The sequence below is a fragment of the Canis lupus genome, chromosome 3, assembly GCF_003254725.2.
Source record: "Canis lupus dingo isolate Sandy chromosome 3, ASM325472v2, whole genome shotgun sequence".
Classification (NCBI taxonomy): domain Eukaryota; kingdom Metazoa; phylum Chordata; class Mammalia; order Carnivora; family Canidae; genus Canis; species Canis lupus.
In genome coordinates, this window is record NC_064245.1 from 68848572 (window position 1) to 69907531 (window position 1058960).

Sequence of the window (1058960 nt, forward strand, 5' to 3'; positions counted from 1 at the left end):
ACATTAATAGAAGAATCTTTGGGAAAAGATAGCTCATTTTTAGGTACATTTAATTTGAGATCAATTAAATACTAAGTGAAGAGATCTTGAATTCAAGAAAGAAGTGATGTCACCAAATTTGGAGTCATCAACATATGGATAGGATTTAAAACCACTGCAGTGCATGAGATCTCCTTAGGAATGAGAGATAGAAGATGAAGAGACCAAGGACTGAGCCCTTGGTCACTCTAAACTAAGAAGCCAGGAAATGGATAGGAATCAACAAAGAAGATTGAGAAAGAGTACCAGCAGTTTGGGCAGAAAGCCAAGACAGACTTGGAAGCCAAGAGGAGACAAATCAAATGGGTCAAATGCTAGTGATGAATCAAGAAAGAGTTATTTATTAATTCAACAAATACTAATTGAAGACCTACTGCATGCTAATCACTGTCCTGAGATGAAAATAGAACAACAAACAAAACAGATAAGCATCCTTGTTTTAATGGAATTTATCTCCTAGTCAACAAAGATTTGACCACAGGATTCAGTATGTGTAGTCTTGATCATCCCCTGAGTAAGAGAATTCTTCCTGTCTGCAAGCCTTTGAGCTGGATATTGGCTTTCTCCTTCCTTGGAACCTGAACTGAAACCTTGTCTTTTCCTGGGCCTGGAACCTGCTGGTCTTTGGAATGGAATCTGTAGTGTTGGTTCTCCTGGGTCTCCAGCTTGCCAACACATTCTGCAAATCTTGAAATTGTCAGCCTCCATAATCATGTGAGCCAGCTCCTTATAATAAATCCCATGCTTCCTCTCTCTATAGATAGACAGATGATAGAGATATATAGATGGTAGATAGATAGATAGATAGATAGATAGATAGATAGATAGAGATATATACATCCTATTGGTTCTGTTTCCCTGGAGAATCCTGATCAATGCAGATGTCAAGAGAGATTTGTGTGTTGGTTTGTTTATTAAAATCTGTAAAAAATAAGAACACATTGAATTCTGGTAAAGAAGATCCTGTGAGAGGAGAGAGAATAGATGATGTAGGATTAAGGGGAGAATAGTTGCAGTGGTATTCTTGGAAAGGAGGGAGGGGATTTGATCTCACATAAAATAGAGATACCAGCTGTATTGAGTTGAATCGTGTCCCTCAAGAATACATGTTCAAGTCCTAACTCGCAGTACTTGTGAATAACCTAACTTGGAAATAGGGTCCATGCAAGATGAAATCAAGTTAAGATACGGTCCTACTAGATTACTGTGGACACTAAAAATCCAATGACTGGTGCCTTCTAAGAAGCTCGTGTGAAGACATAGAGACACATGGGGGAAATGCCACATGTCAATGAAGGCAAATATTGGAATGATACATCTATAAGCCAAGGAAAACCAAAACCATGGACTCTTGGCAACCACCAGAAGCTAACAAGAGGCAAAGGGGGATTCTCCTTAGAGCCTTCAGAGGGAACACAGCCCTGCCACCATTTTGATCTCAGTCTTGAGGTCTCCAGCCTGTGAAAGAATAAGTTTCAATTTCTGTTTTTTAAGACACCCAGTTTGTGGTATTGTGTTTTGGCATAGCTAGGAAACTAATCAATTTGCCTTAGTGACATCTGTAGCCATTTTGGGAATGGGAGCAGCAAAGTTATGGGAACATAAAATCCACATTGTGCTTAAGAATGGCAAGTTATTTTATGGTCTGGATGACAAAATACAGTGATGGATATCTTAGAGGAGCTATCTGAGCTTCAAGATATCAATCCCTTTATCATTCCTTCTCTCAAAGTTTCTAACTTACAAAGCCAATGTACATAGAAAGGTAGCAAGAGGGGAATAAGTATCCATTCTATACATTTTTGCAAGTTCTCTGCAACTTGAAATGAATTCAGTGGTCTCTGGTGAATGTTGCAATGAAGGCCAAAGTAAAGATTTCTTCACCTTAATGCCTGGATGAAGCTTTTGAGGCTGGATGTGGCTTCACTATCATGCCTGTAGGGCCCATAAGAGTGTCAGGATAGGCAGTCTGCTCAGGAACACACACCTGCTTCTGGAAGGCAGGCTGTGACTCTCTCCAAGTGGTGTGAGGAAGAAAGTGGAAAGAGAGAGGCCAGAAATGCCTCTCCCCTCCCCGTGCACGCATGCGCGCGCGCACACACACACACACACACACACACACTATCCCTCTGGGTGTTCTCTTCTCTTTAAAAGCCTGGAGAGAGGAGTCAAGGAGTTCTGATCTAATAATAACAGGCCTTAAGTATCAGACTAAGAAATTTTACTTCAACTCAGTAGCAAAGATTACTTCTAGCTGTGGAAATTTGCATATCTATAATGCTGTACAGCTCTTAATAGTACCCCAGTGGGCAAAGATAGTTATGGTGCTTCTTCAGTCTAATTACATGAAGCTTAAGCCAAAAAGCTATATATGAAAAAGTGTTTGAGTTCTAGCCAATGCAATATTTAATACAGCAAAATTCCAACAAAACAAAGAACGCAGAATTCCCATAACCCTTTTTAAAATAAATTTTATTCTCCTAGAGAAATCACAGGTTTCAGCTTCAGAACATCTGCATTTACCTTCTGACTCTGCACTTACTAATCAGATGATCTTGAGGAAGACATGTCACCTTCCTGACCCTCAGTTTCATCATCTGATAAGGAGAATTGATACTTGAACTAAATAGATCTCAGCCCATCTGCAGACTGATCCTAAGTCTCAGGTGTCCTGGTCAATCTCGGATTGCTGTTTCGCCTCAAACATTATGCTCTTTTACTCTCAGAAATGTCCTGATTTATTTGTTCCATAGAGACATACGATTACTCAATTCATATGTGACCCTATGAAAGCAACCTGAGAGTTTTAAAACGAAACACTTGTACATTGCAATAATGAGAACGAGGGTACCTAAGCAGTCTCCATAATGAAAGATGCTTTTTGTTGTTGACTTCCATACAGTAGCCTGCCTGGGAATGTGAGGTATGAATTAATTAAGGGCTCCAATGTATCAGTGAATACATGAACTTGTGATTTGGAGGGGTGAGGAGGCATTCTTGAAATCAAGTAAATCATTCCAGTTATTCAGCATATCACCAATGGATTTTTCTGCAGAAAAAAAGAAAAACAGGAGGCACATATGTGCTAAGGTGGATGAAACAACAATATGCCAAGTACCATCATTTCAGCCAATATGCTATTTATATCCACATATAGATTTAAATATAATTAAATTGTACAACAACCTCATGCTGTAAGCATTAGGATGCCTATTGGACAACTGAGGGAGCAGGTGTTGGTAACATTCATGGACAGTTATGAAGAGAGCTGAACAATTGATTAAATAACTTTTCCAATCCAGCAATGGAACCAGATTTTGGATCCATTTCTTCCCAAAGCTTTGCCTATTCTCATACCCATTGATCCTTAATATGATCCATCATTTCACAGTGGAAGAAATGTCTGAGAAAATAGAATGGGAGCCAGAGATAAAACTCAAATCCAAGTCTTTGCCCCATGGAGGCGATCTGAGATCTAAACAGAGGATAAGGTAAGAGCTCCTGACAATGTTATCAGACAAAACCAAGACCAAAAAGACTGCAGAAGAGTTGGCTTGGGAAAATGAGCAACTGAAGCACAGCAAAACTGGAATCCAGTAAAGATGCAGCCTCCCAACAGGCACCAAGTATATAAAAGATAGCATTTCAGAGCTGTCCATGGCCTCCCCTGGAGCATATGGGGCCCATGTTCAGCAGTGATGAGGATATAGGAATGCATATCTGCCCCCACTTAAATAGCAAGTCCAGAACTAGCAAAAGACTTTGGCTCATGACAAGTGAAGACTTCAGGCTGTTTCCTTATAATTCCACTCCCTCTCTCACTCAGCCCCCCGCTGAGCTAAGGGTCTCTGCATTTTTACTAAGGCCTCTCAAGATAGAAAAAGTAATGAGGAATACTGCATTTCAACTTTTGATCGTCTCTGCCTTCTCCTCCCAGGTGCCTCTTATTGTGGATTTTTATAGGAAAAGCAACAGGAAGGCAAAACTCCAGTGACTGTTGCACTACATGACTGGGAATTTGTTCTTTTGTTTCTTTTCCCAGTATCTATCCTGTTTTTAATTTTTTAAGTAAACTCTACACCCGACATGGGGCTCAAACTCATGACCCCAAGCCCAAGAGTCACATGCTCTACCAAGTGGGCCAGCCAAACACCCCTAATATCTTCTGAGAGGCATTTTGTATAGTTCTGGTTACCAGATAGCATATGTCAGGTGTTCTGGTTGAAAATTCACCTCTGCTTTATTTAATTGAGAAGCTTGTATAAATCATTCTGGAAAGTTAGCCATAATCATGGCCTATTGGTTCTCCACAGATGGGGAAAGGGAATGAAATTTTCTAAACATAAATTTAACATAAACATAAATTTAAGGCATTTTGATAATGCATATACTCCTACAAACTATGATCACAATCCAGATACACAACAATTGTATATTCCAACATTTCCACTGTCCCAGAAAGTCATGACTCTTTCCATTCAAACCCACTAGCCACTCAGCAGGACATCCCTGGCCCAGCTCCAGAGCAATCACTTTCTTGATTTTTATCACTGCAGATAATGTTTACCTATTCTTAAACTTCATGTAAAATGAGCCATATAGTGTAACTCTTTTGTGTTAGCCCTTCTTGTCATTTATCCACCTTGTATGCATTCATATGTTAGGTTTGTCCGTTCTTCTGTTGATGGACATTTGGGTTGTTTCCAGTTTGTTTGCTTTGGCTTTTGTTTTTGTTTTGTTGTTATGAATAAAGTTGTAATCAATATTCTTATACATATCTCTCTTATAGACTCTCTTATATGTTTTCATTTTTTGGAGTGAATAGGGGAGAAACTGACGTTTACAAAGTTGGTGTATATTAAGCATTATAGGAAATTGCTATATAGTTTTCCAAAGTGTGCCATTTTACACTCCCCCTGGCAGCGGGGTCAGAGTTGCAATTGCTCTGCATTCTGTCCAAAATTTGGAAATTATTATTATTATTGATGTTTCTCTGTCTTTGATGTATCATTTTTCCTTCTATGGCTAATTTTAGGAATTTCTCTCTATCTTGGCTTTTAGCCATTTAACAATGATACATGTTGGCATTGTTTCATTTGTATTGATTTTCTTGGGACTCACTGAGATTCTAGAGAATTTGTACCACTTCTAATACTTACCCTCTGGACCAAGACTGTAAATTGGAGTTAGAAGAGATGGATATAATCAGATAGAAGAGGGAATGGTTTACCTAGTTGTATTCATTGCTGAGCACCTGAGCAAGGCTCCAGACATCCTACTACTGGGGTCTCTATAATGAGTCTCTGATCTAGAGAGCCATGTTATGGTTCTAGGTTCAAAGGCCCTTCCTACCACCACTTCTGTCCTTGGGTTTCCATAAGAATCCCCTTTTTGTGAGCTATATTAAATAGTCTTAAACCTTGCAACACAGAGAGTTAACATTTATCTACAACATTTATTATTAGAGGCATGAAGCATAAAGTGAGTTAGCCCATCTCTCTTCCCTTCAGAGCATTCCAATTGTTGTTCTACCCTGGGATCATGGAAATATCCCCACAGTACTTTCTTCCCCTTAGCAATATTCACCTATTCTACCTATTATTTTCTCATATTCCTGAGAGGTAAAAATGTCTGTTTTAAAATTTTGTTAGTTAATTCCAAAGAAGCTATTGGTTACTGGTGCTGGTTTAGGACATTTGATCCCCAAGCCAGATGGAGCAGAGACTAGTGCGCTGCCCATATACCCTTGATCCTTACCACTCCAGTCAATTCTATACCACTTCCAACTGTCAGCATATCCATTCATTTACCTGAAGCTCCCTTTGGCTTCCAGAACCCACTCTACCCATGCATGTAGTGGTCTTAAAGTGCCAGAAATGTATGTACCAGTCTTCCTCTGGGAGCAAAACTCAGCAAAATGACTTAAGGGAATTGGTGTATGAACACAGCACCTCCTAAGACAACTCTCAGACATGCATTCTGTTCTGACTCCCAGAATTTTCCAGAGGGATTAAGCTCCAGCTGCCCTAGTGGTCATTTATTTAGTAATACACTCCTTGATGGCACATTGGAATTCTTTCTGCCTTACTTCCCAGGGATCAACCCCAAATAACAATTTGCACTTGAGTCCTTGTCTCACAGTGTACTTCTAAGGGAAACCAGATCACATGGTCACATGTTAAGAAAAGGCTTCGATGCCTCAATCCCAAAGAAAGTCTTGCAAATGTTTATGTTCTTTCCTGGCCATCAGAATACATGTGCATGTTTATGCCTTGGAACAAGAAGAATTCATTCCTAGCCATCAGTTTAGGTCTAAGTAACAATAACCTTGGATTCCTTGGAGATGACTTACTACTGTCTCTTGATTTGCAGCTAACTGTGTAATGGCTCCTTATGCTCTTCACCATCTGAGTATGAAATTTTCACGTGTGCAAGAAACGCTCTTTGTGCCTTAGTCCTACTACCATGCCTGCCTGCAGAGCACACTTGCAGAGGTAAAATGCTTCATTCCTATATTACCCATGGATGTGGATCCTCCACCATGCTGCTCATGGCATGCCATCCAATTTAACTGCCTTAAATATGGAAACAGAAGTGAACTACTGGGATGGTTCTTCCTACCTGCCAGGCTAAATGTCCTAATTCTTTCCTTTTGCAACACCATACTAGAAATCCTCTACTCAGAGTTAGCTGAGCCAGATGAGCCTAGATCAGACCATATGCTGGTTAGTCTTAAAAGGTGTTTGATGAATCTTTTGTGTTACTCTCTTGTACTTACCTCCCAGAGGAAAAATGTTTTTCTTCTTTCTCCTTTAAAGAAGCAAATATGGCCTCCCCTATGAAACATACCCTGTAAGCCCTGCTTCCTCCAAGAATCTTCTTTTTCTCCTTCCTTCTCCCACCACAGCCATCTCTTTTGTGAATTAGGTCAATTGATTTAAGTTCTTGATCCTTCTGTATTGATTTTACTGTACAAAAATCAAAGAATTATGGATACTTAGAATAAGAGGAGGCTACAGAAGTCACCACCTCTGTTTCAGGAATGAGATAGACAAGACTTCTGAGCAATTTGTCTGAAGTCAAACAGGAAGTTAGAAACAGGACAGGGAATAAACTTTAGGTTTCAACATCTGTCCAGTATTCTTGATGCACAGCAAACAGAATATTGGTATGAAAGTAGTTTGTAGTCTATGAAATACAATAAAAATATGATTAAAGAAATTGGAGACAAATTTCACATTCACATAATAAATATTTTGATGGTTTTTCATGTGCTAGGTACTGTTCTAGATGCAATGAAATGAAATAGAAAAAATATCTCTACTTTTGTGGAACTTACAATTTAATAGGTGAGACAGATAATTAATAAGCCCATAAATAAATAAATTACATAGCATGTTAGATATTTTAAGCACCAGAGTGAAAAATTATTCACAAAAAGGGAGTAGAGAAACCAAGAAGAGGTAATATTAATTATATTTTAAGATGGTTGTTGGGGAAAATCCTTGTTCATACAGTAATATCCGAGCAAAGGTTGATTTGTTTCAGTCTGCTTTCCCTGCATGGAAGGTTTTCCCCTTACTCCTCTCCTGACCAACTTGTACTCATTCTTGAAGACCCTCTCTCCAAGAGAACTTTTGTGACCTATCATCATTCCAAGTAAGATCTGCCAGGCCTATATATGTTTTGATCAATTATATATATCATGCTTTGAAATAGCACATTTATTTGATTGTTAGTGTCTTTTTCTCCACCACTAATCTATCATGAGTTCCAGGGACAGTAGAGTCTGTCTTTTTAGCATTATATCACCAGAACCCCACGATAGTGATGGGATAATAATAGGCACACATACATATTAGCTGCAGCTGATGTAAAGGTAGAGTAAAATTTCCATCCTCTCTATTCTGGATGGGACAATATGACTTACTTAATCAAAGTACCACAGCCGAAGTGATATTTAGGGATTTCTGAGGCTATGACTTAAGAAGATTTGCAACATCTTCCTGCATCTCTTAAAACACTCACTCTGGAATCTGGCTGCCATGTTGGAAGTCTGACTATGATGAGACTTCCATGCTGTGAGGAAGCCTGAGGTAGGCACATGGAGAAGGCATGTGACAGGAGAGAAACTGACCAGCTGTCAGGTGTTTCAGACCAAATGTCAACCTCCAGCCCCACTTGCCAAATGTTTGTGATCCCATAAGAGAATTCAAGCAAAATAACTCAGCTGATCTCAGTGGTCTACAGAAGCATGGAGTATCATAATAAATTGTTGTTTTAAACCACTGAATTTTGGAACATTTTGTTACACAGCAGTGGATAAATGGAGCACCTAGAAAAATAGCATATTGAGACACTTAGAAAGTCATTTGAACATACAACAGCCATTAAAAAATAGAAAAGTAAGTATGAATGGACCCATTTTATAGATAACAAAATATGAAGGCTATAGATGTTAATTGACAGCTAGTAAGTGGCATACTCAGAATTCAGCTCTAGAATAAAAAGGGAGTCAATAGATAGAAAAGAGGATGAGATGAAAACCAAAAACTTCATGCCTTCAGAATATGGTTCATCTTTTCTCAAATTCTTAACTGACTTTAGCTGAAGTCAAAAATATATAATCCACGTTGTCTTTGATGAACTGAGTGGGCCCACCCATCATGAGAGAGCCTTACACATTAGCTATAATTGAAAAAAAATCAAAATCTTTCTTTCCTGGAATAGCAATAGCCTCTGCCCTCCCATTTTCCAGAGCACATGCTCACCTGGGAAATATGTCCTCATACTCTTGGGTTCTTCTAGCTGCTCCTGGACTTGATCCAATCATTTAGTGACTACCAAGAAGCCCAACAGAGCAAAAGTTCAAAGTTACTTCCTGTTAATTAGCCCAGGCAGTTTTGAGGTTCCCAGCTGTGCAATTCATTTTCATGTGTGGTGTCCCCAATTAAACTAACTCTATCTGAAATTTCTGAAACCATAACTTGGTAATCAGTGGAGAGATGCACCAAGTTAATATAAGGTCAAGGTAGATTTTCTTTAGGGGTTCCTCCAACACAACACTTCAAAATCATTTATCAGAGTAAAAACTGAATTTCATATACATATGAAAATAAATGTTTAGTTGTTAAAAGGGATGTATCAATGTCAAAAACCTGGCCTTTCCCTTAATGCTATCAACTAAAGGAAAGACCACTAGGTTCTTTCCTTGACTTATCCAATTCTGTTCTTGTGTTTTGAAATACACGGTCCACTGATGACAAGCTATCCTTTCCATTCCTTTTGGCCAAAAGACCCACATGTTGGATGACTGACCAAGGATTTAACTATAAGCACCTACCATTGTAAATGCTATTTCTTAAGAAAAACGATCTTTTTTCCTGCATATACTATATAAAAACATATTGATCGCAGTGCCTTCCAGGTCAACAACTCCTTTGAAAGGAAATTGCCCATCCACAGGACCCACAGAAGTGGGCAATGCCAAGAGATATGGCTAACTGACCAGCCAGCCAACCAATGGCCCAGACGGTGCCCTGTCGCCCTACATTTAAGTGAAAATTCAGGCTGAGCCAATCAAATCTTTCCACTCTCTGCAGTTCAAACAGAAAATCTGAGCAAAAGTAGCATCAGCAACAGAAGCAGCTGCTCACAGCCATAGCAGAGTGAGAGAACACACAGAGTCTCTAGTGAGCCAGAGTGATGAGTAGTCTATGAAATCAGAAATGAATCAAGGATGCAAACAGCCAGCTGGCAGTAAAAGGAAATTGGAGCAGATGTGAAATGGGGGGTCAGCCTGAGAAGGTGAAAGAAACGATGAAGTTCCTTTGCACAGCCTTGGCTCCTGAAGGTTCTTTGGCCTTTAAATTCTGAATAGGTCCTGGTTTGCATTCCTCTTCACAACCTCTTTTTTATGTAAGCTGGAGTGAGCTCAGGTCCTTCATCAGTATGTTGGCAATGTGCTTTGGAGTGGAAGTCGCCCTGGACCCTGCCTCAAGTATTGGTAGGGAAGCTGCTGCATGGTCTTGAGTGATCTGAGGGCTGGATGAGGAACCATATCCCTCCGAGGGAGGTTGGCTTAAATTCTCCCCAGTAAGCTGGTGTTGCTGGAGAGATGGGCCCCTGGCCCATCCAATGTCCCCACTAGGAACAGATAAAATCTTTGTGAGCAAAATTAAGCTTAGACTATTGGCCCACAAAACACTGAGCCATCTTCCTGGCTTTTCTGAAACCCACTTCACATTTCAGAAAACACTGACATAGGGGCTCAGAGTGAGCTCTGCAACCAGCCTATCTGCATTTAACCCTACTGAACTCTTTGCTTGTACCTGAACTCAAGCAAGTTGTTTAAGATCTTGCACCTCAGTCTCCGCATGTCTGAAATGGGATAATGAAAGTCCTTTCCACTTAGGTGGTTGGGAGGATTAAATGAGTTAACATCTGCAAACAGTTTATGATTAAGCTGCGGTGAGGACAGGAAGGAGCTTATCCCTGCTCCTGATGTTGGCTTTGCAGTGAATTCATATTTGTGATTAAAACATGGCCTCCTTCACATTGTCTCCCTCTCCCCACTATTTTCAGAGGAAGAGGATGGGCCTTCCTTGGTGGGAGTTTGGAAGAAGAAATTGATATGTGTGGTATCATGGGCACTTCAAAAAGTTACATCCAAATCCTAATCCCAGAAACCTATGGATGTAATCTTATTTAGCAAAAGGGCTTTTACCGGTGTAATCAAGTCAAGACTGTTGAGATGAGATCATCCTGGGTTGTGTGTCCCCAAAACCAAGAACAGGTGTCATTTAAGAGAAAAACACAGAGATATTTGATGGAGACCTAGAGTAGAGGTGGTGGGAAGCCCCATGTGAAGACAGAAGCAGAGATTGGAGTGATGTGACCACAAGTCAAAGAATATTAGCAGCCACCTGAGGCTGGAAGGACCCTCCCCTAGAGACATCCATTATACCTTAATTTTGGATTTATGACCTACAAAATTGTGAGAATAGACTTCTGTTGTTTTAAGCCCCTCAGATTGTTTCAGCAGCCATGGGAGAACTGGTATGTGTGGCCCAGTCCCTTTGGCTGGGTGGGGGAGTCCATCGAGACCAACTGAATGCTCCTCCATGTCAGGTGCTCACACAGGCAGTGCCCCGCAGGCAGGGCTGGAGCATCCGGCCCTGCCTGCTCCATGGTGGACCAATCCATCTAACAAAGAGAAAGAATATCAGGAAGCCTGCCTGCCCACAGATATGTGTCATTTTCTTCCATTTCAGTTTAATCAGCATTAAAATAAATCCTTTCATCTCTGGGTCTTTCTCCTTCTTGTCCCGTTCACAGTAATAGGAACTCAGGAGGGTAGCTACAATCCAGCAGCTACAATGAACTTTGTTAGTTTTATCTTTGAATTAATCTCTATCTGCTCAAAGGGTAAGAGTGAAATTCTTTTATACAAGAACAGCTTTCATACCTACTTTCATTTTGAGCCACTTTGCATTTTTTCACCTTGTTTGTGGTTGATTTCTGAAGGTTTCTGCCCTGTACCAGGGTCCTATGATCTCAGTGCTGAGCATTGGAGGCTCGCTCACCTGTGGCTTGTTTTTTTTAATTCATTCTTTCTTAACCTCTCTGTGCTAACCTGATACTATGTTAGATTTGTTCACAACTTTTTGGACTTGATCCATCTAGTATCATCTCTTTCTTGGGCCCCTGCATCATGCCATTTACATACCAGGTTCCTCTTCCCCATCTGTGGCTGAGGGCCTCACAATCATGCAATAATAACCCTGTAATGGCCAGCAATGTTGCAATCCTGCTGTGGATGCTCATCTCATGGAACCACAAACACATGAAAACATGGCATGATGTTTTCACTGGAATTTTATACACAGTCATTTTTATGCTCTGTTTCTCTAATTCAATCCAATTGTTTTTCCATATACAAAATTTGGTCTTTCCTAAGTGACCCATGCCTGAAACTCCACACTCTTAAAAAAGCTATTATGCTTGTTAACCAAGTTATGTGATGCTTTGTGTTACTTCATTATGACCCCATACTTCTAGTTATTATTTGTTTAACTGAATTATAAAAACTTGGTATGGTATGGTCCCCAAACCTTGGTAGTGGTTTGGGAGTAGTGTCACCTGAATCTCTAAGCTTTAGTGGGTCCCTTAAATAATACACACATACACACACACACATACACACACACATACCATATTCAAGGAAGCAGGGATACCTCTTTTACTTGCAATCAGATACTTCATGCTAATATAGTACAAGCCTTAACGATAAACATCCTCTCTTGTGATTCACACTACTCAGGCCCCAGGGAATGCTTCCCATATTTCGTGCTCTATGTCCTTGAAGAAGAGATGACTGCATCCTAATGACTTGAAGGTTTGTAGGTTATACCATCTGCTAACTTTGAACATGGATGCTGCTTTAGAATCCAAGGAGAATTTGAGCGGAGGAAGTAGTAAGAAAAGACAGATTAATTAGTTTACCACATCCTCTCTTTCAGATGGCATGAATGCATTAAATTATTGCATAATAAGAGAAGTGTTGCAGTAATGACAAGAGTCCATATTCTAGTTTGTGGTACTAGTATGCAAGAAATAAGCAGAAAATGTGATATATTTAAATAGTGTATTTAAATAGTGTATTTTCTTATTTATAACTTTTAAACATTTAAACTTAATATAAGATATGTGAACTTGCATTTATTCTCCCTCTCTGGGCCCTGCAAATGTGAAGGGAGGGATTTCCTGGAAGGAGGTAACCATGGCTACTGCCCCTACACCTGCCCTCTATTTAGCTCAGGACTCCTCCACATTTGGGAAATATCAATGCATATTTGTCAGACACATTGAAGCTAAATATTAGGGGTTGAATCTTCTTGAGGGTATGAGAAAGCAACCTATTTTGAGATCCATATCTAAGGAACCTGAATAAGTTTATTAGGGGAGCCCCAGGCAGAAACCAAAGTAACTCAGCTCCAGGGTAGGATTTGAAGAGCACCTCTGCAGGCAGAAACAGGAAAGTGGAACAGGAAAAGTACTTTTGAGAACTAAACAAAGTTTTGAAGATAGGACTTATCCCAAAAAGTACCATTTTCTTCTCCCATAAATGAGGAGGCAAAGTATTTCCTCTCACAGAAGAAGGAAAGAGATCAAGGAAGTAATCACAGAAGAAAGACAGTGCAGGGGAAATGAGGCCCCTTCTGCAAGTTCCACATGTATGGATTTTCACAAGCCACATACAAATACCACCACACAAAGGCTATGAGGCCTGAATTTTGGGCACCTGCAACATGTAGAGAATCCTACAATCATCAGGTCTGTGAAGATATGAGGAATGAGGTAGCCAGTATTCCCAAGATGACTGTGTGGTCGGGATGACACAGAAGCAGAGCTTTGAGGCCTGAGAAAGGAGAAGTGGGTGGTTGCATACATTAGCTACATCATAATTGCAGCAGAAATTACAAACTTGTTGAATTCATCATCTAGGTATGATTTTTCTCAACTTTTTTCACCTTTATGAAATGAAATCCTATACTAAGAATTTCCTCAGGCATAGCTGAGAAAAGGGTCATACTATTGAGAATGTAGCAAAAATTCTGGTGCCTAGAGAGAATCATCCAGAAAAACATACTTCTTGCTGAATGACAGAGGAAAAGAAGGTGAAATGAGAATAAAGCAAACACATAATCAAGGCAAACGCTGTGCCTTCAGAACCTTTAATATTCTCTATTATGCAATCACAATCACACTAGGTGAAATCTGTTAAGAACCCTGAGATACAAATGGGTAATCTAGGTTGCATAGAATGTAATTAATATGCCTGAGACCGTGATGCTAGTGAATGGCCCTGCCAGGATTCAAATTCAAGACATGCCCCCTTAAAGCCCTGATTCATGGCACTTAGCACTCTGCTTTTGGCCCCAGTACTAATACATATAACTGACTTAACACTGCAGGCAGATGACATTTGTCACTAGTGCATGCATTTCCTATTGCTGCTATCCAGATTACCATGCTCTAGGTGGATGACACCAACACCCACTTGTTATGTTCAAGTCCAAAATGGGACCGCAGGGCTGTACTCGTTTTGGAGCTGTAAAGGAAAAATCTGTTACATTGACTAATCCAGCTTCTAGAAGCCACTTTCACCTCTTTGCTTGTCTTCTTCCATTTTCAAATCCTATCATTTTGCTGCTATTATATCTCTTTTTTCCTGACTTTGGCCCTCCTGATCCCCTTTCTAAGGACCTTGTGACAACATTGAGTCAACCTGGATAATCTTTCCATCTCAAAATCCTTAACATGATTACATTTACAAAGCCCCTTTCACTGTATAAGGTAATCACAAATCCTAGGGATTAGAACATGGACATGTTGGTGGGGGGCATTATTCAACCTACTAATAGTCCCTTGTAGATTGATCGTGTCAAGGCATGTTGTAGATATTTGCCTTTACAGAGTGCTGGTAGAGTTCAGAGCCTCCCACAGACAGTAAGAGTCAGAGTCTCTCCCTGGCCTACTGCCTGCCTGCATTAGACAGAACCTGGAGTTTTATGACTGCAGAACAAAATGCTCAGAGAGATAACAGGGGAGTCAATGTAAGTGACAACAGGATAAATGGTCTTTGACTAATAGACTCCTACTTTAGATAGAGGCCCTGCCCCAAAGGCCCTGCCTTGGTAGAATCTATACAGCGAAGTGTCCACAGGTTTCCTGGGATGGGGTTAGTCTGGAGAAAGTACTTGTTCAAGGAGAAGGAACCTTCACCCCGGAAGAAGAGGTGAAATAATTTGCTTCAAAATTATGCACATAATCACATGATCCATAAAAATGAAATAGTCAAGGAAGTTAAACTGAACAAGTTCTCATGCACCATACCTCAACTCTGGAAGCTTCCCCATCATGGGCTTTGGTTTCCTCATCTGCAAAATGGCAATGATAATGCCATGGTAATGTAATGTTGGGAGGATATAATGGATTACAGTTTACACTGTAGATGGCTCACCCCAACACTTGGCCTGTAACCCAAAATAACAGCTTTTCTTCACTGTGGTTCAATGTCATACCCAGTTTGCTTCTCAGACTGGTTGTGTAACCTCTGGCTCTGTTTCTACAATCTTTGCTTTTCCTCACTGATGGATGGAATAATAAATATTTACCTTAGAGGTTACTAAAATAAAAAAAAATTTATCGGAGGTCACAGTTCACATGCTATGCACCATATTGCTGGCTTGTGACTCATGGTTTATGTGACATTTTCAGAGTTCTGAGGAAAACACATAAGAGGTATATTCAACAAGCTTGATGCATTTGAGAGCTAAGAACCGAATGTATTCTAGCAAATGCATTCATAGTGAGTAGCTATGATAATCATGTGCATCTCTGTTCTGTTCTCTGCTTGTGCCCAGAAGGTCTCCTCATTCTGTAATGTCTTCTTTCTCTTCTTCACAATATACTTCAAATCCCTCCTCCTCATGGGATATATCCCTGACCTTTCTACTGCTCTTTCATTTTCTGTCCCTGTATCCTCAATGCTGGGATTTTAGCTCTCAGTTCATAAGCAGATTGCGTTTTGCCTGTGAAAAAGTCATCTACTGTGTTATACACATGCAAACATGACTGTGTTCTCCTCAGAGTTCCCCCAAACAGAATCACTTACTTCTCTCTGTGGACTTAACATGGCCTTTCTAAAAGTGAACACTGGACTTCCAATAGAGGGTAGCACAGCAATCATCTTAGTTTGGGTTCACTATCAGAGAATTCTAGAACATGCAGAACATGATCCTCAGAGTTAGCCCACCTGAAGGACTACTGAGCTGGGGTATTTCTACACAAACTTTTGTAATCCTTGTTTGAAGATTGCTGGGGGAGTAGGCATGGATTCCCCACTATTTCTAGTTGGTCACATCATGGGCAGAATGAACTTAAGCCTGTGAGAAGAGAAATCAGGTGTGGGTGTTAGAAATCCATCAGGGTGAGGGGATGTGGGACGGGCACTGATAGCCTCCACCATAGGAGCCAAAAACATAACATTGGAGTCAATTAAAACTGGAATTTCAGGCAAATTTTCTATTTAGTTCTCTGCCTATTTTTTATTCAGGTTGGTTTTATCATTATTGAGTCATATGAGCTCTTTATATATTTTGGATATTAACCTCTTATCAGATTTATGGTTTACAAATATTTTGTCTCATTCTACAAGTTGACTTTTCATTTTGTTGATTGTTCCTTTTGCTGCACAGAAACTGAAGTTTGATATAGTCTCATTAATTTTTGCTTTTGTGATTTGTGTTATTGGTGTCATACAAAAAAAAATAATTTCCAAAACCAATGTCAAGGAGCTTTTCCCATATGTTTTCTTCCAGGAATTTTACAGTTTCAGTTGTTATGTTATGTTGTTATGTTATGTTATGTTATGTTATGTTATGTTGTTATGTTATGTGTTGTTACGTTATGTTATCATATGTTATGTTGAAGTCTTTAATTCATTCAAGTTAATTTTTGTATAAGATAGGGTTCCAGCACATTTTTCTATATGTGGATATCCAATATTGGATTGCCACTACCAGTATTGCCAATACCAGTTATTGAAGAAACCATCCTTTCCCCACTGCACATTCTTGGCTCCCTTGTCAGATACTAGTTTATTGTATATGTGTGAGTTTATTTCTGGGTCGTCCACTGCATTCCACTGATTTATGTCTTTATTTTTATGCCAGTACCACTCTTTTTCAAATACTTTTTGAAGTATAGTTTGCAATCAGAAAGTGTGACACTTCCAGCTTTGTTCTTCTTTCTCAGAATTGCTTTGGTTAATTAGGGTGTTTTGTGATTCCATACAAATTTTAAGATTTTTTAATTTCTGTGAAAAATAGCATTGGGATTTTGTTGAGGATTGCACTGGATGGCTTTGTGTAGTATGAACATTTTAACAATATTAATTCTTCCAATCCATGAACATGGAATATCTTTCCATGTGTTTGTGTCTTTTACAATTCCTTTCATCAATATTTTATGGTTTTCAGTGTACAGAAATGTCATCTCCTTGATTAAGTATATTTGTAAATATTTTATTGGTTTTGATGTTCTTGTGAATGAGATTATTTTACAAATGGCCAATAGGTAGGGGCACTTGGTTGACTCAGTCAGTAAATCATGCAACTCTTCATCTCAGAGTCATGAGTTCAGACACCATGTTGGGGGTAGAGAGCTACTTTAAAAAATGGCCAATGGGTACATTAAAAGGTGCTGTACAGAACTAATCATCAGGAAAATGCAAATCAAAGCCACAATGAGATATCACTTCACATCTATTAGAATGACTACCATCAAAAGATAAAAAGTGTTGGGGAGGATACAGAGAAAAGATAACTCTTTTGCACTGCTGGCAGTGATGTAAAATAATGCAGCCACTCTGGAAAACAGTATAGAGGTTCCTCAAGATATTAAAAATAGCATTACCATATGATGCTGCAAACCCACTTCTAGGTATATACTTAAAGAAAATGAAAACAGAATACTAAGAGATATCTGCATTTCTATGTTTATATGTTTACTACAGGATTATTAATAACAATAGCCAAGAAATGAAAACAACTTGTCTGTCAATGAATGAATGGCTAAAGAAGATGGGAGACAGATAGATAGATCACATGGATATATCTTGAGGGCATTATGCTAAATGAAAGAAGCCAAACAAAGAAAGACAAATAGTGTATGATATCATTTATATGTGAAATCTAAAAAAGCTAAACTCATAAAAAGGGACAGTAGCTGGTGGTTACAAGGGAACTGGGGAGTGGGGGAAATGGGGAGATGCTGGTCAAAGGATGCATGCTTCCAGTTAGAAGATGAATACATTCTGAGGATCTAATACACAGTACTGAATAATTAATAACGCTATATTATATACTCGAAAGTAGCAGAGAATAGATCTTAAATGTTCTTACCACAAAAAAAAGAAATGATAATTATGTGACATGACGGAGTTATTAGCTACCTCTATGGCAGTAATTACATTGTAATATATGTATATAAAATCCAAATCAATGCACTGTACACCTTAAGCTCAATGTTTTATGTCAATTAAATTACAACAAAATTGGAAAAAACTGGATTCAAAACCCTGTTTCTACTAAGTACTATATAGTCTTAAATTACTCTAATTCTTTTCTCTAAACCTAATTCCCATTTAAAAAATAGATATTATAATAATACCTACTTTGGCATTATAATAAGAATTAAATAAAATAATAGAATTAGTATGCTGCCTAGTACATTTAAATGATAGCAGTTATTATTATTGTCATGCCAGTATTAGCATAACACAATAGTCTGCACACAAAAGTGCCTAATAAATATTTATTGAATCTAAATTTATTTATATCAAAAGTCTATAAAAAAAAACTCCAAAAGACATTAACTTGAATTTTCCTTATTTATATTTTTCCACCACACTAGCCAGAATGACAGAAAATTACAGATGTTATTGAAAATAGTTCTTCAAACGTCAGGAACACATTTTAATATATGTTAACAGAATGACTTTGCTTTCCAGCACTCTACAAAAAATAAACTAATTAGAAGGAAGGAAAGAACATAAAAAGAAAAATATTCTTCAAACAGGACATGAAAAGAGAGCTATTCTTCAAATATTTATAGGGTTTTGGCTCCAGAGTCTCCCATGTTTTCATTCTAATTCAATAGCCTCGGGAAGATGGGGGAAGGTGAATGTATAATGTGGGGATGGGGAGAACCTCCAGAGAATCACAAGGTTGAGAGACTTTGCATCAGGCTAGGAAGGTCTGAAAGGTGTTCTCTGCCTCCTTTCTCTGGTATTAGACAGTGGGTGGGAACAGACTGGAGGAAAGAGGATTTTGAATATGTAAGATTTAGAAGGAACAAAGATTCTGAGAAATGAAGAAGAGACTTTGGTTGTTGCAATAGTTCTGGTTTTCAGGTTGCAAGCTACAGAACTCTTATGTCGGGGGGTCGGGGGGTGGTACTAGCAGGAATCAGGGGACAAATTTTAGGTCCAAGATTTGGGAAGGGTTTTTTAGACCTCAGTACAGTGCTGGATGGTCTTTTCTCCCAGGAGGCTGGTGTCATTAATATGACTCAGCTCCACTAGCTCCCGGTCCTCATGTGACATTCTCAGGAGACAGAGCAACTCAGCCAGGGACAGCTGGCTCTGCTCTGGTGGGTCAGCAGTGCTGACAAGGAGAGCCCCATGACACAGAAGCAGCCAGCCCCTGACACTTAGTGCTGGTCTATGCTCTGTCTCTCATGCTTGGTTCTTCTCCTTGGATGCTCCTGGAGAGTTAGAGTAGAGTGGGGTAAGGGTTTCTTTCATTGCAGAAGTGTCTTTGACTCAAGAATTTTAAAATACAGGATAGGGCCCAGGAAACAGGTGCTGGTGACTTTAAGGCAGCCAAATGAAGGGCTGAAATGCTGAATGTGTTTTCCAAATTGTTCAAACTAATTCACTTAAGATAGTGAGCTTGAGATTCAGGATAGAAGAGAAGAAAGAAGGTGAAATAAATCAAAGAATGAAAATACATTTGAAACACAGGAGGAAACTTTCACCAGTGTTGTGTCATTTAATCCTAATCATACCCTGATGAGGAGTCAAAACTCCCATCCCATAAAAAAGGACAGCGATGTAACTGGACATGATCTTTATACTAGCTCTCATCTCACACCACAGGCCCCGGCCATGTGCTCTGCTTTCTGGTGGAAGTGGCCTCAGTGAGGGCTCATACCCCTCCCACATTTATTTATTAATAATTTTAATTGAATTATAACTGACATACAATAAAGTACACAGATTTTAATTGTTAAGTTCAGTAAGTTGGTTCCCAGATCATCATTACCTCTCACCACACCACAGATTGATTCTATTGCCCTGGATATGTGCTTTCTGCTCCTTCCCAGCCATTTGTTCAGCAAACACAGTTTCGATTTCTATGGCTTCATGTGGACAGACACATTACTACTTACTCTAGGGCTGACTTATTTTACTCGATGTAATTTTTTTTTTAATGTATCAACCTATGTTACTATACAGATCAACTATCCCTTTTTATGGTTGAGTAGTATTCCATTGTAAGAATATACCATCTTTTTTCTTTTTTTTCTCCTCCTCTTTCTCCCCCTCCTCCTCCTCCTTCTTCTTCTTCTTCTTCTTCTTCTTCTTCTTCTTCTTCTTCTTCTTCTTCTTCTTCTTCTTCTTCTTCTTCTTCTTCTTCTTCTTCTTCTTCTTCTTCTTCTTTCTTTTCTTCTTCTTCTTTCTTCTTCTTCTTCTTCTTCTTCTTCTTCTTCTTCTTCTTCTTCTTTCTTCTTCTTCTTCTTCTTCTTCTTCTTCTTCTTCTTCTTCTTCCATCTAATAATGGACATTTGAGTTTTTCCAGTTTGGAGCTGTTAAGAATAAAGTTGCTATGAACATTTATATATGAATCTTTCTATGCACGTATGTAGCCATTACTCTTGGGTGAATATCTAGGAGTGAATTTACTGGATCACAGGGTACATATTTATTTAACATTAGAAAACATTGCCAAACCATTTTTCTAAAAGTGCTTATATTTTACGTTCCCGTTAACAATGCAAGAAAATTCATACAGCAGTTTGGCAGTGTGGCAGGATACAAAATAAATGCCCAGAAATCAGTGGCATTTCTATACACTCACGATGAGACTGAAGAAAGAGGAATTAAGGAGTCAATCCCATTTACAACTGTACCCAAAAGCACAAGATACTAGGAATAAACCTAACCAAAGAGGTAAAGGATCTATACCCTAAAAACTACAGAACACTTCTGAAAGAAATTGAGGAAGACACAAAGAGATGGAAAAATATTCCATGCTCATGGATTGGCAGAATTAATATTGTGAAAATATCAATGCTACCCAGGGTAATTTACACATTTAATGCAATCCCTCTCAAAATACCATGGACTTTCTTCAGAGAGTTGGAACAAATCATCTTAATGACTTTTTTAATCAGAAAAGACCTCAAATAGCCAGGGGAATATTAAAAAAAGAAAACCATAGCTGGGAGCATCACAATGCCAGATTTCAGGTTGTACTACAAAGCTGTGGTCATCAAGACAGTGTGGTACTGGCACAAAAACAGACACATAGATCAATGGAACAGATAGAGAATCCAGAAGTGGACCCTCAACTTTATGGTCAACTAATATTCGACAAAGGAGGAAAGACTATCCACTGGAAAAAGGACAGTCTCTTCAGTAAATGGTGCTGGGAAAATTGGACATCCACATGCAAAAGAATGAAACTGGAGCATTATCTTACACCATACACAAAGATAAACTCAAAATGGATGAAAGATCTAAATGTGAGACAAGATTCCATCAAAATACTAGAGGAGAACACAGGCAACACCCTTTTTGAACTCGGCCACAGTAACTTCCTGCAAGATACATCCATGAAGGCAAGAGAAACAAAAGCAAAAATGAACTATTGGGACTTCATCAAGATAAAAAGCTTCTTCACAGCAAAAGAAACAGTCAACAAAACTAAAAGACAACCTACAGAATGGGAGAAGATATTTGCCAATGACGTATCAGATAAAGGGCTAGTTTCCAAGATCTATAAAAAACTTATTAAACTCAACAGCAAAGAAACAAACAATCCAATCATGAAATGGGCAAAAGACATGAACAGAAATCTCACAGAGGAAGACATAGACATGGCCAACATGCACATGAGAAAATGCTCCGCATCACTGGCCATCAGGGAAATACAAATCAAAACCACAATGAGATACCACCTCACACCAGTGAGAATGGGGAAAATTAACAAGGCAGGAAACAACAAATGTTGGAGAGGATGTGCAGAAAAGGGAACTCTCTTGCACTATTGGTGGGAATGTGAACTGGTGCAGCCACTCTGGAAAACTGTGTGCAGGTTCCTCAAATAGTGAAAAATAGATCTGCCCTACGACCCAGCAATTGCACTGCTGGGGATTTACCCCAAAGATACAGATGCAGTGAAACGCCGGGATACCTGCACCCCGATGTTTATAGCAGCAATGTCCACAATAGCCAAACTGTGGAAGGAGCCTCGGTGTCCATCAAACGATGAATGGATAAAGAAGCTGTGGTCTATGTATGCAATGGAATATTACTCAGACATTAGAAACGACAAATACCCACCATTTGCTTCAACGTGGATGGAACTGGAGGGTATTATGCTGAGTGAAATAAGTCAATCGGAGAAGGACAAATATCATATGGTCTCATTCATTTGGGGAATATAAAAAATAGTGAAAGGGAATAAAGGGGAAAGGAGAAAAAATGAGTGTGAAATATCAGAGACGGAGACAGAACATGAGAGACTCCTAATTCTGGGAAACGAACAAGGAGTGGTAGAAAGGGAGGTGGCGGTGGGTGGGGGTGACTGGGTGACGGGCCCTGAGGAGGGCACTTGATGGGATGAGCACTGGGTGTTACTCTCTATGTTGGCAAATTGAACTCCAGTAAGAAAAAAAAAATGCAAGAAAATTCAAGTGACTTCACAATCTCACCAATATTAGTATTGTCTATTTTTAAAATTTTAGCCATTTAGGGGAATGTATAAATGGTATTTTACAGTGGAGAGAAATGTGGGGAATAGGTTAGCAATGATTGCCTATATAATAAAATAAAATATTGCACAAAGAGAATAAAAATATTGATATCTTACTAAATGGCTCAGCCATCAATAGACTTACATGGTAAGTTTAAATTCTAAAGAATGTTGTAAGCAAAATTATGATGTATTTGTAACAGGTAGGAGGAAAACTGGAACATGAGTTGGTGGTAGATACAAAGGAAGGAAATGTGAAAGAAAGAAAAATTCTCATTTTCCAGGCCTCATTACTTAAATCTTAAAACTGTAGAGGAAATAAATGAACATTTAATTTGTTCTATAAACATGGAGATAAATGGCACTAGAAATGGTTGTCCATGGTGAGAAGAAATTAATTTGGAGAGTGGTCAGGAATAGTCTTTTCCAGAACAACACTGTGGAATGACTTTACTTTTTGTACTAAATGCATGCATAACTGATAAAAGTTTTTAGAAAGTAAAACTTAAAAATAGTGAATTTAAGAATCTGAATTTAAAGAGACAACTTCATGAACTAGCAGTGTCTCTAGGTCCTGTAGATCTCAGTTCCCTTTTCTGTAAAATGAGGATAATTAAACCTATTTTACAGTTTTATAAAGATGAACTATGAACATCTCACTACTACTAAGATGAAGGCCGTAGGATCTTTAATTCAGCAGTTATCTGGATTGAAATCATTCAAGGCAGTCCCATCCATAATCTGTAAATCCTAATATCTGGCTTTGAGACGCAAAGATTTCTATTTGGTAAAACATTTGGTGAAGCTTTAGTTAATCCTGATGCCCAATGTAGCTTGCTGAGCACGGGCTGGGACACCAGACCCACTTGATTTCAATCCCTGTCTTGCATAGACTAGTAACCTGGAAATTTCCTCAAACTGCCTTAGCCTCTGTTTTCAAACTGTTTGGATAGAGTATGATGATTTCTCCTGCATACAAAACCTTCGGCACTGGGCCGGCCATTGGCAGGCATTCAATAAATGTGAATTCCCTCACCCTCCATGAATCAGCTTTGCCTCTGATATAAAATTATCTTGGCACATTACAGAATCAGACAGTTATAATAAAAAAACTCCAGACATTGAATTGAATCCAGCTTCAATTGTACAAACTACCAACAGCTGGTTATTGAGTGACTGCTATGTGCCCAGCATTCTGTTAGATGCTGTGAGGACAATTAGCATTTTAGGAACAGAAGTTTATGTTGTAAGAGGTCATCTTGACAGACGGCATCAATGCAAAGACATTTCAGAGGCAGAGAATTGTTAAAGATGGAAGACACCTTAAAAGATTTCTGGTTAAACACCTCCATTATATAGAGAAAGGGACAGGGGATCTGTGAAGTTGGGATCTCCTCCAAAGTATAGAGATAATAAAGGAGAAACATACCAGACTCAAGTGGAACAATCCCTAGAGCACTTTTCTTTAGTGTAATAATGATTTTCACAACTTTAAAAAAAAATTATTGTCATTTGAAATATTTCTTCTAATCAAATAGGTCATGGGAATTTAATATATGAGAGCAAGCCTTCTTTGTTGGACATAAGATTCAGATATCCAGAGTAAACATCCACTTGGAGTCTTCATGGGAACTGTCAAAAACTGGCTATCCAAATATCTCCATCATAACCTGTCAATAAGACAAAGGTGAATTTATTCTTTACTGAGATAAAGGAAACACCATCTTTGCAAAGCTCCTGTACGTGCATATAAATACTTCCAAAGATAGTCATTGCGGTTATTAGTATAAAAATTCTATCAGTGTATATCACATATGCAAAAGATGAAGAAAAGAAGAGAGGGAAGGCAAAAGGAAAAGGGATGAGAAAAGGAGGAAAAAGAACTCATGTTTAGTGAAGTTTTACCACTTACCAAGTACCGCAATAAGATGGCAGCACATCTTGAGTTACTTGTCAGATCCCATTGTTATTGATGTTATCTGGTTTGCAGATGAGGAAAGTGAAGCCCAGAGACCAGGAAGTCATGTATCCAATGTGTTGTAAAAGGGGCTGGATTTACACATATTCTAACAACTCTCCATGATCGGGGGTTGTTTTCCCCCACATTAATCCTGAGGAAATAAGGGTAGAAACTGACACAGATAGCTCAAGCTCACAGAGATATTCTGATGTATCCCAGGCACAACTCTAGATCTATCTACTCCTATTATTCTCACAATTTTTGTGGCTCAAAGGCTTAATACTAGGAAGATGTCCACTTATTGAACTTCATTTTCAATTTTGCAATATTTTGATGTTTTTTGTTGCATGAAGTAAGAGTAAAATTCATTTTGAGAAAAATACCTTCAGTGATCTCAAAAGCAATGATAATATTTTATTTTAACCGTTTGTGTTCCTAAGAAACAAAATACAGTTACATTAAGGAAGTCCACCCAGAGGCAGACATTTGTGCTTCTATTCATTTAACCAACAGGTATTTCAAGTACCTTATGGACCAAGAATCATGTTAGGTATTCGATCATGGCTTTTAATAGCAATGACACTTCTTAATCCTGATTAGATGCTGCTTTTGTTGAGAAGAAAGAGAGCAAGTGGCCTAAGGACAAGGTAGCCTGAGTAGTTAACACTGATAATACTGGTTACCACCTTATTGCATATGTCCAGCACTCATGTCACCTTCACAGGTATCAAGTAAGCACTGCCACTATTCTCATAGATAATGGAGCCATTGCTGAAAGTGGATATGTAATTTGCCCAAAGTCATACAGCTTTTAAGTGGTAGAGATGATGGTCAAAACCAAATGTCTTAACCATTAAGTCTTCTGATGGAAGCACATGGTGTGATAGAGTAAATAGAAATATTGCCCATGTGTAGAAGCTGAAAGCTAACACACCTTTGCCAGAAAATCCAAGCCCATGGAATGAGCTAGGAAGTAGTACCAAGATATAAAAGCTAAATAATGAAAAATTAGTCCAAGTAAAGGCAGTGTGGAGGCAAGATCAAGTTAGATGCATGAGACCACTATCCATAGCAATGAAACCAGAAAGCTAGTGTTTTCATCATATTTACACTTATACCTTATTTAAAAGGTCATGTGAGTTCTCTAAGCCATTCTCTGTGATAACATAGCCATGAACACCTGAGTCCATATATAATAGACTCTTTGAAACTTGAACAAATAGGATTTATTTCTCATGCCAGGAATCTTGTAAAATAGTTTACAGATGAGCCAGTCATAAATTCTCATTGTATAAGGGAGTACTGAGATTAATAAAATTTTTTTTTGTGGTTTTTTTTTTAATTTATTTTTTATTGGTGTTCAATTTACTAACATACAGAATAACCCCCAGTGCCCGTCACCCATTCACCCCCACCCCCGCCCTCCTCCCCTTCTACCACCCCTAGTTCGTTTCCCAGAGTTAGGAGTCTTTATGTTCTGTCTCCCTTTCTGATATTTCCCTCACATTTCTTCCCCCTTCCCTTATATTCCCTTTCATTATTATTTATATTCCCCAAATGAATGAGAACATATAATGTTTGTCCTTCTCCGACTGGCTTACTTCACTCAGCATAATACCCTCCAGTTCCATCCACGTTGAAGCAAATGGTGGGTATTTGTCATTTCTAATAGCTGAGTAATATTCCATTGTATACATAAACCACATCTTCTTTATCCATTCATCTTTCGTTGGACACCGAGGCTCCTTCCACAGTTTGGCTATCGTGGCCATTGCTGCTATAAACATCGGGGTGCAGGTGTCCCGGCGTTTCATTGCATTTGTCTCTTTGGGGTAAATCCCCAACAGTGCAATTGCTGGGTCGTAGGGCAGGTATATTTTTAACTGTTTGAGGAACCTCCACACAGTTTTCCAGAGTGGCTGCATCATATCAGCAAGAGAAAAACCAAGAACCATATGATCCTCTCATTGGATGCAGAGAAAGCATTTGACAAAATACAGCATCCATTCCTTGAAGAAGAAAATGCATCCTCCCAATAGCAGCAAAGTCCCCATCTATAAGCATAAAAATTAAACTAAAGTAAGGGTTCATTCAGTCAGTAAGTCATTCTCAATAAATGTTTTGTGAGCATCTTACTTGCATCAAGCTCTGTTTAAGATATTGGAAGTAGACTAAAATATAGAGATAACAAAATACCTGGACTTATGCGGTGATATTTCAGTGAAAAGAAGAGAGACACAAAGCAAGCTAAAATTAAAGTATTCTGACAATGTCAAGTACTGTGAAGAAAATTTAAGAAGAGCAATATGAGGGTGTTATTCTGTATGTTGGCAAATTGAACACCAATAAAAAATAAATTTATTATTAAAAAAAAGAAGAGCAATATGATAAGAAGTGGCTAGAAGAGAAAAACTGCTTCCCATGAGCTTCTCAGAACAGGCATCACCATGAGCACTGAGAGATGAATGAATAGAAGAAGCCAGTATGTAATCTGCCAGGTGAAGGGTGTACTAGGGAAAGGGAATAGCAAATCCAAAGCCTAGGACATGAGCTGAATTGGGCACACAGAGTTAATGAAAGGAGATAACTGCTGGGTGGTAATCAAGGGGAGTTTGAGATGGGTTTTTAGAAAAAGTAATGGGGAGAAAAGAGAGGAAAGAAAGAAGAAAGAAAAGAAAGAAAGAAGAAAGGGAAGAAAGAAAGAGAAAGAAGAAAGAAAGAAAGAAAGAAAGAAAGAAAGAAAGAAAGAAAGAGAAAGAAAGAAAGAGAAAGGAAGAAGAAGAAGAAGAAGAAGAAAGAAGAAGAAGAAGAAGAAGAAGAAGAAGAAGAAGAAGAAGAAGAAGAAGAAAAGAGAAAGAAAGAAAGAAAAGAAAGAAAAGAAAGAAAGAAAGAAAGAAAGAAAGAAAGAAAGAAAGAAAGAAAGAAAGAAAGAAAGGCCTGAGTGGCTCAGCGGTTGGGCGCCTGCCTTCGGCTCAGGTCATAATTCCGGGATTTGGGATCCAGTCCCACATCCGGCTCCCTGAGGGGAGCCTGCTTCTCCCTCTGCCTGTGTCTCTGCCTCTCTCTCTCTTTCAGTCTGTGTCTCTTGTGAATAAATAAATAAATCTTTAAAAGAAAAAAGAGAAGGGAGAGAGGAGGAGAGAGGACAAGAAAGAAGAAAGAAAGTCATGAGCTAGATTTGGTTACATTTCGAGGGCCATGTTATATAGTTCATATTTCACTCTGGGTGCAAAGGGAAACCATGGGAGGATCTTATAGTAGAAAGATAAAGTCTATTTAACAAATCAATAAATGTATTAATAGATTTATTTATATAAATGTATATTTATAAGCACATTTTATAAATATAAATTTTATATTGGATTTTATATTAGAATTTGGAGGATCTTTAATTGGAGTAGGAAAGGGTTGATATAATCTGGTTGATAGTTTTAAAACACCACTGTAGCTACAAATTGTAGGGGGAAAAAATTGAAGCTATTTTATTACTCCAAGCAAGAGATAGTGGAGGTGTGCGGTAGTCTAGGTCAGTGGAGATGGAGAAACACAAGTATATTCAGGGTGAGTCATGGAGGGAAGAACACCTGCCACCTGCCACCTCTCAGTGGCTGAGAGGCTGGAGAGAAATGTAATCAAGAACAACTTCACATGTCCCCCTTGAGCCATCAGGTAGGGTAGTGTTATATACTCAGAGATTAGCAAGGGACAGATCTGGGGATGCAAACTAGAAGGACTTCTTTTTTGATGTTGTTGAATTTGAAATTCCTTTAGATATACAAGAGGAACACTCAAATAAGCCATTTAAAAAATTCTCCAGCTCAAGGGAGTTTTGAAGACAAAACATATAAACTGGGGAGTCATTGGCTTATTGGTGTTATTTAAAGCTATGGACACAGATGAAGTCACCTAGGCAAGAGTGGGTAAGAGAGGAAATGGGAACATTCCCCAGAGCTGAGAGCTGCAGAGCAGAGCAGAATACTTCCCATTGGTGCTGCATTAACAATATATCAAACTTCACTGAAGTTGAGGGGGAAATTTTGCTCTTGAAAAGTAACACTGTCTTACCGTCCAGGGAAGTTGTCAGAGCTAAGTCCAAGATGAAGGAGAGATCTACAGCTGGAGGGACCACACAGAGTATAAAGGAAGTTCAGTCCCTTAGGGGAGATGTTTCATTGCTGCCCTCACCTAGACCCTTTATTTTCACTTCTTTTTAAAAAATGTATCTTATTTCATTTGATTTTTTCTTTTTCTTTATATAAATTAGCCAATGTATTTTGCATCATTAGTTTCAGATTAGTTTCCAATAACTCATCGGTTGTGTATAACCTTTATATAGCATCATAGGAAATTAAGAGGAAGGAGAGGTACTCTCTATCTCTGTCTCTAGCTGTCTCTGTCTCTCTCTCACACACACACATATACACACACAGACACACACACCTGAAACCAAAAGTGAAAACCCCAAAGAGCATTATGTCTGGGCTCTATCAAAGATCTCACAGAAGCTTTAGTGTCCATTTAAGAGTACTGAAATCAAAGAGAGGAACAGTTATGGCCAAGAGAGATATTCAATTCCAGGTCCAATATTTCTCTGTATTCTGACTCATTATGAGAAAAATATGGGTTGAGGGCAAAGAAAGAAACAAATAATACACAAAACAGCTTGAAGAAGATCAGAGTAGATGGAGGATTTTAAGTCCTGAGGACAAAGGACAAAGTACTCTACTCATGTATGTAGAGCATACATGGTCATGGGAAACAAATGATGCCATCCGCTGCCATAACTGCCAGGGTAGAGTGATTGCAGATGTGGGACACTACAGGATGTGCAATGAATGAGATCTGAAGGTTATTAGTTGTAAAGGTCACTTTATACTCAAAGAAGTAGGTATTGATACGTTATAATACTATAAAATATTTCTCCCATATTTCCCTTCTTCCTCCATTAATTCCCTCTCTCTCTCTTTTTTATGTACATAGATTCAAAATATCTTCATAATTTCTGGATCATGCACATTTGAAGGAATGCCAGGTTTCTCTGTGGATCTGTGAAATGGGAAGAATGTAACAAAAGAGGAAAGCTGATCTTTTCTCCATATTCATTATAAAAGGAATATATATATATATATATATATATACTTAATTTTGATGGAAGTGTCATCTAATATTCTCAGTTTCATCTTCAGTTTATGAACTTCTTTCCACCAAATGAATTTACTTCCATGAGAAAAGTCAAATGATTTCGTGGAGGTTTTCAAAGCTTCTTTGACATGAAGAAGCTTGTTCAGCATACAGGTGCACACTACAATGAAGAAAAACTATGACTGTATGCTTGCAGCTTTTCACCAAAGAATAAGACGTGTCCTTGCTCTGGATTTGTTATGTTTATGCAAACATTCTATCATTTGGTTCATTCTTTCTGTTGAGAGTGAAACACAAGGCCAGACCATCTGAATTTGAAACCCATCTCTGAGGCTTACTTATTATGTGGCTTTGGACAATTTACTCTTCGTATATTAATAGTTCCCCAATTTGTCTAATGAGAATGATGATGACATGGTAATGATAATGTTAGTTTCTTATTCATCCAATTGAGATGATGATGATGTTAAAGAAGAGGAGGAAGAGAAGGAAAAGGACAAAGAAAGGAACTTTGATGGATTATAGTGAGGATTAGGTTAGTTAATATAGGTAAAATACAAAAAACATAGATATTCCTCAAGAGATGCCATTAATATGATTCATCCATGCAACTAGGATTAATTGAGAGCTCTTTGGGCACAAGCTATTCTATCACTCTAAAAGATACAGGAATGAGTGAGATTGTCACCTTCTAATGAAAAAACAGTCTAATAAGCATATACAAAACCCTTTGCTCTTTACTACTCTTATCACCCAAACCCTGGCCCCTTCCATGAAATACTGATCTTGTCTCACACAGCAGCGCTCTTCCCAAGTCTTATACACTTCCTAAAGGCCATCAATGTCTGAGCAAATAATTCATTCAAACCCTAACCCAGGGGGATCCCTGGGTGGCTCAGTGATTTGGCGCCTGCCTTTGGCCCAGGGCATGATCCTGGAGTCCCGGGATTGAGTCCCGCATCGGGCTCCCTGCATAGAGCCTGCTTCTCCCTCTGCCTGTGCCTCTGCCTCTCTCTCTCTCTCTCTGTCTATCATCAATCAATCAATCAATCAATAAATAAATAAATAAATCTTTAAAGGAAAAAAACAAAAAACAAAAAAACCCTAACCCAGGATTCTTTATTTCCTCACATTCAGTGACATTTCCTTTATCAGCCACCCACTGCTACTTACAACTATTTCCCCTACAGAGCAGTATATATAATATTCTACTCTTCTACCTCAACATCCTATTCTTCTACTCTGCACATCTTTTTTTATTCTTTATATCCCACTATAGAAGCTCAGCCAGACAAATATTTGGTTGTGTTTGGGACATGGCAGGCCATCTTTATGTTCTGGTAGAGTGCTTTTCCCAGGCTCATGTGTATATGAATCACCTAAGGATCATAATAAAATACAGATTTTGATTCAGTCCGTTTGGAGCGATGCCTACAATTCTACAACTCTAATAAGCTCCCAAGTTATGTTGATGCTGTTGGTCTAAGAACACACTTTGAAGAGTGGGTTCCAGTGGTCTTCACATTGCCATGTTTCAGAGTCGAGTTCTGAGCCCTGGAGATTCAAAAAATATGATTTATGTTAGCATCTTGAATAAAAATTTTCCTTTCAGTGGGTGACTCACATTAACCAAATTCATGAGTGCTGTACATAAAAGCAGAGAGGTAAGAAAATGGGCTATCATGAGAAGCAAGAATCACAAGGAGCAAGATGCTTAAATCCATATAGCTAGCCATTATCACCTTTGGGCCGACTTATAGACAAAGTAAAATGATAATTAGGGTATAGATTGGAAGACACAGAATCAGAACAAAGATACTTGAATGAATTGAATATGGATACATCTCACATATTTCTTATGTGTCCTCAAAATATAATTTGCTAGTCAGCCTCCACCTCTCTAAATCCCTTTCCCTGTGATTTCATATCTAATGAACTCCAAGCCAAGACATAGATTCTTCCTTCACATTTGTTAGAACAGTAGAAATTCTTCATCTAAACCATAGGCTTACAGACAGGCATATTATTGATTGATATTTATGAACTTTAGCTATTTGAACTGCAAAATAATAATAGCAATAACCACTAATATTTGGTGAATGCTTGTTATAAGCTAAGCTTGGGTTCTACCATTTAAAGTCACAATATCATTACAAGGTTGATACTAGTATTATTCTATTCTATGGAAGAGGAAAGAAAGGCAGTGAAAGATTTTAATAGGTGCGGAGCCAGGATTTACACCCAACCAGGCTGGCTTCTGAGACGGAGCTATTAACCAAGAGTTGACAAAGATTTCATTACCACACTACACAACAATTTTTGTAAGTATGGTATGTGCAGAGAACATAGAATACTGGAAGAAGTAGTTTCACTTAAAATATATATATTTATGTAAAGTAAATAAATTGTGGGTTTTCATCCACTTAAAATGTATGAGCTATAGCTATCTATATCAACATGAACTAACTCAGAAACATAAGAAGAGTACATATAGCATTAGAATATGTATATTATGATTCTATATATATAAAGCTAAGATGAAAATATCAAAAACTTGGAAACAAGACAAATATAAGCCCTTTCAACATTGTTCTAGAGCCTTATCTACCAACCCCACCAAAACATAATACGACTTCTTTTTAACTTACTATTTACTACTGATCAGTGTCCCAGCTCTGGAAGGTAGAAGCTAATTTTTGAAGGTTGATAAATTGCAAATAATTTATATCCAATAGAAAAGATAGTCCCAAAGTTTATGAACTTATTGAACTGTAAGACATTAGAATTTTTATCTAACTTAGCAATCATATTTCACCATGTTTTAATTCATTAGCTTTAAACTCTGGTCTCTCTTACCCTCCTTTGAATCACTTTTACCAGCACATGACTTTCCATCCCTGAGTTAAATGTGTTATTAACATGAGCTCACTACATAAAGAAGGCCATGTTTTTTAAGTTTTTGAAATGTACACTTTAACAAAGTATGGAAACAGGTAAATTAAATAATATAGTTTTTAGAGATGTTTACATGTTTAGGAAAATTGCAATGAAAAGCAAAGATTGATGAACACATCCTGGAAAGTGATTACTTCTTGCAAACATGGAGGAAGATGCAATTAAGAAGGGGAACAGAGAATACTTAGAAATGTCACTCAACCTGGGTTTGGGGCACATAACTATTTTCTATATTATTAGTATGATAAATAAAGTGTATTCATATATGATGTTTTCTTTTATAGATATGTTTATATGTGTGCTTAAATTATATATCAAAATATTATATTTGCCATGACTATATTCTGGAAACTAATTAAAGAACTTAAATGCATATCATGTTGTGTTTATTGAGATACCTGATTTTTTTCTGACCATATATTGTCATAAATGTAACTGTACATTTTAAAATAATTCCTATCCATAAAACTATAAAATATAGAGAACTTTTTGATGATCCAAGTTCTCACCTTCAGTACTTTGCTGTTGTCATCCATCCATTCACCCTTCCATCCATCTGTCCATCCACATATTCATTGATCCACTCATTTATCAATCCATTCATTCATCTTCCGATCTATCCATCTACCGTACATTCATCCATCAATCCTTTCAGCACTTACAGAGTCCCTGCCTTTTTAAAATATAATTTTACAAGAAATATATGTATTTACTGTTGTGCCCAAGATTGCAAATCCGAGAAACCACCAAGGAGCCGACACCGATGCAAGCGCACGAGGGTTTATTAGCAAGCTCGAGCTTGGGTCCAAGTATACCCGACACAGCAGAGCAGGGACTTGGACCCCGAAGTGGGTTACAGCTGGGTTTTTTATAGGCTGGTCTAGGGGATTTTCAGAAGGGGTGGAGGAATTTCTCAAGTTCTGTTTACATTTTGATATGGGGCTTTCAAGGGCATTGAGCTCTGTTCTCATTTTAATATGGGACTTTCTACCACGGGTGTGGGCTCTGTTGTCTTTCTGATATGGGATTCCCTGCGAGGACATTGAAGACATTCTGCAGTTTTTCCTATAAAGTTCAGCTCTTATTCACAGGGGCCTAAGATGGCTGTACTTGTGCTAATGCTAAACTTGAGGTGGAATGGCCTTGATTTTTCTCGGCCTCCATATTTACAAATTATTAAATTGTGATATATGTTAAGAAAAGGAAATAGAGTAGAAAACCATAGAATATAAAACAAAAGACATTACATGGCTTGGGAAATCAGAGAAAGCAGGTAACATCCAATTCTTAAATCCTTAGGTTACTACTTTATTTGATTAATTGACTTCACTTACTTTAAGAAGATTTTTCCTATTCCCATGCCTTAAAAGATGCAACATTCCTAAAAATCACACAGTCAGAATGCAACAGAGTTTTGCTCAGCAGTTCTGGGTCTGGAACTCACCTTCCTCCACATGCCATTTTATAAGTTTTGTATTTGTGCTACAAAGGCCCTTGAGTGACTGGAGGACTAGAAATGCTCAGCAGAATTTTATGGAGATCATCAAACCACAATTTGTAGAAATAAATATTAAAACATCAATATCATGTAATAGGTCAATCAAAAATATGTATTGTGACCCTATTGTGCATAGAAATAATTAGGTGCTACAGAGTATTTAAAATAAATTTTTAAGAAAAATGACATGATACTTGAAGGACTCCTTTGTTTAAGCCACTTTGAATTAGATTTCTGTGTCTTCTGATCAGAAAAAGGAAATTCATATGTAACAGAACATTTCAAGAGGATAAAAACCCAGTAGGAGTCAGGCCCTCAGGTAATATCATGGTGGCATCAGGTCACCATGGAAACTCTCACCTTGGAAAGTTAGGCGTCACAGACACACATAATGAACTGTTTGTCAACATTTTAAAATCATATTTAAGAGTAGGTTTGTTAATCACTGAGTGAATAACAGAAATTTGGAACTTAGCATGTCTCTCAACTGGTTACAGCAAGAGATGCTAAAGACTTTGGAAGTAAAAATCTTATTACTTTTCAGGCATGAGGTGGGGACTCTGATAAGATGTCTCCCAGTGTCCTCAAAAAGAATGTTAATCACTGGGGAGGCAGATAAGAGAAAAACTCTGTAAAGGAGCTAAAGAAGTGAGAAAGATTGTTTTAAAAGAATCTCTTGTCTTGCATAAAAGGTGACAGACTATACCAGAAGGAGTCATTTGCATCATAAAACACAAGCAGAAATGAACTAGATCAAGTAAAGGTGTTGTGGGGCTCACAGTCAGCAGAGGGGCTCACACATTTTAATAAGTTCCAGGTTTGAGCCTGTGTCTGGATGCATTGGAATCAGCATGAATGTGGAAGTCAGAGAAAACTTATTCTGCTACAAAATCTTTGGCAGTGGGATTCTTGAGGGTCTGTAGCCTCAAACGCTTGTATGGTGGGAGTAACTAGGAGTTAGGTGACCAAACAAGGCAGTCTGCCTCTGTTTTTCCAACTCCCTTTGGTGAAATTGGGTGATGATATCATCTCTGAGTTCTTGTGCCAATTAAACACAATGAAGAATGCAAAAGGTCAGCTAGATGGTAGGTTCTTCAGGTGAGCCTCCCTGTCCCTTCTCAGTATGAAAAATTAAAAAGTCATTTTAACATTGGAACATTCAGATTGGACTCCTCAAGGATTATGAATTCTATTAATATTTGTCTCTCAAATAAAAGAACAATTGGGGGGAAAATTGCATCCAGCCGAAGCCATTTGAAATGGATGGAAGTTGAGCAGTAAATAATGAAGAAGAATGTAGACAGATCCAGCAAGGGACTCGGACCATTTTGCCACTAATAGGTGCCACAGACAGTTCATTACTGATAAATGTAGAATAATGATGTCCTTAATGAGTCTTTTCACGCACAAATTCATCATAAAACAAGAGAATGAAGTAAAACGAAAATTCTTTGAATAGCATTCATGCAGCATGGAAAGCGAGGATAATTTCATGTCCCAAAAAGAGCTACAGATTTTATAAAGCTTTCTGAGGTATTCTTCACTGTGTTTGTAGGCAGCTTCCCAACTTAATAGCTTTGCTTTTAATATCTCAGGGGTAAAGTTTAACCTACCAGAGAGTGTAGGGCACCTGAAAGGGCCCAAAAGAGGTGACTCTATAGTCCTGTGCTTAAATGCCTCTGTGGCTCCTTATTTATTTGAATTTGAGCCATTTCTATCTTTCTCCCTGGTAGTAGGAAGATAATATAACATATTTTCTCTGTGTCTCATGCTTGGTTGGTGTTATGGGTGGAATTGTGTCTTCTCCAAAATTCACCTGAAGTCTTAACTCAAAGCATCACTGTATTTAAAGATGAGGTCTTTAAAGTTGAGTTACCATGATGTCATCTGGGTGGGCCCTGATCTAATCTGGCTAGTGTCCTTACAAGAAGAGGAGGTCAGGACAGACACAGTCAGAAGAACAAGCATGTGAAGACACAGAGGGAAGATGCATATGCGCACCAAGGAGAGAGGCCTCAGAGGAAATAAACCTTGCCCACACCTGGATCTGTGACTTCTAGCCACCAGGACTGTGAGAAAATACATTTCTCTTGTTTAAGCCACCTAGTCTGTGCTGGCTTGTTATGGTGACCCTAGGAAACTGTGGAGGCAGAGAAAAATTAAGGCCATCCCATCTAAAGTTTAGCATTAGCACAAGTACAGCCATCTTAGGCCCCTGTGAATAAGAGCTGAACTTTATGGGAAAAACTGCAGAATGTACTCAATGTCCTCGGCAGGTAATCCCATATCAGAAAGACAACAGAGCCCACGCCCAGGGTAGAAAAATCCTCTTAGAATTCTTCCATCCCTTCTGGAAATCCCCTAGACCAGCCTATAAAAAACCCAGCTGTAACCCAGTTGGGGGTCCAAGTCACTGCTCCGCTGTGTCGGGTATACTTGGACCCAAGCTCGAGCTTGTTAATAAACCCTCGTGTGCTTGCATCGGTGTCGGCTCCTTGGTGGTTTCTTGGATTAGCAATCTTGGGCACAACAGAAACAAGTACAATCAGAATACTCAAAAAATTAGGTGTGGGGATCCCTGAATGGCTCAGCGGTTTAGTGCCTGCCTTCGGCCCAGGGTGTCACCCTGGAGTCTCGGGATCAAGTCCCACGTCAGGCTCCCTGCATGGAGCCTGCTTGTCCCTCTGCCTGTCTCTCTCTCTCATGAATAAATAAATAAAATCTTTTTAAAAAATTAGGTGATAATTTTGGGGTATCTATTCCTCAAGTGGCACTTCACTGAGTCTTTTTGGTAGCTTCAGATGAAGGTGTCAGGTCCAGATGTTACATTGAAGTGCTCTTGAATTCATAGTGCAAAACATGACAGACACTGGAGAGGTCACAAACACCACTTTCTCCTGCCCGCCATGGGCATTTCACATAGGTCTTTCTGTCCAATGTTCCAAATAGTATACTCTAAAAGCAGTGGAATCAAATCAAGCTCACCTAATTGCAATCAACACCACTTAATGCCTGTGGTCAGTAGAATCCTAAGAAGGCCCCCCCCCAAACTCTCAGCCCCTGGTGCATATGCCCTGTATAATCTCATCCCCTGGAGACTGTATAGGACTGTTGTGTCAGGATTTCTTTTCCTTTCATAGCCCTGGTTCTTGGTCATGCCACTTCAAAGAATGAAGATGAAGAGTGTTGGGCAGCAAAGCAAAGTTTATTGAGTGAGATAGTACAAAGCTCCCGAAGAGGGAGTTTCTACGTCTGAGGGTTGTTATGAGATTGTTGGTGGGTGTTTTAATCTGATTAAACCTCCACATACCCATCACCCAATCAGGTTTTGTCCACTTGCTTATCTACTTCTCAGGTAGTTGTTTACATGGGAAAGGGTGGAGGGCTCCTTTCAGGGTGGTATAAATTAATAGGATGGGGATAGTTTCATCTTAGGACTGGGCCTTTGCCCCTGCCTGCCTTTCTTCCAACTACTTAACCATTACTGTGATTATGATGTTGTAAGTTACATGGGTTGATTTGGCTATGTTATGAGGAATATTATCATTCCCTTGATAATATTACATAGTATGTAAGATTCCCTGACAGACTGACGAGGTGAGCATCTTCCACTGGTCATGAAGAAGAAAGCTGCCATGTATAGGAGAAAGGGCCATATAACCAGGACCAGAGGTTGGCTTCCAGCAGTTGAGAGCCAGCCCTGGCCCTTAGAAGAAAAACTAGAGACTTGGTAAATTCACAACAGTGGCAACACCCTAATTTCAGCCTGATGGAGCCTGAGGCTCTGAGATGAGGATTCTGCTCTCCAGACCCAGACTCCTGGCCCCAGGCAATCTTGGGATAACAAATCCTTGTTCAAAACTCCTAATCTGTGGAAATCTGTTAGGCAGAAACAAGAAACTAATACAAAACCCAAATGCTAATCCAGCTTTAACCCACGCACATTCACAGACACTGTTTTTTAGGAAATTGTGTCTTAATTAATATCTAGCTATCTCTTACCACAAGTTTTTCCTCCTTCTTTGATAGATAATCAGAAAACTTGATGAAAGAAAATTATCTCTGCCTGCTTCTGACCATGAAGAAAAGAAAAATGTCATACCCATATTTTCAGCCTGGGGATGGATTAAATAACTGGACAGGCTGGATTATAGAATGTCCTCAAGGAGAGAGACATTTATCACCAGGAGTTGTTTCATATCGAGTGATCAGAGGCCAGCCAGGCAGTCCATAGGAAACTTGTTTTTGTAAATAGAAAAGAATAAAGATAAATATGAATCCTAGCTCTGTCATTTGCCCTTGGAGCATGGTGAAAATCTGACTTCTCCAAGTCCAATCTTTTTTCTGTAAAATGGAAAGAATAAGCTCACCTCATAAGATTTTCTCTTTTTGTTGAGACATAATATTTGCCTTTTAAAAGTTCACAATTCAGTGATTTTACATATAGTCATAAAATTGTACAATCATCACTATTTCATTCCAGAACATTTTTATAATCCCAAAAGTTTCTCTGTACCTGTTAGCAATCATTTTCTGTCCCTCTCTCCCCAGCCTCTCGCAACCACTAATCTACCTCAGTCTCTATGGATTTGCCTATTCCTGACATTTTATATAAATAGGATCATATAATATACGGACTTTTGTGCCTGGTTTCTTTCACTTAGTATAATGTTTTCAAGGTTCATCCATGTTGTAACCTCATGAGATTTTTGTGATTAAAAAAAAAAAATGATGCTTCAATCTAGAGCCTGGTCCACTGTGAGGCATCAGTAAATGCCAGTTATTATTAATAAGATAAACATTATAGAATTATGGACAACTACCTTATGAAGATTATAGATGTCATTTTTTTAAAGTTTTTTCTTTTTTTTTAAGATTTTATTTATTTATTCGTGAGAGAAGAGAAAGAGAGGCAGAGACATAGGCAGGGGGAGAAGCAGGCTCTCTGTGGGGAATCCAATGCAGGACTCAATCCCAGGACCCTGGGATCATGACCTGAGCCAAAGGCAGATGCTCAACCACTGAGCTACCCAGGTACCCTGTAGATGTCATTTTAATTGATCATTTCATGAAGTGTAGATACCTCTTACATCATTGGCCAGATAACCCTCAGGTTTTTTTTTTTTTTTTTTTTTTTTTTTTTTTTTTTTTTTTTAATCTCCAGACACAAGGAACTCAAGATTGAAAAAAGCAGACCTTCACTGTGGCTATAAGATTCTGACCATTGAAAAATTGATCCTTATATTGAAACAAAATCTGCCTCCTATCAACTCCTACCAATGAGTCCTTGTTATGGGTTGAATTGTGTCCCCCTTAGAAAAGATATGTTGAATGCCTAAGCCCCAGTATTCAAAATGTGAGCTTCTCTGGAAATAGCTTTTGCAACTGTAGTCATTAAGATGAAGTCATTAGGGTGGGCCATAATCCAATATGGCTGATGTCCTTTAAAAAAAAAGGAAATTCTGGAGACCAATACCACAAATAGTCACCTGAAGATGAAGGTCAGTATGTGGTTTCTATAAGCCAAGAACACCAAAGATTGCCAACAAACCACCAGAAGATAGAAGAAAAGTGTGGAACAGCTCTGCCTTACAGTGCTTGGAAGGAATGAACTTGCCAACATCTTGATCTCAGACTTCTAGTCTCAAGAACTAGCACCACACTAGTTGTGTTACTGTTAGCAGCCCCAGAAAACTAATAAAGTCCTGTTTTTTCACTGAAGTGTCAACAGGTTGCCTCTTTTCTCATAGGGTAATCTTTCAAATATTTGACATCAGCTCACTTGTTCCATTGGAAGGCTCTTCTCCAGCGTGATGATCATGGACTTCAGATGTACGACCTCCAGTCTACTCTTTGGGTCTTCTGCTCTTCTTTAGATCTACAATGCCTTATAAATAAATTCAGATTTTCAAAGCACTTATTCAGCCATAAATTGTAAGTGTCCATAATGTGCCAAATATTCCTCTTTGCCATTTTGCAATCATTAGAGTCTACGCTATGCATAGGAAGGACTCATGTTACTACTCCACACCTGCTGGAATTTGAACAAACTCAATAAGTTTGGCATAGGCAAGGTGTGGTTGTCCGGACTGGGGCTTCCTCCAAAAATATCTGTTACTGCTTTTTTGTTCTTTCTGCTTTCATCCTCTTCAGGGCACCATCATTCCACATAAGGAAATCTGTACAAGTTCCTAACTCTTCTTCCTGACCCCATTCCTGTCCATCCTCCACTCTATAGCCAGAGTGGTCTTTGAAAAGCACAAAAGATTAGGAATTAAGATCTGTGAAAGCATTTTCACTGGAATTAGACTAAGAGGCTTACTTTGATTTTCAGTGTCCTACAAGAGACAATCCCTGACACCCTTTCCAATCTCATCTCTTGTCGATTCTCCCCCATATACCAGCACACCTCCTTTGTTCCTGAACACACAAGGTCATTCCCACCTCTGTATACTTATCGCTGACCATCCCTCTTCTAGGAACACTTCCCACCCTTTCCACCTTTGTGTCTTTATGGCTGGCCTTCTCATCATTCAGACCTCAACTCAAATGTCCCTTCCCAGAGGGGCTCCACTAGACCATGCTAACTAAAGTAGTGACTCCTACCTATGTCACTCTACCTCAGGATCCTGAGAGATGTGCGTGTGTTTGTGTGTATATGCCCAAAATTCCCTGTTTTCCAAAATTGTCTGATGTATGTATATGTTTATTATCCATTTTACTCATGAATCTATTCCCAGCATTTAGAATAGTGCCTGGTTTATAATTGGTGCTCATTAAATACTTGTTGAAAGAAATAATTAATATATGAATAAATGAGAATTGGTAGAAAAGGAATCGGGAGATGAGGTCAACCTTGGAGCGGAAACATCTCTGAATCATACATAAAATTATTGTGCCAAGGAAGCATGGAAAATGTTCTTGGAGTGAAGTTGCAGTTAGAAATGGCTCAGTGAGGTGGACACTTTTTTCATGTGCCACAATATCCTCCTCTCTACCCTCGTGAGTTTTCATGGGGTTAAGGAAAGGAATCTGGTATAAAACAAGTAAGTTCAGACACTTCAGGAGTCCAAATCCACAAACACAGAAACTGAAGTGGGGTATGTCCTTTACTCTGAACATTGTTCCAGGCCCCAAGTGGGATCTTAAACATGTCACATTAAGGTAGATAAGAAACCTAGTTATTGCTTCCCAGCATTTCTCTGTCCATTAGATTTCCAAGAGTTGTTGAAGATTTGGTGATTTTGCTCCCTAGCCACTGACAAAATGTCTTAGCCTCTTTGGCAGACAGCTGCCAGATAGGGAGTGTTTGTTTAAATAGGCACAGACAATCCCCAAACAGAGAGCCAGGGGTCTGGCCCAGGGGCAGCCCAGCCTCAAACAAATCAGCTCCCAATAAGACCTGCCTGAGTGGGAAATGGCTCATTGCAGGCCACCTTCTGCTCCACACCATCTGGCTCCCCACACGCCCTTCCTTGCTGAGTTTTAATTTCCGAACCAGACGCACTGCCACAATTATGCTTTACTTCCTTTTATGCATCCTGCTGTGGGAACACAGAAGCTTCTGGTAATTAAATGTCTACTTTGTGAATGGTGAGGAAGTCTCTGCATTTAACCATTGCTCTGTTTGCAGGAGTTGCAGTAGGGAAAAGCTGGGGATTTTAATACCTTGGATAGATCCCAGGTCACCAGGGCTCTGACCCATTAACTTTAGAAGCAAATCTATAGCAAGAGAAAGGGGACATTTGGAGTTTGATGAAGTCCTCACTTGTTCTCTTACTAGCTATCTGCCTGTCAGCCACTCTTTCTATTGTAGGCGCCAGTTTCTCTGTGTTCTCCCAGATATGAAAGGAGAAAGCCAAGTAAGACAGTTAAATTTCAAGAAGATAAGAGATGCAGATGTGCTTTGTGGTCATGCTTTCCAAGCCACAGCCTTTGTTTCTCTAAGTGTATGTAGCCAACCAACCCTGCTGGTCCTAAGAGACTTAGAGATGAATTCTAGCCAGTTTGCACATCCTTATAAAAATAACATGGAGAAGACATTTTTATTTAGCAACAATCAGCTGAAGCTGAGGAATATCTTTAGCAAGAGATCCTGTGGGCCAGTAGTTCCTCAAAATATTAGGTGCACGTTAGTCACCTGGGCATCCTGTCTAAATGCAGATTATCCTTCAGTAGATATAGGATGGGATCTCAGATTCTGTAATTCCTAACAATGGCCCAAGTTGTGGATGCAGGGGATAGTAAGCCCATTTTGAGTAGAGAGGTCTGAATTGCCCAAGAGCACAGCAGCTCTACCTTTTCTTCCTCTCCCTGTCATCTTCCAACCCAGATGCCAAACAACAGGTGCCATTTATCATTACACTTGTGCTATTGTCCTTTTTATATTAGGAATATATTTTTCTACACTTGGCCAGCTTCACTCATTTGTCACCTGCCAACCTAAGAATACATTTGAATATTTAACCCAATTTTAAAGGGTGTTTGGTAACCCTAACCTGGTTGAATCAGTCAAAGTCCCACCAGGAGGAAAGAAATCATCAGCTCTTTTTATGGAGAGAATTTAGATTGCATAGGTAAGAAATAAATTGATGGTGAATTAACCTGGAGTTAGCAACAGCAGGCACCATTGAGCCCTGGAGTGGCAAAGCCAAATGAAGAAGACAGTGTCACCAGAAATACAAGTTTCCCTGGCAGACACTGGGACCTTGGTGAGACTGTCTAGCAGAATCTGGAGTCATGGAGAAGAGGCAATTGCTCGGAGGGATGCTTCCAAAGGCAGATAGAAAGAGTTGGAGGTCTTCTCCCTTGCCAGGAATGTCTCCACTAGCACCTCCCATTGGGTGAACCAACCTGGAAGCCACTTGGGAGCCAGGTAAATGCAGCCTGTATGGGACAGGACCTGCTCCCACACAAGGCACAAACTAAATTTGCATTAGAGGATGAAGAAACCAGGTTTGGCACTTTGTCCTTGGGTATATCTTCATTGTTTTCAAGCGGAAGGAAGGTCTTGGACTAGATTTTCAAAAGAGCCAAAATATTTTCCCATACTTCTTTAAAGACAAAAGGAAAATTCACTTCCACTTGAAATTGTGTTAGCTATGTACCATCCTTGGAAGATATGTGTTTTGTGTTTCAGAAGAGAAACCATGGGTTTTTTACATACAAAAAGTTGTAGAGAGTTAATGGATAGAACTTAATGTGTTTGGAGATATGTGTGCTATAAACTATCTATCACCTCCAAAGATTTTCTCGCATACCCTTTGTTTTTGTTTTTGTTGTTGTTTTGTTTTGTTTCTCCTTTTGTAGTAAGGGCACTGTACAAAAGATCCATCTTTTTTTTTTTTTTTTTTTTTTTTTAAGTAGGCTCCATGCCTGGTGCAGAGCTCAAAACAGGGTCCAACATGGGGCTCAAACTTAAAACCATGAGATCAAGACTGGAACTGAGATCAAGAGTCAGTTACTCCACTGACTGAGCCACTCAGACACCCCTTAAGTATACAATACAGTATTGCTAATCATAGGCCTCATGTTGTATAGTACATTGACAGAACTTATTTATCTTGCATAACTAAAACTTTGCATCATGTGACCAACATCTCATTTTCCCCTCCCCGCAGTCCCTGGAAACCACCATTCTACTCTCTGCTTCTATAACAAGTATGATAATTTTTACATTTATTAGACTAGATTCCATGTATAAGTGAAACCATGCAGTATTTGTCTCTCTATGTGTAGCTTCTTCCAATTACCATAATGTCCTCCAAGTCTGTCTTTCATCTGTGTTGTTGCAAATGGCAGCATTTTTAAGGCTGAATAATATTTCATTATGTACATATATCACATTTTCTTTATCTATTCATCTATCAGTAGACATTTGCATTGTTGCCATCTCTCAGCTATTATGAATCATGCTTCAATGAGCATGAGGGTGCAGATACCTCTTTCAGACCATATTTCAATTCCTTTGAATAGTACTGAGAAGTGGATTGCTGGATCAAATGGTAAATTGCCATCTGATTATTAAGTGACAATAGGAAAACTGATCTGACTAATTTGACTTCTGCATACTTAAACATTAATAATGATGATTGATTTTCAATCTACTTTAAGGAAATTTTGTAGGAGAAAAATTATATTAAAAAGCATGTATTCATTCATTCAATGAGCAATTAATCAATTCCAAGCACTATGGATTCTACTGGTTGGAGGGCTTATCCAATAAGAAGCTTTTGTGTAACCCAATTCTCCACTAGGTATTATGTTAAAAATGCTATATGTGCTTCTAAAGCCCCTGAGCTCCTCTGTGGTAATGGTTAGGGTCCAGTCATAAGAGAGAAACACCACCAGTAAGTGAACAGAGAAAATTTAATGTGAAGAACTAATGAATTTGAAACAGAAGATTATTATCTAAAGGACACATATCACAGAATGTGTATATCATACAATGTTGAGTATTCTTCTCCTCATCAGACTGAGAGTTCCTTTAGAGCAGGAACTGTGTCTCTAATAATTTTAACCCTAGAACCCCAGGGTTCTCTAGATCTGAATACAGTATCTGACACCCAGTGACTACTTAATGCTTATTGAGAAAATGAATAAATGGGAACTTAACGTCTAAGGGGACCTGGAGGTTCAGACCATTACATTTGATAGTTACTTGTGTTTTAATGTAGTTTCAGAAACAGACCAATAAGAGAATGCTGGAGTGCTGGGAAGGAACATTATACAGACAATAGCAGTAATGAGAAAGATGAGAAAGCAAGGCATATTCTGGAATTCGCTGGTTACCCATCTTTTTTATATTACGGTTTTGAGAGAAAAAGTAGCAGAATATGAAGTTGGAGAGAGAAGGCAGGAGATAAACTATGACAAGGGGTTTAAATCTTGTCTGGTGTAAAGACAGCCATTGAAGAGTTCAGGGAGGGGCACCAACAGGATAGGACATGTAGGGACATGGGTCATCCTAGCACTCGATGAAGGGTGTAGTGGGTAGCTGAGAAGAGCTATACTTTGGGGAAGTAAAATTTGTTGCATTCATGTATGTGGACACAAGTAATTCAAATAAAATCAATTCGAAAAATAATTGTTATTGTTGCTATTACGAATCCTATTTGGTTAATTCTAATATGATAAACAGTCTCTGTAAGCATCTCTGTATTTTTTAGAAGCTATATAGTCAAAGGAAATTTAACTATTGAATCAAACACTGACAACACACTTTTGAACTCTTTTCAAAGAAATGACCACCAAGTGATAATGGCCTGGAATTCAAATTGGCCAAAAGATGGCATATTTCAAGTGCTTTTTGTCAGTGGGGGCTATTAAATAGCTTTGAAATAAAAGCTTGAATTCCCTAAGGGACAATTCCAAGAAAGTCACATGAAGTAGAGCTCTTCTTCCATTTCCTTAATGGTCTTCCCCATAAGTTCACATATGACACATCAAATAAACCAGAACAAATACTATTTTACATAAAATTTACATAAGATTATCTTAAGCCTTCAAAATTAGTAAATTGGCAATTCACCTAACTGGACTGACCCTTAGTTTTCTCATCTGTAGAAGGGATTCAATTTTTCTCTATTCACAGATTGTATAATATTCTTACTAAAAAAGCATTTTAAAGAAATGCTTTGATTTTGTGAAGAAGGGTTTATAAAAAAATCACTGTATTTCTGTTTATACTCTTACTTCATTCTTAGTGGATGATAATTAAAGGAATCTTAAGGAAGTATCCCCAGCTATGGACTAGAAATTGTAGATATAATCATATGCCAATTGGTATACTTAAGTGCCAAACATGGTTTGCCTATATACAAAGAACCACTTACAATAGGGAAAAAAGATTTAATTTCTTGAGTATGGCATGTGGAGAAAACAAACCCCCTCTATCTTTGGGAACAAGTCATTTATTTAGCTCTGCCTAATTAAAACTAAGTTTCTAATTCTAGAATGCCTCATAAATTTTACCATGTAATGAACATATACTTTTATTTATTGTTTAATTAAATTTGCTATAACTTGATATTTGCATCCATATCAATCATCCTTTGAAGGCTATTGGTGCTTCAGTTGATAGGCAGAGTTTGTCTAAGTGATCAACAGTTGCCTGATCAGTAGGAACCATGGAAATTGGGGACATTTAATTCAGATGGCTGATATGAGGATTGAGACCATGATTGTGAAGTGCCTGTGGTGAGCCAAGCATATGATGTTTGAGAAATAGACAACGGCTGCTAATATTGTTTTTAATTATGTCCTGTTGTTGCTATTGTTGGAATTTCTAAGAACATTCTGTAGAACATAAAAGTAATTCATCAATAACTTCAAATTGCCTTATCTTACTCTAAATGATGCTTGATAAATGATTGATTGATTGAAGATGGAGAAGAGGATATTAAGATATTGTAATGTAATGTATTCTGTAAATGTAATGTATTCTGTGTCCTGATATACCTTTGCTTAATAAAAGTGATTACATTGATGTCTGTTATGACTCACCTACAAAATCATATGCATCACCAACTTATGTATACATAATGGAGAAATTCAAACCATATAGGAAATTTCAAATAGTCTCCTCCTCTAATATACTTGCATAAGTTGTTTTTGGTGTTTGTAAGAGAAAGTTTCATTTAAAGGTTACCAGTAAAATTTCTGTTTTTAATAAACAGAATGTCAATTCCAGTAAATTATGTCCATTCAGGAAGGACCCCAGGGTAACTTTATCTTTGTGAATATGAGGTAGGTAGGCACTCATTCTTATAGAAAAGAACTAACATGATTTTTTTTTCTTTTCTTATCCCCCTGAGAAAGTACCTCCTTCATACAACCTATAGTCTGTCAGAGAGAAGGATTGAAAACAATTACCCTAGAGTCTAAAGACCTCTTGAAAGTAAGAGGAAAGAGATGGAATGCCTGCTGTCCAGTAAGAATTCATAAATAATTGTTTAATGAACAAATGAATGAATCCTGATCTTTTCTCTTTTTTTAAACTTCAAAATTGCTATTTAAAGATATTGTTATTATAGTTTGGGGAAATAATTACTGTTAAACATTTGGCAAGAATGAAATCGGTATAATGTTTGGGAAAGCTGGTGTGCAGTAGAGAGGAAGCTTTCTAAATGCCTCTACCCATTATGGTCAGGTGAACTAGTTTTGTGCAGATGGACAATCCCACTACAAAAAACAAAAATGTAGATGCTGGAAAAAATATTTCTTAAAAAAGAAAATGTATTTGAAAACATTAGAGCACTATTAAAGCAACAAATTCTTGGCCCAGAGCCCACACAGGTGACTACAATATTTGACATTACTTTTCACTTCAGTGGATTATTCAGTTTCTCAAGAATAGCTGACCAGCTAATAAGCAGAGGAGAGCTTACAGCCTCCTCGTGGAGCTATGAGAGGAGCATCTTAGAACATATTTCAAGTTAAAAAAAAAAATGCCATTTAGTTGGAAATCCAAATGGTCACACCCTAGGACAGGGGGCCAGATTTCACAAACACTGAATCCTCACCTCCAAGAGGAGGCTAAGAAGACATAATAAGCAAATGTAATATGGGATCCTGGATGAGCTACTGGGATAGAAAAACACAGTAGATAAAAGCTAAAGAAACCTGAGTACAAATTTTAGTTTACAATAATGTATCAAAACTGATTTATTAATTATAGCAAATTACCATACTAATGTAAGATGTAATAATAGGGGAACTGAATGTCCTGTGTATAGGAACTCTATATACTATCTTCTCAATTATTCTCAATCTATTATTGTCTCTAAAATATCAGTAAAACCAAACTAAAGTATAAAGCTTCTGCGCAGTGAAGAAAAAAATCAACAAAACTAAAAAGCAACCTACTGAATGGGAGAAGATATCTTCAAATGACATACCTGATAAAGACTTAGTATCCAAAATATATAAAGAATTTATAAAACTCAACACCTAGAAAATGAATAATCCAATTTAAAAATGGGCAGAAGACATGAACAGACATTTCTCCAAAGAAGACATACAGATGGCCAACAGACACATGAAAAGAAGCTCAATATCACTTATCATCAAGGAAATTGAAATCAAAACTACAATGAGATAATATCTCACACCTGTCAGAATGGCTAAAACCAACAGGAAACAACAGGTATTGGCAGGATGTGGAGAAAGGGGAACCCTCTTGTACTGTTGGTAGGAAAACAAACTGATGCAACCATTCTGGAAAACAGTATGGAGTTTCCTCAAAAAGTTAAAAATAGAACTACCCCATGATCCAGCAATTGCACTATGAGGTACCTACCAAAAATGCAATAATTCAAAAGGTTGTATGCATCCTGATGTTCATAGCAGCATTATCTACAATAGCCATATTATGGAAACAGCCCAAATGTCCATCGATTGGTGAATGGATGAAGAGGATGTGGCATATATATATATATATATATATATATATATATATATACACACACATACATATAGATAATGGAATATTACTCAGCCATAAAAAGACCCCAAACCAGAAGATACCTAGGAATAGACCTAACCAAAGAGGCAAAAGATCTGTACTCAGAAAACTATAGAACACTCATGAAAGAAATTGAGGAAGACACAAAGAAATGTAAAAATGTTCTATGCTCATGGATTGGAAGAAAAAATATTGTTAAAATGTCTATGCTACCTAGAGCAATCTATACATTCAGTGCAGTCCCTATAAAAATACCATCAACTTATTTCAAATAATTGGAACAAATAATGCTAAAATTTGTATGGAACCAGGAAAAAAAAATCTAAATAGGCAAAGGATTGTTAAAAAAGAAAACCAAAACTTGAAGTCACAATTCCAGACTTCAAGCTCTATTACAAAGCTATAATCATCAAGACGGTATGGTACCGGCACAAAAACAAATATACAGATCAATGAAACAGAATAAAGAACTCAGAAATGGGTCAATTCATGATCAACTAATCTTTGACAAAGCAGGAGATGATATCCAATGTAAAAAAGACAGTCTCTTCAACAAGTGCTATTGGGAAAATTGGACAACCATATGCAGAAGAATGAAACTAGACCATTTCCTCACACTATATATAAAAATAGACTCAAAATAGATGAAGGACATAAATGTGAGACAGGAATCCATCAAAATCCTAGAGGAGAACACAGACAGCAACCTCCTTGACTTTGGCCACAGCAACTTCATGCTAAACGTGTCTCCAAAGGCAAGGGAAACAAAGGCAAAATGAACTATTGGGACTTCATCAAGATAAAAGCTCTTGCACAGCAAAGGAAACAGTTGACAAAACCAAAAGGCAACCTGCAAAATGGAAGAAGGTATTTACAAAGGACACATTAGATAAAGGGCTGGTATCTAAAATTTACAAAGAGTTTATCAAACTCAACACCCAAAGAACATATAATCCAGCTAAGAAATGAGAAGACATGGACAGACATTTCTCCAAAGAAGACATACAAATAGCCAACAGGCACATGAAAAAATGGTCCACATCACTCAACATTAGGGAAATACAAGTCAAAACCACAATGAGATACCACATCAGACCAATCAGAATGGCTAAAATCAACAAATCAGGAAATGACAGATGTTGGCCAGGATGCAGCCAAAGGGGAACCCTCTTATGATGTTGGCAGGAATGCAAGCTGATTCAATCACTCTGGAACACAGTATGGAGTATGGAGGTTCCTCAAACAGTTGCAAATAGTGCTACCTATACCCAGCAACTGCACTACTGAGTATTTACCCCAAAGACACAAAAGTGATTCAAAGGGACACCTGCACCCCAATGTTTGTAGCAGCAATGCCCACAATAGTCAAAATATGGAAAGATCCCAGATGTCCATCAACAGATGAATGGGTAAAGAAGATGTGTGTTCTCACTATATATATATATATATATATATATATATATATATATATATAGAGAGAGAGAGAGAGAGAGAGAGAGAGAAATATATATATACACACACACACACACACATACACACACACAATGGACTACTACTCAGACAAAAAAAAGAAAAAAGAAAGAAAGAAAGAAAGAAAGAAAGAAAGAAAGAAAGAAAGAAAGAAAAAGGAAGGAAGGAAGGAAGGAAGGAAGGAAGGAAGGAAGGAAGGAAGGAAGGAAGGAAGGAAAGGAAGAAAGAAAGAAAGAAAGAAAGAAAGAAAGAAAGAAAGAAAGAAAGAAAGAAAAGAAAAGAAAGAAAGAAAAAGGAAGAAAGAAAAAGGAAGAAAGAAAGAAGAAAGAAAGAAGAAAGAAAGAAAGAAAGAAAGAAAGAAAGAAAGAAAGAAAGAAAAAAAAAAAGAAAGAAAGAAAGGTCTTGCCATTTACAATGACGTGGATGGAGCTAGAGGATATGATACTAAATGAAATAAGTCAATCAGAGAAAGACAATTATCATATGATCCCACTCATATGTGGAATTTAAGAAACAAAACAGAGGATCATAGGATAAGAGAGGAAAAAATAAAACAACACAACATCAGAGAGGAAGACAAACCATAAACAACTATTAATCATAGGAAACAAACTGAGGGTCACTGGAGAGGAGGGGTGTAGGAAGATGGGGTAACTGGGTGATGAACCTTAAGGAGGGCATGAGATGTAGTGAGCACTGGGTATTATATAAAACTATATATATGAATCACTGGCCTCTACCTCTGAAACAAGTAATACATTATATGTCAGTTAATCAAATAAAAAAATTAGTGGTAAATGTAAATTAACAAATAAATAAATAAAATGAAGTCTTGCCATTTGCAATAACATAGATGGAACTAGAGAATATCATGCTAAGTAAAATAAGTCACAGAGAAAGGCAAATCCCAAATGATTTCATTCATATGTGAAATTTAAGAAATAAAACAAATGAGCAAAGAGGGAAAAAAAAGAGAGAGGCAAACCAAGAAATAGATTCTTAACTATGGAGAACAAACTGATGATTACCAGACAGGAGGTGGGTGGGAGGATGGGTGAAATAGGTGATGGGGATTAAGGGAGTGCACTTGTGATGAGCTCCAGGTGTTGTATAGAAGGGTTGAATCATTATATTGTGTACCTGAAACTAATATTACACTGTATGTTACTTAACTGGAATTCAAATAAGAACTTTAAAAAAATCAATAAAAAACAAAGATTATATTATATACAAATGGATGAAATACTCGAAAAGCAGAAACTGTCATATTGTATCAAAAAATTAAAAACAAACAAACCACAAAACTCTATGTAGTTTAAAAGAGACTATAAAAATAAGGATACAGAGAACTTGGAGTTAAATTAATGTAAAGAGACATGCCATGATAACACCAAAGAAAGGCTGACAATCATCAATATCAGAATATAATTTTTTTCATTTTAGCTATCAAAAAATTTAAATGTTATTTTAAGATATCAAAATAACACTTATTGGGAAAGTTTTAAGAAAGAAAGAGGGATATTTCATTATTTAAAAAGTATCAATACATTATAATTATATGAAGCATTTAATTAATTTTTCTCTTCTAATAATATAGCCCCAAAAGGTATAGAGCAAGTAATGACAAAGTTAAAAAGACAAATGTTCAGTTATGGTGGAAATTTTGTAATATTCCTTCTTAGTTACTGGCAGAACAAGGCATTGTTAAAATCAGAGAAAAAACTTGGTAGGGACATTGAAGATTAAAAATATAATTTAAAAATCCTGACCAGTTGGTCCAAGGGTTGTGGGTTATTGTTAAGCTGTTTAAAAATCCTGACCAGTTTGACATATATAGAACACTACACCTGGCAAGTAAAAAATACAATTCCCATGGAACTAAAATTATACAAAGTCTATCCTGATCATATAGAATTGTTTGAAATGAAGAAAAATAACTAAAATTTCTTCTGAATTTTAAAAGTAAACAAAAACATTTCTAAATTAGCAATAGATCTGTGAAGAAATTGCATTGAAAATTAGAAGGTATTTTGAGCTGAATGAAAATATAAATAAAATACGTCAAAGTTTGTGGGATGAAGTTGTAGTTAGAAGGAAATTCCTGGGATCAAATGTTTTAAAAGATTAAAAAATAGATGGTATAAATATGCCTCTTAAGATATTAGAAAAACGTCAAATGAGCCCAAACAAAATGGAAGGAAGAAAATAATAAAATAAACAGAAACAAATAAAAGTAAAATAAATAAACAATGTGCAGAATCAATTCAGTCAGAAGTCATTTGGTTGAAACCAATAATAAAATTGATAATACCATAGCTCGGTTGATTAAGACAAAAAGAGTAAAAGCACAAATCACCAATGTTAGAAAAAAGAAGGTAGATCCAACAGATATTAAAACAAGAAACTATTGGAGCCAATTGTATGCTGTTATTTGAAAATGTAGGTAAAACTGACAAATTCAATGAAAAATACAACTTATCAAAATGAATACAAGAAAAAAATAGAAAACATTAGTTATTAGTTTCTTATTAATTACAGAGAAAAATCAATCAATGTCTAATCATTATTAAAACAAACCAAAACAAAATCTTAAGCAAACTAGAAAGAAAAGTGAACTTTCTTAATCATATAAAGAAAATTTTTTTACAAAGTGGTAAAATATTAGAAACTTTCTTCCTGAAATGAGAACTTGGTCAATATAAGATAACTTCCATGAAATATTTTTCTGGAGGTGGTAGCCAATAAAATAAGGCAAGAAAAGTAATAGAACTGGAAAATTAGAAATTATAATTTTTCACACTAAATTTGCATATATCTATTGAATACATAGACTAATTTTAAAAACACTATAATGTATTAGATTTAAAAAGTGAATTTAGCAAGTTCACTTGATACAAAGTTTAATAAATGAAAATCAATTGCATTTCTATTTAATAGCAACGATTGGAAAAAATTTAACTACCATTTCCAAGTATATATGCAATTACAGTATGATTTCACTCATATGTGGAATTTAAGAAACAAAACAGATAGACATAGGGGAAGGGAGAGAGAAATAAAATAAGATTAAAACAGAGAGGGAGACAAACCATAAGAGACTCTTAATTCTAAACTGAGGGTCGCTGGAGGGGAGGTGGGTAAGGGGATGGGGTAACTGGATGATAGGCATTAAGGAGGGCACATGAAGTAATGAGCACTGTGTGTTATATGGAACTGATGAATCATTCATTCTACCCGTGAAACTAATAGTACAGTATATGTTAACCAAATTGAATTTAAATGAGAGATTATAATTAAAGACACACAAATATATATACAATTATAGATATATCTATATGTATATATAGATTATATAATGTGTATATATTTTTTATCTATATTTACAATTATATGTGCATATGCATTATCCCATGATCTCTACAAAAAAATTACAAATCTGAATACATTGAAAACTAGGGGTGCCTGGGTAGCTCACTCAGTTAAGTAATTGACTCTTGATTTCTGCTTGGGTTGTGATACCAGGTTGTGAGATCAATCCCCAAATCAGGCTCTGCTCTGGGTGTGGAAACTGCTTCAGATTTTCTCTCTCTCTTACCCTCTGCCTCACCTCCTCTGATAGGGGATGAGTGCTCTCTCTCTCTTTCTCTCTAATTAATTAATTTAAAAAATTGAGGACTCTAACATGTATAGATTCTCCTCAAATTGATCTGGAGTTTCAATACAATTTCTAGAAGAGATAGGGATATGTGTGTGTGTGTGTGTGTGTGTGTGTGTGTGTCTGTGTGTGTGTATGAACTCATAACATGTAAGGTTTGCATGTTATTTTTACTCACATGTAAGTGGAAATGAAGAGTCATAAGAAAACAAGACAAACTCGGAAAGGATTTTGTGGACAATAGACATAATTTTCAAAATATAGCATTTATCATTTATTTCTAAAAATCTATGAGAAATGAGGAGAGCATTCACCAGCCAAAGGTCAGGTGCCCACCTCACTTCAATCCCTAAGTCATTAATTTTATGGGTTCATTTTCATAATTGAGTAAAATTGAAAATACCTCCCCACCCATTTTTAAGGTATAGTTTTGGTATCTACAGAGGAGCAAGGTTCTTACACTTATTAGTAAGTAATTTTCAGAAGTGTTATATATTTGAATAACAATTCGAGTACATTTTGAAAAGAGGCAGTGGGGCAAGAATATCAAAGAGATTAAAATACGTGATTTGAGGATATTTTTAAGTGAAAACAAAATAAATTATAAGGACAACGTAATCTATACATCTGAAGGGAAATGCAGATACATGTTTGAAAAAGAAGGGGGTCACATTAGTCTTTCAGTGAATGATTTTTCAGAGTAGACATTCATGGTAAATAAGATGAAGGCTTAGGAATCTTAAAATGAGTGATTCTTCATTTCACATTAATAGTCCTAGAAGTATTTTTCTGCTCCCACAGTTTTTCAGGCCCCATTTGTGGTTCTCACACAATCTACTGTAGATACCACAGGGTATCTCCCATTCTCTTTGCTAGGCTAAAGTTGTTCCAGTGAGGTAAAAAGTTCTAGAATTTTTGGATTTTGTGTGATATCTGCTATTCACAGAAGAGTCAGGCTCACCTTCTTTGGCAGTAATTTTGGTACTATGGCTTGTTGGTGGATTTCTGCATCATGATGAGTACTGAGTTGCAGTGAGTTCTGTGTATCCCAAAGAGTCATTAAGAGCATCCACAGGGCAGGGGTGCCTGGGTGGCTCAGTGGTTGGGTGTCTGCCTTTGGCTCAGGTCTTGATCCCAGGATCCTGATATCGAGTCCTACATCAGGCTCCCTATAGGGAGCCTGCTTCTCCTTCTGCCTATGTCTTTGCCTCTCTCTGTCTCTCATGAATGAATAGATAAAATATTTTTTGAAGAAAAAGAAGAAGAAGAAGAAGGAAGAAGAAGAAGAAGAAGAGAAGAAGAAGAAGAAGAAGAAGAAGAAGAAGAAAGAAGAAGAAGAAAGAAGAAGAAAGAAGAAGAAGAAGAAGAAGAAGAAGAAGAAGAAGAAGAAGAAGAAGAAGGAGGAGGAGGAGGAGGAGGAGGAGGAGGAGGAGGAGGAGGAGGAGGAGGAGGAGGAGGAGGAGGAGGAGAGGAGGAGGAGGAGAAGAAGAAGAGGAAGAAAGGAAGGAGGAAGAAGAAGGAGCATCCACAGGGCAGAGCCTGTCCTGAGAAGGAAGCTGTTTCTCCTCTGACACTCCTTTGCATAGATAGACTCAGTGTCCCTGCTGGATCGCCATAGAGTCTGGTGTTGGCCTGCTAGCTCATATTTAGGCTGAGAAGGACTTTGGAAGAGAAATGAGCCTTTGAGAAGACAGCAATGTATAGAGACAAATGTATAAGGAACTGCTGAGAAAGCACTGGAGTTAACAAGAGCTAAATTCAGTTGTTTACCTTGTACTGCACACTCTTATTAGGATAACCCCAGGCCAGTTATGACCTTTTTGGGGGTTTTTTAGTGATATTATCTACTAACAGATATTTTAGCCTGGAAGCTGTTATATGGTTGTTATGTCAAATTTTATAATTTCAAGGGGGAAGTAGTTTCTTCTCTAAATTCAAGTTTAGCCAATTTTCTAATTATCCACTCTATGAAGAAAAAGCTGCAGCTCCCCCCATTCTTGAGTGAACACATACTTAGAAATGTGTTGTTTCTTTTCATTCTAGATACTTCAACTCCCTGGAAGATAGCAAAATCCTTAGAAGATACTTAGAATTATTTCTGATTGAAGGTGCCTGGGTGGATCAGTCGGTGAAGCATTTGACTCTTGGATTTGGTTCAGGTCATAATCTCAAAATGGTGAGATCAAGCCTGGCATTGGGCTTCTTGCTCAATGCAGGGTCTGCTCGAGAGTCACTCTCTCTCTCTTTCCCTCTGTCCCACTCCCTGCTCGTGCTCTCTCTCTTTCTCTCTAGATAAATAAATAAAACATTTTTTAAAAAAATAATTATTTCCAAGTGGATTTTGGACATTTTATGTGCCTTTATCTGATTGGAGGTCACAATCTATAGACTCATCCTATTGATGTTCCCAAAGAGTCAAGAAAATGTTTTCTAAGGCGATAGATTTATATTCACTAATTTATTTATTTTTCATTGACAAACACATGAGTCAATAATATCACCATGTTTTGAATAGCAAGACCAAAAAAAGATTACATTTGTCTTCTACTCACCTTCATTTACAGAAATTGACGTTCATGTTTTCTCCTTATGTGTATCATCATGGACTCACAAATTTTCAGATTTACTGTGTGTAATCAACCCTGTCAATGTTCTTTTGATTCCCAATTATCTCAATTTAATTAGTAGAAGCTCCCTCACTTTGGACTAATGTATCCCTGTGCTTTGTGAAAATTTGTCTTGCTTTCTGACACAACAGGTGTTATAGGCTCACATTTTACCTTTCAATCCACAAGTGGAATCAGTTACTTCTGCAGGGTTCCCTGGTTTCTCATAGTAGGAAAGCAGCTTTGTAGACAAGAATCTAAGTGCTGTTGTGAATAATGGAAGGCAGGAGGGAAGTATTTCTCCTAGGCAATTTTTTGGGCAGAGCTATAAAAGACATATTCTGAATTTCTTTTGTAAAGTTATGATTTGATTTTGATATTTCCAATTCAATTCTAATAGTAGAGTGTCCCTACTTACATTTTTGATTGAAAAATTATACTTCATTTTCTTTTATAGTGAACATCTTGTTTCCAAATGAAATAAACATCATTACCTTTATACTTTCCTGAGAAAATAAGAAAGCCATTCCAAAATAGCAATTCAATATTAATGCAAAAGTATGATCACTGAGTAAGTTCAATTTGGGGGGTAATGCATTTTGTTTATACTGCATTTCATTACAGATTTGTAGTCAGATTATTCTGTTCTAGAATAATGGTTCTCAAACTTTATTGTGTATCAGAATTACAGGAAGATTTGCTGAAAGAAACACCAAAAACAACAGACAGCTGGGCCTCACCCCCTGAATTTCTAATTCCAGTAAGTTTGGGGCAGGGCCAAAAATTTGCAATTCTAATAAATTTTCTGATGCTTCTGCTGCTGCTGCCACTGATTCAGGGACCACACTTTGAAAATTACTGTTATAGAATTAATTATAATTCTCACTCTGTGGTTGTAAGTACTTAACTGACCTGTGGTTTTACTTCAGGGCTTTCTGCTGACTTTCAGTCTGAAGCTGTTGGCGTTCCATGTTTGCTACTGGTCAATTCATAGAGTGGAGGCTGCTTAGACTGTAACACTAGGAAAGACAAATCTGCTGTACCTTGAGATGACATAAAAAAAAAAAATCACCAGCTCTGTATTCAAAATTGTGTACCTTAATTTCTTCACCCTCTTATCCCTCTGCAATGACTTGGTGTATAGTTGTAATTACAAGATACCTATATTTGCTTGAATAAACTGGTTGGATAAGCCGGTTCTGCTTCCTATGATTTAATTTCTGATAATATCAGAACACACTTATTTTCACATGTAGCAACCCCAGTCACTTTAATGTATCAGGTTATGTATTGTTGCAACAAGATTATCCCAATTAGTAGTTTCTCGACACAGTACCATCGGTTTTCAATTTTCCACTAGAGGATCAAGAAGATCCCTAGTACCTTAGAATCCCATATGATTAGCAAAGAGAAATAAAATAAATACAAACCCTTGAGGTTTGCCCTGAAAGTCTCATACATATTTCATGTCTCCTCATTTTATTTGGAGATAAACCTATTTTAGGACACTAGTTTCTCAGAGGCATTACCTTAATTCTCTGTAAATTCTGATTTCACAAAACCAATCAAATATGTCATTAAAAATAGCCAGCGTACATAAACATAAAATACAATTTAATTTTGAGATATCAGCAACTGGAAATAAGTCAGATGTTACAAACTTAAACTATGATTCCAAAGTTCAAGTAGAAACCTTTCTACAAATTCATATAATTTCCAGATTATCTGGATCCTGGTCCTCCTAGAGCCATTTCATAAGACAAGAATATTTATAGTTACAACACATCTTAACTGGCAACAATTCATTTCAAGTAAAGTCCCCTATTTCAGATCCTTTTCAAAAAGCTTTAGCTATTTAGTTTTAAGGCAAAAATGCAAATTCTTAAGTGAAATAAAATATGTCACGTTCCAGAAATGCTGATTTCTATTTCTTTTTTTAGTTGCACTTAATACTACAAAGTAACAGACTGAATATAGTTATTTTAAAAAAAGAAGAAAAAATGATTAATGCCTCCTATGTCATTATCAATTTAATTTCATCAATTTTCATATTTAATCTAAATATGAAATCCCCAAGTTTGGAATTAATGTTTTGAAAATCATTAGATTCAAAAGGAGACTTTTGAAAAGAAAAAAGAAGGTACTATCCTTTCTAACAGCAGAGTTTTAAGGCGTGTGGCCTCAGTATAATAGCCTTTCATCAGTTCCATAGCCTGTGGTTTATCAATCCCAAATTACAACTCTACTAGAAAAAAGAAAAAATTATTATCTTAAAAAATATTTCTTATGGGATCCCTGGGTGGCGCAGTGGTTTAACACCTGCCTTTGGCCCGGGGCGCGATCCTGGAGACCTGGGATCGAATCCCACGTCGGGCTCCCAGTGCATGGAGCCTGCTTCTCCCTCTGCCTGTGTCTCTGCCTCTCTCTCTCTCTCTCTCTCTCTCTCTCTCTCTGTGTGTGACTATCATAAATAAATAAAAATTAAAAATATATATATATTTCTTTTAATTTTTAGTTTCCAATATTTAGTGTCATCTCATGGCTCTTGCTAAAAATCATTAGCCCTCCACATAATAATAAAGATACCCAGATACAAATTTATCATGTTATATGTGTCATCGTGTACGTCTCTAGTTTTTTGTTTTGTTTTGGAAAGCTCTTTTCCAAACATATTTCAAGACTAAGATATTTCTGAACTTCATTTTAATTGCAACAAGTTTGCAATATATTTTTAATACTCTAACCATTCCTTTGTGTGAATGACACATTCCATTATATGAAAGAAAAATCTGGTAGTTTTCAAATACAATCTCAAAAGCTTTGATACTCCTCTCATCAAAGAGTGAGATGTACATACACTAGATAAAAGTGATGTGGTGCCAGTTTCTGGACCCAGTCCCTTAAGAAATGGGCAGCTTCCATTTCTGTGTTCCATTCTTACTCCTAAAATCCTGCCACCATGCTGTGAGGATGCCCAAGCCACTCCAGAGAGGGGCCAGCACTTGACAGCCAGGTGACTCAGTAATCTGGGAAGTGAATCCTCCAGATCCATTTGAACCACCTCCTTCGTAGAGCAAAGATGAGCTGTCCCCACCATCCAAACTGAAGATTTGTGGGGAAAACAAGTGGTTGCTCTTATTAAAGACACTACATTTTGGGGTGATTTGGTATGCAACAATAGATAACCATAACACTCCTGCTTACGACTATATAATATGTAAGTGGAACAAAGTTCTTAGACTCATGTATATTTACATGCTAGTGTCTTCTAAATGCTTCCTGATAAAGGAAGAAATTTTAAATATTAATACTTTAAATATTAATATTTTAAAACTTGTAAAATATAATAGTTCTTCCCCCATTGGACCTTTATAATAGATTAGTCCAGCCAAGGAAAGTTACTGTAAATTGATCTATTTCTAATTGTGGTTTTCAAAAGTTAGAGTCAACAAAGAATGAGTTATTTGTGGTGATGATATCAATTGTACTCTGATTGTGCTAATGTTCACATCAATCTACGTGAGTGATAAAATTTCATAAAACTATACACTGCGTGGCTCAGTGGTTGGGTGTCTGCCTTCGGGATCCCAGGATCTGGGATCAAGTCCTGCATCCGGCTCCCTGTGAGGAGCCTGCTTCTCCCTCTGCCTATGTCTCTGCCTCTCTCTCTGTCTCTGACTCTCTCTCTCCCTGTCAGTCTCTCATGAATAAATAAACCTTTAAAAAAAAACTATACACTGAAAATAAAAATGCAAAACCGTTTATGTAAGAACTTGTGAAATCTGAATAAGGTCTTCACTTGAGTTATTATCACTGTACAGATGCCGATTTCCTGGTTTTGACAATGAACCGTGATTTTCCAGGATATTAACATTTGGAATAAGCTCAACAGAAAGCTACACAGAAACTCTGTATGGCTTTTACAACTTCTGGTGAGACTTAAACTGTTTCAAAGTAAAAAGTTACAATAAAAAAATTAAGGTCTGGACAATAGAGAAATCCATTTCAGTAAAATAACTCACCCTGGCAAGGAATCTTTGGTCCATTTATTGTAGAGCAACTACAGGTCATGATTTCTTGGATGAGCACTCTTAAGGACTCAGAGACTCCTTTAGTAATGATGCTTCAGAGGCTTATTCTTATATTGATACAGACAATTTCATAGAGGAGACTCTGCCATCTTCAGAAAAGGAAAATATAGCCACTTGGTACAAGAGTGGTTTTAAACACACCAGTAATACACAGAGGTAACTGAGGTTTATTTGGACACTCATTTTTTCCCAGTGTTTTGGAAGCTTTAGCTGTTACAATTTCTCCAGTCTATCCTAGTGGATAGATAATGGTGTCAAATATGCAAGGTTTGGTCTTTATCTCCAGGACTTTTTGCAAGTCTTTACCCCAATTTCTTAGTAAGGTTTGGAAGCCTCTTCTGGGCATGTTACAAGGGAGACAAAACAGGATTGCCATTCTTTTGTATCCCTCATCTTCCTACAGATATCTTGTCCCCATTTGGCAAGAGAATGACTTCTTCAGGTTTTCTTTTCTATGGTTCAGGAGCCATCAAGGGAAAATCATCATTTGGAACCATCTATGGAGATCCGGCTTCCTCTTCATGCATTTTACAGGTAAGGGGATCATCATAGCTTAACAAAAATTGAGCGGGTGTAAGGAAGGCTCCTTAAGAACTCAAAGATTCAGGACAATCTATTTTGTATAGGGATCAAAATAGAGCACGAAGAAACAGGGAAAATGGGGTCAAAGACCAGATAAAAAGAGAACCAGACTTGGTCTGTGCTCCTCCCCACGTAGAAAAGCAAAAGTCCTCCTAAAAGGTAAGTAGCTCAGGGATAGAGCTCTGCTGCACTATCTATCAATCTCTAAGTGCCAGAGGAGACATAAGAAGAAAACAAAAGATTGAAACATCAAGGGGTCTCATATGTGCACTTGATTTGCACTTTGTAACCCTGTTATTCTTCGGATCCCTGATACTCCATATGCTGCCAAGACTACACCCATTTGTTGTGAAAATAGGACACCAACACGGAAATGTTAAGATACAGCACTATTATTTCCTGATCAGCAAGGAGGAAGAGACAAGAGAAAACATCAGCCAGAAGTCAGGCAATGGCTGTTTCTCAGTTCTTAACACCCTAGTTTTCCTCAGATATGTTTTATTCTAGAATGCCACACGATATTTGATGCCCACCTTCTTACTTCCCCAAAACAAACCTGCCTAATTTCCAAATAGATTTGGAGATCTACTTCAGAAAGAGGTCCTGAACTCGCAAGACACCCAAAACCAAATCTGATAACAGGCTTGTGAAAAATATTTCAAATATGAATTTTGAAAACAGGGAAAGACAAGTAAGTAATGTAAAATATATATTAGAAAATAGATTTAAATATATGTCTCTAAAACTAGGGGAGTCGTAGTAAACGAGATATGGCACCCATCTGAAATGAGAAGCTGGTAGATAAAAGGAGGTCATGAAGTCATACAGAAGACCAAGGCAAGTGGCATCGAAGGGCAGAACATAAGGGATAGTTTTTGTTCTTTTAATTTTTAAATCTTAGCCTATGTAGTATTAAGGGTTCTGTCTGTTTGTTGGGTTTGTTGCTTGTTTTGATTGTTTGTTCTTTAGGTAAGAGTCATTCTCCTCAAAGAACAAAGTTGTGGGGCATCTGAGTGGCTCAGTCAGTTACGCATCAGACTCTTGGTTTGGGCTCATGTCATGATCTCGTGGGTCATGAGACTGCCTGATCCTTGCGTCAGGCTCTGTGCTCAGTGCAGAGTCTGCTTGAAATTTTCTCTCCTTCTCCCTCTGCCCTTCCCCCCATACTCAAGTTTGCTGTTTCAAATAGATAAATCTTTTTTTTTTTAAAGAACAAAAATTGTAGGAATTGCTCTAATGGATATACAGATTTATTACAAATATGTTAGAAAGAGACAGAGTAGTATTGGCACAAGGGTAGGCAAAGGGGAATAGCAGCAGATTCACACAGATATGAACATTAAGTTTATGAATAACGTAGGACTGTAGAATAGTGTAGAAGGGACTTTTTCAACACATTATGCTGAGTCAAATAAATATACATATGGAAAAAAATTGAACATGATTCCTACTTCATGCATTCATAAAAAATGAATTCTAGGTAAACAACCAATCTTATAGAAAATAATATTGGATAGTATCTCCATGACCTTGATATAGGCAAAATATGGGCACAAAAGTAACAGCCAAAAGGGACAGATTAGTAAAGTAGAGTACACTGAAATTAAGACCTTCAGTTCATCATATGAAACACCATTAAGGGAGTTTAAGAGTGAATCAGACTGTAGAAGATTTTAGCAATATGTACAACCAACGAGGATGTATTCCAGATATGTATATATGGGCAGCCCCGGTGGATTAGCGTTTGGCGCTGCCTTCGGCCCAGGGCATGATCCTAGAGACTCAGGATTGAGTCCCACATCAGGCTCCCTACATGGAGCCTGCTTCTCCCTCTGCCTGTATCTCTGCCTCTCTCTCTCTCTCTCTCTCTGTGTGTGTGTGTCTCTAATAAATAAATAAATAAAATCTTTAAAAAGAAACAAATATGTATATAAGTTTATTTATGTTTTTGTAACTATATATACATATATAATATGCAGTTAAAATATATTAAAAACATGATGATCCATCTGTGTAACGTGATTTTAGTGTTGCTTGGTTGTTTAATAATGTGGGACTTATTTTGCTTTGTTTTATTGTTATTGTTGTGAGAATAATGGCAAATATATTTTTTAAAGATTTTATTTATTGATTCATGAGAGACACAGAGAGAGAGGCAGAGACACAGGCAGAGGGAGAAGCAGGCTCCTCAAAGGGAGCCTGATGTGGGACTCAATCCCTGGATAGGGATCACACCCTGAGCCAAAGGCAGATGCTCAGCCGCTGGGCCCCCCAGGCATCCCAAATATTTTTTTTAAAGACTTATTTTAGTCAGAGAGGCCATGCATGTGTGAGTGGGAGTGGGGAAGGCGAGTAGGGACAGGGAGGAGCAAGGGGAGAGGGAGAGTTAGAAACTCAAGTAGACTCCATGGAGCCTGACCCAGAGCTTGATCTTACAACCCTGAGATCAGACCTGAGCCAAAACCAAGAGTCAGTCACAACCAATTAATTGCACCACCCAGACGCCGTAATGGCAAAAATTTTAAATGTTTTTCCTAAACTTTTTTTCTAAGAAACTGCTTTATTTTTCCCCAAGTTTTTATTTAAATTCCAGCTCATTAACATACAGTGTAATACTACTTTCAGGTGTAGAATTTGGTAATTCATAGCTTACGTATGACATTGGTGCTCATCACAAGTGCTCTCCTTAATACCCATCTTTTAAAGTGAAATGCGAGAAGAGCTTTAAAGATATTCATGGACTATTATTTTTCCTTGCTTATTTATTTATGTCCCTGTTTGATCTTACTAAGAAAACTTATGCCTCATTACAGGAAAAGGGAATTATAGATATTTGGTATTTTTAAAAGATATGCAAACTGTCCAATCCCATGATTTAATCAGTTTGGGCAAATTTTACAGCTAATAGTGAAGATTTTGCTTTATATAGAAATTGCTATGGATTTGGATGTGTGCTCTAATTTTTAACTTATTGATGTTCTATTGTGAAGTAGCATTTCATTTAACTGTAAGGTAAGGCTCATATAGCATCACCCAACTAGTTGTTAATGTGATTATGCGGTCCCTTAGCTTCACATTTCAATTCACATGAGGCACCCTTTGGCATGCGTAACTTTCTGGGAACACTCTTACTTGCATCGTTTTTTTTAGGTTTGTTGTTATTGTGATTTTGTTGTTGTTCTTGGAGCTACAGAACATGACAATATGTTTTTGACAAGACTGAAAGCTGAGACTCTCTCTTGTTTCCTCCCTCTTCACGGAGGATGCATTTAAATGAATGCTGGTTGGCGTGATACTTTGTCAGCCATGGGTACTGGGTGCTTAACTCTAATATTGCTTCGTGGATGTGGTATACAATTGTAAGACTTCTGTCCCTAAATATATTTACTTTCACTTTTTTATGATTAAAGTTCATATGCTATTGTACACACGTGCTTTGTAAGTGAATTATAACAGCTATGATTTCTGTATATTATCAAGAGTTTATTGAAGAATTTCCTGCCTTGTTCTCTCTCTCCTTTCTAATAAAAGTTAATACTAACAGGGGCACCTGAGTGGCTCAGTGGTTGAGCATCTGCCTTTGGCTCAGGTCTTGATCCCAGGGTCCTGGGATCGAGTCCCACATCAGGCTCCTTGTGAGGATTAAATGCCTCTATGCCTCTGCCTCTCTCTCTGTGTCTCTCATGAATAAATAAAAATAAAATCTTTTTTTTAAGTCAAAAGTTTTAGAAAAGTCAACATAAAGATTTTAGAAGGACAACTTATAGGATGTAGATTTGTGATTCTTTGGATTTGATCCTTTTGAATACTGTTCTGAAAGTTTATATTGAGTGTTGTCAAATTTCTAAGCTTCTCAGGAACGGCCATCATATTATAATGTGCTTCTATACTTGCTACCACAGATGTAAATTTCTTGACCTTAATATCCTTTTTGAAAATGTTGATAATTCTGTTAACTTACATCTTACGAATTGATGTATTGTATTATTGTAAGGGATTTGATTTTCAGCACGGTGCAAAATTCTTTCAAACTCATTTTTTATTAACTCCATTTTGTTTTAAAGTACATTTCATTTTTTAAAAAGATTTTATTTATTTATTTAACAAAGACAGAGCGCACAAGCAGGGGGAGCGGCAGGCAGAGGCAGGAGGAGAAGCAGACTCCTGCTGAGCAGGGAGCCTTATGCTGGGCTTCAATACCTGAACTGAAGGCAGATGCTTACTTAAAGGACTGAGCCACCCAAGTGCCCTTTAAAGTACATTTCAAATGTAGTTCTTCATTTAGTAAAAGTGGTCTAAGTGATATGAGAAAGTATATATATAAGTATATATTTAAATACTAATAATTGGTACAAAACTCCAATTTTAAAATTGTCAACAGCTACGAGTATGCAATTCACAAGAGAAGATGTCTGAATAACAACAAACATATGATATGGTATTCAACATCTTTTGTTAAGAAATACAAGTTTAAACCACATTGAAAAATTACCGTATGCCCACAAAAATGGCTAAAATTTTAAAAGACCAGCAATACCAACTATGATGAGGATATAAACTAAAATCCTCATGAACTTCTGGTAGGCATTTTAATTGATATAAACAATTTGGAGAACTGCTTCAGGCCATGTCTACTAAAACTAAATATTGCCTACCCTATGACCTAGCAATTCCTCTCCTCTGAAATTAGATAGTATGGTCAACAATGTTCAAAGCTGTATCATTCAGTAATATTTCTGAGGCAGAAACAACTCAGAACAGTTACTGAATAAATAAATGGTAGCATATTTAAACAGTGGAATCCTACACTGTTGCTATGTACAAGAACTTGGGTGGATATCAAAAACTTTAGGAAAAGCAAATGACAGCAGACACAAAGTACTGTCCATATGATTCCATTATATAAAGTTCAAAAACAAGCAAAACTAATCTATCGTGTTAGAAGTCAGGGTAGTGTATTCTTCTGAGCAGTAGCAGAACTTCTGGTTTTCAGGCTTGTGGACAGTGTGAAGGCTCCTCACTTTCTTTTTTTTTTTTTTAATTTATTTTGTATTGGTGTTCAATTTACTAACATACAGAATAACCCCCAGTGCCCGTCACCCATTCACTCCCACCCCCCGCCCTCCTCCCCTTCTACCACCCCTAGTTCGTTTCCCAGAGTTAGCAGTCTTTACGTTCTGTCTCCCTTTCTGATATTTCCCACACATTTCTTCTCCCTTCCCTTATATTCCCTTTCACTATTTTTTATATTCCCCAAATGAATGAGAACATATAATGTTTGTCCTTCTCCGACTGACTTACTTCACTCAGCATAATACCCTCCAGTTCTATCCACGTTGAAGCAAATGGTGGGTATTTGTCATTTCTAATAGCTGAGTAATATTCCATTGTATACATAAACCACATCTTCTTTATCCATTCATCTTTCGTTGGACACCGAGGCTCCTTCCACAGTTTGGCTATCGTGGCCATTGCTGCTATAAACATCGGGGTGCAGGTGTCCCGGCGTTTCATTGCATTTGTATCTTTGGGGTAAATCCCCAACAGTGCAATTGCTGGGTCGTAGGGCAGGTATATTTTTAACTGTTTGAGGAACCTCCACACAGTTTTCCAGAGTGGCTGCACCAGTTCACATTCCCACCAACAGTGCAGGAGGGTTCCCTTTTCTCCGCATCCTCTCCAACATTTGTTGTTTCCTGCCTTGTTAATTTTCCCCATTCTCACTGGTGTGAGGTGGTATCTCATTGTGGTTTTGATTTGTATTTCCCTGATGGCAAGTGATGCAGAGCATTTTCTCATGTGCTTGTTGGCCATGTCTATGTCTTCCTCTGTGAGATTTCTGTTCATGTCTTTTGCCCATTTCATGATTGGATTGTTTGTTTCTTTGGTGTTGAGTTTAATAAGTTCTTTATAGATCTTGGAAACTAGCCCTTTATCTGATATGTCATTTGCAAATATCTTCTCCCATCTCTCCCTCTTCGCCGATGACATGATACTCTACATAGAAAACCCAAAAGTCTCCACCCCAAGATTGCTAGAACTCATACAGCAATTCGGTAGCGTGGCAGGATACAAAATCAATGCCCAGAAGTCAGTGGCATTTCTATACACTAACAATGAGACTGAAGAAAGAGAAATTAAGGAGTCAATCCCATTTACAATTGCACCCAAAAGCATAAGATACCTAGGAATAAACCTAACCAAAGAGGTAAAGGATCTATACCCTCAAAACTATAGAACACTTCTGAAAGAAATTGAGGAAGACACAAAGAGATGGAAAAATATTCCATGCTCATGGATTGGCAGAATTAATATTGTGAAAATGTCAATGTTACCCAGGGCAATATATACGTTTAATGCAATCCCTATCAAAATACCATGGACTTTCTTCAGAGAGTTAGAACAAATTATTTTAAGATTTGTGTGGAATCAGAAAAGACCCCGAATAGCCAGGGGAATTTTAAAAAAGAAAACCATATCTGGGGGCATCACAATGCCAGATTTCAGGTTGTACTACAAAGCTGTGGTCATCAAGACAGTGTGGTACTGGCACAAAAACAGACACATAGATCAGTGGAACAGAATAGAGAATCCAGAAGTGGACCCTGAACTTTATGGGCAACTAATATTCGATAAAGGAGGAAAGACTATCCATTGGAAGAAAGACAGTCTCTTCAATAAATGGTGCTGGGAAAATTGGACATTCACATGCAGAAGAATGAAACTAGACCACTCTCTTTCACCATACACAAAGATAAACTCAAAATGGATGAAAGATCTAAATGTGAGACAAGATTCCATCAAAATCCTAGAGAAGAACACAGGCAACACCCTTTTTGAACTCGGCCATAGTAACTTCTTGCAAGATACATCCACGAAGGCAAAAGAAACAAAAGCAAAAATGAACTATTGGGACTTCATCAAGATAAGAAGCTTTTGCACAGCAAAGGATACAGTCAACAAAACTCAAAGGCTCCTCACTTTCTGCCCTGTCCCCTCAGGTCTTTTTTTTACCATTTCTGTGCACTAGTCCCCAGCCCCAGGGACCTGAACCTTTGCCCCTGCAGGGCTTTATATACACAGTTCCTGTAGTGCTTCTTGGACAACCTGTCCTTTTGGTGGTTTTGTCCAAAGGCACAGAAAGACAGAGGGTTCTTGGAGTTTGTACTTTCTCTCCCTACAGCACCATCACCACTCTTATGGAGGCAAGAAAGCCAAAGCCCCACAACATGAGTGGGGCAGCATTAAGCTACCTCACTTCTGAGCTTTCCTACAAGACCAGACCGAAGCTACCTGTGGAGTCTTCCACTGTCGTCCACTGTGGTGACACCTTTCTCCCTTTCTCTGCTCAGCCTCTCCTACTCCCTTACCTGTCTCCCCTCGGAGCATTTTCTTGGTGATTCACTGGCAAGCACAATCTCATCTTGGCATCTGCTTTTAGAGAACCTAACCTGAGTCAGCTGGTAATATCCAACTTTTGTTGAAAAATCTGGCTGGATTAAAAAAAAAAAAAAAGAAAAGAAAAGTCGTGTTAATGTGTTCACTTTCAGATAACTTATCAAGGTATGTAATTATATAATCATAATTTTAAATTTTCTATCTGTACATTATTCTTAACAAGAAAAGTTTAAAAAAATTCCAAAGTCAGTGAGTAGAAAAATACAGAAATGTGTCCTAGAAAATGTTTGTATAGCTTTATAGTGATTTTTAAGATAATTCATTACAATATAATTATAATAACAAGTAAAAACATTGTCTATATTCAAAATTAAGTGGTAAGTTAAAGTATGTTGTATCCATGTGGTTAAATACTACCCACTTATTAAAAAACACTCAATTATTTAGTAACATAAAAAATGCCCAAGAAGTATTATTTTTTAAAAGTCAAATTATGAGTCAGTCCGTAAATTATGGTTCCTATTCAGAAAAATGAAGTTCTTTTACTTATTTTTAGTCTAATGTAGATATTATTAGTGCCTGGCTGGCTCAATCAATGGAACCTGTGACTCTTGATCTTGGGGTTGTGAGTTCAAGCCCCATGATGAGTGTTGAGATTGCTTAAATAAATAAAATCTTTTTTTTTTTTAAAAAAAAAGGTATTATAAGTGACTATCTCTAAGTGGTAATTTCGCCTATTTTTTTACTCTCTCCTGAAATATTAATATTTTCTCAATTTACTACAATAAAGGTGTATTCATTTTAACTAGAAATAGTAAAAAAAAAAAATTCCTCTAAGAATAGCACCTACACCATGGAAAATAAAATAGATCTAAAAATGGGTGGATATTTCTCACACCCCTTAATATGGCTACTATCAAAAATAAAGAGAAAAAAAAGAAAGAGAAGAAAAGAAAGAAAAAACAAGCGTTGATTAAGATGCAGAGAAACTGGAAGCTTTGTGTGCTGTGGATGAGAATATAACATGGCACAGCTGCTGTGGAAAACAATATGGTGGTTACTCAAGAAATTAAAAATGAAGTTTCCATGTGACCCAGCAATTCCCCTTGTGGGTATATATCCAAAAAAAAAAAAATGGGAAGAAGTGTCTCACAGAGATGTTTACACACCCAAGTTCAGAGAGATACTATTCTCAATAGCCAAAAGGTAAAAGCAACCCAAGTGTCCATCAACTGATGAGTAGATAAACGAAATGTAGTAAACATATATCCAGTGGAGTGGAGTATTATTCAGCTTTAAAAAGGAATGAAATTCTGACACATGCTGTAACATAGATGGACCTTATGCTAATAAAGCAAGCCAGACACAAAAGGACAAACACTGTATGATTCCACTCATGTGAAGAATGTAGAGTAGTCAAACTCATAAAAACAGAAGGTAGGGTGGTGCTTGACAGGATCTGGGGAATGGGGGACATGGGGCTAGAGTACAGAGTTTCAACTTTGCAAGATAAAAAAGTCCTAGAGATTGTACAATAATGCAAATATATTTAAAGATATTAAACTACATTTTTAAAAATGACTAAGATGATAAAGTTTATATTATGTGCACTGTACCACAGTTTTGTTTCATTTGTTTGCTTAAAGTGGGTAAATACTGCTATTGCTATTTCATGGATGGGTGAGGTGGCATGATTCTGGGACTTCCAGTTTTAATCCCAGCACCACCCTACAAATGTTCACTCTGCTAATTAGTGCTGCGTCATCATAGATCTGCTTCCTTGGATCGTATCACTTCATGTTCTAGATCAGTGCTACCCAATAGAACCTTCTGCAATGATACAGCTGTTCTTTATCTCTGCATCCAATACCGTAGCCACTAGCATCATGTGGCTCTTGAGTATCTGAAATGTGGCTACTATGACTGAGTTCCTGCATTTTGGATTTTATTTATTGTCATAAATTTAAGTTTAAGTAGCCACATGTGGCCCCAAGTGGCTACTGTATTAATGTTAATCTAAACTTTTTTGTATCCATCTTCCTCTACTACCCAATGATGGTTTCTTGTGATGATTTTGAGGAAACAGAAGCAAACCTCTCCACCTTCAACAGTTCCCATTTTGCTTTTCGTCCCAGATGGCAGGTATCCCAGGTGTTGGAATCACATCCCTAACCAGAATGTTTTCTCTACCTTCCCCACATAAAGAGCCTTCTCTGTGATCTCCCATTACATCTGCTGGGCTGGCAAGTACTTGCCATTGTGAAATAGCTGATAAGCACTTTGCTGAGTTTCCAATTGTTATCAGATACAAGGAAAATGTAGGCAATCCTTGGTGAGGCTCAAGTCAAGACAGTTTGAGTAATGTGAGACTAACTTCAGCTTCTTGTGTCTAATTAGCTACTGCTAGGGTGCTATGTCTTTACCTGGAGTAAAGAGATACCGCTGGCCCAATTGTGGAATCAATTCTATAGAGAAGGTAGCAAAGCAACAGTTGAAAAAGGCAAGGACAAACATTGGAATCAGATGGCTCTGGGCTTAATTCCATCTATGCTGCACACTATCTATCATCTTGATTAAGTCTTAAACTGCTCTGATCCACCATATTTTGGATCTACAGGATGAAGATGATACAACATTTCAGATGAAGCCTGGCATAAAATGATTAATCAATAAACAGCATCTGTTGCTGACTCTATGTCCCCTGCTCTTCTGTTTTATTACCTCATCTTCATCTCTTCATCCATTTGGCTATAATGAAAATAAGATGGCTATAACCCCATCTTCTCTTTAAGAAAGGTGTCCCTCAGAGTTTGGCCCTTCATTTTGCTTCAAAAAGAATGTGTTGCAGAAATAAATCCCTAAATGATTTATGTAGTTCAAATAAAGTTGCAGGGCTTTTTGTTTTGTTTTGTTTTGTTTTGTTTACCATTTTGTTTTATTTGTATTTTTGGCCTGGCGAAGGGTCAAAAGTGGATAGGAATCCAAGAGATGAGACATGAGCCAGAAAAGCTGGACCTGCACAGAGCAATGTCAAGACTAGTGGTGAGAGCCTACCACTCCAGTATAGCCAAGCGATGACTTTGAAGCCTAGGAATATAGTTATGGATTCTAACGCTGTTGGCTGCCAAGTGTGTGATACAAGTTTCCTGCCTTGACACTCCATAAATCCTTTAGTAGAATTTGCTTTGCTTATTAGAGCTTTTTGCATAAGTGGATGCTTGTTAGGGAACTCAATGAGAGGCTCAGTTCTGCATCTATATGAATGTGGGACTAAGGCAGAGAGTGCGAGATGGCGCACATCTGGGTGCCCATTCATCTACCCATTCCTCTAGACTCTTAATCAACCAGAATTTATCGAAATTACTTTCCTGAGCATCTCATCATGTGAAATATCACCAGGCCTAAAGGGAGCTGTAGTCTTTGTCCTAAAGGATCTCCTGAAATAACAAGGACAAGTGTGATAACAAGAGACCCGGAAGGGAAACTGAAGAATTTCCAGTACATCTGCCTTGTCTTACTGATAAGGACAAAGAGGACTCAGGGCTCAGAGGCTCAGAAAGACCAAGTGATCATCACTCAGTATCAGAGCTGGGGCTGGGAACTGTGATTTTGGCTGCATGGAATAATGGTCAGCTCCATAGACAAGAAAAGCTGAACACAGTCTCAGAGGAAAGACAGGTGGATCCTTTCATATTCATCCCAGTCAAGTGCAGAGACAAGGTGTTATTTGAGCCGGGCTGTGGCAGACACTATGGTTGATTGCACTACCTCCCCTCTTCTTTCTCAGTATCAAACAAACAAAATACTAGTTCTTAGCTAGATCTTCTTTCTCCAGCTTTCCTTGCACTTGACTGTGTGCATGTTTTGGCTGTAAGCAGAACAGTCTGCTGCACTTCCAGGAAGCCCCACTAGAGGGATGCAAAGGACCCCTCTGCGTGGACCCCCTCCCCTCCCCATCACAACTCTCACTAGGACTAAATAGATTAGCTCAAACAGCTTTATATGCAGCCTGCTTTGACCACCTCTGTCCCTCCCTGGCATGTATTTATTTTTTTGCTCTAATTTTTGATGCCATGCAGTCTCTTTTCCACCATCAAGTCCTGTTCAGCCTTGATGTCCTAGCACAAGTTCTGTACCTTAAAAAGTCTTTGGCTAACAACACCAGCCTTTGGTAATGGCTCCTGCTTGTGAACACCTACAGCACTGCCATGGTATCACCTCTATCAAAGTAAAGGCCCAGAGCCCATTCACGTGGATGTGTTAGACCTCATAGCCGCCCATAGGTCTCCTCCATAGAACTCCAGGCCTTTGGAGAGAGCACAGTCTGTGTGTGTGTTCTTGAGATGGAGAAGCACAGGAAGAGAAAATATACATTAGTGTAGATAATAGAAAGTGACCAGAGAAATGCTGTAAAGCCAAGAAAAATCATCCATTTATAGGAAAACGTTTGCCTGGACTATACTCATACCTGCAAGCGTGTAAGTATTTGTATGATGAAGCACTAGCCACTTCATGAAGACAAAAAAAAAAAAAAAGAGGAATATATGAATATAGTCCCACTGATTTTACATACAAAGCCTAAACTAAATTCCTGTGGGGAATTAAAATTATTGGGTACACAGATATAAAATGAACATGTGCCAAAGACTTTATTTAATTCATTAGCTAATGAAGGAACTGGAAAAGATGCTATAACCTGTTTAATGAGAAGTCAAAGAACCACAAATTTACATGCTGAGAAAAAACGCTTACATGAATTTGCAAAAACTGCTCTATCCATAGGGCAGCAATCAACTGCATTCCACTGGACATAATTAATTTGCTTTCATCTAGGCAAAATTATTTGCATTGCTAACAGTTTTCTGTAAGTTAACTTCTGCCTGCACAGAGTTGTGACAGAGCCTAATAAAAGACAAAAGCTGGCAACCTGATAGAAGCAGACAATCTCCAGAGGCTCCTTCCTTTCATGGAGAGGATACCCATCAATCTCCAATTCATTCCCAGGTCTTAAATTTTTCACTTGGCCACTCATTTCTCCAACGTACCTCAACCTCCTCTCACTCATTTCTAGCCTGAATTTGTTCATAACGTCTCTTCAAACATGTTAACTCTTTCTTACCTTCCAGGCTTGGACATGCTTTCTGCCCAACCATCACCACGATCTCCTCCTCTAGATCATCCTCACCTCTGTCCTTTCCTGGCCTCTTTCTCAGATAAGCCTTGACCTCCCACATTAAAGAGGACTTCTCTCCCCCACCCCCACACTCCTAGTGCTCTGCAATATTAGATGCTCACTCATTTATATTTGTAAGCAAAATGAAGACAGAGAAAAGGTCTCTATTTTTTGCCTGGCTGAGTGGAGAAAAAAGTATAAAAGAATGAATGAGCATAACCCATCTTCCACATCCTCATGCATAATAAAGAGTAGTGTCCTTGCCCTGCCCACTCTCAAGATTAGGATGAGATTCAGACATAGACAATGACAGATGGGCCTGACACATAAAAAAGGCTTGGTTTGGTTTATTAAAAAATATATAAATATGAACATTTCTTGGGCAATTGCCACCACTGACAAAATAAGGTCCCAAATAGTCAGTGATGAGAATCATGATAGAAGTTGATTTCAAATAAAATTGGTCCACAGGAAAAAGCAGGCATTTTAGGCATCATTGAAAAAACAAAAGTTAAAATAATAAATACAAACATGAGGTTGGCATATATTCACGAGCAAGACTGTCAGTTAATTTGGTAAATATTTATTTCCTTCTGACACATGCACTGTGTTCTTTTGGGGTATTTATGGAGGGGCTTGGTAATGAGCTGTTTGCTTTATTATGATCTAAAAACAAACCAAGACACATGCAAAATGCAGCCATCTAATTAAGGAAGAATAAATACTATCCCATCATCAGAGCCCCCCCCCCCACCTGAACTCCAATCTTGTGTCAGGCCTTGCCAAAGATACTTGAAAGCTCTCAATTTACCGTGTGCACCAGATGATGCTCACATGGAAGACAGATCTACTGACTCGTTAAAGTGCACTAATTATTCCACAATTTTGAAAGTGAGAACATATGGGAGCTGTTTTCCTTGTGAGTGTTTCTGCTTCAAAAACAAAGTACATGACTGAACAAGTATTTTCCATAATCTATGTTGTTTGCAAATGCTATTCAAAGTCCACCAAATTCACTAAAATTAAAAATGCTTAATTCCTCTCTGGTCAAAGGCTGTCTGATATTCAGTTCCTCTTTCCACATTTCTTTATTCCCGTTGTCCCTTTGCCCACTAAGCTGTGACTACTTCCATCAAGATGAGCAGAGCTAACTTAAAAGTGAAATACTCTGACCATTCAATTAATGATTGGGTCAACACAATGTGAGCAGCTGGTTAGATGCTTTCTTTGTCTTTGCAAATGGAGCAGATGCCTTGGTGCTATAAGGACACAGTCTCTAAGGACACACCGTCTGCAGGGACACAGCAGTGAGGATCCCAGGCAGGGACAGGAGACCTTGAGGGATGAGGACAGAAGATGTCAGGCAGGCAGACTCTTGTATCTTTACTCCTGTAGCAGAAACCATCTCTAGCTTCTAGATGAAAACAACTTAGGATCTGAGGCCCAAAGACAGCTATATTAAATGAGTGGGTGATTCATAGAAGCATGCAAATCCCAAATAACACTGAATTATTTGAAGACTGAACCAAGTCAGGGGAGTGCAGAGCTGAGATTATTCAGAAATAGTGATGTTCATCTAGATATTAACCACTACATTATTTATGGGATTTTTATTCTTTTGCCCTTCTGTGTACGTGAACTTTGTCTTTGCTAGTCTGCATTTGCTCGGGGGTGAAAATGAAAATTTGTCTCAGCCTGAATACAAAGAGAAGGAGCAGGACGCATATGGCTTTTAATATATAAAGATAGGATTGGGCGGTAAGACAAGGGTCTTGCAAGACCAGGCACTGGTCTTGAGAGCTAAGTTTTCCAAATTTTTATTTCTCCTCCTTTGGCCTATGAATATCCATCTCTAAAAGAACCGTTGTCCCCATGTTCTGCACGATGAAAAAGATTCTTCAACCCACAGCAGCAAGGACAAGAAACCAGCCATTTCATGATAAAAGTGTATGATGCAAAGTTCTGTTAATGGTGGAATCATGTCCCCTAAATCATTATTCTGAAGTCCTCACCTCCAGGATTGGTGTGTGAACATGGCCTTATTTTGAAATAGCCTCTGCAGATTGGATCAAGCTAAAAATGAGGTCATTAGGGTGGGCCTAATCCAATATGCCTGGGGTCCAAACACCATATGACAATGGAGGCAGAGATGGGAGTAATGTCTCTATAAGCCAAGGATCACCAAGGATTGCCAATCAACACCAGAAGCTAGGAGAGGCAGGGAAAGATTCTCCCCTACAGGTTTCAAGAGGAGGATGGCCCTGCTGATTTCGAACTTTTGGCCTCCAGAACTATGCAACAATGAACTTACATTGTTTGAGGCAATTCAGTATGTGGTAATTTTTTTTAGGGGAGCCCTAGGAAATTCATGTAAGCACAAAAAGGGAAAGGCAAGACGAAAGCATGGGGTGAACATCTATGTCCCTATTTATCTGCTATGCTTCTGCCTTGAGAGTGGGGGAACATCAAGTTAGTACTTGTGACACCAAAGATGGGGGTGGGGGTTGAGAGCCTCTAGCTCTGCTTTTCTGAGGACTCCAGAGGAGGCTACCTCACAGGTGTCCTACATCAATTTGGCAAGATAAGTGCAGTAGTGCAGTGTCTGCTGAAGGAAGACTAAGAGAGTCAGCTCTCCTAAGGCTCCCTTGGTACTCTGGGTCATTCCTAAGGACCAGGAAATGCTGAAACCAATAGTATCATCTATTAGAATCCCACATTTGTCTTTAAGTTCCAATTACTGCTCTTGTTTATCTCTTCTCTTACAGAAGTGTTTTGAATGAGGTTAAAATTCAACTCCTGACTTTCCAGTGAAGTAACCATTGCACAAGTTGGTTAAACAATAATTATTTCCCCAGACATTCCAATCTCTGTTAATGGCATGACCATCCATTGAGTCACCTGGGCTTGATACCACACACTCAGCCTCAATGTCTGCCTCTCTCCACTGTGGTGCTCTCCAGATCATCCCTCAATCCATTGAACACCCTACCAGGCCTTCTAAGATCAGCCTTGTTCATTCAAGAGACAAAATCAATGCTTGCTAAGCAAGCCATCTCTAAGTATTTGACGTTTGCTAATGAGTGAAACGCAAGTGTAGCTGTCTTCATAAAGCATACTTAGTCCACTAACAAGGACATAAATAAAGAAATTAATTATCCAGCTAAATGCCTAATTAAAACTGTCATAAATACTGTGAAAAGAAAGCACAGGGTTCTGGGAGAGATGATAATAGAGGGACTGATCTAGTCCAGGTAGGGCATATGGAAAGACTTCCTGGGGAAGTGACATTTGATGCAAGATCCTATGAGACAGTAGGAGTTACCCAGGTGGAGGTAGGCAGGTGGCAGGGAGCTGGTAGCAGAAACCTGATAGGAGCCTGAAGAAGGAAATGACGAGACAGCAGTGGAGAGCCCAAGGGAACAGCTATCTACAGTAAGGCTGGAAATGATGGCAAAAAGCCAAATCTATTACTATTTTAAGAATTTTTTTTTGCTTTTTCTTCAGAAAAGAATAACAGAAAACTAATGAAGAATTTCAACTGAGCGGTGACATAAGGAAGGCCAGTATTTACTGTGAAGAGATGGCAAGAGTCAGTATTGATGCTGGGAGACAAGTGAACCTGTATGTCAGTAGAACTGAGCTGAAATCAAGAGTCTGATGCTTAACTGATTGAGCCCCCCAGGTGCCCCTCTTCCTTTTCTTATTAATCAGACACCAGACAATATTCTAGATATGGGGATGAGGATGAAGGATAACAAAAGAGATACAAAAAATGGAAACAAACCCCTTGCCCTCATGCTATCCAGGTATCACAGTGGTTCTCAGTCTTGACCGCATATTAGGATTGTCTAGAGAGATTTTAAAAATCGAAATGCCCAGGGAATACTCAAGCAAATGGCACAAGACTCTAGGAGTGAGACTGCAGGTTTGATTGTCTCCCGACGCCAATGCTGACTCTTGCCATCTCTTCACAGTAAAGACTGGCCTTCCTTATGTCACCACTCAGTTGAAATTCTTCAATAGTTTTCTGTTATTCTTTTCTGAAGAAAAGCATAAAAATTCTTAAAATAGTAATAGATTTGGCTTTTGCCATCTTTGTCAGCAGAACTCAGTTTTGCTGGGTAGGGCCATACTGGGGAACAGTCAAATATTTTGGTGCCTCAGTCTCATTCCTAGACTTGATCTGGGATCAAGACCTACATCAAGCTCCAGGCTCTTGGCTCAGTGGGGAGTCTGATTATTCCTTTCCCTAGGCTCCTCTCCCCACCTTCAAGTAAATAAATAAAACCTTTAAAAAAATAAGAAGAAAAGGAAGAAAAAAAGGCAGGAAATGAACTTTTTTTCAAAGTATATTTGCCACTATTTCATTTATACCCCAGTCTAGAAATAAAATATTTTGCCCAGTCTCTAGAATAAAGCCTACCCCCCACTGTAGTTACAGTTTCTCCCTCCCCTTCCCTGTCTTATAAACAGTAGCACCCCCTAGGGTTTAGAAGTGTTCATAGTTGCCCAGCTGGAGACTACCTCTCACAGCTTCCCCCTGCCAGGTTGTTCTGGGTCATGTGAAAAAATGTTAACCATTTTTTTCTGAAGTTACAGGTGCAAGTATTAAGTTTGATCCTCAGAGACAGACATGGATGCCTTTCATCTTCTACCTTCCCCTCCCAGAGCTGAAACAAATATGGAGTTTGTGAGTTCACTTTAACACCGCAGACAGACCAAAACTGCATACCTTGGGAGGGCAAAGTCACTACCACAGAAAAACCATAAAGAAAAATATTCACATGATAGCTAGTTTTCTATTAGAAAAAGAAAATAGTTTTCACATTTCATATCATTTAGAAGATAAATATTTGAATGTGTATTTTATCTTAATAACCAACTAGAAAAAATAATATCAGGATACTGATACTGGCAATGTCATATATTCATTTAATATAGTTCCCTTAAATATTTTAATATCAAAATTCTTTGGAGAGCTTATGTGTTTTGAGCCAAGTTTGCAAACAGAATATTCTGCTTTTATTATGGGAATCTCCTATTGTTTCATGATTGCATGCCAAATCATATTTAATAAGATATCAATTAAGCAAAAGATACAAATGGATTGTGTATGCTGAATGGGTGTTCATGTAACATCCTAAAAGGACAAAGCAATAGAATATTTGTTATCACTTTAAGATCCTTTTCTTTGTGTACTTAACCCAGAACCTAAAGCTTCATTTCTCCAAATGTCCATTGACTACTGTGACAGATGGATAATGAAAAGGCTTTAGCTGCTCCAAAAAGGAGCTCTGAAATTCTTTGTCTTTAAATCAAAAATTTTTAAGAACATTCTTTAAGAACAAGTGAAATAATAGAAAAAATCAGGGTGCGTGAGAAAAAGTGGGTGAGCGTTCACACCAACTGGCACACTGCAGTTGTTGAATAAGCTATGGGAATCCTTTTCATCTCCAAAATGAAAATTGTTTCTGTTGGTCAGAACTAAATGTGTTAACTCACGAAAGCCCATTGCACCCTTCATTGTCTGTGCCTACAAACTTCTGACACCTGCAGATCAATGAAGTGGGAGAAACTTCTTCTCATAAGCAGTTTGCAAGAGTTCCTTTTACGTTTCACCCAGAACACAAATGTGGCTGACAGAACAATGCTTTCCCCCAGCAGAGATGTCCACATCCCAATCCCCAGAACCTGTATGTATGTTACTTTACATGATAAAAAGGAATGTTATGGGTGTGGCTAGATTAAGGGTCTTGAGAGGAAGAGATTATCCTGAATTATCCAAGGGGTCCCCATATAATTCTGGTGTCCTTACAAGAGGAAAGCCTGGGGCTAAGAGTCAGAGGAGGAGCCATAACCATAGAAGTGGAGGTTGGAGTGAGTTGGGGCTACAAGCCAAGGAATGGAATGCTGGCAGCCTCTGAAGGCTGCAGAAGCAAATAGGTGATTTTCTAAACCCTCAGAAGGAAAGCAGCCCTGAGGTCACCTTGATTCTAGCCCAATAAAACCATTTCTGAATCCTTATCTCCAGAATTCTAAGGTAATTTTGTGCTGTTTGAAGCCACTATGCAGTTTTGTGTTGGAGCAGCAATAGGAAATTATCCATTTTATAGAAAAATATTAATCATGGCCCTTATGTCATACTATGTGCAAAAAATGAACTCACAATGGATAATAGAACACAGTTAAAACTATAAAATCCCTTGAAAAACACAGAACATCTTTGCAACCTTGGAGTGGACAAATGTTTCATAGATAGGACACATAAAAATGAGTTGACTTCATCAAAAATAAAAACCTCTCCTCATCAAAGGATAACTTTAAGAAAATTCAGAGAAGTTCCCAGAGAGAGAAAATATTTGCAATACATATATCTGACAACAGACTTGTATTTAAAATATACAAAAAAATTGAATACACCTCAATAAAGAGACAACCCAAAGCTGAAAATATGGACAAAAGACTTGAACAAGTACTTCAAAAAGAAAATATGCAAATAGTCAATAAGCACACAACAGTGTGCTCAGAATCACTGGTTATAAGAGGAGTATAAATTAAAACAAAGATTGTCAAAGATGCAGAGCAACTGAGATGCTCGTACATCAGTGGTGGAAAGATTAAATGGTATGACTACTTTGGAAAATAGTTTTCAACTTCTCATCAAGCTATATTTTCCATATAGCCCAGCAATTTTACCCCCCAGTATTTATCCCCCCCCAAAATAAACCTCAGAAATATTTGTCTACACAAAATCATATATTTGAATACTCATAGCACCTTCATTTATAGTAGCCCCAAACTGGAAAAAAACCAAATGTCCATAAACAAGGGAGGTGGGCGGGGGGTGGGAGTGACTGGGTGACAGGCATTGAGGGGCACAGTTGATGGGATGAGCTCTGGGTGTTATGTTATATGTTGGCAAATTGAACTCCAATAATAAAAATAATAAGAAAAAAAGAAAAAAAGAAAGAAAAATGAATAAATGGGTAAATACTTTCCTATATATCAATGCAGTGAGAATGAGCTACTACTACTACTGGAAAGTGGCAGGAAAGCTCAGAGTGATAGAAATAGTTTACATCTAGGGGCACCAGGGTAGCTCAGTGGGTGAAGTGTCTGCCTTTGGCTCAAGTCATGATCCTGGGGTCCTGGGATCCATCCCTACATTGAGCTTCCTGCTCAGTGGGGTGTCTGCTTCTGCTTCTTCCTCTGCTCCTCCCTCCCACCTGGCTTGTGCTCTTTCCCTCTTTCTCTCTCTCCCTCATCCTCTCTCTCTATCTCTAATGAATAAATAAAATCTTTAAAAAAAGTAAAGAAATGTTTTATATTTGGATTGTGGTGATAATTTCATGGATAAATACATTTGTCAAGACTCATATAAGTGGGTACATTTTAATTATGTACATTATAATTTTGATTATTTCAATATTTATTTTTTAAATAATAGTTTAAAGCACAAAAGATGGTGTAACAAAATTAAAAGCTCTCTGCCCATGTCTAAGGCAAAAAATCAAGACTGATACTCTCTTATGTCAGGAGGCAAGAGAGCCACTCAGGACAAACATTCAGATCTTGTCAAAAGACACTAAAGCAGGCATGAACGGGCTCCCACTGGCCACAGATAGGGCAATATGAACATCAAAAAGAATAATCAATGCAGTTTATTGAAACATTTCATATTTAGAAACTGATGGATTCATGATAAAAAGAGGGGAAAAAGGAGAGGATATGGGGTGGAGAGAGGAAGAGAGAGACAGAGAGTACCTTTGTAGACACCATTGGATGTAACTGACCATTGGACCACCAACTTTTCCTGATGAATGCTAATTAAAGGAAAAGAATTTTTTTTAATTTTTATTTATTTATTTATTTATGATAGTCACACAGTGAGAGAGAGAGAGAGGCAGAGACATAGGCAGAGGGAGAAGCAGGCTCCATGCACCGGGAGCCCGATGTGGGATTTGATCCTGGGTCTCCAGGATCGCGCCCTGGGCCAAAGGCAAGCGCTAAACTGCTGCGCCACCCAGGGATCCCTAAAGGAAAAGAATTAAGCATCGATCTTGCATTTCCTTTTTAAGTCCTACGTCACAGACACCAAATAGCCCCAGTGATATGGAATATTTCTTATTGACTGGAGAATTACAGCTAAATAAATTTAGAAGGAATCATGCATTTAGAAAATCTCTGCCTTAAACTCCAATTGAAATCATTGGCTCAGGCAATGACCATTGATGCATCATGGTTAGTGAAAGCTTACCTTAATTAATGATGAAAATGTTATAATGGTAATATTGAGCTCTTCTACCTGGACTCATTGATCAATTTCTGCATCAATTATAATGAGACAACAAGGCACTGTGTACCCTCTGGGGGTGATACGTATGAAGTGTGCCATGAACTTGTCAAAATGTTGAATGTGAGCCTAATGAGTCCATAGCATTAACTTCCATGTCTAGGGAATATAGGGAGGATATAAAATATGTTAAATGACACTGACAGGAAATAAGCAGACAAACCCAGAATATGAGACTGCCACTGAAAATCTAAATCAGTATCTGCAGTAATACTATGACCAAAAGGAAAAAACAAAAGTGGATGGGCTGTATTGCTCCAACAATGTGTTACTAATTAATTAGTTAACAATTAGCATGTTACTAGTTCAAGGTTAGACAAAAAGTGCAATGGAGGAGAATAGGCAGTTGTTGGTTTGTAACCTCTGGAGTTCTCTGGGTGAAATCTAAAATCAGTCCCCTCTGTTGAGGGCAGGGGGGGTGGAAGAGAGAGGCAGGCCACTCCAGGTTGGTAGGTGACAGGTTTAACAGGCAAGGGAACTTATGTATGAGGCTTGTCTTGGGCAACTGCAGGACGAATGGATGCCCAGACCTGCCTCACCTCCACTAGAATCTTAAAAGTTTATATAGAGTCTCTGACCTCACACTCATGGATACCACCCAGATGGTCTCAGCACCACATTGCTCTCTTAAGGCTGCAGTCTTGAAAACGGCTGTTGGAACATTGGACAGAACATCTGTTCCAAAAACAAAGGAGGGAATGATGAGCGTCTGACTGACCGGGTCTAGCACAAGGGTCAGCTGGCTGGCATGTCCTCTCAGTGACCTCCCTCAACAGAAGTCCAGAGTTCATCACATAATAAAGATCATCTGTTCAGAGAGAGAGACAAACCATTAGAGACTTGTAACTATAGGAAAGAAACTGAGGTTGCTGGAGGGGAAGTCAGTGGGGGGATGGGGTAACTGGGTAATGGGCATAATAAGGAAGGCAAGTGATGGGATGAGCACTGGGGGTTCTATGCAACTGATGAAGTACTGAACTCTACAGCTGAAACTACTATGTTCTATGTGTTGGCTAATTGAATTTAAATTTTAAAAAAAGATTGTTCAAGTCAGTGGGGAAATTGTAAAGTAGTTAATAAATGGTTTGGTGAAGATTACATAAATATTTAGGAAATAAAGTTAATAAAGTTGTTTTTATTATATCATAAAAATTATTGATGAAGAACCTAAGCATAAAAGTGCTATTAAAATGTAACAAAAATTTTGGGACGTCTGGGTGACTTAGCGGTTAAGCATCTGCCTTCAGCTCAGGGCGTGATCCTGGAGTCCCAGGATTGAGTCTCACATCAGGCTCCCTGCATGGAGCCTGCTTCTCCCTCTACCTATGTCTCTGTCTTTCTCTCTGTGTCTCTCATAAATAAATAAATAGAATCTTTTAAAAAATAAAAAATAAAATGTAAAAAAATTTAAAAATGTAACAAAAATAAATAAGAATACCCTTATAATCTTGGAATAAGAAAGGCCTTCTTCATTAAAACATAAAATTCAAAAGCCATGCATGGAAATACTGATAATTTAAGATACAAATGTCAAAGCTAAGGTATGATTTAAAAACGAAAATCAGGGACACCTGGGCGGCTCAGCAGTTGAGTGTCTGCCTTCAGCTCAGGGTGTGATCCTGGGGTCCTGGGATTGAGTTCCACATCAGGTTCCCCACAGGGAGACTTCTTCTCCCTCTGCCTATGTCTCTGCCTCCCTCTGTGTGTCTCTCATGAATAAATAAATAATAAATAAATAAAATCTTAAAAAAAAACAAAAACAAAAATCAGACACTTAACTGGGGAAAAACATTTTCAACTGAAATAATAAGCAAAGGAATAGTTTACAGACTACATAAAGAACTTATAAAAATGAAAAAGATATAAAATCCCTAAAGAAAAGTGGGCAAAGGATATAAATGATCAATTCATACATAGGAAAAATGTCAGGAATTAACACACAATGATATATACTAAACTTTGCATCAATATATAAATAAAAATAATACAGATATAAATAACAGCATTAATAATATAAATAATAAAAATTTAAAAATATATAATAAACATGTATATAATATAAAATGCAAAAAATAAAAAATAAAAAAAAATAAAATGCAAGCAATATATATAATTATATGTTGAGTATCCCTGGGTGGCTCAGCGGTTTAGCGCCTGCTTTGGCCCAGGGTGTGATCCTGGAGTCCCGGGATCGAGTCCCACGTCGGGCTTCCGGTATGGAGCCTGCTTCTCCCTCCTCCGGTGTCTCGGCCCCTCTCTCTCTCTCTCTCTCTATGTCTATCATAAATAAATAAATCTTTAAAAAAATAATTATTATATGTTAAGATACATGTAATAAAATATATAATAAATATATATGTATATAATTTTTCAGTTCACAGAATAGGAAAGTAAGTTTCAAGATCATGCCCACTGCTGGCAAGCTTGTGGAAAAATAAGTGCTCTCATATGCTTATGGTGAGGCTCTCTCTCTCTGCCTCTCAATCAATCATTTATTCCTATGGGAAAAAGGATTGATATCATTGGGGAGTTTTGAAAATGAAACAGAGCAAAATATGTAACTTAGCTTCTTCCTTTTCCCGTTCTCTTGATGGTTAACAGCTCAAAATCAGTGAGCTCTCTGCTTTGCCCCTGCACGGTATTCTTGGGTCCCATGGTTGAGATACCAAGCAGAGAAGGCTGCCCTAGTCTAGAGATTCCATACGAACTAATACTCGACCCCAGAAATATACTAAACTTCTCAGTTATAGAAGGGCTTGGAAACTGTAGGACCCCTAAAAAGTGGTCTGTCCCTACCTCATTTACTGCATAGAGATGCAGAAAATGTAGGGCACAGCAAATTTGCTTCAGACACATGGTAGGCAGAAGTCCCATATAACCCCTCAAATTTCTGGCTCTTGGGGAACATATACATTGCTTCCCCCAGTCATTCAAGCAACACTAATATAATGGATAGCCACGCTATTATTGCTGTAAGGAATTTTGCAAATATAACTCAGATCCAAAGCCAGTTGGTCATATTATGATAGGACAATTATCCAGATGGGCCTGTGCTCATCCCAGGAGCCCTTGAAAACGTAGTCTAGAGGTCAGAGACAGGGAAGTCAAAGGATTCACCATGCTGCTGCTGGCTTGAAGAGGGAGGGAAGCCTGTGGCAAGGAATGCCACAGACTCTGTGAGATTCCTTATAGACAGTAAGGGAAAGGGACACCTCAGTCCCAGAGCCATGAGGAACTAAATCCTGCCAACAATGACAGCAAAATGATGAGCTTGGAAGCAGCTATTTCCCAAAAGCCTCCAGACAAGGCCTCAGCCTGGTCAGCACCTTGACTTGAGTCTTGTGGCATCCAGAGCAGAGGCCAGCAACGCCGTTCCATGCTTCTGATTTACACAACTGTGAGTGAGTCAGCAGGTGTTATTTTCGGCCACAGAGTCTATGGTAACTTGTTATACAGTAATGGAAAATTACACACAGAGTGAGAAGACAGAAAGAGGTAAGCCATGCATGTACCAAACAGAAAAGCAGAAGAGATTCAGAGGGAGGGGAAAGAGACCCATGTGTTGTACTAATGGAGGTTCTTCCCCATTGGGAATGGGGGGTAAGTGTTCTCCAGGACCATGTAGTCAGAGACATTCACTCTCAGCTCCAGATAGGAGCTTCCCCATCACTGAGCCCAGAGTTCGCAATAGAGGTCCCTTTTATATATTCAGCAGGACGAGCCTCTAGGCTGGACTTCTTGGGCATTGCAAGAGGTTTGCTTTCCCCAGAACTTACCCAGTAGCTGTCATTGTACCAGCCAGCAACAGGCTCAGATGTTTCTGCGTGCCTCCAAAGGAAGTGGCTGGCAGTGCCGTTGACTGGAGAACCAATGGAGTTCAATCATATTATTTTGCAGATAATGAGAGAACTCTAGAGAGAACAAAGTTTGAGATGGTCTTACAACCGCTTATTGTCAGAGCAACATCTGCAGGTAGGGCCTCCTAGTGTAACTGCTGCAAGCATAAGTTATACATGGTAGTTTTTAATAAGTCACTTATCACTGTCATCACCATCACCCTGCAAGGGTTCTGGCTGCCATGTCTCCTTCGCTCACTATTGAGAGTTTGCTCAAATGTCACCTTCCCAGAAAAGTCTTTCCTACTCTTTAAAATCTCAAACACCACCGTTCATTAGCAATAGCCAGTACTTATCATCTCTGTCCTCTGACTTACTTCTTGTACAGTACTTACTACTTTTTAACAGCCTGATCATTTACTGATTTGGGGGAGGGTGGCTATCCAACCTACAGTAGACAATAAACTCAAGAAGGAAGGACTTCGATTTGTCGTGTTCACTGATGTGTCCTGGTTCTTGTATCATTGCCTGACACCTGGTCAATATTTGTTGAATAAATAAATGGGTGAAGCTATTATTCTAAGTATTCCAAACAAGTAATTATCTTCTCTCCTTCTGTTTGGAGAGAAAAAAAATAAATCTTAAAGTGTATTAAATCACATTGTATTTGCCATTAAGTATTTCAGAGGAATAACTACTAAAAACTACATGAAGCAATTTATGAAAGCAAAGTATATTCAGGAACTTTTATGTTAGATACCTTAAGACTAAGGTATGTAATGAAGAAATTTGTTTTATTTTCTTAATCAGAAACAATACCTTACCTTCATATAAAGTTGAGTCATGAATTATGTATTTCTTTTATATAAATTAAGTATTGACGAGTTTAGACAGTGATAATACACATTCATATTCGTTTTAATTTTGCAATAAATTATGAATCTACATTTTTTTCTCCTCCCTGTCCCCTCTCTAGACTACCAAAGTTAACAGTTGGGTTTTTTCTTTAAAGGGACTGCTGAATTTCAAAGAATTTAACCCACGGTCTCATCAGTTTAGTCTGTCCCAACAAACACTAAGTACTAGGGGTGCCTGGGTGATGCAGTTGGTTAAGTGTCTTGCTCTTGGTTTAGGCTCAGGCTTATGATCTCAGGTTCATGAGATTGAGACTTGTATCAGTCTCCACACTCAGAGGGGAGTCTGCTTGAGATTCTCTCTCTCCCTCTGCCCCTCTCCATTGTGGTGCATGCTCTTTCTCAAATAAATAAATAAATCTTTAAAACAACAACAACAACAACACAGCACTGAGTACTTGAGAGATATCAACCTGGTGCTTGACCTTGAGCAGGATATCTTCTATGGGCAATGGGGAGACATATAGAAAATTCCATGAACAACTGAGGCTATATGGCCTGTCCTACTAGTAGATTGGGTGTGTCCTTCTAAATCTTCATAATAAGCATGAAGAGTGGCATATGTTATTTAAATTGATTTTAGTATTTTTTTTCATTTTTAACCAGATTGTCTCATTTATTCCTGTATAAGCATCTTTGCTTAAAAATAGAAAGGATATAAAGCTTTTACAACATATGTCATCTTCACCAGCTTTCAAGATTGTTTCAAACAGTAAATATGATGACAGGATGCCTGGGTGACTCAGTTGATTAAGCGCCCAACTCTTGATTTCAGCTTGGGTCATGATCTCAGGGTTGTGAGATTGAGCCCCATGTCAGACTCTGCTCTCATCAGGGAGTCTGCTTAAGATTCTCTGCTTCTGCCCCTCTTCCACTCTCTCTTTCTCTTTCAAATGAATAAATCTTTTTTAAAAAGAGAAAATATGATGGAAGTGATATGTCATGAATTCACTGACATCAATGTTTATATCTATCTTTTATCTTATAAATGCAATTATTTCTTCCCTGAAAAATGAAAAGGATACTGATGCATAAGTTTGCTGCCCCACCCCAAATATTTTAATATGACAATTCAGTGCTAAGTTGAATAAAATTGAACTAAAATGTCCTCCATGATTTATAAAGCAAGTGACTTGAACATACCAGGAACAAATTTGTTTTTATATAAATTTTGAGGGTTTTTTTTATAGGTTAGATTTTCTATTACAAAGGATGGCTAGCAACTAACCAAACATTTCCTTGGATTGTTATAATGGCATTTTAATATAAAAGATCACATTATCATCAACCCCAGGATACATGCTGTGTTTACCTCAAAGGAAGATGGTGACTTTCAAGTAATTTAACTCAAAACCTTGGGGATTAATGTTTGCTGGAGGGAAGGGCTCATATTTCATGCATTAGCATCATCTCATGGTGAAGAATCGTAAGACAGGGTGAATTCTTTCTAGTGTGAGCAGGAATCGCTGGGCATATTTTGAGACCATAGTTCTGAAATGGGCATAAAGTTATTCTTTGCACCAGAAGAAATATGACCGATCCGATGATTTATGGAATTAGGGATGTGCAAGTGAGCACAGCAGATATGAGATATCTAAGAGGGGAACTGGTCAAGAAAATTGCAGACCAAGACCATGTCTAGGTTAGATATTGGTCTCAACATTGAACACCGGCCATATTGCATCATCCGACTCTGGACGTTTGCGTGTAGCAGGCCCGTGACTCATTGAGCTCATCTCTCTCACTATGGGAACCACTAGATTAGAGATTATTGGGAGTAGAAAATTAGTGAAATAAGTATCTGGGCCAGAGAGCAGTGGGTGAGGTAGAGGAAAGAGGACCCAACAAACAGTGCCAGGAAAGGAAACTGACCTACTGAGCAAAGTACAATGACCCACCCCCAGGTGGGTGCTCCCGAAGGAATATCAGAGCAGAAGAGGGCAAGTGAGAAAATAGAAATGCTATATTAAGCAGGAAACTTTTAGAAGGCAGGGACAGACTGTTTCCTACTGAACACAGAGGAAAGGAATTGGAGCTCTTGAGGCTCCCAGGAGCATGAGCCACAGACACATTGGTATAGCTTCAGCCTAGGAAGCCGCTGAGAGATGTGCATGGTCCCCACCCTTCCCAGGATGCAGATGTCAGAGGCCTGAGAGAAAATACGGAAAGAGACACAGCAGCAAATGTACTGTCAAGACCAGAAATGCCTGCTTAAGAGAGAAGAGCAACTCTACCACTTAGGAAGCTCAAACTCAGCACAGCTCTGGGGATTCAGAAGCAATAAGATCAAAAGGAAAGAGGAAAAGAAGAAGCGTTGAATAAGTCCAAAGCAAATGAAAGGCATCTCCATCAAACCTGGTGATAGTGCTTGATACCATGTAAATTTCTAAACTTTGAAGAATAATTGCCGACTTTTACTGAGAGCTTGCTGTGGGCTTGGCACTGTTCTGCGTTACACAGATTAGCTCATTTAATTCTCAAAACACTCTGATAAGGTGTGAAACACTTTTAATCCTTTTTTTTTTAACAGGTGAAGACATTTAAATGCTGGGAGCAGGTAACTCGTCCCAACTCAACACGGCTGAAAAAGAGGAGGAGCTGGAGTCAAGCCCACAAAGTCTGGCTTTAAATAAAGCACTCTTAATTACCATCCTATAAAACCTGGAAAGAATGGGTCTGCAAGAGAGGAGGCAGTTTTCCTGCCCAATATGGGATATGCATTGTGCCAACTCAAACTCTATTGAGAAAAATCTTGCACGGAGATAAGTGGGAAATCTTTCAGAAAACTCACAGCCTGACCTCTTGGAAGCCTGAAATTAAGATGGTCCCCTTTCAGTGTGGCAGACACTGTAGCTGGCCAACCCAAGGTCTTATCCTGTCATCTCCCTATCCCCTTTCCAGCCTGAGGTGGTCTTATAGCATTATTCTAGCCAATGAAATTCAAGCAGAAAAAATCTGGTTGCAATTTCCAGGCACAATCTCATTGCCTGGCAGAAAGGGAAACTCAGCTGCTATGACCTTCCCTGCACTGCCCTATTTCCTTCTTGTTTCCTGGAATACCAGTGTGATGTCCTGAAAGGCAGCAGCCATCCAAGGACCTTGAGGAGAGCCATGATGAGGATGACACCACAAGAGTAGAGGATGTGCCACCAGGGCTGCCCTGGACCTCATATTGGGAGACAAACAAGCCACAATCATTTGAAAGAAAACAAAAAGAAAATATTCAGATAATTCTTTACACTAAGTACTTTACACTGAACTTGCTCTTTATCTCTCAGATCTATCCAAATGTTTAATAACCATAATCTCCAAGGAGATGATCCCTTAATTCTGAGTGGCTTCTCAGCAGTGTCTTGAACCCTACCTAGTGCCTGCCAGTAGACACTGGGCATATCATGCCATGCAGCTCACAGAGGGTATGGTCTCTCTTATCAGATGGATAGCTTTAGCTGCAAGTACTCTGTCCCATCTAGCAACTGCTTAAGCATCTTCCCCTTTTCTAAAACCCAGTTTGGACATGGGTACATCACCTTTCCTCTTTTATCTCTCTGTAGCTTTAATTTTTGCAAGAAAGCATGATGAAAAGAAAAAAAAAATAAGTTATTTGACGAATTAAGGAATGCTATATTTTAAACTTTATAGATTAACAGGTTGTTTGTTTCTTTGTTTAAATTTTTAAGCATAGGAAAAAACTGAGGAGAGAAAAATCATTTAAATTAAGGAAGACATTTAGGATCATAAAAATATTATAAATCAGTGATTCTCAAAGTAGGTTCATCTGGGAATGTTAGAAATGCAAATTCCCAAGCCCTGGTGCACATCTGCTGAATCAGAAACTCTAGGAGTGGAGCCCAATGTTTTGCCAAGCCCCCCCCACCATGGGATTCTGATCCATGTTTGGGTCTAAGAGCCACTGATCTAGGCTCTAAGATGTTTAACTCTCACCCACAGTAAATACATTTATATATTGAAATGCAAGCTCCTGGGGAGCAAGGCTTTGGTCTTATTTATCTTTGTGCCCCCAACACTCAGTAACATGCCTCATACAAAGTGAACAGTTAATGAAATATGCAGGCTTATAAATGAATCAGACAACAACAGTGGTGATACTTTATTTTTAAAGCAAGTCCAAATAAAGACTGCTAATTCATAAATTTGAATTAGAAATACTACATACAAAATACCAAGCACATTAATCGTCTCAAGATTCATCATATAGCTATGCCTTTTTTGACATTTTTTGTTTCTACAGTTAGTTATATATGATATGCAGAAAAGTAATATATATAGCATAAAATTTTAAAATGAAATAAACAAATATGTAACTAGCATCCAGAGTAAGAAATGGAATTTTTAAGTTATTTGGAATTCACTATGCCTTCTTCCCTCTGCCCCCTCCCTTGAGATAATCACTGCACAGGATGTTGTGATAATCATTCTCTATAACATTTTTCCACTCTTGTGTGGATCCCTTAACAAATGGCATTTGGTTGTGCCTGTTTGAGAATTATACTGAACAGATTCTTTGGAGTTTGGTTCATCTTCTCCAGATGAGAACCATCCATGTTGACGCATATAAACTATGGTTCATTTTCACTGCTAAACAGTTACTGTGTGAATGTGCCTTTTTTTTTTTTGTCTATTCCACTATTTATTGGCATTTGAGTTGTTTCCAGGTTTTACAGTTATAAACATTGCCCAGTTGCAATAATCATCAGCTTACGGACACACATGAGCCAAATATACCCACTTCTGAATCCTCTGGCCCTACATGATTATTTTGAAGCAAAGGCTCATATCATTTCTCATATCATTTTGAAGCAAAGGCTCATGTCATTTCTCCTGTAATCTGTAAAGATTCTTCTGAGAAATAGAAATTCTTAAATTTAATGTGATCACATTGACCAACCTTAGTCAAGGCTGGGGGTTCTTTTAGACTAGTTTTAAAACAGAAAACAAAAAACAAAAACCTTTCCTACTTGAAGTTTATCAAGAAATTTTTATCTTGTTTTTAAAATCTTTTAATTTTTACTTTTTTACATGTATGCCTTACACCATCTGTACCTGGTTTCTGTGTAGGGATATTGAATTTCATTTTTTGTTTAATATGATTAATAAGTTGTCTCTAGAAATTCTGTGAAAAATCCACCAGTTTACTGCTATTCTACATTACCATGTCTGCCATGTTTAAAGTTTCTGTATCTATAAAGTTTGGACATCTAAGCTTTTTATCGTGTTCTATTTGCTCCTATTTTAGTCCTTGGACCAATAATCCAGCGTCATAAGCCCTTTAGCTTTATAATCTGATAAAGTACTCACCTTGCTCTCTTTCTGGAGAGCCACCCCTATTCTTAGCCTTTACAATACCCATATACTTCTAGAATCAGTTCATTATGTTACAAAATAATTGTGATTTTTGTTGACATTTTGAGAGAATTGCTATCTACACAATATTGACTCTGTGAATCTATAAGCATGATACATATCTATGATTGTCCCTTTGAAGGATTTGTATGACTTTTGTTATGTTTATTCTTAGGTAATTATATTTTTATGCTATTGTAAGCTTTTAAATTTGACTTTTGTTTGTTGTTAGAATGTAAACTAATATTATATCTATAGCTTTTTAAATATTTGTAGTAATCTATTGCTGTGTAATAAATTATCCCAAAATCTAGTGGCTTAGAGCAATAATAATCATGTATTATTGCTCATGCTTTCGGTGGGTCAGGAATTCAGATAGGGTACAGTGGAGATGGCTTCTCTGCTCTATGTCCACAGCTGGACTATTGGGGCCTTAGAATCATCTGTAGTCTTGTTCATTTTCCAGCAATTGCTGACTATTAGCTAAGATCTTAGCTGAGGCTGTCATCTGGAACATTCACATGTGGCCTCTCCAGGTGTCCTGGGCCTCCTCCCAACATGGTGGCTATGTTCCAAAAGCAAGGGTCCTGAAAGAGAGCATGCCATAGCACTCCACTGGATTCTATTGGTCTGGGAATCACAAATCTCCTCCCAGATTCAAGGAGAAGGAACACAGATGCTGCCTCTCTCTGGGAGGAGTGCCAATCACACTCTAAACAGCTTCCTATGAAATAGCTTTGGTGGGGCCATGTTGGAATGTACAACTTGCCACAATATTATATACACAGGGAAATTATCTGCAAATAATGGCAGTTTTGTTTCTCCTTTTACAGTCCCTTCTTTTCTTTCTTTTTTTCTTGCCATACTACTCCAGCAGGTAACTTTAATACCCTACCAAATAGAAGAGCTAGGAATAAGATCCTGTATTTCTTTCTTTCCAACTCAAAGGAAATGTTTTTAAATATCCCATCATCAAGAATAAATTTTACTATAAGTTTTTGTTGTGGTGAACATGATGGTGTGATACCTGTGTCCTCTCTTCTCCACCCCCTCCCACCACCAGCCCCCTCTTCAGGAAAGGGTTTGCTGCCACCTGTAGGAAGACAATGAGCAGACAGCCTCCAGCTGTCAGCCCTACAGGGTCCGCCTCAGTTGCAGACAGATGTCCCAGCTGAGATTATGCCTGTTTGGAACGGCGTGCTTCAAGGAACTGAGTAATGTGGGGTATGAAGGACTGGCCATTTTGGCTAAACATGGGATCATCAGGTGGTCTATACCAGGTCCCAAACTCCCCACCATGCTTTCTGAGGCTATGTTAGACCAGCCTCACAACTCACTTTTTCTGGGCCATCTTGCTTCCATCCACTCCCCTTTACAAGCAGTGATTCCTAAAAAATATCATGCACCTCAAACTCTACCTTAGCACCTATTTCCAGAAAACATACCCTACAGCTCTTTGCACAGGGACTGGTCAGATAAAGTGGGCAATGGGCAGAAACTTGGAGGTGGATGGCCCACCACCTGGCTGGAGGAGGACCACATCCCTAGTAGTAGGTGGAATAGAGAAAACTTTGGCACAACGTGGTGGTCCAATTGTTATGACATTTATTGGAGGTGAATTTGAAGAATATTTTGATGGAAAACAATGCATTACAGGGAGTGACATATCAGGCTATTGAGATGTCTGGAGATCATAGCAGCTACAAGGAAAAAGAGATAGGAGGGTGTTATTTTGCTAGGGCTGCCATAACAGAATATTAGGGACTGGAGATTTAAATGATAGAAATGTTTTTTTCACAAATCTGGAAGCTGGAAGCCCAAGATGAAGATGCCAGCAGTATTGGCTCCTGGTGATCCCTCTTTCCTTGGCTTATGGATGGCCACCATCTTACTATGCCTTCATAGGGCCTTTCCTCTGTACATACACACTCCTGGCATCTCTTCTTTCCGTATAAGGACACCAATCCTATTGGATTGGGGACTCACCTTTATGACCTCATCTCACCTTAACTATGTCCTTAAAGGTCCTAAGGATCTACCTCTAAATATAGTCACTTTGGGAGTCAAGGTTACGACATGTAATTTAGGGGAGCAGAGGGGACACAATTCAACCTATAAGAGATGGCAGTTACTAAGCACCACTGATGCCCAACAAAATTATAATGAACAGCTGAAGTGAGTAACAGACTATTAACTAGAAGGTGGATGTGAAAGCTAGGGGGCCTCTTGCATACAGAAAAGTAGAAGGACAGAAGAAGCCAGGCAGATTTGAGCTGTGCACTCCCAAGCTACTGCAGCCCATGCCTTGCACCATGCAGATATGCTTTGCCATCCATGCTCGCATTAGTTCCTCCATGGTGCCATCAGCCCCTCTTCCTGAGGGGAAATATAGGTAAGGGACATCAGTGAGACAAACCAAGTCCTCATCACTACAGTAGAGCTTAGAGTGCAATGGTGCTCACTGTCTGTCTCCTGGATGTCCATTCAGCGAGCTACGTCAGCTTACATGGAACTAGGACCCAAACTCCCACTCCTGGGGATGAGAGCTACACTTGTTCATTCATGATTTCAAGCCAATCAGCCAATTTCCTCATGATTCTTCCAGCCCTTATTACATAACTGTAGTCCAACCCCTTCTGCAGAGACTGGCAATTACCCCACAGGATGGTGACTCCTCTCCCAGGGGTCCTTCAAATTGTGCTATCTTGCCCAACCATGAGCATACTTCTTTTAGATTTGTCAGTTTATCTTGGGATGTTTACTTTGATGTGTTGATTCCAGGGCAAAGAGTAAGTATGTATGCACTTGCCATCAATAATACTGAATCCTCCTCTTCCTCTGAATCCATTCCATTTGGATTTATGCCACCAGTATGTGAGAATGCTTGTTTCCCACAACTTCACCAGTAGAGAAAGTGGCTCAATTAACCAGGTTTGGGTTTTTTTTTTTTTTTCCCTGCACCATTAGAGAATTTATTTATTTTTTTAATAATAAATTTATTTTTTATTGGTGTTCTACTTGCCAACATACAGAATAACACCCAGTGCTCATCCCGTCAAGTGCCCCCCTCAGTGCCCGCCACCCAATCACCCCCACCCCCTCACCCCCACCCCAGGTTTGGGTTTTTAAAAAAATTTTCAGGCCTATGTGGTTCAAGGAGACAGGAGCTATGCAAGGGCTAGTACTATGGCCTCCCACCCCACTGATGAAATCTGAGCCCCCATGGATGCTCTCATTCCTTCTGAGCAGTAGGAGGGGCTCCTCACATCACTTGACTTGCAAGCAGAAGTCATCAATAAAGCTAGTGTTTAATACTGTCTCCGAACCTTCCCAGCTGTTTCTGTTTATTGTCTTCAAAGACCTTGAAGAAATTGTGGCAGTACAGGAATTTCACTAAACATGGTGATGGCAGAGGACAAAATCAGTGTTTTGCTCATTTGGAGAAGGAAGATTCACAAGGGCAAACTCTTTTTGCTAAGGGAGTAGGGGATGCTTCCAGGAATAGGTGATAAGTGTCAAATTCCATGCAGAACTGATGACCATGGGCAGCCTGGGTGGCTCAGCGGTTTAGCGCTGCCTTCAGCCCAGGGCATAATCCTGGAGTCCCAGGATCGAGTCCCACATCGGGCTTCCTGCATGGAGCCTGCTTCTCCCTCTGCCTGTTTCTCTGCCTCTCTCTCTCTCTCTCTCTCCCTGTGTCCCTCATGAATAAATAAATAAAACCTTTAAAAAAAAAAAAAGAACTGATGACCATTATTTTTCCCAAAGAACTCTAGACACTAATATATTGAATCAGAAAATACCAGCTTTGGGGCACCTGAGTGGCTCCATCAGTTGAGCATCCGACTCTTGATTTCATAATCTTAGAGTCCTGGGATCAAGCCCCACGTTGGGCTCAAAGGTGGGCATGGAGCCTCCTTAAGATTCTCTCTCCTTCTCCCTCTGCCTCTATCCACTCACTCTCTTTTTCTCTATCTAAAAAAGAAAAAGAAAATACCAAAGAGGATGGGAACTTTGGTCATTATCCACCTTCTGCATTACAGAAAAATCACAGCCTCTGTCAAAGATAAACAAAGCTGGACAATAAAGCCGCAAGAACAGATTTTTATCAGTAATATACGATAGCAATAGGGAAAAGAACCCAATGTGTTCTGAACTTAGCTTGCATTTGTACAGAGATGACTGGGCATTTTAAAGCAGGTCTCAGGGAGTAGGGGAAGGAGTAAGCAGAGGCTCAGTAGAGTCAGGGAAGTGAACAATTACAAAAAGTGGGAGGGGACTTGGTCAATGTGACACCCACCTACAATTGCTCCTACTTTCCCACAGAAGCCAAGAAACAGAGACCTTATCTTAAGGAACTGGGTGAACAAACAAATTCTTTGGGCAGCTTTGAGTTTTCTGGGACAGGTGCTTTAAAGAGAACCACATTCATCCTAGATATGTGGCCTTGAGCTGTTAGAAACTGTTAATGTTCGTGCAAGTTTATAGGCCAAGGTTGAGGCCTGGCCAAGAGGAGAGCTCAGAGGATGCTGGCTAGGGTTGCTAGGTCAAGAGAGAATCTTTGGCACTTCTAAAAATCAAACACCTGGCCCAAGGTCACCTAAGAAAATAAGGAAAGACATGGACCAAGACCCTCAGATCTCAACTGCCATGAGCTGTTCAAATTTTATTGGCAGAAAATATCTACTTAAAGAGTATTTACCATCCATCTGAAGAGCCTTCAAATCTAGAAACCCAGCTACTTAAGCCATTTGGGTTAAAATAAAATAATAATATGAATCTCCTTTTGCTCACTCCAATGAAAGTGACATATGGAGAAGACTATTTCTCAGCACACGATCCATAATTCAAACAGAAGCGCTGCCTACTTCCTCATTAGCTAAATTGTGTTCATTGCAGAAAGCAGCTTTTGGTAGCGATATCGATCAGCAGGAAGTAAGATGGAAAAAATTAACACAACTTGAAGACTCCAGTCTCTGGGGTGTAGCTTGCCATCTGGGGATGACTTATTAGGACAGGAACAAGAAACTACTGTCCATACATTACTTTTCCATTTTACATATATAGTCTGTCCTTATTACTCCGAGCCCACCAACACAGACTTTGTGATAGTTCAGAATTGTGGTCTGAATGTTCCATGCAAAACATGTAACTTAGGACCTTAAAGTCTCTGATGGGGATCCCTGGGTGGCTCAGCGGTTTAGCGCCTGCCTTTGACCCAGGGCGCGATCCTGGAGACCCGGGATTGAGTCCTGGGTCGGGCTCCCGGCATGGAGCCTGCTTCTCCCTCCTCCTGTGTCTCTGCCTCTCTCTCTCTCTATGTCTATCATAAATAAATAAATAAATCTTAAAAAAGGAAAAAAAGGCTCTGATGCACTCCGAAGTGTTTCCTTCCTTTTATTTAACTGTTTTTTTTATATGTGATCATATATTTAATGTCCACAATGCACACCCTGGTCAAAATGGGTGTATCTAATATCTTTTTTTTAAAATATTTTATTTATTTATTTGAGAAAGAGAAAGCATGAGCAGGGTAGGGAGGGGCAGAAGGAGAGAGTGAAGCAGACTCCCTGCTGAGCAGGGAGCCCTACATGACAAGGGGCTGGATCCCAGAACCCTGAGATCATGACCTGAGATACAGGCAGACACTTAACTGACTGAGCCACCCAGGTGCCCTATCTTTTTTTTTTTTTTTTTCCATTCTCACATTTCAAATGCTTTGATTATTTTCTCCCCCTTGCCTCATTTTAAATTAATAACATTTTATATGATAAGAAAGATTCCCTTTCTATTGTGTGCTATTTTATCTCAAAAAGCTTCTTCCCACCTAGGTAACAGAGAGATATTTTTAAATAAATGGTCAAAGTAAAAAATGCAATAAAATAAGAGTGTTAGTCATCGCACCCTCCCTGGAGAAATTCACAGAAAAATACTACATATAATGTTATTGAAGATTCACATTATCTTTCCTTTTGTGTGTTCTGATAATTGAACAATTAACACTCTGCAAGTAAATTAAAATAAAATTACACTCTCCTAAATCCATTACCCAAGTTATTTTTAATAATTTCCTGTTTACTTGCAGTTTCCAATTGTTTTTATTTCACTGTTTTTTTTTTAATCAGTTCACTCCTTCAGATGAAATTTAAATGGGTTGACTAAAGATGCCAACTGTTTCTAAAGAATATGAATTGACCCAAATAATTGAGCAAGAATTTGAAGTTAATGGCAGAAGGGATCTATCGCAAGGCAGGAACAATAGTAGGAGGTAAATAGCGTATCATTATTCACTTCCCCCATTCACACTTCTTCTGTGTTTGTTATAAATTTCCAATTTGTTGTGAAGTGATTTCAAATTAAAGCTAATTATCAACCATGTATCAATGCTTTTATTGCAGCAGATATATCATAAATGTCTCCATGTCAAAGCACTATGTTTGGGGAAATACAAAGAGAAATAGAGCCAGACTCCTGCCATCTGAGGAACGTGTGTTCTAGTTGGAAGGGAAAATGCAGAGTGGATACAGAAATAGTAAGATGGTGGTGTAGCAGGTTCCTGTGGCTGCTGTAACAAATTGCTGCAGGCTGGAGCTTAAAACAATCGAAATTCATTCTCTCATGGTTCTGGAGGCCAGAAGTCCAAATCAAGGAGTCAACAGGGTGTGGTCCCTCCAGAGGATTCAAGGGAAGATCCTCTGTGCCTCTTCCAGTTTCTGTTGGCCGCTGACCTTCCTTGTAGTGGTACTCCTCCATCTGACCCCTGCCTCCTTCATCACACAGTGTTCTACTCTTACAAGCGTACCAGCCACTGAATTAAGGACCCACCATGATCTAGGATGTCCTCATCTTAATTTAATCATATTTGAAAAAGCCTTATTTACAAATAAAGTCTCATCCAAGGTTCTGTGCAGACATGGATTTTGGGGAGACACTAATCAATCTACTAAAATAGAGATAGACTCTGAGTTGGACTGAATACCTCCATAAGTTCAGAGCAAGTTGCAACAGAAGGCGTGATACTGGGCATCATGGAAAACACAACTGTACAGGCTTTTATCACCTGGGCTCAGCCTGCCTGTCCATCCTCATGCTTTATCTCTTTCTAGCCATAAAGCATCACACTGAATTTTCACTTCTCCTGGGATATGTGGCAATCTTTTTAAGCCTTTGCAGATGGCAAATTCATATATTTGTTTGTCTCTATAATTCTATGGAGATTTTTAAATCTGAGACAATAGAGGTTAATTGCCCATATGTTCTATAGACAAGATGAGAGCTAAGACCATCTCTGCCAGACCTGCTAAGAGCTGGACAAAACAAGTCCTGAGACCTTATCCCAAAACTCATCCTAACTCTATAAGAGAAGCCCAGAGATTGATCAAATAAATTGATTGGAAAAATTTTTTTTCAAGAAAGCTGTCAAACTAGGGATGCCTAAGTGGATCAGTGGTTAAGCATCTGCCTTTGGCTCAGATCATAAGCCTGGGATCCTGGGATCGAGTCCTACATCAGGCTTACTGTGGGGAGTCTGCTTCTCCCTCTGCCTACGTCCCTGCCTCTCTCTGTGTGTGTCTCTCATGAATAAATAAATAAAATCCTAAAAAATAGTTGTTGACCTAGGGTAGGTAAAGGCATTTTTCCTCCTCTCTTGAGGGAGGCAAGAACAGGGGTTTGAGGAAGCCCTGAGTTCCAGTCCTGACATAGGGCTCCACAGAGTGCAGTGAGAGAGCATTTTGATGAATTGACTTGTACTTTACAGAGTGAAGGGCGCAGGAATGGTGTTGCCTACAAGGAAAATGCTGGCTGGAGCTGCCCCAGACACAGACCTAGGAAAGAAAGTCACAGTGGGAATGGCACTTCTCCAACAAGGCAGCCAGAGCATGCATCCTTTACATAGATGTCCAAGTATGATCTTACCTGTTCTAAGAAGAAAAGAGGACTAGAATGTTTGTGAGCAGCTCTCAGGTCTACCAAAATGATCAAGGTTAGTGGAAGAGGATGCATTAGTGGAAGAGGCTGCATTCAACCTTTCTTATGGCTGGTTTCAAAATATGTTCATAGACTTTCCTCTTGTGCCCAGAACAAGGCAGTAAAGCAGACCAAAATCTCACTGTCAAACCCAGCTGATGCATGGCCAGAGCACAGTCCAGCCAAGCCTAGTATAGATGAGCTGAACCACAGAGCAAGCGAGAATAATGGCTCACTGCTGTGAGCCACTGGGTTTGAAATGGTTTGTTACAAAGCATTGTTATGAGAATTGCTGACTAATGCATACCTGAAAGTGATCAAAAAGCTCTTTCAAAGCATCACTTCAATTTTGGAAAAGGAAAAATGACAGAATGGGCTTGGCGCTAGAGAAGGAAAACATGTTTTTAAGTGTTTTATGTTATACTCTGTCAAATTCAGCTCATTCAACAAATCAGTCATAGCTCTTCTCCTCTACCTGTTTTCTCCATATGAGCAATCTCTACTCTTCTTTAAAGACCCCAGTAACATGTTACCTCCTCAATAAAGAATTTCCTGACTTGGCAGGACTTGTGGTAATGCCTTCCCACAGCACTTTGTTCAAACTTCCATTTTAGGACTTAAGACTTTATTAACTAAGCTGGATTAGGTGACTTCCCATCTTCTGGAAGAACTATAGAATATTTTCCCATATGCCTGCCTTCTTACACTCTTATTCATTCATTCCATCATTTACTTAATGTATAAGTTATGAATGTCTACTCATGACAAGCACAAGCAGGACCAGACAGTATCCAGTATTGTTCTCAGTAATTTTGCATGTATTACTACGTATTTATTAGGCTGAATGGCTAAGCAACCCCAGGGGGGAATAAAATCATTGGTGAGCCTGGATTATGAATACGGGGTTTTATGTGCTTTGGAGGACAATGAAATGGAAAGGGCCAGTGGGTTCTGAACTTACAGGGGTTTTGCAGAGAGATCTTCACTACCAGTTGCATCAGGGATTCATCTGTATGTGGTAGTTATGGATTTGGACATAATACATCAATTATACCTAAGTGAAAAGATTTATCAGACATTGCAGAAAATGCACAAAACACCAAAAACTGAATGAAACATTTCTGTCCATTGTTCTATCCTCAGTACCTAGAAAAGCACTCAGCACATCATAAGAAGGCACTCAATAAGTGCAAAAGGTTTGCAGAAGTTTAAATAAATGAAGGAATTTGAGAGCCAGACAGAAAGAGAAAGGTAAAATCAGACCACTAAGAAATACCTAAAACAGAGTTTGAACTATGGTATCTGATTCCAAAGCCTTACTTCCTCTATTGCATGTATCCCCCTGCTTCATGAAAGATAAAATCAGAGCTTAAAGAACAAGCCAAGGTAAAAATGAAGTATAGTTGCATATAGCTGATCTAGGTGATACAAAGTCAACCCTAATTTGTTTTTATTTGGCCAATTTCATGTAATTGCTTTCTGGGCAATGGGGAATCTTTTCCTCTATGTATAAGACCCCCAAAGAGAAAAGTATCCCCAGTATCCAAAAGTAGAGGGTTCCTATGAAATTTCTATAAACCAAAATCTAAAGCCAAGAGTGCCCATCCCCCACCTTCCACCCCCCCCCCCTTCCTGGGTTTCCAGGTCCTGATGTAGATTCTTCCTAAAAGCAATTGGTGTAATGCAAACATTCAGAAAGGGAGGGATACCTGATTATGAGCCTTTTTAAAAAATTTCTATTAATTTCTCAGACATATACACTCACCCCTCACATATACAGGAGAAAGAGGGAATGAAAGAGAGAGGAAGGAAAGAATACAGAAAAGAAGAGAAAGAAGAAAAAGGAGAAAGAGGAGAATAGCTGGCCCAATTTTCCTAAAACTCTGTCATTTAAACCTAATTACACCAATAATGATGCACACTTATTTTAATGGAGATTTTGATTATATAATTTTTAACAATTAGAATGTGGCTGAGAGCAGTATAATTCAAAAACTAATTATGAAGGATGCTAGTGAAAAAGAAAGAGGAGAAATCCTAGATTATTGCCCTGTTCTCCTGATGGCCCCTGTCAGAGATCCGTCTGGCTGCAGCAGGAATTGCCTGGAGATTTGTCTTTGCAGGACATGCCCTGAGAGCACAGGGAGCCTAAGGGAGGAGTTCACCTCCCCAAGACATGAGGTAAAAATGAAGCAGCCAGAGGTTTAGAGTAAAACAGAAGAGAACGAAATATAAGCGCAAATGCCAACCTACAACTACTCAGCAATGCAGAATGGGAGACTCCCTCTCCCCAAGTTTCTGTGACTCCATCTGCTTCATGAGGATGGGAACACTCTCCCCACAGGACTGTTGAGTGCATTGTCTGTAAAGCATGAGCACTCAAATACATAGCTGGCACGCAGTGTGTGACCACAATCGCCAGATATGGGGGATGGAGGTTATGAGCAGAGAGGAGGTATTTGTCATGTTGATATTGCTGAGAAGAAAATAATGTCCACGTACAGGTTGAATCATGTTCCCCTAAAAGATATGTTGAAGTCCTAATCCCCAGTATCTCTATGTGACCTTATTTGGAAGTAGGATCTTTGCAGATGTAATCAAGTTAAGATGAGGTCATTAGAATGCAACCTAATCTGGTATGACTGGTGTCCTTATAACAGATGGCCATAGGAAGCAGAGACACAAGGAGGTGAAGACAGAGACAGAGATTGGAGTGACGTATCTATGAGCCAAGGGACACCAAGGATTGCTGGCAACACAGAAGCTAAGAAAAAGGTAGGCAACAGGACAGGTTCCTTGGTTTTGGACCTTTAGCCTCCAGAACTGTGTGGAAATGAGTCTCTGTTATTGAAAGCCACCCAGTTTGTAGAACGTCCTTACAGCATCCCTAGGTAATTTACAGTCATTTAACATGGTTGCTGCTTGATTAGAGTCTGTCTCCTCTCCTTCCCCACCATCCACCTACAGTATTTCCTATTGTTAGGACTGATTGCTCCTGAGGGAATTGGATTCCAGTCCCAGGGAGTCATCTATGAATGGTGTGACCATGGGCACAATGGCAGTGTCCATATCATGCCTCACCAGCTGGCATCCCATGACTTCTCTCTCCCAACCATTCTCATTCAAATCTCCATAATGGTTTCAAAATGCAAATCCCCCAATTACTTTCCAGGCTTCCCCACATTTTTAAGACAAAGACAAAGAACAACTTATGGCCTTTGTGGTCTGGCCCTCCTGCCTGCCCTACCTGGTTTCCTACCATTCTGCTGCTATAGCCACACAGGGGGAGTGTGATACAATTGAGGGATTGAACATCCAGCCTCAGGCCCTTTCCATGTGATGTCCCACCTTAGAATGGCCCCCACATCTCCTTCTCCCAGGCAGTGCCCATCCCATTCAGGTCAAACATCACTTCCTTGGGACAGACTAGACCAGACCCTGATTTACTGTTTACTTTTGACACAAATACCTTTATTTCAAGGCATGTATCACAATTCATATTTATATATTTATTAACTATTATATTAATGGATCTTGAGACCCTACTAGATTATGAATTCCAAGAAGACAGAAACTGAGTCTGCTCAGACTTGCATCTTAATATTTAGTACTGTACCTTCCATTTAAAAAGAGCTCAATATGGGGTACCTGAGTGGCACAGTCAGTGAGCATCTGACTCTTGGTTTTGGTTCGTGATCTTGGGGTTGTGGCATCAAGCCCCACAATGGGCTCCATACTCAGCAAGGAGTCTGCTTGAGACTCTTCTCCCTCCTCTGCCTCTCCCCACCTCTTTCTTTGTCTCTCTCTTCTTGTCTCTCTCAAATAAATAAATAAATCTTAAAAAAATAAAAAGAGCTCAATATACATTGGATGGATGAGTGGGTGCACAGGTGGGTGGATGGATGGGTGGACGGGTGGATGGTGGATGAACGGGTGTGTGCATGGACAGATGGATGATAGATGAGCATACTAACCTAAAACATAATAACTATTTGGCTCAGTCAGTTGGGCATCTCCATTACTGAAGATTGGGAAGTATAGAGTGTGGTGAGTCTAGGCCTGACACTGACTTTGCCTGACTCTCTCAGGTTCCATGATCATACTGACCTTGGACTCTGTACATCATCCCCTGGCATTTTTGTCCTGATTCCTATCCATGTACCCAGCTTAAGACCTATTGACCACCTTAACCATAGTGCCCTCTATTTTGTATGTATGTATGTATGTATGTATGTATGTATGTATGTATGTATGTATTTATTAGATACAGAGAAAGAGAGAGAGCACAAGAGTGGGGTGAGAAGCAGAGAGAGAAGCAGGTTCTCCGCTGAGCCCCGAAGTGAGGCTCAATCCTCCAACTCTAGGATCATGACCTGAGCCGAAGGTGGACGCTTAACTGACTCAGCCACCCAGGTGCACCAATACCCTCTACCTTCTAATAATCTTCCTGACTGCCTTTTTGTGGAATAGATATAGTTTATTTAAAACTATATAAATAAAGTTCTGATGCTAAAAACACAGGGATCCAAATCCACTTTTCCCAAACACACATGATGTGGTTTTGGTTGATTTACTTGCACTTCCTTGATCCTCACAGTTAGTATGAAATTACATATTATCCCCTTTTTTGTAGATCATGAGAGATTACTTATTTGAAAAAAAAATAGAGAAAGTTTCAGAGAGCCTAAATGACTTTCTCAAGGTTAAAAAGGATTGAAGTTAAAATAACTGAGATTTCAGACTAATTCCAGTATCCTTTTTTTCCCCTTCTGATCACAGGTCATACATTTTTTTCTTAAATCCAGGATATTTTCCATTGTTCTCAAGGATTATGGCACACTCAGGCATATACACATTTGTTCCCAGTCTGAATTTAAGCCTTTCTTCATTGCTGATGTTCAATTTAAATCCTCTGCCCCCACCTACTGAAGGAAACAAAAGGGATAAAATAATGAGGGATGTGGAACCAATGAAAAGAGATGTCATATCACAAGGAATCTTGATTACTCCTCTTGAAAGTCTGCGCTATTGCAGAGTGTGTGGGGGGAGCTGTGGAGAGAAGTATTCAAAAAATTAAACAAGGTTAAATAATCAGTGTGAATGTACTCGAGCTGAACAGATTATAACATTGGAAGAGAAATTTCACACAGGATGGAGAAAAAGGTTACAAAATTAAAATTAATGGGAATAAGTTTGACACTCGTGTGTTAGCTTGGATCAACACTGATATGAACAAAAAAACACATCCTGCTAGGAAAGGGAGGTGGGAAGACAGGTGTGATGTTGACCATTGCTTTCTGTGTCTGGAGCCAACCTGGACCCAGCTGTGGATGATCTTCACACATAAATTCATGCTATCTTCCATCAAATCTAAGTTTCTCATTCCTTCTCTGTATCTCATTCTCCCAGAGCTAGATATCCGTTTTTATTTTCCCTTTTGAGCCTTTTTGCTCTGCATTTAGAATGGGTCCTGAATTAGACAGAAGATGTGAAACTGGGATGGCGTATTTGAAAGGCATAGATTCTGAGCCATGTAGACTTGCATTTGTATTCTGACTTGGTCTAGCTGTGTGTCACTGTTTTTCAGTCTCTGTTTCCTTGTCGTTGCCGTGATGATAAGAAACCTCTGTCTGGGAGAATTTATTGCATTTTAATGCACTGGAAGAAATCTAACATAGAGTTTGCTCCTCAATTGGGGGTCTTGGTTGCAAGCTATGGAAGATGTCCCTGGATGTTTACACAGAGAGGAGGTTTTTTAAAAGGATATTAGGTGGTTCATTTAATTTGGGGGAAGGCTGGAAATTAAATTCATGTACAGATTTCCAATAATGTCTGATGAAAAACTTGTTGCTGCCCACCAGGAAGTAGAGGAAATTGTCCCCAGAAATCCCACCTCCAGCTTTTCAGAACATTCAGGAAATGTCCTCACTAGAAATGAAGATGTAAAACCTTACATCACCCCCTCAAGAGTAAAATAAAATAAAATAATAAATAAAATAAAATAAAATAAAATAAAATAAAATAAAATAATAAAATAAAATAAAATAAAATAAAATAATAAAACCTTACAACCCACTTTGGGCAGGTGCCACCCACATGTCCCTTCCTTCTGTTCATTTGACCTTCACAGCAAAATGCACTCATGCCCTGATCAGTTAATTTCTTGCCAGATCAAGAATAAAACATTAGACCAAAGCAGAATTAAGTACATTCTCTTCTGATATGTCTTTGTCTATGGTTTGTCTCCCCAGTTCACTGGATTATCAGCTCTATGTGATTAGGGTTTGTGTTTCACTGCATCAGCTGTGCCTAAAACTGCAACTAGTAAGGGTGTTTGGTAAGTATTTGGTGAAGGAATACATGATTCAGAAGGAAGTGGAGTATCCTCCTGGGAGCTCTTCCAAGTCAAGAGAAAGCAGAGCCCCACAAAGTCTGAACTTCCATAGGAGACCTAGTAGGTGGCAAGGATTAGGAGGGAACGTGGGGAAAAAAATCAAAGCAGGCTGCCTAAGAAAGAAAGATGCAGACAAGCCTGGCTGAAAATGTGGTACCATCTTCCTCTTGTCCATTAAAGCAGTACCAGCATGCCTGCCAAAGCCCATGCATGAAACCACCTAGTTGTATTTTCCTCTCACTGACTCCTTCTCAGTGAGAGTCTCTCAGGGAAGCTGGTGGTCTCCCTCACTTAGAGGAGAGCCCTGCATAGAGGAAAGAAACGAGTGCCAAGGAAACCCACATCACCTACCTACCATGATTCTATCAAGTTCAGTCTAGCTCCCAGGACCTCAGGAAGTATGAAGAAAACCAACAGACCACATCAAATAACATGAGTGCCTACTATACACACAGGAGAGTGCTTCACTTAACCCAAGAAATTTAGTGTGGAGGTTACAGTGCACCCTATTGCACAGCAAGAAAACTCAAGACAGAGGGGTCAACACATCCCAAGGTCACACAGCTCGTAGGAGACAGAGCCAGGATCCCAACTCAAGTGTGTGACCACAGAACCTACAAATACAAGGAAAAGAGATGGAGAAAAGCAGTGCAAAGCTTCCTTTATGCCTCTTATCCTCCCTCTGAGTAATTTCAGCAAAGATTTATGAAGCTTTGCATCCCACAGATAAGAACTGGCAGCTACAAAGAGGCGGAGAAAGGAGCGAGAGAAAGAGAGAGAGAGAGAGAGAATCAGAGAAAAATAATTCTTAGAGATTAAAATTTTTATTGCCAACATTTTTTTAAAAAACCTCATAGAATGGTTGAAGATTATAATTTAGCAATGTAAATTGGAGCAGTTATTGAATATAAATTGTAAAATGCAAAATGCAACTTGGAATTATTGATTACCATTTTAATATACGCGAACTCATTGATCCAGCAAAACCGACTTGTAGGCTGCTTAGGAGAAGTGCTTAGTCACGGGCACTGCGCAGGTGCTGGGGGGTCATGCAGTGTTGGAGGCAACCCCGAGCCTTGGGAACCTTTTAAATGCCTGTTCCTGAGCCAATTATGTCATATTTCTCATTTTTTACTATGGAATACTGTTTAAACATTTTGGTTATTTTTTTAAGGAGGGCACAAGTACACGTACTGATGTGGACACATACTTATACGTTTTTGTTTTTGTTTTTTCTGAAAAAAAAAAAACAAAAACAAATTGCCATAGCCCTATTTAACAAGTCAGGAGAATGGACACATATTTGTGAATGTGTATGTGTTAGGTGGGGCTAGAAAGATGTTCACAAACTGAGTAACAGAACTTCTTTTATTTTTCCTTTCTTGTGTAATTTTTTTTATTGGAGTTCAATTTGCCAACATATAGCACAACACCCAGTGCTCATCCCACCAAATGCCCCCCTCAGTGCCCATCACCCAGTCACCCCAACCCCCCGCCCACCTCCCTTTCCACTACCCCTTGTTCATTTCCCAGAGTTAGGAGTCTCTCATGTTTTGTCACCCTCACTGATATTTTCACTCATTTTTTTCTCCTTTCCCCTTTATTCCCTTTCACTAATTTTTATATTCCTCAAATAAATGAGACCATATAATGTTTGTCCTTCTCTGATTGACTTATTTCACTCAGCATAATACCCTCTAGTTCTATCCATGTCAAAGCAAATGGTGGGTATTTGTCACCTCTAATGGCAGAGTAATTTTCCATTGTATACATAGACCACATCTTCTTTATCCACTCATCTTTTGTTGGACACCGAGGCTCCTTCCACAGTTTGGCTATTGTGGACATTGCTGCTATGAACATTGAGGTGCAGGTGTTCTGGTGTTTCACTGTATCTGTATCTTTGGGGTAAATCCCCAGCAGTGTGATTGCTGGGTCGTAGGGCAGATCTATTTCTATACCCTAAAAACTACAGAACACTTCTGAAAGAAATTGAGGAAGACGCAAAGAGATGGAAAAATATTCCATGCTTATGGATTGGAAGAATTAATACTGTGAAAATGTCAATGTTACCCAGGGCAATTTATACATTTAATGCAATCCCTCTCAAAATACCATGGACTTTCATCAAAGAATTGGAACAAATCATCTTAAGATTTGTGTGGAATCAGAAAAGACCCAAAATAGCCAGGGGAATATTAAAAAAGAAAACCAGAACTGGGGGCATCACAATGCCAGATTTCAAGTTGTACTACAAAGCTGTGGTCATCAAGACAGTGTGGTACTGGCACAAAAATAGACACATAGATCAATGGAACAGAATAGAGAATCCAGAAATGGGCCCTCAACTCTATGGTCAACTAATATTCGACAAAGCAGGAAAGACTATCCACTGGAAAAAGGACAGTCTCTTCAATAAAGGGTGCTGGGAAAATTGCACAGCCACATGCAGAATGAAAGACCACTCTCTTTCACCATACACAAAGATAAACTCAAAATGGATGAAAGATCTAAATGTGAGACAAGATTCCATCAAAAAACTAGAGGAGAACACAGGCAACACCCTTTTTGAACTCGGCCACAGTAACTTCCTGCAAGATACATCCATGAAGGCAAGAGAAACAAAAGCAAAAATGAACTATTGGGACTTCATCAAGATAAAAAGCTTCTTCACAGCAAAAGAAACAGTCAACAAAACTCAAAGACAACCTACAGAATGGGAGAAGATATTTGCAATGACATATCAGATAAAGGGCTGTATCCAAGATCTATAAAAAACTTATTTAACTCAACAGCAAAGAAACAAACAATCCAATCATGAAATGGGCAAAGGACATGAACAGTAATCTCACAGAGGAAGACATAGACATGGCCAACAAGCACATGAGAAAGTGCTCTGCATCACTTGCCATCAGGGAAATACAAATCAAGACCACAATGAGATACCACCTCACACCGGTGAGAATGGGGAAAATTAAAAAGGCAGGAAACCACAAATGTTGGAGAGGATGTGGAGAAAGGGGAGCCCTCTTGCACTGTTGGTGCGAATGTGAACTGGTGCAGCCACTCTGGAAAACTGTGTGGAGGTTCCTCAAAGAGTTAAAAATAACAAAACTTCTTAAAAGTGGCAATGGGTGTGAGGGAGAGGGAAGGCGAACAGCAAGCCAGAGAAAGGGACTTTTCCCACGCTGGACTTCTAAGCTGGAGTTTAGCTTCAAAGAGAATGGCAGTTTTGTAATTCAGAAAAGCGGGGGAGGGCACGCCTGGGTGGTTCATTTGGCTAAGTGGTCAAATCTTGGTTTCAGGGTTTAGGTCATAATCTCAGGGTCCTGGGATGGAGCCCAGTGTCCAGCTCTGAGCTCAATGGAGAGTTAATGCTTGAGACTGTCTTTCCTTCTCCCTCTGCCCCCCTGCACCTGCTCATACACTCTTTTCCTCTCTCAAATAAATAATTCTTTCTTAAAAATAAATAAATAAATAAATAAATAAATAAATAAATAAAGGAAATAAATAAATAAATAAATAAATAAATAAATAAATAAATAAATAAATAACAGCTAAAGGGATGCCAAGCTCAGAGGGAAGACAGGAGATATCAAAGAAGAAAAACAGAATGAGGAAAGAAACCACACTCAAACACTCAGACTTCAATGGAAACATAGATCTTGCGCATTTCAACCCAGCTTCAGTCTATACTTGCAGGGTCTCCAGGAACATCAAACTTTGTTGAGAAGAGGTTGGGCCTGAGCAGCTCTTGTGAATGCATGACTTTTCTGTGAGCGATAGCACAGAGATTTCCAGGAGGCCAGCCCCAGGTGCTCACAGGCTCCTGCCCCTTAACTGTGAAGGGAGGAGCATGCTGAAAGGGGGACGTGGAGCAGTGGAAAGGCACTAAGAGTAAAGACTCATGTTTAACACAGAGATTGGATTCAATCACTTCTCAAATCCTAGGCTCCTGACCTCACTGAGTCAAGAAAATCACTTAACCCCTCTTACTATGACACTATAACAAAGCATCACAAGCTAGAAGGTTTGAAACAACAGAAATTTGTTCTCTCCCAGTTCAGGAGGCCGGACCTGTGAAATCAATATATTGGCAGGGTTGGTTTCCTTCTGGAAGTTCCAGGACTCCAAGACTCCTTGCTTCTGGTGAAAGTCAGAAATCCCGGGCATTCATTACTTATAGACACATCACTCCCATCTCCATCTCCATCTTTATCTGGCATTTTTCCCGTGTGTCTCAGTGTATGGCCAAATTTCCCTCTTCTGATGGGGAGACTGGATTAGGACTCATCCAGTGTGACCTTATCTGCAGACCCACTCCTTTCAAATAAGGTCACATCTCCAAGTATCCAGGGGTGATGTTTTGAACAAATTTTTTGAGGGCACACAGTTTTACCTACAACAGTTCAAGCCCCCACTCCATAGTTAACCTCACAATATTTGTCATGAGGGTAAGTGAAATAAAATTATGACTGTACAGGCCGTGAAATGTGGGTGTTCCTAATATCTAAGCAGTAACCATGATCCATGTAGTACTCAGATTCCAAATCCACACCACAGAAATGTGGAGATCCTTTTATCATGCCAAGATAGTTTGGCTTCCTATGAGGGACACAAGGGTAATAGAACACCCCATGGAGGGAGGGGAAAGAGCTGGCCTAAGCCTGGGCTTCTGGCTGGTGGGGAGAACCCAGGGTCCACCAGGGATGTCCTGGCCCAGATGAGACATCCTCTCAGAGGCTGGGGATAGGACCAACTCCACCTATCATCCTGGCAGGACCCTGGGAGTCCTGGTCTCACCAGCATTTATGCTCTAAGAATGCAAACTTAGGCTGTCTCCTTCCCTTTTCCAACCACAAGACAGTTTTGGACGAGGTCCAGAAAAGAGTGTGGAAGGGTCTGGTTGTGGTTTTGGAAGTCTGGCTCCAAGTGACTGAGTAATGGGTACAGGGCCACCCGTCTGAACTGAGCCCTGCCTGCTTCATTTCCCTCAAACTCAGAGTCTCTGTGGGCCCCCTCCCCTCTGCTCTCCCTATTGCTCCTCCATTCCTTCGACTTCTTCTCAGAATGGGGTCGTCAAAGCTTCCCCCTTCTCATGCTTTCCTGTCTATCCCCCTGCCACTGTGGCTCTGCTGACTATCACTGCTGTGCCTCTTCCACTCCTCCCCAGGGACCGCAAGGGAAGCAGGCCAACCTTTGCCCCACCTGCAGCCAATCATCCTGATGGCTGCCAGGAAGCACCTGCTCTGCCTAGGAGGCTGTCTCTGGCTGGGAGAACCACTTCCCTCAACTCTCCTCCAAATGCTGATGCTGAGTGTACGAGCCACAGGCTAAGTAAGACATTGGGTCCTTTCTAAATGTGAGGCATTTTACAATTTGGTTTCATAAAAAAAAAAAAAATCTCAGGAACTTGCTTAAGGTCAGATTGTAAGTAGGCTGTGGATCTGGGCTCGTATCTCATTGTTCTGTAGACCCCAAACCAATGCCCAACTAGTGCCCAGCAGGACAGTTCTGGAAAACTGCATCGAGTTCTGGCTTTCTTGAGTGTTGATCTGACCCGTGTCAGTATGGGTCACCATCAGGGCCACTGCCACCGAGATCGCCTTTCCAGGAGGGGCTCTGGCCTGCTTCACTCCTCCAGCCATCATGTGCCTTTGACACAAAGGCAAGTTTACAGTACTTTCAGGGCCTCTAAACACAGTCTCATAAACAAAAGACTACAGCTAAGCTGTCAGTGGGAGGATGAAAGCCAAACAAGGAGACAGCCCACAAGTGCGCTGAGTCATAACGCATTATCCAAAACGATGACTGCACGCATCTACACACTCACACCGAGGGCCTCACCTCAGCCCACCCCCTCATACACGCAGGATATGAAATGCCAAGTATGAAGATAAGAGAGAGGGGGAAAGAATAAAAGGAGCAATACAGAAGCATGATTGATCAGGCCACCAGCCCTGGAAGGGACTGGAGCAAGAAGCACACACAGGATGTCGCCTTCTGAGAAGGGAAAACAAAGCAGAGGACGATGGCCCCACGCAAAGTGACAGGTGCAGCCCAGTCTCCCCTAGCATTGCCCTAACCCCTGTTTCAGGGTAGGCCGAGGATGCAAAGAGTTATAATTTAAGTGCCAATATGCTTATGCTTTATAAAACAAAAACAAAAAACCCTTCATCTTTGCAGTCAGGGAAAAAAAAAAAAAAAAAAACAACACCTTGATTTACATTCACTCTTTGCCATATACGGGCTTTGTGACTTCAGGGGGAATACTTAATCTCTCTCTGCCTCCATGGTCTCCTGTATAAAATGAAATTAGTGTGGCAGTCTCCCAGAATCAAGTGGCCATGACTTACGATGGTTTAGGTAAAGTTTATGAAACAAACTAACTAATAAAAAATACAACAACAGTAAAAATAAACATGAAAGTGATAAAGCATTCTGTTTAGAGCCTATTTTGGTTGAACATTTTAAAAATTAAATTGGACAGAGGTATGGTGGGCCTGGATTGCAGGATTTGGTGTCCAAGTTAAAGAAGCAGCGGCCAGTCTTTAAGAAGTCAGATGGCCTGGGTTCTAATCCCCAGTCCTGTCATTTTCTGTAGATATTAAGAAAGTTACCTGTGCCTCAGTTTCTCCATTTGCAAGTGGTATCAATAGGGTTGTAGTAGAGCATGTTAATATAAACACTTAGAACAGTGCCTGGAATACTGTGACCATCATATGAATATTAACTACTCTTTATTATACCCCTTATATGATTTATTCCTTTTTTAGATTTTATTTTTATTTTATTTTATTTTATTTTATTTTATTTTATTTTATTTTATTTTATTATTCATGAGAGACACACAGAGAGAGAGGCAGAGACACAGGCTGAGGGAAAAGCAGGCTCTGTGCAGGGAGCCCAATTTGAGACTTCATCCCAGGACTCCAGGACCACACCCTGAGCCGAAGGCAGACACTCAACCGCTGAGCCACCCAGGCATCCCTTTTAAGTAATTTCTATACCCAACTTGGGACTCAAATTCACAATCCTGAGATCAAGAGTCACATGCTCTGCTGACTGAGCCAGTCAGGTGCCTCTAAATTATTTATTCTAATCCAATTTGGACTCCTGTGGGCCTTACAAAGATAAACATGAAGTTCAGATATTCTTCAGAGTCTCTGTCTATAAATGCTATAAATTTAGCATATTACACATGTTTTATTTCTTGGATGTAAGTATTTCAATGCACTAATTCAAAGGAACGGTAGTGTTTTCCTTTCCTTCATTATAAGACTTTTTGACTTTGGAAACTGTAAGGTAAAATTCATTTCTTGGGTCTGAATGTGCCTGCCTCCAATTCATATGTTGAAATTCAGCATGATGATATTTGGAAGCGGTGACTTTGGGAGGTCATGAAAATGGAGCTCCCATGAATGGGGATCAGAGCTCTCAAGAAAGCAGCCCCTTTCACCACTTTTACCATGAGAAGTCAACAGTCTGCAACTCAGAGAGGGTCCTCCCCAGAACCCAAGAACCTGATCTTGGACTGTGAGGAGCAAATTTCTGTTGTTTATAAGCCACCCATCAATGTATGGTAGCTTGTTGAAGCAGCCCAAATGGACTAAAATGTGCTTAAAATCACAAGGTGTCTAATCACTTAAATATAACCTAATTTTTTGCATGATCAGTTTTATGAGCTGCATTCTATATGCCAAGTGTCAAGTGGGGACTGCATTCAGTCACCCATTCATATCTCAAAACCTGCACATTGATAGAACAGTTCACTTAACCTCAAAATATCAGATGGTCTTTACCAAATTTCAACCACTAAAAAGCTCAGCCCTAAGCTTTTTTAAGTATTTTTTTTTCAAAGTGAGTTCCAGTTCAGCATCCCTTCTCTCCCTTTATAAGAGATTTAATTAACTTGTCCAGGTGTCAGTGACCCTCTGCTGATCTTAAGTGAGAAATGACTTAGACCTTGTCTTATCCCCCCTTGTGTTCCAACATCAATGGACACTTTTCCCCACTGGATCCCTAAGCTATGTTTTGAACTTGGGAGAGAAGAATCTGACTATTCACCAGCATGTTTCTAGAACCACATCACACATATAGTACCTGGTTTTCTGATGAAATAACCCAGTTTTATAAATCTGTCAAGAGAATAGGTAGGAATTCTTTTTTCAGGGTCGGTAATAGTTTGCTCAAATAAATACAATTCATGGAAAGTTTTGAAGTTCCTTTTGAGAGTATTTTTAGAGCAGTTTTTTCAGTGTCTCATACTCATGAGAGGCTGAATGGCATATTTAGAACACAAGAGATCGTCTAATAAGGGCACAGAGTCATATGGAACTGAGTTGAAATCCCAGTCCTTTAATTGAATCAAATCACAGATATCAGGGAGGAAATTAAATTCTCCTGGTGTATCAAAGGTTAGGCTATGGTCTGAGCCAATGTGGCATTGCTGGGATGGGGCAACCCTGGTGGGAACCCTGACTACAACAATGGGCAAGTCAGTTGACCCCCTGAGCTTCTCATTCTTTGCATTTCTGTAGCAAGAAAAATAATATCTGTTAAGAGAGTGAAGTGGGCCCTTCAAATGTCAGACCCTATTCTCCCTAAAACAGAGCAAATCAGAACAAAAACTTTTCTGATCTGCACCTGGCATTTAGGCTAAAAACAAGTATCTCCCCCAGCTCTGGCCCCCTTGTTGGTGAAGTTGCGTACACAAGCAAATGTGCTTTGGCAAGGAGGAATGTTTTTTCAGCTGAAATGGTGGTGGTTCAATTAGCTTAGCAGTTTGCAGAGAAGATTCATTCAAAACACTGAAAAGCAAACATTGGCAAAATGGAAAGTTATTTCCTAGCTTGCTTTGGAGATATTTTAAACACTGAAACTCAAGAGAAAAAGAGCTATAAGACAGCTTCCTGGTCCAACCAAAGTAGAAGTAGCCTCAGATCAAACAAATTCATATGAAAACAAAGACATTTGCCACTTGGGTTGTGCGTCATGTATTCCCAGTTGCCATGATGCAGGCTTCCGGGTCCAGGCAATCAGTCATTACTGCTTATTTTCTACCTAATATTTATCTCATTCTTCCTTTAAGTTAAATGGTTTATCTTTGCCTCCCCCCCCCACCTTTCCTGGCCCATGAGCCACCTGATGTTGAAGAAACGAAGAGCATAGAGCAGTGGTTGGAAAGAGAGCAGGAATCTCAAGTCTATAAGTAAGTCAAGCTGACAGACTTGGCTATATGGTGTGGTAGGGCTGGAGTCACAGACATCTGCATTTCAGCCCACACTCCAACATGTGAAGGAGTCACCGATCACCTCTGAGCCTCAATTTTTCACCTACAAAATGAGGATTATGTCTCCTGGCTGGGATGCTATTTTCAGACTTGAGGTGAGATGTGACGAGTTAAGAAGTAGACGCTCCATTACTGCTGGCTTTCCTTCCTTTCCAACAATCAAATGATGGACATGGACAGTGAAGGGAATCAACGATAAAAAGATGAAGTCCAAGGCATATCTACCGAGCATCTACTAAGTGGAAGACTTCAGTGCTCTGAGGCAATCGAGGTGGCGGGTTCACTGCTGGGTTGCCGCAATGGCCCTCCTTGTGTTCACAGGATCCTGAGAGCAAGTGCCTCCTTAAAAGTCAGGGCTCAAAAAAAAAAAAAAAAAAAAAAAAAGAATCAGGGCTCCATGTCTGCTTGTCCCACCCTGGGGCCCAGTCTACCTGCTGTCTCTTGGCTCATGTCCTCAGGTTCCCAAAACGAATACCATAGTCTTGGTGCCCACAACATAAATGTATTCTCTTACAGATTTGGAGGCTGGAAGTCCACAATGAAGGTGTCACAGCATCTCTCTCTCTCTCTCTCTCTCTCTCTCTCTCTCTCTCTCTCTCTCCCTCTTTCTCTCTCTCTCTCTTTCTCTCTCTCTCTCTCTCTCTCTCTCTCTCTCTCTCTCCTCTCTCTCTCTCCCTCCCTCCCTGAAGGCTCAATGGATGAATCCATTCCCTGTTTCTTCTAGCTTCTGGTGGCCTCAGGTGCTCATCGATTGCAGTTTGCAGGCAGTCTGACTCCCATTCTGCCTCTTTCCTCACATGACTCTCCTCTTTTTCTCTGTGCATCTCTCCCTCATATCCTATAAGGACAATTGTCACTGGATTTAAGAATCACCTGGATAATCTGGGATGATCTTCTCTGGAGATCCTTAATTACATTTGCAAAAACCCTTTCCCATTCACAGTTTCTGGGAGATTCATATATGTTGGGGGGGGGGGCCTTTCACTCACCATCATTCTCGTATTTCCCCTAACCTCCTTTTCAAACTCCTCTTCTATAACAAGGAATGTCCCCCTCACCCATGTTTGGTAAGGGCAGAAACAGGGAGTCCAACTGAGCTGGGGAAGCTTTTGACGAATGAGAACACTCATAGAACCTTATGGTTCTGTGTGTAATTACAGCACCCATCAAAATGCAATCAGTTCATTTTAAAATGAAAACTCATTGAGGATAGGAAGTAGAAACTCTTCAAAGCATTGGCTCTAGTCTTGTGGCTCACTGATGCTCAGGAACTATGCCTTCAAGACATGGATGGGAAAGCATTGGAAGCATAAACATACTGCCATTACACACTTTTAAGGACACAGTCTAAGATTTACACTCATCTGCCTGGCATAAGTGGACAAAAGCATCCTCGAATATGAATTGGACTAGAAACCAAAGAACCAGATTCTGGCCCTGTTCCAAGTCTGAGTTTTTGCATCTGCAAAATGGGGACTTAATTAGTTCCATTCCCAAAGTTCATTATTAGTACTGATGAATACACCCTAAGTCATTGGTTCTGCCAGAAACAGTGAAGGCAAGAGGAAAAGCTTAGGAAAGGTACATATAAGCCCGTTTGACAGACCTGAGCCAACTTGTTTTGCACAATATCCAGACATTTGAATCTTCCCTCCTGCTACTGGAAGGCACTGGATAAAGGGAGATGAGGAGCCAGGGCCACCATGCCTGGGAAGCAAGCTAGAAGCCAAAGCCACTTTTTTCTCCACAGCAAGTTCCTTCTTCCTACCTTATTTGCCAGTGGTGTGTGTAATATCAGCACATGGTGAGATGCAATTAAAATGTGTGTCATGGAGCGTGAGTATCTTTACATTCTAATTACAGGTTAATAGAATGGACCCAGAGAGATCGCCTAATTAATCTTGGAAGGAGATGCATATGTTTAATGATCCTCCAATAAAGGAGCTATGTTCCCTCCAAGAGGATAGTATTGGAAGGAGGCTAAATTAAGGTAAAGGATTCATTTCTGAATGAATACATACCATCAACATCAAATGCACCCAAAATTAGGGTACACCATGTGTGTTCAATTCCAATTCACAAGTGCTACACTCATGAAAGTCTTTCTCTCTCCCACCCCAAATACACACATTTCACATTCATTTTATCACCCATTCAGCAGTAATTACTGAGTAAATTTAACTACAACTGTGAGTAGCTATCAATTCTTTCAAATGTCAGAGTCATCCAAGTCCCTGATTGTAACTTGCCTGATCTGTTGCCATCACCTCCAAAATGATGCCTGTTACTCAAATTTCTCCCAGTTCCAGTCCGACCACCATATGCAAGTGAACACTTCTGTCTCGTGATTATAGTCTCTGGATTTCTCATGGGGGTCTGTAGGAACAAGGGTGGGGGAAGGTCCTTATTGCTGCAAGAGTGAACTCAAAGCTCCTCAACACAGCTTCCAGGAACTACTGAAAAGTCCTGACTAGGTCTTTTTGAATCTTTCTCAATCCTATGCTGCTGCTGGACCACACCATCTCTCACATTCTCTCTGCTACTTTCACATCACAGATGGTGTTTCTCAAACCAGGGCTCTCTGTGCCACCTGCAGCAGAATCACCAAGCTATTTAATAAAAAGGTAAATTCTGGCTGCTAGGCCCCACAGGCTGAATCTGGCCCTCTGATGCTAGGTCCTTGATGATGCCTTCTTGCGAAGTGTTCTGTGTAGTTCTGATGCCACTACAATCTGAGAAGCTGGGGTCTAGGAATATGAAGCATGAAGCTAAATTCTGAATGCTCCATTCTGTTTCTCACCTCTGTAAATCTGCTTGCACTGGTTTCCCTTCAGGATCCCCTTCTCTTCTCTTCCCAGTGAATCCCACTTGTCTTCCGAGCCCACTCAAACACCACCTCTTTGGGTAACGCTTCCATTCCCTTCCATTTAATGCCTGTGTGAGTCTCTCTCTCCTCCAGAACCCCCATTCCCTGCTCTTGATCTCCATGTACCTAGAGCACTCAGGATGTCTTACTGCACACATTCATCTTTTTCACCACATCTCCCATTTCTTGTAGAGAAAAAATGATTTATTGGACTCAACATTTTCAGCTTAGAGTGCTTGTATCTTTTATCTATCCCAGAATATCAGTATTCCTTAAAATTACGATGATGACAAAATAAATATGAGATGGAACTAGAGAGAACTAGGTTTGAAACTTCAATTCTACCATCATTTTTTTGAGGATGCTATGTAAGTTTCAATTTCTCCATAAAAATTAGATTAACGTAGCATATTTGTAACAGATTGATTTCATTAATGGTCATACTTCTTCATCCTCCAAATATCTATACCCTTCACCATGCAACTTTGGAGTCCCTCATTAAAGTAGAATCTGCTCCTCCATTCTATGAATCTGGACAGGTTAGTGATTCGCTTTGGCCAATGAGCTAAAAATGTGTAATGCAAAAGACTTGCATAGATGTGCTTGTGTTCTTCAGCTGCTGCTACCATCACCACAAACACACGCTGGGGCTGGTGTGCTGGAGGATGAGAGGCACATGGAGCCGACTCACTCTGGCTGAAGCTCTGCTACATCAGTGGACAACCAGCTGACCCTCAAGCATAGGTGAGCTGCCAAAGACCAGCATAACCACCTTGCTTCCTCTCCTCCACCCCCAGATACATGAACAGTAATTAATTTTGGTGTGGGTTTTGTAGTTTTTTGCTGTACAGCATTACTTCAGCCTTCGATAACTGAAATGCAAAACCACTGATTTGTTGCAAAGATCAAGTGGACTGTATGTGAGCATGGTTAGCTCAGCAGCTGGTATCTTTAGAATTCTCAATGTGTAGTCCCTATGATCACAAATATGAACATGGCCTCAGTTTGTTTTCCATGAAGGCATCTTTGGGAATTTGGTTCACACTCAACGTCCTTTTCTTCCTCATTCTGTTCCTTCCTCTTGGCCAATGACATAAAATAGGCCACTTATTTCAAGTAATTTTTTTTTTTTTTTTTTTTTTTTTTGTCAAAGGAGCAGGAGGCTATTCCTGCACTCCCCACTTGGAAGTCTAGAGGAACTTTCAAATCACCATATTCTTCAGATCATTTACTGTTCTTCATGAAAGGACTCATTATTAATTCAACAAAAGTCTGTTAAGCCAATAGTACATTTTAATGTCCTGAGGGTAGAGAAGTAAACAGGTTAGACAGAGCCTCTACTTTCTTGAAGCAAACAGGGTTTTGATGAACTGGTGACTCTATTCAGTCATGCATGCATTCTTTTTTTATTCATTAATTCATTAAATATTATTAAGCACCATTCCAAACTGGCACTAAGGTAGGGATACTTATCAGCCTTCCAAGAGATCTTTAAAGGAATTCAGATTTTTAGGTAAAACTTCCAGATTTTTAAATGTTGGCATCAAATTGAAAAAATATAAAAATATGAAAGCTTTGTGTGTGACAAAAAACTCAAGGGCCACTGTTCGAGATGCTGCTTTGTAGCTCTTATAACCCTCACTGAAATTATCCATGTGCTTTTTTCTCTTCCCTTTTAGGTTGTGAATTAATTTGAGATAAGATCAGTGGGATCTTCTCAGTGTCTCCCAGGTGTTCTGCACTGTGCTTTCAAGGAGGAAGTGTCTATGAATCTTTATGAATTTGACTGCTGAGACACAGTGTCTGTATTTTAGGAATTGCAAAGTGATCACAGAGATAAGACAGACAAGACGTGTTCACAAATAACTATTGCATGTTAATAACTATGGTGAAGGCAACACCATACTCAGTTACTGCAGTTTACTGAGCCTCTGTTGTGGGCCTGGCTCTGTTTACTGAGCCTCTGCTGTGTGTTGTAATTTTGTTTGTGTGTCTGGAGATATGCTGCCTATTATAGTCCTCACAGCTAGTCTGCAGAATGCCGTAACCAGATGGCACCTCTCTGAATGCCCTTAAATGCTCTTGTCTTCGGAGGCCACATGTCCTAAAATCTTAAATTTAAAATGCCCCTTTCTCCATAAAACAGCAACTATCTACCACCAGAGATCAAATGACTTCACTTTCTATTCAGTTCTTGCTCTGGTTTCCTACCAGTGCTGGATTCTGGATCTTGCTTGTGTCTCATTTCCCACTGTTGATTTTTTTCTCATACAACTCAAATATTGAGACAACTTTCTCTCCTCTGGTTCTGCAAAGTGACCTCAAAATACCTGCTATGAAGAGTTTACTGAAAATCTGGGATTAACAAGTAAGGATTTCATTGAACACACCTTAGAATGAGATTTCTAAAAGAATATTTGGACGTACTCTTCTTAAAAGTCTCTTTGCCTGGCATCATACTGGGTAAATCTCACTGGTTTCTTCTCATTCCTGATTACTTTCTATCAAGTTGCATAGGGACTCCCTCTCTCAAGACCATTTCAAAAACATCTTGACCCCTGTTACCTCTAGCACGTCTTTTCCACAACTACTTCCAATTTCCCTAGTTGCCTCCAGGAACTTCCAATTCTTACCAACTTTTTGGCAGAATAAATCACTTCTTGTGATTGTTATTTTTTCATGTCAACTTGTCTGGGCTGTAGTGCTGACTTCTTCAGTCAAGCACCACTCTAACTAACTGTTGCTATGAAAATATTTTTTAGATGTGATTGACCTTTAATTCAATAGACTGCATAAAACAGATGAGCCTCTCTAATGTGGGTGGGCCTCATCCAATCAGTTGATGGCCTTAAGTGAAAAGACTGAGCTCCCCAATGAGGAAGAAATTCTGCCTTCAGTTGGCCTTTGTGCTAAAGACTGCAACAACAAATCTTGTGAGAATTTCCAGTCTGCCTCCCTGAACACTTTAGACTTGCCAAACCCATAATTACATGAGCCAATTCTTTAAAATAAATCTCTTTATATATGTGTGTCTGTGTATGTATGTATGTGTCCTATTTTTCTGGAGAAACTTGATTCTTTTGTCTTTGTTGTCCTCTTTTGGCATTGCCCCAAGGCATGAGAGGTCATCCAGTGGGCTATCAAGGCATATTGAAAAATACAGTGAACAAACTTTAAAGACATCTTTCTTTTTTTTTTTTTAAGATTTTATTTATTTGGGAGACAGAGTAAGTGAGAGAGAAAGCACAAGCCAGCAAGGAGAGGCAGAGGGAGAAGCAGACTCTGTTGAGCAGGGAGCCTGATGCAGGGCTTAATGCCAGCATCCTGAGATCGTGACCTGAGTCCAAGGCAGACATTTCACTGATGGAGCCACTCAGGTGCCCCTAAAGGTATTTTTCTATTTTCCTAAGGGAAAAAAAAATCATAGGCAGATGGTTTTTGAAGGTCATTTTCCTTCCTGAATAAGAGTTTAGTTTTCTTTTTGTTTGTCAATCTGAATAGTAGAGAAGACGAAAATCAGAGGGATTGCATTATTTCCTCCAAGGAGCTATTAAATGGCTAGTCTGGATTTAGGAACTTCAAAGTTCACATCCCTTTGCCACACCTTGCTGTCCCAATAATGCCAGAAGAACTGAAAGAGAAGCGTATCTTGCATCTTGGCTCAATCAGGGAACCCTTTGGTGTAAGATGCACACCCTGGACCCTGAAGGATAGGTCATTCATTCCAGGGACAGTGGATGGGATGAGGGCAGAAAGAAAGGCAGAAAAATGAGGAAGTGGAAGGTTTATTTGAGGGACTAGAGAACAAAGCAGTCTAGCTAATGGAATACCATTAGCATTAGCACAGTCTGGCAAGCTGGAAGGGGCACAGCCATGGAAAAACATGAGTGCCAGGTCGATAACTCAGTAAAACACTATCACAGACAGTAATAGTGTTCAAATCTTAACAGCCTGGGATATGGTGTCATAGGCCCCCTAACTCCAGCACTATCTAGAAGAAATGAAACGAAGAGCCTTAATTGCACAGGAATCAAGATGATGACAAAGACATAATTCATAATTTGCAGCCCCTCTTGCATATTAAGCAACCTGCAAAGCATATCAACTTGAAGGTCATTTTTTGAATGAGAGAGACACTCAGCAAAGTTAAATTGTTTTTCTCTCAAGCTTCCAAAAAAAACTCTGTGTACATACATTAATTTCTATTGTCATGGAGATGCTACCGATGAGGAACTGTCTGGACATGAGTAAGATTTCATTGGGTTCTATCAACCTGAAACAGCTCCTTTCTGCAAAAGCTGCCTGAGACCCAGAGCATCATTTACTTTCCTAAGCTTGAGCCTTTGATCCTGGAAGATGTCCTCCTCTACTTAGAGTCCTTATAGCTTCCTATGTCTCTTAAAAATGAGACAAATGAAGTAGACAGGAAGCAGAAGGTACACAGTCTTCTGGGGGTCACAGGAATGACATTGTTGGACTTCATCTTGACGTTTTCTTTGAGCCTGGTCATCAGCCCATCAGCTTCCCATACATGCTGTAGTCACTGGCCCCCAGAAAACCCACTAAATTTTACACGGGCTGATCCCTCTGCCTGAAATGCTCTCCCGTCACATATGCATCATTAAGATTTTGTTAGAATCTGAAAATATTCCATGGCAGTTGAAACTGGGTGAGCCTGATGAACAGCATGCTCATGGCAGGCTATATGTGTAATTTCTTACTGCTGGCCTCCCTTGGGGCCCTCATGCGCATCTGTATCTGTCTGACCTTACTTCCTCCAAGTCACCTGAAGTGTTACCTGCTACCTGCTACCTGTTGTCTTCATCCTCACTCACGTCCCACATTGACTCTTATGGCTCCTTCTCCTCTGACTCCCTTATTTGGATTTCTTACATCATACACTATGGTGAACAGATGTTTTAGCCTGTTCAGGCAGCTCTAACAGGATAGCAGAGACTGGGCAGCTTATCAACAACAGAAATTCATTTCTCATAGCTCTGGAGGGTGGCAAGTCCAAGATCAAGGCAAATTTAGTGTCGGATCAGAGCCTCCCTTCCTGGATCATAGACTCTGTTCTCCTCTGTCTTCACAGGGCCAATGAGGCAAAGAGCTCTGTGGGGTCCCTTTTATAAGAGCACTAATCCCATTTATGAGGACTCCACTGTCATGACCTGATCATCTTCCAAAGCCCCCACTTCCTGACACCATCACTTTGGGGAAATGGGCTTCAATATATGAATTATGGGGATAAAACAACTATTCAGTCTACAGAAACAGAATAAGGACACCTCCAAAGATGTCCTCATCCAAATCCCCAGAACCTTTGCAAGTTTGTTACCTTGCATAGCAAAAGAGAATCTACAGATGTAATTAAGTTAAAGCTCTTAAGGATCTTGGATGGCTCAATCAGTTAAGCGTCTGCCTTCGGCTCTAGTCATGATCCTGGGGTCCTGGGATAGAGCCGGGATAGAGCCCCAAGTCAGGCTCCCTGCTCAGTAGGGACTCTGCTTCTCCCTCTGCCCCTCCCTCTGCTTGTGCTTGTTTTTTTCTCTCTCATGGAAATAAATAAATAAAATCTTTTTTAAAAAAAAAAAAGTTAAAGATTTTAAGATAGAGAGGTAATCCTGGATGTTCCTGGAGGGTCCCATATAACTACTCACCATGTGAACAAAGGAAAAGAGAAAAGCAAATGACACACAATGACTCACAGAGTGTTATACTGCGGATATGGGGGAAGACACTGGGAGCCAAAGCACACGGGCGCCTCTGGAAGCTGGAAGAAGCAAGGAAGCAGGTTCTCTCTGGGCCTCCAAAGAAATGCCTCCACTGTTTAGCCCAGGGAGACCACGCTGCACTCAAACCTCCAGAACGGGCAGAGAGTAATTTTGTGTTGCTATAAACTACTATGGAGTGCAGGGTAATTAGCCACAGCAGTGATAGGAAACCAGTGCACACAGCCTGGCATCATCGTGGTAGTATAACTCCTCCCCCTGTCACAAGGCCAGGTCTGCTCAAGGACAAGGAGCTTGTCACAAAGTAAACACAACAAATACATTTTGGGGTTTCTTTGAACTAAATAAATGTATCAAAGGATGAATTGCTCAGTCAACCAACTGTACTCTTACAGACTTTTTCTTTTGCTTGCTTTCTTTTTGCTTACTTAACATTTTTAAACATTTGAGTGCTTTGTTAAAATGTAAGAGAGAGAAGTACACATAACTTAACATTTTTAAACATTTGAGTGCTTTGTTAAAATGTAAGAGAGAGAAGTACACATATCAAAGGTGGACAGCTTGATGAATTTATGCAAAGTGAACACATCTAGCTAACCAACACCTGGCTCAAGAAACTGAACGTTAATAGAGTTTCCAGAAGACCCTTCAGTGACCCCTTCTACCCATCAGGCACACTAGTACCACCATGTGGTACTTCTTTTTCCAAATAATGGTCCAAGTGGTAAAGAATCCAAATGTTCTAGAAATATATACAGTGAAAAGTTAAGTTGTGTTGCCCTTTTCAGTGCTGATTCTCCCCAGAAACAACCAAATAAATTCACCAATAGATTGTGAATCCTTTCAGGGACATCTTTTGTATATGTCAGTACAGACCTTTCAGTTTTTGAATCACGTTCTGCAGAAGAGTCGTCTCTGGGTTAACATTACCTTTATTTTTTGCTCTAAGAAGGCATGTGAAAGTTCACCATTGTGAGTGCTAACACATGTGCTGTAATTTTCAAGAAAAATGACCTCACCTAGACACTAGGATGCCCACATTGCTTTGCTCATTGGCCTACTGTCCATGTGTGGTCCATCCCTCCTACTTGATTCACCTGCTCTAGGATAGCAGGCAGGGACTTTACCATGGCTGACAAGAAAGCAGCTCTTGAACAGAGCACAGGAGTAATAGCTTCTTGGAGGTGGAGTTAGCACCCAGCTGCCAAAATCTGCCTTCTGTTTAAACACAGGCGTGTGATTCACTGGTGGGGTGTGTGCAGAGGGTGTTAGATTTCAACTGCACGGCAAGCATCGTTGTCTGCTTGCTGGAAAAGGCCCGATGTAAGTGAGAACCTCTTTGGGACTGCATTCATGCAAATGCCACAGCACCGTTGTGTAGACACATCCAGCGCGATTCTGTCCCCCTCACTGCCTGGGAAAAGCAAACCTCTCTCATCCCTTATACCGGTGCCTTCCAAACCACCTTCCCCAGAACTCCCTTCTGTACTGCAAGGCGACAGAGGAGGGCAACAGGAAAAGCATGGATTTTCAAGTCAGGACATGTGAGTCCACATTGACCGCTTAAACACCCTGTGACCTCGGGAAGGTCCCAGAGTCTCATAATATGTACAGAGAAAGGAAAAAGATGATTTATCTTGCCAGTTAGTTAAGGATATTAAAAAAAAAAAAAGTGGCACTTATCAGCCCCCAAGGACTTTGCACTAGAAAATTAAAAAAAAAAAAAAAAAGCTCACCTCCTTCTGCCATACCAGCTTTCCCATATTCATTATCACCATCACCCCAAGTCTTCAGGGAACATACACAAAACTTGGGAGCATCTTCAATTCCTTCTGCCTTTTGACTTCTCTCAGCTGATCAAACACCAGTTTCCCCCACCCCTCCTTAATATCTTTCTTTCTTGCCCCAACTCAAGCATACCCCTGCTTTCATCTGGTCAGTGGTTCTCAACCACGGGCAATTTTACCCCCCAGGGTATAGCTGGCAATGTCTGAAGCATTTTGGTTATCACACTAGGAGTATAGGTATGGCTAAATATCCTACAATAAAAACGGCAGCCTGACAACAAAGCATTATCAGGTCCAAATGTCAATCGCACCAAGGTTGAGAAACACAGATCTGCGTCTCATCTAAATCTCCTTCCCTTCCTCTCTGTCAGACTAATATCTTACTAAAATGTTCTCTCATGATCTATAACCCATAATGGCTCTGTGTTCCCTAAAAGAACAAGCCCAAAATTATGGGCTTACTTTGTTTACCTGTACAGAAAAAAAATTAATACCAATAATAATTAATAGTTTAAAGCCATAAATATTGTGCTGAGAATGGTTCTAAGTATTTAATGTATACTAACTCATATTATCTTCAAAACAGAATTAAACTCAGGTTTTCATCAGCTCTGATATAGTAAGATGGCTTTCTTTAATTGAGCCTGGGACATAGGAGGCACTCAGCAAAAATTTGTTGAGCAATAATAGTTAACATCAAATGGACCTGCTCATATTCATTGAGTTTGTTACATAACAGGGTCTGCTAAGTGTCTCACCTGTATTACTTCATTTCATAATCAAAAACAAACATTTGTCCCTATAAGAGGAATTAAATGCAAGTGTCCAACTTGTTCATGGTTGGTCAAGATCTCCTGTGGCCTAAGGCCCGGGGAGGGCAGACAGTAAAATTAAATAAAATCTTCTTTTTTTCATTCCACAATGAAAGAAATTTTGTGGGGCCTAAGAACTCTAGATGTAAATCATATCCCAGATTTTTCCCCATGCCTTCACGGAAAAGGAAAATCTGAGGATTGGCAGTGTTAGATCTTTGAAGAATTTATGTCCTACCCACTAGAGTATGTGAATCTTATCAAGGTTTCCAGTGTACTAACTATATCTTGCTCATTCAGACTTATTAGGATGACCTCATCAACACTATGAACTAGTGTGATACTCTGCAAAAGGTTCAGCTGGTCCTGGACTCTTCATACTAAGACCGGGTGTTATAACAGAGGTTGGGAGAATTAGCATAACCCTGGGGCAGGACAGGAAGTAAATACTGTTGTCCAGTCCAGGTGAATGTAACTCTTTCTGATCTTCTTTCTGACAAAGTTAAAAATGGATTTGTCAAATTGATGGTCACATGCCATGTACCTGGAAACATGCCAATTTGCTCTAGTAAAGATCTCACATGTGGTCCAGTAGTTATAATTTTGGAATACCACTTGGAGGAGTTAGTCATAATCTGTGATCACTGCCCAGAATCTCTCTGAGTTTTATAGGAATCAGTCTGAGCAATTAAACTGTGGAAGAGTAGGAATTATCATCCCTGAATCTCTTAAATCTTGAAGGGTGATGCTAATTTCTGCCATCCCCCGTGGTATGCAGTATTATTTTTATGTACTATTTAACCCAAGGAGTGGGCAATTTCAGAGACTTCCTCTTAGCATACCCCATTACAAAAGCTCTTACCCTGAAAGCCAAGGCATCAACACAGAAATTATGGCAACTGACAAAAGAGTTGCATTAGCCTGCTCAGGCTGCCGTAGCAAAGAACCAACAACTTGGTGGCTTAAACAATAGAAATTTGTTTTTATGCAGTTCTGTAAGCTTTAAGTGTGACATCAAGGTGTCACAGGGTTCTTTCTTTGGAGGCCTCCTTCCTTGGTTTACAGATAACCATCTTTCCCTTGAGGCCTCACGTGATCCTCCCTCTGTGTGTCTGTGTCTCAATCTCCTCTTCTTACAAGGACTCCAATTCTATTGGATTAGGGTCCACCTGAATGACGATATTTTACCTTAACTACTTTTTTAAAGCTCTTGTCTCCCAAATACACTCACATCTGAAGTCCTGAGGGTTAGAACTTCAGCACATGAATTTGGAGAGGATACATTTCAACCCATAACAGAAGTCCATTCCAATGACATCATTTGGGACCAGAAAAAATGACCACCTAGTATTTCCATGAATCAGTCATTGGATACAGATCCTCCCAAGAGACATAACCCTGGGTAATGAGGCTCTCTTGAGCTGACACCATTTTCATTGTGGGTTAGAATTTGAAAACTGTATGTCATCTGCACTACTATAACTATCAGCTTCCATTATTTCTCCCTGAAGGTTATTCTTCTATGGGAAACCTCAGAATATCCACCACACAATGCTTAGGCACTTCGAAGACCTTCAAATTAACTGATCAATCAATTGTTGACAATTTACTTGAGCATTGCAAATTTAGACACTAATTAATTAAAAAGTATATCATCCCTCCCCAAGTGACAAATGACCACTCTAATTCTAAGCCATTGTTTTCAGCAACAAAGGATAATCCAGCTGGTAAAGTAAAATAGTAAATTGGGTATCAAAAAATCCTGACTACTTACTCCCCTCATGGAACATCCTTGTTACTCACAGAGTGGTCTGTGGACCAGCTGCAGCTGTATCCCTTGGAAGCTTGTAGAAATGCAGAATCTCAGGTCCCATCTCAGAACTACTGAATCAGAATCTGCAGTGTAATATGATCCCCAGCTGATTCTTATTCTCACTAAAGTTTGAGAAGCTCTTCTGTATGTGACCTTGAGCAATTAATTAACCTCTGTGAGCCCGATGTTCTTCATCTGTGAAAGAAGGCAATCATAGCTAGAAGACCCCTTAGATCCCTTCAAGTTCTAAAATGCCATGAAAATCTGAGCAGGTTTTGATCTTTAAAAGTAACACTGTGCCTCTCATAGAAAATGCATTGAACTTTTAGCCCTCCTTATCCATGAATGTTCTGCTTCCTGCAAACTTGACTTCCATCTGTAATCGGCAATTAAAGTCATGGATGAAAGGAGACTTCTGATAGCCTAAATGTAAAAGGCATTCTTGTTAATATGTCAGCTCTGCACCTTAAGGCTAACGTAACTTAGAGGTGTCTCGGGGTAATGTGCAAATGTGCTAGACCAACACTTATTGGAGTTTAAGGAGTGATTTGGGTGAGGCCTGCAAGGACCATTATCAGTTTCACCATTTAGTGACTTGACCCTAATAGAGAACTGGCTCTTGGTTAGTCAATGTAATTTATGGCAATACTTCATTTAGATGCAGCCATCAGCAAGATAGCGATGGAGGGCAGGGCCGGTGGGGGAAGGGGGAAGATTTGTGATGAATGAAAGATAGAAGCTTTAAGGTTGGACACCAAATTATCCCCATTCTCTTTGTACGAACTATTTGAAGCCCCAGGCTCCCTTCTAAATTGAAATTTCCCAAATGATTAAAAACCCCAAAGAACGTGAATAGTGGTCTGTAAATAGAATTTGGTATAAAAAATGGAAGTCAAATCTTACCACCAAAACATGTGTTCATTTTTTTTTTTTTTTTTTGTGATCTTCACAAAAAATAAAGTTGTAAGCCTGGGGAAAATTATACAGAAATTGTTGTAAAACAAAATAATATTAATACCAATAGACTGATAAAACTAATTGTAGCCAACCTTTATTGAATGTTTTCTCAAGACAGATACTTTTTTATGTACTTTTTTTATCCTCAAAATAAAACAATGAGGAAACACTCTTATTCTGCCCATTATACAGATGAGGACATTGGAGCCTAGATCAGATTATCTGAATGTGGTATAGCTGGAATAGGAACTCAGATCATCTGGCCCTAATCCTTTTTATCTATACTCTCTTACACTTCTTAATCAGATATCCTTGGCCACTTGCCACATAAATCTTCTTACTAAGTATGCACAATAGGAATTATAATCTTTATTTTAGAGATGAGAAGAGGTCAACTACCTTCCCAGATTCCCCCAAGTTTATTGCTTGGCAGAAGAGAAACTGTATCTCCCTGACTCACTCAGTCCACAGAAATATCCCAGGTGATGTCATGTCCACACTATGGGTAGAGAGCCTTGGTTGAGAGAGGTGCAGTGATGGGGTGGATCCCAGGGGTGCCCCCTCATACCTTGTAGTGCTTACCATCCATGTGCATTGCCTCACCTCCAGCTGCCAGCATCCAGGCTCTCTTCCTGAAGGCTTGATTTTCTTTGGCGGACAAATTCTGTCTGCATGCCAGGCAGGCCAACAATGCTAGGGAGTCATCACCACTCCACCCACATCCCCATCCTATAGCCCTCAACCAATGCCAATGGCCTCAGGCCCGAGCTCCCTTGCCCCTGGAGCAAAATAACTCTGAAATGTATTCTATGCTGTCTCTTGGAACTCTTCTGTAGAATAAGCTATGTCTTCAATGCCCATAGTCAAAATTGTCTGAGGAATCCCTCCTTAGCTTCCTATTCTTCTCTCTCTCACTTCTCTACTCTACTCCCCCAGTTTTTCCTGGGATCACCTTCCAAATACACTATTTGCACTCAAAACCTTAATATGAGTTTCTCCCAGAAGCCAACTCTAAGACAAGACAGAGGACTGACCTCAAGTTTACCTTCAAACTGTGAGCTGAGTACTTGCATTATATCAAGCACTTAGACTAAGTGTTGGGGATATGGTGATAAACTAGACAGATGGGGCCCCTTCTCTTACTGTGGCCACATTCCATGGATAAGACATTGAGAAGGCAATTGCAAGTTATAAAGTAATCACAGTGGGCTGGGAGAGGACAGTCTAGGAGAGATTTGTGAATAGTGTTCCATTTATTTTGACATTCAAAGAGGGATGGGGAGACTATTGAAGCAGAAAGAATGGCCTATCAGAAGGTAAAACCCAAAGACCATGTGTTGCATTAAAGTGGTAAGAAGGTCAATGTTAAGAGGGTTGGGTCTCTGAAATAAGGATGAGGATGGGCAGGGAAATGGGTGGGACCTAAGCAGAGACATTTACTTACAGTAAGAGAATGGGGCTTTATCCTCAGGGCAATGAAAATCTGTTGAAAGATTTCAAACAAGGTAATACAAAGACCAGTCTAGCTAAAATGCATACTTTATCAGAGAATAATTGCAGCTGGAAGGCCAATTAAGTAATATCAGACTTCTAGTCTAGGACTTATACAATATACCTTGCTTTCTTTTGATGACTATGTCGCTTAAGGACTGAGTTTAACAGCACACAACAGAAAATCTATGTAACAGTGCCTTACACTAATTAGGGATTTTTTTTCTTTCAGAGCACTAAATTCAGGACTAGGTATTTTTGGCTTTGATTTATTGGCTCAAAGATGTTGGGGATGAAGTCTTTGTGGGTATCTTGCTATTGTCCTGTGGTCACAAGACACTCCAATCTAAACCATTATGTCTGCATCCAGACAAGCAAAAAGTAAAAATAGGTGGGGGAAAAAAAGACACTAGCCAGCCAAGTCCACCCTTTAAGGATTACTCATGAAAGTTCACCCAATGATTTCTGCTTACATGAAGTTGTGTGTCATGTGGTCATCCCCAGTCACTCGGGAAAATGGGAAACATAGTTTTTAGCTGGGGACATTGCCACAGAACAAAAACCCAAAGTTCCATTAACAAGAAAGAAAGAGAAAATGGATTTTGGGGGAAGCAATTAGCAGGCTCCACCAAATCTATATATACAATAAACAAATTAGACAAAGCAACAAATCCACAAACCATAGCAAAAGAAAAACTCATAACAATGATCATAATTCTAATACTGCCTCTGTTTGCAGAGCATTTGTACTTTTCAAAGTACATTTTGTGAATTCAATTCCCCTGTTTAATATACTTAATAAAATAGTGAGACATAAAGATATCGATGTTTCACGAAGCAGAAATAGCCCAAGAAAAGCTGAAAGCATGATAAATAGGAATAGCAGAGGAAACAGCTCATCAATGAGCCTTAAATTACTTCTTTACCACAGTTTTTTTGTTTGTTTGTTTGTTTGTTTGTTTTTTTGTTTTTAATCCTTTGACTTACATTGGTTATGGCTTCCTGAAGCAGGTGCATTTTGGACTCATTTAAAGAAAGGACCCAAAATGTTGTAGGATGATGGAAAGAGAGAGAGGTCCAGCTTCACATAGGGTCTGCGTGCTTATTCATGCCCCATAAGAAATGAACAAGCTACTCATCCTTTGAGCATCAGTTTTCTCTTTTTACCTGATTTTCTAAAATCTGGGGAAGTGCCCTTGCCTTACAGACTTTAAGTGGTTATAAGACTATCTCTGGCTCACTATCTGGTAATTTATTGTTTGTATATTCTTCACTTAGTATGAGCAGACACTAGAAAGAATATTAGAGGAACAATAAAGCAGAGAAGTGAGTGGTAAATTTTGCCTGGGCATAGGGGAAGGAGGGTGGTTGTGTAACCCAAGGCCAAAATGTGGCTGGTCTGTGTCAGGAAGTGAGGAGGTTTCCTCTATTCCAGACACCACAGGCTGAGTGTTAGAAAGTAAAGCATCCTGATCCCAGCAGCCTCCTTCAGCAGAGAAGCACTGGATAGAGGGTAGGGACAGAGAAGTTTGGAAAGCCTTTAAAGAGAGGGCCTCTGATTTTTATTTCCCCTGAGAATGTATGTTTGAAGTGTGACCAAAGTCTCCTTTACCTAAAATAGTCTCTTTGCCCTGAAAGGAGCTCTGGGCAATGCGGTTGCCACAGTGACTCACAGCTCCTGAGAAGAAAATCCCTAGGGCCTGTGGGGTTGGCCTATAGGGCAGCCCCTCTGTCTACTTTGTGCTCCTGCTGTGAGTCCAATGCACTGTCTCTGAACCACTGTGTCGTGCCATCCTCTATCACTGGCCTGCAGATCCTGAAACAAAATTAACTGGACCCACCCCCTGCTGAGTTCAGTGAAGCTGCCTGGAGTTGACAGGAGGAACAGGAGAGACCACTCACATATATCTCAGAACAGTTGACATCTGGTCCGGACAGGCAATCGAATCCAGCAATCATTTACCAAACAGACTTCATGCCAGGCTCTAAGCTTGGCTCTGAAGACAAATAATGATAAATCATGGTCCTCTTTCAAGGAATTCACTGTCAAATGGGGTAGGGTCACATAGAAAAGGCAAGAGAAGGGGCACCCAACTGCCTGAGGATCTTGAGGAGTTTCTCTGTGGGGGTGTGTTTGAGTGCAGTGAGAAATACCAGATTGAAATATCAGGCCAAGGAGTGAGAAAACCCCAACGTACAGAGGAGGGACACAGCTTGACATGGTCAGGTGACTGGGAACAGCACGACTAGAAACCCATTTTTGGAAGAAATATGCTGGGTTCCATCATGAATGCTGAGCTAAAGAATGTGACTGTTTACAGGCAATAGGGAGTCAGTGGAGAATTTTGACCCAAGAATAGGGTGTATTCAGATATTTATTTAAGTTAATAGTTCAGCAGAGTGGAGAAGGAACCGGAGTGGATGGAGCCTACATGGAAGTGAGGAAAATGAGCACAGGAACCAATGTGAGACCCAAGGGAACTGGGTAGGCCAGCAAAGATCATCTCCCATGGCAGCAGAGATGGACATCAAGTGAGAGCCAGGGCCCCTTTTATAATGCAAGTGCACAGATGCCACATCAGGTCATGTTCACAGCAAGTCTATTCCCATTTGACAGGTAAGAGGATTGAGGCTCTGAGAGAAGAAACCACTCATCCAAGTGGCAGACCTAGGACACTTTGGACACAATTCCAATGTGCTAATCCAGGCAGCATGTGGACTCAGGTTTACCAATGAGAAGGACTTAATGTCAGAAATAGTAAGTCGTCCCTGGAATCTCTGCCGGGTGGAGGAAAATCTGGAATGCTTTCTAAAGGAGATCTTTTGCACACATGGAGAGGAATTTCAAGGATACTACCGGGGCCTTGCATGTACTCTATCTTCACTCTGGGGAGCCTCGCAGGTGGATTATGAAATAAAGTTCCCGGAGTCTCCTTGTCTTTGCTCAGTCCCCTTTCTGAGTCACTGCAGGAGTCACTTTTGCTTTGTCAACTCCAGTCTGAAGCACATGTGTTTAGAAAGTATTAGTGACATTTGCTGGAAAATATAATCATTTCCTAACATTTGTATTCATTTCTCTGAGCTGTTGGCTTATTTCTGGATATTAATTTAAATCCTCTCCTAATTTTAATTAGAGGTAGGATTTAATAGTGTTGGGTCTTTACTTTTTCTTTTTTTTTTTTCCTTCCTCTTCTTCTAGGAAAGAATGTTAATTTCAGCAATCCAGGATTTAAAGTATCTGTATTTATTCTGGGACTTAACAGCAATGAGTGGGGATTAATATTTGGATAGGGAATATGGGAGTGCAATCACTGTGCCTTTTGAAATTAATTAAAAATGTTTTAAGATTTTTTTAATGGGTTATTTAGTTAAATTACTCTGAAGTAATGAACTAGAGTGAGCCCGGCTTTAACAGAAGTCTTAGGCATTTCAGTGGTTCACAGAGCCTGGTTTCGAGGACACCCACTGACTCACTTCTCACGTCTAGACTCCTCTCATTCATTCAACTCCCCACCATCCTACCTTCCTCTCACTGCACTTCAGACAGCAGTGCCATTCAGTTCCTCTTACCTTTCCTCAAACTCCGTGGCCATTCAAGCCCTCAGACTTCCTTACTCCTGTTCCTTCTGCTTGAACACCCCCTCCCTGCCCTTATGCAACCAGCAAATTCCTACCCAGTATTCAAAGCCTTGCTAAAGCATCCTTTCCAGTGAATCTTCCAGACAGAATTTATATATCCCTTCTTTTAGCGTTTCTATCCCTCAGACAACTACATATGTGTTTACTATACAGCACTGCATTTGCATTTAAATGCCCATTTGTCTTTCTAGAATTTAAGTCCTTTCAAGTATTATTTGCCTCTGAATTCCCCACCAGGCAGTACTAAGACTGTTCAGTAGTACTATTTTGTATCCCCCACCAGGCTTAATGTATGGCTTGAAAACCTGAACTCATCTCCCCTACCCTATCTTTTGTAAGGGAAAGGGATGTAACCACACAATGAAAGTTGACTCTTATTTTTAACCTACCGAGTAGATTATACTTCCAATTCATCAATAGTGTGGGTTGAATGCAATCACAGGTGGGAGACTCAATGCAATTCTTAAGTGCCATCTGAAAAAAGAAAAAAAAAAAACAAGGACAGAAAACTATCGATTTTATAGCTTGGAATTTACAATTTTCTGTTTGAAGGAACACCATCGACATCAAGAATTGAAACGAAATAACAATGATATGGTCTGATTAAACTGGATGAGCAACGTAGCAGAATTTTTTCTGTACTAGGAGCTTTCCTACTTTGTGTTGTGAGGGACTCAAAAGTGAGAACCTTGATAAGGAGCAGAGCCCTGCTGCTTGCTTTCTTCCTTGGCTTCTGATTGTACCTGGGCACCAACCTGTGATGCATGGCAAGGATAAAGTGTATTTTAGAGACATGGAATGAGCATGAGATTCAGAAGTCATCGTCTAAATGGCTTTTTTTTTTTTTAAGCTCAGAAATTTAACAAACATACTTAAAGCTTCTGCAACAGTGAAATTCCCCAGAGAAGCCTCATAGTCATTTTTTGAAACCTAGGATTTTATAAAACATACTGTCAAAAATGATTCGGTAGACTCAGCAACATCTGCTTTATTTTCCCTGTTCTACATCTTATTTTTTATAGCATCATGAGTGAAACACATGTCACACGCATACATGTGTCATACATGAGCTCAGTGATCTGATCACTGGCCAGCAGCTCTCCTGATATCTTTTCCTCATATAAATCATGCTGTAGCCCACATCAAGCACCCTGCACAGGGCCTGCCAAGGTAGAACGTGGTTGAGAGAAGGGAAGTCTCTCTTCCTACTTCCTCCCCTACCTCCCTTGAAAGGGAGTAAATTCACGTTTAAGCTTTCCACTATAAAGAGTGCCACGTTCTGATTTACCTTCTAGTTTCCAGCGAATTGAGAAATCAGATCACTAAGTTTATTTGACTTACATAAAAGAAAAGAATAAATGGAGCTAATGAAAATAAAGGAAGAAAATTTCTAGAAATTTATTTTAAAATGTATACCCAGGACAAGACAAGGGGTCAGTAGACTAGTGATGAGGCCACACTGAACAGCTTTCATCTGATATAAATCAAACATTCCTTCGACAAGCATTATTGCTTTGCCTACTGCATTCTGGTCAATATACTGGACTCTGGACTCAAAGATGAATTAAAATGGAGGCACCTGCTTGGCAATCCAATAGCTAACAATTTAGTGTGAGGACAAAGGCACCTAGTTTTGTAAACATCTACTTTCCCACCACTGTAATAGAGCAGATGTTCGGGCACAGAAGGGAGAGAGACAAAAGCCCAGGGCCCTGTTAGTTCTATTAGGGGAAAGTGGGTGCTAATTATCAGAGAATGCTTTGCTGCAAAGCACTTGGGGAAGGGTGCTGTGATAGAGAGTGGATCATGACCTGCAAGATATGAAGAGTAATCAACAGGTTCTAGACTAGGAAAGGACTTGGTGGCATGACCAGATTTGTGTTCTGGAAGTGTGATATTCAGAAAGCTCACCTTTATTATGCTTTTCTAAGATCTTCAGTATATATTGCAATCTTCCCTAATTTGATGAGATGGTAACTTCTCATTATCTAAAAGTACCACCAGCGTAGAGGTGCCTGGGTGGCACAATCAGTTAAGCATCTGGCTCTTGGTTTTTGTTCAGGTGGTGATCCCAGGGGTCCTGTGATCGAGCCCTGCATTAGGCTCTATGCTCATCATGGAGTCGGCTTGGGACTCTCTCTCTTCCCCTCAACCCCCTACCCCTGCTCGCTCACTTGCTCTTAGGCATGCGTGCGCGTTCTCTCTCTCTCTCTCTCTCTCTCTCAAATAAATACTTAAAAAAAAAAAAGTATCACTAGTGTAGTAAAAAGTCTCACTCTGCAAGTTACCACAGTCCAGTGTCAGTAAGACTGCTCAAGGAGGCGGATCTTTTCTTGTCACGAGGACAGAAGGTGTCAGTGGGTGGTAGGAAACAAAACTATGTGGGTAGCTGAAATAAACAAGAAAACCCCATAGCTTCTAGTTTTGTTGCGGAAAAGATTTCAAATCTTTTTTCCTCAAATTTTCTGTGGCTTAAATAAAATCTTCTGAAAATGATTTCTTTGTCATGATTTATTGCTTTTCATGCCTCTTTTTGTCTTTCAACGGAAGGAAAGAATTGCTCAGTGTCTGCCAAGTACCAGGCACAGTGCTAAGGCGTTTCCACACATTTTATTTCATCTAATTTCTCCCAAATATCTAAGGAATAGAAGTTGCCTTCTTCATGTTCTAGATAATAAGACTGTGACTTGAAGTTGGCATTCTTTGCCAAAGCCCACAGGACTGGTCAGCCATGGTTTTCAATCACTATTCCTTCCAGGGCTACCATGTTTGTTCAGGTGGGCTGTGAGTGGTATCCTGCAGGGTTGTACAGTGTAACAGCCCAATCATACCTCTGTGTAAACACCAAAGGCTGGTAAGAGGTGGTGCCTAGTACCCTGTCATGCCAACAGCCATCTTTACACCAACTCTCAACTGCATTAACATATGGCACTGAAGAATTAGCAAGAGGACTCCTTATACCAGAAAGTCAGCAAACTCACAGTGGCAATTCATCCATTTTGGAGATTTGTTATGTTCTCATAAAAATCTGTGTAGAAAAACAAAGAATAATAATTATTTCTAGGCTTTACTTAATAAGATCTAATTATTTGGATTTTCATTCCATAGTTTCAGCTCATTTACTTTACCCAGAATCTCAAGCTCTCCAGAACAGCTGAGAACACAAGGAAAGACAAATAATGACCCCAGAGCCTCCAGAATGCCCTTCAGAAAGTCCATGCTCTGATGCTAGGCAAATTATCCTCAGGGCTGACTTACATCTTTCCTCCAGTCCACTCCTCATGTTCTCCTGAGAAACTATGTGGTTTTTCACTTAGAAAGGATTCTAACACATTTGATTGTGGGTTGACCAGCCCATAGCACAGGAAGTAACTACAGAGATGAAGGGATATGAGAAGCATAAAGAAACTAAAAGTCCTAATAGTTGACTATCTTTCCTGTGATGGCAGGCATCCATCCAGACTTCAGGAGGCCCCTGAAGGATTCAGTCTAGAGGAGTCGACAAACCAAGCCCACAGGCCAAATCCAGCAGGCAGCCTATTTTCATAAATAATGGTATATATACTGGATCACAAACAAATTCATTCTCCAATGCTGCTTGCATGTTGCAATGACAAAGTTGAGTAGTTTTGAAAGAGACCCTATGGCCCGTAAAGCCTAAGCTATTTATTTTATGGCTTTTTACAGCAAAGACCCGCTTTAGATTAATCAATGGTACAAGGATTTTTTCCTGGCCATCAGGTTAAGCTCAATTTTGTGGGTCACTTCTAGGCAATAACTCTCTGGAGCAGCTGGAGAATTATCTCGTAACCATGGTACTCACAAGATATTCTGAGCATCATCCAGTGAGCAAATTCCCAGAAATACAGTTAAGTCCTTAAAACTGTATTGATGCTTAAAATAGTAACCTTTTCTTATAGGAAAATTTGCTTAAGTGATATTAGTGGGTCTTTCTGCCTGGAATATTCCCCCAGATATCTGTATTTCATTTGGGGCTCTATTCACATGCTACCATCTCAAGGACCCCTGCCCTGACCCATGGTCTACATGGCCACACTCTTTGTTGCTGGACCTCTATCCTTTAATTTCCTTCAAAGAACTGAATGTTCCCCATCATTGTATTGTAGAATCATTTGTTAATTATCAGTTCCCTTTCACCAGAATTCAGGATGTGTGGAGGCAGGGCCTTTTTCACACTGTCACCACCGTAGCCACAGCCCCTATGAGTTACCCCTGCTTGCTCCATGAACACTTGCTGAATGAACACCTGAGTGGAGTCAAGCAATAGCACTAAGCAGATGAGACATTTGCTTTCCTCTTATTAGTGGTCAGGAGGCTTAGAAAAGAAAAAAAAAATCAAAACGTGAACTATTTCCTTTTTTAAATTAATTAATTTATTGAGAGAGTCTCAAGCAGACTCCACACTGAGCCTAGAGACCAACATGGGGCTCAATCCTATGACCACAAAATCATGACCTGAGCCAAAACCAAGAATTGTCTGCTCAACCGACTGAGCCACCCAGGCACCCCAAAACATGAACTATTTCTTTAACTCTATAGTATACTAAGAAGTCTAATCATGGAATCATGGAGAAAAATATTTCTTTTATTCTCTGGTAAGGCAATGAGACAGAGTAGTAAATGCATGGAATGACACTGGGCTGAGTTCAAATTCCAGTTCCACTTTTTAATAATTGACTTTTTTATATGTAATATACTCCAATACATATATACATTTATACACATATTTGCATATATATTTATATTTTTAAATGTTTATATATTTATATTTTATATGCACAAATATAGTACTTATATGTACATAGTTGAATTTTTATATGTAAAATATATATACATATATATGTACAAGATACATATACTATATATACATATATGCATACATACATACATATATAAGTATAAAATGCAGTTATAATTAGTTACCATGATGAGTTATTAGGAATGAAAAGGATTTAACCTTTTTATACATAAAATACTTGAATATGTACACATGCATGTATACATATGAATATATTCAATATTCATATTTTATATATGAAATGCACAAATATTACACACATAAATATGGTTGAGATTAGCTTCCACAAAAGGCTACTCCTAACCAAGGAAGATGTGCCCCAAGGACTCAGTGGGAGCTTGGCTCCCGCCCTGCGGGCTGCTTGAGTCTGCCACAGACTGGTTGGGTCTGCCGCCGGCTGGTCCAGACATGAGGTGCCACTGCTCAGATCTGCCTCCATGGCTTTTTAGTAAGCCCCCAGTTCCCCTCTTTTCATTTTGAAAGTAAAAATGAGAAGCAAAAGTCATCTCCCAGGTGAGCGTGCTCCTTGGGTCACTGTCTCCTTTGTTGGGAGGGAGAGGCTGACTCACCTCCAAGGGAAATTCAGGGTCTTTGGAAAAAGGCAGCAATATGTTTACTATTTTCTAGAGTCTTGTTGGTCATCAGAGCCTGACTTGAGGCAGCCCAGGGACTAGCCTTCTCACTAGAACAAAGCCCACTTTATGCCTTCAGTGGCCAGCAGCCTGGCATCCGAAAGGGACTGCTGGTTACCCCCTGCCTGCAACCAGCGCTTGCAGTCAGAGGGGACAGCTCTCCAAATCAAGGGTGGGGACACGCTCCCCATTCTTGACTCACTGCCAAATAGTACAACCACTGTAGACGTTTTTGGAATAAATAAATAAATAAATCTTTCAGCATAAAAAGCGAATTTTATGCTCTAATCAAAATAACTTCCAAGTTTTTTTTTTCTTTTTTCTTTTTTTTTAATGTCACAGTTAAAAGGCATTCTATGAAAAGGGTGCCCTGGGAGAAGGAACGAGAAGTGAAGGAATGTTCTCAGCCAGACACTACCTCACTGTGGTAAGAAAAACAGAGTAAAATAAAATGAAATGAAAGATTTGCCTTTTGCTTTTGAGAAGGAGTAGCCAGCTCAGCAAACAAAGAGCCCTTCTGAAATTTTAAGGACTTCTAATTAGGACAAATAAGCTTGGCCTCAGGCTAATTGCATCCCTAAGATTTACAACCTCCAGCTGCTTGGAGAATTTTAGTTCTTTAGTAGGATCCTTCCAGCGAATGGAGTCACTTCTTGTTTATCTGCAACACTAAGGGAATGGGGGATTTTAAGTCTATTAATTCAGGTCAGAAATAACTAATAAAACCAGATGTGGTTTCAAATCCCAGGTCTGTTACTTCACAGCCGTGTGATCTTAGACAAGATCTTAACCTCTCTGAGCTCAATGTGTCATTTGTAAGATGTGTAAAATATTGCCTAACTTTATTTTTTAAGGTTCTATTTATTTATTCATGAGAGAGAGAGAGAGAGAAGCAGAGGAAGAAGCAGGCTCCATGTAGGGAGCCCAGTGTGGGACTCGATCCCAGAACTCTGGGATCACACCTTGAGCCAAAGGCAGACACAACCACTGGGCCACCCAGGAGTCCCTGTTGCCTAACTTTAAAGGCTTGATAGAAGGATCCATTTTCAAGGTGTCTAGAACAGTGTGGCTTGGAGTAATTCCATCTTATTCCTTGACATCTGCATACCACACTTTAAGACAGTTGGAAAATGGCTCAAGACCATAACTTAAAAACCTAAGACAAAAGTGATGGAAAATGAGATGCTTAGCATGGGGAAGAAAAGACTTAAGGGGACATGAAAATGATCTTGAAACATGGGCTATGAGGTAGGAGAGTGATTGAACTTGTCTAGGTGACATGAAAGGGAGGAAAAAAATTCGCAATTACAGGGGACATACTTCGGTTTAGACTTGAGCTAATAGGGGATATTAATTAAAAGTGGGTTGTGAAGTCAGATAGCTTTTAGTTATTTTATGAGTTATATGACTTTGGGAACATTCCATCACTTCTTAGGGGTCAGTTTTGTTTCTGAAAAATGGAGCCAATCATAATCCTCAGGACAAATTTAGGACCTAGATATTAAATGCTTAGTGATATAAAGCGCTCTATGCCTTGCTCATAAAAACATAATAAAATAGAATGTAACATAAAAATATAATAATAATAGCAGCTATTATAGTATCCTGACATACAAAGAGAGTGGTCAGAGAAGGAATAGTAATGATTCCTGGGCTATGATGTGCGGCTAACCCTGAAGTACCCATTTTCCAGGAGGGGATTCAAGCAAAGATCATTGCCCTAGACTTTCAAGATTCATCCTGACCTCAGGAGGGTAGGATTCTAATGTTGCTGTTATCCCAAACATCTTTTCTATTGTTGCTATTTACTTTGTTGGTGCAGGGTTTTTTTTAAACAAAAAAGACATATCAAGACATATGTCTTTATTAAGACATAAATCACATATCATAAGATCCACACTGTTAAACTCTAAAGTTCAGTGGGTTTTAGTATCCCATAGAGCTGTGTAGCCATCACCATAATCATGTTTAAGAACAGTTTCACCACCCCCTAAAAACTCCCATACCCATTTGCGGTCACTCCCCACCTCCCCCAATGCTTCTCTCCCAACAAACCCAATCTACTTTCTGTTTCTCTGAATTTGCCTACTCCGAACATTTCATATATGTAAGAAATCATTGGTCTTTGGGAACAAGCTTCTTTCACCTAGCATGTTTCCTAGGTTCATCCATGGTATAGCATTTATCAGTATGTTATTCCTTTTTATGACCAAATACTATTCCATTGTATAGATATACTGCATTTTGTTTAGCCATTCATCTGTTGATAGACATTCGAATTTTTCCCACTTTTTTGCTATTTGGATAATGCTGCTATAAGCCTTCATAAGCAAGTTTTTGTATGGAAATAAATTTTCATATCTCTTGGGTATATACCTAGAATTGGAATTTCTAGTAACACTATTTAGTATTTTCTCCATATCCTAGACAATCATATTTTGGTTGTCTTTTTCTGTTTTGTTGTTTTTTTGTTTTTTTGTTTTTTTTTTTTTTTTTTTTTTTTTTTTTTTTTGCCATCCCAGTGTGTGTGAAGTGGTGACCATGGTGATTTTTTAAAATATTTTATTTATTTATTTATTTATTTATTTATTTATTTATTTATTTATGTATTTATTTATTTATTTAAGAGAGAGAGAGAAAGTGCATAAGGAGGGACAAAGGGGGAGGGAGAGGGACAAGCAGACTCTAAGCTGAGGGCAGAGCCCAACACGGAGCTCAATTTCAAGATGTTGAAATCATGACCTGAGTCAAAACCAAGAGTCTAATGGTCAACCAACTGAGCCACCCAGGCACTCCTTTTTGTGATTTTAGTTTGTGTCTCCCTAATAACTAGTGAGAAATATTTTATGTGTTTATTGGCCATTTGTATCTCTTCTTTGAAGAAATATTCTACATTTCTTTGGGAAAATGTTTATTCAAATCCTTTCCTCAGTTTTTGGCTGGGCTATTTGTCTTTTTATTGTTGAATTATAAGATTTTTGTGTGTATTCTGGATACAAATCCCTTTTTAGACTTTTGATTTGCAAATATTTTCTCCCATTTTCTTATTTGGCTGCTCACATTTTTACAGATATCTTTTAAACAGCAAACATTAATTGTCATGAAGTCTATCCTTTCTGTATGTTTTCCTTTTGTTGTTTATGCATTTGATGTCATATCCTAGAAACAATTGCCTAACTCAAGGTCACAATGATTTAACCTTATGTTTTCTTCCAGGGGTTTTATAGTTTTAGCTGTTCCATTGAGGTTTATAATTCATTTTGAGTTAATTTCTATATATTGTGTAGTATAGAGAATCCAACTTTATTCTCTTGCATGCATATATCCAGTTGTCCTGGAACACTGATTATTATACAATAATAATCAAAGAGATTAGTCTTTCTTTATTGAATTGTCCTGCAAAAAATCAATTGATGATGAATGTAAGGATTTATTTTTCCCCTCTTGATTCTATTGCATTGCTCTTTATGTTCATTCTTATACTAATGCCCCACTATCTTGATTATTATAGATTTATTGTGAGTTTTAAAATCAAAACACACCAATTCTCCAACTTTGTTGCTTTTTTCAGGATTGTTTTGGCTGATCTGGGTCTCTTGCATTCCCATATAGATTTCATTATCACCTTATCAAGTTCTTCAAAAGAAACCTCCCAGGATTTTGATAAGGGTTATATGAAATCTGTAGATTAATCTGGAGAGCATTGCTATCTTGACAATATTAAGCTTTCTGGTATATGAACATAGGATATCTTTTCATTTATTTAATCTTCCATTTCTTTCAAAAATGTTATATAATTTTGCAAGTCTTATATTTCTTTTGTGAAATTTATTTTTAAATATTTTAACTAGTTTTTAAGATTGTATTTATTTATGAGAGAGAGGGAGGGGGAGCTCATGAGTAGAGGGAGCAGAAAAAAGAGAGGAAGAAGCAGACTCCCTCCTGAGCAGGAAGCCCATGTGGGTTCAATCTCAGGACCCCAGGATCATGACCTGAGCCGAAGGCAGACAACTAGCCAATTGAGCCACCCACATGCCCAAATATTTTATTTTTTTGATGCTAATATAAGTAGAATCATTCTCTTAATTTCATTTTCAATGTATTCATTTCCAGTGTATGGAAATACAGTTGATTTTTGTACGTTGGTCTTGTATCAGTTTAAGCTTATGGTGGACATACCAGCCATACCTGTACCATGGTATATAGAAAACCGGAATTGCAATCTGGTGAATTCACAAGTAGAAGATGCTGACTTTTTCTAAGAGCATCAGTTAGAATTATGTTTTAGCTCTATATTTATCAGAAAATTATTTTAATTGTGCTTTTGTCTCTGAAAGACTTCATCAGAGGAGCAAACAGACTAGTATATCAGCAGGAGTGAGGACCCAGAGGCAAAAATGTGCTTTGCTCTGCATGGCTGTGCCAGCTACCTACAATTTCATGCTACCTTTACATTCTTGTAATAAGGGAGAGTTGAACATAGAAATACTTTTCTTCATTAACAATGTGCCAGAAAAAGAAAGGGAAAAAAATCCCAAGTCTTATTCAACGTGTTGTCCTCAGGACAATGTTTTTAGATTATAGCAAAACCTAAAGAAATCAATGATTTTTGTTCAATCTGTGCTTCTTGTTTTACACAATTTCAGTGTATTTTTCCCAGACTACTTCTGCTTTTGCTCCCCAGGGAGCTTATTCCATTTTCAATTTTAACACCATTCTCGTTTTCAAAATCACTCGTGCTGCACACAGAAATAGAAATGTAGGCTACCTGAGTCAACCTGAAAAAGTAACTATCCAGTCCTTCCCCTTCCATAAGTGACCCCTGAGACACTGCAACATTGCACGCATCTCCCCTTCAGCCCTGTCCACATGGGTTACAGCTGTAGGCTCATATATATCTGCCCCCACAAACCTCTTAAGAAAAAAGAAGCCTGCCCTTTACATCACTGCATCCTTAGGCATCCAGCACAATGTCTGGTCCGTAGCAGACGCTTAGAAAATGTTTTCCAAATGAGTGTGCAAGGGAACTTTCTTTTGAGAGTCTCAAAAGAAAGAGTCTTTACCTTTTCTGAGTCCCCAAGCAGCTTTACAATCATAACTGCTTTGGCATAATTTTTCCAAGCATTTCTTCTGACATTTCTTCTGGGAAATAATTTTACCAAAAGTCAACAGAGTTATTGAGCACCTGCTGTGTGGAAGACTCTGCCATATGTCATGGGGCACACAAAGAACAGAGCTTTTGAACTAACTGGGGACACAATTTGTTTAGGTGATAAAAATAAATGCCAGCATTGACCAAGTGCTTACTGTGTGCCAGGCATGGCGTTTGATGAATGTTACTCATTTAATCCCTGCAGCAAATTCATGAGATGGGCACTGGCTTTGTCCTCTACCACAAGTGAGGAGATGACACACAGGTGAGCTGACTAGCTTGCACAAGGTCATTCAACTCATCAATGGTTGAGTCAGGATTCAATCCCAGGCAATCTGACTCCAGAATATATTCACTTAACTTAATGTACTACTATATGCACAAGGCCCCAGATGACCGCCAATGGGTAAATATTCTTAATTCCTATAGTGATTTAGGGAAGCAGATGACTACTACCGTCTGGGATGTTTATTGAAGGACTCGAAGAGGTGGTAGATTTGAGTTGGCTGCATAAAGCTGAGCCAAATTTAAAGACAAACACAGGACCCGAAGCAAGGAAGAAGTATGGGCAACACTATGGAGGCAGGTGGGGGTTCCAGCCATTCTGAAGTGATGGTGAATAGTTTCCAGTGCACTACACTATTCTGGGCAATGAAGATCAGATAAGGTGAAGTTCATGCTCCAGAACCCTTATAGAATAAATGAACTCAAAATAAATAAGTCTTATCCAGTGATGAAATGTGCTATGAAAAAAAAAGAGTTTAAGTGAATTAAAAGGAACAACGGAGGTGTTACTATTTTAAATAGTACATGAAGGAAATGGCCTCTTTGAGAAGGTGACATTTCACTAGATACCCAAAGGAAGGAGAAGGAGTCACATGGAAAGCTGGGGATGAGGTATTTCCAGGGAGGGGGAACAGGAAATTCAAAGGCCAAATGCAGATTATTCTTATTGAGTTTGAAGAAATTCAGGAGGCCAGTATGGCTGGAGTAGAGTGGGTGAAGAAGTGGGAAGTGGGCCCAACAAGTAACTGGGGCCAGGTTCTGTAAAGTTTTATAGACCATCACAAAGGCTTTGGCTTTTCTTCTGTTCTAGACTGTCAATGCCCCTCCCATCTGACACTTGGGCAGCATATAGATCTTTTGTTTGATGAAGACCACTTTATCTGAGTGTTCCTGGATCAAAATGTAAATGAGCAGGTACCCAGGAATGTTGGAGGATAAATCTTCTTAATATAATTGCTTATGTAGAGAAGCAGTGAGAATTGAAGCTGGAAAAAGTAGATTAGGAGTTGGTCTTGGCTGCCATGCTGACAAATTTGGGCTTTGGCCGTGTGCCAATCAAAAGGTTGGAAGAGGACTCTATACCAAATGGACGATACAATACTCATAGTCCCCATCTCAAATATCCTCCTATTTTATATGTCATGAACACTGATGATTTTCAGATTTTTTAAAAGATTTTGTTTATTTATTTATGAAAGACACACACACAGAGAGGCAGAGACATAGGCAGAGGGAGAAACAGGCTCCATGCAGGGAGCCCGATGTGGGACTCAATCCTGGAACCCCAGGAAGACGCTCAACCACTGAACAACCCAGGCATCCCGATTTTCAGATTTTTTAAAGTATATCTGACTAGGTGAGATGCAGGAAATCAATGAAACCAAACTAGCAAAGATATCACCATCACTGATCCTGGGACAGGTGAGATGGATTCCAGATGATTTTATTTTCATGATAGCAGATGTTTTCTGAGAATTTCCTATATATGAAGCATTTCCAGGCATTTCTCTGAAGCATGTTTTCTTATATTATCTCATTGAATCTTTATAAGAATGCAAGCAATCAGAAGAATCTTGATTTCATAGATGTGGAACTTGAGACCAGGAGAGGGTGGATAAATTAGCCACAGTCACACTGGGTGGGTCTGGGAGTGTTTTCATTAATATTTTATAGTCCTTTTTTAATATCATCATACAGTAGTATAAATATTTACAGCCAAGTTACTTAACCCAAGGTTTATGAACAATTCCCAGCAGTTCCTAAGAAATTGTTCATAATGGATGAACTAATATATTCTCCGTAACATATAAACTGAAAACCTGTATTTAAAGTTAGGAGAAAAAGTTGATGTATTGCACACAGGAGGACACATAGAAAAATGTGAGTTTTGCATTCCTCCATCGATCTTAGTGATATTGGGGAAGAAGAAGAAGGAAGAGAAGGAGAAGGAGAAGGAGAAAAAGAAGGAGAAGGAGGAGGAGAAGAAAATTCAACATTTTAAAGATAAGATTTAAAAATTTAAATATATAGGTTTCTTTATAAGATTCTTATAAATATCCAAATAATTACTTAGAAAGAAATTCAGTAAGGATTTAGTCCATATTTTTCATTTTCCAGGGGCTAAAAATGACTTGTTCAAGGTCCCACACCTGGTAAACACCTTCAGCTATACTAGTTTCAGTTACTCCTCTCCCATCCTGGGATTTTTTTAATTGCCCAATTGTGAATCCAGATCTGATTACCAATGTAGCTACCATAAGAGGAAAGGTCAGATTTACCAAGTTAACTCCGTCAAAACCCCACATTTCACTCCTGAAGAAAACATGACTTCCTTCTGCCTCTGAGTGTTGTGTTCAACTTTGTGGGCTGGAGATTTTTCCTATCAAATGCAGCTACCCCAAATTTCTCCATAGAAGTCAGACATAAGAGCTATGAGTTTCTCACATTAATGATACCACATATAAACCAGGAACACGGTGTCAGCAAACTTCCTTTTGACACCAGTTTGATTCCATTTAGCAGAAGAGACATCACGGCAAGAGGGCAACCACTCCTTCTAGCCCTCTTGTGACTACAGATGACTCCCTCCGACGCACCTGCTCTTCATTCCTGTTTGTATAGTGGATGGACTCCTATGGACTGAACATTCGATACCTGTCTTATCAGATACAATTGGCAAAAACATTGTTTTCTTATTTGCCTTCAAAAGAAAAGTGAATCAGTTGTAGGTGACTTTGCAAAATTAGGTACTGATTTTAAAAAATTGGTTTACCTTCTACCTTTCCAGGAAAGGAATAGGGAAGGAAATTGGCTAATTTGATATCAATAAGAGAAAACACCCTTTAGAATTTCCCAAAGAGCTGAATGAGAAAGTCACAAAGAATGAATGTGATAAGAAAACATTGGCTTTGCATCCCTGTGTGACCTCCCCTGAGCTCTATTATTCACCCACGTGTCCACCTACCTGTCTATCCCACTATCCACATCCACCCATCACCCAGCATCCATATCTGTCTATAAACTATGTATATAGGTAGATATCTATACATTTTAAAACTTTCTCATTTTATAGACATACACGGCTCTTATAGCATAGTCTATACATTAGCAGGGATATTGTGGTCATTAAAGACCCACCCTTAGCCTGCAGTATTTGTGGAGGGAGACTGATGAGTGATTATAATGACAATTGTGGGACACCCAGGTGGCTCAGTGGTTGAGGATCTGCCTTTGGCTCAGGTCTGGATCCCGGAGTCCTGGGATTGAGTCCCACATCAGGATCCCCCCAGGGAACCTGCTTCACTCTCTGCCTGTAACTCTGTCTCGCTGTGTGTCCCTCATGAATAAATAAATAAAACCTTTAAAAAAAAAAGTAATGACAATTGCATGGGATAAACACTGAGGAAAGGGTTAGCACAAGTGCTGTAGAGAGATGATGCCTGTGGAGACTCCACGGATGAAAGGGCATTATACAGTCAAGGAAAGGGAAAGAAAAAGCAGGCGGAGGATACCAAGATGTGGAGCTAGAGGACAGAAGTCAGAACCCGGTCAATCAGGAAAGGCAGGACCAGGCTAAATCTTTGGTTCCACTTTGAAGTTGTTTTTCAACAAAAGTCATGAATGTATTTGGAATCCTGCCCAGAACACCTGTAATCCAAATATAAATACTGTGGTGTGCTTTAATTCATCTTCCCAGAAAGAGGGGAGCACTAATGTCATGTATAACATTCCAACTGCCAACACAAACCTGAGCCTATTGTCAGTTTATATTATAAACATGAGTGCTTGGGTGTCATTTGACACTATCTGCAAAACAAGTTATTGGTAAGGGAGGGCCTGGGCGGGAAGGAAAAAAAAGGAAAGAAACAGGGGAGAAAGTCATTGCAGTACTAGATGTGTGCATTCTGGATCACCACTTGGAGAGTTTGCTTTTCCATTGAATATGTTGCTCTCCCGGGTGAAAACAACAGAGAATTTCAGTTATTATCCAAGTAGGATTAAGAATCTGGTTTCCACACTGACGCACGGATCTAACACACTCTCCTCTTTGGATTCGGTCTTTTAAACACAGCCTATTAAAAGTTGCTTTAATTGGCATTTTGTTGGAAAGTTAATGCAAACTTACCAAAAATAGTTTGTGGGAGAAGCAGATAAGAACACAAAAGAAAAATACATCCTAATTGCACAACTTCTTTGCTTTCATTCAATCTTCTTTTCAAAGGCAGTTTTAAATATAGTGGCTCAATAACTTAGCCTTCGGCAATCTGGTCTCCCCTTGCCTCCATTATTCCTGGAGGGATCTCACTCACTTCTGCTTCTATTCTTCTGCTCATATATTGTTGGTGAGAAGGCTTTCTTATTCATCCAGCCAATACTATTGATGATGCGTTGCAGATGTCTCCTTGCTATATACAATCTCAGTTTGTTTGACTTCCTGTTCACCTCTTTTTCATGAAACTACATTTTCATGTGTGTCCTTTGAGAACTGCTTTAAATCCTGTGTCGGGGAGATTTCACTGCTGCTGACTTTTATTCCTTTTACAATGCTGAGTCGCATTGACTATCTTGTGCCAGGTAACAAGTGTAAAATGTATATGTAGTCCTCACCTCCAAAAAGTTCATTGTCTGGTGGGTAAGACAGATGAGCAGAAAATTACAGTAAAATGCAGTATGCAAAGGGTTAAAGAGCTATACAGAGAAAAAGAGAAAGACAAAAGAACACAGGTCAGCAGGAGGGCAAAGGGAAGTTTCAATTCTGGCTACCCAAGACAAATAGGTCTTACATGCCATGACGTGATATTAATCCCATGGATTACTGGACTTGTCCAAAGCCTCTCTGATATTTCCTTTATTTGCACACTCTTCATTTGCATATTCTTTTTGCATAATAATTATATGATTACTTTTTTCCTGAAGCCACAAAAGAGCCATTGAATATTTAAATAAAATCAACCTAATTTGGCTACTGGCTCTTTCTCCCTAGCTATATTTCTCTTCTAGTTCTGCCATATGCTCTTCTGTTTATATGTACCTTGCTTGTGCACAAACCCACACACCTGCTCACCTGTCTCTGGAGCAAGTGTGCTAGTAAGACCAGTAAGTATGACTCAGAAAGCAAAGCGGCCATCAGAGGCCGTGATCACATCACCATCAGGGCCATCGTAGAGACCACCACATCTGTGTAGCACTTAGCAAAGATGTTCAGTGTGTATTATATGCATGTCATCAACATTCATAAGGAAACTTCTTAACAACCCCATGAAGCTGAGATTATTCTCTCTGTCTTGCACATAAGAAAGTAGGTGTTCAAGGGAGTCAACACTTGACCAAGGTCATTCAGCTGAGCAGTACTGAGCCCTTCCTTTGAGAACTGAGGCATAGGCTGAAAATGTGGACCAGACTCTAGGTTAGTCAAAACTGGGCCAGAGTCAGGCTCACAAGATTGGTGAGACTAGGAGTGGTTCTAGAACTCCTTAAATCCCCTATTTTGGCACAATTCTAAGAGTTCTGGCTAGGGGGAGGCGAGCACGAAGCAGTCAGGACTGATAAGACAACTCTGAGTTCCCACCCTGCAGCTAGGAGAACTGTTCCCCCATCTTTGCTCACCTTGCTCTACATTAATCTCATTTGACATGTCAGAGCTGCATAACCTCTAATGGAGGACCGGCTTTGTTCAAGAGCCTGTAGAGACAAAGGACCCAGCAGGGATTGAAAGCTAGGCCTCTGAAGTTGTGCAGCTTATGCCCCTTTGCTCAGCCAAGGCTGCAGGCAACACATTAGCTAAAAGTTCTGAGTGTCAGGTCAGCTTTGTTCTGGTCACATCTGACCTCCTGCCTCAGTTCTGGAAATAGAATATCCTTGTCATTCCCAAGGCCAACTGCTCACATGATGGCTCAATACTAGTCCCAGGCCCTAGCCTCTTTTTCTCCCCCTGAACTCCAAGTTTGATAACTGGATTGCTACCACAACCCCTGGGCCTGAGGCTCTATTAATTACCCATTACTTTCATTAACCCCAATATTTCAGAGACTGAATCCCAAACTTATTCTTCCATGACTTATTTTCTATTCTCAGATAGAAGCTTCTGCTAAAACCAAACATGAAGTCTGAGCCCAGCTCCTTGACGTAAGACCCAGCTAGTACTACTAACTTACCGCCTACTAAATTCTAAGCACTTCCTGGCCTCACACTCCCACGATTCTGTCTTTCCTTCAAGCTTTATCCTATTATCTTACACATTTTCACCCTGATGTTAAGTATAAGATAGGACCAGGACCTGACACCCTACCACCCATAATAAAGTCTCAACCTCTTAATACGCAGAGTGTGTCTGTGATGACATGAATCCAGCAACCTCTTCAGCTTCCTCTCTTACTGTCATCTGTTACACCTGTGATGACCAAACTGTGTGGACTTCCTGAGTACACCATTCTGTTCAACTCACTCCCCATTTACATTTCTTGAGATATTCTCTTTTCTACTTGGCAAAAATCCTCTTCAAATCTAGAGCTTACATTACCTCCTTGGTGATGGAGAAATATACCTGTCCCTTGAGAGAAAGAGAGAATATGTGTGTTTTTCTAATATCTACTGATGGTTGATACTATCTGTGCTTTTTTCATGAATTTCTATCATTCCATTCACTTGCCCCATCCAATGGGTGCACTGGTAGAAACCTAAATCGAAATCCATTTGACTACTTAGCTATCTTGCTCCAGGGCTATAAAATGGCAGCTCCAAGGGCGTTCATGGCTTACAACCATTCTTAATAGATCATCATGCTCTTTCCTACTAAGCCTGCCCAGGTCTCAAAACTCTTTGTAAAGTACTGTTCTAATCTATTCAAAATGGAAGATAAGCCTCTATTCATCAAAAGATTCCATGAGAACTATAAGAAGGCAAGCATACACCTGGGAGAAGATATTTGAAATGTACATAGCAAATGACTAGCATCCGATCTCATACAATGCTGACAAATAACGAAAGAAAAGGCACATTTGCTACCTTCACTCTAGGAAGGAAGATTCCTGGTTTGGGAGTAGGGGCAGGGTGGGAGAGACTTAAGTTTCCTAAACTTAGCATTATGAACATATGAAAAGAGCACCACGGGAACATTCAACTGTTTGATGTCAATAGCAGGTGTGGGTCAGACTTTTGGCTCCACCTTGGCTCTGCTCACCTGCTTTGTCCCAGAGCCAGCAGACTCCTGCTAGCAGCTTTGTGTGCTTATGAATAGCTAGCAGGGACTTCAACTTGATTTGGTTCTCCTTGTTCACGGCACCCGTCAAATAGACCAAGGTATTTACAGATCCTTACAGAGGAGCCAGAAAGGAATGAGCTTTCTGAACAAGCACAGACAGAAAACATTTTGACAGTGAAGAAAATTCAATGGTTCTGTCTATTATGGCAGCTGGGATTTGGCTATAACATAGAAGACTCATGGTGAATGCAGATGCAAGTCATCCAGCCATATGTCTTGCTAAATTGTTGTGCTTTCAATGGTGAGTCCACCAAACTTTTCTTTTATAAGCTTCCTTCAACTATGAAAAGGACAAAATTGTCAATAGACTAGTCTTCTTAAAAGGGAACCCAAATAAAGAGAGAAAGATTGGGCTAAGGGATGTCATGTTTCCCTCATCTGATTCTATAACGCTGTTGCTTTTGCCATAATGTTGTGAGAGGTGATCAGTGTTGGCTCTAAGCCAGAATGCTGGAGCTATAAGATTATCAGTAGATTGATAGCATTGCATGCAGCAAAGTGGTCAGGCTTTGGTGTCAGGTGTGTTCAGGCTCTGCAAGTCCTGGGATTGGGAATAAGTTTCGTAATTTCTCTGAACTTTGGCTAACTCAATCACAAAATCAGTTGAAGCTCTTCACAAGGCTGTTGCAGAGAGGAAATGAGATCCCACCGTAGTGTAGACACTTGGTAGGTGCTTATTGGGTCTGTTATCTTTCCTTATTAGCACTCCTAAAAGATAGTGAAAGAGTATGCTGATCTAATGGGCTGGTAGTGAAAAAAAAAATAGACTAACTTTAAAGATGCACTTTAAAGAAGTAAGTATTGATAACATGCTTCCAGAACCAACTCTTTAGGAGAATGGCATCAATGTATGGTAGGCATGCAGAAATGTCAGCTCTCTGGGGCCAGGCACTTCAGTATTCATTCTCTGTGGATCTCTAAGCACTTAGCTCCACAGCAACACAAAGCTAAAATTCTCTGAAAAGTTATAAAAGCACCTCTGGACAAAATATAACAGGCATTGGGTAAATAGCGCCTATGAATCATGACCCCAGTAAGAGAACTTGGAAGACATGGTACCTGACACATAGCAGATACTCAGAATGAATAACTAAATTAATGAGACTTTCAAAAGCACATAAATGCAAGGAAGTCTAGGGAACAGATAAAGATAATAATCACAGAAGATAATTTGTTACTATTCACTGATGTGCTGAGAATTTTAATATACTCATTTCCTCAACACCTAACCTGGAAAAAAATGGGGAATATTCGTATCCCATTTTATAGATAAGAAAACTGAGGCCCAGAGATGTTCCCTAGCCTACCCAGTGTTGTATAATTAATGCATCATGAAGGCAAGGATTTGACTGCCTCCAAAGCCATTTTTCTTAAGGCTAACTCCAGCCAGGATGAATGGGGTCTGACTCTGAGTGGACAGTGAAAGGGAGAAGGGGGGCTGCTGTCAGGAGTGTCTGAAGTAGCAGTGACCCAAGGAGTATGGTGCCAGGAGGCGGGTGGTGGCACAGGGTGGATGGGTGGACAGAGGTGCTGTGCTAGCTTCAGGGTTCCTGCCATGGGGAAGATTAGAGCAGACACTGGCAGACACACCATGAGATAGGCAGCTATGGAGGCAGGAAGCTGTGGCTAAACCTTGGGGGCTGAGAGGGCCAGAGACAACAGTGCCGTAGCAGGCACAAAGAGAAAAGAAGTCTCCAGCAGATTATTTTCCCTCCTACTTGAGGCTCTTCATCAGTTTTCCTAATCTTGGGTTGTGCTCTCTGAAATCTCCTGCACAAGGAATTTCCTAAAATGAAACATTGCAGCATTTACTGTCCTATTCACTCCCGCCAAGAAGGAATGGCATAAATAACTCAAATCATTCTTTTTAGGATCTTGCTGGCAAAAATATATTAGCAGATATAATTGTCTGACACTTCGAGGAAGTGATGTTTCAAAAATAGGAATGCATGAAGAAGGAGAGAGAGAAAGAGAAAACACCTGACTCACTTTGCTTCCTGTGGCTATTTATTTTAAAGACAAGGCTTTTTTTTTTTTTTTCTTGGCCTCAAGTTGCTGGCATAGTTATATACCTACTTATAATGCACAAGATAGCATGTTGAGAACCTCTTCTATCTGTCCTCAAAAACTTCAGTCTTTCTTTCATTATCACAAAATTTCAGAGTTGAGAAAGATAGTCTCTATCCAGAGCTGGAATCCTCTCCCTGTGCTTTTACTCAAATTCAACCAAAACCACTCAGTGACAACAGGAACCCTCCTTCTCCTCAATAGGCCTTTTCCAAGTACATTCTGATCATTCCACGTCTGCTTATACACCTGTGAGGGTTTCCCTTATTATTTGGGTGAAGAGCAAAAAGCCTTAGAGACCTGGCCAAGGTCCGTCTCATCACAGGGGCTCTGTACCTACTGCTACCTCTGTTGAACCCCCCATGCCCAGTTAAATCCACTCCATCCTTGTGCTGCTGGATACAATTTGCAGGGGCTCACAGGGCTGACTATTACATTTTCAAGAATATTATACGCTGGTTGTTAAACAGAGCTTTTATTTTAAAATGAAATAAATTATATTAAAAGAAGGTAATAAATACTCAAAAGATATAATTTCCTGATTTTTTTTTTTTTGCTACATTGCCCTACTCCCTGTGCTTTTTGTTTTCCAGGTTTGTTGAGATATAACTGACATGTAACCTTGTGTATGTTCAAAGTATACATGGGCTGATTTGATGCACTTATATGTTACAAAATTATTACCACCATAGTGTTACCTAGTATCTCCATCATATCACGTAATTACCATTTCTTTCTTGTGTTGAGAACATTTAAGATCTATTCTTTTATCACCTTTTAATATGCCTGTGTATAGTATATATACATATATATGTAGAGAGAGAAATTTTATATATATACATATACATGTATATATATTCACAATATTATGAAAAACTTTATATATATACATATATATTCATGGTATTATTAATTATAATCACCATGCTATACATGATATCTACTGAACCCATTCACCTTGTAACTGGAACATTTTACCTTTGACCAATATCTCGCTATTTCCTCCATCCCACCTCCAGCCTCTGGCAACCACCATTCAATACTCTTTTTCTATGATTTCAGCCTTTTTAGATTCTACACTTCAGTTTTTATAAAGATTTATTTATGTATTCATGAGAGACACAGAGAGAGAGAGACAGAGACACATGTAGAAGGAGAAACAGGCTCCATGCAGGGAGCGCGATGCGGGACTCAATCCTGGACCCTGGGATCACACCCTGAGCTGAAGGCAGATGCTCAACCGCTGAGCCACCCAGGCGTCCCAGATTCTACACTTTAGATAGAAATGTTAGCACACAGTATCTTTGCTCATAAGGTCATTTCTGTGTGGTAAAATTGCTGTATGATGGTGGTTACTGTACTTGCATATACTGTACTATTATAGTTACTATACTATACCCTCCATAGTCACATATGCCACATGATAGCCTGGAACCAGACATAGAAAGAACATATAGACCATGGAAACTGGCAGATGCTACACATCAGGGCTTGTTCCCTTCCCACGCCTCTGCAGAGCAAGTTGTTAAACCTTTAGCAGCACACCATTGCTTCAAAAATCATCTCCAAAAAAAAAAAAAATCATCTCCATCCTCACTTCCTGTGGACGCCTTCCCAGATCCCCGGTCTAGGTAGATCCTCATGTGCTGTGACTTCATAGGTTTGGGTAGTTTTCTCATTTTGTAATTACCCATTAACAGTAAATGGCACTATTAAACACATAGAATTTATATTCTATGAGAGCAGAATGCTTACTGGATTTTGCACACTATTATGATGTCCGTGGCAACAAAATGATGCCAAACTCATAAGAGGTTCTTAATAAACAATTGTGGGGATGATAGCAAACTCAAAATACTACAAATATTTAACTTGAGTTGAAATCTTCATGCCCTTTATAGGCAGAATAACAATTTATTATCTTAGCATATGAATGAGAATTCTTCTTAGGAAGAAATTATCTTCTTTTGGAGTAACACTAATAAGCTTTGTGAGGTTAAAAGGAATGCCCCCTGAGGACTGGGTGTTAGCGGCAGCTAAGGCACAAAGGATGTGGCTAAACCCTCTGCGTGAGAGAAGAGGAATGGGTAGCCTAATAGCAGGAGGACCAGGGGCTGTGAACTCACTGGTGTGAAATCCCCTGTGGTTGGATGGCCAGAGGATGTTTAAGAAAGAGGATGTCTGGTATTTCATTTGAAGTTTTTGTTGACATGAGGTAAGTAACTCTTGGCTCTTCTCTTCCTCCCTAACCAAGCACAAGATGCTGTGTGTGGGCACATGAGTGTAAATTAAAGGAAGGGCTACATTTCATGCTTGAATTGATACTACAGAATGTGTATGATGACAAAAATAAATCATAAACTGAAATGATCGAACATGTATAAGAGTTGAGAATTTGAGGTAGTCATAGTCAAGAAGACTAGAGATTTAGGAAAGCCTCCTTGGGGGTTTTAGACTTCAGTTCATGAGGCATGTAATGTTTTGAGTTGATGGTTGCCATTAAGTTTGTTCCTCAGATCTCCAGGTGCTGGAAGCGCAGTAGTGGTCCTATTTCTAAACTGAGAGACCAGAAAATGCTTTATTTGTGTCTGAAAGTCCCCTTTGAGGAAAGCAAAGGTTTGGAGCCAGCTAGACCTATATTCAAATGCAAGATTAAGAATGCATTGTCCCAGCCCAAGGTCATTATAGTCATCCAACAAGAGCTACTGGAGGCTGAACTAAAGGGGAGCAGGAAGAGAGGAGTGGCAGATTTTAAGATCTATTTTGGAGATCATGTCATCAGTAAGACTTGTTGATTAATATAGAAAATGAGGAAAACAGAGTAGTCATAAAATCATTTTTTAGTCTAGTTTATGAGGGGATGGTGGTATCATTTAGCAAAATGGAAACAAACTACAGGAGTACCATGGTAGGAAAGGGAAATCTACACAGTGTCAGTTCAGTGGTGCAGTGATGGCTTCTGTTAGAGCAAGGATGGCACTAGCTGTTGGATGCTAACCTTTCACTTAGCAGGTGGGTGCCCAGAAATACTCATGGTGAGGTGATTAGGGTCACAGAGGCCCCATCTGTTGGTTCCTGCTCTTCACCTCATATTGTGCTGATCAGCATCCCATGGGTTAACTTGGATAAAGTTAGAGGTTTGAGTCATATGAATATATGTTTATATTTCAAATCCATTTCTTTTTGAGAAGCAAATGGCAGTAAAAATATCGGCTTGAGAATGCATATGAAAACTGTTCTGGGAAATTTCCAATATGCATCTTTCATGACTTATTTATCTAATCTTTCCTACTTGCCAGAATTATACATTAAACAATGAATGAAATGTGGTCAAGTAAATATTATGAAGGAAAAAGGGGCAGAAGGGACAGGTAATTATATATAAATTACCTTTTTCAAAACATGTAATATTGTTCTTGCAGTTTAAATTTTAATGAACATCAAGCGTAAACCATGGCATCAGGAAAATACAATTCAGATGTGACTTCAAAGAGCTTACCATATCAAAAAGCCACAGAGACACCTATATTCAAAGTTACAAAGTACCAAATGAAACATAAATACACAAATTCAGAAGAGGGAGAAATCATTCTCACTTAGCAATGATCCAAAGGTTTGAGGATGTGATACTAATGATGGTTATGCACTGTCAGGAAACCAACAGAAATCATTCTATAATTGCATATGGATTGAGGCTTATGGAAAAAAAAAGCCCTATAGAACCATGAATCGCTGTATGAAGTAATTAAACTAGGATATGTTTGGTACATGATAAATAGACTATCACAAATATAAGCTGAAATTATGAGAAAGGACCCATCACAGACCAGGGATTATAAAGTCATCATAAAGTAATGGCAAACCTGAGCCATTACTTGATAAAAGTGCTTGCTGATCAAGGGGAAACCTGGACATCTTGTTAATTTAGGCATTGGGTCATGTTATTTCCCAACATTAAGGTCACCTATACAAATGGAATATAACTATATAAAATGTGTGGCATGCATGCATTCTTCTGAACAAAATTTGCAAATACTGACTCGGAGGAGACGGGAGAGGTTTTGTGTGGGAGATACGTCAGGGTTTCCCTGACGTCATCACTATTGACATTTAGGGCAGGACAGCTGCTGTGCATTGTAGGACGTGTGGCAGTATCCCTGTCCCCTACTCACCTGGAGAGGCTAGAAGGCCTTTCCCAGCTGTGGCAACCAAACAAGTCTTGAGACATTGTCAAATGGCCACTGAAAGGCAAGAACTGTTGAGCTAAACCTGCAAAACGTAAAGGATTTGAGAGGCACATAGAATGTGCTCCTAACCACATGATCTGGGGCACATTTCCTGAGCTTTCTTGCTTTAGTGGCCTCATTTCTTAAAAAGGCATGATATGAGCAGGTGCATCACGGGGTTACTGCGAGAAGCCAGTAAGGGGGTGCACATGACCCTGAGAACTGTGTCTAGCACAAGGGCAGGGTGTAATCCATGCTGTGCTAGTTGCTAGGTGTCTTCACCATCTTTCCTATGTGTTTGTGCAGAATCTCAGGTGCAGAAAATCAAGTGGAACACACTCTTCAGGTCATGAGACAACATCAGCATTTGTTTAAAGGGCCAGGGCTTCTTTCTTTCTTTCTCTTCATCACTCATTCCTTCTCACATTTCCATTCTCATATGGAGGAAACTCTTTAGAATGAGGGTCTCTATTATTAAATATTCTTGTGCTTGGGTGTGCTTTTAACTTAAATAAATTCCATTGAGCAAGAAACTTCCCTTCCTCCCTTCCTCTTTTTCTTTCTTCTTTCTTTCTTTCTTTCTTTCTTTCTTTCTTTCTTTCTTTCTTTCTTTCTTTCTTTCTTTCTTCTTTCTTCCTGACCTAAGACTATGTTTTTTTTAAAAGATTTTATTTATTTATTCATGAAAGACACAGAAAGAATGAGGCAGAAACATAGGCAGAGGGAGAAGTAGGCTCCATGCAGGGAGCCCGACGTGGGACTCGATCCCAGGACTCCAGGATCACACCCTGAGCTGAAGGCAGACGCTTAACTGCTGAGCTACCCAAGCGTCCCAAGACTATGTTTTAATATTGACCCATGGGTACCTCTACTTCAGTGGTTCCTGACCTCAAGCATATAACAAAATCTCAAGGAGGTCTTGTCAAAACAATTTTCTGGTCCCTACCCTAGATTTTCTGATTCATTAGAACCGGGAGGGGCCCAAGAGTTTCTGTTTCTAACAAATTCCCAAGTGATGCTTATGCTGCTAGTCCCAGCACCACAGCACCACCGATGCTCTAGTCCGTATCTTCTAGCTGCTGCCTTAGTACTGTACTCATTCATTCTTCTAACGGTGGATGACCTGGCTGTCTTCACTTCTCAGACTTCACAAATAATGCTGTGGTCAGCAACATTGTTGTGCCTGTCCCCTCGCACATTGGGTGTGACTTTCTCTAGTTCTCTACTAGCAGTAGCATTGCTGGCTCATGAGATGCATGTGTGCTTATTTCATTAGGTACTGCCTGACTACACTTCAGAATGGCTGAGCCTGGCTCTACTCCTACTAACTGTGCTTTATCCTCATTTAACAGCGGAGAAATTATAAATCATGAAGTTAACTAAACTGACTCCCTCTGCTCCAACCATTAACACAGCTAGTGAGTGAGGAGACTTGGTGGAAACCCTCGTCTGACTCTGCCCTGCTGGTTGCGTATTGGGTGATCTTTCAGTGGCTTTGAGTTCCACCACGGAATTTTCCACAACTCTCAAACTGGCCTTTGTTATGCACCTCACCCTAAAGTGTGCATATTTACCCTCCCTGGACCTCACAGTCTTATGCTAGCAAAAAAGAGCCATCATTTTGTTCAGAATTTTACCAATTAAAAGAGTAAAGGCACCTGATGTTTATGAGTTTCCCTAGATTTGGATTGAATCCACCAGCCTGGTCAAATTCCAATTTTTATATGCCATGAGTCAATTGCTGTCACATATCCTCCCACCCTGCTCATGCAAGTCTCAGATTTTTGCCTTGACCTCCACAGACAGGATGCTGTGTCTAAGGAAAGAACTCCAGATTAATTGTGATATTCCACAGACACCTATGGCATGTTGGCCTGTCACTTGCATTGTGACCTTAAAAAAATTACCCTTTATTCATGTATGCCCATTAGAATTGATAAAGCATCTTCATGCCAATGACCCCATTTAACCTTTATCACCTTTGCTAGGCAATGCCAGGTAATAAGTGATTCTAGGTCACGTGGCTTGTAAGAGATGGGGCTAAAGTTCTGAAGTGAGCATGTCCTTCCCCCTCCACCATACTCTGAAACATCTCTGACCTTCAACTTTCTTCTGTATAAAAATGAGAAGAAGTTACTGGTTTTTAATCTTCAATCATTTCACAATTGGAAACTTAATTACACCATATGTGGAATGAATTGTCTCCCCCAAATTCATAATCATACCCCACATTATCTCAGAATGTGACCCTATTTGAAAATGTGATCTTTGCAGATGTAACTAGTTTGAATGAGGTCATATTAGGTCCCACCCTACTCTAATATGACTGGTGTCCTTATAAAAAGGATGAGGTGAAGAGGCATACACAGGATGATATAGTAGAAACCAAGGACTGGAACAGATAACCAACAAACCACCAGAAGCTAGAAAAGAGCCCTTCTCCTATAGTCCTCAGAAGGAATCAATGCTGGCAACACTTTGATTTCAAACTTCTGGTCACCAGAAGTATACAGGAATAAATTTCTGTTGTTCTAAGCTCCCCAGTTTATGGTACCTTGTTACAGCAGCCCTAGGAAACTAATGTACATCCTAATATATTCACTGCATCCCAACTAGTAGGTCTCTTTCTCTTCAAATCTAGTTCCTACATGTTACACAGAATGTCTCTTCAGCTGGGTATGGGAATAGTGGGGGAAATGAGAGTAGAGCTTTCTCTTTCTACATCTGGGACCCATCTGAAGGGTAGTTACTGCTCATCACTGAGAAGAGGTACAGGTTTCTATGCAGAAGCTGTCGAGCCAGAGACTAGAGAGAGGAGGGCACCTCTTCTTCCGACTCCAGAGACTATCTTGTTGACTGTTTACCTTGAATTAAAACTGCACAAAATGTAGGTTGGGGCCCAGGCAAATAAGGTGCTGTAAGGTGATGTAAACATGTGAGTCCCAGGCCTGATATAAAGCCACAGAAGGTTGAGATTGTGTGCCTATGTAAGGCATTAGAATTAAATAATCTTTTCAAAAAACATCTCACCCCATGGGTCACAATTAGTTATCCCTGGCTTAAGCAAAAAACATCTTCAGCAAAAAAACTCACTTGCCAAACCAAAGGTGTTACAGGAATCTGAAAAATTATGCCCCTTGTCAAGGTTGTTTGGCTCTACTACATCACAGGAGAAACTGGCTGTGAGCTTAACAGTTATGGGGTCATGGGATCCCTGGGTGGCGCAGTGGTTTAGCACCTGCCTTTGGCCCAGGGCACGATCCTGGAGATCCGGGATCGAATCCCACATCGGGCTCCCGGTGCATGGAGCCTGCTTCTCCCTCTGCCTGTGTCTCTGCCTCTCTCTCTCTCTCACTGTGTGCCTATCATAAATAAATAAAAATTAAAAAATTAAAAAAAAAACAGTTATGGGGTCAGTAACACACCCACTTGTGCTCCGTTATCCCTTGGCTGACCCTCAGATTTCACCCACAGGCCTCTCTTCTCTTTGTCTCTTTCTCCACAAGTGTACTCTCTCCACCCTCTGCCCTAGGATCCAGCAACCCTCACCTCCAAAATAATACACCCAGTTTGCCTGCCTCCGTAGCTAAGAACCAACACCCCTGCCCCCCACCCCCACCCTATCAAGGGAAGCATGGGTTCTGGGCATGAGGTCTGCTGAGTCACCAAAAAAGGAGAAGACTCCCTTCACACACAAGGGCGAGGGTTTAGAAAAGAAATCATGGAGTCATATGAGCCTTGGGCTGCATCTGCTTCTGCCTTGGAGAGTTTCTAAACAAACCCATCTCTTCATCATGGAGCTCTTTCTTTCCCAAAGCTCCATCTGATTAATACTTTTTTTTACCCAATATTGAGCACCTACTGTATGCCAGGCACTGTTCTAAGCACTTACTACACCACAGTGAACAAAACAGGTGAAGCTCCCTGTTCTAGTGAGGCTGATGTTTCAATGGGTTGGGGTGGGGCACAGGAAATAAACTACAAATGTAATAATCAAGTGAGCCATATATCCCAGGAGGTGATTTGAGCCACAAGAACAAGGAAAAATAGAGAAAAAGAGGTAGAATGGAGAGTGGGTGTTGTAGAATTAATTAGAGTGGCAGGATGGGTCTCCTCAAGAGGGTGACATTTGCACAAACACTTGTAGGATGAGCTAAGGTAGTTATTCCTGCAGATATCTGACAGAAGAGCATTCCAGTAGATTAGCAGGTGCAAAGATCAAAGATGGGACTCTGCTTGCCGTGTTTGGGGAGCAGCAAGGAGCCCAATGTGGCCTGAGTAAAGTGAGGTCAAGAGAGACATCTATGTGACTGACACACCAGGAATTCATATACATAATATATAAACCTATAAGAAACAATTTTACTGAAAGCATCCTTATTCTGAAATCTCTCACAAAGTGAAATACACTGAAATTCCTGAGCAAACTTATGTCCCCTCCACACACAAAAATAACCAAAGCCACACTTCCTTCCCTGCTGTCTCCCTCTCTCCCTGGCCCCTGGGGTATTCTCAGACCTGTCAAAGATTACTAGAATTTCAGTGAACATAGATTAATGTGATATAACTGAAAGAGGCCCAAAAGTCCCACGATTTGGTGATTTTCTAACCAGCTTTTTCAGTAAACATTTACTTACTATGTACCAGTAATATTGAACAGTAGATATGATTATTATTAGCAACATTATCATTACTGTACAAGAGTCCAAAAGCTGGGAATACTAAAATGAACAAGAAACAGCCCCCGCCTCAAACAAAGAAAAAAAGTGGACAGAAATGAAAAAAATATTTTCCATCATATAATAAAAGCTAACATTCCTCAGCGCTAAACACATTTCAGTTTTCTGAACATTTTCCACGAGTTATTCCTCTCAACCCTTATCTCAGTTCTGAGACATAATCCTATTTGCATCCATCAAGTCATAAAGAGAAAGAGGTACTGAGAGGTTAACAAGCTTCCTGAGTTAAAACAATAAGTATGTGGAAAAAGTGGAAGTCCTGTTCTTTCTGATTCCTGAGCCTCTTAATGCACTCTGTTGGCATATAATTAGAATTGGAACAACGTATAACATTTCAGTGCTACAGGAAAAGAGAAGAATAGCCATTCACTTTCCCTCTGTGGAGTAATAGGAAAGTCACCAAAAGCTACAGAACAGTGGTGCTTCAGATTTACCCGTAGGGAAAGGACTCCTGTGAAGGAAACACGCAGAGAACATGGAAAACATAAGGAGCCTAGTTGAGCTAGCAAGAGATGTGGTGGGAAAGGGACTTTGGGGCCATGTTGTGAGAGCCTAGTGATCCCTATTTAGGAACTTGTGTTTTATACTGGGTGTAATCAAATTCCATCCTGCTGAACGCACAATTTTACTCAACCCTATACAAAATTGGTGGATTACTCTCATAATTCATATCCACTTCGTGTCTACCCTATTTCCTGGGTTGTCAAAAGGCTAATAATTTGGCGCTCAGCTCTGAAAACATACTTCCTTCACATAGTCAATGAGCAGTTACAGAATTAATGAAATGTATACTCATATTTTTATGCCAAGCAACCTGGCAAGCCTTCGGAATAGAATAGGCACATATCAACATTGGATGGTTGATTAGTTTGTTGACTGGTTGGTAGTATACTTGGTTGATGAAATGTATAAATGAATTTCTATAAGATCCCTAAATTCAGAGCCCATGTCGTGTTTATTCCTCCATTCCTCTAGTGCTTAATACCATACCTCATGTATAGTTGGTCTCACTAATTATTGTTTGAATGAAAGATAAGATGAACAAGTGAGTGAATATGTTTATAAATGAACGAATATATGAGCTTATTAGCAGAGAAACTGAGCGCATGAATAAAATAAATGAATAAATGTGTCGCTGTTCCACCCAATCTGTCTTTCCCTACATGGAATAGAGACTTTTACCTGCACACACCACATTCTTTCTGTATTTCTTTCAACCTCTCTTCTCCAAAACACAATCCAGAAGTAGCCTACATTGCTGGGGAGAGGACTATGTCACAGTGCGTTTTGTCATTCTTCAATTAAACTTTTAAAATTTGAGATGATTGCAGAATCTCATGTAGTTATAAAACATAAAGAGCTCTAGAGTACCCATTACTCATTTCCCCCCAGTGGTAATGTCTTGCCAAACTATGGTACAGTGCCACAATCAAGATATGAACGTTGAAAGAAACAAGATACAGAATATCTCCATCACTGCCAGGATCCCCCATGATGCTCTTTTACAGTCACACCCCCTTACCCTTACCTTTCCTTCCCTGTATCCACACACTTCCTTCCCACCTTCCCAATCCCTGATAATGATTTATCTGTTTTCCGTTCCTAAAATTTTCTAACTTCAAGAATATTAAATAAAGGGAATCATACAATAAGTAAACGTTTTGTTACTAATTGTTACTAATTTTGTTACTAATTGACTTCTCCCACTCAACATAACTCTCTAGAGATCCATCCAAGCTTTGTGTGTATCAATAATTCATTCTTTTTTATAGCTAAGTAGTATTTGATCCTATGGATATACCTCAGACTATTTAATCATTCACCTCTTGAAGGACATATGTGTTCTTTCCAGGTTTTTTTAGTACTATCAAGAATAATAACCTGTATTTGTGTACACATTTCTGTATGAACATAAAGTTTTCATTTCTCTTGGATAAATGACTGGGGTAGGGGTAGGGATCCAGCTGTTGAACATTAGTGCTTTAAGAATCTGCAAAACTGTTTTCTAGGGTACCCATATCTTTGTACCTGAGCGATCCAGCAAGGATATTAGAGACACTGGATCCCCCACACATTGCTGGTAGAAACATAAAATGGTACAGACTCTGTGCAGCCACCTTGTTGTATTTCAGCCATTCTAATAGGTTAGGTACTGATATTTCATTGAGGTTTTAATTTGCATTTTTCTAATAGCTAATGATGTGGAACATCTTTTCATGTGCTTATTTGCCATCTGTGTCCTCTCCTGTGAAATGTGTGCTCATGTCTTTAGCCTATTTTCTAATTGAATTTTTTCCTATTGAGTTTTGAGAGCTCTTTAAATAGTCTAGATATTAGTTCTTTGTCAGGTATGTGGTTTACAAGTGTTTCCTTTCAGTCTATAGTTTATCTTTTTTTTTCTCTTAATAGCCCTTTACAAAGCAGGTTTTCATTTTGATGAAGTCCGATCAGCCATTTTTTCTCTTATGAATTATGCTTTTGAGGTCAAGTCTAAGAACTTTTTGCCTAGCCCTTAGCTGGAAGATTTTGCCCAATTTTTTTCTAAAAGTTTTATAGTTTTACATTTTATATTTAAGGCTATGATCTGTCTTGAGTTAATATTTATATAAAGTATGAGACTTAGGTCAAGGTTCATTTTTTTTCATTGCCTCTGGATGTCCATTTATACCAGTCCTATTTGTTGAATAGACTGTCTTTCTGCCATTGATTCACTTTTGCGTCTTTATCAAAAATCAGTTGGACATATTTGTGTAGGTCTATTTCTGGATTCTCTGTTCTACTCCATTGCTCTGTGTCTATCCTTCTCCAAATACCACACGGTCTTGATTACTGTAGCCATATAAGTCTTTCAATTGGGTAAACTGATTTGTATGCTTTATTCTTTTTTTTTTTTCCTTCAAAATTGTTTTGGCTATTCTAGTTGTCTGCCTTTCCATATAAATTTTGGGGCCACCTTATCTATAGTTACAAAAAAAAATCTTGTGATCTCTATAGTAATTGTGTTCAGAAAGTTCCCAGTATAAAACACAAACCAAAAAATTAATTATATTCCATACACTAGCAATAATATGTGGACACTGAAATTACAATACCATTTATAACCATTACAAAGAACAACAACAAAAAAAAACACTTAGATGTAAATCTAAGAAAACATGTACAGGATTTGTATGCCCAGAGCCACAAAATGTTAATGAAAAAAATAGAAGGTGATCTAAATAAATGTAGAGACATATTTTGTTCATGGATTGGAAGATTCAATATAGTGAAAATATCCATCTCTTCAATTTCCTTACTACTTACAGGGCAATCCAAGTGATCTATTTCATATTGGATGAATAGTAATGTTTTTTATTTTTTGAAGAATTAGTCTGTTTTATCTAGGTTGTCAAATCTATGTGTATAGAGTTGCTCACAGCATCCACTTAGTATCCTTTCGATGTCTTCAGAATCCGTATTAAACCTCCTCTCCTTGCTGATAGCAGTAATTTCTGTCTTCCCTTTTTTTTTTTTTTTTCTTTGTCAATGTTTCTGAAAGTTTGTAAATTTGGGACACCTGGGTGGCTCAGTGGTTGGGGGTCTGCCTTTGGCTCAGGACGTGATCCCAGGTCTAGGGATCTAGTGCCACATCAGGGTCCCTGTGGGGAGCCTGCTTCTCTCTCTGGTTATGTCTCTGCTTCTCTCTGTGTGTGTCTCATGAATAAATAAATAAATCTTTAAAAAATAAAAATAAGTTTGTAAATTTTATTGATATTTTAAAAGCAACAATTGTTTATTTCATTGATTTTCTCTAATGTTTTTGTTTTCAATTTCATTGATTTCTGTTCTTATCTTTATTATTTCCTTCCTTATGCTTCCTTTGGCGTTATTTTGCTCTTTCGTTTTTTCCTAATTTCTTATGGTAGAACTAGATTATTGATTTGAGATTTTATTTTCTCATATATGTAGTCAGGGCTATAAATTTCCACCTGAGCATTGTTTGAGCTATATCCCACAAAATTTTGTATATCGCATTGTCATTTTCATTCAATTCCATGTATTTTGTTAATTTCCTTGAAGACATCCTCTCTGACTCATGAATTATTTAGAAGTGTGTTGTTGAGTTTTCAAGTGTTGGGAAACTTTCCTGTTATTTTTATTAGTGATTTCCAGTTGATTGCACATGGGTCAGAGAACATATAATATAGGATTTGAAGTCTTGAGTTTGTTGAAGTTTCTTTTATGGCCTAGGATGTAAACTATCTTGGTATATGTTTCATGGGTCTTTTAAAAAATGTGCATTTTGCTACTGTTGGTTGCAATGTTCTATAAATGTTGATTACATCCTCTTAATTGATGGTGTTGTCAAGTTCTCCTATCCTTGATGATTTTCTGTCTGGTTGTTCTATTAATTATTGAGAGAGGGGCCTGATATTTCCAACTATAACTGAATTTGCCTATTTCTCCCTCAGTCCTATCAATTTCGTTTCTAAATTTTGTAGCTGTTTTCTTGATGCATATACATTTAGAATTGCAACATCTTTTTGGTAGGTTGATCTTCTTACCATATATGTCCCTTTCTGTGATAATTTTTTCTCTGAAGTCTTCATCTGATATTAATATAATCATTCCTACTTTCCTTTGATTAATATTTGCAAATTAATTAAAATAAGATTAATATCTTTTTTCATCCTTTTACTTTCAATCTACTTGTGTTATTGTATTAAAGGTGAGTTTCTCACAGACACATATAGTTGAGCCATACTCATGAGTTTCTATTCAGTCTGTCAATATATGTGCAGATTAAGGTGTCTGGTGGCTCAGATAATTAAGTGGCTGCCTTTGGCTCAGTTCATGATCCCAGAGTCCTAGGATTGAGTCCTGCATCAGTCTCCCTGCTTCTCAGGATGTCTGTCTGTCTCTCTCTCTGCCTCCCTTTCTCTCTCTCATGGATAAATAAATAAAATATTTAAATATATATGAGTATACACACATATATATATCCAGATTAAATGTGAATTTGACTATATTTAATATAATTACTTGTGTTAGGGCTTGAAACTGACATTTAGTTTTTGGTTTCTATTTGTTCCTGCTATTTGCATTTCTGCCTTCTTTTTCCTACCCTCCAATGGACTTTAATTTTTTTTTTTTTTACTAATGACATTTCTATTTATCTATAGAGTATTTGGGTATATTCTTTTGAATAGCTTTTCTAGTGGTTGCTCTAGGTATTAACATGATATATATAAAACTTACCATGGTCTACTGGTGGTATCATTTTACCAGTTCAAGTAAAGTATAGAAACCCTACCTCCTTTCACATCCCTCAACCCTCTCTCATTTATAATCACCTTAAATATTTCCTCTGCATACATTTAGAACCACACGTGTTATAGTTTTCACTTCAACTATCAAACATAATTTAGAAACTCAAAAGGAAGAGGAAAGTCTATTTGTCCATATTTCAGCATACTGTGTTCTTTTGTCCTTTCTGGTGTTCCAAGATTCTTTTCTTTAACATTTCTCTTCTATTTAGAGAACTTCTTTGGCCCATTTGTTACAGTAGTTATGCTAGTGTCAAATTCTGTTTTTCCATTCCAACAAGGATGGGTGGAAGAAAAGTGGATCGCAGAATGGCGCTCTGTGCTGGATCAGTAAACTGCAGGCCATGTGGACAAAACATCCGAAGTTAAATTTGATTGGAAGATAGGAAATAAATTACTTTGTAAAGCAAGCTTGATCTTGAATCAAAAAGGCTTTTTGTTTGTTTGTTTGTTTGTTTGTTTACATAATTTAAGAACATGATGGTTTTTGATCAGGTGTGGCATGATCAAATTGCATTTTATAAAGACTAAATTTGGCAATAAAAAAATTCTGTTTTTCTTCACCTATCTATGTCAATTTCTCCTGCATTCTTAAAACATATTTTTACTCTACATAGTATTTTGGCTTTATAGTTCTTCTTAATTTTTTCAGCACTTGAAAAAATGTTGTACCATTTTTTTCTGATCTCCATAATTTCCCGATGATAAATCCACTCCTATTCCAATTATTTTTCTCCCAAGAGATAAGGTACTAAGTAATTTCTCTCTTGCTATTTCCAAGGTATTTTGTCTTTAGCTTTCAGAAATTTGACTATGATGTATCTTGGTGTGAATGTCTTTGGACTTACCTTGTTTGGGTTCACTCAGCTTCTCGAACATGTAGGTTTTATGTCTTTTACAAAATTGGGAGTTTGTCAGTAATTATTCCTTTGGGTATATTTTCAATTCTGCCCTCTTTTTCTTCTCTTTATGGGAACTTTCACTACACCACTGTTAGATTTTTTGTTATAGACCCATGTGCTGCTGAGGCTCCTTTTGTTTCCTTGTTTGTTTCAGCCCATTTTCTTTGTGCTCTTCAGATTGGATCATTTTTATTGTTTTCCATCCAGTTCATGATTCTTTCCTCCTCCTGTTTCCATCCTGCTATTGAGCCCACCCATTCAGGTTCTTGTAACTGTATTTTCACTTCTAAATTTTCCATTTGGTTCCTCTTTCCATCGTCTATTTCTTTGCTGAGAATTTGTATTTCTTTGCTAAGATTCTTATTTTTTCATTTGTTTCAAGTATGGTCTGAATTGCTCGCTGAAGCATTTTTGTGATAGCTCTTTAAAATCTTTGTCAGATTATTCTGGCATTTCTGTCATCTCATTGTTGGCATCTATTGATTGCCTTTTCTTCATCAACCAGGACTTATTCTTAGTATAGTGAGTTATTTTAAATTGAAACTTTATAATATGGTCTTATGTTATAGGACTTTGGATCTTATTTATTTTTTTAGATTTATCTATTTATTTATTTATTCATGAGAGATACAGAGAGAGGCAGAGACACAGGCAGAGGGAGAAGCAGGCTCCATGCAGGGAGCTTGATGTGGGACTTGATCCCGGGACTCCAGGATCATGCCCTGGGCCAAAGGCAGGCACAAAACCACTGAGCCATGCAGGTGCCCCTTGGATCTTATTTAAACCTGACATTTTAACTGGCATCCTCTGACACCACTCTGACAAGGGAAGGAGGTTGTTGCCTCATTAGTTCTAGGGGTAGTGTGATATGAAACTCTAGATTCTCCATGTGGTCTCTAGAGTATCCAATGAGAGGTGCTCCTCGTTAGGACTATGTGGAGGTAGAAGTTCTTCTCCTGACTGGACCTTACTCATATCCACTTGTTTGGGGGGTGAGAGGTAGAAGTACCTCATTAGAACTCTCACTTAGCCTCTTTTGACACACCCAGTGCGTGGAAGGGTGGCGAACACCTCACTACTGCCCAATGAGGAACACCACATGGTCTCCACAGACACTATGATGGAGAAGGGACTCATTATTGCCTGGCAGGCATGAAAATTCCAGCTTCCTGCCCAGTCTCCTCTGACACCATTCCAGCAGGAGGTTTGGGGTGCCTCGCGACAACCTGAGAAGATAGAAGCCTAGCTCCCCACTCAGCCTTTGTAGGCTTGGGTAGGCCAGTTTTTTGTGTGGTGTTTGGGAGCAAAAAGTGGTTATTTTCTAGATGTTTTCTGTCTTGCCATCCCTTTCCTGTTACTCAGGTAGTGAGGTTAGGCTTTTGATGAAGCTGTCTTTATTAGTGCCTGTTGGCATTTCTGAGCTGTTGGGACATGTGAAGCAAAAAAAAAAAAAAAAAAATCAGAGACTCATCATCTCATTTCTTTTGGTGGTCTAGAAGTCTTCAGCCAGTCAACCATTTCCCCACATTTTAGAGTTTCCATATACCTTTGTTAACATGTCTAAGGTGTTTAGTTGACCTGGAAAAAACTGGTCAAAGTACATCTCTTCCATTTTCCCAGAACGAGAAGTCTCAAGGCATTTTTCAAGGTTCCAATAGAAATATTACATTGTTCACATTTGGCCCCAACTGACACATTTATATATTTCTTAATAACCTATTTACTTGACTTTAACAGAATTCCAAATCTCAGACCAAACAAAAAGTCAGCAGGAGAAGAGGGGACAAAATCATAGAAAGTTTCCTGAGCGAGGAGAGTGTTAGCATTGCTACTTATAAAGAAGAAACCTCTTGAGAATTAATTCAGATAAAAACTGCTTATTTTTTATTTAATATTGCTGAAACCTCTATTTGGTGGCATTCACTCAGAAATCTCAATTTTAAAAATAATCTTGCATGCTCAACTTTTGGTTAGATACCATTAAAAAAAAATACTTCACTACCTTTTCAAACAGTAGAGACTCAGGAAAGGAATTCACTTCTTGATGACTCAGATCCTAATTCTAAGCTGCTTGAGCAGCTTTACTTTCTTTCTGCCAGGGAACGGCAAGCTCCCAATGCTCTTTTTCACAGATGCCATTACCACATCCTTAACTCCTGCTTATAGTTTTTTGGGGGATTGGAAATGAGAATACCATGCCTGGCAGAGTTGTGTGTAGATCAAGAGCCAAATGCTTGCATTGAGGACACAGGGTCTTTCTTACCATGCGACAGGGAGGGGATTTGACTCATGGTGGGTTTTATAATTTTAGTATCACTAAATAATTTAAACAATTCAATATTCTTTAGTTATTCTCTGGATGGCTGAGATTGCCAAACAAGCAGAAGTTAAAGCAAAAAAAAAAAAAAAAAGAGGAAGAAGGAAACAAAGAAGAGAAATTAAGTGTTATTTTTACAGTGATGGGTTTACTATTATCCTGTTGGAAAGTGGTTGACTGTTGATATGAACCCAGTAATACATCAGATCCATTATGGATGATATTATTCTAACTATGTCCTACTTCGCAGAGTCATGGTAAAGAATATTACCCACATTTTTTAAATGAAAAAACTGGATTTAGGAAGCTAAATGAATTGCCTGAGGTCACACCCATCACAAACAAAGTAGCTGGATTAAACCCAGTTCTGCTTTTATCTTTTCCAAGATGACAGTGTAGGGTGGGTGCCGCAAAATCTAGTTAAGCACACAGGCAATAAATCTCATGCTCAGTATGGCTATCTAAAAGAGCGCTTCTCAACTCTAATGGGCATAGTGATTCCAACACAGTAGGTCTAAAACAAGCATTTGTATTGTATATTTCTGACAAAGTCTCAGATTTACCTGATGCTGCTGGTGCACTGGCTACATTTAAATAGCAAGGATCTAAAAGATCCACTTTGATATTATGTAAAGGCAGGGATATGGGTTTGATCTTTAATTGAATGTATTTCAGGCAATTCATTGTTTTGGTTGGTTTCTTTTTTTTTTTTTGCATTTAAAAAATGCAACATAGTCATAAAAATTACATGGCTGCTTTATTACAGATACTGAAACTGAACAGGAATGTTGATTTAAGGCAAAGAAAAAAATCTTAGGGCATATAAGTGAATTAAAAGAAAATGTCTGAACATAAAAAAGAAAACTAATCCCTTACTTATTACCAATAGTTTTCAATATTCTTTAGCTGCATTGACCATAACTACTAAATCAAAAATCAGAATTGATAATTTGACAAAGATTAAAAATGAAATTTTGGTAATGAGGATGACTTCTCCATTGAGATCTGGAATATGTCACCGTTAATATGGAAATAATGCCCCCCAACACACACAGACACATACATACCCCACTATGAATGTGTTACCTAAAACACTTTAGATTAAAAGAGATCTAAGGGCCTAAGGCTGTTTTTATACCAGCTGCTTATCCTGATTTTTGAATCTGCAATTTGTGTAAATCAAAATAATAACTCTCTGCATACCGATCTGAAAGAAAATATATAGCCCTTTGAACAACACATATCTAAGTATGTACTGGAAGATTCTATTTTTCATGGCCTTGCCTCTAGTTTCTCTTAAGTAACACAAAATAGTGATACATGGGTGGTTCAGTGGTTGAGCATCTGCCTTTGGGTCAGGTCCTGATCCTGGGGTCCTGGGATGGAGTCCCACATGGGGCTCCCTACAGGGAGTCTGCTTCTCCCTCTTCCTATGTCTCTGCTTCTCTCTGTGTGTCTCTCATGAAGAAATAAATAAAATCTTAAAAAAAAAAAAGTAACACAAAACATTCCAGTCAGCTTAAGTCCCAAGTACAATCTTGCTTTACTATGTAAAAAGTGTATTTCTAATTTTAAAAACAAAAATACACCAAAAAAGTGTATGTCTCATTTAAAAAATAAAATCTCAACCTTGATTTAGAGTCTAAGCTCCTCTCCCACCCTCAGTGGGGAGGCTGCAGTCAAGGAGGGGCTAGGTGGCTTTTGCTATTTCTCCTTACTAGCACTTTCTCCTACCACTCCCCTCAGAGTCTACCTGCATAGATTTGAAGCATGTGGATGAAGAAGAAAAAGAGAGTTTGACAGGAAAGTTATTTTTTGCCCAATAATGCTGTGAGTTGGTGGTCTGGGTTTGGCAGTTCTAATGAGGACCTTGAGGTATCCAAAAGACGGTCAACCTCAGAGACATCACCCTTGTGCCTGTTCTTAGCCATCTCTCCCTGCAGTTCTCTGATGTGGATGATGCCTCCATCTTCCTCTGGCTTTTCTTCTACCTTCTGTACCTTCTTTTCACTGAAGTCATTCACCCTTCTGGGTGCCATCTTGCTCAGGAGCTAAGATGACTCCATACCAGTGCTCTCTCTTGCTCCTGACACTCATGTTGTCTAGGAAAATACTCACTGACCTATCTTTTCTACAGAGAAATTCTTGAAGTACATGATATCCAGCACAGCCAACACCCACTCCCAGCACCCCCCCCTTCCAGCTCATGCATGTTGCAGCTAATCAGCTCTTAACTTGAGATTTGTCAAAGAAGACTCAGATTCCAGAACACTCTGACCACCCTCCCTCCCATTGCAGAGGACTTACACGAAATTCTCTGAGTGGTCCTGCCAAAGACCACCCCCTACTAGGTGTGAGGTGGTGAGCACCTAACTCCTCCCTTTCTTCTTTGTGAAGTATAAGGCTCTCATAGTTCAGCAATGCATTTTCCAAAAATATATATTCAAAATTTTTTTTCCCATTCTCCACCTTGCTACCTTTTTGATACCCTTATGTGGTGTGACATCCAACTAGCTTTTGATCATCTAACTTTGAACTTTCTGCATATAATCTAGTACTTTCTTTGAAAGGTGATAACCATTGTCTCCTGGTGCCTCAGCCAACTTTCTGTTAAATATGCTAATGGACCTCTGGAATCCCCAAGAGTGTTTCTGAAACTACTTCCAGTTTCAAATCTTTTCATGGGACACATCACAGAACTGGTTTGGAGCACTTTTTTGTAAATACCTCAGAAAATGGCTGGCATTGGAAAGGACATTAGAAATAATCCACTTCAATTCCTTCCTTTAGTAAAGAAGATGATCTGGAGTGCAGAACATGTATTGATAAGGTCAAGTCACCCAGATTCTGAGCAGGAGAACTGCAATGAGGCCAACTGCCTAACTGGCAGATTTCTCCACTTTGCAAGGGCCAGGAAAGAGTCAGAGGTCTCAGTGTTTGAAATTTTTAAAAACTGAAAGAGAATAAAAATATCTTACCTTTTTAAAATGTAATTCAACCAATATTTCAAAACAAAAAGAGTTGTTGAAAAAATATAAGCATTATGTGTTTCCAAGACTCTCTGAGACATCTTGTTTTATGGATTTATATATACTTTTATATTTAAAAACTATTTGGCAGTTATTCTTTGGGAGAGACTGTTTTGTGACTCAACAAGTATTAGGCTAGGAGGTCTTCTATGAGATTAAGAGATTAATGATCAGTCAGGGAGTTTTTTTTTTTTTTCCCTAAGAGAAACCAGTGGTTCTTGTGTTCATGTAGAAAACCAGGCCCTGCACTGCATTAAAGAAGCTCAGTGGTCTTGTTGACCCTAAAGACCACAACATCAGTGCAATGAAGCAGTTAAGAACAAGGATGCTTTAGGGTTTCAGACATGGGTTTGACCACCAGCTCACACCTTTAGAGAAAGGAGAGTACGTTGCCCACAGGTTCAGAATTTATTACCTTGGGCTACAGAGTTTCCTCTTTGCAGAGAGGCTAGGACCTTCACACCTTGAGCTGGAAACCACGCATGAGGCCAAGATTGACCTTTGGGCTATGGTATCACTCACCCTATATTAATAGTCAAAGACCTCAGGCCCAGAAGAAGACATCCTTATAGAATCTGGTGTCACAGTCAAAGCAAATCAACTCTCCTACCTGACTACTTGATGATGATTCTCTCTTAGCAACTCAATCATTTGGCTTTTATCAGCAGAGAATATGTGAAGAGGACCATATAAAAAATTACTAAGACAGACTGGGAGCTTGAGGAAGGTGACAGTGCAGTGTAAAGGGAGACAGCATGCCACTCTCTCATAGTACTTACCCTATATGTCTGAGAGGCATTGAGCGGTTCAAGAGAGAAAGCAACCTGACTCTGGGGTTAAATACATTAACAAGATGCAGTGAGTTCACCTCCTCAGTCAAGGTCCCTCATCTCCAGAGCAACAGTGTCTTTGGTCATAAAATGAGGATAGGATACCACCTGCCTCAAGGAGGTATTGGAAGGATGGACTACTGAGTTAAAACCTTCAAATCGGCTAGAACAGCACTTGGCACACAATCAGTGCCCAATACACATTAGTTCTTGTTATTAGAAGGACTATGCTAAGGAACATGTGCCAAATAAATGCATAGAACAGTCTGGTGCCCCTTCACTTCTTTACAAGTGTTTCTATAGCCCATCATTTTCCCCTCCTCGTCATCATTCTGACCAGCTTCACTTTCATTCTCCTATCAGGAAGCTGGGTAGCCACCCCAGCACAAGTCAGTCCCTCATACCTGTCCATCCTGATTACTCATTGCCCTCAGACCAAGTAGCACAGAGAAGCATGCACTCCTTATGCCTCACACCTCTTCTCAGAAACCCAAGGGGCAGCTATTCACCAGAGCATCAATCTTTGCACTTTCTTGACTTACAATTCCCAGAGAGAGGGAGACCTGGGGTAACACTTTTTCACTTATTGTCTTTCAGAAATGATCCAGTCTAGATAATAAGCCAAATGGTTACCATATCAGTCATCAGTGATGCGACATAACAAACAAACTCCAATCCAATGACTTAATAAACATTTACTGAGCTTGTGAGTTGGAGGATTGGGGTGGCTGGGCAGTTCTGATCTAGGCCACACTGCATTGATGTGAGCTGCATTCATGCTTGCATCGGTGACATCACCAGGAATGTGTTATGATGACTGACTGACCTCCCTCACATGTCTGCATTGGCAGCTGGGGTGGTGGGGTTACCAGACCATGTGTCCCCCATCTTCCACAATTTAGGCTGGTATTATTTATGCCTGTTATGGCCCCCATAAATTCAAGTGTTGAAGCCCTAACCCCCAACGTGATGGAATTAGAAGGTGAAACTCCATGATGAGATTAGTGTCCTTCTAAGAGAAGGAAGAGACCAGACCCCTTTCACTCTACCATATGAAGACATATATGTCATCTGCAATCCAGGAATAGGGCCCTCATTAAGAACCAAATCAGACAGCACCTGGATCTCAGACTTCCAGCCTCCAAAACTGTGAGATATAAATGCCTGTTGTTAAAGAACTCCGGTCCTCAGTATTTTGTTACAGCAGCTTGAGCTTACTGAGCCAGTGGGCTACTTGATATGGTTCCAAGAGAGCTAAAGAAAGGATCCAAGTTTTTTTGAGGCCTGAGCTTCAAACCAGCACATTCATCTTCTACCTCAGTCTACTGGCAAGGCAAGTCTTAAAACAGCCTAGACTTGTGGGGGGCAGGGTAGTAGATTTCACCACTTGGGATTAGCAGGGAAATCGCATTCCAAGGGCCCACCTTCAACAAGGGATGAGAATTATGGCCTCTTTTGCTATCAATCTACCAATATCATCAAACTCAGAAATAGGAGTTTCAGGATCAGAAAAATTCAAGTTTGAAATTAGCTGTGAGGTCATGGGAAAATGATTTAATCTCCTGAGGACTCACATTTCTTCACCTATAAAGTAGCAATAGTAATCATACTACCCTCATATGAAAGTTCTAATGATTAAACAAGAAAATTCTATGAGTACGGTGTCTGGACATATTTAGCTATTAGGTATTATAGTGGTACTCAACAATCAGCTTCATAGATATTTTATGTAAAATACCTTCCAGTGAACAAGATTTTTTGAGTCTCCTGAGTATTGTATTTTATAAAGGGGAATACAGTCTTGTATTGAATTGAATTGAATAAGTCTCAATTTCAAAATTCCTGATTCCTGTCTGGCACCATACCACTATCCACGATTAAGGGAATCTTATTAATATGAAGCTTACTTATTAAAACTATTGAATATCTTGGTTAAGTAGAGTATTTTAATGCTGTTTCCTATGTTCATCCAAACTGATTTGTTAAGCCAGGCTTTTTAATAGGCATATTTATTGCATAGGAAAACTCTGGAAAGACAGCTTTACAACATAATCATAGAAGTGGTCCCCATGGCATTGTGGCAGTGCAGAGTAAAATCTTGGTCTCTCCTCCTTTAATCTGTTACACTGTGACTTCTTTCTGTGACATTCTAAAGTCTAGGAATAAGGGCTCTTGAATCTCTTTGAAAAAACTTAAAATTTTTCCAATATCCTGCAAAGACAATATTCCATCTTATCCAGTCCAAGCCTTCCTGTATATGGCCACCAGAGTGATCATCTTAAAATGAATATCTGACAAGTCACACCACCCTCCCTTGAGCTCTCACAACAAAGCCCTTCATGATTGGGCCTCTGCCCACCTCCTCTGCTCAACAACACCCCGTCTGCCCTGCCAGGTGCTTATTATATGTTGGTGCTTATTATATGTTGGTGCTTTTTTTATCAACATACCTTGATAAAAAGTACAGCTACATCTGAATTCTGATTCTTCCTCTTAGCATGTAATCTTAAACAAGTTACTTATATTTCTGCATTTAGATTCCTTATCTTAGAAGAAAAAAATAGTAGTATCCAAAATGAAAACTTAAGAAAAATTAATAGGTATAAGACACTTAGACTAGTGTCTGGAAATAATAAATACTATGTTAGCTAATCTTCCTATTATCTAATATAACCATCCTGAAATGATACAGAATCATTTTTCTGCTTCCAGATGTAAAATCCCCTGTGCACAGAAAGATGGAATAGTAACCATAAGTGACACAGATGGGCTTTGAGCCCAGGTGTCTCTGACATCAGCACTGAGTGCTGTCCACTGTGCCAGGCTCCCTCCTGCCACCCTTCCCATCAGAGGGAACTGCCTACTCTTCTCGGGCAGTGCCAAGGCATCTCTCCCCTCTGTTGTGCTGCCTGGAAACCCTGCATCCCATCTTTGTCCACTGAAGGCCTACTTTGCCTTTAGTGTTCAAGTCAAGTATCATTTCCTCCCTGGGAAACTGCTAACCTTCTCCATACAGGCTCAGGCAACTTCCTCAGATCTAAGCACACCCTACACTTTCTGCTGGGGACCCATGCTGAACTGTACTGCCATCACTTCCCTATCAATTTGCTATAAGATGCTTGAAGGTGACAACCAGGTCTCATTTCCTCCCCTATCCCCTTAATGAATGAGTGAACTTTTGCTGTGCTCTTAGCAAACCTGTAATCCTTGGCACTAGAAGTGACAGCTCAGAGACCTTGGAAAGGAGATGCATAGTGCCTTGACCTTGTCAATAGCCAACTGGGTAATGTGGGCTTCACTTTCTTTTACCTGTACAAAGTTAATAACAAAAACCTTCCTCTGTAATTAAAAGATTTGGAGGAGAGATCAAATGAGGAAAATGAATGGGACAGCCCATGACATCCATAGGAGATGTATAGATGACACAAATTGTCCTCTTCCCCATTGGGTCCCCGTAACTGATTCCAGACTCTGGATATTTTCAGATGCCTCAGGAGGGATTGAAATGGAGTCTTCCCCTTGCCCACTGAAACCCTAGTGTTTATGGTGGCATCCTGCTCATAAACTAGGGAGTCCTGGCCTGTAGCCCTTGGCTGGTAACTTCTGTGTGGAGTCAGCTCAACACAGAAACAAATCCAGGATGGTTTCTAAGTGTCCCGCAAGTGGGCCCCTTTGGCTTTGAGTTTATAGTAATAGAATCCACAACCCCTGGGAGAGCACTGGAGGTGCTGTAGAGTTCAGACTCTACATGACTCTACATGACTTTTCTATGGAAGACCCAGATGAGAAGCAGAAAAGGGGCGACCTGCCCCAAGAAACTCTTGGTCTAGAACTCTGAGAGTTTGAGGCAAGCGGGCATCCCACTATACCTGTTTCTCACATTCTTCCCGTTTCGCAGGAAATATCTAAAATATCTTTAATCCATATGCAATTATGTTAACCTCTCTAGAGGATAGAGCAAGACATTATCACAGATCCACCCCATTCCTGCTTCCTCCTCTTCTCACACTCGCAATGTCTCCAGACAGGGCTGCTCATCCATGGGTGAAGAAACAGGTAGCCATCCAACAAAATGGCTTGCTAGATCACGTAGTTCATGAACAGTGATGCCAAAACCAGAGTCTATGGTTTCTGAAACTAGTCCAGTACCCCTCACCCAATGTAAACAGTACATTTGATTTTGTGTGACAGTGCCAATGATGACAGTCCTCATTCCCAGCAACTGTAAATGTGTTTGTTGTGTTATGCAGCGAAGGGGAATTAAGGTTGCAGATTGAATGAGGTTGTTCATCAGTTGACCTTAAAGTATCCTAGATAATCTTGGTGGGCCCAGTGTAGTGACAGGGTCATTCATTGTAGAAGAGGGAAGCTGGAGAGAGGGTCATAGGGATACAACTTGAGAAAACTCAACCCAGTCCGGCTGACTCTGAAGATGCAGGAGGGGCCATGAGCCAAGGAACCGGGGCAGCCTCTAGAAGCTGATAAGGCTAGAACTTAGATTCTCCTATAGAACCTCCAAAAGGAACGTAGCCCTGCCTCACCTGAATTTTAGCCCAGTGAGACCAAGCTTGGACTTCTGACGTCCTGTAACCAGTATTTCCCAAGATCCTACCAACTGAGGAAGGACAAATGGGTCCTAACATGTAAACATCTGTTGTGTTCAATTCTTTCTCTACAATTTTGGTAGGAATTTCCGCCTTCAGACCCCATTCCCTCCACCTTGTTCTTTGCTTCAGGGAGGCACTTCATCTGCACCCACTTCCCACACTTAAGCCAAACCATCCTGTTTTCTCTATGCTTAGATACCTCACTGACCACCGTGGTTCCACTGAGGCACTGGAGCCCTTGATTCCACCAAGGACAGTGTTGTTCCACAGAGTCTTCTATTCATCAGAGTTCAGCCTCTCCTCCCTAAGCCTCTCATCCAGCCTCCTCCCACCCCCGCCATGGACTAATGTTCAAGAATAAACCTATGTGGCAAATAACATCTGATTTAGGAAGCCCTGATTTCTGACCCCAGAAGCATTTCTATTGATCAAGCATATAGCCCTGACCTCGTGTTCATCTGGTTAAATTTACTGAGAATTCCTTCCATTCTTCTTGGGACCAAGGAGTCTCAAGTCCAGATGGACACATTTAGCGATGAATTTAGGAAAGGCAGGAAATCTAGTAGGGAGTAGGTCTGTTTTAGTTTATATGTACTGCAAACTGACTGTGTGACAGACATTTCACTAGACACTTTATGTAATCCTGTCATTTATTTTTCCCAGTTCAGGGCTCTGAACTTCAGAGACTTAACCCTTCCCCAATTCCACAGCCAGGAAGTAGAGTGTCTGGAAAGTCAGGCACAGGGAGGCTGGACCCCATGTGTATGGAAGCTCCACCTACACCAGCTGCTCTGAGCAAATATGTCATATCTGGAAACAAGAGTGGGCGTGCTGCCCTAGCAGCTTGTCCCTGCCCAGCGTGGAGGATGGACATGGATCTTCTCCAGAGTATGGCTGATCAAGGGAGGGAGGGAAGAGAGCTGAGGTAACACCATCCCCAGGGACTCAGGGTAGGCAGCTGACATCAGCCAGGAAGGAAAAAAAAGTTCATTTTTAAAACAGCCAAAGAAAAATTAAACTTGCAGTTCCATCATTTCATATAAAAAAAATCAAGGATGAAAATAAGCATGGTTCCAAGTTATTTTATTCTGAATTTATTTTTAATGCCAATGACAACAAAATAGCTCTTTTATGAGTCATTTTACAAAACAGAAAACATGATTTCCTGAAGTGGCATTTTATGGAAACTTAAAGAAAACTACTATTTGACATGAGAAAGATGGAACATAGCTAACTCTGTTCACCTGAGGGTCTTCCACCACCCTGCTCCCTAGAATGCTCCCCTCACTCTAGCTACCTCCCTCTTCTTTCTGCAAATCTCATTTACACTATTATTTCCTCAGGGACTTATTCTCTGGTCACCCCTGATTTTACTTTTTTTATTGCATTGTAATTCAGTTAATTAACATATAGTGTAACATTAGTTTCAGAGGTAGAACTTAGTGGTTCATCAGTTGTATTTAACATCCAGTGCTAATTACATCAAGTGCCCTCCTTAATGCCCAACACTCAGTTACCCCATCCCCCCCATCTCCCCTCCAGCAATTCTCAGTTTGTTTCTTATAGTTGAGAGTCTCTTATGGTTTGTCTCCCTTTCTGCTTATTTTATTTTTCACTCCTTCCCCTATGATCCTGTTTTATTTCTTAAATCCCACACATGAGTGAAATCATATAATTGTCTTTCTCTGACTAATTTTGCTCAGCATAATACCCTCTAGCTCCATCCATGTTGCTTCAAATGGCAAGATTTCATTCTTTTTGATGGCTAAGCAATATTCCACTATATATAAATATATGTGTGTGTGTGTGTTAAAGATGGCAAGATTTATTAGGTTTGGAATCCACCTCAAAGACAAGAGTTGGCACATGCCTTATGGGATTATCAGTGATAATAATCAAAATGTTTATCTTGTAGGCTGGCACATTCAGCTTTGAACCAGGAGCCACAGTCATTAACTATACCACTAGCCCCCATGTTGTAGGTTGTTACTTTCCATTTAATTAAGTGTTTCAATGAATATTTATATATATTATTATAATATAATATATATTACTTATAATATTTATACAATGAATATTTATATATATTTATATATATATAAATATCTTCTTTATCCATCCATCTATCTGTGCTCTTTCCATGGTTTGACTATTATGGACATTGCTACTACAAATATTGGTGGTCATTCCCTCATTTTATAAAAGTCCCCATTATATAATCTCAAAGAACATTGTACTATCTCTTCATTGCATTTCCTGAAATTGTGATAATTATTCTGTATGTGTTTATGTGCCAGGCACTTAGACACTTGGATGTGCAGACCCAGACAACATTGCTCTTTTGGAGCTTACAGTCTAACTAGGGGAGCTGGATAGTTTCTGTGTCTCTCTCCATCAATTATACTAAGAAGTGCAGAATTCCAGAAAGCAAATGGACTTCAGGCAAGAAGTGTGAGAGCAGATAGCAGGGGACATAGGCTAGTCATCTTTACACATTCGACATACATATAAACATATATCTCTTCTATAAGATGTTGTCTGTCTTGTTTGGCACATATTAGGTGATCGGTAAAGGATATCATTGAAACACTTAATGGAATGGAAAGTAACAACCTACAACATGTGGGCTAGTGGTATAGTTAATGACTGTGGCTCCTGGTTCAAAGCTGAATGCAGCCAGCCCACAAGATAAACATTTCTATTATTATCACTGATAATCCCACAAGCCATGTGCCAACTCTTGTCTTTGAGGTGGATTCCAAACCTAATAAATCACTTGCCATCTTTAACTTATTTGTTCTGTCACCTGGGTTCTGTTCCTGTTGACATCTCCTCCTTGAAGGGGTGATGATGTGACATGAGCTTTTGCTGATGTTCTTTTAGTCTCTGGATGGTCCTTCTAACAGTCTTCTTTAGCCCATTTATATGATGGGCTTCTCCCAGGCTTCTCTCTCTGTTTCCTGCCCAAGGCTTAATGTGTACCCAGCAAGAAGAAAAAGTTCAGCTGCCATCTAGATGGGAGTGCATTTATTTATTTTACTTAATAAGTACTCGAACAGCAAAGACCACATTCCAGGCACTATTCTAGGCATTTTGTTAAATAATAATTCAATTAGGGTTAATAACTTTCACAATTCAAGAGTAAAACATGACTGGAAGCAGAATTCCAGACTCATATCCAAGAAATAGTGGTGCAAGTGGATGGTGTTAAAAGGACTTGGGCTGCTTCACAAACTCCTATAGCACCTCCTTTCTTGAAAAATAGCCAGTTGTCATATCACTAAACACCACTGTGAGAAGCCTCCAGTCACTTCTATGCAGAGTGCCACCTCTCAGTCCCTCCCTCCAGGTGCTGATCCCCACCATATTCATCCAAAATGTGCATGCATCATACCAGGCATATGTACCTTCAAGCAACTCTAGCCCTCCAAAATAGGGCTATCTTCCTCCTTCCTGCCCCATTGTATATGTTCCTATAGACCCATCCAACCTGGCCACAGTCCTTAGAATCTCCCTCTTCACCTGCCTAGCCCATCAGTTCTAAGCCTTCCAGTCCATATTGGGCACTTGGCCCTTCCTGACCATACTATCTTTCTGAACCCTAGATCCTAGACAATTGTGAGTCTCCCCACTGGTCTCTTTGCTTTGGGTTCCCTCTCTCTTCTCTAAATATATACTTTTCTAGGTACCAGATACTCTAGATACTTTACGAGACATTCTAGGTACTCTCCTTCACACCTCCTCCAAATGACCTCATGGAAAATGGAAATCAGATCGTGACATTTCTCTGCATAAAATTCTTCAGTGGCTTCTTATTGTCTTCAGAACACAACAGGGAAGTCTTTACCTGGAAGGGGCAAGATAAATATGCTGACGTGTCTAGTATTACCTTTGGCATATGAGTCTTCACACTTGTGTGCCACAGGCATCAAGCTATAGGTCTCCTTCCCAGTCCCCTCTGCCTCTGAATAGGCAATTCTGTCCGCGTAGAATCTGCTTCCCACTTTGTCTAACTGGCTAACCAGTCCTTCTTCCCTGACCACCAGCTGCAATGGTAAAAGATGGCAACTAAGTATATGAGCCAGTCTGCCTGGATTCAAATCTCAACCTCCATACCTAAGGGGTGACCTCATGCTACTGCTATTCCATGCCTCAGTTTCCCCACCTACAAGATGGTAACCTACTTCACAGAGTTATAACAAGGACCAGAAGAGCTAATATACGTAAATATATGGTGACCCATGGCAAGCACTAGGTGAGTTTTTTATTATGATCAACTCCTGCATATTACCAGCTTTCTCCACAAACCACTTATGTATATCTTTAATTTGTTCATTCACCAACTTGCCTGTTTATTTTCAGTCTCTCACCTAACTGCAAGTTCTTTGAGAGCAGGGGCTGGGTTTTATTCATCCTGCCAACATCTAGAACAGAACATGGAGAGGACCAGAAGTTCAATGGAGATTTGCAGTCCTAGCAAAAGAATGCCAGTTTTCAGCTGGGCTCTCACCTACCCAACCTGGTGCAGAGGGGCCAGGAGATATCATTTAATGTAGGACACTCAACCACACTGGTAGGAAAGAAGCAAGAGAAAGAGTTGTTTTAAGGAGAGGATTGCACTTCATGTTCACAGGCAAGAGATACAACCAAGCCTGAAATAGACAATGTCTTCTCGCAAAATCTGTAGCATGATTTTAAACATTTCCTTGTCAAAGTATTGACAAAAAATGAAACAAACATATCTTATTCATGTCCATAAAAGTTGGATGTGATGGCCCCATGAAATCTTCATTTAAAAAATGGAAGAATTCATTAAAGGCTTAAAGAAATTTTGACTAGGTAAAAAGTAGAACAGCTAAAACCTCATAGGTGCAAAAGATGATCAGCTTAGGACACTCTTAACGATCAGAAACAAACTGAGGGTTGTTGGAGGTGAATGGGGGGGGTGGACTAATTGGGTGAAGGACATTAAGGAGGGCACGTAACGTAATGAGCACTGGGTGTATATGCAACTGATGAATCACTAAACTCTATCCTGAAACTAATAATACATTATATGTTAACTAACTTGAATTTAAATTTTAAAAAAAAAAGATGATCACCATTTTTCAGCAAGTTGGAATCATCACAATTTGCTGAAGTGTTTTAGGCAGTAAAACAGTTGAATGATACAATTTCTAAATGCAAAGCCTCTGCATAATTATATATTATATACACCATGCATATATTCTGCAATGGCATTTGCATATTCTTGTTTGCATTAGTTACACAAAACCATGTTTCTTTTACCTATGAAAAAGGAGATTTTCAGGTAATTGTCCCCACCAGTTCTTGTTGCCTCATCAGCCCCAGTAAGAATCTAAACTCCTTTATTGGTCCCCTGAAGAAGAGGAGATGCACATGGCTTAGAGTCAGGAGGTCTGAGCTCCAGTATGGTCACTGCATTCAAGCTGCATGATTAACAGGTCTCTTCACTTGGCTGAGTCTCAAGCTTCCTTATCTATAAAATTAAAAATAGAAATAGTACCCACATCACAAGTCAGGTTCTGAGGTTTGAATGAGGTAATGAGTGCTAAAATTTTGGAGACTGTGAAGCACTGTGGATATAAAATAGGAACCCACCTACATGTTTCAAGCAAAATAATTTATAATTCCAGGGTCTCTAAAATCACCATAAACATTTCGTTGGCTTTAAAGTTCGACAGGTTTGGATTCCTTTCCAGATTTCCTAGATATTTTTAACCACAGTGACTTCAGTTGCCTGTAGAATGACCTTCAGTTTTCTATAAAATAATCATATCAATCTCACAGCATTTACTGAGTGCTTGCAATGTTGGATGCATTAGTAGAAGATCTCATTTTATTACCATTGCAATTCTCATCTTCTTTACCCACAAAGTCAGCACATTCCCTTCCTCCTCATTCCTTAAATTCCATAACTAGACATTCTTCCCTTTGCCAAACCTGTCTCTTCTCTAATCCCTATTGAAATGCAAACACTTTATACATGAGTATATTAGTCAGGATTCTCCAAAGACAGGCAGACAGAAAGATAATAAGAAATTGGCTCACATGGTTCAGAAGCTGAAAAAAAAGTCCCAAGATGCACTGTCAACAAGACAGAGACCCAGGGGATTGAATGTGTAGTTCCAGACTGAATTCAAAGGGCTGAGAAGCAGGAGAACATGTGGCTTAAGTTCCAGTTTGAAACTCGAGACCCAAGAAGAGCCAATGTTTCAGTCCAAGTCCAAAGGCTGGAAAAGATCATTGACGGAGCTCAGTCAAGCGAAAAGAGATCCCTCTTACTTAGTCTTTTTGTTCTAATCAAGTCTTCAAATGATTAGATGAGGTCCACCCACTCTTGGAAGAGCAATCTGCTTTAGTCTACTGATTCCCATATTAATCTCATGCAGAAATACCCTCATAGATACTCCTAGAATGATGTTTGGCCAAATGTCTGGGTACTCCATGCCTCAGTCAAGTTGACATATAAAATGAACTACCCCAATGAGAGTTCCATCACAACTTAAGTGGAATAATGCTCCCTTGCAGATTTCAGTTAGAAGGTGGAAATATCTGAGAAATATGAGGATTTGGGAAGGTGTGCCATCAAGGGACAGGTGGGTCTAAGTGTGGAAGGAAAAAGCAGAGAATACCACATACAAAATAACGTCACAGATTTTCAGAAATATGACCAAACTTGTCATATATATTGTCACATTTTATTTTTCCATTAGTCATCCATTCATGTATTTATGTATTTACTTTCAACTTACTTTTACTGAGGGCATAATACGGTCTAGGTATTACATGGGTGTAAGGGCCAAACAATCAATTAAAGTATGAAGTTTGTCCTCAAATTACACCTGGAAGCTGAATGCATGTTTTCAGATTTCTTCCAAATGATACACTTATGAAACCCTGGACCTGTTGGTTTGCAATCTGCTTTAAGTCTTATGTATTCCAAACCCACTACCACCAGTACACCACCATCTCCACCAAGGTCTTCTGACTTCTAGTCCCATCTACATAGACTAGGATTTCACAACCCACCATCTGAGTTAGCATTCCTTCGTTTTTCAGTTTAACTCTGAATGAAAAAAAAATGTCTATTTCAGCTTTTATCCCCACACTCCTATTTATGTCACACAAATCAACACAGAACAGTCAATAATTCCATAGATGCATATCCTGTTACTGTCTTCTTGGTCCAGTTTGATTACCATAATAATGAGATGATGATGATATTTAATAACAATTTCTTAAATTCCTATTCCATGCCATACCCTTTTATAATTACTCTTTTGTTATTCTCACAACCCACAAAAGCTAAAATAGTGTCCATTATCCAAATAAGTTCACCAAAATTTAGACACAATGAACAGTTTACTCAATGTTCCCAAGATAGTCAAGAGCCAAATTGGGTTTTGAAGCCCTTTCTGTGTGACCCTTAGTCCATTCTTCACCTGCCACACCAGGTAGCTTTGCTGAAAAGGAGCCAGCAAAGAGAAAATTAAAAGCAAATGTATCCCATACATACCCAGTTGTTTTGCTAGCTGCATGAAAAATGTGTTTTGAGTGTGAGAAGCCATTCTTGTTGGACCCTTGAACTTAAAGAGTGAATTATTTGGAAGAAAGTGGGTAATAATTATTTTTCCCTCACAAGTTCATTCATTGCTGAAATTGTTTTCACTATACAAATACTTGCAAATACTATCAGTTTCTTTTCCTCACAAAGAGAAATGATGGGCTGAAATTTCTTGGCCGCTCTAACCTCATTCTGTAAGGAGTTTCCTAATGATTATGCAGACTTTTAGAAGATTGTCTTAGTTTTGCCCAAATATCCATGTCCCCAAATTTTAGATGTTAAATAAATTACCCTAAGGCTCAGCAATTCCTAATGAGTAACTTTGGGATGGAAGTAAACATGAGACCAATCCAATGTCAGTAAGATTACTGCCCAGAATCTATGTGGTAGCCTCTGGTGACTGCAGGTACACAAATAACTTTTCTTGAATGGGCTTTAAGATTTCTTTTGCAATCACATGTCTGGAATCACTCACCAGTGGCAGGAAATGTATCATAGTTTGGGAGATGATAGGTGGGTTTGCAAGCCATAGCTAGACATTTCTCAGTTATTCAGGCAAATAAGATGTCAAGGGCACATACTCTGCTTTCTTCCTCAGTTTACCTTAGGCTGGAACACTGGTTCCCAGACTATGATATGCATGAGAATCACCCGAAGAGTTTGTTTAGAATGCACAGCACTATACCTAAACCCAGAGATTCTTTTTTTTTTTTTATTGGTGTTCAATTTACTAACATACAGAATAACCCCCAGTGCCCGTCACCCATTCACTCCCACCCCCCGCCCTCCTCCCCTTCTACCACCCCTAGTTCGTTTCCCAGAGTTAGCAGTCTTTACGTTCTGTCTCCCTTTCTGATATTTCCCACACATTTCTTCTCCCTTCCCTTATATTCCCTTTCACTATTATTTATATTCCCCAAATGAATGAGAACATATAATGTTTGTCCTTCTCCGACTGACTTACTTCACTCAGCATAATACCCTCCAGTTCCAGATTCTAATCATGGGATGGGTCCTTGGAAACTGTATTTTTGACAAGTGTCCCAGGTGATTCAGAGAAAACACTATAAAACCAACCACAGAGGAAACTTGTCTTAACCTTGTTCCCCAGAACACAGAGCTTAGAAAATTGGTCCTAGGAAAGCTGGAATGAAAGCCATGGGAATGTGACAGATTAGGAGGGAGATTCAAGGTGATAAGATGGCACTAAGCTGGCTGAGCATTTTGTACCATGCCCAAGTAAGTGTTCCATCCCACTGTTACATGGTGCTATCTTCCTAGGGTCCTCAAACACTATTGTGTTCTGAACAGTCCTTTTTTGGGGAATGAAGGGGAAAAGCTTATCTGCCAGTTTATATTTCCCAATATTCTTTATGGGTTTTAACTCTTTATACTTCCATTTGGCTTTTACATAGATACCTCATGCTTCAGCAGCAAGTGAAGTGCTCAGTGTTGGAGGTAAGAGGCTCAAGGAGTAAATATCAGGTTAGGTGCTGGCTGATTGTGAAGTAGATGTGGCATAAACACAGTAGAAGTGGCTGAGGAAGCTCATGTAGAATGTGACTGCACCCAGAGCTAGGTCCTGATGGATATCCAAAAGGACCTGTGGTGAGAAACAAAAGCCATCTGATACAGAGTCCAGTGTCAACTTGCTCCTTACTCCATCTACCTGGAGAAGAAAGTCTATTGACCGGGACAAAATGGAGTCCTTAAAGACATCCAGGGGTCTGAACTCTGTGTGGGCTAATAAATGGAACTCAGAGCTAGAAACTCTCCTCACCACATGTATTTCCAATTTGGACAAGATGGACTGGAGAACCACATGGCTGGAAAGTTGCCCTGGATCAAGCTGGAAGGGAGAAGGAAGAGAGCCTTGAGGATGTGACTTGGGGAAAGGGTTTCATTCTCCCTTCTTATATCCTGTGTCTGTCACAAGAATATCTAGAAGGCCCTGCAGGGTTGAGATGGCTATAAAGAGAAGCAAGCATGGAGCAGGACATAGAGGTCAGTCTGGGAGGAAAAGCGGAGTAAGGAAAGGTTTCAAGTCCGCCATCTGTGAGTTAGGGCAAGGCTGGATCCAAGTGCTTTCTGGTTTGATAATACTGAAACTCTCAGAGATTCAATCTCCTTCTTTTTAAATAGGGATGATGCTCACTTTAAGAAGCTGTGCCAGGTCTTACCCAAAACAACATACATATAGTACCTGGAGATGTATAGGTATCCAACCAGTGTGAGTGAATGTATTCCTCACCTTCTTGTCCAAGGTGTAGTCTAGTACTATAATTAAAAGCTGCAGGCTTCCACTCAGTACCCCCAGTCAGATAGAAATTAAATGGAATTTGGGAATCTTGTGCAGACAGCAAAAGAAGGCTTATTGCACTATGTTTATGCCGTAGGTGCTTATGCTGCTCAAAGGCTGATGTGGCAATGGTAGGGTCCTGGAGGATGAGTCACCGATGGTTTCCCCACATCCCCCATAACCAAAAGCAGAGGCTGAAGGAGTTGGTATACCATATCAAGAAAATAGGACAGACAGGCAGAAGAAAGGCCTAGAAGATTTGAATACATTATCTCAAGTGCTAATTGAAGAGAAATTATAGCTGCTAGTCATAGGATCTCTAAACACCAGCATTTAAAGCTGTGATCTCCCCCCTACAACATATAAATATGGTCTATCATATTTGTATTCCTGAAAAGCCTCACATCATTTATTTAAAATCACATTATAAAAACTTTCTTTTGGTGAAGATAAAAAGGGGTTTGGAACTTGGTCTTGCAATATAATGATGTTTCAAAGTTATAAATACATGTTTCTGTGTTAGTTTCCTAGGGCTGCTGTGACACGTACTGCAAACTAAGTGGCTTACCACCACAGAAATGTCTTCTGTTACAGTTCTGGAGGCCAGAAGTCTCCCATCAGGGTGTCAGTAGGACTATGATTCCTCCAAAATCTAGAGCAGAGGATCCTTCTTTACTTCTGTCAGCTTCTAACAGCCCAGGTATTTTTTGGCTTGCCACCACATCACTTGGATCTTTTCTTTCATCTTCACATGGCCATCTTCTCCCAGTGTGTGGCTGGGTCTTCACATGGTATTCCCCTTTCTGTGTGTCTCTCCTCTTGTTACAAGAACACCAGTCATCTTGCCTAGGAACACCCAAAGGACCTCATCTTAAATTGGTTGCATCTACAACGACCTTATTTCTAACAAAAAGCTTGCATTCTGATGTACTTGGGTTATAATTACAACATATCTCTTTAGGGGGGGACACAATTCAACCCATAGCAGGCTCTAAAATCAAAACGTCACTAACAAAATCCAGTCTTTAATTATACCTAACTTTCACCCCTGAGTCTTTTCTCCATCCACACCATCAGAAGCACTATCACATTGCTTCTTACACATTCTCATCCCTTTCACACCCATTGCTACAATAGACTAGGCTCAAGAAAAACCAAATAAAGCAGCAGTCTTGCAAACCCAATAGCACCCCAGACACCCTGACACCCCAGAACTGGTTCTACTTCCCAACTGAAATTCTATTATATATACATTCATAAGCCTATAATGAAAACCCTGTCCCCTAATTGATTGATTAGAATATTCAATCCATATTCGGCAATTGATCAATACAGGAACTATGCCTTCATCCAGGACCTAGTTCTAACCCTGTGGAGTCTTAGTATTCAAGTTATTTGGCATCAATTAAAAAGCCTATTTAACCCTTTATTTTCTCTTTTCCATTTGCTAACCTACAAGGCTGCTTAAGTACTGTTCCAGGTGCCAGAACAGAGCATAAACAACACAGATCAAGCCCAGGCTCCATGGAGGTTGTATCATTCCTTTGTTAATATTCATTGAGTACCTACTCTGTCCCCAGGGATGCTTGCTATGGCAGATCCCAACAGGGACAACCTCCCCCCACCCCCTGCCCTGTCATGGAGCACCCTCCTCGTTCTCTCTCTAAAGTGCCATAGAATTCTTTCATTTTTATAAGCTTCTTCTTAGAATCTTAGTTGTGATGGACTGAACATTTGTGTTCCCTCAAAATTCATACTTTGAAATCCTATCCACCCCCCAATGCAATGGTACAAGTAGATGACACCTTTAGGAGGTGATTAGGACAAGATGAAGTCATGTGGAGAGGGGCTCCAGTAATGGTTCAGTGCTCTTGTAAGAGTCACAAGAGAGCTTGCTCCCTCTCTCTGCTGTGAGGATACAACCAGAAGCTGGCAGTCTACAATTGAAAGACAGCTCTTTCCAGAGTCTAATCATGCTGGCACTCTGACCTAGGATTTCTAGCCTCCCAAACTGTGAGGACTAAGTTTCTCCACTGTTGATAAGCAGCCCCAGTCTATGGCACTTTGTTACGGCAGCCCAAACTAACAAAGACACTAGTCTTCCTCTGGTGGCTATAAAATACCTTTAGAATTTGTGTGGTCATTAAGAAACCATGCTTCTGCTGCTTCTTCGAAAACCCCGGAGTCATAGAAGGTTCCCAACACACAGATGGCAGCATGGACTGTATGAGGAACTCCAGCCTTAGAATCCAAGTCACAGAACTGCCAGCTTCATGACAGCTTACTATGGACTCAGTCACTACCTTTTACTTTGTTGAGCCTCTGTTTCCCCCTTTTCAAGAAAGAAAAACTGTTGGCTTGGGCAAGTGACCTAAAATTTAGAGATCCAGGTTTGTCCTTGCTCAGTGGTTTCCCATCTGCAGGGAACTTGTGACTTAACTGTTTTTAGTCTCAAAAGTTATGCTGAGTGGTAGGTGTGTTATAGACTAAGATGCAAATGAAGAAAAAGTTCAGGAAAAGTGGGGCACCTGGGTGACTCCGTCAGCTAAGTATCTGACTCTTGATTTTGGCTCAGGTCATGATCTCAGGGTCCTGGGATCGAGTCCTGCAGGGTGTCAGCTTGAGGATTCTCTCCTCTGCCCCTCCCCCTTCTCTCTCTTGCTCTCTCTAAACTAAATCAATAATGTTTTAAAAGGGTAATAATCTAAAAATTATAGCTACTTTACTTACACCAGCTATGGTTGTTCCCTATTTGCCTTAAAGACAGAAAAGCAATTTTAGCTTCCTTCTCCTTCCTTCTAGAAAAGAGAAAATGTAAAAAGGAAAAAGGCAGAGAGAGAGAGAATGAGAGGCTAAAAGCCCTGTCTCTACTTAAAAGCCAAAGGTCCAACTCCATTTTTGGTGTTAAGTTTCACCTCCTTCCTCTCTTCTATTCTAAGTCCTGCCTTGCCCCACTGTCTCCCCTCGGTATAGTTCATCCCACATGCTAAGTGAAACCTATCAAGGGTTCCTCCGTGCAGTTAGTGCTGTTTGCTTTTTCTTAATCCGATTCTCGCTTCAAGACCTAAATTCAACCAATGTGAGGACAGATGGCATAGGGCCCTTTGCCCTGCCAATTTAGCAACCCTGGCAACGATTCAGCCCCTGCATGGAGAGGGAGTGATTTTGCCCGCATGGTTTAAAAATACCACAGTGTTTTAACCTCCGGCAAAAGTGTTTGGCAAACAACGCATAGCAGATTTGCGTGTGTGTGGATGATGTCATACTCCTCACCAGATTTGTCTAAACAAGGCTCTGCTCAAGATAAATGGCTAACTGTGGCTGCCATTTAAATGTAGAATCAGGAGACATAGTTGTGCAAGACTGGAAAAAGATTCAGCTGAGAAGCTGGAACTTGTATCACTGTCTTTGTTCTTCTCCTGACTCACCTCGGTGGTCAGTCAGGTTCCTCCCCTTCCTCATTTGAAAATGAGAGGTGTAGTTTACAGCCAATTCCTTTCACTGAATTTCTGGATGACACAGTAGGATTTTGATACTGCAAAGGACTCCAAGATGAGAAGCAACTACAGCCATCTTCAAGGAATTTATGATTTAATGACATATGAAGTTCATCCCCCAAAGCTCATCTCTTCCTCAACAATCTCTTACAGGGTTGCCTCCATTCAGAAATCCCTTCCTTCCAGACCTGCATCTGGCTGGATCCTTTTCCTCACTCAGACCTCAGAGTAAATGTCATCCCTGCAGAGACTCGACCTCACACTGCCTTATATGAAGCAACTCTACCCCATATGTCCCAGGCCACTCTCTGTTCTGTTATCCTGTATCATTCCGTCATTGAGGTGCACTTTCTTTTACATATTTCCTTCTCCCTGGCATTTCACCAGGTACACTAGCCTCTGCAAGTACTTGTTTCCATAGCCTTGGCAAGACACTAGTGTTCTGGAGTCTTCATGATGCCAAAGCTGTGAGGAAGCCTGTAAAGGCAGTGGGGACAGATGATTCTGAGGGTGGTGATGTTGAGACTCTGCTCTATCATATGGGTAATAGTAATAATTCTGCCAATATGGAGGCATTATTGTGATAATTAAATCATGCATTTATGTGAAGTGCCTAGAACAATGTCTTACTTAATGTTAGCCCCATGAGGCTCTTCCAGGGGAAAAGTAGCGTGAATTAAGCATTGATTCGTATTTAATGAATCTTCATTAATTGATAAACCATGTAGCATTTCTGTGAATAAAGAATTAAAGGAGACCAAGGAACCTGAACAGAGATTTAAGGGAAAAGTTCTTTCTTTCTGCATGTACTTATCACTTCCACCCTATGATTTCCAAAGAAATTTGGCTAGAAAATAAATCCAAAGGTCAGAAACCTTGTTATGCTCACAACGGCCCTTGAGATCTGACCCGTGAGCTTTTACACTAAGCCCTGGTTCTGCCTATTTTGGGGTTTGCCTTCATGTAGGATGTGTTAGGGTGGTCAGGCCAGGGAGCGGGGGATGCTTAAAGGTGATTTCTGGAAAGAACGGACTACTGTGGGAACAACCTCACCTGCTAGAACTTCCCAGACACCAGATGAGTTTGAGTATCAACTATGTTTATATGTTGAGGTTTTCCCTTGGAAGCTATTTCTCAGCAGTCATGAAAATTGCCCAACTGCAGCCATAGACTCGGTTGACATTGAGCATATCTGAAACAGCACGGAACTCAACTCACATTCACGCCAAGATTCCCCTTTGCAGAGTGCTCATGCAATGTGTGAGACAGAACACAGCTAATGGAGAGAGGCTTACAATGTGCTTCCTAGAGCAGATAGGATATAAGATGAAAGGCAATTAGCATGAGGTGAACCCCTCTTCGGGGCCTGGAGTCAAACTGCCTGAGGCCTGGACATAAATAGGTGCTAAACTATAAAAAAGTCAGAAATGCTTGTGCCAATTAACCTGGATTCTCATAAGAGCTCTCGTATAATTCATAAAGAGTACATGGATTTTGGTCCATTATAGGAGACAGTACCCTCAACTCGGAATTTATAAAACAAACACACCTATCATGATGGTGTTGAGCAGTCTCTCTTGTGCTTTGGGGTTTATAGATGTATTTGCAAGTTGCAGAGTCAAACCCAGGCCTTGACACCATCTCAAGACCAGCTATGTGACAGAAGCCTGAACTTGGCACCTAAAGGAGGACAAAAGATCACTCAGTATTAGGATGCTGACCCAGGACCAGCAATTTTTTTTTAATCATCTGAAGTTATTTTGTTAAAAAATTTTTCAAAAGAAAACCAACGAGAGAGCAAGAACAGCAGGAAAGTGATTAGGCCAGGCTTTATCACCTTTTTTCCCCCCTCTCCAATACTTTGCCTCAGCTTTAGAGAAAAGTGAATGCTTCTGTATAGAACGTTTATTCATAAGAAATCAGTTTCTCCAGGGAAAACTGGGTGACAGGTACTCCACACGATCTCTCTATATGATTTTGGCAATTGCTTGTAAGTCTAAAATTACTCAAAAATGAAAATTGTTTAAGACAATAATTTTTAAGTATAGATATGAATTTTGGTTCCTACTTATGTGCATTAAATTCAGGTTGAAAAAATATTTAGAGAACTCTTTGAATGGGCTCTAGGTTGTTGACATGTAGTTACACTTTCTCTTCTACCTTCATTTATGAAGTAAATTTATCATTTTGTGTACTGGAAATGCTATGAGGTTAGTAGTGTCACACTCTTTTGTAAAGGTGAGAAATGAAAGAATCAGTTAAGTTAGATAACTTGCTGGAAGTCATTCAATTAGTGGACCCGGGAGGGATTTGAACAAAGCCAGAGTAATTCCAAAGCCCGACAGTCTTGCAGTTCTGCTTCCCAGCAGGGGCCTGCAAGAGCCAGTAAAACCTTTCTTTCCCTTCATCCTAGGAACTGTGGTCCTTGAACATGATTAGGTCTTGAAAGTCCTGCTTTGTGTTTTGTGTGTGTATGTGTTTATCTGTTTTTTTTTTTTCCTGTGATTCTTCCATACAATCTACCCAAGGTCTTCATACCCTGAGTGGACTAACCAGATAGTGAAATCCACAGAGACAAACTCACTGTGTCAAGTATTGACAGAAATATCCCATTCAGACCCATAGGCAGCTCAGTCCATACACTGCATCCTTTGTCCACAGATGTTGTAGATCACTTATCCATCAGGCAGTGTTTCTGGTGGCCTTCTATAATGCATTAGTGGCATTGCAAAAGCACTCCAGAAAAAAACAAGGGATGAATATCAATTAGATGCCAGGCACAGCACTAGACACTTTGTAGGAGACAAGCAATGTAATCCTCACGGTAAATATTATCATCACCAATTTGCATATGAGACAAGTCCTTGGCCCAAAGCCAGGTAGACTTTCAGTGACACGTATCAGTAATTTTGATCTGGCCATTAAAACCCAAACTCCTCTGGATTTTCCCAACATCCGCCAGGTTGACTCAGGATCCATGGACCCAATAAACTATGGAGGTGGGGTGTAGAATGTGGTGGGCAGGAGATAAGAATTCATGAATCAATTAACATAAAATAAATCATCATCCAAATCAAAGATGACTGTGAGTTAGTCCTCTCCCTGGGGATGTAAGGTGCACAGCAAGAAAAAGGGAGATGTGGATGGGAATTTGTGGGTAGCTGGCTCATACTCAGAGAACACAGCCAGTCTTTCTAGCTGCTTCTGCACTATGCCCTCTTTGTTGTCTCTGCCTCTCAGTCACCTTTGTTTTTTTAGTTTCTTCCAGTGAGCTACATATGCTGTCTCTTCCACCCTGGCATTTAGATATACAGTCACCTTGGCCCAGAACATTCTCCTTGACTTTTTCTCCCCCTTCTTCCCCTTCTGCTTCTTTCCCTACCTCTTTCCATTCTTCCTCCCTCCCTCCCTCCCTTCCTTCCTTCTTTTTCTCCTGCCTTCTTTCCTTCATGTCTTCTCCCCTGCCCCCCTTCCCCTCTTTTGGTCCAACAAATTCTAACTCATCATTAAAGACCTTTAAAATCACCTCATCCTGAGGGGAGTCAGTCCTCCCCAAGCCCTCAGAGTAGAATACCATCTACACTATTAACAACATTCTTGCTATACCAAACTATATTCAATTCTTCTTTGGTAAAAAGCAGGGGGTTTTCATATCATCAGGGTTTAAGTTCCCATTGTGGTCCAGCTGCGAACTAGATTCCAACATGGGTATTAGATTATTTCCCAAAGAAGGCCACAGTAACTACTTTCCCTGTACCTACCCCTTGGGTGATTTTCCCCCACATTCATTCTGGACTTGCCCATGGGATTTGCTTTGGCTAATGGGACCATAATAAACAGGATGCAAGCAGAGACTTGGAAAAGATTTGAGCCTTGAGACTTTCCCTCTCTGCTGCACCAGACCCCTGCAACTACCACGTATTTGAGCCTGAGTTAACCTGCTGGATGATAACAAGTCAAGTGGAGAACTGAGGCATCTGGCTGACCTCCTGCTAACCAACAGAAACAATCAATGTAAGGACCTCACATTCTCCAGCTGCCTTCTAGCCAACCAGCAAAGACCAGATAATCAGGTATTGCTATGGGTTGAATTGTGCCTCCCACAACCAAATTCGTATGTTAAAATCCTAACCTCTAGCACCTCAGAATGTGACCTTATCTGAAGACAGGGTCTTCAAAAGGTAATCAAGTAAAAATGAGATCATTAGGGTGGACTCTACTTCTGTGTGACTGGTATCCTTATAAGAAAGGGAAATGTACAAGCACAAGAAGAATTCAACATGAAGATGACGACCACCATCTACAAGGAAGGAACAGAGGCCTGGAAGGAACGAATCCTGCCAACACCTTGATTCAGACTTCTGGTCTCCAGAACTGGGAGGCAATGCATTTGTGTTGCTTTAGCCGCCCACTTTGCAGAACTTTGCTGTGCAGCCCTAGGAAACTAACACAGGCCCAGACCAAATGAGCCATGCAATTGTGAACTCAAGAAAATGGCTACTATTTTAAGCCCCTGGTGCATCAGAAGCTAATTGATAAAGTGAATAAATTACTTGAATTTCCCTAAATTTCAGTTTTCACAATCACAAAAGGGGTTTAAATGTCTTTTCCTCACATTATTATCAGTAAGATTTAGTAGGATAATGCCTACAAAGTGCTTAACACCATTCTTGGCACGTAATTAACATTTAATGAGTGCTTAGTTTAACATTACCTTTGGGGTATATATTAAGTCAAAACCCGATTTATATACCCAAGAAGAGACACACTTCTACCTTTGAGTTTATTTTAAATGATGTTGGGATTTATTGTAGAATTCAACATCAATTTGGGCAGCCTGGGTGGCTCAAGCGGTTTAGTGCCGCCTTTAGCCCAGGACGTGATCCTAGAGACCCAGGATCGAGTCCCACGTCGGGCTCCCTGCATGGAGCCTGCTTTTCCCTCTGCCTGTGTTTCTGCCTCTGTGTGTGTGTGTGTGTGTGTGTGTGTGTCTCATGAATGAATAAATAAAATCTTTTTTAAAAAGAGAAAGAATTCAATGTCAATTTCTATAAAACCAGAAGGTCAAGTGTCGAGTGCCGGATTACACCAGGCACTTGCAAGATCTTGCTTCCAGCTGAAATGAACCAGAAGGAAGGCAGAGAGAAATTAAATATGCTGAGCACCTAACATGTGCTCCAAACCTTGGTACATGTCTTCATGTACATTATTTTGTTCATTTCTTGGAACAGCTCTAAAATATAAAATTTTATCCCTCAATCATAAACATGGAAGCTAGTTGAGAAACGGCAAATTGTCCAAGATCATAAAACTAACAATTAGTACAACAGGAATAAGAGCCAGGCATTTCTCGTGCTCCCTCTGTTGTACCTGAGGGATGTAGTTCATGTGTCTTGTGGTCTCAGGATGCCACTGGTAACATCAAGTCATAGGATAGATAATTAATTAGTTTCAGTGTACATGTGAAAAGGACTAGCAAAATCCATCTTTTATGCTTGAATGTTGCTCAGAAATCTGTTTTAGCATATTCTAGTAATTGTGAAGGGCCACTGAGGGACTCCATGTGTCTTTAAGGACACTCTTTTGGGTTGGAAGACCTTAGCCTCCGATGGCTTCACATACTGCACTTCAACTGAAGAGGAAGTCCTACCCACACACAGGTCCTACACCCTAATCTGTGGTCACATTTCACAGGAAACCAAGCCTAAAACAGACCTAGGAGGAGCTTTTTGCTAAAGGACACTGTTTAGCATTGAGAATAATTCACTGTCTTACGGATTACTGGCTCCTGGAGTTCTCTGCAATGCTGCCACAGGGGCTCCTCGCAGAAGACCAACATCTCAGCACGGGACCTTGTGCACGTCCATGCTCTTCAGGTAAACTAAGTAGGCCAGGTCCATCTGGGTGGGCATCTCACTGGCATGAATGATCATTAAGAAAGAGCTGACACCAAGCAAAAAAAGTTTTTATAATGTCCAATGCTGGGCCTTCTTTAAAGCATTGAACAGCATAAAGAAAGCCAGCTCCCTTAACTCACTTTTTAAAGATCCCTTCATTCTGTTGGAAGAAAGAATCAAGATACCTACCCATTAAAAATTAAAAGACTAGATGTTTTCAATCTTCTCATCCTGGAGCTTGGACCCCCTGACTGTTTGCTACTAAAATCTAAAGGCCAGGCTGGTTGCTGGCTTTCTTGGCTGACCTTCATTAGGACAGCCCCCTAGAAAGGCAGCCTCATTTCAAAATAGGTCATTGAAAGTAGAAGTTAACTCCTGAAGCCCCTGTGGATATATATTTTTTAATATTCTAAATTGAAATCGTTTCCTTTCTGGTTTGGGGTGACTTTGGAATCATGCTGACCATCCTCTCACTCACAAGGATGAGGAGCTCAAATGTAAGAGTGAAGGTGGGTACAATGCTTGCCCTCCAAGATGCCAGGAGGCATCTCTGCCAGGTTTTTCTTGGAGAAAACAAACAAAATCTAAATGAGTGAGACAGAAAAGAGAGTGTAATCAAGGTCTGTTTGCTTTACAAGATATTGACATGGCCATAATTTATCAATACTGACTTTTTTATTGTGTACCAATGTTACTTATCTGATTATCCTCTTTATCTCTATTGTATTGTAGACCCTCGATCATGTTGCTCCATGCTGTTGATCCCTGAGGCTCCCTCAAACCATAGGGAATGGTTATTTCAAAACTCAGGAAGACAGCAGTAGGTCAGGCCAATTGGAGGTCTGCCAGAGAAATGACACAATTTCAGAAAGCCTCTGAGAAACTTAAGATAAAATATGCCCCAGAGAAGGAGGAAAGGCAACTGGCATTTACAACTCTGTCTCTTGCTGGCCAGTCTGTGTGTAATAACTCACTTGATCCTCATACCCCACCTTGAGAGTTAGGTAATATTCTCCTCGGTTTACAGAAGAACTTGAGTGGTCCGAGTAAATGTTCAAGGTTGTCCAGCCACTACTGTCTTAAGAGAATTCAAAAGTACCCTGATTGCTCCTGAGCTGACTGAGAGGAATGGTGTTTTTTGGCAGCTTCCTAGGGTTCATCTTGAAACTGTTCCTGGAGTAGTGTTAGAAATATCTAATAGTGATATTTCTCTTTCTTCTCTCCAAGGAGCCTTCTCAGATGACTCCATGAGCAAGACCATTCTAAAACCAAAGATTACACTTTTCTGTACCATCTGGCCAGCGCTGGCCTTAGCATCAAGGGACCCTATTTCTAGCTCACTCTGCCATGAGTCAGGTGCTGTCCTGGAAAGACAGTGGGATTTAACATCTGACAAGTTGGTCAGAATCCAAACTCTGCCATTTGGATCAGACATATTACTTTAGCTCCTCCAATCCTCGATTCCTGCATCTTTAAAATGGACCAAGATCACTTAACACTTGCACGGACAAACTATTTAGCTTCGATAATAAACTATTTGTATTAAATGAAATATGATATATATTTAACACTTAGTAAGCACTCAATAAATGTTGACTCACTCATCATTACTTTCCTCACCCCAAATCAACACTAACCTTATTCCTAAAACATGCCCATAATCACATAGAACTTATTAATACATATAAATATATGAATATTTGATTTTAGTCATCTCACTAGACAATAGTAATATATCACAGTTGCATAACCTTAAAGTAGCCTTAAATAAGTAGGCAGGATATTAGAAACGACAAATACCCACCATTTGTTTCAACGTGGATGGAACTGGAGGGTATTATGCTGAGTGAAATAAGTAGAAGGGGAGGTGGGTGGGGGGTGGAGGTGACTGGGTGACGGGCACTGAGTGGGGCACTTAATGGGATGAGCACTGGGTGTTATTCTATATGTTGGCAAATTGAACACCAATAAAAAATAAATTTATTAAAAAAATAAATAAATAAGTAGGCAGGATGACATCGGGTCATTTAAAAGATGTTGCCACTAAAACTCAGAGAAGTTAAATAGATAGAGAAGGAGCTTTGAGGTCAGTCAAAACTGTATGTGAATGTGACGTGTGACATGTGTGTCTTTGGGTAAGTGGCTTAGCCTCTCTGAGCTTCTGTCAGCTGTTGCTGGTGTGTGTAACTCAAAGCTGGGTAAAATAATATACTTTAGGTGTGAAAATGAGAAGCAAATGTACAGACAGTGTCTGACACAGAAATGACATTCAGGAAATGGACAAACGGCCTCTATGCAGTGTCGCTGCCAAGGTCACACAGTGAGTAGTAGAGCTTGCTCTAGAAGTATCTTTTTATGAACACCACTACATAAAGTCATTATATTCATATGTCAACTATACTTCAATAATAACTTTTAAAAAGTAGTTATAGGCACCATTGCAGACAACTGCTAAGGTCTACCAAGACCTGAGTTCTGTCTGGACAGTTCCTCCAGGCTATGCCTACGCATTCTAGCGTGAGAAAAATACAGCACTTAGAGGGGTTACATCATTAAACAGAGGTAACTGCTGGAATCTAAATTAGGTTTAAGATTTTTGCAGATTGAAACAAAATGTCCAGTGATGTTGTGAATTATCAATAAGTGTAAGAAATAAGTCTGTTTAGATAAGTTCAGTATCAGTAACTTAAGAAAGAAAAATTACCATAAAAAACAGAATTGTGGGGAAAAAATCATTGTGGGAATATACTTTGTGGGTTTTGTTTCTTTTGTTACTTTTGTGAATGGAATACTTTAAGAATCATCATGATGGTTTACTCTATTTTTAGTAGATTTATTTATTCTTCCTCTCTACAAGAGAATGCTGAGGTTCAGAGAGATTCCCTACATTGTCCATTTCATACAGTGATTAACAGGGAAAGCCAGAAATGGGACCTGGGTCTACCTGAATCCTAAGCTACTACTTCATGTGAGATGCTTCATCCATTCTTCTCCTGAACGTGTTCAGGGTCACGCTCATAGCATCACTTTCCTTCAAACTAAACAAAGCATTTTAGGATTCTCAGATAGACCATGAGAAATAGTAAAACTGGTGTTTGATCTTGGTTATTTTATTTCATTGGCGATACTAATTGAAAGATTATTTCCCAAAGATTTAAGCATGAAAAATAGAAGTTTACTGTGCTGAAATGGCACTGTGTATAGCTACCTGCCATCTAAACCAAGAGGAGTCAAAAGATCTGAACATGACATGGAAAGTCAATATCCATGTGTTCGAAGACGCAGCCTTCCATTATGGTGGGTTTTCTTTAGAACTTAGTGTGAGATAAATATGAGGGGTGCCTAATGGCCCAGGCCTAACCTCTGAGAGGGTTAAGGCTTTGTGGAATCCTTGTGGACCCATATTTAATCATTGGCTTTGCAGATTTCATCCAAGGCATTCAAAGTTGATGGGATTCAGGGATGTTATCTCATCCTGGCATTCTGACCCATATATCTATCTTATGTGATAGATAGGGTTCAAGTATTAAAAGTGTATTCGGGTTGTAAGTTCCTTTCCAATAGACCAATCTATGCAGGACACCAAATTATTGCTGGAAGGTAGTTTTCTGAAAACAAAATCAGAGCTATGTCATTACAATCACTCGACTCACTGAGCTATTGATGGTCTGATGTCTTGATAGGCACCCAGGAGCCAGTCTGCCCCATGACTACTTATGATGGCCATAGATCACATCCCCCTTACTCCAGGACCTGTCCAGGGATCTCCTGATGAGCTTCATCTCTATGGGCATTCCCTGTTAGAACACTTCCCTATCCCAAACTCCGACTTCTGTTCCCAAGCACTTCCTACTTCACGGCTCCACCCACTTTTTGAGAAATAAATAACCTGGGTTTGGATTCAGACTGCTACTTCCTAGTAGAATGATTTCAGGCAAGTTATCTAACCTCTTCGAATCCCAAGTTATCCTTCATAAGATGGAATTGCAATACCCTTCTGGATGTGTGGGGAGGAATGAGATGTGGTATATAAAAATTACGTATGCACTATAGTGCATGGAAATTATTAAGAGCAAAGTAAAGGATAATGGCTATATTATCATTTTTAGCACCATTAATTGACATTCAGGCAAGCTTTTATTAGATTCTTTGGCCTCTTTTCTCTCTTTAAGAATTTTGACCTAAAGAAGTCCTATTTTAAGGTGATATCTCCAGAAAGCTAATCTCATCATTTTCATATTTATTTTAATCATTCATCTTTCAAAGCTTTGGTAATATCTTGCAACTTCTCAAATGTATAGATTCTCTGAAATTATTTATATTTAATTAAAAATCATAGAAGTTCTTTTAGAGTAGTTTCCTTGCCAATTTCAAATCCTCACTGTCCTTCACGGTACTGATAAATTTAGAAATTGGTCAATAGTTACTTGTCGAGCTAGACTGCATAACCGTTTATAGTTGACAAGATACTTTCACTGCCATCAGCCCACTTGGCCTTCAAACCCATCCTATGATCAAAGGAGGGTAAGTGTTTATAACCCCTTTTTTCCAGTTAGAGAAACAGAGTCAAGTTGCACAGTGCTCTATATAGTTCACCATACCTGGGCTTAAAGACTTGCTTCCCATCTTGCCCAGTGAGTGATTCTGAATAAAAGGAGGGGCAATGAAAGAGTTAATTATATGGAGGAAGCTCAATTCAGGGGTTAAGTTCTAAATGCACTTGAAGTTTCAAAGGAAGCAGTGACCTCATCTGAATCCATACTGTGCATTTGTTCACTAGACAGATTTGGCTCAAGAGGACTCTTGCTGAACAAAATGACAGAATTGTTCGATATTGAAAAATCTGGGTCATTTGGATTGTTGCCGTAGGATGAAATCTAAAGTAAACAGGGTGTCCTACATAGGGTTCTGGCATTCAGCAGACAGTGTTATTATTATTATTGTTGTTGTTGATTACATTACTCTCAGCCCAGTGCCTATTAGATTACCTGGCTTTTCATCCCCCATCTTTGGATTTAAAGATGCTCTCAAATTTCTTTAAGACCCACCTTACTATGAAACAGATCCTCTGAAAATGACCAGCATTATTAAGCAGGTGGTTAATAAATGACTATTTCAAGAATGACAGTACTTTCACCATCAGCCTTTGGATGTTAGTGAGGGAGGTAGGGTCACTGGACCTATCTCCAGGGCCGGCCTGTAAATTATGGCAGATGATGACAAATAGATGATAGATGGATGGATAGATAGACAGATAAGGGCCTGGCAGTACCAGCCCTAATCAGTGTGCTCCTGCCATGATTTATGAGAGCCAAATTCAAATGGGTTGAGGCAAATAAGTACACCTTTAAAAAATAATATGGAAACATCTGATCAGGCTCTCGATAATCTACGTTTTGTTTTTGCTACAGTCTAGTTTTATCTGAGCAATAAAACCACTTCAATGATAAGAGAGCAGGAAGAGGGAAGGACAGGAGAGAAGGAGGTGAAAGAGGAGAAGGAGACAGATGAAGGAAAGGACAGAAGGAAGAGATGGTTGTGAGGAAACAGCATGAGTGAGTGAGAAAAAGGATAAAGCAAGAGACTATTTACTACAAAATTGGGGGGAAAAAGAGAGGAAAGAGAAAATTCCTACCACAGAAGGAGGGAAATCCCTTCTGCAGAAGAGAAAAGGAGATGTCTTTTGAAAATAAAATGCACCAGGAGAGATATGTTCCAAAATCTATAGATTGCATCATATCATTAAGGGTGTTTTCAAAATCATTTTAAAAAAAAATGGATGCAGGTGCACATCGCCTCGTCTTGAGATACTTAAGGGAAGTAACTTGTTACCAAGACAGTTGCAAAATCTTTTTTTTTTAAATATTCCTGTACTTAATAGCAGAAAAACTAGGAAAGCAGTCTCCCATGTTCCTCGAAAAAAAAAATCTATAATAACAATCCATTTGACTCCAAATGCCTCCATTTGTTGGAAATCCAATAAAATTAAATGTTATACTTAATTAAATGTAGCTGATTGCTCTGACCAGGGTACAGAAATAGAAATCCAATCAGCATACAGCTTCCTCTAAGTCTGAGCACCTCTAAGATGTAATTTTCTCATTTTTTGTGTGAAAACAGAAGAAAATCGTATATAATTGTGACCAAATTAATAAACACCTGCATCTGAGAAGTCAGATATTTCAATATGTTTGCTAAAAGCATATGCAAGCGTGCACACACAGACACCCGTGTGCACTCCCTGGCCCTCTGCCTCAAAATACTCACACGGTACCCCCCTCTTTCCCCGCCTCAACTCAAAGTGACATCCATCATTTGGAATCTGTCGGATGTGACTATGTAGAGAATCAGATGTGTACTGTATGCACTTTACGCTGGGTTCTTTTCCTGTTTTCGTGGTTTAATGAGAAAAAGCATTAAGCCCTAATTCGGACCCTCCTCTCCAGCCTTGACCCAGTTTTAGCTGCAGAGCTACATTGCACCTTCTTGACTGTCTCTCCTATTCTCCTCAGCAGTTCATAGTTTGCTTCTTCCATTTCTTGTGTCTGTTCAGGCACACTGTCATTTAACTAGCATGATGTTTCTTAACCTTTGAAATAAAGAGGCTAGCATGTTTATAAGCCTTATCTTCAAAGAATGAGTGAGAAATATTTGAGAGTAAAAAAAAAAACTATTCTTCACTGTAAAAGCATTGTTTTTCCTTCATAAAATATTAATTTCGGATCAGGGCTCAGGTGAAATGCAGCAGAAATATTTATGATAACATGTCTCTTTGCAAGCTCTGTTTGGTAGCACTGGTGAATTCCCAATGGAAAACAAGAGTTCTCCAGGATAAAGGAAATGTGATTTGTTGCTTTACATATTTCCAATTGTTTAAACTGCTTATGGTACCATAAGGGTATTAATTATTTTTGGATTAAGATCCGCACCCAAATCCAATCCATTTATAAAACAAGTCTCTCCTTCCTAACATATTCACTGAGACCCCAGGCGGTTTCAAGCTCAGAAGCAGCCATCCTGGTTTTAAAGCACAAATCTAATGTGTGTTCTTTGGGAATCCTAAACCAACGCCTATCTATAGGACCTTGCTTTCTTTATTTTAATAGTTTTCTGAAATATTAATGTGTTTTAACCATCAAATCCATTATCTTCTTTAAAAAATGATTTCAACCCACAAAGTATTTAGTAAGCTAATTGAATATAATAATTGGGACCATCTGATCCTCCAAAATTGTAGGGTTATGTGGCCAAAATGGATGCTTAGGGCAGGGACCCCCACCCCTAATCTCAGGATCCCAGCCATGCTGTGCACCTCTCTTTGATAGGGTCTTCTTTATGCTTGAGAGCAGTGGATTGAGTTTTAATGGGAGGCAGCAGAGGATATAGTAGTGTTTCTCAAACTGGGCTTCATTTTGGATCCCAAAGAGCTTCAGAGCCTTAGGTGTCTGTAAATCTCATGAGAACTCTATCAGTGAAATGAAAGCACAGATTTCTAAGTCAAAATTAATTAAAAGTGTATTGTTTCTTTTGTCGAGGCTTTGGAACCTGGTACATAGTCAGGCAATTATAGTGCCCATGTTGGTTAGCATTTAGGATTAGATTTGCACTGGCATCTAACGTTTAATACAGTTGACATCTCTCCTTGTTGGAGAAATAAACAGTCATCGTGAAAAGAGGTGGCCTCTCCCTGAGGACTCCCCACGGCCCCAGGATCTCCCGCCTGGCCCCTCCCTGACTGTGGGCCCCTGCAGGCAGAGTGTAGTCTCTTCTCAAGAACCTCATGTGCTTCTGCCAGCATCCCACCGCAGAGCCAGCCCTGGCCATATTAGTGCCATTTGGACCAAGGACCCTGCTGTGGCTGACAGATGGCACCTGAGGATCATTTCTCTTTGATCACAAAAGCCATGCTTAGGCTTTGTTTCTATGGCTAACTAGGAAGAGAAACTGAAAGAAATGCCCCAATTCCTATAAAAAATAAATGTGCAAACACATGAGATTTTCTCCCTGGCTACACCTTGCAGCCTCTCCTGGTTGCTGAGTAAGGCAAGAAAAGCAAGCATCCAATGATGCTCTTTCATCTTGGACAATCTCTAGTTCCAGAAGTCCCTTGATGGCCTGCAGGGGTCTCCCCCTTATTTCCATTATTATGCCCTAAGTAGGGCTCAGGGTGACTCATAAGGAGCAATAGAGGAACGAGTAAGGAAATCTTCCACTGACCCTGTAGGAGCTGTCTGGACCCCTCTGGGCATGCCTTCCTCCGCATTCCAATACCACTGTGTGTTCCTCTATTATTTACAGATACATATTTAATTTCACTCTGTACAATCGCTTACAGCACCATGGAGAAAACAAACCAGTGTTGTGAGGCAGGGCTTTGCTCTGTGGTCTCTAATTCCTCGTATTTAGATGGATGGTGCCCACCGCATAGTAGAACCTCAATAAACATTCACAGAACACATGAACAAATCCAAGCCCAAAGGACAGATGTGGGAGCCTGAGTTTTACTCACTCATTGCCCATAGATAAGACCTGACAGAGGAATTGCTGCTTGGTGAGATTAGAAGCCTTTCCCACTGTTAACTATGGCATCAGTGTTTGGACGTGATGGATTTGCTTTACACATCTCACTGAAAATTAACTTAGAAATAACTCTAAGCATGTAGAGGATTCTTTATAAGCACTGATGTGACTGAATTTCCATTTAGGATGATCCCAGGACAGCAAGGCAGGTGGAAGTGCGCTCCTGTGACACTTCACTCAGGAATGTGAAAATGCCAGTGAATGGCACCAAGCAGATAGAGCTCAGAAGGGAAGCTTTCATGTCCACTTCCTTCTGCCACCATCGCCATCAAAATACCTGGGGCATTTTTAAAAATATCAATACCTGAACTACACCCCACAACAACCGGATCAAACTTTCTAGGGCATCAATATTTGTTAAAGCTCCCCAGGTAATTCTGAAGGGCAGACAGATGTGAGAACCCATGTTTGCCCCACCAGTGGTCATGAATGGCAGGGAAGTGCTTCTCATTTCTGAAGACTAAAACCTAAAAATCATGAAGGACATTTAATCTTAAAGTTCAACTTAGCCTCAATCACTATCCTTCCATATCTCAGATATCCTATGGATATCCTCACAAGAGCCCTACCATAGCTCTTGGGTTACCCCCACCTTATAGATAAGCAAACTGAGGCTGACAGCAGGTAGATTGCTGTCCCAACATATAACTAGAAAGCACCAAGGGGAATGGTTTGCAGCACCAGCTTATTGTACATGCAACGTAGGGTGTGTTACTTAACTTCTGTGAATGTCAGTTTAGTTTTGTATAAAACAAGAATGATAATATGGACCATACAGGGTTACCATGGTGGGGCAGGGACACCTAACAGGTGTTTGGTGTTCATCACATACAGATGCTCATTTTTTATAATATATCACCTTCATGAAGCCTATGGACATGAAATTCTTTCTGTCTGACTCGCCGTATCTCATTCTCATGACATCCTCTACAAAGTGACTGAGATCAGATAGAACTAGAGCATTCTGGGACAGGTCTTAGGCGCTCTGAATAAAGCAAAGAGCTGTTTGCCTCATAAAGTGCCATCCAGGGATCGCTGGGTGGCTCAGCGGTTTAGCGCCACCTTTGGCCCAGGGTGTGATCCTGGAGTCCCAGGATTGAGTTACATGTCAGGCTCCCTGCATGGAGCCTGCTTCTCCCTCTGCCTGTGTCTCTGTCTCTCTCTCTCTCTGTGTGTGTGTGTCTCTCAGGAATAAATAAATAAAATCTTAAAAAAAAGAATTTAAAGAAATAAGTAAAGTGCCATCCATTACATCATGCCATTACTTGGATGGCTTGTTGTGGGTCACTAAGACCCCAAATTTTGCTTTTTAAATGCTAGAAAGTTTGGACTCCTTTCATGACATTTTAAAATTCTTTTTATACAGTAGGCTGTTCACATATCTTGAAAGCTGCTAGTAATATCTTTTTTGAACTCTTGTTAAGATTTTATAATACAAGCTGTTACAGATCAAATAATTCACAAAGGTTTAAGGACAAGGCAAAAGTTAAGGGGTTCCTCCCCAGTCCCTACCCTGTCCATTCCTGATGTCCTTCATGTGAGCGCTTTGGCAAAGCCTCTGCAATGTTGCTCTGGAGGAAGCTTGACCAGAGAAGACAATAAAATGGGAGAAACATAATTACATACATCCAACTTTTTTAAGACTATTTGTGTTACCAAATATGGAAGAGCTATAGTTTTGTTTTTAAAAAAAAAAAAAAAAAGAAAGAACTATTTTACAGAATCTTTGAGCTACAAAGGACCTATTTGGACCAACCTGATCATTTCTCAGGTGAAAAACTGAGGCAGAACATTTCAATGCATTGCTCAAGACTACACAGTGAGTGCCAAGTGAGGCTGGAAAGCAGTGTCTTCCCTGGCCACCTCCCCAGGCCTCAGATCCAAGGCAGTAAGCCTTGCAGGGGACCATCCTGCACCCTGTGATTCCTTCACTCTGTACCTAAAGCTGGCCAGGAGCCAGGCACAGAATGGACCCTCCATAAAAATTGTCTTCCTTTTTCCATCTCAACACTGCTCTCTGATGCACTCGAAGAAATGAAGTGAGTGTATAAGCAACACATTTAAATGGTGGGTGGCCCTAATGTGAGGAAGGGGGTGCGAATCTGTCCTGAGTGACCATAATCAAGTAATTTAATTCCTCTGAATATTAATATCCGAAAATCAATGTCAACATAACCCTAGATAGCCAAATATAACACGGTGGATGTTAAAGCAACCTACAGGCTTTACTTTGTTATACAACTAATTGCCTAAGCATCTTTCCATAACACCTTATAGTTTGCAAAACATTTTCAGATTCATCAATTGATTTCATGCTTAGAACAACACAATAAAAGAAAGATGTGGGCATTAGCATTTATAAGTGAGGAGACGCCACCTATTCCTACAAGGTCACACAGCCAGTTAATGACAGCATGGGGACTGAGGAGCATTCTTCAACGTCCAGTACGGGACTGTGTTTTAGGGATAAAGGTTCAAGCCCTTTTCCCCACCTCTATGAAGAGACAATGTTCAAAGAGGCCAAGCACTAGATAGTCTACACCACATCCAGAGAGGATTGTCAGCGGATGAGAGCCCACAGCTCCCTCCCCTTTCCCTGTTACCACTCACTAGAAGCAGAAGGTGAGGCGGTGAGGCGAGCAGCTGTGAAGTCACACACAGGACGTCTGAGCACCTGGAGCTTAGTCTGGCTTTTATCAACTTTCATTGCCCTTCCTGGTCCAGGATCACATAGCTGAAGCCGAAAGCCCATCCTTTGTCATGCATGGTCCCTAACGATCAAAACCCAGTGGATCTTCCCAAGTTCTTTTCCATATACTATCAACATCCAAGTTGCTGACCCTCGTGGTCCCACCGATCTGGGCAAAGCCTCTCGGGAACACTACCTATTCTGACATCTTCATTTCTCTGCAGATGGCACTGCATTTGCCTGGCACACCTTCTCTAATTCTGAACCAAGAAGATGTAGAATTAGTCTAGAAGACTCAGTTCAAGTACTACCTCCTTTGTGATGACTCTCCTGTCCTCCAAGACATAGAGGATTTGTTTAGTTCTATACGCATCTGTTTTTACAAAGCACCTTGATAACAGCCATCACAGAGAGAGGCAGCATCTATATTGTACTGAGTTTTAGGAATGCCTTGAGGACAGAGGCTGTGTCTTATTGGGCACAATATTTGCACAAAGTCAGCTTTCAGTAAATGGCAGTCAGATAGATGGATGGATAAATGCCAACAGATGAGTGGCAGAATGATCTAGAAGTGCCTAGAGCTCACTGGGGGTGTAATATGGTGGCTGGCCAGGAAATGGCATCTTTGAGTTCTGTGCTTTTGGGCTTTTCTTGCACATGAGCGATCTTGGGCACATAAGTTAACTACCCTGAACCTCAATCTTCTTAACACTGAAGTGCACTCCCTACTCTGCTACGGTCAGCTGGGAGTCCCAGGAGGCTGACGGAGAGAAACTCACCCTTGGCTTCCTGTTGAGTTTGGCCAGTGGGAGACAGCAGCAGATTCGGGCCAGGAGAAGCGTGAGGCGGGGTTTTCTGCACATCCACCACAGGGAACTGTGTGTTCCCTCCCTGTGTGTCTCTTATACTGCAGAAGCCACAGTACCCTTCTCACTAGCCCCGTGTCTGGGTCCCAGTGACCCCTGGATTCCCTGGCAACCTCCAGGACCAAGCATGGTAAAAGCACCCCCAGGTCCTCCACTTTCCTTTGTGGATTCCCTATATCCTGTTCATACCTTTTAATCCATCTCTTTATTAAACTTCTCAAATTACTAATTTGAGCATGCTGTTTCTTGATGGAACCCCAACTGATACCGGGGGCAACATCTTCCATACTCCCCCGGGGCCTTTGTGTAAGATTAAATGTAATCATTGGTGTAAGGCTCCTACTGAATACTCCCAGGGTCTCTGTGGCTAATTTATATGGTAAACAGAGTTAATAATCTCTCCTATGTGGGTGAACACCAGCCGCAAATAAAATATTGGTCCTATGCGAAGCGCTATAGAAATGTAGCTTCCAATAAATATTTCAAGGGAGAATCACGCTTGGAAAGGAGAGGCATCGTTCTTGCACATGTCTGGGTGCCCTGAGCAGAGCCCGCTGAGCAGGGGCTAACGCGTCCTGGGTGCCCAAGGGAAGCACACAATTGCACACTAGGGAAAACCAGGCTCAGGATGTGTGTGCTCAGCTCCCCGGGGCAGACAGGATGGATCCTGACAGAAAGAGGACAGCATGTCAGGGGAAAGTACCCCCCCACACCCCACTCCAGAAATAAACCAATTATCTACCTGGATTGATTCTCTTCCCGTCACTTCCCCTAAGCTGGCACCTATTTCCCATTTTAACAAGAAACGACAGTAGCGTGTTCACCAGAATTAAAACATGATGTGTCTGGCTCAGTAACGAGTTTACTTTTCGTTTCCACAGGCTGAATTGAAGATCCCTCTTATTGCGGGGCGCCTAGAACTATGAGCAGACAGTAAGTACTGTGACGTCACTGTGGGTCCCAATCTCCCCTCTCCTGGTGGAGGAAGGAAGGGTGTTAACATGCCCCCGTGGGAAGGGCATTTCCAGTTTCAGGGCCCAGCTGGAGAGGATGTGTGTGTTAGGGTTCACTGAGCATGTTTCCCATAGCGCCAACGTTTTTTGTGGGCAGGCCACTCCTTGTCGCGCAGCATGGGGTTGTGGCCTGGACAGTGACGAGATACCAGAGAATGCCAGAAGGGCACCCCAAAATACCACCTATTGCTTCATACCCCGGTGCAGAAAGGTAGAAGGTATCTCTTTGTGGAACACCAAGTGGGGTGATGTGGTCAGTTTAGGATATTCTAATGTGAATCTGATGCAGCAAAAAAAATCCATCCTGGTCCTGATGTCTATAACAAATTAAAAAAAAAAAAGTCTATGCTACTTTTTTTTTTTATTTTCTGCTATTTTTTCTTACAACCTCCAAGCTGTAAGAAATATTTATCATGAAAAACACACCCACAAAAAAAAAAACTTTTATATTGAGAAAATTTGGTGTACTAATTTTAAAATCAATTTTAGGTATCTATTTATTGGCTACATTCTGCCAGTTGGAAAGGTAGCACTGTTGTTTCTAATGTCATTGTGTGAGACAAGGCATGAGTTTCCCAGTCAGGCAGACCTAGTGTAAAGCCCTTGTCCTGCCCCATCATTTTATAGCTCTGTGATATTTGGGGAGTTACCTAACCTCCTCTCCAGGAAGCGGGATGTGGCCTGGAGAAGGAGGACTGACTGGTTTCTGGGTGGATTTCTGGTGCTGGGGGGAGCCCAAGGAACAACAGCCCAGGGTAACCAGGTGATGCTTGGGTCTCCCAGGTGGGTGCTGGAGGCAGGGGAGGTGTCCAGAGTGACATAGAGGCAGCAGCTCTAGCACCCCAGATGCCCACAGGTGGTGGGGAGGGGGGTACCTGACACACAGCCAGGCTCAGGCCTGCTGCTTTTCTTCTTGCCACAGAAGTGCAGTGGGAGCTTCCTGGCACACAATTCACAGGTGGGCTCCACGTCTGGCTCAGAATCTAGCTTATGGATCATCTCCTCTGCGCCAGGTGCCAGGACTCCCTTCCTTTCTTTGATCCTACGGCAGCGAGTGGAGCCAGAGGGCAGGCACCGCTAACTTCTCTAAGCATCAGCTTCCTGGTCCAAGTGACTCCTTTGAGGCAGCACAGAAAGTGGGAAAGGAGCCAGAGCTGGAATTTGAGTCTGACTCCCAATCCAGTGCTCCTTCTGTTGATCCCAGCTCTGCAGGAAACTGAGAGAGACAGGAGGCTGGGCAGGCGAGGCAAGGGTAGGTCCGAGAGCTGGCTGATCCAGGGTAGCCTGACAAAGAGGATGAATTATAATCAGTGACGAAGGTGGCCAAGAGCAGCTTTATTGTAAGATAAACAAATAAATGGTCTGTGGCATGGAATGAACATTAAGGCAGATGCATCCGCTTCCCACCCAACTGGGTGGCTTAGAACAACGAAAAATATATTCTTTCACAGCTCATGGGGCTAGAAAGTCCGAAATCAAGGTGTTGGCTCACTTTGAGGCCTCAAGGGAAGATCCCTTCTGACCACCACTACCACTATCACCACTCCCTGCCCCTGGCTTCTGGTGGCCCCAGGTCGGCTTGTGCCCGCAACACTCTGCTGTCTCTACCCTCACTGGTTGTTTCCTCCATGTCTGTACCTTCTCTTCCTCTGCCTGCCTTGGATCTCCCTCCTTTTCCTCTTATAAGGACATTTGTCATTGGGTTCAGGGCCCCCCTGGCTAATCCAGGATGATTTCATCTCAAACTCCTTAATTTAATGACATCTGCAAAGACCCTTCTTCCTCATAAAGTCACAATCACAAGTGCCCAGGAATGGGGCATGGAAATATTTTAGGGCTGCCATTCAACCCACTATAGCAAGCTTCAATTTCAGACCCACCTCCTTCTTTGAGGGCACTGTGGGATTACTTTGACGATCTCAGCAGTATCTGCTATGAATTTCCAACTGGTTCTGGGGTTGAGAGTCCCTCTCCCACATCCCTGCTTCTGTTTCCTCCTGCGATTCCACTCTATGCCATCAGTCTCCTCTGTAAAGAAAAGAGATGTCTCCACTTCATGAGGACTTTAGGTAGCCTTGGTTTTTAGTCAGACAGTTGATCTCTTGGCAATTGCATCTCATCAAACTTCCAAAAGGTAGCTTTAAGAGTTTGGTGTTAAAGTTGTGTGGGTTATGAAGCTCACAGAGGACAGACCGAATCTTCATAATTTCAAAAATACTCCCTTTCTCTTCTTAAGATGCTGAATCGGCATCTGTATTTTCACAAGCTCCCCAGTTGATTTCTAGCTACATTAATGTTTGAGATGCACCTGACTATAACAGTGGCCCCTGAAACTGTCTCCCCGCAGGCATTCTCAAGAAGCAGCTACAGCATTCACCAAGATAGGACTCAGAGAAGGGAGTCACAGATAGGATGTTGCGTGAGGATAGTTTGGAAATTTATGACTCTACACACACACACACACACACACACACACACACACACACAGATTTTGTCCTGCTATGCCTTGGGGGAGCACTCCTTCCTCTGTGAAAATCATTAACCCAGTTAACTCAGGGCAGTAGATTTTAAACCTGACTGAACAATAGGATTATCAAGGAGGCTCAAATGGAAAACAATTTCAGTGTCCTTCCCCAGACCAAAGGAATCAGAATACCTGGACAATGACTTTATTTATAACCCTTTAACTCAGTCTAATCTGCAGCTAGGGTTGCAGAATGCTGCTCCGAGAGGTTGTACAACTCTGTAACCTGGAATTTCTTGTCATTTTATAACTTAGAATCCTAAATGGTCTTTGTAGCTATGGCTAATTCCTTACTATCTCTCATTGGGCACTTTTATAATGAATGAATGAATGAATGAATGAATGAACACAAATGAAAGGATGATATAGAGATAAATTACACATTTACTCACACATGTATATATACATATATATCCACATATGTGTGTGTACATATACACAAGTATGTGCATATGTATTTCCCTATAAATATGTTAGTTCAGTCAAAAATATTTACTGCGTATACACGGTGCTGGGCTTCAACCTAGGTGCCTCCCTTATAAAGATGAGGAAGATGTAGTCCCTACTCTCCAACCATATAAGCTGTATGTTGGGCAGACCACTTTAGTCTCATGTAGCAAGTGATGGGAAAGCACCACCAATGCTAAGGAGTCTGGATGTCATCGTTCTAAATTACTTCTGAAATTAGCAGGCTATTTCATATTTAGTCTCCCTGCAACAAAGCTTTCAGCTTCTCTAACAATCGATCGAAGTATGTAAAGCCCACTCCTTGGTGCTGTTAGGGTAGACAGACCTTATTACTACATTGGGGCTGATTAAAGGGGTCTTGGGGTTTGGTTCCAGGATCTCTTCATCATTCTGGACAGAACTGATAAGAACCCTGGTGCTACAATTCTAAGTGTTTTGAAAGAGTTGGAGGTCACTAGAGTGATTGCTTCTGGGCCCTTCCAGTAAGCAAATGCCCTGCCCTGGCCAGGCTGCTTCCGGCACTCAAGAGGGAGATGCGCTCAGAGATCCCAGACTGGAGACTGGTGGAGGGCGAGCACCCCTGCAGCATCCACTTTGAAATGAGCTGAAAAGGTGTGACAGCAAACTAGCTTTGTTCTTTGTTAAAATTATTCATAGTCCTCATGGAAATTTTAGAAAATATGTGGAAGTACAAAAAAAGAAAACAAAAGTCACCATTTATCCTAGCATACAAAAATAACCATGATTTTGCTGGAGGCTTCTGAAGTCATTTTTCTGTATCTTTGTGTAATATTTTCAAATTTCAGCAAATCTATGTTTAAAACTTCTACTGTTTTCCTTCATTCGGTAAAACTGTTTTGTGTTATGAGCATGGTCCCATATTATTGTCTTCTTCAAAACTGCAATGTTTTAAGGCTAGTGCTTAAATAAGCTTCACAATCCTTTATCCATAATTCCAAAGTCAAAGCCTTCAAAATACTGAAAACTATTTGTAACTAATTCGGCAGCAAAACTTGAGCTGCAATAAAATGAAGTTACGCATGTTCCTTCCTTTATCCCACTTACTGTGAATATATCTACATATTTCACAGCAGAAATATTAGTGTGTTTAATGACAACGCATTGCTTCAAAATTTACGGGGGAAATTACTAGTATCAGTACACACACAATATTACTTTCCTAAAATCCAAAATATTCTGAGTCCGTAGCCCTAAGACATTTGGATAAGGAATGGTGAACGTGTATTTTATCCAGTGGTTTATTTTATCTTGACCTTGGTGTTGGACATTTCAGTTGTTACCCATAAAGTTTTATGAGGCAGTTTTATTGCCAAGATTAAACTTTATACTCTGAGAGTATTAGAGAAGGCTGTGTCACTACGGTCCCTAGCATGCAATGCTGTGTGTCCTGTCACATGTAAAACGAACTGTACAAGTCTATGATTACACAGAGACACAGGTTCAATCAAATTATCGGACAATAACCTATTTCTTCTCTTGCTTCAGAAAATTTGTCTTTCATATTCATTTACTTGGGCGAGAGGGTTTTTTTAAGATTTTATTTATTTATTTGAGAGAGAGCAGAACAAGACAGAGAGAGAGAGAACATGAGCTTGGGGGAGGAGCAGAGGCAAAGGGAGAGGCAGGCACCCCGCTGAGCAGGGAGTTAGATTTGGGGCTCAATCCCAGGACCCCGGGGATCATGACCCGAGCTGAAGGCAGATGCTTAACTCACTGAGCCCCCCAGGCACCCTTGCACAAGAGTTGCTTTTGTTGTTGTTGTTGTTGTTTTTAAAGATTTTATTTATTTATTTATGAGAGACAGAGAGAGAGAGAGAGAGGCAAAGACACAGGCAGAGGGAGAAGCAGGTTCCATTGCAGGGAGCCTGACTTGGGACCCGATCCTGGGTCTACAGGGTGATGCCCTGGGCTGAAGAAGGCGCCAAACTGCTGAGCCACCTGGGCTGCCCCTGGGCAAGTGTTTTGATGGTAAACAAGGCAAACCAATAAAACAGATTGAAAGCTAGAGTCTTAGAGATATGGAATTCAAGCTCCCACCTGTCGCTGTAACCCCAGACTTGAGAGTCTTCATGAATACTCTTAGGATAAGGACTCACTACCTTCTGAGGCAGGGAGCTTAAAAAGTGGAAGAAAGTTCCTGTTTGTATTGACACCAACAAAGCTAACTTCAAGGCAGTGTTATTCATGGACCCTGTAATTTTACTAACCATTTTACTAACCAGTGCCCCTCTGCAATACTTTTCCCACCTAAGTGGACAGTCTGATTGTGCGAAAAGAAGGGTAAAGAGAATAAACAGTACTATAAACCACCAGGCTGGCATACCACTAGCCATTTGCACAAGGATCTGTGCAGCCACTCATCACAAAACCCCACTCTCACGTCGCCACATAAGAACACCACCCAGGGTAAGAGGTTTCCCAATTCAGAGTCAGCTAAAGCCACATGTCTTGGATTCCAAAATCTGTCATCATCGTGCTATATTGAACTGCTTCACGATGATTAAGAATATCATCTTTACGTATTCCTCATCAGGGACACATTCCCAAACTGAACGATTGTTTTGCTTATGAGAGGCATATTTTCTCTTTGAAAACTTGTGTGATAAAAGCCACTCAATCGCTGGGTGGGGATGGATATCAGATCCTCTCGAAAGAGCCCTGCTCAGTGTCTGGTACACAGGAGATGTCCAATAAATGATATTTCCCTCCATATGCATGCATGATAAAACTCCCTGTAAACTCTAGGTCATTATTTCCCTCCATGATCTATATGTACAACCCCTGCCTTCGACCTCAGGGAACAACTTTGTTTTGATTTGCAGGAATTCATAAGTGTAAATCCCACTGAATCTTGGGGAAAGGAGAAGCAGGAATTTTGGCATCCTGAGATCAGAGTCATGCACCCAGCAGAGTGTGGCTGCCTTCCTAGTTACCCAGAAGTAATTATGAACCAGCTTTCGGGCCAGCCAGGCCTATCCACTGGTGCTATCAGAGTCGCATAGCTAGCATTCAGCTTCGTGGTTGGCTGGTAATTAAAAAGCTGCAAGCTGTGAGAAACACAGCTGAGATACAGGGCCAGTGTTTGCCAGAGGTTGCACACAAGGCCAGTGATTCCTGTGAGGGGTGGCAGGTGCCGCTGCTCCTGAGACTCATGGAGATGGGTGGGGGTGGGGCAATCGAGGACTTAAAGGTAGCCTCCTTTTACTCTTAGTGGCAAAACTGCCAGCTGGTGAAGGAACTACCTGACTTAACTCATCTGCCACCACTTGGGAAACTTCCAGCTGAACAAACTTAGTCTCCTGCTGACTAGCCACAAGATTGGACATTTCATGCTTATGCCCTTTAAAAACATCACAAAGAAAAAAAAATAGTAAATAAAAAAATAAAAATTAAAAATAAATAAAATAAAAACATCACAAAGAATAGAGAAGGCTGTGACTTATTCTAATATTGAGTTTACTGCTATCATACAAGGAATTTTCTCATTGGAGAAAATTTAAAAATACAAAGACAAGCATACAAAGGAAAATTACCATAACAGAACTACTGAAGAGTGGTTTACATTACTAGGTACCTTTTAAGGGTCTCTTCTAAAACTATGCATTCTATGTTGTTTCTTAATATTAGCATAACATTTTTCCAATGTTAATAAACTCATTTCCATAGCTATACAATCTCCCATCATTTAGACATGACATATTTTATATTTTCCCATTGCTAGAAAACAACACATCTCATGAACCAATTTGACAAGCTCTATTAATACCACCATGTCTTAAGATACTGTGTTTTATTACCTGGCAATTAGCAAAACCAACCACTGTGGAGAATCTCATAAGCCTCTGCTCCACAAGTGGTTTGGAGAACCTGACCCACAATGACAGTTTGTAATGATCACATAGTATTTGATTATGTAAATGTGCAGAGAAATTGAAAATAAGGTCCAGCATTTCTGGTTGAGACCTCCATGAAGTCCAAACCACTAGTCACCCACCTATTCTAGTTTCCATATATCCAACATCCCCTACCAATAAATATGGAAAGAGAGGAAAGTTGACTTCATGAAAACCTTTGGTCATGTCCAAATACATCTGATACCAAAAAGCTGAAAAGCTTTTCGAAAGCTGTGGATGGACATGATTTGGGACCAAAATCAGGAAGTCCTAGAAAAAGCTACTCATTAGAAAGAGCAAAAGGAATTTTCCAAAGGCCTGGCTGCCTGGAATCTCACAATTCCTGGTGAAGAGAGATCAGATCACGCACAAGAACACAGAACAAATATCAAGTTGAAATTAGGAGGCCCTCCTGCATGGTTTCTTGCTTTCCATTCTTCCCCATTACTTTTTTCAGAGGGAGGGGGGATATTTTTTAAGATACGTATTTTAACAGCTTAAAATCATTCTGCTGAACTAGTCAAAGAAGGGAAGTATTAAAGTCAAACATTTATTTAGCTCTCACAATGAGGACGCCAAATACTTCCGTAATTAAGAGAGTGGGCTCTAGAGTGATCCTACTGGGATTATCAGCTCTGCCACTTACTGGCTGTGACATTTAAGGCAATTAATTAGCCTCTCTGAGCCTCGTTTTCTTTGTCTATTAAACGGAAGTAGTCGCTATCTCAAAGTGTTGTTGAGAAGGATAGTGACTTAATATAGGAGTATGTTTAGCACTATGTCTGGCATAGAGGGTGCACTCCATAGATGTCCATAGACGTGGTAAATTGTGCTGTCTGAACATGGCCACATGCTCTAGTGCAATGTGACCTGGATGCTTCCCATCAGAAGTGAATCTTTTTCTCCACCTTCTTTAACTTGTGTGGGCCTGTGACAGCACAGGCCAATGGAAGATGACAGAGGGGACCCTGTGCCAAGTCTGGAAAGAGGCTTTAACAGGCAGCTCTGCCTCCTGCCTTTGGAAGCTGGCTTCCACCAGTCATATGCTATGATCACCATGCTGGGACAAGTATAAGCCATGTGTGAGAAGCCCCCATGGAGAGACTGGGAGGCTAAAGGGCACTAGGCAACAGACATGAGCGTCTGAAGGCCACCTTGGGTGTTCAGCCTGGCCCAACTTTGAGGTAACCACCTAAATGCAACAGCGTGACCGAGCCGCAGAGGAACCCTCCCAGCTGAGAACCAGGAGAGATAAAAATAAATCCTCGTTTCTAAGCCACTGCTTTGGAGTGATGAGTTATGCAACAATAGATGACTAGAATAGATATTGTCTACTATTTTTACGACCACAATTATTACTTCATGCAAGACCCTTTCCTATTGAATATTCAGGATATAATTTAGAGATTCTTACGGCTTGATATCCCACCTGAAAGAACATCCATTCTAGATGAGAATGGCAATAAATAACTAATAGTGGGTGAGCAGAATGCTAATAAAGGGTTCTTTGCTCCAAGTGTGTGCAAAGTGCTAAGGGGACACCAGAGTTATTCTGCCTGGAAACAAATCTTGGGAAAAGGGTGCAGTGCTTGGTAGAAGAGACATCCTCACAGAGGGGGTGACAGTCGAGCTGAGCTTGAAAGCTGATGGGATGTCACTGAGCGGCTAACGGAAGAGGGAGCAGGGACAGACTAACTATCATAGCTGGAAAAACTCTATAAGGATTTAACATGAAGGGGTAACATTTAATTGACTGATGATTTGAATTTTATTCCTTAAAAACTGATTCTAAGTAATTGGAGAGAGAATTTCTTGGAGGTTTATGATGGATGGTAGACTTCCTGCATCTCCGGATTGGTGAGGAAAAGAAGGTGCCACAATCTATAATCAGAAAGGTATAAGGGCCTGGGTTTAAGTTGCAACATTTAAAAACTCCACATTGATGGGATGGATTCTGCTGCCCCTTGATGTTGTCTTTCGGACAGGATGCAATTAAAGGCATTTGTGCTGCTATTTGTGGACATTACTGGTTGTTTGAACAAAAATTCTTTGAATAATAAAATTCTACATCCAGATCCCTGTCTGTGGACTTTTCTATAGATTCCATCAAAGATCCAAGAGATGTTTTGAGGAAGAAACATGAGAATTTCCTCTGCCATCATTATTTTCTTCCTTTGGTTTCTCCAATTGCTTTAAATACTGATTAGAAACAAAACAATAGTCATAAAATATGCATTAGGTATAAAGAACAATAAAACAATTCAGATATGGGTGCTCATTCTGTTTTTAAAAATTATCACTGCTTTTGAAGTTTCACCCACTTTACTGTGATCACAAATCCCCACCCCCACAGGGAACAACTGTCCTGAATTCTGCATATATCCTTCACTTGCTTTTATTTTTCATTTATCACCTGTATTTGTATCATTAAAAATAATTTGTTTGGTTTTGCTTGGTTTTGAATCTTAGCCCCCCCAAAAAAAAATCATACCACAGGCTACCTGCTTGCACCCGGACTACCTGCTTTTGGCAGCTAGTTCCATCACTTATCAGTTATGAGATCTAGAGCAAGTTAGTAAATATCACTGTGCCTGTTCTCTCAACTGCAAAAATAAAATAAAAATACTACCCACTTCTCATGAAGAAGCACTCATTTGTGTAAGACATTGAAAACAGTGCTTGGAACATATAGTGTGGGCTCCATAAGTACTAGCTAGCTATTATTCCACAATCCGTTTTATGACTGTCCCAATTTATATTTCAAAGAGGATCCATGCTACCATGGATAGCCATAAATCCTTTGATTTCATGGTTATATACTATTTCCTTATGTGCATAAAATACTATTTAATTATCCACTGTCTAATCAATAGACATAGAACAACAGGGTTGTTCTCCAGATTCTGTTTATACCAGGTCTGCTTAGAACATTCTAGTTTGTTTGAGCATATATTCTGGTCTTGGGGCACACATTCTAGAGTTATCTGTATGTAGGGGTATAATTTCAGAATTAAAATTGCTGGTTCACAGAGAAGGCATACCTTCAACTTTACTAGACAAAGTCACAGTTTCCAAAGCTGCCAGGCCATGGTTTACTTCCACAAGTATGTGTAAATGACCTGGTTGTTTTGCAACCTCATCCACCTCCATACTGGCAAGTTTCATTTCTACCCAACTGGGGGGTGATTTTAATTTACCTTTGTTGATGACAGATGCAGTTAAGTATCTTTTCAAATATTTATTAGCAAGATGCCTGGGTGGCCCAGTCAGTTAGGTGTCCGGCTCCTAATTTCAGCTCCGGTCATGATCTCAGGGAACTGGGATTGAGCCCTGCATCAGGCTCTGCACTCAGAAGGGCATCTGCTTGAGAATTCTCTCTCCCTCTACCTCTGCCCCTCCACCCACACACTTGCTCTCTCTAAAATAAGTAAATAAATCTTTTTTTAAAACCCAGATATATTTGTTAGCTATCATTTTTCTCGTATGCATACAGTATTACCTAAATCTTTTGCCCACCTTTCTGTCAGACATTTTGTCTTTTTCATGTTGATCGATATGAGTTATTAATTTACTGTGTACATTTTTCACAGTTTGGGACTTAAGTTTTCATTCTTCTTGGGTATTTATTTCCTTTGATGACCATGATTTTGAAGCAGTGGAGTATACCAAATTTTTCTTTATGATTTCTTGAGTTTGTATATTGTTTCAAGAAACTTTGTTTCATCAAGTTATTGAATTCTATTGAATTCCGGACATCATAAAATTCACCTTTCTCTTCTAGGTCTTTCATCAGCTTGGACTTGGTTACTTTGTATATGAGATAAAGTAAGAAGGATTAATTTTTTTCACTCAGGTGCACAATTTTCTCAGTACCATATACAAGTAAGCGATTCCTTCCACACTGATCTGCAATGCCAGCTCTGTCATACACAGGTGGATCTTTTTCTGGGCTTTCCCTTTTTGTGCCATGATTAAAGTATCTACCCCAAGTCAACTACACAAGTCTTAATTAGTATAATATTATAGTAATTCATGATATCTCAGAATTCATGTTCTCCGTATGAACGTCATCAGTGAGTTGGCTCTTAAATGTTTACTTTTTAACTTAAATGTTAGGATCAGCTTGTCAAACACACACACACACACACACACACACACACACACACCACTCTTGAGATTTTTATTGAATCTGTAGACAACTTTGAAGAGAAACAGCATCTTTATGACACTGTGTTTCCAGTCCCTGAATATATCATGCATTTCCAGAGAGAGAGAGAGAGAGAGAGGCAGAGACAGAGACAGAGAGAAAAGTTCCTCAACATAATTTCATAATGTTTTACAATTTTCCCAAAAAAATTGTGCTTTACAATCTTTTGAGAGATTTGTTTGGGGAATTTCACATATTTTAATGACACTGTAAATGTTAAGATACCAAAATTCCAGACATGCCTGGGTGGCTCAGTAGGTTAAGTGACCGACTCTTGGTTTCTACCCAGGTCATGATCTCAGGGTCCTGAGATTGAGCCCCCTCTCAGGCTCAGTGCTCAGTGGGGAGTCTTACTTGAGATTCTCTCTCCCTCTCCCTCTCCTGCCTTCCACCCACCCCCATGCTCACTCTCTCTCTTTTTCTCTCTCTCTCGCAAAAAATAATAAATTAAGATATCAAAGTTCCATGTTTTTGTGTTTGTCATTGGAAATACATTTTTAGAAATGATATAATACAACTGGTCTGATCATGCTTTATTAATTCTAATGTTCGTCAGTTTATTCCTTAGGGTTTACTATGTAGATGACAATATCATCTGCAAATGAATTTTATTTCTTCCTTTTCATTTTCTATACTTTTTTATTCTTGCCTGGTGGCACTAGTTAGAATCTCCAAAACAAGGCTAAATTAAAATAGTGATAGGGAGCACCCTTGTTCTCAGTCTTAAAGGGAATACTTTCAGTGTTACAGAACAGAGCATGAGAGCTTGTTTTCAGATTTTGGTAGGCTTCAAATACCAGATTAAAGACACTAGGTCTTCAGGAGTCTGTTTATTTTTATTTCAGATAAATATTAAATTTAATCATTTGTTTGTTGTGATGATTCTGTATATTTTCCCTTCTCTTTCTGTTAGTGTAATGATTTATATCAGTAGATTTTCTAATGCTCAACAAAACTAGAATTTCTGGGATAAACACACCTTGGTCATGACATTATTATTTTCCAGCATATTAGCCCAACGAGTCCTTAATGGGTATTAGTGAGAATGGCCTGTAATCTTTCCTCTTACTCTCCTTGCTAGACTTAGGCAATGGGTTTGTACTAGCTTTATCAAATGAGTTAGGGTATTTACCAATTTTTCTATTCTTGACAAGAGTGTGTAGTAGGGAATAAATTGTTCCTTTAGCAATAAAACTGTCTTGGACAGGTATTTCCTTGGGGGAAGATTTTCAACTACTGATTCAGTATCATTGTTGGTTATAAAAAGTATCATTGTTGGTTAATAGTCCTTCATGGGTAATTTTTGTTGTTGTATATATTTTTCTAAATATATGTTTGTCACTGATATTCTTTGAGCATCTTAACCTCTGTTGTACCCATAGTTGTCTCCTTTTTCATTTCTAATTTTGTCTGTCATGCCTTCCCTTTTATTTCTGATCAAGCTTGCCACAGGGCATAAATTGTATTAGACCTCTCTGTTGTAATTCCATCCTCTATTTTGGTAACTTCTGCTCCTTGCTCCTGCCTTCTGTTTGTGTTCTTGGCATTATCCTTTTGTTGTATCACAGATCTATGAAGTTAGTGCACCAGTGATTAAATGTTAGCTTTTCTCTTTTTCTAATATAAATATTTCAGTTCTATATTTCTACATTATTTTTCTTTCTTAAATCTTTTTATTCCCACTGTCATTGATTCATTGACTCATCATGACTTGCTAATTTCCAAATAAATTTGGATTTTTTAATTGTCTTTTTGTCACTGATTTCTAACCTCATCATATGATGGTCATATAAAATAGTCCTCATGATATTATTTTTGTGATTTTTTTAGAGAATCTGAATTACAATTATAGGGCCATTTCCTTTCAATATGAAGAATACAATTTGGATTTTTTTTTTTTAGCGTCAAGACTTATTATAAGAAAACACTTATTGGGCCAAAAAAAATCTTTATTTTCCCCTCATTCTTAAAATGATATCTTCATTGGACATATAATTCCAGGTTGACAATTCAAACCAGAGTTATTTTTCTACACTCTGTTCACTTACCACTACTGTTATTAACTATTGCTGGAAATCAATTATCAACATAATTGCCACTCTTTTGAAAATAATATTTCTCTTCCACAGGATGCCTGTAGGTTCTTCTCTTTGTCTTTGGTTTTCTACAGTTTCACTATGATGTCTCTAGGTATGAATTTCTTATTTATCCTGCATTAAATACATTGCAATCCTGATGCTGTTTGGATATTTTTTTACCATTTCTGAGAACTAGTTCTTATATTGAAGCCTTTTCTTTTTTATTTAAATATGATGTACACACTTGGTTTATATTCTTTGTCTGATAAGTTTAACATCTTAAGACTGAGTAACTGATTCAGTTGTCTAGTGTTTCTTCCATCTTACTTTGGTGTTTTGTTATTTTAAGGTTATCCTATTTTGTCTGCATGCTCATTTTTCTTAGAAATTCCCACAAATTTGAAACACCACTTACTTATCTTCTCAAGTTGAAGATTTTTAGACAATCTAGGGTAAAATCCATGTGTATTTATGAATTCCTATGGGGAAACACTGTCCTCTTCACTCTGCACCAATGTTTGAGAGTGTGAAAGATGGGCTTCTCCCTAGTTCATTCTTAAACTGAGGCTCTAACTCTTTAGACTACAGTTTATAATGGGGTGGGATCTCATACTAGACTCTCCAGAGTATAGACTATCTGAGCCCTATTTCCATCATGTTCTATGAAGCCATGAAAATCAAAGACCATTTTTCCCTGTAGGAGCAATGCCAGCAAGGAGAGAGCTGACTTCTGTGTTCTGCTTCCATTTCTGGGTTCTCATCTTCATTCAAATTTTGGGCTCTCCCTGGGAAGTCCTTACTTTTTCTAACATTTGATTGCAAATAAGTTGCTTTTTTAAAACTGTTTTCTATGGAAGATTTACTCAGGTATCTAGCTTATTATGCTATAAGAAATCAAAGACATTCTCCCTATGGAATTCAATTTTTTAAACTGTGTTTTGACAAAAATTTAATTAAATAGAGAATAAAAGAGAATTTTCATGTTTTCAGTTTTATCAATGAGGTTTTTATTTTTATATAAAGAAAAATAACACATCCCTAGAACTGGTGTGTTCTTTGCTTGATGTGATTCATCAAGGTTTTGCAAATGCTCATTCAATGATCATGAATTAAGCTCTTCCTACATGCCAGACTTTGTGCTATTCATATTTGAATACATTATCTCATTAGATTTAATCTTCAGAAATAAAGGATTCAGGGGCTACCCTATTCATTAAAGTGGAAAAACTATCAGACAGCATTCTGTGCAAAGCTAGTATTGCCTGCCATGTGCCCAGCAGTATTAATAGGTTCGTGGGTGTCTGACAAATTAATCTTTACATGCATGAATGAACAAACAAATAAATAAACACATCAGTAAATAAATCTAAAATACATGAACATCCCTATATGGTGTTATGGAATGATTATGGAATTTGGATGTTACATAGGCTTTGCCAGTTGTTAAGATGAGAAGACTCAATTACTAACATCATCTCTCTGTGCTACAGATTCCTGAGTCAGTGGGAGATAATAATACTCCACCTCATGGCATAAAAATAGGGATCAAATAGGTAATATATATGAAAAACATCAGTGTTAACTCCCCCCCTCCCTCTTACTCAGTCAAATTCTATTGGGTGACTTCTCAGCTGTATGACCTAAAACAAATTACTACGCCTATGTGTTCCTCAGTTCTTCTTCTACAGTGTAGATAATAATAATACTAATCTTATTAAGTTATCCTAACTGCTAAATCATGACTTAATACAGGTAGAATGCTTAGAACGTGATGTTGAGGGAAGCCCGGCGGGGGAGGGGGAGGGGTGCTCAGCGGTTTAGCACCACCTTCAGCTTGGGGTGTGATCCTGAAGACCCGGGATGGAGTCCCACGTCCGGCTCTATGCATGGAGCCTGCTTCTCCCTCCGCCTGTGTCTCTGCCTCTCTCTCTCTCTCTCTCTGTCATGAATGAATAAATAAAATCTTAAAAAAAAAAAAGAACGTTATCTTGAACATAGTGATCCTCTATAGAGTTTTAGCTCTGTTCAGTAGCTATTATTACCTCAATTTAAGAGAACACCTAAAAGGTACTAGGTTTTTTAATATAAGAAGTAAGATTTTAATTTTTTAAACATTTATTTATTTATTTATTTGTTTGTTTGTTTATTTATTTATGAGAGAGAGACTGTACAAGCAAGAGAGAATACTAGCAGGGGGGAGGGACAGAGGAAGAAGGGAAAGCAGACTCCCCACTGAGCAAGGAACCCAACTTGGGGCTTGATTCCAGGACCCTGAGATCATAACCTGAGCCAAAAGTAAATGCTTAACTGACTGAGCTACCCAGGTGCCCCAAGATATAAGATTTTTTTAAAAAAACTTTGTTTTTTCTGGTTATAAATTAGGAACACTTTTCATGTGAAACACAAAGTCACACAGGTACAGAAAAAAAGGTAAAAGTAGCCAAAAATGGATCTCATGTCAAAGATGACTGTATCATTCTATGTAAAGAAAAGTCTAAAAGGGTCCGCACTAAAACATTAATAGTGATCTCTCCATGTAGGATCAGGACAATTTTTAAATGGGCACATAATGGTGATGTTGGTAAATATAGATATGAATATAAGACTATTCAAGCTATATATGCATATGTAGAGATATCCAGCTGTCTCTTTATAATTCAGTCATTGAAAAAGGATCAGTTAGCAATGTTTAAATTAAGACTAGTGAATCAATCCTTTATTATCTTCTTTAGCTATATATTAATCCAATCCAGTGTCTGTTCATTTGTACATCCACTCATCCATTTATTTCCTATGTACAAAGCCCCATGCTGTCTGCTAGGAGCAAATAGATGGAAACATCTCAGTCCTGAATTTAACAATCCTGAGGAGCAATGAACAGTAAGGAAGGAGTTTCTAAGCAATGATATATATTAAGTACCAGCGGAAAATGAAGGGTAATGTGGGAGCACAGAAGTAAGGGCACCTATATCTACTCAGGTAGGAAGAAAAGGTGAGAAGTATTATACTGAAGACAAGCAGGAGTTTGCCAGATATATCTATGGAAGTAAAATTCTTTCATAGCCTAAGAATGTTTAGTAAGGTCTGAAAAACATGCTTCCTTTTGGGAAGACCACTGGTTCTGTCCTCCCAGAAAACCAGACTTCCCTTCTCTAAGAGATAAAAATAACGGTATTAGCAGGACACTAAGATTTTTAGTAAAAACCTAATGACTTTATTTTCTTTAGCTTTGGGCACTAAAGTGGAAGAGTCTAGGATTATAGATAGGGTAGCCAATGACTGGAAACCAGATAGCCTGAGTCCTTATCCTCTCTCCTGCCATTCACAAGTCCTTTGAACCCACATAAGATCTTTATGAGTCTTGGAATTCCTTATATAATAGGACCAGTTTTCTCCACCATCTTTCATATGTCGGATACTTGAAATGGCAGCGTGCTTGATTATGAAGACAGATGATTACGGTCTCTATGAAAGAAGATTATGTGAAAAGAGATTAAGCCTGAAATCAACCAGACCATGGTCCCAATCTTTCCCCCATCACTTTCTAGATAAGGGTTACATTAAATAATGTATGTAAATCATATGGGAAATGCCTAGCATCAGATGCCTCTTAATTGTTAATTCTTTGAACTTGGAGTCATAGATAGTAACAGCTCCAAAATTTAGTGGCATTTGAGACTCAGATAAATTGTCCTAGTTACCTCATTTATAAAGCAGAGATGTCTCAAGATGGTGGTCCTCTGATGTCACCTGAGATTATATGTGGGGAAAGTCTTAATTAGTCCAGGGGAAACAAAATGATATGATGTGTTATTACATGATAATTTGTACAAAGAGATGTTTTGCTGAGAAGATCAGTAATAAGGTGAGGAGCCTAACCTATAACACCAGGATACAAGTGAAATATAAGACACAATGATGCGGGCAGCCTGGGTGGCTCAGAGGTTTAGTGCCACCTTTAGTTCAGGGCCTGATCCTGGAGACCCGGAATAGGGTCCCGCATCAAGCTCCCTGCATGGAGCCTGCTTCTCCCTCTGCCTGTGTCTCTGCCTCTGTGTGTGTGTGTGCGTGTGTCTCATGAATAAATAAATAAAATCTTAAACACACACACACACACACACACACAATGATGTATCCTAGTTTCTGACCTACACAGAAGGGGAACCTGCCAAGAGCTAGAGTCCGGAGAAAAGTCACAGCAGAACAAGTGAATTTGGAATGATTGGAGGTAGTGAAATGAGCAATGACTTAGTGCCTTTTCTATTCAGAATCTGACCCATACTGGCCTTTTGAGGATCGGGGCAAAAATGTCTATGGGCTTTAGGGCAGCTAATGTGTCAGCATTCTTTACTTTTGTATCACTGTCACCTAGAATAGTGTCTCCTATAAGTCAGCTGAAGGCTGTAATGAAGCATTTTTTAAGTTAAATCCCTGTTCTGTGAAATGATTATAATACTTATCTCTCAGAATTATGGAGAAAGACAGAAAAGGCCTCACCTAGGACATGTCAGGTACTCAATATAGAGCCAGTTCTCTCTTTGCCTTGCTGAGGAGAGGCTCACCTCTGTATTACAGATGGATTTAATATGGCCTTTTCCTTTGAGTCCCACCAGAATGTCAGTGAAATGGCGATAAACTAAGTGCTCTTTCAACTTTCAAAAGTCTCTGTCTAAAATTACCACCTTCTTCACCTGGGTGAATGATAACAAAAAAACAACAATTTCTGCTAATAATATTCAAGATCCAAAAGGGGCAGATATCTAGCTACTCCCTAGCCCTAAAGAAATTTCAAATTCATAATCCACCACTTCAAATGCTTCATATAAAATACAGTTGATCCTTAAACAACATGGGTTTGAACAGCATGGGTTCACTTATATGTGGATTTTTTTAATAGCCACAGTATTATACTATATAATGCATTTTCTCTCCTTCACTTCTGGATAATATTTTATTTTCTCTAGCTAACTTTATTGTAAGAATACAGTATATAATACATTTAACATATGAAATGCATTAATTGACTTTTTGTGTGATCGATAAGGCTTCCAGTCAACAGTGGGCTACTAGTAGTTAAGTTTTGGGGGAGTCAAAAGTCAGGTGTGGATTTTTGACTGTGAGGGTGTTGGCTCCCCTCATTCCCACATTGTTCAAGGTTCAACTGTAGTCAGATAGGAGAAAGAAGTGGAAGACCTTGAAGTTTCCCCAAGAAACCTGAGACTGTACCTGTACTTGCCAAGTCTCCCGCTTGTCACCAGTCAAAAAAGGAAACAGTTGACAGAAGGAATAATCTCTTGATGGACAGCAAGTTCTTGGTTGCAAATTCAAGGGAAGCCTAGGATAATCCATGTCTCCTGTACGTCATGGAAACTGGACTCACCCATTAAATGCTGACAAGTAAGACCCAGTCCCTGTCCTGGACAGCCGACAGTCTAGGGCAAGCCTAAGGGATGCATAAATGACAATCCATATGGGGAATGCTGGGATTGAGGTGCACACAATGTTCAGTTATGGCAACACACGAGTGTGGGAAAATCTACCTGAGGGGAGGGAGGAAGGTCCAGGAAGGCTGCCTTGAAAATATTTTCTAAAAAAAAAAAAAAAAAAAAAAAGAAAAGAAAAGAAAAAAGAAAGAAAGAAAGAGAAAGAAAAAAGAAAGAAGAAGAAAAAAGAAAGAAAGAAAGAAAGAAAGAAAGAAAGAAAGAAAGAAAGAAAGAAAGAAAAGAAAGAAAAGAAAGAAAAAGAACTTCCCAACCTTGACTACAGTAGTGTAGTCATGCTCCCTGCCAAGAGGCACAGAGCGTGGTAGCTGGCTTCTGTCTCCTGTACTTGTCTTCCTTGGCCCAGGTTCACCAACTGTGAGGAATTTCTTCTTGACTAAACAGATTTTCCTGGGCACATCTGCTCCAAAGCTGATAGCTTGTCCTGAAAACCCATTACTGGACAATTTCACTCAATACCTCAAGGCATGGGTCTATTTCCCCAGCTGACACATAAGGGCCATAGACAGTCTCTTCTTCAAAAACTCTCTGGGTTTGAAAATAAACCTCCACCTTTCACAGCTCAGCCTCTAATTTGCTTTTGGTTGTGTTGTATTTAAATGAAGCATTAAAGTTTAAAAAATGCAATTTGAATTTGAACATTTCCAAACAGATACATAAAACTGTAATGTGTGTGTGTGTGCATATATGCACCATTTTAAAAGTGCCCAATAAATAAATAAATAAATAAATAAATAAATAAATAAATAAATAAAATAAAAGTACCCAACATGTACCTGGTATATGCATTACGTCATAAAATCATCCTAAGGATGAAATGAGGATTAAATGTACTATTGTCTCCAAAGTTACACAGTTAAGTATGTAAACTCAAGCGTATCTGACTTAAGCATTTATGTCACTTCTACTTAACTCTGCTGATTTGTAATGTTCTTGCTTTGAGAAAGGGGAGGAATTGCTATTTCAAGAAGCATGCGGAATTTTAGAACAGCAGGGTTAAAAGTCCCCCCAAGCACATTCACTCACTTTGCAGGCGTGTAGTGAACTCTATTTCAGGCTGGGTACGGATGAGATGCTGAGACAGTGTGACAGGAGCATGTTGTCAACAATCCTCTCAGCCGTGCCTTCACACCACATCACTGGCTGTGAGAGGCAACAAGGGCTGGGTGCTTGGCATCACAGAGAGGACTGCCTGCCCCTTGGGCTGGAGCCCAGAGAGGAGGGGATCAAGGAAAGTCTTTCAAAGGAATTTTTCATCATTCTTTGCACACTGGCTTGTGGCCCAAGTTCTCACAGTACTTATTCACATTGGCCAAGATGTGGGAACAACGTGGACAGAAGGATAGATAAAGAAGGTGTGGTCTCTGCTTACCACTGAATATATTTGGGCCTAAAAAAAGAACTAGTGCCAGATACAACAACATGGATGAGCCATGTGACATTATGCCAAGTGAGATAAGCCATAGAATCTCATGATTCCACACACATGAGATATCGAAAACAGTCAAATTCATAGAATCAATGGAGTAGAATGGTGAAAGGCTGGGGTAAGAGGGGGGAAACAGGAAGTTATTAATCAATAAGTACAGTTAAGCAAGATGAATTCAAGTTCTAGAAGTCTCCTATACAGCCTTTTACCTACAGTGACCAATACTGTATTGTGCACTTAAAAATTTGTTAAGAGTCGTGTAGATCTCATGTTCTTTCCACAATCAAATGAATTTTTTTGAGAAGAGATTCAATTCGAGCACGACAAGAAGAACAAACAGTACATGTAAATGCATGAGACATGTGACAGTTATCCAGCCATCAGCTGGATAACTTTCTAACCCTTGAGTTCTAGCCAGGATTGGCACGAACACCCTTCTTACGCTTTGCAGCAGTTTAAAGCCTTACCTTAGAATTTTATGAATCCTAGCACAAGTAACTTCCCAGAAATATTCTGGTTCAGAGTGGAGGACAAGAACTGAGAAGCAGCAGGAAGATCTGACTCTCCTTACTATCACACTGAGCTATATTGTAGCCAGTGGGAAAAAGAAAATCAGTAATTACTCACATGGTCTTTATTTTGAAATTTGATTTTTTTTCAGAATGGATTTTTGCATGAATTTTGATTCGATTTTAAATATTGCTTTTCAGCCATATTCAGCTTGGTTACTATTGAGATTTTTTGGTGCCCCCTTAAATTTTGTTCCCAAAGTGAATGCCTGGGAGACCTGCCTCACTCTGGTCTCCCTGCTGAGTCTCCACCATGTTCTGGGCCTCAAGGTATAGCCTATCTGAGTGGAAACTGGAGCTCTGCTTTCTACTAGTGGAGAGATCTCATACCAATGATTAAGCCTCACTGTGCCTCAGTTTCCTCATCTACAAAACCGAGATGATACTAGCACAACAGCGGTTGTGAGGTGTACTTGAGTCAAGTGCATGGGATGTGATAGGAGAAGCCCTGACACGTAGTAAACATCATATTATTATGAGGGCACATAGGTATTATGAGCAATCATCATCCCGAGACTGACAGCCATTCTTTTGTCTCCATTTCTCACTGTAGCAGCAGCTGGGGTAAGTCTGGTCTGTGAAGCAAAGTAGTGAAGGGATGGAGACTTCATACTCACCACCACCCACCACTTAGCGCTCACCATCAGCAGACATCCATCCTTGCGGCCACATTTCCCTCCCACTCTACCTCCTCCTCACCCAGTGCTCAGCTTCCTGACATCCCCCTGGCTCCTCCATCTGCCCACCACCATGTATGAACCCTTCTCACCCCCCTGTTCCTGTGTCACCCAAATTCCACTCTATATTATGCAGAAGACTCTGACCTTCTCCAGTTCCTTCTTCCAAACTGTGTTGGAAATCCTGGGGCTGGTGTGCTGAATTAAGAAGATGCAGATTATGACCTGCTGTCTGAGGAGGCACAAGGCACTGCACAGTGGGCAGGTAGTTCCCTTGGCTTCTCAACTCCCACTTTGGGGAAATGAAAAGCCTGGGGCCATTTTGATTGGAGGTGCAGTTTCAACACACTCACACAAAGGAGACAAAGTCACAAGATTTATTAGGTACAGATCTCAGGATAGGGATTCAATGAACCAGAGGTGAGAGCAGTCCTCTGTCCACCCCCCCACTCCCCCACCCCCCCACCACCGTCATGAGTGCAAAAGAGAGAGAACAGGATCGCGCCTACTACTTATAAGGTGGTTGGGGCAGAGGTCACTAACTTTTCCTAGGCTAACTCTAAGTGGTTATTTGAAAAGGTGCCCCCGAGAAAAAGCAAAGCAGGAACTTGTGGCAAGCATCCTAAATTCAAGTGCTTATCTCAACGTCCAGACTCTGGGTGTGAGCAGGTTGTCATACTGTAAAATGCCTGGGCAGCAATGCAGGATGGCTGTTTTCTGGTCACACAAACCAAGCATCACAGAGCCAAGCTCATCAGGGTTGACAACAGAAAAAGGGATATCCGTGTACAATGATCTAGGGACCTACGGTTAGGTACAACTTAGGAGATCAAAGAACCAAGGAACTGCGAGGTATTTGGTGTGGATGCCCAGAGATGTCATGATGGGATTTCTCTGGGAATCTAGGCATAGCTCTGGGACACTGAAAATTTACAATTGTGTTGTTGCTGTGGAATGTCATGACCTAGTTTTGAATGCTTATCCAGGGTGTATCAGAAAGTGAAGGAAGTCAGAGGTTATTGGGATGCTGGTACACACCTCCACCCTGTGACCATCCTGTTATTATACACCTGTGTATGGCAGTGTATCTTTCCCTGGTGCATTGCCTTTTGTTACTTGTGGCACCTATCCTCGTGGCAGCAGGAAATTCTGAGCTGGTAGTGATAGGTAAGAGAAAGGAGATCAGTCACTATAGACAACCATGATAGGCTCTTTTCTTGTTTCTGGACAGCAGACCCCAAAAGGCAAAGACTATGTCTCTCTGGTCACCTCTGTGTCACCTGTACATAGCACAGAACCTAACACAAAGTAGGTGTTCAATAAGCATTTGTTGATGGGTTTATTGCTAGAACAGTTGTTTGAAAGGTGAAGGGAAACTAAAGATGAAATCTGATGGACTGTGAAGTCATACGAGTTCCTCCTCCTGCAGTCATGCCAGGGAGAAGAAACTATGAAGAGGGATCTGCTCCTTTCAAGAGGATCCATTCTTCTCCAGATGACATGAGTTAGAAATACAATTGGCAAAGGGAACCATGAGGCCAGAATCACAAAACAGCCAATATCCAGGACACTTATGTCTGGCAGTTGGACCAGCCACTTTTAAGCATCATGTCTGTGTGTGTGTCTGCCTACGTGTGTGTGCATATAGCCTTTTGTGTTAGATCCACCAGCCATCCAACAGTATGGACTTACAGATACCCACTAAAATAAAAAGTTTTAAATTGGGACTCACAGCCTCGCAACGCTTACCATTTTAAGTGACCTTCAGCATCCAGTGTCTTCCACTGTCTTACTTAGCTTTTCCTGCAGCTCTGTAAGAATATTGGGGCAAATAGACAAATTCCCACCTTGGAGTTGACTGAAAATTCAGATATGAAATCACAGTGCAGCCCAATGAGATGGGTTGGGTCATTGTCTTTTGCATTTTTTAAAAAAATTTCTGTGAAATGGATGGGGAGATGGAAACTCAAACATTCCAAGCTTCCCCAAATTCGTACAGGTCCCATAGGTGGCAGTGCCAGGCCAGCAAAGTCAGATGGCCTGGGTTTTCTTTCTAAAGCCCATATCCCCCCTCACTGTTACCTCCCTGCCCCTGCCCGGTAGCCTACTCTGCCTGGAATGACCTCCCTCCCCAATAGGGGACACCTCCCGGTTGTAAACCTGTAAATCAGATGACTCTCCTGCAAGAATGTGTCCTTTGTTCTCCCAGACCTCCCTGGACGGCCTCTCTGTCCCCACTCACTCCCACTCTGCCTCTTCGTCTCAGTCAGCAGCTCCCTGAGGCCAAGGGCAAAGTCACGGTCAGTTGCATGTGGCAGGTACCTGGCAGGAGGCACTGGGCGCGAAGTCAGAATGCATATGGCAGGATAAGCTGAAAATAGTAAAGGCCTGTACGTATGTCAGATTTGCTTATTTATTTTTACCCTCTTACCTTCTTTTCCAAAACTGACTTAAAAATATTTATGTCTCATGTGTTAGTTGCTGTAGGAGTGTTTTCGAGAATGCCAAATTAATGGATGATGTATTTGAATGATGCACTTCTGTCATCCATTCCTTCGTTTACTTCCTCACTCAGATGGAGAGGTCTGACACTTGTCTAAGCAGCATGCCCAGCAGCTGGGGAAACACATCCCCTCGGGCTCCCGGGGCATGGAGCACACCAGAGTATCCACTACAGAGAACCTCAATATGGCTTAGACTCCATCCTGAGGGCAATCAGGGATCCATCAAAGTGAGAATGATGTGTGCAGTTCACCCCCCGCTCCCTGTAAACTCTTGTTTTCTGCTGAGGTCACGCTGGGCCCTCCGTGCAGACCCAGATTTAAGACTGGGTCTTTTGGAACTACCCAGTTGCCTCTGCCTCCCCTGAGTCTTCTGCTCCAAGCAGCATGACTTTTGCAATGCACTGCAACTATCCGTGCCCCCATGCCAGTCCTCTATGCCGGGGGGGCTGTGGAACCCCCTCAGCACCCTGAACCCCCTCAGCCAAGCAGCCAGGTTCTTCCTCCCTGCCCCCTTCCCTCAAGGAGCCAATTCCTCTGTACTTAAAGGTTCACATTGGACTTGAAAGCACAATCTTATTCCCCTACAGCTTTAAGACACCCAGGGCAAAATTCATTCTGATCTCATACTTGATTATCATTTCACGTGGAAGATGGCCCTGATGTGCTCAGAGGTTAGCAAGGTGGGCAAGCTTCCAGAGGCAGCTGCCCTGAGCCCCTCTTAACTGTGGCTTCACCTCCAGCTGGAGTAAAGTTCTGCCTCTGAAGTTGGAAGCACCGGCTCCCAGGCGAGCGCTTCCCGCTGGTTTCAAGCATCTGCTTTTCATCTTCCTGTAAGTCAGTCTCACGTTGCTGTTTTGGGGTGTCACCAGGAGGACAGTTGTTAGGCAAGGAAGCAGAAGCCTGCAGTGCTTGGGAGAGGCACGCACATGATGAAAAAAGAGTGAGGCCCATCGTCGCAGCTCACGCCTGCACCGCCGTGTGCAGCCTGCATCTCACGTCTCCACCTGGGCGCTGCAGCCCAGCAACAGGATCCCTGTTTTATAAGTGAGCCGGGGTGATGAATTTTTATGCTGCTAGGTTGCTCAGTAGTTAGCAGCAGAGGAAGAGTTGTGATACAGGATGGATGTGTGTGTGTGTGTGTGTGTGTGTGTGCACATGACCAGAGACAAAACTTTTAGTCCAGCGTCCTGCCCACACCCCGATAATCACCCTGGCAGAGATTCCAGAGCCAGAATCTCCCTCACTGCCTCACAAGTGAGACTCCAGTGTTGATGTTAAAGACTGAAGAAAAATAGTCCGTTCAGCTTTATGTAGAAGGTGGCGTGGGGTAATGAAACAGAACCCAGACTTTAGAAATTGGACAGTTCTGGAGTTGGGTGTCAGTGGCTCTGCTTTACATGGGACACCGCAAGGACAGCTTAAGTGGTGATAATGTCCTCAGGGGGGAAGGTCTGGAAAGCACCCAGAGTGGTGCCATCCAGCAGGACTTCCTGTAGTAATGGAAATATTCCAAAGCAGGACTCACCAATATGGTTCGCCACATGTGGATGTGGAGAGCTTAACGTGTCTAGGGCAACTGAGGAACTGAATTTTCATTTTATTATTTTGCAATTAAGTAGCCGCATGAGCATATGGTTGCTATATTGGGCCATACAGAAATAGAAGCTACAAATTTATAGGTCTCATGTGTTCTCCATGACAACTTTGTGAGTTACATGGTGCAGAAAGTCCACTCTCATTTTATTGACAAGGAAATGGAGTCTCAAAGGAGATCCTGGTAAGATCTCACCCCCTCCGCTGGCCCCTGAGTTAGGGAGCTATAGGCAGCCCCCTCCTCTTCAGTCCAGCAGGGCACATGCAAGCCCTGAGGCCAGTCAGGCACTGCCTGAGCAGAGAAAGCGCTTTGCACAATGAGCCAAAGCCACTGACAAAATATTATTCAGTGTGTCAGTGCTAAGGCTTTCTGTCTAAACCATTTCCCATCACCAACGGGAGAGTGCTGGCTGTAAGATGCTCAGAGTTGTTCAATCAATCTCACGGAGGCTCACTCAGCAGTACAGGAAAGGGCTTTGCACTGGCCAGAAATGTCTCCAACTCACCATATCAAGACTGTTTTTGAAATTCCTTCAATACAATGGATTTTGGCCTTGAACTATACCAGCATTGTGGGGGTGAGGATGGCGTTTATTGTGGGCTGAATTGTGTTCCCCTCACCCCACCAAAACCATGGTGGTAGGTTCGAAGTCCTAACCCCCAGCACCTTGGTGCGTCACTGTATTTGGAGAAAAGGACTTTAAAGAATTAATGAAGGTAAAAATGAGGTCATTCGGGTGGGCCCTGATCCAATATGAGTGGTGTCCTTATAAAAAGGGGGAACTATGGACATAGGTGTACACAGGGGGACAACCATGTGAAGACACAGAGAGAGGAAGATGGCCATGCCAGCTGGGGAAGGAGGCCTCAGGAGAAAGAATCCTGCCCACACCCTGCCTCAGACTCCTGGACTCTAAAACTGTGAGAAAATAAATTTCTGCCTTTTAAGCCACGAGATCTGCAGTTCTCTCTTATGGCAGCCCCAGCAAACTACTACATTTATTTATTTTTATTTGATAAATCTTCCCAGATGATTCTAGCAAGCAGCACGGGCAAAGAATCCGGCTCTAATTCACTAGAGAATGACAGTCATTAACAACACCCATGTCAGCAGCAAGGATGACGGTAATAAATTAAAGCTTTTCACAGTGAATACACCACCGTCACATACATTTTCACCAAGTGGTGAGGGTTAGTCATTCTTCCCACTCGACACATACGCACCTGGATCCTCGGAGAGTGGAGTTTGTTCAAGTTCACAGAGTCCCTAAATAACAAAGCCAGGGCACATACCCTAGGTCCTGAACTCCTTAATCAGATGAGCTGCTTTTCACCAAAACCACGTCTGAGCAGGGTGGCTGGTATGTCCAATTTGCCCACAACAGTCCAAGTTCACACTGTTTCCCCAGAGCAATTAGGAATGGTGCTCCCTTTCTCTCTCAAAAGCACTGAGAGAGGTTTTTGCAATTTATAACATGGTCACCTTATGAGTGGGTCACATTGATTGTAAAAGCCCCCACACCCCCACCCCAGGAGGTTATAAGTCCTCAGGAGAGTGCAGCAGCTGTCTCTATGGTAAGGGAAAGTCCTCGAGCAATTGATGGTCCCATGGGCATGGCTAGTGGTGTGGACACAGGCTGGATGATGGGCTGTAGCTTGGAGGACAAGGTGAGTTTGAGCGCTCCATGCAGGACACCAGTGCTTTGCCTTAACCTACCACTGTCTTACCGTGGGAGCTTAGGTCAGAAGAGGGGATCCTTCTAGACAACCTGGAGCTCATTCCAGCTTTAATTCTCTAGCTAATTTGATAAGTGCTGAATATGTTTAAGGGGCTGTGGGCGGGAGCAGGCAATAAAAGAGGAATGATCCACATGGCCCGGGGTCTTCTGGGGAGGTGGGACATGTGTATACCTCTTATATTCTGTCTCCAAACATCTGGAATATGTATTACTAGTTTGTCACAATAACAAACAAACCCCAGAAAGATCAGTTGCTTAAGGCATGAAGGTTTATTGTTTTGTTCACACACAGTTTGCTATGAGTCAGGCAGTTCCCCAGGATAGATCCCTTCATGAAGTGGTTTAGGGATGCAAGCTGGCATCTGAGCTTTAGCACCTGGAGCAGGTGTCCTGGGCTAGGGGAGGGGATAGAGAGCCAGTGGGTGATGACACACTTCCCTTTTAACTCACACCCCACTGTCCAGCACAGTTAGATGGCCCCAGATGGCCACAAGGTTGCTTTGATCATCCCTACCCTTCAAACTATAGTCCTAATCCAGCACTTCAACCTCATGGCCTGCAACCTCCTGCCTGCATAACCAAGCTCCAGACCCACTCTCAGGGCATGATAGGGAAGCCTATCATGGCATGCCTCCATGCCCTGGCATCAGTCACCCCCTCCTGCCACATCTCCCCTCTGCCCAGCACCACTCAGGCCCCAAGGTCCATGCAGGTGGTTCCTGCTTGTGCGAGTTTCCTAGGGCTGCTGTAACAAATTACCACAAATTTGGATGGCTTAAAGCAGCAAACATTTATTCTCTCGTGGTTCTAGAGAAGTCTGAAATCAAGGCTCTTGGATGAGTCATGCTCTCTCTTCTAACTTCCAGTGGTTGCTGGTGGTTCTTGACATTCCTTGGCTTGCCACTGCATCACATCCATCTCTGCTTCCAGCATCATATGGCTCTCTGCCCTCTGTGCGTCAGTGTCTTCACGTGGTGCCCTCCTCTGTGTGTCCGTCTCTGTGTCTCTTCTCTCCTTACCAAGATATCAGTCTTATTGGATTTAGGCCCCACCCTCTCTGAATATGACCTCAGCTTAAAGCTTCATGACATCTGCAAAGATCCTATTTCCAAACAAGGGCATATTCACAGAGACTGGGGGTTAGGACTTCCATGTGTGTTTTTGGAGGACATAAGGCAACCCAAATGGCTGCTGAGAAGTCTCCCCAGGCACCTATGAGCAGAACTACTGCCCCCACCTCTGTGTTTTCGTGGGTCACATGCCACATCCCTGAGCGTGCCATTGGTGCCAGTGTGGAACTCCGTGGTTTGCACACCTCTCTTTCCCATTTTGCAAACAAGAACAATGCCTTCTGCACACTGTGCGCTCCGGCAGCATCTTACCATGCCTGACCCCATCCAGGGCAGCCTGGTCTAGAAGAGCACTGGCTTTCTAGAGAGGTTTGAATTTCAACTCCAATTCTGCCAATTTCTAGCCATGTGATTTGGGGCAGGGCAAGGTACTCAACTTATAAGAATTTCCGTTTCTTCATCTTTAAGTTGGAAATAATAACCCAACCAAACCAGCTTAAGGCACAAAAGAAATTTATTCTTCCTTGAAGAATACCCGGCCCAACAGCGCATTTTACCAAATTTCCTTCCAGCAGTTATGTTCTCCGATCTTTCCTCGTCTCTAATGACTTTCACTAATCTGAATGAGTCTGAAGGGAAAAGTCAAATTGTCTCCTGAGCTCTGCACCAGAAGGAAGCAAAAAATCTTCAGAAGGCTGAACAGTGACAGGTGTTTCAAAAAACCAAAGTTTGATTGGGAAAGCTGGAAACACAGAGGTGCCTCTCAGAAGCAGTAGGGCAACCGAAGTACTTAAATTAATTAGCGCTAAAAATGCAGAGTCTTTCAGAGAATGGCGTAAGCCCGGTAGGCACAATCCAGGCTGTGGAGAGATTTTCTCTTCCGTTAGATCAAACATGGGGAGGTGGAAGGCATGAAGCTTGAGGAAATGACAGGCAAATGCAGTAAATAGAACTAATTAACTTCAGCTTCATTCCCCAGGTTACAAAGGGCGGAGCCCGCACAGCAAGCTGGCAGGGAAGCTGCGGGGTCTCTGGACCCGCCTGTGACAGGGGATAACTTGTAAGACGCTTCCCAAAGTGACAGCCCAGGTGTTCTCTCTGGTCTGAAGCTTCCCGGGAGCTACTTTTTCAGGGAAAATATTCAGTCTTGCTCTTTCTATCTCTTCTCAGTGTCCCCTCTTTTCTCAGAGGTTGACCCTAGTGACCTTAGTGACCTCCATCCCCCTTCTCTGGCACTGACCAGGGTCAGGGAGTATCATGCAATGATTAAGGACAGGGCGCAGGGTGTGGGGTACAACCGTCAGTATGAACCCAGTCTGTGGGATTTTGGAAGGATACTTCTCCACTCTGTGACTCATTTTCCTTGTCTGTAAGATAGGAGTCCTAATTCTAACCTCACTGGTTGTCCTAAAGACTAATGAGAATATGTAAACCCAACACAGAGCTATCATCTTTACGTAACAGAGCACCCAATTTATTTACCCTGTCCCATTACAACCAACCTCACAGGGTTGGACACAGGTAGCCAAGTGTATATGAAAGCACATAGCAAGGCCTTGCACCTCTCAAGATGAGAATGCCCATCCCACTGGCACCGTGTGGGTGAGTTCTTCCTGCTTCTTGCATATGTATCTTTCAGCCCAGGGACATCCCTGCTGTTGGAAAGGATGTGGAACAGTTATAAAAGCATGAAGTGGAAAGATGGCAGCATTCTTGGTCTTCAGAGAACTTGCAGCACCCAAGAGGGCATCATAGTCCAGAAGAAAGAGCTCCAGTTGTAGGGTCAGATGCTCCCAGCTTGAATGTGCCACCTCCACCAAGTTGCTCATTTTATGTCCCTCCCCTTCATGCCACAATCACACAGGGAGCAAAAATCAAATGAGGGAGTGTGGGTGACAGGTGAATATATCACCTGGCCCATAGCACATCTCAGTAAAGGCTGGCTTCCATCAGATCCCAAGAGAACCCCAGCCCTGTGTCAAAGATAGTGACAATGGTAACCATAGTGAACAGCCCAAAGACAGTGGTCTCAACCTGAGGACATGCAGGGCTTAACAACGTTTAACAAAGCTCAGTTCTAGAAATGGACTTCCAGATTTCTATTGGGAGGGACCTGGCCAAATTTGCTTATTTGAGCCAAAGTTTGAGAAGTGGCAAGGGTGTTGAAAGTGGTAGAACTAAAAATGGAGAATTTGAGTCATGTGGCATGACTCTTTTAATACTAGGAATGTTCTGGAATACAAGCAGTGAGTCTATTGTGTTTGAGAAGTATGGTCAATGTGCACCAACAGAACTTACCAAGAGAGGAGGAAAGCAATCGTGAGACACTGGGCTAGACCTTGAAAGCCGCGCCTCCTGGGGTGACAACATGACAGAGGAAGCAGATATCCCACAAATAGTGATACAAAGGTCAGATATTGGGGAGGAGCAAGATGGCGGAGGAGTAGGGTCTCCAAATCACCAGTCTCCACCAAACTACCTAGAAAACCTTCAAATTATCCTGAAAATCTATGAATTCGGCCTGAGATTTAAAGAGAGACCAGCTGGAATGCTACAGTGAGAAGAGGTCGCGCATCTATCAAGGTAGGAAGACGGGGAAAAAGAAGTAAAGAAACAAAGGCCTCCGAGGGGGAGGGGCCCCGCGAGGAGCCGGGCTGAGGCCGGGGCGAGTGTCCCCAGGACAGGAGAGCCCCGTCCCGGAGACGCAGGAGCTGCACCGACCTTCCCGGGCGGAAAGGGGCTCGCGGGGAGGTGGAGCAGGACCCAGGAGGGCGGGGATGCCCTCGGGCTCCCGGGGACAGTAACAGCAACTGCGCGCCCAGGAGAGTGCGCCGAGCTCCCTAAGGGCTGCAGCGCGCACGGCGGGACCCGGCGGGACCCGGAGCAGCTGAAGGGGCTCGGGCGGCGGCTCCGCGGAGGGGGCTGCGCGGCCCCGGGATCAGCTCGGAGGGGCTCGGGCAGAGGAAGAGGCTCCGTGCGGAGGGGGCTGCGCGGTTCCAGGAGCAGCTCGGAGGGGCTCGGGCGGCGGCTCCGCGGAAGGGGCTGCGCGGCCCGGGAGCGCGAATCACCAGCGCAGGCTCCGGAGCACAGGGCGCCGGGACACAGCCCAGGATCCCGCCTCCCCCGGGACAGGCAGAGGCCGGGAGGGCCCAGGACAGCGAGGACGCTCCTGCCCCAGCTGAGCACATCAGCGGCCCCGCCCCGGAGCCTCCAGGCCCTGCAGACGGAGAGCTCCGGAGCTGAATCCAGGTTTCCAGAGCTGCCCCGCCACTGGGGCTGTTCCTCCTGCGGCCTCACGGGGTAAACAACCCCCACCGAGCCCTGCACCAGGCAGGGGCACAGCGGCTCCCCCAACTGCTAACACCTGAAAACCAGCACAACAGGCCCCTCCCCCAGAAGATCAGCTAGACGGACAACTTCCAGGAGAAGCCAAGGGACTTAAAGTACACAGAATCAGAAGATACTCCCCGGTGGTTCTTTTTTTTTTTTTTTTTGTTTTGTTTTGTTTTTGTTTTTGTTTTGTTTTGCTTTTTGATTTGTTTCCTTCCCCCACCCCCTTTTTTTCTCCTTTCTTTTTCTTTCTCTTTTTCTTCTTTTTTTTTTTCTCGTTTTTTTTTCTTTTCTTCCCTTTTTTTTTCTCTTTTCTTTCCTTCTTTCTCTCCTCTCTTTTTCTCTTTTTCCCAATACAATTTGCTTTTGGCCACTCTGCACTGAGCAAAATGACTAGAAGGAAAACCTCACCTCAAAAGAAAGAATCAGAAACAGCCCTCTCTCCCACAGAGTTACAAAATCTGGATTACAATTCAATGTCAGAAAGCCAATTCAGAAGCACTATTATACAGCTACTGGTGGCTCTAGAAAAAAGTATAAAGGACTCAAGAGACTTCATGACTGCAGAATTTAGAGCTAATCAGGCAGAAATTAAAAATCAATTGAATGAGATGCAATCCAAACTAGAAGTCCTAACGACGAGGGTTAACGAGGTGGAAGAACGAGTGAGTGACATAGAAGACAAGTTGATAGCAAAGAGGGAAACTGAGGAAAAAAGAGACAAACAATTAAAAGACCATGAAGATAGATTAAGGGAAATAAACGACAGCCTGAGGAAGAAAAACCTACGTTTAATTGGGGTTCCCGAGGGCGCCGAAAGGGACAGAGGGCCAGAATATGTATTTGAACAAATTCTAGCTGAAAACTTTCCTAATCTGGGAAGGGAAACAGGCATTCAGATCCAGGAAATAGAGAGATCCCCCCCTAAAATCAATAAAAACCGTTCAACACCTCGACATTTAATTGTGAAGCTTGCAAATTCCAAAGATAAGGAGAAGATCCTTAAAGCAGCAAGAGACAAGAAATCCCTGACTTTTATGGGGAGGAGTATTAGGGTAACAGCAGACCTCTCCACAGAGACCTGGCAGGCCAGAAAGGGCTGGCAGGATATATTCAGGGTCCTAAAGGAGAAGAACATGCAACCAAGAATACTTTATCCAGCAAGGCTCTCATTCAAAATGGAAGGAGAGATAAAGAGCTTCCAAGACAGGCAGCAACTAAAAGAATATGTGACCTCCAAACCAGCTCTGCAAGAAATTTTAAGGGGGACTCTTAAAATTCCCCTTTAAGAAGAAGTTCAGTGGAACAGTCCACAAAAACAAAGACTGAATAGATATCATGATGACACTAAACTCATATCTCTCAATAGTAACTCTGAATGTGAACGGGCTTAATGACCCCATCAAAAGGCGCAGGGTTTCAGACTGGATAAAAAAGCAGGACCCATCTATTTGCTGTCTACAAGAGACTCATTTTAGACAGAAGGACACCTACAGCCTGAAAATAAAAGGTTGGAGAACCATTTACCATTCGAATGGTCCTCAAAAGAAAGCAGGGGTAGCCATCCTTATATCAGATAAACTAAAATTTACCCCAAAGACTGTAGTGAGAGATGAAGAGGGACACTATATCATACTTAAAGGATCTATTCAACAAGAGGACTTAACAATCCTCAATATATATGCTCCGAATGTGGGAGCTGCCAAATATATAAATCAATTATTAACCAAAGTGAAGAAATACTTAGATAATAATACACTTATACTTGGTGACTTCAATCTAGCTCTTTCTATACTCGATAGGTCTTCTAAGCAAAACATCTCCAAAGAAACGAGAGCTTTAAATGATACACTGGACCAGATGGATTTCACAGATATCTACAGAACTTTACATCCAAACCCAACCGAATACACATTCTTCTCAAGCGCACATGGAACTTTCTCCAGAATAGACCACATATTGGGTCACAAATCGGGTCTGAACCGATACCAAAAGATTGGGATTGTCCCCTGCATATTCTCGGACCATAATGCCTTGAAATTAGAACTAAATCACAACAAGAAGTTTGGAAGGACCTCAAACACATGGAGGTTAAGGACCATCCTGCTAAAAGATAAAAGGGTCAACCAGGAAATTAAGGAAGAATTAAAAAGATTCATGGAAACTAATGAGAATGAAGATACAACCGTTCAAAATCTTTGGGATGCAGCAAAAGCAGTCCTAAGGGGGAAATACATCGCAATACAAGCATCCATTCAAAAACTGGAAAGAACTCAAATACAAAAGCTAACCTTACACATAAAGGAGCTAGAGAAAAAACAGCAAATAGATCCTACACCCAAGAGAAGAAGGGAGTTAATAAAGATTCGAGCAGAACTCAACGAAATCGAGACCAGAAGAACTGTGGAACAGATCAACAGAACCAGGAGTTGGTTCTTTGAAAGAATTAATAAGATAGATAAACCATTAGCCAGCCTTATTAAAAAGAAGAGAGAGAAGACTCAAATTAATAAAATCATGAATGAGAAAGGAGAGATCACTACCAACACCAAGGAAATACAAACGATTTTAAAAACATACTATGAACAGCTATACGCCAATAAATTAAGCAATCTAGAAGAAATGGACGCATTCCTGGAAAGCCACAAACTACCAAAACTGGAACAGGAAGAAATAGAAAACCTGAACAGGCCAATAACCAGGGAGGAAATTGAAGCAGTCATCAAAAACCTCCCAAGACACAAGAGTCCAGGGCCAGATGGCTTCCCAGGAGAATTTTATCAAACGTTTAAAGAAGAAATCATACCTATTCTCCTAAAGCTGTTTGGAAAGATAGAAAGAGATGGAGTACTTCCAAATTCGTTCTATGAAGCCAGCATCACCTTAATTCCAAAGCCAGACAAAGACCCCGCCAAAAAGGAGAATTACAGACCAATATCCCTGATGAACATGGATGCAAAAATTCTCAACAAGATACTGGCCAATAGGATCCAACAGTACATTAAGAAAATTATTCACCATGACCAAGTAGGATTTATCCCTGGGACACAAGGCTGGTTCAACACCCGTAAAACAATCAATGTGATTCATCATATCAGCAAGAGAAAAACCAAGAACCATATGATCCTCTCATTGGATGCAGAGAAAGCATTTGACAAAATACAGCATCCATTCCTGATCAAAACTCTTCAGAGTGTAGGGATAGAGGGAACATTCCTCGACATCTTAAAAGCCATCTACGAAAAGCCCACAGCAAATATCATTCTCAATGGGGAAGCACTGGGAGCCTTTCCCCTAAGATCAGGAACAAGACAGGGATGTCCACTGTCACCACTGCTGTTCAACATAGTACTGGAAGTCCTAGCCTCAGCAATCAGACAACAAAAAGACATTAAAGGCATTCAAATTGGCAAAGAAGAAGTCAAACTCTCCCTCTTCGCCGATGACATGATACTGTACATAGAAAACCCAAAAGTCTCCACCCCAAGATTGCTAGAACTCATACAGCAATTCGGTAGCGTGGCAGGATACAAAATCAATGCCCAGAAGTCAGTGGCATTTCTATACACTAACAATGAGACTGAAGAAAGAGAAATTAAGGAGTCAATCCCATTTACAATTGCACCCAAAAGCATAAGATACCTAGGAATAAACCTCACCAAAGATGTAAAGGATCTATACCCTCAAAACTATAGAACACTTCTGAAAGAAATTGAGGAAGACACAAAGAGATGGAAAAATATTCCATGCTCATGGATTGGCAGAATTAATATTGTGAAAATGTCAATGTTACCCAGGGCAATATACACGTTTAATGCAATCCCTATCAAAATACCATGGACTTTCTTCAGAGAGTTAGAACAAATTATTTTAAGATTTGTGTGGAATCAGAAAAGACCCCGAATAGCCAGGGGAATTTTAAAAAAGAAAACCATATCTGGGGGCATCACAATGCCAGATTTCAGGTTGTACTACAAAGCTGTGGTCATCAAGACAGTGTGGTACTGGCACAAAAACAGACACATAGATCAGTGGAACAGAATAGAGAATCCAGAAGTGGACCCTGAACTTTATGGGCAACTAATATTCGATAAAGGAGGAAAGACTATCCATTGGAAGAAAGACAGTCTCTTCAATAAATGGTGCTGGGAAAATTGGACATCCACATGCAGAAGAATGAAACTAGACCACTCTCTTTCACCATACACAAAGATAAACTCAAAATGGATGAAAGATCTAAATGTGAGACAAGATTCCATCAAAATCCTAGAGAAGAACACAGGCAACACCCTTTTTGAACTCGGCCATAGTAACTTCTTGCAAGATACATCCACGAAGGCAAAAGAAACAAAAGCAAAAATGAACTATTGGGACTTCATCAAGATAAGAAGCTTTTGCACAGCAAAGGATACAGTCAACAAAACTCAAAGACAACCTACAGAATGGGAGAAGATATTTGCAAATGACATATCAGATAAAGGGCTAGTTTCCAAGATCTATAAAGAACTTATTAAACTCAACACCAAAGAAACAAACAATCCAATCATGAAATGGGCAAAAGACATGAACAGAAATCTCACAGAGGAAGACATAGACATGGCCAACATGCATATGAGAAAATGCTCTGCATCACTTGCCATCAGGGAAATACAAATGAAAACTACAATGAGATACCACCTCACACCAGTGAGAATGGGGAAAATTAACAAGGCAGGAAACAACAAATGTTGGAGAGGATGCGGAGAAAAGGGAACCCTCTTACACTGTTGGTGGGAATGTGAACTGGTGCAGCCACTCTGGAAAACTGTGTGGAGGTTCCTCAAACAGTTAAAAATATACCTGCCCTACGACCCAGCAATTGCACTGTTGGGGATTTACCCCAAAGATACAAATGCAATGAAACGCCGGGACACCTGCACCCCGATGTTTCTAGCAGCAATGGCCACGATAGCCAAACTGTGGAAGGAGCCTCGGTGTCCAACGAAAGATGAATGGATAAAGAAGATGTGGTTTATGTATACAATGGAATATTACTCAGCTATTAGAAATGACAAATACCCACCATTTGCTTCAACGTGGATGGAACTGGAGGGTATTATGCTGAGTGAAGTAAGTCAGTCAGAGAAGGACAAACATTATATGTTCTCATTCATTTGGGGAATATAAATAATAGTGAAAGGGAAAATAAGGGAAGGGAGAAGAAATGTGTGGGAAATATCAGAAAGGGAGACAGAACATAAAGACTGCTAACTCTGGGAAACGAACTAGGGGTGGTAGAAGGGGAGGAGGGCGGGGGGTGGGAGTGAATGGGTGACGGGCACTGGGTGTTATTCTGTATGTTAGTAAATTGAACACCAATAAAAAAATAAATTAAAAAAAAAAAAAAATAAAAAAATAAAATAAAATAAAATAAAATAAAAAAAAAAAAAACAAAGGTCAGATATTCTGGATGAAAGGTGAATTTTGCAATATGTGTGAAGTGCTGTGCAAACTTCCAGGACAAAATCAGAAGTCCCCATCTTCCTCTTTCGAGTCCCTTCACATGGAGGACCCATTAGGGCTGGGCATGTTGTCTGCACCCTTCATGGAACAGGAAACAGGCAAAGGCGAAGGTGGGTGTGGCAGAGGTCAGCTGGGAGTAGTGAACAGGTACTTTGGAGTGAAAATCTCCAAGATCAGCAACGGCTTAGTCTGGGAGCATCAAATAGTAGAGAATGAATCCTGGACCCCTCGGCTGCACAACTGGGTGAGAGAAGGTGCTGTTTACAGAACCAAAGAAGCCTGAGGAGATGGACATTTGAAAGATGTGACTTACATATTGGATATTTCAATTGTTAGATGCCTGTCGGGCATCCCGCGGGAGACACCAGTTGGCTACCTATGCAAGAACCACTCATGCCTTCAACCACACCTAATACTACAACTTGATCTGCGAATCAGATGCACACACACTGGGTGAGCCCTCGATTCAGTAAAAGAGGCTAGGGTTTCAAACAAAAAGGCCTCAGAAGCAGGCACATCTGAATCCCTATTCCATTGTCCATTAGCTGTGTGACATCTGAAGGCCAATCAGGAAAATCCTTTGGCTATTTGAGCTCCACTCAAGAGGAGATATAATTCCTCTGTTACTAGCGGCTTTGGGAATGAAAGATGGAAAACCAATTGCCAGACGTTGTCATTGAACTAATTCCTCTTTTGCTTCATTTCCCTCTTTCTCCTCTATCACCCCAATTACATGGCGATGAGCTGAAGGGAATTAATATTAGACGTGTAATTAAAGATCATTGAAATAGTTACGTAATGTTGAAAGGTTTATTTGGGGGGGGGCTTTATTTCAAGTTCCTGACTATTTCATAGATAGACCAGTCAATAAACAGATGACATAGAGGGAGATGATGGATAGCAAAAGATGGACCTATCTATATGGATCTATCTATCTAGATACAGATACATAAATAACACAGACATAGATCAAGTGTTCTCATCTTACTGTCAGACAACATGGTGATCTGAAAAGTTTCTATTCTCCTGTAATTGTGATCATTCCTCTCCAGCCATTTCACTTCCTGTTCCATGTCTGTCTGAGCACCTACATTTATGGGGATATCTGTCTCCCCTCCAATGCCTCTAGTTTCCGGCCTCTGCTTCACCCTCTGCTACCTGCCCAACCACAGAACACAATTAAATGACTTCCCATGGTAGGCAGCTGGAGCGCTTGGCCTTTGTGAGACAGGATGCCCACCTTAGGCAGCTTGGAAATGTTTTTCTATCAATGTGCTCTGGGCAGGGAGTCACTCAGACAATGCCTATATCCTGTGGGGTTTGTCAGGAGCTGACCTCATCATGTTGACTCCAAGATGACCAGGCACCAGGAGGAGCAGGAGGGAAATGAATGGAAGGCCAGAAGAGAAGGCTATCATTATGCCATGATGGGGAGTGACAGTGGATTGAGACATGCTGATTCCCTAAAGTGGCTCTGGCATTTGATGTGATATGGTAGAGGGTGGAGGGCATCTTCTCTTGTTCTTCTCCTCTGTACTTACTCTAACACCTTCATTACAACCCTCATTCACATGCCCATCCATTTATTCATTCACTCAGCAAATGTATATGGAGAAATGTGTACTTGGAGATAAACATCACCCTCCATCCTGTTGCCTATTTAAGGGCCTATCCACAATGGCTTCCATAGGACAATAGTGCCTGCCTGGCTTGCAGTAGGTACCCCATAAATAATGAATTATTGGTATAATTGCTAAAGAAATGTGTGAATTTGTGATTGAATGAAAGGATGGACAGATTAAAGAATGAACGGGGAGGGATGTTCAGACCAGCCTACGAGATTGTGGATTATGTGGGTAGGAAATGGGAATGAGGCATGTTGGCAAAAGGAAGATAAATATTCCCACTCTTGCTGTGTTGCTATAATTAGTTTTATTGGCTCCTCCCTTTCTAGAGTTAACAGTCTATTTGGAGAGAGAGTGTCTCCATAATTTCTGAATCTACAAGCCATAGTGCAGGACTGAGCATAGAGAAGAAAGGAAGAGCAGCATTAGTGAGGTAGGCATAGGATGGATCCCCGCTCCACCACTGCCACCTGTGAGAGCCTGAGCCTCCTGGAGCCCTGGGCTCCCCATTGTTTCCTCTGTAAAATGAGGGTCAGGAAAGTCTATCTCTGTTTATCTCTCAGAATGGTCATAGAGTCCAAATGGACAAACATGTCATACTAAGTTGTTAACCAGCAAGCAAACTTGTTCAGAGGAAGTTTGTTTCTTGTTCCATCAGCAGATAGAAGGAAAAATGCATACAAAACTAACCAAATTCAACTTGGATGCACAATGTTTAATTGGCATCCACAAGGAAGAGGAATCTTCAAAGAAAATAACCCAACTCCTAGAGTGGGAACATAGTGAGACTATTCCAGTGTGTTCTTTAATTATTGTCAATCTTTCCCGATCGGGACCCTCAGCCCTCAGAGGTCTTCCCATTCAGTACTTCTCAGACACTGTGCATGGCCTAGGGCTGGCTGACAACATCAGAAGCACTGGGTAGGGCTTTTCTATTTTTAAATTTTTTACAAAATCTCTCTAAGTGTTGAAAAAACGGAGTTCCTGGGTCTCTCTCATGGAGGCTCTAATTCTGAAGTCTTGAAGTAGACCATGACCAAGACCTTCCCAATGGACAGGCAGGGCTAGGGACCACTGACCCACTCACCACCATGTTCCTTATCCTTTTGGGCTCTACGGTTTGGAAGATGTTGCCTCAAAGCCTACTCGGGCCTGTGAGACACCGGCTTGGGGTGGGGATGAGGGCTTTTCTCGTGGATAGAGGGGAAACTGCCCTGAGGTTGGCTGGAACTCAGAACTTCGCATTGAGGTTTTCTAGACCTGAGTGTCCTCTCTCACGGTCTTGTGGGATGGCAGTGCCTCCTCATTATTGGTGGGTCTGTGCCCACTTCCAGTTCCTGGGACATGTGAAACAGCAAGGGGCCTCCCAAGTGAACACTCTCTTGCCTTGGATCTCAGATTGCCAGTATGTCCTGGGAAGGTGAGCCCATCTCACCCCTCTTGCTTAGACCCCGGGCCAGGCAAGATCTAGCGATCACCACTAGTCATTGAGGAAGACCCTTCAAGAAAGCCTGTGAGGGAGGCAGGCCCTGTTGTCTCTGCGGAAGAATGAGATGATGAGGACCAACACCACAGTTTGTCCCGAAGAGCTAGGAGTTGGGTACATACCCACCTGTCTCCAAAGCCCTTCTACCCTTCAGGGGTTCACCCACTGCTCCTCTCTAGAATCTCCCAGGTATCTTTCTATAGGTTTTCCTAACCTGTGAGCAATTGAGAAACAGATCCTAACTTTTAGAAACTTAACACGAAATCAGAGAGGCAGGTGGGGAAGTGAATAGTCTCACAAACCAATATTTGCAAACCATAGTAAGGCCAGGGATGACTTAAGAGTAGATAAGAAATGAGAAATCATGAGAGCTAGCTCTCTGGAAGAAACATAGCACAGAGCTCTCGCTATGATGCAAGTAAAGAAACTGAGGCACAGAGGTCAAGTGGACTGCTCAAAGAATACATGAGCAGTGAGGGGCAGAACTAGGATTCAAGCCCAGATACATCATTAAAGTATAAATCTGTAACCATGAATTCAGGAAATTGTTAAAATACAGTATAAGAGCCATATTATGGGGATCCCTGGGTGGCACAGCGGTTTGGCACCTGTCTTTGGCCCAGGGCGTGATCCTGGAGACCCGGGATCGAATCCCACGTCGGGCTCCCGGTGCATGGAGCCTGCTTCTCCCTCTGCCTGTGTCTCTGCCTCTCTCTCTCTCTCTCTCTGTGCCTGTGACTATCATAAATAAAAAAAAAGAGCCATATTATGAAATATTATGCAGACCATCAAATATGATTTCATGGAGGTATATTATGTACATATTTCCCCCCCAAAAAATAACATTTATTTGTGTGTGCTACAAGCCAGAGTATGTCAAGATCTGCACTGTGTGATTTTTCTTTTCTTGGCTTTCCTCGTATTTATTTTCTTAGTTTTCTACAATGTCCATGAATTTTTTTTTAGAGATTTTACTTATTTGAAAGAGAGAAAAAGCATGCACAAGCAGGGAGAGGGCACAGGGGAGGGAGAAGCAGACTCTCTGCCAAGCAGGGAGCCCAACAAGAGCTTGATCCCAGGACTCTGGGATCATGACCTGAGCAGAAGGCAGACGCTTAATCTACTGAGACACCCAGGCACCCCCATGCATTATTTTCATATTTAAATGTTATATAAATAAAAACATTAAAACCTAATTTTAAAAAAGAAAAGAAAGGAGAGAGGGAAGAGTGAGGGGCCGACTGTCCAGTTGTTGGAGAAAGAAAGAACTTTGTGTGAATAAACTAAAGGTCACTCAAGAGAATCAGAGGAACTAAAGACGGTGCTGGTGCACATCAGTGAAGCAGAAAGAAGAGCAAGAAGGAGAGAAAGAGAAACCGAAACAGAAACGTGGGGGCAAAAACTTGCTATCCAAAATCTATGCTTCTTAAAGATAATAATAATAACAAAAATATCCAGACCATTGCCCTCAGAGAAATCATCATTTCATGGATGTAGAAATTGAGGTCTGGGGTTCTGAGGCAATTTCCCTAAGACGAGACAGAGCTGGCCCCGGAGGACCCATGGTTACTCGGTGTAAAAAACATGGGCTCTGGGCAAAAAGATCTGGATGTGAGGCTGGCACCACACCTGCTAGCTGGACCGGACAAACCAGGATAGGAATAATCAATAATCAATCCCATGCCCATGAAGCTTCAATTAAATGAGCAGCTGAAATGAATGTGCCTGGTACAGAGCAGGTCCCAAGTATGGCTTCCTGTCCTAGTCTAGATGACCCCTTCTCCCCTCTAGATGGGTAACCTCCCCCAAGCCATGTCAGCCCTAAGCTATGTCAGTGGGAATTTGAAGGATCACACAATGAAAGAAGGCTTGGTTTTGGTGCCTCTCTGTCTGTCTCTCTTTTGTCTGTCTCTCTGTCTCTCTGTCACACAAGCACAGCCCCCGCCCCCCCCAACACACACACACGCACCCTTAGCACAATAAATGCCCAGTATTCTTCATTTCCAAAGTTCATTAACAATCTCTCTAGATCTAACGGGAACAATCAATTGGGAAGAGGGAATGAGCCCAGGAGGGCCCAGCTGGGTGGAGAAGCAGTGAGAAAAACAAACACAGATTGTTAAAATAACCTTACGGTGGTGTCAGTCTGGTGCATTTACCTCCACTCTCCCCCTTTAAACACAGAACACCTCCCCTCCAGGGCAGAGGACAGCCATGCTTTCAATTACGTTGGTTAATGTTTCCCTGTTACAGCAAGTCTCAAATCCTGTCAGACATCCCCAGGGCTGGGTTGATTGGTCTGTTAAAAGTCTTGGGTGGTTTTACAGCTCCAAATGCAGGAGATGTTCATGTCAAAGGCATCTTGGAGCTGTGTTCTTGGTGTGCCTGGGGCTTCAGGGATGAAAGCTTGTTCACATTCACATTATGGTGGTTATTATTCTCCTGCCTAGTAAAATGACTGCAATTCATTCTTCTTGGAAACCACCAAGAAAGATAGTGCGGACTCTTTGCCCTATTATCAGTGAAGTTGAACCAAGGAAGATTTGAGGCCCACCTGGGTTTGCCACCAGCTGGGTTAGACATATGGGGCTGGTCACCCTCCATCTATAGGGCAGTTTCCTCAGCCCACACAAGGAGTTTGGTTGGAGTCACATTTCCCAAAGTGTGTTCCTCTGAGCACTCATCACTGAGATTCTTCAGAAGAATTAAATGAGTTGTTTCTTAACCAAATCATATGGGAGGCAGGAGAAAGATAAACCCTCTCTCTTGCGTATTAGCACATTAAAGTTACTGAGAAGTGCTACGAATTATGCTATGTTTACTATCCAACGGGCTAAACCAAACCACTTGACACTAGGTTGCTTCTCCTCATGGAAAGTCTATTATTTAACGTGTCTTGAGATTCAGGTCCAGGATTACACATTAGTGCTTCTCTGTCCCTGCATTGACTGATTTCCTTCTAACTCTAATGCTCTGAACTGTTTGAATGATGTAAACCTAAACTGCAAAAGCTATTTACTTTTCTACCTATGGATGGGGAAGAAAGAAAGCGATCCAGAATGCTGGGCTGCATGCACATCTCCACGTTTAGGTTAAACACACTTGCTCAGTGTGGCATCTAACCTCTTCACTGTCTACCTTGTTACACTGGATATCGGTGTCCTGACTAGGGGTCCCACTTGGGGTCAGGGTCCCCTCCGGTGGCAGCTGCAGCTCCACCGGCATCTTGGCCATTTCTGCCGCTAAACTCACAGCCACTAGAGGTCAGGGCACCAAGTTTGTAAATATTGTATCACTATGTGCCTGACACTTAGAAATAATATCCAAAATCAGTTGAGTGCTTATAATATGTGAGGCACCATCTTATTTAGTCCTTTGATATGTCCAGGGAAGTTGATGCTGGTACCACACCTGAGGCACAGATGAGGAACCTGGGGCTCAGCAATATGCACTGATCTTTCTTAAGTCCACATAACTACAAGGTTTGGGGCTGAGATTTGAATCCAGGGTATTGGATCCTGGAACTCTTGCTCTCATCACTGAATTATGTTGCCCAGAAGCACTGATGAGATGTTCAACAAATATGTATTAAAAGGAGAAAAGAGCAAAACTTTATTCAAGGAACTTTCTGGAAAGGGGTGCTTCTCTGATTATGTGCTCTCTGGATCTTGGGGCTAATGGTCTGTTAACCTTCTCTAATCCAGGAATTAATCTCTAAGACCCATAGAAGGACTTGTTAAGTCAGGAACTCCTTAAACAACCAGTGAGTTAACTGAGTTAAGGTGGATCCATTCCAGAGAATCTGGAATGAAAACTGTATATAGCATATATCTTTTAAATAATCCATTATCTTTGTTTAGTACATATCTTTTAAATAATATTTTAGCTACTCTGTTAAGGTATAATTTGCATAATAAAAATCATTGAATTGTACACTTAAAATAGATGAATGTCATAGTAGAGATTTTTTATTTATTGGTACTGAGGCTTCCTCCACCAAACCATGACCAAGGGTTTTGATACCAAAGTCATGCTCTTTCTTAATAAAGAACCAGCAGTGAGTGTGGTGGAGATATCTTTGCTATGGTGTGAAGGCCCCTTTCTGCCCCACACCTTTCAAATGAGGATTATACAAAGACCCTCTTCATGGGATCATGGCCCTCGTGCCTGTTATAGTCTGTCTATAACATGAGCTGTTAAATCCAGTTGCATTTAGTAAATTGCAAGCTCTCAGAGGAGGATAAGAAGAACCCAAGAATGAACAAGATAACATGAATGTCTGGAGAAGGGGCTTGAAATCAGGCGACCCAAGTTTGCTTTCCAGCATCACTCCTTTTTGAGCTGGGGGACTACGAGCCTCAGCTTCCTGGGTTGAGCTGGGTTCCAGGCTGGCTCTGCACCTAACAATCTACATGGCATTTTCCAAATAAAGGGGTAGAGCTCACAGGCATTTAAGTATTTTCTACTCCTGGAAATCTTTCGATGCCTAAAATGTCAGGATTCAGATTTCCCAGCAAAATCTTTTTTTTTCTTTTTTTGTCTAGGCTCTAAGCAACTATTGTTCCCAAATCACTTGCTTTTATGATCTAGACTGCAAATACCAAGTCCTGTTTTGCCCAGACGAAAGAGTGATTTGAGAACCATTTAACGGTGTACATTTTCTCAGCATCTCAATCACAGAAATACCTGGGATAAAAGGCTTAGTGCTGATCCGCTGTAAAAATTTGTGAAGTGTTCAATTACCCTTACAATTGTTCATCTCTTACCCGTGGAGCCCTGGTGTCAAGTCATGGGACAATGGACAGCCATTGGGAACTTTTTTTTTTTTTCCGTACACAAAAGAAGTTCACTATGAAGCCACAGGCCCCAGACCCCACCCGGAAAGTGAGCTGTCCTTTACTTTTCAAAATATGCGTCATCCTTTTCTTGACATTCTGTTCTTAATATCTTCCTGGAGAGGACAGAATAATAACAGTGAATCTGACAACATTGGCTTATGGAATCTGAGAACAGAATGATTTCAAGGGCTAGAGATTTCAGGGGCTAACATTTGTGGGTCTCAACTGGATGTGGTTCACTTGGGACACATGGCATATTTCTGGTAGCAACTCTCCCTGGGCCTTTAACTCAATGAACCCTAAAATGGAAAGGCCCCAATGACACTTAGTTTTCTCATGTTTAGTTACAGGCTTACTCATCCATTCCTTATTCTACAAATATTTCATAAATATCAATTATCTGCCAGTAACAGTGCTTGGGGCTGAGAATTAGAAGCTACACAAGATAGGTCCCCGCCCTCAGAAGCTCCTTGTCTCAAGATGTGTTGCTACTGTTCTGACCTCACCAGGATGTTCCTACCCTGTCTGTAGTTACAGTGTACTATGGTCAACATTATGAGAGCAGTACACGCAGAGCACCTGAGAGCCAGGCAACAGGCCACCTAACAGGTGGGGCAGGCAAGAATTGCTCAAGGAGACAAAGCGATCTTGGTTTTAAAAAGTGAGCAAGAGTTCTGGCTGAGGCAGTATGGGGAGTAGGAGGCACTCCATGGGTATGCAATGCTATATGCCAGGGGTAGTGCCTTTGTGGGAAAATGCAAAGGGACAAATGTGAAGGTTAGAGAGGGCCCAGCCAAGTGGCTCCAGATATAATCAATCAATGACAATACTTTGACAATTAAGTCAGTGTCTGAGTTTGGAGACTTTATGAGAGGTGTTAGCATAGACACTCCGGGTACCAAAAACTCACTGAAAAGGATAAAGCGATTAGTGCCCCCCGCCCCCCCCAAGAAAGACACAGAGTCCTAGTAAAATGGTGCGTCTTAGGAACAGAGTTATGTCTGGCTACTGCCTAGCTGTAGGGTGTGGGTACATGGCTCTGTTTCTGGATTTCAAGTCTCTCCTGTTTACATGAGGAGCTGTGAGCTCTAAGATTCTAAGATGGGGCGAGCTGGGGGGCCAGATATAAGAAGATGAGATGCAGGCTCAGTGTTTGTTCTGTATCTAGATACACAGCATCTCTCACTCAGGCTTAACAACCGAGGAGTAAGGAGTGTCCAGGCTACAGATTTCTCACATTCTCACGTAAGAAGAAAACCAGGGCTAATTGTTTAGGCTCCCCCTTCTCGTACATTTAGTCTCCATGAATGACTATTAGGATGGGGTGTTGTGGAAAGAATCCTAGACTTAGGCCCAAACAGGAATAAGTTTGTCTGGCAGTTCCCACTTGTGGGAAACAGTATTCAACCCCTCGCCTCAGTTTCTTTATCTGCAAAATGGGGATGAGGATGCCAGAAGTCTGAGAAGATGCCCTGAGGACTCTATGTGTAAAGCACAGAGCACGCTGTTGAATTTAAACAGCTTTCTATCTGTGTTCTGATATTTTCTTTTTGAGGGTCATAGAAATCTATTTCAACCCATTCATAATGCTAAACATCCTCTGTCCTTTTTCTATTTCCTTTTCTTTCTTTTCTATCCTGGTTACAGTCTACTCCCCAACCCTCCCTACACACACACACACACACACACACACACCTGTGTTTCCTATAGAAACAAAGCTACTTCTAACCACCAATTAGTGAGGTCATTGTCACAGGGAGAGTGGCCAAGGTGCTCTGAGAAGGATGGTAGCTCATAATGTTTAATTTTATTTCCAATCAGGTACTGACCACATTGTTATTACCCAAACACAGTCTCAAAGACTCCATCTGTCTCCAACTGATGTCTATTCCCGGTCTGCTGGCGGCAGTTCAGGAGTCTGGCCAGTCTAAAAACACAAAGTTCCTAAAACCAGAACCAGTTTATTTTCCTAACAGGTGATTACTGTGCTTGATTCTAATTTAGCTAAATCTGGCAATCATCTTTGAGGAGAGCTGGGTGGTGTTAGGACAAATTGGAGTACTTGGTCCAGAGGTGTGGGCCCATCTGCCGGTATAGCTCCAGGAAGACTAATTCATTCTGGAATCTCAGCCCCAGTGAGTGGTGGCCTAGAGCACAGAGCTACTCATGGCTTTTCTGTGGATAAGGATGCCACAGCCTGGGATATTTCACTGATGATGGGTTAGAGCTAAAGGATGCTGCCAATATGCGATTTTCTCCTGAACCTTCTAAGTAAACTTATTTAGCCATTCAGTCCATGTCACAATTCAACTTTTACACAACAATTTAGCAAGTTGTGTAACTATCGCCATAAATCAGTTGATTTACATCTCAATTACATCTTTCATCCCCTTTCAAGGCTATTCCTAGTCCCCAGCTCCCACCCTCTGTCCCAGGCAACAACTCCTCTACTCTCTTGTGGGCTAGATTTGCCTCTTCTGGTCACATCCATTGTATACTATGTGGTCTCCTATGCCTGGCTTCTTCCACTTCACGTGTTTTTAAAGTCTGTCCAAGTTGGGGCATCTGTAAAGGTTCACTCCTTTTAATTGCTAAATAGTATCCCATTGCATGAGTAATACCACATGTCATCTGTCCAGTCACCAATCAGTGGACACTGGGATTGTTCTCCATTCTGGGCTCTAATGAATAATCCTTCTAAAATCATCATCCCTGTGCAAGTTTCTGTGTGGCTCTTGGGTACATACCTAAGTGTGGCATTGCTGGGTCATTTGGTACATTTGTGTTTACATTTTTAAGGAAATGTCTCCAGAATCTTGATTCTTTTGCGTAAGCTCATTTGCTCTTTCCTTCACAACTAAAAGGCCAGTGTTTTTAACACAAACACCATACCCCACTCACCCTTTCTCCCTACCTCCTTATAGCCTAGGATTAAAAACAAAAAACAAAACCAAAAACAAAAGCTGTTCTTTCTCTCCTGGTTGCAGACACAGTGGAAGAGATGTGAAGGGTTAAAATGCAAAGAGAACCTACAGGAGGAGTTAAGAAAGTCATTTTTCTCTCTCCTGTTCCCTTTTCTGTATGGTTCAGGAAAGACAGAGGTTACCGGAAAATCAAGCCTTACGTTCGTTTCAGACGGTTGTCGTTGTGCATGAATTACTGAAGTCTTTATCTTTCTTTAATGCTCTGAGCAAACGTTAACTATTGTCGAAATAGAATTTAATTTACTGGCGAGTTTGGGTACCTACTTAGTGCCGAGCACAGAAAAAGATGTGAGTAGAGAAGTAATTTCAAATGAGGAGTACCCTCTCTCTCCTTCATCAGCTTGCAGTGTCATTGGTGAGAAGCCCACACCTTATAATTACTCATCACGTTGTAGTTCAGGAGGGGGTTGTGGATCTGCCCTCCTCTTTAGCTCATATCAATCCTGTTGACAAAGAATTCTTTTCCAGGGGGTAAAAGAGCAAAGCATATTTGAACTTGGAACTGCCCCGGGCATATAGCTCCTCCAGCAATAAAGGAGAGATGCTGGAGTTGATGCTGAGTACAGGGAGGGAGACAAGAAGTCATCAGGATATTTGGGAGGAAAAAAAAAAACTAAAAAAAAAAAAAAAGGATATTTGGGAGGGGAGCAGGAGGCCCACTGATTTACATACACTTGGGGACTTGGGACAGGGAGGGGCGGAAGGCAACACAGTTCTGTGGGATTTTGTTCCTTTTGTGTTCCTATACTTGAAAGGAGAATAGAATTAACATTTACTGGGCACCCAGCCTCACATCACATCTACGAGACATTAGTGATGTTGCCACTTTAGAGATAAGAAACATGTGGCTCAGAGCAGTCTAATCATCGCCCCGGGCCAGAAACCCAGAGCCTAATCACAGGTGTGCTATATACCAGCTATTTCTGGCACCAAAGCTGAGCTCATCCTGCCAATAGGACACTGTAAACAGTTATTGTTCTGGTAAACTTTAGTAAATGTTTAATAAACAGCTCCTGAGCTGGGCAGTGGAGGGCGGGGGGGACATATAAATGTACACAATCTGCTATAAATGTTGCTGATATCTAGGATGTACAGTATGCAATTTACAAATAATAATGAAATATACAGCGCTCTTTATTGTAAATTTCTGTAGAGCCAATTGATTCTCGCAGAATGACTTCACTGATTTTTGTTGAACTCATATCCCCAACCAACCTATGGTTGCAACTGACAAATGAGTACAGTTCTAACATCAATATTGACTGAAGTTTTCCTTTACATGAATGAGTAAAACAAGAGAAACAACAAACAAGCCTGCCAGAGCTTTGCTTGTCAGTGATGTGAGCAACTTCTTTGCTGAGTCGGAAAAATATCTCCTTAATTTCGGTGCTATTCACAATATCCAAGCAACGGACATGGCACACTTTTTTAAAAAGTTATTTATTTATTAGAGAGGGGGAGAGAGAGAGAGTAGAGTAGGAAAAAGGGCAGAGGGAGGAGGGGAAGCAGATTTCCTGCTGAGCGTGGAGCCCAACGCAGGACTCGATCCCTGACTCTGAGATCATGACCTGAGCCAAAGTTGGATGCTTAATCAGCTAAGCCAGCCAGGCACCCCTGACATGGCACACTTTTAAATTAAACCTACTTTATTAACATTTCCCCCAACATTTTCTTGCATTAGTCTATCAACAAAGCAGTAAGCAGACTCTGACTTATAGCACGGGCCAAGTTCAGTGGTGTAAATGTTCCCACAGTGGCCAAAGTCAAAACCGATGTGATGTCACTAAATGCAGGGTTGGGAAGGACGTACATGTTTCCACCACGGATAGAATAGGTGTGAATAGCATCGAACCACAGGCAATAGCAAAGGTAGCAAAATAATTAGGAGAGGATATGTTTGGGTATTTATTAGTTTTGTTTTTATTATAATTTATTTGATGGTAATTTTATGTAATTTAAGTTTTAACAAGTCATTTACCAACTGCATCTCAAATTCCTGCCATAGTTAACAATCAGCCCCACTGTGCAGTGTGAATGCACTCCAGCATACCACCAATAACACCACCAATAGCTCCCAGTAGCACCCCTCGCCTTCTCCCACTCCATGTGGGTCTGAGGTGGAAGGCCTCCTCCATTACTGACACCTTACAGCTGGAGAAATAAGGTCTGGAGATAGCAAGCCCTCTGTGAGGCAGATGCTGAGTGAGAACCATTGGCATTGCCTGTCTTCTCCAGCCAGTGTGGTGGTCAGCTCCCCCCAAACCCCAATTCTCTGCTTCCTCTGGAATCCTAGGCACAGCCTGCTCTGTGCTCCAGGGGGGACAAAACATCTCCAGCAGGCCATCAAAGACGAAGGAAGTTGTTAGAATAATGCAAAATAGAATAGAGAAAAACATGAAATGCTGAGACACTTGCTTTTTGAATGGTTTCCAGAAGAACCAGCATTAAGGAGAGATGAACTCTGTGGATGGGTTGGGAGAGGGTGTGGGGGGGAATGCCACAGAGTCTCAGTGATTGCTACAAGGGTGATGACACCTCCCCAGTCCCCCACAGCCCTGCTGTGCCCGTAACCTACCCATGCATCTTTCTACCTGCTGTGATTGCTTACCTTCTTTCCTGAGGACAGACATCCTTCTGTGCCTTTTCTATGGGAGGTAAGAATCTTAGCTTTGTTCACTGACATATCTCAAGCATGAGGACAATTCTTGGCCCATACTCTGCACTCAATGAGTACTGTTGAATTAATTCTGATAAAGATTTCCAGCTCAAATATTTATTGAGGACATAATGTATGCCAGGCCCCATTGTAAGCATTTTACATGCATTACACCTCATTTCATTCTCACAGTACACTCCAACCAGCCCCATGCAGGAGCAGGCCAATGGCTCATGATGGCCCCCATTAGGGTGCAAGGTGGAAGCTGCAGAGAGCTAGCTGTGGGAAATGTCAGGGAAACCATGGAAGGCCTGTTTGCCATGTTCAGGACATGAACTGTAAGTGCAGCGAGAGGCCTAGCCTCAACATGGTGGTTGGATGGGGGGAAGTGAGATACGGTGGGACTGGGGGAAAACATTGCTGCCAATGGTGTTATAGATCCCCACAGGGAGGAGGGTGGAGCTGAATCCAGGAGCTGGCAGCTTCTAGAATTTTTCCCATGCTCCTCTTAGTTCCCTTTCCTGTCTTTATTTCTCTTCCTTTCTTTGGATCTTCTGGAGTCAGAACATGTTAGGTGAGGAGATAGAGAAAAGTATATTATCTTGAGAGGCCACATGCTCTAGAAGCCTCTCTTGCTCTGTAAACAAGAGGCCCCTCCCTGGCATCCCTGCAGACGCAGGAGGTTAGTTATGTCCCCTTTTACTCTTGAGTTTTCACTGGGTGTGTACTAACCAGGCACAAATTGAGCATTTGTTCTGAGGGATTTTTTAAAAATACACATAGTGCTTCTTTCAAGGCATTTTCTATCCACATCCAGAATCTTTCAGGCATGCCCATCTATAAATTAAATTCCACTATGAATACATCTTTGGATGTATAAAAAGGGTAATTCACTGTTGTTATTGTATTTGCTCATTACATACCCTGATGGTCTATTAGAGGCTACATCCCCTGACAGTTAAGTCAGAGGAAAAAAAGAGAGAGAGAGAGAAAGCCTTTGAAAAGCTAATCTGTAAGACTTCTATTTTTCTTGGTTCATTTGTTTCCTTTAACTGAATCAAAATTTAAACAAAAAAAAAAAAGGAAATGGGAATAAGGTTTTGTGGGTTTTCTTGAAAACTGGACATAAAGGATTCAGGATTACTTTCTTATGTTCTAAATTAGATTATCTCTCTTTTGTCTTTCTTTATTTCCTCAAGAAGATTAAAAAGAAAATGAGGAGAAATTATTTACAAGACACACAAAGGAGTTTAATTAGAAGGACAAGCACTGGGGAAGTGAAGGTCAAATGAATGGGCCTTGAGCACCACAGGTGTAGCCAGGAGCTGTGCCCAAACCTTCTCGGTCTGCATGTGGTTCACTTAGGTGGGCCATTCCACTTCTCTGGGTCTAACTTTCCCCATTTGTAAGATTAACAGCTTCCAGGAGAGGATATCTATCTTTCCATTCAGCTTCGTGCTCTGAGAACCTTTGAGGCTAAAATTTTGAAAAAGGAGCTAAATTCAGACACCACTCTCCATTCTGCATCTATAACCCACAGGCAGAGCTGGTCTCTTCTGGAATATTCTGAGTCCATTTTCTGCCTTAATAAACAAGAATGAGTAATTCCCTCAAGAGAGTCCTGCCTCTAAGTTTATAGATCTCGTGCACAAATATTTTGTCTGCTGTTATTCTGTGTGAGGGGAGTAACAGGAACTCAGAGTTTTGGTGGGAGATGTGTATACCAACAATGACCATGCAAGTGTCACTCCCTGAAAATCCAAGCCTGATCCATTTCAACAGAGAACCCAGAGCCTCTCTCTGAGTCAGGGGAAGCTAAAGGAGGGAGTATCGCCCAAGTGGATCCCAGGAGTCTAAAGAAAGTTCAGAAAGGGGCCACCTCCTGGCCAGCTATAAATCCAGTAGTCAGAAATCAAAGCTATGAACAAAAGAAAAATCAGGTCAGAACCAGGTAGACTGTCCTGAAATTGTGTAGCCATTCAAAGCAGGAGTAAATGAAGATAGGAAGCCATGGATAAAAGAAAGGCAGAGGGATGGGCTACTTGCTCACCAGCTTGGTTACCATTCATGTGGTTGCCAGCTTCACAGAGTATTTTCCACCTATATCTCCAGGCCAAATACAATGCCCAGCAAATAGTAGCTACTCAACAAATATTTGACTTGTGGAATGCACCAGGGTCTGCTACCCAATTTCAGTTTGGTTCAGTTAAGGTTTTGAGTCTTAGAGGAACTTGTTCCCACAACCATGAGAGGCAGAGCCTCTCTGGAGCACTCAATGAGGTTGCAGAAGGAGAGGGCTTAGGTCAAGGAGGAGGGTAGGGGCTTAGGAAACTTAGCTGTCATTCATTAAGGTGGAGAGCAAGCACCATTCTGACTCACAAAGAGACACGGGACATCTTCCTAAACACATTCTTTAAAAGATTAATTTATTTATTTAAAAGAGAGAGAGTGGGGGGCAAGGGCAGAGAGAGCAGATCTCCAAGCATACTCCCCATTGAGCAAGGAGCCCCACACTGGGCTCAACCTCACTACCCATGAGATCATGACCTGAGCTGAAACCCAGAGCCAGACGCTTAACTGACTGAGCCACCCAGGTGCCCCTTCCTAGACACATTTTCAAAAGATGCCTGGAAAACAGGGCATCTGTGCAGGGCCCAAAAGAACAAGAGGTGTTGAAGTTGTGCGTGTGCAGAAAAAAGAGAGGAAGAGAGAGAAATGAATCACAGGCAGAGGAGACCACATGCCAAAGAGAATCTCAGCGAGCTCTACTTCAGCCTAGCAGGAGGTCCAGTTTGTCTGAAATGTAGGCTTATAAAACAAAACTGCAGAGTTGAAATGATAGTGGAGACAAAATTGTAGGGGCTTCTTCCAGAGAAAGGGGTTGATGTCAAGGAGATTAATTAAGGAGCTCTTGCAGGGGGGCTTCAGTGAGCACAGGACCCATGAGTTAAGTCATCCTCTGCCAAACTTGTAAAACATAGTGCATATGCACACCCCACTTGTGACATGGCTTTTAAGACTCTGCCACTAGACTTTCAGTTACTTGTGAATCAAGATTCTTATTCACCACTGCTTAACACAGGGACAGGAAAGTGCTCAGGATACGTTCAGTAATGATTCATCAGGGACACACCGACCAGTCCTACCCTCTGATTTTATGCCTACACCATGTAGCGATGGTAGGCCCAAGGTGGTTAAGTGGTGTGAGACAACACAATGAGGCCGTAAGGTAATTGGGGCTCAAACCCTAACTCTAACTCTGAAGTTACTCAGCCATGCTTCTTCCCCTCCAGCTGGCTATCCCCAGAATCATCCAGGATTGTAGGTATAAACACAACAGATAGGAGACATTGGACAAGACAGACAGAACCCTCCGGGCAATTCCTTAAAACTGAAACTGGTTCAAAATATAAGTCTATCCTATATCCTGGCCATTTCCCTCACTTTCTGCCATACATGTAGTGTCAGGCAAGACAGGAACAGCCTCCAGAGTCCTTGAATTGTGATCTCCTGGTGTGCAGAGACTCGGGGAGTACTTTGTTGCATTCTTGTCCCTGAACAGGAGCCGAAATCATGAGTCATCAGCAGTGTTTGCCTCCCAGCAAATGTAACTTCCTATGGGATATCTAGGCATGGGTTCACTGCAACAATCCAGATGGGTGATAAGGCCATGTCCCACAGATGAGAGCACCCATTGTGTCCTCATTGGCAGCTCAAACCCCAGTGTGACTCAGGCATGGAGGGAGAAAGAACATCCCATGGTGGGGGCCATGGTAACCAGACACAATCTTCTCCCATGGCCCCACCCCTAGGTCTCCTCAGCAGAAACCAGCTCTAAGCCTTACTGAGCCCTAGAAGGATCCTTCAGGGCAAAAAGTCTTCTGTGTGCATATCTTTCCCCTTTCATCAGACACTTGCTATGGTGCACAGTGGAGTCTATTACATGTGGAGTCCATTCAGTGAAGGAACAGGTTCTTACACCAAGATTTGCCTAAGTATGGGACTGGAGCCCTGTGTCTTTTGACTGGAACCCTGAGTCTTTGTTTCATCATCTGTAAAACAAAAACAGCATGAATTGCCCTCATCAAATTTGAAGGTCTGTCATGAGGATTCAATGAGATCACCTAGGGCAATATCCGGCACATGGTAGGCACTTACTAGCTTTTAATTGCATTTTCTTTCTTCCCTGTGTGTTGAGAGGCAGTTCCCAATGAGTAAATGTTTGAGGAGTATTTTGGTCAGGGTTCTCCAGGGAATAGAACCAAAAGAATACATACATACATACATACATACATACATACATACATACATAGATTTATCTTAAGAACTTGGCCTACACGATTGTGAGAGCTGGCAAGTCTGAAATCTATACGGCAGGCCAGCAGGCTGGAAAGTGGAAAGTCATGTAAGAGTTGTGTTGCAATTTTGAATCCAAATTCTGCAGGGCACAAGCAGGAAACTTGGGCAGAGTTTCCATACTGCTGTCTTGAGGCAGAATTTCTTCTTCCTCAGAAAACCTCGGTCCTGGTTATGAAGGCCTTCAACTGATTGTGTGAGACCCACCCACATTATGGAATCTCATCTACTGTACTCCAAGTCCACTGATTTAAATGCTAATCACGTCTGGGCAGTTGAACCTTAGTGGTTCAGCTGGCTAAGTATCTGACTCCTGGTTTTGGCTCGGGCCATGATCTCAGGGTTGTGAGATTCAGCCCATGTCAAGCTCTGTGCTGAGCATGGAGCCTACTTAAGATTCTCTCTTCCCCTCCCTTCTGTCCCTTCCTCCACCACTAGCACACACACACTCTCTCTCTGTCTCTCTAAAACTTAATAAATAAATAAATGTTAATCACATCTAAGAAATACTTTTTCAATAACATAGAGACTATTGTTTGACCAGACAACTGGGCATCATAGCCCAGCCAAGTTGACACATAAAATTAACCATTAAAAGGTGTGACTAGGTGATGGATAGCAATTAAAACATCTCTTTATAGTCAACTCATTATTGAGTGGACTTCCCTCTCAAATTCCTCTGGAAAAGGTCACCAGCTCAAATCTTCAGGAGCCAGTCCACATAGAGGGAAGTGTAAGATAGCCAGGATGAGTGGTGGGCTTCATGAGCTTGGGGGGCATAGGCCCTATGTAAATATATTCAAGTTCGAAATTAAAACGTGTAGCAAAAAAGTTGTGCATGCCATTCAGCTTAGTTCTGACTGCAACAGTGAAGCACATTAATGCTATCCAGCATCTAGGCTGTGGCACATTAAGTCCCCAAGAAACTGGGCTTTTCCAGATGCTCAGGGAGAGCATTTCCTAAGTTTAGAGGAAACTATATACTATATACAGGAATATGCCACTTGAAGAAAGTTTGCACATACCACCCACACAGCTTAGGGACCAAGTAGAAGAAACAAAATGGGCACCGGTCACTTGGAAAAGTTGTTTGTGACAACTGATGTGGTGACTATTTTAAGGGAGTTAGAAGCACCACGTCCAGCTACAAAATACAATTGCAATGGCCTCTCATGCACAAAAGAGTTGGAGAACCAGTTTATTCTGGTCTGGGCTACAGCTTTCTGTAATTAGCTGAAAAATCTTCAAAAATTGGCCTGACATTTTCAGAGGTCATAGAAAGTCATAAAATAGGCTGCAGAAAGATTTGAGCTGGTTTGGTTTTTAGGTTCACAAAAAAACTCTTCTAGATGTTACTAAAGTGTCATCTGTACTCATGTCTCCACACTGAGTAGACAATATGTGTGGCAGAGAGACACTAAAATCCACCCCCCTCCACTATCTATCTCCTGGCACTCATGTTCCTCTCTGCATAATCCTCTCCCCTGGAGTGTGAACAAGGAAATGGGTTGTCATTTCTGTGATTATGTTACCTAAGATTACAACTTCCTCTTGTCTTCTTGATTGGCATGCTTTGATGAAGCAAGTAGCATGTTAGAGAGGTCCATGTGGCAAGGAACTGAAGGCAGCCTCCAGCCAACAGACACGAAGGACCTGAGGCCCTCAGTCCAACAAGCCACAAGAAACTGACTCCTGTCAACAATCCCATGTACTTAGGAGCAATGGAGTTTTCCAACCCTGGCTGACACCTTGACCGAAGCCTCAAAAAAGACCCTAAAACAAAGGACTCAGCAAAGCCATGCTTACATTCCTGATCCACAAAAGTCATGGGATAATAAACATGTGTTGATTAAGCTGCGAAGTTTGTGATAGTATTAAAAAATCCCACAGACTTTATAAGGGAGTAGAAAAATCTCATGGATTGTGTAAAAGAGAAAGAAATCTCATGGACACACAAGTTAAAGTCCATGGTGACGTTGGTACTAAATTAAGAGTAACACATAGCCTGGTGAGGGTCATGGCTCTTGAACATGCAGTTGATACATGAGGGAAGTATTATAACTCTGCCCTTTCTTGTGTGTAAAATGGGGATTATGAGATAAACCAGTGACTCAGTCAGTTGGCAGAACCAAATTCAAATCCAGATTTAAATGTGCAAATGAATATGAAGTCATGTTAGTTGGGCTAGACCCAAACTGGGATCCCAGGAGACCCTATAAAACAGCTGGTGCCACCACCCCTTTCTAGATCAACTCTTCAGTTGCTGAAGACCCATACCATTGTATGATGTTCATCTGTCAGAGGTCGAGGAAAAAACAAACACAATGCTATTTCTTGAAGTCTTTTTTGAGGTTCTACAGCCAATCTGATGACAATATAGGGAAAGCAGTAGATTATGGTGTCAATATTTTCAAAGTCCTCATGAGGAACAAATGTCTTATAGCTAGAGATGGAGTAGCAGAAATTGACTTAGCAAGAGATCATATCATACAGACAGACATGACTTGCTCTTAAACTATATGCTGTGCAGAACTTCACTGGAGCATTCAAAGCCATTCACCAGGCACAGCATGAAAATTCTAGAGTTAAGGCCAATGATATAACCTCTAATGCCAATGAAGTATTGAATTAGATAATGAAGTTGAATTTCCTGCTTTAAAAAAAAAAGGACATGTTGGAATCCAATATTCTATTTACCTGGGAAAATACTGGGCAATTAACTTTCTGCCAAGGAAGCAATTGCTGCATTTAGATTAGATTGGATCCTCGTGGATGACCACCCAGTACCTCCAAGCACCCAAAACAAATGGCTGGGAAAAAGACCAAAATTATTGAATAGCTTTATTTTACCTCTTGTAAAATCCCTATCAGCAGTAGGTCTCCACTTTTTTGGCTGATGTTTCTCACTCTCCTGAAGTTAAGGAGAGATCTATATTGGTATCCTCAACTATATGAAATAATAATCACAATGCCAGTTGTTCTCAAAAGAAAGATCAGAAAACAAAAAAGAAACCTACAGTCAAACAAATTAGGTAATATATAATGCCAGGACTTTGTAACTCTTTAATCAAATAACCTACCTTTTTGACCTGGGTGAAATATTTTAATTATCAGCTGCCCTTCTCAACGCTATTAGTTGTCTATCTCTGGTAATCTTAGGTCATTCCAAGTAAGAATCAGGTCCTAAATAAGAAACATGACAATTAACATACAGTCAATAGATGAGGGAGGTACTATAACTCTGTCCTTCCTTGTGTGTAAAATGGGGATGAAGAGAGAAATCAGTGACTGAGTTAGTTGGCAGATTCAAATTCAGATCAAATACAAGTGTGTGCTCTTTTTTTTTTTTTAAGACTTATTTATTTTAGCAGGGGGGTGGAGGCAGAGGGAGAGGGAGAGAATCCTCAAGCAGATTCCTGGCTAAGCATGGAGCCCAATGTGGGACTCAATTCCAGGATCCCGAGATCATGACCTGAGCCAAAATCAAGAGTTGGATACTTAACTGAGCCAACCGCAGACACCCTCAAGTGTGTGCTCTTAACTCTGTGTCCACATCACATTACCTTTATGGAAACTAGCACCTCTCTGACCTGATAGTCTCCTTCCCAGAGGACTTCCTTCCAATTTCCCTTCTCTCCTACTAAAAAATATAGCCAAGGCCCATTTTGACTTTGAGAACTCAGACTCACTAAAGAGTCAGAATCCAGTGTATTTTGTACTAGATTTTGTGAGTCTCCACCTACATTCCCCCTCAACCTCCTTTCAGAATTGCCTAGGTTGGATTTGCCTTACCTGGGACAGCCCGCATCCACTGACTGGTCCACCCAGGGGCACAAAACACCAGCCCTCCCACCACACCTCAGGACAGCAGGGAAGGGCCATCATGACAGCCTCAGAGCATAGTCCACATTCTTCCTCTGTTAATCTTGCTCCTTTTCTTTTCTTCTTTGGAAGCTGATCCCAGGAGCTCACCCTAATGCACTTCCTGCACATTCCAGGGTCTGTTTCCTCAGGAGCCCAACATGCATCAATTCCTGAGGAGATAGAATGAGTTGAACATAAGATGAAGAAATCCAAAAGAGCTGGGGATAGCATGGGACAGGTCTCACAGGGTGCTGTGAGGATTCAAATGGATTAATATGTGTGAAATGCCAAACAATAGCCAATAAAGCTGTAAATCTCATGTAAGTCTTGAGTTGTCATTATTATCATTTTTATAGTGTTATACATTATTACCACTCATGATCTTGGAGTTAACAACCCACCTGCACTAGGCATTGGAGGAGAATTATGGCTTAAAAGCAATATGTATGATTTCTTTTTTTTAAGACTGATTAAATCCCTTTATTTTTTTTAATTTATTTTTTATTGGTGTTCAATTTACTAACATACAGAATAACCCCCAGTGCCGTCACCCATTCACTCCCACCCCCCGCCCTCCTCCCCTTCTACCTCAGCCATTAGAAATGACAAATACCCACCATTTGCTTCAACGTGGATGGAACTGGAGGGTATTATGCTGAGTGAAGTAAGTCAGTCGGAGAAGGACAAACATTATATGTTCTCATTCATTTGGGGAATATAAATAATAGTGAAAGGGAATATAAGGGAAGGGAGAAGAAATGTGTGGGAAATATGTATGATTCCTAAGGGAGTCTGCAAGATCCCCGTGAGTGTACTGAATGGGAAGCTCCTGGAAAAGCTGAACTTGATCTGAAAGTTCACAAAGAGAAGTATAGTTTCACAGCAGAAGAAATGGTAGTACTCTTCTGTTGTGGTCAGCCTGTACCAGCCACATTGAGTGTAGCTGAGAGTACAGGAGGTGAGAAATTGGAGGGGAATGACCAGGACAGATTGAAGCGGGCGTCTTTAGCTCTCAAAATAGATTGTCCCATCTTCCTCTCCACCTCTCGGCTCACTCGGTCATCTCTCTGGCAAATACCTATAGGTCCTTGTTCATCACTTTGGGGAAACAGCCCCCGACTACCTCCTCACTTAAAGATTTAACCTGTTTCTTCCCCCTTTTTCCTTTATATCATACATGGGGTGTTTGTTGTTATTTGTTTGTTTTATCATTGCACCTATCGTTTTGCCTTGATTTGGATTTGGGTCAAATTTATTTTCTGTCCTTTGGGACAGGTTAGATGTTCATGTACTAGTTTCCTAGGACTACCATCACAAATTACCTAAATAGGTGGCTTAAAACAACATAAATTTATCCTCCCACAGTTCTGGAGCCCAGAAGTCTAAAATCAGGGTGTCAGCGGAGCTGTGTCCGTCTGAAGACTCTAGAGAAGAATCCTTCCTCACCCAACACTTCCAGCTTTGGGTGGCTCCATGGCTGTCAAGTTTAATCTGACCAGTAGTGAAATGGAATAGAGAGGCCAGGCAAAAGTTGGTCGAAACAGGCTTTTAATGGGACACGCTCTCGGCGAGGTTCCACGGCCCACAGGGGAGGGAGAGAGTGGGGAAGTCATGGGCTGGGGAAGTTGTGCCCAGGCAAACCGCAGGGGGGTCTATAAAGAGTTTTCGGGCAGGAAGATAGGGGCAGGGCAGGCATTCCAGTTAGGGCAAGGGTTACAGGTCTTTGTAAGCTAAGTTAGGGTAGGGTGGCAAGGCTGCGTTATTGGGAGGTTGCTGGCCTGGGGTCAGCAGTTTTGAGGTCCCCAGTCTCGCCAGCCCAACAATGGCCACATGGCTCCAGTCTCTGCCTCCATCTTCACATAGGTCTTCACAAAGCCTTCTTCCATGATCTCTTCTCTCTTCTCGAGAAGGCCTATTATTGGCTTTAGGGACCACCCTAATCCAGGATGAGCTCCTCTCAAGATCCTTAGCAGGATAACATTCTCAAAGAAACTTTTTTCCAAATGTAGTCACATTCACAGATCCCAGACACACATATCTCTTGGTAGACACCCTTCAACCCACTATAGCAGGTATGTATTGATTCCACCATGGAACTAGTCCACCAGTTCTAAACTATCAAGTAGATTAGGTCTACCAAAAAAGCAACAGGAATCACAAAAGGTATATTAAAAAAAAAAAAAAAGTTAAAAAGAGGGAACAAGAAAACGAGCATGTGAAGGGAGGCCAGATGGGTTTTGTTAACTGACCATGCAGGAGCTAGGAACAGATGAGAAGAAAATCAAAGATGGTCACAAAGGGTTGAACCTCAAGGGCTGGGAGGATTAATCAGAAAGAGAGGTTGGCTGGTGTGAGGTGATGTCCTCTTGCTCTGTTTCAGCAGGACGTAAGATGTTTGGAAGAACAATTAATTGGCTCACCCACTGGCTCTCTGTGCCTCAGTTTCCCCACAAACCAGCAGCACTTCTCACTTTTCCAGGATGTGCTGAGTTCTCTGAGCAATAAATTAATTTGTGTTGCTTCCCTACTGGGCACTTGACCAGGATCAATGACAAGTACTAGAGCAGCAGTTTAAAATGCTGATGTGATTCATTTTACGATGTGGGTGGGACAGGCTGAGTGGCCCACAGGAAGGACAGCTGGTCCCAAATGTTTGAGGCCTTGTAAAATGATGCGTATCTACTTACACTGCTGTAGTAAACAGAACTGGTATCCCCAGGCTCATAGAGGCAATGGCCAACTGGGGAACACTGAACCTTCCAAGGTCAGATCTCAATTTAATGCAAAGCAAATAATCCTGACCTGTGATGGTTAACATCTTAATAACATTTTCTATGATAGACCAAAGCTTGATGATTCTTTCAACATTGTACATTTTTTTTTAAAAAAGTGTTTCTAGGGATCCCTGGGTGGCGCAGCAGTTTGGGGCCTGCCTTTGGCCCGCGGCGCAATCCTGGAGACCCAGGATCGAATCCCACGTAGGGCTCCTGGTGCATGGAGCCTGCTTCTCCCTCTGCCTGTGTCTCTGCATCTCTCTCTCTCTCTCTCTCTCTCTCTCTCTCTCTGTGTGTGTGTGTGTGTGTGACTATCATAAATAAATAAAAATTTAAAAAAATCAATTGGCTGCAAATAAAACAAATAAATAAATAAATAAATAAATAAATAAATAAATAAATAAAAATAAAAAAGTGTTTCTAAAAACTAGAACCCTAAAGAATGATTTAAAATAGAGAAACCCGGTAGGGAGTAAAACTGCGGACCTGGATATTTTAGTTTTCCCTGAGATTAGCAAACAAAATTCAAAGCCAAATAACTGGAAGGGAGTAGGACACGATCTTGGAACCTTTGATTTCTAATCTCTACTTTTTCCCATGCAATTTAAAAGTAAATAGACTTTAACTACTTACTATCCAAGTAAATGGCTATTGATTTACAAGCTTCCTTAACATTTTCTTTACATCATCCATTGTGGGAGGAAAAGCTCCTCCCTCCCCAATCCCCTGTCATTCCCCCCACCCCACCCTCATTTTCTCTCTGTTCCTCAGTGGTTTTCAGAGGTGCCTGGCCTTGAGCTTCTGGCAATCTCTGGCTCCCCTTTCCCTGTACTACTTCTGACATATACCTGTCAAGGGATCAGAGATCTGGCCTGCAACCAGCCTGGTCACTCTAGTGAAACCCCCTCTGCTCTCAGGTCCCCTGTGAGCATCTGGCTTTAGCTCAGGGCATGATCCCGGAGTCCTGGGATCGAGTTCTGTATCAGGCTCCCTGCTCAGCAGGGAGTCTGCTTCTCCTTCTCCCTCCACCTCCACCTCCTCCCTCCACCTCCCCCCCCCCCCCCCCCCCCCCCCCCCCCCGCTTGTGAGAGACAAAAAGTATGAGCAGTGGAGAGATGGAGTGAGAGGGAGAAGCAAACTCCTCATTGAGCAGGAGCCCGATGGGAGGCTCAATCCCAGGACCCCGAGATCATGACCTGAGCCAAAGTCAAGAATCAGACACTTAACTGACTGAGTCACCCAGGCACCCCACACTAAGTTATTTTTTTGTTGTTGTTTTTTTTTTTTTTTTTTTTTTAAGATTTATTTGTTTATTTGAGAGAAAGAAAGGGAGAGAGGGATCCCTGGGTGGCGCAGCGGTTTAGTGCCTGCCTTTGGCCCAGGGCGCGATCCTGGAGACCCGGGATCGAATCCCACGTCGGGCTCCCTGCATGGAGCCTGCTTCTCCCTCTGCCTATGTTTCTGCCTCTCTCTCTGTGTGTGTGACTATCATGAATAAATAAATAAAATCTTTAAAAAAAAAAAAAAGGGAGAGAGAGAGGAGGGGCAAAGGAAGAGGGAGAGAGAAGTAGAGGGAGAAAGAGAGAAAACATCTCAGGCAGGCTCCATACCCAGCATGGAGCCCAACACAGGACTCTGAGATCATGACCTGAGCTGAAATCAAGAGTTGGATGCTTAAATGACTGAGCCACCCAGGCACCCCTCACTAAATTTTTTATTTATCACATCACAGCCTGTAGGCTGCACACAAAATCCTAGATGGACAGTCCCCAATCACTGATAGGTATTTCCCAGAGTCCCTGATTCCTGAGACACAGGAGTATCCACAGAGAGCTCACTATGGGGATCCCTGGGTGGCGCAGCGGTTTGGTGCCTGCCTTTGGCCCAGGGCGCGATCCTGGAGACCCAGGATCGAATCCCACGTCAGGCTCCTGGTGCATGGAGCCTGCTTCTCCCTCTGCCTGTGTCTCTGCCTCTCTCTCTCTCTCTCTCTCTGTGACTATCATAAATAAATAAAAATTAAAAAAAAAAAAAAAAAGAGAGCTCACTATGGGCCAGGCATGGACCCCAGCCCCACAGACACACCAACCTGCACATCTCTGCCCTCACCAGCATGGTAGTTGAGCTGGCTTAGCAGACATGATCACAAGCTGTGAGTTAAGACAAAAGGAAGCTTACAACTCAGACAAGTGCTATGAAGGAGCCAATCTCAGAGGGCAGGGAAGGTTCCTCTAAGGACCTGGCACCTTCTCTGAGCTCAGAAGCAGGAGTGCAGGAGAAGGGAGACAAAAAACAGTATCTGAAAGAGGCCTGCTGGCAGCAGTAAAAACAAAACAAAACAAGCAAAACATAACAAAACAAAACAAAACCAAGAAGCAAGTTTGCTCCACATGGAGGGAGCCAGGAGTACAAGGGGGTCAGAGCTAAGGAGATAGCTATCAAGGAGCATTTAGAGGGGAATGTGTTATCAATAAACATCTGCTAAAGTTCACAAAATACCTGCAAAAGAAACGGAAATATATTTAATGTGGCTAATTAAATGAATGAGGAATGCATAATAGTAATGGTTTACGTACGATAGCGAAGGCTTTACTGAATTTAAACAGATTAACTCAATTTAAAATAATTTAATCTTTTCACAGAAAATGCCATAGCAGAGTATCCAAGTTATATGGAATTCCAATAAATATTATTTGAACCTGAATTGCTATTGCTAAGCAATCTGCCTTCCTACACTGGATGAGGTAGGCTAGCCCGGGGTCAAATGCAACTAACATAGGAAGCATCTAGAACATTCCTTGGCCCACAGGCACTTTCCTTCTTTGACAGCACTTCTAGAGCACTAAGAGACACGGCTTAGAGAGTGTGCCATGGTAAGCCTGCAATGTGGGACGGCCGCCCATGTTTCGATCTTGACCTGGGTGCTTCTTCCACCCCACACTACCGCCCCTTGTAAAATAAAGCTCTTACATTTAAAAATATATTTTTAAAGTAATTAAATTACTTTTAAACACAGATTTTTTTTAACCCCAATGGAAATGCAGAGATTTGGAATTATGTGTGAGATGTTCATTACTTAAATCTGACTGGGTGGTTGTTTCTATGAATGAATGCACTTAATTAATTTTTCCCCCTAGCTTCTTGCTATTTCCTGACTGTAATCTATTTTCTTTCATCCCAGGGGCAATAGAAGGACAACAAAAGAAGGATCCAGTGATATGAAATTCCAGAACCTCTGTCTGCCAAAAAATAGGTCAGAATATTTACTTGTTTATTAATAGAGGAGTGAAAATCTTGAGTCTATGGCAAATAAGCTGACCAACACACACACACACACACACACACACACACACAACATGTTAATGTGATAAAATTTTATTGCTGCCAGTGGTCTTACAGACCTAGGTTCAGAAGGAAAAGAAATGCATATGAGTTAAAGTGCCATCATATGTGTGATGCAGGTAAAGTTTGGGAAGCCCCGAGGCATCCACAGCATTTCAGACCCAGGGCTACTTCCACCACCCACCAGGTGTCCAAACAGCCCAAGAGACAGCCACTAATAGGGAAGCTTCCATTCTCAGCTGGTGAACAATTTAAATGATGGGTCACGGATGCATCAGGCCACGAGTCCACCACCCGGTCTCACAGGTGAGGATAGAGGGAGCCATGTGCCTACGTGGTTTCTTCCCTTTGTCTTTCAGCTGAGCAAACATTTACTAAGCAGTCGTGGCCTTAGGACTTGCACAGGCTAGGTAATATGCAGAGATGAAAGACAAAGTCCCACCTCCAAGGGGCTCAGAGCCAACTCTAAAAGCCAATTGGAGTGGGGATTCCAATCCTGAAGCCCACTCCAGGTCTACCATTGCCCAGCATCCAGACCCTGGGCAACATCCTGATACCCCGAGGGGGTTCGAGGTCCCCCTGCATCCCACCAGAGCTCCCTCAGCAAACCCTGCTGGACCAGTCTCTCTGCTCAGAGGCACGCAAGGGTCTCAGCATGTTATCCTATTCCTTGGATCCCAACACACTCTTAAACGCCAAACACCCATTCAGTTCCCACTACGTGCCAGGCACCGGGGCATTCTTAGCGTCCTAAGATTTACTCGAAGAACTATTTTCCCTACGAAGACTAAATGAATGCTTGTAAAACAGAATATCTGAAATATTGTCAAAACCATATTAAGCAAAGGAAAATTTGTGGCTGTTCTCAGACTTGTTCAATGTTTACATTAAATACGTTTGAATAATGCATTTTAAGTCAGTTTTTCTTATTTCCTGACAATAGTAAGAGATGGGAGTTGGAAGGGTGAGAAGCCTTCCTTCAAATGAAGATGGTTGCAGCAATCACATACATCACAGTAATATTTACAGCTACATTTGAAAAAGAGAGAGAGAAAGAGAGAAAGAGCAGTGCTTTTTTCCGCAGCAAATTATTTCAGGATGTGTCATAGCATGCTCAAGATATATTAAAAAGAGCAACAGACGATGTTTCTGCAACCCGTTCCAAACCATTTATAAACCCAAATTAAAAAAAAAAATCCCATATGCATACAAATCTTTGTACCACTGCGTATTTTGTAATGAAAGTATTATATGAGTATAAATTAGTATTGAGATCTATAAATCAAATCAAAATGTCTGAACACACATTTTGGGTCTACTGTCTTACTTCAAGAACTATTAAACCAATGAATTCATTCTCTGTACAAATTACAATTATCAGCATTTGGCAGTCAAGACCGAGGGAGGGTGCTATGGGCAGGTGGTGCTGCACACAGATCCTGCCAGTGGGCACCGGGTCTCAGTGTCATCCCACCTGCTCACTCATGGAGTGGCCTCACTCTGACAAGCCCATTTCCCATCTCAGCGCCTCATATACTTTAGAAATGGTATTTGAAAGCGAGTGAGTAGACTGCCTTGTGCCCCACTGATCCCTGTACGAAAAGCAGCTTCCGTGTGTGGAAAATGAATAAATGGGAGACCCCTGTAGCACTCCGGGAACGTAGCAGGTCCACAATAAATAACAGTGGCTAATGGTCACTGAGTGGCCACCATGTGCTGGGTGCTGTTTTAAGAGTTTAATAGCTGGATCCCCACAATCCCAGGCTCATTAGTCTCCCTTTCATAGGAGAGAAGAAGGCATGCAGAGTATCAATACCTTCCCTGAGGCTGATGAGCTGGGTGGTATGGTCAACCGTAGACTTCCATATGGTTACTGGGATCTAAAACAGCCCTACTTTTGCCCTCAATACAGCCAGCCCTTAGGTGAGGCATCAGCCCGCTGACAGGTGCAGGGGGCTGGCCCCAGCCAACCTCGCCGCTACACTCAAACATGCATGCACCTCCAGGCCACAAATGATGCTCACAGAGATGCTGCTGATAGGGTCCAGATGATGATCCAAGAAAAACATGGAACCACATCCATTAACCACGACCTGTCCACACTACTGATACGAACGCATCCCAAAACTCCCCATGGAATTCATCGAGCTGAATCCCCAATATCCACACCTGTACTGCATCCCTAAGTGCAGAAAATGGAAACATACCATGTTTTCCAATCAAGTCCAAACTCAAATCCATAGGTAAGTGCCTGGACATGCACCAGCCACCACGAAAGGAATTTTGGCATTTAATCCTCACAATACTGCTCTGAAGTAGTTATTATAATTCCCATTTTCTAGATGAGAAAAGAGAGTCTAAGAGAGGTTACATTTGTGGTCAGTCACAGAGCTAGTCACTGGTGACAACTGGATTGGGATTCAGAGTGTAATGTCAAATCGAGGACCATTTCTGGGCTCCAAGTAACCACCACTTTCTGCTGTGTCGGCCTGATCCTGTGGATTTCGTTTTCTGTTCCTGCAAGTCTCCAGTCTGCTCCCGTAGAGACTCTGCTATGAAGAACGGGTGTGTGGACATTGCGCTCCTGAGAAGAAGGTCCAGGGCCATCGCACAGCCTCACAGCGGCACCTCCCGGAAAGCGGCCCCATCCATCAGCGCCGCCTGGGAGCTTCGGAGAAATGCAGATTCTCAGGCCCTGACCTACTGAATCAGAAACTCAGGAGTGGGAGCCTGGGCACCTGTGTATAAACAAGCCTCCCGCCCCCCAGTGATTCTGGTGCCCATTCAAGCCTGAGAACCTCCACTTCAGCATCCTTACTGAGAATGCAAGCTTCGGAGCTGGAGTAGGAGGCCGCTAGGCCCAGCACTTCCTCTGCCCCTACCTACTACCTCCAGGAGACGGGAAGGAAGAAGATGCAAGACAGGGGCCCAGAGGGTAGGAGGAAGGTGGGAGAGGTCAGCGTGCTGGAGACCGGGAAATTCAGATGAGACAACAGCCCTTGCCCTCAAGAGGTTCAGTCTGAGGGGGGGGGGGAGTGAGGGGTGCAGAGCAAGACTGGTACTCCAGATCACAAGACACTGCCTCGTGCAGTGAGAGAAAAGATGCAGGCCCTCAGGGGACCCCGGGGGTGGCTAAGGGCTTGCCCACGAGGTTCCCAGCCATGCTTTCCACTCCGAGTGGAGTCTCTGTTCCCATTCCTGACGACAGCGCTGTAGGTACTGTTGCTCACACATCCCGCACTCAGATACTCCCTACCCTCACCTCATTCACTATCCATTTCTTCTCTTTTGCCACTAATGCCCACAGCAATAGTTAATTCCCAAGGAGGGGGGGGTCGTTGGGGAAGACAAGGTGCAGGTGGCTGTAATTCCTTCAGATGCAGCAGCCTTGTTGCTGCGCTAGGCAGCGCCCTCCCCGCCCCTCCCAGCAGCAGACAGCTCTCTGCCCAGGAGACACACGGGGTGGCGGGGTCCCAGGACCTTGTTGCTCTTGACCTCTCTGGTTTCACCCCACCCCTCCAGGGGCCCTGGGCATCCACGGATGGCACTGACTGATCCTTAAGAACACTGCTCCCTCTGGCCTGCCTCACTGTGCCGACCGGGGAGTATCTTTCTGAAAGATGTGGCCAGCCAGGGGCTTTACAGAGGGCCCAAAGGGCTTTCTAAGAGGGTGCCCCATCCCTTTCCTGGGCCCCTCCACAAGGAGCTCCCCAGATTAGATGCACAGGAAGCATCGCTAAAGGGTCGGGAGGAAGAAGAATGAGAAGGACCCACCAGGAGGCTGTTGGCTTGGACTGTACGCCCAGTGCCTGGCACATACTAGATACCTAAATAGGTGATAGAAGGAACTTTCACCAGAAGGAAACTTTGGAGGGACGCAGAGAGAAGACAGGACAAGTCTGGGAGAGTGGAGGCTGTAGACTCGGGAGCCATTCACCTGCTGGAGGGGCGCCAGAGCTAACCTGGGCACGCAGGCCACCCCGTGCTGCCACGCTGCTCCCCTGCAGTGTAGCCCATCCAAATGCCAGATATTGTTATTTTCATCCTTCAGCATTTGTCAGGGACACAGATGAAGGGGATCAGAGCTCACATCACATGCTTCCTGTCCTCAGTGAACTTAAACTTAGTTGAGGAAAGAAAAAACAGGGTTTAACAATGAGATTTAAATAAGGAATTCCTGGGATCCCTGGGTGGCTCGTGGCTCAGCAGTTTAGGACCTGCCGTCAGCCCAGGGCATGATCTTGGAGACCCTGGGATCGAGTCCCACGTCAGGCTCCCTGCATGGAGCCTGCTTCTCCCTCTGCCTGTGTCTCTGCCTTGCTGTGTGTGTGTGTCTCTCATGAATAAATAAATAAAATCTTTAAATAAGGAATTCCTAACTCCACGCTGCCTTTTGACTCTCCAAGTGCATTAGGAGAGCAAGCAGCACCACAGTGCTCAGAGGCGGAAGGCTCACAGGCCATATTCTGTAATTAGGTGCCTGGTCTCCCATTTAGGGGCTGGGGGCCTGGTGGAAGAAGTTTGAGAACCTGAGGTATACTGTGATCTGCTCAGGGGAATGTGAGTTCCACTGGATAAGTGCCACTACCTCTTGCTGGGACATATGCCTGAACCCTTCCCTCGCCAGTAAACTCTAGGAACACCGGGGGCCTTCTGGAGATGCAGCTCTGAGCATGCTTGAACCAGTGCTTTAACCGAGCTCCACAAGCCTCCAGGACTAGGCAGGCCCTCTAGCTCACCCCTGCTGGTTCCTCACTCCGAGCAGAGCACACTAAGCTTTTCTATACCTCGGCCCCTGCAGCTCCCTAATGCCAATCTGCACATCCCTCCAGTGCTAGAGAGGAAGGCAGGGTGCTCCCCTCCTGCAGACTGGCTGCATGTGAACCTGGCACCACCAACTCCCCTCGGGGGTTAACCCAGGCCTCGGTCAATGCAGCCACCAAAGGAAAAGGCCAGTTCCTGGTAATTGGCCCTAACACTGAGAGATTCTTGTCCACGGAGAGTTGCCAGGAGATTTGTTGAAATGATTTGTATAAGGCTCACACTTAACCAGTACAGCATGGGCATCCAAACAGAGGGAAAAAGGCAATGAATTTAGAAGTTCAAAGTCACTTTCATTTCCCTCTAGATTATATTAAAAATGAGGTTAGCAACTCTTATCAATTGTCTGACAAAAATAGAATTTTAGTCTAAAGCGCTCTCTTAACGTCAGAAGCAGTACTTAAGGGGAGATGTGGTGCCGAGCCAGTTAGTCTTGGAGGTTTGGGACAGGGAGTGGGCTAGCCGGTGAAATCACCCTGACCATCTCCCAAGGGGCTCTGCTGCACATTCTGCTCCAGCAGTGGTACCTGGGGAGGCCCAGGGGAGGACCACACGCGTCACACTCCAGGGGGCGATGAGGAATTAGTCTCCACACCCACCGGGAGCTTGACCCTGGAGATGGGACCAAACGTCGTCTCTATGGGACAGGAAAAACACACCATCCAAACTTTGTTCCCATGGATAAGTAAGACGCAAGTGCATCCTGCCTACCCAATCAGATCCAGTTCTCCCAGGCAGCAAGGGGGAGACGGAAGATGGGTTTAATTTAGTGCCCTTTCAGGATTAAAAATTATTAAGCATATTAAATTATTGAGAAGTATTAAAAATTAAAAATATTCAGAAATTAAAAATCTTTATTTGTAATAAGCCTTAAATATTGAAATCCACAAACCGCTGGAGATCAGCCTCATTCATTTCATATTCCGCGAACTCCCCCCACCACGACGTGGACACCTGCCTGTGTAAGCGGGAGACATAGAGGCAGGCCTGCTGCCCTCAGGCCCAGAGCTGGAAGGAGCAGGGGGTGGGAGCAGCAGGGGGGCGGGGCTGCCGAGCTGTCACACCATCCAGCCCTGGCCCCTTTGCATGTGGCCGTGTTATGGATGCTGTCGATGCCGCGGAGGAGCCAGGGCGCATCCTCGTCATTCCTTGGCAAGAGGCAGCTTGCTAACTAGCACGTGGGGCTTGCTTGAGCAGCAAGAACACAGCAGATCTCCACGAAGTTTGCTAGCAGCCTCTTTTGCTAGTCACCCCGGGCTGTCAGGCTGCAAAGAGCATCAGCACAGGAGCCTTTTCGGGGAGCTTGTCAGCTGCTGGCCTGAACTCCAACCAGACACAACCGTGGAGTCCAGGTCTCCTCCGGGGCCCCCTCCTTCCCGGGCCCTCAGAGCAGGTTCTGCCCCCCCCCCCTTTGTGGGCTCAGCTGGAATAACAACGCTGCTCCCGGCCCTGCTGACGCTTCCTCTGCTAACTCATTCGGCTTGCACTGACGCACAGAGAGCCCCGGGGTGCAGAATCCCGGAGGGTATGACATATGAATGAGCTCCATCGCTCTGGGACCCCACCTAGGGGCAGAGAGGCTCAGAGAAGCCACTTCCAGATAGCCTGGACGATGGGGAGGAAGCTCCCAGGCAGAGAGAGCTGGGCGGTCTACATTGCTGAGGCAGGCTTGGAAATAATGAGGGTAGCCAGACAATTCCCGGCTCTGCCCATCGCATGCTGGGCCACTTGAGGCAGGTCACTTACCTCTCCTGAACTTGAGCCGCACCTGCGAAGTGGGGAAAGCCCACCTGCCAGAGCAGAGCCTCTCCGTGCTGCACAGACTCCACTCTTCACAGGTGTCACAAGACCCCAGGCTGAAACTTGCAACAATAAACTGGACCATGTTGTCTCCGATTTGCTTTTTTTTTTTTTTAGCATTAACTGTCTTTAGTTCCAAAAACCAGGTGAAGCCAAGGTCAGAAGAAGGACATAATCCTAACATGAGAGCCAAAGTTCTTGCTAGGATCCCCGAGGAGAGTGGGCATCCTCTGCCTCATCCCTGGGCTTGGGCTTGCAGGCAGCCTGCCCCGGATGTGCTGTCCCCAAGTACAGGGCCTGGCTTGCCACGCTCACAGCAAGCTTACCGTACACAGTCACGAAAACATACCATTTGCATTTCACGTATCACCAGTGGCAGGCCTGGGGAGCCTTTTGAGGCCTTAGTCAAAGACGAAGATGTCAGGGAAGAGGCCATGTGTTGAAAGCGTCAAGAGAGAGCTCTCAGGCCCCAGATAAATGACCTGCTCCTTACTGGCTGATTTACTGATAATTTCTGCCGAATCTCAGGCAGCTTGAAAGGATGCCAAGAGCTAACCACAAGGGCTCCGAGACCGCAGCTGCACACTGCCTCTGGACTCACCACCACCTGTGGGCGAGGGCCTAGGGAGGCGGCCAGGATTTGGAGATCTGACCCTCACTCTCAGGCTGTCAGATCCCTCACTCTCTGTGGGACCAGGCAAGTTGAAGGACGCTCTGAACCTCCCATTTCCTCGTCTGTAAACTTGGGACAGTGACAGCCACTCCACAGGGCCTCCCTGAGTATTAAAATGGCAAACAGAGGACAAAGAGTAAGCGGGAAGCCAGACTCCTGGGCCGTGGTCTCTTGGTTACTCATGTCTCCCAACTTAACTATTCAGTGCCCGAGGTCCCAGCCACCAGGCAGGCCTCATAAATATTTACCCCCGGTGTGTGTTGCGATGCTCAATTAATTGCTCCTGTGACGTACTTTGAGAGCCTCGGAGGATAGGCGCCGTACGAGGCCCAGGATTATTAAAGGCACAAACAAGTTGGCTCACAGAAGCAGCATCCTCCAGAGCCTTCCTTTGCCCCAGAGCTTTGCAGATCTTTGCCCAAAATCTAGGCCAAAAGGCATTTCCTAAAGCACCCTGCCAATGTGAATGTGGTGGCCAGGCAAAAGGCCCTACTAGAAAATAGACAAACACATACAGACAACTCACAATAGATAGTGGTTTTAGGCCACTTGGAAAATAATAATAAAAATTCAGTCTCACTAGGCATCAGGGAAATGAAACAGGTAAAATAAGAAATCGAGCACCACGTAGGCAAAATTATTTTAAAGGATGGATTTAAGGGTGGCGAGATCCAGCGATGGTCACTGACTGCTCTGTGACTTAGCATCTAAACTGACCCAACCCACCTGGTAGGCAACTGAGTGATCTACTGTGAGGGGCTTGGAAGACCCCCCATTGCCTGACCCTCCTCACTGCACTTGGCAGAGTCTCTCCACGGGAAGATTCGGGGATTAGATGAAAAACGCAAGCATGGATCCACATTGCAACATTACTTGCAATAATAAAAACTAGCAAGAACCCAAATGAACCCTTTAAAAATCACAGCCAAAAGGGTGCCTGGGTGGCTCAGTCAGTTAAGCATCTGCCTTCAGCTGAGGTCTTGATCCTAGGTCCTGGGATGGAGCCCCGCATAGGGCTCCCTGCTTGGTGGGGAGTCTACTGCTCCCTCTTCCTCTGCTCCTCCCCCTGCTTGTGCTATCTCTATGTCAAATAAAATCTTTTTTTAAAAAAATCACAGCCAATAGATGTCATGTCTTTGAATAACAGCTAAAGATATATAATGCATTTTTAACATCAACAGCCCATACATTCTTATGCTATTTTTATACATCTGTCCATTTAGACATATGCACACACCCCGTCATACACGCATATAAATATGTACAGCAGATTTGCCAAAATGCTACCTGGGGTGGTTGCATTTTCTTCTACGTACATTTTTCTATTTTTCATACTCTCTATAATGAGGTGTTGTTTCAGATCCAGAACAATATAAACAGGAAGAAATCATTTCATAGGTTGATCTGAGAAATGCCTGTGGTGGCTGCCCACTCCTCTGGGGAAGGTGTGTGACCCGCATGCCGCTGACACTGACCTTGGTTCTCTTTTCTCCCCTAGGTCATGGCCTCGATTCAACAGTGCCACAGGTGAGTCAGGGGCCCTCAGTCGCCAAAGCCGTGGGGATGTCAGCATGGGCCTGTTACTCTTCCTTCCATTCTTCTCTGCTTTTCCTTCGATAAAACTACTGGCTTGTTCAAAATGGCATTACCCACTGATGGCCTCTTCCTCTGGCTCCTCCCGGGGTACAGCCTGGTCTGTGACTTCCACAAGCTTTGGAAACTAGGGCAGGCTGATGGGAACCCTGGCTCTCCCTTCACTTTGTAGCTGTGTAGCCTGGGGTGAAGCACAGATCCTTCATCTGCAAAATGGGTAAAAGTCTGCATAAATGTCATTGCGTGGCCCCTCAGTAGCGCTCGTTCAACTAAACTCTATATAACGGGATCCCCCCAGAACATGTGTTGAATGGATGAATCGATCAGAAACCACATTTTATGATTCTCTTGCATGTCTTTTCAGAGCCTAGTTCCTGGTACCGGGCACTTACTAGAATCCCATTAAAGTTTGAGTGAAAGTATGTACTATTCATCTTAGAGCATTATTATTTCAGGGAAAGTCCAATAGAACGTCCCTAGAAAGCTGGCGAGGGACGATGAAAGGTGGCTAGAAATGATGGCTACAAGGAGACAGAATAAAGTGAAAAATAGACAAGAAGTGTGCAAAGAAGGTGTAGAATCATAGGGAGTGACGCAATCTGCAAATGAACTCAAAGGTTCATATCAGTGCATGTTGGAGCATGTAACCAGCTTTCAGCATGTCCCAAATCACCGTGAGAAGTGGAAAAAAGCAAAATCAAGACTGCAAGTATGAATATAAATAAGAAACAAGCACCTGGCTCTAATCCCTCTTACAGAAAATGCCTTTATTAACCTTCCCAGTCATTTCCTAAGGTTGCATCCTCTCAAGGTAGATGCTTCCAAACTGTACTAGAGCCTTTGATTCCAAATATACCTCCCTCCGCCAGCTTGCTACCTCCCATCCCTTCCCACAATGCACTTAAAGTCCTGGGGGTACTCTAGACACTTCCAAAGGAGATGGTGCCTGGAAAGGAAATTGCCAATCTGATGTGTTGGCTGGTCGGTTATAAACCACGTGATCCGTACCCCTTTCCCTTTGCCCACTCTCCACATTCATTAAGGCAGAGAAAAACGGAAAGGTGGGTATTATGTTTCATTATTCTAGAGAAATAAGCAGAGGAGGAAGAAAAACAAAAACAAATCAAAACCCCAAGAGAGCTGATTGAGATAAAGCTGCCCAGGCCTGCCCATACACATTGGAATCATATTCTGCCAAAAATATTAACAGCAAATCACAGCACCCCAGCCTCTGCATGCTTATAAACCACAGAAAGTATCTATTAAAATATAACAGAACTGATATAATGAAGGATGCACATGATTTACACAACAGGCTGTTTGCCATGATGATATTTTGAACATTTCTAGATATTTTTAAGTTGTTTGCAATTTTTTACCATGAGACTATTTGAAAATATGGTGGGATTTCCATATGAGAGAATACTACATAACCACTAAAAAGATGACATTGAAGCATATTTACCGACATGGATATGTTATAGGATGCTATTATATGCAAGAGCAGACAAGAAAACCATGTGCTTAGACGTACATAGCCTATATCATGTGTGTGTGCTACGTGTGTGTGAGTGATTAGGCTATAATCAAATATTTTTAGTGGTAGCCTTGGTATGAGGACCTTATATATATTAACTTTTATCCCTGTATTTTTTCGCTTCTCTGTATCTTATAATTTTTCCACACATTTTTGTATGCTAAAAACAGTCTATCAAAAAAAATATTCTTGGAAAAGACAGACATAGATGCAAACTTGGACAACCCGTTAATACCAATACTTTCTGTGAGGCTGATTTACAGAGAACAATGCCATGTTTTTCCATAAAATAAACTCAGGAGCCTCTCTCCTTCCATTAATTAAATAATTAAAGAAGATAGCCCTATTTAGAAAGTGGTCCTTCTCTCTTAAGGCACCGTATACAATAAAAACCTTGATAAAGATATATATTGGCTATTTCAGTCAAATGGACAAGAAATTTCATTTTTGTCCAGGAGCACCTGTTTTGTTTTTGGTTTTTGTTTCCTAAGGAAAAGCAGTGTTGAAAGTTGGTTTTTCCCACTTTTAAAAGAAAAATTAAGAAGGATTTTAGGAGCAGGTGGAGGAAAGGCAGGTATGGGATATGTGAGCGTCCAATGCCCCCTGCTGGCCCTTTCTAGACATTGAAATACTTGTATTAGAGTCTGGTTCTCCCCCAAGGTGTTGGCAAAATGGGCAGACAGACACGATGTGAATGGTTCACGGGTGAATTGCTGGGAAAAAGTCTTCCCCTAGTTCCCATTAACACAAGCCAGGATTTCACATCATCCATGATTGGTAAACCCAGGGATTCACATTTGTCTTTAAAATGTGTAGTGTATCAGAATCACAGTAGTCACAAAAGTATATTCTCAAGCCCACTCCAGGGTCTATGCTTTCACAGATCTAGAGTGAGACCAGGGAGTCCCTGCCTTTCACAAGAGAACTCCAACTCGTGTCGTGCTAGGACTGTCTTTGGAAAATCACTGGTTGAAGCAAAAACAAAGAAAAAGGAAACTATCAAAAGTATCTCCACCAAGAAGCTGCCGTCAGCTCTCTGGACAACTGTCTCAGAATATTTTATTTGAATTGCAGGAGATCACCCAAGAAATGGGATGGAAGATAGCTGCCTTATCTGTCACCATCCATCCATTCATGCATGCATCCATCCAAGCAATTTGTGGTAGTTCTGACCATAACCAGCTTTGAGCACTGACTTTTAAGAAAATGAAATTGAAAGGTCCTAGGGACTCAGCTTACCTAAGATACTAATATTGTGCTCCACAGATGAGGAAATTAAGAATTCAAGAAAGGAAGTGAACTTCCAGGGCCACCTAGTGAGAATATTCAGCCTGCTCTCCACACTCCCAATAAATGCTTCCCATGTAGCTATTTCTGTGAGTTTGGCCTATTTGTGACCAGCATGTCAGTGCATAATCTTCAGATCAGGTGACTGCGGTTCAGTGAATAAAACTGGAATGTCCAGAAGAGCTAGATCATGGAGCTAGTAGATAGATAAGAGACAGATGTGCCATATGTTCTATGTGCGTGTGTGTGTGTGTGTGTATAATCCATACTCATCTGTTTCTACACATCCCTTTCTCTCTTCTTACTATTTTCTTCCTTCCCTCCCTCTTCCCTCTCTTCTTCCCAAGCCTAAGTCATGTAGTCAAGGACATCATAAGCCTTTCCTCAGAGATAGTGAGAATGAATGCAAGGAAACTCATTTCCTACCTCTCCCCATAGCCATGGTTTGATGCCAAACTGAAGATGTCCTAAAGTTTGGAACTTGCCAGGGGAAAGTGGGTAGATTATCTATTTTCCATCATGGAGATGAAGGTTAGATTGATGCCCTCAGTCCCCAGAGACCCTGTGGCTCCTAAAAGACAAAGAGTGATGAAGGCAGGACAGGTAGAGAAAAGAACCCAGGACCAGAGGTCTGGAGCCCAGAATACTGGTTCTCAGCAAAACCTAGGACCTATGAATGAGAGAAAATGGAAAGAAACTTACATATATAATGAGTCCCTAGTTTGTGACAAGCATTTTATAGATGTTTCTAATGTAGCTGTCAGGTGCTGATAATACAGTATAGATTAGGTAAACTGAGCCCAAGAGAGTTAGATCCCCTGGGGAATAAATCAGCAGAACAGAGCTCAGATCTGTCACAGGACACTTGTTCATGCTGTGTGCCAAGCAGTGCTTTCATCTTTAAAATGAGGGTCAACCAACCGTGTCACTGAATCCCTCGGCCTCACAGCTGGACGGGGGACCAGTTTGAGGGACCAATGGGAAGAATCAACAGAGCTACGTCAATGGAGTTGAACGTTGAGAAAGGCGCTGTTTTTATTTTAAAATGAGAACTCAGGAATGAACAAGCTCCTAACACAAATCTGACAGCAGAGTACTCATAATCTGGATTGAGTAGAAAAGATTTGGTCATGAAGTTGAACTTGAAACATGAAACACAGCTGTTCATGGGGGGCGAGGGGGACACACCGCCAGAGGGGTATTTTTTTAACCTTCTCAACTGCGGTTTGGGGCAGACACTCCTCTTCTCATTCTACAAGCTAATATTAGTTAACGGATGGCTTACAGGCCTGCCTGAGTGCATGTGGCCAGACACCGGCGCGGCCAGGGTTTGAACCTAGAACTTCTGACTTCTCATTTGGCTTCCATGAAATAGGCATTCATGCCTTTCATTAGAGGCTCTGCTACATCTTTGGTGAATTCCATAGCTGACCTCCGCAAGGAGATGAAACAGTAAAGGCTGAAGACATGTTCAGAAAGAAATCACGGGGGCTTGCGTGTGACGTGTGTATTTTCTCCCGTGTAAGTCAAGTCCAGAGGTAAGCAGTCCAAGGCTGCTTGCCGCTCTGCTCCTCCAGGTTCTCAGAGATCCTGCTCCCTCCCTTGTATTGGCCTCAATCTCATTGCCTAAAATAGTGATAGCTGTGCTCCGGGCAGCTGGAGGGAGGAAGGGAAGAAAAAGAAGAAATCAACAGTGCACAACACTTTCTCTTCAGAGAGCATCCTGCAGACTGTGAGTTGATTTTCCATCTCTTCCATTTACCAAAACTTAGACTCACGGGCACACATGACTGCGAGGAAGACCGGGGTGTGTAGCAAGTCCTTGCTGTAGGTGCCCATGTGCCTAGCTGGCCATCAGGGCCTCCAGGACAGACGGAGGAAAGAGGATGTAGGGAGACACACAGCCGTCTCTGCTACTGGATTCCTAGTGATGGGTCCTTGGGACCAGGCTGGCCTCTCCCTTTTCACCACATATTTGGGAGCAGGCCCACCCAGCTGGCAGCCTCTGGAGTTGGAGCCAACACTCACCTTCACCGTACCTCTCTCCGCCTCCCCTGCCCTCCGAAATCTTATGACTGCAATGAAAACAGAAGCTGTGTCTGCTTGGGGAACCTGGCTGGTTTGGGAATGCCATCATCTGAAAAGCCCGTGGATTCCACTTCCCAGAGAACAGAAAGCACTAGAGCACTGCAGGCTCCCTACTTTCACTTCCCTTCTCTCACCAGAGAGACAGATTCTCTTGATGGGACCTGCTGGGAATTGGGTCAACCAGTGATTTCCTTTGATGCAACCATCCCACTGGAGCCAGGCCTTGGGGGCACAGCCAACAGCCCTGTCCGAGTAAAGGCCCTAAAATGCACCAGCCTCACGCTTCCAGGGGCTTCCGCTCAAGGAGGTGTTGACAAGTACAGATAGTTGGAACTTCTCTCTAATTTTATCTGACTTACATGGCCCATCTCCCAACAGAAGGGAGTTGGAGCTTCTACATCAGTGGTCCGCAGACATCAGTGTGATGGTATCACCATAGAAGCTTGTGCAGAAAGGAACTGGTTTGCACTGGAGGGGGCGGGGGCAGGGGCAGGTTTTGCTTTCTTTCCTTTTTTTTTTTTTTTTTTTTTTTTTTTTAGAGGCACCCAAGATGAAAATGGTCCGGGGACCTTAACTTGATGGCCACTGGCCATAGGCCTTTATCATAACTTTGTAGTTGTGAGAAGAGGTGTGCAAGCTGATAGGCAAAGGCTGGGGTAATTGCCTCTGCGAATCAGGAAAGGTTTGGAGCCTTACACAACACATATTCATCTTCACTTCCCTTCTAAAAATAACTTTCAAGAGAATGTTGTCTTTTGTAAAAAGATGTTGTTTTCTTGTGAGGAATGCAGGAATCTGTTGTTCTCTGGAGCTGTTTGGTGTCAGTGGGTGATGAACGACCCTCTGCAGACACATGAGCCTAACTCTTCCAGGACAATGATGTGAAAAGATGCTGGGTAAACTTCTTTCATCTTTTTGGAAAGTGGCTCTCTCTGGGGAGCCAGACTATCCTTCAGCCCCAGGAAGATTCAAAGACCTGGAAGGATTTGGGGGGCCTCTGTGGTGTGGGTCCAGGGCCTGCAGGAGAGGGTGTCAAACTCAAGCTTACTCAGCCAGGGAGGAGATCAGGTTCTACTGGTGGTTCTGTCACTGGTTCTCAATTCTGGAGTATTTCCACACTCTATTCCACAGCTGGCTATGCATTCATGGTGCTTTTGCCATATCCTGAGTTACAGGAGTGATCGAGGGCCTGAAATCTCAGCACTGCCTTAGGGGAGGCAGGCACCGGGTCTGTAACTATAGAACATATTTATTGGCTTGCTTTGTTCCTACATGCTATGCAGAAACCAGAGTGTTTTAATCAGGAAGGGCTAACATCTATAATGCATAAAAGTACAAATGTTAGTGGTTTAATAAAAATAAAGATTTATTTCTTGATCACATCACAGTCGAAATGTGGATTGAAGGAAGTCATCTCCCCATGCACTCATTTGAGATTCATTCTCCTTTCACCAGTGGCTTCCATTATTATTGAAGACCTCAGGGTCTTCCATCTCTAGCCAGCCACAGAGGCAAGATGAGCATCAGGAGGGTCAAGAGAAGGAGAGGGTCAAGGAAGTCATCCTGGAATGATGCACATGCACACACTTTGTCCCAGTGGCCATAGCATCATGTCATGGCCACCCCATGTAAGAGACACTGGGAAATGTGTGCTGGCCACAAACCCACAGGAAGACTAAATGGAACTAGGTGAGCATCCTCACAGCATCCTCAAAGCCACTCAAGGAGCTTGAGTTAGTGAGGAGCAGGGCTGGAGAGGTACTCCTTCATTTTTACCTAATATTGATGGTCAGGGAGGGTCCCCCACCCCCACCCCAGGGAAGATGACATTTAAGATATGATCCAATTGATGAAAAGAACCCAGACATAGGCAGCATTGAGGAAAGAATGTTCTGGACTGCAGCACAGTGCATGCAGATCTCAGAGGCAGAAGGAGCTGGGTGTACTGGAGACACTTGGAAAGAAGCTGATGTAGCTAATTTCAGAGGTGAGGAAGGAACTGGAAAGAGATGAGATCAGAAAGGGGGCAGGAACCAGGCTATGCTGAGGGCCATGGCAAAGAATCTGGATTCCATGGGGCATTCCAAGGGCCATGAGTGACATGAACTGATTTACAGTTTTAAAACTATGCTTTTAAAATTACATTTCAAACTGCATTGTTAGTAACATACAGTACTGCAGCAGATAAATACAACTCCTTCCCTAAGGGCACCTGGTTGGCTCAGTCGGTTAAGCATCCAACTCTTAATCTGGGCTCAGACAATGATCTTGGGGTCATGAGATCGAGTCCTGTGTCAGGCTCTACACTCAGCACAGTCTGCTTGAGATTCTCTGTCTCTCTCTCTCCAGCACTGCCCCTCCCCCTGCTCATGTGCGCTCTCTCTCTCTCTCTCTCTCTAAATACATAAAATCTTTTTTAAAAAGGGTCAAGTACATACCCATCAAAGATGTAATCAAATGCTGCCTATTTTTATTTAAGTGTCACAATGAGACAGAAAGTTAAGTGTCCTGACAATTCCATGACATTCAAGTCACCTAGAGTGTTCAGAGAGGGAAACCCCAAGAGGATCTCAAAGGGCACTAAGCATTATGGAAGGCAAAACAGAGGAAGTGGGGACTCCAGGTGGAATCAACACAAGCAAACATTCAGAAGTGGCATGAAACATATTTGGGGGATCCAGGAGAGTCTCAGGCTGCAAGTTCATGAACGAAGAGACCCCAAGCTCTCTGTGGAGATGTCAGTATAATGAAAACATTTGATGAGGCCAATTTCCTAAAATAAAGTTGTCTCAAACTTTGAATTAGACAGCAGAGCTGCTTTCCTAGATCCTATGGGCCAGAACAGATCCCCAAAATTTCGGTGCTCATTTGCTCTTCCAGCCTAGCTGATCATTATGGGTGACCTCATTAATTTAACTCAATTCATGAGAGAGTACAGATTGCTACTGTGAAAGGCTGGAAAACCTGTGGGTTTCTCCACCAGGGCTCTCAGCAGGGGTATAATTGGCTGGGACAGGAAGGTGTCATCAGTGCCCCCAGGACAGTGGTGGCTGCAAGGCTCACCATCAGGATGGGCTGGGACCAGGAAGCAGGTGCAGTCAGACTCCTGCTCATTATCTCAAGGAGATTAGCTTTGGCTAGTTAACACTTCCCTGATGCACTGGTCCTAAGCAAATTCCAGAGAGCTGTGTTTCCACTGAGCCAAACTTTCATTAATTTACACATTATACTCTACACAAGGCTTGGGCATGCTGACACAAATTCCCAGCTATTAATTGCATATTTTGGTATGGTAAGAGAATTCGGTGTGGAAGGGCAAAAGTCTACGAACATGATGAAGCCAGAGCAAGATGTAAAAATACACATGATACTGTGGTCCTCTACGTGACTTGGACACAGGCCAGAAATCTGCCCTGAGATTCTTAACAACCAAAGGAGGAAGAGAAATATGATCTCTTATAAAATTGGTGTTTTTCATTAAATCAAAACAAACCAATCCCTGAGAAGCATGCAGCTCCCAAGACCCGCTAGGAACTTCTCACATATGTGCTAATAAAGAGGGTGTGATAAGAACATTTTCTGCTTATAGTGTTCCTCAATGCAGACTAACAGCATGAAACTATAATGCAATTTAGGAAAATTAAGTCTAGAGGAAGCAAAACACCCTGCAGATCATGTGAGCAGTTCTTTGATGGCTCTGCATCATCGGAGGGTAAAGTTTAAAGCAGAGCACTGACTGAGTGCACTAGATGACCCCCAGGCAATCTTTCATGAAACAAGTCCAAGCGAGGGGGATGAGCACTGAGAAACTTCACATGAGCAGTACTTACTCAACAAACACCTGTGAAGAACTCGTTTGTTCAGTGTTGGGCCCTATGCCTGGAGCTAAGGACAGATGAATGAGTAGACCTGTCCCCTGCCCTCAAAATATTTCCAGTCTGTTCAAGGAGATGAAGCTATGCCAGATTACAGCAAATGCAACGTGTGTGCCAGAGGGATGGGGAGGGGGCCCGGACGCCGCTGAGTCATGACTGGGCACATCTGATGGGCGGAACCCGGGCGTCCTTGTGACCGGATGCTGACCTGCCATAGAAGAAGTGAGCCTTCCTAGTTTGGATTTGATTGTCTAGCCCCCTTCTTCCTAGTTTGGATTTGATTGTCTCGCCCCTGCTTTGCAAGAGCAGCAGCTAGAACCAGAAGTATGGATATACAGGCTGCATTTTAGGCAATCACTGTCAAGAGAAACGAATGGAAATTAGCACAAAATTTCCAAAGAAATGCAAGGGCCACTCTTTTCAATGTTTGTTTGCTTGTTTGTTTTTTAAAGATTTATTTTAGAGAGAGAGAGTAAGAGCCAGAGGGGCAGGGGGAGAGAGAGAGAATCCCAAGCAGACTCTGTGCAGAGCACAGGACTCGATCCTGCCACCCCAAGATCATGACCACAGGTGAGACCAAGAGTTGGTCACCTAGCCGACTGCACCACCCAGGCACCCTCACTCTTCTCAGTGTTTTGCAGTAACGCTTTGATCTACTTCTGTTGGCAGGCCAGTACCGGACTATTGATGAGCCTCTTCTCCACTGTGTAAGTCAGCCACTTCTCCTCCTTACCTGTCAGTCTTTGATATTTACAAAGTGAGTGGTGGCTCTTTTCAAGGCATTTGGCGAATTTCAAGAAATAATAACAAGTTTTTCCAAATGGCATGATTTCCTAGCAGAGAAACTTGCATGTCAGTTCTTGGGTATAAACTGTATTCCCATAATATACATTGTAAATCAAAGCATCACACTGTACTTAAACTTACATAGTGATGTAGGTCAATTATGTCTCAATTAAACTGGGAAAAATAAATAAGTAGATAACAAGGCATTAATAGACAGAGAGGCAAAAAAAAAAACTGTCTTCCAATTTCTCAGCTATGGAATGCAGATAAAAATTAACTCACATGGCCACTGCGAAGATTAAATAAGATGAAAATACCACCACATGGTGCTGGCAAGGGAGTGACAAGAAAAGCACTTCCTAAGGCTCATGGTGAAATCTTAAAATGGAACTAACTTTCTGGAAAGCCATTTCATAATAACCAATCAACATAAAAATGTCTACTTTCTTTGGCCCAATAATTCTATGGTTGGGAATTTAAACTAAGAAACTAGTCTAAAACTTGGGCTAGTATGTAAAAAAAACTCATTTATATTTTATAGTAATATATTTAAACAGAAACCCTGGAACCATTCCAAATATTCAATGATAGAAAAAAAAAAACATTGAATAGATTGACATAGTCATATGATGAAGCTGTTAAGAATACTTACAAGAATTTTAAGGACTAAAGAAAATTTGAAATTTGTAACACGAACTCAGCCCCCTAATGTTATAAACAAGTTTACTGTTAAATTGTACATAATTTAAATAGTTTTAATTAGCATATCTACAGATGATATATGAAATAGGCAGATAGAAGAGAGGGAGAAAGAGAATCTGCTTTTAAAATCATTGATTCTTTACTCTTTGAAAGACTTCTTTAAGAATCAAAATAAAGCTATGGATCCTTACCTCAGGACACAGACACACAAAATCACAAAATATTTTATAAAGTAGGAGGTTTATGGACAGAAAATACTGAGTTTTTAGTTAAGTACCCCTGCTATTGACAGTAGATAGGTAATAGATAATTAGATAAATAAATGTAATTCATTATATTTAAAAGAAAATTCTGTCTCTTTCTCATTCTGGAAAGAGACAAACCAAAATTTATAGTTGGTCCTGGAGGCAAGGTTCTCAGGGTCTGGTGTAGATTCTCTACAGATTTGGGGTGGTGGTTGCCATCCCTCAGGGTAACCCTCTGTGCCCTGACGCCACAATAGAATTGGGCTCAAGATGAACTCTGCCTCAGATTCTTCCAGCAGGTCCAAGATTTCCCAAAGATATTACACTCCACAGAGTCTTGGTAATTGCCAGAACAGTATGTCAATGGTGCCCTTGCAACAAATGTCTGTCAAATCCTGAAAGGAGTTACTCCAGTTCAGAACTCATTTCTGTATGCAGTTCTGGGGGAGAAGAGCCCAGCCCCCTTCCCCCCTTTGCCAGGTCAATTGTGAATACCCCTGAAGTTCCCCCCCTGGCAGCTTCACTTTGCCCTGGGCACTGAGCTCTACCGAAACTCATCAACTAGAGAGGAGGGGATCTATCATGCCTTGAGCTCCTGTCATGGGCAGGTGTCAACATAGAACATTTATGTACATTTTACTTCATTAATATCCAACTACAACCAAATAAAGTAGATTTAGCCCTCTCCAATTTACAGACTGAGCAAGTGAGTCAAGGGGGTTATGTAATGTCCCCCAGGTCATACAGTGGACCCACAGTTTAGATCTAGGAGTGGGTGATTCCATCCTGGGTCCATGCTGCCCCTAAGCAGACTGGCCCTACCTGGTTTCCCAACCAAGAACTCCCAGTCCGAGTCCTGCTTGCCTCCCGAGATCAGACCAAAAAGGTGGGGCTTCATAGCTGTAATGCCTGGTTGTTAGGGGCACAGCATCCATGCAACCATGCCAATGGTCCCACTCCAACTTTGTGTTCAGTGACCTCACCTCTCTCCTTTGGGTCACCATGCTCACCCTTTCCATCCTCTTCCTGCTCCTGTCCTGGTCCCTGTTCTCTTACACCTGAGCCCCTTGAATTTTATAATTTTATAACTTGCCTGAGCCCTCAGTTCTTATAAGACTTGAGTCTCCCTTTCCTTTAAGATAGGAATCAAGGGAAAAAAAAAAAAAAAGATAGGAATCAAGGGCAGCACACTCAAAGCCATACTTTAGTCTTTAGGGAGCCCACCTCCTTCACGGGGAACACTCCCATGGAGAACACTGACTTACTAAATTGCATTCTGCACTCTCGCATCAAATAAGCAGGTTACTTGGAGCCCAGGTAAAGCCTAAAAGGTCTTCCAGACAGGGGCATTGTTTGCCTGGAAATCAGGCCCATCATGGACATTGTCTTTACCTGTACCAAACTGCTTTGACAGAGCAATGATGGAAAAAGTCATACACCTGGACACTTGGGGGTGGTAAGCAACTTGTCCACATACACTGGAATCATGCAGACCTGGCATTTAAACACAAGCCCCGAATACCAAATCTTTCCACTATAATAAAACCACCTCCTAGATTATTGTGTTTATACAATGAAATAAAGTACATAAAGCATCTAGCACATATAAAGTCCCTAACAAATGTTAGAGAGGCTTTAAGAGGAAGATTGGTGGCCTTGCTTTACCTCTGATTTTCTTCAATTGTCATTAGTACAGTAGCAGCCATGGTAGTATTTATAGCTACTATTTATTAAGTACTGACCATCAGGCATTTTCCTCAAAATTTTACATGCATTGTCTCATTTAACTTCTGGTTGCCAAAGTCACTCTATAACTCTAAGAGATTATATTAGTGTGTGTGTGTATCATCTATTCCAAAAATAAATTTGAAGCAGCTTTTGATAAATATATCTCTGTAACCAGAGAAATTATAATATAAATGAAAAACTTTAAATCATACCATAATGACATCCTAAATCGAATTAAAATCTATTATTTTATGTATTTTTGCTTACTTAACAAACATATATTAAGAATCTACTAGGTGCAAAAAATGAATAGAAATAGTTAAGGCCATAATGCAGTAACTTTGACTCTAAGTTTTCAGTCTTTGAGTATAAAATAATTGAAAGTCCAAAGAAAGAGTTAGTGTGCTGCCCAATTCATGTAGTGTGACCAGGATTGGCTAGAAAGAAGTGAAATGCTCTCTGCAGAATAACAAGGGAACTTAAAAACAGGATCTGAGCCCAGGCTCACGCTGTTTGCCACTGCACTCTCTGGTTAGAAGTCAAAATTATGGATGTTGCAACACAAGGAATGCCCTAGATTATTCACCCTTCGTCTTAGGCTCAGAACAACTTTAATACTGGGTGCTGGATTTTAGTGTGAATGTGATAGAAGACCTGGTTCTGCCCATCGATGGCACCTATGACTGTGTGGCTTTCAGATTCCACCATTCCCAATTTCTGTATTTGTAAAAGAAATATCTAAGTTCTTAATTCTGAGGGCCAAAGTGGAGGATGTGCATGAAAATTTCTTATAACTGGGCCTGTTATTCATAGCCATGGCCATTTGGAGTCTTAGTGGAAACTTTAAGAGAGATAAGGGATCCTTCTATATGAAAGACTATTGAGATTAGTATCGGGGCTGAAACACAGCACAGTGCTGAATCCAGATCCCAATACATAGGTATAGATTCCAGAATTTCCATGAAGATGATTAGATCTTTTGCTGAGTGGTACCCAATCCTGCCATCCCCAGTGTTCAGACTTGGAGCTCATTACTGGTATATAGATATACAACTGAAATTTGTGTATTGATCCTGTATCCTGCCACCTTGCTGAATTGTTTATCAGTTCTAATAACTTTTTTAGTGGGCTTCTTGGAATGTCCTATGTATGTAGGACAAGATCACATCATCTGCAAATCTCTTTTCTGCTTTGAAAGGCTGATGTGATTATACTGGGCCACTCAGGTGATCCAGAACAATCTCCTTATTTTAAGGACAGCTAATTAGTAATCTTAAGTACATCCTCAATGTCCCTTCACAGCAGGACTCAGATTATTATTTGATTGAATAACCAAGAATGGGAGTATATGAGGACATCTTTACGATTCTGCTTACCACAAGAATTTAACTGCCCAGACCCCAGATTCTTAAATGTTTCCGGCTAAAAGAATCTATACCACTCCCCTTGCTAGCACTGTAGCCCATCATCTTGGTTATAACTGTATCTTCCCTTGACTCCCTCAAATGTTCCCTCCCATTTAGGAAAGGAACTCTGCTGCAGCAGTCCTGGGTAGAGATAAAGACCAGAACGATGACGACTATGAAGACCCTGAGCTTCACATGGTAGAGGCATGGCAACCAATAAAAATTTTACCAGCCAGACCTATAAAGGAATCGGAATATGCAGGTAACATCTGGGACCTAAAAATCTAAGAATGCACATCCACGATGCAATACTGCACAGTAATTAAAGCCGCAGATTCCAAATTAAGCAACTCCAGGCTAAAATCCTAGCCTCCATGGCTTACTAGCTGTGCAGCCTTGATCAAGCCTAAAAAATTCATTTTCTCTACCTGAAAATGGTGTTCATAATAAAGGAACTTACCCTCTGAGAGTTCTTTTGAGTTCTCACCAGGGGACTTGGCACAGAGTCAGAGCTCTGTAACTACTGGTTGTTATTATCATGATTTTCTTCCTGAGTCTTAGGAACAAGTGGTGAGCATGGGAGAGGGTGGATGGGCAGGACTGTGGGCAGCATGGGAGATTTTTTTTAAAAGATTTTATTTATTTATTCATGAGACACACAGAGAGAGGCAGAGACATAGGCTGAGAGAGAAGCTCCCTGTAGGGAGCCTGATGTGGGACTCCATTCCAGGACCCCAGGATCAGGACCTGAGCCAAAGGCAGACGCTCAACCAATGAGCCACCCAGATACCTCTACATGGGTAATTTAAGACAGAGTTTGCATAATGGAGAGCAGCATAAAAGGGAAGAATTTTCAACTTGGCTCACTTGTTTTCCAGGGAGCCAGCATATAGGTAGCACGAGGGCATGGCAACAAAGCCAAGCTTCTTAAGAGTAAAAAAGACATAATTTCACAACCACCCTTGCCTCTTTCCAACTGGGGCACACAGGCAAGTTCTCTGAATTGTAAATATAGGACAGGGCTGTAAGGGAAAAGAAGAGGAAGCACTTGTGATTTCTGAGGGCCTGACCCACTGAGATGAGTCTACAGAGGTCCCTTTGGAAAGAATCACCTTGTAAATAATGATGAAACTCCTTTGTTCATTCACTCAATAAGCAATGACTGAGTATCTGCTGTGTGTATTTGCCGTGTTAGGATTGACCAAGTGACACAAAGGTAAACAAAGCATGATCCACATTCTCAGGAAGGTCACAATCCAGTGGCAGATGCAGAAGGATCACCAGATAAATAGGATAGACTATAATAGGTATATAACATAGAAAGGAGAACCAGCAGTGGATGGTGGTGTGTGGGACCTTGGAAGATCTGCAAAGGGCATGAGAGAGCACAGGGCTGGAAGGATGAACAGGAGTTCCCAGGGGCTGAGAGACTGAAGGATGCTCAAGTGCAGACTCTGGTGTGCACACATGTGGACTGGAAGGAATACAAATCCTCCCCCTTGGGCTTTAATCTCCTAATCTGTCCAGTGGAAGTACACCTGCTTGCCTCATACCTACGTTGTGACGATTCAGTGAGTTTTTAGATGGGCACATAGTTTGTAAATTGTAATATGCTGAGTCCAGCTAAAGTATGACTTTGAATTTTTCTCTTTTCACAGATACACGTTATTTCAAGAGTGCGATGGACACTCCCCTTTCCTTAGACACCAAGACCTCTGTCCCCATGGAGCACCATCACTGGCACACACAGATGGGGCTAGGAAAAGTGAGTACAGATTTGGCTGTGTGAACGAAACATGGGCAGGGCAATTCCTAGCAGCTAGGAGCTTCCGCATCTCTCATTCCCAAGGCATCTTGTTAGGTGATGAGCAAGTTGAGCTCAGTGAGGTGCTAAGGAACCAGTTCATCTGACTGCTAACATCATGGTCCTGGTGAATGAGCACAGAGAAGGGAGGAGAATTAGCATTTGTGAAGGTTTTTTGTGGGGCCTCAGGGTGGGGATTCTTCACAGACAGTGCACTTGATGCTTGTCTCCTTTTCCAGAAGCAGACTTTGAACTCAGATCTTGTTGATAATAACATATTATTTTGCCCAGACTGTAGGGCCCAATGCTGGTAGTTGGTAACTGCGTGGTAAGAAGTAAGTCAAACAACCTCTCTGAGACCCTCTGTAACCTGGTCTATAAAACAGGAAAAAAGTCCCTACCGTGCTGTACTTCAAAAGGCTGTTTGGACACTACCAACAAGAAATCAAGAAAATATCCTGTAAATACAAATACATATATGAATATATATGTGTATATTATATATAAACATATAAAAAATATAACATATACTTAAAATATATAAATATATAAAATTTCATTTTTAAAGAACTTTTGCTAATGCTTCTTTTCCTTAATGCAGAAATGCATGAAATACAAATGAATCACCCCTGGAGTTTTAGGGTTACCAGTCACGACACTATGTTCCATTTTGTGTCCATATTCTCTATGCAGATAGATTTTATTCAAAGAGTCCCACTGTAGTACATGTCTGTTTTTTTTTCTTTTTCTGTTAAGTTCTAGTTATAAAATGATTTCCCATGTGACAAACAAGCATTAATAGCATAGTATTTATAGATATATCAGACCCCATTATGGGATTTTTAATTATTTTACTCAACCATTGAGTGAAAATATTTTAAAAGCTTTGATACCTATTGTGAAATTTCTTTCCTGAAAAATTGCTTCAATTTACCCTCCCATAAGTCCTGTATGATAATGTGCACCTCACAGAACTCTCACCAAAACTGGCTATTACTGTATTAATTGTAATTTTAAAGGGATTTCACTGTTCCTTTTTTTTTTAATTTGTACCATATTTATTAGTGAGTATGAACATGTTTTTAAATATTTATATCACATTCTTCCTGTTCATTATTTGTTCACATTGTCTATCTATTTAACTTGAGGGCTTCTGTTAATATTAATAAGCAAAGGAAACTACAAATAAGCAATGTCATTTACCCAGAACACATCCAGGAGAGTTTGGGAGAGCAGGATGGGGGATGAAATATTGAACACTTCTGCTTTACACAGGCACCAAGCTAAACTTTAATCATTCATTCAACAAATTCATTCAAGAAATATGTGTTGAGTGCCTGCCATGGACCAGACACAATGATAAGAACGCACATGCATTGGTAAATAACCAAGGCCCTGTGCTCATAAAACTTACATACTGGTGGGAGGAGACTGGAAATAAATAAATAAATAACAGACAATATGTTAAGTGGGAAAAAAATGATTAAAACATGATAAGGGTAGTCAAGGAAGGTCTTCCTGAGTAGAAATGGGAATGAATGAATAAATGAATGACATTTAATCCTTAAAATACCCTTAAAAGATGAATATTATAATCCTCATTTTAACAGCTCCAACTTTTATGAACTCTTTGAGTCAGTTACTTATCCTCTCTGAGCCTTTATGATCTTAACTGTAAAATCTCATCACTATTATGATAATACATAGAGCATGCAGTCAATAGATGACCTGTCCTTGAGGAGAGGTCCCAGCCCCTAGTGCAGTAACTTTATAGAAGAGGAACTCAAGAGATATTGGTTAAATGGAGGAAAATGAACAAACTTTCCATCATTTGAACTAAATTTTGAAATGTAGGTAGCTATTTTAATAGGAGAAGAAAAAAAAATAGGAGAAGAGATCCAGGTTTGACTGACTTCTGTTCCCATGGAACCCTTTTTCAACCTGATCTTCAAAGTTCTCAGGTGAATATTTGCTACTGTCAGCAAGATCTGCCACTGGGGCAGCCCCACGGGGGCTGTTTGACAGGGAGGAGGACGCTTCAGGGCACTCAACACTGGAGCATAAAGCATGTTCAGATTACAGAATGACTGGACCAGTGGCTAAAGATACAAGTTCTGGTCTGGCTATGAAAGAATAGAGAATGTTCACCTAAAAACCTGAGCTTCCCTTTCCCCCAGTAATCACTAATTCAGTCTTCTCACTGTGAGAATTGTTTTAAAAAAAAATTCTTGTTGGAGGTTTTTTTTTAAAAGATGTTATTTATTTATTTATGAAAGACACATGGAGAGAGGCAGAGACATAGGCAGAGGGAAGAGCAGGCTGCTTATGGGGAGTCTGATGTAGGACTCAATCCCAGGACCCTGGGATCACGCCCTGAGCCAAAGGCAGACACTCAACCACTGAGCCACCTGGGTGCCCCTCATTTGAGTTTTTAAAATAACTATGCCAGAACTGAAGCCTCCATCCTTACTTTATATTTCCTTCATAATATCTTTGTAGCTTTCTGTTACAATACAGATTTCTTCCTTTAGCTAGATCACTTTGCAAGTGGAACTATAATCTCAGCATATCAAGTCAAGTGAAATCATGTGAGAAAAAGCATACAGCAGACTCAGCACAACTTTGGCCAGGGAGGAGGGTGGGGAAGTTGGCTTATAAATTAAGAAGGATTTGACCTCAATTCAGATAAGGAGTTTACTCTTAATCAATGTTTGAATAATCACATTTTTATGAGAAGCAGATTACATTCTCCATTTACAGCCTCATTCCCAGGAGTTCATTCTTACAACTTCTGCATTCTGCACATTTGTGGTGAGATTAAACTATCTATGAAAAGGATCTTCAATAATCCTACTAGAGGCCAGTTCCTACCTAGACTCCTTAGGTTGGTTACAACTGTCTTAAACCACTAAGCCTTTGCCCATCTTTCCATTTATTGAGCACTTGGTGTGTACCCAGCACTGTGCTCAACAATGGGGATGAAAAATGAGCCAGTGCCCACAGTCTAATGGAAGAGGCAATGGCCCAAATTGGCAGTTCCAATGTGATGTGAAGTCCTAAGACAGAGGTGAGCATGGTTCACAGAAGCTGCATCACTTAACCCAGCTAGAGGCTTTTAAGACTTCTGGAGGAAGCAGTGCAAAGCAGATTGTGACACCATTGCATGGTCCTCAGTAATTCTCATCAGGGACCATTCTGCCCCCTAGGGCATGGCTAGCAATATCTAGGGACAGGCTGGTTGTCAGGACCATAGGAGAGTGCTACTGACATCTAATGGTGGAGGACAGGGATGCTACTAAGATTACTACAATGCTCAGGGCAGCCGCCACTGAAAGGAATTATTCAGCTCCAACTCTCAATGGTGCTGAGGTTGAGAAATCTGTGTTATAATTAAACCTGTGCTATGATGTGTTATAATATGTTGTGAGCTCAGACCTGTGTACATATCTGAGTCTTTTAGTATCCAAGCTCTTATTCCTCTTTTTCATCATAATCTAACAATGATGCAGGCTTATGGTGGACACTAATAAATATTTATCTGACAGAAAATGGGAGCAGCCCCTTGGAGGGGCCAAAAATATTCCCAGCCCTGGGATCCTATACTAACACCATCAGAGGGCATCAAACTGCTGGGGAAGGTGCAAGACAAAGAAGCTCTCACACACAAAAGAGCCAAATGGATCCAAATGTCCAATGACACCAAATTAACTTAGCTACCAAAGCGGAAGCCCCATCCCTAAGATCCTAAGCATACAGGACCCACATAAGAGACAACAGAGGACCTCTCCTGCTCCTATAACCAGGCTAGCAATGGGAGGTGGGCCTAAGCATTGAGAGACTCCATCTGTAAGACAAGCACACAGAGGAAGCAAGAGAATGCCAAAAAAAAAAAAAAAAAAAAAACCGATCTGGCACCCCAGCTCCCACAAGCAATGAAGGAACTGGATGCTGTAAAGGAGGCCATAGCAATCACAAAATCCAAATGACACTCAACTCTTACTAGATTAATGGACCAGCCAAAGAGCCACACATATTCCAGGCATATACTGTGGGTCAGTGTGCATAGAGGAAAAGAGGTAGACATTGAACATCACACGGTAAGAAGTAACAGGGGATTCATCCACCTTTGCTACCTCAACTTGATGCCAATGAAGAGTAACACTAACGACCTGTATTAGTCAGGGTTCTCTAGAAACACAGGAGATGAGATAAGATAGATAGATAGACAGTCTGCTTTGCACTGCTTCCTCCAGAAGTCTTAAAAGCCTCTAGCTGGGCTAAGTGATGCAGCTTCTGTGAACCATGCTCACCTCTGTCTTAGGACTTCACATCACATTGGAACTGCCAGTTTGGGCCATTGCCTCTTCCATTAGACTGTGGGCACTGGCTCATTTTTCATCTCCATTGTTGAGCACAGTGCTGGGTACACACCAAGTGCTCAATAAATGGAAAGATGGGCAAAGGCTTAGTAGCCTTAGGTAAGTAGATAGATAGATAGATAGATAGATAGATAGATAGATGATAGATAGATAGACAGGCAGATATAAAAGAGTGATTATGGTGGTTCAGTCCCATGATCTGCCATCTGAAAGCTGAAGCTCCAGGAAAGCCAGTGATAAAAATTCCAGTCCGAATCTAAAGTCCTGAGAACCAAGAGAACCAATGATGTAATTCTGAGTCTAGGACAAGAGAAAACCAATATCCCAGCTCAACACTCAGGTACAGAGACAAAATTCTCTTTTTCCTCTGCCTTTGTATTCTATTCAGGTCCCAATGGATTAATTGATGCCCACCCACACTGCGGAGTGCAATCTGCATTGCTCAGTCTACTGACTCAAATGCCAATCTCATCTGGAGATACCTTCACAGACACACCCGGAAATAATGTTTATCCAATTACCTGGGCACTCTGTGGCCCTGTCAAATGGACATATAGAATTAATCAACATAGACCCCACTGCTGACCTAGGCTTAGAAGCTTTCAAAAACACTGGGCATCATTATATCTTGATTTTCTTCTTCACCCTCTTGTCTAGCAATGGTAGAGCTCTTAATGGTTCACCAATGCCTTTAATAATATTAATAATGAAAACCAACAACTCTTAAGCTTTATTGGTGCCATTCCCTGTTTTAGGCACCTTGCATGGTGTGTCTCATGCAATTACCTCATCCTCATGATGTATTAGTACTTTTGTGACCTTAATTTCACAGATGAGGAAATAGAGGCTCAGAAGGGTAAGTGACTTGCCATATTCTCATAGCTGGCACGTGATGAAGATGAAATCCCAAATGGGCATCCCATATGAGGCCACTCTCTCATCTCCTTGCTCCAATACTGTCAAGAATCACTTGATCAGGGCAGCCCCGGTGGCGCAGCGGTTTAGCACTGCCTGTAGCCCTGGGTGTGATCCTGGAGACCCTGGATTGAGTCCCACATCAGGCTCCCTGCATGGAGCCTGCTTCTCCCTCTGCCTGTGTCTCTGCCTCTCATTCTCTTTCTGTGTCTTTATGAATAAATAAATAAAATCTTTAAAAAAAATCACTTGATCATGTATATTGGTCTTCATAATAACTCAAGGATCTGAACTGACTAGTTTCTCTATTAAAAAAGATTAAAACTCTAAGGCTTATGATATGGCACATGCCTTTCCAAAGTTTCACAACAATAAGAGGCAGGAGTGGATCTCAAACACAAGTATTTTTATGCCAAATACCATCTGAGGCCACCACAGTGGTAAATGGCATGATGATTCCCATATTTACACTTATTTTCATGTATTGACTATATGCATATGGTGATTCTCTAAGAAGGATGAGTCCAAGGACTTTTGCTTTGACCTTAGGGAGTCTAACTATACAGAGTGGCAACACATTCGATGGTATCAGAGTCACAACTGAAGAGATAATGGTGCCATGTTGTCTTCCACAGGTGGATGAACCCATTTCCAAGGATTCCAGAAACCAACATGTTAAAGGTAAAGTCAGGTCAAAAAGTTTGATATGCAAGGATATTTCTTTACTTCCAAGTTCTTCTTGCACTTTGTCGGTGGTCACAGGTTATCTTAAACAAAGTAATCTATTGAGCTATCCTTTATTAAATAACTACTCTTGGAAAGATTCTCATACATCTTATGCCTTTTTATCACCTTACCCTATTGATGAAGAAATTGATTGTGAAACTTCATATTCCATGGTTGTGCGATTTCAGAAAGGAATTGCTTTGAAACATATGGGTTGCATTAAATATATAACTAAGTTATTTCTCCAAGCATATCCCCAGTAAAATCACAAGATAGAAATCTAATTTTAAAACGTTGATTAATTCATATGAAAACAGATTTTAAAGCTTTAGGCAAAGCAACTCAATTTGGAGATGAAGATACAGGTAGGAAGCTGAAAGGAAATAATCAATTTCAGTAGTGCTGGAAGCACAAATGGAGGACAGCCAAAGAAATTTAATTGGATCATACACATTATAGCTCCTCTCATCATCTCCCCCATGCTCCATCTTCTCTCACAATGTCCAACTGGAAAAGATGGCAATGATTTACACTTCCTAGTACTTGAAACATATCAAATTCATCTTTTGTGTCTAATGCTATATTCTATAACATATTATTAACATCACATTTTCCTTGATAAGGAGACGTTACACCTTAAAAAAAAAAAAGGAGACGTTACAGTTAGGGTCCTAACAGGAAACAGATGACACCCCTGAATTAGGATGATTTAAGGAAGTTTCTTTACAAAGGAACCATTTCCTGAGATCTTGGGGGTGTAGGGATAATATGGGAACTGGCGCTAAGAGCAGTGGCCCTGGCACCACCCCTCAACCCAAAAGGATGAAGGGACAGTTAGAAAACCAAAAGAAGAACACCACCTTGAGAAGAGAGACATCACCAGATCCAACTGAGCCTCGTGGAAGGGAAGCCAAAGGAACACATGTCCACCAACTTCCTTTTACAACCTTCCTCTGAATTCCTGCAGGGACTTCCCAATGGCTGAATTTGCAACCAGGGTAACCCCAAACACAGGCTCTGCCCCTTCCTGGCTGTGTGACCTTAAGTTAGGCAACTAACCTTTCTGGGTCTTACTTTCCTCCTCTGCAAAGTGAGAAGTGAGCAGGGCTTTTATGACTATCCAATTTAGGAACATTAACCAAGGCAGGAAAATCTAGGTGTTCTCAAATTCTTTCTCCTTTCAGTCCTGAAAGACCTCCCATATGTCTTCCATCCATACCACTTCTAAACTCCCCCCCAAAATAGGAGAGCTTCCAAATCAGTGCCTCTTTACACCTTAAAATGTCAGTACCTTCAGTGTACCAACAGCACTTGATTCAGAGCTCTTCTCCATGAACTGATATATTTTAGTCCCTAGAAACCAGGTGAATTATGTAGACAAAATATTTTCACATCTCTTGACACAGAAAGGACCAGAAGCCCAGAGGGATCCCAGATCAGACCACAGTCATTTGACACACAAATGTTCCACATCATTCTAGAATCTTCACAGGCACCCATTGAGAAATGAGTCCTGGAGAGAGAGCAGACAAGAAATGGATGTCATAATTTCTTCCTTTTGTATAGTTCACCATACACATCCATTCGCTTCTTTGATTGCAGAAGCTTCTTTGACCATTATTCTACATATCAACATGTCTGTTTGCCGATTAAGATGCTTCTAATCCCCATTCCAACATGTGTGTTGGGGGAGCATTCCCCCACACACCCCCGCAAGCAGTTCTCAGGCAACAGCTGTGTCTACAACTCAACCTAATTCTGATACTATCTACAAAGAGGCAGCATCACATTCCACAGGTCGAGGGCTCAGTCCCACAAAGCTGCCTTCACTTCAGATGCCAGTCACAAGCCAAGATGGTCACGTGTGCTTCTGACAGACGTGTTATAGATTGGAGGTTCCACTGACCTCCCATTCTTAGGTTCCATAACTTGCTAGAGAGGCTCGCAGAACTCAGAACAACATTTTACTCATGAGATTACAGTTTATAATAAAAGGATATAAGTCAGGAAAAGCCAGATGGAAGAGATGCACAGAATGAGATATGTGAGAAAGGGAGTGGCACTTCCATGCTTCTTCTATCTTCAACCCAAAAGTCTCAGAACCCAACCTTTTCAGGTTTTATGGAGGCTTCATTACATCAGCATAAGTGATGAAATCACTGGGCATTAGTAAGTGAACTCAATCTCAAGCTTCTCTCCCCTCCTTGGAAAGATTCTCATACATCTTATGCCTTTTATCACCTTACCCTATTGATGAAGAAATTGATTGTGAAACTTTGTGAGTTTGGGAGTGTGGGAACTACTAAAAGTTCTAACTCTCTAGTCACATGGTGAGCTCCCCCATTCCCCCTACAACCATGCCCAGATGCAGTCCAAAAGTCACCTCCTTAACATAAGAGAAGACACCTTTATAGTTCTCATCACTTAGGAAATTCCAAGGGATTTACAGGCTGTGTGCCAGAATCTTGGGGACAAGGATCAAATATATATTTATTATAAATCACTGTATCACAACTATCCATGCATATATTTACCTATACTTTGCCTGAGCTCACAAAGATATTGGGGTTAGTTAACAAAAACTTACATAGTAAAATAGAAGAAAATAAAAATAAAATCCTAGGGTAAATCTAGGTAGATTATAACACCGAAGCAAAGATAAAATTCAGGATCCTCAGGTACAAATTAAATTATTGGCTTGCCTCTCAGTTTTCTGGTAGCCTAAGCAAAAAGGGAATCATGCTTCTTTATGTGATATTAATTGCCCATAATAGAAAAGCAAACTAGTTCCTAAGCAAGCACAACAAAGACATCTTTCAGAGTTTTGTCAGCACTGTCCATTTTACAGGGAATGTAGGCTGACATATGGGGACCATGGCTGTATTTGACAAGGAGCGCCTGGGTAGACTGCATACAGGATGTCGGTGAAAGTAGGGCTCCCAGAATTGAGGCTTGTAGGGAGTACAAGGAGGTTGCATGGAAAACCTCTCCAGTAAGAGTCATTCTCTTTACATCCTGTCTTCCTACACTTCCCTAATCGATGGTTCTCCATCACCACCCAGAGCTCTAAGGAACCATACAGAGAAGGAAGCTCCAAGGGGGCGAAATTAATATGAATACTCCCATTTTTAGGATCAGGCATCTTGCTGGAGAATGCTTGAATGATTTATGTGTTTATTACAAAACTCTGTATTTTTGATGCAAACACATTTTCAGATAATTTATTCATTCTCACAAAATGTCATGGAAAAACCATATCGGGTGGTTCAGCAATGACAGAATTTTATGGTGATATTTTTCATCAAGTTGAGCAGTTATAGATTTATGTTAATGTACATTTCATGTCATTTTTCTTGCAATCGTATTCTGACATTATCTGGAAACTGTCAGACTTCAAGACCTTATCTTCCCTGAAGCTTGGATTTTTTTTTTTTCATTTCCAAAAATGGATGAGAGTTTATTTAGGGGCAAAGTGTTTATATATAATATAGTAGTATAGCTTGTTTATGATGAGCCATTAGCACTCACCACAAATCCAAAAGAAACTGTCTTCTTTTCAGAGAAGGATAGCTGTAATGTTCAAATATAGTGTGGCTTAGCTTCTTAATGCTGAGAATAAAGGACGTTAAAGTGAATTTCTCTTTGCTTCAGATGTGAACCAAGCACAGACTGTGAACCAATTTTCTTTGAGGTGACAAGCATACCATATGCAAGAATGAATTTATAACGAAATACAATAAACTATCCAAGAAAAGAAAGAGAATTATGCACAGGTGACTGAACGTGTTCATCCAGAAACATGAGCTTGGTTGAAAAGAAGCAAAATAGAATTCCACATAATGCCATCAAAAGACCTTTCTTCTCATTTGCTTTTAAAGGAATTTGGATGCCAACAAAATTAGAATCAGAGATGAGTTTGAGTTAATCTGGTTCAGCTCCCTCATTTTATGCAAGGAAGCCTAGCAAGAGAAGTGGCTTGCTCAAGGTCACAGAGGTCAGAGACTAGACCAGAGCCCAGGGCAGTGTTTCCAGGGTTTTGCTGTATTTGCTAGCATCTAAAATCCATTCTGCAAACTCCCCCTCCTGTCCCCTGTTAATCCACACATCCAAACTCTGTAAGGTTTAGTGCAGGACAAGAATTGATGGGCGATACTGCCCCCTCGTGGCACAGCGTGGCAACACAAAACATTGCAAAAATAATGGAACTTGGCGCTCCATAGATTGTATTTTTAACAAAAATAAGAAGCCTTGGGCCACAGAGATGATCAGAAATAAATTTAAGACAATTCTCATATAATTTTGGATTTAAATTTATTTCAGACACAACCCATGGCTCAAAAGCAACACAAGCACTGATAGAATATTCGGTTCAAAGTTGATGTTATAAATGTGTTATGAATGTTATAAATTTTGTAAAAATCCCTCATTAATGGGACTACAGGAAAGCATTTTTGTCTCCTCATCACACACAGAAAATAAGGTGGCTCAGAGAAAAGGAAGGGTGTCTGATAACTGCTCGTTTTAACAAATACGGTTTTCTGAAAGAGAAATTATAAAGTAGCCACAAACAAAGGAATAAAAAACAAGGGAGTTACCACTGTGCGTGATAACTGCCAGGGTAGCAGGTCGCTTTGTTTAAAATTACTTGTTCCAGGGCACTGAACAGCAATCAGACCGTAGGCCATGAGGAGCTCCCAGTCTGGTGCAGTCAACACCACGTATTTTGGGAACTCAGTAACGTGCATACTTAATTCTACCTGGAGGAAGGATTGTGTTTCCTAGGAAGGCTTCACAGAGCAAGAGACATTGGACTGAGGTGGGAGACAATGACCTCACAGGAAGTTAAGTATGATTTCTGATGCTCAGGAGCAGCTAAAATGTGGTTGCATGAATGTGGGGACATGGATCCCTGGGTTCATATCCCAACACGACTGCTTTCCAAATAAGAAAACCCCAAGAACCTTAACCTTTCTACGTTAGTCTCCACTTCTCTAGAATGGAGGAGAGGGGATCCCTGGGTGGCTCAGTGGTTTAGCACCTACCTTCAGCCCAGGGCATGACCCTGGAGTCCTGGGATTGAGTCCTACATGGGGTTCCCTGCATGGAGCCTGCTTCTCCCTCTGCCTGTGTCTCTGCCTCTGTGTGTGTGTGTGTGTGTGTGTGTGTGTGTGTGTGTGTGTGTCTCATGAATAAATAAAATGGGATCCCTGGGTGGCGCAGCTGTTTAGCACCTGCCTTTGGCCCAGGGCGCGATCCTGGAGATCCGGGATCGAATCCCACGTCGGGCTCCTGGTGCATGGAGCCTCCTTCTCCCTCTGCCTATGTCTCTGCCTCTCTCTCTCTGTGTGTGTGACTATTATAAAAAAAAAAATTAAAAAAAAAAGATACCTTTAAAAAAAATGAATAAATAAAATATTTTAAAAATAATAAAATAAAAATAAAATGGAGGAGATGCCAGCTTTATCATAAGATACCTGTAGTTGGAAAGGCAAGAACCAGTGAAAACCTACAGGACTGTCGTTGACACATGGTGGACCCTCCACAAAGGGCTACTAGAGTAGTCCTTCGCAGGACTCTGTATTCCTTCCAATCCTTGCCTTTCTTCCAGCACTCAAATATCTTCCTAACTCTCGAAGCTAAAACCATGACATTCTCTATCCAGTCTGGTGTACAGCATACAAAGTAAGTCTTGTAGATGAATATAAAAATAAGCTAGCTTCTCAATCACAAGGATCAAAGTTTACTGAACGTTGTTTTCCCTAAAAGAAACACAGAGCACCATGCTGAGTACAGAGTAGATGCATAGGAAATATTTATTAGGTCTAAAACTCAGTCCATTTTAATAGCATATCAGATCAGCATCACCAGGTGTTACTGGGCCACCTAGAGACAAACCTATGACTCTCAGTCATGCGCCCCCCACTAGCTGAGGGCCTATCCCACATCCCCCACTAACCCCAACATGGAGAAGTAGATGGTCAAGTGCATGTTGATGTCCATGCTCCTAAGATTGTACTCTCTGACTTTATTTGCACAGTTGCTAAAGAAAGTACATCCCTCTCAAATCCATGGCTTTGTCTAATTTAATGTCTCTCTGCCCAACCCAAAGAATGGTGTCAGCAATTTATTGTTGTAATTAATTTCTGAACACTTCAGACTTAAAGAGGTGTCTCAAACAGGCCTTGTCAAATCTACATTAGCCACTTGGATCATATGTTGCTTCTTAAGGTTCTTCCATAATTAATCATCAGGACATGCAGTCCTAATCACATTTATATATCATAAAACTCTTAGACATGATAAATACTGTGAATGAGTCCAGGTTTTATCCATTTTTGTCCAGAGTCTATTTCTCTAATTATAGAACTATCTATCTAGGTCTATCTCTGAACTGTTGATCTTCATGATCATATTTCATAGATAAAGGGTATGATGTATATTTAACACAAATTGAATGGCAGCTAAGTAAAAAAAGACAAGTATTATTTCATTCTAACCACACCCAAAAAACTATGCTTCGTGATCTGCATTCTACAGACTCAGAACCTGAAGCATAGAGCATTTGCAAAATTTGCCCACAGTCACTCAGTAAGTGATAGAGGAGGGATTAGAACCCAATGTGAATGATTTCCAAGATCCCATTTGTTGCCACTCTGTTGTGTCATTGTCCCTTCAATCAAGAAATACATCTACATATCTTTGTTCCCTGTTTAAGTCACAGATGAGGTTACCAAAGCACAAAGAGGCCAAATAATTTGTATTAAGTCTCTCAGCTCATTAATAGTAGTGTCAACACCAAATCACAAGTGGTAGTAAATCTAAAAACAGATCTCTGAGGGGGAAAAAGTATGAGAACAAATTTGAAGGGCTGACGCTATCCTACTTCCAGATATATACTATAAAGCTCTGGTAACCAGGGCAGTGCAGTATTGGTGAAAGAACAAACGCAGCAATGGAACAGAATGGAGAGCCCAGAAATAGACCCATATTTAGTCAACTGATCTCTGACAAAGCAGCGGAGGTCATCCGATGGAGCAAAGACTGTCCTTCCAGCAAACAGTGCTGGAACAACTGGACATCCTCTTGCAAAAAAAAGGAAGGAGAAGGAAAGAAAGAAGAAAGAGAAAGAAAGGAAAGAAGGAAGGAAGGAAGGAAGGAAGGAAGGAAGGAAGGAAGGAAGGAAGGAAGGAAGGAAGGAAGGAAGGAAGGAAGAAAGAAAGAAGAGAGAGAGAAAGAGAGAAAGAAAGAAAAAGGAATTAATCTAAACACAGGCCTTACTCCTTTACAAAGATTAACTCAAAATGGATCGGAGACCTAAATTAAAAATTGAAACTATAAAACTAGAAGATAACACAGGAGAAAACCTCGATGACCTTGAGCATGGTGATACCTTTCTAGCCAACAACACCAAAGGCACGACCCATGAGACAAATCATCGATGAGCTGGACTTCCTGAAAATTACAAACTTCTGCTCTGGGAAAGACAATGTCAAGAGAAGAAGACAAATCACAGCCCTGTGGAGAATATCTGCAAAAGACACGTCTGATAAAGGACTGTTGTCCAAAATATACAAAGAGCTCATAAAGCTCAACAATAAAAAAAAAAGAAACAGTCCAATTAAAAAATGGGCCAAAGACCTCAACAGACACATCACCAAAGAAGATATACAGATAGCAAATAAGCCTATGGAAGGATACTCCACATCATACATCAATCACCAGGGGGAGACGAATTCAAACAATCATGAGATAGTACCACACACCTATAAGAATGGCCAAAACCCACAGAATCCACAACCCCAAATGCTGGTGAAGATGCAGATGGACAGGAGCGCTCACACATCGCCGGTGGGAATGCAAAAGAGCACAGCCACTTGGAAGACAGTTTGGCGGTCTCTGATAGAACTGAACGTGTACGTGAAATCATTTATTTTTCAGTAATGGCTGTGTTTCACAACCGCATTGCAAACAAAGCAAAACAAAGACCACAAATAGGCCTTGTGATCCTTTCTTCTCCAGGATGCTTTGCTTTAACTTCGCAGAACCCTGCAAGGTGGACAATTTCTTCACGATTTCTCCCTAAGAAGCTACAGAGGTAACAGTCAAACCCAGTGCATCAGTTCTACAGCCGCGCTGCGCTCACCTCACCACGTTACCTCCGAAGCAGCAATAAATTTTGCGGCGGAAGTGGAATCAATCTTGTGGCAGGACCAAGAGCAAATGAGGACACTCTGTGGGCAGATGGTGCTAATTACACAGATGGCCACCAGATGGCGAGCACGCCAGCCTCCTCCTCCTCCTGAAACCCACTTGATTGAATTTCAAGAAGGAAAGGACCACACAGAAAAACCGTGCGTGTGTCTTCTTATGTCACAGATAGGGAGTTTTCCTAGCATTTGAGATTATCTGTGTGCTTCACAAGGAGAGTAGATTGCCATTCCCCCTCTAATTTTCCATTGCACAATAATGCTAGTAACTGGCTGTGAGTTACAGGCCACATACCTGAAGCACTAACCCATGTATCCCACACACAGATTCCAGTGGAGTGTGAGTATCTATTTCTCACTTTTCCAGATGAGAAAACTCAGCCATCCCTCAATCCTTTTGCTTATTTCACAAATATTTATTGAGAACTTGCTATGCTCTTGCCCGTAGTAGGTACAGAATCAAGATTCAAATTCCAAAAACTCTACTCCATATATTTCATCTTCTTCTATTATCCCAAATACCCGAGCTATTATGACTTTATTAAGCAACCCCCCCTCCCAAAACCAAGCTGGTTGGATTTTATGAATTGATGATGACATGGTACGTTGCCTATTTGATCCAGTTTTCTCACTTGTAGAATTCCTGAAATTCACGCTTACCTGCTAATCTGTAGGATTTCAGTTATCTAAGCAACGCACAAGTGAAGCTTGACAGCACCAATGATTACTAATACACATATCGGATAGAACCAAAATCTCTGCTGCTGTCGCTGATATCATATACAAGATTTTTTAAGTGAGGGGGTAAAACTAAGTGATGCCACAGAAAATGTGAAATTATAATGAAGACACAGGACACATGAACACTGTACCCAAAAGACAAAGCTCCTACCATAGCCTATAAGATGGCAGGTGATCTAGGCACTCTCCTACCTCCACAACCACCACTCACTCAAGCCGCACCTCCTTCTTGTTCATCTCACCTCAGGGCCTTTGCACTTGCTGTTCCCTCTGTCGGGAAACGCCTGCCCTCACAATCATGTGATGGGCTCCCTTACTTTTCTTGGGCCTCTGTTTTCATCACTTAACCAGAAAGACTTTCTGGGATCTGCCTATAAAACAGCCAACCTGCTCCCCCTTTTCTCTTGCATGACAGATGGAGAAGTCTTCATGGTCCTACTTTCTCCCTCATTCTGTAGCATTTTTCTTTGGAGCATTTGTCATCACCTGTCATTGTCATTGTATACTTGTATTTGTTTTCTATCTCCTGTCACTGAAATGTAAGTTACATGGGAATAACAACTTCTGTTTAAGTGTTATATTCTCCACCACCTCCATTAATAAATATATTAAAAATGAATCCATGCCTGACATATACTATGTGCTCATTAATAAGTCAATGAATTAAAGGAAGATAGATATCCTTTCCTGAGCTCAGTCACTGAGGCAAACAGAATAGAGATCTCTGAAACGATAAATGGAATATTCCTACTGAGTCCCAGATACTCAGTCTTTTTATTGAATTTTTTTCCAGTAATTGAATTGATCCCCCATAGATATAGTGGTAGCTATGAAGAAAGGCCTCTCCAAAAGCTGACATCTATAGCTTTGCAGGGAAAGGCATCAATATGAGCAGCGAGGCAGTCCACTGGGGAGCTCTGAGGGTGAAGCCAATGCAAACAAAGCGAGACGAAGTGCATCTTACACTTTTGACTTGCTGCCTTAAGAGGGTATCATGTAGTCTAGCTTTTTGGAAATACCACTGAAAGAGCCAAAGATCTAACATTAACTAGACTGCTGCCGTTGTTGAAATCCATCCCGGATCCTATTTTGTTTTTACGATGCCAAGAACATCTACGATTCCTGTTTGCCATTAGTGTTTGAATTTATGCAGAAAAAATCCAGTTTATCTATTTTAAAAGTGTCTTCCAAAAACAAAAATAAAATACGAAGTATGGTAATTTTCCTCCATTGAGTAATTACTTCAGACCTGGAAGAGCCCTCCAAATCACCCAGACAAGTATGTGCTGTGTTGTTCTGGGCCAGCTGGACGTTTCCCCCAAAAGAAATCTGGAAGCAGATTGAGGTGGAGCCCCCTGTGACATGGGACGATGAGCCAGAAACCAGTCCCCTAGCCCTCTCGGCCCCTCAGGGGGCCCTGGGGGAGTCCAGGGTGCCCTTCAGAGGATGGTTAACACCCCCTGAGCCAGTTTGGCCTCACTGCCTCACACACAGGAAATGAAGCTCAGCGAAGCCAGCAATCAGCCAAGGGTGAAGTCATCCACAACAGGGGCCACGTTTTCCCATTGGCTCCTCCCACAACCTTATAAAACATTTACAACAGCACATCTGCTTTCATAGGAGGCTTTTTCTGACATCCCCCACTAACCTAAATCTCTCGTGTGTCCCTTTAATATCATGACCTTCTCTCTGAAATTCTGAAAGATTTCGTAGTGTTTCCAATGCACATCTACGCTCTTAGGTACAAGCCTGGTGGCAACAGGGACAGTGTCTTCCCATCACAATTGTGTCCCCAGACCCCAGACCTTGGCCTGTGAACCCAACAAGTGTAAATCCTTTGAGGGAAGGGCAGTATTGTCTTTGTCCCCTAGCGCCTGGTTCTGTGCTAATTAGCTCAGAGTTGCAGCCTAATGATTACCTTTGAGTTGAATTGGATTGTGGAACTAAAACTACCTGGATGTCAGGAAAAGCCCTCCTGGCCTTCATTCACACCCTTCTAGGGTTGGGTGGTCTTGAGCAATTGTCCTACCTCGTTTGTCCTTACTTTCGTCTAATATAAAAGTTGGGTTTTGGAGTCTTAGAAAACCCTTCCATCTAGAAAATTCGGTGATGCTATCTCTCTTCCTCTGCTCAGAAATGTCCAGTGAAGGTGTTTGGCAGGAATCTGAAATAATGAGGTAACTATATAAATATAGAAGAATGTTAATTATAAGTAAGAATTAGTGGCCAAGAGGCAGACCTTGGGAGTCCTACCACATGCTATGAAGTCTTCATTCTACCATTTACGGGGTGTCTGGAGGGTAACTTCCCCATGCCTCACTCTTCACTTCCAGAACAAAGGTGAGGATTAAATGAGATCCCAGAACTAGTAATATTAGGTCCTGGATACCTAATAAGATCTCAGCAAACTTTAACTGACATTATCATCAAGATTATTCAAATGGGGAATAATTTCCACTCAAACATATGTAAAACTAGTTTGATGACATTTTCCATAAACTCACTGCTTTTCCTCTTATGTTTCAGGAGACAGACCCACAAAAGGAAGTAAGGTAAGAGAAGTCATTAAAATGTGTTTGCCACCCACTCTTTATTTTAGAAGCATGGGAATGTGGACAATGCAAAGGCTTAGATATCACTTGAAAAATATATCCTAGAAGTTTGGTTGGCATTTGTCATTTCTATTTGTAAACCCTCAAACTGTGAACTGTTAGGTCTGCTCAGAGAACAATACATTTAATTTCTGATTCTCATTTCCTTTTGCAGACTCCTCTACCACCTCCTCGGTAAGACACTTAAAATAGAAATTTTATTTTGCTATGCACTTAAATGATGAGTTCCAGAATCTGAAAAGCTCCAGAATTTAAAAAAGAAAAACACAAGCAGTTGATGTGGAAAAACTAGTATGAGCTGGCCAGTGAACAAAAGTGGACAAGCCTTTACTCAACGACATTCCCACTCACTCACACCCAACTAGCCACTCTTTGTACCTTCACTCATCTGTTCGTGATGTGGGCACTGCTCCTCTATCCTTTCCCGTTGCTTCCCTCCTAGAAACCTTCCAGATGGGGCACCTGATGGCTCAGCAGTTGAACATCTGCCTTTGGCTCAGGTCATGATCCAAGGGTCCTAAGATCGCATCTCACATCAGGCTCCCCGCAGAGAGCCTGCTTCTCCATCTCCCTATGTCTCTGCCTCTCATGAATAAATAAATAAATAAAATCTTTAAAAAAATAAAATAAAATAAAAGAAAGAAAGAAGCCGCCCCCCCCCCCCCAGATGATACCAGCACTTAGGAAATGCCTTAAAGGAACTTACAAGGTATAGGTATACATTTATATATGCACATGTATTTTTCCATATAATATACATAGAAATACTACTATTATTCTATCGTGCATACACATGAAGGGAAGAGCCACAGCCTGGACTTCACAGGCTCTGGATGAGTCGGTCACTCTGCTGTCCTACTTGGGCCCCGAGAGGACCTCTGTCACAGAGAGTAGCACCTCACTTCTGAGTGTACCTTATGGCTTCTCTCTGACACCCTGGAGGGAAGCAAAAACGAACTGTTTTTGCTCTCTGCATCTCCAGCCTCCACCAATAGTGCCTGATATACTTTATAAATGAGTGAACAGCAGAATAAATGGGTGAGTGAGACGCTCATTGACTTTTAAACATTTTCCTATTTCTTTGGGGCGTTTAAAGAGCTCACATCTTCCAGTCGTCCTCAAACCCAGACAGGCGGCATGTTGAGCAATCTGTGATGCCCTGCAGAGGATGACATCATATCCTTTGGAAAACAGAACCAGACCAAAGAGCATGTTGTGGGGAGGGAGTTTTAGGCTCATTGGGAGTGACTTTAGAGTGTTCTGATCATCAAAGCTACCTGAAAATGATCAGATTGCCCTTTAAAGCAGCCAGCACCCCAAAACTAACTTCCCACCCAAAGCTGGGGACACGGAAGGCAGGGCTGGCTGAGGAACCACCTGCACAGCCAACCTTCTCAGACTCTCACTGTGACTCTTTCCACAGGCCACCCGTCACTCTTCCAAAGAAATACCAGCCCTTGCCACCCCAGCCAGAGAGCAGCTGGTCACCCCCCCCTCAGAGGCTCAGCTTTCCTGAAGTCCAGAAAGGGCCCAGGTGACAGGTTTGGTGTTGTTGCTGGTGGGTATGGGAGGGCAAGGAGGACAACCAACCATCTCTGGAAACAGGCTCCCTACTGTGCTCGGAGGGGCTGACCATGCCTGGAGCGAACATAGTCTTAGAAACCTGCACTTCGATTCTTTAACAGAAAATCCACCTTCTTTGTAATAAAATGAGTTACTGAAACAAAGGCTCACTTGAAACCCGAATTCATTATTGAAGAAAATGGTAAGTGCCAGAAAGGAATCAGGACTTTTTATGTAAAAACCGAAAGGGTGTTCAGGCTATCAGCAGACCAATTCCGACCCCCAGCTTCTCACCACCCAGGCTGCAGGAATATTACCACGCGTGAAAACCCATTTGTCAATAACGGGTTTGACAATAATGTTTTTGGCAAATAATTAAAAAGCCAACACTCTGGCATGAAGAGCTGACGACAGAGCCCCACTCCCAAACATGTGGGGCATCTGGCAGCCAGCAACAATCACGACATGTAACAAATGTGAATGGGCTTCCCCTCCTCCCCTCCAACAGAGTTTGAATTTCCAAAACTGCCTTATTTTAGAAGGCAGAACAGAAGTTAGCATTTCTCTTTGCTCCTGCATGGAGTGAATGACACTTTCCTACTGCAATCTTGAATCAGCAGATTGGAGCCAAGGCATTAATTAGTAAGCATTTTTTCAAAGATCCAGAAATTGAAAATATCAGGCATATTTTGAGCTTCTGTGGAAAACCCAGTCAGGTTCTGATGGGAACGTGGAAGAGCCTAAAATGCCATTTCCCCCTTCTTTTTCGGGCGAATGTCTCTTCATCTGTTCATCCTTTGCAGCCCCACGCAAACACACCTCCCGCTCTCCCCCGTGCAATCTCACCTCCTCTGCCGGCTTCTCCACTGGCCTCACAGTGTGGGGAGGGATACAAGCGCTCAGGTGTCGATTCCAAATGCCCCAGCTAAAATTTAGGTGCTCCTTCTTCTGAATGGGCACATTTGGGGCAGCAGTTCTCAGCTGGAGGTGACTTGGCCCTCAAGGGAAATTAGCAGTGTCCAGAGACAAATTTTTTTGTGACATGTCAATGGCAGGAATGCTCCTGGCATCTCGTGGGTACAGGCCAGGGACACCACTAAACACCCTACAGTGTATGGAACAGGCCCACAACAAAGAATAATGGGCCCTAAAAGGTCAATAGTGCAGAGGTTGAGAAAATCCTTTAGAGCAAATTACTCACCTTCACCCAGCTCTGGCCTTTTTCAGTGGTAAAGGGAGGATTGCAGTAATACCTACCACCTAGCTCATGGACTAATGTGAGAATTACACAAGCTTAATCATGCCAAGTGTTCAACGCTGCTTGTCCAGCATATAGTTGTGGCTCCCATTACCTGGAGCCATTTCCTGTTGCTGGCTTTCCCACCCCCGACCCCGTATAATTATTTGGATGCAAGACTGTCTGTTTCACCCCAAAAGGAGGCACTGACTTATTTCAGCGTGAGTAGTTCCTAGCACAGTGCCTGGCACACAGTACACTTTTGATAAATCTGTAATTCCTTCTGCAATTTCCAGAGGGTCCTAGCCAGACCGGGAGTCACCAAATGTGCTCTGTTTTGATTTCTAGTTTCAAAGTGTGAAAGACAACAGCCAACAGTAGACCGTCAACCCCGTGAAGTGGTGTCATCAGTATTGGAAATGTAAAATGTATCACTCCCAGAGACTACTGACCAAAGAGTCTAACATGTTCAGAACTGGTCAAAATTCAGAGAAGTAAGAAGATACAACACAGGATGAACAAAATATTAGAGCTCATGAGGTTCTTCAGTGTGGAGAAAAAGAGAATTTTCTCTTCCTTCTGTTTCTTCGTGCTGGAAAGAACAGGTGTTGGGACCCAGCAGAACTGGGCTTGGATCCCAGCTGAGCCACTTCTGGCTGTATCAGCTCATAAAGCTCTTACGACAGTTCTGAGTTTCCTTATTTGTGAAAACAGCATAGCCATCCCCCTGTGACAGAGTTGCAGTGATTTCTCTAGGGTGCCTAGGATAATATCTGTCACTGCACAGGAAAGAAAGAAAAACACCTGAACATCATCTCCCATATGTACCCGACAGAATCAGGCACCTATAACCCTATTTTTCTCTTGAAATACAGGCTATATATTCTAGTGCAATGTTCCTCATCCTGGCTTTACATTAAAATAATCAGGAAAGCTTTTTAAAAAGTACTATCCCCCATTACCTGCTTCAATCACTCATAGAGATGAGAAGGAGCCGTCACTGTTTTTTAAAGCTCTCCAGGGTGAAGCTGATGCGCAGGCAGGGCTAAGGACCCAGAGGGAACCAGGTTCTAGGAATCTATCTGCAAAGCTTTGACGGGCCTTAGGCCTTCCCTACATATGCTCAAGCTTCCAGTGTCTAAAATAATGCTCACTTGAGGTGTAAATGAGTTCCTCTGCAGTCTGGATCACTACAGCTTATTATGCAGCCAACGCCATCGTGTTGGAATCTTTACAAATCTCCATTTTGCATCACTGGGGTTTCTGCAGCCATAATTAAATTTGTTTAATCACTTTTAGAAGTGACGAGAACCTGGCTGGGTCTCTTTACCATAAACCTCTCCAGAGGGTCATTACATCCCACCTCACTGTATCCTTCCAGGAGTCCTCTAAAGAATGGTTTTCAAAGGCTTGGTGGCTGGCTGATAGAAGGTGCCCGGTAAAAATCACTTCCCTAACCTTTGGGTACATAGGGTCACTAAGATTCACAGAAGTTAGGTGACTTGATCAAAGTTATAGGATTGGTGTAGGACCCCTGAGGGATCAAAAAAAAAAAAAATACAGAGCTTGTGTGAGACATCAGGAATGTCACCCTGAATGAGAAAGAGTTTTGCTATAAGAGGAGAGCTTCCAAATTCATTCTGAGTTGGGCACCATATTGGTAGTCAGATGGCCATTACTAATGACACACATGTTGACTGTCAACAACCACAGGAGGCTGTGGCTAGGTTCACTGTCTCTGAAAACAGAAGGGACACTGGAGAGCTAAGCTGCTTCAGCCCATTCAGGAAGACTAGGGCCCACTCCCCTCCTACCAGCTGCTCCTTAGGCTCTGGGGGATGGATGGCCCTCCCTCAGGGGAGGCAGTGATTGACAGGTAGCAGTCCACAGCAGCCACGGAAGGCAGCTGACAGCTGTAGCCCTATACAATGGCCTCTGCTCCCCTGACAGTGAATGTGGCTCTGGCTATTTCTGCATCCATTTGTCTCCCCGGGCTCGGCCAGTCTCCATTTGAAAGCCAGGTCTTGGCTTCACCAAACCATTGCTGAATAGAAGCACTTCTGTTAATGAACATGCAACTTAAATCCTTCATTGACGACTGAAAATTAGAAGAGGACTTTGAAGTCTGGGGAATGTTTGTGGGGCATTCCCTTCATGGACCATTATTATGATTTTTATCCTATCCATGTACTTAATTATTTTTTGCTCAGCAAATTTTCTTTAAGGTAAGTAAATTTATTTAAAAGGGAAACATCATTACCGTCACTACAACACAGCCAATTTCAGACCAAAATTTTGAGCCTGGGGCATTTTCTGTCTCTTAAAAGAGACGACAACTAAAATGCAAGAGCAGTATTTGGATAAAGTAACCTCTGTATTGAAACTCTCTCTTTGACATAATTAGAAAGAGATTAAAAAGGGAATAACTTTCCCACGATGTAGCCATTGTAATTTTAATACCATGGCACATGCACCAAATAAAAGCATCCTGAATAATTGTCAGAGGAATGGAACTTTTCTGAGTGCTTGTTACACAATGGACCCAACTCTGGGGTCTTGTGGATGCTTTACCTCATGTAGTCCCCCAACCACACTGTGCAGAGAGCTGTATCACAACCCCCAGTTTACTGAGGGGGACGCAGAGGTCATGAGTTGAGACGTCTCCCTGCAGCTTTAGCAAACTCCAACCCCTCTGTGCAGGATTCAGCCAGAATGTAATTTAAAGAAGGTACCTGATATTTAACCACAAAACACCTGTTCGCCTAACTACAGTTTTCCCTTTGAACCAGCAAAGCTGGCACCGCATCAGTTCACAATTTCAAGGACAAAACTGTACATTCTGATGATGTAGGAAGTGCAAACAAAAGAATCTATGGAGATATTGAGAAACTACAGTCCTTTAATAGAAAGGAAGCCTGGATTACCATGAAGATACACAAATTTGTACGGGAACAGGAACTTATGGATGGGAACTATGGATTTGAGAGCATGAATTTAATTATTATCATTATAGTTTTGCAAGATGTTGCCATTGGAGGAAACTGGGTGAGATGCACACAAGATCTCTCTGCATTACTTCTTACAGGAGCACGAGACCCATAATTATGTTGGAGCAAAAGTTTTATTTAAAAGAAAATATGACTGTTAAAGGTGTTCTGAGGACAGAAGGTGTTATTTTCTTCCAAATAGCTTTCATGTATATTATTTCATGAGCACCTTAATCAACCCTCCTCATTTCTGTGTGGGTTTACCCATTTTACAGGTGGGAAAATCAAGCTTCAGAGAAGGGCTTTACTTCTTGAGGATGAGGGAGCTCACAGATGACAGAGCAAGGATTCAAACCCAGTTTATTTAAAACTAAGCAAAATCTAAGGGACACTCAAAAATGGCTATTTTTATAGTAAAGTGGATTATCCTCAAATACACAATGAGCACCGATTATGCAGAGAAAAGGATGGAGGGGAAGCTTATTCATGCTATGTAGGCAGTGACCATGGCTTATAGGCTGGCCATCTCCAAAACAGAACACAGGACAACTGACACGAGATGAAAGATGCTCTCAGAGAAGCAATGCGATGCAGTGAGGAGCCAAGTGCCCACCCTGCTCTGCCATTTTGTGATTGTGCAGGTCTCTCGATCTTCATAAATGTCATTTAAGAGGACCCCCGCCCCTCCAACCACCACCAAAGCCTGATGCCTTCATTTTATAGGTAAAGGGAGCAACTAACTTGTAGAATCTTGTCAACATAGGCATTTCCATGCCCAAAGACATTGCTGTGCACAGAAAACCCTCCTATAATGACTTGGGTTCTTACTTAAAAATCCAGTTTTTTAATGTTACCACTTCCAAAGCCTAGCTTTCCTAAAGCCTCAAATTTCCATCAATAAAGTATATTGCTGTATTTATAAATTGAGCAATTTTATCTCAGCGGAAGGACACTCTGTCACACTAGGTAGGTTAAGGAATCTAGACAGCAAGACTTATTTATAAATTCAGCTAAACCTCCTTAAGCATTTGAAATACCTTTATATATCTAACTTTAAACCCTAACAAGCAAAATTTTAAAAATTTTATAAATCTTATAAGGTAAATATATATATCTAGAAAAATTCAAGTTCCCTCAAACAGTTCAAATTCTTTATAAGTGGAGTCAAACATAGCTTAACTCTTGTAACTTAAAATCACAAGTCTAAAATCAATTGCACAATTTAAATTGAAGCCACATGGCCAATTGGTCAGTAGTCCTAAAATGCCAGATCTCTTAAACATTAAAAACAGAAATTAGCCTCAATTTAACCCAAATAATTAATACTATGGGTGTTTGTTCTACTTTATTACCTCTAGTCATATCTCTTTATCGTCTAATTTGCCTCATTGAAAGGGGGAGACAGGGAGTACCAGTTGGTACCGATGTACCAATTCTGATGGGCTGATGAACTGGTTACAAAATATGGCCCTTGGTCCAACTGCCTGCTGCTTGGTGGTCTCAGAGCAGGATACATGATCCGAGCACTGTGTGCTCTGGGGCTCATCTCCATCACGCTAGATCAACAGTCTCCATCTGAGGCTGGTGTTGCTGCCTCAACCTCCCCACATTCCCTCAGGGCCAGTTTCCCACCAGCAGACCCAGGCAGATAGAATGTGCCCACAACCCCCACACTTTTCATCACTCCTTATCTGACTTTGACCACATTCCAACAGCAGTGCTCACGGAGTGCCCCACATTGTCATCCTTATCTCTAGCAATCCTCACAATAACCCCCCAAGATGAATGGCTTTGTGGCCAGTCCACAGATGAAAAAGATGAGGCTCAGAGGGGCAAACTGACTAAATTGTCAATATCCATGAAAGGCTTGCCAGTTCTTCTGAGACCTGCCCAGGACCTCACATTACCGCACTGCGTGTTGAGTTCTTGTCTCATCATTCATTCCATGGTTTGTCTCAAACCCTCTCATGGAAGCCTCCCTCCTCTGACACATGGCTTCCTGGGATCCCACCATACCCTACAATTTCATACATAGGACTCATCACACTTCCTCAAAGCAAAACACTAACGGTTTGCAATCAAGGTAATAGTAGCAGATCTGACTGTGCTAATGAATCCAACACAGAAAACTAAATATAAGGAGAAAAGATGACGTTATTTAAATTCTCTGAAAATGAAAAGCTAGTTTATTCACGTCCTTTCTGTCACCATCTTTCATATTGCCTTGTAACTTCTTCAGTAGCTTAGAAAATTATGAGAAAAAATAACCTGGCTTTTGCTTTATAGAACAGTGATGAATATCACAGTGGACCATGGGCAGTTAATTTGGCAATGAAAATGCAGTCAAGGGCTTTTAAGGGCTTTTAAGGGCTCAGAGTGATTTTATCTTGATCATTATGAATTGTAACACCGTATTTCTTTTCCTTACAGGCAAATAAGCTTAAAGGACTTAAGTGAGGTAAGTGACAATTTTGTCCTCGGAAATAAAGAAGGATTTCTGTGCATTAGAGTCTGTGATGGGCAAGACACTATTTGATTCGGAGCCTTTATCACACTTAATTTTCATAATAGCTATGCTCAAAATGTATTATTATCCCTACTTTAAAAATGAGAAAACTGAACCAAAACACGTTAAGATCCAGATCTTAGACCAAGTCTTATTCTGTTTTATTTTGAGTAAATTCAGTACTTAGAGTTCCCTGGTCCAATGAATAGCATCCCAGTTTCCATGGAAGACATAAGGCTTCCACGGAAGGCTTCCAGTCTTCAGTTATATAGAAATAAGGTGTTGCAACTGTACTATACCTTGCCATTTGTTCTTCACAAGAAAGGCAACATGGCTCAGAACGAAAATTTTGATATACAAACCCACACAGACCTGGGTTTGAATCTAGCTGTGCCACATACCACCTTTGTGAACTTTGGCAAGTCTCTCCCCTGCGTGCACACACACACACATACACACACAATCCACCCTTCTTTTGGTTTTCTCGGCCATAAAATAGAGATATACTTCTTTGCAAAATGTTTATGAAAAAGTTAAAGTAAGTCAAAGCAAATGCATCAATGACCAAGTGAGCAGTAGAAGCTCAATAAATGGCATGAAAGTCGGGGGCTATGGAGCTGCCTTAGAGCCCCTCCACATTCAGTTCCTTGACCCCCAATGAGGAAGTTCCCTAAGAAGTGGTGGGTCTGCTGTAACTGATGGAAAGTCCTGGTAATACAACCAGAGTGACCTCATCTCATTCCCACTGGCTTCCTAAGGGACCTGGTTCTTGCCTTAATATGTCAACTATGCTCCTACATTGAGGTGACAGGTTAATTTATTTTCTTTCTTTTGTTCTGTCTCTCCATCTGTCTTTTATTTGGCTTTATGAAAATACTAAAATCAAACGTCACATTTCTTACTTGTCACTCAATAAGACACTTTTACTACCTTTCATCCATCAGACAATCATGGCAAGGAGGATGGTACATAACTCCTGAATGAAAAGACCTGCCCTGGTTCTCATCAGGACCTCACCCAGTTCCCCCTCTTTTGGGAGCTGTTAGATTTTCCAAGTGCCACCAGGAAGGAGAAAGGCAGGTGTGGCACTCTGCTGCTCACAGACTCCACCACTTTCTTCCTGTGGGTCAAATTGATGTGTCTCCAATAGCAGATGGCTGCCACCCAAGATGATCTATAGTCCACAAACTAATTGGTCAGCCTGCAAAGACAATAAGCCCTCCAATCACTAAGGAGCAAGAAGGAAGTAGTGAGGTCAGCCTTAGACAACAGGGGTCAAGCAGGACAATCTGTTTTCTTTGTCTTTGGTTGGCATTCTAGAAGTAGATATCATCTAAACAACACAGCCTAGTGGAAAACACATTCTTCCTCCTTATCTTTTGCCAAGACACTTCCCCATTGTTTGTCTGGGCCAAGAGTCAAGGCCATTTCTCCACCACAAAAGCCCATATCATGGGGCAAATGCCATCCTTGGGTGTGAAGTGCTTACTCACATTATATCTTGGGAACCTGAACCCATTCCCAGCAGAAATGGTGTGCTGCCCACCCCAACTCAAATTCACAGAGCACATCATAGTTGCCAAAGAGAGACTCATTGTCTCACTTAATTCTCATAAAACCCTAAGAGAAGAAGAAGCCTCAAGGAGGTGGAAGACTTGTCAGAGTCTCCACAGCAGCAGCAGACCAAGCCAGCCTCTGAAAGTCCAGGTCTACTCCCCACTCTATGACTCTCTACCTCAGGAAACAGAGACACCTCCAAGTGAAAGTAGCTTGAAAGAAAAAAAGAAGAAAAAGGAGGGGAGGGGAAGAGGAGGGAAAGAAAGAAGGACAGAGGGATGGAGGGAGGGACATAATGAGGCATTACTCTGTAGCTTGAATATGTTTATTTTTTAATAACCAAACAAAAAGGTAAAGTAGGTAAACTAGAGAGATTTTCCCCCACTTTTTTTTTTTTTTTTTAAGATTTCATTCATTCATTCATGAGAGACACAGAGAGAGAGGCAGAGAAATAATAGAGAGAGAAGCAGGCTCCATGCAGGGAGCCCGATGCAGGACTCAATCCCAGGTCTCCAGGATCACACCCTGGGCTGAAGGCAGGGGCCAAGCTGCTGAGCTACCCAGGTGTCCCTTCGCCCACTTTTCTAATTGCATTCCACTTTAAATTCAGAGCCCTCAAGCACAAAGTGGGCTGGATCGCAATTAAACAAAACACTTGCTCTCCCAGACAGATGGCTTCTTAGCCATTTTTCTAGCTCTGCTCCCCCAACTCTTTCAACAAGCCTGAGATTGTCCTGGACAAGACTGTCTCCACAATAACCTCGGATTGGGCACTTTGAACTGCCAGGTCCAAAGTCCTGGGGAAGACCCAGTGGGGAGACTTCCAAACCACTCAATAGAATGTTCATGACCCTTTTTACTTAGCCTATAGAATTGCCTCATTTGCTGTCCATGATGAAAGTATGGCCTCTTTCCAGAACCCAAGGGGACACCGAGGTCTTCAAAACAAAGGGGCTTGTCTGTCGCTAGCTTCAAACAAGAGATTCAATGCTTCTCTGAGCTATTTGTTGCTGAAGGTTTCTTGTCTGCGAAGTCCAATTGAGTCAGGAGACCTGGGCTCCAGGGTCAGTACACCCACCCATACCCCCACACACACACCTGCAAGTAAATACAGAATAAGTCCAGTTTGCAGCCTGAACTTTTCATGTAACATTGAGACATGCTTGTAGCATAATGCTATTTCATACTCTACATAAATACTTGGAATGCATTTGTAATACTCCAATAAGTCAGTATAGCACCAATATTTACTTATCCATTCTCACTTAGATGGGCATGTAGATTGTTTCCAGGGCTTGACACTATAGGTAATGATATACTGGTCATATTTGTGCATGGAACTTGGTCCAGATTTCAGGTGTTTTAGGAACTATTGGGACGAGAATAGGAGCAATCCTAAGCAATCCTAATCCTTGTTGACAGCTATGGTTCAGTTGTTTTCACAAGAGTCAAAGTAACTTATGACCTCATCAGCAGACTGCATATTTGCCTGTTGCATCACATAGAGAGTATAACATTTTGATTATTGCTTCGTCTTTTGGAGAATTATTTGTAGGTTTTTAAAAATTTATACTAACAAAAATGTTGCCCAAATTCTACTAACCATTTGCTCCAAAACACATGGTTTAATGTAAAATTCTCTATCACCAAGAGTCACTCAATATTACTATTTTTTTGTTCATTCAATGCAGGTCCTAGGAACAGAGAGAGGTAAGCTGTTTACATTTGTTTTCATAACCTGATACCATGAGGTTGAGTTCCATTTCCAGATTTATGGCACTAGTTATTTTTTAAAAGGATTGTTTCAGGGCCTGGGATACACGAACACCTGCGTGTGTGCATGATGATGTAATCCAGACAAGCCCAGGATCCCACAGTCTACTCAAGAGCCCTCTGGTTGAAATAAGGTGATTTAAATTGGGGGTGAGCTGGAGGTCCTGCTTCTGCCACAGGCAACTGAAAAGAAGGAGGCCCACTGCCAGCCCCTGCACCACTTTAGAAGACATGGATGGCCAGTGCACTGCTCAGGAGAAGCTCTTGGTCTTCCCAGCTTTGATGTCACCCATGCACACACAGACATATACCCTCATTTGAGTGCACACACTTATAGACACATGTACACATTGTTGGTGTCATTGTGCAATGCAATCCAACATTCACTTGGTAGTTGGCAAGATGCTAAGTAGCAGTAAGTTCATGCCTACCTTTGAAATACCATTCACCATTTGCTTACAATAATGAATTATGTCAAAGCCAAAGGGCCTGAGCCATGGCCCAGAGTTAATACAGACAGCATAATTCCACAAAGCACCACTGGGTTAGGATTTCAGAGGCTGCCACCAACTCACTCTGTGGTTTTGGACACATTGTGTTGCCTCTGTGGATCTCAAGTCTGCTCATCTTTATACTGAAGAAGTTAGGCTTGAGTGGGCCTCACCTGGGTTTGCTGATTCTCAAGTGTCCCTGTCGGAGAAGTGGGAGCCAGCTGGCAATTCTAAATAATTTTAAAACCTAAAGGAAACTGTGTCCTTTTCCACACTGAAGCTCAACATCCTAATAAAATGTTCAGATGTTGTCACCTTGGACTTCCATGATTATCAGTCCAAAGATGTCATGTTGCTCCGCTCATGAGGGGCAGAGGCTCAGGGTTACTGCTGAGGACATGAAATGATTTTATGGGATGGGTGACTAGTAGACCAGGCATCAACCCCAATCATATTGCAAGTAATCATAGCCCTCAATTGAAGGTGTCCAGTCTGTGACCCACCTTGGACAGAGCAAGAGCACAGAGCAACAACCAGAACTAAGACATGAAGTCGATATGCTTCCTTAACTTTACTACATACAACAGCAACTGGAAGAATGTTTTATGGCATTTCATATCATAGTATGATTATATGCCCTTGGTGATTTGAATGCCAGATTAAAATCTATTCATGATGAAAAGGAAATAGTGGTCACACCCGTAGCATATGTAATTACTAAATAACTCCAGTTCATATGGTTGGCAGAACTTTTCAAAATTTAGAGATCAAAAGGGAAAAACTGAGAAAAATGTATTCCTGCTGGTAAGCAGGTAGAAAAGGCTGGTCTACATCAGAATCCTAGGAGCTCTCCAACCCTGTCACAGAGGAGATGAGAGACTTCTGGAGAGCATGGACCAAGCACTGGGCAGCCCCCTGGCCAGAGGAGTTCTCAGGTTTCACTTTTTTATTTATGTCCCTACATAAGTTTTCATTTGAATGTGGAATTCAACTTTGGTTCCCTTCCCTGTCAACCCCCTCCAGTACCAAATACCTTCCAATGTAATATTCTGCATTTCAGGAAGCTCAATGATGAATTCCAGATTCATTATTCTCCATATTTTTGAATATTCACTATTCAAAGCAGTTTTCAGAGCCTCAGAGAGAAGCTGTGCCCGGGGCCAGAGGAGTCATGGAATATGTAGATCACAGTTTCTGCTGACCACAAACAGCCCCGCTCCTACTGATCAGAGATCACACGGATGAAATTATAGAAGTTCCATTAGGTCTCATTTTCTTTGTACAATCTGACCAAATTATATGACTCCTTTATGCAGTTCCTCATTATCAGATGAAGCCTGAATCAATTCACCTGTCACAAACTCAAAGTATTCCAGAGATCCCCCTTGTCACTGCCAGGTAAGGAGCCAGGAATGCCTTGTTGGGAGGCAGCCTGGGGGTCAGGCCATGTGTTGTCTTGGATAATGACACACCCAGGCTTCCTGAGAAATGGGAAATCTTTGGTCTTTGAAAGCCCAATGATGAGGCCCAAGGGAAATGGGTGAGTCACAGTTGTTAGGGAAAGCTAATGGCATTGTTCTTCCTGCAATTTACTAGTGATTGCTTGTTAGAGAAGTCAGGGAGATCTGAAGGCTTGGATGTTAACTAGACAGGATTTACTGAAATGGACGCAAATCGTTCTGGGGAGAAAAGTTGGTCATCTCATATTATTCTCAGTTGGTTGCTTGTAGGTTACCACACACAAACTTACAGTTTTGAACAAAACTTCATAGAGGGTTGGAGGTTGGAAATGCCATTATCTGATTTAAGACTTGCCTGATCAGGTTATTGTGACAACTGCTGTCCCAGCTGAAGATCTGAGGAAGCAAAGGCTCAGGCCTGTTGATTCACTGAGCAAGTTCACTACAAATTAGTGGTGACTTCCTTACAACAATATCCAGGGCCTCCAAAATTAGTGCTTCTAAGGTCTCCATGATCCCAGGCTGGCCGGTGGCTTTACCTCAGTTCATGCCACTTTCTCACAGTCTCAATCCCTGTTGTCACTGACTGCAGGACATTGGCACATGCTATTCCTCTCTCTATACCACTTCCCCCCATATTTCCCTCTCTCCATCCTCTCCCTGCTTGGGAAACCCTTCTTCAGCCACCAGACCCAGCTTAAAGTGACACTGAATTTAGGAAATAGTTTTGACCCACTCCCCAAAGGGAGTAAACGAGGCCCAAAGAGGCGGAGCTCCTTACCACTCAAGTCCAGCTTCAAAGCCCAGACACTTTTCAGTAGCCCATGCTGCCAATAATGGCTTGATTCTGAAAATGCATGGATGTTGACTTTCCCTGGTGCCCTGCCCACAGTTAAGATGCTATCTTTTATTTATTCAATAAATACTTACAGGAGTGTACCCTGTTTCTGGTAGAACAGAGTCGTGATTAGGAGAGGCTCACCAGAATCAGACTGCCCAGCGTCATCATTAGCAAACCATGTCTTTGGGCAACATTACTCATCCTACAGTAGAAGCTAAGAGCAGAGCCAGACCTGTTTCAAGTGCCCGATAAATATCAGCTCTCACTGCCATGGCCAGGCCTCCACATCAGGGGCACGACCTCCCCTTCCCTTACTTGCATATTGTTCTTTTTATTGTCTTTTATTATATTTTTAAAAGATTTTATTTATTCATTTGAGAGAGAGAGAGAGAGAGAGAGCGCAAAAGAGAGCACAAGCCATGAGAAGAGGCAAAGGGAAAGGGCTAAGCAGACTCCCCACTGAGCAGGGAGCCTGACATGGAGCTCCATCCCAGAACCTGGGATCATGACCTGAGCCGAAGGCAGACACTTCAGTAACTGAGCCACCTAGGCATCCCGTCTTTTATTTTATTTTTATGATCCTTTTTCTTTAAGGAACCCTTATATGGATTTCCTTATAATAATCCAGTTTTCTCACTTAGCTCACATTTCAAGATAGAGGAGCAAACTAACTTCTGTGCTCCTCTTGCTCGCTATGCCTCACTCTTCTCAACTAGTAAACAATTTCTATAGAATATTAGCCTCAACCCACCACCTATCATTTTCTATAATGACTTGTAATTACGAGGCAAGTCTGAATTCATGGCTTCCAAGAGCAAAGAATCATGATATGCACTCATTGAAATACAATAGGAAGAACTCGTATGGGTCAATTTGTTCCATATCTGTTGGCCTGCCTTAAGAAAAGAGAAAAAGAACCAGCCTCCTATTACCTTACAAAACAGAAATTCTTGTGACACAGCCAGTAAAATATAAAGTGCTTTGTAAGTGGGACTTAGTCCATTATGACTGACCTTGCCTTTGAGTGGAATTTCACCTACCATAAGAAACACCAACATTCTGTCAATTCTAATATTTCCTTTAGCTCACCATTCATGATGAGGAATCACAGTGTACAAAATAGAGGTAAGAGCACCTCAGGTAAGAATTATAAAACAAACAGGTAAGCCATCACACTACAACATTCCTGCGCTGTGACTTAGGTTTGTGAGCCTCAACATCATTGAAGTGATGCATGTAGGTGCAATTAGCTCATTTTCATTGAAAGATAGTATTCCATTATGTTAATATCACAATTTTTTGATCGGCCATTCAATATGATCACTTAGGTAGTTTCCAGTGTTTTCTTCTTAAGAACATTACGATGTTATGAACAACATTTTAGAAGTTTTCTCAGGTACACAACATGGTAACTTCTCTAAGAGTGAAATGTCTGGGTTGGAGGGTATGCCTCTCTTCAATTGTACTCGATGCATCTTCCAAAGTAGACATAGTAGTGTCACCAACAGCATATGAGTACTCCTCATTCCCCATCATCTCCAACAGTTGTTCCTGAAAAACTTTTTAATTTTTGCAAATCCTTTGGTTATAAGATATATTCTTTATAAGTGTGTCAAACAAAGGAAATCAAATTGACTCCTTTTACCAACTGACTGTAAAGATGAACATAGGATACCTGTCTGCAGAGATGCCTACAGCAGCATATAGTGTTATATTACTGTTGGTAGGTTTTTATTAGTATTGTTTTGTTCAAATAACTCTATCATGTTCTTTTGCATTTCTTTCTTCATTCCATATGCTATGTAGATTCTGTGTTCAGGTCTAATCCTGCAATCTCTTTCTGCTGAGCCACAAGAGGGCTTAGGGCTGAAAGAAGCAGACTCCATGGGATATAGTGGAATAGACTGAGGGCTCTACTGACCAAGTCCCAATGCAGCCTTTCTCCCTGCAATAGGGTCATCCTGAGCAGGTTAATTCTTGGATCCTCTCCCTCTTCCATCCATAAAATACAAACAATAATATGAATTTACAGAGTTAAACACACACACACACACACACACACACACACACACACACGCATGCACACAGCATCATGTGACACATAGTAGGCAACTGACACATTTTAATAAATACCCTACCTTCTCTAGGGATTCCCTATCCAACTGACCCATTAGAATTGAGTTTCCTACCTCACCTCCACCTTGTCCTTATTCCTCTTCTGCCCTATACTATCTGGACCTTAAATTGGAAAACCAATCTGGCAAGCTTATTTTCTCTGATGTGCCTTATTGCTAATAAGAGTTTCCCAAGAGAGGACTTCCTTTTTTAAAGGAAGGCAGTCAGAAGGAGCTGTGATTAATAGTATGGGCTCAATCCCTAAGAATCAAATGGCAGAAACAGTAGTCCTGGAGGCCAGATCTAGGTGATGAAGATAGAAAGACTTGGAGCATCCAGGGGTATGGTCCAGGGGCTGAGCAGGAGTTGTGAGAATATGCGGCAGGGATGGAGAGGTAGAATGATCTTAGAGAGAATCCCAAAGTCTTAACTTGAAAGACAAAACTATGCACAAGTGAAAAATGAAGAACAATTAAAGATCGGAACAGCAGTGTTCGTGAAGTGGATGGCCTCCACAGACATGAGTCCAGTCAAGCATCCTGGGGCTGGGAGTATATCACCAGGACTGAGGTTTGGCAAACTGTTCTCCACTCATGTCTAAGAAACAGTTTCTTAAGGAAGCAGCCCAGAATGGACAGGGGTAAGGTTTCCAGAGCCTTCAAACACCACTGATTCCTCTTTCAGTTATCAAACATCCATGAAGCACCTGGCTTGTATACAGAATTGGGCTGGGCCCTAAGAATACAGAACAGAGACAGGTCTTCCCTTCAGCTAACCAATGTTTTCATAGCTGTGATGTTCCTCCATCAGCTTACTGAGCAGGTATTCATTCTACTAGGTGAAAATTCATTTCTGGATCACCAGGGCTTGGCAGAAACTAGGGGCACAGAAAACCACACAATCCCAACACTCGGTTTTCAATCTAGTGGGCTCTCTAAAGCTTACTGGTTTTAATTTGAGTGCCTGAACTGAGGGAGGCAGTACTCTCTGGGCAGACTAGTGAAATCTACACTTCTGTCAATGTGGATATCATCATCCTTATTCCACAAATGAGAAAGGAATTTGGGAAATGCTTATTCTTGAGTTCAGCTACTACTTGATAAGCAGACTTGGCTCAATTCCCTGATTAATGAGTTCAAGCTAGGCTATTAGGAGTCTGATAATTCTGTACCCAACAATTCCAAAGTAGGGGGTTCCACAGCACCAGCCAATTCTCAACACCAGCTGGGTGACCTACAGTTCAATTCTATTCTGACACTACATGGAGTCCATTAGATCCCGCAAGTTAAGGTTTCAATCCCACAAGATTATACCCCACCAGCCCACATCAGATGCCAATCATATGCTCAGGTTGTCATCTAGGCTTCTACTAACCAGCTATAGATACAAGGTTTCAAAGTATCCTTCCCTAGATTCAATTAATTTGCCAGAAGGGCTCACAGAGTACACAGAAACATTCTTCTTGCTGGATTACCATTTTATTATAAAAGAACATGACTCAGCCACAGCCAGATGGAAGGGATTCATAGGGCAAGGTCCTGAACATAGGGGCTTCTGTCCTCATGGCATTTGTGTCCCTGTATGATGGCACGGGGATGTGTTCTGATTCACAAATCCAGAAGCTTTCTGAACCTCATCCTTTGGGGTTTTGTAGAGGCCTCATTATATAGGCATGATTGATGAAATCACTGGCTGTTGGTGACTGATTCAACCTCCAGCCCCTCTCCCGCTCTCCTACTAAAAATTTCAACCCTCCAGTCACTTGGCTGGTTTACCTGTCAACCATCCCCCATCCTTAGGCACTTTCCAAAAGTCACCTCATTATCATAAACCCAGGTGTGGTTGCATGGGGGTTATTATAAATATTAAAGTACCTGTATCATTCTTATCACTTATGAAATTCCAAAGGTTTTAGGAGCTGCTGTTAGAAACTGACTACAACCAAATATATGCTTCATCACAGCATCACAGAACCTAAGCAAGTAGTTACCAGAACAACAAAAAAATATTTTGATATATTGGAAGAGGGTCCAGAAAGCTTTGGCTCTACTCCAAAATTATAACAACATTACTCTTTAAGCTTGGGATTGTGGATGATCTATGTTCTTTTTTGTTTTAAATTTTTATTTTCCGATGTTTTCTTTAAATATTCTTTAAAAGATATTGCCCTTTCTTAAAATTACTTTTCAAATTGCATGTAAGAGTAAATTAAAATTTGCCAATAAATAATGTATGGATACCTGCTTAAAATAAAATGCTTCTATACAGCTTAAAAAAGGAAAGCCTAGAACTGTGTTTCTCTTATAATATTAACAACACAAGCAGTAGTGTTTTTTGAGTAATCAGTAGAGGTCAAACACTACATTAACAGATTTATATACAGAAGAATTTGGAAATATTAGTAATTATGGATATCAATATGATTCTACAATGCATGCCTTTTTATTAGGCTATCCTGCCTCAAATTTTATTGACCACCTACACAGTGTCCCCCCCATAATGTTCTATTTACCCTATGTCAATCTCTTCATTAATATGACCCTGTGTTCTCCAAGTAGGAGAGTGCTATTTCATACAGTTATAAAAGTAAATGCAGTTTTATGTAAAATATATATGTGTAAATACATTTATATATGTGTGTACGTGTATACATATACATGTACATATATGATATGCAATATATATTTAATATATTATATAAACTTTCCAAAGATTAGTTGCCATTATTCTAGAACAAAATCAGTTAAATATTTGCAGTAAAATCAGTTAAACATACGCTCAGAATTTCATTCACTCATTAAATTAAGATCCGAAGGACGTTCAGGGGAAATCGGCACAGCAAAGTTGTTCTGTTTGTTGTTTTGCTCTATTTAACTCATTCTCTGCATAGACTCCAAATACATATAGCTGTTTCCAAATGCTCTTTTCAAGTAGGACTTTTTAAATATTCAAGCAAGGCACTCAGAGTGGAAATATAATAAATCAGTTGCCACAAGACAATGAAAAATTCATAATCACTGAACACTATTATGTAAACTACACAAACCAAGTGATAGACATTGTTGATAATGGTTATTTTCTTTTCTCAAATACGCACTTACTGTTTCGATCCATGTTGAAAAGATAGCTACAGCCATATCAGTAATGTCTCTGTGTACTGCTTTACTAAAATTTAAAATAAAGTTTTTAAAGTGTTTTTAGAAATACTTCAATAGCTCTTTTAGCTTTCTCTTCATTCGGATTTGCCTGGTATACAGCCTCCATCCTCCAACTAGTGATCTCTCTGCCATTATATTTAGGTATGCTATTGCACATAACTAGAATTTTTAAACCAGTCTGTACCTAATTTTTAAATGCTTAGTTGACACTTTTGACATTTATTGTAATTACTAATATTTTAGATCAGTTTTATATTATTTTGTGACTCCTTTCTGCCCTACTTTTTTGACTATTTCTTTTCCTGCCAGATAGTGGGTTTATCTCTTAATTCCCCTTTCTTTCTCCCCCTGGAAGTTATACATTCCAATTCTATTCACCCATTGGTGACCTTTAACATTTTAAATAAAGGCATGCTTGAAGTTTGAAATCTGAAGTTCATATCGTCTTCTCAAGCATTACAAGAAACTCAGAATTCTCTAATTCTGATGGTATGGATTCTGCACTATTTGAAAATTAAATTCCTTTACTTATAAAATTTGAAAATCAGAGATGTCTTTAGCATAATTCCTATTTTTAAGGTCTTAAATTGGCGGGTGAAATTAACTTACTATGATGAATGTGATTCAAACTTTAAGTGATCAAATATTTTCCAACAAACATTTTGGTACGTAATTCCTATAACACATTCTTAAGCTCCACATTAAAAGCCACAATCCTTGGAACCATTAAAATATAATGTAAAATATTTTTCAGAAGTATTCTGTTATTCTTAGTAAACTTAGAGAAAAATTCAGCTTTTTGATGACAAGCAGAATAAAAAACATATAATAAACTAAATGCTATAGTAACTGCCATGTAAATATTTGCTATTAGTATTTTGTTTCAAAGTATACTGTCAAAAGTATCCACTCTTTCAAAGTTCTTGTTCAGCTACTAACTAGGACTGTAACATCAGTTATATTTTTTTAGGCTGAATTAAGACTATATATATAGCTTATAATTCTGCCTTCATACTAATCACCTTTCTTCCACATTATGTTATTACTGTCTAGTATTCTACTTTCATATTGTTTTCATACTCTCAAGGCTTTATGATTTTTTATAGAGTTAATCCTTGCCTTAAATTACAAATGTAGGGATCCCTGGGTGGCGCAGCGGTTTGGCGCCTGCCTTTGGCCCAGGGTGCGATCCTGAAGACCCGGGATCGAATCCCACGTTGGGCTCCCGGTGCATGGAGCCTGCTTCTCCCTCTGCCTGTGTCCCTGCCTCTCTCTCTCTCTCTCTCTCTCTGTGTGTGTGTGTGTGACTATCATAAATAAAAATTTAAAAAATAAAAAAATAAATTACAAATGTATTTACAAATATCTTTGCTTCATATTTTTCCTAACACTTCACTCCTTCCTTGTGGTTTTGATTTCATGCTTTATTAGCACTTATGAGAATGACAATGCAGTGGAAATATGCTATTTTCATTGATGTATAAAGAGAAAATACCATGTCAAAACTTGACAAGTGGTAGTATCTTAAAATCTAGGTTCCATGTGAAAGCTAAACTTTTTCCTTTTTTTTAATATTTTATTTATTTATTCATGAGTGACAGAGAGAGAGAGATGGGGGGTGGGCAGAGACACAGGTGGAGGGAGAAGCTGGCTCCATGCAGGGAGCCTGATGTGGGACTCGATCCTGGGTCTCCAAGATCACGCCCTGGGCTGAAGGCGGCGCTAAACCGCTGAGCCACAGGGCTGCCCTGAAAGCTAAACTTTTTCAATGCACTTTTTGTATAATGTTACTTTAAAGCCCTTTGGTCTATCTTGCTCTTTTAAAGAATCTTTTAACCTGGCATGATTTTGTAATATCACACATTGGTCACTTGGAAAATGATTCACAGATCTGAGACCTTTCTGATGTTAAGACATTTTATAATATTTTTAAAAATTACATTTGCAAGTAACACCACCAGCCTCATCAGAAAAGTGTGCTGTTATGTAATAGCGGTAGATACAAGTTTTTCCAAATTCCAGTTTGAACTAGAAAAATCTAATTTTATAATTGGCAACAAATACTGCCAGTTGTTTTCCATAAAGTGACAGGCTCACTTTGTTCATTTTTAATAAAATATCTGCCAACTGCCCAAGTCTGAATAACCATAATTTATCTGTTAGTCATTCTTTTAGGTTAAGAAAGTGATATTTCATAAAAACAAAAAGTTATTCTTTCAACTTAAAAAGTAATGTTTTCTGAGAACAAGCTCAGCTTATTTAAGAAACTGGACAAAATTTATTACGATCAGAATAGAGTAGAAAAAGTGGGATGGACGGATAGACAGAATTATTCTGGGCCCTCTTGTGAGAAGTAAAACATTCGGATTTTCTTTCAAGTGTAAATCATGGAGGCATTTTTACCATGTAGAATAGCAAAGTCAGAATTATATTTTGTTACGATTACTTCAGATGCCTTAGAGAGAAAGGGGCAAAAGCCAAAGCAAGAGAACAATCCAGAGGAGATTGCTGTCCCAAGTGAGATGATAGTCGTGTAGACCAAAAAGGTTGCCCCAGACACAGGAAGGAGTGATGAGCTCCAGTTCGTGGGAGAAAGGCAATCTGAGACACAAACAAAATCATATTTATATGTGAATTTCCTTTTTTCCAGACCATAAAGAAAGCATGCAGTTCCATCCTCAGAGATGTCAATCTCCAGCCCGTTACAGCCCTCAGGAAAATTTGCTTCACTATAAAAACACAAGCTGGAGAAAGCCTTCCCCCACAAGTTCTGATGAAAAGGTAAAACAAATATTTCTCAGCCGTGTCTTTCTAGATGAACTTAGCATCAAAAGAGAGCTTTATTGAACAATTCCTAGGAGAATCTTATGATTGGCTTTATTTTTTCCCCTTTTGGTTATATATTACTGGTTTTCAATATTTTTTACAGTGATTCCACTTATGTGAGGGTAAAATAGGCAAATTTATAGAGACAGAATAGAACAGTGGGTGCCAGAGTCTGGGAAGGGGGAATGGGCTTTATGATTCAATGGATTTAAAGCCTGTTTAATGGATCTAGAATTTCAGTTTGGGCTGATGTCAAAGTTTTGGAGATGGACAGTGGTGATGCAAAAGCAACCATTTAGAATATACTCAATATCAGTGGAATATACACTTAAAAGTGGCTTAAATGGTAAATCTTATACTGTGACATTTTACCACATTTTTAAGTCATTTTAGGTCCAACAAAACAAGGCCATTAAATTGCAGCAAGATCCCACCAGTCACTAATGGTTCTCAGCACAAGGATTGTTCTGTTGCAGGAGAGATTAGAAATGCCGGAGAGATATTAAGGACATACTAGAACAAAAAGGAAACCTTCCTCTTGAATTATTCTAAGGGCTAGACAGAGAACTGAAAGGGGGCTACTTCTCCCCCAGCTAATGCGGAGTTATTTAATGCTGTGTCTGAGTACCACCTAAACTCACCTGCTGGCACTCATAACCACACCTGGAAAAACCCAAGACTATAAAATCTCTTAAGTGTGTTCTAGTTTGAAGAAGTAAATAAAGTTAGAAGAGATGAGAGGCACCACAACTAAGCCCTGCCAAGCCCCTGGACTATCTGAGACCCTCCAGAAGCAGCAGACCACTCTGAGCTCCAAGAGCTCCCACTTCAGAAGGAGATGGGGCTCTGAGGCTCCTTTGTTTCTGGAGCCTGTTCCAAGGCTCTGCAGGAGTGAGCAGGGCTAGTCCTGCCCTTGGACCTTCTCAGGGGGTAAGGACTAGGTATGTATTCCACAGGGGGTGTTAAATAAGAGATGACTCTGACCCCCCACTCGATGGAAGAGAATGGCAGAGCCAGGCAGGAGGAAAGGATGAGGCATGGGAGGGTGTCCGGACAACAGGGCTGGCTCATGCCAAGCGCCGAAGCTATGCATGTCCAGAGAACAGCAAGTCCATCTGGCTGGCCAGACCCATGTCCTTTGACCACCAGAGGGTGGCAGCCAGTGAGTTTGCAGTTAGGCTGGAGCTAGAGTACCCATTGTACAGAAGGATCAGGTATGTGCTGGGAGGATGGAGAACAAAAAACTGCTCTCTTGCCAACCATGTGACAGATGCTGAGTCCCTGCACTGTCCTGACATGCCTACCTCACAGGACTATTGCAGGGATGGTCTGGGATAATGAATGAAGAATGACCTTGGAGATGTTGGACTTAGGGGATAGTTTAATGTTATCATCCTTAGGATCCAGTAAAGGAATTGCAGATCCATGGTACATCTCCCTGATGGCTCTTTCTTCTGTTGTGGTCAATTATTTTTTAAGATTTTATTTATTTGAGAGAGAGAGAGAGCACACAAGTTAAGGGGAGGAGGGAGATGGGGAAGGGGGAGAAGCAGATTCCCTGCTGAGTAGGGAGCCCGGTGTGGGATTCAATCCCACAACCCTGGGATCATGACCTGAGCCCAAGGCAGATGCCTAACCGACTGAGCCACCCAGGCACCCTTGTTATGATGGATTTTATAATAAAAATAAATCAATTGGTATAATAAGGGATCATGGTACAGGGAGGAAGCCAGACAGACCAGGGTTCGAATCCCAGTTCCACGGCATGTGGTGTCACAGATGTGCTATAAAGATGCTCTCGATCTGCACCTTTCCCTCCCCTGCTGGTTTTACAAGGACTCAGGCCCCACTGGCTTCACAAACGATATGCATCCCTCCTTAGCTTCAGCAGGTGCAGATTCAGAAAGCATGGACAGTAGAGAGTTTATTACCCATTTTGAGTGTGGAGCCAAAGGACCTTTCTCAATAGACGGGGAGTGAAATGTCTGGTTTCTTTCAATGACAGATGGACTCTGTCCTGCCAGTTTCATAGTCCCTTAGCTGCAATTACTTTTTCTGTGTCCATTCCCAGGCCCAGGAATGGGACGTCTGTATTCCATGTTTACTATAAATCAAACTGTGGTTTGACCCTAGTGGGACAAAAGTATACTTTTGTTAAGTAATGAACGTTAGTACTTCTTTTTGACCCTAAAATATTCATCATTGACCCGCACTGCAGGACGTCCAGAACAACGACTGGTACATTGGAGAACACAGTCGCCAGGCAGTAGAAGAGGCATTAAGGAAGGAGAACAAGGTAATGCCTTCTAGAGGGCCCATCTCACCGTGCCTGCAGCCATCTTCAGGTTTTCTGCCATAGGTCCCAGAGCATCTTGAGCAGTGTGCTTTTATGCACCAGCCTATATCTCTCAGTGCTGGGGGGGGGGGGGGGTTGTCATTAAAAGGGGCACTTGGCTGAGAACTTATTATTAGTCATGTGTTCTTATTCCAAAATATCTTTAAGCTTAGGTTTCTTTGATAAATGAAAACAGTAAAATCAACCCTAAGGAACTATTTTGGAGATCAGATGTGGAAGCTACGGTATGAATGGAGGTCACAATGACCTTCTGCTTGCTCCCAAGTACATCTCATTACTCAAGGCCTGCCCAAAGTACAGGGGCGTCTTTATGTCTCCTGTCTTCAGGAAAGGTGCAGGGATCATGAATGCGCTCACAGTCAGGAAATGATAGGTTATCCCAGTAACTACCCAAGATCTCAGTTGCTTAGCATAGCAAAACTTTCTTGCTTGTGCTCCATGTGCTAGAAAGGTTTGGGAGCATAGACCTAGGCTGGTGAGGGCTGTGTCTCCACACGTGCTCACGCAAATCACACGCCAGCTCTTAGCACATCCTCTCAAAAGTAACACTCATCTGTGCTAACATTTCATTGGCCAAAGCAATTTACACGGCCAGGCCTCATCTCCAAGGCGATGGGGAAGGACAAACCTACCATTTGACCAAAAGGAGAAAAGAACTGAAACACTTGTGATCAGAGCAAATGATTACTAGAACCATTATCACAAATAGCAAAGTTATTAAGTAACTATTCTACTGTGGGCAGGAAGCTCTACTAGGTTGTGAGAAATATCTCAGAAGTGATAGAAAGGTTCTCAAGACAGTTGAGCATCAAAGCCTCTCAACTAACCAGGGCAATGTTTATTGTTGAATGAGGAAATGCAAAAATGGATGAGTTAGTTAATTAGTAAATGAGTGAATAAATGATAGGTCTCCAATAAATTTTAATAAAATGTAGCTGTCAGAATTGTTATTATGAAATTTAATCAATAGAATAATGGTAGGGTAAATAGAATAATGCCCCCTAACAAGAAGCCTCACATTCTAATCACTAGAACCTGTGAATACACCATCTTACTTAGAAAAAGGACTTTGCAGACGTGATTAGATTAAGAATCTTGAGATGCCACAGTGTCCTCTCCTTCTGCGCCCCCCACTGGTTCTCTCTGTCTCTCAAATAAAAAAATTCTTAAAAAAAAAAAAAAAAAAAAAAGAATCTTGAGATTGGGACAGTATTATAATATCTAAGTGAATTCAGTGCAATCACAAGAATCCTTATAAGAGCAAGGCAGAAATGTCAGTTGGACATGGGGGCTCTAAGTCAAAGACCGCTGACAGCCTCTGGAAGCCAAAGAAGGCAAGGAAATGCATTCTTCCCGAGAGCCTCCAGAAGGAACCCAGCCCTGTGACCCCTCGACTTTAGCTGGGTCAAACCCATATCAGAATTCAACCTCCAGAACTATTGAATACATTTGTATTTTAGTCCACAAAGTTCATGGTAGTTTCTTCTAGCAATAGAAAATTAATAGAGTTAACAGAGCATCTTGAACATATTAGGCGTCAATGGAATGATCTCATTTTCTAGATGAGGAATCTGAGGCTCAATCGAGGTCTCGGTCATAAAGTGGAAAAAGTGGCAGGACCGGTCGTTATTCGAGATCAGTGTTCTTGTCACAAAACCACAACTGCCTCCAGTAGCCATTAGCATTCTCTGCATTCCAGTGGGGAGTCCTAAGTGGCTAGGTGATGCCTTGCCTACAGGACCCTCCCTTTCCCCTCCCCAGGGAATCCCACCTTTGCTGACCTCTGCAGGGTAAATGGGAGAGCAGGGTGCCATCGCCAACCCTACCTCCTGCTCCTGGCTAATCAGTACCCAATGAACCACCGCACTCTCTGAGCCTGTTTTCCAACAGAAAAATTAGTCATAGAAGACCTGCTTCCAGGAACTGCTGTGTCGGTGGTGCTAGAAGAGCAATGTATACATCACATAACGTCCTTCCAACAACATTTGGGCACCCGATCAAGGCTCATTTCGCCCCCCTTCTGTGTGCCTGTTTCTCTACCTCCCACAAAAGCACTAAGAAAACAGCATCTCAGTTGCATGACTTCATATTTTCCTATTCTGTTTGTCTCCATTTTGTCAAAACATGTTTCCAATTAATGAGAGATAATTTAAATAGTAGGATTGCCCAGATTCGTGGTGACAAACTCATTGCAAAGGTTAAGATGATAAAACCAAAAATTGGTTCCGTGTCTTGGCGTCCTCTCCCTTTCAAATCTCGGGCAATGTTCTGTGCTTGAATCTTAAGACTTCAATTACGGCTGAATGTTTTAAGTAGAACACATTCCAGAAAATTCCTCAATCCTGCTTTATGTACTTAGAGGCTGATACATTTAAAAGGTAAGTACTTGGGCTTGACTTTTAGGTAATCTACTAGTTAGCCATGATGTGTTAGTGGATTCATTTAAGCAATTTGACCCTTACCTGTAAAATGAGGATAAAATAACTTCTCAATTTTTTTGTAAATATCACATGAAGTAATGTATGTAAAATGCTTAACATCATTTTTTTTTAATATTTTATTTATTTGAGAGAGAAAGCAAGCACAAAGGCAGGAAGGACAGGCAGAGGGAGAAGCAGACTCCTCGTTCAGCAGGGAGCCTGATGCAGGGCTCCATCCAAGGCCCTGATATCATGAGCTGAGCTGAAGGCAGATGCTTAACTGGCTGAGCCAACCAGGCACCCCTAAAATGCTTAGCATGTGGAGAGCAAGTCTCAATAAACCTTAGTTACCAGAATTATCACTTCATTACAGTTTCTTAGTATTATTTATAAACTTATAGTATTATTATACAGTATTAAAACCATTATCTGTACCTATAACTATACATATTAGTTATACATAATAGTTATATAGTGATATATAGATATAAAATATAGTCTATATGGAGACAATTATATGTAACAATTATAAATTATATATAATACCTATCTACAAAATATAGTAAGTCCTGCACACATCTAATTAGATCTATTCTAATAGGGCATTTATAACCATCTACACAAGAATCTATGCAACTACAGTTACAGATTTTTCGGCATTTTTTCATCATATAAAAGGCACAATGTAGCCACAAAACCAGCCTTGCAGGTGTGCTTCTATTCAGGAGAATCACTTAATTTCCTAGCTGTTTATGAGCAGACATCCAGCCTGAGCTATTCCACTGGGGTGGGCTGGACCGCACGGTCTTGCCATCTCACACTGTTGGCCTTCTCTTAGAGACCCTCCATCTTCTCCCTTGGCTCCCATCACACTGAAGCTTCTGTGTTTCCTGCTTAATCCTTTTGCTGTCTCCTCTTTCTTCCCCTACACCTTCCTTCTGCTCACCTGAGGCTATGTTATCCCCTCACTCCCATGTCTGCTCGTGCTGCTACCAATGACTGAAGCCCCAGGTCTTTTGGGGGACCCTAGCCCTATATTAACATCCCTCTCAGACGCCCTAGGTATCACGCTAAAAGCCTCTCCTGCGAAAGCCTGCAGTGGCTCGCATGGTCTCTAGAATAACACCTGAGCATCAGACAGAACAGGATGGACAGGTGCAGGAGGCACCCCCAGCAGGGGAGATGGAGGACTACACCCTGCAGATGAGGTGGCCAGTTTCATGTGAAAGCTGAGAGTCCAAAAGCAAGATGGTGCCTTTGGGAAACAGTGGCTTGGCTGGAGCCAGGATGCGGGGAAACAAAACCACAAGACAGGCTGGAGCATTTATCCACGAACATGATGCTAAGGCTGTAGGCATGACACTGAAGACAGTGGGGTTTGTGGAAAATTCAGAAGAAGGGACATGTAATGGTGTCATGTATACTTTCCAGAAAGTAGCAAGAACCCTTACACACACTGACACTCACTAAATTAAGTTGTACAAAATTGGTTTGCCAAAAAGAAAGCCATGTGGGAACCTGGTACATGCAAGTGTCACTATTGCCAGCGTTGTCCAGGGTGGGATGCTGGCATGCCTGAGAACACACCATTCTTCCTTCTGCTGCAGGACGGCACTTTCTTGGTCCGGGACTGTTCCACGAAATCCAGGGCGGAACCCTACGTGTTGGTGGTGTTTTACGGGAACAAAGTCTACAATGTGAAAATCCGTTTCCTGGAGAAGAATCAGCAGTTTGCCCTGGGGACAGGACTGAGGGGAGATGAGGTGGGTACAGCCCAACAGCTTCCCTTCTCCAGACCAAAGACAACAAGGGGATAAGCTGGGGGATGCTGGTCAAGGCATCAGGCATCTCCCCTTGACTGCTGGGGTAGGACAAAAGAGGCCACCCCTGCGGTAGAGACTAAATCCCTCCCAGCCCCTTCTACAAGCATTCTCTACCCCCACCCGCACCTTATTACGCTTCAGCCCACAGGGCCCCAGCCCATCCTCAGCATCCCCTGTACCCTCCACACTGCTCTGCTGTTACAGGACAGTCATTCTACAGGACACAGGCCAGTTCTGCCTCCCTGGAGGCCGCCCCCGAAGCCCTGCTTTCCTGCCCGACCCCCACGCCAAACTCCCACGGCAGGCATTCCTCCCAACACCTGCTGGCGCTAGGAACCCTTAGGTTTGTGTCTCTAAATTGAATGTGAGCTTAACCACAGCATTCAGTGCCACGCTGAGCGTGCCCCCCCTCAGTACAGATCCACTGAGAGGCGGCTAGGTCAGAGAATCAATCAATCAAGGCATTTGTGAATAACTGAAGACAAAGGAGGAAGGAGGCTGATTTCCACTGAATGTGCTTACAGTAGGCCCGGTCTGTCTGCACCACCTCACGCTAACCCTCAACAGCTCCTTGACATAACAATTGCTCCAACCTCAGATGTAGGGAAACCGAGGCTCAGAAAAATATGTCAATGAACTAGAGACACACAAGTCATGAGAGGGTGAGGACAAGCTACTCTTTCAACTTCTCAGAAGGAAGGTAGGGAGAGGAGTGGAAGGGAAGCACAGGGTTCAAGTTCTGCATCACATTTACTAAGTCTAAGCAGTGAGCTCAGGCCCACTGCTTCTCTGGGCTTTAGTTTCTTCAAATGTAATGTTCTTTTCTTGTCTAGATTTCTTTAATTTAGTAATTCTCATTTAGCATCTCCAGACCTCAGTTTTTTTTAAAGATTTTATTTATTCACTCATGAGGGACACAGAAAGAGGCAGAGACATAGGCAGAGGGAGAAGTAGCTCCCTGTGATGAGCCCAATGCAGGACTTGATCCCAGGACCCTGGAATCACGACCTGAGCCAAAGGCAGATGCTCAACCACTGAGACACGCAGGCATCCCTCCAGACCTCAGTTTTATCCAATGGTCTACATTATGGGCTGAACAGTGTCCCCCCCTCTCCCAAATTCATATGGTGAAGCCCTAACACCTAGTACCTCTGGATAAGACTGTATATGGAGCAAGGGCCTTTATAGAAGGGATTAAGGTAAAATGAGGTCACAGGCATGGGGGCCCGGACCCACTGTGTCTGGTGTCTCTGTAAGAAGAGGAGATTAGGACACAGATACACACAGATGTAAAGTGAACAGCACAGCCATCTACATACCAGAAGGGAGGCCTCCGAAGGAACCAAGTGTGCTGACACCTTGATCCTAGACTTCCAGGCTCCAGGACCACGGTCTGTCTAGGCGCCCTCACTTCGCCCCACTGTGGTACTTTGTTACGAGGTCTGAGAAAACAAATACTGTGTGAAACCAGAACCTTCACACAACTACCTACTGTCCTTAAGTAGAGATCAAGATGAAGATCATGGCCAGGGCTGCCAAAGCACCTCGGGTGGGCGCCCACATGAGCATCCCATCAGCAGGTGTGTGAGGACTCCGGCTGAAAACCAGTGTTGGACCTGGAGCCCCTTCTAAGAATCACACGTGACTGGAGACGTGCGCTCCTCACCAGCCTTTGCCAGAGCCTGGGAAAGTTTGGGCATCCATGAGAGCATGTGAGGATGGATAGATTAATACAGAAATCGGCTAAATAGAGCCACAATAAGGGAGTATTACAGCGAGGCTAGAGAGAAAGAGCCAATTTTCCCTTTTGTGTTGAGGATTAGCGACTTCGCAGAATGTAAAACACTGAGCCGGCCGGGGACTTAGCCAGGCCACAGAAAATGTGAGTTATTATCTTTTCATTCTTACTCGAGTCATTGCAATAACTGGGGTATAGTTCCCCTGCACTAGATGCCTGTGGTTAGTGGATGGAAGCTCCGTGCCCTTCTATCCTGCTCTAGCTTCTTCCAGCTCATAGAATTTCCCACGTTCTTAAAGAAAAAAAGCTGCATGACTTTTTTTAAAAAAGATTTTATTTAGTTTTTCATGAGAGATACAGAGAGAGAGAGAGAGAGAGAGAGGCAGAGAGGCAGAGACATAGGCAGAGGGAGAAGCAGGCTCCCTGCGGAGAGCCTGATGCGGGACTGGATCCCAGGACCTTGGGATCACAATCTGAGCCAAAGGCAGATGCTCAACCACTGAGCCACCCAGGTGCCCCCGTATATGACTTTTAAATGCTCGGGACACACACAAGTGGAAACCATGTGCCCTGACATGCATGACCTCTGCCAGCTGCTGTATCATTTGCTCTCTCTCCTGGACCTCAAAAACCTCTGGGAAGCCCTTTTACCAATTCCTACAGACCTAAAGGGGTCACAGCTTTTCCCTTAGCATGCCACACTTTGGTCTGCCTACAAAAGAGGAAACAGCGACTCTTACTCTGGGATGCCATCTGAACAGCGTTTAATCAGATTGTCAGCCAGTTCCCTGCCTCAGCAGGGAGGCATTTGCCATCTGTGACAGCCAAGATTAGACCATCAGCTTCCAGGTGAGCTGCTCTAATTATTACCACCAAGGATCCCTTAAGGATTCAAACGCCTATTTTAAGAAAACCCTTTTTGGGTTATTCCAGAATGTTCTCCTCCCAAGCATTATTCCCCCAAGCAAGTCTCCTTTTTCCTGCTATTTAACACTTGCATGTTTGCTGTGCATGGGACCTGTCCTGTGCAGTTAACAATTACTAAATTAACTTGATCGATTTCACCCTCCTAACAACCCAGTGACATCGGTGCCACCAATATTTCCATTTAATATATAGTGACACTGAGACACAAATGCTAAGTAATGGGCCCCCCAGTCACAGCAGGTACACGGCAAGGCTGGGCTTCATTTTTCACTCTGCAAAAATACTCGTATGGTCTCAGATAACATCATGACCAAATGCAAACAATCCCCAGCCTGCTTGAAAACAGGCCAGAACGTGGGATGAAGGAGTGTTAACACTTAAGTGAAGTGCACCAGGCACTGCATGAGAACTTACACTTTATACTTTAGAGCTGTACACTTTCCTGCCTGTCCACCCAAGGAGCCGGCTGCTGGTGCAAGGCTGGGATGGTCTAGCTTGTTCTCAGCTTGTTCCTGCCCCTCACCATGCAGGGGAGCCCCTGCCTTGCTGGGGGAGACGTTCCCAGCTTTACAAAAGGGAGAAAGAATTTGATACAGTACAGCTCTGTTGAGAGCAAGCCAGCACTAGCTACTTTATCTGGGGCTTGAATAAAGAAATAGCGTCTTAGTTTGACTCTGCAGAGAAAGGTAATGAGATACAGGGTTGTCAAGGATAATTTTGGTTTTGTGTGGCTTTTTTGGCTGCCTCACAAACTTCAGAATTTAACCACACATCCAACGCAGCGACACCCATCACAAGGGAGCCATTACGTGTCAGATGAGGGGATGTCAACACAGCCACGTAGAGGTTCAGACACATAGAGGCAGGTGCACAGTGAGTATGGGTTTCCACTGTAAGTGATTCCTGAGAGCCTGTGCATCAGGTTTGTTACCCAGGCCCAAGTGAGGCGCAGCTCTCCCCGGGACATAGGGGTTGCAAGCTCCTTGGAAGGCAAGCATGCCAGCACACCTCCCCAAGCACAGAAGGCAAGCAAACCCACACACATCTGCCAAGAATAAGCCTGGGAAGGTCCATTTTGCCGCATATTTAGGTATTTGGGTCATCCTGTTAGCCACATGGCTAGAAACTCATGTCTGAATTCAGATTTAGGAAAGACCGGTGTCTTTATTCCCTGGGGCCCATAACAAAGCACCACAAACGTGGTGGCTTCATCAGAAATGCCTTCTCTTGTGGTGCTGGAAGCCAGACATCTGAAGTTAAAGTATCAGCAAGGCTTCTAGACACCAAGGGAGGATCTTTCCTTGTCCCTTTCAGCTTCTGGTGGCTCTCTGGCTTGTGGGTCACATCGTCCTCATCTCTACCTCTGCACTAAAATCTCCCTCTTCTCTGAATGAGTCACCCTGTGCTTCTATCTAGTAAGGCAACACATGATGGCTTTTAGGGATAACCCAGGATTCGCTCCTCCTACAATGACCCTCGATTTATCCCATCTTCTGTCATGTGAAGTAATATACAGTCTTTTGATATATAAGGTAATACAGATTCCTGGGATTAGGACATGACCTATCTCTCAGGGACCACTTTTCAGCCCACTCTATCCATCTGCTTAGTTATTTTCCAAGCATTAATTTTATGCTTACACTATGCTAGACTTAATGCTTCATTCTGAGGACACAGAATCCCTGACATCTAGGGGCAATCCTGCTCCATCTGCACCTATCTATGCATGCACCTAAGCAGAGGTGAGACTGGAAATATTTAGCAACTGCTAGAACACCAGGCCTGGCAAGAGAAGCACCTGCCGAGGCCCGGGTGGCTCAGCAGTTTAGCGCCGCCTTCGGCCTGGGGCATGATCCTGGAAACCCAGGATCGAGTACCACGTCAGGCTCCCTGCATGGAGTCTGCTTCTCCCTCTGCCTGTGTCTCTGCCTCTCTCTGTGTGTGTCTTCCATGAATAAATAGATAAAATCTTTTTTAAAAAATGAAAGAGAGAGAGAAGCACCTGCCATTAGTAACCCTCAGAGCTTCACTGGCTGCCAGACATTAACCTGCATCTGAGTTCAGATATCACATCTGTTAACGTTTCTGTGAAAGCTCATAGAAAAGAGCAGTTTCAATCATCAGACCTGCCCTTGTCTTGCAAATGGTTATGATAAATGACTGAAAATTATGATAGATGTTTACTGGATAAATCAAACTTTAAAGACTAGTAGGCGGAGATAAACAATGAATCCATGAGCTTATAGCTTTTCATTTCTTCCATCAGCTTCTCTCTTTTCTTCTTTCACTACTCTGGGCAGTCCCAAACAGATTTCTTTACCCTTCTGTCCGTGAATCATTGCCTATAGTTGGTACATAAGGCAAACAAACACAAAAGGTTTAAAGAAATTTTAAGATCGAACAACAGGATGACATTTGCTGCCCTCCTGGAAAAATCATTTAACATAAAAATAAGAGCTTAATTATAATATTTTTTAAAAGTTTCTTTACGGGAATATATTAGTTATGGGCCTATCACTAGAAGGAAATAATAAGAAATGACAGCCTGATTTATTGCTCCTGCTTTGCTTGCTTCCTACCACTTACTAAAATTACAATATTGTGTAAAATGGCATCCATGTAGTCGGTTATTAAAACAATTAATATTGAAATCATTATTTCAAGACCATCCTAACGATAACAGGAATGAGAACAAAAAGCAGGCATTTTTCCTCTGAAGATTAGTATCAAGGAAGAGGCTTTCCTTTGTGCCACATGGGTTAACCACTTTTGGAAAAGAGTTCCACATGAGAAGTTTCTTTTCATCACTTACTTTTAGTTTTGTTGAATATGAAAAAAGGAAGAAAACTCCGTTTATGACTGAAGATGAAAATACCAAAAAAGGGGGGGGGGCCTTCCTGAAGGTGGACAATATTAGTCTATAAACTTCTCCAGTGATCTCATTGTTCTTTGTTCACGTTCTTGGCAAACCCACAAGGGATGAAGTCATAGTCATGACAACATTTATTGAGCACTCACTGTATACCAAGCTCTCTTCTAAATGGTGAATATGTGTTAGTTCAATTAATCCTCACAATGGCTGTCAGAGGTAGGTCCTGATATGACTTACCATTACTGTTCATAGACAGAGAAACTGAAACAGGGAGTAAGAGAAACTAACCAAGGTCACACAGCTCTTGAGTGGGAGTACCAAGTTTGGAACTCAGGCACATGGTCCCCATAGCCCCTTCACATCAGACTTCTTGATGTGTAACCCTTGTATTCCCCATGGCACAACCAGGAAACCACCTTACCTTACTTAGCATCAGGTCAGACCTAGTGTTTATTGTATACCTGCGAGGAGTGGACAGATAGGTTATCTCACTGAAATCAGATCCAGTAGCAGGTGCAGATGGGCAAGCCACAGATTTAATCAGGACTCTTTTAGTGTGAAAAGACAGAAGCCGGGGCACCTGGGTGGCTCAGTGGTTGAGCATCTGCCTTTGGCTCAGGTCGTGATCCCAGGTCCTGGGATCAAGTCCCACTTCGGGCTCCCTGTAGGGAAGCTCCCTAGCCTATTTCTCCCTCTGCCTATGTCTCTGCCTCCCTCTCTGTGTCTCTCATGAATAAATAAAATCTTTAAACAAAAGTAAGAAAGAAAAGAAAAGGAAAGAAAAGAAAAAAAGGAAAGCCAGAAGCCAAGTCAGATGAGCTTGGGTGGGAATAGTTGAGAAGCTTGTGGACTATATCCCAGTCTTTCCTCCATTGTGATACTCCATTATGCTTCATACCCTCCACAGGTGGTGGGAAGGAGGGGACAGCCATGGCGGTTACAGGTCACTAGCACTGTGTGCCCCTGAGGAAAAGGAGTTCCCTCCCAGTGGCCGCATGCAGCCCCCGAGGGAAGCTCTCCTGGAGGCCTGGTGATGCTCCTGAGTCCCAAGTACATTCTTTACAGAGCATGTTATACCTAAATGAAATGACCTCCTTGTACAAGGAGTTATCTTCTGTCTGCTCCCTCCAGAATGCAGTCTCCACAAAGACAGGCACCGTGACAATCCCACTCCCTGCCGGATACCCCGAAGGCCTGCAAACATGTGCTGGCAGCATCAGAGTCATCCCACCGAAGTCCCTCCCTTCAGGCTGTGTTGTCTCTGTCCTGGTCTGTTGGAATCCAGGGTCACAAGCCATAGGCCAAGTTGTATGAGAGAAAGGGCAGACGACTCATATCCAAAAGAACTAGGTTCCATTCCTGATCCTGGACCACTGGCTGTGTGACTCAAGCAGATCAGGCCACGTTTCTGAGCTGCAGTTAGTTTCCTTAGCTCTTCCATGAGGCCATTCCACGTGCCCTGCTCACCTCATGGGGTTGCGGCCAAGGAGGATCAAGCTCTTCCTACTTATAGTCATCCTCTTCCTTTGAGGATACACCCAAACTCAGCTCATCAGAATCACCACCATCTGTGTCCTCGTCTTCAACACCTGCCTTTGTTCATGCTTCTTCCTCTGCTTTTAGAATCCTTAAACCCTCTTGTCCCTTTATCCAGAATCACCCAGAAGGTATAGCCCATTTCAAGTCTGCATCTTCAGCAAAGCACATCCTGATTCCCCAAACTTGAAATAATCTGTCTATTCAGTTTGCCACAGCCCTTCATCTGCATATCTCCAGAAACACAAAAAGAGTAAAGATCTGCTGTCACCTAATTATCTCACAAGAAACCCAGGCAAGGAAGCGACATTGGCACGGTGGCTGGCTCTGCTCCTTCTGATTACCCCCAGGATTCACTGGAACACAGGGGTTTCCAGGAGGGGGGCTCTCTGCAGGTCTTCCCACCAGTTTACTAGGTGAAGATTGAGTGGTCTCCCCAAGCACCTTACTCTTCCTTGCTAACTTCTTTATCACACATCCTTCGAGAGCTGGTTTTCCACATTCTTTTTTTTTTAATCGCTTTCTGACATACCTTCACACACACAAAAAAAGTTAAATGAGTGAATTTCTTCCCTAAGGAAACGAAGCATCTTATTCTGTGCTTTAACCCACAGACACAAAAGATATTTAAATTTTCATTAACTTTCTTTTCTGTGTTTCAGAAGTTTAATTCAGTAGAAGACATCATCGAACACTACAAGTATTTTCCCATCATACTAATTGATGGGAAAGACAAAACTGGAATCCACAAGGAGCAATGCTACCTGACTCAGCCCCTCCCCCTCAGCAGGTGCTTCTCACCTTGGTAGCCTGGGTATTGTTTTCAGTTCAATGGATCCGATACCTCTACCCACTGTTCATTTATTTCAAAAGATGATTTTCTTTGGCTTCAAGGGATCACTTCTTTGACATTGGAGAAAAGAAAAACATTCTATGATGGAAATTGGAAAATCAATCTCTGTTTTGAAAGCTCAAACTACAGAAAAAATATTGATAAGAAGCAAAAATAAAAGCTGGCTCTTAAAAAATATCTTATAAAGAGAAAACTATAAACATGGTCATCATACTTATATTCCAGATGAGAAAGAAAGGTGACAAGAAGCTTTGCTTAAATGTTTGCAGCTAGCACGGGACAAATCTATGTGAGACTTCTGAATCTATGCTCTTTATAAAACCTGGTCCTGCCTTTTTTTCAGAAGTGGTAGGACCTGTGAAGGTATGTTTTTTGAGATTCCTTATGCTAAAGATGTTGCTGAATATAAGCTTTATTTTATGTGTAATCCTGGAAACGCAATTGTAGGGAAGGAATGTAGCAGAAAATAAGAGTATTCACAAATATTACCTATAACACAGAAATGCTTTTGCACTAGTGTAAAAGGGCCACAGGCCCAGTCTCCAGGACTCTTTTTCTGGTGGCTTTAAGACAAATGGAATTACTAGATATATAGTAAGGGAGTAAGCCTAAATCTGAGTGAATTTTTTTTTTTTAATTCCAATTGTGGACCTCCCTTCAAAGGAAGAGGACGGTCCTCAGATTAGTGCTACTTTGAAGAATACTGCATGCCTCCTGGTGCTGTCACCTCCTAAAGCTAAGAGAATCTTACTCTATTTTACAATACAAATGAGGACTAAGAGGCTCAAAGATACTGATCTCGCTCTGTGTAAGAGTCCACATCTTTATCTGTTTTGCCTGGCCCAACCAAGCACACTTTCCCAGGTATATTCCTGCAGAATTTTACAATCAAGTTCAAAAGCTAAATTGAAGACAGAGAAACCATTTGAAACCATGACTGGTTTGAAATACAGATTTGCCTGTGTTAAAATATAAAAATAAATAAACTCTTTAGTGGAGTACGTTTTTAAAAAAGGGGGGCAGGGTTCCTGGTTGAAGTCAATCTACATAATGACTTCAAATGTTACCAAAGCTTACACATGAAATTTATGGAATATTTATACAATGGTAGCTTTAAGGTGGAAATAAAATCAAAATAGAATCAGAAAGAAAGAGAATGGAAACAATACTTAGGCTTATCTCATCTAAAATGGCAGCCAAGAAGTGGTCTGAGAGGAGCTCTGAGCACCTACCTATCAACTAGACAGTTGTACAGATTCTGCTTTCACAAGGTCGGTGGAAAGTTATACCTCTAAGGCAGATCAGGAGCACCTGATGAAAAGCTCTTTGTCGGTTAGCACTCCTGATCCCCCACTGAGCCTCCCTTCAAGCGCACCTGCCCAGGATAACATATGAACTAAGAGGTGAGTGTGTCTAAACTGAGGCTTGGCTACTACAGAGCACACTGTTCAGAGCTGAAGGCTTTATGGTTGCTGATCACTCTCAGCTGGACTTTGGCAAACTTAGGCTGGCATGGAAAGAGACAGCAGAGGCCACTGCTTACGTGCAGAAAGAATCTGACCCTCACCCTCCCTCTACAAAGCTATTGGGAGATGCCTGAGAACTCTGATTGGCTTGTTTGAGCCATTCAACACTGTGTGCTCGAGTCATCTGAGTCTCCTCAAACACTGTTGTTGTTAAAACAGGTGAGCATCAGCTGGTGTCTAACATTTTATGAGGCTTATGCTTTTCAAAATGCTTTGTTCATAAATGCCTGATATGACGGGAAGAGGAAAAGAGGTAGAAGTCAACCATCTTGAAATTAAAAGCCCACCATACTTATACATAATTAAAATCTCTGGAAGGAAAGATAACATTCAAAATATTGATGGGGTTGCTATGTAGATGATTTGTGTTGGAGGGACCATGTTAGTTGGGTCTTCTGGAACTCAGGTGCCAAAACAGGAATTAGAAATGTCAACATTTGTTAGAGGTAATGCCAGAGAAAGATAGGACGGGAGGAAAGAGTAGGACTAGGTAGGGAGAGACTTCAGGCTGGGATATGATCTGGACCCTGTGAGAGCAAGAAGGATAGAGACATGAGTAGGAAAGCCATCCAGCAGAGATGCAGCTCTGGGAGCATCCTGGCCAGCCCATTGATATGATCCAGACCAAAGATTGCTCATAGATGAGAGAGAGTCTAATGTGAAACAGAAATGGCTAGGTCTTACAACAGCATGTAAATCATTGCCAGAGGATGCCTTGGATAAACACAAGCTTCAGATGCTATGGGAGATCCAGAAGATTCTACAGCAGCAGGCTGTCAAATAACTCACTGATTAGCAAGTTCTCTCAAGGGAGAACTAAGTGACCCACCACCATCCCTGCCACAGTGACTCTGGTTTTCAGTGTTGACTGTAATATGGACATATTGCTTATACATAGACTACTGAAGAATAAGGATACACAAATTTTAATTGTTCTTGATTCTCACAACAGTTCTGAAGAGAAGGCAGGCCAAGTATTCTGAATCCACTGTATAATTGAAGACACTGTGCCTCCTTGGCCTGTATCTTAAGGTGACACAGCCATAGCTGGACCAATGCCTTCAGACACAATTCTATTCAGTGTCTAGCTGCTTTTTTATAACTGAAAAAGTTCAATGATTTGGGTTTGGCTTGCCCAAATTCCAAAGGGTTCTAATCTCTCAACTAGTATTTCATTTTCAATGAAGAAGTATCACTTGACTCCTAGCTGCCAGAGAGTAGTGAAATCTTAGCTTCATCCGATTATAGCATCTATTACGTTCAAGACATTTCTTGTTGGCTAAATAACTATCATTATGGATCAATTTATATCTTCCTCATCTTTAATAGTATCTTGCTATGAGCACTTGTTTGTGTATGCATATATTGCTAGGCACTTTTGAGGACGTTGGAATTATAGTGGTTAATTAAGTGGGAGAAGTAGACAGAAAGTACCCAATAAATAAGATAATCTTCTTTACTGTATTTTCATTTGAACACTTCTCACTGAGTGCTTGTCAGTGAGGCCAACATTAGACATTTTGATGAAGCTTATTTGAGATGGTTTTTAAAAGTTCTGAACCAGAAAATGTTAAATTTTACCAAATTTACTTAATGGAAAATTCTCCTACTTAGGTATATGTGTGTGGGAGAGGATGTGGATATATGAATAACCATGCCACAGCTCAAATCAGTTAAATCTTCTAGGTTGATGACCACAGAGGAACCAAATTTTACCCTATTGTCAAATTTAGCCCATTTCCATGTGTGTACACATAAACACATTTTTTATAAGATGGTCTGTATTATATACGACTAGCTATATTTGTGTATCCACTTTTGTATACTGTTTGTTCCAGCTAAGCACACTTTCTTTTGAACATTCATGATTATGATTTACAACCATGTTAAAATAAAGCAAATACATAATTAAATGTCATAATATCTCTGTAACTGAGTATTAAAGAAATGATTTCAAAATAGTTTACTTTTGTTCATTTCATGCCCTATTAGCCTCCAAGTCCTTCTGAAGTGATAGGATAAACTAATGACAAAATTTCTGGAACAATTTTTGACATATGAGTATTAGCCCAAGCTAGATTTGGGGAGTAAAGATGAAAAGACCTAATCCCAGCGATTGAGGGCTAAGAGTCTGGCACGCAAGATACACAGGTAATTAAAATCATGTAACACAGAATAATAGATTTGCTAATGCTCTCCCTTGTGCCACCATTGCATTGGTAGGCAGAAATGGATGTTTGGGGAGGATGCAGTGAGGGAGACCTGCCCAGGGGAGAGATTCAAGCAAAGAGTTGAAGGATGCCCCTAGAACCCAAGCTTTTGAGGTACAAATACTTTGTCAGTCTATTTCTGAGTGCTCTAATCTTTAAGGCTCTATTCCAGGCCATTCTTGTCACCAGTCAAGCAATGACTACCTAGTTAAGGAGTATGTGAACACAACAGAACTGGCATCCATGGGGAAAGGACAGATGATTTATCAAGTGGTTCTGGGGAAACTGGCTCACTATATAGGAAAAACATAAAATTATGTCTCTACATCAAATCACATACAAAAATAAATTCACCACAGATCAAATAGCTAAAAATGAAAAGAAAACTTTAAATTGAGTCTTGTGTTTTCTTCTAATAATGTTTATGATTCGGGGATATGAAAAGTGTTCCTAAACCACATGGAAACATGAATCATAAAGGGAAAAACTGAAAGATTCATTACACCAAAGTTTTAAATGTTTGCAAAAGTCAGACAAAGTCCAAAGGCATTTAAACAACTTTATAGAAATATGAGCAAAGAGTATAAACAAGCAATTCCCACACACAAAGAAGCCTCTTAGCCCTGTAAGATGTCCAGCCCTGTTATCATAACTGGACTGTGATGGATTGACACAGGATATCAAGAGACGCCATCATGCAATGGAGCTATCTACAAGGACAAACGATGTGGAGCCTAATGGAGCAGAGCAGGAGATGGAAACGTGACTCCTCTGGTCCCCATTCCCACAGCTGGGCATGAATCCACATGAGGGATAATTTAGTGAGAATGTTTAAAAAGAGGCAAGAGGTTAAAAGAGTGAGCAATCCCAATGAGAATGGCAAGCAAGCTTCCTGTCTGCCCAGGGATGGAAGCAAAATGGGCAAATGAAAGCTAACCATTCCTCTGTGCTCATTGACAGGCTTGCTGAAAGCCAAAGGCAGCTACCCAGGAGCCTCCTCCAGCATGCGTGGGCTTCAGGATCATCTAACTGTACTCCCACAACAGTAGCCAGAGAAGTGGTAATTAAAATAACATTTATATAGCTCTTTCCACCCATCAGATTGGTCAAAATTAAAGATTTCAGATAATATCAAAATAATATCCTGGTGAGGATGTAAAGAAGTAAAAATTCTCAACTACCAGATGGAATGTGAATCAGTACAGCACCATGGGAAGCAATTTAAAAATAGTAAAATATAAACTGTATGACCCACTGCAATAAGAATTCCAATTAAAACATGGCTAAATATGAACTTAACCTTGGTATCTCTGGAAACTCCACTATACGGACAACAGAGGAATTGAAAAGTCAAGAATATGTGATAAAAGAAATAGAAGAAAATATGGCAGAAGAAGAGAGACATCAACAAAATTCGGGGTGAAGGAAATTAAAAGGACAAATAGTAACAGAGTTAACAAAATAGAAAAAGCTAAAATGTAAGTCTGCTAAGAGGAAATTCAACAAGAAACAAGCTAGTTCCCCTTAGAAAAATCTGAAAAGCCTCAGAAATTGGAGTCACTAGTTACCCTTACATACCAGTAAAGGGTTTGGGGTGAAAAGGGGATCCACGGATGGCCATTATAAGAATCATTTATAATCAACACCCCTCCCCTGGGAATCAGCAGCTTAGACAGATAGAGTCCCTCACCCTGAGAGTACACTTCCAGAAAATATTGAGACTTAGGATACAAGATCCTGTTGAAAGTGGGAAGTATATGCTGACCTGAAAAACAGGGTTTAAGCTAAAGTTCCCAATGTTTAGAACCACAACCCCCCCCCCTTTTAAAGACTTATTTATTTGAGAGAAAGAGAGCACTTGCACACAAGTAGAAGGAGGGGCAGAGGAGGAGGGAGAGAGAGACTCCCAAGAAGACTCCCTGTTGAGCACAGAGCCTAAGACTCAAACCCAGTACTCTCAGATCATGACCTGAGCTGAAATCAAGAGTCAGGTGCTCAACTGACTGAGCTACCCAGGCCCCCAGAACCACCACCCTGCTTAAATACTTGGTTTAAGCTCCAGGCGGAGCAGATAGACTCACAGCCCTAAACCCAAAAGCAGAGTAATACTGCTACCAACACTAGTGTGTGCTGGTGCCCAACAAAGAGCCAGACCCCCCACCCTATTATTCTACACTGAGGTCCTACCAGTAGGCAAATAAGTCCCAACTAGCATTTCCATGCCTCACTCTTAAATATGAACAGTTAAGACAGCATACACTGAATCCATAGAATGTGAATAGAATGCTATGGAAAGAAATATTCAGAAGCCAAAATAGAGAACACTAAAAGGAAGAAACAAGCAAATTCACAATGATAGTTGGAAATTTAACGCACATCTCTCAGATACTGAGTGAAAATTTACAAAGCTACAAAAATTTTAAGAACACCGTCAACCAAATAGACCTAATTGTCATTTACAGACTAGTTCACAAAACTAATACAGTGTACATATTACTGTCTAGTCTACAAAGAACACTTACCAAGAAGGATCATCTCTGGGACCTAAAATAAATCTAAATAAATTTCAAAGGACTGGAAAAATATGGTATATTCTCTAAGCCCACATTCCCCAAAGAATTAAATTAGAAATAAATAATAAGATGTCTAGCAAAATCTCCAAATATATGGAAATTCAACAACACATTTCTAAATTACCCATGGTCAGGTAGTGGAAAGGGAGGTGGGCAGGGGGTTGGGGTGACTGGGTGATGGGCACTGAGGGGGGCACTTGGCGGGATGAGCACTGGGTGTTATGTTATATGTTGGCAAATTGAACTCCAACAAAAAAATTAAAAAGAAATTTTAAAAAATAAATAAATTACCCATGGTCAAAGAAAAAAAATCTAAAAACATTTCAAAATGAATGATAATGAAACACAACATACCCAAAATTTAAGGGGTATAACTATCCTTTAAATATAACGATTTAATAAAAGCATTTATACCTTAAAGGTCTTAAATGACTATATTAGGAAAGAAAGGCCCATAATCAAGCTATAAAGAAAGCATAAATTAAAATCAAAGTAAGTAGAAAAAAGGAAATCATAAAATAAGATCAGAAATCAAAGAAGCAAACAAACAATAAAGAAAACAACGAAGCCAAATGTTGGGCTTTCTTTAAAGATTAATTAGAAAACAGCTAGCTGAAATAAACACATAAGCAAAAGAAAACACAAATTACTAACCAGGAATAAAAGAAAGGAAAACACGGCGATCCTACAGACATTGAAAAGATATTAAAGGAATGTCAGAAGCACCTTTATCTTCCAATGAAGTTGAAACACACAACTCCACAGTCACAAGACTACAATAAGAAAATAGAAAATCTAAAGAGCACTTCATCTTTAAAAGAAATGAGAAACTTTCCCACACAAAAGCTTCAAACCATGACAATCCCTCAAAAATTTTAAACCAATAATACCAAACTCACAGACCTTTTTGGTAGATGAAGAGGGAATACTTTCCAGCTTTAAGGCTGGCACAAACCCAGCCATAAATAAATAAACAAATAAGCCAATCAGCCTGACACAGATAATATAAAGAAATAAATTTACAGATTAATATGCCTCAAAAACATAGATACAAAAATCCTTAACAAAATATTGGCAAATCAGGGGGGAGAAAAGATGCTGACCTAAATAGTTTTGGAACAGAGAGGAGACTGTAAGGCCAAGACAAAAGAATGAGACATAGCATTGTACTCCAGCTGGCAAAATCATTTCTCCTGCAGATATGTGTATACATACATAGTGGGATTAAACACAATAGTATATGGATGCTAGGCGGTAGGAGCCAAGATTCTTCCTCCTGGAATGGAACATGCCAGATAAGCAGGGGGATAAGGTCAGAATGAGCCATGTGACACTGCATTATAGTTGGAGACATTAGTATGAATTCATGTTTTGCTAAAAATAGGTACATACGTAAATATAGGTAAACATAGAAATAATTACAAATATGTGTATAAGCCCCAGCATAACACATACGTTTCCAAGCTCTGTCCATTTAGAGGACCTAGAAGAAATGACACTGTCCTCTGTCAATGACTGTCCACATGGAACTAGAAACAATGACAGTCCAGTGGCAATTAACATGCCCAATGGCCCAGAACTTGATTTATAATACCAATATCAAAAAAAAAAAAAAAAAAAAAGGAAGCGAGGCTCCTTGGAGGAATGGTTGATTTTAGAGCTGGAACAGGGAACATATATGATGAGCCTGGAGCATCCGCTAGTGCCAAAAAGGAAGGAAATACTCAAAAGCCACTGTGGAATGATAGAGGTAAGTCGAAGGACACAGAAGTCAACAAAATAAACATAGCATTGCATTATAACCAAATGTATCCATAAATATTCATGAGTCCACAATGATATAAACAAATGGCAGACAAAAGAAATAATTCACATACAGAAGAATTCTGAATAGTTTATATAGATACTATACTATCAGGGAGGAGGACCATAATTCCCTACTTTCTAAGTGTGGGCTATGCACAGCGACTGGCTCCCAATGACTACTAGATGGAAAGAAGGGAAAAATGATTAACCTTACGGTAGAGAAATCTAACAAGCATTAACTAGGCCAGATGATCACACTTTATATTATCAGTGATAACTACTGCTCATGGTATGTGCCCTTGACAAGATGGGATGAGAATGGCCCTTTACCTCAGTGGTCTTCCTCTCAAAATCCTATAACCATAATCTCATCATGAGAAAAATATCAGACAAATCCAAAGTGAGGAATATTCCACAAAATACTTGTCAAGTATACAAAACTGCTAAGGTCATCAAAAACAAGGAAAATCTGAGAAACTGTTCCATCTCAAGAAGTCTAAGGCGGCATGTCAGATAAATGCAGTAAGGAATCCCAGATGGGATCTGGGGACATAAAAATTAGAATAGGTAAAAACTAAAGAAATCAAAATGGGGGACGGACTTTAGGTAGTAACAATGTAGCAATATTGCCTCATTAATAGTAACAAATCTATGTGTAAGATGTAAATCTTACCAATGTAAGTTTTTAGCAACGCAAGAAATTTAGAAAATTGAGAAGATATCTAGAGACAAATAAACATACAAAATACACAAACAAAAACTAACAGGAGGAAGCAAAAGCAGTAGAAAAGTTTCCAGCAGCAAACAATTACATTTAAAAAGGAGAAAAAAGAGATCTCAAGTCGACAACCTAATTTCACACCTCAAGAAAGAAGGAAGAGAACAAATGAAACCAAAAGTTAGCAGGAGAAGACACTATCAAAAGAACCAGAAGACAAGCCACAGACTGGGAGAAAATATTTGCAAAGGACACATTTGATAAAGAACTATTGTCCAAAATATAGCAAGAACTCTTAAAACTCAACAATAATAAAGTAAAAAACCCAACTAAAATGGGCCAAAGACCCTAACAGACATCTCGCCAAATGGGACATACAGCTGATAACTAAACATATGAAAAGGGGATGCTTCACATCAAAAATCATCAGCAAAGAGCAAATAAAAGTAAGATACCCCTACACACCTAGGAGAATGGCCAAAACCTGGAACAAGGACAACGCCCACTGTTGGCAAAGATATGGAACAACCGGAGCTTCTCAGTATTGCTAGTGGGAATGCAAAATAGTACAGCCACTTAGGAAGGCAGTTTTGCAGATCCCGTACTCTTACCACATGATCCGGCAATCACACTTCTCGGTATTTACTCAAAGGAGTTGAAAACTTAGACCTGCAGAAAAACCTGCACGTGGATGTTTATAACAGCTTTATTCATAACTCCAAAAAATTGAAAGCCACCAAGATGCCTGTCACTAGGTAAATTGATGAATGAACTGTGGTACATCCAGACAATGGAATAGTGTTCAGCGCTAAAAAGAAATGAGCCACCAAGCTGTGAAAATACGTGGATGAACCTAAAAGGCATATTACAAAGTGAAAAAGAACAACAACAAAGTGAAGGAAGCCAATCCTCAAAGGCTGCCTACTATATGATTCCAACTATATAACATTCTGGAAAATGCAAAACTATCATAATGATAAAAGATCAGTGGTGAAGGGATAGGGAGAAGAGAAAGATAAACAGGCAGAGCACAGAGGATTTTTGGGGGGCAGTGAACATATTCCATTAGCTATTACAATAATGGATAAATGTCATTATACATTTTTCCAAGCCCACAAAACATATAACACCAAGAGTGAACCCTCAGATAAACTTTGGGACTTTGGGTGATTATGCTGGGTCAACGCAGATTCACTGATGATCACAAATATCCCTTCCTAGTGAATGGTGCTGAGAAAAAGGAAGGCTCCGCATATGTGGGAAATCTTTGTACCTTCCTGCCCATTTTATGGTAAACTTAAAACTGCTCTTAGAAATTAAGGTCTTTCTTAAAAATACCAAAAAAAAAAAAAAAAAGCTAAAAGAAGGAAAATGATAAAGATTACAGGAGAGATCAACAAAACAGAGCATAGAAAAACAAAAGAAAAAAATAATGAAAAAATTGATAAACTCTTAGCAAATGAAAAAAAAAAAAAAGGAGGGAGAAGTTCCAAATAACTAAAATTAGAAATGAAGGAGAGGACATTACAACTGATACTGCAGAAATAAAAAAGATTATAAGAGACTACAATGGACAATTATATATCAACAAATTGAATAACCTAAAAGAAATGGATAAATTCCTAGAAACATATAATCTACCAAGACAAAACAATGAAGAAATGCAAAATCTAAATGGAATAATAGCTAGAAGGAAATTAAAGCAATGATCAAAAAAACTCTCAACAATGAAAAGCCTAAGACTAGATATCTTCACTGGAGAATTCTACCAAATATTTAAAGAATAATTAACCACAATCTTCCTCAAACTCTTCCACAGAATTAAAGAGCTGGCACCTTTCCAAACTCATCTATTACACCAGAATTACTCTTACATCATAAACAGACAAAGGCACAAAAAGAAAACTATAGACGACCAATATCCCTGATGAAAACTGATGCAAAAATCCTAATAAAAAAAAAACCCTTAATCAAAATACTAGCAAACTTCATGCAACAAAAGAGTATCACACACCATAAGCAAGGGGGATTTTTACTTGGAACGCAAGGACGGTTCAACATATCAAAATCAGTAAATGTAATACACCACACATTAGCAGAGCAAAAGGTAAAACCCACATGATCATCTCAATGGATGCAGAAAAGCTCTTGATAAAATGCAGTACCCTTTTACAATAAAAAGAATTTCTTAAAAAGCACAACAAATGGGGTATAGGAGGGAACTGCTTTAACAAATGACAAACCCCCAGCTGACATTACACTCAACTGTAAGAGAATGAAACTTTCCAAGATCGGAAACAAGGCAAAACAGGAGTTTCAGGTGCTAAAACACTAAATTCTTGCAGAATATTGCTCTGAGCATTCTCTGTAAACTATTGCCAACTTTTTTTTTAACTCTCCGTGGGAGAATGCCAACCTCTCCTATGCAAATACATTTGAGATGCATCAACTTATGAGTGTTATATTTATCAAATTTGGAATAAAAACATTTTTTAAAGTTAAAAGAAAGAAAGCAAGGATGAACACTCCGACCATGACTGTTCGATATAGTACTGGAAATCCTACACAGAGCATCATCCAAACTAGGAAGGAAGAAGGGTATTATCTCTGCTATCAGATAACATGATCTAATATCTAGAAAACTCTAAAGATTTCACAGAATCAACATGCAAAAGTCACTTGTGGGCAGCCCCGGTGGCTCAGCAGTTTAGCGCCGCATTCAGCCCAGGGCCTGATCCTGGAGACCCGGGATCGAGTCCGACATCCGGCTCCCTGCATGGAGCCTGCTTCTCCCTCTGCCTGTGTCTCTGCCTCCCTCTCTCTCTCTCTCTCTCTCTCTCTCTCTCATCTCTCATGAATAAATAAATAAAATCTTAAAAAAAAAAAAAAGTCACTTGGGGCAGCCCTGGTGGCTCAGTGGTTTAGCACCGCCTTCAGCCCAGGGTGTGATCCTGGAGACCCTGGATCGAGTCCCACGTCAGGCTCCCTGCATGAAGCCTGCTTCTCCCTCTGCCTGCGTCTCTGCCTCTCTCCTCTCTGTGTATTCTCATGAATAAATAAATAAAATCTTTTAAAAAAAGTCACTTGTGTTTGTATACACTAACAATAAAAATTGGAGAAGGAAATTTTAAAATAATCCCAATCACAGTAGTATCAAAAAGAATAAAATACTTAGGAAAAAAAAATAAAAAACTAACCAAGGAGGTGAAAGACTTGTACATCAAAAACTACAAAATATTGCTAAAAGAAATCACAGAAGACACAAATAAATGGAAAGACATCCTGTGTTCAAGAATTGGAAGACTTAATATTGTTCAAATGTCCATACTACACAAACCAATCTACAGATTCAATGTAATCCCTATCAAAATTCCAATGCCATTTTTTGCAGAAATAAAAGAAAACCATCTTAAAATAAATATGGAATCTCAAGGGAATCCAGAATAGTCAAAGAAATCTTGAAAAAGAAAAAACGAATTTGGAGTCCCCACACTTCATGATTTCAAAACATACTCCAAAGCAACACTAATTAAGATAATGTAAGTATTGGCATAAAGACAGATATATAGACTAGTGGAACAGCCCAGAAATAAAGCCTTGCATATATGACCTAATAATCTTTTTTAAAAAAAGAATTTATTTATTTACTCATGAGAGACACAGAGAGAGAGAGAGGCAGAGACACAGGCAGAGAGAGAAGCAGGCTCACTGCAGAAAGCCTAATGCAGGACTCAATCCCAGGGCCCTGGGATCACAACCTGAGCCAGAGGCAGACGCTGAGCCACCCATGACCAAATGATCTTCAACAAGGGTGCCAAAGCTACACACCGGGGAAAGGACAGTTTCTGCAACAAATGGTGTTTGGAAAAGCACATATCCATACGCAAAAGAGTGAAGTTGGACCCTACCTTAGACTACATACAAAATTAACCCAAAATGAATTACAGACCTAAACATAAGATATAAAATGATAAATCTCCTGTAAGAAAATATAGAGGAAAAGCTTCAGGACATCACATTTAATAACGATTTCCTGAATAGGACACTAAAAGCACAAAGTAGTGAAAACATAAATTGACAAATGGGACTACATCAAACTTAAAAACTTTTGTGCAGCAAAAGAATAACAAAGTGATTAGAAACTAATGGAAGAGAAAACATTTGCAAACTATATATATATATATATATATATATATATCTGATAAGGGGTAAATATCTAGATTATATAATGGACTCCCTACAACTCAAACAACAACAAATAACCTGATTAAATGGGTCAAGGACTCAAAGAAACATTTCTCCAGAGAAGATATACAAATGATGTACATGAAAAGATACTCAACATCACTAATCATCAGAGAGATTCAAACCAAAACCTCATACTAATTAGTATGCTCATTATCAAAACAAACAAACAATAGCAAATAACAAGTGCTAGAGAGGATATGGAGAAATCGGAACACTATCCATTGTTTGTGGGACTGTAAAATGCTTCAGCTGCTGAGAAAAACAGTATGGAGTTTCCCCCAAAATATTAAAAACCTGATTAACATATGATCCAGCAATCCTACTTCTTGGTATGTATCCAGAAGGTCTGAAGACAGCATCGCAAAGAGGTATTTGCACACCCATGTTCACTGCAGCATTATTCCCAAGAGTCAAGAAGCAGAAGCAATCTAAGTGTCTATCAACAGAGGAATGGATAAAGCAATGTAGTATATTCATACAATGAAATATTATTCAGCTTTAAAAAGGAAGAAAATTCTGTCATACTGTACAACATGGATAAACCTTGAGGACATTAAGTGAAACAAGCCAGTCATAAAAACACAATACTGCATGAGATTCCACTTATATGAAGTATCTAAAGTAGTCAAACTCATGGAAACAGAAAGTAGAATGTGGTTACCAAGGGCTGAGGGGGGAGGAGGAAATGGGGAGTTGATGTTTAATGAGTAGAGAGTTTCAGTCTTGCAAGATGAAAAAGTTCTAAACACCCATGGCACAAAAATGTGCATATAGTTAACACCATTGCACTGTGGACTTGAAACTGGTTAAGATGCTAAATGTTATGTGCTTTTACCAACTTAAAAAAAATGCTAAGGGGCAACTGACAAAATGTATGTGTATCTGTGTGTGTACCCAGCAATGTATATATAAAGGTAAGTATCTCATGATGAAGTAGGACTTACTTATTCTAGGAATGCTATGTTGGTTCAACATTTGAAAATCAAGGGCAGCCCGGGTGGCTCAGCCCGGCCTTCAGCCCAGGGCCTGATCCTAGGGTCTTGTGATTGAGTACCACATCGGGCTCCCTGCATGGAGCCTGTTTCTCCCTCTGCCTGAGTCTCTGCCCCTCTCTCTCTCTCTCTCTCTCTCTCTAGGTGTGTGTGTCTCATGAATAAATAAATAAAATATTTTAAAAAAAAGAAAATCAATATAATTATCCACATTAACAAACTAAGAAAAATTATTCGATCATCCCAACAAATGTAAAGAAAGCATTAGAAAATAATTTACCATTAATTTCTAATAAAACATCTAGCAAACTAGGAATAGAAGAAAATTTACTCATTCTGATTAAGGGGATCTACAAAAGCCTTCAGCTAACATGATAATGGTGAAATACTGAATATTGAAAAGTTAAGAATTAAATGGCATCTTTGACCCATTTTCCCCTGTTAGATGGGGAAAGCTCCTGGAAAAGATAGAAGGAGAGGTGATCTGATTTGATTTCCTTATACACATGAAATGGCAACCTCTTGGAAAGAAGCTAATGGTCCTTAATAGTAGGAAAATCTTTACCTGTGGAATCCATTCCAAAGGATGGACAGGCTTGCTTATAGTAAACAAACTTGGTGCCTATGGTTTTATAGAGCATTGCTCCCTGAAAATGTTGTATAACTATCAAAGTGTAAAACAAAGACACATTCATGACTTAAATGGCTCACTTATAGTGTAAATGATGTGAACTGCATTCATTATTTAAAAAGGTACAAGAGCATATCTGGTGTTACAATAAAGGACCTGAAGAGCTCTGTCGATGGTTCTAAACTTGTTCCTGCTTCACCTGTGTAATCTGCCTGCGTTAACATCTCTGATTTGGATGAGTCTGCTTTGATAATCTGATCCTTGTTTTATCACAAATATGTTCATCCTAAAACCAGGAATAGGCAAAGATGTTTGATTCATCATTGTGCTAGAGGTTCTAGCTAGTGTGATAAGGCAAGAAAAATAACACCTAGAAGGATAAATATAAGAGGAGGTAAAACTGTCTTTATTCCAAATGACATGAATGTGTACTTAAAAAAACTAAGAAATCTATAAACTACTAAAATAGTAAATTTAGCAAAATCATAGGATATAAGTTAGTATACAAAAAATAATTGTATTTCTGTATCTTTGAAATTAACAGTTGGAAAACAATTTTTAATTCCATTTTGAATATCATTAATATACTTAGGAATAACCTCGATGAAAAATGTACAGTATCTTTTAACCAAAGCTAATAACATGGCCAAGAAAAATTAAAAGAGACCTCAGTAAATGGAGAGGTGCCATATTCATGAAGTGGATGAAACACTCTATACTGTTAACATGTCACTTCTCTCCACATTCATCTAAAAACCCAAGCAGATTTTGGTGGAACTTGAGGAGGTGATTATAAAATTTACATGAAATTGCAAAGGAGGTAAGTCTTGCCAAAATCATCCTGAAAAATGAAGAACAAAGTTTGTATTAACATGAAGATTGAATAAATACATTGATGAACTGAGTCTAGAATCCAGAAATAGTATCACAAAGGTATCATCAATTGATTTTTGGCAAAAACATCAAAGCTATTCAGTGGAGAAAGGATAGTCTTTCCCATAAATGGTGCTAGAGAAAGGAGATATCCATGTGGGGAAAAAAATGAACTCAATTTCACACTATATGAAACAAAGCAAAAATTCCAAAATAGATCATAAATATAAATGCAGAACCTAAAACTGTAAAGCTGCTAGAAGAAAACAAGAGTATACTTTCAACCTTGGGTAGGCATTTGTTATAACACCAAAAAAAAGCAACCATAAAGGAAAAAACTTAATAAGTGAGATTTCATCAAAAAAATAGTAAGTTGTATTTCATCAAGATTTAAACTTTCTGTTCTTCAAAAGAGACTATTAGGAAAGAAAGAGACAAGCCCCGAGTTGGGAGAAAATATCATACATACATTTGATATATATTTAATATCTAGAAAATATAAAGAACTACAGATCAAATATAAAAGACCTGAAGAAACATTTGACAAAATAAGGTATAAAAATGGCCAATAAACATGAAAAGATGCTCCACCTCATAGGTCCTCAGAGAGCAATATGGTGGCTTCCAGAGAGCCAAAATAGAGACAGGAGATGGGAAAGAAGGCAGGTGATTTCTGTTTTCCATCGTATACTTTTTAGTGCTATTTGACTTCCCAAAACTAGGGGGGGATGGTATGGTGTTAAAGCAAAAATTCAGTTTTAAAAATGAGCATGTCCTGGGGCACCTGGGTGGCTCAGTCCATTAAACATCATACTTAGGCTTAGGCCATGATCTCATGGTCCCAGGATTGAGCCCCACATTGGGCTCTGTGCTCAGTGGGGGAGTCTGCTTGTCCCTCTCCCTCTGCCCCTCCTGCTCATTCTCATCCTCTCTCTCTCATAAATAAATAATGAGCATTTTCCATGAAACCAATGTGTCCATCTGGTCCTCGTAGAAAACATCTCAAATGTTTGAATGAAGAGCCCTTTACAAGGCAACTCCTTAGGGAGGAGCAGACAGGATGAAGGAGATGATGGATGGTGAAGTACCCAAACTGGCAATGGTGGGAACCTGTCACCCTTCTCGGGGCTCACTGGACAATGAGAGAACACAGAGCCCAGGCAAACCTGGAATAGGAGGGAAGGATAGATGTAAAGGATAGATTCGCTTCCAGAAATAAAGCACTGAAACAAAGAGGGAGGTCAGGAAAAGGTATCCTGACCCCTCCGTCCTATCCCCTAGTCTCCTGCTAGGGTCTCCACTGGCCAAACCCAGTGGGAAGGCAGTGGGTGGTGCAGTCTCCATGGATCGTCCTGCATCCCAGGACAGAGCAGCCCAGGAAGGATGGAGAATGGATGGAGAATAGCCAGCAAATCCAGCAACTCCACTTTTTGGATACGTCCTTGAGAAACTCTCATACATTTGGGATGAGATGTGCACAAAAAGACCTGGACAAAGATGTTTCCCTTTAGTATTGCCTGTATTGGGAAGACATTATGTTCCCTTGACAGAGAACCACACAGCCGTTGAGAAGAAAGAACTAGAGTATATATTTCAACATAAATGGTCTCAAAAACACATGCATAATACTGTCGCAGTAAGTTTTGAGAACATATGAAACAATACCATGTGTTTGTTCAGGGGTACATATAAAAGATAAAAAGTATGAATCCTAAACTGTATGTGTGCACATTACATACATGATGTGGAAATGGAACTGAGGAGCACATAACAAACTACATTTCAAGAACTCTAATGTGTGTCAAGTACTGTTTTAAGCATTTTTAGATGCATTGGGGATTTTTTTAAGATTGATTGATTGATTGATTGATTGGAGTCAGGGGGGAGGGGCAGAGGGACAGGGAGAGAGAATCTCAAGCAGACTCCCTGATGAGTTCAGAGCCCAATGCAGGGCTCGATCCCATGACCCTGAGATTATGACCTGAGCTAAAATCAAGAGTCAGCCACTTAACTACTGAGCCACTCAGGTGCCCAGATATATTGGGGGATTTTTAAAGCTTTTATTTTTAAGTAATCTCTACACCCAACGTGGGGCTCAAACTCATAGCCCCGAGATCAACAGTCACATGCTCTACCAACTGAGCCAGGCAGGCACTCCTTGATGTATTGTTTCATTAAACATTTCCAATGGGCCTGTCACTTAGTGGCCATTATACTCCTTTATTTTTAGAAGATGGTAAGGAAGCAGAGAAAGGCCAATAACATTCTAAAGGTTCTTCGTTTTCATCCATCCTTTCCTTTATCCAGAAATTATTCCATTCTGTGTCAGGCATTGTTCTAGGCACTCAGATGGCAGTAGGGAGAAAACTACGGCTCCTCCAGCTCTCACTGGGGAGAGCCAGGAGAAAGATGACAGACAAAAATTGTAAAGTCTAGACATTATAAAATATAAGGTCTGTTGCCCCAATGTTTTAGAGCAGCAATGTCCACAATAGCCAAACTATAGAAAGAGCTCAGATGTCCATCAACAGATGAATGGGTAAAAAAGATGTGGTATATATATATGCAATAGAACACTACTCAGCCATCAAAAAAATGAAATCTTGCCATTTGCAACAAGGTGGATGAAACTAGAGGATCTTATGCTAAGTGAAATAAGTCAATCAGAGACAATTATATGATCTCACTCATATATGAAATTTAAGAAACAAAACAGGATCATAGGGGAAGGGAGGGGAAAAAAAATCAAACGACAAAATCAGAGGGGGAGACAAACCATAAGAGATTGTTAACCATAGGAAACAAACAGGGTTGCTGGAGGGGAGAAGGGTGGAGGGATGGGGTAACTGGGTGATGGGCATTAAGGAAGACAGGTGATATGATGAGCACTGGATGTTATAGAAGACTGATGAATCAGTGACCTCTACCTGATACCAATAATACATCATATGTTAATTAACTGAATTTAAATAAAGAAAATTTGTTTAAATACTTTACTAAGGGCAAAAGGCAATCTTAGCTTAACATATCTGGGCCTCCAGGATCCTGTGAGTCTGTAACATACAGAAATTCCTTTGGAAAGTTCCTTTATTTCTATCCCCCAAGATATGTGTTAGCAATCATCCACCAAACATCTGACCCACTAATATATATCTGAAAGGTCTCAAGACTAAGGTTTTACCTGACAGTAATGAATGACCTTTTCCCAACAGCTAGCCACTCAAGGTCCTGGAAACCTTGCTTGAAATTCCTTAGAGGCTTATCCTATCCCTAACCCCCTGCCAACTTGAAAATATGTGATGGGCCACTCCTCAGGACCTCAGTATAGGTATACTGTCCATGGGTCCTGTCCCTGTGCTTTAATAAAACCACCTTTCTGCACAAAAAAAAAAAAAAAGTCCCTTAGAGGAAATTGAGTCATAAAGAAATGAATAGGGGAGAGAAGACAGTAAGTGCCAGACACTTGGCGATTTTAAATAGGCAGTCAGGGAAGGCTTTGCTAGGATATGACATTTGAAGAGGATGGAGATGATCTCATCAGGCATGTGGATTTCTAGGGCAAGGGCATCCCAGGCAGAGAAAGTTAGTATTCAGGACTGAGGCAACCACATGCCAGCAGTTCATGGAACAGCCAAGAGACTAGTCCCTCCTCTCTGTCACATGTTTGTCCACTGGAGTGTCCCAAGTGTCTATAGCAGTGCCTGGCACATAAGCAGGCACTCAATCAATGTCTGATGAATGAATGAATGAACGACTAACTAGTTGAGAAGCACAGTAATCGGAGGGAGGTCAGAGAGGTGACAAGAATTGATGATGTGGAAACTTGCTGCCCTTGGGAAGATGGGCTTTGACTCTGAATGGGGTGGGAGGGCTCTGGCAAGATTCAGAAACAGCCCAAGACTTCAGTTTAAAAGGATCGTGATGTGATGAGCACTGGGTGTTATATGCACCTGATGAATTATTGAAAACTACATCTGAAACCAATGATGTACTATATGTTGGCTAACTGAATTTAATATTACAAAAAAAAAAAAAAAAAAAAGGATCACTGGCTGCTGAGTTGAGAACAATCTGAAGACCAGGGAGGGCAGAAGCAAGGAACGCAGTCAGGAGGCCACCGTAACTCAAGCAGGTGACACTGCTGTCTTGGGCTAAGAGGCAGCAATGGATTAATGAAGAAGGTGTCACCTATTTTAAAAGCAAGGAGATCCAGGAAGAAAGGAGCTCAGAAAGCCAGAGATGGGGCTGGGATTCAATCCAGAGAGTCTGAAGCCAGGCCAGCCCAGGCGCTGAAGCCTAGCTGTTCCCTGAGGGACCACGGAACCCTGAGTGGGCACCTGGGGTGTGCAGCTTTCACTAGGATGAGCCCTCTGATCTCAGGCAGCTGCTGCTAATGTAGGGCTTTTGTGTGCATTAGAAGGCACCCTTCAGAGTAAAATGGGCTCATTTGAGACCAGAGCACCAGCTGCTTTTCACCCTACACCCTCTCCACAGCCCAAGCAATTTCCACCGCCTGGAACACTGCAGGAAATTAGTAGTCCATGTCCGCCCCCCCCCCCCCCACCATGGTCACTTTCTGGGAGTGTGAGAAGAGTAAGCCACCATTGGGTGCAGGATTTGTGATCCCAATCATCACCGGAGAGAATGCTTGATCAAATCAGTCCAATTCCCCTTTGGACCAGCAAAAAGAGGTAAAAACAAATTAACAACAACAACAAAAACCCTTACACTTCACACAGAGGATGAATGTCAAAGAATACCTAAGAAAACTCAGGTGAAAAAAAATACATAGTGGAGAAGAGGGTGAGGAGGTAATCTTGCCTTACGAGATTGTTTTTTAACAGAAAGCCAGCCTAATGTTTGAAACATACTAGAAATTCAAAAGTAGGAAACATAAGATGTAAAGGTAGTATTACACAAGTCAGTGGGAAAGGGGTGGCTTGTTTAAATACATATTGCTTCATCCAAAACTGCCTACAAACGGGGTGGAAAAGGCAGATTCATTCTTCCTTTTATCTACATTTAAAAAAATTTCATGAGAACGAAATCTTTAAAGGTAAAAAATAAACAACTATTTAGAAGAAAATCTATAAAGATATGTGTATGCTCTTGGAATTTGTGTCAGTGTGTATCTGGGAGATTTCTTAAGCAAGGCAGGACAATCAAACAACAAAAGGAAAATTAAGCATTTGATTATGTAACTATTTAAAACATGACAAAAAAAAAGAGAGAATAAGCAAAGTCAGAAAGAACAGACTGTGACAGACCTTTGAAGCACAGTAGGTCAGATAAGAGATTCCTATATATGCTACTTTAGTAACTCCCATAAATTAAGACTATAAGGGAAATAGTCCAATTGAAAATAACTCAAAGGATAAAAATAGCCATTTTATAGAAGAGGAAATCCAGATGCTCATAGACAAATGAAAAGGAGTTCAACCTCACAATTATCAGGGAAATGCCAATTAAAGTAACAATGAGTTAACATGTTTTTCACCCAACAGGTGGCAAAAAGTTCAGAAGAATGTTACACTCAGTAGGGAGGGCAAGGGGACCCAAAGCCAAGCAGGAGGTTCTATAAATTGTTAATAACAATGGACACTGGAATTACTGCAGGGCTTAGAAAATTAACCTGGCAAGCTCTATTAAATATATATATATATATATATATATATATATATATATATATATATATATATATAACTTTCTACTCAGCAATTCTAATGCTAGAAATCCATCCTATGGAATTAAAAGTAGAGTAGTTCATTTATGTTTCGGTTTGAGAATAAAATGTGCTCAAAATATAGGTGACAATGCAAGGTACATTCTGCAGCACTGGAAATACAGTTTTCATGACTGGCTACCTAGAATTTTCATATTTTTATTTATAATTGATAAAGATTTTCAGATAGGTACCTGCAAGCACTTGTCTGCAAATAACAGGTCCTCAGTGTAGGGGGGTCTTTATTTCCAATAAATGTAAAGCCAAATTGGATATTATAATACTGGATATAATTTTTTTATTATTTTTAATTACTTGAGGAATCTTGATACCGATCGCCATCCTGCTAGCGAGCAATGTTCAGCCTTGTGAATGACATGCCAGCTGAGTACCTGATTCTGAATACATGCATCTGACCCTCAGGAACCATGCATGATATGCACACAGAGCTCTCTTCCTATTTAAAGAAGGAAGAGAAGACCCAATGCCCTTTACTCTGAGATTCCAATAAAAACAGCCAGAGCCTTCGCTTACAATAAGAGATGAGATGGCCCTCACTTGATATCTTGATATCTGGAGAGTTTTGAAGGGGTTCGGATGGAGACTACTTGTATTTCTTCTGCAGACTTCTCACTCTGACCTGTTGGTTCCACTGATTTGAATTTGTAGATCATCCAACATACACTCTTCACTTTTCGCGCCATGTTGGCTCCTGCTTTGTCCCACTGTCCCAAACAATGGATGGGTTCATGTTAGATTTTCCTGTAAGCGATAGTAAATCCAAAATAGCAGTTTATTTCCCTTTTAAAATTAAGTCAGGGGACAGCTCTGTGATTGTCAGGAACCCAGGTTCATTCTTTTACCTTATTGCTCTATCACCCTCAGTAAGTTATACTCACTAGCAGTGCAAGCCCAAATCATCACTTCTTCATTCTTTTATTCAAGCCAGCATAATGAAGAAGGGGTTGAGAACACATCTGGTTGTCATGCATATTCTAGGTCTATTTATTTCCCATTGACTAGAACCCAGTGACATGATCCATCTAGCTTCTCCAAGTTAGACTTGAAAATTTAGTCTTTCCTTCTGAAAGTTTCTTGCTGTAAGTTAAAAGTACCCAGTTAAGCCAAACTCTCCGTTTTGCCTCGGCAACTGGCAATACATCAGTTGGTGGCTGCTTTGTCAGCATGGCTGATGTCAAGGAGCCAAGTTCTTGGCAATCCATGGTGGACATATGGCATAAGTGGAAAATAAACCTAGGTCTTTTTTAAAACACTGAGATTTGGAGGTTGTTCATTGCTACAGTATAACCTAGCCCGTCCTAACTGATGCAATAGCTAAATCACCTGGGGCTCTCAATCTGGGCATCTCTTAAGTCTTCTACAAAGTTAACTCATCTAATGTTCATATCCTATTATTACCCTCATCATATCATAGATGAGAAAACTTAGAAATGAAAGAGTAGAGGAACCGTTAAGGGTAGATATTTGGACCTGGGGATTCCAAGTCTGCTTTCATGCCCTGGTCATTCAAACCAAGATGGTAGGCACTCAACCATTAGAGAGTGTCTGGTGAGTGCCAGGCCCTCTCCTTAGATGAACAAGACAAGCCAATAATTTCTTTGATCGTGTAGGATAATGAGAAGACCCAAATACACAAATGATTGCAGTTTGTCAGGAAGAATGTAAACACAGAGATGAGCTAGAGTGCGGGGAGGTGACGGCTGTGGGAGATTCAATCGTTAGAAAGACTTCTAAGAAAGGGGGGGGGAGCGGTTTGCAGGGATCCCTGGGGGCTCAGCGGTTTGGCGCCTGCCTTCGGCCCAAGGCTGATCCTGGAGTCCCGGGATCGAGTCCCGCGTCGGGATTCCTGCATGGAGCCTGCTTCTCCCTCTGCCTATCTCTCTCTCTCTCATGAATAAATAAAATCGAAGGAAAAAAAAAAAGGGCGGGGTTTGAGCTGAGAGGAGAAAGACCAGAGATGTCCCAGACAGAAGGAACAGATGCTAGGACCGTGGGACAAGAGAAGCCCCATGCATGAGCCCTGCAAGGGGGAACCAGCGCTGCAGAGCACAGGAATGAGAAGCCAGGACGAGATGCTGTCGAAGGTCAGGTCCCGCAAGGACTCTTCAGCTGGGGAGTGGCTCCAGCTCCAGCCGTGTGCGCTGTGGAAGGATGCTCTGGATGCTTCAGCACGGATGAGGGTGGAGGCAGGGAGGTGAGGCGGCTGGCTATCACCGCAGCCTAGAACTACCTGCCCTCATCCATCCTTTCTCAACACACGGGCGTCCACTGCATGTGGCTAGATCGCAGCCTGAGCCACGAGCGACCTGAGTTGGGGTACACCGCCCCCCCCCCCAACTCCCTACCTTGCTCCGCGCATCCCGCGCTGGGCCGCGGACGCTGCGTCTGACGGCGGTGAGCGCTCCCCTTCTGCGCTCCGTTTCGCGCCTGCCTCGGGAACCTCTTCGGGGACGCCCTGTCCTATTCAGGCTTTGGCTCCCCCTGGTCCAAGTCCAAGCAAGGCGCGACGCTGGCGGCTCAGGCCGGCCTGGCCATGGAAGCCGGGTCTGTTTCGGGCCTGGCATATGCCAACCCTGGCGCGTCCGCGAGGAGCAAAACAGCCACGACACGGACACGACACGTGCGCAGGTGGAACTCAACAGCCCGGCGGCGGGGGCGCGCGCGGACTTGTCAGTCTAGGCAAACGCCAAGAGTGGGAGGCTGTGAGTCATCAGGAACCCCCTCGACCCACTCTACTGGTCCCCAGGTAGGCATCTGCCTTTGCTTAAATTAAATACCAACTTTGCAAACGCTGGTCGCGAGAGCGCACGCGGCCGGGCAGGGGGCAGGGAGTCCCCCGTGATCTAGCCTGCGCGCCGTCTCCACCCCCGCCGCTCCCGCGGCCTCGCAGAAACCGGAGCAAAGCAGCACACCTGGAAGAAGTCGGGCGGGAGGAGGGCGCGGGGCGGGCAGCGCCAGCCGCCAGGTGAGCGCCGAGCTGCCCGCGCCGGTAGAGCTCTACAGGCGCGGACCGCAGGGCCGGCCGCGCAGCGACGCCACCGGCCGCCGGCGGTACTGCAGCGCTCCCGGTCGCGGCCGCGGGGCGGGGGGCGGGGGGCGGGGAGGCGTCCAGGCTGCCTCGAGTGGCTCCACCGGCCGCGCATGCCCGGTGCGCTGCTCGCGGCTGCGGCCGCCCCACCGCGCGGTCCCGCGGGGCTCCGGAGGCGGCTGAGCCGGCGAGTGCCGCCCGCAGCGCCGCCCGGTGGCACGACTCTGGAGTTGATAAAAGCGTCTCAGAGACGGGCAGTAACTAGCCCAAGGTCACACAGCCCGCGCAGAAGAATAATGGGATTGGGATTCGGACTCTGCAGCCTCCTCCCTCTGCGCCCCAGGAATGGGAGGAGCAGGGAGCTTGAGTATCTTGGTAGTCCTATAGGACCGTGGGGACCCTGAGCAAAGAGGCCTTTCTCCCTCCTTCACAGGTGAGCCAACAAAGGCTCAAAGAAGTTACTGGATACGCCTGAAATATTTTAAACAAACAAAAGCCACTTCTAGGGTTTCCTGTTGATGCTGTCTTGAAATGCCTGAGTTTACAAGTCTTTGTCCGCCCCGCCCCCTCGCTCCCCCGCAACTAGCCCGAAGTTCCAAACCTGGTTGTTAGAGACCTGGTCTTTTTCTTTAGGCGCATTGAGGCCGAGTACCTTCCTCCAAGCCACAGGGTCCTCACTGACAGAATCCCGGTGAATGACCCCTTAAGATCACAATTTCGAAGTGCCCAGGATGATCTAGGGCCGCACTGTACTTCCTTCTCTCCTTCAAACATTGGCAACTCTGCCCACCCCAGGGTCTTTGCACCTGCTCTTACCCTTCGTGTGAAGCTCCTTCCATCTTCCCATGCTGGTTTCTACTCGTGACTTAGAGCTCATCTTCAAAGTTCCCTTCACTGAGCCTCTTAGATTATCCTTTCCCTTGCTCCCTTCCACCACCACCCAGTTTTTCCTCTCTGACCTCTAGGGCTCCCTAATGCTAATTACATATTCCATTCATTGTCTGAGGTCACCACCTCCGGTAACACCAGTGCTCCCTGAAGGAGCCTGGTCTTGCTCCTTGAGTACTCTATCCTCAGCACCTAGCTTATGTCTGCACTAAATAGGTACTCAGTAAATGTTTGTTGAATGAATAAGTAAATGACCCGACATCTCCCAATCCTTATACTCAGTGACTGATTTTGTTCATATGCCTTCCCTCCTCTCTCCTATTCAGTAGGCAATCATATCTGAGAGCTTGTCTTCATTTCTTAGAGCTGCAGTAACAAATTTATTCTCACAGTTCTGTAGGCTAGAAGTGTAAAATCAAGGTGTCAGCAGAGCCATGCTCCCTGGGAATGCTATAGGGGAAGATCCTTTCTTGCCTTTCCCAGTTTCTGACAGCACCAGGTGTTCCCTTGGCTTGTGGCATCATAACCCCACATTGGCCTTGTCTTCGCATGGCGTTTTCTTCCTGTATTTCTGTGTCTTCGTGTGGCATTCTCCTCTCTGAATTTCTTCTTTGTGAAGGACACCAATCATACTGTATTAGGGCCCACCTCATGACTTCATTTTAACTATGTCTGCGAAGACCCTATTTCCAAATAAGGTCACATCCACAGGGGTGGATTTGCATTCATAACAGAGGTGATCTTTGGAACACTGGAAAAGAATTTAGGCAAACTCAGCAGGATGGGGAAGGAGACACATGGGCAGCCAGCCGCACATGTAGGACATGCGCCCTGGTTGAATGTCCAGCAATAATATTTCCAGATGAACTCTGCCTGCATCCAAGAGGGGATGATATGCCAATTTTAAGGATTTCTATGGGAGTGGTCTCTATTCCTTCTTGGCCCTCTTCCAAACTGCAAACACCCCCACTTCCAGGCTCTCCAAAAAGCATTTTATCTGCCTTAATATGGTCTTCTGAGAACATGTAAATCTGCCAGGGACTGTGCTAAGCCTTGACCTGATTTCTCTCCTTTAATGTTGACAATTGGCCTGTGAGCTGGGTCCTATTGTTCACTGAATTTTACATGAGAAGCTGAGGTTCAGACAAGCTAGGGAGCAGGCTCACAGCTGGGATTTATAACCAACTCTATCTAATTCCAGAAAAATTGCCAGGAGAGCCAGAGGTACTCTTTCATCAATTCTGTGTGACCCAAGGGGGCAGAATTGCAATGCCTGAGTCAATGTTACAAGCAGAAGCAACAATTCGGCTACATTTTAGGAAAAATTATCTAATGCTTAGACTTCTGGTTCTCCAATGCTTACAATTAGCAGCTTTTCCTGATTTAGCTCCTTATGCCACTAGCGATCTGTAAGCAGTGCCCAGTTTGGATTCTCTGTGTTCTTCCCAAGCCCTCCCCGATCTTGAGGGGGACAGAATTCTTTCTACATAAATGGGGTTTGTTTTTTCTGAGAAAAGGTCTGCTAGCTTGAATGAGCCATAGGAGATAGAGGACCAGGAGGCTCCCTTATGAGGAATCAAAGTCGAGCCTTGCAGCAAAGAGCAGGAGGAAGAACTTGCTGGTGGTGATCCATCTCTGGGTTGGCATTCTCTCCGCCCAGCTCTTGCTATTTCAGTGGCGGGCTGCCGGTGACTGACGGGGTCTTCCTGAACTCCCACTTCCCCGTGTTGAAGAACTGCCTTCAGCCCTGTAGCTCCTTCCTGCTTCTGGCCAATGTCCACACACCCTGACCTCTGGCCTACAACAGGAAGGTGTTGGAAACCAGCCGCGCTCCTTCCGGAGCTTTGAAATCAACTGTGGCTGTTACTCCTGGAGAAACTGCGCTTCCCGCCGTCGCTGCTCCCTGCCCACACCGTCTGCGTTCCTAGGGGGCACTTTTATTTTGTGGGGAGCAGCATCCGAGTCACTGATTATTGGGACCGGGCCTCTTTCTTTTCTAAGAAAGGGGGTCTATTCTAGACACACTTTCTTTCCAGAAGATCAAAAGTGCTCTTGTGGGGAAAAAAAAAAAAACAACAAAAAAAAAGTGCTCTTGTGTTGGGAGTGCATCGTGGTTCCCAGAAAATGGTATTGGGAGTCCAAGGAGCAGAAAAAAAAGAAAAATGAAAAACACTGGCATTAAATGAGCTCACACCATCTCCAGACTGTCCCAACCACCTACGCGATAGATGAAGCTCTGTCTTCAGGTGTGGCCTTCCCCGCCTTTAGCGGCGCCAACGCTGAGCCTCGGAGAGGTCAGGGGGTTTCTTTGCCCAAGGTCCCGAAGCTAGGATGCAAGAGTCGGGATTCGAACGCGCCTCAAGGCCGTGTCATTCACTGCCGCTTTCGAAAGAGGAAGAATCTGGAGGCTGGAGAGCCGAGCTCCCGCTCGCTGTCGCGGCTGGACTTCAAGCTCCTCGCGGGCAGGGAGCCGCCGCGCCCTCGGCTGGGGGCTTGCACCCAGCGGGCGCTCCCGAGCGGTCCTCCTCCCGGCGGCGACGCAAGGGGCTGCGCTCTCCTTCCGAGCCTGCGGCCGCCGCCTGCGCACGCTGTGGACGGGCTGGGCGGAGCGCGGGGCCCAGCACCCCCGACCGCGGCGGGTCGGCTCCCCGGGCGGCGCGGAGACCCCGCGGGGGCCGGGCGCAGCCTCGGGAATCCCGGGCGCCGGGCGCGCCGCAGCCGAGCCTGTGCCCCGCACTGCGCACGCGCGCCGCCGGCCCGACTCCGCCCCCCCGAGTAGGGACCTACAGCGGGCGCGGCGGCGGCGGCGGCGGCGGAGGCGGCTGCGGCCGGCGGCCGGCGGTGTAGACGCCCCTACCCTGGGAGCCGGGCCCCGCCGGCCGGGTGAGTGGTTGAGCCGGGGGCGGGGGGGGGGTTCGCGCGCGGAGGGGGGGCCGCGCGGGGCGGGGGCGGGGGAGGGCCGGACGAGGCCGCGCCGGGGCGGGACGGGGCGGGCAGCCTCGGGCCGGGGGGGGGGGGGGGGGGCGGGGGGGGTGCGGGCCGCGACCCCGCGTGCGGCTTGGCCGGCGGGCGTCGTGACGCAGAGGCGCCCCGGGACGGGGGGGGGGGGGGCTGCGCGGGCCCCGGGGCGGGGGGCGGGGGCCGGGGGCGGGCGGGGTGCGGGCCCTTTGTGCCGCCGCGACCCGCAGGCTGGCCTCCCGCGGCGGCGGCGGCGGCCCGAGTGGAGGCCCCCGGCCGGCCCCTCCGCCCGCCCCCAGCGTTTTAAATGATGCATCTCCTGCGAGGGTTCCTACCGGTCGGCTCCGAGCAGGAAGTGTCGTCAGGAGGCCATTTTTAAAGCCTCCTGCGGGCCTCGGAGGTAAGCGTTGACGTGTGCGGCCGCCCGCGGTTACCGGAGAGGAGACCCCGCGGCCGCGCCCCGGCCCGGCCCGACCCGACCCGACCCGGCCCCGCCGCCCCGCGCGCCCGCCTGCAGCCCGCGTCCCACCGGCCTGGGCGCGCCAACAATAAACTTGAGAACCCGACTGGCATTGTGTCTCCTCGGGAGTTCGGCGGCGTGCGCCCGGCCTGGGCTTGCCACGGACCACCTCTGCAGCAGCCCCGGCGGAGAGCGGGAGGGCGGGGGCGGGGGCCGCGGGGGTTCGACTCGCTCCGGGGCTCTGCAGGCTGCCTTTGCGGGACCGCCCCCATCTCAGCTGCACCCACCCCCTTTTTTTTTTTATCTTGCGATCTATGGGTTGTGTTGGGCAGTTTCAGGCCGGGTGCAGAAGAGTGAATAGATTTCTTCACCGGAAAGGGAGACCAACGGAGAGGGAGAACGAACAAGTACAGTCCTTGTAGGCAAGTGTACCCCCCCCCCCCCATTACAACAACCCTGACTTTCAAAACCAGGGCAGTGTCGGACAAGTGTATCAGCCTGACTGGCATTCAATAAGTCGAAAACAGCGAAATAGCACGCCGCCCTGTGTTGGAGGTCTACACGGCTGCACTGTAATGTGTTACGGCCTTTCAGGATCCTCTCTCTCTCTCTCTAAGTTTAGAATTGAAGTCATCAGGAGTGAGACAGCTGTGGTCTCCAGGAGCTTGCAGTGCTTTCCTAGAGGAACGGAGAGAGAATAGGAATGTATGTATGTGTCTTTATCTTTTCTCTGAGTCACGGATGCAAAGTTCAGCCCAGCCTGTGATGTGTGTACACAACGGGAGATACCGGCCAAGGGTTCTGGAAGCCCAGCAAATAGCTCTTTAGAAACCAGAACGCAAGTAGAATGTTTGGCTCTGTCAATTGTCTAAGGTCGACGTTCTCTCACCTAGGATGCACTTTTTAAAATCATTTTTTTTTTTTATCTTGGATGTAATATAACCATGAAAAATAACCCTTCTGTATGTATCCGGTTTTGTTCTGCTGATAACATTCATTACAGATGCATTTTTGAAAACAAAGGAGGGCATTGTTTTATCGAGCCTCCTCCCTGATGTGTCAAACTAATGTAGATTTTTAAGAATTCATTAATATTTTTAAGTCTTGATCTCCATTGGTGTTTTTGCCTTTAAGTAAGGGAATCTGGGGCAAGTTTTCAGGCAAGAGGAAGAAGGAACATTTGGATGATTGTTGACACAAAGGCTGACCTTTCTTTCACTCACTCATTCATTCATTCATTCCTTCAACTAATGTATATGGAGTACCTCCTGTGCCAAGCCCCATGCTGTTGACTGTGATAAATGAGGTCCTCACAGAGAGGCTTCCCAGTCTTGATTGCTCTCAAGCTGCTCGGGGATAGACTGCATTTTCTTTGTTTACCTATGCCAACCCCTCCAATTGTAATTTCCAGAATCCATCCTTGGAGTGAAGGGTCCACAGACTGTAATCCAGATGTTCTCATCATGGAGTGGGGATGGTGAGGCAGCAGAATCCCTGGGAAGGATTGTAAACTGCATGCCTCAGCCCATCTCAGGAAAAGGGCAATCTGATTTATTAGTTCACCTGAGCCCTAGGAAGCCTTTTCTTCTTTTTTATTTTAAGCTCCTCTGTTACTTTGCAACACATCCCTGCTCAGAGAACGTCTTGGGGGCTCATTCTTATTTTCTAGAAGAAAAATCCTGGTGCAACCGAGACTGCACAGACTCAGGCCTTACATCCAAGAGCCTGGCTTCTGCTGCAGGGCATTTTGTGCAGTGCGTGGAAGCCTCACGGGGTGCTGGGTGTAGAAGCCTACGCCAGGGCCTACAGTTAGGAGGCCAGATGGGGCTTGGTGCCTGAGAAGACAAGACCTGAAAGAAGGAAGAGCCCTGGAACTTGCCACGCTTTTGACTCATCTGCAGCTCTCCGGCACCAGGCAGGAAGTAAGAACAGTACTTGAGTGGCAGCAGATGCCGTGTCTTCAGTTCACAGTTTCACACAGTCCGGTAGCAGAAAGCAAAGAATTTAGATTAGACACCAGCGGATCAACTCCATGACCTGGGAAACGACACATAGCCTCTCCAGATCTGTTATCTTAGAAGAAGCAGATAATTGAAGGTACACTTTCAGGAGTATTGAGGTAACGTATGAAGGTGCCTCTACAGGCCCCTGGCACCCCTTCCACCTGACTTGGGTCAAGATGCTCCAAGATTGCCAAACACAGCCAGCCACTGAGAGCTTCCTGATCAGATCACCGGTACAGCACTTGCCGCCTCACTGAAACCACCCTTTTAGGACTGCTCTCCATCTCCCATTACACTCCTTAAAGACAGCAGCCCATAGCAAGTGTGGGGATAAACAGTCCTGGTTTGTGCTCATTGTACTAGCGCCCTGCCAGGAACATTTACATTCCCAAGAATCTGTAAAGTGGATACTTACACACCTACAGAGAGTATCAGTGATGATATTTCCAAGGTCAAATGGCTAAACAGGAGCAGGACCCAAAGTTGGCTTGCCCAGCACTCCACCCCCATCCAAGGCCACTGCCTTGCCCCCTCTCTAGCACCCTTGGCCGGGATGGGGATATAAAAGATTGCACAAGGATGTTCATAATATTCTTGCCTTCCCCCTCACACTCCTTTGCGCCTGTTTTGTCAGGGGGTTAAGAACCTTGGCTGTACGTGAGATTTACCTGGAAAGCTTTTAAAACCCCCGCACACACAGTGGGGCCCAGGCATCATTTTCAAAGCTCTCCAAGTAATGCTGATGTGCAGTAGGGTGACCATCCCAGGGACCTCCTTCAAAAATAAGTTTAACATCCTGGGCATATTATGACAAGTTGGTCACCCTAATGCAGCCAAAGTTAATAATCACTGGTGTAGTAAGATTTCTTCTGTGTTTGTGTTTTTTATTAAACTTTTAATCCATTTCATCTACAAATTTGGGTTTTCTTTAAGCCAAAAAGAAGGGGGGAGAATACAAAAATGTGTCCTTTATTTTTGTCACTTTAGAGACCTGAAGTTCCTAGGTGTCTTCAGTAACACACAATTCTGTACTGTTGTTTGTAATACTACTTTGTTTTTACCTTGTGCTTTTTTTAATGCTAACAAAAGCATAATTTCCCCTTAACATTTTTTTTTTCCACCTAGAGAACTGTAAGTTTTATACTTTAAGAACTCTATCACTGGTCATATTCTTTCTTTTAAAAGGTCTTCTCTTAAACTGTTAAAAAGAACATCCGTGTAATAACTTACTTTGCTTTCTGGTATAGTCTCAGTTGAAGAGCTTTACAGTGTCAAGTGGGTCCCCAAATAACTCCTTCCTAGATGGGACTGGGGAGAAGATCCTGGCCCCCCAGCCCCCTGAGGACAGCCTGCTGTGAGTCCTTTATCTCATCAGGCTGATTTGTTAAGAGTTTCTGCTTTTCAGGAGTTTACCAGACTCTTCTACATTCAAAGGAGACTTGCAAAAATAGGTTTCTTTCTAACGGAACATATACTGCTTGCCAAACATAAGGTTACCTGCTGCCTGCATATACCTCTTCCTTATATCAGCATGTGAATTGGGCATCATAAGTCCCACTTTACAAGTGAGAAAACTCAAGCTCAGAGCAGGTTAATAAATTCAGAATTGCACAGCTCTTAAGTCCAAAACCTAGGTTTTAAACATTGTTCTTGAAATTCCAAGTTCATTGTCCTTTCTACTCTTGCACTTTTCCCCTAGAAAGCAGAGGAACCCGAACAGGGGCTTTCTTGTCCAGCCTTCTTGCCCCATTCTGTGACCTAAGTGATAATGTTTGGTTTCAGAAGGAAATCTAGAATCCCATAGGTGGTGTGTTTGTCTGCAACTTTTGGAAGTATATCTCTGTCATTCAGGGGCCATCAATTTTCAGTTCAGTCGTTTTGAAGTGCAAAGTAGTTTGACAGAAAAGATCTTACTTAGCTGTTTTTCTTTTCTTAGAAGTATTTACCAATTCAGTTCAATTCTGATTCTTTGCAATGGTTCTTGCTGAGTGAGGTACCAGTTTCTTTCTAAATGCCATTTTATCTGCGCAGTGTGAGCACTTCACAGGCCTAATGTTGGGGTTGGGTTCTTTTCCTCTGATCAGGTGTTACTTGTCTACATGCTGCTGGGCACTTTGAGGTAGAATGCTTTAAATTTTTGCTTGCTGGGAAACATTTCTTAGACCAGTTTTTGCTATGACTAAGTAGATAAAAAGGAACAGAAAAGAATTTTTGAGCACTTGTGCCACAACCTGAGTGCTTTGCATATGTTACCTTGTTTGGCTCTCCTAATTACCTTCTAAGTCTGAAGATCATGAAGCCTGTTTCCTTGCCTGACAATGAGCAGAGAGAACCACTTGCCTAAGGACTCAACAAATAGAAATCAGAGTTTGAGCCACAAATCTTCCAGTTGCATTCCCTTTGCTCTTCGTGGGTCCTGCAGCTCCATCCCTGCCCTGGCACTGAATTTGGCAGGAGCCACAGTGGGAGGATTTCTGGAGAGAGCTTCCTAAATATGCTTCTCCATCCAAAAATGATGCAGTCAGTCAAATTCTGATGACTGAGTTTGGTGAGCTTCTCAACGAACAGAATCTTGATGACCCACGAATTACATGCATGTGATATAATTGGCCAGCCGCTGTTCACATTCACATCCAACATCCAGTTCATGCACTCGCAGGAATATTTCACAATTCACCGGAGCTTGGAGAGGAACAGGTAGTTCAGTAACTAGCCAGTACCTAACCTAAGTTGTAGGGAATACTGTCATATGTAGTTGAAGCATCTTTCCATGTTAGCCCTTTGCCACTAAGGCTAGGTGATGATCTTGCCCCAGAGATAAATTGTATTTTAGGCTATACAACCCAGGAAATGTAATTAAAATCATGAAGTGAATTTCAGTGTATATTCTGGAAAGAGCAGTTGCTAGGCAGGGAAGCAGCAAATATTTTAACCCCTTTGTGATTGGTATGATTTCTTTCTCCATTTACTTCATGAAAAGGGGGGAAATTATATTTGTAACAGTTTAACACTGTATGTCCTATTATCACGTAATCCTCATGACAAGCCTAGGACATAGGTACTATTAGTGTTGGTTTTACTGATGAGGATTCAGACAGTTGGCCTCAGGTCATACACCTAGAAAGGGATGGCACTAGGTTTTAAATCCCTGTAATACAATTCTAGAATCTGTAGGTTTATGTCATATTGCTATTTATTTCTTTTCTAATTCTGTTGAGCACTTGGCATTTCCAGTATTTACAAGTCTGATGCTTCCGTCTTAATAAGAATTTGTACAATCCTCACAGTTTCTATGGGCTGCAGTGACGCTGTCCTGGTGTCTGACAAGACTCAAGTCTTTTTCTCCATAAGTCTCCATAATAAGCATAAGAAAAACCAGGGCAAGTGAGCTCAAAGTCAAAAGAAAAACCAGCAGCAGTGAATGCTGCACAGCCTTTTCCTCAGGAGGAGAAAAGACTCAGTCTTGAGGAAGCACACTTGTGTCATACGGTGCACTTCTCTTTGGGGTGTGTCCGTCATCTTTGGCTGTTGCTGTAGATAAATCTGCATTAAAAAGCTCATGGTGTGCTGTGAAAAAACAGACAACTTAACAGTCATTGGACATTTTATTTATTGTGTCCAGGGCTAATAATACTAAGTATTTTCTGTGCTTTTGAGACTCTTCCTAAGGCACCCCCCCCCCCCAAAAAAAAAAGTATGTTTCCAGTTCTAGGAGGTCAAATGCAGAGGTTTGGGAATAGAGGCATGAGTTTGAAAGGTAGGTAAACACCAAAACCAAAGTTAGCAGTTTGCTGAGTGCCCTCCCATGTCCAGGGCATACAAGGGCTTTTATCACCTCACATAAGCCTTGGTCATCAGCCCACTGGGCAGCAGTTTGCCAAGAGGACCCAACTCCCCAGGTGGTTGCACCTTCCATGAGGAGTGGGCCCTCGAGCCGGTCACTCGGGTACACCCACACGCAGTACCAGAAGCAAAGCCACCTTAGTTCTTCCCTGCCAGTCACTGCATCCATTCACCCCTGTCTTTGGATGCACTCAGACCTTTTCCCCTAACAATTAGCCACACACGTTGCAAAGGCCAAAGAGAACTTGTTTGGAAGAAGCCTGATATCTTTGTCACCTGGACTGAAGGAAGTACCAGTGTAGAAATATTGCATTACTTTGAGAGTGGTTTAGAAGCCAGGAAGACACTTGTAAACAGGTGACCATAATTCAGATAAGGCCTAGATGTCTTGCCTTGCATTAAACTGTATTTGCTAATCACAGCCTCGCATTTCCTACAGGCCCTTGCTCCTAAGGATTCTTAATTCAGAATATCTGGTGAGATAGTTTTCTGGAAACACCTCTGAGAGGACTACACTCCTTCACCACTGTAGCTGGCTTGCTTAATCCCCCTAGGGAACTTTCCTCCATCAGCATGCTCTCTACTTCTTGCCAAGTATGTGATCTTACCATCCAGTCTGCTGAGATTTTGAGTCTTCAGTTATTTAGGAGGAAAGACATCCCCCAAGTTTTAAGAGGACTTGGGAAAAAAAAAAATGGCAAAACTGCTTTCTATAAATTTTGAAGAACCCTGGAGGCCGGGAAAGGTGCTGGAAAACTAAAAATGCACAGTTGGAATCCTGGTTTGAGTGAGTCTTCAAATGAAGAAATCTCATCACAAGAGTCTTGAGAATTTCTTAGCGTTAATATGTGAGATGTTGAAGTAGTTGTTAAGCAGTTTGTACCAGGCAAGTAAGTTTCTTCTTTCCTCCCCTCTCTGCTCTCCCTTTTTCCTCCTGTCTTCTTCCCCCTCCCTCTCTCTGGTTAGTAGGATTACAAGGCTGATAGCAGATACAATATCAACTGGCATGCAGATCTTTGGAAGAGAGTTGAGAACCAGGGACTGAATGACAGAAAAGGTGTGTATTAATATAATGGTTTATGAAGAGGGATTATGTTTGTAGCCCCAGAATCAGTATATAAGAAAGTTACAAAATCACTAGTTTCATTTACATTTAAGGGCAAATTCTCAACAACGAGAACTACATGAAAATAAAATTAGCTGCCTAAAAGGCAGAAATTTTGTTTATGGCAATGTTAGACTGTTGGTTGTATGATCAACTGGTGAAGATGATTTTAAAAGATCAAAATGTTGCTGGAAGTTTTAACTAGCGATTTCTAATCCTGGCTTTTACCAAAACTACAGTGAGTGCTTTTATAAACCACAGATCTCTACCTCCTCCCCTGCCTCATCAGGATTTAGACTCACTAGCTCAGGGGTAAGTCCAGAATTGTCTGTCTCAACTATGATGCTGAGGCTCCTCCATGTTTGGGAACCACTGGGCCAATTCCCCTTTAGAGTCTTCTTCACCTGTGGGTCCTTGGAGCCAGCCTTCTCTTGGGTTCTGGTCACAGATATTTCTCCCTTTGTTTTATTGGGATGAAATTGCCCACATGACCACATTGTTGGCAGTAGCATTCCTGGATGGTAGGAAAACTGATTTCAGAGGTCGGCTCTGGGAGACTGGGCTTGGAAATCACATAGATGAACAAGCAGATGAGAACAGGTAGCTCGCTTGAGATTACCTGAGTAGTTGCAGGTTATGCTTCTAGAAGTTCTGGTACTAATAGTGTCACTGGAGTCTCTCCCTTCACTAGATCCAGTTTATACCTGGAAAATGAAATGCATGTGAGTTTTATGAGTGAATCTTGAAACTTCTACCTGTCGTGTATACTAGGAGTGCAAAATGGAAGTTCTTGTCTTTGCCCATGCTTATCAGTTTGCCAGCTGGAAGCACCCACGTGTCCTGCCCCCTTCACAGTCCCCGTTGTATCGGTATGTGTTTGAACGCTAAGGGCAGAGGTAGCATTTTGCAACCCCACGGGGCCTCTGCCCACTTGGTGTCTAAGTATACATACATGCTTGGAGTGGGGCACGTCTGATCAAGTCTTAGGTGCCACCAGGGTTCAACAGCATACTGGGAATTGCTTTTGAAAGGAGACCGCTATCTTTTGCAAAAGCAAAAGGGAGAGACAACACTGCCAAAGAAAAAGCATGTTGTCAAACATAGTGTGTTCTTACGGTCCTTTCCAAAAATGCTTTTACAGGGCAGCTTTTAGTTTGGATCTGAATATGCAATAATTATTTTTCTTGACCCTACAGTAGGACCTTCTGCTCCCCCAGGTTGGCCCTTCAGACTTATTTTGCATGGCTCTTGGCCTGTGATCATGTGCCAGAAGAAAGCTGCTAATTCCACCTCCTATTGCTACTCATCATCAGTCAGACACTGGGTACCTCTGTGTGCCTCTTGACACTTAAAGAACCACTTTAAAACTTCAGAAGTGTTCTCTTCTACCCTTGAGTGTTTTAGTCATCGTGGCAGCGCCATGAGAGAGGTTGGATAAGTATCCTTCCTTCTCATTAACAGATGAAAAAAAAATGAGGCTCAGAAGGCTTCAGTGTTTTTTATAAGGTCATAAAAGAAAGGTTTTTTTAGTAGATCCCCAGCTAGAATGTTTTTTTGTTTGTTTGGCTTATGGGTCTTATATATTCTGAAAAAAGAACTTGTACTTAAAGATAATCATTTTTATAGGAGTATCAGTGTTACACATATTATGGCATTTGCTGTAGGGACATTTCTGCTTCTGCCACCACTGCCCAGGCTGCCCCCCCACCCTCACCTCAATCCCCCACACTCTCATTCCACCCACAGATGCTTGTCTGTGCAGCAGTTAGAGGCTCTGTTGGGATATAAATCACATCAGGCCATGTCACTGCTCTAGTCTCCCCTGGTTATCTTTCTCAGGTACAGGAAAAGTCACGTCCTTATGACTCTGTGCTAGAGCTTTCCTTAACCAGTGCCCCCACTGACTCTGATCATACCAACTGCTCTTTCATTTATCTCCTCTCCTTGCTGACTGTCCTCTGTTCTCAGCCTCCTTGCCATTCCTCAGTTGGTCCAGGCCCACATCCCACAGACCTTTGCCTTCTTTGCCTGAAATTCCCTTCTCCCAGACAATTACAGTACTCACTCCCTGCTGCCCTGAGGTCTCTGCTCAATTGTCAGCTTAACTGGAGTCTTTCCTGACTCTCCATACCTCTATATGCCAGCTCTGCAACCTCATCACTTAACTGGATTTTGCTAACTGCCCTGCACCACTCAGAACAGTGCCTGACACGTAATAGATGCTCAATAAAATCTTGAAGGAATCAGTATTTGTCTACCTAATATTGCCAATGTATTATTGACTTCTTACATTTGTGAAAGTAAATGTAGCATAGAGAGAGCTGGGAATCCAAGCTGCTAATTAACAAATGACACCTGAGCCCCAGCCCTAGCTTTCTCCATGACCTGATAATTTGTGTGTTTAAAAACTGAAATAGAAAAATAAAATAAAATAAATTAAAAACTGAAATAGTATTCTCCTGTACAGGTATAATATGATATTATACCTATGAAATTGCTGGGATGTTCTCCATGACACCTAAAAATAACTCACTTATTAAGGACTGTTCTGAGTGGCAGCTGGGATTTCCTTGTTCCTGGCCTATCTACTTATGGTTGGTCTAAAGAGATGAGTTCTTAGAGGGCTGAATTTAAAAATATCTTCCGTTTAGGCTTATTTGCCCCTTCTGTGGTACTGCGTTTTACTGTCGGTGTATGTTTAAGAAAATATGTGAAGGTTTAGCATGAAATATAAAGATCATTGAAATACAGGATAAGTTTGGAAATAGCTTAACTAAACCTTAAGTTCACATATTAATCATGCTTTCTGATGTCTTTTTTTCCCTTTAGTTTTGCCCGGAATATCAGAGAATTGGGAACAATTGTATTTTGGGATCATACACCTACTGTGGTGGTTTATAAGCAAGGATAACCTGACTATGCCCGCCCAGGAAGTCACTGCTTCTCTGCCAGTCGGGAAGTTAAATGAAGGATGGCCCCAAAGGATTTTATCCTGTGAAGTCTTCCTGGATTTTTTGGCTTTCCCTTTTTAGAAATGCAAATAAAGAAGATGAAGGATCTTGGACGGCAGTTATATACCACTCAAGTGAACAACAGACATAATTCCTTAACCATGTCACCCAAACAGCCTACTGCTAATAGAGCAACTCGACCAGATAGACAAGAAGCGCAGGCTCTTTTGTGTCAAGGCTCAGAGGCAGAGGCTGCCATGATGACTGTTGCTACATGTGTGAAGTGCAAAAGTGTTCACAAAATCCCGCTTCAAGATTTGAAAAAGGGTACCGGGCCAAGCCAAAAGGAAGACAAATACATTTGCTTCAAATGCAACCTAGGTGTGGCTGCTCCCCATTTTCATTATGTGAACAGCAATCCCAACGCTACTCCTGTAGGAAATAAAGCCGAAGCCATCTCAAGTTCCGTCAGTAACAAATTTAAGGTAAGGAACTTTAAGCCAGGCAAATACTATTGTGATAAATGTCGATTTTCCACAAAGGACCCTCTGCAATACAAGAAGCACACACTTCAGCATGAAGAGATTAAATTCATCTGTTCTCACTGCAACTATGTTTCTTACACAAAAGGGGAGTTCCAGAGGCACCTGGTGAAACACACAGGCGTATTCCCTTATCAGTGTGAGTACTGCGACTATGGTGCTATTAGGAATGACTACATTGTCAAACACAGGCGGAGAGTACATGAGAGGGCGGGGGGAAAGCGGCTGCCCAAAAATGTTGCCAAACTGGAGCCGAAAAGAGTCAGCACATCCAAGCAAAACACAGAGCTTTTCAAAGCTCCCAATCCAAGGACTGCATTTCAAAATAAGTCATCAGATCAACTCTCAAGGTTCTCTCTCCATACGAATAAAGACAAAATGCACAGTATCATGTTGTTGCCTGAATCAAAGGAATACCAAAAAGATGTAGTATGTGTTCCAAATAAAGTGACCCTGTCGGAGCCAAACGAAGGCAGTCTGTTTGAGAACAAAAGTGTGGAGGTGGAAGTGCTGTCTCCAGCAAAAGAGCCTGTCCAGCCGGGAATGCCGTTAACTGTGGTGGCACCAGCAGAACTCGTCGTTCCTGCAAACTGCTTAGCCCAGTTGATAGATGTGAAGGTTGTCAATGGGACCCAGCAGCTGGTCCTGAAATTGTTTCCTCTGGAAGAAAGTAACCGCCCTGACGCTGGTGGGGGCGAGGGGGGCAATTCTGAGCGTATGACTAGAGAGAAGCGTTTAGTTGAACCAGAAAAAATGGTTTCTGCAGGCCAAACAAAGTCACTGGCAATTGAAGGGAATGTTGGAAAACTGGCAGGCATTGATAATCTTCAGTCGTCAGTTCAGAAACAACTTAAAAATGTGAAGTGGGTCAGGTCTTACGATTTTTTCATGTCCAATTCTAGTGTGCACGACCGTGGAGAATCCCTCCTCAACCCAGATACAGTTGAGGATTTCCCGAAAAAAAGCAGTATGTACCCACACAGACCGGCTTTTCCTTCTCTCTCCTTAAAAGGTCATTCTCCAGCATCTCTAGTAAAAAACAGTATTTTCCACAGTCTTGGAGCTGCATCAAATCCCTTTCCATATAAAGCTGCTGTTTCTTTTGCTGAAGATGGAAGGAACTTACACGGTGACTTGCAGCAGTTGCTTCCCCTAGCTGCATCACCTACAACCATGTCCTTCTCTGGAGAAAAGGGCTCATTGTCTGTAAGTACAAATAACTTGGAATCTAGAAATGAGATCAGTGTTCCTATAAAAATGGTTCCCTCTCATCGGAAGCTGAAAGACAAGCAGATGGAGGAACACAAGGCAGTTTCAAATACAAGCCAGATTTCCTCTCAACATAAAAGCGAGTATTTACACATAAATATGCCAGGAGAAGATAGAATCAGGTCTCAGCCACCTAGGGAGGAGCCTTTGGAATTAAAGAATCCTGAAAGGACTAAAGACTCTTTTGATGGTCCAGTCATCTCATCAGTATTTTCTCTGAGCTCTGGGTCTGAAAATGTCCCTGAGGGTGTTAAGTGGAATAGTTCAACATCCAAAATAAAGTCAATTGAACTCTTGCGCAGAAAGATAGCTCAATTAATTGAATCCTGTGGTAAGCCATCATCTTTGTCTGCAAATAATGCACATCGCCGTTCTGTAGGGCAGACGTCGAAGGAAACTTCAAAAGCTGCTCCTGAAGGTATCCACGAAATTAACGTATCATTTACTGGCACTGGCTATTCCACAGGCACGCTCCCAAAACCTCAGGATGATGGTGGTATTAATGGACAGCTTACTCATCAGCAAATATATCCACAGTTTATAGAAGGCAGCAATGGGAATACTGAACGGGTAACCAGGAAGGCCCATGTTGCTACTCCAGTATTGATCCCCAAAGGGGCTGTATTGAGGGTTCTTAATTCTTCTGAGGATGCACACATTATAGAAGCCACGTGTGAAGCACCTGTCAGCATACCTTGCAGTGAGACACAGTTAATAAAACCCATTCCGTTATGCCCAGTGAGACAGACAGACTCAGACTTACAGTCTTTGACAAGTGAAAGTGGGCCAATAGATATGTCTCAAAATTTTGATATACCTCTTCGGCCAAAACCAAGAAAAGAGAGTTCTTTTTGTAGCACCATGCCTAAAAAAACTGGCCCCCTGCACAGTCAGCAAGGAAGCAGTGAACTGAGTAAGCAAGGGAAACTGCTTTCCAGAAGTCTTCCTATCAGTAAAAATAAAACCAAACAAGTGAACTCATCCAAGAAGAAAAGTAAAATCCAGGCTGATCCCAGCCGCTATCTCAAGGATCCTTCAATTTTCCAGGTTGCAAGACAACTTCGACTGGTAGCTGTTAAACCAGATCAGTTGATTAAATGCCCACGTCGGAACCAGCCCGTCATCGTATTAAACCATCCTGATGTTGACTCTCCAGAAGTGACCAATGTGATGAAGGTAATAAACAAGTACAAAGGCAACGTTCTCAAAGTCGTCTTGTCAGAGAGGACTAGGTGTCAGCTAGGCATCAGACGGCATCATGTTCGCCTAACATACCAGAATGTGGAGGAGGCCAATCAGATAAAAAGGCAAATGATGTTGAAAATGAAACTTAAAAAAGTTCATAAAAACAACTACCAGGTGGTAGATTCTTTGCCTGATGACTCATCACAGTGTATATTTAAATGCTGGTTTTGTGGGCGACTGTATGAAGACCAGGAAGAGTGGATGAGTCATGGCCAACGGCATTTGATAGAGGCAACTAGAGATTGGGATGTTCTTTCTTCCAAGGGCAAATAAGTAAAAAATGGTTTTTGAAGCAAATTATTTTCTTACTTTTAGTTTATTCTAGTTTGTTTTTTCCCCTCCCTCCCTGACTCAGTAGGAGAAATACAGATTGTAGAAATGGGAGGATCATTCATTCTTCAGAAACCTTGTAGGAATGTTGAGAGCCAGGAGTCTTAACCGGAGATAAGTGACCAGACCTTGGAAGCTAGTGGAAGCCCCTGAAATCGTACGCACAAATCTATGTATACGTGTTTTTCTGGAGAGAAGTGAAACTTCCAGATTTCCAGTGGGATCTGAGACTTTTCTTTGTTTAGCACCCCTTTTTTCTGAGTAGTTACATATTTGTTGTGATCTATTCAGAGGGACAAGTTTAGTGTTTTACATATTGCTCTTTATACAAAATGCTACTGAGGAATTAAACCCGTATCTTGGTGTGCACATCCATTTTTTTTCTGCATTAACTTATGTGCTGAATATTTGGTACATAATGGAAATTATACCTTCTACTTTGTTATCTTAAATTTGGTTATAGAAAAGTGGCTCTTTTAAATTCCTCACCCACTCTGCAGTACTCAGAAGTGTCTGTAGCACAGAGCATTGTGCTTCCGTTGGCCATTTTGAAGAATGATTCTGAGGGTTTGCCTGAATTTATTACGTCAAAAACCTTTAGTTTCTTTTTAAATGTCTTGATTTATGACAGTTGGGGAGGGAATGTGCCTTAAAAAAAAAAAAAAAAGGAATGGTCACAGATGGAAAATAAGATTAAGGCCACTCTCACGAACATAAAGTAACCCAATTTAAAATGTGAATCAATAGGCTTCTTACAACATAGATAAAGTTCAAGGCAGGACTGTGAAGGGAGTTATGACTTTAATGTAGCCATTAGTTTTCATTTGAGAACCCATGCACAGACCATGGGCAAAGGCTGCGCGTGATTTCTCCACCACTTAGGATCCAGGATGTTGCCTCCAACCTAGCTCATAGCCTGCTCTCCCTCTACCAGTTTTCCGAACAGGTTCTCCTTTGGAGTGAGACACTTCCCTACTCACCTCCTGTCCCCTTCATTTTGTGCCTCTGAGGCACCTTAAGGCTTTCCCTCATGAAAATACTAAAGCAAGAACCAACAAAATAGAAACATCCCGCTATCTTTGTGGAGGTTATAGAAACACTACTCCTGGTTTTCACTGATAATCACAGTACACTTCTAATTTACCTTCACCTTCACAGTCTGTTCTCCCTCTCACTCACCTTTCCTAGGTAGTAACTCGTGAACACCTCCCCTCTCCACCATCAGATGCCGGGACCATGGCTGGTCCACACAGCACCTTTGTGTGCATTAGGAAAAACTCCCTTTGCACCTTCACCACCTGTTGGGCAGATAGGTGGCCAGGCACAGGGAGCTCAGGCTGGATTTCATCCTCACCAACCCACCTGCCAGGCACCAACCGTCTCAGAACACACAGGCACGGCTACAGGGCAGCCCCCAACTCTGCATTTTCCTCCCTTTTAAGACTGCTCCTTCCTTAGGCAGTTGTTAGTGCGGTGAATGAAACTGGGAGCCATTATATCTGAAAAAGACTTGAGTGAGATTTTCATGTTGGTTAGTTGGAACTTTGATTTTTTTTTTTTTTTACATGTGTGAAAGTCTTAAACTATCTTCTGATAGGTGGAGTTATAATTCTTTGTAGTTGGTTCTCAAGATAATCAACATTTCTAATGTTTAACTGAATACATGATCATGAAGTTGGTTAATTGGTTTTTATTGGAATTTAAAATTTGGGTTTTTTATATGTGTATATATGTTTATATGTGTGTGTACACATATAAATATTTTTTACCATATGAAAACAGCTAATTTTCTGATTTCCTATTTTATAATGAAATTATGTGGGCTGGAAAAATATAAGACACTTTATATTCTAGAAATTATTTTGGAAGCACATTTTTATAATGGTATGGTCTCATTTTTAGAAAATGAAAGCACAAGTAAGTGATGAGTCTGATTTATATGAACAAACAGGAGTAGGAATCCCTGAGGATCATTTCATTGCAGTATTTCATCCCCATGCATTTCTAGTTGGTGCTTTTTGGGAAATGAATCCTATGTACCACTTCACCACATAGAGGAGAGTGCTCTCAAGTGAACCATGTGTGGATATGTACCCTGCCAGCATGATAGAAGGCTCCTAAGTTAACAGAAGAAAAGGCTGTGATTTTTTTTTTTTTTCTCCTATACCTCACTGCTTAGTAGCATCTTTCTTGAGAGGCTAGAGCATGACCTTTCAGGAAAGATGACTATGAATCAGGTCACAGTGTTAAGTGTCAACATGAAATATTTATACTTTGTAGCATCAACCGTTTTCCAAGTATTACCTAAAATTCAGCTTACATACTTTATGGACCTAAATTTTATGAATAAACTATGTAGCTAAGCTTTTTGAGGATTTCCTGAGCTACAATACTTTTTGAGGAATTAAGAAGGCTCCTGAAAGTCATAAAAAATGAGAAAGCAAAACATGTCTGTCCTCCCTATATGAAGAACTTTAGGAAATAGCTTAACGTGTAGGTAAATGTCCTAAAACATTTCTAATGAACGAGGTAGGGGTAGAATTGTGTTGAGTATTTATGTACTCCCACCTTGATTTTGAAGGACCTGTGCTCATGAAATTTTATTAATATTTACTAATAGAATTTTAAACTTATTTCTTAGAGTTTTTTACTTTTGGGGGTCAGAAATGATATGATCTTATAGTTATGACAGAGTGAAAATTTTTAAAAAGATTCATAGTCTCATAGATCATATTTTACTCAAATTTTTATCCCCTGCCCAAAACATTTTGTGAGCCCCACTCTGGGCCAAATGCTGTTTATTAAACTACACTGAACACAATATATTAACCCTCAAAGGTTCCGTCCCTCTTTCTTCACAACCTACTAAATAAACTATCCCAGGAAACAAAAATGTGATGTTGCTTGGCCTTTGGAATAATTTTTGAACCTGTACATGTCAATATGAGCAGAAAACAAAACATTGCATAACATGTCTGAAGCATTAGTGTAAGTCCTGTGTTAACAGTTTATGTGTCTGCTGCTCTGGTTTTGAAACACGTTTGTATATAGATCTAGAAGTTGGCGTAAATTTTGTTAAATAAAGCAACTGTAAAACGTTCTCTGCCCTTTCATTTCAGTGATAAGAGGGCTTTTTATTACATAGCCTATCTTGTGGGATACATTTCTGATATGTAAAGGCAGCCATCTGTACAGCACAGGTGCTCTGAATTCCATCCAGGTATATGTTGAGTTAGATGTACTGCTGGTTAACCATGCATGCTCTGAAATGGACCAGGTCATTTTGCTTTGTTTTGTTTTGTCTTTGTCTTAAATTCACAAGAGATGCTGGTTTAGGCAGCAGTAACAGTTTTCATCCCATGGTCCATGGCCTCATCGGAGATGATAATGTGGCCACTGAACCTGGCCTCTCAGCTGGGAGGGGATTGGAACAAGAGAGCTCCCAAGGGGTTGATGAGCCTGCTGGACCACAGGAGCAGCTGCACTGCTGATGCCATCTTCCCAAACATCCTCGCATCTGACTCCACGCATACTTGAGAGGAAAGACGAGAATATTTGGAGGGGGTGCTTGGTTCATCATTCCAAGGAGCCAAAAAAAGAAAAGAAACGGACTTGAGTTTTGGCAGACCCTGAAGAAAACCTAGAGATGTGAGTTGATGTAAATTCAGCAATTTGCTGTTTCAATTTATTAGCTGAGAGGAGTTGTCATCCTCCATCCTATAGTTCTGGTCCAGTAAATTGTCATCTTTGGTTGTTTAGAAGGAAGTGGAAATCAAGGCAGTGGAAGCCTCAAGGGAGGTTCGAATTGGGTGTGGACTACCAGAGGTGGCTACGGTATGCACAGAGTCAGGGACTGGGCAGACACTGACGCCAAGGCCAGAAAGTTGAGTGGCAGTCGCCAGGTCACATTTTATTGTGAAGAAAACTCCAGTTCAAGAAAGATGAATGTTAAAAAAAAAAAATTTTTTATGTTTACATGAAGGCGAGTGAAGTAATATGCAAGCTCGTGTTTTGGCAGGAAGTGCCCTGGCGTCTATAAAGCTCTTTACAACATGTAGAGCCTTTGCTGCCACAGGTTACACTTAGGATGAATTGACTTCTTATGGTTCTAGCATGTATCAGACACAGGAGTTAGGATGAGATACCATTCTGAGGAATGTGGACTTAGTCTGGAGCCATGCTGTCCAATAGGAATATAACATGAGCCATATACATAATCTGAACTTTCTGGTAGCCACATTTAGGAGAGTAAAAAGAGCAGGTGAAATTAAATGTTTCGCCAATACATCTAAAATATTGAGATATTTTGTATATGTTAACACATATACTAAGTGTATATTTAGGGATGCCTGGGTGGCTCATTGGTTGGGCATCTGCCTTCAACTCGGGGCCTGATCCCGGGATCAGGGATCGAGACCCATGTCAGGCTCCCTGGGGGGAGCCTGCTTCTCCCTCTGCCTGTGTCTCTGCCTCTCTCTCTGTGTCTCATGAATAAATAAATAAATCTTAAAAAAAAAACACCGAAGTGTATATTTATATACATTGTTTAAAACAAAATCGATTTTCAACTTAGAGAAGGTTTAAATTTTAATGCTAAATTTTCATTTATAATGAGATACAGTCTTATCAAAACACTTAAGCTGTATTTAGTGGCAAGATATTAACTGTTTAACATTTTCCAATTTAAATGAGAAATTCAGTTCTTCAGACACTAGCCACATTTCAAATGTTCATTACCCATGTGTGCCTAGTGATTACCACATTGAACAGCCTAGGATAAGACAAAAATATTTACTGTGTTGTAAATATTAGCTTAACTTGTCTGAGCTTCTTAATACGAAGAATTGGATTTTATCTATGTACCTCTAAAACTAGGGTAGACTAGGATGGGTTTCACTAATTTACATTTATGAAATGCCAGTTCTGTGCCAGATTCTGCATGAATGCCCCACAGTTCTATTTCTAGACCTATACCTTAAACTTATTGCACATGTGACTTTTTAAGGTGACAACATTTATTTTGCAACCCGAGCTGGTCAACCAACCAAATGTTTATTTCTCATTGACACTATCCACAGTGCCAGAGACCTGAGGGAGGGTCCCATCTTATGGCTGCTCCATCTGAACCACTTGGGCTCCTTCCTCAGTGTGACAGCAAGAGGGGGTGGATTTTGCACAGGCAGGAAACAACATACAGAGCTTCCACTCACCACCCACTGCCCCAGAAGTGGTCACACAACTTCCCAAAGGGGCTATGCATTCCCACTGCCTTTGTGTGCAGAACAGCATGCTAACCGCTAGTGACATCTAACAGTGGCTTACAGGCTGAATGCTGGAGAGGCATGAATAGCAATCGCCCTGTGTGGAAAGCAGCTTCTCAATCTGATAGTTGTGAAATGATAACAGTCTGCTAAGAGGTGGTGAAGATATGGAGAAATAGGAACTTCAACATGGTATTTGGCAATATCTAAATTTGAAGAAGCCATGTATTGTTCTCATTTGCATTGCCATAATTCCAAGTGAGATAGTATCATTTGCAAGTATTTAATTGATACTATCATTTGGGGCTATATGGGACCTTGGCTTGTATGGGCTGCTGGTACTCCTTGTCCATTTACTATTTTAAACTCTTAAAAGAAAATATAGACACTATTAAAAATCCATGAAGAAAAAATTTTTCCTTTGGGTTTGGTGTTTTTGTGCTTTATTTTAGAAATCCTTCCCTACCCTGAAATCAAAAAGATAGTTTTTTGTATTTAATATTAAACTTCCATACAACAATGAACACTATAACAAAATACAAGCTGTCAGATATAGGCTTTGTAAAAAAAAAAAAAATTGCAAAAGGATCGGGGTCCAAATCTTTTTATATGTCAGCTTCAAGTGATTTACTCAGTTGTCCTAACACCCACTACCAGAGAGTCTATACTTTTATCCCTGTGTGGGATATATCTCCATATATCCAGGTTTCATATTTGTGTGGATCTATGGTTGGGTCGCTGCATTGCATTACATGATTTACTGTGATTCTTCTTCAAAGTTAACTCTAATAACCTAGTTTACCATTGACGGAGTTATATTCGAAGTGAGGACACTTTCCTTGGCAGATATTAGAAAACTGTATAATGATCTTGGCTATTCTTGGTTTGCTTTTCCCTATGCATTTGAAATCAGCCTGTCAATCCCTGTTGAGATTTTGGTTAGAAGAACACAGAATTTACAGGTACATTTAGAGAAAATTTGCATCACATGGATGAAGCTAGAGGGTATTATGCTAAACAAAATAAGTCAATCAGAGAAAGACAAATATATGATTTCACTCATACGTAGAATTTAAGAAACAAAACAAGAGGATCATAGGGGGAGGGAGAAAAAAATGAAATCAGAGAGGGAGACGAATCATAAAAGACTTAACTCTAGAAAACAAACTGAGGGTTGCTAGAGGGGAGATGGGGGTGGGGGTATGGGGTAACTTGGTGATGGGCATGAAAGAGGGCAAGTGATGTAATGAGCACTGGGTGTTATACACAACCAATGAATCACTGAGCTCTACATCTGAAACTAATAATACACTATATTAGTTGAATTTTAATAAACTTTTAAAAAGAAAGAAGGAAAATTTGCATCAGTGGGAACATGTTATTACCATTTAGTGTGATAATTGATTTGAATATGAAATAGAAATAAAGTTCTGCTGGCCAATAACGTTTTATAATTTATTCCATTTATTTGGGGAAAAAGATTTCATTCACAGTAACAATAAAAACTATAGGTTGCATAATTAATTAAAATCATGAGAAAGGAAGAAAGAATTTTAGGTCACCATATCACATGGCAATAGGAGTAACAAGATTGCCAAGTGCAAATCCAATATTTTAAAAATCAGTGTAATTCCTATACATCAGCATAGAAATAGCTCTCTTGGGAATGCTTCTATCACCTCCATTATTCAACAGTTTAAGAATAGTCCTAACCCACCTGCACCCCGATGTTTATAGCAGCAATGGCCACGATAGCCAAACTATGGAAGGAGCCTCGGTGTCCAACAAAAGATGAATGGATAAAGAAGATGTGGTTTATGTATACAATGGAATATTACTCAGCTATTAGAAATGACAAATACCCACCATTTGCTTCAACGTGGATGGAACTGGAGGGTATTATGCTGAGTGAAGTAAGTCAGTCGGAGAAGGACAAACATTATATGTTCTCATTCATTTGGGGAATATAAATAATAGTGAAAGGGAATATAAGGGAAGGGAGAAGAAATGTGTGGGAAATATCAGAAAGGGAGACAGAACGTAAAGACTGCTAACTCTGGGAAACGAACTAGGGGTGGTAGAAGGGGAGGAGGGCGGGGGGTGGGAGTGAATGGGTGACGGGCACTGGGTGTTATTCTGTATGTTAGTAAATTGAACACCAATAAAAAAAAAAAAAGAATAGTCCTAACCAATGTAATATGAAATTATAAATTAAAATGGGCCTCTTTGTATTTTCTATGCAAGCAAAACATTAGAGCTTGAAAGAAATATTGGAAGAGACAAAAGTTTCCTTAGAGTTTCACTATAATTTTTGCCATAGGTTTTGGGAAGAGAAACTTTATCAGCTTAAGGCAATTCCCTTCTATCCATAAGTTGCTTAGGTTTTTTTTTTTTTTTTCCACAACTACATTTGTTAAACTTATATATTTGAGTATATTTTCTCTCAAAATTCTAATATAGTGTATTACTTGAATAAGTTTTTCTTATGTTAAATCTTCCTTATATTCCTGGGATAAACCATACTTTGTGATGATCTATTCATATGTATATATTGCTGAGTCTCCAGATCTAACACTAGAATCCATGTAAGCAGTACTGGTCTGGGATTTCCTCTTTTAGTACTGTCCTTATGCTATTTTATCAAGATATACCACTCTTATAGGATGGGTGGGTCACTTTCTCTACATCTCCATTTATGCAAATTGTTTCAGAGAATAGAGATCAGTTGGTTCTTGGAGGGTTAATCCTCCAGCAAAAACATCTTAACCAGGCATCTTTAACAAAAAAGGAGAAATATGGATGAGGGAAGGGGAAGGTTGGAAAGTCTCAAATACTGATTTGACTTGTACAATGAATATTTTTTTAGGGGTATCTTTTTTATTAAGTTAGTTGTGCTTCTCTATTCTGTTCAATTCCATATACCTAGAGAAATATAAACAATAGTTCTGGCTTTTTGATGTTTACATGCAAGATGGTGCATCTTATATTATTTTGTGGGACACACAGTCTATATGCCATTGTGTAGAAAAATACATCCCATCTGACCAAGTCAATGGAAGTTATAAAATCAATCACTTGAAAAGGTGTGCATTCATAATGTTCCAAAAATAAGATTCCATTCAGTTCATGAATGCAGCCCATAAACCTCTGAAAGCAAGGTTTGCCTCATGGCAAACATGCTTGGAGACATGCCTCCATATGGATAAAGAACAGCTAGACAACAAATGCCTCCTGGCAGATAAGGAGCCAGGTTGCAGAGAATAGTCACTGTGCTGCTGTTGCTAAATCTTTTGTCTTCAGGCGTTTCTCAGGGCCCTTGTCATGCATTTTTAGCCCCAGTGCCTAGCATCTAGGCTCTCCCATTGGCAGGACTGTGGCACGCCTCATCTAGAGTGGGGGTGATGCTCCCGTTTAGAAGGCCTAGAATGCCAGACAAAAAGCCCATTATGCAAAGAGTTGTCTTAGAGCAACACTGAGCCCATAGTAGTTAGAATAACATGATAGCAAAATTCAAATTTGTAGTGGTTCAAATTCAGCTAAGATTTATATATCCTTGTGCCCGCTGCAGGTTGGCAACATTCCTGCAATCTTACTGTGGGGGCCATAAATTTTAGGTAAAGTACAAAACAGGCAAGAAAGGGGTAAAGGAGGAAATAGGGTTGCCTCTTGATTGCCTCAGCTAGTAGGTGACACATGCCATGTCCCTGACAGTCCATTGGCTCGAATTAGTTCAACAGTTTCAACTAACTATAAGGGAGATTAGGAAACGTAGGGGAGCTCATGGGATATCTGGTAAGCAACAACTTGCCACAATAACTGTGTGACTCTGAGCAAGGAACTCAACCTCTCTGTGCCTCAGTGCATGTAGTATTAGCCCTGATTTTAGAGCCAAATGGAACATATTTTAAATCTTGCAGCTTACAAGAAATCAAGCAGCCAGGTGGTATCTCAGATATTAAGTGGTCGATTCAGTTAGTATTTATTCACTAACCTATTAAACACTTTTTCTGGGGTAGACACACATGGTCTTGATATTGCAGTGAATAGAACAATAAGATCCTCACCTTCACATTTCCTGGAACTTTCTTCTTAAACTATGATCCATGGGCCAGTAGCATTGGGAACACCTGTTATCTTGTGAGAACTAAAGAATCTCCAGTCCCATCCCTGACCTCCTGAATCAGAATGGACAAACCCCTGGGTGACTTGCATGCCCATGACAGTTTGAGAAACACTGGCCTAGAATACTGATCCTTCTCTTCTGCCTTCATCTGGCTAATTCTTTGTTTCCTTTCTCAAGAACACCTGCTCGGATTCTCTCAACCCCACCCCCATCTCGAGGTTAGGGGATTAGACGTTGCCATGGCACTGCTATTGCTCTTAGAAAATGAAAGTGGAGAAAGTACTCATGGTCCAGTGAGGAAGCAGGCATACTCTGTGTTATCAGAACAGGCGGCATATGCAGAGCCATAGGCTATAATTAATGGTAATGGGAACCAGGGGGAAAGGTGGGGGCAGCAAGCAGGAAGGAAGCTGAATGAAGGACAGAGTCTTGGGCTAGACAAGCTGGGCCCTGAGTCAGAGAGAAACCCAGGTGCTGTGGTGGCCAAGTGGTTAAGAGCCTGCTCAGGATTCATCTCTTAAACTGCAAGCTGACCTCGTCCTTTCTCAGTGCCTGTCATTTTATGGCCGCAGGTTTACTGGAGAGCTGGGGCTGAGGGCAAGACCTCTCTGAGTCTCCTGCATAGTAAGCTTGAGAGTTAAATTCTGAAGTTTGAGAAGTATTGCTTCACTGTGCATACAAATCACGAAGGATCTCATTAAAATACAGATCCCAGCTCAGTCTGATGATACCGATGCTGCTCTTCTAGGGGCCATGCATTGAAATCTTAAAGTTTTATTTTATAAAAACAGAACAACAGCTGTTGGAAAAAGCAGTTTAGAGCCTAAGTATTCTTACTGATATCTATGAATTGATATAGAAAGCAACTTCTTTGCAATTTGCCTTTCTGAGCTCAATACATGCAACCATAAATTCCTCAATCTTATCTCAAAAACTAAAGGGCAAATGATGAATTAGACTGTGGAATAGCCAGATCTCTGACATCTCAGCAATTCAAATGAGGCTGATCCTAAGTACCTGTCTCTGAATCCCTCCCCTTCAATGTTAAAGTTGAAGATTCTGATCCTGAAGATTGCTCATAAGGTAATTTGAAGTATGAATGTGTATGCTTCACCCAGGCTTTTTAAGATTTTGTTTATTCATGAGAGACACACGGAGAGATGCAGAGACAAAGGCAGAGGAGAATCAGGCTCCCTGTGGGAAGCCCAATGTGGGATTTGATCCCAGATCCTGGGATCATGAACTGAGTCAAAGGTAGACACACAACCTCTGAGCCACCCAGGTGTCCCCACCCAGGCATTTTGAATAATGATTTATAATGAGCTAGAACCATCCATTACATGGGTGGGCCTCTGGAGTTCCTGGAGCTGGTCACATGACTTTAAAAATCACTGGGGTGGGGCGCCTGGATGGCTTAGTCATTTGAGTGGCTGATTCTCGATTTCAGCTCAGGGCATGACTTCAGGGTCCTGGGATAGAGCCCCATATTGGGCTCCATGCTCAGCAAGGAGTCTGATTGTGGATTCTCTCCCTCTGTCCCTCACCCAGCACTCTCTCTCTCTCTCTCTCTCTCTCTCTCTAATAAATGAATAAATAAATCTTTTTAAAAAAATCACTGGTGAGTCCAGGCAGGGGTTTCAAAACCAAGCAGATGGCACTAAAGTTGCAACCCCCACCCACACTCCAGCCAGAACCTGTCTTCCTTGTCACTATTGTTGTTGCACTTAATTGTGGAACAGAAGCAAACTGACCCTTTGAAAAACTAATTTAGCCTTTACCCTTTGTTTTAGAAATCATAAACATGACAAGTCCTTTCTTTCAGCCTCAACATTATGCAAATCCCTATCCATTAGAGGATTGAGCATTATATTTAGAAGAAAAGGGTGTTCCTCTTTCTAGTCTCATTTTGGCAGAGATTTCACTAAGAAATCCATAAAAGAAAATTATGATTTAGAACGCAGAGGTTTCTCAAATGAAAGATCATTGTTGGCAGTTACATTTGTAATTCACATAAATACCCTCTAAAAACTGGGAGTTACTTGCTAGTAGTTCAAATACTACTAAAATTGAGATTTGAAGGAAAGCTAAAAATAATAAAAGAACTATCCATGATAAATATTGTAATGGAATATTTCTTTCAAGAGCAAAATACATTCTAACCGGTAAAATGTGGGAGGTGGACAAGATCATAATAATCATGCTTTGTATTATTACTACTATTATCAGGTAGAGCTGGAAGGGACTTTCAAATACAGCTAGACCACATTCTCAAATGAGCTTCCTGATGAGGCGGACATACTTCCATTCACTGGCATGGCTGGTGACCTGTTGGTGCCATAGCACAAGAGCACACAGCACATGCCCTTCTGCAGGTGGGCAGGCGGGGCGGGGGGGTAGCAATGAAAGTGAACATAGAAGGTACCAGTCCCTCTGTGCTTTGTGTTGTTTTTTTTTTAATTTAAATTCAACTAGCCAACATATAGTTCACCATTATTTCAGATGTAGTGTTCAATAATTCATCAAGTGCATATGACACCCAATGCTCACGCCATCATGTACCCTCTTTAATGTCCATCACCCAATTACTCCACTCCACCCCCCTCCTCCCTCCAGCAACCCTCAGTTTCTTTCTTATAGTTAAGAGTCTCTCATGGTTTCTCTCCCTCTTTGATGACTTCCCCTTTAGTTTTCCCTCCCTTCCCCTATGATTCTGTTGTTTCTGTGGAATATGAATGAAACCATATGATAATCGTATTTCTCTGATCAACTTATTCACTCAGCATAATACCTTCCAGTTCTATCCATGTCAATGTAAATGCTAAGTATTCATTCTTTCTGATGGCTGAGAAACAGAAGAGAGAGCCCAGAAACAGACCCTCAACTCTATGGTCAACTAATCTTCAACAAAGCAAGAAAGAATATCCAATGGAAAAAATACAGTCTGTTGAATAAATGGTGCTGGGAAAATTGGACAGTCATGTGTAGAAGAAAAAAACTGGACCTTTTTCTTATACCACACACAAAAATAAACTCAAAATGGATGAAAGATCTAAATATGAGACAGGAACTCTATATGCTTTTAATTGCTTAAGCCATTCTTTTCCCTGTGGGGCAGAGCAAGTGGGGGTGGGCACCAGTGGAAGCGGGTCCCTGAGCGCTGTTCTGCACAAGACCCTTTCTGGCAGCAAGACCCTTCCTGGCAACATTAGGTTTCCCATTATGATGCAAGTGTGCTGCTTGCCCCTTTGGCATTCAGCTTTGTCCCCAGAGAGGCTGAACTCTATGGACTAAAATAATTATGTTCCTTAGCCCTTTGGCTTTGCTTTGGGCTGCAGGATAAAGAGATCAATTCTCTCATTGCCTAGTTCCATTTTAGAAGGGTCCGTGTTTCTCTGCCTAAGGCCACAGTCAGAGCAGAATGACCTTTGTGGTGTGGTGTGCTGTAAACTTGTGGTGGACAAGTTTACACAAACTTTGAGCCCTCCTTAAGAAAAAAAGAGTACAAAAATTTTATAACTACAAAGTTAGGTATAAAATGAATAGGTGTTTATAATGAGAAGTGAAATCACAACAACTTGCTTAAAAACTTACAAGTAGGGGATCCCTGGGTGGCTCAGCGGTTTGGCGCCTGCCTTTGGCCCAGGGCGCAATCCTGGAGTCCCAGGATCGAGTCCTGCGTCGGGCGACCAGCGTGGAGACTGCTTCTCCCTCCTCCCGTGTCTCTGCCTCTCTCTATGTCTATCATGAGTAAAAAAAAAAAAAAACAAAAAAAAACAAAACTTACAAGTAACACAAACTTAAAATCTATGCATACCTTAATAAAACCTTTTCTGTGCATTTTTATCTGCTTTCTCTTTATCATGAAGATTTATTTCAACAACTTGGTAATATTTTCAACAGAGAAAACTAAAATTTATTTTTTTAGCTGCTTGAACACTGCTATCACTGCATTATTAACATGCCAAACTTTTTATATAAATAGGAACAGGGTGAAATAGAATTTATTTCTGATAGGAGACTGTTTTGACCATGGGGTCAATGCAAATTGAACCCTCTGCTTATAATTTTACACATCTGTTGGCTGGAAGAATTTCCCACAGACTACCTTCCAGCTTTGTATCCTTCAAATTCCTTCTTTTCCCCTCACGACACACACACTTCTGGTAGCAGGGTCCATAAGCTGTAATTGTATGGCATTATAGCCCATGGTCTTGCAACTTTGTGTCCCAATACTTGGGTGCGTTGTCACAGAAGACACCAAAGTTTCAGAGGCCATTCTTACATGGCAGGTCTCACAGTAATTGTCCATGGAAGGGACTGGGTTTGGTGAAATACATGTGAACATTTCCTACACTCAGCACCTCCTGAGCTATATTTAAAATACTTCAAAACCACCCAACAGGAGGGGAAACGTGATGAAGGAAAAGTCTGAGTGGAAAGAGATCATATGCAATAATGGGTTAAAGATCTCACTTTGGAACAGTTTACAAAAGCATATGACCATGTGAACACATTGCTAGCTACACGCTCCGGGTCCCCAAACTTGAGTTTGTTGGAGGGTCCCTCCTGCAACTGCACCTGTCTCTGAGTTCTGGTGGTCACCTCCTCCCGTTGCTCCTTTATCCAGGTGTCCTTGACTGTACTTTCTTTTTTTTTTTTTTTTTAATTATGGCTTTTTTGTTTCAAGTTTTTATATGCTAGTAAGTTAATATATAGTGTAATATTGGTTTCAGGAGTCAAATTTAGTGATTCATCACTTACAACACCCAGTGCTCATCACAAGCAATGCCCTTTTTAATATCTATCACCCATTTAGCTCATCCTCCATGTACATCTCCTCCATCAACCTTCAGATTATACTCTATAGTAAAGTATCTCTTATGGTTTGTCTCCTCTTTTACCCCCTCTTTCCCTTAAGTTTATCTGTTTTATTTCTTAAATTCCACATGAGTTAAATCATATAGTATTTGTCTTTCTCTGACATGTGTTGTTTAGCATAATATTCTCTAGCTCTATCCCACGTCGTCGATGCAAATAGCAACATTTCATTCTTTTACATGGCTGAGTAATATTCCATTGTGATACACTCACACATGCACGCACACGTATCTTCTTTGTCCATTCATCAGTCAATGGGCATCTGGAAAATAGTATGGTGGTTTCTCAGAAAGTTCAAGATAGAACTACCCTACAATGCAGTGATTTCACTACTAGCTATTTACCCATATATATATATATCCTATATTTTTTTATATATAAATATAAAAATACAGATTTGAAGGGTACATGCACTCCAATGTTTATTGCAGGAGTATCACCAATACCTTGACTGTACTCTTAAACAGGCCAACTACTTCCGGCCAGGTCCACACTGATATGCACCCTAACCTGCCAGCAATAACAATAATGGGGCCAGGCAGCCCCGGTGGCCCAGCAGTTTAGCACTGCCTTCAGCCCAGGGTGTGATCCTGGAGACCCAGGATCGAGTCCCACATCAGGCTCCCTGCACAGAGCCTGCTTCTCCCTCTGCCTGTGTCTCTACCTCTCTCTTTCTCTGTCTGTCATGAATAAATAAATAAAATCTTAAAAAAAAAATAATGGGGCCAACATTTATCAGGTCCCCAGTGTCCCAGTCATTGTGCAGAGAACTTGGTGTGTATTGACCCATTTATCTTTACACCAACCCAAGAACGTGCTACAAGTATTGCCATGTCTTGAGCCCCCACCTGTCACTCAGTAGTTCTGTGACTTGGAGGCCTAGACAGTTCAAACAGTTTGACCCCAAGATCCTTGCAGGCAAAATCAGGACAATCTAAATCTGTACAGTATTTGACAGGGACAAGTATGTAAATAACTTGTCAGTTATTGGGGATGGGAAAGGAAATAGATCCAAGTGAAGAAAATTGAGGAACAGCAGCTGAAATAGTGAAAAGCATCCCGGGACAGATACAGCTTCATGGATGATGAGACAAGAACGAGAGTATGGGAGCTGTACTCCAAGAGAGTACAGTTTAAGTCTCTCAATATAGTGAACAGATTTCAACACATGGAACTTCAGTGACATGCAACTACAGCTGGCAGAGTAGAACCAATGACTCTGAACAACCATTCCCATGACAAGCTCCATTTGGGCCCCAGGAAGCCATTTCTCCAAAGCTCCTGCTTTGATGTCCTAAGAACAAAAGATGAAGGTGTCAAAAAAAAAAAAAAAAAAAAAAAAAAGATGAAGGTGTCTGAATGGTAGGTTCTTGGGCTGTGCTGCTTCAGACTACATACGGTGTGGACATTTGAGCTGTGCAAATTATTTACAAAGGAAAAAGATTAAATGCAATAAATTTTTATGATGAACAACCTGTTAGTGTTACAGAACATCCATTTTATTGCTTTCTATGATGCATGTAGTCCCAGAGGTACTCACAAATTACCACGGTATTTATAATTACACATGGTGTCTGAGAAGCATTTCTCAAAATTAAACAATTCATTTTGCTCCTATATTTTCATGTATGCAGATCTAGATATAATGTATGTGAGGCACAGCTCCGAGTCTATGTTTTGGTGATTAAATGGATATTGGATATTAAATTTGCAAAGAGTTACATTTTTATAAGAAAAATTAATTCTGTTGATTGTATACTTTTAAATATTTTTATGCATTTGAATTTAAAATTTTATGTTCACAATATTTTTCATTTTCCATTTAATTTTTATAGAAGGTTTAATCTTTAAGATTTTATTTATTTATTCATGAGACACACAGAGGGAGAGGCAGAGGGAAAGGCAGAGATATAGGCAGAGGGAGAAGCAGGATCCTTGCAGGTAATCTGATGTGGGACTTGATCCCAGGACCCCAGGATCATGCCCTGTGCCAAAAGCAGATGCTCAACCACTCAGCCACCCCAATGATTTAACTTTTTTTTTTTTTTAAAAAACAGATTTTATTTATTTACTCATGAGAAACAGAGATACAGAGAAGCAGAGACACAGGCAGAGGGAGAAGCAGGCTCTATGCAGGGAGCCTGACATGGGACTCGATCCTGGGTCCCCAGGATCAGGCCCTGGGCCAAAGGCAGCGCTAAACCGCCGAGCCACCCAGGCTGCCCTGATTTACCATTTTTTTAATTTTTTTTTTTTTTTTGAGAGGGAATGAGCAAGTGAACAAGGGGAAGGGCAGAGGGAGAGGTGAGAGAACCTCAAGCAGGCTCTCTGCTGAGTATGGAGCCCAAAGCAGGGCTCAATCTGATAACCCTGAGATCATGACCTGAGCTGAAATCAAGAGTCAGATGCTCAACCAACCGAGCCACTCAGGTGCCCCAATTGTTAACATTTTTAAAGTATATGAACTTTTTCATTTTTTTACGTTCAAGTCATTTCCATCAACAGAACATGCACCGTGAAAATCATGATTATAAAAACCTAACTGGCGAGTTAGCTGAGTTGAAAGCCAAATAAAGAGGATGGAATGCTAACTTAATTATTTGCAAGTCATGTGTGTTTATTACACATCTCAGTACTGCCAGCCCGTCAGCACAAACATGGACATGCATAATTAAATTCGGTCATTTTGACCTTTTGCTGCCATTTGATTACATGAAGCCATATATTTGCACCTATTTTTTAATTTTTCTTGTTATTAGAGTACACCTGTCAGAATAGGAGGATAGAACATATCAAGCAAGCTAACAAACTGACGTAAAGTACTCTTAAATACGCAGACAAATGTATCAGAGCCTCCACTGGGCTTTTACACGGGGACTTAAAAAAGTCAGGGCTCTCCCGTGTTCCCCAGCACGACCTGGAGCTTCCCTTGGACCGGGCGTATTCTGTGTAGATCCAGTTCACTCCAGGGTCTCTGCCTGAGGAGTGTTTTGAACTATTATTCCTCTTTAGTGCTTCTGCTTCTATTTGATTTACTGCTCTTTCGTAGTTGGCAAAACAAAAGGAAAATAATCAGGCATTTTGAAAATTAAAGATAAAATTCTTATCAGGCTCTTCATACAATGACTGTGTGTGTGTGTGTGTGTGTGTGTGTGTGTGTGTGTGTACACGCACACATCCATTAGTTTGCTGGGACTGCCATAACAAAGTACCACAAACAGCAGCTTGGAGCAACAGAAACACACTCAGTGCAGAAAGCTAAACTTCCAAAATCAGGCTGTTGGCAGGGCCCTTCTCTCCCCAAAGTCTCTGGGAAAGAGTCCTTCCTTGTTGCTGCTAGGATCCAGAAGGTTCTAGCAATCTTTGTGTTCCTTGGCCTGTAGATTCAGCACTTCGGTTTATGCCCCGGTCTCCACCTGGACTCCTTCCCTGCGCATCTGTGTCTCTGTCCAAATTCCCTTCTTCTCATACCCACACCATGGCTTTATTTAACTTGATTACATTTGCAAAGACCCAATTTCCAAATAAGGTCTCATTCGTAGGTTCCCGACTTGAACATAACTCTCTTGGGGACACAACTACATCCAAGACAAGGCACATGTGTGTAGTTTCTCTGGTATCTAGTTTTTAAACTTCTAGTTGACCATTTGGCCTCTAAAATAATCAAATGGAATAGCATGTACCCCCTTGCCTCTTCTGGCTAAGTTGCCTTATTTAGCTTTTTGTAAACAACTTTAAGAGTTCCTATTTCATCTCAGGATGGCTCAGCAGCATTTGGAAGTTGCCGTTCCAGTCAGTTTTCTTTCCTGAGACTCTCAAATCCGTTCTTGCCTGATTTTCCTTTTCTTTCCAAATCCTCCCTCAACTCTCCATGTCAGGGATTCCAAGACCACATCAGGGATCCTGGATCCAGCAGTTTGCTAGATGAACTCACCAGACTGAACTCAGTTGTAATCCCAGCTGAGATTTATTACAGTGAAGAGATACAAAACAGAACAAGCAGAAGGAGAAGGCATGTGGGGCCAAGTCTGGGGAACGTCGGGCACTAGCTCCTGAGAGCCCTGTTACAGCAGAGTCCTACAGGGGGTGTTTCATTCCTGCACCAATGGGTTGTGGCAATGCCTGTGGGACTGTCCACCAGGGAAGCTCAGTGCAGACTGCTCTGGGGCTTTACTAAGGGCTGGCGGTATATGTACCCTCGACCTCTCATATAACAAAGTTCCCAACCGCCGGGAGAAAAGCATGTGCTCAAGCACGAACCACAGTGTTTGCCCAAACAGTCTAGGCAGTGACCCACTCTCATCACTGAGAAGACAGATCAGCGTAGGAAACTGCTCACCAGCCCAGGGCCAACCTTGCATGCAGATCTTTCAGAGGATCGGTCTTGGGGTTGCTGTGTAACCCCTCCGCATACCCCTCAGTGTTTACTGCCTCCACCCACCCACTACCCTCCTTGTGTCCCTCCCTCAGCTCTTCCTAAGCGTGTATCCATCCCTCCAGATGAATTAAACACTTTAACATTTCAACTAAACCGTTTTTTTTTTTTTAATGGTATCACTTGAGATGATCATTTATGGTCTTACTTATGGAGAGCTATTGCCACTTTCAACATGTTGAGAGGAAGGATGGATGACAAATAGGCAGAAGGACATCACGGGCTTGGAGAGGAAAGCTCAATGTTATTAAGCTTGGTTCATGTCACTTCTTAGGTTTATTCTTATGTGTTTAATGGTTTTATCTTGATGGTATAAATATGATCTTTTCTTCCACTATATTTCAAATGTGTCTTGTCTGAATATTTCTTAACCCTATTAATTTCTATAAATTAAAGTGGCAACCATCCACATTTCTTAGATTAGAACCAGTAGATAAAATAGTTGATACCAAGAAAATCCAGGGAAAAATTGGTATAAATATTTAGAAATAATTATGGCAAGTAATAGTTTTACCCAATTCTTTTAAATTTTATTTTACTTAAATTCAATTAACATATAGTATATTATTAATTTCAAAGGTAGAGTTCAGGGATCCCTGGGTGGCGCAGCGGTTTGGCGCCTGCCTTTGGCCCAGGGCGCGATCCTGGAGACCTAGGATCGAATCCCACATCGGGCTCCCAGTGCATGGAGCCTGCTTCTCCCTCTGCCTATGTCTCTGCCTCTCTCTCTCTCTCTCTCTCTCTATGTGACTATCATAAATAAATAAAAATTTAAAAAAAAAAAAACAAAACAAAAAAAAACAAAGGTAGAGTTCAGGGACTCATCAGTTGCATATAACACCGAGTGCTCATCATATCACACACCCTCCTTAATGTCTATTGCCCAGTTACCCCATCTCCCACCACCTCCCCTCCAGCAACCCTCAGTTTCTCATTTTTGTTCTTTTTTTTTTTTTTTTTTTTTTGCCATTCCACTGCTTCTCCTGATATATTCAGAATGATACTAAAGAGTACTAGTAACTGGTTTACTTCTGATGCTTCACTCTCACCCAGGATGGTGGCTTTGGGCTGAGAACTATGCTGATTAGGAATACAATGACTCTTGCTATTGTTCTAGACTGATATAGCTCTATATGAATATGGGTTTCTCTGCAAACATATGGTCCTGTCTCACTGATGTTTTTTTTTCTCCTGTACTGTACCCTTAATTATTGAAGCTTTATATGAACTTTAACATCTACCATTTAAAAATTGCTTTTCAAAAAAAATAAAATAAAATAAATAAAAATTGCTTTTCAGATGGTTGTTGATTTTTTTTTTTCCAAATGCCTTTTCCACATTAAGATGATCTCATGTTTTTTCTTCTTGGGACTATTAATAAAGTGAATCATTAGCCCATCCTGAACCCTATTTACTTGATTTATTACTTATATTATTGTTACATCTAACAAAATACAGTCTATATGTGTAATCACTGTAGGCTTCCCAATATTTCACACTGATTTAGAGATCCAAAGCATTTCCCCTTAAAATTAATAGCAAACATGACATTCCTATATAGTTTAATAGGCATCTCTTTAAAAAGTAGGCATCTATCTTCTTACATAAGTCAGAATATTATTATATGTAACAAAATTATAAATAACTCCTTGGTATTTTCTAATACCCAATCCAATTCAAATATCCCCAATGATCTGAAAAAGTATTGTTCAAATTAAGATCTGAACAAAGTCCTTAATTATATTTGATTGCTATTTCTTTAGCTAGCTAAATGGTGTCCACCCTTGGCTCTGAATGCAATTCTAAACAGTGTAAATAAGAACTGAATTTGGGGCAGGAGGTCTAGGGTTAACTTCATATGCCCTACATGAATCCTACAAGAATGCTCTCAGCCCCACACAAAATATAGCTGTTTTTTTAAAATATTTTTAATTTATTTATTTGAGACACAGAGAATGAGAGAGAGAGAGGGGGGGGGGGGGGGGCAGAGACACAGGCAGAGGGAGAAGCAGGCTCCATGCAGGGAGCCCGATGTGGGACTCGATCCTGGGTGTCCGGGATCATGCTCTGGGCTGAAGGCAGCGGTTAACCGCTAAGCCACCAGGGCTGTCCTATTGCCGTCTTTTTAAATACTTTTTTTAAAAGGTATTATTTATTTATTTATGATAGTCACAGAGAGAGAGAGAGAGAGAGAGAGAGAGAGAGAGAGAGGCAGAGACACAGGCAGAGGGAGAAGCAGGCTCCATGCACCGGGAGCCCGACGTGGGATTCGATCCCGGGTCTCCAGGATCGCGCCCTGGGCCAAAGGCAGGCGCTAAACCGCTGCGCCACCCAGGGATCCCTATTGCCGTCTTTTTAGATTGAAGTTCTGGTCTGCAAATTTGGCTAAGAAACAGTAAAACCAGGGACATCCAGCAAGGTCTAGTCAGCCATGCGGGAAAAATTTGCATATTTGGAATGGAGCCTTAAACAAAGCTCAGGGATGGTTTTCCCATAATTGTTGCCTCAGCCACACTTTGCCAAGGGAATGGCTGCACATGCCCAGGCCAGATTGGGATGAGCCATAGAGCATTGTAGGACTCCTGCTTCCTAAGTCCTAATCAGCTTGATCAACTAAAGACAGCTGCTAACTTATGAGCAATGCAAAAATAAGCTCTCTGTCCCACCAACTGCTGTTATATATATATATGAGGTTTTATACCTTTTGGCTAAGCCCAAAGCCTTGATCTTCCTCCTCATTAATTTTATTCCCAGACACCAAAATTTGTGTCTCAAAGTCCCTGGCCAATGAATCAAGATATTAGCATTATTCATTAGCCTTCCTAAAACCCTTTTATCTACTCCCAAATTTGTAATCAACTGAGAGAAAACACAGAAATCAGACAGATACAGTTAAACATGTCAGCTCACTGCTTACACAGTAGATTGGAGGGGGAGGGGTGTGGTTTGTATGTGTGGTCACCATGGCCTCCTGCAAGCTCCCACTGATGTAGAGACCTGAAACCCAGCCCCTGACCCTACTAGATGAATATAATCTTCCCTATAGGACCAATCTGCCCTAAGGACCCCCAAGAGGAAGCAGGACAGAGCCTGTGTCCTGTGGGCAAAGGTGAATCAGAAAAAGATGAGCATTGAGGTGGCTGCCAGGCATGTTCAGTTCATTCCCCCTGGACATAATAGGACTTACTGTCTCCTCCTGCTCTGGGCAAGAGTGAAAGTCATGGGAAAGAGAGCTGGATGTGTTCCTTATATACTTCTGGGCAGCATTGAAGCAGAAAATGCCTTCTACATGTGAAAATGTGAGAAATGGAGACTAGAGTAACAGAACACCCATCTCAGAAGAAACACTGAAAATCTAAAAAGAAGCATAGTACCATTTTAGGGCCAATCTTTCCAGTACCAGGCATGTCAGAAGGTGTTAGGTGCACTGAGTGCCAGCACTCTGCTAGGTGTTACCTATACCTTCCATAATTTAATCCTTCTGACAGCCCTTACAGGAGCTAAATATTAACACTTACTAGCACAGTGATCCTGAGAAGATTATTTAACCTTCTAGAGTCCTGCTTTTTTCATCTAGGAAAGAGACAAGACATTCAAAATCATTTCTAAACCCATTGCTTTTCTCACTTTTCTCACAAAAACCAAGCAGCTTTCAGGTCTCTGATTCATGAAACAAACTGGATTTACAAACCTTTTCCCCTGGGCATTCTAGTTCCAACTCCATAATTCCAAGACATCGTAATGATCTAGGAGCCACGTGTGGACCATCCGTTCATTGAGGTTCTAGGGGGAGGCGGGTAAAAGGTAGAGAGCCTGGCAGGAGCTGAGTATTTCACGTTCCCCTTGACTTACTTTCTTGCAGAAAGCTTTAGACTCTGTGGCTGGGCCTAGTCAACATGCTGTCAAGAGAAAAGATGTTGATTGGATTTTCACAATCCATCATTCCAAGGCCAAGGAACAACAACAACAAAAAAAGAGCTGCTTTTGTTGGAAGGAAAAGAGAGTGTCTGTCAAGTTGCCTCTATTCTTTTGCATTCACAAGCCCAGTCTCTCCCAGTGTGTTACCTGTCAAGCCTAACAGGATGGAAGCAGACAGGTATAATAGATCTAAATCACCTGTGCTGGGAAAAACAAATGAAAAACATCAAGCGAGAAGATCCAAGGAAAGGAGTATCGCTGTTGCTCAGTTCTCTCATGCTCCCCGTCAGAGGCTGAGGAAGGGAACCAACATTTTTATTAAACTCAATCTAAAAGTTGTTAGGAACTAGAGATGTCAGGATGAAGATACCATCTTAGCCCTCGAGGGACTCAGATGAGAAGGGGAAGCTGAGGATACAGCAAGGCAAGAGCAATGATAAACCTGGTCCCACATTGCACAAAAGCGGCCACCCCCACTCCCAGAGGTCTTGGAAGACCTGAAAGAGATGATATGGGTGCTGAGTCAAAAGTTGGGAGGGAGTGAGCCAAGCAAGAAGAGCAGTGGGATAAACTCAGCAATGAGAGAATTTTAGACAGAGGAAATACTGTCTAACACCAAATCTAATGGTCTTACAGTGCTGTGACACATGCTTTTCACAAAATCTCTTTGACCTCTAATAAGAAATATATATTTAGTCTTGATCCCCCTTTTTGGCACAGAGCTCCTAAAACTTAGAATTTCCTAGTGTTGAGAATGTCTTTTGTAATGCTAATGAGAGGACTTTTGGACTTTGCCTAAGGATGGGGGGCTGGCTGTCATCAGAACCAATGCTTTGATGAGAGGGTTAGAAATTTCAGTCCTACTCCTCACCCCTGCAAGGCATAGGGGCTGGCAATTGAGTCATCTGCCAATCAGTCATGACAAAGTAATGAAGGCTCCATAAAAACTCAGAACGATGGGGTTGAGAGAACTTCTGGGTTGGTGACCACATGGAGGTCCTGGGACAGTGACATGCCTGAGAGGGAAGAGAAGTTCTACACCCTTTCCCATGTACTTTGCTCTATGCTTCTCTTCCATCTGGCTGTTCCTTTTATAATAAACCAGTAATCCAGTAAGTAAAAGGCTTTTCAGAATTCTGTGAGCTGCTCTAGCAAATAAATGGAACCCAAGGAGCGTGGGGGGTGGGTGTTGGAACTTCCAATTTATAGCCAACTGGTCAGAAGCACAGGTAACTGGGCTTGTAACTGAAGTGGGAAAGGAAGAAATGCAGGATATTCTTAAAGTAGAACCCTGAACTTGTAGAATCTGATACTCTCTTTGGGTAGATAGTGCCAGAATTGAATTGAATTGTAGGGCACCCAGTTGGTGTCTCAACAATTATTGGTATGCAAACACCCCCTGCAACCCCCAGAAACACACACATCTGTTAAATTGGATCTGGAAGCTTTAAACTTTTGTGGCAATATGTTCATGAAAGCATCCCTATTTCTCAAAGAAGACAATGGAGGTTAGAGAGGATAAGTGGCTTGCCCAAGTAGAAGTTGTTACGCACCGGAACAAGGATTTAAATCCAGGTCAGTATCATTCCAGAGCCGAACTTTTAGTAGGGACAGGCTAGGCTGCCTTCCCTATGTGATGAGCAATAGCAGAGAGGTAGCTTTGTCCATGGGTACAAAGAATGCTGTTTCTGGCTGGTGATGAGGAAAGCAAAGAATAGCTAAACATTACATGGAAGGTTTTGTGTACCATGTGAAGAGGTTGGATGTTATCCTGGGATAACAGGGTATCAAAGGGTCTTAAGCAAAGAAATGCCAAGTTCAGATGAGTTTTACATCAATTTGTTTTCTTTGGTCTCACCACAGTAACATGAAATAAGACCAGAGACAAAAAGACTAGTTAGAAAACTCTAAAGGTAATCCAGAGAGGTGGTGGTGGGTGTCTAAACTACGTGGTGAGAGTTGAGATGGATCAAACTGGGGCAATTGGAGAAATAGTGGAGAGCTAAGAGCAGGAATGGTGGATCCAAGGGTATAAAGAAGATGCAGCAAAAGTAGTTAAGGCAGACTCTGAGTCATTAGTTTGAATGACTGGGTGAATGTCGGTTCTCCAGTGGAAACAAGAATTTTCTGAGAAAATGAGTCAACATGCTGAGTGTCTATGACTTGAAACCATGAGTCTAATCTAATGTGGTGGATTCCTAATTGTATTAGCTTTTTCCCATTTTTACAAAGTTACTTTGGATTGATTTTGAAATGCCTCATGGTTATACCTGCCACAGCTGGATTCAGATACTCAACCAAAGTCACGAATAATCTTTCAATTCCTCAGCTCAAATTTCCTTTGTTACCTCACTCTTGGGCTCCTTCACAGCAGTGATAATGGTTGGCAACTCCAGGTGGTACTATCCACCAATCACCACAATCGAAGAGGCCCCTTGTTTTTTTTTGTTTGTTTGTTTTTTTGTTTTTTTTTTTTTACAATCATGCCAACTCTTAAGGAGAAACTCTACAGCCCACATTGAGGCCACATGTCTGGCTCTGTAAAATCACTGAGTGGAATGAAGAGATTCTTGGAACGTGATTGTGGATTATGCATCCTTCTCTCTGGTGGGAGGAATAGGGTCAGGGAAATCCCTGAGAGGGAGTCCCAGTACCAAAAGAGGAGTTCTGTTTAATAGGCCAAAGCAACAGAAATTTACTCCATGGAAAAATATCCATCTGAGGTTGACAAAATGACTGGAGTGTGGAGGGAGAAGTCAAGGTTGCAAGTTAACACTTGGAAGTCATCAGCAATGTGTTAAAATTAAAGGAGACTATAAATGTTATGATGATTACTAGGTCAAGGATGAAAGTACTTGGGGAATACCCTATAAGACAGGAAAATGAACACGTAAACTAGAAATAAAACAAGGGAGAGGGGCAACCCCGGTGGCTCAGTGGTTTAGCACCACCTTCAGCCCAGGGTGTGATCCTGGAGACCCAGGATCGAGTCCCACGCTGGGCTCCCTGCATGGAGCCTGCTTCTCCCTCTGCCTGTGTCTCTGCCCCTCTCAGTCTCTGTGTCTCTCATGAATAAATAAATAAAATCTTCAAAAAAAAAAAAAAAAAAGGAAGAATCATGTGCCAAGGAATGTATGAACATTGTCTCATTTTAATTTTCACTATAACACCATAAGGAAGGTAGGAGATTTTTTTCCATATTAACAGAGGAAGAATTTAAATCTGACCTTTTTGTCTTGCCAGTGGCCAAACACAAACTGACAGATGGAGTTGGATTGGGACCTTTGGTTGTAAGACTCCAAACTCCGTTCTACCACAGGGAGTATGGAAATCCCCACTGAGGACAAAAGGGCTAAGGATGTATTCTGTTCCCAGGTGTTTTCTCCTATCATTTGGGAGGACTGTACTTTTAAATACCTACTTGCTTCTTGGCAGTACATGCCTTTGTTCCACAAAAAAACAAACAAAAAAAAACCACCCCAAATTAAAAACAGTTCCAACCACTCTGGCTTCAGAAGAGTTTGTACTTAAACATTTGCAATCTGTCCTTGATTAAGTTTATACAGACTTGAGAAAACCTAAAAGTATGAGAATAAGACCATTGGAATTCGTCTCATAAGGGATCCAGTGATGGATTTCAAGAGGATCCAAAAAAACCTTGGAGTTTGGATATAAAATCGTGTTTGTGCATAGAGGGCTTCTCTTTTGGGAACAGAACCATAGTTTTCTTTGAATTCTCAAAGGAATATAAGAGCCCAAATAGCCTCACTTTGCAGGTGTAGAAATGGGTCAAATCACTTATACCCCCCATGGGCCTTGAAGCCAAACCATGAGACCTCAGCAGAATCAGGTCTAGACCTTGAGTCTCTTGATTCCCAAAGCATGATACCTTCATGAAATCCCTCATTATAAGAATCTTGTGCTGAAAGAAAGGCTTTTGGCCCTGTGATCACCTATAGATTTTATGGCCAGCGGGGGGAGGGGGGTCTTGTAACGTCATTCCTTGAAAAATAAAATATTTTTATTAAATTGTCATATACAGGAACAGGGAATGTGAGGTGCAGAATGGACTATTTCAGGGATGGGAACTGTGTAGGAAGAGGGGAACAAGGAAGAGGGAGGGGGGAAGGAGGGAGGAAGAGGAAGGGGGTGGTGGGCAGGAAAACTGACAAGGAAATCCACATCAGCTGAGGCACTAAAAGAATAAGTATAGGAAGCATCTCGGAACAATCTCCAACAACCCTCAGTTTGTTTCCCAGAGTTAAGAGTCTCTCATGGTTTGTCCCCCTCTGATTTCTTCCCATTCCATCTTCCCTTCCTTCTCCTATGATCCTCTGTGCTGTTTCTCATATTCCACATGAGTGAAACCATGTGATAATTGTCCTCTGAGTGACTTCTTTCGTTTAGCAGAATACCCTCTAGTTCCATCCACATCAATGTAAATGGTAAGTATTCATCCTTTCTAAAGGCTGAGTAATATTCCACTGTCTATATAGACCACATCTTCTCCATCCATTCATCTGTGAATGGACATCTAGGCTCTTTCCACAGTATGGCTATTGTGGACATTGCTACTATAAACATTGAGGTGCAGGTGCCCCTTCGGATCACTACATTTGTATCTTTGGGGTAAATACCTAGTAGTGCAATTGCTGGGTCGTAGGGTAGCTCTATTTTTAACTTCTGAGGAACCTCCATACTGTTTTCCAGAGGGTCTGAACCAGCTTGCATTCCCTCCAATAGGGTAAGAGACTTCCCCTTTCTCCTTTCTGTAGTGTTCCTGACCTTAGAGGAAAAGCTCTGTTTTCCCCCAACAAGAATGATATTTTCATAGATGGTTTTTATGATATTGAGGTAGGTTCCCTCTATCCCTACACTGCAGGGAGTTTTAATCAAGAAAGGATGCTGTATTTTGTCAAATTGGGTCAGTAGTCTTGATGTTGGTAAACAGACAAGGATTAGTCAAGGAGCATTTGGTGTGCATTTCCTCACTTTAGTCCTTCAGTAGAGGGACAGTAGTAGGACCCATGTTGAGGGGTGCTGGTATTTGCTTGGGTTTGAGTCCATCATGTGGTTCCCTGGGCTCTCTCAGAAATTTGTTCATGCTCTTGTTATTTTTTAAAAGATTTATTTATTTATTCATGATAGACACAGAAAGAGAGAGAGAGGCAGAGACACAGGCAGAGGGAGAAGCAGGCTCCATGCCAGGAGCCTGACGCGGGACTCGATCCCGGGACTCCAGGATCATGCCCTAGGCCAAAGGCAGGTGCTAAACCGCTGAGCCACCCAGGGATCCCGCTCTTGTTGTTTTAAATGGTTCCCTAGCTCCAGTCTTCCTCCTCCTCTGCACTGTGGCCAAAGTCCTCTCTCTAAAGTCTCTCTTTCCACAACTTGCTACTGAATCCCACCTGGTCAAGTCCTGGCTCCTAAGTGTGACCCACCAGACTCTTGTGTCATGGTGCTGCATTCTCACAAAGGCTCCTCTTTCTTTTTGCAATCTTTTAAAATTTTGATATAATTTCAAAATCACAAAAACATTACAAGAATAGTATAAAGGATTCCATATAGTTTTTACCCAGATTCACCAAGCATTTATGCTTCCTGTTTCACTAAGTACATGTATCTATTTACATATATGCATAATCATATGTGGGTACCTATATATACATTTTTTCCTAAGGTTAAATCCTAGGTTCACATATGTATGTGGGTTTCAGAGGTAGAATTTAGTCATTCATTTGTTGCATATAACACCTCATTCTCATTACATCAAGTGCCCTCCTTAATGTCCATCACCCAATTTTCCCATCCCCCTCCTCCTTTCCTCCAGCAACCCTCAGTTTCTTCCCTATAGTTAAGAGTCTTATGGTTTGCCTCGCTCTCATTTTTCCTTCCTTTCCCCTAGGCTCATCTGTTTTTCTTAAATCCACATATAAGTGAAATCATATGGCATTTGTCTTTCTTTATTTTGCTTAGCATAATACCCTCTAGTCCCATCCACATTGTGGCAAATGGCAAGATTTCATTCTTTTTGATGGCTGAGTAATATTCTGTTACACACACACACACACACACACATCTTTAGCCATTCATCAGTTGATGGACATTTGAGTTCTTTCCATGTTTTGGCTATTGTAGATAGTGCTGCTATAAACATTGGCGCGCATATGCCCCTTCAAATCACTATTTTTGAATCCTTTGGTTAAATACCTGATAGTGCAATTGCTGGATCAAAGGGTAGCTCTATTTTTAACTTTTTCAGGAACTTCCATACTCTTTTACAGAGGGGCTGTACCAGTTTGCATTTCCACCAGCAGTGTAAGAGGGTTCCCCTTTCTCCATGTCCTTGCCAACATCTGTTGTTTCTGGAGTTGACTTTAGCCATTGTTTGAGGTGGTGGCTCATTGTGGTTTTGATTTGTATTTCCTTGATGATAAAGAATGTTGAGCATTTTTTCATGTACACGTTTTTTCTAAACTATTTGAGAGTGAGTTAAAGACTTCAAAGTTCTTTATCCCTAAGTGTGCCCAATTGTATTTCCTAAGAGGAACATTTCCTTACATAACCTCCGTATAATTATCACATTTAGAAAATATTCATGTTAAATTTCCTGATTTATACCCAGCTAATGTTTGCTATATACTTACTATAACAGGTTCTGTACTAGAAATAGTATATGGGTTGTTGGGAGGCTTAGTGAAATAATCTAAGAGGTTGGTACTTTTACTATCCCAATGTTATAGACAAGGGATCCCAGACTCAGCACACAGCTGGGAAGTGGCCAAGCTCATGGGTGACACCAACCCACTCATTCCCCAGAGGTTGGGCTCCTAACTACTCTTCTGCCTTCCCAGGGTTCCAGTGGCTTTTGTTATCCATTCCTTTCACTTTTGATGCCTATTCAAATCCTACCTGACCTCTAAAGTTTAGTTCAATCCTTTCAAATAGGTCTTAGTGAATCATGCAAGGCAATTTTGAATTCTTCGATATCTTGAGTTTCCATTTGGAAAATGAGGTTTAGGAGATGAGAGATAAAAGAAGCCCAAGAAAACATATCTAGAAGAATGTAGCATTTTTCTAAATATGTTTCCTAAGGCAAGGAAACAAAAGCAAAATAAACTATTGGGACTACACCAAAAGAAAAAGCTTTTGCACAGTAAAGGAAACCATCTACAAAAAGTAAAGGTAATCTGCTGAATGGGAGAAGATACTTGCAGATGATGTATCTGATAAGGGTTTAATATCATATACATATATATGTATGTATACATATATGTGTAGAGTTTATATAACTCATCAAAAATCAGATTAAAATGAGATCTGAATAGACATTTTTCCAAAGAAGACCTACAAATGGCCAATAGACACATAAAGATGCTCAACATCAATCATCATCAGGCAAATACAGATCAAAACCACAGTGAAATATCACCTTACATCTCTCAGAATGGCTAGTATCAAAAAGATAAGAAATAACAAGTGTTGGGAAGGATGTGGAATAAATGGAATTCTCATGCACTGTTGGTAGGATTGTAAATTTGTGCAGCCACTGTAGAAAACAGTAAGGAGGATCCTCAAAAACTAAAAAATAGAATCATATGATCCAGTAATTACACTTGTGGGTATTTCCAAAAGAAAACAAAAACACTAATTTGAAAATATATATTCACCCTCAATGTTTATTGCAGCATTATTTACAATAAGCAAGATATGGAAGCAGCCTAAACATTGATAGATGAATGGGATAAAGAAGATGTGAGACACACACACACACACACAGAATGGAATATTACTCAGCCATGAAAACTGAGATCTTGCTATTTGGGATAACGTGGATGAACCTAGAGGGTACTATGCTAAGTGAAATAAGCCATACAGAGAAAGACAACTACCATATGATTTCATGTATCTGTGAAATCTAAAAACCAAATGAAAAAAACAGATCCTTATATTTAGAGAACTTTGGTAGCAGGAGGGGTGGGTAGCAGGAGGGAAATGGATAAAATAGAGGGTATGGGTAAGTACAAACTTTCAGTCCTAAAATAACTCACAGAAATGAAAAGTACAGAATAGAGAATATGGTAAAAAAAAATATTGCAATAACGTTGCTTGATGACAGATGGTGATTATACTTATCATGATGAGCACTGAGTAATGCATAGGATTGTTGAATTGATGTTGTACATCTGAAACTAATATATCATTTTATGTTAATTATACTTCACCAAAATTTTTTTTAAAAAGCCTACTCCCCAAAAAGGGAAAATATAGGAAGCACATGATTTTTAAATACTCTCCTAGGAATTGAATCTCTGATAATTCCTATGCTTACACACCAGATGGCAGTGTTCAATTAGTGAAAAGAAAAATCCCAGGCTAAGCTTGTTGTATAAGATAAAGGCATTTATCTAATTCTAAATTATTTTCAGACTCCTCAGAGCTTCTTGAAGTCACTTTGGAAACTATGAACAGTTGTAAGTGGTACTACTGTATTCTAACAGCAATCTTGAGACTGGGGACATGTGGATTGACTTTGCATCTATGACAGGGAAACTCATCCCAGCAAGTGCAAATGGAAAGACAGGGAGTGTATAAGTGGCTGGCCCAGGATTAGGATTGGAGGTGTCCTGGCTTATAGTTTAGTGTCTATAGAATTATACTTATGCGAAATAAGGAATATTAAAGTTTTTTTTAACCCCAATCTTCCTCTAAGAAATGCTTCTTGCCCATTGGCCCACACTCTTGCTCAACTTCCAGTGTATGTTCCATGTTCCTAAAGTAACTCAACATAACTGTTCCCAAGGTGGTCTAAGGACAACAGGTGGATACAAGTAGAAGGAACAAACCAAGAAAAACCAGAGAGAAGTCAAGTCCTGTAATAATAGTTATTTTCAAGAATTATTTTTCAGTGTGAGGCTCCCTTTATGAAAATGGATTCTATTTTTCTATTTGCCTTTTAGATTTTTTTTTTCATTTTTAAATTGTTGATCTAGGAGTTACAATATCCATCCTTGACTTTTCTTACTCAGAGTTGGTATTGTACTACTTCACAAAATATATACAAATCTTGTAAATATGTATGTCCATCCACCACCATCCTTTTTTTAAGGTTTATCATATGTATTACTTGAGCATGCATTATAAACCTAAGACAATGATATAACTTAAATAGTTCTATGTATTAAAAAGAAACTAAATAAAAATAGGCTTTAATATTTAAATATTAATCCTTTCCAGCAATGCTCTTTATTCCTTCCTTTTAAGTTCTCCTCTGGTCTTCTTTCTTTTCAATCTGAAGAACTACCATTTCTTGTACTGTGATAGTAAAGGAATACTGACAATGAATTCTCTTATCTGAAGTAGTCTTTATTTTACTTTCATCCTTGAAGGACACTTTCGCTCAATATGGAATTCTAGGTTGACAGTTGTTTCTTGCCGTACTTTTTGTTATAGACCTATAAAGACTGAGGCTGACTATCATTTTTGATCAGTGATAATGTGAATCCTTATTCCTTAGTATATATTTTTCTCCATATCCTTACAAAATTCTTTTTATCTTTGTGACAAGATGAGCCTAGCCATGGTTTTCATGTATTTATCCTACCTACAGTTTACTGAGCTTCTTAGAGCTGCACAATTGCATCTTTCTCCAAATTTGGGAAAACCCCAAAAAAAACAAACCCAACAATTTCTTCAAATATTTTCCTGCCCAGCTCTCTCTCTCCTTTGTAATCCTTCTAGGATTACAATTAATCCTACAATATCTTTTGATATTTTTCCACAAGTTCCTAAGGCTTTCCATTTTTCCCCCAAGATTTTTCTCCATTTTTGAGTTGTATAATTTGAAAACTATATTGAAATTTTAAAATTGTATAATTTGAAAATATTGTTAGATTCTAACTAAGAGCGATAGAAGATACATAAGTTATCAACTCCAATAAATATACTTAAAGCAAAAAGCACTAATAGAAATTCTCCATCATGATTTTTTTTTTTTTCATTATGGACTTCTATCTGGGAGGAAATCTGCCTATGTATAGAGCTCCTTGGCACTGGACATGGATGGAGCTTGCAGCTCATCACTGTAATACACCTTTTTGGATACTAGCCCCTCATCTAAGTCTTCCTGTATTTCATAAAAAAAAAAAAAAAAAAAAAAAAAAGAGGAGATTTCTGTTAAATGCACAAGATAACACTGAATAAAACTACAAAAGCAGCAGAAAATGAAAGGCATTTGTAACTCTTGCAAGACCTCCATGAGCACAGTAGAGCATCTTACCTTCCCAGGAAGACTGTGTTCAAGTTTCAAGAACCCTGTCTTGGTTCTGGCTGCTCTGGATGGAAAAATGGCTTTTTACTTAGCTCTATCTGAGAAGAAGAGTGTTGGCCCCAACTCTCTATCCAGGAGAGGAGGAGAAGGAAGAAAAGAAGAAGAAGGAAGGGGTTAAGAAGGGGGTGGGTGTATGGTACCCAATCCAGGGTACTTCCCAGGCTTGCATTGTCAAGAGGTAAGGAGGGGCCAGAGGCACATGAGGCACAAGGGAATGACCAAACCATTCCTGAGGTTCCTGTGTTTGGTAGGCCTGACAGGACTGGAGACTCAGGCCTCAAATATAGGACACTGATATGGCTTCTGAAGAGTGCTTCGAGTGTAGATGAACAGAAGAAATGGCCCTGGGAGACTAGGAACCACAGCAGCTCTGGTTACCTGTCGGAAGTGTGATTGTATCCACTGTGATAGCACTGGAGATGGTCTTTCTCCAACATGGGCTCACACCACCCTAACTAGGGCCCAAGGCCTCTAGATGTAGAAGGATGCATTACATGGACACTGAAGACCAGGAAGGGGGACCACATGTACAATTCTGCAGGGGAGAAAAAGGTGTTTGAGGGGCACAGAGGTACTATGGGGTTTTAGCCCCCTGAGGGGCTATTACTGACTTTTTTTTTTTTTTTTGTCTCTGAAAAAAGGAAAGTCTTCTAGAGCTTAGAGGTCTGTTCACCTGTGGGAAAAACATGCTGCTTATAAGAAGGGATGAGGGCAGGGAGAGCGGATGTAGGAGAGGGGTCCTCATTAACATTTTTTTAAATTACTGTTTAGAAGCAGAAGTAGAGGAATATAGTGGACTACTGTTGCTATTTTTCTATATTTAAAATTTTGTAAGACATACAAGATATTGGTAAGACCCTCCCTTCCCCTCACCCCTCTGCTCCACCACAGCCAGACTGATATACTATCTTGGGGTGATTTTAGGTATAACATTTATGTGATCCATGTTCCACTTAAGTTTCAAGCTTCTCATAGCCCTTTTTTCCCTTTTTGTGCAAGTTAATGGAACTGCTTTGATTACTCCCTAAAGTTTCTGCATGAGAAAAGGGAAGATCCTGTTTGGGCTCAAACCCCCTTGGCATTCCTGCGGAGCTACTGCATAAAAAATTAAGGTATGCAGATGGACATTAGACCCAGTATTAGTGATCCTGAAAGCTTGTGAGGAACGCTTCAACCCAACATTGGGGGGCGGGGGGGGCGGAAAAGATTATGAGGTAAAAGGAAACAATTATATTTTAATTCAAGTTCACATAACACATTAAACCATTTGATAATTCGAATTGTTCAGTGAATTTGGATTTAAAAGAATCAGGGAGAATACAACTATCAGTAGGAAATGAAAATGCAAATACATTTTGGATCTAATTTCATGCAAAACTTCGGATTTAAAAAAAAAAAAAAGAAACTACCTTAAATAGAATGCTATTAACACTTGCTTCAAAGGTCAGAAAACTTTTATTAACATTTAAGATTATGAAAGCGTGAATAGATGTTCAGAGTGTAATAAAACTAATATCTTTACGAAATGAAAAACTCTTGTATTGCAAATTATGTAGCTCTAAGAATTATGCCATTTACCTTAAAACTTCATTAGGATGGTGTATTATATAGTTCTCTGACATTCTTAAATTCGTAACAGATTATATTGTTCTTTAAATTAACTTTTATTTTCTAAAATGCCGAATTGGCTTTGGTGACTCAGACCGCTACAATACTGGGATTAAATTTGTTTTCTGGGGATTTCTAAGAAAAGGAAATAATTTCTGCTTTCTTTTCCTGAATTATGTTCATAGCCATTAGACTGGCAATTTGTACATGTGTCCTAGTGCATTCTTGTTCACATATATCTGTTATATCTGTTCATAACCCTCAAGATGATTAAAATCACTGTATTATAAACACTAAGAATGTATGTGCACATGTATGTGTGTATATTAACATACATTAAAGTTAATGCTTAAGAAGGAATAATGTCTCCAATGGAGAAGAGAGGGCTGGTAAGTCAGAAAAGAAATTAGGCTTGATAAATATGCTCCACTCAGGAGGTACGATTTATTTGAAAGTGATTCTTTGGCTATTTTTTTCTCTCGCAGACTTGATTTTTTCTTTTGGGGATGTTGGATTTAATTTCAAGCACAGGGAATCCACCTAAACCTGAGATTCCAAAGACAAGCAAAAGAGGTATATAGGTCCTTCCCATCATAAAGGAGGGTAGGGGACCAGGACTTCAAAGGGAAGAAAGACAATTGACAGGAAGATGAGGAGTCAATGTTTGGTGAGCAAACATTTGTTGGGCCATCCAGGAACAAAGGGGCACAGCGGAGAATTTTAACAGACTTTACTTGTTTCCTCTGTTTACCACCCCTAGTTCCTATTAAAATGTCTATGGTGATAGCTCCCTTCCTGAAGCAGGTCTTCTATCTAAATTCTTTTAGGCAGTTAGGGGAAAGTCATGTTTCTTCCTGAGTCTTCTGGGACTTGATTGTTTTCAGTTTAAAATAATGCGCATGTCAAAGAATCATCTCCTCTTAACCCCTCCAGGACCTAATTTACTTGACTCAGAAATCAAAGGAGTAACAAAAGGAAAGAAGGCACCCAGTTCAGCAAGCTGTGCTTGACTTCCGTGCTTTGGAGAAGGGGAGGTAGTTAAGCTGGTAACACACCAAGTAGGCCATTCCAAAAAGGAATAGAAGAGGGGAGGGAAACTTTAGGCATACTTACTGATGGGGAGAGCTTGGTTCTTGTCTCAGGGAGTAGAAGAACGAATTTCTTGGACACGGGAGAGTAAGTAAAGGGATAGAAGTTTATTAAGCAAAGATACAGAGAAAGCTCTCAGAAGTGAGAGGGGTCCTGACAGGATTGCCACAGAGGGCTTATAGGTTTGGTCTTTTATTGAAAGCGAACTAGGGAACCTAAATCCTTTTAACATTACCTATAGATATCACCATTGAGTAAGGACTAGTGATAACATCTTTAATGGCTTATTTCTTTTTTAGGGTCCGGTAATTCTTTGTTGGTCACAAGTAGATGATATAACAAGACACCCTCCCCACTCACACCTAGAGCAGAGCAGGGTGGTCTGGCTTGTTCCCTTATCTCTGGTTTCCTTACACCTCAGCATTTTAGGGATTTTTGTGAGCCTGCTTCCTTGGCCCCCTGCCTAGACCCATTTGTCCCTAATTCATTAGGTTCAGGGTTGTAGATAGGCTACAAACAGATGCTACCCAAGACCCGGAATGGTCAGAGGCAGAGTTAATGCACACAACTAACTGTGTGACAAGAAGACAGACGGACTGGTAGTGTTGGGGAGAAGGAGAGTTATAGGCCATAGAATCCCAGATTAAAATTTGTGATAGGGTTAGTATTTGCCTGATCTACCACTAAAGGAACATGCAGCAAACACACAAAATAGGATTATAAGAACCCAAGCAAAATCTATTCTAGGATGCTGAGGTGGAAAAAGTTTTTTATTAGTGGAAAAGAATATTATTTGGGGCACCTGGGTGGCTCAGTTGGTTAAGTGTCTGCCTTTGGGTTGGGTCATGATCCCAAAGTGCTGGGATGGAGCCCCACATCAGGTTCCCTGTTGAGCTGGGAGCCTGCTTCTCCCTCTCTCTGCCTCCCTCTGCTTGTGCTCTAATAAATAAATCTTAAAAAAAAAAAAAAAAAAAAGGAATATTTTACAAAGACTGGGGTGGAAGCAATGTCATGCTGGAGCTTCTCCTGAGTTAAGTATGTAATGCAGTGCTGTGATCCCATAATCTGACAGGGCGGGAGAATTTATACCACAAAAAGTGGCAAATAGTACAAACCAGAACTTTTTTCCCCCTGGAGAGTAGCATTTACCAGCACATTAGTGGATGAAAGTCTTGTAATTTTTATGTTGCTGATAAAAGTCACAACTTTTTTTCTTAGAAAGTACCCTAAAGTTCAATTTGATAACTTGATTTTTAGAAGTGAACACTGTCATAAAAATAGGATTAAATTTATTATGGGAAGGGATGCTAAAACCTGGGAACAAATGATTTTTAAAGAGATCCAATAAAAGAACAGTCAATTCTATTAAGGCAATCATCTTCTATAGTTAGATTTGGCAACATAACATTACATATATTGACTGTAGGATTAAAACTTTCTATGGTCCCAATGTTGGAATCCCTTAGTTATTAGTATCTTTAGGTCAGTAACACTAAATAAGTTCTGTGGAAGACCCATTTACTAGAGTGGTGTCACTGTGTTTGAACATAAATTGCCCCTAAAAGATTGGGCTGGGAAGATGGTGGCAGAGGAGTACCCTAGGCTCACCTTGACCCATGAATACAACTAGATAATTATCAAATCATCCTATATACTCCAGAAAACAATCTGAGATGGAAAGAACAAACTCCACAGTTAAAGGGGTAGAAGAGGCCACGCAGAAGAAGGTAGGAAATGTGGAAAAGTAGTTTGGGGGAGACAGGGACCATGGCCACTGTTGTGGGGAGGGAGATGCAGCAGCTGAGAAGGGTGAGAGACACTAGCACACAGGGGAGTGCATGGTGGGGGGGGGGGGGATGAGTAACCATAACAATTGGCTCTAGGGTGAGAGGGCCAGCATTTCCTAATTCTAGCTACCTGTGAGGTTTAAAGCATGGAGTGTTAAAAGTAGGTAGGCTTGGTTCTGGAAGAGCTCAGAGGACATTGGAACTGTTCTTGGAGAAAAGACAAGCAAACATCCCACAGACTTACAGTACAGAAACAGTGATTTGATGAGCACCTGGGGCACACAGTGGGGAGGTTATTTGCTGATCTTGGAGTGTGTCCCAGAGAGGCAGCTTTCACAGAGAGACCCCTCTGGGAACAAAGGAACTGTCAGGTGCCATTTCCCTCCCCTAGCCCTCAGCATAAGCCCAGGGCCACCTGTGGGAATCAGTGCAGCACCAAGATTCCCTACCTCACTTGCTTACACCAAGCCCTGCCCCCTTCCCTCCTCCAGAAAAACTGCCCTTCCCAGTCATATTTGCCTTAGTCCCACCGTGGTAGGCCCTCACCCCCAGAAAACCAGCCAAAAGCCCTGCCAACAATGTATCTCCCAAACCAGGAGTTTTGTGAGGCCTCAGGTCTGGCAGCAGCAACAGGTCTCATTTCACAGGCAGACCAGAGTGCCTAGTTACAATGCACCACATTAGGCCAGGAGCCAAACACTGCCCACAATAGGCAAAGAGAGCCTCTGCAGATGACTGGCCTGAAGGATAAAGCAGCCAAGACAAAAGAGCAGAGAACATGTAACACACATTGGAGACATTCCTGAAAATGCCAGACTCTGGGGAACAGAGGACACTACAGGACCTCTTCTTCATAAGGCTATGATCCTCAAGAGCAGGAGATGTAGCTGATTCTCCTAACATAGAAATAATCACAGAGATTTAGACAAAATGCGAAGACAGAAGTATATGTTCCAAATGAAAGAAAAGGAAAAGGCCACAGCCAGAGATCTAAGCAAAATAGATATAAGTAACATGCCTGATGGAGAACTTTTGTAAAAGATTGAATTTATTTGAGGGAGAGAGAGAGAGAGAGAGAGATCGTGCACACGAACAGGGGTGGAAGGAGGGCAGGAGGAGAACCAGACTCACTGCTGAGCAGGGAGCCCAAGAACAGGGGTCTTGATCCCAGGACCCTGAGATCATGACCTGAGCCAAAGGCTGATGCTTAACTAACTGAGCCACCCAGGCACCTTCTAATGGAGAAGTTAAAGCATTGATCATAGGATATTCACTGTACCTGAGAAAAGAATAGAGGACATTAATGAGATTAATAAATAGCTCAATAAATGAAATGAGAAATATGCTTGATGGAATGAATAGCAGTTTAGAAGAAGCAGAGGAATAAATTAGTGACCTAAAGACAGTAATGGAAAGTAATCAAGCCAAACAAAAGAAAAAAGAATTATGCAAAACAAGAATAGACATAGGGGACACAGTGAGTCCATCAAACATAACATTCATATTATAGGAGTCCCAGAAGAAGAGAGAAAAGGGGGCAGACACTTAGAGGAACAAATATTGTTTAGAGGTCTATATTACCCAGAGATGACTGGGTGGCTCAGTTGAGCATCTAACTCGATTTTGGCTCAGGTCATGATCTCATGGTTGTGGGATTGAGCCCCGTGTTGGGCTCTGCCCTCATTAGGGGGGAGTCTACTTTAGATTCTCTCTCTCCTCTCCTCTCTTCTCCCCCTCTTCCTGCTCATGTATACGCTCTCTCTCAAAATAAATAAGTCCAACAAAAAAATGTCTCTACCACCCTAAATAATCCACACATTCAATGCAATTCCTATCAAAATACCAAGATCATTTTTCACAAAACTAAAAACAACCCCAAAATTTATATGGAACCACAAAGATAGCCAAAGCAATCTTGAAAAAGAAAAGCAAAGCTAGAGGCATCACAATTCCAGACTACCAGTTATATCACAAAGCCATAGTCAAAATAATATGGGACTGGCACAAAAATAAACGCATAGATCAATAGAAAACAATAGAAAACCAAGAAATGAACCCACAATTATATGGTCAATTAATCTTCAACTAGCAAGAAAGAATAAACAGTGAGGAAAAGACAGTCTTTTCAACAGTGATATTGGAAAAATTGGACAGAAACATACAAAATAATGAAACTGGACCACTTTCTTATACCATATCCAAAAGTAAATTCAAAATAGATTAGAGACCTAAATGGGAGAAATGAAACCATAAAAATCTTAGAAGAAAGCACAGGTAGTCACTTCTCTGACATCAGCTATAGCAACTTCTTTCTAGATAGGTCCACTGAGGCAAGGGAAACAAAAGCAAAAATGAACTAGGAGGACTACATAAAAATAAAAAGCTTCTGCACAACAAAGGAAATAAAACTAAAAGACAACCTACAGAATGGGAGAAGATATTTGCAAATGACATATCTGATAAAAGAGTAGTATCCAAAATATGTAAAAGAACTTGTGAAACTCTACACCCATAAAATAAATAACCTAATTAAAAATGGGCAGAAGGGCTGCATGGGTGGCTCAGTCAATTAGGGGTCTCATTCTTGATTGCAGTTCAGTTCTTGATCTCAGGGTCATGATTTCAAGCCCCACATTTGGCTCTATGTTCAGTATGGAAAAAAATAATACAAAAAATAAATAAGTGGGCAGAAGACATGAGCAAACATTTTTTCAAGGAAGATGTACAGGTGGCCAACAGACACATGAAAAGATGCTCATCATCACTTATCAGGGAAAGGTAAATTAAAACACAATGAGATATCACCTCACACCTGTCAGAAGGGCTAAAATAAGCAACACAAGAAACAGTAGGTGTTGGCAAGGATATGGAGAAAGGGGAACCTCTTGCACTATTGGTGGGAATGCAAATTGGCACAGCCACTGTGGAAAACAGTATGGAGGTTCCTCAAAAAGTTAAAAATGGAACTACTCTACCATCCAGAAATTACACTACTGGATAATTTACTCAAAGAATAAAAAAGCACTAATTTAAAGGGATACATGCACCTCTATGTTTGCTGCAGCATTATTTACAATAGCTAAACTAAGAAAGCAGCCTAAGTGTCCATCAAAGGGTGGATAAAGAAGATGTGGTGTGTGTGTGTGTGTATATATATATATATACACACACACACACACATATGTATACATGATGTGATATTACACAGCCATAAAAAAGAATGAGATCTTGCCATTTGCAACAACATGCATGGGGCTAAAGAATATAATGCTAAGTAAAATCAGTCAATCAGAGAAAGAAATACCACATAATTTAACTTGTATGTGGAATTTAAGAAACTAAACAAGCAAAGGAAAAAGAGGCAAACCAAGAAACAGATTCTTAACTATGGACAACAAACTGATGGTTACCAGAAAGGGGGGGGGGGGGGGAGAACGGGTCATATAGGTGATGGATGATTAAGGAGTGCACTTGTCATCATGAGCACTGGGTAATTAAAAACTTAAAGCACATGTTTGTGTGACCTGCCACAAATAAATTACCCCTAGTCATGACCCACTGATTTTCATGAAAAATTCTTGAAACCTGCTAAAATGTTAACCATGCACATTTTTAGCATGTCTCTCCTATGGCCACCTGTGGGACTGTGTGCATGCAGCAGCAAAGGCTGCAGCAGCAATGCCTCTCCATTCTCTCCTGCTTCAGATGACCCAGGGCAGAGTGGCTGACAAGGTGTTGGAAAAAACACATTTTCCTCAGTGTGTGGTTTGAGAAGGCAATGCCCCTGAAGTCACCTTGCATTGCTATTTTCTCACAAATTATCAGTGAAGCTGACCATACAATCTTGCAAAAGGTTATAAGTGTTGTGGGGAGACTGAACTAACCACTTAAAGACAACCCAACAGCAAGTAACAAGCACAACAAATAGCAGTTACTAAATGGGTTCTTAGGTAACTAGTTCCTAGTAGATACTCTATCAAAACCTAGAGTTGACCAGGAAAAATTCCCGAGTTCTTTCCTAAGACAAAGAGTGGCCTTAAGAAAATCTTTAGTAGAGATGGCAGTGAATCTTTGTCAGAAGGAAGGTCACCGCCTAATATAGTCAAAAGAAAAAAAAACAACAAACAATTCTATTGAAAAGTTTAAACATAAAATAGAAGACTATAACCCCATGCATCCATCAGCTATAACAATTTTCATCTTATGCCTAATCTTGTTTCATCTCATTCTCAGACACGAACCAACTCTACTGCTGGATTATTTTTTTTTTTTTTGCTGGATTATTTTAAAGCAAATTCCAGAAGCGCACCATCCCACCTGCAAATTTGCTATTCTATAGCTCAAATAAAAATAAATAAGGGCCTTAGAAAATAAGCCCAAAGATATCAAAATACATGAACAGTTCAAGATTGTTAAAAAGAAAACCTTAGACCCAAAATGGTGTCACTTAGGCCAAGTCACCAAACCAGGGCTTAATACCTGAACTGCTTGTACCTTGATTGATTCTCCCTCTAGAAATGCAGTCTTAACTGGCAAGTCAGGAATTTTCTGGTCAACACCAAAGAGGGCCATGTCACATGGCCCTCTCTATCCTCCAAAGGAAAATGAGATAATCCACCTGGTGAGACCCTTCTGTCCCCAAAGAAAGGTGACCTCACTTGAAATAATTTTTTCCTGTTTAGGACTTCCCTGTCCTTTTATTAAGATTTTATCTATTTGAGACAGAGAGAGAGCATGAGCCAGAGAGAAGGTATGCAACAGGGGCAGAGGGAAAGGGAGAAGCAGACTCCCCACTGAGCATGGAGTCCAACGTGGGCCCATCACAGGACCCTGAGATCATTACCTGAACTTAAATTGGACACAGTGGAGATACCCAGGTGCCCCCTTGTCCTGCTTTCAAAAATCTTTCCCTTTATGTAGGTCTTTGGAGTGCCCCCTACTGCTGGAAGGGATGCGGCTCAATTCATGAATCACTTAAAGCTAACTAGATCTTCAAATTTACTAGGTTTAATTTTGTTTTTTAACGTTATGAAATAACTAGTTTCCCCAATGGTCTTATAAGTGTCCATTCACGGTTGGTATGTTTGAGTCAGATTCAAGCAACAGCCACTCATGACACCTGTTTGATAACACTTAAATTCCGTTTAATCTGTAACTGTCTTCTCTCCCAACCCCCATCTTTTTCTTCCTTGGGATTTGTTGAAAAAAAATGGGATTGACTCGTAGAATTTCCTTCGTTGCAGATAAGACTGTTTCCCTGTCTCAACGTGTTTGTATTAGGACCAATTTCGAGAAGCGGAACTTTTGTGGAAGTGACTTATTGTGAAAGTGCTTTTAGAAGAGGAGAATGCAATGGGGTGGGGGAGGGTGCAGGATATGGAAGGCAAATCGCTAAGCAGATATCAGGTCTCAGTTGGAGACTAGCTTCAGGTCTGGCCCCATAAAGTTGGTTCCCCTTTCAGGCGAGGGACCAGATTTTAGCTACCTCTCCCATGTCAATCCCCAGCTACAGGTACCCTGAGTGGGTGGGCGTGGTAACCTCTCTGGCAAGAATCCACTTCTGCCTGTAGGTAATTCTCCAGAGCATTCCTTCTCTTCTGGGTTTCTTGAAAACTATACTTAAATCTAGTGGCTTAATTCATATCAGGTTTTATTTTTGATAAGACTGTGTGCTTCCTCTTGTACCACATCACAGGGTGCTTTGTATCTGCTTATCTTACAAAACCATTTATGCACAACTCCGGTACTATTGTTTCTGTCAGAAGTGGATTTAACCACTTTCACATTGTGAGGTAAGTTGGCTTAACAAAGAATGAGAGTCAGGTTTCATTTAGTTTAACAGTGTGTATGCTTTTCATGTCTAATTTATAACCCATTATAATCCACACGAGTGTAGAGTATTTGTGTGGGAAAATCTGTTTTCCAGAAGAGCTGTAAAAATGAGTTCATTCTTTGAGGTTTTTCCAGATGCCTAGCTGGGAAAACTCAGTTGAAACTGGCTTAAAAAAATCATCCAGTCCCCCACTTAACTGCAGAATCTGGAATAAAGTCTGAAATGTAGCTAGACCCAAGCCCTCAAAGGTGTCAGAAGTAATTTTTACTGGCTCTATATTGGGTTTCCTTTTCTCTGTGGATGCAGTATTAACCAGGTTCACTCTGCGACCTTCAACATCCTCAGGTTTGTATCTTATCCTTTCTTCAATCCTAGAATATTGGGTGTCACTCTGCTTGGAAATCTGGTAGGAATTGAATTCTGTTGCTTGTGATTTGAGTCTCATACCATGATGGTGTAGAAGATGGGATTATCAACTCACCCTCATGAGAATCACAGCTCTTAGCCGGGACCAAGCTTTATTAACAGTTTCAAGGATAAGAATCATTAAAAGCACAAGTCAAACAAGGATAGCTCGCCACTTTAGGACATTCTCTGGCCAAGATCTCACAGCTGAGGTCTCTGATATGTACACTCACATAACTTACACAAAAGGACTGTTGCATCATGAAACGTGCATTTTAAATTCCAGTATTTAAGCAGGCTTCAGGTGGCAGAGGAATCCTCCCCCCCCCCCCCCCCGCCACATAAACTCCCAAATTTCCCTTTTGTTTAGAATAAGCAATTTTATATGGATTTATATGGAATAATTTTTATCCAGGCATACCCAAGGAATCTCCTGCCAAAAACAGTTGGTGGTTTGCCAGGCCCATCATTAGGACATTTACGAGGATTTAACCAGGTAACCATTCTTTCTTAGAGGTGTTCTCCATTAAAGAAATGCATTGCAGACCTGCTTATGACCATTTCTCTCCAATAAATCACTGAGGCCATTGCTAGGACCAGGGACTAAGATTACCTGATTGAGGAAACCATGGACTAAGGAAGAGCAGAAAGAGGAACACTGGATGCTAAGCAAGCAAAAATAATGGTCCACCACCATGTCCTAACAAGGATCCAGGTGACCTCAGTGTGGACCTTCTAACTTTCCTGTTTTGTCATGAAGATTTGTATATGTTGGGAGAATATTAATGGGGTATGGCAAATTTTCTCTGAAGCCCAAAGATGTCAGCTAGTCATTGTACCTCCTCCTTTCTGATGGGATGTAAAAGAATCAACTATTTCTTATTTCAGACAGTATGGTGGCCATGGAAGTGTGCCACTCAGATCTCTTTCAAGAGGCCCTGCTGCAGGAAACATGGAAGTGCCAAATCAATGGTTATATACCATGTACCTAAAACCTTGTTAATCTGCTTTAGTAAAGAGGGACTCCTATTTGGTTGAGCTTGTGGCAGTTGTGGTCATCCCTCCGGATCCATTTTTTTTTTCCCCTTTCCAGGAGCCAAAGTGATAAATTATATGGAAACATAACAGACACCACATCAGCATCCTTTGGATCTTGGAATATCAAACATAATATTGTACTACAAGGCAACCCTGGGGGCATGGTGGAAATTGTGCCAACATGATCTGCAGCCAAAAGCCACAGAAGGCCTGAGAAGTAAAGTCTGTTAATAGCACCCCTAACATCTAAGACACATCCATCCTTGAATCGATCTGGGCAGTGCATCTCTGTCCATCAGTCACTTGAAGCCAAATAAGCTGAAGATGCCAAAACCACCTTGGAAGATTGAAGAAAGGGTCAAAAGGCTCAGATATGCAGAAACTTTAGAATAGATTTTTTCATGTGAAAGCAGAAATCCTACCAGGCTTGTTTCTAGGAGGGCCCAGAGAATACTCCGTCACTAAAGCAATAGGAATACGTTGGTGATGTGAGAATTGACACCACTAAGCAACTCACGGTGACTGTCCTCCTCAGGACATGCCACAATGGAATGGTGTTTGAGTGTATGAAGAGGCTATAGCATGCAGGCATTGGTAGAGGCAGGTGGTAGCATGTAACCATGAGAGGCAAAACTGATGTAATTACTCTAACAGGGAACACAAGATCCTTGAGCCATGAGGATCTGTGGCAATAGCTTCTATTCCATGGTGAACTTGAGAGTAAGATAGATGGGCCCCTAAAGGTGACAGTTGACCTGTATAACCACGCAAAATTAAGAGCTGTGAGAGTGGAAGACAAGCCACAGAAAGGATAGTTCTAATCTCTTATTTAATTTCCAGTTAGAAAAAAAAGAAAAAAAAAGAAAAATAATAGTTTCCAGTTAGAGGCCCAGTCCTTTAGGAAGTTTCAGAAAGCTACAAATATATCCAATAAAAATTCTCCAAATTCTTTCCCAAATAGACCTTCAGTCTAGTGAACAATATTTTCTAGCCTACTAGGAAAAGATTTGTCATTCATTGGCCATAGTAACCGCAACTATTAGAACCGATTTTAAACCTAGCTCAATTGGTCAATAACAATTTTGTATCAGGAACTACACTCCTATAGGCCAATCGTTGATAGTCCCATGGTTCTGAAAAGTCTGCCAACCACTAAACACTTTCCAACCCCTGTATAAGATTAGCTCTTACTTGTTGTGGAGACACTATATGCCTTATAGGTACAGTTTTCCCCTCGTTTAGCAAGCAATAAATTCAGCATTTTGTTTCAAGTATTGAATGGCAGCTTCTTCCTTATAGCAGACTTTTTTCCAGAATGAACACTGGAAAAGGGGAATATATGTAGACCTTCAAGAACTATTGGATGAAGTTTCTGAATTGGCCATGATATGCAGGGATCCTAAGTACCATGACAGTTTCCAGTTGTTAGAATAGGCTTCTGGAGACCAGTACAAAAATGAATTATGGGGATGCCTGGGTGGCTCAGCGGTTGAGTGTCTGCCTTTGGCTCAGGGCATGATCCCGAGCTCCACAGCAAGCTCCCTCTGGGGAGCCTGCTTCTCCCTCTGCCTATGTCTCTGCCTTCTCTGTCTCTCTCATGAATAAATAAAATCTTAAAAAAAAATGAGTTATGGCAGATGTCTTTTTCCACTGTAGTCTCCGTTGGAAAGTGAAGCCACCATATATTTATACAGTTCCAAATGGATAATTAAGATGGATATTCTTCTAAATTGTCATAACTTGCGGTACCTGGGTGGCTTAGCCAGTTAAGTGTCTACCTTCAGCTAAAGTCATAATCTCAGGGTTGTGGGATTGAGACCCCACATTGGCCACCGTGCTCAATGGGGATCTTGCTTCTCCCTCTCCCGCTCCCCATTTGTCTTCTCTCACTCTCTCAAATAAATAAAGCTTTAAAAAAATTTGCCAGGCACCTGGGTGGCTCAGTTGGTTAAACATCTACCTTCAGCTCACATCATGATCCCAGGGTCCCAGGATTGAGTCCCACATCTGACTTTCAGCTCAACAGGGAGTTTTCCCCTCCCTTGACTCATGCTCTTTCTCTCAAAATCTTAAAACGAAAAGAATTGTTGTAACCTCTTCTTTACCTAACTGGTAGAGTAAGAGCCATTACTGTAGTAAGAACCATGATACTTCATCTCCCCAAACCAAGATAATTCAAAAGCAATATTGCATGCCAAGGGTTAACACAAAGATTAGTGGCCCGTCAACTACTTGAACGATTCAGAAGTTTTAGTCCTCATTACCCCTTTCAATTCACCTACATGTCTGCTGAAATATTAATGGAAAATGACATAATGGTGGATTACCATAAACTTAGTCAAGTTGTAGGCCCCCAGCTTCCGGAAATTGGAATTTAGCTGCTGATCTGGTGAGGTTTTTTTCAACTCCCGTCAGTAGAAAAGGTAAAGAGAAAATATTTATCATCTTGCCCAGATTTCCGTTACTTCTACACTTAATCACAGTATAATCCTGAGGAGACATTGATTGTTTGACATTCCACAGAGCATCATGCTGGACTGTACTGGATGTCAGTTGTCAACTTTGCATTACTGCAACACTTGGCTTCTGCTGTGTAATGCAAAGAACTCAATTACATTTTCCTAAATCTCCTTGTATGGCAGGCAGACTAAGATAACCCCAAGGATCCCTTTGTTCTGGCATTCACATCCTTTTGAAATCCAATCCCACTGAATGTGAGTGTAATTTGTAATTTACTTCTTATAGAATATAACAAAGGTGATAGGATACACTTAAGATTGTAACCACCTTCCTGTCAGAACATTCTCTCCCATCATAGTCAGACTTTGACAAGGCAAACAGTTATATTGTGAGTTATCCTACAGAGAAGCCCAAAAAGCAAACTAGGAGACCTCTGGCCAGTAGTCCACAAGAACAGACATCTGCCATAACTCAGGAATGGCTCCTTCTCCAGCCAAACCATGAGATGAGACTGCAGCCCCTGCAAACCTCCCTCCTGACTGCAGCTTTATGAAATTCTGAAGCAGATGACTCAGCAGAGTCACGTCCATACTTGTGATTCACAGAAATTGTAGGATAATAAATGTGCTGTTTTAGGCTGCTAAGATTGTGGTAATTTGTTACACAGCAGGAGACAACGAATATACCTGCCCAATATGGCTCTGAGTTGGAATTTGCCAATGACAAGAACTCATGAAAAACATGGAAAATAGAAAAGGAAGGAGAGGTCATTATTACTGAGAAGTACAGTACTAGATCTGGTGTTTTTGCACACTTCTCCATAAATTCTAGCTTCTATAAGCTCTCTAGTAAGCTTCTCTGATTATGGCAGCAACCACAAAAAATTCTCCAAGTTCTGACTTCTCCACCAGCACTTCCAGCTAAAGCCATTAGTGCCTTTTTCTGATTCTCCAGCCATAGCCTCTGGACATTCACTTTTCCAGCTCTTTCAATATTCTTGTGAATATTAATTCCTATGGTATTCCTAGGATATGTATAATGGTTCTGTTTTTGATTATAAACATATGCATACAAATTAATCATACCAACTCAACTAATTTCTAACAAACTTTATGTTTACATAAATTAATGTTAACTAATATCTAAAACATTAGGTCATAAGGGTTGCTCAGTCTTAAGCATCTGACTCTTGATTTTGGTTTAGGTCATAATCTCAGAGCCATGAGATAGAGAGGGAGAGAAGGTGGGGCCTCTATCTGCTTCTTACTCCCCCCTCTCATGTCCTCTAAAATAAATAAATCTTTAAAAAATTAGGTCTTTTTATATCAGAGGACAAGATGGCCTACCTGAAGGTATCATTTAAGCTGGAATGAGATCCAAGGCTATTCACTAACCAGTGAGTAATCCCACAGCCTCCATGTGGCTCTAACCAGAAACTAGTGTGGCACCCACTACAGACTTTGCCACAGGGGGCAGAGATGTAATCAAATCTATATCACTGTAGAGAACCTTTTTTTTTTTTCTTTCCCTTTGGGAAACCAGATATTAAGGACATTTAAAAGCAACTACACATACAGGAAATAGAAAGTGACCACATATGCCTAGGGAAAGGCACAGGCTTAGAAGAGGCTTGAGAAGAACTTCGGTTTAAACCTCAAGTGGACCCTTGTTATGGAGTCTTTAACAATTAAAAAAATAAAAACACAGCCAACCCTAAGGACGGGGGATCATCTGACTTACAGAATAAACACATCAGTAAATTAAAATGTCTAGTGTTCACAATAAAAAAAAAAGCACATACCAAAGAAAAACCATTAACAAATACGGTCCATTTGAAAAAAAAAAAAAAAAAACTGTCCCAGAAAAATATGTGATGGCAGATCTACCAAAGATCTTAAAACAATGGTCTTAAAGATGTTCAAGAAACTAAGAAGATGTGAGGTAAAAATGCACGAATAAACAAAATTACCATTGAAGAGACAAAAACTAAGAAAAGTTCCAAGAAGTCTGGAGCTAAGAAGTCCAGCAACAAATGAGAAGTGCACTAGAGGGATTCAGAGGTAGATTTAGGATAGAAGTTCCCCTCCCCTGGGTTGAGAGGGTAGGAGGATACCATCTTCCCCTCCCCTCCCCCGCCCCCACATCCAGAAACTAGCTGCAAACTCCAATACACCAGGCAAACAAAAACCCACATCGAAATGGGCCACTGGCATCTCCCTGGAAGGAGCTTATGCACATTTGGTGTTCTGACTTTTAGAGCTGGCACCCAAGAAACAGACCCCTTAATCACCTGCCCTGGTGGTAAGCAGGGCTTGCTTTCATGAGCCCTACAGGACTGTGCTAACAGTTCTTAACCAGCTTCCCACCCAGGGGAAAAAGAAGGAAGCAAACCATAAGGGACTCTTAACTATAGAGAACAAACTTAGGATTGATGGAGGGGAGGTGGGCAGGGGATGGGCTAAATAGGTGATAGGTATTAAAGAGGACACTTGGGATGAGCACTCAAAGTTACTTGGTGATGAATCACTGCATTCTACTCCTGAAACCAGTATTGCACTATGTTAACTAGAATAAAAAAAAGTTGAAACAAAAAAATTGAAAAGTAAAACTAGGTCTATCTGCATATGACATGTATAAACTCTGAAGATTACACCCAGAACTGTTAGAATAAATACAGTAAAGCTGCAGGATACAAAATAGAGAAATCAGTTGCATTTCTATATGTATATGTGAACAAAGTATCAGAAAGAGATTAAGAATCCCATTCATAACTGGATCAAAGGAACAAGCTACTTAGGAACACATTTAAAGAATGAGGTAAAAAAAATCCGTAAACTGAAAATTGTAATACATTGATGAAATAAATTGAAAAAAAAAAACACAAATAGATATTTCATGTTCATGGATTGAAAAGATTAAAATGTCCACACTATCCAAAGTAATATACACATTGTCATACCTATCAAGATTCCAATGACATTTTTCACAGAAATAGAAAAATAATCCTAAAATGTAAACGGAACCAAAAAGGGCTCCAAATAGCCAAAGCAATATTAAGAAAGAAGAACAAGGTTGGGCATCACATTTCCTGATTTCCGACTATATTACAAATATAAAGTAATCAAAATAATATGATATTGGTGTAAACAGATCATACAATAGAATAGAGGGCCGAGAAATAAACCACTATACATACTGTCAACTAATATTTGAGAAGGGTGGGAAAAGGAGTTAAGATGGCAGAGTAGTAGGGTACCCTGGGCTTACCTAGTCCCTCAAACACACCTAGATCAACATCAAATCATTTTCAACTAGGAAATTGATCTGAGGATTAAGAAAACGATCGCACAATTAGAAAATGGAAACTATGAGATTTGGAGGTGGGAATGGAGAGAGAGAAAAGCCATGGTGCTGCAGAGAGAACGGAGCCCTTTTTGCAGAAAGATGACAGGGAGAGAGGGGAAGGGAATGGGGGGAGAGGGAGGGAGGGAGGGAGGGAGAGAGAGAGAGAGATTGAGAGAGAGCAGCATATCATGTTCATGCAAGAAAAACACTCCCTCAAGACCAGTGACTGAGGAATCAAGAGAAACTGACTATGGCAAGGTTTTTTTTTTTTTTTTTTTTTTTGCTTTGGTTTAGTTTTTCCCCCCAAATAGTAGAGCTCAAATTCTGAGCTTTTAGAAGTTAGTGCCATTCACTGGAGTCAAGCCAGGCAGGCAGCTGTGCTCCTGGGGAGAGCGAGAGTGGAGGACTGGGAGCAGAGGCAGACTCATGGAGCAGGGATTCCCTGGGTTGCCCCAGAAGAGATCACTCCCCTTCCTGGGGTACATTTGGAAGAGTAAAAATTGCCTCTCCAAGGGCAAGGGACCTGTCGGGCACCATTGAGCAGCCATTCAACTGCAAGTGGCAGAGGCACATGCAGAGGGCAGATAACCTGGTTGCAACTTTTTGGTGTGCTTCACTATAGATTCCAGGCACCTGAATGGCTGTGAGACTGTTTTTCTGGGATAGGATGATGCCAGGCACAGCACAGAGGGGCTATCATCCAGGGGAGGGGAGCAGGGCCATGCCTTGCTGGGTCATTTAAGATTTGGAGTTATGAATCTTAGGCACTAGAGATAAAACACAGGAGATGTGCTGACAACCTGGGCCCCAACAGGTGGAGGGCAGGAATCTGATGGAAGCCTAGGCCACGGGAGGAGAGACTGCCTTTCTATGAGGGCTTCCTGAACATTTGAGCCTAGAAGTTCCCCTCCCTTGGGTTGAGAGGGTAGGACAATACCATCTCCGCCCCCACACCCACACCCCACCCCCACACACCAGCTTACACCAAACCCCACCCACCTGCATCTGACAGGGTCATCTTTACCAGGGCAGGTGTGTGTGAGCCAGTACCAAGGGCTTCTCCCCCAAAGGACCAACAGAGGCCCCTCACATGTACCTAGTCTGTAGATCATAGAATGCTCCAAACCATCAGATTCAGTTATGGTGGAAATAGGACCAAGTTTCAACCCCCTGCCCCAACTCGTTCCCCCCACCCCTTTTTCCTTTGGAATCAGCTTATAGTCATTTTTTCCCTTTTCTCATTTTTTGGATGAGGCTTCCCCCCTTCCCCCCTATTTCTATGGAATCAGGCTCAGATTTGTTTTGTTCCTTTTCCTTTTGACATTTTTGGATCCTTTTTTTTTTTTTTTTTTAAGTCAGGCTTATCTTAAATCAAAGCACATCAATGAAAGACCCAAACACTCCTCATAACAAGCAAGAAGGAACTCTTCACATGACTGACCTGTGGGAAATAGCGCCATAACAGAGTGCACACAGCATACACCAGAAACACTTCCTAAAACTCCAGGCCCTGGACAGGATAGGATCTCTTCTTAATATAGCATTACTCTCAGGACTAGGAAACATAACAAGTTTTCATAACACACACAAGACAGTAACCTAGATAAATGACATAGATGGAAGAATTCTCCCCAGAAGAAAGATCAAGAAGAAATCACAGCTAGGGATTTGCTAGAAACAGATATAAGCAATACATATGAACAAGAGTTTAGGACAGTCATAAGAATACTAGCTGGGCTTGAAAAAAAAGCATAGAAGACATCAAAGAAACCCTTGCTGAAGGGATAAAAGACATAAAAACTAGTCTGACTGAAATAAATGCTATAACTGAGATGCAAAACCAACTGGGTGTAATCACAACAGATGGAACAGGAATGAATAAGTGATAACAGAAGAACAGGTTAACCAGGAAATTAAGGGAAAAAATATGACATTTCAAAATCCTTGGGACACAGCAAAGATGGTCATAAAAGGAAAGTATATAGCAATATGGCCTTCCCCAAGGAGCAAGAAAAGTCACATATATAAAACCTAACCTTACATCTAAGGGAGCTGGAAAAAAGAACAGCAAATAAAGCCTAAAACCACCAGAAGAAGGGAAATAAGATTAGAACAGAAAAAAAGAATATAGGAGATAAAAACCCAGATCAAGGAAACTAGGAGCTAGTTCTTTGAAAGAACAAAATTGAAAAACTCCTAGCCAGACTTATCAAAGAAAAAGGGACCCAAATAAATAAAATCATGAATGGAAGAGGAGAGGTCACAACCAACACCACAGAAATAAATTATTATGAGAATATCCTCAAAACTTGTGTCAATAAACTGGGAAATCTGGAAGAAATGGATGCATTCACAGAAATATACAACCAAAACTGAAACATGAAGAAATAGAAAAACTGAACAGACCCATAACCAGCAAAGAAATGGAATCAGTAATCAAAAATCTCCAACTGGGCAGCCCAGGTGGGCCAGTGGTTTGGTGCCACCTTTGGCCCAGGGTGTGATCCTGGAGACCCGGGATCGAGTCCCACGTCGGGCTCCCGCATGGAGCCTGCTTCTCCCTCTGCCTGTGTCTCTGCCCCCCACCCCTTCTCTGTCTCTCATGAATAGATAAAATCTTAAAAAAAAAAAAAAAAATCTCCCAACAAACAAGAATTCAGGGTCAGTTGGCATCCCAGGGGAATTCTACCAAATATTTTTTTTTGTTTTTTTTTTTGTTTTTTAATTTGTTTATTTATGATAGTCAGAGAGAGGGAGAGAGAGAGAGAGAGAGAGAGAGAGAGAGGCAGAGACACAGGCAGAGGGAGAAGCAGGCTCCATGCACCGGGAGCCCGACGTGGGATTCGATCCCGGATCTCCAGGATCGCGCCCTGGGCCAAAGGCAGGCGCCAAACCGCTGCGCCACCCAGGGATCCCTCTACCAAATATTTAAAGACGAATGAACACCTATTCTTTTGAAACTATTCTAAAAAAAATAGAAATATCTCAAACTCATTTTATAAGGCCAGCATTACTTTGATTCCAAACCAGACAAAGACCCCACTCAAAGGAATTACAGACCAACATCCCTGAAGAACATGGATGTAAAACTTCTTACCAAGATACTAGCTAATAGGATCCAATAGTACATTATATAGATCGTTCACCACGACTTAGTAGGATTTATTCCTGGGCTGCAGGAGTGGTTCAGTATCCACAAATCAATGTGATACATCATATTGATAAAGGAGAGGAAAACACCCCAAACACAAAAAAATCCAGTTGAGAAATGGGCAGAAGACCTGGACCTTTTCCAAGGAAGCCATACAATAGTTAACAGACACAAAAAAAATGCTGAACATCACTCATCGTCAGGAAAACACAAATCAAAACCACAATGAGATACTACCTTACACTGGTCAGAATGGCTAAAATGAACAACTCAGGAGACAATAGTTGTTGGTAAGGATATGGAGAAAGGGGAATCCTCTTGCATTCCTGGTAGGAATGCAAACCGGTGCTCTGGAAAACAGTATGGAATTTCTGCAAAAAGTTAAAACTAGAGGGGCACCTGAGTGGCTCAGTGGTTGAGCATCTGCTTTTGGCTCAGATCGTGATCCCAGGATCAGAGATCAAGTCCCACATCGGGCTCCCTGCAAGGAGCCTACTTCTCCCTCTGCCTAGGTCTCTGCCTCTTTGTCTCTCATGAATAAATAAGTCTAAATAGATGAATGGATAAAAATGATGTGTGTTTATTATTGTATTTTCCATATTACACACACAGGAATATTACTCAGCCATAAAAAAAGAATGAAATCTTGCCACTTGCAATGATGTTGATGGAACTAAAGGGTATTATGCTAAGTGAAATAAGTTAGCAAAAGACAAACAGCACATGATTTCACTCATGTAGAATTTAAGAAAAAACAGATGAACATAGGGAAAGGGAAGAAGAAATAAAATATGATAACAGAGCAGGAGGCAGAGAGACTCCTAAATATAGGGAACAAACCTAGGGTTACTGGAGGGGGAGGTGGATGGGATGATGGGGTAATTGGGTCATCAGCATTAAGTAGAGCATTTGATGTAATGAGCACTGGGCATTATATGCAACTGATGAATCACTAAATTCTATCCCTGAAACTAATATACTATGTATTAATTAAATTGAATTTAAATAAAATGTTTTTTTAAAAAGAACTCAAGAAAGATTAAAGCCTTAAATACCTCAAACCATAAAACTCCTTGGAAAAAAAAAAAAGCAAAGAATTCCTGGATATTGATCTTGGCAATGACTTTGGATATGACACCTAAAGCACAGCTTAAAAAAAAAAAAAAAAGTGGGACTAAGTTAAGAAGCTTCTGTATAGCAAAGGAAACCAACAAAATGAAAAGGAAACCTATGGAATGGGAGCAAGTATTTCTAATACCTGACTAGATAGGGAACAGATGGGAGACAGCAGGAAGATAAATTCCCTTCTGTTCTTGTTCCTGTGGATGATTCTTTGCCCTTGCAGAGAAGTCCTATATGAGTAGACATGCCTGCCAGAGAAGGACAAGGAAGCTTCCTTTGATCAGTAGACATAGACTCCTAAGTGAAGGCAAACAATAGTGCTGAAAAAGCTCACAGACAGAAGGGTATTAGTGTGATTGCTTCTAGACACAATGAAACGTCTACAGCAACTCTGGAGACTGTGGGCTCTCCTGGCCAGAGAGTTGTGTACCCTGCTCTTCCTGGCCAGCATCTTCCAGAGGCTGAAGGAGCCCAGAGCCACAGAGGAGGTATGCTTGGCCAGTGCACATGCATGCCCAGAACCACTCAATGTGCTTCTAGTGAGAAGGAGTGAGTGGGAGTCCTACCTCAGCTCCAGCATGTAGCATCCGCCAGATCCAGGATGGATGAAAAGGGAACTCCTTTTATTATCTGCTTAGAGAGGGTGTGCTGGAGTTTGAGGTATGCATACAATCCCCTCCCCCTGGCTACTGTGGAATAGTAAGGGGTGAAATGAAGAATTCCTATCTCTTCCTTGGGAAGTATGATCCCAGGTGTGTGTCAGCTCGGTTCCAAAGCTGCACTGGGGCATTTGTAGCTGCCCATAAATAAGAGCCCAAGGCTTCAAAAACCACCTAGCCAGCGCACTGATTGGCCTTCTATTTGTCACGACCTCATTCATAAGGCCAAACCCCCAAGGCCCCCATGCCCTATACTCAATAGTATTCAGAGTAGACTTGCTTATTCACACACACCAGGAGTGAGCATATGGACTAATACACACCCTACATACTAGACTTTGCATTGGTGCCCATTTCTCTACTTTTATTCTTTCCATCACTTCCCCAAGTGTACCAACAGAACAGAAAAAAAAATGTCTATTCCAGATCCAGAGTGAAGTTTCTTGTGCCTGAAAGGACCAAGCTCCAGCATAGCTATCTGGGAGCTTCATCGGAAGTTGAGCAGAATGTTAGGGATTTCAGAGAGATGGAGAGTTTTTGTATTTCCTTACATTCCCTTCTAATCAAGAGATATCCTTAGAATAAAGGCAAGCAATTTTCAAAGTGTGTTCAACATTATAGCAACATGGAGGGAATATGGAGGGATCTAGGTCAACTCACCAGAAAAAGGTTGTTCTGGGTATAATTGTGTCATCGATGCCCTAACCAGATCCCAGGCACCCCTGTTCTCAAACTGCTATAGGTGCTTCTAGTTTACCCCTGAAACCTTTTCTAGAGAATTGCTCTGAAGTTGTTAGAGTCACCTTGCCAGGAGGTACCTAGAAGTTAAAACTATAACCTCCCCTCCCTAGGCCAGACCTAATTAACACCTGCTACTGTGTTGGAATCAAAGCCCTGCCTCCTTGCTTCAAGGCAGCATCAATGCTGCAGTGTGTTCTATACTCTTAAGCATCCAGTTGATATAAAACTTTACCTGAAACTTTATCCTTGCTTAGCTTCCCCCTTTCTCTTACTTCTTACAGGCTTCTTCAGAGAGCACCCATAATGATTCACAAAGCAAAGCCAAATCTTGGGCACTTGGCTGTGCCTCAGCTGACATCCAGGCTTCATCACATCTAAGTAGCCCCATAGGTCTCAAGGAGGAGTAGATGAGAATACTGAGAGCCTTCAGTTTGGGACATACTATCAGGAGGAGAGATTGAGAGGATAACATCTGGATATGTTCAGAGACAGATAACTAGGCAAGATCAACATCCACACAGCTCTCATCATGAGAATAAAGAGAACTTGAAATTGTTCACAAGGGATCCATTTCAAGATAGTTCTTGAATTTTCTTCTTCATTATGAACTTAATTTGCAAGTGCCCATGAGGTAACTGGAAGACATTTAAAACTTCAGTTTGCAGCCTGGCATTGTGGGGTAAGGCATGGTCCTAATTTTTAGGGCATACTTCAGGGCCACCTTTCAAGTATTCAAGGTCTTTGTGAAAGTTAGCAGAGCACACTCCATTTGGGCAGGCCTCCCACTATGGTGAGCACACAGTGTATGTTCAGAAAATAAAAATATGTCTCTTCCTTTGGGCAAAAGCATTCCTATAAAAATGGTCCCTGGGAGTTTGGAGAATGGAGTATGTTAAAGACAAAATTAATCGGACACTGGTTAAAATGGTAAGGAAGGCAGGTTGAGACCTTGGCAGCAAGGATGAAGAGACTGAGTTCAGTTGCCAAGACAGCTGTGGATTTATAGCCAACTAGTGGAATGAGGGGGGTCAGTGAATGGAGGAAGACAGAAGAGATATCAATACCAGGGGATCCTTGCTAAAACTGGGCCAAGGTGGACAAAGGTTGGGGGGGGCAGGGAGGATAAGGAATTTGAACAGAGAACTGGGCAGGATTCCTTGCTAAGCCTGGCTGAGGCAGGTTGAAGGCAGGCCTCAAGGAGAAGGCCTAGCTGAAAACAAGGCTCAGAGGGGCCTGTCTAGGAAAGTCTTTGCCAAGCGTGGGCTGGGTTCCATCTCCAACTCCCCAAAACAGCAATTCCCTCTGTAGAGAATACAACCTATCCCCGGTATGCAAGTTGGTCCTACAAGATGCAGAGCTCAGATCCTCAGAGCGTGATTTCCTCTGGATTCAGTGACCGGATATAAGAGGCCTCATGATATTATGCTGGAGGAGACCTACTGGTTAAGAGCACAGAACCATTTCACCCAGTCCCAGGAATATAACCTTTACTCAGTCAACCTAGAAATACCTGAACAGCGCTCTTGTGGTACTCCACCTGATGGAGCCCCTTTCTATTGCTAGATGGGATGCTGCCCAATGCATGAATCACTGAACAAAGCCAATTTAATTTTTTAAATTTTTAATTACACTCAGCTGAATTTTTGCCATTTAACACTCCTCAAGATTAAATTTAGCATCTCCTGCTCGTCGAGAGGTGAGCAGATATTCATTGTGTGGATGTAGCACAGTTTACCATCAGTGATAAGACTTGAGCAATAAACCACAAAAAGACGAAGAATCTCAAATGCATATTAGATGGTGAAAGAGACCACTCTGACAAGGCCGAATACTGCATGATTCTAACCATACAGCTTCCTGGAAAAGGAGAAACTATAGAAACACAAAAACATCAGTGGTTGCCAGAGGCTTAGGAGTGGGGGTGGGGTAGAAGGAATGAACAGGGAGAGAGGAGTTTGGGAGACTATCCTATAGGATACTGCTAAAGAGTACAATAATGCCACACAACAGCATGCTTTTGCATATGGATTATTTTGAGCTAAAGGTCACAGAGAATCAGATGCCACCTGAAAAGCTCTAGAAACAGGGTATATTTTCCTTTTGTAATGGCGATTTACATTTATAAAGGAAATATCAGTTTGTAGCAACATATCCCTCTCCTGTATTAGGAAGAATAAGACTTATGACCTCTTACTAAAGGAGAAGGCAGAGCTTAAATCTGCACGACAAATGTTACTAAATAATCCTTTGTTTACCTCACTTTTACTGGTCACCTTCTCATAACTTACCTCCCTGTCTGGAAGTCCAATTCCCTTTGCTTTTGCCTAAGAAGATATATCAACCCAACTTTAGCCACACCTGAGTTACTCATCACTGGGTACTCCCGCGTGTATGTATGACACACACACTAGTAAGCTTCGTTCTCTCATCAGTCTGCTCGGCCAATCTCATTTACAGGGCCCCAACTAGAGAACATAAATGAGTAGAGAAAGACTTTTTTACTCTCCGACATTGTAATGGTGGATTTGAAACCAGTATATTAACACATGATTGATTACCCTACCCTAAGGAAACTATCCAGATTGACTTACCCCAGCAGCCCAGATTCCCTTAGGTGCCTAAGTAAAGAAATTGAAGTCAACATAATGGCAGTTTATAAATCAAGACTTCAGCCAAACCTAAAACTTCGGCTGAGAACTTCAGAATTAAACTCACCATATACAGCATCCATCAGATTCTGTTACCTTCATGATCAACTCTTCAGATATGGGTTGGGCACCACAGCAATGGCTCTCTCCTTACTCACCCCACTGACCTTACAATTCAGTAGGATAGAATCCCTAGTTCCACACATGTTCACTTGTTGGACAACAGCCAGATGGTTTACTTCTACCAGGAGCCAGTAACACACCTCAACTGGTTTCTTAAGTAAAGCACAATTCCCTGGTATAGACAGCAAGGACCTGCTCCAGAATCCTAGGGACCTGCACAATGATTCTCCCAGTGAGGCTTGCTTGCCACCTCTTTCCAAACCACTGACCTTTCTATCACCAGAGGGTCTGCAAACCTTATAGTCTTCAGCCTAGGGCCGCCTTTCCACAGAGCAAAGAACCTTTCTATAAACCATCACATAGGTCCTTCCAGCTCTTACTTAGCTACCAGCTGCTCATCAGTAACATTCAGCATCCTGTGATCTGCCCGGAAATTCTAAGCAGCAGCCAACCCACCCTACTCTCTGTAGCCTTGTCCCAAGGTCTTTCAAATGCCTGAATCCCACAACTGCAACAGCATTCCCCACTACCAGGGCTTATTCTCAGACTACTACCAATAAGTTTCAGCCATGAACATCTTTTCTCCATGGACTACTCTCCCTTCTCTCTCGCAGGTAAATCTGATTAAAGAAGAGGAAGTCTGCTCATTTGTTTAAGTTCTACATATGAGTGAAATCCTATGGTATTTGTCTTCTCAGATTTCACTGGGTATTATACTCTGTAGCTTCATCCATGTAGTTTCAAATGGCAAGATTTATGGCTGAGTAATATCCCATTACAGATTTTGTGTAATTATATACACATATAGTCTTATTCATCATTTATCCATTCGTCAGCCAATAGATATGTGGGCTGTTGCCATGATTTGGCTAGTGTTGATAATGCTGCTACTGCACATAGGGGTACATGTGTCTCTCCACATCAGTATTTTTGTATTCTTTGGGCAAATACCTAGTAGTGCAACTGCTGGATCATAGGGTAGTTCTATTTTTAACTTTCTGAGGACCCTCCATACTATTTTCCAGGTTGCATTCCCCCCAACAGTGTAAGAGGACTCCCTTTCTCCACATCCTCACCAATATTTGTTGTTTCCTGTGTTGATCTTAGCCATTCTGACAGGTGTGGGCTGGTATTGCATTGTGATTTTGACTTACATTTTTCTAATCAGTGAGGTTGTTAATCTTTTCATGTCTGTTGGCCATCTGGATATCTTCTTTGGAGAAACGTCTGGTTGTGTCTTCTGCCCATTTTTTTAAATTGAATTATTTATGAATGTTGAGTTTTATGTTTGTTATATATTTTGGATACTAGCCCTATCAGATATGTCATTTGTAAATATCCCATTCAGTGGGGTTGTGTTTTCATTTTGTTTTCTTTACTGTGCAGAATATTTTGATGAAGCCCCAGTAGTTTATTTTTGCTTTTGTTCTTCTTGCCTCAGGAGACCTATATATAAATTGCTATGACCAATGTCAAGGGGGGGGGGTGCGGAGAATCAAATTAAGAAACAGATTCTCAATGAAAGAGAACTGATGGTTACCAGAGTGGAGGCGGGTGGGGGAGATGGGGATCCTGGAGTGCACTTGTGATGAGCACAAAGATATTGTATGGAAGTGTAGAATTACTATATTATACACCTGAAGCTAATATTACACAATATGTTAACTGGACTTTGAATAAAAATTTGAAAGGAGTAAGTTTGAACGGAAACATTTAGCCTGAAGTTAGTTTGTCCGGGGCCTCCAAAAAGCCAAAGGCAATATGGAGTTAGACATGTGCAAATCTGGTTAGGAGAAATACATATGTGGGAGAAAACAAAGGGAAGGGAGCTGGAACACACAAGAGCCTCCAGATCATGACCTCAAGTAAAAGGGAAAGGGATGGGAGATTGGGTGAAAGCAGTATAGACAGGGTGCAGTCTAAGGAAAATTCAACAAGGGTACTGAGGAGCCCTTGTGCCAAAAGTCAGCTACTGGAGAAATCCATTTCCCAAAGAGTTACCCGGTGTTGGTATCTCTGCCAAGTTCAGCTAGGAGCAATTTCTGCAATGTGCATCCTCCAGGAAAAATGCTCTGATGGACTTCAGAGTTCAGAGGCTGGAGCCCTGAGTCATTTATATTTCCTGTACCCTCAAAGTCACCTCAGCAATATAGGTCTAAGATCTTCACAAGGCCTTTAGGGAGTTCTCCCCAAGGCTGCCCATCAGAGAAGTTCTGCAACTCCCAGGAATGAGCATACCTTAGAATCCTCATAGGGCTCAGTGATTGGCCAGAAGCAGCCCATGGAGAATGTGTTCTCAACACAGATGAGAAAAAAGCTAGGGCCATTGGTCAATACTCCTCCCAGCAATCAGAGATATGGGAGGTAGACTCATGGTCAACACATGAATTTCCTCCAGGCCACTGTGAATCCTGAGTCCTAGCTGGGATAAACATACACTGAACAGTTTTCTGACCCTGATATCTGCCCTCACACATGGAAGATAAGCACTGAAGTCTCCTGAGAACTAAGGAAAAGGAGACAAAAGATTCCTGATCATCCTACTCCTATCAATGCATGTTCCCCAATAAGGGACCTGTTAGGACAACAGGATGGCAGACACAAGAGGCACCTGTTCTGACTGACCTTTGTCAGCTACTGTGGAATTATGGGAGAATGGAAACCCTGAACATAGGACTAATATGGCAAATAGGAAATTACATGTTGGGCATTTGTTCACTGATGTATCAAACACCTAGGACAACATTTTAGTCCCTACTCAGGTCTTACTTACCATCTTATAGGGCATACTGGGAGAAAGTCTTCCAGCCAAAGCACTGAAGTGATCAACCACTTCAGTCATCACTCTAGAGAAAAAAATGTCATGTGCAGTGAATGTAGGAAAACCTTATAGTCAGTTACCTTAGTGAATATTTAAGAATTTGTACTAGGCAGAAGCACATGTAATAGACTGTCCATAATAAAATCTTCAGTCATGGCTCAAATTGAATACTAGAGAACTTCTAACCAGTGAACATATCTTATTCCAAGTTTTCTTTCATTTTGGCAACAAAAATTCATACTGGATTGAAATCAAATACAGCCACACATTTTTAGACCTCAAAATATAGGCAGGAAAGTAGCCAATTCCCACTACAAACTGAATATTTGTGTCCCCCTAAAGTCACATACTGAAGCTCTAACCCCTCCACTGAGATGGTATTTGGGGCTGGGGTCTTTGAGAAGTAATTAGGTTTACATCAAATCTTAAGAGTGAGGCCCCCATGATAGGACTTTTATTAAAAAAAAAAAAAAAAAAAAAAAAAAAAAAAGACAGACCAGAGAATGCTCTTTTGGCCATGTAAGGACACAACGAAAAGGCAGCTATCTGTGAACCAGGAAGAGAGCCTCAGTTTTACCATCTTGATTTTAAACCTTCCAGCCTCTAGAACCATGAGAAATAAGTATCTGTTCAGCCACCCAATCCACAGTATTTTGTTACAGCAGCCTGAGCTAAGACACCCTTATCATTGAGTCTGGACTGGCCTCTAGGACTTGAACTGATAGAATGTGGTAAAAGAGTTCCTTGGATTCCTAAGGTTAGTCATAAGCCTTGCAGCTTCTACCCAAGTCTCTTGGAATCCCATTGCCATGTTGGGAGAAAGCCCAATCATTCCCCACTGAGGTAGTCACATGTAAGAGAGCATAAGGCCTTTGGTCAAGAGCCCCACTGTGCTCTCAGTTGACAAGCAGTACTCATCTGCCACCCCTGTTAGTGGAATGATCCTCAAGCCCCTCTGAATCATTCTAGCTGATGCCACATGGAACAGAGACAAGATGCCTAGCTGAGCCCTTCCTAAATCACAACAAAGTTATGAGCAATTTGAACTTGTTTTAGGTCAATAAATTTTCCTGTAGTTTGTTACATAGCAATAGATAACTGGAATAACTAATGAATGCAACCACTACAGAGAATCCTTCAGAAATGATGTACCATTAAATACCAGACAGAATAGAGAAGAAACCTCAGGAATAGAAGAAACATAGAAGTGCCTACTGCTGTAGTTTAATTCAGTTGGTTTTTAAAAACATACAAGAGAAAGTGTTTTTAGAACAGATTCCCCAATGTTTAACATGGAAAAATTCATATTAGAGGGAAACTCTCCAAACTGATAGATCCAGATTTTTAAGTTTTATGAAGCAATCTGAAGTTTTAGTTTTACTAACTCAATTTTGCTAAGGACATGAATTTCTCTTCCATCTGCCCTTCCCACAAACAAAACCTTCCGTTTATTAATAAACCTCATGAAATATTGCTAATGCCAAAAATGTCTAATAAGAACAATCCTCTACATTTTTTAAAAGATTTATTTATTTATTCAGAGAGAGAGGCAGAGACACAGGCAGAGGGAGAAGCAGGCTCCATGCAGGAAGCCTGACGTGGGACTCCATCCCAGGTCTCCAGGATCACACCCTGGGCTGCAGGAGGCGCTAAACCGCTGCGCCACCGGGGCTGACCAATCCCCTACATTTTAAAGAAAGCAGCTTTGTCATTACTTTTCTGATCTCGCATGGTCTGTAAAATCTTTGTGGTTTTATACTGTGTGACCAACATTTGGAAATCTGTTTAAAATAGCTTTTAAACATAATCAAAAATATATTTCTCATTTGAAGAAAATATTAACTCATTCTTCATATAAATATAAAACCACTGTCCAAATTTGAATCTGATTTTTAAAAAAATATAAATTCCTTGAAGATGATTTTTTGTTTATATTTATGGTCTTTATTTCACGCATACAAAAAGACCAAAGTATGGTATCAACAAATGATGCTGGGATAAAGTAGCTACGTGAAAGATTAAAAAAAAAAAAAAAAAAAAAAAAAACACACTAAAGTGAGATAGAGTTCTATTTATTAAGATTTGAGAGCACGCACGCACACATGCACAAGTGAGGAGAGGGGCGGGCAGAGAGAGGATCTCAAGCAGACTCCCCACTGACTGAGGAGTCCAATGCAGGGCTAGATCTCATAACCCTGAGATCATGACCTGGACTGAAACCAAGAATTGGCCACTCATCTAACTGTGCCTTTCAGGCACCACTTTAGCTCACTTCTTATGGCAAAATAAATTCGAGTACAACAGATTTTAACCATAAAAGGCAGAAAGCACATGAGGACTAAGAAAAGCTGAAAATTTAAAGAGTCTGAGTGGGGAACAGCTTTTTAATTATGAGAGAAAATCCAGAAGGCACACATTTTCAAATTGTGAAATTTGCAAGTCTTTCAAAAGAAAAAAATCTGTAATGTACCATAAAATAAAACAACCTAAGTATTTGCAACCCAGATGATAAAGGAAAGTTTATCCTTTATCTTAGTTTCCTTATCCTTTAACTTAGTTTCCTAAGTCCTTTAGTTTGTGTACAGACTACACCTGTAAATCAATAGAGATATGACCACACAATTCACAGAAAATCAGATACAAGTGGGTTTTAATCATACGGAAAATGCTAAATCAAGGGAAATCCTTATTAAAACTAAGTACGTATGGGACACAGGCAATCCAGTTGAATGCTTCCTGTGATATTTCCCTGTCCCATTGTGACTAACCATGTATAGCAACCATAAGGCATCTGGTTAAAGCTCATGGTGGTCTCCAGCACCCCAAACAGGTAGAACTGAACCCTATGGAGGTGACAGCTAGGGAGGAAGGAATGGACAGACATGGCAAAGAAAGAAGCTAAGTACCAGCTGCAGTCGTAGGCCAGCTGCACAGGTGGAGGCTGCCCCTGACCAGTAACCTCTCCTTTCTAGATTTTGAATGAGACATGCTCTGGATCCAGAGAGAAAATGCTCCCCACACTTGTGGGAGACAAATGTATATGGCCAAGGGGTGGATTCCTGAGTCACAGGTCACTGGGACCTACTCCAGAGGCCCCAACTGATGGAAAGCAGGAACAGCTGCTGTACTCTGAGCTCTGTCACTGTGAGGCCATACCCCTCACAGGCTATTCTGGCCAATGATGGAGTACAGTGGGGGATACGGAGGCCCAATCCAGGGAGGCTGGGGTCCTCTTGGTGGCTGCTTCAGCTCAAGAGCTTCCAGATGGACTTGAAACTTGCATAGGCTCTCCAGATCAGACTTTCAAGTATGGTCTGATGCCCTATTCCGTCCCTGCATTCTATTTTCTATTCCTAGTAAAATTCTTATTCTTTTACTCTCTGGTGAGGCCTCTCAGAGGACCCAAGCAGACATAGTTAACTGATAAAATAGGAGCCAGAAAAATCCTCAAGGATTCTGCAGCCTTCTCATTTAATTCATCTTAGTCACATCCCACTTCTCCTTCCCCCGAGAAGGCTCTTTATAGACCCCTAGAACAGCTCATTAGCCTTTCCAAAACTACAAATCAAGCAACCATTTACAATGGGGCCAGAAGGCCTTGTGGTACAGCATCCTGTACTCCCTGTGCTTATCTGACACTTCCGAAATGAACATTTCCTTTAATAAACATGTGGTCAGCACTAACAGTATTAGAATTCCCATTTTTGGAGACCTAGGCATTGTGTGTTTTTTGTTATATATCACTTGCAAAAAGTCAATAAAACATCTATAAAGTTTAAAGATAATGAAATTATAACTGTGGCAGTGAGCATATAGGTGAAAGAAAAGACTCATGTAATCAAGACTCCTAAGAAGTGGGCCTAAGCACCTATGAGGATCGTTACAGGTAAGTCAGAAGCAAAATGCCCATAGACACACATGTGCCAAAAACTCTGGCCTGAGCTTCACCTGAGAAGTGCTTCCTCTACTTGGCATTCCTTGATAGGATTTCCAAAGACAAAAGTGACAGACCTTGACCACACTGACATAAAGGCCCCAAGGAGAAAGTTGGTCATTTGACCAGGGCTGTCCCTTAGGAAACCAGGGATGTTCCTGACTGCGAATCAGGCTGCCACTCACCCAACACCCTCTTGCTAACCTACCTGCCACAAGCCCACAAAAACAGGACCTGCTGCAGATAGAGCCCCAAACATCACCCAGCAGCATCTCTACTACAAAGTACACAGAAAAGCAGACTATTCCTTTACTCTAGAGGTTAGAAGGTAGGATACAAGAAATTTTATACAGTATATCTTCTCCCATTCTGTAAGTTGCCTTTTAGTTTTGTTGAGTGTTTCCTTTTCTGTGCAAAAGCTTTTTGTCCTGATGAAGTCCTAATAGTTCATTTTTGCTTCTATTTCCCTTGCTCTTGGAGACATGTCTAGCAAGAAGTTGCTGCAGCTAAGGTCCAAAAGGTTGCTGTCTGTGTTCTCCTCTAGGATTTTAATGGATTTCTGTCTCACATTTAGGTCTTGTATCCATTTTACTTTTGTGTATAAGGAAGTGGCTTGGTTTCATTCTTCTACATGTGGCTGTCCAGTTTTCTCAACCCCATTTGCCCAAGACTCTTCTCCATTGAATATTCTTTCCTGCTTTGTTGAAGATTCGTTGACCATACAGTTGAGGGGCCATTCTGGTTCCACGCAAAATTTTAGGCTTGTTCCAGCTCTGAAAAACACTGGTATTATTTTGATAGGTACTGAATTAAATGTGTAGGTTTTGGGTAGCATAGACATTTTAACACTAGTTCTTTCAAATCATGAGCAAGGAATGTTTTTCCATTTCTTTGTGTCTTTAATCTCTTTAATAAGTATTCCATAGTCTTCAGAGTACAGATCTTTTATCTATTTGGTTGGGTTTATTCCTAGGTATCTTATGGTTTTTGGTGCAGTTATAAATGGATCAGTTCCTTAATTTCTTTCTACTGCTATATTGTTTAGCATTTAGAAACAGACTTCTGTGCCATGATTTTATATCCTGTGACTTTTACTGACCCATCAGATAAAGGGCAGTACCCAAAAGTATAAAGAACTTTACCAAACTCAATGCCCAAAACAGCAACAGAACTCAGTGAAGTGGGCAGAAGACATGAACAGACATTTCTCCAAAGACGACGTACAAATGACTGACATGAAAAAATGCTCAATGGCACTCATTAGTGAAATATAAATAAAAGCCACAATAAGATACCACCTCACTCTGATCAGAAAGCCTAAAATGAACAATTCAGGAAACATGTTGACAAGGTTGCAGAGAAAGGGGAACACTCTTGCACTCTAGGTCAGAAGGCAAATGGGTGCAGCCACTCTGGAAAACAGTATGGAGGTTCCTCAAAAAGTTAAAAATTGAGCTCCCCTATGACCCAGCAATTATGCTACTAGGTATTTATTAAAAAGATACAAATACAGTGTTTCAAAGGAGCACATGCAGCCCAATGTTTATAGCAGTAATGTCCACCATAGCCAAAATACTGTCAGAGCCCAGATGTTCATCAATAGATGAATGGATGAAAATTGGATATATACACACAATATTACTCAGCCATCAACAAGAATGAAATCTTGCCATTTGCAATGACATGGTTGGAACTAAAGGGCATTAAGCTAAGCAAAAATCAGTCAGAGAAGGAAATACCATATGATTTCACTCACATGGAATTTAACAAAACAGATGAACATAAAGGAACGGAAGGATAAATAAGGAAAACAGGAGGCAAACTAAGAAACTCTTAACCATAGGAAATAAACAGGGTTGCTGGAGGGGAAGTGGGGGGGGGGGGGAGGACAGGGCAATTAGGTGACAGGCATTAAGGAGGACACTTGTAATAAGCACTGAGTGTTTATGCAACTGATGAATCACTAAATTCTACCCCTGAAACTAATATTCTTAATTTAAATAAAAACATTTTTTTAAAATATTTTATTTATTCATGAGAGACACAGACAGAGAGGCAGAGACACAGGCAGAGGGAGAAGCAGGCTCCATGAAGGAAGCCTGATGCGGGACTCATTCTCGGGACTCCAGGATCACACACTGGACCGAAGACAGGCACCAAACTGCTGAGCCACCCAGGGATCCCCAAATAAAGACATTTAAAAGTTTTAAAGAGAATTAGTCTTTTCCAGTGTAAAAATTCAATTTTTGAGTTTTATCTTAATCTATTTCAATGAAGAGTAACAGACCATAAAGCAATTCATAGCCAGTAATTTGTTATGACTGTAGGTATGTGGGTCTTTAAATGATAGAATAAAGATTCCCTATGTGCTAAAACTTATACCAGGCTTACTATCACCTTAGGGAAGTTTTCAGGTGCTCATTTTTTGTTTCATTAGCTGCTACTTCAGACAGATGCAGCTTTTGAAGATTAGTCAGCTTTTATATTCACTTAGAGATGGTTGTGGTCTACTAGAGAGGAGATGAAAGAATCCTAAATTTGCCAGTGTTTATGTACACCACATATTAAAGGATCACATAGTTTCAAGTGGTTCATGCCCTGGATGAGGAAGTCCTAGGACAAGGGAATAAGGAGCATGGTTCACAAGAGTGCCCTTACGCTCAAGAACTATGGCAGGTTGAGAACAACTTCCTCCTCTGCCCCATGAGCTGGTGCAGTTACAATCACAGAAACTAGGGCAGACCCACCCAGATATGGCCTGCACAGTGGCACCAGCTCTGGAGACCTTGAAGTAGGCCATGCTGACCGAGCAAGGCTGTAGCAAAGGTAATTATCTTCTACTGCTATGTAATAAACCGCCACTAAGTGATCTCAAATACCACACATTTATTGCCTCATGGTTTCTGTAGCTTAGACTCTGGGCATAGCCAAACTCACTCTCCCCTTAGGGTCTCACAAGAGGCAAACAAAGTGATCACCAGGCAACATTCCATCTGGAGGAAAGAGTAGGCAAGACACCACTTCCAGATTCCTCAGTTACAAGGAAGGAGTTCTGTCAGCAACAGTTACATTAACCAAAGCCAGAAAGGGAGAGAGTCTCAGATGCAAGAGTCTCTGATCTCAGAGTCATTGTCCTTTAAAGATCTTAGGTCTGAATAAGTCAGGCCCATCCAGGATATTCTTTTAAACAAGGTAAAATCATCTGACATGGAACCCCAATTAATACCTGAAAAGTCCCTTGACCGATGCCATAGAAAATAAACTATGGTCATAACGAAGAGAAAAGATTGAGGCTATCTTAAAATTCTGCCTACCACAGGTGGTTTTGTGTGCTAATACCAGATTTACTTACCCCTAAACAATAGTAGAAACCATATCTTCTGCTTACTAAGGGAGAGGAGCTGAGGCAAGATATGGGGTATAAGAAGGTAGAGACTTTAAAGGCCACTTGAAAAAGTTGAGGCAGACAAAAGTGACCTACTTGATTGAATTAATGTACGGCAGAGTGTCAGTGTGCCCACTGGGCTGTACAGCTCCTTACTGATGGATGGTACTGAGCAATGTTCAGCATGCCTACACCCACACTGGGCTGAGAAACCAGCTTCAACTCTCAACCTTGGTTACTCTCAGTTTAAGGATTGTTGCATCTAGTGGATATAGCAGCTTCACACAACTCAAAAAAAAGCTATCATCAGAAACACCAGCTGGACTGTTTCCATAGAAGCAGCAGTTTCCTCTCCCATAACTGCTACAAATATTTGTCACCTAGGTTCTGCCCTTTCTGGTACCTGACCCTGATATGCCTCAGTCTTCCGGTACCTAGAGAGGCTGCTGCTCTATTCAGAATTCATCGTAAAATTCTTTACCTCAGGATGACTGGTAGATAGTTTGCCAAGAATAAGTGAAAAGAAATCCTAGCATGCAGAGAAATGCATGTGAAGGAACCATTCCCCGTTTACCCAAACAGGATGGTGGAGGGAAAGCAAGAAAGCTCAAGAGCAGCACAGAAGACCTTCCACGGTCTAATCCTTCAATAGTCCTCACAAAAGGTTTTGAATTTCTGAAGTTTGAGCATTTAAAAACTATATCCATGAATGTGTCGGCAATGGCGAATGATGCTTTATTCAAAGCATGTGGAAAATGAACTTCTAAAGCCTTTCTCCATCCAGGATTCCTGAGCCAGACTTGAAATCTTTCAGGTATCTCTGCTTCAAGGCTTCCCTGTCCTCTTAATGCTCAATTTGAGGGAGAGGTATTTTTATAACCCCCCCCTTGGTTGTCACTGTCCTGAACGACCACAGAAGAAACGCAGAGATAATTCTGTCTAGAGACAGAATGTTCTCATTTTTCACTCACCTCCCTTCTCCAAAGAGGTCCCCACAAACCAGTTAGAAGGTGGTTTAGAACCTTCCAGTATTTTTGCCCAGTGAGGGCACTGGGCAGGTGATTTAAACACCTATGGATCTTGTACAGTTCACTTGCACATTCTGAGGTTATGATAGAAACATCCTAAGAAGTAACAGATCCCTCCAAGTGAGAAGACTCATACTATGCTGCTCAAAATATGTTATATGAACATATAAAACATCACCTTTTTTTTTTATTTTTAAATATTTTATTTATTCATGAAACACACAGAGACAAAGAGGTAGAGACATAGGCAGAGAGAAAGCAGGTTCCATGCAAGGAGCCTGATGTGGGACTCGATCCCAGGACTCCAGGAGATCACGCCCTGAACTGAAGGCAGGAACTCAACCACTGAGCCACACAGGTGTCCCAACATCACCTTTTTCAAAAAGCTTGTAGATGCTGATCCATATATAACTGAGTAATCAGGGCTAATTTTTATCATACTGCAGAAGGAAAAGTACAGTTCAAGATCAATGTCTATTGTAAAGATGACAAAAGAACAGGAATATTCAGTGTTGAGTTGCTGATCTTGTTACTCTTGAAACAGGCCTGACATCAGGAAGATGAGAAGTCCCCAAACACTGTCTCAACTAAGGCAATCCAGTACTCAAAGAGAACCACAGGTTACAGCTTTCAGGTTAATAATTTCATGACACAGCCATTTCTAGAAAATGCAGTACAGAAGGAAAACTGCCCAATCAGCAAAGATGAGAAGTGGCATCTACCCTGAGAGTGCCGGCGGAATGCCAAGAGCTATAGAACAGTTTGAATATTAAAGAATAAAGATTTTTCTAGCTTTACATTCAACTCATGTGGATCATCCTTCAATAGGACAGAGATCTAATACATGTTCTGGGTTGATCTCTTCCCCCTCCCCAATCCATTTTTAGACAAAACCAAAACCCATGAAAAATAGACCCACCTCCCGTGGAAAAGCAGTCACTTGAAGGTACAACCACATAGTAATGATCCTATATCAATGAAGACAGAAAACTTCCATAGGATCAATTTCTAGCGACCAAGAGCTCAGAGTATATGAGTCTTCAGCAAAGACCTGAATGGCCCAGGCCCATGGTGACTATTACCACATAATCAACATTTGGTTGATATGTCTGGGTGTAAGTTGGAGGTAAACACCCTTCCATGACATCCAGAAGGTTAAGTCCCTTACCAGGAGCTTCACAGATACTCGGAAATGAACCCTCTGACACAGAACAAGAGTATCAGGCAGATATGTGTTAAAGGATGACCTGGGGTAGGGGTGAGTGGGGTCTTCCAGTGGGCTGGCAGGATGAGCATCACACTCCAGAATAAGACTGCTGCAGGCAGAGTCCAGCAAAATAGCTAGGAAGCCTTTGCCTTCACAGGACGGGCCAGTCACTAGTCTAACAGATTAAGAACTGCAGGCAATGCAGAAGGGTTTCAAAAACATCTCCCATGTCCTGACTCAGTCCTGGGAGGTTCAAATGAGAAAGCAACACTTCCCAGGCCAGGCTTCACCAGAACACATGGGGCAGCAGGAGGAGTACAAGGTCATAGCATAAACTCTTCTCTCACAAACTAGCATCATATGCTCACATTCAAGGGACCGACAATTCTTAGAAGCTCAAGGAATGAGGTGATTCCCCAAACACCTGAAAGATACTACCATTTTGATCACCAAGTCCTGAACAAATAGGAATATGGTGAAGTGTACTCCTGGAAGGGGACGATGCCCACAGTGACATATTTACCATTAGAAGGGAGTCTGATATGGTGAGATATTCACACAGGAACAGAACCTAACACCTTACTATCCATCCCACCCCAATTCAGGAATATTTCTTTGCAAATTCATATAGGATTTTTGGTAATATATCAATAGGACCTTAAATTCCTTCATAGATGATAAAGTTTGAAAAGATAAAGGAAAATCATTCATAAATATCAAAGTAATCAAATGGCTCTCCTCTATCAGAATTCTAAGGCACTTGATTCTGGCTGACAGATTGAGAGGTAGAGATGGGGATGGGAAATGGGGTTAGGGGTCTGTGAAGAATCTCTTCTGAGAGGAAAACCAGATCCCATCACATGAAGATGTCAGAGGCCTCACCTATGGTACTTGGAGAACCTTACCAATGTAGAAATTAACTACATTTCTACTGAAATGGGAACCCAGGAGGTTTGGTATTCTTCAGTAACAGGTGGGCATGTGTGGCATAGACTGAGGTGCTCCAGTATACACCCTCCAAACCTTTACTTTCAGCACTTCTGGAGGACAGCACCAGGTCGGTTGCCCACATTCAGCGGGAGACCCTCTTGTGATAAATATCAAGTTTTGTCCTAAAGCTTTCTCAAAAGTCTTCCAGGAGAGCTCAGTCCTAGGCACAAAGTTCTTGTCAGATGAGCAGGGAGGGAGTATCTCTACCAGTGGGTTGGATAAAGTTATGAGTGAATCCTTGGATCCTGTCCTTCCAAGGAAGGCATCTTGAAACACATTCAACATGCTTTTATAGAGGGTCTCCTCTGGGAATTACAGAGTGAGGTGACCAGCACAATGCTATGCCTGTATTGGCTGTTCTCATCCAATCCCCCATTCACCACCACTCTAGCCACTGTGCTACCTGGATAACTTCCAATGAAGTATCTGCCCCAAGTCCAGGTCTCAAATTGTGATTTCAAGAGGTCCAAAGTAAGATCCAAATTTTACTTCATGTTTCAAAAGAGGACTCTTAACTATTCTTCTGTGGACATGAATTTTGGGGGCAGAGGGATGAAAGGTTTGAGGAAAATGATGAAAGACATACAAAGAACTTGGAATCACAGGGAAAGGAATAAGAACAATTTAATCTCTCCTATCTGTCTGGGATGACTTGGAACCCTCTCTCCCAGACCTAGCTATTATCAGTTGAAATCTGAACCACTTTCTATTCCATTTGTATGACTGGTGTTGAAGCCCTTAACACTAAGACAACATACAAATGTGTGTTCTGTAGTGACCAACAGATATACCCACTGACAGGTCCCTGATCTGAAGACACAAACTGGTACAACCACTCTGGAAAAATAGTATGGAGATTCCTCAAAAAGTAAAAGATAGGAAGGACCCTATGGCCCAGCAATTCACTATTAGGAATTTATCCGAAAGATATAAACACAGGGATTTGAAGAGGCACATGTACCCCACTGTTTATAGCAGCAATATCCACAATAGCCAAAACACGGTCAGAGCCCAAATTTCTATCAACTGATAATGGATAAAGAGGATATGGGATTTTACACATACACACACGGGAATATTACTCCCCGTCAAAAAGAAGGAAATCTTGCCATTTGAAACAACGTAGGTGGGTGGGACTAGAGTGTATCACGCTAAGCAAAATAAGTCTAAGACAAATATGATTTCATTCATGTGGAATTTAATAAAACATGAATTTAACAAAACAAAGGGAAAGGAAAAAAAACAAAGGCAAACCAGAAAACTAATTATAGGGAAAAAACTGCGGGTTGCTGGAGGGGCGGCAGGTGGTGGAATGGGATAATTTGGTGATAGACATCAAGGAGGGCACTTGATGTAATGAGCACTGAGTGTTATATGCAACTGATGAATCACTAAATTCTACCCCTGTAATACTATACCAAATGTGAACTTGAATTTTAAATCTTGAATTAAAAAAATACGACAGCAAGAGTGCTCCAAGCATGCCCCTTTCTTCTGTCATTCCTAAGTCACTCATGGCCTCAGTCTAGAGGACATTGAAAGAGGAGATGCCACTACTTTTTGAAGGGCAGGGTCTTGAAGGGCAGTCACAACTCCCACTGCATGAACAGAACTTAAATACCCCACCCCAGCTAATGAGACACAGCAGGAAAGCCATTTCTCTAATAGTTGACCCATGGGGAACTAACAGGATCCCGTAAGACAAGTTATGGGGTTTTGAATCTCTCTTGGGGTACATTCAGGCCATCTACCTCCACATTATGTTCTCCTTGACCAGGCAACACAAGGTAGATAATTACCAAAGGCAGCCAAAGCAGATTCCAAATGAGGCCACACAAACTTGTCACTGTTTAGGAGAAAGGGTCATATCCTTACTTTCACTTGAGAGGAATTGCTGTGCTTTATAAAAGGAATCTACCTCATAGAAAGTGCCTTTTGCAAAGAGACCATTCATTCTCTGCTCATTTACATTATAATCATGCAAGTTGGGAGGAAGAGCAGTAGTGCTCATACATTATCTCTGACCAGGGAAGAATTCTAACAACCTCAAGGCTACCGTCAGACCTGGATTCTTCATATCCTATTAGTAGAAGACTAATGAATGAGGCATAAAGTCAGCAAAATACTCTGAATAATAGCAGTAAGGAAATGCAGCTACATTAAAAATGACAAATTGCGACATGCACTATTACCGGTGCTAACTTCTGAAAAAGTGGTTGAGATCCCAGTAAGTCTCCCCCCACCCGCCAACAGTCTAAGAGGCCAGTGAAATATAAAGAGAAATCCTTTAAGTCACGTGAAAGGTTATGCTATGAAAGAGGTGTAGTGGGAAATAACCACACCTTGAGTGATTTACCTAACCACTTGGTGACCAGCTAATGGCATGTGTCAGGAAATGGACAGTTTACACCCTAGGTCTCTATGGCCCTGGGAGATTATATAGGAAAGCAACTTCACCTCACAGCTCCACACAGACCTGTATCTACTGAGGACATGAATCTCCAGATGCTCAATCTGATAAATGCCAACTATCACACAATTCGTCAAGTGCTTTCTAAACCTGGGTTTTTGTCCCTGTAACTGATAACCTTTTTTCAGCAAAGGAATATCACACATCCAAGCATGAGAATTTCAGGAGACCTTCCTAGGGATGTGAGTTAGTGATTAAATATAGACTGGAAATGAGCCCCTGCTCCCTCATCTTCCTGAAGGACCGACACAGCCTCTGATGGCCAGCTCAGCTTTGGACAGTACGCAGGTATTATCTTCCACTGACAAGTTTCTGTGGCATCAATAGCAATTGAACCCCCCAACTCCACTACCCCAGCACAATTTTCTAGGCTGAATTGACCTGGGACCTTTTGTAGGTGGGAGTCCTGATACAGGGCACTGCAGACTGGCAGTGGTCTAATCCTTGAAAACCGAATAGATTCTCAATCCACTGGTTGAATGCTCACTGGTTTTGCTACAAGATCTAAGATGTAGGATTTCTTCCATACTTCAGAAGGCCAGTGACATCTATGCTAACACAGAATTGTCAGGAGAGGGAAACCCTTTACCCCACCTCCTGACAGTATATTCTTTATGAAAGACAGGCTTGACATTTTAAAATTTGTTTTTACAGCCATTTTTACAGCTATTCATTAGGACTTCTGAGCCATTTTTCCTAGAAAGGCATCACCAAAAATAAACCAGAAAGGGACTAATACTCAGAAGGTATGACCAACAGCTGCCCCTCTCACCCAGAAAGTCTCTGGCTCATGGTGTGGGAACCAAGGTCAGTTATTCCCAATAGTGTGATCCTGCAGCCTAGTTGAGTACAAGATAGATTGGGATCAAAGGTCTATGAGGAATTTCTTCTCAGGAAGAGAAGAGTGGTCATCAATATAAGGTTTCAGGATTCTGACCATGTCTCCCAGACAAGCCTTAGCACAGGAAGAAAAGTACAATGTTGTCCATAATGAGCATAATATCCATATATGACATTCATATTACTGGTGCCAAAGGCTAAAAATTTTTTTTGAGGACATCTAGCTCCACCCTTCTACCAGTTAGATCTTTGCTTCCACTGGACCAATTTTCAAGGAGCATCACCTGAGTATCCCATTTTGGAAGACATCCAGGTGAAACATAACATTGTATTCCACCCAGGTGAACATAACCTCAATTAGAAAAATATTTTTCATCAAGCTTCTTTGAAAATATACATGCTCAGGTCAAAGAATCACCACAAGTACTCACAGCTCTAAGAAAGTCACCCTAAAGAGTACTGTATCTTAGAAAATGGAACCCATACTCTATAAAGAGATTTTATCTCAATCTATTAGAATCAATATCCTCAAAGGTATAGGGATGGATATTAGTCCAAATAATAGACAAATGAGGATACTCAGCATAAATATAGTACTGTGTAAAAATATATGGATTAAAAATAGAATATTGCTGAGGGTTAGTTGAAGGAACTCTTGAAAGGTATTAGGAAAAGACAAGGCCATCATGTGATAGACAAATGGACAGAATATTTTCATGTAAGTCAAACACCACCTCCTCACAGCCTCCCTAAAGGGTAAAGGGGAAAGCAGGTAAATAGAACATTCATACATTTGTGTTCAGGCCCATAGCTACGAGCATATGATTAATTCCCTACAGCCTCGGCTGCTCAGATAGCTCATCTGAGTTATAACAAACATCAGAGCATAGAAAGATGTAACAGTTCTTTAGATTTAGAAAATTTGTCCAACAGTATAAAATGCCATCCTTATAAATGAGAAGGCAGATTTTGATTGATTCCTGAGAAATCAGGGCTGAGTTTGGAATTAAACCATAAACACTGGCATTTCTAAGAACTAAAAAGGAGACCTGGAATATCCAGGGTTGAATTCCAGATGTGGTCAATCCTGGAGCATGGTGGATTGCATAGAGTATCTAGAAACAAAAAAACAAAACAAAACAAAACAAAAAGCTCTCTTACAAATCCATCAATGCAGAAAAACCATGGGATTGAGTTTACCGACAGTATTTTGGAGGGAAATCCATTTTTACAGAAGGCAATACAAGGGTTAAACCAACTCATCAAGCTGGAAGTGTCTATCACCCCTATGAAGGAGGGCAACTGCCGTGATTGTCTAGAGGCCAGGAAACTATAGACCTTGTCCCTATATCATAAGGAAGAGGCACAGGGTTTTCCTATTTAGTCAAGTCCTTCCATTCACCTTCAACTCAATTTGGGAAAGTCAGAGCTGGCTCCATTAAGAGGACACATTTGTGTTAAGTTAGCAAAGCAACCAGGTTTGGAGCTCAGCCTGAGATGACCAAGACAGAGGGGAAAGGGCCTTCTACAATATTCATAGTCTAGTTTATGACATTTAAGGAGATCTGACATAAGTAGATCTAGCTTTTCATCCTTCAAATACATTCTCATGTTAAGACAAAGAGTTCATTTTTGTCAATTTGAACTAGGTCCTATAGCTATGACCTATAGGTGGCAGGGGTGGAGACAAATCTGAATGGGAAATAGGGAGTATATGAAGCAACTCTTCCTAGGAGAGAAAAAAGTCTGCATCAGAGAAGATGGACAGGAAGCACATGGTTTCAGTAAGCTCTGAGCCCGTTTTCCCACTAAGAGGGAAATCCAGGGGGCTGGGCATCCTTCTATTAAGATTGGGGAGGGTGAGGGCGTGGCATGAAGCAGCCCAAACACATTTTCTCATACAGTTCCACATCTCAGTTGCATAGAGGAACTGACAACTCAGACTAGTAAGGCAAATAAAGAACTTGGCAAAACTGGTAGTTAAAATGATTAGACACCTCCCCTCCACAGGAGGGAAATTTCTCAGGTGTATTCTGAGAGGAGATGCATCCATGGAGCTTCAGAGTCCCCTGGGGGCTTAAGCCCCAGTGTATAATGGGTGTCTAGGTCAATATACTTCACTGGCTGTCCCCTCCACCTCATTTCTGATTCACTACCACTTCTTCCACTATCACTTCCTGAGATCACTTTGAAGATTCTATTAATGTCAGATTGAATTTTAGATAATACCATAGTGTTCTATTACTGGATTGAAGAGAATATTTGGAAAGAAAGCAGAGACTACTAAATCCAACAAAAGCATATTAATCTTCAGGAATCCAACTACAAAGATATTTAATTCTGGCAGACATTCCTGAGAAGCCTAGTTGAGTACAAGATTGATTGGGATCAGAGGTCTATGAGGAATTTCTTCTCAGAAGAGAAGAGTGGTCATCAATATAGGGTGAAATAAGATAACCTTGCTGCAGTAGGTCTGATCTGTATCTTTGCTACTAAAAGGGAAACCCAAGTATATTGGCATTTTCCTGAAATAGCTGGGCATTTCTTCATAGGCTGGGGAGATCAGTGATGTCTCTTAGTACTCTGTTTCAACACAGCACAGCTAGACACTGCCCTTCCTAGAGAGATCATGCCTAGCCTAGGCAACAAAAGGACCTTTGAAGAGGCAGGAGACTTTTTTTTTTTTTTAACTTAAATCAATTAGCCAATACAAAGTACTTAGTTTCAGACGTAGTGTGCAATGATTTATCAGTTGTGTATAACAGCCAGTGCTCATCATATCACATGTCCTCCTTAATGCCCATCACCCAGTTGCCCCATCCCACACCCGCCTCCCCACCAGCAACACTGTTTCCTAGAATTAAGAGTCTCCCGTGGCTTTTCTCCCTCTGATGACTTTTTAGTTTTCCTTCCCTTCTCCTGTGACCCTCTGCACCGTTTCTTATATTCCACCTATGAAACTTATTTCTTCACCTATGAGTGAGACTTATTTCATTCAGCGTAATACCCTCCAATTCCATCTACATCCATGTAAATGGCAAGATTTCATTCCTTTGATGGCTAATATTCCATTGTATGTTTTATATATATGTATGTACATACACAAATACACCCCACATCTTTATCCATTCATCTGTTGATGGATATCTGGGCTCTTTCCACAGTTTGGCTATTGTGGGCATTGCTGCTATAAACATTGGGATGTAGATACTCCTTTGGATCACTATATTTATATCTTTGGGGTACAATTTACCCTCATTTTCAGTTTAGTGAGAAACTGTACAGAAATAGGAAACAGGTCTCTTCAAATAGTTGTCTTTGTCAAAGACATGATTTACTCTCTCCTCATCTATATTCCTTTCAGATTTGGAGGTACATGTTGGAAGTGATCATCCCAAATTATCTTACATGAAGAATCATGGAAACCTTCAACTCCTTGGTCACCAACTTAGACTGCACACAAAATTCTTCATGTCTCATTTATAAAGATCCTCATGGATTAGAACAAACAATGCCAGGGTTGTGTCAATAAAACAGCTACATCAAAATGAAAGATTATATGGTTTTCTACTAGTGCTAACCTTTTGCTAAATAGGAGTGAGTCAAGTCACGAATAGGCCTTAAACAACGTAAGATGGGGAGATAGGAGTCCCATTGGAGAGAATGTCTGAAAATTATTGTAGTGGAAATTAACCACATCATGAATAATTCTTCCACATTAGAGGGTCATCTCTGATGAAACATTCAAGGAAATTAGAAGGGTTTAAATCCTGATTTCCTACATATACACCCATGAGATTATCCAGGACCAGTTGAGGTCCTCTTGCTTACCTAAGCAAAGGGACAGTTTAGCTATCTGAATGTTTCAAAATACAAAGCTAAATCAGCCCTCCCCAGTCTCAGCAGTAGAATCAAAGGATACACTGGAAGTCACACATACTTGTACTTATACTACAGAGACACAGTAGACTGAACGCAGTGATGGACCCACTGACAGGGATAGCAGCCTTATTTAGGTTGACCCTGGGGGTGCATAGGTCATTGTAAGCCCCCTAAGTCAGCTACTTTCATAACCTTCTCCTGGATCAGGCAGCACAGAACATTTTAACTACAGAAGTCCACCTGGAGAACAAATCTGCACACTTGTCAGATACACAGGGAATACATACAACTGCAATTTCTTCTCTATGGGATTCTTGTGCATATGGAGGAAAACAGTCACTTCAGTATGGTTTTCTGTAAAGAGACCATTCTTTCTTCATCTACCTTATACAAGATTGGGGGCAAAATTTTTTTTTACATTTTTTAAATTTAAATTCAAAGAGTGGGGTAAGTGGAGAAGGTGGAGGAGCACGATGCACTTTCTGAAAGAGAACAAATTCCAATAGCCAAAGATGAACTAAAAGATTTTCTGTATTTTGAGGACCCTAAATGATACAAGGGTGATTTCAGCAAGGTACTTTCAAAAATAAAGAACAGATTAAGGGAAAACAGAGGAAGAAGAGCTACATCAACATAAGGTAAAACATGATAACCCATGCTCACCTGTCACTGCATGAGAGGTTGAGTCCCAATCAAGTGCTTCTGTGCAGCTACAGTCACAACAGCAGGGTAGGCTCCACCAGCAGCACTAGCTCTGGAGACCCTGGAGTTGGTCAGGCTGAGCAAGCCTCTAGTAAAGCCAGTTTTATTCTGTTGCTCTGTAACACGTCACCTACTTAGTGGCTAATGCAACATCCCTGTATTAGATCAATTTTCCTGGAGCTCATAGATGGACACATTTTGATTTCCTCAGGGTCTCACAATAAGCCAAAAAAAAAAAATCAGAGCTGGACCATATTCTGGAGGCTGGACTGGACAAGAATCTACTTCCAGTTCCTCCATCATTGGCAGAATTCATTTCCTCATGACTGTTATATTAAGCAAAGCCAGAAAAAAGGGCAGTCTCCACAGATGCTAGAGCTAGAGTCCATTCCTTCATGGAAGACCTAAGACCCTTTTCAAAAATTTACCTCTTACCAGTCAGAATGGCTAAAATTAACAAGTCTGGAAAAAAATGTAGGTGAGGATATAGAGAAAGGGGAACCCTCATACACTGTTGGTGGCAATACAAGCTGGTAGAGCCACTCTGGAGAACAGCATGGAGATTCCTCAAAAAAGTTAAAAATAGAGTTACCATAAGGTAACCCAGCAATTGGAGCACTAGGTATTACCCCAAAGATAAAAATGTAGTGATCCAAAGGGGCACCTGCACCCCAACATTTATAGCAGCAGTGTCTACAATAGCCAAGCTAGGGGAAGAGCCCAGATGTCCAACAACAGATGAACGGATAAAGATGTAGATATATACATACATACATACACAGGAATATTACCATCAGAAAGGATAAAATCTTATCATTTGGATCAATGTGGATGGAACTGGAGGATATTATGCTGAGCAAAATAAGTCATTCGGAGAAAGACCATTATCATATGCTTTCACTCATAAGGAATCTAACAGTATAGAGGATTATGGGGGAAGGTAGGGAAAAAACAGAATGGGAAGAAATCAAAAGGAGACAAACCATGGGAGACTCCTAACTATGGGAAAGGAACTGAGGGTTGCTGGAGAGGAGGTGGGTGGGGGGATGGGGTAACTGGGTGACAGGCATTAAGGAGGGCACATGATATGATGAGCACTGGGTGTTTTATGCAACTGATGAATTACTAACTACATCTGAAACTAATGATGTATTATATGGTTGGTTAATTTTAAGAAAAACTTACAAAGTCAGGCTCACTCAGGAGACTCTCCTTACTGAGTTAAAGTCATGTGATATGGGACTCTTTGGATTACGAGGCCATCTAATTATGGTCATACCACCAGGGTAGAGACACCCTGGAGCCATCTTAGAATCCTGTACACAACAGCAAGTATCACTGCTAATACTATCTTTATCATGAAGATGAAGCCACGAAGAGGTGAAAACCATCTAAGGGAGAGGAGCTGAGGCAAGATGTGGGATATAAAAAGGTGATAAATTCAAAAAGCCACATGACGCAGAATAAACTAAAGCAGAGAAACTTTAGGTGACCTAGTTGATTGAACTAGTGCACTTGCAAGGGAGTCTTTGACAGTAGAGCCCCATTGTGCCCATCTGGGCCACACAGTCTTATAGCTGAAGAATATAGGAAGAGGTGTTCAGCAAGCCCACATCTAAGACTGGGTGACCTGAAGAAACCACCTCGGTTCTTAACCTGATGAGCCACACTAGTTCAAGTGCGCTGCTGCATCTGAGACAATAGCAGCAAAGAATTCAGCAATGGCCATCAGAAGAACCCACCTGACTGCTTCAGAGGTGGAGGAGTATGTTCCAATATATGGAGAACAGCTGTAAATACTCCCCTAGGTCACGGAATTGTGCATTCTTATAGCTGATATGACTGGGTCTTCCATAAATGGAGGGTGATGCCTCTGTTTGGAATTCATTATGGTATTCTCTATCAGAGCACTGGCAGACTGTCTGGGGTCTCTGGATCTTGTTGCATCTCCATTTTCTGAGACCATTTGTGTAACCCTATGCCTTCCCGAGAGAAGATGATCCTAGCAGCCTAGGTAAGCTCTTCCCCAATGTGCCACCTGAAAGGAGCTGGCACCAATCTTCAGGTGGCTTCAGAGACAAGCATGAAAATCCTGACAAATGTCTGATCAAAATGACCTAACCTCTAATGGATAGATTTTAGTCTAAGCAAACTGGACCACGCGGATATCATCTCATGTAAGGAAAATTTCACTCCTTTCCTCATGCCCACATTTTTTGCTTTCCCTTGGAGTGCTTCTTCACCCACATTTCTCAGATAGCCGTCAGGTGATTTCAGATCAATAGAAACCTGATAATTTCTTTGCTCCCACCTTGCTCCAGATTGGTTAGGGTGCTTCCATTGAGCTAAGTTCAAAGGGAATATTAATTCCTAGTTTCTCTATTTTTCAATGCTTACATAGGTTTTTCTCTACTGTGAGAGTGCTATCTGGAGGTCAAGAGCCTGCAGAACTAAGTATCACAAAAATACCTCCATTTCCCTTCTGAGGTAGTCATGAGAATTTCAAATGGGAAGATGGCTTCTTTTGAAACAGAAGCTGAAGGAAAAGGTAGAGTATTAGGACAAATTATGCTGTTTTGAAAGGAAAGACTAAGTTGTTCAGGTACATATTTTTCCTTCAAGAAAAAAAAAAAAAAAAAGGCAATGCATCCTCCATGCCCTGTGTCGGCAAGAGGAGAGCCTCTCCCAGCTGTAGCTGTTTCTCTTCTCAACACTGGGCTGCCTTCAATTCTAGCTTACAACAGGTGTCTAAGAATGCTACATCTTAGGGTAAAAGATGGATGCTTCAGAGGTACCAACATGGGCAACTATGGTTTCCCTCATCTGGATGTTACAAGCACCCTAACTCCACCCCCAGGACCATCTTCTTCCCTCAAATGCAGCTCAGGACTGTTAACAGAAATCAGCTCTTCTTTGCTAGGATGTCCTAGCCCAGTGGACACCTCTTAGAAAATGTGCCAGCAAGAACACTCAAGGAACATGGTTCTGCCTTTGTTCTGACATTCCTAGAGATGTTCAATCTAGCCTCAGTAACAAGAATAGAGGAGGCAACCTCCTTTAAAGGGCATAAGCCTGAAGGTCATCATTGCTTCTACTTACATCACTTGTATTTACATCACAGTGCAGCCCTGTACATAACTAACAGCTGATTGAAATAAACCAGGGTTATCACCTTTATTCAAGTTGACCCATGAAAAAACTCAGGTGGCCCTGTAAGAGGTATTACAGGAACAAAACTGACCCCTCAGAACAGCTCTTCTTGGTCTTCTCTTGGATCAGGCAGCAGAGGGAAGATTGCCAGAAAAGGCTTCCAAAGTAAAAATCCAAATGTCAACCACCACACACTGGCCATCTCTTCCATACATGCCTAGATTTGAAAGATTGCATTAAAAGTTAGTTACTCTAAGATTTAGGGGAAGAAGTATAAGCCCCATGCTCTCCTCAGTGGAGGTCAGCAGTGTCAGAGTGAAGGAGAAAGCAGGCATCTTTACCAATATTGCCTCTTCCCCCCAAACACAATTACCTTCTTGCATTTTCATGCAAGTTGGGTTGGCAGTGGTGGTGATGAGAGGGTGATGTCAAGTATCTATGGACAAGATAGAAATTTAGGGAAAAACAAGATTTATAGGCCTAAAATTCTCCAGATCCTATTCAGGGGAGGTTCTTAACAAGACCTATTGCCAAGGTCTCTGGAAACAATGAAACCCTGCAAACCTGATTCTATCAAGTGACATCCATTTCAGACTCCTGATCTCTAAGGTTGAAAGGTAAAATTAATTTAAGCTGAAATTTGGTGGTTATAGTAATAGAAATACAGCATCTAATACAGCATCTGTCAAATTTCTTCAGATTCTATACTGAGAGGAATCCATACTGAGTCACTGAAGTTCATTTTTCAAGTGGTAAGATTTATAACTATTCTTTGCTTGTTAGTATTGATCAGGAAGAAAGATTTTAAAAATTTAAATTAACACAGTGTATTAGTTTCAGAGATAAATTACTTTATCAGTTGTATATAACACTCACTCCTTAGCACATTACCATGCCCTCCCCTTAATGCCCATCATCCAGTTACCTCATCTCTGCCCCCCACCTCCCTTCCAGCAATACTCCATTCTTTCTCATGTTAAGAGTCTCTCATGCTTTGTCTCCTGATTTCTTCCCATTCTGGTTTTCCCCTTCTTTACCCTGAGATTCTCTGTGCTGTTTGTTATATTCCTCATGAGTGAACTATATAATTGACTTATTTTGCTTAGCATAATACCTTCTAGCTCCACCCATGTTATTGCAAGTGTTAAGATTTCATTCTTTTTCATGGCTGAGTAATATTTCATTGTTTTTTTATATACCCCCCACATCCATCCAGATGTTGGACATCTGGGTTCCTTCCATAGTTAGCTATTGTGGACATGGCTGCTATAAACATTGGGGAGCAGGTGCCCCTTTAGATCACTATGTTTGTATCCTTTGGGTAAATACTAGTAGTGTAATTTCTGGGTCATAGGGCAGCTTCATTTTTAACTTTTTGAGGAATCTCCATACTATTTCCAGAGTGGCTGTACCAGCTTACATTCCTACCAGCTGTTTAAGAGGGTTCCCTTTTCTCCCCAACCTCACCAACACGTTTCCTGACTTTTTAAGATTTTATGTATTCATGAGGGACACAGAGGCAGAGACATAAGTAGAGGGATAAGCAGACTCCCTGCAAGAAGCCCAATGCAGGACCCAAACCCAGGACCCCAGGATCATGACTCAAGCTAAAGTCAGACACTCAACCACTGAGCTACCCAGGCATCCTTGATGTGTTTTAGCGATTCTCACTGGTGTGAGGTGGTATCTCATTGTGGTTTTGATTTGTATTTCCCTGATGCCAAGTGATATTGAACATTTCTTCATGTGTCTGTTGGCCATAACTAGTTAAAAATAGCAACTTATTATCCCTGCTTCTGTTTTTGAGATGGTGTTGTGAATAGTTCATTTAAACTTCAAATCTGGAAGCAAATGCCTTTGGAAGACTTAATTTTCCTCACATGATCCTAGATATCATTAAGGTTTATCCAAGAAGTTATAATTTAAATATATATTAAAAGATTCTCACCAAGTATTCTCTAAGCCCAGGTAACTCCCTTCCTGGAGATTAGAAATATACCAGACACATGCAAATGATAACAGGTAAAAGGAAAAGTCAAAGTTTCTCCAAAGTATGCACTTCCTTGTACAAGTGGATCAACTAAGATGCTGATCCCATCTTAAACCTCTCCAAGCAAATTCTAAAAACAGTTCTGTACCTTTTTTCTCTTCTTGAACACAGCCATCCTAGAGTCCTTCCTCTGGTCATCTCACCAAGAAAACACCAAATGTGAACCTGAAATATCTTGAAAGCAAACCCACCACAACTGTTTGCACAATCCAGAAGGTAGCACTGGCTCACATTACCCTACTGGCCCAGCAGGTACTCAGGATCCCAAAACCAAGGCATTGGGATAGACTTCAAAATCTTGTTCCTTGGACCAGAGAACACTAAGCCCTTCCTGCCCAAAGCAGAAGGCGCTGGAGTTAGCTACAATTATCATTGTCTCCAGACTTCCTAAGACAAGTTTCAGTTGGTACCAAAGGCATCAAAAGGCAAGCAGAAACTTCCACTCTGCTCTCCATGCATTCAGGGCTTCAACTCCTCCAGGTGAATCTGAGAGGCAGCACCTACCAGTGACTTTGCTGAGAAACCTCCAAAACAGATTTAGATCTGTTGCCTAGTTGATACCCTCTTGCTTACAAGATGAACTTTGTTGTGGGGGCTGGGATTCACGTTCTGTCCAACAGTCCAAGGGGGAAGGAAACGCCATAAGAAACTAGGGCCCACGGGTCTGATGCTGTCTAATTGGCACTGATGACACATCACTTCCCAGGTACCAGGAAAGAATAACCCTTCTTTCCGAGGTCTATGAAGAGGAGAAACACATTTAACATTTAAACTTGGTAAGCAGGGGTCCTGTAAAGATGGAGGTCACCTATCAGCCCTGCTGAAGCTGTCAAGGCAGCTCTTCCTTGTCTAATTATAAAAGAAATGTTTGATTTCAGGTCTGTCTATATACAGCCACTTCCAAGTTCTGAGGGAATGAAAAGTAACAGGGTAGGTCGGGGGACAGAATGGCAGGGTCTGTCTGTAAGGAATGGACAGGAGTCCAACTCTATAACTAGGCCATTGAGTATTTCCCCAGCTCCAGGCTGTGGAATGATCCTGCACAAGGAAGCCACCTAAAGGCATGGCCATATTAAGGTGAAACTGGAAGAAATGGCTCTCAGGACAGAGTTGCTCTGTGGGAGCTGAGCAATGACTATGTCACGACCCCATAGGATACTCCACCAGCCTCCTAGCTGCAAACATTCACCTGACCCTCAGATTCTGTTACCAGTAGTTCCCAAATCTGGATATATTAAGCCCATATTAATGGAGTAGGTTTTAGGGAAGAACGATAGATGGTGCCTGGGTGGCTCAGTTGGTTGGGTGTCATGGTCAACTCGGGTCATGGTCCCGGGGTCCTGGGATCAGGCCCCACATCAGGCTCCCTGTTCAGCTTATGCTCTGTCAAATCTTTTTTTAAAAAAAGAATGGTAGATGTGATTCTGTGTCACAATTCTTAAGATGTTAGATCAGTTTGTCAGTTACTTGGCCTGGACCAAAGGCCATCAGAACTTGACAGTAATAAACTGAAGATACCACCAGAGGACTTTTATCTAGTTAGACTGAGTGGTCACCTTATACCGATATATCACCTATAGTGACCGAATCTGCATGTGCCCATTCCTGAGGATGTCACTCTGTACACAGTATTAGATACAAGAGAGCCACTAATATGTGGCTGCACAAATCCTCTAGATCTTCTGGTAAAAGTGGGGGGATCTGGTGAGCAGGGCTCCATGAGGGGCTCTGAGTCAACCTGAAAGGAACCCTGAGTCAGACCTGAGCATTGCATCCCTCTAATACCCAGAAGAATGCCTATCAAGAATCTTGAAGACACTTTAACCCTTCAAGTTTCCACTGTCCATATAATTGTTGGAAAACAGTGATAAGGAAAAGGGACAAGTCAATGAAACAACTCTCTCTTCTCAATCCATTCTCCAGTCCTGCACCAGTGCAGGGTGGAGAAGTACAGACTTTCAGGCTGTTGAGTTTCCTTCACAGTCCTTGAGATGTGGCTCAGACACAATGGATTCACATTCTGTGTCAGAATAACTGCTCCCAGTGGGTAATAAACACCCAAATGAGAAAGTTCATTACCTGAGGGCCCACACTAAGATACTGAACTTAGTAACATGAAGACAGACACTGGAAGAAGAATCCCATGGCAGTGCAATGAAGACCAGAGATCTGAGATTCCAGAGATGCCAGACTAGGAGGCCTGAAAAACCCAGACCCCCAAGTCCTACTACCCATGCAGTTAATACCCTGTAGACTCATCAGGACTTAAGTCAGACCTAACATCTCCTCAGCATCCAGAAATATAAGAAACCTTATTTGGCCAATCTCAAGTACTGATAATAGAATTATCCCCAGTCTCTCATAAGAACAATGAGAGAGACAAGTTAAAGGACATCCTAGGCTGGGACATAGGGGGATTGGCAGGATGAAGATCACCTGTAACCTTCATGGACACGTGTGGGAAAGTCAACCCCAAATATTGGGAGCCTTCACTTCACTCCAGCACAGTGTATAAACTATTGAGACCCAGGGTTAGACACTGCAGTGCAGGCAGCAGGACAAGCATTTAATATACACACATATACATGTGCTTCTGAATCAGTCCCAGGGGTTTTAAATGAGGCGACAGTACTTCCCAGCCCAGGTTTCATTAACATTCAGACTAAATGTAAAGATAAAAAGTCACAAGTTGGAATTTAAACATTTCCCCACAGAAAAATAGAAGTTGATCATATTCAAGAGAGGTAGACCTGTCTTTGAGGCTCTAGAACATGAAAGGATCATTTCTAAACTGAAAGGTAATATAACAATTGTTAGATCATATTCTCCCTTAAATGATAGAAACAAATCATTTCATTGGAGAGGTACAGTAGCTGACTTTAAAGTGCTCATACCAGAGTGAAAACCTAAAACCTCAGCATCCATTCCACTGCAGTGTAGTAAAGAGACTGCAGGTGTTTTCAAAGAATACTTCTTGAAAAACTCATTACACTCAAGTCACATTGAATTTTAGGTAATGCAGTATTATATTCTTGAATGGAAAAGATTTTGAAAGACAAAGCAAGATCACTCATAGAATTCAATGATAATAAGTTAGTCTCTACTAATCCAAATTCTAAGGTATTTGATTCTGGCAGACATTACTGACAGTGACAGTTAAGGCACTAAATGGGATTGAAGCCTATATCTCTTCTAAAGGAGAAGAACACACGGTCAAAAGAAGATGGATGTCAGAGACCACAGCTATGGAATTGGAATAGCCTTACTACACATAGGCTAGGTATGGCATTCTTCATGGAGTAGCAGGTGTGGCAGAGACTGGTACGCTCCAGAGACATTTTTTGGACCCCTTATTTCAGGGTAACAGTAGTGAGATAATACTTGAGACATTATGCATAAAATTTGACATTAAGAAAAAAGCCCAGAGCCCTCTCTTCTGGGTGGGGCAGACTCTGAACCATGTATCCACAGGACAAGGAAAACACCTGATCATCACCTACGCTCACTTGTCACCATGTGAGACGTTGAGTCCCACTCAAATGCTCCTTGTGCAGCTACGGTTACAGACAGGAGGGTAGCTCCACCAAGCTCACTCTGCACAGCAGCACTAGCTCTGGAGACCCTGGAGCAGGTCAGTCTGAGCAAGAATTTAGCAAAGTTTGTTCTATTCTATTGCTCTGTAACAAATCACCACCTACTTAGTGGCTAATACAATGCCCATTTATTATAACAACTTGCCTAGAGCTCAGGTATCTGGGCACAGCTTAACTGATTTCCTAAGGGCCTCACAACAGGCAAACAAAAATCAGCTGGGCCACATTCCCATCTGAAGGCTGGACTAGGCAAAAATCCACTTCCAATCCCTCTATCATTGGCAGAATTTATTTCCTCCTGACTGTCACATTAATCACAACCAGGAAGAGGGCAGTCTAAGATGCTAGATTCCATGCCCTCAGGGTGGTCTAAGATATCTCAAAAGCTTTTCACGAAGTCTGGCTCACTCAGGATACTCTCCTTATTGAGTTAAAATCAGGTGATATGGGATTCTCCTTAAAACTGAAAAGTCCCTCACCTTTGCCACACAAGGTCATCTAATTATGGTCATAACACCAGGGGGCAGAGATCCTGGGGCCATCTTAGAATCCGGCATACAACAGCAAGTATTTCCAATGGCATCTTTACTTAGCCATAAACAGAGGAGCTAGGGCAAGATCTGGATATAAGAAAGGATGAATTCAAAAGGCCACATGAAACAATAATTGAAGCAGAGAAGCTTTGAGTGACACAGTTGATTGAATTAGTACACTTGCAAGGGAATCTTTGACAGAGCCTTCTTGTGCCCATCTGGGCCACACAGTCTTTACAGCTGAAGAATATAGAAAGGGGTGTTCAGCAAACCCACATACAAGATTGGGTTTCTGAAGAAACCACCTCAACTCAACCTTGATGAGCCACTAGTTCAAGCACTGCTGTATCTGATGGAGACAGCAGCAACACAGAATTCATCTGCAACCTTCTTTAGAAACACCAGACAGCTTCAGTGAGGAAAGGAATAGCTCCCATAACCCACCATTGCTGAAAACATTCACCTCATGAGTCCGGGACTTGCCAATGGCTATGACCCTCTTATGCCTCCCAGTACCTGGAGGGCTCATACCCCTGTAGGAGATTCACCACCTCAGGAGAACCAGCAGACATGGTGGGCCTCTCTCGATCTTGTACAGTCACCATATTCTGAGACACAGGTTAGTTTGTACATCCCTACACCTTCCCCAGCATCCTAGGCAATAGCTCTACAACATCTTGAGGGACTTGGCACCAATCTTTGGTATGCCTCAGATATAGCTATGCAAAACCTGTCAGAGCACTGTACCAACAGAATGACAGTTTCAAACATCTTTAACAGGTAAGCTTGAGTCTAAACAGACTCGTCTCAGGAATTTACTTTTCACTTAAAAAGAAAAAAATTCCTTCATCCCTTCTCCACAATCTGACCCCTGGACAGAAATGAAAGCAACATAGCTTGGGATGGATCCCTTTAGAGCATCAGAACAAGGTCTATTGAGCCCATGCCCTTAAGTTAGCCCCTGCCAAGATTTGCATAAGGAACATCTCCGTCACCCTTCTGACTCAACTATGGGAGTTTCAAATGGAAGTGACAGTACAGCCTCGGACATAATAGGAGTTGAAGGAGAATGTGGAATGTCCTAAACCAAATTACATCTTTGAAAAATTTATGCTACTTTAAAATACCAATAAGTGCCAAGAAAAGGCAATTCAACCTTCATTCCCTATATGGGGAAGAATAAAGACTCCTGTTCTTCACCTAACACTGAGCTGCCTTCAATATTATCTTGAAACTGGTACCTTAAAAACCACACATTTTAGGAAACCTGAAAATGAGTGGATGCTTTGAACACACCAACATGGACATGGGAAGATTCCCTGATCTGGATGTTACAAACACCCTATTCCACCAGTGAGACCATCTTCTTCCATTAAACGTAGCTCAGGACAATGAATAGGAAGCTCTCCTATCTGGACACAGACTCCCTGGGTTCACATTGTGCTCATCACTGAGGAGCACAGAGATTCTCACCACCACTGGGTACTCAAGCTTTACAGTAAAGCTAATATGCAGTAGGAATCATCCTGCCCAGAGGTGGATAGTGAGGCTCCTGCTTCATAGTCAGCAAGTGTCCCAGAAAAGCAGGATGCTTATCACCATGCACAAGGAAAGCAAGTCTGACACAGCCTTAGCATGGTCTTCTCCCATGGGATCCATCCTCCAGGACATTATAAACACATTCCCACCAGAAAAACAAGCACAACTAGAAAAGGATTAATCTGGGAATGCAAAAGTATAGCACCTACCCTACTCATAAGATACATCAGACTTACTTTGTTACCTCACAGGATATAGAGAAGCCCAAGTGGAGTGACACTGATGATTGGAACAGTTATAGAGTACTGCTTCAGGTCTCTAGGGCCTGGCTACCCAAAGCAGAATATTCTGCTACTAGCCATCATCAGCACTGCCCTCAGCCTGTGTCAATAATGTTAGTGTCAAGAGCATCAAGAAACAAACTTCAGGAGCATCTGGGTGCAACTTAAGTTCAGTCTTGTACTTCTTTAGTATACTTACACTTCCAGGAAGCATAACTGGCACATTGTGCCAAAGAACACTCATTTACCAAATAGGTTTATACTCAACCCAGGTAAACCATCCTTCAACAGGATGGAGATCTGATACATGTTGATCTCTTACCCCAAAATTCATTCAGACACAGTAACCAAAACCAATAGAAAAATAGAACTCAAAGATCAAAAAGGTGATCATGTGTAGGTATGACCACATTAAGATACAGACCCTATATCGGGAAGACATTGTACTACCATGGGATCAACTTCCATTGATTGCAGAGCTAGCTATTTGAGAGCTCAGGGGTTATAAGTCTTAGGTAAAGGTCTGAATGGTAATCACTGCCATCTAGTCATGTCTGGGTGTGGCCAGGAATAAATTGGAGCTAAACCCCCTTCTAGGGCATCCAGAGATTAATGCTTCCACCCAAGATTCACAAATACTCATGGATGGAAAATATCCCTCTGACCCACAATAGCATTTAAGTTTTTTTTTATTTTAGTTTGTTTATTTATGATAGGCACACACAGAGAGAGAGAGGCAGAGACCTAGGCAGGGGGAGAAGCAGGCTTCACGCACTGGGAGCCCGACATGGGATTCGATCCCGGGTCTCCAGGATTGCACCCTGGGCCAAAGGCAGGCGCCAAACCGCTGCGCCACCCAGGGATCCCCCACAATAGCATTTAAAGGATAACCTAGGTCATCTCCAGCAGGGCTGGCAGGATAGAATCTTATTCCAATGTAAGACTCCTGCAGGCAGAGCCCATTAAAGTAGTTGTGGAAGCAGAGGAATGGGAGGAGGAGAGTAAACAAAGTTTAGACAAAAGCAGACCTGACAAAAACTTAGAATCATAGGAAGGAGTACCTCATTTTAATCTCCCCTACCTGCTTGGGCCATCCTAGAACCTTCTCTAAAGATCTGGCTATTTTTACTCTAATTCTGAGCCACTTCCCATTCCAAATGTGTGAGTTCTGAAGCCTATAAAACTTAAGGAATATGGGGTATCTAGAAAGACCAGACAATCCATAACAGCAAAACAGTATTTCAATTGGTTTTAAGGGTTAACTTGTTTCAAACTTATGCACTCTTGGCTTGTTTATAGAACTCCCCTTGAGATTTTGCAGACCATTGGTCTTGAACAAAAGACCAGACTTTCTCAGAAAATAAGGCCTGATCACATTTGAAGACAGCTGTCACTGATGCTGGAAAGGCTGTTCAGGGTCATGTTAACAAATAATTAACTGTTGAGTACCAGCTTCTCTTGTAACAGCCCCCTCACCATTTCCCACGCTTTCCCCTTTAAAAACTTCCTGCTTCACCTGGATGGGGAAGATAGTCTTTGGGACATTAGTCTGCTATCTTCCATAAAGCCACATTTCCTTTCCTCTACTAGTCTTTCAAATATGGATTTTTGAGTGGCAAGCAGCCAAACCTCAGTTCAGAACCTGTCTTCTGTTCAGTAATAGGTCCCTGATCTGTAGGTTGCAGACTTCTAATTCCAGGACCATCTTTCCCCTTCAAATGCAGGTAGGGGCACATCAAGTCTGCAGTAGCTCTCTGCTGGGATGTCCCAGTCCACAGGCAACTTAGGATACGCATTGACAACACCACTGCCATACTTTTTACCTGCCATTCCTAGAGGTAGTTACTCATGGACTCAAGGATGACACTGAATAGGAGATCACTACCTTTTCAACTATAGGATCCTGAAGGTCAGACACTACTTCAATCACCTAATATGGCCAGAAACAGATTACCTGATATCACTAATGAAACACCTGCAGGGAAATCTTTATTCTTGTTGACCCAGGAGGAATGAACATGACCCTATAAAAAGTTATAGGGATATAGACTCTTCTGAGGTCTATTCTTCCTCCTTTGGCTGGTTACCTTCAGTTTTTTCAATCAGGCAGTGCAGAGCAATTAATCATGTAGGGGCAGCCAAAGCAGATTTCTGTCTGGAAAAGGATACCACACACCTTGTCAGACATAGGGGGAATAGATATGCCCTCATTTCTACTTCAGTGCAGAATTGATGGGCTTTATAAATAGGTCACCTCATAGAAAATGCCTTACCTTCCTCTAAGGTGACTTCTAACATGCATCATCTACCAATGCCTTTCTGAGGAACTTCTAGACAAGTTCAAGTTTGTGATCTTGAATAACCCATGCTTAAAGTGAGCAGTGAAAAAAAAAAAGTGAGCAGTGACTCAGGGAAATCTGTCTTTTGCTCAATCCAAAGAGAAACAGCACCAGGAATAAATACCCATGGGTTTCTAGATCATAGGTGGCACCAAAGACAGATCTGCTCCCTGGCATCAGGGAGGAGTGCCCCTTCCTCTCTGGGAAGAATGTGGTAGGAAGAGAAACTTAGTACTCTCTAAGACTTCTAGACCTAGGTAAGTAGGGGGTCACATGAGGATTGGGGTCATGGACCAGCCCTGCTAAAACTAGTGAGGTAGATGTTCTCCTTGCCTAATCATAGAAAGTTTTGATTTCAGGTCTCCAAGTCCTAAAGGAATGGAAAGTCAAGGGTAGGCTGGGGGACACAGTGGCAATACCTGTAAGGAGTAGAGTTTAGTTTACATAGAATGCAGGATTTGTAGTTGGGCTACTGAGAATTTCCCCCAGCTCCAGGCCATGGAATGATCCTACACAAGGGATCCACCTGAAAGAATAATGTTAAGATGAAAGTAGAGAAAGCACTTCTCAGGACAGAGGTCTGAGGAAGCTGGGTAGTGACTACATCAGGATCCCACACAGGATGCTTCACCAACCAAGTATTTGCAAGGATTCACTTGGACCTTAGATCATTCATCCTGTGTCACCATCAGTTACAAAATAAACAGGCTATTTGGAGCCAATACTAGTGGAGTGCCTTTTACATGTACAATGGTATATCATTCTCCTGACCCATGACCAGTTCCCTACACCCTGACCCCAGCTCAGGACAACAGGGACCTCAACTTCAAATTATCTCATAGACCCCTACAAGACACTGTAAGTCATAACAATAGTCCGCCTTTCCATGTCTACCTGTTTAGGTCAGCTCAAAGTACATCTGTTTTCTTTCAGAACATGTTTCATAGTGAAGCTTAGAAAAAGAGGCCCAGACATAAATCCACTGGAGAATGAATACCACACCTCTATCCTCCCTCCTTGCCGAGATGGCTTAAGACTTCTAAATTTAGGCCACCTAAAACTTAAGTATACCTCTTAATTATCCTTTGGGAGATTAAGAGTACATAGGTCTCAAAAATCTTTTGCAAAGTTTTATCATTTTCATTCAAAAATTTGGGGGTGGAAGTGTGAGATGACCATAAATGCTCTCTTATAGGAAAGACTCCTAGAAACATTCAGCTTGTCATGGTCCAACCTAGACTTAAAATTCCCCAATCCGATTTGCAGAGATCTTCATAGAACACCAGTAACAATGCCAAGGTCAGGTCAGTAACAGCTTGTAACTGGACTTTAGAAAACTACAAAAAAAAAAAAAAAAAAACCACACACTACATCCTGTTGCAAAGAACTGTATAGAATATGACTAGTGCTAAGTTCCTGAGTGAGGTTTGTGTAATGTCCTTGGGAGAATGGAGATACAGAAGAAACTCAAGTTCCACTGGAAAATACTCCTAAAATTATAGTGTAATATACATCACGACTAATCAAGTTTCTTCAGTTAGAGGTGACCCTCCTTGACAGGAAATAGGGTGTAAGTGCTGAGATCCCACACGTGGGTACCTGGGGTTACTCAAGGGAAGCTGATGTCCTCTTACTTATCTAAGACAAGGGAGAATTAACTTTCTATAGTATTTCAAAACAAAGTTGATCAGTTTTTTACTGTATCAGGCAGCAGAAATAAGGAACAAGATCCTGAAGGTCAGAAGTCCTGTCCTAATATCTCAGAACCCTAAAGCAGACAGCATACAGTGAGATAGACCCAACTGACTGACAGACGGCTGGGATGTTAGTGTTCAGGTTGCCCTGGGACACATGGGTTCCTGTAAGATAAGTTCTAGGAGAACAGGTCCCCCTCTGTGGCCCTTCTCAGTTCTGCTACCTCCACAGCTTTCCCCTGGCTCAGGCAGCACAGGGTATTAACTACAGGATAAATCCACCGGGGTAGCAAAACTGCACACACTTGTCAGATATACAGGAAAGGCCTATAACCCCAGTTTGAGATTGCGCTAATGGACAAAAGTATTTCCTTCAATAAGAAACCATCCACCCCCACCTCATCTACTTCATATTCATGCAAGATTGGGGAGAGTAGAGGGAGAATGGTCTTAAGTTCTGACAAAGAAGGAATTCTAAGCATAGAAGCGTAGTTCCACAAGGAACTAAAAGCATAAAATTCTCTTATTTCAAGGAGTACCTTGTAAGAACTATGATGAGGTCACTAAGGTACTTTCACCAGAGAGCAGATAGGGTGAAAATAGTCAAGAATGAACAGCTATATCAACATAACAAGGGAATATAGTTATCAGGCCTCGATCTGGAATCATGAGATTCTTCACCTAAGGAGAATCTGCCAACATCTGTGAGGCTTCATCTTGTAGGGTCTCCATCTTCTGATACCTAGTTCAATCTGCACAATCCTAAACCTTCCCCACAGAAGATGCTATTTAGCTTTCTATTCTCTTCCTAATGTCCCACCTGATGCAGTTGGCACAAATTTTCAGTATGGCCCAGATGAAGCTATGCAAATCCTGACAAAAGACTAAGACAGGAGGATAGTTCTAAATATCTTTAATGAGTAGACTTGGTTTTCAACAGATCAGAGCTCAGGGATTTACCTTTTCCTATAAGAGAAAAGGTTTCCCTCCTTTCTTCATCATCCAGTTTCGCCTTGAGTGGCTCCTCCCACATTTCCCAATCACAGGCAGTCTCAGGGGATTTCAGATAAATCAGCAACCAACTTTCCCCAGTTCTCACAATGCCCCCAGTTAAGATTAGCTCAAGGGAAACACCTGAGTCAATGCAACTTAAGAATTCCTGGTCCCCATTTCTCACTTTCCAAGTCACGTAGGTTATCTACTAGGAGAGAGTGTTGTCTAAAGTCCAGGAGCCTATAGAACTAAGTATCATCAGGACAGCCACAGAAAATGTTCCTGCTTTACACTCATTTCTTCACCCCCCTCATTCCAACAAGCAAAGTCAGTGCCAGTTCCATTAAGATACCGGTGTATTTTAGCAAAAATCAACACAGAACAGGTGTTGGCAAGGATGTAGAGAATGGGAAACCCTCTTGCGCTGTTGCTGAGAATACAAGCTGGTGCAGCCACTCCATTAAACAGTATGGGGTTTCCTCAAATAGTTAAAAAGTCAAAATAGAAGTACCCTACAATTCAACAATTGTACTACCAAAGAAATACAAAAACATTAATTGAAAGAGATACATGCACCCCAATGTTTATGCCAGCATTATCTAAAATAGCCTAATTAGGGACAAAGCCCAAGTATCCATTGACTGATGGATGGATAAGGAGGATAATCTTCCACATGATTATTCAACCATAAAAAAAGAATGACAGGTAATCAACTCTGATCAGTTGGTCTCTCCAGTAAATTGATATAACAGTAAAAAGCAATCATGTGGTTCTCACATTTTTCATTTTTAGTGCAATACCATTGACCTTGAGTAATACCATAAGACCTCTATAAAGCAATGCTAATGCTGCCAGAAGTGATCCCAAGCAGCAGAGAAAGTTCATGGTATTACAAGAAAAAGTTGAACTGCTTTATCTGTACTGTAGATTGAGGTTATACCTGCAGGCATGAAAACCTTGAGCTTTTAGCCAAATGCCTTTTTATCTTGTATTGAAAATGCAACTATGTGAGTGCAGGATTGCTCTAAAAAAGGCATACCTATAGACTCTAGTAGGACTCAAGAGAAAGCACAGTCAAATGACAACTTAAATCCAAAGGAAAGGGAAAGATCTAAAGCTAGTGAATTTAATGCCAGCAAAAAATGGTTTGAGAAGTTTAAAATGAGGTTTGACTTAATATAACAGGAGAAGCAGTTTCTACTCACCCAGAAATAGCAGAGGAGTTCACAGAAGCCATCAAGAAAGTCAAAAGATTTCTGCCGAATAGGTTTTCAATGCAGACAAAAGTGCCCTATTCTGGGAGAGGGGGGCATGCCCCCAAAGGACATTAGTAAGGAAGAGAAGAGAGCACCAGCATTTAAGGCAGTAAGAGGATTGGCTAACTGTTTTGTGCAAATGCAGTCAGTTTCTGTTCAGGACTGCCCTTATCTATAAAGCTGAAAACATCTGAGCCCTGAAGGGAAGAGGTAGATACTTGTTGCCAGTCTTTTGGCATTACAACAAGATGACCAGCACAACCAGAACTCTTTTTCTGGATTGGTTCCACTAATGCTTTGTCTCTGAAATCAGGAAGTACCTTGCCAGTAAGGGGGACTGTCTTTTAAAGTTCTTTTGATAATGGACAATGCTCCTGGCCACCCAGAACCCCATGAGTTCAACACTGAAAGCACTGACGTATTCTATTTGCCCCCTAACATGTCCCTAATTTACTCTCTAAATCAGGGGGTCATGAGGATTACCTATGGTACTCTATGGAAAGGATTGTCAATGTTATGGAAGAGAACGTGGATAGAGAAAACACCATGAAAGTCTGGAAGGAGTTCACCATTGAAGATGCCAAGCTTATAGAAAAAGTCAAGCAAGCTGTCAAGCCTGAAATACCTGAAGAAAGATATCAAGATGTTATGTATGACTTCACAGAATTTATTCCAGAGCCAATCAAAAAAGACAGGACAGAGTGGATATTTGGGGGTGGGGGGAAGAGGAGGGTGAAGGATTCCAAGATAATAAATTTTGGAGAATTCAAGAGCCAATAGACACCACACCATTCACAAGAACAGAAGAGCACGGAGTTATATACGACTGAGAAGTCATTGCATACTGCATGTGAAACTAAGTATGTATTTTATGTTAGCTAATTGAATTTAAATAAAAAAAAATTACTTGGAGGTGAGTGCTTCCAAGCCACTACCAGAGGTAAGAGGTACAAAATAAATGGACATTGGATAATCTGGCAGAAGAGTTATTATTCAAGGCTGCTTTTGGATTTTTACAGCATGGACAAAATGCCATCAACTGAACTGGACAGTCATTACCTAAAGACAAATGCCTGAGAACTTTCAACCTAGTTAAAAACAAGTGCTCACCTTATGCAGCTGTATCATCTGTGACCAGAATAACAGATGTGCCACCTTGAGAATATCACTTTATACACTGAGTGACTAAAGGAGCCATTCATACCTGGTTCCATAAATCCTCTGGATCTTCTGGGTAGGTAAGGGGGTTTGGGTTCAGGTTTCCTCCATGGTCCTTGACATGTGGTTTCAACATCTGTAGACCTACATTCTCAGAGTAGCCACCTCAAGTGGGGAAAAAAACCCACAGATCAGAGATACTGACCTGAGTACTCTACTCTTTAAGGTATTAAACTTAGTACTACAAGGAGAAACTTTGGAAGGAGGATCTCATGGCAATGTAATAAAGACCAGAGATCTGAGATTCCAGATGCACAAACCTTGGAGGAAAGACTGAAGTGACCCAGGATCCCAAACACATGCTTCCCATGCCACCAACATCCTGTAGACTTGCCTGGAGGTTAGTTGAAGTCTCCTCAGCATCCAGAAAATAAGAAACCTCACTTGATCTATCTCAAATACTCTGGGTAGGAAGGACACCAGTTCTGACACATAAGGAGAATTAGGAAACAAAGGACAGCCTAGGCTGTGATGTGGGGGATTGGCAGGATGAGGAGCACACACAACCTTCATAGACTCCTGTGGGAAAAAGTGAACTGGAATAGTCTTGGGTGCCTTCACTTCAGTCCATTCAGCACAATGTATAAGCCACTGGGACCCAGGGTTAGACACTGCAGTGACAGCATCAGGACAAGCATTTTAGACACTCCTCACTCATGCTGCCGAGTCAGTCCTGGGGGCTTCAAATAGGACAGTGCTCTCCAGCCTGGGCTTCATATAGAATTCACAGGGCTAAGATAAGTGACCGAATGGTATGTTAACCCTTCCCTCTACAGAAAGACCATAAATTATCTCAAGAGATAAGCAAACATTCCTTAGCAGGTCTAGAACAAGAAGGATCATTTATCAAACTCAAAAGTACCAATTTTAGAACATTCTTCCCTAAGTGATACTGAATTGTATGTGTACTATGGAAAAGCAGGAACTAGTGTTTAAATATTCACACATGAATGGTAACAAACTTCAGCAAATAATCCACTGCAATGTGGGAAAGAGGTATTTAGGTTTCTCCTAAATCAGTTCCTGGAAAACTTGTTACATTCAAGTCAAATAGATTTTTAGATAATATAGCATTATATTCTCAGAAGGAAATAAACATTGGAGACACAAAGCAAAACCACCCATAGAACCCAACAAAAGCAAATTAATCTCTAACCAGAATTCTAAGATATTGGATTCTGGTAAACATTACTGAGAGGCAAGATAGACCCAACTGTGAATGGGAGTATTCGAAGGAATCTTCTTAGGAGAGGGAAAAAGCCCCTATCACAGCAAGATAGAGGTCAGAGACCTCAGCTATAGAATTGGAACAGCCTTGCTGCAGGTGGACTGAGGTGTACCTTTCCTACTGAAAGGAAAACCTAGGAAGACTAAGGCCATGTCCTCAAACAGTCACCACTTGAAATTTTGAACCTCTGAAGAAAATGGTCAAGCATTTAAAAATATATCCATAGAGGTGTTGGCAATAGTGAATGAGTCTTTACTCAAAGCACAAGGAAAATGGATTGAATCAAGGGTTCCTGTGTCAGACCAAGTCCTACAGGAGGAATCTGAGCATCAAGAGGGAAACTTCGAAGCAGAATTTGTGGGAGTGGTATTTTTATAACCCCTTGGCTGCTACTGCCCTGAATGACTGCAGGGGAAATGTAGATGTAATTCTGGAGACAGAATATTTTCATTTTTGCTTACCTCTCGCCCCCACCTCACTTCTCCAGAGGCCTATATGAGGTAGAGGGTGGTTCAGGATCTTCCAGCATTTCTATCTAGTGTCCTCCCCAGGACACTAGGCAGGTAATTTATGGACCTTGCTACTCTTAGGGAGCTCATTTGCACATTCTGAGGTTAGGATAGAAATTCCGTATGGAGTAGCAGATGCAGCTGAGAAGTTTCATTGTATGTCTTACTACAAGAAATATTAATTTGGAGAGGCCAGTCAATAAAAAAAGTATATTTTATGCAAAATAAAGTATATTTTGTATCTGCAGATAATATAACTAAGAAGTCAGGCTAATATATCAAATAATGAGAAAGAAAAGTATACTTCAGGGTCAATGTCTATTGTGAAGACAAAAAAAAAAAAAAAAAAAAGACAGGAATGTCCAGTGTTTAATTCCTGACCTAGCCACTCCTGAAACATAGCTGACCCTGGGAAGATCAGGAAACCCTGAAACATACATAGCTCTCACCTAAAGAGACTCAGGTAAGGCTTTCAGGAAGAGTATTTCTATGACATAGCCATTTACTTCCAGAAAAGGCAGCACAGGGGTTGGAGTAGGGGAGTAATCTGCCAATTAGGAAGGGTGAGAAGTGGCAAACAGTACCTACTGTGAGTGTTGTCTGGAGGCTAGGAGCCTACCAAACCAAGTATCACAAGAAGAACTTCCACAGGAAATGTTCCTGTTTTACACTCCCTCATTTGTCCTTTACCCATCCTCTCACCCCAACAAGCAAAGTCAGGGTTGGTTCTATTAAGACAACACCCATGTAAATACTTCTAGGCAATTCTAGCAGGAGCTCAACCTAAGACCACCAGGTCAAAGGGGAAGTTGTTTTGTCAGAGGTAGCACCTGCCAGCGGCCCCACCCTGCACACAGAATGGACACCCTGGGCAGAGAACCTCAGCCCTTCACCATCCTCAAAGGGAACCCATGGCACAGAAGGTTGCACACTGACCTGGATCCATGATAAGTATGTAACAGAAACTGAGAATTTAATGGCATTAAGTTTAATGGATCTTCAACCCTTCCCTTCACAAATATAAGTAGATCATATTCAAGAGGTAGACCTTTCTTAGAGGAATGGTGAATTATGTACAGAAATTAAAAGTTTAAGTCCTAGTCTCTAAACGACAGAAATGCAATGAAGAGCACCACTGGGAATGCAGTAACAGACGTATTAAAGCATTCATGCATAAATGGAAACCTAAAATCTCAGCATCTATTCCACTAAGAAATGCGGTTTTGTTTTGTTGGAAAGGTATTGTAGGTTTCTCCAATAATTTTTAGGCTTGGATTTTAGATAACCGTGTTCTGTTTGTAAATGAAAAAGAATGATACTTAGACAAAGCAAGATAGAATCCTATAGAATCTAATGAAAGCAAATTAATCTCTGGTTATGGGAATTCTAAGGTACTTAATTCTGGCAGATGTTAGTGAGAGGCAAAGATGGGACCAAGGCTAACAGCATGAGGGGTGTATAGGGAATCTTCCCACAGGAGGGAAAAGACATCACAAATGATGAAGGTCAGAGATCTTGGCTTGGAATCAGAATAACACCTTGCTGCTGAAGGACCCATGTACCTCCTACTGAAAGGAAAACCCAGGAGTGTTGCCATTCTTTTGGAATCTGGTCATTTCTGCAGAGGCTAGATTCCTCTGACACATCCTTAGATCTTTTTAGCACAGCAAGGAGATATTTTAGTTCAAAGACAGCACTAAAATTGGAGAATCCTAGGAAATAGAACAAAGTTATAGAAATAGACCTTAACTTTGGCTGTCTTTAGGGCAGTTGATGTACATGATCAGACTCCGGATCAAGCACCACAAGAAAGCTCAGAGGAAAGGAGTCCTGTCCACTAGGGAATAAGCCAACACAGCCCTGCCATACCTCCCTATAGGCATGCATGCCTATTGTTAAATGCGTCACTCTAGGCTAGTCTGCTAGGATTTCAGGTTAAAGAATATATGTCGCATTTTTTCCCGGGTGATTGCTGTGTTTAAGAGGTCTCTTCACAAGGGGAAAGGTTGGTGGAGATGGGGTGGGATTGTCTACAGCCGTTAGCAGCTGTTCTTTACAGGGAAGAATTTCAACATGTAGCAGTTCATGGGTACCAATTTAGGCTACCCATAAAAAACTCTTGATCCTATTTGTGGAGATCACATCAAAATACAGGTAAAGTGTAACCAGAGGTAGGAGTGCAACTATGTCAAAATGGACAGAAAGTGCATCTCTAGTACTAACATCTTGCCGTAGGAATGAAGTTAGCATGAAGTCATCACTCAACAGTCTGAGATGGGGAGAAAAGAAAGCTCTGAATTCACATTCAAGTATAATGTCCTAAAACAGTTCTAATGGAAGTCAACCACAGCAGATGTGCTTTTTCAAACTAGATCACATCTACCTGATGACACACCTCAGGTAATATACACATTTAAATACAGAGAGCCCATCTGTGGGCCCATAGATTATCCAGGACTAGCCGATAGCTCACTTACCTATGCCAAGAGAATTAACTTTCTATCTGGAGTGCTTCAAAACATTGATCTCAGAATCAAGGAATAGAATCTGAAGATCAGAGGTCACTAATCCTTATACAATAGAACCTTGTAGTAGGCAGGACATACTGAGGTACTCAGCAGTCAGCAGAGACAACAGCTTTATTCAAGTTGACTCTGGGGTCCTGTTATGGGAATACAGGCTCCTCCCACTTATCTACCTTCAGACTTCTCCTGGACCAGGGAGCACAGGGCAGAGGCACATAGCCTTCATTTTTACTTGGGTGGATGATTGTGGTTCTCATGTGAAAAAAGTCAGGGTCTTTACAAATGCTGCTTTTTAAAAAAATACTGTCTTCTACAAAAAGGTGATTTATTCTCTCTTCATCTGCATTATATTCTTGCAACATGAAAACAGGGCAGTACCATCCTCTATTGAACAAAAAAAGAATTATAAGAACAAACTACACACCCAGGAGCTAAAAGCAGAAGTTTCTCCTTATCCTAGTCCTTGGAGTCCCCTAATGAGATAATGGTGAGGTTACCAAGGAACCTTCAATGATGGGAACAGGTAGAGAGAAAAAAAGAGCAGCTACATCAACAAGACCAGTGATTTACCAGTAGTACTAACTTGCCATTGTAGAAGTGGTTGAGGTCTTAGTGAAGTGCTCCTTCATCAACCTAATATGGCCGGAAAGAGAACTCAAGTCTCTTGGGGTTTTGAGAAGAGCTATAGCAGAATGTTAACACCCTCCCAAGTGGCACACCTAATCATCTGGTGTCGAACAGCCAATAGCATATGCAAGCAAATGGAGAGAGGTTAGATTATGATACTAATACTACCAGTAACTAAAGGAATAGGACTAACATGCACAGCTGCAACACTCATCCAGATATTTGTTTGCTTTCCAACATCCCCAACACTCCATTGTTAGACAGAATTTGACCTCTTGTTGGCTGCCTTAAACCCTTTCCTTGCTGCACATCAGGTAGAGTTATGTTCAGTTACACTATCTATGGGCCCATGGGTTTAAACAAGACAGAACAGCATCCTGATACTGTTCAGGAGAGAAGTCTCTAAGCACATCAATCTCCTGATGCTCAGTAACAAGATACAGTAACAACCAGCTCTTAGTCTAATCAAGATCTTCCCACAATTGACCCCCCCCCCCATTAAGATGATTGAAACTATTTGGGGAAAAATCACTCTCAACGCCTGACTTTTCCATATGATGTACAGTCGATTATGTGCCCTCTACAGCTGGGTTTTCCACATAACAACTGATAGGCCTTTTTATCAGGGTTAGTTCAAACCTGTGAACCATGTGAACATCAGTCACAGGAGTGTAAGCATCTCTGGAATCTTCCTAGGGTTGTGGGCTAGGGACATGAGGGCAATGGGAAGGACTTCTGCTCCCACATCTTCATGAATGACCCACAGCCTTTCACAGCCACCTCAACTTTGGACAGAGACACAGTAGCTCCCAGGTTCTGAGACTTAGATGGGCATGGTCACAGCCTTCCAGTTAATGTTGACTTTAAGATTTTTCTACTGATACAAGAAAGGACTAACTTGCCATCCTAAATGGGACACATCAAGGTGACCAGTCACTAGCCAGACCAAGGAACAAGAGACCAGTGATAATGAAGAATAGCCAAAGTGAAAATAGGCTGAATGTGTTCCCACCCTTGAAGTAATGTGCTGCCAGCAAAGGCAATATGCAAAAGAAAACTGAAACATCTTTCTTTGAGCAAACATGGACTCCATTTATTGGAGCTAGGGCATGTCAAAACTTTACCACAATAGCCAGTATTCGAAGATGCAGATGCAGCTCTGTTCTCCAAGGGAGAAGTTTGGAATATACACAATAATGCAAAGCTTAATGCTCTGCCCATCACTGACTGTCCATCCATCCCACTCAGATGCAACATTCTTTCCTCTGTGCTCTCTAGGATAACTTCCAAACCTAGCCCCTGCCCTAAGTCCAAAGCTTAGATTCTGATTTCAGGGATCCAAACAGAACACTCAAGTTGCACTTCCAAGTTTGTCATTGACAATACTCAAAAACAAGATGCAGAATTTTCTTATGTCAAGAATATAAAATTGGGACAGGTCTTCCTAAAGGACATAGGTTAAATATGGAACCATTAAGCAGCTTTGTTCAGATTTCAAAATTTTTCATCAGCGTCTAAATCATATACAATATAGGATATGCCACAGGTCTATAAAAATACTAATCCAAAACTGCAAATCTCCCACAAAAACCCCTCTAGAGGTTCAAGGTCTCTTTTTCTTTAGAATGACAACTTTGACTCAAATATCTTATGCAGATTCTTCTAGACAACGAAAATGGAGCCATTTCACAAGTGTTTGAGGAGATAGCATCCATTAGAACATTTTGGGGTTTGAAGTATAGTTCAGGGGAATATGCAAAAGCAACCTAACCCTCCCCACCCTTTTGAAAATTCCCACTTAAACTTAAAGCTCAGTATCTTCGAGGATCAGATGACACTAGTCTAGACTAGCCCTGTCCACCTCCACACGACTACCTCTCTAGGAGTAAGCAACTCCTACCTGTGCCCAGGATTTCAAAGATGAAAACCTTGGTCCAATTATTCCAGGTTCCACACCTGGGCAGTGAAGTACACTCACATGATGAAACCTATATCTTATTGCTCATCCCATCCCTTAAGTAAGATTAGTGATTGTGAGTGCATATCTCTAGACAGTATAAGAGGGATCATACAGTAAAGCCTCCTCCAGAAGAAACAAACCTGAAAGACTCTGCAGGTAAGACGACGACTTCCACTGAAGTCCATGTGGCCTTCAAGAAGATGCCCAGGTAACAGTCTGCAGGAGACTTTCCCTTGCAAGAAGTGAGAATGAACATCAAGAATTGCTCTCCTCCCTTGATGACAACTTGCCCTGCTTCCTAGAGATTATGCTCAAGGATATGAACTCCTTGGAGTACATGAAATATTCAGACATGGAAGATATTGAAAATAATGCTTTAAAAATAAAATGCTTGGGATCCCTGGGTGGCGCGGCGGTTTGGCGCCTGCCTTTGGCCCAGGGCGAGATCCTGGAGACCCGGGATCAAATCCTACATTGGGCTCCCGGTGCATGGAGCCTGCTTCTCCCTCTGCCTGTGTCTCTGCCTCTCTCTGTGTGTGTGTGAGACTATCATAAATTAAAAAAAAAAATTAAAAATAAAATGCTTACTCGGCAGAATCAAGAAGCTGATACCAATACTGAAACCAAAGCAGAGGTAAACCTACATAGAGTAGATTTCCACCCTTTGATGCTGGATTTTGAGGTCCAATAAAGTCAGGATAAGCAACACACACGTTTACCCAGCTGACTACACTGACAGGAGCTATCATTAAACAGAATAGTGTCATTATAATCTGCATTGAAGACTCCATCTTCTACCTCTACTAAGGAAGAAAATTTTGGACTAGAAACAGACACATTCGTATTCAGAAACCTACTCCTATGCATCTAATAACTCAAACTTCCCAGGATTTCTAAGGAAAACTTCCAGGCTAAAAGATTATGATCTAGATGAACACACGTTGGTTTCACAATGAGCTCATCCCTGAGGATACAGTAGGTTTATACCCCTGGGCACCTTATTAGTTTTGCCACCAAGAAAACCACAACTTCAAAAACACTTCAGAGTGTTTCTGAGATGGCCAGTGAGCTCCCTGCTTCATACCAGGTTGACAGCCAGAGCAGCTGTCTGGAAACCTTGAACCAGCTGTACCAGAAACAGGGAGTCCTATCTGATGCAAAGCTCAAGGCATTACTTTCTTTTTTTTTTAATCATCTCTTGACATCAATCCCTGAAGCACACTTTCCAGAGAAATAGCATAAAACCCATAATGGTGGTCAGGTCTTCCAGGTATTAAATTCCTCAACCCATGGCTCATACTTACCAGATCGTCTAAAACCTAGCAGGATAACATTGTCAGGGCCAAAAGGGATTTCGAATTCCAGGTCATGTCTCCAGATAGCCCTAGATGCCAGAGCAGAAAGTACTGCTGCTAAGAGGAGCATTGTCCTCAGCCTGAAACAATTATGCTGCTGGTAGTACCAAAAGATCATGAAAGTTAATGGACATCTGGCTGCAATCTTCCTATATTCAACTTGCATTTCCTATTGCACTTTCCAGGAGGTACATCCTACAGGCACTTTACCAGTCTAAGAGCATCTATCAGCTTAGCAAATAGATTTGCAGTGAACCCATAGTCAACTTCCCATGGACATTTCCCAGGTAAGTCTGAGCTAAAATCTTTTCTGGGGCATCAGGAAAGTAAACCTCACTGAACCATCTCAAATTCTGAGATGAAGAGGACTCACAAGGTCACTTGACACACAATATCAGAGGAGGTAAAAGGAGTGGACTGTGCCATTAGGAGCTAGAAGGAGGAGGATAGTATACCTATAGACCTCTGTGGGAAAAGTCAAAGCAAAAAAGCCTAGAAGTCTTTTCCTTGGTCAGTGTCTAGTCCTAACTTGTAATTCACTGGAGACTTTGCATGGTACATAGCTAGCTTCTGATTCTGTCCTGGGAGTTCTAACGGGAGGGAAGCCTCCCAGGTCAGGTTTCACCAGAATTCATACGGCTGAAGGTAAATGTGGAAAGACAGACAAACCCTTCCCTCCACAAAAAAAGAGCTTAAATTGCACATGCTCAAGTGAGAATTCAACCCGTCTTGAAACTCAGACAACAAAAGTATAGCTTAAAAAAACTGGGTGATAAATTATCTTCCCTTCTAAACATTGCTAATATAGTGAAACATGTACTAACAAAATGTGTTTATATATTAAAATATTCACAGTAATAAGAACCTAAAAGCAACATTTCACTCCAACATAGGAAAGAGTTGTTGCAAATTTCTATTTCTTGATATTTCCTGGGATTTTTATGACTTAAATATTGAAATGCTTCTCAAATTATCTTAGTTGAAGGGAGACTGTTGTGACTAAAACTTGAAAACCACATGAAGAGAACAAGACAAACATCCCCTATACTTGTGTAGGTAAGCCACGAGCCTTTTCTCCAGGATGGAGCTATTCTCAGGTTATCTCTGTGCCCCATCCCACCCCATCCACGTAGCTGATGTCTGAAGACAACTTGGAGCATATGAAAATGAGGGCTCTAGAGACCAATAGGAACTGGTCCCTGATCTAGATGTTACAGAGGACTTTTCCACCTCCAGAACAATATTCTTTCAATTCTGGATCAGTACCATAAATGAGGTAACAGCTCTTTGTTGGGAGGGCCCAGACCACTGACCATCTCTCAGAAAACCCAAGAGCAAGGAAGCTCAAGAAACTTCCTTCTCCTTTTTCATCCATCACTCCTAGAAGGGATCATTTTTGGAAGAGGACAATAGAGAGTTGAGGCTTCCTCTTTTAAGGGGCATGATTTTTAGTTTAGACATAATTTCCACTGCCACTCTATTGCACAGAATGAAGGGACTTGACCCAAATTAAGTGAAGCAAATATCTTGATTCAAGTTGACTCACAAGGAACTAAGGAGAACCTGTTAACAATATCACTCATCACCTTACCTTCACCCCCCAATCTGCCTCTCACCACTTGTAGTTTTCTGGATCTTATAGCACATGTAGCATAGGGCACATTAGCCAAAGCACAGGCCAAGTAGAAATCAAAACAAAACATGGCCCACTTTTATCCTTACAGACTTCCTGATATTTGGAGGACTTACTCAAAGGTAGTCTACAGTGGTTTGGAGGTAAGGGATGGTTCAATGCTCATTTCTGCTTCAGCGCGAGATTGCTGTGAGTGATTACATAAAAGGATGTTTTTCTTCATAAAACTACCTTCTCCAAAGAGAATACTTCATTCTACTTTAAAACCATTCAAATTAGAGAAGGGAGATCATCTGAAGTTATCTCTGACCAAAAAGAACCATCAACCTAGATCTAAACACAAAATTCTCTATATCCTACCTAGGGGAAGTTCCTCAGGAGATGGAGGTAAGTACACCAATGTCCTTGAAGAGCAAGTAGAGTGCAATTATCAGTGAGACGCGCATATACGTGAAAATGACAAGCAGAAATATTACTAATTTAAATTTGTTGCTATTTGAATGGTAGGGATGAGGTTCTCCTTGAACATAAGATAGGGAGAAACCAAACTCCTCATCCTATTGAGTATACTTGGAGAACAGTTGCAGAAATTAACTACATTGTGTGTGATTTCCAGACAAGAATGACCTCCACTTGAGGTCATGTAACAGGAAAAGTACAAGGTTTAAATGCTGAGATCCCACATGTGGGCCCATAGGATTCAGTGGGACTAGTTATCTTATTGCTCTATACAGAACCAAGTCCCCTGGGCACTTGTGTCTGAGGTGTTCAGTGACAACAACAAAAAAACCACTTAGTCTTGTTCCCTCAGCAGTTGACAGGGAAAAGCTTCCACACAACACATCCTTAGGAGGATTGTGTGTTCTGGGGACTATTCAGGTTCCTGTAACTTACACACAAAATGTGAAACAGTCTGAGTGTCTTCTAAACATGGATTACCGCCATAGTAATGAATAGACCTCTTTATAGTACGATATTGGACATCAGCTGTGAGAGCATGTTTCAGGAATCCCCCCCAGGGATGTGGGTTAGTGGTAATCAGTAGGGACTGGGACTGAGTTTTCTGCTCCCTGATCTTCCTGCTGAATAACCCACAACTTTCCACAGCCATTTATATCAGCTTTGGACAGAAAGGATTTATCTTCCACTTGCAAATATACATCACAGAGCAAGTGTGGGTATTTACAACCTTCCAGTTAATTTTGACTTTAAGGCTTCCTCCACCTACACAAGAGGACTAACTTTCCATCCTTAATGTGATATAACATCAAGGTGAGTAGCACCGCAGTAGAATCAAGGGGTAAGAGACAAGTGAGGACAAAGATGAACAGCTACATGAAAGTACTATAAACAGGCTCCAATTCTTTGTCTAGGAAGCTATCCTATTCTCAACGACAGCCTTGATGAAAGGATTATGCTTGGCTGCAGATTTTTCCCATTCAGCACATTGAATAGATTATGCCACCACTTTTCTGGCTTGCTATGTTTCTGTGGAGAGAGATCTACTGCAAACCTTATGGGTCTTTCCTTGTAATCTAAGGACTTCCCCATCTTGCTTTTAGGATTTTTCTTCTTTCATTACTCTATTTTGCAAATTTAACTATAATAGGTCTTGGTGTTGGAATGCTTTTGTTGACTTTGGTGGGAGTTCTCTGGTGCTTCCTGGATCTGGAGGTCTGTTTCCTTTCCTAGATTAGGGATGTTTTCAGCTGTTATTTCCTCAAATAAACCTTCTGCTCCATTCCTCTCCTCTGGGACTCCTATGCCATGAATGTTAAGTGGAGTCATGGAGTCTCTTAAATCTATTCTCATGATCCATCATTTTTCTCTATTTTGTTCAGCTTATTGTTAATTTTATCTTTGATGTCACTTATTCATTCCTCTGTTTCTTCCATCCTTGTGGTCATTACATCTAGTCCGTCTCAAATCTCATTTTTTATTTCTGCCTGGTTAGGTGGGTTTTTTTTTTTAAAGCTCTTTTATCTCTGCAGTAAGGATCTCCCTGAAGTCTTCCATACTTTTTCTCAAGACCAGTGAATGTCCTAATGACTATTGCCTTAAGTTCTCCACCAGACATAACTGATCTGTTTCAATTTGATCTCTGGCCATGACCTTTTCTTGTTTTTTGTTTTGGGACGGATTCTTCCATCTTGTCATTTTGTCTAGCTACACTCTTGGATAAATAATGTTTATCTGCCAGCAAAGGCAATGTGAAAAACTGAAGCAACTTGCTAGGAATCAAGGAGTCCACTGAGTAGAACTATACCATGTCAAGATTTTTAATCACAGCATCCTTCCATCTAAGGCTCAAACAGAATTCTAGCTCTGTTCTCAAGGCATGAGGAAGAATTCCAAGTATACACCAGGAGGCAATTACAAGCTCAGAAATCCATTCCCAAGGAATTCATAAACTTGAACTCCCATAGTAAAATTATCTAGACTGAATCTGGCTCCATCTATAGGGAATCCTGACACAGGACACTTTAGACTGCAAGTGGTCTCATCCCTGAGGACCAGGTAGACTTAGTCCAGTGGTTGCGTTCTCACCAACTTTACTAAAGTCAGAATGAAGACATAGGAGTCTTTGACTCCGATGTCCAGTGAAGTCCCTGCTTTACACATGCTTGGTCAGCAGGGCTGCCAAGAGAAGCAAACTATTTGTCCTGCACATTAAAACAAGTTCTTTATGAAAAACAGCCCTTTGAGAATTGCAGTTGTAGCATTATTTTCTTCTTATTAAAGCCATACCCCATGTTGGCAAATTGAATTCAAATTAAAAAGTCAAACTCCAGGGCCTCTCAGCCATTTTCCATAGAAAAGCATTGCCAAGAATAAATCAGAAATGGCTAATGCCCAGATAGCATAATCAACAGCTGCCTCTCTCAACTCAGAAAGTATCTCTGGATCAGATCTTTGGACAAAAGGTCAAGTAATTCCCATCATTATGACAGTGTGGGTCTGCAATAGTTCCAGAATTTCCATCCATGTTCAACAATGGACTTTGCCCAGAAAAGGGGGATTGATGCCCATGATGAATGCTATCCCACTCCTGTCTGGTACACTCATAGGCTATTGGTGCCAAAGTAATTCAGAAAACAGCAATAGACAGCATCCAGCTCCAAGCTTCTAGCATTTAGGTTTTTGTTTCCTTTGGAGAGGTTTCAACAAGCAGCCCCCGAGATCTCACTTCTGAAGACATTCAGGTACCACATAGTTTCATGATCAACCCAAGGGCACATCACACCAATAAATACCAAGAAGAACTAGTTCTCATAGAGCCTCTGCCAAGATATGCTCAGGCAGGAGCCATCACATGCATTCACAAGACAAAGTAGCAGGCACCGAAAGGGCACCAATTTAAGAGCTAAACTGATACTCCATGAAAAGGTTAAAATATCCAAGAAATTGAGATATAGTGTCAATTCTCAAAGACAAAGCAGCAGATATTAACAAAAGAAAATGGAGTCAAACGAAATGGACAGATTCAGCAGATACCCTATAAAAAGTAATGGGATAAATGATAGAATAGATGTGGCTGAAGAGCAGCTGAAGGAACTTTTTCCAAAGTGTCTGGAAAAGGCTGAAGTGTAAGATTTTCATTTCAATAACTGAAATCCCTCCCACCTCAGGGTACAACGTAGAGGATGGTAGAGATGTTCAGTCATTTGAATTCAGTAGTCCCATCCATGGTGGACATGTATTTAATTCGTTATGGCTCTTGTGCTCAGTTCATCCATGTTTTAAGGAATAGGAGGTAATGAACAGTTCTCTATATCCTATGTTAAAAAAAAAAAGTCACCTATGTGAGAAAAGATCTGGAAAATCCAATGTTGAATTCCTGATCTAATCCAACTTGGTTCATGCCAGATCAAAAAGACTCAGGAAAACTTGTGTGGTACTGGCACAAAAATACATAGATCAATAGAACAAAATGGAGCTCAAACCCAGAATTATATGATCAATCTAGGGTTTTAAAGAAGGGCAAGAATATACAATAGGGGAAAGACCATCTCTTTAATAAAAGGAACACTTATGTAGTTGGTGGAAATGCAAATTGGTGGAGGCACTCTGGAAAAACAGTATGGAGGTTCCTCAAAAAGAAAAATAAGACTACCCTATGATCCAGCAATTACACTATTAGGTGTTTATTCAAAGAAAATTAAAACACTAATTCAAAAAGTTACATACACCCTAATGTCTATTGTATCATTTACAATAGCCAGGATATGGAAGAAACCTATATATCCATTCATAGATGAAAAGATGGTGTGTACAAACACACACACACGGGTATTAGCCAAAGAATGAAATCTTGCCATTTGCAGCATGGATGAAGTAGAGGGTACAATGCTAAATGAGATGAGATGAGAAAGACAATACCACATGATCTCACTATGTGGAAGAAAACAAATGCATTGGGCGGGGTTGGGGTGGGGGGAGAAACTCCCAGAATCTTAAATACAGAGTACAAACTGATGGTTTCCAGAGGAGAGGTAGGAGAGGTAGGTGAGGTGAAAAAGATTAAGAGTACACTTATCTCGAGGAGCACCAAGAAACAGAACTGTTGAATCGTTACCTGAAGCAAATGTAACACTATGTTAATCATACTTGAATTCAAGACTCTTCAATAAATGGTGCTGGAAAACTGGACAGCTACATGTAAAAGACTGAAACTGGACCACTTTTTACCACCATATGCAAAAATGAACTCAAAAGGAATTAAAGACCTAGATGTGAGCCTGAAATCACAAAAATCTAAGATGATAATGCAAGCAATAGCTTCTGACATGAGCTGTAGTGACATTTTTCTGGATAGTTCTCGGACAAGGGAAACAAAAATTAGACTTCAATTCATCAACCTACTCACTCCAACAAGGAAAGTCAGGACTTGTTCCATTAAGAGAATGTTCCTAGGACCAAGACCTCCAGACAATTATGTTGGGAGTCTAACCTAAGATCATCAGGGCAGAGAAGGAAATGCCATAAGAGATAGGATTTACCAGCGAGTCAGTCCTACACACAGTATGGACATTGCTGGTCTCTAGGCTTTAGTCATCACTGGTCCAGAAGGACCTTAAAGCACAGAAGGTTGAAAAGGGAAATCAGATCCACAAGTGTTATAGATTGGGTAGGGATAGGGTGGCGAGATCACTTGAGTAACCTAGGTCCATGTTCAATCCTGCCCATGTCACCAACATCTCTGGGGTAAAATGGAAGGTCTTTCTCCCCAAGAGCATGTAGGAGCTAAGAAACTGCTCCTGTACCATCTAAATACTCTGGCTTAAATATGACTCTGTACGGGCACTAAGGAATAGGAGTTTCAGGAAGACCTGGGTAAAAGAAGGACCTAGGCTTTGCCCAGTGATGAGCAGGGGCTGGAATGATGGGGCCAGATACCACTCACAGCTGTGGGCAAAGCCAGGGCCAAATACGCTTGATAGCAGCTTCCTCCAGAGGCCAGCAGGGGACAGTTGATTGAGGCATAAAGTCTGGGCCTGCCAGAGACTGCAAGCAGAGGGGTTCAACACATTTGGTTTCTCTTTCCCATACAATCTCAGGAGTTTTAAATGGGGATTGGGGGGCAGAAACAGACTAGGCTAGTTAATTCACTAGAATTAATAGGAGCAGAGGAAAGTAGAATGCCAGGAGAGGGGATGTTCATAATAAAAAGCAGCATCAATTGCTCAAGTTCAAAGGAGATGTAGACCTTTCTTAGAAACGAAAATTTTAGATCACAATCCACCCGCTTAAGGGTGAATAGAGATATAGCAATGAAATGTAATAGATGACCTATTACAGTATTCATGTGAATATAGAAGTCTAAACGTGAGCTCTATTACCTAAGAAATCAGAGTTGAATTCTCTTGTACTATTTCTTAGAACTCCTAACATGTAACAAAGATCTGAGGTAGATTTAGCTTTATATCCTTAATATATTCTCATTTTTGTTGTAGAAGGGGATAAATCAAAGACAAGTCCTCCTTTGAATACAATGAAAGGCTGTTCATTTTTGGCATCCTAAGATACCTAACACAGATATTGTGGGAGGTAGAGAGGCTGAGTGGAATCCGAGTATAAAGAACCTCTTCCCAGAAGAGACGGAAAAGTACCCATCATAGGAAGATAATATAGGGAACACCTTGCTATAGTAAACACTGCACCAGTTCCTCTTCTGCTCAAAGGTAAATGGAGGTTGGCATTCTACTGAAGGGTCGGGTGGCCTAGTGCCACACCCTGATCCTCTGTGCCCTTGTTTTCATGCAGAGCCACAACTCAGCAGTGCAAGGAAATGGATGGATTGCTCAAGGAATAACTGCAAAGAACATAGTAGATAGGGTTAGGGGTAGATGACCAGACTCTTGACCCCATTAAGGAACAATTATGAGATGCATTCTATGTAGTACCTTATAAGGTCCCAAGTGGGACTGAGCTCCAGACACCCACTTCAGTGGCTAATTCCCCTCAACTCACCACAGGTTCACCTCTGGGGTTCCTGGGATCACTACAAATAAACTATAAAGTAGACAGATAGCAGCTCACCAAAATGTTGATATCCTAATCTTCTGAACATGTAGATATGTTATGTTACATGACAAAGGAATTAGGACAGAAGGAATGAAGGCTGCTAAGAAGCTGACCTTAAATCGAGGGAATTCTTGTGGACTATGTACTTGGGCCCAACACTCATAGAAGTAAAAGTATGGTCAGTGGGCAGCCTGGGTGGCTCAGCAGTTTAGCGCTTGCCTTCGACCCAGGATCAAGTCCTGTGTTGGGCTCTCTGCATGGAGCCTGCTTCTCCCCCTATTGCCTGTGTCTCTGCCTCTCTCATGAATAAAAGCTTTTAAATGGTATGGTCAGAGATTAAGATGCCAACTTTAAAGATGAAAGGTCCAGAATTTGGGTTATAAGAGTCCATAAGCAGGGACTTCTGAAGACTTCTATAAAGGTGGTTAGGGCAGGGCAACCATCTTTCAGTGCCATCAAGACAAATGCCACCTCACACCTTGATTTTCTGAGATCCATTTCAAATTTTTGATATCCAGAACTCTAAGATGAATCTCTTCTTACAGCCCTAACTTGGTCATCATTTGTTACATAAGCAATAGATTAATCTAGTATTCGTCCAAAATTCTTATTTCAAGTTTTATATTCAAAGGAATCCATAGTCACTCATTCATGTTTATTTCAAATAGGCTCATAACTACCCTTTTTCCTGGCAGCAATGATGAAAAAAATTAAGGTAACAAAAATAGCAACATAATCTCCTAGCATCCCAACCTAGAGAGATCATGGAGTTCAATTCAAATAAATGTGCGAATGTAAATATCTTGACTTGAATTATTGCAATTTATGATAAAACCAGATATCCAGGATTTCTACAGAAAGGAACTAAATATAAAACTAAAAATATTTGGAAAGAATCTCCAGACCCAAGTTAATTCCCTATGGGATTCTACTGCCAGTTCAGCTAGAAATGCACTAATGATATGCAAGTTATTCCAAAGAATAGAAAAAGGCCAATTTCTCTGAGTGCTCTTCTCTGGTAACCAAGTGAATTGTCAAACCACTAGTAGTCTCATTCTCAGCATCTTAGCTTCTCTGAGGGAGAAGCTATGTGAGGCCTTGTATTTCATAGTGGAGAGTGAGGTCATAGGAGCTGTGGATCATTGTGCTCTGACCGACAGATTTGAATCCTTCTCTAACCTCCAGGAAATCTCATTGAGCACAAACGTGGAATGTGACAGCCCTGGAAAGACCACAGCTGTCAGATAATATAGAAGGTAGTGCTCACTCACACTCTGCCTCATTGGCCTGGCAGGCTCCGGGTGCCAACACCAAGATGCTCAATCAGAAGGTTACTCCTTGGAACATTGAGCCTTCATACCCAGAGAGGGAGCTAGTGTTGACTACCATACCCAGAGAGGGAGCACTGTCCTCAGGCTTCATAGGAAAAGTTTCAGTTGGCTCCAAAAGCAAAAGCAGAAGTTTCTACTCCATGCTCCCAGCATTCAGGCCTTCACCTCCTGAGTGAACTCCTCAGATGTAGCACCTACCAATGACCTGAGAAACTGCCAGAGCATATTTAAGATTTGTCACCTCAAGAAACAACCTGTTTCTCACAGGTGAGCTGTGATGAGGGGATCCATGTTCTCGCTAGTTTAACAAATCACATGAGGACTGGGGTCATAGAACAAGCCTGCTAAAACTGACAAGGCAGCAATTCCTGGTATAATCATACAAGAGCTTGGTTTCAGGTCTCTCTATAGTCACTTCCTCAGTCTTGATAAAATATAAAGTCAGAGGATGGGTTAGGGACAGGATAGTGCAGGCAGCCTATGATGAGTAGACTTCATCAGTCTCTGGAACTAGGCTGCTGAGAAGTTTGCCAGGTCCAGGCTAAGACCTGGCCCCTGCATGTGTGCAGCAACTTGATGAAAATACTCAAATGAAACTCACGGAGGCACTGCCCTATGGCGGAGCTGCTCAATGGGGGCTTGGCAGTGACTATGTCAGGATCCTATAACATGCTCTACCAGCCGCATAGCTCCAAGGATTCATTCACCTCTGAGATTTCAGCCTGTGTTGCCATGGGTTAGTGAACAAGGAGATCTTTAAGGCCCATAGGACTGATAGGACTTTGAAATGTAGCATAGTTTTGGAGCTAAAGTATCTTAACTCTGAAGGGAGGAGCATGTCTTGTCCTTAAGAGATTATTGACCATCGTAGCCTTCACAGAACCATCTGTAAAGGATTCACATCAGAAATAGGAAGAAGCTCAGAGAGGAATACTCTTTGATGATGGGGCAAATTTAAAACTCTCACCTTGAATTACTGCCTGCTGTTTTAGCAGGTAAAGCAAGACTCAGGAAACTTCTTTGACAGCATCTGGTCATGTAATTCTTCCCTGGGTGGGTTATGCTCTGGTTCTTACAGAGCTAGTCTTGAATAATGGAAACCCAAATATTTCCCCACCTACTGTATGCAAGGGGCTGTCATTGGACTTAAGGTAAAATGCAAGGAGAAGCTCAAGGCCCTATACTTTAGCAAAGCTCAGTTCTGTATAAATTCCTACATTGGATAAGATCGGCAATTATGGTCATAACAAAATTTGAGCCCACCAGGGGACAAACAGCCCACAGACTCATATGCTCAGCCTAGCAATCAGAGCCCTGTAAGATCATGCCCCCATGGTCATCTTCAGTGCACTGAGCTCTGTCATTCCTGAGAAGCCATGCACAGGTTGCTTTCATGAGGCAGAGGAGTCCAATGGACCAAACTCCATGAGTTCACACACTATAGTGTGCGGGCAAGGGCTGGGAGGCAATCTTCCCAGAAGACCTCTCAGACCTAAATATCTCACCTATTTCTTAAAAGGGAAGATTCTGAATTTTGAATAGCCCCTTAGGTTGTCACCACCCTAAATAAGTAGAAACAGTTAATGTGACAATGCTTCATTTTGAATCCTCAACTGCCTCTACCAAGAGCCACCCCCAACCCCCAATTAAGATAAAGAGGGGCTTGGCACCATCTAGCATTTGGGTTGTAGGCTCCTCTCCAGTGCTGGGCAGTTAGGGGACACCTAAAGGCTCTGCTGTGCATAAAAGTTCATCTGATTCTCTGGATTATAGAGAACTTCATGAGAATAGTAGTGGGTAATTGAGTATTTCTGTTTTATACATTCAGAAAATATTCATCAGCATTAAGTATCATCCTTACTGGCAGATCATGTATTTGAAAAAAAAAAAAAAAGTTGGAAGTTTCCCAAATATGAGAAAAGCGGATTCAGAAGGCACACAGATTCTCTAACAAATTCAACCCAGAGAGATTTATACCAAGACACACAGTACTTAAAATGGCAAAAAAAAAAAAAAGTGATAAAGAATTATGAAATGGCACAATATATTCAAAGTGCTGAAAGGGAAAAATCTGCAGCCAAGAATACTCTATACAGCAAGGCTGTTGTCATTCAGAACAGGAGAGAGAAAGTTCCCCTAAAAAGTTTGAAAAGGGAACCCAGGCAGCTTGGCATTCTTCCAGGATGACTGGGCAAGTGTGGCCAAAGCTAGGCATATACCATACCCCACTCTGCCCACTTACTTTGGGCATAGTTGTCACGGACCATGAAGTACCTGTTACCTGCATCCCAACAGAAGCTCTTCAATCTGTCAGTCCTTGAGTCTTCAAGATCTCAAAAGGTTGCTCACCTTTAATCACAAAGCACATCCCTTTGAGCTAGCCTTGGTAGGAGTTGCAAACAAGTCCTCTCTGAGACAGGCTACTATTGAGTAAGACTTAGTATATAGCTCTGATCTCCAAGAAATTCAGAATCAAACACGAAGAGCCACTTTCCAACTTCCAAAACCTCATCCCATAGTGCTAAATAGCAATGTCAAACTTCCTGTGATGAACACTCTCCAGGCTGAATGGACTGGACGCCTGTAACAGGAAGGACACAGAACACCCTAGACATAATGGTCCTATCCTTGAGAACATGAATGTATATATGCACTGGTGACATTTAGTGGGAGCATTCCTGGCTCACAATTTTAGTTTTGCCTCACTGAAGTTAGCTATACCTAGCAACGTGATACCATGATAACTGAAATGGTTTCCAAACTGCTCCATTGCCTCTTGGATGTGGTCCTCATCTTCTCCAAGGAGGCACTCATGTTGGCCACATCAGGCACTATCCCTAGTCCTGCCCAAAGGACAAAGTTGTAGGGGATACCTAGTTCCAAACTTTTTCAGTCCTTTGCTTCCTCCATGTAAATTTAAGATACCACCCTTGAGATATTGCAGCCTTCTCAGATTTGAAAGCCAAGTATGTGAGAGATCCAGTGAGAAGATAAGAGTATGCCAGGGTAACAGTCAATATTCCCCATGTAAACAACCAGTGACCATGTCTGGGGGTAAATTGGAGTGCTAACTTCTTCTAGGGCAGCTATAGGATGAGAAACCTCACCTTGGCCATTCCCCAAGTATTCTGGAGTGAAAATAATCGTTAATGAGACAAAGCATGTCAGGCAGGTTGGAACACTAACCTAAGCCGTGTCCAGCAAGTCCCATGATGTGTGCTACACTCTCCCTGAACTCACAGACTTGAGATTACAAGTCAAAGCAAAATGGCTCTGGAAGATTCCTCCCCTGCCCCATAATGTCAACACAGTGCAAGAAACACTTCTAGAATGGCAGGGTAACAACATCCAAAAATCTTTCTACATAAGAACAGTGAGCACCATTACAAAAATAGTCAAACGTAACTTTCCCAGTACTCTGAAAGTTAACAAGATCCTTGCAACAATCCAAGGAGTATTAAGTACATTTTTCTTGAATCTTTAATTAGGACAGGGAAGCATTGTGGCATTTTAACTTGTCTTTTTCCAGTCTTCTCCCCAAATCTGTAGTAGTCTTGCAAACCAGCACCTTACAACCATGGTAGCTGTGAAAGATAGCCTACCAGCCACTCCAGGCAGCAAATTTGGTTTGGGCCTTCACAAAAATCCCTGGCCCCAGAAACTAGTAACTATTTGATCTAGTACTTTCCAGTCAAAGCCCTATCCCCCGGAGATTATCTTTAGTTGACCTTAGAGTTGGCTCACTAAAAACAACTCTACCCACTCTGCTTGTCAAAAAAAAAAAAAAAAAAAAAAAAAAAAAAAAAAAAAAAAAAAAGAAAGAAAGAAAAAAAAAAAAAGGCCACAGTAATTGTTTTGTCCCATCTGGTAATCTGGCCTCAGAATTGTGTTAAGAGACTGATCAAAAACTTCAAAGACTAGAACAAGATGCTCATAAGGGACTTTAGAAAGCCACATATATGTACATGGCCTTGCACACTCCTAGAAATCCTTAACCTCTTGCTGACTTTGAGGCTCTTATGGTACAAAATAAAAACTAAGAGTTATACCTGCAAGGTAATTAAAGATGTACCCAACACACAAGGTCTCATCCACAACTGAAAAACATTAGCCCAGAGCATTTAAAGAAATAGTTACCTAGAGATTAGACAGCTAAAATAACTGAGAAAGTTCATTGTCTGAACAAGTAACAGACCTCATAGAACTAGAGAAGTCACTAAACCACCCTGAGGGTGGGGAAATCTAAAATTTGAGCTGCCAGTCATTTCAAATATCCAAGTAAACAAAATTGAAGCCTATGCAGAGAAATAGGCCAATACAGGGAAAAATTCAGTCAGTAGACATGGTCCCAGAGGAAGCCTAGGTGTTATCCTTACTATATTGAAATTTTTAAGGTTAAATTAGCTGTTTTAAATACCTTCAAAGTAAAGGAAATTGTAAAGTAGGAGAACCATATCTTAACAGGTAGATCAATAGAAGTTTTTTAAAGAAACCGGAAATTTTGGAGTTGGAAAGTATGATAAATTCATGTAAGGGGCTCAATAGCAGATATGAGCTGATGGGAGAATGTATCAGAATATGAAGATAGGTTGATTGGAATTATAATCTGAGGATCAGAAAAAGTGAGCAGAGCCTCAGACACCTTGGGACACCATCAAGCATACCAACACATACATGTTGCTAGTCTACGGAGAGGATAAAAAGGGAAGAATGTTTGGAGAAATAGCTGTAAACCTCCCAAATTTGGTTGCATTTATCGATGTATCCAAGTCCATGAACTTCGAGAATAAACTCAAAAGAATCCACAGCCAGAAACAGTCTAACTGTTGAAAGACCGAGTCCTGAAAGTGACATAACAGCAACTCATCATGTACAAGGGATCCTCCATAAGCTTGACTGATTTCTCATCAGAAACCATGGAGGCCAGGATGTAGAAGAATCATGTATTCAAAATGTTTAAAGAAAGGCTTTTAAGCAAGTATTCTTTATCCATTTAAACTATCTTTCAAAAATAGAGCAATTAAGTCATTTATGGATCAATAGAGACAAAACTGAGGTGACAATTCCTTAGCCTATTTTCCTCGACTAGTTGCGGCACAAAATAGGACAGGATTTAGGAGCTCACATCTTACCTACAATGGTCTCTTGGTTAGAACATGGGGAAATTTGGCCCTTGAGTGGATGGTTCCCTTCAAATCTATAATTTATTCCTTTAAAGAAATGCCAGAGACACAATGAAGGATGAGCATGAATTTGAGCAAGTCATGGTATAGGAAGTCATATGGAAAACATCTCCTTTGCATGCCTTTTCCTTAGGATTCTTCAAGAAGAGGGAGCCGCATAAGCACATTTATGGATTGCTTTTAGTCAGGCATATATTCCTGGGCTAACATACAAGAGATTGGATTTTTGGTTTGCGCAAAGAGTACCTGCACCTGGTCCTGATGCTATTGAAGTGAAGAGGGGATGTTTTCCTGGTCAGGCAAATTGGAAAAATAGTACCCTACTGACCAGGACTGAGTCATTTCTTTAAAAAAAAAAAAAAAAAAATCAATTTTGGATATAGTTCCTTCTTGTGGTGTGGAACCATCAAATTCCTCCCTGTTCAGTCCAACTTCATGTTTCTGAACTGCCCATTATCTCAGAGCATGCTGAAGAAATAACAGGACAAACCCAACAAAGTATCTCCCTGTTTGGAAATCCTCAGTGGAAAATGACCGTGTACCTATCTGGACCTCAGGAGTACATGTGAATAAAGCTGCCCCTAACACTTAGCCTGTGAGGATAAGAATGAGCTATTCTTGTGAAACATGGAGATTTTTGGCATTGTTTCCTAACTGACTCAGAAGCTGTAAGAATATCTTGGTCAGTGCTGCTACTGAGTTGTGGTTCATCTAAGTCCTGGCTTCTTCCAGGGAGGATTGGTTTAAAGGAAGCTGGACAGGCACCCAGTACAACAGTTTTCCCAGACAATAGCCTAACACATGAGCCCTCTGATGTTATCACACCACACAATGTTTGGTTTTGTAGTTAGTTTTTACCCTTTGAGCAAGACAGAACAGAGTAAAGGATACTCCAGAACAGAGTGAAGACAACTCTGGGATGCAGTAGGTAGGCCATTCTTCAAGTATCTGCTAAAGATGGGGAAACAGTTGACCTTATGATTGCAAGGGAAAAATATTCTGGTAATTGTTTCCCTGTTGTCCCTAGGAGACTTCCTGTGTCCTATACCACAGCTCATCACTGTCCTTAAGGAGGTCTCACCCTGTGGTCTTCTGAGAAGACCCAGTAATTTGTATTCTACAATTTGAGATGAACATTAGGCTTCTAGAGCAGGGGAATTCTAGGAGAATTTGAGAAACCTTAACACCGGTTACTGCTAACTATCTAGTCAGATGAATTATAACCAATCTGTATTCACTTGGCCAGTGTATAAGCATAGGTCAGAGGAGTTTGGGCTAAGGAAAGCCAAACATTTTTCCACATAGAATTCTGAGACTACGTCCCATTGCATCAGCCCTAAGTACTAGACTCTGCATTTTAACAGGGTAACGCTATCAGTTTCTGCCCTTCATAAACTTTAGTTAAAAAAAAAAAAAAAAAACCTACAGATTGTTCTTGGAAGATGTAACCAAAATGATTAGCTGTCAGTTTTAAAACTAAGAATTTCACTTTCTGCTACAACACAAATATCTGGGTAATCCTAGATAACTGGGGATCAAGTTATTAAATGCCTACAACCCCAAGTAGGACAAATTATGAAGTCCATTTATCTGAAGCTACTCTAATCTCAGCTGAAGTAAAACTGACCGGCACCCTCCCCCCTCCCTTCTTCATGCTTCCAGAGGAGATCTCCCCCAGTGAAGTTGGAGCAGAAGAAATGTGATAGCAGATGTAGGTCCTTATTAGCTAAGGTATCTGGTTCTGAGGCATATGGCATCCAAGATATACCCCAATTTGAAGCTTCTGTGCTGGGTCAACAGTAACTTTCAATGGCTTCTCTTGGTAAAAGCTGAAGCTTTCATCCAATGAAACTGGGTCTCCATCCGAGTTTCTTGGATCACTTAAGATACTTATGTAGCCAAAGACTTAGTCCTTTTAGATTTTTTCCCCATGCTATTTATAAAGGCATAGTTTATTTTGTGGGGAGGGAGTTTCTCCAAGCAGGTGTGAGATACTTGAATGTATCTCAAGTGTTCTCTGGTTCACCTAATCTATATTCAGGTAAGAATTGGTTTGATGTTGTTCACCCCAGCACAGCCAGATTATCCTCAAGTACAAAGCTATATAGATTAGAAGGACATAGAATATTCCCTGGACTAAATCTGTACAGAAATTGGCTCAAGATTCTGAGCATAGAGGACCCTATGGTCCAAACAGCACCAGCCATGTGCTGTAAAGAGGTTTTAATGGGACTTTAGTGACCCAACCAGATCCCTAATAGGGATAAGACTACCCATTCTATTACTCTCACATAGTGGCCAGTTAATAATCTAGCAGCAGTAGCCATTTCCCAACCTTCAAGACTCACAATCAGACACTTGATCTCTTCTTGGTACCAAACTCCTATTCCAGTAGGTCCATTTGCCAAAAGGCCTGTGAACACAGACTATCACAAGTTCCCAGATAGGGTCAGGGCACTTATTCCAGCCTAGCTGAAAATAGTTAATATGGCTCCCAGATGCAAAGGAAGAAAAACCAGTGCCTCAGACCTGCCGCCAAGTATTTGTCATGCAAACATTGGGTCAAGGGGAGCTCTATGCCACACCCATCATCTGGTTGGCAATACCTCCAAGCCATCTGCTTACTTTAACTCAATGCTGATAACTTTTCTAGAGCCTATGCTGAGCATATTTTTTTGCCCAGGGCTTCTTTAGACATTGCAGTGTGGGATGCTGACAGGAGCCTGTTCTTCAGGCAGACATGCATGGCCTACAAGTATCCAGGGGAGGTTATTCCCTTTTTGCCAATGAAAGAAGGGTGATATAGATTTCTTCCTGCTGATCTTCAAAGGAAAGCAGATGCTTCAAGCTCCACTTCTCAGCAACCATCTCAGTATAGGCTCATGGTAGCTCTATTGTACTTCCTTTAGACTCTGCATTCCTCTCACTGGGCGCTATCTGTGAAGTCTTTGGGGGCCAGTTTTTGCTTTTAGCAGGGAGACCAGGCTATGACTTTGTAGCAAAATATATAACCTTGATCTTTTAGAAGTCATTGCACTACCAGGTATTTACCCAAAGGACACAAATGTCATGATCTGAAGGGGGACCTGCACCCCAATGTTTCTAGCAGCAATGTCTACAGCAGTCAAACTAAACAGCTTAGATATCCATGGACAGATGAGTGAATATGTATATATACACACCTACATATACACAGGAATATTACTTAGCCATCAAAAAGGATGAAATCTTACCATTTACATCAATGTGGTTAGAAGTGGAGGATATTATGCTAAGTGAAATAAGTCACAAAGCCAGTTATTATATGGTTTCATTCATGTGGAATTTAACAAAACAGAACCATAGGGGGAGGGAGGAAAAGCCAAAATCAGGGGCACGTGGATGGCTCAGTGGTTGAGTGTCTGCCTCTAGCTCAGGTCATGACCCCAGGGTCTAAGAGTCAAGTCCCACATCAGGCTCCCCAAAAGGAGCCTGCTTCTCCCTCTACCTAGGTCTCGTCTCTGCCTGGTTCTTTCATGAATAAGACAAATTGGAGAAAGACAAGCCATAAACTCTTAACTCTAGGAAACAAACTCATGGTTGCAGGAGAGAAGGAGGGCAGGGGAATGGGGTAACTGGGTGATGGGCATTAAAGAGGGCATGTGAGGCAATAAGCACTGGACATGGTACAGATGAACAGCTGAACTATACATTAGGAACAATGCTACACTATAGGTAATTTTTTTAGACTTATTTAAATTCAAAGTCACTCTAGTAAGAATGTGCATATTCTCAGGAGGCCCCATTTTTGTGAGAAATGATACCTCATGAAAGCAGGTAGATGGATGTGGTCTGTTTGAAAGGCATAAAACTCTGCAGGGAACTGAGGAACCCTCTCATCAGCATTCCCCTTCCCCATAGTTATTGCTACCAGGTATTCTCCCCTCAGACTATAAAGTCTCACACCCAAGGTGATTAGACATGGAGTGAGAACTTTCACATTTTCCCCTCTAGCCAGCATCATGGTTTAGAACCTGTATTCTCTCAACATGGTGTGGGATATTTTCCCCACATAATGTCCTTGGGTTCATGTCACAGATCTGCTCTGCCTTAAAGACAAGGTAAGGTTGAAGTTCCAGGTGGCCAGTGTTTCAAGGGATTACAGTATCCCGTAGCTTTTCTGACTCAAAAGAAAACTGTCCTGACCATTCCAAAGTGTACTTTGACCCCTGAATCATCTTGATTATCAAGACCATAATTTATATTCACAAACTTCTGTGTGGTTCTTTTAGAGCTCAAGAGAGGCTAAAGGCATGTAGGAGAGAGCACAATGACCTGTGGAAAGTCACACCATGAAGCAGTTATTTCTGTAGACTTATGTTCCCAGGGGGCTATCTAGACAGATGGAGAAATCTCTGGATCACGGAGTTAAAAGCACTCAATCAAGCAGGGGAAGAGTTAGAAGACAGAGCCATTCATTTTTAGGAGAACTCAAGAAAGGTTATAAAAGAAACTTTCCATGTAAAGTTTATAGTTTAAAGAGGAAAAATGTGATGATACTCTGAGGTTGCCTCATTTTTTCCTTTTGCTTCCTAACTCAACCAGTGTCAAGTTCTGCAAGTTGCTCAAGATCCTCCTCATTGAAAGCACTATCATCACATTGAAGAGAACAAAAATCTCTGGTCATCTTCTGAATCTCAATGTTTGAGTGCTTCCAGTTCTTCTGACTCACACCCATAAGCTGGACTACACGAATGAATTCATCTTTGCAAAACTGAGTCCTTTACTGAGTGGTTTACCCATGGTAATCCACATCAGAGTTCCCCGAACAGGATGCTACTGCTGCCCCATGACATCATCTACTGATAAAACCGCAGGCGTGGACTAGGACAGGGTTTCACAATGTATAGATAGGTCTTATTGAAGGTTAATTCTTTAGAGCAGCTGGGAAGTTAAGTTCCCATGATAAAATTGACAGGATACTCAGATCCATTCAAAGAAGTATATACTGTAAACATTTCAAAAGGTAGCAGAGACCATTCCAGTGCTATGGAATCCTTTTGATACTAAAGCATATAAGAGTAGCAGGAATCGCTTAGGAAACATACATCTTGCTTCTCTGCTAGCTTCTTGGAAGAGACATTCCACTATTATGTGATGCAGAAAAATTCTCAGTTTATATAGTGTCAATTTGACATCAGCATTCAGATTCTCAGTAGAACACTGAACATTTAGGACTTCAAGAAGTTGGAGACTCAGGCAGATACTACCTGTTTAAAAGTAGGGGTAAAGGAAGATGCCTGCTCCTTCTGAAGTATCTGAATTTGGCAATAAACTCTAGTTTATAATGAGCAATGAGGGCCTTTTCCCAGATCCTATTTTATTGTGAGGTATCAGGAAACTACTGGCAAAGCCCATGGAGTTGTTCCTATATTTTACACAAGATGAGCGAGCTCTAGACATCTGCTGTACAACATTATACCTAGAATTAATGGAATATTGTGCTCTTAAAACAAGACCTACCTTAACAGGTTTTCTTAGCACAATAAAATATGGAGATAAGCCTACAGATGACCTAATGTTGGTTAGGACTTCAATTTGTCTGCTATATTTACACTAAAGCATTACTGTACTTGTCCTTGCTACTGCAGGAGGTAACAGACATTCATACGGCTATTCCTTAGGAAATAAAGTAAGCAAAATCCTTGTGATAAACACCAAGAAGTTCTTCTTGAGCATCAAAATGCTGCCAAGTCCTAATCTCAGACAGTAAAATAGAAGACAGAATAAGTCAGACCAGCAAGAGCTAGTTTAGGGAACACTCTTGTTACAGATTGCCTTTACTTGGCGTGGACACCAGCACAACCTCACTAAGTTCATGGTTATGCTAACGGCCCTTCTCCATGCGAGGGAGTCTACAAGGATCTTTTCTTGGTGCCCCACCTGCCACCATACTGTTCATACTATCAATGGCATCATTTAGTAGGATATGAACAGCAAGAAGCAAGCACCTTAAAGGATTTAGCAATATATACAAGTACCAGTGGTTGGAGATAACCATCTCCTAGAAGTCCAGGCCTGACATCAACGGTCTGGGCATATCAGAACATTCCCTCTAAAGTAAGAGATCAGTTGCTGGGCCTTCTATCACACCAGGAAGCAGGTGGTCCAATTCTTGGTGCATAATTTCAGACTTTGGAAACATTTTATAGGAGTATTATCCTGACTTATTTGCCAGGCAATCCACAAGCTGTCAAATTGAAGTGGAACCCAGAGCAAGAGTACATATGTAGCAGGTGTAAGTTGCCCTGTCACTTGGACCTATGGCACAGCACTCCTATTGGATTATCTATGGTTAACAGATGCTATATGGAGCCTGTTTCAGCCCAAGGAAAAAAAAAAAAAAAAAACAGGTGCCTGAGGTACCGAAGGCTATGCCTTGTTCTCTTGAAAACTCTGCTGGATTTCTGTTTGTCTCCATTAAAAACCGAAGCTTGACTATGGGACAGCATAGGACTCCAAGGTTTCATTAATCAGATAAACCCCAGTTCAAGGAAGTCTCAGATCAGAGATTGGCAAGTACCGTCATGTTCCATCATAAGACAAATGACGTTAAACACCAATTATGAGTAATGCCAAAAGATAACAGTGTATTACATAAACTGTTTGGAATCTCCTAGTACCCTTTCCCTCTCCTGTTCATTTGACAGCCCTCTCTCAAATGACCTATGGCCCCTTGGGGTTTTAACTGAAGAGGAAACATGCAAGCCTGGGTTATGCAGGAGTCTGCAGTGTTCTAGCAATGTCGGAAAGTAAACACTGAGTGAATCTGTGAGGGTCTGAAAGGGAATGGGAGATGCAAAGCCCTCCTAGTGAAAGACTTTGGGAAGTTTATCACTTTCCATGAAAGAAGTAGACACATCCGTCTGTTTTTGTAAGAGACATGAAACCAGCAAGATTGAGGATATTAAGCAGTCTCACTTGAGCTAGCCCATGCTTGTTCACAGAGGACCAGAGACAGGAATGAGGGCTGTCACAGGGTAGGTTCCCTAAGAAGCAGATGGAGAGAAGTGAGAGAAACTTAGTACTCTTGACATCTCCACTTGTGGAAGGAAAGGAAGCCAGATTGGCAGGAGTTGAGTTGCAATGTAGTCTCATGAAGGTTCAGCCAACCCCATTGAGTATGCTAGAGATAGGATGGCTTTTCAGTTAGGAGAACAGGGCCAGGCTATAATACTTCCACACTACCCTGAACTTTATGGTCAACTAATATTCGATAAAGGAGGAAAGACTATCCATTGGAAGAAAGACAGTCTCTTCAATAAATGGTGCTGGGAAAATTGGACATCCACATGCAGAAGAATGAAACTAGACCACTCTCTTTCACCATACACAAAGATAAACTCAAAATGGATGAAAGATCTAAATGTGAGACAAGATTCCATCAAAATCCTAGAGAAGAACACAGGCAACACCCTTTTTGAACTCGGCCACAGTAACTTCTTGCAAGATACATCCACGAAGGCAAAAGAAACAAAAGCAAAAATGAACTATTGGGACTTCATCAAGATAAGAAGCTTTTGCACAGCAAAGGATACAGTCAACAAAACTAAAAGACAACCTACAGAATGGAAGATATTTGCAAATGACATATCAGATAAAGGGCTAGTTTCCAAGATCTATAAAGAACTTATTAAACTCAACACCAAAGAAACAAACAATCCAATCATGAAATGGGCAAAAGACATGAGGAGAAATCTTACAGAGGAAGACCTAGACATGGCCAACATGCACATGAAACAATGCTCTGCATCACTTGCCATCAGGGAAATACAAATCAAAACCACAATGAGATACCACCTCACACCAGTGAGAATGGGGAAAATTAACAAGACAGGAAACAACAAATGTTGGAGAGGATGCGGAGAAAAGGGAACCCTCTTACACTGTTGGTGGGAATGTGAACTGGTGCAGCCACTCTGGAAAACTGTGTGGAGGTTCCTCAAACAGTTAAAAATAGACCTGCCCTATGACCCAGCAATTGCACTGTTGGGGATTTACCCCAAAGATACAAATGCAATGAAACACCGGGACACCTGCACCCCGATGTTTCTAGCAGCAATGGCCACGATAGCCAAACTGTGGAAGGAGCCTCGGTGTCCAACGAAAGATGAATGGATAAAGAAGATGTGGTTTATGTATACAATGGAATATTACTCAGCTATTAGAAATGACAAATACCCACCATTTGCTTCAATGTGGATGGAACTGGAGGGTATTATGCTGAGTGAAGTAAGTCAGTCGGAGAAGGACAAACATTATATGTTCTCATTCATTTGGGGAATACAAATAATAGTGAAAGGGAATATAAGGGAAGGGAGAAGAAATGTGTGGGAAATATCAGAAAGGGAGACAGAACGTAAAGACTGCTAACTGGGAAACGAACTAGGGGTGGTAGAAGGGGAGGAGGGCGGGGGGTGGGAGTGAATGGGTGACGGGCACTGGGTGTTATTCTGTATGTTAGTAAATTGAACACCAATAAAAAATAAATTAAAAAAAATACTTCCACACTGATCAGAGACTGGATGTGGATCAGACACAGTGCCAGGGATAGGAGAGGGGACCACACACAAAGCAAGCACAATGGAGGGTTAATATCTGATGCTGGTCTGCCAACTGCCATTCCAAAAGCAAAGACAAGAAGTCTTCCATTATTCAGCCCGGTTCTATGCAGCACATCACGATGCCTACCACAAAGGCTATATGTGAGGCTCAGCAGCATTGGCTCTTCCTCCGTGTTTAACTCTAAGGACTCCATGGTTTCTTGATGTCTGGAATCTAGAATAGCTTCAGTGAAAAAAGGCTCTTTTGGTTTATTGCCCCAGCCTTGTCCCTGGATGGTGGTAAATACCATGGTAGAGAATTCCAGAGCTGCTTATGTAGGCAACCAAGGCTTCATGTTATTTGTGGATGAAGGACAGCTTTGTGTTCTACTCAGGTTTCTACCCAAGGTCTATACTGCAGGTCTCCCTCAGGAGCCTATAGCCTGTGACCCTACTAAGCAACTTGATTTTTGAAATGAATGTTCACTTAATACTGAAGTATGCCTAGTAGTCCCATTGATCTACTTCTTGCTTCCAACAGTGTTGGGATGGAACAGACCCAGAGACAACTTTTTTCCAGCCTCTGGCCACACTCTAACCTCTTTTCTAGTTGCCATAAGAGCTATTTCTCAGCTATCCTCAGCCTCTGAAACCAGCTAAGTTTTTTAGCTTCGCTCCTTATTACCAGTTAACCATGATTGTCAGAATTATTCCACCAAGGTGGAAGCAGCCATTAACTACCTGTCAACCTGTACCTGTAGGCCCTCCTGCACCTCCTCTCTATGTATTTCTGTTCCAACCATGAAGACATGGCTCAAAGAGGTGTGGGCCACTTCTCTCATGAGTTGGTCAAGGAGAAGTTGAAGGGTCCTGAGTATCTCTTGAAGATGCAAGAGCATTGTGGTGGCCACACCCTTTTCCAGGACATGCAGAAACCATCCCAAGATGAGCAGGGTTAGATTCGGGATACCATGGAAGCTGCCATGTCCTGGAGAAGAACCAGAATAAAGCCCCTTTGGATCTGTATGCATGGATTCTACCTGTGCAGATCCCTGTCTGATTTTCTAGAGCTACTTCTTAGTTAAGATGAAACTCATCCAGAATATGTGCAGTCCTGGGTGAGTTCCTTTTTAGAAGGCTAACCCTCAAGCAAGAGTAGGAGTCTAAGCCTGGTGGCCTTTGAGGGACCTCTCTGATGTACCCCTGGCATCAGGGCTGCTGCCTGAAGCAACCAGCTAGGCAGTTTAACCACCTGGAGCCTTCTCCCAAGCTATGGACCAAATGGGAGAACTTTTAGCAGGGGAAAAAAGGTTACTTGAAAGTCATACTAGTTTCTATGGCCTCTTAATGCCTTCTGAACCATCTACTTAAGTATCTGAGAAAAATGGGTTTTGCCCATGCAGATTATTCTTCTCATTGCTTACTTCTGTGAGAGTTGAAGGGAGTGGGGGAGCACGTAGGACCCTGGAGGCCTAGAACCATGAAAGCCCTTATCCCAACTGTACTCCCAACTAAGTTAATGACTTGGTAGAAAGCATGTAGCATTTCCCAGCTAAGTATGGGGGTAAGCCTTTCTACTTCCAGGAAGGAGGGCTCTGGAACATTGAGTGGACTCTTCCAACCCCCGTTACCCTAGGAGTGCATTCTCAGGCAGTTACCCACAACTCACACCAAGCAGGAGTGATGACCAGCACAGTATTATGGCCACACCTCCTAAAGTCCAAGACTACCCCAGAAACCATAGTAACTGCTATCTGAACTCAACAGTTCCAATTACTTAAGTCTGGGTGGAGTCATAACTCAAAAGTTTGCCAAGCCTTAGCACCACTTGTCTAGCCCTTCACATAAGGAGAGTCTCCTTTCAGGTCTTACTCTCAAAGACCTGGATGGAGGGCATGCATCAATCATCTACCCTGAACTAGAAGGGTCCAGCGTCTCTTTCAAACTGATGTGTCACAGATCTGATCTTGAAGCTTACCTATCCAGTAGGTCTATTTTAACATCTGGTCTAGGTGGACATAGAAGACGAGCCTGAATGGGAAGTAGGTCTGTAAGTTAGCTCATAATACCATTTTCTTGGAAACTACAAGTTTAGCATTCCCTAGCTTATGTTTAGTGTGAAAAGCCTTGTCTATACTGAAAGAACCATGAGCTAGCATGTGACTTTTACGGTGGGCTTAAGTGACCAGAGTTAGTAATGATTACTGAGAATGAGGCCTTGGCTTCAAGATGGATCACACACATCTCTACTCTTGACTATAGAAGTAGCTATCCCACCATATGTGGATAATGGAGCGGAGTGCCTAGGAGTAGCTTCCAAATGAAAATGGTATGTGTGTGCTCTATTTCCATTATATCCATCTAAAATGCTTATTAGTAAATATTAGATTAAAACTCATTACATTGTTTGAGCATCAATTCAAACCCATGCCCACTGCTGGTGGCCATATAAGGAAAGCATCCTAGTGGAATAAGGTCAAGTACCACCCTGGGAAAGGCACATATTGATTGGCCCATCAGATGGAATGCTTAAGATGCCTGTTGTTCCTCCGTCAAAGCCTAAATGACGTGAAGCCACTGACCACTAGAAGACTCGAAAGGACACTATCCTTAATCCCAACCATTGCCATCATTCCTCCTCAAAAACCCTTTCTTGATCCAAATCCTAGTTACGTGTTTCTCTGCTCCCACTTGTAAAACTACCTAACAGTCTAGATCTTCATGCCAAGTTTTGATTCTGAGATCCATAGTAAGATCTAGTACATCTAAGTACAACTAAGATCTAGTACATCTGTTAACTTCCATGAGTTAAGATTTTCTTTCCTTAACCCTAAACTGTTTGGCACTAAAACCAAATCTTCATTTCTAATTCCTTATCTCACCTATTGGCAACACTTTGCATGCTTGACCACTGGTCCAAGAAACACATTCTAGAGTTAGCTTCTAGAATATACTTTGGTGCAGTAGCACTGAACTCTACTTCTCCATACCATTTGGTATCCCCCCCATCCTGCTCCAGCTACCTTTAAAGGCCATATGCAAGATTTGTAGTCCCTTACCAACTAAACAGCAAAGCCAAGTTTACTTGTGATTGGTGTTATATAGACCTATGGTGCTGTGTGCTTTGGGAACTTAGCTTTCTACCCAGACCATCTCTGGGAATGATGCAAGTTCTTTCACCTAAGTTGGCACACCCACTGGCTGCTAGCCTAGCCAAAAGTAGGCCTACAGGATTGACTTAGTGCTGGTTACGTCTTGAAAATGCTTTTGTTCCTCTTGCACAGGCCCTTACAGAAAAAAAGGTGTGGGTAGAATAGGGGAATGATTGGGAAAGAAGGTCAAGTTGAAGCTGCTATAATGGAACACTGGTTCTTTGACAGTACAGACCACTTAGATGGTATAATTTGATGCAGGGCTATGGTTAGGAGAGATGCCTTTCCACCAATACTCCTTATAAATATAAACTACCTAGGGCTCTGAGGATATAGGTTTTTAGGGGTTTGAGAAGTCTTTCTTCTGGCCAAATACCAGAAATAACCAAACTTGAAGTCACCAAAAAAATGAGGAATTGGTGCCTCAAGCCATATTGTGTGCTACAGCATCAACTCTGAGGTCAAATTCTACCCACATTGGAGGTGGGGTGGGTGGAGAACATATGTCATCTCCCTCACATTCAAGGACACAATGTTTAAGGCAAATGGCATCCTGACTTACCAATGGACCTTTAAGTTTAGGTAACAGACATTTGGCTGAAATTAGAATGGTCCCAGCTCTAAATCATGACCACCTGTCAGAAGAGCACCTCCTGGACTTTATAGAAATGAGATTTACCCTGGGACTTCATGTTGGCTACACATTTGAAAGGTGTGGTTAGTAACCACCAATCCTTCTGGAAACTATAGGAATATGCACTTAACATTGAAGTATCATGGCCTAAAAGCATCTACTCCTCTACAGAGATGGCCCAGTGCCTCGACAGTTCTCAGAACTCTTGGTCCTCTTGGGCATTGGCAAAGAGAAGGACACAGGGATTTTCAGGCTCATTTTTCACCTTCTGGGGTCCAGGTTCAGTGTGACTATGATGGAAGATGATCTCAGAGCACCCTACTTGGCATCCTAGGCTTCAGCCTATGTATCCTATAAAGATCAGGTAGAAATACAGCAGCTTCCCTCCAAAACCTGTAACCCAGATTATCCGAAGAACATCCACATGCCAGAAGCTGATGACCTAGAAGTCCATTTCAAGTGGGGCAGGGATGGAAAAGAGGAACAAAGGGGGTGCTTGAAGAGAGAATTTGTTTTGCACACTCCTTTGAAGGCTTGGGCAGATATCTACCCTCTCTATTGATGCTAATTATAGACATTGAGCCTACAAATGGAAGCTCTCACACAGGTGGTTCCTTCCAATGCCTCCTTTAGAGGGAGAATTAGCGGGGCAGAGAAGGAGCTATAACCACAGACTGTGTGCCCGTCTTTGAGAGCCTCCAGGGATAACCTCACTGACTCTTCCTTTGGGGATCTTCACTCAGAGGAAGGCATCAAACCAGTCTCTTGAATTAGAGAGAGGTCTTCCTTTCTGTGGAGAGGGGCACTCACATTTGAGATAAAAAATACTGATTTAGAGAGAAACAAGGGATCCACAATCACAGAAGACCTTCTCACCCTCCTAGCCACAGTAAACCATCAGGACCCAGCTTCCTTTGGTTACTAGAACTAGGAAACTGGAGAAAATAGGACTAAGAATAGTGAGGTCTTTTGACCTTGTTGCTTTTTAATGTTCCGACAGATAGGGAAACCTCTAAAGACACAGATTAAAGAGTCATGATTGAATGTAACAACTGCTGGTTACATATAAAAGCAAGCTCATAAGCTTGTTATAGCCTAGCTATCCTTGAGTGTATGTGACAAAAAGAAGTATCTAGAAGTTGTGCTGTAGTCTTCAAGTCTTAAATTGTCCAAAAATATTAGAACTGCATGTTTTTAAAGTATTCCTTTTAAGATGCCTAGATAAAAGCTAGGTGCATAATGTAGTCTCTTATCTGGCTAATACCTGTTTCTCCTTTAGATTCAAACTACTACCCCCTCCCCCAAAAAAATGTTCTTGTACTCTTGTGCTTACTATCTGTAGCCCTGGTCCCATAACCTTTTGTAGGATATTAGGGAGGTAACAAAGGCTATGTCAGAGATGGACGACTTTACCTTGGGGGCATTCCTCAGAGTAGTGGAGCTAACATCCCTGTCCTGTAGGTCCAGGCTTTGGTAAAGACAGCCAGATTCAGGGTTCAGTTCATAGAACTAGGTCTCAAAAACTGACATGCCATGTACATAAAAGATCAAGGAAGAGGGCTGAGATTATCTCAGGAAGACTTGACACCCTAGAGAAACATGTTAGAAACTGCCTACTGGTGCTGGTAGAGGTGATGGAGAGAGGGTGACTGTCTTTCAGCTTTGAGCTCCATTTCCTTCTGCATTGAACTTAGAGCTAAATGTGGCTTGAACTTTCAGGCGCTCAGAACAAGGCACAATAATCTCCCATCTCTACCTTTCTGAAGTCAGAGGTGAAGGACAAATTTCCAGGTTGGGCGGGGGGGGGGGGGGGGGGAGGAGGTGGGCAGGGAGTAGAAACAGGATTCTCTTCCAGCCCAGGTTCTTTGGAGAAGGGAAGGAGTTATCTTCCCTTCTAGGTTCACTTTCTAGGCACTTCCATCAATGAATCTTTCTGAAATGAGTGCTACCAAGTTTCTAGTACCTAGAACTACCTGGAAACAACTTGCAATGGGTATCAACCAGGGCTAGACGATGTTTTACATCATTAAATCCCAGTGGCAGAAGATCTATGAAGTTGAAAGGGAGAGAGCCAAGAGAAGATATGCAATGAAGTCTGATGTTACAGGGAGAAGCTATAAATTCAGGCTCTAGTTAGGCTCCAGTTAACTATAGCTTAGTTAGGATTTAAGTGAACATTTTTTTATACCTTAGTACTGAAATAGCAATGCCAGTCACATAATCATCAGACCCCCAGTGTGGTAACAGAAAGCAGTTAGCATAGAAACGCATCTACCTTCAAACTTTGGCATTTGATTCAAGTAGTAAAGGCAATGACTCCCATGGGAAGCCAGACAGAAGTTGTCAGACTCCTGACAAAGTAACTCTCCAGAGGACAGTGCAATGCAGCCTGCATGGTGGCCATGACAACATGTCCTGATGGAAGTTTGAGCTGCTCCAATAAAGCCTGTTTTATCAGGAGACATGTTCAAAAGCTGTATAAGGTTAGTAAGATCAGCCTACTCTAGTGACCCTAGGTGTATACTTAGTTCTGTCTTCTGCTCACTTCCATGAGACTGATTACCTTCTAGGGTCTAACTTACCCTGTAATTAGTGGTCATAGTCTTCTGGTCTCAGTGCCAACATCCCCCTTTGCCTGCCTTCAGAACAAGACCTCTAGGCACATGGTCCCTCACAAATCCTCAGATGTTCATGAGCTGCATTTTTGTCTGCCACAGGGGTATGAAATAGGAATTATGGAAGAAAACCTTATTCAGTTAGCACCTATCAGTCAGCCAACAGCACAGACCTGGTCGATGAACAGGACTAGACATAGAGAGTTACTGGGAGAAGCCAGGCATTAAGGAGCACACCAAAGGCTAATATTGGGCCTAATTCGACAGGACAGGTCCTCCATTCTAGAGGGGGCCTCAACAGAAGGCCGAGAAGCAAAATGACCCAGCCGGTCTGAAGATTCAACCCAGGAGAACTGGCAGAAGGGTTACTTCTGGATACGTTCAGATGAGCATCTCATGAGATTTTAGCACAAGTGGAGAAATCTTGGACAAGGGGTTAAGGGTTTAGAACCTCAAAAATATGTCTGTGATTAAAGTTCACAGATTGTATACTGCTCCCAGTAACTCTCGCCCTACCCCATTCACCCAGTTCAGGGAACTATGTAAGATGCATAAAAGATTCAACAATTGACAACCTAGTTGCTTCTGGCTTTTCAGAAGTGGGATTCATTTGCCTCTGAAAAACTGAAGGACAATAATGGTCCTTTCATTCTTGTAGTAATGTATCTGGCATATATAACACCACTGAAAATCTGTCAGTATAACAAGTATGCTATGGAAACTTGCACTGATTTCCAATACCACAAAGATAGACCAAGGCTTTGGAGAAATTCATTCAGACCAGAAATTAAGTATTGCAATAGGAGGGTAACAGTAAGTCAAAAAAACCTGAGAATAAGGCTTTTATGAACTAGTGTTAGACACTGCAACCATTACAGTGGTACTTCTGTGAATGTTATTTATAGGTTTCCATATGAAGTCTTGTCAATAGCATCACCCTGCAGCCATATCCGGCACTGCAGCAATATTTGGAAAGATACTTGTCAGACACCACTGGCTGATCCACTTTAAAGATGATGACCCATGTGGGTGCAATAGCCCAAGTTCCAAGGCCACTAGAAACCCATGCAAGGGAGTTTTTAATCCTGAACACTCTTGGAATCACTAAAAAGTCACCAAGTCCATGTGACAGAACTGGCTACTGCTTATAGAAGTCTAGATATGCCCAGTTTTGAGTATCCCCCACCAAGCCTCTGTGGAGACCTTCCTGTCCTTCTCTTGCCCTGAAACCCCTACCCAGCACTTGTCACGCTGCCCCACTTTGTTCTCAAGGCAGGACACTCCTTCCCTCTCAGATGTGCTGTGGGATTTCAGGAGGCACCCCGCATCCCTGTAACATTCTTCACAGTTGTGGACCTGAGGTGCTCCCTATACCTCCCTAATGTGCTTTTCCCAAAGAAAGGAACACCCAGGATAGGTAGACATGGGAATAAGGATGGGGAAGTTTGGAGGCTGTTCCTCCTTCCAGCAATGTTCCAGTATTCGGCCCCAGCTGGGTGAAATGCTTTACCCAAAGACTCTTGTCTAAAGAATCAAGACTTAATGTATACAACAGGATATTAATCAGCCATCAAGAATGAAATCTTGCCATTTGCAACACCATGAGTGGAGCTACAGCATATTAGGCTAAGTAAATTAAGTCAAACAAATACCATATGATCTCACACGTATCAGGAATTTAAGAAACAGATGAACATATGGGAAAGGGGGGGAAAAGGAGGGATGCCTGGGTGACTCAGTTCATTAAGTGCCTGCCTTCAGCTCAGGTCATGATCTTGGGTCCTAGAATCGAGCCCCACATCGTGTTCCCCATTCATAGCAGGGAATCTGCTCCCCCGGCCTCTTCCTACTCACTGTTCATACTCCCTCTCAAAAAAAAAAAAAAAAAAAAAAAAATATATATATATATATATATATATATATATATTAGAAAGAGAAAGCCGTAAGTGACTCTTAACAGAGTTGATGGAGGGAGATTGGGGAGGGATGGGTTAGATGAGTGATGGGTCTTAAAGAGCACTTTTGAGAAGCACTGGGTCTTGTAAGGAAACCCTACAGGGTTTCTGGAATGCATTCCAGAAACCAATATTGCAGTATATGTTCACAAAATTTAAGTTAAAATTAAGAATTTAAGAAGTTTCTACAAAGCTCTCTGTAGTGAACTTTCAAGGCCAGACTCAGGACTCATGGCTACTCCATTATATGCCCAAGCAAGAAAATATTGGAAAACCTGGAGATTGCATTCAGAAGATAGGTTTAGTATTGGAAATTCCTGAAAAAGGACAGAGCCCAGCTATTATGTCTGGGGCATTGGGGTCAGCCATGTCTTCCCACCTGGAGCTTCTAAATCCTGGTTTCAGGTCCATTACCATACAGATGTCAAATGTTTTTCCACATTGCAACATGCCACCACAGAGGTGCTATGGAAGATAACTTCCATAGGCCTGGAGTGACTGTTCTTGTGCCAAGGACCAGTAGAGGAATATAAGAACAAATCAGAAGGAGGTTAATTCCCTCTAAGTGCTACACATCCAGGGAAAGTCCCTATGCTTGGTAAGGTTGTGATTAGTTCTAAGAGGCTTGTTTCTCCATCCCTCACAGGAGTGGGTCTCATGATTAAGCATCTCCCAGATCTGGGCAAATGGGTCTCTCACCTACAGGACAGCAAAAATACATCTAGGGGAGGCATTTAAAAAAAAAAAAAAAAAACCACACACACCCAGGAAGAGAACATGGGTACCTCTTTCAGGGAGAGAGATTAACAAGGGAGTGGTCCCTCAGGCCTGGACACGAAACATTCAAGAGGTGACTCAACTCAAAGAGGGTTGATGCTTTAAGGCATTCAGAGAAGGGACTGGTTTGTGTCAACTCCTTTGGAAACGTTCAACTCCTATCCCACACCTCACTCCCCAAAAGTCTCAGTGGGCTGTGTTTAATGCCCAAAATTTCACTGGAGCACTTATGAAGTTCTTAGCATTCATGCAGGTCACAAGATTTTTATCCAATGATTCCCATTATGACAGCCTAGTCCTTCACTGACAAACCAGAAGTTGGCCACAGGGCTGTCCTTGCTTCCTGTGTCCTCTAAGGCTGTAGAACTCCAAGTCCCATGAGTGAGCCTCCCAGCCCAGCTCCCACCATCCCAGATCAGTTGGCACCCCTTACCCAGCCACACCTATACTTCACACTGGCCCCATGCTGTTTGTTTTGTTATTTTGGGGGGCATTGTTTTAAGGTACATTGCAGATCATGTGATCAGTCTACCCCAAAAGCAGGTCTTTGAAGATAGAACTCTGATGGCCAGTTGCCCAAACACTGGGTGTGTGGGATCTCACTTTACATGCGGTCCTTCCAGCAAGAGCAAGGATTTCAGAGATTTGAATCAGGTATTCATAGTTTATAACTTATGCCATAAGAAACATCTGTTCTAGACAATACCTGGAGGCTGAAGAAACAGTGGCCAGTGATGGAAACTAGGAAAAGTGTGTTTGTGCAATTGCATTTTCTAAGCCCCAACCAAGGACTGAAAATTGAAGTCTCTATCAACTTTCTGAGGGTGGTCAGAAATTATGTGAGGATAGCTGCCAGAACAGGTTGTCAGGGGGCCACTCATGCCACCTCCAAAGATACATATCAGTGACATCAACAGGACCTCTTCTCAACATCTGCATAACACTCTAAATAACCACACAGCTTCCTACATAAGGATACAAGGGTTAGATTCACATACTTTAGTACCAAGAAGCCGATACTGGCATATACAACAGGATGTAGCTTTGACCTACATGTTTTGCAGGACCAACATAAGAGGCAGAAAAGGATTTCCCAGAGTGAGAATGAGTAGAGACCTCTCAGAAGGCCTATTAGCTAAGTTTAGGGTAATTGTGGGAACTCCCTAAGAGCAGGCTCTCTACCTCCTGGGTTGGCATCTGACATTCAAACTCTCCCACTTACTATAATCAGTTGAAACTTCAGTTCATCAGCTGACATTCCACCATTCCAAAAACTACAGGACACCCCCTAGGGTTCCTAGAAAAGACCCAGTTAGTAATCAACTGTGGAGTGAGATCACAGTGGAGGAGAGGTTTGTCATTTGTTGAAGGGTACTAATGGCTTCGAGAAGAGGTTGGGGTGCTGCTAAAAAAATTCTAGAGCGTGGTACAGCCATGTATACAATTCCCCACCCCACCCTGGGCAAAAAAATCATTTAGTCTAAAATGTCAATAGTCCTGAGGTTGAGAAGCATAGAATAAGCTGGTGCTTTTACAGGGAAATCTGAAGTTTGCAGCCTTTGGTATCTGTTCAGCACAAGACTTTCAGGATTTTGAAGTATTCATGACCTGAAGCAGCACACAAACAAGTCCAACCCAAACTGCTGGAGCTGATTTCCAAGAGAAGATAGATAAGGCATATTTATTTGAGCTCTTCGAGCTTTCCCCAGTGACCCTTCTGCAATGCACTGTTGCCTTCGAGTATATAAACACTGGAGGGAAGTTGGCTTCCCCCCGCCCCATTTCCTTAAGGGTACATCACAGTACAGGGGCTGCTTGACAACTCTAGGAAGGTATGACTAGGAAGCAAACCTACCCATCACTCCTCTGGAGGCTAAGACTGCCATGCTGGGTGCAGGACTCAGACCCCAGAACAGCACTCTGTGGTCCTGCCCAGGTCCCTTTTCCATGCTAGGCTCTTTGTTCACTCTGGATCCTTCCTCTACTTAGCAGCAAAGCAGCATGGACAAGAGCCTCATGGATGTGAATTTAGACTAAGCTTCAGTAAGATCAGGGTATCCATGAAATATGCCTTAGTCTCAATGGCAATTGGCAAACAAATTCTTTTCCTCCATGCAGAGTAACTTCAAGGAGCACATGAGGCCCTGACACCTCAACCATGGGAAATACCTCCATAGCCTCCATGTTTCTGTTGTCCTGCAGATTCTGCAGGCAGGCTGCATTCTATAGGGAAAGTGTCCCTAATAGAGTTTTGCTGGTCAACACGCGTTGAGATTAAAAGACCATTGTTTGAGGCAAATAAACATGAACTCTGGCTACAAGTGTCCAATAAAAATGATTTACAACCAGCTGAACTAATTAGGGCACCTTCAGGAGCTTTAGATCTTATTCCTGTCCATCACCAGCTGCCCCTGATGAAGGCCATTGTGCTGTATTGTGGCAGACACTGAACACCACCACTGCGCATCTCCCAGGAGATTGGTCCTCAGTAAGAACTTCTAGCCCTAGACTTTATGATAGAGAAACTCATGGCTCTGGAGCGCCTAGATTTGAAGGTAATCCTGCCCATAATATTTAACATTTCTGATGCCCTTCAGCCTTTGGTTGGTGCCACCTTCCCAGCTTTCCTTTCAGTCCCATTGCAATATCAGTTCTTATAGGTCCTTCCACATTTAACACCGAAGGAACTAAAGATGTAGGGGAAACCCAGCTCTATCAAGAGGAATTGGTCACACTGGAGGGAAGCAGCCAAGGTGATATCCAGATATACAACAGACCTAGCAGCAAAGGGTAAGTGACCTGGAAAGCAGTGGACTGCATTAACGAAGTAGCAAATATCATGGGAAAGAGCACAACCAACACAGAGGAACCTGAGAATGACACCTAAGGCTATGCTGATGGCAAGCCTGAACTGTGCAGGTGACCTGATACTACACAGAAAATACTGCATGTTCCAAATGAGGTCTAGAGACCTGGGGTGAAGACTGGGCCTGTGTGGTCCTGTGTCTCCCACAAAAATGTGTATTCAAAGAGAACAATTAAGATATCAACTGAAAAGGTCTTGGTCTGCTATCGCCTACTTCAGGACAAAACCAGGCATTTTGCCTGGTTTTAGGAAGCTCCTGGAAACAAGCTTGATCATAGACATTCAAGAAACAGACTTGCAACAGTTGACCATGTTTGGCTTAGGGCTATTGGAAAGCAGGAGACTGTGTTCATGAAACAGCAAGTGTTATGAGGAGGAAGAGAGCTCAACCAATACAAGGGAACCCAAGAATGCAGCCTAAGGCCAGGCTGATGGCAAACCTGAAGATAAAACCACCTGGTTGACCTTCAGGATCACCTCCATGGGAAACAAGCAGCAGCCTTTTTTTTTTTTTTTTTTTTAAGCCTTCATCTTTCTATGTGACACCACCACCTAGAGTAGAGCCTAGCCTATGAAGACGCTCAAGTTTTTAACTGGGACTAAGGACAACACTGGAAAGGTGAACCACACCTTATCAAAACATTCCTATACCCTGGCCAGGTCCTCATATTCACAGTACATCTCTGAGCATTATCATTGAGAAGATGTACCCTGATCAAACAGGCCAGGCTTCAGCAGGTCCATGACCACCCCTCCCGGCTGGCATCTACACACAGCCAGCCCCATCAGCCTACCTCTCCCATCAGCTGTAGCAGCCTACTCCTTCTGGCCAGATGTATATACCCTATAAGCAAGCTCAGGGAGGCTTGAGAACATTCTAGGACACTGAGCACAGAAAGATTGCCATTTTATGAACAGTGAGGAATAAGTCTGAGGCCATTTGTCTAGGAGATGGATGCCTGATTGGACGAGCCTATGTCATTTGTTCTGATACCTTGAGGCCCAAGTGAAGGCCAACTGAGCCTAAGATTGTTCAATCCAGATAGTACTACATATTAAGGGCAATTACCAGTGAACAGCTATCCTGACATCACCAGTCCCTTTGGCAGCAAGCCAAGCCTGCCCAGTGCCAGTATTTAAAAGGCCATATATGAATAAACAGACACTTCCTACATAAAAACAAACATGATCCTCTGCTTTCATTAGAAGCCTCTTCCCTTCTCTAAGTTACCCCCAATTGCTCTGAATTATCTGCAGTTACTGGTGTTGTGACTTAGACCCCACACCAATGATCCAAAAGTAGACTTTGTTATTTATCAGGTAATATGAAGATATCTAGTAAAATAAATGGAAGTCAAATATCTGCCTCTTAAACTCCATTGACCATCCCCCTCTCCAGATCCATAGAAGCCCATAGAATTGACATGGGCTATAGCAGTACAGGAAGTAATAAAGAATTTGTGAACCCATGCAGGCCTGGAACCCTTTGCTGCAGCACACACTGACATATGCAGCATGAGTAGGACATATGGGGTACTGCTACATGACTTGAGTCTGGATACCTATTGGGATTTTGGATTTATGTTTTGGGAAAAGAGCACCCTGTTGATAAAGTGGAGGATTTTGAGAGACTAGTATATAGAAATGTCTTATTGTATAAGAGATTCCCCTTCCCCCGGGTTTCTAGCACTGGACTCCATTTCTTCAGAAACAATCTTAGGATATATGATGGGTAGTTTTATTTGTCAACTTGTAGCCTAACAAGTCCTGTTCTTCCAAACACTAATCTAGGTGTTTCAGTGAAGGTATTTTGTAGGTACAGTTGAAGTCCATAATCAGTTGGACTTAAGGGAGATGATCCTAGATAATGTAGGTAGGCCTGACTTAGTTGAAAGGCCTTAAGAACCTAGCAGATTTCCCTGCTGAAGAAAGGTCCCTTGTAGGCTGCAGCCTCAGTTCTTTCCTGAGAGTTTCAAACTGCATTTCCTAACAGGGTATACTATGGATTTCAGGCTTGGCACAGCAGTCTCTTCAATCAGATGATCAACTCCCTGGGAAAAAGGAAAAAGATTCAGCAGACTTAAGTGAAGCCCTGAATCGTACCCTTGACTTCTGAAGCTGGTTTTGGCTCCAGGAGGACATGGTTCAGGTGCAGCCCCTTAGGTCAGCTATTAAGGTAGAGGCGCCACTGTAGGCAACAGGGCACACTATTCAGATAAACTAAATATGAACCAGGGCATATCTGACAAACACTCGGTCAGATTCAGATCCTGAAACAGTAAGAAGCCCATTATAGGCTGTGTGTAACAGGAGGTTTAGCTCCAAGTTTGATGGCAGGAATCAGTGGTGGAAAGGACTTCTCAAAGTAAGGGGGTGGGGGGGGGGTGGGGGAGGAGAATGGAGCAAATCCCTGGCTATCACAGAGCTAAGTCTGAGGGAGAGAATTTTGGCTTCAGTGTAGCAGGGAAACCATCTCATCCCTTCCCCAATATATTCTCTGCCAAGGAGCTTGTAATATTCAAGGATCCAACATTCCATCCACAAAGGCCCCACAATGGTTGACTTCCCATTAACCACAGTGAACTACAAGATGCACTCAGGTGTTTCTTGAAGCACTTTTCCAGTGGTTCTCATCCTGGCTACATTTCACTCCTAGGCAAATATGGCTACATTTGGGGACATTTGTCACAACTGTGGAGATGCTATTGCATCTATTAGGGTTAGACAAAGGCTAAACATCCTATGATGCACAGTACAGCCCCCCACAATGAAGGATCATCCAGCCAAAGAGGTCTACACTGACAAGGTTAGATGTAGCTTTGAGATGAAGTCTAAATATGAAGTCTTTGGATATTGTATAGGACTAGCAAAACCTTCAAGTTTCAAGGTTCTTTGTGCTGAAGAAACGGCTTAAAAATTCCTACCTTTGTTGGTGAAGCTTATTCTCCAGATTGGATGTGAACTATCTTCCACTAATTCCCCCTCAAACTTCCCCCCCAAAGATCCTGCCCCTCTGCCAGGCACTGTTACCTCAAGGGCTTTTAAGGCATTGAAAGTAACGGACAGTTCAGTGTTATCCATGGACACACCGATAATATGGTTGCCACATTGTGAATCTTGAAAGCTAGGACTGGAGACCAGTTTGCCAATCACTTCATACAAGACAGACTAGACATGTTGAGTGCAGGCCTTGAATCTCTGGTCCTATCCAGGCACTCTTTCATGGCTAAGCTTTGTGCACACTTTCTGCATTCCTTCTACAAATGAGACTAGCAGGAACAAGTGTCTCACTGACTAAAACTAAGTTTCGGTAGACCGAGGCACTGATGAAATAGATTTTGACCTTAATAATTGACAATTCAGACAATTCTGTCTTTGTACAGAGACTTCAAAAAACTTTGGGTCCTGACTTCAGCAAGGGCAACTTCTGCAGCCCACACAGCCAATCAAGTCTTGAAAATGCTGCATTCGACAATGCAGAGGACTGTTACTGGAACTTCACTAGTTCCCATAGACAGAGCAGTCCGCTTACACAGAATCGGGCTAAGAGGTCCCCAGTTAATAAAGTTCAGGTGTTTCTACTGGTTCTGAAGCTTAAAGAACATGATCACAGATACCAATAGCCACATCGCTGGCCATAAATGTACAAAGAGTAGATGCAGAAGTTCAACTTATCTGGAGGACTTCCCTCTAGAAAAATCAAGAGGTTAAGGGTGAAGTGAGCCAAGGTTCCGAAACATTCCTGGCTCTTTGTTCAAGTGACTTCATTTTGATTCAACATAAGACCCAGTACCATGTATCAGAACAGAGATCCTCAGGAGATGGATAGTATAGACAAAAATCCATAAAGGAAGTCCACTCACCTACTGCTCCAGGATGATCCAGATTTATGGGCTGATTGAGAACTTATGAAAGATCTCCTAGTAAAACATATGTTCCTTCATTTTCCATGAAGGGCCACTTGCTCTGTTCTGTAGTTCTGGATACCTGAACTCATCACCACGGATGCTAGTAGGTCTTTGTTGGCAGGGACAATTTGTTCAACCTTCCCCACTTAGGCCGTCTTGGTTAACCACATATTGGGGTCTGGCCTGCCCAACTACATAACAGGCCTTGCCTACAGCCCCTCAGCCTGTGGACAAATATATCCTTTATATCAGATTTTAGTGCTCAGCTACCCAGTGAGAATCATCTCTAAGTCTAGTACTAACAGCACATCAATTTTTCTGTAGCTCAGACAGGCTGGGTTCTAGATCTAGCTCCATATCCAGAAGCCAAAACGTGAGAATCTTGGTCATCGAAGGACCTCACGTGTACTGAGAGGTTATAGTGCCAATTCTTTACTTTTGTGGAGGAATTTGTACATCTTATCAGAGGACAGGATGTGAATGAATAAGTCAAAGAAGCCTGAAGTGTACGGTTTCCTGCAAGCACTACGCAGGTTCAGAACTATCACCCGGGCCTCGGTAACAGACAGAAGCGGCCATTGCAATGACAGGCCTCAAGCTTCATTACCACAACCCCTCAGGCAAGGTTCACACAGCCATGTGTTTCCTAGTATAGACCCCCTATCTAGATTCTCATTCCACTGTGGAAATAGCTGCCTAGATGGAATGCTTACTGCCTATATCCAGTAAGTGGGTATAGGCCTTCTCCCTGAGAAAGGCACAAACATGAGGATTCCCTTAAGCTTTAGTCAGACACCTGAAAGGTGACAGCCTCTAATCTTCAGTTCCCTACAAATTTAAGAATTCGTATAACAAAAATGGTTGACTTCCCATTAACCATTCTACGACAACCCCTGCAAAAGCACTCTCACTAGGCCATGCTTAATACTTAAACTTCATTGGAACAGTTTAAATCACGAAGTTGCCAACGTTCATCTTGGTCATGGGACATTTATCTAATGATACACCTACTCACACAGCCTTTCCCATTGCCAGCAAACCATAAGCCTGGCAAGTCTTCCACACTCCCACCTTCCCAGTTTGGTGAAAAGCCTGCTAAGCTTCAACACTATAAGTGGACTTTAAAGCCCTATTCCCATAACTCCAGACCTATCATCAGCACTCAGGCCTGTGACTCTTCAGCCAGGCACACCCACCTCATATTGGCCCTGGGCTTGAAGATATTCCTGGACATATTCAACTCCCAGGTAACAGAAGTTCTGAGTACAGGAATCAGGACTAGCTGTCCCAAACAGTGTATTCCCATCGAGCCCTGCCATCCTAGGACCCATACTTTAGGGCTATACATGAAACAGAGTTCTTGATCTTTCCCTAGATGGGGATCCATAATACTTCCGTTTAAAAAAATCCTTCCTGCTCCCCTTTTTTCTACATTAGTCTATTGGTATTCATTTAAATGTCAGGCAATGTTAGAGCTCTGGGTAAATGGAGCAGACATAGCTAGTACCTTATGAAGACTATCAATATGGGACTCAGGGACCATTTAGACACCATCTACCTGTCCACATTTTCACGTAGAAACCGCATTCTCTGGATTCTTGTGGAGGATTGCTATATAGGAAGCTAACCAGAGGGAAGTTCAGAAAAGCATTCCATGGTCTGGAGCCATTCATGCCATCTGGACAATCAAGATCACCTCCTAGTATCTCTTCATGGTAAACCACTCAGTCTTCAAGTAATCTTGCTAACAAGCCAGGTCTCTATGAAAAGTTAAGGCTGGTGTCCTGATGAAAAGATGCCTCCTATATCTTAAATCTCCCATAGACTTGCTCCAGGTAGATCTTTGTGAGCTTGACCCCTACCTCTATCCGCTGTAGACAGTTCTAGGGACAAATGTGTGAGTAGGACTACAGTACTGGTTTCATTCTTATTACTTTGTAGTCAAAAAGACTAATCTAAGCAAGGAGTAAGGATCTGGAGTCAAACAGCATTTCTTGGCTTGGGAAACCTCTTGATTCACAGTGAGGTTCAGTGAACCTAGACTATGACCTTTTGCTGCCCACACACGGTCTCTCCCTGCCACCCCCTCCACAACTAGCTTGACAGCTTGTAAGTCGTTCTAGGTGTGAATGTGTACAAACTGGAAGAGGATCCGTTTCTGTGAAGGTACTTTTCTCTTAAGGTGGATAAATATGGCATCTTTAGGAAGCAGGCAGCCCCACAGGAGTCAAGCAGGTATTGCTGACCTTCCTTCAGGTTGCTTCTAGGACACATCGCCCTCCTCCCTTTTGCTCAGACTCCTATACCCAGAGCAATGGTTAAGGCCAAGTAAGCAGGTCAATTTCCTCCCTTTCCATCCAGCATCTGGGGATGGAACACCAGTTTTCCTAAAGTTTAACCTAGATTTCTAAATAATGGGTCTGTAAAAGACAAAGTAGAATAGTGGTTGCCAGGGTCAGTGGGGGAAACAGACAACGGGAACTTATTCTTTAATGGATACAGAGTTTCACTTTGAAAGGATGAAAAATTACTGGCAATGGATAGTGGTGAGGATTCCAAGGTAATGTGAATGTACTTCATGCTACTGAATTACACTTTTAAAAGTGATTAAGACGTAGATATCAGATGATGTATGTTTTTCTATAAAACATGAACCAATTTGAAGTGGACACTTCGGTGGTGTTTAGTGCATTTGCAAGGTTATGTTTTAGAATAGGGGTAGTAGTTCCACTTCTATCACCCCAGAGTAAAGCTGCTAAGCTTTCCTTTGTCTTATTTAGCTAGTCTCCAGAAGTCACCAATTTGTGTTATATCCTGTGTTAGTCTTCTGAGTGGGGCCATAATGGGATACCACGGTTTGGTGGGGGGGGGGGGGAAACGGGACTTTAATTTCTCGAAGTTCTGAAGGTTAGACCGCTAAGATCAGTTGTCAGCTGGTTTGATTCCTAAGGTGTCCTTTCCTTGGTTTGTAATTGATCATCTTGCTGTATTTCAATATGGCCCTTTTCTTGTGAATAAACACTCCTGGTGTCTTCCTTTTCTCAGGAGGACACTTATTTGATTGGGGCCCCACCTTTAAGACTTTAGCCTTATTCACCTCAAGGACCTTATCTCTACATGCAGTCAACATTGGGGGTTGAGGCTTCTGCCTATGAATTTGGGAGGCGGCGGGGAGAAGAGACATTTCAGTACATAGCATTCCACCCTCTGACCTCCCAGTATTCCTGTCCTCATCTACAATAGATTTATCCCATTTCAATAGCCCCCAAGGTCTTGACCTATTCCAGCATCAACTCCAAAGTCTCATCTGAATATCTAAAGTCAAGTCTGGGTAAGACTAGAAGTTGCAATTGTGATTCATCCTGAGGCAGAACTCTAAAAACTAATTTAGGTGCTTCCAAATATAATGGAAAGATCCAAGGACATGAAGCTTCCCCTCCCCACACCACGTGCTTTCTTCTAATAGATGGGGTTTTGATCCACTTTAAGATAACATGCATATGGCATGGCTTAGGGGTACAGCCTTAGTCTTTTGCATGTGGATGTGCAGTTTTCCCACCACTAGTTGAAGATTGGGTCTTTTCGTCCATTGAATATTCTTATCACACTTGTTGAAAATTTTTATTTTATCCTTGTCCTATAAGTCATTATGTCAATACCATACTATCTTGATTACTGTAGCTTTGATAGGGAGTTGCATTGCAAGGATCAGAGTTCTGTAAGAGCTTCTAGTGGGAGCATCAACCTGCCTCTACATTAATTTGACCTCTTATCTACAGACCTATGAGAATACATTTATAATGCGGTGGAAAATAAAGTCTTAGCTCAAAATAATTGCAACAGCTACTTCAAAGGCTCATCCTCAGGTCTCCTAGAAAGTTGCCAATAGTTCTGGAGTGTTCCCCAAGGAGCAACTCTGTTCTACTTCAGTGAGCAGACTAGGAAAGCTTCTCAGCATAGAAAAAACTCCCTTTGACCACTGGCTCAAGTTGACTAGCTAACATCAGGTCTCTCACTGGCCTGCTACTCACCTGGCTATTAAGTATAGAAGAGAGGTCACCCTGCATTTGACTTGAAGTCTTTGAAGTTCATTTAACATTTGGAGTCCCATGGCAGGATAGTAAGCTACTTATATTTAATCTGTCCTAGCTGTTATGCAGGATATGGTATCTTGATTAGAAACACTATTTCTGACATTTAGTATGTAGCTACTGGTCTAGATAATTAGTTCTTTAATTCTCCATGAAGGTGAATATCAAGTCTGCTTTTTTCATGGGAAGGTCAGCAGTACACATTCACAGCCTCATAGCTTGGGATTATGCTAACTTTTCTCATCTTTGCCATAATAGAAGCTGCAGGAATCTTGATTATATTGACCTTCCACAGATCATCTTGCTAGTCTACCATTAGCATTAGACTGTTGGACTTAAAGATCAGGAAGTAGTAAATACTCTGGGAAAACACCTATATGCCAGAGTGTGGGAGGTAAATTTACAAGGATTCAGGGGCCTACCACTTGAGTGATGCTTTTAGAGGTCCAGGACATGCAGGAACAACACTTCCAACTTGCAATTCAAGGACAATGTTATATCTCCTACCATGAAGTGAAACTTCAAAACTGGTAGGGCTCTGGATTGTAGAGATAGCACATATCCTGCTTGGAAACATTTTCCACTGGAATCCAAAGGCAAGTTTTGAGTAGAATGTAGAGCAAAGATGGCTCTGCAACTGGTCTAGGTTATAGTACCTATGGCCTTGCCACTCAATATATAACTTGACAGATCCTCAGTGTTAGGCATACCCCATGGTAGAAATGTATGTGAGGCCTCCATAGGACTCAACAGGAAAGGTATGAGTGGACCTTAAGATTTGAAAGTCTATCCATTTGGCAATAGAAGACAACTTAGGACCTAGAAATTGGTCCCAAGCATTACTAGTCCTTAGTAGAGACTGAACCGTTAGCCATGAAACATCAAGTAACTGTTTATCACTTCCCATTATAACTGGATGCTGGTAAGGCTCAAAGGCATAAGATGAAGTAGGCACAATTAGTTTTATGCAAGAAATATACTTACAGGGAGTCCCAAGCATATCTAAGGTCACATTGAAGTTACAAGAATGAATAGCTCAGACCCATCTTCCCCTGTTTCTATAGCATCTCAGCTCATACTTATGGCCTCATGGGAGATTCCTATGACAAAGAAAATTAAAGCCCTGCTTCATAGATGGATTGGTTCAATACGTAGCAAGGGATAGTAAAAGGATTATCTCAACACTAAGACTCCTTAGAAGGTACCTAAAATGGTTCTGAGAGAAAATCCTCCCAACAGGCAGAAGTTCAGTCAGTGCTTTTGGTCTTTTGTATAAAATAAGGAGTCTAAAATAGATATTCAGAATCCTATACATTAGTGAGTTGGCTGGCTGGTTAGGGTCCTGGGAAAAGATTAGAGAGGTGGTCTGGGAAAAGGCATGCAGGAGGGACCTATGGGAATAGGCACAAAGCCTGAGGATTTTTCTATCATGAGAATATGCCTACCAAAGCATTTGCCATAGAAGTTGCACTAGTCAAGTGGACAGGATGTCTTTGGTAGAAGTCAGCTGGCTTCTGTGTTCAGCCACCCCACTTATAGAAAGTGCCTACCTGCCCTTTGGGTCCAACACCTCGGGCTCCCTGTACCCATTGCCACAGTTTAAATATTTTATTATTTATTTATTCATAGAGAGAGGCAGAGACACAGGCAGAGGGAGAAGCAGGCATCATACAGAGAGCCTGACATGGGACTGGATCCAGGGTCTCCAGGATCACGCCCTGGGCTGCAGGTGGCGCTAAACCGCTGCGCCACCAGGGCTGCCCCCATTGCCACAGTTTTAAAGTTGACCTGTCAGCAGCAGCAGATAAAATCCTTCCTATAGTGCCATCCAGCATCTTGTTGGCAAGGGGATTATATCGGACCATTTTGCCCTTAAGGAAGGATCCATCTTATGGTGATTGGTAACTATTCTGGATACAGATTTCTCTTCCATTCCCAGGCACGTCTACACTCAGCCGTCTACAATCTCCCCCGGACTCGCCGTCTACACTTTCAGAATACTGCAGAAAAGCCTATAGTCACCTAGAACAAGGGACGCATTTTAGAGTGAAAAGGGTAAAACAATGGACACATGACCATAGAAACATTTTATGTTCTCTAGAAGCAGTCAGTCTGATAGAATCTTAAATGATTAGCTAAAGTCACCAAATGGAGGATGAGCTGCAGAGATGGAATGGCTCACATACACGAACATACCACCCAGATTTCCTTTCCAGGAAGCACATGCTATTTGGTAGACTGCTGTCAGTAGAGAGCCTCCAGCTAGTGTCCCCTCCAAGGCAGCCCACATCCAGGTCTAAGCAAGCCTGGTATAGAAATTCCAGCCATTTTAGTCTGAGTGGGACAACTCCCACAGAAGATATCTGCTATGGAGCCCCCACCTGGTTCACCAGGGCATGGCCAATCTTCTGATTTCTACCCAGCCCCACTCCCTCTCCCCCCAATAAGTCTTTTATACCCCAAACTCTTTTGTAGTCCTAAGTCAGCATCTCAATATCTGTCCCAGAAAACTCAACCACACAAATGCCATGAAGCATAAGTAATAGACTCAACATGGTCTAAGAGGTAGAAAGAACCAGACTTGTGAGGTCTACTTTTATAGTCCTCCTGAGGTCACTAGTAAAACAGGAACTGGAACTGCAACTTGAATGTACTCACAGGTTGGGGTCCTCTGCTAGCCTTATGCCCAAATAATGCCACATTTCTGGGAACCAGAAAATAGAAGGGAGAAAACCCCAACACCCTGGGACTCCGTTGGGAATCTAGTGTTTTCCATCCCTCCAGGTTAAGTTCAACAGGTCGGGAGGTCCTCAACCCATAAGATTTTGTCAGGGGACTCAGAATTTGCTGCCTGGTCGTTTAGGGCTCCTTTTGCCAGTAGCCCAGCAAGATTTTCCACCACATGAAATGGGAAAAGGAATATAAAACCCAGATGATCCACTGGAGTACTTTGGTGCTTCCATGCCTGGTGTTAAAAGTATATAGGCAATCATAGTAAACATGGCCAGATAAGGCCACCAGGGGTTCAGACCTGTTAAGGTATTGCTCACCTACCAAGAAAGCTTAATGATGGAAGTGCTGGCTAATAGGGAAAGACCCTAGAATTAAGGGTAGGAGAAAGAATACCAGTTGTATTTTATGTCAATGGTCCTTAAACCAGTTGCAATGGCAACGGCAGTTAAAGAATGGGGGATTGCAGCTGCCTATCACTAATGTACCAGATAGCTTCCCCCCCAACAGAAGGGACTATTCAGCTGTGAGGAGCATGGTCACCCGACTGCCTGCCTCTACTTGTTAGCTCTTGCTCCTAGGGTGGCTCTAAGCCAACAACTGGGTGTGCTTAGCCATTCCTGTCTATGTGGGATTTTTAAGCTGGTCTCTGCCACAGGCTGTTGGGCTAGCAGAAATCAGGTTCACATTATGGTCTGATCTCTCCCCTCTGCATAATCCTGCCTCTTCCCTGGTCTTTTCACAAGTGTCATTCCCAGGTCAGGTTTTTGTATTCCTCATCTTCTCAGTATACAGCATAACCACTGAAGCAAGAGGGACAGTGGATTCAACAGATTTCAGGGGTAGAAAGAATCAGATTTACAATGCCCTCCTTCCATAACCCACTAGCCATTTTAGGAGGCACCTCCAGCACACCAACTTCCCCACCTCAAGTGTCTATATCTGCCTGAGGACAGTCTCTGGCACCACTTGAGTTTACTTGGTCAAGAGAGAATGCATGTGACTTATCCTCGGGTTGTGAGTTCAAGCTCCATGTTGGATATGGAGCCTATTTATAAAACAAGACAGCCATATATGCAACTGATAAGTATTGAACTACATCTGAGACGAATGATGTACTAGATGTTGGCTAATTGAAGTTTAAAAAATAGGCCTCGGGATCCCTGGGTGGCGCAGCGGTTTGGCGCCTGCCTTTGGCCCAGGGCGCGATCCTGGAGACCCGGGATCGAATCCCACATCGGGCTCCCAGTGCATGGAGCCTGCTTCTCCCTCTGCCTATGTCTCTGCCTCTCCCTCTCTGTGACTATCATAAATAAAAATTTAAAAAAAATATTAAAAAAATAAAAAATAGACCTCTAAATGCAAACTAGAATAGGTGTATTTAGGATAGGGCCTAGAATGCCCCTACGGTGGGCACACACCATCCTCAACCACTGAAGGCAGGATAATCCTTGAAGAACCAGCTCACCAAGCATGCACTCCCATCCCCACCCCCACAGTAAACTTACTTATAACCACATGATCTTCAACTTCCTATTCCTGCTTTCCTCACTGCTTCATTCATGCTTCCTGGAACCCCCTACCAAATGACCTCCTGCTCCCAGAGCCTCACCTCATGATCTGCTCTGGAAAGACAAATTGAGAAGTCTGGGTGAAGCTATAGGATTACAGGGAGTCGATGAAGTCCAAAATCCAGGGTCACTGTTAAACGCTGAATGTTTGGGTCTTCCTCCAAACTTCATATGAAGCTCTAACCCCTAGTATGCTGATATTAGGAGGTAGGGTTCTGGGAGCTAATTAGGTTTAAGTGAGGTCATGAGGGTAGGGCTGAGGGTCTGAAGGATACCAGAGCTCTCATACTCTCCACTATTTGAGGACACTAGAGAGGACAGCTGTCTGCAGGTCAATAGCTCCCCCACTGGAACCAAGTCTGCCAGCACCTTCATCTTGGACTTCCCAGCCCTCTATCCCTTTAGACCCAACAGGTCCCTGGCTCAACTTTTTTTTTTTTTTCCTCCACCTTACCCCAGAAGGCTGCAGGGTCTCAGCTTCACTTAGTGGCATTTTCATATGTAGACCTCTGCTTTGCTGGATGAAGTTTGGCTTTCCCAATGACCGAAAGAACAAGGATGGGGATATTCCCCAATACTGAGCACAGGTATATGCATGCCTGTCCAAGACCACCGTGTTCCTCAGTCTGAGCCAATAGGTTCCCCTATCCAAAGTGAATCTGAATCAGGTCTGCTATTAGTGCATGAAAGAATCTCTCTCTCTCACTCTCACTCTCACACCCCAAAAGAAACCTCTATATCCAGAGAGGCAGCTAAGCAGAGTTTGAGAGGGAGAGAATGCCAACATTCTTAGATCAGGAGGTCATTAATTGCAGAGGACTAGTTCCGACTTTCTGTAAAGATACTATTTGAACGCTTGCCCATGTATCTATCCCATGTATCTATCCCTTTAATTGGTCAGTACAACTTATTCTAGCCTTACTTCCAATGTATTTAGGGTGCTCTCAGGCTGTTAATAAAGTTTAAAATGGTTTAAGTTCTTAGAAAAAGTTTATAATCCTTAACACTTTGTCCCTTAGATATTCAGTAAGGCCTGGCTTGTGGAATCGAGCAAAAGTAGTTGACTGGCAAGGTGGGCCAGAAGTTTAAAAGTAGTAGAGGAACTCTGGATAGTCTTCCTATCTAGTCTTCTAGATCATCCTGAGAATTTAGCAATTGAAATATGCTTGTGGGCCTTTCGGTATGTTACACCAATGTTTTATGTAAGACCTGTTTCAAGTAAAGCTTTAGACTGTTAGTCACTATAGGTAACTGCTAGTTATATATTCATCGGTCTTGAAGTCAGTTTTATTATCTCTATACCCTGAATACTTAAGAGCCAGGCTTAGAATCAGATCAAGATGTGACGACCACTACTTCATGGATTACTGCGATCTGTAGTGTTAAGCTCTTTGCTTGGAAGCTTATCTTTTATTATTGTGAAACAACTTGGCTTTACAAAGTTCAATTTCTAAATTGGGTTTTTACGTTTTGGCTTTGTTAATAAAAATCTCCCCCAAAATTATGTGAGGCCACATGAGTAAGATCACAAAGTGTTCATGATCTACGGTTTGTTGAAAAAGGAGTTTATCTCCTTAGTACATAGCCCTAGCTTGGGAGGTAGGAGGAGGCACCCGGACCCCTGGAAAGATCTTGGGCTCCCTGGCTCAAGAGGGTGGCTCCCCACACATGCATGACATCCAGTAGGTCTTGAGAGGTCTGCAAGCTTGGTGTGAAGGATGGCGTGGGGTGATTCGTGGAGGATAAGGCTTTCTCTGAAGGGAAATGGGGCAAGAGCAAAAGGTGCTGAAGCAAAGGGAAAAGCTCCCCACAGATGTCCTCAAAACCCATTCTTTCAGGTGAAAGCCCAGGTCTCTCCTTGTTCCACCTGGCTGCTGGCTGAGGGGAGTCCTCTATCACCACCTGGTGGCCTTGAGGTATAACAATAAGCACAGAACCCTGTGGAAGCTTAACATTCTGGCCTCAGTGTTACACTGGAAGATCCTATGTACTCTGTGACCACAGTTTTCTAGGAAAGTGAGATAGACATCCCATTAAAGGGAAGAAAAGGGAACCAAGCTGGATATTTGAAAGCACAAAATGGTGTGGCTGTGTAGAACCAGCAAGAGGCAGGCTCGGACCCATGTCTTCTCAGGATGGAGCATAGCAGCCAGCCCTCTGGCCGCCAGACAGAAACAGCCTCCGAGACATAGGGGGTCCTCACAGCTTAGGAAGATCCTCACACTTCCTTGTCAAAGGCACTTGGACCCCCCCCCCCATGTGACTGTAGGGTCGCTCTGTGTATTTGTCAAGTTCTGATGTAACCCATCTCTTACCAAATTGTGATTGGGGAATAACTGATGTCCGTTATGACAGATATTGAAGGATTTCTATCAAAAGTTGCTTCCTAGGATGGCTCCCCTCACCCCTGAATCCAAGGTAACATGTTCCCATTACATCCCTTCATCCTTCTATCCCCTATCTCAAAGCCCACACCAGGCCCCAGGAAGCCAGGCTAGCATGCTCATCAGCAAGCTCACTCTCAACACCCCCCACTCCAAGAATGGGCTGAGGAGCAAGTTCTGGTGGCTGACAGCCCTACAGAGGAATATACAATGTTGAAAGAAACTGGTGTCCAGTTTCTCTAAGGAATATACCTGTGCACAAACCAGTCTTCCATTCTCTTCAGGTCTCCTAAAAGAATTCACCTACTTAAAACCGACTCCTGTATGATCACTTTGCTTTGTGAGAAGACTCACAGGAGAGCTCTGCTGCTGCTTCTGGAAAAAAGCAGGTCATTTAAGCCCCCAGAAACCTCCCCAGTGGCGATAATCAGAGCAAACTCTGCCTCTGCTTCTTTCCGGTCAGTGACCAGCCAACTGGAGACCTCCTGGGCTTCATGGTAGAAGGTCAAGGCAATTGATTCTCAGTGGGAGGATGCAGAGCTAAATATGGGATTTGCACTTAAAAGGGTATTCTGTGAAGGAAACTGGTCTCCCAGGACATTCCTTGAGCTCTGGGCTCTGAACTTCAGCCTCCCAGCTGGTCCCTCCAGTCCCACTAGAGTTGGTTTGTGCGTTGCCCTTTACTTTGAGCTGATGACCACTCAAAACAATCTCCCTAGAATCTCCCCTCCTCAGACAGGTTAAGGTCAGGTTGGGCCTGGGCTAGCAACCATTTCCTCTCCAAGCCCTGGCACAGGATGAGAGCCTGCTTACCATATCTTCTGGCCAGAGAACACTAGAACAGAGGACCTCCAAACCCTTGCCAAGTTGCTCCCAGCCACCACCTTTTCATGACAGCTGGGTGAGCCAGAGAGGATGATCACAGGCAGTAAGACATGCTGAGATGACCCTGAGAAATATACCCACCTCTGGACAGTAGCATGGCCCTATCTAGGGAGTTTGGTGTGGGAATGCTGATAGCACCAACTCCATCTGATGTCCATGCAGTGACCACTACCCCCCCGCTTTGGGTCTACATATAACAGGTACCATGTAGATTAACATATGCCCCAACTGGAATCCAGGAAGCCTTGTTCTGATCTTCCTTAAAATGGTTTACTAGTAAAGATAACTTAAGTTTCTTCCCCTCCTCCACTCAGGTGCTAATGGTACCACAGGATCTGTGCAGTCCTCTTGTTCTACAAGATCTAGAGATTAAGGTCCAGACTTGGTGGAAAATAGCCGCCGCATGGCCCCTAGGTTTTCTGCTACTCAGCCCCCAATTAGTAAGTTACCCTGAATAAGACTGCCGAGAGTGTAGAGTGGCCGAATTCATTTTTCAGTCTTAAAATATTGTTTAGAGGGTACTTTACTGTCCCCTCTAACAGTTGGGGGCGCATGCTTCTCTTTGACAGGAGTACCCAGCTATCAACTAAGAACTTGGGAGTCGTCCTTTCCTGGATCCAACCTGTAGGTGGACTAGCCCTGGTGACGTTTGTGCTCCATGATTGCTAAAGCAGCAAGTGCTGTAAGGCCATTTTCTTAGTCTAGGCAGCATCCCATGATCACTTCCAGCATAATCACTACCTTAACTGCCTCAGAGGGGACTCAGGACAGCATCTGGTGAACAGCAGCATGCAGAGTCTAGGAGATCATGCTGCATTCATGTTATACTGTGTTACGCACATTTATAAGCTCTTAAAACTGTCACACAACAGGATAAAGTGGTTTCTGCAGTTCACTTCCTTCCTTAGTAGTAAGGGATTAAGAATTAAAAGGGTTGGAGATGTGAGGGCACAGCAGCATTTACACTTTCCATTCTAAGACAGAAAAGCAGGAACAGTCTAGTCAAAGTCTAACCTTGACAAATCTGATCCATTTTCCATGGAATGGCTTCAGTTCATATTTAAGATCTGTAGAATGTATCTGTTTTAACATGAACAGCAAAACGGAATAGCCTAACGAGCCAGGAAAAGGGGCCATTTTGCCAAACCCATTGCAACCTGGCACAAGTGTTAAATTTCAAGGCCTATGATGGATAAAAGCCATGATGCTTAAAGTCCTTGTTAGATGCTTAAGTCAGAGGATTTTACATAAGTTTACTCTTTGATCACAGTTCACACTGAAGAAAATCTAGGAGGAAAAAAAAAAAAAATCAGGCTTGACTTATCACAAGTGACCCTGATGAACTTGACTGACTTGCAGGTTGCTCTTAGCCCCTACCCACCTGGACCCCACAGAAGTAGAATCAGCCTCCAGACATGTGGACACGTGACTGAAGAATGAAGACCAGCAGAGGAGATCTGAAATTCTGGTGTCCTCTGGCCACCCTCAACTACCTTTCCTCTGGGCAAGGGGCTTAATAGTCCTCTCCCTTTGTCTCTTGGCCAATAGCTTCATCTGACCAGCATAAACACTGGCATCTCTTACTCTGCAGTAAAGACTACTCAGGAGGCAGGAGTTTCCTAGAACAGTGAATACAGATTGAAGGAGGACAGCAACTCCTTGGAGATTGAGTGCCAAGGTGTACACACCCAGAGATAAGGAGGTTTCATATTTAATCTGGGAGAGTGCAAGTGATCAGGCTGTGCAAGATTTCCTTATTCTGCATGGCCAACTGACTTAGGCAAACCATGCCTGTAGATGAAGGTACATGTACAGCTTATAGTTGAGGATGATCTACAAAATGGCAAGTCTACTTAGGAGTATTGAGGATTTGGGACATCCCAAGTCTCTACTGGCAGGTGTTCATGATTGTACTGTTCTTGTAATCAGAAGACCCTCAACATAGCTCTTTTCTGGGAACATCCTTCACCAGAGATGACAAGGGGGTCCAGTCACAGATGATCACCCAGGACCTCCTGGGGTACCCAACAGACTTGCTCCAGGGCCTGCTCTTGACCACTCATCTAACAAGGCTAGTTTCAATGCTTTAGAACTGACCCCTTCAAGATTACTATAACAGTGTAGATGTTAAGCAGCCAGTCCATCCAAAGGACTTTGGGAATGTGATAGAAGCACTCAAGTCTTGATTTTAAAAAGATAAAGTAGAAGTTTTAAACTTTGTTCCTAAGTCACCAGACGGATCTACCTTCAGGGATCAAGGACAAAGTCTAGAAAGATTCAAGAGTGACAGATCAGCATCATGGTGAACCACTCAAGGCTTAATATTGCTTGCCTCATGAAGATGGGCAGGAAGAGGACTGATTAAGCTTTCAGTGGTCTTTGACTCAAACAGCCTGTGATTAAGTGTCCTTGAGGTAAGAAAGGATCTGGACCATCCAAGTAGGTCATTGGGCTTCTTGATCTAGATACTTGGAAAGCATATAGGACCTTCCGAGGTGCTGTTCAAGTATAAAACACCAAGGAGTGATTTTTATCAAGGCGGGGGTAGGGGGGGTAAATATTCCCAAGAGACCTCAGGAAGAACTCTTCTAGAGAACCACCTGCAGGAACAGTTCATGTTTTGGCAGTTCCTCAGAATACTAAACATGGAATTACCATCTGACCTAGAGATTCCTGTTAGGTAAACATTCAAAAGAATTGAAAACAGGGACTCCAGCAGACACCTGTGCATCACCATTCATCACAGTACTTAACAGCCAAGATATGGAAACCCTAGCATGCATCAGATGAATACATAAAATGTAACCGACAAGATTGTTCATCCAGAATAGTCAATGAAGTTTATATGTTGTTCTAACTGGCATGGACCTTGAAAAAAATTCTAAGACAAAAGAGTTGTCTGAAGTAATCTGAAATCTTGAGCGCAATAAACAAGCTAAATTAGAGGCTTCCAAGGGCTGGGAAGCAGAGGCAATGGGAGTTTAATGGTTGTAGGATTTCTTTGTGGGATGATGTACATCCCTAATTTGAAAATTTGCTCAGCATGGAGAATCAATGCCCCTGAAAGATGGTTCTGTTGGCAAGTTGTGCTATATTTCTTACAAAAAAAAAAAAAAAATAGCTACTCTATTGGGGGTGAACTATTTTTTAAAGCCTACCTGGTAGAGACTAACTTGTATGATGGGATCTGGAGGTAGTGCCTTTGGGAGGGAATTAGGTTTAGGTTAGGTCAAGTTGGTAGAGCTCATATGACAGGATTACTGCCCTTCTATGGAGAAGGGACTGGAACTCCCTACCACATGAGGGCACAGCAAGAATGCGACAGTCTTCAAGCCAGGAAAAGGGCCCTTACCAATTTGCCAGCACTTTGACTTCCAAACCACCACAACAGAGAGATCCATTGTTTAAGCTACTCGGTCCATGGTCTTTTGTTATAGAAGGCTATAAGGTTAGGAAATTTCCTCTAATGTTAGGATCTGATGTGTGAGAAGTTTAGAGGTCAGCTTTTCCTTTAGAAAAGTAACAAGATGGCCCTGAAGAAACTTGGGGGGAGGGGGGAAACCCCTTAGATCCAAAGAGAAGGCTAAAGGCTGAACTGCTGTCCCAACTACTGGAGAGCCAGATAAGGATACCGAATCTCCATTTATAAGGAACAGAAGCCCAGAAGAGGCTGGGGGCAAGCCAGTACCTTTAGGAATAAGTTAAACTGGAATTAACTTCTTGATCCAGGCACGGTGTTAGCTGGTTGAGGATTAGAACTCCAGTGGGAGCCCAGTCACAGGAGGTTTCAACAGTTTTAGGACTTACCTCTAAGAGCCCCTCCAAGTCTCACTGCAGATTAGAAGGAAATTTTTGTGCTTTCAAGCAGGCAGAGGGCAGAATAATCATTCTGGAATCTACTCAGCTCTGTTTAACAAGGCCTGTAAACTATTACCAAAGCTTAATTCATCTGAATAATGGACAGTACACAACCCTCAGTCCCTTTAAGAGGCTTTCTAGCTCATCTGAAAAGTACTTGAATGGTGGGCAAGAATTTTCCAATGTTAGTGGCAGACAATAAGCCAGATCCAAGAAACAAATCCAAGATAAAGGCCAAGATATTTATGCCTAGCCATATCACATTCAAGTCTCAGGAAGTTCAAGACAGAGCAAACTTCAGAAGTTCTAGGATAGACAACCAAGACTGAAGAGAAGGGCTATGAACCTGATTCCCCACCAAGAACCTGGTGAGGGGTTTCCCCAGCCACGCTCCTCTTATGTGCTCTGAAGCCATAGATCCCCTTCATGAGGAGACAAAAGTCCATGATGGCAACCCCCTGGGCTAAGACCTTCACCAAGCTGTGTGGGGACTGCTCAGTGAGAAAGCTACAAGAGGAGCCTCCCCATGCACAAGGCCTGAATGCTCATTAGAAAATACTTCCTGCAGATAGGACATGATTACTTCTGCCTAGAAGTGGCAAGTATAAGAGCGGAGGGACCAGGAGACCACTTAGCACCCAGCCCCCTGATCCTCATATCCCATGTGGTCCCTGTTAAGTGGTACTTGGTTGGGAACAAGTCCTAACAAAAGATACCTTAGGACACCTGATCCTAGAAGTCCCTGGCTTGCTGGGACATTAAGGGACTTTAAGTTAGGAGGCAGGCATGTGGAGCACAGGAGGTTACAAGACTACCCTAGCTGGGTCCAAGGCATGAAAGGATTTATTCCCACCCACTGAGACCAATAACCACCAAATGGTTCATGGACTAAGTACAGCAGCTTTATCCAGACTTCTTTCTTTTGCTTTAAACTTCCCGGAGTCTCCTCTGGGGAGGTAAATTTGAGGCTTGCTCTCCCATCTCCTTTGGCTGCCTCTCAAATAAACCCTTCCCTCGCTGCATATTCCATGTCTCAGCAATTGGCTTTGCTTTGCATCAGGCAGATGGACTGAGATACACTCCTTCCTCAGCCTAAACTAGCTCAGCCTTGCTCTAGAGCTCAGGGAAGTCTTCACAGTGTGGTGTGCCAGGGCAAGATTGAAGGGAACTTCACTTTCATCCTTATGTCAACCTGGTGAGTTCACAAATATCCAGGTTAATCCTGGCCCAAGCCCAACCTCTGCTCCCTGGGGTCCTGTTCACCACAGTCCAGGGGTGACCCTTAACTATAGGAACAAGGAACCTGGTCCAGGAAGAAGTCCCGTCTCTCAGAAGGTAAAGGCCTGCAGGAGCAAGGTACTCCATTTTCCAAACCCAGAAGCTGATAGGTTTCACAACTGAAGGAGAACCACTTCCTGGAAGGTCAGTGCCTGTAACCAACATCTAAAACCAGCAGCTCATTATGGACTCCATGGGACTTCTCCAGCTGTCCTAGATACGGGACCACTGATGTGCAGAACTCCCCACTTGCAGGTTATGGACCTATACATGAGTCCAGGTACATGAGGAATTGAGAAACAAGCCACAACTGAGTGAACTAAACTTTAATTCAAAGGAATCTTGCCAACTCAGTGGTGTCTAACTTGACCATATAAAAAGTGAGTCACCCAATGCACAGATTGCCATCCAACAGTGAATGAAGACTCATTGGCATCAAATCTGACATCACATTTGTTAGGGCAGATCTTAATGCTTCTTTAATTTGTGAAAGTGAGTAAAGAAAACCTCATAAACAGAAGGCCCCGAGGAGTGCTTTTACTCATTACTACTGCCATTGGCAAACCCCAGCAGGAAGTAGCTACCTCCACACCAGCACAAGGAGCATTTCCTCCTTGCCTACCAATAACCCAGCCAGCAGGATCACCACAGCCTGAACTCCAATGGACTTTCATTCCAGATATCCCCTTCCTGACTTCTACAATAAGGGCTCCTCCTCTTTCTCTGGATTTGTGCCTCTTGTTTGCTTATGGTTTGTGTGTCCCAAATTGTAATCCTATTCCTGAGTAGGATTACCACTTTGTTGGTAATCTGGCTATGTTTAAGGTTGACCGTTTACAAAATGACTGATTACTGATGTGTCTGTTGAATCTTAGTAGCATGGACCCCAAAGTGTCCTTGACATAGAAAGGATGTTGACACTCTAAGTGGGCGGGGGGGGGGGGGGGGAGGGGGGCAGGGGAAGGCTTTCTGGATCCGGATACTGAAGCAGTTATCTTCTTTCAGTGTGGAATTTCAAGCATGAAACCAAGCAGCGGATTTTGTCACCTAAGGGGGAAGGTGGTGTTATTCCAAGGACCCTAGAAAGGTTTTCTACATAGAACTACCTCCCGAATTAGTCTAAAGATTTGCCAGTTCCTCAAAATACTAAGTATAGAAGTACCTTACAATGAAGCAATTCTGTTATATACCCATGGGAACTAAATCAGGGACTCCAGCAGGTAAGCATCAGTATTTACTGTATTCACAGGATCCAAAAGGAGGAGACAAGGGTCCTTACTATGGAGGAATTTATGTGCATGCGAGGGGGTTCTCAGCCACTGAAAGGAACAAAGTGCTGACAGATGCTACAATACTGATAAATCCTGAAGACAAAGTGAAATAAACCAGACACAAAGACAAGTGTGGTCTTTTTCCACCTCTACCAGTGTCCAGCAAGGAGTTATCAGTTGTACTGCTCATTTGCTCTAAAACCACATATTCCACAATGGTAACAAACAAGAACCCATGAAGAGCATGGGCCAGACATAAGGAAAGCTATCTGGTGATACCTCAGTAACAGAACTACAACAGTCATTCCTCCATGCATTAGGTCTGACTACACATTTGCAAACACTTGCCATTATTCTCCGTGATTTAGACATTCTTCCTTCTACCTCAATTCAATGAGGTGGCAACATGACCCAAAAGCAGCATATGAACATTAGAGCTGAGAGAACGACCCTTAAGAAAATCCTGGTACCAGCCCTGGACTTCATAGGTCTCTTGTGGATAAACCATGGGCATTTCTGGCACTGGGGTTACAAGACAACCCCAATGAGGTCTGGCCAAGGACCAAAATGAGACCCCATATTTCCCAACCTCCTGTGCAACCAGTGTGTACTCAGTCTTACCTGGATAAAGACTACTATTTGGGGTGGGAGGGAATGAACAGAAGAAAACCTTGTTTCCTTCTTGAGTCATTCATGGAGGGATACACCAGTGAGCCACAAAATAAAGCCCAGTTTAATCCTGAGAACAGAACCTAACAACTGAACCTGTAGTAAACCCCATCTATAGGGAAGCCCCACACTGACAAGTATGCCGGTTTCCTCTCTTCTGGCACTATGAGGGGACACCTCTTAATAGAGGAGGAGCCCCATTCCCATAGCCCGACAACTTAAGGTCACCAGTGATCCAAGGTCTGGCATCTAAAAAAAAAAAAAAAAAAAAAAAAAAAAAAAAAAAACACACCACCCAACTTAGCATCAAAGGCCACTGCTTTACCCCATACCGATTCTGTAGCTGATAACTAGACAGGGACTAATGTAATTTCCATGGGTGAGGCTTACACTTCACTTCCAATGAAGACCAGTAGGTAAAGAGAAAAAGCAAACAGGGAATTAGAGGCTAGCAAAGACTAGTCGCTGGAGCTACAAAAAAAAAAAAAAAAAAAAAAAAAAAAAAAAAAAAAAAAAAAAAAAAAACCCACCCTCAATAGTCTACATGGAGGGTTCCAAGTCCAAGATGGAAGAGTAAGAGGCCTTAGTTTTGTCTGGTCCCAAGAATTCAGCTAGATAGTTCTCAAACTATCTGTTCTCTGAACACCTGCAAACTCAGATCTAAGAAAATAGCTGCAATTCTACAAATAGAAAAGCAACCACTTTCTACAAGAAGGACAAGATAGAAAAGCCTAAAAGAAAAAAAAAAAAGCGGTACTGACTGCCAGGGACTTAATCAGTATCAACATAAGACATCAAACTAGTTTCAGAACAATTATAATACTAGCTGGGCTTTGGGGGGGGGGGCGGAGTATAAAAGATGCTAGAGAATCCCTTTCTAGAGAAGAACTAAAGTCTAAGTTTTATAGAAATCTAATCAGGATTCACAGAAACATGAAGAACTGTTCAAAACCTTTAGGATACAGCAAAGGCAGTCCTACGAGGGGAAACAAAGGTCTCCAATATACAACCTAACCTTACACCTTAAAGATCTGGTGAAAGAGTAGCAAATAAGCCTAAACCCAGCAGAAGAGAAGATTAGAGCAGAACCCCATGGAATAGAAACCAAAAGAACATTAGAACAGAAGAGCTGGTTCTTTGAAAGAACATCGATAAGCCCCTCAGATTGAAGAGAAAGGACCCAGATCAAAGTCCTGAAGAGGAGACATCACAACCAAAGAACTACAAAATTGCAAGAACATTATGAGTAACTATATACCAGCAAATTAGGCAATCTGGAAGAAATGGATGCATTCCTAAAGATCTGTAAGCTACCAAAACCGAAACAGGAATAGGATATTTGAACAGACCCGTAACCAGCAAGGAAATTGAAGCAATCTTCCAACCAACAGGAGTCCAGGGCCAGATGGCTTCCCAGGGGAATTCTACCAAACATTTAAAGAATATTTTTTCTTCTGAAGCAGTTTCAAGAAACAAATGGAAGGAAAACTTCCAAACTACGAGGCCAGCATTACCTTGATCCCAAAACCAAAGACCCTACCCAAAAAGAATTACAGACCAATATCCCTGATGAAGTGGATGTATGCCAAGAGTCTCACCAGGATGCCAGCCAATAGAATTCAGCAGTATGTTAAAAGGATTATTCACCACTACGAAGTGGAATTTATTCCTGGGCTACAAGGGTGGTTCAGCATCCACAAAGCCATCAATGTGATATATTAAGAGGACAAGAACCAGATGATCCTCTCAATAGATGCAGCAAAAGATTTGATGAAGTATAGCATCCTTCCTTAAAACTCTTTACAGTGTAGGAATAGAGAATACATTCTCTATCACAAAAGCCATCTACAAAAAGCCTACAGTGAAATTCTCAATGGGGAAAAACTGAGGAACACCACAGGGATGTCTGCTCTTCCCACTGTTCAACATAGTACTAGAAGTCCTAGCTTCAGCAGTCAGACAAGAATAAAAGGCATCCAAATCAGAGAAGTCAAGCTCTTCACAAACAACATGAATTTTTATGTGGAAACCCCCCCAACAAAGACTCCACCCCAAAATTGCTAGAACTCCTACAGGAATTCAGCAGTGTGGCAGGATATACAAGTGCTCAGAAATTAGTTGCATTTTTATACATGAACAATGAGAAATTAAGGAGTCGATCCCCTTTATAGTTGTACCTAAAACCATAAGATACCTGGGAATAAACCTAACCGAAGAGGCAAAAGATTGGTATTCAGAAAAGCTATAGAACATGTGAAAAGTTAAAACAGATGAGAAAACATTCCCTGCTCATAGGTTGGAATATTAAGATGTCTATGCTTCCCAGAGCAACCTATACATTCCAACCAACCCCTAACAAAATACTATCAACTCTCCCCCCCCCCCCCCAGCTGGAACAAGTATTCCTAAAGTTTGTATAGAACCAGAAAAGACCCCAAATAGAGGAATGTCAGGAGAAAAAAAGCTGGTGGCATCACAATCCTCGACATCATCAAAACAGCATGGTACTGGCACAAAAAGATCAATGGAACAGAATAGAGAACTCAGAAATGGGCCCTCACCTCTGGTCAAGTCTATAACGAAGCAGGAAAGAATATTCACTGGGGGGCGGGGGGGGTGGGGAAGACGACTCAAATGGTGTTGGGAAAATTGGACAGCCAAAGGATGGAACTGGACCACTTTCTTAGATCATACACAAAAACTCAAGATGGATGCAAGACCTAAATAGGAGACAGGAATCCATCAAAATCCTGGAGAACACAGGCAGCAATCTCTTAAACCTTGGCTACAGCAACTTCTTGCTCAACACATCTTCAAAGGCAAGGGAAACAAAGGCAGAACTATTGGGACTTCAAGATCGAAAGCTTTTGCACAGCAAAGCAAATAGTCAACTGAATTAAAAGGCAACCTATGGAATGGGAGAGAGGATCTATAAAGAACTTCTCAAACACCCCTAAAAGATTGGAGAAGTGACTGTTCAGGTCTTCTGCTTAGGACAACCTACAAATGGCCGACAAGCACAAGAAATGTTCTCGCATCACTTGGCACCAAGGAAACAAACCAAAGTCACGGGATACCACCCCACATCAGTCAGGATGGCCAGAACAACTCGGGAAACAGATTGGTAAGGATTTGGAGAAAGGGAAACCCCCTTACACTGTTGGTGGGAATGCAAGCTGGTTGCAGCCACTCTGGAAAACAGTATGGAGGTTCCTCAAAAACTTAATAGAGCTACTCTAGGACCCAGCAAGCACTACTAGGGATTTACCCTAGATACACAAATGTAGTGATCTGAAAGGGCATTACAGTGTTTATAGCACTAATATCCACAATAGCCAAGCTGTGGAAAGAGCCCACACGTCCAACAGATGAAGATGTGGTACATATACACAACGGAATACTACTCAGCCATCAAAAAAGAGATCTTGCCATTTGCAACAACGTGGATGCAACTAGAGGGTATTCTAAGCAAAATAAGTCCACTATTTCACTTGTGGAATTTAAGGAACAGGATCATAAAGGAAGAGGGGGGAAAAAATAAAGGTCAGAAACTGCAAGACTCAATCATAGGAAATAAACTGAGGGTTGCTGAAAGGGAAGGGGTGGGGAGACAGGGCATCTGAGTGATGGGAATTAAGGAGGGCACATGATGTAATGGACCCTGGGTGTTAGGTTAGACTGATGAGCCACTGACCTCTATCTCTGAAACCAACAGTTTAATTGAGTTTAGAGACAAAACAAGACAAAACCCTAAAACCCTAGAATGGTTTTCTTAATAGGAAAAAAGTCTGGATGGAAAAAGTCAATGGAAGGCCCCTCCATGACTAAAGCTCTTTAATGAAGTGCAGAGATCAGAAGAGAGGTGTCTAGTGGTGAGATCTGATCCAGGCAGTTCACAATGAAGAGCAGAACTATCTGGTGAATAGAAACAGTTTATAGATGGAAGGGATTAAATGCTGAACTAGCAGAACGCATATAATGGGCCAATAGGCCCCCTTATAGGGACCAGATCTATGATTCCATTCTTTCCCACCCTCATCCCCCTTTCCTAGCACTCCCAACAAAGGAGGAGAGTGTACACCACGGAGAACAAGAGTCAGGAAGGGTTGAACATCCAGGAGTTTCCATGCCTGACACCAGGTGGTCATCTAACAAGTAGCAGCTTCATCCCACCCATGTGGGAACTATTAGGTGTCCTTGGTTGAGCACATTGTCCATCCTGAAGGGTGAAGCTTCAATTTGATCAGGGGAACAGGGCTCTCCTTCGGAGTGTCCTTAATCACTCCTTTAGTCAACATACTTTGCAAATCCAGGGATCCATCATAATCTGGCTGTTCTTTGGTGTAGGTCACAACATCTATATGCTCAACACCCCTGGGGATTACTGTTGAAAGGTCTAACATCCTAAGCTAAGATGGAAAGGAGTTGGTCACTTTTAAGTACTAGAGGCACAGCCATCACACTATGCATGTCCTTATTAACAGTCTGCAGAGACTCCAGCTCAGAAGGTATAACAATTATCAAGGGAGATGAGAATCAGCATGTCCTGCAAGTTCAAAGATGGCATGAGTGTAGGAATTCCACATCCACTAGGGCAACTGCCAAGCCAAGCATGCTGTCCCCAAACCAGCTGCTGTACTCCTGCCCAGCACCCCCATCCCAAGCAGCTGGCCAAAGCCTACATGAGATAGTGTCATTGGTCACAGCCCTTCAGGACATCAGGGATTACCAAGAAATCCCCTGAACTTATTCCCCAAATCTTTTTAGGCAGCCCAAGAAGCCCCTCGGACTGTGGCCCATCCCAGGCCTTGAGGTGCAGGGATAGGCAACTGCAGGAAGCAAGGTCTCCCGGCTTCACCTATTTAGAAGCTTCCATATGTATGCCCCTGGGAACACTGGGCACCTAGAGGATACTGTCCTCTTACCAGGGGGTCTTCAACATTGGACACTTTGTCCTGGGTAAGATTCCACAATATACAAGTGTGAAAGTGAAAGGTTAGAGAGGCCATTTCTTGTCTTCCCCATTTTCGACCAGTTACTATATCTGTGGGACTCCAGTATGGTCACACTGGCCACCATCCCCTTTCCTTCTGTTTAAGGGTTAATGTGCCAATTTCCATCACAGCCCAGAACTTAGAAACTCAGTGCCAGTTTATCAACTCCAACTATGACTGGATGCAACCCCCTCCTCCCTCCTGTGCTCACAACTCTAGCTCCTATGGGTGACCCGGTCCCAAGAGCCCCCATATTCACCGACGTGTCAAGATACTAGCTCCTGATTTATGCCAGGCACCCAGGTTTTAAGATTGCTCCTTAAAAGTTCTAGGACATGTTTGCTGGATAGGACCTGATAAGGACACAGGTTGGCACTAAGCTCACTCAGTCATGACTCTCACAGGAAGGACTTGGGAGGCAGGATTCCAGACGGCTAGGCCTGGTTAGGTACGATGGGAGGCACTTCCTAAGGGACTTACTAGGAGAAACTGCCGCACCCTTCTACCCAGTTGGCACAGCCCTCCCAGGATCGGATGTCTGATGCCTCCCCATTCTACTTTGTCCCAATCCTAGTACAATCTTGCAGGAGGGGTTGGTGGCCCACTTAAGCTGTGCTGTGCAGAGCTGGCCACACTCCCCTGCCTTTGTCTCCTTCAGATACCTGTCACATCCAGGGCTCCTTGTTCATAGACTAGGGCCCCTGGCTAGTGGAGAGACTCAGATACAGACTTCAAGAACAGAGGTGTCAAACTAAAAGCCCTACATAAAGGGAGGTATTTGGAGAAAGTTGGGCAGGGGGATGTTCCAAGATGTTAGACCATGAGAAAAAGCCAACCTTCCCCTGTAGCTCTCAGAATGGGGGAGGAGGGGGGTCATTTTTTAAAGGAGGCATTTGTTCTTACTACAGTTCTTTTGAATTTGACTTTCTCCCTTACAGCTCATTCAGTTGAATACTTCGCTTGAGCCCATCACAACCTAATAGGACCTAGCTGCTCACGGCCAGATTGTGTTTTTCCTTATGGTCTCCCCGCCCTCCCACCTCCATTGTATCTGCTAAATGTTCCAGGACGCCAAATCACGTTTGGAAGGCAAGATGAACAAATGTCATGAGTAAAAAGGAAAGTTGGAATAGCATCCACCCCTCTCCGGGCCAACCTTGTATCTGTATCCATGGCCTTCTCAGGGCATCTTCATCCAGAGTGGAGGGGTTTTAATCTGACGCTAGAGAATTAGGCATGGCAGAGTTCCTGTGGAGAAATGGCCAGGGCTGCAGGACTAGAACTTAAGACCAGGGCAAATTAGCTTCATCGAGGGGCTATCAGCACAGGAGTACAGTCCCCAGAAGTCCTATCTGACCACCAAGTCTTCAAACCAACGCACACTGGCCCCTTCCGGTCTTCCATCTTAACGTCTTTTATATAACCAGTTAAGGAGTAGATTCTGTGACCCAAACACCATCTAAAGGGGCTACACAGGATGGGAAGCTGGCTTCCCTGGGGAGCACGCTCTCAGCCTAACGGCATCTTCGTTGTAGTCTTGCAAAAATATTTCTCAACGGTGAGTCTGACCAATTTCTTTACAGCCAACAGTAAGAGAGACCAACATGTTTAAACCCTCCAGTTGCTCTATTCAAAATTCAGATTAACAGATGCTGAGGGCATCCCCACATTGAGGCCATGCTATCCTCCCAGTGAGACCAATACACACAAAAGGGAACCCCTCGCCATTTAGCATACTTGGGTCCACCAAGTTTCTTCCCAATAAGATCAGATCCCACCCCCCAAGGGATGCAGGACAACGCAAGGCAAGAATTCTTCTCCACGGTGGAGAGTTGCAGGTCTGAAGAGGATAAGGACCATTCAAGGTGTTCGCAGTTACTGCATTCAGAGTTTGTCTCCCAGGGAGCCCTCTGTTCTAGTGAGTGTATACCGAAAGCTCCTCACACTGATGACATTCAGGGTGTTTCCCTCCATGAGTTATGCCTTGTCTCCTACAGGTAAAAAGCCCTGAAACCAGTTGCATTCATAGGGTCCTCTTAATCCAACACAGAGGAAATTGGTCTCCTTGATCCTGAGACTCCAACACCATGGTTTAAGCATCTCTGTATGGTGACTGGTGATAAAGGCCCAGGAAGGCCCTACCTCTGGTGAATTTAATAGTTGTGCCCCCATAGGTAGCACCACCTTAGCTGCAGCCCCTGTGAGACGAGCTAAGTCTTAAGACTGGCACAGATCGGGGACAAACTGGCTACCGAGACAGTAAGTTTGCTTGAACGAGGTCGTGAGGCCACCCCAAGTCCGCTTACTCCGGGCAAAGGATGGCACACCCAGAGATCCCAGACCAGGGACACCAAGGCTTAAGAGTGGTACCCTCCATGATCCTGGAATGGCTCCCCCTGCCTTGGCTCACAGAGCCAGTTTTTTAAGTTGTGATCACTGCATCACCAAGCAGGTTTCTCCAGCTAAGTTCTATGGTCAGATCACACTGAATCTATTTCACTGTGTCAACCTACCAAGAGCTCTGAAGATACCACCCAGTAGTATTCCTGCTCCATTCCAGGACCTCTTCTATCTTAAGTCTGACTTTTCTCGTTGAGCATGGCCCCAGAGGAATCAGACTTGGTCAGTAGAAGAGCCAGCTGAGCTCCTGCCTGGGCCACAAGCTCTGGTGTTGTGTCCTGGCTTCCCTACCTCCTCAAGCCTCTTCAGATTCTGGCAAAGAAACTCTGCTCAAAATTAGGGTGTAGACAGGGGTCTTAACCTAAACCTTTCTCCCCCAGCCCAGCTAGAGCCTTGGGCTGAAGGGTTGCAGCTAGAGACATATTTGATGCTCTAGATGTTAAAGACCCCAAATGGCTGTACGGGTTAAAAGCAGTTGTAGCCATGGTAGAGGCTAACTTCACCCAAAACTGCCACAGAGCAGTCCTTATACAGCCCATAGCTGTAGTCATTTAAGCAGAGAACATCAGCACCTTCGTAGCCACACCAAGAAGTACAGTCTTCAAACTGGCCTTCAGGGTCAACCCAATGACGACCATGTACTTGACAAGCAATTAATAGAAGTCCCATATTACCCTGGAGTCTAAGCAAGCTGAGCTTTACCATTACAAAATGGATTCATCTATTGCCATTGTTAGGAGTTCCTTGAGTGCATGGCCTTCCAGAGACCTCAAGGGCAAGAGGATGGTTTGGATTTAGGCAATAACACTTCATCCCAAGTACAGGAGGCTGACTGGGTAAGCTTCCATGAAGCATACTATAGGACCTTAAGGGCAGCCACATAGATCTGACACTAAAAAGAGCCAGAAGCCAGGGCACACAAGAGTGGCCTTCCTTCCCAGAGAAGCCAATTGTTCTCACTACCAGACAATGGTGATTAAGAGCAGGTCAAAGGGCAGCTGTTCCCTCCTGTAGGGTGTGGGGGGTGCCTTATTCCCCCCCTCCCATAGGGAGGTAGCTACTTTTTGACCCTTCACCTCTAGTATCCCTTGGATTCCCCAATCACAGAAGCCAAGGAAGCTTCTCCTAGAGCTTAAGACACCACCCGACTCCAGCACCAAATTTCTAAAGAATCCCCAAGAAACAGCTAGTCCTTTAAGTCAGCTGAAGTCCGCACTTAGAACCCTACCAGTTCTCAATAAGCCAACAACATGCAGTCCCCTATGAGCATTCAAAAGAATGCTGGGCACAGCTGGGTTTTCTAAAAATGCACATAGCAACTGCCAAAGCTAGCAAGACCCTCCTCTCCTCTTAACTGCACAAAGCAATGAGAAGGCCTTGGTATAGGAATGGTAAACAAGGAGCAAAACTCCCTGGAAACAAGGGTTTAAGTTCAGAATTTCAAGACCACTTTCATTTGTGGTTCTCAAAGTAGTAATTCAGTGGTCTTTCCATGGGTTCAGAAGTATTACAGAGGCGATGCACTCAGTGATAAAGTCTTTGTACCCAGACTGGTCTATGCTGGCAAGTCTTCTCACTAACCTAGGCACCACAGTGGTTTAGGGAATCAAATGCAAATCGCCACCACATGCAGACACTGCTTTCGTCTGGATACTTGACATTAGTGAAAGACATGAGGCAACCATGAGGGGATCAGTGCCTATTCTACAGAGTCCCTATCCATCAACTTCAACTTGGCCGTGGCCACAAGAGAGCCAGATACTCCCAGACTCCAGTCAACTATAAATGATGTCCCCATAGGTGCACTAACTTGGTCTATTCCCATGCTCGTTTAGCACAGTCTACCCTGCAGGGTCAGCACAATGTTGCCAGGAGAATGAGCATTTGCTGCCAGTCCCTAGGGATGTGAGGATGCAGACAGTCCTCAAGCAGTAGTCTGGTGAAATTTCCTTGCCCACCACCTCCTGCTCCCCACCCTCAGGAAAAGCACATGCCTCAACCAGGCCAGCCCTGCATTCCCCAGCCCGCTCTCTGGGTAGTCTTCAAGGACAGTCCTTAGCACCTGCACCTTCCCCTGCAGCTGCCAGCCTTCATTCTACTTCCCTTCTGTATATTCCTTGGCTGGGAATATCTGCATATCTCAGCACCTAAAGGAATTTGTAATTCCAAAGCTATTTCTGCCATAGGGGCATCTGAGTGGCTCAGTGGTTGAGCATCTGCTTTTGGCTCAGGTTGTGATTCTGGGGTCGTGGGACCGAGCGAGTCCTGCATAAGCCTCCCTGCTGGGAGCCTGCCTCTCTGCTTAATGTCTCAGCCTCTATCTCCCATAAACATCTTTAAAGAAATTTCTCCAGATCACAAGAGGTAGGGAGCAGCCCTCCCCAATCTGAGCTTACCCACTGTTATTCAATTGGTTATGGACTATCATTCCTTTTACCACCCCTACAAGTCATCAACCTCCTTCCCACGAGGGAATCCTGGCCAAGGCAGCAGTCAGTTGCCAGCACCTAGACCTTGAGTCCTTACAGACTAGAGTAGATCTAGGAGCAAGGACTTAGGCACCAGAAATCCATGGGCCCTCATTGCCTTTTTAGCTGAGAGGTCTTGGGTTCTCAGCACCTCATCTGAATGTAACTTTACAGGTATAGTCCATGTGGACTTCTATTTGGAAAGCAATGTGACAGTTTACAAAGCACTTCATCTTCAAGCCCCAAAAGCTAGTACGCATTGGTGTGGTGGAGACTTAGTGATACGTTCTATTGAGCAAAGAATGCATCTGAGGTGGTTCAAGTTCCTGTCCATAGGGCCAGAAAAAGTTTGGTACATGAAGTTCTTTTGAGTTGATCTGGAATTAGGCAAAATAGAGGACAAGACCAAGTTCTCCTTGAGTCATTTGTACATACAGTACTCCTAATGCAGATGATCAGAAATTGCTTTCATTTAGAGGTCTTGGGATCACGTTATAGTTTTGGTCATGTTAGTGACTTGGTTTGCCATGGGATTAAGGGGCTAATTCGGCTGTAATAACCAAGTCCGGAGCTAATTTGTCGACAGTGAAGATTTCTTGTATACTACTGCAGCACCATTAGTTCAGCCAATTCCCTTTACATTAGGCATATTTAGCCATTATTCTTAGTGAGCCAGTCAGAGGGAGTTGATTTGCTGCCTAATCAGACTGCTTTATAGGAAGTAGCTTTGGGACTCTATGTCTACTCTCCAACTTTAGGGTTAAAGCCAGCTCTGTCCAGGTTGAGAGTTTAGAAGTCCACTGTGCATCTTAAGTCTAGGTATCTATATCAAGTGGGAATAAAGCAAAGCAGAAAATATTAGCATTTATTCACCCATAGCCATGTCCCAGGGCCCTCCTCCGGATGCTTAAATAGAAGTGGTTCTTCTAGTCACTGGGACATACTCCAAAAACCAAAGACAAAGACCATGGCACAGGGCAGTATACACAAGGATGTTATCACTTCAAGTTTGAGCTTCCAGTGTTAGGACCATAAACCCACACACACACACACCTCAAACACCCCTGGTAGCTGAGACTCCTCTGCAGACCTAAGGAGCTTGAGATGAAACTATTTTAGAGTCCGGAGGCCTGGCTGCAGGACTTTGCCTAGCAGTCAAACAGCCGCTCTTGAAGACTATCACTACGTGTTTAATATACAAAGTTTTTAGAAAGCTGCTAATTACAATTTCAGGCACTATCAAAGAGTACAGGTTAGCCCCAGCTGTCTTACTCCCTTATACATGGCAGGGGTCCTGGGAACTGGAGTTCGCAATTGCTGGTTCAGACAAAAGACTAACATTTAGCCATACATGAGGCACATAGACCACGCACTTGATGCTTGAGGTCTCCGTGCTTAGGTACTAAAGGACTCACCACTCCAGTGTCCACACCAGAAATTGGGCACCCCTGGGCTCGACTCCCCCACCTGGAGGTTAGTTCTGTGCAGTACAGTCTAGCACGTATCCGTGTGGCTCTTGTACATCCCTGCTGCCACCAGCCTCACCCTGCCTACTCCGATGATCCTTAGCTGGTCCTCCCACTTCCAGCTTTGTTCTACCCAATGCACTCCACAAGGCCAGAAAAGTGGCCTCAAAATCTGACCTTCATCCTGTTTAACATATCCTAAGATGCTCCCTTCAGGGCCACAAAGATAGTCTGAACTTAAGACCCTCAGAGCCTTTTAAGAAAGCCTTAGGACCCCCCTTGCACCTTCTCTGTGCCACTTCTATTACTAGCATTAATAGGGATGGACTGAGCAGTTTCCTGTCGGATACATAAATTCTTCCTTCATAAGGCACCCCACATACTTTTACTGGTCCTTCAGGATTCAATTGGAGTCGTTTCTCCTGTGAAATTTCCCCAACCTTCTTAAATTGAGGGCACAAAGCCCCATGTTCCCTTGGCACTTCCAACTCCCTGGCATGGTGCCTAGCACAATAAGGCACTCCTGTTCTTCCAAGTTACATACTTCCAGTACAAGCTTGTGATTATGCTTTATACCATGACGCACTCAGTTTTACAGAGGGCTATAAAGCCCAATGCACACTAAACTCGAATATTGTCCATTTAACTTTTCAACGGGCACAGCCTTAATGCAAAGGGTATGCAGGTCTTTCATTTACTGTAGATGTATGGAAAAGACTTGGAAACGTCCATGTGTTGGTTTAATTCCTCAACAGTCAAAAATGATACTCAAGCATTTAAGTACTAAAAAAATAGGGTGGTTGTTGGGCACCAAGGAAGGGTTGAAGTCAGTGTTTTGTGAACCAATACTGAAATACCATATTCTCACAATAAAGAGACATTCACTGGAAAGGCTGACTTTGTATCTGCTCTATGACTAAGCTCTTGTAGCTAGTAAACTATGTAAGCTATGAACATTTCTTAACACTTAGAATTTAAAAGCTACTCCCTATTGATTTTTAGTTGGAGAATCATTCAATTATCTACAACATACTTGGCAGACACTAGCTGCATGGCTAATGTGCACATGTCCTACTGCCTGACCTTTGTCATCTCTAACCTGCAGGGGCAAGGGTCTCAGGACCTACACTCACTCTCCCCTGTGTAAGTTCACTGAAGCTAATGGCACCATCCCCCAGTTCCAGGTGGGAGGAGGTAGTCTCAGATATTCAAATATCTACCAATCCTGAGAACTAACAGCTGTAGCCCAAAGGCTATTTAAAGATTTAAGACTCCTGTCTGGACAAGATTAGAAAACCTTGCTTTTAAAAAAAAAAAAAAAAAAAAAAAAAAAAAAAACCCAACAATCTAGAGAACTTTTCAGTAAGCTCTACACCAAACATGGGGCTTGAGAGCATGACCCTGAATATTAGGAGTCATCAGCTTTTGCAACTAAGCCAGTCAGCTACCCCTATATAGCCAAAGCAAACTTGGAAAATAGCCAAGCTGGAGGCCTCACGAGTCTGGATTTCAAGCGGATATTACAAAGCTGTAGTGAACAAGACAGTAGGGTACTGGCATAGAAAGACCTGAGTCGAGGAAACCGGAAACCCAGGCGTGAATCCCAAAACTATGTGGTCACTTCATCTTTGACAAAGCAGGAAAGGGTACCCGATGAGGAAAAAATATGGGCAACCCACATAGCAATATGAAGGCTGATACTGGACCACTTACACCATACACAAAAAATTCAAGATGGATGAAAGACTTAAGTGGGAGGCTTGAAACCGTAAAAATCCTAGACCACACAGGAAGTAACCTCTGACATCGGCTGCAGCAACTTTCCAGGTGTTATTTAGCAAGTATCTTCTCCAGGTGTGTCACTTAGCATCTTCTCCTATTCTGTAGACCTTTCCTTTGCTACGTACAGGTTTTATTTTGATGAAATTTGCTTTTGTTTCCCTTGCCTTAGCATAAGGGGTTTAGTATAACTTCTAGAACTCCAAGAGGACCCAAGTAGTCCAATTAGAAATTAAGACAGGAAAAGACCTCCAGATGGCCAATAGAAATGAGAAACATCACAGATCAGGGAACTAAAAGTCAAGACCACAAGGAGCTACCCCCTCACACCTGTCAGAATGGCTAAATCAACACAAGAAACAGGTGCTGGCAAGGATGCGGAGAAAGGGAAAGTCTACTGCACGGTTGGTGGGAAATGTAAACTGGCGCAGCCACTGACAGTATGTAGGTTCCTCAGAAAGTTCATAGAAGTACCTAGTGATCCAAGAGTTGCACTACTAGGTATTTACCCAAAGGATACAAAAATACCAATTCAAAGGGATACATGCATCCTAGTGTTTATTGTAGTATTATCCACAGTAGCCAAATAATGTAAGTAGCCCAAATGTCCATGGATAGATGAATGGATAAAGATGTGGTCTATGTATACAATGGGTTACTCAGCCAGAAAAAAATTCTTGCCATCAGCTACGACATGGAGCTAGAAACCAGATGCTAGTCACGCCCGAGTATATATAGTGGTGCTCAGTTAACTTTGACTCCAGAGTCCACTCCATCTCCAGCCTCCCTCCACCCTGCAGTCTCTGTAGAGCTATTGCCTGTAATAAGTATTACAATATGGAAATCAAGTTCTTGTACAGAGGCCTACTGATCCAGTCCCAACACCACCATTGGTATAGAACCTACCCAGGCAGGACAAGAGGCCAAGAATTCCTGGGCCCAATTGGTCTTAAACTGAAGACACTGAGGCCAGAAAGCAGCTCCTGGCCATCTAGGAGCTGGCTACCACCAGCCTGCAGCTGCACTTGAATGCAGAAGTTCCTTAGTCCTACAGGCATGGCCGTGAAAGCATGGGGCTCACAGCCCCAGAAACCAAGTAGCTCCCAAACATGACAATGTTCTGGTGCTGGTTTAGAAGGTCACTCTAAGCTGCTGTATTGGAATATTTTATGATAGAAGCCAGTTCAGGGGTGGGATGGGGACTAGTCATTTGATCATTTCCTTGGGGATCCTTTGGCAGGACACTTGTCCATCGATCTGTTTGCACCCTAGTTGGTGGTTTTTCAAGGGCAGGTTCTCCAAAATAAGTGGCAAACTTCTGGCGCCAATGCTAAAGTCCCTGCCAAAGTGCATGCCTGCACACTCAAGCATCTTGGTCTTTTCCCTCCTAGGGGGCCTCAGGCCAGCAGTCAAGGGCTCAGGGAGGGAAGACCTGCAAGCCTCTTACCTACTTTCATGGATTGAAGTGTATTCCCCAATGATCCACTCAAGGCTTTCCTCCCATCCTGCAGAGGGAACCATCAACTATCACCAGATGGAGATGGTCTGTTGCTTAAGTCCCTCAGCTTGTAGTACTTGACTACAGCAGCTCTCGTAGGTTAATACACCTTTGCCAGCCACATGCAGATTTGGACAGTGGGCCCCGCTTTGGGGGTTGGGTGGTCTATATAGAAACACTTGACCAGTTGGAGGAAGCAGAGGACCTGTTCGCAGAATGCAGGCACAAGGGCTCAGCTATGCTTGTTTGGCCAATTCCATTAGCTGAGCTACTGGTCTGAGCTAGTGGATTCTACGGTTTGCTGGAATGAAAGTTGCCTATTGTGAGTTTTGTGTTCCTGGAATGGTCCCGGTTCGCTTATGATTTTATCGGGGGTGGGGGAAACAGGGAGAGGAACAAATCTAGACTGAATGAGCTCAGAGCCTGATGTAGGGTTCCATCTCACCTTAAGATAACCTGAGCTGAAATCAAAGTCAAATGCTTAGCTGACTGAACCACCCAGGCGCCCCTGGTTCATTCACTTTTCTTAATAAGGAGGATAGCTGGGTTCTGGAGAAAGCAGACTCAAGCTTGAATCCTGGCTGTAGACCTTTGCTTGGGAACTTGGGCAAGCCATAACCTTTGAGCCAAAGGAGAGTATGCAAGGGAGGGCCGGACTCACAGGAATTGCTCCCAAGTTCGAGGCTAGGGAAGTCTGCAGTTCTAGCAAGCCTTACAGGGAGGGAGAGTTGAGGACAGGACTCCATCTGCCCTCAGGGCACCATTTCAGCCACTGTGCTGAGTATCAGGCAGCAGAGAAGCAAAAATAGCTGTGCTCATTCTACAACTCCAGAGTTTAGTGCAAAGAGCAAAGACAGGCCAGGAAGTGGTGAGACTGGCCCAGAGTCTTCTCCACTCCAGAATGGACCCGGAATGAAGCATCAAGGCCTTGTACTGACACCTGGAAGCCGATCTAAGGGTTTTGTTGGGAGTTAGCCGAGTAACTGCAACCAGATTACCCAAAGCCAGCCTAGGAGTTTAAGCTTTAAGGAGTTACTTAAGTAGGTTTTTAAGACACTAATTGATGCTTTGGAATGCAATGCAAATTCAGGTGATACTCTTCATTGGTCTGGTGGGCCTTTTGTTCAATATTTGAAGAACATGTGGTCCCTATTCAAGTTCACTGTGGGTGTGAGGAGGCAAGTCAATCCAGCAAGCAGAGGAGTAATGTGGCCTTAGGCGAGTTCAGTTGAACAGACTGGCCTAGAACTGGAACGTACAGGGAAGGCTCAGAAACCACAAGTGCAGCAGCCAGGCAGATGCTGTGCAGAGCAGTGCTGCAGAGTCCTCCAGGGTGGGCCCTGTGGCTAGAAGGGAGCCAGGCAGAGCTACTGGAGAGTAGGACAGGGGCTGGGTCCCCCAGGGCCTTGGAGAGCAACATCCTTCCCAAGCCTACATCTTAAGAGATAGAAGATGCTGGGGGTGCTGACAAGGTTTGAGGTTACTCTGGCTCCAAGTGGGCACAGCAGTTAGGAAGTGGTTAAAGCAGCCCTATGGCAGGTGAGGTGGGTGGTGGTGGTGGTCTTAGTCTGGCCTGGCCTCAGGAAGTGCCTCCAGGAATATTCCTACAGAGATGCCAGGGAGACAGTTGGTAATGGAGGGGAGGTGGTGGGATAAGTAGCTGGATGAACCACGTAGAGCAGGAATCACTAGGATACTGACATTCAGAGTCCCTACTAGAAACCCAAGGCAGGTTGTTAGGAGGTTGTATTAAGGTGTATGTATGCAGAACCCAAGAAGTGCTGGAACCACAGCTGATACCAGTTATTACTGAGTCCTTACAGCTGAGACCACTAAACAGACCATCCCAGAGATTAACCAGAGAATAATGCTGACGTCTCTCCCCCGCTTCAACCCTGGTAACCTTCTACCAAGTCCTGTCTGTAGAAGGACTATGTTTAAGCTAGGACCAGCATCCCCTCACAAACTTCGGGTCCCCAGGTTAGCAGAATTTCCTAAACTAGCAGCAAGATCTTTTGCCAGGGTTTTGAGGTGGTTTTACTTAAGTCTCCTTTTCAAACAGCATTAAGTCAGATTCTGTACACCTGTCAGTACCAGCTTGCAAGAGCTTGAGGTTGGTGCCAGTTTTACTTCCACATACATCCTTATGTTAAGCATCCTAGGGGTGAACTTCAGTCCACCTGTTCTGAATCCAAGTCCCATTAAAGGCTGATAATTAAATCCCGGTTTCTCAGGATAGTTACAGCCACCACTTGTTTGACTACTTGTTTCAGTAGTTACTCTTTTGTATGAAGGCTTAACATTCCTTCAGGGTCCTTCGAGTTCACAAGACTACCCTCCCATCCATGGTTTCTTGATCGAAGATCCCATGTGGGGTGTGAGGTCAACCATTTGAACATCTGTGTGCCAGGTGTATACTCCGAATGTTTCAGGAAAGAACCAGGAATATGCTCCTAAGGGCTGGAAGCTTGGAATTTAAGAGAAGGTGGTCAAAGAAGCAGACCTGCATGGAGCAGGTGACACTGGAGCAGTTAGGTACTTGGGAAGAGTAATTTGAGGTAGAAAAATTGCCCAAGGCCCTGCGGGCAGGGAGCATTCCTGGAGCAACAAGGCGGACAGTTTGCAAGAGAAAGAAAGGAAGGTAGTTGAGGGCAGTAGATGGAGGCTTTCCTAACCCTTAGACTTAGCCCTTAGGGCCCAACCAGCTTTTTTTTTTTTTTTTTTTTAAAGGCTTTAAGCTCTGGAGACTTGAAATTCCCATAGAGTTTAAGGTGAAAAGTAGGTTTCAATTGAAAGGCTGCAATCTGGATAGCAGACGGAGGTGAAGGTGGGGAGGGTAGGAGCCTAGCAGGCCAGAGAGCAAACACCTGCCCACACTAACCCAAGGGCGCCTTCAGAGCTTGGCCCTGTGGGACTAACAGCCAAGGAGGCAAGAAGGGATTTGTCCGGACGTATTTTGAGAAACAGTGCCTTTCCAGTATGTTAGAGGCGTGGAAAGTCAAGGATCACCCTCCAAGGGTTCCCAGGTGCTCCCTGCTCAGGAAGGCGGTTCCCCTGCTGGAAAAGGAGCCTTGGGGCGACACCTCGGAGCCCTTGCTGCCCGCACCCCCCCCCCGTTAATTTAACGAGAAGCCGCTGCCCCGGTCTAATTCAGAGTCGCTCCTTTCCTTCCGCCTCACTGATTGACAAAAGCCCCGCGGCTTCCCTTTGCTTTCCTCGGCTTTTGGCTTTCCCTGGAAGTTTTGAGCTGGGAGTTCAGGCCCACCGAGGAGATCCCCAAAGTTTCCGCTGCCGTCGGATTTTTTAGGGGAAGGGCGATTCCTACACCCAGGTTCTTAAGAGAAGCAGCAGCAGTCTGTTTGCGACAGCTGAGCGAACACAAGCACGAAAAAGGCCCCGGCCCGCAGCCCCGCAGCCCCGCAGCCCCGCAGCCCCGCAGCCCCGCAGCCCCGCAGCCCCCGACGCCAGCCTCGAGCGGCCGGAGCAGCAGCCGCAGCCCCACCACGGCCAGAGCCAGTCTGACGCCCGCCGGCCCGCGCAGCCCCCTTTTCACGGGGCCGCGTGGGACGTCACTTCCGGGGCGGGCCGGGGCGGGGCGGGCCGCGCGGGGGGAGGGGCGGCGCGGTCCGCGCAGGCTCACGCGGGCTGCAGCCGCCGAGCCGAGCGCTTGACTATATATGGTCAAAGCTGGGGGCGAGCCGCGCGCGGGGCCGCGCTTCCGGGTTCGGCGGCGGCGGCGGCGGCAGCGCGCAGGGCAGGGCGCGAGCCGGCCTCGGAGCCCCGGCCTCGGACCGCCCCCTCCGCGCCCGGCACGCCCGGCGCCGCCTTCCGGCCCCGCGTCCCCGGCCCGGCCCCGTCCCGGTCCCCGGCCCGTCCCCCGCCCGGCCCCGGCCAGTGTGCTTCGCGGCGCGGGCGGCCCCGGAGGCTCGCGGTAACAAGTGGGCGAGGATGCCGTACGAGATCAGTAAGTGCCGCGCCCGCCGCCCCCGGCCCGGGCGCCCCCCGCCGGGCCCCTCGGCGGTCGGCGGGGCGCGGGGCGCGGGGTGCGGGGCGCGGGGTGCGGGGCGGCGGGTTCCCGGCCGCGGGGGGGTTGCGGGCGCGAGCCGGCGACGGCCCCGCCGCCCTCGGGGCGCCCCGCGGCGACCCCCGGCCCGGGCGCCCCGGACTGGGCGCTGCAGGCGGGCCCGTGGGAGCCGCCGCCGCCCCGCAGGGCCTGGCCCGGGGCGCCGGCCGGGAAGTCGCGCGGTCCCCTGCGCTCCTGCAAAGAGGCAACAGGTGACCGGCTGAGACCGGCCGGGGCCCCTCTGGCGTCCGCTCGCGGCCCCCGGCCCCCGGCCCCCGCGGCCCCAGCCCGCCGGGGCCACCCGGGGGCCGCCCCTAACGCGCCCGCGCGGTCCTGTCTCCGCAGAGAAGGTGTTCGCCAGCCTCCCGCAGGTGGAGAGGGGCGTCTCCAAAATCCTCGGCGGCGACCCCAAGGGCAACAATTTCCTTTACACCAACGGAAAGTGCGTCATCCTGAGGAACATCGACGTGAGTAGCCTCGCCCCACCTCGCGCTCGACCCTGGGCGAGCTCCCGGGTTAATTCCCCTTCGCCTCCACCCCCGCCCCCCACGGTCTCCGCGGGAGCCGCGGCCCGGCCCGTGAGGACACGCCACGCCCCCGCAGCCCGGGGGACCGCACCTCGGAAGCCGGGAAGGCGGTTTTCAAGCTTACCTAGGCCCTCTTCTGTCGGTTCTGGGGAAACTGAGGCTCAGATTAGCTCAGTGCATAAGTATGGGGCCCCGGATTAATCCGGTTAGCTGCGGCCTGACCGCGGGGCACTTGCTGACTCGGGCCTCAGAACCCCTGTCCTCATCTGTAAAATGGAGGTGGTGAGAGGAGGCTCCCCCCGCCCCCACTTCCCTCTGCCGGCCTGGGCCCACGGAATGCGACGAGGCGCCCCTCCAGCCCAGCACGCCTGGCACACACCCAGCACTGGGTAGATGGCACTTAGGTATAATCGTCGTGAACACCCAGGGTCTCCGCGTGGCAGAGCCAGGACTCCTGCTCAGGCCTCTGCGCTCCAGCCTGGTGTGAGCCCCAGTGGAAAATCAGGAACCAGTTTACTCCCGTGAATCCTTTAGACAGACCTCCTGTACCCAGGCCGAGAATGCTCCTGGAGCCAATGTCGTGGGAAATCCTCGCAGATTCCTCTTACTCCTCTGTAATTACTGAAATGGCCCAGCCTGCTTGTTGGTCTCCCCACTGCTGGGTTCGCACACTGAGATCTTTCTTCTCCCTTCCTCAGCCTGAGTTATAGAATGGGGGATGGAAGGTGGAAGTGCCAGCACGACCATTGGTGGGGGGAGGAGTTCTCCTGCCCAGCACTCAGGGGTTGGGCCGTGCGCACAGTTTGTAGGTGGATGATTTTGATTGGTTATGTTCCCAGGGGTTGTCAACTTAGATTCACATTTGTTGTGATTACCCTTAGTTGGTTGGGATTGTTGCTCATCAGATGCACTTGCCCTCAGGGGCCTCACAACTGGCTGAGGGAGTAAAGGGGCTCTGTGGGCCTCGCCTTTTTTCCTGACCTGTGAAAGGAGAGCTCTGAGTGGTCTGAAGTGCTGCTGGCCCTCCCGTCATCTCTGGGTGATCCAGCCTGTCACTGCTGTCCCTCTGCTGAAGGACCGAGCTCCAGGTGGCAGTTGCAGTCCTGCCCCTGGTTGCTGGGCACCTCACATGAAAGGGTGGGCGGGTGTGAATGTTCACTGAAGGTGCTAAGAGCTCTTGTGCTAGTCACACAGATTCCTAGAAAGCTGATCTGGCCTCCCTCAGAACTGAGGGAAACCTCACCAGGGACTTAGGTGGGAATGATCTGGAGCTTTCCCGGGTGAAGTCCCAAGATTTTTGAGTAAATAAATGTTAGATGGCCCTAAGCAGGTACTCACTTGTAGTCTGGCAAACAAAATGGACTCAACCATTCTCAGAGATCCAGCAGGGGGGCTCCCGGGTTTGGCCCTGACTGACGATCCCCTGACTGATGATCATGCACGTGTCGTGGCGGTCTACATGTACTTCTGGGGGGAGGCCTCACATGAGGTACCTACTGTGTGTCTGGTTGCCGTGAAGGGTTCTTGCACTGCAGCATCTCCTGCAGCCCTGTGGGCCCATTGCTCTGCAGAGGGGTCAGGCCCGCAGGCAAGGGCGGAGCAAGTCATTGGAGCTGCTTCCCAACCGAGAAATAGTTCTCAGCAGTGCACAAGCACCCACTTTGCAAACGTTCCCCAGCTTGTGAAAGCCATTCTGCTCATTCTTCCGAGGTCTTTTTTTTTTTTTTTTTTTTGCCTGGTACACCAGAGTTTACCATTCTTTTTTGAGGGCATGTCTCCTTTCCTCTCCTATCTATATGTAAGTTTCTGCAGGGCCAGGACAGCATGAGATGCTGCTGACGTGTTCCTTTTCTGGATGTAACTCAGGCACTTAGGCTCTTGTAGGATTGGGAGCCATTGGTACTTACTTAACGATGGACACCATTTTTATTGGGGCACAGCATTCCTGGGAAAAAGACACAAACCCTTATGAACGTTCAGGCGATAGGAAGGAAGGTGGTCTGCCTATAATACAGGCTCGGGAGGGAGAGGAGGCCTGAAAGAAAGGTTGGGACCAGGTGAGGGAATGTCCCAACAGCTATCTGTTTGGCTTCCCCTACTTTGATGTGTCCAAAGCACGTTCAGGTTTCCCACATGTCCTTCCCCCAAAACAACAGTGCTGTTCCTCTAGCTGTTCAGGCCCCAAACCTTAGCCTTCTACTTGATTTCCCGCTTTCTCTCCCATCCCATAGTTAATTCTTTAGTGGATCCTGGAGACTACTTTCAGACTAACGTCAGAACTGACATTTTTTCTGCCTGTTCTGCTTCCACCCTCATCTAAGCTACCATCCTCTCTGGATTGCAAAACAGAAAACCCAGACTGGTCTTCCTGATTCCATGCTGGCTCTCCTCCAGTCTCCTCTCAGCACGGCTGGACCAGTTATGTCACATATCTGTCTCAGGATATAAGAATTAACAGCACTTCCATCCTGGCCTTCTCTGCCCCTCAGTGCTAACACAGAACGAGCCAGGAAGCAGGCCAGCACATTCTACAACTATGTGTGCATCTACCTATCTTCTGTAACTAGACTGGAAGCTCCTCGAAAGCAGCCCTTTGTTCTCCTCTGTTTCATTTGCTATTGTGTCCTCACCCAGGAAAGTACCTGACACATAACAGGTGCTCAATAGGTTTATTCATTGGTCAAAAGGCCTTGAAAGCCAAGCTGTGTCATGGAGATAATAGGCAGCCATCGAAGGTTTTACTGCTGAAAATAAAAGTTCAGCCGGCTTGAGGTTGCTGGACTTAATACTTTGCAGCATTCCCCCTTCTTTCAAACCAAACAGGTATCTATGCCCATATGACTTCCCGGTTGGAGCCACTGCTGTCATCCATTGTGTTGACTTAAAAGTTATTTTGTGAACCTAGCATAATGGTATTTCATAAGCTTGTAGAAAAGAGTGTTGCTTACCTATTTTCTTTCAACACATCTGTGGCCACACAATTAAAAGCATGCAGTGATGTAGCCATCTAGGAAGAATAATCCAGAAGGGAGGGCCTGGTATATTACCGTGAGGCCAGCATGCCACTCACTGCCCCTGCCTGTTCTGCAGAGACAGGCGAGAGTTACTCCCAATGGCAGTGAGGGAGCATTTTCAGGATTCTGAACTGCCCAGCATCATGGCCCTGTAAAAAAACAGCTTTGGCAAATGAACTTCCCAGCAGAGGCGCCTCAAAAGCTGCCAGAAGCAGCCAGCAGACCTGCTACAAGGGCAGGTTTGGAGCTTCCTTTTAAAGCAATCCAATCCCTAGATTCCAGAACCAAAACGTATATTTGAAAAAGTGACATATAAAATCAAATTCCAGGAAGTGAACTATCTGTTGCAGTTCAGCATGCTCTGCTTCAAAGCGCAGCGTGAAACGCAGGGTTGTTGAACTTGAGTCCTGAGTTTCTCCAGGAGCAATCTGCTGCCAGCCATGTGCAGAAGGACCACCTGTGCGTGCCCACCCCTCAGGGGGTGGGGGGTGTACATGAAGGGACAGATGGCTCGAGAAGGATTGACATCGTCCCTTCTGTCTATTTGTACATGCCTCCTGAGTCCCTGCTGTGCGTCAAGGAAGGCCACCAGCCCTGGGGGGAGCACAGATACAGAGGAGGCCCCTCCTGCATGGAACTCCTGCTCTTGGTGGGGAGTGAAACCAGCTTCCAGGTGACAGAAGGGAGTGATGTATTTGGTTACCCCCTGGATGGGAGACCAGCAGGCAGCATGTGCACGAGGTTGAACCAGTGAGGACACGGGCTCAGACAAGGCCACGGGCTCAGACAAGGCAGCTGTGTGGGGCCCAGCTGGAGCTGTCACATGGGCAGTCATGGCAGGGGTTCCCTGAGCCTTACCTGGCCCAGGACAGGCACTTCCTTTCCACCCCCGCCCAGCTGCCTTGCTCCTCCCTCTTCTGTACTTGTACTTATCAAGCATCTGCTTCGCTAAGCCCAGGAGCCTGTCCTCAGAGCTCGGTCTAGTGGGGAAAACCGACACGAGGGCATGGATGGGACGGACACTGCGGGGAAGCACGTGTGCCGTGGGGCCCTCGCTACAGGGTCAGTACTGTCAGGCAGGTGAGGCAGGCTTGGCCAGAGGTCCCTGGCAGGGGTTGTGGACTTCTGGGGCTGGAGCCCTGGGTGTGAGGGAGCTGAGCGTGTGCAGGGCCCAGGGGTGGGGGGCTGGGCAGCCCTGTTGTGGAGGCCACCAGGACAGTTAAGAAATTAGGCAGAGGGGATCCTTGGGTGGTGCAGCGGTTTGGCGCCTGTCTTTGGCCCAGGGCGCGATCCTGGAGACCCAGGATCGAATCCCACGTCGGGCTTCCAGTGCATGGAGCCTGCTTCTCCCTCTGCCTATGTCTCTGCCTCTCTCTCTCTCTCTCTCTCTCTATCATAAATAAAAATTAAAAAAAAAAAAAAAAGAAATTAGACTGCAGGGCACCTGGGCAGCTCAGTCGGTTAAGCATCTGCCTGTGGCTCAGGTCACAGTCTCAGGGGCCTGGGTCAAGCTCCACATCAGGCTCCCTGCTCAGGAAGGAGTCTGCTTCTCCCTCTCCCTGTGCTGTTCCCTCTGCCTGTACGCACGCGTGTGTGCTCTCTCTCTTAAATAAATCTTAAAAAAAAAAAAAAAGATGAAGCCGACCAGTAATATGACCAGATCTGTAGTAGAGATTGTTCTATACCTAAGATTTGAGGTTTAAGATGAACACACTCAGCAAGTGCCTAACAGATGATAGAACCAATCCTTGGCTCTTGGTGTTTCCCACACACATTCACTAAGCTCGTCTTTCTGAGCCCTGCCCATGGCCACAGTGCCCAAGATTTAAATCCGTGGTTATGAGGAGATTTTGCCCCAAGCTCCACCCCCTGAGAGATATTTGGCAATGTCTGAAGTTATTTTTGGGCTACTAGTACCTATCTAGTAAGTAGAGGTCAGGGATGTTGCCAAGTGTCCCACAATGCACAGGACTGAGCTACAGGTAACCTGGCCCAAACTACCAGTAGTGTTGAGATTGAACCTTGGTGGGTAACTTTCGAATGCTCTGGTTAAGCATTTTAAAAAAGAATGTCCTGTGTGACTTGGGAATAAGAGGGAAGATCCAGTTTGCCACGGAGCAGCAGGAAAGGTTTTTGGAGAAGGGAAACATTTGAGTTGGGCTTTGGAGGCTGAGTAAGAGTTTTCCAAGAAGAGGAAACTGTCCAAGTCAGAGACAGCAGAGATGAGAGACAATATAGATAGGGAACCATGTGTGCACAGAGTGTGCACAGAGGTTGGAAGACCTCTGATTTGTATGCTCTCAGCACAGTTATGGGCTCCTGCACATGGTTGGTGGGTTTTTTTTTTTTAATTTTATTTATTTATTTATGATAGTCACAGAGAGAGAGAGGCAGAGGCACAGGCAGAGGGAGAAGCAGGCTCCAAGCACCGGGAGCCCGATGTGGGACTCGATCCCGGGTCTCCAGGATCGCGCCCTGGGCCAAAGGCAGGCGCTAAACCGCTGCGCCACCCAGGGATCCCCCGGTTGGTGGTTTTGATGTGTTTCTTACCCTGTTCCCATTCGTAGAGGTAGAGAGAGGGACATCACACCCTTGGAGGTTAAAGAAAACAAGGTTGCAGCCTCATGCTTGAGGCCAGTGGAGAGGTGGTCCTGATTCCTGTTGGGTGGTGGAAGCCAAGCCTGTCCTAGGATGGCTGGAGATGCCTGTTTGGATCCCCGTGCGATCCTGACCCTGTGACTGTGCCCCCACCAACCCATCACCCTCCACCACGGGGCCTTCTTACAGATGGTAGACTCCTGGAGTGGAAAGGGCTGTTTGTGCTTCTCTTCTAAAGTCTCAGTGGTGGAACCTGCCCAGCTTTGGTGGTGATATACCCCCTAGGAAGACCTGGATCCCAAGCTTTGGTCTACTTGCTAGTAGCTTCTACCCCTGGTTTTATCTCTGCTCCCTGGGATCTTATCCAGGAAATGGCTGTTCCTCTCCCCCACACCATCCCAGTGTGGGCGCTCCAGGCACTAAACACCCCCCCCCCCCCCCCCCGGCCCATGTTCAGCTGGTCTCCAGGGAACACAGACTTAAGGCCAGTCCAGCATGCAACCCGGAGCACTGGCTCTGGCAAAGGAGCTCATCTTGGTTGAGCGCATTTTGTGCTGGGCTGTGGCCGAGCACTTACTGTACTTTATCCCATTTGGCTTTCTTATCTGTAAGAATAGGGACACGAGTCATGGGGTCACTGTAGGATTTAGCTTAGTTCATTTACAAGTATCCCTAGGGCCTCATGCTTGAGGCCAGCGGAGAGGTGGTCCTGATTCTGGACCCCTCGAGGGTCACCTGGGCTGAGATGGTACACATTGCCCTCCTTTTCACAACTGCCCTATTGGCTACAGACTGTCTCCTAGAGATGTGGCCACCGAAGCCCCAGGAGGTGCTGGGAACTGTCCCCAGGTAGCCTCCCCTCATGACTCCTCAGGAAGGCTCTAGGCAGAAGAGGGAAAGGTGGGGGATAGGCGGGGAAGTGCCAGTGTCCTGTGTGCAGGGGTCCCTGTGTTAAATGTGATTTGCTCCCGTCAGGAAAAGGTTGAGCTGGAAGCAGGAGGAACAGTCCCTTGGGGAGTGGCAGACCATAGGGATTCCTGAGTGGCCCCACATGGTTCTGAAATGCTCAAACATTAGCCACATTGATGTGCTCCTCTGAGTCAAAGAATCCGGCTAACAATGGTACCAATCATAGGTAAGAGACTAGAACTGAGGAATAAAGGCTCTTACCTGGTTTCAAGTCCCCACCCCCACCACTTACCAGCTGGGAAGCCTTGGGTACATCACCCTTTCTGTGCCCAGTTTGCTTGTGAAGTGGGTTGCAAGCTTACCTTCCTGTGAGGCTTTAGAGGAATCAACAGAGTGAAACTTCCATGGAGCACGGTGGTTCAGGAATGGTTCTTGGGGTCCAGCCAGCCTGAGTCTTCTGGGGCATTTGGAGGCAGTGGTGTTGGATCAGATGCAGGCCCTGTTCTCTGCGGAGTCTGTTTAGTGAGAAGCCATGTGGGTGTAAGAATGGTACAAGGCGGAAAGTCGTAAGGGTGATGGGGTGGGAGGTGAGGCAGGTAGTGGGCATTCAGGGCTGGAAGAGATTGTTTCCAGTTGGAGCAGCAGGAAAGGATTCTTGGAGGTGACTTTTGCCTGGGTGGTAGAAGATAATTAGAAGGCATCATTGAGGACCAGGAAGGAGGGAAGGCATTTCAGGCAGAGGCAGATGAAGAGAAGAAAGTCAGTTAGTGATTTCACGGAGGAAGGAGTGAGTCATAATGGACGATGGACTTTGGATTGCCAGTTAGGACGCCAGTCCTCTGGGCGAGCGGGAGCTTTGAAGGTGGAACAGGGAAGTGCTCACTGGTCGCAGGTCATATTTGTATGAAGCATTTGCTCACTACTGGATGTCTAGGGCCAGCTCAGAGGGGGTGCAGGGAGTTCTTGGAAGGAGTAAATGAGTCATACTTAGGTGTTCTTTCTCTCTTCAGAGGCAGCAGGGGTGGAGGGGGGGCTCAGCCTCTGGGTTCAAGCTTGCCGCTTGAAGCACACGTGTCTGCACGAACCCCACACAGGGTTACTGTGCAGTACTTTGAGTTTGTCTTCAGTCATCAATGGACAGAGGTCCCTGCAGATCGTGTCGGATACCCAGGTCCAGCTACCAGGGAACTGCTTTTAGGAACTAGAAGTATTTGGAAAGCCAGTGCTCTGAATGAAATGCAATCCTCCCAGAAGGTCACGCTCACTTTGTCTGGTCTGAGTTTGGAGGAGCCCAGGACACTCTCTGGAGGCACCAGGGACCAGCAGCTGCTACAGGAGAGCACAGAGGCCCTTCTCAGAGTGCCGTGCCCAACAGCTTCTACACTGGTCTGTCAGGGAGGCCGCACTGTGGGTGGTGTGGTGACCTCTGATCCCTCCTGAGCCTCAGAGGACATAGGACCTGAAAGAGCTTTGGGGAGCCGGTGGCTTAGGTAGACCCTGCCCGAGGAAGGGAGTTTCAGCATTCCTTTGGTTGATGTCTTGAGTCTCCTCCTGCAGGGTGGAGATTGGGACAATGTGGGGCATTTGGGATCCTTTTCTGTTTGACAAGATTGTCAGAAGGAAGTCTGGTCCTGGGGAGGGGCCTCCACAGGTAGGAGCCCCCAGGCCGTAGTCCACAGGAGAGTGGGCCTCCTCGGGTTGGCCGTGGTGCCTCCTGTCACCTGGCTCCCACTGTGGCCAGAATGCCCTCACCTTGCTGTCCCTGCAGGTGTTTGTAGAGTCTGCAAGGCATGTGATAGGCCAGCCGTGTCCCAGAGTCTTTTGTCACATCTCTGACTGTGTCTTTTCCTGTCTTCTGTGAGGCTCCCTGACCTCCCAGGCGGTGGGGGTGGGATGGGAGGTGGGCAGCATTCTGGGGCTTATGCCAGGATCTCACTAGCCCTGAGCTCTGCCCCTCACTTGGCAGTATTGCTGAGTGCCCACTGCCAGGCCCTGAGCTAGGGGTGGTGCAGGGGAGGGGCCTTGGCCTGGGAGGGCAGGCCTGAGGGGGGCCAGAGTGGGGGTCCTGTGTGTGGTGCGGGGTCTGAGAAGAGTGCAGGCAGTGGGATTGGGTCTTGCAGCTCCTGGGGGAAGGATACCAGGCAGGGAAACAAGGTAGTCAGAGGTGGGACTTAGAGACGAGAAATAGAGACTAGTGGTACTAGTGTAGGCCCCAAGAGGGGTGGGAGGAACTGGATGGAATCTGGGGAGGGGGGAAGAAAGAGGAGGTGGGTTTGGGAACTGTCAGAGAAGACTGGGCAGGGCTGGGCCAGGCCTGGGTCAGAGACCAGTCAGTGGGAAGCTGTGGCGGGCTGTGTCAGCCAGCCCACATCCCCTTTGACACCCATGGGGCCTCAGGTGCCAGGGCTACCCCTGTTTTTTCTCTCCCTGTAGAAGTGCAGGAAGTCCTGGGAGAGGGGTACCCCAGCTTCAGCACCCCTGGCTGGATGACTTCAAAGCATTCCTGAACCACCTCCCCAGGCCCCTAGGGAGGGGGAGCCCCTGCCGTAACAGGAATATTCCTGTTACGGCAGGTGCACCCAGAATTGGCTTTCTTCCCTTTACTGGCTCATTTTCCCTCTTCCCTAGCTCTGGCCAAATAAATTACTCATCCAAGTCCTAGTCTTCCCTGAGGCAGCAGGGGAGGGAGGATGCGTGAGGGGAGCTGCTGCCGCACCCCCCCCCCCCCACCCCCCATGAGGCAGGGAGTATTGGGTCCAAATAAATCCTTGTGCCTTGTAGACCTTAGTTGATCTGGAATGAGCTTGACTGGGCAGGACAGCAGTGGGAACAGGAGAGCTGTCCTTTCTGCCTCTAGAAGCTAGCCGCCTTGTGTCTGCTGAGCAGAGGTAGAGAGCTTGCCACCGACTGCGATGAAGTCATTATGTTCAGCTTGGAGAATCTGGCCCCCTCCCTCGCTGGCTCAGTTGTATTTGCAGTGCAGACAAGGGAGATGTCTCATCCAGCCTGGGATTCTGGTGCTGAGCCTGCTGGGGATGACCTTGGGTGTCTACCACCCCCCCCCCCCCCAAGCACTTGCCACCCTGACCATTTAGGGGAAGGAATGTGTAGGGGCAGAACTTCTCCCAGGGGCAATGCCTACTCATCTTGCATCCTTGACCCTGTGCCCTCAGAGCCCACCCTTTTAAAGGCAGAGCCCAGTGGGGCTGAGTGCCAGCATGGGCAGTCCGTTGCCCATGGGATGTGTTTCTCATATGTAAAGTGGGCTGGTGGTACCCACTATGTAGGATGTAAGATCCCTCAGTCAGCCTTGAAACAGAGGCTTGGAAAGGATCTCAGTAGGGGTGGCCTGTCCACATTTGGCCAGCTTCTTTGCTGGCCACCTTCTTTGCAAGGGATCTTGTCCATGTTAGAGTGTTAGAATAAAGCACTAATCTGGGCACGAGTGGGTTGGATTAGGGAGCTGTCTACTGGATACCAAGTGTTTTTGTTTTATTGAAGTGTAATTTACATACAGGAAGATTCATCTGCTACGTGACGGTGACAGATATGTTCAGTCCCATAACCACCACTTCAGTCCTGACACAGAACCTTTGCATCATTTCCAGAAGTGCTCTCTTAACCCCTCACCATCAGGGGTTGCTTCCTCACCTAACACCTGGCAAGGCCCAATCAGTTTTCTGTCCCTTAAAGTTGGCATTTTCCAGGACGTCATAAAAAAAGGAGTCCTGCAATCCGGTGTTGTCTTTTGTGTCTAACTTTTTCACATAGCATAATGCCTTTGAGGTTCACTGGAGCTGCTGAGCGTGTTAGTTAGTTGGTTGGTACTATGTTCCTCTTTGTTGTCTGGGCTGGGGCACAGTGTTTCTTCAAATGCCTGTTGGTAGACATTTGGGTTGTTTCCAGTTTGGAGCTGTTCATGAGTAAAGCATCTATGAATCTGCATGCATGTGTCGTTTTGTGGATACATGCTTTTGTTTTCCGGGCATAGACCTGAGGGTGGGATTGCAGTTTTTATATGTGGTAAGTGTATGCTTAACTTGATGAACAACTGGCCAAACTATGTTCCAGTTGCATCCTTTTACATTCCTACCAGCAATCCATAAACTTCCAGTACCCTGTGCCCCCCCACGCCACCCTTGCCCCCCCACCTCCCCACCATCCTTGCCAGCATTTGGTGATGTTGGTCTTTTAATCTTGCTAATTCTGGTGGGTACGTAGTGGTACCTTGTTGTAGTTTCAATTTGCTTTTCCCAAAAGGCGAATGACATGGAGCACGTTTGTGTGTGCCTATTTGCCATTCACAACAATCCTCTTTGAATACCTGATACCTTTCTAATTTCATAAGCAGATATTTATCCTGAGATGGATTAATTTAGGAAGTATGTATATTAAGTGCCCACTGCATCACATAATGATGAGTGTTAAGTCTTAGGGGTGAAAAGGACTTGGTAAACTTTTCTCTCCCCCCCAAAAAACCATTAATTGAGCACCTACTATTTGTGAACTGCTCTGATGGTTGAAGAGATAAATGCACTTGAAGCTGGTCACAGAAAAACTAATTGGAAGAGATAATAACAAGGTTTGGGACTACAAAATTTGGGACTACAGGTTTCCCCACTATCCAAAACCAGAGCATTCTATGAAACCTTACATGAGCCAAAATGGACTAAAGCAAAGAAGCAGTTACCGTTACTTTATACAAAAAAAAATTTGAGCATTCTTAGACCCCCCCAAAAATCACCTGTCCTGGTTTTTCTGATACCTTAGGACACATCTTGCTAACAGATGCACCAAATAAATGGAGGTAAAGCCCAGGTGCTTCCAGACACAGCTTGGAGGTCTGGCAGCTTGATGCTGAGATGCTGAGTGGGTCTCTTGGCGAAGGAGCCGTGGGCGCCACTTGGCTGCTCCCGGGTGCGTGCTACCCTATACCGGCTCATCTTGCCACAAAACCAGTGCTGAATGCTAGTTGGGCTTTTTGCCTTTTTTCGTGGAAGTGAAAATCCTTTTCACTTTTCCACAGAAATCCTGTGGATTTCTTTTGGTTAGTGAAAATAGGTACTAATGTAGGTCTTTGGAAAAGTAAAGTGGCATAGTGCAAACTTTGGAAAAGCAGGGGATACTTGTATCGCGCGTGTCATAACTGCCGTAGGGACATGTTCAATGCTTTAGGGGCACAGAAGAGAGGCCGTCACAGTAGCCTTCCTGCAGGAGATGGCTTTTCAATTAGGCCTCATAAGTGTGAGGTGTGGCCCTGGCCAGGGGAACAGCATTTGCAGATAGACATGGCACTAACAGGAATGCCAGAAGGTGACTGGTGGTGGGTGGGGGTAGAATTTAGGGTCATCTTCTCCAGTCTCGGTCTGGTAGGATGGGGGATGTGCAGATCCTGTAGCCGGAAGGCTGAGAATAGTACAGGCTTCTGATCTTGTGGTCAGATTGGGGACAGGTGAGGACAGTTGAGGGTCAGGCTAGATGTGCCTGCAGCAGCTGCCTCTGAAAAGCTGGGTGTCCACCCTGGGACCTGATGTGCCCTTAAGCCTCCAGCCTGTGGGAAGCTGCCTCTTTCAGGAGCATAGAAAGCCGACAGTGGGAATTGAGGATAGATGACCGACTCTTTATTCCCTCCTCAAGAAAGCCCGGCTGTAGAGACAAATTGAGAGCCATCTCAGTATGTGTGTTTCAGGTTTGCTGAGGCCACTCGACTGTGTGTGGAAGTGGGGGCGCCACAATCTACTTTTAGTAAATTAGATGTTAAAACCTTCTCGCTGAGTAGTGACGGTGCTTCTAGTCCCAGATGCTGGCCTTGTTTTTGCTGTGAGTCCAGCCAACCTTCCATCTGTGCTACAAAGCGAGTAGGAAGTCCACATTTCCCGGCAAAGGTTGGGACAAGGGGAGGCTCCCAGCCCCACGCCCCACCGTGCTTGCTGCTGGAGCTCAAAGCCAGGCCTCCGCTTCAGGCTGTGCGCGGCTTGGCAGCTGGGGCGGAGCTGCTTCTGAACAGGGAGACCACACACAGGTGACTCAAGAAAGCAGCCGCTACTGGAAGCTTCCCATAGAGAAACGTAGAAGAGTAGACTTTTTCGCAGTGACACTTCATGTGTGTACTTCACAGGTATGTAATTCACACGCATTTGTGCCATGTCAAGGGCAGAAAAGCAAAAGACCATCATCTCAAGTTCATGACAGCCGTAAACTAAAGAGAAAGAGTTAGAACACCGTAGATTTCTATGACCCAAAGATAGGCAGGCAGGAGGCAGGTGCGTGGGCAGGTAGTCATACCGCTGGGATTTTTCTTTACGAAGGTTTTGACTTAAGTGCGTGCGCGTGTGTTAATTTTAGCCCCCAGATCCACTGATCGGGATAGTGGGAGGCAATTGACTGCTTCTCCGTTCCTTGTGTTCATTCTGGTCTCCTCCCTGCAGAACCCAGCCCTTGCTGACATCTACACGGAGCATGCCCATCAGGTGGTGGTGGCCAAGTATGCACCCAGCGGGTTCTACATCGCCTCTGGAGGTACCTGTGTGCGTGCGTGGCTCACGGATGCGTGTGATGTGGCCCAGCAGTCCCTCCCAGGCCAAACCCGGCTCCTGGCTTGTCCGGTGGTGGGAGGTGGAGAGGGAGGGTAGAGGAGTGGGGGGCGGGGAGGGTAGAGGAATGGGGGGGGTTGCAGCAGGTGGAGCCAGTGTGATTAGTTTCATTTGAGGCTGACAGGAAAGCACATAAGCCGCCAAAGAGCCCCATTGCAGAACTTTGTCATTGGCGGCGTTCCAGCTGCTTCCAACTCAGAGGTCAGCAGAAATGCTCCTGTGAGGTTGGCCAGGGGCCTTCACGGGTAGCTGTACCATGATGTTTGAGAGCTCACTTTGTGTGTGTGCGCGTGCGCGTGTTTTCTGGATTGTGGCTTTGTCTGGTGTCACCTTTATTCATTAGCTGCTCCTTTCGCAGTCCCTGTCAGTGCTGGCCTCAGGCAAGCGCTCCATTTCACTCTGGTCTGGGCCTTTGCTCTCTCTAGCCTGGCTTTTGTGTGGCTCTGTGGGAGGCTGGCTAGGAGGAGGGACACAAAGATCTTTACCACGTTGGATGCTTTGTTCACCCACTTCTTTGAGGTAGATGCGTTACCATTTACAGATGAGAGCCAGGAATCACAGAAGTTAGCGCGGCTTACCGGTGCCTCCCATTTATTCACCCATTCATTCATTCACATGCTCAACAGATACTTGCTGCTTTGCCGGTGCCCGGCCCTGTCTCTCGCGGGCCTGGGCCTTGTCAGCCTCCCCAGAGAGGAATGAATTGCTGAGAGAACTAATATCCTGCCGAGAGAGGAGGGCTGGGATTCATATGCCCGAGGGGCTGGTCTGTCCTACCGTTTGTCCCTCCCTGCTTGGGAGGCACTGGGAGGCATACCCCTGGAGGGTATGTCCCTTACTGCTTGGCCTTCCTTGAAGAACTTACCTTCCTGGGTCTCCCAGAAGCTGGACAGAGGTTCCAGAGCGGCAGCGTATACAAAATGCCTAGGAGGGTCTTGTGCTGGTGGCACCTGACAGCAGGTGATCAGTGTCTTCCACTAAACCCAGGACATGCCAGGGAGACAGGCATGCTATGCTGGCTGCTGGCTAAAGCAGGCAGTCAGGGTTGTGTGTGATGGGCTTGGCTGGGAGTCTGGCCCAAAGTGGGCACTTAATGATGTTGGTGTTTAGACCTACTCCAACTCCATCTGTAAAACTTGCTCTAATTTATATGCCTTGATTCATTTTAACTGTGTATTTTTTTTTTCCGGCCCTGCATGCCAGCAAAATACCTTTTCCTTGAAGGCCCCAAGACGTGGCCTTGGTTCCTTTTAAAATTATGTCTTCTTCTCATAAGAGAAGTGTGGTTGGCGAGGGCCCCACTGCCTGTTTGGCGTAGCTTCTCTGCCCTGGCACTTGGAGCTGCAGGCCCGGCTGCTGAATCACTTGGGAGCCCAGGCCTGCACTCCTGCATCCCAGGGCACGGTGCTCCATCTACCAGAAATCTGGGCTCTTCACATTCTAATGCTAAATCAATGAGGCAGGCTGGCACAGAGACCATTACAAAGGGCAATTCACATAAGTAAAGGATCAGTTTGACATTTTTTTTCTCATGAAAGCACCCTGATTTGCTAGAGGAACTGAGGGAGGTTTGGGCTGCATGCAGAGATCATATTTATGTTTCTAGCTGGTCCTTTGAATTGAATGAAGACCAACCTTCACTGCAGGGATTAGGTCCTGGGCTAAAAATAGTGTGATTGTGTAGGGTTTGGAGTGAGAGGAGGGAGGCTGAGAAAGTGCTATGCTCTCTGGCTAAGTGGGTTACCTGTTACCTGGGGTTCCCCTGGGGTTGAGGTGGGAGTCCCACCTCTGGAGGCCTGTGGCTTGCTCCCAGTTGGGGTTCCAGCCCTCTGTGGGACCTTTAGATTCCTGTAAGTCTGATGGTCGGTGTTTGTACTGAATGATGGAACCTTCCAGAAGGCCTGCTGTGTGAGAAGTCCATGCCAGGGGCTAGTCCCCCAGCCCTCAACAAAGTGGTCAGTCTTTGCCCTTGGATTGACATGGCCCATGGTACCCTGTTGTCTCATGCAGAGCCATTTCCAGGGCACATCCAATTCCCTTTTTCTAGCCCTGTCTTCTGTGCTAGTGGTCTATGCCGCACGCTCAGTCCCTTGGGCACCCACCAGGGCTGTGAGTCCCAGGCTGCCCTCAGAGTAGTGCACCCAGGCTGCAGAATGGCAGATTTCCTAGAGGCGGGGGGCAGGGGGGGTAGTTAAGGGTTGCTCAGGTGAGGAACGTAGAGGAGAGACCAGGCTGCGGAGCTGAAGAGCAGAGGCCTCACAGGCACTGGAAGGCCCATCTCGCTCGCTGCTCCCCATTGCTACCCCATCATGTTGCTAAGCTGCTGAGGAGAGGGGGCAGGGGGCAGGCTCACCCAAACCTTTCCCCTTGGGGCGGTGTATTATCTGGAGGGGGAGATGCCTTCCCAGCGGTGGACAGAAGGTACTTTGTCCCTGTTGTCTCTGGCCCCGGGCAGGTGTCTTTGTTGTATCCCTGGAACTTAGCACGGGCCTTGGCACCCGTGGGCACCTAGTCTGTATTGTGACTGCAGGGGGCTGCCATCCTCATCGGGGCCCAAGTGCCTGGTCTCCAAGCCCCACTCTCTTTCTGGCCCCAGCTGCTTCCAAAAAGAATAAAGTGTATAAAAGCAACTTAAGTGTCCCTGAATAGATGAACGGATACAGAAACTATGCATATGTATATGATAGAATCGTGATGCAGTCTTAAAGGAGGATGAGATCGTGCCATCCCAGACACCATGGGAGACCCTAGAGGGTATTAAAGTAAAATAGACTGGGAAAGGCAAAGACTGTATGATTTCACTTAGGAGTGGAATCTAAGAAAGGAAAAAGAACAAACAAAAGCAGAATCAGACTATAAATACAGAGAACACACGGGTGGTTGCCAGCAGGGAGGGGCGGAAGGAGGGAGAGAGACACGGGCTTCCAGGAATGGGATGAGGGAGCCTGGGGATACAGGGCGCAGGACGGGGAACACAGTCGGGAGATACATCGGGTCAGATGGCAGTTACACCTGCTCTGCGCGCAGCATAATGTATCAGCCTGGCGAGTCACTAAATTGTACACCTGAAAGTATGGGCCATTGTCAGCCCTCCTCAGAAGGGTTCATGGGGCAAGCAGGGCCCACCCGGGGAGGCAGTGGGAAGATGACTGGTGCCAGCCTGGAGAGGAGCCTGAGCCCCCCCGACGAGCAGGAAGTGGCTGGCAGGGCCCCGGGGAGGCAGGAAAGCTGGTTCTGTCCTGTCCAGGAGGGTGGGACCCCGTCAGCCTGAGCTGTGGACGCTGATTCCGCTGGGCTGTAGAGCCCCTTGGACCAGCCTGAGCCTGGCTGACCACACGGCCTAATGTGTGCATGAGTGTGAGCACAAAACCACGTGCACACGTGTGTCCTTCCTGCACACACACAGTGCTGCTCCTTTTCTGATGCTCTAGCCTCTGCCTCTTCCTGTCCTTTCCCTCTGGCCTGTTTGTTAGGGACTTACCTAGTTCCAGGTCATCTTTGGAACTCACCTCCACCAGGCAGCCTTCTTGGACCTCACCTGGAGAGGCCGAGGGCCCCCGGGGCCCTTCAGGTAGTGCTCCTCACATGGAAGTCGGTGTCCCCTGGGTGAGCCCGGGTCTCGGGTGGCCTGCAGAGCAATGGCCAGCTTGCAGCGAGCACCCACAGCATAACCAAGTGCTAGGCTGAGACTGCACATATGCTAACTCGTGTTCCCTTCTCTGCAGCAGTCCGCTACCCCCACCCCAGGTGGCACTGTCGTTTCTCCTCTGGTAGGTGCAGTTGTAGGGGTAAGGTGGTGTTTGCCACCCGTGGAGGGCCCTGCAGCCTCTGTCTCCTCCCTCAGCTCTGCGGCCTGGATGGGAAGACAGAAGCTGTTCTGTGCTAAAGTGGGCCTGGGGATCCTGGGAACCCACGGGAGCCTACCTACTGAGAGGACTTGTCCCCAGACCCAGTCTGGCCTGAGGATTTAAGCCTGAGGAGTTAGTGTAAAATCCTCCATCCTCATGCTAATTTGGAAAGGGCTATGTTGGGTTTGGTCTCAGATCTTGGTGACAGGATCCTTCTGGGAAGGGAAGGGGGTGTGCCTCTCCCTCCCCATCCCGTTCCTTTATTACTAATCCTGGAGGAGAAGCCTGGCTTCTGATCTGCCTGTAGTACCACCCTCCTGGCGTGCCTCACACAAGGATCCTGCTCACACCTCAGTCATCTGGGCTGTGGCATGCGCCTTGCCCTAGATGCTGTAGATGCGGGGGTGCCAGCGGGAGGGTGCAGGCAAGGCGCTGGAGGGGAGCCCAGGTGGGGGCTGCATGCAAATCATGGCCCGCGCCAGCCACACACAGCTCTGCTCCTTGTTAGCTCAGCCACTGCGCCGGAGAGGCAGCTGTCACTAGTATTGTCATCACATTTGGCAAACGAAGAACTTCAGTCCCAGACCTTAAGAAAGCTGCCCAAGGCCCTTCTACCATTTTGATCCCCCCTTGAGATTACTAGCATTTTAGAACCAGACTGCTTCCTGATGCCTTGGGGTGTGCCTTGGTGTGTCTTGACTTTCTGATCCCGCATAGGGCTTGTCATTCAGCTGATGGCTGGTGAACTGCAGAGGCCCAGAAGTGGTCCTCACAGAGGCCACAGGCTCTGCTTGACCAGTGGTAGATTTTACTTACCTGAAACAGGTCCCTCTTCCCAGCTGCATCCTGGGGTAACTCCAGCAAGCCTGTGAACCCCTGGACAGCGCTGTGTGGGTGTGCCTTGTGCCCACATGGCCCTGGCCCAGTGATGAACCTGGCTCTCGCCACCCTGTTGTGTCCACAGATGTATCTGGAAAGCTGAGGATCTGGGATACCACGCAGAAGGAGCACCTCTTAAAGTATGAGTATCAGCCTTTTGCTGGGAAGATCAAGGACATTGCTTGGACAGAAGACAGTAAGAGGATCGCAGTGGTCGGGGAAGGAAGGGAGAAGTGAGTCTCTGGCCTTGGCCCCTCCCTGCCCGCGTTTTGTCTTTGCTTTCCTCCTGGGTGTCCTGGCTGGGAGGGGAACAGTGACACCTGTGCCAGCCTGGACCTGGACAAGTGTGTGTGCGTTCCCATGGGGCCTGGCCTCTTGGGGCCCAGGCACATTCCCTCTCTGTCTCTGACATCCTTGGTTCCTCACCTCCTGGAACATTCACGCTCCAGTCAGCAGGAAGGGAGAAAGTGGGAGGGAGCCTGAAGAACATCCTTGGGGTCCCTCCCAGCAGACCACACAGCCACACATGCCTGCAAGGGGTTTGGGCACGTCCCCAAAGGTGGTGCAACATTACATGGGAAAAGGGGACAAGTGGAAATAGGGTAGGGTGGCCCTTGGCAGTGGCCGTACTCAGGGGTCCGGTGACAAGCAGCGTCAGTACCACGGGTCAGGGCCCCTCCAGGGCACTACGGCTGTGGCAAACACTTGGACCTGGCAGGCACGCACCTCGTTTCCCTTACTCAGAGGCTATTTTTACTGTGTGCTCCTGCAGGTGGCAGTTCTTCCACTGTTTTCAGGTCATCTGGTCCAACCAATTCCATTTTCATTCAGTCACAAAGTAACCCCCGCAGTACATTTTCATTGGGTGTCCGCTGACAGCAAGGTATCCTCTCCTTTCTCAGAGCGATGGCAGTTTGTAAATACTGCCCAATGAAACCGTTAGGAAATTGATAAGCCCTGGCAAGTGTCTGTAGGGGACTGTCCACATGGGAGGCTTGTTGGCCGTGGACCACGTAGACGCAGACGTCCAGTCCCTGCCAGGGGCGCCCGTGCTCAGATTCTTTGACAGATAGGGCACACAGCCGAAACCACGGTGTGTCCAGCCACAGCTGTGGTGGGTCTCCCCTCTCCACCCCCAAGCTTTGGCCGTTCGGCAGCCCACATCTCCCCCATCACTCCCAGCGCTGATTGTTTTCTTCCTGTGGTCCTCTCTTTGGGTACAGGTTTGGAGCCGTCTTCCTATGGGACAGTGGCTCTTCTGTGGGCGAGATCACAGGACACAACAAGGTCATCAATAGCGTGGACATCAAGCAGAGCAGACCGTATCGGCTGGCCACGGGCAGTGATGATAACTGTGCCGCGTTCTTTGAGGGGCCACCATTCAAGTTCAAGTTTACAATCGGCGTAAGTGGACTGCCCCCTGGGGTGGTTTGCATGTGAAACCAGCAGTCTAGGCCTGCAGATACCGATGGCAGGGTTGTGGGCACGTGCCATTGATGCTATGATGTGTGGATGGAAGTGGGGTTTATAGGGGAGCTTCAGGTGATGGGGGACAGCACACTAGCCCCCAGCCCATGTGGCCCTGTGCACAGGCCAACAAGGGTGCTTTCAGCAGGGAGGGGCCCACCCTGGGAGACCTTTGTGTTTCTGGGGTTGCAGGGAGGGCGCATCTCTGATGCCCTGTGATCAGAAGAGCATCCTGGCCTAGAAGAGCCTTTGTTAGAAAGGGGTAACCCAGGCTTGGCTCCGCCAACTAGAGACCTGCTGAGCCTCCCCAGTGGTGGAGCTGGTGAGCTTCCAGGGACACCTGGACTTGTCTCCTCTGGTGAGATGATGAGAGCAGGGTCACAGCTGGAATGTGACATGCAATGTGGAGAGTTAGATGCTTTGCCTGTAGAAGACGCCTTAGAAGAGTGTCTCAGCTCTGAACCTCCTCCCTGGTTGGATTAAGGGTCAACCTCAGCCTCACTTATCCCATCTACAAGGTGGGTGTGGGGGACATCGATATTAGTGCATTTTAACCATGAACTTAACTGCACAGGGCTGCCTACGGGTCCAGAGCCATTCCCTGTCCTACCTCATCAAGGATTAAATGAGAAAATGTCCTTAAAGTGACTCAGTGGGGACTGTTTACTTGGACGATTGAATGCAGTGATTCATAAACCGAGGGCAGGGTGTGGCTGGAAAGGATGATGCCGCTTCCTGAGCAGGTCCCCACAGGGTAGCACTTGGGCCGTGGGCAGAATTTCCAGTGCACACCTCAGCTCAGGTACAGCAGGGCTCTGCGGGGTCCTCTGCTGGTAGTGAAACAGACTCCATTCCATCCCCAGGGCCCCTGAGCCAGGGCCAGGCTGGCTGCGTGGGAAGCACAGCCAAGTTTTCTGTGCCCTGCGGGCTGTGCAGCTCGGAGGTCCTTTTGCCGTGGTTCTTGTGGCTGCTGCCCGGTTGGTGGGCGGTGAGGGTTTTGTCCAAGGCTGTGGTTCAAGGTCAGTATTTACTAAGTGCAGGTTAGAGGTACTGTGGGATGAGTTAGATAACCGAACAGCCTGCCTGGCACCCAGGAGAGCGAGGAGGAGGGAGATAGGACATTTCTGTGGCAACAGGAGGCTGTCTCTCCCCCCCCCCTCCCCCCACTGTTTGATTTCACTTGGTTGATCTGGGCCATAGGCCGGTGGGGCTCGAACCCCCACCCTGGGGGAAGAGGAAGATCACTTCCTCTTAGCAAATGTAGGCCGAGCCCGGCACAGAGCAAGCTCAGTGGCAAGTAAGCAGAGCCAGGTTTGAGTCCAGTCAGCAAAAACCTGTCACTTCACCATACTGTCAGCCTTCTTCTTGTGCTCTCCTGGGAACTTAGCTGGAATATTCTTTCTCTTTCTGGCTTCCTTTCCAACATGAGAGCACGGCCCAGGGGTGTCAGGTACAGACATTTGCCCAGCTGGCACCTGTGTCGAGTATGGGCACACAGCCTTGCCCTCAAGCCTGCCTGTGGAGCCTGTCACCCATGGGTCCTGCGTAAGGACTTGGCTGCGGACCAGGAGTGGGGGACACTGGGTGGCAGCCCAGCGCTGCAGCTGTCTGTCTCTGTGACCCCTGGATGGGCTAGTGGTGTGTCTGGGTCCCCTCAGGAGATGGGACAGTGATGGCTCTCCCCCTATGGCCCCACAGAGCTGTGGGAAGATGTGAGATGCTGGTGAACGTCTGAGTGTCCATGGGGAGTTCTCTGGGCTTCTGTCAGAGAAGATTGTAACAGACTCAGTTGGCCAGTGTATAATGGATGGGAGAACACTCGGGGCCCCCCACACCAACCCACAATGCCTTGTAAATTGTTGACAACTGTGTGGATCAGTCTGACTTACCCACATATATCTGCCCTGGACCCTGGAAACCCCAGGGTACAGCTGTAGTGGATGGCTGGCTGCCTGCCTGTCTAGGCCCCAGCTCCTTGCTGTCTTCCTTTGACCGTGTTTAACACCGTGAGATAAGGGGTGAGCATGTCCAGAGCACAGAGGGGTTGCCCTCAAATTGCTGCCTTGAAAAAGAGTAAATTGTGTTCTCATGTTCAGTACGTGCTGAAGTAAAACGTTGGTGGTGTGAGTACCCAAGGGGAAGTGAAAGCACTATTTCAGACAAACCAGAGTGACCATACATTCTCAAGTCAGACCACTTGTCCATCCTGCTGGCCTGAGTGGGGGGTCGAATTGCTTTTCTTTTTTATTCTTGAGTTTACTGGCTTAAACCGGCTGGCTGCTCACGTGGTGCAGAACGAGCGTAGACTTCTGGTTCCTCCAGAGCTGAGTCATGGATCAGCTTCACCCAGACTCTGCTAGGCCCTCAGGCGGTCAATTAGTGTTAGTTTTCCTTTTGCCTAAATGTGCTGTGGGCTCAAGAGGCTGCAGGAAGATGGGATGGAGGACCCTTTACATGCAATAGGCCCCGGCCCACCCACGTTACAGATGCCGTGGGCCACCTGGGGGGAGGTGGCTTCCAAGGGTCATAGGAGACCATATGGCATGGAGACTTTGGGCCTCACTGCCTCTGCCTCTAGCATTCTGTGGACAAGGTCCCTTGGGGGACCTGAGAAAAAAGGGGCAGGGAGGCCCTTACCTACTCCTGCTTCTGCAGCAAGAATTTCTCCTTGCCTCTCTCGGCCCTGTAACAGATGCTTGGCTAGCTTGCCCGCCTCGTCTGTGCACCTAGCCCTCGGGGGCATTGGACAACTTTCAGTGCTCCTCTGGCCTTGTGCTTCCTCTTCTGTCGGCCGAGCAGGTTGGCTGCTGGGACTGATCGTGGAGCCCCTTATGGAGCTGGCCCTTGGAAAGACTGTGTCCCGTCCCACAGCCAGGTGTTACGGTCAGTAGGATAGTTTGTCTCATTCAACGATTGCTCAGTCGGCACTCAATTACTTTGGGCCCGTTTGTCCAGTCTATGGCTGTGTGATCAGAAAGTGGAAACTTCCAGTCTGTATTTGAGAGCAGACTGAGCACACCTATGGCAGCGGGGACACCTGGTATGTCCTCTCCACCCAGGCGTGCTGTGTGGTGTGGTCGGCTGCTCCCGGAATGGCTGTCCCCTGCCACCTACGTGCTCTCACCTATCACAGGTGGCTCTAGGTGGGGGTGCCCCACTTCCTTCTACACAGTGGAGGTGAGTTGAGCTAGAAATCCATCTTGGCTATTATTAGAGGCATTGCCTTTCTAGACAGTTAATTAAAATTGGAGCTCTGATACGCAGGATTTTCTGTTCCTATTTTTCCTGTTTTCTGACTCACAACGGGGCAGAAGCAGCAATGTCGTTCCTTCAAATTGTATCAGATGCCTGCTTTGTCCTGACCCCGGATAGGGCCCACACAATACCCTGCCTCATCCTTAGCCATTCTGCCTTCCACCCTTGCATCTGCTGGTCTTGCTTTTCAGAGAGCCATGGGTGCATTAGTGCTGGTCACTCTGGGGGTCGGCAGGGCAGGTCTCCTCCTCAGCAGGCTGTGGCTGACGGCAGGGGAGTGGCCTGGCCAAGCTCACATGGACAAGCTTCCTGTCCCTTTCTCTAGAGCAAAGTGGTAGATGAACTGGCCTGTCCAGGGTGGCAAAAGAGGCAGGCAAGGAGGGGGGGTCATTTCTGTGCTTCTCAGCCAAGCTGAAGCAAATGAAGGATGTGTTGCTACCCCTCCAAGCCCCTTACGGGGAAGACTTCACAGAGTGAGGGCGAAGCCAGGTGTGGAGGGGACCGTCCACTGAAGGAAGGTGAGGCCGTTTCAGGTGAAGACGGGAACCCATTTTCAGAGCACCAACTATGGAGCTTGTGCTGAGCTCAGGGAGGATGAGGAGGTGTACGCAGGCATCAGAGCCTATTTCTCCCTCCGTGAACTCATGACAGGGAACAAGACAGGTGGGCAGGGCATTTCAGTATGTTAATAGCAATTGTACATTCAGGGGACAGCTGAGGCCAATGAAACCAGGGAGGGTTCCCAGAGGGGACACCTGAGCTGACACCAGCTCGTCTGCCTGTGCTCGCTGGAGTCAGGCCATGGAGCCCAGTGGTGCTCTGACCCTATCTGTGACATGGGCTCAGGTACATTACTTATTACCTAATGGCTTCAGGACTCTGTTCTCAGTGTCAGGAAGGGGTGACTGTGGGTCAGGTGATGATGGGGGAGGGATAGTGACAGCAGGGGATTCTAGGGAGGATCCACTGACTCGGTCCCCGCCAGAGCTCTTGTCGGCTGTGACTGATGGGAGGGCAGGTGTAGACCAGAAACCGAGGGCCTTCCACATTGGGGGATGGCCTGCAGGGTGGTGCTGTGACTCTTCCAGGGAGCATGAGAAGGGCCAGGGGCTGTGAGCCCTAGCTCAGTGGGTGGTGGCTGGGCTGGGCCACCAGAGGAAGCCTGGCATGTGTCTGGACCCTCCCTGTACCTTACCCCCCAGACCCTTCCTTCTTTGTACTCAGGCCTCACCTCCCTGTGGAATAGGCTATTTTTAGCCCTCACTTTTTTGGTTAATGGGCTGTTCCCGGCTGTTTCCCTTTAAGTGGGCTATTTCAGGAGCAGACAGTAGTTTCCTGCTCATTTGGACTCTTGGCTCAAGCTGCGGGAAAAGCTGACGGAGAGGAGTTTCTAAAGCCAGAGACCTTGGGTTCACATAGCACCTAGTCCCGGGGGGGAGGGGCGCATCTGCTGTTTCTGGCCCTCACCAAACCTAGGCTTGCCCAAAAGGCTGCCTTGTTCCGGGGCCTGAGGAGGGCCATGCCATGTCTCAGCAGAGGATGGCCACAAACCCATCATACGCAATGCTCCCTAAACATCAGGGATGCTGAGTACTGTGAGGAACCAGATCCAGAGAGATGGAGGCAGATGATCAGGGGAGAAAGCCTTTCTGAGGAGAGACAGCAGCATCATAATGGGATTACTCTGGCCGCTGGGTGGTTGTGGGCAGGTGCCGGGCTTGGGTCTCTTCAGGAGGGCATCCTAACTTGTGAGCTGGGCTTGGGGTATAGGAACATTCCTGAAACCAGGGAAGCAGCAAAACGAGTGAGATGATCTGCTCCATCTGTTGTGTATTCTTTGGGCATCCCAGTTCTTGGGGATAGGATCCCTACTTCCCTGGGTCAGCTGTGGCCAGCTCCCTTGTAGCCTTGGGTGGATGGTACCACGGTGGTATTTGGCATTTGACCAGTAAGGATTGGACCTGGGTGGCTCTGCCACAAGGTGCCCGGCCTGCCCAGGCCCCAGAGGCAGTGCAGTCGAGTCGAGAGTTCTGGAAGAGAAACAAGAGACTCAGGTTCTCTCTGACCCTGGTTGTCTCCTAGGAGGCGCCTGGAGGCTCCCCAAGACCTGTGCAGCAGTAAGGTAATGAGTGACAGGGGCAGTGGTGGAAGCAGACAGGAGGGCTTGAGAGATCCTGGTTTCGAAAGCAGATCCGTTCCACTGTGGCTTGGATTGGTGGATTGCACCTGCTGTGAAACATGGAGCACAATACCTCAGGGCAGGGAAGGTCAGCCTTGACACAGATGAGCACAACCAGAAGCTCAGGTCCGTGGCCTTGCTGTCACCCTACAGACCTGGCCTGGTTGAGGCTGGGCCCTGGGAGGCAGGTGGGTGGCATGTTAGTAACAGGACTGCTCCCAGTGGTCACAAAACCAGGGCCACATTCAGGCTGAAGCCACTAGCCACCCCCCCCACCCCCGCATCTCTGTCACAGGCACTGATGACAATGCCCCAGAGGACAGGCTCTTCAGTCAGAGCACGGTTCAGCCCCCACAACAGTGCTCGCTTAGAGGAGGCAGGACAGAAAGCCAGCTTGTGTGGATCACCAGTGTCACGGGGCTCAGAGTGCTCAGGCTTTTCTGTGTCTGCCCCTGCAGGGGATCCCTCTGAATGACATGAAGCGTTAGCTGCTTCTGGCCTTGTCAGCTGAGGGAAGTGATGGGATTGCTGAAGAGCAGGATGCGGGGCTGGCTTTGTGCACCAGCTCTGGACCAATTGCCGTGGGGCCCAAGGTGCCTGGCCTAGAAGTGTCAGCGGGTAGAGATGGCAGTCTCGTGGTTCCACGGGACCAGAGCTACCTACACCAGGGAAACTCCAACTTAGGGATGACTGTTCTGCTCCCCCTCCCGGTAGACCTCTGCAGACACATGGATTCCTCTGATCCTGGCTCTGTGGCTCACCTCCTTAGGGTCCTGGCCCCCATTTCTCCTTCCTGGCCTGGGTGTCTTCACCAGTGCAGCGAGCATAGTGTCCTTGGAGGGTTGTTATTACAGGAGCGCTACAGATGATGTGTTTACCTGTTAGTGTCCTGGGGCCGCCATAACAGAGTACTACAGACCAGGGGCTTCGTTGGAAAATTATTCCCGATTCTGGAAGCCAGAGCCTGAGATCAGGTGTTAGCAGGCTTGTGTTCCCCTGACTCCTTCTAGATTCTTTCCCTGGTCTCCTCCATCTTTACATGCTCTTCCCTCCCCACCCTCTGCCTGTGTCTGTTCCGATCCCCCTCAATTGGGACACAATTGCATTGTGTCCCACACCAGTCATTGCATCAGGGCCGCCCTACAGACCTCACTGTAACTCGATTTCATCTGCACAGACCCTCTTTCCTAAGGAGGTTTCTGTGCACAGGTTAGCACCACTTCACGATTCCGCCTCGAACATGACCCAGACAGGTGTAAGCCTTTCTGAGAGCAGCTTCTGATTTTCGCTCAGTGCTTGGTCTTGGAGGGCGAGGTGTGGGCAGGGGTGGGCAGCGGTGTTCTTCCTGAGGTTAGGTGTTGATACCTGCCGAAGCCCTTGGCCCTTCCTACTTTGAGGAGAGTCAGTAGTTTGCTAAAGGGGGCTTGCAGGTGGGGAGGGGGCGGGGGAGTGTTTAGAGGATATTTTCTTAGGCAAACCCTTGATGGAGGAAAGTGAATTTACTTATTTGGGAAAGGGAATCATTCCTGGAGATCATTTGGAGTCTTACTCCCTGAAAATGCAAGACCATTGTTTAATTTCTTCGGAACCTCCCTTAGGTCTGCTCCATCCTGATCCCACTGGGCACCTACTGTGTGTTGGCTTGGAGACTCAGGGAAGAGGCCTAGGGTTCTGGGCTGGGGATGAGGATGAGGGGAACCCAGCATAGCGACCAAGCGTGGGGAGGGGAGGCCTAGCGGGGGGACAGCCTCCTGGCACAGATGGGCCTGGGCCAAGGCAGGCAGGCTGAAGCAGACCTCCCAGTGAGTCAGGAGCCGCCTCGGGCTTGTGTAGTGAAACTCGGAGGTCTTCCCATGGACTCACACTTCACATTGGCAGCCAGAGCAGATGTTTGAAGCAGGCTGCATATTTCATAAGGAAACTCCTAGAACCTCCTGTCATCAGGTGAATAACCGTATGCATACGCTTTCCCGCAGGACCACAACCGCTTTGTCAACTGTGTGCGATTCTCTCCTGATGGGAACAGATTTGCCACGGCCAGTGCAGATGGCCAGGTGAGGCCCGGGGCCCGGTGCAGTGGGGGCTCATCTGACCGCCTCCCAGCTGTTCCAGGCAGACAGACCTCCCAGGAGGGACTAGGACTCTCCCCTCATCCCCCTCCTGGAAGCGCTCGGTTCCTGGGCTGTGTCATCACAGCGTGGGGGACCCCTTTCCATTTTTCTCCTTTTAAATGGAGCTGGAAACTCCGCCTGTTAGCACGTATTTCAGATTCCTTTTTTAAGAGTCACAGTAGCAAATTCTTGACGGTAGAGCCAGGGACAAGGAAGAGCTCATTTCGAGTGCCAGCTGGTGAGAGCATCCTCCCACCTGTGACCCACATGTGTGTTATTCCTTGAAAGATCTACATCTACGACGGAAAGACAGGAGAGAAAGTGTGTGCCCTGGGAGGAGACAAGGCTCATGATGGAGGCATTTACGCTGTGAGTACGGATCTGTGTTGTGGGACTGTGACTGTGGCGGGGCCGAGGCCATGTTTGCAGTTGTTGGCTCACAACTTGGGAGATTAAAAGCGTGAAGTGTGAGGGGCATTGAGGTAGGGGTGGTGGGAGAGCGCTTCAGGGGCACACAGAAAGGGTGTCGTGGCCTCGAGAAGCCAGCGGTAGGAGCTGGCACCTGGACACTGGTCCCCCCGGGTCCCTCCTGGGCTTGGCTTCTCCCTGCTCAGAAATGGAGGTGGTGGGTGGGCTGCTTTCAGAAGCCCCTTCCCCCTCTGTGCTCGCTGACATGTAGCCCACGGTTTCATTTGAGTAGATCAGTTGGAGCCCTGATAGCACCCATTTGCTCTCTGCTTCCGGAGACAAAACCTCTAAGATCTGGGACGTCAATGTGAACTCTGTCGTCAATACGTTTACAATGGGCTCCACCGTTCTGGACCAGCAGCTGGGCTGCTTGTGGCAGAAGGACCACCTCCTCAGCATCTCCCTGTCTGGGTACATCAATTACCTGGACAAGAACAACCCCAGCAAGCCCCTGCGGGTCATTAAGGTAAGGCTGCGCTAGGCAGTGGCTCTGCCTGGAGGGGCTGGCAGAAAGAGGTGCACACCCAGCGAGGGAAGGGGAGAACCTGCGTGAGGCTGAGTGGGGCACCGGTGGCCCTGGGGGTCTGGTCAGGGGCAGGATGTCAGTTGCTTTGGAATGTGTGAGTTTAGCAGAAGGAGGCTAGGGGCTCAGGCCCTTGGGCCGCGGGGATTGGGACAGTGGCCCACACCCTGCTATCAGGAGTCCCTGTGTCCTGGGGAGAAGAGCCAGCCAGGAGGGAAGGGCTGCATGCTGAGGTTCGGTCAGATGGCCGGTCAGCTGGGGAAAAGCTGGCCGTGGCTCCTGGAAGGTGTTTGCGGGCACACTGCGTGCGGCACAGTATTGGGACTGACCTCAGGCGCAGTGTCGAGGGTCTTCTGCCTTGTTCCCCCGCCCCCCCAAGGGCACAGTCCATGTAGGGCGGTCAGCAGGTCGCAGAGGCAGAATGGCATGTTCTCAGCCCATGCCACCCCGTCTGTCTGTCTCCACAGGGTCACAGCAAATCCATCCAGTGTCTGACGGTGCATAAAAACGGCGGCAAGTCCTATATCTACTCCGGGAGCCACGATGGACACATTAATATCCTTTGACTCACAGAGCTGGCTCCAGGGCCACTGGCAGGAGAGAGGGGACTTTTCTGTCCCCATGGAGCTGGGGGCCCAGCCAGCCAGGTGGCGGCAGCAGGGCTCCAACCAGCCATGGCTGCTCAGGCGCGCTGTGTCCATGCTGGGGGCCCCTGGCTCCAGGCTGCAGCCTCCACCTGCTGGGTCACTTCTCCCTGTGCAGCAATAGGTGGCTGTTCAACTCTGAAGGGAGCTGCTGCTCCCGCCAGAGCCCCTAGTACTGCCTGGTTCCTCTCATAAGCCATGAGCCAGGAGTCTGGATTCAGTAGGACCTACAACCTGTCAGCACTGTCCCCATTTTAGAAATGGAGAACAGAAGCTCAGCATGCTCAGGTGCCTTCCCCAGAGTCACACCGCTTGTCGGCAGCAGCTGGGACTGGGACCTGCATCTCCCTTCTCCTGGGTGAGGTATTTGTGGTCCCAAGAGACTTTCCCTAGAGGCATGTGAAACTGCCCCTAAGCCCCCACTGTGTGTTTGCACCCCTGGGGCCGGTATCCCCCTCCTCCCAGGACTGTTGTCTGTAGAGTGAGGTGCAGGTAGTCACCACAGGCGCATCGTCAAGCATTTCTCTCCTGCTGCCCACATTGGGGCCCTGGAGCTGCGTGAAAGGCCTGCACCTGTATGGACCGTGTCCTAGTCCACACGCTTCTTACCTCCTGGCAGGGGCTGTCCAGGAACCCCATGTTTCTCACCTCTGCAGAGCTGACTTTTCCCTGTGGGGCTTCACAGTTTCCACAAAAGAGCTCCAGGCTAGGGAGGTCTCCCTGCAGTCCTGGGGTAGGAGGGCAGATAAGTCACCCTCTTCCCCATAAAATGTAAGGAGGGGAGTGTGGAGGGATAGGGGAGTGCGATTAACATGAGGGGCAGAGAAGGCTCTGCAATCTGCCCCTCCTGGTGCGGCGTGCCAGTCTGCAGTCATGCCGTCTCAGCTGCCCTGCCTTGGCTCCCCTCCTGGCGCTACGCCTCCTCTTGCAGATCTTCCCCAACTCCAGCGCCAGTGCACCCTGGCATGACCTCTGATGCTCTCAGACATTTATGTGTCCTTGGGTATCAAGTGCTGGGGTCTCTGTCACAAGAACAAGTTCGCAGTGGAGCATGCCTGTGGCTCTCGAAGGCGACAAGAATCTTCATTTGAAATGAGATTTCCAGTTGTTTCTATAGAAGAAAAATCTCATCACTTAAAACACCCCTCTTACCTGAACACCTCCGACTCAGTCTGTGAACCAGCCCTGCCTGGGTGCGTCAGCTCCAGGCTGCTACCTGGCGGCACCTGGCTGGCACCCACTGAGCAGGGCGGGACAGCCAGCCTCCTGCAGACGGTCGTGAGCTTGACAGCACGCCACAGAGAGCAGAGTAAACATGGGCTCAGCTGTGCAGCGCCCAGTGAGCAGCTGTTCCCTCACTACGGGAGCCCATCATGGGCAGCTTGTGATCCGTGGGTACCCCTAGCTGGCAGGGATCCGCACGCCTCCTTGCTTGGCTCCCTTGGCCTTGTGCAGCACTGCTGCAGGAGGTCCAGTTCCAGCCTACTGATGGCCTGGCTGTCTCGCAGCTTCACCGGAGCATCTGTTCTGGAACTCAGACCTAGACTTGTCATGTAGACTTCCCCTCGGGCCCTGTGCTCACAGTCCTGTCCCAAATATGCTGCCCTGAATGTGGGATGGCCAGGCCTTCCCGGTGGGGCCTACCCTGAGTCCAGGAGACTGCTCTTCCTTAACCCCCGTCCCACATTACTGGGATTCAGAGACAGGGGAGAATGACTCCTTTGCTGGGAAGGGCCACACGAACCAGGTGTCCAGGATGACGGTGGACGAATCTGGGCAGCTGGTGAGCTGCAGCATGGATGACACAGTGCGGTACACCAACCTCACGCTGAGGGACTACAGGTGAGGGCGGCCGGGGGCCGGAGCATACCCTGGAAGAGGAGGCCTTTGCCTGCACTGCGTGCCGCTCTCAAGGGCACTTTGCTCCTCTCACTGCTCCCCCCTGAATACTACTCCTGTGGCTAGGCCCTGGGCCAGGGGCCAGGTTAGAGTCCAGGTGGCCCGTGGGGATGGTGCTCAGTCTAGCCTCTGCCTGGGAAGCCAGGCGGAGCATCTCAGCCCACATGCCCTCCCTGTTCTGTTCCTCATCAGCAAAGGAAGGTAACAGGAGATGGACGAGAAGGCCCGGCACGGCCCTCAAAGGCTCCTGGCACGTGGCAGGTGCTCTAAACGACAGACAGGCACCCGGGCGATCCGCGGAAGCGGCAGTGTGGTTTGGCTTGGCTCCAGTGCCTTGGATTGGCCATCCTTGGAGCTGGGGTAGTAGCTGTTAGCAAATAATCTGTAGTTTCCTGTGCGCAGTGAGGAGGATGGAGAGCAGGGTCTGACTCGTGGAAGTACGGACTGGCACTTGTAGCCCCCACGCCCTTGCTGCCCTCAGTACGCAGACCCCTGTCCTGCTGGGCTTGCCTCGCTTGAGGCAAGAGGGGCAGAGAAAGCTTTGCATGGGGGAGGACATGTTGGCGGCCCTCACTTGCCTGGCCAGACTGAGCGTTAATTATGAGTTGGTCGAGCTTCATGAAAAGTACAGAAGATGTCCCAGAACCTGGTAACCAGGCCCCGGCCGTCCTCTTCATGCTGCCCTCTGGCGACCCTGCATTAGCACAGCCCCCATGAAAGCCTTCCCACTGCACATACTATACTGCCTCACAGGACACAGACCCTGAGGCTGAGCCATGGGGACCCCCCCCACTTGGCCCAGTCACATGGGATTTTCCTTAGTTTACTATTTTCAAGAAGTTTGCATGTGTGTGCATGCACATGTGTGTGGGTAGGATTTTTCCAAGAACGTGTTTTCATGGTATTAGCCAAAAACAAAGACATGATTTTCATCTGTGAAACCATTGATTCTTCCAAAGTGTCACCCTACTGAGCTGAGTGGCTGTGACCATGGGAGTAGGAGGTGGGCTCAGTTCCTTCTCCACACAGGGATTGCCAGGGTGTGGCCGATGGACACAGGGCGAGATCGGGTTGGGGTCTCCCAGGGGGTGGTGGACAGCCCTCACACCACAGCAGCAGAGGAGCCCCCCGCTTCCCCACTTTATCACTTCCTCTGCCCCCTCTTCGCTCCACCCCCAGCCCCTGCAGGATTTCTCCTCTCTTTCCCTGGAGCTGGGAGCCCTTTCTCATGGGTCCCAGGTTTTAGCACCTGGCTCCCTCGGTGTGGATGGAGCAGAATCTCCACTCGCCAAACCCTGAGTTACTGTGGGTGTGCAGCGCCGAGCCCCCGTGAGCTGGACGTAACGCCTTTTCCCTTGTCTCCACCAGTGGTCAGGGAGTTGTGAAGATGGACATGCAACCAAAGTGCGTGGCTGTTGGCCCTGGAGGCTATGCTGTAGTCGTGTGCATCGGGCAGGTACGGTCCACTTCAGTTTGGCTGGAAGGAGTGGCAGGGCAGCTGGGCACTGCTGGCGGGCGGCCGCATCTGACGTGTGTCCTCCACCGGCGTCCTGTTCACTGGGAGCTCTGATGCGTGTCTGTCCGAGCACCCTTTGCATGTGTGTTCACTCAGTCTGGGAGGCACGGGGTCCTCCCCATTATACACATAAGGAAACAGGCACCGGGAGAGTAAGTTCTTGCCTGGGGTCTGCAGCTGGCAGAGGGCACAGCTGGGATTTGAACCTAGGCAGCCGTCAGGCATCAGCCTCCGTGTGTGTCTATCAGCCCTTGGGGCCTGCTGGGGGCCCAGCAGGAGCAATGCTGTCTTTCCAGCCCTGAGCCCCGGAGCTGTGTGACTCCATGCGTGTTCCTCACCTTCTCTGAGCTCTGGTTTTCCGCTCCCTGACAGCTCACAGGGAGGCTTATGAGGAAGTACACGCAAGGCTCTTTGCAGCCTTGCAAATTCCTTTTGTAAACAAGGCTGAGGCGGACAGTGATCTGGTGACTTCCCCAAGGCCACATGGTGGCAGGGCGCACCCGGGGCCAGAATGGGATTTGGAATCCCAGCTCTGCAGCCTGGGTTCTCATTCAAGGCAGGTCATCCCCACACCTTTCCTTTGGAATTTCTGGAACAAAGTGCCCTTGGCTGAGACCCTGGCATGACCACTGCATACAGCATACTGTTCCGAAGGAAGTGGCATCTGTCAGTAGACCCGGGCATCTCAGGGTATAGATCAGGGAGGGCAGGTGTGATCGAGCCCCTGATGGGAGGAGAGACAACCCTGCTGAAGAAAGCCGCCATGCAGGGTCCGCCACCCCTCTTCCATTCTGTGCACTTAATTGCTCCGGGGAGGCTGGTTTTGTGTGTGTCCTAGATAGCACGAACTTCTGCCAAGCAATTACTGCCAGCAGCCTGGATGGGTCAGTGGGGGAACGGTTGGAATGAGTGTGCGGAGAGCCATAGCAGCGTGGGGGCTGGGGGGGCTCTGAAAGGCAGCCTTCTAGAAGCACGGGGGCTGGGCTGCCTCTCCACCGGGTAAGCTCCGTGTCTCGGGCCCCAGTTTCCTGTCCTGGAAGGCCCTCCAAGGCTCACGGCGCAGGAGTGCACGATTGTTCCGTGATGTGCCACTGCTACCCTGGCTCTGTGCCCGCCCTGGGTAGGAGGCTGTAGAACCCCTCCTTGCAGGTTCGAGGGTCAGCAGAATGTGCTGGGAGGGGCCCGTGATTTTAGCTCAGGAAACAGCTAGGTTCATGTCTCACCTCTTAGGCGAGTGGCAGCAAATGCTTGTACCCCTGGTGCTTAGCTGTCGGATGGGTAAATCCACTATCTGAGTCATCCAAGGGGCTGGCAAATGTTTCTCAGCCTGCGTTTTCAATAGTAGATCTTATCGAGGGTGCTGCCACCTGTCTGCCTGGGGGTGGGGGTGGGGGCCTGCCTGCCTTTTGTGGGGCAGCTGGTAGCTTGGGCAGGGGTACAATGGGATGAAGCCAGAGCTGTCACAAATCTAGGCCATGCTGTCTGGGAGTAGTCCAGTGAGCTAGGAGCAGGAGGGGGAGAGGCACGTGGGGGGAGGGCACAGAGGGCCTCTTCTGTGAGCACCGGAGGGCAGAAGGTACTGGGTGGTAGCCAGGGATTCTGAGTCCCAGCTTGGTTTTGAGAGTTGAAAGGTTTTGAGCCTGTGATTCTCTCTGTACCTTGTTTTCTCCTCCATTACAGGGGTGGGGGAGGCGGTGATCCTGTCATCTCCAGGGGCGGAGTGTGTGTAGTACTATTAGCATGTGGCACACGCTAAGTGGAATTTAGCTGCTATTTTTGTTTGCTTTTATTAAGGACTTTTTTTAGCCAGGGAAGCTGAGGCTTAGGACAAAGCTGTCCCCACAAGCAGTATGCGGCTGTGGGGGAGGGGAATCACGCCCTAGTTTGTCTGTGTGCAGGTCCTCATAGGGTCTGGACACCAGCACACCTCAACCCTGCCTGGGGACCCTGTCCTGCGCCAGCTGGAGTCAGGGGGAAGCAAACAGGTGCTGGCTGGGGAAAGCCCGCATAGGCTGGGTGCCTCCAGCCGTCTTGCTATCACCATCTCCTCCCACCCTGCTTCCAGGGGCGAGGCGAGCTCTGGTGGGAAGCTGGTTGGGAGCAAGGAGCTTCTGTGTACCTGGGGCCCAGCTCTGCTGTCCGTTCTCGGCACCCACACCTGGGACCCTGTTTTCTGCTGGAAGACGGGTACCAAGAGCGTCTCCCCAGCTGTGGGAGACGCTCACAGGGGCGCACATAGGATGTTTTATGTGCTACGGGGCAGAGCTGCAAAGGGGGTTTCTTTAGACCTGGAAAGCCAGAACTTAGAATCCTGCACTGTTCATTCCCTGTGTTGCTTTAGAGCCTTGTTCTTTGGTTGAGTGAAGAAACGCTTGTGTTCTCTAGAACCTCATGAGGGCGCCGTCCCACAAAGCTTGTTTACTGGGTAATGAGAGGAAGGGAAGTTCAGGTGTCCAGTGGCTTCCTGAGAAGTCCGTGCTCGTGGTGATGACAGCAGCCCATCCTTACTATGATTCTGTGACTAGGAACAGTCACTGTCCCTGTCGGCTGATGAGGGAGGAAGTACCACGCAGGGTCACAGGGCCCCCACCCCCAGCAGGCTCCGGGTCGGAGCCCGTAGCTGGGCCCAGCGGTCTTCCCCAGCCTCAGCACCCTTTCCCGGGCCTTGGCACCCTGACCACCATCTGTGATTTTCAGATCGTCCTGCTCAAGGATCAGAAGAAGTGCTTCAGCATCGACAACCCAGGCTACGAGCCCGAAGTTGTGGCAGTGCACCCCAGCGGTGACATGGTGGCTGTCGGGGGCACGGTGAGTCCCTGTCCCTCACATCCTCTGCCCCTGGCTGTCAGGAGGTTTTGGGGTGACATGCGCTGTGTGAGTGTGGAGCTGTCCCGAGGTAGAACAGGAGGGAAGTGGTGGGAGAGCAAGGGTCCAGCCCTGAGCAGGGGCTGGCCTGGGACGGCGCCACTTGGCCGTCAGCCACATGAGTGCTTAGGGCATACGTGACCTCTCCCACTGAGCGAGGACCTGCATGGGTGAGCTGGGCTGGCTGGTTGCAGGTAGGACTCTGGCTAGAAGGTTCCTAGCACCGGCGAAGCAGCACTAACCCAGTGGTTCGGGGCTTTCCTTCACTGCTGACATCTGTCCTGCATGGTGTGGACTCCTGCTTCCCTCAACTGAGAGCCGCAGGGACCCAGTGGTCCCTGCCTACCAGGCCGAGTCCTGAGTGCTTTACAGACCAGTTCCCTTTGTCCCATCCGGCCCCAGGGGGCTCAGGTGCCCTGACAGGGGTTCTGCAGCCAAGATGACAGACCTTCACGCCCCCCAGGAAGGAAGCCAGCATTGAGCAGCACCTGCCGTGCCAGAGGCCAGCCCAGGGGTCACCTGCAGGTGCCTCCTATGAAACCACCTGCTCCCCAGCCACTCAAAGACCCCTGGGGCCAGCTGCCCACCAAGAGGCCCATGGCCGTTCTCACAGAGCCACATGAAGGCTGATGAAAGGCTGGTACGTGGGCAGCGCTTTGCCTAGTACCTGGCCTGCGGGATGCGTCAGCTCTGCGCTCACTGGCCACTCCAGTTGCTCACCAGGCGGTCCCGCCTCCAGCCTCAATCCTCCTTGGTACCCTGCATCCAGCCTGTAGGAGGACCAGCCAAGCAGGCCACTGGGTGTTCTGACTGCAGGTCAGAGTGCCTTCTCGAGTGGGTGAAGGAGCCCATGGACGCCAAGTCAGCCACCACTGCCCAGATACAGAGGGCAGGGCTTGTTGTCCTTGCATCTTAGCTTCTCATTTGCTGTCATCCTTGGTGGCAGTAAGACGTGGGCTTTTCCGTTTCGCACCCACGTAAGCTGTTTCCAGGGTCAGATGCGTCCTGTCTGTGGCTGCCCCTCCATGGAGTGCTGCATCTCCCTATCACCCAGCCCCACCCCTGGACTGGGCAGCAGCCCCACTGGTTCCCACGGGTTCCTTGGCGCTGCTCTCCTGCACGTGCTCTGCCTGGACGCTGTCCCTATAGGCCTGCACCCCAGCAGTGCTGCTGGTCCCTTCGGGGCCCGTCACCCTTTCTTGCCCGAATACCTGCCCTCTGGCATGTCTTGAGAAACAGCCTTCCCTTTTTCAGGGAGTTGTTCATAGCTGTGGTCCTGGGGCAAGAGGTCACAGTGAGACGTGGGGTTTGAACCTGGTGTTCCCCCTTGCAGGGCCGTAGCACCGTGCCCTACTTCTTTCTTTGACTTTTTACTTTTTTTCACTTGAAAAGAGATGACTATCTCGTTGTCCCCTCAGCTACCACCTCAAGGTCTTGGCAGCTCTCATCTTCCTGGTGCTCTGCGAACCCTGGGCCTGTGAATCTCTCTGATCACACAAGACACATTTGTGCTTGTACCAAGTTTCCCCTTTGTCCCGCACACACTAGTGGTCTCCATTCTCCATTGATTTTCATGGCATTCCAGCGAGTGGGTGTCCCATCACTTAGCCTGGTGGTGGACATTGGTGGCTTGTGCCTTCCGTGATGACCTCTGTGTAGTCTGTGAACATAGCCATTTCCTTCCTTGGAATGGTTTCCTTGTGGGCAGTTTACTCACAAGACCTGGAGCCCAGACTCCCGCTGCGGGTAGGCATCAGGTGGGCTTGTCACTTCCAGGGCATCTGTGCTCAGAAACCCTGCAGGGCCGACTGAGCTGTTCCTCTTGTGTTAGAGGCGGAGCCAGGGCTGTTTCGTGGACATAGCTGGGAGACCTTGGATTAACTTTGCCTCTCTGACAGCTCAGTGACCCCAAGAGGGCAGGCTGGTCCGCGATCGGCCTCCCAGGGCAGCCTTGGGCACTCACAAGGACACCACCTGTCCCTCTTCCTTCTGTCTGCCCATCATTTTTCAATCCCAGAACCTGGACAAGGCTCTAGAGGCATGAAGTTGGGTGTTCCCTGGCCTGGAGGAGAGATGCCCAAGGGGTGTCAGCCTGGCTAGGCTCCCAGCACAGGCGGAACTTCCAGCAGAGCTGTCAGACACCCCTTCAGAGGCTCCGGCCAAGGAGAGCTGGGTAGAGACAGATCATCCCATGGGCATCCCGGGCTCCAGAGGACAGCCCATGGGCTGAGTGGCACAGGCCCTCTAAAAGAGCAGGTGTGCCTTCCCTGTGAAGAAGTGCCTGGGTCACGACAAGGGTGGGAGACAGCAGGCTGGACAGAGGGGTTTTGGTCAGAGAGTGAATCCGTGCCCAAAGGAACCTGCTGGGTGCTGAGAAGGGCCGTGTGGCCGGAGGGGACAGAGCCAGACCAGGGGCCCTCACTGGAGCACTTACACATGTATAGGTGGTTCTCCATGTTTGGCCTGTGGACACCTGGATTAGAACTTACTGGAGTGTTTATGAAAAAGGGCTGTGTCTTGAACACCCAAACATGCAGAATCAGAATTGGGGCGCCTAGCATTCAGCATTATAGTGACCTTCTGGAGTAATTTTTCATGCACTGCTGAGTATGCCGTGGGAGCTGCTGAGAGGTCTTAGGGGGGCGTCTGGAGCGTGTGCGCGCGTGTGTGTGTGTGTGCACATGTGTACACTCCTGTGTGTGCTCCCCCAGTGAGCACATCGGGAAGTGACTCACCGCCCCTCTGTCCTGCAGGACGGGAATGTCCGCTTGTACTCCATTCTGGGCACCACGCTGAAGGACGAAGGCCGGGTCCTGGAGGCCAAGGGCCCTGTGACCGACGTGGCGTATTCCCACGATGGCGCCTTTCTCGCCGTGTGTGATGCCAGCAAGGTGGTCACGGTGTTCAGTGTTGCCGACGGCTACTCGGTGAGTGGGTGGGCTGCAGAGAGCACGGCTTCTCCCTGCTGTCATCAGCATTTGCAGAAGAACTTGTGGCTTCCTTGCTCTTGGAGCTGAATGCTGTAGGACGAGGCGGCGTACCCTGTCGTCCAGGACCTGGTGGTTTTGTTAGTGGTGTAGAACAGCCGCCGGGAAGTTAGGGCCCTGGGTGGCAGCGAGGCCTGTTGTGAAGACAGGCTGGTTGGTCCACCTGGGCTGTCTGGCTAAGTGACTTCCTGGCTTTGGGGACCTGGTTTTCTTCTCAAGTCTCATTGCCATTTAAAGTCTTGTGAAGATGAACTCGGATCATCCTGGCACAGCCTCGTGTGGGGGCACTGGGCAGTGGACTGGCGAGGGCAGACCAGGGTGCAGAGACACCTGGGCGTGGGAGGGCAGCCGAGGGGCGAGAGCCTTCCATTTCATCATGGGACAGACTTGGCAGTGGGAGCTGCACCCCGGTTCACAGACTGAGCTTTGTTAGGGGTTCAGTCACTTGTTGGCCAGAGTGGGAGGGTGCAGGATGGAAGGTCTCCGGTCCCTGGGCCCTGTACCCCATCAGTCCCCCAGCACTTGGATGGTTTTGAAATGAGGCAGAGGCAAAAGAATTCACCCCCCAGATCTTGCCATTAACATCTCCCTGTGTTAGGTTACCCATCTGATAATCTCGATTCTGGGTGTACTTAAAGTAAATTTAAGCATCCATACACTTCCCCATAAATTCTTGTGCTTATATGTTATTAACTAGAATTGAGGGTTTTGGGGGTTTTTTTGTTTTTGTTTTTAACCTATCTGATGCTATAATGTTAATTCTGACAGAAGGAGCAAGTGAATGCAGGACATAAACCTGTAGCCGGGACCTCCATCGGCCTAATGCCCCACCTCCCAGGAAGTTTCCTTCTGTCCCTTAACTGCATTTCTCAGATTTTGTGTTTAACTCATTTTAAGTGATTTCCTTCCTATACAACTGAAGTCTTGTTGAGGGCATGCTAAGTCAGCAGTCTACAGAGTGGGATCAACACAGCACAAAACAGGCAAACTGGAGAAAGAAAATCATCAAGTCGACCCTTTCTAGGGATTAAGAAAATGGAATGCCCTGAAGAGAAAGCATTCCTAAAGCGTCCTTGCCCAGCTTGCAGAGTCCTCGCTCTGGGCTGCAGAGTAGTGGGTGGGTGTCGGGTGGGGAGGCCGGCTTCCCTCTGCTGCCCCACTCACTGAGTGCCACCCACCCTAGGCGGGGCCTCCTTGAGCCCTCCTGTCTGCACTGCTCTGTCCGCTGGCTGGGCTGAGCTCCGTGAAGGAGAGTGGGCACACCTGGCACCGCAAGCTGCGTGCTGTGATGGAGGCCCTCTGGGCTCCCGGGGCCGCAGTGGCTGCTGCCTGATGCTGGGCCGCGCCCTCTTGGGCCTCATCACGGAGCAGCGGGCGCCTCGGGTCCTCATGAGGCCTCCGTGAGGCGTGCCAGGTGCCTGGCAGAGAAAGCACTGCATAAATGTTGGCCCTGGTGGTGGTCACTGCGGGCCGGGGGAGATGACCTGCGCCACTCCGGCCCAGACCCTGACCTGCTACATCTCTGTTCTCAACCCGCCACTAGGAGAACAACGTTTTTTATGGACACCACGCGAAGATCGTCTGCCTGGCCTGGTCACCGGACAACGAGCACTTTGCTTCCGGTGGCATGGACATGATGGTGTACGTCTGGACCCTGAGTGACCCCGAGACCAGGGTCAAGATCCAAGGTGACTCTTGCTTCTGCCTCAGCTCCTTAGAGAGGCTGTCCCCGGGGCCTGAGGGTCCCATCTGTGCTTCTGGGCTCTTGTTCTGCGGGCCCCTACCAGACCCTCAGAGGGATGGAGGACGTGCGTGTTCCTAGTGTGCGGGCAGGTGGTCTCTGTACCCCAGGCACGTGCCTTAGCACATGGAGCGGGGGGTCCCTCTTGATGTCTCTTTCTTAGTCCATAACAAGGTACCGCAGCCTGGGCAGCTTATAGACCACAGAATTATTGCTCACGGTTCTGGAGGCTGAGGGCCCAGATAGGGGGTGGGCAGTCCCAGACTTCTCATGGGGCCTCCCACACAAGGAAGGGCGGTGCTCCATGGGGCGCGTAATGAGGCACTGATCCCCTTCGTGTCCTCAGCTCTTTCTCGGCATACAATTTTGAGGGGCAGACACAGACATTCAGACCCCAGCACTCCTCTCCCCCGCCCCACCCCTGAATTAACTTGCTGACCAGGTTCTCTCCACAACCGGCAGTGCCCAGTCGGAGTGTAACAGAGCCTCATGTGCACTTCCCATTTTTTTAGCAGCCCCATTTAAGAATAGTCTCACCTGTTTGTTTGTTGTTGTTTTTTTAAATTATTTTTATTTTAAGATTTTACTTATTTATTCATGAGAGACACAGAGGCAGAGACATAGGCAGAGGGAGAAGCAGGCTCCTCACAGGGAGCCCGATGTGGGCCTCCATCTCAGGACCCCAGGATCACACCCCGAGCTGAAGGCACATGCTCAACTGCTGAGCCACCCAGGCATCTCTGTTTTTCATTGTTGTTGTTGTTGTTTTGTTTCTTTTGATAGTAAGTTTTATTTAGCCCAACGTATTTTTTCTACATGTAACATTTCTTCTACATTTCTTCTACATTTTTCTACAATAACTCACTTCAAGGGCTCTAGTCACATGTGGCTCGTGGCACCAAGAAGGACTGCACCTGTCCAGGGTGGATCAGAAACCTTCCTGTCCCGGTGCCACCTGTGACCGCACCTCTCTCCTGAACCACTCCTCCCTGGCCTTCATGTGCCGTCCACTCCCCATTGTCCTTATCTACCAAGTGGGCAGCCTTTGGCATTAAAACAAATGGGATGATTTCTATTTAAAAATCCATCTGAGTCCACCTCTAGGCCCCTGGCACCTGCTGTGGAGGGAGGGCACGGGCAGGCTGCAGCCCCAGCCGGATGGGAGGGCCAGGCTGGAGGCGGCACAGGGCATTCTCTGGGGCCTGCTGGTGTGAGGCTTCTAGTAAGACCCAGCCAAGGTCACGATGCAGCTGGAGTCCGTGGGTAGAGGCGGAAACCTGAGGGGGAATCTGGTCATCTCTGGTGCACCTCTTACAGAGGGGGATTTCTCAGGGTATTCTGGTCACTGGTCCACTTCTTATAGAGGTTTCTCAGCCTTTATTCATTGTCTCCCCATCTTATTACAGCAGATGGACAAGAAAGCTGTGTATTTTCTGTGCATTGTTGCCTTATGCATCAAAAGAAAGACTTTTCACCCCTTTGTGGGAGGAGCAGTTTATCTCCCAAGGGACGTTTCTGATTGTCGGGATGGTACTGTGTCTGGGAGGGAGAGCAGGGATGCTGGGCTGAGAAGACCTGCACCCACCTTCCATCTTCCAGATGCTCACCCTTCTGTGAAGAGGGCCAGGGGTCTGATGAACAGCAGCCCACAGTCAGCTCTGAGGGCCAGTTGTTGGTGTTGGCACAGCTTGTCCCATGCCCCTAGTGTGGGGCATTGGGGGAGCGGAGACGCTGGGCTTCCCTTAAGCGCCTGCTTTCTCCCTAGATGCGCACCGGCTCCACCACGTCAGCAGCCTGGCCTGGCTGGATGAGCACACGCTGGTCACGACCTCCCATGATGCCTCCGTCAAAGAATGGACAATCAGCTACTGAGGAGCCCCCTCCTTTGGACAGACCGAATCAGGGACTAGAGCTTAACCGCAGCAGAACACGTCATTTCTCTAAATATTTCTGTAATGCGCCCCCATGCCCCCCACCCGCTCAGGAGGGAGGGCCTTCACTCGAGTGCCCTCATCTCTCTGCAGGGTGTTCCTATCTGTACACGTCCTTCTGAAAGCTTTAGACAGTGACAGTTTGCACATGAAAAATAAAACAAGCACTTAAACAACTTGTGGAGCGTAACTAAAACCCCCCACCTAGCCCAGCCCCGGTGCAGAACATTCCAGAGGCAGAGCCTCGAAAGCACACAGACCCGCCCCCGCGGCTCTTGCTGTCTGTCCGGGGAGGCCACAGTGGCAGGCCGCCCCCCGACCTGCAGAACGTCCTGTGCTGGCAAGACGAGGGGGCGCCCGTGGCAGCTCAGCAAAGCCTGGGGTTCTGTGTGGAGCAGGTGCCGCTCGGGGCCGGGGCGCGTGTGCCACACCATGTGGCGGCCAGCGGGGCACACTCGTGAACCTTGTATTCACTGTCAGTTTTTGTGCTTGATTTCTAAGAATGGAATTGTGGGATTTTTTTTTTTTTTTTTTTTTTTAATGTATCTTAACTGTCGCCTGTCCGTGTTTACAGGCTAGCGCACCGAGGGCACCGCTGTCTCCGGGTTTTCGGAGCCTGAGTTAGCCAGACCCGGGCGTCTTGGCCACCATTTTGCTCTCCTGCTCTGATGTGTTCCTGTCTTTCTTTCCTCCTGCCCCCAAGAGCAAAGGTTAATTTAAAGGCAGAGGTGACGTCACTGTAAACTAACCTGTCATGGTTTTCACCTTTTTTTTTTTTTTTTTCAGTGCAGAAATTAAAAGTAAGTATAAAGCACGGTGATTTGTAGTTTTTTTGCGTGTGTTGGAATTACTGGTAAATGTTGGCTGAGAGCAATCGCTCCCTTTGCACTTGTGAAAACACTTTGAGCGCTTTAAGAGATAAGACCAAGAAGTGATTAAATGTCTTTCTCTTCACTGTGGATCGCTGACTTTGTGTGGCGGGGGGCCTGCGGGGGAGGGGACGTGGAAAGCTGTGTCGGACCCTGTGGCTTCTCCCCGGCCTGCAGCCTCAGAGGCCTACGGTTCAGGAACCTGAGTCAGGAGAGAGATACCCCCAGGAAGGGACCGTGACTTCTGGATCCTCATCCCAACTGCCAGAATGCTGTGTGACCCAGGCCACCTCCCCTCCCTTCTCTGGGCCTAAACTTGATTGTAAGCTGAAGACATTGTACCAGATGTACCTAGATCCCACCTGATACTCCGTTCTGGGGCAGGCTGTGCCTTTTTTGGTACTGCCTTCAAAAGTAAGGAATAACATGCATTTAGGCATTGAAAAACCATTCCCAAACATTCATATTAATCATGAAAGATGATCTTGGCTAGAAAGATAACATTAACATTGTAAAGATGTCTAAATTTGCAGTTCCAATAAAAAACTTTTCCCCTCCTGGTTTCATCATACTATTCTACAACTCCTATATGAAATAGACCTAAGGAAGGAAATGAGGATTAAATGTTAGTCTAACATCTGGAGCTGGAGCCGCCACAGACGAGTCCAGAAGTGTACTTCATGCCTGTGCATTTGGATTTGGGGACAAACGGCTTTTCATTTCACATCAATGGGAAAATGGCAAATTACTCGCTGAACAGTGAAGATTCAGTTAGTCCAATCTGGAAAAATAAGATTTCTTACTTGTCCTCACACCAGACTAAATTAAAAGTAGATCCAAGTTTTAAATTGTAAACAATGGAGTTTAAATAATACTAGGAGAAAAGTTCAGGGACTTTGTGTCCCTTCAGACATGAGTGTAAGGATGACAAAAACTATAAGGGATAAAAGATTGATGCGTTTAACTTTTTCTTTTTTTTAAGATTTTATTCATGAGAGATGCAGAGAGAGAGAGAGGCAGAGGGAGAAGCAGGCCCCATGCAGGGAGCCTGATGTGGGACTCAATCCCAGGACCCCAGGATCACACCCTGGGCCAAAGGCAGTCGCTAAACCACTGAATCACCCAGGGATCCCCCTTGACTAATTTTTAAAAGTGTATTGAGGCAGAAAAAAACCCCTTGGTAAACAGATTTTTAAAACATGGCAAATGGCACACTTTCTACACATGCGAGGCCAAAGGCTGTATGTGTTTTGATGCTCAGCATAATTTCCCTTGAGTACATGGAATTTTTCAAATGGAAGTTTATCCATACATGGGAAGTTTTCAAAATCTGTGATGGAAAAATAAGTGATAAAATAATGCATATAAAGTCACCACATTTATGGAAAAACATCACAGGATCATCACAGGATCTTTGAAACCAACACTTTGAGATTGAGAAGACCAGTGAAGCTGGGGGCCAGGAGGACGCCCACCAGCCAGCCGGGCGCCCCCTCCCTCAACTCCACTCCTCAGTAGAGGCTCTTTCTAAAGCATAACTTGCCCCAAGATCCCTACTATAGGAGGGAGACCTTCATGCTGCACCCTATGACTCTAAGGGAGAATGGAGCGTACTTCCAGGCAGGGGTTGTTAAAGGCTGGGTATATCCATCTCTGCTTCCACCCCTGATGTCAGAGGTCACATATTCCAGAAAGGCTTGGCCATAGATGGAGGAGGGCCAGCAAACCTGCAGAGGGTGGTGTGAACAAGTAAACCTTAATTCCATCCATCCGTTGAGGTTTCATTGTTAGCACAGCAGAACCCATCCCAAGCTGAATTAACGCAAACAAAAACGAATGGTCTGCACGTGGGGACTGTTAGTGTCTACAACAGTATGCATCAACTTCCACGGCTGTAAGATGGGGGTAATGGTACACGCCTCAGGGTCGTGTAGGAATTATGTGAGATACTCCAGGTAAAGCCAAAGTCGGTTTGGCCCACAGTAAACGCAGTAACATTATTGTAGATGTAGAAGGAAGTTTGCCAAAACTAACGTATAGTAGTTGTGTGGGACACTAAGTTACCATCATCAAATGGAATAATATACAATGAACTGTGACCTGTGTCCTGGGAGGAAAATCTCAGGAAGGAAATAGAGGCAGGCTTCCTGGAGTAGGTGTTCTCTTGAAACTGGGGAGGAGGCTTTCAGAAAGCCAAACAGGAATCAGGTTGTGGCATCCTTGAAAAATATCCAAGAGTATTTAATATCATCATCCAATGTTCTTGTTTGGATTCATTCGTCTCTTCATGGAGATAAGTATAAACTTCACATTCTTTAATACCAAAATCACTATTTTTTTAAAGATTTTATTTATTTGAGACACAGAGAGAGACAGGCAGAGGGAGAAACAGGCTCCATGTAGGGAGCCGGACATGGGACTCGATCCCGGGTCTCCAGGATCACGCCCTGGGCTGAAGGCGGTGCTAAACCGCTAAGCCACCAGGGCTGCCCTATATTATATATATTTTTTTCTATTCTTGCATTAAGCCCCAGGTTTCTGTGAGAATCCTGTTTTCTGATTTACCCCTGGCTATCACAATCCTGTCTAGTATCAGGAGTTAGGAGCCACTAGGAAACAGAAACTGAGAAGGGAAGTTCTTTTCATAGGTTTACTGTAAGCCAGGATTGCAAGGGGTGCAGGGCACAGAAAATCTCAGGGGAGGAAGAGGAAACAGCATCAACAATATACAGCTTTCCCCGAGATCTGAAAGTACAACGTGGCTGTGGAACTTTTCCTGAGCTAAAATGGCCAAAAGCAAAGAAAGTTACCACTAATCTCTCCGAATTTTTTTTTTTTTTTTTTTTTAGCATTCCCAGACCCCCAAATAAAACCTCCCTTAGGTGCTTTTCTGCTACTTAGGACACAGCTTGCTGACACGCACACGGCACGGGGAGGTGAAGCCGGGATGCTCACACACAGCTCAGCTGGCCGGGGCGGAGATGCTGAGTGTACTTCCGGGGGGGGGGGGGGTGCGCGGGAGGGTGGGGGGGTCGGGGGGCGCCACTCCTCGGCCAGGTGCGCGCTGCCTCCTCAAGGCTCCTCTCACTGCAAAACCAACGCTGACCGCTACTTTTTTGCTTTTCACCATTTTTCGTAGAAGTGAAAATCGGTACTAATGTTGGGTTTTTCCCAAAAGTGAAGGGACATAACGCAAAGTTTAGAACAGCGAAGGACACCTGTTTGTGCTTTCCACTTGATGAGGTGGACGTTTGGGGCCATCCACTTGCCTTCCTGCTCCTTCCTGAAGACCTTGTCACCACAGAAGTGTTCCTGCTACGTGGCTCATAATTTATTAATTTATCACCAATTTTTTATTTCTTCATGTATCATCATTTTAATAGAATGATGTTAATAAATATTGATATAAATTAAAATTGTTGATACAATTAATTCCTAACTACTAACTAATTTTGAAAAGTAAAAAGAACCTTGGAAACCATTGACCTGAGACTTTAGAGATCCCACGTCAAGGTGTGTGGGATCCTGTTAATAAATATTGATATAAATTAAAATTGTTGATACAATTAATTCCTAACTACTAACTAATTTTGAAAAGTAAAAAGAACCTTGGAAACCATTGACCTGAGACTTTAGAGATCCCACGTCAAGGTGTGTGTGTGAAAAAACTCTCTTGCCTGAACCAGACTAGCTCCAGTGGCCCTAAATTGGGCCCTTTAATTTGGATTCTGCTGCATTTTGTAATTGTGTATCTGATTGGTATACCTTCCACATCCTGGTTTAAAAAAAAAAAAAAAAGAGGGATCCCTGGGTGGCGCAGCGGTTTGGCGCCTGCCTTTGGCCCAGGGCGCGATCCTGGAGACCCGGGATCGAATCCCACATCGGGCTCCCTGCATGGAGCCTGCTTCTCCCTCTGCCTGTGTCTCTGCCTCTCTCTCTCTGTGATGACTATCATAAATAAATAAAATTAAAAAAAAAAAAAGAAAAGGAGGAAGATGACAGCCCTTTTGCCGGTCGGACTAGCACCCCGCAGGTAGATGGCAATCACGGTGGGGGAGATGGGGGAGCCACTCGATCAGTTCACACCACAAAGCAGGTCTTCCCAGCCTGGTGGGTGGGTCAGTACTCTCCGTCCCATGTTCAGGCATGCGGAATCGAACTGGAGGCCAGGTGGCTTGCAGGGACTCAGGACACAGAGTGCTGGAGCTGGCTGCCCCCCAGGCCTCAGGGTGAGCACCCCAGAGGGCAGGTGCCACTGCTGCTGCCCGAGGACAGAACAGACTGTGGGGCCGAAGTGAGCAAAGGGTTGGCAGAGCAAAGGAGGCCGCCGTTGGACAAATTAAGCTTGAAGCCTGCAGAACCAGAAATAGTAGTATATTCCCAGGACACACCTTCAGCATCAGATGCTGATCAGAAGAACAGCTGTGAGTTTCGGATCTGCCTCCCCTCTCAAGGGATCTGGGACAAGCTAAGCATCCACCCTGAGCCTCCAGATATAGAATGGGCATGGTGAGATGCAGGGAAGCCAGATTTAGGGGTGACCTTTATGAATAGTAGGGTGATTGAGGTACAAATGCAGGGAACGATTATCAAGGACTTTATCCAGGATGTGTATTCTTGTATAATAAATAAATTAGCTTGAACTAGTACAACCTTCACAGAAGATCCTGTTCTATATCCCCCCCTTCCCCCAAAAGAGACTGAAAGAAATATTGGCTGGAACCATCATGTGGCCACGTGGAGAGCCACATAAGCAGTCCGCAGGTGAAGACTGACACCATCTTACTGGCAACTGAATTATAATCATCAGCTTGCTTTTTTTTTTTAAGATTTATTTATTTATTTATTTATTTATTTATTTATTTATTTATTTATTTATGATAGACATAGAGAGAGAGAGGCAGGCAGAGACGCAGGAGGAGGGAGAAGCAGGCTCCACGCCAGGAGCCAAACGTGGGACTCGATCCCAGGACTCCAGGATCGTACCCTGGGCCAAAGGCAGGCGCTAAGCCGCTGAGCCACCCAGGGATTCCCTCAGCTTGCTTTCTTATGATGTGGTCATGGATTAGACTTCCCAGCATACCAAGGATGATAAGTCTGAGATATCTTATTTTTTAAGGGACTAGGAAGTGGGAAAGTTCACCCTTCTGGTCGCTCCGGGAGAACCACAAATGGCCTTGTCTTCCGACTTTTTGTTTACCCTAATGTCCTTTCCATGACATGAAAGCAGGGCAAGCAATGTGCCCCAAATAACTTGTATTTTGGACAATTATGCTTTCTTTGATTTAATCCTTCCTTCCCTGGCTCCCTCCTTCCTCCCTTCCTTCCCTTCTCTTCCTCTCTTCTTCCCACCTTCTTTCCTTTCCATTCTAGCATCCAGTTCATTGGGTATGGGAAACAACACCAATAATATTTGAAGGTTGCAAAGTACTGTTCATCAAAATGAAGCCAATACTCCAGGTCTGGCCAAATGAAATGGCCGCACACCACAGTCCTTGGGCTGGGAGGAAGGCTGCATTTATCGCCGTCTTAGCTACAAGATGCAAACACATTTCTGGGTTTAGGTGGCACGGACATCCTAGAGAAACACCACCCATTCACTTCTTGACACACAGATGTACCAATTCTTTGGCTTCTGCTGATACAACTTGTGAAATCTTCTCTGACCGGTTCTTACCTGTTCCAGTCTTTTCATCTTGCTTTCAATCAGAGCAAGTTTCTCCCAGACAGCTTTCGCTGCTGCCACTCTGCACAAGCAACGTCAACGCCAGCCCTCCAGCAGGCCACGTGCCCACATCTGGCTCTCTTGGCCTCGACACTATTGACAGTTTGGTTAGGATGCCTCTGCGTTGTGCTGGACTCTCCTGTTCACCTCGGGGTGTGTGATGGTGTCCCTGGCCTCTACATGCTGGATGCCAGTAGCACCCCGTGCTTCAGTTGTGATGACCCCAAATATCTCCAGACATTGCTAGTTCAGACAACAGGGTCCCTTTTTATTTTGAAAGAGCTAGGGATTTCTTGTTAGGAAGAAGATCACTCTGTGATCCTAGCAGCTTAATTCTCTGAAAAAGAGCATGAATAAGATATTTGACTTCTTCATTCATTCATTCAAAATTCACTCAATTACTTATTCACTCATGTATTCAACAAAATATTCATTGATCGTATTATGTACCAGGCAACACATTGAGCTCTAGGGACATACTCAGGTTTGAGGTTAAAACACTGTTTGTCTTGTTTCACTGGGTTTCTAGAGAAGTGAGGGTGAGTGTAAACAGTAGTGTTCTGGTAGAGGACACTCAAGGAGGGACATAGGGCCCAGCCAGGTGGGTGGGGTGGGTGGGGTTTAGAGCCTGCTTTCATGTGAGGAGCCTGGCTCCTTTAATAACCACCTCTCACTCCCCCTGCCCGCTTCCACGTGGAAGCCCTTCTCCCATTTCTGGAGACCTGCAGGTGTCTCTGTTTCTGCCACCCCTGTTGTAGTGCTCAGCTGAAAACAGTAGAGAGCAGGTTGAGATCATGGCTGGGCCAAGGCTAAGCCAGCCTGCTGAGATCACTGGAATCTGGAAGGGTAACTGGCTTCTGGCAGAGAGACCAGGGAAGCAGCACATTGGCCAACACGACAGGCAGGCCCTCCTTCCCACACCTCTGCTACTTTCCCAGCATGAAGTCCTAGAAGTTGGCTGAATCAATGGCAAAATGGCCAGAGTTGGCTAAAAAGGATGGTTTTTCTATAACTGGCCTTTGTTGTCAGACCTGCTGGGCACCTCAAGAGGAATGCCATCTCTCTTACTTCTTGCAAGTCACTTCCGTCATTAAGAGCGTGGGGGAAATGGCTTTGCAATTAGTATCAAGTGAGTTGGAAGGGTCAGTTGCTCCCCATATGGACAACCCAAGGTCCCATACAAATCCCCCCTTGCCAGCAAATAAATGGATGTTATTATACTAGCTCATGGTTGGGATGAGATAGGGCTTGGTTGATGGGGCACAGTGACCTGACTTCCCACTTTCCCAGCCTGATCAAAGCTTCCCTTGTCTCAATTTCTTCTCTTGGGAAAAAAGTAGTAAATTACAAAGATTTGTTCCAAGGAGGTGCTAAGAGGTAGTATAAATTTAGTTTTCTTATTCTCCTCATTTCCCCAAGTCACTTAGCTGGTGTCTCACTGTAAGCAAGCTCGTCCCCACTTGTACCCCAAGTAGCGTACCCCAAGGAAGGGTCAACTCAAGGGAATGTGTTTGCTCACATAATGGGGCTTTTAGCTAAGTAGAGTTTCTCAAAGTGTGATCCAATACCACCTGCATCAAAACTCCTTCTAAAAACATGGATTTCCACTGTGTGGCAGTGTCTACTGGAGTTAGACACATACCTACTCGGTAGCCCAACGATTCCACACCCAAAATGAAGAATGAAAGTCTACATTTCGCAAAAGATATGGATAAGAACATTTGAGCAGTGCTATTCAAAAAAGCCTCAAGCTGAGGTCATCCTGGGTGCCATCCACAAAAGAATGGAGGGGTTGTCCACCACATTCAGCGATAAAAGTGACCAATTACCTTCCAGGTAACAACCTGGAATTCATCTTGTAAACATGTTGTGGAGCAGGAGAAACTAGACACAAAAGAGTGATACAATATGGTTCCCTTTATGTGAAGTTTAAGAACAGACTAAGTTATCCACGTTGACAGAATAATGGCTACTTGGAATGAGGGTAGGGATTATTGATTGGGGAGGGGTCTTTGGGATGCTGGAACTGTTCTTCACCTGGATCTGAATGGTGGTTAGACAGATATATACATATGTGAAAAAGCATGTATACTCAGGTATGTATGCTGGTATATTACCTGTACCTGTATACCATATGTATTCTAGGGTGCGGATATACTGTATGTGCATACGTGTATCATGTGCATTGAGCTCTATGCTTAAGACTTATAAACTTTACTGTTTGTTTCACACACACTTCCCAGCTTCATTCCAGACCTGCCAAAATGAGAATCTCTCAGTATGGAGACTGGGAATCTGCATTTTGTATATTCGGTGGTATTGATCACCATGAAATTTGACGACCAGCATCGTAGGCTGTGGAGCATGTGAGAGAAGTGGTTTCGTCATTTCCACAAATCACACCGGAACCCCTTTTCCCATCTGGGTTAAAATGTTTTGAGATTCTTGTAAGTCAGTCATTTGGGAATAAGATTGGCATGAGATTTCTCACCTGGAGATCTCCTACTAGGATCCCGTGAACAAGATGGTCCCGATCTCCACCCAGGACAGGAGCCACACTCTCATGGAAATTTAGACAGGCAACTCTTTTCCACATTTCCTTAAAAATGGAAAATTGAAACCAACCATGTGTCCTTCTAAGTCTTAATGGATAATAATACATATTTATGTGTTTTAAACTTATAATCAGTCTGTACATGAATCTGGGTTCTTGCCTCTTCCCTCCACATGCTACATAATCCCCATGTTCAGCATTATTAATAAAAGGAGGCAGGTAGGGCTATCTTCTTTATGTGGTTTCATTGGATCCTTAAAACAATTCTGTGAGCAAACCTGAGACTCAGAAGGACGAATCAACTTGGCAAAGGTACACAGCAAACAAGTAGTGTCTCTGGGATTTCACCCTGATGTGTCTAACTCCACTAAAAACTGCTGTTGCATTACTGGGAAGAGTCTACAATTCCAGTGTTGTTTTTATTTGTTTTAACTTAGAGCCATGAGAATTAATCTTTGTCATTAAAGGCTATAAATAGGGCAGCCCAGGTGGCTCAGCGGTTTAGCACCGCCTTTGGCCCAGGACGTGATCCTGGAGACCCGGAATCGAGTCCCATGTCAGGCTCTCTGCACCGAGCCTACTTCTTCCTCTGCCTGTGTCTCTGCGTCTCTCTCTGTGTGTCTCTCATGAATAAATAAAATCTTAAAAAAAAAATAAAGGCTATAAGTAAACAATCCCTTAGATGCCTGCATCTCATCCAGCAAGTGGGTACACATACTGTATTTCATGATTCCCCTAATATTTACTCTGTTTCCATTTTTGCCATTGCAGATGTCTTGATGAATGGGTTTTAACATCAACTACTTCATTTACCACTTTTGGTTGGGAAGGATGATCACAAATGGAATAACTAGAACACATTTTTAAGATGTAGGAACAATCTTACCAAACTGCTCTCCAGAAACATTCTAATAAATTTGCATTCGGCCCAGGACAAAAACAGTGAGGGAACACCTATCTCATTCCACTGCTTGCCAACCATAACTCCCACTTTGCCAATATTGCGCTGCAATTCCACTTGCTATAGTGAGGTTGATATACTTATTATTTTTGATATTTTTACTATTTCTGCTTTTCTTTATATTAATCTTTTAGTCTTTGGATTGTCAGTGTGAGCTTTTGATATATCTCAAAAGGTTAATAGTGTTTCATATTTATTGTAAATGGTTTATGGATTATTCTTTGTCTTCTAACTTTGTTAGGTTGCTTTCTGGAAAAATGAGTTACATCTTTATGCAAATATTTTTTATGCAGTCAAATTTATCAGTAACTTTCATCATGATTTTTTTTATTGCTTTTAAGCTAAAACAATCTTAGGAAATTTATTACCAAATCAGAGGAATATTCACCTATATGTTCTTTTGTGTTATACTCCACTTTTTATCTACATATCAACTGATCAGGAGTGCACATATGTGCACACACAAACACAAGCATACTGCGAGGTTAGGATCTGTCTGGATATTTATTAAATAAGTAAATATAAATATTAAATAAATTGCTAATTTATTGGAAATTCCCTTTTTAAAAACAGTGTTTATGATGTTACCTTTAATTTATATTAAATTATTAGGCATAGTTGGGTCCATTTCTGGTATATTTATTCTCTCATTCCATAATCCATTCTTGTAGCAGAATTGCATTAGCTTTATAGTCTTCTAGTATCTAGTAAAAGGATCTATTTTATTTTTTTCCTTTTTCAAGATATTTTGTCATTACTTTCTTTCTATGTATTCTTCAAGATCAATTTCAAAGTTCCTTTGTCAAGTTAAAAATTACCCCATTGACCATTGTCCTTATTATTATTACAGAGTTAGTTGTGTGTGCTTGCCAAACATATCCCATTTAGTGATACTTACATAGATGATAAATCTATGAAGAAAAGCGTAGGAAAGATCTAAACAAAAATTAGGATAGTGCTTGCTTCTGGGGAGGAGGGAAGTGATGTGTTAGGAAAGGTACGTTGAGTCTTAAAGTATTGGTGGCAGTCCATTGCCTCACTTGCGTGGTGGTACATTAGTTATCTATTGGTAATAATAATATTTCCCCCAATTCAGCAGCTTAGAAATATATACATTTGTTGTCCCATGGTTTCTGTAGGTCTGGAGTCTGGGCACAGCTTAGGCATGTTCTCCGCTGGGCTATAATCAAGGTGTGGTCTCATCTGAGGCTCTACTGGAGAAGGAGTTGGTCCCTGGCTCATGTGATTGTTGGCAACACTTAGTTTCCTACTAGCTACCGTGCTGAGGGCCTTAGGGTCTTGCTGGCTATGGACTAGAGGCTGCCCCTAGTTTCCAGCCATGTGGCCAACTCAGAAGGGCAGCTCACAATACAGCATATTATGGATGTTACCATCTTCTGTAACACACACACACACAATCACATATGCTCCCTCACTTTTGTTATATTCTCTATGTCTAGAGGTAGGTCACAGGTTCTACCAACACTCAAAGGGAGGAATCACACAAGCACATGAAAGCCAGATCATAGGGCCTCCTTGAGAGTCTATCCACCCTAGATGGTTACATGGGTGTTCATTTAATTATTTATTAAACTGTGTGTGTGTGTGTGCACGTGTGTATAATATTTCTAAACCTGTGATATGTTTCACAATTTAAGATATTAAAAACTGTAAAGTAGGGATCCCTGGGTGGCGCAGCGGTTTGGCGCCTGCCTTTGGCCCAGGGCGCGATCCTGGAGACCCGGGATCGAATCCCACGTCGGGCTCCCGGTGCATGGAGCCTGCTTCTCCCTCTGCCTGTGTCTCTGCCTCATTCTCTCTCTCTCTCTGTGACTATCACAAATAAATAAAAATTAAAAAAAAAAAAAACTGTAAAGTATGTTTTTTGATAAATTAGTTTGGAACTTGCTGTGCCCAGGAACAGCCCAGCAAAAAGAATCTCATGGCATAGGTGACTGAATCTGAAATGAAGTGGGGAAGTGACTCAAGTGCTCAGGAGAGCTAACTTTTTCCTTTTGAGATACTTTGAAGTTGCTACGAACTCAGAAGACACTCTGTATTGTACTTGGGACTTTTTGAATTGTTTCAAAATTATTTCGATGCCTAGTTTTTATTTGAAAAAAAAAAAGGAAATTGCTTTAACTTAAACTAACTTGAAAGGAATTGACAATTTTTACAATATTTACCATGTGCACAGACCATGTCTCCAAAGGTTAAATCTTCTCTAATATCCCTTAATAAAGTTTGGTGGTTGTATTCATTAACCTCCCTCACCTCTTTTGCTAAGTTTATTCCAAGTGTTTCATGTTTTTGTTGCTGTTATGAATGGGATCTTTGTTTTTAAGTATGATTTCTGCTTCCTGTTGCTTATCACCAGGAAAATGACTGAATTTTGGATATGTACCAAAATTTTTGTTAAATGACTGTTTTATAACAAAAGTCTCTATTAAATAACTAATGGCTCTGCTCCCATATTAATTTTAATTTCTTTTTTCTTGGGTTCTCTAGGTACATCGTGGCGACATCTGGGAACTCTGGCTTTTTTTTTTTTTTTTTTTTTTTTTGCCTCCTCTTTACCAGTGGCTATAATCCTGATTTATGTCTCCTGGAAGCAAAGTTCTTAAAATATGTTAACCTTCAGAGTCAGATAAATCCAAGACTGTTAACAGCTTTCTTGGGCAAGCCACTTAACCTCTCTGTGCCTCAGTTTCCTCTTTTGTAGCCTGGGACCATCACGGACTTTTCTGAATTGGGTAATTGTGAGGATAAGAAAAATGCCTACTTTTAGTGTAGTATTTGCCTCAAAATACAGCACATGTTAGATAAAATGTAATTGTTACTATATTTTAAGAGGAGCTTACATGAAAATGGCAAGAGACACACGGGTTGTTAATACCGAGCCGAGGGGTGGGAGCAGGCGTAAATTGATGTATGATGTATGTTGCATTTCCTTCCTCCAAGGAGCCATGCTAGGTGCTTTCCAAGCATCTTCTTCATCAAGCAACAGCCTTAGGGAGGTGTAATGGCTATTCTAGCATCACATAACTCACTTGGAGGGAAGTGGGACTCAAGCCTAGTCCGCCTTGCTGCAAAGCCTGTGCTCATCACTGCTGGTCTGTTCTGGGGGGAGCATCAGACATTCATTCTGCCCAGGGGCTCTCAACTTTGGTCAAACATTAGGAGCATCTGAGGATCTCTAGCAATGCATCCATGTCTGAGCCCCACAACAGACTAAATGGATCTGGCTCTTTGAGGGTGACTCCAACATTGCTATCCTTTCAAGGCTCCCTAGGAGATTGTAATGGCCAGGGTTGAGGACCACTAATGGCTCCAGTGTGGCCTCTATAACATTGACATTTCAGACAGTAATCATGGAAGTCTGGAAGTCTGGCCCCACATTTCCAAATGAGTTCAAGTTCATCCTCCCCGTCTTTGCCATAAACGAATCCATCCTTGTTGCCTGTGAGGATTGATTCTATGCACCAACATAGCTGAGCCACAGTGCCCAGATATGTGGTCAAACATTGTCCTAGATGTTTCCATGAAAGTGTTTTCTGCATGAGATTAACATTTAAATCAGTAGACCTCAAGTAAAGCAAATTCCCCTCCATAATGTAGGTGGGCCTCATCTAATTAGTTGGAGGCTTTCAGAGGAAAAAGACTGACCTTCTTTGAGCAAGAAGGAACTCTGCAACAGACAGCCTTTGGGCTTGGCCTGCAACTCTTCTCTGAGTCTGCAGCCTGCTGGTCTGCCCTACAGATTTTGGACTTGTGTCTCCACAAATCATATGAGCTGATTCCGTGATACACATCCTATTGGTTCTGTTTTTCTGGAGAGCTCTGACTAATCACTACCATAAAGGAAATTGACCTCTTATTCCACACAAACATAAATAAAGCACCCTACTTTCATTTTCCTTTGAAAAACTGTAACTAGAGAAGGGGTGACTGAGAGCCATAGATTTTCAGTCTAGTGGAGAATAATACAGATCACTTGGTCCAACTGAAACAGAGGCATGAAGGTAGAAATAACCCTGGGATGATTCTGCCCCTCAGGAGACAGTCGGCAGTGTCTGGAGACATTTTTGTTGTTGTCACGAGGTGGGTGGAGGATGAGGGACAGGGGTGGGGGTGCAAGGGTGCTCAGGCACCAAATGGGCAGAAGGGCCGGCGATGCTACTAAACATCCTGAAATGCACAGAATTATTGTTTAAACATAACTACCCAAGTTGCGAAACCCTAGTTAGGATGGAGAAAGAGTTAGTCATTAAGGAAATTAGCTTCTCACCCTGTGAGAGGAAGGAGGATTGCAGTCAGATCAGGAAGGAGTCCTAACGAGGCAACGGGAGTCTGACGGGCGGACTGGACAAGTAGGCAGGACAAATATTACTGGAAGCGCCAAGCGACTTCAGGCAAAATCTTGAGAAACCGGCCCTACCGTGGAGGTAGGCCTGGGAGTCCAGCCAGCGGGAACCTCACAGGCATGATGCGGCTCAAATCAGGCTCCTAAGTGGCTGTGACGCTCTCCCCAAGGCGCCAGGTCTGAGCACTCGACCAGAGGCGGTGAGTAGCTGTCTTGTGTTTTGTGGCTGCAGCTTGTGTGGTTGTTTTAAATATCAGGGAGCCCTGTGAGCAGAGCTGGGCGGCCGGAGCTCTCTCTCTCCAGGGTGCTGACGATGGAGGCTTCGCATCCTCGCTTCTCGGGAACTGGGCTACTCAGGGTGGCCGCCGCCTGTGAGGTTCTGAACACAAGGCTGCGCCTAGACAGCCAGCGCTCAGTAAGCGTGTATTAAAGCAATCACAAAGAAGTGGAAAAGGTGAATTCGCGGTAAGCAAGTGGCACTTCAGTCCCTTCATCTGTAAGGTGGGGAGGTGGTCGTGTAAAGCCAAGCGGGATGATCGAGTGACGGGAGTGAGAGACTTCACGTCCCAGAGGATGTTTCCAGGATGGCGTGAGAGAGAAAGAAAACCAGAAAAAGCACAGCTGCATTGAGATGAATGGCAACCAGCACACACGCGACCAACGCAACAGAAGCAGGTTGGACACGTGTGTTGGAGGGCACGTGAATATCCAGGGAAGCCCTTGAATTTACCGTGAGCTCCATGTGAGACAAGTGCCCTGCGCCGCCTTTAATGAAACTCGAGATTCCACTGGAGCAGAAGAGGAGCTGGAAGGGAGAGGCGGAGCTGGCCTGGCTCCGTCAGGCCACCACATCCTAGCCACCACATCCGAGGGCACAGCCGGAGGAGTTACAGGGACTGCTTGGCAGAGGGACCCAGGGCCCTATTCACTCATTTATTCATAGGTGCATCTGGCAAACAGGACTGCTGCATTCCCCATTGCTGCTGTAATGAATTACCCCAAGTTCAGCAGCTTGAGCAACATGCATTTGTTATCTTAAGGTTCTGGAGGTCAGGAGTCTGAGATGGGTGTCTTCAGGCTAAAATCAAGGTGTGAGCAGGGCCACGGTCCATTCTGGGGGCTCTCAAGGAGCGTGCATGCCCTTGGCCTCATAGCTTCGTGAGGACGCTCCTATTCCTCGACTCAGGGCTCCTTCCCTATCCTCTGAGCCGGGCGGGGGTGGGCAGGCCCCTTCCCACATCACAGTTCTCGGACTCTCTCTCCTCTGCTTCCCCCTTCCATTTTTAAGGACCTTTGTGATTACATTAGGCTCGCCTGGATAATCCAAGATAATCTTCCTATACTAGGGCCAGTTTATGAGCAACTCTAATTCTATCTGCGACCTTAATTCCCTTGTGTCACGTAACCAAACCTAGCCACAGGTTCAGGGGATTCACGCGTGGAGTCATGGGTGGGGAGAGAGAATCGTCATGCAGTATTTTTTTCCTAAAGATTTTATTTATTTATTCATGAGAGACAGAGAGAGAGAGAGGCAGAGACACAGGCAGAGGGAGAAGCAGGTTCCATGCAGGGGAGCTCGATGTGGGACTCGATCCCAGGATCCCGGGATCACACCCTGAGCCGAAGGCAGACGCTCAACCACTGAGCCACCCAGGCGCCCCTCGTCACACAGTATTGCAGAAGCAGACTCGCACAGATCAAATCTGTGTCCTTTGAGGGTCAGCCATATATCTCTGATGCAAAGGAACTTCTGGAAATTACCCAGAAAGACAGGAATGACGATGGATGAATGGGGAAGGATATTGATGAGCAAATCACGGCCATAGAAACAGGAAGCCAAACTGATGCTTTGAAGAGTTTCCACTGAAGCGAATTCCCAGAGGCTTGAAGATGAAACCAGTGCACCATTAGACTGGTTCCAGTGGGAGACTGGGTGATTCACTGCTGAGTGCAGGCCCCCGTGTGTGAGGCACAGGAAAGGCTACTGTTAGGGACAATGAGGTCTGAGCAGGTGATGCTCAGTGTTGGGGGGGATGCGGGCGTGGGTACCGACCTCGCTGGAGATGAGGATGTGGCTGGAGCAAACTTTCTGAAATTAAATAAAGTCGTTATTATCTAGAGCCCAATAATTGGAGCCAAGCAACCCCCACCCCCACCCCCCGAGCCCACAAGGGGACGTCTATGAGCACATTCACTGTTGTGCTGGCCCAGAGCTGCAGGCTGGCGAGGTCTCCGTCCCGGGGTAATGATTTCCTGAGTCCAGTGAAGAAGCTGGTACCATTTCTCCCATTTTACAGATGAACAAACTGAAGCTCAGGGAAGTTAGAGTCATTTGACCAAGGTCATACTGCTCATAAATGACAAGGTGGAGACTCACATCCCTATTCCCAAGTCAGTGTATTTGTCCACGAGACCATCCTCTCATGACAGAAGAGGTGGGATTGTCGAAAAGCCCTCCTTCCTTTCACTCTCAGCCCTCCTTCCCATCTTGTATTCCTTCCTTTGTTCCAGATAAAAGCAGGAGAAAAGGAAACAATGACAGAAAAGAGATCCAGAAGGAGTGAGGGTGGAGGAGTCAGTCAGTTTGCCCTCCTAGAGCTCTGACTTACCCTCACCACCCCCCATGATATTTTGCATAATAAAAATTCCTAAAAGAAAACTAATAACGAACACGTATTAAAAGCCCAGTTTATGTCTCTGTTGGTTGATCCTCACAGCAACCCCGCGAAAGCTTTACAGGCGATAAGAACAGAGACCAGAGAGGTTAGGTAACTCGCCCGGGGTCACACAGCTGGAGCAGGAAGCCCGGCCGCCGGAGGCTGTGCTCCACTCCTGCAGGAAGCTGGGTTAGTCTGGGAGCTGCGCCATGAGGCAGGCCCACCAGCCTGGTTTGGTGCCCACTCTGCTCCGGGCCAACTTCATTTTGGATGGGTCACTGACCCACCCCCAAGCCTTGGTTTTTGAGGCATCGGGTATGGGTGAAGACGGTGTTCTCTCCTACTGTTGTTAGGAGGTGTAACATCTGCAAGGTAATCAACAAATAATTGTCCGTCATGTGTCATTGTTGTGGAATTAATTGCACACGTGTTCCCTCTAGGGAACAGAGCCAAAGGCCCCCAGAAGGAGCGTGGGAGGCTGTGTTCTATGTGTGGGCCCTTTGGGGTGGCCAGAGGATCCCCAAGGAGTGGATGTTGGAGGGAGGGTGGTGATTGCATTTAGGAAGCAAGTGAAGGAGCGGGGGTTGAGGCGCCAGGCCCTGGCAAAGAGACCAGGTGGGTTCAGCTGACTTATGCAGGCCTGGAAAATCCAGCCAGGGTTGGCTCTGGATGCTTGAATGAGGGAGAGAAAGACATGGGAGAGAGCCAGCCCTCAAGCTTTGGCACCTGACAGATCTGACTTAGAGTCTCTCCTCATCTCAGCCCTCATGTGACCTTGACACCTTCCTTAGACTTTCCTTGCTCAGACAGGGGCTCTTGATGGTACCCTTACAAGGCACCTGGAAACTCTGGGAGATGAGCTCAGGCCTGCAGGGTGCCTGGCATGGGGCAGTGGCTCAGAAAGCCCCACCTGCCCTGCCAGCTGAGGGCCCAGAACACAGGGGTCTGAGCTCAGCTGGTCTTGGACAGAGTCTGTCCTCGTGACCACAGACAGTGGGCCCCATTCACCTGTTTGGGTTTCCTGATTTCTTCTTTACAAAGCCAGGAAGAAAAACTGGTGATGTTCCTTGGCAAATCTCCCCAGGGCTTTTGGCTATGCAGTTAATTCTTATAATAAAGACATACTCTCTTTTTTTTTTTTTTTAACTTGACTCTTAGAAGATCAAGATGGGTTTTTCAATGAAATGTTAAAAGTCAGAATTGGGAGAAAATAGCACCAGACAAAAGAGGGGAAGACTCTAAGATTTTATCTGTTTCCCTGTGTTCCCATCTTGCTCCAGCACCAAAACCCAGCAGAGGAATAGAGCGTGTTTTTCAGTGGACGCATGCGTACAACAGACAGCAAGGACCAACATCGTGACTGACCTTATAAATGGAGCACTGGTTCTCTGGAGCCCTTGCAGCCTTTCCCCAAGAAGTAGCCATGCTTCCATTTTCATACATGAGCATTTAAATAGTGGAAACAGGGAAAAGAAAAGGAGTCATCATAAAGCATCATGGGAGGAAAGCATTGGGATGGAAGAGCTTGTCAGATGTTCACTAGATGGGCCGATGGGGTGCGTTCCTATGTCCTCTTTGGCCTCCAAGTGGACAATCTGCACTGAAGGAGCCTGGATATAGTTTCCTGGCTGAGGACCTCGGCTCTGCTCTCAGTACTGCTCCGATCTCCAGGATGACAGTCACTGCCAATGATTAACAGGCAGCGCACTGGAGCAGACCCTGGCAGGAAGGTCATCTCAGTGCAGGCTCCGCACCTGGCGGATTGCCTCTCCTTCCTCTGCACCCTGGCGCTGCACTTCTTATGACTACATTTGACTTCATATCCTGGTGTTTGGAAACATGGGTATAAGTGCTTGGTGCTCGTGGTGTGGGCTGGTCCTGTCCGTATCTGAGTGCTGCTCAAGAACACGCTCCAGTAACAGTTGAACTAGCCTTTAATTGCACCTTTAGAACTAAATCACTGAACTTTTCTTGGGCACTGTCTATAAGTCAGACACCATGCTGACTGTATGGGGTGTAGTAGTGACAGAGACAGACACACAGTCCTTGTTTGCCCCCAAACAAGGACACAGCAAACACGAGGAAGCAGACAGAATGATCAGAAAGGGTGACAAGCTCCAGGAAGGATGCAAACCAGGGACTGGATAGATAAGAAAGGCAGGGCTTGGCGCCAGTGTAGAGAGGTCCCCCAGTGCAATGGGAAGCTGGCGATTACCATACCGGAGAGGTACTGAGAGTGGTGGCAGCCAGGTGACAGAAGAGATGATGTTGAGAGACAGTTTGGGTCTGGAACCAGTGAGTATTACTGGTGTACAATGAGGTTGAAAAGGAAGTGGAAGGAACCAGGATGCTGCCAAGGTTTCTAGCTACCCAAGGAAGGTGGGAGAGCTGCTTACTGAGATGTTGGGGCAACGGGGGACTCAGGATGGGGGATAAGTTTGGGAAATTCAAGAGTGTATTATCCATCCAGGTTGTAATGTCTAGTGCATAGTTGGATGTGCCAGTCTGGAGCTTAGGGGAGTGTTCTGGATCAGACAGACAAATGTCAGAGCTGTCAGCCTACAGATGCCCTGGCCTTCAACATGCAAGTGATCTGGCTGGGAGCAGTGTTAGTAATGAACTGTAGCCCGCATCACAAAACCAGGATTTACATTGGACAAAAAAACAGGCAAACAGAGGGAAACCCACCAATTCTGTAGCAGGGAGAGGGGTAGTGTGAGGAAAGGACTTTTGAACTGAATCTTGAAGGATGAGTACATGGAACAGACATCTAAGCTGAGGGGCAGCCTGGGAAATGACTCATAATCTCCAGAGAAAGAGGAAATGGTGCATGCAGCGTGGGTGGAGAGCCAGGAAACAGGGTGCTAGAGAGTTATGTGTAAGGGCCAGCTTCCGGAGAGCCTTGTGTACCACACTGCGTGCCCCACCTCAGGCAAAGTGGATGACCAGGTGCACCACCCGAAGCTCTGGCCATGGGAGCCGTCCTCCAGCCATCGTCTTTCAGGCCACCTCCGAGTTCCTGTAGGTCAGCAGTAGACCATTTGGCTTGCACCCATGCCAAGCTGATGCACCCATGATCCAAGCTCAGATGACTGTCTTGCTCTGTCCACTGGTGTTATGGAATGAATTTTTGTGTCCTGCCTCTCACCCCAATTCCTCTGTTGAAGCCTTGACCTCCACCATGACTGCATTGGAGATGGGGTCTTTATGGGAGTGATTAAGGTTAAAGAGGTCATAAGGGTGGGCTCTGATCTGATAGGATTAGTGTCCTTGAAGAAGAGACACCAGGAAGTTGCCCTTTCTCCCTCTCCACCATGTGAGGACACACCAAGAAGGCAGCCATCTTCAAGCTAGGACAGCTTTCACCAGAACCCAACCCTGCTGGAAACTTGATCTTGGACTTTCCAGCCTCCAGAGCTGTGAGAAAACAAATTCCTGTGGTTTGTGTCACATATTTATTGTATCATTGTTATGGCAGCCTGAACAAACTAAACTGGTCAAAGGGAATTTCTCATAAGGCCAAAGGTATGCACTATGGGAGAAGCACCAGCTAGCTAAAGGAGAAGCAAAGCCAAGGGAGAAGCATCAGCTGAGGGAGAAGCATCAGTGCAACAGAGGCAGAGGACCTAGGGTCTGGGGCACCTCTCCTTGCAGTTTCCTTGTGCTCTCTGCACCTTCAACCCCATGTGTACCACCTCCAGCAGGGCCTACCCAATCCCAGAGAATGTCAAGGTCATGAGTGGCCACATGCTCAGATGATGTGTCATGCTCAGATACAGTTTCTACCAAGGCCCAGCAGCCATACCAGAAGCTGTTTTCAGACAGTGCACAGTTCTCTGCTGCAGATGCTATGGCCTTGCTCTAGACCCTTGGTAGTCTGTCTGCACTGTGACTCTCTGCAGAGATTCCATGTGGCATCCTTCTCCACAGAAGCTTATGGTTCTGTGGGACCTGCTGGGCTGGACAACACAGGGGCAAGGCTGCTTATGCCTCTCCCTGGGCCCACTACACAGGCTTTCCTTACCTTGGGTCTCACTCAAACCTTCCACATCTGATAAATGGGTGGAGGTTGTATCCTTCAATGTGGAATGTGTGTCTCTCAGACCTGGGGAGGGCTGTCAAAGGTTGTACTTCTTTCCGAGGGGTAGGAGATACAGGTACAACACTTTGTCCTTTAGAGGGATTTTCCAGCATGCCCCAGACCAGTGAACCCTAGGAGCTTCAATGATATGACCTTTGGCTCTTTGATCCCTAGACCCTTGGATCATACCTGGTTTACTTCCCCGCTTTGGGAATGAATATGCTTTACCAAGTCACACAGAATTAGTACCTCAAGCTTTTCAAGTGCACTTAACACAATGCTGTCAACATGGTAAACCACTGTGGTGTCCTGTGGAATGTCCAGATGGTCTAAGCCCTTTCAGAGTACATCACAATAACAGAAGAATGAGTTGATCCTTAAAGGAAGACTATACGTGGGTACCATTTTGTTCCATGTAGACATAAACTGCTTCTGATCCTTCTTTCTGATCAGCATAGAAAAAAATGCTAGTTGTCAATTAATAGCTGCATTCCACACACCTAAGGCTGTATTAATCCACATGAGAATACTTGCCATATCAGGAAGTAACTGCAGTTGATGTTCTACTACTTGCTTAAGTTTCCAAAGTTCCAGGGTCTTCTTCTATTATCCGTATGGTTCCTGTAAGGTCACCCCGGTGAACCCAATGGGGATATGATAGGGACCGCCACTCTTGCATGCTTCAACACTCTGAGGGTGGCATTGACCTTTGCAACATAATAACATAACAAATACTACGAACATGTAATATTGTTTCTCATTTATTATCTTGGCAGGGAGTGGAAGTTCTTGGACTTTCTTATGCAATAACTCTCACTCTGGGGGATCCCTGGGTGGCTCAGGGGTTTAGCGCCTGCCTTTGGCCCGGGGTGTGATCCTGGAGTCCTGGGATCGAGTCCCACATCGGGCTCCCTGCATGGAGCCTGCTTCTCCTTCTGCCTGTGTCTCTGCCTCTCTCTCTCTCATTGATAAATAAATAAAATCTTAAAAAAAAATAACTCTCACTCTGCAGATCAAAGAACCCATATAAGAGTTCTTCTAATGGCTCCATGCATCTTTCCTAAACACATTCAGGACCCAGGGAAATGACCACAGGGTGGGATTGTCGACTCAATGTGCCCACTGTGTGACATACCTGGGCCAGGGCTATACTGACTACTTGGCTTCTGTATAGCTTATTCTAATGGGGACTGTGACGATGCTGGACATCAGCACCAACCCAGATCCTGTATCCAGTGTCCAGTTGCTAATTTGCCCCAGTGTATAGTTACCTGAGTAAATGGTCATAACCCCTTTGGGGATTAAATGAGGGAATCCCTACCATATCCCCTGGCTTTCCCACCTGAAGGCAGGAGGAGGTGCCCTTGTATCAGATAGTCAGTGTCCAAGTCTGGGGACCGCCCCAGCCATCTGCTGGAAGTGAGGGGTAGCTGAGGGGGTTACAGGATTAAGGCAAGTAAAGGAGGCTTGACAAACACTTTATGGAGAGTGAGATGCCAGGAACGTTGACCCATTTGAGCATGGCACCATGTGTTAGGGATGAAATCCACAAGCCAGGCTAGCTAGCCCATCCACAGGGCAGAAGAGACAGTGGAGAGTCGGCCACCTAGGCTTGGGGTTCCACCAGAAAACCACGAAGAAGGATGGGGAAAAGAAGGGTTTAGGACACCATTATGGGACCTTGAGTTAAAACCTGGAGTTTGACTCAGATGAGAATATTATAGAATAGGGATGGCTGCCAGACCTCGAAGAAGCTGGAGACCATGGATCACAACAGTCAGAAATGGAGCAAGATGAACACATGTTGGATTCGCGTCCTGTGGCTGCCATAACAGATACTGGTTTTCTCGTGGTTCTGGGTCTGATGCTCCACCTGTAAGGCTCACCCGCCTTGCCCCCGTCTACTCTTGGCCCTACCAGATTCTGCCTTTACCTAAAATGTTATTATTTTGTTCATCATAGACATAGTGACATTTATTTTGACTTTTTAAAATGTTGCATTAGATATTTATCTTGGTGATTGAGGTTTTTGGTACCTCCTGAGATTTTGCTGCCAAGGCCAATGCCTCACCTACCTCACCTCGGCCCCAGCTCTGGGAGAAGGAACAGCTACAGCAGTAGAGGAAACACAAGAGTATATTGTCTTGGAAGCCGAGGAAAGAAGGTTTACCAAGAAGCTGATACAATAGGATGAGTGTCAACATCAAGCCAGACAGAGAAGGTCATAAATTGCACAATCTCATTTATCTGAGCTGGTTGTACTATTGAAAAAGGGAAAATACCCTACATGACCAACTGGTTAAATGGTATACGGCCATCTAAAAGAATATAAAACAGCCATTAAAAATGACGTTAATCATGAAGAAAAATATTCTGGAACGTAAACTGGAGAAAGCCAGATGACAAAGTATAAACAATGTATAGAAACAACCATATGGACCAATATGTGTGCAGATTAAAAGCAAAATAGTCACATACACGAAGCAAAGAGTGCATTCGGTATATGATTCCACTTATATGAAACTACAGGGTGCAAACTAATCCACAGTGATGGAAAGTAGAGTAGTGTCTACGGGATAGAGAAATACAAGTTGATACGTATGTTCACTATTCTAATGCGTGACGGGTTCACAGATGTATATTTGTGTCAAAACTAATATAACAGGTACACTTAAAAATATAGTAACACAGAAGCAACGATACTCTTGTTTATTGATGTATTTTTACACTGGGTCAGCACTGTGAGAAGACATTTCATATGTCATGTCTTTTAATCCTGACACAAAATTTGTGGGTTAAGTATCATATTTTCCATTTTACAGATAAAGACATTGAGACTTGTACAGAGTCATGCAGTGTGTGAGAGCAGGAACGCAAACTTTGCTGGCTCTCATCTCTGGGCTCCTAATTGTTATGCTATGTATTTGGACAATAATAGTAACCCCACCCCCCAACAGCTGGCTGGGAGGGACCCATAGATCCTTGGGAAGGGGTGTTGTGGCCGCCTCAGACAGTCTATTGGGACAATATTATTGATAAATAAATGTTAGCTGTTGCTATTAGGCTTGGAACTCATGATCCATCCTTTCCATTGATAACCAACAAAGACTTGGTGCCTTAGAGATGGTGAATGGATATGACCATTCGGAGCTTCTCAATGAACGTATTTTAGGAATGCTCGCCTTCCAGAAGTACCTGGCCCCTGCCGAGCCAGGCTGCGGGAATCTCTGGTCCAGAAACTTGCCCTAAAAGAAATCCATACCATTTTCATATTTTCCCCTTTTCTGCTCTGATCACTGCCACCCTTGTGATTAAAAATGTCAATCAGGGGATCCCTGGGTGGCGCAGTGGTTTAGCGCCTGCCTTTGGCCCAGGGCGCGATCCTGGAGACCCGGGATCCAATCCCACGTCGGGCTCCTGGTGCACGGAGCCTGCTTCTCCCTCTCCCTGTGTCTCTGCCTCTCTCTCTCTCTCTGTGACTATCATAAATAATAAAAAAAAAATGTCAATCAGTAAAGGATGAGACTGCCATTTTAAATTCGTCTCTCAGTCACTGGGCTAGTAGGGACTCGGTGCTGGCAGCCCCAGGTGCAGAGTCCTAGGACCCGATGAAGGAGTCGTTAGTTCCACCTGGCTGGGTTGGACGCATCTAGGAAGGAGCGTCAGCTCCTGATTTGGATCAGGTGGCGGTGGCCAGGCAGAGAAGCAGAGGAGGTGGGCCGATGCACACAGGCCACGTTGTGTCACACACTCGCATGGCAGAGTCGAGTGAAGGCAAGCAGGTGGCACCTCATTCTGCAAATCCACTGCCTGGGTCTCCCTGAATGCTCATGCCTGGACTCAGTGGGGAAAGTGGGAGGATTCAAGAATGATGTCTGCTATGGCAGGCGCAGGGGACAGGTTCAAAAACTCTGCCTTTGCTACTTCTTGGTTAATGTAGGCTGGGAAGGGAAAGTGAGACCAAGTGGTTGAAGGTTTGCATAGTCTGCTGAATATAGGCTTTTTCTACACCAAAGATTTCAAGCTTAGTTTCTCCATTTTATTTTATTGATTGATTGATTTTTAAAGATTTTATTTATTTATTTGAAAGAGAGAGAGTGAGAGAAAGCGCAAGTGGGGTAAGGGGCAGAGGAGGGAGAAGCAGGCTCCCCACTGAGCAGGGATCCCAATGTGGGGCTTGTTTCCAGGACCCCGGGATCATGACCTGAACCAAAGGCAGACGCTCAACTGACTGAACCACCCAGGTGCCACAGTTTCTCCATTTTTAAAACAGAAAATACCATATCCAGAAGATTTCAGAAAAATCAGAAGATTTTTCTTTAGATTTATTTATTTATTCATGAGACACAGAGAGAGAGGCAGAGACACAGGCAGAGGGAGAAGCAGGCTCCATGCAGGAAGCCTGATGTGGGACTCGATCCGGGGACTCCCTGAGCCAAAGGCAGACGCTCAACCTCTGAGCTACCCAGGCATCCCAAGACTGAGGATTTCTTGAAAAAAGCAAGACTTAGGTTGAGTTTAGAGAGAGGATTATGACCCAGAGAAGCAGGAGGGAGGGAGGAGTAGGTTCTGGATATACTCATTCTCTGCTGGGAAGCCTTCTGAGCAGTAAGGAGGCAGGCCAGGGCCAGACAGACACCGGGCTCTGGCAAAGCCGGGTTGTGGTGTCACACCAGGGCTGGTGTACAACCACACATCTATCTGACTTACTCATCTCATCTGTTGCCAGACAAACAACCTTAGTAATATCTTATCTAAAGTAATATCTTAACTTTCTAGTAATATCATGTAACACAAGAGATGCAAGTCAATCAGGATAAGCCATGATTTTCACAGAGCACAGGATGAAGAAAAGGGGAAATTGAGTCAGACATTCAGAGAATCATTGGCTCTCAAAGAGGATGGAGAGAAGAATGTGTTACCAAAAAGGATGGGGGGATGTGTAAGGTTTCCTTAACTGCTCCACAATGCCTGACTCCGAGTTTTTCTGCGCCACAGCGCTTGTCCTGCTCAGAGAGAATCGGATTTTCCTTTCCAAAAAAGGGGATCACAGCTCAGCAGGCTTCCAGATGTTGCCCAGGGTCATAGGGCTAAGTCCTCAGAATTGGAACCCTGCCTGGTGTGTCTGAAGCCAGAGTCCCTGTGTTGCACTATCAAGACCCTTCCTGGAGAGTTTGAGGGAGGATGACAGTGCCTCTCCAGCCTGGTCTGAGGACGTGGGCCACATGGTGACCGAAGCAAAGCCAGGTCGCCTGCTCCCCGAGCACCAGGCCTAGTGTGCCAGACCCAGCACGGGTTGTGGTCTCCTGTCATCCTTGGAACTGCCATGGGAGTGGGTCACTATTCCTGGCCTCACCCTGGTCTAAACCCCCATCATGTCTCACGTGGACCAGACTGTGTCTTCCTGCATCTACTTCATCACTGTCGTCCCCCTGGCCCCCAGTGCTAACACCCCAGCGCTGCGTGGCTGCCTGAGAGGCTGGCCTCATCGTCCCCCTCAACCCCCTGCCCAGGTTTAGAGAACTTCAATCCTTCCCATTGCTCTTAGGATTCAACCCCACATCCCTAACCTCATCTACAAGGCAGGCCAGGCCCAGCACCACAGTCCCTCCAACCCTCACACACAAGCACCTTCCAGCCCAGGCCTTTCTGCTTGCTGCCCCTTCCCCATAGACTGGCACACGACCCCCACCCCACAGACACACGTAGCAGACTGTCACTCCTCAGCTTAGGTCAGAATCTCCTGATGCCTCTTATACCACCTTACACCATTTTCTAGAATTTTTCATTTACACCTAAACACCTATCCAAGTGTGTGGTTGTTAATGTCTGATTCCCCATGATGTGTAAGGGCCAGGAAGGCAGGGTCCTTCTCTGCCTTGTTCAGTTCTGAGGCCATAACGCCTAGAACACAGTGGGCCTGACATGGAGCGGGTGCTCAGCACACACCGTTGAATGAATGAATGAGTGAATAAACGGGTGCATGAATGGGTGAACCCCAAACAGGACAGCTGCATGCCTCCTCTCCAAGACCCTGTTTTACCTCTGTTAAAGTATGTTGGAACATTCTATGTCTGTGACTGTCCCCTACCCCCGACCATGGTGCATTCCGAGGTGCCAGGAGCGAAGCCTTATTCATCTCAGTATCCATGGTGCTCAGGATTGAGAACAAAGTCAACCTCAGGATATGTGGCATCTTCCTCCTCTGGTTCTGCTAAGTAGCCACGTCACTCTGAGTCATTTGTTTCTTCATTTCTAAAATGAAGTTCTGCAGCATGATTCCCCTGATCCCTTAATTACTGGGGCTGATAGTCTAGGATTTCGTAACCAGAAGCATTTACTGTTTCCTTTAGAAACAAAATACATTTGGGGAATTCCTGTTAGCATCCTGCCGTGCCCATTGAGAGGTGCTTTGGAACCCCTCAGAGAGTCAATCTCCAAACACAGAGCTGTCTTGGGCGACCAGGGAGCAGAGGCCTCCCTTACTTACTTTGGAAAATACACCACACATCCCACTGGTCTTTAGCTGGTCAGGAAATCTGAAACTAATTAGATAGGATCAGTAAGCAACTCAGCCCAATTTCAAAATGCTTTCGTGCAATTAGGCTTGGCCAGGAACTAAAGGTCATAAGCCAGCCTATTAGCCACAGGAACCATTGAATAATAACAAATCTGATCTTTATAATGCTGCTTAAGGCTTGACTTCTCAAACAGAGACGAGATTTTATTCCTTTTTTCTAATCTGAGAAGAAACCAGAGGGAGTTAACGGCAGGGGTGAGCGTGGAGAAACTAGCCTGCTTGTGGAGCTCATCTGTACCCCCTTGACCCCCGATGCCCCCCCCCCTTTGAAAAGCCTCTTCCTCAGCTGCTGTCACAAATCAGTACACGTCTAGAGTCCCGTCACCCCTCAATCCAACCCCGCTAGGAGGCAGGGTTGCTCACTTCTCTGCCCCGGGCACAGCAGACAAAGTGTCCTGTTTGGGATCCGGCAGGTAGCGTTGGACTCTTTGAACTCACTCTCAGTAAGTGAAGAGTCAGCATTTGTTCCTCTAAGCCTCAGTTTCCAAATATGTAAAATAGGGATGATAATGACCTCCCACAGTGGCTTGCTGTGGAAATCATGAGGTTACTCACATGACATGGCCTGGTGGAGACTAGCACATGTGAGAGGCTCAATGAGAAGAATTCTTTTTTTAAAAAAAATATTTTATTTATTTATTCGTGAGAGACACAGGCAGAGAGAGAAGCAGGCTCCCTATGGGGATCCCGATGCAGGACTCGATCCCAGGACCCCAGGATCATGACCTGAGCAGAAGGCTGACGCTCAACCACTGAGCCACCCAGGCATCCATCCCAACAATTCTTTTCTTGGATGCTGACCTAAAAGACCAGAGGGCCTTTATATTTATCTAGTCTAGGGTTTCTCAAAGTGTAGAACTCAGGATACACTTTAGTTGTTCGTGCACGTGAAAGCTTTTATTTACACGCTTATTTTAATGTCCATTAGGTTGCGTGTGTATCATTGCTTAACGCCGTGGTCCTTAACCACAGCCACACATTACAATTGCCCAGGGAGCTTTTAAAATGCTCCAGCCCAGAGCGGGGCCTGACTTTGAGATTTTAGACAACATTCTGCAAGCACATTTCACATTAATGTGAAAAGCCAGGATGAGAACTACTGGCTTAAGGCAAAGCTGGGTAAAAAATAGAAATTACTCAAAGTAACATATCAACAAGGCAGCCAGCTAAGGCTGACGTTGGGGAAACACAGATAAGCCAATATTTTTTGAGGGCCACATGTCAGGATCAGCTGCGGGTGAGGTGGTTTGGTGCTTGTTAAATTTCAGATGCCTTGTCCCCTGCCGGGTCCATTAAATCAGAATCATGAGGGGTGGACCTGGAAGACCTTTGTTCTCATCAGCCTACCTGGCCCTGGTTCTCTGGAAGGCATTCAGGAGTCACTCATCTTGTAAAGGTTAAGGCCATGCTCGGAAGGAAGGGAGGCACTCTGTGGTCCGCCCAACATAAGAGAGAGGGGGACGCTGGCCAGCTGATGTCAGCCAATCACACTTTGATACTTGGGAGGTATTGAGCCAACACTCAGTCCAGGGCAGCAAGGGGCACAGATGATGTAATTCTGGGTTCACTAGGAGGTAAGGCTTCCCTGAGTGTGTCCCACCCAGTTCCCTAGGACTGGAAGGAGGCAGAAAGGCAGGATGAATGCCCCTTCCAGGAGCATACTGTAAGAATCTGTGCAGCAAAAGTGTTTCCTAGGTGGTAACTTTCAAGTAAGCTTCATGTTCAGACAGGTAGTGGGATAGTGAATAACTCCCCTTCTAGAACCTCCAAATTTGCTGCCCAGAAGGCATGGATAGATCATCTGGAGAATTCCAAACCTACTTATCTCTGCTGTGCCTGGTCGCAGTAGGAGCTGGGAGATTGTGGAGGAACTGAAGAGGAAGGGAAACCCTTTCACACTGAGTAAATCCCCTGGCAAGGATCTACACTAAAGGCAGCAGGCAAGCCACTTAGTCCAGTGTCTGCAGCTCGAAAACGGGTTCTTGCAGGATGATCAGGGGGATGGGATGCAAGAGTGGATTTCAGGCTTTGGCACAGGATAGGGAGCTGATAATAACAAGTGGTTACTTGTCACAGGACAGACGTGGTGCAAACTGACTTCCCTCTTAGCTATGCAGTCAGCACTCGCTAGGCTGCAGAGCCCAGCTAACTTGTTTCAGGGGCTCTCCTCGATGCCTGTAAAATGAGGCTTTCAGTTTAACTCAGTTCAAGATACCCTGGCTTGAGAGCTCTCCAGGAAGTGCTGGCCTCTCTTGGCTAGGATGAAGCCATGCGGGGAGGGGGTTGTAACCTGTAATGGGGCCGGGGGCTGGGGGGGACCTCTGTTCCTTTGAGCATCCCTTCTCGGGGTCTCATCCAGTAGAATCCTACCTGGTGGCAGCTCTTGATTTTATTCTAGCCTCTGTCCTCGGGGGTGGTACTTGCCAAGGCTGCTTCATGGGTTGCCTTTGAAAACAGATGAGATGATATAAACTAGTAACCAGAGTAAATAATAATCTTATTGAAGGTAACAATTTACTTACTTACATACTTCCTGATGGGTGGATGGATGTCTAGATGGACGGGTGGGTTGGTTGACCGATTACGAAGACTTTGAGAACTGCAGATGGGAAGAGCCATGGGGAGCTTTGTTGTCATGGGAGAAGTAGCGAGTGTCCTAAGCTGAGAACCAAGAAATGCAGTTTAGTTGTGACTCATTTACAACTCCTTGTGTGACCTCCGGTTACCTCTCTGCCCTTTGGTCTTCTCGTCGTTAGTATAATGTGTGGGCTCCCCACAAAATTCTAGGGAGGACTACCTCTGATGATAAATGTGATAAATCTATAAATTGCAGAACTCTATAAAAACATTATTTTTTCCAGTTATTATTTAATTTGCATTATATCATCAGTTCCTCACAAAGCACCTGTGACACAGGGGAGTAGCATCTCCAAGTCCAGAAGGTGCCAAAGACATACTTTCTCATCGCTAATGCTAGCTTTGCTTGAGGGGTCATTTCTGGGCCACCCAGCCACATTCCTGCAAAGATAAGCCCAAGTGGGAAGTGGGAAAAGTGCCCATGGGAGCCAGGAGTCCAGGCACCCAGAGTGAAATGGAGTCCACAGTGCCTGCAAACCATCTCTGAGGGAAATGTCCACCATGACTCCACCTCCCTCTCCACTGGGTGGTTCTGTCATCATGCATTCGTTATTTCTTAGTATATTAGTTCCTGTTTTGTCCATTTCGTTTTAGTGTCAGTGCCCTCGACTCTTCCCAGAATCATGTGTGTCCAGAACTGTGTGCCGGGAGCTGCCAAGCTTGGGGGTGGGGGGAGTATGGGCTCAACTGTGTCTCCCCCAAAAATCATGTTGAAGTCCTAACCCCCAGTTTCACAGAATGTGAACTTAATTGGAAATAGGGTCATCACAGATGTAAACTGGTTAAGATAAAGTCTTCCTGGAGAAGGATGGGGCCTAATCCAAGATGACTGCTGTTTTTATAAGGAGAGGACACACAGGGAAAGGCCAAGGGAGGACATGCATGGAGGCTGGCGTTATGGCTGCATGCCAAGGAACGCCAAGGGTGGCCAGTGACACCAGAAGCTAAGAAAAAGTGGAGCAGCTTCCCCCCTAGAGCTTTCAAGGCAGCACAGCCCTGCCATACCTGGTCTGAGATGTCTAGCCTCTAGAACTGGGAAAAAATAGGTTTCTATTGTTTGAAACTCCCCGGATCACACAATGCGAGGTGATGAATGAAGTCAAGGAACTGAGGGCTCTGATTTCCAGCCCTGCCTCAACTGCCCACACTGGCCGTGCCTCCTTGGGGAGGTCTCTGGACCGCACATTTCCTATCTGTGAAAAAGAGAGAATTGTGTCGGGTCAGTATTTGCCAAACTTGCTGATAATTAGAATTACTTGGGACACTTATTAAAATTATAGCTTATGGGGCACCTGGGTGGCTCAGTTGGTTAAGCATCTATCTGTAGTTCAGGTCGTGATCCCAGGGTCCTGGGTTGGAGCCCTCCGCGCTCAGCTGGGGGCCTGCTTCTCCCTCTCCCTCTGCCTCCCCTTCCTGCTCATGCTCTCTCTCTCTCTCTCTCAAATAAATAAATAAAATCTTTTCGAAATGTGAAAACATAAAACTATGGCTTATTAGACCTTTCCTCTGGATTTTCGGAGTCAGTGGATCTGGGGCAGGGCCAGGAATCTACATTTTTGAGAAACTCCAGATGGTAGCAGTAACTGGCACTTTGCAGTCACTGCCTTCTCTGGTGTTCTAGGCTTCTCAAGGGTGAAGCTTTGCCCCTTGACCCCATGCACTCTATTGCAAGCCTACCATGGATGGTGCGTGTTGAAATCTCTGTCCCCTACCCAGACTGCAAGCCCAAGAGGGCAGAACCACATCTGTACCTCCAGCACGTTGCCTGGAAGACAGCCAGTGTGCCTAGGAGTCATGTACTGAAGGAAAGGATAAATCATCTTTCCTGCAGACATCCCGCTCTGGCATGTGTGATCAAGGACCTTGCAAGCTCTTGTTCTCAAGCTGCAGATGCACCTCCCTGCTGCCAGTCTGGACCAGTCTCTGACTCCAGTCCACTCTTCATGCTTTTTTTGGAGGAACACAAATTCAGTGTTCTACTACAGTTGCAGACGCAGCTCTAAGTCACTGGATCCTACGGAGTGAGTTACGGGATTCTTCCCATTTTATAGGTAGGGAAAAAACTGAGGCTTCCAGAGGTTGAGTGACTTGCTCAAGGTCACAGTCAGTGCGGAGCTCTGATTTGAACTTAGGGGGTCCAGTGTCAGCACCTAGATCTCTCTGTCCCACCACCGTCCCACCACTCACAGTAAACCCTGTGCCAACGGGATCTCGACCAAGCAACTGGACCAGCCCATCTTTTGTCCCGCTTTCCTCTCTGGAAAGATCTGTCATGCTTCTACCCACTTGCTGCACTCTGGTAGCTCCTCTCCCTGTTGGCCCTTCTCTCTGGGCTGTCCTGCCGGAAACTTCGTTCCTTCCTACACGGAGAGCTGTGCCTCTGGGGAGTGAGCCTCTGGTGTGCGTGGCCATCATAGCACACGTTTTAACTATTGTACCTCGCCCACCCAGCATAAGCCCTCTCTTCCTTTGTGTCTTTGCTCACATGTGACCTCCTGGGTGAGGGCTTCTAGAACCATCTTTTAAAAATTTGCAATGTCCACCCGACAGCCCTCTATTGCCCCCTTCTTTGTGTTTTTTTGCATGGCACCTATCCCAATCTAATAAACTATCATTGAATTACACATGTGATCTACCGTCTGCCTCCCCTCCCTCGAATGTAAGCTCCACGAGGACAGAAGTTTGGTCTGCGGGATTTCATGGCTCCACTCCCAGTGCCAGGAACAGCGCCTGGACCGCAGCTCGAGCTCTCCCAGGGCTTGCCCAGCGACGAAGGAGCACGTGCCTCAGTGCTGAGTGTGTCTCCCTCTGACGACTGTGAGCTCCTTTCAGGAAGGACTTCATCTGGTTCATGTCTGGACCTCCAGCAACGAACAAAGGGCCTGGCTCTTCGGACAACCTCAGGAGGCCTTGTCCAAATAAATGAATGAGGAAGTGAGTGACCAAATGAGTGAATTAGCAGGTGGATTTCTTTTCCAGAGTGGTTTGCTTTTGGCAAAATGCAGCGACTACATTTCCACTTGTAGCCTCGCCTGTGGCTGCTCCTCAGGCTGGAATGCACCCCAAACACCACCTCGGGGACGTTTATAGCCTTAGGAGGTCATTTGGGGTCGTACAGGTGGAACAGAGGGGCCCAGTGCAGCTAGCCGGGGCATAGCGCCATCCACTGGGGTGTCAGTCTCCACTCTGCCCTTCCCTTGCTCCTCTGCTTTCCTCTTCCCTAGAGGGAGAACTGGGCTTCCCCTCACTTTGTGAGAGGAACTGGCCTCCTCACCCCAACCCCACAGAGGAAGTGCCTCTGCTTGCTCAGCCACCTCCAGCAGCTGCGTGTCAGGGAACAGAGAGGAGGAAGGGGGCAGCGCTGCAGGTGACTGTCCACCCCCCGCTCCCAGAGCCGCCTGGCCCCGTGGCACTTGGATGTGCTGTCCTGTGTTTTTTCTTCCCGTCGTCTCTATCGGGCCCAAGCTTCAGCAGACCCAGGAAAGCAACGGTCCACCTCGGAGGGCTAAGGTGCTTGTGGGTGTCCCCTCCAAGTCCACTGCTGGTTCTCCACCCTGAGCATTGTCACAAGCCAGGGAAGGACTGCTTGCTGGCTGGAAGAGAGGTGAAGGGGGAGTCTGGCAGAGTTGAAGCTCACAAGCTGGTGCTCCTGCTGGGCGAGCAGGGTCCTCTCTTGCTGCAGAAACCAGTGGGCATTTCCCCTCCTTGGTGCAGAGGCGTGGACCCTGGGGGCTTCCCTGGAGCAGTGAGGAGTCTGTGCTGCTTTGGGCAGAGGGGTGAGCCTGAATGCTCGATGCACAGCTCAGAGGATGTGCGGCGGGGCCAGGAAGCTGGGACCGGCAGCCAGGGCCCCCAGGTCAAGGGGATCTCAGAAACGGTCATCGGTCTGGCTGGGAAGAAGGCCTGTAATCTCAACCTTCAAGATCAGAGCCAGCAAAGGAAACAGATTCAGAACTCTGCTAACTGTACAATTTGAAAGAACACATAGATTCTCTTCATTTTTTTTATGCTTCCTTAACAGTTGCCTAATTAGCTCATTGGCCTAATTCATCCTTTCCTTCAAAGAAACAAACTGTCTTGCTCCATTCTTTGATCTATTCATTCCTTTAAGTTGCATATTGATTTCTTCCCATTCACTCTTCTGCTAATTAATTAATTAGCTAATTAATCAATGCAAGATATTTATCAGGCGCCACATTTCAGGCTGTATTCTAGGTGCCAGGCACAGCGGTAAACGTGACTGGATGGCTGAGTAGGGTTTCAGGAGGAAACCGAACCCACTCCATACAATTCAAGTGACTTACAGAGCTGGGGATAGGGGTACAAGAACAGCTGTAGAATGGCCAGGATCCCCAAGAGAGCGATAAGCCATTGCCGCTGGCCCTGAGGGCAAGGCAAAGAAGTGGCATTGAGAAGCAAGGTGGAGGAAGGCCCCCTGCAGGGATGTGTGTTTGGTGTTTGGGGACCCCATCCCCTCAGCTATTGCCAGAGCTGCCAGATTGGCAGTGGGGGAGGGAGTAGCAGGGAAGAAGCACCCACCTCCTTCTCTTCCCATCCTTTGGTTTCCAGGGCTGATAGCTAGTTTCATGGAAGTTGACCAAAGCCATCCCTCGGGCTTCCCAGGGCAAGAGCAGGACAGAGACCATGAACACTGGAGCCAGGGAGGCAAGGAGAGTGACCAGCCCAAGACCCATTCCCAGCGGCCTGGGCTACACATTCCAGCTGCAGAATGGTGATCAACAACCAGGTAAATATTCAGCACATGCTGACTGGTGCCAAAAGAAAACCAGGGCAGGATAGATGGAGGGTATGCGAGGGTGATGAATTATGAACTTGGGTTTCATATCAGGTGATCGGGGGCAGGGGGGCTCCCCAATGGATCTTATTTGAGTGGAGACCAGAGGGGAAAAAGTTAGGAGTCCTTTACAGACCTGGGGGAGGGTGTTCCTGGCAGAAAAGAGCAGAACCTCTAAGCCGAGAGTGGAGCAGAGCCACTTGAAGGCACCAAGGGAGCCAGTTGACCAGAGTGGACAGGTAGGTGGAAGGAAATGAGGGGGACAGGGTCAGGTATGAGTCATCAGGGTCAGAGGCCGAAGCCCTTGCTAAGGCCTGTGAACGTAACCCTGAGCCAAGGGGGTCAGCTGCTATGGGGTGGGGGAGGCATTTTCTGAGCACAGGGGGACCAGATGCAGCCTACATTATAAAGAGCACGTAGCTGCTCTGTGGGGAAGTGGGGGGCCGGGGCAGGGGGAGTGGCAGGGAGAGCAGACAGAGAGCCCTGGCAGTGGCTCCTCCCAGAGCTGGCAAGACAGCTTGGACTAGGGCTGAGAAGTAGGAACAGATGGGGGGAGGCGGTCAGATCCTGGATCCGGGAGGCGAGGTGTGGACGGCAGGTAGGATGGCGATGTTCCTTACAGGGATCGGAAGACTGACTTTGGAGGAGCTGGTTTGGAGGGGGAGCAGGGGAGCGGGGCCGGCTGTGGACCTTGTGAGTTCGAGATCACGGTTATCCAGTCAGGTGTGCTGATTGGTCACGGCCCTGCCAGGGCCCGCCCTGGCCTCAGACACATGACTCCCCTCCAAGTGCTTGCTCGGCTAGGAACTGACCTGGCCACTTCATCGGCTTCATTTGGTCACCTTAATTCTGAGGATCCGTTTAGGACCCAAGTAAGTGTCCATGTCACGTGGGCTGGCCAGGAACGTGGGACACCTGGGCTGGGATTTAATCGTGGGAGTCGTCAGCATGCAGGTGGGACCAGAGCCGCCCAGGAAGCCAATGCAGAGAGAATAGGGCGAGAGGGAGGACGTGGCCCCAGAGAAGAACGCATGGAAGGCGGCCAGGGAGGCAGGAGAGAACCAAGCAGCAGCTCCTCAGAGGAGCGCTTCCAAGTCTCGGGATAATCCCAGCCAGCTGGCGTCTGGCCCACAGCCCTTCCTTTGACATCTATGGGCCACACGCTGAGTCTCCCTGCAGATCACAAATTCACCCAGACCTGCTCCGGGCCGCCGGAGGCTGCTCCATTCTTGTTTGTCAACTCTGGTCAAGTTGAACAAGAACCTGGGAGAAACTGAATGAACAGCTAAGTATAAATATTTGCTTGGACCCTCTGAATTTCATAAGTGGTTGACTTAAAAGTGCTAAAAATAGGCACAACTTACCAGTCTCTGCCAGGTGTGCAGTAGTATTAGGTCCACACATTAATCCTCACGGAGGGACATGTGGTCGTGTTTATGATACAGACAAGGAAGCTCAGCTCAAGGAGGTTAACTGAATTCCTTACGCTCACACGGTTGGCTGGTGGCAGTTGGGGTTGGAAGCTGGGTCACTGTGGGTGTCAGAGCCTCGGTCTTCCAGCCTAAACCAAACCCATGAGCTGAAGGAGGATCTGAATCTTCAGACATTCCACTCCACTTTTTTTCTTCTTCTTTTTTTTTTTTTTAAGATTTTATTTATTTATTTGAGAGGGAGAGAGAGAGCACAGAGGGAGAGGGAGAGGGAGAAGCAGACTCCCCGCTGAGCAGGGAGCCCGATGTGGGACTTGATTCCAGGATCCTGGGATCATGACCTGAACTAAAGGCAGACGCCTAACCAACTGAACCACCCAGACGCACCCCACTATTTTTTCTTTTTTTAATAACAAGCTGGTATTTCAAACTTACTTAAAATGGTGATCAAACCATTGATCATGCTTCTCCCTAAGGGCTTGAGAGGTCAGAGTAACAGTTCCATGAGGGCTCCTGTCAGACCCAAAAATGAAACCAAGCAAACACGTGATAGGCATTCACGGAGAGTTCTGGAAATACGCAGAAAACATGGGGAGCAGGCAGGAGAACAACCTGGTTAGGGGGTCCCTGATCCCCCACTGCTGGACACTGAGTGCCATTGCCACGAGACTCTCGCTAGACGATACTTTGCTTCCTTGGTGGTGCTCGCCGCTCTGTGTCAAACTCAGGCCCAGTGCTGGTGCGACCCCCTCCCCGGCAGCCAGTCTAGGCCAAACACTCTTGACAGAGGTTTCCGAGGGCAAGAGAGAGCTCAGCAGGCACTGCGGCTTCTCTGATTAGTTCATCACCAAATATACATTAAGTGCCTACTATGTGCTGGACTCTGTTCTGAGCGCTGGGGCAACAGCAGTGATAAGAGACAAGGTACCTGCCGCCCCCCCCCCCCATGGAGTTGCATTCTGCAGGGGAGAAAAGACAGGAGCCCCAAAACAAATAGAAAAGAGAACTTCAGGTATTACATAGGTTGAAGGAAATAAAAGGTAAGAGAGAAAGAGGGAAGGAGGGAGAAAGGGGGACAGGGAGATGGAGAAGGACTCAGAAAGGGAGGGGGAGTGGAAGGGACAGGCAGACAGGCAGACTTGGGGTCAGGCTGGGTTCAGTTTAGGCAGGGTGATGGGAGAAAGCCTTCCTAAGGAGACCTGCAAGATAAGACCTGAGGGACAAGAGGGAAGCAGCCCTGCAGAGGTTTGGGGGCAGATCTCTGGCCAGAAGGAGCAGCAGGTCCACAGGCCCCAAGACAGCAGAACCTGGGTGTTTGTGAGGACGGGAGGAGGCCACAGTGAGGGCCATGTGGAGGCCGAGGGAGAGAGTAGAGTGACAAGTTGGAGAGGCAGACATGGACCTTGTCGCTGGGGCCCTTTCTGACCTTCTCAAGTCCCACAGCTGGTGGGCAGCAGAGCCAGGATCGGAAACCATTTGGGGAGGAAGCAATCCCTTGCTCTTCTCATATCACTTGGTAGAATGAGGAGGGTCTGGCTCTGGGTACAGGAAACAGCAAGCCAGGACTTGTTGGAGGAAAGCCACGGGAGGTTGTAAGCAGGGTGGGTCCTACCCCCGGGTGTTTGCAGAGGAAGTCACTTCTGCGCCACTGCATGGAGAGTATCTGTGGAAGGGGGGGTGAGCCGGGCAGCTGTCGGGAGGCTGTGGCAGGTGGTGCCCCAGGGACAGCTGTGCCATCTGCCCAGGATGTAGTCTAGAGCCCAGGTGGCAAGAGTTGCTGGGATTCGGGCAGGCACCAGGAGGGGATTTAGAGGGAGGAAGGAGTCTGCTTTTTGGCCTGGGGACTGGGAGGAGGCTGGACTAGGGAGAGGCCTGACGAAAGAGGGGATCTGGGCAGGGCTGTCGGAAGTTCAGTGTGCATATGGAAGGGTTGAAGGCGACAGATGAGTCTGGATGAGGTCGCCCAGGGTGAGAGGGAAGAGTAGAAAGGAGGCCATTAGGCTGGGTCTTGGGCTGCTCCACCATTGGCGGTCTCTCAGGGAAGGAGGAGCAGCTGGGCAGACTAAGGAAAAGGCAGCTAAGGGAAAACCACGCCAGTGTGTTGATGGGGAAGACAGGACAGGGAAGTTTCTAGAAGGACCCAGAAGGAAGAGGAATGGTCACCTTCATCAAAGCTGTTGAGAGGGCATAGGGGATTGATGAGGGACTTTGGAAGATTGATGGCCTCAGTAAGAGCAACTTGAGCGGTGTGACAGGTCAAAGCCTCTGCTGGAGCAGACTAAGGAAGTGCAGAGTAGAGACGGTGAATCCTCTGGGACATTTTAGCTATGCCAAAGAGCAAGGAAATGGGGTGAGAACAGAGGGTCATGGGGTCAAAGGAAGGTTTTTTTTTTCTAATTGAAGTGAACTTCAGGGAACATAAAATTAACCATTTCCTACATCCACAGTGTTGTGCAGCCACCACCTCTGCCTAGCTCCAAAACATTTTCATCTTCCCAAAAACAAACCCATTAAATATTGGCTTCCCATTGGCCCCCTACCCCAGTCCGTGGCCACCACTGACCTGTCTTTAGTGTCTGTGGATTTGTCTCTTCTGCACATTCCATTTAAATGGAATCATGAACAGGTGAATGTTTGTGTCTAGGTTTTTCACCTCAGCGTAAGGGTTTTCCAGGTTCTTCCACACTGTAAACATGTATCAGGACTTCATTCCTTTTTGAATGAATAATCCATGTGTGGATACATCACAGCTGTGTGTCCATTCATTAACTAATGGACGTTGGGATTGTTTCCACATTGCAACTACTGTAAATAGCACTGCTTCGAGCATTCATGTACAAGTTCTGTTTGAACACCTGCTTTCAATTCCCTTGCATATGTACCCAGGAATGATATTGCTGGGTCACAGAGTAATTCTATGTGTGCTCTCTGACGAATCATCAAACCGTTTCTCACGGTGGCTGAAGCAGTTGACATCCCCACTAGCAATGTAGGAGGCCTCTAGTTTCCACTCCCCACCCCCCCACCGCATCCTTGCCAACACTTCTAGATTGATTGATTGATTGATTGACTGATTTGAGGGGGGAGGTGCAGAAGGGGAAGGAGGAAGCAGACTCCCTGCTGAGCATGCAGCCCACCCAATGCGGGGCTCCACCTCATCACCTTGAGGTCATGACCTGAGCTAAAACCAAGAGTCAGACACTCAGCTGCATGAGCCACCCAGGTGCCCTCCTCTACTAATTCTTAGTTCAGTTTTTGTTTTTTTGATTGGTGATATCGAGACATCTTTGTATTTAGCCTAGAAAGATTCAGTAGAGAAGGAGAAATTGATACTGAAGGGAAACGGGATAACTGCTGGAAGAAGACCCTTGACTTGGGACACCTGGGTGGCTCAGCGGTTAGGCGTCTGTCTTTGGCTCAGGGCATGATCCTGGAGTCCTGGGATTGAGTCTTATATAGGGCTCCCTCCATGGAGCCTGCTTCTCCCTCTGCCTATGTCTTTGCCTCTCTTCTGGGTGTGTCTCTCATGAACAAATAAGTAAAATCTTTTTTTTTTTTTTTCAAATAAGTAAAATCTTAAAAAAAAAAAAAAGACCCTTGACAAAGTGAGAGGAATGTGTCTAAAAGACCCAAAATGGCAGATCCTCTGATGTGAGAAGTCTTTTGGATGCTGCACTGCCAAAGAGAGAGAGAGAGAGAGAGAGAGAGAGAGAGAGATGTGTCTGACGCCAAGGTCTCAAGGCTCACTCTGATGGGATTGTCCTCTCTGGTGAGGGGCTTCCCCATAGAGCAGCAAACGGAATGTGGGTGGAGGGTGGAATTGTGGGTCTTGCTTTAAATGTTAATTCTCGTCTATAAATCATGGTGCCTTAGGCAAGTGGGGTGACTTCAGGAACCCCAGTATGCTCGGCCATAGAATGGAGCTAACAAGCACTTAGTGGCTGCTCTTAGGATTAAATGAGGCTGTGTATAACCAGTAGGTGCCTACTAAATGCAGATCCTGTCCATTGGCTCATCCTTCTGACTTGATTGTGAATTACCTGATGAAAGTAAAAGGTTTATCCTTTGCAGACTTCTCAGTATCTAGCACGGCCACGTAATAGGTGCTCCATAAACACTGGAAAAAGAATAAATAAATAAACAAGAATAAAAATAGTGATCAACAAAGAGACTTCCCCAAACAACAGCAATACTGGACGCTTGCTACACGGCAGGCAATTCCAAGGGCGGCATCTCATTTGGCCTGTATTACATGACCCTGAGATGAGCACTCCCTTATCCCCACCTTGCAGGCAGGTGACTTGTCCCCTGTGACCTGGCTGGGGAGTGGCAGGCTGGGATTCAAGGTCTGACATCAAATCCCAGGCTCTTAGTCATCACATTATACTATCTATCCAGATGCTGCTAAACCAGCAGTTGAATAATCCTGGCATTGAGAATGACTTGCTGCAGCTAAAAAGAAGTCAAGAGAGAGGTCGGGTACTGGGGAAAGTAAGGGCTGGGCACCAGCTGGAGAACTGCGGAAGCTTTGGAAAGACTGGGGGAGCGATCGCATTGCCCAGGTGTGTCTGCACTTCCTTATGCACACCCCGGGCACAGAAATGGAATCCTCCTAGTGTGTCAGCCATCGGAGGGTGGTTGGTAAAGACACCTGCAGTAGATGCTTCGCAGGGGTCAGGTGATTTCTTCTCGTTCTCCAGGGCACCCTTTTGTCAGCCTCAAGGTTGGGAAACTGGGGAAATGGGATTAGCCATGAGCAGGTTTCCTGGGTGCTCTGAACTGACACCAAGAGAACTGGATGGGCTGTTCCAGGTGTCCCGAACAGTGCCACCTCCCAAAACCTAAGCACATGCCTGAACCAGGCACAGGGTCCCTTTTTCCCTGGTGTGTGGGACTCCCGGTGCCCATCCTCACTTCCTATACCCTCAGCTCTCTGTGAACTGGTCAGGAGGATGCTGTCGGGCTGCTTGGGCTCCTCATCTCTGTCCCTCACGTTTCTCTGCCCCTCCAGCCCTCCACTTATCTCAGAGTCCCAAAGATGGAGTAGGATTCCCAAGTGGGCATCTCTTTCAAGCTAGAGGGACAGGTCAGGAGGACATCGTGGTGTTCCTAAAAGAACGACAATGGCAGTGCCCCTGGGTACAGCATGTCAGAGGCGATGGCTCTCATGTATGTCTCCATGGGTTCATGGTTCTCCTACATCGACATCGACATAGATCTCCTACATCTCCTACATCGACAGAGTAGCAAGCGCAAACCCCTCGTCCCACTCACTTGGGCTTAGGACCCGATCAACATGCATCCATTTGTGTCCTGCTTTATAGCGGTTGCGTGTCATGTCACTTAACCCTCGCCACCGCCTGGACAGGTTGGTCCCGCGCTGGCCACAACGTCATGTTAGTGAGAAGCCCTCGACACCCAGGGAGGTCGGTCCTATCATCAGCAGTGGCTTCGAGGGAATACCTCTGCCTTTGACTCCGGTCCAGAACTTGTTGACCCTCACCTGGCATGTTTCTAATAAGCCGAACTAGCCATCGATAGTTCCCTGTTAATCATTTATCTCTCGCCCACCCGAGATAGGCTTCACGGAATGTTTACAGTAACAGCTGGATGCTGTTTAATCATTAATGCTGCTTTCTTTCACAATTTCCCAGGCTTATATCAGACTATATGGGGAGCTGGGTTATCTATGAGGCATATTCTCTTTGCTCTTTAGACTGTAACAGGCCAGGGAAGCCCCAGGAACCGGGTGAGCTATGCTCGCACACTTGGATTGGCTTTGGGGATGATTAAGAGTCGAGACTCTCGCAGAGCAGCTGGAATAAGGGAATTGAAAAGTGAGGAATTTGACAGTCAATTTGGTGAAGATTAAGTGAGAGAATGCACACGAAGGGCTTAGCATGGTGTTTGATAAATGTTAACATGAAAATGAAGTTGATTATGAGTGATTATGGCGAAGGCAATCATTCCAAGGGCTGCTAATCCAGTAATCTCCATCTGCCTTTCCCCTTCCTTCCTCCCTCCCTCTCCTCTCTCCCCTTCTCTCCCTCTCTCTTCAAGCCGCCCTATTTCCCATATTCCTGTTCCATATGTTTTAGGGTTAGCTTTAGCTCCATGCCAAGGTCAGCAGAGACTTAACCCTGAAGATTAAGGATGAAGTCACAGCCAAGTATTACTCAATCAAAAATGTGGAGGGAGTAGGAAGTCTGTGGCATTTCCTGTCCAGAGCTGTCAGCCAGGGGCTGGTTGGCACCACGGGGCTTGTGCAGCAGGGTGGACAGTGCAGAGCAGCACCTGCAGGCATTTCAAGGGAGGTGGCCTCCAGCTCACACGAGCCAGCTTTGGGAAAACACGACCCCCTGTACGGTCTGCCGACCTTCTGTGGTGTACTCTGTCCACAGTCCCGTTTCTTTGCCTCTGCCCTTCCATCCAACACAGGCTTACGAGTGAGGATGTGACATGAAGCTGTCTGGGCCCCGATCCAACCTCTGTGACAGGTTGGGCGGGTAAAGGTACTTCTCCAGGCCTTGCTGACTTGATTTCCATCATGACTGGCCATAGTGATCGACACATGGTGCCCTGAAGGTTTTATGATCGGTAGCAGGGGTGGTTTTCTAAACATTTAACCCCCGGCACAGCCAAGGCGGGGGCCAGATAGCTAGGAGCCGAGTCCTGGTGCTCTGCAATGGTAGGCATTAACTCTGTAGCTGCTGGACTGTGGCAGGTGGGCACCTGGGCCGGAGGCAGGGCTATTCCTCAGTGGGTGCTGCGCACTTTGACCTTTAAGAACCGGCATGGCCACACTAGTGGACACTTATCAGAGTGTTAGATTAGAACAGCAGCAATTTCTGCATTAATTACTGGAGATTGAAAAGACAGGGAGGGAGCTGGGAGTTTCAAAACCTCATGCCCAGAGCTTACATATATACTTTATTTATTCATTATTCTATTCAAGCCTTAGAGAATTATTTTGAGGCAGTTTAGGGTTCTCTTCTCATATACCCAATAGTTTCCCCTCTTTTTTTCTCTTAATAAGTTCTAAGACAGCATTTCAGAATGGTGTTTCACGAGGCTCTGACAAACTAAGTGCCTTATGTGTGCTCCACAGAGACCATTTGCTGTGAGTTCAGTGACAGTGGAGATCACTTAGCATTTATTATGTGCTCCATCTACCTGGACTCATTTGATCTTCACAAGGGCCTGTGAGATATGTCCTGTTGCTGTGCCTCACTTGACATAAAGAAACAGGTACAGAGAGGTTAAGTTACTCACCGCAAGTCACACAGCTAGTGAGCTATAGGGCTGGTGTCTGAACTCATGGCTCCATGCTGCCTGCGGTGCAAGCTGACTGCATTTGGCCTCGTGCTATGTCTGTGGGCAGCTTCCTACCTGGGACATGACGTCACTGTCAGCTCTGTGGTGGTCTCTGTAGGGTGAGGCACAGAGTCTCACCTTCATGCTCACCTCCTCTATGCGATTGTTCCTTTTGAAATCTGAATCACTTCCTTCTGTGTATGGGAAGGAGGAAAGGCATTCTAGGCTGAGGGGCAGCCAAAGGAGCATGAGAATGGCCTGCAAAGGGAGGTCCAGTGGGGTGGAGCATCCCAGGGTGTGTGCTGGGATGAGTCAGGCAGGGTCCTCCAGGGGAGGGCCTCGGACATAACATTCAAGTGCTGGCCACAGAAGCTCACCAACCAACATACTCGTCAGGCTACACAGATGACTTCTGGATCTCAGAGCCCGTCGTCCTCTAAGAACTAAATATTCTTCCAGAATTGTATTTTGTATCTCTACTTGGCCATTTGATACCTTATGGACTTAACTGAAAAAATTTTTTTAAATTTAAAGCAATTTTTAAAACTTACTTTTTCTAGTTACAGAAGTGGAGTTTTTCCAGTGTCAAAAATTGGAAAAGAATAGGAAAAGAAACCAGATAAAATTGGGCTAAAATACTATGGCCAGGTATAAACTGCTGTCTGTTTTGCTACTTCCAGGGGGTCTATTTTCTCTGCATATAAATATGTGATGTGTCCTCTGCTCACCTCAGCAGCCTGGGCTCCTGCTGCCCTGTGCTGGGCCAGGACCCCTTGCCTTCCCCATGCTCCAGGAGCACTCTGTATGCTCCTCCCAGATTGGCTCTTCTAGAATGGAAGCTCCATGAGGGCAGGGCAAAGTCTGTCTTCCTCTTACCTAGGTAGTAGGGGTTTAGTGAATAATTGTGGAATAAATAATGTATAAACATTTAAAAATTTTTAATTTTACATTAAAAAACACATGGCGGGGCACCTGGATGGCTCAGTGGTTGAGCATCTGCCTTTGGCTCAGGTTGTGATCTTGGGATCGAGTCCTGTATCTGGCTCTCTGCAGGGAGCCTGCTTCTCCCTCTGCCTGTGTCTCTGCCTTTCTCTGTGTCTGTTATGAGTAAATAAGTAAAATATTTTAAAAATAAATAAATAAATAAATAAATAAATAAATAAATAAATAAATAAATAAAATCTAAAGACACATGGACATAGTTTAAGACCTTATATCACATAATAGCATGGATTTATTAGTAAGTGCATCTATTTCTAATGCTAATGGATATTCTTTCATAGATCTTCCTCCGCTTGTCAAGTAAGATTATGAGCATTTTCCCATGATGTTAAATATTCTTTAACATATTTTATAAATGCTACATGAGTAGCATAGTTTCCATATATGGATGTACCATAACTTATTTAAACTTCCCTGTTAGATATTTTTCCTTTCCTTTTTTTAAAAAAGATTTTATTTATTTATTCATGACAGACAAACAGAGAGAGAGAGAGAGAGAGAGAGAGAGAGAGAGGCAGAGACACAGGCTGAGGGAGAAGCAGGCTCCATGCAGGGAGCCTGACATGGGACTCAATCCTGGGTCTCCAGGATCACATCCTGGGCTGAAGGCGATGCTAAACCGCTGGGCCACCGGGGCTGCCCCTAGATATTTTTTTCTATTGTGAATACCATTTGTTAACAATATCAGGCTGAAATCTTTGTCACGCTCTTTATTACTCCTTTAGGATAGCTTTTTATACATGGAGGGGTTGGGGCAAAAGGCCTACATATTTTTATGGCTCTAGAAACCTATTTCCAAACTCCAGAAACCTGCCCATTTTTCTACTTCTGACCTGCCAGGGATTCTGGTTACAATCTTGGTGAATGTTTCCAATTTGACAGGAGAGATTGGCATTTGGTTTTAATTTACACTGCTTTTATTTTCATGTCTTGAAGACAGAAATTTTGGTGTTTCCAAGATGTGTGGCACCATAGGAATGACCATCTGAACAAGAATGTTCTGGGGAGGGGCCTGTATTGAATAAGCAACATGGCAAGCACGGGAAGCAGAGATGTCCAGCCCAGCCATCCTTCAGATGGAGACAATGAGGCCAGAGAGGAGTATGGAGGCGCCTAGAACTCCAGGGGAGCTGTCTGCACCACACCCCCCACCCCGTCCTGGTGTCCTCACCAGGCAACCCCTCCATTTGGAGCCACCACCCCTAATTACGTATTGGTGACAGCAAGTGTCTAATGATTTCTTTCTTTTTTCTCTTTCTCAGGAACAAGGAAACCCAATCCAAAATCTGAAACATAAGCCATGAAGCTCAGTGAAAAGGACTCAGCACATTCCAAAGAAAGTGATTTGGTGAAAGAGAAATTGGTCAGTCCTGGTTTCCTTCTCTCTCCCTGTTCTGGTAACACTGGGGCAGTCCCTCCTGGCACCCTCGCTGCTTTCGGGGAGATGTAGATGGAGGCAAGGTCAGGCAGAGAAGAGAGAGCAGGGGATAGAAGTAAAGGTATGTGGGAAGTTGCCATGTGAACAAGGAAGCATGTGGCTTGAGGAAGTACAGGCCACTGATTATATTATACTTTGGTTGATGATGATTATACTGTCTGCTGGTGGCCTTCGGGACTTGAGAGAGGGTCCCCCACTCCAGAGATCATTTCACAATGAGGGAACACCGACGTGTGACAGTGATGATGTCTCTATCCTTGAGGATATGCTGAAACCCATCCCCCTGCCCCACCACAAGGCCCAGTCCACCTGCCCTCTCCTCCAGGACGTCCTGGGCACTCAGAGAGGCTCTTACTCCTCAGGAGTCCTTGGACCTTTTAATCCAGACTCAAAAACCAAAGCCAGTGGCACCTGCTCTGGTCTGGCCCTTTACACGGGTCTCTCCTTCGGTTCTCTTGGCCACACAATGGTGAAGATATCACTGCCCTTGTTTCACAGGTGAGAAACTGCAGCTCAGAGAAGGATGAAGCCACTTGTCCAACGCTCCATAGTTAGAGTGAAGGGAAGCCAGTCTTGAACCCTGGTCCCTCTGTGCCTCATCTGTGATGGGTGCAGAAGCAACCAGGACTCAGAAGAAAATATGTTCATATTTTTATTAAACCTTATTAGCAGGACAAAGATCAATTCAGGTGTATTTATCAAACCACCAGGGAAGTGTGGAATTGGAAGACTGAGAGTGACTGTCCCCACCCACAGGTGTGAAACGGAGCTTCAGGGAGGCTCAGCCACCATCTCAGGTCATCCAGGGATGTGACAGTGATTCCCTCCAAGGATACACTTGTATCAGGTTAGGTCAAGGCTCTGCTGTCTAGGCATTTGGTGTAATGAAGGAAGGGGATTAGTCATCTTAATAATTCTGCTTAAATGATATTCAACTAAAAAAAAACTACCCCCCAATTTTTTTCCTTTCCTGGTGGAAAATTTTATCTTGTCCAAGCTGATTTTCTAGCTTTAGGACATCATCCAGAGGATAGTTTGAGTTCCATTCCAGGAGTATCTACCTGGTCCCTTCCCTGAGCCTGGTGGGAATCCAAAAAGGCTCAGGACACTGGATTCCCCTAGTCAGGCCACCAGGACAAAGCACCACATGCAGGGGGCTTAACACCAGAGATATACTTTCTCACAGTGCTGGAGGCTGGAAGTCTGAGATCAAGGATGTGGGCACAGTTGGTTCCTTCTGAGGCCCCTGTCCTTGGCATGTAGATAGCCATCTTCTCCCCGCATCCTCACATGGACCTTCATCTATGTGTACCTATGTCCTAAGCTCTTCTTATGAAGGTATCAGTCATAATAGGTTAGGGTCCACCCTAGTGACATCATTTTACCCCACTCTCCTCTTTAAAGACCCTGTCCCCAAATGCAGTCACATTCTGAGATACTGGGGGTTAATGCTTCACCTTATGAATTTGGGGTGGGACCTAGTTCACCCCATAACAGACACACAAAGTCCCTGCCCTTGGTGAGCTCCTGTCCAGAGGCACAGGCACACATGAGGACAGACAGTTATAAGTAAGGATGGTCACAGCCAGTACAGTTATGAGCAGCATATAGAACACAGAGTGGCAGAGGTGGGGGGCAGAGGAGCTTCTGGGGTGATCTGGTGAGAGATCTGAGTACTGATGGATGAGCAAAGTCATGGGTAGTCAGAAGGCAAGCCTGAGCAAAGGCAAGGAAAACTTGGCATGAGTAGGTACTCAACAAATAATGGTGAATGGGTGTGTGCATGCAGGATTAAATATCAGAAGAGGATGATTGTGTCCCAGCCCCACGACACCTGGGAATATTTGTCTAGTGACCACATCCTTGATAGAGTTAATTTTCTCAGGGTCTGCTGGAGAGCATGGGGCTACAGGCCAAGCAAGTATGGGAATGGCACTGCCTCTCCCAAACTTCACTTCTTCCCTGTAACGTCAGCCTAGCAGCTCCTCAGATGGCTGTTAGAGGACTCATGATATCAAGGGTGTGAACACATTGGGCCAAGGGCAAATTAGCATAGACATGTTCTGGAGGTGCAGGAGGAGGGTGCTTGGGGAACATAGAAATCTCGAGTAACTACCGTCCAACCCAATGAGCCGCAACACATCATGTTCAATGCCGAGAGACCAAACATGAGCACTGGAACGGGCCTTGGCAATTGTCCAGGGACATTGACCTGGCCCCCCAACCTCCCCTTTTACCATCGAGGACACTAATACCCTAGCAGGGCGCAGATCTTTCTACACAGAGTACACACGATGGCCTTAATTTAGAAAAAAGTGAGAGCATTTGGGTCCAGATATGGCACATTATCTGGGGACAAGGTGACTTAAAAAAATAATAATGAGTATTCATTGCACGCTTGCTGTATGCCGCATGCTGTCGTACTTGTGTGGCTCTTCTACATGCTTTTCAAGTATAAACTCACAGAATATCCCAGAAATGAGTCTATGAGGTGGTGGCAGGGTTGTGCCCATGTTACAGAGGAGGACATTGTACCACAGAGAGCCCAAGTGACCTGTGCAAGGGCTCACAGGTTGTAAGTGGCTGAGCGGAGGCTCAACCCCAGGCAGTGTGCCACCCATGTCTGGGTTTTAAACCACTAAGCTGTGGCAAAGCAAAGGGACAGCTCCTATCACCTTCACCAAGGTGTCCCAGAAAGTAGAGCTGTTTGCCATCCGGAAAAGCCCTGGGAATTTGAGATCACTCTCCTGCCCGCAGGAAGGAAGTGCAGTTAGTGAGAAGCCCAGGCTCTCCAAATAGCTGGAGCGCTGGCCTGGAACTTGAGCTCAACTTTTAGGTGTGTGACCTGGGGCAAGACACTGCTCACCTCTGGGTTGGTTTGTTGGCAGGCCAGGGAGAGAAGTTATGGAAGAGGAAGTCTTCAGCCCAAGCACTGCCTCCAGGCTGCTAGGCCAAGAGGGGACATGAAATCTGCACATGTCCAGTCTTAGGAGCTGGGATAGCCTGTGGTGCAGGGCTGGACCAGGGGCAACTGCTAGAGGATGGTCTCCTTCCACCCCTGGGATCTGCATCCCCTCTGGCATCCACCCTCAGAGCTCTAATTCAGCAGGTCTTGGATCAGGGAGGTTGAGTCAGGAGAGGTGTACAGGGACAGCTCTGCCAGGGGCTTGCGTCCACACTCGGAGTCTGCAGGTGGCTGGTGGCCATGCTGTGCTCCACTGGCAGGGCCTTTAATGCTTGCTGGCTTTGGAAGTTCTCACAGCACAGGGGTGTCCCAGACACCAGGGACCTCCTCCCTTTGGTAGTTGCACTTTAAAAAAAAAAAAATTTATTTATTTATTCATGAGAGACACAGAGAGAGGCAGAGACACAGGCAGAGGGAGAAGCTGGCTCCCTGAGGGGAACCTGATGCGGGACATGATCCCAGGATCATGACCTGAGCTGAAATGCACATGCTCAACCACTGAGCCATCCAGACATCCCTATAGTTGCACATTTGTGTTGACCTCTTGCTCCTGGGGCCTACTGAATTTTCAACCCCACTGGGGAAACATGAAACAATTTTAAATGGCAGAGAGTGGGGGAAGATCACTTGATTCAGTTTGAATTTTAGCAAAATCAGGTGAGATGTCCTGTTAGTCACGATGAAGCCAGAGATAACCCGTGGAAGGGCCTGAGATAAGGGGGGAGAGAGGGGAGGAGGAAATGGAAATGAGGATGGACTTAAAGTCCCGTCAGGACCGCACCCTGTGGGTCCCCAAGACACAGGGAGGCAGCTGTCCTGGCCCCTTCCCACCGCCTCCCATAGCTCAGGGCCCAGCCATGCTCAATTATTTTGTTCCTCCACCTACCCCAGGGCATCTATGCCTGTGGGTCTTGGTTCAATGACACCCCCCCCCCCCCATCCCCACCCATGCCCCTTCTCTGCCTGCATATTCCCTGGGCTTACTCAGGAATCTCCTCTTCCAGAAAGTCTTCTGCGATCCAGCCCTAGTTTCAATGTCTGCGATCCACTAAACCTAGTTTGCTTGCTTCTTGTATCTTTGTGGGCTTGATGCCTGCCTGGCCTTCTAGGGCTTCTGCATTCCCCAAACATACCATCGCCCGCTGGCCTCTGTCCCTGCTCTCTGCCTCCGGAAGCAAATGGCACACTGTCCTAAACCTGTCATGATTAAAGATACTTGTCTGACATCTGGGGCAAATTGGCCACATGGTGAATTAATTCTCATGATGTCGAGTATGCATTGAGGGCTCCTGCCTCCTTATTGATTTCCCTGCAGGGGCAGGTGAGAAGGAGGTCTTCCCCCTCCAGAGCCAGTGCTGAGTGAGCAGGACAGAGGAATGGCCAAGTGGCAGATCGTTTTTCTTCCAAACCCAGAACCTCCCCATTTGTTCCAAAGCTGCAGGGCGGCCATCCCCACGTCCAGCAGGCTGCTCAGGGGCTGTGTGTTTTCTGTTTGAGCCTCAGAATAACTACGGGATAGACAGTCCCGGACGGATCAGTCTTCTCATAAATGCAGTAGCTCAGAGAAGCTAAGTGACTTGGCTAAGGACACGGTTAGACAGGCAGGGTTGGGGCCCCACCAGGCATGCCCTGCCATCAGGGACGCTCCGTTCTGTCCCAATCCTTAGACACCCTGGGTTTATGCCCAGTGCTCCCTCTCTGCACGCTGGCCTTGCTGGGAGGGAGAATCAGAGGATTCGTGAGAAGGCAAGTTTCCCTTCCAGGACTCTTGGGTTGCCCCTCTGACTGGGAGCGGGACACAGCCCACGGTGCCCATTTCCTGTTCATAGAGACAGAACTGCCGCATTTCCTGCCGGGCCCCCGCCCCCTCGTGGACTCTGCCTCTTGCTCAGAGATGCCCTGGCCCGGCTCACAGCCTGCGGAGCATGGACTCCCGGGCCCGGGCTCACCCAGGGGCTGCCAAGCGTGGCCGCACCCCAAGAGGGACGCCGGGCAGGAGGACCAGAAAGGTAAACGCAGAAACAGTCCTGTGGACCTGCCATGGGGCTCAGAGGCCCAGCGTGGGAGGCTGTGCCTGCCTCCCTCCGCTGCCTGAAAGGCCTGGGGCCCTGGTCCCCGTGACCTTGGCTGTGGAGCTCTCTCTCTGGGGCTGCAGTTTCCCTCTGGCAATGTGCCTGTGCTTACGAAATGAGGCCACGGCAGAGAACTGCCTCGCACGGGCCGGGGGGGGGGGGGGGCGTCCCCTTTTCCCTCCCTGCCCCCACACAGCAGGTAGCCTCTGTCCCTGGGGCAGGTGATGAGAAGTGGTGGGGACCTGCTGGCCAAGCAGGGGCAGGGGCCCCGGGAGAGGCTCCCACCTGCCCTGTCTATCCTCTGATGGGTGTGGACAAAGGGACAGGGATCAGGGCTGGAAGCAAGGGGCCCAGGGACAGATAAGTGACTATGGAGCATGGGCATTTTGTCTAAAATGCAGCTTGTTCTATTGCTGAATCTCATACAGTTCAGCCTCCTCTTAAAAACAGTAAAAGATTCTGGCCCCATAGCTGGCAATGTCCATCCCGGTGGCTTATAAACCCCCTTTCTCACCTCCATCCTATCACTAGCATTTACTGAATACCTTCTCTGCAGTAGGCATGGTGCCTGGAAGCAAGACCCCCACCCTCAAAAAGTAAGACCCTTGCCACTGTCCAGCCTCTGCCACTAACGCTCATGGGCACAGTGTTAACTCAGCGTAACAGCCTAGGGGGTGGGGTCTGTTATCACCTCCACTTTCAGATAAGAATACTGAGTCACAGAGCAGCGATGTACTGGCCCAAGGTTACAGGCCTAAGCTGCAGATCCCAGGTAAGACGGAGTTGAATCAAAGAGAAATGTAGGGCAGCCTGGTGGCTCAGTGGTTTAGCACTGCCTTCGGCCCAGGGCCTGATCACAGAGACCCGGGATCGAGTCCCACATCGGGCTCCCTGCATGGAGTCTGCTTCTGTCTCTGTCTCTGTCTCTCTCTCTCTCATGAATAAATAAATAAAATCTTAAAAAAAAAAGAGAGAGAGAGAGAAACACGTAAACATGAGGAGTTGGAGCTTTCAGAGAAGAGGCTGGCAATGGGCCTTAGATACAAAAGTCTCTAGAAGGGGGGAATTTCAGGCCTACAGGCTAGGCCAAGAGAGACGTTGGCATCTGACCTGAGCAACAGCCATTCTGGGTGGCAGGCTGCAGCAGAAAGAGTAAACAGCCCTTCTGAACACTCCCTGTGTGCACGTAACATTCTAAACATCCTCATCCAGCAACACAGTGAGTCCGCAACAACCTGCACAGCCAGTGGTGTTATTAGATCCATTTTACAGCTCGGCAAGCTTGACCGAGAAAGGTCAAGAAACTGGCTCGGGTTCTCACAGGTAAGTGGTAGAACCATCCAGCACCTCTAGCACTGCCCCCCATGCTAGAGGAGACTACTGAGGTGGGCAGAGCAGGGAGTCGGCTATCGGGGTCCGGCTTTCCCTTCCAAACAGTGTTTGACTGACACAGTTGCCTGAACTGTGGGCCTTGTCTGTTTTGTTGCCGGTGAATCCCTGGAGCTTTATCAGGGCCTGACCTGATAAGCACACACGTGCTAGCAGAGATGATAGCAGAGAGAGTGGATTCTAAGAGCACCTGGGTCCCCTCCATCTGGAGAGTGGCCCATATTCCCCTGGCCAGCTTAGGATGGCAATTGCTCCCGCTGCCAGCTCCTGCCAGCCGGGCAGCTTTTGCCAGGGGGCCTAGATGTTTCTGCTCCATGGTCCTGTCTTGATTGTGACCATCCTTGGATGAGGCCAAAGGAGAGGATTACATGGAGGCAGATGCCTCGTTCTCCGGGCTGAGCCCTGTGTCTCTCTAGAGGTCCTTGTCCTGAGGTGCTCAGACTGGCCTGCAGATCGACAGCTGAGTCTGGAACAGCACGTGCAGTGCTGTGTGTGCGTGCATGTGAGCGTGTATGCACCTGTGCAGCTGTGAGCAGCCTCAGGCCCTAGACGCTGTTCCCAGATGGAGAGCCGGTGGGGGAGAGGCAATGGGGTGCAGGGGGACACTGCATGGGCTCCAGCCCCCATCCCAGACAGCACCACGGACACCTCTGTGCCTGTTTCCTCACCTATAAAATCAGCATAACATAGTACTGATCTGAGGATTCCATGAGACAGTACCCCAGAAAGTGCTCTGAACAATGCCTGGCCCATACCTCTTCTAAGCGCCAGCTGCTACTGCCGGTGGCTGAGTCTGGCTTTGCTTTTTGCTCCGATGTGGTTCAGAAAGTGGCCAAGTTCAGCCGACATAATAGTGTGTGGCTGCTTGCACAGCACCCGCTAAGGGCGTCAGGTCTGCGAGTCCCTGTCTGTTGCAGCCGTCAGAGGCGAGCCGAGCTCGGTGCCTGCGTGGCCGGAACTCACCCAGGAGCCTGCCTGCGCAGGTGGGCCCCCGACAGGCAACGCACCTGCGGCAGCCTCCCCAGACCAGGGGACAGCCCGGGTACGTCCGGTGGGCCCCTAGCTGTGTGCCGACTGCCAGATCTGACGTGCTGTCCTCTTGCTTCCCAGGACTGGTCCTGCTTGCTCCTCGTGGCCTCCTTCGTGGGCGCCTTCGGCTCCTCCTTCCTCTACGGGTACAACCTGTCGGTGGTGAACGCCCCCACTCCGGTGAGTGCCCCGCGGCTGCGGGATGCGCCCGGCAGAGGGCGCTGCGGCCACGTGCAAACTTCGGGTGCTACCTGCCCAGCGGGCTGGCACCTGATGCTGCAAACCTTGGCAGGCTGGTTCTGTAGCAGAGGGTCTGGGAGAGCGGGAGAGAGCCAGAGGGGGAGATGGGAGACACAGAAACAGTGGTGACAGCACGGGGTGTTCAGTTCCTTGCCGAGTGTCCTGGGAGAGCGCAAGGCAGGGAGGGGGGGTCTTGGGAGGCCCAGGGGCTGATCCTGAGGGACTTATTCCTCGGCATAGACTCCGAGGAGCCAGAGAGACCTCATGCATAAACATTTTCCTGATGTTCTTTTTGTGCTTATGGCTTTTAATCGTAGCTAGAGGTCACTTGGGTATCTGTTGGGTAAGATCGATTGTTGGTTTTTGTGTCTGGAATCAAGACATTAGGCATGTCGATCAAGAAGAAGAGGCTGTAAAGCAACCAAAGGTGTTTATTTGGGATCTTAGGGTTTGCAATGTGGGAGGCAGGGAGAGGATGGAGATTGACATTGCGCTTGGAATTGCAATGGGGAGTGCAGGGTTATAAGGGCAGACCCCAGGAGGCTGGGTAGCTCGTTTTGAAGGAGTTGTGATCGGTGCTGACAGAAGAGTTTAACTGACCACCTAATGCAGGATTGGCTCTGGAGCAAACGAGTGCTACCTTCTCTCTATTTCAGTCCACAGTAGAGGAGGTCTTCCAAGAGGTGGCCAATGTGCAAGTGGCAAGTCATAATTGACAAAAGTCAAGACTTCATGGTGTTCCCAGAATTCAAACAGGAGTCAATAGGCTCTGCTTCCTCAATACCCTCCCCACCCCATTCTGAGGGACTCTCTTAGCAATACTTACTTCCCTTTTGGAATGTCCTTTTACAAGTGCGTTTCCCTAGGCCCTCCTAATGCCTCCCTGCCCCTTTGCTGGTTTGGTTTGGTTCTGCCTACCTAGACTATTAGGTCTAGGTGCTACCCATTCCTGGGGGTGCTGGCTTCTGTTTGACCTACCTCCACCCTTTGGGGGTAGGGTGAAGGATGTGGGGTAAGGCTTCCTGGAGGAGATGATGCCTCAGTGTCATCTTAAAGGCAGAGTAAAAGTTGGGATCTGTGAAAAGTTTGCAGGAATGCAGGTGTGATGCGGTTGGAGCACAGGAGGCCTTTGGGGGAGCATAAGGCAGGAGCTAAAGGAACAAACAGAAGCCAGACTAAAGACCTTCCTGGAGGCTTTTCAGGCTTTTCCTTGTTTGGGGGTCCAGTACCTCCATGTGCAAAACTGGACAGTTGGGTCTCAAAGGGTTCCCAGGAGCCCTAGGCCTTTTTAAAATTCGGATACCTTTCAAAAGTCCCACAATGTCTTTAATAGCTGGTTTGTCCAAACTAGGAAAATAAAAAACAGTACCTATATATGTGACAGAAATATAAAAAAATAATTACAACTATGAAATCTAGATGTAGATGTTCATTATTCTATTCCCTTACTTTTCTATGCATTTGAAAAGTTTTAAAACATAATGTCCAAAATAATTACATCATTACATCTCTACAAATGTGTCTACATATATGCAAGAAGAGGGAAGTTTCTAAATCATGCTACTGAGCCTGTCCTGTTCAATGTTGTCAGCAACTATGTGGACAATAATATAGGAAGGACGTCTATGATGTTTCTCGGTGGATGAGCTAGAAGGAAAAATGAATGTGTTAGGAAATGACACATGTTAGAGTCATGGGCCAGGACAGTTCTGATTTCTGTGTTTTGTTTTGTTTTGTTTAATCTGTTAACTCTTGAACATTTTGGGGTTCTGTGTAAGTTGATTTGAAAAGCGGATTCTGACGCTAAGACCACTTTGAAAACCAGGGGCCTCAGTGGCCTCCTCGAATTCTTGCAGCAATCAGTGGCTTTGACTTTGTCATTGTGCATCATCCCGACGTGGGGACCTGATTTGTCCATACTTGTCTTTAAAAGAAGATTAGAAGTTTACACTCTTGCTTTATCTTGACCGTTCAGCAGAAATTCCAGCAGAGGGTGGAAGACCTTTGCACTCATGGTTTGTGGAGCAAAACCCTTGTGAAACTTGAACCCTGAATAAAATGACGTAGGCAGAAAAACATAAGTTCACACAACAACAGTCGGCAGAAGAGGCAGGATCAATTCGGTCATTCATCCATTTACAACTTGTTTGTAATTAATAAACCTTATTTTTTAGAGCAGCTTTAACAGAGTTTACAGCAAAATGGAGCAGAAAGTTCAGAGAATCCCCCCACATCCCTTTCTGCCCACCCTCCATGCACTGCCCTCTCCGCTATCAACGTCCTGCACCAGAGGGGGGGTACATTTGTTGTCATCAGTGAACCTGCCGCGCTACATCAACATCACCCAAAGCCCACGGTTTACATTGAAGGTTGACTCTTGGGCTGTGTCTTCTATGAGTTTTGACAAATGTAGAATGACATGTACCCACCATTGTGGTATCTTACAAAACAGTTTCACTACCCTAAAAATCCTCTGCTCTGCTATTCCTTTTTCTCTCCCTACTAACCCCTGGCAACCACTGATCTTTTTACTGTCTTCATAGTTTTGCTTTTTCCAGAATGTAATGCGGTTGGAATCACATAGTATGTGGCCTTTTCAGACTGGCTTCTTTCACTTAGGATTATGCGCTTAAGCTTCCTCCATGTCTGTACATGGCTCAAAAGTTCATTTGTTTTTGTTTTTTTGTTTGTTTGTTTGTTTGTTTTTTAGAGCTGAATAGTATTCCATTGTCTGAATGTACTAGTTTCTCGAGCCACTCATCTGCAGAAGGACATCTTGATTGCATCTTTGCTTTGAAGACTATGAATAAGGTTGCCATAAACATCCATGTGCAGGTTTTTGTGTAGACAGAAGCTTTCAGTTCACTTGGCTAAATACCAAGGAGCATGATTGCTGAATCACATGGGAAGACTATGGTTAGTTTTGTAAGAAACTGAGAAGCCACCTTCCTAAGTGGCCGGGCAGTTTTGCATTCCCAGCAGCAATGCGTGAAAGTTCCTATTGCTTTCCATTCTCACCAACATTTGATGTCGTTAGTGCTTTGGATTTGGGATGTTCTAAAATAGATGAGTCCTGGTATCTCATTGTTTTCATTGTAATTCCCTAATGACACAATGATGTTGAATACCTTTTCATATGTTTTTTGAAAAGACAGGAATATCTTTTCATATGTTTACATATCCCTTTCGGTGAGGTGTCTGTTCAGATCTCTTGCTCATCTTTTTTTTTTTTTTTTTTTTAAAGATTTTATTTATTTGACAGAGAGAGTGCACAAGCAGGGGCAAGGGGTAGAGGGAGAGGGAGAAGCAGGCTCCCCGCTGAGCAGGGAGCCCAATGCAGGGCTCAAACCCAGGACTCTGGGATCATGACCTGAGCTGAAGGCAGATGCTCAACCAACAGAGCCGCCCAGGGCTCCACTTGTCTATTTCTTTAATTGGATTATTTGTGCTGTTATGGTTGTGGGTTTTTTTTTAAGAGTTTGTTGCATATTTTGGGCAACAGTTCTTTATTAGATGTGTCTTTTGCAAGTATTTACTCCCAGTCTGTGGCTTATCTTCTCATTCTCTTGACATCGTCTTTCCAAGAGCAGAAGTATCCAGTTGGTTGATGAGGGGTATTTCAGTGTCTGAATATAATAATGGTTCATCTATTTTTCCTTATAGGTCTGTTAGCTTTTGCCTTATGTACCCTCATGCTCTGTTGCTAGCATATACACATTAAGGCTTGTTATATTTTCTTGGAGCATTGGTCCCTTTATCAGTATGCAATGCCCCCCTTTTTCCCTATTAACTCTCCTTGCCAAAGTATTCCCTGTCTAAAATTAATATAGTTATTATTGCTTTCCTTTGATTCATGTCAGCATGGTGTATCTTTCTTCATCCCTATATTTTTAAGCAACTTGCTCATGGTGTATCTATACTTCATCCCTATACTTTTAATTCATGTCAGCATGGTGTATCTTTCTTTCATCCCTATACTTTTAATCTGTCTTTATATTTTAAGTAAGTTTCTTGTAGATAACATATAGCTGGGCCTTGTTTTTTTTTTTATCCACTCTGACAATCTCTGTCTTTTAATTGCCATATTTAGTTCATTGACATTTAAGGTGATTATTGACATAGTTGGGTTAATTGCTATATGATATGTTATTGTTTCCTATTTGTTGTGCTTGTTCTTTGTTCCTATTTTTGTCTTCCACACTTGTGCCTTTTGTGGTTTTAACTGAGCATTTTACATGGTTCCATTTTCTCTTTCCTAGCATATCAATTTACCTCTTTTTTACCTCTTTCTTTTTTTAACTTTCTTTAGTGGTTGTCTGAAAGTTTGTGATACACATTTTCAACTAATCCAAGGCTACTTACAAATAATACTACCTTGCTTCACCGGTAATAAGACTTCACTTTATAATAGCAAAATATTTATAATTCCTCTTTCCCACCCCTGTATTATTCATTTCACTCACACATAAGCATTTTATATAGATAATCAAATACATTGCCGCTATTATTATCTTGAACAAACTGTTATCTGTTAGATTAATTAAGAATAAGAAAAAAGGGGCATCTGGGTGGCTTGGTTGGTTAAGTGTCTGACTCTTGGTTTCAGCTTAGGTCACAATCTCAGGGTCACAAAATTGAACCCTGCATCAGGCTCTGTGCTCTGTGTGGAGTCTGCTTAAGATTCTCTCTCTCTCTCCCTCTGCCCCTCCACCCTCAAGTAAATAAATAAATCTTTAAAAAAATGAGAAAAAGTTGTTCATTTTACCTTTACTTATTCATTCTCCTGTGCTCTTTTCTTTATGGAAATCTGGGTTTCAAGCTTTATCTGGTTCCTTCTCCCTGAAAAACTTCATTTGACATTTCTTGCAAGGCAGATCTACTGGCAACAAATTCCCTCAATGTTTGAAAAAGTCTCTACCTCTCATTCACTTTTGAAGGATAATTTTGCAGGATACAGAATTCTAGGCTAGCAGGGTTTTTTTCCTCCCCACCTCAGTATTTGGGTATTTTACTTCATCCTCTTCTTGCATGGTTTCTGAGAAGTTGGGTGTGATTTTTATCTTTTATCTGCTATAGGTAAGATTTTTTTTTCATCTGGCTTCTTTTAAGAGATTTTTTTTTATCTTGGATTTTCTGAAGTTTGAATATAATATGCCTGGGTGTAAGATTTTTTAAATTCAATTTGCCAACATTAGTTTCAGATGTAGTTTTCAATAATTCATCAGTTGCGTATAACACCCAGTGCTCATCACATCACATGCCCTCCCTAATGCCATTACGTTTCTGTTGTTGTGTTTTTTGTTTGCTTCTTTGTTTTTACATTTATACTGTTTGGTGTTTTCTGAGCTACCTGAATCTGTGGTTTAGTGTCTGACATTAATTTGAGGAAATTCTCAGTCATTATTGCCTCAAATGTTTCCTCTGTTCGCACCTCTGTCCTTTCTCCTTCTGTGTGTTCCTGCTATGTGTATATTACACCTTTTGGACTTTTCCCACAGTTCTTGCATATTCTGTTCTGTTTTTTTTTTCTCTTTGTTTTTCAGTTTTGGGGTGTTCTGTTGTCATATCTCAAGCTCAAAGATTCTTTCCTTGGCAGGGTCTATTCCTCATTTCTGTTACTTAATTTTCACTATTGGTTGATCTCTACCGTTTCTTTTTGGTTCTTTCATAGAATAGCTATCTCTGAACTTACACTGTTCATCTGTTGTTGCATACTGTCTTTTCCCAATTAAGCCTTGAGCATATTAACCAATTAAAAAAATTCCCAGTCTGATAAGTCCAATCAATATTCCTGCCTGCCATATCCAACTCTGGCTCTGATGCTTGTTTACTCTCTTCAAACTGACTTTTGCCTTTTAGTATGCCTCATAATTTTTCTGAAAGATGGAATGATGTACAGGGCAAAAGGAACTGCAGTAAATAAACTTTTAGCAGTGTAAGGCATGAAGGGAGAAGAAGCATGCTATAGTCTTATGATAAAGTCTCAGTCTTTTGGCCAGCCCTCAACCCTAGACTATGAACTTCATCAGTGCCTCTTAGGTCCTGCTTACTCCCAACTTGGGTGAGACAGGATGGCTAGAGTAGGCTTGAGTTGGGCATTTCCCTTCACCCAGATAGATTAGGTTCTGATAAAACCCCATCAGGTAGATTAAGCTCAGGTAAAATTGTTTCTCCGGAGGGCAGGCCTTGCAAAGAACAGAATGCTTTGATGTATTTCAGAATGATTCTTTTCCTCTCCTCTGCTGGAAACACGAGGGGATTTATCTTGGATATTCGCCATGAGGATCTTTGATAGAGTTCTTGGTGATAAAACTCACAAAAGTGTATGCAGGGGCTGTGACTAGGCACCCCTAGAGTTTTAACTCTGAGCTATGTCTACGCTGAGCCTCGAGCAATTTGTCAATCCCAGTTCAGGTTTTCCTACCCTAGTATTTTTTTCCTTCAGGGGTTTATGCTATGGATTTTTGCTCTAGTAAGTTGTGATTCTCTGTCTGTCTGCCTCTTCAATTTTCAGGACAGAAGTTTGCCCTATGATTTCATTTCTCTGATTGATCTAAGAGTTGTTGATTTTTCAATTTGTTTAGCTTTTTACTTGTTAGGACAGATTAGTAGCTTCCAAGATTTTTACATGCTGGACTAGAAACCAGAAGTCTCTTTTAACAAATATTTACTGAGAGCCTACCAGGTGTTTAATGTTGGTGATCAGGAAAGGCAACATGGCATTTGAGCTGAGTCATGAGAGATGGGGGAGGATTTCCATGGGCTTCAGGGGGAGAGCCTGAGAGCTGAAGCATATCCAAAGGCCTGGCCATGCTGAAATGCTAACATGTTGGGAATAGTTAGTAGAGGTGTAATATGCTGGTATCCAGAGGAAATAGGGAGACGGAATGGAATAAGAAGTGGAAAAGTAGGATGGAGCCAGAAGCAAAGGGCTTCAAATCTTAAGCAGCAGATTGAGATTTAGTCTATGGGCCCTGGGGAGCCATGGCAGGTTCCTGAGATGGGGGTGATATGACTTATCTTTTAGAAAAAAGAACTTTATTGTCAGTGGGAAGAACAGAAGGGCCCAGAGCTTGGAGGTATTTAATGGGAGAGACGATGAGCTGAGTTGAGAGGGTTTGATAAGTCATCCTTCTAATTCAGGAGAACAGATTTCTGAAGATCTACACATGGTTAGGGTGGCTTTTAAATTTCATAATATTAATAATAAATTTTAAGACAACATCAGTAACAACACACATGAAAAGATCACATGTTAGGTGCCAGCCTTTCCTCCAAGCACTTTCCATGCATTTGTGCCATGCATCATTATGACAGCCCTATGAGGTGTGTTTCATCATTATCCTCATTTTATAGGTGAGAAAACTGATGCATACTGTTAACTGGCTTGCTTTCCCATGGGCACACAATAAGTGGGTGCCAGAGTATGACTCTGGCCTGTCTGGCTTCAGGGCTCACATGCTCGAGCATTAACAGTGTCCAGTTTTAGGTAAAAGTTTCGGGTTTCTTGATTACTGGACATGTTTTTAATCAGGTTCTTTTCTGTGCCAGCCAGATTCACAACATGGGACGTAATGTTGTGGCTCTACTTTTGTGGCTAGCATGCCCTGCACACTGTTCAGTCATTGTGACAGTGTGAGACATTTTCAGCCTGGTGTCCTCAGGCTTTGGGGACCATGGCTCATTATACACATTTTAGAAGGGCCAAGAGAGCCCTAAATGCAGTGCAGTGCCCAGCCTGCGTAGACACAGAGGCCTGGGAAGAATCACCCTTAACTGCTTTCCAAGATCTACTCTCTACTACTGAGGGGGACACAGAGTTGATCACTAGCCTGTCATCTCTGCAATAAAATGCACATGCCAGGCACATAGAAATTCTCATAGACATGCTAGCATATTAGTCTATTCAGGCTGCTGTAACAAAAACGTCACATACTGGGAAGCTCAAACAACTGACATCTATTTCTCATGGTTTTGGACGTTGGAACTCTTCAGTCAGGGTGCTGGCATGGTCAGTTCCTGGTGAGGAGCCATCTCTGGCTCACAGATGGCTGCCTTCTCATTGTTCCCATGTGGCAGAGACAGTAAGCAAGCAAGCTCTCTGATGTCCCTTCTTATACGGGCACTAACCCCACCATGAGGGCCCCATTCTCAGAACTTTATCCAACCCTAATCACCTCCCCAAAGCTCCATCTCTAGATACATTCACACTGTGGGTTAAGGCTTCAACATGTGAATTTGGAGAGAACACCATTGAGTCCATAGCAGTTAATTGTTGACTTTCATAACCATGTCATGGATGAGGAAACAGAAGTTAAAAGTTTAAGCAACTTGCTCAAGGTCACACAGCTAGGAGGTGGCAGGTGGCAGACCTGAGATTCGCACTCAATCTATCTGAATCTGAGACCCATGCCGTTTTGGCCACTTCACTATCCACCATTGCCAGTCTCCAGAAGTCAGGCAATGGGGGAGCCTCGGGATGGTAAAAAGGCAAAGGATGATTATGGGGAAGGCCTAAAGGACCCACAATGAGCCCAGTGGGCTGTTTACCTGTGATACCTGCTACCAGAATGACTGTGCGGGCTTTGTCTATGGCAACTCTGGAGTTTTAGGGATCAGTTCTGATGATATTGGGATGGTATCACCACTAGAGACCTACCAGTACCTGAATTCTGCCCTTAATCCCTACTTCCTAGGGGCTCTCCTCAGAGAGGGCTCTATATCTGACCAGTGTGAACCAGAGAGAAATGAAGGACTGCTTTTGGCCAGGCCAGCACCGAAGCCCTCCCCTACTCGCTCCTGTGAGGTTGTGAGTCAGGAATCCCCTTTTGTGCTCTGTCTGAAGGGGTGACACAGGTCCTACCTGACATTTTATTTCTCCCTCATGTTACTACTCAAATGCAGAGAGGATAGGCAGGCAGTAAATCCCCCTGTACCTGGGCTGGGTGTTCACCTTGCTTGTATCATGTGGTTAGGTCTTGGAGATGGCAAGATGAAAGGACACATGTTCTTGTTTTCAAGACCAGCAGTAGTAATAAGATGTGCTGAGCAGAGATATGAACCCAGCGCCAGGGAAGGACATTATTCTATCTGGGGAGGGCAGGGGCTGTGGCTTGAGGGAGAGAGTACAAGGCTTTCTGGGAATGGTGAAGAGCTGGGGTTCTGGACAGCAGGCTCTCAGGGGTGGACAGGGAGGAGGCTGGGAAGGGAGCCAGGGCCAGGCCAAGGAGAGTTCCAGAGGCCAGAACAAGAGCACTGGCTAGCATTGCCTAGCCTTCTGGTGCCAGAGCAGGGCTGAGGGCCAAGGCTCAGCCTGGGAGTCCATTCCAGGGTATGAGTCACCCCAAGCAGGAGTCCCCATCCCCAGCACACAGGCACCTCTGCAGGGGGGCAGTGGCGAACCCCTCATGAGTGGCTGTTGGAATAAAGGAGGCCTGATGGAGGAGCTCAGTCCATGTCTAGCAATCACTTGATACTCTCTGCCCTTTGCAGTGGGCATGGGGAGGGGTAAGCAGGCAGCCCAGGGTCCAAGAGCCCAGGATGAGGGCAGAGACCCCAGCGACTGTAACTTAATACAGGTGGAAAGGGCCCACACCTAGGGGTATTTTTTTGTGTGGGCTCTGGCACTTTCGAAGGAGAAACTGATCCTCGTTTGCACAGAGATGCAGATATTGGGGGCAGAGGGCATCTGCCCACAGAGATGGCAGACAGAGGCTGCCACGAGGGGTGCTGATGAAAATCTGTCACAGTGGGGACGTGGACCCAAATAAAGGGATGCTGGTTTAGCGATGACATAAGGCCCTGAGGCCTCTGCCAACCAGCTTTGCCTCCTCAGCAGTGGGATAATTGGGGTGCAGGTGGTGGTCAGGGGGAACACAGAGGGGCTGCAGGCCATGGCTGTTTGCCACCAGGGCAGAATTTCACGACTTGAATAATCCACGTGGTAGCAGACATTGGCACTGGCTGCTGCCCAGCTGCAACCGCACAGATGCTCGGTGCTTCTCTCTCCCCAGGTATTTGGAAACTTTCTGGAATACAGATAATGGAAATGGTTGGTTGCCACCTATGAGCACTGACTACACTTGTCTGTGTTAGGAACAGTTTGCGGGGCATAAGATTTCATCCCCCTTACAATCCTGTGAGGGCGCCATCACTCACTCCCTTTCATAGATGAGGAACCTAAGGCCTAGGGAGGTTAATGTATCTAAGTTCCTGGGGCAGCCTGGGGAACCCTTTAACCCCTACTCCTTAAATTTTCTTGGGTTTCCCCTCAAAACAGTCCCTCTTGAATGTATATCCTGTCCACGCCCCATTTGGAAGAGAACACCCATGTGCCTTATGCATCCATGAGGGGTCCTTGGCCAACTTTGGACAATGGGATATGAGCAGAAGTGAATATAAGCCACTTGAGGACTAGCCCTTGAAGATATATTCCAGAAGGTTCTCAGTTCTTTCTTCCCTCAGATGGCATAGGTACAAGATGTTAGAGAACTGTCTGGGAGGCAGTAGGCACGCTAGACAGAAGTCTTTACTTTAGCCACTGAAGCTTCAAAGTTTCTGTGCTGTGGTGGTGCGTCCATCGCCATGACTAAATACCTCAGCACCTACCTCTCAAGCCAGTCTAGCCTGGCCCACTGCAGGGATTCTAATTGGTTTACCTGTTTCTACTGTGACTCCTACGGTTTATTCTCAACCCAAAGGCCAGAGGGATCCTTCACAAACTGAGGCAGGTCATACTGAGCCTTAGCTTAAAACCTTTGACATCCACCCAGCACACCTAGAAACCAACCCAGATTGCTGTGGCCTATACGCTAAGGGGTCTGTGTCTAGTAACCACTCAGCTCTTACTACTGGCACATTCCTCACACTGCCCCTTCTTATCCACATGACCCCCTCTCCCCACTGCTGCTCCTCAAACACACATGCACATAGATACCTTAGCACCCTTGCACTGGCTGTTCCCTTTGCTGGAATGCTCTTTCCCACATTCCTATGCTCTTTCCTCTGATTACTTCTGGCCTCTGTTCAAATGTCCCCTTCTCAGAGATGTCTTTCCTGACCAGCCCATCTGAAACAGCACTTTGCCATCACTCTAGCTCCCACTCTAATTTATTTCTCTTTGCAGTATTTAACTCCATCCGAGGTATTATATGTTTATTTGTTTCTTGTATATCCTTTCCTTTATTTTAAAATTTAAGCCCCATGGAGACATAGTCTTCACCCTAGAAAAGGGTCTGGCACACAGTAAACCTTTATAATGAATATTTGCTGAATCATGAGTAAATGTATAAATTTAAGATTTTTAAAAAGTTCTTTATGTGTAAATGCAGTTCTAAGGCAAGCCCCCTATATCTCCTCACCCTTGACCAAATTGCCAACTGTCCTGTGTAAAAATTCTAGTGCTGCATTGGTCACATTCACACAGACAGGGATGTGAATGCAGGTCTGTCTACTTCTAAAGTTTATCTTCCTTCTTCTTCACCAAGCTGATCTGCTGGAGCTTTTGCAGACTTTTGGCTTAGCAGGGTACAAGGTCTTTGTCCCAACTACTCCGTTTTATCTTTGTAATGAGAAAGCAGCATTAGACAATAAGTAAATGAATGAGTGAGGCTATGTCCCAATAAAACTTTATTTACTGAAACAGGCAGAGGGCCAGATTTAGCCAATTGGCTCATTGTTTGCTAACCTCTGAGCTAAAGGTTCTAGGAAAGGAGTGAGGCTCCAGTAGATGCTGGTGTCATTAGGAGCCAAAGAGCTGACTGGCTTTATGAACAATTAATCCATGAGTGGCGCATTTTCCCACAGATGTTATATTTCTTTATATTTTTTTCTTTTGTCCATTTATTGCTACATATCTAAGCCTTTGTCTTTTCTCTCTCCATGACTAATTCTAACTGGCATAGCTGCATCTGGCCATCTATCTATCCATCCATCCACCTCTCTTCTTTCTCTACCTATCTGTCTCCTACCTATCTTCCTTTGATCTACTTTGTCTATCTATCTATCTATCTATCTATCTATCTATCTATCTAAAGCATTCTGATGCCTTTGTAAAAGGCTGTGCATAATCCAGGGCTAATTTACACACCAATCAAATGTAACATGATGGCTGAAATTTTTAAGCAGTCATGCATGCAGGCTAAAGATGCCAATCTGAAACCTGGTGAATGGCCTCAGATTTGTGCCATTTTAAGCCTTGCTCTTTAGTAGGAGAATGCTTCTTGTTTGAAATCTGCTTCATTAGTACTGCTACAATAGTCTGGGGCTGCCAGAGTTGTGGTGGGAGACTTCCCCTTGGTGTCTGAGGGCCCCTGGTGTCTGGATACCACCTGAGAGGCCACTGAGTGCTGGATGGGGGTGTCAGAGGCAGGATGGGAGTTTCTAGGTTTCTGGGGTTGCTGCTGGGAGCCAAGGTGGGTGCCAATATTTGAGAAGGCAGAACTGATGTGCCTTGGGTGAGGTGAAGTGTCAACCAGAGCATGAGTCAAAACTCTTCTTGCTCTAGGGTATTGTCTGGAGAGCCTACAGGAAGATTATGAAAGCAGTATTCTAAAGAAATGCAAGGTTTGAGCCTGAGTGAACAATACAGAGCCCAGGCCCCACAAAGATGAGGATAGAACCAAAGGGGATGGGGCTCAGGTGTAACCAAACCAGAGTAGCATCTGGTGAGGAAGAGTGGGTCAGCAGGTTGAACCCACAGGTACATGTAAGGGGCCAGCTCAAGCAGGATGACCACTGGGTGGGCATTAAGAAGAGTCACCAAGAAGGACCAACACTGAGCTAAATGAGTGTGTCAGATAGGAACCATGAATGACAAGGGAAATGAGAAAGCAGACAGGGACTTCTGGGGCTAGGAGGACAGACAGGAAGGTGGGCAGGAGGGACCATTTAGGGCTAATTCCAAGATGGAGAGTGAACACCTGGCACTCATTTTCCCATTCCTGGCCTATAATTCAGATAAGTGCTTGGAGGATTAGCAAAAGCACAGCAGATAGGATCCTGCATGTCCAAGTATCGTCCCATAATCTTGGTCATTCTCTTTCCCCAGTGCCCAGAGGGGCTTCTGTTGCAAAGGTTTGTAATGACTTCAGATGTTGACTACCCAGAGGTAGGCCAAGTTCAAGGTTAAGAACACAATTCGCTAAAGACTTCCCTCATGTCAGACACCAGCTGTAAGCTTGGGGATACCAGGGCCACCCATACTTCTTACAAACTGGGGAGTTCCCATTACTCCGCAGGAACTTTTGATAAGTTCCTGGAATGACACAGAGCACTCATGAAAGCTATAACAACTACAGTTTTATTATAGCAAAATGATACAAATCAGAACCAGCCAAAAGAAGAGACATAGGGTGAGGTCTGGGGGTTTGAAACACTAAGCCTCTGGTCTTCTCTCTGCAGAGGTAGGATGCGTTACTCTCCCAGTAAATGGACATTTAACAATATGCAGAGTCCTGTCCTCCAGGGATACTCACCCAAGCCTCTGTGTCCAGAGTTATTAATGGAGTTTCCTTACATAGGCATGATAGATTGAGTCAATCCTAAGGCCCCCTTCCCTTCTTGGAGGTAGGGCTGATACCACCTGGCATGAAGCTCCAACCCTCTGATCACCGGGTTGGCCTTTTTGGTGGGGCCAGCCCCTCACCTGAGTTATCTCATTTGCATAAATTTCTGGGTTGGGGCTGAGAGGCCCACCATGAATAACAAAGACACTCTGATCACTCAGGAAATCCCAAGGGTTTGGAGGCTATTTTCCAAGCACAGGGACAAAAGCAACCCCAAATCTTAATTATCTAACTGTATATATACATGTGATATATGTCATACACATGTATGTTCTCAACCTAAAAATACCCAAAGATGTTTGTTAAATGAATTTATAAACAAGAGCAGGAAAGAGTGAGAAAGGAAGAATGAAAATGAGAACTTTGGGCTCATTCATGAGGACTTAATTGAAACAAAACCAGAATCCAACAAAAGTAGCAGTGAATGGTTTGACTTTTGTAATGAACTACTTACTCATTGTCCCATTGATTTCTGAGCTGGTGACATTTGGTCTTTTCTTGAGACAGGAGACAGAGTTTGACCTTTTCGATGTTAGTACAGTGGACCTCCCACACATCCCCCATCTGTGGTTCCACTTTCTATGGTGTCAGTTGGCCTCAGTCAGGAGGCCACAGATACTTCCTGTGTCCTGGAAGTAGACGATCTTCCTCCTGACATATCTTCAAAGGACAAGAGTGGCCTAATGCTATATCATGGTGGCTCTGTCACTCACCACATCTCATCTCCCCACCCAGGCATTTCATCATCTCATGTCATCACAAGAAGGAAAATGCAAGTACAGTACAATAAGGCATTCTGAGAGTGAGTGAGGCCACATTCACATAACTTCCATTATCATGCAGGATTATAATTGTTCTACTTCATTATTATTATTACTGTTTTTAAAACTATTTTAAATTTTTAAAAAAGATTTATTTATTTATTTGAGAGAGAGAGAGAGAGCACATACAGAGGGAGAGGGAAAAGCAGCTTCCTGCTCAGCAGGGAGCCAGACACGGGGCTCCATCCCAGGACCCTGAGATCATGACCTGAACCAAAGGCAGATGCTTAACTGACTGAGCCACCCAGGCGCCCTTCATTTTTATATTGTTAATCTATTACTGTCCCTAATTTATAAATTAAACTTCACCATAGGTATGTAGATATAAGAAAAAACATAGTACATGTAGGATTCAGTACTATCTGCAATTTCAGGCATCCGCTGGGGGGTCATAGAACGCATTACCTGTGGATAAAGGGGGGGCTACTGAACTTAAGCCCAGGGCTTCAGCAGAACACTTAATTTGACTCCCCATGAGTTCCCAGCAGAAATGGCATATTTCACCCTTTTCTTCTACCCTAAGGGCAGGTAAACAAGCAGTGATAAAGAATAAAATCATCTTTCTACAAGAGCAGAGCTGCCCCAATTAGCTGCAGATGTTAGATGCCAGTCAAAGGAAAGATTTCAGTGAACTAGCAGAGAGCCCAGAAGGGAGTTCTGGTCCTTTCAATTAATCCCACCCCATGCTGCTGTTTTAGTGAGTTTCTCCGAGAGCCCCAGCACTTTGAGGGAAGCAGAGGCACATGGCAGGGCCCCTCCCTGTGGCCCAGGCCTGCTCTCAGGGAATCTGGCAGGGCGTGATGAGCATGGATCATATCAAAGACATTAACGCTGGACGGGCTGACAGGAAGGTGCAGTGGGGCTCTGCATCTTGGCAGGAGACCCCTGGGATTACAGGAGAAACCTGTGCATCTTGTCATTACAAGGAAAACTTGCAATTTTTTTTTCTTTTTACTGGCAATTATTTGATGAAGCAGGTATCTCTGGATAATTTAAATGTGGAACAAGACTGTCTTTAATTTTTAAAATCAAGGTCTTTTCCTTTTGTTTTTGTTTTCTTCTGTCTCAACCTCTCTCTCTTTTTATTCTTCTTCTTCTACTTCTTTTTTATTTATTTATTTATTTTGCCTCACCTTGTCTCAGTAGTTATATAAGCCAAACGGGCTTCTCTTAGCAAAAACAAACAGCACAAATTTAAAATTCTATAATTGAATAATAAAACTACTGCTATGAATCACTTTCTATCTTCCTCATTTGTATAGCAGCCCACATGGAAGGCACTGTGATAACAATCCTACTGTACAAATACAGGAGCCTGAAGGAGGGAGACTGGGTAGTTGGCCCAGGAGGCTGAGCTCATAGGCGGTAGCTCATGTCTGAAGAAAAGTCACAACCTCAGCCCCACCTGGAGGCCATTTTTAATAGCCTTTATCTAAATCTACTCTGTTTTCCAAAGATCATTCATATCTTCTGTTTTGTATCTTTTGGGAGGGGCTTAATATTTATATTGTAAGTATTTTTCCACGTTCTTGAAAATCTCCCATCACCAGGATCTCCAATAGTGTACACTGAGGCATCGTGTGGGTGTTCCATCTTCCTAATGTGGGTTTCTTAGATTGTTCCCAATATTTCTCTAGTGTAAAATGCTGCTACACTGTTTAAATCAGGCGTTGTGAGTCATTGGTTTGGTTGGGATTGAATCAGGCTGACAGAGCCGCTGGCTGACAGGAGGAGGTACCTTTCCAGGCCTGCGGGTATTGGTGTCTGTGTGAACCACATGTGCCTGCTCCATCCTCTTAGGTCCCCAGCTTATTGGAGCTCAGAAACCTGCATCTTTGATTCAGAATTTTCCCATTTCATAAATATTCTCTGAAAAAAAGTGCCTTTGTTGAACCTAATGGAGAAGGAGCCATGGCCCCATCAGGGCTTAGGGCTCTGTGTAGAGGGGTGAAGGCAGTGGTTGCTGTAGCCAGACAGAGAGAATAGAGGATAGGTTACCCCAGCAAGGCTTACAGTTGGGAAAACTTGGAAGGGCGCGTATCAGAGTTGGGACTGCTGGTATAACTAGTATAACTAGAAACATTCTGTTTCTGACCCATTGGAGAGAGGTGCTGAGATTTACTGAGTGCCTACTACAGGCTGGACATCATTCTGGGGACTACATATCTTCACTTAGTCCTCAGGGGTCCTATTTGCAGGCTAGGGTTTTTATTCCTTTTCTATAAATTATTCCAGAACTTGTGCTCAAAACCATCACCCTGAACTTGGATTGGATCAGATATCCTATGAAAGCTGCTGATGCCTTAAGACTGGTTTTTAGAAGCCATAAGCAATTTAAACAGTAGTGAAAACTCTCATTATTTTTATTGATGATAATATAAACCAGAGGACTTACAGAAAGGAGTAGGAAGTGTTATTTCAGAGTAAATGAGAGACATGTCAGTGTGAATGCACTGACCCCCTGCAAACACAGCTATGCAAGCTCTCAAAAGAATGTTCTAGTAGGAAAGAGGCCCAGGATTAAAATTTTCATTGAATAACAAGGTTATTTGGGAGTGTATACACTCCACTGCTTCTGGCCAGGGCCAGATTTGGAAAATGAAACGTTCTTTCTTCATTTCCTATATGATCAAACACAAAGGTTCCCCCTCTTCCCATCGTAAAAGTGGTTGGCGGAAGAACCCAGGAAGCTCTGAAAGTCTTAACTTGCCTGACTATTGCTTGCAATTGATGCATCCTCTTTCATTGGCTTCAGTTTTCATTCTGGAAGCCAGCTGTGGGGAGTAGAATATACCCGTGTGTTTCAAGTACAGTCAGTCGCTGAGCTCCTCCCGGAGAATCACACAGCAGGGAGAGAAACCCCAGCACAGACATGCAGACTAAGCATCAAGCCATGTCAGAATGGGACCTGGGCATTGTCCTTAGGGCTGGGAGCTGTGTCAGGTCCCCAGGATCACCCTTAGATTTGATAGCTCAGTAGGAGGACCCAGCATGTCAGGACTCAGCGTGCCAGGACTCACTACTCTCCACCCATGGCTTGGATTTACTCCAGTGAAAGGATTCAAAGACAAATCAGCAAAAGGAAAAGGCACATGGGACAAAGTCAGAGGAAGCCAGGAGCATGCTTCCAGAGTCTTCACCCGGTGAAGTCACTTAATTAGTCCTCCAGCAACAAGTATGACAACACATGTGGAATGTCGTCCACTCAGGAATCTCATCAGACACTGAGTTCAGGGTTTTCATGAGGGGCTGGTTGGTCCCAACTCTGGTCGTGTGCACCACTTCTGACTCCCAGAAACAAAGCAGGTGTTTAGCATAAACCAGACTCTTTGCTTAGTCTAGGCTTTGTGAGCCACTTTTATCAGCTCTGGGAATGGTGAGAACCCTCCCGATATCCCAGTTCCCCGACACCAGCCTCAGGCCAATCCTGCATGCTGGTCTTTCAGAGGAGAGCGGTCTCAAGAGGCCTCACCTTTGCTAGTCAGGTGACATCAGGTGGCACCCCTGGGCCTGTGGAATTTTGTCCTTGTGTGATCCTTATTTCAAGGAGCCTGGTTTGGTGGTGGGCACTTTTGTTAGGACTTCCATACTGTTTTCCTCACTCTGCCAGTGTGCTCAGTGGTGTAGACTGTCCTTATAAATCTGGAAAGAGTTATGGGCATGGCCTGCTTGATTATGCAATGTGTGTGTACTCTGGCCCAGCCACCAAAGTGTGCTATTTATGTGCATTTTTATAGCACTCTTGAGAATATTTTTAGATGAATTCATGACAGGCTGTGTGTGAATCAGTGAGGAGCATTAATATTATAAAGCAGACTACGACGTAATTTGCCTCCCATTGCCTGGCAATTTCCTGCCATCATTTGGAGGTGTTCTGAGCTGGTCTTCCTGGCTGGAAATTGTGTGCTTTCAACTGGTTGCCAGAAGTTTGGCCTCCGAGCTGTTGGCTGGGGAGCTGATGGTAAATTATTCATGGGATTCATAGGCCTGAGAAATAAACAAATCTAGGCCCTTTATTTTACAGATCAGAAATAATGGTATCAACACTGCCAGCAGCCACCCCAATTTCTGACCTGTATTGTGTGTTTCCTGTGGACTCAGCTCTGTGTTTTGTATTCATTCTCATGACAAATCCTCACAGTAACTCTTTAAGGAGGGAAATGATTTAACAGATCAGGAAACTGAGGCACAGAGAGGTTAAGTAACTTATCAAGATCACCCAGCAGAGAAGTGACAGAACTGAATAAAGTGGATTCCAGGGTCCTTAACCACTGAGAAGTCTGCCCTCAGAGGCAGGACCACTTGCTGGATGTCACAGAGGACTCAGTGGTGCTCTTCACTCAGTCTCCTTAGCTTTAGCCATATAACCTCTCATTTATTTCTTTGCAGTATAGGCTTGAGTCAGTCCTTGCCATAATATAAATGCTCCTTTCTGAGTTTAAGAAAGAATTTTCTTAGATTCACTGTTCCTTGCCGCTCCAGGCTCTTCCCGGCTGGGCCAGCCACCTCCAGTCTAAACTTACTGAAATAACTCCCATGTGCTTCTAAAGCACCAGTTAGACTCCTGATTCCATTCTCAGATTCTCCAGCCACTCCCCAGCACCCATACGATTATGTGTGGACTCCTCAGGCTGACAGCAAAGGCCAGTTATGACCAATTTCTGGGTCTTCAAGGATTCTGTTTCCTCTGCTGATGACTGTCCATCCCAAGCCCACCTCTGCCGGCCCTTCTTGCTCACCTGATCTGGTGAGCATGGCATGGTCAGGTGTCCACAGCCTTTCTCAGCTTCCTTCCTGCTATCACTGCACTTCACTCCATGTTACAGTCAGACGTTTATTCTACTGTTGCCCACTAGATTGGAAGCTCCTTGAAGGCAGGGGGCTACAGCACTTGTATCCAGAAGACAGGATGGGAATCTGGGCCCCCTGGTGGTAAGGAAGCAGGTGTTCTGTAGAGCCAGAAAGACACGAATGGGCTTCTTGGAAAGAGACCCAATGGAAAAGGGCAATGTGGAATCCATAAATGAGAAGGCCCAAATCAGGCCTAGAGATTAGTTAGCAAGTAAGCTTAAAACTATATTTTATTGCAGAATACTTTTTTCAAATGGAGACTTGCATTTGAATTTGTTTCCCAAAACATAAAAGGAAACCTCTAGCTGAAGGCTCATATTTCCTACTCATCTTTTATGACTTTGCTGAAATCTTCCCTCTTTCTTAAAGACTCATGGTACAGTAATTTTCATGGCATGGGCTTTGGAATCAGGTTGTGGTCGTTGGGTAAAGTAGCTGCTCTAACAAGCAACCCTAAGGGCACCTGGATGGCTCAGTCAGTTAAATGTCTGACTCTTGATTTTGGCTCAGGTCATGATCTCAGGGGTCATGAGATTGAGCCCTGAGTGAGGCTCTATGCTCAGTGGGGTGTTTGCTTGCAGATTCTTTCCCTCTGTCCCTCCCCCAACTCAAGTTCACTCTCAAATAAATGAATAAATAAATAACCAGCAACCCCTAAATCTCAGTGGTCCAACACAGTGAAATTTCATTTCTCATCCATACTACCATTGAGAGCAGGTGAACGTCTCCTACTCCATGAAGTTATTCAGGGGCCCAGATTCCTTCATTTGAGTGGCCCTACCATTCCTAAGGGCTTTAGAGGTCTCTGCTGGTTAATCTGTGAATGATCAGACTATAAGGAAAGGGAGTGAGTGAGGAGAAGGCACACGAACTCTTAACACCTTGGTGAAGGTCACACACACCACTTCTGCTCATACTCTTTTGGTGAGATGTAGCCACATGACCACACTCAGATACAAGGCACTGAGAAATGTGACCTGGCAGTGTAGCCAGGAAGAGGAGGAGACCCAGACATTATGAACAGAGGTATGGGGAGGGGGGGTGGCTCTGTCATTCCACTAGATTCTCTCTGGCTTTCAGGTGCATTCCTCAGGAGCAGTTTTCTGCTCTTAATGAAACTTCACAGGATGGCTGCAAGGGTTAAACAAGCTGAGGTATATAGATGTCTGCTACTTAGCTGTCAACCATTATTCATTCTATGTCCCTTCTTCTCTCCTAATCCAGGCTTTCAATATGCAACAGAAGTACCAATATGATCATCTTTGTCTTTTCCATACTAAATTGGAATAGAGTAGTGATTAAGAGATGGGCTCTGGAGTCCAGCTACCTGGGTTTGCATCCTGACCCTCCCACATGCCAATGGCATGACCTTAGGACAAAGTCCCTATGGATGCATCCCTATGGTTCCTCATCTGCCCAAAGAGAAGTCAAAAACCAAGACCTAGCTCATAGGGTTGTGGAGGGGATGGAATGGGTTCCTATGTGTCCAGTTCTCAGGATAGCGCATGGCATATTGTAAATATGTGTGGGTTACCTATTTTTATCATTACATGGTGACTGACACACAGCAGAAGCTCAATTTAAAAAAAAATGCTTACTAAAACACCTGTTCTGTACAATGCAGTGCAAGTCAGTGTTCACATATATCGGGTCCACATATCTCAACTCAATGAACATTTGTGTAATGAATTAGTGGAACAACCCTCATCACCTGACTCCTATCATAGAAGACTTCAGGCTGCCTTTCATCCAGGCCTTTGCTGAATTCATCCCTCAAGAAGACAAACATTTAGTCATTAAAGCCATCACTTTGAAACCAGCTTTTAGGGCTTTTGGGAAATATGTCTCTGCAGGGGGCACAGCTTTTTGGCAAGTCTTTCAGCCTTCTCCAGCCCCCTGCAGGGACTTCTGTCCATACTCCATCTTCCCCAAGCTGAGATATGAAATCTCTGCAGGGATGCCCAAAGCAACTACTAGGAGTGTGCGATATGAAAGCTGCTCCCTTTCCCAGCAGGCTCCTGAATGCCTGAAAAAGCAGGAAAAAAAAAATTTCTTCCTCAACAGCATCCTTCTAGTTTCTGCACATCAATTCCAGGAAACTGGTTGTTGCTGCAGGTGTGCTAAGAGGTTCTCTAGAGTGGGTGTTAGCAAGGCTCTTTGCAAGGTGGCTGTGGTTGCTTGAATCAGTGCGGGATTGCAGTAGGTACCAAGGTGACATCCAAGAATGACCTTCTATGTGTGTTGGATGGGGAGCAGGGGGGGACTCCTGATTATTGAGCAGCAAGAGAGGTGCCTGTCCTGTCCTGGATACTCATTCCTTACACCAGCTTCTCCAAGGGTTTTGACCCTGTGAATGCTCGCTGTCACTCTTGGGGTCCTATATGCCTGCCTTCCTCAGGCCTCTCCAGCCACTGCCTTAACAGTTCATCACACTCTTCCTCCCACTATGTTCTGTGTCCCTTGGTTGTCATCCTTGTACTTCAGGGCCTAGCAGAGTGTCTAGCCCCTAACACAGACTTAATTAATACTTTTAAACCGATAAATACACCATTTTACTCAGCTGCTTAACATGGCCACCTTGACTGTGAAGTTTGGAGCCTGGATAACGGAGTTGTCCTTCAGGGCTCGGATGTGAGGCCGACCTCGCACAGCCCTCCCCTCCTCCACCTGTTAGCCGCGTGACCATGGGCAAGTTGGCAACTCTTGGCTCCCTCATCTATCATTGAGGCTTTCTGCCAGCAGCGTTGCTGTGAGGCTGAAATGGGATAATTCACGTGTTTTGGTAGTTTCAGCAGTTGGAAAGAACAACAGCAATTTTGTCTGATTGAAGCTAAAAGAGTTGTTGACAAACTAGGGAGAAGCTCGCAGGATTGTTGGCAGGGCTGGTGAGCCGGCCTTGAAGCTTTGCAGCCTGGCTGATGCCCCACCTCATACCCAGGGGCCACCAGTGTCCGTTAGTTTACAGGTGGCACAGGACACGGGGGCTCCCCTGCTGTCTTAGTGGTCCCCAAACCCAGTCTGGCCTGCGCTCCCTTGGCTGTGGAAGGAGTCCCAGCCCCGCCCCCGCAGAGCCCCGCCCCCACAGAGCCCCGCCCACAGCAGAGCCCCGCCCCACACAGCCCCGCCCACTGCAGAGCCCCGCCCCCACAGAGCCCCGCCCCCGCAGAGCCCAGGCCTCTGACTGGCTGAGCCCGAGTCACGTGACCACTGGCCAGCTGCAGCGGATGCTAGGGGAGCAGGTGTCTAGTGCAGTCAATCTAAATAGGGAGGAGTGGACTGTGTGTTCCCCCAGTGCTGTGGAGCATGAAGTTCCCCAAAATGGGACCGGGTTCCCCATGCAGGGGAGCCAAAGGATGACAGGTGGCCACAGAGTGGTGGACACTAAGGGTCAGCAATGATGTCCAGCCACTGCCAGCACGCGACTCCTTGGTGAGCTGAGCGCGCAGCAGCTATGGTGGCCTGGACCGGCGGGGGTGGGCTAAGTGGTGACAAGTATTTTGGAGCTGAGGCAGGGTCAGTTCCTTCCGAGGCCTGCGAGCAATGAGTCTGTTCTAGGGCGGACCCTACCCTGTGCCTCTTCCCATCGTCTTCCCTCTATGCATGCCTCTGTGGACCCTTTTAATAAGGATGCAAGTCATTTTGGACCATGTCCACCTTAATGAGCTCATTTCAATTTGATTACCTCTGTAAAGAGCCTGTATACGTTCTGAGGCACAGTAGGTTAGGATTCAACCTACAATTTGAAGGGGGGGGAGGGGAGACACAGTTCAGCCCATAAAAATGTGTTCAAATTTACCCTTTTTATAAGGACACCAAGCAGATTGGGGTAGGATCTTACCCTACTCCAAGATGACCTCATCTTAATTAATTAACATCTGCAATGACCCTATTTCCAAATGAGGTCACATTCTGAGGTTCTGGGACTTAAGACTCCAACATACGAATTTGAGGGGAGGAGGTTCACAATTCAACTGATAACACAGGGATAAGCCAGGATGGCTTAATTGAGGGGTATGGATCAAGGGCAAGAATTTAGGAGGAACTCCCATGTTTTGACTGAGCAATTAGAGAATGGTGTTTTGTTTAGAAGCTGAAGAAGAGAAGATAAAGAAATGGAATTCAGGGCCAGAGATCCAGGGGACATTTCCTATCCCATTCTTTAATGATTGGCTTAGTGAGGGGCCTATGCCCAGATCTGGGCCAGTGGGATATAAAGAGAGGATTGCTAGAGGCTTCTGGAAAGATTTTGGCATCAAGAGACCCTTGAGAGGCCAGGATTACTCTCTTCACTCACATATGTGGCCAAAAGGGTTTCTAAAAGTCACCCTGTACTTGTGAGTGGATGCAGCCTTAGGACCAGGTCAAAACTGTGGAGAGAAGAGTGAAGCAAAAGGAAGCACCTGGATTCTTGGCCATGGTACTGAGCCACCAGATCAAGCTCAGCGCTCTTGTGAGTCTGCACTTACATAAGCTGGTAAGGGTCCTTGTTGCTTAGCTGTTTTGAGTTTTGATATCCTGTTATATGCAGCCAAGAGCATCCTTAAATGGTACAGTGCATTATCCCCTCCAGTGGACTGGAGTATCTCTGAGGTCTGGAGGCCAAGTTTTGTTTGTCTCTGTGTCCAGCTCAGGTCCCAGTACTCAGGCCATGCTTGTTGAATGAATCAGTGGATGATGAGTGCTGTGTGCATTAAGGTGTGGAAACATCATCATGTTTCAGAATAGCCCTAGTTGTTGATAATATATTCTGTCCTCGCTCCATACTATGAGCCAGGTAGTTAGAGAGAGAGAGAGAGAGAGAGAGAGAATGGGAAGAGAATAGATATCTCATAGGGAGAGGATGCTACCCCTCCTCCCTCATCTCCTGCCATCAGCCCATTTGCTTGGGCCAGAAACCTAGCAGTCTTCTGTGTTCCTCTTAGACGTCTCTAACACCTTCCCTCCCCAGATCCGGAGCCAGTTGCCCAGTTAGTCTTGTCCATCCTATTCTTGAAACAATCTCAGATCCAGCCCTTCTCTCTACTTTCACTACTTGGTCCAGGCCACCAAGATCTTTGGACTGTTGCTGTGCCCCCAACATGCTGCCAGCTTCCTTGTTAGCTTCCTCTAGTTCTCTTGCCACTCTGAAGCCAGAGCAGTCTGCTAAAGATGGAAACCTGGAAGATTTCTATCCTCCCCTTGCTTAAAGCTCTCCAACAGTTTTCCACTCCATCCCCCAGAAAAGTCCAAATGATAAGCAAACTCATTACCATGACAGGTAAAGTCCTATGTGACCTCCCTTTCCTCCCCCTTCAACTTCTTACAGCCCCTTCTTCCCTCCCTTGTCCCATTCCACCCCCACTGGCCTGCTTTCAATTCTGTGGACACTGTAAGCTCTCTTCTGCCATGGCTTCATGGCACATGCTTCTCCCTCTGCCTAGAATACTTCCCCACCATTAAAAAAAAAAAAGGTTTCAGGTTGTTGGGATGCATTATAGTTAAAAAAGAATATATAAAGTACATACATATGCATTGTGTACACACACAGAGTTTAAAGAATGATTATCTATCTATCATGCAGCTAAGATTAAGAAGATTAAGAACAGAGGATCCAGGGCAGCCTGGGTGGCTCAGCGGTTTAGTGCAGCTCTCAGTCTAGGGTGTGATCCTGGAGACCCGAGATCGAGTCCCATGTCAGGCTCCATACAGGGAGCCTGCTCCTCCCTCGCCTGTGTCTCTGCCTCTCTCTCTCTCTCTCTCTCTCTCTCTCTCTCTCTCTCTCTCATAAATAAATAAATAAAATCTTAAAAAAAAAAAAAGAATAGAGGATCCTGCCAGGTGTCCCACCCCAGATCATTTCTTCCACTACATCCCAGGAATGACCACTGACCTGACATTTGCAATAATTCTTTGTTTTCCTTTGTAGTTTTACAATCTTTTTAAGATTTTTGTTTATTTGAGAGAGGGAGTGCAGAGAGAGAGAGAGAGAGAGGAGAGAGAGAGAGAGAGCATGAGCAGGGGCAAGGTGTAGAGGGAGAGGGAGAAGCAGACTCCCTGCTGAGCAGGAGCCCAATGTGGGGCTGGATCCCAGGATCCTGGGATCATAACCTGAAGCAAAGGCAGATGCTTGCTGACTGAACCACCCAGGCGCCCCTGTAGTTTTACAATCTACTTGTAATTCCCCTCCCAAAACTTATATTTGCATAATTTTGAATTTATATATGGCATCATACTATATGTATTCTTTTGTTTCTGCCTTATTTTGTTCAATGCTATTTTTTGTGAGATTTTATTATGTGTGTTTGCATGTTGCTGTACTTCATTCATGTTTGCAACTGTAGTGTTTCATATGATGACTATTCCACAATTTATCCATCCTACTGCATGGGGACATCTGGGTTGTTTCCCATTCGGTGCTTTTATAAGCAATGCTACATGGAATTTTGGGTAGATATGTCCTAGGGCAAATGGAAAAAAGTTTTTTAGAGACATTTTCTAGAAATGGATTTGCTGGGTTGTAGGTTTGGGGCATCTTCACCTTTTTTTAGATGATGCCAAACTGTTTTCCAAGATGGTTGTACAAATTAAACACAGTGCATGAGAGTACACTGCTGATCACTCCTTGGTCTTACCAGACCTGTTAGTTTTTAGTCTCCTAGGGACTGTGTTAGCTTCACCGAAGCACTGGGCGCTGCGCCAAAGTCTAGCGTGACCCTCACAATAGCCCTGAGACATTAGCGTCATCATTCCCATTTTGCAGATGAGGAAGCAAAGGTCCAGCTGGTTTAAATCATTAGCAAATTGTTGTGCTGGGATTCAAGCTCAGGTCTGTGCATCTAGAACCTATGCTTATTCTGCAGTGTCATATGCTGCCTCTGGAAATGTTTGTGGGGCTATGTCCGGTATCAGTGGATACCTATGAGCGTCTTGGGGATGAAACTCCCTTGAGAAGAGCTAAGTGCCATGACCTTAGTCTTTGGTGCACATCAGAATCAGCCAGTCACCATCCCAAGTCCACTGAATCAGAATGGGCAACAATGGGGATCTAGACAATGCAAAGTGGTATCTCATTATGATTTTAATTTGCTTTTGCCTGTTGACTAATAACATTAAGCATCGTGTCATTAACTTACTGGTCATTTGAATTTTCCTTAGAGTCTGTTCAAGTCCTTTGCTCATTTAATTGGGTTGTCTTATTGACTTGTTAGGGTTCTTTATGTATTGTGGATGTAAGTCTTTTATAGTATATGTGTTGCAAATATGTTATCTCAGTCTGTGGCTTGTCTTTACATTTTTTTCAAGTTGTCTTTTGAAAAATAGAACAATTTAATGTTGCTGAAACCCAAATGAGCTTTTTGTTTTTGTTTTATGGTGTATCTTTGCCTACCTCAAGGTGGGAAAGACTTTCTGTTATATCAGGTATGTGTATTTTTAACACATTTCCCAGTTGGTACTGCTGTGCACCAGAGCTGGGGACCCCTAGGTATAAATGGTCACCCCAGGTTTGGGGTCAGATCTGAGTTTGACTTCCATCCAGGCTTGCCACTTACTGAGCAAGTCACTTTGTCTCTCTGAGCCTCCCTATCTGCAAAATGAGGCAAAAATAGGGCCTGTCCACAAAATTTGTTAGAGGGGTTCAATGAAATAAAGCTCAAACAGAACTTAGCAAAATGCCTAGTGTGCAGAAAATGCTCTATAAAAGCTGTTTCTGTTTACATACTGGCTGGATTCAAGCAGCAGGATGCAATAATATGGTTTGTTGTTTGTTTTCAGTACATCAAGGCCTTCTACAATGAATCGTGGGAAAGAAGACATGGGCATCCAATAGACCCAGACACTCTCACTCTGCTCTGGTCTGTGACGGTGTCCATATTTGCCATTGGTGGACTTGTGGGGACTTTAATGGTGAAGCTGATCGGAAAAGTTCTTGGGAGGTTAGTGGACGCCATCTCTGCGTGGGGATCCCCTCTATAATGTTCAAAATATGTCTGTATCATAGTCAAGATCCCAGGAGAATTCCATTAGACAGTCCAGCTGGAGAGATTTTAATGCCAGAAGAGCAAGGGTGGGGGGAGACAGGGCACCTGAGGTCAAAGAAGAATAGAGACCATGGACAATGGACTGACAAGCAGGAGCTGAGGTTGTGGAGGGCTGCATGGACAATCAATAAATATTGTCCAAACAGGGAGGGACTAGGGAAGTAATACCCTGGCTTCTGTTTCCGACCTGCTGCTGTGCCACTTATTGGTCAAACCCAAGTAGAAGCTGGAAACACCAGGAGCCTTGCTGGCACAGTCCAGGAGGCTCAGCTCCCAGTGCTCAGAGCAGGATTGGGAGGGAGGAGATGGATCTGGCTGCAGGAGCAAATGGAGAAGGTTCAGCACACTGTCTTAGTGATTGTTCCAGGTAAGTCCATAAAGGACAGTGTTTTGTCAGATGACTGAATGATAACTTATTAAACCAATCTCCCATGGACAGACATTAAGGTTGTTTCAGATCTTTTGTATTACAAATACAGTTGCAATGAGTGTCCAATACTTCCTGTTGAACTTTCCCGTCCGGGCCCTCTCCAGTCAGATCCTCTTTACCTCCTGGGCTTCATTTCTCAGTTATTTCTATCCTAGAAACTTATCTGAGATCAGATCTATTATCAATAAATTTCCCCAGTCATTCTCTCTGTATCTTCACTTGTAACTTCCTGGGGGATATTAAAGTATTAGTGGAAAAGTAGAGTCCCTGCAGCATTCGTGTCTGAACTTGACTCATGGGTCTTCCAGTTTCCAGTTGTGTGCCTTTGGCCAAGTCCTTTAATTATTTGAAGCTCAAACCTCCTCCTCTGTAAAATGCCCTGTAGGAAATGTTAGAGGGACTGGAGAAAATGAGTGGAGTGAGAAGAGTCTGTTGACAGAAACTCAGTAAAAAGAAGCTGCTCTTATTACCATCCTCCTCCTCATTATCCTGACACCCATACACAGGAAGTGCTCAACAGCTCCCCGTATTGCATTGACCTGAATTGGAAAGGAGATTCAACAGACTCCAGAAAATCTTTCCCCTCCCCAGGGCTATAGGAACACTATTTAAAAAGGTGCCACCCCTTCCTCTACCCTTGGCCTCACATCCCCAACAAGGAGCAAGTTAGACTGACAGTGTTTCAAAGCAGACTTTTGCAAGGCTGGGGCAGGGAGCCATCCTGAAAGCATGCATGCCATGCTCATGTGGCCCCCCAGCGAGGCAGGGAAGGTGCTGACACTTTCCTTGACCCAAAGACCACTTCCAGGTGGCAACTAATGGGATCTCCATACTCTAGAGAAGTACACCTATTGCATAGTGGAGGGAGGGCTGCCATTTCCAGAGGTGCCCCAATGTATCAGACACTCACACACACTCTCATTGAATTTTCTTCACTCTCTGGGGTCCTGGGTGGGGGATGGAGTTGAGAGCTTACACAGAGCCTGAGCTCACGTTGGAATCCACTCCACAGCATCATGTCCCTTCCAGTATGCCAAGCAGATCTTAAGGAGGAGTCTGCTGGCAATGGTACTGTACAGTCCATGACTGTTTGACCTCAGGTAAGTGACCAGCTGGCCCTCAGATTGGCATCACGGATCAGGGTCCATGAAGTACTGTTGCCAAACCCCCGGCCTGGGCCCATTTCTGACCCCAGTTCTCTTATCTATTCTAGTTAGATAGAGTCACCCTCGGCCCCAGGACTCGTGGTCGTGACATATGCTTGCCTTGTGCCTGGCCATGGCACTTATACTCCAAGGCTGCCCCATAAGGAGTCTCTGAACCCAGGTGGATGGTAGAGGGAAAGCCACGCTGCTGTCGGGTTCTGGAGGTTGTGGCCCAGCAAGTCCTTACTCCCCAGCTTGCCAGGTGTGTGATATGGGACTTTGCTACCTCACCTTTCATCCAACACTTTTCCCTCATGTAAAATGAAGGCAATGAAAGTGACTTTGCAACTGTCAATAGCAGGGTGCAAAAACAAAAAAACAAAAAAAACAAAAAAACAAAAAAAAAAAACCAAAACCAAAACAAAACAAAAAAAAACAAAAACAAAAACCTGGAAGGAGTGGGAAAGACAATGTTTCAAAGAAATTAATTTTCTAAGTGAAGGAGGAGTTCTAGGCTGGAGAAAGATTCTATCAAAAGGTGTTGGTCCTTTTGCCCTGGCCAGCTGCCAATTCCTTTTCTCATCATTATGTGAATAAAAGTTGAACATAGATGAAGTCTCAGCTTGAATAGTAACTCTGTTGGGAGGAAAGGAGCAAAACCCAGAGAAGTCTGCTACCATTTATTCACTCCCTGCTACATACGAGTGCTTGACTTTCCATACCTCATTTACTTCTACAACTCTGTATTGTGTCCCTGGTCTACAAGCGTTGAGTCCAAGGCCCTGAAAGGCCTAGCAACTTGCCCAAGGTGACAAGAATGAGGTTGATCTGACATTCAGATCTGGTCTGTTTGATAAGAGCCTGTGATTTTCCTATCACATGGCGTCTATTAAAACTGCTTCTTGATGGCTCATTATTTGTCTCCCAGGGGTGCTGTTGGGGAAAAAGAAGCAAGGCTTCTTTTTCCCCAAAAAGGTTGGGCTTAATGTACAAGGCTGGTATGGGGTCCAGTGGAAGGGACTCAAAGATGTGGCTGGTGGGGGGAAATTTGGGTGGAGTTGGGGGGACCTCAGAGTCAGGTGAGCCTTGTCATCAGAGGTCCAGCAGGGGGCTGATCCTTGCTAGGACATGTTGAACTCATCTGTGATTTGGGAGAGGAGTGAGGACTGCGGGAGCATGAGGGGCCAGGAATGGCCTCTGTAGATGAGTCACCCCATTATCTGGTCTCAGGGGTACAAGTTCCTTGTCTCCTGGAATCTCTGACTTGGAGAATTCTGGTTGAATCCTTCCCCTTCTTTGAGGTCATCTGTCCTCGGCTTAAATGGTTCTAGTGACCGAATCTTCCTTCCCTCATGAGACAGGATCATGACCATGTTGGTGCATGGATCTGGCTAGAGGATCCACAGCGCTTACAGCTCATGAGGCCATGTATGAGTTACTCAAGTTCTCCAGGCTTTGTGTAGTGGCAAAATGAAGATAAAACAATGCCCGTCAGAAGGTTGTTGTGAAGATGAAATGAGACGGTGGATATAAAGTGCTCATCTCAGTGGTTGACATGGAGTCAGTGCCCACCTTACATTGGCTAGTGCCAGTGTCATCCATGTGCCCGTCTTCATGAGCTCTTCCTGAGGTGTGTCATCCCATCACTCAACAGAGCTGGTTGTGAATGTGTTCTTCCAGTCTCTCTGAAATTGGCCTCCTTACACATATCATTGGATCTAGTTTTTCCTTCTAGAGCAGAGCAGAGCAGAGCAAATATGCAAAATCCATAGGGAAACTCCCTCGGGCTTTAAAATTAGATCCTCAGGCATATTCCTGAGCAAGCCTTAAAACCACGTTCATCCATGCAGCAAATATTTTTGAACATTGACTGAGAGCCAGGCACTGTTACTGGCACCTGAGTGTCAGTGACAAACAGCAGAGCCTGAGCCTGCTGCCTAGCCATGAACAATCCATTCTGCACGTCACCATGGCCTTTGGAAGAACTGCAGATGGGTGGATGGGTAGTAGAGGCACAAGAAGAGGCAGCTGGTGCCTCTTTCAGTTTTAAATCTGGGTAAGTAAGCCCACCTAAGGGAGTGGATATGAGGATGGCACAAAATACTGTTTACAAAATGTGTCACATCACTCATGCCTGTGACAGGAACCCAAACTAAACTGGCTCAGGCCCAGAGGGAACTAATTGGCTCACATAACTGGAATATAACTCAGCTGAATCCACCTGTCTGTTTTCTCTGTCTCTCAGCTCTGCCTTGCTCTGTGTTGGCTTCTTGCACAGGCTCGCTCTCCCCGGTGGAGGCAAGATGGCCCCAGCAGCTCAAGGTGACACTGTTTTTGCTCAGAGTCCCCAGCATAGACTTCTCCTTCCAGTAGTTCTAGTAAAGTTCCAGGCCTGAATCTCATTTACTTGTGTGAGGTTGCATATCCTCAGAGTTTTTCAACCAGGGGCAATATTTTGCCCTCAGGGGACATTTGACGGTATCTGAAGGTATTTCTGGTTGTCACTGCTCAGAGGTGCTACCAGCATCTAGTAGAGGCCAAGAAGGCTGCTAAACACCCTGCAGTGCACAGGACAGCCCTCACCACAAAGAAATTTTGGGCTCCAAATATAACTATTCCAGATTGAGAAATCCTGGTGAATAACATTCTAAATTTAATTTAAAATTACTGTATTATGTGCCCATTCCTGGAGTCACAGTGGGGTGGGGGCATGACCATGATGAGCCCCCACACAGAGTTAAGGGCAGGAGTGTTTCTTGGAGGAAATCCAAGGGACTCCCACCAGAAGAAGGATGATGGGTATTGAACAAGCAGTAACAACCAGCCTCCTAAACATCATGCCAGGCAAATAGCAGGTTCTCAAAAGTGTTTTTCTCCTCTTTTTCTACTTCAATATTTTAAAATGTGTCTTTGCTTTATAGAAGTGGGAATGAACATTAGCTCTCTAGGTGCCTGCTGGAGGAGTCTGAAATGCACATGGCAAGCACATACTAGGCTTGAACAACAGAAATTTCTTCTCTCACAGTTGGGGAGGCTTCAAGTCCAAGATCAAGATGGCAGTGGGGTTGGTTGCTCCTGAGTCCATTCTCTTTGGCTTGCAGGTGGCTCTCTTTGTACTATGTCCTCACACGACCATTTTGCCTAGGCAGGAGCATGCCTGGTATCTGTTCTTCTTGTAAGGACTCCTATCCCATTGGATTAGGGCCCCACCCTCATGACCTCACCTAACCATAGTTACCTCCTTGAATGCCCAGTCTCCAAATACAGTCATGTTGGAGGTTAGAGCTTCAATAGAGGAATTGGCACATAATTCAGTCCATAATAGAATATATACACTGGTTCCTGAACCATCTCTTTCAGGCTGGAATTATCTTAGGAAAGCAAGTTCCCCAGAAGCAGAGCCTGCAAGGGAGCTTGGGATGCACATGTTTTGTTGAGGGAGGGCTCTTCAGGAGTTCCCTTGAAGGTGATGGAAGCAGAAGAGAGAAAAGGGGAAGAGAGCCAAGCCAGGCTGTGCTCTCAAACCCAGGCTGGCTTTGCGCAGGCATCTGGAGCATGAATTATACCCAGGAGCTGTCCCATCTGGGGCACACTCTCCTCCCACCACTATCCAGTCATTGGCTGTAGGCTGCTCTGGAGGAGGGGACCACCTTTTGGAGAAGGGCCAACCAGGAGCCTTGAGCAGCCACATGGACAAAGCGGGGGTTGGGGGAGAGCTGAGGGACAGAGAGGCACCCACCAGGATTCCTGATATTCCACCTCCATTCTGCTAGCCTTGAAGCCTTGCCAAGCACTGTGAGCCTTGCCATGCCAAGGACTGGGAGAAGGAAGCCCGTCCTGGGGTTCAAGGCAGACTATAAGGAGAAAGACTGGGCATGGTACACATGGGCTTCAGGAAGGCAGAGTTTCAAAATCTGAAACAGAGTCAACCAACCCTAAACTCGTAGCAACTTTGGTACAAGTTGTTTCTGCACCATCTGTTTGTCTGATTATGGGCACGACCTGTTTGGGGTTACAGATGCATGAGCTAGAAATGACAGTTAAAAGTCAATAAATAGTCACTCCTGCCCCACACTGCCCGCCGCACATCTGTTAGAACCAAATACTGGCCTTCACTGGGCTCACGTAAGACTTTCTGTTTCCCTCTGTCACATCACTTTGCATTTTGTGCTGTTACCACTTAATTATATTTCTGTCTCTTCCCTGCAAGAGCAGTTCCTTGATGCAAGAGCCACGTGTATACATGAGCCCTAGAACGTGGTGCAGAGGCTTGTACATGCTAGGCAAGCAATAAGGGTTGTTGGATAGATGGAAGGACGGATGGAGGAATTCTTGATATGTGAGGGTTTTTCTACTATAACTTCCCAAAGTGGCCACTTTTCTTTTGCTTACATACTTTCATTCACTCTTGCATTTATTTTCCCAGCAAATTATTTATCAAGCACATGCTATATGCCAAGCACTCAGGAGTGAACAAAGTGAATAAAGTCCCTAAGGTAACAGCTCTCCAGGCAGAGGGAGCAGCAGCAGCTGCAAAGACCCTGGGGGATGAACAGGCTCATCTTCTTTGGAGGTAAGACAGGATGTCAGTGTGGCTGGGGCCAAGTCAATGAATAGATGATGAGGTAGAGAAGTCACAGAGATTAGATGCAGAGGGCCTTATAGGGCAGGGTTGGGACTTTGGCTTTTCTCTGAGTAAGAGGGGAGTTACTGGAGTGTTTTAAGAACTAGCCTGACTTACACTTTGAAAGGCTTGCTGTTAGTGCATCTGGGGAGGCTGGTTGGGAGCATCTTGCAATCATCCAGGTAAGGTGACCTGATTTGCACCAGGTTTGTAACAAGGCATAGTGAGAGGTAGTGAGAATTTTATGAGTTTGGGACATATTTTGGAAGTAGAGAAAGCAAGCCTTACTGTTGTATTATATGTGGGGAGTGAGGGAGAGAAATAAAAAATAATGCTAACATTTTTGGCCCGAGAAACTACTAGGATTGTGGTGTGTTGTTGTTGCTGTTTTGGTTTTTGGGTTTTGTTTTGTCTTTGCTTTTGCTTTTGTTTTGAAGTAGGGAAGACTTTAAGAGGAATAGGGTTTTTTTTGGGGGGGGGAAAGAGGAGCAATATTAGGAACTCAGTTTTAGGTATATTAACTGTGAATTGTCTGTCAGACCTCCTAGTGACGATGTGAAGTAAGCAGTTAGCTATAGAGGTCTAGCACTCAGAGGGGAGTGAAGAACTTGGATGTAAGTTTAGATGTCATAGTACATAGGTGACACTTGAAGCCAGAAAACAAGATTACCTAGGAAGTGTATAGAGGCCAAAGGAATAGGCTTAAGGGCTGAGACCAGGAGCACCCCCCTCCAACATTGAGAGGGTTGGGAAGATGGTAAGGAGGCTGGTAGGAGCAGACCTACCTGAGTGAGGGCTGGAAAGCATGTGAAGGAAGGAATGGCGATCACCTGTGTTCAACGCTGCTGAGAAATGAAGATAAAGCCTGAGCTCTGGTTGGTGGGTTTAGCAACGTGACCTCTGACTACCTGACAGGAGCTGTTTCAAAGGCACAGTGGGAGAGACAACCTCTGGAGTGGATTTAAGCAAGAAGAATAGCTCAAGACAATGAGCATAGATGAGTGTAGTTTCCTTCTAAGATGGCAGCTACAGCACGTTAATGAGATGTTCCAGCAGAGAGGGAAAAATTGGTAGCCAGGAGCAAGAGAGGAAACTTGCTGAAGCAATGTTCTTGTGCAGGTGAGAGGGGGTGGATGGGCCTCAGAGTGGAGCAGGGACACTACGTCCATAGGAACATGAGGGCAAACAGCGTATGCGTACAGAACCAGGTAGGTTATTCCAGGTAGAGGGAACACATGACATCCTCTCCAGATTGCTTCTACTTTCTCAGTGGAGTACAGAGTGAGGTCATCAACTGAGAAGGAGGATAAGGGGACTTGAGGAGAGAGATGTGTGAAATAGTCCTATAGATGAGCAGGAGACTGAATGAACCAGGGAACCACAGAATGGCTGCTAGGAGTCCCAAAAGCCCACTTGAGATTGGGGTTCATGAACTTAAAGTTGACACCAGTTAACATAGTTGTGGATTGTTCTCCAGCCACATGCTCTGTGGTGGATGTGTGAGGTAGGTCAGGATGTAAGCAGGGTTGGAGGTTGCCATATAATGAGGGCAAGTGGGTCAGTGGGTCAAGGAGTTGAGGGGGTATGGCTGTTTCAAATGATGGATCATGGAATTCTGGCCGGGTAAGCAGGAATGGATGGACATGAGGAGGGTGAGGATTGGGGGAACAAGGTATGATCCTGGTTTATAGGCCAAGTAGCCTAAAGAATTGTTGGAAGGGTGGGTGGTGACAGCCCTATCTCCAGAGGTTTCCCATTCCACTAGGCCTTTACAAAAGTACTTTTTAAACCCAAACTGAAATAGTATTCCCTGCATCTTTCACCATTTGGTCCTGTGCATGGAGCTTAAGCATGACCCAGTGGAAGCTCTCACATCTTCCCTGAGCCTTCTCTGGTCTGGGCTCAGCGTGCTGAGTCCCTTGGCTGGCCATTCCTCAGGTGACAAGCTCTCCATTCTCCTCATCACCTGATCACTCTTCATCGTATTTGGCCCCTTCTGCCGAGAGCTGATGATCTCCTGGACCGCACCAGAAGATTTTGCCCTATAGCAAGGCTCAGGACAATGCATCAGGTATCCCAGGTCGGGTTCTCAGGGGTCGCTGGAGTTCTGAGCTCAGGAATGGCACGGCCCTGGTCTCCCTTGTTTCTGTTGCTGTGTTCATTTCTGGGGAGGAATGGAAACACAATCATTAAAATCTCTGTGTCTGAACCCCAGTGAGTCAGCTTTGCAAATTATTTGCAAGTAAGGTTTCCATCCTCACTGGGACACTGTCAGGCTGGGGGTTATTTTGGGAAGGAATATATTAATAGGATGAACTCACTTAGAGGGCGTGCAGCCTTGTTTGCAAATGTTTCAAGTCAGACCAGAATGTGACTTTAATATTATCTACATCACACAAAACAGACCATCACGTCCAGTGCAAGAGCTCAGGCTAAAGCACTTGGTGGCATCCTTGACTCCTCTTTCCTTCCACTTCTGTCCAATCCATCTGTAAATTCCATCAGCTGCCTTCAAAGCACCCCAGGATTTGACCATGTCTCACTACCTCCACTGCTACCATCCTGGTCCTTATCACTATCAGTACTTGCATGATCCATTGCCAAAGCTTCCCAGCTGGTCTCCCGTATCCACATTTACTTCTACAGCCCATGGTCAACATAGAAGACTGCATGATCTTGTTAATATAAGATTTCACTCAGGCCCATCCCATCCCTCTCCTTAGAATCTTCCAGGGGCTGCCCATCTCTCTCCAGGTGGGAAACCAGGTTGTCATGGTACCTCATACAAGACCCTCATGAGCTCTCCTGCCAGTCTCTCCACCTTCCTTCTACTACTTGCTCTCCTCTCCTCCTCTGCTGCCAGCTCTGCTGGCCTCACTGGCACACCTGAAAATAGCCCGCATCTGACTCTTGTACCTCCCTGCCAAGATTGCTGCTCCCCGATATTCATATGGCTCATCTACATTCCTTCTTCAAGTCTGTGCTTAGATGTCACCTTCCCAGATGTCTCCCTGCATAAACTTCCACCCATTCCCTGCATTAGTTTTCTCTACAGCATTTGTCACCATCTGACATGCTACATATGATTTATTTTTACTTGTTTATTGAGAAGAACATAAGAGCAGGGACTTGGCCATTGTCACAGCTATATGCCAGACCCTAGGATGGTGTTCAGCACTCAGTCCACACCCAAATGTGTGTTGAGTGAATGAATGTAGATTATTAGAATGTAGAATGAATGAATGATTATTGAAAGAATGAATGGCTGTGAGTAAATATGGCAGCCACCATTGTGGATAGCTTAGTTTCAGGGCTCCAGTGATGTTAAATCTCCCATTTAAGAGTATGTAAACTTGACCAAGTTCTAGATCTGTTTCCTTTACGTGGGAAATGGGTAGCAAGATTACCTTATTCATAGTGTCCAGTGAGTATAAAGCACTTAGAATAGTGCCTGGCATATAGCAAGTACCCGGTGTCTGTTATCTATCACCATATGAATTTTATTTTATTTCTTTTTTAGTTTATTGAGGCTCCAAATAAGTTCTAGGTGCCATCCTCAGCATTTTTCATAAATCATCTGATTCTTAGAGGAGCCTTACAAGGTAGACATTGTTATGTCCATTTTACAGGTATGGAAACCAAGGCTCAAAAAATGTAAGAAATCTGCCTGAAGTTGTTGAGTTAGCATGTAGCTGGGCTGTCCAAGTGGGAACAGTACTGGAGGTGGATTCAGGAGAACAACATTTTTCCTGCCAGCAGACCTAGAAGCTAAAGGAAGACTGAGAACAGGACAGAGCTGGGACAACAAGGAGGAAGCCTGGCTTAACATGACTTGCCTCCTAGAATGTACTCCTTCATTTACACAACAGAGATATGGGGCACCTGTATGTGCCAGGAACTGGTTTAGTGGCTGGGGCTACAGTGACAAGACAAAATCTTTGCACACATGGAGCTTATACTCTCGTAGAGTGCATGCCAACATAAACACAAATAAATGTGGGCTAATATCCTGTGTTGTTGGGGCTATAAAGAAAAATAGAAAGGGGGTAGGGTTATGGGGGATGGGCCCTGCACTTGGAGGGAGTAGCCACAACAGATAGTGTCAGAGGTGGCATTCGAATCACTTGAGTGAGCTGACACTCATACAATGAATAGAGGGGCTCCCAGGACATGGGTCATGAGGCACTCCCAAGAGATGGTGGGAAGGCTCATGAGCATGAAGACACAAGTATCAGATGGTGTGACAAAGGCCATTTCATGCAAGGTTTCATAGGCCTCAGTGAGGAGTTTATCTTCAGTGTAGTGGGAAGTCACCAGAAGGTTTTTCAGTTAAGGGGAAGTATGTCAGTGTTTGCTTTGAAAGGCTCTTCTGTGGACCATGAATTATACAGCAGCACAGGAGCCACCCAAGTCTCTTGCAGTTGTCAGAGCATGAGATGCTGGTCTGCACCACTGCGGCACTGTGGATTGGAAATGCAAGAAGTGTGTTGCTCTGAGATTTATTTTGGAAGCTGTGTAGGTATGACTCAGTGATGGATTGCACGTAGGTTGGAAGGAAAATAAGAGATGTAAGTATTATTTTATTCCCAGATTGTTGGTCTAAGCCACTAGAGAGTGGAGGCTTTATTTACTCAGATGGGGAAGACTGAGGAAAGAGGGGTTTGGATTCATTTTTTGGGGGTGGTTAGCAGTGGGAGCTCAAGAGTTCCATTTTAAATATGCATGGCTGGAGATGCCTGCTGGACATGCAAGTGGAAATGTCTAGGAGGCAGTTGGACATGTAAGTCTGGGTTGAGATGAGTCACGGCCAGAGATACATTTGGGAATTGTTATCAATTAAGGTAACAGGACTAGGTGAGATCACTCAGGGCGGAGAGTGTAGAGAGAGAGGAGGACAAACCAGCCTCAAGACTGGGGAGAAAACAGGAGAGGACAGGATCCCAGATGTCCCAAGAAGATTCTGTTTCCAGAAAGAGTGCACAGTCAACCATATCAGATGCTGCTGAGAGGCTGTACTGGGGGAGACAGCGTTGTCAGTTGTGTGTGTCAGAGTGTATGTTCCTGATGATCTTCACAAAGGCAGTCTCCGTGGAGTGCTAGCCATGATCTAATCAGAGTGGGACAAGGAAAGAAGGGGAGGTGAGCAGACCATGTTCTTTAAGAAGTTTCACTCTAAAAGGAAGCTGAGACAGGGACAGTGGCTGCAGAGGGAAGAGGGCCAAGACACAGTAGCTGTGGTTGTATGGGAATGATGGAGTAGAGGAGTGGATTCTCTCTGGTAGTGGATAGCCAGTGGCTCTTACCTTTTTGGGGCAGTTTTAGCCACTTGCCGGGGGCCCCCCACCTTGTAACACCTCCACCTCATCCTCTGTGAATTGTCCAGTTCACAAATGCTGCAGGATACAGGTGTAAAAGATGAAATGAGATAATTTATGTAAAAGCCATGCTCTTCCTCGACTCTTCTAAAGGTCTCTTGCTGAGTCTGCATCAAGGATTGAGATTCTCTAGGAATGGACCCAAGAGTCTCTCTTCTTATGCGCTGTTAGTGGATCTGATGAGCAGCCAGCCTTGAGAATCACCAACCAATGCCAGCATTATTGCTACCAATATCACGATTATCTTTCTAGCATCAAAGGTCCAATTTATCTGGAGCAGGGGCATAGGAGTCAAGGTGTAATTTCTGATCAAGTCCTTTATTTCTCTTTGTCTGTGGGTTATGAAACCTATTGTTTTGCTCAATATCCAAGAACCTTCTGAGTCTGGCCTCAACATTCTTCTCTTGCCTCCCCTCTCTCAACAACCTCTTCACAAACTTGACTTACACTGGAGCCTACACCCACAGGGATTTGTGCTGTGAGGTCTCAAGGAGTAGAACTGGGGCCAGAGAGGAGCTACAGGGAGAACATTTTGGCTTGTGAGAAATCACTTTTTCACAGGCAAGCTACTACCATACCTGAGATGGAAGGCCAAAAGGCAGGGGCAGCACTCCTGGGGCCCATGAGCCAGGCGCACTTGGTGGAGGGGGGCAGGTTGCTGACACCACAGAGAAGGCTGGGGCCACAGAGCAGATGTACCTGCTGCAGTGGAAGCAGGGAGACAGGAGGGAGGTACCCAGCCTCTTTTCCCCAGGGGAGACTAACAGCGGCCTCTCATTGGCCAATCCTACCAGAGAGCTGGGAAGCAAGGGAGTCTGGGAAATGTAGTTCCCTTTGAGACAGGAGAGCAGAGAAAGGATTCCCTGGATAGACAGGCAATTGAGAGGCACAGGTCCCACTTACACACTCTCAGCCTCAGTATCTTTACTCCTTTTTAAAATTTTTATTTATTTGAGAGAGAGAGAGAGAGAGAGAGAGAGAGAGAGAGAGAGAGAGAGAGAGAATGAGAGAGAACCAGCGGGGGCAAGGGAGAATCAGAGGGAGAGGGAGATCCAGACTCCCCACTGGGTAGGGAGCCTGATGCAGGACTCCATCCGAGGACCCTGGGATCATGACCGGAGCTGAAGGTAGATGCTTCACCAATTGAGCCTCCCAGGTGCCCCTCTTTACTTCTAAGTGACTTCTGTGTGACAGTTTATTTTTCTGTGTTCCTCACTAGATTTAAAACCCCGTGAGGATGAGGACAGAGATGACTTCCTCCCGATGGTAAAGCCATTGTCTAGCACTCACTAAATATTGGCTAAGTGGATACGCTGGTGAAAGCTCTTGCTGTGAGAGTGCAGGTCTGCCCGCCACCACCCTGCTCTCTTCTTACTGCTGACATGTCAGTTCCTCAGAAGACTGAAGGGAAGGGCTGTGAACAGTGCACAGACGTGGGGCACCAGGATATTCGCACTATGCTTTGAGGTCTCACTAATAACAGAAATTAGTACCTTTAGGTTCATCTTATTGAAGCCTGACTCTGTGACCTTCTGCATCAAAATAAGGGAGGTCAGCCTAGATTGGAATTTCTATTTTAAGTCTTGGCTAAATCATAATTTTCCCCTCATCTTGACATCTATTTAAATTAATTTTTTGACAGTGATATTGTATTTATATTTTGAATAATTAATACATTTGTATGGTATAACTTTCAGAAGGATGAAATGAATGTAAAGTAGAAAGTTTCCATTGCAATTCTCTTCAGTCAGATCTCCTTCCTAGAGGCAATCTGTGATGCCACTTTTTTGTGTATCTCTTTCAAAGTTTGTGTCTGTCTTTGCATGCATGCATACATGTGTGCGTGCACACACACACACACACACACTTCTTTATTGCACAAATTGTTGCATATTCTACATAAAGTCCTGTACCTTGCTCTTTTCATCTAACAATATATCTTGATCTTCCCATATCAGAATATAGAAAGCCACTTGTGGTTTACTGTGTGCATAATGTGCCTTCATATAGATGTATCATAATTTATTTAAATAGTCCTTTGCTAAAGGACACTTGGGTTGTTTACAGTTGTTCACCATTGAAAGTTGTTCACCAACATAGAAGATGTTGCAGTGAGCAGTCCTTGTACCATCATCACTGAGCTGTGAAAGTCGTTAGCTTTGGGATTCTCCAAGAAGATGTAGGAAGGGGGAAAAGTTTAATGGAAAGTTTGAGATATGTAAAAACTAGTGTGAAGAGCCCTGGCCTGGAATTTAAGGGCTCTAACTCCTAAAGGTAATGACAAAGTCCCTTTTAAGTCCCTAGGTTTTTTTTTTATTTAGAAAATAATTCAATATTTATGAACTCGTTGAATTATTAGGGGAAAAATATCCTGTGGAGAAGCTATGATGTTTTTATCCAGCTTCTTGACTCACTAGTTGTATAACAAAATAAATTTCCAATTTGTCTATATTCTGGTTAGCTTATCTATAAAATAGAGATAAATAAAGTACCTACCTCATAGGATCATTCTGAGCAGCAAATGAGCTACTCATGTGAAGTGCTTAGAACAGGGTTTATCACATAGCAAGAGTTCAGTAAATGTGAGCTATTACTATTGTTTTGTAAATAAGGAAAGTAAAACACAATCAAGTACAGTCACCTAGCTCATAAAAGCTACAACTGGTGCAGGGACCCAGGTCTCCAGACCCCCAAACAGGTCACACTTCTCAACTATGACATTTTGGAGATATGTTCACAGAATAGTGATAGTAATCCTGGCACAGAGCAGCTAATAGTATTATTGCCATAGGAATTTGGCTGACCGTGTTCAAGGGGATTAGTTCAACATCACAGATAGTGCTGTAGTTCATCAAATTGAAGAGGTCATCATTTATAAGAAGCATTGTTACATGAACTGCAGAGAAGGAAGGGAGGGAAGGAGGGAGGGAGGAAGGAAGGAAGGAAGGAAGGAAAGCAGGAAGGCAGGCAGGCAATAAGGAATTGATAATATACAGTAGTGCATCAGGGAATTTATTGGTCATGACAGCACCTTTGAAGGTGATCTAATCAGCCCCAGTGGTGAACCCAGAGGGAGGAAGTGCCTTGCTCAGGGTCACACAGCCAAAGGTGGCAGTAGGGGCCCCTGGGGCTCTGGCCCCTGTTCCTGACCCTTAGGCCAGTGCTCTTCCCACTGTGCCTGAGTCTGGCTCTGCTGATCATTCTGAAGGGCCTTATCCCTGCTCCTGGGACGAGTGGGTTGACATCCTCATGGTGGGCCTCCTCATCAAACCACCCATTTTTTTTTTCTAGGAAGTACACTCTGCTGGTCAACAATGGGTTTGCGATTTCTGCTGCATTGCTGATGGCCTGTTCTCTCCAGGCAGGAGCCTTCGAAATGCTCATTGTGGGACGCTTCATCATGGGCGTGGATGGAGGTGAGCCTTCACCATGGCTGGACAGGGGTGGCAACACATTACTCAGGGGTGTTTTGAATTTGAGTGGAGTTCAGAGCTGTCACATGACTGGGCTTCCTCTAGTATGGAGTTACCAGGAACTAAAGATGCAAAAAAGTCTGCATAAAAGAGGCCAGTCCCATTAGATGGTCCACTCATGGGGCTCTATCATATTAATTGAGAAACACTGAGTGGGAAAGACCCAAGTCAGTTCCATAACTTTTGCTTTGTCATCTTCACTATAAAATTCATATTCCAAGGTCATCTGTGGTTCCCAGGGAGTTTTTAATGAGGGTTTTATTTCCTGTTTGGGCTTCTGGCTTATTTATTCTTTCATATATTCACTGAGCATTCATTTTTGAAGCATCTGCTGTGCCTGGCATTCTTCTCCATGTTAGGGACACAGTGGTGAATGAAATCCCCCAGTCCCTACCCCTGCAGCTTACATTCCAGTGCATGGACAGATATATAACTAGATACATAAGGTAGGTGGGGGCAAGTCCTAGGAGAAAAATGAAGCAGGACAGGGGGATAGTGTGGACTATTTTAGATAGGCCAGTCAGGGAGGACTGCTCAGTGGAGGAAACATATGAGCAAAGCCTGGAATGAACCAACAGTGAGAACCAAGTGAGTATCAGGGGGCTTGGGATTTTGGCCAAGAGAAGAGTGTATTGGCCCTGAGGTGGGAGTCATGGTTGGTACATTAAATCATGGCTGGAGCTTGGTGAGCTGGGAGAGAGTGTTTGCAGATGAGGTTAAAGAGGGGCCGGTCATATCACGTAGGGCCTTGTAGGATTTGTGCTGAGGGCAATGGAAAGCCAGAGGAGGTTTGAGAGGAATGTGACATGAGTTGGTTTTGTGTTTCAATAGGATTCCTCCTGCTTCTGTGTAGAGAAGAATGTAGAGGAGGGCAGGAGTGAAATCAGGGAGCCAACTGTCCAGGGGAGATAGCCATGGCAGGGCAAGATGGCAGCGAGGTGCAGCCGGTTGCTGGCTGTGGGGTGTGAGAGAGCAGGAACCTCAAAATACATTGCTAAAATCAGCCAACCAACCAACCGACCTTGCTTTCTTTCTAAATACCACAAGTCTGTAAGGTATTACCTGTAGGCATTTGTGGAAAGAATGCAAGCTTTTGGATTAGAAATCCCTACCTTTGTGTCTGAGCTCTGCTGCTTGCCAGTGACTGACTTCTGACAAGTTGCTTAATGGCTTTGGGCCTTGGTTTCCCCATTTGTAAAATGGAAATAACAATACCTACTTTGAAGTGCTGTCATAAGGTTGACATGGTGATATATATATATATAAAAGCTGCCAAATGCAGTTGGAACCTGTGAGCCCTTTAAAGGCTAATTCCCTTCCTTGCTGATTCTTGCACAATGAGAGTGGGCACCAGGCTTTGGCAGTGAGCTGCACAACAAGTGTACATCAGGGAGAGGTGAGCAGGAGAGTGAGTGCCTGAGGAAGGCAGGGGAAAAGACTTCCTGCCCCTTACCTGCTTGGATGGCAGGAAGCATTTCCAGATTAGTTATAACCAGACCCGGGGTAAAATTATTCCTCTGTCTCAGTATTCAAGTAGGAAGGAGTTAGCTATAGAAATGTTAATTTGTAAGAATAATGCTTGGAGTTTTCTTTTTAATAAATTTATTTTTTATTGGTGTTCAATTTGCCAACATATAGCATAACACCCAGTGCTCATCCCGTCAAGTGCCCCCCTCAGTGCCCGTCACCCAGTCACCCCCACCCCCCGCCCACCTCCCCTTCCACCACCGCTAGTTCGTTTCCCAGAGTTAGGAGTCTTCCATGTTCTGTCTCCCTAATGCTTGGAGTTTAGGTGGTGTTTTATAATTAACCAGTCATGTTGGTGGTTTCCTCTGCTCTGATCTCCTGCTAATGCTGAAGGACTGTTATTTTGTCATTTTGCGTCAAGGACACTGAGGCTTAGAAACATGGGACAGTAAAGTGGTTAAGGTTGAGGGCTGTACATTCTACACTGACTGGGTTTTCCCACTCACCTGGCTTAATTTCATTACTTTGTATCAGTTAGATTTTGCTACATTAAAAAAAAAAGCACCTGAAACATAATGGCTTAAAGCAATAACCTTTATGTTGAGCTTATAGTTCTGTGAGCTGGTGGGACAGTACTTTTTTTTTTTTTTTTAAGGATTTTATTTACTTATTCATGAGAAACACAGAGAGAGGCAGAGACAGGCAGAGACAGGAGAAGCAGGCCCCATGCAAGGAGCCCGATACGGAACTCGATCCCAGAACTCTGGGGTTACTCCCCAAGCCAAAGGCAGACGCCCAACCACTGAGCCACTAGCTGTCCCTGGTGGGGTAGTTCTAACGTGAGCCAGCTCCACTGCTCTCTGCTGTGGTGGGCTGCAGAGCAGTTAGCAGTGGGGGTACTGCAGATGATCTCACTCACTTGTTTGGTTGTTGGCCACTGGGTTGGTCTCAGAGGATCCCAGCAGGGCCAGCTCATCTCTGCTCCCCGTGATCTCTCGGCCTGTGGTAGGGGGATTCTCAGAGTGCTGCAGAGTGCTAATGGGAGCGAGACTTCACAGGCAAGCACTTGCTGAGTCACTGCTCATGGCACATTTGTCAGTGTCCCACTGGCCAAGCCAAGTCCCATCCATGACCAGGGGCATCATTGATGTCAGAGGAACCTAAGCCCCAGGGATGCAGACTCCAGGGGTGTGAACCCGTGGGGCCACACAGCAGCATTCTGTCTCGCTGTCTTAGCCTCTTTCCCTGACTTGGCAAAGGGGCTTAATCAGAAGGCCTCTCTGGTGGGGTATGCAACAATTAACTGATGGGAGGCATGTGTCAAGCACTTCGTACATTCCAGGCCTACAGTGCCTTCCCCCAATGCCGGGAATGGTGATGGGATCATTGCCATAATTGGTGCTATTATTTTTATTCTCAGCTGATAAGGTACAGATCCTGGGTGTGGACGGAAATGTCTGGTTTCAGAGGCCCTGTCTGCTTAGAACAAAAGCTGGGGGAGATGCCCACCAGAGGCTCCTGAGGGCCTCCCTTTTGGGCAGGTTTAGATTCTATCCATTAGCCTCTTTCCAGTTGTTTTGTCTCTCCACCTATTCTGGGGGAAGGCGACACTTACTACACAGAACGTTTCTCTCTGAGTTTCCTTTGTTAAAAATAAGCTGGAATTGAAGAGAGGTGCCATTTTTATAAAGCCCCATATTCAAGTCAGATGTCTGTTAGGACCTTTTCTGATAAGTTTTTCAAAAACAGAGAAAAAAAGGGTAAAAACAAGGAGAGGAGAAAAAACCTGACTCCTCTGACTTCTGGAACCTAGCCTATTGGAGGTAGACCAAGACATGCAGGCTTTGTGTCACTAATTCTCATAAAACCATCTCAAAGCAGAGACAGGGACTTTCAGGCATTTAAAGTAAGGCCATTGGTCAGAAAGAAGGGAAAATTGCTGGCCAGGAGATGAACTGGCTGTCCTGCTTGTAATAAATAATTGAAAGCCAAATAATAAGTCTGGAGGATTTTCGGAAGGCTATGCTGCTCAAGCCAGGTTTGTGGGCAGTATTTGGGACCATAGTAGAAACGCAGGACAACTTCCCCAAATGTCCTTCCTCTAAAAATCTTGGCAAACAGATAAACACACTTTTACATTGAAACAACTTGATGCAGCATGGTGTGAGAGACAAAAAAAATCCATGCAGATTATAAAGTCAAAGTAGAAGAGTACAGAGGTGTTTTGTGTTTGTGGAAGGTTGCATTGGATAGGTTCCTGCCAAGCCCTCCCAGGACCACACACTCCCCAGGTGCAAGTCCATGTCCACTGCACTAGGAGCTCTCCCGTGGACAAGCTCATCTACTGAATTAGTTGGTCTCAGTGTACAGATTTGAGCAGGAGCATTTAGAGAAGCATCTGACGTGGAAAGAACATGAAATCGGGGTCAAGGATGTGACTTTAAATTCTGGTTCTACCAGTGACTTGACAGGTGACTGTGGGACCACCATTTCACCTCTCTGGGCTGGTAATGTCATCTAGAAAGCAAGGAGGATTGGACTCTACTAGCTGAGGTCGCTACCAGCTCTAAAAATCTGTCTTGGCTCCTTTTTGTACTTACCTTGGAGTTACTATCTTGAATATTCTCTTAAAGCTTCTGCACCTCACATGCCACACACAGCTGTATTGCTCACTCATTAAACATCACAGAATAGGTGATTGTGAAGTAAGAGTATAGGGCAGAAACACCAGCCCTCTCTCTGGTGGGGTCAGCTCATGTGTACCATACCCGAGGACCTCCCCGCCAGTTATGTCCCAGCACGGGCTCCCAGCAAGGGTGTGGGCTGCTCTTATAAGCATATCATTTATTATTTATCATAATCCTGTCTAATGCCCCAAAGATGCTCATTCACATCCTCACCCCTGGAACTAGCTTACATGGCAAAGGGACTTTGTAGATATGATTAAGTTAAGGACCTTAGGTGGCGAGTTTACCCTGGATTATCCAGGTGAGTCCCATAAAATCACAGGGGCCCTGATAGGTGAAAGAGGAAGGAGGAGGCAGAGCCAGAGAAAGGAGACATGAGGGTAAGAGTGGAGGCTGTAGTGATACAGAGGCAGGGAGGGACCATGAGCCAGGGGGTGTAGGTGTCTCTGGAAGCTGGGAACGGTGAGGAAGCAGACTTTCCCCTAGAGCCTCCAGAAGGGTCACAGGCCTGCTGTCACCTTGATTTTAGCCCAACTCCCATTTTAGACTTTGGACCCCCAGAACTGTGTGATAATGAGTTTATGTTGTTTTACATCACTAAGTTTGTGGCAGTTTGTTACAGTTGCAGTAGGAAACTAGCAAAAACACTAATAATATTTATCATTACTGATATGAGTCCAATTTTAACCTGACAAAGAGCATGTGAGGTGTTCAGAAGGGTGGATTCTGGCCTCAGCCCTGCTGCTTACCAGCTGGGTGACCTTAGACAGATTTCTTTACCCCTCTGAGCTTCCATTTCCTCACAAGTACAGTACAGATAGCAACAAAGCTACCTGACAATGTTCAGGTACTATATAGGGGTGTGTCTCTGTGTGTGTGTCTGAGTCTGTATGTATATGTATGTGTATCCGTGTGTGTATGTGTGTCTGAGTGTCTGTGTCTATGTATATTATGTGTGTGTGAAAAGAAAAAAACTAAAATATGCAATTAAAATAGCATGTGAATCAGGAAGGCAATAAGAGAAGTTGGTGTGTATTAAATTCTTTGCATTGTCCAGGAAATACTAAAAGTACTAATTTATATTAGATTTCACTAAAACATGGATTCATGAAATGATTTCTGGAGCAATTATTAAAAGAAGAGAAAATAACATAGAAAAATCAAATGACTTAAAAATACTTAATCCAGAAGAAGGCAAGAGAAGAGAGAAAACAATATATTCCAACTAAATTGAATTTAAATAAAGATTTAAAAAAACAATATAGAAGAGTGCCACATAGAATAGCAAATGGTAGGATATTATATTTTAAACACAAGCATATCCATAAATAGACTTAATACTCCAATTAAAAGGTAAAAATGATTGCCTTGGATATAGCTTAGATATAAAGATATAGGAAGATTAAAAAATAAAAATTAAAAATAAAAATTAAAGATATAGGAAGATATAAAATAAAATAAAAATATGACGGAGAAGGACAAACATTATATGTTCTCATTCATTTGGGTAATATAAATAATAGTCAAAGGGAATATAAGAGAAGGGAGAAGAAATGTGTGGGAAATATCAGAAAGGGAGACAGAACGTAAAGACGCTAACTCTGGGAAACGAACTAGGGGTGGTAGAAGGGGAGGAGGGCGGGGGGTGGGAGTGAATGGGTGACGGGCACTGGGGGTTATTCTGTATGTTAGTAAATTGAACACCAATAAAAAATAAATTAAAAAATAAAATAAAATAAAATAAAATAAAATAAAAATATGAGCATAGGAAAAATCTATGCTCATAAATCCAGTACTGCAACACTGATTACAGACTAAGTAGATTTTTTTTTATTCATGAAAGACACAGAGAGCGAGGCAGAGACACAGGCAGAGGGGGAAGCAGAGGCAGAGGGAGGCTGTGGCGAGCCTGATATAGGACTCCATCCCAGGACCCTGGGATTGCTCCCTGAGCTAAAGGCAGATGCTCAACCACTGAGCCACCCAGGTGCCCCTAGACTAAGTAGATCTTAAGGCAAGAAGAAGGCCTGGAGACATGAGAGAGATTTCATGATGATGAAACTTTCAGTTCTAAAGTTGACATGCACATCATGTAAAGTATCAAAATGTGTAAACTGAAAATGAGTATGAATTAAAAATTAGCCAAACTAAAATGAGAAATACCATTTCAGTAACTGATAGAACAAGTGGACAAAAACATCAGTAGTAGAAGGTTTGAGCGACACAATGAACAAATATGAGCTAATTAATATATGTGGAACATAAACCTCCGGGTGTAAAACACGCATTCCTTTTCAGCATTCATGGGCCATTTATAAAAACTGATCATATGATGAGCCATAAAGCAAGTCTCAACACAGTTCAAAGTGTTAAAATTAGGCTCTGTTCCATGACCACAATAGAATTAAATCAGAAGCTAATTACAAAAAAAGGAAAATTCTCACATATTTGGATATTAAGATCTAAGTGGCATGTACATTAAAGAATGTGTACTTCTGAGTAATCAGAGGGACAAAAAGAAGTCATGATAGAAATTTTAAAATAGTTTGGATTAAATTATAATGAAAATACTACTTAAGACATATCCAGACTTGTGGAATACAGCTAGCTAAAGCCATGTTCTGGGTAAAATTTATAACCTCAAATGCAAATATATAAAACAGGGAAAGGCTAAAAATCAATGACCTAAGTTTCCATCTCAAGAAGTTAGAAAGGAGATTTTCATTTGAGAGTATCAGCAAGGCCAAAGTTAAGTTATATAAGAGATGAATAAAATTGATAAACTGCTTGTGAAACTGTTTACAAAGAGAGAGGGAATTAATAGCCAATATTAGGGATTAAATAGATCGTGAAACATTAGAAAGATAAGAATATATCGTGATGTGATATATTTGAAAACATAAATGAAATGTACAGTTGCCTAGAAGGAAAAAATGTAACCAATAGTTATGTAAATAAAAAAGGAGTATCTGAATAGTCCCATTCTATTAAATAAGTTGAACACACAATTAAAAACCTTCCAACAAAAGAGGTTCAAGTCTTCTTTAAGAGAGAACAATGCCAACTCTGCATAAACATTTCCCAACTCATTTTATAAGATGAGCGTATCCTTGATACCATATCCTATTAAGAACTTTATAGGAAAAAAAATACAGGCCAATATCATTAAGGAACATAGATATAAAAATCCTAAATAAAGAATTAGCAAACAGCTTCAACAATAAACATAACAATATTTCAGTAATAAAACTTAAAAAAATAGTATGTCGAGACCTGGCTAAGTTATTCTAGTGATGGAAAATTGGATTAACATTTGAGAATGAATCAAGGTAATTCACCATGTTTACAGAATCCATTTTAGACAAAATCATATGATTATTTTGATATATGCAGAAAAGCCATTTGATAATGTTCAATATCTTTTTATGGGGAAAGAAAAGTAAAAACACGTCTAGCCAACTTGGAATAGAAGGAAATTTTTTTTTTTTACCGAATTCTTTTTTTTTTGAAGATTTTATTTATTTATTCATGAGAGAGAGAGAGAGAGAGAGAGGCAGAGACACAGGCAGAGGGAGAAGCAGGCTCCATGCAGGGAGCCCGACGTGGGACTTGATCCTGGGACTCCAGGATCACGCCCTGGGCCAAAGGCAGGCGCTAAACTGCTGAGCCACCAGGGATCCCCAGAAGGAAATTTTCTTAAACTAATGAAGGCTACCTTCCAAAACCTACAGCAGTCAACATATTCAGCACTAATATGTTTATAGGTTTTTCTCTGAGCTTGGGAGCAAGACAAGATACATGCTGTCACACTCTGAGTTAACATATTACTGGAGGTCCTAGCTAATGCAATGAGGCAAACAAAAATTTTTTAAATATAAGATATAAAGATTGGAAAAGATGAACTAAAACAGTCATCTGTCACAGATGTCATGGGTGTTTAAAACATCTAAGAGAATCTATAAATAAACTTCAGAATAAGTGAGTAGATTTGGCTACCAGAGTCTCTGGATAAAAGTCGCCGTACCTGTATACTTGCGGTGCAATTTGTATATGCAGTGTCATCTTCCTGTATAAGGTCAATACACAAAAAGTTGCATTCTTATGTAGAAAATTGTTTTCTTATGTAGAAAATGAAATTTATAAACTATACCATTTAAAATGTTATAAAAATCATTAAATGCCTAAGAATAAGTCTAATGGGAAATGTACAATGTCTCATTTCCTTATTATCTATACAAAATCTATAAAATATTATATAGAGAAATTAGACACATAAATGGGAGGTATTTTGTGTTCATAAATTGGAAGACTCTACATGATAAAGATGTTCCCTCTGTATTGATCTATAGGTGCCATGGAAATCCAAGCAGGTTTTGTAAAATAGAAATTGCAGGCTGCTTCTAAAATTTATATGGAAATGCAGACTGCTGAGAATTCATGAGATAATCTTCCAGAAGAAGAAAAATGGGAACACTTAATCTGGATATCAACACTTAGAGAGTTACAGTGGTTCAGACAGTGCAGATCGGGGCAAAGATAGAAAAATAGATCAGTGGGATAGGAACAAGACTTCTGAGGTTGGCCCATACATATATGGACACTTACTTATGGCAAGGGGGTAGCTGGAGAGCTGAAGGGAAGGAGTATCTTTTCAGCAGATGATGTCAGGTCAATTGGGGCCCCCGGTGGTTAGGAACTGCAGACCCTGGCAGGCTGGTCCTCGGCTGTGATTGTTCAATGGGAACAGGCCTCAGTAGCCTTATGGGGGCTGGAGACTCCAAGATGAGCAGATGTTGGTATGCACCGGTGTTTTTGTGCTTGGAATATTTTATGTGAGATTTGTTTAAAACAGAATGTTTCTATGTGTCACATCTTTCCAGAAACATGGAATCCTGGGGTAACAAGGAAGGGAAGTAATCATCTCGGAAACCATAAAAGAACCCCTTCTTTACTTATGTATACAGTCATGAAATTTCTACAGTGATAGCTTAAGTTATTATTTCTCCAGCTTAGCTGTTTATGTAAAGCAGAGGCTTATGGTTCAATGTTCATATGTGTATTTTCTGCTGCTGCTCCTCTTTGGAGAATTGTGTTAGGGATAAAGTACAGACTGCACCATCCAGGATGGCAAATGCTGCATCTTTATTGACACTCTGACATTTTAATTCCATTAAAAATGAAACTAGAATACTGCTTTACGTCATACACACAATCAATCCCAGGTGGATGGATTGTGTCTCTAAGATGAGAGATAAAACGGTAAATATTCCAAAAGATAACATACAATATATTTCCACCATATTAGGATAGGAGAAGATTTCTTAAACAGGACAGAAAAACACTAAAGTACAAGAATTCATAAATTGGACTACATAAAATTAAAGACTTTATATGAAAAAAAATCACCATTAATGAAAGGACGACCAGAGAGAGCAGGAAAATATTTTCAGTGAATGAAATTGACAAAGGGCACCATACAGAATACATTAAGAACTCTTACAAATCAAAAGTAAAAGGACAAAAAAACCTCTTACAAAAATAGCTGAGAGATGGAACAGGTATCTTCACAAAAATGGCCAAAAGATATATAAAATCACATTAGTATTCCTCAAAAAGTTAAAAATAGAACTCCCGTATGATCCAGTAATAGCACTACTGAGTACCCCAAAATACAAAATACAAAAACACTAATTCAAAGGGATACATACACCCCTATGTTTATGGCAGCATTATCTACAATAGCCAAATTATAGAAGCAGCCCAAGTGTCCCTCAATAGATGAATATATATATGGAATATTATTCAATCATCAAAAAGAATGAAATTTTGCCATTAGCAACAACATGGATATAGCTAATGAGTATAATGTTAAGCAGAATAAGTCAGAGAAAGACAAGTACCATATGATTTCACTCATATGTACAATTTGAGAAACAAAAAAGGAAAAAAGAGAGAGACAAACTAAGAAACAGACTCTTAACTATAGAGGACGCACTGATGGTGGTTACCAGAGAGGAGAGGGGTGGGGCATAGGTGAAATAGGTGATGGGGATTAAGGAGAGCATTTGTTGTGATAAGCACCAGGGGACGTATGAAAGTGTTAAATCATTATATCGTACACAAGAAACTAATATAACACTGTATGTTACTAAGTGGGATTAAAATAAAATAAAGTAAAAAAAATAAAATATATCACTAGTAGTTAAGGAAATTCAGATTAAAACTACAACTGCTAAAAATTAAAAAGACCACAATAATGTCAAATATTGGCAAAAATGTGGAGCAAAGTGTATTTCATGCATCTCTCATAAAGGTGTAGATTGGTATGATAATTCGGGGAAATTGGCTTTCTAAAACCCAACAAATGTATCATATGGTTGCTATATCTATCTATCTATCTATCTATCTATCTATCTATCTATCTATCTATAAAATAGCTAACTATATATATAGTTTATATATATATATATATATATATATATATATATATATAAACTTGCATACGTGTGTGCCAGAAGACTTGTGTAAGAATGTTTATGGGGCACTATTAGTGTTAATCCCAAACTAGAAAGCACTGAAGTGTCCATCAATAGGAAGGAGGGTGAAGTGTGATACACTCATACATTGAAATACTACACAGCAATAAAAGTAAATTAGTTACATGCTACAACATGGTTGCATTTCACATCCATGAGAAACACAAAAGAGATGAGAGACAAAAGAAATGCATCACCTATGATTCCATACACAGAGCTTTGGTGATAGCTGGCAGGCTGGCAGTGACCTCTGACAGGGAGAAGAGGGAGGATGAAGATTCTGAGTAAGCACAGGATGGGGGGCTTCTGGGTGCTGGCAGTGTAGGTTGATTCTTGCCCTGGGTGGGGGTTGCACAGATGAGAGGCATTTGTGTGCATTTGTGATGATTCACCAGACTTCATTGTGCAATTTAAGGATGTGTGTCATATTTTAATTTTCAGAAGTTAAGACTTATATTTAGTCAAATGCTTTGGACTGGACTCAATTTTTTCTGCACCCCAATAGGAAAACGCACATACCCAGTTGTCCCTAAAGTATTTCCTTCAGCATCTCTGATTTCCCTAGAGAATATTTTCTGAGGTCCTTTCTGCTTTCAACAGCTGAAAGCTGCTGCTCAAATTGAACTCTAGGAGGAATCGGAAAGCTAAGCTAGCCCCATGTGAGGGAGTGTGCCCCTGACTGCTCCTCGAGTACCATCAGGCCATGCAGCCTGAAGAGGGAGAAGGCATTCTGGAAGCTATGGCAGGCTCAGTACATTGGAACTGTTGTTGATGTTTTAGATAAGAGCCAGAGGCACACTGCCCTCTGCTCGCTTCCCGGAGTCTCTGCCCCCATCCAGCTAGCCACTGGGGCCTGTTTCCATGGACTAGTTGTAACCAAGGACCAGCTGGCTGGGGTGTGCAAGTCCCAATCACTGGTGCCCCACCACTGGGCCTTTCTGCAGCCTGGATTAAATAAATAATAGTATGGTGACAGTGTCATGGGGACTCATTCAGTACATGTCAATTAACGCCTGTCCTGGGACTGGCACTGCACTCTCACCATCACTACCACCACCACCTTCACCACCATCACCATCATCACTACCATCACCACTACCACCACCTCTACTACCATCACCTTCACCATCATTATCACCATCATCATCATCACCACCAATACCAATACCACCTCTACCACCCTCACCACCATTACCACCACCACCACCACCATCACCATCTCTACCATCACCATCATCATCACCACCACTACCAGTACCACCATAACCATCATCATTACCACCAACCACCACCATCATCACCATCTCTTCCATCACCAACACCACCACCACCTTCACCTCCACCATCACCACATCATCTATTTCTGCTTCTCTGAAATTTACCTCCAAGCCCCACCTTATGGATGAAATGATACAGGGCATGTGAAAGCATCAGCAGTCTGTGCAGAATGCTGGGAGTGGTGTTGTGGCTACACTGTTGTTCTTGTCAGAGCACGGCAGGAGGGGCTCTGACCAGTCTTCCTTGAGGACGATGGTCCTCTCCTTGACCAGAGTGCTCCTCCCTCAGAGAAGGCAGCCCTCTCAGCCACCATGTTTCCTTCACAGGCATCTCGCTCAGCGTGCTCCCCATGTACCTGAATGAGATCTCACCCAAGGAGATCCGTGGCGCTCTGGGGCAGGTGACTGCCATCTTCATCTGCATCGGTGTGTTCACCGGGCAGCTGCTGGGCCTGCCTGAGCTGCTGGGGAAGGTAAGCGTGGCTCACTGACCCACTGTGACCCTTCTCACCGTATACCATCCTCTCGGCTCCCCTGGTCCCTTCCAGGACCAAGGGTATTTGGAGGTGAGTCCTGCATCCAAATACTCATCCTTGTGTCTCAGAATTCCTGAGCACTCAGGTCCTTCACTTATTATTGGAGGAAAGTTGTTGAGTTCCTTCGATTGTGTTTGATTTTGGGGGGTTATTTTTTTAGAACATAAAGAATACATAACAAATTCAAACCTTATGGAATGTTAAGATCCACCTACCCAATAGCTGTTGTCAACAGCCCAATTTGTATTGATCCCGGCTTTCTTCTTTGCGTATACAAACCTATATAAACATCTATAGTTTTTTTTTTTAAATGGAATCATGCCATGAACATTGTTCTGCAGCTTGCTGTTTTCATTTACTACAGCTCAGGCATCTTTCCAAGATGTTCTGTTCCTTTGCCTCAGTGTTTTTTTCCTAAGTAAATATGTGATTGCATGATCTTCTTGTTTTGGAAGCAGGAGGGCCTGACTTTTGAATCCTGGTTCAACGGTTGATTTGCTGTGTAGCCTTGACAAGGAAGAAAGCCTCACCCAGGTTGGGGTGGGGAGGGCGGGATCAAAGAAGACTTCCCAAAAGAGGTGGCCTCTAAATGGAGCTCTGCAGGTGAGCAAGAGTTAGGCAGGTGACAATGGGGTTTGGAGAGAAGATATTGCAGAGAAAGGGATAATGGAAGAGAAGGCCTGAGATGAGGACTGGCCCTGCCAGGATTCAAGTACCTTGAGGGCTGAGGGAAGAACCTGTGTGGGGAGGTGCCTGTTTGCACCAGTAGGCTTCATCCCGGGGAACTAGGGAGCCCAGTGGCCCTTGAGCAGGGGAGTGACATGGCCAGGTCCAAGATAGGAGGTGGCTCTGGGGGTGGGGATGGTGTGGACTGCAGTGGGAAGAGTAGGAAGGGAGGGGAGGACCCAGCAGAGACTGGAGAGAGGGACAGAGGTGGTGGCCCTGGGGAGAGGGGGCAGGGATGGAGTCCACAGACTTGCTGCCACCAGGATGGGGGAAGAACAGCATGGCCTTCCCACGTACACTGGAGGATCCAGAGGGAGGGAGGAGTTGGAGCATTGGTGATGGTGGGATGCCCACTGCCCACCACGGCCTGGTGCTTGAACAGTGTACACCTGGCAAACCCTGTGAGCAGCACCCCTGTGGGGGGAGGCTGGCGGTAGGAGCAGACATGACTGCGCACAGTGCTTATTTTTTATGCCATCCAAATCCTCACAGCTACTCTGTGAGCAGCTCCCCTCCGCAGCTGTGGAAGTGGGAGCCGAGGGAGGTGAGGTATAGAACTGACTCATAAAAACATGGAGCTGAAACCAGGACCCGTAGGGGGCATGTCTTACACAGCTAAGAAGAGGGCACGCTGTGTTCTCGGGGAGTGTGAGCAGGATTCTGACACTGATTCTGATGTGCGGCTTCTTTCCCCACATCAGGCAATGCTCTGATACTGGCTGGGTGTCCTCTAATTCAGCTCAATTCTGACATCATCTACCTGGACACAGTGTCAGACCCCACGGGATAAGGGCTCAGTCCCACAAGACTGTCCCCACTTCAGATGCCAATTGCAAGTCCAGGTTGTCACCTGCGCTGCTGACTGGCTATAAATCAGTGGTTCCTACCACCTCCTCCTTGGGTCCGGTTATCTGGTTAGAACAGCTCATAGGACACAGGGGGCCAGTTGACTGACGAGAATGCTGGTTTATTATAAAAAGATAGAACTCAGAAGTGCCAGGTGAGAGAGACACACGGGGCAAGAGATGTGGAGGGCGTAGCTTCCCTGCCTTCTCCAGGGCGGCACTCTCCCAGAATCTCCATGGGTGCACCAATCTGGAAGCTCTCCGAACCCCATCCTTTGGGGGTTTTATGGAAGCTTCATTACAAAGGCAGGCAGGGTTGTTTATTGTTTAGACCATTGGCCATTGGTGTCAGAACTCAGTCTGCAGCCCCCTCCCTGGAGGTTTTGGGTCACTTGGTCAGCTCCACTGGCACCTAGCTCCCTTTTTTTTTTTTTTTTGTTAAAGATTTTATTTATTTATTCATGAGAGACACACACACACACACACAGAGAGGGAGGCAGAGACACAGGCAGAGGGAGAAGCAGGCTCCATGCAGGGAGCCCGATGCGGGACTCGATCCCGGGACTCCAGGATCATGCCCTGGGCCAAAGGCAGGCGCTAAACCTCTGAGCCACCCAGGGATCCCCACCTAGCTCCCTTTATAGGTGCTTTCCAGAAGACACTTCATTAACCTATTATTTTTCTTTTTTTTTCTTTTTATTTATTTATGATAGTCATCACAGAGAGAGAGAGAGAGGCAGAGACATAGGCAGAGGGAGAAGCAGGCTCCATGCACCGGGAGCCCGATGCGGGATTCGATCCTGGGTCTCCAGGACCGCGCCCTGGGCCAAAGGCAGGCGCTAAACCGCTGCGCCACCCAGGGATCCCCAACACTTCATTAACCTAAACTCAGGTGTGGCTTAAAAGGGTTTGGTGAATATCAAGACACTTTTATTACTCTTATCACTTAGGAAATTCCAAGGGTTTTAGGAGCTGGGTACCAGAAATCGGAGGAAGACCAAATATATGCTTCCCTTTATAAATCACAGTAAGATAGAAAGAGCTTAGGTAGGGAGAGGACAGGGCCCTTTAGTGCCTGAGCCTAGCAACCCTAGAGCCAGCTCCTGCCTCATTCAGGGAAGGTTTTATAAGCTGAGGAGTCAAGCATGGCAAGATAGTGGGAGCTGAATGACATTTATCATTTAAAAATAATTTCGAATGTTTGCTAACACTTTTTATTTTCTATGACTTTTTATACTTCACCTGATCCGGGTCACTTCAGAAGCATCTGCTTCTGCTCTTTCATTATCAACCCTCTTGGGTTTATGGCCATAGTTTTGTTTTTCCTCTTGCAAAAACAAAAACAATTCACACTTTACATTTGTGGTTGTCACATGCATGATGATTTCTATAATTAACGCAAGCACATCAAAATAGTCTCCTTACCAAAGTGAGATCCCACATTAAAGACTCTTTTGCTTTTTGTTTTTAAAATATTTTGAGATTCTAAAAGTCAACATTATGTGTGTGTGACAAAAATAAAGGCAATGTAACAATGACAGCCTGTGTCCCCTAAACATAAAAATGCATTTTAAAGCCAACGAATACGACTGTTGTCCTCCCAGAATAACAAAGGAAATAAGTATCTGCCTCCATAGAGGCTAAGCTTTCCCCTTTCAAGATTAGTTCCAACTCCTCATCACGCTCTCCTCTTGTAAATCAGTGTCAGGTCCTTTCTGCCCCTGGGCTCCTGTCTTAGCTCAGGCTGCTGTAACAGATGCCATAGGCTGGGCAGCTTACAAACAAGGCAGTTTGTCCCTCTCACAGTTCTGGAGGTGGGAAGTCTGAGATCAGGGGGCCAGATCTGGAGAGGGCTCACTTCCTGCCTTGTGGGTGGCCACCTTCTTTCTGTGTCCTCAAATGGGGAGAGAAACCTTTTTCAGGTCTTTTCGGATAAAGGCTCTGCCCTTATTACTTACTCACCTCGCAGACGCTACATGTCCTAGAGTCCCCGGCTTGGGGTTAGGTTTCAACATGTGAATTTTGGGAGGGACACAGACATTCCTCTGTCTTGCCTCTTCATTCCCTTACTCCTTTACTCATTCAATATACTCTTCAATACTGAGATGGATGCTGTAGCTGTAGCTTTGAGCAAGTACATGAACTGGGCGTATTCCTATTCTGACATTTAGAATGCTCCTGCTCTGCGGAGACCTTGTGACCCTAGGCAGGTCACCCGCGTCCATGAACCAGAGTCCTCCTTGGTAGCAGGCATGCTTGCAAGTCCCAAGTCCCCAAGCTCTACTCCAGCATGACTCTCTGGGGAATGTGTTTGGCAAACAGTGACACTATTCAGCATGTCCCCGGAACAGACACCTTGCACAGATGCCTGTCCCATGCTATTATTTCTGTTTGCTTCTGCATCTTTTCCCTCTGGTAGATCTTGTCTTTCTGATGTGTATGTAAACAAAATCCAGAGGTTGCAAGTTTATTCCCTCATTCAGCAAGTATTTAGAAAGCCGCTCTGTGTCAGGCTGGCTGCTGGTGGCCGTTCACAGAGATCAGACTAGTCCCTCCCCTTGGGGAGTTCATAGGAAACACAAGTAACCAAAGATCACCAGCATGACGGGGGAAAGGTAGGGCACTCTCCTAGGACAAGGTGCCAGGAATGGTTAGTTTTTCTGTAGAAGTGACATTTAAACTCATGCTTTGAGGATTAGTAGGATTTACCCAGGCCAGGCTGATGGAGATAGAGAGGGGAACAGAGGCAGGAGAGTGTTCCAGGCCAACGGGACAGTTTAAGTGAAGGCTCTGTCCAGAGGCAGAAACCCCAGGGGGGACTGGGAGGCACTGAAAGGGAGAGTAGGGAGGCACTGGAAAGGTAAGCAGAGGCCATATCCCGAGGGGCAGGAAGCCCACACACTGTGAGTACAATGAAGGTGGGCCTGTGGCGGCCAGGGGGACATGCCCTGTCCAGTGAGAGCAGCTCCTATTGTTTGCATGGCAGATACTGGGCTACAGCTGATAGATTTTTCTGATTTTCAATAGATGTTAGAATCAAGTATTTATGTCATTTTTTTTTATTTTTAAATATTGGAAACCAGTTGATCTTAAAAACAAAACAAAACAAAACAACCTCCCACTTATGGGCTGGATCCTGCCTGTGGGTGATTTTTCATATACTTTGATGGGGAGCATGAATACCTGTGGAGGCTTATCTTTATTCAAGAGCCCTGAGCAATCTTCCACGGGTAGAAGTAAGGCAACAATAAGATAAGATGTGCATTTGAGAAAAAGATGCCTGGTGGCTCCATCAGTTAAGTGTCCACCGCTTGATCTCAGCTCAGGTCTTTTTTTTTTTTTTTTTTTTAAGATTTATGTATCTATTTATTCAGAGAGAGAGAGGCAGAGACACGCAGAGGGAGAAGCAGGCTCCATGCAGGGAGCCTGACGTGGGACTCGATTCTGGGTCTCCAGGATCACATCCCGGGCTGCAGGCAGCGCTAAACCGCTGCGCCACAGGGGCTGCCCTCAGCTCAGGTCTTAATCTCATGGTCATGAGTTCAAGTCCCACATTGGGCTCCACACTGGACGTGGATCCTACTTAAAAAAAAAAAAACAAAAGGCTCGGGCTGCCATGTGGAGAAAATGTTGGATCCCAGTCAAACCCAAGAGACTGCACTGGTCCAGTGAAGAGACAGCTTGGATTAGAGTAGTGGCCATGGGCATGAGGGCAAGTGGACGAGGTCCTCTTGGTGAGTGGTGGGGTACAATGTCCAGGGGAGGAGAAGTCAGGATAACTCCTGGTGTCTGGCACGTTCCCAGGGAGAAGGGAATACCAGATGCTGAGCTAGGAAGCCCTAGAGGAGAAGCAGCTTTACAGGAGATGGGATGACCAGGTCACTGAAATGAAGTGCCCAAGTCACAGAACAACTTGAAGGCAGAGCTGATTTGAGAACACAGGGATGTGGATTCCCAGGCAGAGGTACTCCCTGCAGCACCAAGCCTGGTGCTGAGCAAAGGCACGGCACCGGCCTCTGGCCTGAGCCAGCTGAGGTGCGCCATGCTCCCTAGAGGCTGTCTTTTCCCATCAGGTTGGACTTTTCCAGAGTCTTGGACCTGGCTAGAGGATATATAACACAGCAAATGTCTTCTTTTCAAATCCATGCTCCAGGAAGATGGATATTGGGCTTCTGGCACGGGGAGGAAGGTCAAATGGAAACTTTCATTCATCTTTGTGGGCATTTGTGATGTTTTGGCTATGTGAGACCCAGTTATTTCTGAGTGTCAGAATTTCATTTTCTGTATTTTCATTGTACTTCTCCTTTACCTTCAAAGACAAAGACAACTGAGCTTGTGGAGAGAAAAAAAAAAAAAAAGCAAAGAGAGCATAACTGACTTTCCGTGCATGCAATTGCTTTGAAATGCAGAGGCTGGAGGAAGCAGTGGGAAGACTTTCAGAACAGGCCGCCAGAAGGCAAGACAGAGAAGTAAATGTAGGAATTAACACTTGTGCCGCAAATTTAATCAAAGACACATCGTAAAACATGTGGGAGTTGAACAAATATGTGACATTTTATGCTTCTAAAGGATATTTTAAAAACATATTAATTAGCTACTTCTCCTGCAGTGAGAAAGAAGAAAGGAACTTGGGTGAACGTTGTAGGCAGAGGTGCGAGAAGACAGGGGAACAGCGTGGGCCTGTCCATGCGTGGGTCGTTTGCCTTGAGTGGGGAGGCCAAGGGTGGGCATCCGTTCCCGGTGAGCTAGCAGGCTAGGCCAGACCCAATGGGGACCCCGAGTCCACCATTGTTCTCATGGGGACACTCCACAGACAACTTACATCCATTTTGTTCTTCTGTAGAAATATTTTGCACTCAGCTCAGAACACTTGAAAAACATAAAGAAGGAAGTAAAACCACTTGAAATTCTGGCACATGAGAGGAAGCAGGTCCTTTGAGTATTTTGGTCTATTTCTGTTTCCATATATCTGTTATGCAATAGCGATCAATACTATGCCTAGCTTTGTGTTTTTGCTTTAAAAAAAATCACCACTGGGGTTCCAGGGTGGCTCAGTTGATTAAGTGGTTAGGCATCTGCCTTCAGCTCAGGTCCTGATCCCAGGGTCCTGGGATTACACCCCACATCAGGCTCCCTGCTCAGCGGGGTGTCTGCTTCCCCTTCTCTCTCTGCCCTTCCCTCCCACCTCATGTGCTCGCTCTCTCAAATAAATAAAGAAAATATTTTTAAAATAAATTAATTAAAAATCACCACTATGTCAAAATCATTTCTGCATATCACTAAAGATTCTTTATAAGCACATTTGTAAAGTAAATAAATGTTCAGCATTCACATCATATTCCATCACAAAGGTACACTGCCAACATTGTACATTACTGAATGCCTTAGCCTTTGAGCTTTCACTGTGACTATTATCAAAACAAATACCTTTCAGAAATCTTTTTCTTTAAAGTTTTAATTTAAACTTCAGTTAGTTAACGCAGTGTAATATTAGTCACAGGCGTACAATATGGTGATTCAACACTTCCATACAACACCCGGTGCTCATCATGACAGGTGCACTTCCTACCCCCACCACCTGTTTCTTCCATCCCCCCACCCCTTCACGAATCTCTTAACTCTTTTCTATTAACTTACTTGATTTTTATGATTATGATGCACCTCTACCCATTATATACAATATGGAAGAATGTGGAAAATAAGAACATTAAAACTTCTATATTTTACCATTTCTGGATAAACATTCTAACAGTTTTAAATTTTTCTTGCCATTATTTTTAATCATAATCTTGCACACACACATACATTTAATTCACTCCATGTATAATTTTTAATATGCTGATTATTTTGCCACAGGTTGTGAAAAAAGGCATTGAAGTTAATTGACATGATAATTTTAATAACTGTACAATATATTATGAGTTACTATAGTCTGTTTCATTGTTCTTTTATTTTTGGGACATTTGGATTATTTCCAGTGTTTATTAGTGAAACACTGCAATTTGAAAACTTGAGACAAACAATCCTCTACATAAATCATTATTCAACTCTTTAATTCTTCATGTGGTTTAGTGCCCCAGAAATGGAAACAATAGTCAAAGAATATAAATTTATTTAAGGCTTTTTATACATATTATCAAATTTTTCTCCTGAGAGACTGACTTTCCCACCAGCAGTGTTCAAGAGCAAACATGTCACTTTGTCATCCATAAGCATTTAAATAACTCTGGTATCTTATAGGAAAAATAATATAGTATGGCATTATATTATTTTGGTGCTATAAGAAATTACCACAACAGATGGGCACCTGGGTGGCTCAGTTGGTTGAGCATCGGACTCTATTTCAGCTCAAGTCATGGTCTCAGGGTCATGAGATCAAGCCCCACATCAGGCTCCATGCTCAGCACAGAATCTTTCCCTCTACCTCTGTCCTTCCCCACACTTGTGCTTGCTCTTTCTCTCTCACTCTCTCTCACATCTCTCTCTCTCAAAGAAAAACTATGGAAAAGCTACTGACTGTATGTGGTAATCTGGAACTGTCTTTTGCCTTCTCATCGTTTCTTTTGTTTGCTTACCTAGACAATTCACACGAGTGATTATTGATAGCATTTGCAGAGACTGATGATTTGTCTCCTCCTTTCTAATAGTTATGCCTCTTACCTCTTTACTGACGTTCATGTCTTCTTGCATTGGCCAGGATGTTTCAGTGTTGACTGTAGGGAGCATCTTTGTTCTTCCTGATTTATTGGGAAACCTATTATGTTTCACTATTGGGTATGTTAATTTTTATTAATTTAAAGTTGATATTATTTACACTGGTGAGGAATTATCTATCCCATCTTGGTTTTAATAGACTATCTGCAATGTGTAAAATATCTTCTGATTTTTATTAAGCTAATGATGTTTTTTGTTACCTGACAATTACTGGATTTGTTAGAATATTAGAATGTCTTATATTAAACCATCCTTACATTCCTAGGATACATCTTCCTTGATCTTTGTGGAATATTTTTATATGTTGTTAAATTTGATTTATTCATATCTTATTTAGTGTTTATATACTTAGGTCCATAGATGAAATTTGTCCAGAGTTTTTAGAGTTTAACCCACATTTTTATCTTCTTTTATCTTTTACTCTTTCTAGAGCAGTTTCTGTAACATTAGTTGGTAATTAAAGCATCAGAAGAACTCACTAGTAAAACAGTCTAAACCTAGTCTTTTCAGGAGGAAATTCTTTGAAGAAACTTTATCAGCTTCTTTTTTAATAACCTAATCTATTTTCTCTTGGGTCAGTTTTGTTAATTTCTGTCTTTTTCAATAAAGTTATGTATTTTATTGACACAAATATGCATGCAGACATACATATATGAGTTTTAAAGTTCCATATTGATATGTGTTCTCACTCAATTTAGTTTTACTTACTGGATTTTCTCTCTCTCTTTGCTCTCTTTCTCTTTTCAAAAACAAGATTTTCAAGTTGTTGCCTCTGTTATTTCATAGGCTAAACTCTGTTATTCATTTTATTGCTTTTGGGTTTTATTAATTTCTGTTTTGTCATTATTATTCATAACATTTTTACTTTGAACAGAGATTTGCCAACATTCCTGAGATTGTAATATGCCACTTTCTCAATATGATTCTTTTCTAAATAATTCGTTGTTTTGATTTCATATTCAGAGCAATTATTTCAAATAATGTTCTCAATCCTCAAGTAGATGTGACTTTGTTATTGTCTCTCATTGCTAGTTTTGTTTTGTTGTAGAAAGAGAAAGTAATCCATTGTGTCTCCCATTCTGTGGCTGGTTTGTGATCAACCTGGGTAGGTATTCCATGTTTGCTTAAGGACAGTAGTTCTTTCTTATACCATTACACCATATAGACCTGGCATTACAAAATGATCATTATTTCATCACAGTAATTATTGTTGATCTACAAAAACAAAACATCTCATGCCAGAAAAATTCCCCATGATATTAAAAAGGGGTGAGAAAATGGGATTCTATAGCAGAAGAATAAAGTCCAAAGGGAAGGTCATGGAACAGCTCCAGCTGCAGCATAGTATGGTGTGGGATGGTACAGTGTGGGGTGGTATGGTATAGTGTGGGGCAGTGTGATACAGCATGGGGCAGCGTGGGGCAGTGCGGGGGTGTGGGGCAGTGTGGGGTGGTGTGGGGCTGTGTGGGGCAGTGTGGGGCAGTGGGGTACTGTGTGGGGCAGTGTGGCATAGTGAGGGGCAGTGTGGGGTACAGTGTGGTTCAGTGAGGTACGGTGAACTGCAGTGTAGTGTGGTGCAGTGGGGAGTGGTAAAGTGAGGTGTGGTGTGGTGCAGTGTGGGGCAGGGCAGTGGGCATGTGGGTTCCGGTACCAGACCAGTCCCTGCATCACTACCTGTGCACTGTGGGATTTTGAGTAGGTTAGAGAGCCTCTCTTGGCCTGTTTCCTCACCTCTTCAATGTGATTATAATGGCACCTGTTTCTTGGGGCTTTTGTAAGTCTTGAAGAAGGAAATGCATGTCAAGCACTTGGAACAGTGCTTACAGCTGGTGCTAAATTAATGTCAGCCAATATCTCATTTAATTCGTGTAGCAATATTATTACTTTCTATTCTACAGATTAAAAACTCAATCTCAGATGGGTTTAATAATTACCTAGCTGGCTGCAGCAGGAAGGCAGTCCTAAGCTTCCTGGCTTTGAAGCCTGTGACCTCTTTGCAGTAGAACCAAAGTCCTGACTTGTTTTAGGGGAACTCAGGAGGGTGTCCCCAAAGCTTAGAGTTCTGGGATAGGAATCCAGGCAGGGCTGTCTTCTCCAGTCTCATAATTTTCTCAAGTGGGCCCAACCCCTAAATGCATGAAAGTGCTTACTTTCTGTGAGCTTTTGATCCATAACGCTCTGGACTTCAAGCCCTGGAAGAAAAGAGAGCTTGATTTTTATAAGAATATAAGAAGAAACGTATTCATCTAAGTTAAAGTGATTTCAAGCCCCACACAACCCAACATTCTCTCCTGATAAGAATCGTCTTTATTGTTCAGTGACTTCGAAATCACACTTTTCCTCTTTGAAATGAAGAATCTCATTTTGGGCATGACCCAGATGCTTTCTATAGCTGGAGAAAACTCTCCGCTGGGTTGGGAACAGCCACAGAATGAATTTCCTTTGAAGGGAAACAGGAAACAAGAAAATTGGAGACTGTCACCCCTGCATTCTTCTCTCCCTTCAGAGCTCTGCACAGGTCGAGGCCCGTGCGCCTTCAAATGGCCCTCAGAGATCTGAATCTTCTCTTTTGGATAATTCAGCCTTTTCAGATGGAGCAGTTCGAGTCTTGTGAGCTTCCGGAGTCAGCTGTAATTCATAGTCTGCCTCTTTAACAATAGGAAAAGGAATTCTGTTCTGTGTGGGAAGCAGTAGAGCTAATGTCTGAAAATTGCCAGGGTTAGGGTTTAGTTGGTGACAGCCCACAGCTGTGGCCAATGTGCTGTTGTTCTGGGCCCCTCAAAGTGCGGCTCCTGCCCAGACCAGTTCCTTCTTAATCTGAAACTCTGGGGGCAGCTCAGCAATGTGTGCTTTAACGAGCCTTCCAGGTGCTTCTGATGCCCAGGCAAGTGATTCAAAGTGGGCACCCTGAGTCCAACAGCCAGGTTGGGATCTCAGCTCTACTACTCACTAGCTCTGCGACTTTGGACAGGTTACTCACCCTCTCTGTGCTTCGGTATCTTTGTTAGTATACGAAAATAAAGGCACACAACTCACAGAGTTGTTGTGAGAATTTATGTTCTTGGAACAATGCCTGGCTCGGAGAAGTCAGTTCCTTCATGTTAGTATTAGCTGTGTTTAGCTTCCCTGTGTGCAGGGTGTGTGCTGGACACTTGACATGCACGAGCTCTTTCCTGTGAGCCTTCAGAGTTGGTTGTTCTCACATCAGTCTTCCCGAAACAATCCCTTCTCAGATACTCTCTTTGTCCTGTTTTCGAGTCAAGTGGTCCTTCACCTGCTCGTCTTTCTCAGGAACTGAGGTCAAAGATCTCATCTTTGAATCATCCTGGGTCTGACTGTGGTGTCAGTGACGCTGAGATGCTCCCTAAATGTGGAAGGAATGCAAAACCTTCCTTGACCTTGGAATGATGAATACCCTAATTCATGAATTTTCTTTTTTTTCCCCTAAAGATACATTTTTCTTGGGGTGGGGGAGGGGCAGAGGGAGAGAATCTCAAACAGACTCCCTGCTGCGTGCATAGCCCGACAGACATGCGGCTCTATCTACTGATCCTGAGATCATGACCTGAGCCAAAACCAAGGGCTTAACTGACTGAGCCACCCAGACACCCCCCAACTCATGAATTTTCCAATGCTTCTTCACTTCCAAGAATGCAAACAGACCCTCTGCTCACCTGCTGTGAAGTGTGTGGGCAGCACTCAGGCCACTGAATACCGAGAGTGCTGTGACTTTGGGCAAATGACCTCTCCTGACCCCAAGCTCCTCATCACTGAGAAGACAGGCTTGCAGTGAAGTCACCCTGAGGCTCCTGTCTCCTTGAGCTTCTGGTTTGACGATTCATGTGGTGTGGTGATGCATGTCTCTGGCCTGGGGCCACTGGAGCCCCTCAGTCAGCCCAGCTGGTATCTCAGTCTACAAGCAAGGAAGGTTGGAGGGATATAGAGATAAATTTAATAGTTCTTGAAGCCATGTCATCTGGAATCTTAAAGAAGTCTTTGAAGCTTGCCTGAACTTTGTTGTCCTGTCTTCAAGACAGCTTCAGGGGAGAACAACTAGTTGGGCTGCCATCTGAGTGGTGGCTTGGAGTGGGTGTTAGAAGGTACAGAATTCCTAGCCCATGTAGGGAATGATGAGAGGTTCTGGAGATGGCTTGGCCATGAGGCTCCTGCCCCATGATTCCCGTGGCCCTACCAGCCAGGCTGGAATTGCCTTGGAGTGAAGCCTTGAAGGCAGAAGGATTCAGCAAAGATCAGGCCGAGAGCGGGGTCAGTGTCATCAGACCTGGGCCCAGAGCTCCAAGAGTTGACATCTGCTGTGGTCCCCTCTGTTCTAAGCTCGGTTAGATGTGTTATCTGTGCAATGGAATCCATGCAATGACCCATGATTTAAGCACCATCAATATCATCCCCATCTCACAGGTAAGAGCACGGGGACGTAGAGAGATTCAGGGTCACCCAGGTAAGCAGGCAACAGAGCTGGGTTTGGACACAGGTGCTAGGATCCTCACTATTGTCCATTTCAACCTAGGCCTTTCTCAAGCAGATGTCAGTTCAGTGGAAGCACTTACATCAAAATGCTCCCAGTCCCTGGTCAGCTCTTACTGTCTGGTGGGCCTGGCTGTAGCATGTTCCTATCAACAGATGCTTCTGCACAGCAAGGGTGCACACTATCTCCCGCTCCAGGTGTTCAGCCATTTTACCCTCGTCCCATTCCATGGGGATGCTGGGAAGATAAGAAGATGGATCAGAAACTCTGTGATCCACACATTCCTGTGCACATGTGCAAAGGACCCTACCATCTACAGCCTCCAGGGCTTTTTGTGTAGCAGGTCATCCTCACTTGGGGGGCTGTGGGGTCAACAGACCCAAGTCTCAGAGACATGCAGCACCTGACTCTGAGCTACATAGCTGCCAAGGAGGACTGTGCCCCCAGCCCCTGGCCGACAGGCCCAGCTTTGTCCACTGCACTGTGTAGTGGCTACTTGCTCTTGGAAACAGGTTCTGAGCTCTACCATTCCCAGTGGCTGAGCTGGGTGCCGACAAGTGCTCCCATGCTCTCCCCACCACCACCCAGGGTGGAAGCATGGCACAGGTGAGAGGATTGAGGCCCAGAGAGGCTGAGCAACCTGCCAAGGATGACCCATCACTCACACAGCAGAGGGAAGATGAGAGGGTAGACTGGGGCACCAAAATATACGAAGCGCTTACCTTGTGTGAAGCAGTGGCTTTATCCATAACCCTGCCTGAACCTGGGAAGTACCTTGTCATCCCCACTTGACAGGCTAGAACATGGAGACTCAGAGAGGAACCTTGCCCAGAGCTATCTCACTGGTGGTCTTGGACACAATCTGAAGCTGGGTAGGGGCAGGCATTACCAATTTGTTGTAGTGTGTGAGACCCCTTAATGTCATGTTCAGTCCTTCATCTATCTGTGAAGATAAGAGGACCCAACTCACCTCTCCTCTTGTGAGCAGTCCATGCGCCTTCCACCTAGAAGACTCACAGCAGGTGCTGCTGAATGAATGGGTGAAAGATTCCCTCCTATTTCTGAGAAGGGCTTCCCAGGTCAGGAACTGTGTAGAGCTCTTCACCAGCATTGTCTAGTGTGATTCCCCACAACACAGAACAAGCCTACTGGATACGATTGCTGTGATTATACCCATGTTGCAGGTGAGCAAAGTGGGTCCCAGTAGAGTTTGGAGAACTTGCCCAAGGCCACACACTAGTAGAAGTTCCAGCCAGGTAGTCTGGCCCAAACCCTTGCTCCTATCACCCTTCTGTAAGCAGGACTCTTACCCCAGGGCTTCCTCCTTCTGGGGAGCTGCTACCCAAGATGCAGGGTGCAAAATTTGGGGTGCTCAGAAGCACTGCATCGAGATCTGGTTCATCATTCAGCACCCTCTAGTGTTCACAGCCCTCAGGAGCCCACACCTTGATTTAAATCACTTGGACAAATTCACGATGTATTCATTTGTTTGACAAACATCTATTGAGCTCCTACTGTATGCCTGGCACTATCCAGCAGTGGACCAAACAGACAAGGATCTCTGCCCTCATGAACCTTTAGTGGAGGACACAGATCAGAGACAAATGAATATATGAAGTGAAGCAGAACAAAAGTAAAAAAAGAGGGGAGGGTAGAGATGGGGGCTGCTCTAGACAGGGTGGCTGGTGGAGGGAGCCTCTGGGGCTGAGAGGAGTAGGAAGGGGGAGGGTGGCACGATGGCTGAGGCACATACCCAGAAAGCCCTTCCCGGGGATGTCAGGGTCCTTCCCCAGAGATGCCTCTACTGGAACTCTGTCCTAACTCAGCTTTTCCTACCTCCCTGCTGCTCCTGACCATCTCCCACCAAGTCTTCCTCTCATTCAGCCCCTTTCTCCCTTTTTCCCCTTTCTCCAATGATGCCTCCAGATTCAGGTTATTCTTGCTCCTTCTTCAGATCGCTGCAGATGACTTGACCCTATAATCTCTACCTCCTGTATCCATATGATTCCAATCAACTCATTTTGCTCAGATCACCCGGTATTTACCGAGTGTCCACAATGCACCAGACCCGCCCCCCTGCCAAGAGATGAGGCAGGCGAAGTTCCCACCTGCAAGGGGCTCACTGCCAGAGGGACAGTGCCTGGGCAGGAATCCCAAGGGTAGGAAGACTGGGGGAGCAGCCCCACTGCAGGAGACAAGGGCCAGGGAAGCCTTTTGGAGATGGTTAGGGGACCACTGGGTAGCCAGGAAGGAGGGAGGCCAAACAAGCAGCCATGCAAGAAACCAAAACCGAGAGGACTGAGAGCACTGGGCACATGATAAAACTGACAGTGGCTCCGTAAGACTGCCAGGGCAGCCACCAGAGATGAGGGGGATGGGTCACCTGGGGCCACACTCACATTCTTCTCACTCCCCCTTGTTCCTGTCATGTCAGTCCTGCCTGCAGAACCACCCTCCTCTGACTGTGCTTTGCTGAGGTCACATCAGCACCCCCATGGGAGGGCCCAGAGCCTGGGGAATGCCCCAGCTTGGAACTCATGAAGTTGTAGATTTCCTACCTTTGCTACTTTCTAGCTGCATAACGTGGACAAGTTCCTGCTGTTCTTTGAGTCTCACTTTATGTATCTGTAAAGTGGGCACAGTAATGCATACTCAGTGGGTTAATGTAATCATTGAAAGATGCGCTGTAAAGTGCTTAGCGCTGTATTCTATTATAGTTGGCATCTGGCAAAGTAATGGATCCTGTGTCCACCACATGAAACATAAATTCCTCAGTCTGGCATTCAAGGCCCCCACATTCGGGCCAATGTCCAGTCCTAAAACACCTAACCTCTAGCACCATCCCACCAGCCTTACTTTTCTGAATGCCCTTCTGCTGTTCCGCCATCTCATGATCCTCCTGCCTTCCCCTCTGCCTGGTACCATTTTATTCTCTCTTACCTCTTTCAATCCACGTCACTTAACCTTTAAGAAAGGCCCAGCTCCAGCAGTCATAAACTCAGAAAGGGAATATAAGTTAACAGCCTTTCTGAAAATAGAAAGGAGAAGCTAAACACCACTTGAGCTTGGCCTGATGCTCCTGACAAAAGCTTTTCACTCGCTCTGTTGAATTCCCATAATAGCGTCTTCTGGGCCTTCGGTTTGATAGGGCAACATTGGGACGTGCCCTTTCTTATTGCTTCCCTCTGACTTCACATTGACTGTAATCCCTTCAGGGGCTGAGGCTCTCTGTTTCGGATTTACCTTTCTCTCCCTGCACTGCCTGGTGTGGAGTAGACATCTCTGATATTGTTGACTAAGGAAGCATTTCATTGGGGAGGCTAAGCAGCCTCTTTCATTAGCTTAATTCGATGGAGGGCACTCTCAGGGGCTAGTGAAGGTAGAGCTTGTTTTCCAGGCGTGAGAGCCTATTCTGTTTCTTCCGTGCCAGTCTGTGCAGTTTGATGGAGGCTGAGAGACTTGGTAGGCAGAGGGCCCCCGGGAGATGCAAACCCAGACACTGTACTTCCATAATTAGATGAGGCAGATGTTGCTTCTGGCAGATTCCAAATCCTAATATTGGAACAATAAGACTCCTCTCACATGTAACTTGACCTCTGAGCTTCTCAAACAGCCCTCACTGATAACAATTCTCTTCTATGCTTTGAACACCGAGGAGAGAATATCACCCTGTTAGCCTGGCTTCCTGCCCAAGAGAGCTTGGTGTTGAAAATAACAGTTATTTAAAGGAAATCATCCTGCCTCATCTTGTGTATGTGAGCACGTGCACACACCCCATCCAGCTGTCACTAAGACCTGGTGATGACTCAGTACCTCCCCGAGACCAGAACATTCAGGTTGCTCAGGCCCAAGCCAGTTCCCGTTGTATGGCTGAATCAGAGCAAAGGAAAGTGAACCTACAGACCGGGGATTCACCACCCAGAGTCTCAAATGCTAGGCTGATAAAATACTCTAAGGAAAGTCTGTAGTATACATATCATAGTGGGAGACGGAGTCCTCTCCGTCTGCTTGAATGTGTCTAGTAACAAAGCTTTCACTACTTTTAGAGCAGTGGTTTGTAGGAGGAGGTGGTATGCATCAGAGTGGCCTGTGATACTTATTTTAAAAAGTTAGACCTGAGCCCTCACTAAGACCTCCTGAATTAGAATCCTTAGGGAATGTCTGATGGACTTGGAAAGGTTAATACCTACCCACCCACATTTGGAACCATTGAGAAATGGAGGTCGGACCTGTTGTGCATTGGGATTCAACACAAGGTCTGGCTACAAGAGCAGTAAGCCAGCCTGCTATTCTCCCCAAGGGAGCAGGGGGTCTGCAGAGTCAACACACACTCACCTAGGGATGCAGCTAAATCCTCATCTAGGGGAAGAAGCAGAAAGAGGCCATACTCCGTGCACATATCAGCCTTTACTAGATTAGCCCACCAGCCACTGTGGACCAATGGCTGCCACCCAAAAACCTAGCAACCCCACTGTTGTGGGGATAAGTAAGGGATGGGCAGAAGGACAGGAGTATGTAGGCAAAGTCCCTCTTCATGCAGCCCAGAACACGCCAAGTCTGTCCTCCCCATTCCACCATCAGATAAAACACAACAACCATCACAACAGGAAACATTAAAAAAGAAATAGACGTGGGGCACCTGGGTGGCTCAATGGTTGAGCACCTGCCTTTGGCTCAGGGCATGATCCTGGAGTCCTGGGCTCGAGTCCCACATTGGGCTCCCTGCAAGGGAGCTTGCTTCTCCCTCTGCCTATGTCTCTGCCTCTCTCCCTGTGTCTCTCATGAATAAAATAAAATCTTAAAAAAAAGAAATAGACGTTACATGGACATGGGCTCCAACATCACCCACTCACTGGCAGACCCAGGGGTGTCCTCAGGTGCTACTCTCTGTCCTACTCAGAAAGTGATGACGGGGGACAGCTGTGAGAATAGTCAAAGCTTGGGTGGTCAGGGAAGGCTTCTTTGAGAGGTGGCATTGAAGGTGACTGGTCAGAAGGACCAAGCTTACAAAGATGGGGAAAAGGTCAAGGCCAAAGGATGGCAAAGACAGGAATGAGTGTGGCAGGTTTAGGAAGAGAAAACATGGCTGGGGACTGGAGTGAACAGCGAGGGTGGTGTGAGACAGAGGTCAAAGAAGCAGACAGGGCCCAGATACAGAGAGAAAAATGGCTTGAAAACTTTTGTTTTCAAAAAGCAAAAACAAAAAATCTTTTGCTTCCATCCATGATTAACCCTCCTACGCCTAAACCACCAAGAGACAGACGAAATATATGAAACAATGGTTTTTAAGATTGGATGGCAGTCAGAGCAAGCTAGCAGTCCTGAGAGAAGGGAAACAGGTGTCCCAGCAGCAGGATCGGGGCGGTGGGAAATGCTGGGGAGGAAGGAGCTACAGAGGGAAGGAGACAGAGAGAGTCGGCTCTGGATATCAGCAAAACACAAATACAAAAACAGCAGGAAATCTATTGCGTCAAAAATCACGCCATGGCATCACTCAGAGTATATATTTAGAAGCTGGTATGTCTAGAAGGAACAACAGAGCTGGCCTAGTCAATCTTCTCAGCAGGCTGATGGGGGAACCGTGGGAATGACTTACTCAAAGACACAGCACGGACTGGCAGCAGTAATGACAGTCACAGTGATTCAGTCAGTCGCTGGAACAGCACCAACTCCGTGACAGACACATTCTAGCGCTTTGCACCTACTGACCTGAGTCATCACAACAACCCTGCCAAGTAAATACATTTGATTGGCATCACACCCATTTTTCAGATAAGGAAACTGAGGCACAGAGAATTTAAGTAACTTACCCAGGGTCTCTCTGCCAATGAGCAGCAGAGCTGGGACAAGAATGCAGGTGTCCTCAATCAGTAACCCACTGCCTTCCCAGGGGATTCAGGAGCTCTGGCTCAGGGCAGCCAGACTCCCTCAGCCTGAGACTCCCCAGCCCCACACCAAGGCTCTACACCCCAGCCCTGCAGGTGCTCTCACATGCGGTCAATGCATTTGCTGCCAGCCAGTGATCTCTGATATAATCAGCTTCTTGGCCAAGCTGAACTCCAACAAGAAAAGCAGGCCCAAAGAAAACATGAACCCAGTGCCACATCAAAGGGGCTGTAACAGAGGCACATGCCAACGGAGTGTCAATGAGAGGTCCTTTAATTCTGCGGGTATCAGGGCAGACCCACAGGGAGGTTTGCAAGAGGAAGCAAGAATTTGCCAGGCAGGTCAGAAGAAGTCAGAGGGCTTCCATGCAAAGGTAACAGCATGTGCAAAGGCTCAGAGGTGTCAGAGAACAGGAGCTCTCTGAGACAGCCTGGGCCCTCTGGGGATGGGAAGGGGCAGGGAAGGAGCTGAGGCTGCAGTGGTGGCCACATGGAGTGCCTTGAGTGCCAAGCTAAACAGTGTGAACCTTATTCTGGTAGTTTCTTTCCATAACAAGGTGTGGCCTCTCCTGAGACACCTAGACACAAGCTATGCTACACAGCACCTGGCAGGCTTCACTGGCCCAACCAGCCTTTTCTCTCAGGTATCTCCACCTACCTGCTTGCTTGAGTCACATAGAAGTAGGGACGCCCCTGTGCTGAGTGGCTGGTGACAAGAAACAGTGCCGGAATATAGCCCTTGGTTTGAAATCTCTGCACTTTCTTTGGCTGTGATCTTCTAACATTTAATATATTTGAAAGATCAGGAGAAAGGGTGAGGCTCTGATAAAAAACAACAATACCATGTGGAATCTCTGCTCACCGGGGTGTGGCAGATACCCAATGGGCTGGGACGTGTTGACCACAGCTTTATGAATAGGGGGCATGTGGCAGGTAAGAAAGCTGTGGCTGAGATTCCTTGGGAAGAGCCTAGTGCAGGTCTTCCCACCTACTACCCTGTTTCTCCTGTTACTGTCCTCAGACCTGCCCCATCCTTCCGGACATGGGCATGGACAGAGTGAAGGTGATGTGAATGAGTTAAGGAAAAGAGATCCTAGCCTCACTCTTGAAGTCCAGCTTCACACCTTACATGTGCTAAAAGTCAAGGGCACTCAGAGGCAGAGGGGATGGGACTGTGCACCTTGGTGCAGCCTAGCATCCCACAGATGAGGAGACAGCACCCTGAGACAGAGGGGTGCCATGCTCCTTCTCAGTGGGCTCAGCAAAGGGCCACCACGGCTGTCTGTGTCTGGGGTAGGAGTACCGGGTAGCCAGCAGAGGCCCCAGGAGCAAGAAAGCATCCAAAGAAGGGAGGCAGTGGCTGGTGAAATTCAGTGGGGGCCACTGGGAGCAGGTGTGCTAGCCCTCAACTCCTAGACTTCCTGTGTGGATCTGAGACTCCATATACTCAAGCAGACTCCAAGTCATAGGCTAACTTTAACCCACTCTTCTATTAGGGTGGGCAGCAGGTCTAACCTTTGATTAGGCTGGGCCACCTACATTGGCTCAGGACCATAGCAAAGGGAAGAAAGAACCAGCATCTTTTGGCTCTCACCTATATACCAGGCTCATGCTTAGGATATCACCTCATCACCTCTATTACCCTCATAGCAACCCTGCAAAATAAGTGTTCATCACCATCCTCATTTTCTTGCTGAGACAACTGTGATTCCAGAAAGAGTAAGTCATTTGCTCAAAGACCCAGAGCTTGTAAGGAGAAGAACCAGAATTTTAACTTGGATCTAACTCCAGAGCTGAATGGAGCTATGGAAGGGAGAGGATGGCATCCAAGGTCACAGAAACCTTGGTAGCCTGGGCTGGTCCCTAGCCCTTAAAAATCATGCCTCACACCATACATATGCCCCAAATTGAGGTCATCAACAGGAAAGGTGCAATTCACATGGATGTCCTTATGCTTTTAAAGCCTTAGAACAAACCATATTTGTCTTCCTTTCTTGAGTTTCACTTGGAGGACCTAGCTGATGGTAGATGACCCACAATGAGGGAAGTGGAGGGAGTGCCAGACAAAACTATGGTGTGAATGGGTCTGAACAACGAGACCCAAAAACCAGGATGACTCAGCTAGAACACAGAAGGCTGACAAAGGGATTAATAATGGGATTCAAGTGCAAGGAGCTTTATTTAGAAAAGAATGAGGCTACCTAATTCCCTGGGAAAGAGAAGGTTGATCTCTATAAACGTAAAGTCAGGGAAGTTGGGTCGGCCTCAGCAAAGTGCAGCCAAGGAGTACCCCGTCGGTCCATGACGCTAGTGTGGGAGTTAAGAGTGCCCCGTGCTGGGGTTAGTCCCTATTCAGCCATTTAGAACATCCGTGACTGTGAATGCATTATTTAATTTCTCTGTGCCTCAGTTTCCTCAACTGTAAAATTCAGATGAAGGCAGGGGGTATTGTGAGGATGAAACTGAGTGACTGTATATGAAGCACCCAGCAAATTAGAACGTGCTTGGTGCTAGTCTCTTACTGTAGGTTGGCCCGGGAAGGTACTCTGCAGGTCAGCAACCTTTAAAAATTGCATGGATTTGTCTCTCCCAAATGGAGAAGGGACAGTCTTGATTTTATGGAAGATTTTGCTGCACGATCAACTGGTCTCTCCACCTCGGTATTCTTATCAGTAAAACAGGAATAATAGCTTCTGACCTAATTTTGCATAAGATTGCTTGAAAACTAAGCAAGGCACAGGACAACAAAACCCTTTGAAAAGCAGAAAAATGTAGGACGGGGGTGAGGATCTGGCATGTCTTAAAAAGCAACTATGGGTCACTACTCAGGTACTTCCCTCACATCTAGAACTCACAGAAGCCTATTGAGAGGCAAGTGTTATGCCCTTGGAAGGTACTATTAGTATTATTTTTCACACAGGAAAAGGCAAAAGTACTCCTGAAGCCAACGTTCTGGAGATCCCGGTTATTGTTCTGTTGAAATAAAATCAGAACCTGAATATATACAAAAATAGCAATTCTACAACAATGTGTTTGCTATGGTGAATTGAACAGTAGTAGCAGCTGGATTGTGCTCTGTAGTATCAATTTATGCATGATCTAGAGTGGAGGGGTGACAGATGGACCATCGGGGAGGCAGTGTAGACACAGTGGGGTGCAGGATCCCCACCCAGAGCTCTGTAAAGTTGAGGCCAGCAGGGTCCCTCTCTGAAAGGTGCTTATGTGGACGGCAAGGTCAAGGGATTCTATGCATATTTGTTGACCAATGGTGATTCCCATGTAGACCCAGCTCAAAAAGGGAGGGGTGTACACACGTTTCACCCAGCATGCCTCTGAAGGTGAGCTCATTTCCATACTGTTTTTCCTTATGGAATGGCTGATGCCTGCACCAATACAGATGTTTTGGTCATAGCCAGAGCCATTGGAGCTGAGCTTGAGTGATCTCTGATGAGTTCTGTTTAGGAACCTCCATGGAGAAGCTGGACTGGTTGCGCCTGATATAATCTGCGTGGAACTTCTCTATTCACCTAGCCGCTGCTGGAATGGCATGATGTCAGGAATAATGTCATGGAATGAGCCCCGTGCAGGAATCAAAAGAGCCAGGCTCTCATTCAGCTGCACCCCCCATTTACCCACGTGACCTTGCATGAGTTGCTTGACATTTCTGGCCCTCAGTTTTTTTGGGTTTTTTTCCTTCCTTCCTTCCTTGCTTCCTTCCTTCCTTCCTTTTTTGATTTGAATTTTTAAAAAGATTTTATCTATTTATTTGAGAGAGAGAGCGAGCATAAGCAGGGGGAGGAGCAGAGGGAGAGGAAGCAGATTCCCCACCAAGCATAGAGCCAGACTCAGGGCTTGATCCCAGGACCCCAAGACCGTGACCTGAGCCAAAGGCAGACGTTTAACAGTCTGAGCCCCATGGGCCTCGGTTTTCTCTTTTATAGACTGGAAATTGTAATAATATCTCAGAGGGGAATATTATTTATGGTATTTATTTATTATATTTATATTTATTATGTTTATATTTATTTATTTATTATATATTTATATATTATATTATATTATATATAATATATTATTATATATTAAATATATGGTATTTCATATATAATATGAAATATTATTTCATATATGGTATTTCATATATTAAATATATTTCATATATTAAATAATATATGGTATTTCAGCCCTTTAATAGGATACCACTTGGGAAGTTAGAGCATTAAAAAAAAATACAGTACTTTAAAAGCAAGGGTGTGTTATTTCATGGTTCCATCTCTAGCAGCAGCATTGGTGATGTGTCCCATTCATCTTACCCAACATGCACTCAGTCAGCAAGCTTTAATTGGACACCTGCCATCCGCCAGGCGCTTGGCCGAAACATGAAAACACATGGCAGGGGAATGGCCCCAAAGAGCCCAGACTAGTCAGAGAGACACTCCCAGAAAGAAATCCGTAACGAGTGCTTTAATGGAAGTCTGTAACTGGTGGAGATGTTATCCATGAGTAGGAATGCTAAACTTGGAAGGGTAGATAGGTGCTGTTTAGGGAGGGGCCAGGCACTCCCTGGAAAGAACGTGGTTAATGCAAGGGCGTGGCATCAGCCCGTGGAGGCAGGGAGGCAAATGGATGGGCAGGACCCGAGTGGAGGCTCCTGGGCCATTGTTCAGCTCGCAGTGAGGCTGGCATTGTAGAAGGATTCTGATAAGATAAGGTTGTATACTCCTGCCTAAGAGATTTGGACTTGACCCTCAGGGCAGTGGGAAGCCCCTGAAAGGTCTTGGAGAAATAATTTAGATTACCACATCCACCCTCCGGAAGGATCACTCAGGCTGTGAGGGATGGAACAGAATGGGGAGGATTTGGGGACATTGGAGATGCCGCTGTAGGAAGCCAGGCAAACGGTGGGAAGAAGGTCCCCTAGATCTAGGGCTAGCAAGGGAGAAAGGGAGGAGATGCATGAGAGAAAGACTGAGAAACAGCCAGCGGGGCCATAGCAGGGCAGGCGGCCAGTCAGGGGGCAGTGGGAGGGCTGAGGGTCAGTGGTAGGCATGGAGACACTACGTTTCTGAATGGGGTTGCTGGACAGGTGGTGATTAAGGGACAGGCCTGGGTTGGCTGGGAGATGAGAGACCCAGTGCTCCGATATGGAACCAAAAGTTATTAGTAGGGCTGCTGCCAGGCAACTGGAATTGAGAAGAGCCCTGGGCAGAGATGAGGGGTGGACATGGACATTTGGAGGTGTGGGTCTGCAGGTGTGTCCTCGGTTGGGTTTCCCAGCAACAAGACCCTGGGATGGAGAATGGTGAGCAGGAAGTGGATTGGGAAGTGGGCTTAGCTCAATACCTGTCAAGGAGTAAGGAAAGTAACACTCAGCAAAGGGGGTAGGGGAGCTGCCCTCAGTCATATGGAGATCTTGGCCCAGCTCTGGATTGGGAGGGCCCCTCCAATTTTCACATTTTCAGACAGGAGGAGGAGAGGCAGGCCTCTGTGCCCCCACATCAGCCAGCCCCTGGGTGCAGGTGGGCAGTCTTGGTGGAAAAAGCATCCTCTAAGAGTGCTCTAAGAGTCTCCTTGAGGAGACCCAGCTGTGGTCCCACATTCAACAAACACTCCTGGCAGCTGGAGGATGAGCCCCTCAGTTCTGGGTCCTGCACCACCATGCACTGCAGGTGGAGAGGAAGCCGTAGGCTCTCATTGCCACTGGAGCCACCTGGAGATATGAGCAACCTGACACCCAGGCCACGCTCCCAGACCAGAAAACTCAGTTCTCTAAGTGGCAGAGACAGTACGCACCAGCAGTTTTTAAAACTTTCTGAGCAATTCCAATGTGCAGCTGAATTTAAGACCCTCAGCCCTGGGGAAAGTGCTGGAGATAAACAGAAAGAAAATTGGGCTCACATCCCTGGGGTGCTTGAGGGAGCTGGAGGAGAACTGGGAGAGTGGCCTGGAAGGCCAGGCCTGGGGCGCAGAGAGAAGTGGTTGCCCGCAGCAAGAACCTGCATTTGTCATGCCTCGGGAAGGGGTGGCCCAGCCATGCTTAAATGTACCTGGAATTGACTTTAATCAGGTGACAGGCATGGAGACACTGCTTTTGAAAGGAGTTTATTATTCACTGTTCCCAAGCACAGGGCCGATGCCACCCCATGTAGGGCCACAGATCAAGCACCAGGGTCTCTCAGGTAGCAGAAGGAGGGAGGGGAGAACCTTTATTTTGGTTTCTGCATCAGTAGTGAACCAGGCAGGGTAGACAAGCTTGAGCAAGATTAGGATTTGCATAGTTGGACTGATTTCAGGTGGGTTCTGGGCTGTGGGGGCTGTCTAGCTATCTGGTACCTGACCTTCTGGGAACTGGGGCAGGGGGGTGGGAGGGTGAGGGGTAATATTGGCTTACGTGTGACAATTGGATAAAGGAGGTCACTGCAGGGGATGGGCTCTGATTGGTTTGCATGTGAAAGACATGCTCTAGGGCAAGTTGTTGCCTAGGACCAGCCTTAGCCATCCCTGGGAGGGGCAGTCTCTGCAGGATCAGTAAGGACCCCAGATGCCAAAGCACTGTAAAATGCAGAAAATTATAAGCGTGATTAATAAGCCTGCTCTGTGGGCTGTCAGCTTGGAGATTGGAGATTTCAGTAGCAGTACAGGGCGCGACTTCCGCGACAGTACTCCGTAGCCTTGACCCTGGATTCCTTAGTGCTGCAGAGGACAGGAGCCTTTGGAAGAGATGCGGACTCCCGCATCCAAGAAACTCCACGTGGCGTGCTCAACACACATTTAGCTGTTACTATAATCAGGTCCTAAATATGATGAAATAGAAAAATGCTTCCTTCCGTCCCCCCATTGGCTTTGTGAGGTAGGCTTCCTTCCTCCCCTTCTTGCCTCAAGCAGCACCGGGCTGCTGGCCCTGGAGCCTGTCCTGTGGGTGGCGTGTGCACACGCTGACCAGCATCCCCATCCCTGCCCCGCTTGTCTGGGGGAGGAGAGCACACTGCGATGTGTGCCCTAACAACCTGACATGGGGTAAGACCAATGGTTCCAGCTCTACTTAAGATTTTGTGCTGTCTCATCGCAGTCCAGGAGGATATGATTTATGGAAAGGCCTAGAGTCATCAACAGCTTGGGGGGAACACAACTCCGAAGTCTATTTTAGAAAGGAAACCTTGCAGTTGCAAGAACAAGATAACTGAGTTCTTGTGCGACCCCCTCACCTTGCCTGAGAGGGGGTTGGAAATCATCTTGACCAACAAGATGATACATTTTTCTTTCCTCCCAAGTAAAATAAGCAAGTTTAAGAACTCTGACCTCACGCTCTGCCGCACACAGGAGGCTCAAACCGGCCTTGCAAAGGCTCATCTGAGATTGACTTTGCGTAGCACCTCGTGGTCCTGTGTTAGGCGAGAAATACATGTTCTTTAAAACACACCTTCTGTTTTGAACAGCTCCCGAAAAGGAAAGTTAGAGGCTATCCTCTGAGGTTGCCCAGGGGCCTGTGTGAAGGTGATCACAGCTGTGTGCACAACAGCCCCTTCCCACACTTGCTTGTTCTTCCCAGAGACACTGTGCCAGGCATGGGCTCTGTCCTCAGGAGGCAAGAAGTCTACATGATGTTACAAAATGCTGAGTCCTTGGCTCCATGTGGGACCAAATGCCCAGGAGCACTGTCAACGGCCACTGAGGATTCTTTGGCCTGAGGCAATGGAAGAAAGTCAGATGCCATGTCTGGTACCCTGATGACCCCTCCCTGGTATCTGAGGCACCTGCGGTCAGGCTTCGTGGATCAGAACTCAGGTTCTCAGACCCAAGACCTGGTGTTCAGTCATGAATATCCGGAACCATATTGTGGCCTCAATGAGCCCTGTAACCTCTCTGTGCAGCAGTGAATATTTTTGAAACCTGAGTGTGATCGTGTTCTGTACCTCCGAGGGCTATGTGGAAATTCAAGAAGATTATCTATGTAATGGGCTTCTCATCACAGTTGATAATAAAAACCACTCTTTCCTGTTGAACACTTAGAGTTGCAGGGTCCTGTTGAGCCCTTGTTATATCCATTAACTCATGTAATACTCCTGACCCGTGAACAGGTAGTAGTGTTACCCCATCTTACAGATGAGAAGACTAAGCGTAAGCAGTTAGGTTGGCCAGAGAGAAGGGGGAAAAGAGGTAAAATTCAAATCCAGACAGCTGGGATTTCATAGGAAGCAAGTTCGTGAACTCCACTGTTGGCTAAGCTCAGCCCCTCCTGAGTAACGTGGCACCCAAGCTCTACTCTGGACATTCCTGCCATTCGCCTTCTTCCATCCAGACACCATTAGCATCATGAGTTAGGGGTCACCCACCCTGACTTCAGTAGTACCCACTTTACTCCAGAAGTGGAGACCAGACCAGCCACCAGAGTGATGTCTTTAGGAAAGAGTCCACATGTCTTTGCATTTAAGACTTCACAATCACAGGCTGTACCACAGACTTGGCTGGTCATTAATAATAGAAATCCACTCACTGTGCTCACTGATAGCGTGACACCAGAAATGCTGGACCATAGATTCAAGGAAGTAGGTGTGCAGACTGTTCTACAGCTCCTGGTTGTCCTCAGGGACACGTCCAAGCTCCATGGAATGGCAGTAAAGCTGTGCATGACCAGCCTCCACGAGCATCCTCTGGCCCTACGTTCCCACTATGGTGGGTTGTTTCCCAGTGAACCTGAATGGATCAGGCCACAGTGCTACATGCTGTTCCATACTCCAGGACTGCCCTTCCAGTTTCTCTCCTCTTCCCAGCCTTTGGTAGCATTGAGGATGGCCCCCCGGAAGCCCCCCAAGATCCTGTGGGAGGAGCTTGGCTTGATTCCCATCTGCACAGCAACTGGCTGGCAGGCCTCAGCGTGGGCTTTTCTGTCTCCACATCTGGAACATGCAGCAATAGCTTTGGCCTCTCTGGCTGCTGGGAGGTGAAATGAGACAATTGTGTGACAACCTCACACTATGCTTGGCACATAGTAGGAGCTTAATTGGGTTAATTCCCTTGTCTTTCCCCAACCCACCCCCCAGCTTTCTGTTTTTGCTTTTACTGAGGCAGCAGGTAAATGCTAAGAAAAAACAAAATCAGCAACAACATACACACACCAAGTAGGCATCGCGAAAATCCCACTTGCATGTGAGTCATTTTTCTTTCTTGCTCGGTCTTAAAAAAAAAAAAAAATGAAGCTGTAACTCATCTACCATAAAAGCCATCCTTCTAAGATTTTTAGTATATTCACAAAGCTGCACAATCATGGGTCTTTTCTAATCCCAAATATTGTCATCATCCCCAGAAAGGAAGCCCATTCCCGTGGGCAGTCACTGAGTCACTGTCCCTGTCCCCGCTCCCTCCGCCCACCCCCCTCACCCCCCCAGCAACCACTCTTCTGCCTTCCATCTCTGCCTGGTCTTTCACACAGAGTTCTCCACCCATCCCCAAGCTGGTGTTGGCCTGGCCGATTCCTCCCACGGCAGTGGGGACATCAGAGGAGCTTGTGAAAATAAATCATTATTATACACAGAAAAGGGAGTAGGATTGAGGATCCCTTTACAATCAGGACCTGGTTGTTGGCCTTCTGTGAGCCAGTTGGCCCACTCCATGCTTCAGGGGTCCCTGCCTGCTGGAACCTCGTGCAATCTGGGAACTGGGAACCTACCAGTGTCTCTGGGCTCAAAGGCCTCCTTAGGGAGCTAGGCCTGGGACAACATGACAGTGAAGTTCTGCCCCTGGGGGTTCTCAGAACCTGACCTGAAGCCGCCTGAGCCTTGGCCCAACAGCCCACTGTGTGAAGTCTTTTCAGGTCTGAACATGCCTCTTTGTGGGTCTCTATTCGCTTTCCGAGGAAATAGAACATGTCAACTATTTAGCATTGAGCGTTTTGCTTTCTCCCCCATCAGAACTGCCTCCTGTGGGCATTCTCTTGCACAGTGAGAGCTTTGTTTGTAAACTTGGTTAAAAAAAAAAAAAAAAAAGCAGCTCAAGAAGAATGCTGCTCAGGTCAGCATAGGAACAGCTCTGGCTGCATTAAGCTGCATTAAGACCACGGGGGCTGCGTGAGTTCATCCAAATGCCCCTTGAGTGGCCCAGGCTCACCTTCCCAGCCCTGGACAGAGAAGAATCCCCTGCCTAAGGGGCAAGCTGTGCCCCAGCCCCACCACACCAACCCACTGGGAATCAGGGAAGCTACAGCTACTGCCTTTGTATGTCCTCAGACAGGACTACTATGGATCTGGTCTTGTGGGCCACAGAGGCATCTGGGAACTGGGACCAGCAGAAACAGTAGCTTCTTCCATGCATCTACCATGTGCCAGGCCCCACAGCCCAAACACTATCCGATCGCACTCTCAGGACAGCCTGCGAAGTGGCTGTGGTTGTCCCCATCCACTGGTGAAGAGACAGAGATTTCCAGGGGCTGTGAGCGTGGTTTCCCCCAGGGCTTACCATGATGCCCCAGGGGTCATGGCATCAGCTGGTCCTGAGATCCCTGAGTGGCCTTGGGCCCCCTGAACCCCACAGGTCACCACCGCACAGGTGGCTCTGAGGACTGGCCAGCCTCGTGCATGGAGAACGCCATACACGTAAGGCTGGTGCTAAACCTGTGTCCGGTCTTGTACTCAGCCTTTGTTGGTGGGGATCACGCTGGTGCAGTAGGGACTTCTGCAGAGGGCCAATGCTGTTTGGCCTAGGGGCCGAGCCCCAGCAGGAGGACTGAAGGCCACAACCATTCACTGGCCGCCTCTTTCTCCCTGCAGGAGAGCACCTGGCCATACCTGTTTGGAGTGATTGCTGTCCCCGCCTTGGTCCAGCTGGTGAGCCTGCCCTTTCTCCCTGAGAGCCCGCGCTTCCTGCTCTTTGAGAAGCATGACCAGGCAGGAGCCGAGAAAGGTAGGAGCCCACGGCCTTTCATATATAGCTCAAGCCTCTTCACGGGGGTCAGCACTAAAGGGCACGCTGGGAGCTGGGTTCATTCCTCTCTGCGGACACTGCACCAAGTGCCCCTGGACACCTGTGTTGCTTTATCTTCCCAACAGCCTGCAGTGGGCACACAGATCATACAGGGAGCCTGGAAAAGCCAGGACAGAGCTGGATAAGACTCAGGTCTGCTCACATCTGGGCAGTGTCTCCCCATTGCCATGTCTCAGGTGGTCCCAACCACAAGACAATAGGAACCCAGTTACTTAGCGGTTTAGGTCTATTTGGCTCTCTTCCCCACCTCTCTTCTTCACTTCCTGGTTCTGTTGTCCTAAGACTCATAAGGAAAGGAAGCATGCAAGTGCAATATGAGCACCCATAGCCTGCCAGCATGGGCTGGGCGCCAGCAGCTCTGTGAAGGAGAAGCAGAGCATGCCCATTTTACAGGAGAGAAACATGATGTGCACGATGGGGCTGGGGACTGGTTTTAGGTCACTTTCCTTAGATCCCCTGAATGATGAGGTGCCGGGTCAGATGCAGAGCATTCAGAATCAGAGGCATTCCTACAGGGCCCTGAAAAGGCAACCTATTTTGCCCAGACGTAGACAACTGGAATGAACAATGCATTCTTCTTGTAAAAGGAGACAGCTGACAGCACCTCTGTTACGCATGAGGGGCTGGATGAACCAGTGCTGCTTTCACATCCCCAGCTCTGCTGCCTGACCTTATTCTAACCTTCCTGAGCCTCGGGATCCTCATCTGTAGAAGGAAATAATATAACCCTCCTTCTGGGCTTGTTACGATGGTTAAATTAGGTGATACATATGAGGTTCATAGTAGCATTTGTTGTCCATTATTCTGAGAACTCTGTCCATTTTCTTATCCATTCTGTCCTCTGGTGTAAATTTCACTAATGTCCACATCTGAGAAAAAAAATTGAGAATTATATAGTCTTTAGTTTACTATAATTTGTGCAATGCATTTTAAAATCCAAACAACCTAAGCATTTTCTGAATTAACAAATGGGATACTAATAATTGCATCTCTTTGCCTAGCAGTGTATGGTCAGGATCTATTTTCTCATTTACAGCATTCCTGTAAAATGTGGAATCAGATGACATTCTCATTACCTTCACTGTTTACACAAAAGAACTGAGGCTTACAGGGCTGAGGTGACCTGACCAAGGCTGTGGTTTTCGGTTTTTGGTTTCTGATGCCTTTAAAAAGATAATGGGAACTGCAGATCTTTCTTTAGCGGAGTGCCCATGGTCACAAAATTGTCAAGAGCATGGCAGTAGGGGTGGGACTTGATCCTGCCCCCCTCCAGGGGATTCCCGTTAACAGCCCTCCTCCATCTTTTTTATTATTATTATTGGAGTTCAATTTGCCAACATATAACATAACACCCAGTGCTCATCCCTCCCCCATCTTACAGCTCTAAGTGTCAGGAGGAGGACTGGAACCTGATATTTTCCTCCCACCCTGCTCATGCACAGAGACACCAGTGGATCGTGTTCCAGGGAACTTCCCACGGGGCCCCTGGGGAGGCAAACCATCCAGAAGTCAGGCTGCAGAGAATGAGGCTGGTTGTCAGATACGGGAGGCTCTGGAGCAAAACTACTGTGGCTGAGAAAGAGCCAAAGGGAACTGAGTCCCAAAAGTAGCCAGATTATGGATCAGTGGAAGGCGGTGATTCCTCCAGTTCCATCCCTCCTGGCTTCATCAGCAAGAACTCTTGGGAAATGCATCAATTAAGCATGGTTGGAATGGGCAGTGCATGTAAATGCCTGAGAGTGAAAAAGGTTTATTTCACAGCACAGTAGGGAGTGAGATAGAAGTCTAGTTATAAAAAATGATAAATATTACACGTGTGCTTTAGACAAAGAACAAAGATGTTGTTGGCCTTAGGTTGAAAGAGAATTTTGAAATTTGCATCTGTGCTAATAAAAGTGGAATTTCACTCCAGACGTTCAGCAAACAACAGATGTTTACTGTACTGGGCTCTCTGCCAGGTGGATGGGGAGAGAGGGGAGAGCAGGATAGCGTCCCAGCCCTCCAGGAGGTGAGGGCGAGGGTAGGAGAGATGGGCAAACTCATGGATAGCACATCTGTATTGAGAACTGTATCATTCTAAGCACCTCACACACATTAGACCATTAAAGCCTCCCAAACATGGAAAGTAGATCACATTATTATTCCCATTTTAAAACAAACAAACCAAAATAAAACAAACAAATAAAAAAAACAAGACAAGATAACTTGATCAAGGACACAAAGCTAACAAGTGGTGGCACTGGGATTTGAACATTGACAGTCTTGCTCTAGAACCTCTGGCATAAACAAAACACATTCTATTACCCGGCACTTACTTTGTTTGGCACTGTTGGAGATATGCCTTGTCTGATCTGTTGGTAATTTGGGGACAGAGGCCCTGCAGCTGTCAGCTATTGCTTATAATAATGCTGCCCATCAAACCACCTCAAAAGTCACTGGCTTAAAACAATAGTATTTATGATTCCCTAGTGTATGGGCCAGCAGTGAACTTCTGTTAATCTTGATAGGGCTCGCGCTTGCAATGCTTCTGGTCTTAGCAGAAGTTCTCTGGTGTGTCTGGTGGTTCGCTGACTGACCTAGGCTGGCCTCAACTCTGTTCCATGGGCTCATCTTCCAGTGGGCTGGCTCAGGCATATTCTCATGGTGAACTCAAGAGTTCCCAGAGAGGAAGTAGAAAACACAAGTGTTTTGAGTTTTTTTTAGGATTTTATTTATTTATTCTTGAGAGACACAAAGAGAGGGGCAGAGATACAGACAGAGGGAGAAGCAGGCTCCCTGTGGGGAGCCCAGTGCAGGACGCAATCCCAGGACCCCGGGGTTAACGAGCTGAGCCAAAGGCAGACTTTCAACCACTGAGCCATGCAGGTGACCCTACAAATGGCTTTTCAAGCTTCAAATCAACTAAAAATCCTATTGGCCAAAGTAACTGACATGGTGAAGCCCACAGTCGGGGGGCGTTGAGGTTGGTACACAGCTACAAAGCAAAGGACACACATGTAGGGAGGTCGTGAATCAGGGCCATGGATGCAACCCAACCATATCACAGCCCCCTTGCAGGATTTCCCACCCTACCCCACCCGCAGTTCATAGTTCTAATTTGATCTCAAGTTACCGGTGGCCCTCTTGTTGGAGAGGAGTTGAGGAGAAGCCCCCAGTGTCTAAAAATAGGGAAAAGAGCCCAAACTTCCATTGTGAGAAAGGGGGGATATTGAATTGATAGAAATGAAATATTAGCATAGGCAGCGTGATAGGGCAATAAATGCCTGTCATGAGGATCAGGAAAGTGGCATTGAGCAGGACCCTTTGGGGTGTAAGAGACAGAAGCTGCAGCCTAAGCAAAAGGGAAACTCTTAAGTCATGTTCCTGTGAGTGGTATTTGAGGTCACCAAAAATTAACACCCTGCTCTCTGGCCCAAGTTTGACAGCAATGAAATATGGATGCAGGAGCAGAGGCGATGGGGATGAAAATGTTACTTTCAGTGGCCCATCCAGGAGGAAAGTCATATCAGGAGCGAACCATAAGAGTTCTTCCTCATAATAGGGAGGGAAGGGCCTGGAATTCCTTCAGACACAGTGGGGTCCAAGAGCTAAAATCAAGCTATGAAGGCGCTCTCTCTCTCTCTCTCTCTCTCTCTCTTTCTCTCTCTCTCTCTCTCTCTCTCTCTCTCTCTCTCTGGGCCTGGAATTCCTTCAGACACAGTGGGGTCCAAGAGCTAAAATCAAGCTATGAAGGCGCTCTCTCTCTCTCTCTCTCTCTCTCTCTCTCTCTCTCTCTCTCTCTCTCTCTCCAAATCCTAGACCTTTTTAGGATTCATTGGCTTTATTCTTAGACAAGCTCTCTCCACTTGGCATCAAGATAGTCCTGAGTGGCTCCAACTTTATAACACTGTTTTAGGGGGACACAGATTCCCTTTATACATAGCATATACCTCAACCCCTGAAGGAAAGAACCCTAATTGGCCCTTATTAGGTCACATGGCCATCCTTGAACCAGTTGCTTCCCTGGGAATTAAAATTCCTTGAGTGGCCTGCCTGGGGATTACTATCCCATCTGGTAATTGGGGGGTGGGGGGCTGTGATATTTGAATTACCCCTCTACTAGAATTACAGGGACCAGGGGAGGAGAGCTTCAAGAAAAAAGATACAGGCAAGAGAGGAAGGGGAATAGATGCCCATCACCAGAAGAAGTGATACCCCTGAAAGCTCCCTTCCTGGGAGTGCTCCATCGCCCCTCACCTTTGGTCCACATTGGTCTTTGCTGCTGGAATCCCAACTGGGCATTTAGACTTAGTGGAGAGTTCAGAGGTAGTGGTGGTTTTGTGGATAGGATGGAGTGTGTTTCCGCAGCAGCCAATGATAGGCTAGAACCCTGGCCTGAACAGAAAAGGGAGACTGTCACTGTTGGCCACCATTGTAATTTGGGTTGGAACCATGCTCTAGGGGAAGATTGTTTCTTTCATCTTTTTTGGAGAGAAAGGTATGTGGGTCAGGATTCAGGTCCACCACCTTATGATAGAAAACCCAATGGTAGCGTGTTAGACCAAATAGAAGAGTATTTCTCTCTCATGCGTAAGAAAATGTTGAAAGTAGGCGATCTATGTTCTGATCCTTTGTGGTGTCAGGGACTTTGTTCCTTCTAATCCCTCTATCTGCCATCCTCAGAGGGTTGCCTCAGGGTCCAAAGTGGCTGCTGTCACAGCTGTATTCCAGCCAGGAGGAGGAAGGTGGGAGGGAGGGATCACTTGCCTGTCTACTTGAGAAGTCTCCTTGCAGGCTCGCACACTCTGTGTATCTGTTTGGTCAGAATGTGATCATGTGGCCTCTCCTATCTGCCAAGGAGCCTGGGAAATGTCATTAATTAATACCCTGTAGCCACAGAGAGTTAGGACTGCTCCTGAGGAAGAGAGAAGAAGGAGTAATAGCATCTGGCCCCTGGTACGTTGGAAGTACTGTTGGCTGGGACCAGTAAGACCAACCAGGCTGAGGCATTTTGGGTGCTCTGAAGGCTAATTTGGGCTCCTTCCAAATGGCACTGTTTTAACAGCCCTATGATACTTACATAAAGGTGAGGCTGAATGAGCTCTGGACCCACTCAGCTAAGCCCTGAGATTAATGGGAACTACCTTCATTTATCATTCCTGAACATTTCCACGGCACTCCTACACCCACCCCGTGAGAAGGTCTTCCTCCTTCCAGTGAAAGCAACTGTCTGCATCTCGCTACATTTCCAATGATGCCTAGTGCCTTAGGGAATGTCATGAGGCCCCTTCTCTGTAATATGCCTCAGTGACCTGAGCTGGACGAAGGGGCTGTTCCAGGGGACAAGGTCACATGCCAGGTAGATGGAAGCAGGTCCCCGTAATGGTCCTTGATGGAGACAGCTAGCCTCAGTTTCTTTTAGCAAGGGGTGAATTACCCCACCTTGGCTACCAGAGGTTTGGTTTTTATTAAGTCAAGAACTATATGCAAATGAATTCATATCAGAGGAGAATTGCAAACACGAGCTTTTCCGAAACCATTACAACAGCTGGCCTCCAGAGGAGCACAGATCCCGTGGATGGCCAGGTGTGAGGCCCAGGCTGTCGGGCACATCCATGTGGCGGCAGAGCTAGATGAAAGCCCAAAGCACGCACAGCCTGGAGGTCTCGGGTGTCTGCCCCAATGGACCCACCATGATGTGAGCACCCCCTGTTCTTTCTGCTCTCCTGGCATCCTCCCCAAGCCCCTCCCAACTCATGGCCAGGATGGCCGCCGCCCTGTCTGTCTGCCTCCAGCCTGTCCAGTTTCATAAAGAGATGACACTGACAGGCTCTCCAGGGGAAGGAAAAGCAGCCTTATTTGGGGTGACAGATTCAGAACCAAATGGGAGAAGCCACAGCGGGTCACCACTAGAGCGGAGATGCAAGATGGAACAGGCTGCTTGCAGAGGTGGGGAGTTCTTGTTTCTAGAGGTGTTGAGCACTGGGCAGGAATGGGAGGAACCATGGAAACTGCTGGAAGGTGGGGCTCAATCATGCCCCGGTGCCCTGCCTCCCAACATTCTGTAGGCCTTGGTTTCCTAATCCGTGCCCTGAGGCAGGGCAAGGTAGTCAAGTCAAGGAGAGTGGGTGTGGGGGGGAAGGGCGTTGTCAACTGTAAAGGATTGCACGCATAAAAGGGGATTGTTTGCTTCTGTCCTTTCTGCATCACCTCACCTTTGAAGAACAGGATTCTGTGGCTAACGTGAATGAATTTTTTCCTCTGGGAATAAAGAATTTGTTTAATATCAGAGGGAAAAAAATCCCCCAGCTCTTCAGCCCTCTTACCAATCAGCTGTCATTTGTACCAGAACTTTTTCTGTCCTTTTGCATCACGTTTCCATCATGTTTACATGGGGATCATCACTCGGATTCATATATGAGGCTGCTTTTATCCCCAGCCCCTATCTTGTGTCCTGAGCATGTCTCCTCATTACTGTTTGTATCTTGTCATGTGTGACTGGCAGAATGAGGGCCCCCAAGTGTGTCCCCATCCCAATGCTTAGAACCTGTGAATGGCACCTGACATGGCACAAGGGACTTTGCTGATGTGACCGCCTTAAGGATCTCGAGGTGGGGACAGTTGTCTCGGATTGTCCAGATGAACTGGGTGTCATCACAAAGCTCCTTGTAAGTGAATGAGGGAGGAAGGACAAGGTCAGAGAAGGATATGTGGCCGTGACAGCAGGTGTCAGAGTCAGAGGGAGACTGAGAGTGCCCTGTGGGTGCAGGACGGGACACCTCTCGAGGCTGGAAATGGCCAGCAGGCGGATTCTCCCCCGGAGCCTCCAGAAACATCACAGCTCTGTGACACCTTGGTTTTAGTCCCGTGAGACCCACTGTGGACTTCTGACCTCCAGGACTGTCACATAAAAACATGTTGTTTCAGGCCTCTAGTCTGTGGTGTTTTACTGCAGCAGCATAACATCAGTTTAAATAAGCAAAATCTGTCCAGGCTGAACTACAAATTAATCTTATTTTTAAATACTGTTAATTTTTTTTTTTACTTGAACTTTCAACATTGCTGGGCATTCTGATTGTTTCTATTTTTCTTTACAATAAGTAATTGGGCGAAAGGAGATGCTCTGCTTTCATGATCCCTGGGAGTTGCAAATCTTTGGGACACCAAAAATCTCAGGGAGACCTGCGATCAGGGTTGAACAGCTCACCTGCAGCCCCCGATAAAATAAGGAATAAGGTTCAGATTCGGCTTGTCTCTCTCTAAACCTGGGGTCGTTTAAGTACATTGTGCTCCCTTGTGTGTGTACACGTACACTCGTAATTGTAACACACAGTGTGTGCAGACAAGTTCATTAGTACAACATAGCTGATCCCTTGGTTGCTGCACTTAAAGCCCAGAAAATTGCCTCCTCAATATTATGATTTCCTGTATTTGAGCCAGGTTGAAACTCCACACAGGCACCTTTAACAGCAGAAGATGGTTAAGCAATTGTGTGTCTGTATCCTGAGCTGAAAATTCTTTCTCCCAACTTGATTCACTTGTTTAGCAATTATAAAATGATTGTAGCATCATGAAGGCATCCTTAGGACATAATGCTCAGTGGAGGGGAAATAGAACAGAAATAAATCCATGGGCAGCCCCGGTGGCTCAGCGGTTTAGCGCCGCCTTCAGCCCAGGGCGTGATCCTGGAGACCCGGGATCGAGTCCCACGTCGGGCTCTCTGCATGGAGCCTGCTTCTCCCTCTGTCTCTCTCTGTCTCTAATAAATCAATAAAAAATCTTAAAAAAAAAAAAAGAAAAGAAATCCATGTGATCACAAAAGCATGGAAATAGTAGAAGCAAGTAGGACAGCCTGGGAAGAAGGCAGGCATAGGTGGAGATCACCGTTTTGTGAGAGAGCTGTGCTTTGTGCTGGGCGGGCTCTGGGTAAGGGAGGATGTCTGATGTGCCCCTGCAGCCTCCTAACCACCAAATGCATCCACCAAAAACAAAGCCATGTGCCTAGGAAGGAAGCCCTGGTATGGCCAGCCCCTCCCAGACGGCTCTTACCTGGGGATTCTTGGCACACGGTGTCTCCTGGGAGATGACGATGACAAGGGAGAGGGGGAGGGGCAGTTTTAGTGCCCTGCTCCCTAGGAAGAGGGCACCTGAACCTGGCAGAGGAGGAAACCTCCTCCCAGGTCCTCTCCCTGCCTCAGCCAGCCAACAGTTAACCTGCTCTAGGAAGACCAAGCCCTCCGCTGGTCGTGCTCTGTTGTCATATTTATTGTGTGAGTCCGATGAGTGACCCCTGAGAGTGCCCCCCTCCGTGCCCCTGGAGTAATTATCTCTCAGGACTCCCTTTCCCCTGGCTGGAGACCCTGCTCATGGGCTGGCTGCCAAGCAAAGGACCAGGTGCCTTCCTACAAAACACCCAAGGGTCTAAAGGATCAAGAAAACAGCTCAGAAACCACCCTGAGTTCCCGGAGCACAAAGGCACATCTTGAACTTGCTCATACACTTCATTCCAGACTGAATCCCTTTAAATTGAGAGAATCATCAAGGGTTCCAGCCAAGCAGGGGATGCTTTCTGTATTGGGTCTGTGGTTGCTGCCAATCTTGTGCAGCCCTGAGCCTACTGGGGGTCTCCATGCCTTGAGAGCTGGGGGAATTGCCTGGAGCCCCAATTTTACAGCACAAGGCAGGTCCAAGCCCTCTTCAAGATGTCTTGGAAATGCTGAGCATTTCTGGGCTCCAGGCTGTGGGGGGCACCAGCCTCCCTGTGTGCTGCTCTACCTCGCATCATAAACACCCCAACCTGAACTTCAGGAAGCTTTGGTTTCCTCAAGCGCCATAGCAGCAGGCACGCAGCCCACATCCCTTGAGCATTTCAAGGCTATATTGAAGGTTTCGGGAGGGACTCCAGGCATGAGGTCCCTGAGGCTCAGCACCCTCTTCTTTTCCCTCTCACCGCTGCCCATGGTCGCCTCTGCCTTCTGGGTGGCCCTGGAGCTCGTATTCCTCCCCTGCTAGCTTGCCTTCCCTTCCAAAGCTGGAATCAGACAACGTGCAGATGTTCAGCAAACACCTTCCACTCCAGGTGTTTGTCAAAATACTTTCTCAGCCAAGTCACTTCTCTCCTTCCGAGACACTCTGGTGTCAGCCATTAAGTTTACGTGCTTTTCTTTCCTTTGTGTACCTGGTAACCTCACTGCTGCTGTTCTGATGCTGCCTGGCTGTCTGGAAGGCGCCCGTGTGCCACAGTGCCGCACTGTGGGCCCGGGGTGGATGGAGAGGCAGCCGGGCTGGGTGCTGCCCCTGCCTCCCCGCACGGTAGCCGTAAGTCCAGGCGAGTTGCCCATTGTCTCAGACATGTCCTCAGTGCCCCTCCCCCCACCGCTGTGAAATGAGAGGAACACAGTGCTTATCTCCAGGGCCCAGAAGGATCCTCAGGTTGAGATCACAGATGTGAGAATGCTTCGTGATGTGTGAAAACACGTGGTAACATAGGGTCAGTGATTATGATCATGTGGCTGAAATCAGCCAGTCAACAAACAGTCGTCGTATATCAAGTAGGTCCTGGTTGAAAGGGTGGAGGAAACAACCTCCCATAGAGGCCACGAGTACCCTGGACCCAATAATGGCCTTGGGGTCCTGCAGATCTTTGGGCATCATGAAGATCCTTCCACAGCATTCTGTAATGTTGGGCCTGTCTCAGAGGGCCTTGAGGAGGACCTGGGAATGCTGCCAGGTTGGAAATAATTGTCTTCCTTTTTGGTCCAGCTTATTCCCATAGAAGCTCAGTGCTTCTCCATGGAGCTCAGACTCCGTGTGAGTCACTTCTGTGTCACTCTGGGATCTCTGGGAAGTGGACACCAAGTGGGACTAAGCGGCACGGATTTTATTGGAGTTAGTGACTGTATAAGAAACGTGGAGGGAGTCAACAGACCATGATACCAGTTGGACCCTCAGTGGGCAAGAGAAGGGTGGGGCTGGCAACCCCCTCAGTCTCAGGGGAGTCCTATGTCCCTAGAACAGGGATGCCTTGGTTTCCTTGCTGTGTCTGGAAGCAGTCCCTGCCATTGTCTGCAAAAGTCCCTGAAGAATATGGCCTGGACACACGGGGCGATGATTTGCAGAGCACAGCAGCTGTGGCCTTTGGTCAGTTCTATCCCTGTGGTCAGAGGTCTACAGGCACATCTCTCCAGCCACCACACAGATAGAAGCCACGTGCTTCTAGAACCATGCACTCAACTAAGAAGTGAGGTGGAGCCACGCCTTCCCTGAGGTCCCAGCAGGGTTGGGATGGCCCTATATTAGTCCAGGGCTCTCCACAGAAACAAAACCAACAGGGTGTGTTGTCTGTGTAAATATTAAAAATATGTAAATACATTTTAGAAAGAGAGAGGTTTATTTCAAGGAATTGGGTCATATTATTGTGGAAATTGGCAAGTCCAAAATCTGCAGGGCAGGCTGCTGGCCTGGAGACCCAGGGAAGAGTTCATGTTGCAGGTGAAGTCTGAGGCCATCTGCTGGCAGATTTACCTCTTTTTCCTGGGAGCTCAATCTTTTTAGTCCTTCAGCTGATTAAATGAGGCCCATTCCCATTATGGAAAATAATCAACTTTATTCAGAGTCCACCAATGTAAATGTGACTCTCATCTAAAAACTCTCTTCACCAGGATATCTAGACTGGTGTTTGACCAACTTATCGTTAACCCTAAAAATTGTGGGGGTTAGGCCTGCCAACAGCCCACACAGTTGAAAATCTATATAAAACTTTCGGCTTCTCAAAAACTTAACTATTAATAGCCAACCGTTGACCAGAACCCTTACCAATAACATGAACAGTCAACTAACACATATGCTGTATGTTATATGTATTGTATACTGTATTCTTACCATGAAGTAAGCTAGAAAAAGGAAAATGTTATTAGGAAAATTATAAGGAAGAGAAAATTCAAATAGTGCCATATTAAAAAATCCATGTATTAGTGGATCCACGCAGTTCAAAGGTCAACTGTGTCTGGGTGCCGTGGCCCAGACACGCTGACACATAACATTAGCCAGTCATGGTCCCGCATCATCTTTCCCTCCCCTAGTCATCCCCTGGCACTGGCCATGCTGTGGTATCATCGCCTGTTTCTGTGACTCTCCTTCTCTCCTTCTCCACACAGTGATCCTCTCAAGGGCAGAGACTGTGTTTCCTTGAGTGCCATGTCCCCGGCCTCCAGCACAGACTTCCATTGGCTATGCACTGTATAGACAAGGCTTTGGAAAGAAATAAAAGCCTTGAAAGTGTGCTTCAATCTGTTGAAGACCATTCACCTGTTAAAGGTCATTAAAAATACTGAATTTTCCAGAATTCCTTGGCCGGGCAAAAGCAAATGGGCCTCCCCTTTCCATAGATAAGCAACTCAACCTAGAGATATTTGGGAACTTGCTCAACCTGGCCATTTACAGAGCTGGAGCTCAAAAACCAGGCTCCCTGACTCCCAGGAGGGAGATTCTTGTAGCTACTTCCCATCTGGACTCTCACAGGTCCTCTGTGATAAGGATGGAGATGGGGTTCTGGCAGAATGGCCCCACTTTCTAGGAGGCAACATATTATACTTGCCTCCTCTCAGGACTCACCCATTGAGAGGCTGCCACTCGAATGAGTAGAGGGGGATCCATAGGTGTACCTGGGCAACAGAACACATCCTAGAACAGCCACCCAAATATCCCATGACTTGTTCTTCATAGACTGGGCACTTAATGAAATGGCAAGGATGTCGATTTTAATATTCTATGAACCAAGGAGCTCCCTGCAGGGCAGAGAGGAAGGGAGACTCCTAAGCCCCAGCTTTGACTGGGCGGTCTGTGGATGAGACACAGCCTGCAGAAAATGCTCAAAAGCAGAATATGTGCATCATCTGAGCATCCCTGCCAGTTACTTCCCAGGCATCAGTCTCATTAAGCCCTTCCAGATGACAGATACCGAAAGAGACCACGGTGTCCAGTGTTACACACTGGCCAGGGGCAGGAGCCGCACTCCTGTCATATGACCTGTCTGGGCTATGGTTTCTCCACCTGTATAATCAGGACTGGGTGAGATGCTTTCTTCAGGTTGGCGCAGTCTGGGTTCTGAGGTCAGGACCTGGCATGTTGGGACAGAAGTGGTATTGGTCCCAGTGCTCCTGAAAAACAAGTGCTCAGGGTCTGCTACCACCCACGAACAAGCTCACACAACAGGGTAGTCACAAGTGTCATTGCTGGAGTGGCCTACTTTCCATCTAAGGGACAGTGAGATGGCACAGAACATTGCACACTGAATAAGTTCAAAATGATTTCTATCATTTAATAAATCACTATTATGTGCTAGTGTGGGAGGCAGAATCACATCCCTCTCCTCTGAAGGATGTCCACATTCTAATTCCCAGAACCTGTGGATATCGCAGGTTACACGACAATGGAATTGAGACCCCAGATGGAATTAAGGTTGCTAATCAACTGGCTTCTGGTGAGTTGGGAGACTAGCCTGGATTATCCAAGTGGGCCCCATGTAATCACAAGGATTCTTTGTTGTGGAAAAGGAAGACAGACGGGACAAGAAGGGTTTGGCCCAAGGTTGCTGGCTTTCTAGATAAAAGAAGGAGCCACAAGCCAAGGAATGCAGGCAGACCATGGAGCCTGGAAAATGCTGAGAAACGCATCCTCCCTAGAGCCTCCAGAAGGGACACACCCTGACAACACCTTGACTGTAGTCCATTGAGACGCATTGTGGATTCTGACTCTGATCCAGAGCTATGAGATGATAGGTTCATGTTGTCTGAAGTCACCATATTTGTGATGATTTGCTACAGCAGCACTCGGAAAGTAGCAAAGGTTGAGTATGCTGCATCCACTGCCTTAATCCTCACCAGAAAAGCCTCCAGGGTTTCTGCTCCTTCTTTTATAGATGAGGAGACAAATATGCAGAGGGATTCAGGCGCATTACGTCAAGGGGATGCTGGAGCTGCTGGCGTGAATGCGGGTGGTGTGACTGCCATGAAGGATGCCAGAGCCTCAGTCTCGAGGCTGAGCAGGGGTCTCCACTACTCATGGTGCTGTAGGTTCCACCAGAGGCAGAAGAGAATCTTTCTTCCTCCTACCTCTGGACCTCCATCTGCACCTCGCATAGGTGGATCTACCAGGAACCAGCTAGCATGGGAGTCCAGGAAATATGGACTACAGACCACACAGTGACTGGGGACTCTGTCCCAGTGGGCAGACTCTGACACAGCTAGGCAATGGTGGGATGCTCCCGGTATATCTCACCTCAGCCCTTTGCACAGGCTCTTGCGGCCAGAAGGCTCCTCCCCCAGATATCTGCACACTGCACCCCTTCTCCCCTGCCCCAACACTCCACGTAGGTCTCTGCTGAAGGGGCATCTGCTCAAAAATGCCTTCCCCAATTACAATAGCTCAAACAGCATTCTCTTCTCTTCACTGTCCCTCACCCTGGTTTATTTTTCTTCTGAGCACTTAGTACCTGAAATTGTATATTTATATGCTAATTTGTTTAGCATCTGTTTACTCCAGGAAAAGCTCCCTGAGAGCAGAAATTTTTCCTGTTTCGCTCATTGCTGAAGCCCCAGGACCTAGAGCAGAGCCTGGCATGTAGTTGGTGCTCCCTGAACAGTAATTCGAAGAATGAATGAAACCGAGTACTCCTAACACCCAAGTGTGTTCTCTGGTCTCTGCAGCACGCTGCTCCTCCAAGCTCTGTGCTTCATGCTATGAGCCATGTCTGACTAAAACTTCTTTGAACTGGAGCCTTCACAAGCATGAAGAGCATATGCCTTTATTGAACGCTTTGCAAAAATTCCTAGTTTTAGTCAGACACGGAGACTCTCTGAACAATGTCTAACAATGAACTCTCTGAAGGCTGTCCTGTCTCTAAAATCAAATCTCAAGCACTAGTCACGGACATTAAGGTGCTGTAGAGACCTGTCTTTTGTTGGAATATAGTAGGTATTCAGTAAATAATACAAATAAATGATGCCTACTTGAGACACAGGCGGAGGGTATCCTAATTCTTTGCAGTGATGTGAGAGAAGGGAGGACAAATGGATTGTTCATGTGCTAAGGGCCTGGGGCACATAGGCACATGCCTGTTTCCTCCAGCTCTGAGAGATTATGTTCTTACCCTCATGTTACAGGTGAGGCTAAGGAGGTGGGTATAACCTACCAAAAGACACTCAGTTAGGAGGTGGTGGGCCAGTTCTTGAACCCAAACTTAACTGGAACCAAAGTCTGGATCTTCGTCTTTTAGCAAGTACTTCCACTCTTTCTACCTCAGAAAGCTACTACTGATAGCTGTCGTTCATCGGGGATAATCCCTGGCTTATCACCTAATAGACACGTCAGTTGATTCCCATGCATACCTTCTGAAACATAGAGTAGCCTTCTATGAATCTAGTCTTGTTTGCGTTGACACTAGTCACTCTAATTCTTTACAGAAGACAACTGAGGTTTTAGCTGCCAGGTGACTGCCCAGGTTGCAGGGGGAGAAATCTGTTGTGCCCTGGCTCTCTCGCCCCCCAGTGTGACCCCTTGGCCATCTTGCTATTTTGCTCATTTCAGAATCACAGCTGGTTGAAGATCCATTGACTGTACAGCTGTAGGTTCATGTCTGGCTCTCTATTCTGTTCCACTGGTCTCTAGGTCTGTTTTTTCTATGCCAGTACCTACTGCTTGAATTACGGTAGCTCTGCAGTATATTTTGAAATCAGGAAGCATGATGCCCCCTGCTGTGTTGTTCTTTCTCAAGGTTGTGTTGGCCATCCATGGTCTTTTGTGGTTCCATGTGAATTGTAGCGTTATTTTTTCTTTTCCTGTAAGATATGCCATTGAGATTTTAATAGGGATGGCATTGAATCTGTTGATGGTTTTCGGTAATACGGTCATTTTAACAATATTAAATCTTCCAACCCATGAACCCAGTGTATCTTTGCATTTTTTTCTGTCTCCTTTAACTTTTTTCATCAACGTTTTAAAATTTTCAGTGTAAAAGTCTTTCTCCTCCTTAGGTAACCTTATATTCCTAAATGTTTTCTTCTTTTTGATGCTATTGTGAAGGGGATTATTTTTCTAATTTCCTCTTCTGGTGGTTTATTTTTTGTGTACAGAAATGCAACTAATTTTTGCATATTAATTTTGTATCCTGCAACTTGATTGAATCAATTGGTTTAATTTTAGCAGTTTTTTCATAATGTCTTGGGGGATATATATATATCCATATATATATATATATATATATATATATATATATATATATATATTATATGTATATAATCATGTTGTCTGCAAATAAGGCCAATTATACTTCTTTTTCAGTTTGGATGCTTTCCTTTCCTTTTCTCACCTAATTGCTCTGGCTAGGACTTCTAAGTGGAAGTCATGAGAATATATATCCTTGCCTTTTTCTTGACCTTAGAGAAAAGTCTTTCAGTTTCTCACTATTGAACATGATGTGGCTGTGGGCCTTAGTGTCTTCTGGATACAGGATAACTGAAAAACTGGGTATCTTTATGCAAAACAAAGGTTGGACCTCTACCTTACCCCATCTACAAAAATCAACTCAAAATAAATTACAGACTTAAACGTAAGACCTGAAGCTATAAAACTCCTAGAAGACAACATAAAGAGAAAGCTTCCTAACATTGGTTTTGGCAAGGATTTCTTGGATATGACATCAAAAGCAAGGCAACAAAAGCAAAAATGGATAAGGGGAACTCTATCAAATTAAAAGGCATCTGCACAGCGAAGGAAATAATCAACAGAGTGCAGAGGTAGCATATGGAGTGGTAGAAAAAATTAGCAAACCATGTATCTGATAAAGGGCTAATATCCAAAACAATAAGGAACTTTTGTAATGCAATAGCCAAAAATCTAATAACCTTATTTAAAAATGGACAAAGAACTTGGACAAAGATTTCTCCAAAGAAGATATACACTTTACCAATGGATATATGGAAAAAATTTCAACATCACTAATGATCAGGGAAATGCAAATCAAAACCATAGGGGGTTGTCACTTCACACCAACCGGATGGCTAGTCTCAAAACACAAAAGGCAAGTGTTGGTGAGGAAGTGGAGAAATTGGAACCCTTGCACACTCTTGGCGGGAATGCAAAATAGTCCATTTCACAGAACCAAACAGTGGAATAGTGGTTGTCAGGGCTATGGGGGAGGGGAAGTGAGGAGTTGCTATCAATGAGTATAAAGCTTATACAAGTTGGATAAATTTGAGACATCTGCTGTACAACATTGCGCCTGTACTCAACAATACTATGTTGTATACTTAAAAATGTGTTCAATGCCAGATCTTATGACCAGTGTCCTTACCATAATAGAATAATTGTTTTAAACTTTGTGATAATAAGCTAATCATCCACTAATGGAAAAAAAGAAGGCACAGCTATAGAGATCCTGTCAATATGAATGCAACTGCTGATTTCATTGCATGCAAAAGCAATCATTGCAGAGTCAGAATGCCAGCAAATATCTAAAGAGCACTCTGGGGAAAGAGGACCTTCTATTTGCCTAATGGCCTGACCTAACCTCTCGGACAAGGGTTGCACGATATGAGATCTGCTCTCTGTGAGAACCTCCTGTCAGAATCAGCCCCTAAGTCATGCTTGCGCTGACCCTGGCACTCAATGCCATGGGAATGCCAGCTCAGCTGTGTGACTTAGACACATCACTTCATCCTTCTGAGTCTCAGTTTCCCCACCTGCTGAAAGACAAGTAGGAGCAGTGGACTTGTGGGGGTTTCATGACTCTCCTGCAGACCCCACATCCAGCACCATCCCCCTGATTTGCAGGGGGTTGTATTGTCTCCCACTAAAGGACTCCTCCTGAGCAGAAACCATGCCCTTTTCCTCTCCTAACACAGGATACCTTTGCATTCCCAGCACATAGCAAGCCCTGAAAAGCTGCAGGTTAATTGAAATGAACTGAATTTGGTTCTGTTGGCTTCTCAGCTCTGTGGTTCCTTTTCATCATTCTTTGAGGTGTGTGCAAAGAAAGATCAACTTGGAACACTGACTCTCTCACTTTCTACCTGGGATCTCTGGTACATTTCCCAATTCCTCTGAGGCTCCGAGAACAGAACACCATGTTGTTTCCATAAGGTCTTTAAGACACCTAGCCCAAAGGCTGGCACATAGTAGGTGCACAATAATGTTAGCCTCCTCTCCCCTGCTTGGTCTCTTGACTCGCCTTGTATGAAGATGAGTCTTTCACTGGTCCAAGATCTAATTACATAACACCTTCCTTTCCTGGCCCAGAAACTGGACACACTGCCCAGGGGCTTTTCTCTCCACTTAGGAAATGCAAATTCTCATTCCTTTTTCAAGTTCTTTGGAATTAGTGATCAGAACATAGCCATGGATATGAATGAGGTGTGAGCTATAGGAAGCCTTTACTTTAAAGTACAAGGGTAAGGGTGGGAGCCTGAGGGGGAGAGAACTCACATAGATCAGATGAACTATTTAAGTGACTTGGAGATTCAAGAGAACAGACCCCTCCAGGAGGGTTATTTTCCATAAGCAAATGTCTTTTTGATATGGACTCACTGACCATGAGTTTCTAAGGCCCTTTCCTCTCTCTCTAAGGACAGCTAGTTAAAATGGAAAGTGTCTGTCCTGTTTGCTCCCCACCCCCTAGATGCCCTGGTCTCATTCTCTCCCAGGCTTCCATAGAACCAGCACACTTCTTGGGTTCTCCACTTGCCTAAGAGACCTTGTCCTTCTTCCTGTTCAATGCCTGGGTCCCTCCCATAGCATCTCTGACAGGTAGTCATCACACCTCTCTTTGCATACCTCCAGGGATGGGGAGCTCACTGCTTATGAAGCCTCCCAATCTACCCTTGGCCATATCAGAGCTCATCCTTGATCTAACACATCACAGCTGCTGCCATTGGCCCTTGTTCTGACCTCAGGGCCAATGAGTCCCAACCCCATCCACATCCAGGCTTCTCCTTCCAGAGGATCCCCTTTTCCAGACTAAGCAAATATGAGGAGGGACCGGTTACATTCATCCAACATGGTCTGAGTACCTGCTGCATGCCAGGCCCTGAAAAAGACCCAGCCCCTGGCATGAAGTGCCATAAGCCTTACACCAACATGAGCGCCTGTTTTGATCTGGTAGGACCACAGTGATGACAGGAGCAGCAGTGACAGCCATTAGCCAGCCTCAGGCACCCCCAAACACTGCACTACTTTGTGTTTTGTCTCCTCCCTGCAGAGTTTCCTGCCCCTCTATGAGTGGGTCCCAGAGAGAGATTCCAGGCCTTTCCCTAGAGACTGGAAGGAAAGCAATGTTACTTAGGGACTCTCAATGCAAAAAGGATGAAAGAGTTAGCTCAAACCAATCTCCTCTGGGCTTCCAAAGTGTAATGAAATTGGTGCTGCATTACACCTTAGGCATTTGCCTCACTCTCATGTAAGTGATGGGCAAATGGATGGGTGAGATGAAACCAGAGGATGCTTCTAGGCTCTTCAGGAATTCGGGCTATGGAATGAAGACTTAGGGAGGGAAGGAAGGAAGGAAGGAAGGAAGGAAGGAAGGAAGGAAGGAAGGAACGAACGAATGAACGAATGAACGAAGGAACGAAGGAAGGAAGGAAAGGAGAGGGGAGGGAAGGAAGGAGGGAAGGACAGTGTTTCAAAGGTCAAGGTCTGGTTCTAAATTCCCAGGGAGCATAACCGAACATCCAGAGCAAAGCTTTCAGAGCCCTTACCCGGGCTCTATTCCCAGCTACCCCATTTACCAGTGGGGATAGTAGTGGTTTCCTCTGGTGTCCTCATCACACCATCCTTCTGTTCACTATGATTTCAGTCCAGGTGTGGGACAGTCCTCGTGAGTGCAGATGCAGGCTGATATTTCCTGCACCTCCAGCACACCAGGTGTCTCTCTGCAAACCCAGCTTTCTCTGTGGCCAAGATGTAGCTCAGCATGTCTGCAATGCAGTGTGCATGCATGGGAGTTAATGCTTCCTGGTGGCAAGAGTTGGTGGACAGGTGCCCAGCCTCCCCTGTGGGACAATTCTGGGAGATGTTCCATGTTCTACTCACAAGTCCAGCAGAACTGACCCCTTCATCCATAGTAGGCTCCTCAGTGATGTGCCTTGTGTGGCTTCCCTTTCCCCACTTCACTCTTCCTGCCCCCTCACACCTGCTTTCTGCAACCATCATGTGTATCAACTTCTTATATCTAATCCTTGTCTCAGGCTCTGCCCTCAAGGATCCTAGTTCCCCTGATCATGGGCAAGTTGCAGAGTGGGGACACCAGCAGAGTCTCCTTCAGGGAACAGTTATATGAAAATTAAATGAGAAAAGGCCTATGAACCATGTAGAATCATAGCTGGCCCAGAGGAACTCTCAGCAAGTGTTGGCCGGTATCTTTGCAATATTGACCGTAATGGTGACGAGAGCTCAGAAAGAACCTCAGGAATCAATGGAGATCCAAATGGAAGGCGGCAGCAAGGCTGGTTGAACTTAACACATTTGGAATTTGGAATTCATCTTGCAGTCTCATCTGCTAGGGATACAGACAGCGTCTGGGGGAAGGGGAACTGCAGCAGGGAGATTTCCACCCTCCCAGAGTCACTCAGGTGCTCCTGCAAAATCAGGAGACAATGTTACCTTTTATGTTTTAATGACCATGATTTAGCAAAACCCACCAAAACTCTTCATTTGGAATATCTTATAACAGGAACACTCTTGAAACTTTTTGCTGGGGTTTTGTTTCCCTAATGTGCAAATGTGGAAGTTTGAACTGGTGGCCGGTGTGCATCACTTGGTGTCCCTGGCCACAGAGTGACGGCACCATTCCCACAAATCTCCTTCCACAGAGCAATCTCCTTTGAAAAGCTGCTACTTTCTCACTTGCCTTAAAATGCGACTTCTGTCTTGAAGAGGTTGATTATTTTATTTCTTATGTTTTAGAAGCTCGGCCAGGCAGCCTACTGTTGACAGGCTCCAGAGCTGACTGTGGGCTCGCATCTGGAGCAGAGGGGGCTGCTATGCTCCTGTCTTTGTGCAGGCACCTGAGTTTTACCTTAATCTGTCCCTTCTTTGGAGGACTCTTTATAAGCCGCCCATGCATTCATCAGGATTAATTCAGTTAGAGTCCAACGCTACCATTCCCAAGTCCAAGACTGACCAAGGGGACCCGTAAGCTGAATGTGTCAATCACTCTGTGCTGAAAGCAAAGGTGAGGAGCACGCTCCGCTCCTCCTGGTGGTGGAGCCCCCACCACCCTCCCCGCGGTCCATGAGAACACTCCGGGGCCTGTCTATAATGAAATCTTGTAACAGTACAAACAGGGCTTCCAGTGTCTTCTACTCCCCCCACCCCCCACCCCCCACCCCGTGGATCCCACTGCTGTCGGTGATAAATTCAAACTTCAATCCCAGTTGCTGCTGAAAATAAATGCTTCAGTGAAACCTCCTAGTTTTTAAGCACTGAGCCCTGCTCTGGGCAGAAGAGGAGCTCAGTGCTTTGCCAGCACACTAAAGCGAAGGGCCATGGCCCTGTGATCTGCCTGGAATCCCCTTGCCACCTTGTCACAGGCCCCTCCTGGTCATACAGGGAAGGCTCCTGGCTGCTGTGCACTTTGCTCTAGCAGGACGTGATGAATGCTGACAGAGCCGTCAGGTGCAAGGGCTACCTAACCAAGCGCCAAACGCCAGGGACATACAACAGTAGGGGTTCTCTCCCAGTTCAGGAGACCAGGAGTCCAAAGTCAATCCATCAGCAAGACCTGCTTCCTCTCTCGGCTTCCGAAGTGTGCCCACCATCCTTGGTGTCCCATGGCTGGCCCTGCATCTCTCTGGGCTCTGCCTCCATCCTCATGTGGCCATCTTCCCCGTGTCTGTCTCTGTGTCTCTTCTCTGCCTCTTCTTAAGGGCCCCTTGCTCCAGGGTGACCTCATCTCACTAATCCCATCTGCAAAGACCCTGTTTCCAGATAGGGTCACATCCACTGTTACCAGGTTAGGACTTTCACATCTGTTTATAGAGGACACCATTCAATTCATGATGGAAGGTTATAGTATTTTGTACCCTTTGTTGGGCTAAAAAGGAAGAAAGAAGGAAGGGATGGTGAGGGGTGTAGCAACTGCCTCCTACAACAGTTAACAGACCTCTAGTGCTCGTTGCCCATTAAGAGCAGTAGTGTTCTGAGGACCTCGCGTGTGCTGACATACAATACTGCCCACGGCCCCGATGCTGCTATGTCCACCTTACAGATAAGGAAACTGAGGCGCAGAAATATCAAGTGCCTCAGCTGGCATCAGACTAAATGACAAGGAGAAAAACGAGGTAGTGTGGCCCCAGAGTCGGGGCTCAACCACCCCGTCACACCAGGGCACACCTGGTCACAGGTGCAGACAAACCAGGCAGGTGTTATTGCACCAGATGGTCGCTCCAACCCCCACCCCCCAGAACCTGAGGAAGCAGGGGTGCATGAGGCACCCGAGACGGGCCCAGGTGCCAGGCTGGTGGGGGGCAGATGTCAGACAGAGCCCGGTCAGTCTGTCCCCACCACCCACCTCCACCTTCCCTCTCTGCTGCACAGCTCTCCCCATTTTGCTCAGGCTGTGGCCCTGGTGGGCATCGGAGGGCCCGATGTGGGCTGCAGTCAGTCTTCAGCTCTTAGTCTGAGTTGGTCAGGCACAGGCACGCTTCAGGCACCACCTCACTGATCTGGAAGCCCGAGGGACGTGAGGCAGACCCTGTCCAGAACACCTGCCCTTCTTCATTTATTTGGCCTTGCCGGTGTGGAGCTCGGCTGGCGATCGGGAAGGAAAGGCGCTCTACAGGGTCGGCTGTGTCCAGCTCGTCACCGTTTCCCTAACTGGCACACCAGCCCAATTCCAGATCCCTGAGGCCATCCAGGCTCCAGCCAGGCGCAGGCTCCCAGGCCCATCGGGTGGAGGTCACGGCCTGTGTTGTCCACCCGGTATAGCTAATACGTGGATATGAGCCGCCGCCCCACGCAGCACCCCAGCACCCCCCGCTGGACGGGGAGGACCACCTCGGGGTCCTTCGCAGCCGAGCCCCGGGCAGCCGTGCCCACTAAGGCAGAATTAGCTGCCAGGATAGCCCTGACCTCCACGCTGGTGCACCCAGAGAGGCGGCCTCCAGGAAGGGCCTCTTCTAGAAGCCAGACTGACCTTTGGGGAAGCTCAAGCCCCCCCCCCCCCCAGCCCAGGCTCCCCAAATGACATGGGACATGCAGTAAACACTTCCCAGGCCAGGCGCCTTGCCTGGTGTATGCCCACCACCTGCTCTGCAAACCACAGCCTGCAAGCCAGGCATTACACAGGGCACAGAGAGGCTGAGCAACTCAGCCCTGGCCACCCAGCCGGACGTGGCGTAGCAGGGGCTGCAGCCCCAGCAGCCTGGCTCTAGGGCTGTGAGCTTAAACACTAGGCTGTGGCCACTCAGTTGGAGTGACTCCTGTCCCTTCCAGCCCTCCCTCCCAGACCTCAGATGGCACTGGGCAGACACACCCCAAATTTGCCCTTATTAGGTTTTACGTGATGCTCGCTTCACCTGTCTCTGCAAGGGGACAGTATGGGTGTCGCATCCGCAGTGAGCAGGGCTCGGGGCTGCTGCTCTGCATCCTCGCCCTGAGGAGCTGTCATTATGACTGGAGACAGAGGTGGGCTGGGGTCAGCCCCACCTTGCAGATGAGCCCTCTAAGGCTTGAGAGGTCAGATGCTTTCCGGTGTCACACCAGAAGTGAGTGGTGAGGGTCGGGGGGAGCCACCGCCGTCTAAAATGGCTCTGTATTTGTTTTCTGTGGCTGTTCTAACAAATTACAACAAATTACCACAAAGCCAGCGGCTTAAAATGATACTGGAATAGATGAAAGCTATTCAGTCCTTACTTAGTGTTTTAGTTTGAGCTGCTGGGTCAAGCCTTATCTGAAGCAAGACTTTCTGGCAATTCCTTTAAAAAAAAAATTGTTATCTTACAGTTCTGGAGGTCAGAACTCCAAAATCGGTCTCACTGGGCTAAAACCGAGGTGTTGCAGGGCTGCACTCCTTCTGGAGGGTCCAGGGGGAAATCATCCCTTGCCTTCTCCAGCTTCCAGAGGCACCTCCATTCCTTGGCTCAGGACTCCTCCCCCATCTTTAAAATGCAACCCGTCCATTCTCTGTTTCTAACACCTCTTCTCTGACACTGACCTCCTGCTTCCCTCTTATGGGGATCCTTGTGATAACATTGGGCCCACCCTGATAATCCAGGATAATCTCCCCATCACAGAACCCTTAACTTGATCATATCTGCAAAGTCCCTGTGGCCATATAAGCTAACATAGTCATAGGTTCCGGGGATTAGAATGTGGACTTACTTGGGAGGACATTTGGGCTCTTTCTGGTCTTCAGGGTGTGATATTTGCCTCTACTCCCTGATCAATGTCCTCCATTGGGATTCTTTCTCCAGGCCACAGGGAATTCCTAGATTCACTCCCTCTGTGACACATGTCACATAAAATTAAAATAAAATTTCTTGATGTACTTCTGCAGGTTGCAAGTAGGTGCTCCAGCAAATATGTTTAGGAAATGTGGAGCGAAACAAAATTAAATGGGTGTCTTTGTGCAGGACTTATCAGAATCTTTAGTAATCTAATGTGAAGTTTGAACCAAGAGAGTGTACAATGATACTAAATCTCCTTGACCAAAGAATTTTAGTCTATGGAGCTTCTCTGGGAATTGATCATGGCAAAATGCATGTTAGGAGAAGCAAGTGACTTTGATGGGGACGCTGCCTGTGAAGGGTCTGTCGCTTTTGTTCTTGCGGCTCCCACACTTGGCACATTGCCTGAGTCAATACGTGCTGCAGATTGGCTCTGGCCAGGGCCACGGTTTCTGTCAACCAGCCCTGAGCCCATCCCTTTAAAATGCGGGTGCTTCCTCCCCAAGGCCTGTGTGTTCCTGAGGGCTGGTCAGAGTTGGGAGTCTGCCAGCAGCCTGGGGCGCCTGAAGCTCAGCTGTCCTGGAGGTGCCAGGGCCTGGCAAAGCCAAACCATTCCCCCTCTGCCCCGAACATCCCAGATGGCCTCAGCTTGTGGGCTTTGAGGCCGAGGCAGCGGAGGATTCAAGGCCGTGTCTCCACTTGACCGCAGGAGTGTGGCCACCAGAGAGAGGGAGGCACTAGAATCTACCACCAGAAGCCTCACAGAGGAAGCAGTGCACCCCCTTCCTGCCCCACAGGATTCTGTGGCCAGCCAGGTGCACAGGCAGGCCGGGTCACAGTGAGGTCCTCCTGGTATCGGTGGGCCCCTGGGGGGCCTGAAGCCCGAGAGGGTCTCCCGCCCAGGATGGAACCTGTGCCAGGCCCCTATGAGGCCGAGAGCACATCCACGGTGCCTCGGTTTGTCACCGCTGCTCTGCTCTGTGGGGTGGCTGGGGGCTGCGGGGGCTTGTCATCTGTCAGCCACACTGTGCTCAGATACTGGATCCCTCACTGATTGCAGTTTGTCAGCACTCACTTTCATTTTCCTCTTCCTGCCCACTCTGTCACAGCCCCTCTGTGTCCCAACCTGCTCCTCCTCCCCTGTCACCCCACAGTCTCCATTATTACTCTTCATGCAAAGCACATAAGTTGAGGGGTGCCTGACTGGCTCATTCAGTTGAGCATCTGGCTCTTGATTTCAGCTCAGGACAGGATCTCAGAGTCCTGGGATCGAGTCCCGTGTCAGGCTCTGCGCTCACCAGGAAGTTTGCTTGGGGTTCTCTGTCTCTCCCTCTGCCCCTCCCCTCCCTCCAGCACATGTTTTTTTTCTCTCTCTCTCTCTCTGTCTGTCTGTCTCTCTCTCCCCCCTTCCACCTAAAATAAATAAATAAATCTTTAAGAAAAAAAGGCACGTTAATTAATACGCCCTTGGTACCTGGCTCTAAGGGAAAGACATAAAATAATAATAGTAGTAATAATAATTGTTTATTGGACACCACTTAATGTGCCAGGCACTTCATGTACATTGTTTTCATCCTCAAAAACAACCCTGGAGGGAGGCCTTATGATTTCCACTTCATAGAAGCACAGCTGAGAGGGAAGCGCACAGGTCATGCAGGGGGGCGGGCATGGGTATGCACCCTCCACGGCCCAGGTACTTCCCACTGTACCACAGTGTCCCTGGAGTAGCCCCTACCTAGGGACATCATGGGGTGGGCATGGCAGGTGTGTGGACATGTTAAAACAGCCAGGGCTGAAAGTGGGGGTATCTGCTCTGGGTGAGGTCCTCCCAGGAGGAGCCAGAAGCCTGTTTGAAACAGGGATTCTGAACTGGGGGTGACTTTGTCCCAGAAGACATTTGGCAGTGTCAGGAGACATTTTCTAAGTCATTTTTTTATTGAGGTATAATTGACATAGGGATTTAGTGTCAGGTGTACAACGTAGTGTTTCCATATTTACATATAACATAAAATGGTCACCACAATAGGTCCAGATGACATGTGCCACCACACAGTTACAATTCTTCTCCCATGATTATAGCTTTTAAAATCTATTCTTTTAGCCACTTTCAAATATACAATACAGTATTACTAACTATAGTCACCATGCTGTATGTTACGTGCCCAGGACTTGTTTATTTTATAACTGGAAGCTTGTACGTCAGACCACCTTCACCTGTTTGCTCGGCCCCACCCCTCACTCTGGAAGCCACCAGTCTCACCCCTGTATCTGTGAGTTTGGTTTGGGGTTTTTTTGGGTTTTTTATTTTTTATTTTTTTATTTTTTATTTTTTTTAAATTTTTATTTATTTATGATAGTCACACACAGAGAGAGAGAGAGAGAGGCAGAGACATAGGCAGAGGGAGAAGCAGGCCCCATGCACCGGGAGCCTGACGTGGGACTCGATCCCGGGTCTCCAGGATCAAGCCCTGGGCTAAAGGCAGGTGCTAAACCGCTGCGCCACCCAGGGATCCCGGTTTTTTAGATTCCACATGTAAGTGAGATCCTATGGTATCTCTAAGGTGACTTATCTCACTTAGCATACTGCCCTCGAGGACCACTTGCATTGTTGCGAATGGCAGGATTTCCCTCTTTTTACAGCTGAGTAATATTCCATTGTGTATATATGTGTAAGTATATATATATGTGTGTGTATATTTCTGTATCCCTTCATCCATGGGCAGACTCTTAGGTTATTTCCATGTCTCAGCTATTGTAAGTAGTGCTTGGAGACAGTTTTGATCATCCCAGCTGCAGAGCTGCCTCTAGCATCAGGTGGGTAAAGACCAGGGATGCATCCCGCAAGGCACAGGACCACACCTATCACCAAGAGTTATCCAGCCTAGGATGTTAAGAGAAACCCAGCTTTCAGGGAAGGGAGTGGGTTTTCCAGCTGGGTCTAGGTCAGCTCAGGTCAACAAACTCAAGCAGCACCTGTCCCCCAGTTGGCACCAGGAACTGGGCCTCAAGGTGCTCACAGCAAGTGGCAGGAGGAGGTGGGAGGGGAGGTGCTGAGATGGGAAGGCAGGGGGGACAGGGACAACCCAGAGTGGCTGGGCATGCTTTCCTTGCCACATGGGCATCTGGGAGAGAGGAGAAGAATAGCCAGGCAAGGAAAGGCGGGAGGGGCATTCCTGGCAGAGGGAACAGCGTGCAGCGTGCCAAGTGCAGGCAGCCAAGAAAAAGGAAAGATGTGTAGGAAAGTGTGTAGGAAAGATGAGCCAGTGATATGTTCAGGAGTGATGCAGCAGGGGTGGGAGCTGAGGGAGAGCTGTGGGCCAGGTGCGGAGCCTGGGCTTCACCCTGCTGTGCGAAGAGCTTGGGAGTGGGGGTGGCTGGTGGCTGGTGCTGCAGTGTGGTGGACATAGAGGGCAGGTTTACAGTAGGAGCTCTATGGGGCATGATGAGACCGGACCAGGAGAGCCCTTAGTGGACTATTGTCACAGATCAAGAGAAGGTAATGAGCACCAAAGCAGCTAAACACTTCAAAGGTCGAGAACAGAGCTAAGTTGATTGATGTTTTGCTGTCAAGCGGTTTGATCATTGTTGCAGGCCAGCTTCTCCAGGAAGCAGGTGCTGGGGAGGAGGTAGGGGTGCCAAAGGTTCATTGGAGAGTCACCCTGAGAAAGCAAGAGGACAGAAGCAGGATTGTACAGGGGAGCATCGGACCAGGATGCCACCTGGCCGAGTCTCTGCAGGCCCAGCAGGGAGCTCTGGAGCAACGCTTGCGCATTATAGGTCCCCCCCCCCACCCCGCCCATGGAAACAGCCACACCCTTGCATCCCCGCCACACCCAGCCGAGGGCTGGGAACCACTGTGGGAACAGCATCACTGGCGCTTCAAAGTTCAGGTGAATATCCACAAAGCCCAGAGTGGGGGCTGTCCATAACCGCACACTCCCAGCCAAGCAGGGCGTCCTTTCCTGAAGGCAATCCGAGTGGGGCACCCCCGTGTCTGCCACGATCCCTCACCAGATACTCTTCCTCACCCAGTCTCAGGAAACTTGTAAGAAAGTGTGTGGAACAAGTAGAAACTATATGAACACATATACAACATGAAATTAAATTGATGCTTTAAAAGAAGGAGATCACAGCTTTTAAGAAAAAGGAGAGATTTTTTTTTTCCCGGGAAACTCTGTTAAGAGCAGAACATCAAATTTAACAAGAGCTTCCTGGCAGCCAACATGAGAAAGGAAAAAAAATAGGCTATAATATTCTCTTTATTTTACATGAAAGGCATGTATGTCAGGAAGGAGAGAGACATTTTCCTGCCCTAAAACTTTAGGATCACTTTATCAAATAAATGTTGCATTTTGAACTTTGAGAAAGTGTTAGCAATACTATGATGTAGTGAATGATGTAGGAACGTTACTCATTCAGGTACTTGTCCCATTTATCCTTAATAAAATACTAGGAAAAGTATTAAGTCATAGTTTACAAAAGAAACATTCTGAAGCCGTTTTCAATGTACTACTGGAAATAACACTCCAGAGGCTTCATGGGCTTGCTTTTTGTAGAATCTGGAGCAAGTTTAACAGCCTTTCCTCCCCCTGCTACTTAAGAAGAGCAATTTCACATGCCCTGAGGTGCAGAGCAGTGTTTTCAAGGATGATGCCCACTGTGTCTGGAATGGACTGTCCACAGGAGCCGTCACCAAAGCCACCTTTCTCTGTAGGAGGATAAATACCAGAGCACTGAATATTTAAATCCGTGTTCTAAAAGTGTCTCCTATTACCTGATTATTATGCTCTCAGGGGTCTAATCAGTCAGCCTACCTTTGCATATATATACGTGGAGGTTTGCACAATTAAGGGCTTGGTAACAAATGACAGGTTCGCTGAGGCTGGAAATTTGCCACATTCAGCCTGGGAAAGGCATAAGTCACGTGGGTGAGTTTGAATCCCAGGAAGATTAGCTCTTTGAGAATACATCCCCCCACGGTGCCTGTGTTTCAGAGGTCATATGGAAAGGGCCCTGGAGGTCATTTAGTTCAGTTCTCCTTCCAGTGATGGAATCTACTCCCAGCATCCTGGCCAAGTGGCCGGCAGTCTGACCATCCGAATGCCTCCAACAAGGATGAGCACACAGGGCCAGGCACACATTATTGAGGGGCTCAATAAATATTTATCCAAAGAGCATCTCCTGTGTGCAAAGCTCTGGGTTCGGGTTTAGCATGTATACACCGTCCAGTTACTACTGGAGCTCTGTGAGGCAGGAATGGTCACAAGCAATGGACAGATGCTCTGTGGTAGTAATGGGACTTGAACCCTGGACATGCTCCTCTTCGCTCTGGGACCATCAGGAGACCCGTGTTCTCTCCTGGCTCCTCTCCTAGCCAACCAGGTGACCTTGGGCAAGTCACTGCACATCTATGAGCCTCCGTTTTCCTACTTTCAAACAAAGGCTTGGGACTTTGTGGTTTCAAAGGCCCCTGCCAGCTCTGCCCCTGACAAGGTGTGTGTCTGGGTGGTGGCACCAGCCCTGCAGAGCCCAGCATTAGACACAGCAGACATCCTAACCCCTGCTAAAAGTCTGCGATCGTTCCTGTTTGCAGCCTTCCAGACTTTCCTGGGCAAAGAGGATGTCTCCCGAGAGGTGGAGGAGGTCCTGGCAGAGAGCCGCGTGCAGAGGAACATCCAACTGGTGTCCGTGCTGGAGCTGCTCCGGAGTCCCTTTGTGCGCTGGCAGGTCATCACTGTGATCGTCACCATGGCCTGTTACCAGCTCTGCGGCCTCAACGCGGTGAGTGTCCCTGGCCAAAGAGAGGAGCTGGAGGGAGGTGAGGTGGGGCGGGGCAGGGCCTGGGCCTTGATACCAGGATCCGGTCCCAGCTCTGCCACCTGCACCAGCTCTGTGCCATTGGGTAGCCACATGATTTGATCCATCCTCAGTTTCCTCATCTATAAAATGGGCCGACGTAATACTGAAAGAAATAATCCATACCGAGTGTTCAACGCAGCAGCTACACAGTCGCCCCTTAATAAATACTGCCTATCATTATAATTTATGATCCCAAACCTCAGATTTCTTTATAAAATGGCTATTGGGATCTTGTAAGTGAAAGATGATCTAAATAAAAGTACTCTTGGCTGGGCTGGCTTCAATGTGCAACTTTGGTCTAAGAAGACCTCAGGCTTGGAAGGAAAACTTTCTTGGGGCCTGAGCTGATGTGGGCAGGGATATCGGTTTAGGGGGTCTTCCATGCCCTAAACCCTCTGACAGATGCAGCTGCTCCTTGTCTCCTAGGGAGTCCTAAAGGTGGAATCCAAGAATCCCAGGACCAGAGAGGCAGATTTGGGATCATTATCATTGTTGCTTCTGAAAAACAGTGGGTCTGCCTCAAGGAGGGATGAGTTCCCCATTTATGAAGGTGTGCAAGCCAGCTGACAGGACAGTGTAGAGGTACTTACACAGCTCAGGAGAAGCAGGGCTGGACCCAGAGGAGGGAAATGGGGACCTTCCAAAGAGGGTCCTGGAAGTCATTTAGCTCAGTTCTGCATTATGAGCCTGGCATCCCCTAAAACTCAGCAGACAGGGTGTTCAGGAGGTGTGTGGGGAAGTGACATAAAAGGGGAGGTGTCACCGTCCCGGAGAGGGAAAGGTGACAGCATGGAAAGTTACAACCATAGTGTTTTACCGCATTTCAACTACTCTTGATTCTATTTTTGGAAACATTGGGATGAAATGAAATCGTCTTGCAATTTATTTGTTTTTACCTTTTTCCTTGGTCTGTTAAAGTCAGCAGAAGGAGGAGGGCCCAGGACAATGGCATGGCCTTAGACAGCTCCTGCTGTTTCCTCCCCTTTGAACTCCCTGTTCTGAGAAGGTAGAGAGGGAGCAGACCTGTTCTTAGAGCTAACATTTGGAGTCGTAAAAGGCACATATGGAATCTGTATTTAATGAGGCATTTAGCTTGAGAACCATGACATTTCTAAACAGAATTCTCTTCCTCTCCTTGGACAAAAGTTTCCAATTTGCATTCCCTGTACAACTTCCTATATGAATTCCACTAGAGTGTATCTGTACACCCCACTGCATCGGCATAGGATGGGGAGAAACCACCTCATCCTCTCCAAGGACCCGCAGTGGGGAGGTCTTAGCCCTCAGGAATCCCCCACCCACCTCGTAGTGACTGCCTTTCATCTCTTTTGTTATTGTCATGAGCACATTTAACATGAGATCTACCTCCTTAACTAATAATTAAGTGTACAACACAGGATTGTAAACTGTAGGTGCATTGTCATACGGCCCATCCCATCTGCAGAGTGTATGCATCTTGCTTCACTCAAACTTTGCACCTGTTGATTGGAAGCTTCCCATTTCCTCCTGCTACAGTCCCTAGCAACAGCCACCCTACTTCTATGAGTTTGGCTGCTTTAGATACTTCACGAAAGTGCAAGGATGCAGTATTTGTCCTTCCATGATCAGCTTATTTCCTTCAGCGTAAGGTCCACCAGGTTCATCCATGTTGTCACGCATTGCAGGACATCCTTCTTTTTCAAGGCTGGATAATATTCCATCATGCCTGCATGTAGCACATTTTCTCTATCCATTCATCTATCAACAGCATTTAGGGTATTTCCACACCTTGGCTACTGTGATCTGTGCCGCATTGAACATGGAAGTGCAGATATCACGTTGAGATCCTGATTTCAATATGGATAAAAACCCAGAAGTAGGATGCTGACTCATATTGCAGTTCTGTTTCTAATTGAGGAACTTCCATACTGTTTTCCAGAGCGTCTACACCAGATTACATTCCCGCTGACAGTATGCAAGCATTCTAATTTTTCCATTTCTTCACCAACACATTTTAAAAAATAATAATAATAGCCATCCTAACGAATGTTAGGAGATGTCTTGCTATGGTTTCAATTTGTATTTCTCTGATGATTAGTGATATGGAGTGTCTTTTCATGTCTGCTGGCCGTATGTATGTCTTCTTCCGAATGATGTCTGATCAAGGTCTTTGCCCATTTTTAGTAGAGTTATTTGGAGGTTTTGGGGGCTTTTGTTTTATCTTATTCTGTTTTGCTATTGGGATGTAGGAGTGCTTTATATGTTTTGGTGATTAACCCCTTATCAGATATATGATTTTCCAATATTTTCTCCCATACTGTAGATTGCCTTTCCACTCCATCAATTATTTTTTTTTGCTATGCAGAAACTTTTTAGCCTGATGTAGTCGCATTTGTTGATTTTTGCTTATGATGTTGTATCCAAAAAAATAATGCCAATATAAGTGTAACAAAGTTTTTCTCCTATATTTTCTTTTTTCTACAGTTCTTATGCTTGAATCTTTAATCCATATTGAGTGAGTATTAGCATCCAATTTCATTCGTTTGTATATGGCTATCCAATTTTTCAACACCATTTGTCAGACTATCCTTTCTTTATTGAATATTCTTGGGACCTAAGAATACTGACCATATGTGGTCAATTGAATATTCTTGGCACCTAAGAATATTGACCATATGTGGTCAATCAGTTGACCACATATAGGTTTATTTCTGGGATCTCTATCTTGTTTCCTTAGTTGTATGTCTGTATTTTTGCCGGTATCACGCTATTTTAATTACTGTTGCTTTGTAATATATTTTGAAAAGAGAAAATGTGATGCCTCCAGTTTTGTTCTTTTTCAACATTCATTGTCTTTTGTGGTTGCATATGAATTTTAGGATTTCTTTCTATTTCTGGAAAATATGCCATTGGAATTTGAATAGGGGTGGCATTGAATCTGTAGATCATTTTGGGTAGTGTGGACATTTTAATAATATTAAATCTCCTAATCCATGAATGGAGTATTTTTCCATTTATTTGTGTATTTGATTTCTTTCCTCAGTGTTTTGTAGTTTTCAGTACAAAAGTCTTTCATTTCTTAGTTAACTTTTATCTCCAAGTATTTTTTATGCTATTGTAAGTACAATTATTTCCTTAATTTCCCTTTCAGGTGGTTCCTTGTTTAGTATGTAAAAACACAACTGATTTTTGTATGTTTATTCTGTATCCTGCAACTTTACTGGATTTGTTTATTAGTTCTAACAATTTGTGTGTATGTGTGTGTATAGTGTGTGTCTGCATGTGTGTGTGCTATATTCAGGGTTTTCTGCATATAAGATCATGTCATTTGCAAACAGTGATAATTTTACTTCTTCCTTTCTGATTTGGATGACTTTTCTTTTTCTTATCTAATTGCATTGGCTAGGATTTACAGTACTGTGTTGAATTGAAGTGAGAGCGTGGGCATCCTTATCTTGTTCCTGATCTTAGAGGAAAAGCTTTCAGTTTGATGAGTATGATGATATTATGATATGATGTTAGCTGAGTATGATATTAGCTCTGGGCTTGTCATGTATGGCCTTTATTATGTTGAGATAGTCTCCTATTTATTATTTATTTTGCGTTATTTCTAATCTTGGCATGCTTAACCTGACATAGAGCAAAAAGCTTTGGACCCATATCCAGTGGCCTGGCTAACTATCTCCCTGTGACCACAAGCCTGCAGTGGGAAGCATAGTCCAATCATTCCCCCACTCAGCCTCTGTCTGCTCAACTATAATAATAATAAAGCATACATTCGTTTAGCACTTAACATGAGCCAGAAACTGTCCCCATGGCAGTCCTATGAGTTAGACACCACTGTTAGCTACAGAGACATTGAGAGACTTTCCCTAGGTCACACAGCTACAAGTGGTAGAAAGGGGATTTGAGCCCAGCTATTTGGCCACAAGGTCTGGCTGCTTGAGCCCTGAGCAAGGAAGGTCCCCAAGGTCCCCTTTGAGCATCCTCATATGTGTCACTGGGCTCTGTCCTGAGGTCATTCCTAGGCAGACAGTGGGACAAGTCTTACCTCCTCTGTTTTACATACAAAAGGACAAACAGCAGATGGCAGCCACCTCAGCCTTAGAGCCTGGCTGTCCTGTGCTTCAGTCCAGGCAGGCTCTCTCCCCCTGTACCTCTTGCCTCTAAATCCAAATAATACATGAGACCAAGAAAGAATGCTGTCTACCAGATGAAGACTTCAAATGCCCTTTAAAACTTGCTTTCTTCCCTTAATTTTCCCAGAAACTATTTGGGAGGACATGCTCTAAAGTTTAAGACATTGCAAAAACTTCAAGGCATCTCCCCCATTTATCACTTTATTCCAGCCCCAAATGTCCTATGGGGTAAATGATGCCATCCTCATTTTCTAGAATAAGAAGTAAGGTTTACAGAGGGCCAAGGACTTACTCAGGGTCACAGTGGGAGCGGTGCCTATGCTGTCAAACTCACACTTCCTGGCCCCAGGTATCCTTCCCTGGAGCACCTGCCCAGGCTTGGCCAGCCCGTCTCTAAGACTCAGATACTTACACTAACCTGGCCATTCTCAGCCTCAGCATGCACATTTGGGTCCAGAAAATCCATTGCGAGGGGGGCCATTCTGTGTACTATAGAACGTTTCACAGCATCCCTGGCCTCGACCCACCGGATGACAGTAGCCTACCCCACCAGTTTTGACAACCAAAAATGTCTTCAGCCGTTGCCAGATGTCCCCTGTGGTTAAAATTGCCCCAGTTGAGAATCACTGCATTAAACGAACATTGCATATTGCTCAATACATTTTTGCTAAGAAGTCCATGAATAGTTTCCACATACCTTAGAAGTCAAGCGAAAGTTGGATGTAACATTTAGTTGCTTCTGAATTCCTTTTCAGTGTGGGATTGTTTTTTTCCCTCCTTCTCACAATGGCTTTCAAATTCCCTCCTCTAAAATTAGACCTGTCACTTAAAATTCCTTGTTTTATGCAACTGCCTTTCTCCTGAGCAGTTTGTCCTTTGCATGAAAACCAGATTTTTGTGTGAATGTTCAGTCTCTCACCAGCAAGGAGCCTCCTGGTTACTGACTCCATCCCCTTTCCTGGGGCGGTCACAATATCTCCTATGCCCCCACTGCCACTCCTCTCACTATGACTGTCCTTGTGAATGGAGACCACATCTCATGGTCCCTGTGCTGCCAGAACCCAGAACTGCCCATGGCACATGGGAGGCACCCGAATATTTGGGGAAGAAAGGGACAGGTGAGAAGAGCAAGGTGTAGGGAGGGTGCTGCTTCTACCAAGTCCTTGCATTGTCACACCTAGTGCAGGAAAGTCATGGTTTTCTGGAGACTTCCTAAATCTTCTGGAAATACCAAGGATTTTGGTGGTATCTTATCAACACCTTGGGTTGCCCTTCCTTCCTCCAGATTCCTTCCCTCTTGAACAGAGGAAGCCAATCATACTGACTTCTCTGGACCTCAGTTTGCTACTATAAAAATGGGGATGACAGTAATCAGTCTGCAGAGCTGCCATGGGGATTATACAAAATTGTGTACGTGGACTGCTCTCATCAGCAAGGCTATTTCTAGCACTGTGTTCTTGTCTCTCAATGCCACACATTTTCAAACTTTGCTGCTTCCACTATGTAGTCTTGGTTGGGAAGCAAGACACTGGAGCTTAAAACAAGAGTAGAGTGGCACAGAGTGCAGGCTATGAATGAGCCTGGTAATGCCCGTTCTGGACCCTTAGAGGTGTTTTATGGCCCCCTGGGGTTTGTCCACTTGGTGGGTGCCCGCGTGTCACAGCGTTCCTGGGCATCTGTGTGTCCCTCTGGCCCATCACCTATAACGCTGTTGTATAACGCCTCCCTTTGCTGCTACCCCAGATCTGTGAGGCTGAGGACGCATGCGTATTGTTCCCCCACATGTTGTAATGTGTGTTGTGATGTGTACCTAACAGAGTACCAGACATCCTACACCCTCCACAAATAACTGAATGGCAGGGAGGCAAGGCTGGGAGAGGGGAGGGAGGTAGGGAGGGAGGTAGGGAGGGAGGGAGGGAAGGAGGGAGGGAGGAAGGGAGACAGCCTGAGACAGGACACCTTCCCCCATGCTGGCCAGGAGGCCTGTAAAGATCCATCTCCTTTGTCCAACCATCATCAAGGTTGGACCCTGGAGCCCAAATCCTGTTTTGCACAAAACTTCTAATCACAAGTCCAGAAGCATTTTAAATAACTTCTGTTTTGAAGTCTCCTCCCAAATAACGTACTAACTCAAATCACAAGAATTGCCTGTTCCATTACCTTAGTAGCTGAGACCATCTCACTGAAAGAACTCGCTCTGTCCCCTAATGGAGAGAATGCTACCCAGACCCCCTCTGTGCAGCCACCCTAGCATTGTGGTCAAGAGCACATGTCCTGGGGTCAGCTGCGTTCAACTCCCAGCATTGAGCTTGTGGACTAAGGGGCAAGTTGCCATGACTGCTCTGTGCCTCAGTTTCCCCAGCTGTAAAGGGGTACTCTCCTCATATAATGGCAAGAAGATGGATGAAAGGATGTATATAGAGCCCTCAGCACAGGGTCAGCCACACAGGTGGTGCTTGACAATCTTAGCTACTATCTTGTCAAAAGAGCCCTGCCCTGAGACCATGGGCACCTGGGTTATAGCCCGTACCCCACACCGCCTGCCTCCCAGCTCTGGAACCCTGGGTAAGATGCTTAACCCCTCTGCCCTCAGTCACTGAGATGTAAATGGGCATGTGACTCAAAGGTGGTATCAGCTGGTTGAGAGCTGGGTCAGGCTGAGGTTGTGTTTTTACCTGTAAAAGGGGGAGCGAGATGAGGTAATCAAATACTCTTAGAAAAGCTTTAAAAACTAGCATATTCTGGGGCGCTTGGGTGGCTCTGTCGGTTAAGCATCCAGCTCAGCTCAGGTCAGGTCATGATCTCAGGGTGTGGAATCAAGCCCTGCGTACAGATTCCTTCCCTCTTGAACAGAGGAAGCCAATCATACTGACTCCTCTGGGCCTCAGTTTGCTACTATAAAAATGCTCCCTACTCAGCATGGAGTTTGCTTGAGATCCTTTCCCTCTCCCTCTGCCCCAGTAACCCCTCCCAAATAAATAAATAAATAAAGTCCAAAAAATAAATAAAATAAAAGACTAGCATGTTCTGGCCATTCTTAAATTTGAGTCCTTATTTTGTATCTTTCTGGATTTCCATGAAGAGTAAGGGACAAGGGAGGGAGCTGCTCCTCCCTGAGCACTGAGAGGCACCCCAGATGGGTCATCTAGCAGATGCTCATGTGCACAATCAAGGTGTGACATGGGCCCCAGGGGAGGCGGGAGAGTCAGTCACTCATTCCCTAACCTCTGTGGTCAGGCCACCTCTGTGGTCAGGTCGAAGGGGGCCTAATGGGAACAAGGGGTGACACTTACTTGAGGGGACTTGGGCCCAGACTGTCAGGCATTGTCAGGAGAGTGGAGTGTCTTCCTTGGAGCAGGGGTCCTGCCTCTCTTTGCAGCAGGGATACACTGTTCCCTTCCAGCCCTTAGACCCGCTGGCCCTGACTGGACCCCCACCCCATTCCACCTCAGGAGGGGAATCAGCTGCCTCCCACCCCGATGTAGCAGAGGTCAGGAAAGTGTTGGGAGGGTCTGAGCCGACATCCCAGCTCTGCCACTTTGAGCTGTGTAGCCCTCACTGAGCTGAGCCTCACTTTCCTCATCGGTTAAATGGGGGCAAAACACCTACCTCACTGGGTTGTGGGAGGATAAAATTGGGGCATGTGGGTGATAGGTTTGCGGAGTCCAGTACATAAGCCCCTTTCTTCCCCTCTGAAATTCAGAGCGGATTAGAGAGACTGGCACAGGAATCAGATAGATGGGGATCACAATGTGCCCTCTACTCAGGGCGGAGCTGGACTGGAGGGTGTGACTCCAGAAACTGCTGTGAATTCTGCATTCCCAGATTTAAGGCACCTACCCGGTCCCAACAATAGGAAGCAACCCAACCCCTGGTCCAGCTACACTGGGCAGGTCTCTCCCCAAAAGGAGAGGGCAGAGGGGACCTGCAAACTGCCTGCCAGAGGCAGGTACACAGACAGCCCAGTGGGAGGCGTAAATGAGCACATTAGTGCCTCTTCCAAGGGCCCCTCTGACCTTATCCCTTATTCCTTATGTGGTTACTTGCCCCTTGGCCTGAGAGACAGGTGTGTTCCCCAGGTAGGAACAGGAAATGAAAGGAAAGGGCGTCCCATCCCTTCAGGAGGTGAAGCACTGGCAGGGCTCCTGGGACATAGTGGTTAATAAATGGCAAGATCTCCTCTGTCCTCTATACTTCAAAATAGATCCTGTGCGAGACCACCTGTATGTTTACAACTCTCTCCCTCTGACCTCTGCTTCCACCTTGGCGCCTGCCTTCTCCAACCTCTGTCCTCTACCAACCCTCATGATTACATTTCTAGCTCACTTAGATAACTCAAGATAATTTTTTTTATTTTGAGTTTATTTATTCATGAGAGACACACACACAGAAAGACAGAGACATGGTCAGAGGGAGAAGCAGGCTCCCCATGGGGAGCCCGATGCAGGACTCGATCCCAGGACCCCAGAATCAAGCCCTGGGCCAACGGCAGGTGCTCCACCACTGAGCCACCCAGGTGCTCCAAGACCCCTAAACCTAACCGCATCTGCAGAGCTCCTTTTGCCGGGTAATGTAACCTCTTCATGGGCTCCTGGGATTAGAACATGCCCATCTTTGGGGGAGTCACTGTTTGGTGACTACCCCCCACAAGCATGTGTTAAGTCCATTCTCTGCATCCATACTCTGCAAGAATCACCTTGTTCTGGGCAAAGGCAGATAAGGTGGTTTCTTGCTCCTGAAGTTAAGCCAGAGAGATGGGTTAAAACACATCTCTGAGGACAAGGCCAAGTGCAGTGAAGGCCATGTGCATATATGGGAGTCAGGGCAGCGGGCACATAGAAGACAAATCCCATCGGCCAGCTGCCCTGACAGCCCCAGCAGAGCCCGAGCAGCGGAAGAACTGTGGGGCAGGGAGCAAACAGGCCTGGGTCTGCACCCGCTCCTTCCCTATCGGCTGTGTGTGGTCTCTCTGATCCTTAGGCAACGTCACCTTCACAAGCTGTTGAGAGAGTTGAAAATGAGTGTGCCTGTTATGCTCTGTCTCTAACACACTGTGTCAGGAGTTAAGAAGGAGGGCTTGGGGGCATTAGAGGCAGCCAGTCAGGAAGCAGGCTGAGAAGCAGAGCCAGAGGCGCTTCCTCCCCAAGGCATGTGCATAACTGGTTTGACATTTTCCTTTACCAAAGAGCAAGGGTGAGATTCAATAGAGAGATGGAAATCTTCTAGAATGATACCCACCATTTATGATGTGCCAATTCTGTAAGAAATGCTTGGAGTGTCCAGTGTGGCCTAGTCGGTTAAGGGCCTGACTCTTGATTTTTACTCCGGCCATGGTCTCGAGGTCTTGAGAGTCCACTTGTCCCTCCTCCTCCCCTTTATCCCCTCCCCCAATGTGCACACAAGCTCACTCACTCTCAAATAAATAAAATCTTTTTTTTTTTAAAGATTTTATTTATTTATTCTTGAGACACACACACACACACACACACACGAGGCAAAGACACAGGCAGAGGGGGAAGCAGGCTCTGCGCAAGGAGCCCAATGTGGGACTCGATCCTGGGACTTCAGGATAACACCCTGGGCTAAAGGCAGACCCTTAACCACTGAGCAACCCAGGCGTCCCGATAAGTAAAATCTTTTAAAGATGCTCTACTTCATCACTTAAAACATTTTTTACAACCACTCTGAAAGACAGATCGTTTTACCTTCTTTAGAGATAAGTAGTCACTTGTCTACAGGCCCACAGTTCACCAGAGGCAGCATTGGGGCTGGAATCGGGTGTGTAGGCCTCCAGACTGCTGCTCCTTCCAGTCCCCTGTCCCCCTCCATGCGAGGAGGCCGTCGGAAACCTGAGAGCGTGATCTCATGGATGAGATCAACACAGAGCACGCTCCTTGGGAGCACTGCTGCGGGACACACTCCACCTTTCCTGGTGCCTCCATGGTGTACAAGCCCTCAAACTGCCTGTTCAAATAAACCTCAACGGGAGTAGAGGCAGTACCGTCCTGCTCTACAGGATGCTTCAGCGGAAGAGAAATGGCTTCTGGAGCCAGCAGAACGAGACAGGCAGTTTGTATGATGGGCAGGCCTTCCCCCCACCCCCTCCAGGGACAGGGCCAGCCCAGCAGGACCTCCGCACAAACCCTGGAATGGGGGAGATGGTCCAGAGGGCTGGTTTCTGCCTGTTGATGGATAAATGCATTTACCATGAAATGACTCTAGGGCCACTTTTATAAGAGCCCCCCACCCCCACCCCACCTTGAGAATTTAGTTTTATACACCATGACTCGCTTCACTAACATTGAAACCCCTCGGGGAGGCCCAAGGCAGTGTCGCTACAGGGAAAATTGGAAGCAGGGAAGGTTGCAGGGGTTGTGAGGAGCCAGGAAGGAGGCCACAGGGGAGGCCAGGGCACAGCTTGCGCAGGAGAACACATACCCACTGGGATCGCAGGCTCACCGCTCTGGGGTTCAGGCTGAGGCAGAAAACAACAATTCCAGCACAGTAGCCTGGGGCATGAAAGGGATCCCGAGAGCCTTGGCTATTAAAAGTCAATGAATCTGGGTAAAGATTAAGAATGGCATTTAAGCCCCTCTGACCCAACTCTGAAGATGTGCTGGAGATCACAGTTTCCTTCCAAAGGGAAGGAGGTTATACAAACAAATCCCGTGAAGACTGGGGCTTTCTGGAATAGTTTTAGCTTCTGGCACAGCCCTAAGAACTATAGGAATGAATGAATTTATCGGGGGCCCTGTACTCTGTGAATGTGGAAGCAAAGATAGAATGTAAAGTTCTAATTTATCAGCTCAGTCAAATGTGGGCCAGACACAGCCAAGAGGGTCTTTGTTTTACGAGAACATAAGAACGCATTTTGCCGGCGAGCTCACAGAAATCCTGGCAGTAATTTTTACTGGACTCTGAATGTGCCTATAACTTTATGAACAATTACTCCCGTCACTAAAAGATAAGCCATCTATAGATACGGGTAGGTCCTAAATTACACCTTCTCCCCCAGCGCATGAAAAATGTTTTGCTAAACAGATGCCGGTAACAAGACAAATTTGTAGAAATGAGAGCTTTTTCCAAAAAAAATGAAGTAAGAGTCAAACGCAAAGAGCATGCCCAGCTACCGTCGGGCCTGACAAGTTATAAGCAGCTAACAAGCTCTAATGTTTCTACTTAATATCGGTCAGAGTATAAACGCTTCCAAGGCCCTCGAAGGTGGCGGTTTCCTCGTCAGATGTCGTACCAAGGACACCTTGGTGTTCTATCATTTCGCAGACTCTTGCTCTTTAAGGAAATGGCTGGGATCGTGAGGACACAAGTAACTCGTGTCCAGCCTATGGACCCAAAACGTAAATAGCGCACAGTGACAGTTCCTGCCCAATTCTGACACCCCACAGGAGGGGCCTGGCTGTCCTCCTTGCCTGGGGAGGGGAAGGAAGCCCAGCAGCACAGAGTGAATTGCTCGAGGTCACACAGCCAGCTCAACACAGAGCCGGTCCCCCAACCTCCAGTCAGTGACCGTCTGATGCCCTGTGAGTGTCAGTAGAGCTAGGTTTGGTCTCAGTGGTGGAAACCTCCACACTGACCTAACTTCGCATGAGGAAATTGGGAAAAGTGGCACCGCAGTCCCAGGACCACACATCCTGGTTTGCCTGGGCAATCCCGATTCATGCCTGTTGTCCTGAACTAATTATTAATACTCTCAACAGTGCCCAGCTTTGGCTAATAAGTTACAGAATCACTGTAGTGAGCAAGGACACAAGCTCCTTCTAACTTCTTGGTCTAGCGTCTGAACGGGTGGCTTCCATCCCAAAGCAGGGGCCCCATGTAGGGTTTGCAGGTTGTGTGTTATACAATCCCCAGGGCATCATTCATGTTGTTCCCATTATAGGTTTATTGTGACAGCTTTCTAGTGGATGACAGTAAAGTATCTGTAAAGAACCTTTCCTGTTTCTCACAGTTACCACGGAGGCTACCATGCTGTCCTGAGGTCACCTAGTGATCCGAGAGGGCTGCTGAATCTCCAGCCATCACATTCACCATCTGGACAGCAGAAAGGAGGAAGGGCAAAAATGGGACCCCACCTCCTTGGCGGAAAGCTCATTTTCAGGAGACTTCCGAGAAGCCTCACCAACATTTCCGTGTGCATCTCCTTGCCACAATTAGCTCAGCACATGTGGCTCCCTGTATCCCTGTCAGTAACGAAGAAGAGACAAAGGTGGGAGGAGGAAGAAAACAGATAGTTGGCCACACCACAAAGCTCCATGCTGGATGCAGCAGCGAATCTCAGGGACCGCCTTGCACCTGAATTTAATTTGGGAAATAGATGCCTTTCACTGACTCACCTTTGTTTTTCTTTCCTGCCTTACAGATTTGGTTCTACACCAATAGCATCTTTGGCAAAGCTGGGATCTCACCGGAAAAGATCCCATACATTACCCTGAGTACTGGTGGCATCGAGACGCTGGCTGCCATCTTCTCTGTGAGTAATCTGGGGTCATTCCTGAGAGCATCCCGGGGCCATGGGGCCCCCAGGCAACTGTGCTTGCCTTTAAAGGAGTATGTCCTTGGTGGCTCTGAAGGTGTCTGATTTTTATGATGTTTCCCCCACCTAGAGAATATTCTTACTGATAAGTTGCTCCCCTACTGTCTTTCTTTTAACAAATAGCTCCCTTCTCTGAGCTCTCACCTGGTCACAGCCGATACGATGGGACAAGCACCCAGTGTAAAGGGGCATTTGTCCTTGGAGGTCCAGGACAGAGTCCCTGTGAACCTAAGGTCCAGTGCCATGACCTGAAAAATGTTTCCAAAGCATGAGTGGTCATCTTTCTATCCCAAACATGTAGGACTCTGCAGGCAAAGGAAAAGAGAGAGGACGTTCCAGTCAATCCGTGTAACAGAGGGTGTTACACCCTCTGTTAATAATGAGCAAAAATGTGCAAAGAAAGATACAGAGCTTATCATTCTGCCTCAGCCTTAAAGATGCACACTACCCATGCTTCCACGAGGGATTTGGGAGACTTCAGAATGTCCCAGAAATTGTACCAGTTTGGGCAATCACAACAAACCAGGTTTGAATCCTGGCTCTGGAATTTCTTGGCTGTGCAATGCTGAACAATGCTCTCAACCTCTCTGAGCTTCAGTCTTATGAGATGTCCGACCTCTTGTACCTTGTAGGTGTGTGGTCTGTGCCTCACATTTCAGGCACATAGTCCACAGTGGGGCTTCTTCCCGAAGGAGAGAGAGGAGGGTAGAATCAGAGTGAGAATCAGATCCTCTCTCATGGGGGAGCTCATTTATTTCCCCTCTCTCGCGCCGACTTCTGCTGACAGGATGGACACGGTGCAAACAGGCAGAGGCTTCTAGTCGCATCTCTGACTCGCTGTCAACAGAATGCCTTATTTTGCTCCTTGCTCGTAATGGGTCATTCTAACGAGATGCTTCTAAAGATGGATGTCAGGAAGGGTCGAGGGCCCGTGTTCATCTCCTCCTCTCACTCACAGTCTTTCTGTTAGAGGAAAATATCTCACCATTTCACAATCGGAGTTTCACAAAATTCTCGTTCCCCAGTTGTGGTGATTCATGTTTACACTGATCCATGGAAAAGCACAGTCAGTCTGGAATGAACGTGGTGGGAAACCACAGGGTTTGCTTTGGGGGAGGGGACTGGCTGGTAAAGTATTTTGTTGTTGTAAGAAATCATCACAAGCTCAGGTGCACAAGTACAATTCAGAAGAGTAGAAAGAACCAAAGGAGAAATCTGTGATCATACCTCCCAAGGCCACTGGGCAAAATCTCCCCTTGGCTTTTCTATGCGCAGGTGTGTGTTCTGTTCTTCTGTGGTAGTCACTCTGCTTTTGCGCACATGACCTCGTGCCAGACTTGCTTTTCATTTCACTTTCCTTTTTCTCATCTGAGGCATGTTTTGTTGACGTGTAACGTATATACAGAAAAACATGCTGATCAGCGCCCCTGTGATGGAGCGCTAGCTGCGCAGGCTCTGTGGCTCTTCAGAAACTGGCTATATGGCAGGTTCCCTAGCTGCTCCCTGCGGGGTGGCGCTGTTGAGTATCTGCCCTCGAAGCCTAGATGGCAAAGCCACTCTGCCTGGATTCTGATCCTGTCTTCATCCCTTTGGAGCTGCGTGACCCTGGTGAAGTTATTCAACAGCTCTCTGATTCAATTACCCCATTTCTATAATAAGAACACCATTCCTCTCCAGGGTGGCTCGGTCAGTCAAATGTCCGACTGATTGATTTCAGCTCAGGTCATGATCTCAGGGTCCTGGGTTTGAGCCCCATGTTGCACTTCATGCTCTGCAGGGAGTCTGCTTCTCCATCACCCTTTGCCCCTCTGCCCACTCCTGCGTGCTCTCTCTCAAATAAATAAATAAATCTTAAAAAAAAAAAAAAGAAAGAAAAAATAAGGACACCACTTGCCTCATAGGGATGGGGTAAGGATTAAACAAGTGAATACTGGAGAGCAGTGCCTGGTAAATGAGGTGGGCTCACAGAGTTAACTACACCATTGTCAGTAAATAAGGCTGTGATGAACATCCTTGTAGAGAGGAGGATTTTACAGGGACTCTTGCAATTTTCTGACAGGCGAGAAAACCAAGTGCCAAAGAATTGGCTTTCTCAGGATTACATAGCCAGTAGGGTCAGAACCCAAGGGAGTGGGGATAGCTGATATTGGGGGTCCTCACTGCTCCCCAAGGCCCTGAAGTGCCTTACCTGGGATCTCCTGGATGTTCATTCACATCACTCCTAAAAGTCCGGTTCTCATCCTCATTTGAAAAAGGAGCAGAGGGTGATGATGCTTTCAACCCCATCTCCCTGACTCCAGGTGCCCACCTTCCAGCCCCCTCTCTCTGGCCAGTGGATCATCTTCGTTACAAGCTGACAATATTTGACAGAGTATTTCTTATAAGAACTAATCCCAGGAAGGAGGGAAAGTGACTTCACCATCCTGGGAGAGGCAGAGAGGACCTTTGTAAAAGACTGGGAGTTGGCCTGTTGCCGCCTTCAGCTGTGGAGCAGGATGGGTCACAGTCACTCGGAACATATGTGTTCTAGGGGTGCGGGGACTGCCATGTGGGCCCACTATGGGGAGTGGCATCATGGTGGGGTCATTCATTCATGCATGCATTCCACAAGCAGCTCTGGCATATCCGTATCATGCTTGTGTTAGGTCATTAGTGAATTTGTGTTTTAGAGAGAAAGATCCAGAAACAGACACATACCACGTGCAACACTGGCATGAACTCTCCTGGGAGAGTTCCTGGAAGAGGTCCCAGGAAGGTGAGTCCTGAAGGCCCAGCAGGCATTAGCCAGGTGAAGGGAAGGGAAGGGAAGGGAAGTGCATTCAGCAGCCTGTCCACTGGCCTCATGCACATGGCCCCAGTCATCTATACCCCTCCCAGTTTATCATCCAAAGGAACTGGAGATCCAGAATAGTCCCCTGGGAGTAGTTCTTAACATGGTTGCCTTTTCCCTAATCTCTGGAGTACCTTGAGATTAACTCTAGCATGAGAGTGGGAGTCTGAGATGGAATACTGTGTTGGGGGAGAAAGAGCTTCTGTTGTAGGACCCGGCAGCTCTGGATTCCAATCCTAACCACCCATCTACTAGCTGAGTGGCATGGGGAAAATTGCCCAACATCTCTGAATTTATTTGTCATCTTTAAAACAAACATAACCAGGCTTACCATGGTAAGCAGAATTACACCACCCCCCCGCCCTGCACCCATGTTGGTCCTGATTCTTGGAAGCACGAGTATGTCACCTTACCTGGCAAAAGAGGCTTTGCAGACATTATTAAGTTAAGGATCTGGAGATAGGGAGGTCATCATGGATTAGCCAGGTGGCCCAGTGTCACCACAAGGGTCCTTAAAAATGAAAGAGAGAGGCAGGCATCAGAATCTGAGAGGGAGATGTAGTGACAAAAGCAGAGGTTGGAGTGGCAGTTGCTGGCTTTGGTGGAGGAAGGAGCCATGAGCCAAGGAAAGCACATGGCCTCTGGAAACTGGAAAGGCAAGGAACGGCCCCCAGAAGGAACACAGCCCTGCCAGCAGCTGTGATTTTTGCCCCCTGAGACTTGTGTTAGACTCTGCCCCCACAGGGCTGTAGGAGACTGTGGCGATCTGCTACAGCAGCCACAGGAGACGAATCCACAGCCTTGCACAGCTGTCGTAGAAGCAAACCTCACAGTGCAGGAAGACCCACTGCTGCATGCCTGACAGTCAATATGCAGCAAATCCCATGGTCTTTCCAAAGTTTTTATTACCTTGTTTCCAAAGATATGGACCCTGTTTTATCCAACCCTGTGAGGCAATTGCCCATCTTTCCAATTTGCTTTCTTCTTCCTGAGATTTTGACAGTCTGTTAAAATGGCTTTGGGACCTAATAAACTTGAGAAAGACATTTTTGTTCATTTTATTTGCAATTATTCTTGGCTCCTGGCATTGCTCATTGGCTTGGGCAGCTGTAAATAATTGCATCTTGCAGAAACAGCTGGTTTTCCAAATTGACTTTCTTGGCACGACATGAACTTTCCGAGTGAACGTCCACCAAGTGTCACCAGGGCCACACAAGCCTGAGCATCAGCTGCCACCTAGGGTGGCATCAGGGGAAACATAATTCACATAAGTTCTTCTGGCTTCTTATTCTTCACAAGTTGTCAGGAATGGACTATGCCATAGCGTTGAAGTTAAAAAAAAAAAATCCTACCGGTTTCCATCCATCCTCTGCATCCCAACAAACCCACAATTTCAGAAGCAAAACTTTAGGGTTCACAGCTACATCTTGAGCCCCTGGATCTGGCACTTGTTGGGTGAGAAAGTGGGTACAGGCAACAAAGCAGGATGGTGGAGTGTCTGGGCTCTATGGTCTCATGGCCCTCGCTCACTGGCTGGGTAACCTCGGGCCACTTACTTAACCTCTCTGAGCCCCTGTTTTCCCCAAGGAAAAGTAGGGATGATACAAATCTATACCTTAATAGGTCTTACCATGAGAAGTAAACAGTAATTCACAGCATTTGTATTCAATAAATGCTAATTATCGTTAGGGGTTGTGTTGTCATCCCTACAAAATGTATATATTGAAGCTCTGACTCCCAGTACCTCAGAACATAGCCATTACAGATGTAATTTGTTAAGATACGATCATTCTGGAATAGGGGGACCACTAATCTAATATGATTGCCATCCTTATTAAAAGGGGGGAATTTGGATACAGACACATACACTCAGAACACCATGTGGATTTTGAAGGCATGTTGCAAAAGCCAAGAGAAGAGCCTAGAACAGATCCCTCGTTGTGCCTTCAGAGGGAGCACGGCCCTGTCATGGCCTTGATCCTGGACACCCAGCTCTAAGAACTATGAGAGAAGAAATGTCTGTTATTTAGCCATACCGCGTGGGGTCCTTTCTATGGCAGCCCTAGCAAACAAATACAATATTTGTTGATTATTAATGTTCCAGAAGAGAATCAGGCATATGCTATGGAAAAAGCTGAAAATACCCTGCAACCTTCTGCAACAATTAAAAGATGAAACTGGGCCAGAGTGCTTATTCTTTCAATACTCGGCAAGTGCTAGTTGGGCCTCTGCTCCATGCCAGGCACAAGTCTGGGCATGTGGGGTGCGTCCGTGGACAAAAGAGACAAAGGCCCTTGCCCTAGAGAAGGCGAGCCCCTAGTGGGGGACAGATAATGAATGGCAGGATGAGTAAGTCAAGCATATGGTGGTCTAGACAGGAAAGGATGTGGTGAGAACCGTTGGTGCCAATCGAGGGGCACTGAGAGGTGGGCAGTTGCTGTATTAAATTGTGGTTAGGCTCAAGGGATGAGGAAACTGTCACCCAGATATCTGGGCTGGAGGATGGATTAACTCAGGGATGGATAGGTCTGTAGTGGGGCAGGCCACTATCCATCAGGAGTGGTGACCTTCGGTGGAGAGAAGCAGCCAGCCAAAATGTGCCTGGCGAAAGGGAGTCAGGACCCAACACCCTGGTCCCATTTTCTTCCTTCCCTCCTTCTGACTTCTTACTAGTGCCCTGTCTGCTGACACCAGCTGGATGCTGAGGGCAAGGGGGCCTGTTGATCTGTGCCTGCAGGTCCTCCTCCAGGACAGAGAGCAGGTCACAGCAGGGATCTGGAGAAGCAAACCAAGCAGGAGCCAGTCAGCAAGACTGAGGCCAGCCGGTTGATGGGGCGCCCCCAGGGTATAGGAAGCAGAGCACCATGGTGCATTTTAGAAGGATCCCTCTGGCCTCTGTAAAGACAGATATGGGCAGGGTGGTAAGAGCAGAGCAGGGAGGCTTGAAAGGAGGCTCGCTGATGGCAAGTGATGCGGAGCATTTTCTCACGTGCTTGTTGGCCATGTCTGTGTCTTCCTCTGTGAGATTTCTGTTCATGTCTTTTGCCCGTTTCATGATTGTATTGTTTGTTTCTTTGCTGTTGAGTTTAATAAGTTCTTTATAGATCTTGGATACTAGTCCTTTATCTGATATGTCATTTGCAAATATCTTCTCCCATTCTGTAGGTTATCTTTGAGTTTTGTTGACTGTTTCTTTTGCTGTGCAGAAGCTTTTTATCTTGATGAAGTCCCAATAATTCATTTTTGCTTTTGTTTCCCTTGCCTTCATGGATGTATCTTGCAAGAAGTTGCTGTGGCTGAGTTCAAAAAGGGTGTTGCCTGTGTTCTCCTCTAGGATTTTGATGGATTCTCACATTTAGATCTTTCACCCATTTTGAGTTTATCTTTGTGTCTGGTGTAAGAGAGTGGTCCAGTTTCATTCTTCTGCATGTGGATGTCCAATTTTCCCAGCACCATTTATGGAAGAGACTGCCTTTTTTTCCAGTGGATAGTCTTTCCTCCTTTGTCGAATATTAGTTGACCATAAAGTTGAGGGTCCACTTCTGGATTCTCTATTCTGTTCCATTGATCTATGTGTCTGTTTTTGTGCCAGTACCACACGGTCTTGATGACCACAGCTTTGTAGTACAACCTGAAATCTGGCATTGTGATGCCCCCAGATATGGTTTTTCCCAGTGAATCATCAGACAGAGGGTACCCTAACTCTGGCATCCAAATGACTGAGTTCAGCTCATTCTCCTTTACAAACAACATTTTCAATTGATAAATCACAATTCTGCAGCATTTCTATGGGCCACAAAGTGGCAGGAGGAAACAGCCCCCACCTCCACTAAAATGTTAGAGTCATCCCCCCATTTATCTAACAAAACTTACAGGCACTTAGCAGAGGAGAGGCCACATGAAACAAAAGAGGAACCAGATTTCTCCTTTGGTCCCCAAAGTCCCTGGGGGACAAGTGGCAGCCAGGGCTCCATCCTCAATGGGTAGCACCCACAGGGCCGAGAAATCATAATTCAGTTGAGCAGCTTCTCATATTTGGTGCCCACATCACCTTTCAAGAAAGTGCTGTGTAACCTGTTGCCTTGAGAGGAAGCATGCATGTGGGCAGGGGGTTCTCCTGGTTCTGAGGGCTCTTCCTCATGGGAGGGGCCAGGAGGACCAAAGCAGACAGGTGGTTTTGCCTTGGAAGCCCACTCCCCTGCTCCCACCCCCTCCCAGCTCTGATCATACCTTTTTATCAGGTGGTTCTATTTCTGGGTTTGGCCAAGGACACATCTGCAAGCAAGTTCCTTCCCCATTGCCCACCCTCTGGCTCCCATAATGTGCTTCCTTCTGATGCTTTATTTCCCAGGAAATGTCTTCTGATTCCTTCCTCATCTCTCTGTTAGCTACCTTTGGCTTCCCTGCCTCTGGGCAGGTTCCACCAGCCCACCCATCAGAGAAAGGTGGAGACTCTCACTGTTCCTCTGTCCCTCTCTGGAACTCCAAGCGCATGCCGCCCCAACCCGCTCACCTGGCCCCCAGAATGATAATCATTTAGAAAATAGTTTTTTCATTTCTTACAACTTTGGCCCAAACAGATGTACAGATCTCATACATTCATCCTTTTTTTTTTTTTTTTAAAGTAGGCACCACACCAAACATAGGGCTTGAACTCAGGACCCTGAGACTCGAGTCACGTGCTCTACCAACTGAGCAACCCAGGCACCTCTCACACATTCATCTTTTAAATAGAAATTTCTGAACAAATTTGTTTCAGTGGATTTTTTTTAAGATTTTAATTATTTTATTCATGAGAGACACACAGAGAGAGAGCCAGAGACATAGGCAGAGGGAGAAGCAGGCTCCCTGCAGGAATTGCAATGTGGGACTTGATCCTGGGACCCTGGGATCACAACCCAAGCCGAAGGCAGATGCTCCACCAGTGAGCCACACAGGCGTCCCATCAATGGATTATATTTTATTTTCAATTTAGACAGCCTGTTCTAGGTGGAAAATTGTTTCTGAGACCCTGTCTTCTGAACACAGACTTTAAAACTCCATTAACTTCCAGATATCCACAGCTTTCCAAAGTCTCACAGAGATTTGTGAAAGCAAAGATTAATGCTTGCATGCTTAAAACAGAACTATTAGCAATACTGAAACTTGGCATTTCTTCTCATGCAGCCTGCCTTTCTTTCTCTTCTCTGCGAGAGACCGGAGTCAGCGATAGTAAAACCATTCCTGTTCCTTTCTCCCATTCTTCCAGAAGTAAAGTCTTGGCAATAATACAGTTTCTGCCTGGAGACTCAAGAATGGCTGTGTGGCAAAGGCTCCTCAGGGACCCCACCCCCACCCCCCAAATCATCAAGATCAAGGGCAGCCATTTGGGATACTAGGGTGCTGGCCCCAATCTGGGAGGCATCCTGCGCCAGTGGTGTTTATGTGTATATGTGCGTGTGTGTGTGTGTGTGTGTGTGTGTGTGTATGAGACAAAATAGGCTTAGAGAAATGTCTGTGGTAGTTGTCATCCTGTACCCCAACAATCCCTGGTCTTCATGTGTCCCACTAGGCTGAGTGCCAGCCCAAAGCAAGCACCCAGTACACAGTTCTTTGAGTAAAACCCAATTAAGGCCACTTGAGGAAAGGTGTATCTTTAGCCCAGACAGAGTGCTCTGCCCATGCTGGGATCCACACCCTCTGCTGGGGGCAGCCAGATGACAGAGCCCCTACCAACAGCCCTTCCTCCTTCTGAGCCCTGCTGCCAGCCATATGACCCCCGTGCTTGCGAGGAGCACATCAAGCCAGGCAAAGGCTGACTTCATGGAAAGAGCAGATTGGAAAAGACCCAGCCTGGATTAGGACAGGAATAACAGGGCATCGCTTAGGATCCTGTTGAGGAAGGATCTCTTACAAGGCTCTGTGGTCCCTGAGATGTCAGGAAATCTGCCAAGCACGGAGTATTATTTCATGTCCTTTAAACTTAGATGGACACAAAGAATACAACAGAGACAGAGATTGGCCTATAAAATTCATATAAAGTAATACCTATAAAATGCTATAAATGCACATTAAGTCAGCTTTGAGTCACATTTGAAATAAATGACATATTAGACCCTATTTTTCTTCCCTCCATCCCTTCCTCCTTTCTTCATGTGTATTTAATCATCGAACAACAACCTGCCAAGTTCTGCTCTGCATCAGATGTGAGCTCCCCATGCTAGTTTGCTAGAGCCGCATAACAAAGTACCACAGACAGAGGGGCTGAAGCGACAGAAATTTATTGTCTCACCGTTCTGGAGGCCAGCAATCTGACATCCAGGTGTCAGAGGGCAGATTCCTTCTGAGGCTGTGAGAAAGAATCTGTTCCAGGCCTCCACCACAGCATCTAGTGCTTTGCTGGCAATTGGTGGTGTTCCTTGGCTTGTAGAGGACCACCCCTGACCTCTGCCTGCATCCTCACATGTGCGTGTCTGTGTCCAAATTTCCCCCCTTTTATAAGGGCACCAGTCGCATGGGATTAGGGCCCACCTTAATGTCCTCATTGAATTTGATTACCTCTTTAAAAACCTGGTTTCCATGGGTAGCCCAGGTGGTTCAGTGGTTTAGCGCTGCCTTCAGCCCCAGGGCCTGATCCTGGAGACTCGGGATCAAGTCCCATGTTGGGCTCCCTGCATGGAGCCTGCTTCTGTCTCTGCCTCTCTCTCTCTCTCTCTCTCTCCCTCTCTCTCTGTTTCTCATGAATAAATAAAATAAAATCTTTAAAAAAAAAAAAACCACCTGGTTTCCAAGTAAAGTCACATTCTGAGGTAGCAGGTGTTAGGATTTCAACATATCTTTTTTGGGGGAGGACACAATTCAACCCATAAGATTCACCAAGGGCAAGGACTGTTGTCTCCTTCCCAATGCTCCTGTGCCACAGCCTCACACAAAGGAAGGAAAGCCTTGGGAGAGTGCATATATCCTTCTGATAAATCTGTATGTGCCAGTAAGGAGAGGCAGTACAGCTCAGAGGTTAAGAGCAAGACTCTGGAACCAGAATGCCTGGACTTGAAACCTGGCCCTGCCACTGTGTGACCTTGGGCTGGCTGCTAAACTCTCTGAACCTCTATATACCCATAGAAGTGTTATGAGGATTAAATTCTTACTATATGTAAAGCACCTATAACCATAGCTGGCACATAGTAAGTGCTGTGTAACATTCACTACATAGTAATCAAGACAGCATGGTGTTGGCATAAGGACAGCCATATAGTCAATGGAACAGAATAGAATCCAGAAATACAAAAGATGTCAAAGTAATTCAATGGGGAAAGTTAGTCTTACCATAATACCAAAAGACTAAATATTCACATGGAAAAAAAGGAAATAACCCCAATCTCATGCTACACACAAAATTAATTCAAAATGGACCATGGAATGAAACATAGAAGCTAAAATTCTAAAACTCCTAGAAGAGAGTGTAGGAGGAAGTCTTTGCAACCTTGGGGTATGCAGAGATTTCTTAGATGGGACACAAAAAAGCATGAATTTTTTAAAAATTGATTAACAGGATTTCATCAAAATTAAAAGCTGTGGCTATGTAAAAGAGTTTGTGAAGGGAACGGAAAGGCAGGTCAGTCAAATATTCACAAAGTATACATCTCACTGGGGACTTGAATCCAGAAGATATAAAGGACTCTTAGAATACAACAAAAACAGGACCAACAGCCCACTTGGAAATGAACAAAAGACTTGAGCAAACATTGTACAAATGAAGCTATCAAAAGTTTTAATAAACACATGAAAAATTGCTCGACACCATAAGGCTCCAGGGAAATTAAAACTAAAACTCACAATGAGATACCTCTGTTCACCGTAAGGATGATTAATACCAAAATGTCAATAATACCAAATGTTGATGAAGATGTGGAACCACTGGGAATCTGACGTGGTACAGCCCCTTGGGAAACAATTTGGCAGTTTCTCATAAAAATTTTACCCATACACTCGAAATATTCTTCTCATGAGTATTTACCCAAGAGAAAGCAAAGCACATGTCTACACAGAGCCTTGGATCCCAATGTTTATAAAATTTTAGTCAGAAAAGTTCAAACTGAAACAGCCCAGATATCCATCCGATGAATGGAGTAACACTGTGGTATATCCATTCAATGAAATACTACTCAGCACCAAAAAGGAACAGTATGTGCAACAGAGATGATTCTCAAAAGTATAGCGATCACCAGGGCACCTGGGTGGTGCAGTTGGTTAGATGTTTGACTCTTGGTTTCAACTCAGGCCCTGGTTTCGGGTCATGGTCTCAGGGTTGTGGGGTGAGCCCTGAGTCAGACTCCCCACTCAGTATGGAGTCTGCTTGGGATTCTCTCTGCCTCTGCCCCTTCCCATCTCCCCTCCTGTGCGCTTGCTTTCATTCTCTCTCTCTCTCTCTCTCTGTCTCTAATAGATAAATATTTTTTTTAAAGTATAGTGATCACCAATATGGAATTCTAACCTAACCTAGTGTCATGGAAAGCACATCAGTGGTTGCTTGCAGCTAGGGAAAGGGGCACAGGGAACTCTGGAGTGATAGAAATGTTCTGTATCTTGATATGGTCATGGCTTTACAAGTGTATAAATTTGTTAAAATATACCACACTTGATCTTAGCCAAAAGGCCAAGAAGCGATAAAATATACCAAACTGTACAATTAAAATCAGTGCATTTTATTGAATCTACGAATTGAATGTAAGTCAATAAAGTTGATTTTTAAATACTAACCATGACAAAAAGCCTTCTCTTTATTAGCCCACCAGCAGTCCTAGCACTGTGGGGTGGGCAGGAGGTGTTGGGTACAGGACTGCTGAATGACTAAATAACCCTTAGCTCAGAGGTCCCCAGAAGAGATTTCTTGGAGGCTGACAGTCCATCTCCAGCTGATGTCAGTAACCGTCAGAGGCCATTGTTCATCTTAAGTTAATGTTTTCACTAATGACTTTAATGTTGAGTGGAAATACCGTCTTCACCCTAATCCCTTTCGACAGGCTGCACTTTAAAACAATTTAAAAGAGGAAGAGATGAAGAAAGGAGCCCTGCAGACTGGTTGGGTTTCCCACTAGGATGGACAGAGTTGTTTTTATCCCTTTCTTTCTCACAGCTATTTCTTTGGTGTCTTCCTAGTCACCGTCAGAGACTATTTCCAAATCAAGGACAGTGTTTCCAGCTCTACCTTGGTTCATCAGGAGACTTTAGGGAAATGAAACTGCCAGATCCCCATCCCCACCCCAAAGCATTTGATTGTTGGTATCATGATGTAGGACAGTGATTTTCGGTTGGTTTATATCTGGGGCATACTTGCTGATACTGAAATTGTTGGTGGTGCCTTTGAAGAAACTAAAACGAACCAAAAGAAAAAAAAAGAAACAGAACACTGGAGTCAGTAACAAGTACACAGTAATCTCAGGTAACAATGCAACACGTGTTAATCTCGGGACAGCAACTTAAGTGCTCGGTGTCTGGCAGTGACTGTGATGCTTGTTGTGGCAATTTCTCTTGTCATTTCTGTGCTCTGTCACTGGGCACTATAACCCTAGGAGACAAGGCTGTCACCACACATTCCAGCTATGAGCAGCCTTGGTCTTCCTTGCCAGCGTAACGGTGGGGAATGGGGAGGCCATCCTGAGATTGTAGCAGAGACATTCTACACGGTGAAGATCTACATGTGTGGGTATCAGAAGTCAGCAGGGGTAGGGGAAGAGTAACGATTTGTGACTCAGGGCATAGTGTCTCCAATGCCTTAGCTAAGTCTGTGTTTTAGACTTTTTTTTTTTAATTAAAAAAAAAGAAGCTTACAGTGGAAAATTTGGAAAAGACTGAAAAATGATGATTAAAAGAATAACCACATATTCCCACAAACAGCCATTATAAGCTATTTTTTTGCATAAATTTTTCCAGGGTATATCAGTTTAACAGAATCATAATTTACCAAACTGTGTACATAAATATATGCGAGATACAGCTCTGTGTCTGGCTCTTTTCCCTTAGAGTCGTAACCTGAGGATTTTTCTGTTCTTTAAAATTCTTTTAAAATACATGAATCCCTACATAATTGTCATCTGGATATTCCAGTATTTATTGAAGGATGCAATTGTTGGTGTACTCCTAGATGCTTTCTATTTCCTCATTAGTATAAACTACAGTATTTTTGAAGATCTTTGTCCATAAATCTTCTACCAAATGTCTATTTTCTTAGGATAAATACAAGGCAAATGACTGAATGGAAGAGTATGTATATTTTTCAGCCATCCCTGCAGTGTGAGAGAGCATGTATTCCACTTGCTTATCTCCGAATAGCAATAGAATGTGGCTTTTGACAAATCCCAGAATCTCTGATCCTGGGTGTCACTGACCTTCCCCATTCCCCACCCCAACCCCCAACCCAGGGGCCCAGTTTCGTTATGCATGTTGCTCTCGCCCTGGCAGCTCCTATCTGGACTTTCCCTTTGGTGGAACCCAACTCATGACGGTTTTAGGGGGAGAGATGACTTGGATGCTGGCCCTTGTTTCTCTTTAGAACTTTCTCAGCAATTGCTGATCTTTGCTGCTTCTGTGGGTCTCACTGGGCCTGGCTTCCCACTGAATGACCAAACTGTCTTCATCCTCCTCCTCTGCAACCAGAAAAGACTTTGTAGATGATCCCAACCCTACTTCCTACCAGCCACATGGCTTTGGACAAGTTCCCAAAACCTCTGTGTCTCTGTTTCGTTACTTCTTCTGTAAAATCAGACAACTAATTAGTCCTACTTTGGGAAAGGCTTCCCAAAGGAAATTGTGGATGTTTTTGTTTGGTTTTAAAGATTTTTTAATTTATCTGTTATTCATGAGAGACACTGAGAGAGAGGCAGAGATATAGGCGGAGGGATAAGCATGCTCCCCAGAGGGAGCCTGAGGCAGGACTCGATCCCAGGACCCTGGGATCACACCCTGAGCCAAAGGCAGATGTTCAACACCTGAGCCACCCAGGTCCTCAAGCTGTGGATGTTTTCCAGCCGTGTGGCCATCAGCCAAGCATGTTTTCCACTCCAACCCCTGACTTTCCACACCGGACCCCCTGGTCTCCTCACTGTTTACACCACGGTACCCAGGCAACACCCTGTGGCCTGTCCTCTGGGCACTCGGCTGGCCTAGAGCTGTGCCCACTCACCTCCTGAGGTGCACTTGGCCAAGTGGAACAGCAGCCCACGCTGTCTCTGGGAGAGCTCTCCCTGCTCAGAGCGGGGTGTGAGGAAAGAGGAAAAGGAGGAGGGCTCTGGGTTCCTGCAGCAAGACTCCTTCAGCCTTGAGGGCAGGACTGTGACCATTCAGCTGGGCAGAGGTCACTAACAGCCCTATAGCTGTGGGACACTGGGCCAGGGGACATGGCTTCAGGAGCTACAGTCACGTGGACTTCCTGGTATCACACCCTAGAATGAAACTGACCCACCCACACTCAGGGAGAGTAGAAAACACCAGAACCTTCTCTGCCCCCTCCTACCCCTGGGCCCCTGCCTTGGGAGCCTGCCTCTATAACATCTAAAACACAGGGGCATTAGAAGTCGAGAGCACTTGCTTTCCATGGCAGGCTGGCACCAAAGGGTGGGTGAAGGGCTACAGCAACCATGTCCATTTGGTTCATTTTGCAGACCTGGCAGGTAACCCCACCCTTCCCTAGAGAGGAAGATTAGAAGGAAAGGGGAGTGTGTGGACACTCAGTAGGTGCTCAAGGTTGGTGATTTTCTTCTCCCACCCTTTCTCTTAAAGATCTTTGCCTCTCTGGCTGTGGCCATAGACAAAATGGCTGGGCTATCTGAAGGTCAAAGCCACCCTTTAACCATGATCCCAGTGCTGGTTCCCAGTCCCAACATTCCCTTTCTCCTGCTACTAGAAGTGAAGTAATAACCATCTGTCCTTTGCCTTGACCTAGGGCTTGGTCATCGAGCGCCTGGGACGGAGACCCCTCCTCATAGGTGGCTTTGGGCTGATGGCCCTCTTCTTTGGGATCATCACCATCACATTGACATTTCAGGTGAGAGGATGTGCCTGTCATGCCCTGAAGGAGGTCAGAATGGAGCCAGCCTCTGGCTTTGGTGCTCTGGGGCCTTGGATTGGGAAGTTCATACTGTCTACGGACAACTCTTATGATATGGCATTCCAAGGGGCATTTCGGCTAGAAGCTGCTGGATGCCCTCAAGGAGGAGGGTTTAGTAACAGGTCCTTGGACTGGAAGACAGACACTGGATATATAGTCCTCTCACTGCCTCTAGTGAGCTGTCTGAACTTGACCAAAATACGTCTCCTCTCTAAGCTTCAGTTTTCTCATTTATGGAATAGAGAAGACTGCTCCAGACACCCCTAAGATACCTCCTCTGGCTCCCACATTTTAGCACAGAGCAGCTGGAAGTGCCACATGAGGCACTTCCACAATTATCATATCATTGCCTGTGGGTTCCAGCAGGAGTTCTGCTCCTTAGGGCCCCAGCTCTAAAATGAGACCGTTGTCCCTATGCCCAGGGGTGTTAGGAGGATTAAATGAGAAAATGTACCTACAGTACCTGGAAGGACACCCAAATGTAGGTTTGGGGGGATGGACTATGCTGTACCTAATCCTGGTGAAAGTGGTATTTTTCCCTTTTATGGAGACAGGAAACTGAGGCATAAATATAAATGCAGAAGCTGCTCAAGGCTGCACAGCTAGTAAATGGCAGAACTGGGATGAGATTCCGGGATCTTGGGGTTTCCATCAGCCCCCTGTGCTGCTCACGACAGCCTGCAGTGACTGAGCACTTTCTTGGTGCCTAGAGCCTGTCTCAGCACCAAGTGAAGCACGAGGCAAGGTCACAGTAGTCAACAAATCTTTGCACTTTTCAAAAATGAATCCCTAAGTGGAAAGTTGCACATGTTGATCATTTGCCAAATGTCTTAATGTCCCAAAAACCTCTAGAAAAAGGCAATATTAGCTGAGTGGTGCCTGACAGCACCTGTCCTTCAGAAAGGTGGTGCTACTGGGCACGCTGACCACTCAGGAGGCAGAAACATCTTCCTTGGGGGTGATGTACTGGCAGTGGCTCCTCCTTCCCAACTGCCGACCAGGGTTTTCTACCAGACAGGATGCCCTTGCAGGCCCCTCAGACTGACCAAGCTGGGTCCCTCACTGGTTGGGTAATGTTCTGGGGCATTGTCTTTCTGCTGCTGTGGCAGACATTTGGAAGGGCTGTCTGGAGCATGTGGGTCCTCCTAAGCCTGACTTCACAAGGTCTCAGAGCTTTTCCTTGCTTGGCTGCCCCATCACCCTTTATCCTATGTCTCAGTGAGTCACCCTCCTCTATGTTCTCAGGGACCCCAGGGGAAATCCTGCAGTAGCACTTATCACAGGATTGGCTTTCCCTGTTGACTCATCTTTCTTCTCTAATACAGTTGTGGGAGCAGGGCCATGCCTGTATCATTCCTGTGTTCCCACCTCCTAGCCCAGTGCATGGCACCCAGGAGGAACCAAAAACAATCTGCCATATGAATGAATAGATATATGTATATATGTACGGATGGATGGATGGATGGATGGTTAGGTGGATAACTTAGTGTAGCAGTGAGCCATGCAGTGTACAAGAGCCTACAATGCTCCTCCCAATCCTAGATCCTCCTTCATCAAGAGCTGATGGACTTGGGCATGGAAGATCAGCTCTCCCCATTTCTACCCATCACCCTCTACTCTGAACATTTGCTGCTCACTCCTGTGCTGTGAGCACAGGAGTGGGTCCTCTCCTGTTCCTCTCCTGTTCCTCTGTGCCCTTGCTCACATAGAACCCTCTCCTGGAACCTTTTCTCCTCTCCTTTTCCTGTTGTGTAATCCCAGCTCAGCCTTCAAAGGTGAGCACAGACTCCTCCCCTCCCTGAATCTCTCTAGATTGGGCTCACATGCCCCTTCTCCTCCCCCACATGCTCACCATGTCCCATCATTGGTGATACCATATTCTAATTATCAGCCATTCAGTCTGCTAGTACAGGGGCAATTTCCTAGATATCTTTCCATGCCCAGCACCAAGCACCCTGACCCTGCCAGACAAGTGACAGCCCCTTCAAACATATTTAATGCCTACAGTTAACTTATCTCATACCTATCAGGACAGGAGGGATAGAAATGTAGTGTTTCACACAATAATAGAGATTAAGAAAATTTTTTAAATGTGATAATGCCTATAAAACTTCCCATATTGCCTGTTCAGACTACACACTCAAGCAGTGTTGGTTACTCATTTATTTACCACCTGCTGTATGCTGAGGACACTGATAAATTCTTGGGAGGCATCAAATTCTTTCACCTCACATTTATAAAATAGGCAGATAGAATGGCTTGGGGGTTATCATTATCTCCATTTTATGGACACTGAACTGGGACTCAGAGATGTGAAATGATCTCCTCAGGTCATGCAGATAGATCAAGGAGGAATTGGGGTGAGAACCCAGATCCTCTCTACCCCAGTACCTCCTTCCCTGCCCACACCTTTGCTCTTTCACAGGACCATGCCCCCTGGATCCCATACCTGAGTATTGTGTGCATCCTAGCCATCATCGCCTCCTTCTGCAGTGGGCCAGGTAAGGCACACCTCCTTCCCCATGGGCACCAGTGAGCTGGGGTGTTCTCGCTGGGCAGATGCAGTCCGGGAGGGGCAAAGCCCAACTGGGAATGGAAGGGAAAAGAGAGTCCCCTACCTGTTTTAATGCAGTGCTGGCTTTCATTTCCATCCCACAGATGGTAGGTAACAGGTAACAGGGTCACCCAGAGTTAGATGGCTGATAACATACTGCGACATCACAGCTACAATTAACAGTTAAGAGCTCTGAGCTAGATACTCAAGCTGGGATGAATGAGAGATACTCAAGTTGCCATCTGTGCCCATGGAGAAGTGACCATTTAGCATGGAAGATATTTATGATATTAATAATAATGATAATAGTAATGTCTGAGATTTATTGATCGCTGGGTGTGTGCTAGATGTGGCCAAGCACTTGGTATGTATACTAGCTCATTTAAGACTCGTGGCAGCTGTAGAGAAGGCGGGGCTGGGAGCAACTTGCATGGAGTCAGCTGTGGTGGGATCGCCTGACTCCCAGAGAGAGCCCTAACACCACCTTGCACTGTAGCTGCATGAGGGTGGAGTCTCTCATGCCTTGATTTCCCCAGGACTTACTTCCAGCCCCAGCTCTGCTGTTTCCCTAGTAGGAAAGTCCTCTCCTCTCCATCTATTAAATGGCCTTGCCATTCCCTGGCTCTGTGTCTGTGTCCTCAGGGGCCCCCACCAGAGAGGGCCCCCTCAGCTGGGACTGAAAAGGGTTCAGGGCAAGGCTGACACTTGCATACATCTGGCTGGCAGGTGTTGCTGTGGTTCTTTGTTTGGGTTTCTGTGTTGATGAAAACAACGCTACGTTTCTATCAACGCATAGAACTGAATTTCTGTTTCTCCCTTCACGTTGCTGCTTTTCATGGGCCGTCATGTTCATGTCCTGTCACATCCGTGATGGATGAACAGCATCCGTCCCCAACTCAGGACAGCAGGGTGTTATAGTGAGAGGCAAAATGGGCTGCAGAATGACTGGGGGAGAGCATCAGACACACACACGTGTGTGTACACACCCATACCGTGTTGTGATGGTGATCAGAGGGCCAAGGAAAGTGGAAGCACCCTCTGGGCAGGGCAGCAAATTGACCGGAAGGCCAGGAGGCACATATTGCCATTAAAGCGATTCAGGGGGTATTTGTGTTCAGTCCTACAGGGCCCCCGTCATCCCCTCTGTGGGCAGCATTCATGTGGGCACCCCTGCAGGGGGCAGCCAGAGGCCCCACACTAAGCCTTAGAACACTGGGGAGCAGACCAGAAGGGCAGCCTCTGCTCCCATGGGGCTTACAGGCTGGTGTGGAAATCCCACTTGACACATCAGGCCCAGTGGGTCCTCTCCTGACCTCTTAATCTAAAATCAGCACCCACACATGTACATGCATGTGCCCACACACACACACACACACGTATGCACACATGCAGATACACATATGTGTACATACATAGATACATGCAAGTACACACATGCACACATGTACACACACATGCGCACAGAGACATGCATGCACATTAATGCTTTTTGGGTTATCGTCTTCCATAACAGTTTTTCCCAGGAAGAACCATGAATGTTCATGCTGTATGTCACTGGACATCTTCCTGTCTGCTTCACAAGTAGGCTAAATTGGACTCACCCACAAGCCCTGTGCTTTCTTGACCAAAATCACTCAGCTGTGCCTTGTGTTTTGTCCCAAGCCCCTCACTCTTCCTAGGGTGGTGTTAATTTTACTCCCAATGTGGGCAAACATGGTTTCCTTCTGATCACAGAGCCTACTAAGTCTCTGGTGGTTTAGACTCTAAGCTCTCCCTCAGGATCTGGGAGCCTCCAGGTGGTCCACCTGCCCTCCCTAACCCCAGATCAATGGGGGCCCTCTACCCTCTACTCTCCAATCCCCGCCATGGTCACCCAGCAGCCAGACTTCACCCACTACGTGATTGGCCAGGCTTTAGAAACTTCTCTTGAATTCACATTGACAATGTGCAGCTTAAGCCCCAGGGGAATTACCTGTCTAAGGGAGGCAATTGCTCGGGTGGGAGATCATCTTAACTGGACAAGAAGAATGGATCCCAAGAGGAGCCTCATTGGGAAAATGTGTCGCAGAAATGCTGATAGATAAGGGGCTGAGACTCCCCGTTTTGAGGCCGCCCCTCCAGGATTAAGTGAAAAGGATATCCTCCTGGGAAAGAAACCAAGAGTTTGCCTGAGGCAGCTTCTGTGATGAGCAAATCAATTCACGGAGGCTTGACAGGAAGTTGAAATTAGGTGAAGGAAAAAGAGAGAAACAGGGTAGGCAGTTTCCTGCTACATATTTTATCTGTGCGCATAACCCCGAGGCAGTGGCTGTGACAGCTAATAAATGAGGCACCATAAAAGAGCTTTATCTCTGAGGGAAAGGAGATGCCACCAAAGCATTTCAGTTACAGTGTGAAAAATCTTATGATGTGGGGGCTCTGTGCCTGGCACCAAGTGAAACCCTCCCAGGGAGATTCCCATGCTGGTGGGGAGGACAGACACAACATGGAGTATGGAGTCACTGCTCTTATAAGGTCACTCTGCTCTAAGTGCTCCAGAAGGCTAGAAAGAGTCACCCTGACGGGTATGTACCAAGTGCCTAGTGAGCTTGTGACCAATACAGGGCTCCCTGATCTATGATGTTGATTTAATATGCAAAGACGGCCCACCCAGTTGCATTAAGTGGTCCAGAGCTTAGATGGGGGTCAAATCAGATGACTCATTTCCCCTCAGAAGTTAGGAAACTATGTGCAAAGCAGAATAACAAGTAAATTAATTTCTAACCAAGCAGAAATCACTGAGTAGGAGCAATGGCATGTATACATTAAGAAGTTAGACCTGCAAATCAAGAGCTATATCCTGACACCAAATCAGTGTGTGGTCCTCATTTTTGAAGCTTGCTTAATGACAATTAAATGGGAATGTCTCACAAAAGCAGGTTAAACAAGCAGTGGTCATTACTCAAGATACATCCACATCCCTAGAGTGTGTTTACACAGCAGGTGGGCTCTAACCCAAGTGAGCGCTGCTAATGGGAATTCTTCACAGTCCCGTTGCAAGCAGGAGACCCAGCTTCCACACCTGTTACCATGCAGGATTTGGGGGAGATGCCCTTTATAAAACCAGCCTGCAAACTCTTAACTTATTATATAAATTTGAAATTAGGTCAAGGTCCAGCAGGAGAGTACTGTTGGCTGGGATTTTAAAGGGAATTGCATGAACATCCTGTTTACAGAGATGTGGGCACAGTGAATCAAGAGAAAAGATGTAGGCGCCTGAGCAACAGAAGTAGTGGGAGGCTGCCACCATCCCCTGGGGCCTGAGCAAGCATGGAATAGATTAGTTTTAATTCCAGTCAATTTCTCTGTAAGAAGAGAAATTAAATGCAAAGAAATAAGATCATGTCAGGTAAAACTAAACTTTGAAGCTCCATGACCTTATTTTGTACTTAAAATAAGACAAAATCAGAGAGGGAGACCAACCATAAGAGACTCAACTCTAGGAAATAAAGTGGGGTTGCTGGAAGGGAGAGGGTAGGGGATGGGGTAACTGGATGACAGGCATTAAGGAGGGCAGGTGATGCGATGAGCACTGGGTGTTGTATACAACTGATAAATCACTAAATTCTATCTCTGAAACTAATAATACACAATTAAATGTCATTTAATTTATTTTAAATTCAAAAATATTTTTTTGCTCCCACTCTCACCTCCAAGAACCAATTTTTATCCCAACTGAGAATGCATGATGTAGAGAAAGATATGGTTTCATGGAGTCTTTTTGTGTAGGGCAGTCATGTCTGGGAGCATAAAGAGCAATAAGAACCATCCCAACCAGGAGCTTGGAGCCCAGGATTAAAAGCAGGTCCAAGTAAAGAAAAAGAAGAAATGAACTCTCATGGAGTTGGGAGATGATAGAAAGTTGAAGCTCAGAGAGGTTAAGTGCTTTCCCAAAAGTCACACAGCTGGTAACCCAGAATTCTAGTTCAGGGTTGTGTCAGTCCAGATCCCGAGCTCTGAAGACCTTTAATAGGCTACCAGGTGTCAAAGAACAAGAGTTCCTGTCCCCTTTAAGGTCCTTCTAGCCAGCCTAAGAATCAAACTGGCATGAGAAAGATTAATAGGAGAAAGTCAGATTTAATAGGATAAGAAATCCACACAGATATGGAAATTCCAAAGACAGGCAAAATGAGGCAACGAATAACCCCAAAACCTAGTGAATTGAACAATGACTACTTATTACTGCTCCCAAGTCCGTGGGTTGACGTGCTGGCCATGCCACGCTAGCCCAGGTTTTGCTCATCTCCACTCATGTCTGTGTTTGGCTGGCAGGTTGGCTGGATGCCAGCTGCTCCAAAGTGGCCTTGACCACTGGTCTGTCGTTGAGAAGGGAGACCTGGCCACATGTCTGTCACCACCAAGCAGATTAGCCTGGGCTTGTTTACTGATGGTAGCAGACCTACAAGAGAAGAAGTGTGCAAAACCTCCCGAGGCCCAGGCTTAGAACTCAATGTCACTTTGGGACAAAAACCAAGTGACAAGGCCAGCCCAGAATGAAGGTGTAGAGAAAGGAGACTTTACCTCTTATGGGAGGGGCTGCAAAGACCTGTGACCCTTTACAATCTTTCCAGAAGTTGTAACCCTAGAATAGGCAAGAGATGACAGTTATGGGCTCTCATCTTAGAAATATAGATAGATGGATAGATGGATGGATAGATGGAAGTAGATATCATTCATTCATTCACCCATTTCACAAGTAGTTATGGAGTGCATGCTTTGGAGCAGGCATCCTTCCAGGCCTGGAGATATAATGGTCTCACACACACACACACACACACACACACACTCACAATCTGCCCTCAAGGGAGCTTATCTTGAGTAACAGAGGTTAGGGTCCTACTGGGAGGATATGGCACACTCAAACTGGGGTAACTAGAGGAATGGTTGAAAACAAGAGAGAGTGTAATAGTAAAGGCAGATTATAGGGAAATATCAAAGACCTGATTATTTAGATGATCTCAGCTTACAACACTAACTTCCAGCATCCACCCCTCCACCTATTGGCCATGTAGAGAGCCAAACAGGTCACTGGAAGTTAATTCATCAAAAGTCAACACTCTGAAGGTCAAATTGCTGAAAGCCAATCACACAGAAAAATAATTTGCTGGATTTTTCTTATTTCTATATCTATCGAGAATGTATAGAATTCTGTACAGAAAAGAATGATTTTTCACTGCTTTTATAGATTTCTGTGTTGTTCATTTTGTCTGCACACGTGAACTTTGAAGAATTTTCCTCTTTTTTTCCTTCCTTCCCTGTTGTTGTAGGTGAAGGTTTCTGGGGAGTGGGAAGGCACAGCTGAGTGGCATAAAGTATATTCTCATCCACAATAAGAATACATGTCTTTCTCCTGTTCTAAATCCATTTGGTTTCAGAGATTCATGTTAAAAGTAACCAGATTTGGATAGCAAGGATATGTCAACACATTTATCTTAATTTATTTTATTCTGTGTTTGGGAAACAAGAGTGTGGATAGCAAAGGTTCTGATGCCCAGAGATTAAGGTTTCTCTTAATGTATTCTTTTTTTCTTTTTTTAAAGATTTGATTTATTTATTGTAGACACAGAGAGAGAAAACCACAGGGAATGGGGAGGGGAGAGTAGAGGCAGAGGGAGAGGGAGAGAGAATCTCCAGCAGACTCTCTGCTGAGTGAGGAGCCCCATGTGGTCATAACCTGAACCGAAACCAAGAGTGAGACGCTAAACCCACTGAGCCACCCTCTCACGCCCTTCTTATTAACATATTCCTAATCATTCCTGCATTTTACGCTTTTGGCTTGGCTGCATTGACCTTGAGCCAAACATGTGACCTTCCTTGGTCACTTCTTTGAGTCCTGCTTCCTAGCCAGGATGGGAGACACACTCCCTGCTGCCCCAGCTAACACACAGGAAGATGTGGGGCTCCAGAGTGGCCCTCTGTGGATGCTTTGGAACCTCACTCCACTTTTGCCAAAATCTACAGTGATTTGGGCAAAGCCATGTCCCACTGTGGGTCTCAGTTTCCCTGTGGGTGAAATAAGGGGCTGACCCAGATTAAGAGTTCTCTAGCTGGGAAAAAAAAGGGGGGAGTTCTCTAGCTGGGTGGCTACCCTTCAGAACCCCCATCTGTGGTCAAACATAACCCCAGGGCCCCGTGCAGGCCACTGGGCAGACAATAGGAATGGCATTACTTTTTAGATTTGATTTATTTATTCATGAGGGATGCAGAGAGAGAGGCAGAGACACAGGCAGAGGGAGAAGCAGGCTCCATGCAGGGATCCCGACGTGGGACTCGATCCCAGGACTGGGATCTCAACCTATTTTGAGATCAGCGGTGCATGAGGAAGTTGAGGAGGAGGGAGGCTACTGTAGGATCCTGAAGCTACTGAAGCTACTGAAGCTACTGAAGCTACTTTGGCTACTGAAGCCGAAGGCAGATGCTCAACCACTGAGCCACCCAGGTACCACCCAGGAGTCGCATTTTAACATGTTTTCTGAACGATTCCTAAGCCACCAGCCCAGCCCAAACCACTCCTGTCTGTGGAAGCTTCCAGATGTAGTGACCAGCTCCATGACTGCCCAAAGACCCACACTCAGTGAACTAGCCAGACTGAGCACTGACCATTGACGTCTCCAGCACAGACCCTCAGGATGACAGTAAAAGTCACAGTGATAATGATAACAATGACAGTGTGAGCGGGCGTGTACCTAGCGGGCGTGTCAGGGTCTGTGCCGAGTGTCTGACTCCAGCCAGCTCTCTCAGCCCTCACACCAGCCCCATGGGCAGACCACGGCTCTCCCACTGTGAGCATGAGAGAGCCCAGAGCCCACCCCCAAGGAGCTCTGCTCTCCAAGGTCACACCTGGCAGATGCTCCCCAAGCCAGCAGGAGGGCAGCACTTGTGCTCCGAGCTCCTGAGTAGGGTGAAGAGTGCACCCCCAGATTCGCATCCCCCTGGAACCTCCAAATGTGACCTTGTTTAGAGATAGGTCTTGGTAGCTGTAATTAGTTAAGGATCTTAAGATGAAATCAGCCTGGATTTAGGGTGGGCCCGAAATCCAATGACTGGTGTCCTCTTAAGACGAGGAGAGGACACAGGGAGACACACAGAGGCTAAGGTGATGTCGAGTGACATGGGGAGAGTCACAGAACAGTGAGGACTCCTGGCAACACCAGAAGCTGAGAACCTCGGGACCTGGGAAGAACGACCCCTGCCCGCCGACCCCCACCACCACCGACTTCAACTCTGGTCTCCAGAACGGGGAGAGAATACACTTCTGTTATCTCAGGTCACCAGGTTTGTGGTGATCTGTTTCTGCGGCCTGAGGAAACTAGCACGGCACCAAGTTGGCAGGAAAATATTCCCTTACCCCCCAAACAGCCATAGGGGCAGGGCCAGTGGGCTTGGAGATGGGGGGCTTGCATCATCTGGCACTCAACGCCAAGCAGGAGGGTGGCGGGCTACTTGCCCGGCTGAGATGCACCTTCTGCTTATTCAAGAAGGCCAAGGCGAATTTTTAAAATTGATTATTTTCTTCCTTAAATTGAGTGCCTGCTCAGCTAGGTACTTTGGCTCATTCACCCTGGTCCTCACAGCACCTTGCAAAGGGGACACCGTATCCCCAGCGAGGACACCTCTACTCTGGGGAGCCTGCCTTGCCCACATCACCCCCCTCCCTGTGCAGGTGGCCTAGCAGGACTTGAACCCACGTCTCCCCAGCTCTGAGGTCTCATCTTTCCTGCCATTCTCACCTCCTTCATTTTTCCAGACATTTCGTTTTCCTACTTATCTTTTTCCCACAGTCTACAGCAGGCTTAATTAGTGAGCTTATCTCCTGAAACGTGAATAGGAACACGAGGCAGTGCTCTTTACGATTTTTCTGCCACCTTCTCTCCAGAAAGGATCCTCCCTCAGAAGCGATCCCAAGCAAATGGTGCTCTGAGAAAGAATCTGAGCCCCCCAAAGTTTCACCACGTAAGCCTGGATTTTCAACAGAAGTGTGGGAAATTCTGGTCTTGCAGTCCCTAAAATGAGTGACGAGCTCCCAGCTTCTAGGCCCCCCTGTGTCTGCAGGCAGCTTCCTCCTCCTGAACAATCCCTGGGAGCCTGGCAGTGGGATCTGACACTTAACTGTTCCTCACAACCGCTGAGGTGAGAGCCTGATTCTCCGTCTGAGGGTGTTCGTTTCCTGTGGCTGCTGTAACCCAGGAGCACAGGCAGGAGCCTTTAAGGGACAGATATGACAGATATGTGTTCTCTCACAGCTCTGGAGGGGGGAAGTTGGAAATGAAGGTGTGGGCAGGGCCCTGGGGGAGAACCTGTTGCATGCCCCCTCCTGGCTTCTGGGGCCTGCTGGCTTTCCTCAACTTGCAGCCACATCCCCCGTCTCTGCCCCGTCTTCATGTGGCCTAGTCCCCTGGTGTGTGCCCCGCATCCCTCTGCCTCCCTCCTGCAGGGGTACCTGTGATGCACTTAGGGCTCACGTTGATAATCCAGGGTGAGATCATGCACTGACTCACGCCTTGTGCCATATGAAGTGACTATCACACCCTCCAAGGGCTAGGAGAGGGGGTGAGCGGAGCACCCCAGCACCCCTCCCTGTGGTTGGGAGGTTTAGGATCCTACAGTAGCCTCCCTCCTCCTCGACTTCCTCATGCACCGCTGATCTCAAAATAGCTGAAGGAGCTCAAGAGCAGTGAACTAACCTTTGCTGGCCTTCCTTGTGCAACCTGCATACAGAGACATTGGCATTTCTGCTTCTCTTGCTTCTTGGTCCTGAGTCTAAGTGAAGCTCGTGTTTGAACATGTTTGAACACCCTGTCGCCCATGCAGTGGAGATATGAGCTAGATGTAATGCAGGTGCCAGGCAAGGAGCAGTGACCTCTGCTCAGGGAGGTCAGAGAGCGTAAAAAGGAGTATGTTCAGTGTCTAGATCTTGAGGAGTTAGTAGAATGCAATTCTTGGATACTGGTCAGGGTGAGGCAGGGCTGTGCTTGATTCCTGTGGCCACCACTGCAAATGACCACTCACTTGGTGGCTGAGAACCACCTGAGTTTCTTTCTTTCTTTCTTTCTTTCTTTCTTTCTTTCTTTCTTTCTTTCTTTCTTTCTTTCTTTCTTTCGTGTGTGAACCACATGAGTTTCCTCTCCTATAGCTCTGGAGGTCAGAAGTCTGAAATCATTTTCTCTGGACAGGGTTGTTTCCCTCTGGCTCTGGCAAATTTGTTTCCTTATCTTTTCCCACTGAGACCACCCACACCCCAAATCTTGTGTCCTCTCCTCAGTCCTCAGAGCCAACAGCATGGCATCTCCTCTTGTCTCTGATCTCCTGCTCCCTTTATATAAGGACCCTATGATTACACTGGGCCCTCCTGGATTGGATAGAATATTCCAGAATAACCTCCCCAGCCCAACATCCTTAACTTAATCACACCTGCAAAGTGTTTTGTCATACAAGCCAACATGTTCACAGATTTGGGGGATTCAGATGTGGACACCTTTGTGAGAGATTGGGGAAGGGGCGGAGGAATGGGACATTTGGTAGTCATGTTAAAACAGCCTGTAGGAGGCCAAGGGTAAAAGCTTGGGTAAAACCAGTTAGGTTTCTCATCCTGCAGGGAAATGGTGGTGGCCCCTTGGCCAGGGTTGCAGTGGAGGAAGCGACGAGAAATGGTAGATTCCAAATTACAGTAATATTGTAAGTTTTATTATTTTTTTTATATTGTAAGTTTTAATGGGCAGATTGCTTGAGCATGTTGGATATGGGATGTGGAGCAAAACCAGAGCCAGAAGACTCCAGGAACAGTGCTTCTGTTAACAAAGGTGGTGAACGGGAGCAGATTAGGGGTTGGTCCTAGATATGATAGCATAAACATGACCATTAGCCATCCCAGGGCACCTGAGCTGACATGTATAAAGTACAGGCCCCATCACAGTGTGGCTGGTCCATAATCTGATGCCAAGGTGCAGTTTGGGATGAGGGATGTTTATCGGGGGCCCTTACCCATTGAAGGGAGCCATGGGGTGGGTAGTGGAAGACGTTGGGCTGTGATGCAGGCCCAAGGACAGCTCAGCCAACCCCATAGGGAGTCTGCAGCTGAAATGAGCCATCAGATCAGGCCATGGTGTGGCCCAGGCCTTTCCACCACGCCGTCTGCAGTCACCAGAAGTGGGCCACCCTGGGAAGGGTGTGCGCTGGGGCCAGGTGGTTCTCTACAACTAAGGCTGACCCTACTGGGACTGATGGCTGGAGGCATCTGCTGACAGCACTCCTTCCCTGAAGCCTGATCAGGACAGTGCAACTCCATACCTGTTATGCCCACATGCCCTTATCTGCAATTCCAAAATTCAGAAAAAAATAATTACTTTTCAGTTGTTTGGCACCAGAACCTGGCCTGAGCAGATGTAAGCCTCTTTGCTATCTTTTTGTCCCATTTAGTGAGACTCTTGATGATTCTTTCCTTAAAGCTCTCTTCTCCCTCAGGTTCTGGGAGGTCTGTTTCCTACATCTTCCCCTACCTCTCTGGCCACCCCTCCTTTGTTTCCTCCTACTCTCATCGTCTTCCTGTTCGTGGATGCTGGCACTCCTCAGGTTCTGCCCTTGGCCCATGCACTTCTCACTACAAATGCTGTCCCAGGATGGTTTTCTCCACTAATCATGTCCTGTCCCTTCTCCTCTGGTGCCCCCACTCTACCTGCACTTCTCTCTCAATTCCAGACCCAGGCATTTACCTCCCTATAGAACAGTTCTACATAGAGATCATATAAGATCCTAAAAACTGAACATGCCCAGTCAGAAATCATCATTTCTTCCCTAAATTTGCTTCTCCTCCTATATCCCCTTATTTCAATGTATGAAGCCACCAATGACCTACTTGCCCTATAGGTCATCCTAAGCTCTCCAAACCCCTCATTCCCCACTCCTACACAGGCACTGATTTTGAGGTGGGCTCAAAACACCATTGTCAGTGCTCAAGAGGGAAACCAACACATCTCAGCAGAGTACTGAGATTAGACAATTATTGTCATCACCACTACCCCACCACCACCATCACCATCACCACCACTGTCACTATATTATCATCACCATCACCATCATCACCAATACCGTTTATGGAGCACTGATGTTGGGCCAGGCACAGGGCTAAGTATATGACCCACATTACCTCCTCTAACAAGAAACTTAAGTTAGTTGAGACAGAAAGTGAGGCACTTGCATTTGCAACAGAAATGCACATGGGCTCAGAGTCCATAGGCTGGGGCTGGTGGAGAAACAGACCTGAGGGGAACACCACTTCCACCTTCATTTCTTCTCTCACAATGTCAATGACTGGACTCTCACGGGAACCAAGGGAATTGGCATTAACCTTATTTAAATGTGCATTTTCCCAAGTGAGATATAATTACATGATCATGATTCAGTTCTCTGAGGTGTCAAAAACAAGCTTCTAAAATGGAAAAATGGCCCACTGTGTGCACACACTATCCATCATTTCATCTGAAAGAGGGCAAGTTCCCATTGATGAAAGTACCTGAAGGATTTTTGCTCAGGTCCCCATATTAGGGGCAGGATGGCCAGCACTTAGGGGGATTTTAGGCAACCAAAAGTTGACCTTTAAGGAGTAAAACGTGATATTCCCCAGGGAGCCAACATGAAGTAGGGAAGGACCTTGGCTCAGAGCCCCTCCCATGGGTTCAAGTCCTCAGGCAACCATCAGTGTGGCTTTAGCCTTCTTACATGCTCTAGTGTCAGTTTCTCTACATGCAAAATGGGTCTTAGATGTCCTGAGGACAAAGCAAGTGTGGATGTGGCCCTGTGTGCAGACATCTAAAGGGAAATTCTTCCAGGCAGAGACAATAACTAAGGCAAGAACCTGACTGCCATGTTCCAGAACAATGCTGCCTAATAGAAATAAAATTCACACCATGAATATAACTTAAATTTTTCTAGTTGCTACATTAAAAAAGTAAAAAAAGGAACTGGTAAAATTACTGTTGGTAATGTATTGTATTCAGCCCACATATCCAAAACATCATTTCAGCATGGAATCATTATATAAAATGTGTTAATGGGGTATTCCAAATTTCTTTTTTTATCCTCAGCCTTTGGAATTGGTGTGTACTTTATACTTACAGCACATCTCAGTTCAGCCTGGCTCTACATCAAGTGCTCAACAACCACATGAGGCAAGGGCTACCATGTTAGTGCAGTTCTAGAAAGAGCAAGAACATGTGTGTGGCTGGAGGAACAGGAACAGGGTGGAAGGAAAAGGAACGGAAGTCCGTGCAGGAAGGAGATGTAAGACACCATTAGGTTAGCTGTTGGATCCCAGTGCAGTGGGAAAGTGTTTGGGGGGCTTATCAGAGGGCTGTTGGAATCTAATTTCTATTTCAAATGCTCCCTTTGACTGCTCTGGGTAAGAGATTGGAGAAGGTGCGCCCCAAATGTCCTCAGAGACCTGCTCTGCAGCGAGTCTTTCAATAGTAATGATAGTAGTAGTCGTAATAATAGTAAAAGTGGTGTTAGTGGTGCTAATAGTAGTAATATTTGTGGTGGTGGTAGTAATAGTAGTAGTAGTGATGGTGGTAGTAGTGGTGGTAGTGGTCGTAGTAGTGGTGGTGGTAATAGTAGTAGTAGCAGTAGTGGTGGTAGTAGTAGTTGTAATGCAACAGTGACAAGCAAGTACTTTGACACCTATCACCCTTTTAGATCAATGCGCCCATTTTATGGATAAGAAAACCAGGAGCCTGAGAGTAAGTAATTGCCCCCACACATCACAGTTAGTACCAGAGAATGGACTGAGGCCCCTTCCCCTGGGCCACAATCCCTTCCCACCCTCCTGAAATGGCTGGTAGGAGGCAGAGGGGTCCCAGGAGAGGCACCCAGCCCTGCTCAGTTCTCTGCACTGTGTCCTTTCATTTGGGAGCCATATGCTTTGAAATACTGTTTGCTAAGATGGTACAGCATGGGCTGTGGGGCCAGGTTCCTGCAAACTCGAGTTCCTGCAGGAATCTGGGGCTGTCTCATCAGTCTGGTGGTGGCAGACCTTCAAACACTGCCAAACACTGAACCAGCTCCCACCCATTTCCTTCCCTTGTGTTCTGGAAAGAGGAGGAAACTCACTCCTGCAGCATGACACTGAGAGACAGGCATGGGCTTGGGGTCCGATCAGGCCACCCTTCTGACTACTTGTGACACCCTTGGAAAGTCACTTAGCTTCCCTAAGCTGCATTTCCTTGTCTGCAAAATGAGGACAGCAGCCTCCACCTTGTTTAGTGATAGGCACAGTGCTTGACACACAGAAGGTGCTTCCTTCCCTGCCTCCCTCCCTTATCTTAAGGCATGTTTAAATGCATTCCATAACAACACAAATTATAAATTCAGAGTTCTAGAAAGAAATAATAAATGTTCTGATAGAAATTTGGTTTTTCACAAGCCCCCCAAGATGATAAACGCGTGATAATTTAGTGATGCCATTACATGACTTTCTGAGGAAAATTCTAGAGCCTCAGCACTACTGGCATTGGAACTGGATAATCTTTTGTGGTGCAGGTCGTCCTGGGCATCATGCGATGCTGAGCAGCATCCCGGGCCTCTACTGCCCAGCAGCCAGTATCGTCTCCTTTTAGTTGTAACAACCCAAACTGTCTCCAGACATGGCCACATGTCCCCTGTAGGCCGAACTTACATCATTCTGTAAGATGCTCATACAGGGTCCCACAGCCAGTTTCAGGCCAGCTTGTTTTCAAGTCTGAGCCGTTCGTTCACACCCTGTGCTCTTCTTAACCCTGCTCCACACCCGTGAAAGGCTCACAAGACAGTACCTAGCACATCTAGAACCTGGCCAGGCACATAGTAAATGTTCAGTAAACACTAGCTCACCTCCTCACCAAATCCATTTCATCCAAGAAGATTCTTAGGGTCCCACACTCCACAGTTACATCCCAAGGTGTTTATAATCAGAATAGGAAAGGAGCTTAAAATCTACTAGTGATCTTCTCTTGTGTTAGGATACCACACCGGCCGGGGTTTGACTCAGTAAGTGGGGGGAACAGGGGTCACTAAAACAGCAGAGGATGAATCGCATGGTCTTGCTCGCATGCTGAGAAGAGGCGGGAGCTGGATCTTCAAACCCATCTCTTTGTCTTCAAGCCGAGACCTTTCTGAGGTACCCTGTCTGTGTGAGTGGGGCATCTTTTAGACATCTGTATTAGGTTCCTGTTGCTTTTGTAATAAATCACCACAAACCTACTGGATCAATCGGCACATATATTATCTTAGTTCTGAACTCAGATGTCTAAATGGGTTGGCAGGGCTGTGTGCCTCCCTGAGGTTCCAGGGAGAATTCATCCCCCGGCTTCTCTGGTTTCTCAAGCCTCCTACGCTGCTTTCCGTGGCTGCTGCCCCCCTCCATCTTCAAACTTCTGTTTCTGTAGTGACATCTCTTCTTCAGACCTTGATCCTCCTGCCTGCCTCTCTCAAGGACCCTTGTGATGAGACTGAACCGCCTGGATGATCCAGGATCTTTGCCATCCTAATCTCCTTCACTTAATCCTGTCTGCAGAGCCCCTTTGCCCTGTAAGGTGACACATGTACAGGTTCTGGGGGTTGGGACACAGACTTCTTTGGAGGGAATAATTCTGTTATAGCCTCCTTCACGTTCTAAGTTTGCATGAGGGGAAATAAAAACTGAGAAGATGAAATGGCCTTTCCTCTCTTTTATGCCTCCCATGGGCAGCTTGATGCAGTCGACATGCTCCAGGCTTCACACTGACACAGCAGGTTCCCCCGACAACCCCCCCCCCGCCCCCCCGGCACTCTGCAGTTCCGGAAGCCACGCTTGGAAGACATGAAAGTCTTCACTACATCAAACAAGCCTCCGGCGAGAGAGCTGGTTCTGAGAGCACATCAAACCCAAAGTGTTTTCCTGAGACAGTGGCAGCCTCTAATGGGAGGTCTTACCCGCCGCCGAGTCTCATTTATCAGACCCAGTCAGGGGGAGCTGGCCCATGCCAGTTCCCTGCCTTGCCCCTGAGCTTCTCCATCTGTGCACCCAACTTCTTTATTTAAATAAAATATGGGTGAAAATATAAAATCAGGCCTGCTAGAATTATGTCTGAAAGGGGCCCACAGGGGCTCGCCTTATGAGAAAAACAACGCCTGCTTTAGTGATGGATTTTGCCTGCGTTGGCTGTTTACAGTATATTTTTGCTCTCTTACTTATTCTGTTATGTCCCAAATTAATTCATTCAACAAAAGAGTCTGAACACATGCCAGGTGCCAGGTCCTGCGCTCTGTACTAAGGATGCAGAACTAGAGTCAGAGACATTTTCTTTTCATCTGGAGTTGATCATCTAATTGAGAAGACAGACACTCAGACTGATCATTACAGATCAACCTGGGAAGTGTAAATGTAGTGAACTTGACCGTCATGTCTAAAAGAGAGGAGTTGGAGAGGTCAGCTATATAGGTAAGTGCATTCTTGGTTTAGAAGTATTTACTGAGCACTCTGTACGTTGATCTGGGCACAGCAATGTGGTCTTTGTTCCCAGACCTTACATCTCACAGGAGTGGGGGAAGGGGCCCCCCAACAGATGCATATTTATAGAACCCTGACTGATAAACTATATAATACCTTAACATGAGTGACAAAAGCTAAGAAGGGATAAAGTGAGGCACTAGAGTCATGGAAGGCATGGCAGCTTCAGTGAGGGTGAGTAGGAAGGTCCTCGATGAGAAGCCAGCACTGGAGGCAAGAATTGGATGCTATGAAGGAAGCAGCCCTCTGAGGATCATGGGAAGGCTGTGCAAAGGTCCTGAGGCAGGAACTTACTTGAAAAGACCAAGGGAAGCCAGAATGTTGTCAGCAGGGGAAGGAGATAAAGTTAGAGAGATAGCAGGGACCAGTGATGGAGGATCTCATAACTCTCCTAAAGAGTTGGGACTTTCTTTTCTTTTTTATTTTTCCATTCAATTATAATTAACATACAGTCATATTAGTTTCGGTTGGACAATATTATGATTCAACAGTTCTATACATTACTCAGTGCTCATCAAGATCACTGTACTCTTCATCCCCATAACCTACTTCAGCCATCCCCCACCCACCCACTTTGTTCTCTGTATTTTAGAGTCTGTTTTTTGTTGTTGTTGTTGTTGTTGTTGTTGTTGTTGTTGTTAGACATGTCTCTTTCTATTCTGTTTGTTCATTTGTTTTGGTTCTTAAATTCCACATATGAGTGAAATCATATGATATTTGTCTTTCTCTGGCTTATTTTGCATAGCATTATACCCTCTAAGTCCATCCATGTCATTGTGAGTGGCAAGATTTCATTCGTTTTATGGCTGAGTAATATTCCATTGTATATATATATACGCACACACACCACCTCTCCTGTATCTATTCATCTATCGATGGACACTTGGGCTGCTGCCATATCTTGGTTATTGCAAATAATGCTGCAATAAGCACAGGGGTGCATATACCCCTTTGATTAACATTTTGGTTTCTTTGGCTAAAATGCCTAGTAGAGCAAGTACTAGATCATATGGTAGTTCTATTTTTAATTTTTTGAGGACCCTCCATCCTGTTTTCCACAGTGGCTGCACCAATTTACATTCCCAACAACAGTGCACAAAGGTCCCTTTTCCTCCGCATCCTGGCCAATGCTTGTTAGTTCTTGTCTTTTTGATACTAGCCATCCTGACAAGTGCAACTTCTTTGTGGTTTTGATTTACATTTCCCTGATGATGAGTGATGTTGATCATCTTTTCATGTGTCTGTCAGTCATGTATGTGTCTTCTTTGGAAAAATGTCATTCAGGTCCTCTGTCCATTTTTAAATTAGATTACTTGGTTTTTTAGTGTTTGTGTATTTTGGATGTTCACCTCTTATGAGATATATCATTTGCAAATATCTTCTCCCATTCAATACATTGTCTTTATGGTTTTTTTTGTTTTTTTTTTAATTTTTTAATTTATTTATGATAGTCACAGAGAGAGAGAGAGAGGCAGAGACATAGGCAGAGGGAGAAGCAGTCTCCATGCACCGGGAGCCCGACGTGGGATTCGATCCCGGGTCTCCAGGATCGCGCCCTGGGCCAAAGGCAGGCGCCAAACCACTGCGCCATCCAGGGATCCCATCTTTATGTTTTATTGATGGTCCCTCACTCTGCAGAAGCAGGGGTTTTTGGTGTAGTCCCCATAGTTTAATTTTTCCTTTGTTTCCTTTGCCAGAGGAAGCATATCTAGAAAAATGTTTCTATAGCCAATGTCAGAGAAATTATTGCCTGTGTTCTACTCTAGGAATGTTATGGTTTCAGGTCTCACTTTTAATCTTGGAGGCCTCGGGGATGCCTGAAGCTCCCATGGTGCACCCGCCAACCTCAGAAAGGCTCCCAGAAGGGAGACATGAGCTTTGAGCTAGGGCTTCAGAGATGATCAGACTCAGTAGTGACATGCAGTGAGTCTGAAAAGGTGGGAAGGAGGTTTCCAGGGAGACAGGGGGAGGAAGGGGTTCTCCACAGAGGAGACCACCAGGTATGGGCCAGGCTCATCGAGAGCTGTGGGTTCTCCTCCTCTGTTGCTGTCTCAGCTGCTTTGGCCCTTTCCCAAAAAGGCTGGAACTTCACGTGGCAGGAGGAACCCAGGCTGTGGAAGTGGGCTGGCCAGGCAGCTGCGGGTCAGCTCGAAGGAAGATTTCTGCTCCCCACCCACAAGAGCCAGGCTGAGCGGAGCCCATGCAGAGGCCTGTGAGTCACAGCCGAGCAGGGGGGACCATGGCTGGGGCCTCTGGTTCCAGGGGGAGCTTTTAGCTCAGCGTTAATGTCTGCCACAGCAACAGGAGCTGGGGGCAGTGCAGATTTGAGGAAGACACCTGGAAAAGAAAAATAAGCTCATCCCTCTGCTCAGAGAAACTCCCAAGAAAAGTCAGGAAAAGGCACAGAGCCTGATGAGGTTGCACATGCACAGAGTGCTTCAACTTGGCCACATGGCACTTGTTCCAGCTTCTCCAGGTCCCGTTTTAAACATCTGAATGTGGGCTTCCTTCTCTGCACTCCCTTACTTAGCCTCAGCACTGACGTGGTGGGAAGACCAGGTGTCAAACCCTATCTCTGTTGCATATTAGGGGAATCACCTTGGGCAAGTCGCCTCACCTTTCTGTGTCGGTTTCCTGGTCTGTTACTTGGAAATAACATTAGCTACCTGGAAAGAGTTTCAGGCACATGGGAATTAGTCATGATGACTGCATACACAGCTACACTGTCAGTGCCTGGCACAGGAGGCTATTATTTTATTTAAGTTCACCTGGACTGAGAGGATTTCAATGGAGAGTCCAGTAGACCTGGGTTCGAATCCCATCTCTGCCACTGCCTCACCAGCTGTGGGACCTTAGCTAAGAGTTTTTACCTTGGGCCTCGATTCTCTCATCAGGAGTGTGCTCAGACTCTACCTGATAGCCAAAGCACCATCATCAATGGCCCCCACTGGCCCTGAAGAGGTCTGGGTTTGAAAACCAAATCATGTGTTGTCCCCACTCATCAATAAAGTGGGCCTGACAGCACATCCCAGGGAACTCCTGGAAGGGCAAACAAGGAGAATGCAAAAGAAAACTGCTGAGAAGCCTGCAAATGCCCAGCCAGCCCCACCCCCCAGCCCACAATAGGCCCACCCATAGTCACATTTGTGGAGGCATCAGACTGAGAGCTGCGAACAAGAAGCAGTTTCATTCTACCACAGATAGTCATGAAGACCATTTGCAGCACAGAACAGAAGTTGATAGAAATGTCCTTCTCCTTCTCTCTTGATCTCAGCGCTGCTAATGTATTGAGCTGCCCACAAAGGCCACCTCCTGCTCACTGCAAGCCCCCGAGCCCCCCTCACATTCCAAGCCCTGTGCTTCCCCATCTCCTCTTCTCCTGCCCAGTTGTTTCCTACATAGGTCAACTTGGTCTCTCAGAAATATGTACAACTTGACATCTCCTCTTTCCCCTGTCTACACAATCAACCCTTTCAAGCAACTGGGAAGTACTCAAGCTGAGATACCATTGGGGTGACCAGTCAACCCTGAGAGTGCCTGAGACTGGATGTTCTGTTTTTAGAGTTGGGACAAGGTGGTCAGCCTAGATGTCCCAGGAGTTTTGATTATCAATCAGTAGGAGTTCAGAAAAGGGAAAGGCTGGTGTGGGTCTCAGTCTCGGGCAGGGCAGGACTTTGAAAAACTAGGATGGGTTTCTCTAGAAAGGGACCCTTACACAAGGACTCAAGGAAAGCAGCTTATTTGGGTGATGATCCCAGGAGGTATCAGAAGGGGAGCAGACATGTAAGGTGGGGAAGGAAAGACAGGTGAAGGAAGAGGCTCTTCAGATCAAGTTGCTTCCGTGGGCGAGCAGAGCAGAATCCAGCCAGAGAACTCTGAACAACTGTAGGAAGTACATGTATCACAGTCACTCTCATCCCAAGTCCCTATAGTCAGTCCTGGGAAGGAAGAGGTGTCAACTCTCCAGCCCTTTGGCTTGGCTCCTGGAAAGGCAGACAGAGCCCCCCTGCTGGTGGTGCAGGCAGGCAGGGCATATGGGGCCAGCAATGAGATACAGAAAGCCCATGGGATAGAGGTGGACCACCACCCGCCTCTGCTTGGCCATTCTAGGGTCTTGAGCCAGAGAACACCATGCATCCACAGGATTTGAGATACCATATAACCCAGGGACTGTGGCTCCTTCAAAGCTGTAGACCCAGTGCCCAGCACAGCACCAGCTCACTTCAGGGGCTCAGTAATTTGTGTTCACTGAATAGATAAACCAAACCATTCTGCAGCTGGGAAAACCAAGACCCAGGCTGAGAGTGTGCTTGCCTCCAGTTATGGGTGTCCCCAGGGTCCTGGACCTTATTCCAGGCTGCCTTATTACTGCAGCACCCATACCAAAGACCCGTCCTTAGCCACAGACCCACACTTGTCTGTTTCAACACCCCAAACAAGGAAGAATGTTAAAGCTTAAAGTATGCCCACAGAGAACTTACCACCAAGCCCTCTGACCTCTGTGTTCATTGGAATATAAGCTCCTGATCCCACTTAGTAACAGATCATCAGTGTGGTTAGCCCACCCAATAGACCACGTCACTGTGGGTTTGTCCCAATAGATTTTAATTGTGCTTTCTGACCTGCTAATTAGCTGTCCTCACTCATTAGGATGATTAGTTCCTCATTTTTAATTAGAATTGGCAGAGTCAGTTTGGCTTTATGTGGCCCATTTGCTCCTAAGGCTCTTCAAAAACATCCTCTCTTCCAGAAACTCCAGAGTGGAGATGTTCAAACCTAAGAATTTGACGTAGAAGTCCAGATTAAAGAAATTCCACTAGAATAACCATTCCACTGTCAAACCATGCTAATTGGAAGTCAAGAGGGGACTCATTTTGTGTTTCAGTGGAGAGGAATTTGGGGAGGAATTTAACAAAGTCAAATTGATCCCAGGCAAATGCAAGATAGAACCACAGAGGGCAGCTGTTAATGAGACTGAGAGGCACTAATTGTTTTTTTGCAAACATTTTCCACATTTTCCCAGGTTTTTATTTACATTCTTAGCTGCCATCTCCCAACAGTGTCCCCGTCTGCCTGTACTCTCCCTCTGTGACCCTGGCTCTACTCTATAAGGGACCACTCTCCAGAGCACAGTCTCCCTCCTGCTAAAACTTCATGCCTACAAACTCCTGACCCCCCACCCCAGCAGGACAGCACTGATCCAGCCTGGGATCCAGCCAGCTCTGTATAGTCCTGTACAGACATGCCTATGCTGCCCCCAAACAGACACCCTCTAAACCCACTCCCATGTGTCCTTCCCCTGATAATTCCTTGACCACGTAATGATTCTCCACTCCCTTAAAAGACCCATTTATTAATCGTTATTTCTTATTTATTCATCCATTCACTATTCAACAAACGTCCTTTAAGGAACACAATTTGCTATGGAGAAGGTGACAGTGAGCAAAAGAAACATGTTACCTGTCCCCAGAAAAGCAGGATAAACAAGCAAAGGAATAAAGAAATAAAAAAGATAATGATAGTGACCATGGGAGGTATGGAGGGGGGGTGGTAAAGGGACCTCCATTTAGGCACACACTTGAGTCTCATTCCCCCTCCTGGAGGAGCCTCCCTTTCATTTCTTTACAAGACATGCTCCATGTGGGCAAGACCCCAAGCTTGGGTCAGGACCTTTGCTGGTTACCTGCCTGGACTGTAGTTAAGCTGAGAGGAAGGGAAGAAAGGTGCCACCGCATACAAGTCACATACTGACGGCCAGTCCCATGCTGAGTAAATTGCCCATATCCTGTGTGCCCTGAAGTCCCTCCGACGCTGGGTGCATTTCCAGCAGTGGGCACCATCTGAGCAGGATGGGAGCTAGAAACTCCCAGAAAGGACAGTGCACACAGCAGACAGGGCAGTTGGGAATTCTCAAACAGGGAGTCTCACTTCTCCTCTCTGGCCTCAGCCTCCCCATGTGGAAGGTGGGGATGGGGCTGGACACTTGAAGCCTGGTTTTGCAGCATCTCAAAATGCAAAAGAAGCAAACTGCCTTTGCTCCCTCAGTTCAGACCAATGGCTTCTGATGACTTGTAGCTCTTCTTTACCTGAGATCAGCAATGTCTGATGCCAGCTCCCTGTGGAGTTTATCCCTCCCTTTCTAAAATAATTTAAAACCCCACAAAGGGCAATCTTTTCAAGAATGTGGCACATAGGAGGTACTTGATACATTAACTCTTTCTTTATTGCTGTAATTGCCCAGGAGAGATGTGGTCCAGGAGAAAGTTAATCTTATGGTAGGTCTGACTGTTTTGACTCCGTGGATTCCCAGATGCTAAAAGCCCCGGAGGACCGAAGCAGAGCCTGCTCCTTGCTCACCACTAATGTTCCAGTGCAGTGGCTGGCACATAGTCAATACTCAACAGGCACTTCAGTAATGGCATGATGGAAAGAAGGAGAGCTTTAACAGTTGATAGGATTGAGCCTTTACAATGTGTTCAGCACAGTGCTTAAACACTCATTTGATCCCCAAAACAATGCTACAAGGTAGGCGCTGTCCTCATTTTATAGATGAGAAAATTGAGTCATGAATATGACTTGTTCATGGTCCCGCAGGCTGTATGTGAAGAGTTTATCTGACTCCAAAGCCAGTGCTCCTGGCCACCAATGTGGCCGCCTCATTATGGTAAAAATTTACCATATGCCAGGTAAGTGCTACAGCTGGCTTCACTGAGATGCCAGGTAGCTCATCAAGTGCCCAGATTACAGGTGGGGAAACTGAGACTCGCAGAAGGACCAAAGCCTCCCACCTATTGGCCATGGAGCCACAAGTGCCCACTCGGAGTCAGGACAGGACAAGCCTCTGCCAGAGGTTCTGGGGAGCACCTGCCACATCTCCCATCCTTCCCTACCTGGGAAGCACACACCCAAAGAGGTGGACACCCCCTCTGAGGGGTCAGACCTGCCTTTTCCCCATTTGGCTGAACAGGCATCCTCCAAGGTGAATAGCTTCTGGAGCAGATAGCCACCGCCCCACAGGGGAGCACTGCTCCCCTTCCCACACCGAGTGCATTCTGGTGCCAGCTCCCTGCAAGCTGCAGGTGTGTGTTCTGTTGATATACTCCTGGTTGTTGTCCTAAAACAAACCTGCTTGGGAAACAGTGCTTTTGCCCTTTCTCCAGTGTCTCCTAGAGGATGGGCAGGGGAGAGGGGCTTTTCTCTGAACCAGAAGCTCCTGGTGACAGGTTGTGGGGCCGTCTGTAAGTCATCTGGCTTCTCTGTGCTTCAATTCCCTCAACTGCCAAATGGATATTAGGATACCTGTCTCCTAAGATAGTTACATGAACTCACCATGCAGACTAGTAGATTCTGACAATGCCCAGCACGGGGCTTCTAGTGCAAATGTTGGAGGAAAATGGATGCATGAACAGACAAAAAAAGACTAAGTCTAGTGAGATAAACACAGCAAAATATCCATGAAGAATTTTCAAAATTATTATATTAAATTGAAAAAATTTAAAGGTATTTTTAAAACTGGTGCTTGCAGGGAAAATGTGTTTAAAGGATTGAGTAGCATATGGGCACACCTGTGGGGATGATAAAGGGGATTTAAGAGCCTTTATTAAAGGACTTTTAAAATTGGTGGTAATGGTTCCATTAAAAGAAGGTAATGATATGAATTATAGAAAAGTTTGGACAGCTGACCTTTATTTCTTGTACACAAAAATGAAATACAATTTCATATTTTACCCAGATACCCGGCAAGAGCTAGAAAACAGAGGACGGGGGGCAGGGGCAGGAGGTGGCGGAGACTGCAGGCCATGTGCAGGAAAGCTGCCAGAAGCAGAAATGACAGAGATGCCTGCTGGAGTACTGCAGGTGCACATTGCCAAGCAGGTTCCATTTGGTCCTTAAAACAATGCCAAAGAGGTAGGGGCTATTGCTGCCTTCATTCTGAGCTGGGTTTTCCACAGTTTCCCGAGAGCCCCCATCTGGTGGCTCACCCACCCTCTCCGCACATCCTTCAGTTACCCACACCCTTACCAGCATTTCCTAGGATCCACTCACACACAAACTACACGTTGGAGTCTGCTTCTGGGGGAAGCCAGAATAAGCTAGCCAAATAAAATAACAAGTAATGGCCAAATAAGATAACAAGGTATGTTGGCCTAGAGACATAACCGCTTGGGGCTTACTTGCAAAGTCTAAGCCATGCCACACTACTAGGCAGTGGTATGAGTCCTCGATGTGACGAGAACCCCATGCAAGTTATGCCAGGTACAGGGTGGAAGCAGTAGCATGAATCCACTGTCATCTTTTTATCCTTTTAAACTGAGAGGTACGGTCAAAAGAAGGCAGGATTTTGGGATGCCTGGGTGGCTTAGTTGGTTGAGTGTCTGACTCTTGATTTTGGCTCAGGGTTGTGGGATCGAGCCCCATGTTGGGCTCCATGTTCAGTGGGGAGTCTGTGTCTCTCCCTCTCCTTCTGTCCCTCCCCCTGCTCATACTCTCTCTCTTTCTCTCTCTCTCTCTCTCTCTCTCTCTCTCTCAAATAAATAAAGAGGCACCTGGGTGGCTCAGTCAGTTAAGCATCTGACTTCAGCTCAGGTCATGATCTCTGGGTCCTGGGATCAAGCCCTGAGTCAGGCTTTACATTCAGCCAGGAGTCTGCTTATCTCTCTGCCCCTCCCTACCCCACTAGTGCATGTGCTCTCTCTCTCTCTCTCTTTCTCTCTCAAATAAATTAAATTTAAAATCTTTTTAAAAATAAAATAAATCTTTAAAAAAATTTTTTTAATTGAAAGAAGGCAGAATTTTGAGTCTGAAGATCCAAATTTGCGTCCTCTTTTGTGGGGCGACCTGGTCAAGTGGAGGCTGGTCATGCAGATGGCAAATGGATTCACCCAAGACAGAACAAAAGAGAAAGTTTATTGAATGCACTGCAAGGGAGCAGCGGGCAAGAGAGCAGAGGAGAGACTGTCTGCCATGAGGGGTCGTGGGGGCTATAGTATTGAGGGTAATGAGGAGGTTTGGGAATGTATGGAATTTTCTGGTTTTGACACCTGCGCCCAGGTGTAAGTAGCCCGTTGGTGAACTGGGGCCTATGGCTGTTTCAAGGCAGGTCACTTAGGGCACCTGTTTGCATTCAATCCAGGGGTTACTATGGGCCCATGTGCCTTGGTCAGGTTTCCATTGCTCAAGCCTGTTGCCTAAAAGTAGCCTCTGTGTCTTCCACTTACAAGTGGGACCAGTAACTTCAGCCCTTCCTCTTCTAGAGTCTCAGTTTCCTAATCTGTAGTGATAGTTTATAACTCAGAGTTTGGTCATGAAGAAAGATCTGTGCAAAATCTTTTTGTAAACAAGAAGATCTGAAACCAGAGAATTTGGAAGAATTTGTCAAAATCCTTTACTAGAAGGGATTTTTTTTCAATTGCTCTTTAATTTTGAAACACATTATTATAAAATGAGCAGCAACTGCATGCCTACCACAAGAAATACTGATACCTTACCTTGAGAAAACAAGTTATCAAGAGATTTTAGGTAAATATGGTCACGTAACATGACCTTATTACAGAATCTTCCTCCCACATATACCTAACCTGGGTGGCTCAGTTGATTAAGTGTCTGCCTTCAGCTCAGGTCATGATCTCAGGGTCCTGAAATCAAGCCCCACATCCATCAGCACCCTGCTCAGCGGGGAATCTGCTTCTCCCTCTGCCTATGCCTCTTTCCTTACTCATGCTTCCTCTCTTGCTTTCTCTCTCTCTCAAATAAAATCTCTTTTTTAAAGTTTTTTTTTTTTAAAAAAGCAACAACCAAACAAACTTTACACAGGAAAAAAAATGGCCAGCAGCAACCAATAAAGAATATTCTAGCATAGTACATTCTGTCTCAACCCTTCAGAAACAGCATTGACCAGGGAAGGGGATTCAAAAACCCCTAAGAGCCCTTACTAACACCCCTGATTTGTGGGGAATATAGAGTGAGGAGGTGAGTCAGCAATCCTGAGAAAAGATACCTTCCCCCAGAGCTTCTCAAAAGGTTTCTCACTTTCCAAGACTTTTTTCTAATTTGAGGAGACCTGTTGAAGCCCACAGAAGCTGAGTGTACTCCTAACCTCTGGGAATGGGCTCTGGTACACGTCATTTAAAATCTCAGAGGCTAGAATAGAACCCAGATGCTCCAGAAAGGCCTGCCAGCAGCCCCCACCCCATTTTCTCTACTCTCTACCTCCAGCATGCCCTCCATTCACGGAAAAGTACTGAAAGACATGTTCATGCCTCAAACTGTGATTTGAAAGACACCCTGGAAGAAGATAAGAGAAAGTGTCAGTGATGAATCACCATATCAGAGAAGGTGGAAATCTGGATGGAGTTACTCACTCTATGTAAAGACAGACAAAGAGCAATGGCTTAAAGAATGTGCCAACATAGAACAAGTAGAAGGAAAAAGAGACAAGGGATGTCAAAGATAAAGAAGGGAGAGATTGCCCAGAGCATGCAAAATCTGTGTGAAAACAAGAGAATAAAGTCATTCAGGAGATGAAAGATATGGAAGAGGGACAAAATCGATCCGACATAAAGATAATAACTGTCTCTGGGGTAGAGCCCAACAAGTAGAACAGAAGAGTTCTAAGTCTAAGGTGGGAAGTAAATGGAGAATGGATCTATGCTTGAGAGGGACATGCTATGTTCTAAGAAAGACTATTACAGGGAGACCAGCACTAGACACATCATAGTGAATGCTTAAGTTAATAGTTTCAAGCATAAGGAAAGATTTCTTCGGGGCCTTAGGTGGAAAAAGCCAATCATCTAAAGGAGAAATATTAGACTAGCTCTAGGCTTCTTAATAGCAACAGTCAATATCAATGCCAAGTACCAAAACAAGTGGAGATCATCTCTGGATAGAAGGTTCAGGGATGAATTCTGTTTCCTTTCATACTTTTCTATAGTGTATGCTTTCTTTAATTGTTAGAAATGGGTAAATATTACTCATGACAATCAGAAAAATATAGTAACACTATTCTCATCTTGAAAAACAACACAAAAATAAAGGGCCTACCAGAAATTCCTTCTGTTTTTTGTTTTGTTTTGGTTTTGGTTTTGGTTTTCATGAGAGGCAGAGAGAGGCAGAGACACAGGCAGAGGGAGAAGCAGGCTCCATGCAGGGAGCCCGATGTGGGACTCGATGTGGGACTCGATCCTGGGACTCCAGGATCACACCCTGGGCCAAAGGCAGGCGCTCAACAGCTGAGCCACCCAGGGATCCCATCCCTTCTGTTTTTATATCGACCCCATTCTTTCTCATTTTACCGTGGATTAAAGAAACAGTGAGAGGCTCTTAGGAAACTAAACTATCAGTGCTGGCAGACAAAGAGAAACAAACTAATTCCAGGATTTGGGAGGGCATTCAAATAAAACCATGAAGACTTCTAAGTTCCCTTCCCATATTTAAAAAATTATAAGCATCTTGGTCTTACTTGCATCACAATGGATTCGTTAAGACTCACAGTGGCAGTCACTCACCCTGGAGGAGCTGGAATCTCACTGGTGGTAGGATTTGAGGAAATTAGTTTCTTAGGCCTCAGTTTTATACATTAAATGGGAAAAATAGTAGTCATAGCTATCACATAATTGTGGTAATTAAATGAAATAAAGCCCTGAAGAAACAAAGATACATGCGGGGAGGCAGGTGTGTCAACATTCTCTGCGTCATTGTGAGCTGACGTGCCAGCGTCAGAAATATTAACAGAGTTATCCACAGATGCTTCCAAAACACACCTAGGGAAATCAGGGAAGGTGAAACACCAGCCTTCAACCCTGTTCAGGCTCCACATAGCTGTGAACTAACCCCCAAGGATATGCTGCAAGGCTCACAGCAGTGTTAGCTGTCCACCACTGTGGGACCACCCCAATGCAGTCAACAACTAAGTGTGTGACACAAACACTTTCAACAACATCTGCTCTCTACAGACCTAAAGGCTGGTTTTAGCACATTTCAATGTGTAACCATTGTTCCTGCACAGTTTGATAGATACCTTCAAGATATGGAAAGCCTACTTTCAGTTAACAGGATATACAATCTTTTCAAAATCAAATTTTGAGTGTCTAATTCAAGTAAGTAAATATCGATCAAGTATCTACTCTCTGCCAAAGAGACCAGTGGGGAGGCTGCCTGCCCTGGAGGGCTCATGGTCTGGTGGGGATTGGAGGGACAGTCCCTTCTGAGTCATTTTGATGTGTTTTAGTCCAAGGCTTGCTGGCAGATTAAAGGAGTGATAATAGGGAAAGCTCTGGAGAGACAGGCTGGAGTTATCCCAGCTCTGTGACCTTGGGCTGCGTGGTTGAACTTGATGATGAGTGTTACGGTTGTGTCCAATGCTCACAGTGAAAGTTTTGCCTCCGTGGGGTGACGTCTCTGAATTCTTCCCCTTTCTTCCATCCCTGCTGCCACCACACAACCCCTCTACACAACCATGGCCTCCCTCCTGCATTGCCTGGCAGCTTCCCTGCAGCCACTCCTCCATCCTGCCAGTCCCCTCTCCAAACAGCGGTAATGTCTACGAAATGCAAGGAGATCACATCAGCCCCTACTTGAAACCCCACATTGGTTTTCTTCCATTGGTTTTCTTCAATAGTAGATCTCTCCTTGATCTATAAGAGGCTGCTTAATTGGTCCTTCTCGCTTTTTCTGCTTCACACTGTTCCTCTCTCCCCTTGCTCAGCTGTCCAGACAGAATGGTCTCTGCTCTAGACCTTGACCCAATCCCTTTCACCTTCCAGGACCTCTGCCCTGCCATCCCTCCACCCAGCAGTCTTCCCCAAACCTTAGTGAGCTGTGTCTCTTCCTTCAGGTCACATCTCTGCCATCACCTCCCAGAGAGACCTCCTTGGCCATTACAAAAGCAGGCTTCCCGCATTGCTCACTGCATTCCTTCTATGCTTATCACATGTTGAAATTACTTATTCATTCACTTCTTTTTTGATAAACAAGTCATCTTTCTCCCCACCACAAACAGATGAGGGAATTCCATGAGGGCAGGACATTGTCCCTGTTGTCCACCACTGTGGGACCACCCCAATGCAGTCAATAATCATGGTCGGACCTTTCAGTGTCTCCTTAGAGTTTGGTAAAGGTCCCTCAAGCATTCCCCTGTCACTCCCCTTGTCTGTGGAATGCCAATGTATAGATCTGATTGGCAGAGTGAGAACCCCATTGGGGGAGGGTACAAACAGGCCCCCAGTGGTCATGCAGAGCCCCGGGTCTGGGGTATGGGCACAGGGCCCAATCCCAGGTCTCACTGAGTACTAGAAGAGGAGACTGTCAATTAGGTGTGGTACCCTGCAGACATTTAGAAATGTGTGCAAGTAGTTCAGGTTGCCACAGTGACTAGGGGAGCTCTGGCATCTGGGAGGTGAGAGGTGACAAACATCCTGCAATTGCACAGGACAGCCCTCAAAATAAAGAATTCTCCTCCTTTAATGCAATCACATTTCTACTGAGTAACCACTGCTCCGGTGATGAGTGGGGCCACCACATACCCAGTCACGGGAAGATAAGGAGGACAGAATGATAGTCAGTTGGGCAGAGACTTCCATTCTTTCACACAAGGATTAATGAGGAAAAGGGCTGGGATTTGGAGATTGTACTCCCAAGCCTGAGTTCTGGCTCTGCTACCCAGGGGTTGGGTAATCTTGGGGAAGTCCAGTGACCTCTCTGGGCTTCAGTTTTCTCATCCAGGTACAGCTGCCAGTACCTGACACACTGAATCAGTAAATGTCAGTTGCCTTGTAAATCAAGTTTGTACATATTATACTCATTTTGTAGCAGATTTCAGCTTGATTCAGAAAGCATTTGGAGAGCCAAGAGGATGACTCACCTCTCATTTGGATGGGCCAGATCAGGGAGATGGTTTGTATACTTTTAGGAGTCATAGGCTAACTCCAGCATCCATTCTTGAGACTGTCACTCACCCAGGCAGAGCCGGCTCTTATGCAGAGGGTGCTACCCTGCCGTCGGAGGTGGATGCTGGCGGCATGAACTTCTCAGTGTGATTCACTCTGTGCCCTTGCCCTGACATTGCAGGGGGCATCCCATTCATCCTGACCGGCGAGTTCTTCCAACAATCCCAGAGGCCAGCTGCCTTCATCATTGCGGGCACCGTCAACTGGCTCTCCAACTTTGCTGTCGGGCTCCTCTTCCCATTCATTCAGGTATGACTGACCCGTGGTCTCTTGCTCACGGGATGCCCTCTGATTCAGCAGCCCTCTGCGTGAGGGGTGATCCGCAGAGCAGAGTTGAGTCTCTCAACTGGAAACTCACACTGTTGGCCGCAGGAAGGCAGAAATGGGCCATGGCTCCAACCCTGAATCCTCTTTCTCCTGCCTGCACCTGCCAGGAGCTGCCACTAAATGCAAAGGACTGCCTCATTGCCAAGGGTCTGCAAGGAAACCTGGGTTAGAATCTCAGACCTGCACTTTCACAATGTGCTTATCAGGGTGTTAGGCAAAGTCCATGTTATAGTTACAGTGCACACCGCAACATGCCATGCATATGACATCCTTGTTGTCATCCTCATAACCAAGCTCATGGGGTCACTGTCCCAAGGGTGACGGGGTGGACAGGAAAATGTAAACTTGGGAAATGGATACAAGTTCCTTTTGTGTAGGTGAAGAATCTATTCATTCACTCGCTCATTTATTCAGCATGTTTTTATTGAGTCCCTGCTCTGTGCTGGGCACTGTTTCAGGCAGTGGGGATACAGTGGGAACAAAAACCCGTGTTCTATGGTTCTGAGCTAAAAAGGGAGGCAGAGACCTGAGTGAAGTGAAGCAGCCCAGGAATGGAAAAGTCCAGGCAGAGAAACAGCAAGTACAAGGGTCCTGAGGCAGGGCCATGCCTGGCCTGTATAAGAAACAGCAAAGAGGCCAGTGTGGCTGGAACAGAGTGAGCAAGGAGGATGAGGAAGGCAGGGAATAAGATCAGAGTTCTCTGGGAGCAGGAACACAAAACACAAGGATGGATTTATTTATTAAAGTGTTTTGTTTTTTTGTTTGTTTTTTGTTTTTTTTATTCATGAGAGAGGCAGAGACACAGACAGAGAGAGAAGCAGGCTCCCTGTGGGGACCCCGATGTGGGATTCGATTCCGGATCGTGGGATTCAATCCCAGATCCCGGGATCATGCCCTGAGCCAAAGGCAGACGCTCAACCGCTGAGCCACCCAGGCATCCCAACAAGGATTTAAAAGTGGGCCCCCAGCTGCATTCCAAAGAGGGTCAAGCTTCTCTGCTCTAATGCTCCCAGAGCTCCCACTGCCCATGATAGAGGTGATGTCAGTGGAGGTGAGAACCCATCAGATGTGAGAGGTGAGAACCCACCATCCCTTCTCAGGGCCTATTTCAACTCTCTCGCCTTCCCCTCAGCTAATAGTCTGCCTGTTAATTGACTAGCTTCAAGCCCAGCATGTCGCAGAGACTCTGCCACAAGCGTGGCTGAGTCCAAGGTCAGAAGCCCCGCCCACAGGCCCACGTGGTGGTTACTCCTGCTTTACAGAGTGGTTACTCTGTGCCACGTCCCCTGCACGTGGCGTGGCTTTTTCTGTGCTCAGATATCCACGCAGCCCTGAGCTGGGGTGTCCTGTCCTTCTCACTTTGCTATAGAGAGGCTGAGGCTCAGGGAGCAGACACTGTCAGCCTGAGGTCCTGCGGTCACCATCCAACCCGGCCCCTCTGCCCACAGCCTCTTCCTGGTGGACATTCTCTGTCATTCATCAGTCTCCAAGTTAGAGGCCGACTCTCCGTGTGACTTTTACAGCATCTCTGACCATCTTAGCTACAAGCACTCTGCCTCTGAGCGTAGGTGCCTTGGGGGCTCCTTGGGCCCGACACCCATTTCCTCCCATCCTCGGACACCTTCAGCAGCAGGGCCAGAACATAACAAGTAGTCTTTTCAATTGACTTCAACCCTTAAACAGTTTCTTCGTCTTTGGTTCAAAGCCAGCAGAGCCAGGAGTCAGTAAAATATTCATTATTATGGGGAAAGCGAACTTGAAACCACTCCTTTGTCAATGCACATCCCCCTACCACCCCTATAATTTAAGTGGAGAAACTCTAGAGCCCTCACCTGGCCCAGCACTAAGCTTTCTATGTCACTGTACCCTCACACAAAACACGCCATCTCCCTTTCCTGCCGCAGTTTAGGAGTGGACGGCACAGACGTGACACTGGCATTTGCTGAGCGCTTGCTGTGTGCCAGGATCCTCTCAACCCCTGTCAATGCTGGGAGGTTATGCCTTCATGTCTCCCTTGTACTGACCAACAGACTGGAGCTCGGAGAGAGGCAGCCAGTCCCCAAGGTCACCCCCGTGGGAAATGACAGAGTGGGATTTGAACCCAGTCTCTCATCCTCACCTGTAAGACAAGGTCATACAGCAGGTGATTTCATCCTACAGGTCCATTTTAACTGGGCTTGAGGAGTTAATTGATGTTTAAACACACACATGCACACACATAGGCACACAGGCGTGCTCTCTCACACACAGGCACGCATCTCAGAGAAGTCTCCAGCGGATTGGACTCATCTGACCTTTATTTCATGTTGTTGATTTGGCAAATCACAGCCCATCCGCGGCTTCTCCCAGACATAGAAGTCATGCTGCCTCTGCCTTGAGATGCTGCCTGGACTCAGTGTGCGGGGTGAGCGGGGGACAGGCTTGTGCTGAGTCCTGGGAAGCTGTGCTACCCCCGCCTGCACAGCTGGATTCCTCGTCAGGGAAGGGGCGAAGGAGAAGACAGCGACCACGCCAGAGCAGGTCCACGTGCAGTCACACCATCACACAGAAGGTCGTATTACCGCCACGCGTCAGTCAGGATGGGTTGGGTTTGCTGCAGGAAGAAACAGCCCCCACGTCTCAGTGGCTTTAAATCACCCAGGATTATGTCTTACTCATGCCAGGTGTTCATTGCGGGGGTTGCTGGAGCTTCTGTGTCCGGCTTCCCGACTCAGGCCCTGCAGGTCAAAGGCATGTGGCAGGCCTCATACCCATCCATTAAGGCCATGACCTGGCAGCGACACAGGTTACCACTGTCCAAATTCCCGTGACTGAAAGCCACACCTTAGCCCAGGGGAAATGCAAACTGCCTCATGTCCAGAAGGGAAGAGCCAGAAATCTTGTGTCCTTCCTTAATGACGGCCATAGCCCAATCTTTGAGGAGGGAAGTCAGGCTCAGCAGGCTCAGGACACTTGCCCAAGGCTCTGGACCAGTGAGAGGAAGATCATGGTCACCCCCATGGATGTCACCCCCATGTGCCTTTTCTTGGCCCACAGGGCTATTGTGTGTGTCAAACTTTTTGCACAATAAACCAGTTTCTGAGTCTCGACCAGATGTTTAGGGGATCATGTTCATTCCAAGTGGCTCACTTCCAGCTGAGTGTCCAAGAGTCTAGGAGGTCTCCGGGGCCATAGCTCTTCCTGGAACACCCTGTCATGATGTGCTGGAGTGTCTGAGGGACTCCCAATGGTTAGAATGTCCCTCCTGCAAGAGCCCCAGGGGAACCCCTGAGCATGCTGACACCATCACTGTTATTAAAAATGCACCCATTCACACCATAGGCATGATCTCATGTGCCAGGATTCACAGAGTTAGCCCGAGGGCCTCATGGAGCCTGGCCTGGAGCAGGGGAATCAGATCAGTGCCCAGCTCAAGGGCTCAGGGCCAAGAGGCATGCCCCCTGCTCACAAAGCTGAGGCCCCCATGCACACACGACACAAGGCTGCATGTCTGTCTTTGAACACTCAGGCCAGCTGTGTCCTCTCAGATGTGTCAAGGGCACAGGAGTCACAGGAGAGCTGTGGGCACCCATCCTTAGAGGCTTAGGTTTGGGGTTTGGGACAAGGCAAGGAGAAGTATAGGGAGCAGCAAAGAAAGAAAAGTGATGGGGGAGGACCTGGGAGGCAGGTCTCTGACCCCTGAGCTATTGGGCTCAGATCTGGTCACTGCCTTTGGCATTTTGAGGCTAGAGCTGGACAGATCTGTGGCTCCCACACCAGAGAGACCACCTGACCTTGGCCTTGACCTTGCCTGGCAATGTCTGCAGCCACACAAGGGACATGGGCCTGTGGTCGGAGGAGCCAAGGATGGATGGATAGAGAGACAGACAGACTGATGGATAGCTAGAGGACTGGGGGAGGAGAGGGGACAGCTTGACTTAAGGACGCTCATCCAACGCTTCCACCCAAATTAGTCCAGAGGTGGGAGGAGGGCATTGCAGGGCAGATGGATTGAGACCCGCACTAAGGATAAAGGGGAGAAGCAGAAAAACAGACGATCGAGGGAGGATCGTTGCCAGGTCCAGTGACAGGTCAGGAGGCACGGAGCCCCGGGCAGGGGAAGGCTGGGGGGAGACTGAGGACAGATCAGCGCCACCCGCCCTGCCCCGCCTTGGCCCCGGAGCCCTGCGGTAATGCATCAACTCAATGACATGACCCCATGGCATCATTTCCCTGGGCATCTTTCTGCTTTGCGTGCCAAGCCCCAGAGCAGACGTTTTACGTACATTTTCTCAGGAGCCCCTTGCAGGGTTCATGACGTCAGTCAGTGTTTGAGGACGGTGACTGGGTCCCTCTCTGGGGGCAGAACACAGGGCCAGCTCTCTGTGGAGACAGTCACTACACTCTTCCCCTTCCTCTCCTTCTCCTTTTCCTTCTACTTATTCCCCCTCCCCCTCCTCCCCTTCCTCCTCTCCTCCTCTTCTCTCCCTTCTCCTTCTCCTTCCCCCTCCTCTCCTTCCTCTTTCCCTGTAAAGTTACAAGGGGATTCTAATGACCAATGATGCAGGCTCATCGCAGAGACTGTAAAGTGGTGAGGCCAGGCATGTTCATGGCTTAATGACACCGTTTCCTTCCTTTCTTCCAAATCTCCGTGATTTTTCATATGTATAAAAATCAAAACCAATTTTTTTGTTTGGTTCTTTTGCTCTTCTCACCTGGCATGATATCGTGAGCCTGTGGGTATTCCCAAGGCAGATTCCCTCTGGAAGCCAAGCTCCTGGCAGCCAGGGCATCTCCAGTGTCTCTGGGTTTGGGGACCATTCAGGACACCTGGAAGGTGCGATCTCTGACTCAAGCCCAGCACCCTTGCTGGCCACCCTGATGGAGACACTGGCCAGGTGTGGCCACATTCAGATTCTGTGACATGTCGGCCTCCTGACCTGGGATGGGGAAGGTGGCAGGGATTTGTTTCCTTTCTGGATGGGGGCTTGCCAGGGCAGAGGCCAGGCTCAGGGGCTGCTGTTGGCCGCAGCGATGGCACTAGAGAAACACGGGATGTACAGGCTCTGGTTTGCACCCCCGCCCACCCAGACCCTCCCATGGGCACAGCTTCTGCCCCTGCAGACTCCACAGAGGACCATCTCCCTTCCCCAGCCCCTTCCAGAAGTCATCTCAGTGACAACCCAGAGCCTGAGTCTGCTTGCGCTGCCACGACCAAGTACCACAGACTGGAGCTTAACAAACAGGAATGTGTTTTCTCACTGTTCTGGGAGCCAGAAGTTGCAGATAAAGGTCTTGGCAAAGTTAATTTCTTCTGAGGCCTCTCTCCTTGGTGGTGTAGACAGCATCTGTTCCCATGTCTTCACATGGTCGTCCCTCCATGTGCATATGTGTCCCAATCTCCTCTTCTTATAAGGACACGAGTCACATCAGGGCAGAGCCCATCATAGGACCTCATGTTACCTTAATCCTCTCTTTAAAGACCCTCCCTCCACGTGTAGTCCATTCTGAGGCTCTGGGAGTTAGAATTCCAACATACGAATCCTGGTGGTGGATACAATTTGTCTCGTAACAGCCACCAAGTGCAACTTTGCAAGCATCCTGATCTTTTCATTTTTTTCCAAAATGTGTCAGTGGCAAATGTATTCCAGCCCCCAAGCAGGGATCTGCAAGGAGCCTGGACTGCTTCCCCAGAAAACACATATCAGAGCCAGCACACTACAGACAGTGACATGACCAAGAACTTCCGCATCAGCAGGGGGGCCTTAGGCTAGGCCCTTGCCTGCTCCAAGCCTCAGTTTACCCATCTATAAAATGGAAAATCCTCAGTTTACCCATCTATAAAATGGAAAGAGCATGCTGAGGTCATGAGCAGACACCGGGGGCCGCCTGCCTGGACTGCCTCACTGGTGGTCCCAACCACCCCATCTGCAGGTCGACCTCATGGGTCGCATGAGGGCTGAGTGAGTTTACCCAAGTGAAGTGCCAGTAGTACGTGGCACAGAGCAAACACCGCAGAAGCACTAGCAATTGTTGTCACCTTCTTGGACTGGGATAAGGATCAAAATGAGCCAGGCTTCTGGGACAGATGCTGCTGGTGCTGCATCCACATCCACTCACCCTGACCTTCTCTACAAACAGCTCAGAATCCTATCGCCAGCCCGTGGCCTCTCTGCGCTGGGCTTGCTCTCAGCCTGTGGGAGGAACAGGCAAAAGGTTGGGACAGCCCGCAGCCGGTGGGGTCAAAAGATAAATACCCAGCTTCCCCCTCCTCGTATGTGCGGGGACAACTCTGGTGTGTGGTCTGTGTCTCCCAGAGACCCCAAGAAGAAGCACTGAGTTCCAGCTGGACACATCCCTTTCTGTCTCAGTCTCCAGGGCTGCCACGACCAAGCACCACAAAGTTAGTGGTTTACAGCAACAGAAATGTATTCTCACACAGTTCTGGAGGCTAGAAGCACAAAGGCAAGGTGTCGGCAGAGTTGGTTCCTCCTGCAAGCTGTGAGGGAAGGCTGTGTTCCAGGCCCTTCCCTGAGCTGCCAGTGGCTTTCAGTTCCTTGGCTTGTCTGCATCACTCCGATCTCTGCCTCCGTGGGCACATGGCCTTCTCCCTCTGTCTGTCTCCATGCCTCCTGTAAGGACACCAGTGACCAGCTCTGAGGCCCACCATAGTCTCGTATGACCTCACCTCAACTTGATTACACCTACAAAGACAGTCTCCAAGCAGTGCCACATTCACAGGTCCTGGGGTTAGGGCTGCACCATATCTTTTGGGGGACATAACTGAACCCACAACTCCTTCCCTGTCCAGGGTGACTGACTCATTCCAGTTTGCCAAGACTATAAGCCCAAGACTATAAGTCCCACATCTCAGAAAACCACCTGGTCTGGAGCAGCCCAGGAGACTTGGTCACCGCCTCTCCAGCTCAGCCCCTCCCTGGATCATCTCCCACATTAGTTACTTGTCCCCGTCTGAGGCTCTGTGTCTGGGGACTCCCTGCCTGGGGCAGTGCCTATAACACTAGAACCATCTCCAGTACAGAATAGCTTGGTGACTAGTAGCTGCTGTAGCTGTTTGTTTTCCTTAGTCCCCTTATTTGCCAGGCACTATGTTAGACATAAATGAGACACAAGAGAAAATGCACAGACTTTGATGTCAGACAGCTTGACCTTGAATCCTGACCACGCCTCTCGGCAATTAGGTGAAGCGCATGCTGGTCAAATTTGCCAACTGAGACTGCTCTCTGACCTGTGATTTTCATGTCTATATAATAAGAGAATTGCCCCAATTTTGCAGTGGGGCTCCCGAAAGAATTAGAGATGAAAGTCAAGTCTTGGGAGTAGTGTCTGCTCATGGACACTCAGGACCGGCTGCTATCATGGTCATTAACTGGTACCGTAAAGGTTGCTTCTTGCCATGTGGTCCTAGGGACATTTGGGAAGAGGAGACAAGACAGAAAAATCAACTCTTGGCGAGTGCTAGAAGCTTACACCGCCACTAACTCAATGAGCCACATCCAGGACAAGTTGCCTCTCAAAGTTTGCCTTCTCCCCCACCCCTTTCCCTTCTCTCCCACACCCTGCCCCTTCCTGCAAAATGTTCTAGATGTGCATGGATGGAGCAGGTTGCCTTGACCCCTGGGGCAAGTAATATCACTGTTTCTCTGCCTTAACCTCAAGCTGCCTTTTCCTTGGGCCCTTGGTATGGTCAGCATCAGTGCATCCCTTGGGTCATTGGTTGTACAAGCCTACAGACTACTCAGCCTCTGCCATTAGCACCAGTATTTTCTGGTTCAGAGAAAATTGTATGCAAATATATGCCTGCTTGATTCCACTGGAGTTATAAAATTTCGTTTGAGTTCAGTAAAATCTGGAAGGGAGAAAATTATTCTTTTCAACATGAAAATTATTGGGTCATATCCCAAATGCCTATGCAACTTGAGGAGGAAGCCGATGCAGATCCAGGATCATGGGATCTAAAAGCAAATAAAACTGCCCCCCTAGCCTCTCTGGAGGGTCCAGCTGACATCCTTGGGTCTGGAGGGAGGAGCATCTTTCACTAGCTCCATCTCTGCCAGCACCAATGTGGAGGCACAATCGTGTCCTAACATTTCAGAGAGAACATCGCACTGCTCAGGGGGACAGGTGTGGTTTGTGTTTCACAAAAGGAGGTAAAATGGGGTGTAAGTGGGTGGTCAGCGCAGGGACATTTCAGGCTAAGACTGAGGGAGTCAGTGGGGGTGGGGGTGGCGGGGAGCAGGAAGATGCTGGCAGAGGCCCCAAGCAGGCCCAGAGCAGGCAGCTGAGGGACATAGGGGATCACAGGTGGTTGTGAGGGAGGCCCACCCCAGCACATGAGAGGGATTTGGAGTTTTTCCAAAAGACTCTGGGAAGCCACTGCATGGCTTTGAGACATGATCCATTTTGTGACTTTAAAAGAAGTTTTTGGCTGCCTGGTGGCCACTAGATTCAGGATAGGGGCAGGAAATATGGAGGCTAAGATGACAGAGACCAGGACGGTGGTTGACCGAGTGTGTTGGGGGCGGCAGTGGGGCACTGGGAGAGAGGAGGCTGACTACAGATGAGTGGCACAAGATTTCCGGAGTGGTAGAAACATTCTACGTCTTGACAGAGGTGTTAGTTACCCAGGGCAGTACGCCAGTCCAGACTCACTGAACTCTACACTTAAGATCTGGGCAAGTTACTCTACATAAATCCTATCTGGATTTTTTTTTCAAGTATATTTTTTAAAAAAGGAATAAGATGTTTCAGGGTAAAGGCATCAGGACTCAGGAGCAAAGACAGGTGGAGAGGGAGGAAGTAGTCAGAAGTGATTCAGTTGTCCGTCTTGGCCAAGGGAAGATAGCAGCGGGTGTCTGAGAATGGGTGGGAAAGAGCAGGCCTGCAGGGGAGAGGGGCTGCGAGTGGGAGGCATTGCCAGGGCTGTTAAATGTGGCTTCCAGCCGGGCATGTTAAACAGAAATGCCAGCAGGCAGCCACGGGGCTGTGTCAACCTCATAGGTTCCTGGGCCATTCCCACAAGATCCTAAGTGTACATATGACAGTGACTCAGGAGCCACCACACAGGGCAGAGACAGAAGACATCATTTAAAGACCCCCGCTTCCTTCCGGCTTCCCCTAGGGACATCTTAGCATTTCAGGCCGACTCTGCTCCAACAGTGGAACAGCCTTGCCTTTTTAAGCTCTACAGAGTTGGAGGTACAAGCATAAGGAGGCGCTTGACTTCCCATCAGTTCTTAAGTGGCAGCCCTTGCACTGACTCACTCAGGAGCCTGGTGTGACTCACCAGTGAGCCAGCATTTCATGGGTCAGGGTGGAAACCCAGCAGAAGGATTCTATTTTTATCACATCGTGAAAATCTAACTTGAACCAACTTTGGTCCCTTCTTCTCCACGAAAGTGCTCTCATTTCATTCATTTATCCACTCATTCAACATATTAAGAGAGAGCTTTCAGTGAAGCAGGCAACTGTCTTGGGCTGGGATATAATGCAGAGCAGGTGACATGGATCCCACCATCATGGAACTTACAACCCGGGGCCCATGGACTCCAGATGGCCTTTGGATGAGTTTCAACAAGACCATGACATGCCCCCACTCCAGAAATGGCATTGAAAATGTCAAGTGTACGAGATTTTTTCCCCTTTTTGTGGAGAAGAGGACCCGTAACTTTTTATCGGGTTCTCAGAGAGGCATGTGGAATGTCTCCACCCTCACCTGTACTCCCTTCCTCGATCTACTCGAGTCCTGAAACAGCTGCAACCTCTACACCTCTCTCATTCTTCAAGATTCCACTCACTGGTGTCTATTGAAATATGGCTGAACACACCATACTGCCTGCCCCCCCCCACCCACACCTGGGATCTTAGCTATACTCAAAATAAAAGGTACAAACTGCTAGAAAACAAGATGGGGTCCCAAGGGTAGAGTTGTAATTATGAGGACAGGTCTTAGAGACCGGATGGGATGAACTGAAGGAGAGAGGCTGGCCCAGAGTGCATCCAGGACAGGGCTGCTGAGAAAGTGGAGGTGATCCCAGGACATGGTGGATAAAGGGCTGGCTCGGGGTCTTCACCAGGGAGTGGTCAAAGAAATGACGGAAGGAAAATTCTCAGACCTGCAGAAAGACCAGTCCTCAGCATGAATGGTCCACCTCATGCTACGCAAACTGGGTGCGGAGGATCCCTTTCTAAATGCAGTGATGTCCAATTTAAGAACACAAAGTTAAAAGAAAATCCTAAAAGTTCCATAGGGAAAACTCAGATACCCTAAAAAGAAATGATAATCAGGTGATGTCACCCTCCTCCTGAGCAAGACTCTACCTGTAGCGTAAGGGACACTGTCTTCAAAGTCTGGAGAGGAAACTCTAATTTTGAAATTAGAAGTCTGTACCCTTCGCATATGAGAGAGAGGAAAAGGCATTTTCAGACATGTGAGGCTCAGAAAGTTTACCGCACGCCTCAGCCACCTGTTACCTAGGGAACTGGATGTACTGGGTGTGCCACAGCTCCAAAGCCTGGCCACCAGGAGCCAGTAAGCAAAGTGGTTAAGAACACGGAGTTTGAACTTGCGGCCTACTGCTATCCAATGGGAGCCCTCAAGCAAGGTGTGTAATTCCCTGAGTGCAGAGAACTTAGCTCAATGTCTGGCCCAGAATCCTCAACAGACACAGCTCAGTACTGATACCAGTAGTAATGTCAGGAACGCTCCCAGCTGTGGGCAGAGGCTGGCTCATGTCTGCAGCAGGAGCGCGTGGTCCTGTTTACATGTCTGTTGCAAAGACTAATCATTTAAACTATCCTCTCTTCTTGACATAGACATTCCCAGTAGTGATTAAAATATTTGAATTTGCACAGATTTCAATTAAATGTCCTTTATTTCAAAGCAGAGACATAGGTGGTATACTTATTCATAGTCATAAATGATACGAAGAAAAAAAGTAAAAAATAAAAAAATAAAATAAATGATATGAAGTTAGGGCTAGGGGTATTTTAGTCTCCCAGGCTGCAGTCTAAGCAACAGAAATTAATTACTCTAGGTTCTGGAGCCTAGAAGTGCAAGGTCAAGATGCCAGCAGGGTTGGTTTTGTTACCGACCTTGGGGTTCTTTGACTCATGTGTGTAGAAACAGACACAAGGCCAAGGATGGCGCGGGAAGTATTTTTTGCTAGCTCACCCCCCAGCTGAAGAAGATAGCCTTGGGAAAAGGGATACAGGGCTGCTCCCTGAACAATGGCCAGGGGAAGTTTTTGAAAGGGCTGAGGTAGGAAAAGAGTCCAAGCTCTTAGGAGTAAGGAAACATGGAAACATAAGAAGCTGGGGGCATGGATGCAGTTGCCAAAACTTGCTTCTTCATACATATGCTTTATTTGCATGTTAAATCTCTACCTCAGGCATGATTTTTAGCATTATAATGAGGGGAAATTCTGTGGGAGGCCAGGGCTAGGGTCCAGTGCGGCTCTGACTGGTCTGGTCTGGTCCCTAGCTGGAGCAAGCCGATGGTTAAGTTGGGCCCTGGAGTTTGTTTCAAGCTTCTGGCTTCCTGCTTCCTGGTGTCATGCAGCACGTGCCAGGTGGGCTAGAGAAATGGGTTATCTGAGAGGCCCGAGGTGTTCTTCAAGTTCATGTTCTACAAAAGAAGTACCTCAGAAAAGACAACTGCAAAGGAGCAGACATATATTTAAAAAGCTTTCATTTTGAAACAGACTAAAATTGTAAGGAGATTAGGGCCCAAAGGCAACTTCATCCCAAGGTCTTAGGTCCCAAGGCTTTTCTAGGCAGGCACCTAAGAATATCTACCTGGCTCAGTTTCTAGTAAGGTCTCTCTTCCTGACTGGCAGACAGCCACCTTCTCACCGTGGCTTCACATGACTTCTCAATGTGCACAGAGAGGGAAAGAGTGATCTCTTTTAAGGCCACCCATCCTATGGGATTAGGACCCCACCCTTATGACCTCATTTCATCTTAACTGCCTCCCAAAAGCCATATCTCCAAATATAGTGACATTAGGAGTTAGGGATTCAACATATGAATTTGGGGGGCATATAAGTCCATAGCAACAGGCAAACTTAAAAGACAGATTGATTTGTCAGATTCAAACTTGATGGGATGAGCACTGGGTGTTATGCTATATGTTGGCAAATTGAACTCCAATTAAAAAAAATATGTAAAAAAAAATCTGGCTGACAGATCAGTTGATTTGTTCACTCCATAAATATCCACTGAGCACCTACTATTGTCCATGTGCTGGCCTGGGTACTGGGCCACAGTGATGAGCAAAACCAGACGTAACCCTGCTGCCTCATGGAGTGTACAGTCTAGCAGTGGTCAGTCATTCATCAAGCAACCACACCACCTAACCATGAAGGTAGCATCAACATGCAGGGAAAGAGGACAGAACCAGGGGAGATTATGACACATGGGCCCTGCCTGAGGCATGCAGGCACCTGGAGGAGAGAGACAGGAGCTAAGGAGGTGGAAAATCACAGGAAGAGGGAAAAGCAAGTCAGCAGAAGCATGGTGAGAGGTGGGAGGTGGAAGGTAGGAGTGATGAAGACCATGTGGAGGAAGCAGCAGAGAGGAGGAGACCTTACCGACTCTCCAGGGCAAGCTAAGGAGGTGGGTTTTCATCCTGAGAGCAGCGGACCACAATTGAAAAGTGTTAAGCAGGGGGGCGGCATGACCAAGATATGTTTTTGCAAGTCTCCCTGGGCTGCCTTGCAGAGAACAGACAGGGAAGAGGCCACATGGATGTGGGACATGGGTGGAGAAGGTAAGAGGCAATGATTGCTTGGGTGAAGCAGGGTTTGACAAACTGCCTACCACCTGATTGATTTTTCTATAAATAAAATTCTACTGGCACACAGCATAGCCACGCACATCCATTTATGGATCATTGTCTGTGGTTGCCTTCCCACATGGGCAGAGGCAAGTGGTCCCACGTGGCCCTAGCCAAGTGTTGGGCTGGACTTCCAGAGTGGGCATGCCAGGGGAGGTGACACCGGGGAGGTGACTGAGGAAGGAAGCTCGCTGGCGCCTAAGGTATGCATCCCATATGATGGCTGAGGGGACAGGAGGTGTCACGGGTGACTTTCAGGCTTCAGCCGACAGGGTCCAGCCTCAGACACCCTCATATGATGTGTAAATATGAGCTTAAAATAACGTTCAGCAAGTATGACATTTTGCTTTCGTGATGGCTATTTTTTTATATGCCTAGTTTTTCAAAAAGGAGAACAAAAGACTGCCATTTCCTCATGGGTCCCAGGGTTTGAACCTTCTGAGAATGTGAGAACGTCTCCTGCAGACACCTCATCCAGCACCAATTGCCTACAGAGTCCACGTCATATGCATGGTGTGCCATCCGGGAATATTGATATAGGAATGGAGAGCTATAGAGGCCCATTCGGAGACGGTTTCTCAAGCAGTTTTGTGATTGTCTACTTGATGTTCTTTGTCTCTCCTTTCCACAGAAAAGTCTGGACACCTACTGTTTCCTGGTCTTTGCCACAATCTGCCTCACGGGTGCTGTCTATTTCTATTTTGTCCTGCCTGAGACAAAAAACAGAACATTTGCGGAAATCAGCCAGGCATTCGCCAAAAGGAACAAGGCAATCCCACCAGAGGAGAACACCAACTCAGCTGCATCTGATGCTAAGGTGACCAGAAGGCCCGAGCCAGACCCTGCCTCCACTCTGGACAATTATACCAAAAATGGGATTGTCTAAATGGATGATCTCAGCATTTCAGGAAACCAAAGTTTTCCCTACATGGTTAATAGTATTAAGTATTTAAAAATAAACCTTTGCTAATCTAACGTCACAACCATTTGGGTTTTATTCATAAATGAATCTCCAAACTCTTCTGGAATGCAGAAGGGATCAGCTTATATTTCAGTAGACTCACCCTTCTTCCATTTGGATCCATGGCCTGTCTTCTTCATGACTTCACCCATGGTTTCAAAATGAAATTGGGGAAATAGCACTTGATGGCTTTCTCACAGGGAAGCAATAGTCTGACAGAGGACACAAGTGATGGGAAACCACAGGTAGAGGTATTGGTTCTGGCTCTCCCATAAGTAGCCTCGAGCTGCCCTCAACCTGGATCCTGAGGCCTCAAGGGACCCTGGGCTTTGGTCCTAGATGAAGGTTTTCAGAATTCAGTGGAAAGACTCTTTGTACCTCCTAATAAATGCCTGTTACCAACCTCTGGCTTGACTTTGTGGACCTCGGGCTCAAGAAGCTGATACCAACCCACCATCCTCAGGCTCTGCCCCTCCCAGGCTGTGTCCATAGAGCTGCAGACTTCCATCCCTTACTGTCTTCACCTCAGAGTATCAGATCTATCTCAGAAGGTATAAAGAGGATCAAGATGTAGGAGAAGTAACTTGCCAGTAGCTGGGGCAGGGACCCCAAAGTGAGTTCTGTTCAATTGAAAAAAGAATATTAAGAATGACAGGGCGCCTGAGTGGTTCCATAGGCCAAATGACCTTCAGCTCAGATCATGATCCTGGGGTCCTGGGATCAAGCCCTACATCAAGCTCCCTGCTCAACGGGGAGCCTGCTTCTCCTTCTCTCTCTCTCTATGCCCCTGCCCTGCTTGTGTGTGCTTACTCTCTCTCTCTCTCTCTCTCTCTCTCTCAAATAAATAAGTAAAATCTTAAAAAAAAAAAAAATTACTCGGAGGCTTAGCCTAGTCTTGGTGGAAAGACAGGGCAGAAGAAGACCAATGTCATAGCTCAGCCAGTAAAGCTGAGGGCAAAGTCTCCCTTCCTCTGCCCCTTTGCTTTCTATTCAAGCCCTTGACAGATTAGTTGAGGCCCACCCACAGTGGGGAGAGCAATCTGCTTTACTCAGTCCACCAGTTTAAGTGCCAGTCTTTTCTGGAAGCACCCTCACAGACATGGCCAAAATAACATTTAACCAAATATCTGAGCACCCCATGACCCAGTCAAGTTGACACATAAAAAACCATTACAGATAGTGAGTTCACCATTACACGGAGTGCTCAGGCAAAGGTTGGGTGATTGCCTATCTCGATTGTTATTAAGGAAATCTAAGTGTCACTTGTGGAAGAAGGTGTTAGGAGTAAACATTGAGGATTCTTCCAACCCTTGTGTGCTAGGGCTGTTTGGGTTGGAACAATGTGCAGCCCACCATGATAATCCATGCCTTGTGGTTTGAGTGATTCCCTGTACTTGCCTTCAGAATGAAACAAATTCAAAATGCTCACATATAAATGAAAGTGCACATGAGTCAGCATGCACGTGTTAGAATTTATATAACAATAGGAGTGGGCCGGAGAGGAAATCTCTGGACATAGCAACACCCTTGGAACCCCTCAGCCACAATGCCTCAGGCTTTTCTGACCATTCTTGACAAGGACAGCCTTAGCCAAAATCTGAATTCTGAGTTTCCTTTTCCACTGAATACTCTGTCCGCACTGAGCTTCTCCTTTGGTTGATTGCCAACTCAATGCACCATACTTCCCAGCTTTGGTTTCGCCAAAAGATCTGGGTACTAGGTAGCTAGTGAGGACACATCAGTGAGCAGGAAAGTACACTGCTCTTACCTGCATCCGCTCATGCCTACCACAGAAGACTGAAAGTCAAAGAAGCATTAACAGTGAAGTGTCCCCTCAGGACCCAGAAGCCAGGAGACATAGCAATATAGGAACAGGCCACAGGACCACTTCATCAGGGGCCAGTGAGGAGTGAGGATCAGGAAAGCCTTCCCAAACAAATGATGGTGATGAGATGTGGAACAGCATAACTAGTAGGCAGTAAGCTCGGAGTTACTCTTATGTGTTTCCACATTTGAAAACTCAGCAGAGCAATATTTGTAAATGTTTGAAAGAGAAAACAGTATGGTGCCCATAATCTCACATGCTTCCATGTTCACCTAACACTATCACTCTAATTTTTATCCATCTCCATCCATTTCTGGCCTTGATTTACATTGTGATAGTCACAAAACACATAAAACAATGATTTACAATTCTCTTGTCTCTTAGCCCCTATTTTTCCCACTTTCTGTTCAATCAAACACAGCATCTCCATTCCAAAGCCTTTCGATCACTCTCTTAACATCGGCTGCAGTGAACTCTGCACATACAGAGTTGTTTTACCGATGCTGAGGGAGAGTGAAGAGTGGGGAGGCAGAGAGATGGGCATTTCCTTGAGCCTTGCCTTTCCTTGAGCTTGCTGACAGGTACTAACCATTTACAGCCCCCCATATCCATTTGTGGACCCTAAAGAAATCACTGCTCAAGCTAATAGACCTCTGTCCCAACCCCTGCCCAAAGATTAGGGATTAAGTCCTAGTCTTACTGTTTTACTTTATCCTTTCATCTCTAAGCCATGAGGGCTGACATCTCCTCTTTTCGGGTTCACTGAAAGAAAAGTAACTCTTCCAGCCTCTGGGTCTGGCTAAGATGAAATGAGCATACTCTGCTCTATTTCCCTCACTGATGATGATAACCAAAGCCCCTGGATAGAATACATAACCCAGATCTATGAAAAATAAATGATAGCAGCAAATGGAGGAAGCCCATCAAAACACACAGGACAGCCTATATGGCAGTGAGTTTTCTGCATTTGTTTTCCTCTCATATCTCCTGACTTAAACTCCAGGACAGGCCAATTCCCAGAGCCACACAGTCAGTGCCAAAGAGGAAGCTCCAAGAGAAACCCTCCCTGTCTGTCCAGAGGCACGGGGGAGGGATGGGGCGGGTGACCCTCTGGGGAAAGAATATAGGGGGAGGTGAGGGAGAGTCTTTGAAGAGTAACAAGTTCTTCCCTTTTCTGGCCTTGAGGCCAGCTCCTGTCATGAAGCTGAATTCCTGGCGTTGGCAGCAGTGGCAGCCACAGAGAATGGTGGCCTTACTCTTGCATATATTCACCTGCTCTGGGCTTTATAAGCTGGTGCTTATCTTTAAAATATGAAGCACTGGGGATCCCTGGGTGGCTTAGCGGTTTAGCGCCTACCTTCAGTTCAGGGTGTGATCCTGGAGACGGGAGATTGAGTCCCACATCGGGCTCCCTGCATGGAGCCTGCTTCCCCCTCTACCTGTGTCTCTGCCTCTCTCTCTCTCTCTCTCTGGGTGTGTGTGTGTGTGTCTCACGAATAAATAAAATATTTAAAAAATAATAAAATAAAATATGAAGCACTACGCCAGGAGGGCAGGAGCCATGTCTGTTTGACTCCAGCTAACAGAATACCTGGCACATAGTAGGTGCAGAGTAGATCTTGGTTGAATGGAATGGGTAATGAGGTAGGCAGGGAAAAAATGGCCCCCAAAGATGTCCAAGGCCTAGTCCCCAGAACCTGTGAACGTGTTACCTTCTTACATGGCAAAAGAGATGCTGCTGGTGTGATGAAGTTAAGGATCTTGAGATGGGGAGATTGACGTGGATTATCCGGCGAGCCCAGGGCAATCGCAGTGGTCTTCATGAGAGGGATGCAGGAGGGTCAGAGTCAGAGAAGGACATGTGACTTCAGAGGCAGCAGGGGAGGGAGGATGAGAGGGGGAGAGAAGGGAGAGGGAGAGAGAGAGATTTGAAGATGCGACACTGCCCACATTGGAGATGCAGGAAAAGGCGTCACAAGCCCAGGACCGCAGGCAGCATCCTGGAAAAGGAAGGGGAGAAAGGGAAACAGACTCTCCCCTAGAGACTCCAAAAGGGATGCAGCTCTGCCAACATCCTGGATTCATCACTTCTGGCCATTAGAACTCAAAGATAATACATTTGTGTGGCTTTACGGCACCAAGGTTGTGGTGATCTTTCCGGCAGCAGTAGGCCACTGATACAGGGAGGGGTGAGTAAGCAGGGCACAGGAGGGTTCCCTGGGGTGTGAGAAGAAGGTGGTAGAAAGTCTTTTCATAGTTATTTTTCATTCTGAAGTAAATATCACTGGACTCCTTTTCTATGATTCGAACACTGTCCCAACCCAGGCCAGCTGTTGCTTGGGTTTCACATCGGGCTTCTCCTCATGGACGTCTTGAAGACCTTCTCTCCCTCCCCCTGACCTCAAGACCTCAAGAGTCTGACTTCTCATCTCACACGTGTAGCACTTCATGGTCTCTTCCTGCTACGAGCTAAAGTGCCTTTTGCAAGATGTGGCTGTCGTAATGGCAGCATGGGCCACCGCCTGGGACCCTACAGTTGACACCACACCCTAGGGGTGCAGGGCGGTGAGCGGTAAGGTGCCTGGGATCACAGCTCATGGACAGGACTGCTCAGCCATGGCCTCTGCTCCAGAGTCAAAACTTCCGTGTCATTTAAGTGACTGTCATTTGGAGTCGCTCTGACTCGTGACTAAGCCTAAACTCACCTCATTCAGGTCATAACAGGAAAGAGCCCAAGGCAAATGAGAATATATGAAGCAAAAAAAAAAAAAAAAGAAAGAAAAAGAAAAAGACTGACTTCTCTTCCTCTCAAGTTTATGACCTGCTTTCATATTACTGCCTGTGATGCTGAAGGTAGCCTGTGGAGTGAATCCTGGATTCATTTCATCTGATTCAAGCCCTGCTCTTCCAGCTCCAAATCCAGCCAAATTTGGTATTCCTGTGACCACCTACGGGACTTCAGAAATATGGCCCCAGCCCCTTGTCTCCAGAACAATGGCTGTGGCGTGTGCATCCCTTCCACTGTGACAACCAGACACCTGCTGACCTGTGGTGGGCTGAAGCATCAACAGCCCTGGTGAATCACACCTCCCGGGTTGCTTGTCCTTGTGTCATCTCCGACCACACTGAGTCTAGATATGGCCACACAACTCTCTGGCCACTGAGAAATCAGAAAATATGACACAAGCAGAAGCTTCATAAGCACTTGTGCTCTGGGGATTTCCCTCCTGGAATGCTGATGTCATCATGCAAGAAGCCCAAGGTCCCTCTCTGAGGATGAAAGGTGCCGAAGGGGAGGGGCCCGCTATCTCCACTGTCCCAGCCGAGCCCCGACCCAGTGACCCTGCAGCTGTATGAGTGAGTCCAGGAGATGGTAGCACAAGTATCACTCAGCCATTCACAGAATCACAAAGAATAATAATAGGCTGCTGTTGCCTTGAACTGCCATGTTTCGGCATGGTTTGTAAAACCACGTATAGATAGCTGATATAGACCGTTAGCTCCCGTTATGTTTTGTCATTACTGAGTTACATGGCACTGCTTAGAGCCCGTATCCCAAACAAGAACAGAATTAACATTCTCTGGGGTCAAGTCTAGCTCATTCACCCCACGAACCTTTGTTGAGCACCTAGCATACACCCATCCTAGATACTGGGGATCCAGACACGGATGAAACCAATCTCTTCCTTCAAGAGGCTGAGAGTATGTTGGGAAAAACAAACCACTGATGATCAGCAGAAGTCCAGTGGTCCCTCTATGTAGAATGTCTTTCCCCTTCTCCTCACTTTGGGTGATTTCTGTTCATCCTCAAGGACCACGCCGAGGCCCCCCCGGCTGTAGGAGTGCCGACCACACTGGCTCTCTCTCAGGCCCTCCATCTCGCGTACGTGGCTGGTGTACAGGTGACGCCACTTTAGGTAACTACCCTGTGACCTCACCACCATGCCCCTCACTGTATAAAAGCGGTGAGTTATAAAGTCTGGACTTTATGGAGAATCGCTGTGCGGGACCTGGATCATTTGTCCACCTATCTTCCCCGTCTGCAAGTCACCCTGAATAAAATTCTGTAAACGATACGGAGTGGCTTGCTTGGGTTTTCAATCTCAAAGTTTCTTCTCAGTCAGGAGGCTAACTTCCTGTCCATCCTCTAGCTTCTAACACCTGCCCCTGAAACTCCTTCTCTGCTTCTGCAGTCTTGGCTGGGTTCTTTTCTTTTGCTTCTCACAGAAGCCTGTGTTCCACCTTTATTCAGGGATTTAACACTGCATCACCATCATGGTCATCTTTTTTTTGCTTAGATATCTCCCCAACGAGATTCTGAGATCCTACAAGAAAATGACCGATGCGTCTCAGGATGCCGTGTTCCGGGCAAGCGCTCATTACACACTCACTGAACAAATTAATACCCTGACGAAGCCATGAAGAGGATATGTTGGGACCCCCTGCAGAGTGACTAGCTGCGGTCTAGGGTGATTGGGCCAGATGCTTCCAAGTGGTAGCATGTGAGCCTCATCTCAGTTGTAGTATTAGGCATTTGTCAGGCTGAGGAGAGGCAGAGAGGAATTTGAAACAAAAGGGCCAATGACTCTGGAATGTCAGCCAAATACAGTAGCTATGGGTACAAGACTAGGAGACCACACTGGTCGGTGGTTTGAGTCTGAACTGTGAAAAATCATGAGTGTGGCAGCCACACTACTTCCTAAATATGCTCAGGACCAACCCTGCCCCACACCTTCAATTTCTGGCTGAACACAGGTCTATGCAGACAACACCCTCTTCTGATACTACTTCTCACTGGAATAAATGAGGGGACTCTAGGGGGGTCCGATCATTATAATCAGGCATATTCCCATTTCCTTTCCACTGAACATTTATTCACTGCTTGTGAACCCCAAAGGATGGAGGTCTCATTGAATGACAGGGGCTCGGCAGCTGCACACAGTTTCAGATATTTGCTGTAATCTACACTAAAATGTGGATATAATTATCCTTATCAGAATCATGTCCCCTGGCAAATCTGTACATTAAGTCAAGTAAATTTCCTCTCATTAAATCACAGCATTTGGGGACTGCAGTTTGTCTCAGCCAAGAACCGGAGCTGGAAGTAATAAAGGCCAAGGCAAAAAAGAAGTTAGGTTCTCAGCAGGACATGTGGGTGGTGAAGACAGAGGCAGAATTTCAGAAGTGTGCTAGGATGCCCAAACCTCCAGCAGCTCCATGACTGGGCCTCTTGAATTTAGAGCAGGCACTTCTCAGCCGCTCACCACCTCCCCACGTGGCAAATCGAGAAGGTTGCATTCCGAGTGAGCTCTCGGAGCAGCAAAGAGCATCTAAAAGAAGGTATTTTCAGCAATGAAACAGATACTTCGGAAATGGCCTTTATAGTTTTATCCTGTGAGTGAAACAAAAAAGAGCAGCTTTGTGCAGGAACTATGGTCAGTGTTTCACGCATGCAACCCCCCCCCCCTTGTTTCCACAACAGGACGGTGAGGGGAGTTGTGAACACACTCATAAAGTCCATTTCTTTTTCTACAGAGAATCTAATGCAATCTAATTAAAGAGCTTGGCCTGGAGCCTGGGGACCCTGGACATGTCCTCCTACCTGCTGAATCTCCAGCAGCTACCACTGTTCCTTGCACACAGTAAGTGCTAAACAGAGAGAAGCTGAATGAATAAATCGTGAATACAGTAATTTGTTGAAATCAGGACATTTTGACAGTTTAAAATGGGAACCAAGTTTAAAGATATTAGAAATCACGAGGCCAGCAAAATGTGGCCGACACCTAATTGCAGGGAACACACCCAGCAAATGAATGTCTGTCAGTTGAATGAATCCTGACTCATACTAGCTTAAAACTTAAAGATGGAAGTTTTTCATTTGCTAAACTAGAAGTCTAGTAAGGCAACTAGCTTAAGTCTTGCCTGGATTCAGGGGCTCAAGTCACGTCACTCATGGTTCCAGCTCTGTCTCTGTCGTCTCTTGGTTCTGCTGCCCTCTGCTTGGTTTTCTCTGCTTGAGAGTCCCAATGTGGTGGACTCCAGTTGCCCCCAGCCTTGCATGTTCTCAGCCTGGCCACCCAGTGAGGGGAAAAAAATCCCTCTCCCAATGTATTATTTGTCTATTGCTTTGGAACAAAACTCCCCAAAACTTAATGGCTTAAAAAGAACAGCCATGTCTCTGCTCACAATTCTGTGGGTCAACAAATCGGGCAAGGCTCAGCTGGGCAGTTCTCTGGATCCACGTGGTGTTCTCTGTATTCAGTCAAGTATTTGCGGTCAGGTGATGTCAGCTGGGGGCTGGTTGGGCTCAGATGGCCTCATGCACGTGTCAGAGGCCTCAGCCGAGGGGGCTAGAACAGCTGGGATGGTTGAGCCCCTCTCTCTACATGGTGTCTCTCTGCATGAAGTGTTTCCATCTCAGCCTGGCTTGTTCAAAAAGCTTCAGTGTTCCAAGAGAATGAGAAGAGAATCCGCAAGCCCTCTTGAGGATGAGGCTTGGAACTCACACATCTCCTCAGTTGATCAAATCAGGTCATGGAACCAGCCCCAGTTCAAGAGGAATGGATTCCACTTCTTGATGTGAAATACATGAAGTCACATCACAAAGGGACAGATAGGAGCTGTAGTGGTGGTGGTCAGCTTTGCAAACAATCTACCACCCTCAGTGTCTACGTATCAACCTCACAGATTCTTGTTTCCCTACTCAGGTCACATGCATGCATGTCCCCCAGGCAGTCACAGTGACCAGGGAGGATGAGTTGCTCATATGCTCAACCCAGAAGTGGTGGTCAGAGGGTGGTATAATTGGAATGGCAACTCTTCCAGAGCCACCTAGAATCAGAGAGGGACTCCCCAGCAAACCAGAAGAGGATGGAAAGTGTGTTCAGGAGACAAAGCAAATGCTAGCAAGCTCCAAGGCAGGCTCTGTGCATCATAAGGGGATGGTGATCAGCCATGAAAGCCTAAAAATAAAGCTGGAAGCATCAGAGGGCATTGGCCATTGGCCCTCTCAAGGTTAAAGATGCCCTGACCCATAGACTCAACCTGTCCAATCGCTCTTTAATTATGGAAACAAATGCGCAATTCTCAATGTCAGCTGCCAGAAATAACAAATATTTGTGTCCCCTAACTCTCATGTCTTTTTTTTTTCTCATTCCATAATGCCTTGGTGGCCTTCTCATTAGAATGATTTCCAACAAGCTGCTCAAACCAATTGGAACTCTTATTTTTCTCAATCCTTTATTTCACAGCAAAAATTGGCAAATTGTCATGCCTGGTTTATAGATCACTCTCTTGTGAGGACAGTAGGGATGTGTCACCCCGACTCCCAATCAATTCTCAGGTACCAAGAATGTTACATCTTTAAGGCTAAAAGCCAGACTGTGCTGAATTTACAAATCTCTATCCCTTGAGGCATCTTGGAGGTGCCTGAGCTCCACTGTGTCTCTGGGTACTGTCCCCACTTGACGTCAGAAGAAACTAAAGCTTCAAGAAGCAGCTTGCCCAAGGTCATGAAACTGTGGACCGTGACCCATAAAGTGGCTCCTCCTCACTGATTAATTACAATCCCTTTACTCACAGGACTCTTGGCGTGGTCTCACTCTGTGCCCGACAGTGCCCCAAGCGCTGCTGCCGAGAGGATGGGGAAGAGGAAAATCTCCAGCTATCCTGGAATTGGCATTCAAGTGAAGTGCATGGCAAATAAGAACAAAACAAACACATAGGTCACACACAAAAATCTAATGGGGATGAATTCAGTACAAAGAATCAGAACACAGTGTCCAGGTTGTGACTTCAGATCGAGTGGCTGGAGAATGACAACATGAGAATAGCATCCTACTGTTACTCATGGAGCTCAAATGCCCACCTGCAAAATCCCTAAATCTGTTGACAGGACAAAATTATCTCTAGAGCATCATCACGCACAACACATCCTGTGGATAAAAGACTCGGTGGGCTGGGTTGGCATCCTTCAGGTCAGGATCAGGTGAAACCATGAATGCTTGCAGCAGAAGCTATAATTTATTGAGCCGTGCTGGGTGCCTAAAATGAATTCTCTCTCCTGCTCATGATGACCTTGCCAATGCAGGTGTTGGTCTCAGCATTTAACCAGTGAGGGAACTGGCATCCACGAAGACATTTATCCCAAGGGAGGTGGGAGGGGACAGGTCATGTTGAGCATGTAGGCCAGGCTGAAGCACGGTTTGGAATCCTCTTCCCCGCTGCAGACTTGAGCCCCCTGCCACCATCCCCTTTCCTCCCCCTCCTCCCTAACGGCTCTGCTCCCCTCACAGTATTCCAGAGACCCCAGCCCCACCTCCCTTTGTCGTCTCCTCCCAGATGTCAGCAGTTTCTGTTTGCATGGGAGAGGCATCTGGCTTCCCATGGCCAACCCATTCCCTCCAACTCTCACTAACCGGGTGTTCCCCAGCCTCTGTTTCCCAGCCTCTGAGCCTAGTGAATCAGCAGCCAGGACCCCTGGGCCTGGGGAGGGACTGGAGAAGGAGGAGGTGATGCCCAAGGACTTCCCTCCCATCCCATCCTTTTGCCTCAACCAGGAAACTTTAAGGCAGAAATTACTTGCCCGTGTGTACCATTTGTATTCTGAAGTCCAGGACCTGCCCAAGATATCCTAGTGGATGAGCAACGGAGTTTGTATTTGAGCCTAAATACTCTAAGTCCTAACCTAATGCGCATTTCACTGTGCCACACATGTCAAAACTATAAAGGAATTTTCTCACCGGGGGGATTGAGAGTCAACATGAGGCGCACAGACCCTCCTCTTTTCTTCTCATGGCATCAAGAGCCTCCCAAGAAACGCCACTTGGCCCAAACCCAAATGTTGCCCACCTCCAAGGCTGCAGGGAACCACCAGTGTCTGATCATGTGGAAACAGAGGCAGAAGAGAAATTATTAAATTCCATTACCACTTACAGCCCGCAAACAAGTCCTTGAAACAAGCAGAGTGATCTTCCTCTAGGGACTCAACTGCCTCCATGTTAATACTGTGCTGAGGGCAAAAGGCAATACTATCCCGACCCCCAGGATCCTGTGACTCTACTAGAATATGTAAAAATTTCCTTTGGAAACTTCCTTCATCTCTACCCCCACCCAAGATACGTATTGACAATCACCCCCCAGGCGAATGACCCACCGACTTGCATCTGAAGGGTTTTGTGACTAGGGTTTTACTGGAAGGTAATAAATGACCTTTTCCTAACAATAGCTAGACCCCTCAGCGTCCTGGAAACCTTGCTTTGAAAGTTCCTTAGACATTTATACCACCCCTAATCCTCTAGGAACTCGAAAGTTTATAAATCACCACCCCTCACCACCCTGATGCAGCTCTTTCTGCCCACAGGTCCTGTCCCCATGCTTTAATAACACCACCTTTTTGCACCAAAGACATCTCAAGAATTCTCGGCTGTTGGCTTCAAGCCCTAACATCTCTCCTACATCACCTGGGACAAGATAGAACTGATCTTGTCTGATCTTGTCTGATCTGCTGGGCTGGTCCAAACCAAGGTCATCATGCTGCCCCTTCTTCTGTGTGAATGGTGGCCCCGGGGGTAGGGTCAGGGCAGCCCTGACCCTAATCAGCTAAGACCCAGCGGAGAGATTCCTAAGCCAAAAGACAATGTTCTTCTGGGCCTCCCACTGCTGCTGACCTTGGAAGTGTGTTGCAAAAGGGGAGAGAGCAAGCCTTTCTCAAAGACTGGATTCATGAGGCTTCGTCCAGTATGTGGGCGATCTTTATCTGTGGGCTTGAGATACCCGTGGAAGAATTCCAAAGTCTTTCTTTTAAATGTGCAACCAAAAAAATTTTAAAATAAATAAATGTGCACCCACACTTACCATCTCAGGAAGTGAAAGGGCGTACAAGAAAGGGCCCTATGGACCAGGTAGGACTCTAGAATGGGAAGGATTGCTCGTGGGTTGGTGACAGCTAGGCACAAATTTTACCAGCACGCTCTGTCTCTGCCTCTCTCCATCTTTCCATTAACTCAAAACACTACGGTTAGGAAGGAGCACTCCGCCTGTGGCCAGCCCTGGGGATGGGAGAGGCCTCCAACACACCCTCTGCCTCCCAGAAAGGCAGCCGGCACACAATTTCAGCGCCCAGGGGTGAGTGCTGGCGCAGTGGGAAGCCAGAATGTTATGGAATTAAAGGAGGGCACCTCAACGGCGGCGGCGAGAACCAGAGAAGGCTTCCTGGAGGAGGTGGGCTCTCACTAGAGGGAAGCACACAGGTAAGGGGAAGAGCCCGCTACCCAGAGCCCAAGGGCATGTGACACAAGAGAGCATGCATGTGGCCAGTGCGGTGGAGCGCAGGGTGATTTAGAGGGTGGGAAGGTGCCGTAAGATTCCAGACCTTGCATTCCTTTGTGAGGAATCCAGACTTTAAGCTGAAGTCGAGCAGTGACAAAATGTACTTTGTGAAATCCTAGACCCCAGGTGCCTGGGAAAGAGTGGCTCCTTGGTCATATGCGTCTGGGAAATCCTCCTACTCTTCAATTTTCTTGGAGGGATGCCCTGGGTGCCCATGGGGCACAGCAAGTCAGCACGTCCAAACCAGAACGCCCATCCTGCATTACACCTGTTCCCCCTGTGTTACACCTGTTCCTCTTCTGTCACCTTGACTCAGAACAGCATCATCCCCACCTGCCCAGGCTGGGACCCGAGAGCCATGTGGACTCTGCTGTCTTCCCTCCACCCAATCCTGACAATGCTACCTCCTGAAAGGGCGCTCCTCCTTCCGTGCCCCTCCCCCCTGCTCTGCTTGACCCCGGCTTCCCCGTTGCCCACAGGTACCACTGCAACAGCTCCAGGACTGCTTTCTCTCAAACCACCATCGCAGCTGCAGGAGAGCCATTCTTCTAAAGCACAGATGTGTCACATCCTGTCCCTGCTTACAACACCCGTGACTCCCCACTGACTACTCACCCCCAGGACTCCCCTGCTCCCGTCCCTCTCGCTCCTGCCCATGCCTCATTCCCTCTGCCTTTCAAAAAAAATGTTCATTCAAATTAAATTTAAGTAACATACATAAGTATTATTCGTTTCAAAGGTAGAATTTAGTGATTCATCAGTTGCATACAACACCCAGTGCTGGGGCTCCTGGGTGGCTTAGTCAGTTAAGCCTCTGCCTTCAGTTCGGGTCATGTTCCCAGGGTCCTGGGATCAAGCGCCACATCTGGCTCTCTCCTCAAAGGGGAGCCTGCTTCTCCCCCTCCATCTGCCATTCCCTCTCCTAGTGCTCTGTTACTTTCTCTCTTTGTCAAGTAAATAAATATTTAAAAAAAAAAAAAACAAACACCCAGTGCTCATTCCATCACATGCCCTCCTAATGCCCATCACCCAGTTACCCCATCTCCCACCCACCTCCCCTCCAGCAACCCTGTTTGTTTCCTATGGTTAAGAGTCTCTTATGGTTTGTCTCCCTCTCTGTTTCCATCTTATTTTATTTTGTGTTCCCTTCCCCTATGTTCGTTCATTTTGTTTCTTAAATTCCAAATATGAGTGAAGTCCTATAATAGTCTTTCTCTTACTGACTTATTTCACTTAGCATAATACCCTGTATTTCCACCCACGTTGTTGCAAATGGCAAGATGACTGAGTAGTATTCCATCGTATGTATATGCTACATCTTCTCTGTCCATTCATCTGTCAATGAACATCTGGGCTCTTTCCGCAGTTTGGCTATTGTGGACATTCCCGCTATAAACAGTGGGGTGCGGGGGCCCCTTCAAATCACTATGTTTGTTTCCTTTGGATAAATCCCCAGTAGTGCAATTGTTGGGTCATAGGGTAGCTCTATTTTTAACTTTTTGAGGAATCTCCATACTGTTTTCCAGAGTGGCTGCACCAGCTTGCCTTCCCACCAACGGTGTAAGAGGTTCTCCTTTCTCCACATCTTTGGCAACATTTGTTGTTTCCTGACTTGTAATTTTAACCACGCTGACTGGTGTGAAGTGGTATGGCATCGGGGTTTTGATTTGTCTTTCCCTGGTGCCCAGTGATGTGGAGCATTTCTTCATGTGTCTGTTGGCCATATCTACATCTTCTTTGGAGAAATGTCTGTTCATGTCTTCTGCCCATTTCTTGACTGGATTCTTTGTTTTTTGGGTGTTCGGTTTGATAAGTTCTTCATAGATTTTGGATACTAGCCCTTTACTTGATAAGACATTCGCAAATATCTTCTCCCGTCCCATAGGCTGCCTTTTAGTTTTGTTGACGGTTTCCTTTGCTGTGCAGAAGCTGTATATTTTGATGAAGTCCCAAGAGTTCATTATTGCTTGTTTCTCTTGCCTTGAATGCCTTTCCATCCTTTTCCTGCAGGAAAACCCAGCTATCTCCAGGGCTACCTGTCCTTGGCTTGTCCTCCGGGGCAGCTTAGGCCCCTTTTTCCCCAGCTCCACAGCCCTGCAGTCTCAGCATCCTCACATGAAAAGACACAATCCCTACATCAACCCTTGTTGTGAAGAACAGAGAGAGAGAATTCTGCTGTGCTCAGAATGAAGGAGACAGTCCTGGCTTAGGGGTACAGAGGACAGTTCTGCCCCCATTCCCAGAGTGGCCATGGGGAGCCTCCTCGAGGCCGACCTCAAGAGTTCCTCAGGCCTTGCCAGCCAAGCCCAGCCTCTCAACAGGAAACCACCCCTCCCCTACAGTTGACTGGCTCCCACTGTGGCTGCTGCTGCAGAGCGTCACCAAAAGCCCCAAGCCTGTGCTGTAAAGTTTGAACATGATCAAAAACCCCTGAAAGACAGGCATGTAATACGCCAACGACCAAGGACGGACTACAGCTGGCCCCAGGGTGCAAAGAACCTCATCAAAATGGAAATAGATTTGCTGAGAAGAGTCTGGCCTGCGTTTAGAGGGATGCTGTGCACAGCTGCCGGAAAAGGAGAGAACATGAAAGTCGAAAGTCAAGTCCCTGTGCCAGCCGGACACTGTGACAGCCCAACTTCCACCTGGCCAAAAACAGAACCGTGGGGCCAGCGTCCCTCCCACAGGTGGTGAGCTTTCTGCACAGTGCCGTCATGGCTTTGAGTCAACCTAGCTGCCAGGTGGCAGGGTAAAGTAGAATTGACAAGGGAAGAAGGAAGAAGCAAGGCCGGGGGCAGAGTGGGGCTCACAGAGGGCCCCAGGGTCCCACCTCGCTCATGGGGCAAGGAGGCTTATTATGATTTCAGTCTAGAACCCAGAGAGTAACAAGAAGCAGTGGCAGCCTTTCTGCATAAAACTGTCGTGGCCACTGACAGCTGGCCAAGGACTTGGGCGATCATAGATTCTAGCCAAATCTTCCATCAGCCTCAGGTTGACGTGGGACAGCCTGGCCCCTGCCCTCTAACACGGGCAGTGAGATCCCTGCCCATCACATCTGCTTACTTGAGCTTGTGGAGTCTTCAAGCAACCAGTCAGCTGACAGGGATCCATCAGGCACAGATGCTCTGCACTGGGAGTGCAAGGGAGCAAGGGGCACGGTGCCTGCTACTGCAGAGCTCAGTCCAGAGGGGGAGAAAGTTGATAAATAGACAAGCAGAGTCTGTGACCAATGTCAGAACAGGCTATGGAAGCTCATATGAGAGCTAGCTGGCCCAGTATTAGCAGAGAAGGTGATGGAGATCAGAGGCGGCTTCCTGGAGGAGGAGACACCTTAGGGAACCTTGAAGCCATGTGGGAATGCATAAGATAAATAAGGGAGAAAGAACATTCTAGAAGACAGAGTGAACAGAGGCACCAAACATGAAACATCGTGGTGTGTTCCGGGGATGTTCAGCACTTCGCTGTGGCTGCAGCCCAAGGACGAAGAGGAGAGGGCCAGGTGACTGGCTCCCGAGAGGTGCAGAGGCCAAGAACGTGGCAGGGAGAGGGCCTCACGCGAATGTGGTCCCTTGTGAACCAGCCGCCCCTGTTTTTCCAGAGTCATGATATTTCTGCCTTTAGTCCACACACCAAAAAGCTGGATGTCACTTAGGTCTTGGGTTATTTTAAGCAACAGGGTCGATTTTTCTGTACTCAGATCCCAGCACTGAAGCCCAAACTGCACATGAGCATCTGATGAAGCCAGGGAGGTGGATGTCGGTCAGCTCAAACCGTGGGTTGAGAAGGGAGCTCAGGAAGAAATCAATGATTTTGGTCCCTCCCAGTCCTTAAGAATCTTAAAAGCCCCTCAGATGTTTCTCCAGCCAGTCAGAGCATCTCCCGAAACACTATTTTGAGCCAGGCACATCCCCTTAAGTGGCTCTTGCCAGCCTGAGAGCCAGGCAGCAGAGTGCTAGTTTCCCAGCTTTGAAGAGAAGGATCAATAAGCGACAAGAAAGCCCATTTTCAGGGGTCTCTGTGCAGCCGGGGCCACTGCATGGTGTGCCCCCAACTCTCCCCACTTCTTCCTCCTCCACACACATGCAAGCCTTACCCAGGAGGGAGGGGTGGCTTCTCCACTATTCTCTCCTCGAAAACCCAATGTAGCCTGACCTGACTTGGAGGGTGGGAAGAATTTAAAGACTGCTGAGTGTCCTCAGCTACTGAGCTGAACGCTCTTTATATGTTCCCTCGTTTGGAGCGCAGAGCCCCAGAGCAGCCTCCGCAGCCTGAGTTCGAGCGCAAGCTCAGCCACGCCCTCACTTCTATCAGCCTGCTTTCTCTCCCTTGCCTCAGTGTTCCTCATCTGTAAAATGGGGATGATGGTGCCTACTTCTAGGATTTCAGTGAGAACGCAGCAAGTTAATAAATGCAAAGCGCCCAGAACAGTGCCCAGCACTCAAGAAGCACACAATAATTGTTGGCCAGTACTCTTACTAGTTCGTCTGTAAGATAAGAGTGGAAGTTCCCTTATCACAAGCAGCTGATGCCTGTGGCTGGTGGGCTTGCTGGGCTGTGGAGGAGGAGCCCAGCCTCCGTGGAGGAGGATGCTTCCTCAGCCAAGTGACTGCAGGAGGGATCGCATGACTTTGGTGAGCCAATGAAACGAGGGTGGCAGTGATATGCATCCCTTCGAAGCAGAAGCATTGAGAGGCAGCTCGTGGTTCACCATCTTCCTCTTGTCCTTCTGCCACAAAATCGGCAGTTCCCAGGGAGAGCCTGTCCCGGCAGCCCGGCTTCTGGAGTGGTCCTGCTGCGTGAGCAAGAGATAAACTTTTGCTGTTGTAAGCCACTGAGATTCAGAGTTTGGTTATTACCGCAGCAAAACCCAGCCTAGCCCAACTGATTCCGTAGATGAATTAAATCAAAGAAGTTAAGGTGGAAACGAACAAGCGATCCGTGCGTGACACCTGCCTTATTTTGAAATGCAAACATGCATTCATTCACTTTTTATGGAAGTCAAGAACGTTCCTTTCAGGGTCATTTGGTTGATTGGACCTTCATTTTGTCTTTCACAAGCCAGCCTCTGACACTCGTGGAGCAATCTGAATGTAGATTTCTTTCTTATTTCTACTAGGTTTAAAAAGTAGTCTACAGATGTCTCTCCCACTTTAATTTGGCAGCAACTACTTTAGTGAGTCCAACTTTCAGAGCTTTATAAACGAAATCAACTTTCTTTCATGAAACCCATTGTATTTCCATACTCAGGTTCCATTGGTCTCTGTAGGATTTAGTTCAATTATGAAATTACTATGACACCAAGAATAAAGGGATATAAATGTATATGTGGGGTCTTGTCATGGCCACCCTAGAAACTAATTCAATAACTGAGGTCTCCTCTTTCTCAGCCCAGGACCACCCATCACATGACCACGGTCCTCCTGCAGTCCTCCCAGACACAAAACTGTGAGAACTGCAGTCCTGTCTCTCCATCACATTAAGATCACAGGGATGGGACTGTTATCATTTTTCAGTAGACAAAACTGAGGGTGGGGGAAGTAACTTTTCTAGATAAGAGTAAAAATGACTGATGCTTACTGGGTGTGAGGCTTCCATAATTCATAAGCAAAATAAATAAATAAATAAATCACCCATGTGATTGCAAATAACTCTGAGTACAAAAATGAGACCAGCAATTGCAGCAGCTGCAACCTTGAGGTTAAGAAGGCCAAGGACCCCAGAAGATCAATTCCTCATGAGTCACTGGGACAAGACAGCAGCAGTAGACACTCATCCATGCCAAGGAAGACCAGGAGGCACACAGCTGTCCCGAGCCTACAGCTGTTCTGAAATTGGGCTGGGCAGATGTTGAGGGCCCCACCTTGAGAAGCAAAATGCTTCCTGAAGATGCCCTGGTTCTGCTCCTCAGCAGTAGCTTCCAGACCACTGGTTTTCCATGGCCCTTCACTCTACATTTTGGAAAATCCTGTTTTCCTCCCAAATAAGTCATTGGAGAGTACTCCAATTCAGGGACTGCGCTTCGTCCTTAGCCTGCTTTCTGCATGTAGAACTGAGGAGGCCCAAGGGTCCATTTTAGTCTTGAAAAGCATAGGGTTTAGAGCTCCTATGAAAGCGGAACTCTCTCAAAAGCTTCACGGGTGTTTTATTACTTTATTCCAAGAGGCAATAACCATACCATGATCCTTTCAGATACACTCCTCTCCCTCTCTTGACTTAACTGTGAGCACTCAGGCTCTCCAGCTTCTCAGGCGGAGCCCACTGTTCTTCTTCTCTCTCTATTTTGTCCACTTGAAGGATGTAGTACCTCGTAACTTAATTGAGTCAACAATTTAACAAAAACCATGACAGCTGCACCCTTGATTTGGCCTTAGCCGTGATTTCTAATTGGCATTTGTATCTAGGACCTTCTACGTTTGGAGATGACAAGCAGCTTTGCCTTCCAACCCTTGAGCCCCAGAATTTCCAGCACTCTCCATTCCTGTTCAAACCTGCTTTCAGATTAGCCCTTTTTTTTTCTGAGCTCATTTCTTCCCTACAGTGGCAGTAAGGACATGGGGCAGGCATTCTGTTTCTCAACCTCTCCTCCCTCCAGCCCCATATGCTCCTTCGACACATCATCCACATCCCTGTTAATCAGACAGCAGTTTTACCAACTATTTTTCTGCTGCATGACACACATTAGCTCCCCGGTGACAACTTCTTTTTTGCCCACCAACTGGCGCCCGAGACGATGCCACACAGTCTACTGTTGTAGAATGCAGCTCTGCAGTCTGGGTACACTAATACAATATTCAAAATTCTTTATGGGAGGTGTTCTCCCCATTGAAAGCTCCTGGTGTATGAGGGGAATATACTCTGGTTTTGCTGTTAGTGTCGTTACTTTGGTTAAAGCAACCTGGGGTGATGGCACTAACTTGTTTGCTGTGCCATCACTGTAGCATCTACTAGGGCCAGATGCTTATACACAGTATCTCCAACCATCACAGAATCGATGTCAGCCTCCCCGCCTTCCAGAAGGGAAAACTTGGGCTCAGAACCATCAGGGACTTGGCTCAGAATCACTCATATTGTAAGTGATTAATCATGAATTAGAACAAAGAGGTCTCCAGGCCCTGGCCCTTTCTGTAACTATTCAGCTTAAACAATTAGCTTCCCTCCTGTGATCCTCAAGTTTTTCCATCTGTAATGCTGGAAGGTTAGACTAGAAAATCCCTAAGGCTCCCTTATCTTCGGGGCTCTTTTTCTCTTAAAGATAAGAGTAACAAAGCTCCTCTGCTGTGAGTACTTTCCAATTCACAAGCCCATTCATTAAGTCTGATCACTGCAGGCAGAGCCTTCCGTGAAATGAGAGATTGACAACCCCGGGGGAGGAAATAGCCCTCTTTACATAATGATTCCCACTATGATTTGGTTATAAATAACCCACGGAGAAAATGAGGCTTCTTGGCAGGCTCTGATTGTAGTGGGTGTTGGGATGCGTGGCCGTGACTGCACAAACACTCTAGGCTGATGGGGAAGGTGCCACTTCCGGTTCAGGGGGCCAGGCACTTCTGCATAAGAGGAGTATTTGGGTGACCTGATAGAAGCCCAAAGCCACCTGATGGAACACAGCAAATACAACTATCACAACCTCAGGCCTACTTCTCAGAAGTTACAAGACAGTGGGATTGCACGGCCACTGTTCGCTGGTAGACACAAGGGTACTCCAGGGGTGCCTGCACCTGCATCCCAAGATACGCTGGTGTGTGTGTGTGTGAGCCAGACACGTCCTGGCTGAAGGTCCTCCAGAGGACAGAGCGGGGACAGGGACAAGCATAAACCTCATCCACTCCCCTTCCTGAGCTCTCAGCAGCCTCTATTGATGCAGCCATTCATACACCCATTCCATACACTTCTGCTCAACCGCCTCTCGGTACCCCTCCCTGGGCTGACACTCTGGGGACCATGGAGGTGAAGCTGAAGAACACAGGCTTTCTGTGAGCAGTGATGCCCTGGATACACATGAATATAGAATAACAGCGGAGACATCGCCTGGCAGATAGTGCCCAGCACTGTGGACAGACAAGGCAGGCAAAACTCCAGGGAATCAAAGATGTTTTCCAGGAGGGAACAATGGGATGGGTGATGTGGAAAGCAGCCTCTGGACAATTCACTGGACTGGCAGTTGATGATTTGAATCCGCCCTTCAGATGGTTGAAGTCACTAGTCCAGCTGGGAAGATCTAGGTTTGCAGATGTCCCTGCTGGAGCTCACATGCCTGCCCACCAACTCCTACCAGAATCAGGAGTTTCGGCTAGTCCTCGTCGTGGTCCTGCTGTCCCTACCTTCACACTTGAGTTCAGAGCTGTCATGCCAAGAGCATGTGATTGGGACAGTCACAGCAGGGTGTCGATCCAGGCTCTGCCATTTTCTGGCTACAGGACCAAGTTGACTTAACTCCCTGAGCCTCCTTATGTGTAAAATGAGGCTGGTGATATCTAGTTTACAGAGATCTGGGAATTTAAGTAGTTCTTGCTGGCCCCCAGGAGGGGTTAAGTTCTGCTAGGAACCTCCCATGACCTCCTGTGCCAGCTCTTGCTGGTGTAGTGAGAGTACCCTTGAGGGCAGGTCCCTATTTGACTCACTTCTGAATCCCTAGAGCTTGGAACACATCCTGGGAGCTGTTAGGAACCCAGGAAATGTTACTGTGAGAAACTGTATTCTTGTAGACTCTATTATTATTCGGCTCCCACTAGCTCCCCTGCCCCCATGAGGGCGGTATGCCTCTCACCCCACTGCTCTTGGGTTTGGCTTGTGTGCTGTTGCTTTGGCTACTGGAGTGTGAGTAAACTTAGTGATACTACATCTCTGCAGAGGTATCAAATGTCCTTGCTTGGTTTGATGTGGCCCCGTGTGACTCTGTCCTCCAAAATGGGATAAGCATGTCTCAGACAGCTGCTGCCCTTTTCCTGGGTCTTCTAGTGAAAGCCAAGTGAAGGAGGCATGAACCCAACTCACAGCCTGGACCCAGGCCCATCAGAATCTAGGAAAGCCCTGTAGGGTCAGAACTAGAGCCTAGTTCATCCATGAATGTGAGAAGTAACAATTTGTTAGCACTGAGATTTGGGGACTGTTTGTTACACAGCATTATCACAACAAAGCCTAACATGTTATATAAAGTTAAGTCAGTACTAACAATGTGCCAGGTATTATTCTAAGGGCTTTATACAGAGTATCCCATCTAATCCTTACAGCATTACATGGGGTGGTATTGTAATTATCCCCCCTCAACAAATGGGGAACTTAGGCATAAGTTACCCCTAGGATCATATAGCTAGTAAGTGGGAATTCCAAACTAACAACCCAACTCCAGAGCCTGAGTGGCATAACCCCTATACCACGCTGCCTCCTGTAATGAGTCAACAAATTAATAAATTAATCTCTATATCGGTCAGCCTGGGGCTTTGCCCTGAACCCCCAGACACTGAACCCCACCCATTTGGTACTTCTGCTGCCCTTCCTGCATTGTGCTGATGAGACACCTCACCCCCTGAGCCCCATTTCCCAGCCCAGTGTCAGCCAGGGTCTTGCTTCCTGAGGACAAAGTTCCAGATAACCCCACTAGACCTTCAGGAAGAGACTCTATCCCTGGATTCTCAGATCCCATAATGAGAAACTCTCATGCCAGCTGCTGAATTGCTGGCCATCCACCTTACCCCTGAACTTCTAGAATGAGTCTCTAAACCTACCCAGTTCTCATTGTACTAGGTCCACCTGTTAAGCCTGCTAGCCAGTCAGAGACTGTATCAGTCAGGGTTCTCCAAAGAAACAGACTCAGTAGGGTGTGTGTGTGTGTGTGTGTGTGTGTGTGTGTGTGTGAAAAGAGATTTGTTAGAAGGAATTGGTTCATGCAACCATGGAGGCTGAAGAGTCTCAAGATCTATAGCCAGCAAGCTAGAGAGAGACATGAGACCCAGTTAGCACACAATCTTCAATCTGATGGAAAGTATTTAAAAGAACCAAATTAGCAGTGGAATTGACCACTCCAAGAAAATATGCCAATTCTGGGTTGTCTGAGATTTGATCACAAATTTCTCATCAGTTGGCTAAATGATAAATCCAAATTACCAATTTTTTTAAGATTTCATTTATTTATTCATGAGAGACACACAGAGAGAGGCAGAGACAGAGGCAGAGGGAGAAGCAGGCTTCCCAAGGGAGCCCAATGCGGAACTCGATCCCAGGACCCCAGGATGGCGACCTGAGCCAAAGGCAGACAACCACTGAGCCACCCAGGCATCCCCCAAATTCCCAGTTTTTATTCTGATTCATACTGAATATTGCTGATAGAAATCATCAATGAATAACAAACCTGGCAATCACACAATGAAGTGGTAAATTGCTAAAAATAACACCCTTCCCCCAAACAGAAAACACAGTGGCAGAAGATATCGGTGAAATTTGATATGGAGAAAAGAAGCTGATGAATAAATGACATCTTCACTGTGAAGTTTTTGAGGAAAATAATTGATTCAATAAAAACAAATTTAGTAAGATTAAAACAAGAACACGGAAAGTAGCTGTAAATGGCTTCCTTGTGCCAAAGAGAAAAATGATCGATGCATTTAATTTGTTCAGTGCATTTTCCTCTAGAAAATACTTGCTAGGGGAAAATTTGCCAATGTTGATAGACTTATGGTTAAAATGTTTGTTTCTAGAGCCACAGCATCTTCATCAGTGTCCAATGGTAGGGACAAAATATCTGTTTATCTTTGCTCTTTGGAAATGCTCTTCCATCTTCTCATGTTGCTTTTCCCCACCTTCTCTCCTGTTACCGGCCTATCATGGGCTCATTTAGGTGCTATGTTAGCTACACGATATTTCCTGATGCTCCCTCTAGATGGGAACTCACCCTCTTTGAATTATCCCTGTGCTTTTTCTCACTGTCTCACTGCATGGAGAGCTTTCAACCTGTACCACAGTTAATGGACTTAAGCCACACTTCTTCCCCCCGAGCTCCACACAGCCTGTATCCTGCCCACCTGGGCAATCCTGGGGCCCAGCTCACAACCCTAGCACCCAGGACTAATCAACAAAAAAATTTTGTTAAGATTTTATTTGTTTATTCATGAGAGACACACAGAGAGAGGCAGAGACTTAGGCAGAGGGAGAAGCAGGCTCCCCATAGGGAGCTCAATACAGGACTCGATCCCAGGATCCTGGGATCATGCCCTGAACCAAAGGTAGATGCTCAACTGCTGAACCACCCAGGCGTCCCTCGCTAGTCAACAAATTAGAGGGATGACCGGGGGTGGAAGCGATCACTTGCACACCAGTATGAATTTATGTCCATGTGCCACCTTTCCCACAGAGACCTGCCTCTTATGTGTGCAATAAAATCATTGATCTGTCAAAAGTTCCCTAAACATGATAGCAGGTGGGGCAGATATTGTTGGGGACTGAACACCCACGTCAGAGTTTGGATCTCTTGCCTCCTGTGTGACACATATTCCACTGAGGTACCTGGTCAACCCCATTCATATTATTCCTCTTCACTTCCTGCCTCCAGGTTAACCAGGACCCCATGTTCTTTAGAACCCCTGGCCAAGGTTGCTGGAGGAAGGCATGGCTGTGGGGAATGGGAATGGTCTGGGAACAACTACAGGTGACAATGTCAAGGTCAGGAAACAGCTCTTTGTCACCTCAAACAATTGTTGAGGTAGTGTTCAAGAAAAAGATAGGGATGGATTGACGTCTCTGGATGGGATATCTCGGGGCACTCCCCTAGCCCCCAGCCTTCAGGGCTAAGGGAGCATTAGCCACGCAGCCACATGAGGCAGAGTATTTAGTGGGGAGAGTGGGCTCCGAGCCTTACTGCCCAGATCTGAATTTCAGATCTGCCCATACTCACTGTGTGACCTTGGACAAGTCACTGGACCTCTCTCTTCCTCAATTTTGTCATTCATAAATGGTGGCATTAACTGTACCTACCTCCTGGGTCTTTTGTGATCATTAAGTGAGTTAATGTTTATAAAATGTTTAGCATGTAGCAAGCACAGAACAAACCACTGTTCTCGTAACCCTCTGCTCTGGGTGTTCTCCGGCGCCCCGAGGTACTCCATGGACATGGAGCGTGAAGGTGCCCTGTGCTTGTGTGGGGAAACATGACTGGGAACTAGGGGCCTGTGCTCCGACCAGATCAATGCGTCCCTCCCCCCCTTCTGGACCAGCAAACCCTTCCCTGGCATCTGGCAATCAGGAGTCAAGGGGGAGTCCCTCCTATTTGTATGCAAAGGCATTCTCCTGAGGATCCGTCAACCCACCCATCACAAAATGCTTTTGGACACTTAGGGAGAAAATTTCAGACACCTGCAGAGTGCCTAAGATCAAGAGAAGCAAAACAAAGGCACAGAGGAGCTCACACTGAAAGTTGACCCTGGAGGAGCCAGGAGGGTCTCCGAATCACCAGGCAGGAGAACCCAGGCCCCGAGGGAGCCATTCTCCGTGAGGCTCCAGCCTTGGCTTTGGGTGGCAGTGAAGCGAATTTCTGGACTGCGCTGCACAGCAGGGATGCTGGGAGCACCTGTCTCAGAGCCCCAGCTGGCGCAAGGACTCACTGGCTCATACCCAGAAGCCCCGGGCACAGTGCCTGGCACTGATTCAGTAGTCAGGCAGCACTGGCGACTGTCTTGGGGGGTGGAGGTCCCAGACCCAGACCTCTGGTCCTCACCCCCACTTGGATGGCCTTGGGCACCTGCACAGACTATGATAGCAGGTCATGGAAGCAGAGACCATGATGCCAGTCCACCTTTACTCCTGGGCACAGAGTGGGCAATTCATACATCTTTGGAGCCCCTGGTTTATTCTGTTTGGCTGGCAAGTTATCGTCCTCGCATTCTTTCCATGGGGGAGCAGTGGCGAGCCACACAGACACTTCTTAGCTGTGTCATCTAGAGCGAGTAGCATGACTTCGCTGAACCCCAGCATCCTTAGCTGTGCAATGGGAAGGGGCTGTCGCACTTATAAGGCTGCTATGAAGGATCAGCGAGACCACTCTGTACAAACCCCCATGTGCCATCTGACCTGGAGTGAAGTCGAGTAAATGAGGCTTGTTTACCTTCATAATGACCCTGTGATGGAAGCATAATGGGTTTTTTTTTAAGACTTTATTTATTCATGAGAGACAGAGAGAGAGAGAGAGAGAGGCAGAGACACAGGCAGAGAGAGAAGCAGGCTCCATGCAGGGAGCCAGACGTGGGACTCGACCCCGGGTCTCCAGGATCAGGCCCTGGGCTGAAGGTGGCACTAAACCGCTGAGCCACCTGGGCTGCCCAATGGTTTTCATTATTTGAGATGAAACCCCGACTCAGAGATATGGGATAATTTACCTAAAATCCCACAGCTGGGACTTGAACCCAAACCTCCTGCTTCCTGACATGGTGCTCTTTCTTCGTGCCAAATTATTATACTGAAGGGGAGGGGCAGGGGGAAGGGGACAGAGAGGCACTTACAGCTGTAGGCTGCAGCCCCTCTCCCTGCAGGAGGGCACCGCAGTAACGGAGACCCAGTGCCTCTGAGCTTGTATTCATTTCATTTCTTTTTAAAGATTTTATTTATTTATTTTTGAGACAGACACATGAGCCGGGGGAGGGGCAGAGGGAGACGCAGACTCCCCACGGAGCAAGGAGCTCGATGCAGGATTTGATCCCAGGACCCCATGATCATGACCTGAGCCGAAGGCAGAGGACACTTCACTGACTGAGCCACCAGGGGCCCTCATTTCATTTGTAAAGTCCTCTTCTCTTCTTTGACAATGGCTTCCTGCCACTTCACTAAGAAAGTCCTGCTCTCTCTCATGAAATAACAAGACAAAGAACAGGCCTTTCAGATGCCCATACCCCCCACCCTTACCCCCTCACTCTCACCCTGCCCCTGCCACCTACGGTTTCTCAGCGCTAAATGACCATTCTCAACTCCTTTCAAAAAGAACTAATCAGGGTCCTAAAAATCCCTGAGCATCTGTAGTTCATCCACAAACAACTAGCAATACTCCATCTTATCGGGGGAGAAGGTAGGAAAAGAATAAATCTCATCAACTTATTTTATATAGAAAGGACAATTGGCCGTGGACTTTTTTGCACCGTGATCACCTTTGGAAAAACCTTTCTGAGAACAGGAAGCACCTTCTGCCTCCCAATGAAAGGTGCAAATGGCTGTGGAAGGAGCACTGATCCGGGGGCCTGGAGACCTGGGTTCTAGATTCCTACGACCTTGCTGGGCTTCTTGGACCAGTCCCTCAGCTTCTCTGGGCCTAGTTTCCACATGCACACAATGCAGGAAGGAGACAAAATGAGTTTTGATCAATCAGCTTTCAAATTTGCTGAAAGTACCTAAAACATTGCTAAAGAAAAGAAACAATGGTGGCCATTTCTGTCCAGAAAACAATGTTCTCGATGTTTCCCTGAGCCCAGTATTGTGTTCATATCCTTACAAACGGGACACATGCGTCCCCAGGCCCCAAATTGGGAATGGCAAAATGGCATCTCCTTAACAGTGTCAAAGCAAAAGTCTGATGGCTCTGTCCCCGCTGTGAGTGGGCAGGGCCATGCTTCCTTTGAGTCCTCCCCCAAAGTGGGCTAAAACTTCAAGGGGTCCCGTAAGAGCTCAGGAACATTCTCTTCTAAATATCCCCCTCTGGTCTCAACCATTTCTCCCCTTATCACACTTGACATCTTGCCCTGATTCTTCTTGGTCCAGTTGTGGCTGAGTCTGATTTGCTGTTGACCCAATCCATCCCTCTCTGGATATTGGCTCCTGAGCTCCTGGTTTCTAGAATGGAGCATCCAAAAATGGAGCAAGCATAGGACTGCTGCATGGACACAGAGAGGCCTGCCCTGCTTTCCAGTCTTGTGGATACAATCGCAGAGTTGATAGTGTTCAGATTCTCACTGTCGACATGGCCTTCCATTCTGCTTGCATCATATCACAGAACCCTGCCAGTCGACTGCAAGGTAAGTCCAGTTACTAATCCCCTTTTTTAATATGGAAAAACAAAACAAAACCTTGGCAGGTAACTTGATCTCTTTGACCTCCAGACCTCATGAAGTGAGAAGTTAGTGAGTCAGAATTTGAATGGGAGTGATGATTTCAAAATATGTCCACAAGGTATCAGAATAAACCCATGGGACTTAATGCATGTACGTAGCAAGGTATAGAAATGGAGAGACGCTTATGGGTATGCGTGTATGCACATAGGAGTACACGTGTGCGTGTATATACCTATATCTACTTCCCAGCTCTGTCCTTTGAGGGCGCCTAGAAACCAACTGCCTCAGTAGCAGTAACACCCCAGTGCCCAAATCTTGATTCCTAAATATCATTCTCTGTTAAAAGGAACTGAAACTCCTTAAAGAAATGGTTGATTCCAGAGCTCAGGCAGGAAATATACAGGATCAGTCTGGAGTGTTTGGGCCAAAAAACAGCAAACTGCCCAAGGACTAATGGCAATATCTCAAAAGGACACCGGGGGATCTGGGTGGCTCAGCGGCTGAGCGTCTGCCTTTGGCTCAGGTCATGATCCTGGGGTCCTGGGATCGAGTCCTGTATCGGGTTCCCCCCAGGGGGCCTGCTTCTCCCTCTGCCGGTGTCTCTGTCTCTATGGAGAGGAAAGGATTATAACCTATTATAAAATCTAGGAGTCCACGAGTCTACACAGGTATAAATTAAAAAATAAATAAATACTCTAACTTACAGTAAAAAAAACCAACAGTAAAACAATGATGGACTTTTTCTGCACACACCGTCTGGCAATCACAACAATGATTGATTCAGGGAAGGATCATTAATAGATGCTAAAACCAGTGGGTAAAAGCTTGAGGAATGAGGGGGTGTTTTCATAGTTTCAAAGTGTCTCTCCAAGGGATACTTGTCAAGTATCTTTGTATCAAGTATCAAGTACCTTTACAGCAGACACTGCCATAGCCCTGTGGTCACAAGGGACACTGCCAGTGGTGGGAATTGACAGCATGTGCCCCAAGATGATGCTCTGGGAGGGACACGGCATTGCTTCAGTGGGATTCCTGCCCGAAGGTCATAGTGGAATCTGTGCAGGAGCAAACACCAGACAAACCCAAACTCTAAGGACTTGCGACCAAGTGACAGGGACACGTCATTCCTGTCATCACACATAGCCAGGAGGGGGTGAGGGTGGTGAAGCATGGATTTTAAGGAAGTGCTTGTTGCTCGCCTGTTGTCACGTGTTCCTCCCATGCCGTGGGGTGGGTAGGGAGCAGGCATTATGGCCACCTTCAAATTTAGTGTAGGTCTCTGTCTGGGTGACCTTGGATGAGTCTCTGGACATCTCTCCTCCCACCGTGTCCTGGGTCAGCTGGAAGGGACTCACCAGGGATTTGTGGAGCTCTGGGGGAAATATGGAGGCACCTTGCTAGTTATAAAAGAGCACCCAGGTGTGTTGCACAATGATAACACTCACTCCCTATGGGGCTTTCAGTCCTGCAGGCTTTTGATCAGCCCCAAATTTGAGGACCACCACCCTGCAATGGGCAATACCCACCCAGGGCTTGCTGCGTAAACACCTACATACTCACTCAGTCGTAACACCTAAGACGTGTGTGTGTGTGTGTGTGTGTGTGTGTGTGTCCAAGGTGGATGCTCCATAGAGCATCTCCTCCACACCAGACACTATTCTAAGCCAAGAAGACTGAGGGCAAGACAGAATGAATCTCGGTTCTGGTGGCGTCAGCTTCTAGGACGATGTGGTTCAACCCAAGCTAGGAACCTCAAAGTCTACTTAAAATGTATCAAGCCTTGAACTTCTTTTAATGAGGAGCAAGAGAAAGAAAAAGAGCACAAAAATAAGCTCCGTGTTATACACACTCATTTAACCCTCATCCCAACCTTTGGGGTTAATGCATCCATTTCTCAGATAGAGAAACTAAAACTGGGGTTGCTCGGGTGGTGCACTAGGTTAAGCATCTGACTCTTGCGTTTGGCTCATGTCATGATCTCAGGGTCCTGGGATTGAGCCCCACGTCGGGCTCCATGCTCAGCGCAGATCAGTTAGAGATCCTCTCTCTCTCTCTCTCCCTCTCCCCCCCACAGTCCCACTCTCTCTCTCTCTCTCCAATAAATAAATACATCTTAAAAACAAACAACAAAACCTGAAACTAGAAGAGGGGCCTAATTTAGATAACTAATAAATGCTTGGTAACTAATATTTATTAGTTATCTAATAAATGGCTGAAATTTGAACTCGCAGCTGTGGAGCTTCAGAGCCCTGGCAGTGGTGGCTCTGTGGGTGCACTGCTGGGACCCAAATCCACCAGCCTGGCTCAGGGCCTCTCAGGGCTGGATAATTCCTTGTGGTGGAGGCTGCCCCGTGCGCTGTGAGATGTTTAGCCTTGGCCTCTTCCCACTAAATGGCAGGAGCACCCCACACCCGGTTGTGACAATCAAAAGTGTCTCCAGACATGGCCAAATGTCCCCTGGGGAACAAAATCTCCCCAACTGAGAACCACTAGCCCAAGTGTAAACAGTTGTCCCACCACTTACTGTCGTATAACCTGGATAAGCAACTTAAGCCCTATGTGCCTCAGTGTCCTCATCTGTAAAATGGACAAATGACAGTATGTGAGGTTAATGTGAGGATCAAATAGAATCAGGATGGCTAGGGTGGCTGGGTGACGGGCATTAAGGCGGGCACGTGATGTGATGAGCACTAGGTGTTATACTATATGTTAGCAAATTGAATTTAAATTAAATATATATATAAATGTAAAGGAAAGCACTTGGCTGTCCACATAAGGGCTCAGGACAAGATTCCTTTTTTCCACTGCCCTCTGCTGCCTCCCCTCCAAATATGAAAGAGTGTTCAGAGCAGGTGCACAGCGGAGGTTGGCTTACACATAGAAAGTTGTCACTGGAAAGTGTCAGGTAACCAGCTAATTAACAAATGGACAAGGGATGTTCAGATCCCCGCATTAGTGACCTGCTAACTGGGAATGTCCTGGCAGCCCTTCTCACCACTGCAGGGCAGTGAGGATTAAAGACTCCACAGCCAGACTGCCCAAGTTCAAGCCCAGCTATGAAACCCTGGGCTCATTATTTTGCTTCCTAATGCTATCATTTCCTCGTCTGTAAAATGGGGGTAATAAAGGTGCCTGCCTGGCAGTGAGCAATGAATGAATTAACACATGCGTGGTACCCAGAGCCCAATGCGGCCTATAGTACCTGCCGTTGCTGCTATTCCATTCCTAGAATAAGCCTCTCAAGGGCCTCCAGCCACACTGACCACCTTTATTTTCTCCTGGGGTGCCAAGTATAGTCCCATTTCCAGGCATTCACACTCCCATTCCCTGTGCCAGGAGCACTCCTCCTCCTAGACATTAACATCCCCCGACCCTCCTCCTTTGTCTGGGTCTCTATGCATACCGCCTCTTCTGAGACACAGCACCCAAAATAAGACAGCAGCTCCCCACCCTACTCATTGTGCTGTTGGTATCACATCAATCATCACTGCCTGACCCGATATATCAGAGTCTAAGCAGTACAGCACACACTGCAGAACAGTACAGTGTGGTCGTGTTCCTCCGCTTGTCTCCCTCCTATGAAAGCAGAAGTTCAACACACCAGAGTATCTAATTGGTGACTACATTCGTAGAACAGTGACCAGCACACGGTAGATGTAAATAATTATAAGAAATGATTAGAGAGGGGATCCCTGGGTGGCGCAGCGGTTTGGCGCCTGCCTTTGGCCCGGGGCACGATCCTGGAGACCCGGGATCGAATCCCACGTCGGGCTCCCAGTGCATGGAGCCTGCTTCTCCCTCTGCCTGTGTCTCTGCCTCTCTCTCTCTCTCTCTGTGTGACTATCATAAATAAATAAAAGTTAAAAAAAAAATGATTAGAGATATTTTGCAGAAGGGATTTTCAAAGTCCCCACATAACTCATTTTCCTAACACGGAAACTGTTGGAACTGGGGCCTAGAACAGGTTTGCAACAAAAACAAAACAGAACGAAACAAAACCTTGCTTTCTTATAACAGTGGGTCCTTTAGAACAGATTAGCTCTACTTAAGAGACTTCCAAACTGTGTTCCCTGAAACTGTGGTCTCCGGAGAGAAGGGTATAAGGAATTAAACCAAGCAAGGATTCACAAGGTCAAAGACATCGGGAAGCAACACAGAATTCTTTCCTGCTTGGGGATTCACACTGCACAGAAAAGCTCTAAGAAGCCCTGTAGAGAAAACACTTATTTGAGCAAGGTTTGCTGAGCTTACTTCACCCGAGACCCCACCCATAATGTCTGCATCATGAACAATTTGAAAAACAGTGCTCTAGTAGAAGTGTCTCAACTTACAGAGGCAGACAGAAAGTACGGCCCAGAAAGGTGATTGGAGTCACTCAAGGTCACACAGACAGCTTCTGAATCCTAGAGCAGGGCACTTCTCATGCCTCTCGAGGTATCCCTAGTGGTCCACACAAGTGATAGGTTCACCAGAGGCCAAAAACTGAGCACAGACCTCAGATTCTATTATCAGTTTGGCTAAATCACTAATGAAACTTAAGGTACCAAATAGGACTTGGTTTCAACCTCACCATTCCAGAGGTATTCACTCAACAAATATGGATTAGCCATTATGTGTCAAGCACGGCACGTTTTGTGGTGAACTAGACACAGTTGTTCAGTAGATTGACAATAAAATTATCCCTAAGAGACCAAAATTGATTGAACTGTCCTTGATAAGCCTGCTTCAGAGTAGGGACTTGTAAGACATCACATATTCAGATCTCATTTGCTTCCATTAACAATGCTCACATTTAGATCTAGTGGTAATAACATGCTCTCAATTGGAATGGTTCTGGAATAAAAGGTTCCCCTTTCCTGTGCAGGCTTCAGAGAGGAACCAAAAGCTAGGAATTCATTGGGCTCTTTTTTCTGTTGAGCACCTCAATCAATAGATTTTCCCATTTCTGATTCATTCAAATATCATCTCTGGCTCCTCGATTTTCATTAAAATGTGTTTTCTCATTTCCTGTTGTCTACAAATGAAAATGACTATTTAAAAAATGAGATTTGTTTTTTAAAGCATATCAGCTCACACATTTCAGAGCCCTTCAGAAATGTGGAACCAAAGCCACGTAAGTCTAAAACACTACAGATTCAAGACAGAGAAAGACTCGGCTATTATTCTTTATGACTTTTCAATGAACTAATAGCATCTGCCTAGGAAATGGGAATATTCTTGTATGTTATTTTTAAAAAGGAGATTCCAAATGAGAAAAAATATATTAGAATTTCAGACCGGAGAAGTCCCTATTTGATACTTTGTGGCACTAAAGCCAGCTCTCAGCACAGACTTGAGATGTGTGTATCTAAAAAAAAGAAAAAAAACTGCACACACACGCACACACACACAACAAAACCTGAGGAACTGGAAGCTCTTCACGGTCCTTGTTCCTGTGTGTACCTGTAAGGACAACCTGTCTGCAAAGAAAATAAAGATGTGCTTCCAGACCAAGCCAACATCTACCCTGATATTAAGGATGCTCTCATGGTTTCTCCAGGAACTATCCTGAAAACCAATCTGGCAAAGCAAAGATAATCACCTCATAATCCACATATTTTGTGTTTATTAGACACCAGAACAAATCAGAAAGAGTTGCTCAGCTGTTGTAAAGACACACACAGAGAGCAGAAATTGCATAAACAAAGGGCCACAGGAAGCTGGATACAGGAAAGCCACACACACACACCCCATCAGCGCAACACACACATAGAACCTGTTGTCTAAAAATCAACTGAACAAAAATAAGTCACTGATCAATCCATTTGTTTAAAAGGGAGGGGAGGGCATATTTTTTAAAGACCAGCTGCTATTTTTTTTTTTTTTTAATCAAACACCACCTTCTCTTCTCTAACCGAACCCTTGGTCCATTTCTGCTGGACTGGGGTATATTTGACTGAGTTTATGTCAAACACTTCTGCCAATTCTTCAAACAGCAAATCAGTCTGGTGAGGCTTCTCAGCACACGGGCGACTACAGACACAGACACAGAAAATGTGATCAACTGAGCAGCACTGGAGACGTATCTGTGAGTGTGTATTCCGCATGCTGGTTAGTGTCTGTGCAGTCATGTAGATCCAGGAGGGGCGCTTCTTAGGCAGTTTAATGGATTCCGTTTGGGGTGAAAGGTGTTATTTTGCCCAACGAAATCTCCCCCTCGCAGTCCAGCTCCCAGAGGGACTCGGCAGCAGGGTCACCATCGGGGGACGCCTGAGAGATCCGGGACATGCGGTCGAAAGGGCTCTCCTCCTGCTTGTCCACCTCCCCGTCCCCCGGGGTCACGGCATTGGGGATCATATGGATGTAGGCAGCTGCGATCTCCTTGTGGAGGACGGTGTCCTGGTTGTAGGAGATGAGCTCATTGCTGATGTTCACTGTCTCCACGGGTGTGCGGGCGCACAGGTGGCTGCACCCCAGCAGCTGCGCAAACACCTTCCGGAAGTCAGCGTTGAAGGCGTAGATGACCGGGTTGAGCGACGAGTTGGCCCAGCCGAACCAGACGAAGACGTCGAAGGTGGTCTCGCTGACGCAGGGGAGGCCCGCCCGAGGACCCTCGGGGCGTCCGCTGCAGAAGGGGACCATGCAGTTAAGGATGAAGAAGGGCAGCCAGCAGCACACGAAGACCCCCATGATCACCGACAGGGTCTTGAGGACTTTGGTCTCCTTCTTGATGGATGCCCGCAGGCTGGTGTCAGGGGCACAGGCTGCGCGGCTGCGGCAGCTCTGCGCGTGCTCCGCGGCGCGCTCCAGGGAGGAAATCCTGCGGATCTGCACCTGGGCGATGCGGTAGATGCGCGTGTAGGTCACGATCATGATGGCCACGGGGATGTAGAAGCTGATGAGCGACGAGGAGATTGCGTATGTGCGGTTCAGGCTGGAGTCACAGTTTTCCGCCCTCGCCTCTGGCTCCCCGGCGTCCTCCCAGGGCGTCCCGTTGGCCAGGACCGAGGGCGGCTCCACGCCGCCCCAGGGGTCCGCCTTGTCCCTGTGCCAATGCAGTTGAACCGGGATGAAGGAGATGAGAATGGACAAGGTCCAGGCCAGGCCGACCATGACCAACGCCACACGCTGGGTCATCTTGCGCTCATAGCGGAAGGGCCTGGAGATGGCCCAGTAGCGGTCCACGCTGATGACGCACAGGTTCAGGATGGAGGCGGTGGAGCACATGATGTCGAAGGCCACCCAGATGTCGCAGAAGGCCCCAAAGGGCCAGTATCCGGCCACCTCGGCCACCGCCTTCCAGGGCATGACCAGCAGCGCCACGAAGAGGTCGGACACGGCCAGAGACACGATGAAGACGTTGGTCATCTTGGCGCGCAGGTGGCGGCTGCGCACGATGGCCGCGCACACCAGCACGTTGCCCAGCAGGGTCCAGACGATGAGCAGGGTCAGGAGGCCGGCGGTGACCACCTGCGCGGGCCCCAGCGGCGCCGCCCCCTCCGCGCCCCCCGCGGCGCCCCGCGGCGCCCGCTGCTGCTGCCCGAACCGCGCCCGGTACGCGGAGCCGTTGCGCCCCGGCGGCAGCATGTCGGGCTCGGGGTCAGGGACGGGCTGCGCGCGGTCCCAGCTTCGGCCTTGCGCCCCCCGGGTGACCCCATCGGGCACCCGGGGGCTGGCGCACCGGGACCCGCGGCTGAGGGATGCCCGAGCCCCGGGGGGGCCGCTCACCGTGCGCCGCGCCGGGCCCCGAGTGCGCGGGGTCCCCTCTCGCCGCCTCCGGTGCCTCCGGGTGGGTGGCTGCGTTGCGCCCCTCCGGCGCGGGCGCTGGGGGCGGGAGGCCGGCCGGGGCGCGCCGGGCGGCGGTGGCTGCGGCTGTGTCTGGTTCGCAGCCGGAGCAGCGGAGAGCCAGCCCGCACCGAGGGGGCGGGGGCCGGGAGCGACCCGCGGCGGGCGAGCGCGGCGGCGCTGCCTGCCTCCCGGTGTGCGCCCCGGGCCCGCGCCCCCGCGCCCCCGCGCAGCAGCCCCACCTGGGCCGGGGCGCACACTCCGCTCTCCGCCCGCCGCCACAGTCTGGGGGCGACTCCGAAGGTGGGAGGCCACCTTCGGGCCAAACCCTCGCCCCGCGCCAGGGAGAACACGCCCTGGGGCGACCAAGAGGTCCCCGACCCAGCCCTGGTGCCCTAGCCCCAAACACATTTGGGGAACGGGGAGGTGGGCTAGGGATGGAGGAAATCCCTGGCCTCTGGGTTGGGAAAGCGTGTTTGTGAGGCAGAGGGCAGCCTTGGCTTTCTCCCAGACCCAAGCCCCCAACTGAGACTTCATTCCTGGCTTGTGTGACCTTGAGCGCCCTAAACTTCCCTGGGTCTTGGTTTTCTTACCCACAAAATGGGCTAATGATTCCTCCTCCTCTCCGGTTCAGTGAAATCAGTCATCTAGGGAAAAAGCGTGCAGGAGGCCTGTCTCCTAGGAACCACTTCTCTTAAACTATCCCCGCCCCACTCGTCCATTCTAAGAATTCAGGCTCCGGGGATCCCTGGGTGGCTCAGCGGTTTAGCGCCTGCCTGTGGCCCAGGGCGAGATCCTGGAGTCCCGGGATCGAGTCCCACGTGGGGCTCCCAGCATGGAGCCTGCTTTTCCCTCCTCCTGTGTCTCTGGTCTCTCTCTCTCTCTCTCTCATGTCTATCATAAATAAATAAATAAATCTTTTAAAAAAATTTTAAAAATAAAAATAAAAATTCAGGCTCAACCTGACCTCTTGGGAGAGTCTTTATGCCCACCATCACCCCCGATCTTCTTCCCTTTGGGGATAATTTTGGATGAACCCAGAAGACAAGGAGGAGGAAGGGAGGCTCCAGCTAGCTGGAAGCCTCCTCCCTGCTGGACATCCTCAGTCTTTCTCTTTTATAGCCTTGAGAAAGATGGATTAATATCTCAGTGCTTGACAGAAGTGAAAATTGAGGCTTGAACCAGTGGTCCAAAGTTTTGAAAAGAATGGCAGGAAGCCCTGGAGAGGAGAGCAGTGTTCCAGGCTCTTAACATGCTTCCTCCCTCCAGCAAACAAGTTCTGCTTCTGAAGGGCCAAGTTTCTGCCGGGGTTAAGCTCAGCTGAAGACAGCCAGGGAGAGAAGAGGCTGAGGCATCCAGCCACCCTGCCCTGAGGTCCAGATACAGGGACTGGACTCTCACATCCCCTCCGTAATCTCTCTCCCCACTCAGACCCACAGGCCCCATTCACCTCAGCTCCCATCTGCACCTGCAAGTGTCCCAGCTTTGAAGACTCAGCCTCCTTGGCCTTCTACAGCCTCTTCTCCCTCCAGTCTTCTCTCCCTTCAGCACTTTCTGCTGCTGGAGGCAACAAGACCATCTGTCCAGGGTCCTGCACCTAAAGCTGGAGAGTCATACTTACCTCCTCTCTCTCCCCATCTCCTAGGGGCAGGTCCACTCCTCTCCAGATGTCCCATCCAGGACTGTGTCCCCTCTAACCTGTTTTATGGTGGCACTATGCTAGCTTCCAGCTTCTGTCCCAATCCTCTGTGGCAGGCAGAGTGATCCTTCTCAGATGTAATTGTGATCATGTCATTCCCCAGATGGAAAACCCCCGGTATCTCCCTGCCATCCCTGATCCTTAGACTGTCAGGTAAGCTCTTTGAAGTCTTTAACCATCTTCCCCTTGTTCCACATCTTCTCCTGCCCCTCCTCCTCCACATACAGTCTGGACTCAAGCCACTACCACCACAAAACACAAGCAAGCAAGCAAACAAAAAAATGCTAATTGTCATTTCCCTAGTGGGTCTTACAGCAATCCCTCCCCCTGGAGTGACCTCTATCCCATCCCAGTCTTCCTGGAGAACACCAACTTAGGATGTCAGAAGAGGACTTGGGTTTTGGAAACAGGTTTGAATTTCAATTCCTCATATTTTTATTTGGCAAATGCTTATTGAGCACCTGTTATATCTCAGATGCTGTTTTATTCACTGAGAATACAAGGGAGGATAAAAAATATAATGTCCCTTCCCTCTACAAGGTTATAGTCTAGTATTGAAGATGGACTTTAATACAAGAATTATCCAAATAGGGCAGCCCGGGTGGCTCAGCGGTTTAGCACCGCCTTCAGTCCAGGGCCTGATCCTGGAGACCTAGGATCAAGTCCCATGTCGGGCTCCTGCATGGAGCCTGCTTCTCCCTCTGCCTGTGTCTCCGCCTCTCTCTCTCTCTCTCTCTCTCTCTCTTTGTCTCTCTCTCTCTCTCTCTGTGTCTCTCATGAATAAATAAATAAAATCTTTAAAAAAAAGAATTATCCAAATAAATGTACAATTGCAATGGTGACGGGTGCTGTGAAGGAAAAGTGTAATCATGAGGGGTGACCTAGACAAGATATTTAGGGAAGTCCCTTTTGGGTTGAAACCACAGTTGCGTGGACCGAGGGCAAGACAGAAGGAAAGAACAGGCAGGAAGAGCAGGCACTTGCTAGCTGTGGGAGCTTGGGCAAGTTTTTTTATCTCTCTGTGCATCGGTTTCCTCCTCTCCGACACAGGTTAAGAATAGTAGGTTAGAAGGCAAGGGAGATGAGGCCAACACGTATGGTGTGCAAGACCCTTCCTTCACTCTCTGGCTGTGCCCTGGGTGCCCTGCAAGGAGCCTCCTGCCCTGGTTTCTGTAATGGAGCCAGAAAGTGGATACACTATCGGACCTGAGAGGCTAGAGGAGGAGGGACTGGTCCCAGAAGGAAAACACTGTGTTTATCTTCAAAACAACGAGCCCACGGGTGGCAGGGGTGGAGGATGGGGGGGTGGGGAAGCCTTGCAAGAACCTTTGTGCGAGAGCTGAGGCATGAAAGAGAGCACAGGAAAGGCGAAGGGAATTTTAGAGGATCGCCTGTTGCCTTCACAGAACTTAAAAAAACTATTTGAATTTGGGGATTCTCTCTTGAACACAGCACAGCTGAGAGCCTGGGCCACATGGATCATGGCTTTGCAAGTTGCCTGGAGCGCTGGACTACACCGGGGCCTCTCCTTCCTCTGACAGCTCACCTAAGAAGCTGCTCTCCAGGAAGCCTAGCTGGCTTCTGGGCTGAGGCACCTCCTCCCTACCCCCCCCCCCCAAGCTCCAGAGGACCCTGTGATACCTCGCAATGCAGCAGGATGATATTGTATTGTTACCAGCCATGGACGGGGCTGCCGGCTCCTCTAGACTCTGAACTTCTGAAACCAAGGAACCATGTCTTATCCATGTCTGAATTCCCCAGGCCAACACAAGGAGTGGGTGCTCGGCAAATCTTTACTGATGGAAGAGTGCAAAAAGAGGGCTCCAGGCCCAACACTGTGACAGTAAGGGACACATGCTCACCACACATAATTGCATTTGTTTTCAGGCAGTTCTGACTCCCTGAATTCCATCTACCATTCATTCATTCATTCATTCATTCATTCAGCAGGGCTTTGCTGAGGACCTAGTATGCGGAGAGTCATAGCCCAGGTCACAGAGGCCTAACCCTTCTGGACTGAGCAAGTCCTGCTCCAGCAGACCCCTGGGTCGGCTTATAAGGCACCAGTTATGAGACTGGAGGAGGAGGGAGGGGGAAGGAGAGGAGAGGTGGAGGAGGAAGGAGGAGGTGGTGAAGGAAGAAAAGGAATGATGAAGAGTAAAAGCCTCTAGACCCATTAGTACCCTGGTCTTTGCAGCTTCAAAAGCCAGTAACTCACCCTTTGGTGAACGCTTCCCTGAGTTGAGCTTCCCTTGTCACCTGCAACTGGAACAGCCCAGCCAAGCGCAAGGAACAAACACAGCTCGGAGGATGGTCTGGCCATTTGAGCAGGCGGCTTGGGGAAGGGCCACACAGAAGAGAGGACACCGAGCTGGAGGGTGCATGGAATCCACCAGCATTCCAGGTGGAGGGCACGCCTAACAGAAGGAACAGCTTGCGCAAAGGCTCAGAGGCACAGAGCTTCATGTGTGAAAGGGCAGATTCTTCAGAACTCTAGGGCTTTTCCCTCTGTTACACAAAAAAACTGTTTCTCATCATTTTTGGAAACAAGAGTTTTCTATCAATAAAACTCTATGCGTGCAAAGTAACGCCAGGCAGCCAGGTTGCTATAGCCCGTGTCTCTCCTGTCTTCACGGGGAGGGTTCCTGGAGCCATTTGTCTGCTGAGGATGATGGTTCCGTGTGAGCAGTGGCCGACCTCTCTCACCCAGGCTCTTTCCCACATTTTCCAGAAATCTCTCATCATCCTGGGAAGCCAGACTTATCAGCATGGACTCTAAGCAAGCAGGTAGCCGATAAGCTCCCTCTCTTGTGTCATCCCAGCCACAGCCCTGCTCCAAAGGAAGGGATCCTCCCCTACCTTTGGCTCCTGCAAAATTGTACTAAGAGGATTTGCTTAGAACATTTTAGCACAAAGGGGGTTTCCCTAAGCCAGTCAGCAAATATTCTTCTGTTTGAACTCACTGATCCTCCTTCCTCCGAAGATATTATTTTCAATTGGATTTGCTTCATTGAGACAAATAGCAAAATCCACAGGAGTGACAGCCAGGATTTTGGTGCTCCTGCCACAGCTGGTATCAAAAGACTTAACTCTTTTATACCACACAAGCCTTGGTCCTTGGTTACAGGACACACTTGAGCTCCCCAGGGGCCAGCCTTGCCAGTGCGCTCAGCTTGGCTCAGCAGAGCTCAGGCAGAAAGGTAGAGATGAGCCACTCACATCCATCCTGTGGCCTCAAGCACACGACCATGGATGCTGACCTGGAGGCCTCCTCTTCAAACCCAAGCATCAGTCCCTAGGTCTCCATTCCCTCCCAGCTCAGACACACAGGAGACATGGAGATTCAGGTGTGTCAACAAGACACAACCACCAATATGAAGGGGCTCTCACTGGCCAAATTTGGGACAATATGAGCATCAGAACTAAAAGCCATAATAATGGATTATAATCTATTTGATAAAATGAGAATCTATGGTGATAAAAAAGGAATAGGAAGGAAGGAATGAGAGAGGCAGGAGAATGCCAATTACTGCCAAAGGAATAACAAAAAAATCACATTTTAGGGGCACCTGGGGGGCTCAGTTGGTGAAGCATCTGCCTTCAGCTCAGGTCATGATCCCAGGGTTCTAGGATCCAGCCCTACATCGGGCTCCCTGCTCCATGGGGAGTCTGCTTCCCCACCCAACCCCCCACTGCCCGCCACTGCCCCTGCTTTTGCACTCTCTTCTCTCTATATATATGTGTGTGTGTGAAATAAATAAATAATAATAAAATCTTTTTTAAATATTTTTAAATATTTTTTTAAAAATCACATTTTGCAACCATATGGTAATAACTGATTTAGACAAAAGTCATCACCTCGTACAAGGTTAGAGAGGAACAGAAGGGATGTAAGGGTGGTAACTTTATCGTTGAGAAACCTGGCAGGCCCTGCCTTAACAAGTAAAGACTTAACATGACTGGGATAGAACAGATGGACACCAGGTACCCTCTGGTGGGACACACCAGGGCACAGCGTCCTTACCTAGTATCCTTGCCGCCCTGAGGAAACAGCAGACATGCCCAGACAGAGGAACTGTCAACAATTGACCTGAACTCTTCAAAGTACTGATGTCCCAACAGACAAAGAAAAGACAAGGAGCTGTCCCAGTTCAGAGGGGACACACAGGCATTCCAGCTGGATCAGGGGACAGACCCTCGAAGAATGTTATTGGGACAGTCAGCAAAATGATCGTGTGGACTGTATATTCTACTATTATTGACAATTAAACCATTGACAATTTATAGTTACTGACAATGAGACCACTGTATGGCATCGATCCTAAATTTGCTGAATTTATTCACCTTGTTCTTGAAGAAAACAAGCTGAAACACCAGGGGGGGAAAGAGCAGGACGCCTGCAACCGCATTTCAGTGCTTCAGGAAGAGATGAGTGTGTCATATCATATCATATCATATCATATCATATCATGTCCATATTGGAGAGAGAGAGCAATGTGGTCAAGAGCATTCAGTGGGTCTGGTGGAGGGTATATGAAAGTTCATCATCCAACAACTCTCCTGTAAGTTTGAAATTATTTTTTAAAAAAATAAAATTTAAATAAACATATTGATTAGAAATGCTTTCAGTGGTGAGTAACAGAAAGCCTGCCTACTCATGGCTTTATGCAATAAAGACATTTAATCCTCTAACATAAATGGGAAATTCAGAGGGAACAGGCAAGGTGCTGGCACAGAAGCTCAGTGACGCAACCAAGGACTCAGTTTCTTTTTACCCCATGTTCCGCCTTTCTCAGTGTTGTGGTTTTGTGTCCTTGGAGCCTCAAGGTCCCAGGATGGCTATTACAGCTTTGGGCCTCATGACCAAGTTCAAATTCCAGGAGAAAAATGGGGAGAAGCTATCAGGGGCATTTTCTTAATGTGTCTCTTAGCTATCACCAGTGAAGAAGACCCTAGAAGGACCTTTGTCTCGTTAGCCAGAAGCAAACCCCATGGCTGCCCCTGACTACAAGGCAGACTGCAAACTGTTTCAAGTACCAGCCCAAGGGACACAGAATGCCCATGCTTTGGCTTAAACAAACCAAAATTCATCACCAAAGACTGGGCACTTGGCTTCTCCCACCAAAATCAGGGTTTTCTTAGCAAGCAAAGGATTGTCGCTAAGAGGGCAGTTAACAGTGTGTGCCACAGTTAATATTTGTGAAGCTCCTGCTCAAGTCAACATTGTACCGATGAGGACTCAGTCCCCAACCCCAGGAGCTTGTAGTGTGTGTTCTTGAACAATCCCTATAACTCCCCCTCACAGCTCTCCATCCAGAGCATGGGAAGTCCCTTCAGAGCTCAGTTAGGAAAGGATGCTGCAGTGTCACCTGGGTGGCTCAGTGGTTGAGCATCTGCCTTTGGCGCAGGTCATGATCCTGGGGTCCTGGGATCAAGTCCTTCATCAGGCTCCCCACATGGAGCCTGTTTCTCTCTCTGCCTATGTCTCTGCCTCTCTCTCTCTCATGAATAAATAAATAAAATCTTAAAAAAAAAAAAAAAGGAAAGAATGCTACGAAAGGAGACCTCACTGAGTTGATTCAGGTTTTTCCAAAAGGAAATACAGAAATAATTTTTTACCTGCCCAAGCAAATACCAAATAAATACGTGCATTTTCTTCCTGAGCTTTCTGCCATATTGAAACTATCTCCCAGTTCCCTTTTTTATAAAAGATTTTATTTATTTATGCATGAGAGACACAGAGAGAGGCAGAGACATAAGCAGAGGGAGAAGCAGGCTCCATGCAGGGAGCCCGATGTGGGACTCGATCCCGGGATCATGCCCTGAGCCGAACGCAGGCACTAAACTGCTGAGCCACACAGGGATCCCCTCAGTTCCTATTTTTATCTCAAAAGATCATCAATGGGGCACCTGGGTGGCTCAGGGGATTAAGCATCTTCTTTCGGCTCAGGCTCATGTTGTGATCTCTGGGTCCTGGGATGGAGCCCTGCATCAGGCTCCCTGCTCAGCGAGGAATCCGCTTCTCCTTCCCCCTGCCCCTCCCCCTGCTTGTGCTCTCTTGCTCTTTCTCTCTCTCTCTCAAATAAATAAAACATTTTTTTAGAAAAAGATCATCATCCATTTCTTTGTCCATTCAACTATTATTATGAAGCTCCTCCTCTGCTGGCAAAGGGGACACAGCTGGGGACTCAAACAGGCATTGTCCCTTCTTCTTGAGGCTTATAGTAAGTGGTCAGACAATCCCACACGTAATTGTAGAATTAACAGGTGCAATAGTCACGATGAAAAAAAGCTAATTTGTGTTGTGAACGTTCATAACACAGATGCCAGAACTGACCTAGGGGTGAGTGAAGACTTCCCGGAGAAGCTGTCGTTTGGTTGGAGATCTACCAGAGGAGTTGAATTAACTAAGTGAAGGGCAGAGGAAGCAGCAAGTGCTAAGGCCCTGAGGCAGGAGGAGACATGCCACGTCCAAAGAACTAAAGAAGCTGGTCAGTGTGGTGGGGCACAGAGCGAAAGTGAAGCACAAGGGAAGGCTGGAGAGGTGGGCAGCAGAGACCACAAGGACCCCTGGGGGACCAAGGTAGGGATTTTGCTTTTCATCTCAAGCACCGAGAAGCCATCAGAGGATGTTACACAGGGGAAGGATAGAAACTTATTTGCCCTTTTCAAACACTGCTCTAGCCGCAGTAGGGAGGGCAGACTGGTAGGGACCAGGGATACATTTGCATGCAAGGATACATGCAAGGGAGCGAGGAGGCTACTTCAGGAGACCCAGAGGAGATGATGGTGCATCGGAGTGGGCAGGGGATGCAAGTGGAGAGAAGCACATGGAGCCGAGAGATTTGTGAGTAGATGTGACAAGTGTGGCTGTGGCTTGGAGATGAAGCACAAGGACCATGTAAAGACAGCCCTTGTATGTCGGCGTGTAGAGGCCAGCGCTATCCATGGAGATGAAGACAAGGAGGGAGAACTGGCCAGAGGACTGAGAACTCTTGAGTTTGGGGGTCAGACTCATTCAGTTTAATGTGCCTCTGGGACATCTAAGCTGCCGGAAATAACCCATAGGGAGCTGGGAGGTCAGGCTGAAAATGCACATTTCAGAGTCAGCAGCATCTAGATGGTAAGTAAGCCAGTGGCCATGGGCTGGACCACCAAGGAGAGACGAGTGAGAAGCCAAGGGGACACAGGGCACCCCCCTGAAAACTGCAACACCACCTGCGCAAGGAGAAGGTGAGGAGCCTGCACCCCAAGAACAGGGTTCAGAGAGATAGGACGAGCCTCAGGGGAGCATGTCATCAAAGCCAGGACCCTGTGCCGGCTGCTCCTCCCTCCCCTCTGCAGACGAGGAGACCGAAACATGGAGGCACTCGATCAGTGCCCAGGCCGCCCAGCTTTTCCTGGGCAAACAGCAATGACAATCCTAGGGTCTCATTAGCTCCATTTCCTGCTCTCATGTAAGGCACGAAACACAGGGTAAAGGCACCATGCAAGTTTCTGCAGCTGCTCTAACAGACCACTACAAACTTAGGGGCCTAAAACAGCACAAGTTTATTATCTTATGGTTCGGGAGGTCAGACATCTGAAATGAGCCTCACTGGACTAAAATCTAGTCTTGGCAGAGCCATCGGCAGAGACTGTAGGGGACAATCCCAGGTCTGCTTCTTCTGGCTGCTGGCGGCTGCCGGCACACCTTGGCTTGTGGCTGCATCACTCGGCCTCTGTCCACCCTCTGGAGCCCAATTTCCTCCCACCACCCCTTATAAAGACCTGTGTGATTATATTTTGGACCTGCCCAGATAATCCAGGATAATGTCCCATCTCAGGATCCTCGACTCAATCACACTGACAATGTTACTTTTGCTGTGTGATGTGACATATACACAGGTTCATATACACAGGGATTAGGACATGGACATCTTTAGGGGACATGGTTTGCTCTCCCCCAGGCTCCCCCGGGCCATGTAGAGGACCAGTGATCTGAAGATTTTCTGGAGCAGCACCACCACTCCTGTGGGAAGACATCTGGTCTACACAGCAACAATCCCTGAGGCAGAGACCTGGGATCATCCGTGTGGCCTTAACAGAGCCTGCTGCATGTCAGACTCGTGGGCTCTACACGCATCATCTCAGCTCATTATCCAGTGACACTTCAAGGTGTGCACTTCTGTTGCCACTGGCAGAGGAGAAAACCAGGTGCTCACAGCAGAGACCCAAACCTGGCTTCAAGCCTTGTCCCTCGCCCTGCCCCACACCTTGGAAGCTCCATTCCTTGGGGACCTGGTGCAGGGGCAGTCATGGCTCTGTGTGCGCCTGCAGGACCCTTCCCCAGAAAATCCCACATTCTCTTGCAGGAAACTTGACTTCTTTCAGGGTTGAGTGTAGCAGCCAAGGAGCCCCGATTCTTTTTTTCTTTTTTTTTAAGATTTTATTTAGTTTTTCATGAGAGACAGAGAGAGGCAGAGACAGAGGCAAAGGGAGAAGCAGGCTCCCCACGGTGCCGGATGCAAGACTCAATCCCAGGACCCCAGGATTATGACCTGAGCCAAAGGCAGATGCTCAACCACTGAGCCACCAGGCCTCCCTGGAGCCCCCAATTCTAACACTGGGAATGGAGCTCTCATGTGTTGCTCTGGTTCATGGATGGCCTGTGGCCTTAACAATCGTCATGACACGTCACCTTACACTGTTGCAGAGGCTGCATTCTGGGGACTGTGCCCAGTCAGGGAAGGCGAGTGCTCCTCCAATCGTCTTGGAGTCCTGCTCCTGCTCTGCCACCCGTGGGCACAGCCACCCTCCCTCGCCCTGTCACTCTGTGTGGCTCAGTCCTGCACAGTGGGTGGGCCTAGTGCCCAGCCACCAGGTGGGAAGGGTGAAGGCCTGACCACCATGGAAGCAGGGACACCTGTGATTCTCTGGTGTTCCCTCCACCATGGGCCTGGTTAAGGGGATGTGCTCACAGGACAAGCATTCAGATGAGGAGGAGCTGGAGGGCGCAGTGGGAAAGCATGACTGTGGACATGTGGAAATGGCAGGATCCAGGGGTGAGGGCCTGTGCTGCAGACCCCGCCCCTCTCGGGCTTATCCCTCTACCAGAACCCAGGGCCCCCGCAGCTCCAGTCCCACCTCCTCCCACAACCACTTCAGGCAGGGAGAAAGGCAGGCCTCTTCCTCATCAGTTTCTATCAGGGATCACAATCCTTCCAGAACCATCCAGCAGAGACCCCTTCCCTCTCATTGTCAAGACCAAGGGCCAGCAAACTTTTTTCTGTAAAGAGCCGAGGAGTAAATATTTAAGAGTCACGTCTCTGCTGCATAATCTTTTTATATAGGTATTTTGGTGTGTTTTTTTTTTAATCTCCTTTCAAAATATAAAAGCCAGGGCACCTGAGTGGCTCAGTTGGTGAAGCATCTGCCTTTGGCTCAGGTCATGATCCCGGGGTCCTGGGATCCAGCCCTACATTGGTCTCCCTGCTGGGCGGGGAGCCTGCCTCTCCCTCTCCCTCTGCCTCTGCCCCTCCCTGCTGGTCGTGCTCGTGCTCTCTCTCTCTCTCTCTCAAATAAATAAAATCTTTTAAAAACAAAATGTAAAAGCCATTCGTAGCTCACAGGTGGGAGTTTGCAGACTCCTAGCCTAGAGCTACTCACAGGCCGTGCTCTGAACCAATCTCCAGCCAAGGCGGAGCGGGCTTATTATGTTTGACTTAGACCAATCATCCAAAACCAGTGTCCAGAAACCTCTGCCAGAGATACCTAGGCAGCACTTGCCAGTTGTCAGGAAGAATCCAAGCTCCACCTTCTTCCCCAGTGGGAAGAAAGAGCAGAAGCCACAGTAAGGGTCTGTAGAGGTGGTCCCACTGCTCCCTCCGCCGGCCAGAGCAAGCCGAGGAGCACATCCCAAGGCTGGACTCTTTATTAATATCCAGGCCTAAAGCGCCACCTTGTGCCTAGAAGCAGGCGGAGAATCTCTGCCAAGGCGTTAAAAACTATTCATGGAAACCGCCAGCCAACCCTATCCTGAGCACCCCTGCGTCCCCGCACTTCCTCACCCCTGCAGTAGTCCGAGGTGTGAGGGCCGCCACCTGTGTGGTGAGGCCTGAGGGAGAAGGAGGCTAGGCCTCTACCCTCACAAGACAGATGGTTGTGTCCAGAACAGATAAGCAGAGATGAATAAGTAAATGACAATGGTAAAGGGGCCAAGGTGAAGCATCATGGGGAATCTGTTTAGACAGGTGTCCGGGCGCCCCCTTACAATGGAGGGCCTCCACACACGGCCTGAGGGAGGGAAAGAGGCTGATCCATTTCAAGGAGCCAGAGAAGCCCTCTCCTGGGGGCGAGATTAGCACATGCAAAGGGCCGGAGGAGCAGCATTTGCAGTGTCCAAGGCCGCAGGGAGCTGTGTGTGGCTGCAGCAGGCCTGCAGGTGGGGGCGCCTGGGGGAGGGGGCAGAGGAGGGGACTGGCCTAAGAAGAAGCCGAGGTCGGGGAGGCCAGATCGTGAAGATCCTGCAGACCACAGTCAGGAGTTTGTCCTTTCTTCTAAAAGCAACGGGAAGCCAACGGAGGGTTTCAGCAAGTGACCGGATTTCATTTACGTTTCTGAGACCATGAGCCATCACAGTTGTTAGTGACGTGCCTGAAGCAGCACACCACAACTGTCACTCCTCCTGAGCAGGAAAACACGGCCTCATCCTCTCCCGTCCCCTCCCCAGGGCCCCCTAGGGTCTGCTCTTTGGAGGAGCTAGTGTCCCCAGCCCTCCGCCGCCCCAGCCTCCTGCCCTGGGCGACTCTCCTCGCCAGGGAACACCCCGCCACCTTGTTCCACCAAAGGCTCTTGGTGGGGACAAGATGCCCCTGGGGGGGCAGGAGGTGGGGGTGGTGGGCAGGGCAGGGGAAAGGAACAATCTTGTTGAAACTCGTTCTCAGCTTCCCTAGGCCTCACCTGGGAGTGCGGACGGCCGTCCCCAGCTGTGGGGACAGGGCAGGAGTCCAAAGCTGTGGATGGGGCACAGATGGGGCGCTTTGAACCCATGCCCTCGCTGGCGACCCTTGAGGCGGCTGCGGGCCAGCCAGGTCGCCCCGACTTGGCCCAGGTAGGACTCGGAGGAGGGGCACCTGCGCCCCCTGCTGGTCGTGCTCTTTGGCAGCAGGGTTCCCATCGGGAGAAGAACCAGTTTTCCAGTAGCTTCCGTCCTTCACTGCTTTAAGCCAAGTGCAGCAATTCATAACTGGGTAAAAGGGGAACTATTCTCTCAGCTGATGGGTTATTCTGTGCATATATCCTCAAGCAATTGTTTGACGGATTTTTTTTTTTGGCCTGATTTTTTTTTTTTTTTGGCCTGATTGACGGATTTTTTTTAACCAAATTGACTTTCTTTTGAAGACTATATGGCTAGCGGGAAAAGGCGACAGGTTTCTCCAAGGCATGATAGCCCACCGCTACAGCCTGCCCGCCACGCACGGTCCCTAGCATGCTGAGGTTTCCTTCCCCTTGAGTAGAGTAGTCACGGCAGATCCCCGAGGTTCCCTGCGAGCTGCCAGGGTTATGCAGCCCGGAAGGCTCCTGACTGGCGCTTGCGTGGTCAAAGGAATCTGATCTGACCTCAGGTGACTAGCAGGTGCTGGTGGCATCTCGTTCCAGAGTTTGCAAAATGTCTTGTGGGAGGGGTGCCTTTTCTAATGCACACTGGGCACCCCAGGGGCTGGGTGTGACCCCCGGTGCCCAGCTCCAAAGTTCTTGCCCTGCCACTCGGTCTCACCGAGAGCGATGATACTCATAGAACATGAGTTGAAATCCTGGGTTGAATGAGCTCAAGCTGGCAAATGTACAGGCTCGTCCTGTACGAGGTTGCAACAGGACAGTAAGAAATTTTCCGGATGCCTTGGGTGCCTAGGGCATCACTCCCCACGGTGAAAAACTATACAGGAAGGCACATTGATGTTGAGTTTCCCGATGAGCGCAGAATCATCCAAGGGGCAAAAGTTGGGGGATCTTGACAGCTAATGGCATCGAGGTACCCCACCTGGGGTGTCTGCCCACTGAGGGACCAGACAGGGTGCCTTTGACACCTTCCTCCCAACGATGGTGGATGGATGTTGGAAACTCACCTTCTCTGATGACTCTAGTTGAGCTTCCTTACATTGACTTTCTTTCCTCTTTCATTTACATGTTATTATTATGAAACATCTCAGGTATATAGAAAAGTCAGAAAATATAGTGAATGCCTCTGTACAGGTCACTTTGCCAGAAAGATCAAGCACCGCAGACACAGCATGCACTCAGCTGGTTGTCCCTACCCTGGTCCTGCCTCCTCCCTCCTCGCCAGCCCACAGGTGACTGCTACGCTAAACTTTGGGTGCATTCTTTCTTCATATGTGTTTTTCTTTTTAAAGATTGTATTTACTTATTTATGAGAGACACACACAGAGAGAGAGAGAGAGGCAGAGACATAGGCAGAAGGAGAAGCAGGCCCCCTTGCAGGGACCCTGATGTGGGACTTAATCCCAGGACCCCGGGATCATGACCTGAGCCAAAGGCAGACGCTCAACCACTGAGCCACCCAGGTGTCCCTCATATGTGTTTATAATTTTGCTACACATGTATCCAAGAAACATCAGATTGTTTTGTCTGTTTTAAAATGTTGTATTGATGGTGTCATGCCAATGATACTTACTTGTCAACATAGCCTTGTAGTGTTATTGCGTGTAGTTCCAACCCATTCATTTTTCACTGCTGTGTAATATTCTGTTGTGGGAATAGGCCATAGTTTATCCAGTCTCCTAACTGATGGACGTCTCGGCTGTTTTGAATTCGGCTGCTTTGAATTACAAGCACTGCTGCAGGGGAAGTTTCTGAACACCTCTCCTTCCACATACAGGTGAGGGTATCTCTGGAGCTCACTCCAAGGAGAGGGATGGCCAGGTCTTAAGGAATATGTGCCTTCAGCCCTCCTCGGTATTTCCAATTGTTCTCCCATTTGGCTTCATCAATTTCGTCTCCTCAAAGTGTGTGTGCATCCCCTTTCCCTCACATCTGGCCAACCCGTGGCACTCTGATGAATGGGAAATGCTATCTCCTTACTTTTTTGATTTGCATTTTTCTTATTCTAGCCCTGAGGGCTTAACTTTAGTTTATTGCACACTCTGCTTCCTCATCGGTGAGTTGCCTTGCTATTACGGTCACAGATTTTCCTTCCTGCCTAAGCTGGCTGAGTGAGGAAGCTTGACTATTTGTAGGTCAAAGCTGCCTGGCTGGAACAGCCAGCCCTGAGGCCGCAGGCTCTACTTTCAGAGCCAAGAGATGATCCACCCTTAAGATCACCCCTCACAAGTTCTGAGCCCAGCAAGCCTGCTGACCTTTCCCAGCTGTGGTGGTACCCTGTGGCCACCCTGAAGCCACCACACCTGGATCAGTCATTCCCAGCGTTACTATGATTCCCTTTGTCTCCCGGGCAGGGGCATAACCCCACAGACTGAGGCCCTAGGACTGTACTACGGCAAAATCAATGCCAACCAAAATGGGGTCCCCTGGATAAATTTGCGTTCATGTGCAGTCATCTCATGCAAGGTAGTTTATCAACACGTGCAAAGACTTAGCCATGAAAATGCTTGCCACAGTGTCATTTATAATTGCAAAAGGAAAAAAAAGAAAAAAGAAAGAAACCATCAAATGTCTCTAAATGTCCAACATCAGAATCTAGGTAAGGAATGGTACATCCCTCCACAGAACCTACTTTGAAGTTGGCCAAGGTCGTATTGCAGAAGAGTACACAATGGCAAGGAATGTTGTTCAGGGGTCTTGACTTGGGGTCCGTGGACTCCCGAGGAGATGCTTCTAGAAGGGAGTTGGCATCACCTGAGATGCTTATTGAAGCATCCTGAGCCCCACTCCAGCCTGACAGAACCTGAACTTCTGACTGTGAAGGCAGGAATCCTAATAGACTCCCACATGCTAAAGGGTGAGAATCAATGCCATGGGGGTGCTAAAATCGTTAAGAAACATGCTGGTGTATTTAAGAGAAAAGGAAACTAGTTACATGTGAATTCAATGCATATAAAAACAATCCTATTCATGTGTATGTGCCTATGTGTGTGTGTGTGCGGATGTGTGTGTACAATAGGTACTGAGGTACCAAAAACAAACAGCAATTACCGCTAGATTAGTTTTTCAAGGCATTATTAACCTTTGGGACCAGCCAATGCTTTGCTGTGGGTACCATCCTGTGCATTGTAGGATGTTGGGCAGCATCCCTGCTGTCTGCCCACTAGGTGCCTGCAACACCCCAAGTAGTTACAATAAAAAAAATGTCTCCAGACTTTGCCAAATGTCCCCTGGGGGATGAGAGGCCCCAGGCTGAAAACCACCACCCTAAAAAGAAGGCATGATAGACATTCTTTTACTTTTAGTTTATCTGCCCATTGTCTTTAGTTTTTTTCTGGAAAGAACATCAAGTATTTTAGTCGTGTAAAAAATCTGGTGCTTCTTAATGCACCATTGCCTGTGCTGTAAAAAATAACAAAAACAAAACCAGTCAGATGAAAAGATATTCACATTAGCATTTATGGTTAAGTAAACTAATTTTATTATGATCTTGCAATAATTATGGCAAAACACATACAAAGGCATTCCATGTCACTATTCCTTGAGAGGCTTTAAAATCTTTATAACCTTTGGAAGAGCATCCTGATTTTAAGTATTTGTCTTATAGAAGCAATTATACAGGAAATGCTTTACAAAGATAGTTGATTCTTGCAGAGTCCCTTATAAAAACCAAAAAGTATAAACATTCTAAAACCAACAATAGGAAACTAACTATGGCACATCCATTTGGTAGAGATCAAAATGATATGTACTAAGACTTTGGAACAATGTGTAGAAAAGGTTTATACTCTATTGTTAAGTGGAGGGAAGTGGATATAAAATCAAATTTGTCACATCATCACTAGCAAGTATAACAATGATAACAACAACAAAAAGAATCCTGTGCAGGCACACAGCTAAGAGAAATACAAGGTGAGAAAAAGTGATTGTCCATTGAGCAATGGCAGCCGAGATGGTCTTTCTCTCTACCCTTCTAAAATGTCCCCATTTTCTGTAATAAGCATGTATATATTTACAGTGAGAGAGAGAATAGTAAAAATTTGTTTAAAAACTCAAGATGATCACAAAAATGTGCCAAATTTTCAGTAAGAAAGACGTCTCCATATTGACCTATGTGCTAATTTCCATCCAGTTGATAAAAAATAACTTTGTTCAAAAACTCACACCTATTCAGAAAGTACAATGTGAACCAAATGTGACTGTATCTACATTGATCATCCCTGGCAAAGATAAAACGTAACGATGATGGTACAACTCAGATGGTCGAAGAAAGTTATAGGTAGTAGTAAAAAAAAAAAAAAAAAGTTATAGGTAGTAACATGATAACAGAAAACAATTTTTATGAAAAACAAACTGGATACTCTTTTCTCCCAACCGGAGATCACATTCTCCTAAGACAAAGGATCGCATTTGAAAGGAGATAATAATTGGGGTTTTATTAGGACGAACGAGCCGAGGCCAGATTTCAGCCGCCTCCGCGATGCAGATCTAACTTGCTTGCATTCATCCAGGGTGACAGCCGATCCCAGCTCACGGGAAGAACGATCCGTGCAGACAAAGGCAGCGCTCCTGCATTTGTCAGGCAATGTTTGCCAGGCCTGGCCCTGCCCAGGTGGCCCCGGTGAATTCTCTTGTTAGGTCACTCCTCGGGCTTTGAGGTGGACGCAGACTATATCTTACAATAGACCTCAAAGAGAGAGGCAGCTGCATGCATTCGGTAGAAAATAGAAAAAGGCATGGCCAGGTTGACCACAATTATCCAAGGTTCAAAGCCAAAGACAATTTCCTCCAATCCGTTGTCGTACTCAGGGCGGCAGCCGAAGGCGGGAGGAATCCAAAGCTGCAAGAGAAGAGGAGCTCGTGCCAGCAGCCGCCTCGGAAGCCCCGCACAGCCCCCAGGCGCTGGCCTGGACTCGGGGACGCAGAGTCACCCCTATCTCTGCTCCGCATTTCACGTCTCCACGGAGCCCGTCAAATCCACGCAGCCCACCTGACCCTTCTCTCCCCCTTGGCCCCGTCCTGAGCAAACGCCATTCACACCTGCCTGATTCTCTCCAGCCCCACAGCCCTCACCTTGGTCGGGTCCTCAGTATCCCCCACCTGATCTGCCACCATGCCTCCACGTGCCCCCCACCCCCAGCCCGCGCCAACAGCAGACACCCTCCATCCGCTCCTGACCCCACTGTGAGAGTGATCTTTGTAAAGCACACATCTGACCCGTCACTCGCCTGCTTGTCACTCTCCAGCAGCTCCCTTGGCCTTCTGGAGAAAGTCCAAATTCCCCAATGACCTGTCCATGTCTCCATGTCCCTCACCACGCCCTTCACTCCAGCCTCCGAAGGCCGGATATTCCTTTCTCCCCCAACTCTTCAGGCTTTGCTTGAGCCTCTTCCTGTATCATGGGCATCCTGTCTTCCTTCTTTGATGGAATCCTACCATCTTCCAAGTCCTGAGACACCACTCCTTCCAGGAAGCCCTCCTTGATCTAACTAGTCTGGGTAGGAACTCCCTATGCGTTCCCACGGCCCCCAGTGTTCTCCTACAGCAGAGGTCCCCTGTTTATCTCACCACACTGCCTTCACACACCAACATGGGTGCTCAGAGATCCCAGCCACACGGGCCTGGGCCGGTGGGTTCTGTAGTCTCCTTTCTGGCTTGACCTAGAGAGACAGCCCAGGACCAGGGGCTCCCGGTCAGGGGAGAGGAGCTTTGAAGCCACTCCCGGGCTTGTGGCACTTACAGACTCTCCTTTAACCCCTCCAAGCCCTCAGTCTCCCCATAGGTAAGATGGGAACACCAACACCTATTTCCCATGGCTCAGATAAGAATAAAATCCCACCTATGTTTGCAAAACCAAAAGCCATAACCTATTGTCACTGCTGTTCGTGGAAACCACACACTGGTCACCCCTTGGTCTCCCTGTCCGGGTCCTCCTCCCTCCACCTCTGCACGGTGGCAGGCAGCCTCTCGGGTGACATCCCCCACCACCAATCCCACCTCCTGGAAGTCACATCCTTGTGGAGTCCCCTCCCCATGGTTCGGGCTGAGCCTAGTGACTCGCCTCTAACATCAGAATATGACAGAAGTCATGAGGTGTCACTTCTGAGACTAGGTGCCCAAAGGAGTATGGAGTCCACCCTGTTCACATCCACCTGCAGGAGAGGAAGCCGGCCGCCCTATTGTGTGCTACCCCATGGCCAGGCGCCGAGGGAGGCCTCAGCCCGGCAGCCGCAAGGAACTCACGCCCTCGGCCCAACAACCCACCCGGAACAGAATCCTGCCACCGGCCACGTAGGCAGGTTTGGAAAGACCCCCCCGCATCAGCTCTGCAGTGACTGCGGCCCCAGTGGGCCGTTTCCTGCCAGTGAGAGACCCAGGCTGAGGCACGAGCTAAGCCGTGTTGGACGCCTGACCACAGACACTTTGACAGAACAAAGACCTGCTGTTCAAGCCGGAGCGTGGGGTAATTTCTTACGCAGCAGGAGCTAACTGATACCGGCTCTCCATGCAGGTGTTAGCTCGTATCCAGCCGCTCTGGCTCTCAGGCTCTGCCTCTCAGGGCTCCTCCCTCCCCTCTGGCTGTGTCTTCCTGGCTCCTCCTTGGCTCAGCCTCCCAGGGTGGCTGGAGGGCTCATCCCTGGGTCCTCTCCTCTCCTCCACACACGACCCCTGGATGAGCTCACCCAGCCTTGGCTGTAAATACCAACTATTGGCTGATGACTCCCTGGCCTGAATCACCTGCCTGCTCCGCCCTCGAGGACCCCCTGGGCCAACTTGGTGTCCAACTTGTGTCTCAAACTGCCCCCCTCGCCATCGACAACATCTTCCTCCCTGTTGCTGTCAAAACTCTAGGTGTCATCCTTGTTTTTCTTCTCACCCTCAAAACCCTCCACCTGCCACGCAGCCCATCAGTGAGGCTGGAGGACTGAGCCTCCACGACGCCCTGGCAGCCATGCAGCCATTTCTGCCCCTGAGCACCTGCCAGGCCACCACTCCCCGCTCCCACCCAGACCATCACAGCAGCCTCCTTCCCGCTCTCTGGCTTACGCAGCGCCACGCACATGTCCATTCACCACTCAGCTGCCAGGCTAATTTCTTATGTCAGTAAGATCACGTCCCCACAAGTCTTCATAGAGTGCTTACAGTGAAATCTACCCCATACCAGAGATGATAAAGCCCTCTTTCTGCCCGCTGATCCCTCACCAACCCCCTAACCCCACTGCCCGGATATCCCACATGCCCAGGGCCCCAGTCACATGGCCCATCACCCTTTTCCTCAAATGAGACAAGCTCCTCCCTTGGGGCCAGCCTTGGATGTTTTCTGGAACCCTCACCACCAGCTGCTCCCTGCCTGTTGGCACCCAGCCCCGATGTCACCACCTAAGAAAGCCCCTCCCACCAACTTGGGCCTTCAGACCTGAAACAGCCGCCAAGTGCTACCTCACAGCCTCTCTGCTCATTCTCTGCAGAGCACACGTCACCATAAGGTGTGTCCTGCTTGGCTGCTTGTTGCCAGCCCTTCCATATGGCTTGCAAGCCCCAAGACCGGGAAGAAGGCCAGACCGCGGTCACATTGCCCCCCATCGCTCATAGCCATGCTGGCTCTTGGTAGACACCCAGTGGATCTATCTTCAGGAGAGAGAGGGAGGGAGGGAGGGCAGGAAGGAAGGAGAAAGGAAAGGAGGGAAGATAGGGCAGAGACTGGAAGGACAGAGAGTGACCCTCCTAAAATCCAGATCTTTATGTCTGCTGTCAAGTTGGCTGGAGATCTTGCTCCTCACCCCATTAGGAGGTGGGTCTATGTCCCCTTCCCTTGAATCTGAGGGAAGCTGTCACTGCATGGCTCATAAAATGGGGCAGAACCGATGCCACACAGCATCCACACCCAGGCCGGAAGAGACTGGCACTTCCAGTCTCCCAGCAGGTTGGCTCCAGGCCCCTGAGCTGCCACATAAGAAGCCCTGAGACCCCCTCTCTCCATGCTGGAGAGGCCAGGTGTAGACCCCCCTCTCTCCATGCTGGAGAGGCCAGCCAAGCATCCTGACAAGCCCTCCCAGCCACCCCCACCCCAGTCACCAGATCTTGGATCCTCCAGTCCAGTCCTCCCACCAGCCTCAGTTAATACTGTGAGGAACAGGAGAATTTCCCAGCCAAGCTCTGCCAGCATTTCTAACCCCCAAGGTCATAAGACCTAATCAAACAGCTGTTTTTTTGTTTGTTTTGTTTTTTTAGAAAGGGAGAGATTGCGGGGGGTGGTAGGTAGTTCTTTACAGAAGGAGAGAGATGGGGGGGGTAGTTCTCTAAAGAGGAAGAGAGAGAATCCCAAGCAGGCTCCACACCCAATATGGAGCCTGATGGGGGCTCGATCCCATGACCCTGAGATCATGACCCAAGCTGAAACCAAGAGCCTGATACTTAACCAATTGAGCCACCCAAGTGCTCCAAACAGCCATTGTTTTTGTCCTGCATCTGGGGTCATTTGTTATGCAGCAGTGGGAAACCAAAACATCGGCCACGTCCACCTGGGTGTCTCAGAGGCACCTCGCAAATGCACACGTCCAGGACTAAACTCAGGGGCTTCCTTTCATGCTGAGCCCCTCCTCGAGCCTGCCTCCTCTTCTGAGTCTCCACTCTCCATGAATGGCGTCAGCATCTCCCCAGAAACTCAAGGCAGACCAGGGGAGTCATTCTTGACATCCCCACCCCCCCACCCCCCACTTCACACGCTACCACATGGCTGACCCTGGGGATGTTATGCTGAGTGAGATAAGCCGGTTACCAAGAGAAATCCCTCATGATCGTACTTACGTGAGCTGCGTGGAGATAGGAGGTAGGGTGGGGGGGTGGGGGTACAGGGGGCTGTTTCCTGGCTACCAATTGCAGTTTGCAAGGTGGAGAGGTTTCAGACACAGGTGGGGCAGTGGCTGCACAAGAGTGCAAATGGACTGCACGCTACAGAACTGTATGCGTTAAATGGTTAAAATGGTAAATTTTATGTTATGTGTTAGTTATTACAATTTAAAATTAAGCTGGATTAAAAAGAAAAGAAGCACGAATCAGATCCTGCCCCTACCGTGAACCCCTCCGATGGCTTCCTGCTGTGTTCAGGCTTCTGTCCTGGCTGTGGCCGTGGCTCCGCGTGGTGTGCCCGGCGCCTCTCCCGCATCCTTCCCTTGCTCACCCTTGTTCACCTGTGGGTCTCCCTTCCTGCTGCTGGAGCGCTTCCAGCACGTCGTGCCTGGCTCTGCATCCCCCTGTGCCTGTCATTCTGCCCAGACTTCCCCCACCCTCGCCCACCACCCTCTCCCAGAGGAGGCCCTCCAAGCCCCCTGTGTTCCCACCACACCCTAAATTCCATCGTCCCCCCCCTTCTATGCCCACTGCTGCTGTCCCCACACAGATGTGCACACAAGCCTGAAGACACAGCTCCCGTGCCCGCACTGGTCCCAGAGCAGAGCAGATGCCCTCCCATGGGATCAACCACAGGTCTGCAAGTGCTGTCCATGGAGTTGGCTGAGGGCACCCTGGCCATCACCCTGCAACGATTTCTGGCCTCTGGATCACTCCCAGGTGAACAGAGGCAGGACCTGGGGACATCAGGGGTGGAGTGCAGAGATGAAGAGCCAACACGTGTCCCCCTCCTGGGACAGAGCCCTGAGTCTGGCCTCTGGGTCCCAATGGACCATCAGTTGCCACTTGATTCTATTATTGCACCACTGTTCTTGTTCAAGCTCGTCTAAAAATGCAAGCCAAGTGTCTTACCAGCAGTCAAGCAAGAGCCCATGGGGACAGTGGCTTTACTGAACTTGCTGAAAAGAGATCTATCATCCCTCTGGGTGTGTACAAAAACAATACACGGTAGGGAAATTCTGGAACCAGCTCTGACTCTATCCGATGAGCTGATAGACAAGCCTGGGATACGAGCCTCACATAAAACACAGCCGCGCTGCAGTCACTCATCTCCGTCTCTCTTGTTTTCCTGATTAACTCCTCCATTCACTGCTGTGCCCACACAGTGCCCAGGATACAGCAGCTGCTCCGTAAATGTCTGTTCAAGGAAAGAGGAGGGCCCACCTGGAGCCAAACCCTTCTGGAACCCCCTTCTTCCTTCAGAGCTCCTTGTAACTCTCTGCCGACCTGGAGGGGGACCGAGGTCCAGAGGACCCAAAGCAAGAATCAAATTTGATTGGCAGACACGTGGCCATTTCAGCTTCAGACAGACTGTATCAAATTCCTGGCCTTAGAGTGGTATCAAAATCTGCAGTCGCTGGGCATGCACCCCATGAAATCAGGAGGAAAAAGCTCAAAAGCCAGTGACTGACGGGAAACAGTAGCTGGCAGCAGAGAGCTGACCGTGACAACAGGCAGGTGCCCTGGATGGGGCGTCCCCGCCATCCCACCAGCCACGGTCATTGTGAGGCTTGTGTGGTGCCAGAGGCCACCCGCCTTCCTTTCTGCCAAGCCCTGCCTTCCTCTGTGAGTCTCTAGAACAAATCCCGACAACACACAGTGCCTTTGGCTCCTTTCTCTTCTCTCCATCCCCACAGCCACTGCCCTGGTTCAAGTTCCCAACATTTCCCATCCGGGAGATGCAGGGCTTCTGTTTGGGTGTCCCGGCCCTTGGTTTTCACACTCTCCAGCCTCCCCACACCAGCTGCTAAGGGGATCATTCCACAGCACAAATTGAGGTCCTCTATTGCCTGCAGCATAAAGACCAGACTCGGCCAGGCTTACGAAGTTCGCTCAAGCCAGACCCACTAACTGGACCCGCCTTCCTCTTTCCCTGCACTTCTTGATGTGTATGGAATTCATGCTAAAGTGCTCGCTGCTTCCAAAATAGGTCAGGGTGTCTTCTGCCTCTGTGTCTGAATATTATGTGCCCTATGCCCCAAGTGCTTTTGCTTGCCTTGGCCACCTGGTAAACTTCCAGCCATGTCTTGACTCTGAGGCAGCCAAAACTGAGTTACTCTACATCTTCTATGTTGCCACTTCCCATCAGAGGCTGGAAGGCAAAACTTCCACTTCCCCAGTCTCTCTTGCAGCTAGGGGTGGCCATGCGAAAGCCACTGCCTGGCACTAGTACTTCTCTCCTTCATGTTGTAAGCCCAGACATGATGTTTGGTGCTGCTGCAGCCACCTTATGACCACATGGCAACAAGCACTGCACTAAGTGGGGTCGAGTGGAAAGATGAACAGTACCTGGATCCTTGATGATAGGGTTCAGCTGCCAGGCCAACCCCAAGCAGCCAAACTTCAGAATTCTTACCTTTAAGACTGAAGATACTACTGGCCAAGCTTTCTATTCTTCGTAGCCAAAAGCACTCCTAAGTGAGCCTGGCCCTCACCTCAAGCATGCCCAACTCATTGAAGTCCCTCCCTAGATCCATGCTCCCATTACACCTGGCACATCCTTATCACAATGCTTGCCCTACTCACTATTTTTCCCTTGTGTCCCTCCTCCCTATACTGTGACCTCTCTGGAAGAGACTGTTGGGGAAGGTCATCAAGAAGACATGACTGCCTATTGACCCCTGAGCTGGACCGGGCACTCAGAGGCTCCTCATCCCCATCCCTTTGTCCTTGGAATGTGGGTTCTGCTTGCCTTTTTCACTCCTAGAGGCTGCTGCAAGGACACAGTCCTGAAATAACCATGTGGTGTTGAGAACACCTGCATGGTGTATGTGACCAAACTTGGTTAAGGCCTCTCTCTATATATAAACCTTCACAATTTGGCAGGCAGGTGCACAGATCCACTTGTCTTACTGCTGCCTAAGACAGGCCTCGTATGTAAATTCCCTCTGGTTATGAAAACCGCCGCCTACGAAGCTGGAGTGGCTTGCCTCTCTCTGCTGTCTCCACGGGGGCAGGGGGGCTGTTTCAGATCACACCTGGGAAGGTGGCTAACCTACAGACATTGAGTCTTCTCAGCTGCAATCTTCGGCCCCGACCCCAGCCCCCAGCACACAGTAGTACTCACTAAGTGGATTTATAGAACAGAGGCCTTCACTCCAGTCTCATTTTTAACTTTACACTTAAGTCATTTTGATAATAAGCTGCCTTCATTCCTTATTTGAAAAAAGCAAGGAAAATAGGTTGGTCATTTTTAAGTTAAATAACTTAATGCAGATTACCGAGATATTGCAGAGGAACAAAAAGGCTGTGATATTCCTCAACACTCTTCTCTTGGCATCACCCCGCAGGAAATGAGGGCGGCAGCCTGGGCCTGGGGTCCCTTCCTGGCTCCCCTCCTCTCCCTCCCTGTCACAGGCTTCTCTCAGATGTGCATTTCCGTTGACTGTATGTGGCATGTCACTGCCCAGGGAAGCCACATCCTCGGCCACAGCTCCGCTCTTGAGGCAGGAAGAGGCAAGGGATATGGTATTGCCATTGCAGACTGTGACCACCCGCAGGGTTCTGATGTCCTCGGAGAGCTTCTCTGGCTCTCGGTGAATGGACTCGATGATGAAGAGGTTCTGGATGTACTTCTCGACAATCACCAGGATGGAGTAGGGCAGGTTGAACCAGGTGTAGGGGGGACAGGCTTCAGCACAGAGGATGGCCAGGATAGACCCCCAGGAGATGAGCCAGGAGCCGGAGGCAGTGCCCACCAAGAGGTCCGCGTCCAGTTTGCGGGCTGGGTTTCTGGACTCATCTAGTGATCTCTCATCTATCCTGTAAATCCGGATTCCAAGCACCCCTGCGGCCCCCATGAGTATCAGCAAGGCGATGGCATACAGGTAGAACATGATGAGTGCCGACTCGCTCTTGGTTTTGGAGCGCCCAATCTGAATCAGATAGACCACCACGACCCCAATCGTGGCAGCCAGCACGGTCAGGCCCAGGACCGAGCCCGCCATGACCCCGGGGAACTTAAACTGCATGTTGTGGTTCTGCTGACTGTCCACATTGCGCCCGATGTTCTTCCACAGGACGTAGAGCATCGTGGAAGCCAGGATCTGGTATTCTATGTTGAAGGGGTAAAGGTAGTAGATCCCCTGCGAGATGGCAGAGCAGAACGTCGGGGGCGAGCAGTTGCACGGAGGCGTGTGGTCATCCAAGACTGGAGGCAAGAGGGACATGCGTGTGAGGGCGGTCAACATGGTCAGTGGGCAAGTGGGCAACACACAGGAGTATTTTCACCAAGGATTCGCACGTGGGTTTTCCCATCGGATTAAAGCTCTGTTTTGTGGCTTATTGCCATGTTTAAGATCACCACTAGAAAGGGAGGTGGGCGGGGGGTTGGAGTGACTGGGTGATGGGCACTGAGGGGGGCACTTGGCGGGATGAGCACTGGGTGTTATGCTAAGTTGGCAAGTTGAACTCCAATAATAAAAAAAAAATAAAAAAAAATAAGATCACCACTAAATTGACAGCCACAAACATCCCCCAAGGAATCCTATTTTATCCCTACATCAGCCCCTATGAACACTATTGTGGAAATTTATTTAGCATATAAAGATGTTCACAAGATTTTGCTGAACCAAAGAGGCTGGCTAAAGAGGATAGAGTATAATTCCTTTTTTTAAAAAGGTTTTATTTATTTATTCATGGGAGACACAAAGAGAGAGAGGCAGAGACACAGGCAGAGGGAGAAGCAGGCTCCATGCAGGGAGCCTGATGTGGGACTCGATCCTGGAACTCCAGGATCACGCCCTGGGCTGAAGGCAGATGCTCAACTGCTAAGCCACCCAGGCGCCCTTAATTCCATTTTTTATAAACGATAGATAGATAGATAGATAGATAGATAGATAGATAGATAGATAGAGAAAAAATCTGGAAAGTTATAAGTGAAAAGGTTAACAATGGTTATCTGAGAGTGGAAAAATGGTAGGCAATTTTTCTTTTCTTCTCTTTTCTTTCTTTTTCTTTTATCTTAGTAGAAGAAAGTTCTATCATGTCTCTTCCCTCCAGGTTTATGGGGATATAATTGACATGTAACATTGTAAGTGTGGGGTGTCCAGTGTTACTTCTCTCCAGGTTTCGCTTCCCTAAATTCTCTAAACTTTCTATGTGAATGTGATTTACATGCGTGATTTTTTTTAATTGTTGCATTCTTCTAAAGATTTATTTCTTTATTTTAGAGAGAGAGAGTTCATGCAAGTGGGGAGAGGGGTAGAAGAGAAGCAGACTCCCTGCTGAGCGTGGAGCCCAATGCGGGGCTGGATCTAACAACCCTGATATCATGACCGGAGCCAAAAACAAGATTCGGACGCTTAACCGACTGAGCCACCGAGGTGCCCCTAAATTACTATTTTAAAAAAAATAACTTTGTGAGAGAAAATGCCCCTTTTCATCAGCAAAGATTTTGCTCTTGAGAATATTTAATACTAGCAAGTGTAGTGTGAGACAGTCACCATCAAACACCAACGGTTGGTGTGGGAGTTGGCACCACCTTCTGGAAGGCACTTGGCAATGGTATAAAGAACTATTCCATAACAAGGAGAGAAAATGCTGTAAATAAATAGTAAAATATGTAACAAAAGCCTTAAAGATGATACAACCATAGTCTCTGACCTATGATTCAATCTATTGTAATGGACAAGTAAAAATGTAATCAAAGCATTAGGTAGAATTGTGTGTGTATGTGGGTGTGGGTGGGTGCGCGCCCACGAGAGAGAGAAAGAGAGAGACCTCAGTGTTCAACAATTTAGAAATTTTTTAATGAATTTTGGTGCCTCCATACAATGGAATAGTAAGCAGCCATTAAAAAGTATAAGTTGCGTTTTAATGATACAGGAAAATATTCATGTTACATAACAATGGAAACAAGAAGAAAAAAAATTGTATATACAGTATTTTCTAAATGCATACCCCAGCTCAGTACTCAGTCATGAAATCAATTTGGCAGGTAGCTGCCAATATATTTTTTCAACAGAATGGACTCCTTGTGGAAGAGGACAGAATGGAATAGAATGACATCAATAAGAATAGAAATCTGACTGTCTCTGATACGGTGAGGTTATTTCATGACCTACGTGTGCACACACACAGGTCTGTGTGTATTTGGGTTGCAGTGTAAGTTGTATTTCTTACTGTAGGCTGAAGTCAAAAAGAAAGATTGAATTTATATAGTATTATCTTCACCATAAATAAATAAATAGGACACTACAAAGAACTAAGCCAATATTAATAGCATGTAACTGCAATTCTGGGCAGGTGCTATTGAAGGTTTTTTTTCTTTACACTTTGTCATTGTTTTAACTTATGATTTGCATATGCCAGGTATAAAATCAAATGGAAAGCCCTGTGGCAGCACAGTACTTAGCAGAGTACTGCAGTTTTGAATTCATAAGGAGTTTCCCCCAACTCGTGACCCAGTACGGTACTATGTAAAAGCCAGGGGAAGGAATCGAGGAGAAAGGCTCAGATGAACAGAATGTTAGAACTGATGGAGTCCTTTGTGAATGTATCCAATGCCATCTTTCTACAGAGGTTCCTGGGGACAAATTAAATCCTGGTTCTTCAACCATTGGCTTGCTGTGTGAACCTGGGGCTAGTTACTTAACTCCTCTTTGCCTTGATGTCTTCATCCGTATAATAAGATCAACACTGACTACCCCACAGTGTTTTGGGTGCAGAATTAAATGAACCACGTGGTTCTAGAACAGTGTGCCAGGCACACAACAGACGTGTATAAGTTTGTTTTTGTCATTGTTTTCGCTGCTATTACTGTGATGGACACCAAGGAAAAGAGAAGTGCTTCCCCAAGATTTGGCTGCTAGTGTGGAGCAAGGCTTGGAGGGTAAAGAAATAGCATGTGCCCCTGATTTCATCATCCCCACCCAACTGGTGGGGAAACAGTTTTCAGGTTGCCCTCAGGGAGCCTGGGTGGCTCAGTTAGTTAGGTGTCCAACTCTTGGTTTCAACTCAGGTCATGATCTCAGGGTTGTGAGATCAAGCCCAGCATTTGGCTCCATACTTGATGGTGACTCTTCTTGAGATTCTCTCTCTCTCTCTGCCCCTCCCCACTTTGCTCTCTGTCTCTCTCAAATACATAAATAAATCTTTTTAAAAAATAGTGAAGTTGCTCTCAGTGATGGCCGTGGGGTCATACAGTGAGTGTAGATGTGTAATACATCAAAGCTGGAAAGACTCCCTATAATGCCTGGTGCAGGTCCCCTCACTTGATGAATGAGAAAAGGGAAGCCCAGAGAAGTTGAATGGCTTCCAAAAGTCATACAGCCAGTATGTAATGAAAACTAGACCCAAATCTGGGATGTCCAGTTCCCAGGACATTTCCCCTCCACACATTCCTGTCAGCCCCATCCCACTGCTCTAATAGAGAAGCGACAGGTCATAAACGTTAAAGAACTTGGAAGGAAAAAAAATAAAATAAAATAAAGAACTTGGAAGGAGGTAGACTGGCGGGGTCTCAAATAGGAGCAAGGGGGAATAAAGATGAGCCAAAAGTGCAAGCCCAGTAGAGTTAGATAAAAACTTCAAACAGGGGATCCCTGGGTGGCTCAGTGGTTTAGCGCCTGCCTTTGGCCCGGGGCGCGATCCTGGAGTCCTGGGATCAAGTCCCACATTGGGCTCCCGGCATGCAGCTTGCTTTGCCTTCTGCCTGTGTCTCTGCCTCTCTCTCTCTATGTCTATTATAAATAAATAAATAAATAAATAAATAAATCTTTAAAAAAAAAAAAACTTCAAACAAACTAAAACCAATTAACAGCAACCCTTCGATTTCTTGGGTATTTTAAAGCTATACTTTTAGCAGAATGAACCGGTAATAGAGGCTTAATTAAAAACACAATGACTGCCAATCTTCCATAGCTGTAAACAAAGACATTCACTTCCACACCAAACTGTACCGTGAGAAATGGTACCCTAAATGATACCCCTTGGGTCTGACAAGCCCCTGAGTCACCGAAGAAACCACTAATTATGCTCAGCACATCCTACTTATGGAACCAGGATGAGGGACTTGGGAGGTTTTGAAAGATTTTCAACAACAGATGATTGTCTGGCCAACATTGAATTGGGTGAACCCTGCCCCTCCATCTCTGAACCTTCTGGTCTCTACAGGTTTCTGAGAGGTTCCAGCATGGGGGCAGGGCAACTCTTATCACTCACCTATTGTGATGTTCCCAAAGCCCAGGGTGATAAGCCGTTCCTTGTGCTCATTAAGTTGGTGCTTTGATTCATTCAGGACACCATTGGTCCACAGGAGCAGATTGGTGAACACTGAGTGGATCACCCCAAATCTGAAAAACACAGGGACTCAGTTATTGAACAGCCCTGGGGAGCTCCAAGCCCCATGGGGTGAGATGGAAACATTGCATGTGCATGCATTCACACGCGCACACACACATACACACACACGCCTCCTTCTTAGCCATGATTCTAGTTTCACCAGGCAGCTCAGACTCTGGGTGGGTCGCTGTCTGGGGAGAGGCAGTTCCATGAGAACTTCCAAAACCACAGTCTGGGCATTTTGTCATAATCGTGAACTGCCAGTACTCAATTCATTGTCAATGGGATAAAAAGAAACTGGGTCTTAGAAGCAGGGGTTCAGGGGTGGAAACTTACTGAAAGCACGCACCAACCCCACCATACCCCAAATCCTTTCTTCCAGAAGGGAAGAGGAGAGAACCATGAGGGAAGGATGAAGGGCTACACTGGAAATGTGGAGAGTTGGGCATGCCCTTACTATTGTCTGGCCAACCCAGCAGTCATCAACCACCAGCTCTGTTTGGCCACTAACCTCTAAAGAAACTGAAACAAGTCAGAGACTTGCTCTCCGGTCTCCCCTGCAGCGAGGCATGGCCACTCTAGCCAGTGGGACGTGAGGTCAAGACTACTGGGCACTACGGAGAGCTTCTACTTTTATGATAAAAGGAATGAGAATAAGAAAAACCTACTCACTGTCCCTCTCACCTTTATTTCCAGCCTTGAATACAGACATGAAGGCTGGCCTTCTGGCAGCTATCTTGTGACCATGAAGCAACCAGTATGGGATGAAACACTAACCCATTGAGAATGGCAGAGCAAAAGCATAAAAAGCATCACGCTGAGTTTCTGGAATCTCAGGTTCAGGGATTAGGCTGAAGTCACAAATAAAGGCAGTAGCTGCCTTGGGGTTTGAGGAACTAGTAAGCAGCAGAGCTGTCCCAGTCTGACCCCTTACCTCAATACCACACCCCTAAGAAGGAAGAAGATGACATGGAAGGTGGATGCTGGACTCGGGCACAAAGAGAGGTCTGTGGGGAATATGGTTCCAATGGGATCAGAGTGCATCTCAAAACCTCCAGGCTGCCCATGCCTGTGGTTTAAGATGTATGCACATTGGTAGTCTCCAGGCACTTAACAGTGGGCCTTGCAGGTGGCAGAAGCAGCAAACCCTGGGGATTTGGGAGAGGTATCCTTCTAGAATGCATCACTGATGGCTCCTATGGTGGAGAGCACAGGCCCCAGAGGAAGCACGCCCGGACCCATCTAACCAAGAGCATGCTTGTCCACGATCTGCCTGCGGGAAAACTGGTACACCTGTCTTCTCAACCTTGACCTTTCCTCTCCTCTGAGTTTTAACACCAGCTGATCCCTCTCAGGCTCCCACAAGTGACTGCACGCCAGACTTCCCTCATTTGAACCCTGGCTTCCTTGGGCAGCTGCAGAATAACCAGGCACAGGTGGACAAGGAAACAGGTGTTTGCCCATCTGCTTGCCCCCGTGCTTGCCCAGTTCTATAGACTGTGGCCAGCCTGCCCTGGGGCATCTGGAAGGCACTGGATAGATCCTTGGACAAATGAAGACAATGCTGTTTGCCTCGGGCTAGCTGCCTTTTCTTTTACTTATAATGCACACAGCTCCCTTTTCTTCTCTTTCCTGGGCCAAATGGCACCGTCCAATCCCAGGCCACTGAACCCGATGAGATAATGCCCATGCCACCTGCAGCTGGAGCCTGGCGTGCCGTGCAAGCTCCCTGAGAGCTAGCAGCCTCCTGTTGGTCTGACCTGGAAATTGTCCTACACACTAAAGGCAGACATCACTTTCTCATGCCAGGTGGCCTTGCTCATACTTGAGGCTAATAGTCCAAGACCACAACAAAGACAAGGCTTCCATGAGCCACTTCTGATCTTGGTTTATGTTCTCAGTTCTGCTTGCAGAACTCCTGTTCCTCTAAACCTCACCCTGGGGAAGAGAAAGGACTCAAACAAGTTAAGGGGAATTCTTAGATCAGGAGAATAGTCCCAGGACATACTAAAAGCATGGAACAGTAAAATGAATATTGGCTCAAAAGACCAGGGGAGCAAAACCCAGCAAGTCCACAAGTGGTAAATTCTGAAGCCTTCAGGGCCTGGCAGGAAATGAGAATGAATAAAGGAGGTCTGGGGCACATTAGGGAGTGGTGGGGTCTGTAGCAAATTGAAGGGACAGCCTCCACTCAGCTCTGGCCCTTTGCTGCATGCACATTTAGGACTGTCAAATCTTCTGAGTTTTCTAGAGAAGTCTAAACCTAAAACCTAAACGTGGTAACTAAAAAATGTTTAACATTTCACCCTACAAATAAAACAAGCTAAATCAAGCTCTATGCCTCTCCCTGTCCAGGTTAGCACAGGGCCCCAAGACAGGGAGAGGCTTGTGTCCAGTCACTCAGCAAGCAGGGCCGACACAGCATTGCGTCCCATCCAGTGAAATCCCCTCAGATGACAGAGCTGGGTGGTAAATGTCTGGGTGCGTGGCCTAGAGCAGTGTTGTCCAAACACTGACAGTGCAAGACACAGGTGTGAGCCACATGTGTAATTTTAAATTTTCTTGTAGCCACATTTTTAAAAAGTGGTAAGATAAGGAACAGATGAAAATAGTTGGAATAATTTTCTTTGAAACCCAATCTATCAAAGACACTATGATGTTAACATGATCAATACCAACAAAAAAAATGATTATTGGGATATTTTACATTCTGTCTGCCATCCTAGTCTCCAAAATCTGGTGCATATTATATACTTCCTGCATATCTCAGTTGGAAGTAGCCACAGCTCAAGTTCTCAGTAGCCACATGCAGCTAGTGGCTGCTGTACTAGACAGCGCAGATGCAGAAAGCAAAGCCAAAGACCCTTTTCTACCTGGTGGGAAATGGGCCCAATGTCCTGAGGCTGCTATCACAGAAGTGACAAAAGCAAAGAGAGAGACCCCACCAGCACAGCCAGGGAGCCATAGCAGTCACAGCAACACATGGACATCCCATTGGATTTAAAGTTGACAGTCAGAGCCCCCCGGCTCTGCACAGGCAAGCTGTCTGACCTTGAGCTTTTGCTTTGTTTCTTTGAGCCTCGGTTTTCTCATCTGATGAATGGGACTTACAGTCGCATGGGCCCTAAGTGACAGGACTAGCATGAGAGAAGTCCTCACAAGTAACACGCATAAAAGAAAGTGCTTTCTACGTGGGCAAGTCCACTCCACTCAACTAGGAGCTTCTGGGTAGAGACAAGAGGCTCAGTGCACACCTATTGAAAATATCTCACCCTTTATCCCAACGGGTCTACTTCTAGGAATTCAACCAAACAGATCATCAGAGGTGTTTACAAATATGTTTGACCAAAGATGTTCATCACAATATGATTTATAATAGCAACAAAACTTTCAGAAAGATTAAGCGTTCCACAATAGGTGTTATGGACTGGCTCGTGTCCCCTCACAATTCCTCTATTGGAACCCTGGCCCCAGTGTGACTATATTTGGAGACGGGCCTCTAAGGAGGTAAGCAAGGGTAATTGAGGTGCTAATGGTGAGATCATAATCCAATAGAGGAGGAAGAGACAGCAGAGCTCTCTGTCCTTGAGCACAGAGGGAAGGCCACGTGAGGCCACAGCAGAAAGGCCCCTGAAACCAGCCCTGCTGCCACCGTTATCCTGGACTTCCAGCCTCCAGAACCATGAGAACCACGTGCTTCTGTTGTTCTTGCCTCCCACTGTACGGCATTCCATCAGCATAGCCCGAGCAGACTGACACAATAGGGCGCTGGTGAGACAAACTCTGGTAGTGGCACACTGGGCTGTCAGGAGAGGCCATGGGGTAGACAAACACCGATGGCAGGACATGAGAACAGAAAAATGGAAAGAAGAAGCCGAGCAAGAAGAGCAGGATCACAGCTGCAAAAAGAAAAAGAAGGGGCACCTGGGTGGCTCAGTCGGTCAAGCCATCTCCCTTCAGCTCAGGCCATGATCCCAGGGTCCTGGGTGGAGTCCAGCATCGGGCTCCCTGCTCGGTGGGGAGCCTGCTTCTCCCTCTGCCTCTGTCCCTGCCCCCTGCCCATGTGCCCCCCTCAGAGAAATAAATAAAATATTTTTTTAAAAAAGGAAAAAGACATGAATAAATAAGTAAAGCCTTTAAAAAAAAATAAAGTAGGAAACATTTGGCACCACAAAAAAAATAATAAAATAAAATAAAATAAAAAAGGAAAAAGGAATAAAAACTATATCTATTCATGAAAACAAGACTGGCCCAAAGCAGACCACAATGTTAATAGTAGTTACCATGCTGGGTGGTGGGGATCACTCTGGCCACTATAATCAAGCAATTATTTCTCACAGTTCTTCAAACTGGGAGTCAAAGTTTGGTTTTGGTGAGAGCCCTGTCCTTGTGCCTCACATGGCCTCTCCTCTGGTTGTGCAGACAGAGATGCAGAGATCTCTGGTGTCTCTTCATATAAGGGCACTAATCCCATGTTGGGGGCCCCACCCTCAGGACCTCATCTAAACCTAATTACCCTCCAAAGGCCCTGCCTCCAAATACTGTCATGTTGAAGGTTAAGGCTTTAACATATGAATTTTGGGAAAACACAAACATTCATTCCATAACAGTGGCATTAAGGTGATCTTTAGAGCCTATTTGATCCTTACAAGTCTTCTTAGCTAAAAATTATAATCCTGGGGTACCTGGTGGCTCAGTTGGTTAAGCATCTGCCTTCGGCTCAGGTCATGATTCCAGGGTCCTGGGATTCAGACATGCATCAGGCTCCCTGCTCAGTGGGGAGTCTGCTTTTCTTTCTCCCTCTGCCCCCTCTACCCCTGCTCGTGTGCTCTCTCTTTCTCAAACAAATAAATAAATAAATAAATTTCAAAAATCTTAAAAAAAAAGTATAATCCTTAAAGAGCAGAGTAGATGAAGTGAAACTCACTCCCCAAAATAAAGACAGCAAGTGCTGTCCTCATGCTGGGCATGTAGCCCACCCTTGCCAAGGGGAGGAAGAGACCATACACATACTCCTCGCTCCCCAGCATACATAATGGGATAACCCAGGACAGAAATCCCAGGCCTGCCACTTGCGTTCTGGAGACCTGGGGCAAGTCCCCTAAACTGCTAGAACCTGCAGCCGCACCCCGTCAATGCAGGGAAGCATAGTTACCAAGTTACCCCTTACAGAGCCCCCATGCAGGTTAAATGTGAGATTGGGCATGGATGTCTTTGCTGTGCTCGAAGGGACGACTAAAGTTCTCTTTGTTCTGTTCTTGAGGGCTGGACCTCATTTGTCCTTGATTTGTCCATTTGACTGCATTTGTCCATTACCTTCCCTGGAAGCAGAAGCACTGGTGCCCCTTTGGGCCCCTCCCCTGCTCCTCCTGCATCAGAATGCCTGGCTTCTCCTGTTACTGCTGGGGTTAAAGATCACTACCAAAGCCACCACTCGGAGCTGTGGAGGGATAGCACAGGCTGCCAGGGCACAGCTCCTAGACCTCCCACCAGGTGCCTGGGATACCTTGGCCCATCAATCCTACATATCCCCAACAGGGCCTGGCAGTGGGCTCTGCACACAGCAGTAGCTCAAAGATGATTAACTGCTTGTTGAGGCTGATCTTTTCTGCATAACGAGATAGGTAAAAAGTTATTTCTCTAGCAATAGTCGAGCAAAATAGTTCTGCCCAGTGGTCATCCATAAATCAATCCTTTAAATACTTGTTATCATTTCAAATGGTCCTGGGGGAGTTGTCTGTTCCTCATTTTTTTAAAGATTTATTTATTTATTTATTTATTTATTTATTTATTTATTTATTTATTTATGATAGACACAGAGAGAAAGAGAGAGAGGCAGAGACACAGGCAGAGGCAGAAGCAGGCTCCATGTCGAAAGCCTGACGCGGGACCCGATCCTGGGACTCCAGGATCGCACCCTGGGCCAAAGGCAGGCGCCAAACTGCTGAGCCACCCAGGGGTCCCCTGTCTGTTCCTCATTGATATGGGTTCTTTCTAGGAAGCAAATGCTAAGGGTAAGTGATTCACTGGTATGTGTGCATCCAGGACTTTCTTACATGTTAACAATACTTCCCATCTTGTTAATTCACCCTATTTTCCTATAGGTTCTGTCCCTTGATCCTCACAAGCACTGAGAGAAAGGTGACGGATATAATAACCTGACCCCACATTTACTGAGCGCTTGTCATGCACCAGGCACATACTTAGATCAATTGCTTCATTCGGTCCTCCGAGGTTGGCTCTACTATTACCTCCATTTTACAGATGAGGAAAACGAAGGATCGTAAAGGAAAGTGTCTCAGATGGCAGCGTCAGAGTTGAAACCTACATTGTCCTACTTCCATGCCCAGGAAGAGGCAGATGGTGCAGGGTCTCCTCCCCAGGCCACAAGTGAGGGCTTTGCTTGTCAGGATGGAGGGAAGAGTTGGTTTCATAGTTACAACCCAAGCATGATGGCTGTGATGAGTTCATTTGTTCTAGACATACACCGAATTCAACAGTAGAACAATTCCCATGACTTTTACCTTTCCAGTGTTTTGAAGGACTGGATGACATCCTTTGCATGCCCCCAAAGGAAATACACCTAGGAAATGAAGAAAGAAAAGAAAAATGCATCGGTGAAAGCCATCCTTGTATTTGTATGCTGAGAAGCTAAGAAACGTCCAGAAATGGAATGGGAAAGAAGATGCTGGAGAACATCAGAGACCTCCCATCCCAAGGGTGCCAAGTCTCCGGATTCATCTCAGGTGGCAGTGGCGTCCCTGGGTGGGGACTGTACTCCAGGAGCACAGAAGTGAGAACTGATTAAGGAGGCTTCCAGGTTTGGGAGGAAGAGCCGTCAGGACAGGTGGAAGCTGTCAGCAGGGACGGGCCTTGGGACGTGGCAGCTTGCCTGTCATGATCCCTATTATCCCAATTCTATCACCCGAGTTAGGTTCCCTCCAAGAAATATCCACCGAACAGTTCCTACACCAGGGGCCTGAAATCAAATTTTGAGTGCTTTAAGTGAAGAGCAGATTGATTCGGGCTGGTCCTTCATTTCACTGTGTGACATGCGCCACCAGACAGACCCCTGGCCTGCCTGCAGCACACCACAGGGACTGATGATGGGAGGTGCTGGGGTGGGACCTGTGGCAAATCCTGGGCAAGTCGGGGGACCTTTCTCCGTGTGTTTTCCCTTCCATGAAACAGGGATGATCACGGACCCTACGTTGGAGATATTATGATCAGTTAAATAAGACTATCCATGCCAACTACTTAGAACAGCGCCCCGAGTGGGTGCATTTTCAGTAAAATTCTCCGCCGTCAACTCACTCGCGCACTGGCACTGACTGAACACCTCCTACGTACCTGCTATTATTTGAGCTCCTAAAACATTCTGCGCTTTATTTCACACACAAACACACCCACTGCATACCAAGCACTGCTGGGCACTTTATAAATGAGTCTCATTTAACGTTCATCTTGCAATTAAGTGCTATAAGAAGAAAAGCAGACAGCACAAAAGAAAATTTACGTACACGTCCTATCCTTCCACATTGTTTTAGCTAAGACTTACTGGCCTGCCCTGAGAACACTTTCAGGGCATGGTTCTTGAAACATCTAACAACTTAAGAAACAGATAGCAGTGGCTCCTGGAGGAGATGACATCCAGCCCAACAATAGCGAAACAGTTCTGTAAGTGGACTTATCCATTATTTCCAAGTTAGCTTCTTAATTGATACTTTCATAAAGAGTACATAGCACCACAAAAAAAAAGTTTATAATTTTTTTAAGTGAAACCTCAGAATAGAAAATTCCGCACCTTCTCTGTAAAGCTTCCATGAGAATGTACGCTTGAGTACAAGGGAGAGAACCCAAAAACGGCAACAAGTGTTTCAGTTAATGGGCCCACAGATGCATTGTCTGTACACTTTCTCCTTTCCAATTTTTTCTGTTAAATTATATTTTAAAATTAAATATTTTTTAATTACCATGTAATCCAGCAATCCCACTTCTGGGTATATATCCAAAGGAATTGAAAGCAAGGTTTCAAAAAGATATATGTACGCCCATGTCTATGGCAGCATTAATCACAATAGCCAAAAGGCAGAAGCAACGCAGGTGTCCATTGATGAAGAATAATCAGAAAGTGGTCCAGCCATACAATGGAATAATGCTCAGCCTTAAATAAGAAGGAAATCCTGACACCTGCTATCACATGGATAAACCTTGAAGACAATGAGGTCAATGAAACAAAGCCAGTCACAAAAGGACAAATACTGTATGATTCTGCTTATCTGGGGTTCCTAAAGTAGTTGAATTCATAGAGACAGGAAGTAGAAATAGTGGGTACCAGGGGCTGGGGGAAGCGGGAATCAGTAGTTAGTGTTTAATGGGTTGGAGTTTTAATTTTGCAAGAGGAAGGAGTTCTGGAGATTGGTTGCACAGCAATGTGAGTACACTTAACACTACTGAGCTGTAGCTAGGACAGCAGACTTTATGTTATATGTATGTTAGCACAATTTAAAAATAAATAGCATATTGTTTTAAAATAAGGTCTTTCATTCTCCAGTCACCTAGTGCAGCACATCTAGAGCAACAAAGGCATGCAGTAAGTGTCCACTAGGTACAGAATGTTTGATGAAATGGCTGATAAAATGCCTTAAATTAGGAAGATAGAGATCTGTAACCCACCAAGTAGCAGAGTGATTATTTTGAAAACTCACATCTGTCCAGGTTATTTCTCTACCTAAAGCCTTCAATGGCTCCCCATTGCCCTCAACATAAAGTTTAAGCTCCTGAGTGGCTGCGAGCCTTGACCAAGTGCTCACTGCCAAGTACTTTATACACATTAGCACCATTATTCTTCACATCAACCCCGAGAAGTAGGTCCTTCACAGATGAGACCCATGAGACCCAGAGAGGTTAAGTAACTGGCCAGAGTTCACATTGCTGATATGAGCCAAAGCCAGGTCGCCTGAACAGAGTTCACCCTCACAAGCCCTACCTGAATCATGGCTCTGTCTGTGCCCATTGCCCCAGCTCACTTTCCCCCACAGCCCCACACGTCTTCTCCCCATCAGGTGGGAAGACCACACATCCCCCAAATGTCCTTCTGTGATGTCTCTTACACACCATACCCCTCTTTCACTGACAACTCTGGGGATCTTTCTGGCAGAAACCAGCCCTCACCCCAAAACTGGCAAGAGTCCTCCCTTGTGCTCCCTTGTCACTGGGTAACTTTGGTCAAAGCATCAAGCCCCCATGCTGTCACTGTGTTATGAATTTCTCCCCACCTAACTGACATGCCTGTAGGGCTCAAACCACAACTCTTCACCATGCACTGCTGGTCTTGGGAACAGTATTTGCTGAGTTCTGGATGAAGGCAGGAAGGAAGGAAAGTGGGAGGGAAGGAGGGAAGTTCGTTCTTTCTGGTCTCACTAAAGCTCTCCACATTATTGCTGGTATCACTATAAGACTCTGTCATCATGGGATTTGACTTCCCTGTAATAAAAAGCCAATCAATGAATTGTTGGAGTTTTCACGACAAAATACCATAGACTGGGTGGCTTCAAAGGCCAGAAGTCCAAGATTATGGTGTGGGCATGGTTGGTTTCTCCTGAGATCTCTCTCCTGGCTTGTGGATGGCCATCTGCCTCCAATGTCCTCACATGTTCCTCCTTCTCTGTGAGTCTGTGTCCTAATACCCTCTTCTTATAAAGACACCAACTCTTTTGGATCAGGGCCACCCATATGACCTCATTTAGCCTTAATTACCTCCATAAAGTCCCTATCTACAAATATAATGTTTCAGTGACCCAGAGAAGTGACCATAATGGCACAGCGTTTCTTCTGGGGATGATGAAAATGTTCTAAGATTGATGGTGGTGATGGGTGCATAACCCCATGAATATACAAAGCCACTGACTTGTACACTTCAAAGGGGTAAACTGTATGGTATGTGAATTATAGCTCAATAAAATATATTAAAATCCCCACCACCACCACCACCACAAGCCTTTGCTGGTAGACTCAAGGTTGGCAAAATTTCCTGACTCTCCATGACAAGTTTTGCCTCATAGGATTCTCACAAAGACAGCCAGAGGGACACAGACTCATTTTACAGTGGAAGCAGCTGAAACAGTGAGCCTCAGAGAAGGATTCAAGCCCACCTCATGCTTCCTGCCCCCTACACATCCAATTTCATACACATCCTGGGGATGCACATAACAGAAGCTAAGGCAACATAAATAAACATCTTAGGGTTTACCTGCAAGAGAGTATGTACTGCATGTGTGACAGGGAAAACTCCTTCAGTGGCTGATAAACATTCAGAAAATCCAACGAAGTACCCAACTTTAAGGCATCCCAGGATGATGGTAATGGCTGCAAACAACGTGATACTACCTAAATTGGGGGTGGGGGTGGGGAGAGCATAGAAACACACATATATAAGCATTGATATGCATGGATGTCATTTCAAAATAAACCACATTAAACTTTCCCATACATAGTCAAGTGATTTTTTTTTTAAAGATTTATTTATTTATTTATGATAGACAGAGAGAGAGAGAGAGAGGCAGAGACAAAGGAGGAGGGAGAAGCAGGCTCCATGCTGGGAGCCTGACGTGGGACTCGATCCCGGGACTCCAGGATCGCGCTCTGGGCCAAAGGCAGGCGCCAAACCGCTGAGCCACCCAGGGATCCCCCAGTCAAGTGATTTTGATCAGGGTGCCAAGACCATTCAGGGAGGAAAGGGCAGTCATTTCAACAAATGGTGCTGGGGGACGCCTGGGTGGCTCAGCAGTTAGGCACCTGCCTTGGGCCCAGGGAGTGATTCTGGAGTCCCGGGATCGAGTCCCATGTCGGGCTCCCTGCATGGAGCCTGCTTCTCCCTCTGCCTGTGTCTCTGCCTCCCTCTCTCTCTGTGTCTCTCATGAATGAATAGATGAAAATCTTTAGAAAAAATAATGGTGCTGGGAAAGTGGATCTCCAATTACAAAAGGATGAAGTTTACCTTACCTTACTCTATATACAAAAATATATTCCAAATAAATCAAAGACTCAAATGTAAAACCTAACATAAAACTCTTGGAAGAAAATACAGAGGAAAATCTTTACAGTGATTTATTGACGATGACAGCAAAAGCACAAGGAAACAAAATTAAGATGGATAGACTGGACTACACCAAAATGAAAAAACTTTTGGGCATCAGAGGACGCTAGCGACCCACAGAAGGGGAGAAAATATTTGTAAACCATATATCTGGTAAGGTGTTAGTATGCAGAATCTATAAAGAGCTATAAATCAACAACGAACAATAAATAAAAAAACCCAATTAAAAAAATGAGCAAAGGACTTGAATAGACACTTCTCAAAAAACCCCACATATAAATAGCTAATTAACACATGAAAAGATGCTCAGCACCACTCATCATCAGGGAAATGCAAATCAAAACTACAAGGAGATAGCACCTTACAGCTATTAGAATGGCTGCTATGAAGAAAAAAAGGAGAGAAAGAGGAAGGAAGGAAAGAAGAAAAAATAAATAGATAATAAATGTTGGCAAGGATTTGAAGAAATGCAAACCAGTGTACATGGCTGATGGGAATGTAAAATGGTGCGACCACTGTGAAAAACAGAATGGTAGCTTCTCAAAAAATTAAAAGCAATATTTCCACATGATCCAGAAGTTCCACTTTTGGGTATATGCCCAGAAAGATCAAAAGCAGGGACACAGGAGCACCTGGGTGGTTCAGTGGTTGAGCATCTGCCTTTGGTTCAGGTCATGATCCCAGGGTCCTGGGATGAGTCCCCCATCAGGGTCCTACAGAGAGCCTGCTTCTCCCTCTGCCTGTGTCTCTACCTTTCTCTCTGTGTCTCTCATGAATAAATAAATAAAATCTTCAAAAACAAAAGCAGGGACACAAAAGGATATTTGTACATACATATTTATGGCAGCATTATTCACAACAGTTAAAAGGTAGAAACAACCCAAATGTCCATTGACAGATGAATGGATAAACAAAATGTGGTTCATCCATACAATGTAATATTATTCAGCCTCCGGAAGAAAGGCCATTCTGACACATGCTACAACACAGGTGAACCTTGAGGACGTTATACCAAGTGAAATAAACCAGTCACAAAAAGACAAATACCATTATGATTCCACTTAGATGAGGTTCCTCAGAATAGTTAAATTCATAGAGACAGGAAGTAGAGTGGTGGGTGCCAGGGGCTGGGGAAGGGGGGAAAGGTCAGTTGTATAATGGGTACAGAGTTTTAGTTTTGCAGGATGAAAGGCTTCTGGATATAAATTGCATATTGTCATTGTACTTAATGCTACTGAACGGTACACTTCACAAACAAGTCAGTAAACTTTATGTTATGTTATATTTTACCATGATTAAGTAAGTGTATATAACAAGACAGTACTGGGTCCTGTTTATCTTTATTCCTACCCAATGCATATCTCAGGGTCTGACAAATGATATACATTCAACAAAGATTGACCAAATAATAGAAGCTTCTCCCTGAAAAAAGATCAATCTAAGAGTGTCACTGATCTATTAAAAAAAAAAAAATCTCAGTTCTCTAAACGGAAAATCCTGCTCTTGAGAGAACAAAGATGAGGGGCATATGGGTATTCAGGAACTCTCTGTATTTGCAACTTTGCAACTCTTCAGTAAATCTAAAACTTCTCCAAAAAAGAAGGTATATTTTTAAAACTGATAGGAAGGGGGTTCCATACCAGTGGCATAGAAAGTGCCCACACTAGGAAAAGTGAACAAAGGAAGCATCCTTTGATGGCGTATCCAGCGTGGTGTTGACCAAACAATAAAAACAAATGAAAAATATGAATATGTAAAAAAGACTGGAAGGAATTTATAAGATACATTAAAAAGAAACTTGTAACAAATGAAAATATTAGCAAGAAAAACAGTGATTCTGGAGACTTCATCATCAAAGTTCCTAATCCTTCTCCTGGGCCAACATTGACCTCCATTCACACGTTCTCTCCCACGAATGGGAGGAAACTGGATCGTGTGTGACATGCATTATGGTGAGAGAGAGAGGACAGACTCATAACACCGAGCTATAACATTACAGCTCCAGTCCAAGAAGCCTCCAGTGAAAAGTAATGCAATCGCCTGGCTCCTTTCCATTGCTCAAAGTCTTATAGAAACAACTCTAAGTCACTTTTTTTTTTCCATTCTGGAAAGCCCCCAGTGAAATAAAAAACTCAGTAAGAGTGGAGATTCAATCCCAGGGCTTTGAAATGGTTTGACAAATGCACAGTTCCTTTTGGTTACAAAAGAAATAGCAAGATAAGGTGAGGCAGTCTGGCTGGTGTGGCAAGAGCACAGGCTGTAGCTCTGGGGACCCGGGCACTAGTCCAGGCTGTGCCACCGATGGCATGTATGAGTTCAGGCGAGTCACTTCCAGGTTCCTAGCCTCGGTTTTCCCATCTGGAAGATGAGACTGGTCCCCAGCACTGGTTCTCACATTTGAACATGCATCAGAATCACCTCGAGGGCTTGTTAAAACACAGATGGTGGGTCTCCACCCGCAGAGTTTCTGATTCCATAGGTTTGGGTGGAACCCCAAAATCTGCATCTCTAACAAGTTCCCAGGTGGGGCTGACACTTGATCTGGGACCCCACCTTGAGAACCACTGGTCTAGAACATCTCGATCACTGATATTTCAAGAGTTACGATAAATACATCATATACCTTCTCATAGTCTTGAAGTCCTTTCTTCCTTTACCCATCCATTTATCTCTACAACAAATATTTTGGGGACTCCTACTATGCATGTGGCATTTTGCCAGGGGCTCAAAGGTAAACAAGACTGCTGGAGAAGCAAAAATACACATGTGTAATACTGCATAAAATTGGGGTGTGCACAAAAATACGGACATGCAAGCTGGCACCAGACTTCCTATCTGCAGCACCGGAAACCAGAAACCAGTGGAAGAATAGTGAGAGTCCACTTCAAGGAACAGATTGCAGCTCAAGAACCCTATTTCCAGCCAAGATGTCACCTGCTCGTCAGGGCAAAAGACAGAAAGCGATTTATAGATAGGCCAAACATATAATTCCTTCAACAAAGATTCATTGAGCAGTAACTATGGTCCAGCCACTGTCCCAGGCACTGGAGACATAAAAAGTGCAATAAAATGAAGTGTCTGTCCTTGGTGAATTTAAAATTCGAGTGGGGAAGACAGAGAATCTGCAAATAAATAGTAACCACAGAAGAAGTGTCAGGAAGCACTAAGTGCATGAAGAAAAGTAAATCAGAAAGAGGATTAAAGTCAATGATGGATAGTCAGGAAGAACTGTCTTAGAAGGTGACAGCTGAACAGAGAACAGAGGAGGAGGGGAATGTTGTCCACACAACTCACCTGACAAAGGACATTAGCCAAACAGCCAATGAACTGTGGAAGAGTCCTCACAATTGGGGAAGATGAAGAGGAGAGGGACAGTGGTGAACAATAAACTTAGCATCAGACTGGAGAGGATGATGCATTATAATGGAAGGAGGGAGGGAGGGTTTAAAATGACAGGATGGGTGGGTGGATGGGTCGGTGGTTGAATAGTTCAGTAAATAGATAAATAAATTAATAGGAATGAAGACAGGATAAGAGAAATTAAATTCAAATGGATGAAGATAAACCCACTGGAAGGGCGCCTCAGTGTAGGATTTTTTCTGGGGAATAAATAAAAATGGAGTAATATGCATCTGATTGTGGGAATGAAGAGAGGAAAGACAGTCATTAATTTAGTAGAAAGACACAATAAAATGTTCAAGCACTCCGAAGAGCAAATGTGTGCAAAAGGAAAATGGGGGGAACAATATGTAAAAGAAATCATTATAATCATCATAAAGAAAAAGGGGAACAAAGTCAAGTATGTAAATCCTACCAGTGAATGAGAATGATTTAAATCTCCCATTAATTAATCAACAAGTTGGGGGACCAGGGGTGCTCAGTCGGTTAGGCCGTCTGCCTTTGGCTCAGGTCATGATCTCAGGGTCCTGGGATGGAGCCCCTCATCAGGCTCCCTGCTCCTCCCCCCTGGCTCGTGCACACACCCTCTCTCTCTCAAATAAATAAATAATATCTTTAAAAGATAGTCAACAAAGATGGGAATATTGAATAAAAACAAAACCTAGCTCTTTTATGAATCACGCTTTTCACTTAGTGGCAATGGCAGAAAATCAAAGTATGGACAAAGAGGCAACCTGAAGGGGAAGCAGGAATAGCACTATTGATGTCAGACCATCTGAAATTTAAGTAAAATGGAGTAAATAGGATAAAGAATCCCTTCACCTTTATCATCACACATGAAAAAGAAGACATAATGTATGAGGAAGATACAATAGTCCCTTGTGTGCCAAATAAAATAGTTTTACCCTTGTATATTTACCTACTTTATTTTTTTTTAAGATTTATTTATTTGAAAGAGAGAGAGAGGAGGGAGATTTCATGCACTCAAGTAGGAGAGGAGCAGAGGGAGAGAGAGAGAGAGAGAGAGAGACTGTCAAGCAGACTCCCTGCTGAGCATGGAGCCCAAAGCATGGCTCTCGATCCCACAATCCTGAGATCACGACCAGAGCTGAAATCAAGATTGAAATCAAATCAATCACTTAACTGACTGAGCCACCCAGGCACCCCTTACATGCTACATTAAAGAGATAAAATGGGAAATTCTAGAACTAGACAGATTTGATAGAATGAAACATAAGGAAGGGCACAGAAGTATGAAGTCACACAGCCAATAAAGTTGGTTTTATAATATCCCTTTGTACACCTCAAAAAGAGAATATATAATTTTGGAAGTCAATGGAATATTGACAAAAACCGAGTAAGCTATAAGAAGACAGTAAGGCTGTAGTGGTAGGAGCTCACTGCCTGGCTTCAGACACTGTTTTCTACCAATTATTAGTTGATGATTTCAGGCAATCACTTAACTTCTCTGAGACTCGGTTTCCTCATCTGTAAAATAATAACAAGACTGCCTCTCTCATAGGGATGCAGAAGAGATTAAATGAGTCACTACATGAAAGGCACCTAGAACAGTGCCTCACACGTAGGAATTCTCTATACAGATGCTATCATCATCATCATCATCATGACAGTCAACCACAAAGAAAAACTTAATGCATTAGAACCATTTAGAAAGTTTCCCAGCCACATAACTTGAGACTAATCCTGTAAGGTCTAGTGTTGACAGAGGGAGACCCCTCCTCTGTCTTAAGCACCCAATTCCCCCTACAAGTCTGGAATCTTGAACTGTATGGTCTTGGAGGTAGACGTTCCCACAAAGTCAGTGTACAATCCCCCCTCTTATGCAAGAATGCTTCCCAGTGCATCATGACTAATGGCCAACAGGTCTGTATCCAGACATGCCCAGGGCTGGGAGGCTCACCATCTCTCAGAGAACATCCTTCCATCACCTGCTGGAGCTTATATTAGAATGTTCTTCCTTACGCTGGACTGCAGTCAGCCTTCTGGAACTGTCATTCTCTTCCCTGGTGATTTTGTCATTGTTCTCTCATCTGTCCATCCATCCATGCCTTCCCTTGATGATTCAGTAAATGCCAGCTGGCCCTTGTTACTTGTTAGGCACTGTGCCGGGAGCTCAGGATTTAAGGGGGAGCACATTCAGACAGGGACTCTACCTCCAAGAGCCCACAGTCTGGCAGCTGATGAAGTGAATAACACAATATCCTGCTTGATTAGTGTTAAGAAGAAAATGTAGGGTGCTAGGAGAACATAAAGCCTGGGAGCCACACCTGGTCTGAAAGGATAGGGAAAGGCTTCCCTAAATCCCTAAAGAAGTGGCTCTGTTTTCTGGAAACCAAAGGATGGTCTGGGGCTCACAGGAATGAAGCTGCCTCATTTTCTACCCTGATACTCCTCTCTCCTCTTGACTCAACAGCCTTTCCTTCCTCCTGGGGTCAGCCTTCTGCGGGTGCCCATGTGATGCTCAAAGGGGGCCAAGGCACCCATGTGCAGTCTGACTTCGTTTCCAAACAATGCCAAACCAGCCTCAGCTTTTGGGGCAGCCCCATTATCTTACTGATGCTGAAATCCTGACATTATGTTTCTATTTTCTATTAGACAAAAAAATAAAAAAAAATCCCATCAAAAAAATATATCTGTAAGAAAATGCATGCTGTTAGGCAAGAGTCCCTCATAGTGACCCCAGGTGGGGTCTTGGGGATCGCTCTTTCTTTTCTGAGGGAAGTGCTCAAAACCCCTGAATGTTGATATGTTCTAGAACTTCACTGGATTCACTGTCATGCTCAATTCATGTACTCAGTATATTCTTTTTTCATTTTTTAATGATTTTCAAGGTATTTTTTTCTGGACCCCAGAAAAAACAAAAGATCTTCCTCTGAGGACCCTCCCCTAAGTCCCCAAGCCTGTACCCCCAGGCTACTCTTCTGCCCCAACCCATCCCCTGCACTTGCACAGCAGAATGCTGAATCTTTTATCTCACAATAAGACATTTCTCTGACTATGAGCCAGAGGCTTCTAAGCATTTTATATATATAACTCAACTGAGTCTCTTAACAACCCTATGTGATAGGTGGTATCATCAGCCCCATTTTACAGACAAGAAAACTGAGGCAGAAGTAGAGCCTCGTGCTCGGGGTGGGGGCATGCTCTTAGCCATCATGCTCTGCGGCTGTCACTGTCTGCATCATCCTCGCCTTCCCCCGCATCCCTCCGTGCAGGGCCATGCCTGATTGTCCTGCCATCCCCAGAGCCCCGCCAGTACTGGGAGCTCAGTCCAGGCTGTCAAGCAAAACCGGATCGACATTTTGGCCCAACCACCACCAAAGTGTCCATGCTGTGCACTTGGCTCCTTTCTCTGTTGCTCTCTGCACGTTCCCAAGATCCTTCCGCTCAATGAAGAAAGCAAAAAAGAAGTAGACTTTTTCCTTCTCTGACACCTGTTGCGATCACGCCATCTGCCCTGAAGCAAGGAGCTCATCCCTCTTCTCTTTCTCACTGTTTGAACATTTCCAATGATGGGGAGCTCAGTCCTCCTCCTGAAACCCAGCTTCCTGGGCTGGTAAATGGGGCTCATGGCACCCACCTCAAGAGTCACTGTGAAGTTGAAAACGTGGTATTAAAGCTCGTCACAGAGATGACAGATCGCATGATTCCATCCAGAAGAAATGTCTGGACTGGGCAAACCTACAGACAGGAAGTGGACCCGTGATCGCCTAGGGCCCAGGTGGACTTAGAAGTATAGGGGTTGACAGCTAAAGGGTACAGGGTGGTACTGTACCCTTTTCAAGATGGTAAAAGTGTTCTCCAATTGACTATGGGGGTGGCTGCACCTACCTGTGGATATACCACAAACCACTGACTCCTGCACTTCAAGTGAGGGAACTGCAGAGCATGTGGACCTTAACTCAATAAAGTAAAAGAAATCTCTGGGACACACTCTTGCAATCCCAGTGGCAGAGGCAAAAGCCCCAAAAAACAAAGAGTGTGTGCAATAGGCTCTGGCTGCAGGAGAATGAGGCTGTGAAATTCAGGTGAACAGGCCTCCAGAGGAGGGAGAGCCAGGTGAAGCCCAGACCAGGGCTCATGAGCTTGCACCTGCCCCAAAGTCAACAGGGTGGGCTGGGATCCAATGGGACCCACCCGACAGCCCCTCCTCCGACCGGTGCTACCCCGTGACAGCATCCAGGATTCTGGGATCCTGGTATCATCCCTGGTGGTTTCTCGGGAGTTCTGGCTACACTTTCAGACCGTGGGCCCCCTGGGTGCCCAGACTGTCGCATCTTTACGTCCTGTAGCCTCTGCCCCTCCTCTCATCCCCTTTTGTTGCTCTCTGCCACCATCCCCCATGGTTCCCTCCCCCTCTTCACACGCACACCAATCTCTTTTATTGACCTTCACTTACTCACAGGTGGGGACAGGCTGTTTCCCAAACCATGCTCATGTTCCCGACCTTTATGTCGACAGCCTGTACAGCCACCACCCTGAGGCTGGCCTTACGTAACAGCTCACCTCTGTGCCTTTACTTCCGGTCCCTTAAGGAACAATGAGCAGCCCATACCCAGGGGTGGCAGGCTAGACAAAGATGTATCACATACATGGGTGCGTCTCGTTCTAAGAAAAAGGTATTATGCAAAAATCTGATCTAATAAAAGGAATACATTTGGGAGTGATTAATCACAAGCACTTAAAAAAGAATCGCTGTGACAAATAATGAGACAATGCTTCTGACATACCTGCATTCCGAACTCACTCAATAAACACAGCTATTATTCCTATTGGCATTATTCCCATAATTTCGTGTTACTAACACTTCTCTGGACTTGAGAAAGAACAGTAACAATAACAAGATCCTACACTGGTAGGGAAGCCACTGTAGTCTTTTAAAGGGACTAGAAACAGAAGAGAAATAGGACCCTGGAAATTCACCGGATGAACCAGCTATTTGCTGGGCTTGCACGTCACTGCTCACACTGGGCTGGCATGAGATCCAGGCTGCTGTCATTCCTTGCAGAAAAAAAAAAAAAATCAATCTCTTTCCTTAGCAAACAGAGGAGCTGGATGAATAATCCATCATTTCTACTAAATATTTCAATAGGTCCATATTTTTTATTCCAAATGAAGTGTTCACTTTCTCACACCCAGTATGCGGACCAGAAACTTTTCTCCTCAAACAAATCCCTCACAGCCCTTACCAAGACCCAAAACCTTTCTCCGGAAAATGTGAATGTCCTGAATCCCACAGCCTGGCTCTTTCTCGGCACCCCAGACTTCCAAAGCTGCCGCAGAAGCCAGGGCAGAGCTAAGTCAAACCTGTCTTTCCAGCTATGATTCCAAGGAAAACCTCAGTCCTGGCTGGGGCCGAGGCACTTCCCTTGGCACCCCAAAATTCTTTCCTTTCAAGACAATTAGCCTCTGGCTTCTTTGATGAACTCTCAGCTCATTTACAGGGATCATAGTGCCTTGCAAACTGCATTCACTTGATGCAGTTCTTCCAACCCTTTCCTGAAAAGCAACTGGGAGTCTCATTTTACTGATGAGGAAGCAGGGAACTCAGAAGGTGAAGGTCCTAGAGCTGGAACATGGAGTCAAGCCTTCCAGGCCAGCACTATTTCCATTTTCCACATACCTCACTTGAATGGTTATCAGGATTATCTAAAGAGCCATCATGTACTGAACACCTACTACGTGCTCTCTCTCTATTGCCACATTTATTCTATCACTTCTTGGTGTCCTATAGACCTCTCAAAAGTAACATGCCCAGAGCAGAAACTTGATACTGCATCCCCACCCCCACTCCTCCCTCTGTTTTCCTAACCTTGGAAAATGGCACCAGCATTCACCCACTGACTCGGATCCCAATGCTTGAAGTCTTCCTGGAGAGAGGGAGAGAGAAGGGAAGAGCAGGGAAGAGAGGGGTGGAGGAGGGAAGGGGCAAGGACAGAGGGAGGAGGGAAGGGGAGGAGTGAAGGAGAAAGGAACAAAAGGAGGAAGAGGGAGGAAGGAGGAAGGGAAGAAGGATGGAGGAGGAAGGAAGGGAGGGAGGGACAGAGAAAGGATCCGCCCACTAGAGGAAAGCATAGGTCAAAAGCCTGTGTGTGTATTTTTCAGTCTGTGTAAATCAGTATTTTCAAAACAACATTTCAAGCCTATTTGTTTGTTTATGTGATATGGCGCTGAATTCCCCACCCTTCAGTCACAAACCATGAGTCTTCCTAAAACAACCATTTTCAGAACAGGAATCTGAGCCAGCCTGGAGCTGTGTCTATTTTTTCCAAAGGCAAGATGAACTAGACACAGTCCCTGACCCTAAGAAGCCTCAAATTTCAAATCTCATCCAGGTGACAAGGCTCACATCCAACTAGTCATAACACAAGGTGAAAGTTGGCAAGAAGCAAAACTCTCTCTGCGGAGAGGTGTGGTACCCAGGGCGGAGGGGAGGAGTGGTTCCTGCCGGGTGGGGTGGAGAAGATGGCACTGCGGTCACACCTTTGAAGGGATGTGGGTGGCAAGGAACGCATGTGTGCTGGGCGCCCAGCCTGCACCCGGGCAGCAGTCACTGGTCCTACCAAGTGTGGGATTCCCATTCTCCACCTGGTGAAACTCAGAGTGGCCGGATTAAGTCACTGCCCAAGGCCACACAAAGACCAGGAAAGCCGCACTCTAAGGGAGATCGAAATTCAGACCTGTACACCATTCAGGTAGAGACGGGAGATGTGTCTGGTCCACACGGAGTGAGATGTACCCCTCCTCTCCCAGACAGGGGCTTTCTCCAGGGCACACTCCCTCCTCCCTCCACGTCCTCCCTCCTCCCTCCACCCTCCACCCTCCTCCCCTTGACTCCAGCACTGTCTGCCTCCCTTTTAAGAGCAGAAGCTCCTTGAGGAGGGGCAACCTTCCTATCTTGACAATGTTTCAGTCTGCTGGGAGTCCATAGCAAGTGCTTCCACCCTGTACCCCAATATTTATCACTTATCCATGACTCTGTCGGACCAGACTGCATGCTCTTGCGTGCTCTTAGCATCTACTCTACCCCAGACCCTGCCGTGGCTCTAGGAATGAGAGAGGGGCATCACAGAGCCCCCCACCAGGGTGCTGAGGGGTGGAGGAGTGTGGTCAGAACCACAAACAGCAGGGGGAATCAGAAAAGCATCATTGGGGTTGGGTGGGGGGGGACCCCGTGAGGCCTGAGCCCTGCCTTGGAAAGCAAGGCAAGGGGGAAAGCACTGCGGGGAGGAGGGAACAGAGTATGCAAAGGTATGGAGATGGGAAAACTTGCGTGGGAACTAGAACCTTTCAGACTGGAGCACAGGATGAGGGCAAGGGAAGGATGAAACTAGAGGCCCTCTGGGGACTGATCCTCGAGGGCCGGGAACGCCAGGATAGGGAGGGGGCCTCCCCCAGGGGCCGGTGGAACCTCGGCAGGAAGTTCAGCCAAGGAGAGAGGCGAACAGGTGCAGCCGTGCGGCTCTCAGGATGAACTGCGCGACGGGAGGAGGCTGCTGCAGCAAACCAGGCTTAACAGAGAAAAAGAGAGAAGGAAGGGAGGAGGGGCGAGCCAGAGAGGCGTCGGGGACGCGGGGCCACTCACCGCGGAGCCAGCGCGCGCCGGCGTGCGTGTCCTTGGGGCGGATGAGGCGGCGGTGCGCGGCGCTGCGGCGCACGTACCACAGCATCCAGAGCAGCTGCAGCAGCATGAGCGCCGTGAGCAGGCACAGCAGGTGGCTCTTGCCCACGCCCGAGGCGTGCACCGCCCAGGCCAGCAGGAGCAGCAGCCCCGCCACGAACACGATGAGCCCGTACTGGCTGCTCAGCGCCTCGGCCAGCTTCTGCGGCACGCCGGCCCGGACCGCGCCCCGCCGCCCGCGCGGGGGCTCCGGGGGCTCGGGGGGCTCCGGGGACTGCGGGCACCCCGCGGACCCCCGGGCCGGGAGGCGGGGCGATGGGCGGGTCGCGGGCCCCGCAGACACCCTGGCCGGGGCGCTCCGAGTCGCCCGGGGAGAGGGCGGCGCCCCCTGGCCCTCGGGCATCGTGGAGTGACCCGCGCGGGGTCTGGGTCCGGGAGCGGCTGCCCGGCCCCAGCCCGCGCCCCCCGCCCCCGCCCCCGCCCACGCCCCCGCCCCGATCCCCTCCCCTGCGACACCTGCGCTCCCCGCTTCTGCCCCTCCGCCCTCCGTCCAGGTGCGCACCGTGCCCCCGTACGCGGGCTGCCCCCCGCTTCTTCCCCGAGCTCCAGAATGCGCGCCGCGCACTTCCCCCGACCCCGCGAAGGGGGGGTCCCGCCCGCCCCCCGCGCCCGGGACCCAGGCCAGCGCCCCTCCCCCGACCACGGCCTCCGCTCGTACTCCGGGGCCCCCGGGTCCGCGGCGCCCACCCCGCCGCCCGCCCTGCCCTGCCCTGCCCTGGGACTCTGGCTGGCGGCTCCCGGGGCGGGGTGAGGGGCGAGGGGTCACCCTGAGCCGCGGGGGGCGGGGCTGCGGTCCAGCGGGGCGCCCGGGGGGGGGGTCCGCAGGTGCGAGCCCTGCTCAAGCTGCCCCGGGGCGCTGCGCCGCGCACCCCCGAGGTCTAGCGGAGCCTGAGAGCGCCGGCGAGGGAGTCCTGCCGGCCGGCCTCCGCCCTGCGTATTTCCGCGGTGTGTTTCATCTGTGCGGGTCTCTCTGGGTCTGGCTGGCTGGCTTTGGGGTGTGTCTGCTTAGGGCAGGGAGGGGAAGGTGTCACAGCGCTCGTCCCTGCATCCGTGAAAAGGAGGCGGGGGTGTCTTGGTGATTGTGTCTGTGTCTGTCCGCCTAGTGTACCCGTGTGTCTGCCAGGAGATGCCCAGATGGGGACAAGACAGGAGCCACTTCCCAATAAAACAGATCGCCCCTCCCTCTTCTGAGAGAACCTCTGCACTGAGCAGTGCTGGGAGTGGGGGCTGCCAGGCGCTCCTGGAACCGTGGAGGCCTGAGCGCCTCCCTCTGCACCCCACCCCTACCCCAGCCTATCTGAAGTTGGAGTCTGCCAGGGTGTCCCATTCAGATGCAGCTGAAGAGGAGATTCCCTCCCCCAGAGCTTTCTGCAAAGGAACAATCCTAAGGGTGCACTTGGCTGAGAGCAGGGGAAGGAGCCAGGAAATTGGTGGGGGGAGCCTCTTGGGGGACTGCAGTCTGGAAGAAGCTCAGGCGGGCCTCTTGGGTGAGCCCCCTGTGCAGTAGCAGAGGCCTCCTCACCCAGGAGACACCGCCTCTCCCTCTTGGTTTAACGCTCTGCCCTTGCTGTCCTGAAATTAATTTTTGGATGACGAGACTCACATTTTCATGTTGCAGTGGATCTAATAAGTTACATACTGGTTCTGACTGCCAGAGGGTCCTGCCTGCAGTGGCGGGGGGGTATGGAGAGGGGAACCCTGGGCCAGGAGGGAGTCAACCTGGGAGCCCTGTGTTGCCTCCTTTTTTTTTTGCAATCCATTCATTAACTTAAGGAAGTCAACACTTATTTATCCAACGCTGGATCATTTGCCCAGCTCTGTTCTAGGTGCTGGGGTTCAGCTATGAAAGACTGCCCTCAAGGAGCCAGCGTTCTGACGGAAACGTGCTGAGTACACAAGTGTTTACCGAGAGCGCCCTGGGAAGCTAGAGAGCATCAAATATGAGACTCGACTCTGCCTTCTAGGAAACATGGCCCAGCGGGGGTGACTGGAGCGAGCAGCCCCTGGGAGCAGGGCTGTCTGGAGGGGAGGGGTGGATGAGCCTGGATTTTGCCAGAAGGGTGATAGGTTCCCAGGGGTGGCAGCGCCTGCACAGTCTTTACACCTAGCAGTTGGAACTGGCCGGGAGACCGAGGGCAGGGCAGCAGAGGGCGGCTGGTCCAGAGAGAGGGTGGAACATGTGCACAGAAATGAGTGTGAAAGGCAGGAAACCTGTTCATTGTTATGAAACTTAAGAGTGTCTTTCAGCTGGGTTTCCCCAGACCCAAGCCAGGTGGATGCTCAGTAAATAAACCAGAGTTAATGAAAGTGCATATGGATGGACGCTGCGTGAAGAAGCAAGCCGGCTGTGGGTCTCGCCAGATCAGCAGGGTGTGCAGTCAGCGCTGCATCCGCCCCCTGTGCTCTGTCCCATTCCTTTGCTTCAGATTCCCCCTTAGATCACGTTGTTCATTCCCTGGAATATGTATACATCTGTGGCCTGTCTCTCCCGCTGTAACGGAAGCTCTATGGGAAGGACATTGCCTATCTTGTCCACGGCTCTATCTCCAGCACATAGAACAGTGGTGACCAGCACATCATGAGTCCTCATTAAATATGTGTTGAATGTGTCCCCTCAAAAGATGTCAAAGTCCTAGTCCCCAATACCTGTGAACGTGAACTTTTTTGGAAATGATCGAGTTGAGGTCATTAGGGTGCGCCCTAATCCCATACAACCGTGTCCTTACAAAAAGGGGAAATTGAAGACAGACACAAAATAGAAGGGAGAAGACGTGAAGACTCAGAAAGGGTGCCATCTACAAGCCGGGGAACAGCAGAGGCCACCAGAAGCTAGGAGAGAGGCCTGGAACAGACATCTTGATCTTACACCTCAAGTCTCAAGGATTTTTTTTTTTTTTAATTCATAGAGACACAGAGAGAGGAAGAGAGGCAAAGACACAGGCAGAGGGAGAAGCAGGTACCATGCAGAGAGCCTGACGTGGGACTCGGTCCAGGGTCTCCAGGATCACGCCCTGGGCTGCAGGTGGCGCTAAACCGCTGCGCCACCGGGGCTGCCCGTCTCAAGGATTTTGAGACAATACATCTGTGTTGTTCAAGCCATCCAGTTGGTGTTCTTTGTTATGGCAGCCCCAGGAAGCTAAGACACCTGACTTCTTCCTTCTGGGGTCCCCCGTGGGCTTGTCCAGCTCTGCATCCCTCTATCCCCCCTGCTATAGATTATTATTAACTGCCTTTCCAATGCTGAGCTTCCTACAGGCAAGAACCATGTCTGATCCATTCTGCCTCCTAGCATCTGGCCTGTTTTTTTTATCATACATTGAAAAACATGTAGTGATGCCTCCCAGGTATGAGGCTGGGCCTGGGGACAATAAGGTGAGGCCCATAGTTTGTGCCAAATGCCACGGGACCCTGGGAGGAAGAAACAGAGAAAGAAGGAGGGAGAGCTTAGTGCCTGGCAGATGGCAAGGACTCCATGAATGCCCCCAGGCTCCCATAAAATCCACTTTTGCTTGTTTCTCAATTTTACAATGCACATCACTTCATGATCTCTTTGTCATAAATCAGTTCGTGTCAACATGGATTTGTAGGGAAAGGCACTATCAAAGAGTAGGTAGGTAGTGAGTTCTAAACCAGGCTGCGAGGTTTGATCCCTGACTCCATTATTTCCTGCTTGTGACCCTGGACCAGTTACTAAACCTCACTGGGCCTCAATTTCCTCATCTGTAAAGTGGAGCTCTTCATAGTCACCATTCTTCAGAGTTCTATGAGGACAGTACAGGCTGATACACGGGCAGTACCTTGGAAGGTGCCTGCCGAATACAATGCACCTAAGACACGTTGTTATTTACTGAGCACCTACGAGATGCAGGACGTGGAGCTGAGGCTGAGTGGAGAGGTGGCTGGCTGGCCATCAAACATGTGCTCCCCTTCCAAGGTGTGGAACTGTCCCTGGGAAGTGGCTGTCCAGCTAGGGACTCTGATTCCCAGTGTCCCTGCATCTAGACAGAGCCAGGGGACTAAGTTCTGGTCAGTGGATTACAGGCAGAAGTGATGACACCAACTCCCAGAGCACCGTTGGGAACTTGATGCTAAAGATGGCAGAGTCTGAGGGCGCCTGCGGGGCTCAGTAGGTTAACCGTCTGCCTTCAGCTCAGGTTGTGATTCCGGGGTCCTGAGATCGAGCCCCACATTGGGCTCCTGCTCAGCGTGGACTCTGCTTCTCCCTCTCCCTCTGCCTGCCAACCCCCTGCTCAGTCTCTGGCTCCCTCCCTCCCCCTCTCTCTTTCTGTCGAATAAATAAATAAAATCTGTAAAACATAAACCAAACAGGTGGCAGTCTGTCAGCCTGAGCCCCCCAGTGGTGAGGTGGTGAAGGGGACGCTCCCTGCAGAAGCCAGGCCTCCCTGTGAGAAGTGAACTTCTCTTGTGCTCAGCCCCCATAATTACACAGCTCAGCTGTCGCTGCAGCCAGCACTGCCTTTACTCCTTTAGAACACAGAGAAAGATAACACACACACCCCCCATCTGAAAGTCAAGTGGGGCTCCCTTTTCTGTGCTACATCTATTCCTTTTGAGAAGCAACAAAATGTAAGTTTCTGGACACATAAGAGAGAACCCGAAGTCTGTCCCCTTTCCTCTCTACTCAAGACAATCCTCAAGATTGAGAGATTTACTCATCTTTCTGCCTTCCGCTGATGTAAGTTGTTCAGAGGTCTGAGCCACACACGACCCTGTTTCTTACGGCTGCCCCCAGCTCAGGGGTGGACAGACATGGGGCATGAGAAACGGTGAGCTCCGATGGCCTCCGGGCCCCCAGCTTTGGCCTCCTTCAGAGCATGTTACTCCCACCCACAGTCCATTGATCACATGTCATCTCAGTGAAGGACCAGGCAACTGCCGCCTAGGGACGTCAGTGCCACCTGGATGGTGGTGAGACATGGACTACCCAGAGGGGCAGAGGCCAGCTGGGAATGCTTAATTAGCTGCCACAAACAACACGAACAACAGGACCCAGGGCCAAGTGGAAGATTTTGCTCCCAGTTACCTTCAGTGGTGGCTATATAATCCCAGAGTTTCTAAGAATAAAAGAGGTGAGCAGTGTTAATTAGTTTTCTAGGGTGGCTACAATGAAGGACCACCAATTTGATGGCTTAAAACAACAGAAATGTATTATCTCATAGCTCTGCAGCCTGGAGATTGGAAATCAAGGTGTCACCAGAGACACATTCCCCCTGAGGGACCTAGGGGAGGATCCTCCCTTGTCTCTTCTAGTTTCTGGTGGCTGTTCCTCATCCTGGGTGCCACTTAGCTTCCAGCTGCATGATCAAATCTCTGTGGCTGTCATTGTCACACAGCCAACTTCCCTCTGGGTCTGTCTCTCTCCTCTTTGTATGAACACCAGTCATATTGGATTAAGGGCCAACCCTACTCTACTATGACCGCATCTTAACTTACATTGTTATTACATCTGCAAATAAGGTCACTTTCACAGGTACCAGTGGTTAGGACTTCAGCACATCTGTGGGGGCGGGGGGCACAATGCAACCCATGAGAGGCAGCCTATTAAAGCGTTATTTGATCTAAATAACTGGAAAATCTCTAGGTAGGGTAAACTGAGATCTATCTTGAATCAGTACAAGAGATCATCAAAAACTCTCACTCGGTGCCCCAAACCTGAGCAGACCTGGAGTCTTCAGATGAAGAAGGGGCTGCCTGGATCTCCTTGAGAAAGGCCCTGCAGCATTGCCACAAACATCCTGTGAATCTTCCTCTGAGCCTTCCCCAGAAGGACCCACAGCATTATGGCATGGTGACCATCCCTGAGGAGAGGTCACTACCGCATCTATTTTCTTAACTTTTCCTTTTGAAATAATGTTAGATTTACAGAAGAGTTGCGAAGATAGTAGAGATGTTTTGGTTCACCCTCCACTCAGCTCCCCTCACTTCCTCCGAATAGCTCATACACCATGGGACCTTTGTCAAAACTAAAAAATTAAAGTTGATACAAAAGTATTAGCCAAACTACAGTCTTTATTTGAATTGAACTACTTTGCCCACTGATGTCATTTTTTTCTACGTGGATCCTTTGGGAAACACTAGAATGGGCTCTGAATGGATGTTAAGTCTTGGGCATTGGGTGAAGTCCATGGTTGTGAATCAGAAGCAGTGTGGCGTAGAAGACCATGACCATATAAATACCAGCAGAAGCATCACGGGAAGGAAAGGCAAAATCATCCAGAGAGAACAAATCTCCACTCCCTTCATGATGGAAGGGATCTGATATAATCAAACGTCCACCAGGCAGCTCAGTGGCGGCCTCCGCTGTTGGCAGCAAGTTCTATCACAACCTAATCAACTGCCCAACATAGCAACCCTTTTGTTGTGCACATGGATCCGTGGGTCAGCATTTGCAGGGGACACAGTGTGGGTTGCTCTTTCCTCTGCTCTACGGTGTCCAGAGCCTTAGCAGGGAAGACGAGAACAGCTGGGAGTGACTTGATGCCCAGGGCTGGAATCCCCAAAGGTTTAATTCACATTCTGGTGCCCAAATGAACCCAAAGGCTGGGCTCAGCTGGGTTCCCACGAGTGTCCTCTTTATGTGGCTTGAACCTCCCACGGCCTTGCCACTGGGCTCTGAGCGGGAGCATCCCAAGAGGGGACACCGGGACAGCATGCATTCCAAGAGAACCAGCAGCAGCTGAATGGCCTTCATGACCTAGCCTTAGCGGCCACACGGTGTCATTTCTGGCACACTCTATTGGTGATGGCAGTCATAGGCATGTCCAGATTCAGGGGAAGGGAGAAATGACAAAAGTTCCAGAATGCTCTTCAGATCATCACAGCAGAGGCTGCACTCAGCACCAGGGTCAACCGGGTCAGCTGTGGGGAGAGGATTCTGCGTAACCAAGCGCTTGCCCCTCCTCTCCCCCCCAACATGCCCCTTGTACCCGGCCTGTGCAGCAAACACTGGGTGGCTAGGCAGCGGCTGACAGACACGCACAGAACATGCTGTTTCACCCCCTCTTCTGTAGGGGGCGCCGTGGGTGAACATTCGTGTGACTCATGCTTCACTCTGGATCCACGCTGAGAAACCCCTCCGCCTATTACTCCCCAAACCTCCTTGCCACTAAGTTACCAGTTCTTCATTCCAAGTCACCGACCAGTCAGCCAAACTGGTAGCCCTGAGGTCATGGAGATTTGCGCTCTGGACATCTCTCAATCCAGACAAAGCGCCCAACAACATGTACCACTCAGCATTCAGTCCGCTGGGAGGACTTTCCTTCAGCACCCTCCCTTCGGGGTCACCTCGGGGTCACCTCTGTGATGCTACAGCTGCCTACGCGGCGGGTTGGTGCCATCACATCATGCAGAATCACCTGTAGACTAAGCCTGAGCAACTTCCCTCCATCCTGAGAAAGGCCCCCATGGGACCACAAGTGTGCTTTAAGGAGAGGAGACAAAGCAGCCGGAATTGATCTCAAAGGCCCCTGGGCCACCTGTTTCCAGCCCAGGCCAAGTTCAAGTCACATATGCTCTTTTTCTACTCGGTAATATAGTACTGCTGTGCGTGCCCAACCTTGAGTTTGGTGATCAGATGACATCCGGTTCCAGCCATAGGTAGGTAGGTGTCCATTTCTCAAGAGCTGGTCCTTCCCCTTCAGGCGCTCACTCTGGTGGGTGAGCTTTCCAGACTGAGGAGTCAGCCCTCAGCCCAGATACTCTGCCCACAACGAAGTCCTGAGCCTGGTCCTGTAGCTCCAGGAGGTAAAGATTTCTTTAAATGCTCCTGAGAAGACCCCCTGCCTCTTGTTATTTGCAAATAGTTCTAGGCGAAGCACCTCCAGCTCAGACCAAAAGGGACAGCCAGTGCAAAATGAAGAGTACGCAGATCTCACACTTCTTCTGGGCAGGGGACAGGCAGAGAAAAGTTGCTGAATTCCAAACTGTTTTCTTACAGAAAAAGGTGACACAAGGGTGAGGGTGGAAGAGAGCCCAGAGGGTAGAGCCTGAAGCTTTGACACAGTCCCAGGAAGCAGCACAGGCTCCTAATCATAAAAGGGTGATATGCGCCCAGCTGGATTTCAGATTTCTGTGGACCAGCGACTGTGTGCCTTGCTCGCTGCTTTTTGAATGGGAATGTCCTAGTGGGTGTCCTATGCCTGCCTCACCACTGTATGTCCCGTGTGTAACTGGCCGGTCACTTGCCGGTCACTCCCCTGCTCCCAAGCAACCACACCTGCACGCACCTGTATTGATTTAGACGATGTGATCCTGGAGCCCAAGCCTGTGCCTGGTGCTGTCATGAGATGAGGCTTCCCGGGATGGCTGGCTTTTGCATGGGGGAGGAATGCAGAGAATTTGTAGCCAGAGACTGGCAATTTTATTTTTTTAAGATTTTATTTAATTATTCATGAGAGACACACACAGAGAGAGAAGTAGAGACACAAGTAGAGGGAGAAGCAGGCCCCCTGCAGGGACCCTGATGTGGGACTCAATTCCAGGACCCCAGGATCATGACCTGAGCCAAATGCAGACATTCAGCCACTGAGCCACCCAGGTGTCCCAAGATTGGTAATTTTAAAGTTTTTTCTTTTTAAGATTCTATTTATTTATTCATGAGAGACACACAGAGAGAGGCAGAGACACAGACAGAGGAAGAAGCAGGCTCCATGCAGGGAGCCCGATGTGGGACTCGATCCCAGGTCTCCAGGATCACGCCCTGGACTGAAGGCAGGAGCTCAACCGCTGAGCCACCCAGGTGTCCCCAAGACTCATAATTTTAAAACATGGCCCACACCTTCCTTGACCCTCCTCCTTTAGGATGGGGGAAACTATGTCCCCTTGGACTTGGAGTCTGCGACTACTTGCGGTTTCTGAGCCCAAGCTTTAAGTGGAAGCTTCCATCTCCTGTCTCTGGGACACAGTGGTGAGCAGAGGGATGCTCCCAAAGAGGTCCACACCCTGCTCCTGGAAGCTACCAAAAATGTTGCATGATATGGCCAGAGGAACGCTAAAGATGAGTTAAGGGCTTTAAAATAGGAAGTGTATCTGGGGTTGCCCAGGTGAGCCTGGTGTAATCACAGCGGCCCTTCAGCAGAGGGGAGGGTGGAAGAGGAAGTCAGGACGACGGAGGGATGTGAGGCTTTCAGATGGAGGAAGAGCACCATGAAGCAAGAAATGCAGGTGCCTCTAGAAGCTGGGACCGGCCTCACTGACAGCCAGCTCAGAATGGGGAGCTCAGTCCTGAGACTGCAAGGAATTGAGCTCTGCTAACGACCTGAAAGTACAGGAAATAGATTCTCCCCCCTGGAACCTCTGGGAAGGACCACAGCCCCGCCAACACCTTGATTTTAGCCCCATGAGACCCATACCAGACCTCAAACTACAGAACTGTATGACAATCAATTTCTGTTGTTTTTAGCTGCTGTTTGTGGCAATCTGTTACAGCAGCAACTGAAAATTAATACCGAAGCTCCCCTTTGGATCAGAGAGCCTCTGCAGGGGGGAAGGTCCTGCTGCCCCATGGGGGGGCCCATGCGGAGAGAAATCGCAGCCAGCGCCCTCACCAGCCCCGAGTGAATCCTCTTGGACGGGCACCGTCCAGCCAGCCAGTCGAGTTGCCCCATGTGGAGTGGAAACAAGCTGTTCCTGCAAATTCCTGTTCGAACTTCAGACTCATGAGCAAAATAACAGTGGTGGTAGTGGTTTTAAGCCCGTGTAGTGTGGTTCGTCACGCAGGTGTAGACAACCAGAACATACAGATGTGTGCGGAGATGAGATGTGCCCCAGGAGTCGCAGGTCTTTAGTACTGGCCACCGTGACAAGGACAAAGGGGTTATGAGAAGAGTCTGGATGGCCTTGGGAGAGACATGGTGCTCAGGTGAGGGAGGGGGCAGCGGGGAAGCAGTGGCTGGACTGCGGGTCACTCCTGCCACTGGGGGCGCGTGGGCCAGGTGGGACCCAGACCCTGAGGTCCTTTTAGACTCTTTTTTATTGTAAACACAGGGAACATTAAATATCCTCCTTTACAAACATATCTCATACTTTTTAAAAGAAGAAGCACAGCTGGAGATTGTGAGCACAGGGAGCCCTTCGATGGCGTTGTGCTGTGAGGGAGACCAAAGCAAATGGTCCATAATTGGAGGAGCATGAGGGAACCTGACTCGGGGTGTGCATTCAAAGAAGGGAAACGGGACAACAGATCTGTGTGCACATGGGAATGATGCATCTCAAGGCACCACGGATATGCCCTAAGTGAGGTTTATTAAAAGGTTTGCAAAGGCTGCAGCTAACATGAAAAGCTAGTTGCTCACGCTGCTTGATGGAGCAGCCGCGGAGGCCCCCTTCCACCTGAACGGGGGAAATCGTGGTCCTCCATGTGGGCAGCGGAGTCTGAGACTCAGGGGAGGAGGGCTTCGCAGTCGGCTTAGCGCCAGTCCCTGGCCAGCTCTGCTCTCAACTCCCCACCATGCTCAGCCCAGAACCTGCAACGCTCACCTTTGGAATCAGACCTCAGTGTGCCAAATACTCCTGCCGCTGTTTCACGGAGTTATTTTTAGGAATTCCATGTTCCTAGAATCCACCAAACTCTTTCCCACCTCAAGGAATATGGAACGGAATCAGTCTTTCAAAAAAACTGTTTTTAAGTAGAGGGCATTTGGGGTGCCTGGGTGGCTCAGTAGGTGATGCATCTGCCTTTGGCTCAGGTCAGGACCTCAGAGTCCTGGGATCAAGCCCCACGTAGGGCTCCCTGCTCAGCGGGGAGTCTGCCTCTCTCTCTGCCCCTCCCCCTGCCAACTTGTGCACATGGCTGTGCTCTAATAGATGGATAAAATCTTTAAACAAACGGAAAAAAAAAAAAAAAAACCCTCTTTATGTGGACGGCATTTATCCCGACTGGGGCAGCTGTGGACAGCACCGAATCACTCATCACCCAGCCCCAGCCGCTCCCCCTAAGCTAGGAGCCCACTTGCAGAGACACGGCTGTTCAGCTCTCCCCAGTCCCTTCCATTGCCTCTCTGGCTAAAGAAACCTTTTTTATGGTGCATAAAACCCAAGGGCCCCGACAGAGCCAGGGTCTTAACTCCTGCTAGTCTCCTAGCAAGGCTTCAATCCCCCAAGCTGGGTCCCAGACATAGATTGTGGGGTTGAGGAGGGGCCGGGGAGGAGTCTCAGTCTGGTTTTTATCCTAGTGAGCAGTTAGATTCTGTTATCTCTACATTCCCTGTTTGTGCTGAGAGGTCTCTCCCCAAACTCACTGGACCAGGAGAGCTCCTGACCCAGGCCTGACGTTAGGATGACCCGCAGGACCCTTCACACAGAATAGCCTTGCTCACCACCCGAACCACAACCCTTGAGCAGCAGGCCTGGGCAACTAGCGTGCAGGCCGGGAGAAAACTTGGACTTGACACTTGGGATGGTCAGTCAGGGACATTTTTTCAAAAAAGTTTTTGGAAGATCGTATCTATTGGGGGTGAGGGGCAATAAACAGACTCTGTGCAGAGCTGGACACGGGGCTCTATCTCATGACCCTGAGATCAGGACCTGAGCTCAAAGCAAGAGGCCCATGAAACCAAGAGTCAGAAGCTCAACCGAGCCACTCAGGCGCCCCAAAGAGTCAGGGATATTTTTAAGAGCACACACATGCTTCTATCATATCCCTGGCCTTCATGGTAGAGACTTGCAAGTGTTGATTTACTCTTTACCCTGCAGAGCAGTGCTCTCCCACAGGCTTGTTTGGAAGCACTGTCAGGATGGCCTGATAGCATTTTTCTTTATTTAGAAGTTATACTAACAGGCAAAGACCCACAGATAACATAACATGGCAGTTATTTAACAGAAACAGGGACCAGGCATGATCCAGTTTTAAAATTATTAAACTGTCTCTTTGCAACTAACAGGGTCATCTTACCATCTTAGTGGGCCACACCACCAGCATTTTGCCGACTGGGTTTTAACAAACTACATACAGAAAATCCCAGCCTTAGATTTCTATCCAAACAGTAGATCTACACTCTGCAATAAAAGATGGGGTTTGGGGTGGGGGTGGGGGATGGAGGGAGGATAGGTGTTTTCTTGCAGACTCTAGCCAGATATCAAGTTTGTGGGCTCTGTCCCAGACCCCTCCAGTGGGTCAGAACCAATGCTCTTGTTACCGGGTTCTTGTCTCACTGAGTCAAAGAATGACTCTCATGGACACAAAAAGGGTGAAGTAAAGTGAAAGTTTATTAAGTGGAGGTGAGAACAGAAAGAAAAAGCTCTCTAGAGAGAGGGGTCCCGAGTGAGTTGCCACTGCGGGCTTTTATGGTCAGGGTTTTATAGAAAACTGACCAGAGAACTTACATCTTCTTGACATGACCACTGATAGCAGCATGATTACTTCTTTGAATATCTCATCTCTGAGGCTTAAGACAAACGAGGTGGTCTGGTTCTGTCTCCTTATCTCTGGTTTCCTTATACCTCAGACATTTCTGGGGATTTTGGGGGAGCTGGATCACTTAGCCCCTTACCTATCTTCCACTACCTAGCCCTGCCGGTTCCTTACTCACTCTCATCCCAACTTCTAGGGTTTGCAACCTCAACTCTGCACGGGACCCCCCCATGTCACTGACTGACATGACTACCTGACTCTGACCTGTCTGACCTTGTTCCTGACTTGTCATGAAACTCTCACGTGTGTGTGCCCAGAGTGGGCTTGATTCTGCTCATTGATCATGCCCGCCTTTCCCCATTCCTGATCCTGAATCTACTTGGTCTTTCATTCCTTTTCAATTACCATCAATGGAATGAGTGCCTACTGTGTCCCAGGCACTGTAACAGGTGTCTTGTAAGCATTATTCCTATTAGCCACAACCCTACAGAACAGAGAGCGTTCCCACTTCACAGTTGGGAGAAAGATTACTACTCAAGGTCTGGTAATGGCAGGTGCAGGGTGGGATCCAAGCCAGAGCCAAGTGGTAACTGAATACCCCATCATCAGCTGAAGCCCCTTCTGAGGGGGTGGGGTGAAGATCAACACCAGGCCTGTGATATTTGGGTTTCATATGAACGTATTTGCATTTGTAGGCGCAAATACTGTCTTCCCGAGGTCTTTGAAGAGCAGAGCAGACTTCTCTAAGAAGGAGCCCTATTCCTCTAGTTAACTTGAAGTGTTAATAGCTGAAAACAAACTTTCCAAAATCTGTAGTAACAAAACCCACAAGAGTTATAAAAATACTTTATTTAAATGTCAAGGAAAAAATTACACATACTTAAAAATGATTAAAAGTGCTTATGTTAAACAAATGCTAGAAACCCAATAATTTACACGTGATAAAATCTAAAGTGACAGGAATACACAAAATGCTTTCAATTGGTCCTCTCACCTAACAAAACTATTATAAAAATGAGATCTATATTAATTGCTGAAGCTGGGTTAAAGGCACAGGACATGATCATTCCTTTATATACACCCAATGATCATATACAACCAAAGAGTGAACATTTTATCTGCAATTTGGGGAGGACATCATGTATCTATAATGAAACTCAGCCAAAATGTTTACACCACTGCTTGCTCCAACGATTCAAACTGATCAACAATGCAAACTAATTACTTCTGTTTTAAACAGAATTTGAATTTGATTCAATTACTTGAGTTTAAGGAAAGGCAAATGAACTTGAATTTATTCTGATTTCAACCACACTGCAAAGTTTACTTTTTCCAAGGAAACCACTCACTTCCTAGATAGACACACTTTAGCGTTTCCATTAAGTCTGTGATGCTTCCAGCAGCCTGAAGGTCTAAACCTGAAAGAAAATCAACAGTGACATCCTAAGTGAGACATTCTACCTTCTGCTGCTGGATTTACTGTTAAAAAGCACAGTTTAGCCCACAGGCCTACAACAACTCTGGCTCTCCATTACCAGATGTAAATTCACATCAGCAGTACATCAAAAACTCATGAACATGTGTAAGAAGTCAAAACTGAACGACCAAAAATGTAATGACTTCAGGGGGAAGGGGAGAGGCAGGACACGTGGTAGGAATAGGTGACTTCTTGTGACGACAGACTTGAACTGGGAGAAAGGGCTAGTGCGACGCCGAGGGCCCCAGACATACCACAGTGTGTGCAGGGGACTCTCCCCACAGTGCGGTCAGGGACATGCCAGTGACCCCCTGCAGCCTGGCAGCAATGAGTTTATGTCTGTTTCTCCTCTATATGGGCACAGTGACTCTCCTTTAAAACTCCAGAGGGAGCACATGCTAACAGCTAACAAGCTGAAGTCAGTTTTCTAGCACCCCAACTATTTATTTTCTAGCACCCTAAGTATATTAGCGTCTACTTCTTTGGGCCTGTTTTCAGGCCTGTAAACTAAGTATGAAATAGATTTCCTCCAAGCCCTGAAGTAAGTGACATGAAAGTAGTGGCTGTCTTGGTCCTTTTTGCCATGTCCCCAGCACCTAGAGGGAGAGCTCTCAACACGTATTTATGTGACAAATGAGTCATGTGACACTCAGGAAACAGACCCTACTGTGAAAGGCAGGGGTCCAGGGGGGGCAGTTGTCTGCGGGGAAGAAGAAATTCTGTAAGTAATACAAAAGGAAAAGGTTGATGTGTCATCTGTTACGAGGCAGCCAGAGTAGGTTAGAGTGCCTGTTCTCTCTATGCTCCCATTCCATCAGAGCAATCTAGCCTGTCACCATGTATGTATTAGGTGAGGGAGGCTGACTTCAGGAAAAAATGATCTACTGTGTGAACTTCTCTGTTCTGGAAGGTGCGAACCCTGTCTCAATGACGTCTCTGAATGGCGGGTGCCTTGCCTAAGAAGCAGGCATAGAGAAAGAATTTATGCAAAAGGGAAGGGGTCGCAATCCCTTTTGTCTGAGTTCAGTGAATGAATAGTCGACAAGTTGGCCTGCACCTGAAAATTGTCATAGAAGATGCTGTTCCAATGCGTTCAATATGAGACATGCCATTCCAGAGCTCCTACCTTTAGAAATCATCCAAGGAGTGAGATGAGCATCACAACCCCCATGAACTGTGTGAACAACAGCAACGGTGTGAGGAAGGACCACACGTGCCACAAAGCAACGTTGAAGCTGAAAAGGACAAAGCACACATGGTGGGCAACTCCAGCTACAATCTATACACATATCCTGCTGTGGAGTCTAGATTTAGAGAACCCACTGTTGACTCGGTTTGGGGAAGTTCACTTAACCAGCAACTTTATACGTATGACACGTTTCTCAGAGATGTGATTTAGCCGACACTGGAAATATCACAAACTCTTCCAAAAGCACTGGGAGCTGGAGTGGGTAGAGGTCCTCCCATGAGAGTGGGCCCAAGAGGAACCCAAGTGTCTAAAAGTCAGCATCTGATAGAGCAGGAATTATAATGGCTACAGCCTGCTTTTACGATCCACAAGCCATCAAACGATCATGGTCAAGACAGTTTCAAATATTTTTTTATTAGAAAAATAAAGCATCTGCCTTTGGTTCAGGTCATGATCTCAGAGTCCCGGGATCGAGCCCCCACATCGGGCTCCCACCTCAATGGGGAGTCTGCTTTCCCCTCTCCCTCTGCCTTTTCCCCCCCATTCATGTTTGCTCTCTCTCTCTCGGCTCACCCTCTCTCTCAAATAAATAAATAAGATCTTAAAAAAAAAGAAAAACAGAACGAAAAAAAGTAATCACTTATAAGTTGCTATTAAATTTCCTATTGAGAAAAACACTATTCCGGTCACCTAGGTAAAAATAAGATAGCTTCTAAGTGCAAATGATTTTTTTATGGACTGAATTTCTAAGAGCAGAAGTTAATTAGAAAAAACTATAGTCAATTAAATCAAGGTTTTATTATGTAACAGTTTGATAAGCAGGACTTTAAACAACTATAATCCTACTATTCTAAAAACTAACATATTTGGGGTGATCTTGCTCTTACAATGTAAAACAGAACACCTGGCCACCCACGCCACTGAAGGGTAACATCCACATCACAAGGTAATACATGTCAATTACCCTTAAACTTCAACTACAGAAAATTCATCATAAAAAACATGCATTTAAACTGAGTATGTACAAAAGTATATGGTTTTTCCAAAATCAAAATTCAATTAGCATAGAAAAAGGAAAAAAGCTATAGGAATATAGACAACACATAAAGAATAGTTTTTCTCTCTGGCTGGTAGGATCATGCTGATTTATTTCCTTTGTGTTTTTCTGTAATTAATAGATTTTTCTTCAGAGAACAAGTATACTTCTATACATATTAAAACAAATCAGTATTTTTCATTGAATAAACACCCAGGAGACACGTGTGCACATGCGCACCAGACTCATATTCCAGAATGTTAAAAGCATCATTAAAAACACCACCAAACTGGAAACAGGGATTCGGTGATAGGCCGAGATGCTAACCAGCAATGAGCAGCAGTGATACACAAAGCAGATCTAACGAAGGATGGGGTGAGATAGGATGAGACTGAGGCAGCAGCAAGAACAAAGGTGAGGCTCTGCACACTCTCTATGAAGCATGGTCCCAACTGCAGCTCCACTCATGGCAATGGGTTTTTCTTTCACGATACAGGAAAGACAGCAGCTTTCTACTTGTTTCTAAAGTTTTGAGCATGAGAGTAATAAACAGCACACAAAATGTGTAAACAGCCAAATGTAAATGAATACATAATACATGAATCCATTTCTAGAAAGCTCAAAAAACTAGACAAAACAAAAACAGTATTTAAGAGATGCAAAAAAGGGGCATCTGGGTGGCTCAGTGGTTGAGCATCCGCCTTTGGCTCAGGTTGTGATCCGGGGGTCCTGGGATCAAGTCCCACATCGGGCTTTCCTGCAGGGAGCCTGCTTCTCCCTCTGCCTGTGTCTCTGCCTCTCTCTCTCTCTCTGTCTCTCATGAATAAATAAATAAAATCTTGAAAAAAAAAAAAAAAAAGAAAGAGAGAGATGCAAAAGAAAGCAAATCCCACACAGGTCAGAGCAGTGTCTGTCCCTGGGCAGGAAGGACGGTGCCTGGAGAGGTGGCGGAGAGAGGGGGACATAAAGGGATTCTGGGGCTGGCACTGTTCTCCTTGACCTGGGTGGGCTCTTGCCAATGTTTCTCTTAACTTGTTCAGCTCCACAACTTAGGTTTTTCCACTTTCTGTATGTATTATATTTCACACTGAAAATGACTGAAAAAGCAAAATATCCGAAATACACACAGCGTGTCACCATTTGTATTTTAAATAGTTAAATACATAAAGAACCTACTGGAAAGGAACTCCAAGACCAGCAATGATGGGAGGCCATTTTCTCATTATTCCTTTTCATTGAGTTTTGTACCATATACATCAGTACCCAATCAAAAAACGTTTCATTCCTATTAGTCATTTCAAAGTTAACTTACCAAATTCCAGCCGCAATGAAAGTAGCAGTTGTAACGGGTATCAAGGTGGGATACTTGACATCATAATCTTCAATTCCACAACACCACTCCAGGTAGAGGATGCAGTAACATGCGATCGACAGACTGATAAGCAGCAGGGCACCGCCCACGACAAACCAACTGCAGAGACAAAAGCGACAGGAGGGTTGACAGCACTGAGCAAGTCAGCAAGTGTCTTAAACGTTTTCACTGAGAGCCTAAAAATCAATTTCCACAGCTCCTCAATCCCAGCTTTCAGAAGGCCTCTGTCTAAAGAGAGGTGGAGTGAGACAAGAGGAGGCCAGCAGACACAGCAGAAGAAAGCAGGGCCTTCAACACACGTGTGCTGCACACACTCCAAAACCACCACCCAGAGCACAAGTGCGCTCAAGGCTATGTGTCTTCCTTAATGATACAGGACACGCCGCAGCTTGGTCTCTTTCTGAAGATCTGAATGTGAGAGTAAGAAACAGGTACTGCGAACACCTCCAAGTCAGGGAGGGTTTCTGGGAGTACTGACAATCGATGTGGAAAATGGTTTCTTCAAACTGCCTCTCAGAAGAGATTGCTGAGGGAGACACACCCATTTTGAGAAAGGGCTCCAATCCTCCTCTTGAGGGGCAGTGTCTTTTTTCTCACTTCTAATTCTACCCAAGACCCGAGACTCTGCATGTGAAGGTGGCCTCCTGGGCCCCTGCTGTCAGGGGACAAGGCCAGATTTGGGGAACAAAGCCCTCTCCATCCGCCAACATTCCCAGCCCCCATTATCTTTCCCTTCTCCTTTGGGAGAAGGCCAGTGTTCCATGTGGACAAGATGGGTCACGGGGGCTGGAACAGTCAAGTCACACAGCCGCTGAATACACATCCAACCAATGCAAGATTCCAGATTCCTTGAAGGCATTGAAGGATGCCAAGTTCTGGGATTAATTATGAGAGACAGGAGAGCATGGCAATTAAAGCAGGGCCTTTCACATGTGCCGGTCTGGCTTTGGATCTTAGCTTCAGCATGACTAGCCTTGTGACTCTGGGACAATTCCTTACCCTCACAGTCCTTTGGAAATGTCACCAACACTTACAGAATCACTGTGAGAATCACACAGTTGCTCAGAAAAGCACTTCCCACACAGTTAATGCCCAGGAGCAATAAGTATCATTCCACTGGGGTGATCTATGAAAAAAAAATTTTTCATGATCCTCTTCAAAGAGGCCTTCAAAGACCTCTCTTCTGCCACAGTGTACATTCTCAACAGGGGTGATATTGCCCCCAGAGTGAAGACATAATCTTACTCCTTCTGCGTGTACAAAGCACAGATATTCACACAGTAGATAAGGGAGTGATTAGGAATAACATGGCTTGCAAAGCCTCCTTAGGACATGCTAACAAAGGCTGAGGAACACTGTGCCAGAGTTACAGTGACCTCCTTGCTTGGTCAGAATCCTTCTGTTCATCCGTATTTAAAATCACACAGAATCCTAGTGTGGCCACAGAGTCCAGATTTGGTAGCAGACAGACACAGTTGAAGAACCTGCCTAAACCGAAACAATACTGCAGGTCAGTGGCCCTCAACCCTGGCTGTGTATGAGTCACTGCAACAGTCCCAAAGGAAGCTAACTTGCCCTGGTTTCCCAAATTGTGGCGTGGTGGCTCTGAGGAAGTTGCCTGGGCAACTGCGACGGTAATTTTTGTTGTAGTTTAATCAGCTCTCCAGTCCCTACACACAACCAGCAATTTCCTAAAAATGGAGATTTCCAAAGCATGGTGATGATCCGCTTTAATGTTGACCCGTCTCTCCTGTCTTTGAACACAGTCTTACAACCTTGCATAGATTTAATCTTTTTTTTTTTTTTTAAGTAGGGGTTAGGGGAGCAGAGAGAATCTTAAGCGAGCTCCATGCTCAGCACATAGGCTGATGTGGGACTCGATCTTACGACCCTGAGATCATGACCCGAACCAAAATCAAAACTCCACTGACTGAGTCATCCAGGCGCCCCTAAGCTTGCATAGATTTAAAAACCCTAAAGCCTCGAGCTTCTGAACTTGGGCTAACAGCAGGACAAGTAATAAGAAATCACCTCAGGTATTAGAGAAATAAGCCGTTTGCAGAGAGCAGATTGTGGCCTATACTCCCTCTTGGGTACTGCTCTCATCCCAGGACTGCTCAAACTCCTCACTGCTTACTGAGGCCCTCGGGAAGAATACAGTGCTACTCAAAATCCTCAGCCTTTGAGTGTCTGCTCATGCTTTTCTCTAAGAGGACATTTTTTTCAGGCCAGGCCTGTGACTTCCACTTCCTTCTCTTGCTCCACAGCCCTCCGTCCAGATTCTGAGTCCTGGCTCTGCCACATGACAGCGTGTGCCCCTGGGCACTCCACTTACTCCTGCAGCTGCCCCCAACATCTTTTATTGTAACAAATTATCCCTCAGCTCACCATTTCCTTAAACTAGTGAGAATACTTAATATAAGGAGACAAAGAGGTAAATCCTGTGCATAAACTTACACAGCACATGTCACATGACTGATTTATCAGTCTTGGACTAGAAGAGACAGTGAGAGGCTAGAAATGTGCCTCATTCATTGCTGTCACCACAGCCAAACACATCTCAGACTCTCATGACATATCTGAATAACAAAGAGACAGCTGCCCCTGGTAGTGTGCAAAGTAAACACTCTCTCTTTTCCCAGCCCAGGTTCTAAACCAACTGAGGGACAAGAAGGAATTAGGCTAATGAGGTCAACTGTCAGCTTTTTTCACAGATGGGAGCACAAGAAGGTAGCTCTGGTGACCAGACATACTTGCCAGGCTCCAAGTTGTCAGGAATACCTAGAGACCCTCTCATCTGGGGGCTGCTCCCATAAATGATGGCAGAGAAAAGCAGACAGGAATCTGTGCTTCCAATGGGCAACTGGCTCCCAAGAGAAAGAAGGAGCTGAGCGACATGTGCCTGGTTCTTCATCCTGGACTCGGTCAGGGAAGGAGCAAGGAGGGCAAAGGGCAGGATAATAGGAGTGTTTGAGGAAAGCTCCAGCTCATGGGAATGAGGAAAGAGAGGCCCAAGCTTTTTCCCTCCAACAGTTTAAATAAAGTCCCATATGCTTCCTTTCTCCTAACTGCATGCTTCGTGCACCTCCTGACTCTCTCGCCAGTGGTCACTGCTCTTCCTGAAGGCTTCTGAAGAGAAGATAACACGGAATCAGAGAGTTCTAGCTACACCTTTCTAGCCCGGCTGCTCTTTGCAAACAACTGTGTTCATACCCTATGCAAACCACCACCCCTCCCTATGCCTGCTCCACTGCTCACCAACCTCTCTCCTTTTTTCTGTTATGGGGCAGGGGCTCCAGAACACTCTCCAATGTTCAGTGAGGACTCAGGTCTGATTCACAACCTTGTCTCCCATGTCAGCTCCTGAGATTATATCAAGAGATCCCTATCCTCTTGAATGAGACGATTTGACATCCAGCCTCAGCTCCCAACTCCCCCCTCAAGTGACGTCAACTCTAATTCAATCACTCCCCTTACCTTGTTAGCTGTAACTGCTCTCTGAAAACAACCTCTGACCTGGTTCTCACCCACCATGGTCCTCACGCCCTCCTCCCAGTGCTCCTGCACTTTATCTTCAGAGAGACCTCAGCAGAATCTTTCTTCTTCCACCTTTTACAAATGGATTAGATTCTTCTTAAATTCACTACGTCTGCCGTCTTACAACATACATGTGCTGAAAGGCATGCTGAAATACTTTCCAGGCCCATCTGTTCTGCTGTTCATGTCCAAAGCACACACTCTCTTCTTCAACCTTTGTATCACTAGCACATCCAACATGGCACCTGGCAGGAAGTAAGAGCTTTCTAGGCATTTGTAGAATTCAATTGACAAAACAGAACATGAAAAATAAGATGGTGATGCTTAATTTTACAAAGCTAAGCAATAAAGTTTTCTCACCTGCTAGTGTGAAAGTTTTCTTTAATGGTTTTAAAGAAGTCAACATAGTAGGTCACAACGATGGATGCCAAAATCCAGAATCCAGAATGGATATTAAGTCTTGGAAGAGGTTTCTCCTTTTTCTCAACAGCTGTAGAGGCTTCTGCAAATAAGAGAGATTTCAACTTATCAAGTCACCATAGATTTATGAGGAAAAAGAACATCTATTTTCAGCCAGATAAATTAATTTCCTGGAGCTCTCCAAAAACCAGATTCTTTCCAATTAGAGTACCACTTTCTTCCGTACAACCACCAAAATAGGTTTATAAATGCAGAATTAGTAGGATCCTGCTATAAAACATGTTCAATATAGGCAACTTTTCCCCCCTAAACATATTTTAAAATCAAATTCATAATTATTATCATCTTTTGGAAAGAATGACACCATCTGGCAGTGTAGGAATTTTAGTTTTTATGTTTCATATATCGCCTAGGAGAGCAATTAGTCTTGTTAATTAAGAAAAATGCGGACAGCAGACATTACAGCACAAGATGGACTTGTAATTACCCCCAAAATACTACTTTTAACTATGTAGTTCAATTATTGCAAACAAACACAACCTTTTGCAGCAGCTCAAAAGTGGCAAGGGCACAGTGGAGGTCTAGTCTCAGCACAGTACTGTCTAGACAGGTAATGGACAAATCAAATTTCTTCCATATGAGACCTAATCTGAAAGATAAGGTGGCTGGGGTTGGGTCTAATGCGTCATTTCTAATAAGTTCCCCAGATGAGTGACATGCCCATGCCCGCTCTCTCAGTTCTTGTGAGAATCACTGGGATACATCTGAGGTCCCCAGCCTTTAGCAAACTATCAGAGTCCCCAGGAGACCTGTTTATAATGCAAATTCTGGGACAGAGCCTGAAATGAATAAACAAGCATGCCTGGGCATGATGTTTTCTGTTTATTTTTAAAAGGGTAATAGGGATCCATGGGTGGCTCAGCGGTTTAGCGCCACCTTCAGCCCAGGGCGTGATCCTGGAGACCCGGGATTGAGTCCCATGTCCGGCTCCCTGCATGGAGCCTGCTTCTCCCTCTGCCTGTGTCTCTGCCTCTCTCTCTGTGTCTATCATGAATATATAAATAAAAAAATATTTTAAAAAAAATAAGGGTAATAGGGATCCCTGGGTGGCTCAGCGGGTTTGGCGCCTGCCTTCAGCCTGGGGCCTGATCCTAGAGTCCCAGGGTCAGGTCCATGTCGGGCTCCCTGCATGGAGCCTGCTTCTCCCTCTGCCTGTGTCTCTGCCTCTCTTTCTCTCTCTGTCTCTTATGAATAAATAAAAACATCTTAAAAAAAATAAAAGGGTAAAAAAAAATAAAAGGGTAATAAATGCACATAACTTACAGCACACAGAACAGAAAGATCTAAAATGAAATCTTTTCCTATCCCTGACCCTCATTTCTCAACCCAAAAGCAATGACCCATCAGCTTCTACGAATCCTTCCATATCCTCTGCATTTACAGCTGAACAGACCTCACACGTCCCTGGGTTCGTACCCAAGGGGTGGCATACCATCCTTGGTTCTGCGCCGCCCTCTGAAAACCACCCACGGCGGTACAAAGAAGTCCGCCTGCTGCGCCGCGTGTGAATCATCCCAACGTACCGAGCCCGCTCTCTGCTGACGGGCAACGAGATGTTTTCAGTCGTTCGCTGTTACAAGCAACGCTGAGGTTAAACACTTTGCACATATGTCCTCAGGTTTTGGTAAGAGTAGGATTCTTTGGTAGATTCTTATAAATGCAATCAGACGGCTGGTTTTTTGTTTTTGTTTTTAATTTTAACGGCTATTACCAAACAGGTGTTAAACCAGCTGTCCTGGGAATCCCGGAGCGCAGCTGAGATGAAGATGCGCAGGGCTAAGAGATCACCAGGGATCTCTCAGGGAGCTAAACACCCGACTTGCAAAACTACTTGGCAAGCCTTGGAAAACCAACCCCGGTCCCTCCAGCCAGGGCAGGGCTGCGGGAGGCCCGCGGGGCCGGCCATTTCCGGGCGCCTCGACTCCGGCCCCCCTCGGCCGCGCCCGGGGGAGCGCCTCACCCGGCCTGGCGTAGCCCTCGCGGTCCTGCGGGGCCTCGGTGTCCGGCGGGAACAGGTACCGCCGCCGGAGCTGCTCCCGGGCCCGTGAAGCATCCATCTTGGCGCCGCCCAGAAGCGCGGCGGAAGTGACGCGAGCACCGGAACTTCACCGTCACTTCCGCCCTCGGATTCCCAGATGGTCGGTGTCGGCTACGGTGAGAGGGTGGGGGTTCTGCCGTCTTCGTGTTGGGGAGACTGTAGGATGAGGTTGGCTTAGCCACCTGTGCGTTCGAGTGCGCGGTTCGAGTACGCAGACATGATTTGAGTTTCAAGATACTAATCCTGCCCGGGCTGCGCGGACGCCGAGTCGATTCCGACCTACGGAAGCTCAGAAGGACCAAGCTTACGGATGCCCCCTAACGTGTGCCGGGCAGGGATGCGCGGCTCCGCGACCCCGGGGTCGCCGGCCTCCTCTGACTCCCCTGTGCCCAAAGCATCTGGGCCCCGGCCTCTCCCCTCGTCCTCCTCCTCTGCAGGAGACGCCCGGCCAGACTGGAAAGGCCCGCAGGCAGCCCCAGGAGGAGGAAAGCCCCGCCGGCCGGGCCCAGGTGCCTGCAGCCCCCTGAGTCTCAGGCTTGGCCCCTTCGACCTGGAGGGGCTTGGGCAGGAGATAAACCTCGCTGGGCCGATGTCGTCTTCGGCACCTCGGGGGGGGGGGGGGGGCGGGGATACCTGCTACACCTTGGATCTGTTGTGGGATTTAAGGGGGGAGCACCCGTGTGTGTTCCAGGTCAGCCCCCTCCCTCTGACTCGTGACAAATTGCCCCCGCTGGGGACGTGGGAGCCAAAGTTGCACTTGGCCAGAGAACTGCTGATCCCCATCACTCACGGCTCAGCAACTGAAAAAGACTGTCACTAATTTACAAGCTTTTCTCCATCAGTAGTCCTGCTAATTGCTCTCCTACCCCACCCGCCCTGCGCATCACGTGTAGAGAAATGTGCCTAACCACCGAAACGTTTACTGAACACCTACTATTTGCTGGAAACTGTTAGACACCGCGCTCAACAATGGAGATAAAGATGAAGAAGACATGGTGTTGCCCTTGAGGAGCTCCTGGACAGAAGATAACCTCAGAGACCTGCTACAGCATAGTTCAGTGTTTATAAATGTAGGCAGTGTTTATAAATTTAGAGTCGTGTGTCACCACGACCACCACCATTCAGTCACCATTTTCTGAGCAGCTTTATCTGTTAAAGTGCTGAGGACAGAGGTGAGTTAGAATCTAGTGCAGGAGTCCATTTCAGTACAAGGCCATAATAGAAATACTGTATTGGGGTGATGGGGTCACCAAATAAAGGACAATGTGCAGTGCTGCGAGTGTGGGTGGCAGGGAGAGCAGTGTGAGATGGATTTAATACAGGGGTGGATAGCCCAGAAAGCCTCCACCCAGGAAGTAAAATTTGAACTAGTAGGCACTCTGGTATCTTCTAGAGGTCATGAGTATTTGCAGAAGAAATGTCATAAATATTCAAGAGAAGAACGTCCAGTTTCTGCTGGTTCTTTCATTTCTTCAGCCTTTCTAGCAGACCCGTAGGAGCAAAGGATTTAACAGCTGGGCAGATCGTATGGCCTTTCTACACAATACCTCCTTTTTTGTTTGTTTTTGTTTTTTTCTTTTTCTTTTCAGACTCCGCCATAACCGGGGTTCATCAATTCAAAGCCAACTGAGGTCTCAGCCCTCCCCTCTTCTCTCTCTTGTACAGGTTTAGAAGCCTTGTCAACAGGAAGTGAATTCCTCCTATCAAATACAGTGTTCTGTTGATTGTCTCCCTGCAAAAAGGTCAGTGCTGGGGCTCCCTTGTAACTGAATATTCCCCAGAGCATTGCAGGGATTCCAAGGTTTCCATATGTAGCATGTTCAGGTCAGATCCGGTTTCCCCTTTGATGGTTTCAGGGCTTTTGTATTTGGATCTGAAATCCTTTGAGCCTTTTTTCCCCTGATATTTTTAATGGCACCACTCGCACACCATATTGATGATACTTAAAAGCAGGTTGGGAAAAGTCCAGAATTTAATGACCACATCTTCATTGCTGGGGCCAATTAAATAAGTTCTTAACTGTGTGTTCTGTGTACCTTAATAGATACCTGATATCAGATTGCGACCAACCAAGGAATTTCATTTTCAATGTCAGTTACTTAGGGCGGGGGGGGGGGGGGGGGGGGGGGGGAATTGACTATGACCTTTGCTGGCTCTTCTTAGTAACAGGGTTATGTCAAAGGTGTTTATAGATTTTTGAATCCTGGCTCCTTTGTGTTGGGACCTTGGGCATGTTATTTCATTGTTCTAAGTATCAGTTTCCTTATCTATTAGACAGAAGGTACCAGAGTGAAGATAAATATGTACCAATCACTTAGCCTAGTGCCTGGCATGTCCTATGCATTCAAACAGGTAGTTACTATTCACTACTACTTAGCTTTTTCCAGATCCTGCTCACCTCCTGATCAGTTATTTATTCCCTTCTGCTTGGGCTCCAGAAAAGATTCTTGTGATTTCCCTTTGCTTGCGCTCTCCTACCTGATTGTGGGTAACAACCATATCTTAGTAGCTCCCCAATGCCTTGCAAACACCTGGCACATAGCAGGAATTCCATTACCCGGTTTTCACCTTGACCCTTGACCATCATTAACTGGGTCACTGTGGACACACAGTGTCCGCATTGTCTGCTCTCTGGTAGTTCTGCAGAGGTCTCATGAGGGTGACCCTGTCCTAGGGGAAGACACTGGCCCCAAACCGACCTGGCAGTCCTGGGGACTTGGGCCGGGGCTCTTGGGGAAGACATCCTTTGTTGGTATGGTCAGTGTGGTCTTGGGGCTGTAAGGTCAGCATGGTCTTGGGGCTGCAACCATGCACACTCAATGGAGGAAGCCTACCTAGGACGGAAGCTCTGAGATGCAAGCCAAGCCAAGAGGTCACATTTGTTGGTAGCATTTCAATTCCTGACTCTAGCCAAGCCCTGGTTAACCTAGTTAAGAACGTCAGCTCTGGAGCCGGCTACCTGGTTGACTGGCATTACTGATTCTGCAATTACTGGCTGTTTCGACATTGGGCAAGCCACTTAACTGCTCTTCTGCCTTAGTTATCTCACTTGCAAAATGGGTTGAAAATAGCATCTACCTCACAGGATTAGGTAAAGATCAAAAGTATTAATACCCGTAAAGCACTTAGAACAGCATGTGACCCAGTGAAAGCCCTCAATAAGTCTTACCTGCTGTTAATAATACATTGCTGAGATGTCCCCGATTTTTGAGCCAAAAAACCCCCCAAATATCATTTTTTAAAAAACTAATGCCATTGGGATGCCTGGGTGGCTCAGTGGTTGAGCTTATGCCTTTGGCTCAGGGCATGATCCCAGTCCCGGGAACGAGTCCCACATTGGGCTCTCTGCAAGGAGCCTGCTTCTCTCTCTGCCTCTTTCCGTGTGTCTCTCACGAATAAATAAGTGAAATATTAAAAATAAATAAAATAAAAACTAATGCCATGTAATTGGTTTTGTGTTACCTGCAACCCTGAGTCCAGACCAGTGCAACTCTGTTCTCGTGCTGTGGCACATAGTTGCTACTTGGCTCAGCTAGATGGTGAGCATCTCTAGGAATGAATTAAGACATGCAGGGCTCTGAGAAAAGCGTCTGGCCTATGGGAAGTACTCAATAAATGTTAACTTGTGTCACTTGGGATACTGCCCTTCCTTCCGGAAAGAAAGCCAGTTTAAAAAAAAAAAGTCTTAATTATATAAACAATGCAATGAAATACGGGTCTCTCTACACAAGTCCGTTTCCCTGATGAAAGCTACAGAATGGGGATCACTATGTAAAAAGATGATGAACAAATTTTTGAAGGCTTTTGGTCCGTACTTTGAAAAAGTGGGCAGACTGCACGACTTCACGCTCCCACCAACAGTGGGCAGGAGAAACTGTCTTCAACATTTGCAACAACTGCTTTATCATTTTGGTAAATTTTTCCTAAATGATAATGGTTAGGGGGTGTTGCTGACATTTTATTTATTTAGGTAGTTATTTTAAAGATTTGTTTATTTTAGCATGCGGGGGGGGGGGGAGGGGCAGAGGGAGATAGAATCTCAAGTAGATTCCCTACTGAGCATTGAGCCTGACATAGGCCTGGATCTCATGATGCTGAGGTCATGACCTGAGCCAAAATCAAGAATTGGACAGTTAACCCACTGAGCCACCCAACCATCCTATTTCCCTGTTTTAATTTTATTTTCTTTATTAATAGCTTTTTTTTTTTCACACATCATCTGTTTGTACACCATTTTCCTTTGAGGATTTTCATTCTCTCCTTGTTTTTGTGAGTCAGAGAAGCCTTTGAATATCAGATCTGTGGTACTTTTGCTTTTGTCACTTTACTGTTTGCCTTCTAAATTTGATCATGTTCATGCCTATGTTTCATTTAGTTTTGTGTTTCTTCACTTGCCATAGCTTATGATGAAGGCAAAGTTGGGATGAGCCTGCCTGGGGGAGTATAGAACGGAAATCCTGGCAGGTGGGAAGTGCTCAGCCACTTTGAGGACATACCACGTGACAACTGTACTTGGATCCTCTTCAGATGGACGTAGTCCTACCCTGCCTGTTTGTTAGGCAACTAGCTATACCGGGAGAATTTACTTAGTTAACCACAGTTAAAACCAACCCTAGACAGCCTAAGCAAAATAATAATGACAGTAATGACAACCATAGCAATAACTATTATAATCATAAAATACATGAGCAGTTTTTTTTGTTTTTAAAGAAGCTTAGTGGAATTCCTCTAAAGTATTTTACAAAACTGAAAGCAAAACTAGGATTTCAGTCAGGTCTCAGTGAGGTAGCTCCAGGAGCACACACAAGACTCGGCTTTGAGGACACTGTGTGTATAGTGGATGGCGGTGTGAAATCCTTGGCCTGGAAGTTTGTTTAAAAAGCTTTACATGGGGGACGCCAGGATAGCTCAGTGGTTGAGCATCTGCCTTCAGTTCAGGGCGTGATCCTGGGGTCCAGGATCAGGTCCCGCATTGGGCTTCTTGCAGAGAGCCTGTCTCTCCCTCTTCCTGTGTCTCTGTCTTTCTCTCTGTGTTGCTTGTGAATGAATAAATAAAATCTTAAAAAAAAAAAAAAAAAAAAAGCTTTACGTGGAAATGTCTTTATAATGATGATCTAAATCACCAGTGCTAAGTCAGGTGGAAACAAGGAGTGGGTTCCTGACCAAAGGAAAGTTTGACCAGGAGAAAAACCTATGATACCTATGATATCAAGGAGACACCAGAGTTCACATCCTGATTCTGCTAACTACTCATATGACTTGAGGCAAGTCACTTTAGCTCTCTGCATGTTCTCATCCATGAAATGGGTATAGTGACATCGCCCTTCTAGATTAGTTGAAAGATCTGGGAGATGTACAGATACAGATATAAAGGGCTTAGCACTGTGCCTGATATATGGGAAGACTCCATATAAAGGGACCCACGGTCATCGGGGAAGTGGAGTCTAGAGAGTAGGGAAAGGCAGCCCGGGAATGGCTGTGGTCAGTACCATGGTCAGTACCAGTGGAGCAGCAGCAGGTCCTAGCAGTGCAGCCTTGAAGGGGTCAGGCTGTGGAGCAGCAGGAGGATGGATGCTGATGGAAACAGTGGCCGTTTTTGACCAGCACCTTACATGGAGTGACTAATCCTCACAGCAACCAGTCACTAGCATGACTTGTTCCATACATGGGGATACTGAGGCACGCAACTTTGTTATTCTGGAATCCGAGGAAGCTTTAATTTAGTCTCTTGATATAAGGATTAAACTATCCGTTTGTAGATTCATTGTAATCTCTGAGTAAATACCTTATTTTGTCAGAACCAAAAGGCCCCTCATCACTTGGGTCTTTGTCTGCTGCCTCACAGCTTGTGAAATGGAGTGTGGACGTGAACCCAGGCAGGTTTGGCTTCAGAGCCTGAGCTCTGAGCTGCCGTGATAAACCGGCTCTGATGTCTCAGCATGTCTCAGGACATACACTCTAGAAAAGTCGGTACCCAGGGCTCATTCTTGCAGGAACCACAGTGCTGGACCACTTCATTCATTCAGCTAGATACCAGGAAGGGAGTATGTGGTGACCTGATTGCCCTTTTCCCACCCAGACCCGTGGCAGACATTGCTAATCATTCATAGCATTTCTTACCATTCCTCAGCACCAGGGGAGGACCTCCAAATCCTGAAGAACACCAGAAAATTACCATCAATTGACCAGCATTAATAGGCCAGATAAAATCTAGTTGCTATAGCTAGCATGAAGTCTTAGGCATGCCAGACAGTAGTACAGAAGTGCAAACTGGGCATCGCTTTTATGCTGGTAAGAATCAGCCTGTCATTCCTTTAAGGAAGTAACATGAGTACTGATGTCGTGAAAGTCACAAAAGCAAATCCATGAACACACACACTTTGAACAGAGCAATAGAGAAATCCTCCTGCCAACCTCAGGAAAATGAAGGCATTCCAAGGTTGTACTGGTTGGGGACTCCTCATTCGCCAAGACTGAGTTGGATTCTGTACCCCTCCTTGGGCATCACCCCAATACCATGGCCACAACTTCTGGGGAAACCTCACGTTATAAAAACAAAACACGGGGAGAAAATCCCAGCCTTCTGAGATTGGTGGTGGAGAGCAGAGCCCCCACTTGCGAGGCCACATCACAAATCACTGCACCAGGGCTCTGATGAGGATGGAATGAGACCTGGTTCCAGGGACGGACACAGCCTGGCACAGAGAGCCCTCGAGATCAGTGCCTGACGTCATGACAATGATTTGGAACAACCAGCACCCTTAACCCATGATTCTTAAACTTGTTCAAATACTACCCAACTCTTCAACTACTGAACAGCATCAAAAACTACTCCCAGATCATGGAATACCAGGTACGTTTGTGGAGTATCATGAAATATGGAAAAATTAAGTGAAAAATAACCCAAGTGCTATAAAAGTTTATGCCCACTCTCATAGCACCTGAGCTAGAATTGCGTGCATGGTGACAAATGCCAAGAGGCTGACAATTTTTAGGGGCAGACACCTTAACATTGAGAGAGTTCTGTTGCCTTAACTTTTTTTCTGAAGCCTAGAAGAGGGATTGTCATTTCAATTTTAGCTGTAAAATAGCTCTCTGTTTAGCATAAAATTGGTCGGAGCAGAGCTGCCCTATAACATTACCATTAGAATCCCGATGCAAACTTGATGCCAGGTCCCAGGAGCAGTGCTGCTGGAGACTCCCCAGTAGAGCTGAGGCTTTACCCACCTTTGATCTACAGTAGGGAAATCTAATCTATGGACTACCGAGAGCCTCCAACACAAGTCGGCCTGAGGTCACTGGGAAGGCAGAGCAGCAAAGGTAGGGTTTCAGCAGCTCACAATACCTTCTCTGTGGCCAAACAAAGGCCTGACCTCTGAGCCATGTCTGACCTTTCAACTCTGACATATGAGTTTACTCAGCAATAACAGTTTAAACTACCAAAGGGGCAGTTTCATCATTTATATCAAAGGGAATAAATTAAAGCTTCCATGGATCCCATCACAAAAAAGCTAGATGAGTCTTTGCACTCACAAACAAGGAAACTTCTCTTTTACCAGCACATACAACTGCTTGGTACCCAAGACGGAGAGTTAGAAGGGAGGGCTGACCCCAAATCACAGAAGTTCAAAAATCTAGTAAGTGAGCTGAACAAGATCTTGGTTTTCTTTAAATGCTAAAAGGGCAATAGTAGAGTAAGAAGATGTCATTGTTTAAGAGGGGGGATTGCTGTACTGACTGAACCTCACTCAAGACAAATCTGCTGTGAAAATTTGGGAGATACCATTTTCTACAGCTTGGTAATCAAGCGGTAACCACTCCCATCCCACCCCCCGCCCCATGATTTGACAGCACTAAATTAACAGAGCTGTTCTGAGAAGATAGATACAGAGATGGAAATTTAGAAACACTGCATTTCAGTGTACCTTTGGGCAAAACAAACTCATCTACCCTCACGCGCGGAAGCTGGCTGTGTTCACTAGTAAGAGCACGCTGGAAAATCGATGGGCTGCATGTCTTAAAGTTGAAATGTAGTCAGTGACTCAGTGGTCCTTCTCATTGGCAAACTCAGCAGAAAGGGAAAAGTATCCTACCTGCACCAGAAGGCTTGTAGAGGACGCTGATTTCGTCAGAAATCCAGCCCCCCTGGGGAAAGCCAAGCGTGTCATCAACAGATGAACAGATCAGTGCTGGGCATCCATGAAGACAGTGTAAACTCCTGCTATGAAGCAACGTGGTGAATCTCACGAATGTTGAGTGAAAGAGGCCAGGTACATGCCATAGAATTCCACTTACCTGAAGTTCAAAACCTGGCCTAGCCAATGCATGCCAACAGAAGTGAGCATATGGCTGCCCTTGGGCTACAGAGTCTGCTTTGTTGGCTTGGGTGGTCGTGGCACAGGTGTGTGCGCTTTGTGAACCTCATTGAGCTGTCCATTTAGGTTTTTCTACCTTTCTGTATGGATGCTTCAGTACAAAGTTTACATTAAAAATTTAACTTATCTAGGTTTGTCGGGCAATTTAACAGTTGCATCCATGTCCTGGAGAATGTTGACATGTGAATTATAAACTAGAGTGCTACTTCAGAATCGATCTGGATCTCCTCATTTTACCAGTGCCACACTGCCTGGTACCAGCCACCTGGGCTCTTCCTGCTGTGGTCCAGTCACTTGGAGAACACTGTGTACTGGGCAAAGCCAGGTGCCTGGAGGGTGGGGACTGTGGCCGAAGCCAGAGCCTCAGACAAGCAGGGGTGAACCTGCCACCTGGGCATACTTCGTGTGCTTGAAGGGGAAATATTTGCAGACGTCTGCTATATACCCAGACACCTGTGTGCAGCATTTTAATTCCATTCTGTCTACCCCAGGAGTCAGGGCAGACAAAACCCCCAAGATTCGGGAAGGCTACATAACCAGCCCAGGAGGGGCCCTCAGCTAGTAGGACACAAAGTTGGATTCATCGTTGGTTCCACTCTGGCACGCAGAGCCCCACTGATAGCATATCACCTTGTGCTGTCTCCAACATTGGGTGGGGGTGGAGGTCTGGAGGTGACAGTGGGTGCAGTGGCAGGAGGAGGAGAAAGATGACCTAATATAGAAAGTAGGTGAGAAGCACCTTTCAATAATCAATTCAGGGGGCTCTTAATGACCCAACACCCTCTACCTCTACCCCAGGCCCACATCCAGTAGACCAGTACAGCCAATACACCTCCATGACATGCTCCTGAGCTTGCCTCAAGGCTGTTTGCCTCCCCTTCCCTAAAGACCACGTGGAGCCTGGCCCAGGGCAGGGCACTCTAGAATTACCTCCTTAGTCCTTATGGCTTCTCTCGGTTTCAATGACAAGAGCCCCGGGGCTCCTGGAGGATTCAGGTCCAAACATGTTTGTGAGGAGAAAAAAAATGAATGCACACAAGACATTGGGAAGAGCCCATCTCCTCCCAAATCCTGCTTCTCAGCAGCACCATGGGAAACGGCAGTGCACACAGCTGACAAGTGCCAGGCAGTGCCAGAAAGGTGTCCCATATGAAAACCGCAGTGTCAGAATGCATCCCTGGTGGGTTTAGGGACGCCCAAGGGCCACACCCAGCAGACCAGCATGGAAATAGGCAGAATATGGTAGAGTTCGGTCTTACACTCAACATGGACACAGTGAAGCTGTAAAGCCAGATACAAATCATTAGAGGGTCACTAAATTCCCCAGGGCTCCAGTGTTGTGCTGGAGTCCAAGTCAGGCAGGCGTGGTCTCTGTGCAGGGACTGGGGATGGTCTGTGGATCATGCTCACAGGCAGACCCATGGGCGCGACTGCACGCTGGGGGAGGCCTTACCACCAACTGCACCGGTGAAGACCCCTCTCTGACACGGACCATCAGAACCAGCAGAGCTGGCCCTGCTTCCTCACCCCCATGGAGCTTGAGGGGAAGGAGGGGCCACCCCCTCCATCCCTCAGCCCCAGCCACCGGCACTCTGCTGGCATTCCTGAGCAGCAGTCAGCCCCGCGTCTGCCCTGTGCTGCCAGCGAGTTCTAACCTGAGAACTTGGTTAACAGGATGACAGAAACAAGGACTCTGTCATGGTAGAAGTCTATGTTGTAGTCCATTTTGCTACATTTGCCCAAATTTGCCTTAAATGCATCCCAGTAAAGGGGCCCCTGGGTGGCTCAGTTAAGCGTCCGACTCTCGGTTTTGGCTGGGGTCATGATCTCAGAATCATGAGATGCAGCCGCTCAGTGGGCTCCTTCCTCAGCGGAGAGTCTGCTGCAGATTCTCTCCCTCCCTCTGCCCCTCCCCCCTTCTCCCTTTCCACCCCTTGCTCACATGCTCCCTCTCTAAAAAATTAAATAAATCTTTTCAGAAAATAAAACCCGGCACAGCTCTCGACCACAAAATGCTATGGAGCTTGCACTTGAACGTGTGACTGGGGGGAGTAGGTTTACACCCCTGACCATGCCCAGGGAGGACAGGGAAGCAGGAAAGCATCCTGTACTGGACTCAGAGGAGTTGCAGCTGGGCTCTGCTCTGTCCCTAACAAGGTATGTGGTCCGGGTCAAGCCTCACTTTACCCTTTGCTTTTCAGAATGTCTAAAGCTTCTCATGGCTCAAAAATTGTTACTGATAAATGTACAGTAGTGACAGCTGGGTTTGAGGCACCATGCTGTGCACTCTACATGCATCAGTTCATTCACTCACAGACCAAGAGGAACCTGCAGTGTCCCCATTGTTCAGATGAAAAAAGTGAGGTTTTTTCACTATTAAAGGACCAAGCCAGGACCAGACTCCAGGACCAATTCCAAAGCCTTCATCCCAACACAGTGCCCCTGAATCCCATCATCACAGCGGCACATCCCCTGTTGAGCTCAGGGGCTGAGTCTGGGAGACAAGCTGGCTCCTCGGGCTCTGTCTGCCTTTTTGCCCCCACTCCTGTTAATCCCCCTCTCACACTTGCTCTCACCTGTAACGAGGGATTAATAACAAATGTTACCAGCTCTTAAGGGCTCTTGTGGGCAAAGCCTACTCAAACATCAACAAGTGGTACAGCACAGCTCTCCTCCAGCACATCACACTAGGACTCAGAACACTATTTCTGAGAGCATTTCGGTCCAGTCGGAATTCTGTCACAGCAATACAGCTAAGTCACAGGCTCCGTCTCACCTGGGTGATTTCCCAAACGTGGTTACGGGCCATACCCCCAGTGTCTCAGGCTGAAGAGGGGCAGGGCCATGGTTGAGGATGGGCCAGACCCTTACGGAGAAATCTCTCAAGAGTGGGCCTTCCAGAGAGGCACCGATCGTTAAAAACAGGACTGTCCTGACCATAACTCACATATTTGAATGACACAACCCACAAAAACCTCTCATTAAAACTGTGTAGAAGTGATGCACTTAAATACTTTTTAGTCTGAGCAAAGGAGGCATTTTTTTTGGACTCCTCACATTTTTAAAAGTTTTCCACAATAAAAGTATTCTTTAAAGTACAATAATTTTCACCACCACAGATTTAGAATTTTGGATAAGAATATATTTTCTCATAAAAGTTCTACCAAAAATAGACTTTTTCTTTAACTTAAAAATACAGCTTTGGAAAGCAAAATTGGGAGTTGTTACACGTCATTACATATTTTATAAACAGTAGTGAAAGAAATCAACAGGATGGATTAAATTTTCAAATATAAAAATGCTCATTTCAAAAGCTTGACTTTGTCCTTTAGTAACTTAAAGGTGGGGTTCTTGCTGATTTTCTTGTTAAAGATTGTCAGGAGCTCCTCTTCCGATCTGTGATGTTCATTCGTGACTGCGTAATACTGCGCCAAGACCTTCACAAAGAGAAGCAAAAATCAAATGGGTGATTTTTCCTGAAAATCTACCTAAAAGTACCCAGAAGTAGGCCAACAGTAAAAAATGAAAGAAGCCCAGGTGTTGATCACACAGGTGTGTTCTGCTTGTGGAAATCCAGGCAGCTGTACATACAGGAACACCTGCTGCATGTGTGTCACACAGTGACACAAAATTAAAAGCAAAATCCGAAGAAACCATTGCTTTGGTATAAGCAAAAGAGCAAAACATCGAGAACAGTAATTTTCACATATAACAGAATACTGTTCTGGCTAAGGAACTATGATGGGATCCCACCCAATTCCCTCCCATCAGCCCTGAGGGGCTAGTGAGCAGCTTGAAAATCACCAGGATACAAATGTGTAATAGATAAGAAATTAAAGAAAAAAACCAAAAACTGTACAATAAAGAAGGGACTCTCTCCAGCTTCTATACCAGGGTTTGTGCACCATACCTTTTTCCTCAGCTTTTTGATTGCTAGTTCATTGTCTGGGGCCTGTTTCAGAACTGCTTTAATAGTTCCCTTCCAGTTGAATTTACCTACAATATAAAGAATAATATGTAAAACATTTGGTTTTAGTGTCACTACCAGAGGGATAAGGAAACCCTCTGTGTGACATTTATTTTGCTACCCAGGAAATGAACCAGCCCTGACACTACCGAGTAGCAGGTGCCTGACCCGTCAGATCGCAAGCCTGACTCCCCTTCCAGGAACTTGCTCTTGGAGGGAGTGGGTCAGGCAGGCATCCTAAGTACCATCACCACTATGAGAATAAAGTAGGAAGAATAAGTTACTCAATTTCAAGACTTCTGATCAAGACTGTAGTAGGGACAGATGCACAGGTCAATAACACAGAATTAAGAACCTGGAATAGCACCACACAAATATGCCAAGCTCATTTTTGACAAAGGTACAAATCAATTCAAGGAGATGAAAGTCTTCTCAACAAATGATGTTGGCACAATCATACACTGTTGGGCAAAAAAGCGAACCCTGTACTAAATCTCGTACTTTACATAAAAATCTACTCAAAATGGATCACGGACTTAAGAGTAAAATACAAAACTATAAAACATGGAGAAAAATCATTGGAAAAAAACTCTCTGGGATCTAGGGCTAAAGCCAAGAGTTCTCAGATTTGGCACTAAAAGTGTGACCTGTTAAAGGTAAAATTACAAATCAGGCTTCATCAAAACTAAAAACTTTGCTCCATAAAAGATTCTGTTAATGGGGTGCCTGGATGGCTCAGTTGGTTGCGTGTCTGATTCTTGATTTTGGCTCAGGGTTTTGAGGTCGAGCCCCTTGTCAGGCTCTACAGGGAGCGTGGAGCCTGCTTGGAGGTCTCTCTCCTTCTGTCCCTCCCCTCCCCCACTTGTGTGTTTTCTCTCTCTCTCGGAAAAAAAAGGGAAAAAATTTTTCAAAAATTGCTAAAGAGAATAAAAAGACAAAATACAAACTGAAGGAAAAAAAACCTTACAAATCATGTATCCCACAAAGGATTAGTATTTAGGACTGGATATGTAAAGAACTCTCAGATCTTAACAGTAAGAAAGAAAACCCAATTTGAAAATGGGCAGAAGACAGGAACACATGTTTCAATAAAGAGATACACAGATGGCAAGTAAGTACATGAAAAGATGTTCATCATCATTACAGATAAATTAAAGTCACCCCAAGCTACTACTACACACTTAGCAGAATGGGAAAAAACAAACAAACAAACATACAAAACAACAAAGAAAAAAACCACCACCACCAAAGCCTGACCAGGACGTGGGAAAACCAACCGAGTGCATCTCATGCTGCTGGGGCGATACAGAACACTACAGCCATCCAGGAAAATGCCAGCAGTTTCTTTAAAAACTCAATGCAGTCACCACACCACACAGCAACGTGCTCCTGGATGTTTCTTCCAGAAAAAGTGATGGGTGTTCCACACAAAAACATGTACATAAATACTGACACAGCTTTATTCATAGCAACCAGAGACTGGAAACCACCCACAAGTGTCCTTCTAGAGATGAATGGTCAAACAAACTGGCCCATCCATGCCATGTGGTGTTCCTTAATGAACATTAAGACTGGATTACCAATTCCTGTAGCAACCTGGATGTATCTTCAGAGAATAAGGCTGAGTGAAAAGAGTTAATCTCAAAAATTCACATACTAAATGATGCCACTTGGGTAACGTTCTGCAAATATGAAATGACAGAAATGGTGACAGACTAGTGATTGCCAGGGGAGAACTGGGCATGGCTCCACAAGGACCCACAGCGGGGCTCCCCGTGGCAGTAGAAACGTCGTCCATGACCAGTATCAGTGTCGGCACCCTGGTGGAGATTCCTAGCTGTATGGGGTAGGACTCCTGGAGGAAACCAGGAAGAGAATATATGGATAGCTAGGTCTCTAGTATTTCTTCCAACTGCACGTGAATCTACCATTGCTTTAAAACAACAAATGAATTTTAAAAAGCCTCGCATATTCCAAGTCCGGAGTGGGTGGGTTCCAAGCTAAGATATCTAACCCAGCTTAGGCAGTTACTGACCCTGCATTAATAAAGCCCTGATTCCCATTTGAATCCTGCAGTCTCTTCTTGATCAGCAGGACCCCAGGGAGCAGCTCTGGAAGAGGCAGCATTTAGCAGAACCATGAAGGCCAAGGACTGGATTCTGACAAGCACACAGCCTGGCTCAGGGAGCCGGTGGCCACAGAGTTCCAAGCAAGGAGATGCAGGGAAGAGCCAGTGGTGGGAGGGAACAGCTCAGTGTCGCAGGCACTTAGAGGAGAGTGAGAGGAGCAGAGGCAGGAAAGCAGGGAGAAGGGAAAGGGAACACAGTCTCAGAAAGCCATACAGGGTTTATCTTCCGCTCCAAAGATCATGTATTTCCAGTCCAGACAGTTTCACCCATAAAGCTAGGTTGGAGGGTGGCCCACAGAGCGCTCCCTGGTTCCTCGGGAGCTGCACCCTGAGTCTGCCCTCAGTCTTCCCTTCATCTGGAGGGGCCGATCTGCACGTAGGCCCTGGGTCATCTCCCCTCTACCCCAAGAGGGCAGACCTCTCCAAATAATGGCAGTGATACCTTTTGCAGGAGATTCGTGGTCCTCTGGTTCTCCACCCTCTGAAGGTCCTGAGAACTTTACCTTTTTCTTCTTAGATTCTATGTCATCTAGGTAAGTAAAAAGATTAAAAAAAAAAAAGATGAGCATTTCTGGTAGCAGCTACCATTCAATGAAAGGCATGCGTGGCCAGGACCCGAACACCCGTGTCATCTTGCCCACTGCCCAAGCAACCCCACCCCATGGGCTCCTCCTCCGCGTCATAGGAGCACATGGTGAGGAGAGGGGGTGCACTTGCCTAGCCTGAGCCCAAAGCTTATGCTGTCTGCCTTATGGTCCAAACGTGAGGTCTAACAGATTTTACATGGCCCCAACTCACTGGTTCACAATATACTTGACAAAGCCCAGAGCATACGCTAGCCACACACACCTTCCGAGTGCTTCTGCTTTCTCTTCCCAGGCCGGGCTTTCCTGGACTCCTCGGCGTCTCCCTCCTCAGCTCTGTCAGCGGCTCCCTTGGCCTCACCCGCCTTGCTCTGGCTCTTCTTCCCTGCAGAGGCAGGGGCCTCCTCTCCGGCCTCCTGGCCTGTTTTGCGCTTCTTAGGCTTCTGACCTTTCGAATTCTCTTGGTGGTTTTCTAATTTTAGTTCTTTCTTCTCCTTCTTTCTATTCTTCTGCCTTTCTTCCTTCCTTTCTCTTTTATTCTTCTTTACCTCTGCTTGCTTTTCTGTGGGGTCATTTGTTCCAACGGCTAGAACCTTGGCAGAGAGCTCTGCGCGGGGCAGGCTGGCCACCTGGGCGAGTGGCTGCTGGGCTTGACCCTTACTGACTGCTTCCTTATTACAAAGCAAAACCGAGAGACACGTAAATACTCCAGACCGTTGTTCACATCACTGCATGTGTCAACTGAGCAAACTGTTCAAGAAAAAGGTCTACTACTTACCATTTTATAACTCTGACCACCCCCAGCCCCCTGCCAAGAGCTAAAACATAGCAGTAAGTATATCAAATGCAAAATAAACTTCCCCCAGCCCACACTCCACCCTGCGTTTAACAGACATTTTCATTCTACTGGAAAAGTAAAGAATCCTTATGTCACTTAAGCTAGACCTTCAATTCTGGCTCACTCTTCGCCTTTCTTCCTGATAGAAGATGAGCACTCAGGTGTGGCAGAAACCACAGGATTTGTGTGCATCTGCAGACCTGGGTTCAAGCACCAACTCTGTGAATTACTAGCCGGGTGACTCAGGGCAAGTTATTTATCTGCTCCAAACCGATTTCCTCACCGATAAAATGGAACGTAGTAATATTTACCTTATACAGCTAATGTGCGAATAAAATGGGAAGTAATGTCATGTGCTTATTAGCAGCTTGTGATGCTCAGTAAGGAGTGGACTGAGGCGGCGGCAACCTCTGGACTTCTGCACCTAAGACCTGTGCCCCGGCCCCATCTTCATTGGTTACCAGCCAGGGGACAAGCGAGTCACCTCCAGTCTTCCTTTGGGAGACTGGGTCGCAAGGAGGGAGCTCCTACTCCACCCCCCCCCCGCCCCCCAACTGAGCCGAAGAAAGGACTGGCTTTGATTCTGGCCTCATTCAGTGCTCAGCCCTGGCCGCGAGTGCAGCCCCTAGGAGAGGGACTGCAAACTAACTGGCTGCCGTGTCCCCAGCAGCTCAGAGAAGTGAGTCAGGCCAGGCACATGGGGGCAGGCAGAGAATGAGCTCAGAAACCAGACTCAGGAGGAAAGAAGAGACAAAGTCGCCTCACTCCTGGCCTGCAATTTCATTCCTATTTTAGAGTCAGGCACAGTTATGCCCACTGAGAGCCACAGACCTCAGCCTGCCTTCCACCCAATCCCGACCATGTCTCTAGCTGGTGCCTCCCCTCTGCACCCAGAAGACAGTCGCCCCATCTGGCAGCCACTCTGTAACAGGGGGATGAACTCCTTTCCCACCTTTTTTCTACTTCATTACAGACTCTCTCTTCAGTGACACCTCCGCTGACCCTCTTTCCTAACAGAGCCCCTCCCACCTCCCATCCCTCCTCCTGCCTTCTATCTCTTCCTTGTGCTTCCCACGCCCTGTCCTGCTGTTCTGGCCCAGACCCACATGTGGTCGCCTGTCCCACACTGGAACGTAGCTCTGCAATGGCAGGACTTTGGCCTGAGGACAGCTGCCTGCATAGGGACCAGGCACGCTCTGTGATGGAGCAGACAAAGCAGCCCAGTAGAAGAGGACAGAAGGCCTCTAGCTGGCTGGATAAACACCAAGAGGCATGAACGGAGGGGGCCACAGGGCCGTTTGCTTTTGCCACACACAGAGATGTGCTGTGAAGTCCATAGGACAGAGGCAAACAGCAATAAGCCATGTTTTAGAATTATAGAGTTCAGTTTATCATAAGCTACATACTGGTTATTCATTTACTTCTTAATATGTTCACAGTTTCAAAAGGGAAATCATAAAAAAAACTTTAAAAAAAACCTCTGCAGTGTACTAAGTAATTCCAAATCTTTGATTCTCACTTAAAATAATGGAAGTAACCTTTAAAAAGCAGGTGCCACAGAAATGCTAATTAAATGACTGGTTATAGCGTTCACTTCAGCACCACACGTACTACAACTAGAATAATGCAGAGAAGATTAGCACAGCCCCATGCAAGGGTGGCACCAACGTGACTAGTTCTAAGATGCCAAAGACCCAACCTGTATGTTCTGGAAGAGACAGATGCCAGGACAGTGTCACGGTTATCCCAATGTGCTGCCCAAACTATTCTGTGTATGTCAGTCAACTCCTGGCAATATGAGTAGAATAAAATACAGTCAGAAAATCCCACTGTCGTTTTTAAAACTACTAATGATGTAAGTCTCCAAATGGGATATAAGCAAGGTGCAGGTGGAATACATGGGGAAAAAATTTTAAATTAACAGCATCACCAATAAGGTGGCCATAGGATATCAAACCGAGACTCTGCATGTAATCCACATCCAGGGGTCTCTCAGATCAAACCTGACAGGTGACAGACTGAATCACGTCAGTGGGGTTCTCACTCCCCAGAGGGAAGGAGACAGATGCTCAGCAGGTACCCACTATACAAAACACCCACAGAAAGAGGTGCTTTAATAGCTTCAGCTGCTTTAAAGCCTTAACATATACGGGGCCTTCTGTGTGCCCCTCACCTAAAGGAACACCTCACCTCGTCACTCCCATGTCCTCAACTGTTTATTTCTCTTCATGGCACCGTCGCCACCTGTGATATTTTACATTTTTTGTTTAGGGCATGGCACAGATCAGGTGCTCACCAAGTACTGAATAAATGCATGAATGGGACTACCCGCTTTTCTTTAAGACAAGGAAACTGAGGCTCAGAGAGGTAAAATAAAGTGCCCAAGATCAAACATTTGGCCAACAGCACAGCAGGGATTCAAACCAGGTCTGTCAGACACCCAGAGCCCCTGTTCTTTCCATTATATCCCACTGCCTGATTTCTAACCCAAGTTGTCTCATGTTAGCTGGTACTGTTATCAAACATTGGGATTAAATACCTTTCTCTGCACAATAAGGAAATCTTCTCTGCAGTACATTCAGTTTATTCTTCCCCATAAATGAAGGCACAAAGAGGCTCTCTGCAAAAGAAGGCTGTCTTGACCTCCAAAAATAAGACATTCCCATTTCATTATTACTAATCACTTTTGCCACACTACAAATCTAAAATTAGATCCGACTTACGTTGCTGGAAGCTTCAGAAAAGATATTCCACACCTGCTCCAGAACAGATTCATTATGGACTTTTAAACTGTTCTTCATCCAGTTCTATAAGGAACAAAAAGAAAAACAAACCCCACTTGTTCCATTTTGACAGGTACAGGTAAATGCGAGCTCAGTCACCAAGGGGCCACATATCCCCTCCAGTCAGGGAAGGCAGAGCAAATACACATACCTGAAATTTTGCCCTTTTCCTGGGAACGTTGTCAAAACCACTAATTTGCTCTAAAAGTTCCCTCACTTTGGGGCTGACATTGGGTCTTTTTATTAATTCATTAATTTTCTACAAAAAAGATGAAACAAAAATAATAAACAAGTGGCACAGGAGCTTCATGAAAGACAAATTAAGCATCCTTCCCATGGCTAGAAGTTTCTCATTTCAAGGCTAGATTTTATTTATTTATTTATTTTTAAAGATTTTATTTATTCATGAGACACACAGAAAAGAGAGAGAGCGAGAGACAGAGACACAGGCAGAGGGAGAAGCAGGCTCCATGCAGGGAGCCCGATGTGGGGCTCGATCCCGGGTCTGCAGGATCAGGCTCTGGGCCGAAGGCAGTGCTAAACCGCTGTGCCATCCGGGCTACCCCTCAAGGCTAGATTTTATATTAACATCTATGCTTACAAATTCACCAGTGTACTAGGAGTCTTTGCCAGAGCAATTAGGCAAGAAAAGGAAATAAAGGCATCCAAAATAGAAGTAAAATCATCTCTGTTCATAAATGATTTTGTCTTAACTTGTACAACACTCTAAAGATTCCACAAAAAAATGCCATTAGAACTGATAAATTCAGCAGTCATAGGATGCAAATCCACACTTGAAAATTAAGTTCTAGATTTCTATACACTAACAATCTAAGAAGGAAATTAAGAAAACAATTCTATTTATAATAGCATCAAAAAGAATGAAATACTTAAAAATAAACATACTTGTTAAGGAGGGGAAAGACGTGTACACAGAAAACTGTAAACATTATTGGAAATAATTTAAAGACACAAATAAATGGAAAGACATCCATGTTTGTGGGTTGGAAGACTTAATAACAAGATGGCAATACTAACCAAAGTGATGTACAGATTCAAATGTAATCCCTATGAAAATCCAATTGACATTTGTGGTTTTTTGCAGAAATAGAAAACTCTATTCTAAAATTCACATGGTATCTGAAGGGACAATAACTATAACAATCTTGAAGAAGAATTAAGTAGGAAGTCTCATGCTTTCTGATTTCAAAGCTCACTGCAAAGTTAGAGTAATCAAAAAAGCATGGCACTGGCATAACGATGGACGTATCAACCAGTACAATGGGGAGCCCAGAAATAAACCTCGCCTATATGGGCAAATGATTTTCAAAAAGAGTGACAAGACCATTCGGTGGAGGAAGACCAGTCTTTACACAAACAGTACTGGAAAAAATGGGTATCTACATGGAAAGGAATAAAGCTGAACTCTAACTGTATACAAAAATTAACTTAAAATGGATCAAAGACCCAAACTTAAAAGCTAAAACCATAGAACACTTAGGAGAAAACAGGGAGAAAGTGCCATGACAATGGATTCGGCAATGATCTCTTGTATGTGATCCCAAAAAAAGCACAAAAACAAAAATTAAGTTGAACTACATAAAAATTTTCTAATTTTTGTACATCAAAGACATTGTCAACAGAGTGAAGAGGCAGTTCAGGGAATAGGAGAAAATATTTGCAAATGATTTATCTGATAAGGCATTCATATCCCAAATATATATAAAGAACTCCTAAAACTCAGAAACAAAAAACAACCCAATTAAAATATGGGCAAAGGGCTGGAATAAACATTTCTCCAAAGAAGATATTACAAATAGCCAATAACACATGAGAAGCTACTCATCATCATCATCGTTAGGGAAATGCAAATCAAAACCACAGCAAAATACTCTGTTATACCCCCTTAGGATAAAAATAATAAAATAAAATAGGCATTTTATCAAAAAAGCTGAAAAATAAGTGTTGGGGAGTATGTGGAGGAATCGGAACCCTTGTGCACTGCTGGTGGGAGTGTCAAATAGCGCAGCCACTATGGAAAACAGTATGGTGGTTCCCCAAAAAACTTAAAAATCCAGCTATTCCTTCTGGATACATGCCAAAGAGAACTGAAAGCAAGGACTCAAACGTATTTGTAGACCCATGTTCGCAGCAGTATCATCCACAATAGCCAAAGGCTGAAGCAACTGAGGTAACTGTCAGCATATGGTATATAAACAAAATATGGTCCATCCATACAATGGAATATTGCTCAACTTTGAAAAGAAAGGACATTCTGACACACGCTGCAGCATGGACGAAACTGGAAGGCATCATGCTCAGTGAAATAAGCTAGTCACAAAAAGAACAAATACTATGTGAGTCCACTTCTATGAAATCCCTAGAATAGTCAAAGTCCTAGAGACAGCACAATGGTGGGTGCCAGGGGATGGGGGAGGAGATGTGAAGACGTAGTGTTTGACAGGACAGAGTTTCAGTCTGGGAAGATGAAAAAGTTCTGGAGATGGGATGGTGGTGATGGCTGCACAATGTGCAGGTACATAATTGTGTACTTAAAAATGGTTAAAATGATAAAACTCTATGTCATGTATAATTTGCCACAATTTAAAAAAAAATTGGGAAAATAAAGAAAAAAACCCAAAACTGATGAAAAGAATCAGACAAAAATGATATTACAGACAAGGAAATTACTTGAGGACCAAGGCGACAGGCAGCATTAAGATCTAATAAATAAATCTAATAAATAAATAGCAAGAACAGAACAAAGATGAAAATTAAATTAGTGACCTAGAGAAAATGCTGATGGCAATCTCAGTGAAGGCAGAGGAAAAAGACAATTATTATAGCTTGGACAAGAACAGTACATAAGAAAGATGGTCACTCACAAGCCAACAAAAGGACAAGTAACAACAAACGGACAATGTCCCTGTGTTAGGAAAGAATGAAAGCTATATATAAACAGACCAGGAAAAAATGGGTCCAGGATACTAAGAGGAGGATGAAACAAAGATTCTCTAGGCACTCAGGCAGAACAAATCTAGACAATGACACAAACATCGATAAGGAAGATGCCAAGTGGGCTGGGCACTTGCCAGAGTGGCATACGGTGTCAGAAGAGAACAGGGCATTAATGACAAAGTTTGAAGGAAAACACTGTGACCCAAGCAAGCGGGCGATCTCTCCCTGACCGTAGTATCCATCTGTGGGTAAGCAGAGAGACATCTAGAAGGATACTCATTAATACTGACAAGATTCCAAAATTTTGTCTCTAAAACTATAGAGCTTAAGAATTTAAAGAAAACACAAAACCCCTGAATCCACTTCCATCAGAGAGTTCACAGCAGGCTGGATTTATTCTCCCAGTGTATCACATTTAGTCTGTTCCATCTGTAACTTGTCAACTAGGGGTTTAGGGAGGAATCAGCTGGCTAGTGGACCGGGGGACCAGGACAGAACCTGAAGGAGAACTCTGGTCTATAATACAGAGATGCTGCTACTAAGGCCTGACAGTTTACAGCAGAGGGTAGCAAACCTTCTGCCCCAACTACTCATCACCCTTGCAGCTCTAAGTAACAATGGAGATATGTAAACAAATGGGCATGGCTGTGGTGGACTGTGGTTTGCTGACCCTGCCTGTAGAGAATTTCATTCAACATAGGACAGAACTCATACACCCAAGTACCTCAAGCTTGAGGCCTATAGAACATTATCTGTTTTTCAAGGGGGATTAACATATAGCATGAGCCCAATAGTGAGGCTTATGCCACTAGCCTATGTATCTTAGTTAGGAGAAGTTTCATTAGTTTCTCAATCTGCACTGGGCAGATTAGTCCTTTGTGGATAAAGAACTTTCCCTCCCAGGAGCTGGCTGACTCCGTAAGCTAGTGAATACCAGAAAACTCACTTTCAACCCCTATCATCAAAGGGAGTTAACTATTATTTATTTGGTTTCTAGAATAGAGAATTTCCACAAAGACGGCATTTGTCTTTTTTATCTCCTACCTTCTATTTTGATCCTTTCTTCTGCTATCCGTTCAGTAAGTGGTAAGTACCATTCTGGAAGGTATACCTGTCAATTAAGGATTTTGCTGCTTTTGCCATTTTTACTGTGCATGTTTCCACTTTAAGTAGAAAATTCCTTATACTTAAAGCAGGTAAGTATTAGAAAGCTTCCATTCAGTTTTGTAGCCAAGGGAAAGACCGTGAGAATTCTAAATTGTTTCTGCAAGTCTGCAAAGCCTATGGATTAAAGACAAAATACACTGCAACTGTATTAAACAGAGAAAGAACTCTGTCATGATTTAGTTGTTTAACTTCAGTCTGTTCCAAGACATGATGTTTCTGCATCTCATCTGCACATATGATGCATATATTCTTAGGCTTCCAGAGAAAGTAGAAGATATCAGAAGAAGCTACCTGATGAACCAGAAGGACCTTACCTGAATCCATGCCTGCTGTTTAACATCACCTTTGTGGGTTTTACCTTCATAACCTTTGCCACCATACTTTTGTTCTTCACTGATGCACTTCACATGGTTTTTGTAGTCATCACCCCTTCAGAGTGAAAGAAAGTTCTACCGTCAGACTGATTCTCCAACTGGAGGCTCCATCCAATGCTCACAGGCTGCCCCTACCTTTTGCATTCCAGTTTTACTATGCTTATAACCTCATCAGGCACATTTTTCTTCTTCCAAATTATTCAATATAAAGACCACCATCAAACTTTCCATCCTTTTTTTTTTTTTTTTAAAGATTTTATTTATTCTTGCAAGACAGAGAGACAAAGAGAGAGAGGCAGAGGGAGAAGCAGGCTCCATGCAGGGAGCCCGATGTGGTACTCGATCCCAGGACTCCAGGATCACACCCTGGGCCAAAGGCAGGTGCTAAAGCACTGAGCCACCTGGACTGCCCTCTACCCATTTTTAATGTACAAATGTCTTAAACTCAATTGACAGGCAGTATTTTTTTAAGTGACTATATATAGTATGTAAGAAAAAAAAATTATCTGCAATGGGGTGGCTTCAGCTTAAATAACAATATCTGTATGATTTTCTGGTAAGATAGTAGGCCATCAATAATTAGTTGTAGAGTAAGTTAAAAGCTGGAGTAAAATGGTGGTATCTTATCACTGAAAAGTTCTACATCTGTGAGTCTTGGTAAACAAGGAGACTCAATTCTGTCTCATGATCATTTTGAAACTGCAAGATCCTTGGGAAATATCTGGGACTAGGTTGGGGGCAAAGTCCCCCAATAAGAAACAACCCAACTTTCACCTGTTTTATGGATCAGGTTTCCTCCCAGGATTAGGTATGAACAAAGACTTTAGCAGTTGCCAAAACTGCTTTAAAAAAAAAAAATCACTGCTCTAGAATGAAATTAAAATGGACTGTTAGCAAATGTCATCCAAACACCACAGAGGACACTGAAGCAAATGCACCAAAAGCTGCCTTTGCACTTAACCCGTGTGAAGCTGAAGGGGACAGAGTGTTAAAACTGCGGTGAGCCATCTGCAAATAATGACCCACCTTAGGAAAGAATTGATAAGCATGTCAAAGACCGGTCCCACCCCCAGCCCTTAGTCCTCACCTTTCCAGAGACCCCTCAGTGGAAGTACCTGACACACTTGGGGGCCAGGAGCTCACTCTTACCATCACCCTGAACTTCTAGGGGGACCTAGTCTCTCCCCCTGTCCCCTGCTACTGTGAATAAGTCAACTCATTTTCTGGTTTATAAGTCCAGCTCTTCAGTGTGACCAGCACACCACGCTCCTCTAAAGCCTTACTCTGGGTGGTTACCTCTTAGGGTCTGGTAATGGCAGCAAGGAGGTGTCGCTGAGTGCCACTGACAGGCTACATGCTCCAGACATCCCCATCCTCCTTCCCTTTGTCTTCTCTTTGGATTGTCCTTAGAAAGCAAATAGGCTGTAAAGCACTTTTTTTTTCTTAATTTCTTTCCTCAAATTTGCCTCTATTTTTTTTTTTTTTAAGCCTTCATGGGGCCAGGGCTTCTAAAACTGGTCTGGACCTTTAATATGATCTACATGAATTATGTAGAACTTACCAGAAATCTTTACCACAGTCAATGCAAGACAGGCATTCACAGTTTCTGCAAACAGCCACATGCTTTTCCACTTGTACTTTCTTCACTGATTCACCACATGCATTGCATGTAAAAAATACCATTTTTACCTAAATGGGTAAGTATCTATTCTCTATCCAAGATAGGTTTGAAGTCTTGTCCTAAGAGAAAATTAAAAGAAAGGAAAAAATAATTATCATTGTAATCTGAAACTTCTATTCCCAATAAACCATCATACTGCACACTTTTCAACCAGAATTTCACATGAAAATAGCTACAAAGAACAGAATCAAAGTTGATCAGCAATCTATATAAAACTCTACCAGCATGTAAGTAAAGTTATAATTAACAGAAATAATAGCAGACATCTGTTAAGCAGATGTTTACCTTGTGCAGGGCCTATTCTAAAAGCTTTACAGGTATTAAATTTAATCCTCACAGCAACCCTGTGAGGGGAGGTCTATTGTGTACAATTTGCAAGACAAATGGAGACACAGAGAGATTAAGTTACTTGCCCAAGGTCACACAGTAGCAAAACCAGGATTTAAATTTGCCAGGCTGGCTCTAGGGGAGAAGTTTTAGGGGCATTAAGCAAAATGTCCACCTTTTCTAATAAGGTGAAGCTTGCTTTGCACCCCCCTTGCCCTTAGATGTGAACTGCCAAATTACCTCAGATCCCCAAATATAAGAACAACATAGTAAGGGAAGCGTGGGGAGTTTAGGAAGGTTTAGAAAATCAAGAGGTCTAAACGTTTCTCAAAGCACAAAAACATTCACACAGGCATGACTACATAGCCACAGGTGTTAAATATAAGGATGTGTTCTTTGGTCTTAGTGGACAAGGAGGAGGTGGGGGAGGGGCCTCCTTCATGTCGCTTCTCATCAGATCAATAAAGAAGTGGAATTATATATATCAAGGTGTCCCAGCTGCTGGGTGCTGAATTACTGGAAGGCATTCACAAACCTACCTGTCCCAAGCACTGCCCCAAGGTTTAGTATATGTTGCAAATACATAACTGCCATTTACCGATTTCATGGAGACCCTACTGTGCTCAACAAAACAAATTCATCTGAAAGTGTTATGGAAGTCACAGTAACTTTCCATGGCTACAGAATTTTTTAATCACATCCTTAAAGATTACTGTCATTTTACATTAGAAATAAGTTTCAGAGCAAAAATACTGACAACTGTTTGACCCAGCATCTTCTCCGTCCTTATAAAGGCGAAGGTAAGGGTCAAATAAACTGGTGCACTTTGATTTATACAGAAATCCTTCAGCACGTATGAGCAGTTGGGTTCACAAGAGAGTTTCCATGGACGAAATCACTCTCTCTCCTCCACTCCCACATTCTGGGTCACTGCCAGAGAGGTCACACATAAGGAAGTTTTCAGGGCCGTTCCCTTCCATTCAGCCTTGAATGGAAATGTACATCCTGGCCTCAACCCCAGGTTTACAAAGGCCCAGCCATCACTCTTGGAAGCCCCTTGCCCTGTGGGGCACTGTCAGATGTCAGCTTGCCTGACATTCCACATACGAAAGCAGGTCCACGGCTCTGTGTTCCCCTCCACAGCTTGCCATCAGCTTGGCAAGGGAGGGCATATGGTCAGCTACCGCCTCGCTAACACCCAATCTAGAGGGAAGCAAATGTGATTCTTCTGGGATGTGAGGCAACTGTGACCATCTCTCATCTGGTTATCATAAAGGTTATCACATCTGGTGTCAACTAGTCACGAGTCCTGGGAAGTCGCTATCACGTGGACTATGACTCAGCTCCCCCCAAGCTTGGCATTCTGCACAGATGGATGCTCAATCAATGGCAGGCAATGATATCATCGGCCGCCCTGCCTCACAAGGAGAGAACAAAGGTCAGACAAGAACTGACGTGTTATTCAGTAGTCTGTGGGAGCACTTTTGTGTACAAACTAGAGCAAATCATTTAGTCACCAAGAAATTGATGGCCATCATAACCACAAGGTACAAGCAGCTGTGTTAAGACAAATTATCTGCTGGAAATTTTAAGAGCACTTTTGTTATGAAATCTGACCAGGAAAAGTACCCCCTCAAACTTAAGCTATGGCCTAGAGCTTTTTGACTTTCATTGCAGAGGTCCGTTCTGTTTCTCGATCGAGGGGATGAGAGGAGGGGAGGTTTCGGCAAGCTTTGAGATCCAACTGGGAGATTCAGTCTGTCATGGAAGGTCAGGGATGAAAGGCCTGGGAAGGACAGCTGGAAACAAAACGTATCAACTGAAAGAAGCCAGTAATGTTGACAAAAAAGATGCTTGGAATATCTGTGCAAAACATGTTCTCTCTCTGGGGATTAGCCTACATGGTGTAAACATCAATTCAGAAGAGGATTAGAATTTGGTCACATGTCCACTGGAAAAATACCCCTTCAATGATTTTCATTTGGTCTTTTGTGGCAAATGTTCATATTTAGAAATCTGGTGTTTTTTTTCTTTCTAAGCAGAATAGGTAGCTTGTGGAGTAAGTCACAACTCTGTCTCTGAGAGCCTCAGGTTCTTAGAGCCATGGATGCATTTCTACACTTGATCTGAATCAGGAACAGTGGGGCCACCTGCTTGTTAATGAGATAAGGTCTGTAAGGAGCTTACCCCTCCCTTATTTAGAGCCCCAAAGACACCCCGGCACTAGCCAAGAGTCACCTTGATTACACCTCTTATCTGAACACCTTTCCTGTGTGCAGTAAACACTTGTGTGTCTGTCTGTAAGGGGAGTGGAGTGCAAAGAACAGCAAGCTCCGAACCACCTAACTGCACATTGGACAAGGTGGCCCAAGTCTTAGCAGGCTTAAGACTGCAGAAGTGTAAATGTTACAAACTTACAAAAAGATGCCTTCTGAAAATTCAGTCCCTCTAAGGGAAGAGGGCAAGCACTGCCTTAAAAATTTAAACTTCCACAAATCTCACAAAACTAAGTAAATGTGAAAGAACCTTAAACTTTCAAATGGATGTTTTTGGTAAATGTGTAACATTTATACTTTTGGCAATTTGGAAAGCTGAAAGCCAGTTGCATTAAGACGTTATGATACCCTATCCACAGGGCTCAGATATTACATATTTCAACTTTTAGCCCACCGTGTAAAGACATGATGGCATGCTTCATTGGGCTAAATAAAGATCCCCTTTTCCTTTCCTGGCTCAGGATAGCCACAGAGATTTTTTTAAAGATTTTATTTATTCATGAGAGATGGAGAGAGAGAGAGAGAGAGGCAGAGACACAGGCTGAGGGAGAAGCAGGCTCCCATGCAGGGAGCCCGACACGGGACTCATCCCAGAACTCCAGGATCACACCCTGGGCTGAAGGTGGCGCTAAACCGCTGAGCCACGGGGGTTGCCCAGCCACAGAGATTCTGTGTGCTCTTCCATCTAGAGATGGGGACCCATGAAAAGAGAAAGCAGTGTTCGTGGACTAGTCAAAAGCATACTCAAGTTTTCACTCCAGTTAAGTCACTGTGATTCATTTCGGCAGACCTCTGGTCAATGCCGAGTGTGCACTGGGATCCACATGCACCTGGGTGCCTTCCCCAAAGGAGGCCAGTCCCTGTGTGAGCTTCTGACTGTCCGTTCACCTTATGATCTTCTCAGCACATGCTACAAGCCAAGAAAAAGATGATGAGTTACAGAACACGATCGCTAGCTCTCCATAAAGCCACTTCACTAATAGTCAGAATTGCACCCAACACCTCTACAACAGGTATGATCACATTACCACCCCAGCATCTGTAAGAGATAGTGGAGGCTCAGAGAGGTTAAGTGATTAGGCTGGAGACATAGGGAGTGGCAGAGGTAGCCTGAGACAAGCTCCTGCCCTGCTCCTCTCTCTTGACTTGTCATGTTTTTGGCCGTTTGCTTGGCCACTACTCAGTGAGCAGAAGCCGGAGGCCCTCATCCCAAAAGAAAAATTAAAAAAAAAAAAAAAAAAAAGCAAAAACAGCAAAGGCTCTACAGTGACCTTCCATTTTACACCGAGCAGAGATACCATCCTTGTCACAACTGAGGTCAGGTGTCAGAAAATGAGTCTGAGTTGAGGGGAGCAGGCAGCAATAACAAGGGGCTGGGAACTTATGAGGGACTTGGGACACCTCAGGGGTCCTCTTACCAGGATGGTGGCCCTGTTCGGTTGAATGTTGTTGACTCAGGGCCAGAGATCTGAGCTGGAGCCAGCATCTACCAATGAAAAATGACCTCAAGCTATCCTAACTTCCCAGATTCTGTTCATCTATAAAATGGGTCCAAAATCTATCTTAAGAGCTTTGTGTGGAAGATAAGAAATAGGAAAGATTCATCCTTACCCAACAGTAGAAAGTATTTCCTATGACCTATTAATTTGCCCACTCCACCACCCTGTTACCTGATACAAGGGCCTCATATTTAGTTCTAGAATTGGGTTCTAGAGTTCTTTTTAAACCTTCCTGCCTTTACATTTTTATATTGTTTATTTCTGCAAACACTACACTCCCTATTCTTTAAACATTCTCGCACAGGCATGTAGGCGCAGACCTAAACCTCAAACAGCCCACCTGTGGGGTGGGGGGTGGGGCAGGCTGGCAACCACAGCGCAATTCCCAGTGAGCCCCACGACCTCCAACAAGTCACTGTCCCCTCTTAGCTTCGGGTCCTCCCATCTGTGAAGCGAGGTGCCAGGAGCCCCTTCCAGGGGTGGAATTCCAAGACACGAAGGGTATGGCGCAAGGGAAGGACAGAGGAGTACACACTGCCTCCCATGTGGCCTCAGCCTGCGGGGTGACGAGGCTCCCCATGTGCACTCACCCTGTGAGGCAGGTACATCTATGTCCACCCAACAGATGGGCGCACCGAGGCGGGGCCAGTGGAGCCATGTCCCCCCGCCTCCCCAGAACTACATCACCAGCATCCCTTGGGTGTATCGGTATCCGTGCAAGTCTAGCGCGGGTCAGACGCGCTGTGCTAGGCTCTGGGCCTGGGGGTGCTGGGTGAGTCCCAAGGAGCCCTCCGCAGGGAGGTCAGCCGTGCAAGTACCCCCCACGCCGTTCCCCAGTCTCCCCGGAAGCAGGTGCTGCAGGCAGCCCCGTCCTGGGTGGCCAACAGGTCTGCGCGCGTGCAATCCTCGCAGCAGATCTCGGGTTCTGTGTTCGCCCCTTCGTAGACCGACAAACGGCGGCACAGGAGGAGTAACTCGCAGGTCACCCGCGGAGCTAGGGGCAGACCTGAGTCGCGGGCGGCGGCCGGGGCGCCCTCCGTCGGTCCAGGCCGCCCCGGAGGGACGCAGCCCCCCAGGCCTCGGGGAGCGCGAGCTGGCCCGCCTCGCAGCCGGCCGCAGCCCAGCCCCGCGGGGACCCTGCGCGAGGACCGTCCCGCCTCCGACCAGGCTCTTCGCCGCCCGCGGGACGAAGGCCACGGGACGGCCCGCCTCGTCCTTCCGCGGGGAAAGCCCCAGGAGGGGTCCAGCGGTGGAAACGCCGGCGCCAGCCCACCGCCCGCCCAGCCCCAGCCTCCCGCGGCGCCGCCCCTCACCTCTCCGCCGGCGCCCGCCAACGGTTTCAACCCGCCGCGAGGAGCACGTGGAGACGCAGCCGCCCGTCCCGCGCCGCAGCCGCCTCCCTCCGGGCGCCCCCCCGCGCCTGCGCCGTCCCGGCGGAAGTGACGTCCCCGGAAGCCGGAGGCGGATCCGGCCGGCCGAGGGGGCGTTGTCGGGATGGTTCCGCGGCCGGCGGCGCCCGGCGAGCGGCGCTGAGGGCGGCTGGCGGAGAGGCGGCGGCGGCGGCGGCGGCGGGGCGGGGAGCGGCCTCTCCGGTAGGTGCCGTCTGGCGGGAAGGCCGGCCTCGCGAGGGCGCGGCGCAGGGAGCCGGCCTAGGCCGGGGCCGCCGCCACTCCCGCCCCGGGCAGCCTGAGGGTCGCGCGGCGGCCGGCTGCGGTCCCGGGCTCCCCCCGCCCCGCCCCGGGCGGGCCCTCGGCCTCCGGGGGCGGCGGCCTCGGTCGGGGGCAGCGCCCGGGCCCGCGGCGGCCCAGGTCCCGTGGAGCCGAGCGCGCGTGCCGCGGCCGCAGGGACGCCGCGCGGTCGGGGTCGGGGTCGGGGTCGGCGCCGGGAGGAGGGTGATCCCGGGGCGGCGGCGGCGGCGGCGGGGGGCGGGGGGGCGGGGGCTGCGCCTGAAGGGCCCTGCGTGGGTCTGCCCGGCCCGCCGACGGCGGTTTTCCGGCGGCTGCGGAGGCGGGGGCCCGGCGGCGGCCTCCGGCGGGGTTTGCACTGGGGCATCCCCCGCGCCGCGCCGGGCCCGCACCCGCCCTCCTCGCCGGGACGTCCGCAGGGCCCTGGGGGGGGGGGGGGGGGCGGGGGGCAGGATTCAGGCCATCACAGAAGGGATTCACCGGAACGGGCCGGGAAGAAAACGTTGTTCCAACAGAAGTGACTGACAGCGTGGCCTGGAGGTTTCAAGAGCAGGATGCTTGAGGCGCTTGGGCCCTGCGCGTCTGTTTCCATGTGCTCCCCCAGGAAATCCCCAGGAGGGGGCCTCTCTCGAGCCTGTCTCTGTAGCTCAAGCTTTCAGCCTTCACTCGGCTCACATGTCTCTTCCTCAAGAAGTCTTCCCTGACCTTCCTCCTCCAAGTTAATTTGGATTTCCCTCACTTGGTATCTCCAGGACAGCGGCGTTCTCGTCTCCCCGGAGTCCGGGGCACGAGGGTGCCAGAGCACGTGGCCCTGGGGGCCCAGACAGAGGCTGACAAAACTCAAAGGCCGAGAGACGGGTGGTGATGAAGCAAGAAAGGGACTCATCTCGGGGAGGCCAACGCGGGAAAGACAGAGGATTGGCGTCCCAAACGCCGTCTCCAGAGCCAAGGAAGTGCTTCCAGGTTTATATTCAGGAAAAGATGGGACAGAGGTTGGCGGATACATGCAGGTGGGCGGTGAAGGTCAGCCCGTTGTTGTCCTGGGGTCAGTCACACCAGGCCCTCCTGGCTCAGGCCGGTCGTTACTGCTTGAGGGGATAGTTTTAGTTTCCATCAGGGGATGCTTTGCCCGCAGGGTCTTCTGCCTGAGTTAAGAGATGAGCTAGAGAGAAGAACTTAATCAGTTAGAAAGTACAGAATGAAGTCAGAATGGAAGGAGATGAGTTGTTCTTCCACTCCCATAGATGGACGCTGCTTGAAGGCATGGGCGGCCATGTGAGTGGTTCCCCCTCAGACCCTCAGTGTCTGGCGTGTAGGGACACTCTGTAAAGTTAGGTGAAGGCGTGAAAAACTGAGGCAGTCTGCGGACTGCAGGGAACAGATCTCACTCAGTACATCTGCATTTCCTCCTCGCAACAAGGCCTCGCACGTTAGGCTCATGAGATCAGCTCTACCAAGTCGGCCTGCATAGCGTCGCAGTCCGTGTAGAGCTAAGACCAGAAGCAGGCTTGCTTGCTAAAGCCTTAGCTTTTGTCATGGGGTTTTAGGGGGGTGGGACAGCAGATTAGGAATAAGCCACTTGAAAAGCATGATGGCCAAAGATGAAGGTAGGACCACTGTAAGGCAGGCCAGGTGCTGAGTGTGTGAGCTGTGGCCCCTTGGACAGGTGATCCATTAATGGCCCCGGGGAATAAACTTCTACAGATTCTTGGTGTTTGACCAAGTGTTAGTAAAGCGTTCCCACAGAACAGAAGGGTCTTTGCTCTAGGAGTTCTCTCTATGGGATAACATTTTATTCTGGTTCTTATTCCCTTTAGAAGCACCTCTTCATTCACACTTATGCTTTTTCTTAATGTTTCTCTCCCTCCTTTTTTTTTTTTAAGATTTTTTTTATTCATTTGAGACAAAGACGGGGAGCAGGGGGGAGGGCTGGAGGGAGAGGGAGAAGCAGGTTCCCCACCGAGCAGGGGGTCTGGCATGGGGCTCAATCTCAAGCAAGATCCTGGGATCATGACCTGAGCTTAACCAACTCACGTCTTAACCATGAGACACTTAACCACCTGAGCTACCCAGGCGCCCTGTGTTTTTCTCTCTTTTCCCATATTTTCATTCCTTTTGATACCATTCAGTCCATCTTTCTACCATCACACTTTTGGTATAGATTTGTAGCATTTAAAACAGGAAGATACTGGGGCACCTGGCTGGCTCTGTTGGTTGAGCATCCCACTCTTGATTTCAGCTCAGGTCATGATCTCAGGGTCATGAGGTTGAATTCCGTGTTAGGTTTTGTGCCAAGTGTGGAGCCTGCTTAAGATTCGCACTCTATCTCTCACTCTGCCCCTCCACACCCCACTCACACGTGTGCTCACTCACTCTCCCTCTCTAAAAATAAAATATATTTTTTAAAAAACGGGAAGATGCTTGAGAGATTATTTAACCTGGTGGGGAACCCCTCCATTTTTACATGTCCAAAAACTGAGGCCCAGAGTCTCCACCCATCCAGAAACTATATTAAGCTCCTGGATTGAAGCTCTTGTGTCCAGGGCACTCTTCTAGGTACAGAGATACACTGATCGAGAAGACAGATGGAGTCTGTGTCTTTATCATGGGAGATTTGTGTCACTTGTCACACAGAGTAGCTGCAAAAGTGGAGGAGCTAGGTTTGTGCTCTTTGTGTCACATCATGACACCTGCATCACACACATTCATCCTCACAGATGCTGTCCTTACCTGGACAATCTGACATAGGTGGTCAACTGACAGGGCAACTGATTTGATCTAAGGAAAGCCTTTCGTCGGTCACATGTACCTAAGAGTATGAGTAAAGGGCTTAGCATAGTGGCTGGCATGTTAGAACCGTTTCATAAATACATGCCATTTATTATTACTGTTCTTAGGTACATGATATTTATGGTTGTGATTAATAGGATACACAAGGAATATGAGATGTAAATTGTTTTTCCAGAGCTCTCTATAACCTTGTTAGAGAGGTAACAGAATTGACATCATGAAGCCATTAGAAAACTAAGTGGTATGGAAGAGTTATGATTTCTACAGTCAATGTAAATTGTGGAAGAGCTTATAACTGTGCGTGTTACTTCTATATAGCTGAAAAATGTCTAAAGCAGGTTCAGAATATTTGCTGAGTTTTAGCATTTAAGTCTATAGAGGAAGGTTTTGTGTTGTATATTTAATGTCCTTTTTCTCATGGGATATAGCATAGCTTAAGAGCATGGGCTCCACGGATACGAACCAGTCTTTAAATCCTGGCTTCAGGGGCAGCCTGGTTGGCTCAGTGGTTTAGCGCCTGCCTTCAGCCCGGGACGTGTTCCTGGAGTTCCGGGATCGAGTCCCACGTCATGTTCCTCACATGGAGCCTGCTTCTCCCTCTGCCCGTGTCTCTGCCCCTCTCTCTATGTGTATGTCTCATGAATAAATAAATAAAATCTTAAAAAAAAAAAAAAAAGAAAATTTAAAATTAAATAAATAAATCCTGGCTTTGGAACACAACAGTTTTATGATCTTGGACTAGTTACTTAAATTCCTCATTTCTTACTTCCCTTACTTATAAAAAGATGAGAATAGAATTCTGGTAGCATTGTGTTAATGGATAGAATGTGCATAGCAGGGTTCCTGGCCCATAGTAAATAATTGGTAAGAGAATAAGCCAATAATGCTTTTCTTTTCAAGCAACTGACAGGGTAAGGTAGGTAACTGGTTGCTCCATCATTTGACTGTTAGGCTCCCTTGAGGATTCAACAGGGGACGGTGCCCGACCACCTGACATAATGCTTCCCTTTCTGTATTCTTGTTTTGGGTGATAAGTATCCTCTCCCACTGCTTCAGTGTTGTTCTTTATAAGGATATCACCAGTTTTCCTTGTATCTCACCCTATCTCAAACCAGGAGATCATGCCAATACTCTAAACTTTATATATCAGAAAATAAGCTTTCCATAAAGAAATAGGGGAATCAGAATAAGGTGTAGAGTTGGGGGTGAGATGGTGGGGGTGAGTTTTAGAGATTCAAAGTTGAGGGGTCATACAGTTGGAGACATTTAGCAAAAAGACACGTTTGGAAGCAGTGATCAAAGCTAAAATTTCACATTTAGGAGTTGTCTGCTTAGAATAGATGAAGGCTGAGAATAGGGGTGATTGTCTAGGGAAAGAAAGGCTCAGGGGCTGAATCTTTTTTTTTTTTTTTAATTTTTTTTTTATTGGAGTTTGATTTGCCAACATATAGCATAATACCCAGTGCTCATCCCATCAAGTGCCCCCCTCAGTGCCCGTCATCCAGTCACCCCAACCCCCCACCCACCTCCCCTTCCACTACCCCTTGTTCGTTTCCCAGAGTTAGGTGTCTCTCAGGTTCTGTCACCCTCTCTGATATTTCTCAGGGGCTGAATCCTAAGGGACATTATTAACATGTGGGACTTGCAGAGGAAGAAGTACAGCATAGAGATGGATCAGGGGCGTAGTAAGAGGACCTGGAGGGTTCTGGGGAGGCAGGATGTCAAGAAGGAGGAGGGCAGGCCATACTCTACATGCTGCAGCACAGCTGGGGAGATTGGGCTGAGTAAAGGCCACTGCGGGCAAGTGTTTCAGCACAAAGAGAATGGCAGCAAGACTGCAAGGGGGGAAAGGAGTCATGAGAAAGCTAAGTGGGATGTGTAGTTGCTGTTTTGGGAGGTATAAAAGAGGCCTGTGATGTATATATGTACCTAGCAGGAGGGTTTTGTTTTGCTTTTTTTCAACGTGGGACGATCTTGGTGTGTTTGTAGGAGCTGGTGAGCCGGTAGGGGACAGAGTGAAGCAGTGAAAGAGCCTGAGGATGGGACTCCTGAGTGGCTCAGTGGTTGAGCATCTGCCTTTGGCTCAGGGTGTGATCCTGGAATCTGGGATTGAGTCCCACATCAGGCCCCTTGTATGGGGCCTGCTTCTCCCTCTGCCTGTGTCTCTGCCTCTCTCTCTCTCTCTCTCTCTCTCTCTCTCTCATGAATAAATAAATAAAATCTTAAAAAAAAAAAAAAAAAAAGAGCCTGAGGATGAAGCCAAGTCCTGGGGGAGGCAAAGCTGGATGGGGTCAAGGGGACAAGAGAAACTGACTTTGCAGAGAAGGCACATTTCATTCTGTGAAGCTGAAGGGATTGATCAAGAAATTTGGAATTGAGTAAAGAATTTAAAGGCACTCAGATTATATCAAGCTATCCATGGGCTCAACCTCTTAGTGAAGTCAGGGTTGCAGTCACTTACAGATGAAGGAGACATATGTGGTGGGAAAGATATGAACAGAAAGGACTCAAACTCTATTGTAGGAATATAGAGGGAATCAAAATAAACATTATTAGCTTGCTAATTAGTAATAGAGGTTAGCTAGTGTGGATTTTAATGATCAAGTATCTATCTGCTCTATGCCAGGCAAAGATGAGTAAAAATGGTACTCTCTGAGCTCATAGCCGAGTTGGAGACACAAATGATGGAGCATAGCAAGTTATCTTGCGGAAGTATGTATGGGGTGCCGTAAGATCGCAGAAGAGGGACCTCAGAGTTGGACTTGAGGAGGGAACAGTGGAGAAGAAGGAGCAAGTTTCAGGATGGCAGGAAAGGCTTCTAGGAGTTAGTGACAGCTCAGCTAAGCCCTGATAGGGGAGTGGGCCTTATCTGGGTAGTGGGAAAGTCCAATGTAAATAAAGTATTCCCAGGACAGGAAGTATCAGAACCAAAGCTTTTTGGAGAGAAGCAAGGCAGAGGTCTGTAATCTGCCTGCTTCAGAATCACGTGGAGGCTTACAGTAAATGTAGATATCTACGCTCCACACTAGACTGAGCAGAACTCTGCATAGTATCCAGGAATCTGCATTTTTTTATCAGACTTTCCAGGTGTTCCTTAGAGATGACATTTGTTGAATAGTTAATGTTAGTTGCTGTTCTAGATGTTCACATAGGCTCTCACAGTTGTCTCAGTAACCCTTGGGATAGGATGAGGAAAGTGGACATTGAGAAGTCATTTGCCCAAAGTCATACAGGTAATAAGCAGTGGCTAGGGTTCCAAACTGTCCCCAACACAGCTTGTTAGGGAGGCACAGGTAGTTTGTTTGACTGACATATAGTGGGCACACTGAGGGATAAGGTGATGGTGATGATGGTGATAATAGAAGAAGGTGATGGTGATGATGGTGATAATAGAAGAAGGTAGTGGTGATGATGGTGATGACGATGATGATAGAAGAAGGAGCCGTGTTAAAAAGCTTAGGTTTTGGCTTCATGGTCTAGTGACTTTTTCAATAATCCTTATGTACTGAGAATGAAAGCAAATAAGGCAGATATTGGCTTATCAGGTTTTTACTGTACCAAACTGCCACTTTAACCTCCATAGGCTTGTCCCAGTCTGCCTTCATTTCTCCCCACTGCATTTCTTTTTTTTTTTTTTTTAATTTTTTATTTATTTATGATAGTCACACAGAGAGAGAGAGAGAGAGGCGGAGACATAGGCAGAGGGAGAAGCAGGCTCCATGCACCAGGAGCCCGATGTGGGATTCGATCCCGGGTCTCCAGGATCGCGCCCTGGGCCAAAGGCAGGCGCTAAACTGCTGCGCCACCCAGGGATCCCCACTGCATTTCTTCTAATAATCATGTCTCACTAGATTGTGCACCTGGACATGTACCTATGCCTTCCTCATCTGTGTTGTATGTTCAAGTGTCTAGCTCTAACTACTGTATTTATTTAGTTGTGTGTCGTGTGTGTGTGTGTGTGTGTGTGTGTGTGTGTGTGTTTCCTTTAGTAGAATTTAACCTTCAGGAGTTTGGGGACTTGGCATGTTTTCTTTGTTGTAGCCCTAGGACCTGGCACATAGTAGTCACTCAGTAATAGATGTTGAATATGTGAAACCTTCTAATATTGACCCTCTCATCTCTCTCTCTCTCTCTCTCTCTCTCTCTCTCTCTCTCTCTCTTTCTCTCACATATGTCCTACCACTTACTTGGCTTCACCACTATTAAGCTCAGCAGGCTCTTACGCTTTCTAATATTTCTGCCCCAGGTTCCTGCGAGACAGATCTCTGCTACAGTAGTGTCCTAGCAGAGAGGTAAGAAGGAACAAATATGTTTGGGGCACCTGGGTGGCTCAGTCAGTTAAGTGTCCAACTCTTGGTTTCAACTCAGATCATGATCTCAGGGTTGTGAGATCGAGCCCCACATCAGTCTCTGGGCTTGGCAGGGAGTCAGCTTGAGATTCTCTTTCTCCCTTTCCCCCTCCCCCCTGCTCATGCTCTCATGCTCTCTCTCTAAAATAAATAAAATCTTAGGGAAAAAAGGGAACAAATGAGTAGACATGCTGCTTTGTGATACCTCTTTTATTATTATCCAGTGGTGCTAGTTTAACTTCTTCCTTATGTCCCCAGATAAGCTCCTAATTTTCCTACCTTCTGATTCAGTGCCCCATACACGGGTGCTCAATACATATTGATGTCATCCAGTTGGCTTTTTTCTAACTTACAAGTGTCTATGTATATGTTTTCATTGAACTTTCCCTAAGTAGAAACGAGAGAAGTGCACATAGCGTTATCACGGTCACATTCTACATCAGCACTCTCAAATATGGTGGCTATTTAAATAAATTGAAGGTTTAGTTCCTCAGTCACTCTAACCACATTTCAAGCCCTCAGTGGCCACATGAGGCCAATGGCAACTGGACTGAACAGTGCAGATACAGAGTATTTCCATCATTCCAGACGTTTTTGTTGAGCAACACTGGTCTGATACCTAAGACAAAATTTTTATGGTTTTTTTTTTGTTGTTGTTGATTGGTTTGAACTTGACTGACAAGGAATCATGATCATGAGCTGCCTGTCACCTAGTGGGTTCTGGGGCCATCAGGTCTCAGTTGTATCACTGAGTCACTGTCTCATTCACATTCTTTGTCCTAGGTCTCCTGGCTGGTTGAGCATGGACCCGGTTGCCACTCACAGCTGCCATCTCCTCCAGCAGCTGCAGGAGCAGCGCATTCAAGGCCTGCTCTGTGACTGCATGTTGGTCGTAAAAGGAGTGTGCTTTAAAGCACATAAGAATGTTCTAGCAGCGTTCAGTCAGTATTTTAGGTACGTATTTTAGACTCTGTACAGAGGAAAAGCTCTTCTAGCATGGTATATTTTGACTAATTTTTTTTTTCTCCTTGGATTTCACTGTCCTTATTTTTGTAGCACATATGTGAGTTTTTTACTTTTTGTATTTAGAGTAACCTGAGAGCAGAAGAGTTTTAATTAAAATATATTTGGGCTGATTGAGAGTGTTTTGGCACTCTGTCTTTGATTTTAATAGTTCTAATTAATGTCAGCCTTCTCTATATATTTCCTATCCTTTTAGGATAACAAGATTGAGGAGTAGAATTCCTGGTAAGAACTTTTTTGTGATAATTGGAGGGGAAACATCCCACATACTATTTTTTTATTGAAATATTTTAGTATTTGTTTTTCATTTGAGTATTCTAAGAAAATAGGTTTGGATTCAATTTACTTATTCCCATAATTATTTTTAGATTATTAGAGTTAAGTATTTTATATACATTTCCTGATTAGCTGAGATTCATCTCTCTAAGCACTAAAGATCTTTTTAATATCTTCCCCCCCCCTTAAAATGCATACCATTTTACTGTTCTAGTAAACAGTATACAGAAGGTGATTTAATCTTTCCTTGGTAATCTGGAGTCATCAGATTAAACCTCAGCTCTCATATATGTTCCAAGTACATATTATAATGGGTGAGCTCACTGAGGTAGGCAGTACTTTTTGTCCTTAGGCAACATGGACCCAGATTGGGCTTTTCCTATCCCATTTTAGTTTGTACTTCCTTTAGGTAAGAACAAAACTGAAGATTGTTTTGGGGAAGCAGGTGATCTGGTTAGACACGGTTAGATGACATTTCTGCAGTGAACTTGCATGACCAGTCACCTAAGTAAGCTTGGTAATTTACACGTAGTACAATTTCATTCACCTGGGACTTGACGTGTGCCCAGAGTAGAATGCCTGGGCTTTAGAGGTGCCTCTCTTCCCTCCTTAACTCATAGAGCTTTACTTTTTCTCCCTGCTGGTTCGTGGACCATTGGGTTACTGAGAAACCTCTAACAGATCTGATTACAAAATGAGTGTATATTGTGTCCTGAGAGTTGTCAGATCTGTAGAGATAGAAAGTAGAGAGGTGGTGGCAGGGGCCTGAGGAGCTGGGCAGGGGGAGACGGGAGTTAGTGTTTAGTGGGTCCAGAGTTTCTGTTTGGGAAGATGAAAGATTCTGAAAATGGTTGGACATCAGGGTTGCATAATAAATGTGCATGTACTTAATGCCACTGAATTTACAGTTGGGACTATATTTTTAAGCATGAAGTTTTTAAACACTTCAAAATGGATCAAATGTGGGGTGCCTGAGTGGCTCAATCAGTCAAGTGTCTCAGGTCTTGATCTCAGGATTGTGAGTTCAAGCCCCACATTGGGCTCCACCTAAAAAAAAGAAAAAAAAGATCAAGTGGTAAATGTGTATATTTTGCCACAATTTAAAAATTAAAATAAAAAATGTATCAAAAGTAAGTGTATTATAGTTATTTTTATTTTAGACGTTTTTAAGGCACTTAGATGTGGAAGTATTTTTGTTACATGTTTTATGGTCTGAAATATAATTTATCAGACTAGACATCAAATACTGAAAACTGTGTCTCCTTTACTATACTTTATCTGTATACAATTAATAATACATATAGATGATTATATTTTTAAAAGAACAACGAGTATTTTTCAAAATTTTACTTTGAGATCTGTTTGGAAGGTTGAATATTCAGCACACTAATTGAATTCATCTGAGTTGCTTTATTGATTGGCTTACCAAAATTTTTTAAAGGATTAAAATGTACTTAATTTTAAAATCTTGGAACTTAGAGAAGGATAGTACTTTTTAATATTAACATGAGCATTATTTATAAGGAAAAATTGTCATACTGTAAACAGATATCCTTTCTTTTATCAGGAGCCTCTTTCAGAACTCTTCAGGCCAAAAAAGTGATGTTTTTCACTTGGATATTAAAAATGTAAGCGGCATTGGTCAGATCTTGGACTTCATGTACACATCGCATCTAGATCTTAACCAGGACAATATACAAGTAATGCTGGACATAGCACAGTGTTTGCAAGTTCAAAATGTTCTGAATCTGTGTCACACGTTTTTAAAATCAACCACTGTGGAGCAGCCACCTGGTGTGTCTTGTAATAATGCATTCTCCCTGCAGAGCGCTCTGACTGCTGATGCTAACTGTGTCATAAATGAAAACTACCCTCCTCATTTGCTGCAGCAAGAGTGTCCTGCGGATATTCCACAGAGTAAAGTTGTGGATGAACCACATACTCATACTCCATCATCCGTTAATCTCCATCACTCTGCAGGTGAAGCATCCAAACAAGCACCCGACACACTGGATGGCAACTGTGCAGAACTGCCTTTCAGACAGCCAAGTTACTACTACAAACTCAGAAACTTCTACAGTAAGCAGTACTCTAAACAGCCTGCATGTCCCACTCATGAGAGAGTCAGCGAGCAGCCCTTCACTTTCAGCACGTCCACAGACCTCAGTGCCGGGGAAAACCAGCCCTGTGCCGGCAGTCATCCTGAATGTGTCCTGGAGTCTTCAGAGCACTTGCCTTCCCACTTCTTGGCCCAGCCGTTGAGTGAATCTGCCCCAGATCCTGAGTCGGACAACACGTGCCAACTACCAACCAGACAAATGAGGCTCAAAAAGGCCATTCACCTTAAGAAGTTGAATTTCCTCAAGTCACAGAAATGTGCAGAGCAGACACCCGAAGCCAAGACGGATGACGATTCAACAAAGAGGATAGAATGTGCTAGCACAGATACTGTAGAGAAAGCTAGCAGCCACAGTGCTGGAGAGAAAGAAGGTGAGGAACTGGTGAGTTCAGAGCAATTTAACTGCATGAACGAAATGGAGAGGCCCGAAGAGCCTGCCGCACTGGAGGAGCAGTCCCAGATGCTTCAGTCACAGAGACAGTACACGTGCGAATTGTGTGGAAAACCATTTAAACACCCCAGCAATCTGGAGCTTCACAAACGGTCTCATACAGGTACACTGATTCAGTGCCCACAGGCAAAAGGGAAGGACCTGATACAGATGATCAGACACTACTGCCTGCTCCTGCTTTTGTAAGAAGTTTTGCTATTGCTTGATGATGTCATTGATAATCCCCCCCCCCCCCAAATCGAAGGAGCATTAGCTTCTTTTTTATATTATACTTTGGGTGATTACTTTTAAAGAATAATCTCAAAGTTCTCAAAGTTCTGTAGACGCTTTTATAGAGCCAGCTTAAAAAGATGGTACATTTTTCTTTTTTAATTGTGGTTTTATATGATAAACTTTCCATCACTCTAAAAGCATAATAAATCATTCCGATGCACTGAAATGTACTCTAAAATGGATAAGCTATATTTGCTTTTTAGAATTAGAGTAAGTTTATTTTTTAAAGCATGATGCTGTAGATTCATTCAGATGTAAGTAATTTAGAATAATAGTAAAAGTGCCCTGCAAAGTGATTTTCGTATCAGATTTTTTTTTTAATTGTGGTTTGGTAGGAAGAGGTAAACTTTTTATAAGAATCAACTTTAACCATGTGATATTTTCAAATGAAAATGCTTCCACTTTGAACATTGAATTTTCAGTCTTATTACCTTAATTCGTACTTCGTCCTCTTTCCAAGAAGTTTATTTTTTCCAGGTGCTCTTTTGAAGGTGTTACATAGTACATATATGTTGTGTTTCACAATACTTACGTGTTACTTTTGTTCCTGTAGTTAAACTTGATGACTCTAATACAGGTTCTAAATTAATGACAATTTATAGCATGAGAAATAATACGCTAAAGGATGGTTATAGTGTGACCACTTTAAAGTGCTTATGTAATTGTGGTTACTGATCTGACATTCTCTTATCACTGGATTTCCCATTTGCTTCAGTGTTTGCTACCTTGTACTACTGAAAGACTTACTGTAGATGGAAGCCTTCAGAAGTGTTCATGTATTTGAACATAAAGTGCTGTCAGAAGTAGTAGTAGTTTAGAATTACTTTCTATGAGGACACTATCAGTGACTCAGTTTTGCCCTTGGAGAAACTTGATTTAAGTCATTTCTATTTGCATGAATTTCCTAGAGCCTCATGATCATTAGAATTTTTACTTGACAGACATAACCAGTTAGCCTTAAAGAAAACAAAACTTACCTTGTTTCTTCTGAAAGAACATCTTTGGATGCCAGTGGCCATACAGTCATGGCACAGATGTTTACCAGGACTTAAACCAAGAGGAGCTGCACTTCTCAGATTATGGTCTGGAGAACCCTTTTAGGGGGTCTGTGAGGCCAAAACTGGTTCTGTCATACTCTGTGATGTCACTTGCCTTCTTTTCCTTCTCCCACGAGTGTGTGGTGGAGTCAGCTAATGGCTGCAGCTACTCTGGTGGCCAGTGAAGTGTCTGGCCACAGGCTTTAAAAACCACTGTTTTCATTTTTGATATGGGCTTTACCAATAGGTATAGCCCATGCAAACAAGAGCTCTTTAGGGTCCTCACTTAGTAAGAGTGTGAAGGGGTCCTGGAGAGTAGGGTTACTGACTTTGGTCACTAGTGAATGGTGGCCTCTATTTTTCAAACTGTTGTAACTTACACTGGGGTCTTTCACTTAACATTATCTGTCATCCCCATAATTTCAGACCTAAGTGTAGTCACCGAATACAAGATTTATGTGATTCTAATTACTCAGGGTCAAAACCTCTGTCTTGGCCATGAGCAAGCCATTGAACCATTTTAGGAAAAGATCAATACAAATATATCCTGGCAGGAGCTCAGAAAGCTGGTAAACCAGCAAACCCTAGCAACACAGTAAGAAGGGAAATGCTAATTTTTTAAAAGAATCTTAATGAAACCACTTGATTTGAGGAGAAGGGGAGGAAAGGAAGGTTCTCAGTCCTCAAGGCCTACTAGGGTTTCACAGGTGAAAGTGATACCTTCAAGTACATTGTCTATCTGTCAGTGTGTTCAGAGATGCTCAGTTTCTCTGTAGCAGAGTCCACTCTCTGCATCTGTTCCCTACCAGAATGCAATTACTCAGAGTTGAATCAGAGGTGAGAAGTGGGCAGGGAAGCCCATCTCCTGGGCTGGAATCCTGTTTCTCCCATCAGCGTGTGTCAACCAAGGCTGAAAGGCAGTGGAGAGGGTCTCTTTCCTGGCACGTTTGCAGGAGGACCACTCTGTTTTGGGCTCCACTGTGTGTCCGCCTCATTTGGTGAGAACGAGTCACCCTCTTGTGTCAGGAATTGGTGATAAAGGGGTCAGGCTAAAGGGCAGGTGAACAAGATGCTGCTGTTGACCAGATCATCTCTGCTTGCCACCTAAGGGTGCCAGAGAGAATTACAAGGGTGTAGAGACTGCTCATTTCTAGACTTTGATGAAGAGGCGATGCTCCCTTTCGAAAGGACATAGGAGATAGTTTAAACATTTTAAACAAAATTATTGTGCAAATATGACTGCTGATTTTACAAGTTGTTATTTTGTTTTGTTTTGTTTTAGGTGAGAAACCTTTTGAATGTAACATTTGTGGGAAACATTTCTCTCAGGTGGGAATACTCTTATTTACTGTTAATAATTGGAAACCTGAAACCCAGTGTTTTTTTATTATTATTACAAATAAGACATACGTTGGACTTGTGAGAGAAGCCTCTGATGATATCTGTAACTTTGACTTCATACTGAATCAGGAGAAAATAATTTTCAAGAAAAACAAATTTTTAGTTTATTGGGGGGAAAGTAGTATTTTTTCTAAGCGTATGAACTCTCACCCCCCTCCCTTTAAGAATAGGTCCAGTCCTAGTATATTCCTTCTCTTTCATGAATAAATGAGTGAAGTTTTTGGTAAACCACAGTGAGCCCACTCCTGGAGGCTGCATGCCATGCTGGGCCAGATCCAGAACACATGTCATCTTAGTCTTATTGGGACTAAAGTTGTTAGAAGGTGGAGAACAGAGTAAGCAGTTCTCGTTCCTGCTCCAAACGCCTTTTAGCTGACCTCTGATTATAGCTCATTTAGGCATATATTAATTCTCTCAGGCAGCCAGCATTTGCTGTACCTTCCTATGGGCCATGTGCTGACCTGGGCACTGGACATAAAGAAACCTAGAGTTTTATTTTTGTTTTGTTTTTTTGAAACCCAGAGTTTTATTAATGTTTTAGTGCAAATGTTGACTGTAGACCAGTGGGAACCTACTTCTGAAGTAGGAGGAGGTAACTTGCTCTGCCACAGGCCAGACCCTGGCATTCCAGAGCTGCCCAAGAGCAGCCACTGCACTGCTGTTTTTATACCTGGCTGTGGTGGGTACAGTGAATCCTATAGTAGTGGCTTGTACGGGTGCTGCTCCCCAGAACGAGGACTTCAGGCTGGGCCTTGATCCAAGAGTAGAGCCTCTAGGTCGAGAAGAGCTAGGCAGCAAGTCCTCTCCAGCGCACAGAAACTCAACAGCAGCACCATGTTTTGACGCATTCCACATGGAGCCAGCTCTCCCCTTCCTCCTGCGCATCCAAACCTCTGCACTCAGTGACTTTTTTGCCTGCGACTCCCTGCAATGCTGAGATTCCCCAAGTCCTAACCTCTGCCTTTTGCATCTTTAGTCCATACTTGCCATCCACGAAAACACCTGGCACCCTCTAAATGTTCAGTAAGTTTTTGCAGAACCAAGGGGAGTCATCAGCCCTCCAGCTGCCATGCACTTGAGGCCTTGCTTCTTCATTGCAGGCTCGCCTGCAGCTTCCAAGCTGGGCTTGTGGAGCCGGGCAGTCTGCATTTTGATCCTGCCCCAGGCTTACTCCTCAGTGACCTCAGGCAAGCAGCCTCACCTTTTGGCACTTTAGCTTCCTTGTCTGTAAAGCAAAGGAGATTAGATGGGTGAACATGGCAGGTGTGTGGAGAGTACATGAATCAGTAGGAGTAAGAACTCCTGCCTGGCACATAGTTAGTGCTCAGGGACATCACCATTTTTCCATCCTGGTGCTGGCCCTTCTGTTCTTGCAGACCAGTCTTCCACCACCATCTTAACCTTATAGCTTTGGAGTGGGGGAAAACCAAAGGCCTGGGCTAATGACAACCATAACTTCATTTTTCTAATTCTTAAAAATAGGGATCATACTACCTCATGTGAGCATTAGGAGTGGGCTTCATTTTTCTAATTCTTAAAAATAGGGATCATACTACCTCATGTGAGTGTTAGGAGTGAATGGAACGATGGCCACGAAAGCCCTTCATCCATTTAAAATGTGGTAACAGTGTAGGTTCTGTCCTCCTTGCTTGAAATCCTTCTGTGACCCTTCATTGCTAATCACAGAAAACCAGACATCCAAGCATGTGTAGTCCACTTTCAGCCTCCTCTTCCGGCACCAATGCCAGGGCCTGCCCACAGAGATTCTGATTCCGTTGCATTGAAATGGGGCTCCAGCGCTGGCATATTATTGTATTACAGTGATTTTGAAGTGTGGCTAGGGTTGAGGACCACTGCTCAGACTTTGTCCTACACTTGCCCTCTTGAATCCTGTCAAGGGTAGCCCTGACTGACAGGCACTAGAGAAATCTGCCTCTGTGTTGGTGTCTGTATTTTTGTCAGATTTTTGTGAATGTAGGATTATGTATAGTTGCAGTTTTCAGATGCATATTGCTGTTTTATTTCATTGCGAAATTGTGAATTTTTTTGTGAACAAGGACTTCTTTGAAAAAAACTTCCTTCAGCAAGTGTTTGCTGCAAGCCTCCAGTGTCCAAGGACCTCTGCCACATGTCGGGGAAATCTACCTAGGGAACAGTGTGGGCAAAGAAAAGAGAGTGGTCATTCCTGCCTGGAAGAAGTGGTGTTTGGGGTGGGTGAGGACCTGAAATGTGTTAAGAGATTGTTTAGGTAAGCCCCGAAGACAAGCAGGCATTTGATAATCCTGGGGTTCTCTGGTGTTCTAGGACAAGAGAGCTGTCAGGTTATGTAGGGGTACTTGGTAAGTAGCACCCACTAACTATCCTTCACCTTAAGCCAAGCATACATTTCTTAGAATGAACTGGAGTAAATGTGGTAACACTGGATTGGAATGCTCTCATGCTGTTGCTGGCATGTTTGCTTTGATAGAAGTGAGTTTGTAAATATTTTCCCTTCTGGAAGACTGGCAAGCAAGAAAACAGATTTATCAATGAGAATTCCTCTTTTATGCTGGTTACTCAATTTATATTTAGTAGAATCCATCTTGGGGAAAAATAAAAGTTAACCACAACTTTGATGATAAGTCTGTAAGCAGTATGATACATGAGCTTTGAGAGCTACCGTAATCCGAGATTGCGACAACAGACTGTCCGTCTCTTAACATCATTCTGGACACGGTCTGTGTGCAGATCTCAGCCCTCAGGAGCCCTGCATACTTCAGAATGTGAGTGAGACTCTGTCCATAGTACCAGGGTCCCGGTCCCCGAGTGCGGTAGAACCTGAATCAGTGGGTGCACCCAGAGGAGAGGTAAGGTAGGGGCAGGTCTGCATACCTGTGATGTGAGAAATGGGAGGAGGAAACTGGGTGTACTGAGCTGGCTTTGAAAGAGGAGTAGAGCTGTTTGGTCTCTTCAAAGGAGCAGACATGGAAACTTGGAGCAGACGATGCAGTGCCTTTTGGCAGTGCTGTCCAGAGAGGGGTGCCCCAGGGCCAGGGCGCAGGGGAGGGGACCTGGAGACAGATGTGCTCCCCCAGGCACTGACATGGCCTGGCGCTATGGGTGACAGGATGAAACTCCACCCACGGGGAATGTGCAGGAAGAAGAGTATTTCAGTGAGCTTCTCCTGAGTCATGAAACTTCTGGCCCTAGGGTAGAGTCCCTACACTCCCAGCATAACATTATGATCTCAGAAAGTACAGCAAACAGCTTGACAAAGCAAGAGTACATTAAGTCTTACATATGTATTTTTATTTTTTAGTGACCTCATCTCCTTGTTTTAGGTGTAAAATTAGAAAATTTATGGTATGCTTAGCATGCTTGGCCTACTGTATCCTGTAGGCCCTGCTGGCAGTATAGTGCTCACTGCTGTTTAGGTAACAGCTTTATGTTCATCTCCAGATTTTTTTCCCCTGTTAATTTTATTATTTTGTGAAATCCTAAAGTCCCAAAACTCTTAAACTAGAAGACTTTTAAGATCTGAGGTTCCTTTTATATCTAAAGTGGTATGATTCTTTGGCTATTTTTTCTATAATAATCAGCTGGCTTCAGAAGAATGCTCTGATAGGGAATATATGCTTGGTTTGTCCATATTTAAATGTTCACATATATAGTAGAAGGAATTATTTTTTAAGTTACTCAACAAATCAGATGTTAGTTCTTTAATAAAGCAGTTTTTCTGTGCAAAATCCTGACAGCTCCTCCTAATTTAAAATATTTGCTTAGAAGGAGCAGAGCCTCCTTCACTGCTAATACACTGTAACATAGCTAGACAGCACAGCCACACTCCCAGCCTTAGAGTCCACAGAGGGGCCTGGGTGGGAATATTTGATCCCAGCTATAGGAGCCTAGGCTGATTACTTCCTAGTAATCAGCATCTGTTTACAGACTATCTGTTTACTTTTCTGTAAAATGCGATACTATGACTTTGTAAGGGAATTGTGCTGACGAGGGGACACAGTGTCTGCAGCTGCCTGGTAACCGATCTCCTACTAATCGATAGTTACCACTTGTTAGAGCTGTCACATATCCAGCTACAAATAATCTCTAAGATGCGGACTCGGTACTTAGCCCATAACTGGTACTAGAGTAATTCAAAGTTTACCAAAAATACAGATACTTGACTAAAGATCAAATCATCTGCCTTCCGGTTTGCAATGTAATTTGGCATAAATCATTATCAGCATCATTGGACTTTTTTGCCTGAGTCTTTCAGTATCTAATCTACTTTTACACCATTGGTTAGATCAATATGTCCTCCTTTATCTGGCAGGAGATTTTCTTTATACATTTCTGATATTAAATAGCTAAAAAAAAACATTTTTAAGGGTTTGTTTTACTGTTGCTTATTACACTCTTTTAAGTGGAAGACCCTTGATACTTGCTTTGGAAACAAGTAATTGTTACACTTGACTTAACCAGAAAAGATGCAGCCCTGCTAAGAATTGACTCAGAATACATTTCAGTCATGACACATGGTTTACAAAATAACTTGAAACAAGAAGGACCTAATTTAACAGATGAGCAGATGGTGCTATTCAAATTGTTACATAATTGATGAGCTTTTTCTGGAATTTGGAATTGACTGACTTAAAACAGTCAGTGGTGCATTATCTTACCTCCCGTGAGCTGTTTCCCCCACGGCCAAGTGACTACTGAATCGTCAACACAAGCTAGTTTATTCACAGAAACTTATGAGAGTGTAGACTCACACAAACCAATGTTCATTTCTGGGCCAATCGTGTAACAGGAGCAGCTCTTTCATTTATCTGAATCTGAGTCTTTCAGCTGGAAAAGAGAGATGGCTCTAGCAGTGACTAAGTGGTTTGGTGATGCATGTAAGGGCTAGCAGGCCAAATGTAGGCTGCTGTTGACATTTGTTGTTTTATTATTGTTAGTAGTCATTCTCATAAAAGCTGGGGATTTCCCACTGTTTTGCCAAATCTTTCCCTTTAGTTATCTGAAATAAGCCTAGGTTTTTTCCTGAGCCACATTTATCACATTCTGAAAGATAGTACATAACTCAGTGATTTCCCAGAGCCTGACACAGAGAATCTCTGTGTTCTGTGATATAAAACTCACAGGTCGCCCTTTCTCTGCTTGTAAGTTTCCACGCAGAAGTAGACCTCAGACCGTCCCCAAACTCATGGCCATGAACTATCTGTGTATTTTATTTAAAATCCAGTTTGCATATTTACAAAGCCAGATTTGTTAGTTGGGTGTTACTGTTCGTTCTCCCTTTTTGGCTTATATTGTGCATAATGCCTGTGCATTATTACCCTTGGGTATATTCATTCATTTCAGTGTTTTTGTAATAGAACACTATAAAAAAAATTAGGTAGGGGATGTGGCAGATTGAGTCTATTAAGTTAAATTCCAGCAGTGGAGGATTTTGTTTTCAAATCCTAATTTGAAACATTAGCCAGGAGCTTTTTTAATACAAGGCAATTGCAGTTTTAATTTCAGTGTACTTTAGGCAATTTCCTATCGACTTCCTATTGATTATTACATCAAATCTATTTTGTGATCTGCATTTAAATAAGTTATTCTTTGTGAGGCCCTGCTAGTTTCAGAAATTAGGAACATAAGAGGCCCTGCAGTGAACCTGCTGCTATGAAGTTCCTGATGTGCATTTTTTGCACAAAGGTAAAAAAAAAAATGACAGCCCTGTCAGGGAGAACAGCAGCACTGCCGGAGGAAGTCCTGTTTGCACATGTCATACCTATTTATGAACAAAAGCATGTTTTTAAAAAAGAAGAAATCCTGAAATAATGAAGTATAGGTATTACTTTTTTTCCCCCTCAAGGGACACTTGGATATACATGGTCCAAGTTAAAAACTCCAAATAAAGCATCCTAAGGTCTATTTAAAATACAAGCTTGGCAGTCCCCAAAGCAGCCTCCACGGTGTGCAGGGCCCATTTAAGAGAGAAGCAGCACAGTGCATGCCTGAAATGGGACAAGCCAGGGGCGCACGTGGAGCAGGCGCTTTTGCTCAGAGCACAGGATGGAGATGCATCTGTGTTCAGCAGATTGCTGGGGCGGAGCTACTCCTGGAGTTAGAATTGGGCTGGTCCCAGATCTCCTTGCACATGGTTGCTTTTGAGTTGTGCATATGTAATCTTCACTTGGAAAGTTGGACCGGGACCTGCCTCAGCCTGTCAGTTTTCCTTTTGAATTATATGACCTTTAAGATCACTTTTCATTATCGGTATGCTTTTTCTCCCCTGCTTTCTTGCAGGCAGGTAACTTGCAGACTCACCTACGTCGGCATTCTGGTGAAAAACCATATATCTGCGAAATCTGTGGAAAGAGGTCAGTGCTGGGCTTATACTTCCATTTCTAAGGAACAACTCGTAGTCTGTCTTTGAACTCCGTGTTCTCTGAGCCACCAGGGCTCACTCTGTCGCTGAGGAACACATGTAAATCGTCCGGCTTTCCATGATGAGAAGAACAAAAAGAAAGAAAAATGTTAATTAAAAGAAAGAAAATCTAGGACAGGAGTCTTACAAAATGGGATTTTATATGAAACAAAATTATTTTATACTAAAATTTCCATTCATTCCAAGAATGTTAGCATAAACGTCCCCATGGAGGTGACTATCTTATGGGGGAAAAGAGACTTGCAACTGAAAGCTTGGGTGTCAGGAGAGAGGACCAGAGGAGGTAGCCTGAGCTGAATCAGGGAAGGGCCTTGAGAGCTCAGCATCGGAGGAGGGGCCTAAGTGGGGGCAGGGCAGGGTCTAGAGGGACCCTCCTCCCCTCACTGGGTCATTTGTTGGGAGTGCACATGCTCTCGAGTGGTTGCATTCAGGCAGCAGCCACCAGTCATTGACATGACAGCGATTCAGTCATTCATTTATATAACCTTTCAACATTTTTTTGGTACCTACTGTGTGCTGAGTGCTATGAGGGGAACATAGAAATAGTACAAGCTCTGCCTCAGATAAGGTCATCCTCAAGGTGGTGGGCAGACATGGGACAACTAAAGTCAGAGTCCTCTGATGCAGCATGTGCCTGGGGATGCCAGCAGGAAAAGCAGCACTGGTTCAGGTCTGGGAAAACCACTGTCCCTGCAGGTAGCAGAAAACAAAGAAATATGAGTTGCCCAATCCTGACGTGTCTCCCTTTTCTGCTGTGGCCACCTGAATACTGATGACCCCGTTCAGTGCCGGGGTACTGCATACTGCTCACTTCCGGTACCTCTGTAGTGCGCACTCCTGGCTGTTTCACGTGGTTGTGTTGCTTCACTGTTGGCCTTGTTTTACACGTCTTAAATGGAAGCCTTCTGAACTCCATTTAAAAGTAAGGCATGTATTTAAAATCAGGTCTATAGGCAGCATCTCCCCAGTGGAACCAGCTAGACAATCAGGTATGGTGGAAAGGAAGCAGATTTATGTCGGAGAGCCTGGCTTGGAATTATTCCCTGAGCCAAGTAGTCAACCATCTCTGCAGAAAGATGAAACTAGGAGAAAAAATAGTAATAACACCAAAACAACGCACATTTCAAATGAATCAGGCCACTTCTGATTACATTCTGAAGGAACAAAGGTAGCAGTTCACCTCCTCCCTCAGTGACTTGCAATTACAAAGATTTGCAGCAATGTAGAAAGAAGTTGTTGATTGGAATTTCATATTACCTTTCAGGTTTGCAGCTTCTGGTGATGTCCAGCGTCACATCATCATCCACTCGGGGGAGAAGCCACACTTGTGTGACATCTGCGGCCGAGGTACTGCTGCGGGTTTTTCCCTTTCTGTCCTGAAGACTACCAATTGCAATGTTCTCGGTCCTTCCGCTGAACACCTGTTATGGTCTCTCCAGGGTTCAGTAACTTCAGTAATTTGAAGGAGCACAAAAAGACACACACAGCCGATAAAGTCTTCACCTGTGACGAATGCGGCAAGTCCTTCAACATGCAGAGGAAGCTGGTCAAGCACCGAATTCGGCACACGGGGGAGCGGCCCTACAGCTGTTCTGCCTGTGGTAAGTGTCTGGAGGGCATGGACCAGACGGTCACCCGGCCATCCCCGCTGGGGACAGACCCCAGTCTCTCCCCACTCTGTGGTTGGCTGTTTTGGTGTCATGCTTAAATCATCCCTGTTATAGATAAAATGAAGGTGGCACTGTTTACTGCCTAACGTGGTCTCTGGTTCGTTCCTGTGTTCACATATCAGACATTTACTCTGTGAGTTGCCTCACAGAGTGTCTGTGAGGTGTCCAGAGCGCTGGGGACAGCCTACTGAGGCTACTGAGAGTCCCAGGTGCTGCGTGCTCCTGGTCCAGGTCGGTGGGGTGTAGACAGTTGGGAAAGTGTGGGAGAGCGCAGTGTGCAGCAGTGGGCGTCAGCATCACGCAGACCAAAGGGCTGGGTGTGGGGGCTGCAGTTTAACTGTCCTGCGGGAACATTGAGAACATGTGATGGGGTCAAGAGGGAGGGCTTCTTGAGATGCTGTGTTCAGAAACAAAGGTCCCTTCTCCAGGCATTTGATGCAGTGGTGAAGTCTTGGGAGGCGGGGGAAAGCTGGCGACCTCGCTATTGAGGGATGTTATTGCTCACGTTAGGAAATGGGGACTGTGAGTCAAGTCACCTGTGACCTACGATCACAGTGTTTGAGCCTCTGAAGAACTGTGTGTGTGTGTGTGTCTGTGTGTGTGTGTGTGTGCACGAGTGCCTGGGACAGGTGGTTGGCAATGTGAATTGAGTCACTGAGGAACAAGTGAGTGACTGTGTTTGTGGTTTCCCAGTTAGAACAAAAGGGGAAACTGTTCAGGCTCCACAGTGGGAAGGCTGGAGCCGAGCACTACTCAGAGCGGCTCTTTCTAAACAGGGCAGGACTTCTGGGATGTAACCACAGGTCTTTGTTTTTATCTCCCACTTAAATTGTGTACAGATTTCCTGGCAACTCCATGACTATTCTCATTACTCCTTATCAAAGTAAAATTGTGTTGGGGCACCTGGGTGGCCCATTCAGTTGAGCATCTGACTTTGATTTCAGCTCAGGTCATGAGACCTGAGATCAGGGTCATGAGATCGAGCCTTGTGTTGGGCTCTGCGCTCAGCATGGAATCTGTTTCCCCTCCCCCTGCTCACACTCTCTCTAAAATAAAATAAGATAAAATAAAATAAAAGTAGGATTACTTTAAATCACAAATGCAATCTCAAGTCACTAAAATGTCAGTTCCAAATTATATTACAGTTGCCAACTTGATTTAAGGTTGAATTTTCTCTTCCCTCCTCCACTAGAACTTGTTGCTGGCCTAGGACCCGGGCAGAGGAGGAAGTAGAGGCCCTGCTGCCACACCTTATGCTTCTAGCCCATTCCCCTCCCTCACTAACCATGGTTTCTGACCCTGACAAGGTCATCCTGGAACCAGGGGAAGAAAAAAAGAGCAAGAGTGTTCGTTCTTACAGGACAGGTTCAAAATTTTGTAACAGCTTCATTGCGGTAAAATTCCCATACCATAAAATTTACTCATTTAAAGTGAACAATTCAATAGTTTTGGTATGTTATTCACGGAGTCATAGAACCCTCACTATGGTCTATTTTAGAACATTTTCATCACCCCAAAAAGAAGCTCCCTGCATGTTAACAGTCACGCCCTGCTCCTACGCCCCAGCCTAGGCTACCATTAATCTGCCTTCTCTCTCGGGATTTGCTTGTTCTGGACATTTCACATAAATGGAATCCTACAGCATGTGGGCTTTTGTAACTGACTTCTTTCACTTAGAAAATCTGCTGTGAACACGTGTATGTAGTTTGGGCGTGTTTTCATTTTCTTGAGTTCAAAAGATGGGCTCAGTTTTAAGGTGGCTTCACATTCTGGGCTTTTTCAGGGAATAGAGCTCCCCTTCCTCTGTTTCCCCTCCCCTCCTCATGCACAGCCCCCCTCGCGCCCGCCCCCCCCCCCCCCCCGCAATGTCATTCTTGTTCCAAAGATTTCCTCTCCTACCTTCCCCTCTTCCTTTCCCTCCATTTCTCTGCACTTTCTCAGGTGCAGATGTTTATTTTCCTCAGCCCTGGGTCCTAGCTCCTTATTCCCAGGAGACTTTCTCTGTTGGGGTCTCCCTGCCCCTCTGTGCAGATCTCTCAGGCTGGATTGAAGATGAATCCTGGCAGCTCACTTGCAAGCATGACCTTTGTCCAGTCTGTGGCAACACTATGGGGACTGCAGGCCACGGCCATGCAGAGGGACACCATCCTGTCTGCACTAGTGCGGTGGATTTCCTATGCGGGAGGCAGGTGCCACACCTTACCTTGCCATGAGGACGGTTGTGAAGTCTGGCCCCCCTGTCTTGACTGTCTCCTGGGGGGACCTCCACTGTGGCTAAAATTCATATGCTTTAAGGACCCCAGAAAAGATTCCCATTTGCCCAGTAATTTCCACTACTGAGAATTTTTCTGAAGGAAACAGTGAAAAGAAAAATATTAATTGAACATGAAGTAAAGTAGCAATCAGGTGGAAGGCACCCAAACGTGCAGTAAATCGAGGAATGGTTATGAAATAGCTCCTATCCATATAAACCATATGTTGTATAGACAGTGCAGCAGACGGTGAAAATGCTTTTACTGTGACGTTACGTGAAGGAGACTGAGCCTGACTTGCAGGCAAAATGAAGACATGAAGAAGACTCACCACAGTGTGCCTCAGTGTTCTGTAGGGGGAAGAAGTGCCAAAATGTAACTTGTGGAAGTTGACACCTAGTTTGTTCAAAGGTGTGTTTTTTTTTTTAATGGCCCACCGCTGGCTGATGAGGGCAGGATGGCCTAGTGTTCACACGCATAAGGGAGAAGTTGTAAGTACGTGTCCTCGTACCTGCGTGACGTATTATCTTCTGTGAATACGTGATGTCTTCTGTAAGGTTCTTTATTGGTTGTTTTCTTCTGACCTTCTTACCTACTTTAATCATGGAAGTAGATCCCCTACCTGTGTTGTATACACAGAAAGGAAATCGAACTGAGAGAAGTGTAGGTAAAATTACATTATGAGCAAAAAGATGTTTCTGAATTCTAGATTGGCCATGTTAGGTTTACAAAAACTTAAGCAAGCCTGGCCAGTAGAGGCAGGCACCTTGGCTTCCCAGAGAGGCGCTCCTGTGCAGGGAGACAGGGTCCCTCAAAGGCTCGCCCTGAGGTACCCACAACCAGGTCAGAGAGACGCAGCTCAAGAAGAACAGAGGAGTCTTCCAGAGGAGTCTTCCAGAGTGAGCAGGTGATGGCAGGAGGAAGAGGGATGTCCTTCCAGAATGTCCTCTTCTAAAAGGATCCCATTTTGGGCAGCCCCAGTGGCTCAGTGGTTTAGCACCGCCTTCAGCTTGGGGTGTGATCCTGGAGACCCAGGATCGAGTCCCACATCGGGCACCCTGCACAGAGCCTGCTTCTCCCTCTGCCTGTGTCTCTGCCTCTCTCTCTGTCATGAATAAATAAATAAAATCTTTAAAAAATAAATAAATAAAAGGATCCCATTTTCATTTTGCAGGAAAATGTTTTGGGGGATCTGGCGACCTCCGCAGGCACGTGCGCACTCATACCGGGGAGAAGCCATACACGTGTGAGATCTGCAGCAAGTGCTTCACGCGCTCGGCGGTGCTCCGGCGCCATGAGAAGATGCACTGCAGGGCGAGCGCAGGCCGGGACGCGCTGCATGAGCTCACTCAGGCCCTTGAGACCCCCGACCTGGAGAAATCTCAAGGCTCAGATCCTTTTGCCCAAGATGTGTCCGTGACCTTGATGCCCGTGTCGGTCAAGCTCCCTGTTCACCCCGTGGAAGACTCAGTGACAGAGTTTGACAGCCATGCCACCAGTTCCTACTGCAAGTTCCGGCCGATGGTTCAGCCTCATGCAGGCGGTGAGCCAGAGAAGGTCAGTCTGGATCCTGGCAGGCGTGCCAAGCCCCCACCGCAGCCAGCACAACATCAGGCATATGCTTACCCAGACGTGGCCACTGCGGCCGGCGACCAGCCACTGCAGGCTGACAGCCTATCCCTGGGCCGCTCGTCTCTGGCCGCCCTGGACAATCACTGTGGTGATGCGCCAGGCAGCCGCGGGCCTGCCACGCCGTACAGGAACTCCGAAGGGCAGTTCTTCTCTAGCATGACCCTCTGGGGGCTGGCCATGAAGACGCTGCAGAATGAAAACGAGTTGGACCAGTGATGTCTGGCGGTGGCATTCTCTGAGCCCAGTGGACTAGTATCCGCGCTTTGGGGGAGAGCATTTTTCCATGGCAACCCTTTCTGACCAGCCCAAGAGGAGTTGGACCATCACTGTGCTGGTGGTAACAGAACTGGAAGCATGCAGAGCCCCAGGATTTGGGACGGAGGCTTGGCAGCAACTCGTGCAGGAGGGGAGAAGTGGACAGCCCGAGAAACCATCCCACTGACCTTGGCTGGCACAACAGTGCACACATTAGGTCAACTGCTGTCCATTTCAGTCACGCTAAAGGGAAAAAGACATATCTAGTATATAAATATTTTTGCATTTTTTACATTGAAATTTGTACGGTTTGTATTTTTATTTACACAAAAGTTTTATTTGTGTATGAAACTCATGCTATAATTTAATTTGAATAAATGAAATTGACTTTCTATATAATGTGTTTCCTCCAGCATTTTTATTAAAGATCATAGTGGTATAAAAATAAGTATCAATAAGGGCTCGTCCTACAGGGATGAGTCCTAGTTCAGTTCAGCCACGAGAACAGGACGTCAGTCCTGGCTGCCACTTATGGTTAGGTCACAGGCAAGCTCCTCAGCCTCTCAGAATCTTCTCTGGGTTTTCTTTTCTACAGTCTGAGGTAAAAGCCTTGCAGCACCCATACAGGGCCCAGTGACCTCGTCATCCCTGGTTGCTTGGCAGGGCTTCCTGAACATGTATTTCCTCCTTGCCTTCCCAGCAGACCTGCCGGCCTCTGTGACACGAGGTGTGTCTACGGGGTTCTCCCTAGACTAAGTGAGCTCAAGCACGTGGAAATGCAGGTCCCCATGTGGCACAATGCGAGTCCTTACCCTTGAAACTGCACAAAGGACCCTGTACAGATGCCGTCACTGCCCACTGTAACTCCAAAATACAGTACCAGCAGTGAGAGAAGCAGGCAGGTGATGGTGCTCGGGAAGGCAGTGTGGTTGCAGACTCAAATGTGCACTTTGAAGTCCGACTCAGGTTCGCCTCCAGGTTTTCCCCACCAGGACCGGCCCTCTGGTCCTGCAGCTCTGGAGCAGCGAGCATATAGTATCCCCGTCTTACAGATGGGAGAACCTGAGGTTCGCATGGGCACAGCCCCGTGGTCCAGCTGAGAACCGGCTCGCAGGTGTGCCTGGGCGTCAGCCTGAGCCACGGTGGTCACACACAAGTGAGGTTCTCCCTCCTTCCACTTGCCCTCCACAGCTCCCGCTGCCTCTTTCCCGCTCCTCCCTCTGGTTTCCTGGGCCCAACAGGCCTCATCCCCCCCATCCAGCGATCCACTGGATCTGTCCACTCGTGTCCCTGTCTGCCTCCTTCCAGGCTAAGCCCATGGCCCGTCACACCAGGATCCAGCCCCCAGCCTCTGTATCAAACCTACGTGGTCGGCCTCCAGCCCTGGCCCCCTGCATGGGGCTATCTGAGCCCGGCTGGTGAGAAACAGCTGTTGTCTGCTTCCTACTACAGCTTGCTCCTGTGACCTAGGCCGCCGCCGCAAGGCCTTCCTCGCTGCCTTCCACCCCACGCTTTCCTCGGCGACTCTGCTTTGTGCGCTTCATCGTCCTCTCCAGCCTCCACACCTCCTTTCCCCCTCGTCCTGCTCATGACCTGGCTCCCTTTTTGTCTGAGAAAGTAGAAGCAAATAGTGAGGAACCTTGCCTGCACCTACCAGCCTCTCTGGTCCACATCTGTAGATTGCACCCCCATGTAAAGCTGCAACCCTCCACACACACACCCCATTCCCAACTTGCCAGCTTTGTTTTTCTCATCAGGACTTAACCACTGCCTGACCTACAGATTTTTGTTATCGTGTCTGGATGTGAACTCCCTGGATTTTTGTCTCTTGTTCACTCCTTTATCCCATGAGCCCAGCACAGGGCCTGGCACTTGCTGATGCTCAGCAGATACTTGTCAAAAGATACTTGCCACCAGCCATCCCGGGTGGCTCAGCAGCTTGGCCCCGCCTTCAGCCCAGGGCGTGATCCTGGAGACCCGGGATCAAGTCCCACGTCAGGCTCCCTGCATGGAGCCTGCTTCTGCCTCTGCCTATGTCTCTGCCTCTCTCTCTCTCTCTCCTCTCTGTGTATTCTCATGAATAAATAAATAAAATCTTAAAAAAAAGTTCTTGAAATATCACTAAATATCATATAGTCAAATATTGGACCTCCTGGATTGATCCTCTGATTTTCTTTTCTCTCTAGAACCCTGTTCCATCAGACAACCCTTGTTCCCAGTACTCCACCAAGGCAAGTGGTGTCCAGGTCCCCATTGCTAACCCAGGGGTCCCCATCTTGGTTGACTCCTGGGCAGTACTGACAGTCTAGCAGTGAATTGATGCCTCCTTCCTCCGTGAGACAAGAATTAGGACATGTCCCAGAGAGTCGATCCCTCTAGATTCCCAACTCACTGGCTGCTCCATCTCAGACCCCTTCTCCCCTCTCATCAGTCCACACTTGGAAATTGGGGTGGCTCGGAGCACAGGCCTAACCCCTCCCTGACCTTGCTGCCTCCCTAGGGCACCTCCTCAGGTCCGAGTTGTGCTTCGGTGCTATTTGTTCATGACTCCCAAACTCCTGTCCTCCAGAGCCTCCCCAGGACTGCCCATCATCCTCATCTGAATATCCAACAGACCACTCAGACTGAAAACTTTCCAATCTCAGCTCTGCATTCTTGCCCCTACTCTTACTGACTTTATTAAATGGCAGGCTCATTCCCATTGCTCAGACTAAAAACCCTAAGAGTTGCCCCATGTCCATCGAGAAACATTAATGGAGCACCTCCTGTATGCTAGGTACTGGGTTTGCTTGCCTGAGGCTCAGAATAAGACCTGGTGAGGCTGAGGGGGCTCCCTTTGCATAAATCTGCTGGACAAAGACAGGAATTTGTTCTTGTAGAATAAAACCAGGGAAAAATTAATTCCAAAGCTCTTTTAATCCATAGTTCCTGTCTCTTCCGTTTCTCCCCTTATCACTCTGCCCCAAAGCCTGAACCGAAATAAAGAAAAACGTGTAAGGGGTGAAAAGGCTTGGAAGTGTGTGAATGTGTGCTTGGACAGCAAATTATCTGACAGGGACAGGCCTTGATGTTGTGGGGTGCACCTAGCCTGGGCCACCCACAGCAAGCATAAGCGTCCTCCCCTCTCTGGACATCAGTGTCCTGACTACTACGGCATGAGTAGCTCCAGCTTTAGTGCTTTACGATTCTCTGAAAACAGCCTGCCCGGGGGGAGGACTGCCTTTCCTATTACAAAATTGGGGAGCAGAGGTCAAGAGATTGGGCTGGTCTCCAGAGGAACCCAGCATCTTAGAATGTGTGAGCTGGAAGGGGCCTTAGAAATTATGGGTCTCAACTTCCCGTGAGCTCAGCTTGGAAGGTTTCCCCTGTGACATCTACTGACCGTGCAGATTTGGAACTTTTAGGCAAGGCCTAGGAATCTGCCTTTCAACAAGTCTCCCAGATGGCTCTGAGGCAGGTGTTGGAAGGACAAGACTCACAGAAACCCTGATCTTGTCCAGATCCCTCGCTGGATTGATGCACTGAGATGGGAGGTGGTTCGCCCGGGTATGGCAGCAAAGATGCACTGTGCTTACCACACGCCAGGCAGGACAGTACGTGCTTTACAGGAGTCAGCTTGTGCAAACTCCATAACAAAACCTGTGAGGTCAGTCCTGTGATCCCTCCGTTTACGGATGAGGAAAGTAGCCCCCTGAGGGGTCGGGTCCCAGGGTCGCAGGGTGACTGGGCGGCAGGGCCCAAAGCCAGGATCAGACCCAGCCTGGCATGCAGGGCTCGCCTGCCAGGTGATTGATGGGCTTGGAGAGAACACAGCTTGCTGCCATGATATTCATGAAAGTCAGAGCTCATCTCTCCGTGGGAGCTTATGCACCTTCCTCTATTTTAATTTCTTCTTTTTTTTTTTTTCTGAGTAGCATGGGCAGCAGAGAAAACTCAGAAAATACGTACAAGTAAAAGGGAAAAATAATTCCATCAGCCAGGGATGATGAGGATGAGGATGAGGATGAGGATGAAGAACCTGATCCTGCCCTGACCACAGCAGCTAACACCTGCTGAGATCTCTCTCAGGCGCGGCCTGGCTCCGTACCCCTTCAACGTTCTGTGTTGACACCTTGGCTTGTTCCCTCCAGCCATCTCCCTTGGCGCTCAGATACAAATAAATCTAGCTACTTACACATTCTCTTAAGTGGCTCATACCATGTGCACTCCTTTGCCTTTTCACATCGCAAATGGTCACAGACCTCTTCCCTTGCCACAAAAATGTGCGTTGCCGTCAGCGCCCTGAACCCGTGTCCTGTATTCCCATCACACTTGCCCTGAGCTTGAGGACGTTCGCGAAGGTCCAAGCACGGCCCTAGGGGCCTAGACAAGCCCGGTTCCCTTGAATGTAGGTACAAGCAAGTCGGTGGGCCCTCCTGGGCTGCTGCTGTCGGGTTTCCTTCAAGCCACCAGATGGCGCTATAGCCCCTCACAAAGCGGAGACCCGGGTGGGGTGACCTCAGCCCTCCCGGGGCCTGGGCTGCTGGGCATTCCTGCAGCACCCGGCAGGTGGCAAAGTGCATTCACCCTCCTGAGCCCCCTGGAGCCCCCCAAGCGGCTTCTGGCAAGGCAGCGTCCTCTCTCCCCAGTCTGGAGGGATGCGTCCTATGAAGGGAAGTCACCGGCTCATGGGTCTCTTGTCCTTGCTGAGTGCCCTTCCGTGTCCCAGACTCCAGTATGCCCCCCTGGGGTGGGGGGGAAGGGGGCACATCACAGCTCTAAGAGGAGACCCCACTCAGCAGCCTCGTGAACTCGGTTCCCTGGGTTCTCCGTGTCTCTGTACAATTGAGCTTTAAAAATAGCTTTACCTGGTGGGTAACCCTTGTGAGCATGGTGCTAAGTGAAGGAAGCCAGACCCAAAGGGCATGTGTGGGGTGATTCCATTTACATGGAATGTCTAGAATAGGCAAATCCATGGAGAAAGAAAGAAGAGAAGGAAAGAAAGAAGAAAAAAGAAAGAAAGAAAGAGAAAGAAGAAAGAAGAAAGAAAGAAAGAAAGAAAGAAAGAAAGAAAGAAAGAAAGAAAGAAAGAAAGAAAGAAGAAAGAAAGAAAGAAAGAAAGAAAGAAAGAAAGAAAGAAAGAAAGAAAGAAAGAGGAAGGAAGGAAGGAAGGAAGGAAGGAAGGAAGAAAGGAAGGAAGGAAATGAAGAGAAGAGAAGAGAAAGAAGAGAAGAGAAGAGAAGAGAAGAGAAGAGAAGAGAAGAGAAGAGAAGAGAAGAGAAAAGAGAAAGAAGAGAAGAGAGCAGATGTCCGCAGCTGGGGGGCAGGGGACAGGGTTATGGGAAGTGGCTGTTCACAAGGTTGAGATTTCCACTTGAGATGATGAAGTTCTGGAATGAAAAGAAAGTGCTTGCTGTGGACTGAATTGTGTGTCCCCCCTCCCCACTAAAATGAGATCTTAAGGCTGGGGTCCCATCCCAAAACTGGTATCCTTTTGAAAAGAAGAGACCCTGGGGCAAATCGGGGAGTAGGGGCCAGGCTTCCCCTCTGCTCCCACGCAGTGGCACCTGCAGGGTGCATGGATGTCCAATCTCCCCATATCTCTGGGACAAAAACCTCCTGCTTGCCTCGCCACCTCCTGAGGACCCTCCAAACCAGCGGGGCCAGGCCTGCAATAGGCTGACAAGTGGGAGAAAGGAGTTTTGAAAACCCTGTCTCTCTAACAAAACAAAACCCTGGCTCTTAGAACGGATCATCTTAAGTCCCTTGGCCTTGGTCTTTGCTCCTTCCCTAATATTCCTAACCTCACTCCTATCCCCACCCAAGGCAGTTGGAGGCTTCAGATCATCATGGAGGATGGTCGTGTTCTCAGGAGCGAAAGAATAAAATTATTACTTTTCAAAAGAGCACCCTTACGGTTAAACATAAGTAGTGTAAAAGCATAAACCCAACTCAGCCTGGGGCCACTGGGAGTACAAAATAATTCTTGTTGGGCCACCGGTGGCTCAGTGATTGAGCATCTGCCTTTGACTCGGGTCATGATCCCGGGGTCCTGGGATCAAGTCCCACATTGGGCTCCCTGCAGGGAGCCTGCTCCTCCCTCTGCCTGTGTCTCTGCCTCTCTCTCTGTGTGTCTCATGAATAAATAAATAGCATCTTTTAAAAATAATAATAATTCTCTTCTGAGGACATGCAGACTCTGTCCTCGCCCGCGGGCCTCAGTGGGCTGCTCTCTCTGCCGCGACGAGCCCGCCCTCCCTCCACGTCATTCCCTCCAATGTTCCTGATCTGAAAAATGCATCTGTTCTTTGGATTCTCGTTTGAACCAGTGAGAACATCTGCCTGGTTCGCTCCCTGATTCATGAGTTAAATAAAATCTTCAATGCATATGCATAGTCCCATCTGTATGAGAAGCAGGATTTTACCTTTCTTTGAAAATTATTTTTAACGGTCTTCTGAAAGGGTCTAGATGTAGACAAAAATGTTCTTGTTTACTATCGATGCCTGTGTTTGGTAGATTTCCAGGCACAGGCTGTATTAGCTTGCTAGGGCTGCCGTGACGAAATACCACAGACGAGGGGGTCTAAACAGCAGATGTTTATCCTCCCAACATTCTGGAGGCCGGTGGTCAGAGATCAGGGTGTGGGCAGGGTTGATGCCTCCTCGCCTCGCCCTGTAGACAGCCAGCTTCTCCCTGTGCCCTCGTAGGGTCGTCCCTCCGTGTCTGTGTCCTGGTCTCCTCTTTTGTAAGGACGCCAGTTATACTGGATCACGGCCCCCCAAGGTGACCTCATTTTCCCTGAATCACCTCTTTCAAGGCCCTGTCTCCAAGTACAGTCATATTCGGAGGTGCTGGGGACTAGGACTCACACCTGAATTTGGCGGGGACACAGGTCAGCCCGTGACATAGAGCAAGAGACAGGGTGGGCCGGGGGCCGGGGCACGGAGAGGTGGCCGGGAGCCCTGCTGGCTGAGCAGCCGAGGCAGCCGCTCTCACACCCCCAGGGCCTGGCACCAATACTGCGCTGGGTGACCCAGTTCATCAGTCTGCCTGCGATTCCCAAACCGGAGACAGAATGAGTGCAAGGCCGGGGACACACAAGTCCAGCTGCTAAAGGGACCATTATACTCTTGGTCTCCCCAATTCTCAAATGGCCAGGAGATTTTCTCAGGGCCCTCGGCTGTCAACTGCCTGACCCTTCCACTGTAGGAAGGAAGGCAGAGAGAACGGACTCTGGGCTCTGAGGACAGACGCATCCTCCTGCTGCTGGCTGACCTCCTGGTGCTGCTTTGGCCGCAGGGTTTTCCAAACAATCGTGGCCACGGAACCGTTAATCCATAACAGGCCACGTGGAAGCCCAACCCACAGAGCAGAAGGATCTAGACACTCCAGCTCAGGGAGCCTGGGGGCCAGAGCCCTGAGTGCAAGGCCCCTCGTCACTGTCCCCACAGCCGCGGGCCCCCCGAGGGGGCTCGTTGAGACCCTGGGGGACTCCAAGGACAAGAGTGGGGAAGCCACTGGCCTGAGCGACAGAAGAGACTGTCTGGCACTGCGTTTCCTGCCTTTTGGGCTCCTCTACGTGAACACAGGACAGTTCCATCATTTCGTTGTTCGTTATCAAGACCTGCCTTGCTCCCCCAAAACTAGAAGTACAAATAAATTTTTGTACTTCTGAAGTATATACAAGGCGAAATAGAGGCAGGGGATAAGGTGAAACCAGGGGTGTGGTTGTTCTATAGAAACGTAGGACTTTATGTTTGTGTCTGCCCCAAAGTCATATGGTAAAGCCCTGACCCCAGTGAGGCTGTGTTTGAAGATGGGGCCTCTACCGACATGACTGAGCTTTATTTTTTTTTAATTTCTTTTATTTGGAGTTCAATTTGCCAACATATAGCATAACACCCAGTGCTCATCCCATCAAGTGCCCCCCTCGGTGCCCGTCACACAGTCACCCCACCCCCCCGCCCACCCCCCTTTCCACCACCCCTTGTTCGTTTCCCAGAGCTAGGAGTCTCTCATGTTCTGCATGACTCAGCTTTAAAGGGTCATAAGGGAGGGCCCCTGATCTGCTAGGACTAGTGTCCTTGTAAGAAGACACACCAGAGAGCCCTGCTCCCCCCCCCCCCCCGCCCCCGATGCGCACCAAGGAAGGGCTGCGCACATAGCAGGCAGGAAGGCAGCGCGTCCCACAAAAAATTACATAGAAGTCCTAACCCTCAGCACCTCAGACTCTGGTTTATTTGATTTTTTAAATTTTTATGTATTATTTGAGAGAGAGAGAGAGAGAGAGCACAAGCAGGGGGAGGGACAGAGGGAGAAGCAGACTCCCTGCTGAGCAGGGAGCCCGATGCGGGACTCGATCCCAGGACCCTGAGATCATGACATGAGCCGAAGGCTGATGCTTCACTGGCTGAGCCACCCAGGTGCCTCTCTCTGATCTTACTTGGAAATAGGGCTGTTCAGATATAAGAAGTCAAGTCAGGATAAGGCCATAGTGGAGTCGGGTAGGCCCGACCCAAAGCCAGCATGCCCCGCATCGCCATGAAACGGAGAAGTTTGGACATAGACGCACACAGGGAGGACACCGTGTGAGGACTGGGGCTGTGCTGCCACAAACCAGGACGCGGCCAGAGGCTGGGAGGGAAGCCTGGAACACATGCTTCTCCGCACCTTCAGGCGGGCACAGCCCTGCACCGCCCGGATCTAGCGCTTCTGGCTCCTGGCCTCCAGAACTGCAGAGACGGTACATTTCTGCTGTTTAAGCCCGTCCATTTCTGGTACTTTGTTCTGGCGGCCTGAGGAACACCCGCATGGTCCTGCCACTTAACCACGAGCCTCACCTTCAGCCATGAGATTCCTGGCGGCCAAAGCAAAGAAGGAATCTGTTACTGGAATCTGAGTGTTTCTTGTGCGCAAAGCGGGCCGCCTCAGTGGAAGTGCTAGGTCCGGGGCGCTCAGAGCAGTGCCTGGCACCCAGGAGGTGCCTAAAAATAAATGCTCCCTGACATCTTTTGTATTTTTCATTTTTCTTATTTTTCATTTTTTTCCCTCAAATATCATCACTTTGGAAAACGGTAGACCAGAAGCTGACGAAGTTCCCCTCCAGCCCTGTGGTTTTAGATTTTATAACTGTCTTCCAGTGGCTAATGTCGGTTTTCATTCCAGAGAAATAGCTGATAGGGGATCCATACGGGCTGTGGGCCCAGGCCAAGACACAGGGCCGGGCATAGCCAGGCTTCCCAGGCACATGTGACGTGACGGTCCCCGGGGTTTGAGGTTGTGGCCGGCCAGGTCAGCCACAGGGAGAGGGTCGGGAGGCACCCACGTCTTCTCATCTGGCTGACGGAAGGGTCCTCAAGTAATTTGTGTTCCCTCTGCTTCCTGCTGTGGCACCTCGGGAAAAGTGCACGCTCTCTCTGGGCCGTGTTTCTTCCTTTATGAAGTGATGGGGTTGGAGCATCAGAGGTGTCCAGTGTATCCCGTGCTCGCCCAGCCCCACCTGCCCATTGATCAACCCCTGGGTTCACGTTGGCTCCAGGATCCTTCTCAACACCCAACTCCAAACAACGCCAACCGGTCCAGCCACAAGAGGAAGGTCTTTGATAACCCAGAGGAAATAATCCCCCAAGGCTCCTTCAGGGCGTGCATGCTCTCAGATTTCCTCATTTCTGTTGGGGCCCCCAGGCCCTGGCTCTTCTTAGCCTCTGTGCTTCTGTTCTCACAGTCTGGAGGGTCTCGGAGGTGGTCCCTGGGGTCGGGTGTCCATCTCTCGCTGGGTTGTGCCTCCGCCGAGCAGACGTGTGTGGGGGCGCCTCACAGCCCCTGACACCCCCCCCCCCCCCGCCCTCCCTCAGGCCTCTGCAGGGCACAGACCCAGATGGGCCGTCCTGATGAGGAAACAGAACCACGCTCACCCTCTGGTCCCTCCACCCACGCCATGTACACGCACTGGCGCTGGCAGCGTAGTAAGAGCCCAGAAATAGTTGCCGATACCGTCACACGAACAGACCCGGGCTCGTAGCCATTAGGATGGCTACTCTCAGAAAAAACGAAATGACCAACAGTGCTGAGGTTGCAAAGGAATCAGAGCCCCGTGCACTGTGGGGGGGTCCCCACCGGGGACCACGGCATGGCGGCTCTTCAACAAACTTAAAAATCAAAATTATCACCTTATGTCTGAAAAAACTACAAATGCATCTGGTGAACCCACTCCCAGGGATGCGTCCGAAAGAGCTGAAGGTTGGGTCTCGAGAGAGTTGCACGCCCGTGTTCAAAGCAGCGCTATTCAGGATGGGCCACCAGGTGGAAACAACACAAGTGTCTGTCCACGAATGGGAGACGCGACGCCTGGCACATCCACTCGGGGGGATGTTGTTTGGCCTGAAACTAAGGAAGGAAATCTTGTGGACGCCACCACGTGGGTGAGCCCTGCGTGTGACTCCACTTAGCTGAGGTGCCTGGAGGAGGGCCGGAAAGCAGAGTGGTGGGCGCCAGGGCTGGGGGGTGCAGGGGGGGTGGGGACAGTCGTAATGGGGACGGAGTTGCAGTTTTGCAAGAGGAGAAAGTTCTGGAGATGCAAAGTGATGACGGTGGCACCACCACACCTAGCAGTGGTTAAAGACAGTAAAGTGTACGTTATGTATTTTTACCATAGTTCTAAAAAAAGAGAGAGAGAAGCACACACAAAAAAAACGGGGCACCTGAGTGGCTCAGTCAGTGGCTCAATCTGACTCCTGATTTCGGCTCAGGTCATGATCTCAGGATTGAGGCGACATGGAGCCCCAGCTCGGGCTGTGCGCTCAGTACCGAGTTGGCTGAGATACTCTCTGTCTCTCTCTCTCTCTCCCCTTCCACCCCCTAAAAAACTAAAGAGAAAAGCACTTATGAAAAATGAATAGTTCTGGACTTTAGACAAGGTCTTTGTGGGAACGGGGTGATTGGCCTGGGGAGAGGGCTCGGACCCCGAGCCCGGCAAGCACCCCCAGGCCAGGCAGAGAAGGGCTTTCTTCTACAGGCTGGAAAGGAGCAGTGTGGGGTGTGATGGTCGTGGCGGTGGAGGAAGGGACCGTAGGTCGGAGGCCGTGGTTCCGGGCACCTACCGTCCGCCAGGCTTTCTCAGGAGGCCACGCCCAGCACCGCACACCGGGCCAGGCTGAGAGCGAGCCTGCCGAGAGGAGAGAGGCTTTGTGCCCGTCTGGTCCGGTCAGATTAGGGGACACGCTTGGACCTTAAGGGACAGACTGGCCGGTGGGGACAAACCGTTCCGCTAACCTTTCATGCACAAAGAGTGGGAATTGGATGGTTTGTCACTGGCCTTGTCACAGTAAACAAGGGGACGTCTGTGAGTCAGACCTGAGTCACACGGGAAGGCTGGTGCTTTGCAGCAAGCTGTTTTTCCAGAACACAAACGGTGGGAGGATTTCTAAATCCTTGCTATTTTCCGGGGGCACAGGGCTCAGGTGAAATGCAACAGCGCAGATTGGAATAGGATGGAACCGGGACGTGCTATGGAGACGTGCTACCCTAGCTGTCTGTCCGCGGCGCGGAGCGGACCCTCGGTAACAGTCGCCGCGTGGCAGGATGCAGGCGGGGGCTGGTGGCGGGGCGATGAGAGCGTCGGAGGGGCCTGAGGAGGTGGGGTCCGAGGTGCTGCGCTGGGGGCCCGAGGCGCGGGTGGCCCTCGTACGCCTCACAACAGCAAAACAGTTATGAGGGCCGGGAGGGCCGGAGAGCCGGGGTTCGTTGGGTGCACACGATGTGCGGGGTGCTCTGGACAGTCCCACGGGGAAGGCAGAAAGCTCTAGTTATCCCGAGCAGAGGAGGCTCGGGACAAGGACGTAACTGCTCCCAAAGCTGCTGAAAGGTGGCCAAGACGGGATGCCGGGCCCTGCTCTGGCGCCGCCTCTCCTGGGGACCCCCTCCTCTCTGTGCTGCCCTCCCCCCTGCTGGTGCCCGCGCTGATGCCAGGCTCCGGCAGCCCAGGCTAGCACCCCAGGGGCGGCCTCGTGCGCCCTGCAACGGCCCCGGCAAGCCGCCTGGCATCTCCTGGAAACACCCCAGAGGATGCGAGTACGGCATCCGAGCTCTCCAAACAGACCTCCCACCCGTACAGACAAAATGCTGGCAGGCCGGGCTCCCACCCAGCTGCACCCCGATCAGAGACGGGCTCCACGCATCAGCCTGGCTCCCCGCAGGCTCAGGCCGAGAAGCAGAACGAGGCCTGGGGTGGTGGCTGAGACGCTGGCCCTTCCCGGAGCCCTGGCCTGTCACCCGGCGGAGAGGGACAGTTCTTCCAGGCCCACCTGGGACCTGCTTTAGGACACCTGCCCCGGTGCCGTCATCACTCACTGCTCCCTGCACCTCCTCACTCCCTGGTTCGGGGGGACACCGGAGAGCGGGGGCTGCACGCTGCCCACTGTGACCCCCACCTCCCTGGCTCCTGCCCGGCACCCCGGGGTCCTGTTCACGGTGATAGATACGAAGGTGCTAGAACAAAGGGCTCCGGAACCAGTCAGGCGAAGGCGCAGGCAGAGGTTCCCGAGGGAGCCAGTCTCTGCCCCACAGGCATGTGGATGTCATGCATCCACATTGAACACACGAGCGAGTGTTCAAGCCGCGAGAAAAGGATGGTGGGCTGGGAAGACCCCCCGCGGAGGCCCACGGCCCAGGCCCTCATCCACAATGCCCAGAGCAGTTCCAGAAACAGACACGATGGCCCGTGAGCTCCTGCTGCTTGGGCAGCAGGTTCATACAGGGAGACCCTTTTGTATAAGGGGTCATCACCATACCCTTGCCTCGCCGCTGTTGCTCATTAAACTCGATTTTTGAGATACGGCTTCCTTGTGATGGGAGCCCAAGGACAACCCCCCCGCGGCAAGGAAGGCTCCTCAGACGGCTTCCTCTCCCACGGGCGGGCCAGTGGTGCTACCGGGTTTTTGTTTTTGTTTTAAGATTTTCTTTATTTATTCATGAGAGACTCAGAGACAGAGAGGCAGAGACACAGGCAGAGGGAGAAGCAGGCTCCCCGCAGGGACCCCGATGTGGGACTCGATCCCAGGACCTGGGATCATGCCCTGAGCCCAAGGCAGATGCTCAGCCGCTGAGCCACCCAGGCCCACCAAGAATCAGAGTTTTATTTATTTATTTTAAAAGATTTCTTATTTATTTATTCATGAGAGACACAGAAAGAGAGAGGCAGAGACACAGGCAGAGGGAGATGCAGGCTCCCCACAGGGAGCCTGATGTGGGACTCAATCCCAGGACCCCGGATCACACCCTGGGCCAAAGGGCTCAACCACTGAGCCACCCAGGGGTCCCTCTACCAGGTGTTCTTAAAGCGAGCCCTGCCCCAGGCACCCCGGAGGGGGTGCGGGCACCGCAGTCATGTTGCACAAGCAGCCACGGCCAGGGCCGGTACAAGCAAGTTTCTGCCCCGTCAAACCCGGCCCTGGGGAGACCTGGGCAGGTCTGTCACTTCTCAGAAGATGCAAAATGGGGCATTATCCCAGGACCAAAGGTCTGGCCGGGTCAGCTCTCCTGCCCGGTTCTTGGGTGCGGAGGGTGCGGCCTGACTCCACCAGCCGGTCTCATCTGGCAGGGGTCTCCCAAGCCCCAAGTGGGCCCGGCTCCCCCAGCGTGGAGCAGCAGCAGGACAGTGTTCCGGAGCGGGCAGCTCAAGTTCACCCTCAGCCATGATATGCCCCCCGCATGGCTGACACCCATGTCCTCTGTGGGCACTTGTGTGGGTTCCTGGGGGGGCCTGCCTCATCCCCACCTCTCCAGTCCCCGGAGCCCATGGCTGTGGGCAACACCAGTTCGGGCCCTAGCCCCCAACAGGCCACCCTGCCCAGATGCTGTCTGCGAGCCCCATGGCTAGCTGCACGGGGTCCCCGACAGGTCTAGGCCCTCACCCCCAGAGCCTGTAAATATCTCCGTGTAGAGCAGAAGGGACTTCGCAGATGTGATGAAATTAAGGATCTTGAGGTGCAGAGGCTGTCGGGGATTACATGGCTGGGCCCTATCTGTCATCACAGGGATCTTTACAAGAGGGGGGCAGAGGATGCTGCAGGCCCAGTTCTGGGGTCGTGAGGCTGATCTTGGGGAAGTTCCGGTTTTGTGGGAAGAGCCAAGTGGCAAACAAGGAGCAAGGTATTTTCAGAGAAGGACAGGGTGGCACAGTCAGCTCAGAGACAGCTGGTGTGGGGATGAGGTAGGAGGTCAGGGTGCCAGGTCCTGAGCCCCGTGCGTGTGCGTGAGGACACGTGTGCACACATGCATAAGGTACTCACCTACGCATTAGCTCAAACCAAGTATGACAGGCAGGCGGGATCACACGCAGGCTTTGGCTGCACAGATACCCTTCCCACAAGGGATGGAACACTCTTGCAAGAATCCGGGGTGTTTCTCTGCCTTCCCCAGGGTGCTGTTGCCATTTGTTCATTTATTGTCAGTCAATAAATAGCTCTAAACACTCTCTACTCTGATTTTGCCGTCAGTCCCCTCATTTGAGCTCTGTAACCCTCCCCCTCCCAGGCCACGATGCCCACCAACTGGCAGGACTCCCCCGCAGGACAGCCTCGCCTGCTCAGGAGGGAGCCACCCCATTGCAAGGGAAGGCTCCTTGCTAGGCATCCCCTGACGCCCCAGGGGAGAAGGATCACCTGGCAGTTGGCAGGTGCCACCCCCAAGAGTCAGAATCACCTGGTCCAGGAGGGGGCCTTGGGAGTGTGTGGCCACAGCCTGTTTCCTGGTGATTCTCAGAGTTTCGGAGACGCTGCATTCCCGTCGAGCTCCTGCGCACACAGCTACCTGGGGTGGGTTAGACGCAGAGTGGAATCCAGCAGCTCGGGGTGGGCCGCAGTCGGCATTCCCAGCCAGCTCCCGGGTGGCACTGCCGGTGCAGAGAGCGGCCCGAGCAGCGAGGCGCCACAGGACTGGCCTCCCTCGCCACCTCGGATGCCTCCTGCGCCCAGTGACAACTGCTTCCCGCTGCGCCCTTCCTGGGAGCAGGGAACATCCGAAGGGCTTCACGCACAATGTCTTGTTCAATGAATAATAGCCTCTTTGACAAATGGGGAAACTGAGGCATGGAACGTTAGGGACTTGCCAAGGGGTAGTTGGGACTCAGACCGTGCAGAGTGGGAGTGTGAACCCCGGCAGTCTGACGCTGGAGCCCACGCTCATAACAGCAACGCGGGAAAGGACTAACACTTTCTGGGTGACTACCGCGTGTCGGAGGGGTGTCCTGTCCTGTAATCCACATCGCAGCGCCACGGTGCACCTGTTAGTGACCTCAGTTGACAGAAGAGGGCACTGAGGCACGGGAACTTACCAACTGGCCCCAAGTCGTCAGTCAGCTCCAGGAGGCAGGGCTGGGCTCAACGTCTTCGTGACGTCTCTGCAGCCCCCTGCACGTGGTGCCCCATGGAGGCCGGAGGTCTGAGATCAGTCAAGGCACGCGGGGCTGCGCGCTAGTTCATGGCTTCGGGGGGGACCCTTCCTGGCCTCGTCCAGCGTCCGGTGGCTCTGGCTGCACCACTCCGATCCCTGCCTCCATTGGCACATGGTCTTCTGTGTCTTTTCTCCTCTTCTTACAAGGACCCGGGCCATATTGCGTTAGGGCCACGTCCCTGCGTGACCTCATCTTAACCGATGATGTCTGCAAAGACCCTGTTTCCAAATGGGGCCAGGTTCTGAGGATCCCGGTGGATGGAAGTTTCAGGGGGACGCTATTCCGCCCAGTGCAAGCCGTCCATCTGGTCTTGACCCCAGGCTCTAGCACAACACAAGAAGACAGGAGAGGCTGCGGGAGCCACCAGCAGTCCCCGCAGCGCCGAGTGCAGTCATGTGTGGGGCCAGCTGGGCAATTCCGTCCCGACAAAACAGGGACACTGCCTCTCAGTGACTTCACTGACCTTTCTCCAATCCCCTCCAGGCTTTTCTCCCTCATCTCTGGTCGGAAACTCCTAGGCTGTTGCTCATAAGAAGTCAGAAGCAGGGCAGCCCTGGTGGCTCAGCGGTTTGGCGTCACCTTCAGTCCAGGGTGTGATCCTGGAGACCCGGGATCGAGTCCACGTCGGGCTCCCTGCATGGAGCCTGCTTCTGCCTCTGCCTGTGTCTCTGCCTCTCTCTCTCTGTGTTTCTAATGAATAAATAAATAAAATCTTAAAAGAAAGGAAGTCAGAAGCAAAGGGTAGCCAGTGGCTCCAAGGCAGGAAATGTCGCTAGTTAACAAGCCTGGAAGTGTGTCCATCGCCCTGGTGGCCAAACAAATATGATGATACTGGATGTCATTTCTTGCCTTTCAAATTACTTAAAGTTTTGCTTTTCTTTCTTTCTTTCTTTCTTTCTTTCTTTCTTTCTTTCTTTCTTTCTTTCTATCTTTCTTTCTTTCTTTCTTTCTTTCTTTCTTTCTTTCTTTCTTATTTCTTTATTTCTTTTTCTTTCTTTCTTCTCTCTCTCTCTCTCTCTTTCTTTCTTTCTATGGTAATCGCCAGTCCTGGCAAGGATATGTTGAAACAGTGACTTTCATGGGATGCTCATGGCCCCCTTTAGGAAGTAACTTGATAACATTTCCCAAGAACTGCCAGGAGAGTTGTTCCATTTCAATTCAGTGACTCCGCTTCTAAAATTCTCTCCTAAGGACATAATCAGAGATGTGGTCAAATTTTCCATACGAAGATGTTATTACAGCATTTAGAAAACCGTGGTAAAGAATAAATTGGGACTAGCTTCAATGACTAACCAGAAGAGACTGATCAAGTAAACAACAGCCTGTCAGCCTGGCAGAAAATGTTTACAGAGAGTCTGTACTAACGTAGAAGAGCGCCGAGTTGGGTGAAACGAGATATGTGAGTGCCCGTCCGGCAGGACCGCGACTGTGTACAAAGATGCCCACAAGGCAAGGACTTGGGGGGCTAGTGACAGTGAACATCCACATCTCTCTAGAAGAGGAAAAACCCTCGTATGACAGGGGGACTGTCTCTGGGACCAAGGGGGTCCCCAGCAGGGCGGGAGGTAGCAGCCTAGAAATTATCCCCAAGGACCAGGAGCACTCGAGGGCCACCCCGGTCCCCACACCTCCCCTCTGGGGTTCTGATCCCCTTCCTCCCCCCATCCTCCACGCTGCAGGCAGAGCCATCTTTCCAAAATGCAATCCAGTCATCCCTCCCATCTGTCATGCCACAAACCCTTCCGTACGTAGCTCCTCACAGGATAAATCCAAACCTAGATGGGAAGGCCAGGTTCTTTGCAGTCCGCTAACCTGTGTTCGCAGCCTCCTCCTTCCCCGCCAGCCACAGGCCACGCGCTTGCATTGCTCTGCACCTTTGCCGATGCCCTTCCCTCGGCCCTCAATCCACTGCTTGCTTATTTACTCCTAGGAAACTCCTACACATCTGCCAAAACCCAGATCCGTTCCCACCACCTTTCTCTGACTCTCCCCAGGTGAGTTGGATTTTCCCCCCTTGCTTCTGCAACCTTCCGTACCACCCTCGTCCCAGCCATCACCGGCTTCCACCGTAACGATTCATTTGGCGTCCTTTCTCCTCCTCCAGGCAGAGCACCTGAAGCACAGGGACCCTCACTTCTTCACCAGGGCCCAGCATGGAGCCAGCCCGTACTAAAGACCCACTAAACGTTTGTTGAATGACGATTACATAGCTTGGCTGACCAAGTTCCAGATCAATTTACTCATTGGAATGACTATCACAAGTAGGAAGCCACTGGGAAGCCAAGACTGGCGCAGGGTTTAAGAATCTGGGGAAGACAGCGGAATCCAGGGAAGCAGAGCTGTGTCATCTGAACCCAAGGAGCTCGAGCTATTTATCCAATACCTGTATCCGCTTCCTGGGGCCACCAAAACGAAGTGCCACAAACAAGGGGGCTGGAAACAACAGAAAGTTGTTCTGGAGGCCACAGGTCCGAAATCCAGGGGTTTTCCAGGGCCGAGCTTTCTCCAAAGGCCCTTGGCGAGAATCCTTTTGTCTCTTCCAGCTCCTGGTGGCTCCCAGTGGCTCCCGGTGATCCTTGGCTCATGGCCACATCTCTCCCGTCTCTGCCTCCACTTTGCGTGCCTCATCTGTCCTTCCTCTGAGCGTCTCAGATAAGGACGCCAACCGTGGATTGAGAGCCATCCCAGGTCATTCCACCTGCAAAGCCTCTTTTTCCCAAATAAGATCTCATTTCCAGGTTCTGACAGGTTCGGATGTGGGCGGCTTTTGGGGAGCCACCTCGCAATTGGTGACATATACCCACAGCCACTGTGTTTATGATTTGTTTTAATTCATTTCCTTTCTGTGCAACAGATTTCATTTTAACCCAATCCAGTTTTATCAGCATTGATTACATACCTGCGGTGGACCAGGCCTGATAGAGCCCCAGAGAGGAGCCATGTGGGCCCCTCCCCATGAAGGGTCCCCCCTCCTACAAGAGGGGCTGCAGGCAGGGGCAGCTGACCCTCCCTGTGGGCCTGGGATGGGGGTGGGGTTGCCAGAAGAGGTGACCCTTGAGCCCAGGCGGGTAGATGAGAAGAAGCAGCCAGGGGACCAGCTTGTCCGGGCACTGCACTCTGAAGGACCCAGGTGGCGCGCCCCAGCAGAGTCCCCCCCCCCCCCCCGACTCCTGGAGGAAGTGCAGGCGCCCCAGTCACGGAGGGCCCCCCGGAGGCTGGGAGCTGGGCTCCGTGAAGTGGACCGAGTAGCCCCAGGGGCTCGGGGGCCCTCCTCCCTTCCCACCCGCGCCCACCACGGGCTCCCCAGGACCCAGCACAGGCTCAGCTCCCTTCCTCTGGTCCTAACGGAAGCCTTCAGGCTGTGGCTGCTTGGTGGTGCCCTTGGGGCCTCCCCAGGACGGGGACGCTGGGCGCTCCTTACAATGAAGAAAAGTGGCCCCCCAGCACGCAGCGGTGCCCAACGCCTGCTCCCACTGGCCGTCCTGCATATGTGAGCTATTTTAAAGGTCTTCTCAGTTCTTCCCTCCTTCCCTACGCTCCCCCCGGGGCCTCTGTGATCCAGAAAAGACCATCCAATGAGACGAAGGGTGAACACATAAATGTGTCCCTGCCTTTGGGTGAATCCCATCCCTGAGATCCTATTCCCTAAGCATTAATGTGGCTTTTCCCAAGAGTGCCAAGTTCACGGGGACCCCCTGTACTCCCTCCACCCTGAGTTCCTGGGCTCCAGATCCCGGAGGGTCCTCTGTGAGTTGCTGGAAGGTAGAACCACGTCCCCACGCACACTGGCTTCACTGTCCCTCCACGCTGGCCCCAGCCTCCAGCCTGCCCTGCTTCGGGCTCCCACGTCAGGCACCCCCTCATTCCCGGACCTGCGGAGATCTTTCTTACCCCAACAGGTGTGCCCCTTGGGGCTCTGTGCTCGGCTCTCCCGCTTCCTTCTGTGCCTCCCCTGGCTCACCTGTGAAATGGGGATAATGATCGCCTTTACTTCATTGGGCTTTTTAAAAAAATTTTAAAATAACATCAAATTTACCATTCCAACCATTTTTAAGTGTGCAATTCAGTGGCATGAAGCACATCCACACTGGTGTGCAACCATCACCACCATCATCTCCAGAACTTTCTCATCTTCCCACATTGAAACTCTGTCCTCATTAAATTGTTCACTCCACGAGCCCCTGCACCCACCGCCTCCCCTCCGTGTCTATGAATTTGACTGCTCTGGGGCCCTCATGTAAGTGGAACCGTTCGGTATTTATCCTTTAGTGATCGGCTCATTTCGTTTAGCATCGTGTCTTAGAGGTTCATCGATGTTGTAGCAAGTGTTAGAACTTCCTTTTTGAGGCTGAGCCACATTCATTGTCCAGAGAGACCACAATTCGTATTATCTGTTCACCTGTCGATGGACACTGGGGCCTTTTCCCCCTCTTGGCTTGCGGGAAGAGCGCTGCTATGAACGTTCATGTGCAAATATCTACTTGATCCTTTTCTTTTTTTCTTTATCAATTCTTTTGAGTAGAGAGACCCAGAAGTAGAATGAATGTATATCCAGGGGTAGGATTGCTGGGTCAAATGATAACTCTAACTTTCTGAGGAACCACCAGACTTTCCCACAGCGCCTGCCCCATTTTTCCTTATGCTCCGAGGGTTTTAGGTGAGAAGTGAAGTGGCAGGCAGAGCAGCCCTTAGCAAGGATACAAGATCAACCAGTGTTGGCTCATTTCGGTGTCACCTGCCTGTTGCCTCCTGGGGCTCCCCATCCCCCGCGGTGGAGCCGAGCTCCTTCACCTGCATCCAAGGCACCCTCAGCCTGGCCTCTCCAGCCGCCCCAGCACCTCCATCTGCCCTGGCTCCCCCCGAACCCTGGCTCTGTTGGGTGCCCCTGACTGGGACTTCTTCGAGGCACCTTGAGTCTTGGTTTGTGCCCACTCTGCCGGCCAACCCACCTGCTTTGCTCATCAATATTGTTATGTGCCTTCTCCTATAGGGAGGTTGTCCAGACTCACTAAGTGTCCTCCTGGCCTTTTAGTGAACCCCTGAGGGTCTGAGAAGAATAGGAAGGAGGAAAAGGCCTCAGACCCTGACACTGGGAGCCTGGGTATTTTATCCATCTCTTGACTCTGCCAAAGCCTCCCTGAGGATATGCTGCACCTGGTCCTTCTGTCCTAAAGCCCTCCATCAGGTGTGAAGTCAGGTGTGAGTTCAGTGAATGAGTGAGTGAGCAAACACCTCTGTAGCCATTGGCATGCACTCTAGTCAAAGGCCCCCTCCCCTGTGTGTAGGGGTGCAGGGTGCTGAGCCACGAGGCAGTGTGTTGGGGAGGCTCGTAGCATGAAGCTGCCCTGTGGCCTCAGAAAGGTGAACTGCATTCTCCAGGGCTCACCTGGTACCTGCTGAGATCTTGTGAGCATCAGAGGTCATGGGTGTGACCTTCTCTCTGGATGGCCCCCCTTGGATGGGCTAGTGAGAGGGACTCTTCCCCATCCTGAGATCGTCCCCCTGGAGCTTACAAAGGGGCACACAGCCCCAGCAGGCCCGCTGTCTACAGGCCCCAGGAGGGCAAGGCCAGGTGTCCCTTGAGCACACGCACCTACACACAGATGCAGAGGAGCACCTCACTCACCCAGAGAACTCCCTCTACATGGGACAGGCTACAAACCAGACTTGCCAAAAAAGAAAGAACGAGAAAGATTCTGGGTTTGAGCTTCCCAGACGGATACTGCAGTCTGGTTGACATTGCTTGTGGCCTCCTAGCTCCTCATAAAAAACCCTTACACTCTTGATATATAAGGGTTCACATCCCATGAACGTGGCCCAGTCTGGGCTCCCAGTCTTCAGCAGCTGCAGAGGGGTGATGGTGACCACGTCTGGAGTTTTCATTACCCACAGGTGGGACCCTGAGCTCTCAGTTCATTCCCATTCATCCCTCTCACGGCCTCAGGAAGCGCAGAATTTGAGAGATGAGGAAACTGAAGCTCAGAGAGGTTAATTAACTTGCTCAAGATCACATAGCTAATAAATAGCAGCACTGAGATTTAAGCCCAGGCAGCTGGCTCCAGAACCTACACTTTGACCTCCAGGCGATGGTGCCATCGAGGCTGAGGGGGCTGGTCTGAGAGCAGCAAGACCTGCTAGGGAAACTGAGGAACGGAAAAGCTATAAAGAGGAGATGAGGGCTGAAAAGGCTGGCGGTGTGGGGCTGTTTAGTGGAAGGATTATAGGCATCGGGGGTGCCTTCCTTCTTCTCTGCCCCCTCCCGCCCAGGTGTTCTGAGCCTCCTGGCCCGCCTAGGTCCCTGCAGCAGAGGGGAGCATCTTCCCTTTCCAGCCAAGCAGCCAGGGACAGTCTCTGCTCCTCCTGTGGTCCAGGCGTGCTGTGGCTTGGAGGGTGGGCTCCGCGCGGCGGCAGGTCAGCTGGCATCCCGGCCTCATCAGCAGGCAAGGCTCCGGGGCCTCCATGTCCCGTTAGAGACGCCAGGGGAGGCGCACCTAGCAGGGCAGCGGGTTGGTGCTTGCTGGGTGGATATGCCCTGGTTGCTGGACTCCTCGGTACGAGTGTCTCAACTGGGAGGCCTGCTGTGTGCAGCTGACGGCTCTCCAGCCCTGCAGTCTGTGGGCCTGGAGGCTTTGCCAAATACGGTCAGCCTCACTGGTTTGCGGCGAGGTGGACCATTGGCCTCTTCTGCCTCGTGTAGGGTCGCCGTGAAACCTGCCTACTAGGCATCTGCAAAACGCCTTACCAACGTCTAGGGCAATAATCATTCTGAGCCAGAGTGCTGCTTGTCTGTGTCCCGAAGCCTCCCTGAAGTTGACAGACATGCCGAGAGACTGCCAGGGTGCCTGTAGGGTTTGGAAGCTCCCTGGAAGGTGGGCCATGGGGCCTATCAGACACGCCGCTATCCTGCGAGGGATCGTGCGGGAGCCTCCCTGGTCCCACAGGGTAGGATCCGAGCTCTGGAAGAGAGCTGGGGCAGCCTCTGGAGCTGTGCCCTCTCTGGTCTCAATATCCCCACATCCCTGAACGCCCAGGGGCTCCGGCCCCACGCCACTCCTGGGGCCGCTCCAGAGGGTCATCCCTCCACCTCCCTCAGCTTCAGGCCACGCTTCCTCCTCCCCCTGGATGCCCTCCAGTCCTCCACCCTGAGGTGCCTGCCAAATCTGCAAGGCCCACCACGCACCCTTCCTCTCTGAAATCTCCCCTGACTCAGGCATTCACGGTTCATGGTCCCCTCTGATGACATGCCCCTGACATGTGCTCCCCCAGACACTGAGGGCCTGGAACACAGGGCTCATCTCTAGCCACACGACCCAGAAACTACGCCTGGAGCACAGCAGGCCCTCACGAAGTGCTGGACAAGTGTGTGCGTGAAGACGTGGGGTCGTAAGCCACCAGGAGACTTTGCAGCCCCCCGGAGCCAGCGGGGTAATCCCAGCTCTGCCCTTCACTAGCGAAGGGGACACAGTCCCAGGACTTCACCTCTGCAAGCCTCTGTCTCTCCGGCTGAGAAGGGGGCACAGAGACTCTCTCTCCTGGGGTTGGTGGAGGGTGAAATGAAGGAGGCCTAAAGCATGCTGCGCACAGCAGAGCCCAGGGCGGGCTCCCCTTCCAGGCAGGGTTGAGGCGTTTTGTCACGTGAGGTGGAAAAGTCACCTAATGAAGAGGTTTAGCCAAGGTTAAGAGCGGGGACTCTGCAGCCAGGCTGCCCAGGTCCCCGTGCTGCCACTTGCTCCCCGGCCGGTCACAGGTAGATAACTTCTGAGAGCCTCGGTGCTTCTCAGTAAGAGAGTTGACGACGGTTCCTCCCTGTTGGGTGTCAGAGAATCACACGGGCTCATCTTAAATTAGGGGTCGAATGAAAGATTGAATCAGGGGCGCCTGGGGGCTCAGTCGGTGAAGCGTCTGCCTCTGGCTCAGGTCATGATCCTGGGGTCCTGGGATCGAGTCCTGCGTCCTCATCCTTTCGTAGGTCTCCCTGCTCAGTGGGGAGCCTGCTGCTCCCTCTGCCTCACCCCCCTCCGCGTGTGCTCTCTCTCTCTCTTTCTCTCTCTCAAATAAATAAAATCTTAAAAAAAAAAAAAGAAAGTTTAAATCAGCTAGATTTTGTGAAGCACACAGAACAGCACCCGGTTGGAAGACATGCCACCCAGCGCTGCTGAACACATCCCCCTGCGGGAGGGCTGTCCCCCGGGATGACCCCCATGCCATCTTTGTCGTCCCGGGGTGGGACTCCTCTGCCGGCCCCCCGGGGAGGGAAGACCCTGCATCTCTGTATGGGGGACTTTGCTGCGCAGCTCACAGAAGTGGGCTGAGCCCCTTGCACAGGCTGGAGTCCAAATGCCAGGTTTATGGTTTATGGGCCCTATCTTTTTTTAAAGACTTTTATTTATTTATTCATGAGAGACACAGAGAGAGTGAGAGCGTGAGAGGCAGAGACACAGGCAGAGGGAGAAGCAGGCTCCACACAGGGAGCCCGATGCGGGACTCGATCCTGGGACACCAGGATCATGCCCTGGGCTGAAGGCAGGCACTAAACCGCCGAGCCACCCAGGGATCCCTTATGGGCCCTGTTTATTGTCCGTGAGGGAACAGCTCAGGGATGCCACCCAGGGCAGAGGCAGGGTGAGTGGGGGCCACGGGACCTCAGCCTCGGCCCGCAGACGCGTGTGCAGGAAGGAGGATGCTGAACGGCGAGGGGGGAGATTTTGACAGGGGCTGCTCCCCCACCCACACACCCCGAGCGCCGCGAACCTTCCAGCTCTCTTCTCCTGTCTCATCTCCATGACAGTTTTCCCAGATCCTGCCCACTCCCCGTAGCATAAAGCAAAACGTCAAAGGGATGTGAATTCAAAACCCACTTTCACCTGCATGCTGCTGTGTGACCTTGGCCAAGTCACTTACCCTCTCTGGACAGCTTCCTCTTCAGAGCAGGGGGGGATGATGACACTTCCCAAAAAGGAGCACTGAGGGGATTCGGTGGGTCGGGGGGACATGGTGATGGTGCCCTCTCAGAAGCAGTTTGCCTCCTCAGACCTCCCGGCCTCTTCACCCACGTGGGCCACCTCCGCCTCAGACCAGGCTGAGATACGCAGGCCAGGTCTCCACGTCAGGATCCCGCCCACCTTGTTGCGTTCCCCGCAGCACCCGGCTGTGCCCAGCAAGAGCTTGGGATCGTAGCACCTGTCAGCGTGGGCTCCCCACAATGGGGCTTTTGGAATTCTTTGACCAGAAGCAGTGAATGTCTGTAGACGTGCTGAGGGGCCCCCGGCGGGAGGTGTGGGGGAGGCTGGGATCATGGGGGGCCGGGCCGGGGGGAGTGCAGCCAGCCCCCCAGCGGCGGGGCAGCTGTCAGGTGAACACAGCGCGCAGGGGTGGGGGCAGGTGGGGGAGAGCAGGTGCTCACCAGGCACCCGGGACACAGCTGTGCGCAGGGCCAGCGCCCTGCCCACGACGAGCCCACTTAGGCCATTGGGCTGAACCCCTGCATCCTCGGGATGCTGCCTTATTTGGCAGAAAGGTCTTTGCAGATGGGATTAAGGTAAGGGTTTCCAGGCGAGACAATCTCGGATAATCCAGGTGGATTCTAAATCCAGGAACCACTGTCCTCACGGCAAGGAGATGACAGGGAGAAGGAGGCAGAGCCTGAGTGCCCCTGCCCTGGAGCTTTCAGAGGGAGCACAGCCCCACTGACACCCCAACTCGGGGCCCTGGGCCCCCAGACTGGGAGAGAGCAGGTCCCTGTCTTTGTAAGCAT

At 44.7% G+C, this 1058960-nt stretch overlaps 9 protein-coding genes and 7 long non-coding RNA genes across 31 annotated transcripts; 6 read left to right on the forward strand and 10 right to left on the reverse strand.

The window, feature by feature from the left end:
• The first annotated feature begins 152950 nt into the window (after positions 1 to 152950).
• Positions 152951 to 360941, forward strand: CLNK (cytokine dependent hematopoietic cell linker). 3 transcript variants are annotated; one of them, XM_035714586.1, is made up of 19 exons: positions 152951 to 153248; positions 213328 to 213379; positions 278329 to 278400; positions 287282 to 287310; positions 296833 to 296870; positions 301148 to 301292; positions 302689 to 302795; positions 308764 to 308809; positions 320329 to 320354; positions 320569 to 320588; positions 321838 to 321948; positions 328632 to 328659; positions 331956 to 331974; positions 333845 to 333926; positions 335914 to 335954; positions 342753 to 342883; positions 345147 to 345224; positions 349312 to 349467; positions 357263 to 360941. In XM_035714586.1, exons 2-19 carry the CDS (start codon positions 213369 to 213371, stop codon positions 357407 to 357409), a joined length of 1287 nt encoding a protein of 428 aa, XP_035570479.1. In that variant the 5' UTR covers positions 152951 to 153248; positions 213328 to 213368; the 3' UTR covers positions 357410 to 360941. The 3 variants fall into 3 exon arrangements, with proteins under 3 accessions (XP_035570479.1, XP_025293562.1, XP_035570478.1); XM_025437777.3 differs by lacking the exon at positions 152951 to 153248 and adding an exon at positions 200091 to 200290; XM_035714585.2 differs by lacking the exons at positions 152951 to 153248; positions 213328 to 213379 and adding an exon at positions 267933 to 268299.
• On the reverse strand, positions 182109 to 210479 carry LOC112653551 (uncharacterized). Its single transcript, XR_003132270.3, has 10 exons — positions 210404 to 210479; positions 200190 to 201153; positions 196999 to 197150; positions 195964 to 196094; positions 191486 to 191763; positions 190038 to 190221; positions 187103 to 187284; positions 186320 to 186530; positions 185401 to 185600; positions 182109 to 184877 (listed from the first exon to the last, which is right to left on the reverse strand). It is a non-coding gene; the product is annotated as an uncharacterized LOC112653551 (long non-coding RNA).
• Positions 213069 to 233399, reverse strand: LOC112653552 (uncharacterized). The gene is made up of 3 exons (XR_003132271.3): positions 233178 to 233399; positions 215340 to 215487; positions 213069 to 214743 (listed from the first exon to the last, which is right to left on the reverse strand). It is a non-coding gene; the product is annotated as an uncharacterized LOC112653552 (long non-coding RNA).
• Positions 360942 to 385440: 24499 nt separating the features above from the next.
• Positions 385441 to 402495, forward strand: ZNF518B (zinc finger protein 518B). 2 transcript variants are annotated; one of them, XM_025437158.3, is made up of 2 exons: positions 385441 to 385572; positions 395888 to 402495. In XM_025437158.3, the coding sequence occupies exon 2, from the start codon at positions 396093 to 396095 to the stop codon at positions 399336 to 399338; it is 3246 nt and encodes a 1081-aa protein (XP_025292943.1). In that variant the 5' UTR covers positions 385441 to 385572; positions 395888 to 396092; the 3' UTR covers positions 399339 to 402495. The 2 variants fall into 2 exon arrangements, with proteins under 2 accessions (XP_025292943.1, XP_025292944.1); XM_025437159.3 differs by lacking the exon at positions 385441 to 385572 and adding an exon at positions 385895 to 386047.
• LOC125754888 (uncharacterized) lies at positions 393009 to 584311 on the reverse strand. The gene is made up of 3 exons (XR_007409934.1): positions 583676 to 584311; positions 412371 to 412517; positions 393009 to 393762 (listed from the first exon to the last, which is right to left on the reverse strand). It is a non-coding gene; the product is annotated as an uncharacterized LOC125754888 (long non-coding RNA).
• Positions 582748 to 625932, forward strand: WDR1 (WD repeat domain 1). 2 transcript variants are annotated; one of them, XM_025437217.3, is made up of 15 exons: positions 582748 to 582925; positions 583370 to 583491; positions 596501 to 596591; positions 601478 to 601625; positions 602616 to 602796; positions 610270 to 610347; positions 610693 to 610773; positions 611105 to 611338; positions 611863 to 611950; positions 613725 to 613881; positions 615307 to 615394; positions 618152 to 618262; positions 621073 to 621246; positions 622850 to 622994; positions 624813 to 625932. In XM_025437217.3, exons 1-15 carry the CDS (start codon positions 582910 to 582912, stop codon positions 624917 to 624919), a joined length of 1821 nt encoding a protein of 606 aa, XP_025293002.1. In that variant the 5' UTR covers positions 582748 to 582909; the 3' UTR covers positions 624920 to 625932. The 2 variants fall into 2 exon arrangements, with proteins under 2 accessions (XP_025293002.1, XP_048964580.1); XM_049108623.1 differs by having other exon boundaries at positions 582769 to 582925; positions 611863 to 611955; positions 613730 to 613881.
• A 13458-nt stretch (positions 625933 to 639390) lies between these two features.
• SLC2A9 (solute carrier family 2 member 9) lies at positions 639391 to 866567 on the forward strand. 6 transcript variants are annotated; one of them, XM_035714584.2, is made up of 14 exons: positions 639391 to 639650; positions 659975 to 660152; positions 671209 to 671309; positions 678921 to 679019; positions 706069 to 706229; positions 721200 to 721324; positions 733676 to 733821; positions 763304 to 763436; positions 792528 to 792715; positions 805289 to 805399; positions 820213 to 820314; positions 822803 to 822878; positions 852552 to 852679; positions 866224 to 866567. In XM_035714584.2, the coding sequence occupies exons 3-14, from the start codon at positions 671247 to 671249 to the stop codon at positions 866476 to 866478; spliced, it is 1587 nt and encodes a 528-aa protein (XP_035570477.1). In that variant the 5' UTR covers positions 639391 to 639650; positions 659975 to 660152; positions 671209 to 671246; the 3' UTR covers positions 866479 to 866567. The 6 variants fall into 6 exon arrangements, with proteins under 6 accessions (XP_035570477.1, XP_025293615.1, XP_025293613.1 ...); XM_025437830.3 differs by having other exon boundaries at positions 660029 to 660152; XM_025437828.3 differs by lacking the exon at positions 659975 to 660152.
• On the reverse strand, positions 652574 to 661702 carry LOC112653585 (uncharacterized). Its single transcript, XR_003132287.3, has 5 exons — positions 661565 to 661702; positions 656411 to 656598; positions 655295 to 655429; positions 655139 to 655213; positions 652574 to 652733 (listed from the first exon to the last, which is right to left on the reverse strand). It is a non-coding gene; the product is annotated as an uncharacterized LOC112653585 (long non-coding RNA).
• On the reverse strand, positions 714312 to 717929 carry LOC112653586 (uncharacterized). Its single transcript, XR_003132288.1, has 2 exons — positions 717837 to 717929; positions 714312 to 714697 (listed from the first exon to the last, which is right to left on the reverse strand). It is a non-coding gene; the product is annotated as an uncharacterized LOC112653586 (long non-coding RNA).
• A 32751-nt stretch (positions 866568 to 899318) lies between the features above and the next one.
• Positions 899319 to 901299, reverse strand: DRD5 (dopamine receptor D5). Its single transcript, XM_025438279.3, has one exon. The coding sequence runs from the start codon at positions 901297 to 901299 to the stop codon at positions 899875 to 899877; it is 1425 nt and encodes a 474-aa protein (XP_025294064.1). The 3' UTR covers positions 899319 to 899874.
• A 16499-nt stretch (positions 901300 to 917798) lies between these two features.
• Positions 917799 to 954031, reverse strand: OTOP1 (otopetrin 1). Its single transcript, XM_025438290.3, has 6 exons — positions 953593 to 954031; positions 941742 to 941878; positions 938014 to 938072; positions 931370 to 931500; positions 926428 to 927356; positions 917799 to 919136 (listed from the first exon to the last, which is right to left on the reverse strand). The coding sequence occupies exons 1-6, from the start codon at positions 954029 to 954031 to the stop codon at positions 918966 to 918968; spliced, it is 1866 nt and encodes a 621-aa protein (XP_025294075.1). The 3' UTR covers positions 917799 to 918965.
• A 12857-nt stretch (positions 954032 to 966888) lies between these two features.
• Positions 966889 to 977244, reverse strand: TMEM128 (transmembrane protein 128). 2 transcript variants are annotated; one of them, XM_035714293.2, is made up of 5 exons: positions 977110 to 977244; positions 975030 to 975168; positions 971073 to 971231; positions 968662 to 968770; positions 966889 to 967476 (listed from the first exon to the last, which is right to left on the reverse strand). In XM_035714293.2, exons 1-4 carry the CDS (start codon positions 977204 to 977206, stop codon positions 968671 to 968673), a joined length of 495 nt encoding a protein of 164 aa, XP_035570186.1. In that variant the 5' UTR covers positions 977207 to 977244; the 3' UTR covers positions 966889 to 967476; positions 968662 to 968670. The 2 variants fall into 2 exon arrangements, with proteins under 2 accessions (XP_035570186.1, XP_025293843.1); XM_025438058.3 differs by having other exon boundaries at positions 975030 to 975171; positions 977110 to 977243.
• A 241-nt stretch (positions 977245 to 977485) lies between these two features.
• On the forward strand, positions 977486 to 980823 carry LOC125754889 (uncharacterized). Its single transcript, XR_007409935.1, has 2 exons — positions 977486 to 978359; positions 978853 to 980823. It is a non-coding gene; the product is annotated as an uncharacterized LOC125754889 (long non-coding RNA).
• A 1459-nt stretch (positions 980824 to 982282) lies between these two features.
• LOC112653802 (uncharacterized) lies at positions 982283 to 984930 on the reverse strand. The gene is made up of 3 exons (XR_003132542.3): positions 984330 to 984930; positions 983308 to 983340; positions 982283 to 983213 (listed from the first exon to the last, which is right to left on the reverse strand). It is a non-coding gene; the product is annotated as an uncharacterized LOC112653802 (long non-coding RNA).
• Positions 984931 to 988682: 3752 nt separating this feature from the next.
• LYAR (Ly1 antibody reactive) lies at positions 988683 to 1007606 on the reverse strand. Its single transcript, XM_025438057.3, has 9 exons — positions 1007458 to 1007606; positions 1001923 to 1002101; positions 1000302 to 1000416; positions 996014 to 996121; positions 995803 to 995886; positions 992507 to 992912; positions 992100 to 992186; positions 989473 to 989558; positions 988683 to 988999 (listed from the first exon to the last, which is right to left on the reverse strand). Exons 2-9 carry the CDS (start codon positions 1002042 to 1002044, stop codon positions 988865 to 988867), a joined length of 1143 nt encoding a protein of 380 aa, XP_025293842.3. The 5' UTR covers positions 1002045 to 1002101; positions 1007458 to 1007606; the 3' UTR covers positions 988683 to 988864.
• Positions 1007607 to 1007624: 18 nt separating this feature from the next.
• On the forward strand, positions 1007625 to 1034174 carry ZBTB49 (zinc finger and BTB domain containing 49). 6 transcript variants are annotated; one of them, XM_049108624.1, is made up of 9 exons: positions 1007707 to 1007736; positions 1008582 to 1008839; positions 1015752 to 1015922; positions 1017835 to 1018940; positions 1021430 to 1021476; positions 1027825 to 1027898; positions 1029231 to 1029313; positions 1029406 to 1029567; positions 1033063 to 1034174. In XM_049108624.1, exons 2-9 carry the CDS (start codon positions 1008694 to 1008696, stop codon positions 1033734 to 1033736), a joined length of 2463 nt encoding a protein of 820 aa, XP_048964581.1. In that variant the 5' UTR covers positions 1007707 to 1007736; positions 1008582 to 1008693; the 3' UTR covers positions 1033737 to 1034174. The 6 variants fall into 6 exon arrangements, with proteins under 6 accessions (XP_025293839.3, XP_048964581.1, XP_035570470.2 ...); XM_035714577.2 differs by lacking the exon at positions 1007707 to 1007736 and adding an exon at positions 1014866 to 1014911 and having other exon boundaries at positions 1008293 to 1008839; XM_035714579.2 differs by lacking the exon at positions 1007707 to 1007736 and adding an exon at positions 1016188 to 1016216 and having other exon boundaries at positions 1008295 to 1008839.
• Positions 1034175 to 1058960: the final 24786 nt, after the last annotated feature.

Coding starts and splice junctions, on each gene's coding strand:
- CLNK (XM_035714585.2), top strand. CDS start 268,268: ATGAGATCACCTAGGGCAATATCCGGCACATG. Junction 278,401..287,281: donor CTCTGTCTGCCAAAAAATAG/GTCAGAATATTT, acceptor TTTCTCCCCTAG/GTCATGGCCTCGATTCAACA. Junction 345,225..349,311: donor CATTAAGGAAGGAGAACAAG/GTAATGCCTTCT, acceptor CTTCTGCTGCAG/GACGGCACTTTCTTGGTCCG.
- ZNF518B (XM_025437158.3), top strand. CDS start 396,093: ATGCAAATAAAGAAGATGAAGGATCTTGGACGGCAGTTATATACCACT.
- WDR1 (XM_025437217.3), top strand. Junction 583,492..596,500: donor TCATCCTGAGGAACATCGAC/GTGAGTAGCCTC, acceptor TCCTCCCTGCAG/AACCCAGCCCTTGCTGACAT. Junction 615,395..618,151: donor TAGTCGTGTGCATCGGGCAG/GTACGGTCCACT, acceptor TGTGATTTTCAG/ATCGTCCTGCTCAAGGATCA.
- SLC2A9 (XM_025437826.3), top strand. CDS start 676,275: ATGGACTCCCGGGCCCGGGCTCACCCAGGGGCTGCCAAGCGTGGCCGC. Junction 721,325..733,675: donor CATCATGGGCGTGGATGGAG/GTGAGCCTTCAC, acceptor TTTCCTTCACAG/GCATCTCGCTCAGCGTGCTC. Junction 763,437..792,527: donor CCAGGCAGGAGCCGAGAAAG/GTAGGAGCCCAC, acceptor TCCTGTTTGCAG/CCTTCCAGACTTTCCTGGGC.
- DRD5 (XM_025438279.3), bottom strand. CDS start 901,299: ATGCTGCCGCCGGGGCGCAACGGCTCCGCGTACCGGGCGCGGTTCGGG.
- OTOP1 (XM_025438290.3), bottom strand. CDS start 954,031: ATGCCCGAGGGCCAGGGGGCGCCGCCCTCTCCCCGGGCGACTCGGAGC. Junction 941,879..953,592: donor CGGCGCGCGCTGGCTCCGCG/GTGAGTGGCCCC, acceptor CCCCCAATTTAG/GTAGTATCACGTTGTTTGCA. Junction 927,357..931,369: donor CTTTGGGAACATCACAATAG/GTGAGTGATAAG, acceptor TCTTGCCTCCAG/TCTTGGATGACCACACGCCT.
- TMEM128 (XM_025438058.3), bottom strand. CDS start 977,206: ATGGATGCTTCACGGGCCCGGGAGCAGCTCCGGCGGCGGTACCTGTTC. Junction 975,172..977,109: donor CGAGGGCTACGCCAGGCCGG/GTGAGGCGCTCC, acceptor TCTTATTTGCAG/AAGCCTCTACAGCTGTTGAG. Junction 971,232..975,029: donor GAAAACTTTCACACTAGCAG/GTGAGAAAACTT, acceptor TTGTCTCTGCAG/TTGGTTTGTCGTGGGCGGTG.
- LYAR (XM_025438057.3), bottom strand. CDS start 1,002,044: ATGGTATTTTTTACATGCAATGCATGTGGTGAATCAGTGAAGAAAGTA. Junction 1,000,417..1,001,922: donor GACTGTGGTAAAGATTTCTG/GTAAGTTCTACA, acceptor TTCACTCTGAAG/GGGTGATGACTACAAAAACC. Junction 995,887..996,013: donor GGAAAAGGGCAAAATTTCAG/GTATGTGTATTT, acceptor TGTTCCTTATAG/AACTGGATGAAGAACAGTTT.
- ZBTB49 (XM_049108624.1), top strand. CDS start 1,008,694: ATGAAGCAAGAAAGGGACTCATCTCGGGGAGGCCAACGCGGGAAAGAC. Junction 1,008,840..1,015,751: donor AGGTTGGCGGATACATGCAG/GTGGGCGGTGAA, acceptor TCTTTGTCCTAG/GTCTCCTGGCTGGTTGAGCA. Junction 1,029,314..1,029,405: donor GTGTGACATCTGCGGCCGAG/GTACTGCTGCGG, acceptor TGGTCTCTCCAG/GGTTCAGTAACTTCAGTAAT.